Source organism: Schistocerca nitens, chromosome 9 (genome assembly GCF_023898315.1).
Source record: "Schistocerca nitens isolate TAMUIC-IGC-003100 chromosome 9, iqSchNite1.1, whole genome shotgun sequence".
In the NCBI taxonomy this organism is placed as follows: Eukaryota; Metazoa; Arthropoda; class Insecta; order Orthoptera; family Acrididae; genus Schistocerca; species Schistocerca nitens.
In genome coordinates, this window is record NC_064622.1 from 261,229,842 (window position 1) to 262,383,274 (window position 1,153,433).

The window sequence follows — 1,153,433 nt, forward strand, 5'->3', positions numbered from 1 at the left end:
GTGTAAGCCTAGGGACCGATGACCTCAGCAGTTTGGTCCCATAGAACTTACCATAAATTTCCAAAATTTCAGGAAATCAGTTTCTCCGTTACTTTTTTCTTAGTGAAGGCTCTTTCGTGTTCCTTCTTGCCTTACCCATCTTACTGCGCCAGTTCTAGATATAGACTCACTGTGTAGGTTTTTTTACTAAGAGCAACTATGGTCAGCATGAGACTATATATGTCTTATCCTGTCTAGAATGTTCTCTACAGCCAGTTACGCAATACTATCCATGTGGCCAGCCCCTCTTCACTTTCGTTCTGTTTTATTCTACGAAAGTTAGCTGTGCAATTGGTAATTGATATATGTGAAAATATGACCTCCCCCACTCCACACCACCTGTAGGTTGTGCTGAAGATACTGTTTCAAAATCGAGGGACATGAAATAATATCGATCGCTATTAAATGATTTCTGAGTGCTGGCAACGTGAACTTCAGTGCATATGCATCTACGGAAGCAGAAGTAATACGTTGACTTAACTATCTAGATCGGTAAAGTGCGCACAGAACAACGTGGCCTATAGGAATTAGATGCGCAGTTGGCAGGGCACATGCGAGCAGAGTGGTAGCAGTGGGGGTTGTGGGCATGCGCTGCAGGGGAAAACGCCGAGCACTGGAAGGTAAATGCCTTTCTAAACGGAAGCCTACACTCACATATTCGGTAAATATTAAGCGAAACCACTCCACATCCGCACTTGCATGGTGACCATTCAAAATGATCTACCGTCCCCTCTATTTTGGTTAGTATCTGAAAAGAACTCTGCTGAAGATGCAACAAAAGCAGCGCTTTGTTTTCCCTGGCTTGTTAACGATTTCTAACTTGCAGAGAAGCATCGTGTTAGGCGAATTTTGAGTAAAACCTACATTTCTCTTGTTGCCATGTTAAAAGTTGCTTCTTTTGCCGTAACACAACGGAGTTTGCACAATGGCAGCTCACTAACATGTTGTGCAGATACAGTTGCTAGAGAATTCTGAAACTGTGGTTTATTTGTTTCATTAAGTGAGGAACGGAGGAAAAGTAAGGTCAGTAGCTTATGAAAAAGCACATCCTCGGTACAAAAATAAAAGTTTAATATCTGCACTTACTTTATTCCAAAACCCCCAGCGTTTCTCGTTCCGCCAGCTATGGATAGCCCTCGTAAATTAACATTCGTTCATCGAAAAGGTCTGTAGTTAGCGGACTAACATTGTAGAAACGAAGTTTTGCGTAATAACTGTATGCAAAATACTCTTCTCTTTGCATGCTGTAATTTACCAAAATCTCATTTCGATATCTCAAACCGTTTATGAAATATGAGGACCGATGTGGTTACTTCATTCTGACTTCATCGCTGGTTCGCGCGATCGCAAATGAATGTGCTACATCAAATTAATTTTCTCGGGATTGGCGACAGAAAGAAACCTCCACCCAAATATAAAGAAAATTTCAATATGTTACACTACTGGCCATTAAAATTGCTGCACCACGAAGATGACGCGCTACAGACGCGAAATTTAACCGACAGGAAGAAGATGCTGTGATATGCAACTGATTAGCTATTCAAAGCATTCACCCAAGGTTGGCGCCAGTAGCGACACCTACAACGTGCTGACATGAGGAAAGTTTCCAACCGATTTCTCATACATAAACAGCAGTTGACCGGCGTTGCCTCGTGAAACGTTGTTGTGATACCTCGTGTAAGGAGGAGAAATGCGTACCATCACGTTTCCGACTTTGAAAAAAGGTCGGATTGAGGCCGATCGCGATTGTGGTTTATCATATCGCGACATTGCTGCTCGCGTTGGTCGAGATCCAATGACTGTTGGCAGAATATGGAATCGTATCACTAGCAGTCGAGATGATAGGCATCTTATCCGCATGGCTGTAACGGATCGTGCAGCCACGTCTGGATCCCTGAGTCAACAGATGGGGACGTTTGAAAGACAACAACCATCTGCACGAACAGTTCGACGACGTTTGCAGCAGCATGGACTATCAGCTCAGAGACCATGGCTGCGGTTACCCTTGACGCTACATCACAGACAATAGCGCCTGCGATGGTGTACTCAACGACGAACCTGGGTGCACGAATGGCAAAACGTCATTTTTTCGGATGAATCGCGGTTCTGTTTACAGCATCATGATGGTTGCATCCGTGTTTGGCGACATCGCGGTGAACGCACATTGGAAGCGTGTATTCTTCATCGCCATACTGGCGTGATGGTATGGGATGCCATTGGTTACACGTCTCGGTCACCTCTAGTTCCCATTGATGGCGTTTTGAACAGTGGACGTTACATTTCAGATGTGTTACGACCCGTGGCTCTACCCTTCATTCGATCCCTGCGAAACCCTACATTTCAGCAGGATGATGCACGACCGCATGTTGCAGGTCTTGTACGGGCCTTTCTGGACACAGAAAATGTTCGACTGCTGGCCTGGCCAGCACATTCTCCAGATCCCTCACCAATTGAAAACGTCTGGTCAATGGTGGCCGAGCAACTGGCTCGTCACAATACGCCAGTCACTACTCTTGATGAACTGTGGTATCGTGTTGAAGCTGCATGGGCAGCTGTACCTGTACACGCCATCCAAGCTCTGTTTGACTCGATGCCCAAGCGTATCAAGGCAGTTATTACGGCCAGAGGTGGTTGTTCTGAGTACTGATTTCTCAGGATCTATGCACCCAAATTGTGTGAAAATGTAATCACATGTCAGTTCTAGTATAATATATTTGTCCAATGAATACCCGTTTATCATCTGCATTTCTTCTTGGTGTAGCAATTTTAATTGCCAGTAGTGTAGCTAAATTTCACACGCAGCGAAATATTACGTACTATGCACCGAACGCTAAATCATAGCGGCCGCTATTTTTCATTGCATCCAAATATTATAATAAATATGAACACGAACGAAATGATGGTCACGTCATCACGAAGCCAACATATAAAGCTATAAGTACCCAAATATGAAATTTTTTACCGTATATTTTCTGTAAAATCATTTGAGGAAGAAGGTACTGTGTGCCTCGTATTCTGCCATCGCAACTTGCTGCTGACGGGCCAAAAGAGGGCAAACAATGTCGGCCTCTCCTTCCGGACAAATGAATGAATTCGCCCAACTCTTTGGACGAAAATTCGTCACTGCATCCTTTCATTTAACTGATTTATGAGTGCTGCGAAAGTGAACTGCAACAGATCTTAGTGCATATACATCCACGAAAGCAGAAGTAACACCCAGAGTTAACAATCTCGTAATTGTTCCGTGTATCGGTAATTGATTTAAGTATAATCTTATTAATTAACACGTTGGATTCAGAATGCATAGTTTTGTTTCTTCCATAAAGTTGTTGCAAGAGAAAAGGACTCAATACAGATTACACCAGCATTCAGTTTCAATCATTGCACCTACTTCTGCAAGAAACTACTCTGACAGTCTTCTTACAGGGCAGGCCCTGACTTACAGGGGCGCCTAGACTACATTGGGTAGCCCTATATTGTTAGTATCAAATGGCGTACTGTTTACATCTACATCCATGCTCTGTGGACCACAGTGATGTGCGCGGCATAGGGTACTTCTCATCATGTCAGTTATTATGGCTTTGTTCATTCCATTTGCAAATCGAGTGCAGGAAGAATGATTGCTTAAACGTGTCTGTGCGCGCTGCAGTCTAATATTGTATTCATGATCCCTACAGGAGCGATACATAGGTGTCGTAGTATATTCCTGGGTTAATCACTTCAAGCGTTTTCCAGTTCAGTTTTTTCAGTATCTCTGTATTGCTCTCCTGTGGGGAAAATAAACCTGTGACCATTTGTGCTGCCCTTCTTTGTATACTTTCAGTATCTGATATTACTCCTCTTTGGCACAGGTCCTATGCACTTGAGCAATATTCTAGAATGAGTCACATGAGTACTATGTAAGCAGTCTCCCCTGTAGGCTAATTGCATTTCCTTAATATTCTATCAATGAACCGAATTCTGCCCAGCTGCTTTACCAACAACAATATGTGATCGTTACTTTTATATCCCCACAAACTTTTACACACAGGTATTTGTAACAGCTGAGATTCCAACTATGACTCACTGATACTGTATTCATAGCATACTACATTTTTTCAAATTTTACATTTCAGGGGATATAAAGCAAGTTGCCCATTTTCACCCCTCTTTGAAATCTTATAAAGATCTGAATGAATGTTTTTGCTTTTTTTCTGGTAGTACTTCCTTATACATAACTAACTGCTATCACCTATGAAGAGTCTGAGTTTACTATTAATATTACATGCAAGGTCATTAATATACAACCTGAACAGCAAGGGTCCCAGCACACTTCCCTGGAGCACATGTAATGTTACTTCTACATCTGTCAAAGACTTTCCATCCAAAGCAACATCATGCACAAGAAATCCTCAGTCCAGTCACAAAGTTTGTTTGATACCCCATATGATCGTATAACTTCGATAATATGAATACATGTGGTACTGAGTCAAATGCTTTCTGAAAATCGAGAAGTATTGCATCTATCAGACTGCCTTGATCCATGGTATTTAGAATGTCATGGCAGAAAAGCAAGAGTTGGGTTTCAGGCGATCAGTGCTTTCGGAAGCCAAGCTGATTGACATTGAGGAGGTCATTCTGTTCGAATTATCCTATTACATTTGAGTTCAAAACATATTCTATGATTCTACAATGAATGGATGCTCTCAAACAGAGGTTTTATTGAAATTATTGTTTCTGTCCCAGTTACTGGGCTTAAAAAAGATTAACGAAGACATGGAATACTTTTTGTGCTTAAGTCAGAGGACATAATCAGATCTACCATGGGAACCATCCTCTTATTAGCATATATAAATAGTACATAAAGCATAAAAATCAAACGATTATACTCTTTTAAAAAGGGAAAACACCATAAATATTATACTAAAGCCAATTTTTTTTGAAAACTGAAAAATTAAAGTTTTCATACAAAATCGACAATGTCATACATACTGTGGATTATAAGCTACATGAAAATGTACTGTATACATATTAAAATCTCAGAAAATATGTCTTATCTTTTATACGACCGACGATTTTGCACAAAGACTTTGCTGTAACTGAGGTATGTACACCCACTGTACGTACGACTGCATTCTATAAGGTTCAGTCTAGCGATCTGCCAAGTGAAACTGAATTGTCTTTTCTTGTCGGGTCTGTACTCAATAACAGCATGTATGGGTAATAGACAGAGAAAAAAAAAACTGGGGGTCTGTTTCAGCATCATTCTGCAAAGTTGTGTCTGTCTTGACCTTAGGTCAGCACAAAAACACAGCTGGAAAATGGCGTAATTTCCCTTGAGCTGTGTAACAATAGCCAAACAAACAAAAGTTACCAGCACATAGAAACTACTAAGGTCGCACTATTTCTCACTGTGGTTGTCTACGTTATGCTACAACGGTGTAAACCTGTGGTTAATTGTAATCATAGATTATTATTTTTAGGAACATATGAAAATTCTGTAATGAATAAAGAGTCTGTACTCCAGATTCCAGTAGGATGGTGGGGACAAGTACACCCTTTGACGGTGTCAATATTCTACCTTAATGCATTTTGATTTCCAGGGTGTTCCAAAATTAGCTTCAAATTATGATTGCATATATTTTAGAAATTGGGAAAGGTAAAAAGTTGCGGTTTGCACCATGACGTTCGTACATGCTAAAATTTTAGTAGCTATTTAACAGAGTTCAAAATATGTGGCATCTGTAGCACACATGATAGCTAAGTGATACTCCAATTCCTCACATTTCCGGTCTATCATGTCCTCATTAACATGTGGAATTCTTGCTCTGATGCGAACTCCTGCGGGTCCTGTACTGGACCCTGGTAGACAGCATCTGTCACAAAGCCCCAAAGAAACAAATCTAACTGGGTTATGTCTGGAGACCTTCGAGGACAGGAAATTGGTCCTCCACTGCCAATCCAGCAACCTGGAAATCTGTCGTCCAAAAACTTCTCAGTGATCGAGACTCAGCGTGGAAGGGCATCATCCTGCTGCAGCATGATGTTAGGATGTAGTTCTTTGACCTGAGAAAACACAGACTGTTCCATCATGTCCAGATAAGCAGTTGTGGTTATTGACGCCACTGCAATGAAAACTGCTGCCACCACACAGTTATGAAGCAGATCACACGGCATAGTAGTATTGTACACTCAGCTTCCATTGCACTCAATTTCTATGCTAAAGTGCTGGTCATCAGAGCTGTAGTCCCTCACAGTGTGTCGGTTTACCTTACCAGACACATGAGAGTGAGCTCTGTCTGTGAGCATTGCAGTTTTCAGAAATCCTGGGTAATCATCAATGCGATTCAGAATCTTAATTGCAAATGCTTTTTGCTACAGACTGATATCATGTTGAACCACATGCAGCAGCTGCACCTTGTACACATGAAGTTTAGTCTCTTGTGCAACATGGTTGATAGCTACAACTGTCGAGATGCTTGATGGATTGATTTGGTTGGGCGCCAGATACATGCCTGCTGCATCCATTCCACATCTGCAGCACTCGTGTGTGGATGCTCAGAATTCGTCCTCTTCGTGACACTTCTGGATTCCTTAAACCTCGTGTACCACTGTCTGATTATATATTGTGATGGTGGTTTGCTTCTGCCATTTATCCAGAAGTTCTGCTGGATCTGGGTGTCAGGCTTGGTCTCTATCAGTCATAGCACACAATGTGCCATCTCCTGGGAGTGGCCATTTTCGTGCATAACTAAGCTGCAAAAACAAACTAAAAAAACTATAGGTGTATGTGAAAATTATGCCACAAACCACACCTTCCTACCTATCATCATTTCTGGAATATACATGATCTAAGTTGTAAAGATCATTTTTGGAGCATCCTGTTCAAACTGATGGCAAATATTTGGACAACAGTTTTCGCAATACTTGCCGATTAATTGTCAGGATTTTCTTTTTATAGTAAAGTTTAGTTTCTTTCCAAAACATCATGGAATCCATTAAGCAGATTTCACAAAAAATACCAATGGAATCTCTTCTCTAATGACAGCCTGCAATTTTTACTACATATCTGAGTAAAACAAGATGCAACTAACAAGAAGACGTTTTGCCAATATGCCTGTGAAACAAACAGTGCGCACAAGTTGTTCAGTATCATTTCAAACGCAGATAACGACCTTATCACTTCTGGTGTCAAGTTACACATTTGGCGTTGGGTTACACACTTGGCCAACTTATATTCAAATTCACCCCCTACACCCCTCCCCCTGCTGAGTCATCAGAAAATGACCAAGATCACCCAGGGGAACCCTGCCCCCTCCCCTGAACAATTCTGGAGCTGGCCTCCCAGGCTGTGATTATTTGTTGATAAAAATTATGTTAAGCCGTGTCATTTGAAATCTATTTGTTAATAACAATTTAATATTATACGAGTTTCATCAGTCAAGGCACCAGCAGAGACCACAAGCTCTCAGCCAACCACAGTGCAGCATGTTTTCAAATCATTTATCATCACTAAACCACAATGACATTACTAGTGTGGTGTGTGTGTGTGTGTGTGTGTGTGTGTGTGAGAGAGAGAGAGAGAGAGAGAGAGAGAGAGAGAGAGAGATACTATATTGTGTGAATTATAGACGATCACAGTGTGTGTGTGTGTGTGTGTGTGTGAGTGAGTGAGAGAGAGAGAGAGAGAGAGAGAGAGAGAGAGTGAGTGAGTGAGTGTGAGGGTGAGAGATACTATATTGTGTGAATTATAGACGATAACATTGGTGGTAATAATGACATCACAGCAAATTCTATTAGCACTACAGTATTTTGATTTCCAGTGGAAGCAACAGTATGTATAAGAAATACCAGACCGTGGTAGATAATCCCTGCTAAGCCACCACTACATTACTAGGTTGTGTGGCACCATAGTAAAATTCTGATGCTTCCAACAAAGATACTGTATGTATAGGAGTTAGCACAGCACTCCAGAATGTGCATCTAGAGAGCGTGACATTGTTCCTAAATTTTATTCTTGCAGATTGTTAGATGTTCTGCAAAATGCTAGTCTGTTCATGCATCTAGGTGAATTGTGTGTGTCCATCACCTCAGTGAGGTTAGCCTGATGGGAACACACAGCAGAAATACTGCAGCTCGATATATAAACTCCCTAAAGTACTAGGGCAGGTTAAAATAAGCTCGTTCTCATATTAATAACATCAGGAAAAGAACAGATTGCTTCTCACCATAAAGAAGATAAGAGAGTTGCAGACAGGCACAATGGAAAGACTTATACATTAAGCTTTTGGCCAAACCCTTCTCCAGTAAAGGAAACACACACATTCATTCACACAAGTAAGCACACCTCACACAAACCTGACTGCGACCTCCAGAAGCTCGCACTGGAATGCAATTGTCATGTGGAATGAATGCAACAATCTGGATGGGGCATGGAAAGGGAAGGGATAGAAGGGTATGGGTGGGAGGAGAGAAAAACGCTGTTTGGTGTAGCAAGTGGGAATGAGATGGAAGCATGACAAGACAGCCACCAGTCGCAGCATCAGGAGGCTGTGGGGCAGGTAGCAGGAAGGTGGGGGAGAGGGTCATAAACACAGAGTGGAGGAGGAGAGAAGTGGTGAAGAGGAACGACAGGGAGATGCACTGGCAGAGGGTGGCATGCAGTGAGGGTGGGGGATGTGATTAGGGAGTAGGAGGTAGGACAGAGGAGACACGAACTGTCGGGTGAAGGTTGTGGTGACAATAGGTTACCATATGTTGAGGCTAGGATGATTTTGGGAACAGAGAATTTGTTGCAATGATAAATCTCATCTATGTGGTTCAGAAAGGCTGGTGGTATAGAGGAGGACTGAGATGGCCCAAGTTGTGAAGCAGCCATTAAAATCAAGCAGGCTATGTTCAGCTGCATGTTGTGTCACTGGGTGGTCTACTGTAGTGTCGCGGAATAGTAAACAGTTGGAAACATGAAATATTGTCAAAGTTTTGTTGCCTATGCCAAGAGCCAGACACAGTAGGTTAGCCAAGAGGTAAGAGGATTGCAGATGTATTGGAATGTGTCGTCACGCAGGGGCAATGGCCTGGTTACACACAACAGGCGAGAGAGAATTGCTTAGTTTGAGGGGTTTGTGTTAGATGGAGACTTTTGTAGAGTGCAAGACAGAGGTGTAGCGTCAGCTGCACTGCATTTCACAACTTCACGTAAGTCTGTCGTAATAACATGTAACTCTGTCACAAGAACACCTAACGGGCGCGTACGACAGATAAGTCAGCAGTATAAGTGGAACAAATGCGTTCATTACAAACGAGCATGACGTCAGGACGTCGCTCGTGCTTCCTTTAAATGCGCCAGCTTTGATAGCAACAAGGCACTCGCAGTTAGACTTGCAGTTAGATGTGTACTGGGTCACTGCGTAGTGCTCAGCTCGGTGATTGACATGTTAATCTTTATTAAGGAGATGTTGCAGTAAGGACGGCCCATCCAGCAGCAGACATGAGGGGACAGTACCAGTTTTGGTCCTCTCTGCTGGCGCTTTCAATCATCAACCCAGGATTAGCAGACATCGCAGCAGACTCGCTCGCCGCCAATGCTGACCACATCAGTGAGCCATCGTCGAGATCTTGCAGGCCCTAGGCCCTGTGCATCCGCCGTCACAACCGGGTGAGCCGATGACGCTGGGGGATTGCAGCCTGTTCCGCCCGTCCACCGTGGACGAGCCACCAGGAGGAGCAGGGAAGAAGACAGGGTGGTATAGAATACACTCCGCACTACAAGAACGCCTCTTGTGCCGACAGCGCCGGGACTCCAACCTGGAGCCTCCTACGCCCAGCGGCCTGCTGTCCGCAGCCGAGCCAGCTGGCCAGCCGGGCCCCACCAGCCACGTGCGGCTGAAGTAGGAAGTAAGGACATTCCTACGCTATGTCACAGCACGCGGCGCTGCACTAGCAAGACTGGTGCAGCCCGGAGCTGGTGTCATCGCTACGAGTCAGTGAGGACTTGGGGAAGGTCGTTGATATCACCAAGCTCAGCCAGCCTGTGTTATGCGGGCCACATGGTACTCGGCAGGAATAGAGGTGTTGTGAATTAATAATGTTTCTTAGGCATTTCTGACGCGCCCACAGCCATTTCCTAGCATCCTGACAACTGGAGAGGTCACCGCTCGGCCTCCAGTCCACCGTAGGCGACCGGGACCACTGGGGCGCCTATACTACTTTTGTCTTGGCACTATTGAAATCTATCTTTCCTGACATCTTTCAGACTTCAAATACAGTACTTCATTCCTCACACATAGCCACAGGGACCATATCCCTACAGAAAACCTAGGTGCAAGACCTGTGCAATCCACCGACCCAACACTTCCTATTAGAATTCTGTCACAGCCCTATCTTACCCCATCAGAGGCTGGGCCACCTGTGAAGGCAGCCATGTCACTTATCAACTCTGCTGCAATCAATTCTCAGCTTTTTATATTGATATAACTACTAACCCGCTGTCCACCAGGATGAATGACCACCACCAAACTGCGGCCAAGAGCAAAATAGACCACTCTTTGGCAGAACATGCAGTTGAACATAGCGTGCTTCATTTCAACGGCTGCTTCACAACCCTGGCTATCTTGATCCTCCCCTCCTCTGCCAATGTTTATGAAATGCACAGATGGTAGGTATCCTTACAACACATTCTTCAATGCTGAAATTATCTTGACCACAACATATGGTTATCTATTGTGCACACACCATCCTCTCAATAGTTTTTGCCTGTTCCGTCCTATCACCTCCTCCCTATTCACATTCCCCACCCTCGTTGTGTCTCGCCCTCCTCTAGTGCTATTGCCCATCTTTCCCCTTCTCTGCTCCTCTCCTTTTCCACTCCCCCCCCCCTCCCCCCAACTTTCAACTTACTGCTCCTCAGCCTCCTGACACCACAACTGGTGGCAGTCTTGTCATGCCTTGCCTCCATCTAGTCCCTGCATGCCCCATCCATGTCCTGCTATCTATTTACCTTCCTCACCCCCTCCAGATTGCTGCTTTCCTTCTATGTGACAGTTGCATGTCAGTCTGAGCTGCCGAAGATGGCAGTCATGTGTGCATAAGGTGTGTTTGCTTGTGTGAATCAATGTGTTTGTGTTTTCATTCTGAAGAAGGGCCCCCTGTGGATGGCATATCTGCAATAACAAGAGGTCCCTTGCCCACTGTGCTGCAGGTCTCACCAAGGCCTTCACAGACAGTCATTATCCCATGGAATTGTCCACGATCAGGTCACCTGTGCCATTTCCCCACACACCCCAATCCTCCCACCATCACCAATTACCAGCTACAAAGGAGTGCCCACTTTAACTCCCAATACCACTGCAGACTGTAGTAACTGAACCACATTATTTGTCAGGGCTTTGATTACCTATCATTATGTCCTGAAATGAGGGACATCCTACCAAAAGTCTTTCCCAACCCTCCTAAAGAAGAGTTCCATCACCCACCCAACCTTCACAACATCGTAGTCCATTCTGATACCACTCCCAGTCCCAACCCCATTCTAAAGGATCATATCCCTGAGGAAGATCGAGGTGCAAGACCTGCACAATCCACCCACCCAGTCAGGCCCGGATCTACGTGTTGGGGGGGGAGGGGGGGGGGGCGATGGATAGGGGGGAAACCGGGGTATATGGCCCCGGTGGCAATTTCAGTGTGCGCCAAATTCAAACTTTTGAGGAAAAAAAAAACGCTATTTCACGAAGTGCCCAGCATTCAGTGCACGTTGGTCTACCGATTTTTCACATGATTTTGAAACGCATCGCTGTTGGTTTTTAACATTTTTGAACACATTCTAAGCTGATGTCTGAACGAATTGTAAGTCGATTTTTGAATGTGTGGATAGTGTACATGATGTCTCTGTCAGGGGTACCCCGTCGCATCTCGAAATAAAAAAAAAACTTTCCCGCATACAAAAGGGGACTGGGCTATAAAAACTGAAAGTAAACCCGAACGGGTGTTTAGGTGGTTGTGTGGGTGTGTGAATGAAAAGCGTTGTTATGATTGTTGCGGAAATCCATAGATTCCGACTGCCAGAGCGAAAACAAAGACTTACACGAGTAACAGGTAAGAAAGATTATGTAGTCTTCTCGGCGTATCCAAGAAAATGAAATTTTGACAAAAAAAGATTTTGCCAGATCGCAATACTACTAGGGCCAGTTGTTCAGTCCCCAGCTAGCAGCCGCTTAATTTTGTTCTCGGGATAGCACGGAAAACACGTTGTACAAACACGTGTTAACACTTAACCGGAGAATAAACGCTGGATAAATAAATCGGTGATTCTGGCAGGATGTTAAGTTACCGGGGAATAAGTTTTGACAATGGCAAGAATATTACAGAATTAGTGATGACAAGATTGTTTGTTGGAACGAGAAAGGAGAAGGAACGGGGACATCCCACAATTTATATGAATTTATATAAAAATATCATACTACTGCTACTTTTCGATCTCGTGCTTGAGAAACTGGAGCATATGAATGAAATGTGAAACTATTTCCTAACATAAACATTTTTGCTTGTAGTAGGCCTGGTAGGCATATGATATTGGTACTAAGCGAATTAGGCCTATATTCTGTCGTTTTATTTATTTAAATGAGGTAGATAAATATGATCATTTGTGCCATAACAGTCTCTCTTATTTGGCGTACATTACAACTGCTGTAATATTAAGAGGACAGTTTCATTTTATCTAGCAGACAGAGACACAGTAGATGTAATCATATCAAGAAACAACACCAGTCTTGGGTTCTATTCGTATTAACACCTTTTTCAGTAGGCCTATTAGAAAATGACATTTTGATTTTTCATAGAGCAAAACGTTTGACAAACTTCGATGATGCCACAGAAAGGAAAGCATGCCGTGTAAAGACTAGAGAGAGAAAAAAATGCTGGGACCTAAGGATTGAAGAAATGTGTACTGCCTTGATTGTTTCTTGTCTTTGCTGGTTTTATGCTTCCTATGTTTCATTTTATGTTACAGAAAAGAGGAAGTTATTAGCCAACACGCACTAAAGAGTGCATATTTTTGAAGAGTTCATATTCACCGGTCACAAATATCCCATTCAATATCAATTGTGAGTTTTTTTTTTAATTTTTACTTTTTTTTAAAGATGTTGGGATGTCAGACCCACCTACTGGGAGCAGGAGAGGCACCACAGGACATTCTAATTTCCACTGTCCTGAATATATGTTTGATGGCTTCCATTAAAAAACATACACATTTTATCTCCACAGATCGAAATACAGCGACGTGTGACAGAAGAGTGCTGTGTGAAGAGGATTGGCACTGCACTGTGGCACACTTAAGACCAACTAACATGTCTTACATTATCTCGGACATATATGTTTTATATCTCAAACTCTTAAGAAAGTGAACATATTTTTAAATATCGATTTTTTAAAAAATTTTTGACAATCTATCTCCAACGCTCGAGTGGGATGGGTGGGGTGGGGCGTGGGGGGGGGGGGGGGGGGGGAGGGAGGGGGGGGCGCCGCTATCAAGTTTTTGCCACGTTTCAGAATATTGTAGATCCGGGGCTGCACCCACCACTCCCTGTTACAGTTCTGTCACAGACGTATCCTACACCACCAGAAGCCAGGCCACCCCGCGAAAGCAGCTATGTCATTTACCAGCTTTGCTGCAATCATTGTTCAGCTTTTTTAGTTGATGTGACTACCAATCAGCTATTCACGAAGATGAACGACCACCACCAAACTGTGGCCAAGAGCAAAATAGACCACTCTTTGACACAACATGCAACTGAACATGGCATGCTTGATTTCAATGGCTGCTTCACAATCCAGACCATCCTGATCCTCCCCTACACCACCAACTTTTCTGAAATGTGCAGATGGTAGATATCCTTACAAACATTCCCCACTCCTAAAATTATCCTGGCTACAACCTACAGTAACCTAATGTGCATACACCCTCCATCCAACAATTTCTGCCCCTTCTGTTCTATAACCTCCACCCTACTCACATTCCCCACCCTTATTGTGTGCCGTCCTCTGCCAATGCACCCCTTCCGTGCTCCTCTCCTTTTTGCTCCCCCTTCCCCCCTTACCTCTTCCTCCCCCACCCCCCAGCCCCCCTTGACCTTCTGCCTCATAGCCTCCCGACACTGGTCCTGATCACACTTCCAACCAACTAGTCCATGCACACTGCTAGACAACCTCTTCCCCCCCCCCCTCCCAATCCCACCTGTACTCTGCTATCACTCTCCTTTCCCACCTCCTCCAGATTGCTTCTTTTACTCCATTCCAGTCTACCTTGCTGGACGTGGCAGTCATGTGTGCATGAGGTGTGCTTGCTTGTATGAATGAATGTGTGTGTGAGTGTGTGTGGGGGGGGGAGGGGGGGGTGTTTTCTTTCCTTTTCTGAAGAAAGCTCCAACCTGGAGCTGCTGTGGTTTGTTCTCATAGTGATAGAAATAATGTCATCACAGCAAAATTTTGATGATTGCAACTGAAGATACCATGTCTATAAGAATCAGCACAGCTCTCAAAATACACACCAAGAGAAAGAGGTCACCAGTATCTGCAACAACCCCAGAAAAAAGTGTGTTGCCTGCAGTATAGCCCACCATTCAAGCATTGATGTTTGAGGTATAGTCGTGAACACTGCACCAGCAATGACTGAGATAGTTGCATTATTTTTTATATGCTCTTCATGGACCCAGTTGCTGCCACTAAAGACACTACTGCTATATCAAGTGAGGGGCTTCCCACCCGCTGTAATAATGAGAAAGAGGTCCCAGAATGTCAGTGGAAATGTATGTGCTGGATTCCAGATAAGCTCTAGGCACTCCCCTTCCCTTCTTTCTATCTATCTGGACCAATAAGAATGAAATTTTGAAAACTCATGCTTTTGTGCATGCAGCATAGCCATGTAACAGAATCCAAACTATTGCATTATTATTGTTAGGGAGTGGGTGACATTGCTAGAAGGCACATAAAAATATTCAGGCATGAGAGCTACCAATTCTTATGTGTCCTTCACATTGGTAAGGTTAATCTGGAGTTCCCCTCAAATAGTGGCACAACTGCTATATTCCCCACTCCTGCACATGAACCATACTTGACATATCAGAAAAAAATTTAGTGACAAAATAGAGCTAACAATCCTTCTTTGTCTATCACATTGGTAAGTTTAGTCTGGCAGGACTAGTGCAACTGCCTCAAAGTACAGACACTGGTTGATGGTAACCATCAGAAAATGTCCTAAGTAAACTGGTAAATGAGGGGAAACACTGACCTGTGTGTCTGTTTAGTTAATAGTCCGAATTCATTTCAACAGATCACAGCATATGCAGCTGCTTTTGTCAGGTTACTCACCACACTTCTTAAGACAGTTGCCAGATAGAGGCACCCAAACACTTCTATAGAGGTGCTTGCGGGCTTCCTGAATGCTGTATGAAGACAACCTTAAAATGTTCTAAAATTATTTTTATTACACATCTCCTGTATGTTGTGAAACGTGTTTGTGAGCTGCTGGATTTACCCATACGGTATATGTCAGTATCCTGTGTTAAACAAAACTGATTATTTTGTAGCAGTAATGCTGTTACCTGTACCAGATACAGTAAAATCATCCAGTGAAAAATGTTGGACATTATGATTTTACCATGGACCCACATCTCTCCTTGTTCTCAGATTCCAAAGGAGCTCTGCCACTATCCTGGCTATGACATCATCATCGAAGACGAAGCACAAATCAGCTAAGTTCAGAACCTGATGCCATTGTGAGGAGAAGGTTGTAGATAGGATGTTAGTAATCTTTAATTTTTGGTTTTCTTGCAAGGCAGTAAATACAACAATTCATTTGCAAAATACCAGTAATCCTTGAATGTGATGTTTTCTTCTTATAGCACTGTGCCGGATAATTTGTTTTGGGACCATTGTTTAAGACAGGTTCTATGATAAATATATATCTATTAATCCAGTGTGGCATGGATCTCATACTGATGAGAAAATCCTGTGATGTGTTTTTATAAAAGTGCTGGGCACACTTCGTAGCAGTGAATCTTTTGTTGCTTGTAGATGTGCTGTAATATTCCTCTTACTAAGTAGAAGACTTTTTCCAAAAGCCAACTGGTAGAATCTGTCAACATGCTAATGTTATGTGAACTCAAACTGGACAACACTCATTTCGCGGAAAGACTACCGAGAGCTGACATTTTTAAACAATGTAACATGATTGCTACTGGTAGACACTTTCCAATCTCTATCTCCACTTTTGTGAGCGTCACAAGGTACCATGCATAATGTCTGTGTTTGTTTTTGTGTGTGTGCGTGTGTGTGTGTGTGAGTGCTTGCACTCTAAGAGGCCTCATTTAGGTTTCTATGGAAGAGTCACAGTATAGTTCTGGCAATAATTATAGCCCATATCATTTAATACAACCTGATAAGCGTCTCAGATTGATGAGCAAATCTGGTATATTTGTTGCACCACCCTATGAAAACCCGAAACATGTTATGTATATGATAAATAATTACAGATTCGATGAGTAATCATAGGTATTTGAGGGAATAGGATATAGTTGTAGGTAAACAACTAGAATTCTCTCAGATACAGATTTATTAGCACTTCGCTTCTACACAGATACAAGTCCGGAGGCTAACTGCCGTTAGCGGCCAACATCCTCCCAAAGCCCCTCTCCTCAAAGATAGCACACTTATACACTGAACAAATATCAATATTTATGGCGCTCTACGCCACATAGCCCCCCCCCCCCAGCCCACGCCCCCCCGCCCCCCCCCTCCCTGCGCAGTATGGAGTACGTCCCTGTGAATGGGGGGAGTAAGAAGTTAGGAAGGTAACGTACAGTTCTTCCGCGTCAGGCGGAAGCGGTCGACTGATAGGAGACCGGGGGGTGAAACCCAGTACATCGATGGCGAAGTCAGCAAGCAACACCGGCGGCTGAAGATGATGTCCCGTCCTGGAGTGGAGGTGTAGCACTTCGTCAGCAGGCAGGCGGAAAATCACCTTTCCAGAAGGCCTAACAAAGGTACGTAAATTGCCACATGGAGCACTTGTGCTCAATTTAAAGCAGCGCACCACACGAGTTTCTGCACTCCCTCCCTCAACATTGTCACACGTGAGTACCACACACACCGTATCACCGTCTACGACAACAGATAATTTATGTATGTCATCAGGGTGTACATGTGTTGTGAATTTGTGGGTGGCACCTGTACGAGCAATGGTAGGGAGGCAGGGAGGTGTGGGAAAGCCATGGCAGGGGGAAGCATCTGCAAAGAAGGGGGTGGCAGGTGCACTGGACTGCGCAGGCGACAACCTCGGGTGATCAGCTGACAGACGAGGGAGCGTGACCAAAGGCAACAAGGAGCCAGCGTGGATTGAAAGGCGTGACAAAGAGCTGTCACACGAAGATGGTAACACAATGGTGGAATCCGAGTGGTTGGCAGTTCGACTGCGAGGGCTGTGAGGAGTGAAACCTCGAAAAGATTGGCCACTCGAATTAGATGAATGTGGAGAAGAAGCAGTGCTCGGCAGAGAAGCACGCTGTGGGGAATCAATACTCGAATGTATGGTATGAGAAGATGGATGGCCACTTGAAGCAGGATTGTGAGAAATAGGGGCAGAATCAGGGAGGTTCACCTGAGGCTCAATGAAAGCTGGTTTCACTCGGTTGAGTGAGACCGTGGTTACAGAGTCTTTTATGAGGAGATCCATGTTATTCTCGGAGCGTTTGATGACCTTGTAAGGACCTGTGTAAGGCGACTGAAGCGGGGCTTTGATTTAGTCGTCTCTGAGAAACACGTACTCACAAGAGTCTAGTGTGTGCGGTACGTACACGTGCGGAGGTGTATGAGTAGCCGGAGGTGGCGGCTGAATTTTGCTGCAGTGCAAGCGCTCTCGCTCGAGAAGTGAAGGGAGTTCAGAGGGCCATGGAAGTGGGGTGGGAGTGACTAATTCTCCAGGCAAAACCAGAGGTTGGCCATACACAAACTCTGCTACGGAACCCTTGAGGTCTTCCTTGGAAGTCGCACGAAGGCCAAGAAGCACAAAGGGCAGTGCTTCTGTCCATAGTGAGTCATGGCAACGCAAGGCATACTTTAACGTGTGATGCCATCGCTCAACAAGCCCATTGCTTTGGGGGTGGTATGCGGAAGTATGAATTTTGACAATACCACACATTTTACAGAAGTCGGAGAAAACTGAAGATCGAATTGTCGTCCCTGGTCAGTGGTGAGGTAAACAGGTGAGCCAAATCTAGAGATTCATGAATCTAAGAATGGTTCAAATGGCTCTGAGCACTATGCGACTTAACTTCTGAGGTCATCAGTCGCCTAGAACTTAGAACTAATTAAACCTAACTAACCTAAGGACATCACACACATCCATGACCGAGGCAGGATTCGAACCTGCGACCGTAGCGGTCGCTCGGTTCCGGACTGTAGCGCCCAGAACCGCACGACCACTCCGGCCGGCTAATCTAAGAATGCTCAACTTACTGTCTCAGAGGTAATGTTCAGAATAGGCACAGCCTCAGCCACCGACTCATCCCATCAATAGCTGTAAACAAGTAACGGAAACCCTTGGAGGGGGGCAAAGGGCCTACGAGGTCCACATGAACATGGTGAAACTGGCCTGGTGGTTGGGTAAAACAGCCAACGGGTGGGGAAGTGTGCCTGGAAACTTTGTTCTGTTGACACAACACGCATGCCCTGGCCCAAGACTGACAGTCGCGGCGTATGTCTCTCCAGACAAACCGTTCAGCTACCAGACGGGTGGAAGCTTTGACACCAGGGTGTGCTAATGTGTGCAATTTGTCAAAGACCTGGTGTTGAAGGGGCTTAGGAATGAATGGCCGCAACATACCAGTCGATTCATTACATCACACTAAGTCAGATATGCCAGGGAAAGTAGATCGTACCAGTTGGAGAGAGGAGCTGTGGTCCAAAATTAACTGCATGGTATCGGTGTCTGCCGATTGCAACCGAGGTAGGTCCGTTAAGTCAATTAAGGTTGTGACAGCACCAACGCATGAGAGAAAATCAGCAACCACATTGTCTGCTCCTCGGATGTAGCGAATGTCATTTGTAAATTGCAAGATGTAATCAATGTGACAAAAGCGTCGTGGGGGCGGATCAGCCGCAGGATTTTTTATGGCAGGAACCAACGGCTTGTGATCAGTGAGCACATAGAAATCTCGTCCCTCAACATCAGTTCTGAAGTGTCTTATGGCCTCGTAAACTGCAAGCAACTCTCTGTCGAATGCTGAGTATTTCTTCTGCGCGTTGTTAGGTTTTTTGAGAGGAACTGCAGGGGGGTCGTAACATCATTGTATGTCTGACTCAGTACTGCGCCAACAGCATTGTCAGTAGTGATAAACATTGTGGCATCCGCACGTGGGTGAGCAATAGTGGCAGCGGAGGCCAACAGCTGTTTGAGTTCGTTAAATGCCTTGTCCATGTCTGGCGTCCATGGGACCTGGCGGGTGCCAGAAGTTTGTGGGCCAGCAAGAGCATCTGTGAGAGGAGCCTGCACTGCAGAAGCGGCTGGCAAATGTTCACGGTAATAATTAACTATTCCGATGAACCTGCATAATTCCCTATAGGTCTGGGGGGCGTGGCATCTTGAGAACAGGCTTGATCTTGTCCTGCAGTGGTGTCAGACCGTCCGATGACACAACATAACTTAGGAATGTGACGGATGACTGGTGCAATTGAGTCTTTATATTGTTCAGTTCAATACCAGCAGCTGCTAAAATATCTGTCACGACTTGAACACGCTCCTCACTCTGTTCCAAAGTAGAAGAAAAAATCAATATGTCGTCCATGTATATGAAACAAAAGTCTAGATGGGATTAAGTTTGATTGATGAAACGCTGCCACATTTGGGGGGCGTTTTTCAACCCAAATGGAATAAATTTGTATTGAAACAGCCCGGAGGGAGTGGTTATGGCAGTCTTTTCAATATCCTCCGGAGCCATAGGAATCTGATGAAATGCGTGCTTACAGTCCAAAACAGAGAAGTACTTTGCACCTGCGAGCGCATTATTGTAGTCCGCAATGTGTGGGACCGGGTATTTATCAATGATGGTGCGGGAATTTAAACGCCTATAGTCTCCGACCATATGCCAAGTACCGTCTTTCTTTTGGTCAAACAGGATAGGACTAGCCCAGCAACCAGAAGAAGGTTCAATTATTCCCTTTTGTAATAGATCATCTAATTGTTCTTTTGCAATTTTCATAAATTCCGGCTTGAGGCGGCGTGGGCATTGCGATATAGGTGGCCCATCGGTTAGACGTAACCAATGAACTGTGCCATTAGTGACTACTGCAATACGTGGCGCGGCACGACAGTCAGATGTCCATGAAGCGGAGCAGGCGGTGGCGGACGGGCAAAGCTGTGGCACTGAAGGCACAGAAGTACAGGTGTGCCAACCGCTCGTAGGCTGCGTAAAGGCCGCATGCGTATTAACATGGGCGAGGTTGGTACACTGGTTCTTGGTAATAGGCCGTGCTGCTGTGAGCGCTGTAGGCGCGAGTGGGTGTGGCCAAACAGCAGATGGCCGTAGTTCATTGCCACGAGCTTGGGAAGTTAATTGTCCATTCGGAATGCAAGGAACATGAGCACTCAGGCATACACTGTCATTACAAGAGGGGGTGCTGACACAGTTTACAGAGTTCGCAACACTGTTGTTAATGTGCGCGGGCATGGGAACACCAGATTGGCACAGACTGACCTTGTCTGTAGCCGCCGAGTTGTCTGCTTGTAGTGTCGCAAAGCGTTGTTGTGTGGAGGCCAACAGGTGGTGTATGTTGCGGAGATGCAGCAGCATTTCCATACGTTCCATCTGCAACTTCGAAGACTTGGTGCAATCCACTAGCCACTTGTTTGTCCAAGATTGCAGCTCCAAGGATAGGTTTAAACACTTCTTAGCACAGCACACATGTTTGGTGTTAGCCGAACTGTCACTTGGCAGAGCGAAAGGAATATGTTTGCTTAGTGGGGGGGTAAAACACAGTATTTTGCACAAAATCTAGTGACAACTGATAGCGCTTGAGGGAATCAATTCTGAGAATAGGTTCTTCAATTGTTGACACTAAAAACGTCCACTCCAGCTTGCACTCAGGCGAAAGTTTCACTGTATACAGAATAGAACCCGAACACTGTAGGGTAGACAAGTTCACTGCATGAAGCACTGTTTTGTGTGGTTGCACTTTATTGGTTGCTAGGCGAACCGGCAGCAAAGAGATGTCTGCACCAGTGTCTACCAGAAAATGTACACCTGATTGTAAATTGCGAACATAGACTCGACCACACTTACTGTTGTTGTCCGAAATGGAATGCAACGTTGGATGGTGCCCGTTGTTTACATCGCAGGAGGTGGCACCGCAGCCTACCTGCGGTTGGAATTTGGGTAAGAAGATGGTGACTGGCATTTGCGAGCTTGCTCCCCGAATCTTGCGTGGAAGAAACAGTAAGGTTGGGCGGGCCTGTACTCCTGTGGGTAGTTGCTAGGTGACGGAGTATGTGACCCAGAGTCTTCCACAGAGGCCGATGCACTGTCATTGCAGGGAGTTGAAGGTGCAGGCAGGGCGGCTAGTTTAACAAACGTGTTATTAGCAGCACCAGACAAGGGCGTGGTGTCAGAAAGCTTCTTAGTGCGGTCACGTCCAGAATGCAGTGCATGGAGCTCACGTTGCCTGGCAGAGTATGCTCTGTCAGCAGCGCGTAAACGTTCATTTACTGGCCTATCTTCATATGCAGAGATTGCAGTCTGGACAGGCAAAGGCAGCTTTTCTGTCCAGATTTCTGCAAGTGTGTCATCAGGCATAACTTGCTCATCGACGAGAAGACGGATGCACCACCACAGCTGGGACGGAGACCTGTCGCTAAGACGCTCTTCGTAGATGAGCTGTCGCACATTTTCTCTCCTGGTTTTCGAGAGGCGCCCCAGTATCATCTGTTTCGCCACAGCATACTTCCCTGCTAGGGGGGGGGGGGGGGGGTGCTTTGACCAGATCATAAATTAAATCGACGTGGTCGTGAAGATGGTTCATGAGGCAGCAAAGCGTGCGTCGTCGTCCAACCGGGTAAGTGGGTTTGAAGTCTGGTAGTTTCGGCAGATTCGGCACTGCAGTCACTGCGGAGGTGTGCCTATTTCTTCGGATGGAAGTAGAGCATGCAGAAGACAGCGAGTCCGAATTATTGGCGTCCCGTGATGCGGGTATCGTGAAATTCTTTTGATGGCGGGGGGGAGGGGGCGGCAGAGAAGCGACGGGCGCTCGAACAGTGTGAGGATTGTAGTCAAAATGTGCATTCTCATTGACGTGGTAGCTCAGAGAGAAGCCACAAGTACTTAAGTACGCCGGTGAATGTCCGTTATGCACACTGTATTCACTTGACCGTGAGTGGTGGGGCTGGTTGTAGATGTCCGGGTAATTACTGTCCAGCACAGAATTGTTGACTTGATTAGAAGCAACACAAAGATCCCACACACATCCACTAGGATGCACACTCGGTGTGATATTTGCTTGGCGAGCATTTTCACCTGTTGACTAGCCGGCGCGGAAGGATACACATGTGGCGGGAACTGATTCGAGTTTGAATTTACTACTGGATTTTCCAAAATAGCAAAACTTCGCTCGATGCCATGAACTGTATTGAATTATGCGTTCGACACAGGAGTAGGAATGTTCCAAACAACACTCTGTGGAGAACACGGGGAAAGGTCTAGGCTAACAAAGCCAGAGTCCACGACCGTTGGCGGTTGGAAGTAACTGGCGGCACTCAATGAATTCCACTGCATGTTCGGGCTGAAGGATTCCGAAGAGTCTTGCGGCATGTCCACTACGATGGCAGGAGTGCTGGAGAGATGTTGCTGAAATCCAGGCAGCGGTGAGTGCTAAAAGGCCATTGTGTGAAGCTGAACAATGGCCCATGCGATTGCGGAGAAACCCGATGCGGTAGGCACGTAAATAACCTTCGGGCGGTAACTCGGACGCGTATTACACAAAAAAACGGGGTCACCAGTGAGGGAATAGGATATAGTTGTAGGCAAACAACTAGAATTCTCTCAGATACAGATTTATTAGCACTTCGCTTCTACACAGATACAAGTCCGGAGGCTAACTGCCTTTAGCGGCCAACATCCTCCCAAAGCCCCTCTCCTCAAAGATAGCACACTTACACACTGAACAAATATGGATATTTATGGCGCACTATGCCTCATATTTATTCACAACACCACCCTCACATTAGTATAGAACTGTAAAACATCTGGGAAAGCTATGACTCTGCCAGCCATAGCTGTGAGACCACAATAAAGAATGTTTCCCAGTCTAGGTTCTATAGGAAGTAGCTGATTCTGGTAACATGGCAAATAAATTAATGTCAGTCTTCTGGAAGAGTAACTTGGAATTCCACCATTAGATCATCTACAAAACAGGTGCTGGGATTGCTGTTTTGTGTAATCGATTTGCACATTAAGACTATAAGCATACAGTGCATCGTTTTATAAACCCCTAGCTTAGTGCCCACTACTTTGCTCACTTAGACTGTATGGTTTCCACAGATTTTTTTCTTTAATTGAATTTTTATGTTGTTCACAAGTTGATACACCTTCTAAACTTTTCATGCTAATTAAACCCGTAGAAGCATGGTCTTTTTGGAATGTACTTCTGACTGAAAAGTGATTATGATAGCTGGAGTCCAAAGTATTTGTTAATCATACCTTTTGTGTTCTTGTGGTAATATTTCCATAAAAACTTTCATCCCCTAACACAATTTTTTTTTCATCTAACTGAGAACTGAAATGCTAATTTTCACAGATTCAGGTTATCATAACAAAATATTTACTTATTTATTTTCATCCCCCATATCACCCCCTTAGGGGCTGAATTTATGAAAACACTGAAACATTTTGTTTTTTTAAATTTTTTTTTTATTTCTAAACAAGAAGTCACATACCAATTTTTGTAGATGTTGCTTTAAAAATGCTTTACTAGTTCTTTAATAATGATTTATTTAAAAAAAGCTTTCATCCACTATTTAACCCCTTAGTGGTTGAATTTACACCTTTCATCCCCTACTTTACCCCCTTAGGGGTGGAATTTAGAACAATCCCTTACTAAACAATGTCTATGGCATAAAATCAACACTCCATCCAAATTTCAAATTTCTATTCTTAGCAGTTTCGGGTGGGCAATAATGAGTCAGTGAATCAGTCAGGCCCTATTTCACCTTCTTAGAGGTTGAATTTCTAAAAACATGTAATTTTCTATTTCTAACTGAGAAGTCAAATTCAAATTTTCATAGATTTAGCTTTCAAAATGCTTTCTTAATGAAATATTTTCATAGAAGATTTCATCCCCCAATTCACCCCCTTAGGGGTTGAATTTGCAAAAAACTCCGAAAGATGTATTTTTTTAATTATTTCTAACTGAGAAGTCAAATATCAATTTTCACAGCTGCTGTAGCTCCAAAAATGCTTTAGTGGTTCTTTAATAATGATCTATTTTCAAAAATACTTTCACCCTCTATTTCACCCCCATAGGGATTAAATTTCCAAAAGTGCTGAAACATATTTATTTATTCATTTCTGATCAAGAAGCAACTACATTTTTATAGTTTTTTTTTAGAAAAATTTGTTTTGACTCAAATACAGGATATTGTTAATACATTTGCTACCAATTTTGCTGTGTAACAGCCATCCTGTTCAACACATATGGTGAGCTGTGGCACAAACTTCGTTACGTCCTCCTCAAAGAACTCTCCTACCAGCTCCTTCCCTCACTTAAGAACCTCTTTCTGCACCTGCCTGTATGTTGAAAATTTAATTCCACTTATGTGCACCTTCGGGGGAGTTAAAAGATGATAATTTGAAGGTGCTGAGTCTGGGGGATATGGGGGCTGGTTCAAGACATCCCAGCCAAATTAGTCCAAGATTATGTCAGTGGCTAAGGCTGTGTGAGAAAGAGCATTGTCATGCAACAAGAACACTCCTTTTGTGAGCATTCCCCTCCTGTTGTCTGAATGCACCTTATGATTCTTTTTTTTATGGGGGGTGGCAGGTGGTCTCTGTCAGCTGCTCTGGATCCATCTTGCACACTGTTTCTGGTATCCCAGCTTTTCTGTGAGTGTCCCATATGGGAAAGCTCTGGAGAGTTGTGGAAACATTGCATAAATTTCATCCAATGGTCTTTACGGACAATTCCCTCAATGTTTTGCACCAACTCATCAGTAAAGATGGAAGCTCTTCCACTCCTCTTTTCATCATGAACGTTTCTTCTGTCTCCATTGAACTCCCTTCAACATTTAAACACACCACACTCATTCTGTTCATAACACCTTTGCTGTAAACTACTTCGAGTCGTGAAAAAATTTCAGTAGGTCTTATTTCTTCTGCGAGAAGGAAGCTGATTGTATCACACGGCTTACACTTGGCGGGGTTTCCTACCAGTATCTTTCACACAGTTGGACACTACTTCCCAAGTTTATGTGCTTCTGTATTCTCACAGACGTAGTGTTCCTGTGAACCTCACTCTGTTCAGAGTCATGCATGTCTGATGTTCCCACCTCAACATCTTTAAACTTACTTGCCCAGTGATGCACAGTACTCACATAAACACAATCACCATAAACTGATTTCATTCTCTGATGAATCTCCTTGGGGTGACACCTTCTGCTGTCAAGAATTCAATGACTGTATGTTGCTTAAATCACATTGACCAACTGTCTACATAGGGTTCCATACGTAACAACACAACCGATCAATGCACTGGAGCCATAGAGAAGAGGCTACGGAACAAGCCAGTACCTGCTGCATGCCAAGGCTGCCAATGTTGAAGAGTTACGAAGGTGGAGGCATTACTTTTCAGTCAACCCTTGTACATGCTGTAATGGTTGTGAGCATTAGTTACCATTGAGACTGGACATGGTGAATTGTTGTTAGTGAAAAATGACTTTAAGGTGTCAAAAGATGGCATTATAAACACCTTGAAGTAGGTCATGTAATAGAGCTTTGAGAAGCTGGATGTTCCTTCTGTAATATTCCAGAAAGACTTGGCAAGAATGTAGCCACTGTACGTGACTGCTGGCAGTGGTGATCATGGGGATGTACACTTAACAGTTATATTTATTTAAGTGTCAGCCCCAATACCTATAAAAATATGTGATGTGTCACTGCCAAAGCCTGACAACCATGTGGAAGGATGTGATAATGCTATCCTAACTTTGAGGGTCTTATATTGTATGGATGATTTTGATATGTTTTTAAGTAAAACTAAGATATGAATTTTGGTAAGATAATATGTGCAATCTAGACTTACAATCTCAATTCTGCACCTATGCATCCTCTGTGGTAGCTTTAAATCGGCCGCGGTCCATTAGTACATGTCGGACCCGCGTGTCGCCACTGTGTGATCGCAGACCGAGCGCCACCACATGGCAGGTCTAGAGAGACGTACTAGCACTCGCCCCAGTTGTACGACGACGTTGCTAGCGACTACACGGACGAAGCCTATCTCTCATTTGCCGAGAAACAGTTAGAATAGCCTTCAGCTAAGTTAATGGCTACGACCTAGCAAGGTGCCATTTGTACCATTGCATGTATCTCAAGATAGTCTCACTTGTATCATCAAGAATGCTGTATACCAAAGGACGATATAAAAGTTAAGTGTTCTAGTAGCTCCGTTCTTTTCTTTATTGCATTCATTACGAATCCTGTTCCAGACTTCGTGCCAGTCGGCGTGTGTGTACGAGTGCCCTCTCGGCTACCCGTCACTGTGGACTGGCTGCCTTGTCAGTCCACTACATCCTCTATAGTGGGTAGTAGTAGTAGTAGTAGTAGTAGTAGTAAATGTCTCAGAATACATTATTTTATACAAGCACAATTACGGCATTAGTTTTTCAGGTTAAATAATTAAAATTGAAGACACATAGAGCATAGCTTTGTAGTCAGTTATCAGTACTAACTATCTGGAATGTATGTACATCACACAAGTCAACAGTACGTACTTTAACTCTCCAAAAGACACTGGTTTGGACCTCACATCATTCTGCCTTAGTATTTGGAAATGTGCAGGACAAACACCACAATGTGTCTTAGCATAGTAGTATGAACAGACTGACTTCCAACAGCAAATGCTTTATACTAATGATGATTATTCATAGTGATAGCAAAAATCCTCAAGTAAAGGTCATGATGACAACACTACCAGTCACATGATCTTCTGGCCATAACTTCTCAATGTGATTGGACTTGCAATCCAATCACACTACTTTGACGTAACGTGGATACCCCAGGACCAAGGGGTGGGGTGTGGGTCCAGCAATGACAAGCAACATGGATGCAAGATGGCAGCACTTTTGGTCACACCCTCCCTCTAAGTGTGGATGTAATCACACACTATTATGTGTGTGTGTGTGTGTGTGCACACGCGCATGTGCGCGCTGCAATGTAGACCCCCCCCCCCCGGGCCAGGAATAGAGTGGATGTGATCCTTTCTTTTCTTTCTGTGTGAAATTATGCAAAGTAAATTCAGTTTAAAGCCATCCAGGCCACTTTCTAACAAGAATTTAGTTGCTTATTTAAATAATAATGTATGATGGTAAAATGTTAAATAGAAGTTGTGACATGAGGTCGTAGACTGGCAGATCGAGTTATCAGGCGATCCTGATGATTCAGCTGTAAGAGAGTAACGTAACCTATCGCAGCATGATGAAATGTGATATGGACAATATCAGAGCTGACAGCATTTGGACCATCTCTCTCCCTGACATGTGCTCACTTTCCTCCAAAATGGTCAATGTTATACAAGCTGAAATCAGTATATATCCCACAGATGATACTGGTACTGCCAGGGAGAACGGTAAAAGAATGGTTAAAAGCAAGATGAGTGTTTTAAAACAATTAGACAAATGCTGAGCTGTAGTATTAAGAGCTAATGTAAGTCATGTAGATAAAATGTATGTTTTCTCTGTTGTGCATGGAGACCTCTTTCCTCTATTGGCAAATTTTAGCAGTATCAATGTATTATCGCTGTCCGCTGTGGCTGAGCGGTTCTAGGCGCTTCAGTCCGGAACCGCGCTGCTGCTGCAGTCGCAGGTTCAAATCCTGCCTTGGGCATGGTTGTGCGTGATGTCCTTAGGTTAGTTTGGTTTAAGTAGTTCTAAGTCTAGGAGACTGATGACCTCAGATGTTAAGTCCCATAGTGTGATTCTAATTGTTCTCTTCCTCATAACTTTCAAGGAAAGTGTCCAAGAGATCTCCAGAACTTTAATCTGGTGCTTTTGTTACAAATGATTTTGACTACTTCATATGTATAAATACAGAGATCCTGTATGACCATTTTTTGTGTTTATTTTTTATATATTTTCCACATTACATATGTATGTATGCTTACACTAGCAGGTGTAGCTTTATATTTTTTTACTATTAAACTGTGATGCAGAGCCCCTACCCAGTTAAGGTATCTGCAAACTATACTTCTTCCTCCAAATGTCAACTCTAAGTGCTAAATCCTTTTCTAAAACACATCCAAACATACATGGTTTGCTGTGGGAGTGGAGTGTTCACATTATCCCAATGCCAATGTAAACACGCACACACACATGCATCCACACACGCGCGCATCCCACACACAGCACCATTACTGTAATTTGTGTGTGTGGCTTTCTACAGGGGCCACCATTCCTTCCTCTTTCCTCTTACCAACACTGGATGTGGTGTTGGGGATGGAAGGTGACAACAGGCATCAGCAATGTCGCAGCATCCTTGGGTGGGTTTGGAGCAGTGTTCAAAAGACGTACCCACCTGTGTTAGGTATGGTATATTGTTTGTGGTGGATCCACAACACACTACGCTCAGGAATATTATTACAGATGGATCCACCATTTGCTACAGCTGGGAACACCGTTTGGAGTGGATTCACCTGCGCAAAGCCCTAGATAAAATTTGGGGCAGATCCATCTGCACAAAATTACTAACATACAATCCCCCTCCAAATCCTAGCCCCCCTCCCCTTTATCAGTTTGTGTAGTATGTTTTCCTGTGATTACCGTCAACCAGTGTCCACACACTGAGACTGTACTGGTTCTTCCCTGGTGTAGACACTTCACTTGTGCAGTGAGCACTGTTGTGATGACAGCTGTATTTCGCTGACCTATCTTGAGCCATGTGGTGGTGGAGGCAACATTCGCTTGATGGGGTCACAGTGATTGAGAAGAAATGGTGGTGCTTCTACTGTTATCAGGTATGTGCAGTCCATTTTTCCAGCAATCATTGTGCGTGTGTTGTTCAGAAGTTAATTTCTGTTTGTGGTGCATCTTTAGAGACTCAATTCATTGACATTGTGTGATCTATGCAAATCTGTAAGGTCACATTTTATGATATGTTGAGAGCTGTGTTGTGACCACCATCAGTCAGTAACTTCACATGTAGGAATATTTTATTTTTTATGCACTGTGGCAAATGCACAGTCTCATATGGGTGACTGTGATCTGTATATATACTCAGTATTTATGTACAGATCATACAGTGACATCACACATAAATATTGCAAAAGTTACACATCTTTTTATTTTGCCTTGGAGCACTGGCAGATCTCATACACCATTAGTATGCTTGCAGGATTATATTTAGTCGCTAATTTTTTCTGGATGTGCCCAGCATGGTTCACGCGTAGGGATGGGGAATATAGGAGTTGCACCAGTCCTGCTAATGTTTGAAGGCAACTCCAGACTAAACTTTCCAATGTGATGTGTGATGGACACAGAATAATTGGTAGCTTTCCTACTACTCAGCTTTTTTCTTCTTTACCTGTATTCTAGCAATGTACATAGCAATGCCCATACCGAGTGAACTTTGGCTTTCTTTCTAGCCCTGAACGCTGTTTCCCTAAGGGGCCACATAACATGGCTAGTGCTGGAGCTCCTGATAACTAGCCAAGCACTGCTCCCTTGCGCCAGCTCAGATCCTGCTGAAGGAATGGCTACCTGCCCACTCACTCCGCGAATGGTGAGGCCAGGCAGCCAGTCTCCACATTGGTCCTCCACCTCAAGTAATGCGAACACATTATCATCTGCCACTAACTCTGCTGTGAGGGCAGATCCACCATGTTGGGTATACTAGGAGGTGCCTCAGCAGTAGAGCCCTTGAGCAAAGCATCTGACAAATGAGATGTCATGTGCAATGCACGAGATTCTCCGCTTAATAGATCAGGGGCTCACTACACACAGGAAGTGGCTGCATGGATAAGAGGGGGTATGTGGAGGGGACTGGGTAGATTTTTTGGTTAGAGGGTCTTGGGAAACTACAGAAAGGATGTCATTATAAAAGGATGCAGGGCAAATACAGACCTCAAAACAATTGGTACTGTAGTCATAAATTCTCGCAGCTGTGTTACAAAAGCACCAGAGCTCTAATTGCTAATAGAAAGCACTTACGTTCAAATCATTATATGTATAAAAAACAGTCAACATACGTGGTTTGCTGTGGGAGTGGAGTGTGCCTGAATTGGCCAGTGTATCTACTGTGATGAAAATTTAATTTGAAGGTTTGGACTGTCACACAAATCAAAACAGGATTGGAACTCTGCACCATCACATGTGACAATTTACATTTGGATTAATTAGTTTAAGTGTGGGAAGACAAACACTGAAGATGAAGTGAGCTCCAGCCATCCAATGTATTTCCCCACATGGGAAACCCCTGGCAAAATCCATAATATGCTAATGCAAAAGTGACAAATAAAAATTCATGAGATTGCTGAGACTGTAGGCATCTCAACTGTGCAAGTGCATAATATCCTGCACAGAGCATTGGCTGTGTCTACAGCTGGAAATAAGTTCATCCATAATGTTTACAAAGGACCAAACCATGTTCAGAAAGGATGGTTAAAATGCAATCGGTGAGGGAGTGTTTATTGCTGCCAGAGGTAGTTTACCTTGTAGTGAAATTAAAGTAGATTTAATACTTTTTTTGTTTTACAGACCACCATCTCACATGATACAGGTGCTGGACTGTTCAAAGAAAACTTGAGTCTCATTTCAAATCAGTACTGCACTCATACGATTATAGTTGGTGGCAACTTCAATCTGCCCTCGATATGTTGGTGAAAATACATATATAATGTCACTGGTAGGCATAAAACACTACCCGAAAATATTCTCAACCCTTTCACAGAAAATTATTTTGAACAATTAGTTCAGGAGCCCACTACAAGTGTAAACAATTGGAAAACATACATACTTGACCTCTTCGCAACAAATAATCATGAGCAAATAGGGAGCATCATAATGGATAATAACGTTAAGGTTTTGTAGTGGGACTAAAAATACTGTAACATCAAAACCCACCTAAAATAAACACAAAATACATCTATTTAAAAAAGCAGATAAAAATTTGCTTGATGTCTTCCTAAGAGACAGTCTCCATTCCTTCCAGCCTGACTAGTAAGTGTAGATCAGATGTGGTTTAGATGCAAAGAAATAGTATTGACAGCAGTTGACGGAAATATACCAGATAAGCTAATGAGAGATGGTGCTCATCCCCCAGGGTACACAAAATAAGTCAGAACACTGTTGCAGAAGCAATGGAAAAAGCATGCCAAATGCAAAATCCCAAAGATTGGCATGTTTTACAGAAGCTTGAAATGTAGCACGAACTTCAGTGTGAGATGCTTTTAATAGTTTCCACAATGAAGCCCTATCTCAAAATCTGGCAGAAAATTCAGACATTCTGGTCATATGTAAAGTATGTCAGTGGGAAGACACAATCAACATCATCACTGCGCAACAACAGTGGTGGTGTTACAGATGACAGTGCCATTAAAGAAGAGTTACTAAATACAGTTTTCTGAAATTTCTTCACCAAAATAAGATGAGATAAATATTTGTGAATTCAAATCAAGAATAACTGCCACCACGAGTAACTTAGAAGTAGATATCCTCAGTGTCTCAAACCAGCATAAATCACTTAATTAAGGTAAGGGTTGCAGTCCAGATTGTATAGCAGTCAGGTTCCTTTCAGAGTATGCTGTTACAGTAGCTCCATTCTTAGCAGTCATATACAACCGCTCACTCATCGAAAGATCTGTACATAAAGATTGGAAAGTTGTGCAAGTTACACCAATACCCAAGAAAGGAAATAAGAGTTATTCACTGAATTAAAGACCCACATCACTGACATTAATTTTCAGTAGGGTTTTGGAACATCTACTGTGTTTGAACATTATGGGTTACCTTGAAGGAAATGATTTATTGCCAAACAGCCAACATGGATTTAGAAAATATTGTTCTTGTGAAACTCAACTAGCTCTTGATTCTCATGAAGTAATGAGTGTTATTGACAGGGGATGTCAAATTGATTCCATATTTTTAGATTTCAAGAAGGTTTTTGACATCATTTGTCACAAGCAACTTCTAATCAAATTATATATTCTAAAGAGTATCGTCTAAGCTGTGTGACTGGTTTCATGACTTTCTGTCAGGAATGTCACAGTTCATAATAATTGATGGAAAGTCATCAAGTAAAACAGAAGTAGTATCTGGGATTCCACAGGGAAGTGTTATAGGCCATCAGCTGTTTCTGATCTACATAAATGATTTAGGAGACAATGTGACAGCCCTCTTAGATTGTTTCTGGATGATGCTGTCATTTACCATCTCATAAAGTCATCAGATGATCACAGCAAATTGCAAAGTGATTTAAAGAAGATATCAGTATGGTGCAAAGAGTGGCAATAGACTCTAAATAACGAAAAGTGTGAAGTCGTCCATGTGAGTAGTGAAAGGAATCTGCTTCAACAGTTGTCTAAAAGCATGCCCTAAAACGGGTCTGTTCTTTTGTCCACCACACCTAGAATAGCTTTTTGTTGCCCTTCCAATCTCCGCAATATCCTTGTCAGACCCTATACTCCTTGCCGGCCGGAGTGGCCAAGCGGTTCTAGGCACTACAGTCTGGAACCGCATGACTGCTACGGCCGCAGGTTCGAATCCTACCTCGGGCATGGATGTGTGTGATGTCCTTAGGTTAGTTAGGTTTAAGTAGTTCTAAGTTCTAGAGGACTCATGACCTCAGAAGTTAAGTCCCATAGTGCTCAGAGCCATTTTTTGAACCTATGCTCCTTCTGCATCCATCTTCCTATCCTATGGCTCCTACCCTTTGTGACCATCCGCACTGCAAGACTTGCCCTATGCACTCTCCCGCCATAACCTATACCAACCCTATAACTGGCAAAACATATACTATCAAAGGGAGAGCCACCTGGGAAACAACATGTCATATATGTGCTGTTACATAAACACCATTCAGCCTTTTACATTGGCATGACTACTACCAAGTTGAAACTTCCTGGCAGATTAAAACTGTGTGCCCGACCGAGACTCGAACTCGGGACCTTTGCCTTTTGCGGGCAAGTGCTCTACCATCTGAGCTACCCAAGCACGACTCACGCCCGGTCCTCACAGCTTTACTTCTGCCAGTATCTTGTCTCCTACCTTCCAAACTTTACAGAAGCTCTCCTGCGAACCTTTATCCTTTCTTTCAGGAGTGCTAGTTCTGCATGGTTCACAGGAGAGCTTCTGTAAAGTTTGGAAGGTAGGAGACGAGATACTGGCAGAAGTAAAGCTGTGAGGAACGGGCGTGAGTCGTGCTTGGGTAGCTCAGATGGTAGAGCACTTGCCCGCGAAAGGCAAAGGTCCCGAGTTCGAGTCTCGGTCGGGCACACAGTTTTAATCTGCCAGGAAGTTTCATATCAGCGCACACTCCGCTGCAGAGTGAAAATCTCATTCTACTACCAAGTTGTCAGTTACGATGAATGGGCATGGGCAGAGGGTGTATACTGGCAGCACACAATATCCCATTGCAGAGCATGCTCTACAACATGACAGTTGTGACCGAGGCACCTGTTTCACCACACATCCCACCTGGGTTCTTCCCCCAACACCAGTTTCTCATAATGTCTTAGGTGGGAACTAGTGCTACAAAATGTCAGTGGTTCTTGCCACCCACTTGGTCTTAATTTACATTAATTTCTTCTGTCTCAGCATTTATTCATGGTAATTACTACTTTCTTTACTCGTTTTTAGTTTTCTACATCTTTCATTTTCTGACCTGCCTTTTTTTGCCGTCCCCCTCCTACCTCTAGTTACATATGATGAATTTAATTTTTCATTCTTATTACCTCATGCACAATGTTTTAGTAGTAATCTCTGTCTTGCATATTACGCTGTCTTCCACTTTTAAGCTCTCTGCTTTTCAAATCTCATCTGGTGCAGTGCCCAACAGTTGGTCTTTCCTTCTCATCCCACCCGGTAAGTCTTCCCTGACCCTGGGTTGTGAGTGACTTTTCCTAACTCTACCCTTTTGCTAAATCTCTCCATTTCTTGTCCTTGACCCCTCTTCATTCCCCTTCAATCTTTCTGCCAGAAGAAGGAGCCATTGGCTCCAAACACTTGCATACATTAAACCTTTTTTATATGTGTGTTCATCTGCCTCTGGTTGCTGAGTAGATTTTATCTATCCAGTTACAGTATATTGACAGCTAAATACTTACGGATTACAATTATGAAAAACTTAAACTGGAAATCTCACATAGATGTTGTTGTAGGGAAAGCAAACCAATGTCTGCAATTTATTGGAAGAACGCTTAGAAAATGTAAGTTCAAAGAAGGGCAGCCAACAAAACCACTACAGATCATCTCAATAGACATTACAGAACTTTTACCCTCAGCTAGAGGTGGAGTTAAGTATGTGGTAGCACTATGTGATATTTTTGCAAAGTATGCTTAACTATGTGCTATAAAGTGTACTGCAGCAGGTCCAATCATTACAAGAGTAATAATCTGTTATATACTGACACTTGGCAAACCTGCTGCTTCACTGTTAGGTAGCATATCAGATTTCACTTGTCGAGTGTCGGAAATATTTTACATTGATATGACAGCATATAAATGGACATCAAGGGAAGGATAGCAGTGGGAATGAAATGCAAGTATTCTCACAGGGAAATGCTCAGCTCATAATCACTATCAGTGAATATTAAGATGAGAATCAACAACACAGTGATATGCCCTGCAGTCATATAGGGTTCAGAAACTTGGAGCATGACAAAATGCAAAAGGAACCACTATTAATATTTGAAAGAAGAATAATGAGGAAGATAAGGGGACCAATCGGAGATAAAGGAGAATGGAGAAGGAGGAAGAATGAGGAATTCTATGTCTTAATGCAAGAAACAACAATACTACAGAAGCTGAAGAGCCAAAGAATCCAGTAGGCGGGCCAGGTAGCCCGTATGTCAGAAGAAAGACAGGTGAAGAAAGTATTTGAGGGGAAACCAAACATCAGACGTCACACAGGATGACCTAGGCAATGCTGGAAGGACAACTTGGTGAATGGTCTGGCAGCCCTAGAGACTGAAGGCAGGTGGAGGAACTGAGCACAAAACAGGAAGAAATGGAGGTAGTTTGTAGAAGCAATGCATGGTCTGCAGGGACTGATAGCTGATATGTATGTATGAATATAATAGAAGGAAACATTCAACGTGGGAAAAAATATATCTAAAAACAAAGATGATGTGACTTACCCCCAAAAGCGCTGGCACGTCGATAGACACACAAACAAACACAAACATATACACAAAATTCTAGCTTTCGCAACCAACGGTTGCCTCGTCAGGAAAGAGGGAAGGAGAGGGAAAGACGAAAGGATTTGGGTTTTAAGGGAGACGGTAAGGAGTCATTCCAATCCCGGGAGCGGAAAGACTTACCTTAGGGGGAAAAAAGGATGGGTATACACTCGCACACACACACACACATATCCATCCACACATATACAGACACAAGCAGACATATTGTGTCTGTATATGTGTGGATGGATATGTGTGTGTGTGTGTGTGTGTGTGTGTGTGCGAGTGTATACCCATCCTTTTTTCCCCCTAAGGTAAGTCTTTCCGCTTCCGGGATTGGAATGACTCCTTACCGTCTCCCTTAAAACCCAAATCCTTTCGTCTTTCCCTCTCCTTCCCTCTTTCCTGATGAGGCAACCATTGGTTGTGAAAGCTAGAATTTTGTGTATATGTTTGTGTTTGTTTGTGTGTCTATCGACGTGCCAGCGCTATATGTATGTATGTATGGCATTAAAGAGATCCTGGGGGAGATCCCAGTGAATGTATCTTTCAAGAATTTAAGCATTTCATCACAACCTATGCACACAGTATTCTAACAAAATGAATAGAATATTTAGAGCTTTTTGAATAGGTAGTGAACAATTTACCACTGTACAACACACAGTTCACTCCAGCTGAATTCATAAGTAGGACAAAAGAGTAGAATGAATAGAAAAATCCACTTCCATATCTACAAAGAGAAGAGTATTTCTGGGAAGAGAAGGTACAAAAAGTCTTAGTCTCACTGATGGAGCAAGATGCTTGAGAAAGATCTTTTACGATAGAAGATTTCCATAAATGCAAAAATATCAGTTAGCAGAATATATTCTATTAAAACTTGCCCAAAATCTTCACTTCTTTGTAAAAGAAATTGTAAATGGCAACCTTTGTTCACAGATCCTTATAAAATAATGAGGAATCATACAAAGTAAGTTAACAAAATTTTTGGGGATGCACATTGATGCTCAACTAAAATGGACTGAACATGTTAATGCCCTTGGAAAGTGAATAGCATCAGCATGCTATGCTCTTAGAATAATAAAATCAGTGTGTAGTAACTCATCCACCAGAGCAACTTACTTTGCATATGTTCTCTCAATCATCTGTTATGGAATAATCTTTTGGGGAAAAAATACTCAGAATATGCAAAAAATCTTCAAACTACAAAAAAGAGCCATTCAAATTATGACAAATAGTAACAAGAGACTACACTGCACCAAGTTATTTAAATCTATGGGAATCTTGACTGTTCCCTGTGAATACATTTTTCAAACAGTGATTCACATAAAGAAAAACATCAATCAGTACCCAACAAACAGTTCCCTACACGAATATGAAACCAGATCAAGTCACCACTTACACCTGAGCAGAAAAAACAAAACAAAAACACAGAATAGTGTACTATACAATGGACTTAAACTATTCAACAAACTTACACAGAATATAAAAAATAGAAGCAAAACACGTGCCTTCAGACATAGCCTAAAAAGTTATTTTTTAGAAAAGTGTTTTTATTCTGTCAAAGATTACCTGGAAAGTAGGTAAAATTTTGTGAACAATGTGTCTGATTAAGTACTGTAACTGGGGGCTTTCTTTAGTATGTTCAATAATAGAGTTGTACATCATGTACAATTATGAAACACAGTAAGACAAATAATTGTAGTTTATATTTAGGAAATGCAGTTGTACTTTTATATGCCCTTGTGTCTATATCATATATATGTATTTGTTGACAATGTATTGTTGACATGTTGACAATATGACTGATTAAGTACTGTAACTAGGGGATTTCTTTGGTATGTTCAATAACAGAGTGGTACATCATGTACAATCATGAAACACAGTAAGACAAATACTTGTAGTTTATATTTAGGAAATGCAATTGTACATTTATATACCCTTGTGTCTGCGTTATATATATATATATATATGTATTTGTTGACAACATCCATACAATCTATATTGTCTATGAATGGATAGAAAAAATAAATAAAAATTAATAAATAAAAAAATCTCCTGACCTATCCTAAAGCTAACAGAATTAAGGAATTATACGCCCACCAGGACCTAAAGCAATACTTGCATAAATTATTGGTCTTATTTGTATTATATGTGATGTTTTATATTTAAGTATGATTCTTAATCATGATCTGGAATTGGCTTTAAACAGTGTTGTCAGTAGAAATCTTGATGCCATGTGCAAGAAAAATATCTATATGGACTGAAGGAATACTATGAGATCAATACTCTCAGTACTTGGACATTCATTAGAAGGGGGAAGTTTAAGATGCTATTATCTAGATGAAGTTAGGGCTTACTTATTAATTATATATTTTGGATGAACTACTTGCTAAGCAATGTACTGCCTAGCACACTCCAATAACTATTGACATATACTGGCATGTAAATAGTTGTTATAAGAAGAGCAAAGCAAAATACACTATAGCATTAGTTTGGGTACTCTGAAATAGAGAACCTAAGTGCTGTGGTGGTCAAAGAAGAAATACTTTGATGTACGAGCATAATGAGAAAATTTACTACTTCTGATTATTAGGTTAAAATGAGATCATACTATCCTATGGGGATTAGTTTATTTGTGTTAGGAGAAGGAAACAAAGATGCTAGCACATTTATATGAGTTAACTTTCATAATGTGAACAGTCTTTTTTGATATTTGCAGTACTAAGTAATTAGCTGCATATGTTACAACTATAATATTTTTTCAGTATTTCTGGAACACACAGGAGGAAAATTTAGCACAAGAAGAAAGTGCTTTGATTGCCAACCTTTTGTAAATGTTAATATGTCATGTTACTAATAAGGTAGCATCAAGAAATTGGCTTAGTTTCAATTTTATTCAAAGCCATGTAAATATTAGCTTAGAAATGTAAGCTGGCTTGAATAAGTACAGTCTTCGTAGCTCCTCACTAGTCATAAGTATGTGTTCTGCTCTGCCTTGAGCATAAGTTTTTTGTGCTTTCATTTTGCTTTTCCAAGTTCCACATAAGGATTTGATTTAGCATTCTATGCATAGGTTGAATTTTTTTCTATAAATAGACAGTGTTATCAGCCTACAAAATGTGACTCTTACACAAAGAAGAACAGAGCCATCCAGAGTGATCCTGCTATTCAGTCCCAAGCTAAAAATCTTCTTCATTGTGCTTGGGTCCTCTTCCCTGAAGATTTCATGAATTAGTTGGAAAAAGAGCTGATTTCTCTCCCTTAAACAACATGAAGCATTCATAACCAGAGTGCCGTCATTTCTACCATATAATGTCAAATTAACCATTTTCAACCATATATTGTCAAATTAACTATTAATACAATGTACTTTACAATGTGCACCAGGCTCCTCCTTCTGTCTGGTCTAGGTACAATAGAGTAAGTCCAATATATTACATTTTAAATAATGTTCATTTCTAATACAGGCTCTTTGGTTATTCGTTGGTGGTCCACCACAACACCTTCCAACAGCGGCTGCATGGAATAACACATCCACGACGGCCAGTGATGACTTCCTGTCACAACTAATGCCTGTGTGAGCTGCAGCTCCAGTGTATATTCTTGGCTCTGTGTAAAGAAGCCCAGTGACAGTGTTTTGCTCCACTCTAGTTCAGTTAACTTGAAATAATAGTTTTTCTCTCTACATTCATGTGAATATCTTCCTTCTCAAAGAGCCTTAGAGTGTACACTCCTGGTCTAGTGCAGGGTAATGAAGTTTCTGCGTGTGAGATGCAAAGCTTGTTCACATGCTTCGCAAATACTCATACTTAAGAATTCACAATTCTGGCATGCAAGAGTCAACATTACACTGACGTGTTCCAAATGTCCTGTGAGGCGGGACACCAGTCCTGAGTGTCATTGGAAACACTTGGTGCACCATCATTGTTTAGTTGAACCATGTGTTAAAAAACTGCCCAGTAGAGACATTCATATTGTGCATGTTGTGAACATTAATTACAAAAGTGGTGTCAACTTAATACGCTCACTCATCACAATCTTTACTATTTTAAGTCACCACAGAATGGACAATCAGTGATGCTTTATAAGTGCTAAACTCTGGTCCATTTAGTATATTAAAGCTATCAGTTGTAATTTATGTTTATGTAAAATTTTTGCTTGTATCTTTGAGTGTAATCTGTATGGGTCATACATTACAAAGTAGTAACTCAAATGTATCTGTTTCATGTAAACTGGTAATTCTGAACTAACGGAAGTAACCTTGAGATGCCAGGAGAGCTGATCAGACATTTCCCACCTGCTGTTCTGGTTGATGACCTTCTGTTTAGAAACCGATCACTAACATGGATCCTACCACAGCCGGTGATGTCACGTGCACCCTATCCTTGGTCATCACATAGTGCACATCCAACCAGTCCTACAACCCAATATTTAATGAACTGTAACTATTTATTTGACAAAAAAAGCAACAATAACCTTCCTTTTATTGTGACCACTTTGTATATGTATATGCTGTGCAGTGCGGGATCCACTTCAGATAGGACTGATGGAGAACATTAAAAATGTTAACAGAAGGGCAGCTCATTTTGCATTATTGCAAAATAAGGGAGAGTGCCATAGATATGATTCATGGACTGAGGTGGCAGACGTTACAACAATGGAATTGTTCACTGCAGAGAGACCTTTTCATGAAATTCAATCACCAACTTTTTCCTCAGAGTGTGAAAATATTTTTTTGGTACCCACCTACTTATAAGAAATCACATCTCACACAGAAATCTTTAAGTGTTCGTTTTTCCCACACACTGTTCAAGAGTGGAACAGTAGAGAGGTTGCTTGGAGGTGATTCAGTGAAACCTCTATCAGGCACTTAATTGTGAGTTGCAGAGTAATCATGTAGCTGTATTTGTAGAGTAGATTTGTATCACAACCCAATGACTATGTTGTTTACAGAAATGGTTGAACTGATAAATACTCACTATGGTAACAAAGCGCATAGAGCATTTGTAGTGAACAAAGATTCACTGCAAGAAATTAAATGTCTAAATTGCAGTGTTAATTTATGTCAATAATTATTAATCGCATATTACAGCAACTTGTCTTTGAAATATTCACCTACACAATCTCGAGCTCAACTAAAATTATATGAAGCCTTGACACCTAATTTTCTATTACCAATGTATTAAGCGATGATTACCATGTTTAACCAAATGTCATTGTAAAAGACTCACATTTTCTCCATTAATTATCTCAAACTATTTACATAAAAGAGAAAACTATAATATAACAACTTCCATATACTTCCTGAATGAGCTTTTCACTCTGCAGCGGAGTGTGCGCTGATATGAAACTTCCTGGCAGATTAAAACTGTGTGCCAGACCGAGACTCGAACTGGGGACCTTTGCCTTTCGCGGGCAAGTGCTCTACTAACTGAGCTACCCAAGCACGACTCACACCCCATCCTCACAGCTTTACTTCTGCCAGTACCTCGTCTCCTACCTTCCAAACTTTACAGAAGCTCTCCTGCGAACCTTGCAGGACTAGCACTCCTGATAGAAAGGATATTGTGGACACATGGCTTAGCCACAGCTTGGGGGACGTTTCCAGAATGAGATTTTCAATCTGCAGCAGAGTATGCGCTGATATGAAACTTCCTGGCAGATCAAAACTGTGTGCCGCACCGAGACTCGAACTCGGGACCTTTGCCTTTGATGGGCAAGTGCTCTACCAACTGAGCTACCCAAGCATGACTCATGCCCCATCCTTGGGTAGCTCAGTTGGTAGAGCACTTTCCTGCAAAAGGCAAAGGTCCCGAGTTCGAGTCCTGGTCCGGCGCACAGTTTTAATCTGCCAGGAAGTTTCATACCAGTGTACACTCCACTGCAGAGTGAAAATCTCATTCTGAAAACGCCCCCAGGCTGTGGCTAAGCCATGTCTCCGCAATATCCTTTCTTTCAGGAGCACTAATCCTGCGAGGTTTGCAGGAGAGCTTCTGTAAAGTTTTGAAGGTAGGAGACGAGGTACTGGCGGAAGTAAAGCAGTGAGGATGGGGCGTGAGTCGTGCTTGGGTAGCTCAGTTGGTAGAGCACTTGCCCACGAAAGGCAAAGGTCCCGAGTTCGAGTCTCGGTCCGGCACACAGTTTTAATCTGCCAGGAAGTTCCAAATACTTATTGATAAAGCAATTTTATACTTGATTAAATGTAAGTAAGTAATTACTACTTATGTAATAAAACTGTAATTAAAGAACAGCCTCTGGGCAGTGTAGTTGAATGGCTCCTGCAAGACCTGTATTGCCTTTTTATACACTTCTGCTGTGGGTGCTGTGATATTTCCCACTTCGAAACAATTAGCTTTTGGAGGATTAAAGTTCAATCATTTTATTATACATTCATTCTGTAAAAGATACATTACACAATGTCACTCCATCATTTTTTATTGTATTGAGAAAGTAATGTACCCTAGGGTTGTTACCCGCCTGTGCAGTAATGGGATACTTAACCAGTCACAGTGTTGATTTTGAAAATGCTGCTGCACTGAGTCACCTATTTCAAAAGGGTCTCTTTACAGAGTCAGCTATTTCAAAAGGTGTTTTCTAGTGAGTCAGCTATTTAAACATTTACTGAGGACATAGTAAAATGTTTAATTGATAAAATGTCACCAGTTTGGATCTTCTGTGATTTAGATGCAGTTCAGTGCATGCCCGGTTTAGTTTTTATTTGAGAAACAGAATGCAGAAAATTACCCTAGGCTTTTCAAGTAATACAAAAAGAGATGCCTCATCATCTGCAGGGAGAAATTACAATGGGAACCCCATAAGGTTGGATCAATGACCCACTTTCTTCTTGCTTTATGCTAATGATTTGCCATTTTAATTTGAATTGGGAGGCATAATTAGCCCTGTTTGCAGGTGTCACAAGCATTGTTGTGAAGTGGAGCAAAGAAGCATGACTGGAGAAATAGTAAAAGATGTTTTTGTGAAAGTTACTGATTGGCTTTGCACAAATGGCCTAGCTTTAAACTCTGAAAAATCACAGCTCATCTAGTTTTGTACGTTCAGAAATATCTCACCTTCTCTTAACCTAGTATACCAACATCAAATAATAAACAAGGTAGAAAATTTTAAGTTCTTAGTTGTCCATATTGATGAAAACTTGAAAGGAAAAAAACCAAATAGTATACCAGCTACAAAGTTTGGTTTGCTTTACCTTTGTCAAAAGTAAGGATATAAAAGACAGTAAGTTGACATATTTTGCATATTTTAATTACTGATGTTTTATCAGACAATATTCTGCACTAAAAAGAGGAATTTGAATTATGTATTGAGTTCACTCATGTACATGTTGCAGGTATCTTTAATCAGCTCAGAATATTAACCAGAGCCTCACAGTACAACTATTCATTTCTGTTTGTTTTCAGCAATCCATCTGAGTTTGAAAGTAACAGAGATATTCACAAGTACTGCACCAGAAGGGTAAAGGTCCCACATTACCCTTTAACATATCTACCTTTTCCACAGAAAGCAGTGAAATATGTCGCTATAAAACTCTTTGATAATTGACCAATGGCAGCAAAAGTCTGAAAGCCAGCATTAGTGTTTTCAGATGTAGATTAAAGATACTTCTCCTTGACAAGTTCCTCAGTGTGTGTGTTTTCTGTGTTTGTTCTTTGCTAACTAACATTATTCAGGGATGGAGGTAACTCTCAATAGTGAACACATAGCTCAAAGCTGTCTCGGTGCCCTTGATTACTACCACAGGTCCCGATGAACCAAGGTGAATGCCCCTATAGCATAGTGTTGTCCACACCAGCTTGTGTATGTGGTATGATGAGTGGTTCTCCACCACATGATGGACAGCTTATCCAGATATGACCATTGATCTGTTATAACACCATGATTCATCTGGCCAGTTGGCACTTTTCCATTGATCCACAGTCCATTCTTGATGATCCCATGCTCACTGCAATTGCTATTGATGATATGTTGGGTTATCATAGGAACATAAAGGGGTCACTTGCTGTGGAGCCCTAAGTTAACACTGTGTGTACCAAACCACTTGTGCCTGCACCATCATTGCACTACATCATCTGATCTGCCACAGATCACTGCCTATTCTGCTTTACAGAGTGAACAAGACTCAGACTTTACATTCTGTAAGGAGGTGTGGACGTCCAACACCTTGTTACGTAGTTCTGACTACATCGTTCTTCAACCACTTCACATAGATGCTCACGACAGTAGCATGAACAGCCAACTTTCACAGTTTCTTATGTCAGTGAATTTCTCCATATGCAGATTGATTCCCCATTCGTCTCTGTCACACATATATACTTTCCTGGCCCACATATATACTTTCCTTACTGTCACATGTCAGCAATGCCATTAGGTTGCATTCAATCTCACAGCAAACTGAGGTCATAATATTGTGGCACATCAGTGTAAATGTGTTTATGTGAATGCTGTTACCTCCATTTGTGTGGTTACGCTGATTTATCTTTCTGTTACTGATGTCCCAATGTTTATTAATTCACAATCATTGATACAGTTCCTAGCATGAACACATCTACAAATATTGGTCCGTATACCATATGTAGGTTATGATCCCAGAAAAATTGTCTCTTTTTGTGACTTTCCATATCTATGTTTCCTTTTCTAATCTTTTTTCGTACCATATAGACCACTTTTATGGCAAGGCTTTCTTGCACACTTATTACATCATGTTAACCATTATCTGTTCTCGCGATTTTTGTAGAAATTTTTATGATTTTTCCAAATTTTTTCTTGTTCTTCTTCCATTTTTCTGTCTTTTTTCCACCCTCTGCTTATCTTTTTTGGCCCTCCCACCATTTCTAACACTCCAAACTCTCCTCTCTTGCCAAAATAAATCCCATCACATATTACATCCATCCTTTTTGTAAACATGCTTTTGCACTATCAAAATCAACGTCCCAAATTCTGTTTCTTGAAACCTGCTTGTCTGTTGGAGTTACTGCCAAGACCTAACATTGAAATTCCCTACTTCTGGATTTAATCCTACTCTATATCAGGCTCTTTTACAGTTTCAAATACAGTAATATCTTGTACTTACCCACCTAATCTGTGGCCTAATGGCTCATCTGTCAATTTCCACTCCACCGGGCTTCCCTCCTTCTACAAAATCCTGCAATTATCTGCTTCTCGTTTTCTTCGATGGTATCATCTGTCAAGCCAACTTCAAACTTCTCTTACACATAACTTCAACTGAAAATATCACTTTGCAACCCAATCCCAGAACTTTTCCAACAGCAAACCTGACATTGAACCCTGCCTTGAACAATTCCAGTCATGATCCCATCTTGATCCACCACCGCTACCTGAGCATAATCCCTTACAAGCCTTCCAAAAATTCCTCACATCCTGCATTGCTTCACAATCCTTCCTCAGACCCCTACAACATGACGCTAACCTGTCCTCTGCAGGCTCTGTGCTCCCTAAAGGCTGATGACTCAATCATTACCCTCCCAGCAGACAAAGGATCTACTACTGTGGTACTTGACCGACAGGAGTATGTTATTGAAGGTTTACACCAGTTGTCTGACACCTCTACATACAGCATTCACCATCAAGATCCCATCCCTGTGATTCAAACTGACCTGCTGTCTTCTTTTTAGAACCTCAGGCCTCTCATAAGGACTAAAACCTCAATCCATAGAACTTCTTGTTCCACCCAAACCATGCCCCTCCCCCTTTTTACCTTCTTCTTAAGATCCACAAACCCAATCATCCTGGCCATCCTATAGCTGCTGGCTTCTAAGCACCCACCAAACATATATCTGCCTTAGTTGATCAGCACCTGCGATCCACAGTACAAAGACATCCCTCCTATGTTAAAGACACTAATCATTTCATAGATTGTCTGAAGTCTGTGCCCCTCCCAGTCCTACCAAACACCTTACTTGTTATAATTGATGCCACTTCCCTCTGTACCAACATCCCCCACGAAAATGGTATGTCTGCTGCTAAACACTTCCTCAGACAGTGCCCACCTGATTCCAAATCTATGACGTCCTTCCTGCTCACCTTAATCAACTTTACATGCTCACCTTAATCAACTTTACACTTACTAACAAATACTTCACCTTTGAGGGGCAGACATACAAACAGATCAGGAGTACAGTCATGGGAACTGGGATGGCTCCCTCCTATGTCAAAATTTTCATGGGTCACTTGGAGGGGCCTTTCCTGAGATCCATAAGCCTTCAGCACCTCGTTTGGTTTAGATACATTGATTATATCTTTGCCATATGGACTCAAGGTGAGGCTGACCTGTTAAAATTTCTGGAATCGCTAGATTCCTTCTCCCAATTAAATTTAACATGGTCTTATTTCAAATCCCATGCCACTTTCCTTAATGTTGAACTCATCCTCTCATAAGGCCAGCTACACATTTCTGTACACATAAAACCTACTAACAACGACAGTACTTAAATTTTGACTGGTGCTATCCTTTCCATGTTAAACATTCCCTCCCAACACAGCCTTGGCATTCTAGGCAAACGTATTTGTTCGGATGCAGACTCTTTACATCAATACACCTCCATTCTCATCTCAGCCTTCACTGGATGAAGTTGCCCCACTAGTCTAGTTCAAAAATAGATTTTATGGGCCATCACATACAATCCTGGTACTGTTGATCCCTAAAAACCAACTTTGGAGCACATCACTTGTTGTCACTCAGTATTATCTGGTCTTGAATTTATTAATCAGCTACTTTGACAAGGCCATGACTTCCTAAAATTATGCCCTGAAATGAGATCTATTCTGTCTGAGATTTTGTCCACCACACCTAGAACAGCTTTTTTAGCCCTCTCAATCTGCAGTGTCCTTATCAGACCCTACACTGCTTTTGCACCCACCTCCCTATCCTATGACTCCTACCCCCAGGATCGTCCGTACTGTAGGACTTGCCCTATGCACCCTCCTACCACCATCTATACCAGCCCTGTAACTGGCAAAACATATACCATCAGGGAGAGCCACCTGTGAAACAACATGTCATATATGTGTTGTTACGTAAACATCATTCAGCCTTTTACATTAGCATGACTACCAGCAAGTTGTCAGCTATGATGAATGGGCATAGGAAGAGTGTGTATACCAGTAACTCACAATATCCTGCTGCGGAACATGCTCTACAACATGACAGTCTGACCTCGGTGCCTGTTTCACCACATGCACCATCTGGATTCTTCCCCCAACACCAGTTTCTCAGAACTCCACAAGTGGGAATTAGCACTACAACATATCCTTGGTTCTCACCACACACCTGGTCTTAATTTACATTAATTTCTCCTGTTTCAGCATTTCTTCACAGTAACTATCTCTTTCTTCACTCCATTTTAGTTTTCTACATCTTTCATTTTGTGATCTGCCTGTTTTCACTGTCCCCCTTCCACCTCTGTTACATGCAATGCAATTAGCTTTTCATTCTTATTAACTCATGCTCAGTGTTTTAGCAGTAATCTCTGTCTTGCATACTGTCCTGTCTTCCACCTTTAAGCTCTCAGGTTTTCAGATCTCATCTGGTGCAGTGCCCAACAATCAGTCTTACCTTCTCATTCTGTCCGCTGAGTCTCGTCTGACCCGAGTGGGTGACTTTTCTCAACTCTATCCCTTTTCCTAAATCTCCCCAGTTCCTTGCCCTTCACCCCTGATCCTCCCACTTCAACCATTCATCTGGAAGGCTCTGAAAGCTTGCATAAGCAAAACCTTTTTTTTAAAGTGTGTGTGTTCTCCTGATGCCACTTGGTGAGGAGATTTTCTTATCTATTCAAGTACATTATAAGGGCTTATATACTGTTATCAGAGAGGGTTGTGGCTCAGTACATGAAAGGCTAGTCATGCGAGGGCATTGCATCATGGTACACTCAAGGGCACCTTCTCACTGCTAACAACTTACATCACCAGTAGCATCTCTGATTGTGTGGTTATTGATAGAATTGGCAAACACCAAATCTTTCTCTCTTATGGGAGGCACATAGGGCTGGATGGTTTCAGGTAATGGTGACTCAGGGATGGTAGAGGCACAGGTTCATGGGTGTCCAGCATTAGAGTTTCATCAGGACCATTAGTGTCCACATGCATTTTCCTGTGTGGAAATAAGAGGGTTGGAACTTTAATAGTGGCAACTATTTATTTACAGCTCGTACAAAATAGATATGTGTTTCAAAGTTTTACTGACCTTCAAAGCAGTCACCAGCTTTGCGCATAACCTGTTGACAGCGATGTGAAAGTTGTAGGATACTCGTAGCAGTGCCACTGTGCTGACAGTTCGAGTGGCGCGGTGTGTTGCCCGATGAATTTGTAGCAATTCTGAAGGGAATGCCGAGAAGTGTTTTCTTCAGCTTAGAAACTGAGTTGAACTTATGAGGGCTTAAGTCAGGTGAGTGCAGTAGGTGGTATAGCACTTAGCAGCCCCATCAGTCAAGCAAATCAGTAACAGCTTGCACTTTATGTGTTTGAGCATTGACTTGCAAAATGATGGTCAGGTCCTGCAGAAGGTGTCATCACTTCTGTCTCTGTGCTGTTCATTTTTGGAACACAACCTACAACCAGCTTAGAGCTGCCACTATTCTAGTTCCAACCCTCATACATTGATTGTATATAGGCTACACTACTTGGTGGCTGTGGTATGCATCACCCATCCACAGATTACCTCCATCATGGCTGATGTCCATTGCAGTGATGTCCCACACATCTGGCCCCATATTGAAGTGGCAAGCCTGAAATGAAGGGTGTTTGGAGTGCAAGCTGGAATGAGCTGGTGGGTGGAAGATGTGTTGTAACATTCTTGGTTGACGTCCATGAAATATCTCTGTGAAATATCTCTGCTGAGTTTTTTCAGTTATTGATGTTGCCTAGTGTATGCTAAGGAACAGGTTCAGTGTTTCTTATGCAGCTCCAATGGTATGCTCATTTGATACTTGAGTGTTCACACCACTCTCTCTGATTCTCCTTTAATCTGTGGGCAGAACAATGGTGAAGTTACGTGTTTGAGTGCAGAATTCTCCGGAACAATTTGATGAACTGTGGTCCATTGTCTTTCAATTGTGACTATATTTTGTGGGGCATGGACTGTGGCATCTATGGTGGTAGATCGCTTGTTAATGACATACAAAAAAGGAGACAGTGCATCTACCCTCCACTAACCATATAGATTTTAAAAGTGGCTATGTTAAGCCCAGACATGACTCAGTATGGGCTACCGTGTGCAATTTTTTTTTTTTTTTTTGTATTGGTTGATGATGTATGTGTTTAGAGAATATGTTCACAATCCTCTCTATGGCTGCTATAAACAGTGTGTCCATAATTAAAGTTCCCAATCTAAAAAGCTGTAGAAAGAGAAACTCTGCTCAGAAGGATGTCAATCTCGAACAGCTTATTATTGATGCAAGGGGAAAAATCACAGAACAAAAAAAGAAAATTTAATTTTTTATCAATAGATGGTAAGTGTCTTAATGTAAATGAGATAATCTACAAGTGACAAATGAATTCCAATATGATGGCTATGGTTTGAGTTGCAAATTACACCATTTGCACAGTCCAATGTGCATGACTGAACAAGTTTGTCAATCAACAGTTGTGGCACTGATAGTTAGGTAAGCCCATCCACCACAGCAAGGCCATACAACATCAGATGGGAAAAATGAGTTTTTAACTGTCCTGAGGCCACATAAAAAGTAAAATGACATGAGTTTCTAGTTGTTGTGAGACTGGTGCAGGACATGTTAAGTATGCTGTTCACCATTTTCTGCCACAAGTTGAAATCAAGAAACAGCATGTTCCACAGATCAGAGTGTTCAGGGATCATCTTCAGAATGTGTTGTGCATTGTGTGCCTACAATTCAGTTACATTCATAACTGGAGCAATGAAAACATCTTTTAGATAACCCCACAACCAGAAATCTCACAGGTTAAGATCAGCTGATCTAGATGGCCAGCCTGTAGGGAAATGATGGCTGATAATTCTAGCCATTTTTAAAATGGCTCTGCAGCTGCTGCTGCACTGGCTGTGTAATGTGTGGAAGAGCACCATCTTGCATAAAAATGATTCTATCCACACATCCATACTGTTGAAGGGTTGGAATGATGATGGTGTACAAAAGATTCTCATAGTGTTTACCAGTGATGGCATAGGTAACAGGACCTGCAGGACTCATCTCCTTGAAAAAATAAATGATGCCATCAACCCACACCCTACAGTCACCTTTGTCAAATTAAATGGTGCCAGTTGACGTGCCTGTGGATTTTCCATTGTCTATATTCTGCAATTCTTCATACTGACATGTCCTTGGAGATAGAAATGGACTTCATCTCTCCACAGAATTGTCCTTGGCCAGTCATTGTCCACCTCCATGCAAGCTAGAAATTCCAGGGTGAATGTTTGTCTTGCTGGCATATTGGCAGTAAGCAATTCTGGAATACTGGCGATTTTGTATGGATAGCAACACGGGATGTCTGGTAGGTTTTTATGCCCCATGCTCACAGGCATGTCCAATGTTTGGGTGATTACCTTTGCACTGGATGTTTGCATACATATAGGCTACTTGACCCCTCCTACAATGCTGTTGCCACATCTTCAACATACATTAGAGCAACTGTTTTCCTTTTCCTACCACAGTGCACTTCAAAAGGACCTGTCTTTTCAAATTTTTTAATCATTTTCTCCACACCCTTAGCAGGCATTGGACCAAAGTCATTTTTCATACGTTTGAGTGTCTGGCAGTTCTGCAGGGTTACTGGTGCACAGTCACTGTTCTTGTGAAATAGCTTTACCAGTACTCAGAAGCAAATTGAGGAACAGACAAATGCTGCTTGTCTGTTAGTATGCATATTCTGATGCTTACAGCACCATCTATTGGTCATTTCCCACCCCCTGTGACATTTCCCCTTCGTCAATGATATACTGTTCAAATTTGATGTTATTCTGAGCAGTTCTTCTCTTTCTTCAGTGTTTTGAAATTGAGACTTTAATTGTGGACATCCTTATATGGGCCAGTAAACACACTGCATAGTGAACACTATTTTATCTGGGTCGTCTTCCAATGGCTTCGATGTAGTACTGGAAATGATTTGCTGTTGCAGTTAATCTGGAGTGTCCACCTGGTGCTTTTCTTAATCTGGCGACAGCATCAACATTCCAGTAATTAATGACAATTGGACTCACAGCATGAAGAATGCCTGCAGCACTGCGTTTTTGAACCACCATTAATACTTCCATTAGGCCCCTGTTGCTAGGTTGGGGTTCTTGATGATAGCTAGAGCAATTTTCTGAGCAGTTACTGGGATGTTAGCTAATGTCTTTTGCTATTCTAGTTTTAGAAGTTGCTTGTAATGATAAAACCCAGAAGGCACATTAACATCCACCATATGCTGCAATTCCTTGTCTAAAGGCAACAATGAACATACTGAGTGAGTTCCAAGTAAGCCAACTTCCATTACCTCCAAAAGTTCTCCTTACTCCTACTTTTAACTCTATATTGTTGGCCTAGATTTTTTCTGCCATAAACACACAGTACTGTAACTACCTTGGCATATCCTTGGTCATCTGAGCAAAGATCTTGCTCAGTTTCAACTTGCTACACTTCAAAGTAGCATTATATACAGAGAGTTCGAAACGGGCCTTTCCTGAGTGTTCTAAATTGTAATTAATGCCTTTGGCACATTAATAAGTAGAACACAGTTAAAAACAATGTGTTTTATGATAAAACCATTACTGTTACTGAATCATTGCTATCAGTGGCAACACACAATTGCTATGCTGTAAAATATAGCAACAAATTCCATAGATTTCAGAGGTAATGCAGACAGGGAATACAATTTCCACAACCCTATGATGCACACAGCAACTTTTAGAACACCTGAACATAAACTGCTGACTACTTGTGCAGATATTAAATACTTTTTTATTGTCACATCTCTTCAACTACTCGTCCTTTCCCACAATCTACATCAGGGTATAGTCGGTGGAGGTTCGATGCAAAATTTTCCGTAATGTGATATAGTACTGTTCATTTGTCGCAGATCTTCCAAAAAAGAATACATCCATAATTTATCTTTTAGATACTTGACACAGCATTGTTAACTCTGAAACATAGTTTCATTGGCTCAAATTGTCAGATAAGTAAAATATTCATTATCTTGACTAACATTCAGAATTCCCTTGCAAAGCGAGATATTGAAAGCGGTATTTAGTGTGATGCATTGAGGGAATACTGTGTGCATAGACCAAACATGGCCTTTAGCTTCAAATATATTTCTATCTTATTGTCTTTTTTATTAATACTCTCAACACTCAAAGAATGTGAAAATTATTTTAAGACTCTCTCTATTCAGAACAATTATCTAAACTGTGGCTCTTAACTACAATTCTTACTGGAGAATGCTGTATCAAATAATCAGAGCTGGTGGATGTACCCAAAAAAGCTACAAAATGTACTGGTTTAGCAGTTCTATCTGTTGTGACTCGCCGATCTTTCAAAGTGCCGCCGCGCAGTTACGCGCGTCCTCTCTCGGACTCAGTTATGATTTGACTGTTAAGTGTACACATGTCTTACTCTGTTTACTTGATCTGTGACTTTCATGTATTGCATCTTCCTTGAAATATATTTGTTCAACTTGAAGTTATTACGATTGGCGACAAGGTAGTGATTTTTCTTTTCCATCATTGACCCACATGTTTCCATGGCTACTTTAGAGCAACTATTGCAAGATCTCATAGAACAGCAAACACTTCTCACAAATGCGATTTGTGATTTCGTTGTGGCATCAAATGCGAGGCGTCTCTCGTCGTTGTCTCTACCTACTTTTCCTCCTTACGATGAGACGGCGGAAGACTGGGCTGATTACGAAAAACGTCTTCGACAGCACTTCTTGGCATTTCATGTTGCGGACGAACAAACATGTAAGTCTCTGTTCCTTTCATGGATTTCACCTCAAATGTATTGGTTGTTGTCGCAAGTGGCTCCTTTGAAAGATCCTGTGTCTTTGCCCTTTGCTGAAATGTGCTCACTTTTGACCGTCTATTTTCAAAAGCAAATGCATGTGGTAGCCTCTCGTGTTGCCTTTTATCTTTGTCAAAAACAACCAAATCAATCCTATCGCGCTTGGGCTGCTGAACTTCACGGCCTCAGTAGAAAGTGTCAATTTGTTACTGAAGTTCACAAAGAATCCTACGCCGATTCCATGGTATGGGATGCTATTATCCGATCGGCACCCGACAAAGAAGTTAGGCAACGTGCCCTTCAGTTGGCAAATCTCTAGATGAAGTCCTCTCCATCACTCAGTCTTTTGAAATTTCTCACTCCACTGGAGCGCAAATAGAGGCATGGGGCGACGTCGGGGAAATACAACCTCTGTGCGATGTTGACGAAGCGTGTGTCATGTCTCCGCCGGCTGATGTGGCCGCAGTACGCTCCCTAGCGCAGCCTCGGCCTAACTGTAAACAAACCTCTAAGAAACTGCAGCAAAACCCATGGCAACTTCCTTCATGTCCGCGTTGTTTTATGAAAAATTCGCGAGAAGACTGTCCACAACGCTGGGCTGTGTGTCACCAATGCAAAAAAAAGGGTCATGTGTCATCCGTTTGCAAATCCAACCGCTTACATGATGTTCATGAACATGACACTGATTCTGATTCTGTGTTGTCTGTCAATTGTACTTCTTCCCTTTCAGGGAAGTTATTCCTCACTGTCCAAATACTTGGTTGAGATGTTCGCATGCAGGTGGATACTGGTTCTGCTGCCACTATCATCAATTCTCAGACGTATCTTCAGTTGGGTTCTCCAATCCTGTTACCTGTCACTAGGCAATTACGGACTTACAATAAACAGAAGATTTCTCTCTTGGGACAATTTGATGCTGAGGTGTCTTACAAATCTGTCGTTCGCACTGTTCCCATATTTGTGGTCGACCATAGTAACGCAGAGAATATTTTTGGTTTCGATGCCTTTTGCGTTTTTGGGTTCTCCATAGATGACTCTGTCTATACCGTCTCTGATGCTGTTCCTTATGCTCAATTGGATTCTTCATCAACGACATTTTAGTCCCTTTTTTCTCCTGGGTTAGGCCGTGCAAACGGCTTTGGAGCTCACATCACGCTCAAACCCATTGCTCGGCCTAAGTTTTTTCGGGCTCGGGCCATTCCTGTGGCCTTTGTGATCAGGTCAAAAGGGAGCTGGATCGTCTCACAGCTTCGGGGGTCTTGCTTCCTGTCACTTCCAGTGAGTGGACCACTGTCGTTGTAGTTGCTAAGCCAAATGGTGATATTCGTCTCTGTGGTGATTTCAAAGCCACTGTAAATGCTCAATGCCTTATCGACACTTACCCTATGCCTTGACCCGAAGAATTGTTCACGAAACTTGCTGGAGGCCAGTATTTTTCTAAATTTGACCTGTCAGAAGCTTATCATCAACTTCCTCTCAATGCTGCTTCCCAGCAGTTTCTGGTCCTTAACACGCCTTTTGGCCTGTATCAATACCAACAATTGCCATTCGGGGTTGCCAGCGCCCCTGCTCTCTTTCAGCGATTCTTGGAACAATTATTGCTCTGTCTCTAGGTGTATAAATTACCAGGACGACATTGTTGTCACTGGCTTCACCACTGATGAACATCTTCAAAATCTCTGCACACTTTTTCATGTCGTGCAGACTGCCGGTCTTAAGTGTAATCTTCAAAAATCAAAATTTTTTCAGGCATCTATCATGTACTTGGGGTTTCAACTCTCTCAGGATGGTATTTGTCCCGCTTCAGCAAACTGTCGCTGCGATCAATGCCCTTCCTTGCCCTACATCTATTAAGGGACTGCAGGCCTTCTTGGGGAAAATAGCATACTATCACAAGCTTTTAACGTCTGCTGCTTCAGTGACTCAGCCGTTGCATCACCTGCTGCATAAAAACGTGCCTTTTCGCTGGTCCGCGTCGTGTGGTGCAGATTTCCAGAAACTGAAGACTATGCTGAAACAGGCCCTGTGCCTGGCTGCTTATTGACCTGGCCAACATCTTGTTCTTGCTACAGATGCCTCTCAATACGGGGTTGGTGCAGTCTTTGCACACCGTTTTTCTGACGGTTCTGAACAACCCATTGCTTATGCCTCCAAAACGCTCACAGATGCCCAACAAAAGTATTCTAAAATTGAAAAAGAAGCTTTAGCCATTATTTATGCTCTTCATAAGTTTGGTGTTTTTTCTCTATGGACCCAAATTTCATCTTGTTACGGATCACAAACCACTTGTTTCCTTGTTTCATTCATCAATGTCACTTCCCGACAAGGCTGCACACCGCCTCCAGCGTTGGGCTCTTTACTTGTCTTGTTTCAATTACGAGATTCATTTCCAGCCGATGGCTCAACATGCGAATGCTGATGCACTGTCTCGCCTTCCCATGGGTCCTGATCTGGCATTCAATAGGGACGAACTTTTGTGTTTCCATCTGAATGTTGCCGAGCAGCAGGTTGTGGACGGGTTCCCCATCACCGGGGACCAGCTGGCGGCTGCTACGGGTTCTGACCCTACCCTCTCCCGGGTTTTATGCTGTATTCAGAAGGGTTGGCCAGATCGTCCATCCGCTAAGACTTCTGATCCGTTGAGGAACTACTATGCTTTGCGTTACTGCCTCACGGCTAGGGATGGTGTTATCCTCCTTTCCACCGAAAAGGCTTCGCTGCGTGTTGTGGTATCTGCGTCTTTGCGTGCTTCGGTCTTGCGCCTCCTTCACCAAGGGCACTGGGGTGTCTCTCGCACAAAATCTCTGGCGTGTTGTCATGTGTACTGGCCCATTATCGACTCTGAAATCGCACACATGGTCGCTGCCTGCGGCCCTTGTGCGTCACAGGCTGCCGCCCCGAAGTCATCTTTGTCATCGTGGCCTTCGCCTGAGAAGCCCTGGGAGCATATTCATGCTGACTTCGTGGGACCTTTTTTAGGTACTTATTGGCTTCTCTTTATTGATGCCTACTCTAACTTTCCTTTCATTGTCCATTGCACATCGCCTACCACCGCGACAACCACCAATGCTCTAGCTCACATTTTCTCTTTGGAAGGCCTTCCTTCTACTCTTGTTACTGATAATGGTCCGCGATTTGCCTCTTCCGATTTTGCGGATTTTTGTGCCCGTCACAGCGCCATGCATGTCATGGCCCCTCCATTCCATCCACAGTCAAACGGTGTGGCTGAACGACTGGTCCATACATTTAAGGCTCAGATGAGGAAACTCCTGACTTCTGCCGATGATGCGCTTCTCCAATTTCTGGCTTCTTACTGTTTCACCCCCATGGCTGAGCTCTTAAATGGCCGACAGCCACGCATGCTACTTCATCTTCTGTGGACTTCCACCTTACGGCCGCAGGTGCCTTCACTTGGCCGGTTCACCGCTGACGACTTTGTATGGGTACGGGGATATGGAAGACAGCCAAAATGGAGTCCTGGCCGCATCTTACGACACCATGGCCGACGCCTGTATGAAATCCAGATGGACACGGGTGTTGCAGTGCGTCATTCGCACCAGCTTCGGCCTCGTGTGCCAGCAACGCCTGTTCCAGATGCCGCTACACCACTTTCGGCTCTACCTGATGCTCGGGATACTGGAATCTCTCATTACTCACAACGCAGTCCTCTCACCACCATATCGGTGCCAGCACAAGAACTGACACCACCAGGAGACGTGCCCATGCAGGAGCCACATGACCATCATCTGTCGGAGCAACTCTACTCACCTCCTTCTCCTACGGACACGGACACATCGCCCGTGTCTCCTGTTATAACAACCAGACTTGCCGCAATGGGCAAATTGGTGCACGGGGCCCCAGCAGATTCGACCCCAACGTCTCCTGTCATCTCGACCCGTTATCATCGGGGACACTTCCGTCTGTACGGGAAGCCTCCTCCTCGAGACTTTATGGCCAGTCAAACAACACCTATGGACATTAGCAATCTACAGGCCACCTCCATCAAGACCTGTGCAAAAAATTCAAAGGGGGGAAAAGTGTTGTGACTCACCGATCTTTCAAAGTGCCGCCACGCAGTTACGCATGTCCTCTACATGCGGCACTGTCTGCCAGACATGCAGCAGCAGTGCCACCTAAGCGGCCAGCCAGCCAGCGGCTGCTAGACTTGGACTCAGTTATGATTCGAATGTTAAAGTGTACACACGTCTTACTCTGTTTTCTTGATCTGTGACTTTCATGTATTGCATCTTCCTTGAAATATATTTGTTCAACTTGAAGTTATTACACTATCCCTATCCTCAATTACTCAGACACTTCTCAGTAACAAATTATGAGTTCTTACGTGGTAGCTGCAAATTCTTTGGGATCCCCGAAGGCTCCTTATCATGGCCATCACTGGTAAACATATTGTAACTTTAAATTCTTTACAGCTAAGTAAATTGAATACCAGAGGTAAAGTACCCACACCAAATCATAGCATGTATCTTGTAGCATTCCTACCTGATCATTGCTCTAAGTTCACTGGCAACATGAATATTGTGCTGTTTTTGACATAATGTCAACTGACATACCACACAATCCACTTATAATAAACTCTACACACGGAAGTCACACTAGGGAGTCCTACCCTGTGAAACTCACATTTTAAGTAATAACACAACAGTATCAACCCACAAGTAGTAACAATGAAGCAAACGCTGCTACTACATTGTTCCTTACAAAGTTCTTAAGTCTATTGTAGGCAACTACTTCTGAATATTCAGTGTGGTTCAGGGAAACTAGGAGCACTCAGGCTACAACAAAAACCTATGGTAGATAGCCAACCAGGACAGCAGAGACAACAGTTAAGCTGAACCATTGTTATCATGCAGGTCACCATTACAGAACTGCAGTGCAGTGTGACATTCAAAACGACGACGTACCTACAGACCACAAAGGAAGTAAAACTGATGTACATGCTTCACACTGTGTGACTTCTGTGATCAGTATATACTTCTCTTTATATCTCTCTCTCTCTCTCTCTCTCTCTCTCTCTCTCTCTCTCTCTCTCTCTCACACACACACACACACACACACACACAATCTCTCTCTCTCTCTCTCTCCCTCTCCTTCTCAATGACATTGTGTTGTGGCTTGACTCGACTATTATATCTCCTCTAGAAAATTGTCTATTAAGTTTGAGTTTTCTTACTGCATTTTCAATGGTAATGTATTCATTTCTTGGTTGTAGAAGCATGTCAGAACAATTGAAATTCTTGATAAACTTCCAGCATGCTGGAGTAATTATAGGTCAGAAACTTCTGTTAATCAGTACAATGAGTTATATATATATATATATATATATATATATATATATATATATATATATATATATATATATATATATATATATAACAGAGGGAAACATTCCACGTGGAAAAAATATATCTAAAAAGAAAGATGATGAGACTTACCAAACAAAAGCGCTGGCAGGTCGATAGGTCTATCGACCTGCCAGCGCTTTTGTTTGGTAAGTCTCATCATCTTTCTTTTTAGATTATATAATAGACGGAAACATTCCACGTTGCCTCATCAGGAAAGAGGGAAGGAGAGGGAAAGACAAAAGGATGTGGGTTTTAAGGGAGAGGGTAAGGAGTCATTCCAATCCCGGGAGCGGAAAGACTTACCTTAGGGGGAAAAAAGGACAGGTATACACTCGCGCACACACACACATATCCATCCACACATATACAGACACAAGCAGACATATTTAAAGACAAAGAGTTTGGGCAGAGATGTCAGTCGAGGCGGAAGTGAAGAGGCAAAGATGATGTTGAATGACAGGTGAGGTATGAGTGGCGGCAACTTGAAATTAGCGGAGATTGAGGCCTGGTGGGTAACGGGAAGAGAGGATATATTGAAGAGCAAGTTCCCATCTCTGGAGTTCGGATAGGTTGGTGTTGGTGGGAAGTATCCAGATAACCCGGACGGTGTAACACTGTGCCAAGATGTGCTGGCCGTGCACCAAGGCATGTTTAGCCACAGGGTGATCCTCATTACCAACAAACACTGTCTGCCTGTGTCCATTCATGCGAATGGACAGTTTGTTGCTGGTCATTCCCACATAGAATGCATCACAGTGTAGGCAGGTCAGTTGGTAAATCACGTGGGTGCTTTCACATGTGGCTCTGCCTTTGATTGTGTACACCTTCCGGGTTACAGGACTGGAGTAGGTGGTGGTGGGAGGGTGCATGGGACAGGTTTTACACCGGGGGCGGTTACAAGGATAGGAGCCAGAGGGTAGGGAAGGTGGTTTGGGGATTTCATAGGGATGAACTAACAGGTTACGAAGGTTAGGTGGACGGCGGAAAGACACTCTTGGTGGAGTGGGGAGGATTTCATGAAGGATGGATCTCATTTCAGGGCAGGATTTGAGGAAGTCGTATCCCTGCTGGAGAGCCACATTCAGAGTCTGGTCCAGTCCCGGAAAGTATCCTGTCACAAGTGGGGCACTTTTGTGGTTCTTCTGTGGGGGATTCTGGGTTCGAAGGGATGAGGAAGTGGCTCTGGTTATTTGCTTCTGTACCAGGCCGGGAGGGTAGTTGCGAGATGCGAAAGCTGTTGTCAGGTTGTTGGTGTAATGGTTCAGGGATTCCGGACTGGAGCAGATTCGTTTGCCACGAAGACCTAGGCTGTAGGGAAGGGACCGTTTGATGTGGAATGGGTGGCAGCTGTCATAATGGAGGTACTGTTGCTTGTTGGTGGGTTTGATGTGGACAGACGTGTGAAGCTGGCCATTGGACAGGTAGAGGTCAACGTCAAGGAAAGTGGCATGGGATTTGGAGTAGGACCAGGTGAATCTGATGGAACCAAAGGAGTTGAGGTTGGAGAGGAAATTATGAAGTTCTTCTTCACTGTGAGTCCAGATCATGAAGATGTCATCAATAAATCTGTACCAAACTTTGGGTTGGCAGGCCTGGGTAACCAAGAAGGCTTCCTCTAAGCGACCCATGAATAGGTTGGCGTACGAGGGGGCCATCCTGGTACCCATGGCTGTTCCCTTTAATTGTTGGTATGTCTGGCCTTCAAAAGTGAAGAAGTTGTGGGTCAGGATGAAGCTGGCTAAGGTGATGAGGAAAGAGGTTTTAGGTAGGGTGGCAGGTGATCGGCGTGAAAGGAAGTGCTCCATCGCAGCGAGGCCCTGGACGTGCGGAATATTTGTGTATAAGGAAGTGGCATCAATGGTTACAAGGATGGTTTCCGGGGGTAACAGATTGGGTAAGGATTCCAGGCGTTCGAGAAAGTGGTTGGTGTCTTTGATGAAGGATGGGAGACTGCATGTAATGGGTTGAAGGTGTTGATCTACGTAGGCAGAGATACGTTCTGTAGGGGCTTGGTAACCATGGACGTGCGGGATATTTGTGTATAAGGAAGTGGCATCAATGGTTACAAGGATGGTTTCTGGGGGTATATATATATATATTTATTACATGGTATTTGTAATTTTGGAAATGCTATTTTGATTGACTATCTGTTATGATGGTTTGAAAATGCGTCCCAGCCATAAATTAGTCATCAAGTAAATAAAAAAGTGAAATTTGCAACTTTGGGTGGTTTTTCCTTCTACTGAAATTCTTGACCCTGTTCTTGCTGCAATGAAATTATCTCTCTCTGTCACTTACATGATATGATGCCAAATGTTGCACAGACAGTTCAAGAATTCAAGTGTCAGATACAACACATTCTTTTCTACGCACAATTTACCATTCCCTTATTCCATGACAACTGTTCCTTTTTATCCTTTCACACTATATGATCATTTATTGTCACACAGGGTAGATAGATTAAGTGTTCATTTCTTTTGATGGATTGAAAGTAATTCAGCATCTTTAGAATATCATATGTGGTATTCAGGTCAGTATGTTTATCACAGTCTACTGGATTCAACTAGGAGGCACATGTATTTTCTCTGAAAGTTGATGGTCACATATGTCCTCTGCAACAACAGAACATTAGAAAAAAAATTAACAGATTTCTATAAATTCTTTTATTGATAATACTTTTGTAAAAGGCACTACACCATTTTCTACAATAACATGTATTCTGAAATAACAAATATAACATAAGTCATAATTTAATTTGAAATGGCATGTATTGCACGCAGTGGGGAGGATTAAAAATTACATAAAATATACAAACAGCACATAGCACCATAATTCACACTGTTGATACAGATGTCATCCTTCCTTCATGGCAGATGCAATTGTACAGACATATAAGCTGAGAAGTGCAAAGTTAATTTTTCTTAACTAACAGATATCATATGATACAGCTCTTTGGAATGTACAATAAAAATCTGGTGAGTATATGTGCCCCCTTCTTCCCTTCAGCAGCAGTGTGAAGATATACTGTAATGCTTCACAGAAAAGAAAATCTTCTGAGAATCAGCGCAAATCACTCATAGATATTGAGGTTATCTGTCCCAGATACATTGCCTTCCCTTTTCTTCTCTTACCTCAGTATTTCATATCCTTTCAGGTACATGAAACAATGCAGCAGCAACATCCCACAGTCGCTCAATGAATAACAATTGTTCTGTGAGCTTTACAGATAAATGCAACTTGTTTTGAAATGCAGACTTGACAAGTAACATACTTACCAAGTAACTTAAAATTGGTAATGTTACAGTTAAAGGTAAAATGCATATTTTCATTTTAAGATACAGTGAATATCTTTCTTGCAAAAACACATGTGTTTGGAATGCTCTTTTTACATTTAACATTAAAAAATAATAATGTGCAGTCATTGTAAGACGTTTGTGACTTTAAGGGAATATTAGGGCTCTACTCCAGTTAACAATATTGACATACATGTGGTTTCCACAATGTTTCTGAATGCAAAAGATCCTTAGTCATATATTTTTGCAGCTGACTGAAACAGCCAGCATTGTACTATCACAGTAATACTGTAGCTCAAGTACTTAATTTAGAATTGAAGCACTAATTCTTTCTTCAAGCAACAGCTACAGTTCTGCACAACAGAACACCCATTACTTGCTCTGAAGTGACTGGTAATATCCCGACAAAACTTTCCATGCTTTTGGGGCCATAAACCCATCTGGTGGAAGCTGTCCAGAACGAGCCAAACCTGTAACGACAGAAAAAATGTATCTGTACCACACAGGATGAGAGAAAAGTGAAAAATGACATGCCAGCAAAAGAACAGATCTGCAAATATGAAAAGTTAAAAGCACCGAAGGAAGAGCTAAAAAATGTATGAAGATATGGAGAGACTGAAAACAGAAATGTAGTTGAGATAAATACAGATGGTGCTGGAAAGAATAAAGGTAGGCAAATCAAAGAACAAAGTAGATAAGATACAAAGAACATCATCATTCTCGTTAGCCAATTATTTTAAATGAATACATTATTAAGCGTTATGGCCAATCTCAAACAAGCACCCATTTTCACTTACAGCTAAAAACATAATTTCACATCATAACTACATGGAAAAGTCTCTAACACCAAATTGGATGTAGACCCTTTTATGTCTTTTTTACTGCCATTCACTGTAAATGTATTATAATGTTATATATTTGTAGGTCTTCTTGAAAATGAGCACACACTCAAATGCCTTCTCTGAAACCTAGCTAGAACAGAAAATTTGGAACTCCATTATGGAAACATATTGGATCTAATGGCAACAAACAGACCTGATCTTTTTGAGCATGTCCACTTTGAAACTGGTATCAGTGACCATGATGCAGTTGTGGCTACAATGATTACCAAAGTACGAAGGACAACTAAGCCAAGCATATAAATATGTTCAGTATGTTGTTGTTGTGGTCTTCAGTCCTGAGTCTGGTTTGATGCACCTCTCGATGCTACTCTATCCTGTGCAAGCTTCTTCATCTCCCAGTACTTACTGCAACCTATATCCTTCTGAATCTGCTTAGTGTATTCATCTCTTGATCTCCCTCTATGTTCAGTAAGCTAGATAAAAAAGCAATAGTATCATATATCAATGAGGAACTTGAAACTTTCAGCACAGGGAAAAAGCATGTAGAGGAACTGTGGCTCAAGTTTAAAAGAATAGTTGACCCCGCACTGGATAGATATGTCCCCAATAGAACAGTCCATAATGGGAGGGAACCTCCACGGTATACAGTCACTGTAAGTACATTTCTAAAGAAGTAGAGATTATTGCATAATAGGTGTAAAACAAAGCATAGGGCTATATATTGAGAGATGCTGAATGAAACATGTTTGGGCTGTCAAGAGAGCAATGTGTAATGCCTTCAGTGCCTACCATAGCAGAATAATGTCAAATGGTCTTTCACAGAACCCAATGAAATTCTGGTCGTATGTAAAGGCCGTTAGGGTCACCAAAGGTAGTGTGCAGTCCCTAGTGGATAAGACAGTAGCTGAAACTGAAGGTAACACAAAAAAAGCTGAAATGCTTAACTTGGTTTTCAAATGTTTCTTTACAGAGGGAAACCCAGGAGAATTGCCCAGATTTAATCCTCGTGCCACTGGAAAGATGAATGAAATAAGTATTAGTGTCAGCAGTGTTGAGAAACAGCTGAAATCATTCAGACTGAACAAAGCACCAGGACATGATGAAATCCCTATCAGATTCTATATTGCATTTGTGGCTGAGTTAGCCCATCTGATTATTACAATATATCATACATCCCTTAAAAGCCTGAGGCCAGTCTTTGGAAGAAATCATTGGTAACACCCATCTACAAGAAGGGTAGTAGAAATGATCCATAAAACTTCTGTCCAATATCCTTTACATCAATTTTTTTGTGGAATCTTAGAACATATTCTGAGCTCAAACATAATGAGGTATTTTGAACAAATGATCTTTTCAATGCCAGCCAGCATTGTTTCCAAAAACATTGATAAAGTGAAACCCAACTTGCATTTCTTTTCTCACATGACATACTGAAAGCTTTGGATCAAGGCAATCAGGCAGTTGCAGTATTTCTTGATTTACAATAAACATTGGACTCAGTATGACATCTACACTTATTGTCAAAAGTTCGATCATATAGGGTATCAAGTGAAATTTGTGACTGGATTGAGGACGTTTTGGTAGGGATGAAACAGCATGTTATCTTGGATGGAGAGTCATTGTCAGATGTAGAAGTAACTTAATGTGTACCCCAGGGAAGTGTGTTGGGTCCCTTGGTGTTCATGTTGTACAGACTGTGCCAGAACAATGTATACAATCTTTGTCAGGCTCTATCGAGATATCGATATTGTCGTTCGATTTCAATTAAGAGTATGTTGTAGAATGGTCTTTCGCTCAACAGATATTGGTACTTTCATCTCGGTATTGAGAAAACAAAATGGCTGGAGCATGCTTGACATTTGAGCAACAAAAATTATTGGGAAGTGGTTTTTCAAGTTTGATAATGCCACTGAAGTGCAATGTCAGTGGAGGTGAGAGTTTGAAACAGAACCACCAACCCGCCTAACAATTAAGCGCATCATTGACAAGTTTGAATTGCATGGAATGATTTGTGATATTCACAAAGGAAGATCAGGAAGACAGTGTACAGCTACAAGTCCTGCTTCGTTGGCTCTCGTTTTGGAAATTATTGTTAATTCTCCTCAAAAGTCTGCTATGCAATGAGCACGTGAAGTGGGGGTTAGTAGTACAAGTGTATGAAGAATTCTGAAAGCTGCAAAGTGGAAAGTTTACATTCCATGATTACTGCACATGATTAATGATGATGATCCTCATCATTGAATGCAATTTTGCGAATGGTGTGAGCAAATGGTAACCAATGATGAACAATTTGTGACAAAGGTGGTGTGGAGTGACGAGGCACAATTTAAACTTAATGGAACCGTGAATCAGCATAACAGTGTGTACTGGGCACCGCTAAATCCACATGTTTATGTGGATAAAGTGGTCAATCTATCATGGGTTCAAGTGTGGTGTGGACTATCATCTAGGAGCTTAGTAGGACCCTTTTTCTTTGATGCTACTGTCACTAGAGAAGTGTACCTGGAAATGCTACACACATCAGTTTTGCCAGATATATGTGTACTTTATGGAGCTGATGAAGAGGTCTTCTACCAACAGGATGGGGCACTACCAACACTATCACCTAGCTGTATGAGTTTTCCGGGGAATTGGATTCGACAAAGAGGGCCCATTGAGTTTCCTCCACAGTCACCAGATCTAACACTTATCGACTTTTACTTGCGGGGAACTGTGAAAGATAATGTCCATTGATGTAAGCCACACTTGCTGGAGGAACTTCACCAGGAGATTACGACCGCTTGTTGTTCTTTTATGTGTATAGCCACCACCGGTGAAATTTTAAACATTTAAATTAACCATGTGCTAAATTGAAGGTTGTAAAACATGTGATCAATTATTAAATGTAAAATAAACACATAAGTAATACTTTTCATTCCTTAAAGTGTGTATACGTTTTTCTGGCAGACACTGTGTATTAATGACCTTGCAGACAATATTAATGGTAACATCAAGCTTTTTGCAGATGATGCAGTTATATATGATGAAGTATTACACCAGAGAAGCTGCTTAAATATTCAGCCAGATCTTGGAAGGATTTCATAATGGTGCAGAGATTGGCAGTTCGATTTAAATGTTCAGAAATGTAAAATGATGCAATTCACAAAACGAAAAATCATAATGTCCTGTAACTATAATATCAATGAGTCTCTGTTGTATTTGGCCATCTCATACAAAAACCTGGGTGTAACACTCCATAGGGATACAAAATGGAATGAACACATAGGCTCAGTCATGGATAACGGAGGTGGCAGACTTCGGTTTATTGGGGAAGAGCAATCACTCTACAAAGGACATTGCTTACAAATCATTTGTGTGACCCACCCTAGAACATTGCTAAATCATTTGTGTGACCCACCATAGAACATTGCTCAAGTGTATTGGATATGTACCAAATAGGACTAACAGGGGATACTGAATGCATATAGAGAAGGGTAGCATGAATGGTCGCATGTTTGTTTAATCCATGGGAGAGTGTCACACAGAAACTAAGAAAATGAACTGGAAGACTCTTGAAGATAGATGTAAACTACCCCAAGAAAGTCTGTTAACAAAGTTTCAAGAATAAGCTGTAAATGGTGACTCTAGAAATATACTATAATCCCCTATGTATCACTTACATAGGGATTGTGAGAATAAGATTAGAACAATTACTGCACACACAGAGGCATTCGATCAATCATTCTTCCTGCACTCCATAAGTAAATGGAATAGGAAGAAACCCTAATAACTGATACAATGGGACATAGTCTCTGCTGAGCATCTCTTGGTGGTTTGCAGAGCATAGCTGTAGATGTAGATGTGGACTTAATAAAATACTCATTCAAACTAACAGCTTGGTGAGAATGATGTTGCTTCTTGAATTTACCAAGGCTCTGGTTCCCACCCAGATGATATCAAGTAGGAACATAAAAATGCAAATCATAAAAATGAATTTACCGTGATCAGGGGAATTCTGAATGGAATGTAAGTAATGAAAAAGTGGACAAACTACCACTCATTAACATGACAGAGCGTATAGAGTACGGGTACATGAAAAGTAATGATGTATTCCAGGCTTTCAGATCTTTGTTTTTCTTCATAGGGCTAGTAATGATTACATATACTATGGTGAGCACAGTAACATTTGTTGTCAACTTGATCTTGTAATGTAATAGACTGAGATGCACAAATAGTAGTACAGTGTAAATTAGTACGCAGCTCGTGGTCTATTGGTTAGCATTGCTACATCTGGATCACAAGGTCCCGGGTTCAATTCCTGACGTGGTTGGGGATTTTCTCTGCCTGGGAAATGGGTGTTTGTGTTGTCCTCATCGCTGCATCATCATTCATGGGAATGGTTAGATTGGACTGTGTACAGATTGGGAATTTGTATGGATGCTGATGACAGTGCAAGTTGAGTGCCCCACAAACCAAACATCATCATCATCATGTGTAAATTAAGAGAAAGACATTAATACAACAGTACTGTAAATTGCACATACTGTAAGAATTTTACATGAGGGTCAGTGTTAGGTCAAAGCAGTAGCAGTAATAGGAGAACTGTTGACTTGTGGTTTGTGGTGGAGATGACAAGTTGCAACTTTGTTTGGCAGAAATAAATGAAGAAAATTTACAGGATGTGTGTTGATTTGTTTTTATTTCAAACTGCAAAAACCAAAAATTTGCTTGGCTCAGAAAATCAAGAAAGATACAACCTATAGTGAATGTGAATGATTTAAAATTGCAATAACATCATTTATGGACACCTTCAATAAGTCAAGAATAGTGTCAATGCAATAGTGAATTGTTATATGCTAAAATAACTATTTTCTAAATTTATGTGTTATGTGTGTGAACAGAAATATATCAATCTGCAGAATACTTTTGTTTACATAGGGTGTTTCACAATTCCTATTACGGGCTTGTAGGGATTGTAAAGGGGACTTAATAGATAAAAGTTCTGACAAGAAACCCATGCCCATAAATCTACCGTTTGTATATAAAACAAGTTTGAAGATCAGATCACTTTCAAATCTCCTGATTCAGAGTAAGCCTAAAAACTGAAAAGAAGGTGTCATCATCAGCCCCTGTTGTAGTTATGATATCACGTACAAAATCATCTGCAAGAAACTGGTACATTCACAACTAGCAGGATTGGTTGTGGTGCTCCACAGGCATGCCACATTCTCAATTTTCAAGGTCACACCCTTCATCATTTAGAAGAGAAGCCGACGATAAGTATTCAAAACACTGCTGTAGTGTTTTGAGAATTTCTGTGTAAATTCTACAACTGCTCAGCCTTTTACCGTCTCGAACACACAGTATTTCAGAAGTGAGTGTGGGATGATAGAATCCTATCTACTGAGTGTCACATGTTTGTGTGTGCAGGTTTGAGATTCAGTCGGGAGAAGAATGTAGACGCGGCAGTCAAACGGCAATGACAAGTATTTGTCGGGCGATCCCTGGAAGTTTTAGTGAAAGTGTACGGAAGAACCATGGAGCTTCTATGTTATTCTGTGCTAATTATGTCAGTGACCATTGTTATAATTACGAGAACAGTTGAGAAGGTAATCTTGAGAAAAACTCTTGTCTTAGCCCTGTTGAAGGGAAGACATGTATCCTAATTCATGTTGAGACTGGACATGGTGTTTAAGCCAACTTTCTCTTGTATGTAAATTAGTTTGTTTCTTAAGTTTGGAGACATGAGAGACTTACTAAACAGTATATATTTATGTGAAGAGTGGGATTTGTAATATGTCTGAAGTTCAAATATACATTGTTAGTTGAAGCAAATGAAACTTTGTATGTCTACTTATTTTTATAAATAGAAAGAGTCTTAAGAGATTCCTGTACCTAGCAGCATACTTCAGAGAAGAAGTGAAAGAGAATTTGCAGCAGCAGGCTAGCCAGCAAGGAAGGTCAGCCGAGCATGTCGAGTAAGTCATCTCGTACAAGAAGTGGAAGTTAGTATATTTACGTTGCTCTTAAACTGTCATCCAAAGCCATTAGACTGCCCATGCCATGGGCTCCTGTGGAACACACAGGTCTGAGCTCATTGTGTGGTGATGGTACTCACAATTCCAGAGAGTACTGCATAACAATTGATAAGTATTGCTTAAAACACTTGTAGCATAGCAGCTGTATGGTTGGCAGTACGAATTATACAAAAGTATGCCAGAGGTCACAGTTGCCAACCCATGGGCATCACGTGTGGATAGCAATGGGTTGACACCCCATTAAATGCCGAAGCACTAAGCTACGGCAGACCGTTCTCTTCAGTGCACTGAGTCGTGTACAGTCTCAAGTTACCGCCGAGTCATCCATCATCTCTGAGACTTAGTGTCCATAGGCATCTTATGCCAGCTCTGGAGTCTATGTAGGCATCACCAAGAGGCACAGTGACAGGACTTAAATATTTTCGAGAACTTGTAATAATTTCAAATGTCTAATTGTGATGGACATTTCACAAGTAGAAGCACAATTTAAGTTGAGTATTTCTTCATATTTAATAAATATCATTTCATTACTCATTATTGGGAATCTTTCTGGTTGAAGATAATCTACGCAGTCATCCATTCCCAACACATTGTCCCCCTGCGTGCTTATCGTGAAGGCAGAAATTTGAAATTGATCCAATCTTCAAACTTATTTTACACCCAAACACGAGATTTCTGGATATGGTTACCTTATTAGAAGTTTATCTACTTAGCCCCTCTACAACTCTTGAAAGTCTGTAATCCAAAGTTAGTAAAATTTATAACTCGGTTCGTTCAAGTTCAACAGTTATGAAACATGATACTGTAATTAAATGTGAGCATACTTCCCTTGCAATAACAGATGCAGACATAAGTAAAAAGCACAATGTAGGACTATCTGATGAGAAATTCAAAGTAGATGTGCCAGGATGGTTATGTCTATAGTTAGTGCTATCTGAAATGCGAAATGAATTCATCTTATTGGTAACAATGCAAAAGGAACAAACAATAACTGACTAATGTTGCACACTTCTTTTCAATGCAATAGCTGGAAAAAAAAAATTGTAAGAAGAAGTCAGGATTGCAAAAAGAAAAGGAAGTATGTCACCATTCATTAGGACAACATAACTGTATTCAAAAGTGTTTTGACAAATGGGAAATAGAGGAATTTGAAGTAAAAACTGTCAGAACATCTACTTTATTCACCATACTTAGCAGACAAAATTTTTTGGAACATTGTTATAGAGAAAACAGCAATTTTATAATATTATAACTTACTTCAGTAAACACAGTTGTGATCACATTTAAGTTGTTTATTTCTTTTTTTAGATGTTTGATTTTGATCTTCTCAGATATCATCTTCAGATCTTAAACTCCTTGATGATCATAGGAACTATTGGCATGGTGCAGGTCTGTCTGTACAGGCATGAAGAACAGCAGTGAGAAGATCAAAACTGATCATCAAAAAATAAACAACTTTAATGTGAACACAACTGCATGTACTGAAATAAGTTATAATATTTAGTAGACCTTCTACAGTTATTAACACTTCGAAATAAAATATCTCCCTTGTTTTCAAAAAGATTATTTTCAAAATTTGACTTTGTCTCTCTATGATGCTTGTATGCAATGACATTGTTCAGTTTTACATTTACAACATATTAAAATTTATTCATCAGCTATGCACTGAGTACAACTGGAATCAGCATGACCCCAATCTAAAATTTTTGTTTTGTTTCTTGAATGTAACATTAAGTAAACAGTACAGCGAATGTTACGTTGAACAGATGTTAGACGAAACACCTGCAATAGCAAAACGAACATTTCCCACTTATTATTTATATCCATTGTTGCCATTTCTTGCATCCGCCGTTGTTGTGTATTGCCTCAGTTGTTGCTAGTGTTTTGCCTCAGTGTGTGCATGTACTACATTATGACTAGAAAACATTTGAGTAGTGCTGAAATACAAGCAATTTTCAATGAAGAAGAGGAATTAGGAGATATACCATCTGATGACGATGAAGAAATTTATGCTATGATTTCTTGAGGTTAAAATAAACTGAAGATTCTGATGAAGATGGAGATTTGGAAACTCTACTTCCTGAAGTTGCTGGCATCTCAGATCAGAATGTTTTCAAGTAAGTATGCATAATCTACCATAGGCCTGCAAAAACTTTAATGGTTGTACTACTAATAATTTGTAAGTATATATGTAAAATAATAATCCCATTTTTTTTCAGGTCAAGAAATGGAAATGAAACATGGGGAAAAATCCTGTTAGATTACATGGGAGACAGCCAGCACAAAATATACTGAAGATGGCTCCAAGTGCCATGAGGCGTACTGTAAGGAACATAAATACTGTGCAGTCAGCATTTGAATTATTTATGAAGTCCAGCATTTTCCAGATCATTCTGAAGTGGACCAACAAAGAAGGTAGCATTACTTTCAGTAACAAATGGACAGATATTGATAGAGAAGAATTTGAATGCTTTCTTGGCCTGCTTATTTTTGCAGGAGTGTACAAAGGTAACAATGAGGGCACAGTGAATTTATGAAACAAAGAGCATGGCTGACCTATTTTCAATAGTTATATGTCTAGGAACTGCTTTACAGAAATATCACGCTGTATTCGGTTTGATGATGCTCAGCACCAGCAACAGAATCGTAGCCCTGATAAATTGGCTCCTATAAGGGATTTATTTGAACAGTGGGTAAGCACATTAAATGATGCATATGAACCACATAAGAATATTACAGTTGGTGAACAACTGGCAACTTTTAGGAGTAGGTGTCCATTTCGCCAGTACATCCCCTCAAAACCTGGAAAGTATGGTATAAAGATATGGGCTGCACGTGACAGCACTAATTACTATGTCACACACGTGCAGGTGTACACAGGAAAAGGCGGAGGTCAACCTAGAGAAATAAATCAGGGAAAAAGAGTAGTGTTAGAATTGACAGGACATTTATCCAGAGTGGTAGAAATATCACAACAGATAATTTCTTTACAAGTTTGGAGTTGGTAAAGGAACTAGAATGAAAACAAATGACTCTGCTAGGAATGCTAAGAAAAAGTCATCATGAACTACCTGCAGAATTTATAGAAGCAAGGGGAAAAACTGTAGCTCCATGTCTTTTTGGAATCCAGGCATCAGCCACAATTGTCTCCTATTGTCCAAAAAAGGGGAAGATAGTGACATTGCTCAGTATTATGCATTTCAGAGAGGAAATAGGTGACAGTGATGTAGCAAAACCTATTATAATTCTAGACAATAATGCAACTAAATCAGGTGTAAACACAATTAACAAGTTAGTCAGGACCTACACCACAAAATTTATGACAAGAAGATGAACCATGGTTATTTTTTATAATATTTTGGATAGTAGGGCCCAAAATGCTTTCATAATTTGGCTGGACTTAAATCCTGGCTGGAATAAGAAAAACCAATTACAGAAGAAGAGAATTTCTTCTGGAACTGGGAAAAAGTCTAGTACAGAAAAACAGAAGTCGGCGCAGCAAAACTTCTCTTCCTCGTCCTCCTCCTTCAGCAGAAGTGCACAAAGGGGCAAAACATGGACGGTGCTCCCCATGCGAATGTTCAGTGGATAGGAAACATTCAGAAATATGCATAAGATGCTTTCTTTTGTCTGTAAACAACATTCAGAGATTCTTTGTTTTAAATGTAAAGAGTTGCTTTGTTTTAAATGCAAGCATCTATGAGATCAAGGATTAAGACAAGGTGTGTAAGTGCTTATGCACATAGCTCACCTGGTTTCAATCAGTAATGTATGCTTTTATGTCAGTTCATTAAAATAAATAAAATTCTGCCAATATATCCTGGGTTAATTACTTGAGGTGGTATTGACCCCACTCAGTGTAACAAAAAAATTCTGGTAGTAGGAGGGTTAAGTGGCATAATTTTTCCTTTTATTAGACTGCCTAACATAGCTACATATCAAAATATGAAATTACTTTAACAGAAAATGCATGTCCATATTTAATCACACAACTACTAGTGAGGCAGCATTCAGATAATGACTCAGTCAGAATCAAATTTCAGAGATGGAATCTACTCCATGATGAAATGACCTATATGAGACTATGCTGATAAATAAGTGCATCTTTTCATCTAAGATACAGTCTTTCAATGCTGAGTTGATAAATTTCCTCCCTGCCTGTGTAAGTGCCATAAACATATATCACTGACCAGGAATCAAACACTAGGTTTGTAATCAAATACAAAACATTTAGATTTGTGGTGACACTTGCTAAATGGAACAACAAACAATATAGAAAAAAGGGGTGAGGCAATAAAAAGCCGATACTCTTAATACTTAAACTGGATATCATTTACCTCTCATCTTTGTTCCTGAGATGAACTCAAAGTCCTCTTTACGCTGAGGTTCAAAGAACGCCATGCGTCCAGCTTTCTTGTCATATGCAGCTACTCTGAAAGGTATTATTTCAAGTGCAGACAGCCCAGGAGCCATACGCAGCACCCGAGCTCCATGTGTTGCATCGTACAGGTCTCCTTTTTCACGCTCTGGATGAGGCATGCCAGCTGGATCTCTGCCAACTATGTAAAAGTTTGCTCCAGCATTCTGAAAAAAGGAAAATACATACAATGGTTAGTGGAAATGTTGACTTTTAAGGAACTGTATCAAAAGGAAAAGTCACCTGAGCAAACTATAAAATTATGACACTGAATTTCTGGTCATTACTTACCTCCAAGACACAAAACTTTTGATACTGCTAATAAACACTGATAAAAGTATATGAAACTACCCTGATGTTCAGAACTATAGTTCCTTCCTTGGAGAGGAGAGAGGGCTGGGTTGGGGTCTGAGTGACTTGTCCTTGATTTTTAAACTTCCCCAAACTATACCTACTTCTTTCTGTAGAGGAAACTAATATTTTCATAAGCCAGAATAGTTTGTGGACTTTTATATGTGTCTACCGGCAGTACTAAAAATTTTGACTCATAGAGACAGGTATTAGCTGTAAATTCTCTCACATAGATGTTGAAAAAAATCTACATACGTATTCTGCAAACTGTTCTGAAGTGCATGACTTTTAAAAAACTAACATAGCGGAGATGCTAGGTCATAGATACACAACAGGAAGATAGTCTTTTTGTTGTGGCTGTCTGCTACTCAGCTCCACTATATGGTGAAGAGCAACTGTTGTTGTTGTTGTGGTCTTCAGTCCTGAGACTGGTTTGATGCAGCTCTCCATGCTACTCTATCCTGTGCAAGCTTCTTCATCTCCCAGTACCTACTGCAACCTACATCCTTCTGAATCTGCTTAGTGTATTCATCTCTTGGTCTCCCTCTACGATTTTTACCCTCCACGCTGCCCTCCAATACTAAATTGGTGATCCCTTGATGCCTCAGAACATGTCCTACCAACCGATCCCTTCTTCTGGTCAAGTTGTGCTACAAACTTCTCTTCTCCCCAATCCTATTCAATACTTCCTCATTAGTTATGTGATCTACCCATCTAATCTTCAGCATTCTTCTGTAGCACCACATTTCGAAAGCCTCTATTCTCTTCTTGTCCAAACTATTTATCGTCCATGTTTCACTTCCATACATGGCTACACTCCATACAAATACTTTCAGAAATGACTTCCTGACACTTAAATCTATACTCGATGTTAACAAATTTCTCTTCTTCAGAAATGCTTTCCTTGCCATTGCCAGTCTACCTTTTATATCCTCTCTACTTCAACCATCATCAGTTATTTTGCTCCCCAAATAGCAAAACTCCTTTACTACTTTCAGTGTCTCATTTCCTAATCTACTTCCCTCAGCATCACCCGACTTAATTCGACTACATTCCATTATCCTCATTTTGCTTTTGTTGATGTTCATCTTGTATCCTCCTTTCAAGACCCTATCCATTCCGTTCAATTGCTCTTCCAAGTCCTTTGCTGTCTCTGACAGAATTACAATGTCATCGGCAAACCTCAAAGTTTTTATTTCTTCTCCATGGATTTTAATACCTACTCCAAATTTTTCTTTTGTTTCCTTCACTGCTTGCTCAATATACAGATTGAATAACATCGGGGAGAGACTACAACCCTGTCTCACTCCCTTCCCAACCACTGCTTCCCTTTCATGTCCCTCGACTCTTATAACTGCCATCTGGTTTCTGTACAAATTGTAAATAGCCTTTCGCTCCCTGTATTTTACCCCTGCCACCTTCAGAATTTGAAAGAGAGTATTCCAGTCAACATTGTCAAAAGCTTTCTCTAAGTCTACAAATGCTAGAAACGTAGATTTGCCCTTCCTTAATCTAGCTTCTAAGATAAGTCATAGGGTCAGTATTGCCTCACGTGTTCCAACATTTCTACGGAATCCAAACTGATCTTTCCCGAGGTCGGCTTCTACTAGTTTTTCCATTCGTCTGTAAAGAATTCGCGTTAGTATTTTGCAGCTGTGACTTATTAAACTGATAGTTCGGTAATTTACACATCTGTCAGCACCTGCTTTCTTTGGGATTGGTATTATTATATTCTTCTTGCAGTCTGAGGGTATTCTGCCTGTTTCATACATCTTGCTCACCAGATGGTAGAGTTTTGTCAGGACTGGCTCTCCCAAGGCCGTCAGTAGTTCCAATGGAATGTTGTCTACTCTGGGGGCCTTGTTTCGACTCAGGTCTTTCAGTGGAAGAGCAACTACCCTTTCCATAATAAGTCAACTCTAATATAATATATAAAAGTGATGAATATAATTGGCAGAACAACTTTTTCTTTCAAAACAGTGTTGCTCTAATAGTTATAACACTCAAACACTGTTCACCTATTAGTGCGCCACAACAGCATTGAAGCCAATTACAATTAACAAGTGCATTTCGGGCTTTAGAGAACGGAGAAACTAAAGAGCTAAATATGAGAAATGCAGCTTTGACAAATATTAAACTGGAAACAGATATGTTGCAAAAGCAAAGAGAAACAAAGGAAACATAATTTCAGAAAACACAAGGTAAGTGACAAAGAAGACATCAGATGTGCCATACTGTTATAACAAAACGGGAGACCATACTGAAGGTACCGCTATCTATATAGTACACATAAGGAAATGAACACAAAGATTATAGTGTGAGACTGGGCGCACTGTTGAAGTTCTACCAGAAGAAGTAGCAGTTAGTTGTATAGAAAGAGATTAATGAGCATGGTGGAATAATAAAAGAAATGACAGAATCATGTGAAAGGTGAAGCAAAATTCACACAGTTGTTCTCGTTATATTTGCACAAGGATATGATACCTAACAGTTGGAACAATTCTTTAATTATTATACTTCACAAGAAAGGGAGCTGGGAAGATGTAAAGAACTACAAGTCCATTAGTACTTTGTACATAAAATAAGATTTTTACAAAAATAATTACTAATTGTCTGGGAAAAACCTTCAGACTTTAGTGATGGAAGAGAAACAAGCTGACTTTAGAGTGGGTATATCTACAGGTTGTCAGCAAAATTACAGAGAGAGTAGCAAATATCAGCTACCATTTTATAGACTGCGAGAAAGCATTTGACTCTGTTAATCCTAATCAATATGCTGGGATGAATAACGAATGAACAAAAATTGATCTTCTCTGAGTGACCTTCAGTGTGTAGATCTTTCTTTTACTTGCTTGAAATCCAGAACAACTTCAGCAAAGGAAGAGGAATTGAACAGAGCAAGTATGACAGAAGGGCTGAAGATGAATTACAGTACAACCAGAATAATGCACAATCAGTACACTGATAGCAAGACAGTAACAATTAATGAAGAAGTTATTGTAATGGTTAGTCAATTTATACTACTCAGATAAATGAAAATATCAAGTCAATGGGCACTTAAAGAAATAAATAGGAGGGTAAAATGGCTCGGAATTCATTTAAGCAACTGAATACTGTGTTCAGATGTGTATTCCCAAGGTGCCTTAAACAAAATGTCTGTAACCTGTGTTAGAGACTCCAAACTAGGGCTCCAAACTGAAAGGAGTACTTTAAGATTTCTTCATAGGACATACAATTAGCAGCAGACACTTAGCACACCAAGCTGTGGGGTGTGCCCAAGTGCAGGATTTACATACAGTGTGTGTCACAGTTAGTAGCGAAAACTGACAATGGAGAAAGTGTACGAGGGAAAAATAGAGGAGCAGGGGAGCACCAAATGATAATTCACTTTTGTGGAAATATGTTCTCGAAGTTTCCAGTACATACATATACTTATTCAGATGTATTTTGAGAATAACAACCTACTGAATGACAAACAGTTTGAATTTAGACTACACCAATGAACTATAAAAACTATTTAAAGCCTGTTAACTGCAATTTACAATGGTTATGAAAAGGGAACTGGCATCTGTGCCACATTCATAGACTTAGTGAAGCTTTTGATTCTGTATCGCATGAGATTATTGCAAAAACAAAAAAAGAGAATACTATGATACTGTAGATAAACCACTAAATTAAGTTAGGTTTTAGGTCAAAACTAACAAAGATAAAAAGAGGAATCCCACAGTGCTATGCTCTTGGACCATTTCTCTGCAATGTTGATGTTAATGACTTCGCAAACTATGTGGCTTGCAAAAATGTCTTGTATGCTTATGGTATGACTACGACTTCATCCAGTGAGAATATGCAGATAGTAATAGACAAAAGTACGGAACTATTCGAAGAAAGCAGCCACTGGTATAAAGCTTATCACATAAGTGTAAATAAAGCAAAAACAAAAGAAATTTATTTTATTCTAGAGGCATGAAAGGAAGGGAATTAAAGTGTCAAACTGTTGAACCTCATAATAGAGGTTATGGGATGAGCATTACAGGTAAACTTACATGTGTGATTTATCTACTTTATAAACTAAGAAATTCTAGCACTATAAATTTATTAGTTATTTGTTGCTATGTGTTTTTTCAGTCACAGCTGCAGTATGGGGTTCTATAATGGAGAAATTTATCAGGTACAAACTGTGTATTCTTATGGCAGACAAAGCAATCAGATATATTCAAGGGTTGGGTCCTAGAGAATCCTGTAAAAAACATTTCAATCAACTCAATATAATGACAGTCTCAAGTCTCTATATGTATAAGTGCTTAATATATGTCTAAGAAAATATACAGAAATTTACTCTGAGAATAAATTGACATTTGCATAGTTCCAGAAACAACTGCATGCTAGGCGTACCATTTTAAAGTCTACCAAAGGCACATAACTGCAAACACAGAAGACTTAAGACCATTTTACACGAGCGGTTCCCTTAAACATTTTGGCTATTGGAGCATGTGTCCCATCCAACCCAAATCTCCATATACCACACACTACAGAGAAGTGCCCCTGCCCATGCATGGAATTCCGAAGGAACAGACACCACACTTATTTACATGCACATGATAGCATAATGATCTTTCAATGCAGATGCACAATTATGTCTGACCACTCATAGGAATACAGTAGTGCTGTGAGCAAAAAGGAATAATAGACAAAGGACATTTCCCTTTAGTGTGTGGCCTAAAGCAGGAAATCTGCGTTTGAATCCCACTCTGACACAAATTTTTATCTGACATCACTGAGTTACTCCACTGCCCCATTCCAGCAAAAGTCAGATACTTGTATTCTCAAGTGTCACAATCAGTAAAAATACTTATTCTAAATAAGTTTAAGTTAGAATTAGAGGAATGGTTTAAAAATAAGGCAAGTTATTCAACTGAAGAATACCTTCAAAGTAACTTGAAGGACATGTATAATAAGGAAAATGTGGTGTCCACTACCATTAAATCTTCATGCCAAGCAGCGGTGCACTCCATTAAGCATGGCCAAGAAATACATCATTGATGCACTCATCTGTGCGTGGCCCCTTGCTAACATCGCATGGCGCCTTCAAGCGCATGCACCTCAAAACACAGTGATTGGCCACCCAGAATATACAACAACCCAGCTCCATTAACTATGGAGCCTTATTTAACATCATTCCTGATGTCTACAAGCCAGTTCTTATCATGTTGTATTTCTACTCCACAACTCAGAAGCACTATGCTGTGGTGGACCTGCTGTATGATGTTGATTTGACTGCGCTCTGGACTTGGAATCCGAATGCTATATTGTAACTTGGACTTCAATGTCTACTAGACTTAGTATGTCAATGGACTTGTGATTTCCACCCAAATTCTGCACTTCACTTGCACTTCCTGGACATTGGTACAACCACCATCAATTTATATAGTTTTCCATAAAGTGTTCATCTACAACTTGGCACTTGGTAACAGAATTACACACATCAAAAAAAGTTTTGCATCATCCCGTTTCCCGAACTCCTGAAGATAGACGCTGACTGTGGCTATTGTATCACAGACACAGTCCCTTTGACTGTTGAGAGATGTCACTAAACCCGCCCAAAGATGTAAACAACCACGCATAAGCAGCACCTATTAGACGGAGGGTGTCCAAAAGCCGATCAGTTCCAGTCATTCCACCAGGAAGGAGGTACACAGCTCGTGTTGTCTGTAGTTCAGCCCTGCCTAGACGGTCAATACCACGATTTGATTGTGTCCAAATTGTTACTTTGTGCCAGGAAGGGCTCTCAACAAGGGAAATGTTCAGGCGTCTCGGAGTGAACCAATGTGATGTTGTTCGGACATGGAGGAGATACAGAGAGACAGGGACTGTCAATAAGATGCCTTGCTCAGGTCGCCCAAGGGCTACTACTGCAGTGGATCACTGCTACCCATGGATTATGGTTTGGAGGAACCCTCACAGCAAAGCTACCATGTTGAATAATGGTTTTCGTGCAGCCATAGGAAGTCGTGTTATGACTCAAATTGTGTGCAATAGGCTGCATGATGCGCAACTTCACTCCTGACCTCCATGGCGAGGTCCATCTTTGCAATAACGACACCATGCAGCATGGTACAGATGGGCCCAACAACATGCTGAATGGACTGCTCAGAATTGGCATCATGTTCTCTTCACAGATGAGTATCGCCCCCATCATGCACATCTTGTGAATGACTTCCTTTAGGATAATTACATCACTTGAATAGAGTGGCCAGCATGTTCTCCAGACATGAACCCTATCGAATATGCCTCGGATTCATTTAAAAGGGCTGTTTATGGACAATGTGACCCACCAACCACTCTGAGGGATCTACGCCGAATCGTCTTTGAGGAGTGGGACAATCTGGACCAAAAGTGCCTTGATGAACTTGTGGATAGTATGCCACGATGAATAGAGGCATGCATCAGTGCAAGAGGATGTGCTACCGGGTATTAGAGATACTGGTGTGACAGCAATCTGAACCATTACCTCTGAACGTCTCACTGTATGGTGGTACAACATGCAATGTGTGTTTTTCATGAGCAATAAAAGGGGCAGAAATGATGTTTATGTTGATCTCTATTCCAATTTTCTGTACATGTTCTGGAACTCTCAGAATCAAGGTGATACAAAACATTTTTTGATGTGTGTATTTATATCAGTGTTATGTCAACCATAGAACAGTGATATATTTGTTGTGTTATTCCTAGTTATAACACGATAAAATGCTGATGAGCCAGCAGCCCTCTACAATGGAAGCTCTACTCCTGCAACTTATTTATCAGTAGGACGAGAACCAGAAGCTGCTACAGAACACCTTCCAACCACTTCTTCAAAGCTTACTGCAGGCGCAAACAACACAGCAAGTGCTGGCTTTTCCTTCCTTTGATGAGGCTTTAGAGGATTGGGAAGCATACAAATCATCACTGGGGCATTTCCATGCATTCAGGGTAACTGACACTAGGCTCATGAAATCTTTGTTTATGTCTTGGTCAAAACCTGAGGCTTACCAGTTACTGTGCAAATTGCCCCCCTTATCTAAGCCTTCAGAGCTAACCTTTTCAAATATTCATTTGTTGCTGACTAAATATTACCAGAGGCCTACCCATGTTATTTCCTCATGGGTAGCATTTCACCAATGCAAGAAACAGCCAGACCAGACTCATAGAGAATGGGCTGAAGAGTTGAAAGGTTTAGGGCAAATGTTGTTTTGTTCCCCTAAAAGTGAGGAGTCATATGCAGAAGAAATAATCAGGGACATGATCATCCGGGGTATGCCAGACAGGGATTTCCAGCACAAGGCACTTCAACTTGAAGACCCAGGCGGGATGCCATACTATTAATCAACATCGTCCTCCACCTTGAACGAGCGGATCAAATCGGTCTTGGATACTGAAACAATTGCCATCATGTCTGGACTATTAAAAAAAAAAAAATCAACGTGAAGACTGTCCTAAGAGATGGGCCTATTGGCAAAACTGTTCTGCCAATTGCCATTTTGCTTCTGTATGCCAGAAGTCCCATCAGGCAAGACAGCCTCCTGCCCAACAGATGGATGTTAATCTGGTAGCCACTATAGACCACCAAGAGACCTCCAGTAAGCTTTTCATAGAAATGCAAATTGCAGAGACACCAGTTCAATTACAGTTAGACACTGGCACAGCTGTGAGCATTTTGAATTACGGTACCTATTTGAAACTTGGAGCTCCTCCCTTGCAAGAAACGAAGAGATGTGTAATGGCGTATAATAAACAAACAATTCCAGTCAACTGCCAATGACATATAATGTTACCCACCACATTACTTTCTTAGTCGTTTACAGTGATTCTGCTGAGAACTTGTTTGGACTTAACTCTTTTCAGAAATTTTGATTTTCAATAGACGATTCTGTGAATTTGGTATCCAAAGATGTTCTGTACTCAGACCTAGAGACACTTTGCCAGGGTTATGAGGACCTGTTCACCCCAGAACTTGGCACCACAAAGGATTTTGAGGTGCACATTGCACTGAAACATGATGCACAGCCTCGTAGTTTTGAGCCCGCACCATTCCATCAGCTCTCAGACACCAAATAAAGGAAAATTTGGATTGCCTAACTGCAATTGGGGTTCTAGAACCTATTCCTTCTAGTCAGTGGGCTACCCCATTAGTCATAGTGCTAAAGCCATCAGGGAAGATCCGCCTGTGCGATGATTTTAAAGTAACTGTCAACGCCCAATCAGAGATTAAGACATATCCTATTCTGAAGCCAGATGATTTACTGTCAAAATTGAAAGGTGGAAGTTTCTTCTCTAAAACAGACTTAGCAGATGCATACCTCCAACTTACCCTTGATGCAAAATATCGACAGTTTCTTACACTTACCACGCCACATGGGCTTTGATTCCGCTGAGAACTTGTTTGGTAGGTACACCTTCACAAAGTGAAATCTTTATTCAGTGCCTCCAGCCTGAGATTGAATATCTCAGCCGCATCATTTCCAGCTCAGGCATTTGACCTCTGGATAAACATGTTGAAGCCATAATCCAACTTCCCAGACCTTCAGTGCTTAAGTAACTTCATTCCTTTCTGGGGAAGATATTGTATTACTGTAAGTTCTTACCCACAGCAGCAACAGAAACCACCCCCTTGTCCCAGTTATGCAAAAAAGGGGTGCATTTCCAGTGGACACCAGCTTGCGGGTGCACCTTCCACAGGTTGCAATCCCAGTTGTTGACGGTCTTTTGCGTCGCACGTTTTGATCCAACAAAACAGATAGCTACTGCAATGGATACATCTGATACTGGCGTCAGAGCAGTCCTGGCACACAGGGAGGCAGATGGCTCTGAGTATCCTGTGGCCTATGCATCAAAAACATTGACTGACACTCAGTGCAGTTACCCCCAAATAGGAAAAGAAGCACTGGCTATCATCTTCAAATTAAAGAAATTGCACAATTTTGTTTATGGCCCAAAGTTTCACCTCATCACAGACCATAAACCGCTGATCTCCTTATTCAGTCCAGCAGCGAAGATTCCAGACAGGACTGCTTACCATCTCCAGCACTGGGCTTTACTTTTGGCATGCTACCAGTATGAGGTTCACTTCAGCAACATGACTGAGCATGTCAACACTGATGCCCTCTCCCGGCTTTCATGGGGACCCAAGCCAGAGTTTGACAAAGAAGCAATTCTGTGTTTTCACATTGATGAAGAAGCAGAAGCTGCTGTAGATTCTTTTCCCATTACCAGTTCCCGGGTTGCAGACACAACCAGTAGCAATGAGGTACGTCAACAAGTCTGGAGTCACAAACTTCATGGATGGCCTGAATGACAAACTCCCAAGACTTCCACTGCCTTTCTCAGACTATGAGACATTGCCCAATCACCAACCACAAGTAATTCCGGATGAAGATGAAGACATTCCACTGGCTCCTCCTGCTCCACCAGCTCTGTTGCCGAGGTCCACACCATTCAACCTTCACCCTGCAGCTGGGGTCCTGAGTCGCCAACTCTGCTGAGGACTCAGACGAGGACCCCACGGATGTGGCGTTCATTCACAACATATGCTTCCCTGCTTCCCCAAGGGGAAAGGGGTGTGGTACCTGCCACTATTAAATTCCCACACCAAGCAGTGGCGCGCTCCATGATGTGCAGTCAAGAAATGCATCATTGGCCACACTTGTTCACGTGAGGCCTGCTGCTAATATCGCAGGCCACCTTTGCATATGCACACTTCAAAACACAGAGATTGGCTACCAATAACACTCAGCGATTGGCCCCCCAGAATATACACTGACTCCAGCCACCAGCTCCATTAACTATGGAGCCTTATTTAACATTGCTCCTGATGTCCACAATCCAGTTCTCATTGTGTTATGTTTCTACTCTACAACTCGGACGTGCTGTGCTGCAGTGGACCTGCCGTTTGACACGGATTCAGCTGCGCTCTTGACTTAGAATCTGAATGCTATACTGCAACTTGGCCTTCACTGTTTACTAGGCTTAGTGTCTCAACAGACTTGTGATTTCTGCCAGAATTCTGCATTTCACTTGCACTTCCTGGACATTGGTGTAATCACCATCAATTTAAATAATTTTCCATGAAGTGTTCATTTACAACTTGGTGCTTGGTAACAGAATTGTTTGTATCACTGTTGCATCAGTAAACCATAGAAAGGTGATATATTTATTGTGTTATTCCTAGTCGTAACAGAAAACATCCTAATTAAAGTGTATTTATTCAAAAAACATGTGTAATCATAATATACTTTTTCATTCATGTAAAATGTAGATACTCACATATAATGTGAAACAGGAAGGAACCGTGTGTTCTTCTGTAACTAATATAGTGGTACACAATGGAAGATATGGTGTAATTATTCACTTATAGTTATGTAGATGTCTAATGATATACACTATAATGTAAATATGAATGCTTGTGTCTGTATATGTGCGGATGGATATGTGTGTGTGCAAGTGTATACCTGTCCCTTTTTCCCCCTAAGGTAAGTCTTTCCGCTCCTGGGATTGGAATGACTCCTTACCCTCTCCCTTAAAACCCATATCCTTTCGTCTTTCCCTCTCCTTCCCTCTTTCCTGATGAAGCAACTGTGGGTTGTGAAAGCTTGATATTTGTTTGTGTGTGTGTTTTTTTTGTGTCTATCTACCCAGCACTTTCCCATTTGGTAAGTCACAGCCCTTTTTTAATATACTGTAATGTAAATTATGTAATTAAAATCATCAATTTGCAAATTCCTTAAAAACTGTAAGTGTTTAACTAAAAACTACAAAAAAATGGCTCTGAGCACTATGGGACTCAACTGCTGAGGTCATTAGTCCCCTAGAACTTAGAACTAGTTAAACCTAACTAACCTAAGGACATCACAAACATCCATGCCCGAGGCAGGATTCGAACCTGCGACCGTAGCGGTCTTGCGGTTCCAGACTGCAGCGCCTTTAACCGCACGGCCACTTCGGCCGGCTTAACTAAAAACTACAGGTAAATGTATAATTTAAATTGGTGAAGCTAACTGCATGATAAACATGTTGAAAGGCTGATAAACAAACATATCACTTCTAAGCAACTAAATAAATGGATATGAGAAGGACACAAGTTGAGGGTATTATAGCAGCTCTTACAAAACTGAAATAGAGGAAGAATGGACTTACAGTGAGAGAAAATAATGGTTGATGGACTAACAAGATTTTGTATTGGGTTCCTCATAATGAGAAAAGCCCCAGAGAATGATAACATGGAAAATAGATTTACAACATAAAGAAACAAGCAGTTCAAACTTGGATGCAAAAAGCTGGATATTATAATGCATGGAGAAGTTTGGATGAGGCTTCTATGCAGCAGTGCATGACCATTGGCTTAGGACGGTGATGATGAACAATTTTGAACAGTTCTGAAAGTGTCTCATTTACAATAACTATCAACTTTATTGTGGATGTTCTAAAGGTGCTCAGGCAGTGCAGTTTTACCTCCAACAGATGTCTTCAGATTCAAGCATACAACTCCAAATGCAGTTAAATAAATGGTAAAATTTAAGTGTGACAGTTTATCATGTTACTGTGGTGTACTGGGTAAGGCATTAAAAGAGCATGCAGACGTGGCCAACTAACTTGTGTATAAGTTTTGCAACAGATCCGCAAGAGCAGATGATCTCCAGGTGGACAGAAACATACTGGAGTGATGATGGTACACAAAGACAAGTATCAAACATGTAATTAGTAATTTAATTTCTGTCAGTATTTTTCCGCAACACGCATTGAAAAATTTATCATGTGCTCATATGTTTTGTCTTGATTGTGTCTGCCAAATTTTGCAGTTAGAAGTAACCAAACTTAACATATCAACCATCAAATGTAATTTGCTGTGGCCTTTTCCTTTTGGTGACTAGTGTATGTCAAATCATATTCCATTGGCGTGGGGAAGGAAGAGATACGTAAGTCTTGGTATGACAATGAACTGAGGTGCATGCAGATAACATGTCTGACAAAGACATAGCTACTGAGGAGTAAAATAAGCTGTTGGAAAGAAACTGAAATTCATGGGGATATAGTGTAGCAGGAAGCTGATAAAAAACCCAGATAATGGCAAGATTTCGCATTTTCCTTGCTGATTGCAGATTAAATGGAGTGATAATGTTGTCATGTCATAAACAGAATCAAGTCCGAATCTGAAAGTTGTGTCATCAGTGACACTGACAGCAGATTTATTGTGAACATGATTGTACAGCCAAAACAGAACAGACATCCTGGCTATAGCTTGCTGCTGTTTTATATAAAAATCAAATTGTTGTTGTTGTTGTGGTCTTCAGTCCTGAGACTGGTTTGATGCAGCTCTCCATGCTACTCTATCCTGTGCAAGTTTCTTCATCTCCCAGTACCTACTGCAACCTACATCCTTCTGAATCTGCTTAGTGTATTCATCTCTTGGTCTCCTTCTACCATTTTTACCCTCCACGCTGCCCTCCAATGCTAAATTTGTGATCCCTTGATGCCTCAAAACATGTCCTACCAACCGATCCCTTCTTCTAGTCAAGTTGTGCCACAAACTTCTCTTCTCCCCAATCCTATTCAACACCTCCTCATTAGTTATGTGATCTACCCATCTAATCTTCAGCATTCTTCTGTAGCACCACATTTCGAAAGCTTCTATTCTCTTCTTGTCCAAACTAGTTATCATCCATGTTTCACTTCCATACATGGCTACACTCCATACAAATACTTTCAGAAACGACTTCCTGACACTTAAATCTATACTCGATGTTAACAAATTTCTCTTCTTCAGAAACGATTTCCTTGCCATTGCCAGTCTACATTTTATATCCTCTCTACTTCAACCATCATTAGTTATTTTACTCCCTAAATAGCAAAACTCCTTTACTACTTTAAGTGTCTCATTTCCTAATCTAATTCCCTCAGCATCACCCGATTTAATTCGACTACGTTCCATTATCCTCGTTTTGCTTTTGTTGATGTTCATCTTATATCCTCCTTTCAAGACACTGTCCATTCCGTTCAACTGCTCTTCCAAGTCCTTTGCTGTCTCTGACAGCATTACAATGTCATCGGCAAACCTCAAAGTTTTTACTTCTTCTCCATGAATTTTAATACCTACTCCGAATTTTTCTTTTGTTTCTTTTACTGCTTGCTCAATATACAGATTGAATAACATCGGGGAGAGACTACAACCCTGTCTCACCCCTTTCCCAACCACTGCTTCCCTTTCATGCCCCTCGACTCGTAACTGCCATCTGGTTTCTGTACAAATTGTAAATAGCCTTTCGCTCCCTGTATTTTACCCCTGCCACCTTTAGAATGTGAAAGAGAGTATTCCAGTCAACATTGTCAAAAGCTTTCTCTAAGTCTACAAATGCTAGAAACGTAGGTTTGCCTTTTCTTAATCTTTCTTCTAAGATAAGTCGTTGTTGTTGTGGTCTTCAGTCCTGAGACTGGTTTGATGCAGCTCTCCATGCTACTCTATCCTGTGCAAGCTTCTTCATCTCCCAGTACCCACTGCAACCTACATCCTTCTGAATCTGCTTAGTGTATGCATCTCTTGGTCTCCCCCTATGATTTTTACCCTCCACGGGGCCCTCCAATACTAAATTGGTGATCCCTTGATGCCTCAGAACATGTCCTACCAACCGATCCCTTCTTCTGGTCAAGTTGTGCCACAAACTCCTCTTCTCCCCAATCCCATTCAGTACCTCCTCATTAGTTATGTGATCTACCCATCTAATCTTCAGCATTCTTCTGTGGCACCACATTTCGAAAGCTTCTATTCTCTTCTTGTCCAAACTATTTATCGTCCATGTTTCACTTCCATGGCTACACTCCATACAAATACTTTCAGAAAAGACTTCCTGACACTTAAATCTATACTCGATGTTATCAAATTTCTCTTCTTCAGAAACGCTTTCCTTGTCATTGCCAGTCTACATTTTATATCCTCTCTACTTCGACCATCATCAGTTATTTTGCTCCCCAAATAGCAAAACTCCTTTACTACTTTAAGTGTCTCATTTCCTAATCTAATACCCTCAACATCACCCGACTTAATTCGACTACATTCCATTATCCTCGTTTTGCTTTTGTTGATGTTCATCTTATATCCTCCCTTCAAGACACCATCCATTCCGTTCAACTGCTCTTCCAAGTCCTTTGCTGTCTCTGACAGAATTACAATGTCATCGGCGAACCTCAAAGTTTTTATTTCTTCTCCATGGATTTTAATACCTACTCCGAATTTTTCTTTTGTTTCCTTTACTGCTTGGTCAATATACAGATTGAATAACATCGGGGTGAGGCTACAACCCTGTCTTACTCCCTTCCCAACCACTGCTTGCCTTTCATGTCCCTCGACTCTTATAACTGCCATCTGGTTTCTGTACAAATTGTAAATAGCCTTTCGCTCCCTGTATTTTACCCCTGCCACCTTTAGAATTTGAAAGAGAGTATTCCAGTCAACATTGTCAAAAGCTTTCTCTAAGTCTACAAATGCTAGAAACGTAGGTTTGCCTTTCCTTAATCTTTCTTCTAAGATAAGTCGTAAGGTCAGTATTGCCTCACGTGTTCCAACATTTCTACGGAATCCAAACTGATCTTCCCAGAGGTCAGCTTCTACTAGTTTTTCCATTCGTCTGTAAAGAATTCGTGTTAGTATTTTGCAGCTGTGGCTTATTAAACTGATAGTTCGGTAATTCTCACATCTGTCAACACCTGCTTTCTTTGGGATTGGAATTATTATATTCTTCTTGAAGTCTGAGGGTATTTCGCCTGTTTCACACATCTTGCTCACCAGATGGTAGAGTTTTGTCAGGACTGGCTCTCCCAAGGCCGTCAGTAGTTCCAATGGAATGTTGTCTACTCCGGGGGCCTTGTTTCGACTCAGGTCTTTCAGTGCTCTGTCAAACTCTTCACGCAGTATTGTATCTCCCATTTCATCTTCATCTACATCCTCTTCCATTTCCATAATATTGTCCTCAAGTACATCGCCCTTGTATAGACCCTCTATATACTCCTTCCACCTTTCTGCTTTCCCTTCTTTGCTTAGAACTGGGTTTCCATGTGAGCTCATGATGTTCATACAAGTGGTTCTCTTATCTCCAAAGGTCTCTTTAATTTTCCTGTAGGCAGTATCTATCTTACCCCTAGTGAGATAAGCCTCTACATCCTTACATTTGTCCTCTAGCCATCCCTGCTTAGCCATTTTGCACTTCCTGTCGATCTCATTTTTGAGACGTTTGTATTCCTTTTTGCCTGCTTCATTTACTGCATTTTTATATTTTCTCCTTTCATCAATTAAATTCAATATTTCTTCTGTTACCCAAGGATTTCTATTAGCCCTCGTCGTTTTACCTACCTGATCGTCTGCTGCTTTCACTACTTCATCCCTCAGAGCTACCCATTCTTCTTCTACTGTATTTCTTTCCCCCATTCCTGTCAATTGTTCCCTTATGCTCTCCCTGAAACTCTCTACAACCTCTCATTCTTTCAGTTTATCCAGGTCCCATCTCCTTAAATTTCCACCTTTTTGCAGTTTCTTCAGTTTCAATCTGCAGTTCATAACCAAGAGATTGAGGTCAGAATCCATATCTGTCCCTGGAAATGTCTTACAATTTAAAACCTGGTTCCTAAATCTCTGTCTTACCATTATATAATCTATCTGATACCTTTTAGTATCTCCAGGATTCTTCCAGGTATACAACCTTCTTTTATGATTCTTGAACCAAATGTTAGCTATGATTACGTTATGCTCTGTGCAAAATTCTACAAGGCGGCTTCCTCTTTCATTTCTTCCCCCCAATCCATATTCACCTACTATGTTTCCTTCTCTCCCTTTTCCTACTGACAAATTCCAGTCACCCATGACTATTAAATTTTCGTCTCCCTTCACTACCTGAATAATTTCTTTTATCTCGTCATACATTTCATCAATTTCTTCATCATCTGCAGAGCTAGTTGGCATATAAACTTGTACTACTGTAGTGGGCATGGGCTTTGTGTCTATCTTGGCCACAACAGTGCGTTCACTATGCTGTTTGTAGTAGCTAACCCGCACTCCTATTTTTTTATTCATTATTAAACCTACTCCTGCATTACCTCTATTTGATTTTGTATTTATAACCCTGTAATCACCTGACCAAAAGTCTTGTTCCTCCTGCCACCGAACTTCACTAATTCCCACTATATCTAACTTTAACCTATCCATTTTCCTTTTTAAATTTTCTAACCTACCTGACACTCCACGCTCCGATCCGTAGAACGCCAGTTTTCTTTCTCCTGATAACGACGTCCTCTTGAGTAGTCCCCTCCCGGAGATCCGAATGGGGGACTATTTTACCTCTGGAATATTTTACCCAAGAGGACGCCATCATCATTTAATCATACAGTAAAGCTGCATGTCCTCGGGAAAAATTATGGCTGTAGTTTCCCCTTGCTTTCACCCGTTCGCAGTACCAGCACAGCAAGGCCGTTTTGGTTAATGTTACAAGGCCAGATCAGTCAATCATCCAGACTGTTGCCCCTGCAACTACTGAAAAGGCTGCTGCCCCTCTTCAGGAACCACATGTTTGTCTGTCCTCTCAACAGATACCCCTCCGCTGTGGTTGCACCTACGGTACGGCCATCTGTATCGCTGAGGCACGCAAGCCTCCCCACCAACGGCAAGGTCCATGGTTCATATTCCAGAATATACAAACAAAAGAAATTTGAAGAACTTTTCAGAAATGATAATTACTAAATAAAAAATAATTGCTGATGGCTGTGTTCGAATTGGTAACCTGCAGCATGCCAGCCAGTGATGCTAGCTGCTATGCCACACTGCATGCAGCACAGCCCCCAGCATTCCACTCTCTGCTGGAGAAACAGTGACCACTGTTTCAGAAGTTCTCTTTGGAGCCAGCAGTAGTAACCTGGATCCATATCTTGTCACTGGTCTTCTGTGTGGCAGTGCTGGTGGGTCTGTGCATCCTCGTCATGTTGTCACATCCTCCTCACTATTATGAGCATCGAAGCTTCATGGTCACTGAGCGGGTCTTCTGTTTGCTTGAACGAGAATTCCACATAGTCGATTTGCAGCTAGGGCTGTAATAAGGCTTCATATGGAGGACATGAATGATTTATCTGTAGTTTTGTCTTTGCGATGAAGGGTCATAATCCTTGACTTTGTATCTGATGTCTGACAAGTGACAAAGGATATGATATGGTCCAGAATAGCAATTTAGTAGCTTTTATGGTAGTCCCACTTTCTACACAGACATAAAAATCTATACAAAGTTTCCGGGCTGTATCTCACTGGCAGTGCTAGGCATTGTAACACTCAGTTTTTCTCCTGGGCATCCAGGATCCATATGTGAGCCAGGTGTTTTGCTTCTGCGGTTCTGCTGACGAGACATTTCATGTAATCATCCTGATTATCATCCAGTTGAAACAGGAACAGTGTATCCATTGTTGCATCAGCATCATGACCGTGGAGCAGAAAGAACAGGGTGGAGCCTGTACTGCCTTGCTTCATTGTTTTGTATGTGAATGTCACAATAGGCAGAATTCTATCCCAATCTCCCTGTTCAACTCTAACATTAGTGTCAGTTAGAAAACTTTTCCATAGTCAGAGATCATCACATGGAGTGCTCCATGCTTGAAATTGATGTTTTCTACAAGGAACCTTGCAAGTTTTTCAGCTCTGGCGGTCAGCACAGCTTTGGTGACAGCACAGTGGCCGAGGTAGTGAGTGCAAATTATTATCCATTGATTCTGATTTGTCTACTTCAGGAACCTCTCGAAGAGGTTGATTCCTATTTGGTGAAATGGTACTGCTGCAGGCAGAACTAGCACTGCAAGCCTTGGAGATAATTGCAGCACATGCATTCCATTGTTAGTATTCCTTAGAGTGGCTCACATAGTATCTAACAGATTGGTAGAGACCTGACCAGTGGTATGTGCGTCTGATCCACTCCAGAGTCTTCATATGCCCCAGGTAACCTGATGTTGCAGCATTGTGGAAATACTTCAGGATAGCTGGCTGCAGATGAGCTGGAATGATAAGCAACCACATCCACCCCATCGGATCATAGTCCCTCTTATAAAATGTTCCATTCTCCTTTGGTCAGTTCCTCATTCTTCAAGACTGCTGTGGTTTTCAGAAACACTGAACCTCCTCTTTGTTCAGCAGTAATGTCATGTAATGCAGTGATGATTGAGATTTCATCCACACTGCTGTCTTCCACCAAACGAACCACTGAAAGGCAGTCAGTGTCCTTGTGTTCGCATTCGTTTTTGTATATCAGTGTGACGCTGTATTCTTGGACCCTCAGTGCTCACCTTCCCAGCTCACTCAAAGGATCACTTAGGCCAGTCAGCCAGTGTAGATAATGGTTCTCTCTCACAAAGATGGTTTGCCAAACAAATATGGATATAATGCGTTGATGGCCCGAACAACAGCAAGGCACTCTTTCTCGGTTGTAGAGTAGGTCCTCTCAGACTTAAAGAGTACTCTGAAAGTTTAAGCTATCACCTTTTCCTGAATGTGTACAATAACTGCACCTATCCCGTATCTGTTAGCATTGGTGTGAAGTTCAGTCTCAGCATCCTCATCATAAAGTGCTAGGGCTGAAGAAGAGGTTTGTGCACCCTTAAGGACAAGAAAAGACCTATAAAAAAATCATTTCAGGAAAATCTGGCATCAAAGTCCTGTATGAATTGCTGGTTGTACAAGCACATTCCAAGAAAACTTAAGATCATGGATGTGGCAAGGAGTCAGAAAATTTATGCTTGCTCTTATTTTCTCTGGATTGTGACAGACTCTCCCATCTCCACTAACAAGGTTTCCTATGATTTTTTTATTTCTTGCGTAATGAAGAGACGCTTCTTTGGATACATGTGGACAACTTTCAACACAATTTTCAGGTGGCTTAGATGATAATCAAATATCTTTAACAAAATGACAGTGTCCTATAGACAGCAAAAACATTCATTTAAGGTGTCAAAGGTGTTCATCACACTTTTGAAGCTGGCAGGAGCCTGCAATGCTTATGGTTGTTTTTGTAGCTTTTTGAAATCAACAAAAACTTCACAGTTTAAATGGACACCTAGATTGATGACTGTAACTTGTCTCGTTGATGATGGGGAAGCAACATTTTCAATGGCAAACAACTGCCCAGAGCAGTGTTTGTTACATGTGCTTGTTAAAAATAACTTTATCAGTCTGGAGATCTAATATTCCAAAGTCTTTGATTGCTTGTGATGCCTGCAAGAAATACCATCCAAGAATAGCATTATGATTTCACTGGTAGTTACTCTTCCAGTACAAGTTCCTTTGAGCTGCAAATATTTCCCATTTGTGACTTTAAATACAATCACTTTCATATAATGGAACACAATCTTTTTTAGCTGTCAATGATAAACATTTGACGATACAGGAAAGAAAGCTCTTGACTCGACTAGTGCTCAGACAGGGTTGCCAGCAATGATGACGGTGATGAGATTCCTGACTTCTTGGTAAGTGTCACATATGAAGGATTTTCATCTGTGGTGGACTTATCTCAATAGATGGTTGCCTCACTAAGTTTTCCTGAATTCAATGACTAGGCGAGAGGCTGGTAACTTTGTACGATGATGGGGAACAGCTATGGCATGTAGGTGAACAGCCTTATCCAGGCTACAGTTGCGATGGTAGTGTAGCAGTTGTAGTCAAAAACTCATCTCCTTTCCCTGTAGTAGAATACAAAGTGTCCAGGACATCCAAAAGTGAAAATATACAAGTGTGTTTTCCTCTGTCCTCCAATATCTCTTCTTCTGTGAGGTCTTATACTTGGAGGAGCAGCTGATTTTACATGCACTGGTTGGGTACGAGAGTGTCATTTGATGGCTGTGGCTTAAGTCTGATCTGGCTGAGTCCATTCTGCCTGGTGCTTTTGACTGCTGGAAGAGATTGATTCTAAAGATCTTTACACCTCTTGTTCAACATTCTCTATTACTGCCTGAAGTATGCGGTTGACATTCATAGCTGCTACCCCTTGCTTACTCAGTCTGATATTTATAATTGCCAAAATATGCTGTACCTCTTCTCTTACAATATGGTGTATGAAAGAGGTAACAGTCATCTTCCACAGCTGCCATAGGGCCACATTCAGGAATCAGTCATACCTGTTTCATCCAACTATTTCTGTTGCAGTTCCTCAATGTGCTGGCATCTCTTGATGAATACCTCTGTTGTTGTGATATCCTTCATCAGAAGAGCTAGGTACATCTCTTCTGTGACTCCTTTCATCAAATGTGTAATTTTGTCAGCGGTCATATTCAGACTCTCAATGTAGCAGAGTATCAAAACATTCTGTATGTAGGACCGGGTCATTTCTTCATGATGTTGGATCATTTCTTTCAATTGTTCTTCTGCTAAGCTTACTTGCTGCTGACTTTCACCAAACTTTTCTTCAGTTCAGCCTTGAATTTATCCCAGATTTTGGGCTTCTCTTCATTTTTCTCACACCACTACTTGACTGTGAAGTCCTGGTAAAATTATAGATTTTCCAAACACACCAAGTCCCCAGCCTGTTATATTTGGTGACTCAGGCCAATCTTTTCAGAGATTTCATTGGGTTCTGACTGGCACCTCTGGAAAACACTCTAAGGTGCCTAATGTGCAGCTGACTTACTGCTGTTTTAGTATCTGTTAGCCTCCTGAATGTACAGACCTTGAGAACAATATACTGCTTTGTATTCTGGTTCCTCTCCTTGTAGGTGATGCCTTTTACATTGTCTAACTGGAACCATGGTGATGTAGACATTTTGAAGTACCTGATGTTTCACAGAATAGAATCATGTCGTAACTAAAATCAAGCCCAAACCTGAAAGCAGGGTCGTAAATGGAGTACAACACTTGGCACTGAAAGCACGTTTATCATGAATATGAACTTAAATCCAGAACAGAGTGGAAATGACCTCTTGGATGAATATTTCACAATATACAAACATAAGAAACTTTGAAAAACTTCCAGAAATGATAACTTCTTCTTCTTCTTCTTCTTTTCCTTCAGTGTTTGTCCCGTGTGCCTATGGGGTCCACTACATGGGTCCATTGTCTCCATTTCGCTCTATCATGGGTTGCATTTGGGTGGATGTCCACACATTTAAGGTCTTTATGAATCATGTCAGCCCAATGTTGCGTAGGTCTGCCTTTGGGTCTTCTGCCTACGACTTCAAGTGTGTAACCCGCCTTGGCAATAGAGTCATCACCAGCCTGTAAGACAGGCCCACACCATTGAAGATGACTCTCACACATCTTGTCTTGGATTAGTGCAACACCAAACTGTTTCCTGATGCTGTCATTGGAAACATGATCTAACTTAGTTAGGCCCACTGTCCACCTTAGTATCTTCGTTTCCAGTCTTGACCTCTAAGACTGCAATTTCTCTAGTGAGCCTTTCAACAGCATGAGTGACGGGTATTGGTGGATGGGGAAACTTCTGTTAAGATCTTCTTGAAGTAGCTGCGCCATCATCCTCTGGCCTTCTTCCAGTCAACTAGCAGATTACTGGTCTCATCACGGACTCTGTACAACTGAAAAACATCTTCTGAATTGTGATGTCTTGCTTTAGTGAGTCAATATAAGTCCCGCTCTCCTTCACATGTGTCAAGTTTCATATATAGATCAGCATAACATGAGGGGTTGGTTGCTGCTATAATCTGTTTTGCATCTCTTCAGGCTGTTCTATATGCATTCCATCGCCCCACAGTTTTATCAGCAAGAAACTCTGGATACAATCATTTCTTTGTGTGTACCGTGTCTTTGACAGTGTAATTCCAAAGCCACATATCTTTATCCATCCTCCATTGTCCTGGTTTTGTTGTCCCAAGAACTGCCTGTGTTGTCCCAAGAACTGCCTGTGCAGCTTCGTGAGCAGACTCTTTCAGTTTCTCCTAGATTTCTTCAACTGTAGTAACTGGTGGCAAAGTAATGCGGGCTATGATCCTCGAATTTACACCATTTGATTCTTGCAGGTCCTGTGTGATCTAGGTGCTTGTTTGTTGGTAACTTGATTCGTAGCTTGCAAATCAATGGATTGTGTTGTGTCGAAACTGTTTCATAGGGAATGACCTTTGCATCAAGCTCATCTTTGAGATCACAGTGTCTCATGAGAATTTGAACCAGGTTATGAGCTTCTGAGAAATCAAGGATACGCTCACCATTGTTATTCTTTTCTCGGAATCCATGCTCACTGTGAGCAGTATGTTCTTCCTTTATGCTTCTTATGTGCCCATTCAGATCCCCGGCAATGATGATGTAATCTTCTGGGGGTACTCCAATGATCTTTGCATCAAGCATCCTCCAAAAGGTGTCCTTGATGGAAGTTGCTTGGTCAGTTTGTGGAGTGTAGGCCCTGAAAAAGTGGATTTTTCTGCCATCTGTGATGTACACAATCTTCATCAGGCAATCATCATATCTTTGCACTTCAGAGACATTACCATTAGACTTGGATGACACTATAATGCCAACGCCACTAGCTGTTCCGCATATGCCCTTATACATCAGCTTGTAACCGCATCCAATGTCATATGATTTGCTTCCGATCCACCATATTTCTTGAAGCACATAGATGTCTATGCATCAGGTTTCAAGGACTTTAGATAGCTCATTGTACCATCCAGTCATGGTGCCAGCGTTGAGTCTTGCAAGACAGAATGTGAGGGCTAGCTTGTTTAGCCGTCGGCAACCGTGCGATGGTAACCCTTGCATATTTCTCATACTGACCAGGCCACGCCAACGCGCGTTGCCTACAGGGTATGCCCTAGCCTTTTTACCAGATCCAGAAGACATAATTTTCATAAACATGTGACAGAATTTTTATGGTCAGCTCGTCACATAGCCTGTTACCAAGCATTTTAGAGCTACTGCCAGCAGAAGGAAAGGCCACTCGTAACATGGAGAACAGATGCCTGTTGCAGCCACTCCTAACATGGAATACAGACACTGCTGAAGTTGGTTCTTCCACCTTCTTTGCCATTGGGTCTCCAGACCTCGTCCACCATTGAAGCTGTTGACTAACTTCAAGAGAAATGGAAAGAGCTCCAACAGTCGAAGAATGAGCTATCAGAAGCACTACTAAACCTTATCATCAGTAATCTGAGAACTATCCTGTGGATAATAAAATTTTGTGAAATACAGATGACAAAGAAATTAGTTTCTTCATGTCACTATCACATAAGCACTAAGAATGAAAAGCTATCAGCAAAGGGAAAAATATAATACTGACATCACGACTGGTATAAGAACAAGTAGGATAGCCCCACCTTGCCCTGCTACACACTGTCAATCCATTATTCAAAGCCACAGAGAGATTATTCAACAGGACAGAGGGTTATGGCAACTATTCTCAGAGTTCAAAAGTCCTACATAGAAGAAGTGCCACAGTGGGTGGAGTTACCAGCTTCTGCCATGACAATTCCCATAACATGTCAGGACTGAACTGGAGGGAAGGTTGTCACTTTTGATATAATGTTATAAAAGTTCCTTGTCCATATTTTAAATGCTTTCAGTCAAATATTATGATGGTTATGGGCCTGCTTTTACCTTTCATACTGGTAAGTGAGCATCTTAACAATCTTTTTCTGTTGAAGAAATATCTGTATTACGTAAAGAGACTCTCACACAGTACTTACCATTCGAGCCTTTGCATGCCACTGAACTTCAGTGGGTCCTGCATACTGCATTGGAGATGGGAAAATTGCCAACAGGGTAGACTCTGGATCGAGTACTCCTTCATCTAATACTGCTTTATGCTGCTCCATTCTCACTGGCAGGGGTACATCATCATCCTTTGTCCAACCACCCAAAGGATGCAGAAGCAGCACTGGTTTCCGGAAGCCATGCTCCTCCAAGAGCCTTCGTTTTGTGTCCTTTCACAATGGAAATGACATTATCACATTGTGAATGCATAATACTAAAAGTGTATACAGTTATTGTATATATGAGAATGGTGTGACTATAGATAAATGATTCTAAACTAAAACAATATTTAATGTAAGGAGCCTAGTGTACAATAAGTCAGACAGGAAAGAATCAAATGTAGCACATCTCTATAAAAGACCTAATATAGTAGAAAAACTCTACAGACAGTTCAATATATTGCATAAACTTATTCTTGGATGATACAATGCTATGGTAAAAGGAAGTACAGCGTTTAGTTCATGACAGAACAGTTAGAGAAAAAGTTACTTCTGTACACCACACTAAAGATGACTGCCGACAATCTGACAGGCACAATATAAGTTTTAAGTCTCACATGATAGAGGATTTTGTGACATGGCAAAGGAATATATGGAGGTCTGTTAGGTGAAGAATAGAAACTGACAATACAAAATAGGTTACATTTATTATACTCAAATCTTAACTGCTGAGAAGAAAATGGACCCAGAAACCTCTAATTATATGACAGCTGAAAAATCACAGTGTTATTGTTAATAACATGTTTTGTAACAATATATCCTCTCTTCCACATTCTATATCCTCCATTGCATAACCACTGCTTCCAATTCACCATGAATTAAGAATTCCTCACTAATTTTCCTCCTACACAAATTGATCTTATTTTCCAGACTGTTTGTAATCATCATGGCCTCACCCTGCCCCATAACCCACACTACATCGTTATTCGGTGGAAATTGTCACTGATTCTCCTTATTTACAGTTTTATATCAGCATATTAGGATGTATAACTAGAAAACTATATTTAGAAATACAGTAGCCTTGACAGTTATTTACAAGAGAAATTCAGGAAATTCTGCACAGATACCTCCCAGTGAGCATCTTTATAGAAAGAAAATTAAGTGACTTATAAGAAAAATAATGTAGAATATTGCTATTTCTAAGCTGCATATGATGTCCCACTAAAATTTGTTACATTTTTTGAATGAGCGAAAAAAAAAAAAAAAAAAAAAGGGATTTCTATGTATAAAAATAACAAAAATGAAAGGTTTGCAGTCATAAAGATGTCTACAGTTGCAATAAAGTAGAATATTTTTATTAAATTATGTTATGCAGCTGTAGCGGCGCATCGAAAGCTAAGTACTAATTAATTGTTTGTGTATAGTAGTTTATTTAGGAACTTTAGTAGTCTTCAACCGGTGTTCTTGGTGTTTTCCGGTGAAATAACTTCAGAAGAAATTTTTGCGAACTACTTTCAGTTTCGTTACTGTCATTAGACGTTTGATTTTCTTTCTGTGTTAGTATTTTGTTATATTCTCATTTGTTGTTGATTAATACTGTCAATAATAGTAGTTACTTCCCTTGTAGAGCAAGTTTGTGATTATTGTAGTCAGTTTTTAACATCTTCTTATTGTAGTAGCGGAACTTAGATAAAGTTGTTTTCTTGTTTCAATAATTGTAAAATTTTACCATGAGTGAGAAGTGTGGGCTTTGCCGTAGGTTCGTGAGCAGTGGATTGCGGTGTGAGACTTGTTCGAAGTATTTTCACTGGGGGGAATGCAGTGGGGAAGCCAGTGGGCATTCTGGTGAGATCCTCTCCTGGAACTGCAGGTTATGTAGCAAGAGTAAGTTGATAGAGGAGCAGGAGCGTAAGATCTGTGCCCTTCAGGTGCAGTTGAAAAACGCTCAGGAGGAGCTAGACAGGATGAGGAGGGAGAAGGGGGTTGGGGAATGGGAGCTGGCTGTTGGCAAGATATCTGCTAGGAGAAGGAGATTTTCAGATAGTTTTACTATTGGTGTTTGTAATAGATATGACCAACTGTCAGAGTCTAGTGGAGAGGAATCTCTAGTAGCTGTAGATGTAGGAAGTATGCAGCAGACCTCAGCAGTTACGGTGGCTAGGATAGTTGCAAAGTCTAAGAGAAAGAAGAAGGTTCTGCTGTTAGGTAGTTCTCATGGTAGAGGTGTAGGCCAGCAGTTGCAGGAAGTTTTGGGGAGTGAGTACCAGGTCACCAGCATTGTGAAGCCTAATGCAGGATTGGCTCAGGTGACTTTTAACATAGGGGGGTTATGTAGGGATTTTACTAAAGAGGATCAGGTAGTGATTGTGGGTGGGGCTGGTAATAGTATTGATAGGGATGGGGAGTATGACATAGATGGTGACCTGGAAAAGATAGCCACTCAGACTGGCAACACGAATGTGCATTTCGTGGAACTGTTTCAGCGTCACGATCGGCCTCATCTTAATACAACCGTCAGACGTTATAACATGAGACTTGGGGGTGCGCTGATGACAGAAGGCATGAGTCACATTTCAGTGGTGTCGGTGGAATCTATCGGCAGGACGGGTTTCACTAGACATGGCCTACACCTCAACAGGTATGGGAAGGGGAGGTTGGCAAAACTTATAGGTGACAGCATAGGTGGGGGTGGTGGGATCACTCATGGGAAAATTCCGGTAGTTGTGGGTGTTAGAGCTGTACCTTTTTTAGATTGAAGTCAGCTGATAGGTATTCCTGCTTAAGGGAAGTCTCTCTAACAAAGAAACCACTTTCTACAAAGCTTGGGTATCCGATTAATGAGGGAATTAGTATATTTCATCAAAATATACAAGGTATTAGAGATAAAGTTAGTGAACTGCTTATAGATGTTGACTCTGAAATTATTGGTATATCTGAACAATTCTTAAATAAGGAGATAATTCAGAGGCTTCCTTTACCAGGATACAGGTTGGCTGGCAGCTTTTCTAGGAGCTCTTTGCGGTGTGGGGGAGTAGCCATGTATGTGAAAAACGGTATCCCATTTGAGTCAATTGATGTTTCAAACTACTGCACTGAAAAGGTGTTTGAATGTTGTGCAGGTGTGGTTAAATTTAGTGGAGCTAAACTTCTTACTGTTGTTATTTATAGATCCCCAGACTCAGATTTCACAACATTTTTGCTAAAGCTAGAGGAGGTTCTTGGTTCACTTTATAGGAAATACAAAAAGTTAGTTATATGTGGTGACTTCAATATTAATTGTATAAGTGATTGTGCAAGGAAAAGGATGCTGGTAGACCTCCTTAATTCATATAATCTTATGCAAACCGTATTCTTTCCAACGAGAGTGCAAGGGAACAGTCGAACAACCATAGACAATATTTTTGTTCATTCGTCATTATTAGAAGGGCATTCTGTTAGCAAAAAGGTGAATGGCCTTTCAGATCATGATGCACAAATTTTAAGTCTAAAAGATTTTTGTGCTGCAACACATGTTAAATATAGTTACCAACTTTTTAGGAAAGCTGATCCAGTTGCTGTACAGACTTTTGTAAACCTTATCAAGGAACAAGAGTGGCAAGATGTTTATAGTGCTGATACAGTAGACGATAAATATAATGCTTTCCTCAAGACTTTTCTCATGCTCTTTGAAAGTTGCTTTCCGTTAGAACGTTCAAAACAGGGTACTAGCACAAACAGGCAGCCTGGGTGGCTGACTAAAGGGATAAGAATATCTTGTAGAACAAAGTGGCAATTATATCAAAACGTTAGAAACAGTCACAATCTAAATGCAGCAGCCCATTACAAACAGTATTGTAAGGTGCTTAAAAAAGTTATTAGGAAGGCAAAAAGTATGTGGTATGCAGATAGAATAGCTAAGTCTCAGGATAAAATTAAAACCATATGGTCAGTCGTAAAGGAAGTGGCTGGTCTGCAGAGACAGGTCGAGAATATAGAATCAGTGCGTAGTGGGGATGTCCGTGTTACTGATAAGTCGCATATATGTACAGTACTTAATAATCACTTTCTGAATATAGCAGGTGAACTAAATAGAAACCTAGTCCCAACAGGGAATCATATAGCGCCCTTAGAAAAAAGTGTTCCGAGATTGTTACCTGAAATGCTCCTCCATGATACTGACAAGAGGGAGATTGAATTAATAATTAAATCTCTAAAGACCAAGAACTCTCATGGATATAACGGGGTATCTAGCAGAATACTGAAGTATTGTTCCACGTATGTTAGCTCAGTACTTAGCCATATCTGTAACTTTTCCTTTAGGAGTGGTCGGTTTCCTGACCGATTAAAGTACTCGGTAGTGAAGCCACTTTATAAAAAGGGAGACAGGGATAATGTTGACAATTATAGACCTATTTCTATGCCATCGGTATTTGCTAAAGTTATCGAGAAGGTTGTATATACAAGGTTACTGGAGCATTTAAATTCACATAATTTGCTGTCAAATGTACAGTTTGGTTTTAGAAATGGCTTAACAACTGAAAATGCTATAGTCTCTTTTCTCTGTGAGGTTTTGGAGGGATTAAATAAAAGGTTGCAAACGTTAGGTGTTTTCTTTGATTTAACGAAGGCTTTTGACTGTGTTGACCACAAAATATTACTGCAGAAGTTGGAACATTATGGAGTAAGGGGAGTAGCTTACAATTGGTTCGCCTCCTACTTTAAGAACAGAAAGCAGAAGGTAATCCTCCGCAATATCGAGAGTGGTAATGATGTTCAGTCCCAATGGGGCACTGTTAAATGGGGCGTTCCCCAAGGGTCGGTGCTGGGGCCACTGCTGTTTCTTATTTATATAAATGATATGCCTTCTAGTATTACAGGTGATTCAAAAATATTTCTGTTTGCTGATGACACCACCTTGGTAGTGAAGGATCTTGTGTGTAATATTGAAACATTATCAAATAATGTAGTTCATGATATAAGTTCATGGCTTGTGGAAAATAATTTGATGCTAAATCACAGTAAGACTCAGTTTTTACAGTTTCTAACTCACAATTCAACAAGAACTGACATTTTAATCAGACAGAATGGGCATGTTATAAGCGAGACGGAACAGTTCAAGTTCCTAGGCGTATGGATAGATAGTAAGTTGTTGTGGAAAGCCCATGTTCAGGATCTTGTTCAGAAACTAAATGCCGCTTTATTTACCATTAGAACAGTATCTGAAATAAGTGACACTTCAACACGAAAAGTAGAATACTTCGCATATTTTCATACGCTTATGTCATATGGTATTATTTTTTGGGGTAATTCTTCTGATTCAAAAAGGGTATTTTTGGCTCAAAAACGGGCTGTTCGAGCTATGTATGGTGTAAGTTAGAAAACCTCTTGTCGACCCCTATTCAATAGTCTGGGAATTTTGCCATTGCCCTCACAGTATGTATTTTCTTTAATGTCGTTTGTTGTTAGCAATATTAGCTTATTCCCAAGAGTTAGCAGCTTTCACTCAGTTAATACTAGGCAGAAATCAAATCTGCATGTGGAATACACTTCCTTGACTCTTGTGCAGAAAGGAGTGCAGTATTCTGCTGCATCCATTTTCAATAAGCTACCGCAAGAACTCAAAAACCTTAGCAGTAGCCCAAACACTTTTAAGTCTAAACTGAAGTGTTTCCTCATGGCTCACTCCTTCTATTCTGTCGAGGAGCTCCTGGAAGAGCTAAAAAATTAAGCACATTCCAGTGTTACATTCTTGATTTTCTTTATTTAAACTAACGACTTGTCGCCTGAATATGTTTCTTATATTTCATTTCATTCTGTTTCTACAATCGTGTTATAATTTCATGTATTGACTCGTTCCATGACCATGGAGACTTCTCCTAAATGTGGTCCCACGGAACAATAAATAAATAAATAAATAAAAACATACAGCTTTTATGGAAAATCTAATTTACCCCTTAAAGCTGAATTTGCATATAAAAAATTAAAAGTTGGCATAATATTACAACTATTTACAATCTGATATATTAGAGAAAGAAAGAAAGACATACCTGCATAAGTAATGCATGTCCATTGTGGATTGGGTTTCGAAGCTGGAATGCAAAAACAGCATCTGCACCCATTTCCCTAAACCTTGCTCGAAGTTCAAGTGGCGTTAGACGATAGCTGTCTAGCCCGTCATTCCATCGGATCCTTTCAAGTACCTCCAGGTCACCACCGACTAACCAGTCACCACTTTCATAAATCATCTGCAATGAATTGCTTGCATGATTTCAACACAGTGAGAAAGCTGTTATGTATGCAAAAGACTAATTACACAAAAAAGGTAAAAGGTTGTGAAAATTCAAGTGATTCAATCTCTTATAAATATCTGTCATGAAAGACAGTTTTTGATGAGTTAGGGTTAGTATTAATTGGACAAAATCCTGATATATTACAAAGACATACTACATTTTTAAATCTGTTTCTTAACATATCTAAAACTATATGATATGTAATAACATTAGCATGATTAACATTATATGAGAAAACCCAGTTGGAATATAAAAACTAATGTGAGAAAAGGCAACCATTTGTTATATAACAAAAGCACTGAACAGCGGGTCGGCAAATATACAACAAGATGTTGCTGATGTTGCTCGGTTGTCAGTTTTTTCTCCAGAGGACAGTTCACACACACACACACACACACATTTTACAGACAGAGAGGAGTGGCCTGCTTCAATATTTGTTAGTGGATACTGACACTTATACAGATTATTGATACCAGCCAAACTTTGAAATATTAAGCAGTGAATTTATGACAATGTTAGACCAATGACAGCTCTGTGTAAGTAGAAATTACATTGGTAAAGCAATGGGTAATATTCTGGATGTTTGTTTGGGATGCTGATGACTTCCAATCCTTACATGGTCATATAGACTTATTTTTCTGATAGCTTCTCTTAATGTGCCTAAATGCACTCATACAACTGCTGAAATAGTTCATTTTACGATTTCATTCCCATCTGTCAAAATGTAAAAAGCCAGTATGAAAGAGAAGACAGGAGACTCAAATAAGTAATAGAAACATGATAGAGTTACAGAACACAACACAAATAATCACAAATGTCTTCAAGAGAATGTGGGAAAGTAGAATGAGAATCTGATAAGAGAAATTCCTGAAAACAAGAATATAAAGAAAACAAATCAGAATCTTGTGTTGAGCAGAAATTGAATTCTGTCATTAAGCTGGCTACTGACACAATAACGAAAAACATAGAAAGAACTGTACAAGGATTTAAAGATGTCTTTAAATGTTTTTATGCTTCAAGAAATAAATACAAATGTAGATACTGCAGTTAATAATGAATATACTAACACCCTGAAAGTAATGTCACATGAGTGTGTCAAGTCATTCAAGTTAAAAATAAATGAGATATACCTCTACATAGTGTCTCAATAAAAACAGCTTAACATAGGGGAATCCTTTTAAAAAAAGGAACTCGCAACATTATTTATGGAAGGTTTGCAGAACAAGACAATTCCCCAAAACTGGTACAAGGCTGATATTACTCAATAAAATGTTCTGTCTTCCAACTGCATCAGGTGGTTAAAATGCCACAGGCTTTTCACCAAGTACTCAACCATTGTCCAATGGAAATGACTGCTGTTGGGCTGCTGCTAATATTCTTATGTACTCATATGTGACATGACCATTATTCATGGTATTGGCATATGTGCGCATATTGCCTCTGAGCTCACTGCTTGAAATGATATCTGATAAAATTACAAATTGCATAGGAAAAGTATTGGATTTAAATCAAACAGAGGAACAAACTGGCTTTAGAAGTGGGATTTATGAGGATGAATTACCACATGCCTGAGATTCACCAATTTTGAGAAAAATTTTAGTTTTCAACCAAATCTATATTGACAGCCTTAGAGAACCCAAATAGTGGAAAATTTAGAATTGAAAGAGGAGTCATCCAAAGAGATTCTCTCCCACCAAAACTACAGTTTATACACGTCCTTAAACTGAGAATATGTATTAATGGAACATGCCAAATGACATTGTTCTGTTTGCCTCTAGTCCTGATAAACTTCAACAACGTATGGAATAACTTAATGGAGCAAGTTTGAAAGCAGGTCTGAAAAATAAATTAAAAGGAGATTGAAATAATTTACAAGCTACACAATGAATACAAAATAGAGCAAGTTTACAATAAGTCATAGAATGAGCTGAAGAGTTTTTGTCCCTAGAACAGCTGAAATCAGTTACTAGATAGGCAAAACAAAAGAGTAAAAATGATGTAGTTTGCATCTGCAAAAAATTTTGTAGTATGCAAATTTTACTATCAGCGTTCTTTCCAGTCCCGACTTGCAACAATGAGGACTTTTAATGTGAAAACCACTGAAAAGCAAAGGGTTACCGAGCAAGTAATGGAGTACGCATGTTTGGAATTACTGGAAGACCCCAGAAAGCAGACAGATAGATTGGTGAAAGGCTGGAATGGAATAAGTAATTATTTAGATCTACATTTGACTGTAATGAAAATGAAATCTACATATGTGGGACATGTGTGTGCAAATGAATGGTTGATATACCTAGAGAGGTATTCCTGAATTTCAGGAAATATCATAAAAACAACAAAAAGATGGGTAGGTGACATTAGAAAACTTGTTAGAGCAACAATCAAAATGATGCATAGCTAAAGACTGCAATGGACAGAAAGCTCGGGGGAGGGGGGGGGGCTTTCTTAGCAGTAGTTATTAAGGGGTTAAAGATGATGGTGATGGTGGTGGTGGTGGTGGTGGTGAAAATGATGATGATCTAATGATATTACCTTTGGAACATATAGTAATAGCTATAACAAAAGAAATTTGCTAACAATAAAGGAAAAGACAGATTGGTACTTACTGTAAAGAAGACATTTAAGCTGCAGACAGGCACCATTAAAAAGACACTTACATAGCTTTCAGCCACAGCCTTCATCAGCAAAAGAAAAACACGCACTGCTCATACACACGAGCAAGCACACCTCATGCACACATGACTGCCATCTCCAGTATCTCAGGCCAGAAGTGTCTTTTAATTGTGCCTGTTGCTATTTAATGTGTCTTCTTTATGGCAAGTAACAATGTGTTCTTTCCTACATTGCTGATATCCTGCTCGGAGTTCCATTGTTTGATAAGCAATTTGCTGTAGTTTTGGGAACAGTATCTTACTACTAGTCAACAGCTGCCCCAATTATCAACCACTTAACTGCCTCGTGCATGATAGACCTTGTCACAAGGAGTTATTTTGCATGCTTCAGTGATTCAGAGAGCCATACCATAGGTGGATCACATCAGAAGGGTATGTGTGGAGGGGCCAGACTACAATATTGCTGCTGAAGAGGAGAAGTAGCCTTTTCAGCAATCAGAGGGGGCAGTAGTCTAGGTGACTGCCTGATCTGGTCTTGTAAAATGAGCTAATATGGCCTGCAAATGGTTGAAAGCCAGGGCAAACCACAGCTGTTGATTTTACCCAGGACATGTTGCTGTACTGTATGGTATAATGATGCTATCATCCTGAGTAAAATATTCTAGGAGTAAAACAGTCTTCCATTCACATCTCTGAGCAGGAATACTCAGGAGGATTCCGTCATGAGAAAAATATCCTGATGCATCAAGGAAAAGTCAGTATGGTTATGGAGGAAAGTATGGGGGATACAAATTTTAGAGGGAGAGTGAGGCTTAATAATAGTAAACAGATTCAAGTGAATGTAGCTTGCAATAATTACACAAAGATGAAGAGGCTTGCACAGGATAGTCTAACGTGGAGAGCTGCTTTAATTATTAATGAAGAGCTGGTTTCACACAAGGGAGGCTGATGCATTAAGGTGTGCAACTGAAATCTGAATACTAGGTGCTGAACAAGAGTCAAATTTTCACTTTTGTGATTTTAAGAAATTAACCAAAAGTTGTGCCCAGTGTGGAAAAGATGATGTACAGAGTGAATTACTCTCTAAAGCATTCCAAGAAACAAATAGTTTATGGGAATAAAATGATATTACACATTTTTTTGTAAGGGACTGAGTTTCTTTGTATTCAGAAATAGTGGTTGCCTTGCCAAATAGCTGGTGAAAAATTGTGATTTTGGCAGAGACCAGTTCCGACAATTTCCTTACGTCAGAAGTGATAAATGAACTACCTTGAATCTAATTTAAATGTACTTGTCTCATCCTAAGCTGGTTCTGTAATGTATGAAATCAAATTCACTGGAAGCTCACAGCTACAATAACCTCATGATCAGAACATTATAAGAGATACTAGGATGATTGTAACTTGACATTATAGGAATACCTGACCTGGAGAGATGATGTTTCCTGTGCAGTGTCATAATGATGATAAGTTCAAAAAAGATTCAATTTTGTACAACAGAAGAATTCCAAGTGTTATTGCAATTTCAGGATAAGAAGAAATTGGATTTTATAATGGTATTAACATGTGGAGTAAATTAATAACTTCAGTTTTCAAACATAAGCTTTCTTTTTAATGCTAAGTGTCCAAACAGAGGAATACAACTTTTTTATAACTAAGAATTCTCTTGCTGTGATAAAATAAAATGTTTCCCAAGATGTATGGTCAACAACTAGAGAAACTCATATGAATTGAATTTTCACTTACATCAATGCATAGGGGAAAAAATAATGTAGCCTTACACAGATCTGACAAAAGTTTATGTTAAGTTAATAAGAAAGTTTTCTGCCTTCCTACATAGTTTCTTCTCGTTACAAAGAACAAAGCCTGAAGCTGAAAATTTTTGTTTTCTGTGTTTGCTAGCAGGACAACACTTCAATGGCAAGGATATACTGTACTTTTCCAGCCTGGATTTTTCTTGCTGTAGTGTAAAAGTATATGAAGCTGAACAGCTGGGAAACTGCTAGGACTCATTCAAGGGCACAAGAGAGGGAGTAAAAAGAAGTTCCAGCACATAAGCTATTGTTTCTGAACAGTATCAAGGGAGTTACCAAGCTTTATGTCATGATGTAATGGACCACCATTACCACAATCACATGCCCTCACACCATGATATGCTACAGTGAAGTTTCAGATTTAATGTTGGTCACTGGTACATGCCCTGGCACTTAAGAACTTTAGGTCTCAACATCTTTTCCCTTTCCAGCCAAATACTGTTGTTGAAAATTTCTTCCACTACAATAAGTTAAATCAGCTATCTGTAAGTACATTAATATGCCATGCCGGTGCAATAATACACTGTAAATCTGTCAGTTCTAGAGATGTACAAAACTAATGCACCGGCTTGCATAAAATGTCCTTTTCTTTAACATTATTATTGTAATGACTTATGTTTTTATTTTCTTACCTTAATGTAAGGGTGTCCTCTGTGGGATGTACCAAACTGACGGCAGACACGTTCCTCCTTACGGTGACCATAGAATTCTGGCTTACGGAGAATAGCTACCCTCCTTCCCTCATAGGATAACGCAAAGGCTGACATCCCATCAAGTCGTTCCTTGTCTTCTGTATGTACTGGTAGTACAATTACAACAGACTGGTTAATTCCAGCTTTCTCAGGCAGGCAGTTGAAGTGAATGGCCTAAGACATAACAAAAGTGGTAGGTTTTATATTTGGAACACAACTAAGTTATCATTCTGGCAGCATCAGCATACTTGATTTATACATTTCAACCTGTATTCAACAATTTTTAAATAATATAAACTGCAGTTAAGTGTGGTTTCTATATTGTCACTATTTATGAAACAAAAGACTATCAAAGATATCAAAGGCAATAAAAATAATGATTTTATTGCCAAGTTGTTTTGTTATCATTATCACTGTTTTCTGTTTTACCACTGACAACTGAATGTCACAGAAGCAGACAGAACAGCAGAAAATGGCTGGATACATTCGCTCTTTGTAGTTGCCTCATCTTTGTATCCTGTAATTTCTCTACATCAGATCATGTTAGGGCACGATACTAATCTCTAACTTTTCTCTTTTCCTTTTCCCACCATCACAGCAATTTTTTTTATCTATCACAACCCAGTTTTGTTGAGCAGACACTCTTGTCTTTCCACAAGATATACCATTTATTTTTTGATTTTGTAATTTTGGTTTACATTAATGCTAATGTATTCTCATTATTCTGTTTGGTAATTTGATTTCCAGTGATCATGGTATCATATGGTTGACTTTTTTCTTTAGATGTACCTGAAAACTACACAAGTCTGCAAAATTGAGAGTAATGGACAGATAATCGATGACACAATGAGCTCTTTACAGCTTTAATAACCACCGGTTAAATGGAATGAGCTTATTTGTAAAATGCTCTAAAAGTAAATTCAGCATGTTTTGCCTTAAAGCTGTTTCATACTTTGTTGACAGAAAACTGAAATACTAAGCATATTTCCATTCTCTGCTGTCCTTCAAAACAAAAACTGGTATAGTTCTTACACTATGGACCTAGTAAGCAATTTCTTCACTTGGTAAGCCTACTGTAATTTAAATGACTTAATTAGATCATCAGATAGGTCTTACAATTAATTACCTAGCACTTGAGGGATTAACCTAAAAATACTTTATGTGAAAATTAACACTTCATGTAGGAAGGACACGGTGTGGGTTTAATAAACTCTCTTTACTGCAACATTTGAAACTAATCTGTAACTCATTTGATAGTTTTTTAGACACAGAATTAAACAACAAAATAATTATGCAACAGAGAGCAAAAATAAGTCAAAGAGATAGTGTATCAAACATAATCACTGCATGGAGTAATCACTTGCGAGTGTAGCACTACATTTCACTTAATGCTGCACTTCAAAACTCCCCTCTTCAGTCTCAATGACGTTTCCTATTGAATCAGGCATGTTGTCCAGACTCGGTAACAGCATGTTTTGCACATGCTGTGTCATCAGCGTAGGCTCTAGTGTCCATTGTGGTTTATTTGTGACAGGTGGTGGAGTGGCTGGTGCATTTGTCAATACCACATTTAGAGTCTCCATGGATGAGTCTGTACCAGTGTAGGGGGCACTGAAAGCTAGTTTGAGTCTGTTGGTGGTGATGGTGGTTGGTGTATCCATCATGTCAACCTTGAACATCTTCTCCTCCCCACTGATAACACAATAAGTTTCCCCATAAGGTGGCTGGAGTGGCTTGTGCACTGCATCATGCCATACAAAATCATAATGACATCTTTGTAGCTTGTTCAAAACAAAGGGGCAACACGTCTGCTTGTCTCTCAGAGCAACATGACACAGCTGCCAGATTTCTGCTTGTAGCTTGCACATGAAGTCTGATGGTTCAATGTGGTTGTCTGCACTGGGCAGTTGTATTGGCTGACCACAAACAAGTTCCAAGGTTGTGGCTTTCAGATCATCTTTCAACAAAGTGCAGAGACCCAGGAGAATGATGAGCAATGTCTGCGTCTGCTGCTGTGATTCATGTCACTGAAGAGACTCTTTCAATTGTTGGTGCATTTGCTCAACTAAGCCATTTGCTGCCATGTGGTATGTTGTGGTTCTAATACACTTCATATCCAACAGGAGTGCTTTGAACAGTCATGACTGGAATTGCCTTCCTTGGTCTTTTGTAACTCATAGTGGTACACAAAAATGCTGTAAGACATTAGGGATACCTTTCCAATGGTGGGAGTGGTCTGATAATATCCTGATGCATATGCTCAAATCATTGTTTTGATGGAACAAATGTGCCAGGAAGTGTCCTGACATGCTTGCTAACTTTGTTCTGTTGGCAGGCCACACACTGGAGCACATATTTCTCACAATCTTTGTCCACGTTTGGGCACACAAAAGTTTGCTTCACCATGTTGTAGTGCCCCATATTTTGGGGTGTGACAGGTTATGTACAGAGCAGATGCCTGCTGCTGAAAGTCAACAGTCACAAACTTTTGTGGCTTGGTGGTTGCAACACCACAATACAGTAGCTTGTTTGATGATGATACTGTAACATGACAGAACTGTAGGCCTGACAGTTGCGTCAAAAAGTCTCACAGCTCACTGTCTGCTTGTTGCACTGATGTGAGAGCTTCGAAATCAACTGCACAGTGATCACATTGATCTGAGAGATAGCATCTGCTGACATTTTTCAGGTCTCCCTTGACATGGACTATGTGAGTGGTGGACTGCTCAATATAGTCTAGATGGTACAGTTGATGTGATGAAGCTCTTTCTGGCCGCTGGCATAAGGGCTGCTATCCCTCTGACATGTGGTGCAACTTCTTAATGGAGGCATATGCAGTTTACAGTTCATGATCATACATGGACCAGTTCAACTGCAATGGTGATAACTTTTGACTGAGAAAGGCCATGGACTGCCAGTGTTCACCTACTCGCTGCTGCAAAGCAGTACCAATTGAAGAGGCAGACACACTCACCATTAGGGTGAGAGGCACCTGTGGAACTGGGTGCGCTAACACAATAGTTTTTGCAGTTGCAGTCTTCACCTTGTTAAATGCTAAATCAGCCTCATTATCCCACGACAGTTCGTCCTTTGGCCTCAGGATGCTATGCAGGAATTCATTCAGTGGTGCAGCAAGGATGGCAGGGTTGTATACTAAACAATGACAGAAATTGGTGACATCAAGAAATCATCATAATTCTGTAACTACTGCAGGCTTTGACTTTCTCCCATGGCAGTCATACACCTCGAGCATTGATAGTGTGTAGCATCTGAACCTCAGCAGCACTTAAGGTGCACTTCAACATGTTAATATGCAGACTGTGTGCACAAAGATGAGAAAAAATCTGCTGTTCTGCCTCACAGCTTGACATGACCAAAACATCACTGATATACACATAACAAAAATATAGATCACATGTAACCTCATCCTTAAGTTGTTGAATCATTTGGGCAGCACTAAAAATTCCAAAAGGCAGTCTAGTGAATTCAAATGTCCAAATGGTGTGCAGATGGCAATCTTTGCAACACTGTCTGGTGCCACAGATATCTGGTAAAACTCACCTAGTAACAGTGTGCTTACCATGGATGTTTAATTGAAATCTTGGATAAGCGGTATTGGATACCAGTCAGTGATGGTTCTGGCACTGAGCTGTCTGTAATCTTCACATTTTTTTCCATTTTTTTTCTTTGGGACCATATGCAGTGGAGATAACCAATTACTACTCAATGGATGGCAGATCCCCTATGTGAGGATGAACAAGAATTCCTGCTTCGCTACTTCAGTTTCTCTGCTGTGGTTCACATATAGTCTACCCTCAAGTGCTGCATGAGCACTAGTGTAGGTGTCTGGTATGTGATCTCTGAGAACTGCTTAAGGAGCTCTATGGATGGAGAGTCACTGTTTATCATCCGCACTGCAGTATCATCCACATGACATACCTGTCCTTTGCTTACCAAGTTGGCAGTGGTATCAAGGAGATGTCGATAACAGAAGTAAGGCAGTAGTCCATAAAATGATAGGAAGTCTGCTCTGAGTACAGAGTACGTTATATCTGCTATGAAGAGTTGCCTCTCAAATTTGCATCGCAGGCATAAGTTTAATGTTACTGTGGCTTTACCATGTGTTAAGATCATAGAACCATTGGTGGCAAGAAGGCAGCAGTCATCACAGTTGCAGTACAGCAGATGGGCAGATGGATAAATTGACACATCAACACCTGTGGCTACTAGGAACTGTATCTTTGTATTATGTTCTGTCACAAACAGTTGATGGCTGCCATCTGGAGTGCCAGTGACCATTATCATTCACTTTCCGGTGAGTATCCCTTCTCACATGGGGGACTGCACTTCTGCATCTTGGACCTGACCTGTCAGTGTCACCAGCAGACTCTTGCTGATCAGAGTGAATTGTTATGCTTTCCCAGCGGGTGGTGGTGACAGAACTGGCGACTGGTACTCTGAGCTTGTAAGGCAGCAATTTGAGTGGTGAGCTTGGTGATCTGCACTTGTAATGCACTGAGGGTTTTATCTGCATAAGACTATAGGCAAACTATGATGATGCTCACGGACGGATACATCTCCACTATGCGATCCACGATTTGCGTGAGTGCATCGCATCAGCACACACTGTTAATATCTTCTGTGCATCATCTGGCAGGCATGGTAGCCAAATATTGTGCAGGATTTCTTCATTAACAGCATTGCTCACTAACATATTCAGGGTGGTGCAGTAGCTGTGATGGAGTGTGATCCCCAAACTCTTCAGTTCAGAATGGCTCTTCCAATCTCTTCACTTCAGATTGAAAGAGGAATGTTACCAGGGCATTCTTGCTAGCTGTGTAGTGCTCAGTGCTCAGTGATGACACCAGAGTGTTTTGTACCTCCACGGCCATATCTTTGCTGAGTGTTGCAACAATGCAACTATAATTCGTCTCATCTGCAGTTCTTTCTAACTGTATGAATCATAGGACAGGATTCTGTTGCCAAAATAGTGGTGGTTTTACCAACACACAATTGATTGCTTCACCTGTAGCCACATCTTCAGTTGATAGCATGTTTGACATCACAGAGTTATAGTAACAAGGCCACAAAAGATGCATAACATGGTTGATGCGAATGTTCCGTTCTTGGCAAAATGCACAGTTCGACATGTCAGTGACCATCAAACATCACATTGCGGTCACCAATTATTGCAGGTTGAATAAATTCACTTTATTGCAAATAAGAAACTGTTCTGTAACTCATAATTTTTTTTAAACAGAGAATCAAACAATAGAATAATTACAAAACAGAGAGCAAACATAAATCAAAGAGAGAGTGTGTCAAAGTTAACCACTGCAGGGAGGATTCACTTGTGTAGCACTACACTTTGCTTAAAGCTGCAATTCAGGCTTACAGAACACATTCAGATAACATCACAAGCAATTAGCTAAGCTGTGGGAAATATTGACAACAACCTACAACACCAAAGGTGTTGTTTGTATACAAATGATATATTTTGTAAAATCAGCATATTTTGTAGTTACGAAATTATATGATGCAGAATATAAACTAAATTTGCCATTACACTTGCAAAAATGTAACAACAGTAGGAGCTACCTAAATATGAATACTGAAACATTTTCCAGGCATTAGCTATGTGTAGTAGTAGTAGTAGTAGTAGTGACCAATACTGATCCACACCCGAGACTTGGGCATGCAGTCATGAGGCGCACCATAGAAGTCACCAGATGCAACTAGAAGTTAGACATCTGTCAGAAGCCGCCACTCTTATCTGTGCACTCTACCAGCAACAGTTCTTAGAGACTTCTGCATATGTGTTATTGGACTGTTCTTGTGAGCCACTCTATGGCAAATGTACCTATTATAATAAGTTGTTTTCTAGACTTAATAATGTTTATTGTGTCAGTCATTGGGTGGTGTTCTCTCTTCTGGGACTAGAAGACATTGGTGATGAGTAGGCTCATATGTTCATGTGTTTTTTGTTGTGCAGTTGCTTTTCACATTTTGTGGTGATTGGAGTCTCTGATTCAAACACTGGTGCAGCAATAGAAGGATCTCATCATGATGATGCAACAAGCTGTGTTGGAATTGCTCTCCAAAAATTCATCTCTGGCTCCATTTCCTCCACAGTTCCTGACAAGCAACAAGGCAGTAAAAGACTGGGAGGAGTATGAACACCACCTATGGCAGCATTTTCATGCATTCCATGTTACAGTTCTGGAGGTATCTCATGCTCTGTTTTTGTCATGGATTTCTCATATCAGGTGTTGTGGCAGTTGGTCCCATTGCAGGAAGCTTCCTTGTTGTTATTTGTCACCTTATGTTTGTTGCTGTCTTCCTATTACTGCCACTGCATACATATCATGGCCACTAGAGCTGAATTTCACCAACACAAGAAACAGCCCCATCAGTCGTATTACACCTGGGCCTCAACCCTCAACAGCCTTAGTCATAATTGTCATTTTGTCACAATCTAGTCCAGGGCTTCCCAACCTTTTCAGCTGGCGGACCCCATCTACAGTCGAAAATCCTTGGCGGACCCCTAGTCAATCAAGAGCAGAGTAACTTTAACTTTCAGAGAGAAACCTATGGGAACTGAAAGCTTCTTAATGTAAGTGCCATGTTCCCAATGACCCCCCCCCCCCCCCCCCCCCCCGAAGTATCCATAGTCTTTGGAGGTTCTTGTGATTGTTCTTCCTTTGGTCGTCCTCCCTCCTCATTCATTTCAACTGGAAACTTCCCTTGTTGTGAAGGCAATGGAGAAACCGCACCCTTCTTCAATGATCCTGACTTCAGCCACGGATCCATGTTAGAAGTAATAAACTGGTCAAAAATCAACTTATAAAATAGGTAGTGCACTGACAAAGCAAGTTTAACATTTAACGATGCCTGGGGCTGCATACATGCCAGCGAGCACTGCGATTGGTCGACAAAGCTCGCTCCGCGCTTGCGTAAAAAGGTTTCAGCGCATCTAGCGTCATGAGCTGGCGCCCGTATTGTTGCGAAACAGTCGATCAAAGAAGCCGCATTCTCCGGCACTAAACTGTGTATGTGTTCTCACTTACGAACCGCAAAGGCTGTTTGGGAATATGACCTGAAGAAAAAGTACACATGTTTTTCACACGAAAAAAAAAATTTTGATGAATTTGATTTTCAAATTTTTATTCAATAATTTTACTTATTATTTTACATGATTTGGTGAAAGGTGGCTGCGGACCCCCTAGAAAGAGCCAGCGGACCCCTAAGGGGTCCGCAGACCACATGTTGGGAAGCCCTGGTCTAGTCAAAAGAGTAATACATGGACATCATGGTTCATGAAGTTATCATCTGCTCCACCTCAGACAAGGATATTGAGCAATGGCCCTCCAGTAAGAGGCCTCCTCCATTGAAAAGGTTTTGTCCATTGCCCAGTTGTATGAGGTCTCACATGCCGCTGGTCAGCATCTGGAAGCCTGTTGTGATGTTACAGTGGCACATGGTGGCCCAGTTATGATCACTTCATCTGGGTAGGACAATGTCATAGTGATGCAAGCCAGCTGATTCAGCAGTTCCCACACAGTACTCATGAGTTCCAGCTGCTGCTCCCTGTTGACATCATGTTGTGAGCATACTAGTTGTGACGGGAGATTAGAGTGGCAGTTTCCCACCACAGAGCACATGGCTTGCAATTGCTATGGGGCTGTGGTGAGTGGCTAGCATTTACGCAGCCTTGGAAAAACCCGAGCACTTGGCAGGGTTTTATTTCTACAGAAAAATTGATAGAAACAGACCTAAGGGTGACACGAAGGTGCGTCTTGGCACTTATGGACAGAAAAATATGTAAAACTAAATTATCTAGATGTGCCACAAAAATATATAATAGTTTAAAAGTTATTGTTGTCTTCAAAATTGTAAATTTATGAAAGTTCCAAAGCTAATATTTCGGTAATGCTTTGGCAATTAATATAAACATCGTGTCTACAGATGCAGCTAGTAGAGCTGCATCGAGCAATCATAGCTGATTTAGCATAGTATTTACCAATTTTGAATGAGAGGTCAGAATATGGGATTCACTGAGAGAAACTGTGTTTCTGGTAATAAATAAATTTAAAGAGACAAAACTGGTGGCAGCATTCTAAAATTTAAAGAGGTAGATGACTAATTAAGTACGTATTTTTATTTGTTTATTTATGTTAAATATCAGAAATCTGGGAAAAGCAATATCACGCGCCACAAGAACATTATTTGTGAAAAAATGGTGGCAGATACATAAAATTGGACTTTAAATTGTTATTGCCTGTAAATTTTACATAATTTTCAATGTATCAGATGTGCTTTTGTGTCTAGTTTTAGAATATTCATAATTCTTTTTGTCAAACATTGTTTTGATTTTGGCAGTCATTTTGAGGGTGCATAGGGTGGCCATCTTTGATGACAGGGAGTTGGTTTTGAGCGACACTAAGAGCTGGACGTGCCGCGCATCAGGTGGTAGTAGTGGGTTGGTAGCCACTTTTGGGGACAAGTATGTATATAGTGATGTTAAAAAATGATCAAGTTGAGCACAAAAAGTGTTTAGGACAGCAAACCAGAGCATATTTTGTGAACTGTGAATAGACTGTCGAGTGCCGTGATCGTGACATATGAATTTTATAGTGAAGTGTTATTGCATCAGTTATTAACAGCCGCCCTTATGTAAGAGCATTTTAAGTGTATATTGAATATACTGAAGAAAAATAAACTACTTGTTCAAATTATGAATCAACGTGAGTGACTCAATATTTTAAATTTCACCACAAGACCTGCCTGCATTGTTTTGTTATATTTTATTTCAGCTTACGACAGGTGTGAGCTGGCACCCAATGATGAAAAACATAGCCAAACATTGAGACCAGCCACATCTATGGGCCACTCAATTAAGCTGAGTGTAAAACACACACACACACACACACACACACACACACACACTGTCTCTCTCTCTCTCTCTCTCTCTCTCTCTGTGCCATAGCACGTGGGGGCTTGAGTCAAATTATTCAAACTTCAGCATGTAGTGTCCAGTACTGTCGTAATGTGTGTTGCGTTGCTCCATATATGACAGATCAGAATGTCCCTATTGTTGGGCCATCTACTGCATATGTTGAAAAAAGGCCACTTTGCAGTAGTCTGCCACTCAACTGCACAGAATGCAGCATCAGAGATCATGGAAAGGATATGTAGGAAGATTTGTCATTAGGGCTGATTACCGATCATGATTCCAATAAGCTTTTTATATAGACTTTCATTCTCACATGTCAGCTGCACCTGCTTTTAGACACAGGTGTGGCAGTTTCCCTGCTTAAAGGCCAAACAAATTTAGACCTTGGCTCTCCACAGTTGTCACCAGTAAACAGGCGCCTCACAGGATATGGGAAACATCAAATCCCCTTGCGTGGCCAATTCACAGCTGAAGTCACCTATAACTCAGTGACTTGACCTATTACCTTTATTGCCATCCATGACAATAGTTTAGCAAACATTGTTGGGTTTGATGCCTTTTAGGCCTTAGGCATTTTGGACATGGGCTCCATACAAGATAGTATCTGCTGAGGCCCCCTATCACTCACTGGAATCTCTGCACTCAAAATTTCTGCAGAACAGCTAGGACGCACCACAGACTTTTGAGCCCACATAACCTTGTAGCAGTCAGCTCATCCTAGATTTTTTCGTGCTAGAGACATTCCCTTGGCCCTTCACTTCCAAGTCAAGGTGAAGTTGGACTGGCTCACTCTCCATTTCCTCTAGTGAATGTGCCACACCATGTGTCTTTATTAAGAAACACTCTGATGAATTAAGCATTTTTGGCAATTTTAAGGCCCCTGTGAATTCACAGTCCATGGTCAACACATTTCCTTTGCCACATCCTGATGAACTGTTCAGACACACACTAATGGATAAATTCTTCTCCAAAACTGGTCTCTCCAAACCATGTCACCAGTTACCCTGGATAATGCATCCAAGCATATCATGGTCATTAACACACCATTTGGTCTTAATCAATACCAACAGCTGATGTTTGGAGTCACAAGGCCCCCCCCCCCCCTCCCAATTTATCAACACTATTTGGAATAGGTCACATACAATATTCCACACTGCTTCAACTACCTAGATGACATCATCATTAAAGGACATACTATGAGAAATCACCTGCACAACCTCCAGCACTCTTTCAAAAACTGCAGTCTGCAAAAGTCCAAATTTTCCCAACCATCTCTTGAGTACCAGGGCCACATCAGCTCGAGGCAAGGCATCTGACCCATGGAGAGTCTTGTCACAGCCATTATCGACTTGCCATGTCTCTTTTGTCATTATGTGAACTGCAGGTTTTTTTTTAGGTAAAATTGCCTATTACTATCAGTTCATTCCTGAGGTGTCCTCATTCGCACACCCACTGCATCTTCTTCCATGCAAAGGTGCTCCCTTTGTCTGGTCTTCAGGATGTGACCGGGCCTTCACCATGCTGTCGGAATGCCTCTGGTCAGCACCACATTCCAACATGCCATTGGTTTTGGGTACAGATACCACAAAGCATGACATGGGGGTGGTCCTCTCCCATTGGAATGCGGCAGCTACTTATGTTTTCATCCAAAACTCTCAGTCCAGTAGAGGTACAGTACTCTTAGACTGAGAAAGAGGCTCTGGCTGTTGTGTATGCAGTCCCTAATTTCATGTTTTCTTATATGGCACCAAATTCCTACTAATTATGGATTTTGTTATTTAATCCATATGGGTCCCTGATAAGGTAGCCCACAAGTTGTTGCAGTGGGCTTTGTTACCCTCCAAATACAAATATGACATTCACATCTGCTCCATGGTGTGCCCCACCAATGCATAATCCTTATTACACCAGCCTGTTGGCCTGGACCCCATGTTTGTTTGGGAGGAGATCGTGTGTTTTCATGGATGTCTCTTCCTGCCAAGCAGTAGATGGTTTTCTGATTACTAGTGCCTGAGTTGCCAAGGCAAAATCGGCCAAGCCTGTTTTCAGGCAGGTAGTCCGCCTCATCCAACAGAGTTGGTTTTCTTGTCCTCCAGTCACTGTTCCAGTCCAATTTCTAACTACTTTGTCTTGCAGCATCACCTCTCCGTCTTCGATGGGGTCCCCCTCATCTCCACAGATGATGCATCTCTCTAGATGGTCAATCCCGGGAGTTTGCTGCTGGAGGTTTTACAGCTGTTACATCACGGGCACAGAATGATGACCTAGGAGCCATGACATCCAGCAATAAAGCCTTGGAAATGCACTCATGTTGATTTCTTGGGTCTATTTCTTAATGTGTTCTGGCTAATTTGTTTGATGTGTTTCTGAATTTTCCACACATGGTCCAGTGCTCCTTGGCTATTCAAGCTGTCGCATAATTTTTTTCTGTGGAAGATCTTGTAGTTACCCTTGTTTCTGGCAATGGACCCAAGTTCCTGTCTCAGGCATTTTGTGAGTTCTGTGAGCAGTCAGGCATTCACCATGTTCGCTTCCTCCAATTCAGTCATAATCTAACAGGAAAACAGAGTGCATGGTCCACTTATTTAAGACCCAGATGCAAAAATAACTGAAAGACTTCCACACTGAAGAGGTGCTAAATTTTTTATAGCGACCTACCTGATGACTCCTATTGGTTCCCTTAGCACAGAGGAGCTTCTCCATGACTGCCAGTCTCTTTGGTATTTCCACTTGTTCTTTATGGTCAACAAGTTCTTTAAAAATGTTTTCTGTTATTTGTTGTTAATCTAGTATAATACTGATAGTAATTATTGGGTTTCCTCTGATCTCATTATGCTGTGATTTTCCTGCCTTATCATTGACTGCTCCTGTTTATCCCAAAGTTTTCTTCAATTTTTCATAGATAAATAAAGCTCTGATTCAACTACTTAATTTTCTGTTAATGTTTGTTCACGGACATATTTTCTGTCAACTTCTTAATAGACACCCTTTTCAGTGATTTCCCTACCTCTAATAGAAGATAGTTACATTTACAAGATCATAACATTAATAACTAATCAGGGGCAATCTTCATGCACTCACTAAGATTTAAAAATATTAAGAAGAGACATATACAAAATAAAAGTTAACTTTTTTCAGACACTTTCAAATGTCTACTTTACCTGCAAAAATTGGTCTTCGCGCATGAAGCCTTCAAGGGGTGAAGCCCATCCTTCAGATAGAACCTGCAGCCACTGAAGGTCTAGTGTTGTGATTTCCAAAGCAGGCAAATGCTCTGCTTCCTCTTTTGCTGCTGCTAGCCTGTTCTCAGGTACAAACAGCTCATGGACCTCATCACTCGCTTTTAATGTTGGTGGAATTATACCCTTAAATGTTAACACATTATGTCATTATGCCATTATGTACATATTTAACAAAAAACTTAGTGTACTACTATGTTTAACTTACATGCTCCTGTAAAAATTCTACAACTTGCATTGTACTTTCTTCAACACTCGAGTTAACTGTCTTCACTACCAAGTCAGGATTTTCAGGTTTTTCATATGCCTGATCAACTCCAGTGAAACCTGCAACAGACAAACATGTTATGAAATACATAGTCTCAGTCCCACAATCTGTATCAAATAGTTAATCTTTAAATGTCAACACATTGCAGTTAACTGAAATGCAGATAAAATGTCTGTAACTGGTTAGGTTATCTGAAATATTTTCTGGGAATATTAATTGATGCAGTTCACTTTTGGCTGATTCTTCAAATTTGTATTGTTGAGAGTACTGTATATCTTAAACTTAATGTTTTATTCACTTTCCTTTTACTTATTTATTGCTATCAAGAATTTTGCCTACTCTGTCTCATACCCTTTTTTCTTTGTGTTAATGCATTTTTGTATATTTATTCATAATTTTTGCACTTGCCTTTACACTAGAGTTATATTTATTGTAATTTTCTCTGTCAGACATCCTAACAGGCTGAAATGAACATAAAAATTATGTGTTTTGGAACTGAATGAGCCATTTCCACACAAATTATGAGTCATGAAACAGAAAGCCATAGGTAATATCCAGATGAAACACATATCTAAACAAGAAACATAACAATCAGCTCTTCAAAAAAGAGAAACACATGAACAATCGCTGAGGATAGATGTCTGCCTGTCAGAATACACTCTTCCCATAGTTATATATGTGCTCCTATCTATCTCTAGTTTTTCTGCTCTTTTGTAGCATCCAGATGGGTAAAGACATTCTAATCCTTCCTAATTAAGGGAGACAGTGTGTTTCCCCTCCAAAAAATGGGACGGTGATCAATTCTGGTGTCAAATACTCTCAAAATTAGTGTTAGTGAATATACAAAACTCAGTCACAATTATCAACTATATCTTTCATATTCTTCTTCTCTTTAGTTTTATTTTTTTCTTGTTCACACATTTTTCTCTTATGGTCTTTTTTCATCAATATTCTGTGATTTTTTTCTGGTTTTTTGATCTCTTCTCTGACATATGGTATTCATTATTCACAATTCAATATTAGTAATCTGAAAACTGAATCTTAACTATGCAATATCATGTTATTCCCAAGTTGTGCCCTAGATGTTTTGCCTTCCCTTATCCAGAGTTTAACTTTTTATCTTCCAATTGTAAATCTTTCATCCATCTCTTATTATTTTCCAACAATTTAATAAGACAAAAACTTCAATTTCAAAATGTGTTTATTTTCATTCTCTTTAAGCTGTTTTAGTTTTGGTGAAAATAAAGAAGCATTCTTCTGCTGTCTTATAACTTTCTTCATTTTAGAATAATATAGCTTACATTTAAATACATCAAACAATGGAGAATAATAATGCAACACATGCAGACAGAAAAAAATTGAAGCTAGAAAATTAAAGTAAACACGTAATGTCATGTATTACCTTTAATGCTTCCCTGTCTAGCTTTCTTGTATAAGCCCTTAACATCACGCTGTTCACATACATTCAGCGGTGTGTCAACAAAGACTTCAAAAAATGGCAAATCACTTTCCTTGTGGATTTTACGTGCCATTTCTCTGTCCTGTAATGTACGGTAAAAAAGATGCTAATGTATTTTTTGAAATTTCCATGTGAAAAAGTCATGTTCTAAACACACTGGTAGAAACTGAATACACCAGACCCTTGCTATGAAAACAAAAATTAATAAAAAATAATGCATTTCAGAACATCACACATAAAAAGAAGTTTCTGATGTCTTCATTGTACCTTTGTCACCACAGAATTGTCTTACAACAATGGAAATAGCATTATATTTTAATAACATTTTTCATTTTTATAAAAATTTTTGTTTTAAAAAGAAATTAAGTTTTAATCTTACAGCAGAAAATGGAGAAACAAAACTGCATAATGCAACAACTCCACTGTCAGCGAACAACTTCGCCACTTCAGCCACCCTACGAATGTTCTCTTCACGATCTTCCTTGCTGAAGCCTAGATCTTTATTGAGGCCTGTTCTCACATTGTCTCCATCAAGACCATATGAAGGTATACCTCGTGAGATGAGGTATGCTTCCAGTTCAAATGCAATAGATGTTTTTCCTGCTCCAGACAGTCCTATGGAAAAGAAATTTATATTAGTGTGACAGCAGACTAAAACTAGGAAAAACTCAACATTAGTAACAGGATTATTGAAGACATGTACCTGTATTAAAGTCAGAATATCATTCATGTTCAAGATTAAATTACAACAATAACAGTATAAAGATAACACAGCCAGATTTTTAAATTGAGCTATTTGGAGTGGCTGTTTTTCAATTATGAAGTTCATTCTTGAGGTGAGCAATAGCCTGCTTCTATTACAGCTAAACAAATCTCCTACAGAAATCTTGGCTGTTACAAATATGTTATGATGGAGTTGAAAACACGTGAAAATGAAGAAATCATTAATTTGTATGGAATTATTTTGGCAAATGATTAAAATACTAACCAAGCACATTTTATGAGTAAAACTTCAAGCCAGCTCATTGGACTACCACTAAGCCAGTACACTCAGCATATCTGTTCTCATTTTGTAAATATTTATTGTATAGGCTTGTTTTCTGATACGTTCCACATCCCAGATGATCTCTTCCCTATGGATCAATTGGAATGAAAGTACATCTAATCTAATCTTTGAGAAGATATTGGATATGCCAACAAAACCAATTGGGTGTAGTTTTTGTTTTATAATATGGGAGATTTTAATTGGTGTGACTGGATCAAGAAACAATGTTCTGGAAATTTTTGGGGAACACATAAGACATGCTGAAACATTGCTAAATGCCTTCTCTGAAAACTACCAAGAACAAATAGTTTGGAACCCTGCTCATGATGGAAATATCTTGTATCTAATGGCAACAAACATACCTGAAGTCTTTGGGATGTCCACACAAAAAATGGTATCAGTGATCATGACAACAATGATTACCAAAGTGCAAAGGATGACTAAAACATTCAGAAGGATATATATGTTCAGTAAACCAGACAGAAAATCGATAATGTCATATCTCGATGAGGAACTTGAAACTTGAACAGAACAGGAGCATATAGAAGAACTATGGCTCAAGTTTAAAAGAATCGTTAATCATGCACAGGATAGATATGCACCCAGTAGAACAGTTTATAATGGGAACAACTACCCATGGTCTACAGTCACTGTAAAGAAACTTCTAAAGAAACAGGGAGTACTGTGTAATAGGTGTAAAACAAAGCATAGGGCTATAGATAGAGAGATGCTGAATGAAACGTGTTTGGCTGTCAAGGGAGCAATGCACGGTGCCTTCAATGACTACCTCAGCAGAATATTGCAAAATGATCTTTCACAAAGCCCAAAGAAAAATAGTCGATGGAAAGGCTGTTACAGAACAGGAGCATATAGAATAACTATGGTTCAAGTTTAAAAGAATCGTTAATCATGCGCAGGATAGATATGCACCCAGTAGAACAGTTTATAATGGGAACAACCACCCATGGTCTACAGTGACTGTAAAGAAACTTCTAAAGAAACAGGGAGTACTGCGTAATAGATGTAAAACAAAACATAGGGCTATAGATAGAGAGATGCTGAATGAAACGTGTTTGGCTGTCTAGGGAGAAATGTGTAATGGCTTCAATGACTATCTCAGCAGAATATTGCAAAATGATCTTTCACAAAGCCCAAAGAAAAGTGGTCAATGGGAAGGCTGTTAGTGGCACCAAAGTGAGTGTCCAGCCCTAGTGAATGAGACAGGAGCTAAAATTGAGGTGAAATGCTTAACTCCATTTTCAAATGTTCTTTTATGAAGGGAAACCAAGGAGAGGTGCCCCAATTTAGTCCTTGTGGCACTGAAAAGACGAGTGAAATCATTTTTAGTGTCAGTGATGTTCAGAAACAGCTGAAGTAATTAAAACTGAAGAAAAGTGTAGGGCCCAATGAAATCCCTATCCGATTCTATATAGAATTTGTGGCTGAGTTAGCCCCTCTCCTAATTACAATCTATCATAGATCACTCAAACAACAAAATATGCCCAGTGGTTGGAAGAAATCGCATGTAATAGCTGTCTACAAGAAGGGTAGTAGGAGTTATCCACAAAACTACCATCCAATATCTCTCACATCAATTTGTTGCAGAGTCTTAGAACATATTATGAGCTCAAACATAATGAGGTCTCTTGAACAGAATGACCTCTTCCATGCCAATCAGCATGGATTCTGTAAACATCAATCACATGAAACCCAACTCACACTTTTCTGACAAGACACACTGAAAGTTTTGGATCAAAGCAATCAGGTAGATGCAATATTTATTGATTTCCAAAACATATTTGAATCACCTATGCTTGTTGTCAAAACTTTGATCTTATGCAGGTGATGCAGTTATCTGTTATGAAGTACTGTCTGAAGGAAGCTGCATAAATATTCAAAGTGGTGCAAAGATTGGCAACTTCCCTCAAATGTTCAGATATGCAATATTGTGCATTTCACAAAATGAAAAAAAACATGTCAGTCAAGTTGGACTTGGCCAACTCGTACACATATCTGCGTGTAAGACTCTGTAGGGATATGAAATTGATTGATCAGTTAAGCTCATTTGTTGGTAACACATGTTGACTTCACTTTATTGTTAGAATACTGGAGAAGTGCAATCAGTCTACTAAGGAGACTGTTTACAAATCACTCATGTGACCTATTCTAAAATATTGCTCAAGGGCATGGGACCTGTACCAAATAGGTCTAACTGTGCATATTGAATGTATACAGGCAAGGGCAACACGAATTGCCAAAGGTTTGTTTGACCCATGGGAGAGTGTTACAGTGGTGCTGAAGAAACTGAACTAGCAGACTTTTGAAGATAGACTTAATCTACTGTACACTGAGAAAGTCTATTGACTAAAGTTTCGAGAACTGGTTTTAAATGGTGATTCTTGGAATTTACTATAACCCCCTACATATCGCTCACATACAGATTGTGAGGACAAGATAAGAACAATTAAAGTGTACACAGAGGCATTCAAAAATTATTCCTCCCCCAGCTCTATACATAAACGGAATGGGATGAAACCCTAATAATTGGTACAATGGGAGAAACCTTCTGCCATGCACTTCACAGTGGTTTGCAGAGTATGGAAGCAGAAATGGATGTAGATGTAGAGAGGGCACACGAACTAATAAGAGAAGAAAGCTTGTTGCAAATATTTATGAAGAGGTTATTGATTAATTCACGTATTTCTCTGTGGTCAGAGACAACCCTATCCTCATTCTTAATGTATATTATTGTCTGACCCTTGCTTTTCTTACCAACTGTTCTTTTATTGCTTCCCACATGGCTTTAGGTTTATTCCTAGTGTTGACTATAATTTGCAGGTTGTAGTCTCTTGGCTTTGTGAATAACTTGAGAATTTTTTATACAGTCTGAAATAGTCATGAAATAACTCAATATATAGAGTTCTGTTGTATACAAGAAACTATTTTTTCTATTTTTGTGAGATATTTGTATTTCTAAATTTAATTATTTCTGCATTGGTGCTGTATAGATGTAAATCTGAAAGGAGATGCTACATCATAACAATACTGCAGAGTACCCATCAGTTCACTTATTTTAATGTCAACATGACAGGCATTGTGAACATCCATCCAGTCAGCAGTGTGGAGCAAATGTGTGAGAGTTGCTACAATATTCTTATTTCCCACTGATACTTGTTTCTATAAATGCTGGTATGTCTCTGCTTATCTGTGTTTGGCACGGCTATATTCAATATCAAATAGTTACTATCAAATGTACCATTAAAAATAATGTTTAATGTACGTGACAATGAGTTGTCGGTATTAAGAAAACTGTCAATAGTAGAGGAACTAGCAGGTTTTATTCTTCCAGGTCTGTGGTTCATATTTTCCATGTTATAGCATTTTAACATATACACTAGTTTTTGCCAAGCTGCAGACTCTCTTCAATCAAGTATGTTAATGTCACCATATAGCAAAATATTAGGGTACTTTGAGCTGTACACTTGGATCGCACGTCTATTTTTGAAATGAATACTGGTAAATAACTAAAGGATAAATGAATTTAATCTCTACTACTACATGTTCAAATGTTTTTGTAGTTCAGTTGTGTGGTTTTGAGTGCTGGATTACAGTCTACACTGTCTCTGGCAAGAATTAGACAGTCCCCTCCCTTTATGTCACCTCTGCAGAAATGATTAGTACAGAGGTAGCCTGGAAGGGAAAAATAGCCAATTTCATCATACCTGAACCAATGCTTAGCTACACAAAGCAAATCTACAGCTTTTGGATGGTTTCTAAGTATATTTATAAGTCTCAACTTTTGTTTCTTATGCTTGGCAGAGTTTTGAAGGAAAAAGGCTGTAATATGATAATGGAATTTCAATAAATATGTTTTGACTGGCATACAAACTAGACACTACTGCTCAGTGGTCAGAGACATTGATTTATGTTGCAGTCTTTGTAAACACCTATAACTATTAATCAAGGGTAAGTGGGAATAGTGCATAAAAAGTGCAGCATATTCAAAATAATATCTTCTGTCTTTAGTACTCCTTTCATCTTCCATGTAGAAGTAAGGTGGAATGATATCTGGAAATATAGCAAGATTATATCGCAATTAATTTTTATGTGTAACAATACTGCACTGTTTCATTTAATGGGGATGATGTGGATCAATATCTGATTAATAAATTTTATAAGTGGTTTTACAGTTGTTTGCCTGTTCAGCAGGCTAACTATTGTATTATTCATGAAAAGTTCACTCGAGTCACCACCTGACAGCTTTCTGAGTATTTCTTGTGAGAACAGATGAAGTAAGAGATCTTGCAAAGCAAACAATTTGGATTATCTGGAAGTAACAATTTCTACTGTACTCATTAATCTTTTGTTCATCAAGTTTCATTAGGCAGTTGTGAACATACTAGTTTATTCAAAGAAATGTAAAAGAGTTACAGAAAATTTTAATGTTGCACATATCCTCATTTGAATTGTATTAATTAACAAAGAATCAGAATAATTAGAAATAGTGATTTACCTAGACCATGAACAGAAACAGAATAAAAGCAGTAATAAAATCAGTAGCTAAATATTTCAGAAGATTTAGGGACCTAACCTATATGACATTCACAAATCTAATAGCTTTGAATTCAAAAGTAATTTACAACGTATTTTTGTCAGCCCATAAATCAGTATTAATTATACAGTGCACACCAGATAAACAATTCTGAGAATACAATATACTTAGATAGATAAAAAAATCTACTCATCAAGCAGCAGCAAGAGAAAACACATAGAAGTTAAGGAAGAAGTTAAGGAAAGGTTGACTGTTGTGATCTGCACTGGATGAGATTTGAAAACCAGACAGCTTAAAGGTTGAAGGTAGGGTAATAGGCAAGGCAGAGATTAATGACAAAACATTGTGCAAGAGTTAATAAGAGTGGGAGGCTAAGTGAATAATATGTGTTAGAGGTGGGGGCAGGGAAAAATAGACAGGTCAGAAAATAAAAGATACAGAAAACTATAATTTTGACTTCACATATGTCTGCTTGTGTCTGTATATGTGCGGATGGATATATATATGTGTGTGTGTGTGTGCGTGTGCGTGTGTGTGTGTGTGTGTGTGTGTGTGTGTGTGGGATTGTGTGTGTGCGTCTGTGTGCACACAAGTGTATACCTGTCCATTTTTCCCCCTAAGGTAAGTCTTTCCGCTCCCAGGATTGGAATGACTCCTTACCCTCTCCCTTAAAACCCACATCCTTTCGTCCTTCCCTCTCCTTCCCTCTTTCCTGATGAAGCAACCTTGGATTGCGAAAGCTTGATATTTGTGTGTGTGTTTGTGTGTTTTTTATTGTGTCTATCTATCAGCACTTCAGCACTTTACCGTTTGGTAAGTCACAGCATCTCTTTCTTTTAATATATTTTTCCCATGTGGAATGTTTCTTCATACCACGTAGGAAAAATATATCTAAAAACAAAGATGATGTGACTTACCAAATGAAAGTGCTGGCAGGTCGACAGACACACAAACAAACACAAACATACACACAAAATTCAAGCTTTCGCACCAAACTGTTGCCTCATCAGGAAAGAGGGAAGGAGAGGGAAAGACAAAAGGATGTGGGTTTTAAGGGAGAGGGTAAGGAGTCATTCCAATCCCGGGAGCGGAAAGACTTACCTTAGGGGGAAAAACGGGCAGGTAAACACTCGCGCACACACACACATATCCATCCACACATATACAAACACAAGCAGACATATGTAAAGTCAAAGTTATAGTTTTCTACCTCACCTGTCATTCAACATCATCTTTGCCTCTTCACTTCCGCCTCGACTGACATCTCTGCCCAAACTCATTGTCTTTAAATATGTCTGCTTGTGTCTGTATATGTGTGGATGGATATGTGTGTGTGTGCAAGTGTATACCTGTCCTTTTTTCCCCCTAAGGTAAGTCTTTCCGCTCCCGGGATTGGAATGACTCCTTACCTTCTCCCTTAAAACCCACATCCTCTCGTCTTTCCCTCTCCTTCCCCTCTTTCCTGATGAGGCAACAGTTTGTTGTTACCGAAAGCTTGAATTTTGTGTGTGTGTTTGTGTTTGTTTGTGTGTCTATCGACCTGCCAGCGCTTTTGTTCAGTAAGTCACATCATCTTTATATATATATATATATATATATATATATATATATATATATATATAAAGATGATGAGACTTACCAAACAAAAGCGCTGGCAGGTCGATAGACACACAAACGAACACAAATATACACACAAAATTCAAGCTTTCGCAACAAACTGTTGCCTCATCAGGAAAGAGGCAACAGTTTGTTGCGAAAGCTTGAATTTTGTGTGTATATTTGTGTTTGTTTGTGTGTCTATCGACCTGCCAGCGCTTTTGTTTGGTAAGTCTCATCATCTTTCTTTTTAGATATATTTTTTCCACGTGGAATGTTTCCCTCTGTTTTATATATATATATATATATATATATATATATATATATATATGGTTATAATAGCGGGAAACATTCCACGTAGGAAAAATATATCTAAAAACAAAGATGATGTGACTTACCAAACGAAAGTGCTGGCAGGTCGATAGACACACAAACAAACACAAACATACACACAAAATTCAAGTTTTCGCAACAAACTGTTGCCTCATCAGGAAAGAGGGAAGGAGAGGGAAAGACGAAAGGATGTGGGTTTTAAGGGAGAGGGTAAGGAGTCATTCCAATCCCGGGAGCGGAAAGACTTACCCTAGGGGGAAGAAAGGACGGGTATACACTCGCACACACACACATATCCATCCACACATATACAGACCTGTATATGTGCGAATGGATATGTGTGTGTGTGTGTGTGTGTGAGTGTATACCTGTCCTTTTTTTCCCCCTAAGGTAAGTCTTTCCGCTCCCGGGATTGGAATGACTCCTTACCCTCTCCCTTATCAAAGGGAGACTCATCTGTCAAATGAAGCATATCATGTACCAACTGTTATGCAAACACTGTTCAGCCTTCTACATTGGTAGGACTACTACCAAGTTATCAGTTATCAGTTAGGATGAATGGGTATAGACAGAGAACACATACTGGCAACATAATATTCTGTTGCAGAGCATGCTCTACATAATGACAGTTGTGACCTCAGTGCCTGTTTCAACATATGTGCCACCTGGGTTCTTCCCGTTGACATCAGTTTCTCAGAACTGTGCAGGTGGGAACTGGCTTTACAACATTTCTTGGTTCTTTCACCAACTGGCCTTAATTGACATTAATTCCTTTGGACTCAGCATTTCTACTCAGCAACTATTTCTTTCTTCACTCCCTTTTAGTTTTCTATATCTTTTATTTGCTGACCTGTCGTTTTTCCCTACCCGCACCTCCACCATGTGTTACACCCTTAGCTTTCTGCTCTTATTAACTCTTGCATGATATTTGACAGTTATTACCTGTCTTGCTTATCACCCTATCTTCAACCTTTAAGCTCTTAGGTTTTCAAATCTCATCTGGTGCAACCTCCGACAATCAGTCTCCCCTAACCTGGGGTTCTGGGCAACTTTTCCATAATCCTCCCCATTTCCCAAACCTTGCCAGTCCTTTTCCTTCTCCTGTCTTCCCTTCAACCCTTCTGCTAGAAGAAGGGGCCACTGGCTCCAAAAGCTTGACATTTTATTAACTTCTATGTGTTGTCTCCTGCCTTCACTTCGTGAGTAGATTTTTTTGCCTATCCAGTTACATAACACAACAGATAATAATAAAATATATTTAAAAAGAAGGAATCAATGTTTATTAAATGGTTGATCACAGATGTATGGGCAAGCATTATATTTGTCTTCCACATGAGTGTGCACACACGGTGTTTAGGTGTCCCTACAGTCCATTAACCATGTATAAAAGAACAACAACTCTAACTGCCACACACAGTCTATTGTAGAAAATGAGAGGGAATAATTGATGCTGCAGAAGTATAATACCCAGTCACTAAGTCCAAGGAAGTATAATGACATACATACCAAAGATATGTTTAAAAGAACATGTTATGAACAGGAATTTTTTGAGAAGCTTTAAACCACACAAGGTGGTGCAGTAGTAAAACACTCTACTTGGATTCAAGAGGACTGCAGTTCAAATCCTCATTGTGCCATCTAAATTGAGATTTTCCATAATTTCCATAGATCACTTATGGTAGATGCCATGCTGGTTCATTTGAAAGGCCATAGCCAATTTCCTTTCCCAGTTCAAACTAGTGCTCTCTCTATATCTAATGGCTTCATGATAGGAAGTTTCTCCCTAATATTTTTTTTTTCTTTTTTGCTTCCCATTAACATTCAATTTAAGGATAAGTATTTTTTCTATTACAGATAATGCATGTTTCTTGAGGAACAATGGGAAAACTTTAACAAAGATTATGAAGAACTGTGCATCAACACATGATGGAAACATGCATACATCATATTTGAATCTTTGAATTCCAATCAGGAGAAGATGTTAAGTGGTTAACAAAAGCAAAACTTCAAATGAACAAAAAATTAGCACAAGGCATTGTCCAGAGAATGTGACTATTGCAAGAAGGATGACATGTTTTGAGTGCTTCATGTCTTAAAGATTTATGCAGAAAGAGAAGAAACTGTCTGAAGATCAGAAGAAATGAGATATTTCTGGAATCTTCAAAGAATTAAATATGAAAATCTTACAAAACTTGATTGCAACATAGATGCAGCTATGAAGACACCATAGGAAATGACAAATGAAATCAAGAAAAATCATTCACCAATTCATCCATTCAAAAACCTGCTTCATAGGGATACAACCATTGAAAATCTAAAAGTAAGCTGTAAAATAAGAAATAATAGGTAAGCACCATGAGTGAATGACATTTCAGTTTGTTTGTTTGAAACAACTGCAATCGAGGCCTTTTTTTGTCAACAGTCTACAGACTGGTTTGGTGTGGCCCACCACAAATTGCTCTCCTGTGCCAACATTTTCCATCTTGGAGTAGCAGTTGTAACCTACATCCTCAATTATTTGCTGATGTATTCCAATCTCTGCCCTCCTCTACAATTTTTATCTTCTACACCTCTCTCTAGTACCAAGGAGGCTATTCCACAATGTTTTGACAGCTGTCCTATCATCCTGTCCCCTATTCTTGTCAGTGTTTTCCATATCAAGACTGACATATTTTAGATTATTATTTTTGCTTACACTTAGACACACATGCAGCATTCTACACAAGCAAGTAAACTGCAGCAAAACTTTGTGCCAAAATACAAGGAACAAAAACTTATAAACGTGGTACTGTTTATTTGTTTCATATACAACTCAAATGAGTACCAACCTGTGAACCACACAGTGCATCCTCGGAAGCCTCTTAGGTTGCCAAGGATCTGACCACGCTTGTCCCTTGATACATGATGCTTTTGCTCTGTGACATTTGTAGCCACTTGCAAAGCCTGTGTACATGCAAATAAAGAGAATTATTATAAGCAGTTTCCTGCTGTTATATCTTACTGCTACATTCATAGACAAGATCAGATAAGTACAGAGAACACATGGAAAAGAGTAAAAATACTGTGCAGAGATTTAATTAATTTTCTATGATATCTTTTTATTTAGTACTATGCAAAACTTTGGCTAATCAGATTTTCAAAATGTGTTTCTACCACAAAAGTTAAGAAGTGAATAAAATAGCATGTAAACTATGTCTACAAATTTCATGCATCAGGAAGCAATATGTTTATTTTTTATACAGGGTATGCAGTTTTTTTGATCACAAAAACAGAGTATCTTTTTTGGATTAAAGTAGAATAACATAACACAAAGATATTTTGAACAAGAATAATTGTGGAACTATGGCTTTTAATCAGATCAACTGTTGCTAGAACTCTCTGCAAATTACTTATAGACTTTGTTGAAGTAAAGGTGTGAAAATTCCACAGGCATCAGTGTGTAAAAAACAAGAAACAAACATATAATAGCCTTGAGTCCTGTTACAATGGATTTGCATTTGGGAGGATGACAGCTCAAGATCATGTTCAGCTACTCAGTTTTAGATTTCCTATGATTTTATGAAAAATAGGACACAGCTGATTTCTTTTTCCACTCCAAGCTGTGGTCCGTCTGTAAGGATTGTAACATAAGACCGTAACCTTCTTTCTGTTTCTTCTATGAGCAATTGTCTGGTCTAAGTACTCACTGTGATAACTGTTCTTATGGCAGAGCTGCCTTGCAATTCCCCATACTGAAGGTTCAAGACATAAAAATAAACTGATACAAAGCATTAACTGGGTCTATAACTACAAACTTAAGTACTTCTACTTTTTCTTTTGTTGTTTGGAGACATACATAGCACATTTTTGTCTGTTGTTATCACATTACTGTAGTTTATTAAATTGATGAACCCTTCCACAAATAATTGTGACCAAAAATTTTATGTGTCAGTCCAGCTAGAAAATAATCATATCTAATATTCCTGACATGCACTAACAATAGATCTCAAAACCCATTTGATGACAGTTGTGTGGGTAGGTACTGCATAGATGATGTCATTTGTGTAGAACAGCAATGATATTTATGTAAGTGTCAATGATGTTACATGTGCCAAACTAAACAAATCAACAAACGTTATTTCACAGTGAGATCAAATGGCAACACTCTAGAAATCAAGTGCTGTAAGACACTTATGCATACTATCATCTCTTTTAACACCCTATACAAATAATAGACACCGAAATGCAGCACTGCTGACACACCAGGAGGTACACACATTCATGCTGTTGCTGTACACGGAAGATCAGAAGTTTGTTGTAATTTAGTAAACAAAATACAGTGAAGCCAGTACTGCGTCAGCTAACTCCTGTTTCCTCAAAAAGGGAGTCACTGGGTGTTGGTCTCTCCACAATCTAATCACTTGCAAAGATAAGTGACAAAAGGGCCACCTGTCAAACAGTGACTACACACCTTCTTGAACATCTTGCTGCTGCCTCAGAAGCTGCACTGGCTTGCCTGTGAGCAGCCACTAACTGAGTGTAGAAGCTGAAGACACAGCTGGTGTGGCATGGAGGAGAGGAAGGGAGGGGAGGGAAGAACAGTGGTGGGAGGAGGCTACTGCAGGAGTGACCCACATCAAGGACAGCCACACATATGTGGCTAACAGCAGTAGCCTAGGCACTAACATCCTGCCCCTCAGGCCTACAAGTGGCCCACAGCAAATAGTTTAAATCTAACCTATGCAGATTCAACTTATGTAATTTCAAACAAGCAAAAATTACCCGCTGTTAACACTAATAGACACTAATGGTCATGCATTAAAAAATACAGTATACGTAAAATTCCTTGGGCTCCAGCTGGATAATGGAGTGAACACAAAGATCAGTTAAAGAAGAAGATCAGCTCAACATATTTTGTACTTAAAAGTATTGCTAAGTGTGCTGGCTTTAAGAGCAGGGTGCTTGCTTATTTTGAATCCATTAAAACCATTTTAGGTGATGGAATTCTTATTTGCAGGAAATGCAGCTAAAGAAAATGTATTTATGCAGAAAAAGTCAAGTGTAAGAAATTTGTGAAAACAGGTAACTGTACATTTTGCAGAAGATGTATCTAATGCCTTAGAAACATTAAACTCACTTCTCAATATGTTCTTTCCTTAATGGTATTCATTTCTACAGCAATCTCAATGTGAAAGTGTAAAAAAATAACCCTATGAAATTTCATGTCAATGACTTGAAAATGTGGCAAGCAGATGGTAATAATGAGCTGATGTCTGTGGGAATCTGTACTGAGAAACCGATGGAAACACTGGAAGATATATAAAACTGCATGTTAAGCCAAAACTTATGTAAAAAAAAAGCTGCCAATAAACAACATAAGACTGTCATATAACAAAAAGGAGGAAGAAATGAGTTCTAAGAAATTTGCAAACTTAAATAATCTCTTTTTTATGTGGCTATGACAGGATAATTCTCCTGTTGAATGAAATGTATTGGTCAATGAAACACTTAACCTTCATTTGCCACTCAATCACTGTAATTTATTATCCTGGTTAATGGCTGTTATGAACTTTCATCTATTTTCCAGTGCCACATGCATGCAATTAATGAAGAACATTGACAACATCAAAATGAAAAAGAAAGCATCTAATAATCAACTACCAAAACAAGATACATAAAAACGAAAATGAACAAAGACATGGAATATCAGATTTCCACAAGTGGCATTTCTCACATCAGAAGAAATTGGTATTTATGAAAAAACAAAATAAACGGAGATTATACCAGTCACATAGGGAAAGAAACTGATTCATACTTGTATGTCACGTACAACTGTTTTCTTTTTTTTTTGAATCATCAGATGTCACTTATCACCTGTGCTTCCAGAGGCACTGTGTGATTGTGCCTATTTTGACAATCTACTGGTAGCTGCCTTTCTTCTGTTCTATGCAGTGAATATCCTGAATTCAACAAAAGCAGCACATTTACTTCAACTGTTAGTATGTAACAGTGTTCATGCAAATTATGTTTAGCAGTTATGATGATAGATTAAATTAACTCAGAAGCCAGTAATTGCCTTAAACCATTTTTAAATAAATTTTGACATGCACGAGGTAATAAAAAGAAATTTCTACTACGTCTGAGATATGCTGAGCTACATAAGTAAACCACGGCCTCTCACTCTATTACATTTTCTAAATGTTTTTGCACTGAATACTAACAAAAACGAAGTGCTAGTTCAGCAAAGATCTGTTCTGGAACATCTTTGTTGTTTTTAAAATAAGCAACAAGACTGCAATGCACAGGAAATTATATTAACTGGGTGATACTATATTTTCTGAGTTCTCCACAGTTTCATGCAAAAAAGGAACTATTTGATATTAATTTTATGTTTCTACTCTTTTATGCAAAAATTTCTTCACATTTTTCTTTTTGTATACACAATGATTGCAGGGATGCACAAATGGCAGATACAGGAATAGCTGAATGTAGAACTGGAAAACAGATAAATCACTCAATAGAATAAAGCCCATAGGACCTGATTGGATGCCCATTAGATTCTATTTTTAGCATGCAGAGGAACTAACCACTCATTTTTACCTTAGGTTAGTGGAACAACATAATGGTGCCATGGGACTAAGAGAGACCAGTAATGATGTACTATTCACAAAACCATGTGCTATAGCTCTAATTATACAATCTCATTTCAAATTTGCCATTGCTATACCTTATGACAATTCTCTCTACTGTTTTTCTACACGAAAGGATGAAAGAGAAAATTCTACTACACAGCCAAACACCAAACATGCAGCATGCATAGCATAGAATTATATACAGCCACACCTGCATGCTGTGTCATGTCTGGCTTACCCATGCTGAGGTTGATGATGCATAGAACCCCTAGAAGAAAAATAAGCATGTCAGTGAGTTTCTTTACCAGCATTGCACCAATGAACATATCACTCGCAGGTTAACATAATTCTGTATTAAAAAGAAATTATAACATGCTACCAATATACAACAATAACAAAATTTAAATGACATCAGCGGATGAAGCTTTCATATTAAAAACAAGAAATGATTCAGGTTGGTGTTTTAATTTAAGTAATGATCTACATGTATTATCTGCACAGGCAAACTTTCAAAATGCCAGTTTCCAGCAAACCAGAACTGAATATTTATATTTCCCGAATCATAATATGTTTTCTTGGTTCATAATGTCAAGGTATCACTTTCAGACATTATGGGGTTCACACTGGCTCTCTAAGTAAGACAGTGTGTAATAGATTTTCACTGCCAATTATCCTGTCAGAGAAAATTGCCTCACACCACTAGAATGTAAGCGAGATCAGATCAGGGGGAGAAAAGAGAATCTAGCCTCAATAGATTTATTAAGTATTTTAGGTGACATTTATGTGATTTAAACACAAATTGAAGGGGCAGGAATTAAGGTATGGCTATCAAGTTCACACTTGATACAGTCTTCATAGTGGACACACAATATTTCAGTGACTCAATTTATGTACTCATCAAATGAACATTTGTGACAGTTCAATGATGTGACCGTTGGGACTCAAAATGTAGATCCGTGTGTTCTGCGAACAGTGTTCTTACACTGAGAGCATTCTTCATAAAGTGATTGAAGACCTTGTCTATAGAGTAATATATAATATTCACTGACAATATACATGATATTTATTTTTGGAAAGTATGTTAAGCCACTGATTCCTTTTATGAAGTAGAGTACCCAAGTATCTTTGACGAAAGAGCACTCCTGGAGACAGAAGCTAAGAGGAAGACACTACCAGGTTGAAACTTTGAGTAGATACACAAGGTGTGTTTGGAGAGTTGAAACAGAAGAGTGGGCAAGAAACTGGACTTGAGAGTTCACTTGGTACCTACAATCAGTCAGTCACAAATGCTCAAGGTGATGTGTTCCTTCAGTGAGTGGATGCTTTATGTTCAAGAACAGATGCACTCTTGTTTCATGAATAATAATTATTAAAAGGAAAAAATGAGGATTAGGATATAACAGATCATCAGTAATAAGTTCATTCAAGATATAGCACAAGTTTGGTTTGGATGATACTCGTATACCAAATTGGCAATAACATTCTGAAATAAACCATCCCAACATGTTTTTTAAGTGACTGAGGGAAACTGAGGAAAACCTAATTGTGATTAGACTTGTGGAGATTTGAATCCCTTGCCTCCTGAATGCGCTTCCAGTGTCTAAATTACTGTGCCCCTAATAAATAATATCAATGTTACACAAATAAGATCTGTGTAATACAGCCCCAGGATTGTCCAATTCATTGGACAATATTCCAGAAAATTTGAAACATCTTAACTGCTATCTTAATTGTCACACACTACAAAACAGCAGCTGTTTTTAAGCACATATCTAGATATTTTAAGTAAGAAACAGCATTCCCCTTATTTACATGGCCAGCCAGACATGGTCTGAAGATCTGTATTCACAATCATAGTACTGAAACACTAATGACTGTGAGTGTACACTTTAATTTTACATATTGTAAATTGCAATGTTACAGTTGTTCGAGTTTGTTCCTATAACAGCTCATAATTCAGTTGCATGGCACATGTACTTCTCAAATGTTCAGACAACTGCTTTCCAAATGATGTGTTTCTCAAAACTGCAATTTCTTGGAAGTTGTGCTAGAGTGATGTGTTAAGCAATGATACAAATAAATTATTATTCCTCATCATCCCCTGCACACATTAGGCTTTGTCTGTTACACCTACTTATAAACGTTAGTCCCAGCATTTTCATCTGGTTTTGAGACGCCCTATGTTTCTATGAACTGTTGGTTTACCTTTGTATAGACATTTTGGTAGTCTTCATCCTCCATCCTACTGATGTGGTTCTGCCATTTCCTTATGTATTCCTCTATTTCTTCATTTACAGATATTATTTCTTTACTATAGTTTCGATTTTCTCATGTGTATTGCGGTATATGTCTGAGAAACAAAAAACGAAAACCTTGGCATGTTGATAGACACACAAACAAACACAAACACACACACAAAATTCAAGCTTTCACAACCAACGGTTGCTTCATCAGGAAAGAGGGAAGGAGAGGGAAAGACGAAAGGATGTGGGTTTTAAGGGAGAGGGTCCAATCCTGGGAGCAGAAAGACTTACCTTAGGGGGATAAAAGGACACACACACACACACACATATATATATGCGAGTGTATACCTTACCCTCTCCCTTTAAACCCACATCCTTTCGTCTTTCCCTCTCCTTCCCTCACTCCTGATGAAGCAACCATTGGTTGCGAAAGCTTGAATTTTGTGAGTGTTTTTGTGTTTGTTTGTGTGTCTATCAACATGCCAATGCTTTTGTTTGGTAAGTTACTTCATCTTTGTTTTTAGATATATTTTTCCCATGTGGAAGGTTTCCCTCTGTAGGTGCGGATGGATATGTGTGTGTGTGTGTGTGTGTGTGAGTGTATACCTGTCCTTTTTTCCCCCTAAGGTAAGTCTTTCCGCTCCCAGGATTGGAATGGCTCCTTACCCTCTACCTTAAAACCCACATCCTTTCGTCTTTCCCTCACCTTCCCTCTTTCCTGATGAGGCAACAGTTTGTTGCGAAAGCTTGAATTTCGTGTGTGTGTTTGTGTTTGTTTGTGTGTCTATCGACCTGCCAGCACTTTCATTCGGTAAGTCACATCATCTATGATGTGACTTACCAAATGAAAGTGCTGGCAGGTCGACAGACACACAAACGAACACAAACATACACACAAAATTCAAGCTTTCGCAACAAACTGTTGCCTCATCAGGAAAGAGGGAAGGAGAGGGAAAGACGAAAGGATATGGGTTTTAAGGGAGAAGGTAAGGAGTCATTCCAATCCCGGGAGCGGAAAGACTTACCTTAGGGGGAAAGAAGGACGGGTATACACTCGCACACACACACATATCCATCCACACATATACAGGCACAAGCAGACATCTCACAAGCAGACATATTTAAAGACAAAGAGTTTCAAACACCAAAATATGTCTGCTTGTGAGATGTCTGCTTGTGTCTGTATATGTGTGGATGGATATGTGTGTGTGTGCGATTGTATACCCGTCCTTTTTTCCCCCTAAGGTAAGTCTTTCCGCTCCCGGGATTGGAATGACTCCTCACCTTCTCCCTTAAAACCCATATCCTTTCGTCTTTCCCTCTCCTTCCCTCTTTCCTGATGAGGCAACAGTTTGTTGCGAAAGCTTGAATTTTGTGTGTATGTTTGTGTTCGTTTGTGTGTCTGTCGACCTGCCAGCACTTTCATTTGGTAAGTCACATCATCTTTGTTTTTAGATATATTTTTCCTACGTGGAATGTTTCCCTCTATTATAACCATATATATATATATATATATATATATATATATATATATATATATATATATATATATATATATATAATTCTGGATTTACAATGTGAGTACATTTTTCCAGCACCTATTCTAGATTACAGTAAGTCACTAATTATTGTTCTCCACTCTTCTCTATTTGTCCATAAATCTTCAGGAATGTTGTTCTTCCTCATTGCTGACTGAACTCCCTGTATCCATGTATCAGGTGGTCGTCCCCTTTTTCTTCTTCCAATTGGTACCCAGTCGATTATGCATTTTGGTAGCCTTTCCTGTTCCATTCGTCTGATGTGTCCATACCATTTAAGTTGTTTGTGCTCGATGAAATCAATAATTGAATTTTTACATTTCATCTTGTCTCTGATTACTTCATTTCTTATTCTTTCTCGTCTTGATATTCTTGCTGAACGTCTCCAGAAATCCATTTCTGTGGCTAATAATTTTGATTTCAGTTGCCATTTTGTTGTCCACACTTCTGAACCATATGTAATAATGCTCCTAACTATTGTTTTAAAAATCCTTATTTTGTTATCAGTTGTTATGTGTTTGTCCCAGAGAATTCCATTCAATAAAGAGATTGTCGTCTTTCCAGAATTTATTCTTGATCTAATTTCTTTGTCCTGTTTCCCATCATTTGTAATTTTCACACCTAAATATTTATATTCCTCAGTAGCTGTTATTGTTCCCATCCCTTCTTCTAATATTAAGTCTCCATTCACTCCACCAATTACCATGTACTTTGTTTTATTCATGTTTACATTTAGACCTGATTTTTTATATTCTTGAATCAATTTTCTGGTCATATACTCTATGTCCTCATAGTCTTGGGCTATAATCAGTTGGTCATCTGCAAATTGTAGCGAGTATATTATTCTATCATTTATTGGTATTCCCATAGCGTGACATTTTTTCTTCCAATTCTGTAAAGTTACTTCTGTATATATTTTATACAATGTAGGTGAGATGCTACATCCTTGACGTAATCCTTTTGTGACTTGGAATCCATGTGATAGATATTTACCAATTTTTATTTTTGAAATAGAATTTTTATATAAATTTTGAATTGCTTTAATTATTCTTGGATTTATTCCTATTGATCTTAAAGCTTTCCATAAACTGGATAAAGGCACACTATCATAGGCTTTTTCTATATCTATGAATACTAAATGTATAGGTTGTGCCCGAACCATTTTTTTTTTCAATAATTTGTTGTAGGCAAAAGATATGATCAATTGTTGATCTTCCAGCTCTAAAACCTGCTTGTTCTTCAGCCTCCTTTTCTTTGTATTCTTGTTCTAACAAATATTTAATAATTCTTCCATATAATCTACTGAAGGTATTGGTCACTGTTATTCCCCTATAATTTTTACACTCATCTTTCGCTCCTTTTTTATGTATCACTGAAATATATCCTACTTTCAAATCATTTGGGACATCTTATATATATATATATATATATATATATATATATATATATATATATATATATATATATATATATATATTGCTGTATTGTATACCAGTATTGTCAATTTGTTTGTGTAGTTGACAGATATATATACGGCAAAAAAAAATTTTTTTTTTTTTCTGTATTGTATACCAGTATTGTGAATTTGTTTGTATAGTTGACAGAGCTAAGTCATCTTAAATTGACTATCCTGCTGGTAGTTTGTGCGAGCATATAAAAACATTGCTACACATTATGGTGCAAGTTATAATAAATGATAATCTCAGTAATAGGTATCACCAACTAGATACTCGAGTATAGACCAACAGAAAAAAATAAGTCTACTTGCACACTGTTTTAATATGTAGAGAATATTAGGGCATCAGGAAAACCACATAATCCAGATTGTTTTATTCCGCCTGTGAAGGATGGGGGAGCTTCTGTGATGGTTTTTGTGGTCAGGGGAAAGACAGATGCCGCCTATAGGAAAATTGTGACAGACCTTTGGAAGAAACATGTGGTTGTATGAATATCAAGAACTCAGATGGCAAGCCAGTACTAAATAAAGTAGGCAAAGATGAAAGATGGAAGAAATATACAAGGGCTACACAAGGGAAATGAACTTGATGGCAGTATCATAGAAAGGAAAGGATAGACTTTGCGATTTGAGGAAAACATACACAATGAATATTTGACCGAATTTTCATAGTGAAAGTAAGGATGGGAAATGGAGTGTTAAATTGTCCAACATGAGATCCAGTTTTGCAAAAAAAAAAAAAAAAAAAAAAAAAAAAGTTTAATTGCTTGAAAATAATGGGGGTAATTAAGAAAAACTTAATTAGTGATCTGAGGGAAAAATGAAATATTTTAAGAGTAGCTGCTAACATATACGACTGATGACCTGAGATGTTAAGTCCCTTAGAGCTCAGAGCCATTTTGCTAACGTATACGATGTATCAAAATGTTCATCTCTTCAAGGTCTTGCTAATTTGCGTAAAAAAGTTACAGTGATGTGAGATTTGATTTTTAATTGGGTTCCTTCGAATCATATATTAAATTCATGGCCTTTCGAGAACAGAAGATGCTAGAAAAGCAAATGAGATGTCAGTAAGTTCATCTCTTCAAGTCACATCTATCAAGTGTAAAAAAAGTTGCATCTGTGTTATATCTGATTTTTAAATTGGCTTCCTTCACATCAAGTACTAACTTTACGAAATTTCGAGGAAAGAAGACACTATGAAGGCAAATGTGGTGTCAATAAGAACATGCTTTCTGAATAAGACTTATCTTTAAAAAAATATATTGAAAAAAGTCAGTCAAATGTTTTGGGTCGGGTTGTTTGGGGGAAGACCCCAAACAGTGAGGTCATCGGTCTCATCGGATTAGGGAAGGAAGTCGGCTGTGCCCTTTTAAAGGAACCATCCTGGCATTTGCCTCTGGCGATTTAGGGAAATTAAGCAAAACCTAAATCAGGATGGCTGGACACGGGATTGAACCGTCGTCCTCCCAAAAGTGAGTCCAGTGTGCTAACCACTGCACTACCTCGCTCGGTCAAATGTTTTCTGCAATGATTTGTCTAAACGTAGGAAATAAAATAGATTACAGAGACATTTGTTATTCTTTTGAATGATGCTCGAAATTATGTACTTCAAATGAGGTGTCAAATTTTCTCTATTTTATTTCTTACCTTTAGGCAAAACATTTGATTGATTTTTATTTTTCAGCTTTTTGTTTTAATGTCGTGTGTTGATCGCGGCGAATCTCGTTCCCGTGGGGGGCGCGGTGCAAACACTTGACAACGAGTGCTGCTGCCCTGCGCGAGGACTGAGGCGGCAGTGAAACGCGCTGGAAAGTGTGCCAGCAGTTAGCTGCGGGCGCCGCGCGGCCTCCATTTCTCGGGAAGGCCACGGCCAGAGCGGGAGACCAAAGACTGACAGCGGCGGGAGGCGAGCTGTCGATACGAGGCCCTCAGGGGGACGGTAGTTCAGCCGCCCAGCATCAAAAGATTTCACTCTCAACCTCTCCTTCGCGCACTGTCTGCTTTTATATTTACAGAGCGACCATAAATTATCTTTACACTTTCAGACTTTAAAACCTACCCTAGACTTAAAACTGTCCTATACATGGTGTTACAAAAAGGTACGGCCAAACTTTCAGGAAACATTCCTCACACACAAAGAAAGAAAATATGTTATGTGGACATGTGTCCGGAAACGCTTACTTTCCACGTTAGAGCTCATTTTATTACTTCTCTTCAAATCACATTAATCATGGAATGGAAACACACAGCAACAGAACGTACCAGCGTGACTTCAAACACTTTGTTACAGGAAATGTTCAAAATGTCCTCCGTTAGCGAGGATACATGCATCCACCCTCCGTCGCATGGAATCCCTGATGCGCTGATGCAGCCCTGGAGAATGGCGTATTGTATCACAGCCGTCCACTATACGAGCACGAAGAGTCTCTACATTTGGTACCGGGGTTGCGTAGACAAGAGCTTTCAAATGCCCCCATAAATGAAAGTCAAGAGGGTTGAGGTCAGGAAAGCGTGGAGGCCATGGAATTGGTCCGCCTCTACCAATCCATCGGTCACCGAATCTGTTGCTGAGAAGCGTACAAACACTTCGACTGAAATGTGCAGGAGGTCCATCGTGCATGAACCACATGTTGTGTCGTACTTGTAAAGGCACATGTTCTAGCAGCACAGGTAGAGTATCCCGTATGAAACCATGATAACGTGCTCCATTGAGCGTAGGTGGAAGAACATGGGCCCAATTAAGACATCACCAACAATGCCTGCCTAAACGTTCACAGAAAATCTGTGTTGATGATGTGATTGCACAATTGCGTGCGGATTCTCGTCAGTCCATACATGTTGATTGTGAAAATTTACAATTAGATCACGTTGGAATGAAGCCTCATCCGTAAAGAGAACGTTTGCACTGAAATGAGGATTGACACATTGTTGGATGAACCATTCCCAGAAGTGTACTCATGGAGGCCAATCAGCTGCTGATAGTGCCTGCACACGCTGTACATGATACGGAAACAACTGGTTCTCCCGTAGCACTCTGCATACAGTGACGTGGTCAACGTCACCTTGTACAGCAGCAACTTCTCTGACGCTGACATTAGGGTTATCGTCAACTGCATGAAGAATTGCCTCGTCCATTGCAGGTGTCCTCGTCGTTCTAAGTCTTCCCCAGTCGCGAGTCATAGGTTGGAATGTTCCGTGCTCCCTAAGACGCCGATCAATTGCTTGCTTCCTGTCGGGACACCTTCGTTCTGGAAATCTGTCTCGATACAAACGTAACGCGCCACGGCTATTGCCCCGTGCTAATCCATACATCAATTGGGCATCTGCCAACTCCGCATTTGTAAACATTGCACTGACTGCAAAACCACGTTCGTGATGAACACTAACCTGTTGCTGCTACGTACTGATGTGCTTGATGCTAGTACTGTAGAGCAATGAGTCGCATGTCAACACAAGCACCGAAGTCAACATTACCTTCCTTCAATTGGGCCAACTGGCGGTGAATCGAGGAAGTACAGTACATACTGACGAAACTAAAATGAGCTCTAACATGGAAATTAAGCGTTTGCGGACACATGTCCACATAACATCTTTTCTTTATTTGTGTGTGAGGAATGTTTCCTGAAAGTTTGGCCGTACCTTTTTGTAACACCCTGTATATACTATCTGACCAAATGTGTCAGGACACCCCTACGTAGTACGGAACTGACCACTGGATGTTGCGAGAGACGGACCCTCCAGCGTAAAAGGATGCGGGGAGTACTGTGTTGTCAATAGAGGGGCAGTAACAGCTGAATGGGCCGATGTGGAGAGCTCAGTAACTTCGAACGTGGACTATATACTGTATCCATCATAATGAGAATAAACCTGATGGAAACATTACACCATGTATTCTTCCGCTTTTCCTTGAATCTCATTGGATTTCATTTCACGCGGAGCGGAAGCCAAGCTGTGTCCAGTGCAATCAAGTACGAATATAAGGATGCTGTTTTTCACGCACAACTGAGTGAGGTGGCGCAGTGGTTATCACATTGGACTCGCTTTCGGGAGGACGACGGTTCAAACCTGCGTCCGGCCATCCTGATTTAGGTTTTCCGTGATTTCCATAAAGCGCTTCAGGCAAATGCCGGGATGGTTCCTTTGAAAGGGCACGGCCGACTTTCTTCCCCATCCTTCACTAATCCGATGCGACCGACGACCTCGCTGTTTGGTCCTCTCCTCCCACATCAACCACCACCTCAGAGTAGCACTTCCAACCTACGTCCACTTTCACTCACATAGACTAAGCGTTAATGCGGGACAACAGCTTTACCGGCGAATTTAACTTGGACAGCACTGGCCAGTCAGCTGGTCCAACTAAACTGCAATGATGTGAGCAGTTGGGGTTCGGACGTAAAAAGAGACGAGCAGAGAAACAGTATAGCTTTGAATGTCATTTAATTTTTAAAGAGAATGAAATAATATTCGGCAAAACTCCATCACTACCGCACGCTTTTTATATGACCAGACGGAATGTATAAAATGCTCTAACTCTAATTACAAGCAAGAATTTTCTGAGCGAGATATGTGTGACGCAAAAGCATACTCAGGGATTTCACCGTATTGTTGCATATTGAAGCCAATGAAGGTATTCGTTACAGTCAGTCGTCTGGTAATGGTAAACTCTTAGCTCCTTCCTTATCCGAATCCACGAAATACATTTCAGTTCTAGAAACCCATCTATTACGTTGATAACGAGTCGATCAACAACGGAATCTACTCAGGCGCCGCATTTTCGCCTCTTCTTTTATGACGTGCCGTTCTATATCCCGCCAGCGTTCGGCAGTGACATGTGAATAAGCTGCGTGCGTTTGTTCCAGTACGTCTGGCAGCTTAACAGTCGGTTATTTTTTTCCCTTAACTTGTCTCCAGGTCAGTTCTGTTGAGTTCATATTGTAACGGTACAGTGGCAAATGTAAAAATGCAGCATTTGTAAGGCATTCTCGATGCTGTGAAAATGATTGTTTTTGGTGTTTTTACGACATTTATCAGATCTGGTTCGTGAGACATTACATCTGTGGTATAAAACAATGGACATAGTCCAAATAAAGAGTATTTGGTTTTTCATTTTGTCCTTCAAAATTAAATTGTTATGTTTTCGTAATTTAAGCGACCTTTATTAACAATCTCTCATAAAATATCGATAATGAAGAATTAACATTTTAAATGAAAACAGGAATTTCGTGTGCAATTTGTAATTAGAAACAAGAAGACGTGCATTATTCATAAAAATGATGACGAATTTTACAATTACGAGATTTAGGTACTTCGAATTGAACGAAAAAAGGATGATCAAGGCAACACTTGAACCATCGATTCATGAACTGCACCAAACCATCAATCTAAGAAACTACCGTTTCCGCTACACATCCAGTGTGTATTTGTATCTCAGTTTGATCAACTACAGTCCTTCGGAAAACTTCAAAGCCGAATATTTCCTGTAAATTTACCAAAAACATTAAGATCGACCTATATCTCGGCACTTTTACTCGTGTCCCTTATGCGTGTTTCACTGCGAATCAGGAAGCAGCTTCAGCTATTTTCGTGCTTATTAACAGCGACAATCAGAACACTACAGTACAAAGACTGTGACTATACACGATTTTTGAAATAAAATCTATAGCGTGATTAAGAAAAACTTTGATGACTGTTAACACATTAGAAAATCTTAAAGTTTCACTTAATGTAACTTAGTAATAAAATATCTAATACCACAACTGGGACCTACTACCAAGAGCGTAACAACACCAGTGTACGTTTGCCACGGCTTCTGATCCATCACCGGGTTTGTGTTCGTTTACATCAGGTTTATTCTTATGATGAACAGAGTATAAGTCACTGAATGTAACAAATTCATAAGGAACATTTGAATCATTCTAAAGCTGCCCGTGTCGACTGTTTGTGAAATGATTGTGATGTGGAATTGCGAAGGAACAAACATTGCTAAATCAAGAGCAGGCAGACTGTACCGACGAACATGGACTGTCGAGTATTGTCGAGGTTGGCTGTAAAAAACCAGCATAAATCAGCGGAAGGAATCACTCGTGAGTCAAAAGTGCTACCAAGCAGCTCACCTAGCACAAGGACTGTGATCGAGCACATGTTCAAAAGCCACACATTTGTCTAGTCAGTGCTAAGCCATACCCGAGGTCGCGTAAACAGTGACGCCACTGGACAGTGGATGACCGGAAGGGATTGGTTTCGAGTGATGAATCTTTGTGTATCTTGTGGCAATCTGGCGGGAGGGTTTGGGTTCGGCGAACGTCTGGAGAACATTACCCGCCATACGTGTACTGCCAACAGCGAAATACGGAAGAGGTGATGTTTTTCGTGGTTACAGTGTGGTCCCCTTATAGCGCTTAAGAAAACGCTAAATACGGAATGTTATGAACACATTTTACAGCATCGTGCACTGCGTAAGTAGAGAAATAGTTCGTAGATGAAGGTTGTTTGTATCAGTGACAGTGCATCCTGGGATGAGTTAGAACGTTGCATTCGCTTCATACCCCAGCGTCCAACATCACTACCTTCTCTGCTTTTGACTCTTGAGGAAGAATTGGCTGCCATTCTTCCACATACACTTAGACACCACGTTGAAAGTGTCCCCAATAGTGTTCAAGCCGTTCTACAGCAGAAGAGTCGGCCCCTGGTAGCTGAGTGGTCAGAGCGACGGAATGTCATACCTACCGGCCCGGGTTCGATTCCTGGCTGGGTCGGAGATTTTCTCCGCTCGGGGCTGGGTGTTGTGTTGTCCTTATCATTGTCATTTCCTTCCCATCGACACGCAAGTCGCCAAAGTGGCGTCAGCTCGAAAGACTTGCACCTGGCGAACTGTCTACCCGACGGGAGGCCCTAGCCACACGGAATTTCCATTGCAGGAGAAGAGTGGACACACCTTACAGGGTTATTACAAATGATTGAAGCGATTTCACAGCTCTACAATAACTTTATTATTTGAGATATTTTCACAATGCTTTACACACACATACAAAAAGTCAAAAAGTTTTTTTTAGGCATTCACAAATGTTCGATATGTGCCCCTTTAGTGATTCGGCAGACATCAAGCCGATAATCAAGTTCCTCCCACACTCGGCGCAGCATGTCCCCATCAATGAGTTCGCAAGCATCGTTGATGCGAGCTCGCAGTTCTGGCATGTTTCTTGGTAGAATATGTTTAAACACTGAATCTTTCACAGAATCCCACAGAAAGAAATCGCATGGGGTTAAGTTGGGAGAATGTGGAGGCCATGACATGAATTTCTGATCATTATCTCCACCACGACCGATCCATCGGTTTTCCAGTCTCCTGTTTAAGAAATGCCGAACATCATGATGGAAGTGCGGTGGAGCACCATCCTGTTGAAAGATGAAGTCGGCGCTGTCGGTCTCCAGTTGTGGCATGAGCCAATTTTCCAGCATGTCCAGATACACGTGTCCTGTAACGTTTTTTTCGCAGAAGAAAAAGGGGCCATAAACTTTAAACCGTGAGATTACACAAAACACGTTAACTTTTGGTGAATTGCGAATTTGCTGCGCGAATGCGTGAGGATTCTCTACCGCCCAGATTCGCACATTGTGTCTGTTCACTTCACCATTAAGAAAAAATGTTGCATCATCACTGAAAACAAGTTTCGCACTGAACACATCCACTTCCATGAGCTGTTGCAACCGCGCCGAAAATTCAAAGCGTTTGACTTTGTCATCGGGTGTCAGGGCTTGTAGCAATAGTAAACGGTAAGGCTTCTGCTTTAGCCTTTTCCGTAAGATTTTCCAAACCGTCGGCTGTGGTACGTTTAGCTGCCTGCTTTCTTTATTCGTCGACTTCCGCGGGCAACGCGTGAAACTTGCCCGCACGCGTTCAACCGTTTCTTCGCTCACTGCAGGCCGACCCGTTGATTTTCCCTTACAGAGGCATCCAGAAGCTTTAAACTGCGCATACCATCGCCGAATGGAGTTAACAGTTGGTGGATCTTTGTTGAACTTCGTCCTGAAGTGTCGTTGCACTGTTATGACTGACTGATGTGAGTGCATTTCAAGCACGACATACACTTTCTCGGCTCCTCTCGCCATTTTGTCTCACTGCGCTCTCGAGCGCTCTGGCGGCAGAAACCTGAAGTGCGGCTTCAGCCGAACAAAACTTTATGAGTTTTTCTACGTATCTGTAGTGTGTCGTGACCATATGTCAATGAATGGAGCTACAGTGAATTTATGAAATCGCTTCAACATACGCAGAGGTGTGTTGGTGCATGTCAGAGTACGGTGCAGCGAGTAAGTGTGCAGACGTCTTCAGACGTGCTAATGGTGAGTGTGTTGAAAATGGCTCAAAGAACACATATTGATGACGTTATGAGGGGTAGCATACTAGGGCGACTGGAGGCTGGTCAAACACAGCAGGTTGTAGCACGGGCCCTCCGTGTGCCACAAAGTGTGATCTCAAGATTATAGCAACGATTCCAGCAGACAGGAAACGTGTTCAGGCGCTACAGTACAGGACGTCCACAGTGTACAACACCACAAGAAGACCGATATCTCACCATCAGTGCCCCCAGACGGCCACAGAGTACTGCAGGTAGCCTTGCTTGGGACATTACCGCAACCACTGGAACAGTAGTCTCCAGACACACAGTATACAGACGAACGAACAGACATGGTTTATTCGCCCAGAGACCTGCAAGGCGCATTCCACTGACCCCTGGTCACAGGAGAGCCCGTAAAGCCTGGTGTCAAGAACACAGTACATGGTCATTGGAACAGTGGTCCCAGGTTATGTTCACGGACGAGTCCAGGTATAGTCTGAACAGTGATTCGCGCCGGGTTTTCATCTGGCGTAAACCAGGAACCAGATACCAACCCCTTAATGTCCTTGAAAGGGACCTGAATGGAGGTCATGGTTTGATGGTGTGGGGTGGGGTTATAATTGGTGCACGTACACCCTTGCGTGTCTTTGACAGAGGAATTGCAACAGGTCAGGTGTATCGGGACATCATTTTGCACCAGTATGCCCACCTTTTCAGGGGTGCAGTGGGTTCCGCCTTCCTCCTGATGGATGATAACGCACGGCCCCACCGAGCTGCCATCGTGGAGGAGTGCCTTGAAACAGAAGATATCATGTGAATGGAGTGGCCTGCCTGTTCTCCAGACCTAAACCCTGATCTGCCTGTTCTCCAGACCTAACCCCCATCGAGCATGTCTGGGATGATCTCGGTCGACGTATCGCTGCACGTCTACAAACCCCTAGGACACTTCAGGAGCTTCGACAGGCACTGGTGAAAGAATGGGAGGCTATACCCCAGCAGCTGCTCGACAACCTGATCCAGAGTATGCCAACCCGTTGTGCGGCCTGTGTACGTGTGCATGGTGATCATATCCCATATTGATGTCGGGGTACATGCGCAGGAAACAGTGGTGTTTTGTAGCTCATGTGTTTCGGGACGGTTTTCTCAACTTATCACCAATACCGTGGACTTACAGATCTGTGTCATGTGTGTCCTCTATGTGCCTACGCTATTAGCGCCAATTTTGTGTAGTGCCACGTTGTGTGGCACCACATTCTGCAATTATCCTTAATTTATGAGCATGAGTGTAGTTGGTAAGTATGACAAGATAACTCAAAGTTTTATTTGTATCCTCCAGTTGCTGCAGATTTAAGGAAAAATGTGGACACCACAGGAGAAAGCTCACCATGCAGCAAGAGACGAAGATTGATACCCAAGTGCAGCGAAACTTTTGATCAAAATATGGAAGGGAACAACCGACCTGGCTAACTGTTCGGGCTTGACAGACGTCATTTGTGGAAACAGGTTGCGTTCTTCATAAACAGGCAGCGGGTCACCGATTGGTTTCAGATGCCAGCGTGCACGAAGTACGGCAGGTGTTTGCAAGGAGTCCGACATAATCAGCGCGTACGGCGTTCAGAGACTTATGCACAAAGTCTTGCTACGGGCTCGAAAGCCGACGAACAAACCTAAGCGCGAACAGTTGGTAGTGGATGCGTTAGTCAACACTGGTGCAAACAGTGGCTTTTTGGAAAAGATTTGTTTCTTCGATGAGTTAGCTTTTCCATGGATCTGGCATACTGAACCGTCAAAACGTTCGTCTATGTGTATCAAACTGTCCTTAGTGTGAAATGGAGAGACACAGTGCGAAGGTCACTCTGTGCGTGGACTTATGCACAACTGAATCATTAATCAGTTGTTCATCAGAGTATCTCCGTAATGTTTACCTGGACGCAATGTGGCGTCTTATTCCAGCAGGACAGGGCACCATCTTACTGGTCCCTAAATGTCCGTCATTTTCTGGATGGAAGTGTTCGGCTGAGTAGATCTGAAGAGATGGTCCGATTCGGCGGCCACCACGTTCACGTCATTTCACACCACTAAACTTCTTCCATGGGTCTCTGTAAGGAATCAGGTGTACTGAACCAAGGTTACAAAATGGTTCAATTGGCTCTGAGCACTATGGGACTTAACATCTGAGGTCATCAGTCCCCTAGAACTTAGAAGTACTTAAACCTAACTAACCTAAGGACATCACACACATCCATGCCCGAGGCAGGATTCGAACCTGCGATCGTAGCGGTCGCGCGGTTCCACACTGTAGCGCCTAGAACCGCTCGGCAACTCTGGCCGGCGAACCAAGGTTACAGCGCTTGAAGACACGCAGTCGCAATGCATTTAAAAATGGCGCCTCGAAGTTCCTCGAGCGTACATTAAGAGAAATTAAATACCAACTGGACATTGTCAGTGCCACGGGAGGTGCAAACACTGACGTGTATGAATCAATATTATAAAAATGTATGTATGTTCCACATCTCCTCCTAATTCACTGCACCGATTTCAACCAAACGTGGTACACATATCGTTTGTTTACTAGAAAGAATCGCTGTGGGGTAAGAACCACATTCCAACGAAAGAGGTCAGGGTGGGGATGAGAAAGGAGCGGAGTCCTAGAATCCCGAATACACAGATTTTATTCATCCATTATTTGAGAATGAGAGAATTCAGTGATTTGCAACAAACTTTACACATGATTTCAAACCTCTACGAAACTTTTTCTCACTGACAAACAACACAAAATAATGAAAGGTAAAAAGTTTGTCGCTTTCTACGTACATTTTCGTTGCTCATGCAGTAAAATTGCTGCATCGGGCAAGACGTTTTAATTTATTACTTCTTTAGTACTAACTGTGTTCGTGACACACTCTGCGGACAGTATTGACATATACACCACTGAATCTACCTACAACGTTATATCATTGTACAGTGCATAGTTCAGGAGATACGACGCCATAAACAATGAGATGCGTGAAATATGCCACATCGTGAAAGACGTTGAAATACACTATGTCATCGAAAGTATCCAGAGACACCCAAAAACACACGTTTTTCATATTAGATGCATTGTTCTGCCACCTACTGCCAGGTACTCCATATGAGCGACGGCAGTAGTCATTAGACATCGTGAGAGAGCTTAAACTAACTTACGCTAAGGACAACACACACACCAATGCCCAAGGGAGGACTCGAACCTCCGACAGGGGGAGCCGCGCGGACCGTGACAACGTGCCTCACACCGCGCGGCTACCCCGCGCGACCTTCATCGAATGTAACCGAGGTAATTCTCAACACAAAAGTATTTGTGAAGCAGCGTGCTCCAATTTGCCAAGGTAGATTTTCGTTTCACATGCCCTCACTACATGAGAGACTGCGGAGAGGTTTGGAATTCAGCTCAGAATTTTGGTGCAAAGTTTGGCAGTCAGGACTGTGCGCCGGCACCTCTCCTCCCCTTGGCGGTCAAATAAATTAGTGGCTGTAAATTTTGCTTTCACCTCCGGGATTCGAATCAACTGCGTCCCAGTCACGCGCTACCGCACAAGCGTGCGTTCACGACCTCTGCTACGGAGCGCGGTTGACGCGAGGTCTTCCTGTACGGAGGACACTGAACGGGACCAGCTACACCGCACACATGTTCCCCTTTCTCCATTCCTCTCTCCGCCACGAAGGCTCCACAACCCGTTATCATGCGCCAGGTCATCGCCGAGTTTTTAGCAAGGACGGGCAGCGCAACATGCGACCTTCTATACGGTAGAATAACAAATGATTAAAAAGGTAAATAAACTTTGCTCATGAAAAGAGTTATTTCTTGACATAATCTTCATTTAGCTCAACACAACTTGGCCAGTGGGAGTCCAATTCGTTTTTATTAAAAAATAAATTTGTTTGCAAACCTACATAATTCAGCAAATGTAAATCGTCCGCCCCCGGTAGCTGAATGGAGCCGGCACGGTAGCTCAGCGTGTTCGGTCAGAGGGCTGTGTGCTCTCTATAACAAAAAAATTGAGTCAAGGAATAAACGATCAACTTGAACGGATGTCTTGTGACGTCCGCCCAGACCAAACGCAACGAACTATATCAAACAAAATGAGAGGGAAAAAAAAATGGTCAGCGTGATGGATTGTCAATCCTCTGAGCCCGGGTTCGATTCCCGGCTGGGTCGGGGAATTTTCTCCGCCCAGGGACTCGGTGTTGTGCTGTCTTTATCACCATCCTTTCATCCTCATCGACTGAAGGTCGCCTAAGTGGCGTCAAATTGAAAGACCGGCACCCGGCGAACGGTCTGCCCGAAGGGGGGTCCTAGCCATACGATTAAATAAAATAAATAAAGTAAATGTAAATATCATAAAAAATAAAGAATGCATACAAATTGCCGTCACGTGATAAAAAATACTGTAACGGCATGAGGTGTGCATATTTTATCGGCATATTCAATATCATCATCTTTAGTTCATGGAGTGGGCTGCAACAGCCTGTTCCGGAAACCATCTTATCCTCGGACGTCCGACACTTCGTTCCCCAGTGGATTTTTAGTTCATGGAGATCTTGCTCCATTCTTTCTAAATATTAAAAATCTGTAGGTCTCGTCTTTTTTCTGTGTATCGAATTTTATCCACCAGTGTGCAGAATTTGACTTCCCTGATAAATTTCATCTTAGCTGACGTAATTTTCCCACTGTCTTTCTTCGAGAGTACCTACGTCTCACTTCCAGATAATATTTTCGGAACCTGCATTGTTTAGTTTTGTCTTCTGGTTTTAAATTTCAGAATTTTTCCACATACATGTTTAAATTTACAAACTTTTGTTTCTGTGCTGTGCACATTCAAGACAGTTACAGGTAGATACCTACTCTAATATTTTGCCATTCAAAACTGAGATACAGCGGTCAAATATTGGAACAGGTATCCACCTTTAACTATCTTGCATGTGAAGTATCTCCAACGATAGATCACGACACAGAAACAAAACTTTTCAAATTCAAACATGAGAGTGGAACAATTATGAAATACAAAACTAGGAGAGGAACTACACTGAAGTTTTATCGAACAATGTCGGTTCCCGTATTATTATATGGAGGTGAGACGTGAGAACTGTCGAACATATATGTCTGTTATGCATGTTATGTACTTCTCTTATAGCAAGGAGATCCAAAAAATTGCCTTGCAGCTAGCTGCGTTGCTTTCTTAGCACCACTCACGGGTCACTGTGAAACCACAAGGGGATCATCAGCAACAACTCTGCGAACCTCTGCACTGAGTTTGGTGTACTCCTCACTAGATGATGGTGCAGCAACATGGTTGAACAGCGCTCGTGTACACAAAATGAATGCCCAACTTAACAACACTATGTGTACCATTTGGGGAACAATTAGGTCCACTCCCACCGCCTGAGTGCCTGACACCTCCACAGCTCTGCGAAGGAAAGAAGCTTTGATCAGGGAATACAACAAGAACCTAGCAAACCACGCACTACCAGTGCATTCTGAATCAACAGACTTCGTTCAAGACATCCTGCTCTTGTACTTGCAAACAGCATTACCGGGGTTAACATCACCAGTTACTGATTGAGAAACTGGCTCCAGAATGCCACAGCAACATACTTTGTATTACTGGGACAGTCCCTGGGTTTGATCACAACCAAAAGAAATTATCAACTCTCAAGCGACTAAGAACAGGATATGGGAGACGGGCAGATTCACTTTTTAAGTGGAGACTGCTGTTCTCACTAGCATGCGACTGCGAGCGAGCGAGGTGGCACAGTGATTAGCACCCTGGACTCGCATTCGGGAGGACGATGGTTCAAACCCGCGTCCGGCCATCCTGATTTAGGTTTTCCGTGATTTTCCTAAATCGCTTCAGGCAAATGCCGGGATGGTTCCTTTGAGAGGGTACGGCCACTTCCCTCCCCATCCTTCCCTAATCCGATGGGACCGATGACGTCGCTGTTTGGTCCCCTCCCCCAAATCAATCAACAAACCTCGCGACTGCGGTGCACCGAGGCAGACAATCCAACACGTGAGGGAAGATTGCAGCGCCAGAGCATACAGATGGGGCTATGACGGCAACCCGAAATCCCATCAAATATATTCAAGAACGAGATGTTTGCTTGTGATTAAGTATTAACTGTTTAAAAGGAATATAATGTAATTCAACACTGAAATATACTTAGATTCCATACTCTAGACAAATAAATAATGCATGTAACTAGTGTTTACAGATGATGACGAAAATATTTGTGGATTATTGTCACATCTGAAGATATCAGTTAATATGTGGAACCGGTAATTAATGTATGAAAATAATTATATTTCGTAATTCTGTATGAGAGTGTAACCAGCCATGTATGTACGAACACGGTAACATGCCTGACAATGAGGATGCTCGAATAGAAATTATCTAAGATTGGGGTAATGAAAGACAAAAGGAACTAGCAAAATCGTTTGCAGAACGTTTGCGGAGGAAGAAAATTAACGGTACGATGCTATACTTGTTCTTCTTCACCAGAAAGGAAATAAATAGAAAACTATGGACCCATCAGCATCCTCGCCGACATTCACAAGAATTGTTAACAGGAAATAAACACTGAACTTTATTCAGCTAAAGGAATAAGTCACTTGGACTATTTGCAACTCGCGAATGAAGATACAGGATGTAGCAATGAATATGAATTACCATTTTGTTAGGGACTTACAAATTTCAAGAAAGCTTCCGACTTATTTTCAACAAAATCTGTATTAATATCACCTGGGAAATACAGCACTGATCCAATCTACGGTAATATCCCGAAGAAAATGCAATTTTGTTATACCGAGGAGATAATCAAAACTTTGTGATTACGCCGCCCGCAGCGTCACGATGTGGGAAATTTAGAACTGAAAGAGGAATCGGGCAAACAGATTTCACACACACTTAGAAACTCTAGGAGGAGCTCTCATGTTCCTGAACTGGGAAAACTAAAGAAAAAATCCATGTAAGCTGTACATCTACATCTACATCTACATCTACATCCATACTCCGCAAGCCACCTGACGGTGTGTGGCGGAGGGTACCCTGAGTACCTCTATCGGTTCTCCCTTCTATTCCAGTCTCGTATTGTTTGTGGAAAGAAGGATTGTCGGTATGCTTCTGTGTGGGCTCTAATCTCCCTGATTTTATCCTCATGGTCTCTTCGCGAGATATACGTAGGAGGGAGCAATATACTGCTTGACTCTTCGGTGAAGGTATATTCTCGAAACTTCAACAAAAGCCCGTACCGAGCTACTGAGCGTCTCTCGTGCAGAGTCTTCCACTGGAGTTTATCTATGATCTCCGTAACGCTTTCGCGATTACTAAATGATCCTGTAACGATGCACGCTGCTCTCCGTTGGATCTTCTCTATCTCTTCCATCAACCCTATCTGGTACGGATCCCACACTGCTGAGCAGTATTCAAGCAGTGGGTGAACAAGCGTACTGTATCCTACTTCCTTTGTTTTCGGATTGCATTTCCTTAGGATTCTTCCAATGAATCTCAGTCTGGCATCTGCTTTACCGACGATTAACTTTATATGATCATTCCATTTTAAATCACTCCTAATGCGTACTCCCAGATAATTTATGGAATTAACTGCTTCCAGTTGCTGACCTGCTATTTTGTAGCTAAATGATAATGGATCTATCTTTCTATGTATTCGCAGCACATTACACTTGTCTACATTGAGATTGAATTGCCATTCCCTGCACCATGCGTCAATTCGCTGCAGATCCTCCTGCATTTCAGTACAGTTTTCCATTGTTGCAACCTCTCGATACACCACAGCATCATCTGCAAAAAGCCTCAGTGAACTTCCGATGTCATTCACCAGGTCATTTATGTATATTGTGAATAACAACGGTCCTATGACACTCCCCTGCGGCACACCTGAAATCACTCTTACTTCGGAAGACTTCTCTCCATTGAGAATGACATGCTGCGTTCTGTTATCTAGGAACTCCTCAATCCAATCACACAATTGGTCTGATAGTCCATATGCTCTTACTTTGTTCATTAAACGACTGTGGGGAACTGTATCGAACGTTCGCGGAAGTCAAGAAACACGGCATCTACCTGTGAACCCGTGTCTACGGCCCTCTGAGTCTCGTGGACGAATAGCGCGAGCTGGGTTTCACACGGTCATCTTTTCCGAAACCCATGCTGATTCCTACAGAGTAGATTTCTAGTCTCCAGAAAAGTCATTATACTCGAACATAATACGTGTTCCAAAATTCTACAACTGATCGACGTTAGAGATATAGGTTTATAGTTCTGCACATATGTTCGACGTCCCTTCTTGAAAACGGGGATGACCTGTGCCCTTTTCCAATCCTCTGGAACGCCACACTCTTCTAGAGACCTACGGTACACCGCTGCAAGAAGGGGGGGGGGGGGGGGGCAAGTTCCTTCGCGTACTCTGTGTAAAATCGAACTGGTATCCCATCAGGTCCAGCGGCCTTTCCCCTTTTGAGCGATTTTAATTGTTTCTCTATCCCTCTGTCGTCTATTTCGATATTTACCATTTTGTCTTCTGTGCGACAATCTAGAGAAGGAACTACAGTGCAGTCTTTCCTCTGTGAAACAGCTTTGGAAAAGGACATTTAGTATTTCGGCCTTTAGTCTGTCATCCTCTGTTTCAGTACCATTTTGGTCACAGAGTGTCTGGACATTTTGTTGTGATCCACCTACCGCTTTGACATAAGACCAAAATTTCTTAGGATTTTCTGCCAAGTCAGTACATAGAACTTTACTTTCGATATCTGATCAGCCTAGATTTTACTTATGCCTTTGCACACGGTTCGGTCACATTCATGTGACCACGGCTAATGTTCGACGTCAACGTGCAATAACTACTCGCAGATGGCAGCACTGGCTGCGGAGGGTATAAAAACGGTATAGAGGAGGGGGGGGGGCGGATAAACAGTGCAGCCGTCGTCGTAATGGGGAAATGGAGCGATTTATCTGACATCCAAAAGGTCATGATCATTGGCTTTCGAGCCAAGAGTGGAAGCATTTCCGAAACGGCTAAGTTCGTAAACTGTTCGCGTGCCGCCATGGTTAAAGTATACAGCGCATGGCAAATGTTGTTGTCCAAACCGTCGCCGAGGCAATTATGGTGCACCACGGACCATATACAGGGTGTTACGAAAAGGTACGGCCAAACTTTCAGGAAACATTCCTCACACACAAAGAAAGAAAATATGTTATGTGGACATGTGTCCGGAAACGCTTACTTTCCACGTTAGAGCTCATTTTATTACTTCTCTTCAAATAACATTAATCATGGAATGGAAAGACACAGCAACAGAACGTACCAGCGTGACTTCAAACACTTTGTTACAGGAAATGTTCAAAATGTCCTCCGTTAGCGAGGATACATGCATCCACCCTCCGTCGCATGGAATCCCTGATGCGCTGATGAAGCCCTGGAGAATGGCGTATTGTATCACAGCCGTACACAATACGAGCACGAAGAGTCTCTACATTTGGTGCCGGGGTTGCGTAGACAAGAGCTTTCAAATGCCCCCATAAATGAAAGTCAAGAGGGATGAGGTCAGGAGAGCGTGGAGGCCATGGAATTGGTCCGCCTCTACCAATCCATCGGTCACCGAATCTGTTGTTGAGAAGCGTACGAACACTTCGACTGAAATGTACAGGAGCTCCATCGTGCATGAACCACATGTTGTGTCGTACTTGTAAAGGCATATGTTCTAGCAGCTCAGGTAGAGTATCCCGTATGAAATCATGATAACGTGCTCCATTGAGCGTAGGTGGAAGAACAAACTAAAATGAGCTCTAAAATGGAAATTAAGCGTTTCCGGACACATGTCCACATAACATCTTTTCTTTATTTGTGTGTGAGGAATGTTTCTTGAAAGTTTGGCCGTACCTTTTTGTAACACCCTGTATAACAGGGGTGACCGACGGTTGGGGAGATGTGTGCCGGCGAACAGACGTCCAACTACTGAGCAGCTGACCGGCCAGATTAACCAAGCGGTTACCGGCAGTGTTTTCTCAACGACTGTCCAGCGAACGTCTCTAGGTCTCTGCAGCAGGTACGTGGTTCATGTACCCATGCTGACTGTTGTTCATCGGCGACGAAGGCTGGAATTTGCACGGACATACCGCAACTGGGCAACTAGTCCTTCACTGAGTGGCGACACGTGGACTTTTCATATGAATCTACAGACGGCCGTTGGCGCGCACGGCGTGAAGCGTTTGAAAGGAAGCACACTGCAGCAATCGGCGGAAAGGTGGCGACCGGATGAGGGAGCGTTATGGTCTAGGAATGTTTTCGTGGCAGTCCCCTGGTGTTCTTGTCATTCTGGAAAGCACAATGAAGCAACACAAGTAAGCATCTATCTTTGGGGATGATGTCCACTCCTATATGCTGTTTTTTTTTCCCGTCGGCACGAAGGCATATAGCAGTAGGACAATACAATGTGCCACACAGCTCGCTTGGTTCGAAGAGTAGCAGGATGAGTTTACCATACTTTCGTCCATCAAACTTCTCGGATTTAAACCCAGTCGAGAATAAGTGGAACCACCTCGATCGAGCTTACGCGCCATGGATCCTCAACCGAGAAAACTAGCGCAGCTCTCTACAGCACTGGAGTCAGTATGACTCCACGTCCCTGTCGGTACCTTCCAGTACTTCACTGACTCTCTTCTTGCACGTCTCGCAGCGGTCCGCGCTCCAAAAGGTTTTTGACAGGTCGTCACATTAATATGGCTGGACATTGCACTTCATGTTTCTACTCCAGATAAGCTTCAACAAGGAATGGAACAACAAAATGGAAGCGGAGAGGGGTTACAATTAACCATGCCAGTAGATGGTAGTTGTACCAAGGTTGTTTTTTGCTGTTTTTCAAGATATGCGAAATGACGACCTAATGGGGGTTGGGGGAGTGGATGGGAGAGGGGGAAATGGGGACTGATGACTGTACAAAACATACAGCAACAAAAGACGGTAATGCCTGAAGTCTGGTAGACGTTATTATTAAATAGTTATGTCAAAGAGAGGTGTTGATGAATCTTTCACGGGGTAAATTTACCTTGAACAAAGACAGCAAATCGCTGGTTGTTGCTTATTATATTTAAAGACAAAGTGGAATTATTTCCACAAAGAATTTCAAGGTTATTTTTCAGCTTTCGCTTCGAATGCTGTGTCATGTCTCTTCAGTTCTCGTTTCCCTGCTCCAGGTAGTTACAACAACAGAAACGTTGTATGTTGTGACAATATCTTACTGTTAGGCTGGCCCCTATTACAATGGAAGAAAAGTGTGTACAACAGTAAGCAAGACCACCATCGAATAAGCCTTACATCATGAGATGCTTCAGCTCTAGAATTTGTGGGAGAACTTTTTTTTTCCACATCAAAAGTTCCGAGAAAGCTTGTTACACACACTGCGAACCTGTTGTTCACCGAATCGCGATACGGCGTTGTGTTCGAGGAGGAGACTTTTACGAGATAACAGACTCAGATAATAAATACAACTACGGAAACGTGTGACGCACGCGACCTCGTGTCTGTTGAGCTACAAGGCTGCTTTCTAGGAAAAAACGAGATGACGGCAAGGCAGTCATTCACGGTATCTACACATGTTATAAACCAATGTCACTCGGCGCGTTTATTTGTCGGTATCTGAAGGGTAAACTCGGGACCTATTGTAGGGGTATTTTCACGAATAGGTGAACTGATTCACGAGGAAGCTTCGTGTATAAAATTTATAATTATAGTAACGATGAGACAGTGCGTAATGTATGTATTGTTACATGTTCACATTTAAAAGGGGCGTTCAATAAGCAGGTTGGTTTCATTCAGGATTCCAATACACAATATTGTTCCCCACGCTTTTGGCTACAAAATTATTTTTCAACTTGAGTGTGCCCCACAACTTCAGGTGTGCCCCAGGGGAAGCGCATTGGGACCCTTGCTGTTCATGTTGTATATCAGTGACCTTGCAGAAAATATTTTAGTAACCGCAGACGTTTTGCAGATGACGCAATTATCTACGATGAAGTTCTGTCTGGAAGAAGCTGCATAAATATTCAGTCAGATCTTGACAGGATTTCAGAGTGGTGCAAAGATTAGCAACTTGCTTTAAAAATGTTCAGAAGTGTAAAACTGCGGCTATCATACCAATGAGTCGCTGATGGAATCCGCCAGTTCATACAAATACCTGGGTGTAAAACTTTGTAGGGATGTGAAATGGAATGATCACTTAGGCTCAGTTGCGAGTAAAGCATGTGGTAGACTTCGATTTATTGGCAGAGTACTGGGGAAGTGCAGTCCAATCTACTCAAGCGATCGGTTCTAGAATATTGTTCAAGTGTTTGGGACTCGTACCACATAGGACTAACAGGGAATATTGAATGTACAGAGAAGTGCAGCACCAACGGTCACAGGTTTGTTTGAGCCGTGGAAGAGTGTCACAGGGATACTGAAGGAACTGAACTGGCAGACTCTTGAACACAGACGTAAAAGAACCGTATCCCAAGAAAGTCTATTAAAAAGTTTCAAGAACCGGCTTTAAATAATGACTCTAGGAATATTCTACAGCCCCCTATGTATGGCTCACAAAGGGATCCTGAGGATAAGAATAGTATAATTACAGCACGCGCAGAGGTATTCAAACAATCGTTCTTTCCGCGCTCCATACGTGAACGGAACGGGAAGAAACGCTAATAACTGTGGTATAGTGACACTTACCCTCTGCCATACACCAAACGGTGGTTTGCAGAGTATAGATGTAGGTAGGAGACCAGGTACTGGCGGAAGTAAAGCTGTGAGGACGGGGCATGAGACGTGCTCGGATAGCTCAGTTGGTAGAGAACTTGCCCGCGAAAGGCAAAGGTCCCGAATCCGAGTCTCGGTCCGGCAAACAGTTTTAACCTGTCAGAACGTTTCATATCAGTGCACACTCTGCTGCAGAGTGAAAATTTCATTCAAGGTCCAGAGAAGATGGACATGTGACCGATTCTTGTTCATTTGTCAGACAATGAAGTAAGGGACAGTTGCTAGTCTTAGTACCAAACGTTGATCATTTGCAGGTCTTGTATTTCACAACAATATTCTAATGACACGAGCGCCTTATGCACCAGTGCGTCTCATGTTAACTGCCCAAGAGAACTGCAAACGGCATCTAGCAGTTTATTTACAGATATCGCGAGTAGTAACAGTCCTCTCATTCTTCCTTGAGGTACGCCAGAAACCACTCTACATTCTTGTTGTGCCTCCGTACTTGTAATTAAATAATAATTTCAGATTTATAAGACTTGTTGAGTCACATCGCAATCGCATAACCAGCGCCTTCGTCGGTCAAAAAGAGAAAAAAAAAAACAATTGTCTGACGCAACTAGTATGCATAATTGCATGGTGAAAGACACATTCCCGAAGAAGAAAGACTCTCGGTAACCTCTGTACAGACTTGAAGTACTCTTATTTTACTGATCCCAGGCACTCGACAAGTTCCTTATTCCGACACCGACACGGAAGACCTTAACGCACGAAGCACGGTTAGTCTTACCAGAAGATTGCTTCCGACATATCACAATTAAACTGTTAGGATATATGGATTCTGTGCGGCAGGTAAAAGGAGCAGCAGGTTAGCGATCTCAAGGAAGAATCAGTGGCATGAGCATCAGAGATCACCACCAACGCAACCAGGCGGGTTGCAGTCCAAAAATAAACAGCCTCGGCGCCAGAAATGACAGAATTCTGTTGTAAACACGACATTTCTAATACCCAAAGGACGTTCTGAGATTAGATATTATGAGTGTCTGAAGTGATTTATTGTTCGATGTAAGATAATACCTGTCCTCTATTGCCTTCTTATCTCTATACTGTATTTGTCTGCTACATTTTTTTCTACATTATTCTTTTTGCGTTGTTGTGCCAACAGATTGATCCGATTATTCTCAACGACAGGCCTAAACCATTCTTCTACGTTGTGATGCCCTCTTCTCTTCCGAGTTCTGCAACCTGCTCTGCCTGACCATGCAAAACCAAGCCCACTACGAAGGAATTACGTAATTCAGTCCATCTTAGTGATTCCCATTAGGCTGCTTGCATGGCTGTCGTCTTAAGGTTATCACAGGATATTATTGGAAGGTAGGGCAAGTAGTAAAAAAGTTGATGTTCTGAGCTACAAGGCGTGTTGGCATAGCGCACGTTGAGTAACACGAACCGCGAAAAGCACGGAGTGAAGTTCGAGTCTCAGCACGTACAGAGATTGTATATTTCAGCCATATGCAGGACCGCTTAGGACGTACTTATTCTAATACCCTGGTATTTAGTGGTTGATCTTATCATTATTCACATATATTAAAATAACAGATTTTTAAGACATCTACAAGGTGTTTTTGAATTATTCTCTTCTCCGCTGGAGATGTGGATAGTGAGGCGCTGCATATGAACGGAAGACAATCAAATACATTTAAAGAGGAGATGGAAAACGGGGAAGTTGTCTTTCTTAGATGTGTTGTTGGAACGGAAAGCTGATGGATGACTCAGCCATTCTGTGTATAGAAAACGGACCTATAGCTTGACGGGCGCAGGTTTCTTCAGACAGCTCAGAAGAGAGTTATACTGAACACGTTAGTAAGCAGAGTGAGGAATATTTCGGACAACGATTGTCTCGGCTCCGAAATTAATCCTCTGACGACTGTGTTCAGAAGGACTGGGTCACACTAGGTCATCGATGTAGAGGAAACTAAGATGCGATACGTTCATCCAAACCAGAATCGAGTAAGATAGAGTCCTAAACAGGCAAGAAATCTGACCTATCTTCAGGCGACGCAAAAAAATTAAAGAAGTTGCGACATGTTAAAGATAATTTCGGTCTGAAAATAACCAGGGATTTATAATATTCCTTTCGAGTGCGGCAGCAGTTACGTGCGATAGTTTATACGGGCTGTAGCTGATCGCTGTGTTGAACATCGAAGTGATGTTAAGTTCAAAAACCTTGAAAAATTAACGGCGGCCGAGCACACTATAGCGAATAAATACAAGGTTATGTTTGAACAGATGAGGATTCCGCCTTATCCTTAATATACAGGGCTATTACAAATGATTGAAGCGATTTCATAAATTCACTGTAGCTCCATTCATTGACATATGGTCGTGACAGACTACAGATACGTAGAAAAACTCATAAGGTTTTGTTCGGCTGAAGCCGCACTTCAGGTTTCTGCCGTCAGAGCGCTCGAGAGCGCAGTGGGACAAAATGGCGACAGGAGCCGAGAAAGCGTATGTCGTGCCTGAAATTCACTCACATCAGTCAGTCATAACAGTACAACGACACTTCAGGACGAAGTTCAACAAAGATCCACCAACTGCTAACTCCATTCGGCGATGGTATGCGCAGTTTAAAGCTTCTGGATGCCTCTGTAAGGGGAAATCAACTGGTCGGCCTGCAGTGAGCGAAGAAACGGATGAACGCGTGCGGGCAAGTTTCACGCGTAGCCCGCGGAAAATTGGCTCATGCCACAACTGGAGACCGACAGCGCCGACTTCATCTTTCAACAGGATGGTGCTCCACCGCACTTCCATCATGATGTTCGGCATTTCTTAAACAGGAGATTGGAAAACCGATGGATCGGTCGTAGTGGAGATCATGATCAGCAATTCATGTCATGGCCTCCACGCTCTCCCGACTTAACCTCATGCGATTTCTTTCTGTGGGGTTATGTGAAAGATTCAGTGTTTAAACCTCCTCTACCAAGAAACGTGCCAGAACTGCGAGCTCGCATCAACGATGCTTTCGAACTCATTGATGGGGACATGCTGCGCCGAGTGTGAGAGGAACTTGATTATCGGCTTGATGTCTGCCGAATCACTAAAGGGGCACATATCGAACATTTGTGAATGCCGATAAAAACTTTTTGAGTTTTTGTATGTGTGTGCAAAGCATTTTGAAAATATCTCAAATAATAAAGTTATTGTAGAGCTGTGAAATCGCTTCAATCATTTGTAATAACCCTGTATACTACTGGGTCTCTGCGATTCGGAAAGCTGTGGAAATTAAAACTATGTGATAGGAATGTCAATAGAAACACTCGTGAATGTACGGAAGCGTGTGCTTGATTAACAAAGATCACAGAGAAAGATTTCACATAGCTTTCATCATAGTACTGATGGCGCTGCAAGCGAGTGCAAACGTAATCTATGGACGCAGAGAGCGCCAACGCAACATTTCCCATCTCCATGACGTCATCATGTAGGAATCTAGCCAAACAGTTGCCGAACTCTGGAAATAAGAGCGGGAGCCCCACAACTTTCACGACAATCAGTCTTGGCTCCTGACAATCAGACAGCCCCAGACGACGATGATGAGTTTTTGATGCTGAAAATTAAAGCAGAACTTCTTATATGAACTCCTTCGCGAAAGACCTAGTACCCATTGCAAGTAGAAGAGTGCCTCTTGTCACTGTCAGCTCTCATGTACCAACATGAGGGAAGACGAAGTGGATGCAACTAATGTAGAGGAGGACATATGGAATAAAACTGGCAGCAGTGCCTAACCTGTGACGGAAATGATGATGGTAAAAATGTCTTCGGTTGTTGCTCAAACACTTCAATGAATACATGGAATGCCTTTTGAGGTAGAAAATTCGATGAGGGAAGTGGCTGTGTGACATTGGGCATTGTCATGATGGAGCATCCACTCGTCTGCAATGCCCAGTCTCACTCGATTTACCCCTTTCCTCAGCCTTTCAATGACATCTTTGTACAACACTTGGTTGAAAGTTTGTTCTGGAGGCCTGATCTCATAAGAGCACGCACACATTCGACATTTTCGTCTATGTTTGAAGTTGAGGGTCTCCCAGAGCGAGGTTATCTTGAACGTGTTCTCGGCGTTCCAAAATGATTTTTGCCAGCCGTGCACTTGATAAGGAACGTTCCCCAAAGGCCTGTTTAAATTTTTCACAGATCACACTCGTGGATTCCTCAAGTTTAACACAAAACTTGATTGCATATCATTGCTCTACATAAATTCCGTTGTTCCAGTTTCATACCACACAACAAAAACACAACTTCGATGATGGCGCTCTAAAAATCACGCGATGGCTGAACGCAGCTGAAACTCGGACTCAGAATCTGGACAGGGATGAACAAACCGGTCTACACACGGAGAACAACAAAGCGTTGCCAGATCGCTCGCAGTGCTGACAGTCGCATTGCCATTCTCACACATCTCGTACGCTTATAACTGAAACGTTGTCGTCACTTCCTTTGGGGTCGTCTGAAATGCTAGAGTAGAAACTTATGAACGCAGTCTTTCATCTCGTGATGACTGTAACGACTTTCGATGTTTCTCAGGTGGAATGAACGTAGAATCCGACGGCAAAATTGTTATTTCACAGCGTTTCCCTCTCTTGGGCATTAAGAAACAAGTCGTGTTCTCGGCAACGAAGGCGAACTGCACTCCGTCATTTCTAAAAGTGGTCGGGGACGGGTTGCCGTTTATCACTCGACATGCTATTGCAAGTGGTCGAGGACGATGCGCAACTGCAAGAAAAGTCTACGAGGGCCCGATATGGCGGCATTGCAGACGCCCTCCTAAGCTAGCGCAGTTGGTGCTTTTTAACCGTAAAACGACGCGTCTCTCCGGGCGGCAAAGTCTGCGGTTTCGATATTCGAATGACTACGATGTCGATTTATTTTTTCCTTCTAGTGTGACAGGCATTTATTGTTAGTACCCAAGAGACTTGCATGTTATACAACGCCAAAACGGAGTAGCCACAGCGGAAACTACTGACAGAAACAGACGAAGTGCAGGTGTCAATCAATGTTGTAAATAAAAACTGTGTTTAAGTAGTCACATCGTTCTGTATGTAATGATACATTGGCACACTTACTATTATTCCCGTTTCTTCTCCCTTTAAGACGAACTGCTGCACTGAATTTCCATCACCACATAATCCTTGACCGCATTTCGTCCTTGGAGAGTAAAAACCGGCCCATTAGAATACCTTGAAAGTACAGCCTGCGCCATTATACAACGACTAGCAGTTTAAAGGCAGTAACTCAACAGGCTGACGTATAGAAGTTTTCCGGCATCCACGTTATATGAAACCAGCGCTTTATGAGGGTCGACCTATCAGGTTAAGTTACTCCCTTCGTACCAGCGCTGGTTCAAGTTGAATCGTCTGGAAACTGCTACAGTTCGTTCCTTCTTGATGAAAGCATAGCTAGATGTTTGGCAATTGCCATCCGAGCCTGGGTATTCACTTTGTACAAGCCTCGTTGTGCAATGACTGCAAAAATATGCTTGTGAATCTGACATACTTTCGCTCATCAGCTCTACAGACGACTGTGACCGATAATGTTCGGCGATCCCAGTCAATGAAAGTTCTCATCTAACAGCATTCTCCGCTTATGATTTGTTTCACAATATTTTTACTTCATCAATTTGGCCAGTGCTGCTCACGTTACAACAAGAAGGCTACCCCTGAAGTTTGGTAAATGGTACCACGAAACAGGGAAAACCAGAGATGCAAACATAATACCTTCATATTTCTCCAAAGTAATATCCATTGGCCAGAATACGCTTTTGGAAACGTTTATAAACCTGCTGGAAACTTTCAGCGTTCTTCTTGTAATGCAGCCAAGCTCTGACATACCTTTGCAATGCGACCACGTCGGTTGTCTATCTTATAGCGAACGATCTGGTAGCACCTAACTTAATCTCTGTGACAATTGTTTGCAAAAAAGATAGATGTGAGTCTAACGTGCCAAACTTGTAGCAGACTAAGTCCGTGTAATTCTCTTCTCGTCACTCTGTTTATGCGGTACAAATCTTGAACGGCTCTTTCACTTTCCCGTATCTTCCTCAATGCCCCTGCCTCATAGGCGTTGTCGATGTTGCGCTAGCATCTGCATTGCCCTGTTAATTGTGACTCGGGCGTGATAAGTCAACAGTCTTTTTGCATCCCATTAGCGTTAGAGCAAATACGTTTCCTGTTCCAAATCTATTAAAAACTGTGATAATTGATATAATTAACTATAAAATTTGAGTTTCTTCTAAACATGAAGTTTAAATTGTAACAGCTCACTAATTTTTTTCATAAATTAAATAAATTCTATAGTTTCATACATTTGTAAGTATAGTTTGCATACTGAGAAAAATTCATCGAAGAATCATCTTATGAAGAAAAGTATACTTATAGCAACAAATGCAGCCACTACTAAGTGCAAAATTATGAAATTTCACACGTAAAAAATTTATTTTGTTATGTTTTTGAACCTCCATAGCTATGAGTCTCAATCCTGAATCCTTTCTGGTCATGCTGACAAAGTTTATGAATTTATTTGTAAAAGTATAGACAGTGGAAATTAAAACGTCCTATGGTGCCTCTCCCCCATAAGTTGAACAACGCCAGGTCGATACAAATATCTTGTCGTTTCAAAGTAAAACTGCAACAGCGATTTAAGACTGTTTTGTTTTTACTTCTTATTAGCATCTGATTTCCTTTTGGCGAGATCTAAATTTACTCAGCGCATCAGATGTAAGAAAAATACTATATTTGTTACGAATCGTCTAAAGTTAACATGAGTGACGGTGTAACTTTAACTTAAAATTGAAATTTTAGTCTAATAAGGAATAATTAATCTACATTTTCACACTCCTTACACTCAGTAGCTACGGTTTTAAAATGTTACAATTTTTGAAATGAAGCGTAAATTATCTTGTGTTCAGTATTATCAAAAACTGGAAAAAAGTGGTACAAAGTTACTCTGGTTGACTGAATAGGTCGTCATGAATAAAACAAAATACGTAGTAATAGGAGGAACAAATCAAGATTTGACATTGGACGAAGGGACAGACACCGAAGAGTGTAAATATCTAGGAGTAAAAATAGCACAAGATTGTATACAAGATAAGATAATTAATTTTAGAAGAAAAGTTGGAAAATTCATTATTGGAACAATAAATGCTGTTTTATGAGAGAAACAGATTAGAAACGAAACAAAAGAAAAAACCATCGGAACAATTATTAGAAGTATTTGGACATATGGTTCAGAAGTCATGATTAATGAAAAGATTGATGGAATTTTGGAGCCGATCTGCAGAAAAATCCAGACTGGAAAAAGTCAGAATTGAAGTCATCAGGAAGAAAATGGATGTCACAAGTTCAATTAATGATGTGGAAGAAAAACAGCTCATATGGTATGGACGGACGAAAAGGGTGTTCAAAATGGCTCTGACAAGGGAACATCCCCATCGCACCCGCCTCAGATTTAGTTATAAGTTGGCACAGTGGATAGGCCTTGAAAAACTGAACACAGACCAATCGAGAAAACAGGAAGAAGTTCTATGGAACTATGAAAAAATAAACAAAATATACAAACTGAGTAGTTCATGCTCAAGATAGGCAATATTAAGGACAATCTGAGGTGCGGGGCGCCGTGGTCCCGCGGTTAGCGTGAGCAGCTGCGGGACGAGATGTCTCTAGTTCAAATCTTCCCTCGACTGAAAATTTTACTTTCTTTATTTTCGCAAAGTTATGATCTGTCCGTTCGTTCATTGACGTCTCTGTTCACTGTAATAAGTTTAGTGTCTGTATTTTGCGACCGCACCGCAAAACCGTGCGATTAGTTGACGAAAGGACGTGCCTCTCCAATGGGAACCGAAAACATTTGATCGCAATGTCGTAGGTCAACCGATTCCTCCACAGGAAAACACGTCTGATATATTCTATACGACACTGGTGACAGCATGTGCGTCACATGACAGGAATATGTTGTCGACCCACCTAACTAGTACACTTGGCGAATGGGTAAAATGATTCTTCTACCTTGCCCGATTTAGGTTTTCTTGAGGATGTGATAATCTCTCCCAAAAAAGTGATGAAAACATAAGAGTTTGTCACATAAACTGAAAACAAAAAGTTAAAATTTTCACTCGAGGGAAGATTTGAACCAAGGGCCTCTCTTTTCGCAGCTCATCACGCTAACCACGGGACCACGGCGCTCCTCAGTTAGGACTGTCCTTCATAGTCCCTATCTTGCGCATGGACTTCTCAGTTTGTATATTTTGCTTATTTTTTCATAGTTCCACACAACTTCTTCCTGTTTTCTCGATCGATCACTGTTCAGTTTTTCAAGGCCTATCCACTGTGCCAACTTATAACTAAATCTGAGGGGGGTGCGATGGGGAGGTTCCCTTGTGAGCACTATGGGACTTAACATCTGAGGTCATTAGTCACCTAGAACTTAGAACTAATTAAACCTAACTAACCTAAGGACATCACACACATCCATGCCCGAGGCAGGATTCGAACCTGCGACCGTAGCAGTCGCGCGGTTCCGGACTGAAGCGCCTAGAACCGCTCGGCCACCGCGGCCGGCTCAAAAGGGTGTCAGAGGAGAGATAGCCACGACGTATCATGCGTTGGGAACCAAAAGGAACGAAGAAAAGACGTAGAAACCCAGCGACATTGGTACAAGAAATTCAGACGTTATTTAGAAGAACAAATACCGAAAAAAATTATGGACAGATAGGCACAAATGGAGAATGAAAAATTTGATCTATAATCTTGGATTACCGGAAAATAGTTAATACATCGAAAAATCAGGAGTAATAATGATAATTTGGAGAAAGTTTAACATATGCTTGAAACAATATATGATAATACATGCTGTAGTTACAGGCCAATATTTCATAAAACAGTGATTCCTGCTATGTAGCACGTTCTTCCCTTGAAGTGCAAATGTGGAGTTTCAATGAAGTGATTAAAACACAGCCGAATGGAACAATATATTCACTTGATATAGCATCCATGAGAGTATCTGTCAGCAGATACGTTCCGTGGCTACAATGACGTCATGTAGGAATGTGCCAGAAAGGAGATGCAGCTCTTAGATTTGCGATAGGCGCCGGAAAAGTTCAACGAAGGACAGCCATTTTGTATTATCGCGAAACAAGGGAGAGAGTGCCACGGATATGATACGTGAATTGGCTTGGAAGTCATTAAGGGAAAGGCGGATGGCGGCAAGGCTTCTACACCTTACAAAACCAGAACTACACTCTGGGCTATAGTCTTATACACTGAAGCGCTAAGAAACTAGTATAGGCATACAGATATATGTAAACAGGCAACGCCTCTATAAGACAATAGATGTTTGGCGCAGTTGTTAGATGGGTTACTGCTGCTACAATGGCGGGTTATCAAGATTAAAGTGAGTTTGAACGCGATGTTATAGTCGGCGCACGAGCGATGGAACACAGCATCTCCGAGGTAGCGATGAAGTGGGAATTTTCGTGTACGACCATCTCACGAGTGTACCGTAAAAAACAGGAATCCGGTAAAACATCAAATCTCCGACATCGCTGCGACAGGAAAAATATCCTGCAAGAACGGGACCAACGACGACGAAGAGAATCGTTCAACGTGACAGAAGTGCAACCATTCCGCAAAGTGCTGCACATTTCAATGCTGGGCCATCAACAAGTGACCATTCAATGAAACATCATCGATATGCGCATTCGGAGACGAAGGCCCACTCGTGTACCCGTGATGACTGCACGACGTAAAGCTTTACGGCTCGTCTGGGCCCATCAACACTGACACTGGACTGTTGATGACTGGAAACGTGTTGCCTGGTCGGAGGAGTCTCGTTTGAAAATGTATGTAGCGGATGAAGGTGCACGGGTATGGAAATAACCTCAATGAATCCAAGGACCCTGCATAGCAGGGGACTGTTTAAGCTGGTGGAGGCTCTGTAAAGGTGTAGGGCGTGTGCAGTTGGAGTGATATAGAACCCCTGATACGTCTAGATATGACTCTGATAGGTGAAACGTACGTAAGCAACCTGTCTGATCATCTGTATCCATTCATAGTTATTGTGCGTTCCGATGGACTTGGGCAATTCCAGCAGGGCAATGCGACACCCCACACGTCCAGAATGGCTACAGAGTGGCTCCAGGAACACTCTTCTGAGTTTAAACACTTCCGATGGCCACCAAACTCCCCAGATATGAACGTTATTGAGCATATCAAAAATGGTTCAAATGGCTCTGAGCACTATGGGACTCAACTGCTGTGGTCATAAGTCCCCTAGAACTTAGAACTACTTAAACCTAACTAACCTAAGGACATCACACACATCCATGCCCGAGGCAGGATTCGAACCTGCGACCGTAGCGGTCGTGCGGTTCCAGACTGTAGCGCCTTTAACCGCTCGGCCACTCTGGCCGGCTGAGCATATCTGGGATGCTTTGCAACGTACTGTTCAGCAGAGATCTCCACCGCCTCGTACTCTTACGGATTTATGGACAGTCATACAGGGTTCATGATGTCAGTTCCCTCCAGCATTACTTCACGACATTAGTCGAGTGCATGCCACGTCATGTTGCGGCACTTCTGCGTGCTCGCGGGAGCCCTACACGATATTATGCAGATGTACAAGTTTCTTTGGCTCTTCAGTGCAGTTATAATTTTTTTTTTAATCAGAAGATTATTTTTGATACACCCCGTAGTTCCCTCAACGGGAAACCAGTTTCTTGATACCGTCAGTGTAGAATGTTTGTCTTTGTTGACGGAGCCACAATCTCACCTCTGTTTGCACCGCTTCATCACTATCAAAGCGCAGTCGTCAAAGGTGTATTTTCAATTTCGGAAATATATGAAAATGGGGTGGGGCCAAGTCGGGAGTGTATAGAGGATGATCGATGACAGTGAACCCAAGACGTCACTCTTGCAGATGTGGCAGTGTTCATGTATTTTCTGGCATTGTTATGCTGAAGGACAGGGTACTCCATGCGTGGACGAACTATTCGAATTCGTGCTTTCAGTTTTCTGAGAGTTTCGCAGCACCTTGCAGAGCTTATGGTGATGCCGTTAGGCATGAATTCCATATGAGCCACACCTTGAACATTATGAGAATGTTTTTGTGTGCTGATGACACGGTCTTTAATGTTTTTGGCCTCGGTGATCCTTCGTGGCGGAATTCCACTGATACTCTCTTGGTTTCGGAGTCAAAATGGTGAGCCCAGCTTTCATCAGCCATCACGATGTTCTTAAGGAACACATCAACCCCATGCGCTCAAAACACAAAAAGAAGCTCTTGACAGATGTCCAGTTTCCTCTGTTTGACGTTGGGAGTGAGTATTGTAGTTCCACACCGTGCTCACAGTTCTGCAATGACGGCCTGTACGCGTTCTCGTGGTATGTCACACTTACCTGAGAGCCGTCTCTGCGTTATACGACGATTTTGTCTGATGATGTCATCAACCTGATTCCGATGTATCTCGTCGGTTGCCATTCGCGGTCTTCCACTTCGAGCTCTGTTGTCACACACGTTGAGGTTAGTAACACAGTTTCCTCCATTACAAACACGAACAACCCAACGTCACGCATTACTGATGTCGATACGATCACCGCCGTACATAACGTCCATTCTTTAATGGATTTCAATTGGAGACATGTTTTCTTCCGTTGTAAAATCGGTTACAGGAGGCTGCTTCTCACGCATCGACTTACACTTATGCTCATAAATTAAGGATAATGCTGATACATGGTGAAACAACGCTCTGGTGGGCGGTTTGCGGGTTTCAATCACCTCGGGGTATGACCATGTGGTGAATTTGACCTGCAGTCGTCGCACGGCGGCGCTGGCAGCAGTCCACATACGCAGAGGTGTGTTGGTGTATGTCAGAGTATGGTGCAGCGGGTAAGTGTGCAGACGTTTTCAGACGTGCTAATGGTGACTGTGTGTTGAAAATGACTCAAAGAACACATATTAATGACGTTATGAGGGGTAGCATACTAGGGCGACTGGGGCTGATCAAACACAGCAGGTCGTAGCACGGGCCCTCCGTGTGCCGCAAAGCATGATCGCAATATTATGGCAACGATTCCAACAGGCAGGAAACATGTCCAGACGCTACAGTACGGGACGTCCACAGTGTATAACACCACAAGAAGACCGATATCTCACCATCAGTGCCCCCAGACGGCCACAGAGTACTGCAGGTAGCCTTGCTTGGGACGTTACCGCAGCCACTGGAACAATTGTCTCCAGACACACAGTCTACAGACGACTGAACAGACATGGTTTATTCACCCAGAGACTGCAAGGTGCATTCCATTGACCCCTGGTCACAGGAAAGCGCGTAAAACTTGGTGTCAAGAACACAGTACATGGTCATTGGAACAGTGGTCCCAGGTTATGTTCACAGACGAGTCCAGGTATAGTCTGAACAGTGATTCTCGCCGGGTTCTCATCTAGCGTGAACCAGGAACCAGATACCAACCCCTTAATACCGTTGAAAGGGTCCTGTATGGAGGTCGTGGTTTGATGGTCTGGGGTGAGATTATTATTGGTGTACGTACACCCCTACATGTCTTTGACAGAGGAACTGTAACACGTTAGGTGTATCGGGACGTCATTTTGCACCAGTATGTCCGACTTTTCAGGGGTGCGGTGGGTCCACCTTCCTCCTGATGGATGATAACGCACGGCCACATCGAGCTGCCATCGTGGGGGAGTACCATGAAACAGGAGATATCAGGCGAATGGAGTGGCCTGCCTGTTCTCCAGACCTAAACCCCATCGAGCACGTCTGGGATGCTCTCAGTCGACGTCGTATCTCTGCACGCTTTCAAACCCCTAGGACACTTCAGGAGCTCCGACAGGTACTGGTGCAAGAACGGGAGGCTGTACCCCAGCAGTTGCTCGACCACCTGATCCAGAGTATGCCTACCCGTTGTGCGGCCTGTGTACGCGTGCATGGTGATCATATCCCATATTGATGTCGGGGTACATGCACAGGAAACGGCGTTTTGTAGCACATGTGTTTTGGGACGGTTTTCTCAACTTATCACCAGTACCGAAGACAGATCTGTGTCCTATGTGTTCCCTGTGTGCCTATGCTATTAGCGCCAGTTTTGTGTAGTGCCACATTGTGTGGCACCGCATTCAGCAATTAACCTTAATTTAAGAGCATGAGTTTAGTCACGATACACACCGCCATGTTAGTATGGTTTGCAGCGCTCTTGCGGCGCAAGGTGCAACTTGCGACAGCGGAGCGGGAAGTCAGCAGAGTGATATACGTGACATTTGTCGGCTGATATTGAGAACAGGATGAAAAATTTCGATGCATTTCTTTACAGTACTCCCTCGTATATCTCTGTGTCTTGAAATCATTTGGTTTTAGCTGTTTGAACTGGAATATTATACTTGCAACAATTTATGAACTACAACACTGTTTCCGTTATTTAGCGTGGAATCTATAGGTCCTGCTCTGTTCATGACACATGTTAGCCGCCTCACTAGTTGGGGATAGTATTTCCGTCTATAAGATGTGCAACAGCTGTGGCTTTTCTAGATACAGTCTCATCAGTGTAGGCGCATAGTGTCGTGCCTTGCATGATCCTGTGGCAGGGCGCCAGGGACATGCAAACGCTTATTAGCACTGTAGAACTGGTTATATAACACAGCACTAAGCGCTTTATCGTCAAACTACCTGCGAAGGGCAGGCAAAACCTCGGCCTTCTGTAGTACTAGAAGCTGCGTTCTCGGCTGTTCAAATGGCTCTGAGCACTATGGGACTCAACTGCTGAGGTCATTAGTCCCCTAGAACTTAGAACTAGTTAAACCTAACTAACCTAAGGACATCACAAACATCCATGCCCGAGGCAGGATTCGAACCTGCGACCGTAGCGGTCTTGCGGGTTCTCGGCTGTGACGGAGGCGCTGTGTACCGAGCCTCTGAGAGAAACGGATAAAGCCAAAGTTACTATAATAGAATACAGCACACGCGGGATCACGGCGAGGGGGGGAGGGGGCATAGAGCATAGAGGCAGCCTACGACGCTGAAGTCACAATCGACTCTGCCACCGCTCCAAATCCCGCCACTGTGATGACACTTGCACTGTCATTGTGTTACTGAACCGATACGAGATCGATCAAGTCCCCGGGCAGAGAAAATCCCCAACACGGCCGGGAATCGAACCCGGGACCCCGTGATCCTGACAATGAGGCGGGCGTGAGCACACTAGTGTGCGTATCTGTGCAGGCTACTACCACAAAAATGGTTCAAATGGCTCTGAGCACTATGGGACTTAACATCTGAGGTCATCAGTCCCCTAGAACTTAGAACTACTTAAACCTAACTAACCTAAGGACATCACACACACACCCATGCCCGAGGCAGGATTCGAACCTGCGACCGTAGCGGTCGCGCGGTTCCAGACTGTAGCGCCTAGAACCGCGAGACCACCGCGGCCGGCGCTACTACCTCCTCCGTACGTTTCGTATAAGGATTATAATGCCAACACAAGAGGGATTATGGAAGTTGCTATGACACGACGTCGGATAAAAACATACCGGATAAAGGTAGTGTCCTTCACATCTAACTGCCGTTGAAATACGAGTATACACTCGGACTGTCGATCATATCATAAGCGTAACGAACCTTCACCCAGAAACTCATGTTCCTTAAACAGTATAACTGTACACGCCGTTATGCGGCGCAGTTCGACAGGACAAGGTCACCTCTGGAACTGCCATGGTTCACCAGTCTTTCGTAGCAAACTTTCAAACACGGTGCTTTTTGTGCAGTGACTACCGAGGTCGAAAAGTTGAACGTGATGCCATTGGTAGGCGATTTAATAATTCCACGGTTGCACAAAAAGAGTGGCAGAATGTTTCTTGGTCGACACGCTCCGCTCGCACGGCTCGCGGTGAAACCGCCAAGGACGCAAAAATTTCCTCTATCACTTTAATGACACTGGCATTTCTAATATCGACTGTATAACCAAGTGAGAAATGCTTCATTAATGATTACTGGTACAGAACTTTCACTGTCAGAAGTAACGAGTTTCTTAAAGCGACGGAATGAGGAGATGCTCACATTTTTACAAGCATGGTGAAGACTTGGTTCGGAAACTGATACAGAAAAATAGACCTTCTGAGAAGAAGGCATTACACGAGGCTGTTTCCAAAAAAATCCAGTTTCATTATTTTCTCGGCTACATTCCAGATCTACGTAAGTACATTATCAAGTTATCGCGCGTAATTCTGCAACACATTTTCTAAACTTCTCCAACTGGAGAAAAAAAAGTGTCTTCTTGAAGTAGACAGTCTTTTAGAACCGTTTATTTATTCAGTACTGCCCAAGACACGCTAATTCTTTTACGGATGCCGTCTAACTACTGTTACTAGGATTTCTTCAAGAAGACCGAAGTTATTGTGCATTTAGCACCTCTCCAAGGTACTTTTCGATCTGTTATTATTATTATTATTATTATTATTTTCGATTATTCCCATTTAAAGAGTGTGTTTGAACTTGAATTCCTTTATGATGATTGTTTATGTTTTGTCTGAGCTCAAATTTTCTTCATGTGTTCACTGTGTTGTTTCTTTCGCTCCGCTGTCCATTTGCATCCTGGTCTCTTCTGTGTTGTAGTGTCAAATTTATGTTTTTTGATGATGTTCCTGAACTCAGTTCTATTTTCTGCATCGTTTACTGTTATGTGTGCTTGTCTGAGGTCCTCTTCAACTTCTCTTATCCATTTTGCTTTTCCCCTGCCTGAGTTGACGACTTTAAGAATTCGCTTTGAAATTCTGTTTTCATTCATCCTGTGGATGTCCGTAGAACTGCATTCTTCTTTTCCTTATTGTATCCGTAATCTTGTCTATGTATTTATATAATTCTGATGTTGGTCTCTTCTTCCAGATTCCTTGCTCTTGTATCGGGCCAAAAATTTTCCTGAGAATTTTCCTTTCTTGTTTCTCTATTTCTTTGATTTTAGTTTGCCCACCTATTTGTGTTGTTTCAGATGCATACAGTGCCTCCGGAAGTACGACGGTGTTGTAGTGCCTCAATTTTGCGTTAATGGATATGGACTTTTTGTTATAATAGTTCCACGTGAGTTTATATGCTTTCTGTAGTTTTTTTATTCTTTCCTCATTGACCTTTAGGTTGATCCCTGATGGCTGGGTGATTTCTCCCAGGTACTTAAAATGTGGTACTTGTACGATTTTCCCACGGGTTGTCACAATAGGCAATTTGTCTTGTGGCACTCTTTCTATGTACTGGGTTTTCTCATACGAAATTTGCAGGCCAGTTCTTTGTGCAATTTCGTGTAACTTCTCTATGGCGTTAGTGGCTTCTTTTATTTTATTTGCGAGGATTGCAAGGTCATCTGCGAAAGCTAAACACTTCACATTGAATCTACTATTTTTTCTAATGCCAATTTGGATTCCTTTGTCTTCTTTTTCCCATGTCCCGATAATTTTTTCAAGAATGATATTAAAGAGTAATGGTGAAAGTCCGTCATCCTGTCGCACTCCAGTTTGGATTTCAAATAGTTCAGAGATATCCCCCATAAATTTAACCTTGGAGACTGAGTCAGTTAATGTTTGCCGAATGATTGCTCTTGTCTTTCTTTTTTTTCTCGATCTGTTGTTATAGTCTTGTTTATTATCATTATTTTTTGATTCTTTCCATTTTGATCAGTTCACTATAAAGGTTTTCCACAAAGAACTTTAAATTGGAAAGGGCATAAAATGCTATGGAATGAAAGTGAACTAAACTAACTGGATAGTGCCTGAAAAATTCTTAGCTACAAGAAAGTGTGTGTAAATAATATAATCAAATAACCAATGAGATCGAGCATCTTAAATGCCAAGGACCCACAACAGGCAAAATTCTTTCTCCAAAGTTTCATATTCAACTCATTACACAGGGTGGTCGGAAACAAAGCTTGTAAGTGTGTTGTAGGTTAAGCTGTGGTGAGAAAAAAATTCGTAAAAAAGAAATTCGATACATCTCCCGTTTCCGAGTTACTTAGCACTGAAGCAACAGGCCGTTGCGCACCAAATCCAAGCGGCCCTCAAGATACAGTTGGTGTCAGTTGTTCTCATAGCGTAGATAACAGGGCACGAGACTGCTCAGCCTCTGGCTTGGGTTCGATGCTTGCTACCGTCCAACGTCCAATTTTATATCGCTCTCTTGTTCGGTTTTGGTTAACCAAACGAAAAACACGTTTGGCGACACAATCTCTGGAATTTGCGCGCGCTTCGAACTGTGTGGCTAACTTCAACGCTAATTAACTCGGAAACGACGCAACGCAATGATTCCTACGGTTCCATACGTGAGTCGGTAAAACGGAACCCTTATAGGATCGCTTTGTTGTCCGTCCTCCTGTCTGTCTGTCTGTATGTTTGTCTGTTTGACTGTTCGAAACCCATTTTTTCAGGAACGGCTAGACGTATGAAGTTGAAATGTATGTCACATTATAACATCCACGATCCCTCGACTATGTAAAGAAGTGCAATCAAAAGAACCGGACATTTATGTCACATGTCTTGATACTCGAAAACTCACTCATCAAAACCTACAGGGTACTTCCCGGTGACCTAGAATCACGAAATTCGCAAGAAGAAAATTCTCACACTACAACCAAAGAAAAATTATGAAAGCTGTTAATTTGTAATTCTACACTACTGTCCATTAAAATTGCTACACCACGAAGATGACGTGCTACAGACGCGAAATTTAACCGACAGGAAGACGATGCTGTGATACGCAAATGATTAGCTTTTCATAGCATTCACACAAGATTGGCGCCGGTGGCGACACCTACAACGTGCTGACATGAGGAAAGTTTCCAACCGATTTCTCATACACAAACAGCAGTTGACCGGCGTTGCCTGATGAAACGTTGTTGTGATGCCTCGTGTATAGAAGACAAATGCGTGCCATCACGTTTCCGACTTTGATAAAGGTCGGATTGTAGCCTATCGCGATTGCGGTTTATCGTATCGCGACATTGCTGCTCGCGTTGGTCGAAATCCAATGACTGTTAGCAGAATATGGAATCGGTGGGTTCAGGTGGGGTAATGCGGAACGCCGTGCTGGATGCCAACGGCCTCGTGTCACTAGCAGTCGAGATGACGCATCTTATCCGCATGGTTGTAACGAATTGTGCAGCCACGTCTCGAACCCTGAGTCAACAGATGGGGACGTTTGCAAGACAACCACCATCTGCACGAATAATTCGACGACGTTTGCAGCAGCATGGACTATCAGCTCGGAGACCATAGCTGCGGTTATCCTTGACGCTGCATCACAGGCAAGAGCACCTGCAATGGAGTACTCAACGACGAACCTGGGTGCACGAATGGCAAAACGTCATTGTTTCGAATGAATCCAGGTTCTGTTTACAGCATCATGATGGTCGCATCCGTGTTTGGCGACATCGCGGTGAACGCACATTGGAAGCGTGTATTCGTCATCGCCATACTGGCGTATCACCCGGCATGATGGTATGGGGTGCCATTGGTTACACGTCTCGGTCACCTCTTGTTCGCAATGACGGCACTTTGAACAGAGGACGTTACATTTGAGATGTGTTACGACCCGTGGCTCTACCCTTCATTCGATCCCTGCGAAACCCTACATTTCAGCAGGATAATGCACGACCGCATGTTGCAGGTCCTGTACGGGCCTTTCTGTATACAGAAAATGTTCGACTGCTGCCCTGGCCAGCACATTCTCTCACCAATTGAAAACGTCTGGTCAATGGTGGCCGAGCAAATGGCTCGTCACAATACGCCAGTCACTACTCTTGATGAACTGTGGTATCGTGTTGAAGCTGCATGGGCAGCTGTACCTGTACACGCCATCCAAACTCTGTTTGAGTCAATGAGCAGGCGTATCAAGGCCGTTATTACGGCCAGAGATGGTTGTTCTGGGTACTGATTTCTCAGGATCTATGCACCCAAATTGCTTGAAAATGTAATCACATGTCAGTTCTAGTATAATATATTTGTCCAATGAATACCCGTTTATTATCTGCATTTCTTCTTGGTGTAGCAATTTTAATGGCCAGTAGTGTATAAAAAGAATTTTTTAAAAAATAATTTCTTATCTGACCGTCTATTTCTTCGTCCGTCTGTTAGAGCCCTGTTTCTCAGGAATGGGTAGAGGTATCAATCTGAAATTTATGTTACACACTAAGATGTACCCTGTAGTCGCTGGGCGGTGTAATAAATAAAGGCTTCAAAGTCAATGAAGCCTAAAGATACGGCCATTTATGTCACAAATTTTGATACTCGCAAAATCACTCATCAAAGCCTACAGCCTACTTTTCGTTGACCTAGAATCATGAAATTTGCCAAGAAGCAAGGTTTCACAGTACAGCCAAAGAAACAAATTCTAAAATGGTTAATCTGCAATTATCACCCTTGGAAAAATGTTTCTTTTGTCATGTGTTATATATTTTCAAACTTTAATTCAATTTAAAGCATTGTCGAAAGTCTTGGAATCCATGGGACCGATATCTTGAGAGGCTTATTTCAATAGTGGTACAAGTCCATTACCTCCACTTTTCTGTCTATAACGCTTCTGAAATTAATGAGCCAAACAAACAGAAAGAAAGGTTCATCTCTAGCAAGAAGCCATATGTCTGAATATTTCTGGTATCTCAACTGCAGATTTTTCTGCGCTCATTTAACTTTAGGACTCTGTATCTCAATATGAACAAAAATCATATCATAACAGGCAAAACTTGTCGAAATCCTAGATTCCTGGAATGGACGAACTGTCCATATACGTAATTATGTTTGTACGGAATCCTCAGTGGGCGAGTCATACTCGCACTTGGTCAGTATTTTTTTTCCTTAACAATGGTTTTTCAGCACAACCTGCCCTGCAACTCCCTTGCAAGCTCTTCAGACCGTTTCTGACTACCTTGTATAGGCACCGTGTGCCGTCGTCTACACCATCAAAATGGCCTTCTCTAAAAGAAAAACGCTGACATGAAACGCGAAGGCTTGTGTGGACACTTCAATGCTCTACTAGGCATCGTCCTGACGGAGGTGGTATGCTGTTGCCTTCCTAAGCCCGTCCGTTACAGGGATTCGACAAAAATACGCAAACACCGCGAGAAATGCACGCTCAAACATAAATGAAGATGCTGGATAAACCTGCAGATTGCGCTGTTGTATTTGACCACCAGCTGTCCTCAATACGTTGCACGTGCAAGTCGCGGACAAATGGTTCAAATGGCTCTGAGCACTATGGGACTCAACTTCTGAGGTCATTAGTCCCCTAGAACTTAGAACTAGTTAAACCTAACTAACCTAAGGACATCACACACATCCATGCCCGAGGCAGGATTCGAACCTGCGACCGTCGCGGTCTCGCGGTTGCAGACTGCAGCGCCTAGAATCGCTCGGCCACACCGGCCGGCAAGTCGCGGACACAACAGTGTTCTGTGTAACTGTCAGTGAATTATGTCTGAGCTAAGTGAATTCAAATGCGAGTACATTGTTGGTACTCGTATGGTGGGAGCCGGAATGTATGGTGGTTCAAGAGGCACCACGTCGAAGATTTACATCACATACAGAGAGAGCGGTAAACTTTATCTGCTAAGACAACTGGAACGAGCCGGCCGCTGTGGCCGAGCGTTTCTAGGCGCTTCAGTCCGGAACCGCGCTGCTGCCACGGTCGCAGGTTCGAATCCTGCATCGGGCATGTATGTGTGTGATGTCCTTAGGTTAGTTAGGTTTAAGTAGTACTAAGTCTAGGGGACTGATGACCTCAGCAGTTAAGTCCCATAGTGCTTAGAGCCATTTGAACGAATGTGCGTGTTTTGAGTGATCGTGACGAACGATCACTGTGACGAAATATAAAGAGGACGACAGCTGCAGAAGCTACTGTAGAAATGGATGTCGCACTCGCGATCCATCTCAGCAGTAAAATACGTACCTCAAATGGAGCTCCATAAACTGGAAACTGCAGGCCGAGTTGGAATTCCAAAACCATTCAGCAGTGGTGCAAATGCCCGTAACGGGGGAACGTGGTGCCCCAGCCACAAAACCTGGACTATGGAGCTGTGGAAGAAACTCATTTGGTCGGCTAAGTCTTGTCTCACACTGTTTCCAACTTCTGGCCGAGTTTATGTCCCAACAGTGAAACATGGCGCGAGTATGGTGGTGATCTGGGAGCATTACTTGACCATTTTGGAAGATCACTTCCATCCCACGATACAATGTTTGCGCCCCAATGGTGATGTTCTGTTCCAAGACGACAGGTCCTCCTGATCAGCCAGAACATTATGACCATCTACCTACTAGCCGGTATGCCCACCTTTGGCACGTATAACAGCGGCGACATATCGTCGCATGGATCAATGTGCCCTTGGTAGGTCGCTGGAGGGAGCTGACACCGCATCTACACACACACAAGTCACTTAATTCCCGTAAATTTCGGGAAGGGGGGCAATGAATTGTGACACTATGTTCCCAGATGTGTTCGACCGGATTCAGATCTGACGAGTTGTGGGGGCAAGCACATCCATTGGCACTCGCCACTGTGTTCCTCGAACCAATCCATTGCCCTTCTGACCTTGTGGCATGGCGCATTACCTTATTGAAAAATGCCACTGCCATCGGATAACACGATCGTCATGAAGGGTGTATCTGGTCTGCAACCAGTGTACGATACTGCTTGGCAGTCATGGCAACTTGCACGAGATCCAGTGGACCCATGGATGGCCACGATAATGTTCCCCAGAGCATAATGGAGCCGCAGTCAGCTTTTCTCCGTCCATCAGTAAAACTGTCAAGGAGCTTTTCGCATGGAAGACGACGGATTCGCGCCTTCCCAGCGGTATGATAAAGAAGGTATCGTCATTCATCAGACCATGAAACCCTCTGCCGCTACGACGAAGTCCAATGCCGGTGGTCATGCGCATGTTCCAGTCGTAGTTACCGAAGTCGTGGCATTAATATTGAGACATGCATGGGTCGTCGGCTGCGGAGTCCATCGTTAGAAGTGTTCGGTGTACTTGTACTCTGCCTAGCATTAAAGTCTGCTATTAGTCACTCCACAATTCGCCACCTGTCCTGTTTCACCAGTCTGCCCAGCCTACACCGCCCGATATCTGTAATGAGGGTGGCCGCCCATCACTACAACGTCTGGACATGGTTTCACCTTGGTTTCGCTACGCGTTGAAGACACTCACCACAGCATTCCTCGAACGCCTGTCAGTCGTGCAGTTTCCGAAATGTTCGTGCCGAGCCTCCGGGCCATCACAATCTGTCAAACTCGGATAGGTAGCACGCTCACTGATACTACATGCACCGTGCCGTCATCCCTCGCGACGTAACGCTGTTATCGCCTCGACGGGTTTACATTGATAGTAGGCCTACGATTAGTGCAGCTCACATCATCGAGAACTCGTTTTGTGAGCACGATGAGGAAGTGTCGTGTCTCCCACTGTCATCAGATCTCAATATTACTGATCCTTTGTGGTCTACTTTGAAGAGAAGGACGCGTGATGGATATCCACCTCCGTCATCGTTACCTGAATTTTCCACTATTTTGCAGTAAGAATGGCATAAGATTCCCTTGAAAACCATACAGGACCTGTATTTATCCATTTCGTGACGAATGGAAGCTGTTCTGAATGCCAACGGATTTACACATTATTAATCGTAGTGGTGAAGATCAGATGGGTAGATCACAAAATTAATGAGGAGGTGTTTAATAGAATTGGGGAGGAGTTTGTGGCATAACTTGACTAGAAGAAGGGATCGGTTGGTAGGACATGTTCTGAGGCATCAAGGGATCACCAATTTAGTATTGGAGGGCAGCGTGGAGGGTAAAAATCGTAGAGGGAGACCAAGAGATGAATACACTAAGCAGATTCAGAAGGATGTAGGTTGCAGTAGGTACTGGGAGATGAAGAAGCTTGCACGGGATAGAGCAGAATGGAGAGCTGCATCAAACCAGTCTCAGGACTGAAGACCGCAACAACAATAAGCGTAGTGGTGTGTTCTCGGTCTAAGGCGCTGCAGCCATGGACTGTGCGGTTGGTCCCGGCGGAGGTTCGAGTCCTCCCTCGGGCATGGGTGTATGTGTATGTGTTTGTCCTTAGGATAATTTAGGTTAAGTAGTGTGTAAGCTTAGTGACTGATGATCTTAGCAGTTAAGTCCCATAAGATGTCACACACATTTGAACTTTTTTTTTTCTTCTTTTTTGTCCGACCTCTGTACAGTTAAACGTGGACTCCGAACAACTGAGCAACTCGGAATTCTTAACATCAGAGTTGAACATCTCTCTTCACTGGCAATGAATAGTGAACACTTGTTTAGTTTGGTTAGTTTCATTCCGTTACGCCCTATGGTATCAATATTTTGAGCTTGTGCTATCGCAAGGAATATTTTAAGACTAGAAAAGAGCCATCATAACGAATATTTTAGTCCCTTGTTCACGTGGTAAGGTTTTCAAATTCTACTATCCCAGTACACTTCAGAGCATGAACATATTCAAAACAAACTGCACTAGTAAAAAAAAAAGAAAAAGCTCTTGGAATATCCACATAAACACTGGACAAAAAGGTGCGGGTTGTGGCGCAGGTTCATTTATCGACAGGCTTTCATCAAGGTTTCAACAGACATGAAAATTGTGAGTGAAAAACCAAAGATTTTCAGTTTTAAGTAGACACTTTCTTGTAGCGTATTTCACTTGCTATGCGCAAGACTTCTTCGTAGTCATTTGGCAGCTTTCGCTTAATATAATACTCGTTTGCATACACTACAATAAGCCTATTGTTCCTGTTATCCTTTGGTCAGCATTCTGTGAACTCCATATGTAGCGAGTAGTTCCACGACCAATAGTTTTATGCAGATGATCCTAAGAAAAATGAAGAAATAAAAGGAAATTAAAAATAAAACTCGCCCGACGTCAAAGGAACAACACTTCCGTGGGCACGACTGTTCTTTCACGTGGAGCGAAGTGTAACAGAAATCACGAGGAAGTCAAGCGATTGTTTTGTAGGCCATTCGTTCTTTTATTCACGCGTAAGCTGCACTTCATCGTTGTTCTCTCTCTTAATTATAAGACGCTGTAATCAGTACTCCCAGTGTACCGAAGTTGACCATTTTCCATTGTCAACAGATCGTTCCTTAATTAACAATAACTATTGTTTCCTATTATCAGTTCCGTATGTATGATATCTGGTATTTTTTGACTATATATGGTTATATACTGCAGTAGCTCTTCCAATGTTAACATTTGAACTCCTATGCCATCATGTTGTGCGAGTACCATAACCATCAGACCTTTGTCACAACTGGCACATTCAAAAATTGCGAGCGGTGACATTTCTTTATTGATGCCAGCACCCAGCACATGCTATATAATTCTTAGAGTGTGAACGGACAGAAGGGAAAGATATGCCACCGTCTGAAGTATACGCAAAATAAGTTAGCAAGACGTGTATACTCTATATTGATGACTGTCAATTGTGGACATACGTCCTTCGATTTAATGCATTAAAGAGGAGAGTCAACCCATGGATTATTTCCTGATGTCTGAATTTCAGTTGGACAGGCGAACATGTGGATAAATTTAAGGAAGTATCTGTCCACAATAGGCTGTTAACGGGTGGATTTTTAATGTAGACACACAAATCGACATTTCATCTTATTACCAGATTCGCTAATACGATTGTCCCCGATGACAGTTGCATTCAGTGATGCGGAAGTAGTGAAAGTTCCGAAACACAATGGCAAAATTTGATGCACTAAAACATACGTCTAGGAATGGGCGTTAATTTTTGTAAAAGATTCACAATGCAGCCCTAACTGTCTCTGTTAACAATATTATCGTCGTTTCTGAAACTTAAGCATAATTTAGATTCATGGCTTCTGGGCGAATAGTAATTAGTGGAAATATTAGGTCACAAATTACGACAAACATACGAAATACTTCAAGACATTAACAAGTTACGCTTGTAACTGAGTGAAAGTAAAGTAAATTTTGTACCACAAACTCAATCTAGTCATTTCAGATCATTGTTGGCGAATTTTGTAAGGTTTATAAATATGTTTGCATTACATACAAACGTTTACAAACCTTTTTTTGTAGATATTTGACTGTTGCATTGTTATGCATCGTAGACGTATGTGGAATACACACAAATGCTTAGTTTGTGTTAGGCTAGAGTTGCCATCCGTCCCGATGTACCGGGACCGTCACCGTTATGCACATTCTTGTCCCAACATCTCGACAAGACCCAATTTTGTCCGGATTTTGCAACATTCTGTGACGAGCTTGGCCAAGTATTGAAGTTACGTCATCTGTTAGTGCAACATGTAAATGCAGCCTCAGTTACTTTTATTTATGTCAACAAGTTTACGTTGACAAGGTCGCCTCACAGATGGCGTTTCATGTCGCATGTCCCCTGCATCGGCGATGCAAGCACCTTCTAAATCTAGCGCCATCATTCGAGAAAATATCAAATTTCTCCAGTAGTACGATGCTGGAACTATTTAAGCAGCGCCATGTGGAAGAATCGGGCGGTTCCCATCTGAACAGCGATCTGATGATACGATTCTTTCTAAACGTAATGCTAACAAGGAGTGCGAATTAGTAATGTTTACCTGTGGGTATATACGGCAAGAAGTACGTGTACTTTAATGACTAAAGTGTTATTGTCGACTGTTTACCGTCTAATAAACTTACCATGGCTTACAAAAATGTGTAAGGGTGGAAAGCGAAAATGTCACTTTTCGGATGATTACACAAAACACTGGTCTTTCGTCAAGAAAGGAGGTATGGATCAGGAAGCGTTGTGTGAGATTTATAGCTGTTTCATCTCAGTAACTTACGGAGGAAAGGCAGATGTGAGGCATCACATTTCTACGAAGAATCAATGAAATATACTCGGGATAGCATCGACATCAAAGCCTATTTCTAATTTCATGATTAAAGAAGATACCCAGGAAGAATTATTTCCATTAAAACAATTTTTTGACGCCGAAGACAGGCCACCTAAAATAATTTCAGATTTTTTCTGTAGTCCGATCCGTGAAATTTACTTCGTGTTTCTGCAGTCAAATGTTGGCCAAGTGAACTGATGAAGGAAATCGACTGCTGCCACGGACTGTGGAATCACTCTTACAATGACAGTTTAACTACAAGCTGACTGGCATTGAGTTTTATACATACATAAAAGAGAAAAAAGACTTACTGAAAAAGATGAAATGTTCCGAAAGAAATGGTGTTACAATTAGTTCTGTCGCGACAAGTTCCACATAATTGTGTTCTAAATAAAAATTAATTATATTAAATAAATTTTTTACTTCAAATCTACATTTCCATCTCACAGTGTATCCAACCAGATATGGTAACCCTATGTTAGGCAGTGGTAATTCAACATTTACGTTACAGGTATGTTTCTCAAATTACGTGCCTCTTAATGATACGAGATACTTTTAACGGCGCATACAGCACAACCACTGGGTTGCTGAAGTCAGAAGCAACTGCTAACGAAGAAAAAGGTGCCTGATAATGATAGCATGTTCGAGAAACTCACGATCAAGAAATAAAATTATAGAATCTGTAACAGTAGCTTGTGTTCATCCTTCGTCAGTTATAAGAGAATTTACAGACCTCACAAAAGTTCCGTGTCTAAATACTAACGCTTCAGTTACTTTTAGGACAACCATGCATACTGAGTACATGTGAAACGCATAGTGTAATTTCAATTTACGTTTGTTTTGAGATTTGTGTGATTCTGTTGTATTGGTAAGGTTTTCTTGTCCGAAATTCGGAGCGCTCTGTTAAGTACTGACTCACTACGTAACAGTAGAATTTTTCCTCTGGTGTTACCAGAAAATAAGAATTGGGTAAAGAAGATAAAATAGTATAGTATGGCACTGTTGGTCGGAAAAGAACGAAATATCGCGCAACAACACACACCGTCTGTCCAAAAATTTTCGATGGTGATGATGTTTGGTTTGTGGGGCGCTCAACTGCGCGGCAATCATCGCCCGTACAAATCCCCAACCGCTGCTCGGTCCAATCTCGCCACTTTCATGAATGATAACGAAATGATGAGGACAACACAAAGACACAGCCATCTTGAGGCAGGTGAAAATCCCTGACCCCTGCGGGAATAGAACCCGGGACCCCGGGTTCGGGATGCGAGATCACAACCGCGAGACCACGAGCTGCGGACAAAAAAGTTTTGAGACTGGATAAATAAAAAATAGATAGACGTTATTACGGTGGTCTTAACACTTCAGATGTTCTACTTTGTCTCCACCCATTTGAATAAAACACACAGAACGTTCACACAACCATGGGAAGCTGTTAGAAAAGTCCTTCTTTGGGACGTTGTACAGCTCGTGCGCTACATTGCCGGTTGTGTCGTCAAAGCGCTGACTCTTAATGAGAATTTCTGCACTTTGTCGTTCTGCGGTAGGTTCGTATTGACAGCACCAAGTACCGTCACCCGTGATAATCCCTTCCACACAAGAATTGTATGCGTTTTGCATTTCCACGAGTCGCGGCAGGCATCCAGGCATCGTTGATTTTTGTTCGGAAGTCAGAGCAAATTTTACACACGTGTTTCTCTCTTTAAAAACATTCTAGAGAATGTTCAAATATGGTTCAAATGGCTCTAAGCACTATGGGACTTAACGTCTGAGGTCATCAGTCCCCTAGACTTAACAACTACTTAAACCTAACTAACCAAAGGATATCACACACATCCATGCCCGCGGCAGGATTCGAACCTGCGACCGTAGCAGCAGCGCGGTTCCGGACTGAAGAGCCTAGAACCGCTCGGCCACAACAGCCGGCTAGAGAATGTGCTGAACACTCGTTTTAGAGATGTTGTTCTATTACGATTTGTGACACAGAAGTCAGAACAAATTTTACACACGTGTTTCTCTCTTTAAAAACATTCTGGAGAATGTGTTGAACACTCGTTTTAGAGATGTTGTTCCATTACGATTTGTGACACAGAAATGCTGCCTTACTACGGCCGCACATCACAACTGACTGGCTGACTGCAGATATTCTGTTGCGAACAGTTGTTAAGCTAGAGAGCTTTTGCGAGTAACACACGTCGTGTGAACAGCGCCAACAGTTGCATCGCTGTCACGGTAGACGGTGCTGACAGGTGATAAAAGTTCCTCCGACCACGCGCCAGCTCTTTGGCAGCGTCCGAGAGTGGTGCAAGCAAGATCTCAGATGGTTCGGACCTCTCGTGTAGACAGCAATCTGCATCTCTCGAGAGTTGCGTGGGGGCTATACGGCGTTACATATTTGTGTCTTAATTCACAGTTCTTACACTACCACACGTTGGTAATGTATTTTGCGGTACGCATGCAGACATTAAATAAAAATGCCCACACAACTGCGCGTCTTGAGCTATAGAATGTACCCGTGGCATGTTTCAAAGCGAAGAAGTCGCCCATTTTTCCTCCTAGATGAAAAGCAGGAGCATTTAGCCGTTTCGAAAATTTTACACTTAAACAACGCTATACAGGAAATAACATAGAAACGTTAAAGACACGTTAGATTTTTTTTTCTTTTTTTTGAGTCGTCGGTCACCTGACTGGTTTGATGCGGCCCGCCACGAATTTCTCTCCTGTGCCAACCGTTACATCTCAGAGTAGCACTAGCAAACTATGTGTTCAATTATTTGCTGGGTGTATCCCAATCTCTGTCTTACTACAGTTTTTACGCTCGGCAGCTCCCTCTAGTACCATGGATGTTATTTCATGATGTCCTACCAGACGTTTCATCCGTCCCTTCTTCTTGTTGGTGTTTTTCATATATTCCTTTTCTCGACGATCCTGCGGAGAACCACCTCATTCCTTACCCTATCAGTCCACCTAGTTTGGTTTGCTGTCGATTCTGCTGAGAACGTCGCTATCACTCAACAGTTCACTCTGTGTCATACCTTTTCACTGATAAGGAATCCTATTCCCATTGTTACATTTTCTGCTGCTGTTGATATTACCCTATACTCGTCTGACTGAAAATCCTTGCCATCTTCTTATTTCACTGCATTGAGCTCACTATATTTCTACTGAATCTTATTTTTTCAGGTTTTCGAGCTTCTACACCACGTTCAAACTTCTGACATTCCACGCTGCGGTTCGTAGAACGTTATCCTTTCCTTGGCTGTGCCAATTAATACATAGAAGACCGACAAAATTTGAGCTCTAGACAACTTCACTGGTCAACAAAATTAGTACATTTTCTGAATTCTTCCCCGTACAGTGTGATGGACAGGAAACGGATCACTTTTAAAACCTCACCAAATTTTCAGTTTCGATTCTACAGTGCTGAAAATAATCACAATGTACAGAGTAACCCAGCAATTTTTACTAGCAGATGGAAAACAGATCAAGTGTAGAAAACAACGTTAGATAAATGACGACCTTGGCTGGCAAATGGATTCGTCAAGGCGATCCTGGCGGTTCGCCATCACTCGCTGCACGATATCGTCCGGTACTGTCGCATTTTCAGTTCTGATGGCACTCATCTGCGAGAGTTCGTGGTTTATAGACGAACACATTTGAAACAGGTTGTCCCAAACGAAAAAATGCGTAAAGGGTGTGATGTTTGGATAGAGTAGCACGGAGGTAAGGGAACTTCACCTGGCCGAGAAAGCACGCGTCCGGTCGCACCAATCCCAGTGAAATCCTTGAGTATGAGCAGCTGGACCGTCTTGTTGGAACATGGTCTCAGTGCCAGTTTCATTTTCCTCAAGATGAGGGACGGAAAAGTCTAGAAGCATAGCGAAGTAATGCGCGAAATTTGAAACTCCACATTTCACAGTCACCTTGTCACTATGTTACGGTGTAGATCTCGCGAGTTATTAGCGTCCAATAAGGGCAGTTTAATTTGTCGATGTAGCCGTAGAAGGGGAGTAAGCCTCATTTGTAAACATCATTACTGCGTGTTCATCCTCTAAGAGTTTTTAACATGCGCACACTGAATTGTGCACGTTGACGGTAGTCAGTCGGACGGAGCTTTTGAACAGTCACGATACTCGGATGGTGATATTTCCGGTGTTTGCTCTCAAGATTGTGATTAGACTTCGACGAGAAATTCCGAATGGCTGAGAGCAGCGTCTGGTTGACTGCTTGGGCTCTGAATGACAGACACCGGTCCGCGAAAAACGTTTCCTAGTGTGGCTACCGTTCGACGAGGGCCACTTCCTTTTGTTCATTTCCACATTACCATAAGTGTGAAAATTGTTCGACTACCTCAAAATAGAGAAAGAACTACATCACGTACGCAGACATGACGACGTAAGCCACGCCGAGTGCCCACGATAGAGGCGCCATATCGAATAAATTCCTACACCGCAATCACAAGATGCTCAACTCTGTTGTTATCCACTGCAACTAAACTTAATACGAGCGTGTGGGCTACGAGTGAAGGGGTCGGCGACCTTGAGAGGTCCATTGCAAAAAACGCCCATTTCCCATCCATCACAATGTAATGACTACGAGAAGTCGAGAAATTAGTGCCAATACGGAGGCTTCCTGACAGTCTTTCTATTCGCGAGTGGAATAGGGTTGGCGGGCCCAGTTAGTGGGATAAAACCACACTCCGCCACACACCATAGGTGACTTGCGGAGTATGACGAACAAGTATATGTTTTTTTTTTCTGTAATCGACATTTATACATCTATATCCACATCCATACTCTGCAAACCACTTTAAATTCCATGGCTGAGGGCGCCTCCTATAATACCACTTATTTCAGATTCCAGTAAAATTACTGTACTGCCACTTACGATTCTGAAACCTCAAATATAGAATAATTGTTTCCCGGACTTCTGCAATTCTGCAGTTACTCGTACTACCACGCTACGATTACCTATTCGAAAACAGTTACACTAAAGAGAGCGAACTTACTTATTATGAAGCAACGGTGCCAATACGTCCGAAGAAAGAAAACCTTTCCTAAAAAACTACTGAATCAACCTCTTGGAATTCTGTAACGTCAAATTCTGAAAACTTTTTAAAACATTTCATGCCTTCTAAAGGAAAATCTGTTGTTTGTTGTGAGTGTGTTTCAAGGCCCATAAATTATATTGGTATGCCTTTGAACTCGAACTAATTACTTTTATTACAGTATGGCACCAACACATACAAACAGAAGACTAATCAAATCAATGTGAGTGTCAGCTAGTGAAAAGTTACATCATCATAATATTAGTCATGGTCAGTGGATAACGCATTTTAAGGATTTATTTCAGGAAAATTGGCCTGAATGTTCACACAAATGTGAAGTGAGCATGCAACAGGAGGAATTATGGTGTTTAGATATAAAAGTTCTTCAACAGGCTGTGAGGAGCTGTAAGATGAAGGAGGCAACGGGATATGGATCAATATGTCCGGAGGTTTTGAAGTTTCGTCTACCGAAATTGATGGAGACGCTAATGAGGCTATTTGAAAGAGTATTAAATGGAGAAGATGTTACATGTGACCGGCGCATAAGAAAAAGTCACGTTATGATGCTAATAATTATACGGGATTGGTAGTGATCCCTTTCTTTTGAAGACTGTACTCGAAAGTACTGAAAGATTTGGTAGAGAAATAAGTCACATGCAGCAAGAAGAGCAAGCAGAATTTCGAGCTGAAAGATTGGTAACGGACACATCTTCACAATGAAACTAATATTTGAAAAACGCACGAAGGTTGGACGCTTGTTGCATTGATTGATCTAGAGAAAGCATACGATAATGTAGCCAACAACAAATCGTGGGAAAATTGAAAGAGGTAGAGCTAGGACAAAGATTGCTAAAGGCTTTTACGAAACTGTTGAAAATAAAACAGCGAGATTAAGGATTGGGAACAGGTGGACAAAAGTATTCGAGGTGAATAAGTGATGCTAGCTGTCATCTACTAGCTTCAGGCTGTATCTACGAGCAGTTCTGCAGTTCATGGGAGTGACAGTCGATGATAATAAGATATTTAGCATGTATTTTTCAGATGACCAGATTGTACTAGCGGAAGGTGTAGAAGATCTACGTGGTAAGAAAGCTTAAAGAGAAAAAATACATTAACGCAGGCCTGAATATGAAATGGAGAAGTGTGAGTACTTGGCTGTTGGAACGGAAAAAGTAAATAATTTGGAGGTAGATGGAGAACTAACTTTCGGTGTGGAAAAGGCAAAATACACGTGTTTAATAACTCTGCTTTAGTGGCACTGTCATCAGTGACTTCACCGTTGTTATCGCGCAGTGGAGGTATTGATTGGGTCTTGCCACTGGTGTGCTTTATGTATGACCAGAATCTCTTCGGGTTTTCTACCAGATGTCGAGACAGAATTTCGTTGTGGATATTATTAAAAGCGTCTCACACTAAAGTACGCGCCATATTTCGAACTTCTGTATAACTTTGCCAATCTTGGGAATTTGCGTTGCTTTAAATTTGGCATGCTTTTCTCGTTGCTTCTGCAACAACGATATGACCCGTTTAGTGTACCATGGGTGATCAGTCCCATCACTTATTAATTTATGTGGTATACACTCCTGGAAATGGAAAAAAGAACACATTGACACCGGTGTGTCAGACCCACCATACTTGCTCCGGACACTGCGAGAGGGCTGTACAAGCAATGATCACACGCACGGCACAGCGGACACACCAGGAACCGCGGTGTTGGCCGTCGAATGGCGCTAGCTGCGCAGCATTTGTGCACCGCCGCCGTCAGTGTCAGCCAGTTTGCCGTGGCATACGGAGCTCCATCGCAGTCTTTAACACTGGTAGCATGCCGCGACAGCGTGGACGTGAGCCGTATGTGCAGTTGACGGACTTTGAGCGAGGGCGTATAGTGGGCATGCGGGAGGCCGGGTGGACGTACCGCCGAATTGCTCAACACGTGGGGCGTGAGGTCTCCACAGTACATCGATGTTGTCGCCAGTGGTCGGCGGAAGGTGCACGTGCCCGTCGACCTGGGACCGGACCGCAGCGACGCACGGATGCACGCCAAGACCGTAGGATCCTACGCAGTGCCGTAGGGGACCGCACCGCCACTTCCCAGCAAATTAGGGACACTGTTGCTCCTGGGGTATCGGCGAGGACCATTCGCAACCGTCTCCATGAAGCTGGGCTACGGTCCCGCACACCGTTAGGCCGTCTTCCGCTCACGCCCCAACATCGTGCAGCCCGCCTCCAGGGGTGTCGCGACAGGCGTGAATGGAGGGACGAATGGAGACGTGTCGTCTTCAGCGATGAGAGTCGCTTCTGCCTTGGTGCCAATGATGGTAGTATGCGTGTTTGGCGCCGTGCAGGTGAGCGCCACAATCAGGACTGCATACGACCGAGGCACACAGGGCCACCACCCGGCATCATGGTTTGGGGAGCGATCTCCTACACTGGCCGTACACCACTGGTGATCGTCGAGGGGACACTGAATAGTGCACGGTACATCCAAACCGTCATCGAACCCATCGTTCTACCATTCCTAGACCGGCAAGGGAACTTGCTGTTCCAACAGGACAATGCACGTCCGCATGTATCCCGTGCCACCCAACGTGCTCTAGAAGGTGTAAGTCAACTACCCTGGCCAGCAAGATCTCCGGATCTGTCCCCCATTGAGCATGTTTGGGACTGGATGAAGCGTCGTCTCACGCGGTCTGCACGTCCAGCACGAACGCTGGTCCAACTGAGGCGCCAGGTGGAAATGGCATGGCAAGCCGTTCCACAGGACTACATCCAGCATCTCTACGATCGTCTCCATGGGAGAATAGCAGCCTGCATTGCTGCGAAAGGTGGATATACACTGTACTAGTGCCGACATTGTGCATGCTCTGTTGCCTGTGTCTATGTGCCTGTGGTTCTGTCAGTGTGATCATGTGATGTATCTGACCCCAGGAATGTGTCAATAAAGTTTCCCCTTCCTGGGACAATGAATTCACGGTGTTCTTATTTCAATTTCCAGGAGTGTATCTTGGGGTATTATTTAATAAACAAGGAACACGCAGTGATGAAATCTCTAGTAGAATTAATACAAGACGCGCTGTAAAAAGGGCAAGACCTCTGTAAAATGTTCTGTGGAACAAAAAGATAGGAAGACTGGCTCTGAGCACTATGCGACTTAACTTCTGAGGTCATCAGTCACCTAGAACTTAGAACTAATTAAACCTAACTAACCTAAGGACATCACACACATTCATGCCCGGGGCAGGATTCGAACCTGCGACCGCAGCGGTCGCTCGGCTCCAGACTGTAGCGCCTAGAACCGCACGGCCACTCCGGCCGGCTAATAGGAAGAACGAGAAGGAAGAGAGTATATATGAGACAATAGTCCGGAGTGTAGTTTTGGTTTTGTAAGGTGCAGAAGCCTGGGATATTAGCAAAAAACACCTTTGCCACTTGCATGGATTACTTGAGACGAAGCTCAGGCTGTTCTAGGATGGATAGGAGAAGGAACGACCTAATCCGACAGAGGACGAAAATGAATACGGATTTCTGTGACGATATCCAACAAAAACAGCTGACGTGGTTGGCCATGTGAATAGGATGAATGTAGACAGAATACCAGACAAGATACTACGATGGATATCATCCCAGTGGAAGAAATAGGGTCGCCAACGACGCAACTGGCAAAAAGATGTGGAGGAGGCAGTGCGAGTAGGAACTATGAATGTTGAGGATAGTTAAGACAGAAGAAGATGGCGACTGGGGGCGGAGACAAGGCGCCAGCCTTAGCAAGTCCGCAAGAAGAAGAAGAAGAAGAAGAAGAAAAAGAAAACAGCTGTTTGCCAAAGTTGAAATTCCAGATTACCAACAGAGAGTGGAATACTGCAACAACCGAGAAGAAGATGGACAGATAAACTGGACCAGTAAAATGAAAGTAGTCCACGGAGGGGATGATGATGATGTTGATCGATGTTGCTGTCCTGAGACTGTCTGACAGCCACGGACGTTGGCCTGGTGTCTGTGAAGCTGGTGCTGTTTGCTTTCCTCCGCGTGCGCCGCAGGAGATGGCTGCTGACCTTGAACTGGCGTTACTGTACTGACTGTCTCCGGGGACGTTTAGCGCCGCCGGTAAGCGCGGTTACTTAACGAGATAGCGGCCACAATCAGCGCTGCCGGAATGGGAACAGGTCGGCGTTGCACAACCAGCCGCGGCAGCAGGTGGAGGCTAGTGGGTTAGACTGGAGTGGATGGTCGCCACCTGACGGAAGCGGTCCTCACGCCTACAAAGTGACGGTCCTTCACCTGCTAACACGCTATCAAATTGAACACAGATAAAGTAAATACAAGGGCCACTCCAAAATAAATGTACAACGACTTTTCGAACATCCAGTTATTTTCCATACTCTTGATACTCTTACAGTATGCTGATACATTTTTGAAAGACAAAACGTCAGTTTTCCACATAATGTCCTCCCTTACAACAGCCTTAAGCCACAGTGGAACTGATGCCTGTATACGCGGACGGTAGAAGTCGTTTGAGCCACTTTGTACCAGCCTTCACAAGGGGATCATCATCTTCAAATCTGGTTCTGCAAAAGGGTTCCTTCAATTTACTAAACAACTGGTGTTACACGGTGCCAGATCACGAGTGTATGGTGGACGTTTCATTGCTGTTCACCCAAGCTTTGTGATCTCGATGCTGGTTTTCTCTGTGACATGTGGCCTAGCGTTATCATACAACAGCAAAATTTCACTGTTTCTTTTCCCACTTGGGTTGACACTTCGTTCACCGCTACGCGTTTGTCAGGAGCCTGTGCAGTATCCTGTGGTAGGTCCCGAGTCTCTTGTGAATGTTTGTCACTGTCTCGTTCCCACAACACGGAACGCTATGACAGCAAGTTGCTTCAGACGAACAAGTGCAGCAGCCATCTTGATAGGCGACTACAACAGAGTGACTTACGGGAACAGATTCAATTAAATTTGAATACAAGCGGGGGAAGAGACATTCGTGAATACCAAACATGTAGGAAAAAGGTGGATTTTCGAAAATATGTTGTGAATTATTTTGGAGTGAACGTCGAATACAAACAAACATTCCTGTAGCATGTAACTACATGTTTCCTGTCCGCCTCCGTAGCGTAGCGGTAGCATTACCGCCTACCACGCAACGGGCCCGGGTTCGATTCCCGGCAGGCGTCTGGGTGTTGTGTGTCCATCATCATTTCACCGTCATAGACTCGCAAGTCGCCAAAGTGGCGTCAACTAAAAAGGACTTGCAATACGGCAGTCGAACTCCCCCGAATGGTGCCTCCCGGCCAACAATGCTATACCATCATTTCATTTACATGTTTCTTGATTAAGTGTACCATTCGTGTAAATTAATCGTCAGGCTCTATGACACAGCGAGATATTTCGAGGATAATCCACGGTACACACAGATAAAAAAGTGGGATGGAATAACATATAAGGATGGGCCAACACCATATTGGATTCCAGAATTACCGATGGAGGGTGCCACGAACTTGTACGTCATTTTCAGCCAGATGTCCGGATACTTTTGATCACATAGTGTACTACATTTACAAGCGTAGGCCCTGTAACTTGGACGCTCTGTAGCGTCGTTGGACGATGTTTCCAGAAACGAATTCCTGTTCAAAGCAGTATGTAACCACTCTCCTATCCAAGTCCTAGAAGTTCGTGACGGCAACTTCCGAACTCGGGCGCCACACTGCCTTCAGCGCGTGGCCGTTAAGGTCGCCCACAGTACAGAGCTACACATGTCACGCAGCTTGACCAAGGCTGAAGGAAGACGACGGCCAGCCACTACCATACGGCGTCCCCACTAAGGTACCAGTCACACGTTTCCCCGTTGCCAGGCCGAGACTTACTGTAAGAACCTAAGGAATTGCGCTATCTGAAGTATCTGGACATCCCTATGTAATGCGGAATTGACCGAAATGGCTCTTAGCACTATGGGACTTAACATCTGTGGTCATCAGTCCCCTAGAACTTAGAACTACTTAAACCTAACTAACCTAAGGACATCACACACATCCATGCCCGAGGCAGGATTCGAACCTGCGACCGGAGCGGTCACGCGGTTCCAGACTGAAGCGCCTTTAACCGCACGGCCACACCGGCCGGCGGAATTGACCGCTAGTATCATGAGAGGCGGAGCCGTTAGTATAAAAGGAGGCGGGGAGTATTGTGTTGTGAACACAATGGTCGAGAATCTCCTCACATGACACACATTTCTGGTTTGGTGTCATGAACCACACTATATGATGTGGCAATGCAATGGAAATGTTTGAGTTTGGCGAATGCCTGGAGAACATTGTATAGTGACTCGGAGCACTATGGGACTTAACTTCAGAGGTCATCAGTCCCCTAGAACTTAGAACTACTTAAACCTAACAACCTAAGGACATCACACACATCACACTGGACTCGCATTCGGAAGGACGACGGTTCAATCCCGCGTCCGGCCATCCTGATTTAGGTTTTCCGTGATTTCCCTAAATCACTCCAGGCAAATGCCGGGATGGTTCCTTAGGAAGGGCACGGCCGACTTCCTTCCCCATCCTTCCCTAATCCGATGAGACCGATGACCAAGCTGTCTGGTCTTCCCCAAACCAACCAACCAACCAACATCACACACTTCCACGCCCGGGACAGGATTCGAACCTGCGACCGTAGCGGTGGTGCGGTTCCAGACTGTAGCGCCTAGAACCGCTCGGCCACACCGACCGGCCATTGTATAGTGCCAACAGTGAACTACAGAGGAGGTGGAGTTATTATATCCAGTTTTTTGAAGGCTGAGATGTGTTTCCCTTAATAAAATCCAAAATGAGGAAAGATATGAACACATTTTACAGTATCCTGTACTGCATACACCACGGGAACAGTTCGAAGATGTTGATTCTTTCAGGATGACAATGCACCCAGTGATAAAGCAGCATCTGTGCGTCAATGGTTTGTGTATAGTAACGCTTCTGAAATGCACCGGCCTGCCCAGAGTCCTGACCTGAACCCAATGGAGCACCTCTGAGATGAGCTAGAGCGTCGACTTCGCTCCAGACCCCACTGTTCAATACTACTTTCTCTGGTTTCGGTTCTTGAGGATAAATGGGGTGTTACTCTCCCACAGACATTGAAACACCTCCCTAAAAGTGTCCGCAGCAGAGTTCAAGCCTTCATGAAGATGAAGGGTGGATGCAAACAGTATTAATGTCCACTAATAGAAGTTCGGATACTTTTGATCAGATACTGTATAAGAAGGCCGCTTGCTGATCTCCCTTTCAACAAATTTTGAGTGTTGTTGGCCGGTCTGAGATATTTACGAAGTTGGAATTACGGAAGAGATAGAGAAGACTTAAAGAAGAGATGTGCACTTCCTCACTGGATAGTTTACTTATCACGAGAGCGTCACAGAAATGTTGAACAAATTCCAGTGCGAGACTGTAAAATAAAAGCCTTTTGCACCGAGGAGGAATTACTAACTGTATTCCTAGAAACAGTACGACAGTTTAGTCACTAAATATTAATCTCATTTCATGACCACCGTGATAAAATAAGAGAAGTTTGGGCTTATAAGACGGGCGTCGACATCTTTCTTCCCGCTTGTTAGCTCCGAACAGGGTAGGGGTATTCTGGTAATGTGTATGCTGGTAATGTGCCATCCGCCACACACCGTATACGATAGATTATCAACACGAGAGTTAACGATTTTCCTCAGCCTCTATGATTCCCATCTCCAAGAAAAGCACTTTATCGACGTACGCGCTGGTCAAAACAGTTTTACAAGTAGTTGAATAGATGTGTTGTATGTCATTATGAATAAGAGATTCATTTAAAATAAAAAGGAGAGATTGCAATGAGAATAACAAAGAGCTTTGAAATTACGACGGCAACGTATTATCTTCCTTCTTCGAGGCGGCCCCGACCTTTGGTATCACTAAAGGCAAACTATGTGTGAAAAATTCTATAGCGAAGAGCCAGGAAAACCGTCCAAGGAGCCGACTAAGAAGAACTCGACTTTTTCAAGGTCACCAATTTAAATTATGGTGTATGAGTTTAAGATAAAATATGAGTGTAAGATAAAACTGTATCATCTTTTGTGGTATATCAGATGATCAGCAGCACATTAACTCTGAATATTTTCTCAACAAACAAGATGCCCAAAGGTCTTTGCCTCTGTATGTGTCCTAATGTTTTCAGATTGATTTAGAAACAGAATACAGATGTTGGTTTCCCTAAATATCATACTCATTATTTATTAGACACTGTCCCATCGTTTTGTTAAGCGGGTAGAACAATGATTTTTCGACAATCCAGGTAACCTAAAGTCCAATGTCCTTCGGATAAATGAGTTTTCACTGTCTTTAAAAGTAAAAAAGTAAAAGGTATAGGTCTACTATCTAAAGTGACACCTGAAAATTTGTGCCAGACCGGGACTCGAACCCGGATTTACCGCTTATCGCGAGCGGTCGCCTTACTACTTAGGCTATCCGAGCATGCTCCCCAGACGGACACAAACTTCCTCCATATACCACATACCCATCTACTTCTGCTCATAGATTACTAATGAATTAATAATATGGAAATCTGGGTCGAGCCAGCGAGCGTTCTCCGATAGCCTAAGCGATAAGGCGACAGACAATCCGACACATAATTTTATATGTCGCTGTAGGTAGTGCATCTGCAAACATCAAAAGAAGTTTTGCATCATCCCGGTTCCCAGAACTCCTGAAGACAGGCGTTGACTGTGGATATTGTATCACAGACACAGTCTCTTTGACTGTGCAGAGATGCCACTAAACGCGCCCAAAGATGTAAACAACCATGCATTAGCAACGACTATTAGACGTAGGGGGTTACGACAGCTGATCAGTTCCAGTCAATCCACCAGGAAGGAGGTACACGGCTCGTGTTGTCTGTAGTTCAACCAAGCCTAGACAATCAATGCCGCGGTTCGATCGCGTCCGCATTGTTACTTTGTGCCTGGAAGGGCTCTCAAGAACGGAAGTGCCCTGGCGTCTCGGAGTGAACCAAAGCGATGTTGTTCGGACATAGAGGAGATACAGAGAGACAGGAACTGTTAATGACATGCCTCGCTCAGGCCGCCCTAGGGGTACTACTGCAGTGGATGACCGCTACCTACGGATCATGGCTCGGAGGAGCCCTGACAGCAACGTCACCATGTCGAATAATGCTTATCGTGTAGCCAGAGGACGTCGTTGCCGGCCGCGGTGGTCTAGCGGTTCTAGGCGCGCAGTCTGTAACCGCGGGACTGCTACGGTCGCAGGTTCGAATCCTGCCTCGGGCATGGATGTGTGTGATGCCCTTAGGTTAGTTAGGTTTAAGTAGTTCTAAGTTCTAGGGGACTGATGACCACAGATGTTAAGTCCCATAGTGCTCAGAACCATTTGAACCATTTTTTAGAGGACGTCGTGTTACGACTCGAACTCTGCGCAATAGGCTGCATGATGCGCAACTTCACTCCCGACGTCCATGGCGAGGTCCATCTTTGCAATCACGACACCATGCAGCGCGGTACACATGTGCCCAACAATATGCCGAATGGACCGGTCAGCATTGGCATCACGTTCTCTTCACCGATGAGTGTCGCATATGCCTTCAACCAGACAATCGTCGGAGACGTGTTTGGAGGCAACCCGGTTAGGCTGAACGCCTTAGACACTCCGTCCAGCGAGTGCAGTAAGGTGGAGGTTCCCTGATGTTTTGGGGTGGCATCATGTGGGGCCACCGTACGCCGCTGGTGGTCATGGAAGGCGCCGTAACGGCTGTACGATACGTGAATGCGTCTCCGACAGATAGTGCAACCATATCAGCAACATATTGGCGAGGCAATCGTCTTGATGGACGACAATTCGCGCACCCATCGTGCACATCTTGTGCACGATTTCCTTCAGGATAACGACATCGCTCGACTAAAGTGGCCAGTATGTTCTCCAGACATGAACCCTATCGAACATGCCTGGGATAGATTGAAAAGAGCTATTTATGCACGACGTGACCCACCAACCACTCTGAGGGATCTACGTCGAATCTCCATTGAGAAGTGGGACAATCTGCACCAACAGTGCCTTGATGAACTTGTGGATAGTATGCCACGATGAACACAGGCATGCATCAATGCAAGAGGACGTGCTGTTGGGTATTAGAGGTACCGGGATGTACAGCAATCTGGAGCACCACCTCTGAAGGTCTCGCTGTATGGCGGTACAACATGCAATGTGGTTTTCATGAGCAATAAAAAGGGCGGAAATGATGTTCATGTCTATCTCTATTCCAATTTTCTGTACAGGTTCCGGAACTCTCGGAACCAAGGTAATGCAAAACTTTTTTTGATGTGTGTATATCTTTTACAGTTAAGTCGAGTTTTGTGAATAAATTTCAGTATTTGAAACTGTAGTTCCTCTTCAAATATAAAAATTATATAAAAAAAATGTCTGTGGCACAAGTACGTGACCGGGCTATTGGCCCGACTGCATGCAGTGTGCAGACTTTCTTCGATGCGGCACTAGGAGGGGGAGGATGGCGAGTCTATCGCTCTGGCCGCCCTGAACTCCGCACCGCCACCTCCGTCCCCTGAGAAAGAACACCGGCAGTCATTTGACAGCAGGCTGAGTGGATCTCTGGCCATCTTGTAAGAACTAAAAACAGGAAACGTACCCCGCCCCTGTTCCCGGATTGAACCCCAGAATTCCAGGGGGGGGGGGGGGAGGGGGGGGGTCCAGTGCTCTACCCGGTAGACCACTACAGCCACTGCACTCTACTTGGCTGGCTCTGAGCACTATGCGACTTAACTTCTGAGGTCATTAGTCGCCTAGAACTTAGAACTAATTAAACCTAACTAACCTAAGGACATCACACACATCCATGCCCGAGGCAGGATTCGAACCTGCGACCGTAGCGGTCACGCGGTTCCAGACTGAAGCGTCTTTAACCGCACGGCGCACTCTACTTACTGCACCAATATTGCTGCTGAGAACTGTTTACAATTACCCTTTCTAGCGCGAGCCACTCTGAGTAGGCGTCAATTGTCTGATGGCATCTATGGGTGATCCTAGCTTTAGCAGACGCAGCGTGTAAATGACAGAAACTATTCGACTTTGCGGCTAAAATAAAGTCGATGTATTATTGATGACGAACACCTGTTGTCGAAGTTGTAATCATCGTAGTAGTTGCAACGAGATCAGCACGACTTCGATGATGCTAAAAGGTGATACACGACAGGAATGGATTAGGAAGCAGCTCCCTTTATTAACGAAATGAAGCAAAACAATAACGCTGATGAACACCTGTCTCCAGCTTCTCCATTTCTCTCTTGTGCTGTACGTGACCGAGTTCCACGTGGAGCGCTCTACGTCACAGATTAATGTCTCGAAAGAACGCTTCCTCGCGCTATCTCCCACTCTCAATACGACCCGCATCTTCAATTGCTTTCACCTTCATATTATTTACTGCCACTCTCCTCAAACTGATAACTGCTGGAACGTGGGTCAGAGTACCGATGTTCAGAATTTCACCTTCAGTATCTGCTTATCTTGCTGGTGGCGACATTGCCTACGCCAAATGCTCTTCCACCTCAGCTAAAATTGTAGCTTTTAAATGTATAACCTTGTTGGTCGTGCATCTTCCAACAGTTCCAGTTTTTAGACTATTTAAATTTGGCTCTTTTTAATTGCCACTCGAATTGAAGAACAGACAACTTTTTAAAAACCGTGTTCCAACACTAAAATCACTACAAACTGGTCATGATAAATGGAAATGACTGTAAAAGATATCTGTCAAAGAAACAGAAACAACCCGGATAATGAGCGAAGGTGTTAATGATTCGGTATTAGACGTTATACACTACCGTATATGGAAGTTTTATTGCCGGCCGTTGTGACCCAGCCGTTCTAGGCGCTTCTGTCCGGAACCGCGCTGCTGCTACGGTTGCAGGTTCGAGTCCTGCATCGGGCATGGATGTGTGTGATGTCCTTTGGTTAGTTAGGTTTAAGTAGTTCTACGTTTAGGGGACTGATGACCTCAGATGTTAAGTCCCATAGTGCTTAGAGCCATTTGAACCATTTGAAGTTTTATTGCAAACCGTGTATAGGGAAAGTTAGCAGTTAGTGTGATGAGCCATAGTACAATCAGCGACTTTTCAGCGAAATGCAAGGCAAGATGCTAATGAGAGCATTTGACAGCGGATTTTCAATTCCACAATTTGCTTACAACCAAGCCAACACCCCTCCCCCTTCCAAAATTGGACAGAACCAGAGGGAGTAAACTATTTTTAATTTACTGCGAGAGAACATGGCGTAATAAAAAAATGAAAGCCTAGTTTCTATAAAAGTGTATCTGTGTAATTGTTTATGAGTTTACAGAGTTAAAAAAATGGTTCAAAATGGCTCAAATGGCTCTAAGCACTATGGGACTTAACAGCTGAAGTCATCAGTCCCCTAGAACTTAGAACTACTTAAACCTAACTAACCTAAGGACATCACACACATCCATGACGAGGCAGGATTCGAACCTGCGACCGTAGCGGTCTCGCGGTTACAGACTGAAGCGCCTAGAACCGCACGGCCACATCGGCCGGCCCGAGTTAAGTCGATGAGTTTCTTGACGTTCATAATTTAAACATGTCGCTCAACGTGCAAGTGAGCAGAAACAAATAACATATGTGCCAAATCGGATAGTAGCAGTGAGACGTCAAAACAAAATAGACATTCAGATGTACCGCAAGTGAAAAAAAGGAAAGACAAAATTGTTGAGGCTTTCGTGGCCACTTGTTGACAAACTGCCTATTGGCTTCTGTCTCGGGTTCTTCGGCCGACGTTCATCTAATGATTTTTCTGACGTTTCGCCAGCACGAGTGGCTGGCATTGTCAAAGCTTCACCCTCCATTGCCGGTGGTGAACTGGAGCCGAGCTCGCGGGCGCAGACTATATGTACCTGGCGCGCCAGCGTCCGAGGGCTTCTCCGCGGTCATTTCCGGTGCGGTTATCCTCTTCCTACCTGCGACGGTCGTTCGCTGCAGTACGGGAAGCCAGGATCCGTTTACCTTAAGGCTTTCCTCTTTCTTGTTCAAACTGTTCGCGTGTTTTTGTATTTCTACAGCTTCTCTGAACAAGCGCGTGTGATAGTGCTTCTCTACAGCCAGAACTTCCGTGTCGGCGAATTTTATTACATGGTCGGTCTCATTCAGTGCGTGCTCTGCCACGGCCGATTTCTCCACCTGCCCCAACCTGCAATGTCGCTTATGCTCTTTGATCCTGGTGTTAATGGATCGTCCAGTCATTCCGACATAAACTTTTCCGCATGTGCATGGTATGCGGTATATTCCCGACATTGCAAGTGGGTCTCTTTTCTCCTTCGCCGATCTAAGACACTCTTTGATCTTCCTTGTCGGTTTGAAAATCGTCTTTACGCCATGTTTGCGCAATATACGGCCGATTCTGTTCGTCACTCTGGGAATGTAGGCAGAAAGGCCGTACCTGATAATTCTTTTTCTGGTTCCTTACTTCGCCGAGTGTTTGGCTCTGTTACACTTCTAATATAATTTGTGGAGTACCCATTGCTCCTCAGGACAGTTTCCAGGTGTTGCATTTCCCGTTTGAAGTGTTGCGGCTCACATATTCGTCCTGCTCTCGTTACGAGCGTACTAATCATGCCTCCTTTCTGGCTCGGGTGGTGGTTTCACAGTTTGTGCAGGTATCGGTCCGTGTGAGTCAGTTTTCGATACACGCTGTGTCCCTGATTTTCGCCGTCCCTTGTGACCAGAACATCTAGAAATGGCAGTTTCTTGTCCTTTTCTACTTCCATGGTAAATGTTATGTTGGCATGGAGGCTGTTCAAGTGTCTTAGGAAGTCACCGAGCTGTTCTTCACCATGGCTCCACACCACGAAAGTATCATCGACGTACCTGTACCACACCTTGGGTTTGCAAGTGGCCGAGTCCAGTGCCTGTGCTTCGAATTGTTCCATGAAGAAGTTGGCCACCACTGGACTGAGAGGACTACCCATGGCGACGCCTTCCAGCTGTTCGTAGAAGTCGCCATTCCACGTGAAATAGCTCGTGGTGAGACATGCATGGAAGAGCTTTCTGATGTCTAGCGGGAAAATGGAACCGATGTGCTCCAGAGCGTCACTGAGTGGCACTTTCGTAAATAACGAAACAACATCAAAGCTGACCATGATGTCGTTTGGTGCAAGTTTCAGTTTCTTCAGCTTCTCAATGAAATGTCCTGAGTCCTTAATGTATGTGTCGGTCTTCCCCACGTGTGGTTGGAGCAGAGAGGCCAAGTGTTTTGCCAGTTTATATGTCGGTGATCCAGGAGTGCCCAAGCACATCGTATCTACGACAGAATGGAACGAGCTTTCCTTCGTGAGCGAATACATACAACACGGAGAGAGTTGGCAAGAACGGATCTGGAACTTCTGGACATTTTCTATCAACTAAGTAGCAGAATGCATCGAGACGGACAAGATCGACAGCATCACTCACAGGAGCATGCAGAACGAACTCGAGCGCTGCACCGAGCGACAGAGGAAAAAGTTTGAAAGATGCCGGAAGCAGACCGACAAGGCGACTCCCGACAAAAATGGTTCAAATGGCTCTGAGCACTATGGAACTTAACATCTATGGTCATCAGTCCCCTAGAACTTTACTTAAACCTAACTAACCTAAGGACATCACACAACACCCAGTCATCACGAGACAGAGAAAATCCCCGACCCCGCCGGGAATCGAACCCGGGAACCCGGGCGCGGGAAGCGAGAACACTACCGGACTCCCGACATGTCACACACAGTGGTCAACCTCACTGAACGACAATTGACCGAAGAGGAAGTGTCTGTTCTTGAAAAAGGAGGGAATTTCGCTATCATCACGAGAACTATACCTATGGAGGACATCATTGCCATTGCCAACACCGAAGCAGCCATTCGTACCCTTCCTTGTGAAAGGGCAGAGCAAATACGCACGAAAACAGCAAGGATACTCCGCCGAGCAAAACCACCAGCTTGCAACCTGAAGAAAGAAGAGGTACAAGGCATTAAGAATCTCAACGCCGACAAGATTATATTGGTACTGCCTGCCGATAAGGGGAATGCGACCGTCGTAATGAAGACTGAAGATTATGAGCAAAAGATTCGAGACCTATTAGATCCGACGACCTACCGAAAACTAAGCGCAGATCCGACGCAAGGTATCACACGGAATACGAATCGATTAATCAAGGCGTCTTCTCTGCCGGCGGACATACAGAGAAACCTGCGCAACACAAAAGCCCTACCACCTCGGCTGTATGGATTACCCAAGATCCATAAGAACAACGTTCCACTGAGACCGATCGTTAGCGCTCCTGGATCACCGACATACAAACTGGCAAAACACTTGGCCTCTCTGCTCCAGCCACACGTGGGGAAGACCGACACATACATTAAGGACTCAGGACATTTCATTGAGAAGCTGAAGAAACTGAAACTTGCACCAAACGACATCCTGGTCAGATTTGATGTTGTTTCGTTATTTACGAAAGTGGCACTCAGTGACGCTCTGGAGCACATCGGTTCCACTTTCCCGCTAGACATCAGAAAGCTCTTCCATGCATGTCTCACCACGAGCTATTTCACGTGGAATGGCGATTTCTACGAACAGCTGGCAGGCGTCGCCATGGGTAGTCCTCTCAGTCCAGTGGTGGCCAACTTCTTCATGGAACAATTCGAAGCACAGGTACTGGACTCGGCGACTTGCAAACCTAAGGTGTGGTACAGGTATGTCGATGATACTTTCGTGGTGTGGAGCCATGGTGAAGAACAGCTCGGTGACTTCCTAAGACACTTGAACAGCCTCCATGCCAACATAACATTTACCATGGAAGTAGAAAAGGACAAGAAACTGCCATTTCTAGATGTTCTGGTCACAAGGGACGGCGAAAATCAGGGACACAGCGTGTATCGAAAACTGACTCACACGGACCGATACCTGCACAAACTGTGAAACCACCACCCGAGCCAGAAAGGAGGCATGATTAGTACGCTCGTAACGAGAGCAGGACGAATATGTGAGCCGCAACACTTCAAACGGGAAATGCAACACCTGGAAACTGTCCTGAGGAGCAATGGGTACTCCACAAATTATATTAGAAGTGTAACAGAGCCAAACACTCGGCGAAGTAAGGAACCAGAAAAAGAATTATCGGGTACGGCCTTTCTGCCTACATTCCCAGAGTGACGAACAGAATCGGCCATATATTGCGCAAACATGGCGTAAAGACAATTTTCAAACCGACAAGGTTAAAATGGTTCAAATGGCTCTGAGCACTATGGGACTTAACAGCTGCGGTCATCAGTCCCCTAGAACTTAGAACTACTTAAACCTAACTAACCTAAGGACATCACACACACCCATGCCCGAGGCAGGATTCGAACCTGCGACCGTAGCAGTCGCGAAACCGACAAGGAAGATCAAAGAGTGTCTTAGATCGGCGAAGGAGAAAAGAGACCTACTTGCAATGTCGGGAATATACCGCATACCATGCATATGCGGAAAAGTTTATGTCGGAATGACTGGACGATCCATTAACACCAGGATCAAAGAGCGTAAGCGACATTGCAGGTTGGGGCAGGTGGAGAAATCGGCCGTGGCAGAGCACGCACTGAATGAGACCGACCACGTAATAAAATTCGCCGACACGGAAGTTCTGGCTGTAGAGAAGCACTATCACACGCGCTTGTTCAGAGAAGCTGTAGAAATACAAAAACACGCGAACAGTTTGAACAAGAAAGAGGAAAGCCTTAAGGTAAACGGATCCTGGCTTCCCGTACTGCAGCGAACGACCGTCGCAGGTAGCAAGAGGAGAACCGCACCGGAAATGACCGAGGAGAAGCCCTCGGACGTTGGCGCGCCAGGTACATACGAGGTGTGGCTAGAAAAAAACCGGACTAGTACTGGTGAAACAATAAAACGAATGCAATAAGGCTGAAAGTCGCGTGGCCTGTCACGTGACTCTCGCTCCGCCTACTGCTCGAGTTTCATCTGCCTCCTGCACTCAGTCTGCCCGTGGCGTCTGTTTTACGTAGTTGACATTTTGTCTGTGCGTCGGAAAATGTTGAGTGTACAGAAAGAACAGCGTGTTAACATCAAATTTTGTTTAAAACTAGGAAAATCTGCAAGTGAAACGTTTGTAATGTTACAACAAGTGTACGGCGATGATTGTTTATCGCGAACACAAGTGTTTGAGTGGTTTAAACGATTTAAAGATGGCCGCGAAGACACCAGTGATGACACTCGCACTGGCAGACCATTGTCAGCAAAAACTGATGCAAACATTGAAAAAATCGGTAAACTTGTTCGACAAGATCGCCGTTTAACAATCAGAGCAGTGTCTGAGTTATCAGGAGTTGACAAGGAAAGTGTTAGGCAGATGCTTCATGAAAGTTTCAACATGAACAAAGTGTGTTCAAAATTGGTTCCAAAGTGTCTCACAATTGAACAGAAGGAACGCCGAAGAATGATTTGTTCTGACATCCTGGAAAACATTGAAAGTGATCCCACCTTCTTACAAAATGTTATTACTTGCGATGAATCGTGGATTTTTACTTACGATCCCGAAACTAAACGCCAATCGATGCATTGGAAAACTCCTGGTTCTCCACGACAAAAAAAAGCACGAATGTCAAAATCGAAATTCAAGGCAATGATGATTTTTTTTTGACATCAAAGGGATTGTGCACATTGATTGGGTACCAGAGGGACAAACAGTGAATCAGCATTACTACATTAGCGTCCTGGCTACCCTACGTGAGCGAGTACGGAGAAAACGGAACGATTTGTGGAGAAAAAAGTCATGGATCCTTCACCAAGACAATGCCCCAGCTCACAGTGCGTTGTCAGTGAAGACGTTTTTGGCAAAACACAACATTCCCATCATAGATCATCCACCCTACTCACCTGACAAAAAAAGTGGATGAGGGAAGGAAGAAACGAAATGAAACTTGACAGGTTTCGTGGGTTTGCGATATTATTGCAGTGATTACCAAATATAGTCAAATTTACAAAGAACTTGGCAGTACGATCCCACTTGTCAGTATGACGTTGCGTCTCCTCTGGCCTGGATGCATGCGTTGATTCGGTTGGAAGGGTGTCATAAAGCCGTGACTTTTTTCTTTTCCCTAAAGTCAAGTCAGCTTTGAAAGGAACTAGATTTGAGACTGTTGAAGCAGTAAAAGAAAAAGCGACGGAAGTAATGTATGGACTTACCGAAAATGATCTGCAGCATTGCTATGAACAGTGGAAAATTCGTATGGAGCGGTGTAGAGACCGAGGAGGAGAGTACATTGAAGGAGATAACATGAAATTGTAAATAATTGTAAATAAATGTTTTTTCCAGCATCAGTCCGGTTTTTTTCTAGCCGCACCTCGTATACCTGTAGTCTGCGCCCGCGTGCTCGGCTCCAGTTCACCACCGGCAATGGAGGGTGAAGCTTTGACAATGCCAGCCACTCGTGCTGGCGAAACGTCAGAAAAATCATTAGATGAACGTCGGCCGAAGAACCCGAGACAGAAGCCAATAGGCAGTTTGTCGAAAAGGAAAGAGACAAGATTTAGTGCAAGTGAAAAAGACCGGACTAAGTAGTTTAGGAAAGGAAGGATTTCGGGTCGCCAACGTGTCAGGTAACGTTTAAAAACGTTTCTTTTCTGACCACTGAATATTTTCCATTAATTACATTGATGGACAAAAAAAGTGGATGAGGGAAGGAAGAAACGAAATGAAACTTGACAGGTTTCGTGGGTTTGCGATATTATTGCAGTGATTACCAAATATAGTCAAATTTACAAAGAACTTGGCAGTACGATCCCACTTGTCAGTATGACGTTGCGTCTCCTCTGGCCTGGATGCATGCGTTGATTCGGTTGGAAGGGTGTCATAAAGCCGTTCTATCCCCTCCTGAGGCTAACTGACCCACAAGTGTTATAACTGGACATTAATATCCTGGAGACTTACACTGGGAAGGAAATGACGTCCGAGCTGGTTCCACAAGAGCGTCCATGGGAGTACCCCATCAAGGGGACAAGTGCCATATGTGCACGAGCATTGTTGTGTTGGGAAATGGCACCACGATACAGTTGCATGAGAGGTAACACATGAGGGCGCAGGAGTTCGTGACGTACCGTTGTGCCGTCAGAATTCTCTCAATCATTAACAGCCGTGGCCTGAAGACATATCCCATCATTCTCCACACCATGACGCCAGGAATACCACCGCTGTGCCTCTCCAAAACATTGGGAGAATGACAGCTCTTTCCAGGTCGCCGCCATGCTAGGGACGATGGTCGTCCGAGGTAGTGTACAACCGCAATTCATCGCTGAACACGATCCGACGCGATTCATCAGCAGTCTATGCTTACCAGTCGCAGCCCCACTCCAAATGCAGCTATTAGTGTTGTTTGAATGGTAGCCTTTGCATCAAACGATAATTTCCGCGGTCGGCCGCTGCTAATCTCCGGCCAATTGCTCGACACGACATGTTGTCGAGAGTCCATTATATGTTCTCGGATGGCAGGCGTAAATATGAAGCGGTTAGGACGCGGTTGCTGCGCAACACGGCGATCTTCCCTTGCGGTTATCAGACGTGATCGACCGGAACCTTGAATGAAGATGCCTGACCACACGTTCCCAAGCTGTGCGACATCGGGCTCCTGTCACGTCTGAATGCCTCATAGATCTGGATATTGCACGATTTGACCAGCCAGACTAATGGAGATCCACAATGAGGCCTCTTTCAAACTTTGTCATGTGCTGATAAAGCTGTCCCACAGGAGTATACGGCACCTCCATGATTACTCAACATCTGACGCTGTTCACGACCCTTATGTACCCTACTAGGGCTATGACAACACTAGTGCGCTCTGGTGACTGTTCTACCAGTCACAGAGAATTGCACCTCTAATCATGTGTGTGTACGTGTACGAAGTTATATTGACAGCCGACCAAATCTTCGCTTTTTTTTTTTTTTTTTTTTTGTCAGGAGTGTCAACTGAAGTATTGGTAGTAATACAAAAATACTTATTGGCAATTCTATAGACCATATTAGAGTGAGTTAAGTAGCTATAAATTACGCTCTACGGCCACGTAACATTAGTAGCAATAGCGTTTCCTGAACATCTTTTGTCACGTAAGGTAAGTGTTTCAAATCTCGTCGACGTCAGTCTCATGAAAGACAGAACTCACCTGAGTTTGGCAAGGAGAGCGGGGGAACCGACCGTAGTCAAGTTGGAGCAATCATTCTAGGAGTGAGTTTGCGAAGCAACGCAAAATATAAAAGTGGACGAATAGATAGGGATTTGAACCCTGGTCCTTCCTATTACGTTTCCTTCGGCGAAAAGTGATAATGAGAGTGATAAATTACAAGGACGAACTGCAAAAGGCAAATCTGAGATGGTGCGGGCACCTAATGCGACGTGAATAAGTCGAATAGGAAGAGGAAGCTGTAAACAAAAGGGAGGGCGATGAAATAAGGAGCAGTTTAAAGTGGAACGAACTCACAAAACGAAACACAGGAAAGGCTAATGGCAGACTGAGATTCATTGGAAGAATCCTCAGAGAGAGTAACCCGCTCAAGAAGAAGGTAGCTTACGAAACATACTGCGAACGAGTTGAATGTTGCTTGTCAGTTTAGGACCGGTACCAGATAGGTAAAGAAGAGCAGCGCGTTTCGTCAGAGTTATTTTAGGAGACGGAAAATCGTCACGGAGATGCTCCTCCAACTCCACTGGCAAACACTACAACAGAGGAATATCATGGTTCCGAGACCGTATGTTCCTAGTAGAGTCAAACAATGATATTGTTTCCTCCTGTGTGTATTTTGCGAAAATAACACACACTCGAAGACAAAAAAAAAAAAAAAAAAAAAACGGCACACCACGAAGGAATTATCCGAATGGAAAGGAAATCGTTATTTGTGCTGTACGTGTACCGCCAAACAAGTGATTACAATTTCAGAAAGTTGGGATGATTTATGCAAGAGAAAGAGCTTGAATAGTTGGGTAAGTCAGTAACGCGTTTGTCCACTTCTGGCCCTTTTACAAGCAGTTACTGGACTTGGCATTGACTGAAGAGGTTTTGGATGTTCTCTTGAGGGATATCGTGCGAAATTCTGTCCAATTGGCGCATTAGATCGTCAGAAACCCGAGATGGTTGGAATTCCCTTCCATAGTGCTCCAAACGTTCTCAACTGGGGAGAGAGTGGTGGCCGTGGTGACGAAGTTAGGGCTTGGCAAGCACGAAGACAAACAGCAGAAACTCGTGCCGTGCGCGGGCGGGCATTATCATACTGAAATGTAAGCCCACGATGGCTTGCCATGAAGGGCAACAAAATGGGGCGTAAAATACTGTCTACCTACCGTTGTGCTATTAGGGTGCCGCGGATGATTAATAAAGGGGTCCTGCTATGAAATAAAATGGCAACCCAGATCATCACTCCTGGTTGTCCGACCATATGGCGGGCGACATTTAGGTTGGTGTCCCACTGCTGTCTGGGGAGGCTCCAGACACGTCTCAGATTGGTCATTGGGTCTCATTTCGAAGCGGAATTCATCACTTAAGACAGTTTTAACCAGTTAATGAGATTTCACGCCGAATGTGCCCGACACCCCTGAAAACGGGCTTGGTGGTGTGCACAGGTCAAAGGTAATGGGCGCAGGGGAAGCCCTAAGGTCGGTCGGTCCCTTCTCTGTGAGCCGCCTATTAATGGTCCCTGTGGTCACTGAAGCACCATTTGCACGTTGAATCGATGATTATGATGAATCCGGAGATCTAGGTGTTTCACCAACTGCGGCATAGTCGCGTATACAAACAGTGATCCAATACTGTCAAATGTTTTTTATTCCAGTCTTTGATCACAATATGAATGCTTTAGACGATGACCGGTTTCAGTCCGTAATGACCATCCTCAGAACTTTTTTACACCATGTCCTAAAGTGATAAGGACATAATGGCCTTAATGGCCTTATCACTTTAGGACATAATGGCCTTAATGGCCTTATCACTTTAGGACGTGGTGTAAAAAAGATCTGAAGATGGTCATTACGGACTGAAACCGGTCATCGTCTAAAGAATTGATATTGTGATCAAAGACTGGAATAAAAAACATTTGATCTAGGTGTTTCTCTGAAGACTGCTAGGTCCTCTCATTCTGTCGTCTCTCTAGATCGACCGCTTCCTTCTTGACGCTGAGGTCGGCCAACGTTGAACCATTGCTGCCAACATCTTCGAATACTGCCATCGCTCCTGTTCAAATTTCGAGCCATGCGCCAATTACTCCAACCGGGTTCTTTGAGCCCAACTACACGTCCTCTCCCAAATGCTAACATCTGCGTATCATGTTCATGTGCATGTCTGCGAGGCGTAGTTAGTCTCCAACCGTATACACGGAATGAAATCCGCAAAGAGTTTATGCTCTGGTATCGACATGTCCACTGTTGACTAAGCTTGCCACTTGGGCAGTGAAATTGCGCAACAGCGTCATACATTCATCCACTGGCCGCCAAAGTTTACAGTTTTGCTTTTTCCGTCGATATCTGTGTAAATATCCGCCTCGATTGCAAATAGAAACCGGATGTTGACCTGGGTTTCGGCGCGGATAACCACGCCTTCTTCAGAACACACAAAAACTACAAGCTGCCTAAAGAGGCATGGTCCAACATTAATACAGAACGCCCAAAAGGGCAAAAGACTAGCATAAAATGTAAAATAAACGGTACGTGTGTAACACGTCAATAGCTGTACTTAGCTCAAACGTCAGAAGCGTGCTTCCTCACCCCAGCCAACGTTCGGTGCGCCGCGGGCTCTCAGGTAAACTGAGGTGGCGCCGGCAGCTAGGCTGTGAGATTGTCAGAAAGGAACGCGCATGCGCAAATTGAGAAATCGTCTTCTTCCGTGTGATTGGCATAAAATGTGTTACGAAAGTTATCCGATGGCCGGGTCAAAGGCGCAGGAAGTTAATGCGTGTGTGTGTGTGTGTATAATGTCCTAGCTCGAGGACAATTTTATAGAACTATAGAACGTGTTCAAAATGTTCAAATGTGTGTGAAATCTTAAGGGACTTAACTCCTAAGGTCATCAGTCCCTAAGCTTACACACTAGTTAACCCAAATTATCCTCTAAGGACAAACACACACACCTATGCCCGAGGGAGGACTCGAACCTCCGCCGGGACCAGCCGCAATATAGAACGTGGATAGGCTGAAACTATATAGGTGGGATAGCAAATTCTACGGATGGTCAAAACGCATGCACGCAGGACACACAAAATAGCATCAGCTAGAAGCAGGTTAAAAATATGGGGGATGAATAACCCATTTTTCATTTACTTGGGGTCGCTGATAGTATTTGACGACTACGCTTGGATAAGCGTGTAAAGTTATTATATTAAATTCTAAGCGCTATTGGCCAGAAAAGGGTCAAATTAGTATGACAGGCTTAATTTAATTGCGTGAAAGGACGTACAACGTCGCCTTCATCGCCCTAATATCTAATGACCGACAGAGGTCATTTTGAATAGTGCTATTGGATATGTACCAAAATAGTGTAAAAAGAACTTAAAGATAAACTCGTTTCTTAAAATCAGGTACTCGAGGTACTGAACCATGAAGCTTAATCAAGTGAGGTCTGTGAATGCATATAGCATGGAACAGACAAACTACCTTTATGTTCTAATAGCTGTTGACGTGAAACGTCAGATAATGTAACGGGCTTAACATACATGCGTGAAAGGACGTACAACGTCGCTTTCATCGCCATTATTATCTATTGGCCGACAGAGGACAAAGTGATTAGTGCCATCCGGTGTTACCACAATGGTATGCAAAGTTATGTGTAGGGCCTATATGCGTGAAGAGACGTACGACTTCATTTCAACGTTTTTTAAAAAAGGTTAAGAATTTATTTCCTAATTTTAGGTCAGAGCTTGGACTTGGAATGAATATGACTAAAAACATCCTTGGATCACCATATTCAGCTTGGATAATTATAACTAAGTGGGAATGGCTATTTGGACCATTTTAGAAATATTGGAGCTTGTAAGAAGTGAGACTACTGTGAACATGTACAAGAATCACTCGTTATAAGGCGTTAAATGAAAGAAAAAAGCATGTATATTGTATTAGTGTGTCCAAATGAATGCACGGAATGAAATTCGCAACGAGCTTATCCTCTGGTATACACATATCCCCTGTTTACTGTACTTGCCACCTGTGCGGTGAAATTGCGCAGCAGCGTCATACATTCACCCACTGGCCGCCAAAGTTTACAATTTTGCTCGATATCTGTGTGAATATCAATATGTGACCAGTTTGCATGACTCCTTCGTGGTGCATCGGTTTTTCTTCTTAGAGTGCATTAGCGTAAAATTAGAGAGATGTTGTCAAGTTCCAGCTTCACAGCTTGGCTGTTTACAAGAATGAACGCTCGCGACTGTGACTCAGGTTTGGTTGTGGAACTGCTATTTCCAGAAGAATAAAAAGTAGACTGATTCGAACTCACACGGAGACGTACGCACAAATGTTGTTTCCGCGCACAGTTGGAGAGTGAGGGAAGCATGTGAGAAAATGTCAGTGGTGCACGTAATACTCTCCGCCGTGCTTCATAAGGTGGCTTGCGGAATATTTGTATAAATGTATGTAGAGCATGGTACAGAAGCGTGCGAAGAGAAGCAGTTGGTCAATGTTTATTCAAAAGCTGTCCACAAATTGAAGTACGTGACAGAAGAGCGAAATACAAACATTTTCGAATTGGGTATTGCGGCCTTTGAAATAAACCTGAGCCTGTGAAAGCTTTGGAATGTCAGGAACAACAAGGATAATTAACGCACATGCTCCTTACTTTCGGCAAAGATACTGTACTGTTTACTCAGCAACGCTGTAAATTACAGACTTCAATATACTGACCACTACATTCAATACAGGCACAACTTCTTCGTAGAAAACTCTGGTGCACTTTACCAAGTACGCCAGGCATGCCACGAACCTCATCAGATGCTGCAAGTACTGTGGCCTCTCCAGTGTTCCTTCGTCTGTAACTGGTTTCACGCACACGGCGCTTATGACATGTCCCCACAGAAAAAGTAATCTGGAGGCATCAGATAAGTGGAGTGAGGTGTCCATAAAATTGGACCTCCCCTTCCGATCAAACGCCTGCGATTTGTGACACTGACTACGTGTACAGAAAAATGTGCAGGTGCTACATCTACATCTACATGGTTACTCTGCAATTCGCACTTAAGTGCCTGGCAGAGGGTTCATCGAACCATTTTCATACTACTTCTCCACCATTCCACTCTCGAATGGCGCGTAGGAAAGAGGAACACGTAAATCTTTCCGTTCGAGCTCTGATTTCTCTTATTTTATTACGATGATCATTTCTCCCTACGCAGGTGGGTGTCAAAAAAATATTTACGCATTCGGAAGAGAAAGTTGGTGATTGAAATTTCGTAAATAGATCTCGCCACAAAGAAAACCGCTTTCGTTTCAGTGACTGTCACCCCAACCGCTACGGTCGCAGGTTCGAATCCTGCCTCGGGCATGGATGTGTGTGATGTCCTTAGGTTAGTTAGGTTTAATTAGTTCTAAGTTCTAGGGGACTGATGACCCCAGAAGTTGTCACATAGTGCTCGGACCCATTTGAACCATTTTTGCACTTCTTCGACGTCCTCCGTCAATTCTACCTGGTAAGGATCCCACACCGCGCAGCAATATTCCAGTAGAGGACGGACAAGTGTAATGTAGGCTGTCTCTTTAGTGGGTTTGTCGCATCTTCTAAGTGTTCTGCCAACAAAGCGCAGTCTTTGTTTCGCCTTCCCCACAATATTATCTATGTGGTCTTTCCAATTTAAGCTGCTCGTAATTATAATTCCTAGGTATTTAGTCGAATTGACAGCCCTTAGATTTGTGCGATTTATCGTATACCCTAAATTTATCGGATTTCTTGGAGTACCCAAGTGGATGACCTCTCACTTTTCTTTGTTTAGTGCTAATTTCCACTTTTCGCACCACACAGAAATTCTCTCTGTATCATTTTGTAATTGGAACTGATCGTCTGAGGATTTTACTAGGCGGTAAATTACAGCGTCATCTGCAAACAATCTAAGGGGGCTGCTCAAAATGGTTCAAATGGCTCTGAGCACTATGGGACTTAACATCTGAGGTCATCAGTCCCCTAGAACGTAGAACTACTTAAACCTAACTAACCTAAGGACATCACACACATCAATGCCCGAGGCAGGATTCGAACCTGCGAGTGTAGCGGTCGCGCAGTTCCAGACTGAAGCGCCTAGAACCGCTCGGCCAAACCGGCCGGCGGGGGGCTGCTCAGATTATTACCTAGATCATTTACGTAAATCAGGAACAGCAGAGGGCCCATGACACTACCTTGTGGAACGCCAGATATCACTTCTGTTCTAGATGATTTGTCGTCTATCACATCTAGTTGCTTCCAACCGCTCGTACAAAGAAACAGTACATTGTCTCTCCTGAATTTAAGGTGTATGTACATTGGTTGTCCTTGTTGTTCATGACATTCCAAAGCTTTCACTGCTGAGGATTACTTCGAAGGCCATGGCTGCGCAGGGTAGCCGCGTGGTCTGGGCGCCTTGCCACAGTTTGCGCGGCCCCTCCTTCGGAGGTTCGAGTCCTCCCTCGGGCATGGTGCGTGTGTTGTCCTTAGCGTAAGTTTAAGTTAAAGTAAGTAGTGTGTAAGCCTGCGGACCGATGATCTCAGCAGTTTGGTCCCATAGGAACTTACCACAAATTTCCAAGACCATGTGTTCCTCTTCCAGAGTTGTTGAATTTAGACTTTTCTATGAGCTCCTTCAATGTGTGCGCAACCTTTTGAATTACCACGTAGAAGGCTGGACGAGGACGACGAGGAGCAGGTTGACTGAGATTCTCTCACTTTCAGTAACCGCATAGCCTTTCCTTGAAAATGGAACCAGGCTACCATATTAATTGTAAATAATGAACGATTTCCGCCACCAATACGGTACATGGTCGACCAGCGATCAGACCGGCCTTTGGCCTCCAACAGCAACGCTGTGCAGCATTGCCGTTAAAAGCTAGGACGGGGGCAGTTGACTACCTTCAATGCCGTAGTGAAGCTCGTCAATTTGAACTTATCAAGTTGCGCACGAAAATATAGAAATCGAGTAACTGCAAAGACAACAGGTAAATGACTCGCTTAGAAACTGTCATTCAAGAAAATGATTATTTTTTTATGGGCCGAGTTACTAATGGTTAAACTTGAACTTATGGTTAATGTAGCCCGTGTGCTTGGTCATTAGGAGAACCAATCCGAATCGCTCTGCATTTTGAACATGTCATAATTTTTAGCGCCTCTTGGTAAAATTAATAAACAATCATTTGATGATTCAACACAGTCACGGCACTAACATTCAGCCAACATGGCCAGTGATCAAGCCAGGATTCAGCTAAAAATTTCATAAAGTACCGTTGCGATATTTCAGAATCGCCTGCGACAGAAGTGCTCCTTCAACGGTCAGTGAAGAAAGACATCGTTGAATACAAGTTAAACATCATGATAATTGCCACATGTGGTCTTCCTTTCTTCGTATTACCCGGTTCTGTTCCTACGTCTGTCAAGAACTGCATTTTCGACGGTGACGCTAACAGAGTTGAATACAAGGCGTGTCTGAAAAGTTCGGTGAACATCTCAGAAAATAAAAGAAACAAGAGTTAGAAACAAAATACATTTACTGGCCTTCAAAGTAATCACCATTAGCTGTAAAACACTTCTGACATCGGTTGTGGCGGCCGGGGTGACCGAGCGGTTCTAGGCGCTACAGTCTGGAACCGCGCGACCGCTACGGTCGCAGGTTCGAATCCTGCCTCGGGCATGGATGTTTATGATGTCCTTAGGTTAGATAGGTTTAAGTAGTTCTAAGTTCTAGGGGACTGATGACCTCAAAAGTTAAGTCCCATAGTGCTCAGAGCCATTTGAACCATTTGAACGTCGGTTGTTAAGCTGTTGTAAACTGTCAGCAAACGCTTTTTGTGGAATCACTCGAAGCGTCACGATAACACGTTGTTGGACATCAAAACTGAAGGCAATGAAACCTGGTTCTGCTACTACGATCCGAAAACCAAGCGACAGTCAATCGCATGGTGCTCATCGTCTTTGCTGCTTCCCTCGGGTAGAAATTCATGATGCATGAAGCCCTTGCTACCGAAAAAGGTGATAAACGTCATCTTAAACCTGGATTTTGTCAGATGACTCTTTTTGGGATGCAAGGAAGACGATGAGGACATGCCACTAACTGTCGCTTTGTCTCCGAGTCGTACTGATAGCACCAGGTCTCGTTTTCTGAATTGATGCACACATCCAATAACGCGTGACCTTAGTGCTTTGAGCGATTCCAGAAGACGCGTTTACTGACAGTTTGCAATAGCTTTACAACCGACGACTCAAACTGGCTCTGAGCACTATGGGACTTAACATCTGAGGTCATCAGTGCCCTAGAACTTAGAACTACTTAAACCTAACTAACCTAAGGACATCACACACACCCTTGCCCGAGGCAGGATTCGAACCTGCGACCGTAGCAGTCGCGCGGTTCCAGACTGAACCGCCTACAACCGCTCGACAACCGCGGCCGGCTTACAACGACGTCAGAAGTTTGTTGTACCTGAAGTTGATAACTCTGAAGGCCAGTAAAGCTGGTTTGTAACTCGTGTTTCCTTTATTTTCTGAGACCATTCATCGAACTTTTCAGATGCTCCTTGCATGATTAAAAAATTGACACACTAAAAAATTAAAAAAAAAATGCTTTATACACTACTGGCCATTAAAATTGCTACGCCAAGAAGAAATGCAGATGATAAACGGGTATTTATTGGACTAATACATTATATTAGAACTGACATGTGATTACATTTTCACGCAATTTGGGTGCATAGATCCTGAGAAATCAGTACCCAGAACAACCACCTCTGGCCCTAATAACGGCCTCGATACGCCTGGGCATTGAGTCAAACAGTGCTTGGATGGCGTGTACGGGTACAGCTGCCCACGCAGCTTCAACAGGATACCGCAGTTCATCAAGAGTAGTGACTGGCGAATTGTGACGAGCCAGTTGCTCGGCCACCATTGACCAGACGTTATCAGTTGGTGAGAGATCTGGAGAATGTGCTGGCCAGAGCAGCAGTCGAACATTTTCTGTATCCAGAAAGGCCCGTACAGGGTTGTGCATTATCCTTCTGAAATGTAGGGTTTCGCAGGGATCGAATGAAGGGTAGAGCCACGGGTCGTAACACATCTTAAATGTAACTTCCACTGTTCATAGTGCCGTTAATACGAACAAGAGGCGACCGAGACGTGTAACCAATGGCACCCCATATCATCACGTCGGGTGATACGCCAGTATGGCGATGACGAATACACGCTTCCAATGTGCGTTCACCGCGATGTCGCCAAACACGGATGCGACCATCATGATGCTGTAAACAGAACCTGGATTCATCCGAAAAAATGACGTTTGTTCGTCGTTGAGTAGACCATCGCAGGCGCTCCTGTCTGTGATGCAGCGTCAAGGGTAACCGCAGCTATGGTCTCCGAGCTGATAGTCCATGCTGCTGCAAACGTCGTCGAACTGTTCGTGCAGATGGTTGTTGTCTTCCAAACGTCGCCATCTGTTGACTCAGGGATCGAGACGTGGCTGCACGATCCGTTACAGCCATGCGGATAAGATGCCTCTCATCTCGACTGCTAGTGATACGAGGCCGTCAGGATCTAGCACGGCATTCCGTATTACCCTCCTGAACCCACCGATTACATATTCTGCTTTCAGTCATTGGATCTCGAGCAATGCGAGCAGCAATGTCGCGATACAATAAACCGCAATCGCGATAGGCTACAATCCGACCTTTATCAAAGTCGGAAACGTGATGGTACGCATTTATCCTCCTTACACGAGGCATCACAACAACGTTTCACCAGGCAACGCCGGTCAACTGCTGTTTGTGTATGAGAAATCGGTTGGTAACTTTCCTCATGTCAGCACGTTGTGGGTGTCGCCACCGGCGCCAACCGTGTGTGAATGCTCTGAAAAGCTAATCATTTGCATATCGCAGCATCTTCTTCCTGTCGGTTAAATTTCGCGTCTGTAGTGCGTCATCTTCGTGGTGTAGCAATTTTAATGGCCAGTAGTGTACTATTGAGGAGAATATTTATGGAATGACTTGTCTAAAAGGACGAATAGGTTGATAGGACACACATCAGGCATCAAGCAGTATCTGTGTGTGTGTGTGTGTGTGTGTGTGTGTGTGTGTCTGTCTGTGTGTGTGAGTGAGTGAGTGAGTTTCTAAGGGACCAAACTGCTGAGGTCATCGGTCCCGAGTCTCACACACTACTTAAGCTAACTTATGCTAAGAACACCACACACAGCAACGCCCGAGGGAGGACTCGAATCTCCGGCGGGTGGGGCCGCGCAGTCTGTGAGCTGGCGCCTCAAACCGCGCGGCCACTCCGCGCGGCTCTGTTTTGGTAATGGAGAGAAATACTGGGGGTAAAAATTATAGTGAGAGATCAAGGCTTGAATGGTGCAAGAAAGGATGTGGGGATGAAGAGGATTGCTCAGAATAGACCAGCATGGACAATTGTATCAAACCAGTCTTAGGTCTGATAACTACAACGCATAGAAACGCTGCCACAAGACACACCTGCAGCAAGTTTCCAAATAGGTAAAATGCACCTCAACGTGTCCTTGTTCAAAGTGCGTGCAGGTTCCCGTCCTTGCCTGCACAGGTTGCCTGGTGACCTCGTATTCGTGTTTGCGTGTTCATCTATCGTTAACGCAACACCTGTGCAGTGCTCCCACCGACACGCATATTGGGAACTCCGAGGGAAGCAGTCAAGAGCCGAGACGAGCCAGATAACGGATCAGTTTAGCGACAAAATTTTCCTCGGTGCCTAAATTTTCCACAAGTCCGCTTAACAGATTGTTGTGTCCCGAATGTCCGATCTAGCGACGATATTTCAGATAGCAGTAACCCGATGGAAATGAACTTTTCCAAATTGGGACAGGTATCGCTCAATGCTATACACTTCTCCCATACAAGGCAGTCAGCATCCGAAGGTTAGTTTGACACCATCTTACAAGTCAGGGTCGTATCCGCGATGGTTTCCTGTCTTCAAGTCCAACGGTTTAAGCTTTGAAGTTTTGCAGTATGATGCCCACTGAGTCACCAGCGCACACTATAATTTACTAGACTACATGAAGTTGTTATCAGTAATAGTGACAGTTTGACGGAATTCACTGCACCAGGTACACTGATGAGCCGAAACGTTGTGACCACCTTCAGGACGCAGTGCAGCAGGTTTCTGTGTAGCACGGATTCGCTAAGTCATTGATAAGTTTCCGGAGGTACGTGGCATCAGGTTGCTACCTCCACGTTCTGTGATGAGGCGCGGACGTTCATGACCTTGTCGCCTATTCCTGGTTTCATCTTCAACCATTTTCCGTAAATGCTCGCGAAAGCCGACCAGTTTCGGCGTTTCCGAGGTGCTCCTTTCCAGCCGCTGGTCCATAACAATCTGACCTTGTCGAAGACTCTTATGTCAATGGATGTTCCCATCAGAGGGCCGTATACTCAGTAGAATGATTACCCATTCGTCTACGCTCCGTTTATATTATTTATTAAGTTATGGATGTATCACAAACAAATAATATTACAATTATCTCTAACTACAAACTAATATCCAGACCACGAATACAGACTACTGGTCCCTCCGTCATTACCAGGAACTCCCTTGGATACCTAGGGAAAGCTCCCAGAAGACATTCTTGAATTACATGGCAAACAGTCTACTTTTCAGCGCCACAGTCACAACTTGCTGAAGTTATTTTCTTCCACCTATCCAAAGCGTTGGCAGTGCTGCCAGTGTTTATTCGGTTAGGAACAGACCAAATCTTGCGTGGCAATACAAAGCCAGGTGGCTTGGTCGATACGCATGGCATCTTAAGTTCTTCGGTTGTAGTATTAATCTGCCATGTGTGTCTCCAGCAGTCATCAGTATTAAAGCCATTTCCAACTAACATTACTGCCGTTTCCAGGGATGGGTGACGAGATCGAAGCCTGATGCTTGGAATGTCTACGTGACAGGGAGGTCAGGATTTTTCTGTAGTTTTTAGTACTCTTGTGCACTTTCCCGCCACAGAGGTGGAGATGGTACGTGGCTACGTATGGGTAACCAGAAAGTAGGTGTGGGTCTGATAGTACCTGTACTAAGCCGCAAGGTATGGTTAATTTGTCTGTCAACAAGTTTTGTGTGAGAACTGTTCATCCAAGTTAGTGAGCAGCAGGGTAAACCGATCCCAGAACTGTGTTGATGCAGTTGATTCCCATGATGTGCCACAGTGTTTCCGGGTAATGTTATTTCGAGTTCTGATTTTGGAAACTGTTTTAAATAGGCGTTCTATCAAGCGTGACCCCTTGACATGTTGGGCTTCTGTTACATCCAGTTATCTTCCATGAAGGTGAACAGTGAGCTCTTTGTTGCCCATTTTGTTAGGTAGGTGTAATGTGGAGACTTCTGTCTGTGTGGCACTTGGATACAACCTCCATTTGCGGAAACATTCACCATTATTAGATAGATCACTGGTCAGTACGGACCTGGTAACTTCAGTGTATCAATGCCTCGTTGCGAGTGTCCAGTCGTCAGCATTTCCAAACTTTTTTTTGATGTGGATGCAGGCATATCTAATACGTACAAACCAAACAGGAGAGGGGCCAGCACTGATCCTTGTGGTAGCCCGCTGTTTAGCTACATCTGTGAACTCATCTTGTTGCCTATTAATATTTGGAAACATCGGCTACTGGGCATATCGTTGACGATATTTCCAATTTTTAGGCTTGGGATGACCTGCGGAAGTTTCAATATGACACCTGACATTAAGATAGTATCATACGCAGCTGTCAGATCAATGAAAGTGAAAGATGATGAGCAGTGGTCGTAATGTTTTAGGTCATCCGTGTAGGATTCTGTTGTATGTTCCAGTAACAACATCCTATATACAGACCTCCGCATCCAGTAAGACTGTGTGTACCTCCAGTTTTACCTGAATACGACGGAGATAGTACTTTAGCTATCTTTTCCTCGTGTATAGAGCATTGCCACTCGTGAAAATCGCGTTAGGAGCCCGTGAAATTAAGAACAACTAGCCAATAGTGTATTGTATTAACAATGCCAATCCATCTTCGTATACTGTTATAATGAGGAAAGTACAGGACGAGCCGACCGCTGTGACCGAGCGATTCTAGGAGCTTCAGTCCGGAACCGCGCTGCTGCTACGGCGCAGGTTCGAATCCTGCCTCGGGCATGGATGTGTGTGATGTACTTAGGTTAGTTAGGTTTAAGTAGTTCTAAGTCTGGGGGACTGATGACCTCAGATGTTAAGTCCCATAGTGCTTAGAGCCATTTGAACCATTTAGTACAGGACGGCTACAATTAAACTTCCGCTACTTGCGATGGTCCCCATGAAAAACGAGCGACCGCAGGAGAACGAAACTTTGTGAAAACATTTTTAAGAATATGGAGAAGAGAAATAACGAATAAACCATTGAGGGAAACGAATTTTAATTTTCGCATGAGAGGGCAACGTTTGTTAATTGCGTACCAAGTTTACGTTCCAGGTTACAAACGTTGCTCAGTGTGACAGCCATCTGAATCAACGACAGCCTTGACTCGCACTACAGATACCATTTCACAATTGTTCGCAGCATTTTTCGAACGTTGGACCATGGAATGTTCACCTGGAGTGAACAGCTCGTCCACTGATATGAAGCTCGCGCACTGCGTCCAGCATTCTTGGCCACGGCAACAGTAACTTCTTCACCAATTTGTGGCGCAATTGGCCATCGGCCTCTGCCAACAGCAATTTCCAAATTGACAGTAAATTAGAACTTGCGAATAACGTTCTTCAACCTCGGTGCGAAATGAGGACCTCCCCATATTCCTTTCATGCGTCGGCACTCTCGAAGAGCAGTGGCACTGTTGCTGTTGTTTTGATAAAACAGATTTACGAGTAAAGCTCTGCTCACCTTGTCAAGCCCCTTGTAGACTGTCTGCAGCTGCCGTGCACGCTGATAACTTGCGTTTCACCCAAACGTCGGCGTGCCAATAGCGGTACCTAACGGTAAACATAACACTAACTCTACGAACAACGCAAATCCTGCAGCGCTGTCTGAACGTCATTCCTACCGTAAATAGTTTTCCGTCCACACTGGCTCGAGTAGAGAAAGTTTAATTATAACTACCGAGTATTTTTCGCGTGTAGGCATCCTACGTACGAGCTCTGCTCAAAAAATTACGGAACTTTGTGCACAAAATTTTGCTACATTTTCCTTTTACTTTTTGTGCATGGTCTCTTTCGAGATAATCTCCTCCACAATTGATACATCCTCGAAACGCCGTTTCTACTTCCGGAAGCAGTCTTGGTACACCTCTTGCTGGATCGCGAGAAGCGCCGACTGCGTTTTTTTTTTTTTTTCATCTTATCTACCGTTGCAAATCTTCGTCCTTTGGAAATAAAAAAAATCCTCGCAATACAAGAGCCACGAATTGTTTAGGTACATTTCAGGCCGTCTCCTTCTCACGTTTTCTCGCAAAGCATCGCGACACTACCCGATAATATCATCGATTAACAGTTTGTCCCTGTAGCACGAATTCATGGTGAACTAGTCCTTCAGACCTGACGAGTTTTTTTTTTTTTTTTTTTTTTGGTCTGGGAGAATTTTTTCCGATTTATTGTGAAGACTGAACCTTGATCTCAAAGTCATAACTGTAGACCCACGTCCCATCACCACTTATGATTCTCTTAAGGAACATCTATTTCACATTTGCGCGATCAGAAAGCTCTTCAAAGATTGCGAAGCGAAGGTGTTCCTGGTCTTGACTCATGAGCCACGGGACAAGGCGGCAAGACGTTGCATTCCAAGACGCTGTGTCAGGATATCATGACATGGTCCAACTGAAATGTTACATTCTTCTGCAATCTCTCGGCCTGTCAGTCGTCGATTGGCACACACAGTTTCGTTAAAGGCCCTGACACGTGTGTCGTCGGTAGACGTCGAGTGACTTCCTGGACGAGGGTCATCTTTAACTTCCGTCCAGCAATTTTTAAACCGTGTGAATCATTCGTAACACCGAGTACGGCTTAAGCACTCATCATCGTAAACTTCTTGCATAACTTAGTTTGTTTCTGTAAAGGTGCTGCCGGCCGCGGTGGCCGTGCGGTTCTAGGCGCTCCAGTCCGGAGCCGCGCTGCTGCTACGGTCGCAGGTTCGAATCCTGCCTCGGGCATGGGTGTGTGTGATGTCCTTAGGTTAGTTAGGTTTAAGTAGTTCTAAGTTCTAGGGGACTGATGACCACAGCAGTTGAGTCCCATAGTGCTCAGAGCCATTTGAACCATTTTGTGCTGTCCACTGCGCCACCTCGCTCGGTACGCAATCTGTGAAACGCAACGTTCCACTCAATACAGCACTGAACAATAACTAACAGACATGTAATAACGAAAATTCCGGCAGTTACACATTAAAAACAGGCGTGTGCAGGGATGCTAATGGCAAGTCGCGCCGGCCGTGGTGGCCAAGCGGTTAAAGGCGCTACAGTCTGGAACCGCGCTACCGCTACGGTCGCAGGTTCGAATCCTGCCTCGGGCATGGATGTGTGTGACGTCCTTAGGTTAGTTAGGTTTAAGTAGTTCTAAGTTCTAGGGGACTGATGACCTTAGAAGTTAAGTCCCATAGTGCTCAGAGCCATTTTTGGCAAGTCGCTCCAACACACCACTGGCGCGAAATTACGAATGTTCCGCAATTTTTGAACAGACCTCGTACTGAAGACTGTACATCTGTTTCTGTTTACCAACATCAGCTGCTGAGTCGTCAGCGTGTAGAGTACATCCACACGAATAGATGGCACCCGATTATAAGAGCATGAAAAGATCGATTAACCGTGTTACCACATTTTATTACTGACTGTACATTGACGGCAGCAGCGCAGGATGGATTTTATGTTATTTTACGCCATAGTAAGAACGTTGCCATGTAGGCTGTAATAAACAGTTTTATGATCCCTGAATACGATCGAAATACTAAAACCGGTGGTGAGTAAGGAACATTTTTTCACCTGCTACTGGAGGTATGCACAGCTAGTGCAGTCGCTATTATAGCGCACGTTTGCATCTGGTCATGTAGAAATATGTTTAGCATGGTTTCTCTACATCATTTAAGGCGAATGGTGGGATGCTTCCTTCAAGAAGGCCATAGAGGTTTTCTTCCTACTTTCAGCCAATTGTATCATTTGTGACGGCACACTGAACACTAATATGCCAACGCTAATATTTCATGCATTTCGTCTGGTAGTGTGCGTATTGCTCATCATTTGTTGTTGAGCAAAATAGCAAGTATTTTCTGAGCCACAACGTCAGCATTAGCTAGCGTCGCTCTGAAGAAGAGCGGCGCCTAAGTGTCGACTAGTGTGTGATGTCTTATCTGGAACCACTGTTCGGCTGTACAACAGATACTCTTATTGACGCCACACTGTGTTTATACGGTCACGTAGCAGCTTTCCATTTACGTGTACGCCAAGTTTTGCTACGCTGAAACTACTAACAAGTAACAATTCCATTAGAGATCGGAAGTTATATGTGTACGCGCCTGGTGTCTCAGCAATGGAGTAAAAAAATAAACACACAAGAAACAAAGCTATAAATGGATTGGGATATGAACTGCACTGTCTCCAAATAAGAAAGTCGTGGCTGAAACATAGCTCCGCTTCGCTCGGTTGTAGGAGCTCGGCCTGTTGCTTTCCAAGCGAAACAGGTCAAGTAAACAGCTGGGAATTTCTGCTGTCTCCCCACGGCCGAAAGTTGTCGCTGTTCTTCGTTCTTTATCTCTATTTCACGGATCGCCGCTTGGATCAAGAGAACTCAGAAACAGTTAATTTCTTTGCTCCGTTTGGCGTTGAAAAACTTAAACGACGAGAGCAAAGTAGCGCGTCATTTTTGTTACAGTTTTAAGAAACTGATTTGATACACAGAGGCCATATAGTTAATACATTAATCACGCGATGGAAAATTTGAGCCTCGTTACGCAGTCAGAGGAACTATTTTGTAGACCAGATAGTAAATAGCTCCCACTCTTAGTTTACATTCCGTTATTCTCTAAGAATTTAACTCCTTTCCCGGTAACGGATCAAGAAAAAATGGCTACAGCAAACTAAATAGCTCATTCTAGTTGCACTCAAGGAAGTATCTTGCAAGACAATCAAAATGGCCAGTCCCCTGACCGAACAGGCTGAGCTACCAAGCCGGCTGTTGGTTTTATGTTTTCTGGATTTCTTTCGATGCTCTTCGATTTGCGGCTATCTCGGTATTCCCCGAGTACCAAGTGGGAAAATCTTCTTTCTATAATTAATGCTCCTGAATACATTCTTTGTATTCTCGTAGTACAAATGGCTCAAATGGTTCGCATGGCTCTGAGCACTATGGGACTCAACATCTGAGGTCATCAGTTCCCTAGAACTTAGAACCACTCAAACCTAACTAACCTAAGGACATCACACACATCCATGCCCGAGGCAGGATTCGAACCTGCGACCGTAGCAGTCACGCGGTCCTGGCTGAAGTGCCTAGAACCGCACGGCCACCGCGGCCGGCAGTACAAATGGCCTTCTGGTTAGTGCAGTGGTCCCAAACCTGTGGTAATTACCCCCGAGGGCTAAAATGCAATTTTCTGATGGGTAAAAACAATAGGGTTCAATTATTTTCGGTAGTGAAACTAAATTATTCTTGAAAGATCATTACTATTCTCACTTTGGGACCGATGACCATAGCAGTCTGGTCCCTTCAATCCCACAAACCAACCAACTATTCTCACTTTTTCGTAAGACTGTAATACTGATTACATAAGTTACCAATAATTACATTTATTTTTCAAAAACTAGTATTAACGCGTTACGCTATGTCGTGGAGGTTATACTTTGTGAAAGAAATATATGAAGAACATCTTCTGCACACAGTCCACGTACTTTGTGCCACGCATCTATGACAATAACACTGAGATGTAGCCATCACTTTATATCTAACGAAAATGCCTTCTCCGTGTTGTATATAGTTTCCACAGCGGACCAGAAATTGGTTCATTATTCACTTCGCAACAATAAACGAACTAATTGACAAAACTATGTTATGGCTACTACACTCCTGCAGGAGTGGTGCAGTATTATTATTATTATTATTATTATTATTATTAGTGATAATGGTCAGACACAAAGGATTGGCAGTCTGAAGCCTCACAATTTCCGCCAGTTCAGAAATAAGGAGTCCAGCAATCAAGTGATTTAGAAACAGAAGTTGATTTTACATGGGGGTGCAGGGCGTGGGTGAATAAAATATCGCTAGGGAGAGAAATGGTGCAGAGGAAGCATGTTTTGTAATAAGTGTCTGCCCTCAATGTGGATAGCTTTCTTTTCTGAGCAGTTATAGGTAACACTCGAAATGCACTGATAACTGATTCATCGTTCTATAAACAGAGGTTGTTTGAAATGTGTGTTTGAAATCTTATGGGACTTAACTGCTAAGGTCACCAGTCCCTAAGCTTACACACTACTTAACCTAAATTATCCTAAGGACAAACACACACACCCATGCCCGAGGGAGGACTCGAACCTCCGTCGGGACCAGCCGCACAGTCCATGACTGCAGCGCCTTAGACCGAGGTTGTTTGAAATAAGCAGTGCCAACTGATTGACTCATTAGTTCGTGGTTTAATAACTCGGTTATAAGACTTAAATATCTTTTATAGTTCATCATTTCGAAAATGAAAATATTCTAAGAAAACATTACTCATTCTAAAATTTAGTTAAGCTCTAATGTGCATGATGGTTGCGGAGTGTAGGTAGCAACTAACATCTGACTTCATACGCGGGTAACGATCTCAGAAAGGTTCGAAACCGCTGGGTTAATGTGTGGCCCGGTAAGTGTCGAGCTAGCACAACTTCGCACGTATTTAGTGTTCGCTGCTGCTTACTTAAGAGTGTTTGATACATCCAAAATCCAGAACTTCTGCGTTAATGACGACCGTACACAGCTACTCGAGCGATGTTGTACTCTTTTCAGGACATTAATAAGGGTGCGAAATACAAGAGCAACCATGCAATTTCGATATCAAGGTGCAGTTCTAGGGTTTAATTACCTATAAGTAACGGAAGTGATGCACATGTCGTTACACCATCATTCAACAGCATTAAAAGTGTTGTCCGCTGAAATATTTGGTAAAGCTTTTTTAGGATACTGTAGCAAACCCAATAAGAACACCACCAGTTATGCCTACAATGTCACACAAAACATGAACACTATAATCTTACATAAAATATTCTTTATATATGAGGTAAGCACAGCATTACTTTATAAGCTTTCCGACAACACACAGAATCATACATTTAAGTGACCTATATCGGGTGACTCTGGGGTCTAGAGTGCAAAAATCGTATAGAGCGTAAAACGTCCTAAATTTATTATTATTGCGACAAGAAATAAATGATTTCATGCGGTACGCGGCTTGAATGAGGAGTGCGTATGAGGCACTTGTTCACAAATTTTATATGTTTAATAACAAACAACTGACTGCCACATCATGATGACTATCTTCTTAGTGGAGAAATACCGTCTCTGCGACTACATAAAAGACAATCTGGTTGTCAGAAGCGTTTCGCCTCTTTGCTAGCAGTTGATGTATTGAGATATCTATATTTATTATTTGCTACCAGACTTCCTTCAACATTAGAGTGTGCCGTTCCTGTCCTTCCGAGGTCCATTTCCTGACATTTATTGACCTCTCTCTTTCCTGAAACCTTGACTCTTGTGTCGCTTCTCAAAAATGTGTTATCTGTTACGTCCGTTCTAATTCTATTGTTTCTCGTATCTTTATCAATTTCAGTGAACCATGGTTCCGGATATGTATGTGTTCAGTAACTTGAAGATCTTCCACTATCCGTTCCGCAAATATGACAATAATAGTGTTTCATCTGTTAGCTTTTCCTTTTTCAAACAGAGCTACCAGTTTGATCTTAATTTGTATTTAGCATTACTTTTACTGTTAGGTCTTTTCCAGTTTCTCAAGACCCCTAAATCTTATTAGTTTAAATGTTTGTATTTCACAAAGTGTTTCGGGTCTTACCATTGCTCGATAGTACCTTAGTTTTATGTTTCAGAACAAAGATGTCTTTGATATCTGCGTTTTTTGTCGCACTTTACATTTCACGTACTCTATTTTCTACAGCTCATCATCCACTCTCTTATCTACATTTCTCATGTTATATTCGTTATACACACACAAGTGATATTTCATCTACATCTACATCTACATGATTACTCTGCAATTCGCACTGAAGTGCCTGGCCGAGGGCTCATCGAAACATTTTCATACTACTTCTCTACCATTCCACTCTCGAATGGCGCGTGGGAAAAAGGAACACCTAAATCTTTCCGTTCGAGCTGTGATTTCTCTTATTTTATTATGATGATCATTTCTCCCTACATAGATGGGTGTCAACAAAATATTTTCGCATTCGGAAGAGAAAGTTGGTGATTGAAATTTCGTAAATAGATCTCGCCGCAATGAAAACCGCCTTTGTTTCAGTGACTGCCACCCCAACTCGCGTATCGTACCACTGACACTCTCACCCCTACTGCGCGATAACACGAAACGAGCTGCTCTTCTTTGCACTTTTTCGATGTCGTCCGTCAGTCCTACCTGGTAAGGGTCCCACACCGCGCAGCAATATCCCAGCAGAGGACGGACAAGTGTAACGTAGGCTGTCTCTTTAGTGGGTTTGACGCATCTTCTAAGTGTTCTGGCAACAAAGTGCAGTCTTTGTTTCGCCTTCCCCACAATATTATCTATGTGGCCTTTCCATTTTAAGTTCCTCGTAATTGTAATTCCTAGGTATTTAGTCGAATTGACAGCCCTTAGATTTGTGCGATTTATGACCTCGCGCTTTTCTTTGTTTAGTGCCGGTTTTCTGTCATTCTGAAAGGTTACGTTCAGAGTCAACACCAATTCCCGATGCGTCATTCGAACCCGCTTCCTGCGCCTATGCCTGTACCCTAGATGTCGACGTCACAGCTTCCTAAAATTTGTTTTTGCGAGCCTCTGCGTCAGCAAGGCTGTTGCTATACTTCTGAAGCTAGCTGCCTTAAACAAAACAAAAGTTACGCGCAATGTGGCAGTAAAAGAAAAGCCGTAAACAGCACTCGACGTGTTGCCAAATGCCGACCGTGCAGTTGCTGCACTTCGCTGACGGACTCTCGGTTGGTTGCTGCTGGTCGGAGTGAATGGCCGGAGGCTTCCGCGTCGCACGTGCTCTGTGTAAGCAACAGGCGGTGTCCGTATAACTCCACATGGAGAGCATACGGCGCTGGGGAGCCAACAGCCTCTGCACAAGCGGCGGCCGCCGTACGTTGTTTGACGTGCGACCTTTGTAGGATGTGACACATACTGTATACAGGGTGAACCTCAACTCCGATGACAAAATTTCAGGTTTTAAAAGATCTGACACGGTATGTAGAGTACACGATCTTAATATTCAATATAACGTTTATTTGTATTGACCGCACATTTATAAATGATGACCAGTTTCGATTACCCAGTCAATCAAATTCGCATATAAAACAGACAAAAGAAATATTGTTCGTAAAACTCTGTAGGTACTTACGCTAGACCTATATCTCTAACGTCGATCAGTTGTAGAATTTTATTATGTTCTAGTATAATGACTTTTCTGGACTAGAAATCTACTCTGTAGGAATCAGCATGGGTTTCGAAAAAGACGATCGAGTGAAACCCAGCTCGAGCTATTCGTCCACGAGACTCAGAGGGCCACAGACACGGGTTCACAGGTAGATGCCGTGTTTCCGCAAGACGTTTGATACAGTTCCCCACAGTCGTTTAATGAACAAAGTAAGAGCATATGGACTATCAGGCCAACTGTGTGATTGGATTGAAGAGTTCCTAAATAACAGAACGCAGCGTGTCATTCACAATGGAGAGAAGTCTTCCGAAGTAAGAGTGATTTCAGGTGCGCCGCAGGGGAGTGTCGTAGGACCGTTGCTACTCACAATATATATAAATGACCTTGTGGATAACATCGGAAGTTCACTGAGACTATTTGCGGATGATGCTGTAGTATATCGAGAGGTTGTAACAATGGAATATTGTACTGAAATGCAGGAGGATCTGCAACGAATTGACGCATGGTGCAGGGAATGGCAACTGAATTTCAATGTAGACAAGTATAATGTGCTGCGAATACATAGAAAGAAAGATCCTCTATAATTTAGCTACAATATAGCAGGTCAGCAACAGGAAGCAGTTAATTCCATAAATTATCTGTGAGTAGGCATTAGGAGTGATTTAAAATGTAATGAACATACAAAATTAATCGTCGGTAAAGTAGATGCCAGACTGAGATTCATTGGAAGAATCCTAAGGAAATGCAGTCCGAAAACAAAAGAAGTAGGTTGCAGTGCACTTGTTCGCCCACTGTTTGAATACTGCTCACCTGTGTGGGATCCGTACCAGATAGGGTTGGTAGAAGAGATAGAGAAGATTCAACGGAGCGCGCTTCGTAACAGCATAATTTAGTAATCACGAAAGCGTTACGGAGATGACAGATAAACTCCAGTGGAAGACTCTCCAAGAGAGACGCTCAGTAGCTCGGTACGGGCTTTTGTTGAAGTTTCGAGAACATACCTTCACCGAGGAGTCAAGCAGTATATTGCTCCCTCCCACGTATAGCTCGCGAAGAGACCATGAGGATAAAATCAGAGAGATTAGAGCCACCACAGAGGTATACCGACAATCTTTGTTTCCACGAACAATACGAGACTGGAATAGAAGGGAGAACCGATAGAGGTACTCACGGAGTATGGATGTATATGTAGATGTAGATATGTACGAGGGTGATTTTAAAAGTCCTGAACACTGAGCATGTGCGACCGTTCGGTGGCGTGATCAAGTTGAAATTCATGTCAGTTGTGAGGGAGATTTTTGGCGTGACGGTCGTTTATGTTTCCATGGTTCGGGTGGCTGAGTCGTGAATACTTCAGTTTTAAAATGGAAGCTGCAACCGAGTCAGGTCGGATTACACGTAGCGCCCAGCTTTCCTACAACAAAATCGAATCCCTACGTGGAAAGAACCAAACGGAAATAATTCAACGCTTTGAGAGAGGTGTGTGGGAATTGTGTAGTGGATAGCAATACAGTATCACGGCGGTCTGCTCGTTTTGTGAAGGTTGGGTAACCACTGAGGACAACCAAAGAACTGGAAGGCCGTCAACTGGAACAGACTGCACCTCCCAGGTCATTGTTAGAGACATTTTGGGAGACGATCGACGAAAAACATGTGAGGAAATTACATATGAGGCCAGAATGTCTATCACTTCGCTTTACAGAATCATAACTGAAAAGTTAAAGTGAGAAAAGTTGCTGCCAGTTGGGTTCCACATGATCTGAGTGAAGAGCAGGAAGCAAATCGTAAAATAATAGCAGGAGAATTGCTTCAGCGTTACCCAACAGAAGGAGAACAGTTTATGAAAAGGATTCTTGCACTTGCTGAAACCTGGATACCAGATTTTGAGACAGAACTGATGTCTCAGACGTCACAATAGAAAAGTCCCGACTCTCCACGCCCGAAAAAATGCCACCGCCAACAGCCAAAGGTAAAACTGATGATGACCTTTGCGTATGACACGGAGTCATTGCTACAGACAGTGTCTCAGGGGATGTCTGTAACATGCGCGTGGTACAATTCGTTTCTGCAAAATGTTTGCGCCCGAGAATTCGTCAAAGAACGCCTGACATGGTTGCATCTTGTGTCCTCATTTTGCACGATAATGCAAGACCGTATATTGCCCTACCAGCGACAGAAACGCTCGACAAATGTGGATGGGAAATATTTCCCCGCTCACCACACAGTCCTGATATGAGGCCGCCAGACTTTGATTTGTTTCCGTAATTGAAGGAACAATTCCGTGGAAAACGTTTTGATACAATTGATGAAGCTTCCAAAGACGTAGTAATCAACAGCTCAACAATGAAGGGCCCTATCCGGAATACTAGAAGCTGCCAAACCGTTGAGAAGCTGTCATAGGCAGTAATGGAGGTTATATTGAAGGCTTGTAAAGGTATTTTGTAAAATAAATTATTTTCTTCATTTCCATCTTACAGTGTTCAGAATGTCTGAAATCACCCTCGTAGTACAAGGACGCACAGTGTCATTCAAACTACCGTGTGTTCCTCGACGCTGCTATTTAAAATAGACACAAACGCATATCTGCTAGAAGTCACATCAGTGTGCACAGGTACTCGATTAAATTTATCGTATTTAAACAAAATCGAACGTATTACACTAGAAAAACAGCGCTGGCAGTTCAAGTGAGGGTAGTAAAAGATTTACACTACTGATAACACTAAAATGTGGGAAGAGATATGACACATATTATGAAGAGCAGTCGGCAGTTAAATAAGGGAAAGGTGCACGTCGTAAATTACGATGTACACGGTACGGAAACGTTGCACCAGCAATTTCAGATTTTGTTTAGTGATATTTTCTGCGTATTTTGGTGCAAGGGATCCGTGGTCGGTGGCTCGTTAACAGGGCGATTCTTATTAACGTTTAAAAATCTCCGAAGCGACCTAGGTGACACTGACACCTCGCCGCACGTACAGCTGTTGAGCTTACCGGTCTGTCGCACCTGATCATCCCAACCCAAGTATTCATGCCAGTGTGGCTCCGGGCCTATGGGCACGGCTGTAGCACGTGAAGCTCAGATTCGAATCTTCCATGTGACAGGAAGTACTTTTTTATTGGGTTAGAAATTGTGTGTTTACACTGAGGTAATTTTTATTATTTCGTTTACCTGTCTCGCCCCCTCCCCCTGGTTTATTTCAAAGAAGAGTACAACAGAAAACTAGCGTATTGCATCACGAGTAGACGAGTATAAGCTTCCGCACTGCGGCGCTACCAGTAAATGACATATCTTTTATAAAGTCTGCAAAAAAAAAAAGAAAAAAAAAAAGAAAGAAATACAAGCCGGCCGAAGTGGCCGTGCGGTTAAAGGCGCTGCAGTCTGGAACCGCAAGACCGCTACGGTCGCAGGTTCGAATCCTGCCTCGGGCATGGATGTTTGTGATGTCCTTAGGTTAGGTTTAACTAGTTCTAAGTTCTAGGGGACTAATGACCTCAGCAGTTGAGTCCCATAGTGCTCAGAGCCAAAGAAATACAAAATAAGAAAAGCTTCTGCTTTGTTGCGACGAGGGCAACCATTCTGTAACTTCTACGTTTACAATAGATCACATTTACAAAAGGTGTCCGAAAACAGAGTAGCCTAGCGGAGCGATGTGCAGCACTGCTCCCAATAGGCGAGGGTAAAATCGACATGCCCAACAGCTCCACGTGCGGCGACGTACGTCATCTGGTGACGTCACATATTCAACACTTGTCACCCACTTTTCGGGTATTTCCCACCGTTTGCGGTCCCATGCGTCTTATATTAAATTATCTGTCTGATTGTCATCCACACCGCTTTGGGATTTTTAAGCGTTAACAAGAATCAACCTGCAGATTAGAAACGCTGTTGTGGTCTTCGTCCCGAAGACTTGTTTGTAGCAGTTCTACTCACCAGTTTTTCCCGCATACGCCTCTCCACCTCTTAGTAGCTACAGCAAACTACTTCCCTTCTAACCTCCGTACTATAGCTCAAGCCTTAGTCTCCCCCTACACTTTTTACCTCATCCCCCTCCCCCCCCAGATACCTCAGGATGTGGCCTATCAACTGATCACTTCTTTTAGTCATGTCGTGCCATAAAATTATTTTCGCTCTAATTAGATTCAGTACCTCTTAGTTATCCTATCTACCTCTCTAATCTACAGCATTCTTCTGTAGAAACATATTTCCAAACATTCTGTTCTCTTTTATTCTGTACTATTTACAGTCAATGTTTCACTTCTGTATGGCGATACGCTTCCTAACACTTAAATTTATATTCGGTGTTGGCAAATTTCTATTTTTCAAAAACACTTTTCTTGTTCTTGTCAACCTCCATATTCTGTCCCCTCTACATCTGACATCGTCCACTTTCTGCTCTCCAAATAAAAAACAACTCTTCTACTCCTTTTAGTTTCTCATTCCCTAATTCCCTCAGCATCATCTGATATAAATCGAATATGAAACTAACAAATTTGTTATAAACGTCTGCAGAGACAATTGCTGTAAGACGCGGTAGCACCTCATCCTTCCGCCCAATAAATTCTAGGAAGCATCCGGTGGCCAGGAAACGGTAATTACAAGAGCTGTCCATCAACGTGGTGGCTAGCCACCAGTAACCTTGATGCTTCGAAGGTCGATCGATTTCTACACCTAGAAACTTTCCTTTATCACGAGATTCGTCACAAGATAACGCGAAGTTCACCTACTTTATAACGCAATATCACTAAGAGAGCCACTCGAATGCGAGAGGTTGGACATGATTGCGAAGACTGGTGTATTTCGCAACTATTGCAGCAATAATGTTGCTGGAGAAGACAAGCTGTAGTAGGAAGACGAAACTAGTGTGGCTCCAAAAGTAAATGCCCAAAAAATTCTGCTTAATAATCAGACTATCGAAACATCACCAGATATCGTTCTGGTCCAGTCTTCGAAACAACTTTACCTACCACGGTATCAATCGCAATACAAAGTGACAGTATGATGTGGGGTTATGATGAAGTATGGAACTGACCTATACTTGTTTGAGGGGAATGGTGGACAAAGATACCATTAGCTTCAGCGCGCGAATGAGTAGCTTTAACCATAATGATGAACTCTATTTTAGTTTCTACAATGTTGGCGAATTCACATCTCTACTGTGTGCTATACGTGCTCCACTATGATAGTTAAGTTAAGAGTTAGTTTATGACGTGATGCTTGTTAATGGTTAAGATTTGTCATGCCTCTCATGACGATGTCATATTATACCTGAGGATGGTCCGTTCCCGACCGGAACCGGTGGATTAATACAGTGGCAATATAGCTGTGTGCAAACCATGATTTTCGAAAAATTTCTAAATGCTGTATATCATCGGCTCCTCAAAATAGTGAGGATGAGAAATTGTCTGAATGTGCTTCTCTGCACCCTCTACTAAAGACTAACTGGAGAGTAATCATGTAGATGTAGAAAAGAATTTATGAATGATTCCTTCTTCATGGATTAACGTAGAGTCATTTTTCCCACTGTCGATAAAATTAGCTTCGTTCCTTGCTTAACACTAGGCAATGTTACCATCACTTCAGTGTAATGAATAGATTCTTCCTTCAACACGAATACGGTAGATTAGTTCCCCAGTCGACGGCACTTAACCCTATAGCGGCTATCAATGTTTTGTTTGGAGAACTCCCCAATTTATTCGGAATGGTGCTATTACAAGTACTCGTCGTAAGCACTTAGCGTCTTTATCCAATCATTTTTAGTGTTGGCCTACAACGAATTGTCTGATTAGAACAACGATGCCAATTTACATTTTCCTATATGTATATTCACTACAGGAATAGACACAAATGCAAACAACGATCGCATGGAGCCCAGATCGCTCTTTTCACCCGCGAGACACGGAAGGAAGCAGTTGTCGGCGATCAGGTTGACACCGAGTTCCTTGATTTCCGGAAAGCGTTCGATAAAATTCCGCACTGTCGTCTACTGAAAAATATACGAGCATACAAAATATCAGACCAGCTTTGTGAATGCATTAAAGAGTTCTTAGCTAGAGGAGAGAAAATATCTTCGGTCGTACACCAAGGAGTGTTGTCAGATCATTATTTTTGACCGTATATAGGGTGCAAAAAATTACGTACACAAAATTTTAGAGTATTTACAGAAGGTACAAAGAAATGTCGCTGATGCACCGTTTCCCCTCTAGAGGTCCTTGCAGGTTCCGATACTGAATACCACTTCATTGTCTTAACTGCGGTCAAACCTCATGTGGAATGAGCTCTCACTTCTACCTAAAGGAAGAAAGGAAGACAGCAATGTAATTATACCGTCCCGGTGGGAATCTTTATGAGCCGCGCGGGATTAGCTGAGCGGGCTTAGGCGCTGCAGTCATGGACTGTGCGGCTGGTCCCGGCGGAGGTTCGAGTCCTCCCTCGGTCATGGGTGCGTGTATGTTTGTCCTTAGGATAATTTAACTTAAGTAGTGTGTAAGCTTAGGGACTGATGACCTTAGCAGTTAAGTCCCATAAGATTCCACGCACATTTGAACATTTTTGAACTGTGTTCAGACTGCCGTGTGATGAATATTGTTTTAGAGATGTTGCTGAAAATGTTATCCGTTTCCATTAACACATAACTGGCATCTGCGTGCTAATGATTGTCAAACTAGCTTAAAACAAGCGTTGCACGAGTAATGGCTGCGGTGCCAGAAAACGGGCAACCAGCTACTCCGGAATGTCTATCGCTGTGTTAGATATCATTAGCGCGCACATTCCGATGGTGCATAACTGTAAATGGACCATGTTTTCAACAACATTTCTAAAACTATATTCATAACAGGACAGTTTGAACCCCGGCTGGATAACGGCAGGAGTTTCATGAAGCTGCGCGCTGTGATGCTAGAAGTCGAAACGCTAGGAAGGTGTGGCTAAATACTGAAAGAGTTGCAGAGGCGCTGCTGCTCCAGCCGCAGGTTCGAGTCCTGCCTCAGGCATGGATGTGTGTGATGTCCTTAGGTGAGTTAGGTTTAAGTAGTTCTAAGTCTAGGGGACTGATGACCTCAGATGTTAAGTCCCATAGTGCTCAGAGCCATTTGAACCATTTTGAGTTGCAGAGGATCGAAGTTTGGTGCAGTGACTGCCAGTTGGCCTCAACATAAACAGATATACTATTGCGCATGAATAGGCAGGAAGACCCACTACTATATGATTACACGACTGCAGAACAGTCACTGGAGTCATTCAAATCCGTTAAATATTTTGGAGTACGCTTACGGAGCGATTTAAAGTGGAACGACAACTCAACACTAATCACAGATAAGGCAGATACCTTGTTGAGATTCATTGGAAGAGTCCTCAAGAAGTGTAGTCTACTCACGAACTAACGAAACAGTCATTCGGCCAATACCTGAATACTGCTCTAGAGTCTAGGACCCGTACCGGACAGGATTGGTAGAGTTACTAGAAAAGATCCGAAGAAGAGCACTTCAGCTGGTAAACACGAAAGCGTCACGAAAATGTTCATCCAAAGCCAATGGCAGTCGCTAGAAGAGAGGCGTTGTACATCAGTGTGAGGTTCATTGGTAAGATTTCGAGAGTGTACTTTCCTAAAATAGTCAAGCCAATATGTTGCTTCCTCCTACATACTTGACGCGAAATTACCATGAAGGTAAAATTAGAGATATTCTAGCTCATATGGAGGCCTAGTACTCGCGACTGGAACAGGACTGTACCCTCCGCCACACACCTTACGGTGATTGTGGGGTACAGATAAAGGCATAGAAAAACAAAGAAAATGTTAGGACGCGCGAGATCTTCTCATGAAATTTCAGTCACCAGTTTTCTCCTCCGATTGCGAAAACATTCTGTTGGCACCAACATACATAGGGAGAAACGATAAAATAAGAGAAATCAGGGCACGCACGGAAAAATTTAAGTGCTCGTTTTTCCCGCGTGCCGTTCGAGAGTGGAACGGTAGAGAGACAGCATGAAGGTGGTTCACTGAACCCTCTGCCAGGCACTTCATTGTGAATAGCAGAGTAATCACGTTGATCCATCGAACTACAGACCTATATCATTGACGTCGGTTTGCAGTAGAGTTTTGGAGCGTATACTGTATTCAAACATTATGAATCACCTCGAAGGGAACGATCTATTGATAGGTAATCAGCATGGTTTCAGAAAACATCGTTCTTGTGCAACGCAGCTAGCTCTTTATTCGCATGAAGTAATGGCCGCTATCGACAGGGGATCTCAAGTTGATTCCGTATTTCTAGATTTCCGGAAAGCTTTTGACACCGGTCCTCACAAGCGATTTCTAATCAAGCTGCGGGCCTATGGGGTATCGTCTCAGTTGTGCGACTGGATTCGTGATTTCCTGTCAGGAAGGTCGCAGTTCGTAGTAATAGACGGAAAATCATCGTGTAAAACTGACGTGATATCAGGTGTTCCCCAGGGAAGCGTCCTGGGACTGCTGTTCCTGATCTGTATAAATGACCTGGGTGACAATCTGAGCAGTTCTCTTAGGTTGTTCGCAGATGATGCTGTAATTTCCCGTCTAGTAAGGTCATCCAAACACCAGTATCAGTTGCAAAGCGATTTGGAAAAGATTGCTGTATGGTGTGGCAGGTGGCAGTTGACGCTAAATAACGAAAAGTGTGAGGTGATCCACATGAGTTCCAAAAGAAATCCGTTGGAATTCGATTACTCGATAAATAGTACAATTCTCAAGGCTGTCAATTCAACTAAGTACCTGGGTGTTAAAATTACGAACAACTTCAGTTGGAAAGACCACATAGATAATATTGTGGGGAAGGCGAGCCAAAGGTTGCGTTTCATTGGCAGGACACTTAGAAGATGCAACAAGTCCACTAAAGAGACAGCTTACACTACACTCGTTTGTCCTCTGTTAGAATATTGCTGCGCGGTGTGGGATCCTTACCAGGTGGGATTGACGGAGGACATCGAAAGGGTGCAAAAAAGGGCAGCTCGTTTTGTATTATCACTTAGTAGGGGAGAGAGTGTGGCAGATATGATACGCGAATTGGGATGGAAGTCATTAAAGCAAAGACGTTTTTCGTCGCGGCGAGATCTATTTACGAAATTTCAGTCACCAACTTTCTCTTCCGAATGCGAAAATATTTTGTTGAGCCCAACCTACATAGATAGGAATGATCATCAAAATAAAATAAGAGAAATCAGAGCTCGAACAGAAAGGTTTAGGTGTTCGTTTTTCCCGCGCGCTGTTCAGGAGTGGAATGGTAGAGAGATAGTATGATTGTGGTTCGATGAACCCTCTGCCAAGCACTTAAATGTGAATTTCAATCATGTAGATGTAGATGTAGATTAACCAGATTCCGAACTTGGATCTTCTGGATGTTTCTCGACACCAACAGCCAACAGCATGAGGTCAGACAGGTGATGGCGCCTCTGTTTCTTTACCAAACGCAGCAAGACGATCGTATTTGCAGAACTGAATAACAAGTGTCCACTCGCGCTTCGTGGCCCGTCGGCTTCTTGTACGTTACCTGCTGCCAGTATCCGCCGATGGGGTGTATCCGCTTGTTGAAGTTGTTGAGGTTGCTCATGGCGGCCTCCCGGCGGCGTCTCCAGAGACTAGACGGCGGCGGCGGAGGAAGAAGTGACGGATGGCGCGTCGGACTGGGCGAGACCTGCGCGCGGAGCGACTTTAAGTAACAACTGGAGCGCGGGAGGCAGGGGAACGGCGCGGAGCGGCGCGGTACAAAGAGGCAACCCCCCTCCTCCCACCTCCTTCACCCACCCACCAGGGCGCCGGCTATCAAACGATAAGCTCACCAGGTGGCTGCACCCGCGGAAAGATACCGCCGCACAGTGGAAAACCCACAAATGGCCTAGTCACCTGTGTCTAGTATACGGATCCCGACGTTCCTCCGATGCTGTCATTGACAGACGTGGGCCTCCCTCGAGCGCAAAGTACCAAAGTCGAATTCCCACCTTGGAAGAAATTTTTACTACGCGGATGTGCCCTTGATCTACAGACTATAAGCGGAAGTCCTGGGTTCGTTTTGAGACTTATCTGCAGCTTTCTGGGAGTCTGAAAGACTATCGTAGCAACCGCGGTACCGCTAAATTTCACATTACTATATAGATCGAAGGGTTGTCCTCCGGTCAGAGTTTGCAGACCCAGCTCTGGTAGTCGGAGCACTTACTAAACGAAACAAAATGGTTCAAATGGCTCTGAGCACTATGGGACTGAGGTCATCAGTCTCCTAGAACTTAGAACTACTTAAACCTAACTAACCTACGGACATCACACACATCCATGCCCGAGGCAGGATTCGAACCTGCAACCGTAGCGGTCGCGCGGTTCCCGACTGTAGCGCCTAGAACCGCTCGGCCACTCCGGCCGGCAAACCAAACATGAGCCCATGGAGCTGGTATTGGCAGACAATCCAAATGACCACATACGGTTCGTAGAACAAAACCCGGAGGTTAGTTAGAACGTCCGAGTGCTTTAATTGGCATTGCCGGCCTTAGTGGCCGAGCGGTTCTAGGCGCTTCAGTCTGAAACCGGGCGACCGCTAGGGTCGCAGGTTCCAATACTGTTTCGGGCATGGATGTGTGTGGTGTCCTTAGGTTAGTTAGGTTTAACTAGTTCTAAGTTCTAGGAGACTGATGACCTCAGGTGTTAAGTCCCATAGTGCTCAGAGCCAACTTTAATTGGCATGGTCCTTTTCGGGGTAGTATACCATTGCCTTCCTCCGCTCTTTGAACTGACTTCCTCATCCAGTGATAGGATCACATATAGTTTAACGTGGACTCCGAAACGCAGTGCATCACAAATCATTTTTCACATTAACAAACATTGCCGGAGGTGGAAAAAGTGGTACGTGACAGGTCAAACTCGTAGGAGTGACTAGGGATCGAAACTCTAAGCTTTGGATTTGCAGAGAGGTGGTGGTTGGTGGTTAAGTTCCTATGAGACCAAACTACTGAGGTCATCGGTCCCTAGGATTACACACTCCTTAATCTCACTTACACTAACTTACGCTAAGGACGACACACACACACCCATGGCTGACGGAGGATTCGAACCCCCGAGGGGGTAGGCGCGCGAACCGTGGCTAGGCGCCGGAGACCACCCGGCTACCCCACGCCGCCTTGGAATTACAGTCACTGACACTTTTTTTATTTTTTTACAGTTTTTTTACAACTCAGCCACTGACAAGAAACAGAACTGAAGCGAAGTCAAGCACTCTACTATTAATGAAGGAAATAAATTTCTTGAATAATTCTGCGGTCATTGGGGATACTTTGTGAATAAATCTCTCTAGATGTTTGATATATTTCTTTATTTATAATGTCGGTTTGATTACTACCATCATCAGATCAAAAGTTAGAATTTGTAAACCAACGTTCATTGTCAGTACCAATGAAACCGATCACCTAGGTTTTATTAACACCGAGCTTTCGAAGTTTTCATCTGCTCATGGTAGTAACCGTAACGACGTAACAAAGAAATACATTAAGCAATCTAGACGGGTTTTTTCACAAAAGAAGTCAAGCACAACAATGTGCACTTAACTTGTATAGTGAACTATGAGGAAACTGAACATCGCAACTGATAAATAAAGATAAAAATTAATCAAAACAAAGAATCATGCAAAGAACTGCAAGTGAAGCCAACAGAAATTTGAGTTATAAACTTCTATTTATCATGTTTAAAATGTTTTGTACCAAGGTCTATTATGAACTTTGGTTGTGACGGAACGAAAGTAATGTTGCTGTGTGTGAATTCCTAATGGACCAAACTGCTGAGGCCATCGGTCCCTCGACTTACACACTACGTAAACTAACCTATACTAAGAACAATACACACACCCAAGCCCGAGGAAGGACTCGAACCTCTGGCCGGAGGGACCGCGCAATCCGTGACATAGCGCCTCAAATCGCGCGGGAGTAATGTTGGTTCTCATCACTTTATTTTATCACGCCGATAAATTGACTTTGGTCTGATAAATGTTCCGTGTGATAAATAAATATAATGTAGCGACATGTGTCTAAAGATGCTGTCATTTAAACAGAATAACAAACCTGTAGCTGAGCATATACCTCGATGAATGGTCTAGCTTCATATCACAATTCGCAAAACTCAGCAATCACAAGTTAATAGGTTTACATAAAATATTTGATTAGGATGACTGCTCTCGACTGTGGGAGCAGCATCTGTGCGTAGAGGCACATGCCTTGGAAAACCCACTGCGAAAAAATGGTTCAAATGGCTCTGAGCACTATGCGACTTAACTTCTGAGGTCATCAGTCGCCTATAACTTAGAACTAATTAAACTTAACTAACCTAAGGACATCACATACATCCATGCCCGAGGCAGGATTCGAACCTGCGACCGTAGCGGTCGCTCGGCTCCAGACTGTAGCGCCTAGAACCGCACGGCCACTCCGGCCGGCACCCACTGCGAAAGTTATTGCTATACAGCACAGGCGCCTTCAAAACGACGGCGAATTGTAGCTAACTAGTGGTAATGTAGACGCTGCTATAAGACAGCAAGCTCAAATTATTGGCCGAAGAAATGAGAATACGATGAAGTAAAATATGTACTGGGACAAAACACTTTTACCGAAGTATATGTTAGAAATGAGGATGGGATAAATCTGAAACTGACTGCATAAAAAGTACTTCGTAACACTCGAGAAAGAATGAAACTGAGGTACCTCTAACTAGGACAGGCATTAGTGCACTCTCTGACTGGTCTCTGAATGTAAACAGTTTATTATTTACTAGCGAAAAACGCGATATGGGAGTGTGAATTGGTGCCACAACGCTATCGTCACAGCACTTAACGTTCTATTGCGGCGACTGTTCGACACTAAAGAAAAGAGTTAACACACTTCCGTATATGGCGTTGTTATGAGTGGCGTAGAACTAGTAGTCAAAATTCTATTACACACACAGTGTCTTCAGTATCCCAAAGATACTTCGACAGACAAACAAAGCCTTTTTGGGGGAAAGATTGCTCCTGCTGACTGAACTAACTAATAATGATAAATCGTCTTTATTTCTTGCAAAAGATTACTCTGACTTTCTTACTTATTAACGAGGTATTTTGGTTGCTTCTATTCTATTACTGTATTTTATGCTATTCTTTTTGTTATTGTTTCAGTTATATCTTCTATGGTAATGCGTTATATTTAGTATATTTACACATACGGATAGACTGCAGTAGTTGTTAGCTGCTCACTGAACATAAGAAAACGTATGGCTGTGTACATGAGTCCCTGCTTGATTACTGTAAAGTAATCAATCCACGAGAGGAGACATTAATTTGGGAGCCTACTTCGTGCTACGTATTCGGCGCTAGACTGTTCTTTTTCCATGAATGGTTTCATTCATTCCTGCTCTTTCAATTCCATCCTATGTCAGAGCACAGCAAAAAACTTACTGCGCCAATAGTGATTTATTTTCTATTTGTTCCTTCATTTTCTTCTCTTTTGGATTCAGGCATCTATGAACCACTGTACTTTCATCATTGGTCACTGCCCCTTCGTTTTATCCTTTTCTCCATGGTGTACACACGCTACGTGAACTGTCTCTTCGAAACCTTTGATTAACTTGGAGTTTAGTAGTGAAAATTTCCCTTTGTCGGTATCTATTTTCTCTGTTTCTGTACCTGACAGATCTTTCGGAACCTCGTTTACCCAATACTAGCATAAAAGCACTTGCCCGCGAAAGGCAAAGGTCCCGAGTTCGAGTCTCGATCCGGCACACAGTTTTAATCTGCCAGGAAGTTCAATATCAGCTCACACTCCACTGCAGAGTGAATGTTTCATTCCGAATACTAGTATAATTTGGGTTTATTCCCCACAAGAAGCGATAGTGTTTGACATGTGGATCTTCTGCTATTAATTCTCTGCATGTCCGAACAAACTTTTTTCAGTAGTAGTGTCAAGAGTTCTTCCTATTTGGGTACAAAACTCGATTTTATTTTCTCATACATGAACCGTCTCACTTTGCTCGAGGTTTCAATTTCTTCTTATTTTTATTTCATACCAACAATAGACCATAAACCGCCCGTCCGAAAAGTTCCGAGGCTGATTTTATTCCTAGCGTATAAGCGACGTCAGTGCAGAAACTACAGTGGCAGCTTGAATTAACAATTGAAAGTAACAGACGTACATCCGACCAGACAGCTATGAGCAGGCAGTGTTAAGTAGTGGATGCGGCCGTAGTGTATCAGCCTTGTTGTGTCACAAACTTCAATACTACATCTCTAAATTAAGTGTTCAAGACATTCTCTGGAATGTTTTGAAGAAACGAAAAGTATGGGCAAAGTTTATCCCGCACTGCTTGACCTCCTGACAAAAACAACACACTGTGCATGCGTGTCGCGAGTTGACTGAACTGCAAAACACGGTCAATTCTATTCTCGAAAAAATCTTGATAGGTAACGAGTCTTGGTCTTGGAGTCTTGTCAGTTCAACCCTACCACAAAGCGATAAAGTGCCGAAACTCACATGAAGGATCAACGCTTTGACGACATAACCGTCGTTCAAGCCAATGCGATGCGTGAGCTTAACAGCACCCCAAAGAATAACTTTGTTGACAGTTTCACATGGTAGTATGGACGTCATTTGTGTTGTACTCGGCTAGATGGAAACTGCGTAGAACACCTGAAGCACTGAAACCACCACCCCAACTTTCCTGTTTTTATTAATCCAGTCTTGAAACTTTTTGGATTGATGTGATCTGTTGCACTTCCATTCCGTATCTCTTGGATTCATCTTCTGTCTACTCTGACTGTGTTTCTTGTTCCCCTTTCCTTGCACGTGGTTCCACTATTCGTTTCTGCAATAGACAATATTTCCTTCGAAGATTCAAATTTTCTACTGCTGTCGCTTGTTCATGTTTCTCGTTCAGTACTTCTCGTATTAAATCATCTACGAAAAACGTTACACCACCGTATACATGCGCTGTGAGTAAAAAAATACTTGTGGACGTGAAGCTGTTAACGTACGACACGTCCCTGGCAGTTGCTGTTTGTATGTCACTGCTAAGCTGTCACTTGTTACGTGTCCTTGTAGGAATGTCACTTTCTTTGTTTTATCTTGAATACGACTGGGTTACGCGAATATTTTTCCTCTTCACCAGCACGCTGACTACAACTGTATGGTGCCAAAACAAAATACAAGCCCCGCTCGATTGCCGTTAAACAATATAAATCCGAACGGCGTTGCCGAAAAAAAGGGAGACCGCATTCACTTCCTCATGATGCAAAAACGGATAGTCATGGCCTTGAATAGAAGTAGAAAAAAAGAAGTGAATGCGGAAGGGCGCTGGTCGGACAAAACCGCGGTCTGCCTCACATTCACAGGCACTTCTGATCTAATGCTGTGGTTCTTACTTCTGATCTTACACTGTGGTTCTTACAGTTACTTTGCGAGAAAGCGAACAGTAGGGAATTTATTGTTTTAACTTCACGCCAACGTTGTTTCGTCGGAGGCTAAGAATGCCAAATATTGTATTATTATTTTTTTTGTTGTTGTATGATGCAATCCCTACGCGTTTGCGACCTTGTCGTTTGTTGGAGCAAATGTAGGTTGTAATGAATCTGGTGTTGTTTTCTACTGACATTTCGTCAGTGAGAAACGAACATTACACCTGGTCATCAAGATAATGCAAATACGAGGACTAATACGTTCAACGTGTCGCTGAAACAAGTTTGCACTACAGTGCAGCAGCTATTCGTTGAAAAAAGTATGCACAGATCTCGTGAATTGCTTGTACATGAATTTTGCACCATTCGTCAGACGTATAATAATTACTTCTGCCAGCGATGGTGAAGCATAAAAGATACACCAGATTTTTTATTGTAAAACTGATCAAAGCTGCTGGACGACGTTCAAGGTAGGCTGAGAGCGTCGGGACAGAGGGTGTCCAAGTTCCTGAGCACGTTGGTCAAGTGACGCCATAACGGAGTTAACAGCGGAAATGGAGCCTTATTCCCTCGAAAACGCACTTGTTAAGGAATATTTTGTGTATTACATGATACATCTTTATTCAAAGACAATAATTAAACTGAAGTCATCACGATTTCTGATGGTCTGCTGGACATTACAACAGGCTGGACAAGGTTTTTAATGGGGTGTCTGACTACCACGGACGGCAGTGTACGCTCTGCAATGTACGAGTGTTGCCCAGAAAGTAATGCACCGCATTTTTTTCTTCAACAATTCTTTATTGAAAATAATGAGAATTACACAAACGAAAGGATGATGTTTTATCTACACACCCTATTTTTCCACTTAATCTCCATCTCGTTCTATGGCCTACCTCCAGCGCGAAACAAGGGCGTGTTCGCCCTGTCGGTACCAATCCTTGTCCTGGTGGCGGAGCCACACTTTCTTTCTTGATTGACAACTGCTGAGCTGTAATGCGTCTGTCCTCGCGAATGACAACGTCAGCTCGCTGCAACATGTCAGGTGTGACAGCCGTGGATCGTCTCCCCGACCGCTGCAAATCGTGGAGTTCTGTCAAACCGCCTGCTGATGACCTCATCCTCCGTGCTCAGCGACTAACTGTACTTCTGTCGACAGCAGATGCTCCATAGACTTTGCACAAGCGTTTGTGAATATTCCCCACAGTTTCTTCCTCTGTAGTGAGAAATTCACTGACGGCATGTTGCTTGTAACGTACATCACATACAGACGTCATTTTGAAACTGTCCTACAGCTACGCTATCTGTCGGAAGTGACGGAAACTTGGCGCGCTCACTCACGAGGGGACCTTCTGTGAGGTGCATTGAGTTACGAGCTCCCACTTCGTCTGCTTATAGTGTGGGTAGGCACCTATCAAACCCTAAAACTGTAGGTGCCAATGCGGCCTCGTTTTTGAAATATTGCCTGTTAAAGTTTCGGCAGCTCTTTATATACAGAAAAGTTTGACTGTTGTGGCAAGTGAGCGAGTACCCGAGTGGCAAGCGACCGAGACTCCCGTCCAGGCGACCCTGGTTCGAGACCCGTCTGTGCTACGTTTGTTTCCTTTTTTTTCAAATGTCCTTTTTAGTATATAATTAATCATGAACATTCCGCAAGGAATTGGTTAAAAAGAACTACAAACCTCTATAAATCAAAATTACACATTGAATGTCAAATTTTGTTTCAATCTTTCGCGTTTTTTTTTTTTTTTTTTTTTTTTTTTAATTTTAATTCTATAACGTCAATGCAGTGGCGTTTCCTGCGGCCTTGAGAAAATACAGATGCTATTGCGATGAAAATGAATGTGTATTTGTATAATTTTCGTGGTGTCGAAAGTACAAATGTTTTGATTGTTTTTATAACAAGTATCATCCTTCGAAATGCACTCGTCAAAATACAGGTAATATCGATTAACTTTCCATTGAAAAATGGAAATGTCGTGTGGCTAGGGCCTCCCGTCGGGTAGACCGTTCGCCTGGTGCAGGTCTTTCGATTTGACGCCACTTCGGCGACCTGCGTGTCGATGGGGATGAAATGATGATGATTAGGACAACACAACACCCAGTCCCTGAGCGGAGAAAATTTCCGACCCAGCAGGGAATCGAATCCGGGCCCTTAGGATCGACAGTCTGTCACGCTGACCACTCAGCTACAGGGGCGGACAACTTTCCATTAAATGACACATATTTTTAATCCCTCATTCGTTGCTTTTTTTTAATATTCCCTACCTCAAGCCGGCCGCGGTGGCCGAGCGGTTTAGACGCTTCAGTCCGGAACCGCACGACTGCTACGGTCGCAGGTTCGAATCCTGCCTCGGGCATGGTTGTGTGTGATGTCCTTAGGTTAGTTAGGTTTAAGTAGTTCTAAGTTCTAGGGGACTGATGACCTCAGATGTTAAGTCCCGTAGTGCTCAGAGCCATTTGAGAGTGTATTCGGCGAATGGACAGGCCTGCCCTTTCCTTTGACTTAAACCTCATCGAATACGTGTGGGACGCGGTGGGAAAATGTATTGCGTCACATTCACATGCACCAACGACCATCCAGCCATTGTCAACAGTGCTGGTGGAGGAATGGAACGGCCTACTACAAGAACTCATTACCAAACTTGTGACCAGCATGACAGCATGTTGCGGCGCATGCACTGGTCTCCGTGGTGATAACTCACCCTATTAAGAAACACGTCCCGCCTTTGTAATGTCCAGGGGTGTATCATAAGTCGCGGTGACTTCAGTCCAATTATTGTCTTTGCATAAAAATTTCATTTTTGTTCGTCTCATTGCGTATTTCTTCCAGATATCTTTCCTACCATTGTTGTTGTGGTCTTCAGGCCAGAGACTGGTTTGATGGCAGCTCTCCATGCTACTCTATCCTGTGCAAGCGTCTCCATCCCCCAGTACCTACTGCAACCTACATCCTTCTGAATCTGCTTAGTGCTTTAATCTCTTGGTGTCCCTCTACGATTTTTACCCTCCACGCTGCCCTCCAATATTAAATTGGTGATCCCTTGATGCCTCAGAACACGTCCTACCAACCGATCCCTTCTTGTAGTCGAGTTGTGCCACAAATATCTCTTCTCCTCATTTCTGTTCAGTACCTCCTCATTAGTTATGTGATCTACCCTTCTAATCTTCAGCATTCTTCTGTAGTACCACATTTCGAAAGTTTCTATCCTCTTCTTGTCTAGTTTATTTATCGTCCATTTTTCACTTCCATACATGGCAATACTTCCAGAAACGACTTCCTGACGCTTAAGTCTATACTCGATTTCTCTTCATTGGAAACGCTTTCCTTGCTATTGCCAGTCTACATTTTATATCCTCTCTACTTCGACCATCATCAGTTATCTTGCTCCCCAAATAGCAAAACTCATCTACTACTTTAAGTGTCCCATTTCCTAATCTAATTCCCTCAGCATCACCCGATTTAATTCGACTACATTCCATTATCCTCGTTTTGCTTTTGTTGATGTTCATCTTATATCTTCATCTCAAGACACTGCCCATTCAGTTCAACTGCTCTTCCAGGTCCTTTGCTGTCTCTCACAGAATTACAATGTCATGGGCAAACCTCAAAGTATTTATTTCTTCTCCATTGATTTTAATTCCTAGTCTGTATTTTTCTTTTGTTTCTTTTACTGCTTGCTCAATATTGATTAACATCAGGGATGGGCTACAATCCTGTCTCACTGCCTTCCCAACCACTGCTTCCCTTTCATACCCCTCGGCTATTATAACTGACAACTGGTTTCTGTACAAATTGTAAATAGCCTTTCGCTCCCTGTATTTGACCCCTGCCACCTTCAGAATTTGAAAGAGAGAATTCCAGTCAACATTGTCAAAAGCTTTCTCTAAGTCTATAAATGCTAGAAACGTAGGTTTGCCTTTCCTTAATCTAGCTTCTAAGATAAGTCGTAGGGTCAGTATTGCCTCACGTGTTCCAACATTTCTGCGGAATCCAAACTGATCTTCCCCCAAGTCAGCTTCTACCAGTTCTTCCATTCGTCTGTAAAGAATTCGTGTTAGTACTCCGCAGCCGTGACTTATTAAACTGATAGTTCGGTAATTTTCACATGTGTCAACATCTGCTTTCTTTGGGATTGGAATTATTATATTTTTCTTGAAGTCTGAGGGTATTTCGCCTGTCTCATACATCTTGCTCACCAGATGGTAGAGTTTTGTCAGAGCTGGCTCTCCCAAGGCTATCAGTAGTCTACTCCCGGGGCCTTTCCTACCATACTGTCGTGTATCTTATTATGTATGGTCCAAGTTTCACTCAGAACTTACGTTCGTTCTCAAGTACATATAAACGATTCATCAGATAGGATCGGAGGGCTATTATGCTGTTCGGTGACGATACAGATATGTATAGGGAAGTATCGTCGTTGGATTGTCGTAAGATATTGCAGGAAGACTTGGATAAAATTTCCACTTTGTGATGAATGTCAGCTATCTTTAAATGTTCATAAATGTAAGATCATGCCTACAACAAAGAGAAAGTAGTTTATAATATCTGACCACAATATATCTGGTATCTGGTGGACATCTTATGCCGGTGACATCGTATAAATATTTAGGGGTAATACTAAGTAGCGGTATGAAATGGGACGATCATATGAAATCTGTATTAGTGAAGCCGAATGGAAGGCTTAGATTTGTTGGAAAGGTATTGGGAAAATTTGCCGCTTCTGTAAAAGAAATAAAAAGAAGAAATAAAAACCGTCAGCTTTCCGTTACAATACTGGAGTTCTATCTGACGCGGCAAAGGCCTTGGAAGCTCAGTTGAAGGGAACGGGCAGTACCTTAAAAAGAGAATAATTGTTTCCTGGGTATCTCCGTGGCAGTTTTCGGTGAATACTGCAACACTCTAGCTGTAGGATAGGCTGTTAATGTCAAAAACTTTATGTCTCCTTATCTGCGTCATTACTTAATGTTTCTCTGTCCACCAAAGTGCCGTCAACCTATTATACCATGTATGCATCGTGTCACTGACTTCTTCTCCTTTTTTGACGTGCTTCTGAGTGCTGCAAATTCGACAACAGACTACTTTTCTGCACACTACTAAATATATTACAACAGCTTTTTACACACAGGACAAACAATTCTGTGTTTTCTTAACACGTATATTTCCACAACATTCGCAAGGAACCAAAGCACAGGTCATAGCATCCCTACTCTCGAACCTCTTTTGTTCTATGACTTTTCTTATGCATTCTCAAGGACATCTTCTTCCATGGAGGCCTACATAACTCTGAGGCGGGGATCCGCTGCACGGAGAAATGTACTAAAGAGCCAAAGAAACTGGTACATGATCTAATATCGTGTGTGGCCCCCGCGAGTACGCAGAACTGTCGCAAGACGACGTGGCTTGGAGTGGACTAATGTCTGAAGTAGTGCTGGAGGGAATTGACACCATGGATCCTGCAGGGATGTCCATAAATCTGTCAGAGTACGAGGAAGTCGAGATCTCTTCGGAACAGCTCGTTGCAAGTCATCCCAGATATGTTCAATAATGTTCATGTCTGGGAAGTTTGGTGGCCAGCGGAAGGGTTTAAACTCAGAAGAGTGTTCCTGGAGCCACTCTGTAGCAATTCTGGACGTGTGGGGTGTCGCATCGTCCTGCTAGAATTGCCCAAGTCCGTCGAAATGCACCATGGACATGAATGGATGCAGGTGATCAGACAGGATGCTTACGTACGTGTCACCCGAGCCATATCTAGACGTATCAGGGGTCTTATATCACTCCAACTGCACACGCCCCACACTTTTACAGAGCCTCCATCAGCTTGAACAGTCCCCTGCTGACATATAGGGTCATTGGATTCATGAGGTTGTCTCCATACCCGTACACGTTCATCCGCTACATACAATTTGATACGAGACTCGTCCGACCAGGCAACATGTCTCCAGTCATCAACAGTCCAATGTCGGTATTGATGGGCCCAGACGAGGAGCAAAGCTTTGTGCCGTGCAGTCATCATGGGTACGCGAATGGGCCTTAAGCTCCGAAAGCCCATGTCGATGATGTTTCGTTGAATGGTTTGCACGCTCACACTTGTTGATGGGTCATCATCGAAATCTGCAGCAATTTGCGGAAGGGTTGCACCTCTGACAGAACGATTCTCTTCAGTCGTCGTTGGTCCCGTTCCTGCAGGATCTTTTTCCGGCCGCGGCGATGTAGGAGATGTGATGTTTTACCGGATTCCTGATATTCAGGGTAAAGTCGTGAAATGCTCGTACGGGAAAATCCCCACTTCATCGCTACCTCGGAGATGCTGTGTTCCATTGCTCGTGCGCCGACTATAACGTCACGTTCAAACTCACTTAAGTCTTCATAATCTGCCATTGAAGCAATTGAACAATTGAACAATTGCGCCAGACACTTGTCTTACGTAGACGTTGCTGACCGCAGCGACGTATTTTGCGTGTTTACATGTATCTGTATTTGAATACGCATCCCTATACCAGTTTCTTTAGTGCTTCAATGTATTAAGAGCAGCAAATGGCCGCCACCGGTGTCGCCCCGTCCATTAGCAACATATTTGCGCTTATAGAAAAATCACTCGCTCAATATGTGTGTACCACTTTACAGACTACATTAAATGAACGTGCTTCAGTAGTCGACGATCATCGTTCGTCGGTCTTAAATACCGCGCGTAACCCACCACTTTGACAAAGTGATATGTTACCCTATAGAGGTTACTACATGAAAATCGACAAAAGTAAAACAAAGATAATGGAATGTATGAATTAAAACAGGTGATGTCGACGGACTTAAATCAGAAAATACGGGCCGCACAGTAACTGATGATAATCGGATAGAATATGAAATACAGTCTATCAACATCAAGTAAGGGTTTCTGAATAAATTTAAGTGTTAGGAAAGAATAAAGACGTAGAATATAAATTTCAGTGTTAAGAAGTTTCGTAGAATTTTTGTGGTGTCTGGCCTTGTACAGAAGTGAAACGTGGATGATAAACAATTCAGAAAAGAACAGAATAGAAGCTTTTGAAATGAGGTGCTATTCACTGAATGTAAAGATTAGGTGGGTGGGTCGTATAACTAATGACGAGGTGCTGAATCGACCTGGGATGAAAAGAGATCTCTAGCACAATCTGACTGAAAGAAGGGTCCGCTTGACGGGGCAGTTCATGAGGGACGTGGTCTACGTCATTCGGCACGGCTACCTCTTTTGTATTTGTTATAGTAGGTGGGTGCCAGGTACCCTTCTGAGTCGCTCTCCGCAGTCAGTGATACAGCAAGTGTTCCACTACGCCAGGAGAGTTCATCCCATCGATCGCGATCGACCCCTCGATCGCCATGGCTTCATGAGTTGATCTTTCAAAATCTTCGTCCGAAATCTGTTCTCACATATTCTTGTAAAGCACCAGTTTGTTGACATGAGTGTTTCGTTCGGCATTTGTAGGTGGTAAATCTGACAACAGTGTCTCCGCCTATTTCGTCTCCATCTGCTTTGCACTGCCTTTAACGCCAGCGCCAAGCAATAGTTTCCTTCTGAATGGTGAGGTTACTACTACCTCTGGGAAGCGCAGTTACGAAATTAAATGTGGAACACAACACTTTCCTTAAATACAGTCATAACTGTCGAATCAACAAACATCATTGGATGACGAAACTGCAAAGAAGTATACGACCAGCCTAATAGCACTGAAGGCAGAGTTTGAAAACTTATTTTCAGATTTCAAGGCATTGGAACCTCTTCTAGCTTTCATAGCTCAACTTTTCAGAACAGTGGATGTGAAAGATATTTCAAGTAAAACGAGTAGTCTTTTCTCTTGTGGTGAGACTGAAGTTGAAGAGGAAATAATGAAATTTAAAATTGACGTTTCCTTAGAGTCAGAAAACAATTAAGATAACTTTGGGAAATTAGTGAGTTTAAAAACCTACCCAAATATTATAAAAGTGGCACCGTAGGTTTCATCCTTTTTTGGATGAAGTTATGTATCTAACGCAGCGTTTTAAACAATGAACATAGTGAAATCTAAGTGCAGAAATAAACTGACTAATCCTCATCTTCCAGACTGCATAAGGTTGGCTCTGACAAATTATTCACCAGATTTCAATAAACTTGCGAATGACATGCAAAGCCAAGTATCTCACTAAATATTATTCAAGCCCGCCCGGTTGGCCGTGCGGTCTAACGCACGGCTTTCCGGGCGGGAAGGAGCGCCTGGTCCCCGGCACGAATCCGCCCGGCAGATTTGTGTCGAGGTCCGGTGAACCGGCCAGTCTGTGGATAGTTTTTAGGCGGTCTTCCATCTACCTCGGCGAATGCGGGCTGGTTCCCTTATTCCGCCTCAGTTACACTATGTCGGCGATTGCTGAGCAAACAAGTTCTCCATGTACGCATACACCACTATTACTCTTCCACGCAAACATAGGGGTTACACTCGTCTGGTGTGAGACGTACCCTGGGGGGGTCCACCGGGGGCCGAACCGCACAATAGCCCTGGGTTCGGTGTGGGGCGGCGGAGGGATGGACTGCGGTAGCTCTCCGTCGTTTCTAGGTCCCCGGTTAACATACAATACACACGTACAAACATTTTTGACGGTGCGCAATTTTTTCGCTTGTGTAATAACTTGAAAATTGGGTAATAGGCCTACAACTTTTATGTATTTTGTGTAATTGAATGACTAATTTTGAACATTGTGTTGTTTTATGCTTAAAACTTAAAAATTCATAAAGTCAGTAGACCTCTAAATGGAGTACATTGCATGCAGCAGGTGTTAAGCCTAAAACGACTGAGCACGTCGGCCCTAAACCATGCTGGACGGGCCGATCCACAGTAGAGGGACTCGACGTGCTCCGGTATTGCCATGCTGATGGCTCTACGCCACAAGCAGAAAGACGTCTGTCATGACAGGTGCCATTCATGGCAAATGGACGGTTTTCTGTATACCTTGCATCCGTATAATTGCGTCAACTGTCGCAGCGTTGCCAAGAACCTTTAAGGCACATTTCACACTGAAGGTCGTCCAACTGGTTGGCATGCGCTGCTTGCTTGAGACGCTATTCGGTGCTCAGAGCAAGTTTCCCACCCACTGCAGCTTAGCTGTTGCCTGGTAGCTGAACTATATGTGTGCTGATTGGGGAGCCAGTTACTTACATGATGTTCTCCAGAGAGGAAGGAACACAAAATACGGAAAGTAAAGTATTGGTGTTACCCAATAACTACCGGCATATACTAACTTGGTGCTCACTGAAACCTTTGCAGTCAGATCTGTGTGAGCACTGGCTACAGTTGTAAAACTACCACAGGCTACCGTGGACTATCATAAGTAAACACTGATTACGATAGTTTTCTAGTAGCTTTGGTCAGTGTAAGTCATACCCGCATTACCTGTACATTAAGTGTGTTGCATACCAATTGGGCGTTACCTAATAATGATTACTTTCTTTACATATGCGATCAGTGCCTTACTTTTTTTTGAGTTATCTGTCTACTGACTGTTTTGATGCGGCCCACCACGAATTCCTCTCCTGGGCCACCCTCTTCGTCTAAGAGTAGCACTTGCAACCTACTTCCCGGCGGGGTCAGGGATTTTCTCTGCCTCGTGATGACTGGGTGTTGTGTGATGTCCTTAGGTTAGTTAGGTTTAAGTAGTTCTAAGTTCTAGGGGACTGATGACCTCAGAAGTTGAGTCCCCTAGTGCTCAGAGCCATTTTTTGCAACCTACGTACTCAATTATTTGCTGGAATTATACCAATCTCTGTCTTCCTCTACAGTTTTTGCCCTCTACAGCTCCCTCTAATACTATGGTAGTCACTCCCTGATGTCTTAACAGATGTCGTATCATCCTGTCCCTTCTCCTTGTCAGTGTTTTCCACATATTCCTTTCCTCTCTGGTTTTGCACAGAACTTCCTCATTCCCTACCTTCTCAGTCCACCTAATTTTCAACGTTCGTCTGTAGCACCACGTCTCAAACGCTTCGATTCTCTTCTGTTCCGGTTTTCCCACAGTCCATGTTTCACTACCATACAACGCCGTGCTCCAAATGGTGCAAGATGTTCGAAATTCTGAGAAAAATAGGGCTGAGCTATAGGGAGATACCGGTAATACTCGTATACAATATGTACAAGAGCCAAGAGGGAATAATAAAGACTGAAAGACCAAAGAAAAAGCGCTTAGATTAATGAGGGTGTAAGACAGGGATGTAGTCTTTGGCCCCTACTGTTCAATCTGTAAATCGAAGAAGTAATGATGGAAATAAAAGAAATTTCTCAGATATTTAGTTCCAGTGACAAGCGATGACGTGCCTGGAGATGCTCCGCACAGCGGTGGGACACTGACCTCCGTGTCGACCTCCATACAACCCGACAACCAAGAGAGATAGTCTGGGGTTCAATTTCTTTTCATAGCAGGACACCTTTGGTTGCATCCGCGGCACTCTTACAGCACAGCGGTACGTCGACGATATTCAACGCCCCGTATTGTTCCCTTCATGGCATGCCATCGTGGGGTTACATTTCAGTAAGATCATGTCCACCCGCCACCCGCACATAGCGAGAGTTTCTACCGCTTGTCTTCTTGCCTGCCAAACCCTCCCATGGTCAGTAAGATCGCCGGATATATACCCAATTGAGAAGTTTGAAGCTTTATGGGCAGGGCCCTCTTAACAGCTCGAAATTTTGACGATCTAACGCGCCAGTTGGACAGAATTGGGCACTATCGCGTTAGTGACATGCTCAATTTGTGAAGCTTTTTCTTTTGAATAAATCATCTCATTTTTCTGAAATTGTAATCATTTGTTTGTCTGTTTATGTACATCACATCCCACCCCGATAACTCCTTTATGATGCATCGTTTTTTTCTTCAGATTATACTCGTACGTATGCGTATATGTACAGATTATGTGTGTGTATCAGACCTGAGTTTCTCCCCGCGTATACAGTCTTCAAATACAATACTGGCCATTAAAATTTCTACACCACGAATATGACGTGCTACAGACGCGAAATTTAACCGACAGGAATACGATGCTGTGATATGCAAATGATCAGCTTTTCAGAGCATTCACACAAGGTTGGCGCCGGTGGCGACACCTACAACGTGCTGACATTAAAGAAAGTTTCCAACCGATTTCTCATACACAAACAGCAGTTGACTGGCGTTGCCTGGTGAACGTTGTTGTGAAGCCTCGTGTAAGGAGAAGTAATGCGTACCATCACGTTTCCGACTTTGAAAAAGGTCGGATTGTAGCCTATCGCGATTGCGGTTTATCGTATCGCTACACTACTGCTCGCGTTGGTCGAGATCCAATGAATGCTAGCAGAATATGGAATCGGTGGGTACAAGAGGGCAATACGGAACGCCGTGCTGGATCCCAACGGCCTCGTATCACTAGCAGTCGAGATGACAGATGAGTCAAGAGACGGAGACGTTTGCAAGACAACAACCATCTGCACGAACAGTTCGACGACGTTTGCAGCAGCATGGACTATCAGCTAGGAGACCATGGCTGCGGTTACCCATGACGCTGCATCACAGACAGGAGCGCCTGCGGTGGTGTACTCAACGACGAACCTGGGTGCACGAATGGCAAAACGTCATTTCTTCGGATGAATCCAGGTTCTGTTTAAAGCATCATGATGTTCGCATCCGTGTTTGGCTACATCGCGGTGAACGCACATTGGAAGCGTGTATTCGTCATCGCCATACTGGCGTATCACCCGGCGTGATGGTATGGGGTGCCATTGGTTACACGTCTCGGTCACCTCTTGTTCGCATTGACGGCACTTAGAACAGTGGACGTTACATTACAGATGTGTTACGACCCGTCGCTCTACCTTTCATTCGATCCCTGTGAAACCCAACGCCGGCCGAAGTGACCGTGCGGTTCTAGTCGCTGCAGTCTGGAACCGCGAAATCGCTACGGTCGCAGGTTCGAATCCTGCCTCGAGCATGAATGTGGGTGATGTCCTTAGGTTAGTTAGGCTTAACTAGTTCTAAGTTCTAGGGGACTAATGACCTCAGAAGTTGAGTCCCATAGCGCTCAGAGCCATTTAAACCATTTGAAACCCTACATTTCAGCAAGATAATGCACGACCGCAGTCGCAGGTCCTGTACGGGCCTTTCTGGATACAGAAAATGTTCGACTGCTACTCTGGCCAGCACATTCTCCAGATGTCTCACCAACTGAAAACGTCTGGTCAATGGTGGCCGAGCAACTGGCTCGTCACAATACGCCAGTCACTACTCTTGATGAACTGTGGTATCGTGGTGAAGCTGCATGGGCAGCTGTACCTGTACACGCCATCCAAGCTCTGTTTGAGTCAATGCCCAGGCGTATCAAGGCCGTTATTACGGCCAGAGGTGGTTGTTCTGGGTTCTGATTTCTCAGGATCTATGCACCCAAATTGCGTGAAAATGTAATCACATGTCAGTTCTAGTATATCTGTTCAATGAATACCCTTTTATCATCTGCATTTCTTCTTTGTGCAGCAATTTTAATGGCCAGCAGTGTAACTTACGGATATGCACTCGAGTGACGTCGTTTGACAGCCGCCCATATTTCGAAAAGTGAACACCCTGTTACTTTCAGGACAAGAGAGTAGGAAGTAAGCTGTCGTTGAATTTTGTTGATTCGGTTGATGACGGAAAGGAAAATAAGGGGGTTGTCAGGGGCCTTGAAAATGACAGGACGTGCACCTGTCTAAATATGGCCAGTTGTTGACGACGGCACCTGGCTGCATTCCGGAGAGTTATTTGAAATTTTGTCACGACTGGCCCTCCCAAGGTTGTCAATAATTCTGAGGTAACGTCGTTAATTCCAGGGGCTTGTTCCACCTAGGGATTTCAATGCTCTGCCAAATTCTTCTCGCACCCATCTCCATTTAGTTTCTCTTCTCTCTCCATCATGTGGCCTTCATTTTACTGGTATAGTCCCTCTATACCTTCCTTTCACCTTTTGTCTTTCACTTCTTGCCCCTTACTGACTTACTACCTGAGCTCTTGACTGTCGTCCGCAGCTCGTGGTCTCGAGGTGGCGTTCTCGGTTCCCGAGCACGGGGTCCCGGGTTCGATTCCCCGCGGGTTCAGGGATTTTCACCTCCCTCGAGATGACTGGGTGTTTGTGTTGTCCTCATCATTTCATCATCATTCATGAAAGCGGCGAGCCGGCCTGAGTGGCCGTGCGGTTCTAGGCGCTACAGTCTGGAGCCGAGCGACCGCTCCGGTCGCAGGTTCGAATCCTGCCTCGGGCATGGATGTGTGTGATGTCCTTAGGTTAGTTAGGTTTAATTAGTTCTAAGTTCTAGGCGACTGATGACCGCAGAAGTTAAGTCGCATAGTGCTCAGAGCCATTTGAACCATTTGAAAGTGGCGAGTTTGGACTGAGCAAAGGTTGGGAATTTGTATGGGCGCTGATAACCGCGTAGTTGAGCGCCCCACAATCCAATCATCATCATCATCATCATCTGGACAGTCGCACAGCAAGAAACAGCAAAATAAAACAAGCAGCAATATCTCAGGTAAAAGCAGATTCGTCTAATTAGAAGACAAAACGAGAAGTGATGTCAGATGGAGATCACACCTATTTATACCGGCGCCATTCATTGTGAGCTGGTAGTTTTCCATGGTTCTAGCCACAAGGACCGCCGTAATGCTGATTTACTGCAGACTACGATAGTCAGATACAATTCTCGAGACACGTTACGTGAGGTTTCTGAGAACGCGCAGTGTAGGAGAAAGTGGTCTACATTCAGAACAGTAGCAGCTCAGAGGTCTTGCTCTTATATGAATGAAGAAGAGCACAAGGACGTATGTACGTAAGCAAGGTCGCGGTCCAAGAACCTGCAATGGGTGCACACGCACCTACCTGACAAATGATAAAAGTGAAACATAAATTATTACCTCGTAAGTTGCAATTAAAATTGTCTTTGAAAAAATTCTAATGAAGCAGCAAGTTCGTGAGGATAGTTAAATGAATAATCAAAGAATGCGCATGAATTGCCTTGGTTTGTTTTACCGTGAGGTAGTCATACAGCTACTACAATAGAATAGCACTTGGGAAGTCATATGACAAGTGTTAGATCATTAATATCAGTTGAATAGGGTAAATTAAATAATCAGAACGTTAATTAGACTTATATAGCTCGCCAAACAAGATGAATAATTTTTTGGTAAAATGCAGCTTGTAATAAGACAACAGTTCTATATAGCTTGTATCCTTCCTAAGAGACGTCAGGCGCATTTTCTCTGAATGACAGGTACTTGGAATTTCAGGTTTGCAATGTGTAGTTGAGTCAGCTAAAACAAAGACTGCTCCTCAAGTTATTCACTCGGCCCCCAGTGTCAAGGGAAAGCGCCCGTTTGTTTCCCGTTACATTCCTTGGGGCAGTCCCAGGGTAGTCTAGTGCTATATTTGTTTTACCAATATGTAGTCACAGGGACAGTAAGAGACTAAGAATATCCAGTAATCAAGCAGCGATCGAGCAGCGCTGCTGCATGGTAGTAACAATGAGTGTGGGCCAGGCTGGTGCCAGGCTGGCTATTCTCCGTATTTTACTTATAAATAAAACTAATAACGCGCTAGACACATCTGGGACTGACCTATCGAGTGGACACGTAAAATTACGCTTCAAAAGTCATTTTGCTTTTAACGTGAAACAAATTGGCGCTTTCCGTTGACGCTGGGTGTCGCACGAAAACACAAGACATTCCACTGAGACGGGTTGAAACGCAAAGTGGAACTGTAGGGATGTCGGAACGGACCCAGTTGTTGTTTGCTGAAACTGAAGCTGGCAATGGACAGTTAAAATGAAGTGACAGTGAACTACGAAATAAAATGGAATATAGTATTAATTAATTGCAAAATAAAATGGAATCCAGTAACAGGGATTTAAAGGATAATTGAAAGCATGAATCGGAATCCAGTAATAAAGAAATAAAGGAGAAAATGAAAACAGAATAGTTAAAATTATAAAACTGATTCCAATCATCATAATTTGAAAATCAAAGCAGAGAATTAGTTATTCAGATTAGAAAACATTTTCGAAACTGAAATCAGTAAATTCATAATCAAGACAAATAGATGAATGAATTGTTAGAAACGAGGTTAAAGAAAGAATAGGTAAGGATTCCAGACTTTGCTCTGATTAGGTTGCAGAAGTAAATTTTAAACTGAATATTTGTAAAACAGAAATCAAAAGGCAGCAAATGATTTTGTTAAGATGTGCGAACAATTCTAGAAAAAGGCTTCTTACAAAGTAGGAGCACTAGAACTCCAAGTAGTGGATTTAAAAATTGGCACTGCTAACATAGCAAATGGAGTAGCGTCTGCTAGTTTGTGTAACACTACTGCCCAATATGCTTTTCCTGCTGACGCCGCTTTCATTGCATGTCGGCAATTTTAGCATTTTGATCCCAACAAGCAAACATATCCATTACAGGTGTGGAATGATTTTGAAGACATGGTGCCCAATGGGTAGTCTGAGCGTGAGAAAATTTTTCCTTTAGAAGTCATTTGTCAGGGAACGATCTGCGTTTATCAGCTGGTATCACGTTACATTGTCAAAAACTGAGTGAGTGCTGCAGATTTTAGATCAGTGAACAGTACGCTGTCACATATAACAGAAATGATGAAACTGGAAATGATAATAATGAGGTTAGAAGGTTAACTGTCTAGGTACTGGCAGAAAAGAATAATTTCCACACCTAGAGATAATGTGGACAGATTCGTTGGATATCTGGAACGATTAAAGAGAAAGGGTTCTAATGAGGACGAATCTCTTTAACTCTCAAAGACAAAGTGGTCTTGTCTCTACAGATAATTTAACTTTTGTATTTTTCGTAATGGAGCAAGGGGAAAAAAGAACGGCTAACAGAGATTTAGCTAGCGAATACCGGTACAGTCTATGATCGAAATTTATCTTTTGTTCAACTATCGGTTAAATCGTTATGATCATCTTCAGATTGATCTGTCTCCTTGAGGCCAATAAAAGTGCAAATAAAATTTATAGGCATGATTGGCACCGTCACATAGTATAAAAACATGATAAAATTGTAATAAACACACATGGCTCTTGGGTAGCGATGGCTCTACATCTCTGGCCATGTGCGTTTATTACAATGTTATCATGTTTTAACAGCTTCTTTTACAAACCACAAGGAACCAGATAAATTTGATGATGATCAAAACGATCGAAACCGGTGACTGAGTAAAACAAATATTTGCGATCTTAGACTGTGGTTTTCGTATTTTGCCAAGCTTTAGATCGCTATTATCTTCAAGGTGTCCATGTCACCCCTCATCAACAACAGAGAATCAAAACCCGCGCGCGGAGCGTCAGAAGAGATTTAATTTGATATTATCCAGTTGAGACAAAAAATATATTTGGCATAAGAATATGTTGTGGTTTATTGTCCCGTCGACGACGAGGAAATTAGGAAGTCGATTGTCTTCTTTTTCAAAGCTACTATCCCGGCATTTATCTTCTGCGATTTAGAGAAATTACGGAAACCCTAAATATGCACTGCCAGATTTGAAACCCGCTCCTCTTGACAGTGCTTTAATCGCCGTGGAGCGGGCTGAGAACGTTTCGCCACGGTGATATGTCAGATAACAACATCCTAATGCGGGAAGAAACGCATCGCATCATGGAGTTCGCGCAGTAATATTACAAGCACCAGTCAACCACACATTGCCGATAGTGACGGAATATACAGTTTCGTGTCGCGTCAGATTCGAACTATAAACGGGAAGAGCGGCTGGTAGTTCAAGGAAAAATGCTTTTTACAGAAGTAGAAGACGTGGGCTATTAGTGCAGTCTTACTGCTCTTTCCCTCTGGCTTACGCAGACGCACATGTACGCTTCACATTTCTCGATTTCATGAAGTTAAGTTGCACTCCCACTTATTGACTAGGAATGCTGGAAAAGAAATTTTTACACTGGAGGTATAAATAATAAACGCCTCAGTCACAGCTTTTCGTGTGTTATTAAGTACACGATGCATTTCGTACCCTTTGCGTCCATCATCAGGTGTAATTTGTCTTAATACATGCTTCACTTTTTCCCTTGAATGAGGTGAAATGCATATTCCACGTAATACAAGAAAAGTGTTTTTAAACACTTCACAAATGTTTTTGGCAAAAAACACCGCCTTTCACTATGACTATGGTCCGAATTCGGCAAGAAGCCATATCTAGCTGACGATTATATCCCGTAGAGCTACCATCATATGATACTGATAAACTACCAAACATTTTCTCTGGGTATAATAATCCGGCGATTTACCGGACCAGTTGAGGTGTGATATAGTGCCTGACTGTTCGTCATACCAGAAACGTACGCTTGTAGCCCTTTGAAGGGTGTTGTCAGATTGGATGACGGGAATGTCCACAGCATACTCATCATGAAAATGCAGAAGAAAGAACAACACCTAGTTACCGAAAATGTAGAAGTAAACAATATGGTTCATAGAATGAAATTTTCACACTGCAGCATTTGCATGATTTCTCATGGGGCAGGGGGGGTGGGGGGGGGGAGGAGGGACGGGACGGATTAGTGTTTTGTCCGGTGTGACTTATCAGAGTTATTATCAGGCAAGGAATTGCAATCCAGAACGTGACACACAAAATGGGGCGTTATACAAAGCTACTGACAAAACAAAAGCTTTTCGAGAATACCTCACTGCCAGTTTCAAACGAAATAGATGACAGAGGGATAGAAAAACAATTAAAATCGCTCAAAAGAGGAAAGGCCACTGGACCTGATGGGATACCAGTTCGATTTTACACAGAGTACGCGAAGGAACTTGCCCCCCTTCTTGCAGCGGTGTACCGTAGCTCTCTAGAAGAGCGTAGCTTTCCAAAGGATTGGAAAAGGGCACAGGGCATCCCCGTTTTCAAGAAGGGACGTCGAACAGATGTGCAGAACTTTAGACCTATATCTCTAACGTCGATCAGTTGTAGAATTTTGGAACACGTATTATGTTCGAGAATAATGACTTTTCTGGAGACTAGAGATCTACTCTGTAGGAATCAACATAGGTTTCGGAAAAGATGACCGTGTGAAACCCAGCTCGCGCTATTCGTCCACGAGACTCAGAGGGCCATACACACGGGTTCCCAAGTAGATGCCGTGTTTCTTGACTTCCGCAAGGCGTTTGATACAGTTCCCCACAGTCGTTTAATGAACAAAGTAAGAGCATAAGGACTATCAGACCAATTGTGTGGTTGGCCTTAACAGTTCCTAGATAATAGAACGCAGCATGTCATTTTCAATGGAGAGGAGTCTTCCGAAGTAAGAGTGATTTCAGGTGTGCCGCAGGGGAGTGTCGTAGGACCGTTGCTATTCACAATATATACAAATGGCCTTGTGGATAACATCGGAAGTTCACTGAGGCTTTTTGCGGATGATGCTGTAGCACATCGAGAGGTTGTAACAATGGAAAATTGTACTGAAATGCAGGAGGATCTGCAGCGAATTGACGCATGGTGCAGGGAATGGCAATTGAATCTCAATGTAGACAAGTGTAAAGTGCTGCGAATACATAGGAAGAAAGATCCTTTATCATTTAGCTACAATATAGCAGGTCAGCAACTGGAAGCAGTTAATTCCATAAATTATCTGGGAGTAGGCATTAGGGGTGATTTAAAATAGAATCACCATATAAAATTAATCGTCGGTAAAGCAGATGCCAGACTGAGATTCATTGGAAGAATCCTAAGGAAACGCAGTCCGAAAACAAAGGAAGTAGGTTACAGTAAACTTGTTCGCCCACTGCTTGAATACTGCTCACCAGTGTGGGATCCGTACCAGATAGGGTTGATAGAGAAGATCCAACGGAGTGCAGCGCGCTTCGTTACAGGATCATTTAGTAATCGCGAAAGCGTTACGGAGATGATAAACTCCAGTGGAAGACTCTGCAAGAGAGACGCTCAGTAGCTCGGAACGGGCTTTTGTTGAAGTTTCGAGAACATGCCTTCACCGAGGAGTCAAGCAGTTTATTGCTCCCTCTTACGTATATCTCGCGAAGAGACCATGAGGATAAAATCAGGGAGATTAGAGCCCACACAGATGCACACCGACAATCTTTCTTTCCACGAACAATACGAGACTGGAATAGAGGGGAGAACCGATAGAGGTACTCAAGGTACCCTCCGCCACACACCGTCAGGTGGCTTGCGGAGTATGGATGTAGATGTAGATGTAGATGTAGATGTAGAAGAGCGACTACTGTTACCACTACCCACACTCTACCTACTGACGACGATCAGCGTCATATACAATGTATATATCAAGCCACCTCATGCCAATATCCATTTGCCTTTCGTTATTAGTCAACGGCCGTGCCGCAGTGGATAAACATTTTCCCATCGATCACCAAAGCACGCCTAAGTGGCACGTGGGTGGGTGACCATTCGGGCCTCCAATCACTGTGTACCTACCGGTGCGCTCTCAACTTCTTGATGCCAAACTGTGGTACTACTCGACCGAGAAGTAGCGGCTCCAGGCCAAGAAAGCTGACATCAGCCGCGAGAGTGGTGTGCCAACCCCACGCCCCTTCATATCCGCATCCGATGACGTGACGCCTTTGGGCTGAGGGTGATACGACGATCGATCGATACTGATGGGGCTACCGAGGCGTGTTCGGACGGAACAGGGTAGAACAGTTCACAACACAAAAGCAGTTGAATAGCTTTTCGAGGCCGGCCGCTGTGGCCGGGCGGTTCTAGGGGCTTCAGTCTGGAACCGTGCGACCGCTACGGTCGCAGGTTCGAATCCTGCCTCGGGCATGGATGTGTGTGATGTCCTTAGGTTAGTTAGGTTTAATTAGTTCTAAGTTCTAGGGGACTGATGACCTCAGATGTTAAGTCCCATAGTGCTCAGAGCCATTTGAAACATTTTTTAGCTTTTCGAGAATACCTCACGGCCAGCCTCAGACGATGATCCTCACTTTGTACTCTTGTAGCACGGTGAAGAGTTCTCACCTACTGTACAGAGGCTAAGAATGAGACTGGTACAACAGTTTGCTGAGACCATTCTGATGTCTGTGTGGTGGACAGCATCCAGTATCTTTAAATAAGACAGTCTAGCTGATCCATATACTATGCTGCCATAGTCAAGGAGCGTGCAGACAAAGATTCTACTTAATGAGATCAGACCTGACCTATCTGCAGTCCGCCCCCGGTAGCTGCGTGGTCAGCGCGACAGAATGTCAATCCTAAGGGCCCAGGTTCGATTCCCGGCTGAGTCGGAGATTTTCTCCGTTCAGGGACTGGGTGTTGAGTTGTCCTACTCATCATCATCTCATTCCCATCGACGCGCAAGTCGCCGAAGTGGCGTCAAATCGAAAGACTTGCACCCGGCGAACGGTCTACCCGACGGGAGGCCCTAGTCACACATTTACATTTACCTATCTGCATCCTAGTTCTTACCGCTTAGGTATTTTAAGATGTTTAGTGCTTTCAGACATCTACATCTCAAATCATGAAACTGTGGCAGCCGTGTTTATCTTTGATTAAACATGAGACCCAAGAACCGCACTCTTAAAATCCAAGTTCTGGTAAGGTAAATGATTCACGTGACCAAGTAAAATGCGCAGAAAGCATTTAAAACCAGTCGTATCAGCCCAATCCTCCATCCTACTAACGGTCAGCTGCAGTTGACGTGTAGTATTCGTCAGACTGGAGGAAGATCAGAATACCGCTAATTCATCCACAGACAAGGGATATTGGACTGTACTCAGTATTCTGAAAACATACAACTGATAGCTATAATGAAAAGGGTGACGCTCAGAATGCTACCCTGAGAAACACCTATTTGCCGAGGGAAGCGGTCGGCGTACGTGTCACTGAATCGATACTGGAAATAGCGTTCAGCGAGGAACGGCCGCGGGAATATGGGAAGACGCCCAAGAAATCCCAATTCACGCAGTTGTCGGACGATATTATGTCTCCAGGTGGTAGTACTAGTATAAGCTTTCTCCAAATCGAAGAACATACCACGTCGGAAACGGCTGGTTTCGAGAGTCCATATTAGGTGTCTATCATACACTCAACGGTCTTGCCTGTACAGCCAGTGAAGGCAACACTCCTGTAGCTACCTCGAGATAACCTGCCGTTCGCTGGCTCGAGGAGTGGTACCATAATCGCCTGCCGCCATGGAACCGAATAGCAGCATTCAGCCCGGGAGAGTTGTGTCGTAGGCGTATCTTTGGAGTGTGGGTGAGAGTAATGGAAGCGTTTAAAGCGTAGTGTTTCTGTTGTATGATGAGGAGAGGAGAGAGAGGGTGAAAGTCGGGGTCGACGCATAGCCTCGAACATCGCTAAGGTGGCCGTCGAGTTTAACAACCCCATCCGGCAGACGAATTACGATCAATAGCGTCACATGTCCTTACTTCATGAGACATTGCGGAGAGCTCTGGGGTTTAATTCAGGACATGGGCGTAAAGACAGGTGATCAGGAACCCTACGTCACCAACTCTACTCCCCTTGTCGGCCAAATACTGGCGGTAAAAGTTTCATCCACCACCAGGATTCGAACCGGCTTACCTCTGAGTCGAGTACCACCGCTCAGGCGACCGTTAGTGACCTCGATTATGGAGACGGGTTCGAATGAAAATTACCACGAATCCTATATTTTTGAAATAGATAAAAACCACTAAATAGCTATGATATCAGAGAGAATCATGAAACAGTTCATTAGAAGGATATATTGCTTCCTCAGCAATTATGCACGAAAATAGCAAACGCAGACAAGCAACACAGTAATACTACTCCATCACCTCGGCGTTGGGTGGTATTTACTGAGTAATTCTCCACGAAATACCAAGGCGGTTGCATTCCGTATTATACGTGTTGTGCAACGAAACCGCGTACATAGATGATATACGAAAAACGGGAGCAGCCGTAAAACTGTAGACTGCATCAGATGAGGCACGACATGTGTGCGTCTCCTGTTGCGCTGCCTGTCCCTAATTTTCCACTGGACGATGGCCTGATTCTCACAATGTCACTGTGACGTCACTCTCGGGACAGCTGAACCGTTCATCACGAACTGTCATCTGTGGTCGCTACTTCTTGTCCAATGTGCGTTCCCGCTAACGCCTCCGACGTAGTACGTCTTCAACCGACAGAACTTACTAGCATTATACAAAATGTAAGCTTCCGTATGGGTATAAACAAAAATGAAAATTTCTTAGCTGGAGACATTTAAAGTACGACCCTCGCGAAGCTACTTCTCAACATATTCACGCGTCAATGAGACGTCATACAGTGGAATCAATTTTTGCGTTCTTTTGTCATAGCCATCGTATGATAGCCATCTGAAACTTTTCGTCATTCTTAAGGTTTTAGCCACACAGAAAAATCTTCAAGAAAAAATGCTGGAAATTGGTGGTAGTACAGTCAGTAAGGTAGGAAGAATAAACAAACGTCTCCCAGAGTAGTTCCTGCAGAGGCTGTGGTTTGCACTGAGCCATTATGTAGATCGCCATTGTCATAAATCACCTCAACATTTACAATGAGCATCCTGCGCTTTTGTTTCAAATAGGGATATCTGCGTAGATGACTACTGAATTCCGAGATCGTAAAGTGACAGTTTTGCATTAAAAGCTGCCGGCCCAAAACCACAAAGACCTTTGATGAAGGTCAACTGCCAAACACGCTTTTCGCCGTGGACGTCCGCGCGCACCGGGAACCCCCTATCTTGAAGTTATGTTCTTGGATATCACGTGATACTCTACAGAACGCCTGGATCCGTTGTTACGACCCTTTCGCTGAGGAAAATAATAAAAGATGTACTAAGAACAACGAAAGATCCGCTACAGACTACTCGAGTATGCGACATTAGGTGCAAGTGTAATAAAGTATACATAGGGTAGGTAAGTCGTGCAGTTAAGGTGCGGCTAAAAGAGCATGAGCGACACGTGCGTCTAAGACAACCGAGCAAGTCAGTTGCAAATGAACATCATGTATGCTGTCAAGATACAGACTTTACTAACCATAACATCCAAATAATTTTAATCGTGACGAGACTTATAGCACGTCAACAGCTGAGAGGACGCCAAATGCCGGCCGATGTGGCCGAGCGATTGTAGGCGTTTCAGTTTGGAACCGCGCGACCGCTACGGTCGCAGGTTCGAATCCTGCCTCGGGCATGGATGTGTGTGGTGTCCTTAGGTTAGTTATGTTTAAGTAGTCCTAAGTTCTAGGGGACTGATGACCTCATAAGTTAAGACCCATAGCACTCAGAGCCATTTGAACCATTTGACGCCAAATGCGTATGCAAACAGGAACACAAAGTACCCATCAGGTGAACGTTTCCTACAATCACAGAAACGTCTTTGCGAACCAGTCATGAACACTGTACGGAGAAAAATGCAGGATTCAAAGACCTTGAATTTGCGAAGATCTGGAGCCAGTTCCCAGAAGGAGGCATCAGCTGGAGAATCACACAGTCCTATCCAAAGATTCTGGAAAGAATAACATGGTAAAAAAAAACCCAAGAGCTATTAATTTCGTCGTCACTGACCTCGAAAGTCTACCTTCTTAACTGCCCTACATTCTCGCTGAGGTGTCTGAGCCATTTATAGTCAGACGTAGATATGAATTTCGATCGGAGCTGGTATCGATATTCGAAGACTGTATTTCAGACTCAATCTCATAGTTAATGAGACTGGGATCAGAGTTGCCAATTTCACTCTCCACAAGTGTAAACATTCGGGGCCAACTGCTGTGTACCAAAATTGGTCTGCAATTTGTGACGAGCCACAAATGCGGGGAACGTGATTATAAACATCGCACGATTTTTACGTACATAAGGAGACCATGTGCTTTGTCCTTAAGTGATTCAGTATTTGTAACTGGAACTGTTTTAGCTCATTGGCGTGTGGGAGGAAGTATAGAGCTTCCCATAATCTGCTGATGACCTTCACACTTTGCAGAAGAGGGTTTACAGCAAATCGAGGGTTGACAGAGGAACGGTGTCAGCCAAAGAGTTCACAATATCCGCCTGATCGCTGGCTGACAGAGTTGTTATTATTTCGTAATACGAACAATGCAAAAAGACAATGAAAGCGATATTCATTTTGTATGAAAGTGAGTTATTCGACGGTCAGGACTCACGGTGACTGGTCGTGAGTTTATCTGGAGTATCGAGAATTTGTACCTGCTGGCTGAGGAAGTAAGTGTCTGTCGACTTTCATAATTACTTGTATTTTCTCAGTAGAAAACTGTAGGGATGTTTCGTAGTTATTTTGGTACAGACTGTAGTGGAATTATAGTGGTCATTAAGTAAAGAGCTATCAAGAATAATTAATGTTGAGGCGATAACATACATTGTAAAGAAGTCTGAAGTGATGGAGGAAAGGTTTTAGGCAAGTGCAGTTTCAAAACATGAATAGCACTTTCATCGTTTCGTGAACTGGGTTGTGATACCATCTAAGTATTGTATGTCGTAGGCTGGGAAGCTGCTTAAAACTAACGCCTAAAGTTGTGAAGTGTTATTATTGTAGTAATAAAAACTGGCGGTAGCGAGTAATGATTTTTGTTTTATTATTGATTACTTCATACCAGGTCAAATGGCTAAGTGGCTTGAGTTTTATAGTTAATGGTTTGGGAAACCAGGAACTGTAAGCGAAACATTAAAACAAGTGATTTTTTTCTGCAGATGTTCCTCTCGTTATTGTACTCTGCCTTTATTGACCCCATTTAATGGAAGAAAATGAAAAAAAAATCTATTAATAGTGTAAAAAAAGGATGTAAATCAGACGACAAAGTAAAAGGAAGGAAACAGTAGTAAATATTCCTGTGCTACGATCGTATAAGAAAAGTTTACAAAGATAAGGAAAGAATTTATCTCAAGAACAGAGATATAGTAAAATAAGGGAAAATTTAAAGATCGCAATCAGCTATGCAAATTTTTCAGAAATGTTATTTTGAAGAGGATTTTGTAAAATGTCTTAGTAGTAATTCTAAAATCAATTAAGACCTCTAGAAATTACGCAGTTGACAGAGATATAATTTAACGCCAGATTATCTGCGGCAATATCAGATAACATTTGACGGTGTATTCACTCCTGCCATGGCATTTTCACACCGCGACTTAATACTATTTTTCTTCGTTATTACGACTGAATTATCTGCAGGGAGAACAGAGGTTTAAAAATCAACTCACATAATCGTCGGTAAAAGAGTATGTGAGCTGTAAATCGAATACGTAAGTATTTACTATGTTGGACGTTCTTAATCTGTTACGTTTTCGATGGAACCGAACCTTCATTTACCAGATAAAACGTCGTACAGTAACTCTAATTAACGAATGCAATGAATATAAAAATTAATCTTTGGGAATACAAGCACCAATCCTCATTATGTTCTTGAATGAACTGTTTTGGTCTTAACAATAGATAAACTACTAGATTGTAAATTACAAAAGCTGTGGTGTTGTTAATGAATACAGTCTGTAAGTCGAATCATACCTCAGAAAAATACACAATGGGAGAAAGACGTTAATTACCTCTTCTAATGAATGATGGTATATGTACAGATATTTACGAGGACAGTTCTCACGCATGGGCACTCGGAATTCTCGGTGTCCTACCTTTTGACGATATGGGAAACTCACTTTCTTGACATCCCGTTTTTTATCGGTATTCAGTGGGCATTGCTCAAAACTTTCAGCCATTTTATTTCGTAAATGGTTCAAGACACCAGAACGAAGTTATCTGCAAAAACGAGCAGGCGAAGGGACGCGTAATTTTGTTTCGTCCTGGAGTTAACACTGCAATAGCAAATTCCGGCCAACTGATCTCTCAGCTTCACCTCCCTTTTCAGATACTTTTGCGACGAGTTTCAACGACAACATTAAAAAAAGTTACATCACTATACTCGTCCTTTCAAAAGCCTTCGAATTACGGTAAAAAGTATGGCATTTGATTTACAAAAGAAACTTGTTTCAATATCTCGACTGATACAGGAGTTAAGAGAACTAGCCACGCAATAAAATTACGTTCCCCTCTCCGTACTAATACTCGCCGAAAATTTGGATTCGGTATCTTGAACCGTTCATGAAATAATACGGGTGCAGTTTATAGGTGGTACTTCATACGATGTCCAAAGTAAACTTAGAATATCATTCACATCGCACTGAATGAGCAGAGCATAACAAAATAATGTCGCATTCTAAACACACGGTCAATCTCGAAGCTGCACTCGAACCCGTGATCTTGGCAACGCTTAGAGTCTTCGCAACCACTACGTTGAAACGAGGCGTTGATACGGTGATTGTAACTCAAGAAAAGGAGTGTTAACTGGAGGAGTAATTTCTCACATCGCCTTCTCACTTTTTTTCGTTTTTAATGTTCAAATAAACACCCGTAGGTCACGTATAATTACATGTAATTTCATCTGTTACGCTTGTATCAAACATAGGCCTTAATTCGAGGAAAAAATTTCTCAAAATGTACGTTTGGAGCAGAGCATTGCACAGTAGTGAATCATGGGCAGTGGGAAAACCGGAACAGATGAGAATCGAAGCGTCTGCAATGTGGTAATCCAGAAGAAAGTAGAAAATTAGGTGAACTGATAAGGAACGAGTAGATTCTCTGTACTGACAAGAAGAAGGGACAGGATGATAGCACATCTGTTAAGACATCAGACAGAGATTGGAATACAAAAAAAAAAATTGAGGACGGGATGCAAGTACTACTCTGAGACGAAGAGGTTGGCATCGGAGAGGATTTCGTGGCAGGCTGCATCAAACCATTGTGAAGACTGATGACTCAGGAAAAAAGGAAAAATATTGCTCATTAGACGTATTCTAATTAATTACAACAATCGTTCCAAGCAGGATACGCTTGCGTTTGTTCTTTCATTTTTTGCATAACTGTCAAAAACCGCAGTACCCATGTTTCGTTTGTGACTTCTGCAGGTGGCTCCACGTACGAAATAAGAAAAAAACAAAGTAAAGCGCAGTACTGCTAGACCTGTTACATCTCCACTGATAACAAATAACCTCTGATCTCTTTACTTCACCACCAAGGCCCGTGATTTTAATCGCACATGTGGAATCGTGTCGAGACAGATTGGCTAAGGCTAGTTCATATCTTTATGCAAGCAATCACATAGGCCGATCGTGACATTTGCCGGAAAAAACTACTGCCGGGCGAAGTCAAAGAAACCAAGATAAGTTCATTTAGCATTTGGGATCCACAATGGAGTAATCAGTTTAGTGATAATGTACATCTCTTATCGGATTGGCCAATTGTGTCTCTAAGCGGTGAGTGCCTTTCCTCGAGGCGGAGAGGTATTTGCTTCGCCTCGGTTCGACACCGGCTTTCAGTCAAGGACACCGGCTGCTCGCTATTCGCTGCTAATGGCATTTCGACAAGCTGATCGTAGCGATATCGCGTCTTCCAGAGGCTTGTCACTGCCTCACGTAATCTATTCACAGTGGCGGTCGCATTCGCGAAGGTCGAACGAGAGGCGAGTCACACATTCTGTGGTCGCTGCCAAGCCGGTGGCCGCATAGGTGTAGCACTCCTCAACACGGTCGTGTTTACGAGCAGGATGACAGCCTGTGGACCCTACCACAGAAATTTAAAACAAAAAAGAATCTTACAAGGGGAACCTGCCACAGGCCACTCTCAGATATAGTCGAAACTTAGCAGCGTGAAGGAAGGGTGAAAATAAAGGAACACGTATTTTGGCTTAGATGCCAACACTAAATAGTTTCCGGGTAAATGGCGTCAAAGTTTCGACGCCACTTCATCAGTCCGCCCGCGCAGCGTTTTTCTGAGTAAGCTGGTAGCCCAGTGGTTAGCAGCACAGCTTTAAATTTTTGCGCCCCGTGTTCAAATACGGTATAAGTTCTTTTTTTCTCTTTTGTTCTAGCGGAATTATGTGATATCATTATTTTTTGTTACATCGTCAATAACATACATAATCTTTTGTAATTAAAGGTAACTAAAAATTGAAAACACACAGCATAAATTCTAGTATTTCATTTTTTGATTTGATTTTTAGTTTCATGCTTCAAGAGAATCAGGGCGTTCCCACGGGGTATCTATCACAAAACATTCAAACTATAAAAATTCGGGGCATCACGAGCAACGTGCGAAAGCACCAGCGTCACAGTCAGATTTATTAGCCTGAATATAATTGGGAAAACATCCTCGTTAAAGTAGGTATTACCTCGCGATCTGGAGATAATTTCGCGGCAAACTATGCGCATCGAAAGCATCGAAAGGTGGAACCTGCAAAAGGTTTGGATCAAGCCGTATTTCTTATCTGCATCACTTCTGCTTGTGATTCCGCTTTGCTGTGCGATAAAAATAGGGCACTTCAGTAATTGGCGAATGTCCTTCTTCACCTATCTGTAAAACTATACGTCATAGGCGTGACATAGAGGCACACGTTGTAGCGGAATAACTCTCCATGAAAATGTCGGTAATCCGATTGCATCGACAAATAACCCATAAGATAAGGAATGATAGCTTTGGCCAACTCACGCTTCAAAAAATGTAGAGAAATGGCTCCATTTTTACGAAGGGTCGCAAAACTTGTCCAAAAACTGATGACGGGTTTCTTTTGTGAGCTCTCCCGATTGTGTGCCTGTTGCGTACACATCCGGTTGCCGTTATACAGGGTGTTACAAAAAGGTACGGCCAAACTTTCAGGAAACGTTCCTCATACACAAATAAAGAAAAGATGTTATGTGGACATGTGTCCGGAAACGCTTAATTTCCATGTTAGAGCTCATTTTAGTTTCGTCAGTATGTACTGTACTTACTCGATTCACCGCCGTGATTTCATACGGGATACTCTACCTGTGCTGCTACAACATGTGCCTTTACAAGTACGACACAACATGTGGTTCATGCACGATGGAGCTCCTGCACATTTCAGTCGAAGTGTTCGTACGCTTCTCAACAACAGATTCGGTGACCGATGGATTGGCAGAGGCGGACCAATTCCATGGCCTCCACGCTCTCCTGACCTCAACCCTCTTGACTTTCATTTATGGGGGCATTTGAAAGCTTTTGTCTACGCAACCCCGGTACCAAATGTAGAGACTCTTCGTGCTCGTATTGTGAACGGCTGTGATACAATACGCCATTCTCCAGGGCTGCATCAGAGCATCAGGGATTCCATGCGACGGAGGGTGGATGCATGTATCCTCGCTAACGGAGGACATTTTGAACATTTCCTGTAATAAACTGTTTGAAGTCACGCTGGTACGTTCTGTTGCTGTATGTTTCCATTCCATGATTAATGTGGTTTGAAGAGGAGTAATAAAATGAGCTCTAACATGGAAAGTAAGCGTTTCCGGACACATGTCCACATAACATATTTCCTTTCTTTGTGTGTGAGGAATGTTTCCTGAAAGTTTGGCCGTACCTTTTTGTAACACCCTGTATACGTAGTTTACGTCTTGTTGGAGTACAGGACCAAATTTGCCACTTTCTTATTAGAGACAAATTAAAACAGTTCATAAAAATTTTCAGGGAGATATTAGTCCGTGTCGATTGTGGTAATAGCAGCTATTTTCAATATTTGAAACGCTTATTTATTTTCTCAATAATTCCACTGTATTTCACGATGTCACAACAAACATTTTGATGCCACATACTTCCGCGTCAAGAAAAGAGAGAGAACAAAAGCAATATAAGGCTGGATTTGGACACGGGGTACAAATTTTTGTTGCTGTTCTCTTAGTCACTGCCCTACCAACTTACTTGCTTACATGTTGCGCTACTGGATAGAAGAAGGGGCGTCGAAACTCCGTCATTTTCTCAGAAGTGTTGGCACCTGTGTCAAAACAGGTGTCCCTTTATTTTCACTCTTCTTTTACCGAGCCAAGTTTCGACTGCATCATAGAGCGACCTATGGCAGGTTCCCCTTGTTCGTTTTAGTGTCATGAAGGTCCCCTTATAAGACGTAGTTATTTCGTATGGGCTGTCAAAATTAGCCTCACAGACTTAACGCTCCTTCGCGTACAAATTCCCAGTGGTGTGTATTCAACCGCACGGCATTTCAGTTGTAAAAGTTGGTAGGACATTTAAAAGAATGGTTTCCAGAATGTTGGCACTACGAAGTAAGTTAGATTTCGCCAAATACCGATTGCTCGCGTACCTCATTTCATCCACCCAGCACCCATCGAACGTCAAAGGTGTTTTCTAGTATTAAGACAGCTCTTACAATATATCTGCCACTTATGATCACAAACAGCCAAAACATATTCAAAATTTAGGTCTATCAAAAGACTGGCATCCAACCAAGGCAAGCTCAACATTTTGGCTTCGTTGAGTATTGAAAGTAATATTTTAGAACTACTTAAGTTACGAAGACATTATTACCACAGCAGGTGCCCAGTAAAGTTGTTGAATGCATCCATTTCAAGGCTGATTATTTGGGAAACAGTTGCATTTCAATTACACATAAGTAACACTTGCTTGGTTGATATACTGTATTTCATTTGTTATCTTGCATTTAACCGACAAACATGACTGGTTACAGTTACAAAATGTAATCTTTAAAACAGCAATTTTCCATGAACATGAATCTCAATTTCTTGTTCTTTTTTTTAATTGCGTTGAATAAATTTTTATAGGTATGTTAATAAATCGCGTTGGATACCTTAATCATTTCAATTCTATTTGTTTTTTTAATGTCGTCAGTTCATTAAATCATACTATAATTTTATACAATTAAGTAATAACACTTAAATGCTGCGTAATTGGCTTCCAATTTGAAAATTATCCTAAAACGCTATTTTTGCGGATTATTTATCACCAAATTTCTCCTTGTAATGCCCGCACCGATGGTTAAGCCGAGGGGTCTAAAGACATTAAATACAGCTCTGCGCCACAAATTAAAATGTGCTGTATAGACCTTTAAACAAGAGTGACAGTTTAGTGGGACGTTCTCGCTTCCTTTTGGAGCACTGATTGGCAACAGCAACAATAGGGCGCTTTCGACAACTTTACAATTGTCAAGCTGCTGTGTAACAGTTTCTTTTAAATTTTTTTGATAAAATTGTCACAAAGCCAAATCCGTGTCTCGGTCCACGTCGTCTAGCTCTTTGGGATGCATTTCATTCAGATATGAGACGTAATTGCACTATTCATGGCGAAGAAACTTTGAACAGCAGACTCTCCGAACTGCTACACTCTTATCTATGAAATCGTTTTTGCTACGGCTCGACAGAATCGCTTGAACCCGTTAGACAACGTGGAATATTCACATTTCTGATACTTATTAGCATTTCACTGTAATAGTACGGCTGCATTCACATAAATTTCTAGGTCCGACCACTGAACTAGAACCGTACTGCGCTAACAACTTCTGTTGGCTTAAAACTATCTCCCCCGCAACGATCCCTGCAGTCACGATAAATAGGTCTCCCGCTGCGAGATGAAAGATATGGTCAGAAATTCGCACAAAAATCAGTTTCCACGGTTCATTCTCGCTTTGATACCCGTCACCAAGTCCATTTCTCGACCAGAAACTCCTCCAGCTATTTTGTCTTTATACAAACTAGCAGCTGCTGCTAAATCACCATACATTCGATTCTGAAAGTCACGACTGCAAACTAGCTAACACTGCAGCAAACCTGCCGTCGTAAAATCAAGTGCGCCTGTAGTAAAAAGCTAAAAAGTTCACTCGCACAACATAGAACTGGAAACAAAACTGATCCCGCCAGAAATGCCAACTTCCCTACTTCAGGTTCCAGACCATAAACGACGTCAAAATTTCAATCTTTCGGGCGACTCTGAAATTCATTAAGGATTTAGGCTTCTTAGATAATCCGCGCCGTGGTTGCAGTACGATTGGTGCGGTCACCGCTCGCGGGCGTTTTCAGTGCTGCAGCCGATCTAAAGTTAATAAAAAAACTCTAATTAGTTATTGATCCCGCCCGGGAGTTCGCTAGAGATCGAAATCTGAGAAACAAAAAACCAGAATTGTTTTTGTCTCATACTGGATTCGCCACTGTCATGCGCCCCCCGGTGTTTGGCGTCACGTTAGGCGTTTGGGGGTGCCAATGAATACACGAGTTCACCTGTGGTTCACATTGCAGATAATTTGAACAGTAGGCGTTACAAGGGCACCAACTGTGTCCTATCTTCGATGTCTCTGTTACGTTACCTTCCAACAAGAGAACGCAAGCCCGCTCGTTGTCCACGCAGTCTTGACTACCTTCATGCAGTGGTTGTTCGACCGTTGCCTTAATCAGTAAGTTCTCCAGATCTCTCAGCTACTGAAAACATCTGGTCATAAGTTCAGCTCACAAGCAACTACGGTTAATGAATTCTGGGAGGGACATGAAGCAGTATGAAACGACATAATAAGCATCTGTCATCCAGACTCAGTTGGACTTGATGCCTAGGTAGCAGCACTCTGTAATAAAATTGGCAGCTGTATACTTCCATATCACTTACACACACAATCATGTATTCTTTTTACTCTACTGTATCAGCACAATAATTAAAATTTGTCCGCAGCTCGTGGTCGTGTGGTAGCGTTCTCGCTTCCCACGCCCGGGTTCCCGGGTTCGATTCCCGGCGGGGTCAGGGATTTTCTCTGCCTCGTGATGACTGGGTGTTGTGTGATGTCCTTAGGTTAGTTAGGTTTAAGTAGTTCTAAGTTCTAGGGGACTGATGACCGTAGATGTTGGCTCAGAGCCAATTAAAATTTGTTATTTATTATCGTTTCTAACGTTGCAATCTTTTGACCAGCAATGTATTTTCTTGTGATAGGTGTGAGGGAAGTGTCCTGAAAGTTGTCCATATCTTTTACTTACATCTTACTGCGATATAATTTCATAATAGATTATCGGAGAAACTCTTTGAAACTAACCAAAATTTATATCTTGCGAATTCAGTTTCTTAAATTTTTATACATATGACATATTTATGACTACATTATAACATTGATCATTGCCTGCTAAATCCATTGATACAAAAACAATTCTTCAAATTGTACTTAAGGGTTCTGGTGAGAAATCCATATCTCGAATGTTGAAACCAGCTTAGCTAATCAACTGATATTTTGCTAGCATGAAGTGAGGATCGATAGGTACTAAAAAATTATGCCAACCCATCTTCGTTGACATAGATTTCACATGTTAGTTCTAATTCATATCGTTTTGTGACGTCCTAAAGCTTAGGACGCTACCACCTTCCTTCTCCATTGATTCCAGTTACGGTGCTGAAGGAATGTTTTCTACAATACACATTTTAATACAACCGGCGACTAATATAGAAGTAAACTTCCACTACATACTACGTGATTGACGGTTAATGAGTGTAAATGGGTTGCATTTGAAATTTGTGGGAAATGTGTGTTATTTCTTATGCACAAGACACAGTGTGTGCAGTACGTCCGATATTACACGGAGTTGGTGTGCAACTCTTAGAAGTTTATCCTGAACTGTCGTGACCTTTCTTTGGAACTGTGAGAGAAAGATCACATCAAATATTTTGTGGGCCAGCAGTGCTTACGCAACGAGCCCTTTGCAGTTACTACGAGTTACTACGAGCACCTTGGTGATAATGACGTGCTGTAGTGGTTTCCGCTGCCCTGCAGCTGAATTTCCGTCAGGGCAAAATGCAATTACGCTTCTCGTTTCAAGAAACCGATCAGATGTTACACAATTTGAACTTACCCAACTTCTCGATTTCAAGTTCACATTTATTTCTTTCGTCACAGCGCCAGCATACAGTATACATTCAAATTATATTTTTTATAACTACACAAGATAAAGAAAACTGCAGTTATAAGCTAGACATCTACCACGAATTACACGAAAGAAGAATGATTAGCGACAATAGTAAAATCAACATTTACAACTTCATTATTAGTATGTGAGAATTATTAAATTATTTCAACTCATAAACCTTCTTGCGGAATACAATGGACCAAGAAAGACTGTCAGCACTCGCGGTGCTCTCTATTGAACGAAACCTTGTTTCAGAAATTGCAGACTTCAATCATAGAGTGACTGAAAGATTTGCAAATATGAAGGAAAGAAGAACAGAGTTCCTGTACAAGTGAGCACCACCACATCCAAATTCAGAGACAAAATCGAACGGCATTAACATCAGTCCTGCTGAAAAAGGTTAGTAAGGCATGCCTACCACTTTTTGATACATAGAGCTGCAGTTGATTTTAATTCCTTTTATTCTGCAAAAGTAATACTTTTTTCTGTGTACACCTTTTGGTTTTATTATGAGAAGATGCAGGAGTGACACGAGCGAGCGGTCTGTTTCTATCAGGCATTACAAAAACATGAGCAGTGTACTGATTTTCTCTCTTTTGTTGATGTTTTACTTCGTGAGCAAAGTGCACCACCATCTTCTTTGGTCACGAGCCGCCACTGGGCTAGGCACTAGCCGAAATCTGGATTTGAGTAATAAAACCTGCAAAAGAGGAGACTGATTGCTGAGCTCTATAATTTATAAATCACATATTAGTCACTGAGTGCACCCACTTTCCAAATGGAAGGTACCTGATTTTTGCAGTAGTTCCCCAATGTAGATAGACTAGAACCGAACGAAATTCTTCCAATGGGCCGTCTGGGATTAACTTTCCATGATATATTGGCCTTCATTATATCATATAGCTATCAAAAATTACACTACTTACCCTTCGACAATTACACTATTTATCCATCAACAATTACAAAAAAGAGTTTTTTTTAGATAGAATTGAACTACTCTCTGCAAACAATTCTATTATTAACCACTAAAAATGATCTCCGCACCTTCTCTATAGGTCTGTGGTTAAATTTCGTAAACTGCTAACTAAAATAAATCTAGTGTGACATCTAAGATCTGCCTTATCATCCTTGTTTAGAAGACCAGTAATACTTGTATGGAATCGTATCCCAAGCTTTCTCAGTTTTGAGATGAATTAATTGATCTCTATATTGCTCTAACTTGGAACAACCAAAGATTAAATTATCAGTATCTCCAACGTCTGAATCATTATATTCATAAATGTTTTAAGCTACACAAATGAGCTTGGAAGCTGCGGTTTCTGTGATCGTTATGTACCAGCTCCAGTAACATGGACTTTAATTCTAGGTTTTTGGTTGAGGGGCCTAACTGATTGTACGGGGCACAACAGAAATAACTCTCGTGTTTGAAGGGTTCGCTACTCGAACCGTATCTTGGGTACGGTGGTGGAAGGGCTTTGGTTGGTTACCTGTGGCAAAACCACTTTAAATGAAACTCCCCAGACTATCTGACTTCGTTATAGAACCGCTTTCAAGAACAATGAATGTGTAAAAACGAAAAAATGGGTACTTCACAGTTGCTTAAGTATTGGCCGGCGCAGTTCTCTGCCTGATCGACCTAGCTGTCGGTTTCGCGCGTGAAGGTTACGGGATTACCGTTGAAAAGAAAAACCGTTCTGCAGAACGCGGAGCATAAGGTAGTCTGAAAAAGTGCAGACGCGCAGAGCCATCAATCGAACAGTCTCCAAAGCATTCCGCGTGGAAACGCACCGCTGTCCATGAGATTTCCGATCGAAGTATGTGGAGAATTCTCCGTCAGGGAACGACGATACCCGCCTGCGAAATGAAGTTAGCTCAAGGATTAAGCGAGAGGAACTGCTGAGAATGCGAAGCCACTTGGCGACAAGTTCAGCATAGCACGAGCTGTTCAGCTTGGGAATGAGATCGTCTCTCGTGAGGAGCTAGTAGCGAGCGTCAACGCAGGCGATTATCACGCAGCAATGGCATGGCTCGTATACATTTAAATCAGCAGCCTTGATTGATTTTATCCTTTCCGCCATCTTTCCTATCTTGTACTAATCTTTTCATACTCGTATAAATGCTGTGTCCAGCAAACTGTAGAATCTGTTTTGCGTATTCTAAAATTTGTCTGCCCCCATGAATATCCCCTGTACGTTCCAGCACCAAGTTCTCTATAACTGGATGCTGCAGCAGATGTCCCACGAAAAGAAAAAGGCATGCCTTGTTGAGTAGGATGTCCCACGGGGTGTGTTTAGCCGCCTATCGGAAACGGTGTTCCACAACGCACGTACGCCCTTTTCCCCACGGCTATGTGAGAGGTGTACTGTACGTGTATCTGACCCGCCTGGATAGACGCGCGTGTTGACACGCCGCTTCCGCGATTGGGGTGAAGCTGACCCCGAATGGATTGACGCCAAGGCCTCGTGCGGTGGTCAGCCTGGATGTGGGTTTTAGGCGGTTTCCCGCATCCGGATACGTGAATACCGGACTGGTACTCACGTCGTACCTCAGTTACACGACTCGCAAACATTTCGAAAATGTTCTCGCACTCTCACATTGGATAACACTAAATTTACAGTCGGCGTACACATATTCTGTCCTGGGGGAGACGAGGGGATGGGGAGGAGGATGGGCGGCGACAAGAAGTGTATCTACCTCTACATCTACATGGTTACTCCGCAATTCACACGTAATTGCCTGACAGAGGGTTCATCGAACCATTTTCCTACTACTTCTCCCTACGTATGTGGGTGTCAACAAAATATTTACGCATTCGGAAGAGAAAGTTGGTGATTGCAGTTTCGTAAATAGATCTCGCCGCAAAGAAAACCACCTTTGTTTCAGTGACTGCCACCCCAACTCGCATATCATATCAGTGACACTCTCACCCCTATTGCGCGATAACAAGAAACGAGCTTCCCTTCTTTGCACTTTTTCGATGTCCTCCGTCAATCCTACCCGGTAAGGCTCCCAAACCGCGCAGCAATATTCCAGCAGAGGACGGACAAGTGTAATATAGGCTGTCTCTTTAGTCGGTTTGTCGCATCTTCTAAGTGTTCTGCCAACAAAGCGCAGTCTCTGTTTCGCCTTCCCCACAATATTATCTATGTGGTCTTTCCAATTTAAGTTGCTCGTAATTGTAATTCCTAGGTAATTAGTCGAATTGACGGCCCTTAGATTTGTGCGATTTATCGTATACCCAAAATTTATCGGATCTCTTTTAGTACCAATGTGGATGACGTCGCATTTTTCTTTGTTTAGTGCTAATTGTCACATTTCACACCATAAATTCTCTCTAGATCATTTTGTAATTGGAATTGATCGTCTGATGATTTTACTAGACAGTAAATTACAGCGTCATCTGCAAACAATTTAAGGGGGCTACTCAGATTTTCACCAAGAATATTTATACAGGGTGTTACAAAAAGGTACGGCCAAACTTTCAAGAAACATTCCTCACACACAAATAAAGAAAAGATGTTATGTGGACATGCGTCCGGAAACGCTTAATTTCCATGTTAGAGCTCATTTTGGTTTCGTCAGTATGTACTGTACTTCCTCGATCCACTGCCAGTTGGCCCAATTGAAGGAAGGTAATGTTGACTTCGGTGCTTGTGTTGATATGCGACTCATTGCTCTACAGTACTAGCATCAAGCACATCAGTACGTAGCATCAACAGATTAGTGTTCATCACGAACGTGGTTTTGCAGTCAGTGCAATTTTTACAAATGCGCAGTTGGCAGATGCCCATTTGATGTATGGATTATCACGGGCAATAGCCGTGGCGTGGTACGTTTGTATCGAGACAGATTTCCAGAACGAAGGTGTCCCGACAGGAATCAAGCAATTGATCGGCGTCTTAGGGAGCACGGAACATTCAAAAATGGCTCTGAGCACTATGGGACTCAACTGCTGAGGTTATTAGTCCCCTAGAACTTAGAACTAGTTAAACCTAACTAACCTAAGGACATCACAAACATCCATGCCCGAGGCAGGATTCGAACCTGCGACCGTAGCGGTCTTGCGGTTCCAGACTGCAGCGCCTTTAACCGCACGGCCACTTCAGAACATTCCAGCCTATGACTCGCGACTGGGGAAGACCTAGAACGACGAGGACACCTGCAATGGACGAGACAATTCTTCGTGCAGTTGACGATAACCCTAATTTCAGCGTCAGAGAAGTTGCTGCTGTACAAGGTAACGTTGACCACGTCACTGTATGGAGAGTGCTACGGGAGAACCAGTTGTTTCCGTACCATGTACAACGTGTGCAGGCACCTTCAGCAGCTGATTGGCCTCCACGGGTACACTTCTGCGAATGGTTCATCCAACAATGTGTCAATCCTCATTTCAGTGCAAATGTTTTCTTTACGGATGAGGCTTCATTCCAACATGATCAAGTTGTAAATTTTCACAATCAACATGTGTGGACTGACGAGAATCCGCACGCAATTGGGCAATAACGTCATCAACACAGATTTTCTGTGAACGTATGGGCAGGCATTGTTGGTGATGTGTTGATTGGGCCCCATGTTCTTCCACCTACGCTCAATGGAGCACGTTATCATGATTTCTTACGGGATACTCTACCTGTGCTGCTAGAACATGTGCCTTTACAAGTACGACACAACATGTGGTTCATGCACGGTGGACCTCCTGCACATTTCAGTCGAAGTGTTCCTACGCTTCTCAACAACAGATTCGGTGACCGATGGATTGGTAGAGGCGGACCAATTCCATGTCCTCCACGCACTCCTGACCTCAACCCTCTTGACTTTCATTTATGGGGGCATTTGAAAGCTCTTGTCTACGCAACCCCGGTATCAAATGCAGAAACTCTTCGTACTCTTATTGTGGACGGCTGTGATACAATACGCCATTCTCCAGGGCTGCATCAGAGCATCAGGGATTCCATGCGACGGAGGGTGGATGCATGTATCCTCGCTAACGGAGGACATTTTAAACATTTCCTGTAACAAAGTGTTTGAAGTCGCGCTGGTACGTTCTGTTGCTGTGTGTTTCCATTCCATGATTAATGTGATTTGAAGAGAAGTAATAAAATGAGCTCTAACATGGAAAGTAAGCGTTTCCGGACACATGTCCACATAACATATTTTCTTTCTTTGTGTGTGAGGAATGTTTCCTGAAATTTTGGCCGTACCTTTTTGTAACACCCTGTATAAATCAGGGACAGCAGAGGGCCTATGATACTACCTTGCGGAACGCCACATATCACTTCTGTTCTACTCGATGATTTACCGTCTATCACTACGAAATGTGACCTGTCTGAGAGGAAATCACGAATCCAGTCACACACCTGAGACGATACTCCATATGCACTAAATTTGATTAATAGTCGCTTGTGAGGAACGGTATCAAAAGCCTTCTGGAAATCTAGGAATATGGAATGCTCTGAGATCCCTTGTTTACAGCACTCATTACTTCATGGGAATAAAGAGCTAGCTGTGTTGCACAAGAACGATAGTTTCTGAATTCGTGTTGGTTATGTATCAATAAGTCATTTTCTTCAAGGTGATTCATAATGTTCGATCACAGTATATGCTCCAAAATCCTACTGCAAATTGAGGTCAGTGATATGGGTCTGCAATTCAATGGGTTACTCCTATTTCCTTTCTTGAATATTGGTGTGACCTGTGCTACGTTCCAGTCTTTAGTAACAGACCTTTTGTCAAGTGAGCGGTTGTATATGATTGCTACGAAAGGCGCTATTGTGTCTGCATACTCTGAAAGGAACCTGATTGGTATACGATCTGGACCGGAAGACTTGCCTTTATTAGGTGATTTAAGTTGTTTCGCAACACCTAAGATATCTACTTTTATGTCACCGGCAGTCGTACACTATTACCATCGCAAAATCCATAATGACATGCCGACAACATGATATACGGTGTAAGGCCAGGAAAAGGAAGGCACACCTTATCTGTATTTGAAGAAAGTAGGTGACTGTAACGGATGCATGCACGGTGCCATGTTTATATAGTATAATACTGATGCCGGATTCCGCGTCCGGCCATCCTGATTTAGGTTTTCCGTGATTTCCCTGAATCGCTCTAGGCAAATGCCGGGATGGTTCCTTTGAAAGGGCACGGCCGACTTCCTTCCCCGTCCTTCCCTAACCCGATGAGACCGATGTCCTCGCTGTCTGGTCTTCTCTCCGAAACAACCCAACCAACTGATGCCGGTACATAGCCTATTCGTCTCAAATATCACCAAAGGGATCGCCCAGCTTAACGTACCCATCCGACAGATAGTTCACCATCAACAGTAACACATGCCGCCATTTCCTGAGACTTGAGGACAGTTTCGGAATTTATCCAGGACACTGTTGCGAACACTGGTGATCAGGAACTTATGTCTTCCACCTCTCTTCTCCTTGCCGGCCAAGTAATAGTAGTGAAAATGTCATCCACTACCAGGATTCAAGCCGGCTTACCTCCAAACAGACCTCACCACACAGACATATGCTAACGACCTCGGTTACAGAGGCAATAATATCCCACTGACGTCTCCCTTCCAGTGGTACGGGTCTTTACGAACTTCTTCCCTCGTTCATTCTTTCTAGCAGTTCTTGAGTCCCTATTTTATTTGTCCACTTCATTTTTCACGTCTTTCGAGAGCACATTTTAAATGCTTGCAAATTCTTCCTTACAACATGTCTTGTAGGTCTTCATTACATCTAGCCGGAAGGGCTACATCATCTGTGAATTCTAATTTGTGGTAAGATCTTATGGGACCAAACTGCTGAGGTCAGCGGACCCTAAGCTTACACACTACTTAACCTAACTTAAACTAACTTACGCTAAGGACAACACACACACCCATGCCCGAGGGAGGACTCGAACTTCAGACAGGGGAGCCGCGCGAACCGTGACAAGACGTCCAAGACCACGCGGCTGCCCTGCGCGGCATGCGAACTCTAGCAGTGACATCTATTCCCTTTGCACTTATAATTCTCCTTCTCTTCCTTCATCTCTTTTTCGACGTACAAGTTGAATGACAGTGGTTATAAGCCACGACACTGATTGATACCCTTAAGAACTTGCGTTTCTTGAACTTTTACTTTTTTGACCAGGACAGGAAGTAGGATACCTCCGTTCGCTAGACGCATGGTTTTCTATTGATCCATTCGAGCAAGCCTCAGACTCAACAAATTCATCTTGTTATTTTTCTCCCTCTGCTGTTCGTGATACACAGATATTCGGGTTAGAGTTATGGCCAGACAAATATTTTTTTATTTGTTACAATTGATAGTCACCTTTTTTGTTTATATGGAGCAAGTGCAACAACAATGGGTGATGTGACGCCTTTCGACGATAAAATTAGGTCATTTCATACAAAAATAAATATTGGAAAAGACGTTGCTATAAAAATTGCCAGTTATCAACATGTTTTTTATCATGCTTCCTTCAATGATGTAAACCTGCACTTTTGGATATTCATCCGTTTGAAAACCTCACATAAAAGCACTTCTAAATCTTTTCATCATCCCCATGATGGAAACTGATATCATCCTGGATGTGTGGAACATAAAGCTCGCCACGTCCATGTGATTCGATAACCCACGTGTGCCTCCTGGATCGTCCCAAATGGAGAGCCCTCTGGGAGTTCAGTATGAGTTCAATGGGTACGTGTCTGGTGAATCCGGTTTTCCTGAGCTGGGAACCGGTGAGAGCCACCAGTCCTACGTAAACGTAAGTTCCGGGCATGCTTCAGCGACCACCGTGCGAAGCGACAGTGGAACACTGCGTGTCACGGGGAATGGGGATCTGGATTTAACTGTCCGGGTCGCAAACCTCCCTAAAAAGTATAAGAGCTGCACGAGTCCATTTCAATAAAAATTTTCTGGACATATGATCTCTTCGTGATATGTGATAACACTGCTAACGTTTCGGCTGGTATTGCAGGCAGCCTTCATAAAAGTGACTATAAGAAAAAAAATAAAAAAATAAAAAAATAAAAAAATGCTAAGTCTCAAGATACGCTGCTCCAAAAAGGTGCACATGATTACTGAGGTGAAAAAGTTGTTAGTGGGCAACCTTTGGTGCTGTCCCTCATCTGCTGTACAAGGCTTATTCAGGATAGAGGGGCTCTGCCTGGGTGGACTCCTTTTATCCTTGCTGCTTGTGAGGCGACGACTGAATCCATTAATTCTTTAAAAAACACTCCAACTGGACCGTGTGGGCCACTTGAGAGCACTCACGCCCAACCCAACAAGAGAATCCTGAACACTATCCTATGAAATGAGGAACAGTTACACTGTGTAGTGTACACAGCATGCCAAGTTGCCTGATACCGGTATTTTTCAGTATTTGTTTGGCCTCGGTTATAACAGGTATTTTTTGTTTTTTACTAACAACCGAGTCAAAATACCGAAATATCAATTAGCCATAGAAGCAGTGCAAAAGTTTTTTTAAATAAACCTTTTTTTAAAAAAAAAAAGATTAATTTTCATTAGTTACTTTTGCACTCCTTCGAAATATTGCGTTGTAAGAGAATCGGAAAAGTGATCTGTGCTATTTAATAACAAGGCCGACAGAAACGAGCAATTAACACATGGCATAAGAATTGATATAGCATTGCTGAGACAATAATTACCATTTTCCCGTGTGTCGTGCAGTGTGTAAGACCCTCCCTCATGGTCGCTGTCGTCACCAGATATCGGTTGGATTGTAGAATGACACCAACCCTAGTCTGGAATTTTTTTATGAAGTGACGTAGCAATGGAGTACAATGCTTCATTTCATTTAAAAGAGTAAAGATTTTTTTGTCATTTGTACGAAATAATAAAACAGGAAGGAAATTACGGTAGCAGCAATAAGCTAATTCACTCACAGTATACAATAAAAATAGAAAGTAGCTGATCTGCTTTCTCAAGCTACATAATGTGCCCTTATCTGCTTGTAGCACTTGAAAACGGACAGAGTAGCACGAAAACAGAGTTCTTCGACGCCAGTTTTGACGCTGTAGCACTGAATATTCGTAATGCCCAAATTGTGGTATGATCCCATATTAAAACACGAGTTTTTACCAGAGTTTCAAAAAATTAGAATCAATAGGAGAATACTGGCAATTTTTTGTAGCATTCAACCACATATCACACTCGAGGAAAGCAGCGACCGGTAGACGGGCTGTTTTCTTTTATTTGACTACTTAATTTAATATTTTGATTCTATATATCCTGAAACTCAGAGAGTAAAAATTTTTCAATCTTTGTTCGATTTTTACGTTTCTTACAGGAAATAATAGCAATAAAAAATCGAAAATCGGTTATTTCAAAAACCGGTTATTTTGTAAGGTTTTAACACTCAAGGTAAACTGGCATGGAAAAATACAACGCGACCGAAAACCGGTTGTTTCAGTGATAACCGCCATCCTTAACTCAGTGGTCGCCGTGCTTCTGCCACGCAGTAGACGGAGCGTTCACATGGTCGTCCAGTTCCGGACTTCGCCTTTAACGTTATGTAAGATCGTGGTACTAGCGCAACTCTGTGGTTTTTCCTTTTTTCCTTTTTTTTTTTTTTTTGCTGTTGGGAATGTAACCTGATGCTTTTTTTTTTTTAATGAAACCGGTCGTAACACAACAAATGTGGATCAATACAGCTGTGGTGGTTTCTTATTAACATTAGCCAGAACCAGTCGCGGAGCTCAAGATAAATAAGCTTTTCTGGTGGTTAATCATGACCCCTCCAAATATTGAAAATGCTGAAACGCAGCACATTAACAAAACTAAGCAAGTGGAACCGGATAGAACTGCTTAATAAACGACTGGGCGGGATCCAAGGTCTTCCACTTCTGATATCACAAGGCTGCACCTCTGTGCGAAGAAGATTCTCTGCTCTTTCCTTCCATAAAAAATTATGCTCATGCTGAAGATTCGCTCTGTAGCATGTGTTCAGTGAAACTTGGTGCTACTTAGTGCAGTAAAACAAACTATCAACAATGCTAACTTTCCAAACTCGCTGCTCCAAGTACACATCTCTTCTGTTATTAACATTCGATTCTTTACGTCTGATACAGCTCCGTTTGACCACTGTAGCAGTTCTCATTTCCACAAAATAACCTTCCAGTTGCTGCTCAGTACACTGCAGATAGTGATTGGCTATATTAATTTAAATTTCCTTCATACTCGAGTCAATCAGTGCAAGTCTTTGAAAGCCAGGAAACTCTACACGTGGTCACAAGTGGTCTGCTACCGCTAACTTGTGGCTATAGGCTTGTGTCTCGAAGTTATTTAACACTAGCCAGGGCACGCCTTTAGCTAAACGAATGCTATGGACGCGAACAGAAAACGCCCACTAGCTTTAGCGCAGCAGCTGTTCGAGGTATACTTTTAACATCAATGCGCTTTAGTGGATAGACTGGAGCGCCGAAAATTTGACGACTCACTGACCCACTTTCGACCTCAGGCAAAGAACTATTGGCTTCTAACTTTCCCACCTACAACGAAGATCTCTTTAATATAATTTTCGGGCATCACATGGAGTTTTCGAGGACCTTCCATACAAATGGGGCCAGATCTCAAGTCCTTTGTGTGACCGTGATGCTCTGCGCCACACAACTGGCCATATCAAATGTCGAATCGAAACACCTTCAGCCGTTTAAATTTCCAGTTGTTATTTTACTTTATTTGCACAACCCGTTTCAACGCTACATTACGCCTTCTTCAGGCCCCTTTATAAAGATGACAATGATAACAGCGTGAACACGCATAACAAAACGGGTAGTGTCAGTATTATATACAATGGTAATATCTAGTAAAATATAACAATGCCAAACTGTACAGGGAGTAACATCACAGCTAAAGTAAGGAACAAAATGAGAGAACAGTTGCACACTCTGTTAATATAAACTAGGGAACAAAATATGTATGACGTATTATAGTAAAAAAGAACTTACTAAATGGTCAATATTGCGTGTTATGCACAGATAACCACGGTGTAATGCTAATATTAATGCCTGTAAGCCGCGCGGGGTAGCCGCGCGGCCATGGGCGCCTTGTCACGGTCCGTGCTGTTCCCCCCGACGGAGATTCGAGTCCTCCCTCGAGCATGCAAGTGTGTGTTGTCCATAGCGTAAGTTAGTTTAAGTTAGATTAAGGAGTGTGTAGGCTTAGGGACCGATGACCTCAGCACTTTTGGTCCCACAACATCTTTTTCTTTTTTTTTTTTTTTTAAAAAAAAAAGAAGCCTGTGAAACGTCTGGAGCAAAACGGTCACAGTCATATACTGATAAGAGTGCAAACTAAAAAACTAAAGCTATAACATTTATTCGTATGTTGTTACATAAAAAACTAAACTCCTCCCGCGCACGCCATGAAGGCCCAGCGGTACCGACCGGCCGCCGTGTCATCCCGAGCCCACTGGTGTCACTGGATGCGGATATGGAGGGGCATGTGGTCAGCACACCGCTCTCCCGGCCGTATGTCAGTTTACGAGACCGGAGCCACCACTTCTCAGTCAAGTAGCTCCTCAGTTTGCTTCACAAGGGCTGAGTGCACAGCGCTTGCCAACAGTGCTCGGCAGACCGGATGGTCACCCATCCAAGTGCTAGCTCAGCCCGACAGCGCTTAACTTCGGTGATATGACGGGAACCGGTGTTACCACTGCGGCAAGGCCGTTGGCTGTTGTATACAAGTAAAACATAGAACACTGGGGTTCAACACCATGTTAACTGTCTGTATCACCATGTTCCATATACTAATAATATTTAATAAAACAAGAAAATAAAGTTATGTCAATGCAGTCTGTCGATCACAGATTCATAAGTCGCGCGGAGTGGCCGTGCGGTTAGAGGGGCCATGTTAAGGATTGCGAGGCCGCTCCAGCCGGAGGTTCGAGCCCTCCCTCGGGCATGGGTGTGTGTATTGTTCTTAGCATAAGTTAGTTTCAGTTAGCTTAAGTAGTGTGTAAGTTTAGGGACCGATGATCTCAGCAGTTTGGTCCCTTAGGACTTCACGCGCATTTGAACAGTTGAACAGATTCAAAAGGTGCCACCTATTTAATAAAGAAAAATTTTTAATCATCCAAACTGTGAATCTAATCTAATATGCCGTAAAGGATTCCCACCAAACAGGAAGTACTGAAATATATGGGATGCCTGCTTTTAGGCAGGCATGTGGCTAGGTGATGTTCCGAACTACGAATTAAGTCTAAAGAAGAGTACTGCAACAGATACGCAGTAAGAAAGACATTCATGTCAATCAGAACACCCAAAGAGCGTAGTCCTATACGACATGTAGCCCTTAAGCAGGGTAAGACAAAGAAAACACGACCAGGAAAACAATTAGAAAACAATGCATAATATGGCAGCTGGTACCTTCATGAGCAGATGATTAATTGAGAAAACAGATGTCAACGAATGCACCAGAACACTATGCCGGGCGTTATCAAGGCAATAGAGGTACAGTGCGCAATCTGGACAACTAATAAAAGTGTAGAGGCGTGTAACTTAACAGCCATCATGTACCATCAATCGACATTTTATACTGAACAGCCGAGACTCCGCAACCATTTGTATAAATATAAACTTACGGAGAATAGGCCGTATTGTGAATGGCTGTAACGTCAGATTGTATCCAGGATAAAAATATATACGAACTGAGGGATGTTGCAACTTCCTGAATGAATGGCTTAAACATTAATATTTAAGAATTACGCTTGCTGTCCATATTTCTTAATCCACTGTGAACCTTTTAGCGGAAATTTATTGTTCATTTTATTGCTATTTTTAATATTTTTATAGTCCATTTTAAAGTTATTTGTATTGTTGATTTTAATGTTCGCTTTCTTGTTTCTTTTTATTGGCTCTTTTTACAGCTTTTTTTACTGGTCATTTTACAGTTCGTTGCGTTGCACATTGCGCTGTTCATTTTATTGCATATTTCTACTGTACAGCTACTACGTATAAAACGTGATGTACTTGTTTTTCTCTGCCTCTAAGCTGGAGTACCTTGAATGTCCAGTGTACCGTAAATGTCCAAGTGTTAACGACAAACGATATATATACGCCGGCTCGAATCGTCGGTTCAATATGTATCTTCGGCAACGAGACTTATAGCGGTGTTCAGGTGATGGCTGAGGGTAACTCTCTAGAAGATAGCACGGCAGAACACCCGAGAAGAATTAAAATGACATATTCACTAGAAAAATCTCCGACTGCATAATAACAGATTGGTCACTCACTTGGCTGTTTCATCTGTGAGCGGAGCAGGTGAAGAATGACTGTCTGTATGGCTGCATATGTACTGCTAATTATGACCGTTGACAAAACATCAATATATCAGTATTCTTTTCAAAAAATATCGATGTATACGGCGGCACCTTTCCCAAGGTATATCGATATATCAATGCCGAAATGGCAATATCGAGTGCCGCTATTTTTGGAAACTGTCGGAAAATATTTGAAATTATTCTTTTGAAATTGTAGTAGAACATAATTTTACTTTCACTGTGTGAAGGAATCTAACTACTTTTTGAGCTTTCATAACGTCCAGTCTTTCTATCTCTGTATGTGAAGCAAGTATAGGTGGCACAAAGTACATGCAGTTACCATTGTTAGTAAAGTGATTATTACAAAGCGTGAACGTGCACCGTTTTCCTTTCAATTCTTCCTGTAAGGGGGATTAGGAGACTGCTAACTTGTTGATGTACGTAATATCTAATAATTAATTAATACTTAAATATCCAGTTCCACAAGCGGCAATTTTTTTACAATGTGCAATGTACAATTTTTATAGGTCAGTACGTCGTTATTTTTTCCGTCGATATATCAATATGCCGGTACTTTATTCGATATATAGCGTGCCAGGCATTGTTTTAAATATCGATATACCGGATCCCTATATTTTTTAAAAAAAAATATCAATAGCCCTACTGCTAATCTCTTATGGCGATTGCACAAAATTCACTATCGAGTCACATTATTACGACCACTGACTACATGTGATGTTTTGAGGCGACAGCTTACAGAGGCACATGTTGGGTGTGCAGGGAACAAGCTTTGTCCAGTACATAGACTGCAGTGGGTAAGGAGCAAGGCGTGGCAAACTAGTTTCACCTACCTCACGCGGTGCTGATCTTACATAATTACCTTCAGTGAATTTCACATTGAGTGTCAGTATGAAAGTGGAAGTGATGTACTGAGGTACAGAATCTTTAAATTCTATGTGAAGATGCCTTATTCATACACATGTTTTCCATAATGCTGTTCATTACTATCATTTCCATAACATCTCTAATTATTTTCCATACTTCTACGTGGTATCACAGGTAGCGCCTACATTGGGGCCAGGATTACTTCATCGCACATTTTAAAACGAACAAGCCAGACAGCGTAACATGATATTCACACCTACTTCGATACAACTCTACTAGACACAGTATTGCTATTGTTAGATCTGCGATGCTGGCATCGCGAGAGGCAATCACTTGACTCCATTCGGAGTTTGGCAACTGCCAGATACCAACTGCTGTGTGCAGAAGTCTGGCCCAACACTGAATGAAGAACATAGTTGCCTAGAAAAATTATAACACTGAGGCCTTGCAATAGTAGCGTAAGCAAAATAGAGCCAAATGACTGGTCGTGGCAGACGGACCAACACTGGCCAAGTATCATATAGAATCAAAGTCTTCCGGTTACTACCCATTCAGAAATGGTGAGCCCAGCGATCAGGTGCGTATGGTACTTGAAAAGCTGGTCGCACGTATTTACTTATTAGCTATCTCGCTCTCACCCGTACCGTCCACTAGCTGTCAAATACCCCGAATATCTTTGGAAATCTTACATCTCCCGTGAATCTGAACAGAAAATAGTCCTATTTCATCATTTCTTATCACAGATTGCTGTTTCTTGTTTTTACAGTATTTCCCATTCCAAGGTAGCTCTAACACATACCCTCTCTGTGACCCAGACTTTTAACGCGATATTTGACCATATCGTCGCTCACCCCACATTATTCTTTCTATGGATCAAGCTCCCATTATACCACCTCATCTATTTCCACAACTCGGCCATGAGACCACCTCATTCCCAACTCCCACTCACACAATGAAGGATCTCCAAAACCCCACAATCCCCTTTGAAAACACAGAAAGCCATCTATAGCGTTCTCCATCCATTCGTCTTCATTTGCCACTCTTCCTTCGCTATGGAGCCTTACAATAAATCGGTGAGGTTTCCAAACCTGGCACTTCCAACAAGAGTTCCTGGGGATCATACCTGAGGAATCCGGAAGCAACATCTCTCAAGGTGCATCAGTCACAGACCCTGGCGAAGAGATGAAGTGTGTCTGCTCTAGATTTATAAAGCTCTCGTGCGATCCCAGCTGGAATGAAAATCCCTGATGTGTGGATTATCGAGAGCTAAATATCTGATAAATACTGACTGTAACCACTAAGAGGGGTTGGGTTGCCCACAAGCAGCCAGAGGAATGGCCCAATATTTTGTGCAGAGGCTTGTGAACTGCTATTATCCAGGCAGCTCGCTTTACATCTGGCACACGAGTACTCGTTTTTCTTTTGCCATCAGTCTTCCATTAGACTGAAAACCCAACAGCACAACAAATGTTTGTAAAACACCGGGCTGTAGAAAACCATTTGGTGCCACGCGAGCCAAGACACTGACACCAGATACAGAGCAGAAATCAGGTCTTGTACAAGTACCGAACCGAATAGCGCCCTAGGGACTGACGATGCTGCAACAATTTTGGAGCAACTGATGTACAGAAGCCGATATCCTTTATTCTTCTGCAATAGAATCTTGTGCTCAGTCTCTAATTAGTTCATCGCTGACTGGACGTTAAACCTTCGCTCTTTTTTCTTTCTTTCTTTCTTTCTTTCTTTCATTTAATGTGCTTGGGTGCTAATGACCATGTTCTTGTGCACCTGTGATCAATACTCAGATAAACAGCGTGACTATTACAGCACCATACTGTTTTGCAGCATTGACGAATTATGTAAAACTAAACTACACTTACAGTGAAAATGTACTTAATTCATTAGACAAAAAATTGAAGGCAACTGGTATATCTTGTGATCTGTCAAAGGCATTTGACTGTGTAAATCACAACATGCTTTTAAGTAAATTAGAATATTATGGTGCAACATGAAATGCTGCAAAATGGTTCAAATCTTATTTCTCTGGCAGGAAACAAAGGGTGTTATTAGGAAAGAGACGTGTATTAAGCTATCAGGCATCATCTAGCTGGGAACTAATTACATGTGGGGTCCCACGAGGTTCCATCTTAGGGCCCTTACTTTTTCTTGTGTATATCAGTGACCTTTCATCAGTAACATTGCTAGATGCTAAGTTTGTTTTGTTTGCCGATAATACAAACATTGCAATAAATAGCAAGTCAAGTGTTGTCTTAGAAAGATCGGCTGATAAAATATTCGGTCTAAGGCGCTGCAGTCATGGACTGTGCGGCTGGTCCCGGCGGAGGTTTGAGTCCTCCTTCGGGCATGGGTGTGTGTGTTTGTCCTTAGGATAATTTAGGTTAAGTAGTGTGTAAGTTTAGGGACTGATGACCTTAGCAGTTAAGTCCCATAAGATCGCTCTCTCTCTCTCTCTCTCTCTCTCTCTCTCTCTCTCTCTCTCTCACACACACACACACACACACACACAAATGAAATATTTATCGACATTAATCACTGGTTCCTAGCCAATTCTTTGTCACTAAACTTTGAAAGAAAAAAAAAAACACACTACATGCAGTTCAGAACTTGTAAGGGGTGTCCCACGAGTATTTGCGTAACATACAATAACAAGCAGACAGAAGAAGTGGACAGCGTTAAAGTCTTGGGATTACAGCTCGATAATAAATTCAACTGGGAGGAGCGCACCACAGGACTGCCGAAGCGTCTTAACAAGTCTCTGTTTACAATGTGAATTGTTTCAGACATAGGGGATATAAAAATGAAAAATCTGTCATACTATACTTACTTTCATTCTATAATGTCATATGGGATTAATCATTTAGGGTAATACATCAAGCCAAGCTAAAAGTTTCCGGGTACAAAAACGTGCAATAAGAGTTATATGAGGTGTGAACTCAAGAACATCCTACAGAAGCCTGCTTCCCAATATATTTATTCCTTAATGAAAATTGTCATCAAAAATATATCACTTTTTCAAACCAACAGCTCAATTAATGGGATCAATACTAGAAATAAGAATAATCTTCCACAAGGATTTAAAGTCACTTGCTCTTGCACAAAAAGGTGTGCATTATTCAGGAACACACATTTTCAATAACTTGCCAGCAGCCGTAAAAAGCTCAACAACCAATGAAATTCACTTTAAGAGAAGCCTAAAGGATTTATTGGTGGCCAACTCCTTCTACTCCATTGATGAGTTTCTCAGTAGAACCAACTGATATACAATCTTACTTCTGCACCATTTCAGTGCAGTAATGTGTTCATTGTAAATAATTATTGTTATAATTGTATTATATGTTTATTACCTTATAATAAATAAAACATTTTTTTTAAATTTTAAATTCAGTGCATTAATGCGAGCTTAGTAAATGAGTGTTTGTAAAATGATTCTTTCACATAGTGTTCATGAAAAAAAATGACGATCATTCCACTTGGGACCTGTGGAAGGTACATTAGCTTATTTGTTTCAATTGTAAATGTTTGTCATGTATTATTGTTTTCCTGACATGTTCTACATCCTGGAGGACCTCCTCACTACGGATCAATTGGAATGAAAGTAAATCTAATCTAATCTCTAAAACCATACTCTCGGTTCTCACTTACTCCCCCCATGTATTGTAACGAATTATGACAGCAAGACACAGTATTGTAAATTTGTGCTGTGGCTGTTATGGTGCCCAGCTTAACATATCTTGCATTTTCTGCGCGGCAGTCTGCCAACACAAAACCTGCAAACGGAGTGGGCTTGTACGCTATCTCCATAGGAGACTACTCCGCGTTGAAGAGAGAGGCACGTCCTCACTCCAAGGTGCCGCGATACGAGGCTTCTGCCTGTACCTTGGAACCGCACCGCCGACTTGGAAAAGTACGAAAGACGCGTCCTGAAAACAATGCCTCTGAAACGAAACGATTTATCTGCCATCAGCGTGACTCGGTAACATTGTATGTTCTCTGTTTCTCAACTCGCGAGTGTTCCTGACAGTAGCAAACCAGAAAAACAATTTACGTAAGCCACTGACGGATAGATTAACAGACAGAGGTGCTAAGCTTTCCCAACAAAAACAGATATCCGCCTTATTCGCAGGCTATACCTTTAACTGTCAGGATGCAGTTCAATAATTTAATTTTCGCTGGTCATCTAAAGAAGCTCAAGACAAAGACTAATTTTTGCGATTAACAATAACCCATCACCGTACTTAACGTAATCGTGTGATGAGAATTAAAGACATATCGAAGAATAGTAAAACAGGAATGGCTAGAGGAAAAAGCAAGACTGTAGAAGCACGTATGACTCTGAGAAAGACAGGTGTTACGGATAAAAGAGAAACAGCGTTATGAATATCAAAAACTCTGATTTGAAGCCCGTATTAAGCAAATAAGTGAAGGATTAAAGTTGTAAGGAATATATAAAAGAGCAATACAAGGTACGGAAACGTGAAGACAGTATGATAGAAACCGAAGAAGAAATGGTCGAAGATAAGATGATGGCTGTGACATGCTGCGAATAATTTGACACAGCACTGACAGACTGAAGTCGAGACAAGACTCCTGGAGTATCCTTTGGGATAACGGAACACTACAGAAGTGCTCTTCCTGGAATGCGGAATGTTAAATACCTTCAGACATCAAAGAGAATGTAATAAGCACAGTACGACCGAAGGCCGGTACCGACAGGTGTATTGCCGAATCGTTAATGTGATAAGGCGTGGTAGCAAAACACTAATAGGAATTATTTATAGAAACAATGGAAAGATTGGTAGAAACCGAACTCGGGGAAAATCACTTTAGTAATAAATATATTGCAGCCAAGTAGCCATAAAAGCTCTAACACTAAGTACAATTGTAACAGGACAAGAAAATGGAAATTTTACACATTGTGGTTTTCATAGTCACTTATTGTCAGTGTCCTTTTAATGCAGCGGAGTTCCGTATGGAAACATTGGCAAATTCGGCTACACAGGTTACACTTACACGTTGCATTAGGTTCACAATAGTCTTATGTTTAGTGGCAAATCGAGTACTGACTACACTAAACTGGTTCAAGTTGATGTAAATTTTAATTGTTACACAGAAAAGAAGAAATCTGAACAAGGTCGACTGCTTTAGAGATCTGTATCAAACTAGTTTTCGAACTGAAGACCACAGCAACAACTTCGCAATATTTTTAACATTAACAAACGAATGTACTTACCTTCAGATAAGAATATGGATGAGTGAGTTAAGGCACCTTTGAATGCGTTGCTACTATTCAAATTTCTATCATCACGTGCACTCAAAATTTTAGATAAATTCTGGACTAATTATTAATTATTGATAGTTAATTACTTTCGTGATTGGCGTTGTACCCATTGATTATCAGTGATGAATTTGATTCAAAACAACAGACGCATATTATATTTCACCGTGGATATATTTAGCCTGCCCTTCTTTGGGCTATGCGACCGCAGATACTTCGACGCACTGTTTAGTATTCACAACAGAGACACTGCGTATTATCAGACGGTGTGTTACGATAAAGAAATGCAGGGTAATCGCGACAACGTGACAGAAATTTGAATGCTGCGTTTTATCGTCGTCTTTTAATCTGACTCCAAGGCGAAGTGGCGCAGTGGTCAGCACAAGCGCCATACAGATTTAAGTATTCCGTGGTTTTCTTAAATCACGTAAGGCAAGTGCTAGGCTGATTCCTTTGAAAAGTCGCACCATACTCCCTTCTACAGTCCATGATAGGGTTCCATCTCTGATGACCTCGTCGTCGACGAAACATTAAACCCAAACCTTTCTTCATTGTTTTATCTTTTTCGTATTGTGCTCCTACTGCTAATGGATATCACCACACAAATACAAAAAGTTCATTTGTTGAGCTCTAAACAGCTTCCTAGAAGCATCTAAATCTACATATACATACACATACTCACTCTCGAATTTACAATACGCGGCATGAAGGAGCGTACCTTATACCACTTCTAGTCACTCCCTTTCCTGTTAAGCCGGACGGAGTGACCATGCGGTTCTAGGCGCTACAGTCTGGAGCCGAGCGACCGCTACGGTCGCAGGTTCGAATCCTGCCTCGGGCATGGATGTGTGTGATGTCCTTAGGTTGGTTAGGTTTAATTAGTTCTAAATTCTAGGCGCCTGATGACCTCTGAAGTTAAGTCGAATAGTGCTCAGAGCCATTTTGAACCCTTTCCTGTTACATTCGCAAATGGAGGGCGGAAAAAAACTGTCTATATGCTTCCATACGACCCCTGATTCGTCTTAAAACTGTCTTAGCGGCGCTTACGTGAGATATATGAGGGGCGTTTGAAAAGTCCGTGCAAAATAAAAACTGCTTACGTGTTTGGGGTAAGCATTTTTTATTTTTCGACATTTGTTAACATCGAGTATAGATTTAAGTGTCAGGAAGTCGTTTCTGAAAGTATTTGTATGGAGTGTAGCCATGTATGGAAGTGAAACATGGACGATAAATAGTTTGGACAAGAAGAGAATAGAAGCTTTCGAAATGTGGCGCTACAGAAGAATGCTGAAGATTAGATGGGTAGATCACATAACTAATGAGGAGGTATTGAATAGGATTGGGGAGAAGAGAGTTTGTGGCACAGCTTGACAAGAAGAAGGGACCGGTTGGTAGGACATGTTCTGAGGCATCAAGGGAACACAAATTTAGCATTGGAGGGCAGCATGGGGGGTAAAAATCGTAGAGGGCGACCAAGAGATGAATACACTAAACAGATCCAGTAAGTACTGGGAGATGAAGAAGCTTGCACAGGATAGATTAGCATGGAGAGCTGCATCAAACCAGTCTCAGGACTGAAGGCCACAACAACAACAGTCTCCTTCTAGACTTAAACACTTCGTCCAACGCTGTTCTAATTTGTAGAACCCTTCCTAATAATAGGAATTGTCCAAGTATGCAAAAAAGCTATTCGTTGCTGCAATCACCTCCTCGTTTGAATAAAATCTTTGTCCCGCCAGCCATTTCTTCAAATTACGTAACAAGTAGTAGTCCGAGGGAGCCAAGTCTGGAGAACAGCGGGGATGTGAAACGAGTTGGAATCCTATTTCCATTAATTTGGTGACCACAACTGCTGAGGTGTTTGCTGATGCATTGTCGTGATGGAAAAGGACTTTTTTGCGGTCCAATCGCCGGCGTTTTTCTTGCAGTTCAGTTTTCAAACGGTCCAATAACGATGAATAATATGCACCTGTAATAGTTTTACCCTTTTGCAGATAGTCGATGAGGATTATCCCTTGCGAATCCCAAAAGACAGTCGCCATAAACTTTCAGGCCGAAGGAATGGTCTTCGCCTTTTGTGGTACAGATTCTCCCTTGGTAACCCATTGTTTAGATTGTTCTTTGGTCTCAGGAGTACAATAATGTGTCCATGTTTCATCCACAGTGACGAAACGACGCGTAAAGTCTTGCGGATTCTTCCTGAACAGCTAAAAACCATCCTTGCAACGTTTCACACGATTCCGTTTTTGGTCAAGCGTGAGCAATCGCGGAACCCATCTTGCGGATAGCTTTCTCATGTCCAAATGTTTATGCAAAATATTATGTACCCGTTCATTGCTTACAGCACTAGCAATCTCACACACCTTAACCCTTCTGTCATCCACCACCACATCATGGATTTTATCAATAATTTCTGGAGTCGTAACCTCCACAGGGCGTCCACAATGTTCAGCATCACTTGTGCCCCTATGGCCACTCCGAAAATTTTGAGACCACTTATAAACTGCTCTAATCGAAGGTGCACAGTCACCGTAATATTTATCAAGCTTCTCTTTAGTTTGCTGAGGCGTTTTGCCTTTCATAAAGTAATGTTTAATCACCACACGAAATTCTTTTTCGTCCATTTTTTGAGAATCACTTGACTTCCTTGATTCACACGAATGCCAAACATAAAGAAATACACCAACATGGCTTAAACTTGATGTGCGTTCTTTCCAAAGATGTACTAACTAAATATGACCTCGATACGCGCCGGTGGTGCCATCTCTCGGACTTTGCACGGACTTTTCAAACGCCCCTCGTACGTCTGTGGCAGCAGACTCGTTCTGCAGTTCGCATATGTCCATTCTGTTATCTTCCTCAATGTTTTGCGAAAGAAAGTCTTCTTCCCTCCAGGGATTTCCATTCAAGATTACGAAGAATTTTCGTAATTGATGTTGCTCGGACACCGGTAAGAAATCTAGCAACAGGACTATGAATTTTTTCGATTTCTCTCTGTAATCCGACCCGCTTGGGATTCCAGACGCTCTAGTAGTGCTAAAAAATCCGTTGCATTAGTGTTTTGTGAACGTTCTCCTTCATAACTGAGCTACAGTTTCATAAAATTCTTTCAATAAACCGAAGTCGCTTTACTTACAACCGACCTTACGTGTTCATTCCATTTCATGTCGCTTTGCAACATGACGCCTAGATATTTAATCGACGTGACTGCGTCAAACAGCACTCCATTAATACTGTATTCGAGCTTTAGAAGATTGTCTTTTCTACTCGTCTGCATTAATTCACATTTTTCCACACGCCATTCACCACACCAACCAGAATTTTTGTCTAAGTCATCTCGTGTGCTCCTTAGTCACTAAACGACGACACTTTTCGATAAACAATCGCGGACTGATACTCACCCTATCCGTCCGATGTTTATGTACATATATAACAACTGCGGTCCTACACACTCCAGTGTGGCACCCCTGACGATAACTTTATCTCTGTTGACTCGCCGTCCAGGACAACGTACTAACGTACTGGGGTCTAATATTTCAAAAGTAACGTGGTTTAGTGATTGGTTAGTGTCGCTGCCTCTGAATCGTGAGACCTCGGTTTCGATTCCTGGTCGGGACGGAGATTTTATTCGCCCGGCACTGGGCGCTGGGTGTTTGTGTTATCCTAATTATTCATCTCATTTTCATCGAATTCGCAAGCCGCCAAAGTAGCGTCCAATTGAAAGACTTGCACCTGGTGGCCGAACAACCCCTTAAAACCTTTCCGAGCCACACGTGTGAGAACCTATTCCATAAGTTCGGCCTTTCGTCGACCGTTTGATGTGGTGCTGAGGCAAAACTTTCTGGAAGTGTAGGACTTTGGAATCTGAACAAGCAGCGCACAAGTAAAGCACTCGTTCAAGCTTCAAGCTATGTTCACGTGACGGAAATCTAACGTGCGTTTCCGAATCGCGCGTTTAGACATCTAACTCTCAACTTACAACTATTCACACGAGGGCGCGTTAACGCAGCGTTTACGCAAAAAGTCTCTAGACGCAGACAAACGTGCGTTGACGCGTTGTTAGAAAGATAGATGGTGCCCTCATGCTGTTCAGTCAAATGCGCGTTTTCGTTGTCATCAGAAATAGTGTGTGTTTGTTTCTGTTACTTTTGTCTGCTGGACGTTGCGAAAAATGAGTGACACCGACGGCGAGAATATAGACGTCGAGCTATTATTTGAAAAGTAGAAAAAGGCAATGTGTAAGATAGCGTCACATAAAACTTAAATCTTGTGACGCCAAGCTCGTGAAGACTTGAGTTTGAACTTCTGTGAGGGAAATGACTCGAGAAAAAATATAAATAAGAAAAACTTGATCGTTAACAAGTACACTTCCGTTCGTAATGGTCTGCATATTCGAGTCAAGCTTCATTAACAGAAAAGTTGGTAAATTTAGCCAGAACGTTATCCATTGATGAAGTATGTCGTTCGTTGTGGGTAGTATTTATACTTGTGAGATTTCCTTGTAAGAAGTCTTCGTGTTTAAATCAATCTCTCATTTCAACGTGGTTGTTAAGTACTACAGTCGCTTTTACAATGTGTTCGACACAATCCACATTGATATCGTTCCAGTATTCTCCATTTATTACACGCTTTACACTCAACACACCTAAGAGCTTAAGTTAGCCGGTAGTTAAACAATAGTTCGTTCATAGATCAGCTGCTTTATGCCGTAGAGTCTCATTATATTTTCCATCAGCCCAAATACTACTACGGGCACATAAGGGAGTGCCACGTTGCGGATTTCTGTTAAATGTGTTTGTTTCGATATGTCCCAAGACTTACCAGTGAGTCTCTCGTACAAAGTGGTAGTCCCTGAAAATTATGAGTTGCTGTCTTTTTCACGAGCGCGATTGTTTACCCAGCTAAAGCGATATTCAGAGTCATATGATGCCAAGAGCACTAGGGAAACAATATTTATAAGTGAAGTATAAGAAGAAAGTTCTGGATTATTTATTCTGATATGTTTACAATCGAGTGCTCCGATGCAATGATGAGGAAACATTGCGTACCGTTCAAATCCTTGAGATATTTCAATCCATTTTTCTACATCTCGTATTAGCATCACCATATCTTTTAATTCAACCCAGATAACTTTGGATATAGTCGATTTCCGAATTATACATGAATAGTGTACCTCTGCTACCATATAACCGCTTGCAAAATATCTGAAACAAACTGCGAGAAACTGCAGCGAATAACGTCCTCCTCCGTTCGTCACCTAACTCTCTTGAATTCGTTCGCGCTTTGCCGTGCGTCAGCGCGCTTTACATCTGAACTTAGCCCAGAGCCATAATAATCTTATTGTCCAGAAACTTTTCTCACACTTTCCTGGCAAACATTGAAGCGCGTGATGCCGAAGTTCTTTCATAGCCTGACCCTAACACCAGAGTTGAAACAATAACGTTCGTGAAAATTGTAAAATTAAAAAGGTTATCCGAACAAATTCTGTACGACGGATATGGTACAGAAGGCGGCTCAGAAGAAACCATACGAGGAATGTGGCAGGTCGCTGAGAAACAGGAATCCTCGCTTCAATCCGCCCCGCGACTGCCCTTCTCCATATTATTGGCCGCTCGAAAAATATTTCCTTACCATACTGAGCAACAAAATTATACGATCACTTTTTCGAAACCTCTTAATTGTCACCCATTGTGGCACATGAGTTTGAAATTTGACTCAAAGGCACCTACAGCCTTCCTCTGTAATTGTGCGAAGTGTGGCACCCTGAGACGTCACCCTCAGGTTCGGCAGCGCTTGAAATAGCAAGGTGTCGACACATGCGAAAAAATGTCCACTGATCGGAAGTTCATGTGCGTTGTAGTCTGGGTTGATGATGACACATTGGCACTAAATGTAACCACAATTCTGCCTAACGCCACAGTGAACGTGTCACACGATGAGAAGGTCGTCACAGCCCCGCTTACCCACATTTCACCCCTTCATTTGATGTCTCTGCGTTGAAAACCAAAACCGCGACACCCACCGTTGAAATAACGCTGCTCAGAATTGACACGAAAAGGCTTCAGGGGTGACATAAAGTGTGTCAATGAAACGACCCCTTTCTCTTGGGCGTTGACTCCCAAAAACTTCCCGGTCGCAAACGGCAGTTCGCAGAGCCACGAGCAACTGAAAGATGTTCTTGGCAAACTTTGACATTCCTGACTCGGTCGACGTTTCAACTCTTCTCTGAGGACATTGTGGGCTGTATCCCCACTGAAACTCATGGCATTCCTTTCTAGTGTAGCGCGGCCACAATTTTTGCTTTCGTGTACACGTTGGCAGCACTACGGACCGTTCAAAACCATTCGACGAAATTTGATCGTGATCCGAAGCAACAAAAGGTACTTGCGTTTTTTCAACCTACCTGTTTTCCACCCAACTGCGAGTGATGACGCAGGAGTGCAACTTTAACGTGTGCCTGAATAAAACGGCAAAGACTCCCTTTAAGAACCTCCCCTCCAGTTCGGCAACACCCTCGGTGCCACCCACGCGTCTCTCTTGAGTACCCTTGAATTATACTTTCAGAAATTTCGACACCGTGTCAGCCTGGCAGCTGCTCTAACGCCTCAGCGTTAGGCAATCCAGTCGACACCACTTGGATGGGGTTTGGCTACCTTCAGGCGCGAGAGCAGCCGTCAGGTTGAATTGGTCTCCAAGTTTCTGACAGGTACGTTTGTGAAGTGCTCAACAAAGTTGCGTAGGTGGTACTAAGGGTGTTGCCGAACTGGAGGGTCATAGATGGACCCTTTGTCCATCTTAGGGCCATTGCTTTTTCTTGCGTACATTAATGATCTCTCATCAGTTACACTCCCAGAAGCAGAGTTCGTTTTGTTTGCAGATGACACAAGTATTGCAATAAATAGTATGTCGAGCGTAGTTCTAGAAAGATCTGCTAACGATATTTTCATGGATATTAATAAATGGTTTAAAGCCAACTCACTGACATTAAACTTCGAAAAGACTCACTATATGCAATTCAGAACCTGTAAGAGGTTTCCACCCAGCATATGCGTAAAGTATGAAGAAGAGCAGATAGAAGAGGTTGACAGTCTTAAATTCCTGGGATTACAACTTGATAATAAATTGAGTTGGGAAGAGCACACCACAGAACTGCAGAAACGCCTTAACAAATTTGTATTTGCAATTCGAGTGTTAGCAGACATAGGCGACATAAAAATGAAAAAGCTTTACTTTGCCTACTTTCATTCCATAAGATCATATGGTATAATATTTTGGGGTAACTCTTCAAGTCAAACAAAAGTTTTCAGAGTCCAAAAGCGTGTAATACGTATTATTTGTGGAGCAAATTCACGGACGTCCTGTAGAAACCTCTTCAAAGAACGGGGTATACTAACTACTGCCGCTCAGTATATTTACTCCTTAATGTAATTTGTCCTAAATAATATATCTCTTTTTCCAACAAACAGCACAGTTCATACATACAATACCAGGAACAAAAATGATCTGCACAAGGACTTAAAAGCACTTACTTTAGTTCAAAAAGGGGTCCACTACTCAGGAACACTCATCTTCAATAATTTGCCAGCAAACATAAAAAATTTAGTTACAAATAAAGATCAGTTTAAAAGGAGCCTGAAAGACTTACTAGTGGCCAACTCCTTCTACTCCATTGACGAATTTTTTAATAGAAACAAATGATGTATTGTATATAATCATACTATTAGCATTGTTATTTCAGCTTAAAAAAATATTGATATGTTCCACATCCACGAGGATCTCCTCAGCATGGATCTATGGAACGAAAAACTAATCTAATCTAATCTAATCTGTCGCTTTATTCATACACATGTTAATGTTTCACGCTAGCGTGATTACACAACATGAGGTCGGGAAACAGAAAAGTGTAAGTACCGTCTCCTGTTTCTGATTAGGCTCAAATTTCGTCGAATGTTTTTGAACGGTTCGTAGCGGTTCCAACTTATAGAAGCAAAATTTGTGGTCATGCTGCACTTCGAAGGGATACCTTAGAGAAGGGTTGGAACGTTTGAGTGCATCAGCAGTGTCAAAGACTATCAAGAACATCCTCCTGTTTCTCACTGCACTGAGAACTATCGTTTTCGACCGCAAAGTGTCTGGGAATCAATGCCCCAGAGAAACGGGTAGCTTCATTGACGCCCTTAATTCTATCTCCTGAGGCCTTCTCGTGTCGCCTCTGAGCGGCGGGTCTGAAGTGTGTCGGTCACCCATAAGAAAACCGCCTGGTTTCAACGCTGGGTGTCACGTTTCTGACCTCCATAGTAGAGACGTCAAACGAAAGGGTGAAATGTGGGGAAAAGGGCGGGTGACGACCTTCTCATAGTGTGACACGGCCACGGTGGCGTTGGGCAGAATTGTGGTGAAATTTGGTGACAATGTGACATCACTACCCACCTTACAGCTCACATGGACTACCGAGCTGTGGCCTGTTTTACACACCTTGCTGTTTCAAGCGTTGCCGAGCGCCGCGCGGTGTAGCCGCGTGGTCTATGGCGCCTTGCTACGGTTCGCGCGGTTCCCCTCATCGGAGATTCGAGTCCTTCCTCAGGCGTGTGTGTGTGTGTGTGTGTGTGTGTGTGTGTGTGTGTGTGTGTGTGTGTGTTGTCCTTAGCATAAGTTAGTTTAAGTTAGGGACCGATGACCTGAGCAGTTTGGTCACATACGAACTTACCACAAATTTCCAAAAATTTCCGTTGCAGAGCCCGAGGGTGACGGCGCAGGGTGCCACGCTTTTGCACCATTAGAATGTGTGTGAAATCTTATGGGGCTTAACAGCTAAGGTTATCAGTCCCTAAGTTTACACACTATTTAACCTAAATTATCTTAGGGACAAACACACACACCCATGCCCGAGGGAGGATTCGAACTTCCGCCGGGGCCAGCCGCACAGTCCATGAATGCAGTGCCTTAGACCGCTCGACTAATCCCGCGCGGCGCACCATTAGAGATGAAGGTTGCAGGCACCTTTCAGACACATTTCAAACTTATATGCAATGGGAGCCTATTACGGGGTCTCGAAAACGTGATCATTCAATTCTGTTAGCAGTGTAGTATACTTCACTGTCAGCTTCGTCGTGTTTCACTGTTCGCCGTTTGTAATCTGCCAGTTTCTTTTACTTGCTATCTACAGCATCATTGGAGAAACAGGAAAATTCTAGTGAAATGTGGAAGCTAACATCTTATCCTCATCTCTCACACACTAGAAACACCAACACAGGCCATGTTTTAACTCAATAAAATAAAAGCTGCATCATGACGAAACAACAGATTTCAGTCTTTGCATACACGGTACCAGTATTACGTAAATTACTGATACGGCGTCTACCGATACCATATGCATACAAATGCAGAATTTGACCGTTTTAGTGGCCGAGCGGTTCTAGGCGCTTCAGCCTGGAACCGCGAGACCGCTACCGTCGCAGGTTCGAATCCTGCCTCGGGCATGGATGTGTGTGATGTCATTAGGTTAGTTAGGTTTACGTAGTCCTAAGTTCTAGGGGACTGATGACCTCAGATGTTAAGTCCCATAGTGCTCAGAGCCATTTGAACATTTTTTTGATCGTTATAATTCCGGAAGCCACCCTATGAACCATGAACTTTGCCAAGATCGGGTAGTTTGTGTGATTCTATGATACAGTCAGCGTACCCAAGGTGCAAGCATATTGGAGGGGCATCTGGGGGGAGACCAGACAAATGGGTGTTTCCTGAAGAAAGTCAGCAGTATTTTCAGTAAATCAGAAGCAACAGTCTGGATGACTCAGTGATCTGGACTCGTAATATTAGCCAACGTGGCTTTACTACGTTCCTACTGCATACACCTGAAATCAGGAGGAAGTTACAGCCGTAACTTTTTTTGGAGGACATGCGGCACTGCACTATGACTTAATGACGAGTGCAATATCCATGGGGTAAAATAGTTCTACATTCGAATCTATGGGCGGGGGCTACGGAAGAGGATGTTGTCATCAGGGAAAACAAAAGTGCCATTTACGGGTCAGAGAGTGAAATCTTAATCGAGTGGCACAGAAGATGTGTCTTTATTTAATATAGTGTTACTATAAATGATTTATTCGTTTTCAAAGTTTTGTATTTTCCCGAGATATGAGGTACAAACGTGATCGATGCACGAGTAGAACCGCAAACTCACCGTGTTCCTATTTCGCAATTTACAAATGTACAACGCCAGATACCCAAGCGATACTCAAATTGCTTCCATACCTCGTGTAGCAATATCCCACCTATGATCATCACAGCATCGATGAGTACCATCGGCTGTTCCAGTGTCCTTGGCAGTGGAGGTACATAACCATGGTCCTTAATGTACCCCCAAAAGAAAAAATCAGAAGGTATTAGGTCAGCGGACTTGGGGGAGGCGAGGGGGGAGGCAAGATTACAGAGCCACATGGTCTTCACCACTACGCCCAATCCACTGATGCAAAAGAACGCCGATTATGTAGCGAAAAGTGAGGGGGGTGCCACGTGTTGTTGGAAGATGAAATTCTCGGAATCAGCAGTCAGTTGTGAATACAACCACAATAGCAACATATCAAGGTAAAATGTACCCGTCACAGTCTTCTCACAGAAGAAAAGGGGCACATACAGCTTCGTCTGTGACACTGCACAGAAAACATTAACCTTCAGTGAACCTCATTCATATGCCAAAATTTCATAAGGATTATCAGTGCCCCACTCTCTCAAATTGTGGCGATTAACCTTAACAGATAAATGGAAGGTTGATTCGTCGCCGAATATCAACTTGGAGACGAAATGTTTATGCGGAAGTGCTTTCTTCATAGTTAATGATCTTCCCTTCGTGGAGGACCATAGTAATGTAGAACATAATGAAAGAAATTTACGTCATTTGACTGTTAAATGGCAACGGCCTTGCCGCAGTGGCTACACCGGTTCCCTTCAGATCACCGAAGTTAAGCACCGTCGGGCGTGACCATCCGGGCCGCCATGCGCTCTTGCCATTTTACGGGTGCACTCAGCCTCGTGATGCCAACTGAGGAGTTACTCGACAGAATGGTAGCGGCTCCGGTCAAGTCAACATTTGACGATGCCACTATGGCTGCAGTACATTAGGACTTTGTTTGTATGAAACAGATCTGATGATGGTCATTAAAGACCGAAACTGGTAATCTGTTAACAAAAAGTTGGTGACCATAGACGTAAATTAAAGGAAACTTATTGCATGACGAAATGTTTAAATATGTGTGACCTGTCTGATGGCCCAGGTTATGACAAGCTAGAGCATAAGCATTTGCACGCCCTCGTCGACCCACGCGCCTTCGTACATGTGCAGTAGAGGCAGTTTCTCTGAAGGTCACGCACGCTACTGCGAGGCAGCGCTGAGCGGCACCAGAGTCTGCGGCGGCCACATGCATACATGCAGGCCAGAGGGACTGCGCTTAACACTGTTGGCGATGGCTAAGCGAAGGCCTCGCTGGATTCCATGTGTAGCCCGATGGCGTCGAATCTTGGACCTGGAGGAGCGTGGTCGTCGGTTGGCTAGAAGAGGCTGTTTGACCCAATACACAGGCCGCTGCACTCTTGGTTGACTCCTTCGCTGACTCTTCGCCGAACACCGCTGATATTCGCTCACGAGTGGTGGCCTGATGATGACGACAGCTTTCCAGCGGATTCTGAGGCATCCAGCAGTACGGTTGCGTTCTGGTTACAGACGCCGGCATGGAAACGGCTGGTGGCTGGATGTGCACGTCTAATTGACGCCCTGGTAAGTTTGGCTGTCTGGCGGCAACGGCATGCACCGCCGATTAATGCAATGCTGTGTCGATGAATCGTTACCAGAGTCTTTGCACACGTTGACGTAATGTATGGAGTGGTTAGGTCGCTGTGTCTCAGCAGGTCGGCTGCGTGCTTTCTGATTGGTAAGTGGATCATTGCGTGCCGAAATTCCACGGCGTCGAGGTATTCCGTCCACACCGCAACAGTTGAAACGGGCTCGTCCTAAAGTATAGTACAGCAGCAATTACCATTCATGTGTAAACTGAGTCCGATGCGATAGGATGCTCGCTATCAGTCAAGCCAGCAGTAATTGAAAGCAGGACTGTACATGTTGGCACTGGACAAAGCTGTGTGGTCCCTTACCTGAAACCAGTCAATAAGGCGGTCTTTTCATGATATGATCACACTAGGTTCTCCAGTGCCAACTGTAAGGTGTTCGAGGCACTTGTCTCCATGGGTTGAATTCACGCAACACTCTCATTGTTACCTGCATTCTATGGGCATAAATGTTACTGTGAATTGAGTTTCTTGCAGCGTATAATACGTTCACGCAACTTACTGTAATACAGTCACGTGATATCTTCCATAACCACTAATGTTTTAATATTCTCCGTGTCTGTCTTCTTGTTAATCTTCATTCCATATTCTTCTAACGTTGTGTTTATATCATCTAACATTTGTTCCATCTCTCTTGCACTCTCTGCCATCACAACCATGTCGTCTGCAAATCTTATACACTCCACTCTCCCACCCCCTATATTGGAGGAAAGGGGAGAAAATGCCATACGAAAATAGGGGGAGAGGAAACAGAGCAAGTGAATAAACTTCAGTTACTTGGGAAGTGTAATAATGAACTATATATATTGTTCAACAGAAATTAGGAAAAGAATTGCAATGGCAAAAGAAGGATTCAAGAGGAAACAGAAATTACTTTGTGGACCACTAAACAAAGATCTGAGGAAAAGACTTGCCAAATGTTACATCTGGAGCGTTGCACTATATGGTGTGAAGACCTGGCCATTGAGGAAGGAAGATTAAAGAAGATTGGAGGCACTAGAGATGTGGATATGAAGAAGAATGGAAAAAATGAAATGGGAAGACCGAGTAAGGAATGTAGAAGTATTAAGAAGAACTGGAGAAGAAAGAGAAAACGGGAACTGGATTGGACATTGTTTGAGGAGGGACTGTTTATTGAAAGAAGGAATAGAAGGAATGGTGGAGGGAAAAATGAAAGAGGAAAACGAAGATATCAAATGCTGGACAATATCAAAGGAAGCAAATATTCAGAAATGAAAAGACTGGCTATGGACAGACAAAAGTGGAAGAGGCTTAATCCATGACAAGACCTGCCGTAAGGCAGTATACCATACATACATACATGTCTGTCTCCGTTGTTGCGGGGTCATTGTCACTGGACGCCATCTGAAGAGGCCCGGGTTCGATTCCCGCCGGGTCGGGGACTGGGTGTTGTGTCGTCCCCATTATCGTTTCATCATCATCGACACTCAAGTCGTCTAAATGGCGTCACATAGAAAGACTTGCGCGCAGCGGCAAAGACGCCACATGACAGAGAGAGAATATTCACTATTGGTAATCTCACACGCTGGTCATCTTTGGTTTTGTGGAAACGTCATTTGCTTAAGGTGTGTGCTTTCTTTCTGCATATGCCGTATTGTGGCATTTGGTTGCCTTAGCGCCGCCTACCGAAGTTTCAAATGTCCTTGCGCAGCGCTCGTTCGGTGCATTTGTGCCTTGAAAATGATGGGGTGTTTACCTGTCGAAACATCGGCGGTTATCGGAGACGACACGCGGCTGTATGCCCGTAAGTTGTGACCATTCTGTCCTGTGCAAACTGCGTCACATGCAGATATTGGCTGCCTACGTCAGCTAGCAACTTACTTTCTAGTTTCCACTTCGCTTCAGGTTCTGGCGTACCGAGAATTGTTACCTGGTCCTCCGCATGGTATTCAGAATACCCGAAGTCCTTCCCCCTTTCTCACCTACATGACAGTCCTTCCTTACACTGTTAGTTAATCTATCCAATGGTCTAGACTTTAGATTGATGTATTTCCTCCAGGAAGACGTTCTGGAATCGAGACTTGCTGGAATCGAGAGAGGTGTGGGAAGCTCTAATTATATAATGAAACGACAGATTTCTTACCAGATCATACGCAGCGAACTTTTCCTGTGTACTGTTTGTACCTCCGTCCACACATCCAGTTGGACAACAAAGTAACAGCCGGCCGAAGTGGCCGTGCGGTTAAAGGCGCTGCAGTCTGGAACCGCAAGACCGCTACGGTCGCAGGTTCGAATCCTGCCTCGGGCATGGATGTTTGTGATGTCCTTAGGTTAGTTAGGTTTAACTAGTTCTAAGTTCTAGGGGACTAATGACCTCAGCAGTTAAGTCCCATAGTGCTCAGAGCCATTTTTGAACAAAGTAACAAATTTCTACACTAAATTTAACTGAACGTAAATCCTGTGTGGCCGAGCGGTTCTAGGCGCTACAGTCTGGAACCGCAAGACCGCTACGGTCGCAGGTTCGAATCCTGCCTCGGGCATGGATGTGTGTGATGTCCTTAGGTTAGTTAGGTTTAAGTAGTTCTATGTTCTAGGGGTCTGGTGCCCTCAGAAGTTGTCCCATAGTGCTCAGAGCCATTTTTTTGTAAATCCTGTATAGATTAAAATAAAAGAGGCATCTTTCGCTAAAGCCTAATTGAAATGAATTTCGCTTCAACGTGTTTTGATAATTTAAAAATCCGGTTGAGTAAAACTAAAATAACGAAACAAGAATGAGAATAAGCAATTTTTCGTTACAGAACCTGAGACGAGAAACCAAATATTTTAAAAAAAGTTTCTTTTGGACATGTTGAAAATACAGTTAAAAATGACGTAGCTAATAAAAGCACCAGATACTTTTTAAAATAATCACTGACATAAAATCCGACCTGGATGCAAGCTGTTTAAGCAGTCCTCTTAGATTATTTGCAGATTATGCTGTCATTTACCCTTTATTGCAGTCACCATAAGAGCAGAACCAATTGCAAAAGGATTTAGACAAGATATTTGTATGGTGCGAAAAATTGCAGTTGATTCTAAATAATTAAAAGTATGAGGTCAGCCACATGAGTTCTAAAAGGATTCCGTTACATTTCCGGTTACACGGTAAATCACAAAAATATAAAGGCTGTCAATTCAAATAATTACCTATGGATAACAGTTGAGAACAACTTAAACCGGAATGATCACACGGATAATGTTGTGAGGAATGCGAACCAAAGATTGTGTTTTATTGATAGAACACATAGCATTTGCAACAAATCCGCTAAAGAGACTATGTCCACTAAGCTTGTACGTCCTCTACTAGAGTATTACTTACCAGATAGGACTAACGGATAACATCGAAAACTTTCAAAGAACAGCAGCTAGTTTTGTACGATCGCGAAACATATGAGAGTGTGTCTTTGATACGCGAGTTGGGGTTGCAATCATTAAAACAAAGGCGTTATTCGCTGCGGCGAGATCCTTTCACGAACGTTCAACCAACTTTTTACTCCGAATGCTATAATATTTTGATGATGCCCACACGCACAGGAAGCAATGATCATCGTAATAAAATAATAGAAACCAGAGTTCACACAGAGAGACAAGTATGCGTTCTCCTCTCTCAGCCTATAAACGATTTTTATAATTTTTGTGGAGAAACTAATGAGGCAACCAACATTAATCTTTTTGCCCATTAATTACTGATAATTGGACAACTTTTTCTCATTCTTTAATGAATTTAGTCATCAGTAAGCCTTCCATTCGACGAGTTAAAGTTGCTCGTTCCAAAGTGAGGGGTGTCCAAAGAGAAGTTTGCAAACCTTGAATGAAATCAAAAAACAAATAACTTCCTTAATCTGTAGGATACTGTGCACGGACTATAACACAGTTTTTTTTTTTAAATTTGACAAAATAGTATGGTGAATGTATGAAATAAAGATGTAGTTTTATCGTGCGTTTCTGGTAACGTTTTTTGCAACAATACAGATTATTTCAAGCTGACGGAATTAATCCTCGGGAACGTCCACGACCAATAATGTACTAATTATTTTATTTTAATTTATTCATTAGTTATTGCAAAAAAACGTGGCCAAAATCACACGATAAAATTGTATCTTTGTTTCAAACGTAAACTATTTTCTTATTTTGTCAAATTTGAAGAAAAGAACTGCGCTATAACTCCGTATGCAGTATCCCGTAGTTTAAGAAAATTATTTGTTTTTTGGTGTCAGATGAGATCTGCAGACTGTAGGACTTCAGTCACGGAAACACCTCATTTTGGACGGAGCAACTTTAATTCATCGATTGGAGGCTTAATAATGACTCAGTCTCTTTAAAAAGATTAAAAAATGTTGTCTTAGAATCAATAAATACTGTGAAAAAAGATTTACGCGGATTGATTCAGTAGTTCCTCCAAAAACATATCGTAAAAACTGCAAATATAATAGGCTGACTGAGGAGAATGGACTCTTAGTGTTTGTTTTCCACGCGCCCTGTTCCAGAGTAGAAAGATCGAGCAATAGTGTGGAAGTGGTTCGATGAACTGCCTACGAGGCACTTACGCGTGAATTGCAGAGTAGTCATGTAGATATAGATGCAGAAGTAAATATTATCGAGCACTCTCTCTAAGACTTGAAATGGAGAGAGGTTCACTTTAAAATGTTCACGTATTGACCCGTTTACTCTGGCGTGGGTGGTATCTCTAAGTACCACTGGAAGTTCTTTGAGTACGATTTGTCCAACTTTCTTCGTACGTTTCAATGGCGTAGGTACATTTTGAAATGCTACGAATAAATATTACATATAGACAGAATGAGATTTTCACTCTGCAGCGGAGTGTGCGCTGATATGAAACTTCCTGGCAGATTAAAACTGTGTGCCCGACCGAGACTCGAACTCGGGACCTTTGCCTTTCGCGGGCAAGTGTTCTACCATCTGAGCTACAGAAGCACGACTCACGCCCGGTACTCACAGCTTTACTTCTGCCAGTATCTCGTCTCCTACCTTCCAAACTTTACAGAAGCTCTCCTGCCACCTGGTTCGCAGGAGAGCTTCTGTAAAGTTTGGAAGGTAGGAGACGAGATACTGGCAGAAGTAAAGCTGTGAGTACCGGGCGTGAGTCGTGCTTCTGTAGCTCAGATGGTAGAACACTTGCCCGCGAAAGGCAAAGGTCCCGAGTTCGAGTCTCGGTCGGGCACACAGTTTTAATCTGCCAGGAAGTTTCATTACATATAGACGTTAGAAAAATGCACTGTGGTCGCCGAAATATTAATTGTTCGAAAACGTTAGAGTCTTCTTAAGCAGACGCGCGACTTGGTAGACAGAGAGCTAGATAGGCGAGACGCAACGACAGGCCGTGTATACAGTGAGTTCACAGGATGGCTAGGGGCCAGAAGAGTGGACCGCGACACGTCTGCACGCCCTGCAGTCAGAAAAGCCCGGAAACGGCTGTTCCGCCCTCACCGGCCGCCTGGCCACGCCCGCATTGCAGATGTGCGCGCAGCCATATGCGGAAGCGGTGCGGCCAACTGTCTGAGCTCCGCTCCTTGTACCGCAGAGTTGGGAACACTCGTTCATTTTTTTGGGCCGTACACTGGTGATGACTGTTTTGGGAACCGCTGATTTTTATTCGTTAAATGTTCCTTTTCTTATCTAACTTTGTAATGCCGTATGAGATTTAAAGAGGTCAAAACGGAAAACGACACTGTCCAATCACATTAATATGATAAAACTTCTCAAAAGCCTGAATAACCACCTTCTGCAGTAGGGACCGCTGCGACACGTGAAGGAGAGGTTCGGGAGGTACCGAAAGGGACGTGGAGCCATGCAGCACCGGTGCAGTGGCCAGCTGCGCTAGGTTTCTCAGTTGAGGGTCCATTGATCGAACAGAGATTCTCGATTGGGTTTAAATCCGTGGAATTTGGTGGCCAGGGGAGTATGATAATTACATCCTGGTGCTCTTCGAACCACGCACATACACTGATAGTTGTGTGACACCTTGCGCTGTCAAATGGTAGATGCCATCGTGCCGAGGAAAAGCAAGCTACAGGTAGGGGTGGACATGGTCCCAAAGGATAGATGCGTATTGTGTTGATCCGTTCGCCTTCTAGAATCACGAGATCATCCATGAAATGCCACGATAACACTCCAAGTAATAATTCTCCCTCCTCCGGCCTAAATCGCTCCCACGATTGTTGCAGTGTGTTTTCTCTCAGGCGTTTCGCGCCGTGCATCCCAACGGCCATTTGTCCAATGGGGCATACAACGTGATTCATCTGAAAAGGTTACCTGTCGCCACTCAGTGGACGTCGTAACTGGCGTGCAAATTTCAGCCTTCGTCGCCGGTGAGCAGCATTCAATAAAGGTACTTGAAACAGGCGCCTGGTGCGGAAGCTCATACGCAGCAATGTACGCTGAACGGTCGTTGAGGAGACGCTGTAGTCCCTTCGTGCATCTGGGCGGTCAGATGCTCAACAGTTGCAGGTGTATTCGCCCGCACACACGTCTGCAACCGTCGTTCCCTATGGCCCGTTGATACAACACAGTTGCGTCGCCGCCAGTTTCGGATAGCACCATTTTGCCATGCACTGTATACTTTTACCACGACGGCAAACGAACAGTTTACGAAGTTACCCGTTTCGGAAATGCTTCCAATCTTACCCAATAACCCAATGATCATGCCCTTTTGGACGGCGGATAAACGGATTACAGCAAAGTCTGCACTGTTTTCCGCGTCCCCGCCAACACGCTTTACATAACCTCCATTACTAGTGCTGCCACCTACGGTCTGTTAGTGGCGAATGCAGTTTGACGTCGAATAAAGGCAGTGGCCACATAAATATGACTGGACCGTGTAGTAGTACTGTTTGTTTGGTTTGTGTAGAAGTAATGTACCCAATAACTAGAGCATACCCAGGATTCGAGATTGGGGATGGTGTGTCAGGGAGGGCGAAGGAGGTGTTTGGAGGACGGCAACTCATATTAGTTTCACGGTGAAAGGCGTAATAGTTCTGGGTACAGTTGTTATTTGTCAGTATCTGTTACATGTTATGGCGGCATACTTTGATAATGTATCGAAAAGTTTGCTGGCGGAGCATTAAGCTGGTTCGGCCTGTGAAAATCAGTTTTTTTTTTTCTAGGGGGAAGAGGGCACAGTCGCCACCCCTCATCCCACCGCTCCTCAAGCTGTGTTCCCCCATGTTCGATAAACAACGTTTTAGAATACCGGACAAAAATCCAGTAGACTTTTTAAAAGTGAAAACTCACATAATGGTTCAAATGAAATTATTTCTCCCATGAGACATATTCCATTCCAGTAAAAGAAAAGTATATCCAAGCTGAAGGTAGTAGACATTTTAAATATTAAGATAAATTTTGTATGCACTTCAGATTCAAGTGGGATCAGTAATTTTCGAAATTCGAACAAAAAAAGTTGAGGACTTGAGGTTGTCCGGCTGCCCTTTAATCGCATCAAATAATTTACCAGCTGCGCGCAAGAACCTGGAAAGTGAATTATTTAGGAAAATCTATTCGCTTTCATTTCAATTGTTGTAACAACTTATAACAGATCTTTACTATACGGCTAATTCGGACATGGAACATGGTCCCAGTCGCAGGCTGCCTATCTACCGCTTCTAGGGGTAACACAATTCTGATTTCCAGTATGTCATATAATTATTGACCGAATTTAAAAATCAAAGATGCTGTCATACACTGAAGAGCTAAAGAAACTTGTACACCCGCCTAATATCGTGTAGAGCCCTCGCCAGCACCCAGACGTGTCCCAACATGACGTGGCATGGACTCGACATATGTAGTGCTGGAGGGAATTGACAACATGAATCCTGCAGGGCTGTCGATAAATCAGTACGAGTAAGGTTACGAGGGGTGTAGATCTCTTCTGAACAGCACGCTGCAAGGCATCCCAGATATGCTCAAAAATGTTAATGTCTGGGGAAGTTTGGTGGCCAACGGAAGTGTTTAAACTCAGAAGAATCTTCCTGGAGCCACTTCGTAGCAATTCTACACCTGTGGGGTGTCGCACTGTCCTGCTGGAATTTCCCAAGTCCGTCGAAATGCACAGTGGATGTGAATGGATGCAGGTAATCAGACAGGATGCTGAAGTCATACGTGTCACCTGTCAGATTCATATGTCGACGTATCAGGGATCCCATATCACTCCAACTGCACACGCCCCACACCATTATAGAGCCTCCACCAGCTTGAATAGTCCCCTACTGACATGCACGGTCCATGGACTCGTGAAGTTGTCTCCATACCCGTACACGTCCATCCGCTCGATACAATTTGAAACGAAACTCGCCCAATCAGGTAACACGTTTCCATCCATCAACAGTCCATTGTCGGTGTGGACGGGCCCAAGCGAGGCGTAAAGCTTTGTGTCGTGCAGTCATCAAGGGTACACGAGTGGGCCTTCGGCTCCGAACGCCCAGATCGATGATGTTTCGTTGAATGTTTCGCACGCTGACACTTGCTGATGGTCCAACACTGAAATCTGCAGCAATATGCGGAAGGGTTTCACTTAGTCACGTTGAACGATTCCCTTCAGTCGTCGTTAGTTCAAATGGCTCTGAGCACTATGGGACTTAACATCTGTGGTCATCAGTCCCCTAGAACGTAGAACTACTTAAACCTAACTAAGCTAAGGACATCACACACATCCATGCCCGAGGCAGGATTCGAACCGGCGACCACAGCAATCGCGCGGTTCCGGACTGAGCGCCTAGAACCGCTCGGCCACAGCGGCCGGCTCGTCGTTAGTCCCGTTCTTTCAGGGTCTATTTCCAGAGGCAGCAATGTGGGAGATTTGACGTTTTATGGGATTCCTGATATTCACGGTACACTTGGGTAATGGTCGTACGGGAAAATCCTAACTTCAGCGCTACCTCGGAGATGCTATGTCCCATCGCTCGTGCGCCGGCAATAATAACATGTTCGGACTCACTTAAATCTTGATAACCTGCCATTACAGCAGCAGTAACCGATGTAACAACTGCGCCAGACACTTGTCGTCTTATATTGGCGTTTCCGACAGCAGCGCAGTAAAATAAATAAATGTGTGACTAGGGCCTCCCGTCGGGTATACCGTTCGCCGGGTGCAAGTCTTTCGATTTGACGCCACTTCGGCGACTTGCGCGTCGATGCGGATAAAATGATGATAATTAGGACAACACAACACCCAGTCTTGAGCGGAGAAAACCTCCGACCCAGCCGGGAATCGAACCCGGGCCCTTAGGACTGACATTCTGTCGCGCTAAACACTTTTTTTAAATCTCATTTGGTTCGTTTTCGCTCGTTGTATGTGCTCGGGGCGGACGTTCCAAGACACCCCTTTTAGTTCGTCGGTGATCAATTAACTCAATTTTTTTTTCTTAAAGAGGGTAGCTAACCCTCTGACCGAAGACGCTGAGTTACCGTGCCGGCACCACTCAGGTACCGGGGGCAGACACCACAGCACCGTATTCTGCCTATTTACATACCTCTGTATTTGAATGCGCATGCCTATACCAGTTAGTTTGGCGCTTCAGCGAAGTTCACTCATTACGTTAAAGGTACAACACATTAAGCAAGTATTAAAGTTAGAAACAGTATACATGTCTTGAGGCAGCGTGAACTCACGGCACGCAAATTATCCAGACGATTTTCGTCCAGTGTTTGAGAATGAGAGCACTAAGCGTCCCCAACGAACTTTACACAAAATGTCGAGGCTTTTCTAAACTTTATCTAACGGAACACCCACTCTTACTCCAGCCACAAAATAATTAAAAAGAAAAACTTGATCGCCTACAACATTTTCACTGCTAAGACATTAAAACGTCAGCACGGGGCATGATATTTCAGTTTACACTACTGGCCTTTAAAATTGCTACACCAAGAAGAAATGCAGATGATAAACGGGTATTCATTGGACAAATAAATTATACTAGAACTGACATGTGATTACATTTTCACGCAGTTTGGGTGCATAGATCCTGAGAAATCAGTACCCAGAACAACCACCTCTGGCCGTAATAACGGCCTTGATACGCCTGGGCATTGAGTCAAACAGAGCTTGGATGGCGTGTACAGGTACAGCTGCCCATGCAGCTTCAACACGATACCACAGTTCATCAAGAGTAGTGACTGGCGTATTGTGACCAGCCAGTTGTTGGGCCACCATTGACCAGACGTTTTCAATTGGTGAGAGATTTGGAGAATGTGCTGGCTCTTCGCAGGAGAGCTTCTGTAAAGTTTGGAAGGTAGGGGACGAGATACTGGCAGAAGTAAAGCTGTGAGGATGGGGCGTGAGTCGTGCTTGGGTAGCTCAGTTGGTAGAGCACTTGCCCGCGAAAGGCAAAGGTCCCGAGTTCGAGTCTCGGTCCGGCACACAGTTTTAATCTGCCAGGAAGTTTCAGTGTCCACATAATTTGCCATAGCTGCGCAAGTAATATGAATTAAGAAATCAACACAATATTGATCCCAAGTACTAGCCAGAATATTAGCCAGACTACTGACCTACAGGTGCGGGGTTCGATCCGCTGCTACGATTTTTAAAAGACACTTATCACGGTTTTTTACTATGATTTTTAACGTCAAAGATGTCAAATTGCACCGCTGTTGGGTGTCCATGTGCAACTGCAGGTTCTCTTATAAGTGGGTAAATCGATTTAGAGGTCGAGGGAAGGCAACGGTATACCACCTCAAATACGACCACGCCTAGTAGAGCAGAATCGTGTTCAAACCAGCCTTCGGGGTCGATGACAACATTTACCTTTTTACATAAAAGTATGGCAGTGTCAGCCGGTTAAAACAGTTTAAGGACGTCTAGAAATTAACGCCAAGTCGACAACCAGGCCATCCGAGGTGTCGCATAACTTAATTGGACAGTGAGGCAGGAAAGGTTACATATTACCTTGTTGGAGAAAGCATTCTATCAAATTTAAAAAAAGTGATTATGGGAACACAGACAGTCTAAATTAGGATGTACCTGAATTTCAGTTTTTCTGATTATCACTTCATTGTCTTAACTGTCGTTAAACCTCATGTGGAATGAGCTCCCACTTTTACTTAAAGGAAGAAAGAAAGACCGCAGTGTAATTATACCGTCCCGGTGGGAATTTGCTACGTCTCATAGAATAGGGTTGCACAGACTTATAGTGTGCCGTTAAGAGCAAGAGACATTCCGAGAGCGAAACCTTGGAATGTCAAAACAGCAAGTGCAACATTAGTCACGTAGAGAGTGAGTTTTACAAATGTTGCACTGAAGTAAGTGAAATAAAAATTTCTTTATGCGTACATCACAGGATGTTTTGAGCAAATCTACAAGCAAAGTGGCTCATTGAACAACAACAACAAAAACAGGTGAAACAGATCAAGTTCTCTTTCTGTCTCTTCCTCTCTCCCCAGTTCCACCCCTCTCCAACCCAACTGCCAACTCACCAACAGAATGCTCCACATACAAGGGGTTGGACAAAAATATCGAAACACCGAAAAATGCATCCTTGAACGTAAATGCAAATGCTTGCCACGCCTGCATGTTGTGCTGTCGTATTTCACCAGTAACGGCACCCTGTCCAATGTAATCAATATGTTGCATGTGTCAGTCGTCGTCACAAAAGTGTTCTATGTAGTTGTGAGTGCATTATATTGGAGCTAAGTGAATTCGAACGTGGGAAAAGTGTTGGCACTTCTGTATCTAATATAACAGATGCGTTTGGCATTTCATGAGGCAGTGTGTCGAAGATTTATACTGCATATAGGGAAAGCGGAAAAACGTCATCCGCTAAGTCACAACGCGGAATGTGTGTGGAGAGTGATCGTGATGGACGGTCAGCAGAGATGATTGTGACGAAAAATAAGGGGATGTCCGCTGCAAAAGCCACTGCAGAACTTCACTCATGCTCATAAATTAAGGATAATTGCAGAATGTTGTGCCACACAACGTGGCACACACAAAACTGGCGCTAATAGCATAGGCACATAGGGAACACACACGACACAGATCTGTAAGTCCACGGGATGGTGATAAATTGAGAAAACCGTCCCGAAACATATGCTATAAAACGCCACTGTTTACTGCGCATGTACCCCCACATCAATACGGGGTAAGATCACCATGCACCTGTACACAGGCCGCACAACGGGTTGGCATACCCGGAATCAGGTGGTCGAGCAGCTGCTGGGGTATAGCCTCCCATTCTTGCACCAGTGCCTGTCGGTGCTCCTGAAGTGTCATAGGGGGTTTGAAGACGTGCAATGATACGTCGACCGAGAGTATCCCAGACGTGCTCGATGAGGTTCACCATGCACCTGTACACAGGCCGCACAACGGGTTGGCATACCCGGAATCAGGTGGTCGAGCAGCTGCTGGGGTATAGCCTCCCCTTCTTGCACCAGTGCCTGTCGGTGCTCCTGAAGTGTCATAGGGGGTTTGAAGACGTGCAGTGATACGTCGACCGAGAGTATCCCAGACGTGCTCGATGAGGTTTAGGTCTGGAGAACAGGCAGGCCACTCCATTCACCTGATATCTTCTGTTTCAAGGTACTCCTCCACGATGGCAGCTCGATGGGGCCGTGCGTTATCATCCGTCATGAGGAAGGTGGGACCCACTGCACCCCTGAAAAGGCAGACATACTGGTGCAAAATGATGATCCGATACACCTGGCCTGTTACAGTTCCTCTGTCAAAGACATGCAGGGGTGTACGTGCATCAATCATAATCCCACCCCATACCATCAAACAACGACCTCCATACAGGTCCCTTTCAAGGGCATTAACGTGTTGGCATGTGGTTCTTGGTTCACGCCAGATGAAAACCCGGCGAGAATCACAGTTCAGACTATACCTGGACTTGTCCGTGAACATTGCCTGGGACCACTGTTCCAGTGACCACGTACTGTGTTCTTGACACCAGGCTTTACGAGCTCTGCTGTGACCAGGGGTCAGTGAAATGCACCTTGCAGGTCTCCGGGCGAATAAACCATGTCTGTTCAGTCGTCTGTAGACTGTGCGTCTGGAGACAACTGTTCCAGTGGTAAGATCCCGAGCAAGGCTACCTGCAGTACTCCGTGGCCGTCTGCGGGCATTGATGGTGAGATATCGGTCTTCTTGTGGTGTTTTACACTGTGGACGTCCTGTACTGTAGCGCCTGGCCACATTCCCTGTCTGCTGGAATCGTTGCCATAATATTTAGATCACACTTTGTGGCACACGGAGGGCCCATGCTACGACCTGCTGTGTTTGACCAACCTCCAGTCATCCTAGTATTCTACCCCTCATAACGTCATCAATATGTGTTCTTTGAGCCGTTTTAAACACACAGTCATCATTAGCACGTCTGAAAACGTCTGCACACTTACTCGCTGCACCGTACTCTGGCATGCACCAACACACCTCTGCGTATGTGGAATGCTGCCAGCGCCACCGTGCGACGACCGCAGGTCAAACGCACCACACGGTCATATCCCGAGGTGATTTTAACCCGCAAACCACCCACCAAAACCTTTTTTTTTTCACCATGTATCAGCATTATCCTTAATTTATGAGCATGAGTGTAGTATCATACTCGCGAAACCTGTCAGCACCAAAACAATGAGAAGGAAGATGGGAAATGCATGACGAGCTGGAATCCCAAACCATGATGCAAATACCCGTAACAGCAAAACGTGGTGCGGAAGCCATAAAACTTAGACTATATAGCGCTGGAAGAAATTCATTTGGTCGAATGAGTCTTGTTTCACGCTGTTTCTCAAAATGGTTCAAATGGCTCCGAGCACTATGGGATTAACGTCTGAGGTCATCAGTCCCCTAGAACTTAGAACTACTTAAACCTAACTAATCTAAGGACATCACACGCATCTATGCCCGAAGCAGGATTCGAACCTGCGACCGTAGCGGTATCGCAGTTCCAGACTGTAGCGCCTAGAACCGCTCGGCCACCCCAGCCGGCCACGCTGTTTTTATGTTCCGGTCGAGTTTACGTCCCGAGAATGAAGCATGGCTGGGTGTCGGTGGTGGTTTGGGTAGCCATACTGTGGTATTCCATGGGCAGAGGTTACTCTGCAATGTCGCATTACTGCCAAAGATTTTGGCAGATAATTTGAAGTCCATCCCGTGGTGCGACATTTGTTGCCCAATGGCTAGCTATGCCGTGTTCCACGATGACGGGGTCCCTGTTCACACATTTTCCATGACTGGTTTTGTGAGCACGAGGATGAATTGTCGCGTCTCTCCTGCGACCACAGTCACCAGATCTCAGTATTGTTGAGCGTTTATTGTCTACTCTGGAGAGAAGGTTGCGTGATCGGTTTCCACCTCCACCATCGTTACCTGAACTTGTCACAGTTTTGCAAGAAGAATGGTATAAGATCCCCTTGAAAACCACAGCCTCTATTGATCCACTCCGAGACAACTGGAAGCTTTCTAGAATGTCAAAGGTGTGGCATTAGACATGTCAATGTGATTTTGGTGTTCAATTTTTTGTCCATCCCTGTACATATTATGCCCTACTGTTTTATAGTTAATTTTGCATTATGTCAGTAGTTGTATAACTTTCGTTCCGCGTTCAGACATGTCTGCAGATGAACAAAACTTGCTCATCACACACTGGCTTGTACTGAATTAAAATATAATTTGAAGATAATGTGACTGAGTGCAATCTAATACGACTAAACAGAGATTGGCATCTCTTCGATGGCGTGATTGTTAGAGGGTCAGTGCTGTCTTTACAAACTAGGAGGGGGAAGGATACCAGTCGACGTCTATTCGGAGGCACAGTCTTTGCATTTACATAAACCAGGTTGGGTATTTGAACGCCGCTGTACCCGGTTACGAATGCAGTGTGTGCTATTGGAAGACTTTACTTGGAGAATAGTTTCCTCGGAAATCCCTCTGAAAGACTGTACTTAGAAAAACAACCTATATCGCACAAATCACATATATTTCAGTCCAAACGCGGACCTTCTGCAGACCGTACTCCAAAGTCTATATGCGGAGACGGATTCACAGAGGAGGAACTGCAGAAGCCTCCAGATGCTTTCAACTGCTCGTAGCATCTACGGGCAACTGGTTCCATGAAAAAATGGTTCAAATGGCTCTGAGCACTATGGGACTCAACATCTGAGGTCATTAGTCCCCTAGAACTTAGAACTACTTAAACCTAACTAACCTAAGGACATCACACACATCCATGCCCGAGGCAGGATTCGAACCTGCGACCGTAGCGGTCGCGCGGTTCCAGACTGAAGCGCCTAGAACCGCTCGGCCACACTGGCCGGCTGGTTCCATGGAAGATCGTTTACCTGTCAGCGGTTGACAGAATTTCGAGGTTTCTGCAGTTCCTCCTCCGTGGATCCACCTCCACACATCAACTCTGGAGTACCGTCCGTCTTTGGACTGAAACTGGTCACCAATAAATGTGATTTGAGCGGCGCAGACTGTTTTTCTGCCTACAGTTGTGAAAATGGGACGCTGTTTCTCCAAAAGCGTTTTCGAAAATACCCTTTAAAAGAATCTACATTAGAAACAGATGTACTTCTTCAAAGGATTTGTAGATGGATTCACACATTCTACGCACTCACGAATATGAACAAACTCGACTCCCCGGCACTCAGCAACACTCTCTGACCTCGTGCATCGGCGAGGCATGTGGGGCGAAAACTGGTTCCACAAGAGATCGTTTACCTGTCAGCGTACGGTTTCTGTGTGGTTAGTACAGATGTTTCGGCTAACGCTTGACTGTGGGCTGTTACCACAGGGAAAAGGGATAGGTCTATTACGAGAGTCGGTTCAACAAGAGCCTTCGATACGGCCCTTCGACTCCGAGTCATGGTTTAGCGGTGTTGTGGCGGGTGACGTCATACGTGTGCTGTGCATTAGTTTGTTTTGCTTGGCGGTGCTAATATTATCAGATAAAGCTGCGTTTGTATTTTGTACTGGGTTTGTAGAGGGCGCTGTGCGTTGTGAAGGTGTGGATGTATTATCAAGTCTACAAGTTTAACCGCATGTACAGAACATACCGAGCTTATGCTCCTATGGAGCCAGAGCTAAAATATTATTTTCTCCATTTGTTTAGCTTATTGCCCGTAGTTACTTTGCAATTATTTAAGTTATTGTAAGTCGCTCTTTGCTGTTACAAGAAAATTCATATTTCTGTCAGAAAACGCGTTTCGTTTCATTGAAATAAAACATCTTCAACGGTCCGTAATGAAAGATATTTACAATTTGGCTCGCTTTCTAGATCGAAAAACAGTTCGTTACAAAAGGCGTTTATTTTATTTACTATATTTTATGCTTGGTTTTCGCTCACATCAGGAAACGTATGTTTTTGAGGAATTCCTTCGTTTGGCACCGTCGATTCTGGCCTAATCTCACACTGCTTTGCAGAACTAGGCATTTATTTCAGTGAAACACAACACACTTTAGCACTACTACCGTTTGTATCTTTCTGGCACACGAGACATATTCAGCCAGAAAGATGGTTCAAATGGCTCCAAGCACTATGGGACTTAACATCTGAGGTCATCAAACCCCTAGACTTACAACTAATTAAACGTAACTAACCTAAGGACATCACACACATCCATGCCTGAGGCAGGATGCGACCGTAGCAGCAGCGCGGTTCCGGACTGAAGCGCCTAGAAACGCTCGGTCACAAGGGCCGGCCCAGAAAGATGCAAACGAACAGTAGTGATGCTCCATTGTCTTTCACATCTGCCTGCTGTTGGTCGAAGATGGAGCAATACATGTTATATGAACCTACAGTTATGCCTTTAGCAAGCTGTTTCAACTCTGGCTCATGGAACACAGACGCATACAAGCGCTCGATCGCCCGAGGGCAGGAGCAGATATAATGTAGGCTACCAGCTAGGTAAACCCATTGCACAATATTACCATATGTTACTCATTCTATGAGGACTGCTTCTACAAAATTTTACGAAAGTGAAGTGGAGTGTGAAAAAAACGCAAATGCAGCAAAAGAAGAAGCGGGTTCGTAAAAGCCAAAAAAAAAAAAAAAAAAAACGCGCGAAACATGAAAGGACAGCGAAGTTTTTTTTTCCGACTTCATTCTCAGCTGCTACGAGGGAAAAAGGTGTGGACGTCAGAACATATAAAAACAGAGGAATAAACACCAAGGACCACTGAAGACGCTTTGCAAATATAAGTGAAACACTTCTCGTGAAAACCACTCTTCAACTGCAGCAAGTTTAAGACGAAAGAAAAGCAGTAATAATTGATGTACGAGAGCTGCAGCAGGAGATGGCTATACAACCAAAAATTTTAATGATTCTTCTCTTTATACATCTGTCTTCTCCCCTTAATTGCCAGATTTAATAGCTCCGGATGTCTCGTTCACTAATAAAGTTTTTGTACGGACTGCTTTCGTCACTTAAATTTACTAACACCTCCTCTTGCAGATTGTACTGACAGAATCTTTTTCTTCTTGAAAATTACATGTAAAAAGCTTGTATACAGGGTGCTAGAGGTGCAAGGGCGGATATTTCTATAGATGACTGAGGTCAGTGTACTGAATATTACATCAGTACTTACTAATAATTATATCTATTACAAGTAGTATGTTTTTAGTTTGGTTAATGCCTCCAAGTATGTGTGGCACAAGCAAGCCATTAATGTTTATTTTCCTCTGGTATTGGGTCAGGCATTCAGGCATTGTAGTATGGAGATGTGGGAGCAGGTTGCTCTGCCACATTGTGTTTTGGTGTGTGTTAGTCAATGTTTTGACATCGATAAGGTTGGCTTCAGAGATATATGTTCTGTGACGTCACAAGAGACAAAAGAAGATTGTCTTGTTTTAGAGAGTTGTAAATGTATCGTTGCCTAAGTAACACGCCGATTCATGTCTTATAAAATTATGTAATAAAGAAGTTATAAGTTCTTATTTGTGTGTGTTTACCTTAGTTAGACACCACCAATAGACACATGGACGCAAAACGGATACTCTAAACTGTCAGACGTAGTCCACTTCGTGGCACAGTTACGATCGTCCAGAAAAGATTCTCTAACAAACTATGCGGTATGTTTGTGGGCAGATTGTTAGACGCAGAAAAAAAACAACTAACACACTGATGTGGGTATACGAGGTGTGATTTTTCGATTTTTTTCATCTTGTTGGTACCTATGTTCCTGATGTATGTTTGCATTTTCAGCTGTTTTAAATCTTTAGTTTGTTGTTGACAGTCGAAAATGTTATACGTATTTTCGAGTGCTCTGTGAATTATTACTTTCGAAAAAGGTGGATCAAAGAATCTGCATCAAAATTTCCTTGAAAAATGGAATAAAGTGCAGCATTGCATTCGAAAAGTTGATTGTGGATTTTGGCGCATTTACTCTGAATAAGACAAGAGTTTATGAGTGGTACAAACATTTCAAACAGAGTTGAGAAGATGTTCAAGATGATAATCACCTGAACGACCCGGTGACAATGTGGAAGAAGTAAAGAAAATGGGTACAGAATATCGTCGAATCACCATCAAAGAGAATTCTGATGATATTCGTGCAAGGAATTTTTTCCGATTTTTTGATCATGAAATGTGTAGCAGCAAAGTTTATTCTGAAGCTGTTGAACTTCGACCAAAACGGCATCGCGTAGCCATCGTTCAGAAATTGGTGAATGAAATCGAGAATGATCTACAACTTCTAAAGAATATTATAACATGACGCCGAAACCAGATCCAACTGTACCAACGGAAACTGCCTGAAGAGCCAAGGTTGAAAAGAATTCGACAAATTCGAACGCATGTGAAAGTTCTTATCTTTGCTTTCTTCGAGTACAATGGTATAGCGCATCGTGAGTTACTGACCTATAGTCATACGTTCAACAAGGAATATTACCTGAAAGTTATGCGCCGTTTTCGTGAAGCAATCCGAAGAAAATAACCAGAATTGTGGCAAAACCACTCGTGGAAATATCATCGCTCACACCTCAATGCTTGTTCTACATCTACATCTACGTGATTACTCTGTTATTCAAAATAAAGTGCCTGGCACAGGATTCAATGAACCATCTTCAAGCTGTTTCTGTACCGTTCCACTCTTGAACGGCACGCGGGAAAAACGAGCACTTAAATTTATTTTATCGTGATGAGCATTTCTCCCTATGTAGGTTGGTGCCAACAGAATGTTTTCGCAATCGGAGGAGAAAACTAGCGATTGAAATTTCATGATAAGATCCCGTCGCAACGAAAAACGCCTTTGTTTTAATTATTGCCACTATAATTCACGTATCATGTCTGTGGCACTATTTCCCATATTTCGCGATACTACAAAAACGAGCCGCCCTTCTTTGAGCTTTTTCAATGTCATCCGTCAGTCCTACCTGAAGCGGATCCCATGCCGCACAGCAATACTCCAGAATAGTGGGGACAAGAGTGGTGTAAGCAGTCTCTTTAGTAGGCCTGTTGCACCTTCTAAGTGTTCTTCCAATTAATCGCAATCTTTGGTTTGCTCTACTCACAACATTATCTATGTGATCGTTCCAATTTATGTTATTTGTAATTGTAATCCCTAAGTATTTAGTTGAATTTACAGCCTTCAGATTTGTGTGACTTATCGCGTAATCGAAGTTTAGCGGGTTTCTTTTAGTACTAATGTGTTTAACTTCACACTTTTCTTTATTCAGGTTCAATTGCCACTTTTCGCACCATACAGATATCTTAACTAAATCATTTTGCAATTCGTTTTGGTCATATGATGAATTTACAAGACAGTAAATGACAGTATCATCTGCAAACAATCTGATTTTTTGGAAAAAAACAAAAACGTTATGTTGCCTCAGCCACCTATTCGCCAAATATGGCTTCCTGCAACTTCTTTTTACTCCCGAGGTTGAAGAGAACCATGAAAGGGCCTCGTTTTGCCATCACTGATGAAATAAAAACAGAATTGCTGAAGGAGCTGAACACCAGAACGAAAACTGAGTTCTAGAAGTGTTTTCAAGGTTTGAAAAAGCGTTGGCACAAGTGTATCATACGTGTTGGAAATAACTTCGAAGGGGCAAAGTTGATGTTGGAGAATAAATAAATAATATTTAAGAAAAACAAAAATTCCCATTATTTTTTAATCACACTTCGTATATTAAGGTACTAACGATTACAATATGTTTACCTATAACCTCAAACATCCTTGAATTATTGGTTTCCAAGTGCTCTCGTTCCGCAAATTAACGAACACAATAATAAGAGAAAGCACGTAGAGACAGAGTAGGATAGGATGTGGAGTAAATGAACAACTGGACTGGCCTGTAGAGAGCGCGAAGAGGCGTGCAGAACCCATGCCAGGATGAACGTCCACGCGAGGCGAACCCTCCACCTAAGGCGGTCGATGTCCTCTTCCTTCAGGGAAACATGAAACGACAACCAAACCGTTAACCAGCCGCCACCAGAACGGCGAGGAGCCAACCACCTCCCCACCCCCCACCCACGCACACACACAAAGACACATGAACCATAACCGTCCAGTATATCTCAACATACTCACCTGATAAAAACATAGTTATTCTTAACCATACAGAATGTCACACCACAAATCATTCTTGGTAACAAGTTGCTGTGTCATGGACTTGGTAACATGGAAGACATCATTGTCTGGACATGGGAGATATCAACGCAGCGTCATACCTGCCCTGGTTGACACAGATAGCCGAGATTTGGAGGATACTGTTCCTCACATTTGGATGTTGTTTCACGAAATTTTTGGAAATGTCAGTGGCTTCAAAAACGGAAACCAGTCAATATGCTTTAATACAGGGTTTTTATAAATAAATATCGGGGTTTTAACGCTTTATAATATTTATTACATTAATCTTACAGTTATAAATGATATGTCAAATGAAAGAGCAACTCAAACAGTTTCACCAAGAACCTTATAAATGTTCAATGTGAGCACCATTTGTCACACGGCACACATCAAGTCTACAGCCGAGTTCTTCCCAAACGTTAATAAGTGTGTCTTCAGTGATTGTAGCAACAGCTGCTTCAATCCGGTTTCTTAATTCAGGGAGGTCTGCTGGTAGCGGGGCACGTACACATGATCCTTGATGAAGCCCCAAAGGAAAAAATCGCATGGCGTTAGGTCGGGTGAACGTGGAGGCCATGCAAAGCAAGCCCTGTCGCTGGGCCCCTTGCGGCCTATCCAGCGCTTGGCTATAAACTTGATGTGTGCCGTGTGATAAATGGTGCTCACATTGAACATTTATAAGGTTCTTGGTAAAACTGTTCGAGTTGCTCTTTCATTTGACGTATCATTTATAACTGTAAGTTTGATGTAATAAATATTATAACGCGTTTAAACCCCGATATTCATTTATAAACACTCTGTATTTCTCCTGAATGTTCCCCACGCAAAGTAGCATAGTCTCAGCTGAGGGAGAGCTGGTAACATACCCCTCTTCAAGACGACGGCTAAATGGCAAACGTCAATTTTCAGTTACCTACGTGTAGCCGATCTGATTCAAAATACCTGTTACCTCGCACAGTCAATCCATTTCCGCCATATTAAATTATCTCCAGAACATCCCAGAGCCTCCTCCCCTATCACACTGTATCCCAGCGGGGGAAAGATTGTAACAAACTATGACCACACCCAGAATCGAATCTTATATCTGTTCCTGAATCTGTCAAGTACACAACAAAGTGAATACCTCACAGACAAAAACGGCGTACGACAGCTCTCTCTAAATCCATGGTGGCGGGCAAGATTGTGGCCGCATGTAGGCAAGGGCCCTTACCATGTCACTCCACAGCAAATGTCCAAACGACGCAGTTTTCTTCGGAAAGGATAAACTAGCAGGAAAGGACCAACGCTGACGCCCTGCAGATCTTTCTCAAGGCGAAGAGATAATTTTTTTTCCGCGGTTCGGAAAATTCAATTCATTATCTGTTCGCTTCAAACTCTTTGTTTAACAGAGTCTAATGTCTGTTGATGGCTGATTATTATTCTTTGCTGCGCCGATCGCTGCGCGCTTCCATTTCAGAACATAAACATTGCAACAACAAAAAAATTGTCTGATGCAGATAAGATGTTTTCTCTGTAATTTACAAAACAACAAGCGAAAAGAGCATTTATTTAGATACGTAAACGTAAGAAACGCCTGCGTAGTTATGAACATAGTGTATTTAATTATTTCCCTGGGAGTTACAGCAACGAGTCAGATTTTTTAAAATACATCACCTTTTTCTATGACGTACCTGTTTTATTTAAACAAATATGTACAAGTCAGCTTAAATCAATTTTATTTGGGAGTTAAAAGTTCAAAGTTGTAGTAGTGGATGCAACACAATGTACAGAAACTACTGGTGTCATAGAGCGACAAGTTCCATCGAGGTGCTGTTTGAAGAAAACTGGGATTGTGGGTTCTATAACATAAACATCATTCTTTAAATATAATTACAAAAACAAATTTAGTGGCGTTAAATCGGGGACTGCGCGGCTTTTTTACAAGCTTCCTGGAGATCAGTTCTTGGACAAAATCGCGCGCAAAACGGGCTGGATGACCGCTGTTTGGCATCCACGTATGGCCTCTAAAGGCTAGGCATATTATCAAGGAGAGCACCTAAACAGACGACAGTAAATCTCGATAGATCTCAGCTATCAAGAGTACCAGTGAAGTAGTGTGGACCGATGATTTCACCTACTCAGAAGACTGGTTTGATGTATACATCTAGGATTTTCTGTGCCACTGTACTGCATTTTATGACTGTTCAGTGCATTGTAATTTGTGAAATTATTCACTGCCCGCTCCCCCACTGAATATTTCCCGTGGAGCTCCAGTGTCAGTGACAGGTAGCACGTGTGGCCGTGTACTATTCGCCTCACAGATGTGAGGCTGTTACTAGTGACTGCAGCAACTTCTTGTACACTGACAGGTGGATAGTGGTGTATTGCAGCTAAAACAAACACTTACACATACTCAGTTATCGCTGGTCTTCGTCAATTACCACCGTGCCTTCCCGTTGTTCAGCACGTAATATCGTAATGGGTGAATGAGCTCTTTGACCACTACAGCTCACGACATAAGCAATGGCTACTGCATTGGCATCCCGTTGCCATTCGCCGAACATCAGGTCAGGCCAACGCACTCGTTGGTTGCCATGTATATTCCGCGTCAATATCCATGCCAGACCAAACTTGGTTTGTTTGTGCATTCCGACCTGCCTTGTACAGGGCAGTGTAAGGGTATTTTCTGGATCATAACCGGACAGGACTTCAAGGGGCGCATCGAGGAAACTTGTCACTCCGAAACACCAACAATGATATGAATAGTGTATTGCATCCGCCAACATATCTTCGAACATTTCTACCTCCCTAAATAAAACTGATAGAAATTTGATTTAAACTCACTTGTACACAGTTGATTTACATACAAAGGGCGTTCAAAAAGTTTTGTACAGTGACTTTTTTTTTTTTTTTTCAGGAGGAGAATGAAATTTTTTGTGAACATACTTGGAACATTTAGCTATAAGTTGGTATATAAAAGTATTTTCTTTTACTTACAGGTGAGCCATAATAGACCGTGAAGTGGATGTCAGGTTGCGGCAACGGCCGGTGATGGAGTTCCCCTTCAAGACCGGCGATGACTCACATCGATTCACAGGAAGTTGCTCCCTGTTTATGGGGAGGACACAGTGGATCACAGCAGTATACAGCAGTGGTTGCAGAGGTCCAAAGAAGGTGATTGCTCTCTACTGGACAATCCGCGATGCGGTAGACCACCGACGGCAGTGAGTGACGTGAATAAGGAGACCATTGATCAAATCATCCAAAATGACGGATGTTTGACGACACAACAGCTTGCTGAAATGACTCGTTTGTCATTGGGTAGTGTGGTATCACTGGTACAGTCACTAGGGTGCCTAGATTACTGACAAGGGAAATGAAAACGATGAGGAAGAATGAGGGCGAGGGTGTCATGAAGACCTTTACTGAAGAATGGAAAAATTGTTTTGACAGCGTCATTACCCAGGATGAAACATGGTTGTTTTTATCCGAACCTGAGAGCAAAACCCAATCCATGGAGTGGCGTCATCTGGGTTCCCCTCGGAAGAAGAAACCGAGGCTTTCACGAACACACGAACAGCAGGCCGAAAGGTGATGGCCTCCTTCTTCTGGGATCAGTGTGGTGTCATTTTCATTGACTTTTTGGAACCTGGCTCCGATACTTTTATCATTGGACAAGCTGCGACGTGCCATCAAGACCCACACACCACAGCTTGAGGGTCAGCTCATCAGACCACACCATGACAATGCCAAACCCCATACAGCCCTTATGACGCAGGAGAAAATCGGGGAAATGGGTTGGAAAATTATTCCTCATTCTCCCTACAGTCCGGACTTGCCTCAGTATGATTTTTACTGCACGGTAAAACATTTGATAGTGAGAAACACCTTATTTCCTGTGTCAAGCGATGGTGTAAAAGTCAATCCCCAGAATTTTACCAAAGTGCATTTACATCATGGAAAGAATGTTGGGCTATATGCGTGACAGCTGATGGAGGTTATATTGAGTAGGCTCAATGTATAGCTAAATGTCCAAAGTATGTTCACAAAAATTTTCATTCTTCTCCTGCTAAAAATTAAAAAAAAAAATAGAGACGTCTGCGCAAAACTTTTTGAACGCCATTTGTATATCAACAAAATGATAGAAAATATAATGTTCTATTTTTACAAAAAACTATAAATTGTAACTGTGGCTCTCTGGAAATTATTAAATAAACCATGTTATAGCTCTGTAGAAAGAGTAATGTTTCTTACGCTTACTTATGAAAATAAATGTTCCTTTGAGTTATTATTTTGTTAGTTACATAGAAAACACATTACCTGAAACGTCCCGTATGTTCTTGTGCTTCGTCTATGACGCATATGATCAGTCTACATAGACCTGTCTGTGAAAAATCAATATTATATTGGCAAGTGGGTTGCATGGCTCAAATCAAATGGTTCAAATGGCTCTGAGCACTATGGGACTTAACATCTGTGGTCATCAGTCTCCTAGAACTTAGAACTACTTAAACCTAACTAACCTAAGGACATCAGACACATCCATGCCCGAGGCAGGATTCGAACCTGCGACAGTAGGAGTCGCGCGGTTCCGGACTGAGCGCCTAGAACCGCTAGACCACCGCGGGGTTGCATGGCCTCATATTTTAGATGCACTAGTGCGCTGCCATCGGCATGTGCAACTCATCAGTTCAAGCGACCCTTTAAGGTGCTTTGTAAGTCCAATGACGGAGTTCCTTCATCCACCCTAATCTCTGTGCCCACTGACGGGCAACGACCACACGTACTCGTGTACAGCAGATGTACTTGTACCAATATAGTGTTACGGATGCTCACTAGTCGTCGCCGTCCAGCGTTGAATTAGCGACTGATTTCCTGCACTGTCGTTTCTCTACCTGCTGTTACAATCTGCAGTAGTCGGGCGAGGTATTCATATGATGGCATGTGAAATGCCTGTTGCTTCCACGACTGTGTCTGTCAAATTTGATAAATGTCAGCGGTGTCACGGCTGTCAAATGTTATTAATATAAAATGTGGCATGGCTACGAAGAAAGGAAAAAAGCTTTAATATTCAAATGACGCACAAGGTGTGATGCCAGGTGGATAACCGGAAGGGAGCAGTGCTCCATATGAAGTAAGACTGCTGCGCGGTAAGGGCTAGCGAGAAAACCGTCAGGCGCCAAGGTGAATAGCAGACCAGGTGCTACAGCCAGAGCGTTCCAGAAACTTCTGGATGTTTCCGAAAAGATTTCAGTAATTCAAAAAAATGGTTCAAATGGCTCTGAGCACTGTGGGACTCAACCGCTGAGGTCATTAGTCCCCTAGAACTTAGAACTAGTTAAACCTAACTAACCTAAGGACATCACAAACATCCATGCCCGAGGCAGGATTCGAACCTGCGACGTAGCGGTCTTGCGGTTCCAGACTGCAGCGCCTTTAACCGCACGGCCACTTCGGCCGGCATTTCAGTAATTACGAAGAACTTCGATAGCGTCAGGGAAAACCAACGTTGCTAGAGAAACTCATCCAGAAGCCCTGGAGGATTGGTGTACAAACGTATAGCGCACAGGACAGAGGCAGTCATAGTCAGTACCATGAGCTGGAAGGAGTGAGCACCAGGAAGCAGAAGAAGCAGTACTACACCCGCGCTTCAGAATCACTATAGATTACAATTCGAAACTGCTACAGTAAGAACTGTGAGAAATCTGCACACATTCGAAGGATGACAACTTAGTTTCCGGTATATATCTGGCTGTTAGAGAAGAACAATTTCTGTAGACTTTGTCTCCAGTAGTAGCAACGAGTAGTAGTTAGTATTTTCTGTGTGTCAGAATATAGAGAGGAACAAGTGCTTTCATTGTGTACGAGGTGTGGCTAGAAAAAAACCGGACTAGTAATGGTGAAACAATAAAACGAATGCAATAAGGCTGAAAGTCGCGTGGCCTGTCACGTGACTCTCGCTCCGCCTACTGCTCGAGTTTCATCTGCCTCCTGCACTCAGTCTGCCCGTGGCGTCTGTTTTAAGTAGTTGACGTTTTGTCTGTGCGTCGGAAAATGTCGAGTGTACAGAAAGAACAGCGTGTTAACATCAAATTTTGTTTCAAACTAGGAAAATCTGCAAGTGAAACGTTTGTAATGTTACAACAAGTGTACGGCGATGATTGTTTATCGCGAACACAAGTGTTTGAGTGGTTTAAACGATTTAAAGATGGCCGCGAAGACACCAGTGATGACACTCGCACTGGCAGACCATTGTCAGCAAAAACTGATGCAAACCCCATTGAAAAAATCGGTAAACTTGTTCGACACTTTCCTTGCCAACTCCTGTTAACTCAGACACTGCTCTGATTGTTAAACGGCGATCTTGTCGAACAAGTTTACCGATTTTTTCAATGTTTGCATCAGTTTTTGCTGACAATGGTCTGCCAGTGCGAGTGTCATCACTGGTGTCTTCGCGGCCATCTTTAAATCGTTTAAACCACTCAAACACTTGTGTTCGCGATAAACAATCATCGCCGTACACTTGTTGTAACATTACAAACGTTTCACTTGCAGATTTTCCTAGTTTGAAACAAAATTTGATGTTAACACGCTGTTCTTTCTGTACACTCAACATTTTCCGACGCACAGACAAAACGTCAACTACTTAAAACAGACGCCACGGGCAGACTGAGTGCAGGAGGCAGATGAAACTCGAGCAGTAGGCGGAGCGAGAGTCACGTGACAGGCCACGCGACTTTCAGCCTTATTGCATTCGTTTTATTGTTTCACCAGTACTAGTCCGGTTTTTTTCTAGCCACACCTCGTATTGTCGGAAAGAGTTGCAAGCAGAACACTTGTCTCTAACATCGGAAGGTAGCAGTCAGGAACCGGGAGTTCTTGTAAAGGACTACCATATAGAGAGGTAGGGTGAGCTCATAGGTTTGCAACGATATAAAGCCACTGTAAGACACCTCTCCAAATAAGGTTGTACTATTGGGAAATAAATTATTCTTAAATTTAACCCTTAAGAGTCTACAACCTTATTCATTTCCTACGAAGCCAACAACTCCTCTCGGCTCCAAATTCACCTTGCTAGACATCCTAGAAGACTTTCCTTCTCTCATTCCGTTAAAGATAACTTAGTTGACCGCAGCTCATATTGTTATCAATGTTCTGATGGCAGCCCACAACTTCGTTCAATCTTGTAACAGGACCTTCGCCAGGATGTCGCACCCTGTCTTCGGCACTCACAATCTGGTCGTGATCACATCTGCTGATCCTCTGAATTCGGCTGCCAACGTCGACAGTCAGTACACCTTCTGAGATCCCAGTCGCCTGACACGACATTCTATTCCATTCACCAAGATGAAGCGAGTGCACTCTCTCTAACCGAGGAGCTAATTCAATAATCCGTCCATATTCCGCACAAAATCATCAGGTAAAATATTAGTCACCCCTTAAATTAGCTCAATGATCGTTTTGGAGCGCTGTTGATGGTTGAAAAACTTATACCAGGCAGTCGTGAGACCTCCAACTGCTGATGTAAGTCAAGGCAGTGAAGTATGTGCCTGTCGCTTGTATGGAATCAGCGCAATAAGATAAGCGGTGACAGAAAAAAATGGCAGAAAGGGGCTCTTGTGCTTGGATTTGTCATGACCACAACGTGGTTGAAGTTGCCCTATACTGGTGTACCAACGTGGACGGTCAGGCGTGTCTACAAGGAATGGTGTACTCGCGGCCATGTAACACAGCGTTTGATCAATGTTCGTATGAACATCGTAAGCAACAGTAACGGCAGAAGTGAATCACACTTTGTTTATGACAATCGGTTTCAAACTTAGCAGGAATTGTTGCTGTCAGTGAATGGACGGCCATCCCAATCGTTTCCTGAACGAACATTGCGAAAGGAACTGCAACAAGCAAAGAGCATTTGGAGTATAGTCCCTCGCAAAAGTACACTCTAAGGGGGAAAAAAAGCCGACGCACCGTGAAGGAATCATCCAAATGGAGCGGAAATCAGTAGGTGCTATGTACATGTACACACAAACAAACAGTTTGAGATAAAATGGATGATTTATTCAAGAGAAAGAGCTTCACAAATTGAGCAAGTCAACAATGCGTCGGTCCACCTCTGGTCCTTAAGCAAGTAGTTGTTTGGCTATGTGTTGATTGACAGAGGTGTAGGATGCCCTCCTGAGGGGTATCGTGCCAGATTGTCCAATTAGCGTGTTTGGTCGTCAAAATCCCGAGCTGGTTGGAGGGCCCTGCCCATAACGCCCCAAACGTTCTCAGTTGGGGCCAGTTGTTGGCCAAGGTAGCGTTTGGAAAGCACGAATACAGAAAGCAGGAATACAGACTCTTTGCTCATCATCGGGGCTGAGTTCGAATCGGGACTCATACCTGAAGACAGTTCTATTGCAGTCAATGAAATTCCAGACCGAAGACGTGTTTGGAATGCCTCAGGCAGCGGTAGGATACTAACCTTACCGGCGCCCTCCATACTGCCCGACAACCAGGAATGACGGTCTGGGACGCAATTTTTGCTTTTTATAGCAAGACTCCTTTGGTTGTAATCGCAATCCTTACAGCAAAGTGGTACGTCGATGATATTCTACGGCCTGTTCTGTTGCCCTTTATTGCAAGCTATCCGGGGCTTGCATTTCAGCAAGATAATACCAGCCCGCACACGAGGAGAGTTTCTACTGCTTGCCAAACCCTACCTTGCCAGCACGGTCGACGGATCTCTCCCCAACTGGGAACGTTACGAGCATTGCGGGCAGGGCCCTCCATCCAGCTCGGGATTTTGACGATCTAACCCGCCAATTAGACAAAATCTGGCGCGATATCCCTCAGAACGACATCCAACAATTGTACCAATAAACGTCAAGCCGAAAAACTGCTACCATAAGGGCCAGAGGTGGATCAACACGTCACTGACTCGTTCAATTTGTGAAACTCTTTTTCTTGTACAAATCACCGAATTTTTCAGAAATTCTAATCATTTGTCCATCGATTTCCTTCCCATTCAGGTAATTCCTTCGTGGTGCTTCGTTCTTCTTTTTCTCCTTAGAATATACACCGCTCACAACGGCACATAAACAAATGGCGCTAAGCACTATGGGACTTAACATCTGAGGTCATCAGTTCCCTAGCCTTAGAACTACTTATACCTAACTAACCTAAGGACATCATACACATCCATGCCCGAGGCACGATTCGAACCTGCGACCGTGGCAGCAGCACGGCGGTTCCGGGCTGAAGCGCCTAGAACCACTCGGCCACAGGAGCCGGCGGCACATAAACCTTCACGTCTTCAGTGGGGCAAAGAACACAGAATCTCGATAGTAGCTGACGGGAGCAGTATGGTCCGACGAGTCGCTATTTTGCCTCTTTCCAAATGATTCGATGTGTCGAGCGCGGAGGCAGCCCGGTGAGGCATTTAATCCGCAGTTTTATAGAGGGTATAGTTCATGTCAAAGATAGTTATGTAATTTTTGGGGGTGTTTCGTACAATGACTTTGGAGATAATCCAGGTTGTCAAGAAGCTGGACCTGGACATTTATTTCAACATTCTTGGCGACCAAATGTCGGATTTTATTCTACATCGTCATGATGAGTAAACTGCAGACATTTTCTAAAATGGCATCATTCGTGTTCACAGCGCTGCTGGAATACGTTTTGGTTTGACGGATCCTGTCGCACCTTGACTGGCCCGCAAAAATCACCCAGTCTCGAATCATTTGGAAACGCTCTACGAGACCTAATCATCAATGAGTGGCTTCAGTTCTCCTCTCCGCCAAATCGAGGCCTTTACCAAGGCGACAGGTCGTGCTACGAGGAATTAACTCGATGCCCCTGGGGTTAAGAAATTATTTATCCCGTACGCTTGGGACGGATTTGAGCTTGGTGTTGGCTCTCGTGCTGCACACACCTTTTCTAATAAAGATCTTTCTATCGAAACAAGCACAGCTGCAGTCTGACTGTAAGCTGTTCAAATGCTTTTCTACTTCTGTTCCTTGTTTACCTTAGGATACGTGATAATTCTCACGTGAAGAACAAAGCTCACGCAAACGCCACACTTGTCGCTCCTACTTTGATACAGGTGTCTGAGCATGGAACGTGTCTGCTTTAGTGTGTGGCTCCTACGGAACAGCTGCAGGAACATTCACAACCCGACAACTCACAGAGGAGCTGCTATGACTGGTGCTAATTTTATCTGGACTATTATTCCTCACAAAAGCACTCACAGACTACACAAGCACATCACATTCACTTAATACACCACTCCTGACTTTCCAAAGCAAATATACAATCATTTAGACTAGATTAACACATGACTGATATGAGACTGTACTCCAGGTACCTATTTTTTTATTTATGAATTTGGCCAGCTATGGACCGCAGGTACCTATTATTAATAACTACTCACCTATTATGAGCACGCGATTAATACAAAACATTGATACGTCATGTAAAGATGATCTAGAAAAATCTGCTGCAACACAGTCCGAATTTACCGTGATTAACGACCGACTTTATTATTAAGATTGTGGCGATTTTTCTTCTCCTCTTAGGCAAGATACAAAAAGTAGCAACGAACGAGTTGCTGATAACTTATAGTAATGTTATTTGTCATACGGATGTGATGTTAGCCGATATCTTTCATACGCAAGCTGAATTCTTCGTTTAATGGTAACGTGTTACTTGGGCGTGCTGAAAAAGCAACGCCTCAGAATTTTTATGTGAAAACTCTCAAAGCTTTTTAAATAAAACAAACGTTATTAACATTCTACATCTTTCTTCTTCATGTATACATACAGGGTGAAAAGTATTTAAACCGACAAGTTCTGGGAAGTTGTAGGGGACATCAAAATAAATATTTTTCCCTAATGTCATTTTTTCCCTATGAGGATTATTTAAACCGGTGGAGGCCGTATTAAGCTCTTCAGTTGATAGAGGCCGTATTACGATCTTCAGTTGTTAGAGGACGTCTTACGCTCTTTAGTTGTAGGCAACTGCTGTCCACCAGTTTAGTAGTGCATTGTCTCTGTTTACTAATGGAGCGATACACCTGGAGTGAGTACACTGATATGGTTGGTGCGTACTACATAGCGCACCACAACGGACGGGCTACACAGCGGGTATATCAACAACAATATCCTAATCGCCGTATCCCGCATCATACGACCTTTGCTGCTGTGTACCAACGTCTGCGTGAGATCGGGTCATTCAGCAGTTTACCTGGACAGGGACGCCATCGCACGGTAAGAACGCTGCAATTTGAGAAAGCTGTCTTGCAGCATGTGGAGCGGGATCCTTCAATCAGCACTCGTGCAATTGCACGTAACATGGGGACAAATCAGACGAATGTAAGAACAGTCCTTCGAGAGCAATTGTTGCGTTCATTTCACTTACAGCGTGTCCACAACCTGGAACCAGTTGATTATCCACCCAGAGCACAGTTTTCGCAGTGGTACCTGGAACAGTGTAAAATGCATCCTACATTTCCATCCTCTGTGTTGTTTACCGATGAAGCAACGTTCGGGCGTGATGGAGTCTTCAACATGCACAATCAGCATGTTTGGAGTGAGAATAACCCACGTGCCACAGTTACTAGCGCTCATTAAGTTCAGTTCTTCGTTAATGTGTGGGTCGGTGTTGTTGGGGACTGTTTAAATGGGCCGTATCTGCTACCTAGACCATTAAATGGGCAGGCAATATTACAATTTTCTCGCCAGAGAATTGCCAGAATTTGCTGGAAGACGTCCCGCTCACTACAAAACAACGCATCTGGTTCCAACATGACGGGGCGCCGGCACATTTCAGTCGTCGTGTGCGTCGATTCCTGGACCGACAGTTCCCAGAAACGTGGATTGGCAGAGGTGGCCCTGTGCCATGGCCTGCTCGATCCACAGATATGTCCCCTCTGGACTTTTCTGTGTGAGGAGAAATGCGCAACCTTGTTTACGCAACTCCTGTTGCATCAGAAGAGGATCTGGTTGCCCGGATAGTAGCAGCAGCAGGAACAATTCAGGATACTCCTGGGGTTTTTTCCCGTGTCAAACAGAACATGATCCGACGGTGTAACCTTTGTTTACGTGTCAATGGAGGAGTTTTTGAAAATCTACTGTAATTGAAATTGGTTTGTGTTAATGTGTTGCCTCTTGGTCATAAAAAATGGGAAAGTGTTTGTTGGTTTAATTAATTTGCCGCCAGAGAAATCTTCCTCTTCCGGTTTAAATACTCCTCATAGGAAAAAAAAACATTAGGGAAAAATATTTTTTTTTATGTCCCCTACAACCTCCCAGAGTTTGTCGGTTTAAATACTTTTCACCCTGTATTTGCCGCCGTCTGTCGCTAGACGGCTCCGAATTGTAGCGTATATCTTGGCGGTGTGTAACTTAACTATGCTCGGTGCGTGAGAAACATCGTGCTGTAATCGAGTCTTGAAATCGAAGACTTCGTTCATACATGGAGCACCCTCTCCTTCAACACGACAAGGCCAGACCACACACGAGCGCTGCGACATCTGCAGCTGTCCAACGCCTTGGGTTCACTGTAATCGATCATCCTTCATACGGACCACACTTCGTCCCATCCGATTTTCACCTGTTTCCAAAACTTAAAAGAACACCTTCGAGGACTTCACTTTCACAGTGATGAAGCGGTGTAAGTAGAGATGAGGTTGTGGCTCTGTCAACAAAGTCAAATATTCTACAGTGACGGAATCAACAAACTGGTCTCTCGTTGGGAGAAATTTGTTTGTCGCTGGTACGACTATATCGAGAAATAACTACAGGGACATGAAGAATAAAGATGTAGAAGTTTAATACCGTTTGCTTTATTTTACAAGGTTTCCACACAAAAAATTCTGAGTCATTACTTCTCATCATGCCCTTGTAGTTCAAGACTGGTGATAGTCCATCTATAGCTATACGTAATACTAAGTATTGTCTTCTCTCGTTACGCACAGTATGTTGTGTATGTGCTGTGCCCAACACCATTGCTCCAGGAAGAAAGCAGCAGACCTTCAAAAATAGTCTTTGACGCACTTTGCAATTCTCAAGACGACTAAGGTCTTTGAAACGTCAGGTTACATCACAAGCAGTGAAATAAGAATGAAGGGGGGAAGAATTGGGTTTAACGTCGCCTCGTCGACTAAGTTATCTGAGACGGAGCGAAAGCTTGGATTGTAGAGTGTAGATGGGGTGGAAATGGCTATGTTCTTTATGGTTTCAAAAGTCGTAACAAAAGGATGACACGTACATCTTTCTCAAGTAATTTAATGAAATGGGTCACAGTTGCATAATTAGGGTATTAATAAAATGATACTGGAATGCTGGGACATCACGTCTGTTGGATCAACACGTTAATGGTATTGTACTAAAATACAGCTTGAGATGCAGGTCATAGTCAACAGCCTGACTCACGAGTAGAAAGAATGTGTTGAAGTAATGGTGAAAATTAAAGTACCTCACTTGTAACATGTTCAATGGTAACGGTGACTGAATTCAGTAGTACGGAACAGATTGTAAATGTACTGGTATTTACATGTGGACTAAGTGAACACTTACATTTTGAAGATACAATTACTGAAAAAGATTATGAGGACACGCTTCAGACACTCATTTCATCTGGTCTTTGTAGACTATGGGAACAAGAGGATTTACCAACTAGCCCCTTCACACTACCAATGAAGTATCCGGCATACCTATATATGAATTTGCTAGAATAGAGGATGAAAACCTGCAGCAAACCAGCTATACTCCTCACACTTCGGGACCTAATTGAAAAATGGAAATTTGTGGTAAGTACTATGGGACAAAACTGCTGAGGTCATCGGTCCCTAGGCTTACATGCTACTTAATCTAGCTTTAAATTACTTACACTAAGAACAACACACACACCCATGCCCAAGGGAGGACTCGAACCTCCGACGGGGGCAGCCGCGCGAACCTTGGCAAGTCGCCCCAGACCGCACGCCTACCCCGTGCGGCACCGAATTGAAACGGCCTGTTTGATAATCCCAACAAAAATGATCAGCTTCTCTCAAGCAGACATGTATTCAGAAATGTCCTTAAGAAGGAGGGCATAATTTTAACTATTTATAGTGCATCCAAAATAGCTAAGGAATTCGGTTCCAGTTCAGAACTCTGATAACGAGTAATAAGCACTGAAATTACTCACAATTTATCCAGCTACATCCATTTCTGAAGCCAACTTACTGCGTGTAAGAAAGGCACGTGATGCACCAAGACCCCCATTTCCCTTCTACCACCACCACTTGATCCATTCGCGGGTCGCGCACGGGTAAGGACTTGCAGTTCACTAATTTTACCGTCATTGTTATTTCATAAGATACATGTATGACGAAACAACATTTTGGAATTTTCTGGCAGATTAACGTTGTGTGCCTGATCGGCACTGGAAAACAAAACCTGGTCCTCTGCGCGTCATGTGCAGATTCATTCCGATAATGTACACATGATATTTTTAATTTCGTGACGCTGCTATTTGTTGATAGGAGAATCTGAAGAAAAGATTCAAACTGAAGAACATAAGTTGAATCAAGTTGCCGCTAGACACGGAATGAGAATACCGACAGATAAAACAAAAATGATGGCATATCAAGGACTGGAATCCGTAAGGGCCAAAATTGTTATAGATGGTCAAAGGACTTAACGAGTAAAACAGTTTAAATAACTAGGGCGCAATTTTAAATTTATCAACTCAGAATATACAGGCCTAAAATCGGCCACATTCAGAAATTTCCGAGGATCCATACAGCGTTCACTAAAACATAATGTACGGGAAGAAACATTAATTGGAGTTAAAAAAGTAATAGCCTTGCCTTTACTGCTTTATGTTAACGAAAGCTGGATCCTAATATCGGACGAACTACGACGAATCGAATATCAGAGATGAAGTTCCTCCGCTTCGTAGCGGTATATTCATTACTTTGACCGCAGCAGAAACGCCGATATCAGACAAGAACTGACTGTTGAACTCATTACAACTATAACTGAAAAATACAGACTGGACTGGAAAGACTAGTCCGACATATCTTCGTTGATCCATTATGGATCGTGGGACGACGGCTGTCATGAACTTCTTGGTGCAATAATTAACCAACAGTCGTATGTATTGTAGAAATTTATTTTATTTTATGAACGTCTATGTGCCACCAGTTTCGGCATTATATTGATGCCATCTTCAGGCCCCTGTACAATGAGTAGAAGAAATGTACTATAAGACAAACTCTTTTATGCCTTTCATCGTTAACATTGCGGCAGCTGTTTGTCGTACCACACATAGTACGACCTAGACCACACATATGTAACTTATGTATTCTGACATGGTTGTCACATTTTCTTGTATTTTAATGTATTTCATTGTCATCTATGTTAGTTAATTATTATATTAAAAAATTCTTACACTGTTCCACTGGCTATACGACGATTGTATGCAGTACATTTGGTGTGTTGCATGGCCTATTACAACTGTGTGGTATGGTTTTATGAATAACAGCGTATACATATGTTCGTATATCATACTATATTCGAGTAAAACAGTGAAAACTATTAACAACAGTATAACAATGGCAGAAACATATGTGACCTAATGTTACATATTGTTTTAGTGATACACAATATGTCTTTTTGAGCCACTTAAATAGTTAACATAATACCTGTCAACTGTTAACGTATGTTCAATATTTTTTATAATAGTACATTTCTTCTACTCATTGTACAGGGGACTGAAGATGGCATCAATATAATGCCGAAACTGGTAGCACATAGAAGTTCATAAAATAAAATAAATTTCTACAAGACATACAACTGTTGGTAAATTATTGCATCAAGTAATCCGACATATGTCTAATAACAGGATAACTAAAGTTGCAATACAATATAACCCAATAGGAAAGAGATCAAGCTGAGTAGCGCAATGGTTAGCACACTGGACTCGCATTCGGGAGGACGGCGGCTCATACTCGCGTCCGGCCATATAGATTTAGGTTCTGCTTGTGAGAAAAACTATTTGAGTTGCTCGTTTATTTTTTGTACTATTTGTAATTGTAAGTAGTATGTAATAAATTCTAAAAAGCCTTAAAACCACGATCTTCATTCTGAAACACACGGTTTAGTTATTCCAATCATTCATACCGGCTACCGTTTTTTACAATACAGCACGTTGCTGTACTACCTTTCGGTGCATAGTGAGACAACAGGAAGCGTGGTCTGCCAAATAAGTTAGTCAAAAACGACTGTATTGTTGCCGAGATGCAGAAGCAACACACCGAATGCAGCTTCCGCTCGTTTCCCAGCGCTACGCCGTGCGACATTCGCAGACGGCCCGCGGTGCTCCACATTAGCGTGTCCTACTTTATCCTCTAGGGCTATCAACGCGGACAAAGGTCAAACTCTGCAGCAAAAACTCCCCGCCACGCCTTAACTGTCTGTAAAGAGATAGAGGAACATCCCATCAGCTGCCATCAGGCCACTGCAGATAGCTGTGGGAGGTACAGTTTCTGCTGCCGCAACGGCACTGCAGTAACGCAAGCGCGGGCGTCCGCAGAAATTAATCAAAGAGCGGATAAGACGTTAAAACTGCCATTTTTAATATATCTAAATCCGTGAGTCTGAAAAAATACAATGCCATAAGAACTAAATTTAAAAGACTTTGCACGAAAGATATTGTATGTCAGATGGGTATCCACACATTGTTTTTTACGTATCCTTCCATAATATCGAAATGATAAGCATGTTTAATAACTATGCATTTTTATATTATTAATATGAATGTGAATACTACCGTTTTAATTCACGTATCTGAAGTTAGAACCACACTTAGGCGCAGGTGTTATACACAGGCTGCAGCCTATGGGTCTGCAACACAAAAATCTATATGTATTACAAAAATACATGTCCGTATGTGTATTCCACACCTCCTCCTAAACCAGTGGAACGATTTAAACCAAACTCGGTACACATGCTACTTATTCTCTGGAGAGAAGTATTGTGGAGGTAAAATTCACCTCCCACTGGGATGGGATAAAAACGGGGTGACGTAGATGGACAGAGAAAGAGGTGAAGAAGTGAGAGAGAGGGAGAAGAGGGGAGGGATAAAGAGAAGGTGGGTGAGGAGCTGGACAGAAAGATGGGAAGAAGGTGACGGGCTGAGAGAGAGGGAGGAGTAAATGAACTGAGAGAAGAGGTAAAGGTATACAGAGGCGATGGTGGGGAAGATAGTGAAAGCAAGGGGGAAGAGAGGGAGGTGTTGGGGGAGATGAAGAGGGGGAGCGGGCAGGTGGAAAATTAAGAGTACGTGAGGAGACAAGTGGAATAGCTATAGGTGTAAGACACGCCTACTACACCTAGCGTTGGAGATGGATATGAGAACGAGGTGACAAGTAAAAACGTTCTGAAAGGACTTGTTGGTATTTCTTTCCTATATATATAGTTGGCTTGGAATATGTTACAGCTACGAAGTGCAATTTGCCTATTATTTCAGCTGCTCAGTGTGTGCACCACGTCGCTGAATAAGCCATTAATTAATTCTGTCAATATGTTTAAGGACCAAAAATCAGCCACACGGCTGAAAAACTACAGACAAATTAAACATCAGCTCTTCACTCATATGGTGTAAAACAGCATTTACACTACTGGTTTAAAGTTTTCCGATCACCTATCACAACTATGGATTTCTGGTTAAAACAGGGATTTACCTTTGAATATTCAATCATATCCCCATTCTGATAATGAAACAAGAACAACGCGTAAAGACTAAGCCCTTCCGTCGTGTATTTGACTACTAGTTCGCATTGAGGGGCGCAGATGAGCATCCGCAACACCACTCAAGTTCCCCTCACCTAAGACGGTTGCATTCGAATGGGCCTAATTCTTTCTGCTGTCTGTGTAGCAATAAGTTCGCAGTAGTTTACAATACATTGTGAGCATCTTGCAGTGTGTTTGTATACCTGACCAGGTTCATACCACGTTAGCTCCAAATGGGACGGAAGCAGGAGACTGGAAATGAAAAATGTGCTACAATTGTAGCTCGACATCAAGAGGCTATTCTAGTAAGACAATAGCAACAAAAGTTGACGAAGCCCAATCTACAGTGATGTGCACGTTGCAGCAGTTCAAGCAAACTGCAAGAGTTTCGCGATCTGGAAGAACCCGAGTAACATCTTACAGGGAAGATTAGTTCATACACTGAAGAGCCAAAGAAACTGCTACACCTGCCTATTATCTTGTAGGTCCCCCGCGAGCACGCAAAAGTACCGCAACATGACGTGGCATGGACTCAGCTAATGTCTGAAGGATTGCTGGAGGGAACTGACAACATGAATCCTGCTGGGCTGTCCAAAAATCGGTAAGAGTACAAGGAGATGGCGGTCTATTCTGAGCAGCACGTTGCAAGGCATCCCAGATATGCTCAATAATGTTCATGTCTGGGGAGTTTGATGGCCAGCGGCTGTGTTTAAACTCACAAGAGTGTTCCAGTAGGCCGGCCGCGATGGCCGAGCGGTTCTAGGCGCTTCAGTCCGGAACCGCGCTGCTGCTGCGGTCGCAGGTTCGAATCCTGCCTTGGGTATGGATGTGTGTGATGTCCTTAGGTTAGTTAGGTTTAAGTAGTTCTAAGTCTAGGGGACTGATGACCTCAGATAAGTCCCATAGTGCTTAGAGCCATTTGAAGCCATTTTTAGTGTTCCAGTAGCCACTCTGTAGCAATTCTGGACGTGTGGGGTGTCGCATTGTCATGCCGGAATTGGCCAAATCCGTGGGAATGCACAATAGACATGAATGAATACAGGTGATCAGACAGGATGCTTACTTGTCACCTGTCAGACTCGTATCTAGACGTATCAGGGATCCCATATCACTCCAACTGCACACGCTCCACACCATCACAGAGCCTCCACAAGCTTGAACGATCCCCTGCTGACATGCAGGGTCCATGAATTCATGAGGTTGTCTCCATACCCGTACACGTCCATCAGCTCGATATAATTTGAAACGAGACTCGTCCGACTAGGCAACATGTTTCCAGTCATTACGTATCCAATGTCGGTGTTGATGGGTCCAAGAGAAGCGTAAAGCTTTGTTTCGCGCAGTCATCAAGGGTACACGAGTAGGCCTTCGGTTCTCAAAGCCCGTATGGATGATGCTTCGTTGAGTGGTTCGCACGCTGACACTTATTGATGGCTCAGCACTGAAATCTGAAGCAATTTGCAGAAGGGTTGCACTTCTGTCACGGTGAACGATTCTTTTCAGTCGTCGTAGGTCCCGTTCTTGCAGGATCTTTTTCCTTCCACAGCAATGTCGGAGATTTGATGTTTCATCGGATTCCTGATATTCACGGTACGCTCGTGAAATTGTAGTCCAGGGTAATCCCCACTTCATGGCCACCTGGGAGATGCTGTGTCCCATCGCTCGCGCGCCGACTATTTAACACCACCTGCCATTGCAGCAGCAGTAACCCATCTAACAACTGCGCCAGACACTTGTCGTCTTACATAGGCTTTGCCGAACGCAGTGCCATATTCTCTGTATTTGAATACGTATGCCTATACCATTTTCTTTGGCGCTTCAGGGTATGTATGCAGAGTAAACTCAGAGTATTCGTACTAGACATGAAATTCGAGAGGAAGTGAAGAGCATGCGAGAAGCTCCAATCTCTGTTTCAGCTATGCTACGCCGTCTCCATGGACAAGGTTCGTAGCTACAAAAAAACTTTATTGCGCAAACGAAATACGGTGAATCGAGCGCAATGGGCATAGTAACATGAAAACCGGAGCTTGCGGCAATGGTCCAAGGTGTTATTCAGGGACGAATCTACGTCTGAAGTATTTGGAAGCCATCGTCGAATGTTTGTTCTTCGATTTCGTGGAGAACTTGCGAAGAGTGTGTGACGCCAACGGTGAAGCTTAATGGAGGGTCGGTCATGATGTGGGGATTTTTTGCGTATGATGAAGGATGTGATCTATCGAGTATTAATCGAACACTCAAAAAGGAAAGATATCATAGGATACTAACCAGCAATGCAGTTCACCTGGCAAGTGACTTACTAGTCGTGGGTTTGTTCCACAGCAGGACAATGATCCTAAACGTGCTTCTAAATTGTGCATAAGGTATGTCAATAGAAAAGAGAATTGTGGGAAACTGAAAAATATGATTTGACCAAGTCAGTCACCGGACGTAAATTCCACTGAACTTGACAGGGAGATCAGAAAACAGTCGTTACCTGTTGTTGAAGATTTATAGAATAATTTACAGACCTTTTAGACTGAAATATCTGCAAAAGCGGTACAAAATCTTATCTCCAGAATGCCAAGAGTTTATGCAGTTATCCTGAATGCAAAGGGTGGATACTTTGAAGAGGCTAAAATCTACGCCACACCGTATTGTGATGGAAGGAGAAAATGTGTATTTTGTTGGTCTGTTTAGCTTGTACGACGTGTTTGTACAATGAAAGAAAGTATGTAGTTTTTGTCATGGTTGAGAGAAAGCTTTTGACGGGTAGTGTATAAATGCAATATGCATGGCATATATAGTATGCGTGCGAAGCCGCGGATAAAAATCTAGTTTAAAATAAAACATGTTTAGTTTAGATACTGTGGCGCCGGCCCCATTATAATCGTAAAAGACGTAGAAGTGGTCATTTAGTACGGGATTATTCCGCTCAGTTCTTCGATGGAAAGTTGATATGAATTAAGTCAGCATTCACATCTCAAACCCCGTACTCCCTCGCGTCAAATTCCCAATGGCACCCGGGTACGCAGGCGGTATTTCAGTTGGGAAAAGCGATAAAACATTTCTAAGAATGTTTTATGGAATTTTGACAGTCTGGAGCGAGATTTCGCGAGAGCCTGACTTTTCACCCAAACCATGATCCACGAAACGTCAAACGCGTTTTGTTAATATCGAGTTTGCTCTACGAATGTACGTATCACTTATGGTCACAACAGCAGCGAAGAAAGGTCATTTTCACAACTGAAGATCAAAAACAGGATTCGAACTTTAGTGTCAGAAAATAGGCTGAACATTTTCGCTTTGCTCGGTTCTGAAAGTGATATTTTAGACCTCAATTATGGTGACACTACCAGTGCGTTTCATCTAAGAAACAGGAAAGCTAAAAGCAGAACATTCCCCCCCCCCCCCAAAAAAAAAAATAAATCTCAAATACACTACTGGCCATTAAAATTGCTACACCACGAAGATGACGTGCTACACACGCGAAATTTAACCGACAGGAAGAAGATGCTGTGATATGCAAATGATTAGCCTTTCAGAGCATTTACACAAGGTTGGCGCCGGTGGCGATTCCTACAACGTGCTGACATGAGGAAAGTTTCCTACCGATTTTTCATACACAAACAGCAGTTGACCGGCGTTGCATGATGAAACGTTGTTGTGATGCCTCGTGTAAGGAGGAGAAATGCGTAGGATTGTAGCCTATCGCGATTGCGGTTTATCGTATCGCGACATTTCTGCTCGCGTTAGTCGAGATCCAATGACTGTTAGCAGAATATGGAATCGGTGGGTTCAGGAGGGTAATACGGAACGCCGTGCTGGATCCCAACGGCCTCGTATCACTAGCAGTCGAGATGACAGGCATCTTATCCGCATGGCTGTAACGGATCGTGCAGCCACGTCTCGATCCCTGAGTCAACAGATGGGGACGTTTGCAAGACACCAACCATCTGCACGAACAGTTCCACGACGTTTGCAGCAGCATGGACTATCAGCTCGGAGACCGTGGCTGCGGTTACCCTTGACGCTGCATCACAGACAGGAGCGCCTGCGATGGTGTACTCAACGACGAACCAGGGTGCACGAATGGCAAAACGTCATTTTTTCCGATGAATCCAGGTTCTGTTTACAGCATCATGATGGTCGCATCCGTGTTTGGCGACATCGCGGAGAACGCACATTGGAAGCGTGTATTCGTCATCGCCATACTGGCGTATCACCCGGCGTGATGGTATGGGGTGCCATTGGTTACACGTCTCGGTCAACTCTTGTTCACATTGACGGAACTTTGAACAGTGGACGTTAGATTTCAGATGTGTTACGACCCGTGGCTCTACCCTTCATTCGATCCCTGCGAAACCCTACATTTCAGCAGGATAATGCACGACCGCATGTTGCGGATCCTGTACGGGCCTTTCTGGATACAGAAAATGTTCGACTGCTGCCCTGGCCAGCACATTCTCCAGATGTCTCACCAACTGAAAACGTCTGGTCAATGGTGGCCGAGCAACTGGCTCGTCACAATACGCCAGTCACTACTCTTGATGAACTGTGGTATCGTGTTGAAGCTGCATGGGCAGCTGTACCTGTACACGCCATCCAAGCTCTGTTTGACTCAATTCCCAGGCGTACCAAGGCCGTTATTACGGCCAGAGGTGGTTGTTCTGGGTACTGATTTCTCAGGTTCTATGCACCCAAATTGCGTGAAAATGTAATCACATAGTTCTAGTATAATATATTTGTCCAATGAATACCGGTTTATCATCTGCACTTCATCTTGGTGTAGCAATTTTAATGGCCAGTAGTGTACAATGGAGGAAGGATGGGCCGTACCCTTATTAACACTCAAAGCCCACCGTGAAAAATTAAGGGGCCCTTCAGACGTAGGCATTTAGCACCGCTTCTTAGCTGCGCTGTCGACGGCGAACACTGCAGGGATATGAGCGGTTTTACTCGCAGCTACAACCAATGAACGGTGTCGCTGCTCGGACGCGAGTAGCGACCACAAAAAGCGGCTCCACTCGTGACTATGCGAGGAACGTAATGGTAGCGTTCAGACTGCGCCACAGCCATACCACTGTTTCAGACGAGGGAGCGCAGCGCTGCCAGTGCACGATTCGTGTACCACTGTGTCCCTAGTGCAGTAGCTGCAGCAAAGAGGAAGTGGTTGGACTGCACTGTCGGAGAAAATGGCGTTGGATACGAGAATAGACGGAACAAACGTCAGTACAGAAATTTTGCTACGGAAATTGAAAACTGACCTACCATACGGTATCTGAAACACGAACGAGGTCACAAAGTCGGTAGTCGATCATAGGGAAATTCGAAACAAATTTCACTTGCATGTCCACAACAGAGAAATAAATCTGCAAGAGAAGTAATGTTCATTTCCACCACATACGGGGTGTTCAAAAAGTCTCTCCGCAGTGCCGTATGATCGTTCGCCTGCCTGGGTTACTTCCCTTCAAGTGGACTCTCCCAACATTCCACTGTTTCGATTATCTCAGGCAGCATCAGTAGTATCGTTGGTGGGTGTCGTTACATCTACATCTACATTTATACACCGCAAGCCACCCAACGGTGTGTGGCGGAGGGCACTTTACGTGCCACTGTCATTACCTCCATTTCCTGTTCCAGTCGCGTGTGGTTCGCGGGAAGAACGACTGCCGGAAAGCCTCCGTGCGCGCTCGAATCTCTCTAATTTTACATTCGTGATCTCCTCGCAAGGTATAAGTAGGGGGAAGCAATATATTCGATACCTCATCCAGAAACGCACCCTCTCGAAACCTGGACAACAAGCTACACCGCGATGCAGAGCGCCTCTCTTGCAGAGTCTGCCACTTGAGTTTGCTAAACATCTCCGTAACGCTATCACGCTTACCAAATAACCCTGTGACGAAACGCGCCGCTCTTCTCTATCTCCTCCGTCAACCCGACCTGGTACGGATCCCACACTGATGAACAATACTCAAGTATAGGTCGAACGAGTGTTTTGTAAGCCACCTCCTTTGTTGATGGACTACATTTTCGAAGGACTCTCCCAATGAATCTCAACCTGGCACCCGCCTTACCAACAATTAATTTTATATGATCATTCCACTTCAAATCGTTACGTGCGCATACTCCCAGATATTTTACGGAAGTAACTGCTACCAGTGTTTGTTCCGCTATCATATAATCATACAATATAGGATCCTTCTTTCTATCTATTCGCAATACATTACATTTGTCTATGTTAAGGGTCAGTTTCCACTCCCTGCACCAAGTGCCTATCCGCTGCAGATCTTCCTGCATTTCGCTGTAATTTTATAATGCTGCAACTTCTCTGTATACTACAGCACCATCCGCGAAAAGCCGCATAGAACTTCCGACACTATCTACTAGGTCATTTAGATATATTGTGAAAAGCAATGGTCCCATAACACTCCCCTGTGGTACGCCAGAGGTTACTTTAACGTCTGTAGACGTCTCTCCATTGAGAACAACATGCCGTGTTCTGTTTGCTAAAAACTCTTCAATCCAGCCACACAGCTGGTCTGATATTCCGTAGGCTCTTACTTTGTTTATCAGGCGACTGTGCGGAACTGTATCGAACGCCTTCCTGAAGTCAAGGAAAATGGCATCTACCTGGGAGCCTGTATCTAATATTTTCTGGGTCTCATGAACAAATAAAGCGAGTTGGGTCTCAAACGATCGCTGTTTCCGGAATCCATGTTGATTCCTACAGAGTAGATTCTAGGTTTCCAGAAATGACACGATACGCGAGCAAAAACATCTTCTAAAATTCTACAATAGATCGATGTCAGAGATATAGGCCTATAGTTTTGCGCATCTGCTCGACGACCCTTCTTGAAAACTGGGATTGCCTGTGCTCATCATTTGGAACCTTCCGTTCCTCTAGAGACTTGCGGTACACGGCTGTTAGAAGGGGGGCAAGTTCTTTCGCGTACTCTGTGTAGAATCGAATTGGTATCCCGTCAGGTCCAGTGGACTTTCCTCTGTTGAGTGATTCCAGTTGCTTTTCTATTCCTTGGACACTTATTTCGATGTCAGCCATTTTTTCGTTTGTGCGAGGATTTAGAGAAGGAACTGCAGTGCGGTCTTCCTCTGTGAAACAGCTTTGGTTCAAATGGCTCTGAGCACTATGGGACTCAACTGCTGTGGTCATTAGTCCCCTAGAACTTAGAACTACTTAAACCTAACTAACCTAAGGACATCACACACATCCACGCCCGAGGCAGGATTCGAACCTGCGACCGTAGCAGTCGCACGGTTCCGGACTGCGCGCCTAGAACCGCGAGACCACCGCGGCCGGCAAACAGCTTTGGAAAAAGGTGTTTAGTATTTCAGCTTTACACGTGTCATCCTCTGTTTCAATGCCATCATCATTCCAGAGTGTCTGGATATGCTGTTTCGATCCACGTACTGATTTAACGTAAGACCAGAACTTCCTAGGATTTTCTGTCAAGTCGGTACATAGAATTTTACTCTCGAATTCACTGAACGCTTCACGCGTAGCCCTCCTTACGCCAACTCTGACATCGTTTAGCTTCGGTTTGTCTGAGAGGTTTTGGCTGCGTTTAAACTTGCAGTGAAGCTCTCTTTGCTTTCGCAGTAGTTTCCGAATCTTAATTTGATTTCTATGCTCTCTCTCTCTCTCTCTCTCTCTCTCTCTCTATGCGCGTGTGCGCGCTGATTTTGTGTGTATGTGAAGAGACTGGAAGCTTTTGTAATGTGGTCCTCCAGAAGGTTGTAGAACATTAAATGGGTAGATCGAGTAACTAATGAAGCGACACTAAAAGGAAATGCGGAGGAAAGTCTTATTGGACGCCTTTGACTTAAAAGGGGGATATAATGATAGGACACATCTTGAAACATCAATGAATAGTTACAGATGTGGGGTCAAGTAGTAATGACGGTATCACAAGTTTTACAAAACATGGACTAGCATGCAGAGTTGTACCAAATAAGTCTTAGATCCGGTGACTACGACAACAAACACGTAAACACTGCGTCAATGCCCGTTCTTCACGCTTGAAGCAGTGTGTGTTGTAGAAAGTTACAAACTCCTCAAGTAACGTCCCTAACGGAACTACGCGGAACCTGAGGCACTTAACTCCCTGCTTTCACTTTAAGCGGGTACTACCATTACGAGGCCTTATTTACGTGCAATAAAGTTAAAAGATTTTCTGTTGTGAATACCTAGCACACAATAACACAGTTCTGCACCCGCAGCACATACGCTTCTTCTGTGTTAAAGCGAACTGTAAACATTAGTGCTTTAAAAATCTGTTTCGCATTTGCCTTTTATAGTTGTCACACTTTAGAAGCGTTTGTAAATGCAAAAAGTAACATTCCTATAATTTGGAAGACGGAATTTAGTTCAGACTAACACTGCTACACAGTTAGAATTTATGAACACACAAGTGAATCCAGCAATGCTCCGTATTTGCGAAGTATCTATGGGAACTGGATATAAATCCTAATTTCTTTCCTCTCTTTCTGTCTGACCACCTCCTCCTACCCATTCTCTTAGTCCATCTCCTCGTCCTCCTTTTTCCCTCCTGTCCTTCTCCTGTCCTCCCCCCCCACCCCCACCCCAATCGCTGTCCCTCTTACCCCTCTCTATGACCTTCAGCCTCATTTATTGTTATTGCAAAAGAAACTTTGATTAAGAATTGAAGTCACCCAAAATGAGCGAGTAAATCGATGGGATCATTGGCCTATGGGGTATGAGAGACCTCTCCAGCTGTTAGATCTCTGAGGACAGTAGCTTCAATGACAGTATTTGGCAGAGTTTTATTCTACGAATGAACAAAATTACAAAGTTACCGACGATTCAGATTCTGTAGTAGTATTCTGATAAAAAAAATGGTTCAAATGGCTCTAAGCACTATGGGACAACATCTGAGGTCATCAGTCCCATAGACTTAGAACTACTTAAACCTAACTAACCTAAGGACATCACACACATCCATGCCCGAAGCAGGATTTGAACCTGCAACCGTAGCAGCAGCGCGGTTCCGGACTAAAGCGCCTAGAACTACTCGGCCACAACGGCCGGCTATTCTACTCATAAGCCAATAAGCCATAAATACAACTTACCAATTTTTCGTAAAATTGATGGCGAGCAAGAAAATAAAACAGCACATTGTTGTGTATACAATTATAAACAAGGAGAGAGAATATATTTAAGAGGAACAATGATATCCCTGATTTAGATGCCCTCCTGTCGTAGTGTCATAGTTTTTTGTTGCACTGACTGAGAAGCTGCCAAGGCCTATATATCGCAGTATGTAACATAAATTGCAATGTGATACGCGTCTAGAAGGGGCCTTAACAGGCGTACGAACAGACAACGTCAGGTAAGAAATGACAAAAATTTTTGTTTCTTGTGGTATAATTACAAATTTATAGTTTTCGGATCTTTTCTTTTGCTTGCACTGTGAAATCTCCCTTTTTGTCAAATTTCATGGTGCTAGGCTGACGGTGAGTATCCTACGGGTTCTGCTGAGTGACTTTGCGAGTGTTAAAATATTTGACATAAATGGACGTATCTTTTGACTGTATTGACTTAAAAGCTATAATTTTTTACACCGCCAAGGGACCATAGATCTCAGTATGTCACATAGATTTCAACTTGATACGTTTAACCATTCCTGAGGAAAATCGTTTTTAACAGTCGAGCACACAGACAGACGGACAACAAAACAATTCTATAACGGTTTCGATTTTACTAATTGAGGCACAGAACTCTAAAAACAACACTTTTCTTAATCTATAGGATATTGTGCACTACGTAATAGCACAGTGTTTTGAAATTTGGAAAAATAATAAAATGGCGGACTTTTCAAACAAAAATGTAGTTTTATCGTGTGGTTTTGGTCATGTTTTTTTCCAGTAACTAATGAATAAATAAAAATAAAAATACCTATTAATACTTGTGGACATGCCCAAGAAGTAATTCCGCCAAATTTCAGAAAGATATCTTTATTAGTGCGCCCCCAATCCATACTGACAATTTGAGATACAGTGTAATTTTTAATTTTAATTTATTAAATAGTTATTGCAAAAAGTGGCGAGAAACACACAGCAAAGTACCTTTGTTTCAAACGTCCCCTATTTTATTATTTTTTTCAGTTTTCTAATGGCTGTGCTGTTACTCAATGCGCAGCATCCTATAGATTAAGAAATTGGTTTGTTTTTTTGATTTCAGATAAGGTTTGCAGAATGCAGGACGTACACCGTGGACACACCTCCTTTTGGAGACAGCAACTTTAACTCCTCAGATGGTGCGCTTAAAAAAATCAGAAAACGTTGCCCAGGAATCAATAAATAAAGTGAAAAAAGATTTACGTAGATTGTTTTATTAGTTTTTCCAAATAAATCGTAAAAATCGCTTCTTTATAGGCTGACTGAGGAGAAAGGACACCAGCTTATTAAGGAAACTGTGATATGGAGCACTTGTAAAAAATAAAAATCTTCTGAATTTTTCTGTGTGTGTAAAGAGGGCTGTGACAATATTTAAAATAACATAACAACAGTAAATCTGAGCAATCGCTTCAATCATTTATAATAACGTTCTGTTTAATAACAATTCTAACGTCCCAACACTCCAGAGACTTGAAGGCGACTTGGAGAGTGACGGCGATAGTATTTGTGTGGCAGATACTTGCTTTCGGCTGCTGCAACTTCAAGGCACGTAGTAAACACGTCACATCGGGATGGCTGGTGACCCGCTATAAGAAGTAATTAGACGTTACGTTAAACCCTAATCTTTCTTCCTCCCGACTAGAAATATAAACGTAGGTCGGTGGCTGGATCGGTAGTACGGATCTCGCCGCCGAAGCTTACGTTACGTTTTTATCGGAATAAAACGATGATCCCGCTTTTCTGGACCTGGACTATGACTCTGGAACTAATTATAGGTTTCCCTATTACGATCATTATAACTTTGTTCATCGTTAACTGATTTGAGCTCACGTACTTCAGGCGTGACGTTAACTCTCTCTGCCTCAGCGTCGATCTTAATTTGGTCCTCCTACGTGGTTCGTGGCAACGACCTGCCTAGTTTGTGTCAGGCTACGAAACCAAGACAGTTTTATGTCTTTGTTAAAAAATGCCTTGTCTGCAGTAATCTAACACAGCTCTTGATTCGGTCATGCTGTCCTTTCCGGAAAAGAAAATGCAATCAATACTTACACAACTATGCGTATGTCAATTTTGTTGGTTAACATACTGCCTTCGACCATTATTTTTTACCAGTGTCGTCTTTCTTTCATCATCATTAGTTCAAATTATCGCTAAGCAAGCGCATCCACTCAACGTAGGTTTAACATCGGCTTACTGCAGAATTATTGAGCATATTCTACGTTTGAATATACACTATTGGCCATTAAAATTGCTACACCAAGAAGAAATGCTGATGATAAACGGGTATTCATTGGACAAATATATTATACTAGAACTGACATGTCATTACAAAAAAATGGTTCAAATGGCTCTGAGCACTATGGGACTTAACTTCTGAAGTCATCACTCCCCTATAACTTAGAACTACTTAAACCTAACTAACCTAAGGACATCACACACATCACTGCCCGAGGCAGGATTCGAACCTGCGACCGTAGCGGTCGCGCGGTTCCAGACTGTAGCGCCTAGAACCGCTGGGCCACTCTGGCCGGCATGTCATTACATTTTAACGCAATTTGGGTGCATAGATGCTGAGAAATCAGTACCCAGAACAACCACCTCTGGCCGTAATAACGGCCTTGATACGCCTGGGCATTGAGTCAAACAGAGCTTGGATGGCGTGTACAGGTACAGCTGCCCAGGCAGCTTCAATATGATACCATAGTTCATCAAGAGTAGTGACTGGCGTATTGTGACGAGCCAGTTGCTCGGCCACCATTGACCAGACGTTTTCAGTTGGTGAGACATCTGGAGAATGTGCTGGCCAGGGCAGCAGTCGAACATTTTCTGTATCCAGAAAGGCCCGTACGGGACCTGCAACATGCGGTCGCGCATTATCCTACTGAAATGTAGGGTTTCGCAGGGACCGAATGAAGGGTAGAGCCACGGGTCGTAACACATCTGAAATCTAACGTCCACTTTCACTGTGCCGTCAATGCGAACAAGAGGTGACCGAGACGTGTAACCAATGGCACCCCATACCATCACGCCAGTATGCCGATGACGAATACACGCTTCCAATGTGCGTTCACCATCATAATGCTGTAAACAGAACCTGGATTCATCAGAAAAAATGACGTTTTGCCATTCGTGCACCCAGGTTCGTCGTTGAGTACACCATCGCAGGCGCTCCTGTCTGTGATGCAGCGTCAAGGGTAACCGCAGCCATGGCCTCCGAGCTGATAGTCCATGCTGCTGCAAACATTGTCGAACTTTTCGTGCAGATGGTTGTTGTCTTGCAAACGTCCCCATCTGTTGACTCAGGGATCGAGACATGGCTGCACGATTCGTTACAGCCTGTCATCTCGACTGCTAGTGATACAAGGTCGCTGGGATCCAGCACGGCATTCCGAATGACCCTCCTAAACCGACCGATTCCATATTCTGCTAACAGTCATTGGATCTCGACCAACGCATCAATGTCGCGATACGATAAATCGCAATCGCGATAAGCTACAATCCGACCTTTATCAAAGCCGGAAACGTGATGGTACGCATTTCTCCTCCTTCCACGAGGCATCACAACAACGTTTCACCAGGCAACGCCGGTCAACTGCTATTTGTGTATGAGAAATCGGTTGGAAACTTTGCTCATGTTAGCACATTGTAGGTGTCGTCACCGGCGCCAACCTTGTGTGAATGCTCTGAAAAGCTAATCATTTGCATATCACAGCATCTTCTTCCTGTCGGTTAAATTTCGCGTCTGTAGCACGTCATCTTCGTGGTGTAGCAATTTTAATGGCCAGTAGTGTAACAAATTTCCTTTAGACTAAGAGCTTCTGTGCAGAAATAAGTTGGTATTTAGAAAGTATTGCCCGTGCGAAACTCAGCTTACCTTTCTCTCACGCTATATCCGGCGAACCATGGCTGAAGGGCAACAGGAAGATATTCTTAGGCTTCCGGAAAGCGTTGGACACAGTACCCCACTCTAGACTGTTAACGAAGGTTCGAGCATAAGGAATACGTTTCAAATATATGAGTGACTCGAAGACTTATTAAGTAATGGAACCCAGCACGTGGTCCTGAACAGCGAGTGTTCATCAGAGACATGGGATTCGTCAGGAGTGGCCCAGAGGCCTATGTTAGGATCGCTCTTGTTCTCGATGTAGATACGCGATCTGACGGATAGGGTGAACAAAGTCTGCTAAGCTTTGCTGATGATGCTGTAGTGTATGGGGTAATGTCGTCGTTGAGTGACTGTGAAAGAATACAGGGTGACTTACACAGAATTTCTATTTGGTGTGACGAATGGCAGCTTGCTCTAAATGCAGAAAATTGTAAGTTGATGCAGATGAGTAAGAAAAACAATCCTCTAAGGTTCGAATACGGTATACAGTATCAGGGAGGTGCTGTTTGACACGCTCACGTCGATTAAATATTTAGGCGTTAAGTTGCAGAGCAATATGAAATGGAATGACCACTTAAGGTCGGTTGTAGGGAAGGCGAATGGCCGGCCGGAGTGGCCGAGCGGTTCTAGGCGCTACAGTCTGGAACCGCGTGATCGCTACGGTCGCAGGTTCGAATCCTGCCTCGGGCATGGATGTGTGTGATGTCGTTACGTTAGTTACATTTAAGTAGTTCTAAGTTCTAGGGGACTGATGACCACAGCAGTTAAATCCAATAGTGCTCAGAGCCATTTTTTGAAGGCGAATGGGTCGACTTTAGTGTACTGAGAGAATGCTAGGAAAGTGCAGCTTATCTGCAAAGCAGCGTACAAAACATTTGTGTGACCCATTCTGAGTACTGCTCGAGTGTTTGGGATCCCCACCAGGTCAGATTAAAGGAAGACATCGGAGTAATTCAGAGGCGTGCTGATAGACAGGTATGTTCGATCAACACGTGAATATTACGGAATAGCTCCGTAAACTCAAATGGGTATCCGTGGAGAGAAAACGAAGTTCTTTCCACGAAAAACTATTGACAAAATTTATAGAACTGCCATTTGCGGCTGATAGCGAAATGATTCTAATGCCGTCAACGTACAATTCGCGTAGACAAGATACAAGTAATTCGGGCTTGCGTGGTTCTGTATATACAGTCCTTTTTCCTCCGCTCTATTTGCTTATCGAACAAGAAATGGAGTGACTATAGTCCGATCCACAAACGATGGCGGTTTGCGCATGTCGAGGCACGGACAGGAATAGCAGTCATACAATGTAGGCTTTCACGGCCGGTGTTGTCTTCAGTTGAAACTTCCGGGCTGAGAGGCCGTGGTCGATGTATAAAATTTCCAATAAAATCTAAACACTGCCTGACGACAACTTATTTCCAGTACAACAACGAGTTTTACGAACAGATCGACGGGGTGGCGATGGGAAGCCCTCTCAGCCCAGTTGTTGCCAATTTATTTATGGAGATCTTCGAACAGCGAGCGCTGCAGACTGCCAGTAAAAAGCCAGCTAAATGGTACCGCTATGTTGATGACACATTTGCAGTGTGGACTCATGGTGAAGAAGAGTTGGATGTCTTCTTGGTGCACCTGAACAGCATTAACCCGAAGATACAGTTTACGATGGAGAAAGAGAGCAACGGTCAACTCAATTTCCTGGCTGTGTCGGTAATTAAACGGGTGGATGGGATGCTGGGCTACAAGGTATATAGAAAGAACACACACAGGGATCGATACCTCCACAAAGAATCTAACCATCATCCTAGGCAAAAAAAGAGGTGTCATGAAAACCTTGGTGGACAGAGCCAACAAAATCTGCGAGCCGGCTTACTTGCAAGACGAACTAAATCACTTACGGTCAGCCTTCATGAAAAACGGATATACCAGCAAGGAAATTGATCGAGTCCTCTATCAAAGAAGGAAAAAAGCCAGAAGTCCAGAGCAACAATGGTCACCTACTGGAAAAGTTTTCCTACCGTTCATTAGTAAAGTAGCGGACCGTATCGGGAAAGTTCTGGCCAAGTATGGGATCGAAACAATCTTCAGACCCACCAAGAAGATTAAGGAATATTTAAGAACTGCAAAAGACGCCCGACAGCCCCTAGCAACACCTGGGGTATACAAAATTCCATGCAGTTGTAAGTATAAATTGGAACAACGAAAAGAAGTGTGAACACCCGCTTAGCCGAACATAAAAGAAACTGTCGCTTAGGAGACATCGAAAAATCGGCCGTAGCTGAGCATGTTTTTCGAGATGGGAACCACGAAAATAAATTTAATGAGACAAGAGTTCTAGCACATCCCATTATCATGTGTGCATGTATAGAGAAGCAATAGAGATTCACAAACACCAAACAATTTTAATAGAAAAGAGGAAGTTTTAAAGTTAGACAAAATATGGATGTCGACGTTGCGCCAGCAAAATGACAATCGATTACTCTTAATCGAGAATGATGACACCTTTCAAAGATAGGCATACCGTCGGCATCACGTGAAAAATGGTGGTGCCCTCTATGCGCTCTATAAATACGAGAGTACCTGGAGCCTCAGTGGCAGTAGCCGGACGACCTCAGAAGATGTCTCCCGCAGATGGAGACGAAACGTTTGGTGGAAATTTTATACATCGACCACGGCCTCTCAGTCCGGAAGTTTCAACTGAAGAGGAATAGCATTGTTGACGATTCCAAGCGACAGTTGCCGTACGCGCATGCGCGTGCTCTCCGCTTGAAGGAAGCGTATATCCTGTAAATTATGTCTCTCGCTTGCTTATGCAGAATTTATCACTTACCACCATCAGCGATGACAACTAGCAGCAAATGAAATAGAAATTCAGTAAATAACTCGCTACGAACACGTTTAATGCTCGCATTAGCTACAGCATTCAGAGCACACCGCTCACTGATTGTCGGAGTATGCGTGACTCCAATTATAGCAGTGGTACAAGGTACCCTCCGCAGCGCACCCTGTGGTGGCTTGCGCGGAATGTATGTAGATGGAAATGTAGAACAATTCTACATCTACCTTGTGTTTATCAGATGGACTATGCCTCTTGCAAACCTCAGTACTGGTATCCATTTCATTCCGCACACATTTGTACAAATATCTCCTTTCGGTTTCTTCATTGCTTCTTCGACATTCATGTCAGTCAACACTGGCAATGAGCTGTAAACCAACCTAACGAAGTTTTTTCAAACAAGCTTTTGTTTTTTGCATTCACTGCATGTTTACAAGCCTGTCTCTGTACTTTTAACATAATTTTCTTCAGATTTTAAATATCATACATCACTTTACATAGCTGAAGGCTTGTTCTAGGCTATCTCGTTTTTCTGCCTTTAGCCTACTACCCTAAAACAAACGAAAGGACTGCCTTCATTTTCCTACTCTATAAAATAATAATCTGTTGTGTCCAGTACACTCACTTCACAGAACACTACACGGGAATTAGGAATGTAAATCAGGTTAGTATTCGAAAGTTTGGCGTAATGAACACGATCTGACAATCAGAAACCATACATCATCATCTCTGCTTTCCTTTAGTCAAAAATACGACAGCCTTAATTTCTACCATTAGTGGGGTTCGATCTGTCATTCTGGCGGGCGGAGCTGAAACTCGCTACAGTGTGATGTCTTCTGTATCGTCTGTTGCGTCGCATCTCTACAGGAAGAGAAACATTTGAAGAGAGCTCGAACTGCTCGTTAACTCGCTAAGCATTCCATTAGAGATAAGAAGCATCGTAAATATGTCCGAATACCGATACGGCGGCAGTAAAGAAGTAAAAGCAATATCCATTCAATGAGGCTGCGAGAACTGCCACGAGAGATTCATGTACTTTTTTGTATCACAGGTTCATAAACAAATATTCTTTCAGGCCCTTTGCGCCGCAAATCAGTCTGTACATCTTTTTTGTTTACGGACAGTTATTTGCACGTTGTTAGCAGCTTATTATGCTTTACCTCTTAAGTGAATTGCAATGCTTCTGCTGCCAATAAGACAAATGCAGTGTGTACTAGAAGATCTATCCGCCTCCACAGCGAAGATCACGAGTGCACTTTAAGCCGTCCTCATACGAGATGATTTAGTTAACTCCGATGTGGAGCTGTAAGATGTCTGCGATGTCACTTCCTGCTATTTCACACTGAGGAGCTATTTTGTCACGTGAAACACAAAATACGCTCTGCGATATTTCGGCAGTGTACCAACTAAGGTGCAACTAATAAGAAGCAGGAACACATTCTACATCAAAAGTAGAACTTGCGAGACTCCATACTGTATTTGTCGTTTCCAGTTATTTTTCTTATTACAGCTTGTAACCTATGGTGTAGCTATTTGTAATCATCCGCTCACTGAGGATCTTTCGAAAACGCGTTTTTATTTGTACGATTTATTGTAAAAATATGACAGGAGAAGTCATACTGCTCATTAAAGAATTTTCGCATTTAATTTATTTTTGTGTTATGTGAGCGCATTATGCGAGTACTACAATTATTTCTGGCCTGGGATGTGCACGCGTATGTTTCTGTCTATTTGCCTCACACCTTTCGTACCTGCACACGCAGCATCTGCTTTAAAAAAGCATTTAAACCTAGCAATACCAACGTATTTTCCATAAAGCGCATTACGAAGGGTAATGGTAAGATGGTACATTATGCCCACCCTAAAAAAATCTAAAAGAAGGAAAGTTCGTTAATTGCTGTTTACTTATATTAACAATAGTCTTTTTATAGAGGTTCTGGTGTGTAAGTAAGGTCCAGAACCTGAAAATATCATTTAGCACACTCTTAGCCATATCAAGAGACTTTATTAAAAGTCTACTACCAACTGTACTATGACCACCACAAAAATGTTTTAACTTTCAAATTTTGAGCAAGTGATTCCCCACCAAACGGTCCAACAGCTGACGCTGTCAACTGTCTGTCACACTGAAGAGCCAGTCCCAAATGAAACATGCTGTCAGTTTGTATTAGACGACGTTGACTGTTTCCACTATCACTGGCTGGAATACTTTTCACAGCATGAGGGGTATCAAATGCGCCGCCCCAGCCTCAGCTCTCCCAACATCTGAAGAGGCGCAGAGGCTTACATTGTCGCCCTCTACAACAGAAGTAGGTAACCTAAGTGTTATGGAACTTCAGATATTACAACATGGCTCAAACAATGCACTAAAACAGATTACCGTATTAGACTTGAATACGATCAGCCCCAATCCATATTCACACCCACCTTGGAACATTTACTGTGGATGTGTGGCCAGTCACTCCACTCAGTGCAGTCTTCTCTACAAGTGCCAGCAATTTCTGAATGAAAGAGATTTATCCAGTCTACCAGTAACACAATTAATGGTGAAAGAAGTGCAATAACTTTCTGGTCATTCATTAAATCACAACTAAATGACAACAACACAGTTACTTGGCTTTACAATATGCTGTCAACGACAGAGAGCAGCAAGATGCCACATTTGAAATGTAATCTCTTCCCCACCAACACTACAAAAGTAACTGACAACATCACACTCACAAATTATGCACTTCTCAGCCACTGTTTAAAGTAAAGTACTTTACATAAAAGATCGCTTGACACCTGCAAATGCTCGTTTAAGGAACGGATAGTAACTCCACTATATGAACACGAGATGAAAGAAGCTTCTTGTCTGCTCATATAAGAGAACAGGATAGGAAATGCTGGGAGGACAGTCTATCTGTAAATTGAAAACCGAGCAGCGCTCGTAGTGAGGGAAGTTTATTTTACCGGAAGAACGCTACAACTGCCGTTCAGGATGATTGAAAGTCGGTTTCCCGTAGTGTAGAACAGTGTTCGGATATTTAGGCACATTCTGTCCATATACGTTATTCCCGGTCTCTTTTTTTTTTTTTTTTTTTTTTTGGAACTTTTATGAGTATACAGTATTCCATATAGCAAAATGCAAATTTGTGGAAAATTAACACCAGCCTGTCAAGTCTACACACTGTGTCGCAGGTGTTTCATAAAGCTCGCGGCGGAGGATCGGTACAACTTTGTGAAACACTCAGTAATTACTTTTTGTGATATAGTGGTGTAGACAGAGTGGGGAATCGGCTGCCCACTGCTCAACTTGCCGTCTTTGAAGAAGGGAAGTGCACGACCACAACCCGGCGACATAAATTCCCTCGCACTTCCTGACCCTGTTACATGCAAGAACGTAATTTATCTCTTAATACGGCTCTATTGCACTTAAACATGGTACATATGTTTACTATTTCTTAACCCACTTCATTCAACAGTAAACAATAATTTTATACTAGTAAATCACTATTTTTAATAATCTGCGATTTTTCCATCCTCTGCAACGCTGAAAAATCAATAGGTCATTTTTTATACGAAAGTAAATGTAGTTTAATTTTGCACTAAGAAACATTTTCGCTACAAGTAGTGGTTCTCGTGTTGTTCAAGGAAAATATAAGAAAGTGATGACCTTTAGAGCCTCCCCTCTCCCATACCTAGGCTCCCACTCCATCGGTGGGTATTTTTAGAATGTTGTTCATGGCATTCCCTCCTACCACCGAACATAAATTGCCGGCTACGCAAACTTTATCCCTCTAATTTTCCTTCGTTGACTGGACTATAGAGACGGAGCGAAAGTTCGGATGAGCGAAGGAAGTTGGCCTTGGTCATTTCATGGGAATGATTCCGGCATTTGCTTTAACACTTTCAGGAAAGCACGGAAAACCTAAACCTGGATCCAGACGGGGCTTTGAATACCCATCCTCTAGAACGCGAGCTTAGTGTTTCAACCAGAGCGCCCCTTCTCTACGTACAAAAGTGAAATACAGATGAGGAAAGTATATGGCAGGCACTCTGATTTTGGACTCACTAGAAAAAAGGACTATCATGATTCCAAACTTGATAATATGTAGAATAATGTGTTGTTGGCAAGACCATCTTCCGTAGCAGCTGTCATAGATCAATTACCATTATTTTTTCCGTCTTAAACGTGCTGCAATTTGAGAGTGTTCCACCAAACGCGCTCCGCTTTTATTTACAAAGCATCTTCGTGATCATTCTGAAAATACGGTATAAATGGTGTTTCTACTTTTGATTTTTAAGGTTAAAACAGTTTTTTTATAAATTTGGCGTACAGTTTAGTTACGGTGTTTTTCCTTGTTTTTACATGTTGTAAAGACCACTATGGGTTTGGAAAAAATGAAAAATTGCGGAAGGTGAAAGGAAACCAAGTTGTTTCGAATTCAGCATCCGCTAATAACGATAGAACAAGCAGTGAACTTGAGAACACCTAGAACAGAGGAAAAACTATATAACTAGATCGTACGCCAAATGTATACAGAAATACTGTTTTTAGCCTACAAACAGCAAATCGTAGAAACTTACTATGCACACCACATTTTCAGAACGAGCAAAGAAAATACTTTGTTCATAAAAGCGAAATGAGTCTGGTGGAAAACGCTTTTAAACTGCGGTACGCTTCTGACATAAAAAACAATAATTGATGCATGTAGAATATTTATGAGTAAAACGTGATTTTGAATGCAGAGCGATTGTGTGCATAGTAATAGAAACATGTAGACTATTTACAAGTAATAGGTGAGTTTCATGCAAAGCGATTGCGTACACATGTGCTTTGCAGTGTCCCCGTTTTTGTGAAAGGAAATTTCAAACGAAATGAAGAAAGATAGTTCCAGCTTGCCTTGTTGACATAAAAGGGGTTAGTATAAGCACGTGAATCAATTCGAATGGGACAGAACGATATTTTCCTAAAAAAATATATTTTACAATGATGTTGCAGCTATTTGATACACCTAGTGATCTCAGCTGTTTTGTATCGAGGACAATCTGAACGGTAGCTGCCACATTAGAGTTTTCAGAGCCCGAGGGACTACAACTTCCCCACCTCCCCTCCCACCCACCCCCCCTCACCGCTCCCAAATGTACGGGATGATAGCCATGTTGACCGTTCCACTGTAGCGGAATTAGTCCATCAAGGTGACTCGAAGCTGGATCAGTGCAACATTTGAAACAGATCATTTTGCTATTATTCAGATATCTGGAATATCCGGTGTGTTGTGGACATAGAGTAGGGCAGTACTTTCTTTGACGATGCAATGACACTTCCTGGCTGTGATGTAGCAGTTATGCAAGAAACGCGAATTACGAAGATTTTTGGAGAGCATCGTAGAGTAGGAATGTCTACGGAATGTACACAACCTACTGCACATGTGGACGACATCAAGACGCAACCAGCAAGTAACTGTAGGTAACACGCCGTTGTTTACATTTTCAGAAGAGACCACAACACCACACGTATTTGTACTGTTTTTATATATTTACTTAGTATTAACAGCAACGGGGAATAACTATTGCTGCTGCGGAAGCAAATCGTAATACGTGAAAAGTGTACCATCAGTTTTTCAAAAGTAAGCGCCAGAAAGTTACGTGACTTTAGAAGCAATGTTTTTTGGCCACAACGGTTGAATTCTGAGCGTATGAATCCTTACTCCACAGTTACTCCAACTCTTGACCGACACATAGACAGCTGAACTGCCAAATTTGGGTAATACACAGAAAACTGTGCACAGGGCTTCACATCATATTTATTTCTGAAATATCACGTACGGGGGCTTCAAAAGTACTTTTACAAGCTTTGGGGCCATGTTCCTTACACCATAACAAGAACAAATGTCTCGAAAACATGCGCTCTAAAATGCTCAGGCTGACAGCAATGAGCACTTGTTCATCTTTTTTTCTTGATTTGGTCCATTCTACCTTCTCCTGAAATATGGAAGGCAAAGAGCTTCTAGTAGATTCACAGTATGGAAGATGAACAAGTATTCACAGATCTCACGGTATTCATTTTAGAGGCGGAGTTTACTAGACATGTTTTTCTTGTTTTGGTCCCCAAAGTTAATAAAAGGATTTTTAAACATCCCGTAATACGCTGTTATACGAATGACTTGTTTATTCTCATATAGCGAATCCGCTGTGTGAAGTTCATTTCAGTCCGTTGTATCCTTGTCGATGAAATTTTTATAAACGTTAATACAGATATTCTGAGTTGCAGATCTGATCTATTCTTCTTTTAAATTTTTTAACGGTGGTAATTTCTTCTTTTTGCTATCGCAGCAAATGAAAAGATAAAAAAGTAAAGCCAGACGCACTGGGGCGACAGTTCTAGCTCAGTCATGAAGTCACGCTCGGCTCCTTGGCGTGAGATGCAGCTTCCGCGTCTTCATGCCGTAGCCTTGGCATCCATCCCTTCGTCCAGTCGCGCGATTCGTTTCACCCTTGCCTCAGAGTTCTCCACGCTGCAGGGCCTTTGTTGTTACAGAAAACGATTGACAAAATAGCAGCGAACGCCGCTGCTTTTTCATCCCTGAAGCCTCTTGGCACTGACCTCCAGGACACTCAATCAAAACCGGTCCCGTCACTTCACCTTGGCACACAGCCCCAGACAATGCTGCTGGCCACGATCGCTGGCAGATATCGGGATTACGTGTCGCCGAGTGGAAAAAGCCTCTGTGGTCAGTCATGGGACGTGGTTAGCTCGCCTTTCCTTTTTTAGTCCGTGTTCGGCGGAATTAAAGAGAATGAGAGAGAGATATGCACAGACGACAACAATCGTCCCGTGTCGTTTGGTACTATCACCAAGTATCCACCGTGCAAAGAATGCCCTGGGAAAGAGGGTCCAGCGTGACACGTAACAGTTCGTCATAATTTTTAAACCACGGTGGTGTGGTCTTGTGGCAGTAATAACGCAAAATTATAAAGTTTAGCGCATTTAGAATAAAATTTGGGACTCCGTCAAATACACTCTAAGAGTAAAAAAAAAATTAAAAAAATAGATGCATAACGAAGGAATTATGTATGGAACGGAAATCGGTAGATGTGATGAACATGAAGAGACAAACAAACGGTTAAAGTTTCAGAAAGATTGGACGATTTACTCAATATGAAGAGCTTCACGAATTGAGGAAGTCAATAACGTGTTGTTCCATCTCTGACCCTTCTGAAAGCAGTTGTTCAGCTTGGCATTTATTGATAGAGTTGTTGGATGGCCTCCTGAGGGATGTCGTTAACCAACTGACACGTTAGATCAACAAAATCCGAGCTGCTTGAAAGGTCCTGCCCGTAATGCTCCAGACGATCTCATTTGGGGAGAGATCTGGCGACCTAGGTGTCTGAGGTAGGGTTCTGTAAACGACAGGCTGCGTAAGGGGGGCCTGCTAATAGTCCTTGTGGTCACTGAAGCAGCAGTTGCACATCCAGTCGATGATAATGATGAACCCGGAGCACCGAGTGCCTCTCTGACGATTGCTCGGTACTCACGTTCTGTCAGCTCTCTACAGTGATTGCTTCCTTCTTAGCGCTATGTTCGGCCACGGTTCAGCCAGTCCTGCCAACATAATCGAATAGTGGCATCGCTCCCACCCAAGTGTCGAGCAGTTCGCCGATTACGCCAACCGGATTCTTTGAGACGAACTACAAATCCTCTCTCAAATGCTGTCATCTGTGAATACTGTTCACGCACCTGCCTGCGAGGTATAGTTACTGTCCAACTGAGTACACGGAATGAAATTCGCAAAGACGTCCTTCGTTTGCTGTACTTGCCAGATGCGCGATGAAATTGCGCTGCAGCGTCACACATTCATCCATCGGCCGCCATAATTAACAATTTAGCATTTCCTGTCGGTGCATTTTTGAACACCAGTTTGTGGTCAGTTTGCACAACTCCTTCGTGGTGCGTCGTTTCCTTTTCTTTTTTTCCGTCTTAGAGCGTATTTCCAGAGCTTACAAACAGTCCTAAATCATTATGGATACACTTGATAAATGCGACAGCCAAGACGTATAGCAGTCGCAGTTCCGATTTTTGGTAGCTGCTGGAGAAATGGAGGAGTACATGGCTGTCACAGCCGAGATGATAAGAAGTGCTTATTTCTTCTACCACATTCACTCTTCTCACTGAAAAACTAATCTTCTTAAGCAGAGAATATTAAAATGTAGTCAAATCCTACGTTTTCTTATTCGTACGCAACTGAACAAGTTTCTATCACCGCAACCGTACATAAAAGAGGTGATGGATCCCGTTGGTAACCGTCAGGACAAAAGTGGGGAAAAAAAAACTCCGAACAAATCAACAACGAAAGTGAAACGACTAGTACCATCCGCGAAATATAAACACGACCCCCTGAAACAGCGAGCGTCTGTAATAACATGCATCGAGCTGTGATCGGAGTAATAGTGTAACTAACAACGGAAGTGGTCAATGCATGGGTAAGTGAACACTTAAGCAAATATAACCACAATATCTTTCACGACGATTTATTGAACAGTGGGCCTGGAAAGTCGCTGTGTACTTGACAACGGATTACGGATGTAGATTACGTTGACAGGACACAAGTTGGTAGAGTTGCTTTTTCACAGGTACGCAATTGTTTTTCAATTCGTTCTACCGTTGCGTAGCATTTACTTGCCGGCCGATGTGGCCGAGCGGTTCTAGGCGCTACAGTCTGGATCCGCGCGATTGCTAGGGTCGCAGGTTCGAATCCTGCCTCGTGCATGGATGTGTGTGATGTCCTTAGGTTAGTTAGGTTTAAGTAGTTCTAAGTTCTAGGGGACTGATGACCTCAGAAGTTAAGTCGCATAGTGTTCAGACCCATTTGAATCAGCATTTACTTCTATGTTTACATATGGCTTCCAATACCGGATTTCGTAAACCGGTTTCACAATACCGTTTCTGGTTGGTCATGTGAACACTCCAAAATCGATTCTGGGAATCCCTTTGCTAGCTGCCAGTTTTCCAATTCCGCAAGAGATTTTCGCTCGCATATAAACGTACAACAGTTTTTGAAAAGTGCTTGGATTGTCAGATTAGGTCGTGTTTTCAAAATACTCGACTAATATGGCCGGATTGACTTATTGTGCAACAAGGATAAGCAGAAATATTAGACTGAGCATGAAACTGTCTACTTTCCCTTTTTAACAAACTTACTTTTGTCGTGTTCTTTTTCATTGCTTTTTATTACTGTAATGCCTTTTATACGTTATAAGCTCATTACAGACTTCAACTATTGTATCCCCATTTATTTTCGCTATTCAATTAATTACTGAAAACTAGTGTATGCCGATATTAGCGACATCTGGTGATCTTACAACACAAACATCTTTTGGCTACCGTACGGCAACTTGTTTTGAACAGTAGTGTTACTGACAACATAACTCGTGCATATGATGTTATTTATATAAATTTGACGATGCTGGTGCTGATTCTGCATTTAACATTTGACGATGCCACTATGGCTGCAGCACATTAGGATTTTGTTTTCATAAAACAGGTATGCCTCTTCATACTTAAAGCGCACAAATGCATATATTTGTCAGCAGTAATTTTCATTATGGTCTAGGTATTGTTTTTAAGCTGTAGATAATCTGCGAGTGTATTTATGTTTACCCCAATTTTTGCTGCAGATCTGATGATGGTCGTTATAGACCGAAACCGGTAATCTGTTAACAAAATGTGTATGACCATAGACGTAAATTAAAGGAAACTTAGAGAAATGTAGATTGTGCTAACTAGAACTGAAACTGGAACAATTGTTTTCCAGGTGCCATATTTAACTGGGCTAGCAAATCCGCTTCAGGCCTTAACATGTAAACACGACTGTGGAAAACGGTTTCCGAAATTCGGTTTTCATTTTTCGGACGATGTGTCGCATGTTTGATACAGTTAATGAAAGCAATAGAATGCGATGAGTCGTGTTTAGACGTTCAGTTTATTTTTTTTTATTAGAATACAACTGAGGAACACATTTTTCTTGTTTCGACAAGGCTTAAGTGCAGGAGTCATTTGCTGAAAAATTGTCGGAAACAGCTGTTTCTCATTGTAATGCCAAGGAATGTACAGTATACAGAAAGGAAGGTACAAGGCGACTCCAATTTGTATGATGTCAAGTGTTGCCCTCGAGCCTATACTGAAACGGAGTAAACGCAAAACGATAGCTACTTACTACTACGGCTCGAAATGGATATTCTTACGAAACGGAAGTAATCTAACCAACTAAAGGAAAACTTTCACGAAAGGAAACACTAATGAAATTAGCTGTGATAAATGTTTAGCTAAAAATATTTCATATAAGCTTTTGACTTCATTGCTGTGCAAAATACAGGTTGAATCTTTCAAAGAAGAAGACAGCAACCATCAGTGTTGATAATGATATTTATTTAAGTAAATAGCGACGTAATCGGCTTCGAATCGACAGGTTCATCTTCAGCTGGCTATTCACATCAAAATGCAAATTTGTTGAAGTTTATATAAATGTTTAACCCTTTATTCTCCCATTGTGGTGAAAGATTCTTGCGGCGGTGGTCCCCTACGATAAAAAAAAAAAAAAGAACTATGTTAGGAACTCGTGGGAACCAATTTCTTGATGCCCTGGTAACGTGCTAATTCATCGCAAAAGACATCTCCACTTATGCTACTGCCATGCCCTGACACACGATTCTTATCTCGCCTTCACACATTTCTCATGCAGTCCCCCATTGGGAGCTTTTGAGTACACTGGGACAACATGTAAGCAGAAACTTCTCTCTAGTCCTGGAGCCATATTTAGTCATGGTAGAGGAGGATGGCGATTTTACAGTGTCAGTCGTTCACTTGGGTAATCGTTTATTAGCAGAAAAGCGAGTACCATTCAGAACGTGAGACGACGCGACGTGAAGATATCCGTGTAGTGGAGTGCTGTCGTTATTGCAGTTCCCTTGCAGACATCGTAGTTCCGGCATTCACTGTCCTACCACAGAGGCCACCTTATGCGGCAACTAACCAGCTGCTCTGTAACGCTCGCGTCCTCGCAATGTGGCTAGTTTTTATTTCGGGTAGCCTTGCGGTTTCCCTGTGTCGACCTCTACGAGCCATGACGTAACACACATCATTCCTCTTCCTAGGCACGAAAGGAACTGGTTTACCGCGTTAGTTAGTTTTACGTTCTACGGGTCTTTTGTACAATAAATCGTAATGATGTGGAACGAATCATTTTACATTCACATCGCAAATTGGGTTGTCCATGCTGAATTTTTATAAGGTTGGTTTTTCTTTCATTCTTATTTTTAAATGTAGGGAAGTGAGTCAGTAATTCCTACCCATCGCATTTACACATTACAATGATAAAAATCCTGCTACGGAACAGATGATATCGTCAAGCTAAAACTTTTTTTCAGTTTGTTTTCAAATTTTCCTTTGGTGTCTGTCAGGCACTAAATCACATCGGCCTTGGCGTCGGGTAATCAAAAATTGTGAAAGTCTGTGGGAGGAGAGGGGCGAGCGGGTGAAGGGGGGGGGGAGACATCCACTTCCTCTAGTCGACTTCAGCGATAGCGCTGCTGGTTATGACGTGCCCGCTGTATTCCGCGAGAGGGTATCGCAGCTGAAGATTCTAATAGCGACAAGTGCGTTTTCTGCTCACCTTGAGGCAGTACCTCCTGGAATCGTTGCCGGCACGTGATGCGGTAAGAGAATTACGCTGGTGTGCAAAACTGAAGAACGAACGTGACTTTCGCACTGCCGAGTAACATAGCTTTATTAAACGTAGACCATACATAGAAGGAACTGCTACAGTATAGTACAGAACGTAACTGAAAGAAATAAGAAGTGAATGAACAAAATGATACGTCTATTCACAGACAGTTATTACAATGAAGTTACGGTGACTCATGATGGTCCCTGGACATTAGAAAAGGCGGGACATGGTTCTTTATAGAGCGTATGATCGTCACGGGCGGCAATGCATGCCCTGCAACGTGCTTCCATGCTGGCCACAAGGTTGGTAAAGACGTTCCTGTGACAGGGCGTTCCATTCCTCCAATAGCAACGCTGATAAATGCTGGATGGTCGTTGGTGCTAATGAATGTGCTACAGTACGTCCCCCCAACACATCATACACGTGCTCGATGGGACTTAAATCGGAGGAATGGGCAGAGCAGTCCATTCGCCGAATATCCTCTCGTTTCAAGAGCTTCTCCACCTGCGCTGTTTGATGTGGTTGCGGATTCTCATTCATAGAAATGAAGTCAGTACCAACTGCACCCCTGGAAATACGCACACGGGGTAGGAGCCCAGACTCAATACCGTTGACCGGTAAGTGTGTCGTGTTCAAAGATTTTGATGTCAGTACGTCCACACAAATTTATGCCTAATCACACTATAACAACTTTACCACCAAAACGATCACGTTCAACAAATCTGGACGTATCCTCACATGGTGAAAGGTGCGAACACGTAATAAACCCAGAAATATTGTCGAACAATATGGTCCAGGTGTTATGGTGTAGTATGGCGTAATATTGCATGGGTGAACTCAGTGCCAGGTTAACCCTTGTGGAGGCCTGGAGCTAGAAAAAATGTACGGTCCCTGCTCACTTCATGTAGGCCTAATACATTTCTCTGAAATTTCAAAAGAACAGGCAAGGGAAAACACGTACTTCTATGACATCAGCCATGCCGTGCTTTAGGTGATATTATACTTAATTGAACTATCCAATTGCATTTTAAATAGACACACAAAGTTGCCGTGTTGTATAAATGCAAAAAATAAAAAATGAGTACCTCAAAAATTTCTTTTCCTTGCTTTCGTCCTATCAAACTCCTCTATCACACCCTGGAATTCAAGAGAACTGGTCACTTAATGTTCAATTGAATACAAGGCGAGAGCGGAAGTGCGTTCTTCTTGCACTGTAACAAGTAATTTGTTCTTGATATGGGCTAGATTGGAGAATTCTCTCAGCTTCACAATTCGCAATTGGTATTGAGAGAAAAATTCGGCAAGTAGCCATCACATTTTGAAAAATATCACCATGATCATTTTCAAACATCAATTCATATAATTCGATTGGCGAAATGTTTAGCAGCCTTTCTTTGAGGGAGCACTTCAACTATCCACTAAAATGAAGAATTTCACAAGGAAAACTTTCTTCATCGAGATCACCTCGATATTTTTCACACAGTTTTGACGTTTCTATTCTTTAAGTTCTTGCTTTACTACGTTTTTTGTTAAAGATGGGAGAAGATCGATTACTTCGCAATACTTTTGTTCTCGCTTTTTCAGTTCTGCTTGTAGTTTACCAACAACTGCAACAAGCGCAACAAAAATTTATTACATCCACTAACATCAGGGAATACTCTTATTTTGCGTTTCCTTTTCAAATGGTTCAAATGGCTCTAAGCACTATGGGACTAAACATCTGAGGTCATCAGTACCCTACACTTTAGAACCACTTAAACCTAACTAACCTAAGGACATTACACACATTCATGCCCGAGGCAGGATTCGAACCTGCGACCACAGCAGCAGCGCGGTTCCGGACTGAAGCGCCTAGAACCGCTCGGCCACATCGGCCGGCGCGTTTGCTTTTGTCGCTATATTCTTGATACACGTGCTCACTTAAGCTCCTAGCTTTATTTTCATCCCTCAAAATTTTCTCTAACACGGCTGAAAACGGAATCAATGATCGCAACGCTTGACACCCGCTAATTGAGTCCAGTCCAGGCTTTTGCAAATATTTGTTAGTTTTGTCCATTAGAGACGACACGTTAACCCAGGAAACAGCCAATATTTCTGTCTCAAATTCTTTTAGTTTTTTCCGAAGCGATTCTGCTTCATTTCTTGTCGCTGCCTTTCTTCTTTGTTCTCGACGATTTCTTCAAGTGACACGTAAACGCCATCGAAATTCAGTCAAACAGCTGATATTGCTTCCTCGCAGCATGACCATCTAGTATCAAACAATGTCGTAAGTCGCCCGTTATTCTTCACAAGAAAGTACTAACGATGAGTAAAAGCTACAAAAAAGTTATGTAGTCGTCGAAAAACATGAAAAAAATCTAACTGATTCTAACGATTCCTATGTAGTGTTTTGAACCACTGACACCTCTGGAAAACGTTCTCACGCGATGAGATTCCATTTCGAGTCCCTAAAACCAGGAGTAACACACATATCGATGAGAATAAGCAGTGTCACTAACAACAGCCAATCTGCAAATATACATTACAACGCTCTAAACAATACTGCACACGAATTAATAGTTCAGATCCACGACAATAGACAAGCGATAAAAGCAGTGAACAAAGAAGGAAGGGGCGAGAGGTGAGTTTATCAAACAGCGCACAAAAGTGTTTGAAGCAACTCGCCTGAGTTTATCAAACAGCGCACAAAAGTGTTTGAAGCAACTCGCCTATGGCTGTGGTCAAATAATTCTATCCGACTCCACGCGTACGGAGTTTACAAATACAAGAACTTGTTGGCATGAAAGGCATATACGAGGTTGTCCAGAAAGTAAGTTCCGATCGGTCGCGAAATGGGCACCACAGTAAAAACACGATGAAGTTTTGCACACATGTGTTGGGTAGTATCTCTAGTATTACCGCCGATCGCACTGTGAGCGAGTAAAGGTGCTTAGAACAACGATGTCTCCCGCCAAGTAAGGAGGGCCCGCTGAGAGGCTTCGCCTTAATGAATGCAGTCCACCTAACACAACTGCCACGCACTTCCTTCCTCATGGCAATTCTCAGCCGAACTCTGCAGGGGCAGTGAAAAAACAACGGATACGAAGACAACACTTGGGGGCAGGCTATGCGCTATAGGCCAGCATAGAGAATTATCGGAAAGCACAGGCGACTGCCTTCTATGACGACGGTGTTGGAAATTTGGTATAATGCTCCGACAAATGTCTAAGTCGAAGCGGCGACTATGTAGAGAAGCATCTGGAAAGTGTAGCTAACTCTTGCAAATAAAATGTTTCTGATTTTCACTGTGGTTTCCATTTAGCGACCGATCAGAACTTACTTTCTGGACAACCCACGTACATTGAAGCGCCAAAGAAACTGCTATAGGCATGCGTCGTCAAATACGGATGTGTAAACACGCAGAATACGGCGTTACGGTCGGCAACTCCTATATAAGACAACAAGTGTCTGGCGCAGTTGTTGGGTCGGTTACTGCTGCTACAATGGCAGTTTCAAGGTTTAAGTGAGTTTGAACGTGATGTAATAGTCTCGACACGAGCGATGGGACACAGCATCTCCGAGGTAGCGATGAAGTGGGGATTTTCCTGTACGACCATTTCACGAATGTAACGTATCACGAATCCGGTAAAACATCAAACTCCGACCTCGCTGCGGCTGGAAAAAGATCCTGCAAGAACGGAACCAACGACGACTGAAGGGAATCGTTCAACGTGACAGAAGTGCAACCCTTCCGTGAACTGCTGCAGATTTCAATGCTGGACCACTAATAAGTGTCAGCGTGCGAACCATTCAATGAAACATCATCGATATGGGCTTTCGGAGCCGAAGGCCAACTCGTGTACAGCACAAAGCTTTACGCCTCGCTCGGACCCTTCAACACCGACATTGGACTGTTGATGACTGGAAACATGTTGCCTGAGCGGACGGCTCTTCGTTACAAATTGCATCGAGCGGATAGACGTGTACGGGTTTGAAGACAACCTCGCGAGTCCATGGTCCCTGCATATCACCAGGGGACTGTTCAAGCTGATGGAGGCTCTGTAATAGTGTGAGGCGTGTGCAGTTGGAATGGTATGAGATCCCTGATACGTCTAGATACGACTCTGACAGGTGACACGTACGTAAGCATCCTCTCTGGTCCCCTGCATCCTTTCATGCCCATTGAGCATTTCTACGGACTTGGGCAATTCCTGCAGGACAATGCGACACCCCACACGTCCAGAATTACTAGAGAGTGGTTCCAGAAACACTCTTCTTAGTTTAAACACTTCCGATGGCCACGAAATTCCCCAAACATGAACATTATTGAGCATATCTGAGATACCTTGCAACGTGCTGTTCACAAGAGATCTTCACCCCCTCGTACTCTTACGGATTTATGAACAGCCCTGCAGGATTCATGGTGTCAGTTACCACCAGCACTACTTGGAAAGTCGAGTACATGCCACGTCGTGTTGCGGCACTTCTGCGTACTCGCGGGGGCCCTACACGATATTAGGCAGATGGAACAGTTTCTTTGGCTCTTAGTGTACAGGGTGTTACAAAAAGGTACGGCCAAACTTTCAGTAAACATTCCTCACACACAAATAAAGAAAAGATGTTATGTGGACATGTGTCCGGAAACGCTTAATTTCCATGTTAGAGCTCATTTTAGTTTCGTCAGTATGTACTGTACTTCCTAGATTCACCGCCAGTTGGCCCAATTGAAGGAAGGTAATGTTGACTTCGGTGCTTGTGTTGACATGCCACTCATTGCTCTACAGTACTAGCATCAAGAACATCAGTACGTAGCATTAACAGGTTAGTGTTCATCACGAAAGTGGTTTTGCAGTCAGTGCAATGTTTACAAATGCGGAGTTGGCAAATGCCCATTTGATGTATGGATTAGCACGGGGCAATAGCCGTGGCGCGGTACGTTTGTATCGAGACAGATTTCCAGAACGAAGGTGTCCCGACGGGAAGACGCTCGAAGCAATTGATCGGCGACTTAGGTAGCACGGAACATTCCAGCCTATAACTCGCGACTGGGGAAGACCTAGAACGACGAGGACACCTGCAATGGACGAGGCAATTCTTCGTGCAGTTGACGATAACCCTAATGTCATCGTCAGAGAAGTTGCTGCTGTACAAGGTAACGATGACCACGTCACTGTATGGAGAGTGCTACGGGAGAACCAGTTGTTTCCGTACCATGTACAGCGTGTGCAGGCACTATCAGCAGCTGATTGGCCTCCACGGGTACACTTCTGCGAATGGTTCATCCAACAATGTGTCAATCCTCATTTCAGTGCAAATGTTCTCTTTACGGATGAGGCTTAATTCCAACATGATCAAATTGTAAATTTTCACAGTCAACATGTGTCGGCTGACGAGAATCCGCACGCAGTTGTGCAATCACGTCATCAATACAGATTTTCTGCGAACGTTTGGGCAGGCATTGTTGGTGATGTCTTGATTGGGCCCCATGTTCTTCCACCTACGCTCAATGGAGCACATTATCATGATTTCATACGGGATATTCTCCCTGCGCTGCCAGAACATGTGCCTTTACAAGGACGACACAACATGTGGTTCATGCACGATGGAGCTCCTGCACATTTCAGTCGAAGTGTTCGTACGCTTCTCAACAACAGATTCGGTGACCGATGGATTGGTAGAGGCGGACCAATTCCATGGCCTCCACGCTCTCCTGACCTCAACCCTCTTGACTTTCATTTATGGGGGCATTTGAAAGCTCTTGTCTACGCATCCCCGGTACCAAATGTAGAGACTCTTCGTGCTCGTATTGTGGACGGCTGTGATACAATACGCCATTCTCCAGGGCTGCATCAGCGCATCAGGGGTTCCATGCGACGGAGGGTGGATGCATGTATCCTCGCTAACGGAGGACGTTTTGAACATTTCCTGTAACAAAGTGTTTGAAGTCACGCTGGTACGTTCTGTGGCTCTGAGCACTATGGGACTCAACTGCTGAGGTCATTAGTCCCCTAGAACTTAGAACTAGTTAAACCTAACTAACCTAAGGACATCACAAACATCCATGCCCGAGGCAGGATTCGAACCTGCGACCGTAGCGGTCTTGCGGTTCCAGACTGCAGCGCCTTTAACCGCACGGCCACTTCGGCCGGCGGTACGTTCTGTTGCTGCGTGTTTCCATTCCATGATAAATGTGATTTGAAGAGAAGTAATAAAATGAGCTCTGACATGGAAAGTAAGCATTTCCGGACACATGCCCACATAACATATTTTCTTTCTTTGTGTGTGAGGAATGTTTCCTGAAAGTTTGGCCGTACCTTTTTGTAACACCCTGTATATCCTAATGCGCAACTACGCAGTGGCTTCATTTTTCGCTGGATTCAGGCTGGGGATTCTACAACTACATGAGACGGCAGAACATTCGCATGGGAATGCAATGAGAAAATAGGAACCACGATTATAATGCATTATATTTGACCTTGTTTTTTTTTTAAACTTAGGCTACATTATTAGGACGGCGGATGTAACAATCGAGGAAACCTGTTTCAATTTTTTTATCCTTCAGTGATACTGTTATCTTGAACGATTCTTATTAGACAGCCAGTTGAGAACTGGATCAGAGTGGAGGCCCCCGTCCACCTGGAGGCCCGGGTCCAGAGCCCCACCCTCATATAAGACCCCACTCCCTTAATCTGTCCCTGGGTGTGCTGGCCTCCAAATCTTTTGGACCCAGTATGTAACCTTCCAAGTGTAACGTTCTTTTGTAAATGATTTGAAACAACGAACTGCACATTTACGTTGAATGAAGTCTGAACAGTGGAAGAAATACAAAACTCGAATTGTCGTGTTGCGTGTTGTAAGTGCAAGTGGTGTGCTTACTCTGTCTTACTGTTAGCAAAAATTACGAATCGTTTGGGCAATGCAACTCCCTTACCAATAAAGAAATACAGTCAGTGCAAAATACATTCAGCCCCTTAGGCAGTGAATCATCTGGTCCTGTTCAAAACTGATAACTTTGGTCCCTGTGCACATAACAAATAAATTAAATTGTCTTACCTCTAGAGCAGCGACGGAGTAATGCGATATAGTCTGGTCTCTCATAAAAAATATGAATATGCTAACTACAGGCTCAGCAGCGTGCAGTGCTGGCCATAATACTTGAAATGCACTTGAAATTCTTTTGGCTGATAAAAGAGAACATTTAAGAAAACTTCAACTTCTTTAAAAAAAATATGACCTGGACTGGGAGGCGGTACTGATTATGATAAATTACTAACACTCAGTTTTTTATAGCAGAATTATGATGCAAGTTAAATTTGGCTTTTCAAAAACATCTGACAATTGAAGTTACATCACTCTCATTTGATTCACAAACAATGAGATTTAAACAGCAAGTATTATCTAACTTCATTAATTCAACATAAATGTAAATCATCAAATTACATACAGCTCTGTCAACAAATCTTAAAAGCATCACAAAAATGAAATATCTAACTAGCGTTTTTACCAAAACCGTTTACGTACATTCTGGGGTTACTCAACAATTACAAATTATCAGTCACCTCATTTATACTAACGCGCTGGCAAGAACAGAATTCATAATTATTTAAATCTTTACCTTATTTGCTTCCATATTCAACAATATTGACATAACCAAATTAATCTAACTCTTGGTGGCTTCACACAGCACACCACAGAAACTGCCTACTCCTTCCTCTTTCCCTCAGAGACAGCTAGCTACCTACAACTGTGCACCCAGCACACTCTAACTCTAACAAAGCAGTATCTTTGGCTCTGCGGTCGCGCACGGTCATCCGCATTATCGACCCTATCAGAGACATTCATCATTTATAGTATACTAGTTTCATTTTAACTTATTAATATTCTTGTCTTATTCTGGTGCCACATACAAGTGTGCCCCAGTATACTCCTTTCAAATACACTCATTGGTCAACGTTGTTGTAGCCCCGTACTCCTCTCCCATGTGCATTTTTCAGGGGTGCATTCGGTCCTGACTTCATTTTTACGGATGACAGTGCGCCACCGCATCGAACTGGAAGGCGGAGGAGTTCGTGGAACGAAGGGATATTCGGCGAATGGACTGGCCTGTTCATTGCCCGACTTACATATCACATCGAACACGTGTAGGATGCGGGGGAAACTTACTGTAGAACGTCCACGTACGCCAACGACTATCCAGCAGTTCTCACACCGTGCTGGTGGAGGAAGAAGTACTCTTTATCGGCCTTATGAGCAACATGGGAGCACTTTGCAGAGCACGCACTGCCGTCCACGTTGACCACTCACCCTATTAAGAACCTCATCCCACGTTTTGTAATGTCCAGAGGACCATCATGAATCACGGTAATTGAATAAAAGCTGTAGCAGTTCTTTTTATGTATGGTCCAAGTCTCTTGGAGCTACGTTAGTTGGCCGTGACACAATATGCAGAAGTCAATTTCGTCCTTATATTTTGCACACCGGTGTGTACATGGGAACAGAGTTGAATGTGGAATCATTCTAGCGACGTAAACGGGTAAATAATCTCTGACCGAGGCAAACTGTTATGGCCCGGCGCCTGGGAACGAACATCTCGCAAACGGCGAAGCTGTTCGGCTGCTTGCGTGCTACTATCATCAGCACCTAGTAGTTTAAAGACGGTGAAACCACAAGGCAACCTGACGCAGATAAAATAAGATTAAGAAGTGAGGAACTAAAAGTAGCCTAGTAGAGGAGTTTCGCTATTTGGGTAGCAAAATAACTAAGACTGCCGACGTAGAGATGATGTAAAATAACTTGCGAGCGCGGCAATGTTTCGTAATTGCTAAATATGTATGGTAGTCGGATATACATCCTAATGCGCCCCCCCCCCCCCCCCGACCACGCCTTTGTCCATCTCCTCTTCCCCCCTCCCCTCTCTCTGATCTTGAGCCTTGTTTAACATTATTGCCATCGAAACCTTCTTTGCGAATTGAGGCTGCTTAAAACGACAGGGTAAACTAGTTGGGATCACTGGTATATGGGCTATGAGAGACCTCTCCTGCTGCTGCATCAGTGAGGATAGTAACCTCTGCGACAGTATTTCACATACTTTTAATCTGCAAACGGGCTGGATTACTAAGTCTCAGACGGTTCAGATTCCTTAGTAGTAGTCTAATCATTAGCCGTCAAGCCATACATACAGTTTTCCCGTTTTCTGTTGGAACAGACTGCGAAGAAAACGAAAGAGCGCATGGTTGTGTATACAACGGGAAAGAATATACTGAATATGAGAGAAACAATTTGTCTACTGTTTAAATTCGGCGCTATCGCAGTTAAAACTGATTGCGAGAAAGAAAACGAAACAGCAAGTTTTTTCAGCACAGTAGAGGACAGGATTTTGCATTCAGAGTTGGCAACGGAAAAACGGTACTTTGTTATTTAAAAAATACGTTGCTGTCTAAATGTTTATTAGAGTATCGTTAAACATTTGTAGTGTTTACTTTTCGCTGTTACATATTACACATATTAAAAACGTATAGCCTATGTCCGTCCAAATATTTATTAGGGTATCGTATAGAAATTTGAAGTAATCGGTCAAAAACTTTTCAATATTTTTGGTAAAAACGTTATTCTTTTATATATTATGTTTTTATATACCACAAATATTTAAAAAACAGTAACCTATGTCCATCCGAACGTTTATTTGCGGTTCCTGTAAAAAAAAATTTCAAGTAAATCTATCTAGAACTTTCCGAGATTTTTGCTAACAACGTTCCCAAATTTTATGACGATTATATTTATGTACTATTATATATCAAAAATATATAGCACATGTCCGATCAAATGTTTATTAGGCTTTCATGTAAGAATTTGAAGTAAATTGGTCAAGAGCTTTCGTTGATTTTTGCTAACAAAGTTTCCTTTTATATATTTGCACTCGAGTGACTCATGTGAAAAAGTTTCCGACGTATGGCCACACGACGTTAATTAACAGACTCTGAACGCGGACTGGTAGTTGGAGCTTAACATATAGTGCATTCTATTTCGGAAACCATTTGTTCGATATTGCGAGATCCACAGTGTCAAAAGTGTGTCGACAATAAAGGTATTACATCTCGCCACGGGCAACGCAGTGGCCGAAATACTTTACATTACGGCCGAAAACAACGGCGTCTGCGCAGAGATGTTGATGCTGACAGTCCAGAAACACTGCCTGAAATAACCGCAGAAATAAATGTGGGACGTACGACGAACGTATTCGTTAGAACAGTGCGATGAAATTTGACGTTAACGGGCTGTGGCAACAGACGACCAACGCTACTCGACTGCAGCGCCTCTGCTTGGCTCGCGATAACATTGGTTGGACCCTAGAAGACTGGAAACCAGTGCCCTGGTCACATGAGTCCTTATTTCAGTTGTTAAGAGCTGATGGTAGGAGTGTGTGTGTGGCGCAGATCCCGCGAAGCCACGGACCCCAGTTGTCGACAAGGCACTGTGCAGGTTGGTAGTGCCTTCATAACGATTTTGGTTGTGTTTACATGAAATTGACTGGGTCATCTGGTCCAACTGAACTGATCATTCGCTGGAATGTTCGGCTACTTGGAGACCATTTGCGGTCATTCATGGACTTAATGTTCCCTAAAAACGATGGAATTGTTATGGATGACAATGCACCATGTCACCGGACCAGAATTGTTCGCGATTGGGTTGAACATTCTGGACAAATCGAGCGAATGATTTTATCACCTAGGTCGCTCGACAGGAATCCCATCGAACTTACATGGGACATAATTGAGAGGTCAGTTCGTGCACAGAATCCTGCACTGGCAACTGTTTCGCAATTATGGACAGCTGTAGAGGCAGCATATTTCCATATCTCTGCAGGGAACTTCCAACGACTTCGTTGAGTTCGTGCCACGTCGAGTTGCCACACTACGCCGGGGAAAAGGAAGTGCGATTCCGACATGATATCAAGTGGTACCCCAGGACTTTTGTCGCCTCAGTATATATACCAAATATATTAAAAAATATATAGCCTATGTCCGTCCGAATGTTTGTTAGAGTATTGTGTAAAAATGCGAACTAAATTGGCAAGAACTTTCGGGACTTCTGCTAACAAAGGTAATCAACGACTTTTAGATTTTATATATCTGTTCATATGTCATATACATTTAAAACACGTAGCCTATGTCCCTCTGAATGTTTATTAGAGTTGTTGTTGTGGTCTTCAGTCCTGAGACTGGTTTGATGCAGCTCTCCATGCTACTCTATCCTGTGCAAGCTTCTTCATCTCCCAGTACCTACTGCAACCTACATCCTTCTGAATCTGCTTAGTGTATTCATCTCTTGGTCTCCCCCTACGATTTTTACCCTCCACGCTGCCCTCCAATACTAAATTGGTGATCCCTTGATGCCTCAAAACATGTCCTACCAACCGATCCCTTCTTCTGGTCAAGTTGTGCCACAAACTCCTCTTCTCCCCAATCCTATTCAGTACCTCCTCATTAGTTATGTGATCTACCCATCTAATCTTCAGCATTCTTCTGTAGCACCACATTTCGAAAGCTTCTATTCTCTTCTTGTCCAAACTATTTACCGTCCATGTTTCACTTCCATACATGGCTACACTCCACACAAATACTTTCAGAAATGACTTCCTGACACTTAAATCTATACTCGATGTTAACAAATTTCTCTTCTTCAGAAACGCTTTCCTTGCCATTGCCAGTCTACATTTTATATCCTCTCTACTTCGACCATCATCAGTTATTTTGCTCCCCAAATAGCAAAACTCCTTTACTACTTTAGGTGTCTCATTTCCTAATCTAATTCCCGCAGCATCACCCGACTTAATTCGACTACATTCCATTATCCTCGTTTTGCTTTTGTTGATGTTCATCTTACACCCTCCTTTCAAGACACTGTCCATTTCGTTCAACTGCTCTTCCAATTCCTTTGCTGTCTCTGACAGAATTACAATGTCATCGGCGAACATCAAAGTTTTTATTTCTTCTCCATGGATTTTAATACCTACTCCGAATTTTTCTTTTGTTTCCTTTACTGCTTGCTCAATATACAGATTGAATAACATCGGGGAGAGGCTACAACCCTGTCTTACTCCCTTCCCAACCACTGCTTCCCTTTCATGTCCCTCGACTCTTATAACTGCCATCTGGTTTCTGTACAAATTGTAAATATCCTTTCGCTCCCTGTATTTTACCCCTGCCACCTTTAGAATTTGAAAGAGAGTATTCCAGTCAACATTGTCAAAAGCTTTCTCTAAGTCTACAAATGCTAGAAACGTAGGTTTGCCTTTCCTTAATCTTTCTTCTAAGATAAGTCGTAAGGTCAGTATTGCCTCACGTGTTCCAGTATTTCTACGGAATCCAAACTGATCTTCCCCGAGGTCGGCTTCTACTAGTTTTTCCATTCGTCTGTAAAGAATTTGTGTTAGTATTTTGCAGCTGTGGCTTATTAAACTGATTGTTCGGTAATTCTCACATCTGTCAACACCTGCTTTCTTTGGGATTGGAATTATTATATTCTTCTTGAAGTCTGACGGTATTTCGCCTGTTTCATACATCTTGCTCACCAGATGGTAGAGTTTTGTCAGGACTGGCTCTCCCAAGGCCGTCAGTAGTTCCAATGGAATGTTGTCTACTCCCGGGGCCTTGTTTCGACTCAGGTCTTTCAGTGCTCTGTCAAACTCTTCACGCAGTATCGTATCTCCCATTTCATCTTCATCTACATCGTCTTCCATTTCCATAATATTGTCCTCAAGTACATCGCCCTTGTATAGACCCTCTATATACTCCTTCCACCTTTCTGCTTTCCCTTCTTTGCTTAGAACTGGGTTGCCATCTGAGCTCTTCATGTTCGTACAAGTGGTTCTCTTATCTCCAAAGGTCTCTTTAATTTTCCTGTAGGCAGTGTCTACCTTACCCCTAGTGAGATAAGCCTCTACATCCTTACATTTGTCCTCTAGCCATCCCTGCTTAGCCATTTTGCACTTCCTGTCGATCTCATTTTTGAGACGTTTGTATTCCTTTTTGCCTGCTTCATTTACTGCATTTTTATATTTTCTCCTTTCATCAATTAAATTCAATATTTCTTCTGTTACCCAAGGATTTCTACTAGCCCTCGTCTTTTTACCTACTTGATCCTCTGCTGCCTTCACTACTTCATCCCTCAAAGCTACCCATTCTTCATCTACTGTATTGCTTTCCCCCATTCCTGTCAATTGTTCCCTTATGCTCTCCCTGAAACTCTGTACAACCTCTGGTTCTTTCAGTTTATCCAGGTCCCATCTCCTTAAATTCCCACCTTTTTGCAGTTTCTTCAGTTTTAATCTACAGGTCATAACCAATAGATTGTGGTCAGAGTCCACATCTGCCCCTGGAAATGTCTTACAATTTAAAACCTGGTTCCTAAATCTCTGTCTTACCATTATATAATCTATCTGATACCTTTTAGTATCTCCAGGGTTCTTCCATGTATACAACCTTCTATCATGATTCTTAAACCAAGTGTTAGCTATGATTAAGTTGTGCTCTGTGCAAAATTCTACCAGGCGGCTTCCTCTTTCATTTCTTAGCCCCAATCCATATTCACCTACTATGTTTCCTTCTCTCCCTTTTCCTACTGACGAATTCCAGTCACCCATGACTATTAAATTTTCGTCTCCCTTCACTATCTGAATAATTTCTTTTATTTCATCATATATTTCTTCAATTTCTTCGTCATCTGCAGAGCTAGTTGGCATATAAACTTGTACTACTGTAGTAGGTGTGGGCTTCGTATCTATCTTGGCCACAATAATGCGTTCACTAAGCTGTTTGTAGTAGCTTACCCGCGTTCCTATTTTCCTATTCATTATTAAACCTACTCCTGCATTACCCCTATTTGACTTTGTGTTTATAACCCTGTAGTCACCTGACCAGAAGTCTTGTTCCTCCTGCCACCGAACTTCACTAATTCCCACTATATCTAACTTTAACCTATCCATTTCCCTTTTCAAATTTTCTAACCTACCTGCCCGATTAAGGGACCTGACATTCCACGCTCCGATCCGTAGAACGCCAGTTTTCTTTCTCCTGATAACGACATCCTCTTGAGTAGTCCCCGCCCGGAGATCCGAATGCGGGACTATTTTACCTCCGGAATATTTTACCCGAGAGGACGCCATCATCATTTAATCATACAGTAAAGCTGCATTCCCTCGGGAAAAATTACGGCCGTAGTTTCCCCTTGCTTTCAGCCGTTCGCAGTACCAGCACAGCAAGGCCGTTTTGGTTATTGTTACAAGGCCAGATCAGTCAATCATCCAGACTGTTGCCCTTGCAACTACTGAAAAGGCTGCTGCCCCTCTTCAGGAACCACACGTTTGTCTGGCCTCTCAACAGAAACCCCTCCGTTGTGGTTGCACCTACGGTACGGCTATCTGTATCGCTGAGGCACGCAAGCCTCCCCACCAACGGCAAGGTCCATGGTTCATGGGGGGGGGGGGGTTATTAGAGTATAGTGTCAAAAAAATGGTTCAAATGTCTCCGAGCACTATGGGACTTAACTTCTAAGGTCATCAGTCCCCTAGAACGTAGTACAACTTAAACCTAACTAACCTAAGGACATCACACACATCCATGCCCGAGGCAGGATTCGAACCTGCGACGGTAGCGGTCGCGCGGTTCCAGATTGTAGCGCCTAGAACCGCTCGGATACCCCGGCCGGCTACAGTGTTAAAATTTCAAGATTTTGCTAACGACGTTTCCCTTTATACGAGGGTTGTCCAGAAACTAATGCATCGCATTTTTTTTCTCGGCTGAAAACAATGCTACGAATGAGAAACGTTATGTATGTATTATTTGAAATCTCCGGAGTGAGCACGCCAAGTTTCCGTCACTTCCGGCAGACAGCGTGTCTGCATGACAGTTTCAATTTGACGTCTGTAGATGATGTACGTTACAAGGAACATGACGTCATTCAATTTCTCACTGCAGAGAAAGAAACTGTGGGTAATATTCACAAGCCCTTGTGCAAGGTCGATGGAGCATCTGCTGTCGGCAGAAGTACAGTTAGTCGCTGGGAACGGGGGGTGAAGTCATCGGAAGGTGGTTAGGCGGAGCTCCACGATTTGCACCGGGCGGGGGGCATCATCCGCGGCTGTCACACCTGACATGTTGGCAGCGAGCTGCTGTTGTCATTCGCCGTTAAAGGTTGCCATTCATGGAAGACATTTTGAGGACGATGTGGAGGTGATTCACACAGTGAAGCACTGGCTCCGCCACCAGGACAAGGATTGGTATCCACAGGGCATACACGCCCTTGTTTCGAGTTGGAGGAAGGCCATACATAGAACGGGATGGAGATCACGTGAAAAAGTACGGTGTGTAGATAAAACACCATTCTTTCGTGTGTGTACTTCTCATTATGTTCAATAAAGAATTGTAGAAGAAAAAAATGCAGCACATTACTTTCTGGGCAACAAATATGTGATTTACGTCCGTCCGAACGTTTATTAGAGTATTGTGTAAAAACATGAAGTAAACCGGTCAAGAACTCTTCGAGATTTTTGGTAACAAAGTTAAACAACATCTTGTCTTCATATAGTAGCATAGAAGAATGACAGTAGCAAGAAAAGCGTGTCTGAGAAAGAGAAAGTTGTAAACATCAAATACAAATTTAAATGTCAAGAGGTCTTTCTGGAAATATTACTATGAAGTGTTGTAGCACTGTACGGAAGTGAAACGTGGATGATAATAATAACTTAGTGCATCCAAAATGTCTAAGGAACTCTGTTCCAGTTCAGAATTCTAATAACAAGGAATGGTTCAAATGCCTCTGAGCACTATGGGACTTAACTTCTGAGGTCATCAGTCCCCTAGAACTTAGAACTACTTAAACCTAACTAACCTAAGGAGATCACACACATCCATGCACGAGGCAGGATTCGAACCTGCGACCGTAGCGGTTGCGCGGCTCCAGACTGTAGCGCCTAGAACCGCTCGGCCACTCCGGCCGGCTGATGATAATCAGTTCATTCAAGGAGGGCAAAGAGGCTTTTGAAATGTGGTGCTATAGAAGAATGCTGAAAATTAGATGAGTCCATTTCGTAACTAATGAGGAGGTACTGAAACGAATTTGGGAGGGGGGGGGGGGCACAGGTGACACAACCTGACTAAAAGAAAGGATCGGCTGATCGATTACATCCTGAAGCATAAAGGAATCCTCAGTTGGGTAATGGAAGGAAATGCGGAGGGTAAAAAGTGTAGAGGGAGGCCAATGCTCGAATGCAGAAACATGTTGAAATGGAGGTCACAGTAGTTATACAGAGAAGATTCGCACAGGATCGACTAGCGTGGACAGCTGCATCAAACAAGTCCCTGGACTGAAGACCACAACACTAACAACAATCGTCCTTTACCAACACGTGACACGCCCGTTTACCTTCCCTCTTCCCTTTACCATTTTACCCTCTCTTTTTCAGTAACATGCTTTGCGCCACGAGTGAACTACTTCGAGCATCGTTCACTGCCCTGCAACGCTCCGTCAGTTCGCCATTCAGTTACAGCAGAATTATCGGTACATACAGAGATGAGAGGCGGCGGTTTTTCTGCGCCGTGATCACGAGGTCAGTGATAACGCGCACCAGGAAGAGGCGCAAACACCGCCGCCAAACGATAACAAAAATGGGGTCGTTCAGGCGAGTGCCCTCTACTAGATTAATTAGCGGTGCTAAGTTCACGAAGGTTGATCTACTGAGAAAATGGGAGGATGCGTTGGAGGCCGTCCAGAACGGCTTTATAGAAATTCTGTTAAGTAAGATATTATTTTTAAAGATCTGCAATCCTGTGCTTGTTAAAGTGTTCTTGATTTCGTTCATTCGTCAAAAGGTATTAAATTTCTGACAACTATATTTAATTTATTACGAATCCAGTCATGGACCACAAATTTTTATTAATAAACATCTGTGGCCTGTGACTGGATTTACAATAAAATAAATAATTCCTGCATCGCTAAGGAACTTTACTGCGCCTACAACGCAACTCGTGAACTGTGTTTATTCTCCGAGCTCAGACATAATGAGGTATCCCGAAAACATCGATCATGCCAAACCCAAGTTCCGCTCTTCCAAGATGACATCAAGAAAGCCACTAATCAAGGCACTCGTGTGGATTATGAATTTCTTGATTTCTGAAAGGTTCTCACTTTGTACCATACCAATTATAATAAAAAAAAAAACGTACCAAGCAAAATATGTAACTGAAATGAGGATGTCTTGGTAATGAGGACGCAGCTTATTATCTTGGACGGAGTGTCGTCGACAGACGTAAGCCGGCCGAAGTGGCCGTGCGGTTAAAGGCGCTGCAGTCTGGAACCGCAAGACCGCTACGGTCGCAGGTTCGAATCCTGCCTCGGGCATGGATGTTTGTGATGTCCTTAGGTTAGTTAGGTTTAACTAGTTCTAAGTTCTAGGGGACTAATGACCTCAGCAGTTGAGTCCCATAGTGCTCAGAGCCATTTTTGACAGACGTAAAAGTAACTTCAGGCGTGGCCCAGATTAGTGTGGCAGGAACCTTTTTGTTCATTTTGTATATTAATGACCGGGCAGACAATATAAATGGTAACCTCAGACTTTCTGTAGATGATGAAATTATCCTAATGGTGTATTATCAGAAAAAAGCTGCATAAATTTTCACTCAGATCTTGATAAGATTTCAAAGCCGTACAAAATTGCTTTAAATTTTCGGAAATGTGAAACTGTGTTCACAAAACGGAACAAAGTAACATTCTAACGCTACAGTATCAATTAATCACAATTAGAAGCAGTCGACTCATACAAATATCTGTGTGTAACAGTTTGTAGGAATATGAAATGGAATCGAATAATCACATAGCCTCAGTCGTAAGTAAAACAGATGGTAGGCTTCTTTTCATTGGCAGGATACTGGGAAAATGCAGTCAGTCTACAAAGGAGACTGAGTACAAGTCATTTGTGCTCTCCACCTTAAAATACTGCTCAAGTGTGTGGGATCCACATTAAATTGCACTAACAGGGGACCTTGAACGTGTATACAGAAAGGTGGCACGAATGGTTATGGGTTTGTTTGACTCACGGTAGAGTGTCACGGGGATTGAAAAAAATGAATTGGCAGATGTCTTCGAGAGCCAGTATCATGTGAAGAATCTAATTATGTTTTTCGTCCTCCTACGTATCGCTACTGTATCGACCTTGAAGACGAGATTAATAAGAGCATACACAGCGATTCTTCGCGCACTCCGTACTGACAGGTACAGGAAGCAACCCTAACATTTTATACCATGCTCAGTACCTTCTGCCATGCACTTTACGTTGCTTTTGCAGAGAATGTATGCAGATGTAGAGTCTCGAATAGTTAAGTCTTTCTGCGGGGTGAGTTCAACAACGTGTACAATTTTTTCGTATATTTTCAAACACAAAATACCAAAGTGAGAAAATATTTAAAGATATAAATATTCAAGGACGAGTGACAATACAAAAGAGAAAAGTGTTCAGTAACCAGCACACAAAATGAAAAATCTCTTTACCCACACACAGCTTCTAGTGTCTAATCCTAATAAAGAATTCTCAGATGACACTAGGGACGCAGTATATGCTATGACAGAAAAATGGAAAGCATTTACCAGACGTGGAAATGAGGACATGTCTTAGGACTTCTAAGGTTGATTAATTTAACAATTAATTCAAGTGGACGATTGGTGTATCTGGAAAGATAGGAAGTACAGTAATTAACTAGGTTTACTAGTAGCAACGGAACAAACAAAAAACGTTTTAAACGATTCGAAAGATTAAACGCACTAGCGAATTGTGTAACAATATGAAAGGTTTCTATGCTCATCTACTTATCTAAGTTCCGAACTTTATTACCATCCACGTATATTCGTCCATCAACGGCAATCTTTGGAGATAAGCACTGACTTCGTTAGTCCAACATGGCAATGGTCGCTGACTGATGAGCGCTGTTTTATTCAACATGTGGAGTGTGATAATGCAGGTTCCGCAACTGTATTACTGATGCCAGCAAGATTGCACGTTTTCCTTTTATTTCCTGTGTTCTCTTGGGGCATCTGACATAAGCCAGTGAATAACACACTTGGGCCCAAAACCAGTCGCGGCTCTTAAAACAAAAAGTAAAAATGAGCAACTGGTGGTGGCATTTTATTCAAAGTGATGAGCAATACTCAAGAATGAGAATTGTCCGCCATCAGTAATGGAGGATGAACATTTGACGGTGAAACGTCAGAAAAATCATTAAAGATCCGCCGGTTGAAGTTTCCAAAACGAAAGCAAACAGGCGTTACGTCACTTAAGAATAGGTTTAATAAGTGCTTTGTCAGTCATTTCTTCCTTGGATGAAGTACAGTTGCTTAAGATCCTTCCACTGAATCTGAGCCTGGCATCTGGCTTTCCTGCAGTTAGTTTTATGTGGTCATTCCACTTCAGGCCGCTCCGAGCAGTTACTCTGAGATCTTTTACGGCAGTTACTCTTTACAGTGATTTGTTGCCAGTGAATGTCTTCGCCTATTTGTGCAAAATGCATTACATTTACACTCTAAAACAAAAAAAAAACCTACACACCTACACTGATGAACCGAAATATTATCACAACTGCCTACCGCGAGGTGGTAGGCCGCCTGGTGGAGTTGTGGGCATGTGACGCGATAAGGAATGAATTACAGCGTAGCAGAGACGAATGGGTACTCATTCTACTGACGATATGGACGGCAAATGGGGAAGTCCAGTGACATAAGCGACTTTCACAAAGGGCCGATTCCGATTGTTACGGCCGGCGGCAACGAACATCTCGGAAAATGTCGAAGCTGGTCGGCTTTTTGCGTGATATTGTCGTCAGTGTCTCTGGAAAATTGTTGAGGTACGGTGAAAACACGAAGGGCGACAAGCTGTTGGATGTCCACCCCTCATCAGAGAACGTGGGGGTCGGAAAAACAGGATAGGAAGCAACCTATTGCTGGTCGGACGACAGACCACAATGCTGGTTCAGGCCAAAATATTTCGTAGCACGCCGTTCAACGGACATAACTGAAGATAGGGCTTTGAAGCAGGTGACCCCTACGTGTTCCTACGTTGACATGATGAATCGTCAATTCCAGTTGCACTGAGCAAGGGGTCATCGGCACTTGGTCGTGGTTAGATGGACACATGTCACATGGTCGGATGAATCATGTTTATTGTTACATCAGGTCGATGGCACGGTCTGGATACGTCGTCATCCAGCCAAACGGTGCCCGAAACACTCACCGCTTGCAGGTCGATGGGGGCAGTATTACAATATGGGGACATTCACTCTGTGTTCCGTGAGACCTATGATAGTAAATGAAAGCAACATGATAGCATGGCGGACAACACGCATTCCTTTATGCTTGATGTCTTCCCCGATGCCGAAGACATCTTCACCAGACCAAAGTCGTGCGTTAGTGATCTGAGGTGCATGATAAGTGAACTCATATTGATGTCTTGGCCAGCAAATTTACCTGATCTGAATCTGATGTACAGGGTCACCCAAAAGTCTGTAAACATTTGAAAATGCACTAATTCACGGAATAGTGTAGATAGAGAGCTAAAAATCGATACTGAAATGACATGGGGTTTTATTGAAACAAAAATGGGTGCAAAAACTAGCCAATAAAGGGCGCTATACAGTAACACGTCAGTGACCTCGCATGAGAATAGTGTATAAAACTGGACTAACGAAAATCTTAGAGCTGTCGTGGAAACCCAATTGCATGACGAGAAAAATCATGGTGCGGTTTGGATTTACCACATCAATCATGATCAGACCCTTTTTCTTCGAGGGAATGGGGGGTGTAGCTCTTCAAATTGTCATTGTGACGGGTGCGAGGCGTGCCTGCCTGATAAACACCTGCTGGAAGGTACGACCTTTGTGCACCCCATATTGATACGCGTGTGTAAGATCACTTTCGCACATCGTTTGGTGAGATCGCTTGCTGAGTCGCCACTTCCGCCAAGCTTGGCCTCCCGCGTCGCCAGACGTCTATCTGTGTGATGATTGGTTGCTGGGTTACCTGAAGTCGTCAGTCTACCGCGATCGTTCGACCTCATTAGGGATGCAAAAGACTACATAAGACAGCCATTTCTCACAATACCTACTGATATGCAGTACAGTGCCGTTCACAACATTGTCCCTCGACTACAGGTATTGTCGATGAATGACGCATTTGCTCAAAATTAATTCTTATGCTCATCATTGATTTTGTATTATACGGGGAAGTCAATTGTTATCCGCAAAGTAATTATAAAATTTTATTGTAATCAAATAGTAAACTTACAAGAACATCATTTTTCGACATAGTCTTCTTGCGTTTAAACGAACTTGGTCCATCGTTGTACAAGCTTCCTGATGGCCTCATAAAAGAAGGTTCTCGGTTGAGCTGCGAGCCAGGAATGCTCCGCTTCTTTCACTGCTTCGTCCGAGGCAAATCGACGGCCCCTTAAAGCCTGTTTGAGTGGACAAAACAAATGGTAGAAGGGGCAAGATCGGGACTATATGGAGGATGATCCAGTATTTCAAATCTGAGTTTCTGGAGCGTTTCAGCAGTGTGGGCAGCAGTATGCGGGCGGGCATTGTCGTGCAACAACACAGCACCTTTTGACAGCAATCCTCGGCGTTTGCTTAGAATTGCAGGCTTTAGCTTGGCAGTAAGCATCTCACTGTAACGTACACTGTTTATTGTTATGCCCCTTTCCCCATAATGTTCCAGTACTGGACCTTGTGCGTCCCAAAAAACCGTGAGCATCAGTTTTCCTACGGACGGTTGGGTCTTGCACTTTTTCTTGCACGGCGAATTTGGATGTTTCCATTTCATATTCTGCCGTTTACTCTCCGGCTCGGAATGATGGATCCATGTTTCGTCACCAATAATGATCCTGTCTAAGAAGTTGTCCCCTTCTTTACCATAGCGATCCAAATGTTTTTTGCAGATGTCCAAGCGCGTTTGTTTGTACAACTGTGTGAGTTGTTTTGGGACCCATCTTGCACAATCTTTATGAAACCCAAGTCTGTTGTGGTTAATCGTCTGTCTAAGATAATCTTTTCACGTGAACGCTCAATGGTTTCTTCATTTGTCGCAGTAAACGGTCAACCATTTCGGAATGTTTCAATCCATTCGTAGACACTCCATTGTGGCGAAACACTGTTCCCATACTGTACCGAAAGTCTTCCATGAATTTCGGTCCCTGATAAGCCTTCCGACCACAAAAAAACGGGTCACTGAACGCTCTTCTTTGGTGCAAATACATAGCGGAGCGGCCACGATTAACAGCACGGCAGCAATAACGAAACTAACCTAGCAGCTAGAAAATTGCAGAGATATAACAACAAATAAACAAAGCATGCGTCATCAACGTAAAACGACAGTACTACCAAAATAAACAAAAATATAAATAAATTGCTGATAATAATTGACTTACCCTCGTGTGAAGCGGCATTTATTGGCAATTTCGTGCGCTTTGATGGTTTCAATAAAACTCCATGCCATTTGAACCATGTGTGTCAGTTTCTACTTCTCTAGCTACATTATTCCCTGAAGTACTGTATTTTCAAGCGTTAAACGACTTTTAGGTCACCCTGTAACACATCTAGAACCCCACTGGGCGCCAGTTCAGCGCCCACAAATCACAGGCCCGCAACTTACGGGAATTGTGTCACCTGTGCATAGACATCTGGTGCGACATACCCTCCGGAAACATACCAAGGCCTTTTCGAACCCATGTCACGCGGAATCTCTGCTGCGTTGCGTTCCAAAGCAGAACCAACACGCTATTGAGCAGGTGGTCGTAATGTTTTGGCTGAGTGTATGAGAGGTAGCAGCAAGAAGAGGGAGGAAGAGGAACATGATAAAACACAATCAACGAAGATGTGGGAAAAAGAGTGCCTTGAATGGCTGAGAAATAAAAAGTGAAAAAAGTATACCTGGGAAAAGATGGGACATCACACACATCCATGCCCGAGGTAGGATTCGAACCTGCGACCGTGGCGGTCGCTCGGTTCCAGATTGTAGCGCCCAGAATCGCACGGCCATTCCGGCCGGCAAGTGCAACAGGGAACTGTGCTGTGTGCAGAGGGCAGATTAGCTTGCTCGACAGGCGAACAGCAGCTACAGAAAAGGAGTCTGCAGGTGTTTTTGTTTTACGAGGTGCTATCCATAATTTCCGATAATTTGAATATTCCACCTAAACAATCAGCAGTACAAATTTCCGACTCTAGATGCCTCTAGATATCTTTCAATTGCCAGTCTGCCACGTGGCGTCACTGTGAACGTATTGCTGTGAACGTCGTTGCTCATGTCTTTACAACGTGTTCTACTACATTTGCGAATTTCTAAATGGCAGACGTCGAGGAACGAAGGATCATCATTAAGTACTGTTTTAAGTTCCCCAACACTGTAGCTGGGACTCACCGCATCCTAAGTAAAGCGTTTAGAGATCAAACTGTGAGCCAAGCAAAAAAAAAAAAAAATTGAGTGATTTAAGCGATTAAAAGATGGCCGGGAGTCTGTGGTGAGTAACACTCGCCCGCCCATTATCATGTATGTACAGCACCGGAAACTATTGCACAGTTGCGCGAAATGATCTGCAAGGACAGAAGGCAAATAGTTCATGACGTTTGATGAAATCATCGGAAATTCACGCAGGGCACGTCAGCGCCTTCTAGCTGGCGAAGTGAACATGAGATGAATTGTAGTGAAGTTCGTTTCTCGTCTTTGAAGGCCCACCAGCTAGACCGTGGGACTCAGGCGTGCAGTGCATTGCAAACAACAGTGCAAGGTCATCCAAATTTTGTCTTGGGCCATAATGGCCAATGAATCAGGGTTGTACGGTAATGGCTCTGAAACAAAACAGATATTTTTGGAGTGGAAGAAGCTATCATCTCCGCTTTTCAAGAAAGCAAGATCAAACCAACGCTGATTATTTCTTTCTTTTTTTTCTTACATTCGTGGAATTGTCCATAAGATATTTCTTCCAAGTGGTTAGATAGTTACAGGGAAGTCATACTGCAACTTTTTGGAGAGATTGACGGAAGACGCTAGACGCAAACGGCGTTAGAGATAGGAGAACAAAGACTGATTTCTGCATCATGACAATTCACCTGCACACGGCTCACTTGCTGTGAGGGAATTACTGTATGAAACAGCATGATAACTGTATCCTACGAAGCATACTCGCATGATCTAGCCACTGGCAATTTCTTACCTTTCCCGAAAATGAAACTGAAATCGTAAGGGTTGCGTTCTGATTCCATAGAAGACGTGCAAGTCAGTATACTTCTACACTGCTTCCATCAATGGCACAGTGGCCAAAGCATTGCGTAAAAAATGACGGTGGAACTTGATTTTTACGGCGATGCTCTCAGAAATTTTGGGTGGCTCACCTGCGATGGTAGATAAGTGATAGCTTGTGTTACGGCTATGAGGTATTTAAATCTCCGATGCCAAGTGCTGGGATACATCACTGAGGAGCCGATGAAGTAGCCATAGCGTGTGATACCAAGTAACTTGCCTAGTGGCAACCATCCTAAATTGGAGTTTGAAGTACTGATTTGGTTAAATTGACGGGTGTTGTATATGTAATGTACAGGGCAGTTCATGGTTAGTTCCAACCACCTAGAGGCTCAGCACTCGTGCAGTGTTAAATTTCACTGCAATAGTGGAGGTTCGACAGAACAAGTCATTAAGACACTGAACTCGAATTCTGGGGAGACGGATTCAAATTCCCATCTGGCCATCCAGTCTTAGATACTCCGTGGTTTCCTTATATCAACCGAGACAAATGCTAGGATGACTCATTTGGAAACGACACGCCTGATATCCGTCCCCATCCGTATACCATCCGAGAGTGTGGTTCGTCTCTACCGACCTTGTCGCAGATGGGGTGTTAAACGCTAATCTTTGATGACCTCGGCCTGATACTCTTTGTATACTGCCCATTGTTGAGTCTACGGCTGTAAAATTACACTTTAGGTTACTCCAATAGCTTTTGCTGTATCGCCCCGTGATTACACCACTATCATCAAGAACATGTCATGCTCTGTGGTAAATAACATCTCCGGGACATCATCTTCACCGGTAAAGAAAACACCAGCACCGAACATCGATGTTTCTTGGAACTCCCACCCTTGAAAAATTACCCCTTGAGTGTTTGATGTCTAGGTGAGGAAAACGACCCTTTCCTATGTCTGCAGTATGAATGGCTCTGTGGTTTTGTGTCGGACTACGGAGAGTAATTTCCTTCCTTCTTTTATTTTTATTTCTATACTGTTCTTTTAATTCAGTCCCTTACGAAATTTTTAATTTTTTATGACAATTTGTCCATTCTTTCTGTGGTTTGGGACAAGGAATATTATAAACAAATTTACATCGTCGAGGGCAGGAGTCTGGGAACAAACCCCTCACTGCGGGTTAATACGATACCAAAGGCACATGATTTCCTTTGGGTCATTTAATTTTATGAAGTATTTATTATTTTTTCAATCATTTTTTACTAATACTTATTAACAAGATGCGTTTTCGTGGCATGCTGCCGTGTTTAGATACAATATAGTTACATATACATTACATTAAATTATAATCTGAAGTAAGGCGATTATCCGCTGGGTGTACCAGTAAGGTTGTGCACCAAAATTTATCCGTTTATGCTGGAATTTTGTTTGTCTGGCAAACAGTGATAAACACATCGCCATTGCTTAATACATTCACATTCAGATGTTTACATCATACCAGAGACTCATAACTGGCTAATAAATATTAGTAAAAAGCGACTGAAGCAGTAGAAATTAATTTATAATACAGCCGTAGTTCCCAAACAATTCCATATAATATGCATAAATTTAAGTAAATTTTGTTTATTATTTACCTTTCCTTGAAGGTAAGTGACTACATATTAATAATTCCTGCTGAATGTTAATATTTACCTATGCCGCCGTAATCCGCAAGCTTGCAACTAATGGTGGATTATAATTTCCATTCATTAAATTAACTCTTAAAAAGCGAATGTTTGAACAGCCACCGTCTTCGGAAAGAGGGAGACAGAAGAAAAGAACTCACAGATGAATTATTATTATTATTATACATAGCCCAAGTAATTGTAGATTGTATGTACTCATTCCTAATAGCTTCCGAGCCTCGCTGGATGCAGAAAACAAAAAGATATAGCAAAAGCCAATGATTCATGGTTCATTCCTTCGTTAGAACTGAAATTCTATAGTTATTTAACGCATTTTCCCCTCTGGTAATGTGTCGCGTATGTGACAAATATGTACTTTCCCGGTGGTTTGGAGACTACGTAAACTGTTTGTTCCCCTGTAACACGTAGCTATGGCAATTCAAAGGGCGGGAGAATTGACTCCGGGATGTAACTGTTGACTAATCACAAAACTAGCAGACATGGAAATGTCAGGTCTTGATTAATTTTCGGTTCTTCATTACTCAATAAACAGTGACACCGACTGACCAAACATTTGACGCAACAGTGAAAGGATCCCCTGTGCACTCGACTACCTGCAAAACATGATAGCAATGAGGAGACGCGTTATCATACGGAAACGGTGTCAAAACTACAAGCCTGCAATGGATTCGAAACACTAATAAAGTTATGCCACAAGCCAATGCCCACAGTCTGACAAAAATTGCACACCAAAGTGCTTAGCGAGCCCTGTTACTAACGGAAAGATCTGTAATCACTCGAAACTGTTCCCCAGTGTGTCCAATGGCGGATACAGAAAAACCTAACGGAGGGGCGCTACCTTTACTTTTACCGTAATAAAAACTGATCAAGTCACATGCAAAGTTTAAGGAAGTTTTATTTAAACTGATTATTTTTAGGTATCTTCTCGAAAGTCACAATCACTTGAGATATACGCGTCAATATTTTCCCATACCCACCTCGTATTACGAGTTAAGTATGGGAAACTATTGTTACGTTATTAGTAAAAATATTGTTACGAGTCTCGTAACAATATTTTTACTGAGCAATTACTATGAGTTACTATTATTAATCCTTCACAATTAACTGATCACCTCTTGACTAATCTTCACCCCTGCACCTGCTACAACTAGGACTTTTTACTTATTCATTCTTCAGTCTTGAGATTTCTGCTTCTAAATGTAAACTAGCTTCCTATTCGGCGAATAATCCTTATTTATAACGCTACGTATTGAAGGGTCTCTGTACAAGAAAACAGTAGAATATTCGCAACTTTTCTCGAACAAATGCTAGACGGAATAACGTATCGAGATCACTAGTATGTCAGCGACTTTTCTCGTAGGTATGTGTTAGATATCTATGTGCCAGACAGAAACGTATAAAATACGATAACGCGGACATGTTTCCAGTCATCAACAGTCCAATGTCGGTGATGACGGGTCCAGGCGAGGCGTAAAGCTTTGTGTCGTGCAATCAAGAAAGGTACATGAGTGGGCCTTCGGGTCCGAAAGGCCATATCGATGATGCTTCGTTGAATAGTTCGCACGCTGACACTTGTTGATGGGCCATCTTTGAAATCTGTAGCAATTTTCGGAAGGGGTGCACTTCTGTCACGTTGAGCGATTCTCTTCGGTCGTCGTTGGTCCCGTTCTTGCAGGATCTTTTTCCGGCCGTAGCGATGTCGGAGATTTGATGTTTTACCGGATTCCTGATATTCACGGTACATTCGTGAAATGGTCGTAAGGGAAAACTCCCACCTGCATCAATTCATGTCCATTGAGCAATCCGACAGACTTGGGCGATCCCAGCAGGACAATGCGGCATCCTACATGTCCAGAATTGCTACAGGGTGGCTCCAGGATCACCTTTCTTAGTTTAAACACTTCGACTGGACACCAAACTCCCCAGACATGAACATTATTGAAAATATCTGGGATACCTTGCAACGTGCTGTTCAAAAGAGATCTCCACCCTCTCCTACTCTTACGGATTTATGGGCAGCGCTACAGGACTCATGACGTCAATTACCTCCAGCACTAACTCAGACTATAGTCGAGTCCATGCCACGTCGTGCTGCGGCAATTCTGCATGCTAGCAGCGACCTTACACGATAGTAGGCAGTTGTACCAGTTTCTTTGGCTCTTCAGTGTATAATGTAGACTGGCAATGGTAAGAAAAGTGTTTCTGAAGAAGAGAAATATGTCATCATCAGGTATAGATTACGCGTCATGAAGTCTTTTCTGAAAGTACGGCCATGTACGGTTGTGAAACACGAGACGATAAACAGCTTAGATAAGAAAGGAATAGAAGGTTTTGAAATGTGGTGTTACAGAAGAATGCTGAATATTAGATGGGTAAAGCTCGTAACTAATGAGGAAGTACTGAATAGAATTGGGGAGAAAAGAAATTTGTTTTACAATCTGATTAGAAGAATGGATCGGACGGTTGCACACATTGTGAGAAATCAAGGAACCACTAACTTTTTACTGGAGGGAAGTGTGGGAGGGTAAAAGTCGTAGGAATGAATGATTACGGCAAGTAGATTCGAAAGGTTGCAGTAGTTACTCGGAGATGAAGAGGCTTGCACAGGGTAGAGTAGCATGGAGAGCTACAACAAAACCAGTCTTCGGACTGAAGACCACAACAACAGCCGTACAAAAACAAGATGTTGGCAAGATTTCCGATATCAGTACAGTCATCAAGTTGCAGAGTGAATTTTTGACTCGTGAGGACGTGGAAGTAATTTTTGCCTCATGTTAGTTACTATTGCATCAGTACGACGAACCACGATAACATGTGAGAGTGGTATCGATTTCAGACTCTCGCCAAACCTTTCTCCTTGCACGATTTTGCACATTTTGACAGCTGCGGAAGGACGTAATTTCACACCAATAATGTGTGGTGATTAGAATTTTGCAATTAAGTACGATACCTCTAGGGATGCTGTTAGGGCTTTCTTAGGAACTGATACCTGTTTTTTAAGGAATCCGACAATTTCTTTTAGTTGTTACTCATGAAGCTTAAAAAATTTGATGGGTTCACCTACGTGGTCTGAACGGTTTGTTTGTAGGCGCATCTTTAGTTTTACAGGCTTCAAGATATCGCCACCTAAAAACTCGAAACAAAGAACACATTATGATCGTTCCTCATTATTCAAAAGAATGCTGGTACGGCCTAATGTTAGATAATGAACGTGATATTTACGCACTTTGGTTTTGCGTTTAGAACTAACGCTGCTGACAGGAACGGAGAAAGATGCAAAAGAAGAATGTAGTTTTATTACATTCGAATCTTTTTCCTTTCAGAACTGCATAGTTTCGACGGAGAAGGGACAGTCGGCAAATCACTTCCGCGGGGTGTCTCGTTACTACTGTGAATCAGCCACTTATCGGTGGGAAGAGATGAATTTGTATCTATTGTAAATCCGGTTAACTACTTCCACTGAACACACACAAGAATGTAACTTCTAGCTATCTCACTATATTTCAAATGGCTCCAGAAGTCAGTCAAAACGGCTGTGAATAACAATCTGTTGTAGTTCGTGTCGCAAGGAAGTGGTGGTCACACTGTCAAACGGCTTATTGTCATTAATGATTGGTAAATGTTACGTAAGTAGCTAACTTGGCGGGTGATCGGTGACAGGAGCTGTGTGATAAAATATTACTTGCGATTTTTCTCAGCATTCGTGCTGATAGGATCTACAACTCAGTTTTTGTGAAATGAGACGGCAAATTAACGATGGGGGAGTAGTTTTCTAATTTGTTTCATGGAAACAATAATCTGACGCTAGCAATATTTGTTTACCGGAAGTCTTTTTCTTACATAATATCAAACATACATATTTCACGGAAGACCGGCACCCCCTCTATTGCCTTCAGCGCACATCCCCTTCGAGGACGGCTCCTCTAGAATACACTTCCGCTGTCTTAACGCTGCGTCAACTCGCTCAGAGCTGGTGAATACCAGGAGCGTTCCTTGAACAGTCCACGAACACTTATTTCAATCAGTCTTCCCAGATTTTGCATGTGTTCCGACCTTATTACACTTGGAGGCGACTTGTAAAAAACTGCTTCCTTCCTTTATTCATGAACTCTTTACTTACGAGGACTTGTGTACCATTCATCACTCAATTCTGCCAGCTATTAGTGGAAATCTTCACCAGATTGTGTTCTACAACAGATAGCATGTGTCCAATAATGTTTGAACTGAATGATTGAGTGGTACAGAGGGAATTCCGCGCTTCATTTAAAAGCGAGTCAAATCATGGCTGATCAGAGACAGCATAGTGAATTACGGTACTTACAAGACTGTTATCCCGTTAGGCCTATAGGAAAATTTTCGCTGTAAGTTGCTAGAAACTAGCTGGAGGTGGAGCGTTGAGTGACTGCAATTGTACGTAAGAGTGAGTGGATGATGACCGCAGTCCCGAGTGGGACGGCACCACGGAAGCTCCGAGAACGAGAAGAAAGTAACGTTTCAAGTACTGTGCGCGACAAAAAAGTGAAACAGCCAGAAAACATTGTCGGGTGTCAATGTAAATTCGTCAGCATCTCAAGGTGTGTAGGTGGTCTCGATAAAGGGGCTGGGTTGTGGATTTTCTCCGCTCGGGACTGGATGTGTGTGTGTTACCCTCATGTTCATTGAATCATAATCGACACGCAAGTCGCCGAAGTGGCGTCAAGCACACTCCAAAAAAAAAAAAAAAAAAAAAAAAAAAAAAAAAAAAAAAAAAAAACACACACGACGCACTACACGAAGGAATTATCCAAATGGAAATGGGATGAAATCAGTAGCTATGATGTGCACGTACAGACAAATGATTGCAGTTTTAGAAAAAAATGGATGGTTTATTCAAGAGAAAGTGCTTAACAAACAGAGCAACTCAATAACGCGATGATCACCTCTGACCCTTATGCAATTATTCGGCTTGGACTGACTTATAGAGCTGTCGGATGGCCACCTGAGAAATATCGTGCCAAATTCTGTCCAATTGGCGCTTTAAATCGTCAAAATCCCGAGCTGCTTGGAGGGCCCTGTCGAAAATGATCCAAACGTTCTTAATTGGAGAGAGATCCAGCGTCCCTGCTGGCTGAGGTAGAGTTTGGCAAACACGAAGACAAGCAGTACAAACTCTCAGCATGTGCGTGCGGGCGTTATCTTGTTTAAATGCAAGATCATGAAGGCTTGTCCTGAAGGGCAACAAAATGGGGGGGGGGGGGGGGTACACAACCAAAGGGACCCTGCTATGAAAAGAAATGGCACCTAAGACGATCATTCCTGGTTGCCGGGCCGAATGGCGAGCGACATTCTGCCGTCTACAGACACGTCTTCGGCCTGGAATCTCATTGACTGGAGTGTAATAGTCTTCAGTGATGAGTCCCACTTCGAACCGAGCCTAGATGACCAGCGAAAATGTGTCTGGAGACGCCCCAGACAGCTGTGGGATGCTACCCTGATTGTCGCCCGCCATACTGTCCAACAACCAGGAGTTGTGGTCTGGGATGCCATTTATTTTCATAGCAGGACCTAGTTGGTTGTCATCCGCGGAACCCTTACAGCACAGCGGTACGTAACGATATTCTATGTCCCATTTTATTGCCCTTCATGACTAGTCTCTCTGAGCTTACATTTCAACTGTTTGTCTTCGTGCTTGCCAAACCCTACGTTAGACAGCAAGTTTGCTGGATCTCTGCCCATTTGACAACTTCGGAGCATTATCAGCAGGGCCATCCATGCAGCTCGGGATTTTGACGATCTAACTCACCAGCTGGACAAAATTTGGCACGATCTTGGAGTGTAAAAAGACTTGCATCAGAAGGCTCATCACCCCGGACGGAGTCTCCCAGCCAAAAATGCCATACGTGCGTTTCATATTTCAATGTAACTTCGTATATGTACACACCATCGTCGGGTATGTAATTGATCAGAATTACCATTTTCTCCGATAGGTGGATGTCCACCAGACTGCATTAGTGCCGTTTGTGTTTTGTATTGTTACCAGGCTTGGCAGGCCAATAAGGGTCATAAACAGCGTCAGATGTTGAGTGAGCACTACAAAGGAAGCGAAGATGCTGCGCACTCCTGTTAGACAGAGTGGTATCAGCACCTGACATATCCCGAAACGGGTTTCATAGTGGGTCTCCATTTGGCCAACTGGTCGAATTGTGCAATTGTGGCGCAGGGAAAGGAGAAATTTTGAACGTTAGTATTGTCGACACTGTAGTGCCAGCAGTTATTGAGTACCAATGTGCAGTTGTGAAGGCGTTGCCATTAGAGTAATGCTGCAGCATTGGAATGGCACGCAACATGCTGTAGCTGTGATGGCTATTTACAAGCAGGGTGATAGCGTGATGCAGCGCAAAGGGTAGTTCGACAGCATTATCAGTTAGGACATAATGGATATGCCCCATCTACTCATTCGATTACAACGCATGTAATTTTGAAGAAACTGATGCAGCCTTGAAAAAGTAGTCTCCAGGTGGCAATCGAATGGCTCTCACCCCAAGAGAACATTGCATCCGTCCATCACAGCTTCGTTCAACAACATGTATCTGCATTAGAGATTGGGAGACGAAGCGTACAAAGAATACTGCACGAATCAAAATTTCCACCCCTATAAGTTACACATTGTGCAGCATTTAAATTCAGGAGACCCTGTGTCGCGCAGGGACTTTAGCAGACGAATGTTGGCTTAAACCAACGAGGGCGCAAATTTCCTTAACAACATACGAATGTCACACGAAGCGCGCTTTCTCCTTAATTGATATGTTAACAATCAGAATTTCCGTTACTGGGCGCAGGAAAATCCATATGAGTTGCACTAGCGTACATTACATAGTGCCAATGTTTGTGGTGTGTTCTATTATGTCATGGCGTCACTAGACCTATCTTTTTTGAAAGTGAAAATGGCATTGCAACAACAGTAACACGCGCCCGGTATGTTGATATGCCTGAAACATTCTTTACACTGAGACTGCAAGATCTTAGCAACGAAGACCTATGGTTCCAGTAGGGCTCAGCCACGTCACATACTATTGGACAATCGACGGAAGTCGTTCGCCAGTTGTTTGGAAGGCGCGTAATTTCACGTAATGGTGGCATTTCACGGACTGCGAGATTCCCTGATCTTTAAGAGTATGCGACTTCTTCCTGTGGAGACCTCTTAGTCAATATGTACATTACACGTCCTGCAACTATCTATTAACTGAAACAGATGATTGAAGACATCACTGTCATTCCCCGAAAGAAGCCACAACGACCATTCCGGTATTTCCACAACAGCCTATTAGAACGTGAACGCCGAAAGGCAGCACATCTTTTATAAGTAAAGAGACAGTTTATAATATTTTGTAACGACAATATAAATAGCATACTGTGTACATCCATTTTCGCTAATAAAAATATTTTCCTATTTTCATTCGTACAAATTACGTTACATCAAAATTATCAGTTTCCTCGTGCCATCCTTTACAGATTTGTGTGCATTCAGATACGACTGTGGCTCGACGTTGGACTGCGTAGGAATGTGAGGGTAGGCATACTCGTCGTCAAAGTCCCGGTCGACTTCATGTGACCATCACAAAGAAGGGTCACTGTATTGTTCGAGGGTGGTCTGAAAAGTTCTCGGAATCACCACTAGAGGTTAGCGCTAGCGCAACGAGTTGTTCAAAAGTGATATTCATTGCAGTGTTGCCTGTAAACAGGTGTCACGTCAGTGCTCTGGGAAGAGATCTGTGGCGGTGACTAGGTTATGTTGTTGTTCCCGCGTAATGATTTGCGAAGATGGAAAAAATCGAGATTCGAGCAGTGATTAAGTACTTCGTAAAAAAAGATATGAAAGCAGAGGACATTCATGCCGATTTCCAGAATACACTGGGGGGGGGGGGGGGGGGGACTCCGCTCCTTCATACTCAGCTGTTGCCAAGTGAACAAATGAATTTAAATTTGGTAGGGAGAGCTTAGATGATGATCCGCGCAGTGGTCGGCCAAGATGTATCACTACTCCAGAAATCATTGAAAGTGCGTGAAATTGTTCACACTTGCCAGATGTCATCTGAAAGAGTATATCACATTTCAACTGAAGAATTAGAAATGAAAAAAAAAAAATATCTGCAAGATCGGTGCCGCGACTCTTGACGCTGGATCAAAAACGCATGAGAATGGGCATATTAGAAAAATGTTTGGCCCGTTTTAGGAGAAACGAACAAGATTTTTTGCGCCGGTTTATGACCACAGATGAAACTTGGGTGCACTACTATGCCCTAGAGACAAGACAACAGTCAAAGCAGTGGAAACATGCTGATTCTCCGCCACCAAAGAAAGCAAAGAAATTTCTTCGGCGGGAAAGGTCATGGCATCAGTGTTCTGGGATGCGAAAGGGGATTCTGTTTGTAGATTATCTCCCCACTGCGCAAACAATTACTGGAGAAAAAAAATGGTTCAAATGGCTCTGAGCACTATGGGACTTAACTTCTGAGGTCATCAGTCCCCTAGAACTTAGAACTACTTAAACCTAACTAACCTAAGGACATCACACACATCCATGCCCGAGGCAGGATTCGAACCTGCGACCGTAGCAGTCGCGCGGTTCCGGACTGAAGCGCCTAGAACCGCTCGGCCACCGCGGCCGGGTAATTACTGGAGAATACTATGCCAAACCCCTGGACAAACTGCAATAAAAGATACGCGAAAAAGGGCCAGGTTTAGCAAGGAAGAAAGTCATCTTCCATCAAAACAAGGGGCGCCCGCACACATGTGACGTCGTCATGGCAAAATGACATCGACTAAGGTATAAACTGTTGCCACACCGGCCTTATTCACCTGATAGGCTCCGTCAGACTTCCACCTCTTCCCAAAACTGAAAAATTTTCTTGGTGGACGACGATTCACTTCAAACGAAGAAGTGATAGCTGGAGTTGACAACTATTTTGCAGGCCTGGAGGAAACTCATTTCTGAGATGGGATAAGGCACTGGAACATCGTTGGACCAAGTGCATTAACGTACAAGGAGACTAAATTGAAAAATAAAAAAAAGTTTCGGTGATATAAGTGCTTTTTTTCTATTCCATCCCGAGAACTTTTCAAACCACACTCGTATACCAAGCACATAGTAATCCCATCACAACTGTGCCTGCCTGAATAACGAACTCCCTGCAACATTCTGGAGACTAGCAGCAGCCGGCCTGAGGAATTACCATCCCATGTGTAGGCTGCCGTTAACACCACAACGGAAATGGCTGCATATGGAATGGTGCCGTGGCCGGGAGCACGGAATGCTGATACATGGTGTCACATCGTGTTTCGCGATGAACTGCTGTTCTGCACTAATCCGGATGACCATCGTAGATGAGTATGGCAATGGCCTGGAGAGAAGTCCCGATATCCCAATGTTTTGAAGAGGCATAACGGTACGGGGAGCAATCGCGTATAACTTTCGGTCACAGCTGGTAGTGACTGAGGGAACTGTGACGACATGACAGTACGTAAAAAATGGTTCAATTGGCTCTGAGCACTATGGGACTTAACTTCTGAGGTCATCAGTCCCCTAGAACTTAGAACTACTTAAACCTAACTAACCTAAGGACATCACATACATCCATGCCCGAGGCAGGATTCGAATCTGCGACCGTAGCGGTCACGCGGTTCCAGACTGTAGCGCCTGGAACCGCTAGGTCACTCTGGCCGGTGACAGTACGTTACGGACATCCAACGTCATCCTCTTACCTCTCATGCGACAGTATCGTGGCGCCACTTTCAACAGGACAATGTTCGTCCACAAATGGTACGTGTCCCTGTGAAACGTCTGCGTGATTTTGAGGTACTCCTGTGGCCTGCAAGATCCCCAGATCCATCGCCAATAGAACACGAGCCGGTGCAGCCAGGATATTAAGGACCAGTTACAACAGTTGTGAGTCAGCTTGCCCCATGAGAGGGTACAACAGCTTTATGATACCTTCTGCAACCGAACCACTGCGTGCATCCAGCCAACGGGAGGTGGAACATCAAACTGATGTGGAGGCTCATGGTACAAGATCTTTGTAAATTTGACTCGATTTTGTAACACTGCAATAACATGACATAGCCTTTCAACCCACAGAGTTTCGTTTCGTTTCCTCCTCCCCATCTGGGCGTTTCACTTTTTTTTGTCTGGCGGTATATTTTACTGTAAATCAGACCAAAAAATAATGCCTGCACACAAGTATGAACTCTGACAGCAATTGTTCTTGAGATACTTGTGCATTGAATGTATCTTTATTAGTTGAATTACAGTAGATTATTTTTACTATTCTGTTTCCGCTGTGTTGTGTATATGAATGTACTGACACACATTGTTTACTTTTTTCGTATAAATGTAGTTGATGCATAACTGCTGGTAAACCTTTCGGGATGTGGTGGTGGTGCAAGAAACTCTTCTGTTCCTGACGTTTCGTCCAGGACTGCGCTGGACATCCTCAGAGACGCTCCTCTGCTGAGGATGTCTAGCGCAATCCTGGATGAAACGTCAGGAACAAGAGTTTCTTGGACCACGACCTCACATCCCGAAAGGTTTACCGGCAGCTGTGTCACTTGGTCGTGAAAACCTTCATTCTAACTAATACATAGTTTTTAAAGATTTGTAACCTTCGTTATCTGTGCTATATTTTGATTATTTGTATTAATGAACTAAAGTAGCAAAAGCAAAAGGTAAGAGAAGTCAGTAAGATAATTGTCCAAGAAAGACAAGCGTCCAGGTTCGAGTCTCGGTCTGGCATACAGCTTTATAATGTCATAAAGTATCAAGATTGCTTGCACTCTGCTGCAGGGTGAAACATCCCGTTTCAGATGGATTTATCTACATTTCATGCAAATGTAGAACCACAAGTGATCTTTATGCATTGTACAAACATTCCGGTAGCCCTATTTACGTATAGTTCGTTTTGAATTCCCGGAAACAATACTTAATGTGAACAAGCATTGATATCAACTTCACCTGTTTTATGTTAACAGTGAACAAACGATACGTTTCCTGAAAATAAATGAAAGTACGTGGAGCTTTGCAGTCAACCGCAGGTCATACGCTGTATGCTGGTGAAATGTCCCGTCTAGTTAAGTGTCATTTCCACCTCCACCCGCGCAGTGAAAGGTAGAGATGAAGCACTTATTAGGCTTTGGTCATAGTGGTATCGATATCGGTGAATTCGTCGATGGCCAACATCGGCCGAAGACGGCCGATCTTTTCAAATCAGTTCGCCACTACGATCGCGGCCACACTGTTACCGATCTCATCGCCCGAAAATAGAGACTTCGGACGACAATCGGTGAAATTCAAACCAGTTTGTCTTCTTCGGTCAAATCGACCGATGTTCTCACATATGAGCTGTGAGAAACTGTTGTTGAATCCAAGAAACAATGAGCCTGTGGCATCCTGAGTATAAAAATATCATAATCGGGATATCGTTCGGAATCCGTCTACTGAAATTGAAGGTTTACTGGCAACCACAAATATGCAAAATCTTTATCGGAAATTTTAGGTGTTAATTATAATCTCAAAAAATAATTTGTTCAAATGAAGAGCATGGCGTATCTTATATTTAAAGTTACTGTAGCGGATCTTTTTTTTTTTTTTTTTTTTTTGTGGTCGGTGAGCAACGTTTGGAACACAGCATTGTATGGTAGTGAAACATGGACTGTGGGAAAACCGGAACAGAAGAGAATCGAAGCATTTGAAATGTGGTGTTACTGCCGGATGTTGAAAATTAAGTGGACGGATAGGGTAAGGAATGAAGAGGTTCTGCGCAGAATCGGGAAGGAAAGGAATATGTGGAAAACACTGACGAGGTGAAGGGACAGAATGATAGGAATGGCTTTCTTGGTACTAGAGGGAACTGCAGAGGGCAAAAACTGTAGAGGAAGGCAGAGATTGGAATACATCCAGCAAAGAATTGAAGACTTAGGTTGCAGGTGCTACTTTCAGATGAAGAGTCTGGCACAGGAGAGGAATTTGTGTCGGGCCGCATCAAACCAGTCAGAAGAGTGATGACTGCGTCACAATTTTCACCGCTTTACGTGTTCGGAGTACATTATTCTAAGCTTTTTTTATCTTTCACACGTATGCCAAATGGCAATCATTGAAGGTCAATTACCGTATGCCTGCACAACTTCAAATAAATTCAGCAAAACATACGGTAGTGTTTGTAATCTTGCTTTTTAGGGTCGTTCGAGTATGTAAGGCCGAAGATTCAGAGTGCGTGAAACACTTTTGGATAACGAAAGCTAATTTCGAGAACTTGTAGAGGCGTGATTAAAGCGCAATTAAGAAAGCCGATAGCCACATTAAATATGTAATTATGGTTCAAGTAAAGACGTGCCACTCCGGTATTTGACGTCTGGTGACTGCATCTTTCCAATGTTGTTGTTGTTGTTGTGGTCTTCATTCCTGAGACTGGTTTGATGCAGCTCTCCATGCTACTCTATCCTGTGCAAGCTGCTTCATCTCCCAGTACCTACTGAAGCCTACATCCTTCTGAATCTGCTTAGTGTATTCATCTCTTGGTCTCCCTCTTCGATTTTTACCCTCCACGCGGCCCTCCAATACTAAACTGGGGATCCCTCGATGTCTCAGAACATGTCCTACTAACCGATCCCTTCTTCTAGTCAAGTTGTGCCACAAGCTCCTCTTCTCCTCAATTCTATTCAATACCTCCTCATTAGTTATGTGATCCACCCATCTAATCTTCAGCATTCTTCTGTAGCACCACATTTCGAAAGTTTCTATTCTCTTCTTGTCTAAACTATTTATCGTCCATGTTCCACTTCTATACATGGCTACACTCCACACAAATACTTTCAGAAACGACTTCCTGTCATTTAAATCTATACTCCATGTTAACAAATTTTTCTTCTTCAGAAACGCTTTCCTTGCCATTGCCAGTCTACATTTTATATCCTCTCTACTTCAACCGTCATCAGTTATTTTGCTCCCCAAATAGCAAATCTCCTTTACTACTTTAAGTGTCTCATTTCCTAATCTAATTCACTCAGCATCACACTACTTAATTCGACTACATTCCATTATCCTCGTTTTACTTTTGTTGATATTCATCTTATACGCTCCTTTTAAGACACTGTCCATTTCGTTCAACTGCTCTTCCAAGTCCTTTGCTGTCTCTGACAGAATTACAATGTCATCGGCGAACCTCAGAGTTTTTATTTCTTCTCCATGGATTTTAATACCTACTCCGAATTTTTCTTTTGTTTCCTTTACTGCTTGCTCAATATTCAAGCCTATACCACGCTCTGTTTGATACGTTGGATGCTATTTACCATACCCTAAAGACTAATTCAAAAGCTAATATCTTCACTCTTGCACCCCAAATACTACGAAATGTTAAATTTATTCTATACGGAATTTTGAAGCTATGCTATATGCAATGTACTAAAAAGACACGGTGATAATAAGTTATAGATGATTTCCTTTATTAAAAGCTACACCCAGTCTGAAATAATACTGCCACCAGAAACCTGTTACTTCCTTTCTCAAATCCAGAGCACGTGTTTAAAGAGCATTGAACTTTCCCATATTAGAATCTGATTATCTTAATATCCTGCCACCATTGCATTAATTTTCACCATTTTTAGAATAAGGTGAGTTGCTGTGAAACCACAAACCTATCTTTCGTTAATTAACTAATTCTTCCTTCTATGTATTTTATTGTATTGCATGTTAACCAGGGACATAGAAACGATGGAGAGGCTCCGTCCCCGCCGCAGCCGCAGTGGTCCACAATCCCACGACGACTACCGCAGTCCACCCCTCCGCCGCCCCACACCGAATCCAGGGTTATTGTGCGGTTCGGCCCCCCGGTGAACCCCCCCACCCCCACCTCCCAGGCAATGTCTCACACCAGACGAGTGTAACCCCTATGATTGCGTGGTAGAGTAATTGTGGTGTACGTGTATTGTACAGGGTTATTGTGCGGTTCGGCCCCCCGGTGAACCCCCCCCCCCCACCTCCCAGGCAATGTCTCACACCAGACGAGTGTAACCCCTATGATTGCGTGGTAGAGTAATTGTGGTGTACGTGTACATGGAGAACTTGTTTGCGCAGCAGTCACCGACATAGTGTAGCTGAGGCGGAATATGGGGAACAAGCCCGCATTCGCCGAAGCAGATGGAAAACCGCCTAAAAACTATACACAGACTGGCCGGCTCACCGGATCTCGACACACGCTGCCGGGCGGATTCGTGCTGGAACAACGCGTTTGGGAGAGAACCTTTATGCGGAGCATCGTCAAAACTATATATTTTTTTCATGTGCACGTATAAATATGAAACAATCAATAACAGCATTTTAGATTCAAAGTTTGCACTCCATCTCACGCCAAAATCAGTGGTGGAAGAAGAATAACGTTGTCACAAAGTTAAAGCATTTTTTACTTTAGTAGTATGGCATTTTCCACTTCATCTCATATTCATAAAACTTGTCGCGTAGTCCCAATAACTGGTGACAGAGGGTACAATCCTCACCACGTTCTTTTCGAGACAGATACAGCTTATTTAAACGCATGCGCTATCTTTTTAATAGAAAACGCTGCAGTGCAGCACTCGTCTCCATGGACAGACATTGTGGTACCCACTTCGTCCTTGGAGGTTAAAATCAAACCTATTTTATACATAGAATAAACCGACGAAGTGACCAAGCTGTCGGCCGATGTTATCGGGCAACCTTTGGCGACGGCGTCTAACGACAGTCGTCGGTGACACTGAACGTAGCCTTAAAGATCGAATCTTTGCTACGTGTCTCTCACTGCCAACGTACCCAACTACCACAGGGAATTGACTAACTCCTTTAAATACTCCGAGCTAGCTTTAACTTGCTTTTCTGCGTTCTTGGAGACCATCGTATTAATTATTCATTGCACCTAAACTCGTACGAATTTCTCTGTTAATGGTCACAGTCAAAAACTTAATTGAGCTCCGTAAAACTATACTGATACGAGTGTCGCCGTTAACTTACTCCAACCGCAATGTATATTACAATCCGATTACTGGGAACACAATGCCTGTTTCACGTCTAGACACTAGAAACCTAGACACTATAAACTCAGATCTGAGATCAAGCAGCCTAAATCCACAGGAAGCATTGGACATTTAGAAATGGCGTGCATTGACCCAAAAAGCGGACCCTACTAAAACAGGGCGGCGCTAAGAAGTAGTTTTCCATTACCAACAAAAAATCTGATTTAGGTTGAAAAACAGATTTCAGAAGTTGGTCAATATTGTGATTGTCTAGTTTTTTGGTTCCTTGAATGACGTGGTGTAAAATCCCACTGCTACACTACTGAAAAATTATTGACTTCTGATCTGTTTCTCAGTTACAGTGAACTGAATAAGTCTATATTAAAAGAGCTGTATATGTCTTGTAAAATGGCACCAAGCAGACAATGGCCTGAAACAGACATTTGTTATAACCAGATATTTGTGAATATTACAATGGTGTGGATGAAGTATAATCACATTTTGTCAGAAATGATTTTAAAGTTTTGTCTCTAGAATACAATTCTTTGAAATGGTAGGTCTACATCTGTAAGGTGCAAGAATTAGCAATTGTCCCTAAATAATGAAAAATGTGAGGTCATCCACATGAGTGTTAAAAGAAAACCTTTAAACTTCGGTTACAAAACAGATCAATCACATCTAAAGGCTGTAAATTGAAATAAATATTGAAATGACGATAATGACCAATCTAAATTGGAAAGGACATATAAAAAATGTTGTGGGGAAGGCGAACCACAGACTGTGGTCTATTGCAGAACACTTAGAAGATGCAACAGATCTACAAAAGACACTGCCTACACTTACACTTGTCTGCCCTCTTTTGGAGTACTGCTGTTCAGGGAGGGATCCTTGCCAGACAGAATTAATAGAGTACATCAGAAAAGTTCAAAGCAGAGTAGCATATTTTGTATTACTGAGAAATAGGGGAGAGAGTGTCATGGAACCAAGACAGGATTTGGGGTGGACATAATTAAAACAAAGGTGTTTCTCACTGCAGCAGGATCTTTTTATGACATTTCAATCACAAACTTTCTCCTTCGAATACAAAAATATTTTGTTGACACCAACTGCACAGGGAGAAACGATCATCATAATAAAATAAAGGAAATCAGAACAAACACAAATATATAGGTGTTCATATTTTCCACATGTTGTCTGAGAGTGAAATAATAGAGGATGTGAAGGTGGTTCGATGAACCCACTGCCAGGCACTTACGTGTGGTTTCCACAGAGTATTGATGTAGATGCATACTATTCACAACATATAATATGACATAAGAAAGAAACTGCACCTAGCTCCTCAATCATCCTCAAAAATCTGTAGGTACAAGGAAATCTGTGGGTCCATTGAGCAGTTTATGAACCAGGTACATTTCACAGTAATGGCATCTGGCAACCATCTATTAATAGTGAACTTCAGTCTTTAACTCTAGTATGTACTGTCCTATACCCCAGTTAAACCATAATGTGCCCCCCCCCCCCCCTCTCTCTCTCTCTCCAACCCCCCCCCCCCACACACACACACACAGAGAGAGAGAGAGAGAGAGAGAGAGAGAGAGAGATTAATTCTCTTTCTTTATCCTAATCAATGATGTGACATATATTTTCCATAACACAATTTTTTTTCTGCTGTCAAATGAATAAATATTAGATGAGCAACATCAAAATATTGTAGAGCCGTTTAACAAGTAGCAGGTACTAACTATTTTGCTAGTTTGAGACACAGTGTCTTATGTGCTGCTCAAATTTTCACTCTGGAATTACCTGGATAACAGTTATTTTCTTTCTACTAGGTTACAGTGTACCCTAAAAAACTTGGTTGCTAATTATTGAGCAATTTTGTCTACTATTTCATCATAACTAGTTATTTTCATTTATTTGATTGTTTATAAGTGAGACCTGCACACATCCGATATGCATGCATTGGATTAGCCACAACTGGTATTAGACTAATGCACTTAAGAATAAACAACCTAGGTGGAAGAGAAATTGGTTTTGTCCTTTTTAGTACAAGAATATCATTTTAGAATGTTTCGTCGAGACTCCAAGTATTGTTTGCCCACAAATAGATTTTATGCAATAGTAGGCTACCTTGCACTAGTACCCTACACTACTTGCAGTCTTCTAAATTATATTTTTTATTATTTTTTGAAAATTCTCTATTTACTTTGATGTCAAAATTACTTACTAGTATTTGAGACTGTGTAACTATGGTTACATGGAAAGCCTTACAATTGGATATATGCTATGTGCTGCTTCAGATAGTCGTTTGAAGTGTACAGTGCTCATTATTCACATTGAAGGGCTAATTAAAGGAATAGTATCTTCAAAATGTGACCACATACATATTGCTCTTATTATCTGTGTCACTACAATGTGTGTGCTGTCAGTGTCATGTCCCTGCAGCACAAAAATGCATATGGCTTGTTTTTGTTTTCTCACATTTAAGATGAGAATTATTTACAGCAAATGTGTACTTTGTGGCATCATTCACAGCACTTTTTCATCAGTGCTTTCTGATTGATATTTGTCATTTTCTGATAAGTTTCTTAAGTTATGTTAAGTATAACAATTCAGAATACAGAAGCAACAGGATCTGGCCAGACTTACTGATTATTTAATAAGATCTAGTTACAATCTGAAAATGTTCTGGACAGTGTCTGATGCATTTTCAGCACACCAGGTCATCAACATGGAGGATCCAAAAATATCATTTCTGCGCTACTTATTGCCTTAACAACTAGTGAGTAGTAGTGCAATAACGTCCAGCATGGATAAAATAACATTAATGGAATGGGCACTAGAACAATTTTGGAACTCTGATTCAGTCCTTACAAGGAACATGCTCTTTCTTTGTCAATGCTAGAGTGTATCTTTCGAATTCAAAGTATAGGCAAAACGCAATTTTTTGGTTTGTTTTAAGTGGGTTTAGACTCACACGGTGTGAACGGCAACTGTAAAACAACGCTTCTTGTATTGCCATAATGATGAGCAGATATGAAATCTTTTCTGGAATTGTGTGGTTCACATAACTGCGTTCGATGCGTTGACAGGAAGCACCAATTTAAATGTCAAATATTCCCTGGAGAGTAAAAAAAAATATGCAAAACTGAAAATGGGATTTGAGTGTAATATTACAGGAGGGGAATACTTTATGTTAAAGCCACGTCCGTTACCATATGGGAAAATGGAAACATAATGATATGCGACATATGTAGCATAGAAACTCGACACTAACTTTTTACATAACGTATGCGATGCTCCGAGCACCAGTATTAAATTTATAAGGTGCAGTTTCCATGTTTCATTTTTTTTTTTTCCAACTACTGAATCGTAGACCATTTGTACATGCGATAAAAATCTTGCTTTTTCATCGTAATCTTATTCTGAAATGGAATTAAAACGACAGTTTCGTTTCCGATAGTATTTAATTGCGGTGCTACGACAATACGATTGTAGTTGTCATAAAACACCGGTACTTATTTTCAGTTGACGTGTTGCCTGGTAATCAAGGTTTCCTATTTGTATTTTGTTTTACGACAACGTCCCTGATATGGTCAGAGAACCTGACATGCAAAGAATATATTTTTGGCATATATACTTACAGTCTTCTGTTTCTTGATAATTTCCTTCTCCTCGGGCATTCTGCTTTGCCTTGTCGCCTACAAGCTTTCACAACACAAGTAAAACCTGCCGTCGAATTAACTGCTTAGAATTTGTTTTCAGACAAAGGTTTACCGTGGTTAAAAAAAACGAATCGATGTTGTTTTACAGAAATTTTATTAAGAAAGAGACCAAAAAAATACTGGCAATACAACGTGACAATATCCACACCATAAACAATGTTACCGCACTTGTTTGCTTCGCGGAGACTGTCAATTGTTCTATAGTAATGCCATCTTGATAATGGTACCTGTTGAAAGATGACTTTCGACAGTTAGTTCTGCATCAAACACAGGATACCTGTATTTTAGAGGTTGTGGGTAGTAATTGTACAAATAGTGAACTAGCTGAAGTGTCAGTACATGTTCGCTTACGATGGCAAAGTGTTTTAAAGCGTTGCATCCGCGTTTATTAAGAGGAAGTTTCAGGATACAGCAAAGATGTATGTCTAAATACTATCCTATTGACGAAAATGTTTACGGCCTTAATGCGGAACAGAGAGAGGTGTGTTTATTTTGTTCTTCGTCTCTAAAACGTGGTGTATGGTGTATGAAACATTCGTTTGCGCGTAAAACCGTACTCAGTGCAATAAATTTAAGTCTACGTATCGTACAGGTCCTACAGCTGTGTAACATATTGTGAAAGGAAACGACTGTATCTGTTTACCAATGCTTGATATCGGTACTTGTATTGAATAAATCCATAACTAAATTGTTTTGTAAGTTCAGTATAATAACAACAAATTATGCCTAGTGGTAATTTAGCGGCACTGGTAATTTTAGGGGATTACTTGTATGTGTATTAGAAGCTAACTAAAAGACCAACTGCTCCTTCTTGTATCCTACACAACAGCCGTTTTTATGTCCACTGGCAACTTTTTATAGACTTTTAGATTGTAGTACAAAACTCCATTCCATTCCTAGACACAGCTCGTATTTCTGCTTCTAGTAGTCCTGTTGTAGTTCTGCATACATACAGAAGCAGAAGAGATGGTAAACAAAATTCTTTTAAGTACCATTGATTAGTTTTCTGTGAATGGCCTAGCCCTCAATTTGTATTCAGTTCTGCATGTCTAGGCGTACTACACCAATTATAACATGTGGCAAGGAAATAATAAATAGGGTGGAAACTTCAAAATTCTTAGATGTCCATATTGATGAGAATTTAAATTGGGAAAAGCACATTTTGAAAATCATAAAATAACTTAGTTTAGCCACATTTGCACTTAGAATCAGTGCAAATCTTGAGGAGAGAGAAATCAGTAAGTTGGCATATCTTGCATATTTTGATTCAGTAATGTCATATGGAATGTTGTTCTGGGGTAAATCATCTTTAAAAAAAAAGTAAGTATTCATTGCAGAAAAAGTTGTGTAAGAATAACATGTGGTGTTCACTTGTGATCATCGTGTGGACATTTGCACAAAAGGGGTGCACGATACTGCAGCAAAATTTTTTTAGTACTTACCTAGTGATGTAAAATGTCTGACAGACAGCGAAAGAGCATATGAAAAAGGTCTGAGAAAGTTTCTCCTAAACAGCTCCTTCTATTCTGTAGAAGAATTACTATTACCATTATGTAGAAAAGGTGGTGGGTAGGAATTAATAACTACCAGCTGTAAAATGACTCGTTCCACATCATTGTTGTGTATCACAACAAATTATCCATGGAACATGGAACTAACTATGTAGGCCTAACTGAATTGCTGAGTCCATCTTAACCACAAATACCATTCAGTATTATATCTAAGTCTGTAAAGAGGCCTCAGCAAAATGTTCAATTATCTTTACGAAATAATCTTTTTGCATTTTTCTGTAGAGTGAATACTTTTTGCTGCTTTGCCCCAGAATATTATGCTACAGGACAGTATTAGGTGTAAGTATGCTAGCAATCGTGTCTTCTCTTGTGTACTTTACGACAGCTTCTGGGATATGTAACACTTCAGTACAAACTTCCATGCTGAGAGGCCTTGGTTGAGATGTGAAAATATTGCCTGATATGTCATCTCCGACTGCAGAAGACATCTTCAGAAGTCAAATGGAAAGTGCGTCAGGGGCTCCTGAATTTTTGACACTGGATGCTTGATTATCTCTGACTGTCACCATCATTCTCGATTAAAAGTAATTGATTGTTATTCTGTTGATGCAAAGGTGCCATCCGAGTTTTATCCAACTTAACATCTTCTCTCCTATTAAAAGTATAATGGTGCTTTTAAATTACTGTGGCCTTTTTATATATGTGCTCATGACAATGTTTTGTCTTTACTAAAATGCTAGTCTCACTGGATTTTGTTGTTTCCATCTCGGAAAACATTTCATTGTGGTTGATTTGTCAGTTTGACCCAGGTAGTAGTTCCTGTTTGTGTTTTGCAGATGGTGTTGACATGTCTTTTTGTGCTTCCAATGTGTATTTGTCTGCAACTACACAGAATTTTATATATCCCAGGTAACATTAGTGAATGCTGTACATCTTTTGCTTTTCTTAAGCATTCTTATTTTCTTGGTGGGTAAAATCATTTCAACTCCATGCTTGGCCAACACTTTCTCAACACAATTTGTAATCTTGTTAATAGAAGAGAGAACTTTCCTTGTTGCTTGCTGTTGTTCCTCACTAGTCCTTGCTTTTTCTCTTGTGTGACGAAGTGTTTAATCCACCTCCCTACAGGAGTAACCATTTCTCTGGAAAACCAACTAGGTCTATAAGTGTTCAGCTCATTATGTAAATAAACTGGCTGCAAATTTTTGTTGGTCCTGTCCATGAAGATTTTAATTACACCTCTTTTTTCCTTGGGTGATGGATGGTTTCATTGTGGAGGTGTCAATCAGTGTGTGTCATTTTCGTATACACTTCCTGGCCAAATTTGCCCTATTGTGAATGCAATAGGCTCACCTAACCATGCCAGATATCTCACCTTATTGAAGCAACTCTTATGTTGGTAAATCTGTCAGTTGTATTAAAAACTCTTATGTATTTTGTTGAGGAGACATAAACATGGTCCTGAGTGATATTCTAGGCAGTGTTGATATTATGTCCTTCAGCTTTTTGTGATTTCCCCAAATTTTTAAGTGAATGTTAGTATGGTTCCTCTGAAAAGCTTCAACTTAGATGACAATCACCACCACCAACGCCACCGCCGCAGAGATAACAACATTAAAATTGACACACATCATTGACACAGAAGAAAGTATCTGAGAAAATCATACTAAAGAAATCTCTATAGCCTATATTAGTCTTAATATTTAAGCTTATTGCCATCAGCGCTCCTGCTAGGAATGGTATGATCATGCAGAATTCCTTTGTATGGCACATCATCTGACTATAATTACTACTCAAGTAAATAGCAACACTGAGCTAAATCCGAGATCTCTGTCTGAAATCATCTCTTTGGGGAAGCTAGTTACTGCTTTTAGTTACTTTGCAGCTGCTGTATAATCCAGTCAAAACTAGTCATTAGGAGAAATGATCCTATAATTATTACATTTTAGCAACTGTTTTATCATTGCTTTTTTGGCATAATTAAAACTTACGTATACATCAGTTTCAGTTCAGCTACTTCAGCCTCAAAAGTAAAACGAACATCATGAGGATCAATTTATTAACTTACTCCTGCCATTATAACCAAGACTGAGTATAAATGTGTTTTTTATATAAGTTAAAATTAAGTCTTAGCCCCGTAAAAACATTTATTACAATGGTGACCAGATTCAGTCTGTTTGTAGACCATTTTCAGATTCTTCTCCAGTGGCGGCAACCGTAGATGATGAAGGGAGCAGGTAAACAAGCAATTGGCGTTTTTTGCTTGACAGTTGGTACCTGCTCCGTTCCACGACCGGAGAAGGGTCTGAAGATGGTCTACAAATGGACTGAAACTGGTTACAATTGTAATAAATTTTTTAATGGGATCAGGACTATTTTAATTTGTATCTGTATAAAAAATTTTGCACTGAAATCACAGTTCTTCCGGTGGTGATTGCAACAATTATTAACATAGGGATCTGCCTTACAAATCAGTGCTCGATACTCTATCATTATTCGTGAAGTAATCAGTGGGAATGGAGCTAAGAGTTATTTTCCTAGAACAATCATTTACACAGTTAACAATAAAATACAGTTAAAAATACTAGTCACTAGCTTTAATAGTCACTAACAATTGGTTGAAATTGTATCTAAAAATTAATAAATAGAAATGTAACAGATCCCAAATAAATATTAATTGTTAATAAAACACATACAAGGTCCAAAATATATTAATACACACTGAGGTGACAAGTCGTGGGGTGGTTCCTAATATTGTACCTGACCTCGTTTTTTCCGGCATAGTGCAGCAACTAGACACGTGGCAAGAACACGCGAAGTTGTTGAAAGTGTCCTATAGAAATATTCAGCCATGCTTCCTCTATAGTCATCCATAACTGTGCAACTGTTGCTGGTGCAGGATGTTGCATACAAACTTACCTTTTGATCATGTCCCATAAAAGATTGCTGGGATTCATGTTGGGCAATGTGGGTGGCCAAGTCATTCACTATAATTGTCAAGAATATTCTTCAAACCAGTCATGAATGACAGTGGCTTGGTGAATACCCTAATGATTTCTGAAATGGAATGTCCCATGTGTCTTGCTCCTACCACCATTTCGTGTTCAAAGTCTGTTAATTCCTGTCATGTGACCATAATCACATTGGAAGCCTTTTCACATGAATCACCTGAGTAGAAATGACAGCTCCGCCCTTTTATGCCTAATGTACCTGATTCTACTGCAATATGTATAGGTACAGATCGCTATCCTTTGACTTTCATCATGACGGTAAAGGCATAGAAGTAAGTTTTCAAAGAGGGAACGAATGATATTCTTAACAAAAGTGTCATTCTGTAAATTTCAGATAAGCACAAAATTGTTATTAATGAATACTGTTGCTCAGCTAAATCCAGATAAAGACTTAGAAGTGCAGGTAAAGAGATTGTCTTCAGTGTGTTAGGATCAGAGTCATGTCATTAGTATTTAACAGCTCACAACTGTAGACATGCTGCTTATATTCATATGCAGTACTTAATTATGGAATCATTTTTATGTGATTAAATGTGTGGAGTGTGCAAATCATTTTATGGTAAGGAAAGTGTTCATAAAAATAAAACTGAAAGAAGTAACTTGCAGCATGTAATTACATAGTAATAACTTACTATATGTATCTTAATGACAGATTATAATACATCCACCAAATAATAATGTGTGTTAAAAAACATTGTTACTTCAACAGCAATTTAGTACTTGTACATTAAACAATAAATAAATGTAATTTACAGATAAAAAGGAAAAATAAACAAAAATATCTAAATACACTCCTGGAAATGGAAAAAAGAACACATTGACACCGGTGTGTCAGACCCACCATACTTGCTCCGGACACTGCGAGAGGGCTGTACAAGCAATGATCACACGCACGGCACAGCGGACACACCAGGAACCGCGGTGTTGGCCGTCGAATGGCGCTAGCTGCGCAGCATTTGTGCACCGCCGCCGTCAGTGTCAGCCAGTTTGCCGTGGCATGCGGAGCTCCATCGCAGTCTTTAACACTGGTAGCATGCCGCGACAGCGTGGACGTGAACCGTATGTGCAGTTGACGGACTTTGAGCGAGGGCGTATAGTGGGCATGCGGGAGGCCGGGTGGACGTACCGCCGAATTGCTCAACACGTGGGGCGTGAGGTCTCCACAGTACATTGATGTTGTCGCCAGTGGTCGGCGGAAGGTGCACGTGCCCGTCGACCTGGGACCGGACCGCAGCGACGCACGGATGCACGCCAAGACCGTAGGATCCTACGCAGTGCCGTAGGGGACCGCACCGCCACTTCCCAGCAAATTAGGGACACTGTTGCTCCTGGGGTATCGGCGAGGACCATTCGCAACCATCTCCATGAAGCTGGGCTACGGTCCCGCACACCGTTAGGCCGTCTTCCGCTCACGCCCCAACATCGTGCAGCCCGCCTCCAGTGGTGTCGCGACAGGCGTGAATGGAGGGACGAATGGAGACGTGTCGTCTTCAGCGATGAGAGTCGCTTCTGCCTTGGTGCCAATGATGGTCGTATGCGTGTTTGGCGCCGTGCAGGTGAGCGCCACAATCAGGACTGCATACGACCGAGGCACACAGGACCAACACCCGGCATCATGGTGTGGGGAGCGATCTCCTACACTGGCCGTACACCACTGGTGATCGTCGAGGGGACACTGAATAGTGCACGGTACATCCAAACCGTCATCGATCCCATCGTTCTACCATTCCTAGACCGGCAAGGGAACTTGCTGTTCCAACAGGACAATGCACGTCCGCATGTATCCCGTGCCACCCAACGTGCTCTAGAAGGTGTAAGTCAACTACCCTGGCCAGCAAGATCTCCGGATCTGTCCCCCATTGAGCATGTTTGGGACTGGATGAAGCGTCGTCTCACGCGGTCTGCACGTCCATCACGAACGCTGGTCCAACTGAGGCGCCAGGTGGAAATGGCATGGCAAGCCGTTCCACAGGACTACATCCAGCATCTCTACGATCGTCTCCATGGGAGAATAGCAGCCTGCATTGCTGCGAAAGGTGGATATACACTGTACTAGTGCCGACATTGTGCATGCTCTGTTGCCTGTGTCTATGTGCCTGTGGTTCTAGTGTGATCATGTGATGTATCTGACCCCAGGAATGTGTCAATAAAGTTTCCCCTTCCTGGGACAATGAATTCACGGTGTTCTTATTTCAATTTCCAGGAGTGTAGTATTTTCTATCAGGGAATATGGAATAAGTTTACCATAGAAAATACTGATGGCTAAGACAGGGTCCTGCAATGTAATGGTTAAAATTTACCTTTGTAATCAGGTTTTAATAAAAGCACCTGTAGAATTTATAATACATAAAATTTTTTGAAACCAATGATGTAAATAAACAATGAAATGTGTCCAGTTTTTGGTTTAGCAGCAGATGATAATGTATCTTTTATTTATCTATTTACTTATGTATTTATTTATTTATTTATTCCTTCATTCATCCAGGAATCTTCTCACAGTGATATAGTATTTGTCATTATAATTCAATGAACATAGATAATTCAAATATACATACACATTGGCCTTTGCTTGCACGGTACCAATACATTCCAAAAAGCTGTGTGTGTACATGTCGGAAGGATGGACATACTGTAGCTGTACTACAGTATAGGGTCAGAATTAAACATTACACACTTCCTCCAGCCCATGCAAATTGAGAAAATTGGTTTGTTCTTTTGCATTAGGTGGGGTCTATGGTGGGCCTTAGGTGACTTATGAAAATAACTCAAAAAAAGCATGCTTTTTGGGTATCAGAAGTACCAGCTGTGGGGTTAGACACTTCTATAATTGCTATTCGTGGCAAATTGTTGAAATTTTTGCCATACACTGATGAGCTAAAACATTACGACAATCTGCTTAATAGTTTGTTTGTTCATCCCTGGAATGAAATTTGTAAGAGATTCTGTGTATCAGGGATCTGACAGTTTGTTGGTAGGTTTGTGGAGGTACATGGCATTAGATGTCTGAACAGGTCATGTAATTTACATAAATAACAAGCCACTGATTTGCGTATGTGGCGATGGCACCTGATAGCGACCCGGATAGGTTCTATAGGATTTACATCGCTTGAATTTGGTTGCCGAGACATCAATGTGGGTTCACTATAACACTCCTCAAACCACTGTTGCACTGTTCTGGCTCCAAGACATGGATAATTATACTGCTTAATTTTGATGTCGCCGTCGGGGGCGATGTCGAGCATGAAGAGGTGCAGGTGGTTCACAGCTGTCAGCATGTCTTCAGTTACTACCACAGATCCCGCACAAGGGCAGGAGAATATCTTCCACAGCATAATACTGCTCCAACTAGCCTGCAGCCATGAAGCGCTGCACATTTCGAGCAACCGTTCACTTAAATGACAGTGTTTGTGGAGATAGCCATTGACCTACTGTAGCAGAAATGTGATTCGCTTGATGAGCCAACATCCTGATGATCCCGTACCCATTGCAGTCGTAATTGATGGTGTTGTTTGATCAACATGTGAACACAGCAGGGTGATGCATTGCTGAGCTTTGTGTTCTATGACACACGATGAACAGTGTGCTCTGAAACGCTTATGTGTGTACCAGCATTGTGCTCTTTTGGCAGAGATGTCACAGATCACCATCTATCCTACTTAACAGAGCAGAAAAGCCTACGGACCTCATGTTCTGTGAGAGTCGTGGATGTCCAACCACTTAGCATGTAGTGATAGCTTCATCACTCTTCTACCTCTTTCTGTAGACACTCAACACTAGCACGTGAACATTCAACCAGCTCTGCCATTTTCAAGATACTTGTTCACAGGCTGTGCATAATAATAGTCTGCCCATTCTCAAAGGCACTTATCTCAATGGATTTTCCAATTTGCAGCCCATATCATCACTAGGGTGATCATCTGTCCATGTCTGCTTCGCTTACATACTTTCATTACCATGTCCTGTGCCCGCAACACCACCAGGTGGTATTCAGTGTTGTGTTGGGCAGTGGTTATATTGTTTTGGCTTATCAGTGTATATTCGTAAGATGGTGTTACTGAGGAACTTTGAAACTTTTTTTGATATCATCCGTTGCTGAGACCCAGAGGTTCAAATTTACCGTATGTACATATGAGGCTTAAATGTAGTTTTAACTGAGGTAGAGAACAAATGGCAAGGTTCTGGGGTCATCACAAGGGTTCTGAGGTCACCGTACTGTTCTTAGTCGCCATTTTTCCACCAGTAAAGCTTTCGACACACTATCTCTTTTATAATGGGCACTTCACACCTATACAGGATGTCTTGACTTGGAAATTGTTATATGGTGCCATATGATGGCGTAAGGACCTTGCAGAAAATTATTTTGTCTTATGAAATTCTTTGTACTTACAAATTAAACACCCCATTTTGTGGTATACTGTAGGCAGAGGCGATTCTAGAAGTCAGTCAAGGGGGGTGGGGCTAATGGGGGGGAAGGGGTTTGGGGGATTGGAATATCGCTTAACGAAAGGAGAATCCTCCACTGACAAATTGGTAAAATTTGGAGTTACTTCAAGTAGTTTTTGGTAACTGTTTAAGAGTACAGGGTAAACAAAAAAAAACTTGGAAGATTTTATAAATTACATAAACCATAAAAAAGGTGAACTTACAATAAATAAATATTCATTAATTTTCTGGATACAGAAGATGACATGAATGGAAACCTTGAACTTATATATATATATATATATATATATATATATATATATATATATATATATATATATATATATATAACAGAGGGAAACATTCCACGTGGAAAAAATATATCTAAAAAGAAAGATGATGAGACTTACCAAACAAAAGCGCTGGCAGGTCGATAGACACACAAACAAACACAAATATACACACAAAATTCAGGCTTTCGCAACAAACTGTTGCCTCATCAGGAAAGAGGGAAGGAGAAGGAAAGACGAAAGGATGTGGGTTTTAAGGGGGAGGGTAAGGAGTCATTCCAATCCCGGGAGCGGAAAGACTTACCTTAGGGGGAAAAAAGGACAGGTATACACTCGCACACACACACACATATCCATCATATATATATATATATATATATATATATATATATATATATATATATATATATCTGCTTGTGTCTGTATGTGTGGATGGATATGTGTGTGTGTGCGAGTGTATACCTGTCCTTTTTTCCCCCTAAGGTAAGTCTTTCCGCTCCCGGGATTGGAATGACTCCTTACCCTCTCCCTTAAAACCCACATCCTTTTGTCTTTCCCTCTCCTTCCCTCTTTCCTGATGAGGCAACAGTTTGTTGCGAAAGCTTGAATTTTGTGTGTATATTTGTGTTTGTTTGTGTGTCTTCCCTCTGTTATATATATATATATATATATATATATATATATATATATATATATATATATATATATATATAGTGACTTCCTACGTGGAATGTTTCCCTCTAATATATATATATAAAAACAAAGATGTGTGACTTACCGAACGAAAGCGCTGGCAGGTCGATAGACACACAAACACACACACAAAATTCAAGCTTTCGCAACAAACTGTTGCCTCATCAGGAAAGAGGGAAGGAGAGGGAAAGACGAAAGGATGTGGGTTTTAAGGGAGAGGGATAGGAGTCATTCCAATCCCGGGAGCGGAAAGACTTACCTTAGGGGGAAAAAAGGACAGGTATACACTCGCGCGCGCGCGCACACACACACACACACACACACACACACACACACACACACACACTCTTATCCATCCACACATATACAGACACAAGCAGACATATTTAGAGACAAAGAGTTTGGGCCATATATATATATATAACAAAATTCACTGGTTATTTCCATCTTCTGCTCAATTTGTCATGCTCATTTGTGTCTGTTTCTTTTTACTGAATACGTAAATGATATTTTCAATGTCCATATCTCTTTCTTTATGGATATTTGCAAGAACCAATCCATTTAGTCTCAATTGCCCCATTGTGTTACGCAAATAAGTCTTTATTCATCTCAAAGCAGAGAAGCTTCGTTTAGAAGAGCTTGGAGTGACAGGAATAGTTCCAAATATTTGAAGTAAAGTGTATACATTGGGAAAAAATGCTTGTCACAGTTCTTTAAATATTCGGTTGCTGTTTCAGATCTTTTACTTTCATCAACCCACTTTTTCTTCTGTAGTTTCAGCTCTGCTTCTGATTCTGTTGAAGTAGTATATTCACTGATTTCTGAAGTGATTTTATCCAGTGTAATATGATACTCTATTGGGAGGGGGGAGAGAGCTATAGTCCCCCTCCCCCCCCCCCCCTTGCCACGGCCCCTGACTGTAGGTGTAGCCTAAAAGTGTTGTGCATTTTTAAGTGAAGGTGACTTGTGTTGGCTGTGAGATTATTTTGTGTTAACCATATATTATGCATACTTATTTGTTGTTTTTATGTGCTAGTGTGTGTAAATCTGTTGAAATACATAAATAAGTTTTTATACTTTATTGACTTACCGAATTTGTTTTATATGTGCTGCACACCAGTCTGTAACAGGAAAAAAAGGGAACAGGATGAAAAAAATATTATTGTTGATGCACAAAAAAGGTGAATATGTTCGTCTTTCAAAGGCTGTGACAGAAAAGTGGGGAATCACATTTTTGTGCTAAAAGAAAGTATCGGAGAGACAGTGCCAGTGGAAGAAAAGGAGAGAGGAGACAGTGATGGTGGGAGAGGGAAAGTGGCAGTGAAAGAGAAAGAGAGAGGTGGATGAAGACAGTAGCAGTTGGGTGGAGATAGTTGCAGTGGGATCAAAAGAGAGAGGGAACAATGGAAATGACAAATAAGATGAGTGGAGACCATATTTAGGCCTGGGGCAGTGTCTGGACTCCCACATCCCTTCCCCCCCCCCCCCCCCCCCCCCACCCCCACTCCCCCACCCCCCACCCGTGAGCTTTAACATGAAAAAAAAAAAAAATTGCTCTCTTTCCTTACACTCGCATGTTAGAGTTTCCAGGTCTATGTATCAGAACCTCGAGCAAACCTTCCTCAGGGACATGTGTGAAAAAAGACAGTGGCATTGAAGAGAAAGATGGTAGACTGTAAGTGAGAAAGAAAGGAATGTGGCAGCGGGAGAGAAAAATGATGGTACAAAGAGAATGACAGTGGGAAAGAGAGAGAGAGGGGGGGAGGGAGGGAGGGAGGGGGGGGCATATATAGGTGTGGCAGAGAGATGGAGATGCTGGGTATGAAGGCTTCACTATAGACAGAAACTTAGAAGAAAATTTAGAAGTTGTGTGCTAAAAGAATATGAATATGTTAGCATGCCAGAATTTTTGGTGAGGATGGGGGAATGAGGAGGCAGCTGGTTCCCCACTTTATCAGTCTTTTAAAGACAAGCATATTTGGCTTTTTTGTGCTTTGACAGGAGCATTTTTAGCTGGTTAGAACATACGAGTGAGGTTTTATGAGGATAAGAATCACACCACCATGTGCTTTGAATGATTCAGGAAAAACATAGATACTCTAAGCCAAGGTGACCAGACTCGATGCTTTTGAATATTAAGTCAGTGTGTTAACAGTTGAACTGACTCTTTCAATTAATGCATATTGTACAATGTCCTTCTGACCATACACAATTTGCACCAGATAATTTTTACATTTCAGACAGACCAGTGGTGTGGGACGACGCAGAATGTTGCAGAGTGTCCATTACTTGTTCTCGGGTGTCAGGTGCAGATGGGTCAAGGTGTTATAATGTGCTTTGTACACAATATACCAATTCTGCCTTGTGGTGGTCGGCTATGGTCGACTGGAACTTTTATGTTGCTTGTGTTTTCCCTCAAGTTCCCATCCAGTCAAAGTCTGATCACTGTCATATTCCAATGCCCCACAAAACTGGATATTGGGCGATTTGGTGAAATCGCCAAATCCAGACCCATAATGAGGCCCCTTTCGTGCTCTGTCAGGTGCTGACCGAAGAAAGGCAGAAATACTGAATTCAGTGTTCCGAAACTGTTTCACTGCGGAAAATCGTAACACGGTCCCTGACTTCAGCCGTCGCACGGACGCCAAAATGGAAAATATTGAAATAAACGATATCGGAATTGAAAAACAACTGCTATCACTTAGTAGCGGAAAAGCATCCGGACCAGACGAGATACCCGTAAGATTCTACAGTGATTATGCTAAAGAACTTGCCCCCTTTCTATCAGCAATTTATCGTAGATCTCTGGAAGAACGTAAAGTACCTAGCGACTGGAAGAAAGCGCAGGTCGTTCCCATTTTCAAGAAGGGTCATAAATCAGATGCGAATAATTATAGGCCTATTTCGCTTACGTCAATCTGTTGTAGAATAATGGAACATGTTTTATGTTCTCGTATTATGACGTTCTTAGATAATACAAATCTCCTTCATCATAACCAACATGGATTCCGCAAACAGAGATCATGTGAAACTCAGCTCGCCCTATTTGTCCAAGAAATTCACAGTGCCGTAGACACTGGCGAGCAGATTGATGCCGTATTCCTGGACTTCAGGAAGGCATTTGATACGGTTCCGCACTTACGTTTAGTGAAAAAAATACGAGCTTACGGAATATCGGACCAGGTTTGTGATTGGATTCAGGATTTCCTACCGCCCACATATATCTCGCGTAATGATCACAACGAAAAGATCCGAGAAATTAGAGCAAATACGGAGACTTACAAGCAGTCGTTCTTCCCACGCACAATTCGTGAATGGAACAGGGAAGGGGGGATCAGATAGTGGTACAATAAGTACCCTCCGCCACACACCGTAAGGTGGCTCGCGGAGTATAGATGTAGATGTAGATGTAGATAATGCTGTCTCACATGAGTATGTATCATCTCAATGACGTTCAGTGATAATTCAGTATCTGAAGCTATTCACATAAATTACGTACCCTATGGGGTCTGATAACAACACTAATGCACTCTGGTGTCCATGTTTACCTGGCACAGAGTTGTAACTAATCATTTACATATCTGCCAATGGTGTGCATCTGTACAAAGTTACATTAACATCCAGCCAAGTCTTTCTGTGCTTCACTTTTCTTGTAAGGCAGTGTATATATATGTTTAATGTTTCCAGAATTTAATGTTATTTCCTAAATAAGTGGATTACTTTGTTTTGTGTATTGATATTTTGTTCATTAATTTAGTCTTCTATAACCAAAAATTAATGAGCCCCTAACCCACACAGATAGTCATATGCGTTAAAGTGCTCACTTCTGGGACATGGGGTGGCATGCTGGCCCCAGATCAGATCTGCCTCATGGAATAACTATGGGAAGTAAGTGTGCTGGCCAGCCTGGATGTGGATTTTAGATGGTTTTCCACATCCATCAAAGTGAGTACTAGACTGGTTCCCACATCCCACCTCGGTTACATGATGTGCAAACACTTTGAAAAAGTTGTAACATTTGACCATGCAGAACACTAAATCCAGACAGAAGGTGTATACAAATTCTTCCATGGAGAAGACCTTGCAGTATCTTTAAAATATCTTTGGAAGTGACAATCCCAAAATAGGTTACATAAGATATGGTCAGTACCGTAGCAGCCCCGACGCGACTTTGTCTTGATATAGGGTTCTGGAAAGGAAGGAAAGATTAACGAATCTCATACCAGCTGTCAGATAAAAATGATGATGGAGTAAAATTATAGATGTGTAAAACTTACATATTTCTGTTATTTGTAGCCATTTATCAAGAATATTTTATCACTAAATGATGTGCAAAAAATTTCATCATCAGTTTAGTTTATTTTCTGCCTTATGTGATGATTAAAATATTTTTTGTGTTATTAAGAGTTTTTATTATTCTGTGAGTATCTAAAATTAGTCTTTGATTTTACCCTAGCTTCGCCAGACTGTCTTTAATTTTGCCCAGAAGGAACTTGCACCGAAGGCTGCAGAAATTGACAAGAAAAATGAATTTTCTGAAATGAGGGTAAGAAACATTCGTATTTTTTTCAATAGTATTACATCAATTTTTGTTGTCCTATTTGTTTATGTGAAAATGTTTGTAACCTTAGGGCAGACAGCTGCTTATTTTGCTAGGTTTGAATATGGACCAGTTTGCTTTTGTGTTTTCACTACAAGAAAATAAAAAAAAAAAATGATTGTACAGGAATTTTGGAAGAAGCTTGGTGACCTTGGAATGCTGGGTATGACAGTCCCTACAGAATTTGGAGGATCTGACCTGGGATATTTAAATCATGTTGTAGTTATGGAAGAAATATCACGTGCGAGTGCAGCGGTTGCTCTTAGTTATGGGGCACATTCGAATCTGTGTGTTAACCAAATCAACAAGAACGGTACACAAGAACAGAAAGCAAAATATCTTCCTAAGGTAATTATATTTTCCATCTAGGATGGTTTTGTGTTATAAAATGATCATATTTTGACACGCTTGTAATGACAATCCAAATTGTTAGAAATCTACATCTTTTGCTCATCAACATTAACTGCTACTATAAATTTTTTAACAGAAGTCTTATTTATGTTACTTGTATTTATGACAGAAAATTTAGAGATCTGTCGAGTGGCCCTTTTTTTCATGAGACATGCTCAAAATATTATTTTTTAGGTTTGAATGCATCAACAGTTAGCCATAGAAAGTAAAAAAAAAAAAAAAAAAAAAGTGAAGAAAGGGTATAATAAGAATGGGATTTTTATAGTATTCGGTAGCTAGGTCTTCCTAGATACCAAGCCAAGAGAAACACAGCAAGTTAAGATGAAATAGAAATTGAAAACATAATGATAAATTTTGCTTTTTATCAATGGATGTAGAATATACAGCAGTTTGGAGAAAGATGTCTGTTAGATGGAGACAGGTGACATGAAATCCAGAAGAAGTGAATTTGTTCTGAGAGATTATAGATCCAAGGCTCGTCTGTGTTTTGAAAGCAAATTATGAAGTCTTCCCTATTGGCTTGCTAGGCCTAACGCAAGAAAGGATTTTCTGTTGGGGTTGTCTCCCTTAGCCTTAGGAGTTTCTCCTCCACCACAAGCCAGTGGTTCCCTTCTCATTTAATCCCCAGAAAGGAGGGTTGCCTCATCTGCCAAATATGCTGTTCTGAAGTCTTTCTTCTCTGCTGTCGCTGTCATTAAGGTCTTCACCCGTAACCCTGGGCATGGGTTCTGTGTTATACCCCACGGGATTGGGTCCCTGCCTGAACTCGGCCATCCTATCACTCCAGCCTACTGAAGTTTAGGATGCCCACCCCTTTGATGTGAACATGCCACACAGGAACTACCTCAGTGGAGGAATAGGGAAGGAGATCCTACCTCCCTGGAGCCGGGTTAATGATAGTATATGGTGCCACAATCAAAGGCCAGGTACACGAGGAAACAACAAATAATGGAGTATTTGAGAGAAGTTGGAAAGCACAATTAGGACAAATTACACGGGAAGAAATGGAAATAGCTGTGAAGAAGATGAAAGGGGGAGGGAAGCCCCAGGACCTGATGAAGTGTCAGTGGACATGATAAGAGCAGCAGGTCCATTCGGGATGCAATGACTGCATAGAGTTCTATCAAGTATGTGGAGAAATAGTTCAATACCTGACAATTGGAGGAGAGGAGTCATTGTTCCCACCTTCAAAAAAAGGCTATAAAAGACTTTGTAAAAACTACAGAGGAATAACCCTTATGAGTCGTACAGCCAAGACTTTTGAAAGAATTTTATTAAATCGATTAAGTGAAAAGATAGAAAAGGAGCTAAGTGAAGAACAGCATGGGCTTAGGAAAGGAAGCAGCACGATCGACCTGATATTTTCTATCTGTCAACTAATGGAGAAAAGTTGGGAGTATAACAAAAGGGTGATAATGGTTTTTATAGACATAGAAAATGCATATGACTCAGTTAACAAGGAAAGACTCTGGGAAGAAATGAAGAAGATCGATATAGAAGATGGATACATTAATGTAATAAAGACAATATACAGAGGACACAATTGTAGAATTGGAACACCATTGGGAACTCTGAACACTTCGAAATAAGACAAGGACTTAAACAAGGAAGTATACTATCTCCTGTACTTTTTAATGTTGTGTTGGAGGTAATGAATAGGGCAGTTAAAGATATAGTAAAAGAAAAAGACAAAAAGATGATTTTTGCAGATGATATGGTAATATGGGGCGATAAAGAGGTAGATGCACTGTTAAAACTTGATGCATGGAACGAAATAATGAAAAGGTATGGATTAAAAATAAATAAAGATAAGAGTGAAGTAATGGTATTTGAAAGAGACAAAGGGATCGACAGAAATATTACTTTGAATGGAGAACCCCTCAAAGTGGTAGACAGTTTCGCTTATTTAGGGAGTGAAATATATAGTGATGGAAGAATAACCAACAAAATTAATAGGAAGTTACAGAAGGGAGGCAATTTCTACCAAACAATAAAACACCTGATTTGGAATAAGGAAGTTTGAGAAAAAGCAAAACTCCTTATGTATAAGAGCTATTATTTCCCTGTTGTAACCTATGGAGGAGAAATATCGACAATGACAGAAAGGGATTGGAGCAGACTGCAATGCAAGCATGGGAAATGAAATTTCTCAGAGCAGTTAAGGAAAAAACGAGAATGGACAGAGTAAGGAATGTAGGTATTAGAAAGCACCTTAAACAAGAAAGTATTGGGGGGGGGGGTCAGATTAAGATGGTACGGGCATGTTAAGAGGATGCATGGGCAAAGACTCCCCAAAATTGTGGAAGAACTAAAGATGGATAGAAAAAGACCTAGAGGGCCCCCAAGAACACGGTCGAAAACAGGAATGAGAATATCTATGGAAAGGAGAGGTTTGACCTAGCATTAAATGGAGGAAGAAAAGTGGTGGGAAGACCGAGCCGAATGGAGAGGACTCGTCAGCACTCAGACCTGGCACTAGCTGGAGTGGGATCTGGATATAGATAGGTAGATAGATTATAGATCCAGCATCTGTTGTGGTTTATTTCACCAAAGCCAGTATTTGTACCACCATATACTGGTGGTGCTATATTGACCAAGTTGTCTGCACTTGCCGCTCTGGACAGGAAAGTGAATGGCTTCCACTTTACAGGTTTATCATAGAGCTTACCTTTATCACTTTTCAGAGTGCACAACAATATTGCTTTGTGGCAGAGAATCTTCATAAAGGATGTTGCTGAAATAATCAAAAGTAACTACGTATATGCTATTTTATTGGTCTTGTTCAAATTCAGCACATCATCACAACTGTGTTAGCATCTAATTCTAAAAACTACTGTTAGGTTACAAAAATCAAGATACCTACCTTGATTATGGAGTGAGGAACATAGCCACTAAAGCATATGAAAGCTCAAAAAGAGACACTGCTTGTGACCATCTCGTGTAGGGTCTTTCTGTAGTCTCCCAAACTATCACTGCCCTTTCTTATCCACATTTGTAAACAAAGGCATTCTATTTCTGAGTAACTACTCTAAAGAAATTATTTCTTGATCATCTTAAATACAGATATAAGATATTTTTGGAGCATAGAATGTTTGATTGATCATCGTACAAATTCATTTGCAAGAGCAGAGATATGTGGCTGTATGTTTGGTGCTCCAACAATACTGATTTGACATTTTCAGCTTCTGACATAAGGAAGGAAGAGGAGTCCTCTCATAGGTTACTGTCCACTACTTTAGCCATGACAGTGGGGCTTTTTAGTGCCACCAACATAGTAGAAACATAACTGATTCTGGTCCACTTTGAGAAGCTGAGCTGCTTTCTGTGCGTTTTCTGCTTATTGGTTATTAAAAGAAATGTGACATTATATATGTCGCAAAATGACTTAACTCTGTGTATGAAAATTTAATTGTTCAGGTTGGCAACAGCTTCATATATGGAGGATGCCGTCAGTATATCATAGTAATGTGGAGGACTGATGTCTCCTGAGCTCCAAGAAATCAGTTTTAATGGAACTGATCAAAAGGTTGGTAAAGTAGGCACCTATCCTGCTTTCCTTGGTCATTATCCTTGTTTGGTTTGTTCGTTTGCAGTTCAGTGTTAATTTATGCTTCATCCTGTCGTGTTGTTGTTTGCATTTTGGGTGTCTGCTGCATAGTTCTTCCGGTTCCAATTATTGCTCTTTATCCCGTCTTTGTGGATGAAGGAGGTTTAGCAATCAGTTTTTTGCTTTGTGATTTATTCTGCTTATGCCAGAGTCTCACACACAAGCCTTTTCTTTCGTATCCTTACTTACTTAACATTATTATATAACACCATAACATCATATCTTCAGAAATTATTAGTTTTGGCACCTGTGCTAACACACTTTCCAGTAATTATATTGTGCCTCTACATTACCCAGAGCACATATTCTTTAGGGACAGTGAGTATTAAGTAGTATTATTTCTGTTGACTGGACCATAAATGTTAAGTGCATGTCTGGTAAATAAACAGTTTGTATTGTTATAATTCAGTAATTTTACACCATCATTGTCATTTTATTGTATAAAGTTACCCTCCATTAGGAATGGGGAATGCACTCAATGACTGTGATAGGACTTTCAAAATGATGGAACACAGCAATCAGTCATCCTTTCCTTTTAGGCTTTATTAAAGCAAATCTAGATTTCAGCTAGTAACTGGCCATGATCAGTACAGTATTTCTGAGTTTTGATACATGTCCTAGTAAATCAGTTTCCTATTATTCGGGCCTCTAGTACATCAGTCCCGTGTTATTCGGGCTTCTGTCGCAGTTCATTCAAGACTTTAATTAACTGTAACAGGAACCCAAATAAGAGGGTACAGATGCACTAGGACATGTTTTAGTACTCTGAAATACTACATTGATAATTGCTAGTTACTAGCCAGAATCTAGATTCGCTTTAATAAAGCCTGAAAGGAAAGAACAACTGTTTGCTGTGTTCCATAATTTTGAATGATTTTTTATTATATGTTATTTTTGTAACATTCTGTACAAATCTGGTACAGCATATAAATTCAAGTAACATTTATCAACAGCTGTGTTCAGGGGAGCACATAGGTGCCCTAGCAATGTCTGAACCTGGCTCAGGGTCTGATGTGGTATCTATGAAGCTTCAGGCTGTGAAGAAGGGAGACTATTATGTTTTAAATGGCAATAAATTCTGGATTACAAATGGACCAGAAGCAGATGTGCTAGTGGTAAGTATAATTGCTTGCAATAATGCTAGATTAGCAGACAGTTAGGCTCATGAGTACTACCATTTTGTAGGTGCAATTCCCGGTACAGACAGTAGACATGTGTGAAACTAAATTATGCCTGTGCTTAATCAAACAATACGAAGTCCTATATGAAATAACAATATCAAGAAAAGGATAAATTAACAAAAATAATATTTTTGAAAATGTAATTGAATAGATAAAAAATCCACCCATTAAGCAGTGGCAGGAGAAAACATGTATAAAGATTAAGGAAATGTGCAAGATTCTGGAGCCAGTGACTCCTCCTTCTGGCAGAAAGTTTGAAGGGGAAGGTAGTGAGATGAAAGAAAGGGACTGGCAAGGTTTAGGAAATGGGAGAGTTTGGAAAGGTCTCCCAGAACCACAAATCAAGGGAGATTCACCAGCCAGTGTGACGACGTTCCCTGCTTTATTTCTTTGTTGATCGTCCTCGATGTCAACTTACTCTGTTGCTACACTGGCTGAAAAATGGGGTGTGGAAGTACAACACTGACTACATTAAATGATGTAGCTGACAGGTGTACATTTGCCTTTCACAGTACTTTATTTCCACTGTTCACAACCCCTCAGTAATACACAGTTATATGGTCAGTGCACTATTGTTTAACTTTCGATAAGCCTTGCAGGCAAACATCCACATACTGCTACAATAGTTTCCTGTTGAATATCTACAAGCAGTAAAAGCCTAACCATATAGATCACATTTCTTGAAGAATAAAAAGGTACATATGGAGCACACACGGTCATTGTTTTAGTACATGGCCCAATTGAGTAACATTTATTTCACAGTTAAGTTCAAGCATTGTTGTTGTTGTTCTAACCAACACAGGTTTCTTGTCTGAAACTCAGCCATGGACTGATTGTCTCGGGACCAAAAATCGGGCCGTTATATATCCTCGCAATAATAGGTACTGAAAATACATGTTGTTCAAAGTTAAATTTACAGAAATTACAGTTAAATCTTAACTCATTAAATTAACTGAATACATCGAAAAATTGGTTCTTTTTAACAGTTTCTTCTACTACAAGAGTTAGGCTGAATTATTTGTTTAAATCATGAAATTAACAAATATTGTTGCGCAAACAAAACTTTTGACAAAAATGTTAATTACTTTGGAATTAATTAATGGTTGGCTTTGCTAACATGTTTTCAAATAGATCCAAATATATACTTTAAGATTACTAGTATTTAATCTTCCAAATGTTTACAGTTATTACAGAATTTATATTTGTTTATAATTCAACAATAGAATTTAAGTTATGAAACAATTACTGATTTCACCCTGCAACAAAAGTATTAACTAGGAATAGTCAAAATAAATTAGAAAATCAATTACATAAAACTAAGCAAAAAATTAGAACTAGTGTTAAATTCTTTAAAACTGAGGGCTAACTTTCTCTTATATGAAAATGCAGATTATACTCATTTATGTTAATGGTAATTAGTACAAAAATGAAAAAAAAATGAATTTTAAGGAGGCAGATGGCAAAAACAAGAGGGGAAGTAAAATTATCCCAGCTTGCTTCATCACAACAGGATGAGAAGGATGGGGATTGCACCACATGAGATTTGAAAACCTGAGAGCTTAAAGGTGGAAGACAGTGTTATAGATAAGACTGAGATTGCTGAAAAACATTGTGCAAGAGTTAATAACAGGAAAGCAAAGAGTATTACATGTGGTAGAGTGGGAGGTGAGGAAAAATAGACAGGTCAAAAGATAAGATACAGAATACAAAAAGGGAGTGAAGAAAGGAATAGTTACTGGGAAGAAATGCTAAGATCGAATAAATTAGCGTAAATTAAGGCCATATGAGTGGTGAGAACCAAGGACATGTTGTAACACTAGTTCCCACTTGTGGAATTCTGAGAAATTGGTGTCCGGGGTAAGAATCCAGATGGCTTGTGTGGTGAAGCAGGTACCAAACTTATGACTGTCATGTTGTATAGTAGACTTCACTCCTCCTACAAAATCTTGAAATTACCTGCCCCTCGTGTTTCCTAGGATGATACTGTGTGACAAACCAACTTCAGACTGCAACAACAGGTCGGACTTCACTTTGGAAAGCTATCATACCTTCTCCTTCATCTCAACAGTGGTGTTTCCTTACTGACCCTCTCCAGCTCCCAAATCACCAACCACCACTCCTCTCCTAGAAACTTCACTTGGCCAGCCTTATTAACATAGCCCAGCCTTCACTAATGCTTTCCAGAGCAATGATAATCCATGATCACAAAACCACCCACAACAGTACTGTGTTCTCAACCTCTCATCTGAGGCGCTTGAACCTCCTGAATTATTTGTATTGTCAGAGGGTCCCACTTCCACCCTTAAACTTGTGAAATCTGCAAGTAATCGTGCTGGTGTGTGCTGAAGGACCTGTTTTCCTTCATACATGATGTGTACTGGAAATATCACTTTGCAACCCAATTGCAGGACCTTAAAAACAGATAATCATACATTGAATCCTGCCTTGAACAGTTCTGACCATGATCCCAACTTGATGCACCACCGATACCTCAAAATCACCCATTGCAATCCTTTCGAGAATTCCTAACACCGAGCATTGCTTCACAATCCATTCTCAGGTCCCTACAACATGACTCTAACCTGTCCTCTGCAGAACTCCCAAGTTCTTCATTCCCTAAAAACTGAAGATTCGTAATCATCCTCCTGGTCGACAAGGTATCCTTCATATAGCATCTGCTGTCTATCAAGATCCTATCCTTGTGATACAAACTGGACTACAGTCCCTCCTTTAAACCCAGACACCTCACAAGGAGTAACAACTCAATCTGTACTCCCCTCTGTTATCTCATTCCCAAGATCACTGAAGATATACTGCCTTAGTTTATCATCACCTGCAACATGTAGTTCAAATTCTTCCCTCCTCTGTTAAAGACACCACCCTGCTCTGTTAAAGACACCAACCATTTCCTAGGTTATCAAAATATTTTGATTATCAAATACACTGGAAGAAACTCGAGAATCACATTTCCTAGATTGTCTGAAATTTGTGACTGTTCCATTCCCATCACACACCTTCCTTGTCACCATGGATACTTCTTCTGTCTGTACCAACATCTCCTATGTACGTGGTCTGTTTGCTGCTGTACATTACCTCAACTAATGCCCACCTGATACCAATCTGTGATGTCATTTCTACTCACCTTAATCAGCTTTATACTTTCCAACAAAGTACCCGTGGTCTGGGGGTAGTGTCTTTGATTAATAAGCAAAATGTCCTTGGTTCTGGGTTCAAAACCCGCTGCCACTTAAATTTTGATTAGTAATCAGCATCATCAGTCAAAGACTCCTGGCATAACAAGTCACCCTCATTCTGCCAATGGCCTTGTCAAAGAGGGCAGAGGAGCGGAGAGAGATTCAGGGAACACTCTTGTTCGTGGGATGGGGAACTTCCCATGAAGATGGAAGAATCAGCAATGATCAGCAGCATGAGGATGCAGAAGGCAATGGAAACCATTGCATTAAAGACAAATAATGTTTATCTACAGGACATGTGGCCTGTAACTGGAAAAGTTTCATGATGATCTCGCCATTGGCAAAAGATTTCAGAAAAGTCCCCCATTTGGATTTTCAGGAAGGGACTGCCAAGGTGGAGGTGACCATGAGAAAAAAGATGGAATAACCAATGAAAGGATAACATTCTACGAGTTGGGGTGTGGAATGTCAAAAGCTTGAACATGGTAGGGAAGCTAGAAAATCTGAAAAGGGAAATGGAAAGGCCCGATCTAGATATAGTGGGGTCAGTGAAGTGAAATGGAAAGAAGGCAACAATTTCTGGCTGGATGAGTATAGAGTAATATAAACAGCAGCAGAAAATCGAAGAATGGGAGTAGGATTCTTTATGAACAGTAAGGTAGGGCAGAGTGTGTGTTACTGTGAACACTTCAGTGGTAAGGTTGTTCTCATAAGAATCAACAGCAAACCAACACTGACAACGATAGTTCAGGTATACATGTCGACACCGCTAGCCGAAGATTGAAGAGAGAGGGAAAGTATATGAGGATATTGAAAAGGTAATTCAGTACATAAAGGTAGATGAAAATCTAATAGTCTTGGGGGGGGGGGGGGGGACTGGAATGCAGTTACAGAGGAAGGATTAGAAGAAAAGGTTACAGGAGAATATGGGCTTGGGACAAGGAATGATAGAGGAGAAAGGCTAAATGAGAGAGGAAAGAGACTAATAGAGTTCCATAATAAATTTCACTAAGTAATAGCGAATACTTTGTTCAAGAATCACAAGAAGAGGAGCTATACTTTGTAAAGGCTGGGTGATACGGGTAGATTTCATTTAGATTACATCATGGTCAGGCAGAGATTCCGAAATCAGATACTGGAGTGTAAGGTATACCCAGAAGCAGATAATGTAGTAGTGATGAAGAGAAGGCTGAAGCTTGAGATTAGTCAGGAAGACCCAATATGTAAAGAAGTGGGATACGAAAGTATTAAGGAATGATGAGATACACTTTAACTTTTCTAAGGCTGTAGATACAGCAATAAGGAGCAGCTCAATAGGCAGTACAGTTGAAGAGGAATGGGCATCTCAGTAAAGGGCAATCACAGAAGTTGGAAAGAGAAACATAGATACAAAGAAGGTAACTGAAGAAACCATGGATAACAGAAGAAATACTTCAGTTGATCAATGAAAGAAGGAAGTACAAAAACGTTCAGGGAAATTCGGGAATACAGAAATACAGGTCTCTGAGGAGTGAAATAAACAGGAAGTGCAGGGAAGCTAAGGTGAAATGGCTGCATGAAAAATGTGAAGAAATCGAAAAAGAAATGATTGTTATAAGGACTGACTCAGCATATCGGAAAGTCAAAACAACATTTGGTGAAATTAAACGCAAGGGCGGTAACATTAAAATTGCAATGGGAATTCCACTGTTAAATCCAGAGGAGAGAGGTGATAGGTGGAAAAAGTACATTCGAGGCCTCTGTGAGGGAGAGATTTGTCTGATGTGATAGAAGAAGACACAGGAGTCAGTTTAGAAGAGATAGGGGACCTAGTATTAGAATCATAATTTAAGATAGCTTTGGAGGACTTAAGATCAAATAAGACAGAAGGGATGGATAACATTCCATCAGAATTTCTGAAATCAAGAGGGGAAAATGGCAACAAAATGGATATTCATGTTGGTGCATAGATTGTATGAGTGTGGCAACATACCACCCAACTTTCAGAAAAATATTATCTCTACACTTCCGAAGACTGCAAATGCTGACAAGTGCAAGAATAATCGCTCAGTTAGCTTAATGGCTCACACATCAAAGTTACTTACAAGAATAATACACGGAAGAATGGAAAAGAAAATTGAGTATGGGTTAGATGACGATCAGATTGGCTTTGGGAAAGGTAGAGGCACCAGAGAGGCAATTCTGATGTTGCAGTTGATAATGGAAGCAAAACTAAATAAAAATCAAAACACATTGATATAATTAGTCAACCTGGAAAAAAGTGTTCGACAGTGTAAAATGGTGCAATGTGTTCAAAATTCTAAGAAAAATAGGGGTAAGCTATAGGGAGAGACAGGTAATACACAATATATGCAAGAGCCAAGAGGGAATTATGAGAGTGGACAACCAAAACAAGTGCTCAGATTAAAGTGGGTGTAAGACAGGGATGTAGTCTTTTTCCCTACTGTTCAATCTGTAAATCGAAGAAGCAGTGGTGGAAATAAAGGAAAGGTTCAGGAGTGGAATTAAAAGTAAAGTTTAAAGGATGTCAATGATAAGATTGTCTGATGAAATTGCTATCCTGAATGAAAGTGAAGAAGAATTGCATGATCTTAATGGGGTGAACAGATTGGGGAGTGCAGAATGTGGATTGAGAGTAAATAAAAAAAGACGAAAGTAATTAGAATTAGCAGAAATGAGAAGATTGAGAAACTTAACATTAGGATTGATGACCACAAAATAGATAAAGTTAAGAAATTCGACTACCTAGGCAGCAAAATGACCAATGACAGAGCATGGAGGACATAGAAAGCGCATTAGCACTGGAAAAAAGGGCATTCCTGGCCAAGAGAAATCTACTTGTATCAAACATAGGCCTTTATGAGGAAGAAATTTATGAGAATGTTAATTTGGAGCACAGCATTTTATGTTAGTGAAACATGGACTGCGGGAAAACCAGAACAGAAGAGAATTGAAGCATTTGAGATGTGGTGCTACAGACGAATGTTGAAAGTTACTTGAACTAATAAGGTAAGGAATAAGGAAGTTCTGTGTGGAATTGGAGAGAAAAGGAATATGTGGAAAACACTGACAAGGAGAAGGGACAGGATGATAGGACATCTGTTAAGACGTCAGGGAATGACTTCCATGGTACTAGAGGGAGCTGCAGGGGGCAAAAACTGTAGAGGAAGGCAGAGGTTGGAATACATCCAGCAAATAATTGAGGATGTAGGTTTGCAAATGCTACTCTGCGATAAAGATGTTGGCAAAGGAGAAGAATTCGTGACAGACCACGTCAAACCAGTCAGAAAACTGATGACTCAAAAAAACTTCCCAACAACTAATTTATCTTTGAGGGGCAGACGGACAAACAGATCAGAGGCAGAGTTTTGGGAACCAGGATGGATCCTTCCTGTGTCAAACTTTCCATGGATTGCTTGGACAAGGCTTTCCTGAAATCCATGTCTTCAGCCCATGTTTTGGTTTAGGTGCATTGATGACATCTTTGCCATATGGGCTCATGGTGAGGCAGACCTGATAAAATTTTTGGAATCTTTAAATATATTGTCCCAATTAAATTTCATGCAGTCCTATTCTAAATCCTATGCCACTTTTCTTGATGTTCACCTTGTCGTCACTGAGGGTCAGCTACACACTTGTGTTCACATTAAATCTTCTAACAGAAAACAATACTTACATATTGACAGGTGGCATCCTTTCCATGTCAGACATTGCTGCCCATACAGCCTTGGTATTAGAGTCAATCATATATTGTTCAGAAGCAGACTTCTTACAGCAATACATAGCCATTCTCACTTCACCCTTCACTATATGTTATTACCCCATCAGCATAGTTGTGAAGCAGAGTTCCCAAGCCGTCACTTCCATATAATTGAAGTCTTTATTCAAAAATAATCATCAGAGGCCTGAGCACAACTATCGCACTGTTTCACAAGCTGGAGGACTCCCTATTCCCAGAAATACTGTGGCTGTAACAGGAGCTATTCCTCCACTATGTCCTTCAGTTCATGGACAGAGTTGAAGCACTTTCCTTTGAGATGTTTTTAGCAGCCCAACCAAATGGAAGACACAGTGTGATATGTCTGGGTTGTAGGGCAGATGCTTAAGCTACTCCCACTTCTACTTGGCAATTACACTCTGTTTGGCCTTGGAGACATGTTGACTCATTTTATCATGGAGCAGAATATCTCCCTCTGTGAGCAGTTTAGGCCATTTACTCTTGACAGACATTTGTAGGCTATGTAGTGTCTCACAGTACACGTCACTGTGAATGGTTTTTCTGTGCTTGAGGAATGCAGTGAGTGTCAGACATCGGATGTAAGAAAAGACTGATCAGACCCCATATTCCTTCTGCACCCATTTCCCTGCCCTATGATCCCTACCTCTGAAATTATCCCTACTGCATCCTCCTGCCAGCACCTATGACAGCCCTTTAACTGGCAAACCACAAGCAATCAAAGGGAGAGCCAAGTGTGAAATAACACATGTTATGTACATACTATCCGGCCTTCTACAATACTATGAGTACCGAATTATCAGTTAGGATGACTGGGTGTAGACTGAGGGTGTGTATTGGTAACACTGCAGTTGTGTACTGACATTACAACATGTTCTTCATTCTCACCACCAACATGGCCTTAATTTATGTTAGTTTCTTCAGTCACAACATTGCTACTCTGTAGCTATTTCTTTCCTCATTCCTTTTAGCTTTCTATATCTTTTATTGTCTGACCTGTCTATTTTTTCCCACCTCTACCACACATAATGCACTTCATTTATCTTCCAGCTCTCAGATTTTCAAATCTCATCCAGTGCAATCCCCAGCAACCAGTTCCTTCTCATCCCTTCCAGTATGTCTCCCCTGACCTGGGATTCTAGATGGATTTTCCGAACTCTCACTACTTCCTAAATCTTGCCAGTCCTTCTGTCAGAATGAGCCACTGGCTCCAAAAGCTTGCACATTTGTAAAGGTTGTCAGTGACACCGAATTGAGTGTCCGTTGAGTGTAGCAAAGCAAAAGCTGAAATTCTTAGCTCTTTTTTCACCTGTTCCTTTACAGAGGAAAACCCAGGAGAATTGCCGCAATTAAATCCTCATACTACTGAAAAAAATGAATGAAATCAGTATTAGCATCATTGGTGTTGAGAAACAGCCGAAATTGTTAAAGTTGGACAAAACTCCAGGGCCTGATGGAATCACTATCAGATTCTATATAGAATTTGCATCTGAGTCAGCTCCTTTTATAAATATAACCTAACATAGACCCCTCGATCAAAAAACTGTGCCCAGTAGTTAGAAGAAAGCACAGGTAACATCCCTCTGTAAGAAAGTGATCCACAAAACTACTGTCCATTGTTGATCTTTGACATCAATTTGTTGTAAAATTTTAGAACATGTTCTGAGTTCAAAGATAATGAGGTACCTTGAACAGAATTACCTTCAACATACCAACTGGAATGGATTCTGAAAACATCGATCATGTGGAAACTAACTTGCACTCTTCTCACATGACATACTTAAAGCTTTCTCACTTATTATCAAAAGTATGCTCATATGGCATATCAAGTGAAATTTTGATCAGATCGAGGACTTTTTAGTAGGAAGGACACAGCATGTTACCTTGGATGGAGAGTTGCCAATCATTGCACCATTTTGAAAACTTTTCGTGTGCTTCAGAGACACATGTTGAGACCCTTGCTATTCATTTTGTATATCAGTGGCCTTGCAGACAATATTAATAGTAATCTCAGACTTTTTGCAGGTGATGCAGTTATCTATAATAAAGTACTGCCTGAAAGAATATATCTGGCACACATTTTAGTTCATTGCCTCCGATTCCGCTTAATATCTCACTGCAGCTGGTAGCAAGGATCCCCCTTCAATTTACATATAGTGTTTCACAGCTGCTAGATCTGCGTGGTGCCTGTTATTTCGAAGGAACAGACACTGATTCCGCTTAATGTCCTGTTGCAGCTGATAGTAGTGATCCTCCTTCAGTTTGCATACATAAATATTCAGTCAGCTCTTGATAAGATTTCAAAGTGATGCAAAGATTTAAATGTTGAATAATGTAAAATGATACACTTCACAAAACATATCAGTCGGTCACAGTTGGAATCGGCCAACTCTACAAATACTTAGGTGTAACGCTTTGTAGGGATATGAAATGGAGTGATAATATAGGCTCAGTTGTGAGTAAAACAGGTGGTAGACGTCAGTTTATTGGTAGAATACTGAGGAATTGCAATCAGTCTATAAAGGAAATTGCTGACATATCACTCACATGACTGATTTTAGAATATTGCTTGAGTGTGTGGGACCCGTAGCATATACGACTAACAGGATATATTGAATGTATACAGAGAAGGGGAGCACAGATGGTCACAGGTTTGTTTGACCCATGGGAGAGTGTTACAGTGATGCTGAAGAAACTGAACTGGCAGGCTCTTCAAGATAGATGTAAACTATTTGAAGAAATTCTACTAAAAAGTTTGAAGAACCAGCTTTAAATGACTCTAGGAATATATTACAACCCCCTACGTATTGCTCACATAGGTTTTGTTAGGACAAGATTAGAATAATAACAGAATTTACAGAGGCATTCAAACAATAACTCTTCCTGTGCTCCACAAGTGAGGGGAATGGGAAGAAACCCTAATAACTGGTACCTTGGGACATACCATCTGCCATGCACTGGTGGTGGTTTGCAGAATATGAATGTAGACAAATGCTGGTTTCCTTAACCTTTTTGTGTGTTATCTCCCACTGGCCACTGCAGCAAGAGACAGTGGCCATGTGTGTGTGAGTTGTGCTTGTGTTAATGTGTCTGTGTTTTCTACTTCGGAAGGAGGCCTTTTCAGGACAAGAAAAAGTAGGGAGATATAGGAGGAGGGAGCAGCAAGCCACCCTTAACCTCTCTGCCTCCTTTCAGTAATCGGTGCTAACATTCAAATCTTGAATAATTGACACATAAGTGCATATGAAACCCAAAGAAGAGCAGTGGTATCTCCATTCCTAGCAGCTAACTTTTTTCCATGTTAGGTTCTTATTTCCATTCATCTTTGGACTTAATGAGAAGTGATGCTGTCTTAATGCTGTTCTTCCCAAATAGTATACTGATAGCCTTGAAGTGCTTTTGTTTTCTGAAACTGCCCCACCAAATCTCATAGACAGCTGTGAATCAGGATAAACTGAATGATGTGTCTTCAATATGGAAAATAAAATTTCTTATACCATAAACCAACCATTTGGGGTTGTATTTACAGGCTCTACTTCTAAGCCAAGAGAATGACTTGGTTAAGCCACACACTGCGAAATGAGTTTAAGTAGACTGATCCATCAGAAGAGGGAGGGGGTGAATTTACGTGTGTGATCTACCAACTAGCCTGTGAGTTTTATCCAGCATATTAGGCTTGGTTGCACAGGTGAATTTTAAGCTATCTCCTTTGTAGATTGACTGCACTTCCTCAGTATTCTACCAATAAACCAAACCCTACCACATGCTTTATGCACAACTGAGCCTTTGTGATCATTCCATTTCATATTCCTACATGTGTTACACCCAGGTAAAGCAAACAGTGACTCATCGATATTATAGTCATAGAATACCACGTTTTTTCATCTTGTCAAGTGCACCTTTTTACATTTCTGAATACTTAAAGTAAGTTGCCAATCATTGCACCACTTTGAAAACTTATCAAGATCTGACTGGATATTTATGCAGCTTGTTCCAGACCTAACTTCATTATAGGTAACTTCATCATCTGCAAAATGTCTGATGTTACTATTAATATTGTGTGCAAGGTCATTAGTTTACAACATGAACAGCAAGAGTCCCAACACACTGCTCTGGGGCACATCTGAAGTTACTTCTACATCTGATGATGACTCTCCATCCAAGATAACATGCGGTGTCCTCCCTATCAAAAAGTCCTCAATCCAGTCACAAATTTCATTAGATACGCTGTATGATCATACTTTTGACAATAAGCGTAGGTGCGTTACTGCGTCAAATGCTTCTCGGAAATCAAGAAATACTGAAACTACCTGGTTGCGTTGATCCAAAGCTTTCAGTATGTTGTGTGAGAAAAGTGCAAGTTGGTTTTCACATTATATGTGTTTTTGAAATCCATGCTGGTTGGCACTGAGGATATCAATCTGTTCAACATACCTCATTATGCTTAAGCTCAGAATATGTTCTAAGATACATCAACAAATCGATGTCAAGGATGTCGGACGGTAGTTTTGTAGATCACTTCTACTATCCTTCTTGGAGACGTGGGTGACCTGTGCGTTTTTCTAAGAAGGGGGCATGGTGTTTTGTTCAATGTATCCACGATAGATTACAGTTAGAAGAGGAACTACCTCAGCCACAAATTCAGTATAGACTCTGACAGAGATTCCATCGGACCTGGAGCATTGTTCAGTTTTAACGATTCCAGCTGTTTCTCAACACCACTGACAATAATACTTCTTTCATTCATCTTTTCAGTGGTACAGGGATTAAATTGGGGCAATTCTCCTGGGTTTTCCTTTGTAAAGGAACGTTTGAAAATTGAGTTAAGCATTTCAGCTTTTGCTTTGTTACCCACAATTTCTGGACACCAACTTTGGTGCCACTAACAGCCTTTACATAGGACCAGAATTTCTTTGGGTTCTGTGAAAGGTTACTTGACAATATTCTGCTGTGGTAGTCATTGAAGGCTTCATGCATTGTGATCTCTTGACAGCCAAACTCGTTTCATTCAGTATCTCTCTAGTACAGCCTCACGCTTTGCTTTACACATATTATGCACTAATCTCTTACTTTTATAGTGACTGTGTACAATTCAGGTCCCTCCGATTATGAACTGTTCTACTGGGAACATATCTATCCAGCGCATGGTCAACTATTCTTTTAAACTTGAGCCATAGTTCCTCTTTATCACCTGCCCTGTGCTGGAAGTTCAAGTTCCTCATTGAGATTTGACAGTGCTGATTTTTTTATCTAGTTTATTGAACATATATATATATATATATATATATATATATATATATATATATATATATATATATATATATGCTTGGTTTAGTTGTCCTTTGTACTATGGTCATCATTGTTGCCACAACTGTCATGATCACTGATACCAGTTTCAATAGGGACATCCTCAGAGAGGTCAGGCCTATTTGTTGTCATTATATCCAATATGTTCCTGTCATGAATGGGGTTCCTAACTATCTGTTCTAGGTAGTTTTCAGAGAAGGCATTTAGTGCTATTTCACAGGATGTCTTACCACAGCCACCACTGATAAAATTGTGATTTTTCCAGTTGATTGTTGACTGATTAAACTCTCCATCAGTGATTACAGTATAATTGGGGAACTTATGTACAAGTGAACTGAGGTTTTCTCCAGAGCTTTCAGTTACATCAGGAGAAGAGTCTGCTGGGCGATAGAAGGATCCGTTATCATTTTATGCCCACCTCTGATGCCGAGTCTTGCCCAAACAATCACACATGCAGCTTCAGTGTATATAAAATTCTGGCAAAATGCAAATAATTGAGCTGTAAAGATAACAACTCACCCAGTAATATAGGTATTGAGTCACCATCTGTCTCTGTGTGTGTGTGTGGGGGGGGGGGGGGGGGGAGAGAGATTTTCATGTGCATGCATGTGCCTGCCCATTGTCTTGTCATCTTCTGTCAAGCATTGATAGAAAATTCACTTCACATTTATTATTGTCTTCCTAGTCTATATTAGAAACTTAAATTTTTTGTTTGCAGATCTTTCCTTGTAATAAACCAAATAAGTTTCAGATTCCTATCCAGGGACCTACACTCTGTTATCAAAAGTATCTGGACACCCCTAAAAGCATCCATTTTTCATAATAGGTGCATTGTGCTGCCACCTACTTCATTTTAGTGTCAACAGTAGTCATTAGACATTGTGAGAGAACAGAAAGGGGCACTCCGCAGAACTCATGGACTTTGAATGTGGTAAAGTGATTAGGTGTCACTTGTGTCATATGTCTGTAAGCGAGATTTACATGCTCCTGAACATCCCTAGGTCCACTGTTTCCGATGTGTCAGTGAAGTGCAAAAGTGAAGGGACACACATAGCACAATAGCGTACAGGCCGACCTAGTCTGTTGACTGACAGAGATCGCCGACAATTGAAGAGGGTCGTAATGTGTAATAGGCAAAACAATCACACAGGAATTCCAGACTGCACAAGGATCAACTGCAAGTACTATAACAGTTAGGTGGGAAGTGAAAAAACTTGGATTTCAGGTTGAGGGACTGCTCATAAGCCACACATCCTGCCAGTAGATTTCAAACGACACCTCGCTTGGAGTAGGGAGCGTAAACATTGGACGATCGTGCGGTGGCCCGGTGTAATGTTAACCTCCCTCTATACAGTTTAAACGTTTTTGTGGACTTACTTGTTGAAGAATGCTGGTTCTGCTTTCTTGCAGCACCGGTGTCTTCTGCTAGCACCGGGTGCTTCTCCGAATCTCTCTCTCTCTCTCTCTCTCTCTCTCTCTCTCTCTCTCTCTCTCTCTCTCTTATTTAAAAATAGGCTACTCGTGGAATATCATTCAATGCATCAGAACATATTTCCACTTTTTACCAAAAAAAAAAAACTAAACTTTATGACGTAAGCCCACACATTACCGGGCACCCAAGATCAGTTAATTACACATTTTTGAACACAATTAATACATAAGCTTTTATCGTGGCTGACTATCCACGTCCAGTCCACATACGCTCAACAGCAGTTAAACGTCTACTAAACAGTCACTATCTCGAGTTACTCCATTTGTTTTTCAACAATACAAAGCTACATCTCTCCTTGCAGCCGGCCACGGAGCTTCCGGGCCGTATGTGTTTATTCTTCGCAGGTCACACTGAACACTTGCCAGTGCCAACGAATTTCCTCCCTTCCAGTTTTGCCTGCACAAACAATAAATGGGTGCAGTATCCCATGCTCATCCTTACGCCCTGCTTTAAAATAACGCGTGTTCGAAACGGCTGGAACACAAGTGTCTCCAGACTTTCGTAAAATTCTGGGGGCACTACAATTGAACAGTGGAAAAAAATGTTGTGTGGAATGACAAATCACAGCACATAATGTGGCAATCCAATGGCAGGGTTTGGGTATGGCGAATGTCCAGTTGATGCCATTTGCCAGCGTGAGTAGTGCTGACAGTAAAATTCGGAGGTGGTGGTGTTATGCTGTGGTCATGCTTTTCATGGAGGGAGCTTGCACCCCTTGTTGAGGGAGCTTGCACCCCTTGTTGTTTTGTGTGGCACTATCACAGCATAGGCCTACATTAATGTTTTAAGTACCTTCTTGCTTCCCACTGTTGAAGAGCAATTCGGGGATGGCAGTTGCATCTTTCAGTATGATCAAGCACCTGTTCATAATACACGGCCTGTGGCGGAGTGGTTACATGACAATAACATCCCTGTTATGGACTTCCCTTCACATAGTCCTTACCTGAATCCTATAGAACACCATTGGGATGTTTTGGAATGCTGACTTCGTGCCAGGCCTCACCTGCTGATATTGATACCTCTCCTCAGTGCAGCACTCCATGAAGAATGGGTTGCCATTCCCCAAGAAACGTTCCAGCAACTAATTGAACGTATGCCTGCGAGTGTGGAAGCTGTCATCAAGTCTAATAGTGGGCCAACACCATATTGAATTACTGATGGAGGGCACCATGAACTTGTAATTCATGTTCAGCCAGATGTCCAGATATTTTTGATCACATGGTGTATATTTATGTTTTCTGTGGTTACTATGAATTAAGGTAATTTATGTGAAAAGACCATTATATTTTCTGTCGTTACCCAGCTTAGCTCACGCTCAGTTGACAGGTACTTGAATGAGACATTAAATTACAGCTTTCCTTCCTCGTAAGAACTATTGCAGTTTCAGTAAACTAATGTTGTACAATTACACTTCCTAACTACCTGATACTGTGTTAAAAATAATGAAGAATAGTTAATGAAGAAGATCCATGCTCAGATTTTTTAGCATGCTGTGGTTTATTAGCTGTACTTAATGTGATTCTTTAAATAGTTGCTATCTGTCTTATAATGCAAATAACGGGTGGTAAACGTAACCTCTCCCCATGTTGTTGAAATGTTGGATGGAGGGCAGATGCACAAACAGGACTGAAAAAGTTGCTTAGCTTTTGAACCATTTTTCCATGTCTTGGGTATTTTCCATGTTTTGTTTTCTGTTAGGCCTAATAAAAAAACAATGGCGTCTTCATCAACAATGTTTGCTGTGCCGATGATACTATATTGGTGATACAGCATTGACTGCAGATAATTTAATTATCTCCAACAGCTTGTTAATTTAGTAGGAGGTTACAGTGGTAATCTAGGCCTGAATGTCAACACCAGAGAGATGCATTTTATGATTGTTGCTTGACAGCCCTTCACAAATACAGATCTACAATTCTTTGGTTCCTTATTACAAAAGGTAGACAAGTCTGAGTATGTGGTGCTGTGAAGATTGGAGATCAGGCATGAAGATAAAACATCACATAGAGAATGGCTAAAATGTTTTCATGAAATTTAAGAAAATTGTCACAAATACAGGCATAGACCAAATCTTAGAATTAGATGTGCAAGATGCTGCATCTGGTCTCTGACCATCTCTGTAGCTGAATTCTCAGTATAGCTGAATGCAATGTGGAGGACCAGGACTCAGTTCTTGGTACTATCATGGATTCATGGATTTTTCCTTGGTGGGAAGACTTGTTTGGGGTACACTCAGCCACGTGAGTCCATCAGAGGAGAGCCACTGATCCGATCCCACTACAATGAATGTGCATGCAGGTACAGCAAGCATTCTTTTCAACTATTCTCCAGCTCACAATGCTTTATCTCTAGTAGCAGTTTTGGTGCATTTCCAGATCGGCTTTCCTTTGCAACAGAATTTTATTGTTGGTGTTGTATGCAGTTACAGAGTCATTGGAAAACCATTACCATGGAAGAATAAAATTGGTGAATTTCTCCAAAAGTCAAATGAAGGTGCCTAATTGTGAACTCACTTTAAATTTGTTCCAATGTATCCATTTTGTCCCTGTAGTTGACAATAGTTGAATGCTACACATATTGCAACAGTGGAGCCCATCTATCAATCCAGTAGTTGCAAATTGTTCAAACTTGCAAATGGATTATCTGTGCTGCTGCTTCTGCTTACCTTTAATGATAGTTCTTAAACTTTAAGTGTGTCCTTCATAATTGTTAGTGTTATGTATATCAATTTTTTTTCTGGCTTAATTATCACAGTTTAAATTCAATATCGATCTTCTTTAGGTATATGCCCGTACTGATCCAAATGCGGCAAAGCCACAACATGGCATATCAGCATTTATTGTGGAGCGAGGTATGGAGGGTTTCCGTACAGCACAGAAGCTGGACAAACTTGGCATGCGTGGTTCTCCAACAGGGGAATTGATTTTTGAGGACTGCAAGGTTCCTGCTAGCTCAATGCTAGGAAAACTGAATGGTGGCATCTATGTCTTGTTTAGTGGACTGGATCTTGAGCGACTTGTTCTTGCAGCTGGTCCTGTTGGGTATGTGGTTTTTCTTTCTTTCTTTCTTTCTTTTTTTTCCCCACCCACAGTCACTTCATAAGCATTTGTTGTGCATAATAATCGCTTGACACCTATTTGTTATGACAGTAATTGGTAAAAGAACTGTCACACACACTATGACTTTTTTTGTCATTTTCTGTTTTGCTCATTTTCTTACTAAGAATATCTCACTTTTCACCTCATAGAGTAGGGCTGTAGCTTCAGTCTTTGATTTGATATGTAATTTTCAATACCCCTACCACTTCTTATAGCCTCTGACAGTTTTGCGCTTTATTGTCACACCAGAAAGCCCAAGTTTGGTATTTAAGTGATACAAAAACACTCAGCATTATACCTCTCTCTTATTGTTCCTCTTGGTAATGCACAATACCTATGACCCATGCTTATGACAACATTTGTTACAGGGCATTGGAACATGTTAAAGTCTAAACAGTAAGACTGCAAGAAATACTAATAAACCACTAATCACAAGTAGAGCATCCCTACCCAACTTACATAAATTTTTCTGACTGCCTATGAAGGAGCATTCTACCTTTCTTTCCTTTCCACTTTCTCTGTTGTACTCCTTTCTGTTTGTTCCCATCCAGTTTAGTTTACTTATATGCATGCTGTATAAGTTATGTTTGTGATCTCACTGTAGTGTGTAATGACTCAGTTGATCTAAAGTGTATTGCTTCTATTCCATCGCAGTATTGTATTTCATCACAGTATTGCAACCAGTACAAGGTTGTAAGGTGAAATGCCAATAAGACAATTGAATCATTGTTGTTCACAATAAATAGAGGAAATAGGTTATGATTTGAATTGGATGCATTGTTGGAAGTATAAAAGAAAGCCTGACCATTGAATATAGATAGCTAAAGATTTTTTATTTCAAAAGTGGAAACTATCTAACACTCATTGAAAGGAGGCAAAATTAACTCTGCATCTTGTTATCTATGCTTATAGATTTAACGTTTTTGTGGTATCATTAAATATCAATATGATTTAAACGGGATATTTTTATATACAAGCATGGATTTATACTGCCTCATAGTCATTGTACTGAGTCATTGCTCCATCTGTAATGACCTGCATGTAAAACACAAACCACATGTGGTTTCTGTGCTTTTGAGATAGTGGTGTTAATTACGTTCATAAAATGTGCGTTGTTGGCCATCCATCTGCTGCTGTTTTTGACTTCAGCTTTTATGTCTTGGAGCAAACAGAAAGTGTGCCTCAGTGTTTGGACAGCAATCTATTATTTCTGCCACAGGAGGAGGATCTTATTTTGGATTTACTATTTGTTTGTGACACTTGTTTCTAGAAGAAGAAGAAAAAGAAGAAGAAGAAGAAGTGCAAAAGCAAAAGCATGAAACCTAATTTGACTTTTTCATCATTTAAATTTACCTATATATTACTGATCATCCATCCTCGTTGGTTGTTTCCATACAGGAAATACCACATTGTAACCGTATCACCATGTGATACACAGACATGGTAATTCTAAAACTTGCCCTATTTTCCACATAGTTCTACAATATGCTAAACCCTGCGCATTTTCACTCTGACTAAACTCTCTACAAACAGAAATGATATTCAAGGAGGTTTGATCAAGAGGATGTATCATGTAAAACTGTTTTTATTTCTGTGTTGATTGCACTTGGCAAGAAACTGGCACTGGCTAGTCATCGTTGCCGTACATAGTGACAAAGACCAAGTATTTGCTATTGCTCCATTGTTCTTTCTTAGCACTCAGTTAAGTAAGCATTTTTCTTAGCATTGAAAGTAATGCATACACATGATAATTTAGGCATTTTAGCCAAATAGCAACTGCAGTTTAATGTATTGCATTAGCTGTTAAGGGGTTTACTACCTTTTAGTTCAAAAAATCGATTGTTTTAAAATTGCATTTTTGATCCATGAAAGTGTTTAGAATCCGCCCCTGAAACGTTTTCCCGAATACAGAACGGAATGTTTGTTATTCGCTGTCGAACAAGAAAATGCACCTGCCTGAAATTGGCCTTTTTCAAGTACAATTTTTTTTTCGGGAATTTAGACGTTGTAGCCATGAAAAATTATTGTGTGTGCTTGCCCATGACTAAAACTGATTAAGTAATCAAGGAGCTTATGACGTACTATGGCTTGGCAATCCGATGACATCCCAATTCGGTGGAACAGATGAAGAAGGCAATTTGGACAACGTATTTCCACAAGTTTTCAACGGATGACCACCCACAACACCAAAATTGTCTGGCTGGGGAAACTAGTTGGTGCAAGTGGCGCATTGCAGAGGCTACTGGACATCTGGATGAATATAAACACGGCCAGCCACTCTCTAAAGAAGTTAAAAAAAGTGATTCATCTGATCTACGAGGCCCTTTCAGAGGACGAGTTATTGTATCAGTGCTTGGGAGGAAACACACAGAATTCAAATGAAAGTTTGAACCCGTTTGTTTGGAAGTTAGCCCCCAAGCGGCTGCATTCTGGTTCGAAGACTGTGGAGATTGCGACTTTCCTGGTAGTGAGCAGCTTCAGTGAAGGGTATTCAGCAATTCTGAAGACCATGACAATGATGGACGTCAACCTGGAACTCTATTCGACGCAGTTCGCCAAGTATTTGGATGACCACCGGATTCAAGTGGCCGAAAACTGCTTGCCACCGGCCGTACGAGAGGCTCTGGAGCAGCGCAGGATGGCCCAGATCGACCATAACATCCTCTATGAGGAAGAGGAAGGACTAGTTTATGGACCCGGAATAGCAGATTGAATGTAAGTTGCATAATATTGCGTTTATATGTAGTCAAAACTTCAAATGCGTTTTTCTCAAAATGACTTTTTTTTATCATGCGGTATGGTAACTTCAAATCTACTGAACCGATTGGCATGATTCTTTGTTTCTGATGAAGCTAACTAAATTGTCTAGAAGTTGTACCACTTTTATTCCGATCCATTAACTATAAATATTTTTTACTTGGCCGACGAAGTCGAAAAATCAATTAACCCCCCCACCCCCACCCCTTTTTTTTCCAAATGGCTGCCATTTTGTTTCCTATGGTCCAAATAACGTAAGTGAGGTACAACTCATAAAAAGAATCTTATATACATCAACTCAATTTTGATTTCAGACGAGCCAGCTGACATGTGACATACCGTGCATGGAGGTCTACATCGAAATTTTGTTTCATTTCGACGGCACTTCTGCCTTTGCTCTTCAACATTTCCAGTCGAAAAAATTCAAGTTTGTAGAAGAAATATCAATAAAAATTTTGACCAAATTTGACATTGATATCTATAACACATCCCGAGGAAAAAAAAAAAACTCAAAGAAAATGCTTTTTTTCGGGGCAAAGGTAGTAAACCTCCCCTTAAGCTTATGTGCTGTTGCTCTCCCATATGCACAGTGGTAGTGGTCTGCCTTTCTTGTAATGAGGTCTAAGATATATTTGTCAATTAGTGAAATTTAGGGCAAGAATGCTCACCTTATGGTAGTTTGTTCAGAAGTGCGTACCATCGAGCAGCTGGCCATAAAATCCTTTGGAAGTACTAGGACTAAGTGCTGCAGGTGCACATACTTCTTTCTGCATTTACTTGTTACAAATTTGCTGTCGGTTGACAGAAGGAAGTGGAGGAGACAGAAATTGGAAATCCTCTCTCCACTGATGAAGAATCCTCTTAAACAGAAAAAAAGGAGAAGAAGGTAAATAGGAGAGAGATGGGAAAAGAAGATAATATCATCTAGATCAAAAAAGTCTGCTAAAAGAAAATTGCTCATAGTGCCTCAGAAAACAGGTTCTGCAGAAAGCATACATTTGCTTAGGGTGTGGCTGTGATTTTGATGATGATTAGCCATAAATAAGCATCTGATCCCCGTTTGCAAAATAAACAATGTTTTGTAAACAGGTGTGTTTCAGATAACAATTACTGCTGCTCTCTTGCAGTTAAATAATTTCAATGGTTTCCTGCTCTTGTGCAGTTATTGGAACAAATTAAAATGAACTTACATTCCCTAAGTACCAATTACAGTAGAGTCCCGTTAATACGAACTAATTGGGACCAGACCTTGTTCAGATTACCGATTTGTCCAGACTAGCTGGAATTATGGTGATGAGTTGCTAGAATGAAGTATACCAAGCAGATAAGTAGGTACACACTGTTAACCAATGGGAACAGGTTTGGGAACAGTGGCTCACTCTCACTCCATGCCCTTATTGTTGTGCATTGTTGAGACCTTTGTAGTGTCTGAGGTCAGTGCACTACCAGTTGGCTCACAGAGCACTTGGTTATGTTAGTTATCTATCGCTGGCATGCATAACAGTTGTATTGCATTTATTCAGGTGTAGTGGTGTGCGTATTTTCGTCATGAGTAAACTGAAACTTACAATGTTAACTCTCAAAGAAAAACTGAATGCTTTGAAGCAGATAGACAATGGTGAGAATGTACCTAAACTGGAAACAGAACTGGGTGTTGGTAAAGCAACCATTTGTAATTGGAAGAAGAACTGAGTGAAACTACTACAAATGATACAGACAATCCCTGGATGTGAAGAAGCTAGTGAAGAAGATATAGATGAGTGGATGGCAGTGAGTGGGGCATGTGTGGAGAACCTTACTGACACTGCTGTGACTCAAGACTAGGAAGAAGGGAACTGCTGTGATGGAAGTGACAATGAGCCTGAAAGTGACAAAGGAGAGCTGGTGCCACACAGTGATGCAGCAGAAGCCCTTGACTTCATTATTTGGAGCAACAGCCCACTGCTACACCTGCTGATTTGATGTTTGAGACAATGGTGCAACTATGCGTCATATAACAGACTGTCTTCATTACGCCAAAAAACTATGACTGAGTTTTTGTCATCTAAAAAGTAGGGATAAAATGTCCGCTGTATTTTAGTAAGTTTGACAGCTTTTCTTTCATTATTATGCATTGTTTAAACCTAATGTTTTCTTGCCAATTTTTCCAATACATGTTTACTGTACTGTGTAAATTAAAATAATGTGTATGTACAGAAGTTTACTGCATAGTTTTCCATACTTAGACTAACATTTTTCATGTTCGGATTACTGGGGTTCGGATTAGTGGGACTCTGCTATATTCTTATCGTTGTTATGTGCCGTGTCTGGAACCACAAGAAAGGTTATTTAATGTCTTCTGAGTATAGACTAAATTTTGCTTTAATAATTTTCTTTAAAGCTATCTGATCACAGAATGAGATCAACTGAACTTCATTCTATTTTCAGCTGGACTAGGCTGTACCATTTTTTGCAGGTCAAGGAGGAAAAAAGGGCAAACTCTAACATTAAAAATCAGTAAACTAATTTATTCTTTTTTTATTGTACAAGAACACAATTGGCCATTGGTCTGTACAGTTTATGCTCTGTACAGCAAAACCCCTCCAATCTCTAGCTATAGTGGCATGCACATCAGAAGGGGGCAGTGCAATGTGTTCTGTGCAGATAGAGATGGAGAATATTTGATGGTGTCGCCAGTGTGCTCATTGCCTTTGTTCCATGTCTCACATTCCAGCAGTTGCCTACCCTGGTAACTGGCTATGCTGGGGTGATTGGTACACCGGGCCATTGTTTCTGCTTCTCACCCTCCTAGAAAACTACTGTTGTTGCTTCTTAGTATAATACTTGTGTGTGCTTTATGCCACTAACAATGAACATGATGAATAACATCACAATCCCTAAACTAACATGGAAAATTGGAAAAACTGTGCTAAATGTTCTGCTACAGGCATATGCAGCAAAATGATGGTATTGGCTGGAGCTTCACTGACACTTGCCATTGTGCATTGCCCCACCACCCACGTTTTTTATGTGCACACAGCTATGGCTGGGATGCAAGCAATACAAAAAGTTAAATAAATGCTCTGTTGGCTAACTGCCCAAAAAAAAAAAAAAAAAAAAAAAAGTGGTTCATGGTGTGGGTTCCTGTAGTCATGTCCTAGTTCATGAACCACGGGCAACGTATGAGTGGCCAAGTAAGTGGTCCCGACAGTCGGGATACCAGTTACTTTGGAATAAGGCAGGGCATCTCGGACATATTCTGAGTCATGGTCACCTTTGTGCTCATACGGCAAAGACTACCAAATCCACAGGTTAGTCCCTCAACCGTTAGGGGTAATACCCAATGGGACTCAGGGCAAGTAAGGCTAGCAACCTGCTTCTCTGGTACTTTAAATATGATGCTGGCAACAATCAGAGCAAAATGCCTTGGACTTTTGGAGGTGACGGAGTCCCACCTCTAACTGACAAACCAGGGACTCCTAAGATACGACTTGGCAAACAAATGGTAATGAGATGGGGAGCTATTAATATCAATGGGGGCTACTCTGGGAATAAGGTAGAGCTGGCAGAGGCTGCAAGTAAGATGGGGCTGGACGTTTTAGCTGTTACTGACATTCGGGTAAGGGGTGAGAAAGAAGAGGAAGTGGGAGAATACAAGGTCTACCTGTCAGGAGTCAAAGCAGGAATAGCACAATGGGGTGTAGGGCTTTACATCAGGAAAGAAATGGAACCCAGCGTAGTTGCAATAATGTATGTAAACGAACGACTGATGTGGATAGATTTGACAGTATCTTGCAAGAAAATTAGTATTGTGTCAGTATATTCGCATTGTGAAGGGACTGATCAAGATAAGATGGATAGTTTTTATGAGGCACTCAGTGATGTCCTTTACTGTAACAACTACAAGGACAGTGTTCTGCTCATGGGTGATTTTAACGCCAGGATTGGAAATCGAACAGAAGGGTATGAAAAGGTTATGGGTAAATTTGGAGAGGATATGGAGGCCAACAGGAACGGGAAACAACTCTTGGATTTCTGTGCCAGTATGGGCTTAGTAATCACAAACTCCTTTTTTAAACACAAGAACATTCACCGGTATACTTGGGAAGGCAGAGGAACCAGATCTGTCATTGACTATATAATAACAGATCAGGAAGGCTGTGAGGGACACACGTGTATTCAGGGGATTCTTTGATGACACTGATAATTATTTAATCTGCAGTGAAATTGGGATTGTGAGGCCGAAAGTGCAGGAGGTCAGGTCCATATGTAGGAGAATAAGAGTGGAGAAACTTCAGGATAAGCAAATCAGGCACAAGTACATAACAGCGATCTCAGAAAGGTACCAGTTAGTTGAATGTAGTCAATTACAGTCATTGGAAAAGGAATGGACAAGGTACAGGGACACAGTACTAGAAGTGGCTAAAGAATGTCTTGGAACAGTAGTGTGTAAAAGTAGGATGAAGCAAACAGCTTGGTGGAATGACACAGTCAAGGCAGCCTGTAAAAGGAAAAAGAAGGCGTATCAAAAATGGCTACATACTAGAACTCAGGTAGACAGAGAAAGTTATGTTGAAGAAAGAAACAAAGCCAAACAGATAATTGCAGCATCCAAGAAAAAATCTTGGGAAGACTTTGGAAACAGGTTGGAGACTATGGGTCAAGCTGCTGGAAAACCATTCTGAAGTGTAATTAGCAGTCTTTGAAAGGGAGGTAAGAAGGAAATGACAAGTATTTTGGACAGGTCAGGAAAACTGCTGGTGAATCCTGTGGATGCCTTGGGCAGATGGAGGGAATATTTTGAAGAGTTGCTCAATGTAGGTGAAAATACGATCAGTAATGTTTCAGATTTCGAGGTAGAATGGGATAGGAATGATGATGAAAATACGATCACATTTGAGGAAGTGGAGAAAATGGTCAATAGATTGCAGTGCAATAAAGCAGCTGGGGTGGATGAAATCAAGTCGGAACTCGTCAAATACAGTGGAATGTCAGGTCTTAAATGGATACACAGGATAATTGAAATGGCCTGGGAGTTGGGGACAGGTTCCATCAGACTGGACAAAAGCAGTAATCACACCAATCTATAAACATGGAAACAGAAAAGATTGTAACAACTACAGAGGTATCTCTTTAATCAGTGTTGTGGGTAAAATCTTCTCAGGTATTGTCGAAAGGAAAGTGTGAGTATTAGTTGAGGACCAATTGGATGAAAATCAGTGTGGGTTTAGGCCTCTTAGAGGTTGTCAGGACCAGATCTTTAGCTTAAGGCAAATAATGGAGAAGTGTTATGAGTGGAACAGGGAATTGTATCTATGCTTTATAGATCTAGAAAAGGCATATGACCGGGTTCCTAGGAGGAAGTTATTGTCTGTTCTACGAGATTATGGAATAGGAGGCAAACTTTTGCAAGCAATTAAAGGTCTTTACATGGATAGTCAGGCAGCAGTTAGAGTTGGCGGTAAACTGAGTTCATGGTTCAGAGTAGTTTCAGGAGTAAGACAAGGCTGCAACCTGTCTCCACTGTTGTTCATATTATTTATGGATCATATGTTGAAAACAATAGACTGGCTGGGTGAGATTAAGATATGTGAACACAAAATAAGCAGTCTTGAATATGCGGATGACTTAGTTGTGATGGCAGATTCGATTGAAAGTTTGCAAAGTAATATTTCAGAGCTAGATCAGAAATGTAAGCACTATGGTATGAAGATCAGCATCTCCAAAACGAAAGTAATGTCAGTGGGAAAGAAATATAAACAGATTGAGTGCCAAATAGGAGGAACAAAGTTAGAACAGGTGGACGGTTTCAAGTACTTAGGATGCATATTCTCACAGGATGGCAACATAGTGAAAGAACTGGAAGCGAGGTGTAGCAAAGCTAATGCAGTGAGCGCTCAGCTACGATCTACTCTCTTCTGCAAGAAGGAAGTTAGTACCAAGACTAAGTTATCTGTGCACCGTTCAATCTTTCGACCAACTTTGTTGTATGGGAGCGAAAGCTGGGTGGATTGAGGTTACCTTATCAACAAGGTTGAGGTTACGGATATGAAAGTAGCTAGGATGATTGCAGGTACTAGTAGATGGGAACAATGGCAGGAGGGTGTCCACAATGAGGAAATAAAAGAAAAACTGGGTATGAACTCTATAGATGTAGCAGTCAGGGCGAACAGGCTTAGATGGTGGGGTCATGTTACACGCATGGGAGAAGCAAGGTTACCCAAGAGACTCATGGGTTCAGCAGTAGAGGGTAGGAGGAGTCGGGGCAGACCAAGGAGAAGGTACCTGGATTCGGTTAAGAATGATTTTGAAGTAATAGGCTTAACATCAGAAGAGGCACCAATGTTAACACTGAATAGGGGATCGTGGAGGAATTTTATAAGGGGGCTATGCTCCAGACTGAACACTGAAAGGCATAATCAGTCTTAAATGATGATGATGATGATGATGATGAAAAAAAACATTTCACACTTCTTGTATTGGCCAACCTAAACTAAAACCCATACACTAGCAAATTTTCTTTCTGTTTTGTGTGAGCCTGTCAGTGACTCAAATTTCTGGTATTCAGTGAGCAGTCTCTTTTATTTCCAAATTATTTAGAATAATATTGTTTTCAGATGTAATTTCTGCTTCTCAGTCCAACTTTCAAACGGTGAATCACTGGAAACCTGTTGTCTGTATCAAAGCGACTGCTTCGTATCATTTCTCAACATGGACTCTCGACAAACAAAAATGATCTCACTCCTTTACAGTATAGAAAATGCTTTATTGTTGTCGATCTCCTTTCTTATTCATAAGTGATGCACGCATGCGTGCGCCCCCTCCCCCCTCCCTCCCTCCCTCCCTCCCTCCCTCCCTCCCTCCCTCCCTCACACACACACACACACACACACACACACACACACACACACACACACAGCCAGAACACTGAATTCTGTTCTGTCGCACTGATACAACTTATCCAGAGTTTTGTTTCTTGCACATTCTAATATATGATTGTAATTCCTCAGTAAGTAACTTTTGGTTACCTATTTACCAGGTGGCAATAGATTTACAAAATGTTCATTGTTAAAAATTTTTAATGTCCCCTTTCTTTTCATTTGATAAGGAATCTACATGTTCCAAAAGCTAAAGAATTTTAAACATTTGCATTTGACTGTAATGCTATTGTGGAAAATCGATTGTATTTTTTTCTATATTTGTTTGTAACTCATTTCCTGGAAGTTCATTTTCATGTAGATGATTGAACCAACTCAGATCTTTGTCTCCCTGCAAGCTGAGTCGCTAACAGGATTGTATCATTTTATCCTGATCAATTGTTGTCTGCTAGATATTGAAACAATCTTTTTGTTTACTGTTTAATACTTATAGTATTGTTATTTTAGGAAATGTGTACTGCTGTTCTTCAAGTTGTTAGTATTATGTACTGGATGATTATTTACTTCTGTAATTTTAACTTCCATAAATTTCAATGTTTCAGAATAATGCAAGCTTGTTGTGACATTGCATTTGAGTACTTGCATGAGAGAAAACAGTTTGGGCAGAGAATTGGAGAATTCCAGCTTATGCAGGTAATTTAATTCTCACTTCTGAATTTCACTGGTTCGTAAACATAACTGAATATTAGCTTAGATTTAATTTAGATTTATGGAGGGACATCAGAAAGTAAGTTAGAAATATCATCCCATGTTAAGACCACTGTGGAATGAGTGGTGCATTGTCAGAAAAGCGTACATGTTACGGGTTTCCTGCAGACACAATTGTTCTGTGGTGCAAATAACAGGTGCACCACATTGTGGGAGTGAAATGCTGTGGCAGCAGGAAACTTACTCCAAAGATGAAGTACACATGGCAGTAAAATTCTTTTGGGCAAGATGTCTAAATTGCACACAGATTCACTGTGAAATCCTGGCAGTAATGGAACGAATGCAATGTTGCATCTAGCCTAGTAAAGTTGTGCAAACAATTTGAACATGGCCACACAGATGTGGCTGATGCTGCTCCACCATGCATTCCAGTTCTTGTAGCAGGCAATTTCTATCCTGTTGGCAAGCTGAAAGAATGTCTGGGAGAGGGAACCAGAGGTTTTCCAATGATGAGGACACTCACACAATGGTTCCTGAGGGGCTCTGTGATTGGGGTGTGTATTACTATTTTCAAAAAATTAGACAACTCGTAGAATATTTCAGCTGTTGTTTATAGATATTTGGTGACTATATTGAAAAATAGTTATCTATCTGTGTCATTTCAAAGTGTAGTGCAGTATTCAGCAAAAGTTCCTTGTCAAAAGAGAAATTGCAACATCAGCTACAGTTGGGCATTCAAATAAATCTACAAGCGAAAATTTATTTCGGACTTGGACTTTAATCTGTGGATGCACTCTTCATTCAAGCTCTTATGTTGGATGGGAGCTTGTTGAATGTCTTCCCTTCAGAGTACGTACATCCACTCCAAACCATAGACAAAGAAACAAATTCTACATTGAAATTAATTTTGTGTTTTGTATTGTGTCTTTATAAATCACAGTTCATCTGAAACTGAATTTTTCATCAGAAACTGATTTTTATTATCCACAATGAAAGCCATTAACAGTGAATACATTAGGAAGTGAGTGTAAGAGTTTCCAAGATCTTTAAAAAGGCATCTTCTGTACACAGTAATCTTACTACTCACTTCTGCCGAATAAATACATTTTTCACTGTAGGTTCAGTGCCGTAGAAGATAGTTTCATGACAACAGGTAGTGAAAATATGTAAAATAAGCCAACGAACTTGTCTCAAGGTGAACACAATCAGAGCTGCTTCTAAGGGCATAACTGAAATTCTTGATTAGTTTATATATGTGTTGGCTTCATTTTAAATAATTAAGCTGGACCACGAGGAAGTTTACACAATATGTTTCTTTTAGTTTATGGTCATTACTGTCTTTTTCTAGTGCTAAAAAGTCATTATTGCTGGTCTGAAATTGCTTAATGTGGGTCTTTGTGGTGTAAACTGTTCACAGTAAATCCCTTGTAGTAAAGCTCAGCTGTCATCTGAGATGTGTCTGCTAAGGTTGAGTTTGAGTCCTTCTGTCATCAGCAAACATTTCAGCTTCACAGATCATTTATTCTGAGGTTACTCAAATGAATGTGAAACAGTCTGTTAAAGAGACAATCTGCTTTCTATTATGAAAGTAAAACTTCATCCATGAAAGAGGGATTGCATCATTACCACAGTATTTGAATTTTCAAAAATTTTGTGATCCACATAATTAAAGGCTTTGGCAAGGTCACAGAATACACAAACATGATAATTTTTCTTATTTTGCTCTACTAGTGCTTTGTTTGTGAGATCTTGTATTGCTTTCTCTATGGAGTATCCTTTATTAAAGCCAAACTGGGAGTTGGTTAACAAGTTCTACTCAGTCACATGATCCATTATTCTGTCACAGGCTACTTTTTCAGACACTTCTAAAAAAAACTAGAAACAGTTAGATAGGTCTGTAAGTAGAAGTGGTTCAGTCATTTTTAGTTTTGTAGATGGGTATTAACACAGCATACTTAAGTCTGTCAGGAAATATGCCTGAAGTCATACACATTAGTATTTAACGAGTAAATCCCATGCCGATTTCGTAAAGAATTAAACTCCAAAGTATAAAATTCAGTAGCTCCCAAGGTATGTGTTGTACAGTGATATAGTTTTGTAGAAACATTCAGTGGTATATTTGGATGGTGTCTGCAAAATGTGTTGCAAACAGAGTTAGTAGTAAAGAAGTAATGAATTAAAATGTTGTTCTTGATGAGACAGTTGTTTTGCTGCATGAACAGTAAAAATGTAGTGAGTGATAAATTTTTTTCCTTTCGTCGTACTGTGGGGCATGTCAGTAAGAAAAAGTGTCATGAAGGTCTGAAATAGTCTGTAATGTTTGTTGGAAGTTGTTAAGTGTTCTCATTCTCAAAACTGGATAAATATAGTCTGGGTAATTTCGCTCATGACATTGTATTAAACATTTAACAGAAGGTCATAGCTCTCAGTGAATAGGTTAAGACATCATTTTAAATTTTTAAATTTGGTCAGTCACTGTGTGAAATACGGAAAACAAAATTTCTGTTGCTGCTAGAAGCTGTTAGATAAGCAACCTGCAACTGGGTTTGTGCCGTGGGTTAGCCATTTAATGGTAGGTCACATATGCATTGCCCATAATGATTAAAGGCATTTGCAAGTATTGAAAATTTATTTTTATTTTACCATACACATACTGTTTTATTGATTCCAAACATTGTCAGTGACAGCATTTTTATGTGATTTTGGTTTACATCTAGTAATGTCATCTGCTTACACATTTTCCTAGATTTAGCGTTCATATTACTAACCTAATTTGACATTAGCTTGTGGCGCTAGACATTTTCATGACATAAAACATCACAAAATTATTGTAAATATTGCATCATTAATGATTGTTTACATTCTTGTGGAAAGCTGTCTCCATGAAAGATGAGCCTTTGCTTGAAAAGTTACTCCAGTTAAGCACAACTTCAAACAAATAGTAATTACTGTTCAGTTATTTTCCCATAACAATTCTTGTTAATGCTTTACACACTTTCTGGTATTCTGAAAATTCTACATTGTACTTACCCTGAATAATAAGCACCTGTGAGGTTGTTGCTGCTGTCACACTGCAGTCTGCATGTAAACTCTCTGTGTGTTGCAAAAACTTGGCACTATTGTTCATCTGATTTATCTGAATCTCAACAGATGTTATGGAGTCAGTCACACCCACAAGCATTCTGCAGCCAATGCTGTTTCTCAGTCACGTTTCCAATAGTTATTTTGAGTGAACCTCTGATTACTGTGATGTTGATGAATCAGTAGTACAGCTCATCAGATAACTGAGCTTGTAAGATTGATATCTTGTTAAATAACATTCCGTGGTAGAAGGAATTTTCTTGATCTGCTCTTAATAAGGATTGTTCAAGTAAGATCCATTGAGTTAGGATGCTGAGTTGCAGATAGGCACAACAAAAAGATTTTCACACTTAAAGCTTTCAACCAATGCCCTTTGTCAACAGTAGACACAGGCACGCCCATGAAGCGCATGTGCACTCTCTCTCTCACTCACTCACTCTCTCTCTCTCTCACTCACTCTCTCTCTCTCTCACTCACTCACTCACTCACTCACTCTCTCTCTCACTCACTCACTCACTCACTCACTCTCTCTCTCTCTCTCTCACTCACTCACTCTCTCTCTCTCTCTCTCTCTCTCTCACACACACACACACACACACACACACACTGGTTTCAATTGCCTGAGACTAGACTGCAGTCGTGTGTGTGTGTGTGTGTGTGTGTGTGTGTGTGTGTGTGTGTGGGCGCGCGTGCTCGCACCTGCGCTCACGTGTGTCTATTGTTGACAAAGGCCATTGGCCGAAAGCTTTAAGTGTGAAAATCCTTTTGACTAAGCATCTCTGCTATGTGGTGAGTAGCAACTTTCCTTCTCATAATATTGTTACATTCCGTCCTGGATTTTCCACTGTTTGATTAAGATTCATTAAGAATATTTGAAATTTTTACCAGGCTTCCCATGTTCCCTATTTCTTACAGATGACCATCCCAATTTGTAGTTTCTGTGGTGCTCTCCCTACTCACCTTGCAGCTTTAGAATCTATGCACAGTCACAGTATTGCTGTTCAGCTATGCAAGTAGGATATCACTGATACCCTTGAACCAGAGCATGTCCATAAGTAATATTTTAATTAATGTGAGTGGCTGTTCTTGCTGATGTATCATCGAGGACATTAAGCTTGCCACTGTCCGTCAGCCATTTATTTCAATGAGCCACACAGGCACATTTGGTGAAGTAATGGATGTGGAATGGTTCATTAATTAACCTAAGATTGAAACTGGTGGTGGGTACTACCACAGTGTCCTTCATGCCTGTACTGCTGTCGAAGAAAAGAGAATTTTCATAAGTTCTGAATGACTCGTTTGCTTAACACTTTGGAGACCAAGCCTGAACATGGCTGGAGCCACAACTTTGTGTCAAAAAGACTACACCCAAATATAGGTCAGGGTGTGTGATTTTCGTGACATACAATCCACTTGTCATCTGAAAACTGGATTCATTTTGTATGAGAAAAATGTACATACTTGTCATTACCTGTTCTTTGACTGGTGTTGCCTTCTAAGATCAATTTCTAGAATTATTCTGAAAGAAACATTAGCGAACTTAACAGCTGCTGTCGTGAATGGCTGAGCCAGTATTATCACATTGGCGTAATTTTGTGCATATACTCATTAGTTTTCACAGTTTGCTGTAATTCTGCTACAAATATGTCATGTTTGTTGCATGAGCAAGAAATTTTGCAAGCTTAAGAGGAAGAAGTTGCTCAATAACTCACCTTCCACCTCTTTCTTGCGAGGATAATTATACTTTTTGTCATCATTATTTTAAAATTTGTAACCTATCAAAGAACTAAAGTAAATGTGAGAAATAAATCTTGGAGCTTGGTCCTTTTGTAGCATGTATTACTTTTGAAGATACGTTAATTACATTTGTTCTGGTAACACTTTAAATAGCAGCATAAATGGCCAGTTTCCTAGGCCCTGTACTCTTCTAAGTGGCCGATCTCCAGAGTGTTAAATATAGTGCTCATGTTGACTCCACCCATTTTGCTCCAGTATTTATGATGAGCAGGCTTCTGTTTCTGATTAATTTTTAGCATTCATAACTTAACCATATGTTATGTATGTCTTTGTGCTATAGATATTAAAAATTTGTTTGGAGACTTTTGTGATCTGTACCATTGAGAGATGAATATATTGTTGTAGTGAATAGTTTATGAAACATAATATCCTGCACATGACAATTTTCTGTTGTATATTTAAAACTAATTTGGTTTAATGTGATTGTCATGACATTGTAATTATGGTAAATTTTAAAAAGATTACATTTTCAAAAAACATTTTTTTTTAAGGTTACATTGTGGAGAAAGTGTCACAAGCGTTTGTTTTCTTGATCGTACAGGCCAAGATTGCAGACATGTATACTTCCCTCAGTGCCTGTCGCAGTTACGTGTACAATGTGGCTCGCGCTTGCGATAGTGGCAGTGTCAACAGAAAAGATTGTGCTGGTGTAATTCTCTACTGCAGTGAAGCTGCTACACGTGTTGCACTTGATGCAATTCAATGTCTTGGTAAGTGTTAGACAGTGTGGTCCAATTCTGTACCTATGCAAAAATTTACTGGTATTATTAATTAATTTCCTACATTTAATCATAAAAAAAGAAAGGGAGCAAAGTCTGTAGTTACATATTTTTGATACTCTTTCTCTACAGTGGGAGGGCCACCCTAGTTCATCTGATAAACACGTTTCATGTGCTATCTGTGGCTGATGAAGTCTTTGATCCAGGTGAAGTTCTAGAGGAAGCCTCTCAGCTCGCAAGGACTGCACATTCACAGAGGGTGGGTTTACCGGTAGTTGGGAGCTCCAGTGTTGGGCACATAATGAGGTCTCTTAGGGATGTGGCTGCCCAGGACGGGAAAGAATCCAGTGTGTGCTCCTTGTGCAGCCCAAGAGAAGTCATTTCAGACATTGAAAGAGCGCTTCCAGATGTCATGAAGAGCACAGGGAGCAGCCAACTGCAGATGGTGGCTATTGTCAGAACTAATGATGTGTGTCACTTTGAATCAGGAGAGGTCGTCTCTGGTTTTGGGCAGCTAGCTGAAGCAGTAAAGACTGCCAGTCTTGTTTGCCAAGTAAAGGCAGAGCTTGCCATCTGTAGCACCATTGACAGAACCAACTGTGGTCCTTTGGTACAGAGCCAAGTGGAGGGTCTGAATTAGAGGCACAGACGGTTCTGTGACCATTTAGGCTGCAGATGCTCGACTTGCACCATAGGGTGGTGAGTTTCCAGGTTCTGCTTAATGGGTGGGGGAGTCCATTACACACAGGAAGTGGTTACATGGGTGTGTGGAGGAGACTGGAAGGTTTTTCAAGTTAGAGGGTCTTGGGGAAACTACAGAAAGGATGGCAGTCTAAAAGGGGTGCAGACAAACACAGCAAAGTAGACCCATAAATAATCACTATTAAATGTATTTTATTGACAATGGAGACTGTTGATTTCTATGACTGCTCCTTTATAGGGCGTTTAATAAGAATGGCTACCAGTCACAACAGAAGATGATTTTATGTAACACACAACTGGTTTTGGGCTTGTGTTTCCATATGCAGTGCCGAAGATCACTGTTTAACAAATAATGTGATGATGACTAAACAGACACAAATGAAACATTTGGAAGTGACTGTGTGATGTGTTGGAAAATATTATCATACATTAAGCTGATATATCCATATTGTTTTCGTATTACATTTATCACATTTTTGTACAAAAATATTTACTTTCTTTCTATATTAACTGTACATTAGTCACCATGTTAATTGTTTGTGCATCCATAGTATGTCTTTGGTAAAGTAGTGGTACTTTAGAAGTTGGCAACTTCAGACACATATGCATTCACAATGTGCTTCCACTTAAAAAAACCAGAGGTTATGGTCAAAGAGCTTAAGTTGAAGAAGTACAGAATGTTACACATAAAGCTACATAACATATTACAAATTATGAAAATGAAATTGTTACAACAATTGTTGAACCACACTGTCATAAGGTGAAGTAGACTCTCTCTCTCTCTCTCTCTCTCTCTCTCTCTCTCTGTGTGTGTGTGTGTGTGTGTGTGTGTGTGTGTGTGTTTTCAAAAAAACTGCTAGTTGTGAGGAGAAAACAAACATTTCCATAAACAATTTATCCTATCACCCAATACAATATAAAATGGTATTCTTCAGATCTACACTTAATCATGTACCCAAAGTCCCACTCTGTTCTCTTGATGAGCAAAAAGAAAGTAACATTATGAAACAAACTGCAGACAGAGATGGATACAATCCAGGTATAACTTATAAACTGCACAACAAAATGAAAGTGTGTACCCCCTCCTAAATCAGATTCACACACACACACACAAATTTACACTCGCATCCCATGTAAATGAAAAATTTCAAACCAAATAGCTATCCTTTAATGTAACAGTGGTATTCAAATATCCATCAGTAGTAACACTAAGCTACATTAACACATCATTCATCGCAACAGGACGGACAGACAGTCAGTGTCATGGCAAATCAGGCATTGCAAACATTTGTGGACAATTGCCCACAATGCTACATAAGCCAGATAGGAAGGAGTTCCACTACAAGAAATCAGGAACACATGGATGCCTCCTGGCTCAATAATTTTGATAAATCCACTTTTGTAATACATCTAAAAGAATATGACCGCTCGGCCACATCCATTAAAGCCAACCTACAGATGCTACACACTGTTTGCAAAGAAAAGAAAATGAATGTTCTTGAAGAGCTTGAAATTTATATCCATAGCTACAAATCACCACATCTAATTCTTGATGAACAAGTAGATCTTGCAAACAAATCATTTCTACACATCTCTAATGAAATACAGGGTGTACATAAAGTCCGGGAACACTTTCAATTATTTATTGCACAAGAACCTAACATTATACAGATATCATACATATATCATTTTGAAGAAAAACCCTGGAAGTTTTTTCCCCTTCATGTATACCGCCACAGCGTAGTTTGGTAATTTGCCAATAGTCAGCACTAGTTGCAAACATGGCGAGTTCAGGTGCAGAGCGATCTTTCAGTGTGTTGGAGTTTGATAAAAACAAGTGTGGTACAGCTGTTCAGTGGATGTTTAGAACCAAGTACAGTAAGAAGCCACCAACAAGGAAGGCCATTTATCATTGGCACAACAGATTCGTTACAACAGGTTGCTTGTGCCTGGCGAAGAGAAGCAGACGTCCCAGTGTGAGTGAAGTGAATGTGGAGCGCATACAAGAGACACTCATAAGGAATCCAATGAAATCGGTGCATCGTGCATCCCGTGAACTCAAAATGGCTCCAATGACAGTGTGGAAAGTCCTGTGATGGAAGCTGTCTATGAAACCATTCAAATTGGAGCTGGTGCACCGAACAAGGAGCTGCCGCATCGATGGATTGGCCATGCTACAGAAGGGGACAACTGTTTCATGAAAGGGCCTCCCTGATCACAAGATCTCACTCTGTGAGACTTTTTCTGTGGGTACGCATTAAAGATCTGGTGTATGTACCGCCTCTACCACGTAATGTAACAGAGTTCCAGGAGATAATACGGGAAGCGACTGCCACAGTCGACGATGTATTGCTGGGACGGGTGTGGTATTGACGTCTGCGAGGTCACTCATGGTTCGCTTATCAAATGTTTGTAAAAAAAAAACTTTGAGTTTCCTTTCAAAATGCAATATGTATGACATCTGTACAATGTTTAGTTCTTGTGCAATAAATAAGTGAAAGTGTTCCTGAACTTTATGTACACCCTGTATTTTAAAAATCAAAAAACTGTAATTCATGGCCCCCCACAACTAGCAGCTTTTTGAACACATACATCCCCCCCCCCCCACACACACACACACTTCATTTTCATAATTTGTAACATGTTATGTAGCTGTATGTGTAACATATCTGTACTTCTTTGACTTAAACTCTTTGACCATAAGCTCTGTTTGTCAAAAGTAAACACATTGTGAATGTGTGTGTGTGCATCTGAAGTGCCGCTACATTATCAAAGACATAATATGGAAGCACAAATAATTAACATGGTGGCTAATATACAATTAAAATGCAAAAAATGAAATATTTTTGTAAAAAAAGTTGTTAATGTACTTTGAAAACAATATGGATACACCAGCTTTATGCAAGTATGATGTTATTTTAATCAAACAATGGAAAATCCAGAATAAAATGTAAAATATTATGAGAAGGAAAGTTGCTACTCACCATATAGCGTAGATGCCGAGTCACAGATAGGCACAACAACAAAATGACTCCCAGAATTAAATCTTTTTGCCATTAAGGCATTTGTCAACCGCACACACACACACACACACACACACACACACACACACACACACACACACACACAAACAAATGCAAATCACACACGATTGCAGTCTCAGGCAACTGAAACCACACTGGGAGCAGCAGGGAAAGGGCTGAATGAGTGACAGTGACTAACCTTCGTTAGTCACTGTCCTCACCCATTGAGCCCCTTCTTTGTTCCCCTTCCAGCACTACACAGCTGTATTTCCACCATCACACCCAGTCTTCTCTTTTTCTCCCCTTTTCCACTCCCCCCCCCCTCCATCCTTCTCCACCTCCCCCCTGCCCTCCGTCTAACCTGCATCAATTCACTGTCTGCCACCCCCACCATACTATCCCTCCCCCTCCCCACTCCAACCTCATCCTTACCCCCACCCAGTTCCCACTCCCATCATCCACTAGTGCTGCTACTCCCAGTGTGGTTTCAGTTGCCTGAGACTGCAGTCGTGTGTGTGTGTGTGTGTGTGTGTGTGTGTGTGTGTGTGTGTGTGTGTGTGTGTTTATTGTTGATGAAGGCCTTAATGGCTGAAAGCTTTAATTGTGAGAGTCTTTTTGTTGTGTCTGTCTGCGACGCACATCTCTGCTATATGCTGAGTTATGATGATAATTTTACACCACCTGTCACTTAGCCACTTCCGAATGTTTCATTTGTGTCTGTTTAGTCTTCATCACGTTATTTGTTTTTTGTTTAAACAGTTGTTTCTTAATACTGAGTGTGGAAACATGTAACTGAATGTAAACCATCAGAAGGTGGGCACAAGTTGAAAAGCAGTCATGTGTTAAACAAAATCACTGTCTGTTAACTTGTATCGGTTATTGTTCTACACCATACAGTTGGTATCATAGTGGTAAATTGTCATAGCCTTGTTGGAAAAGAACCAGAACTACAACACTAATAGAAAGCACTGAAACTCAAGTAGTTATAGGTATGGGAAGCTAGCTAAGCCGGAATTAAGTTCAGCCAAAATTTTTACAAAGGAGTTAAGTGTGTTCAGAAATGATTAATAATACAGTTTGTGGTTGAGTGTTTATTGCTGTCAGGAGCAGTTTACCTTGTAGTGAAATAGAAGTTGATACATCTTGTGAGCTAGTGTGGGTAAAGGTTATACTTGACAACTGGGATAAATTAATAATTGGTTTCTTGTATCGACCCCCCCTCCCCCGCCACAACTCAAGATGATACAGTTGCTGAGCATTTCAAAGAGAACTTGGGTCTCATGTGAAATAGGTACCCTACTCATATAGTTGGTGGTGACATCAATCTGCCCTCAATATGCTGATGAAAATACCTGTTTAAAGTCAGGGGTAGGAATAAATTTTTGTCTGAAAATTTTCTGAATGTGTTCTAAGAAAATTATTTTGAACAATTACTTCAGGAACCCACTTAAAGCGTAAATGTTTGTCACAACATACATGATTTCTTAGCGACATATAATCCTGTGTGGATGTGGAGCATCATGATGGATACAGGGATTAGTGACCACAAAGCAGTTGTACCTAGACTTAATGCCATAACATTCAAACCCCCAAAAATAAACACATAATACATCTATTAAAAAAGCAGATAAAGATACACTTGAGGCCTTTCTGAGAGACAGTCTCCACACCTTCCAACCTTAATATGTAAGCGTAGATCAGATGTGGTTTAAATACAAAGAAATAGTATCAATGGCTGTTGAGAGATACACTATGTGATCAAAAGTATCCAGACACCCCCAAAAACATAAGTTTTTCATATTAGGTGCATTGTGCTGCCACCTACTGCCAGGTACTGCATATCAGCGACCTCAGTAGTCATTAGATATTGTGAGAGAGCAAAATGGGGCGCTCCTTGGAACTTACGGACTTCGAACGTGGTCAAGTGATTGGGTGTCATATGTCTGTACACAAGATTTCCACACTCCTAAATATCCCTAGGTCCACTGCTTCCCATGTGACAGTGAAGTGCAAACATGAAGGGACAAACACAGCACAAAAACATACAGGCCGACCCTGTCTGTTGACTGACAGACCTTTGACAGTTGAAGAGGGTCGTAATGTGTAATAGACAGACATCTATCCAGACCATCACACAGGAATTCCAAACTGCATCAGGATCAACTGCAAGTACTATGACAGTTAGGCGGGAAGTGAGAAAACTTGGATTTCATGATCGAGCAGCTGCTCATAAGCCACACATCATGCCGGTAAATGCCAAACGATGCCTCGCTTGGTGTAAGGTGCGTAAACATTGGACGATGTTGTATGGAGTGACAAATCACGCCACATAATGTGGCAATCCAATGGCAGTGTTTGGGTATGGCAAATGCCCAGTGGATGCCATTTGCCAGCATGAGTAGTGCCGACAACAAAATTCGGAGGCGGTGGCGTTATGCTGTGGTCATGTTTTTCATGGAGGGGGCTTGCACCCCTTGTTGTTTTGCATGGCACTACCACAGCACAGGCCTACATTGATGTTTTAAGCACCTTCTTGCATCCCACTGCTGAAGAGCAATTCGGGTTTGGAATTGCATCTTTCAACATGATTGAGCACCTGTTCATAATACACGGCCTGTGGTGGAGTGGTTCACGACAATAACATCCCTGTAATGGACTGGCCTGCACAGAGTCCTGACCTGAATCCTATAGAACAGCTTTGGGATGTTTTGGAATGCCGGCTTCATGCCAGGCCTCACCGACAGACACAGATACCTCTCCTCAGTGCAGAACTCCGTGAAGAATGGGCTACCATTCCCCAACAAACCTTCCAGCACCTGACTGAATGTATGACTGTAAGATTGGAAGCTGTCATCATGGCTAATGGTGGGCCAACACCATACTGAATTCCAGCATACCCGATCGAGGGCACCATGAACTTGTAAGTCATTTTCAGCTAGGTGTCTGGATACTTTTGATCACATAGTGTATATGTAAAATAAATTAATAAGAAATGGTATTGATCTCCTGTTATACTAAACAGGCCAGAGCACTGTTGCAGAAACAACAAAAATAGCATATCAAATTTAAAAGAACACAGAACTGTAAAGATTGGCGAAGTTTTACAGAAACTTGAATGCAAGATGTTTTTAATATTTCCCACAGTGAAACTCTGTCTTGAAATGTGGCAGAAAATCCAAAGAGATTCTGGTCGTATGTAAAGTGCACCAGTGGGAAGACAGTCACCTCCACTGCACGATAACAATGGTGATCTTACTGATGACAGTGCCACTAAAGCAGAGTTTTCTGAAATTTCTTCACCACAGAAGACAAAGCAAATATTCCAGAATTTGAACTGATAACAATTGCCAACATGAGTAACTTAGAAGTAGGTATCCTTGATGTAACAAAGCAGCTTAAATCACTTAATAAAGCCAAGCCCTCTGGTCCTCATTGTTTATAAAATAATTCCATGTTTAACAAAAATATACAGCCAATCCCTCACTGAAAGATACATACGTAAAGACTGGAAAGTCTCACAAATCACACCAATACCCAGGAAAGGAAATAGGAATAATCTGACAAATTACAGGGCCATATTGCTAACATCGACTCACAGTAGGATTTTATAGGATTTTATAACACATACTGTAGTAACCAAAACCAACTGCGGGAACGCCTTGGGCTGCGGATCGTAGCCGCCAGGTGGGGAAGCCGCCGGCGGTGGAGTACGCACCACCGGGTAAACACAAGGACGAGTCGGACGACAGATCAACGACAACCGACAACAACCGACCACGACCGACTAAGACCGACACAACAAGGAGAGATAAACAACGGAGGCTTGTAGAAACCACAACACCAAACACCAACAGTAAATCCACTCGGAACCAGAGCCAGGCAATGTCAACAACGAGCAACGACCAGAACGCAGTACCGCCGAGATAGAAACGCAATCCAGAGCGAGTACCAGACTGACTGGACTAGGGCAGAGCGGGTCCCTATATACGAAACCGAGGGAGCGGCTATTGGCCGCTGTCTGCACGTGGCGTAGCGGTGGCACCCTCGCTGCGCGAGAGCCGCTGCATGGAATAGCCGCCACGGACCCGGAGCCCTCTATGGGCTGACCATGTCCATTTGTTCTGGCACGTGTTCGACTTCCGCGGCGGGAGGTACTAGACATACTGTGTTGTAACATTATGAGTTATCTTAAAGAAAACGGTTTATTGACAAACAGCAAACGTGTATGTAGAAAATTTTGTTCTTGTGGAACACAACTGGCTCTTTATTCTCATGAAGTAGTGAGTGCTGTTGACGGGGGATGTCATATTGATTCCATATTTTTCGATTTCCAGAAGGCACTTGACACCTTATGTCACAAGCAACTTCTAATAAAATTGTGTGCCTGTGGACTGTCATGGTATGCTTATGGACTGTTCTCAGTTGTGTGACTTGTACTGTGACTTCCTGCCAGAAAGGTCACAGTTCATAGTAATTGATGGGAAGTTATAGAGTAAAACAGAAATAATATGTGGCATTCTCCAAGGAAGTGTTATAGGCCCTCTGCTGTTCCTGATCTACAGAAATGATTAAGGAGAGAATCTCAGTAGCACTCATATTATTTGCAGATTATGCTGTCATTTACTATCTATAAAATCACCAGATGATCAACACAAATTGCAAAATCATTTAGACAAGATATCTGTATGAAGTGAAAAGTGGCAATTGACTCTAAATAATGAAAAGCGTGAAGTCATCCACTTGAGTACTAAAAATAATGTGCTAGATTTCAGTTACACAATAAATCTCACACTTCTAAAAATTGTGAATTCAACTAAATACTTAGGAATTACAATTACGAATAACTTAACTTAGAATGATCACATAGATAATGTTGTGGGCAAAGCAAACCAAAGACTACAATTTGTTGGCAGAACAGTGAGAAAATGTAACAGTTCCACTAAAGAGACTGCCTACACTTTGCTTGTATGTATTCTTTTCGAGTGTTGCTGTGTTGTGTTGGATCCACATCAGATAGGATTGATGAGGACATCAAAAAAAGTTCAAAGGAGGACACTCATTTTGTGCTATTGTGAAATAGGGGAGAGAGTGCCACAGATATGATACGTGAATTGGGGTGGAAGTCATTAAAACAAAGGCATTTTTCGTTGCAACAGGATCTTCTCATGAAATTTCAATCATCAACTTTCTTCTCAGAATGTGAAAATACTTTGTTGGTGCCCACCTATCTAGAGAGGAATGATCATAATAATAAAATAGTTGCTGCTGCCGCAGTTGTGCACAATGCCTACACCACATTCTGCACCACTACTGTATGTTGTGTGATGTGATACAGCTATTAGTAGTTCTTCATAAAACTGTGTAATATTCTGCCTGCACCCCATTCTTTATTTTTATTTTGCTTAGTATGGTTACTACATTTTGCTGGCACTCTAGTATGTGCCTTACGATGTCTTAACACTTTATCTACTCAATGAGCTGTTCTCTTTACTATATATCACTTCTGCAAATTTTTCACTGCTCCTTTTTCAGTCTGTGGTGACAAGTGAAAGGATGCATTATGTTTAAATGTGTCATGTTTAGCCCGTCATGTGTGACATCATTGACTAGTTCTAAATGCTGTATGATTTGTCTTGTTGGTCACAAAGATTTGCTCAGAGATCTTCTCAGAGAGGGCCCCCGTAATGTTGGGGCCCACATTTAAACAACTTTCTCCTATACAGTCATGATTTCACCCTTAATTGCTTTGCTGATGAACAAAATCATAGTGTGTGACAACCATACTGAACAAAATGGATGTCCTGTTAGTTTATGCAATAGGTATATCATTACATGACAAAAGTAGAAACTGTCTGCATGAATAATGGACGATCCCTTTGTGCTTCTGTGACATAAGCAAAGATTTTTGTTATTAGAGGTTATCTGTCTTGAGCTGACTGCAATCTAATTAAAAAGAATTACACCAGATACATTTTGCTTTTATTTACAAAGCATCTTCTGTATTATTGGTGTTTTATTTACATAATCTGCTCCTTCTCGTCTTGCTAGCAGTGGTTGGTGTTGACAGGCTTCACGATTTTCGTATTCGTTCTGTATAAAATCCTGTCTTAATGAGATGATGCAGCTGTCTGATGGGGAGTTTAACTTACCTATTGTATGCCAATTGCTTTCTGTGAATTTTTACATAGCATAGGAGGTCACAGCAAGTAGTTACTCTTTCACATGGGACATGTGGCATGTTGATAAATAAATGTAATGGTTTTCACTAAAAATTTTATCTTTGTGTTCTGTCTCCACTGCAGATTTATGCTAATGTTTGCGCAAAGTTTTGTTTTGAAAGAGTCAAAGGATCAACAGAAGTATTTAAATGTTAAATCAAGCCTTTAACAATGATACTTACAGACAGACAGCAAACAAAAATATAGGGAGCCTGAACATACAGAAAGTTAATTGACTAAGATGTCACCAAAAAATGTAGGATTGCTGATTACATGTGGTAACATGGGGCTGTAGCATGGTAAATACTCCAAACTTTTGTTTGATGAGTGCGACAAGGGACGAACAAAGGTTCCTTGCTAAGAGCAGACAACATTGTGTTCAGTTATGAAGGTGTGCATTGTAAAGCAGGGAGGAATTCTTAGCAGCAACACAGGCAGCAGTAGTACTTATTCATATTTGCCATTTAGTTTATATCTGGATCAGAATAACAAAGTGATTGACAGTTAGTTGTTTACAGTGCAACTACCATAACAACAACCAATCAGAGAATGAATTTGGTCACACTTTCTGTTGTGTCCACCATTGTCATATCTTTCCGCTACCTCAGCTGCCAGTCGTAGGCAATGCTTGTGGCAGTAACTTGATAATTGTTTATAGTTTTCATTGTTTGCAATGTTCTCAGTGCTGCTTGGTTTTTACGTTACAAAATGTCCTGAACCAGAAACAAAAGTGAGCAAAAAAGTGACAGGCTTATTGCCAGCCTCCTCAACAATCAAGTACTGTTTGTTAATGGGCAGCATGTGAATGTATTTAGAATGGAAATGCCTTGCCATTGCTGCCACAGCCATACTGTGTCCACAGACAAATGTGTACCAACGACACTCCCTCCAATGCTCAACTGTATAGCAGTTATCTTAAGTACTGACAAGAAGTGAACAGTAACAGTTTGTAGTTGTTTTATTTATTTTGTTCTAAGAGTCTGTGTATTTTACAGCCATATTTTATGTGCATTGCAATTTCGGCAGTTTAAATTGACTCCACCTGCAGTTCCACAGTTGAATAAGTTTATTGTTGCAGTCTTCTTGTTCTTTCTTAATTAGTCCTTGACTTCTTTGGTTAGTAACTTATTTTGGGATTTATTTTAATGTTACGTAATAGAGTATGTGCTTGTTGACACAAGGTGAATTGATCGCTATCTATCCAGCAGTGAGTGGTGGACATTGGTGGTTTCATGTGTTTCTAGAAGGAAGGTGAATGATGTAGAAACTGGCTTTATCACAGCCCTCTTATGACTAACCACAAATTATGACATGCAGGTATGACAACACATCTGGACCAGCAAAAGACATTTTGCCTGTTAGGGCTGTGGCCAGTTTGCCAGCCAAGTCCAGACAAGCATGGATAGTGGGCATGTAGGTCATTGGAAGCCTAGTGTTGGGTGGTTAACACAGCTGCTAAGAGAAATAGCACACAGCTCAGGAAGGGAGGTCAGTATGCAGTTTAGATATTTGCCTGGAGACCTGACTGAGGTACGGAGGAGACTGTCAGTAGCTGCTGTGTATCCTAGGTGTAAGTATCTGCAAACCGTAGCTTATCCTGAGGCCATGTGTGGTTCCTTGAAACAGTTGGCTGGATTGGTGAAGATAGATAGCTTCACAGGCAGGGTGGAAGGATCCTTACTGCAGCACCATATTTGAAAGTTGACTGTGGTCCTCTGGTTTGGAAGGTCTAAACCAGAGGCTCAGATTATTTTGTGACGATTTTGAATGTAAACTTCTGGACCTCTATGAGGTGGAGAATTGTAAGAACTCACCCAGTAGGTCAGGTGTGCAATACACAAAGTAAACAGCTACTTCGATGACAGACTACGTGTGGTCTCCGTATGGGATGGGGTTTTTAAGCTAAAAGGAACACTAGAAGGCAACAATTGCCACATAGTACAGGATGCCCCACGTAAAACTGGTACGCCTCACACCCGTGATTCAACTAACAATAAACTAACCAAAGAAGAATAGGTAACATTACTGTCAAAAAAACGTGTTATTACCTGTTTGTGAGAGATGCTGGGAGTGGTGGGTTTGGGTGTCGAGGCATCGCTGACATCGTGTGATGACATCACCAGCAACACACTGTAATTCTGCAGGCATGTTGTTGTCCGTTAATCTACTAATGTTCCATTTGAGATTGTCTGTTGTGTGAGGATTGTCAGCATACACTTTGCCTTTTTGGTGTGCCCATAAATAAAAATAACACAATGTTAAGTCTAGAGATCTTGGTGACCAGAGATCTCTACTGGCAGGTCTTTCTTTTCAGAGAACATGTTGGTGATGTGGACCATACTTTTGTTGGCAAGGGGTTCAAGTAACATTAGTACTAGATATTAATAGCCAGTTACAATAATGAATTCCTGATCCTCAAATTTCAACTCTTTTAGCATACTCACTTAATAGGCTTTTAATTCCATACCTTTTAGTACACAATGACATGATGTATGAGAGGTACCAAGTTGCTACAATAAGCTGCTTGCCAATACCATCTTGTAGGGACTTATAATGTTGATGCAAGTTCTGTCTGTAGATTCAGGGGATGTGACTGTTGGTCATCTATTCCACTGCTTATTCTGAACAGGTCCTACAGCCTTCCATTTCTTGTACATATCTTGAATAGAACTGGTCGTGATGAGTGCCTTACCAGTATACCTTGCTTGAAACATTTCTCTACATTCTTTCATGGAGCATGTCTTTATACAACACACCACAATATCAATTCGCTTTTCGATAGCAGGCTGTCCTGTTTCTGTAACAACTTAGCAATACGAGCTTCTCACAATAACTGATGCCCAAACACACAGATGCACTCAACTTTCCAGTAAAATAGTTTTGAGACAGTGTTGCCACTTCATAAACAGTTGGACTAGAGATGATTAACCAGTACATGATGTTTACTGGTTTTATGTGGGACAACCTGTAGGAGGAAGAGAAAGTGGGCTGAAACTAGAAGTAAATAGCAGCAAATTCTAAATTAAAATTGGAATGTACGTCGCAAGCATAGACAAATTGCCACTAATTATGACAAATGTATTGCCATAAAGAACTCTATACTGTCTGTTCGGTTTATTACAGATTCAAAAAGTGAAATAATTCTGGCATATTTAATCATCAAAGGTGAGTCAAACATAGTAATAAGTTGCTTTTATAGACCATCTGTCTCAAAGTATGTAATGAGAGATCACTTCAGAGAGAACTTGGAGAATTTTGAGAGTGATGTTAGGAAGTTGCTACAAAAGGAAAGAGAGCCTTGTTTACAAATTTAAGTTACATCGAAGCCTAGTTGACAAACAGAAGCTGGAAAAAAACAAAAGGAATGTAAGAACAACAATGCGAGAAGCAGCCAATGAATTCAGAAATAAAATTTCTCTATGTAGTGTGGGCAAAATTCTAAGTAGTTCTGGTTGTACGGAAGGTTCATAAGCAGATAAAAGTCATCTGTTCAGTCATTCTGTGACCACACATACACGAAAGCAGATGATGATTAAGAGAAGGCTGAAATACTGACGTTGGCTGTCTGAAATTGTGGAAAGGAAAATCAACTAGAGTCACTCAAAAATGGAAAGTGTTCTTGACAGCATGAGACACCTGTGAGATTCTACAGAGATTATGTGCAGGAACTCTTCCCTCTTCTGCCATCAGTTTACTATAGGCAATTGGGGAAAAAAAAATCACAAATCATTTCTGTTTTCAAAATGCGTCATCAGACAGATACACGTAATTGTACATTGTATTACTGACATCAAAATGTTGAATTTTGTAGCTAGTTATATGGCCATGCATTAGGACATTTTTGACAGACAAAATTTTTCTTAAGCAAAGTCTGCGTAGGTACTGCAGACAGGCATTGCAAAACAGCTCGCTATGTTCATTGATGAGATATGGAATATCAGGTCAAAGACTATTAATAGAACAAGAAACTGACATGTAAAACAACTTTGAGTGCACTCCAAGGAAGTGTCCCATTTAGTGAACTGCAGGAGGACTTGTAGAAGATACACATCTGGTGTAGAGTCTGGCAGTTGACCCTGAATGTAAATAAATGTAACATGTTCTGCATAAATAGGTGGAGAGATCCAATACTTTTCAATTACACTATTGGTGACAAATCACTGAAAACAGTAACTACCTTGAGATACCTAAACATAACAATGTGGAGCGACGTGAATTGGAATGACCACTTGAAACAAATTGTAGGAGAAGTTGATGGCAGGCTGAGAAAATGTAATTCATCCACTAAAAAAGTGGCTTACTAAAAGCTTTTAAGAAGATGACCCTTACCGAACTGGATCAATACAACAGATGAAGAAGGTCAATCAGTTTTTGCCACATGATGATTTAGTCAGTGCAGGATTGTTATGGAGACGTTCAACAAACTCTTGTAGCAGTTTGTTTAGTTGTCATAAATTTCTTGGTCTGGTCCTTAGCATATTTCTTTCTAGTTATTGTGGCATCTAAAGCATCAAATGTAGAATGATTTCCCTGCACTCAATTGTCTTGTTTAAGGCAAATGTAATATTCTTTATCTTGTTCCAACGTTTTAGATGATTTTTCATTATTAACTTTTTTATCATTTACTATTAAACTTGTTGTTTGCCTCATATATGTGTCTTATTAATTTTGAAAGTTATTTCTTTAAATGTGCTTAAGCAGGTAAAACTGTATATAATAGTTGGATGATAGTAATCCAGAAAAATTATATAATTGTAATTACTTCACATCCAAGTGTCTCACTTATGAAATAAGGTGGACAAAGAAAAATAGGTAATGTGATCAAATGTCTGATAAATTAGTAAAAAGAATAAGATGATCAAATTCCTGATTCAGATGGAGCATTAAGTTCAACACAGGTTTTATTAGAACAGTGTACGATAAAGAGATTGCACAGATACACTTTACCCCATAGATATTAACAGAGGAGTAATGGACAGTATGGAAAATTCTCTGCAGAAAGTGCTAGATTCCCACTAGGATTAAAGTCTTTCCGTAATACGTGTCTAGGCAATATTCCTCAGTAACTCTTCAAATTTGTTTTCCACATTCTGTCCAGTTGTTCTGGGAATACTGCCTTTAAATTACTTGTGGTGGGGGAAATGATATTCCTAAAAAAAAAAAATCTTGCAATAGTTGCTGTTTCTGTATTCTGTATAGTGTTCGCGCTTTTAATGAAAAATAAACTCACTCTCTACGAATGTCTGCATGCTGCTTAGCCACTGATTTCAGAGTTGTGATGTGGAAGCAAGAGTATAAGCTTATGCCGCAGTCAGTAGATACTATATGTGATATATTTGGGTAGAGAGAGTGGGGATCTGCCTGTTCGCTCTTCAATTTACAGATTGACAAAATGTGAAGGAATTTGAAAGGTAGCACAGTCGTGCTTTCTGCTCTCTAAGGCACAATTCCTTGTTTCGTATTTTATTACACCTGACAACAAATACTGGTTTAATTTTTACCTTGTCCAATTTCAGCTGTAATCTGCACTTATCTTTTCATCAGTGTTGCACCATAATAAGCCTCATAACAGAGTTGAATGTATTGTTGTAATTGGATAAGATGAATATTATTAATCTGAAGATGGCTGTAGATCACAGCTGAAATGAGTCACTATAAAAATAAAACCAATGGTTTCACCAGGTGTAATAAAATAAGAAAAGAATATTTTTCAATCATGGTCTCTCCAAACTGGTAATTGTCATATGAAAGGAAGAGGTCTTTTCTATCTTTATTTTATTGTTACATCTAGAGAAAGTGTACAAGTAGCTTGTATAATGCTGTTGTTATAATTCCAGTGTGATGATTATATTTAATTTTCGTGCTGCTGCAGGTGGAAATGGATATATAAATGACTATCCAACTGGCCGTCTTCTGAGGGATGCAAAGCTGTATGAGATAGGAGCTGGCACTACTGAAATCAGAAAACTTGTGATTGGCAGAACTATCAATGCTGAATACAAATAACAGACAAGCCATATAACCATATCGGATTGTGCTTTTTATCTGTGGTGTTTCTTCAATTAAGAATTCGTACAAATTTATTTTATATGCCATGTATATTTTTATCATTTACTGTATCTTGACAATAATTTGTGATATATGAAACCATAAAAATCTTCTCTTTACTTATGGCTTTTGTTTTAAGCAAAATATATGTTGGAAAGTTTACATAATTATATAGAAAGAGAAAAATGTATGTAATTCAGATGATAAATCTTGGAGAAAGATTTCAAAGATCAGGCCATTGTTATGAAATAGCTAAGTGATATATTTGAATATCCAACTGTGGTTACGAGACTCCAGAAAACAATTATTAAAACAGAACAGAAATTTATTAACGGAAACTATTTTGTGGCAGGATATACAAAGCTGTCCAGTACAGATTTATAAGCAAAACATTCCACTGCATTAAAACTATTTTCACAGTTCATATTTTTATACAGACATTGATTATAGTTTCAGCTCACTCAATAAACAAAAATATATCATTCATCCAGAAAAAGATCAGATGTGTCTCATTGCTCCACTTCTTTACTGGTTCCATTCCTCATATCCAAGCCAGACTGACCTCTCTCCCAACAGGTATATGCCAAATATGATTACTCACATATTGAGAAATACTAGCATATGTGCATAGCATTTTCCCCCCTCATTTACTGACTAGAATGTACACTCATTGACATATGTGCAGGCGGGATAGTTTAGTGCTGAGGACCACAACACAGATTGGTTATGTAGGCAAGTCTAAATCTAGCCATATCAAATATTTGAACACAATGGCTTTATATAAAAAGAAGGATATTTTCATTGATGTGAAATCTCTGTGGTTGTCGCACAGTGTCATTTACGTTTTGAGTTAAACTGATGTGCACAGAGTGGATTTCACTTAATTTGTATCTTACAATATTGCAGTTAAAAGTCTGACTGTCCCAAGACCTGGTACATCAATCTCTTGAAGCTTCCACTTTGTTGTATTGTTTCTTCATAATTGCCAAGAGAGTTGACCTGCAAAAGTGATAAATCAGCTAATTAATTCATTAATAGTATGATCATTTGTGAGATGTTGAAGAGCATTATAAATAATGTACATGCGAAGCAAATTTGTTGCAAACAGGAATACCACACAGTCAGGAGAATTTCACTGACCAATTTTTAGCAGTGGAAAATATGAGTTACGCTTATATCTACAGTAATCTGGTTATCATAATCACATTATTATGGAATCTAAATGTTTTAAAGTTTTAAGGAATGTTTGGTGACTTGAAGCCTTGCAGTTGATGGCACCTCAGCATCTTGGGTGCCAGGAAACCAAATCAGTTTCCACCAAGAGCACATGTTCCAGATAAGTCACATGCATCTACCGATTCATAAATAGGAGAAATATATTAATAGATAGAAGTATTAAATGGATGTGATTACTAAAATGCAAGAAAAGACAGATTTCTGTGAAAATTGTGGTTCTGTCAGTACTGGTGTGTGAACCTTATTCTGTGTGACAGGCAGTCAAATGACACAAAAGTAAGCAGACAGATTTGGTGGTTATGTGTGTTAAATGAAGAGACCTCACACTGTGCCAAAGCAACCTTACAGACAGTTTGGTAGCTGTTATGCTGATGTAAGCAGCAGGAGGATGTCATTTTCAGCAGTATATGACATACATTGTTAAAATTGTTGGTCTCCTTTTAATGAAACATGTTTTACCAGTGATGGAACAAGTCCCTTCTCAAATCTCTCTTGGTCTCCCCCAGAACCTCAGGTTACTAAATTAAGGCTGGGTACTGTCTCCTTTCAGAGAGAATTTCTGCAGTTGTTGCACACTATATTCAGCCTATTACCCATAGCGTACCCTACTACATTAAGGACACTAACCATTTCCTTTAACAACTCTCCGTATTTCCTGTCCATTCACCACCCAATGCCCTGTTTGTCACGGTCAGTTCCTCCTCCCTCTATATTGGCACCTCCAATGCTGAAGACCTTGCCATTGCTGAACACTGCCTTTCCGATAATCCAATTGACTTCAAACACACAGCCTTCTTCCTGGTCACCATGACCAATATATCTTAACCCATAATTAGTTCTCTTTTGAAGACAAATCTGCCACTTGGATGTCTCCATCAGTACCTCCATCGCACCTAACCTACAAATGGCCAACAATACCACCATTTTGACAGCTTGCACCCAATCCACATCACGATGCTCCTAGCATGCAGCCTAGGCCCCTGTAGTCAACGTATCTGGAGTGATGAAAAATTCATCTCCAAATATATTGAGGATCTTGCTGACTAAGGCATTTGAAGACTGAAATTATCCTCTCCACCTTATCCAGAAACAAGATATCCAGCACATTGTCTACCCAGTCTCCAAGCATCGCCCTAATGCCCAATGATCAGCTGCAAAGGAGCAACCCTTTGTGACTCAGTCCCACCCAGGACTGGAACAACTGTATCATGTTCTCCACTGGGGCTTTGTCAACCTCAGATTGTGCCCTGAAATGAGAAATATCCTCCCTAGCCCTTTGAAAGTGATATTCCTTCACCCACCCAACCTGTGAAATATCCTTATCTGTCCTTATTCTACCCCTACTCCCAACCCCTTGTCCCATGGCTCACATCCCTGTGAAAGACATAGATGCAGAACTTGTCCCATACATCCTCCCACTACTGCCAACTTAAGTTCAACCTCTATGCAGCAATCTACCAGAGCATGACCACTAACAGGCTGTCTGTCTGCATGATAGGCCACTGTCAAATTGTGGCTAGAGTCAGCTGTCCATGTAGTTGCCAAGCATGCCAAATGCAACAAGACATATTTGACTTTCATGGCTTCTTCACAGCCCATGCCATCTGGATCCTTCGTATCAATGCCCGTTTGAAGTGTGCAGATGAGAACGTTCCCTCCATTTCCATAACACCACTTGTCTGTGCCCTCCACTTTCCTCTGTTCCCTTCTGTGCTTCCCTTCTGTGCTAGCCTCACACATGCCTTCAAATGCCCCCCTCCCCCCATCTCACCTGTATATTCCTTTCTGTTTTGCTGTGTCTCTCCTATTCTCTCCCCCCATTCCCTCTCCCCCTCCCCCCTCCCTCCACAACCCAAGTCTCACAATGTAGCATCTAGAAGTCCACCATCCTGCCACTGCCATGTCGCTGTCTGTACACTCCCACAAGCAGCACTACTGCATCTTCACACATCCCTGTCCTGCTATTTGTCCCCTTCTCCACCCCTCAACTCTTCCATACCCCCTACCACGCACTGCAACCAAGATCACTACTTGCTTCAGTGAGGCCATAATGTTATTAGAGACAGCAGTGGCCAAGTGTGAAGGGGCTTTGTCAGATAGCTAAAATAAATCTGTATTGCCACAAAAGAAATGAGGCTGTTAGTCAAGATGTCTTATTGCTTGAATATTCCTTGACCTCAAACCACTTCTTGATGCTATGAACAATCCTCATCAAAACTGATCAACTCTGAGGCAGTGAGCAGGTAGTTTACTAGTTCTAGTTCTGAACTGGAAGATTGTTGTATATAAAGACTGCCTCAGAAAATTGGATTTTTGCAGCAAATTTGTGTACCTGTCTAATATGCTGGTGTGCAAAAATTAAGGATGAGAGCAACTTTTGTATTGTGTGTCACTGTCAATGTAGCACTGCTCAAATAAAGCTATAGTATATATGACAGTAGTATCTGTTCCCGAAGGAACAGTTACCGTTGATGACCATGCAGCTTTGCTAGAAATGAAATGATAATTAAATGGACACCCTAGCTGCAAACAGGCGTTGAAGTACTTCATATACATCTATTAGGCGCACTACGAATGTTGTGGTGTGGACATGTTGGGAATGTGGGGCTCACAGGGAGCGTGCAAGGGATAAGTCCCTGCAGGCACACTATCCTCTGTGCCCTCGGTGGTTCAGATGGCTAGAGCGTCTGCCATGTAAACAGGAGATCCCGGGTTCGAGTCCCGGTCGGGGCAGACATTTTCAATATGTCCCTAATGAAGTACATCAACGCCTGTTTGCAGCTAAGGTGTCCATTTAATTATCATTTCATTCGAAAGCTACAGTATAGTACAGTAGGTAACTGAAAGAAATAAACAATGAGATGAACAGAAATGACACTTTTATTGAAAGACAATAATTACACTGAAGTTACTGTGATTTACGATGGTACCCTGAGCATTACAAAAGGGTGGATTTGTGTGATCACAGTGGACAGTAATGCATGACTTCCAGCTACTTCCATGTTGGTCACAATGTAGGTAAGCTGTGTTTGGGTGTTCCATTTCTCCACCAGCACTGTTGACAACTGCTAGATGATAGATGGTGCATGTGGACATGCTGCAGTATGTCTATGCAACACATCGAACACGTGCTTGAAGGGGCTCAAGTCAGGGAAACAGGTATGGCAGTACATTCACCAAATATCCTCTTATTCCAAGAGCTCATGCACCTACAGAGTTGATGCGGTTGTGCATTTTCATCCATAAAAATTAAGTCAGTCTGAATGAACCCCTGAAAAGATGCACATTGGGGAGGAGTACAGTGTTGCAATAACATTGACTGGTGAACATTCAAAGATTTGAGGGTCAGTGCACACATACAACTTATGTCTCCCCACACCATAACACCTGGACCACCAAAATGATAATGCTCAGCATAGTTCCTGGGTGCATTATGACCTTCATACGGTGACAGGCAGGAATGTGTAATGCATCTGGTGACATTGTTGGACATCATAATTTCCTGGTGTTTCGTTGCGGATGGGCATAACGTTGCATGAGCGTACTGACTCCCAAATCTTTGAACACAGTACACTCACTGGCCAATGTAATTATGACACTGACTTCATTTTTACGGATGACAGTGCTCACATCGAAGTGTGCAGGTGCACGAGGTCCTGGAATGAGAGAATATTCAGTGAATATACTGGTTTGCCTATTTGCTCCTGACTTAAATTCCATTGAGCATGTGCGGGATGTTTTGAGAAGACGCACTGCAGCACATCAACATCCACATGCACCAACAACCATCTAGCAGTTGTCAACTGTGCTGATGGAGCAATGAATCATCCCACCACAAGAACTCCTTACCAACCTTGTGGCTGGCATGGGAACATGTTGCAGAGCATGCATTGTCATCCCTTGTGATCACAGACCGTATTAAGAAACATGTCACATCTTTTGTAACATCCGCCCCCAGTAGCTGAGTGGTCAGCACGACAGAATGTCAATCCTAAGGGCCCTGGTTCGATTCCCGGCTGGGTCGGAGATTTTCTCCGCTCAGGGGCTGTGTGTTGTGTTGTCCTAATCATCATCATTTCATCCCCATCATTACGCAATTTGCCTAAGTAGCATCAAATCAAAAGACTTGCACCCGGTGAATGGTCTACCCAACAGGAGGCCCTAGTCACACGAAATTTACATTTATTTATCTTGTGTAATGTCCAGGGGATCATTGTAAATTATGAATGACTTCATTGTATTTATTGTCTTTAAATAAAAGTGTCTTTTCTATCCTTCTCATTGCAAATGTCTTTCAGTTACCTTCTGTACAATAATATAGCTACTCTTTCTATGTATGGTCCAAGTTGTTTCAAGTTATTTTACTTGGCAAGTGACACATCCTACTATAGTTACTTTTATACCAAGTTCTGCACAACAGTGTATGTTCAGTTATTGGATGTTGCTTTTAAAGTAGGACCCACTTGAGTCCACACATGCTGTCTGCAGTCTTTCCTTCCACTGCTCAGAAAATTCTGTTAGACTGTGCAGGGGCTCCAGCTGTATTTGCCTTGCTGTGGAGCATAAAGGGCATATCTGTAGTAAACTGCTTGTTCTCTGTCACTGAGTTGAATGAATGTGATGGAACCATCACCACTTTAAGGCAATTTAGGGTGGAAAAAGAGCTGCATTACAAGAAGCCACAACAGTCGACAATGTGAGCACTCTGGTCTGTTTTCTTTCAGAATAGAATATGCCATCAGTAACGTAGGAAATGTTGCACCTGTAGCCCACATAGCCAGTTGCCATACTTCAACACATCTTAAGCACCTATTGATAAATATAGCAGTTTCGGTTTGAAAATAGCCATGCTTTTCATTGTGAAATATACCTTTTCCCATTATCTTAGAATCTATGGTAAATGTAAATGAATGGTACAGGGATAGCACTTGTATATTATTCTACTTTATTATTTAACCAACCTGTTTTCTATTGCTAGGCAATCATCAGATGCATAAATTTTGTGAGATCAAAGATTTTTAAAGCAAGTGGATCCAAAGATTCTTTCAATTGGTTTTTAAAGTTGACAGTAATAATGTTTGATGTAAAACTAAAGTGAAAAGAATTATTTTGATAAAAATGTGAAAAATAACTATTTAGCCTAGATAAAATATATAACATATGATTTAATGAACGACATGACAAATTACAACAATTGTTCAGAGACTAAAATAAACTGAACAAAATACAGTAAACTTTGGTGACATGTTTCAAAGGCATGACTTGACAAATCAATACTGTCTTCAACAAGTGTAGTATTACAAATGGGACCAAAATGGTAAATGAGATAACAGTAATAATGCGATTTGAAATTACAGTGAAATCACCATAACTGAAATAAAGTAAAATATGGAGCATGCAAGTAGGAGCTGTAATATGTGATGTAATTGGATGGGTATCTAAAAAGAAAGAAAGTGATGAGACTTACCAAACAAAAGCGCTAGCAGGTTGATAGACACACAAACAAACACAAACATACACACAAAATTCTAGCTTTCGCAACAAACGGTTGCTTCGTCAGGAAAGAGGGAGGGAGAGGGAAAGATGAAAGGAGGTGGGTTTTAAGGGAGAGGGTAAGGAGTCATTCCAATCCCGGGAGCGGAAAGACTTACCTTAGGGGGAAAAAAGGACGGGTATACACTCGCACACACACACATATCCATCCGCATATACACAGACACAAGCAGTGCGTCGCCGTGCAACAAGCTGTTTCTAGCTCCCCAAGAGAAACAAAATCTGAACTAAATATCCTAACACTCAGGTTTCACTGACATAATCACACAAGAAATGGTCATTTGTTGAAACAAACTTATTATATACTACAATGACTAGCTACTCAAATGTCCTGTTATTTAAAAAAAAAAAAGAGCACTAACAACAAGCACACCACTAATGATCCGAGAACACTGCACTGAGGCTACTTTACTACCCACAGGGAAAATGTCTGCTTGTGTCTGTGTATATGCGGATGGATATGTGTGTGTGTGCGAGTGTATACCCGTCCTTTTTTCCCCCTAAGGTAAGTCTTTCCGCTCCCGGGATTGGAATGACTCCTTACCCTCTCCCTTAAAACCCACCTCCTTTCATCTTTCCCTCTCCCTCCCTCTTTCCTGACGAAGCAACCGTTTGTTGCGAAAGCTAGAATTTTGTGTGTATGTTTGTGTTTGTTTGTGTGTCTATCGACCTGCTAGCGCTTTTGTTTGGTAAGTCTCATCACTTTCTTTCTTTTTAGATATATTTTTTCCACGTGGAATGTTTCCCTCTGTTATATACAAAGATGATGTGACTTACCAAATGAAAGTGCTGGCAGGTCGACAGACACACAAACAAACACAAACATACACACAAAATAAGCTTTCGCAACAAACTGTTGCCTCATCAGGAAAGAGGGGAAGGAGAGGGAAGGACGAAAGGATGTGGGTTTTAAGGGAGAGGGTAAGGAGTCATTCCAATCCCGGGAGCGGAAAGACTTACCTTAGGGGGGAAAAAGGACAGGTATACACTCGCGCACACACACACATATCCATCCACACATATACAGACACAAGCAGACATATATCTAAATATCTAGACATATGTCTGCTTGTGTCTGTATATGTGTGGATGGATATGTGTGTGTGTGTGTGCGAGTGTATACCTGTCCTTTTTTCCCCCTAAGGTAAGTCTTTCCGCTCCCGGGATTGGAATGACTCCTTACCCTCTCCCTTAAAACCCACATCCTTTCGTCTTTCCCTCTCCTTCCCTCTTTCCTGATGAGGCAACAGTTTGTTGCGAAAGCTTGAATTTTGTGTGTTTGTTTGTGTTAGTTTTGTGTGTCTATCGACCTGCCAGCACTTCGTTTGGTAAGTCACATCATCTTTGTTTTTAGATATATTTTTCCCACGTGGAATGTTTCCCTCTCTCTCTCTCTCTCTCTCTCTCTCTCTCTCTCTATATATATATATATATATATATATATATATATATATATATATATATGGGAAACATTCCACGTAGGAAAAATATATCTAAATATCTTTAAATATGTCTGCTTGTGTCTGTATATGTGTGGATGGATATGTGTGTGTGTGCGAGTGTATACCTGTCCTTTTTTCCCCCTAAGGTAAGTCTTTCTGCTCCCGGGATTGGAATGACTCCTTACCCTCTCCCTTAAAACCCACATTCTTTTGTCTTTCCCTCTCCTTCCCTCTTTCCTGATGAGGCAACAGTTTGTTGCAAAAGCTTGAATTTTGTGTGTATGTTTGTGTTTGTTTGTGTGTCTGTCGACCTGCCAGCACTTTCATTTGGTAAGTCACATCATCTTTGCATTAGGTGTGTTCTAGGAAGGACCTTAGCTGCTGCTAACAGCACCATTTGTTTGTGGCCAGTTCCTGAGAAAACATCGAAACCAGTTGTGGGGATAGCCACTTCCTATAATTTCTATTCATGGCAATGTCAAAATTTTTAGCTTATACTGTTCTTAGGGAACCTTGAAACTTTTTTTTATCATTATCCGAGATACAGAGGTTCAAAGTTGCCATACTTATGCATGTAAAATGTGTATATAATATCTGGTCTGAGGCATTAATGTAGTTTTAGCTGAAATTTTGAACACTTGGAAAGGGAACTAAGGTCATCAAAACTATGTTTCTATTCAATTATATTATGAAAAGCACAGTTGCTACTCACCATATAATGGAGGTGCTGAGTATCAGAAAGTGAGCTTTCGGCCAACAAGACCGTTGAAAATAAATCCACACACACACACACACACATTCATGCAAATGCAACTAACGTACGCATGACCAAAGTCTTTGGCCACTGAAGCCAGACTTCAGCAGCCAGAGACTCTGTGTATGTGTGTGTGTGTGTGTGTGTGTGTGTGTGTGTGATGATTATTTTCAATGAAGGCATTGTTGGACGAAAGCTCACTTTCTGATAGTCTTTGTGTTGTGCTGTCTGCAACTCATCATCTCCACAGTATGGTGAGTAGCAACTATCCTTTTCATAATATTGTTACATTCCATCCTGGATTTTCCTATGTTTCTATTCAGCATTTTTCACCAATAAAACTTTGGCACATTGCCTCTGTCTAACGGGCTCTCCACACTTGTACATATATGCCCAAAGTGGTACACCAGTGACAAAAATGGGCTATAAAAGATCTTAACATGTGTGAAAAGAACTTGAGATGACTCCCAAAAATTATGTAAAACTGGGAAGACTGCAAATTCAGTAAAATATTTTACGATACAAGTCATAAGCTGGGCATCTGACTTCCAAAAATTGTGTAAAACTGGAAAGACTGCAAATTCAGTAAAATAATTTAAGATACAAATCATTAGCTGGGCATCTTCTATGAGTTGTGATAGACGAGCAAAGTATCCACAAAAAATGTTAAGCAAATGATTTTGTGTTAACCACACTTACTTGTTGGTTATGTGTGTCAAAGTATGTAAATGTGTTAAAGTATATAAGTGAAACGTAAAAATTTACTGAACCTTAGAATTTGTTTTATATCAGCAGCACACCCTGCTGTTGACAGGAAATGAATAGAATCAGCAGAAAAAGGCTCCTGTCAGGGCACAAAAAAAGGTGAATACATTCCTCTTCAAAAGACTCTGACAGAAAAGTGGGGAACTAGCTGCTTCGATTCTTATTCCACTTTTGTCACCTAAAATTTTGCCATGCTAACAATTTCATGTTCTTTTGTGCTGAAAGAGATTAGCAGAGGGGCAGTGATGGTGGAAGAGAGAGAGAGAGTTGGATGAAGGCAACAGCAGTGGTAGCCAAAGAAGCAGGAGATGTTAATGCTTGTGGAGAGTGTGCCAATGAAATGAAAGGTAGCTGGATGTAGATAGAAGCAGTGGGAGCAAAAGAGAAAGTACACAATGGAAATGGAAATACAGGTGAGTGGAGACCATACTTAGGCTGGGGGGGGGGGGGGGGGGATGGTGTTTGGACTCTTCCCCAGATAAGTAAACCCTTTTAACATGTAGGTAGAGAGGAGGGTGTATTTTTGATGGAAATTTTAAACAAATGGGTATAGGGGAAAAAATGAGTAGGACCCCACAGAATTTTTAAGCTGCTGAGGTATGGGGGAGACAGTGGCAGTGAGGAAGAAAGACAAAAGGGGATGGTGTAAGTGAGAGAGGAGACAGCAGCACTGGGATTTGTTGCAAATCAGTGGAGGAAAAAGGAGACAGTGGCAGTGAGAGGAAGATGTTGAGTATGGAGAGAGACTGGGTAAAAGGATTTAGATTGTTATATGTTAAGAGTCTGAATACAATGGGCTTTCAATAAGAAGTGCAAAACATTTTTTTCTGAAGGGATATGGTTTTATTCAGGATTATACAGTACACCATCTTGCTCCCTACTCTTTTAGCTACAAAACCCTATTTTTCAACACAATCTTCATTCAATGTGATGGCCTTATGCCACCTTACTGGGAGAGCCTACATGTCTGTATGGTACCACTCTACTTGTTGACCTCAGAGCTAACATTTTGCTGCATCAATAACCTCTGCATCATCCATGTACTGCTTTTCATTAACTGCATCTTTTATTGGGCTAAACATATGGAAATTGGGAGGTGTGAGATCCAGTCTATACGGTGGATGAGCAGGAACATTCCAATGAAATTTTGTGAACTCCTCGTGGGTGCGCAGACTTAAGTGTCAGCACTACCAAGAGGGACGTCCAGTTGAGCAGTGACTTGGTTGATAGTTATCCATTGATATCTCTGAATGAATGTGTCCACGTGTTCCAGCATTGTAGGAGTCACAGCTGTGTGTGGCCAACCAGCGCATGGGAGACTGGACAGGTGAACACAACCTTACTGCAATGATGAAAGATGCCTTGCTCAATGACTCACCGTGCTTTTGTTCATTGCCAGGTGTCTATGGAGTTTCTGAATAACTGCAGTGCTCTGATTTTCCACCAAAAGAAACTCGATGACAGCTCTCTGCTTGGAATGTACCATCACAGACGCCATTGAATGCTACATAAAGCTCCTATCAGAACTTAATGAAACTATAGGGACTGAAGTGGGAATATTCCACGATGACTTGCAACAAATTCTGCATTTTTTCAACTGAAATCAGCCGAGAAAAAAAAAGTGTTGCCTTACTTATTATTTGTCTCTTGGATGTTCGCATGACAAAATTGTTGGTGAGGGAAACTGAATGAGGACTGATTTAGCTGGTTTCCCACTTTTCTGTCAGAGTCTTTCAAAGAGGAATATATTCACATTTTCTTGTGCTCCGGTACGAGCTTGTTTCTGCTGGTAAAGTTATGTTTCAGAGATCCTAGAACTTTGTGACCACATTCTGGGACTTTACCTAAATCTGGAACTGTGCACCATTTAATGAGGTAGTGGTGGTGGTGGTGGAGAAGGAGGAGGAGGAGGAGGAGGAGGATTAAGCTCAGAATAAAGAAAAGTGGAGACCTGTTTTCGTTTTTTATGCAGTATGGAGTCCATCAAGACAAGACTGTAACCATTATAATTTTTATGGCATGTCACTGTTTGTTTAATTGTGTTTAATTCTGCTTGGAAGTCGTCATCACTCATGGGGATGGTCAATGATATTGAAATTCTTACTAAAGAAATGGTTAATTGTACCAGTGAAACACTGTATAAACCAGCTGACACTGAATTTACTGTTAATAAACTACTCAGTTTGCAGAACAAAAATACACAGATTGTGATGAGTAATTTCAACAGTCATATCAAGTTATGGGGTATGATAATGAAATGAGAATGGGGCAGGGGCTATGATAATAAGATGAGAATGGGGCAGCAGTGCAAGAATGGACACAAATGCATCATCTTACTCTAGTCAATGGTGCAAAACTAGCTGCATCATTCAACAGTGGCAGGTGGATGTACAGATACAACCCTGATCTCATAATCATTAGTAGCAGTATTAGTCCATAATATGTAAAATCTATTTGCGATTCAATACCCAACTGACAGTATAGACCAATAATATGAAAAGTATTTGCTATAGTTAGACCTCAGAAAGTACCTTTCTGCAGAAGGTACAATTTAACAAATCAGAATAGTTGAAATTTGCAGAATTATTGGATGTTAAAGTATGTCCAATGGCATCTAATCCAGACAACTTCACTGCAGTTTTAAAGAGATGCTCCTGAATGTTTATACCTTACCAGTGCTGGACATCTTGTCTACCCAGTCTCACATCAGACCAAGCTCCTCTACTTACAGAACACTGCAATTTAGTTAACGAAAATCCTTTTAGTGAAGCAACTGTGGAAGCTGTAAACAAGGTCATTTGCACTATAAAAGAGACCTAAAGGGATTGATGGATTAGAACTAAAACAACATTCAGCTTGGGTGATTTAGAGAAAGCTATCAAACAGAATAAAAATGGAAAATCAGCTTGTTTGGATGATATTCAGAGCAATTTAAGCATTTTGGCCTAATAACAAAGAAATGGACCATCCAGCTCTTTAACAACTATATGACCAGATACCAAATTCTACAAATATGGCAGAAGAGTTGAGAACAGATATGGCAGAGCCAAGTTGTTGCCTGTCAAAAGATGGCAAAGAAGGAGACAATCTGAATATCTTAGGCTAGTGGGTTACTGGTGTTACCTTTACAACTGCTAGAAAGATATATCTCATATTCTTATGCATGTAGTTGATCCCTTACATATACTTGTTAAAAACCTTCTAAAGGCAAGATCACATAAAAATTTCCTCTGTTTGTACACAGCTGGTTTTGACAGACATTGCTGTTATCTTCAGGTCTTCAAAAACTTTTGTTATAAATTGTGTTCATTATGAGTTGAACCTTACATCAAGTTGTTGTATAGATAAGATGTAGCACATTATATAAAGGTCTGTAATAAATAAAACATTTAAAATCATAAAAAAAAACAGTACTCAATGAAACGCACACTAGCACATCTGTTTACATTGTCCTGACATGGTCTAATCATTGGAGATCCACCTTAGATGCCTTATAATTTGTAACCTCCCACTCTTCCTTCTGTTACTGAGCTGAGAATTCATTGATGCCTAAGGATGTGTTGTACCAATTGCTACTCTTTGTCAAGTTGTGGCGCAAATATTCCCCATTTCGATTCAGTACCTCCTCATTAGTTATTTAATCTACCCATCTAATCTTCAGCATTTTTCTATATCACAGCATTTCAAAAGCTTCCTGTCTGAACTGCTTATTTTCCATGTTTCACTTCCATACAAGGCTACACTCCAGAGAAAGACCTTCAGAAAAAACTTCCTTATGAACTGATATTAAACGTTAAATATCTCTTTTTCAGAACTAGTTTTCTTGCAATTGGCACTCTTCATTTCATATCATATGTTCTCCAGCCATCATCATTTTCATCTACTACTTTTAGTATCTCATTTCCTAAACTAATTCCCTCAGCATTGCCTGACTGAATTTAGTTGTCTTCGATTACCCTTGTTTTACTTTTGTAGATGTTCATCTTACAATCTATTTCTGAGATACTATCCAGTCCATTCAAATATTCTATCAAATCCTTTGCAATCTCTGACAGAATTTCAATGTCATTGACCCTGTAAATTTTTAGTTTCTTGTCCCTGAACTTTTATTACCTTTCCAAATTTCACTTTGGTTTCCTTTCTGCTTGCTGTGTGAACATACTGAACAATATAGGGGTAAACAGCCTTTCATTCCCCCTATTTTATCCCTCCTACTTTCAAGTGTGTAATCCAGTGAATACTTTGAAAGTTTTCTCTAAAACTGCAGATGCTATAAATGTATTTTGCCTTTCTTTAACCTGTCTTATAGGATAGATTGTAGGGTCAGTATTGCCTTGGATGTCCTTGCATTTCTCCAGAACCCTAACTGATCTTCCCTGAAGTTGACTATTGTCAGTTTTTCCATTCTTCTGTAAATAATTTGTATTAATATTTTGCAAACACAATTTATGAAACTGAAGTCATACATTACTTTCAAACAAATCAGCTGTTATGTATTGTATATTTCATTAGTTGTCACACATGTTCATAGATAAAAATAGTTGTATGGGTAAAGACAACAACTCATTCTATAGAAGCATTATTGAGTAACCCACAGGTGCACAAAAAAAGGTGATGCAGCAGTGAGATGGGATGATAGGAACAAGAAAAGACATAGTATCTGTGTGCAGCTGATATTTGTGTACACCTCAATGTATACAAGTTTGTTAGCTGAATTTTATTTAAGAAAAACCATGTCTGCTTCAATCCATTGCTCAATGCTATTTTAGTGCTGTGAGTTGTTGTACTTGCTCCTATGATTCACCCAGAATTTTTTTTTCTCTGTTGGATTAAACTCATAGCCATTATGTGTTGCCATTCTGTTTCCATGTGGTTATAAAACTCAAACATACACTCCATTTTTGCAAACTATGTTAGCACAGAGGTTTACAAAGGAAAATTGAAATACATGTCCTGTTTTTTGTTTTTAGCTCCAACCATCAGTCTCTTTTAGTAAAAAACTTGGTCTTCAAATTATATGGAACAGACCTCATTAGAATTACAAGGAAATGCTGTCAAACACATTGTTAGATGTAAGAGAAGTTTGCTATTTCATGGACATTGTGCAACACGTAACAGAAACATTCCTACTTACAAAAGTACGTTGCTGTTCAGGCTGTGGTTTCTGTGGTGAAAGAAAAGATACATAAGTTCTTAACTGCAATAAATCCCAAATCTCTTTAAAAGCTAATTTTGCAAAAATTCAACTTTTATCCCACAGCCAGTCAATTTTACTGTTAATAATCACTAGTTCTGCATTCAGGTTGACTATGTCACAATGGTAAAAGTCAAACACCAGGCAAAGAATGACTTTATTGCTCATATGACACATTTCAGAATTTATTCATCATCAGATTTCTACAAAAAGCCACTTACAAAAATATTTTTTTTAAACATGTCAATGGGTAGCTACAGCACTCCACTTTGAAATCACTAGGCATAAACTGTACTACACGTTCCCAAGAGTTATTGCGGCACATAGGTATGGTGTTTCAAGTTGCACATGAATCAAATATTCACAGACTACAGTCATAATTGTGCTGAGTGTATACCAAGAACACATTTTTGCTACCAGATGGCATTGAAAAATGTATAGTGGCACCAAGGCACACCAATTAATGTACACTTATTATACTGTGTGACTGATGGTTGTGAATCAACTTATTATAAAAAAAATATTTTCTTTATACAATTGGTAATGATGACTTTACAATGTTAAGAGGCTACACAAAATATTTGTTTAAATTCAGGAGTGTTGCAGGGTGCCACTCATCCTCAAAAGCTACAATCACAACTGTGAGATATAACAAGCAACATAAGATTAAAGTCTAAAATAGCAGTACAAACGTCTGCCGCAAATTTAAATACACAAAATTAAGACAGAGAAGGGGAAAACAATATTTTTGTTAAAATTAGGTCAGCCCATCTGTCAGACTCAAATCTGGTACCAGAAAGTATCCAATATGCACTAATGTGCTACATCAAATAGAAGAACCATTTTCTGCCAGTGAACACAACCAGTTACTTTATCAAGCATAGGTTAGACTAAAATGTTGCTTATACTAAAATATTTCCAATGTTTAATAAAAAACTGGTTGTGCCCATTAGCAGAAAATGGTTCTTCTATTTGATGTAAGTGCATGTTGGGTACTTTCTGATACCAGATTTGAGTCTGACAGATGGACTGTCTTAATTTTTACAAAAATATTGCATTCCCCTTCCCCTGTCTTACTCCCTGTATTTAAAATTGTGGCATGTTTATATTGCTATTTTATATTTTAATTTTTGCCACTTGTCATATCACACAGTTATTGTGATTTTAGCTTTCGATGATGTGTGACACCATGCAATACTCCCAAATTTAAACAAATATTTTGTGTAACCTTTTGTCATTGCAAAATTATCATTACGGTTTGTATAAAGAACATATTTCTTTTATAATAAGTTATCATTGTAAAATTATCATTACCATTTGTATGAAGAGATTATTTCTTTTATAATAAGTTGGTTTACAACTATTAGCCACACAATGTAGTAAATGTACAATAGTTGATGTGCCTTGGCACCGCTACACATTTTGTAATTCCACCTGGTGACAAAAATGTCATCTTGATCTGAACTCAGCAGAACTGTGACTGTAGACAGTGAATGTTTGTATCACTTACAATTTTAAACATCATGTGCATCTGCAGCAATTGCTCCTGAGTAGGTATAGTACAGTTTATGCCAGGTGATTTCAATTGAAGTGGAGTGCTATAGCTATCCATTACCATGTTTTATAAAATATTTTTGTATCTGATTTTTTGTAGATGGTTGATAATGGATACATTCTGAAACACATTACTTGCCTGATGTTTGAAATTTACCATTGTGATCAGTCAGCCTGATTGCAGAACTACCGATTATTACAATAATAGTCACCTGCCTCCTGCATGACTTTGTAACATTTATATTAATTTTACTGTTATTCATTTGTGTGTTATGGTCTTAATTGAAAGCTCTTCTTCAAGAAGTGTTTCTTGTCCTTGAAGGCTACTTTCTACTAACGGAAACATTAAGAACTAAAATACAATATTTATTCATTTTCTTTAAGGTGTCCAGTGTTATATTTAACTGTATAGACACCATATACATTTTTATCATTAAAGAGTTATTTTGGACACATCTGAATATACAAGGACTGTTCAATAAAGAATGATCATTTTTTTTTATGGTCATAATTTCTCACACTAAAGTTTAATCTTATGATATTCTGTTAGCTTAATGTGCAATAAACACGCCATAGTAGTTTCATTGTGGGAATTCCTGGTTCCTGCCTGTGAGAGGCAGGCAAGGTCAGACATGCTCAGTATCGCCTACCACTGCAATGGAGGTAAGACGCGAGGAACAATATGAGGCTTTGAAATTCTGCTTTTGCCTCAACAAATCTTCAGCTAAGGCCTATACAATGTTACAAGAGGCCTACAGAGAGATTGTTCTTCCCTACAGCACAGCTCTAAGGTGGTTTAAAATGTTTAAAGAGGGGAGACAATCAATTTCAAACGAAGGTGGACCCAGTGCTCCAGTTACTGCTCTTGCGGAAGAAAACATCAACAGTGCTCTGTCATTGTGAGAGAGAATTGATGAATTACCTTAATATTACTTTCTGAAGTACTGAACATTTCATTGGGAGCCACCCACACGTCGGTGACAGAAAAATTACACGACACGTGTGTGCACGGTGGTTCCAAGATTGTTGATTCCCGAACAAAAGGACATTTGCTTGCTGGTCTGCATGCCATTTAAGTTGATGTCAGAGGAAAATCCGGAGTTTCTTTCAAATGTAATTTTGATCCTGAGAGCAAACAGCAAAGCTCAGTGTGGAAATCTCCTTCATCATGAACCCAAAAAAAGAAAAAAGAAAAAGTGGTTGCTTCTGCTGGGAAAGTTATGGTCATCTGATTCTTTGATATTCATGGAATGGTTTATCAGCATGTTGTACCTGCACACACATCAGTAACTGGACAATACTACAAGGATGTCCTGAAAATACTGCCAGTCCATATCGAGTGCAAAAGACCACATTTCCATGAAGCAGGCTGGATGCTGCACCACAATATTGGGCGGCTGCATATTGCCAATGTGGTTGCTGAATATCTTGCAAAAATCAATGTGAAGTGCATCCCTCACTCTCCCTATAGTCTGGATTTAGCCTCATGTGACTTTTTTCTACACTAACATGAAGAAACGCCTTCATGGGAGGCATTATCAATCATCATAAGCAGTAGTGAAGGCTGTGGAAGTGATTTTGAAGGACCTCTAAAAAAACTAAGACTGGTAAAAATACTGGGGTATGTGCATTGCATTCACAAGAGACTAGTAAGAACCATCAAAATTATGAGGATGAGTAAAAGAAGAAGAAGAAGAAGAAGAAGAAGAAGAAGAAGAAGAAAGAAAGAAAGAAAGAGAGAGAGAGAGAGAGAGAGAGATCATTCTTTATTGAAAAGCCCTTGTAAAAGCTGGTTTTACATTCTTAAAATAGGAAGCTGTCATTTCTTTGATTTGTTGGTTATTCTGGTGCATAAAATATGTTTCATAAACGTCAAATACAGCTACACATTAGTTACAAACATTGTGTTGCCATGCAACTTAATACTCTGATTGCATTAACAATGACAGACATAAACTATACCAAATAATGGTAGTACATAAAAACAAATTTCCTTTAAGTCTACACTCATTTCAAGAACAGAGGAAGGTATATCTTCAAAATTAATTCTGGACCAGAGCAGTTGATCAAACTATCCTCCAGCTACACAACTTAATTTTATTTGTCAAGCTGTAGGTAGGTGTAAAATAAGTTACACATAAATTTTTCCTATCTTGAAAGTTGTTGTTGGCAGTGATGTTGAACAGCCTGGCACTTAAAAAGTGTGTGTGAGATATGCAGTACAGGTTGGAAAGCTGTATGTCATTGTTTTGTTAATGATACAAAAATATTGCATTCAGTCACAGCAGTGTTATTTTATGTTGATTCAACACTATTCAGAAAATAATCTCCAAGCTGTATTGACCCATTGGTACTGTTTTATTTGTGACATTCATTGCCACAAAATTTTTCTATAAATTTTGAAGATTTTAACACAGTCTGTAAAAGATATTAAAATAATCTGTAAAAAACAAAGTTCCCATATTATAGTGAGGAAAAACCTTTTTTTAGTATTTGTCATTTTATTTCATCCTCTGTCTTCAATGCCTGAGAAACAGAATTCATTTAGCATGTAAATGAATAAAACCAAACTATTGTCATAACAACAAAATGGAAAAGATAGATCGCTTCTAATCAGCATGGAGGAGACATCAAGCTGCAGACATGCACAATATAAAAGAAAAAGAATACAAGAAATATTTAAGCTTTTAGGCAAAGTCATTCCTGAGACGTAGAACTCGCACAACCACTTGCTCTCTCTCTCTCTCTCTCTCTCTCTCTCTCTCTCTCTCTCTCCACCCCTCTCCCTCCCCTCCCCCCCTCAAACACACACACTCTCTCTCTCTCTCTCTCTCTCTCTCTCTCTCTCTCTCTCTCTCTCTCACACACACACACACACACACACAACACACACAGAGAGAGAGAGAGAGAGAGAGAGAGAGAGAGAGAGAGAGAGAGAGAGAGAGAGAGAGAGCTACTTCTCCAAGTGGTTGGGTCTTGGCACCCAGAGACAGTAGCCTTATGAGTCGCTGTTGCATAAATGTGTGAGAATTCTACTTCTGAGAAGCACTTTCTATGAAAGCTTAAATATTTCTGGTATTCTTTTACTTTTGTGTAGTGCCTGTCTGAACTCAACACCTTCTCTATGTGCTGAGCAGCAGCCTATCATTTCCTCATTGTTGTTATTCCATCCTGGACAAACTACTGTTATCTAATAGAAGAGTTTTCATGTTATTTATTTATATCCCATACACTTAGAATTGAGAACAAAAATATCTTTATGCACTGTGTCACCGCAGACGATGAGGTTGGAGTAAATATTAGGAATACTAAGTTAATCAACAGGGAGTTATGGCAATGACCATCAGTTATTACTTCTTATCATATGGTAGTCTGCCACTGACTTAAGGATTCTTTGGCAGGCACTGCAGACAATGTTACCTATAAAACAAAGTAGCAGGAGAGAGAGAGAGAGAGAGAGAGAGAGAGAGAGAGAGAGAGAGAGAGAGAGAAGAGACCCCCATGGTGAAATGAAACTCTCATAGTGGCACTCCATTGTTTCCATATGTGAATGCAGCAATATTATTAACTATCTGCACTACCTTTATTATGACATTTTCTGTTTGGGTTCACAACTAAACAACTGTCTAGGGGTGTTTGAATTACCATCACTAAAATGTTGATAGCCACAAATTCAACCACCCAGTTCTTGAATTCGGTGCATACCTGTGTGGCTACTCAAACTATTTCAGAGTTCTCTGAGAATTTCAGGTTGATGATGTCATAAAAAGATCCTAATATGTTAAAGAGGTTGGAAGTACGTCAGATTACAATAACTATTTTTGCCATTTACTTACCCCATGGCTAAGATATACTGGCCAATTAAGCAGTAGTTTAAATGGATTTTAAACATAAAAAATTTATATAGAATAATATTCATTTAATTAACACAACTTATAAAGCTCAATAAAATTAAGTTACAGTGCTGGGTTAAAAATGTAGAATTTCTGAGATTTTTTGAAATTCCCTGGAATTTCCTTGATTTTTCCATATAAAATGTAATTCCCTGAAAATTCCACATTTTCCAGAAAAACTGTCATCCTGATACAACACAGACAGTGACAACAGCTACTATAGTACCCGTTCCACTTGTATCCTCCCCATCACCAGCTCCAGTGATAGATGTAGATGAGAATCATCCCTCCCGCATTTTCTCTGGTCCTCCTGGCCTAAACCTCCAGTATTCTTCTTCCCACTTGCTTACTGTCACCCTTATTTTCCCTCTTCTCTCACTTTACACACCACGCTATCATTTTCTATGCCACTACTCCTCTGTTGAAGTTGTCACTTCCCCACCCCCCTCATACTCTCTCTCTCTCTCTCTCTCTCTCTCTCTCTCTCTCTCTCTCTCTCTCTCTCTCTCTCTCCCCCCCCCCCCCCCCCCCACACACACATACACACACACTAAAATGAAATATATGTGTTGGTGTCATCAATATCTCACATCGCGAGGCTCCAGGTAGTTATCACCACAGACACTGTTACCAGCGCAATCAACCACAATGTGGCTGAGAGCCACATCTATGAAGCAAGTTTGCAATGCTACCATAGCCGGCTGCTATTTCTGTCTGGCCTCAGAGCTCTATGCTCGGTCTGTGTTCAGATGCCAGTCTTTTACCATGGAGTTACTGGAGTGTGTCAAGTATCAATCGATACAGTGCTGTTCATGTAGTCTATGCAGAGTTTCTCTACCTAATTACTGTATTGTACTGCCAGTGAACTGGACACTGAGTTGTGTGTTAATAGTGGATGTACACTTATTGCTGTACTGACACAAGCACAGGTCAAATCTGCTATACAAGTGAAGTGTTTGTCTTCATTAATAGTATGTTTAGAATTGTGTCACCACTATTTATTGCTTTAGGACTGAATGTTCCTATCTTTTAGATCTGACACAACAATGGTGATGAGTTGTTTCAGACCCTACGGTTCCCCGTTCTTCTGCTAACATCTGATGACATTTGGGTTACTGCATCTGTATTCTCTTTTTGAATAAACATGTCTGTTCCATCCCTGGAACTTTTTCTGACACAAGCTGTTCAGTCACGGGGGCACCAGATTCAAATATTGCTGCAGAGCATCATGCAACTAACACAGATACTATCTTTGACAGTTGTGCCACAACAAGCTACTTCTGCACCCAAGTTTCAAGAATTTGTCGGCCAGAAAAAATACCATGCACTGCTTAAGATGCACTTCTCTGAATTCTACAACAAGATTTGCAATACAATGCTCATTTTATTGCTAATGAGGGTGCCAAAGTATTTCATTTGTGTGTTATATTATTTCTGCACACTAGTCTGGAGGACATAGATTAAGAGTCATTAAGGGAGTGACTAGATGCTCACATTGAATCTCAGATGCAAGTTGCAGCTGCCAGTGACAAGTTCTTTTCATTAAAAAAGCAATGTGATCAAACAAACGAATAAAAAGTGGGTAGCCAAATTATGGGGTGGTATCAGACATTTTAAATTCAAGTTTTCTCACAGACTGTCATATGGTGACGCTATGCTCCATGATGTTTTTACATAAAATATATCTGATGCATACACATGCACCACAATTCTGAAGTTTCCTAATCATCCTCTGGAATCTGACTCTCCGTTATAGATTCACAGGACATTTTAGATGTGATAGAAACTGACTCACAAGCTCTTGCCACTCCGGTAGTTAAAAAGTGCACAATGCAATCAGTCCACTCATCAATCATGTAAAAAACAATAGTAAGTCATGCTGTGTACACACTACTTTTCAGTCTAATGCTAAGAAGTCATCCCCACAGTGCTTCAGTGTGCATGACCATCAACAGTATCCATTTTCTTGTGCCAAGTGGGGCCACATTCACACTGTGCATTTACAACAGTGTTGTGCCAGGCAACAGTCAGATTCCTTACTTTTGAATACATCGTGCGAGCAGACAGTGACCAATGTTATTACTAATAGTTACTATTAAAATCAGTCTTGATCACAAATTTATTTATTCTGGTAACCGGTTTTGACCACACCGCTGGTAAATCACTGCAGTGATTTACCACCAGAAGGAGGCTCCTGCTCATACAGTATTTTGATCTGAAGATGACCACAGGCATGATCGAAACTGGTTACCAGAATAAATAAATTTGTGATCAAGACTGATTTTAATAGTAACTAACAGTCAGATTCCTGTTCACAGCTTTCTTCAATGGAAGTTAATGCTGTTTCCACTGAGACTGTACACATGACACCATCATGGCCTGACCTCCATCAAACAAAAGTGTTCAATACTGATTCATTGACAGTTGAACAAACTATGTGTACATTTATGAGTGCCTCAGCCTACAGTGAAAATGCAGTTAGATATAGGTGCTTCTGTTACATTACTGAATAAAAATATTTATGAATTGTTAGGAAGCCCATGGTTACAGCAGCCTCATGCCCTGCTGTCAGCATATAATTGAAATCATATTCGTGTATCAGGCATTTGCAGTGTGCTGGCTATGTTCTGCAATGTAACCAGAACTGTGTCTTTTCATGTACTGTGCTCCTGGGACAGCCCATGTCTTTTTGTCGTGATTCTGTTGATTTGTTTGATCTTGCTCTTTGAAGATAACGTCTTGCAAGTGAATGCTACAAGTGCCTCAAGACAGTGTCAATGAACTGTGCAATAGGTATAGTGTATTATTTCAAGAAGGGCTAGGGGAAGCTTAGAATTTTGAGGCTCATATAAAACTTAAGGAAAATTCTCAGTCAAGCTTTCATATTGCTGGTCCTGTTCAACATACATTTGTGATCATTCAACCTGTTTCTGCAAATCAGTGGGCATCCTCCCTGGTTGTTCTAAAAAAGCCTTCAGGCAGATTACAGCTTTGTGTCAATTTCAAATCTACAGTTAATTCTGTGACATTGGTAGACTCATTACCCCTGCCTCAGCCCTATGAACTCATGGAAAAATTGAGACAGGGCCATTTCTTTTCAAAAATAGACTTACAAGAAGCATATTTGCAGGTGCCGCTATATGAGCAGTCAAAACAATACACACTTGGGGATATTCCAATGTCAATGCCTAACATTCGGCAGTGCATCAGCTCCCACCATTTTGAAGTGGTTTTTGGAACACTTAACAGCAACAGTCCGTTTGTCTTCCAACTACCTGGGTGATATTGTGGTTTCTGGTCACAAACCAGTTGGACATTTATACAACTAAGAGTGTCTGTTCAAAGTGCTTTCAGAAGTGGCCTCAAGTATAACAAGACAAAGCGTTCATTTTTTTTTTATTTTTTTTTTATTTTTTTTTTTTTTTTTACACAGAAATTGAATATTTGGTCATGTCATTAGTGCCCAGTGTATTCAGACAGCACAGTTAAATTTTTTGCCAATCAAAGATTTGCCAGCATCTTGTAACGTTAAGGAGCTGCTGGTGACGATGGGCAAAACTCACATATTTTATCAACTCTATCCCTAATGCAGCACTGAATGCTGCTCTGTTGAGTCAGCCACATTGGAAAGGTGTTCCATTTGTGTGGTTCAAGGAATGTTGGCAATCTTCTCAGCATCTCAAGGATACGGTTTGCAGTGATCTCTGTCTTATTCATTTCAACCCACATAAGCCAGTTGTTCTGCAGTGGATACATTGTCCTCCAAGATTGGAGTGATGTTCTTTCACAGGATAGGTTATACTGATACACCCATTGCCTCTGATTTAAAATTTTTGAACAAAACCTAGTGCAACTGTAATCAGATGGAAAAAAGAGGCACTTGTCATTATTTATGGAATTAGCAAATTTCATCCGTACTTGTATGGGTGATACTTTTGTCTTATTATAGACCACAGGCTGCTCTGTTTCGCCCCTTCTGCCATGTACAGCACTTAAGTTGCAATGGAATGCTCTGCTGTTTTCCAATTACCAATGAGAGCTTCTGTACAAGCCCACAGCTCAGCATTTCAATGCTGAGTTTGTTGTCTTAGTTACCAGTGAGTATCAGTTCCACATTTGATTCATCCGGGGATTCTTGTTTTCACATAGGGTCTCAGGATTTCAATAAACTTCATGAGTTTCCTGTCAGCTACTGATGAACTGCATATAAAACTGCATCTGGCCCAGCTCTTTGTGTGATTCTGCAGCGTGTCTGCAATGGATGGCCTTGAGTCTAAAGGAAATACACCACCCCCCTGGTGTGTCATTATCTTGTGCACAGGCTTACTATTTCTGTGCATGTGGACATTCTCCTCCTCCACACAAAAATGATGATGCACGAGTAATAGTCCGTGAGTCCCTCTAGTTGCTGCAATTGCTCCACCAGGGTCACTGGGAAGCAGTGTGTGCCAAGCAATTAGCTCAGTGCCACTATACGTGATTGGGTATGGACACTTAAAACAGATGACCACCCTCTGTGTAGCATGTGTGGAGCATCAGTCCATTCAGCTACAATATTTTTTTTAATTGGTCACAACAATGGGACCATGGCAATGTCTTCATATTGATTTTGTCGAACTCTTTTGGAATATCATGCAATGACATCTAGCACATCATGACAGCACTATCTCGCCTCCAGTACAGCGGAGAATCTGAATGTTCTGGAGCACTTTTAAGACATAAGTGGACAAGCTGTGCTCCTCTCACACACAATATTAGCCCTTCAAGAAGTTTCTCCTGTCCTATCGCTCCTTGCTATGAGATAGCAATCACTGGTGAAGCAAGTTACCAGTGGAGCTCCTGAATGGTCGTTGACATTGCATACTTCTACATTTTCTTCATCTACCACAGAAGCCCTATGTTCCACCATACCTCAAAAAGTTTCAACCACAGAAAACTGTTTTTCTGGGTGTTCAGTAAGGGTCGGTAGTGGGGAAAAAAGTGTTACTACTGATGTGTTAGGCAGATCTTTGTATACTGTCCAGGGCCTGAAAGGGCTGCATCATTGTCGAGTACTGCAATTTCTTTGTCTGCAGTTCCAGTGCTCCACAGGGGTCAGCAGCTGTAGCAATCTTCTCGATCTCCTCACTCAACATGTTTGACGCTTTTGGTTGATGCACTCATGGAAATCAGTGTGGAGCAGCTTCCTCCACCACTGCCACCAATCCACAGCCCGAGGTGATGTCCAGCAAGGGTTCATGTCCAGCTGCCTCAGAGGGTCCAGCTGCCATCTTGGATGGCCCTTCAATAGTATCCACATCTTCGGATGTAGATGTGCACCCTGTGGCTGTATTTTTGGCTGGTGTTCCTGGCCACTTTCAAGGTGGATACTGGGCTGCAGAAAGGGACCAGCCATTGACCTTTGTCAAAGAATCTGTCCCCTCAAGCAATATCTGTATCCAGACCTTACCCCTGTTGTCATTCCTTGCCTCAGCAGTACATGATGACAGTGTGAAGGTTTGTGGGAGAGGAATGTTGTGTCATCGATATCTTGCATTGTGAGGCTCAAGGTTGGCACCACCACAGGCTCTATAAGAGGCATAGCAGGCAGCTGGTGTGGTCAACCACAATGTGGCCAAGGGCCGTACCTACAAGGAAACTTTGCTGCAGTGCTGCAACCTGTTGCTGTTTATGTTGAACATCAGATCTCTACTTTCAGTCTGCACTTGGCAGTTAGTCTTTTTTCACAGAGCCACTTGAATGTGTTGACACATCAGTGTTCAAAGTACTGTCCTTGTAGTCTACATAGAGTGTCTCTGCCTAATTACTGTACTGTACTGCCAGTGAACTGAATGCTGCATTTTGTGTTAATAGTACATTTATGCTCATTGGTGTACCATTTCGTGTGTGGGCCAAATCTGTTATACAAGTTAAGTGTTTGTCTTCATTAATAGTTTGTTTATAATTGTGCCATCATTCTTTGTTGTTTTATGGCTGAACAGCCCTACTCTCTAGATATGGCACAACACTAAATATGTTATGAAATGTGTAATAAGATTTAAATGATGCATAATAAACACACTGATTATAACATACAACAAATTAACAAAGCAGTCTTTATTTTTGACAAAATCAGCAGCTTTGTTTATTCATTTGTCAAAACATAGTTAAAATATTTACTGTTTGAATAGTTATCATTTCAAATTTAAAGACTATCCCTGCATCACAGTTTGAATTTCCTCATTGGAGAGATAATGAGTTTGACATTGAAAACACTGCACTCATAGTCTGGAGGAGGAGGGATCAAATCTGTGTCTAGTCATGCAGATACAGTTTTTTTTTGGTTTGATAATGGTTCTTTTAATAATGTCATGGGCAAGTCGCTTCTCCACTCTTTGTTTAACTGAGATTGTACTCTGTGTCCTAAGATCTTAATAACAATCAGGGTATAATTTTTTGTGCCTTTTGTATAATGATATTCTCACTTCAAAAGTTGTTATTTCAAAGGCATGTGACAATTGCATTGCACATTTAGGACATGTAGAGAGAATCCTCATACCTTCTGTGTTGATTGTCAAATGGGTTTCTTCAGTACGTGCACTGTGGAAGCTTGGCACCACCTCCAGAATTCCTAATTTCTTTGGCCAGTGAACGCTAAAGGCTTTACTCATTTTTAATATTTCAGAGTATAGATATGTTTTGCTATGTGGTTGGGTGGTAGTAGCAAATCTTATCTAAGTGTCTACATTTGTGCAAATAATTGAGATAGACTCATGAATGATGCCTATTCAAATTTATAGTGTGAGCAATGGTGGCTTGTTTTGAGTCAACCCTCACTGCTTGCATACCTTTAGTTTGCTGGTGCATCATGTGGCTAGGTGGCACTCCAGGATCAGGAGGTAAGCTAAGCAAGGGAGAGGTGGCGTGGCTGCACTGAAGCTGGTGCACTGAACTTGGCAAAACCTTTTACAAGGAAGTGTGTACTATTGGGTGTTTTGTGCACCAGTGGTAGCTCCACAGCCTGTGGGGGCTGGCAGCATTTTTGCAGTGGTCACTACCCTGGTGGTTGTGCTGTATTTTGCTTGTACATAGGCTGATGGGTGGAACTGATTTTTAGTGCTTTCCGTTTGTCAACTGTAGATGTATTTGTGGAGAACGAAGCTGGTCTTTTGGAGATAAAGGCATTGCTGTTATGAACTCTGGATCCAAGTATTGTAATTGCTTCCTTCTGGATTTGTATTGGCAGCATGGCTGAGAGCTGGTTTGAGATTTATTTTAAATGACAGCCTTCACCTGCTTTGGCTCCAGCTATGTGTAATGTGACATTGTTTTAGTTTGCAAGTGAATAATTTGTTTTAAATTCATGCATTTATTTGTACTGAAAATTGATGGAAGTCATGGTGTGTTGTAGTATTGCCCACATCGTGGACTGCTAAGTTTGAAGTGTGGTTACATCACTGGGTCTATATGACCTATTATTTACTCATGGGCTCACTGCTGGAACTGTGGTAAACTGTAAGCTATTGAAGCTTAATTAGCTTATTGTAAAATTATTGATAACCATTAATTATTCTTGTAATTTTGATCCAGCTAATTTTCTTAAAGGGTCGCTAGTTGTTCTTAGTGGGCTGGTTCTCCCTGGTAAATGAATTTGATTTTTTTTCTTTTCTTAAGAAGTTATATGCTGAGCCTCAGCTAACCTAGGGACCTCGATTTTAATATTATTAATTAGAGTGACACTACATAGTCTTGAGATTAGTAAAGCAAATTCTGGATTAACTGGTGCTTAAAATCAACCTTCTTTTAACTGATTAATTGTTTAATTAAATTCTTGTTTTCTGAAAGGTTATGATAAATATATATTTGTGTTTAAAATTAAATGGTAAATACTGTTGAACAACCTTGGGGTAAAGTCCTTCCATGTGAGTGTTTTCCTAGAAATTCTTTGGGGTGTAATTTGCCCATTTCATAGTGATTTAATAAATATTTAGAGAGAAATCTCAGTGGTGGGTCTAGCCTTAAAAATCTCTCTCTCCCTCTCTTGTTTTTCTATATGTAACTCCTGTCTTTAGCAGAAGAGAAACAAAAGATCACACAGCAACTAATAGCCTCTCATAATTATTAGCTCACACACACTAATGATATGATGTACTCTTCCACATGAAATTCATAATGTTGCCACAATGTTGCTTGTTTTTGGTAATAAGTCACGAAAACTTATTGTCTCTGGGAATGATAATCATCTTCAATGACCTGAGATGATATGAAATAGCTTTACTGAATTGCAATTTGTACAGTTGGTGTTAACTGTTATTGAAATTGTTTAGGATTTAATGATCACTTCCTTGTATGCTGCCTACTGGTGTTGTTCTCAGGATCTCCAGCTGACTGTTATTTAACTTTCTTCAGTGGCTAAGATGGACTCTTCATTAATAATAGTTGACTAGAATTGAGCCTGCAGTCAGAGATTATATTTAACCATAGTGACACTGCCTAAGGGGCTTTCTCTGAGTGATACTGTTATAGTTTCCAGATGGCTTCTTGCAACAGAAGCCGTTTAACATTCTGAATTGCACCATTGCAGTGAACTTCCATTGCAGGTAACCTGTTGGAAATGGTGCCAATATACAATTCCACTGTGGCTACATACACTCTCTGTAGTAACACTGTTCATGTTTACGTCGCACTTCACTTAGCGTAGACCGGGACTGTGTCCTAGGCATGCCCGATGTTGACTGACTGGGCACGGCCCGTGCTGCTGGAGTTGTTGTTGTTGTTCTTGTTGTTACGCCGGCAGAGGTCGCGTCCGAATTCTCGCGTGCCCTCTGATGGACAGGACTCTACTTGCGGCAACTACCGCCCGTGACGCGCCGTGCCAATGTGCGCCTCCCGCGATCTTTCTGGTGGCTATTACACTCCTCCTCCTTCGGGGGGTGAAGCCACTGTGATCCACTGTGTCGGAAGGTGGAGCGTCGGGCAGGAGCGATGACCTCCACATCCATGGGATGGCCGGAGTCGAGGGGATCTGCCAACCCTCGAGCTGGAACCTTCGAATACGGCTGGAAGTGACCCACACGAAGAGGCCCCCGTCGTCCCACAACCGGAGCTCGGGACAGAACGGGTGACAAGCTGTCGAACTCCGGATCCCGTTCCACCTCGGGAGGGGCAAGACCCAGTGATGGGGACGAAGGGGAAGGGACAACCACAGGTGAACTAGCCCCCTGAGAAACCGAACCTGCCAGGGGGGCCGGCTCTCGCTGGGGCATCTCGAATGATGGCGATGCCGGTGCTGGAGCTACTGGAGGCTGCCAAGGCTGAGAACCATCGCAGTGCGGCAGAGTCACAGTGGGGAGAGGAGGTAACGTCCCCTGTGAAACCAATACAGGTGCCGGCAATGGGGAAGCCGGTGTCCGAGAGGTCGGAGGGTGGGTGCCCGAACGTGGACGTAGCTGATTTTGGTGACGACGTACCACCCGATCCCCTGCCTGCAAGGTATAGAGCCAGCGGCCATTTCGGCGCAGGACCACCGCCGGTATCCAACGTGGATTGCGACCAAACCCACGGGCCCAGACCGACATACCCAGTGGAAAGCCATGTACTTCGTTTTGTGAAGACTGGCGAGGACCAGGCTGGAGGAGGTGCAGCAGAGTCCTAGGTTGACGCCCATGGAGGAGCTCTGCAGGGCTGCGGTCGCCCATTGGTGTGGTCCGGTAGGCCATCAAGAAAAACGTCAAGGCTTCCTCTGCAGGAAATTCGTGCACATACTTTTTCATCTGCGTCTTAAATGTGCGCACCATGCGCTCGGCTTCCCCATTCGATTGTGGATGGAAGGGGGGAGAGCAAACGTGCCGAATACCGAAGCGCCTACAAAAATCCTGGAAGGTCTGCGAAATAAACTGCGGTCCATTGTCGGAGACCAGGGTGATTGGCAGACCTTCCACAGAAAAGATTTTTGCTAGTGCCTGGATTGCAACTTCGGAAGTGGTTGAGGAGCAGCGAACCACATATGGGAATCGGGAATAAGCATCAATGACAATGAGCCAAAAGCCATTGAGAAACGGGCCCGCAAAATCGATGTGAACACGTTCCCATGCTTGGTTTGCCGGCGGCCATGAAGAGAACGCTGCCCTGGGAGATGCTTGCTGGCTTGCACACTGGGAACAGGCGGCCACCAAGTGCTCAATTTCTGTCAATACCGGGCCAGTACACATGTCTGCGAGCCAAGGTTTTAGTACGGGAAACACCCCAGTGCCCTGCATGTAATAACGTGAGGACCTCCCTTCGTAAACCTGCAGGAACCACCACGCGAGGAGCTGTATCATCGGTAGCCAGAAGGAGAACTCCTTCCAAGACCGAGAGGCGGTCTCGTAGAAGAAAATAATTACGAAGAGGGTCCGAGGCCCGGCCCGGAGGGCGGGAGGACCACCCCTGCTGAATGAGGCGAACTACTTGCCGGAGAACCGGGTCAGCCGCCGTTTCCCTGGCGACTCGAGAACTAGTGATCGGAAAGCCATCAACTGCTTGGCGGGATGCCACATCCAAATGAAAACACATAATCTCCTCTCGATCGAACGTAGGATCCGGGCTCACCGTAAGACGGGAAAGAGCGTCGGCGTTGGCATGCTGTCCTGTAGGGCGAAAATGAATGTCATAATGGTACTTAGAGAGGAACAAGGCCCAGCGCTGTAGTCTGTGGGCCGCCCTATCCGGAATCTGAGAGGCGGGGCCAAATAACGATATTAACGGCTTATGGTCAGTGATTAACTGAAACTTTGTGCCGTACAAGAAAGGGTGAAACTTGATAACAGCGTAGACAATGGCCAACGCCTCTTTTTCCACCTGGGAGTAATGGGCCTGCGCGGGACTAAGCGTTTTAGACGCAAACGCCAGTGGTTGCTCGGAACCGTCTGCATTGCGATGGGCCAGGACCGCCCCCACCCCATACTGCGAAGCATCTGTAGCCAGGACCAACGGCTTACGGGGATCAAAAGTAGCCAAACAAGTGGCTGAAGTGAGGAGGCCCTTCAACGAGGCGAACGCTCGCTCGCATGCAGGTGACCAATCAAAAGGAACACCCTTGTGCAGAAGGCAGTACAGGGGGTGGGCTATAGTGGAAGCCCTGGGAATGAACCGGTGGTAATAGGCTATCTTGCCTAAAAAAGCTTGTAACTCTTTCAGCGAAGTGGGCCGAGGAAGGTTGACGATACCTTGGACCAAACTTCCTAGTGGCTGGATGCCATGCCGAGATATGGTGTAGCCCACATACTCAATGGACGGTTGGAAGAAGGTTGACTTATGCAGGTTGCAACGCAAGCCCACAGACCTGAATTTGAGAAAGAGGGTGCGAAGGTTGTGCAAGTGTTCCTTCGTGCTGCGGCCTGTGACAATTATGTCATCCAGGTAATTAATACAATGAGGGATTGTCGACGTGACATGCTCAAGATAACGCTGGAATATCGCCGGGGCACTGGATATTCCAAAAGCCAACCGCTGGTATTGGTAAAGGCCAAACGGGGTGTTGACGACCGCCAGCCGTTTGGAGTCCTCATCAAGAGGTATCTGATGATAACCCTCCGACAGATCGATTTTCGAAAAATATTGGCCACCCGCCACGGCGGAGAACAATTCATCAGCACGAGGCAAAGGATAGGTGTCCACCACCAATTGGGAATTAATGGTGGCCTTGAAATCGCCACAAAGACGTAAGTTGCCTGAGGGCTTCTTGACAATAACGAGGGGCGAAGCCCACTCACTGGAAGAAACGGGAAGAACGACACCTAGGGCTGTCAGCCGGTCTAGCTCTTCCTTTACCTGAGGGCGGAGAGCCAAGGGGATCTGTCTCGCGCGTAGAAAACGCGGGCGAGCCGACGCCTTCAACGTTAAGTGAGCTTCAAAATCGGAAACACGCCCCAGGCCCTCCTCAAAAATATCTGGAAAGTCTGAGATCAAAGATTCCAATGAGTGATAGGGAACGTCTTCGGAGACCAACTGTATGGTGTCAGCAACAGAAAAACCGAAAGCTTGAAAGGCATCCAGGCCAAAAAGGTTAGCGGAGCTCGCATCACTGACAACAATAAAAGTAATAGGCCGAGTGACTGATTTGTAAGTCACGTCGGTAGTGAATTGACCCAGTAGGGGAATGAACTGTTTACCATAACCGCGTAGACGCCGGTAAACTGGCGCCAACGGGGGCGATCCAAGGTCGGAATAAGTTTGTGCATTCAACAACGAAACTGCCGCCCCCGTATCTACTTGCAGTTGTAACCGGTGCGACCGAACCGACACCTCGATAAAGAGTTTGTGGGCCGATGCGTCGGGAGCCTGGCCCGATGAAACTTCCTGAATGTCAACGTCCATGTCCTCTGTACTTGCTTCCTTCGATGCCTTTGAGGCTGAGCGGCAAACTTTAGCAATGTGACCTTTTTTATTACATTTGCGACAAACGGCCCAACGCTGGGGGCACTCTGACCGATCGTGATGTATATAGCACGACGCACAGGACGGCAACAGGGGCCGGCGGCCGGAATTCTGTTTACGCGCCGTGCGGGAGCGGCCGTAACGGCCGGATTGTACCGCTCGCACGTCGTCCACCCCGGACACAGTGGACGTGGCCGCGCCACCCTGAACCTCCGCGACGTCGCACCACGCTTCCAGCTGTTGACCTGCCGCGTGAGAGACTTCATACGATTGAGCAATGGACAGAACTTCCTCGAGGGAAGAGTCTTCTAACTGCAGGGCCCGTTGCCGGACCTCCCTATCAGGGGCCGAAGGAACAATGACGTCGCGTACCATAACGTGGGCATACGACTCTCGCGACTGCTCCGTGACAAATTGACACTTGCGACTAAGACCGTGCAGGGTAGCGGCCCACGCCCGGTAAGACTGATGGGGCTGTTTCTTGCATTGATAGAACTCGACCCTAGCCGCCACAACATGCGTGCGGCGGCGATAATATGAAGACAGCAACGAACACAATGCGTCAAAAGACAAGGACGAGGGTTCCTGCAACGGCGCTAGCTGCCGCAAAACTTGATACAGCGAGGGAGATATCCAAGACAAGAAGAGAGCACGACATACCTCCGCATCGGCAACATGAAACGCCTGGAAATGCTGCCGAAGGCGATGTTCATAGGCGTCCCAATCCTCCGCCGTCTCGTCATACGGGGGAAAGGGAGGAGGGAACTGCGCCGGAGCCGACGGCGTGGAGAGCAACGCCGGAAGCACTTGTTTCATGGTGGCCATGAGTTCCGTCTGCTGCGCAACCAAAACTCGCACCAACTCCTCCATGCCGTGGAGAAACTGCGAAACCGGAACAACGACGCAACACGCGAAAGAACGACCCTACTCGTCGCCAATTGTGTAGTAACACTGTTCACGTTTACGTCGCACTTCACTTAGCGTAGACCGGGACTGTGTCCTAGGCATGCCCGATGTTGACTGACTGGGCACGGCCCGTGCTGCTGGAGTTGTTGTTGTTGTTCTTGTTGTTACGCCGGCAGAGGTCGCGTCCGAATTCTCGCGTGCCCTCTGGTGGACGGGACTCTACTTGCGGCAACTACCGCCCGTGACGCGCCGTGCCAATGTGCGCCTCCCGCGATCTCTGTCCATAATCTCAATTTCATCCTGCTATCACTTGTGGAAGCTACATGTTTAAAAAATGCAACCCATTCACAATACCAAAACATCAGCAACATTTTAAATCATTATTGATGAAAAATTCAGGAGATAATGTGAGGTACACATCAACAGGCAGTATATCAATTTTCAGGGGCTACAACATTGTGCCTACAAAATGAATGACTGTTCACAGTTCCAACTCAGATTTTCTTTGTAGCTGATGACATATTTATTGTTTAAAGGACTTACATTTCAATTGTCAGAGCAAATATTTTCTTAGAGCTTTGTAATAAAAGTAAATCTTTCTTGTCAGAAATAGTACTCAGAATGTTCCATTAAGTTTCGGGTGTGCAGCCACAAGAAATCTCCTTCTTCTTCTGATTATTTCGGCTGTATAACGTTCAGCCATCTTGTGGCTTACTCTGAAGATGGCTGAATGTTATACAGCCGAAATATTGGAAGAAGGAGGAGATTTCTTGCGGCTGCACACCCGAAACTTAATGGAACAGTCTTTGCGCCACCAAAACCTGAAGATTCACTTCAAGTACTCAGAATGTTTCATTCATGGACGATTAGCTCTTAGTGTTTATGTGTTCTGGACTTGTTCTTGTATTAAAACATGCAGCCACATTTCTAATACTATTGAACTGTCTTAGCTAGTACTGTACTCTAGAAATTTGCTTGTGGTACCTACCTTCACCCATGTTGGCTTTTCAGGAACTGCATTGGGCCTGTTTGTGGGGTTGAAGACCTTGGGCGTCACAGGTACTGTCACTTCTTGCAAATGTCCTCCCAGTTCCTCTTCTTGCAGCGCCTTGAATGTCTCGGACTGTGATGGGTCATATTTGACTGTCTTCTTCATGCTGCATGTGTTGTGTTATATTTTATGGTGTTGTTCATTTATGAGGGACAACTCATTATTATGTGTGTTAATTATTGTACAAGAATTTTTTGTGTTGTTTGATATGAGTTGGGTAAGGTGTGATATGCCATTAATGGATAGTATGTGTAAATATTAAAAAAAGAAATGGGATAAGAAAATGGTTTAAGCATTATTTGCAAGATTTGTGTACAAATACATGTAGTTTATTGCAAAATTGGAGGTGACATAAGTTTAAAATATTATGCAATTTAAAGAGAATCAGTGCAAAAAATTTTGCATTTTAATCAAAGTGATTAAAGTTAAGTATTATTGGTGCATTACTCATATTATGTAAAAAAAAAGATGTATCCATAGGTGGCCACACAGTGTTAATTTATCATGTTTGAGGATGTTAGAGTTGTTGTTATGTTGAAAGTTTTATTGTTGCCAAGGAGGCCGGGCAAGTGTGTTTTGTTGTTGTTGTTGTTGTATTTGTATTTTTTGTTTTAGGAAAGAAAGGTCAATAAAAATACTATGATTAGAGATGCAGTAGCAGTTCTATACAGAAATGATTGTATTGACAATGTAATTAATGTGCCAGCACTTCTAAAATTACAGATCCAGTTTTACACTTTATGCATTCAATAAATAGACTTGAATCTCACCAAGAAATAACTTAGATACTTATGACTATTGTAGAGGAAAGTGGGGGAAAGTGAAGCAGACTCACTCATATAGAAGATGAAGCTGTAATACATTTTTGAGGTAACACAGCAAATTTTACGATTTTACCAGTTTTTATTCGATCAAAACACAGGCAGTGTAAAGCATTCAGTACTTTTTCTGACATGGTAGAGCATCAATATATAGGTCCTAATACTATCAAAATATTCTGATTTTTAAATCCTAATGGGAAACCATCTGCTCATCACACACAAAATATTCTTCAACATTATAGCAGAATAGTGTCTATCTACAACAGATGTGTTCTATAAAATTTCAAGAGAACTGTCAGATGTCTGTAACTGGCTGGTATGACATTTTGGCACATTCTGCCCATCTTCAGATAAATACTGATGAGCAGTACACTAATCTTCCATATTTAAGATCCTGCTGGCACATACATGGTGTCCTAGTTGGCATTGCGCATGCATTGCCAGAGTGAATGCACTTCTCCTGTAAGTCTGTGAGTGGCTCTGTGTGCCTTCCATGAAGGCTCGCCTCTTAGATGTCAAAATGAATGTCTTCTCTTGGTAATATTTCAGGATGATGATGGTTATGCAGAGCATGGAATTTTTCTATAATCGGGTCCCATGCAGAATTTAATTGGAAACCACCATCTTGATTCATAAGGGAATCAGACAATCATATTTCAACTGATCTGTTGATGATTGTGCTACAAAATTTTGATGTATGGGCCACAATTTTTGTTTCATTATATTTAATCAAATGACCAGTGGAATTACAGTGTTCAGTGTGATAGTGGACTTAATTGCTGGAAGAAGGCAAGTATGCTGCTAATGTTCTACAATGAGATATGCACTGTACACATCGTTTACCCTGTACAAGATTTGCCGAACTCATGTGAAATCCTGTAAACACCTGCTTGTGATGTTCTGTAATGTTATTCTGCGATGTGTGCATCCTTTGCCCTATATAAGATTTTCTGCATTCACATGAAATCCTGTAAACACCTACTTGTGAGTGTGGCAAATCTTATATAGAGAAAATGACATGCAAATTGCAGGATGGCATTATAGAAAATCACTGTCACACTTGCCTTCTCTAAGAAAATAAATCCACTACACTGAATACTGTATTTCCACTGGTCATCTGATGAAGTATAATGAAACTAAAATCATGGCCCATATGTCAAACTTTTAGGACTCAATCATCAATGAATCAGTGGAATTATGACTGTCTTATGAATTGAGATGGCGGTTTCCACTTAAATTCTGCATGGGAATCAATTACAGAAAAACTTCGTTTTTTGCATAATAAGCATCATCCTGTGACCTTACGAAGCAAAGACAATTATTTTGATATCAAAGAGGCAAGCTTTCACCATGGAGGGCACACAGAGCAGCGCATAGACATAAAGCAGAAACACCTGCATTCAAGCAACGCATGCACAGTGATATCCATCTGACCACAACCTCAGCCTTTTGACACCTTCAGCTTTGTATCTGATGAACCACTTCTCTTTCAGTTCAGAGTCATTTCAAATCTAAGATAACTACAATGTAAGGAAGACATTCAGAAAATGATGTTTCAGTCTGTAACTTGACAATGAGATGAAAAAACTCCACTACTTCTTTTTGGTCTCTTGGTGAGATACAGCAGTCCATAAACACTGCAAGATGGCACAAGCTGTCTTTACACAACAGTCTTCTTGTGATGTTTTGAAGCCTTCTATCTTTACTTTCTAAATGTCTTTCATGTAGGATGATTACAAGATTATACTACCATTTTTTTTACATATACACAAGAATAACTTAAAAAATACATTTGACCCAAGACACAAATAAAAAAGCAATTTTGAAAGTAAGTCTCAGATTAATATTATAATCAGGTGAAGCTTTGTACTTTGCTACTGCTAGTTTTTTTTATTAAAATAGACAGTACACAAATAAATCCTGGCTTATTTCAGTAGCTATTGATAAGCCAGTGTGCTACCTGCTATTATGGTTACCAGTGTTAAAACTATGCACCATGAAACATGCAGACTAAAAATGCGACAGTGAAAGATACTACTCTACTGTACAACTATTCTTTTTTTTTTTTGAGAGAGAGAAGTTTCATGCCTGACATCCCTGTATGTTATTACTGAGTACCGAACATGGACTGAGAAAGTAGATGTATATACAAGTTATTGGTGTTCAACATGTCAACCATGCTAGTGTTGTTTTTAGTTATGGTTTGAGACCTATATACTTCATTGAATAATCACAAAAGTAATCCAATGAGTAATTTTAAATGTCCAAATCCTCATTAAAAAATTATTTGTTGAAAGATCTTTTCCCATCACACATCAGCACCTACTTTATACGGTGCTCCTTCTGAACTCCCCCTGCAGTGGTGTTTAATATATTTGAGTGACTGGAAGCTGGTGTAGATTATGAGAAAATTACAATATGGCCACTATTTTCGTAATTCAGTATGCCTTGTCTGTGGAAGTTTATAAGGCAGTAGTTGATAAAATCATTTCTTTTCTTTCTCTTAGTTGCCACGTTTCTTTCGAAGGACATTGTAAATACTGAATATAGAAAGTGACTAAGGGCAAAGTGGACCTTTTTGATACAATAAAATAACCTTATTGTTATATTTTATATTCACATAATGCAAATTTTTCGAATCACTTCAACTAATTTACCTCCTCTGTTTACAAATAAAACAATGTGTTCTTGTGCCTATCTGCAACTCAGCATCTCTGCTATATGGTGAGTGGCAACTTACCTTTTCATAATATTGTTACATTCCATCCTGGATATTCCATTGTTTGACAGTCATTTAAACAGTCGATAAATTACTGTAACTTGCAGTGGCTTCAGATCATGAATAAATATTATGAAATTTTGTGTCAAATGGTTCAAATGGCTCTGAGCACTATGGGACTCAACTGCTGAGGTCATTAGTCCCCTAGAACTTAGAACTAGTTAAACCTAACTAACCTAAGGACATCACAAACATCCATGCCCGAGGCAGGATTCGAACCTGCGACCGTAGCGGTCCTGCGGTTCCAGACTGCAGCGCCTTTAACCGCACGGCCACTTCGGCCGGCAAATTTTGTGTCAGGGTAATATAATATTTGGTTAAGATGTGATAGTATTTCACATCTCAGATATGTATTTTGATATCAATTGTTACTTAAATTCACGACATAAACACTAGCTTCTCTCCCCATTCATATAGTCACAAGAGTGGAGCATACAATTGAATGAATATGAATGCTTTTTCTTCATTTTTGTGTCATTTCTTGCACATATTTAATCAGATCTATTTAAAAAATTAACTGTGCTATTACAAACAGTATTCCTTAGTAGTATGTCTGGAACTTAGTCCAATATTATTACTTGAATCAACTGAAAGAAAATTCTAAAGAGTTCTGAAAAAGTTTTCTTTTGGTCAAATATAACTTATACCCATAATTTGTATTATATTACATTTGATTTGATTTGATTATTAAATAAGAATACTAACATCAAACTAGAGAGAGCAGTTTCAATGAAGAAATGTATGTTTGTTCTTATCTAATAGGTGACTTTGGCATAAGCATATACAAAGAAAATTGCTACAGCTTATTTGTTTGGTGCATTATAATCCTAGATTAATCTGAAATGCAGCAAGATACAAAGACTGACAGATGATCCAATGAATTATTTTAAAAGTTCTCACCAATATCATTTTGAAACTAAAAGCATCAGCATAACTCCACAATTTTCATTCACACAAGACTGTATGCAGGGGAGTCACAATTAGTAACTAGGAACCTAGAAGTAGTGAAATGTGAAATTAAATGGCGAAAAACATAGTGGAAAATTTCTATACATTCACAGAGACAGTGACTGTTATGGGAATCTACTCGTCCCAGTGAAGTTTGTAGGAAACATGCAAGTAGCATTCACTTCTCCCTACAAATACATTGTCATATTACATGAGGTAAACACAATACAAAAGTGGCACAGTGCCTCTTGTCTCTCTGTCAGCTATAGCTACATACACTACAATTTCCATTAAGATAATGAGCAGTGTCACACAATCTAAGTTAATGGTTCACAACAAGTTTAACAATAGATATTAAAGCAACATCTACAATGAAAATTTACTTGGGGCTCAGATACTTGGCAAGAGAAAATATATCTCAGTCTTAAAGTACCAAATGATCTATGTTAAACTATGAACAAAATGGGAAAAGCCTGAACTATAGATACAGAGACAGAAACATTAAATCAAAATGAAGACAAGGTGCCAGACAAAAAGGAAATGACCAACATATGAAAACCAGGCAACAGAAGTATTTAAGGAGTAAAGTAATAACCCATCAAATAGTTGAGGCACTGAATTATTCTGAAGCAAGAAACCTGACTGAGCACCCTGCCACCTTTAAGATGAACCCTCTTTTGGAGCTTGACCAGTCAAGAAGCAATACCATCACCCCCCCCCCCCCCCTCTCTCTCTCTCTTTCTCTCTCTCTCTCTCGTGTGTGTGTTTTCAGAAACTATTGGTGAGTTGTTATCTTTACTCCTTCAATATTTATATACCATTGAGGAGCAAGAAAATAGATTTACAACATAATGCAAAGTTTTGTGGTACTCAAAGAAAGCTGAGTAGTTGGAGAGAAAGACGAGTGCAGATGACACACACAACAAAAAGTGAAAAGAGGGGGGGGGGAGAGGGAGAGAGTGTGAGAGTGTGAGAGAGAGAGGGGGGGGGGGGAGAAAAAAATGTGAAACAGAAATAAACAGTTATGTGACAGAACAGCATGCAGAACTTATTCTCTAGCATGGGCTGATTATGATGCATGATCAAAAGTATAAGATTATCTACTATGGAAAAGAAATGTAACATACAATAAAATTGCACAAGAGAGTAGACTGAATTACTCTACAATGGTCATGGTGTACTGACTGGGTAGAACATGTATACAAGTCAGTGTGAGATATTTCAAATCATTACAGTGTTATGCCATCAGTTGCTTCTGATGTTAGTGTTAAGTGGAAATTTTGAACCTGATGAGTCTGACATCACATCTGAATGAGATGCGGCAATTTAAATTTGGTCATCTACAGTGCCCATAAGACGAATTCCAGAATGATAGGTGGCACCTCATATGGTTAATGAAATGAGCTGCAATAATAAATTACTGTTTCTATGTAGTATTCTGGTGGAAGTGTGTGAGCCTATAGAATTTCATAGTGGCTTGTGAAATTAAAATTTTGTATAAATGTTACAATGTTAGCTTATTTCTTTGAAGAGGCCATGACAGTGTTACAAAGATGTTGTTATCATTCACTTGCTAACTAACATGAAAGGCCATGATATGGATCACATACACAACATTCAATATATTGCACTGCTTTAGGAGAAAAGGGTTTTGTGACACTATCATATTGGTAACAGATTAATAAGTATGCTGATTTCTATCTGAATGAAAATTTATAGAATTTTGAAGGAATGAAGATTTTCAAAATGCTAGTCTCATCATGCATTGATATCAGCATTCATTGCAGCACTGTAAAAATTGTTTGTCATTTCCAAGGCAGTGGTTTGCTATATTATTCACAATTATAATTGAAAGAGTGAAACCCACCCCTATGAAGTGAAGGCTGACACCTCCTCCAACAACTGGCTAATGTTCTGTCTTTGTCTGTATGCATTTTGTCTTAATTTCTTGCCATCTTGTTACTATGCACTCAGATTTCTGAAACCATCCGTCTTTCCACCCTTCTCTTGTTTCTTTTAATATCTGTGTTCATCTCTCTTTCTCTTTATTTTGTTTCGGTCTGGCAAATGTTTGTTGCAATTTGTTATTATTTCCTTTTAAATTCATTACAGCCTCAGTTACATTCAATTATCATTCATTATCAAAAGTAATAAATATTACTTTTGTTTTATACTAGCAACTTAGTTAGTTTACAGTTTCTTGTATGTTTTTTGTGTTTCATTGGGCTCTCATAGCAGATGGCATTGGGTTTCTGAGAATCTTTTTGTTATGAAGACATCTTCCCTGTAGATGTACATAGCCAATGAATAATGTACATAAGTGTTTACTAGTCAACTGTCTGCTTTACTTTCATACTTATGAAGTAAACTGTTCCTGTCACAATTTAATTCATTTGCGTAGTATAGTGACAATGACACATAATAGCAGAGAGTTTCCTCCATCTTACCAAATGTTAGTAAAAGGAGAGTGAGGAGGGGAATAGCTGATCATAGAATGAAAACCAATTACAGAAAAGACAACATGTCACTTACTGGTACTAGATTGAAAGGAAGACAGAAATAAATAAATACAGTATACAGAAAGCTGAGCGCTACACTGATTCAAACTACCAAGCTCTTCATTCCATCTCCAGAAAATTGTGATACTTTCTGCCATGTCTCAAAGGAATCCATGTCTAACTACCTCATTGTTGATGGAATTAAATCCTAACATAATTTCCTTTCTTAGTTACCAAGACTTCAAATGAGATTGTTATATCTTGAAAGCCAAAGATGATTATAAATGACCTTCTGAAGTGGTTCTTAGAATTGTCATTCATGCCTGACATTGTAACTGGCATGTTTCTTAACTTGCCAGTTAGCAAAGTTGGAAGAAAGTTTAAAACTGAACAGTCACAGAATTCTAAGTACTGTGCTAGGCAGCAACACATTTCGACAAGCGACCATGCCATTAGTGTAGACAACTGTGTGACATCTCCCACAGAGGATGCAGTTTAATTCATCAGCTATTAATATTAAGAGATGCAGTTTTGTTATTAACCTGAGCATGTATTCTAGGCAAAAAATGTGAAGAATATATAAAAATAGGCCTGCTAGCAAAAAATAAAGCAGTGACTGTGAAAAGAGACATTTATCTGCAGCCAGTAGAAAAGATGATTCCATTTCCTACTTGCCTCACAGGTACTTGATTTCGCCGATCCAGCGTGGGAGCTCTTACTATGGATTTCCTGAGATTTTGTAAATGAAAACGGGGAACACATTAACACTCATGACTTTGACTTGCAGCACACTATGTTTACAATGAATGGGATTTTATAATTTGTTATTTGAAATTATTTTTGCATGAGCATCTCAAAAGAGGGCAAACTTGGACTGATGTTTTACATATAATTCCACACACAATAATATCAGTAAGTACTACTGCAGTGAATGGCCAGAAAAAATTATCCTGGACACACATAAGCTCATATCAAAATTTAAACTATACATAAACATGATTAATACAACTAAATCTATCACTAGAATCTTACAGTAACTATATAACAATAATTTGGTTCATACAAACAATCAATAAAGAAAGTAATATTTTTTCAGACACAATTCATCTTTTATTAGACCAGATAGGACAACAGAAGCAATTGTAATGGCTATTGTGTGCAAACAAATCTGTAGCTCCTATGTCTCACACTTCCATAAATCTATCAGTGACTAGTTATGGTGGGTCTTTGTTCTGCAATAAAGATCCACCACAACTAGGCAATTTGTTTGCACAACAGTGTCTCATTAGGAAGGGATTTAGCTCACGGTACAGAGAGATTTAAATAAATTACTTGCTAAACATCAATTATTTTTTATAGTTACATTCTGAAAGCTAACTGTATTAAAATGAAGTGATATTTTAATTCTTTCTGTGAGTAAAATGCAGAAGTATTAGGAACAGCCAAATGAAAAAGACCTGTCTCTAAGGATGGTGAGTTGCTTTTTTGTTGAAGTCTGTAGGTCAAGGGCAGAATCACAGTCAAACCTGATTACTTATGTTCTAGTCCACTTCAAAACAACATCCATGTATGTCTGTCTTTCATGTTGGCTATTATGTGAAAATCCTGCAGTACAAAGTCTGACCAACAGAGCAGATGTTGGAATGTTTCCCATTTTATATCTATTAAGTATATTTCTCATGGGTGCTAAAATGTGAGTGCAAGCATTATCATGGTGAAGGTTTATGCCATTTAATAGAATTCCAGGATGTTGACTGCACAGCATGGCTCAGTTCACACTGCTTACATTTATGGCAATGGGCACTGGTTCTGGCCCCTTGCTCCAGAGAACTGATTTTGGTTCTTCATTAGAAGAAGTCTGAGCACAACATGTTATGTAATGCAGAGATGCAATGATGAATTTCTTCTTCTACAGCACCATCAGTGAATCATTCTTTTCTCTTTAGCTTTGCTGATCTGGATGTTTGATTCAGAAGAAATACATTGATTATGAACTTCACTTTGGATACAACTAACAATTTTCTGGCACTGAATTCTGACTGCTCTCATAGATTCCTGTGCATGCCAATATTGACAATAAATTCTATTTTTACCATCCTCTGAGAGACCTGAGATTGTTTCACTGCCACCAATTTAGAGATAAAGATTCATATGCAGAAGATCCATCTTCAATACTTGAGAACATCTAATGTATTCAGATTTTAAAAGGTTTACCTTAGAAATTACAGATAAATACCAACACACTGTGTTGAGAGTATTCACTCTAGTACTTGTTTCAGACAATGAATGCATTTTAGCTAGTGGTAAAATACCATATAATACCAATGGTATCATGAATTTTCTTTCTTACTTCCTGTGTGATACAGAAAATAATCTACTGAAGTACGACAGGAAGTTTTTTCTTTCTTCTTTCATGGGGATCATAGCTGTCAACCAGTGTCAGAAATAAGAAATGTCTCAGTTTTCTTTTGTTTAAGACCACATCTTTGCAGTGATATCAATTAAAATCAGTACATAGGGTGTGAGTGATTTATGCATAGCTCTTACATAATACTTACGGTGTTACTCCAGTTTGTTTCTGAATAGTCTCAGCTATGTTCTGGTCAGAATACAAGCCAATTGGAGAGTTGAACTGTTTGTGCACAACCTGAAAAATAGTCAGTGTTCAAGAAACAGCACTCTGTTGCTGATATCAGAGACCAAAAAACATCAATATTAAGAGTTGCTGAACTGTTGTTGTGTATATGCAGTGTTTCAGGAAAGTATTGATCTTCATAACATAAACTGTTGAATTTAAAATCAGTGTAGCTACCTTTCGTCTTAGTTAATCAAACCACTAACGTGTCAAATATGAATCAAGAATACTTTGATAGAGCAACAGATTTCAGAATATCTTGAAACAATCTGTTTTTTTTTATATATTCACACCACACCACAGCAGAGCACACCACAGCACACTGCACAACACACAAACATTTTAATCATTAGCCAGTGATTAACTTGAATATTGTTTATTTCTATAAACACACAAACAACTCTGAACTCTGGTCAGGAAATGCAGGATGTTATATTATAATTAAGTAGTATCTTAGATATGGTATCATGGATTAAAACAAGAACTAAATGTGAAATGGACATTGTCCATACAACATATGCTTTCTGAGACAATCATCTGTTCATTAGACAGTGTGTCATTAATATTCTAGGCAGCCAATCAGTATTATGCCATCTAAAATGCCCCAAATGAAAGAGAAAAGATCTAACACTGTGCTGATACATTCAAAACTCTTACCTTTCACATTACTGTAGAATCAGTGCCACAAGCATTCTTCTTTCATTTTACTGAACACTTACTCTGTTCACTATATTACAAATCAAATACTCAAACTGATTCTTAGTCATGTGTAAACTTGGTTTTTCTAGCTGCATCGTTTGATGCTGCACGCATGACAGAAAATTACTAATACAATACTTTTTCATAGATCAGTAAATAAACTTTATTTTTCAAGTGTGCAGCCTCTCCTACGACAATATTATTGTTCACATGCCAAGAATATTACAACATAAATTCTCTCTACATATGTAATCCTGTAGGATGGTAGTTCATTAGGTATACACCATCTAAGAAGAACTGCTCTTAAATCAGAAAGAGTTTGTTGTGGTATCCACTTGGGACCTATTTTTCTTGTTTTGACATGTAATCATACGTTAAAATATTACCCATTTTCAGCTTAGCTCTCCATGTGTTTCATTTATGTAATGGAAAGGTCATCCCTTGTGTGTTAACAAGGATATGAGCACAGAAAATAGAACAATAACTATGTTACAATATGATGGTTTCTTTCTGACTGGCTTTCTGTAAATAAATTATTGAATTGAGTGGAAAATAAATGGAGGAAAGGAAATGTATTTTAATGAAGTGTAGTAAAGGAATTTATTGCAGGATGAAAATATGCAGTCTCATCCACTCCCATTTTGGGAGGTCTTTTGAAGGAAGGGATTGAGACAAAGGAGGGTGGTTGGAGAAGGGAATGAGTGAGAAGAGCATTAAACTCAGACAAACATGAACTTTCACCTTATGTTCAAATATATAAACCTACAGCAATGCTTAGGTAAAACACAGGCATTCTGTATCATGTAGGTTTTACAATTGTCACTGGTTATTGCATGAAACATGTATTTGTTTGAGCTGTCTCCACTACATGTTGCAAATATAAAACTGCAAATATCTGATAAAACACCAAGGAAAATGTGCCATATGACACATAGAAGACAGACCATTGTGAACCAGCCACTCTTTCCTAAGTTATTATTCTGGTTGTTACTCTGTTACAGACAGTTACAGATTCCCAGTTACAAGTACCAGGGTAATTGGGTAAGTGAAAATGCAAGAGAGTGAGTGCACTTTTAACTTAGTTTGTATTTTAAGCATTTCTAGTTTTAAGAAATCTGATGTTGACACTTGAAGGTTGACAGCAAACTTGAAATTATTGAAAAGGCCCTTCATTTCATTCTTTAATCACTTAATTCCAGTCTCTAGTGACTGGAATAAAGAGCCTTTCATTTTTAGTTTTATCTGTTTTAATGATCTGTCTCATTTTTTTTAGTTTAGGAGGCTAATAACCTTGATGTTGAACTGTCTCCCCAATAGGCAAATGTGGACACAGAAACACACACACACAAACACACACACATGCACGCCAGAATGAGCTTAAAATCGAAATATATAAAACTAGAAAGTTTTTGTTTATTAGGAATGTAAATTTGTGGGAAAAAAGGGAAAGGAGAAATGTTTCCAATTTTTATGCCTGCATCTGTGGAAGTTACAGTATGTCCTACTTGTTGCAACAAAATCCTTTTCTCATTTGTAGAAACTACATGTCCATGCATAGAGCTGTCATCTCTGCTCATGTTAGAAGAATAGAATTTATAGTTGTTTTGTTAACAAACACAACCACCCAACACAGACCTGTTTTCCTGCTCCTGCTTCTTCTCCGACGACTTTCTGAATGACAGTATCTGCCACCTGGACAATAAAAACTTGCACTAAGCCCTCACATGAGCAGATTTGGTTGTTCTGTGCTATGGTATTTGTACTTCATTGTGTGCAGATTCTGACATAAATACAACAACATGATTTGCTGTAAGGTACTCTGTGATTACTATTTGTAACGAGCATAGCTGTTATTAAATTTAACTTTCTACTGTGAAATTAGTCATTCTACAGCATTTTGATTTAAGTAAACTAGTTACTGTTTGTTAAATTCACCATAAATATTTTAAAGGCATTTCACTAGTGGTTGAAATTTCGAGAGGGCCCTAATTGGCCCATTTTGATCATAGCATTTTTTTTATCAAATTATAAAAAGTGATTTCCATTAATTTGTATTTCACTAATAATTTGCTGTCAATTGATGTGTACTAATACCTACACAGTTGCATAGAGCTTGCACAAAAAGTATGTTAACAAACACAGTAAGTGGCAAACAATTACTTGAAACTTTATTATAGCAGGTTAAAACCACATTAGACGAAGAACTATTGCCTTTCACAGGCAAATGCTCTATGCACAGAACTATCCAGGTGCAACTCGCAACCTAATCTTACAGCTTTACTTGCACCAGGCTTTCTCACACTTTCCAAAACTCCACCCAAAAGTTCTCCTGCGTAACTGATGGGACTAGCACTCCTGGAAGAAAGGATTTTGTGGAGAAATGGCATAGCCATAGACTAAAGGCCTGTTTCCAGAACGAATTTTCACTTTGCAGTGGAATGTGCACAGTGGAATGTGCATTGCTTTGAAATTTGTTATTGTGCTATCTTACTTATGATTTACGTTTCACTTGTTGATAAATGCTGCAGTGCTTTCCTTTAATGCAATGCATTATGTTTGCTCATTTCTGTTCTGTAACTATATCCATGTTGGTTATCAACTCACATGCTCTTAAAGTCATATGTCACCACTAACATTAGAGTTGACTTAACATATAATTTCAGCTAGAGAGGAACAATCTTAGTGTATGCTGACCTTCTGCTTCATTAACACTTCCGTTGCAGATGGAGCAGGTGGAGCCCTGAAGTGTGGGTTGGGATGGTGACGCAAATATGACTGAGTCGCGACTGGAGTGTCCTTCTTCATTTTAGCACCAGGCAATACCAATGGCGTTGTGCGGTATGGCTGAAAAAGAATAACCCATTACATTTGTGCTATAAGAACATGGAAAGGAGCTAGCTATTACATGTTGGTGAAATTAAAATCTGTTAATTTAATCCCCAAGTAAGCAGGCAGGTGATATGCTACAACATCTGTAAAGGTTGTAGTGTGTCTAACAGATTGGGTACATGATGGTATGGGATATATTTGTAAATTCAACAAAGGATAGTCATTTGATATGTAACTTCTACGAAACAGTGAATCAGATGCTCATACAAAGTTAGTAAGGTTTATTATAATTATAATTCCTTCATTTTTTAATGTTGAAGAGATGGGCAGATGAATTCAAACTTGATAATGTTTCTTTTAAAGGTAAAACCTGCAACCATTGATGAAAATATTGAGAAAGTACAAACAACTATTCTCAAAGATGGAAGATTTGAGTAATTTCTCATTGACAACAAAGTAATATGAACACAATATGGAAGTGAATGAGGTGGGAGAAGAAAATTAGTCTTATATTTTTCAAGGAACCATGATGGCAATAATTTTAATTGAAATAGAGAAACCACACAAACCATAGTCGAGTGGGGATTTGAACCCAATGAAGGAAAGGATGGACCACCTTCAATAGGACCATACTTAGTAATGCACTGTGACTTTTAATAATGTGGTTGGTGTGGGTCTACAACAGCAAAGTGTTTAGTACTGCAATGTTCAAATCAACTTTTGTGCTGTAGACAGGTCTACTTCTACTTTCTGAAGTTCCTTCCACCATCTTAAATGTAGAGATACCTTGCTTGGTGACAAAGGTTTTGAAGCAACATAATTAAATGTTTACAAAATAGCTGTTGCCTTAGGCAATCACAAGAAAGAGTGTGACATGGTTTATAAGAAAAATTAGGTATGAAAAAGTTTTGTGCAGGATGCACTTGTCAAATCCTGATCAAAAGCTAATGCAAAATGAATTCCACAGAAACGTTTTAACTATGTTAAAAAGAATACAACTAATTTTGCTTGCTGCCACTTCACTTCATAAATGAAAAAAAAAAACAATGAATGGAATGTTTGCAAACCAGAGATCTTCCACTATAAGACATAATTTCATCTATTGGGGAAGTTATAGCCACTGTTTCCTATGGTACTAAGGGGATTCATCTTACTGGTTACCTTGGAAAGGGCAAAACAATAACAGATAAGCACTATATATATGTTTTCTGCACAAATAATATGAGAAGAAGTATGCATTAAAAAATAAATAAAAAATTATCTTACACCTTGACAATGCATCTCGCCATATATATGCATTGCCATTGGGAAAACTGAGTGTTGTGAAATATGCGTTGCTGAAATACTCATTCTGTTCATGAGTTATGGTACCATTTGACTTCCTCCTAGTCCCACTTTAAATAAATTGGCGGTTGTCCAACATCCTAAATACATTATCACAACTGAAGATGTGTATTTTGCAGATCTTTTGGGTAAAGAATCTGCTCACTGTATAAATGAACATCTTTCGCTGCAATAAGCTGAGAAATTTGCTCTTTTACCATACACTATAAAACAGGAAGATATTTGCCACAGTATGAACTCATGCTCTTAACAACCAAATCTTTGGCCTTGTCAATCCAATTTCTTATCCTTGTCATTATTGGAAATTATTGTCATTTATTGATTTTTCACTTGTCGAAACTCATTTTGTGTACCCTTGGGATCGTAATTTAAATAGTGGAGCTTCTGTACATGTGATATCGAAAAAGTCACACAGATTATGACACCACACTACCACAATTATGAATATTTTAGTATGTGTTTATGTTTTTACATACATATCAGTTGCCGAATTCCTCAGATAGCTTTTGGAGGATAATGTTGCATGAGTACTGAAAATGGCAATGAATTCTAAAAAAATTACAACCTTGTTTAACACTGGATACTCTTCAGTTGCTTGTGTGAGGGTCTGTCCAAGTGGATGGGCTTATGCCAGCTGAGAAAAGGCTCTCATTCACAGGCTGACCATACCTGCTCACAACAGCAAATTTAGCTTGATTCATCATCCACATGTATGATTGGAAAGCCACAAGAAGTTGAGTAAGACAAGACAAAAAGGGAAAGACTGTCTACTAAGAAAAAAATAGCACAGTGACTTACTTTCCAAATGCAAGCAAAATCAGCTAAAAGAAACAGCATATCTCCCCCATTGGCCCATCTCCCCATTTACACACTTGTAAAGACTAGTCTGCAGGCCTGCATTCACATTAGTAGTTCTAAGTGAAGCATCAGTAACTCTGAGTGCATGCTTTGATATGATATTGTGTGAATTGTGTAATGTATGAGACTGTGAAAGTTGTGATTTTGTTGCTGTTACACTTTATAATCAGTTGCCTGACTCATGGGTGTCTCAAATTTTTAGAGGAATGCTTTTCAAATGATGTATTTTTCTGAATTGTAAGTTCTTGGAATTTTTGCTGAAGTGGTGTACTGACCATCAGAATTGACAAATTATTAATATAATTATTATATTAAAACATTTCATCTGTGTTATTTTTATTAACTTATTATTATTATTGTTGTTGTTGTTGTTGGGATGGTCAATATTCAGGATATGTCAGGGACAATAATTTGAAGCAAAAAAGTCTAGTAATCAAGTGCTCTAAAATGCATACCTTACAAGCTTTGAGCATTTCTTCCTTTCGATACAGTGAAGTAAATCTCCTCTACTGCAAGCTCTTTATTTTCCATATTTTGGGAGATGGCAGTATGGGCCAAAACAAGAAAAAAAAGGTCTAGTGAATATGGACCGTAAGGTGCTTACCTCAAAAGCTATGAGCACATGTTCATCTTTGCTACTGTTTTTTCTTGTTTTGGTCCATACTACCTCCTCCCAAAATATGGAAAACAGTGAGCCTGCAGTAGAATAGATTCATTTCACACTATCGAAGATGAAGAAGTGCTCATAGTTCTTTCCACTGGGACACCTTGTATACCCTGTTCTTCTGCTGTTATTATTAAAATGCTAGGGATCCGTGGCACATTAAAAATGAGGATGGCGCCAAGTTTTATTCTGGGAGTGGGGGGATGTTGGGGGAGAGGGGTGAAAGACCTTGAGCCTGCATTGTACTATCAGACAGTGACCTTAAACTGAACCCAGACTTGTCACAGAATTTTTTCCAGCTAGCTGCATGCGTTTTGGGCCAGATCCAGCGAGTAATACACTAAGAGTTATCATCAGCTGCACCTGTATGTGTGTGTGCGTATTCTCTCAGACAAATAACATAGTTGGATGGCGAGAGAGAGCCAGCTGCGAGAGTTTTCCCGGTATGTGCGCCAATGTCACGAAGGACGTGTGCCCGTCGGAGACACGGGCAGCTGAGGCATGGAAGCCGTTCGCAAACGCGTGGGCGGTGGCGGTGGCGGTAGCGGCGGCGGCGCTAGGTTTTGACAGAGCCGGCTGGGGCCCAGTTGGCGCGCTATCTATAGCTATGGCCGACCCTTATAAGATGGCCGCCAGGCCCAGCAGCTCTAGGATTACAGCTGAGGACTCGGCTCCCACGCAGCTTTGCAATTTACCACGCTAATAAAATATAATCTTCGCCATCTGTAGTGCTTTTCATCGGTGGCTATCAGTGTTTTCTCTTCCTTTTTCAATAAGGAATAAACTCCTACTGCTTAGCGAATTACTAACCGAGAGAGAGTACAGTCTAAAATCTCAAACACTGATGTAAAGGCCATCGGATGCGAGATGAAATAAGACACTACGAACATAAGTCCGAAAACAAACGCAAGAAGAAAGTCATGTCATGAAACTCTAGAGACCTGAATCAGGAGCATATACGTTGTGAATTAGATTGGATACAGACTGGCGATAAAAATTAGACACGCAAAACACAGCTTACATAGTAAACAGACCCGAAACTCCGTCCACCATGAACTGTGAAGAACGTGTAAGAGTTAATACGCGACTTTAGTGAACTACCATAATCCCGCAGAATCATTTATCAGTTATGTTATTAACTACTGGAGATGTTCAGATCCTGAGATTCACAAATTCTGATTTACTGAAGAATGCGGTACGTTTACGTTTGCGCTACTATGATAATTATATATCTCAAATTTCCTTTTTAACCCGGTCCACTTTCGATGCAGCTTCGTCTCAGCGTGAGACAAATGTTTCCCGTCTACGAGAAGCAAAGAAGTGATTTTGAGCATCTACGAGTATGTAATACTATATGCTGAAATGCCCTCTTTTTGGTAGTGGAGCATTCTTGCTGTAAGCGAAGCCATAATTTAACAAACGGTAAAACGATACTTCATTGCTAGAGAAAATATAGAAGACTTCAGCGATTTGCTCTTTCTTGAAAGACTTTAGCTAGTTTGTGGCGGGATGATGTCAAATTTGTGTAACTGGATACGTTCGGATAGTTTCTTTTTCCTCTATCTGTCAAAAAAGATGGAGCTACACGTTTCCCTAACAAAGGATTTCTATTTACTTGTACGGTGCGCTATGCAGGTAAATAAATGTCTTGTGACTAGGGTCTCCCGTCGGGTAGACCGTTCGCCGGGTGCAAGTCTTTCGAATGACGCCACTTCGGCGACTTGCGCGTCGATGGGGATGAAATGATGATTAGGACAACACAACACCTAGTGCCTGAGCGGAGAAAATCTCCAACCGAGCCGGGAATCGAACCCGGGCCCTGAGAATTGACATTCTGTCGCGCAGACCCATCAGCTACCGGGGGCGGACGCTATGCAGGTGATATTCACGATAAACGTTATTATGTTGAACTTTTCACATCAAATGACTGTCAATACTTATTGATTTTGAAGTCATTGTCTCACTGACATCTGCTGAAGAAATTATGTTCACGTGGAATCTCAGCCAGAAACCGTAGGCGATTACATTTACGATTTCTTGAAATGAAGTACACAGTACTTTATCTTGGCTGAGGAATCATCGAAAGAGCAGTAACTTCCGGTCTGCATAATGTTAGAAGTATGATTTGGCAGATAATGATGTAATCTTATAATTAGACTTTTCATATATGAGGCAGGCACCGCAAATTAACGTTTTCGAAAGCAAATTTCAAAAACGCCTGTATAGGTTTTTTTAATTATTTTGGCTTCTCGCATAATTGGTAAATTTCCTAAATTATCCTCTACAGCGTTTCTCGACAATAATGTGGTCTTTGTTTCTACTATTCTGAGGCAAATTACTTTTACGTCTGTTGCACATTCCTGGCGATATACAACCTGCGACCGTTACAGTAGAGCCATACGGTAGCAATGTCTTCTTCCAGGACAACTACATAGCAAATTCAAACAATGAAAAGAGGTCACAGAAATCGGATAGCCCAGTCTGTAGAGCATTAACTTTTTCACCGAAAGGTCCAGGCTTCAAATCCCAGTTCAGACGGTAATTGTATTTCATCGATTTCGCCACAGATATTAATGTGATGTAGTGACACTATAAATAATTGACAACACGATTTATGGTACAGTTCTACGACATTTGCACATGAATTAGGCCTTTTTGTATGTCTAGGAAATGGCGTTACCAACAAGTTGGTCCTGAGTAATTAAAAAAGATTTAGCAACGCACAACATAAAACAAGAAGAAGCAACAGCAGAAAGAAATAATTCTAAAGGAAAGCGTTCATAATAGTAGGTTCGCAAGGCAAACTATGGTACAGTGGATCTATGGGGAGGTGCTAGAAAGGTTCAGAGTTTTATCTGTAGTTGATTGTACGATATTTTCTGTCGCATATTCGTTCTTTCACCTCTGAAAAGGTTAGTTAATGTGAAAAACGCCAAGCTGCAACATGGTTCGAAGTCCACGTTAAAGTATAAATACCCCTATAACTGGATAACTGGTTGGGCAAGTCATTTCAAAGGTCGGAGGAAGGGAAGAATACCACCTCCAATAGGATCATGACTAATAAAGCATTATGATGTTGAAACCGACTTTCGAGCCTGCGGATAGCTTTACTTTACCACAGTGCATGTGATATGAGAACAGGTGGGAAATAGTGTGCGTAGAGCGAAAACGAGACATGGTGAAAAGATGAAAGAATATTGGAGAAAGAGAAAAGAGCAAATGAGGTGGAACTGAAATTGGCGTATGGTCCGCAGCTAGTCATAATGCAAAGAAAAGAACGATTGGCATTCCCTTACAATCGTCTAGTGGTGTTACTTTCCTGTAGACAACACCGTCGTCAGCAAACAATATGACTGATCTGATAAATCGTTTACGTATATTGAGGCAGCAACCTGTCTCGGAGCACTCACAATGTTACTAGTGCTTTCGTTGCTGCTGAACATTCTCCGTGAAGTTCTGTGTTGTACTAATAAGAAGCTCTTCAAGTCTATCACAAAGCATTATCTTATCAAAAATGTCCGAACCCCCCAATCCCATGTAACGCGTAATTGACCACTAGATGTCACGAGAAACGGATCGACCAGTACAAAAAAGTTGGGGAATATAATGTTGTCAGTAGAGAAACAGTGACAGCAGAATGGTACGGTCAGGAGACCTCAATGATTTCGCATGTGGACCAGTCATTGCATGTCACCTGAGTACCAGTAAGTTCAACCTTCTGAAGGTGCCCAAGTCGACTGTTGATGATATGATTGTGAACTGGGAACCCGAAGGAATAACCACAGCTACATCAAACCAGGCAGCCCTTATGTACTAACAGACAGGGACCGCCGAGCATTAGTGAGTGTGGCTGTAAAAATCGCAGTCAGCGGAAGGAATCACTCGCGAGGTCCGAAATGCCGTCAGCAGTCCAGCTGGCACAACGACTATGTGCAGGGAGCTAAAAAGAAAGGGATATAATAGTATAGCAGCTCCTCATAAGCCACACAGTTCTGTAGTCAGACGCTTGAGGTGGTGGAACGAGTGTTTTGGAGTGATGGATCACACTATACCCCTAGGCAATGGGATGGGTTTGGCGAATGCCTGGAGAAACGTTACCTGCCATTGAGTGTCGTGTGTGTAGTGCCAGGAGTGAAGTAAGGGGGAGGTGGTACTAGGTACGCCGGGGTTTTCGTGTTAGGGTCTGATCCTCTAATTGTAGTTAAGAAAATGCTAAATGCGGAAGGATACGAACATATTTTACAGCAGAGTGCACTGTGTACAATAGAGGAAGAGTTCGGAGACTTTGGTTGATTGTATTAGCACGATAATGCACACTGCCTTGAAGCAACATCAGTGAGGCAGTGGTTTGTGGGCAGTAGAATTCCTTAAATTGACTAGTCTGTCCAGAGTAGCGAAATGAAACTAATGGAACACCTTTGGAATAAGTTAGAACGCTGACTTCACCTGCAGATCCGAGCGTCCAACATTGCTGCCTTCTCTGGTTTCGGTTCTTGAGGCAAAATGGGCTCCATTCCCCAACAGCCTTTCAGACACTTCACTGAAAGTGTCTTCAGTTCAGGTCGTCATAAAGGCGAGGGGTGGGTACATCCCGTATTAGTGTCCACTAATAGGTGTCCGGATGGTTTTGATCAGATAGTGTATTTGGGAAGATACCTTGTATGATCGTATGTTTATTATCAGCGAGGGCCTTTTAAAGATGTAGAAGGAAACTACCAGTTCAACTGTGTCGACTATTTGCAAGACATTGTGTTTGAAAATAGCTACTACGAGGGCTGATCAACAGAGACTGAGACTGATTTTTTCCTGTAGCTTCCCTGATAATTTCCCATCTGTATCACGAATGTTTGAAAGAGTGGGTTTTCACGCGTAATGTTCATAGGCGACATCACTCTCGTATCTGTAGGTTGGTAGTAATGCTCTGTTCTGTAGATGCTTTCTGCATTTCGCATACCAAACAAGGAGGTGACCCGCGAACAGCACTACGGCGCAATAAAATTCTATTTTCGTTTAAACCATACAGCCATTGAAACTTACGAAAAACTGCAGCAAGCGTACGTTGAAGATGCACTACCTAGTACGAAAGTGTTCAGTTATTTGAAGGACTTGAAAGAAGGCCGAATTGTACGCTTGGTGTTTCGGCTGCTGCTGTGACTGAAGTCAACATCAATATAGCTGCTGTGATTGACCGAGAGAACAACCTGAGTGAAGTGTTGAGAATTTCGTATTGCAGTGTCTTTAGGATTATGCAAGATCATCTCCGTATGACCCCTGTTTGTTCCAGTTGGGTGTCACGTCTGTTGACCCCCGAAAAAAAGGCTGTGCGAATGAAGACAAGCCATGAGGTGCTACCTCTCTTTGTTGATGAAGGCGATGCGTATCTGGAAACTATTGTCATCGGTGATGAATCATGGCTGCACCATTACGAAGGAAAACTAGCAAGCACAGTGTGGAAACTGTCAGGTTTGTCCAACACCAAAAAAAGGCGAAAGTTGTTCTATTTGCAGGGAAAGTGATGGTAATCACATTTTCTGACTGTCATGGAATGGTTTACTAGGATACCGTCCTCCCTCACGCAACTGTTACAGCAGCATATTACACGTCAGTACTGACTAAACTGAGGAAGCACATTCCAAGGAAGCGACCAGAACTTCCTCGGACTGGGTGGCGACTTCATCATGATAATGCTTGGCCCCACATCGCAGACCAAGTTATTGCAGTTTCTGGCTCAATTTATCATTACCTGTGGCATCATCCGCCTTGTAGCCCCGATCTCGCACCCTGTGTGTCTTTTTTTATTTCCGTCACTAAAGGCAACGCTTCGATTTGAGAAATCTGCAACAGAGCTCAAGAAAAGTGAGGTGCTTCTCAAGCACCTGACAAAGAATGACCTGCACAGTGTGTTCGAGGTCTGCAGAGGCGCCATAAAAACGCAGTCAAGTAGGAAGGGAATACCTTGAAAAAGATCATGCAAACACGGGAATGGAGTAATAAACATCTCAGTCGTTGTTGATCCGCCCTCGTAAGTACGACAGGGGTGGTGTTTCCTGAACCTGTCTTATTGTTTGAGAGAAGCTTCTTGCCCTCGATGATTGTCAGTTTGTCAGAATTTGAGTTATTGCGACAAAATTTGAGATCAGTGGGCTAGTGCAGTGTCTCGCTGAATGTACATATTTTCGGAGAGGTATTTTATTCGAATATAATGGTGCACGTGATCTGTCTCTGTACGGTCCGGTCGCAGAAATTGCCGTGTCTGTGTATCAATTCACGTAAACGTCCCCACACGAGATCATCACCCTCTTGCTAGCAACGACGAGCTACCGCCTTCTGTATCTTGCCGTCGGCCTGAGGCAGTAGCAAACTATACTCTCTAGGCCAACTGTTCTTTTTATAGTTTTTAAGCACTCGAGAGAGATGTTCCGCTAATCATACAAATCTCAGTGTTCTGCGAGGCGCAGTTAGCATAAGTACTCGGGCTCTGTTGTATGCGAATGCCGTACCCCTGACAAACTCGGCTGCATCGCAGTACAGTCAAACTGCCGGCGACGGTCTTGCCGCAACTCGATCGCCAGTAATAAACACTGGATCAGCGGAAGAGTCCGCGTCGCGTCCACTGCCAGTAAACATCAAAACATATTTACCGGCAGGCCTACAGGAAGTTCCGCACAACACCAAATCTTCGATGTCGCCCACGCGGCGCTTCCACCGCAGAACTATTTTCCTAGACCGGTCACGTGCCGCCTGTGTACCGATCGTGTAAGCTTCCCAGCGCGTTTATAACCAACCGTCCGACGCATAGCCAGAGCTCAAGGTCAATCCTTCAAAGACCCAGGCGATCGTTGTAGGCAAAACCAGCCCTTCCTTCCGTCTCCTCGATTTCTATCTCACCATCTACGGCCGTCCTATCAACCTCACCCCCACCTTCAAGTACCTTGGCGTCACCCTTGACCGTCGCCTCTCCTGGACCCCCCATCTCTGGACAACCCAAGCCAAGACACGCTCCCGACTCCACCTCCTCAAGCACCTTTCTGGCCACACATGGGGTCTGGACCCCTTCACCATCCTCCACACTTATAAATCCCTCATCCGCCCTATCCTCTGCTATGCCCATCCCGCCTGGATCTTCCTCTGCTATGCCCATCCCGCCTGGATCTTCCGCCCCTCCTACCTTCTACAAATCCCTTCAAATCCTGGTATGCCAGGCGCTCCACCTCGCCTATCGCATCTGCCTCCCCTCCCCCACGCGGATCCTGTATGACCTAATTCCGTTCCCACACCTCCTCCTTTTCCTCGAGCAGGTACGGATCCTCTACACCTCCCGCAAACTTGATCCCCTTCACCCGCTTGTCTCTCCCATACTTTCCCACCCCCATCCACTGCTGCGCCTGTACTCCCACATCCCACCTGCTCTCCATCTCTCCACACTCCATACCATTGCCCAAGGTGGCTTCTGTCAACTCCCCCTCGCTGATGATGCTCTCATCCCCTCCATTTACCCCTCCTACCAACTTTGATTCTCCCCTTCTCCCCTTTGTGTTTTTCCCCCCAGGGCACCCTCTCTCCCTTCTCTCTTCCTTCCTCTCCTCTCCCCCACCCCTGGGCTTCCCCTACCCCACCTTCCTTCTTCCCTCCCCCTCTCCCTCCTCCTACCCACACCTTTTCCCTTTGGCAGGTCCCCGGCTTTGTGCGTGAACAATGAATATTCGTGCGCCGGAGATCGTCCCCAGTGTTTGTGTGTGTCTTCGTGTTAGTGCTTAAGTGTCTCACCGTTTGTGCTCCACTGTTCACATGTTTAATTTCTGTCTTCTCTGTTTGTGTACAAGTGCTAAACGTTTTTTTTTTATTCGGACAAATGCGCCTGTGAACGGCTTCATGTATTTATATATGTCTGTCTCCATTTTTTACCCACCGTGTTTGTTTTGTTTTTCTATGCCTCTTTATATACTATTTGTGTTATCTGTGGCCGAAGAACGGCATCGATAGGCCGCTGCCGGCCTACCTTTCATGTAAAGGTGTTCAAATAACAACAAAGGAAGAAAAGCATATCCAGAGTGTTCCAGCCGAGCTCCACTGCTGGACACAAGCCGTCTCTAGCAGCGGTCAAGCTGTCCCAGGATGGAGGCACAGCTCTGGCGACCACAGCCCCGTGTAACGCTGCCTGCAGGACACCCCGAGCCGCCTCGCCGTCGCCCATGCGGTCGCCGCTTGTCACCGACCAGTCTCATTGGACTCAGCTTCTCCGTACGCTCCACGAGCCGCTACGGAGACTCCGTGTGCACTGTGCAGAAGCTGCCGCTCGCTGCAGACCAGGCCTCACCGGACGCTACCTGCCGTACGTTCTTCGAACCGCTCAACCGTCGCAGGTGCAGCCACCGTTCATCGCTGACCACTGCCTCATTGGGACTCGGCATTTCTAGATACCATTAGAAACTTCCTATTCCACTGATCGAACTTAGACGCTGGAGAACTTCCTATTGATCGGGTGCAGTGTTAGCTACAAAAGGCGGACCTTGTGAAGCAGTGACTCGTAATTTCTTGTGTCGAGCAGTGACCGTTAGTTCCTTGCGTGGACCAGCTCCATTGTTCAGTGACATAATAAAACATCGTTCATAACTAAAGGTGGAGTCTACTAAGACAGCTAATACAAAGTCTGATGACATAGTGCTTAGGTGCCACACAGAACCATTCAACTTTGCCGAAACAAAAGTAACTCTCTTTCTTCAAGGTGAGATCAACACTGTAACCACTGTCCACTGCCAGACTGTATGTTGGCTGATGGCGTTGTGCAAACGTGACCCGTTAAGAAAAGTATGCAAGCGGAGCAGAGACGATTGGGGAAACATTCTAACGAAGATACGGGTCGCAAATGGAAAAACTCCAGTGACGTACGCGACACTGACAAAGCGCAAATTGACATGGCTCGACGTCTAACACACTCTTGCTTGGTGGTGCTCAGCCGGCCGCTGTGGCCGAGCGGTTCTAGGCGCTTTAGTCCGGAACCGCGCTGCTGCTACGGTCGCAGGTTCGAAACCTGCCTCGGGCATGGATGTGTGTCATGTCCTTAGGTTAGTTAGGTTTAAGTAGTTCTAAGTCTAGGTGGCTAATGGCCTCAGATGTTAAGTACCATAGTGCTTAGAGCCATTTGAACTTTTTTTTTGCTTTTTGGTGACGCTCGACTTGTAGATAGTCGGTTCGAAATTTGGTATTTTAGGCTGCCAGTGGGTGGGACGAGGTGGCGAGAATTTCCTGACCATAGGCTAAACGCTAACTTACTGAGCTGATTACCAAACCAGTCTGCATTGTCTCAAGGAGTGAGGATGTACGACACTGTAGATGGTGATGGGTTGAGTCCGTTACGCTAAGTGGCTAAAGATGCTTTTCGAGAGGATTAGACTATGAGCCTGCACCGTATATCACCACTTGAGTTCTCTCTCCTCGCCAAGGTGTTTTCTCTCATCGCCAAACACAATAACGCCGCTACACTCCATACGCACTCAGCAGTCACTCTCTCTATACAATTAAGCAAATGAAAAGTCGTCACGCACGCCACCAAAATGGCGTCCAACTGACATGTTTGTATGCGAAGCAAGTCATTCAAAACGTCAAAGTAAGTACGAGAGCAGAGTGCCAATTGCAGACTTGCTCCATACCGTCCACTGATGGAACAAAGGACATCAATTTATTATAAAACATTGTATGCATGCATTCCACGAGGAAACGCAGCTATGAAACTAGTCAAAGGTTTTACAATATCCTATTAACGGCGTTCCATTTAGATATTTCCAGTACCACATTATCACAGCCATCATCATCATCAGCCTGGATAAAGGTCACCACCAGATCTCTCTATGCATACCGGTCTTCGGCTGAATGCATCTATGTTGATTCCGCATGTTTTCCACAACAATCTGTTTACCTTCGATTTGGCCATCTTGGCGGTCTTTCCTAATCTCCTGAAATCCGGCAGGGTACGTCATTGGTCCGTCCAACATCCGTCTGTATGGTTACATGTCCTATTCGCTACGGTTTCAATTTAATTATAGTAGTAATTATGACTTCAACTCGAATTAAGGTGACCATATTTCCTAGATCGAAATTTGGGACACATTAAAAATATTAATTAAATATAATAAATGCGAAATATCACTTTAATTTATTACAAACAGTAAATTAATTTATAATTTATAACTATACATACCTATATAGGTGAAATAAGTATCAATTGTGAGATAAATCGTTTCATAATTTTAAATTTGGAACAAATACGTATGCAGAATTCGAGACAGAGCTAAAAAAATGAGTCGTGACTGTCCCTAAAACAATGGGACGATTGGTCACCTAAACTCCAGTATGTCACCTGAACAATTTGTTTGCCTGTCTTTTATAGTAATTCCGAATACGCATCTCTCCATTGCTCATTGGCGAACTGAAATTTTTCAACGGCTTTCGCGTTGGAAATCCGTGCTTCACTGTCACACAAGTCAGAGTCAAAAACTGATTATACAAAGTGATTATTAACTTTCCTTCACATCGGGTGCTAAGTTTTTGCTGCTCATGTAGTCGTCGTTTTCAGCTCTTCTAAATGCAAATAGTCGTTGACTGCTTCTGCTACATGTCCAGTACCAGGATATCACTCACCTCCACGAGTGTAAACAACAAAGATCTACAACTGAACTCTAAGGAGAGTTGATGGAGACTTATTTCTTCTCCACTTCATACCACCACCGTCAAAAAAAGTGACGGTTTCGCATGAAGCCACTAAATGTTGAATTTCCGGAGTTTCTTGAAAATTGGATAATTTAGAACAAACTAAGAGACAAAGATGTAATATCTCTTTAGTTTCCGCTCCCCTCTTCCCCTCCCGGTGGTTATGAAACAAGTCAGTAATTTTGAAATAAATAAGGGTATTAGCAATGAGTAAATAGAGCCTGTGATGACACAGGCAACAATAATAATTCATCTATGGATTCCTTTCTTTCGTCTAACTTTTCCCAAAGACGGAGACATCGAACAAAGATAGTTCTAGTACGTTGTTCAGACATATAAGACGCGTTCGCCGGCTCGCCGGCCAGTAACGATAATTTAATGAATGGGCCAATACGTACAAGCCTACGAGACGGGGCGGCGGCGTGTGTAAAGATTAATATGTAGAAGAAACTATTAATATGCGGTCACGTACCTGTGGGGTTGGATATATAATAAAAGTAACCATTAAATTCTATTAATTGTGTTCTGTACATTATTAATCCCTACTGAGATTTTTGTTCAAAAATGGTTCAAATGGCTCTGAGCACTATGGGACTTAACATCTCAGGTCATCAGTCCCCTAGAACTTAGAACTACTTAAACCTAACTAACCTAAGGACATCACACACATCCATGCCCGAGGCAGGATTCGAAACTGCGACCGTAGCGGTCGCGCGGTTCCAGACTGAAGCGCCTAGAACCGCTCGGCCACACTGGCCGGTGAGATTTTTGTTCCCATACTCCCATCCACGACGACGTGTATAGAAACAGAAATGTTTTAAGGGACATAGATATCAGAGCCACATAATAATACCCAAAGGAGAAAGTACGTTTCAAATAGATACGGGTTGCAAAGCAGGCTCGTGGTTTGCGCCTTCTTCTCGGCAGCTCGTACACTTTCGACATGTAACCGTAACGTATAGGTGCCACATTTTCTGCTGACACTAAAGGAGAGGTTCAAATGGTTCAAATGGCTCTGAGCACTATGGGACTCAACTGCTGTGGTCATAAGTCCCCTAGAACTTAGAACTACTTAAACCTAACTAACCTAAGGACAGCACACAACACCCAGCCATCACGAGGCAGAGAAAATCCCTGACCCCGCCGGGAATCGAACCCGGGAACCCGGGCGTGAAAGGAGAGGTATTTTACGGTTGAGTAAGATGTTTCCGTCACAGCTTGCCGTGCCAGAAATAGTTTTATCGTTTATCTCTCGTCGAGTCGTGACGTTAGATGAGTCACGGAACAACAAATATAAGAGTTTAACGTTCTGCCGACATTAAGGCCGTCGTAGACGGAGTACTAACTAGTCAAGTTGGGCAGAGTGGCGGAACGAAACAGCCGCGTCCTCGTCCAGATAGTCACAAAATATTCCGCCTATTGACACAAAAGGGGCCCACGGAGAATATAAACAACAGTACCCCCAAACCCAGTCTTAATCCGCCACAGTCTCGTTCGTCGGAAAATATAATTGATTACAATTCAGTGTCGCACTTAGTTGTGTGTGATTCAGTGTCGCACTTAGTTGTGTGTGATTTAGAATAGAAAACAATTTCACTATCGATGGTCAGTTGTGCTCAAAGCACATACTTGGCCAAATTCCTATTTCCTGTATTGAAAAAAATGAAATGATCGTATGGCATTGTTGGCCGGGGGGCCCCATCCGGGGAAGTTCGGCCGCCGAGTGCAAGTCTTATTTGAGTCTACGCCACATTGGGCGACTTGCGTGCCGGGGATGAGGATGAAATGATGAGGACAACACAACACCCAGTCCACGGGCGCAGAAAATCCCCAACTCGGGCCGGGAATCGAACCCGGGCTCGCTGCGTAGGACACAAGCACGTAACCACCCAGCTAAGCAGGCGGACATTTCCTGTATTAAATGTGCGTATCTCGGCAAAAACTCATGGGCTGTGTCACTCAATAAATTTCCAGTGCGCTAGAGCGACTGCGGCGGACGAATGAATGAATAATTCTTCGAATAAAAAGCTTTTTAATACAACATGTTTTTAGAGCCGACTAACCTCATGCTGGTGGTCCTGAAAATGTGTGATTCTGAATCTTTAATAGCTATAAAAATACTTGTAAAATTTAGAACGAGAAACGGGGCGCGCATGCAATATATATAGTAATAGTAAGGAGGTGAACTATTCATGCATCAATTATGTATTCCATGGCCCCACGCTTTTCGTTTTAAATTTTACAGGTATTTTCAAAGCCGCTAAAAATTTACAAGCACACATTTTCAGGACTATCTGTTGGGGGTTAGGCTTTGTATGGGCCAGGAGAAATTATTTTACACTTTTTAGTCTTTTTTAAAAACGTGTTACATTAAAAAGCTTTTATTTAAACAATTATTTTCTGCTTTTTAGTCTTGGGTGTGTCAAATTTTTCAGTCGATTTCAAGCAGTTTGGCGAGATTACAACAAACACATATGGTAAATTTCAGGGTTATTTCAGTTTCTCTTCACCTGACTCAAACAACACATTGCTCTCTCCAACGACTACCTCACGAAAAGACCTCGAAGCCATAAATGAGAGAGAATAGGGCTCTTACCACGAAACATTCGCAAGTGAAACAGGAAAAGAGGAAAATAGCAGTGGTACGCAAAGTACCCTCCACCACACACCAGACTCTAAAGTGAGTTAATATTGCCCTGTCATCCAGTTCTGAGCTGTGTTAACAGTTACAAGCTTCTGGCTCATTGGGAAGTTAGTTTAACAGTAGCTGAAAAATTTTCTCGAACGACCAGAAAGGAATGCAGCCTAATAAAAATGTGTTAAAAATCATATCCAATAGGAATACAGCATTATCTTTACTCCTTAAAATGGGGTAATAGCTTCAGTCAGAAGATCTAAAGGCGTTTACGCAAACGACAAAAGAAGACCGTTATTATGTCGAAAAACTGCAATCGTCCGCAGCTCGTGGTCGTGCGGTAGCGTTCTCGCTTCCCGCGCCTGGGTTCCGGGGTTCGATTCCCGGCGGGGTCAGGGATTTTCTCTGCCTCGTGGTGACTGGGTGTTGTGTGATGTCCTTAGGTTAGTTAGGTTTAAGTAGTTCTAAGTTCTAGGGGACTGATGACCATAGCTGTTAAGTCCCATAGTGCTCAGAGCCATTTGAAACTGCAATCATGGGCCCTCTTCAAATGGTTCAAATGGCTCTGAGCACTATGGGACTTAACTTCTGTGGTCATCAGTCCCATAGAACTTAGAGCTACTTAAACCTAACTAACCTAAGGACATCACACACATCCATGCCCGAAGCAGGATTCTAGCCTGCGACCGTGGCGGTCGCGCGGTTCCAGACTGTAGCGCCTAGAGCCGCTCGGCCACTACGGCCGGGCCCTCTTCCCCTCCCCGTTCCCCCGCCCAGGGAAAAAGAGAACATTTTGTCGTGCACAAAATAGTGTTAAACTACCTTTAGATGTTAGGCTAATAGAAATAAGATGGGCTGGAAACTTCTGGCAAAGAGGTGATTGCTCGGTAGTTTCCTCTGTCAGAACGTGTGTTTGGTTTTATGGAGAATCTGATGTGATGTGGAGAAAAAGTTGTTTTTCTTGCTTAATAAATAAACAGAATGAATAATGTAACGTGACGATTACTTAACTGTGTGAGATAATATCAGAAGATGTCATCAGTTATTCACGAGATTACGGCACGCTGTGTGACACGTTGCATTGTCCTGTTGATAGACGCCATCGTATCGAGGAAAAGCAAACTGTACGTAGGGGCAGGCATGGTCCCCAAGGATAGATGCATGCATGTGTTGATCCATTGTGCCACCCAGAATTACTAGATCCCCCAGGGAATGCCACGAAAACATTTCCCAGACCGTAATGTTCCTTCCTCCCACCTGGACCCATTCCGACGATTGCTGCAGTGTGTTCGCTTTCAGACGTTTCATGCTGTACAGGCCAGCGTCCACCTGTCGGATGGAGCATAAAACATGTTTCATCTGAAAAGGCCATCCGTCGCCACTCGGTGGATGTCCACTTACGGTACTGGCGTGCAAATTCTAGCCTTCGTCGGCAATGAAGGCGGCCAGCATGCGTGCATGGACCAAGCGCCTGCTGCGGAGTTGGTCACTTGCTCAACAGTTGCACTTCTGTTCGCCCGTACACACGTCTACAGCTATCGCTCACCCATGTCATCCACGGACCGTGGCTCACCACAGTTGCCTCGGCGCAAGTTGTAGCTAGCGCCATTTTGTCATGCAAGGTATGCTTTAATCACGGCGGCATGCGAACGTTTTACAAACTTTTTGTAGTTCCATCTTGTATAAATGGAACAGGACTGCGGCTAGTCAAAGACTTGAAGAAAAGCGGTGTGGAGAGCCCACGTCTACAGAGAAGCTTCAGAAATCTATGGTAGCCGGTTGAAATTAGTGACCTGTACAGTAGCGTGGAAGTTTAAATGACCTATCTATCCATGTGTATAGGGGCCTGAAGATGCTGCCAGTGAGGCACCGAAACTGGTAGCCCAATAAAATAATTAATAAAATTACAGCTGTCCGTATTAAATTTACCAATTTTACGAACTTAGGCGTTTCGGAAATTCTTCCTCCCTTGGCCCGAAAGCCAACGAACATTCTTTTTTGGGCATCAGATAAATCGCTCCATATCCACATTACGACAACGACTGCAATGTTTTCCGCGTCTTCCCAGCACGCTAAATACAGGGTGAGTCACCTAACATGACCACTGGAAACACCTCCCAAACCAGAACAAACACTGAATAAGCAATTCCACAGACCGAAAGTGATGGGAGGGGTTAGTGGAACTGGTTAATACAAACCATTGAGAAATACACGGAGGTAGGATTTTCAACACATACTTACGTTTTTTTAAATGGAAACCTGTTATTATTTTTAGCACAACTGAAAATAGAAACAAATACTTAATCAATGACGTTTGTTTCATTGTAAAATGTTAAGTACATCCGGAGTAATTTGTAGCGTAAAGGTGACGCTTGAAATCTCAGACGTTCAGTCGCGTGTTGTAACAAACTAGATCTGTAGGGGTATGTTGACGAAGACTACGATGTTTACGAGTTTGGCTGTCTCAGAGTCTGCATGTAGCGCTTGCTTAATTAGTCCTTGTGCTCTGAATAACTGTTGTACACTGTGTTACCGGACGTCTGCGAGAGTGTACTGGACACAAGTAAGAACAGAATTACACGCAGTAGGAACGCGTGGAGGTCGCAAGTACAACAGTGTGTACAGTGTTGTAAGAACTGTGAAAATGGTTTATGCTAACTCTGAAAAGGCAGGATGATACTCTTTTAGACAAAATGCAGCTGCAGTCTGCAGGTTGTATGCAGAAAAGTACCCGAACAGAGATCATCCAACGCACCGCACTTTTGAAAACACCTACAAACAACTGTACGCAACAGGTACGGTCCTAACACGCAAAACGGGTCCGTAACAAACCCATCACAGGAGAAGCAGGTGCAGTTGTTCGTTAGCTGCTGTTGCCGCGAACCCACACATGAGTTAACTTGACATCGCTAGAGGCAGTGCAATAAGTTTAAGCAGTGTAATACGCGTACATCATCGTCACTAATTTCACCCATATCATGTGTCGCTGAATCAACAATTAAATGGAGATGACTTTTGTGGTGTCACCGCCAGACACCACACCTGCTAGGTGGTAGCTTAAATCGGCCGCGGTCCATTAGTACATGTCGGACCCGCGTGTCGCCACTGTCAGGATCGCAGATCGAGCGCCACCACACGGCAAGTCTCGAGAGACTGACTAGCACTCGCCCCAGTTGTACGACGACGTTGCTAGCGACTACACTGACGAAGCCTTTCTCTCATTTGCCGAGAGACAGTTAGAATAGCCTTCAGCTAAGTCCATGGCTACGACCTAGCAAGGCGCCATTTGCCTTAGATAGCTTGTATCTAAAGAGTCTCACTTGTATCGCCACAATCTCCAGATGTCTCATCAAGAACGATGTATACAAAGGATGGATTAAAGTTAAGTATTATAGCAGCTACGTACTTTTCTTTATAACATTCATTACGTATCCTGTTTCAGACCTCACGCCATCCTTCGTGAGTTAGCGCGTGCATCTTGGCCGCCTCTTTCAATTAGTGTGCGTAGTGTTGGCAAGTCTGCCGACACTACAACTTTAATAATCGAGTGAATTTCTGTCAATGGGCATTAACAGGGAATGCGTTGCAGTTTTACCTGTTTACTGATGGAGCAGGTTTCGCAAACCACGGTGCAGTGAATTTACGAAACATGCATTACTGGTCCGTGGATAATTCTCGCTGGCTTCGACAGGTAGAGCGACAGTGACCGTGGAATGTAAATGTGTGGTGCGGAGTAATTGGTCCTCACTTCATTGAAGGCACACAGACACCTGCAAAATACGTCTAGTTTCTACAAAATGATCTGCCAACATTGCTAGAAAATGTCCCGCTGGAAACGCGTAGATGTATGTGGCACCAACATGATGGTGCTCCTGCACATTGTGCAGTGAACACTAGGTTGAATCTTGACAGAATGTTCGACAGACGTTTCATAGGACGTGGCGGACACACAAACTGGCCACCCCTTTCCCCTGATCTTGCACTTTTAGACTTCTTTCTGTGGGGTACGTTAAAGGCGAACGTGTACCGTGATGTACCTACAACCCCGGAGGATATGTAACATCGTATTGAGGAGCCTGTGGCAACATTACACCAGATGTACTCTGGTAGATTGCAAATGTGTGCAGCAGATGATGACCACCACTTTGGTCATTTATTGGCTTGAAATGTCAGGACACACTCTTTTACATTCTGTAATCGAAAACAAAAAACAAATTTGCAAGTTTAACTACATTCTCGTGTCAATGTACATTTTCTTCTAACAAATCAGTGCCGCACAGTATTCTTCAGCGAAAAATACTAATAAAAATGTTAGCATGTGGACGTAACGTGCTCTTCATGCCTCTTCTGTACCTACGTTAAATCACTGTTCTTTTTGTAGCCCTAACTAATTCGTTTCTCTCCGATATACACGACTGAACTGCTGAGGAGTTACTCAAACGTCAACTTTACGTTACAAATTACTTCGTATTTTTTTCTATTTTCAGTTGCGCAAAAATAATAACAGGTTTCCATTAACAAAAAAGAAAAGTATGTGTTCAAAATCATACTTCCGTGCATTTCTCGATGGTCTGAGTTAACCAGTTCCACCATCCCCTCTCCTCACTTTCGGTCTGCGGAATTGGTAATTAGTGTTTGTTGTGGTTTGGGAGGTGTTCCCAGTGGTAATATTAGGTGACTCACCCTGTACACCCTTCATTGCTAGCGCTGCCACCTCAGGTCTGTGAGCGGTTATTGCCCGTTGACGTCGAACGTACGCAGTGGACACGTTTATGTGACTGAGCCGCATGTGTAATAAGTGATAACTTATTCTGAATCGCCTTATCAATAAAGCTTCTCGTAAGATAGTTATTTGGAAAGAAAGGAGTCAACTTCCAACCTGGCCGTCGTGATTTACGTTTTTCGTGGTTGTCGTAAGTCACGTGAGGTGAACCACCAGCAAGTTTCCTTCAGAAAGGCCACAGTCGACTCGTTTCGCCAAGTGTGTCCAAATTATCCAAGTGCCAAGTTCCTACTGGCCGCAACTGTCGCGCTCCACACTTTGCTTACTTACAGCATGTACGGAAAACGCCTACACTTATTTGACAGATTACTAGGTTATCACAGCGAATGGGTTCACCTAACGAAGCCTATAGTTGTGATGATCTCCGAAAACACTACGTTAGTCAATTTTTTTCCGGCGTACATCATTTACACAATTAAATTTGATAACACTTAATACAAAGCAACATAGACAATTATAAAGTTAATTAATCCATATATATGACCGTATTGTTACAAACAGGGTGAGCTGATGAAGGATTTATATGTCGTGTACAATGATTTTTTTGGTATGTACCGTACATATTTTTGAGAAAGGTTTATTTCTGAGAAAGGTTATCCAGTAATCTCAAAAAAGGCTGACACATTATTTATTCCACCGGTCACTGCTTACCCTGCACTACACCATAATACAAGCATGCACGCACACACAGACACACACACACACACACACACACACACACACACACACACACACACACACACACACACACACGCGCTTTTCGTTGAGATCAGGACTACAATTATACATCTACCTTTCTAACACGGTCTCCGTGTTTTCTCAACAGCCTTTCAGAAGAACTAGGTCAGAGTCCATGTGAACACGTTGTTGAACTCAAGAAAACTGTTGAAGGATACACGTATATTATCCGTCAAGGATCTTGGGCATACAGTAAGATATACTGCAGTTTGACTGTATACTACAGTACGGCAAATATGTTTATTATTAATTTATGTTAACTTTTTACCAGTCCCTATTCTGTGTTCTGTAAACAATAATTAACGGTGTAGTATGTTATTTAAGAGGTACGATTTAACAGGTTTCCGTTGTCCCGTTAATCTCCTTGGACAAAATAATATGCAATTTCATTCCCCGGAAAAAATGGTATTTTGTGCATTTTTTTCAGTAAATGTAAATTTGGCTGTTACACTATAGTCAGAATACTGAGATTTGTGAATAATCTATTATCTGGCGATAACAAAATGTGTGTGAAATCTTATGGGACTTAACTGCTAAGGTCATCAGTCCCTAAGCTTACACATAACTTAACCTAAATCATCCTAAGGACAAACACACACACCCATGCCCGAGGGAGGACTCGAACCTCCGCCGGGATCAGCCGCAGCGATAACAAACTGGTTGAAGTACTCACATGGCGTGCTTATAATTCGTCGCTGATGAAATAGACCTTTACAGTGAGACCAGTAAATTGTTTTCTCTTGGTAGCTCATCCTATTTCCTACAGGTATTCTTTCAATGAGTGTACTTAAAAGTGTTGCAACAAATTAGTGAAATAAATGATAAAATAGGAAAATTCTGTCGGTATAGGTCCACCTGAACGATTTGGAGTTATTGTAACTAACTGGAAAAAATTGAAACGCAAGTAAAGTAAATGGATAAATAAAATATCTCAACGTTGCCTTACACACAACTACAATAACGTCACTCTCGTATGCGAACCAATATAGCCAAATGTTACTTCCACAGTATGATTGTGGAACTGGTGCCAGATGAAGTGTAAAAAAAAAAAAGCCACAGGAGGTACGGAGAGAGATTGTACACAGATTGGGCATACTACATAGGCTGAGACAGTGAAATATTGTACCCAGATATAATAATAATATACAATAAGAGAAACTGTGCCTAGAGATTGTGATATTTCAATAGAAGTGGTTAAAGACGGAGGAAATGTTGTTCAGAAATAACTAGTAAAATTATTTCATGATATACAGGATACTAAAAGCAGGAGGAGTTTGAGAAACTAAATAAGTTTTAATAACCAACCTTCCGCTGTGCGTGAAATGGAAATCTTACGTGAGCTTTAAGTTATGGCAATGAAACGCGTACATTCAACACGAAAACATTCAAGAACTAGAGGTTGCACAACAGGAAAAGGAGAAACTGAAAAACTACTAGGGGAGAGGGATAAAAATTGATCAAGGGACAGACTGATATTTAGGATGTAAATTATGACTGCAATGACAATGACACTGAGGTGTTCGCGAATTGTGGTCAGGCGAAGGGATGTAGAGAGGCCAAGGAAGTTCCGTACTGAATTCCAAGAGGTAAAATGAGACTAAGAGGGTGACGTAATGGGAGCAGGCAGACGACAAATGTTCAAACGCGTGTGATTTCCTAAGAGACCAAACTGCTGAGGTCATCGATCCTTAGACTTACACACTACTTAAACTAACTTATGCTAAGAACAACACACACACCCATGCCCGACGGAGGACTCGAACCTCCGGCGGGAGGGGGCACGCAGTCCTTGACATAGCGCCTCTAACCGCGCGGCCACTCCGCGCGGCACCGACGACATGAAGAAACATGAAACATGGATGCGTACACTTTCCAGAGGAGACCGTTATCCAGCAGAAAATGTGAAATGGCAGACGTCGACGACGACGATGATGATGTTGTTGCTGCTGCTGCTGATGATAATCCACATCATTCATAGCGATATTTGGATAAGAAGAAACAAGGAAAACACCAGAATTTGGGAGACTGACACGAAATTTCTCAAAGAAGTTGATGGATGCACTGTATTTGAATCAACTTGCCCTTTGAAATTGTGAAGGTAACAGGGATAAAATACATAGAGCGAAAAGTTATCGACAACTTGTGCAGAAACCAGACTACAGTTATAAAAGTCGAAGGACATGAAAGAGAAGCAGTAATTGAGACGCCAGTAATAGACAGAGTACTAGCGTGTGCCCGATGTTGTTCAATTTGTACGTTGAGCAAGCAGTAGAGGAAACCAAGGAGAAATTTGGAAATAGTATTAAAGTTCAGGGAGAAGAAATAAATACTCTTACATTCGTCGAAGACAAGGTAATTTTGTCAAAGACGCCAAAGAACTTTGAAGATCAGTTGAACGGAAAGGATAGTGTCTTGAAGAGACAGCATAAGCTGAATAAAATGAACTTGAATAAAAAGAAAACAGTAGTAACTAATAGTAATCGAATTAATCCAGGCGATGCTAAGAGGATAAGATAAGGAAATAAGACACTAAAAAGTAAATGAGTTTTGCTACTTGGGCTGCAAAAAGCTGATGATCAAAGTAGAGAGAATATAAAACGCAAACTGGTGATAGCAAGGAAAGATTGTCCAAAGAAGAGAAATTTGTTAACAGAGGAAATAAATGCAGGTATTGGGAGGTCTTTTGTGAAGTTATTTGTTTGAAGTATAGCCTTGTGCGAAAGTGAAACGTTGACGACCAACAATTCAGACAAGAAGAGAACTGAAGCTTCTGGAATGCTGCGTTACAGAAGAGTGCCGAAGTTTGGATGAGTAGATTCCATAACCAATGAGGATGTACTGAATCAGATTGGGGGGGGGGGGGAAATGTGTGGTACAACTCGACTAAAAGAAAGAGTCAGTTGATAGAACATAACCTGAGGCATTAAGGAATCACTCGGTTTATCAATGGAAGGAAATATGGGGCTAACAATTGTAAATGGTCACCAAAGCTTCAATGCAGTACTGCTTACTTTATATGGATGTACCTTGCAGTAGCTACGTAGGAATGAGGAGGCCGGCACAGGTTACACTAGCATGATGAGCTGCATCAGACAAGTCTTAGGAATGAAAGGCACAACAATAATTCGAGAACATTTGTAAATATATGGGCTTAAATCATTTGATGAAAATAATAGCCGCTTTCCATCTGAGGGGTGACCAAGAAAAAGTAATACAATGGGCCACAAACGTTTTATATGTAATGAAGGTGAGGATATTATTGACGGATCAGCTTGTCACGACGACACGCACGCTTTTGATCTTCGCCCGCTGGTCGCAGCTGACCACTAGCTGCAGGATTTGTTAGTCGGACAAGCGGCCGCGTCTGTGCGTAATTTGAAGACGGCGAGATCTGTGCATGACGTGCGGACCGCCAGAATTAGTGGCGAACAAATCCGCCGAGTGCGGCGCCGCCCATATCGTCCCCGATTCAGAAATAGCAGGCGTCGTCGTGACGCTGCGTGCGGACTCCATGACGCGAAGCGACGCGCATGCGCATCAAAGCACGCCGTCACGCACGTACGCAGAAATTCGAGACGCTCCCGCAAACGCTGCGCCGCCGCCGCCGCCGCCGCCGCCGCCGCCGCCGCCGGACTCTCCTCTATGGCTACTAACAAACTTCTCTCCCCATCTGATGCAGCAACAGAAAGACTTAAACGCAATAAGAAAGTGTTTCATTAATGTACCGTAGATATTTTTCTGACGTGGTATTGTCGAGTTTTGTAGTCATTCAAGATTTTTGCTACAAATTCTCAGTGTATTGTCTCTTGCTGATTCTGTAGTCATCAAGACTCTTAATCAGTTTCATCCGACTCATGCATTTTTTCATCTTTACTGTTATTTAATTCCTCATCCTGCAGCCTACAGCACTTACGGCATTCACAATACATATTGTGTGTGTGGCCGAACATAGTCTGATTTCTTGTGTAGCCAAGCATGCCAAATGCTACCAGTTTCTCTGATTTCCAACATGACAACGCTTTGCATCTATGCGCTATTTTGCACTAAGTGTGACACCTCAGAAATATATTCCTCCATTCTAGGGCCTTGCATGACAGAATACGAGGGCCATTTGGAAAGTAAGAAACGATAGGTCGCGAAATGGAAACCACAGTGAAAATCAAAACTATTTTATTTGCAACGGTTAGCTACACCTTCCAGCTACTTCTCTACACAGTCGCCGCTCAGACTTAGACATCTGTCTTAACGTTGTACCAACTTTTCAATTCTCTCGTTATAGAAGACAGCCGCAAGTGCTTTTCGACAATTTTCTACTCTGGACTGCAGCTCGTTGTCTGTGTCAAAATCTTGTCTTCATAGCCAGCGGTTCACTTGAGCAGAGATGGACCTCAGAAGTAGCCAATTACGGGCCGTACTGTGCGTCTTCATTGCCACTGCAGAGTGGGGCCGAGAGTTGTCGTGTAGAACGAACCGCATGACAGTTATGTTACGTGAATTGAATATCTTCAGGCGAAATCTTTCGCCAGGCCCTCTTACTTGGCGGGAGACGCAAATTTCTAGCCATCTTTACGTTCTCACTGTGAGCTCAGAACTGAAAAGAGCAACATGATGCAATCGACGGGCTTACTAGACACAGTGCCAACCGCATCTGTGCAAAGCTTCATCAGATTTTCACTGTATTTTCCGAATGACCCTCATATAAGCATATCGAACAAAAAATTAATTATGCCAAAGAGACGTCGGATTAATACTGTATACTTAACAAATGTAAGGCATAACGTTGTGCTAAATGATCCGAACAATGTCGAAAAAAAAAAACAAAATTTTAGTGACTGGGGAGAAATCACAAAGGGATTCCCATAGGCTTCAATTTTGGGTCCACTTCTATTCCTTATGCTGTATACGTGAATAACCTTCCAGTTAACATTTAACAAGTAAAATTGTTACTTTTTTCACATTATAGCAGTGTTATAATAAACCCCATTAGAGAGAATACGATAGAAGAGATGACAAATGATATTTTCCAAGTAATATACAGTTCTCAGAAAATTGATTCTCCGTAAATTTTGAAAAAAACACGCTATATTCAGTTCTGTACAACGAATAGAGTTATACAGCAACTGATGTAGCACATGAGCAGGAGTCAGTAAATAGGGTAGAATGCTCCAAATTTTTGGGTGCACATATTGATGAAAACTTGAGCTGGAAGAAGCATATTACTGAGCTTCTCAAACAACTAAGCTCAGCTACTTTCGGTCTTCATATAATTGCTAATCGTGGAAAAAAACGTATCAACCACCTGACATACTTTGCGTATTTGCACATAGTAAATTTAAGGGGGAACTCATCACTTAGAAAGAAAGGAAAATATGCCTACAGCTCTTGAACACTGTTGTTGCCTAAAGAGACGGGAATTTCCGCGGTATCGTGAAGAGGGAGAAGAAAGGACAACACTTGATCACCGAGAATGACAAAAAAAGAAGAAACATCCTGGTTTATTTTCACATTACCCAGAATGAGTGGACAGTCACGGTACGAAAAACAGTCTCATAACAACATGGAACAAACTACGGTGCGAACAACACCCTCCACACACTTTGAGTTATCCCCTCATTGGGCCATTGGTGCATTCGACGCCTTGTATCATTTTAAACGAGGGGAAATTTCGACTCGTTGGTTCACACTTCAGTCAAATACAGCCCAGTTTCATTGTTGTTTGGCCCAATGAAGATGCGGAGCTTTCTGTGCCGCTTCCCTTCGCAATATTCGCTCGGAGACTGGTTGAGGTGGAGCTGCGTTCTGACAGAAGCAGTTACGAGGGTCGTTGAATAAGTAATGGCTCAAATGGCTCTAAGCACTATGGGACTTTAACATCTGAGGTCATCAGTCCCCTAGACCTAGAACTACTTAAACCGAACTAACCCAAGGACTTCCATGCCCGAGGCAGGATTCGAACCTGCGACCGCAGCGGCAGCACGGTTCTGGACTGAAGCGCCTAGAAGCGCTCGGCCACAGCGGCCGGCGATAAGTAATAGAATACTGTCTTTTCTGAAAGCATGTTGGTTTTATTCAGCATTCCAATACGCCGCATTATTTCCCACTTTTTTCGCTAAAAAAAAATATTGAAATGTGTGTCAATTCCTAAGGGACCAAACTGCTTATGTCATTGGTCCCTAGACTTACAAACTGCTTAAACTAACTTACGCTAATAACAACACGCACACATCCATGCCTGAGGGATTTTTTGACTACAAAACCCTATTTTTCAATACAATCTCCACTCATTGCGAAGGACTTACGCCACCTTACTGAGAGTGCCTGGCCGGCCGGTGTGGCCGAGCGGTTCTAGGCGCTTCAGTATGGAACCGCGCGACCGCTGCGGTCGCATGTTCGAATCCTGCCTCGGGCGTGGATGTCTGTGATTTCCTTAGGTTAGTTAGGTTTAAGTAGTTCTCAGTTCTAGGGGACTGATGACCTCAGATGTTAAGTCCCATAGTGCTCAGAGCCATTTGAACCATTTGAGAGGGCCTGTATGCCCTCATGGTACCACTTTATAGGCCGATGTCGGAGCCAAAGTCTTGCTGCGTCAATAACCTCCCCATCATCCATGTACTGTTTACAACAGAGCGCAACGTACATTGCGACAAACAGATGGAAGTCAAGGTGCTAGATTCGGGCTGTCGGGTGGATGAGGAAGAAATTGGAAATTTGTGGTTAGGAGTATGGGACCAAACTGCTTAGGTCATCGGGGGTTGCTAGGCTTACACACTACTTAATCTAACTTAAACTAACTTATTCTAAGGAGAACACACACATCCATGCCCGAGGGGGGAGCCGCGCGAACTGTGACCAGACGCCCTAGACCGCACGGCTACCCGGCGCGGTGCATGGGGAAGTCAGCCCAGTGAAGTTCTGTGAGCTTTTCTTGGGTGCGCCAACATTTGTGATATCTTGCACTGTAGTGGAAAAAGAGAAGTTCGTTTGCATTTTTGTGGCGATGAACACATTGCAGGAATAGCAGCTGTGTGCGGCCGGCCGGCACGCTGGAAATCGGACAGGTTTGCGCGACCTTGTTCCGATGATGACAGAAACCTCGCCCAACGATTCAACGGGCTTTTGTTCACTGCCAAGTCTCCGTAGACATTCTGCAAGCGCCTATGAATATCTGCGATGCTCTGATTTCCACCAAAAGGAGCTCAGTGACAGCTCTGCTTGGAACGCACCTCCACTACAGACACCACTTCGAAAGCTACGTATAGCGCCGTCACTTATCGAAGCTTCATGAAATCATAGCGCCTGAAGCGGGGATGCTTCACGAAGTCCCAAAACTAAATCCGCATTTTTCCACCGAAATTGGCCTAGAACAACATGTGTTGCATGACTTATTGAACGCCCTTCGTATAAGGGTTTGAGTGTGAATGCCCTCACCAGGTGTGGCATTCGGCATTCGTGTCTGATCTCTCTCGGTTAAGATATTTTTCTATCAGTGGTCTACGGTGGACCGTCCATGTCGATACATCAATAAATCAGAGAGCTTCATTCACGTTGTAATCATGAGCTTCTTTCTGTCATCCTGTCATACACTGGGGAACCAAAGAAACTGGTACACCAGTCTAATATAGTGTAGGGTCCCCGCAATACGACGTGGCGTGGACTTGTCTGTTGTCTGAAGTAGCGCTGGAGGGAATTAACACCATGAATCTTGCACAGTTGTCCATAATTCCGTAAGAGTATGAGGGGGTGGAGATCTCTTCTGAACAGCACGTTGCAAGGCTCAATAATGTTCATGTCTGGGGAGTTTGGCGGCCAGCGGAAGTGTTTACACTTAGAAGAATGTTCCTGGAGCCACTCTGTAGCAATTCTTGACATTTGAGGTGTCGCATTGTCCTGCTAGAATTGCCCAAGTCCGGCGAAATGTACAATGGACGTGAATGGATGCAGGTGATCAGACAGGATGGTTACGCACCTGTCACCTGACGGAGTCGTATATAGACGTATCAGGGGTACCATATCACTCTAACTGCACACGCCCCACACCATTGCAGAGCCTCCTCCAGCTTGAGCAGTCCCTTGGTGACATGCAGCATCCATGATTTCATGGGGTTGTCTCCGTACCCGTACACGTCCATCCGCTCGATACAATTTGAAATGAGACTCATCCGACCAGGCAACATGTTTCCAGTTAACAGTGCAATGTCGGTACTGACGGACCTAGGCGAGTCGTAAAGCTTTGTGTCATGCTGTCATCAAACGTACACGAGTGGGGCATACAGCTCCGAAAGCCCATATCGATGATGTTTCGTTGAATGGTTCGGACGCTGACACTTAAATCTGTAGGAATTTGCGGAAGGGTTGCACTTCTGTCACGTTGAACGATTCTCTTCAATCGTCGTTGGTCCCGTTTTTGCAGGATCTTTTTTCCGGCCGCAGCGATGTCGGAGATTTGATCTTTTACCGGATTCCTGTTATTCACGGTACATTCGTGACATGCTTCGTCGCTACCTCGGAGACGCTGCGTTCCACCGCTAGTGCGCCGACTGTAACACCACGTTAAAACGCACTTAAACCTTGATATCCTATCACTGTAGCAACAGTAACCGATGTAACAACTGCGCCACATACTTGTCTTATATTGGCGTTGTCGACCGCAGCGCCGTAATCTGCCTGTTTGTACATCTTTGTATTTGAATACGCATGCCTATACCAGTTTCTTTGGCGCTTCAGTTTATCTCCAAAATAAAACATCAAGCAAACAAATGTTCATTTCCTTGTACTGTGAAAATGAAATTTCGTATGGCAGAAAGCAGAAAAAGGACATGTGTACTCTAGCCTCTGCATTTGAATACGAATGCCTATACCAGTTTCTTCCGCGCTTCATTGTATCTCCAGAATGAAACATCAAGCAAACAAATGTTCATTTCCTTGTGCTGTGAAAAAGAAATATCGTATGGCAGAAAGCAGAAGAAGAACGGCTGTAAACCAGAAAAAAGAACACATGTACATTAGCATCTACGAACTTTGTCGCCGGCCGCAGTGGCCGAGCGGTTCTACGTGCTACAGTCTGGAACCGCGCGACCGCTACGGTCGCAGGTTCGAATCCTGCCTCGGGCATGGATGTGTGTGTAATGTCCTTAGGTTAGTTAGGTTTAAGTAGTTCTAAGTTCTGGGGGACTGATGACCTTAGAAGTTAAGTCCCATAGTGCTCAGAGCCATTTGAACCATTTGAACGAAATTTGTCACTGAAGATACCTTGCACAAAAGGCGAAACGCGAATGGCAAGAAAAATTTATTGTATGGAGCTGCGATTCGACGGATCTAAAGTAATAGTTACCAATATATCATCATGCGCAACTGAGGAAGACAGGACAACAAATAGTTAACGATGTAAGGGTATATGTCCTACGTTGCTTGTATAACTGCGAAAGCGGAAGAGAGGCCTAGAAAAAAAAATAGCAAGTGTTCATAATGTTGAATGTAGTCTGTTCAATATGCGACACGCTATATTCGCTCACTACGCAGTACACACGAAGTTCTCTGGGGCCCAAATTACTTTTCATACAGCGTAATAGACCATTTAGTTGCGAGAGGCATTCGACATACACTGGAAATCGTATGTTCGAGGTGTTATGGCGATATTCTCGGAATTGGTGCAAGGGTATGGAATGTATGCGATTCTGGCTCCCCCCTTGATGTAGATTCACTCTGTAGGTGTTGACTTACAATGCACGCTTGATATGTTGTTGTTATAAGCACCCATTCTACTACGCCGTGTTGAAAACAAAATTTCAGAGGGTAGCCGGGGTGACAGGCGAGCTTCCCACTTGACAGTCGGTGTCAGCCCATGAAATAACCAGAACTCAGCTGTTCAACTTGTCACTTGCTTCACGCAGTTTGCCTCTGACTTGGTGCTTGCCAAATACGTCAACTGATGTAATTTGCGGCACTTAACTGTCAAGCTCAGCGACGACTGTTTACGTAAAGCTAGCTGAACTGCGCTGGAGTACAGCTAAGTTAAGGCCGTGCGCCTCAGTGGGCGATAGACCATACAGACGGCGAAGCCATCCCTCACAGGAGTGTCAGGGATATTGCGCCTCACTGTCACTATTCTAAGGTAAATGCCTGTGATGAGTGTACTTTGTTCTTGTGCAACGATGAGTGAGTACACAATGGAATCATAGGATAGTGTCATACCTGATGCCGGACAAAACCCTTCAACGTAAGCTCTTTTCGTTACTTGCACTGAAGTTCGCTACTAGAGGGCGGAGATCAGCTGTGATTGTTTTTTGACATCTGTCAAGAATACAGGAAATCAATTTATACCGGTATGTTTATGACATTGTAAGATTAACTGTCGCAAATACGAGTACCTCACCATCCGGTATTATGCGTTGCATAAAAAAAGTAATGTTGGCAATGGCATACCACAGCGGATTTCGTTAGCCATCTTTCCCCTTATTAAAGAGAATTTACACACTCAAAAGTTAACTTTTTTTTTATTTGGGAGTGGGGGGGGGGGAGGGGGGGGGGGATGAGCGTGTGGACATGCTATAATAAATAGTGATTCTTTACGTGTGAACAGAGGGGAAAACATCCTTTTGTGTTAAGTATGGATAACATGATGTGTGGACGATGAAGATACCATTCATTATTCTGTGTTTGTTCTCTAAGAGTACCCGGAGGATATTTTCATTTTTTGTTGTGTTTTTTTTTTTCGCTTCGAACTATACATTTAAGCAGTCAATGCAGTGGAACAGACTACATAAACTGTAGCAATTCAACTCTGACTATTTCTAAAACGAAACTTTGTTCTAAATGTAGGTCATATCCTCAGACGTTCACGAATAATATGTGAACGGTTTTGATTATTCTGAAACGGCTCTGTTGTACAGTTCACTCCTCGTGCACGTCGAAGCTATTCATAAATAGGAAGTCAGGCTTATTGTGTGCCACGCCAATGCCGAACAACGACAGAAGAGGTGACTGGACAGTTTATTAATAATTTGAAATGCACTGTATTAATGTTCCACAATAATATTTATTAAACATTTTGTCGTGAGCCGGCTTTCGGCTCTCTTGAATGTAGGGAATCATCAGACAAGTTAGGACTGGACAGACAGTCCATACATCAGCGAGAGCTTCTTTCCCTTGTGCAGCTAGAAGCTCTTGCTTACGTTGTGTGGACTGTCTGTTTACTCTTGAGTTGTTAAGCCGGTTCACAATTAAATATAAAGCAACTATTATTGTGGAACTTTAACGTTGTGTCTTTCAGTTTTTAACTGAAATCCTAGTACTTACTGCTAAGTAAAGCTTACTTGATATCAACAACAACGACGACGACGACGATGACACAATCACCACAATTCAAAGTGTGTTCCATCATACGCATCGCTCGCAAGATGTCACGTGAAGTTGTTATCAGTTTAATCATATGTATCACTTTTTATCGTCCGCCTGTTCAGCTGGGTGGTAACGTGCTTGCCCCCCCATGCACTGGATCAGGGTTTGATTCCCGACCGGGTTGAAGATTTTCTCCGCTCGTGGGCTGGGTGTTGTCTTGTCCTCATCATTTCATCCTCATCATCGGCCGCAAGTCGCCCAGTGTGGCGCCGCCTGACATAAGACTTGCACTTGGCGGCCGAATCCGAATGGGACCTCCTGGCCAACACCGCCATATGATAATTTCATTTCACTTTCTATCGAGACAAAATTTCATCACTAAAGTATCCGATTTCCACAAATTTCTTGTTATGAAAACATCGCATTCTAAAGAAACGTAATGAATGCATATTTAGATCAATAATGGGTCATTTTCCTTGTCAGTGCAGGGTCTTCATTGCACGTTCAAACAACCCCTCGTACAAGACTTCGCCCATGGCAGGTGACCTGTGACACGCAGCTGCACCGCGGGAAGTATAAGCAACAGGCTAACGCAGCTACTCGTGCTGACATGCGGCTAGACTAATTTCCCATCGATTACATCATCAGCGAGGGGGAAAGCTAGTACCCTTGTAGGAGAAACCACTCCAGTGTTCGTCTGAAACGGTTAGCAAAGTGATAAATATCCTAAATCGGGATTGCTGAACAGTTAATTTGAAACTCACTTGTAAATACGATTCACTCATTCGATTACATCGCACAATTTCACTTGGATGACTCGGTATTTGAATTTTTTACAGTGCAGATATTATCAGACACCAGCGTGAAATCTTTCGAATATTTGATAAGCGTGGTTTCAGTGACGCCGTTGGGTAAAGACATACAGTTAATTGCTGTTGCACAAAATTTAGACGTTTCCCGAAGTGTTCAAGTCTCGCCGACAAAGCAGAATTAAGAATATTTCATCTGCCTATCATTCCCTGTGATTAACACGAGCTGTTGTCTCCTTCAAACTTCTTTACATGTACAGGAAAGTGTTTAGTTCTCGGTGTAATAAATGCGTTTGCAGTTCCAACTTAACTACTGCGCTGTCTATATTTCTTGAAATTTTTTGCCTCATAAATAACCTTCTACTTAGAATCGTGAAGGAATCTCAGAATTCTCAAATGAAAATCGGGGCAATTCGGAACAGTGAGAGAATTGTTCCATTTCAAATGACCTCATGTGATACAGTCCCAAAAGTATGCATGGCAGCTGAAACTAAATTTCTCCTTTCTGTAAGGTCACGGACACCAGAACGTTGTTTGAGATATGCAGTTTATTTTGCTAGAGTGGAACGAAAGCATGTTTTGCCGTTCAGCAGTTATCTCAAATCGACACGTTTGTAAAAGCAGTCACACAAGCGCCCCTCTTTGCTATTGGTAGATACATACGAAGATATAGTGTAATGGGTTTCTAGTTGTCACCGAAGCAATTGGCGACAGTTTTTGATAAATCCAGCAAGGAATATAATTCGCTAATAAGAATGTACAAAATATTCTTATTAGTTGCCATACACTTTCCGAAATTTGTGAAATTTATTTATCGTTTTCTCGATACTGTCCACCTCCGTAGTCGAGTGGTCAACGCGATTCCCGTTACTGTCACGGATTTTTTTCTTGGTGGGAGGAATGGACCCGGATGCACTCAGCCTTGCGGCGCTAACTGGGGAGCTACCTGATTGAGAGTCAGCGGCTCCAAGGTCGAAATGTGGACAACAGCCGGGATGCCATGTGCTGACTCCACATCCCTCTATACCGCATCCAATAATGAATGACTGACAACGACGCGCCGATCGCTCGACTGTCGCGTGGTCTTCAGGGCCTGCTCACGGGGTTTCTTTTCCCTTCCTTTCTCGCGATACTACTACTCAGCCAAAGAAATTGCGTTCTTACCCAGAAATAATAAGTGTAGTAACCGGCAATACGACGCATCATTTATCATAGGGCCATATTTTTTCGAAGAGACAGGTGCTTCCGGCCCTGTTACCTGTACCGTCGCTGGTAAGCGCTATGAGTGTCTTTTGCGCAGCCACGTCATTCCAGCTCTCCAACAGCGTGGATGGGATCATTTTTATGCAAGATGGCACACGTCCGCACATTGCAAATCCAGTTAAGCAGCTGCAGAAGCGCCATTTCGGAAATGCTACAATTATCAGCAGCCATTTCCCTACAGCCTGACTGTCCCGATCACCTGATCTTAATCCGTGTGACTTCTGGCTGTGGGGCTATCTGAAAGATGTTGTGTTCAGTGTCACGACTGCAAACTTAGCTGCACTGAAGGAACGCATTGCGCAACACATTCTGAACGTGACCCCGGAAACACTTCGATCAGTTGTGGAACATGCTGTTTCTCGATTTCAACTTGTTGCAGAAAACGGTGGACAGCATATTGAACATGTGTGCCAGCGCACGGAAATTAATAATTCGATTTGACTTTGACTGATGCTTTTTATGCGAATTTTGGCCTCAGGACAATTAAAAACCGATTTTTCCCATCCAGTGTGATATGACCTTGCCGTGGTGGATGGGCTTACGTAACTAACGGTATCACATCTGTACACCCATGTACACTGAGTAGTACAGTTTTGTTTAACGTCCAACGTACCCTTTAGGCATTGTTGTATGATTCATTTGTCATTTGTAGTCGACCACTATTAAAGTTTGATGCTTACAGCGCCATCAAATGCTACATTTTGTAACTATTTATTTTTTCTCAGCCGTACGTTTTCTCCCTTCTGCGATAGTATTCCGGTGCAATTTGACGTCATTCTGAGCAGTGGAGTTATTTCTACAGCGGTTTTAAAGTTTAATTATAACCACCCTGTATATAGAGTAAATTTGAAAGGAGGTCTGAAAACTATATATATAATGTTAGTAAATGTATTCTTTTCTTGGTGGCCGGCCGAAGTGGCCGCGCGGTTCTGGCGCTGCAGTCTGGAACCGCGAGACCGCTACGGTCGCACGTTCGAATCCTGCCTCGGGCATGGATGTATGTGATGTCCTTAGGTTAGTTAGGTTTAACTAGTTCTAAGTTCTAGGGGACTAATGACCTCAGCAGTTGAGTCCCATAGTGCTCAGAGCCACTTGAACCACTTTTCTTGGTGGTACGTACAATTCTTAACCCTTTTTCAGTTTCGCTTCGTGGACCATCGTCACTCGTACGAGTGCTTAGAAGCTCCAGGACTGATCACGGTCTACTAAGATTATATATATAGTGCTTAGAAACTCCAGAACTGGTCGCGACCTGCGAAGCGAAACTAGAAAAGTTTTAAGAATTGTAGGTACCACCTCGAAGAGGATTACCTCACGTTTGTGAAGAGGCATCATGAGAAGTTGCCTATGGCTCATACAGCGAACACACCAAGGTTAAAATAGTCCACGTACATACACGTGAAAGAAGAAAAATTGCACGGCTCAAAAATTTAAGAAGCTGGTTACAGGTCTGACGTTCTTCTGGATTCTTATGCGAACGTTTAGGGTAGTACGGATTCTGTTTATGATATGAATCCCGTTCGATGTTCTGGAGCACTTGGTACGGAGATATTAGATTCTAGTATCACCAACGCTATTCTTAAATGCCCCGACGTATTTATCATTACAGTGAATAATAGTATTCTTGAGCAAAGACATTCAGAATGAATATGAACATCTATTTGCAGATTCACCATTCTTTCTTTCTTTCGCTTGTGCCTTTTCCCGCAATGACGCAGGGTCGGCATGGTTAATCGGATCTGGCAAGGTTAATTTAAGGGGTGGCCGGATGCCCTTCCTGCCGCCACCCCGTACCCCCTGGAAGGCAATTAGTGTGTCCCAGCTGTCTGTGTTTAGTGTAATCCATGGAATAGTACGAATGTGTGCAGATGTCTGAGAGCCGTGTAACTGTGGCGGGACGTGGGGACCAGCCCGGTATTCACCCAGTGGTATGTGGGAAACCTCCTAAAAACCACATTCAGGCTGGCCAGCACACCGGCCTCCGTCGGTGAGCCGCCGGGCGGATTCGATCAGGGGCCGGCGCTCCTACCCGAGTCCAGGAGGCAGCGCATTAGCGCTCTCGGCTAACTTGGCGGGTTTTTCGCAGATTCACCGTTGACGAGAGTAAATTAGCGATCGCGCAACGCCCGCAAGGAAGGATGACTGCACGTCTGATTAAGAAACCACCCCAGAGAGACGATTAATGAGACTGGCTTTGGTTTCGAGAATCGAAGCGATGTGCTCCCAAAGAAGAATGCCCGGCGTCCTGGCCAAGGGCACCGGTCGGCCCGTTCGCTGTCTTGGCCAGCGTCACGGCCTTGGCAGCTATTTTCGCTGACACCCTGAGCGCAGCACCTGCAGGCCCACAACGCCAGGTGGATGGGCCAAGCAGAGGCACGTGTGGTCGTCACATACCTGACACAGCTGTCCTCTACAATTAGTGTAGTCTGTGGCTGCATTTACCGGGGTGCACTCAGTTTCGTGACTGAGGAGATACTTGATTGAGAGGTAGCGGCTCTAAGGTTGGTCGTCGACAACGGTCGGGAGTGCGTTTTGTGGACCTCGTGCCCTTCCATATCGTAACCGATGATAAATAACTGAGAATGACACCGCGGTCGGTCGTATACCGCGCGGTCTTCAGGTCGTGATCGCCGGTTTGCTTTTTTTCCCTACACTACTTGACGAAGAGTGTCCGGGCCTCCAACCAGTCGCGGATCCAAACATTTTAGTAAAAGCGTCGTACTTTTGCATATATCTCTTTCCATGTTTATCAGCTAACTTTCGAAGCTGAAGTAGCATGAAAACTAAGTCTCGGATATGGCAAGAAATTCTAGAAATTTCAAGTTGTGTGTAACACGAGATACTTTTCGGTTTTTTGCGCTAGGGTCTGCCCAAACGGATGTCTCCGTGAGGGATCAAATGGCTCTGAGCACTATGGGACTTAACTGCTGAGGTCACCAGTCCCCTAGAACTTAGAACTGCTTAAACCTAACTAACCTAAGGACATCACACACATCCACGCCCGAGGCAGGATTCGAACCTGCGACCATAGCGGTCGCGCAGTTCCAGACTGTAGCGCCTAGAACCGCTCGGCCACTCCGGCCGGCCGTGAGGGATCATTCTAGGCAGGAAAAGCCGCCCATTCTCGGGCAACCCATACTTGATGAGATGGTTCATTTAGGGGGACCTTAATCGGAATGTTTAACTGGACGGCGGCTGCGGGGGGGGGGGGGGGGGATACCTTCCTGGCTTATGGTCGCTGGTGTGGTGAAAGAGGTGTGTATTAGGGCTATTGATTAAAATATCGATATATCGACGCGAAATAGCGATATATATCAGTTACATCATTTCACCAATATATCGATCTCGTAATAGTGATATAAGGAGCAGGTACTTTTATTTTATATTATATTTTTTTCGCAATTTTCGACAAATATTTGAAGTCTTTTTTTTTTTTAAATTGTAGTAGAACATAATTTCACTTTCACTGTGTAAGGAGTTTTACTACGTTTTGAGCTTTCAAAACATCCAATCTTTCTCTTTGACTGTGCGAAACAAACATAGATGGCACAAATAAGAAGTCCGATTGCACCGCGTGGTGGCGGTGCGAATGGAATGGCAAGATATCTGAGGTGAAGAGATAGCACGCCAGATGAGTTAAAAAAACTAGTTTTTAACGCAACTAGTGTGCTATTTCTTCACATCGGCATTTTTCAAAAACAGTTGCTGAAACTGGTGAACAAAAACCTAAATGACAAAAGTGGTCTTCCCTGTGGGCGGAGACGTGTGAAGGGGAAATGCTGACGTAACCGGCAGTCGGTGCTATTACCAGAAACTGCAACGTTTAACTTCAGCACGCAATTTTGGCACTACAACTGCTAGGTCGCTGGCGTTTCTAGAAATGAAGAAACAGGGAAATAGATACGAAGTGTTCCGGACAAATCCGATATGTGATGAAACCGAACGACGGACCCATCGGATACCTTTTGTTGTGCTACTTACCTGCATTTCCCATTGTTAGCAAGGTGGTTATCGGCAAGCGTGAACGTGCATCGTCTTCCTTCCAGTTCTTACTCTGAGAGAGATAATCAGGCTGGGAACTTGCTGCTGTACGGAATATCTAATAATAAATCAAATACCTAAATTTACAGCTCTAAAACTGGCAGTACATTTAGAAAGTGCAGCCGATATTGTTTTTTGGATGGTACGTCGACATTTTTTTCGCTGATATATCGATATATTGATAATATTTTAGATATATAATGACATGCCGTTTAAATATCGATATATCGGATTCTTAACATTTTTTAAAAATATTGACAGTCCTAGGGTGTATTGCGCAGCAACACGGTAACGCCGGAAGGCAGGGTTTCCTACGCACTTAGTTACAAGAGCCTAGGGATTGCCGACCACAGCAAATTAAACACGGCAACGGCAATGTTTGCTATTGAGCCTATGCGATACCTGGGGTAATGAACTGCAGCGGCTCCGAGAACTGCGAGGTGTTTGTCAACGCCAGGGGAAGGTTGGTTCTAACTGCAAAGCGCTGCTTTCCTTTTCTTCTAAACTGATATTTGAGGTTCCTGCACGACGGCTATATCGGAAATATAAAACGTTGCTGTCGCAATAAATATGATATGCATTACATCGATTTTACATTCATTCATACCTTTTCTTTTTTTCTTCCCTTCCTGCCTCTGCTGTATCTTTACATACACTAAATATAATACGTATCTCTCCACCTTGATATTTCAGCTTTGGAGCTAGTTTAGGATTGGTTGGTTTGGGGAAGGAGACCAGACAGCGTGGTCATCGGTCTCATCGGATTAGGGAAGGATGGGGAAGGAAGTCGGCCGTGCCCTTTCAGAGGAACAATCCCGGCATTTGCCTGGAGTGATTTAGGGAAATCACCTAGTTTAGGAGGCAATCATTTTCTTAAAAAGAACGTGCACAGCAGAATGTTGATTTTTTAGTATGAAGTATGAAATATGCAAAACAAAAGGGAAACATTAAGCAGTCATCCATTTCAGAAGTGCAAGTAGTACGTGGACATTTCTTTATTTCCACTTTTAATAATTCCTGTGATCAAAGTCTCGCGCTAACATCGATTGAGTGCATCTCGAAACTTCTTATTGTTCCACCAAGTTTGCCTGGGATGAAAATCTGCAACAGTATCAACGTACATAGGAGGCTGGAAATTCGAAACTGACTTACTTAGCGTACACTGTGTCATACTACGCACCATTATAAACATATGTCTTGTTCGTTCTGCATAAGTACTCAGTGGAAACATTTATCAATTCCCGATTCAATTTTCACTCTGCAGCCGAGTGTGCACTGATCTGAAATCTCCCGGTACAATAAAACTGTGCGCTTGTACCTGCTACCTTTTTCCTGCTGTGGGTAAGTGATACCGACTGAGGTGTCCAACCATGTCTCACAATCGACCCTTACCAGTAGTTTGGATGCTAGGAGAAAGGTAAATAATTGATTAGGAAGTTTCATTTATTAACTGAGTCAATCAGCTTTGGTACCTCCATTGGCAATATCTTGTCCCAGATTTCAGGACGTCTCTTCAGTCTATCGCTTTTTTAAAAAAATAAGAAAATCTCCATTAGTGCAGGATTCTAATATTTTCACAAATGCCGGCCGGAGTGGCCGTGCGGTTCTAGGTGCTACAGTCTGGAGCCGAACGACCGCTACGGTCGCAGGTTCGAATCCTGCGTCGGGCATGGATGTGTGTGATGTCCTTAGGTTAGTTAGGCTTGGCTCAAAAATGGGTCTGAGCACTATGCGACTTAACTTCTGAGGTCATCAGTCGCCTAGAACTCAGAACTAATTAAATATAACTAACCTAAGGACATCACACACATCCATGCCCGAGGCAGGATTCGAACCTGCGACCGTAGCGGCCGCTCGGCTCCGGACTGTAGCGCCTAGAACCGCACGGCCTCTCGGGCCGGCTTAGTTAGGTTTTCGCATTCGGGAGGACGACGGTTCAATCCCGTCTCCAGCCATCCTGATTTAGGTTTTCCGTGATTTCCCTAAATCGTTTCAGGCAAATGCCGGGATGGTTCCTTTGAAAGGGCACGGCCGATTTCCTTCCCCATCCTTCCCTAACCCGAGCTTGCGCTCCGTCTCTAATGACCTCGTTGTCGACGGGACGTTAAACACTAACATCCTCCTCCTCCTCCTTAGTTAGGTTTAAGTAGTTCTAAGTTCTCGGGGACTAATGACCACAGCAGTTGAGTCCCATAGTGCTCAGAGCCAGAGCCATTTGAACCATGTCTGTTCAGTCGTTTGTGGACTGTGTGTTTGGAGACAACTGTTCCAGTGGCTGCGGTAAGTCCCCGAGCAAGGCTACCTGCAGTAGTCCGTGGCCGTCTGCGGGCACTGATGGTGAGATATCGGTCTTCTTGTGGTGTTGTACACTGTGGACGTCCGTACTGTAGCACCAGGACACGTTTCCTGTCTGCTGGAATCGTTGCCATAATCTTGAGGTCACACTTTGTGCCACATGGAGGGCCAGTGCTACGACCTGCTGTGTTAGACCAGCCTCCAGTCGCCCCAGTATTCTTCCCTTCATAACGTCATCAATATGTATTCTTTGAGCCATTTTCAACACACAGTCACCGTTAGCTCGTCTCAAAATGTCTGCACATTTACTCGCTGCACCGTACTCTGACAAGCACCAACACACCTCTGCGTATGTGGACTGCTGCCAGCGCCACCGTGCGACGACTGCAGGTCAAATGCACCGCATGGTCATACCCCGAGGTGATTTAAACCCAAAAACCGCCCACCAGAGCGTTGTTTCACCATGTATCAGCATTATCCTTATTTTATGAGCATGAGTGTATTACACCCTGGAACTGAACCATGGATTCGCGACTAAGCCCAACTGCAATTGCGGACAAAATTTGACATTAGGCCTACTCATGTGTAGTCCTAAGTTCCCCCAAGTTGGTAGAATGTGGAAGTTCGAAAGAGAATTGTATTGTCTGTGTTAATGAAACATATAGTTTCGAACACTTGACTCTGTTTATAAAACGAACACTCGTCACCCTACAAGTGTAGCAGATACAGTCATGAGCCGCTCTCACACTGCTTGCCCATCAACCGATCTGTTCACACTGACTGACTCACGGCGTCACAACGGATCCAGTAGGTTACAAAGCAGTCACCACGTAGGCTAAATGTCGCTTAAAGCGAGTGCGCCGCCTTGTTCTAAGCCAGTCCACAACCACAGTCTTTCAACGTCTGATGCTTCCAGTATGATATCATAACCTGACAAACATCACTCGGGCATTCTCGTTACTGCGATCAACAGGAAACCGCTTTCCTTGGCAACAGCCACCTACTCTTCCGCGATGTTATGTAATGAGAGTGAGTTTCGATGCAGACGGTCGTGGACTGGTGCAAATTCGGCGAACCGCAACATTGTATGAATGATAACGTGGTGATACTTCAGAGATCTTCCCCCATGAACCATGGACCTTGCCGTTGGTGGGGAGGCTTGCGTGCCTCAGCGATACAGATGGCCGTACCGTAGGTGCAACCACAACGGAGGGGTATCTGTTGAGAGGCCAGACAAACATGTGTTTCCTGAAGAGGGGCAGCAGCCTTTTCAGTAGTTGCAGGGGCAACAGTCTGGATGATTGGCTGATCTGGCCTTGTAACATTAACCAAAACAGCCTTGCTGTGCTGGTACTGCGAACGGCTGAAAGCAAGGGGAAACTACAGCCGTAATTTTTCCCGAGGACATGCAGCTTTACTGTATGATTAAATGATGATGGCGTCCTCTTGGGTAAAATATTCCGGAGGTAAAATAGTCCCCCATTCGGATCTCCGGGCGGGGACTACTCAAGAGGACGTCGTTATCAGGAGAAAGAAAACTGGCATTCTACGGATCGGAGCGTGGAATGTCAGATCCCTTAATCGGGCAGGTAGGTTAGAAAATTTAAAAAGGGAAATGGATAGGTTAAAGTTAGATATAGTGGGAATTAGTGAAGTTCGGTGGCAAGAGGAACAAGACTTTTGGTCAGGTGAATACAGGGTTATAAATACAAAATCAAATAGGGGTAATGCAGGAGTAGGTTTATTAATGAATAAAAAAATAGGAGTGCGAGTTAGCTACTACAAACAGCATAGTGAACGCATTATTGAGGCCAAGATAGACACAAAGCCCATGCCTACTACAGTAGTACAAGTTTATATGCCACCTAGCTCTGCAGATGATGATGAAATTGATGAAATGTATGACGAGATAAAAGAAATTATTCAGGTAGTGAAGGGAGACGAAAATTTAATAGTCATGGGTGACTGGAATTCGTCAGTAGAAAAAGGGAGAGAAGGAAACATAGTAGGTGAATATTGATTGGGGGGAAGAAATGAAAGAGGAAGCCGCCTTGTAGAATTTTGCACAGAGAATCATAAAAGAAGGTTGTATACCTGGAAGAATCCTGGAGATACTAAAAGGTATCAGATAGATTATATAATGGTAAGACAGAGATTTAGGAACCAGGTTTTAAATTGTAAGACATTTCCAGGGGCAGATGTGGATTCTGACCACAATCTATTGGTTATGAAGGAAGATTGAAACTGAAGAAACTGCAAGAAGGTGGGAATTTAAGGAGATGGGACCTGGATAAACTGAAAGAACCAGAGGTTGTAGAGAGTTTCAGGGAGAGCATAAGGGAACAATTGACAGGAATGGGGGAAAGAAATACAGTAGAAGAAGAATGGGTAGCTCTGAGGGATGAAGTAGTGAAGGCAGCAGAGGATCAAGTAGGTAAAAAGACGAGGGCTAATAGAAATCCTTGGGTAACAGAAGAAATATTGAATTTAATTGATGAAAGGAGAAAATATAAAAATGCAGTAAATGAAGCAGGCAAAAAGGAATACAAACGTCTCAAAAATGAGATCGGCAGGAGTGCAAAATGGCTAAGCAGGGATGGCTAGAGGACAAATGTAAGGATGTAGAGGCTTGTCTCACAAGGGGTAAGATAGATACTGCCTACAGGAAAATTAAAGAGACCTTTGGAGAGAAGAGAACCACTTGTATGAATATCAAGAGCTCAGATGGCAACCCAGTTCTAAGCAAAGAAGGGAAGGCAGAAAGGTGGAAGGAGTATATAGAGGGTTTATACAAGGGCGATGTACTTGAGGAAAATATTATGGAAATGGAAGAGGATGTAGATGAAGATGAAATGGGAGATAAGATACTGCGTGAAGAGTTTGACAGAGCACTGAAAGACCAGAGTCGAAACAAGGCCCCGGGAGTAGACAACATTCCATTAGAACTACTGATGGCCTTGGGAGAGCCAGTCATGACAAAACTCTACCATCTGGTGAGCAAGATGTATGAGACAGGCGAAATACCCACAGACTTCAAGAAGAATATAATAATTCCAATCCCAAAGAAAGCAGGTGTTGACAGATGGGAAAATTACCGAACTATCAGTTTAATAAGTCACAGCTGCAAAATACTAACGCGAATTCTTTACAGACGGATGGAAAAACTGGTAGAAGCAGACCTCGGGGAAGATCAGTTTGGATTCCGTAGAAATGTTGGAACACGTGAGGCAATACTAACCTTACGACTTATCTTAGAAGAAAAATTAAGAAAAGGCAAACCTACGTTTCTAGCATTTGTAGACTTAGAGAAAGCTTTTGACAACGTTAACTGGAATACTCTCTTTCAAATTCTGAAGGTGGCAAGGGTGAAATACAAGGAGCGAAAGGCTATTTACAATTTGTACAGAAACCAGATGGCAGTTATAAGAGTCGAGGGGCATGAAAGGGAAGTAGTGGTTGGGAAAGGAGTGAGACAGGGTTGTAGCCTCTCCCCGATGTTATTCAATCTGTATATTGAGCAAGCAGTATAGGAAACAAAAGAAAAATTCGGAGTAGGTATTAAAATTCATGGAGAAGAAGTAAAAACTTTGAGGTTCGCCGATGACATTGTAATTCTGTCAGAGACAGCAAAGGACTTGGAAGAGCAGTTGACCGGAATGGACAGTGTCTTGAAAGGAGGATATAAGATGAACATCAACAAAAGCAAAACGAGGATAATGGAATGTAGTCAAATTAAATCAGGTGATGCTGAGGGGATTAGATTAGGAAATGAGACACTTAAAGTAGTAAAGGAGTTTTGCTATTTAGGGAGTAAAATAACTGATGATGGTCGAAGTAGAGAGGATATAAAATGTAGACTGGCAATGGCAAGGAAATCGTTTCTGAAGGAGAGAAATTTGTTAACGTCGAGTATAGATTTAAGTGTCAGGAAGTCGTTTCTGAAAGTATTTGTATGGAGTGCAGCCATGTATGGAAGTGAAACATGGACGATAAATAGTTTGGACAAGAAGAGAATAGAAGCTTTCGAAATGTGGTGCTACAGAAGAATGCTGAAGATAAGGTGGGTAGATAACGTAACTAATGGGGAGGTATTGAATAGGATCGGGGAGAAGAGAAGTTTGTGGCACAACTTGACTAGAAGAAGGGATCGGTTGGTAGGACATGTTTTGAGGCATCAAGGGGTCACAAATTTAGCATTGGAGGGCAGCGTGGAGGGTAAAAATCGTAGAGGGAGATCAAGAGATGAATACACTAAGCAGATTCAGAAGGATGTAGGTTGCAGTAGGTACTGGGAGATGAAGATAGAGTAGCATGGAGAGCTGCATCAAACCAGTCTCAGGACTGAAGACCACAACAACAACAACAACAACAACTTCAGAGATCTAAGCAAACCACCGTAACGTCCCCCGCCACCAAGTTTTGGTGTAAGTCCTACATATGACGACAGACGCTGTTCATGAAGCACTCTGTAAACCTAAACCTACATCTTTCCACGGATCTGTCGCCTAACTCAACATCATTTACGAGATATGAATCAATTTGTTGTTTAGAAGGTACACAGGATCGAGTATGTTGAAAGAGGCTGGATGGCATTGGACGAAATGACACGTGGAGTCAACGATTTGTCTTTTCAAAACCGCAGCCCTGGGGAACGAGAACGTGTTAGTTGTGCACCAGAAAGATAAAGCGTTAGTTGTGCACCAGAAAGATATGGTGCTCTGTTGCTACCCACGGCGGTGTCCGAGAATTAGAAAAAAGTAAAACGGTTCTATGCTACTGTGATGTAAGCCGGTCTGAGGTCAGTTGTGGAGGCGTATTGCAGTCGGAGGTCACAGTCGGGATAGTTTCCGAAGATACCAGAGTTACGAGGCAACAAGCCATGATGCATTATCACAGAGAGCCAGTTATAAGCTGAGCAATACAGGGCCACAATTTCGCGAGTGGTTGGTCTGGTACTACTGAACTGCGAAAAGAAGGAAAGAAGCTTAAGGCTGAGAGGTTGAAAGTGATTAAAGAAGATCAATATCCATTTAACCTAAACTGAAAATTAATAACGAAAGGCAGTTTAGTTACGGAAGAAGAGTCAACGTGAATAGCCTAAGACAATCTCAGTGTCAAGGGAATTGGTACAAGAAAGGAAAATATCGTAAGAATAAGGAGTTCCGCATTTATTTGCTCTCTGCCGTCCTACAGAGTCTTTAAACGAAGATGAAGAACAATTATTAGAAATGTTTAAGCTTTATGGCGATGTTCAGTGTTATTCGCCAGTGAATGAACCTACGTTAGTCAACAACAAGTAATTATTGTGGTCATGACGTCAGATTTATTTATTGTGTTTCTCGAATGGAATTGAATGTTCTCGCCCCCGGTTCAATGCAACGCCTATCCCACAAAATACTAATAACAGTTTCATAATGAATTTACTTTCTTAAGAAATTCATTGTTAACACTCGCTGTAAATCTGAAACTAGAGCGGAATCATAAATATGCCGCTAACAATAAAATTTATCTCCACAGTTCACAAGGCAACCTCACTCTGGCTCAGCAATATCCACACTAAACAACCTTAAAAATAATGCTTGCAAACAATAAAAAAAATTAAATTTTCGTACAGAAATAAATAGATAAATACATTGGGTGGGATGCCTCCCAATATCGTGTCGGACCTCCTTTTGCCCTGTTAGTGCAGCAGCTCGACTTATCATGGAGTCAAAAGTCGTTGGAAGTCCCCTGTAGAAATATTGAGCCATGCTGCCTCTATAACCGTCCGTAATTGCGAAAGTGTTGCCGCAGCAGGGTTTTGTGCACGAACTGACCTCTCGACTATGCCCCATAAATGTTCGATGGAATTCATGCCGGGCGCTCTGGATGGCCAAATCATTCGCTCGAACTGTCCAGAATGTTCTTCAAAGCAATCGCTAACAATTGTGGCCTGGTAGCATGACATCGTTGTTTTGGAACATCGTCTCCAAGTAGCCGAACATAGCCATTTACAGTCAATGATCGGATCATCTGGACTAGAGGACACAATCCATTCCGTGTAAAAACAGCCCACACGATTAAGGCGCCACCATCATCTTGCATAGTGGCTTGTTGACAAATTGGGTCTACAAACCCTACCACCAGCTCTTACCAACTTATATCGGGACTCACCAGATAAGGCCACTGTTTTCCGACTGGAAAACCGTGGCCTAGGGTCCAACCGACATGGTCACGAGTCCACCAGAGGCGTTGCAGGCGATGTGCTGTTAGCGTCGGTCGTCTGCTGCCATAGCCTATTAACGCCATATTTCGCAGCACTGTTCGTCGTATGTCCCACTTTGATTTTAGTGGTTATTTCAAGCAATGTCGCTTGTGTGGTACGACTGGAAACTCTACGCAGATGCTGCTGCTCTCGGCTGTTAAATAGAGACCGTCGATCAGTGCATTGTCCATGGTGAGAGATAATGCGTGAAATTTGGTATCCTCGGCACACTCTTGACACTGTGGATCTCGGAATAGTGAATTCTCTAACGATTTCCGAAATGGAATGTCCAATGCGTCTAGCTCCAACTGTTATTCCGTGTTTTCTAAGTCTGTTACCTCCCGTCATGCGGCCATAATTACGTCGGAAACTTTTTCACTTGAATCACCTGAGTACAAATGACAGCTCCGTCCATGCACTGCCCTTATATGTCTTACGTAAGCGATACTATCGCCATCTGTATATGTGCATATCGCTATCCCATGATTTTTATCACCTCAAATTATTTTGTGTGTGTGTGTGTGTGTGTGTGTGTGGGTGGGTGGGTGTGTGTGAGTGCACGCGTGCGTGGGTGCCTAATTTACAATATGTAAACATAGATTAAGTCCAGTCTAAATAGACACACACACAGACGGAATGGTCAGTATTTAGCCATAAAATTTTTATTTGAGTTTTTAGCAATGAGACAAATTCATAGACTACGTCATACCGTATGCAGAACTTATTAAATGATAAAACTATAGCACTAAAGCGTCTATCTACGAAACTACAGAATTAAATATAAAGATACCAGTCGAATTTACTTAGTTTTACAAATCTTAAATACGTGTAAGAAATAGGGGGCAGCTCCTTGTTATTATGAGCCATCCCAACACTCTCCTAGACTGGTATCATAAAACCGCAGAAGATAAAAAATGTTCAAATGTGTGTGAAATCTTATGGGACTTAGCTGCTAAGGTCATCAGTGCCTAAGCTTACACACTACTTAACCTAAATTATCCTAAGGAAAACACACACACCCATGCCCGAGGGAGGACTCGAACCTCCACCGGGACCAGCTGCACAGTCCATGACTGCAGTGCCCCAGACCGCTCGGCAAATCCCGCGCGGCGCAGAAAATCCAAATCCGTATAGGTGCATTAGGTAAATAACACTGTGCCCTGTTTACAAGAATAGCTTACTTTTCTTATGTATTTAAAGGTTTTTTTTAGTGAGTTAAAATCACCATAACGGAATTGCTGTGGCCGGACGATCTGTGTGTCACCTTTAGGCGTTAAGAGCGGTCAGCTCCTTTCTGCTCTCGGTTAATGCTCGAAGTTGAGGTAATAATGTGTCCCACTGCCGTTGATTGCATATAAACAATCAGGCGGTGCGTAACGCCAGCACAAATTTCCATTCATACTGAGGTATAGTGCTGAAGAGAGGCGAGACGCGAGATGCACTGGTCGGGAGATGACCGTCAAAGATGTGTCGCAAATATCCTGTTGCCGAATGGGAACGTCAATTTTCTTTATACACTCCTGGAAATTGAAATAAGAACACCGTGAATTCATTGTCCCACGAAGGGGAAACTTTATTGACACATTCCTGGGGTCAGATACATCACATGATCACACTGACAGAACCACAGGCACATAGACACAGGCAACAGAGCATGCACAATGTCGGCACTAGTACAGTGTATATCCACCTTTCGCAGCAATGCAGGCTGCTATTCTCCCATGGAGACGATCGTAGAGATGCTGGATGTAGTCCTGTGGAACGGCTTGCCATGCCATTTCCACCTGGCGCCACAGTTGAACCAGCGTTCGTGCTGGACGTGCAGACCGCGTGAGACGACGCTTCATCCAGTCCCAAACATGCTCAATGGGGGACAGATCCGGAGATCTTGCTGGCCAGGGTAGTTGACTTACACCTTCTAGAGCACGTTGGGTGGCACGGGATACATGCGGACGTGCATTGTCCTGTTGGAACAGCAAGTTCCCTTGCCGGTCTAGGAATGATAGAACGATGGGTTCGATGACGGTTTGGATGTACCGTGCACTATTCAGTGTCCCCTCGACGATCACCAGTGGTGTACGGCCAGTGTAGGAGATCGCTCCCCACACCATGATGCCGGGTGTTGGCCCTGTGTGCCTCGGTCGTATGCAGTCCTGATTGTGGCGCTCACCTGCACGGCGCCAAACACGCATACGACCATCATTGGCACCAAGGCAGAAGCGACTCTCATCGCTGAAGACGACACGTCTCCATTCGTCCCTCCATTCACGCCTGTCGCGACACCACTGGAGGCGGGCTGCACGATGTTGGGGCGTGAGCGGAAGACGGCCTAACGGTGTGCGGGACCGTAGCCCAGCTTCATGGAGACGGTTGCGAATGGTCCTCGCCGATACCCCAGGAGCAACAGTGTCCCTAATTTGCTGGGAAGTGGCGGTGCGGTCCCCTACGGCACTGCGTAGGATCCTACGGTCTTGGCGTGCATCCGTGCGTCGCTGCGGTCCGGTCCCAGGTCGACGGGCACGTGCAGCTTCCGCCGACCACTGGCGACAACATCGATGTACTGTGGAGACCTCACGCCCCACGTGTTGAGCAATTCGGCGGTACGTCCACCCGGCCTCCCGCATGCCCACTATACGCCCTCGCTCAAAGTCCGTCAACTGCACATACGGTTCACGTCCACGCTGTCGCGGCATGCTACCAGTGTTAAAGACTGCGATGGAGCTCCGTATGCCACGGCAAACTGGCTGACACTGACGGCGGCGGTGCACAAATGCTGCGCAGCTAGCGCCATTCGACGGCCAACACCGCGGTTCCTGGTGTGTCCGCTGTGCCGTGCGTGTGATCATTGCTTGTACAGCCCTCTCGCAGTGTCCGGAGCAAGTATGGTGGGTCTGACACACCGGTGTCAATGTGTTCTTTTTTCCATTTCCAGGAGTGTACATTGAATGTCCGACATGTTATTACATCACGATCATTAAAACGTTGAAGTCCGCCGATTTCAATGATCGAAAGTTCTAGTGATAGTGACGTAGTTACATATCGTGCATTTAGTGTATTTGAAGTTATAATAGATGATGACGGTGTTTGGTTTGTAGGGCGCTCAACTGCGCGGTTATCAGCGCCCGTACAAATTCCCAACCTTTCCGCAGTCCAATCTCGCCACTTTCGTGAATGATGATGAAGACAACACAAACACCCAGTCATCTCGAGGCAGGTGAAAATCCCTGACCCCCGCCGGGAATCGAACCCGGGACCCCGTGTTGGGGAAGCGAGAACGCGACCGCGGGACCACCGCCTGCGGACAGTTATAATAAGAGATATTTGTACGACGTATTGTATGGCACTCCGCCTTTGGTTGTAAGAACCCTTGGTCGACGTAAGGTCTGCCCTAATGAAGCAACTTATGTAGGGAGTAAAGGACACGGAGTACGTGAAAATGTCATTCTTGTTGGTGATTTGACTGTATTTTTTCATAAACAAAGTTTGTGGCCTTGAAAAAAACCTACACATTGATCTTGTCAAAAGCCGAGAAGCGATTCTTTGCTGTCGTAGCTCTCAGGGGCACCTTGGGTGCTCTCTTTGTGAGGCACCCCTGTGTGCCTGTGAGTCACAGCTCGATTGCGTGATTGCGCAACACGGAACTGTATGACTTTAACGTGAGTACACACTTGTACACAAAATCGAACGTTTGTCTAAAGGCATTGTAGAGGAATTTTCTATAGATATGTTACTAGGCAATCTCGATATTTTTTCTCGTGTACACACTTCAATGCCTCTGCTGTTCTTATTCTGTATAAACGATTTAGATGACAATCTGATCAGCCATCTTAGACTGCACGCAGATAATATTGTCATTTAGCAGTGTTAAAATAATCAGAAGATCAAAACGAATTGCAAAATTATTTAGACAAGGTGTATATGTGGTGTGAAGAGTGCCATTTGCCGGTAAATACTGAAAATCACACAAATATAAAGCCTGTCAATTCAACTAAATACCTAAGTATTATAGTTAAGAACAACTTAAAATGGAACAATCACATAGGTAATGTTGTGGGGAAGGCGAACCAAAGACTGCGCTATATTGACAGAGCACGTAGAAGGTACAACAAATCCCCTACAGAGATTGTCTACACTACGCTTGATACGCTTGTCCGTCCTCTTCTGGAGTACTGCTGCGCGGTGCGGGATCCTTACCAGATAGAAGTGACGCAGGACGTCGAAAAAGTTCGAAGAACGGCAGATCCTGTTGTATTATCACGAAATAGGGAAGAGAGAGTCACGAATATGATGCGCGAGTTGGGGTGGCAATCATTTAAATAAGAGCGTTTTCCGTTGAGATGGAAATGCCGTGTGGCAAGGGCCCCCGTCGGTTACACCGATCGTCTGGTGCAAGTCTTTCGAGCTGACGCCATTTCGGCGACTTGCATGTCGATGGGGATAAAATGATGATGATAAGGACAGCGCAACACCCAGTCCCTGAGCGGAGAAAATCTCCGACCCAGTCGAGTATCGAAACCGGGCCGTTAGGTACGACATTCCGTCACTCTGACCACTCAGCTACCAGGGGAGACTTCCGTTGAGATGACATCTGAGATGACATCTTTTCACGAAATTTCGAACGTTTTCCTTCGAACGCGAAAATACTTTGTTGATTCCAGCCTAAATAGGGAGAAATGTCAATCGCCGTAAAATGAGAGGGATCAGGGATTGTACGGTAGTCTGAAAGTGGTTATAGGAACCCTCTGCCAAGCACTAAGTGTGAATTGCAGAGTAGTCATGTACCAGGTGATCAAAAAGTCAGTATAAATTTGAAAACTGAATAAATCACGGAATAATGTAGGTAGAGAGGTACAAATTGACACACATAGTTGGAATGACATGGGGTTTTATTAGAACCAAAAAAATACAAATGTTCAAAAAATGTCCAACAGATGGCGCTTCATCTGATCAGAATAACAATAATTGGCATAAAAAGTAAGACAAAGCAAAGATGATGTTCTTTATAGGAAATGCTCAATATGTCCACCATCATTCCTCAATAATGTTGTGAACAGCACCGTAAAGCATGTCCTGAGTTATGGTGAGGCATTGGCATCGGATGTTGTCTTTCAGCATCCCTAGAGATGTCGGTCGATCACGATACTCTTGCGACTTCAGGTAACCCCAAAGCCAATAATCGCACGGACTGAGGTATGGGGACCTGGGAGGCCAAGCATGACGAAAGTGGCGGCTGAGCACACGATCATCACCAAACGACGCGCGCAGGAGATCTTTCACGCGTCTAGCAATATGGGGTGGAGCGCCATCCTGCATAAATATCGTAAGTTCCAGCAGGTGTTTATGAGCCAGGGTGGGGATGATGCGATTATGTAACATATCGGCGTACCTCTCACCCGTCACGGTAGCAGTTACAAAACCAGAATCACGCATTTCCCCGAAGAAACGGTAGATGTGGTAAATCCAACCCATACCGTGACTTTCTCGTCGTGCATTGGAGTTTCCACGACAGTTCTAGTATTTTCGGTAGCCCAAATTCTGCAGTTATGGGCGTTGAAAGACCCTCGGAGCGTGAAATGAGCTTCGTCGGTCCATAACACATTACTCAACCAATCGTCATCTTCCGCCATCTTTTGAAACGCTCACGCCGCAAATGCCCTCCGCTTCACTAAATCGCCAGGTAACAGTTCATGATGCCGATGGATTTTGTACGGATAGCATCGGAGGGTACGCCTAAGTGCCAACCAAACAGCAAATGCCGGTGTGACGTGCGACTGCATAGACGAACCCGCTACAGTCTCCATTTCTTCCTGAACTGTCTCAGCAGCATTACTCCTTGTGCTCGGTCGGCCACTATGGGGTCTATCGTCTGAACAACCCGTGGCTTCGAACTTCGAAATCATTCTCGCCACAGCTGCATTTGTCAATGGACCTTTACCCGTTCGAATCCCCTTCCTATGGCAATAGGACCGTAACGCTGAACTAGCACATTCCCCATTCTGATAATACAGCTTCACTAAAAGCGCCTTTTCAGGTATCGTCAACATGCTGCGACTGCTGGCGCATCTGATTCTCTCTCTCATTACAGCTCCTTTTATACACGATTGTCATGCGCAGTCTCTGACGTTTTGCTCAGCAGTGTGGGAACTGTACCAGATAGGGTTGATAGAAGAGATAGGGAAGATCCAACGGAGAGCAGCACGCTTCGTTACAGGATCATTTAGTAATCGCGAAAGCGTTACGGAGATGATAGATAAACTCCAGTGGAAAACTGCAGGAGAGACGCTCAGTAGCTCGGTACGGGCTTTTGTTAAAGTTTCTAGAACATACCTTCACCGAAGAGTCAAGCAGTATATTGCTCCCTCCAACGTATATCTCGCTAAGAGACCATGAGGATAAAATCAGAGAGATTAGAGCCCACACAGAAGCATACCGGCAATCCTTCTTTCCACGAACAATACGAGACTGGAATAGAAGGGAGTACCGATAGAGGTACTCAGGGTACCCTCCGCCACACACCGTCAGGTGGCTTGCGGAGTATGGATGTAGATGTAGATGTAGATGCTATCCAGCGCCATCTGTCGGACATTTTGTGAACTTTTTTTTGTTCCAATAAAACCCCGTGTCATTCCAAGCATATGTGTCAATTTTTACCTCTCTATCTACAGTATTCCGTGGTTTATTAAGTTTCCAAATTTATACTGACTTTTTTGATCACCCGGTAGATGAAGATATAGATGCGACTGACTATCATTATGCGTTGTTGACAACGTGAATTCCGTATTTTGGAGTGAATGTCCGGAGTAGTTCTCGTGGGGAGTATGCGAGGGTTTCCGCGAAGGGCCGTACGAGACTGTCTGGCTAAAGACAGGTTTGCTGCAGCTTGCAGCCAGCTGGCTCCATCCTTCCGGTCAAGGCTGACACCATCTAAGCAGGCGGCGCAGCCCGCAGCCACGGGAGTTATTTGGGTTCCGATAGCGGGCACTCAGGCCTGAGTCAGGGGCTGCCGCTGTTCCTGCAGCCGAGCCTGCGCCTGTGGCGGCGTTTGCGCTAAACAGTCCGTCACTGGAAATATACCGAGTGACGGACCGCTATTCTGGGCCGCGGTAACCGTGCGGCTCTCCGCCCTCCGGCCTTGCAACTATGCGGGGCGAAAGAATGCCAGCGTAACAACAGGGAGGCTGCAGAATACTACACCGTGTCAGCACTGCAGGCTGCGGCCATTTTCAGATGGCTGCCCTTGCGTTTCACTGTTTCATCTACATAAAAACTCCCCGTGCCACCGCGCAGGGCGGGGAAAGGAGGCAGTGGAGGGGGCGAGGGAGGAGGGGAATGAGGAAGAGGAAGCTTACGACATAACGTTCCGTCGACGATGATGTAATGAGGAATGCAGCCCAAGTTCGGGTTGGGGAAATATTGGGAAAGAGATCCGCTGTGTTCTTAAAAAAAAAAAAATCCCGAATTTGCGTCAAAGCGACAAGTCGTGAAGCTGCGTGATCGATCGAGGATTTGAACCGCCGTCCACTCGAAACCACTGCGCCACCTCGCTCTGTGTGTCACTGTTCCACGTACGAACAGAACGTGCCTCCACGACCACCCGAATAATTATCATTTCTTCTTGTGGTTCTTAGATGCGAAATACGACGGAGGTTAAAAATAACCTTACAGTCCGCCTCGAATGTTCGTTACGCCGGCCGGAGTGGCCCAGCCGTTCTAGGCGCTTCAGTCTGGAACCGCGCGACCGCTACGGTCGCAGGTTCGAATCCTGCCTCGGGCTTGGATATGTGTGATGTCCTTACGTTGGTTAGGTTTAAGTAGTTCTAAGTTCTAGGGGATGGTGTCAGCTCAATAACGGAAATTGTTGTTTAATATCAGTTAAAGGTAACAAATCTTTAGCAGACTTTGTCGCAGAATTTGAGAGTGAAACTGTCTTATCGATAACCCATCGTCATCTCTGTCTTACTGTAGAAATGAACACTTCTGACTTCCCCTGACTTCTCCTTTAATCTACCCTGACTTCTCCTTTAATCTAACCTGATTACTTTTACAAACACACTAGCAGTACTCAAAAAATGTTCAAATGTATGTGAAATCTTATGAGACTTAACTGCTAAGGTCATCAGTCCCTAAGCTTACACACTACTTAACCTAAATTATCATAAGGACAAACACACACACCCATGCCCGAGGGAGGGCTCGAACCTCCGCCGGGATCAGCCGCTTACTCCATGACTGCAGCGCCCCTGACCGCTCGGCTAATCCCGCGCGGCAGTACTCAAAAATAGGCCAAACAAATATAATATTCTACATAACTGCTGTAACTCTAACACTAATTAATAACTGTTTGTTCCTTACAACAGGTTTCATGCGTTCTCTCTCTTCTGTATCGCTTATACCTAGGTATTTCGTCTGTGTGTTCTATCCGATATTTTGCAATCAACAACATTTCATACAAGTTACCGTTCATTGCACTATGTAGATACTCGATATAAATCGTATTTAATATGCCAAAGGTTACTCAACGAGAATTCTTTTCTGTGCACAACTATCACAAACAATCTCAGCACACTTGTTACACCAACCTCGATATCGTCTATATACTTTCATTCCATTTTTGCTATTAGTATTCTGACCACACCGAAAATCTGTCTCATTTAATTATCATAGATTATGAATATATGAGGCGTTTTACAAAATGTTACACATTTTAGTTGATTTGCTACAATTTCTGACCAGTACTATTAACTGCATGTAAAACTGGTTATCAGAACACTTCAGGCACACAAAACAGCGTGGCTAACACGACAATGGACTACTGCTTATCTGTACTAAGCTGTGATACGTTATAGCAATTACCTAAAGCACTACGTCACACGGAATAAGATGGTTCATGCAGAGAAGGCAACAGAACTTTACTTTGCAGAAAAAGAGATATCCAAATCAAAGGAGGTTAATGATATAAATAAACAGGTATACGAATGGTGGTATATCCAATGACTCTTGACTGACCAAAAGATATAATCTGCAACAAAACAAAAATTTTATTGCAACATTACGTGTGCTTCAACTTGACAGTACCAGAAAGATTTTTAGACGTTACTATCAAATCGGTGCAATGTACCAGAAGTCCTTCTCGACAAAAAAATCTCAATTTTGATGCCATGAAGTTGAAGTAGGTTTATCCATTTTCTAAGATAATCCTGGTAACGTCAGATTCGCAGTTGAAATCGTCCTTAAAAGTTTGCTGCGCGGTGTGGGATCCTTACCAGGTGGGATTGACGGAGGACATCGAAAGGGTGCAAAAAAGGGCAGCTCGTTTTGTATTATCACGTAATAGGGGAGAGAGTGTGGCAGGTATGATACGCGAGTTGGGATGAAAGTCATTAAAGCAAAGACGTTTTTCGTCGCGGCGAGATCTATTTACGAAATTTCAGTCACCAACTTTCTCTTCCGAATGCGAAAACATTTTGTTGAGCCCAACCTACATAGGTAGGAATGATCATCAAAATAAAATAAGAGAAATCAGAGCTCGAACAGAAAGGTTCAGGTGTTCGTTTTTCCCACGCGCTGTTCGGGAGTGGAATGGTAGAGAGATAGTATGATTGTGGTTCGATGAACCCTCTGCCAAGCACTTAAATGTGAATTGCAGAGTAATCATGTAGATGTAGATGTAGATGTAGATTTCACCAGAATTAATCAGCTCTCATCGTTTTCGAGAAGAAGGACTGGTAACAATAGATTTGGAGTTCCTTGCGTATTAATCATCTTTACAATTAGCATCCTCCATAATTTTTGTCACATATTCTACTCTCTGTCTGTTCCTACACTTTTACCCTTGTCTACCAGTCCTTCCAGAACCGGTTAAAGGATTGCTCTAAGCCGTTCAGAGACTTCTTTCTAAGCCTAACATGGTGTAATAGATTTCAACCGTGCTAGTTTACAGTTCCTTTTAGCTACTGAGATGCCAGAGAGATATCTGAAGATTTACAGATTAAGTGTGGAACGATATCCCAAACGTAGTAATTAGTTAAACAGGACAAAAAAATGTGCTATCATCTGTAATTTCACGAAAAGATTATGGATCTCGAAAGATGATCAACAGCCCATTTTTGATGAGTATTCGTATCAGACTCATGTAATTAGTGTTACTATAATACATTATCAAGTGTGAATCTCTGCTGGTTCATAGTGGATTATACTGCTTTTTCTAGTGGCACGGCCATCTGTAATATTCTAATGTAATTTAGCACCAGCATCTTACATTCATGACTGACATCACATTTTCCGGTGCACAGCGTCAAACATGTACAGTCAACGAAACAGATTACGTTACTCATTGCTTATGTTAACACGAGACCAACTTGTCACAATTAGAACGGGCATTTGTGTTTCTTTCTTTACTTGTACAGCATAGCAAGAGGAGGAAATAGCTACGTCACGTACACAAATATAGATATGTTGTTACATTTTGAGAAAGCGAATTTTTGTCTATGACTATTTAATCGCTTGATAATCCGCAAACAGCCTCCTCTCGTTCCTAAAACTATGACAGACCACACCTCAACCCTTGACAGAAGCGGAATATTTGTCGCTGTTTGATAAGAAAGAACGGAAACTCTTTAGTACTGTCAACAATTTCCGTCGTCGAGTCCGGGTGCCCACCTCTGAGCTGCTCAAAGAAGCAACTCCTAGATGTCAGCGTCATTAGAGGCAGAGTACTGGTTACTTTGCGGAAGAATGGGAGAAAAATGTGACTGTAGTTTGCCAAAGGACCCACCTCAACACGTGCTCTAAATGATTAATGGAAACCACGGAAAATTTTATTCAAAATGGTCGTACGAGAATATTATCTCTGTTCCTCACGAATGCGAATCAGTGTGTTACCCGGTGCCGGCCGGGGTGGCCGAGCGGTTCTAGGCGCTACAGTCTGGAACCGCGCGACCGCTACGGTCGCAGGTTCGAATCCTGCCTCGGGCATGGATGTGTGTGATGTGCTTAGGTTAGTTAGGTTTAAGTAGTTCTAAGTTCTACGGGACTGATGACCTCAGAAGTTAAGTCCCATAGTACTCAGAGCCATTTGCACCATTTTTTGTGTTATCGATATCGCTACAATATTTGGCGCTGCTCTCAGGTCATCACTAGCTTGTTAATTAGTTTCGCATAACTAGGAGCAGACTAAGTTAGCTTTGCAAATGAAGAAGGTGAACTTGGCGTTCTAAGAACGAATGTGAGAGGAAAAGGCTTACTTTTGGAAAGATACTGTGAAGATTTCGAAAAGATAGCACAAAGGCCTTTGGATGGGTATCACTGTGGCTTCCACAGTTTTCTTGTAGTAGATATAACGGGGAGAGGTTTCTTGGCTAGTATGATAAGAGGACAATGGATGTTGTTTAGGGAAGAATAAAAAGGCTCTTGAACACGAGAGAGTATATTTTATTTTTAAAAGTTATGCACGCTCCCTACATCTCAGCACCTGCGTTAAGGAAGAGTTATGTGAATACCGTTAGGTTGATGTTCAGCCCCCGTTATATCAGGATTTAGTATGAAGCTATTGTGACTTCGTCGTAGATCACCTTAACGTATAGATTCTCTTATAAATTGCAATGAGGCTGATTCACAGACATGACAATGGCAAGGACATATCACCTGCTATTTATCTGCCTCAAATCTTGCGCTGTAATATACATTCATTACCAGAATTTGCCGGCAAATAGAGGAGAAGTAGTGGAAAATGAATTCCAACAACCACGCTTTACGGTAATGTTCTGGATTAAATTGCAAATTACTCCTTAGGGTCTCATGGCGTGAGCGTACGTGACAATGTTGGTGGTGATCAGTCCAAAAATGGGAATGTTAAGTTCCGCGATCCTACTGATTTTGAGTTTGACCCTTTACCTTCTCGCTCTCACTGTCGTCAACAATAAGAAGAGCGACGTTATACTGTAGACTCTAGAGTAACGCACTGCAAACACACTTAAATCATCCTGACAGGCATTTACGTAGTCATGCGCAGTCGAAATGCTCACTTCACTGCATCAGCCACAAGACACCTGGTAAAGTAGCTTGTTAATTGAGTTACAATTACCTAAAGAAGTATAATTTCGAGATTTACAGGACGCACTTCAGGAACAGCCAGTTTCAGGTACTGATCTCTATAAGGTAAATTATAGGTGCCAGTATCTCGAAAGTGTGTTTCACTACAGTGCTCGACTAGGTATTGTTCTATCGGTGGTGGAATGCCACATTTTCCCAAAATACTTCATTCAGCCAATTTTTTTAAATTTTAATTTGTACGTTGAGAGTCTTATTAGTGTGAATTGTTTGTTTTCTGAGACACAAAGGCCTGAGAGTGACGAGCCTGAAAAAGGTTAAACGAGGTATCTTACGACTAGCTCAAAGATAATTACGTATCTCTAACAGAATGACCTCCTTCATGCGAAACAGCGAGCACCCTGAGAACATCGTTTACAGTTTTCGATATGGTACAAGTACTGGCAGCTTTCTTCCAGTGAAGAGGATTATATGATTATGCACGCCCTAAAAAGTGTAGTATCCTATGGCTGCAATATCAGTTATTCACAATTAGAATCAGACGATTCATACAAATACATGCGTGTAACAATATGCACAAGTGTCAATTCGAATGATCACATTGGCTCAGTCATAGGTAACACAAGTGGCAGAATACTGGGAAAATGCACCCAGTCTATAAAGGATGCTGCTTACAAGTCGATTGTGTATCCCATTTTAGAATACTGACAAAATGTGTGGGACTCGTATCAATAGGATTAACAAGAAATGTTGAACTTAGACAAAGAAGAGCTGCAAAAACGGTCACCCGTTTGTTCGACTTACAGCAGAACGCCACAGAAGTTTTTAGAAATTTAAGTTGTTAGATGCTTGAAGATAGATGGAAACTAGCCCGCGAAAGCTGCTTATGAAGTTTCAGAGACCAGTATTAGGTGAAGAATGAGGAGATAGTTGTCAGCCCCTGCGTATCTCTCCCGAGGGGGTCGAGACGGCAAAATTACGCTAATTACAGCACGCACACTGACATTTAATCAGTCGTTCTTCCAGCACTCCATACGCGACTGGAACGAGGAGAGACCGTAACTTGTGGCTAAATAATGAAGTTTTCAGGCGGTCTCCCATGCTCGTTTACGCAAATGCTGTGCTGGTTCCCAAATACGGCATGGGAGATTGTGATACAGAAATAATTAAAATATGGTAAAACACAAAGCAAAGTTTACACGATTCACAGACAGGTGGCGCACACGACTTCTCTCCCTTGGGTTACTTTGATGACTGTGGCGTCAAAAGGACACCAGGTTAAAAATTTAAATAATGAAATAAAGTTTGCCAAATCCTGAAAAAGTGATTCCGTGCTAGGAAAAGAATAACTGTGAATTCAATCACAGAGCTACCAGTCTAGGCTGCCTTTGGTGAACAACGAGGCTTTGAAGGGGCGACGACTTGGCACTGGCCACGAATGGGGCAGGAATTGAGCGGTGGCGTATTCAAACCAGAGCGCCACCCGCCTGAAGTGCAGGCCAGACAGCCCGTGGTAGAGTACGTGCGCCTGCGGCCTCACCCAGAACTCTGCGCCCTCGCGGGAGGCGGCGGCGGCGCCGGCGGCGTCCTCCATGTCGGCCGGGAGCGGACTGCCGCCGCAGCCACCACACACCGGCCACCGGCGCCCCTCCCACCGGCCGCTCAGCTGGTGACGGACAAGGGCCGCCCGCCCACAATGGCACGCCTTACGTCACTCTGCGGCCGCATCTTTCGTCCGCAGATCGCAGAAATGCCGCTCTAATGAAACCGGCGATCTTTGCTTACGCTCTCTGACAAACGAGGCAAATCAAACAACTGCCGCCTCCATTACTCACTCTTTGCGTATTGAAACGTTCCTTACACCCGCCCTCGCAACATCCGCGGCGTCGTGTGAAATCCCACTGGCGACCGCGGCCACAATCCACGAAGTCTTAAAGCGGCCACAGGCTAACCGCAAGATCGACAAGCATGCACGATCAAACACTCGGTCCAAGCATGTTTGACTACAGCGTAATACTGTGCAAGCATTAAGACTGTTCAAACTACTTGACCCTTGATCGATTTCTGTTATGCAGGATTGTGGAAGCACACCAAAGTGCATACGCTTCCGTTTATACAGGGTGAAAAGTATTTAAACCGACAAACTCTGGGAGATTGCAGGGGACATCAAAACAAACATTTTTCCCTAATGTCATTTTTTCCTTTGAGGATTATTAAAACCGGTAGAGGAAGATTTCTCTGGTGGCAAATTAACTAAACCAACAAACACTTTTCCACTTTTTTATGACCAAGGGGCAACACATTAACACAACCAAATTTCTATTATAGTAGATTTTCAAAAATGCCTCCATTGACACGTAAACAAAGGTTAAACCGTCGGATCATGTTCTGTCTGACACGGGCAAAAACCCCAGGAATATCCTGAATTGTTCCTGCTTCTGCTACTATCCGGGCAACCAGATCCTCTTCTGATGCAACAGGAGTTGCATAAACAAGGTTGTGCATCTCTCCCCACACAAAAAAGTCCAGAGAGAAAATATCTGGGGATCGAGCAGGCCATGGTACAAGACCATCTCCACCAATCCACGTTTCTGGGAACCGTCGGTCCAGGAATCGACGCACACGACGACTGAAATGTGCCAGCGCTCTGCCATGTTGGAACCACATGCGTTCTCTTGTGGAGAGCGGGACGTCTTCCAGAAATTCTGGCAATGGTCTGGCGAGAAAATTGTAATAGTGCCTGCCAATTAATGACCGAGTTAGCAGATACGGCCCAACTAAACAGTCCTCAACAACACCGACCCGCACATTAACGAAGATCTGCACTTGACGAGCGCTAGTAAGTGTGGCATGTGCGTTATTCTCACTCCAAACACGCGAATTGTGAATGTTGAATACTCCGTCACACCCAAACGTTGCTTCATCGGTAAATAACACAGAGGATGGAAATGTAGGATACATTTCACACTGTCGGCCAGGGTGGCCGAGTGGTTCTAGGCGCTACAGTCTGGAACCGTGCGACCGCTCCGGTCACCGGTTCGAATCCGGCCTCGGGCATGGATGTGTGTGATCCTTAGGTTAGTTAGGTTTAAGTAGTTGTAAGTTCTAGGGGACTGATGACCTCAGAAGTTAAGTCCCATAGTGCTCAGAGCCATTTGAACCATTTTGAACATTTCACACTGTTCCAGGTACCACCGCGAAAACTGTGCTCTGGGTGGATAATCAACTGGTTCCAGGTTGTAGACACACTGTAAGTGAAATGGACGTAAAACTTGCTCTCGAAGGACTGTTCTTACATTCGTCTGATTCGTCCCCATGTTACGTGCAATTGCACGAGTGCTGATTGAAGGATCCCGCCCCACATGCTGCAAGACAGCTTCCTCAAATTGCAGCGCTCTCACCGTTTGACGGCGTCCCCGTCCAGGTAATCTGCTAAATGACCCGCTATCACGCAGATGTTGGTACACAGCAGCAAAGGTCGTATGATGCGGGATAAGGCGATTAGGATATTTTTATTGATAAACCCGCTGTGGAGCTCGTCCGTTGTGGTGCGTTACGCAGTATGCACCAACTATATCAGTGTACTCACTCCTGGTGTATCGCTCCATTAGTAAACACAGACAATGCACCGCTACACTGGTGGACAGCAGCTGCCTACAACTGAAGAGCATAATACGCCCTCTAACAACTGAATATCGTAATACGGCCTCTAACAACTGAAGATCGTAATATGGCCTCCATCGGTTTAAATAATCCTCATAGGAAAAAATGACATTAGGGAAAAATATTTGTTTTGATGTCCCCTACAACCTCCCAGAATTTGTCGGTTTAAATACTTTTCACCCTGTATACGGACACTGTGCATGCCTGTACCGGCAAATTTCAATTGTGTGACAGTCTTCGTAGCGATCTTATGTCGAGTGATATGAAGCAAATCGATAGCAAATTGCTGGACAACCTTATTCGCATATGCGAAAGGTCTTATTTCAACAGCATTATAGAGAAAAACCTATCGCGGCACAGCAAAAAGCGACATTGTAAATCTTTTACCAAAACACGAAGCAATAGATCCTGTCATAAACAAACATGTCATTATTGAAACTATGAACTGAGGTGACAAAAGACATAGCGATATGCTTATTTACTGATGGCGCTAGTATCGTGTACACAACATATAAAAGGGCAGTGCATTGGTGCAGCTGTCATTTGTACTCAGGTGATTCATGTGAAAAGGTTTCTGACGTGGTTATGGCCGTACGACGAGAATTAACAGACTTTTAAAGCGCAATGGTAGTTGGAGCTAGACACATGGGATTCAGTACCGGAAATCGCCAGGGAATATTGAATTCCCTGGCGATTTCCGGTACTGAATCCCATGTGTCTAGCTCCAACTACCATTGCGCTTTAAAAGTCTGTTAATTCTCGTCGTACGGCCATAACCACGTCAGAAACCTTCCGAGATCCACAATGTCAAGGGCGTGCCGGGAAATCAAATTTCAAGCATTACCTCTCGCCACGGACAATTCAGTGGCCGACGGTCACTACTTAACGACCGAGAACAGCGGCGTCTGCGTAGAGCTGTCAGTGCTAACAGACAAGCAACACTGCGTGAAATATCCGCAGAAATCAACGTGGGACGTACGACGAACGCATCCATTGGACAGTGCGGCGCAATTTGGCGTTAATGGGCTACGGTAGCAGACGACTGATGAGAGTGCTTTGCTAACAGCACAACATCGCCTGAAGCGCGTTTCCTGGGCTTGTGACCACATCTGTTGGACCCTAGACGAGTGCAGATATCAATTGGTAAGAGCTGATGGTAGGAGTTCGAGTATGGTGCAGACACCACGAAGCCATGTACCCAAGTTATCAACAGGGCACTGTGCAAGCTGGTGGTGGCTCCATAATAGTGTGGCCTGTGAAATGATGATTAAATGGACACCCTAGCTGCAAACAGGCGTTGATGTACTTCATTGGGGACATTTTTAAAATCGGTACCCCGACCGGGACTCGAATCTGGGATCCCCTGCTCACATGGCAGACGCTCTATCCAACTGAGCCACTGAGGGCACAGAGGTTAGTGCGCCTGCAGGGACTTATCCCTTGCACGCTCCCCGTGAGACCCACATTCCCAACATGTCCACACCACTACATTCGTAGTGCGCCTAATAGATGTTTGCCCATCATACTCATTACTCGTGGCAGATTAATCTACCAAGTCCCGTACGAATTCGGGCATAGCGTGAGCGTTCGCACAAGAAGGTCAGTGGCCGGGAAGCCGTATTTTAACTATATATGACGGTAGTATCTGACCCGAGAGAACAGTTACCGTTGATGACCATGCAGCTGTGCTAGAAATGAAATGATAATTAAATGGACACCCTAGCTGCAAACAGGCGTTGATGTACACTACGAATGTAGTGGTGTGGACATGTTGGGAATGTGGATCTCACGGGGAGCATGCAGGAATAAGTCCCTGCAGGCGCACTAACCTCCGCGCCCTCGGTGGCTCAGGTGGATAGAGCGTCTGCCATGTAAGAAGGAGATCCCGGGTGCGAGTCCCGGTCGGGGCACACATTTTTTTTCAACATGTCCCCAATGAAGTACATCAACGCCTGTTAGCAGCTGGGATGTCCATTTAATTATCATTTCATTTCTAGCAAAGCTGCATGGTCATCAACGGTAACTGTTCTTTCGGTAACAGATACTACTATCATATATAGTGTGGCCTGCGTTTACATAGAATGGATCTGGTCCCTTGGTCCAACTGAACCGATCATCAACTGGAAATTGCTATGTTCGGCTACTTGGAGGACGTTTGAAGGTATTTATGGACTTCATGTTTCCAGACAACGACGGAATTTTTATGGATGACAATATGCCTTGTCATCGGGCCACGATTGTTCGCGATTAGTTTCGAGAACATCCTGGGCAATCAGAGTGAATGATTTGGCCACCCCGACAAGAATCCCATCTAACATTTATGGGGCATAATCCTGAGATCAGTTGATGCCCAAAATCGTACACAGGTAACACTTTTGTCATTATGGACGGCTACGACTCAATATTTCTGCAGCGGACTTCCAACGACATTGGAAATTTCTCCGTGGCGCTGCCAGTCTCACGTTTCTGTCTCTGTAACGTTCTCTGGTAGTACCATACAACAGGGGTTCTCCTGCATAAAATTACAGCAATCGCAATGCTCTCGTAATTTTATCACCCGATTCGTTGTTGACATAGTGGGGGCAAACTCACGACTTAAAATCGAACAGCGTGAGCCGTCATGTTTTTCTACGTAGTACAAATTACCACGACGCTTTGTCCAAGAAAATCGTGGCTTCCGATAATATGTCACACCCCATGTGAAGGCACCTTTAGATAGACAGCACGCGAAACAAATTACATGATAAGTTGCTCTGCAGATTTAATCGGTACCTTTTAATGGCAGACGCGCATTAATTTTCTGCACTGCTACACCTACGAAATCAGTTTAAACAAGGGTCACCAGCTTCGATTTGACCGGTGAAATTGATAATGAAAGTCGCCTAGCTATCCAACTACTCTAAGGAAGATTCACGAATCCGACATCTGCATTGTGACGTGTACAGCACTAAACAGTATGTGCACCGCCTCCATTTGGGTCCTAGCAACTTCCTCCGATGATCTCCACAACAACAAACAGAAATGTATTTCAAAGTCAGTAGGGGAAAGCCACACGGACATATAACACCCAAATTTTCACGGAAATAGACATTATTTATTTACTTCAATGAAACATCGGCAAGTTCACTTCGCTCAGTGAACACTTAAGTCCATCTAGCTAATGGCTCCACACTCTGCTATGAACCCTCTTCCTACCGAGCAAATAAACGTTCGTGAAAACGGAAAATTATACAACAGCGCCAGAATTCGGATGTTCTTGTCGTCTGAGCTACCTCTGATAGTAGATGTTCCAGGCATCGTTCTTGAACGTTCGTTTCTGTTATCTGTAGCACTGGTACTGAACGATATGGCGTTTCGAGGTGTATGAAACAGTTCGGGCCACAGGCGTACAAGAGAAATAGCTATGGTACACTTTACCTAAAGAATTAACGGTGAGAAAAAGTTATTCAGTTGGGGTGCTACATTTATTGAATGCTTATGGAAAACAAATGCGAAAATTAATTTCTTATCGATGTTTGAAACAACAACAACAACAAGAATCTGTGTGGCGCTTAATCGCTCTGGGTGAGGCGAAGGTCCAAAAGCAAAGAAAGAATTGGGTGAAAGCCGAGTTTCTAGCACAAAAGATGGACGCAGCCAATGTTGTTAGAGATTCTAAAGAAATTCTGCTTACTGAATACCTCTTACTGATTACCTACAGAAATCGTAGAGTGCAAAAGCGTTACTGCACGTGCCCATTGCTTCGGTAATGGGAAAAAAACCCGGACGGATTTGAAGCAGATTACTGCAGATTACTGCAATATTCATACTCTCTACGAGGTTTGAGACCCCCTGAATTCCAGCTATCGTCACATCCGAGCAAATTTGCGACTGGAGAATATCTGGAGAATGAACAGGAGGGCGTGACAAATATAGATGAGTATTTTTCGACGTACGAGGATCTCGTCAGGGATTGTATTTGCGATGGGGAGATGTTGGACAATATGCAATACTCAAAAATGGGAATACATAAAAAAACGGTGAATGTTTAAAGTAAAATGTAAAGTCTTTGAATGCTAGAAATTTTCAGCTTGCTGGAATACTGAGTCCTCTACGCTTAATTAACCATGTTCGATCCTACTCTGGCCAACCTGATGTAGCTTAGCGCGCTTAATCATTCCAGCCCAGGGTGACGTAGGTATGCCACGACATGTTTCGTAGATTTCACGACTTTGTCACAATTAAGACCGTGCTTCCAGATTAGGCAGCCTAAGAGCTGTTAAATGTAGGTGGTGGTAAGTTTCTATGGGACCAAACTGCTAAAGTCATCGGTCCCTAGGCTTACACACTACTTAATCTTATACTAACTTAAGCTAAGGACAGCACACACACCCACGCCCGAGGGAGGACTCGAACCACCGACGGGGGGAGCTGCGCGGACCGTGGTAAGGCGCCTTAGACCGCGCGGCTACCCCACGTGGAAGCTGATAAATCATAGACAAAGCGTATTAAGGAAAATACAAGACGTATTTTGGTGTCGCTGAAGAAAGCGTTCCCGCAATAGTCCTAGTAACCAATAAACTTGTACAGTGTAACCGATGCTGAAGGTCTGCTTTTATATTTTGAGATCAACAGGTCTCGGCTTTCAAAAATGGCTCTGAGCACTATGGGACTCAACTGCTGTGGTCATAGTCCCCTAGAACTTAGAACTACTTAAACCTAACTAACCTAAGGACAGCACACACATCCATGCCCGAGGCAGGATTCGAACCTGCGACCGTAGCAGTCGCACGGTTCCTGACTGCGCGCCTAGAACCGCGAGACCACCGCGGCCGGCTCTCGGCTTTCCACGGTTGGGATTGTTCCCTCATAATTAAATTGCCGAATTCCTTTCTCGTCCTTTCCGAGCCAGTGTTGCAAAATCTTTGAAGATCGGACGTTAAATCCCAACATTGCTGTTCTGAAAGATAATTAAAACTAAAACGGTTGTAGAGCCCAATTTTTAATTCCTGTAACCGAGCGAAAAGTGAAAAGTCAGAAGGTAATCCACTTCTTCAGTTGCCTTCTAGAGCAGGGCACATTATAACACCAACAATGTGCGACAGCCACATCAACAAGGCAGCTGTTGAAATTTATAATTACAGGAGATGGACAAAAAGATAGAAAGACTGCGAGAAATGTATGCTTCAACATAAACGCAGATTCTAGCCAAACCTTCAGGTTGCTTATTGTATTTAACCACAAACAGCATCTGCGCTATGCAATCAATGCGTTACAAGTGTCAGTGGTGGGCCGGTCGCGGTGGTCTAGCGGTTCTAGGCGCTCAGTTCGGAACCGCGCGACTGCTACGGTCGCAGGTTCGATCCTGCCTCGGGCATGGATGTGTGTGATGTCCTTCGGTTAGTTAGGTTTAAGTAGTTCTAAGTTCTAGGGGACTGATGACCACAGATGTTAAGTCCCATAGTGCTCAGAGCCATTTTGTCAGTGGTGGTCCGAACGATGTTCTGTAGTCCTCTTACTTTTCGTCACAGTCCACTTCAGTGACCGTCTGTGGCGACCACTCAACACACACTTTCGTCCGCGTTGTGACTTAGCGGACGATGTTTCCCGATTTATTAATTATGAGTGCATTATGTCGGAGCTAAGTGAATTCGAACGTGGGCAAGTGGTTGTTTCGCGTACGGTGGGTGCATCCATAACCAAGGTAGACGAAGTGCGTATCGAGCGAGGTGGCGCAGTGGTTAGACACTGGACTCGCATTCGGGAGGATGACGGTTCAATCCCGCGTCCGGCCATCCTGATTTAGGTTTTCCGTGATTTCCCTAATTCGCTCCAAGCAAATGCCGGGATGGTTTCTTTGAAAGTGCACCGCCGATTTCCTTCCCCGTCCTTCCCTAATCTGATGAGACCGATGACCTCGATGTCTGGTCTCCTTCCCCAAAACAACCAACCAACCAACGAAGTGCGTCGTGTTTCAAGAGGGCCCACATCGAAGATATATACCGCATACAGGGAAATCGGGAAAACATCGTCCGCTAAGTCACAACGCGGACGAAAGTGTGTGTTGAGTGGTCGCCACAGACGGTCACTGAAGTGGACTGTGACGAAAAGTAAGAGGACTACAGCTGAAAGAGTCAATTCAGAACTAAATGTCATACTCGCGAACTCTGTCAGCATCAAAACAAAGCGAAGGGAAATCCAGAAGCAGGGAATTGCAGGGAGAGCTGAAATTCAAAAACCACTCATCGATGATGCAAATGTCCATAATAGAAAATCACATCGTGCCGAAACCATATGACCTGGACTATGGACCAATGTAAGAAGGTCATTGGGTGGGATGAGTCCTGTTGCAGACTGTTTCCAACTTCTGGCAGAATTTACGTCCCAGTAGTGGGACATAGTGGGGTTTGGTGATGATTTGGACAACCGTACCGTATTATTCCATGGACCCCATGATTCCTCTGCAAGATCGATTCACTGCCAAGGATTATGTGACCATTCCAGCTGATTAGGTCCATCGTATTGGTGCAGTGTTTGTTCCCCAATGGTGATGCTGTGTGCCATGAGACAGGGACCCTGTTAACACACTTCACATTTAGTTTGTGAGCACGCGGATGAGTTGTCGGATCTCTCCTGGCTACCACAGCCACCAGATCAACAATATTATTGACGTCTGTGGTGAACTTTGGAGACAAGAGTGTATGATCGCTATCCACTTCCATAATCAATATCTGAACTTGCCTCTGTTTTGTAGGAAGGGTGGTAAAACTACACAGGACCTACTTTTATCCATTCCGATATAACTGGAAACTGTTTTGAATGCAAACAGTTTTCCTACACCATATCAGGCATGGTAATGTGTTTTGTGTTTGGTGTTTCGATATTTTTGTCCATCTGCTATATTTTCCTCTGACCGTGGCCAGCGACTTCACACTGTTTGTATCTGCGGACAACCACAATGAAACGTGATATTCTTGTCTGTAAACAACATCTACAACCGTAGATGTTCGGTAGTTGAAATGTTGAGTTAGGATTCGTCTTCTTTCTGCAGTGCAGTATGTCAAATGTGTAGGCGAGATGTTTGTATTACTGTAATAAGTGTTTTCGCAGGGTTCTGTTACTGTTCCTGTCATATATGCTCAAGAGATCCACTGAATGTAGCGAGGGACGGATTTCCATCAGCTCTGTCCCATGGCCTCGTTTTATAAAACACAGTGGAGAAGTTAGAAATTTAAGACACAGACTGATCATCAAGAAATGAAGCAGCTCTGCTCCCTCTGTCGGACAAAACGAGGCGATAAAAATGTATTTCGCCAATGTTGGATTAAGAAATCCGCGCCTATAATGAAATATAACTAAGAGAAAAAACTGAAACCAATCACGATTCAATTATCTATAGCCTAATCTCATCGAGAGCAGCATACATTCCCTGAGAAACTTTATAGTTTTCTCACGAATGGAAAGTCTTCTTAATTGTATGTGCCTTTCAGCAAATGTTTCTCGCTGGCAGCCGTGTTTATTTGCGAGACAGGACAGTATGATGCGAGAGTGAAACTGGCGCAAAGAAATTAATTCGTACATTTTTTATATTTATGGTTGTTTCTATTGGGCTCTGGTCACTTAAGATGAAAATAGACGTATTTGAGGAATATGTATTTCGTAAAGATTAAGGAGCATACTTAGCAGAGAGGTAGTTCCTGGCAATGATATATATCGGTCTCTTGTGAACTAGCGCCACCTTGGATCCATTTCTAAATATCTAGTTTACTGCAACTGAAAAAGAAATACTTCTTCTTAAACTATCCTATACAGTGTTGTGTACTGTGATGGAGAAATTTCGGTGAAATATTGATGTAATTTGAGTGCATCGAACTCGAAGGGCGCGGAGGAAGCCTTACACGAGCCCTTCAAGAATACAGACTATCTGTCGAACAAAGCCTTTCAAAGAGCGGTGGGCAAGAAACGGGAACTTTACTTAAGAGACAGAGACAATTGTCTTAGATTAGACTGGTATCTCTTGGGCGGCTGTGTCAGTAGCAAACGTGATAAGAGTAACAACGGCCTGTGCTATGAACGTGCTCAACATCACGATTCTTCAATTTCTTGTAAATTTGCAGGTACTGTGTAAGGGACTGGCACGGTATGTTTCGGGGGGTAAGCCGTGAGAAAATTATTAATGCCATTTCGTACTTATTCCTACCCTAGTACTTGATGCATTCTTTAGGAAAAGCACAGCTGCCCCCTACCTTTTCTTCCTATCTAACCGTACATCTTTTGTCACTATTAACAATACCAATTACCACTATCCTACTGCAGGCGTGCCCTCAATCTCTGTCCTCTCTCCACTCCTACATATTCCTCACACTGACGATATGTCTAAATCACCATCTCTTGTTCGTTTCCTCAAGTATGTCGATGACATTCCCTCCCTACACCTCTACCTTGTCCTCCAGAAATCTCAACACTCCCTCCAGATCCATCTCAACCAGCTAAAATCTTGGTGGAACCAATGGCTATCAAGAGTAGTCTCTCCAAACAGAGGCAATAATTATAGAAAAAAAACCCATAGCTTCCGCCTTCTATAGCTTTACGTTACCATGTATGACCATCCTACCCAATTAACAATCTTACTAAATACCTCGAATTAACCTTTGATCGTTAACTAAGATGGAAACCCCACCTACTAACCTTTCAACAGAACGGTCACAATCGACGAAGCTATTTACCGGTCTAACATGGGGATAGCATCCCTTCATCGTTCTCCACACCTAAAAAGCCTTGAGCTGACCTATCCTCTCCCACACAAATGACAACTGGATATCAGCCGCATCAACAGTCTATCAATCACTCCAAATTCTTGAATGCCGCTCACTTCGGCATGCTTTCTGAATCGGATTACCCTCCTCCACGAGAATGCTTTAATAGCTAATCTCTTCTCCTCACCCCCTCGCGCACATTATACACCTCCATATATCCTACACCTCCTGCAAATTCTACTTCAGCAGTCCCATTGTTTGCCGCTAATAACAAATCCCGGTGTGTTTCCATTCATATATGAAGACAACACACCGACTCTTTACTTACAGAGCTCCATTCCTCTCCAAGTGTAATTTTAACAGACCACCACTCCCTGAACCCAGTAGCTGCATAAACATTTTAATTATCCTCAAAGAACAATGCACATTCCTTTCTCCGCTTTACTGCTCCTAAATGAGGGCTCTTCCCATCAAGTGGCAGTGAAGTAAAATACAGGGCAGTGTTTGTCTTAACTTTCTCACAGTTCACAGTTTTTAAATGTCATGAATGAGAAGCGGCCTTTCATATACTTCTAAACACCTGACAGGCAGTTTGGACACCACAGTGCTTTACTCGGCAGCTGATTAATGAGAACCTTTAGACATCAAACTAGCTGCTGAGGTCGTACTATCTCCAAACTAATATTCTTAGGTGGTATGACATTTTATCCCATAACAGGTAAAACTGTTAACAGCTCAATCGCAAAAGTTCTTAGTCTTCGAACAGGAACATATCTCACCATCTGCACAGTCGTTGCACAAATCCTTGTCCTTGTATACGGTGTCCGAGTATGTCTTCCCTCGGAAAACATAAGTCACACGGTGGAAAAGTTTGGATTATAGGCCAAAACGATGAAACCAAAACACTCAAAGATTTCCACGATAACTGCAACAAAATCATGAGGGTCAGCTTCAAACTAAAAAAAAAAAAAAAAAAAAAAAAAAAAAAAAGATCCTTAAATTTTCTTGGCGACTGGCACGTTATAATTTAATTTCATCTAGCGCCGAGAGCCGGCGCACAAACGACCCCCGTATTGTTGCGAAACAGTCGATCAGAGAAGCCGCATTCTCCGACACTAAACTGTGTATGGGCTCTCACGTAGGAACCGCAAAGGCTGCTTGGGAATTTTCACACGAAAAAAAAATAGCGATGAATTTGATTTTCATATTTTTATTCAATAATTTTACTCATTATTTTACACGAGTTGGTGAAAGGTGGCCGCGGACCACCTAGAAAGAGCCGGCGGATCCCTAAGGGGTCCGCGGACCACACGTTGGGATGCCCTGCCTTGGAGAACCAAACTTTTATAAAAACGGCTGTTCATGAAATAGCTGAAGTCACAGGTAATCTAATCAATAAATAGCTGGTCAACAAGGAAAAACGAGAATCAGGGAACGTCAAATAATAAGAAACAAAGTTCGCTATGCTGCAACACTTGCTAAAGAAAAGAAGAGATACAGAAAAAGAGGAAGCACGTTTAGTATTCAACATCCCGTCGTCTACCAGGTTATTCGAGATGGAGCTGGGAACTTACGAGGGTGGAGAGGCTTCATCAGTAGTAAAATGTTGCGAGGAAGAAAATATATGACATTGTTTGAGTACAATACCGGAAGATAAATTATTAGCGTCGATCACGACGGACAAACATTTATAGGTAACCGTCAGAAGCGGCACGAAATGGAATGTGCACGTAAATCTAGCAGCGCTAAAAGCGAACACCAGACTACGAGATTAATTGGAGTAATTCTCACAAAGCATGACTCATCCATGTAGGTGGCCTCTTACACAACTTGAGTCCAACCTATTTTTGTGTAGTATAATGTGACTGAAATCTTTATCAAATTTTGTTAGTGCGTGCATCTTCAGCCTCACGGTAGCTCCTGGGGTGATTTAACTGTAGGTGTGAGGGCTGTGACGATGAATCAGAATGCTCGCTCTTTATAAGCGATGTGAGATGTGCAAGGATTGCACTGAGACGCAGAGAAAATGAAACAGTTTCAAGCCGTTACACGAATGAAAGAAAGAAAACAGCACGTGTAAAACAATAATAACAATACGATCAAATATTTCCAAAAATGTTTTGTTCGTCGTTGACGTTCAGCAGTAAGTAGAATTGAGGTTGGAGTTTGGCAATTATATTTCTACTCAACACGTCAAGGGGCAGGAAAGAACAACCATCAAACCGGATTCCGCGAAGAAGAAGCATTACCGACGAAGTTTCTGCATGTAGTACCTACCTAGTTCGACAAGAGAGATACCAAATTAAAATTGTTTCTAAATGTCAGTAATTGTGCACTGTTATTGAAATTATAACGAAATTCAATAGGGTATAGAAATTTGTCTGGAAAGTAAGTTAGCTGCAATAAACCGAATCTGTGTTTACCATTAGACAGTGATTCCACACCATGTTAACATAAGAATAGAAATAAGGCTGTAGTTCACTCTGAAGTTTTCTTTAGTTACTAGCACTGTATCAACAGTTGTAATTGCCTGTAACTATTTTAACACCATTTTTTGGGAATTATGTTAACACTCTTTCAGACTGTAGTATTTGCTCACATATCGATTGTATTATATGCAAAAAAAATTGTCTGTGAGTGAAGATCTTTGTACCAGTTGTACATCAGATGCTGGAAGATTTATCGCGACAATCAGAATATACGCGTATTTATATTAATATTGAAAAGTGAGAAAAAAATTAAATGTGCTAGCCTGGAGGCCCCATCTGGGGAAGATCGGCTGCCAAGTGCTAGTCTTATTTCAGTCGACGCCACATTGGGCGACTTGCGCACCGGTGATCAGGATGAAATGATGATGAGGACAAAAAACACCCAGTCCCCGAGCAGAGAAAATCTCCAACACGGCCGGGAATCGAAGCCGGGCCCGCTTGCATGGGAGGCGAGCACGTTACAACCCAGCTAAGCAGGCGGACAGTGAAAAGTGAGTATCTGTGGCCAATAGGCAATCACAATGGACACCAAGTATTAAGCCAACAATAAAGTCGCTGCTGGTAATATAATTCATTTTTCCTTACAACTCGTCGCGTAAGCATTCTCAAGACGATAAAGTATTGTTATTTGTTTTACTGTCACGGAGCCAGTACAAAACAACTCACTATACGGGTATAAACATGTAACTTCCATGTGCCCTATCTGAAGGTCAGCCTGAAAAGGTTCAGTTCGAAAGCTAGTTAGTGGAATAAACGTTTATTTTTAAAAAGTGACTGGCTGCAGTTTTCTGGATTTATATTCAATACACAATCACTGGTTCTAGAATATCCGTAGTGGAGAAGATAATAATAATAACAGTCGACATCCACGCAAATGCGGTATAACTGGTCGGATATGAGGAAAGACAAGAAATGCTGGACTGTCCTTCGTGTACTCCAGGCTCCGTTGTAAACGAACAAGGTGAGTTATGATTACGGCCCAACAGTATTTGCTTGGTAGTAGGTAACATATCCTTCCCTCTTTTGTAGGAAAACAGATAACGCTTGATTGAGAGGTAATTCTTTAGTACTATACATTTCGATCTTTTTTGAAGCAGAGTTATGCGAAGTAGCCGATAGTGGAGAACATTAAAATTTTTCTAATACTGTATTTATGAGTGTTTTCAGATTTAACAATATATTCGGTAAGAACAACAGATGTACTGGACGGCTGCTCTCTCAATGCCAAGTTCCCCCCCCCCCCCCCCCCAAAAAAAAAAAGGTTGAGAAGAGATTCAACGATATACACAAAATATTACTTTAGGGGATGTACACACGGGTAGATTTTTCTCCGAATAAACTGAATTACAGATACCTATTAGCGCGTAGCAACCACTTTCCCCTTCATGACCGCGACGACGCGTCGTGGCGTGGAAACACTGAAAGCAATGGTGCGCCCTCCGAACCGTCAATCAAGGTTAGTAGAGATTGGTCGAGATCGGGACCATGTGGTGATCATCTCGGTCGATGACATCCCAGATGCACGCAACAGTGCTCCTCAAACCATTCTGAGAGAACGCGGGAGCGATGCGTAGTACGAGATTGTACGTATACTGATGCACCAGTTAGTTGATTGTTGTATCGATAGGCAGTTTAAGACGATGGCAGACGTACCAGGAGATGTATTTCTCCCAAAGAATCTTACCCCGCCCACCCAAGCGAGGATTCTTCCACCAACTGCCTGAACGATGCACAGATGGAATGCGGGATTCATGACCTGAAGTAGTTTTGGATGTACTCGTACCCTGCCATTGACGTGCATCAAAGTGTCAGTGCAAAACACGTTTTCAAATGCCTCGAGCACACAGTGGCAGTATTCCTGCTCTCATACTAATCTCTAAGTTCTGTGGAGTCCAATGGGTGGGACTGTCCCCGGTAGCGAGGAGATGGTTCTGGATGGTATTGCTGCTCCCCAGTTCTTGTTATCCAGCAGTGGATTGGTAGCTGATTTGCTGCACACATTGTTGTCCAAGAGAGTTAGCTCTAACATTTTACTAATGGTTCACTTAACAACTGAAAACAAGTGCTCACTTAATAAAATGTAGCCGCGCTGTATTAGCCGAGCGGTCTAAAGTGGTGCAGTCATGGACTGTGCGGCTGATCCCGGCGGAGGTTCCAGTCCTCCCTCAGGCATGGGTGTTTGTGTTTGTCCTTAGGATAATTTAGGTAAAGTAGTGTATAAGCTTAGGGACTGATGACCTTAGCAGTTAAGTCCCATAAGATTTCACACATATTTGAACAATAAAATGTAAGTCACTACATAAACACATGCTCAGTGAAGACATTTTGTCTGCTCACAGAAGAGAACTGGACAGGAAGTGCCGGGAAGATATAGGCTGTCAGCAAAATCAAAAGCGAGCAGTGTTCGTGACGGGGAAAGTTCCCTTTCCCAGAAAAACAATACAGCTGCCGTACAGGATGACAAACAAATTAATTTCCCCACTATCGGTGTAGAACAGTATACAGAGATTTACGTGGTTTCTGACCATATGCGTTTCTTGCGTTAGAATTTGTAGTAACTCACATCTGTAATTCCACGTATTGTCAGTGCACTATGTGGGAAATAAACATCACCCAGGCATGTTTACGCACTGCGATGCCAGTAATTCGGCGCGCTGTGGAAGGATCAGTATAATTTTGTGAAACACCTTGTAGCTGCTTCTTGTGACGTAGTGAGGCAGACAGAGCGCAGAATCACCTGCTCGCACTTCGGTCTGCAGACCTATAAAGGAGGAAAGCGTCTGAGAACAATCCGGCGACCTGTCTTCTCTCCACCTTGTTACACCCCCAGAACATAAATAATCCCTTACTAACTGCAGTAGAAAGCTAATAAAGTTTTTGTTCCGGATATTGTTTTACAGCCCTCTTACGGTTTTGTGTCACTATTTCCGTAATTTCAAGAAATTATGACATCACTGAAGCGTGGAATGTTGGATTGTGAACTGTGACTGATTGATGTGGTGTAGAGTGAATCATAAGAGGCCCATTGCAGTAAATGTCGCCTTATGTTGATGATACGGAAATAATGCCGTCACTGTAGTCATTATACTCAAGTCCATCAGTTGAGTAACAGAGCAAGTGATATTAAGTAAAATTGAAGAAAGAAGAACAAGAAATGCGAGTAAACTGTCGGTTAACTTAGTTTAAGGATAGTATGAGAATTTATGTAAGGTGCTGGAAACTGTGTTTTAGTCTATCGTTAGTTTCTAACTTGCTACCTAGCAAGTCACTTTACAAACAGGTAGGTGCTGTAGTGAAGCTACAACGCTTCTGTCGCTGTGGCGAATGAAATAATGCGATATGCCAAGTGCCTGATGTGCCGTAAGAGCCGGCCGGTGTGGCCGTGCGGTTCTAGGCGCTTCAGTCTGGAACCGCGTGACCGCTACGGTCGCAGGTTCGAATCCTGCCTCGGAAATGGATGTGTGTGATGTCCTTAGGTTAGTTAAGTTTAAGTAGTTCTAAGTTCTAGGGGATTGATGACCTCAGATGTTAAGTCCCATAGTGCTCAGAGCCATTTGAACCATTTTGCCGTAGGACGTTGTACTGGTAGTCAAAGTGTCACGAAAAGTGTTACGAACAACATGTAATTTCCACCTGTGGGGTGTGAGCGTGGGGATGGGGCAGTTAAAGTTCACTCACATTAAATTTCCTACACAACATGTCCTACTCATTCTTTGTCTAGAACTAGTAATTTCCGCACTGCAGAGGATGGAAAATCGCAGATTATTACAAATAATATTTTAGTGTCATAAAATTACTGTTTACTGATAAATGAAGTCTGTTAAGAACATATAATATTGATGCTAAAAGAAACTCAGAGCACGCAACTATGAAATTATTTTTCACACTGACTTTTCTGAAGACTTTACCGTCTTATTGCTTACAGAATGAGATAACATGCATTTTAAGCTCATTAAAGCATTTGTTGTATGTTTTCAACTCAACGGAGTGTGCTGTAGTTAGAAGTAACAGTTGCTATGTAATGTGTTTTCTGTTGATCTCATTTTCAAACCATTTCACGTAAACACATTTTATGCTTATTTACGTTTCTCCCATGCACGGGCGCGCTGAGATAACAAACAACTCCCTCATTTCAGCAGAGGAGTTTTTTCTTAAGAAGTTGTATTTTGAAAGGCAGCCGAATTTACAGTGGCACACCTGATACACTCCTGGAAATTGAAATAAGAACACCGTGAATTCATTGTCCCAGGAAGGGGAAACTTTATTGACACATTCCTGGGGTCAGATACATCACATGATCACACTGACAGAACCACAGGCACATAGACACAGGCAACAGAGCATGCACAATGTCGGCACTAGTACAGTGTATATCCACCTTTCGCAGCAATGCAGGCTGCTATTCTCCCATGGAGACGATCGTAGAGATGCTGGATGTAGTCCTGTGGAACGGCTTGCCATGCCATTTCCACCTGGCGCCTCAGTTGGACCAGCGTTCGTGCTGGACGTGCAGACCGCGTGAGACGACGCTTCATCCAGTCCCAAACATGCTCAATGGGGGACAGATCCGGAGATCTTGCTGGCCAGGGTAGTTGACTTACACCTTCTAGAGCACGTTGGGTGGCACGGGATACATGCGGACGTGCATTGTCCTGTTGGAACAGCAAGTTCCCTTGCCGGTCTAGGAATGGTAGAACGATGGGTTCGATGACGGTTTGGATGTACCGTGCACTATTCAGTGTCCCCTCGACGATCACCAGTGGTGTACGGCCAGTGTAGGAGATCGCTCCCCACACCATGATGCCGGGTGTTGGCCCTGTGTGCCTCGGTCGTATGCAGTCCTGATTGTGGCGCTCACCTGCACGGCGCCAAACACGCATACGACCATCATTGGCACCAAGGCAGAAGCGACTCTCATCGCTGAAGACGACACGTCTCCATTCGTCCCTCCATTCACGCCTGTCGCGACACCACTGGAGGCGGGCTGCACGATGTTGGGGCGTGAGCGGAAGACGGCCTAACGGTGTGCGGGACCGTAGCCCAGCTTCATGGAGACGGTTGCGAATGGTCCTCGCCGATACCCCAGGAGCAACAGTGTCCCTAATTTGCTGGGAAGTGGCGGTGCGGTCCCCTACGGCACTGCGTAGGATCCTACGGTCTTGGCGTGCATCCGTGCGTCGCTGCGGTCCGGTCCCAGGTCGACGGGCACGTGCACCTTCCGCCGACCACTGGCGACAACATCGATGTACTGTGGAGACCTCACGCCCCACGTGTTGAGCAATTCGGCGGTACGTCCACCCGGCCTCCCGCATGCCCACTATACGCCCTCGCTCAAAGTCCGTCAACTGCACATACGGTTCACGTCCACGCTGTCGCGGCATGCTACCAGTGTTAAAGACTGCGATGGAGCTCCGTATGCCACGGCAAACTGGCTGACACTGACGGCGGCGGTGCACAAATGCTGCGCAGCTAGCGCCATTCGACGGCCAACACCGCGGTTCCTGGTGTGTCCGCTGTGCCGTGCGTGTGATCATTGCTTGTACAGCCCTCTCGCAGTGTCCGGAGCAAGTATGGTGGGTCTGACACACCGGTGTCAATGTGTTCTTTTTTCCATTTCCAGGAGTGTATTTCTACTAGGGGCTGAAGGCTCAATTTAAGCTAGGAACTTCACTAACGGAAAGTTAGTTTTCGCTTATTTAAAAAACTCTCCACTGCGTGAAATAGTGTCATAGGAAGTCATCACTACGTGAAGTGCTTTGTCAAAAAGTAATATTTTTTTATAGAATTAATAACATATCTCCGAAGTCGGACAAGTCGTTAAAACACTGAGGGGTATCTGAGTAAAGTGAAATGAAGTTCAAGTAGAAATCACATGTGTAGAGAGAGTGACAGGTCTCTGTGCACTGTGACAAGGCGAACTGCGAATGTGTCTACATGTCAAACTGAATGCTTTAAAAGTACACTGCATCTGACGTGGGGGACAGCAGTAGAAATTAGATTTGGAAATCAAGTTCTGTGGGGCTTATATGGTCGCACCGTAAGGGAGCACACAAGGCCTAAAAAATAAGCAGACTAAAATATAGAGGAAGTAATATATACTTGTTGCGTCAAACTAAAGTTTAGCAAAAGGGTTTTCTAGGTAGATATATTTGACTTGCAGTTGCATAGGAAGACAGAGAGAGACAACGACACTGCGTGTGCATCACGTAATGGCAAACAAATGCGCATAATCCTAATACTAATCATGGTAGAATTCTGCAGTCCTTTGGTGTGTAAAACGGGAAGTACATATCGTGTGTGAGGTCACTAAATTTTGAACTGGAATCTGCGTCTGCGCGTTGGAGTCACCAAGCTGTCAAAAGATGACAGAGTGACAAGCAGATATTGAAGTCATAACAGAGAACAGTAATAGGCACAAACAAGAGTCTTGTACTCAGATTTAAGGCATTTATGCTCCGATAAACCTGTTCACTAAATTCCTAGACGGTTATTTCAAAAGCATGACGTCCTTTACCATCTGCATAATTGTCAAACTGACCTCTCTCTCTTTGGGAAATTAAAAACAAAATCAACAATGCGCAAAAATCTTCTACTAAAGTCTCAAGTTCTAAAGAAAGAAGAAATGAAGGAAGACGGGAGGGAAGGGAGGGAGATTGCGGTTTAACGTACTGTCAGCCATAACTTCATCAGAGACGGTAAACAAGCTCGAATGCTTGAGAAAAGAAATCGACCGTATCCTCTTCAAACGAATCACCCGGCATTTGCCTTAACCGAGTCAAAAAAACCGCGGAAAACCTAAATCTGGGCCAGTGCTGGATCTGTATCCTGCCTCCTCTGAATGCCAGTCCAGTACTCAACACTGCACCACCAAACTTTGTTTGTCTTCTCGAAAGTACCCACAGTCTGTTACGAATGCCCAGATACGAAGATGCGTCTCGCAACGTATTCTGACCTTCTGCGATGCCGCCCTCTAGTGTGTTCTAACGTGTGATTTCGTAATACTGACGGAAGGTCAGTCTTCCAGCGAAATTGTTCATCTGTAAACTGTCAATAAAAAAAACCTACTTCATGTAGTTAGGTGCAAGGCAGAATGGAACTTAGACAATAATAATAAAACAGGAAGAAAGAGAACACGAAAAACAAACGTTTCTGAGAGTACATTGATGCAAACTAGAACTTTTAAACGACAAAGAGCTTCTTACTCTCCTAAATTTATTTACTCTGCGTGCGACTGCAGATTTCAGCGATCAAAATGTCAATATACAGGTTAATTCTTACAATAAAGTAAAACCAGCAACCAGTCACTGTTAACGTGAACTGTTTAAACGTGAACAGTCGTCTGGTGATGACGTTATCGGTTGGAAACCAGTGATGGTGCTATTTGTTCTTGATAAATAGTATTATTAAAAGTGGTTGGTTGTTGTGTTTACTTGATTGTAAGAACTTATTTGTATTTCCACATAGCATGTCATTTTTTGACAAAACACATTCCGGTGCAATTCTGTACTTGAACAAACCGCATTCACTGTACGTTAAGGTGCAATAGGGATTACATGTGGCGAAACTTCTCGAGTCTGCAGTTGACAATAACTGAAGCAACCCTAAAGCACTAACAACAGCTTCGCAACATATTTACTCTTTTATGCAACTTGTCATTAACAACCGTTGATATTTGTGAAAGAAACTGAAGTGTTCATGGGTATGACACTAGGAATACAAACGGTCTCCACTATTCAGGATACAGCTGTGGCAGAACAAATAATGCAGAATAACTTATTAGTGAATGAAAAGCGCCTATAGATAATAATCACACTTCCTGCTACACAGAAGAATGTCCAAATAGAAAATACCTGTCCATGCACCAGTACCTGTCATTAAGTGTGTTTATTGGCTTAAAGCAGCTTAGGTAAATATAAATCTTTAAACAACTCACGCAAACTGTCGATTTTAAGCTACTTTTCTCACTGAAAAAATGTAACATTTCTGTGACACAGATGACGCTCTACTCATTATAGTGAGGTATCGTGAAACTGATCCATCGAACATGAAAGAAGCTAAATAGTACTATGCTGTAGCACAGAACATGTATTATCTGATGTCGTTATTGCTAGGGGCCAACAGGATTTTAGTAGTACATCTGTCAGTTGCCAACATATCGGAACAATTTGGCAGTAATTTGAGATGATGCTTGGGCGGCTATACTATGTGGAAACTGTAGACGACAGGGACTTGTTTCAGTCAACAAGGACAGGAACTGGAACTTATGATAAAGTCTACGACTGTTATTACTTTTCTTCAAGGTGTCACAATGTGAACAATTTCTAGACGAGGGCAGTTTTCGGCATAAGACGTGCCAGCCCATCTCCTGAAATTTATACAGCGGCTCTTTCTGATGCCGTTTTCCATATGTACAAAATATCGAGCGAAGTGGCGCGTGGTTAGCACACTGGACTCACATTCGGAAGGACGACGGTTCAAACTCGCATCGGTCATCCTGATATACGATTTCCGTGATTTCCCTAAATCGCTTCAGGCAAATGCCGGGATGGTTCCCTTCAACGGGCACGGCCGACTTCCTTCCCCATCCTTCCCTAATCCGACGGGACCGATGACTTCGCTGTTTGATCCCCTCCCTCAAATTAGCTAACCAACCCAATTTATGTAATGATTATCCTTTCAATTCGGTGTTTGGTAGACGTGATCATCTTTAAAGGATTGAAGAGCTGCAGTACGCGTAACAACTGCGTTGAAATATCCATGTGATGGCTGGCTATAAGAGAATTTCAAGCCGGTCGCTTCTTCGTAAGATTATCTCCGAAAAAGTGCTCACAGTTCTCGAACATGAGAGACGCCGCTGCAGTAATTACACCGAGTGAAGCAGCCTGTAACGGAGGCTCACTGCAGTGGAATTTATACGTGAAATGTACCGAATGAGGTGGCGCAACTCGCATTCAGCTAGGCGACAGTTCAAATCCCCGTCCGGCCACCCAGATACAGGTTTTTCGTGATTTCCATAAATCGCTTGAGGCGAATGCTGGGCTGGTTCCTATGAGGACGCGGCCGGTTTCCTTCCTCATCCTTCCCTAATACGAGTTTGTTCTCCGTCTCAAATAGCCTCAATATTGACGGTACGTTTAGTAGAAAAATCTATTCTTCCTTCCTTCTTTCTTTATATATGAAATGTGCACAGCAGTGACAGCTGAACACAAATAGCCTTGAAACAGTAATCATCTCCGATGATCTCCGCAAATACAGTGTAAATACATAAGTGTTCAACAACGGTGTTTTAACCCAGATTACGAACTAGTCAGCGTCCCAGTTCAGCACCCACTGTAAACTATAACAGGCGGCGCCAGAAAGTAATTATGTGTCACTCGGCCGAATCCGTGCGACACCGGGACTCTAAAGACAATGGATGAGACCGCAGCGACCTTGTCACTGTCTCATCTAGAATCGAAGCCAATCGCCGCGCCTCTTGGCAAATGACAGTGGACCACTGTCCTAGAAAAATACACTTCATTTCAAGACGAAACAGTCATTCGTAAGGAGATAAGGTCATTAACTCTCATTGAAGGAAGGTATCAAATAAAGACAGGCTCCATTCTCAAACGTTTCCGAGGTAGGGCTACAGTCATCTGAAACTCGCAGAAAGTAGGCCCGTTCATTGCGCTCATCACTAGCATATTGGACATATCATGACGGAGGAGCTAAGTTAAGGTCCTCGCAGGCTTATCCGGATTTAAGGTTACCGTGGGTTCCTTGCATCAGCTTAAAACAAATGCCAACTTTGAGTAAGATGCTTGTTATTTCCTTCCGTACACTGATGAAACACGAGATTGAGTTTCTGACACCATCGTTGTCGTCGGGAGATAAAGCATTTAGCTTCCTTCCTTTTGCACTTGTGCAGAGATACGTATACTGATTACGGGAAGCAATGCAGCGATGGTTCTTATCGTTCTGTCTTGACTGAGTTATTACCTGTACCAGTTTACTAGTATAGTTCACAAGACTAGCTGCAGAGGCACATGTGCAGAGTACTGCGACATGTCTCACGTCTTTAGTGAAAGCCTTTGGAATGGGAGCGCTTCAGCTGGAGACAATGAATTACAGTTTTATGTGCAGAAAATATCCAATAAGTTTTTCGGAGCCTTCGATACGCTGCGCGAATGTGGTTCTTTTCCCACTGAGGGAAACCATATCTGAGCGACAGTGCCAACAAGATGTGAAAGAATTAGTGAACAAAGGCCAAATAAACACACTCTAAGAAATAGAATAAAACCCTACAAAACTGTTTATTCCGTAAACATGAGTGAGCTGAGTAGTAGCCAGCACGGTAGTTCAGCATGTTCAGTCAGAGGGCTGCGTGCTCTGTAATAAAAAAAAACTGAGTCAAAGAATCACCTTGAACGGATGTCTTGTGACGTCCGTCCAGACCGAAGCCAACGAACTATATCGAACACAAAAAAAGTGGTCAGCGCGACAGAATGTCAGTCCTAGGGGCCCGGGTTCGATTCCCGGCTGGGTCGGAGATTTTCTCCGCTCAGGAACTGTGTGTAGCGTTGTCCTAATCATCATCATTTCATCCCCATCGACGCGCAAGTCGCTGAAGTGGCGTCAAATCGAAAGACTTGCACCCGGCGAACGGTCTGTCCGACGGGAGGTACTACTCACACGACATTTACATTTTATTTAGTGTGGTGGACGATACACGAGTAGAACCTGTAGGCTATGTCTGCCACTAGCGCTGTCTTGCCACAGACTGAAGAAGGAGATTGTAACCTGCCATGGGAATATGGTTAACTGCTAAAGCGAACTGATTCTTCAGATTATGTTCAGTGGCAAACCAAAGTTTACCAGCAACGGAGCCAGTATCTATAAATCTTACAAGGGAGCTGGTAAAATACCAACAGTACTGTAAGGAGTAACATACAGCATGTTTTCTTAGTTGATAAGTTGACATGTTGTGGAGTGTCATTCACTGACAACCCTTCTTACGCGCTTGGACCACTTGTTGAAGATAGATGCCTGACAGGAGCACGGTATGTGCTCTTACTACAGAATTTGACGCATTTTTAGTCACCAAAACAACAGGAAGGGAGCCTGAATTTTTCTCACGACCAACAAAACTTATCTAGGACTTCGAAGCGTTAGAAGTAGGCCTGTAGTAGACCCACTGACATCACTAGAGCCTTCTCAGTGATAGTGGCGTAGACCTTGCTTTAAGACCAATGTACACAGGTGAAAAGTGAAAACGAGGACAGAACTAATTTGCAAGTTTATGGGTTACCAGCTAAACTGCGATTCTATGTTTCCGCAAAATATTCGGACGCCCTACCTAGATGTTTTGTTCAAGTGTTGCGACTGGTGATCTGGAGACTGGAGTCTAGAAAAGAGCGCAGGTCTGATCACGGCTGAAATGGACTACCAAGTCGTTTTGTAGAAATATTGTACGCAAGAACACAACTGCTGTCAATCGTCGAAAATGGAAGACAGTCGAAAATGTAGCAGCATTTAATCACGCCTCTAAAGCTTCAGAAATCACAGGGGGGGAAGCGCTTGTTTGCTGTATAGGTACTAGTTCACACGTTAAAAATGGATGCATTTCCGATTAGCAATACAATATCTGTCTTCACGAGCTCCAAAATAATTTGGCTTTCGCATTATTACATACGAGTGGTAACCGGTAACGATCAGCTGATTTATTGTCAACTGCACCAATGCCATTACTCAAAAAGTACTGGCCGCAGGATATATGTTGACATGACGTTCCGAAGTTTTCCGTTTAGCTTGACTCGTGCCTGGAACGCCCTGCGCCACAGTAAGGTGCCTCACCCAGAGCCCGGCGGCCTCGCCGACGTCGGCAGCCATGTCGCCTGCAGAGGAGTCGCCGCTCGCGAGTCGCGTCCCGGTGCCGACTGCGGCCGGCCGCCTACCGCAGCCGCCGGCGGACGCCCCGCTCTCCGCCCACGACCACCGACCACCGCGAGGGGACGGCTGGCGCGCCTGCCGGCCGCTTGCGCAAGTCCCGCCACGGGCACGCGGCCGCTCCTTCCGGGAAACACGCCTCCCCACTGGGTTCATCGTAAACTACATGTGTCACCTCACTACTACCCTTATCCCGCCAGAAGGAGTAAAATGCAGGCGGGATGATGTCCAATCAGTCTTAGACCCTGGAGGCCATGGACAACGAAGACTTCAACAATTATCGTCCAATTTCCTTACTAGATTTCATCTGTTTTCATCTGAACAACAGAATGGCGGAATATGAGCTGAAGGTTCATGTGAATAACAGTCAACTGCGATATCAGCCATATACAAAGTACCTCGGGGTCACTCTAGATAGGACATTATCCTTCAAAAGACACTTGGAAAATGTATCCAATAAAATAAGCTCACGGAACAGCCTCATTCAGAGGCTCTGCAGCACAAACTGGGGAGCAGCAGCAGACACACTACGAACCTCTGCACTCGCCTTAGTGTGTTCTGCAGCCGAGTACTGTGCACCAGCGTGGTTAACCAGCAAGCATGTAAACAAGGTGGACAACCAGCTCAACGCTGCTATGAGAACCGTAACTGGATGCATAAAGACTACCCCACTATATTGGCTTCCAACACTTAGCCATATAGCTCCAACCTGCGAAGACAGGAAGCTCTGATGAAGCAATACACAAAAATAATGAATAACCCCCTACTTCCTATTCATGAAGATGTCCCAACTTTGGAAAGAACACGACTCCGCTCCAGAAATCCCCCTTTAAGACTGGCCCAACAACTGTCAGCTGCCAATTTCAGCATGGATACTAAATGGCATGAGAGCTGGAGTGATAGTGCCTCCCCTGACAACCATGAACTTATCTCTCCATCAGAGAAACCTAAGGGCTTTGAACTTCCACGACAGCTATGGAAAAGCCTAAATAGAATCCGAACAGGACATGGACTATGTGCACACAATCTACACAAGTGGGGAAAGCTTCCCAGCCCTAGCTGTGACTGTGGGGCACCTAATCAAACAATACAGCACATCGCCCAAGACTGTGAATTAAGAGCCTACCAGGGTAGTCGGGCTGACTTCTTCAACGCCACACCGCCCTGCCTCGAATGGATCGCCAATTTGGGCATCAGAATTTGAAGACTTGTGTAACGCAAAATATCTGCTGTGATGTTACTTTTTGTGTTTATGTATTATATTTTATCTAAATATGTATCCTTCACTTATGTATTTTATAGTGTATTTTAGAATATAATTTCAAAAACGTAATAAGTGTAAACCATGTGTGTAGCGCCATACGTTAAATAAATAAATAAATACTAAGAAACTTCCTGGCAGATTAAAACTGTGTGCCCGACCGAGACTCGAACTCGGGACCTTTGCCTTTCGCGGGCAAGTGCTCTACCATCTGAGCTACCGAAGCACGACTCACGCCCGGTCCTCACAGCTTTACTTCTGCCAGTATCTCGTCTCCTACCTTCCAAACTTTACAGAAGCTCTCCTGCGAACCATGCAGAACTAGCACTCCTGAAAGAAAGGATATTGCGGAGACATGGCTTAGCCACAGCCTGGGGGATGTTTCCAGAATGAGATTTTCACTCTGCAGCGGAGTGTGCGCTGATATGAAACTTCCTGGCAGATTAAAACTGTGTGCCCGACCGAGACTCGAACTCGGGACCTTTGCCTTTCGCGGGCAAGTGCTCTACCATCTGAGCTACCGAAGCACGACTCAAGCCCCGTCCTCACAGCTTTACTTCTGCCAGTATCTCGTCTCCTACCTTCCAGACTTTACAGAAGCTCTCCTGCGAACCATGCAGAACTAGCACTCCTGAAAGAAAGGATATTGCGGAGACATGGCTTAGCCACAGCCTGGGGGATGTTTCCAGAATGAGATTTTCACTCTGCAGCGGAGTGTGCGCTGATATGAAACTTCCTGGCAGATTAAAACTGTGTGCCCGACCGAGACTCGAACTCGGGACCTTTGCCTTTCGCGGGCAAGTGCTCTACCATCTGAGCTACCGAAGCACGACTCACGCCCGGTCCTCACATTCTGGTAAATAAATACTAGATTTCCTTTACTAGAAATTTAGGAAGAAAAATATTACTTAGCACGTCACAGTTTAGATTCCAGAAGCTCGACTCAAAATGCTGTTTACACATTCACTCATCATAAAATATCGCCAATTGGCATTTCCAAAACTCTTAGAAAAACTCAAGTTTTATGGAATCAATGACTTTACACTCAACTGGTTTAACTCATATTTAACAAACAGAATGCAAAAAGTTGTGATAAATAATGCAAACGATGTTAGGAGGGTGAAAATTGTATTGACTGAGGAGAAATCACAAAGGGAGTCCCACAGGGTTTAACTTTGGGTCCACTTCTATTCCTTGCATTTGTAAATGAACTTCCACAGAACATTCAGCAAGAAGAATTGGAAATTTTACAAAAAATACTAATGTAGAGAAGATATTGTTAATGATTTTTCCAAAGAATTATTAAGTAATTCTCTGAAAATGGAATATGCCTTTCTTTTGGGCTGAGACACTATATTCAGTTCTGTACAACAATTGGAATCATAACAGCAGTTAATGTGGCAGATGGACAAGAGTCAGTGAACAGGGTAGAATGTTCCAAATTTCTGGGTGCACATATTGACGAAAACTTGAACTGGAAGGTGCATATCACTGAGATTCTCAAAGTATTAAGTGCAACATATTTTGCTCCTCGTATAATTGCTGGTCTTGGAAACAAACTAACCGACTACCCGACACATTCTGCATGTTTTCACTCAATAATATCTTACGGGGTAGCTCAACACTTAGAAAGCAAGCAGTAACAGGCACTTTAAGTGCATCATCACAATACATATATTCACAAATGCAATTCATCATAAATCAACCATCACAATTTGAGAAGAATAGTGGCGTCCATATCTACATCGAAAGGAAAAATGACGTTTATTGCCTATTATTAAAGCTTTCAGTGGCTCAGAAACAGTTTCAATGTGCAGCTACAAAATTGTTTAATAATTTACCTAATAAAATAAAATGTCCGACATGAAGGAAAAAAAATATTAAATCTAACTTGGAATTATTTCTCCTGGTCAGCTCTTTCTATTCATGGACGAATTTCCATTTTAAAACTAATAGCGTAAAAAAGTCTTATTTCTAAGTGTGGTTGCAAGGGTAGGAGTAAAAAAATAATGTCTTCATTAATGTTAACGCTACTATTATCGTATGATGATAATTTTTACTTTTGGGCCGTCTAATTACAACTGAATGAAACACAGTTTTTTGCCATGCGCGTTTCGCATTTATTCTTTGCAAGACATCTTCAGCGGCATATTTAGTAGATATTGTTCTACATGTTGTGGTTTGGTTCCTTTTTCGCGCTCTGCTTTTTATAATCTGCATTTGCTTTTTTTTTCAGGGTTCACAGCACTAGGAACTAAACACTTGTTTCGATGTTATGTTTTGGCTCAAATGGTTCAAATGGCTCTGAGCACTATGGGACTCAACTGCTGAGGTTATTAGTCCCCTAGAACTTAGAACTAGTTAAACCTAACTAACCTAAGGACATCACAAACATCCATGCCCGAGGCAGGATTCGAACCTGCGACCGTAGCGGTCTTGCGGTTCCAGACTGCAGCGCCTTTAACCGCACGGCCACTTCGGCCGGCGTTTTGGCTCAACCAGCACCATGTAACAGCAACATGTGCGGAGAGCAGCATGATGTTTATTTAAATTTTCTCGATGATTATGTACACTTCTCTCTTCTACATGTTCACAATGAGTATGCTGTGGACATTCCCGTCTTGCAAGATGAAAACAGTCGTGTTCACAGGGCCGCACGCATACTTTCCTGGTTGGAAGGACAATTAAGCATCCTGTTACACTTCGACCGGTGAGATAAATCATCGGACCCTAAAACCCTTTGGAACAGCCGGTAAAACATAGCAGTCGTTATCCATGATCTTTGGTAACTACTGAATATAATCACCAGAGAGTGGCTGCCGATGATGTGGCACGCCTGGTGGTAGCGCAATGAAATTCGTGTACCGTTAAACAGCTCTGAAAGCCAACCTATCTAGACTGTGTGGAACCAAGATACACACTGCCAGAAAAAAATGCAGCACTCTCCATGACTTGTGTTTAGTGGCACCAGGGTTATAATACGTGCATACTAATGGGCGGTAGTGTTCGTGACTCATTTGTCACAGTCATCGGCAATCAGATGACGCTGAGTGGGCCTGTCCATGCACCTTCTGTTTTGACTCTGTAGGCAGTAACTATACTGAGTTTAGAGGTGAACTGTGTTTGCAGCATTCATTCTACGTTACAACCAGGCCCCACTGACGAGTACGCTCTCCTATTGAACAGCTTCATCCATTTGAAAGGGATCGCGCGTTGTGGGCCTGTGGGAAGCTGGATCGACGTCGCCACTGTTGCTGCACATGTTAGGCACCATGTATCGGTGGTGTGTGGCTGCCTTCAACAGTGGTCTGTGGAAATTCCCACACCTATAGGTCAGGTTGTGCACGTACGCGTAGTACAAAGGCATGTCAAGATCGACGCATTGTGCGAGCAGCGGCGCCGACAGAACATCATCTAAAGGACGAAATCCAGCCACACGTTGCACCTGCTGTGTCATGCAAAACTACAGTCTGCTTGCAGCTAGGGTTAAGATCACGTGTGCCTTTGACGGGCTACCACTGACACCATGACACTGCCAAGCACGGCTACTCAGGTGTCGCGAAAGAGTTTACTGGAAAGTACAACGGCGCTCTGTTGCCTTCGGTGATGAAACTAGGTTCTATCTGTATGCGAGTGATGGACGTACAAGCGTACGCTGTAGACTTTGTGTGCTGCCTATTGCAGAGTGCATTCGCCCACGACATACTGATCCTAACCCAGGCTGTATGCCACCAGTTCCAATTCGCAGTCATATTTGGTGTTTTCTCCAGGGTAAAGTGATCACTACCCCCTCCACCACACAGTCTGTTATCACCATGCTACTGCCATTTCTTCGGCAGGAAGGTGATGTGGTTTTTCAGAAGGACAGTGCACATGTACATACGGCTGCTGCGAAGCAACGTGCTCTTCGTGGTGTTCAACAACTAGCCTGAGCAGATGATGAAGCGAGATCTTACTCATCCTCCAGTGCTTGCGAGAACCACTGCCGACTTGCAACAAAAGGCGCAAGATACTTGGGGCAATCTACTGCAGGTCGCCACTCGACACTTTTACGATCGTTTTCTTGCGAGAGTACAAGCCTGCGTTGCCGCCAGGAGTGGACTGGAGGTTGGGGGTCTGGGGGGGGGGGGGGAGGGGTGTATCATATATTCCTACAATGAAAAGCTACTTGTAAACTCTCCTGTCCATTAAATGACCTTGTTCACGAAGATGCTGCATCTTTTCCCAGTAGTATGGAAAAAAGTGACATCTGTAATCGATACACATAATTTTAAAAATACTGTGCGACATTCTTCAAGCATTTAATTCTTATATTTAGGTAGTCCTAATCTACATTTACCTACATTATATGAGGACAACGACAAAATACTATTGCGAAGTGTTGGAAGACCTACAGGAATTGACAGTTGAAAATGAACGTAAATAAATGTAAGTACACTATGTGATCACAAGTATCCGGACACCCCCCCGAAACATACGTTTTTCATGTCAGGTACATTGTGCTGCCACTTACTGTCAAGTACTCCATATCAGCGAGCTCAGTAGTCATTACACATCGTGAGAGAGCAGAATAGGACGCACCGCGGAACTCACGGACTTCGAACGTTGTCAGGTGATCGGGTAGGACTTGTGTCATACGTCTGTACGTGGGATTTCCACCCTCTTAAACATCCCTAGGTCCACTGTTTCCGATGTGATAGTGAACTGGAAACGTGAAGCGATACGTACAGCACAAACGCGTACAGGCCGACCTCGTGTATTGATTGACAGAGACCGCCGACAGCTGAAGAGGGTCGCAGTGTGTAATAGGCAGACATCTGTCCAGACCATCACACAGGAATTCCAAACGGCATCAGGATCCACTGCAAATACTATGACAGTTAGGCGGGAGGTGAGAAACTTGGATTTCATTGTCGAGCGGCTGCTCATAAGCCACGCCTCACGCCGGTAAATGCCAAATGACGCCTCGCTTGGTGTAATGAGCGTAAACATTGGACGACTGAACAGTGGAAAAACGTTGTGTGGATTGACGAATCATGGTACACAATGTGGCGATCCGATGGCAGGGTGTGGGTATTTCGAATGTCAGGTGAACGTCATCTGCCAGCGTGTGTAGTGCCAACAGTAAAATTCGGAGGCGGTGGTGTTAGGGTGCGGTCGTGTTTTTCATGGAGGCAGCATGCATCCCTTGTTGTTTTGTGTTTCACTATCACAGCACAGGCCTGCATTGCTGTTTTAAGCACCTTCTTTCTTCCCACTGTTGAAGAGCAAGTCGGGGATGGCGATTGCATCTTTCAACACGATCGAGCACCAGTTCATAATGCACGGCCTGTGGCGGAGTGGTTACAAGACAATAACATCCCTGTAATGGACTGGCCTGCATAGAGTCCTGACTTGAATCCTATAGAACACTTTTGGTATGTTTTGAAACGCCGACATCGTGCCTGGCCTCATCGACCGACGTCGATACCTCTCCTCAGTGTAGCACTCCGTGAAGAATGGGCTGCCATTCCCCAAGAAACCTTCCAGCACCTGATTGAATATATGCCTGTGAGAGTGGAAGCTGTCATCAAGGCTGAGGGTGGGCCAACACCATATTGAATTCCAGAATTACCGATGGAGGGCGCCACGAACTTGTAAGTCATTTTCAGCCAGGTGTCCGAATACTTTTGTTCATATAGTGTAGATGCAAACTACCCCTTCAAGAATGAACCTTCAGTAACGGATCTAGGAGTATGCTACATATCGCTCCCAAAGGGCTGGCGAAGACAAGATTACAGCAATTACAGCGCGCACATAGCTGTTTAAGCAATCATTCTTCCCGCGCTGCATACGTGAATGAGACGGGAAAAATCCCAAATAATTGATGTAATGTGACGTACCATCTGCCAGGCACCTCACAGTGGTTTACAGTATATAGATGTAGATGTAGTGTACACCCTGCGAATACAGACAACTCCATGTTTAAGCTCTCAATTTTTTAATCCTGATGCGCTTTCGTCCTAATACCAACATACTCTCGTACTCTGCACCTAATACACTGAAGCGCCGAAGAATCTGGCATAGGCATGCGTATTCAAATACAGAAATACGTAAACAGGCAGAATTCGGCACTGCGGTCGACAACGCCTATGTAATACAAGTGTCTGGTGCAGCTGTTAGGTCGGCTACTGCAGCTGTAATGGTAGGGTATAAAGATTTTGTGAGTTTGAACCTAGTGTCGGCGCACGAGCGATGGGACACAGCAGTAAACATGGGCTCTAGAATGAATGACTTACGAGCTATGAGTACCTGTCAGTAGAAGAGATGTGTTTCACAGCAGCAAAGATGAACAAGTGCTCATAGCTAGTAAGATTTGCATTTTAGAGCCCTCATTTACTAGACGTTTCTGCTTTGAATGACCGTTTATGTCGTGTCCCTGAATATTGGCCAGTTTTCCTTGGTTACACTGTATACTGCAGGGGACTAGCTTGGTCACGTGACTAGGTATGGCCTTCTATTCATATAAGTCGTGCGAACTTCAAACTATTACAAGTCCTTCAAAATACGAGGGTTGTCCAAAAAGTAAGTTCCGAGCTGTCGCGAAATGGACACCACAATGAAAACCCGACGAAGCTTTGCACAGATGTATTGGGCAGTGTCTCTAGTATGCCCGTAGATCGCATCAAGACGCTCTTTTCATTTGGGAGCGCATTGTGATCGAGTAAAGGTGCCTAGAACAATGATGTCTCCCGCCAAGCAGGAGGGCCTGCTGAGAGGCTTCGCCTTATTGAATGCAGCCCATCTAACACATCCGCCACGCACGTCCTTGTTCGTGGTAATTCTCAGCCGCACTCTACAGGGGCAGTGAAGACGCTTCTGCAGCCTTTTCGATGGGAAGTGTTCGATCAACCACAACACAGCCATAATTGGCTCGTCCTATCATCTCTGTTCACATGAAACGCTGGATACGACGACAACACTTGGGCGCAGGCTACGCGCTATAGACCAGCGTAGAGAATTATCGGATAGCACAGGCGGCTGCCTTCTATGAAATTGGTTGTTGGAAATTTGATATAGCGCTCCGACAAATGTCTAAGTAGGAGCGGCGACAATGTAGGGAAGTAACTGGAAAGTGTAGCTAACTCTTTCAAATAAAATTTTTCTGATTTTCACTGTGGTTTCCATTTAGCGACCGATCGGAACTTACTTTCTGGACTACCCTCGTAGATGCTTCAGGATCATTTACAGGTACCCCGACGGAGCAGGATTCGAAGCCTCCACCAAGGACTGGAAATGCTATATATTCACGCTATCTCGTCCACATTGTCACTACCCCCGCAGACTCTTAACCAACGCTGACACTCTCCGCCCTACCACGAGACACCTGGAGTACACCGGCACCGTTGTCCGTTAACGGCGGCACAAAGTGCCGCGAGCCATAATCGAGGCATCACAATAAATTCATCTGAAACGTCACCTCCACATCAGATGAGCTAACGGACCACGAGTTCACAGTCCATATTAAGAGTAAATAAAGAGAAAGGTACGCTTTCACCTACGTAGCTAGGAAGTTCAACCAGAAGGTGGCAGCAGTTGTGAAGAACTACCCACAATATAACGGATTGCCGTTAATGCTATTAAATTTATTGACGATGAGAAGTAGAAATTATTGATCGTGCTGACAGATAAGGTGACAAAGTGCAAGGAAAGTATTAAAGCTGAGTTAATTGATGGTCTTCAAATTACGAAGGGATGGACGTGGTGCTCAGCGGAATATGATTCAAGTATCTGCCACCAAAGAAGAGGCAAAATGATCACAAGAAGATCACATTTTAGGTATGGATAAGTGTGTTATTAATCATTAATTCAGCGAAATTATGAATAATTCAAGGAAATAGCAACTTTGTGAAAACTTCAAAGATTTCATCTCACATACCAAGACGAGCAGGAAAACAGAAGAGGTGTTCTGTCTACGCGAATTGGTTCGAAGGATGCCAGATTAAACGAGTCAACATATGCGAACAACACAACGAAGTTGCAAAAAAGGTATACCCTGCAAGATTTGTACGACAAACATCAAACACCAGAATGAAAGACACTTATGGTTAATTCGGGCGAAACATGGATTAATATACATTACGCTGAGAATAAATGTTGCAGTGGTAGTGAATGAGAAATATTGTCAAACAAAACCTCTGATCAACGTTTAACTTCTGCCTTACGCAGGGGATTTAAGTACAGAATTGCAGCTTGTTGATACTCTACGTTTAAGAATACGGAGTATACGCTGTTACTACCTCTCCTACCTGTTTCTCGGGACAAACACGACGGTGCTGCCAACCGGTCCGGTTTTCAGTTCGCTTTGCCTGGTAATAATAGCAGACACGTCACGTCAGTTGTGCGTCTCAAACGAATACAGTTATCCCAAAGGATACGCAACAAATGGGTCTGCACAACTTGAAAACAAACCTTCGTGCCTAATCGAATTTTTGAACTGGAAACTTGGCCTACAATTGGCAAATGCTCTACCGACTAAGCTGTCGGGGCACGATTCACGTGCCGCCCTCATTTTTTCCCCCGGAACGTAAAGGATCCGAGTTCGAGTCCGCTTTTGAGATACAGTTGTCAATATGCCAGGAAGCTTCAAATCGGCGCACAGTTTGCTGCTGAGTGAAAATTACGGAAACAATCTCCTAGACGGAGACTGAGGCATTTCTCTGTAATATCCTGTCTTCCAGGATTGCTAGGCCCGCAAGCTAAGGAGGAGAACTTCCGTGAAGTTTGGAAGCTAGGAGCTGAGGTACTGGCGGAAGTCAGAGCTGTGAGGGCGGATCACCCCACAATAGTATTTCTGGCAGACGTTAAAAAACTGCCAAAGATTTTCCCTGGTAACGCCAGAAGCAGCGCACGAGTGAATGACCGTCGGAATGCTGGCAAGGTAAAAACGCTGATCGAGCAGAAGTGTGAACGGAATCTATTGCGACACTTCGAACTGGCGAAGCGCTCAAACAAGCGAACATAGCACTACGAAACCGTGGGAAGTGAAGGATGCTCCTAATGGTGACTGCGTAGAGTGCCGCAAGAAAGCCCAAATACCACACACCATTTAAACGATGTATAAGGTGTGCGGTGTAATAAGGTGATGTCCATGAACTGCAGCCCAAACGTTCACCGAGAATCTTACCTGGCAGTTTTTTGTACATGAAGTTCGTTGATTTTCAATAGCTTAGTGGTGGCTGTAGATAGTTTATTTCACATTTCAGGCTATAGGTCCTGTTATCAAACGTTGAGAATTTCGTCCTCTACAATCTCCAAAATTTTTAAAACGTCATTCTGTTACACTCTGTACGTACATAATTCCTCACAAAAAGGTGCAGCAGCCGGAAGTGCAGTGAGGAACGAAAGGGAATTTCACGTGTTGAGAGGGTGTGTAATTTTACTGCAGTGATTACAAAATCGAGTCGAACTTATTATTACAGTTTGAACATTTTGATATAACAAACCAATAGCTGGAAATGTGAAATAAAGGTGCTACAGCCGCCAATGGGCTTCTAAAAATACACGCGCTACTTATACGAGAAGTTTCTAGGTGAGGTCCACAATGAACATTTGGGCTGAGTTCTTTGATATCGCTTTATCGGCCCACCGTCTGACTTGATCGTTTGAATGGTGTGTTCTATTTGTTCTGAACAGTATTTTGCCTGAACTTTTGGAGGACGTTCCCTTGCAATTGTGCGCTTGTAGTTTCAGAGCGATGGTGTTCCAACGCACATCGGTCGTCGGGCCAGGGTTTATCCAACAGACAACTTCAGGCAGACAGTAATTGGGAGGGTATGCCCAGTCCCTTGGCCTGTGGGCTCTCCTGATCTCACCCCTCTTGACTTCTTTCTCTGGGGTTATGTAAAGTACTTAATGTACCCTACGCCAATGGGAACAGTATCTCAGCTTACTGAGCATGTCATTACAGTTTTTGGCACCATGAGAGGGGCGCTCGGGATCACAAACCGACAAATAATGGTTCCATGAAATGTATTCGCAGTTGCGAATATTGACAACTATCAGCTGTATAATGGAATTACGACAGTGAAAATTTGTGCCGGTCCGGGACTGGAACCAGGATTTCTCGCTTATTGCGAGCGGTCGCCTTACCATTTAGCTATCCGTGAACGACTCACGGCCAGACCCAAACTTCCATATGTCGGCAGCGTCTACGACCCGTACTCGTACATCCGTTATGTGTATTCCCGTATGTACGGGGAGACATTTTACTTGAAAGTCGCTTGCCCGGTGTCGTTGGATCAATACGATATTGTAGCGCCTGGCCTGCGGTATTCCGAAGCACGATGCAACATTGTATTTATCCGCCTCCCGCCAGGGTAGACGTAACGACGACGGCCGGTATGCCGGCCAGCCTGGATGTGGTTTTTAGGCGGTTTTCCACATCCTACTAGGCGAATACCGGGCTGGTCCGTACGTCCCGCCTCAGTTACACGACTCGCAGACATTTGAAACGCATCCACACTATTTCACGATTTACACTTGACGCAGACAGCTGGGGTATAATTCCGTCCCAGGGGGTATGGGGTGGCGGCAGGAAGGGCATCCGGCCACCCCTTACAATTACCCATGCCAACTCCGTACTTAACCCTGCCGACCCTGCGCACAATGCGGGATAAAGGCGGTAGCCAAGGAAAGAAAGAAAGAATTGTATTTATCCGCCGATACCGGGCAAGCGACTTTCAAGTGAAATGTGCCGCCCTTACGGGAATATTCATAATGGATGTACAAGTACAGGCTGTAGGGATATGGTTGACGACATGTGGAGGTTTGGGTCTGGCCTGAGTCGTATTCGGATAGCCAAATGGTAGGACGACCGTTCACGATAAGCGGGAAGCCCGGGTTCGTGTCCCAGGCTGGCACAAGTTTCCACTGTCGGCATTCCATTATACACCTGATGGTTGTCCACATTCGCAACTGTGAGTACACATCATGTATTTCATAACGGCTGCACTCGCCTCAGTGCCTGTTCCTTTGGAGATGCATGCATGTCGGAAGGAACACTGCACCACAATTCGGAATAACACACGCACTGCAATATCTTAAAAAACGGTTCGTCGTTGCACATTATGTAACGAAGCTGATGGTCGTCATATTGCACATTTACTCTACGGTAGTGAAGCCACAGAATAGGTTCACAGTATTGGGTCGTACCCTACGGTCAATTAACGTTCTCCAAATTAAATTATTCCGGTGTTTCATTTTGAAACACCCCCTTAGAAAAATTATGAAAGACTGTGCTGATAAACCTCTTACGTTATTTGATTTTCAAAGAGTTGAGCAAAACTGAACGTACTCAGACATTTCTCTCTTTACTTATTCTGATCAACTCTAAACTGACACACAATATTTTTAGCGCAACGCAATCTCACTTTCAATAATCCCTACAAAAGAATGGCCCTGACTAACAATAACCTATAAATTTCATGAGTCACTTAGCTCACAAAAATCTTCGTTACTCAAACTACTGCAGTATAGCGTGCGCCAATACTGACAGTTAAATAAAAGATTCTAACAACTGAAGGCACTAACTACTGATAGGCATAGTTAGCAAATGAAAGATTTTGATGGAGAACAAACAATAGTGTTCAAAAGTCAATATACACTCCTGGAAATGGAAAAAAGAACACATTGACACCGGTGTGTCAGACCCACCATACTTGCTCCGGACACTGCGAGAGGGCTGTACAAGCAATGATCACACGCACGGCACAGCGGACACACCAGGAACCGCGGTGTTGGCCGTCGAATGGCGCTAGCTGCGCAGCATTTGTGCACCGCCGCCGTCAGTGTCAGCCAGTTTGCCGTGGCATACGGAGCTCCATCGCAGTCTTTAACACTGGTAGCATGCCGCGACAGTGTGGACGTGAACCGTATGTGCAGTTGACGGACTTTGAGCGAGGGCGTATAGTGGGCATGCGGGAGGCCGGGTGGACGTACCGCCGAATTGCTCACCACGTGGGGCGTGAGGTCTCCACAGTACATCGATGTTGTCGCCAGTGGTCGGCGGAAGGTGCACGTGCCCGTCGACCTGGGACCGGACCGCAGCGACGCACGGATGCACGCCAAGACCGTAGGATCCTACGCAGTGCCGTAGGGGACCGCACCGCCACTTCCCAGCAAATTAGGGACACTGTTGCTCCTGGGGTATCGGCGAGGACCATTCGCAACCGTCTCCATGAAGCTGGGCTACGGTCCCGCACACCGTTAGGCCGTCTTCCGCTCACGCCCCAACATCGTGCAGCCCGCCTCCAGTGGTGTCGCGACAGGCGTGAATGGAGGGACGAATGGAGACGTGTCGTCTTCAGCGATGAGAGTCGCTTCTGCCTTGGTGCCAATGATGGTCGTATGCGTGTTTGGCGCCGTGCAGGTGAGCGCCACAATCAGGACTGCATACGACCGAGGCACACAGGGCCAACACCCGGCATCATGGTGTGGGGAGCGATCTCCTACACTGGCCGTACACCACTGGTGATCGTCGAGGGGACACTGAATAGTGCACGGTACATCCACACCGTCATCGAACCCATCGTTCTACCATTCCTAGACCGGCAAGGGAACTTGCTGTTCCAACAGGACAATGCACGTCCGCATGTATCCCGTGCCACCCAACGTGCTCTAGAAGGTGTAAGTCAACTACCCTGGCCAGCAAGATCTCCGGATCTGTCCCCCATTGAGCATGTTTGGGACTGGATGAAGCGTCGTCTCACGCGGTCTGCACGTCCAGCACGAACGCTGGTCCAACTGAGGCGCCAGGTGGAAATGGCATGGCAAGCCGTTCCACAGGACTACATCCAGCATCTCTATGATCGTCTCCATGGGAGAATAGCAGCCTGCATTGCTGCGAAAGGTGGATATACACTGTACTAGTGCCGACATTGTGCATGCTCTGTTGCCTGTGTCTATGTGCCTACGGTTCTGTCAGTGTGATCATGTGATGTATCTGACCCCAGGAATGTGTCAATAAAGTTTCCCCTTCCTGGGACAATGAATTCACGGTGTTGTTATTTCAATTTCCAGGAGTGTATATCAGTTCATGACATCCAGTCTCACGAATTTCCTTTTTCTGACGGACACACGTCCGGATCGTCTGCTCAATAAACTCTGCCATCTCCCTCCTCACATCCACCACTGCTAACGGCTCACCTCCCAACTGCGCAACGATACGCGCTGTTCACATCCAACTGCCCAACAGTACACTAGCGAATATTACAACAATGCAAACCAGCCATAGACTGCACACAGCACAGTCAGTGATTTTCATACCAACATAATAACCTAAACAGCCTACTTACAATTTAAGCTACCGAGTGCGTGGAAAGTACATAGTCCTGTGAAAACTTTATTTCACGTTTGTGGCTATAGGTTTCTTAGATAAAAGCGTTCCAAATTTCTTCGTCTACAATCTCCCAAATTTTACAAACGTCATTCTGTCAGAATGTATCGTATCGCTAACAATGGGTATCACAAAAGAAAAAAGGCGTAGAGAACATACGGTATTTATCGTCAACAAACAGTTCTAGAGGCACTGCAGAAGCTGACGCTTATTTGCCCTTTCCTAGTCTAACGAAAATTATAATATTTGGATCTCAGTGTGAAAAATGGAAGATGCGTACTAGCAATTGTGAGAAAAAAGGTAGCAATGAAACCAATACGGGTGCAACAGGTGTACAGTCGCTGTTCTGAGTGTGTATGTGTGTAGTTACCCCAACTCAGGAGCAAGGTGGAGAGGTGACGCCAGCGGTGTGCTCTAAACTGAGTCCGCGGCTTTCGCAAGTGCACAGCTTCCCGCCGAGAACAAAGCAGTCCAGTGAACTACTCTGTGGCGCGTCAACACGCTGGACGCGGACTCGTTTCTGTTTGACTTTCTTCTCTGACAGCCCGTAAACGCAGGAAATACGTACGCGTTTAAGACAACACAACGCGAAGGAGGAGAGGACAAGGTGCGTAGGCAAGGCAACTGCACGAGATGCTTTTGTATGGGAACAGCTACATTGTGTTTCATTTCCAACTTATTACCCGTCGGTGGTGTCGGTCCTAGGTTGTGAATTTAGGCATGCAAGTTTACACAGATGCTTCCAGATTTTATAGCACGCGGCGTCATTACACTGGAATAGATCACGAATGAAAGACTAAACTCGGGTACTAACGTTTATCTTACGTTAGTGTTTGGGATTAAGCAACAAGTTTTGTAAATTGCTACATCATCATCAATGTTTATCAATCAATTATTCTTGTAGACGATCGGTTGAAAAGAACGCATGAATCACGAGAAACTCTCAACGGTTCACTGTTTATAGATCTACACCTATACAACTACTTGCATTTTTGTGGTGCTGTGTTGTTAGTAATGAGAAAGAAAAGACGCTGATATTGTGGAGAATGAGAAGGTTGACACGTTGACCAAGGACGCAACGACAAATGGCATAGAAGAGCCATACATCCTGCGGATCACCTCGTTGCTATAGTTAGAGACACGGAAATGAATGGAACAAAGCGTGGGGGACCGAATATATATACGAGCTGACGGACAAGATGAGCAGCAATCTGCGACAGTTCTTTGATGACGCTGTAGAGTTACGGGAAAGCATCGTCTTTCAGTGACTGCAGAACGATACATGACTTGAATAGAATTTCTATTTGGTATCATGGATGGACAATATTATGGAAATGGAAGAGGATGTAGATGAAGATGAAATGGGAGATACGATACTGCGTGAAGAGTTTGACAGAGCACTGAAAAACCTGAGTCGAAACAAGGCCCCGGGAGTAGACAACATTCCATTAGAACTACTGACGGCCTTGGGAGAGCCAGTCCTGACAAAACTCTACCATCTGGTGAGCAAGATGTATGAGACAGGTGAAATACCCTCAGACTTCAAGAAGAATATAATAATTCCAATCCCAAAGAAAGCAGGTGTTGACAGATGTGAAAATTACCGAACTATCAGTTTAATAAGTCACAGCTGCAAAATACTAACGCGAATTCTTTACAGACGAATGGAAAAACTGGTAGAGGCGGACCTCGGGGAAGATCAGTTTGGATTCCGTAAAAATGTTGGAACACTTGAGGCAATACTAACCTTACGACTTATCTTAGAAGAAAGATTAAGAAAAGGCAAACCTACGTTTCTAGCATTTGTAGACTTAGAGAAAGCTTTTGACAATGTTGACTGGAATACTCTCTTTCACATTATAAAGGTGGCAGGGGTAAAATACAGGGAGCGAAAAGCTATTTACAATTTGTACAGAAACCAGATGGTAGTTATAAGAGTCGAGGGGCATGAAAAGGAAGCAGTGGTTGGGAAGGGAGTGAGACAGGGTTGTAGCCTCTCCCCGATGTTATTCAATCTGTATATTGAGCAAGCAGTAAAGGAAACAAAAGAAAAATTCGGAGTAGGTATTAAAATTCATGGAGAAGAAGTAAAAACTTTGAGGTTCGCCGATGACATTGTAATTCTGTCAGAGACAGCAAAGGACTTGGAAGAGCAGTTGAACGGAATGGACAGTGTCTTGAAAGGAGGATATGAGATGAACATCAACAAAAGCAAAACGAGGATAATGGAATGTAGTCAAATTAAATCGGGTGATGCTGAGGGAATTAGATTAGGAAATGAGACACTTAAAGTAGTAAAGGAGTTTTGCTATTTAGGGAGTAAAATAACTGATGATGGTCGAAGTAGAGAGGATATAAAATGTAGACTGGCAATGGCAAGGAAATCGTTTCTGAAGAAGAGAAATTTGTTAACATCGAGTATAGATTTAAGTGTCAGGAAGTCGTTTCTGAAAGTATTTGTATGGAGTGTAGCCATGTATGGAAGTGAAACATGGACGATAACTAGTATGGACAAGAAGAGAATAGAAGGTTTCGAAATGTGGTGCTACAGAAGAATGCTGAAGATAAGGTGGGTAGATCACGTAACTAATGAGGAGGTATTGAATAGGATTGGGGAGAAGAGAAGTTTGTGGCACAACTTGACTAGAAGAAGGGATCGGTTAGTAGGACATGTTTTGAGGCATCAAGGGATCACAAATTTAGCATTGGAGGGCAGCGTGGAGGGTAAAAATCGTAGAGGGAGACCAAGAGATCAATACACTAAGCAGATTCAGAAGGATGTAGGTTGCAGTAGGTACTGGGAGATGAAGAAGCTTGCACAGGATAGAGTAGCATGGAGAGCTGCATCAAACCAGTCTCAGGACTGAAGACCACAACAACAACAACAATGATGGATGGCTTCAAATGTGGAACGACGTAAGGTAATGCACATGAACAGAAAATGATCCTGTAACGTTCGAATGAAGTATTAGTGATGTGACGCTTGATAGAGTCACTTCGGTTAAATATCTTAACGCAAGGCTGCCAATCGACATGAAATTAAACGAGCACGTAAGGCCGCTTTTAGGGAAGGTGAATGGTCGACATCGCATTATGGGGAGAATTCTGGGTAAGTGTAACTCATATATCAAGAAGACCACTTGTACGACTAATTCTTGAGTACTGCTCTAGCGTTTGGAATCCCCAGCTTGTCGGATTAAGGGAAGATACTTAGGCAATTCAGAGGCGTGCTGTTAAAATTTGTTGCCCGTAGGTTCGATCTACATCTACATCCATACTTCGCAAGCCACCTGACGGTGTGTGTCGGAGGGTACCTCTATCGGTTCTCCCTTCTATTCCAGTCTCGTATATATAAACAGGATCAACGTGCGAGTGTGGCCGCGGGGAGTGGCTGCGTGGCTTGAGGCGTCATGTCGCGGACTGCGCGGCCCCTCCCGCCGGAGGTTCGAGTCCTCCGTCGGGCATGGGTGTGTGTGTTGTTCTTAGCATAAGTTAGTTTAAGTAGTGTGTAATTCTAGGAACCGATGACCTCAGCAGTTTGGTCCCTTAGAAATTCACACAGATTTGAACATTTCGTGCGAGTGTTACGGAAATGCACAATGAATTCAAATGGGAATATCTAGAAGGAAGAGGGCGTTCTTTTCGGGAAACAGTGTTGGATAAGTCTAGCTATACAGGATTCGCGACAAACTGTAGAGCGATCCCACTGCCATCAACATATATCTCGCGAAAATTTCGTGAAGACGAGATAAGAGAATCCAGGGCTCGTAAGAAACCACATAGTATCTTTTCCCTTCGCTCCGTTTGGGAGTGAAAGGGAAAATAAAACCACTAGCAGCTGTACAAGATATCCTCCACCATCATGGCTTTCAGAATATGTATGTGGCTGTAGCTGCAGACGTAGACTAACAGTGCGGTTTGTAGAAGAACACAGGGGCTGGTGTCAATATATTCCACCCTTTTTTCGTAACACATATGAACATGACGTTATTTATTTATCAACTATGTGGGTTTTCTGAAAAATATCAAGAGTTTTGACGATAACGAATACAGGCGAAATAATGCCGGTATGTAGAGCGCTTTTGGCAAATGTGCGCAGTGAATTGAATAAGTGGACAGGCACGGTAGCCGAGAGCGATGAGGTTTGAGTTTCAAACTGGGCCACCTCGAAGCGGCCAAGTGTCGGCAAGTTACGACATCCGGACGGTGGGCCCCGGGCGCCAAATCGCAAGTCCGCGATATGAGTAGCGGCGGCCGCGTTTGTAGCTAATTTTGCGCTCGCCGGCCGACTTGCACGCCGGGCGCCGATCTCCTCCGAGCGTCGCTTACTCTATCTCCCACTGTCACTGCTAAGACACTCTCACTTGGAGTGAATCTGCAAATATTCGACCTTACAATAAAGTTAATACAACAACCAGCCACTTCACATCCGAATAGCAACAACAAGGTGCCCCCGGTTTCGAGGTTCCTTAGGGTGGTGCTGCCGTGGTACCCTACAGCAAAAAAAAAAAAAAAAAAAAAAAAAAAAAACTTAGTTAAAAAGGGTTGCTTTGTAGTAAGTGGTCCTAACAATGGATTACAATAACGAAAATAACTTACAAAAAAAACTGAATTAAACTTCCTGGCTCATTCTGAAAACTGAATTAGTTTTCTATCTTCGAAATAAGTAATACATAAATTATCCAGTTCTTGTCATAGGATGTTGTTTACATAATACAAAGCTAATTTCAGAAGTTGTTTACTTCACTGTAATCCGCTGTTAGGTGCATTTACAACAAAATAGTAATTTTTTACGCCTGTTTTTCGCTGTAGTTGTGAACAGCCTCATGAAGATGAAACTGTCGGCTCGAAACTGGTAACGGAGCTTCCGTTCTTCACAAGTTTTAATAGTCACTGGTTGCTGTTTTTACTTTATCAGAAGAGTTAATGCGTATTATCACACAACCATGGTCTGTCAGTTTTCGATAAAACAGCATTAGGATTACAGCAGTCTGTCAGTCTCACATAAAGGACAAGGTGGCAGTAAAGGAGCGTGGTTTGTGGTTAGAAATACACATGATAGCCGACACGATACTGTTTTATGATAATGCTCTTCATCAAACCTTTTAGTAATTCCGTACCAGAAGTGCCACTGTGGGCGTTCTCCAAATTAACCAGCTTCTAGGCGCTTCAGTCGGGAACCGCGCTGCTGCTGGGGTCGCAGGTTCGAATCCTGCCTCGATCATAAAGGTGTGTGATGCCCTTAGGTTAGTTATTTTTAAGTAGTTCTAAGTTTATGGAACTGATGACCTCAGATGTTAAGTCCCATAGTGCTTAGAGCCATTTGAACCAAATTAACCACCTACTTCAGATGTAGGTCATTTATTGGAGAGAAAATCCGTTTCAGTCAAGTATTTCCTTATCTGTGAGAACACATGGAACTCACAAGCCAAATCTGGTGAATAGTATGGATGCTAGAACAATTCTTACTCTGAATTCCTCGGTTTTCCCATTACTTTAATAGTCCTGAAAACTTTTTTTCGGTTGTGGATATCGCGTCGTAGTACGTATTTTTTCACTCAGTTGATCCAGAAGGCTTCTGCACTATTCACGATTATGGCTACTGTTACATCTTTCAGACAGTAATCAATTAAACAATTCCCTAATGCCTCCGAGTACACACCTCCCGTTACCTTAGAAGCAGCTGATATTGACATTGCCTATATCGGTGCATGTCCATCAAGTACGCTTCTGCTTTGACTTCTGTCTTGTTCTTCTCATGAATTGATTTGATTGCTGTCTTGTTTCTGTCGTGAATCGGTGGATCTACGTCTTATCCATAGAAACAAACTGTCGCCCAAGATTCGTTGTAATCGTTTCACAACGACCAAAGATGCAATCCTCATTTGCGATTGATCAGCATTCAACAGATGCCACACGCATCTCGCACAACGTTGTTTGGCAGTTAACTCTTCATGTTTGAGGGCGTGCTATGAAGTAACACTTACGAATTTTTTATATGAAAACTCTTACATTTTTTCAATAAAACAAACCTTACTAACATTCTACATTTTTTCTTCGTATCTGTATTTTCAGCCGTCTGCCGCTAAAGGGCTCCGAACTGTAGCGTGTAGCATGCCGGTACGTGATAAACAGCATGCTGTGATCGATTTTAGAAATCGAAGGTTTCGTCCACACACTGAGCACCCTACTCTTCAGTATGACAATGCCAGACGACACACGAGCGCTGCGACATCTGCAACAATCCGACGCCTTGGTTTCACTGTCGTCAATTCCCTCCACACAGTCCCATCTTGGCCCCATCCGATTTTCATCTATTTCCAAAACTTAAAAAACGCCTTCTAGGACTTCAATTTGATAGTGATGAAGTGGTGCAAGCAGAGGCGAGGTAGTTGCTCCGTTAACAAAGTAAAACATTCCACAGATACGGTACCAACAAACTGGTCTCTCGCTGGGAGAAATGTGTTCGTTGCCAGGGTGGCTATGTGGAAAAATAAATATGTAGCCACGAAGAGTTAATATATAGAGTGTTAATAATGATTGTTTTATTAAAAACTGGTTACAAGTTTTCACATAAAAAATTCTGTCATTACTTTTCAGCAGGCCCTCGTCGTAAAACGCACGGAACATTGTCTTTCGATGTGCGTATAGCCGTAACCATTGTGTCCACCTTTAACTGTCCGTCATCCAGTACCATAATATATGATATATATTCATCATATTTACACTTTCTTTATGTTACTTAAAGAAGAATGGACAGAAAAACTTGCGTCACATTCGCTTTCGGTCCGTAGGTCAATCAGTGACGCCATTGTTTCTATGAGGGACTGCGCTCCCACCGATCACACGGAGAGTGAGACTAATTGTCCTTCAACACAATATAAGTATAGTAAGATGTAAAGTCAGGAATCAGACAAACACCATAACAAAGCGTATTGAGTTCAGTTACGTGAGCCCTACTTCTGCTTACGCGTAGTGCTCAGAGAAAATCAAGTGGTACAGTTTAATGTCAAACGCGACATCGCTAGAACAACTGGTACCATGGTGTGAGTACAACTGACTACAATGTAGATTAATCCCAGGTATTCATTACACGCACCTTGACAGCCACGTGCTTTTTTTGACGAGATACGTTCTTGGCCTCTCTCCATGCGGCAAGGTTCCAGGACGCAGAACGCTGATACATTGAAGTAATTTGTTTCCATCTATACGAATAGTCGGAAGGAGCTCGCAGAAACATGACCGATGTCTTTTAGATCCGGATTAGTAGCTCTCGACAAGACAAAACTTACTGATTTAACTTCTTCGAGGATCTTACAGAAACTAATTGTATCCATTAAAAATTAGTGATTTTTTTCATAAAAAAAACTGAGTTTTTCGTCCTTAAGCTTTAGAGTCATAAAATCATTATAGAAATCTAGACATACTTGATTCACTCATCACTCGCACATTATAATTTTTGATTTCATAAGTTTCCATTTGATGCTATGTATCTATGTAGGACAGTAATGGGATATTTAAAACTACAAATATGCCACAGGTGAGACTCGAATTCATGTCATCCCATTTACGAGCCTTTGATATAACATTTGAAAGGATCATATTTTCTTCTTGTCTGAACTGTTTATCGTTCATTTTCGCTTCCGTACAAGGCTGCCTTACAGACAAATAGCTTCAGAAAATACTTCCTAATACTGAAATTTATTTCAGATGTTAACAAATTTCTGTTTAGACGTTTTTATTGGAAATGACTGATTGTATTTAATCTCCTCTTCGTCTTTTCCATGCTACCAAATAGCAAAATTTATTTACTACGTCTAGTGTTTCATTTCCTAATACAGATCCCTCAGCATCACCCGATTTTATTCGATTACATTCTTTTTTTTACTTTTGTTGACGTTCATCTTATAATCTCTTTTCCAGACACTATCCATTCCTCTCGACTAATCTTCCAAATCCTTTGCTGTCTCTGAAAGAATTTAAATGCCATTGGAAACCTCAAAGTTTTTCTTTCTTCTCCCTGAACATTAATACACTTTCATATTTTTTTCATGTTTACTTTCAGAGTTTGCTCAATGCACAAACTCCTTAATTACTACTTCTCTTACGTGCTCTTCGGCTTTGACAACTGCAGTCTAATTTCGCTCCTTGTAATTTTTCCCTATTGCAACCGGAATCTTGAAGAGTGTATTCTGATCAACACTGTCAAAAGTCTTCTCTAAATCTATAAATGTTATAAACGTAGGTTTGCCATTTTTCAACCTATCTTTTACGATAAATCGTTCAGCCAATCTTGCGTCGTGTATTCCTACATTTCTCTGGAACCCAAACAGATTATTAAAATGATTTAAACCACCATTTTATTTCCTGTGGTAATCCATCTCACATAAGCAGACACCGCGCTTTAAAAGCGGCTGGACGTTTAAACTACAACATTCCGATCATCGGCAGAACAAGGATAGGCGATTGCTGCACGGGATTTCTAAACTCTGGAAACGGTGTTCGACATTGATTTACCTCGTTTCCTTGCAAATAATCTATATATATATAAAAGGAAATGTCCTGACTGATGCAGTGACTCATCATCACCCAGCACAAACCGCTAAGGATAGAAACTTGGAATCTAGATAGGGTGTTGACAGAAACTTGAACTCTGGTTATGGTATTGATCTTATATTGTAGGGGTCATTTAAGAAGGGATTTTTGAAAACTGTACCCCTATGAATGTGAAATAGGGGATGAAACACTTTTTGAAAATACGTCTCTATTGAAGCTAGAACTATAACAATTGATATTTGGTTTTTCCATCAGAAATACAATAATAAGTGTTTCAGCATTTTTGGAAATTCAACCCCTAAGGTGGTAAAATAGGGGATGAAAGTTTTATGAAAATACTTCACTATGAAAGCATTTTCGAAGCTAAATATACGAAAATATGTTTTTGGTTCGTCGGAAATATACGTGTTTAAATGTTTTTGGAAATTCAACCCCTAAGGGAGTGAAACAGAAGAGGAAAATTTTTATGAAAATATTTCGATATATTAAAACATTTTTCAAGCCCAATCTATGAAGACTGGTATTTCACATCTCGGTCAGAGGTAAAGAAATATGTGTTGCGGGATGAAAGTTTCAATGAAAATATCACCAAAAGAACTGAGAAGGCAGGATTAACAAAACCTTCCAATTCCAGATACCAAAATCGGTTTTTGGTCAGAAGTACAAGGGATTGGCAAAATAATGTGACTTGAGAATGGTTTATTAATAAGGGGTTGGACACCCATTTGAACGTAATACAGCTGCGATTCTTCTTGGAATACTGGCATATAATTATTATATAATCTCCAGATGAATGTTATGTCTCTCTTCGATCCGAACCTGTCTAACTCCTGTAGTGACGAGGGAGGCGGAAATGTGCTCCGGAGTCTGCTCTCCAATACCGCCCACAAGGGTTCGATAATCTTCAAGTCCGGGGACTGCTCGCCAGGAAGATGCTGTGATTCAGTTGCATGCTCCTCGTACCACGATTATACTGTCCTGGTCGTGTGAATGAGTGCATTATCGTCCTGAAATATGGCATAATTGTTGGGGAACAACTTTTGAATCATGGCGTGCACCTGATCACCTGAAATGTTCACATAAGCGTTGGCTGTATCACGGCCTTTGAGAGTAATGATGGGACCAGTAGAATACCATGATATGGCCGCCCACACCATCATAATTCCACTTCCATGCTTAACCGTTGGAATCAAGCAGTCAGGATTCTAGGCTCCTTTTGGCGATCTCCAGACGTAAACCCAGCCCGATGTTGGAAATAACGAAAAAGTTGACTCTTCGGATCATATGACTGTTTCCACTGATCAGCCGTCAAGGATTTATGTTCCTGACACCATGTTTTACGCTTCTTTGCGTTGGTTGGTCGTCACAAATGGTTTCGGCATAGCATACCGTCTATGAATATTCGCTTTACGGAGTTGCCGGCGGACAGAGTCGATAGATACGGGGTCTCGAAGATGGCTATTGAGTTCTGCAGTCAACTTTACCCGCAGTAGTTTTGTGTTGTTTTGACACAATTGGTGTTAGCGTACGACGATCTCTGGCATTTAGTTTTGACTTGAACCCGCTATTTCGTTTACAGGAGGATGTCTTTCCATGTTTTGCGTAGGCTGTCATGACTTTTGAAACAGTTGCTCTTGAAACATTCAATAAGTTGGCTCTCTTGGATACTGATGCTCCAGCTAATCGGACTCCCGCAATCTGCCCTCTTTGGACCTCTGTTACGTCTTTCATTGCACATCGACCTCGGCCTCTGAACGCAAATACGAAGTGTGCTCTACTCGTAAACAACCTCTATTGATGCCTAGCCCGTACTGAACACGCGGAGTCTAGTGCGACACGTGCCTTACCTGCGTTGTTGACCACAAAGAAAAAAAAAGAAAAAAAAAGGTTAAAATGGTTCAAACGGCTCTGAGCACTATGGGACTTAACATCTGAGGTCATCAGTCCCCCTAGAACCTAGAACTACTTAAACCTAACTAACCTAAGGACATCACACACATCCATGGCCGGCCGGGGTGGCCAAGCGGTTAAAGGCGCTACAGTCTGGAACCGTGTGACCGCTACGGTCGCAGGTTCGAATCCTGCCTCGGGAATGGATGTGTGTGATGTCCTTAGGTTAGTTAGGTTTAAGTAGTTCTAAGTTCTAGAGGACAGATGACCTCAGAAGTTAAGTCCCATAGTGCTCAGAGCCATTTGAACCATTTTTTGACCGTTTAATAATCCCCTTTTTAGCTAATCAGTGTTTTCTTTGTATTATCTGTAAATTTTGTGGTAAATACTACGCGGTATCTCGTTTGCTTGTGATGTCTGGTAAGTGGTTTGCCAAAAGTAGCTGAAAGAATTCCTTAAACCTATCTACTTTGATATTATTTTCGCTCAGAAAGTAGGCTGACCTTCCCTTATTTTCTCTCCACATTTAAAAGTACCATCAGGTTTAATGCTTGACTGATTAAAAACATTACTGAAGAAACTGGCTTTAGTATTAGGTAAGAACACGATTTCTACTATGCCCAAAATGACTGAAGATAACTATGCGAGCCGGGTTTAAGTAGTTTTAAGTTCTCTGGGACTGATGACCTTAGAAGTTAAGTCCCATAGTGCTCAGGGCCATTTGAACCATTTGAACACATCCATGCCCAAGCCAGGATTCGAACCTGCGACCGTAGCGGTCGCGCAGTTCCAGACTGAAGAGCGTAGAACCGCTCTGCCACACTGGCCGGCTGACCAGCAAACACAACCATCCCAAGACTACCACTGTTCACATGATTTTGCCTATCCCCTGCACATTCTGAAGACCATGCTTCTAAGGCCTTAATTTGCATAAAATGTTTAGATAGTGTTACAATTTGTGAACTAAATAAAGAAAGCCGTTTAAATGTTTGCACATTCTGAAGACTTACACATGAACAATGGGCCTAAGAACATACAAATTCGATTAAAAATTAGAAATAAACCTATGCAGACCATACATTCTACGCGAGCGAAGGAGCGGGCGCTAAGCTAGTACTGAATATAATTTGTTACGCCAGTTATTCTCAAACGTTGCAACCCAAAAATACCGACCAGTCGCACCAATGGAGGTCCGCAGGCCTGGTCTGAGATGTGTATGCCCAGAAGGTGGCGCAACTGTGAGGACGTGGTCTCTATCTGGGCAGCACAAACAAAGTGTTGGCATACGGGATGAATGTCACTGTTTGCTGATTCACTCAACTACCGTTCCACGGCACGTGCAGGAACACTGCGACGACGTATAAATTGTTACAGGAATATTTTGGCGCCTCCCAAGCACCACAAATATCATACCATTTCACTGACAGACATTAGATGTACAGTTCACCCACGCCACAGCCTGGACAAAAACTGTAGTGATTGTCATCTGCGCTAGTAACGCAAAGGTAAACGCTGCGACGTAACTTCTGTTAGTCGTTTGCCACCTGCTGAAAAGCATATCTTCTTACGAAAATATGTCACCGAAACACAACATTCATTTGTGAAGGAATGCACATCTTCCTAAAACTAACGTCAATGAATAGTATACTTAGAGAAAGTACTTTCAGTGGTACTACTACTGGTAGAATTTGATCACTATTTCTTATATCAAGCAAGGCTGAAGTCACATTTTCTGTTGGTTGTGCTCCACTGCTTTCATAATCTTTAGGAATGGCACCATGTAACACAATAAAATGCTGTTGAAAGTATTCTTCAGAAAACGAACGGTTTCAGTAAAAGGCAAGTTTCTAGTACTTTTTTTAAAAACCAACGTTCGATGTTACATGATACGCTAATGGTCGTTAAAGTTGGTACACCACGAAGATGACGTGATACAGATGCGAAATTTAACCGACAGGAAGAAAATGCTGTGATATGCAAATGATTAGCTTTTCAGAGCATTCACACAAGGTTGGCGCCGGTGGTGACACCTACAACGTTCTGACATGAGGAAAGTTTCCAACCGATGTCTCATACACAAACAACAGTTGACCGGCGTCGCCTTGTGAAACGTTGTTGTGATGCCTCGTGTAAGGAGGAGAAATGCGTACCATCACGTTTCCGACTTTGATAAAGGTCGGATTGTAGACCTATCCCGATTGCGGTTTATCGTATCGCCACACTGCTGCTCGCGTTGGTCGAGATCCAATGACTGTAAACAGAATTTGGAAATGGGTGGGTTCACGAGGGTAATACGGAACGCCATGCTGGATCCCGACGGCGTCGTATCAGTAGCAGTCGAGATGACAAGCATCTTATCCGCATGGCTGTAACGGATCGTGCAGCCACGTCTCGATCCCTGAGTCAACAGATGGGGACGTTTGCAAGACAACAACCATCTGCACCAATAGTTCGACGACGTTTGCAGTAGCTTGGACTATCAGCTCGAAGACAATGGCTGCGGTTACCCTCGACGCAGCATCACAGACAGGAGTGGCTGCGTTGGTGTACTCAACGACGAACCTGGGTGCACGAATGGCAAAACGTCATTTTTTCGGATGAATCAAGATTCTGTTTACACGATGGTTGCATCCGTGTTTCGCGACATCGCGGTGAACGCACATTGGAAGCGTATATTCGTCATCGCCATACTGGCGTATCACCTGGCGTGATGGTATGGGGTGCCATTGGTTACACGTCTCGTTCACCTCTTGTTCGCATTGACGGCACTTTGAACAGTGGACGTTACATTTCAGATGTGTTACGACCCGTGGCTGTACCCTTCATTCGATCTCTGCGAAACCCTACATTTCAGCAGGATAATGCACGACCACATGTTGCAGGTCCTGTACGGGCCTTTCTGGATACAGAAAATGTTCGACTGCTGCCGTGGTCAGCACATTCTCCAGATCTCTCACCAATTGAAAACGTCTGGTCAATGGTGGCCGAGCAACTGGCTCGTCACAATACGCCAGTCACTACTCTTGATGAACTGTGGTATCGTGTTGAAGCTGCATGGACAGCTGTACCTGTACACGCCATCCAAGCTCTGTTTGACTCAATGCCTAGGCGTATCAAGGCCGTTATTGCGGCCAGAGGTGGTTGTTCTGAGTACTGATTTCTCAGGATCTATGCACCCAAATTGCGTGAAAATGTAATCACATGTCAGTTCTAGTACAATATATTTATCCAAAGAATACCCGTTTATCATCTGCTTTTCTTCTTGGTGTAGCAATTTTAATGGCCAATAGTGTATAAAGTCTGACTTAACAGACATATTGATGCAAGCAGCTCCAACAGTTATCCTCTAAAGCTTCATTCATCGTTTCTCAAGCAGCTTGAAGTCGCTATCGGACTTAATATGGCATGAATGAGTTCCATATGAGACCCAACTACTGATTAGCAACATGCTGCAGTACGAATGAAGGAACAGTAAGGTTTAACGTCCCATGGACATCGAGGTCGTTAGGGACGGCGGTATTATGAGGGGACTTGAACCAGTAAGTTGCACATTATTATGTCACGGCAAGTAACTTTTATCAAATGCTGCGCTACACCTCAAAGTGACAAAGATATAAGCCCTTATTTTTCAACACAGTTCCCACGTCTCTGTAAACAACGGTCGGAAAGTTTTACCAATCCTTCAGTGCCCGCCAGAAAATAATAATGGTCCCGTCCAATTGCCCTCGGTGAAACTCACGTAATACTACATATGATATCGATCAGAATCTTCTAAAACGACCTTTAGATAACGTCAGTTTCAAAAGTATATTTCGGCAACATACATTAAACTCATAATAACAATCGCTGCCACGAAATGGCACTGTTGTTTCGTGTAACAGATTTTTTGCACGTTGATGTAACAAAGCCAAAGTGTAAAGCATCTCTTTAGCTGGAATAGCTGGAGCTCATTCATGTGGATGGAATACCTCTGGTGAATTACAGAGACATACCGTTGAAATAGTTCTCCACAGTTTTTCTAGTCAGCGCTGTTGTACTATTCTGGACTCGAATAAATATCTGTACTTCGTACCACAGATGGTCAGATGAGTGCATATTGGACAACTGACGCATATGGCGTCGTTTGAATTTTACCGTACGCTCACTATACCATAAAAACATAATTTACTATTTTATTTGTTGATGCTTCTTTGATCGGCTTAATAAAAAAAATCTTTGGTCTGTTTCATCAAAAAACTTTGCAACATCTACTAGTGGTAGTACACTTTGTTGGAATATTACACTGTCTAAATATACTTAAAGAGTTCATGCAAGCGTACTAGAGTTCCCTCATCAGTTTTGATGGATGGTTGGTTGGTTGTTTTCGGGGAAGGAGACCAGACAGCGAGGTCATCGGTCTCATCGGATTAGGGAAGGACGGGGAAGGAAGTCGGCCGTGCCCTTTCAAAGGAACCATCCCGGCATTTGCCTGGAGCGATTTAGGGAAATCACGGAAAACCTAAATCAGGATGGCCGAACGCGGGATTGAACCGTCGTCCTCCCGAATGCGAGTCCAGTGTCTAACCACTGCGCCACCTCGCACGGTTTTGATGGATGGTTACCATCCACTGATCGTGGCAGCAAACAAAAAGCTGAGGTCATCAGTCCCCTAGAAATTAGATCTACTTAAACCTAACTAACCTAAGGACAACACACACATCCATGCACGAGGCAGGATTCCACCGGGGGCCGGACCGCACAATAACCCTGGGTTCGGTGTGGGGCGGCGGAGAGGTGAAGTGGACTGCGATAGTCGTCGTGGGGTTGCTGACCACTGCGGCTGCGGCGGGAACGGAGCTTCTCCGTCGTTTCTAGGTCCCCAGTTAACATAACATAACATCCCACAGACCACCATTATGTTACTTTTACCCACAGATTTATTGTCGTACAGTATCATTTAAAGTAGTTTATTTTAGTGCAGCAGATAAACTTCATTATCTCGTTTAATATGCAACATAACGAACTGTACAGAACGAAATTTCTTATGTACATATTCCTGTTAAGTTAATTTAATAGTTTCAATTCCAGGAAGGCAGAAATTGGGTATGTGATGTGATTTTTTAATAAAATATGCTAAATTATTAAAATAGAAGTTTGTTGAAATCATTTTAAAGGGCTGTAATCAGTTATTCATAATCTATATTATGGATTAATAGCATTGCAGTATTAGAATGTTCGTAAATAAAAGTAACAAAAATTTTTAATTAGGTCATAATTTGTACGTTCCTCAAATCACTTTTCTAAGATAAAACTTCAACATTTTGCACAGGTTGTTTTTTGTTTGAAAAATGTATTGTTTCAGATATTTTATTCGTTCATGCAGAATATATTGCCGTACTTAAAACTTCGTGAACATTCAAGCTTTCATTGTAACATGGTACACACAAAAAAATTGAAATAATGAATAAGTAGACTGTAATTGTTACTCATTTGTGTAAGGACAATGTCAAGTCAGTAGCGGAAGTTGTTTAATACCAGTTAAAGGTAACAGTACTGTAACAGACTTTTTCGCAGAATTTGAGGCAAAAAATGCACTGTTTGTCAATCAGTTTGTTTTGTGAAATTTTAAGGGTGCATTTAATTATGTGACTTAGTTGGTTAGTTACTCGTTCCATATATAAAATTCAGGATGAACGTTATGATGTGGAATGCGTCAACGGAACAAACGTAGCACACATATACAACTAAAACAAAGTGATAATATGTGTATGGTTACATGCTGGGGGTTTACGGGTTTTCTAATGATTAATTATACCTACTTAAATATAACTATATGGTATGGAAGGAGTTGTCAAGGAGAAACATCTTTAATCTACATTGGAAACTACTTATATCTGTCAGATATTTTATTACCATGGGTAGATGGTCAAAAAGTTTTATAGCTGCATATTTCATCCCTTTCTGTGTCAAACATTCATTACAGGATAATGCTGATCAATTCTCCATCTAGTGTTATACTTGTGAATATATCTGTTACGCTCAAACGTAGACGGATTGTTGATAACAAATTTCATAAGAAAATAAATGTGGAGTGAGGTTGTGGTTAATATTCCCAGCTGCTTAAAGAAATTCCTGCTCAATGAGTACTTTTTTTTAAAGGAAGGAGCTACCTCAGAATATTGTCCCGTTCGACATCAGTGAATGCAAATATGCAAAATGCGTTACCTTTCTGCCTGTTGTACCCTCAAGGTTGGTAATTACTCCTATTGCAAAAGTAGCCAAACCTAATCGTTTCAGCAGGTGTACTATGTGGTTTTTCGAATTTAACACGCGCGGCTGCAGACTTACAACGTTCGACCCTGTTTATTATTTCTTGTTGATACATTACGATAGTAAGAGGCGGGATATTTTTTAAGTACTAAACTCGATGAACTGCGTTTTTTTCGAAGTTTAAAGCTAGCCCATTTGTGCAAAAGCATTCAGTACAGTAACTTTCGCAAAACATCATTTACAATTTTTTTTTCTTGATGCTTGTTTGCTGGGCTTCATAACAAACCCTTTATCATCTGCACACAAGACTAATTCTGCCTCAGGACTGAAATAAAATGGCAAGTCATTAAATATAAAACAAGAATAGTAGCGTACCCATGTACGAATCCTGTGGTACTCCCAAAGTAATTTCTCCCCATCCAGATGATGTGGCTTTCCTCTTTGTATTACTCGAAAAGCGTAGGGTAACTTTCTGCACGCTGTTTCTTAAATAAGAAATAAACCGCTCATATAATATAACGTGTAATGAGTAATGGTGTTTCATACCGTAGTCTGAATTACAACATGGACTCTCACCATCTAAGACAACGAGCCAACTTAAACTGCTAAGTATTTAATAACTCCTCCGGCCCTAACATTATGTGTTAAGATAATTGCCTCAAATGAATGCCTCTGTTGCAGCTGGCTGCATATTTATCTGTAGATAGGTGGGTATATCACAACTAGCAAGGGGTATGAAACAAGTACATGACAGATTTGTTCAGTTCATGCGAGAAACTTACAGAAAAATTCAGAGACGTGATAAGTGGGTTAGGGTAGGAGAAACAACGGTAAACGTAAATCAGAATATCTCTGATCGGGACAACGGCTGGTCAAATATTTACCAATGAAACTCGCCAAACAGCCGTATGTTTTGGGAAATATACAGACAATCAGATATATCGATACTTACGTACAACAAGTCGTCGAAGTAAATAATCGAAAAACGAATTCACGGTATCCAGATTCTGGTGGCTCCAGCATGCAAGTATTGATGTATCTGATTGTCTGTACTTGGAGTGCATAGGGGTCTGAAGATGGCATTATTGATATGCCGAAACTGGACGTATAAATAAAGTAAGTTCCCAAAACAATGGCTGTTTGGCGATTTTCCTTGGTAAGAAAATCAGAATGGCTGGACGATGTTTTGCGGCGCGACCTTCTCGTATACGAGTCCACTTGAACCATTTCAGTCGGTTGAAACAGCGAACTGCAAACTATGTAGGCAGCAAAAGAAGAGATGTAAGTCCATCACAAAAAAACGCCCATGTCCCGATGGAATGAACAGCAATTATCTAACTTCGTGGTCGACTCTATCTTCGCCTAGACCCCAGCAACGGATAAAAGAATAAAACATTCTCCCACAACAAATAAAGGCTAGAATGCACTTTTCGTGCACGTTTCTTCATACAGCGCTCTGACTGTCACCGACGTAAGGAGAGCGCAGGTCAGCACCGGCTGTCTGCCCTGGCATCGCCTCTCGCCGTTGGGCAATGCTGTTCTCCCGCCTCGCGGCGCCGCTATTTACAACGACGGCAGCGAGCGGTGCGTTGGCAGCACCAACCCCAGCCGCCAGTTGCTGGAAACTGCCACTGCCACCAACGGGCGTTCTTGATGGGAGAAGGGATCTGCCACTTCGGGGTCCTCCTATCTACGACGCAATGCGTAACGAACAGGAATTTGGCATCTTGAATGCAATGGCTTCAGTCTTCTCGCATACAGTCACAAGGCATTCAGACCAACTACTGCATGCCCAGGGCAGAAGGATATGAAGTGCGGTAGGGGAGGAGAATAGGGATAGGAACAGAGAGATAATGGTTTAGTAGACCATCGACTCTTCTTCGTTTCCGAAGTCGAGTGTGAAAGAGAGACGGAATCTTTAGTAGCCCACCTTCCATACAGGTGGTGAAATGAGAGTAACTGTACTACCTTCATCACTTTATAGTGATGCTGGCGACCATATTATTTATAGCTATTAGTTTTCTAGGGTTTGCTTTAAAGAAAACTCAAAGCGATTAGATAAGTGTAGGGTGGAGCGTCGCAAGGTATTCTAAGAAATGAAAACAAATATGAGTTTCTCTTTTTGTACAACTTTTTAAAAAATGTTATTGTTGTGGCGTAACAAGCTAGCTACGCCACACTGAAGTAGCCGAAAGGCACGCGTACACACACGCCGACTGGCGTTAAGTCTGAAACAGGATACGTGATGAAAGCTATAAAGAAAAGAACGGAGCTTCTCGTATACTTAACTTTAATTTCTTGTTGTACATTGCTCTTGATAATACAAGTGAGACTCTCTCCAGATATGGTTAACTGCGCCTTGCTGGGTCGTAGCCATGGACTTAGCTGAAGGCTATTCTAACTGTCTCTCGGCAATTGAGAGAAAGGCTTCGTACGTGTAGTCGCTAGCAATGTCGTCCGTACAACTGGGGCGAGTGCTAGTCAGTCTCTCGAGACCTGCCTTGTGGTGGCGCTCGGTCTGCGATCCTGACAGTGGCGACACGCGGGTCCGACATGTACTAATGGACCGCGGCCGATTTAAGCTACCACCTAGCAAGTGTGGTGTCTGGCGGTGACACCACAGTTATTGCATAAGAAAACGGTCCATTTAGTTAACTAGATGATGAGACATCAAAGAGAAGTAAACTTACAAAATAAACGTGTCTCCTGCGAATGTTTGTTACCGATTGCAGATGGCGACAGTGTTTCAGGAAACTTTTCCTGCCGTATCATTCTTGCCTGCTTACTGATCTGCTTGTGAAAAGCTTCTGACCGATCACTTATCCATTTCATGACCTTGCTTTTTAATACATGTAACTGAGATTCTCAAGAAACATAGGAACATGTTGTCGTTGTTGTCTTCAGTCCAGAGACTGGTTTGATCCAGCTCTCCACGCTACTTCATCCTCTACAAGCCTCTTAATCTCCAAGTAACTGCTGCAACCTACATCATTCTGGATCTGCTTACTGTATTCATCTCTTGGCCTCCCTCATCGATTTTTACCCTCCACGCTGCCCTCCAGTACCAAATTGGTGATCCCTTGATGCCTCAGAACATGTCCTACCAACCGATCCCTTCAGGTTGTGCCACAAATTTCTCTTCTCCCCAATTCTATTCAGTAACTCCTCATTAGTTACGTGATCTACCCATGAGCGTTCTTCTGAAGTATCATATTTCAATAGCTTCTATTCTCTTCTTATTTAAACTGTTCGTCGTCAATGTTTCACTTCCACACATGGCTACACTCCCTAAAAATACTTTTAGAGAGGACTTCCTGACACTTACATCTATACTCGGTGTTAACAAATTTCTCTTCTTCAAAAACGTTTTTCTTTCCATTGCCAATGCCTTTGCCAGTCTACCTTTTATATCGTCCCTTCTTCGATCATCAACAGTTATTTTGCTCCCCAAACAGCAAAACTCATCATACAAACATATGGCAGTGGTAACAGTAACAGATGAATTTTCTTTGAAATATAAAACATCACTATCTCCTACATTTGCTTTTCTTTATTTCACGAACGGTTATCTTCCTTTTCCATGGTTTTCTTCGTTTGCGGAAGTAACACATTCTCGGACACAGTTTTCACAGTGTTTCCTTCGTCTACTAACTGCACAATAAAACAAATCAGATCCGCGGTGAACAGATCGACCTAACTTATTAAATGAAATTCTGTTTCCTGATTGAACGTTTGGAAGCATCTGTAGTGTTGTAGAGGGCTCCGAGAAGACTAATTTCGTACTGCACGACGCAAAGGCCGGCTCACACCTTAAAATTTGTCCATTTGTTTACAGACAAATAAACATTAGATAACAGAAATGGAAGTTTCATGCTAGCAGTACAGCATTTTATGCGTTGGTCAGTATCTGGCACACAACAGAAGAGCACTTATTTGTGTGCACTGAAAGAGATCTTGAGAATAGTAATCGCCCGCTGGAGAACAGCTAGCCGTTTCGCACTTAACGATATAGATCCTGTAGAAACGACAGGATTTTATTTTTTGAAGTGCAGATACAAAAGAAAAACCTCAGTGATAAACACGATCCATTCGCAATCCAAACAAAAACTTCCATTACTCATAGATATATTTTTAGGCGTTTCCCGAAATTTACGATCTCTAAAATAATTTTACTTGTTGTAGACAGCTCTACAAAATTGCAATGGCCGGCCGTTGTGGCCGAGCGGTTCTAGGCGCTTCAGTGTGGAACCGCGCGACCGCTTTGGTCGCAGGTTCGATTCCTGCCCCGGGCGTGGATGCGTGGGGTGTCCTTAGGTTAGTTAGGTTTAAGTAGTTCTAAATTCTAGGGGACTGATGACCTCAGATGTTGTCCCATAGTGCTCAGAGCCATTTGAACCATTTGAAAACTGCAAAGATACTGACCTACAACATGTCACGTTATTCATTAGGTTAACTGGTTCGACCATTACACAGCACAGTTGACTTGGATTATAGTGGACGGAAGAAATAAGACCTAAGGTGTCTGAATGAACATATTTCTTCCATTAACAAAGAAACCACAGAGAAGAAATATACGAGGGGCGTTCAGAAAGTAAGCTCCGATCGGTCGCGAAATGGAAACGACTATGAAAATCCGATAAAGCTTTGCACAGATGTGTTGGGTAGTGTCTCTAGTATAACCCCAGTTAGCATCACGTTGCTCTTCTCATTTCTGAGCTCGCAGTGAGTGCGTAAAGATGTCTAGAAAATAGTGTCTGCCGCCAAGTACGAGGGCCTGGTGAGAAATGTCGCCTGAAGCTATGCAGCTAACATTACATAACTGTCGTGCTGTTTCTTCTTCAAGACAATTCTCAGCCGCATTCTGCAGGGGCAATGAAGATGCTCCTGCACCGTTTTCAAATGGAAATGTGAGATTACCCACAATACAGTCCGCAATTGTCTCCCCCTGAGTTTCATCTCTGGTCACATGAACCGCTGTCTTTGAAGACAACATTTTGACACAGACAACGAGGTGTAGGCCAGCGTGGAGAATTGGCGGAAAGCACTGGCGGCTGCCTTCTATGATGAGGCTATTGAAAAGTTGGTACAACGCTATGACAAAAGTCTAAGTCAGAACGGCGACTACGTAGAGAAGTAGCTGAAAGGTGTAGCTAATTGTTACAAGTAAAACATTTCTGATGTTCACTGTGTTTTCAATTTGGCAATCAATCGGAGCTTACTTTCTGAACAGGCCTCGTTCTTGCGCGCGTGAAAAAACTAATGTGATGAATTTTAACCAGGAAATAATGAGAAAGGTATGGAAGACTAGGTTTTCACGTTCCACAGAGGATGGGGTCAGACGGAGCATAAACTCTACTTGGGGGAAGTGTGAGAAAGGGTACAACAGTGTGCTCTTCAAAGATTATTCACCGCTCTCTACAAGCGGTTTACAGAAGCCACGGAAATCGGAAATCAGGGAGGCGGGAAAATGTTTCATTCCGAAAATGAACCTAATATCCAAATGATTACGTCAGTGCAGAGACAGAATCCTCATCAAGATCTGTGAGCTCAGTTTTATATGCGGAGTCAAGTCATCTGTGTCGAAGCCATCTGCCCACTCAGCCAGCAACCAGCAACACAGATGGGTTATGTGGGCACAGACCTTACAGGGGACAGGCGATAGACAAGGGATGGCCATGCTCCGCTCGGCCGTCAGGTGGCAACCTCAGCACCGACAGTGGTCACTGACCCCATGGACATTTTCTCCTCCGTGAGTCACATGACTGGAAGTAGAACCGGCAGTACACTGGTGCTCTGGCAGTATTTAGGCCGGTGCCCGGGCTACGCTCGATCAGTTTGGTCTGAGAGAGTTTTCCTGGGCCAGGCGCCGGTTGCAAAAGCATTCCTGCAATGAGAATGTCACTCTGGAGCCGCCGCTACGACGGCGACGCCGTCCACATCGATCTTCGTCTCCAAGTGCTGCCAGCCATGGACCTACACCATTCGTGGCCTGTACATCAAACAGATCTATGTTTGTGTGCAATATTGGTGAGAGGTTCGACAGACCATACAAGCGTATATGCAAATAAATGACGTTTTGAGTGACAGTTCAGGATTTATGACTTGAGAAATGCCGCAAAACATTATTTCATTAATGAATGTAAGGCAAAATATTTTCGGATGTATGTTTCCAGATATTTTTTGTCGTGTTTTAGGGCGAAAATCACGCCTTCAAACATTGGAAAAGTACGACGATAGTCGCTGCTAAACATATGATTTTTTGATATTTGTGTATACGGAATTTTTTCTTGTTTAGGTGTAAATAATTCAGCTCCCAAGTTTGTAAAACTATCTATGATACATTACGTACGTTACGCATAATGAAGTATTTCATTAATTTCCATTTATCATATTTCAGTACCCATCAATAGCGTTGCAAGGGATATTACAAGTGTCTAAAACATCTCTAACACTTGTTTTGGAATAAATGGCTCTGAGCACTATGGGACTACTGAGGTCATCGGTCCCCTAGAACGTAGAACTACTTAAACCTAACTAGCCTAAGGACATCACACACATCCATGACCGAGGCAGGATTCGAACCTGCGACCGTAGCGGTCGCGCGGTTCCAGACTGTAGCGCCTAGAACCGTTGGAATAAATCATCACAGGTCATGACAAGGGTACAAGTAACTGCAATATTTTCATCAATATATGGCACACTCGACAAAACCAGTACACTATGTCACATCTAAATGTCACCGTACTGCTGTCAACGGTTTGCAACCGGTAACTGACACGCCTAAGTTCAACAGCGAGTCAGAGCCATCTTCTCCTTCGTAAAAACTTTAGCATAGCTCCTACACTTGCGCCCCAAAATAGTATAATGTTTCTTAAAGTCATTAAACTATCGATTTCGAGAGGTTGCTCACTTAAATGTATCAATGCAGAAATAGCTGAAGTTACAGTGAAAGCGAAAAACTAAGTTATGCAATGGGCAATAGGAGAGCGCCCCCACAAGAAGGCTGAGGGCTAGAAGACAAGCAAGGTTACGACAGACCGAACAGTTTACACTCACAAATAGATTTCAGGAGACAGCAGAGGCGCGCGCCAAGTGCACTGCAACGTAACATCCTCACAGCAGTTGCGCAAAAGATTTATACACTACAGCCGAATTGCGTGGCGACAAAGCGATTTCACACCCGCTGCCGAAAATCGCGCGACCTTTTAATAACAGAGATCGAAAAATCAGAATATCGATTTCGAGAGGTGGCTGATATAAAGGTATCCGTGCCGAAACAGTTGACATTATAATTAAAGCGAAAAGACTATAAGTTAAACAATGAGCAATATGGGCGGTTAACTACGCCGCCACAATCCGTATACTCGCTAATGAAATTCGTCATTAATAATGCACCACAATTAGAGAAGAACAATGAAGTACATATTTACAACACTAGAGAGAAAAACGACATTTATTAACCATTGTAAAAGCTGTCAGTGCATCAGAGAGGAGTTCGGTATACGAAACGAATTATTTTCGTTCATTTGCCCAATAACAAAATGTCTGAGAGGTAGCGAAGCAACTTTTAAATCTAATTTAAAATCATTTCTCCCGCACAGCTCCTTCTATTCCAAAGATGAACTTGTACATAAAACCGGTAGCCACTTAAAAAAATTAAGTGTATTTGCCTGAGTAGAACTAAATAATACGATATTGCAGTGCCTGTATTGTTAAGAAATACTATGCAATGTTTCATCGGACATGCATGCATGTTCGAAGGAACAGGCAGTGCGGCGCCTACCATCAACTGTATAATGGAAGGATGACAATGAAAATTTGTGACGGGTTCGAGTCCCAGTCCGGTACAAATTTTCATTGTCGTCATTCCATTATATAGTTGATGGTGTCAATATTCACAACTGCGAATACATTTTACGTATACATATCCTGTAAACTAACACATTCCACATGATTTCGATGAAAGGATCGTTCAAATGATCTATGGAACATGTAACTAACTAACAAACATCACGACACAAACTTGTTTATCAGAGAACAAAGGAATGTTATCTACATATAGACACATGAAAAAAGTTTTGTAGCACATCGGTTCCAAAAGTTCCGAAACCTGTACAGAAAATTGGAATAGAGATCAACATAAACATAATTTCTGTCATTTTTATTTCTCATGAAAACCACACATTGCATGTTGGACCACTATACAGCGAGACCTACAGAGGTGGTGATCGAGACTGCTGTACACACCGGTACCTCTTAATAGCAAGTAGCACGTTCTTTTGCATGGATGCATACCTGTATTCGTCATGGCATAGTATCCACAAATTCATCAAGGCACTGTTGGTCAAGATTGTCCCACTCCTTAAGGGCGATTCTGCGTAGATCCCTCAGAGTGGTTGGTGGGTCACGTCGTCCACGAACAGTCCTTTTCAATCCATCCCAGGCATGTTCGATAGAGTTCATGTCTAAAGAACATTCTGGGCACTCTAATAGAGCGATGTCGTTATCCTGAAGGAAGTCATTCAAGAGATGTGTACGATGGGGCGCGAGTTGTCGTCCATGAAGACGAATACCTCGCCAATATGCTGGCGATACGGTTGCACTATCGGTCGGAGGATGGCATTCACATATCGTACAGCCATTACGGCGCCTCTCATGACCACCTGCGGCGTACGTCGGCCCCACATAATGCCACCCCTCAACAGAAGGAACCTCCACCTTGCTGCACTCGCTGGACAGTGTGTCTAAGGTGTTCATCCTGACTGGGTTGCCTCCAAACACGTCTCCGACGATTGTCTGGTTGAAGGCATACGCGACACTTATCGGTGAAGAGAACACGATGCCAATCCTCAGCGGTCCATTTGGCATGTTGTTGCGTCCATCTGTACCGCGCTGCATGGTGTTGTGGTTGCAAAGATGGACCTCGCCATGGACGTCGGGAGTGAAGTTGCGCATCGTGCAGCCTATTGTGCACAATTTGAGTCGTAACACGACGTCCTGTGGCTGCACGAAAAGCATTATTCAACATAGTGGCGTAGCTGACAGGGTTTCTCCGAGCCATAATCCGTAGATAGCGGTGATCCACTGCAGTAGTAGCCCTTGGGCGGCCTGAGCGCGGCATGTCATCGACAGTTCCGGTCTCTCTGTATCTCCTCCATGTCCGAACAACATCGCTTTAGTTCACTGTCGGCCGGTGTGACCGAGCGGTTCTGGCCGCTTCAGTCTGGAACCGCGCGACCGCTACGGTCACAGGTTCGAAACCTGCCCCGGGCATGGATGTGTGTCATATCGTTAGGTTAGTTAGGTTTAAGTAGCTCTAAGCTCTAGGGGACTGATGACCTCAGATGTTAAGTCCCATAGGGTTCAGGGCCATTTGAACCAGCCATTTAGTTCACTCCGACGCCTGGGCACTTCCGTTGTTGAGAGCCCTTCTTGGCACAAAGTAACAATGCGGACGCGATCGAACCGCGGTATTGACCGTCTAGGCACGGTTAAACTACAGACAACACGAGCGGTGTACCTCCTTCCTGGTGGAATGACTGGAAATGATCGGCTGTCTGACCCCTCCGTCTAATAGGCGCTGCTCATGCATAGTTGTTTACATCTTTGGGCGGGTTTACTAACATCTCTAAACATTCAAAGGGACTGTGTCTGTGATGCAATATCCGTAACCAACGTCTATCTTCAGGAGTACTAGAAACCAGGGCGATGCAACACTTTTTTGATGTGTGTAATTCAAGGATTCAAGTACAAGAACTAAAAGTAAGATTATAGTGTGTGTCGATGTTAGTATGTCAGAGACGCCCACTGTTTTCGCTGTCAAAAATAAGGTTCAAAATGGCTCTGAGCACTATGGGACTTAACTGCTGAGGTCATCAGTAACCTAAGGACATCACACACATCCATGCCCGAGGTAGGATTCGAACCTGCGACCGTAGCGACTGTAGCGCCTAGAACCGCTCGGCCACAGCGGCCGGCTCATACCTTCTCAAACTTTTGACCTAGTTAATTGTTCGATATTCTACACAAGTAAAATTCAAACATAACCTTGGTTACTGTAAAGCAATATAATTTTAATGTATCAGACAATACAGTGCTACAAGTAACGCCTATTCTATCTTATTTCTCACTATTCTTAGCGCGTTTTTGAAAAATCTTCTTAAAGTGCCACTTAGTTTTAGATTCGAGGACAGATATGTATAGTTTGGTTAAGGGATCAATAAGATCTGCCTCTACAACCTGTTTACAATTTTTATACCTACTTATGTACCCAGCAAACCAATTTATGGTGTATAACAGAGAGTACTTTGGGCATGATTGTTATTCCCGCTTTTCATGTCCCATTGAAAAATGAAGTACGGGAAAATCATGGTCGTAATTGTCATTATGAACACGAATTTCTTCGATTCTCATGTCAGTCTTCTCGCGAAATGTGTATGGTAAGTAGTAATATTGGCCCTGGCTCTTCTTAGAAATTCCTCAAATTTTTATAATAAACATGTTAGAGATGCAAAACGCCTTTCCTAGCCCCTGTCATGTAGGTGCGGTTGAGCAGCTAGGAAACGTTTTCGCGCCTTTAAAACAACCCCGTGACCAAACATGCTGCTCTTCTCTCGATCTTATCCATTTTCTACATTAATTTTAGATGGTAAGGCTCCCACACTAACGATCAAACCTATAATCATTGTCGAGGGAGGGTGTTTTATGCCTTGTGTGCTTTTCGAAGAACTAGTTTTGCGTGGTTGTTTCTCTTTTACTAATTTGTCGATGTCAAATAGTTTCGAACCCCTATTCTAAAGTATAAACACAAAGCGAAAAATGATACCACCTGCCAACTGTTATTTAGCGAGGCAAAGAAGCATATTGTGTCGGTATACCGAGGCGGTTCTGCAATCTACCACATTTAGTTAATTTTTAGAGGGATCATACAATGGGAGATTTTTCATTAACCTAATTCTCTTCCATTCATTCATTCTTTCATTCAGTAACAAGTAGTATTATTTGATTTTGCTGACTTCATTATTTATTTATTTACGCTTGTGGCGCAGATGCGGTCGGAGTGAAGATATATTTGACAAATTAGAGAATTACGTGAGGAATTTAAGAACTAAACATATTTTATTGCTTACTACTTTTATACTAATAAGGCTCAACATTATAATAAATTGCAAACATCGCAATACTTCTTGACACAATCTCTACGAATCCGATTTATTATAAATAATCACCCACTCCTTGCGTAAACGTCCTCTTGCAGTTTTGAACATATTTTAATTGCCAGCCATGAGACCCAAGTAACCGCATTATTCCTGTCCACAAACAGCCCCTCAAACTGTGCGATTATGACACGATTGCGTTCTCTAGAGTTTCCCTAACGAAGTGCGCAAAAATCTAGTATACAACCTTTATCCTTGGTCCTGCAAGTGTGCGGTGTTGAGCAAACTGAGTGTAAAAGATATCAGTAAATGAGTCCTTAGCTGGAATTTGGATGATGAAATACAGTAACGCGGGAGTTGGCGACTAATAATGAGTATTCAGGATGGTCAGAAACAGTCCGACAAGCTTGTAACGGTGTTGCAGGGCAGGTTGTGGTCTGAGGAATAATTGTTAAGAAAGAATTCGATGCTTTCTCCCCCTTTCTGAGTTAGTTGGCATTGAAGATAGCGCTAACCAGGCCGTTGCGCACCCAGACTGAAGCGGCACGACAGATACAATTACGTCTGTTGTTCTCATAGCGTAGGTGACAGCGCACGTGATGGGTCAGCCTTTCGCTCGGATTCGATCCTTGCTACTGTCCCATGTCCAATTTTCGTATCGTTTTCTTGTTCAGTTTCAGGAAACCAACTGAAGAACACGTTTGGTGACAGCGACTCTAGCGAGCCATTTGACTTTGCGGGTGTAGCAGTCTTCAATGCTAATTAACTGAGAAACGGTGCAACGTATCGAATTTTTTTCACGAGAATTATTTCTCACCACAACCTACCCTGCAACACCCTTTCAGGCTTTTCAGACGGTTTCTGAGCACCATGTACGAGTTACGCTGCAAATTAATATGAATCACAAGAAAAAAAGACGACGTTCTACAAAAGAGAAGCCCGCAGTAAACAAAAATGTATGTAGAATTCTAAAATGGGAATTATTCATCCGCTATCTGGATATATGTATTCGACAAAAAACGGAATATTCTTTCTAAAGGAATATGGAAGCAAAATAGAAATTTATAACGTGTTTTCCAATTCTCTGTCTCCCAAAATAGAGAGCTATTGCCCGATGTTCCTCAGACGGCAATAGGAAAACTGGCAAACTGCGTAAACACAAGTTTAATCAGGGAGTAACTGTTTCCGTGCACTTTCCCCGTTAATTCTCTACGAAGATCCAAGCTTTACGATATCGTCCATTGCCTCTGCAAGGAAAGCAACTGACTTTTGAAGAACCGGAATCACACAAATGTAAGGCAGGTGCACGGAGAATAATTAATAGAACAAAACCGTCGCAAAAGAATTCGTGATTATACAGGGTGATTCAAAAAGAATACCTCAACTTTAGGAATTTAAAACTCTGCAACGACAAAAGGCAGAGCTAAGCACTATCTGTCGGCGAATTAAGGGAGCTATAAAGTTTCATTTAGTTGTACATTTGTTCGCTTGAGGCGCTGTTGATTAGGCGTCAGCGTCAGTTGATGCTAAGATGGCGACCGCTCAACAGAAAGCTTTTTGTGTTATTGAGTACGGCAGAAGTGAAAAATGGTTCAAATGGTTCTGAGCACTATGGGACTCAACTGCTGTGGTCATAAGTCCCCTAGAACTTAGAACTACTTAAACCTAACTAACCTAAGGACAGCGCCCAACACCCAGCCATCACGAGGCAGAGAAAATCCCTGACCCCGCCGGGAATCGAACCCGGGAACCCGGGCGTGGGAAGCGAGAACGCTACCGCACGACCACGAGATGCGGGCGGGCAGAAGTGAATCGACGACAGTTGTTCAGCGTGCATTTCGAACGAAGTATGGTGTTAAACCTCCTGATAGGTGGTGTATTAAACGTTGGTATAAACCTGAACGTCAACTACCCGAGGCGATGGATCGGCCGCCAGGCAGCCCGTGACAGAGCACTTCATCACTGGCCTCCAAGAAGCCCTGATCTTACCCCCTGCGATTTTTTCTTATGGGGGTATGTTAAGGATATGGTGTTTCGGCCACCTCTCCCAGCCACCATTGATGATTTGAAACGAGAAATAACAGCAGCTATCCAAACTGTTACGCCTGATATGCTACAGAGAGTGTGGAACGAGTTGGAGTATCGGGTTGATATTGCTCGAGTGTCTGGAGGGGACCATATTGAACATCTCTGAACTTGTTTTTGAGTGAAAAAAAAAACCTTTTTAAATACTCTTTGTAATGATGTATAACAGAAGGTTATACTATGTTTCTTTCATTAAATACACATTTTTAAAGTTGTGGTATTCTTTTTGAATCACCCTGTATTACTGTACTGAGACTTCGCGATTTCGTAGACAAATAGTGTGGCGTCATACTGTATTGTAATGCATTTGTTAATACCTTAGCGTCGGCAAGAATAATAAAATATAACTTACTTTGTAATGCCTCTCATCGACGTGTTGTTGTTCACTGGTACTATTGCTTTTTGGGGGAAGCTTATTAAAATCACAGACTTAAAATAAACAAAAAAATTACTGATTTCAAAGCGTCTGACAGATACTGAAGCCGCTTTTTTCGTGTGGTACACATGTGGGCCATTTTCGTTATTAATAGACCGCTGCGAAGCAAGGGGCCGCGTAACGCGTTCTGAAAATACTTTAAGACTGTTTACCCAGAGGCGCCTACAGCAGCTCACTCGTATTATGGCCAGCGCCACCAGCGGAAAGAATGCGACTTCTGGTGTCTGGAGATAACTGGAGCAAGATGAACCCATTTTACTTCCAATTATCACGGATGATTTCGTGATGGTGCTAAAAACTTTCAAGGATGACGGGGAAGGGTAGATGTATCAGTCTGAGGTAACGACAGAGGCGAAATTTACTACCGAAAATCGTTCTGAAAAAAAATGTGTGTGAAATCTTATGGGACTTAACTGCTAAGGTCATCAGTCCCTAAGCTTGCACACTACTTCACCTAAATTATCCTAAGGACAAACACACACACCCATGCGCGCGGGAGGACTCGAACCTCCGCCGGGACCAGCCGCACAGTCCATGACTGCAGCGCCTGAGACCGCTCGGCTAATCCCGCGCGGCATCCGTTCTGATGCCTTTCACAGAGGAATAATGTGCCGGTACTGTTTTGGTGAGATTGCACTGCAGACAACGCCGTCGAACACTTAATTGTGTAGTTTGGGATAATAACGAATCCCCTGCTGATGGAGTACCGTGTACTGACATGAGCAACCCTAATATACAGTGTCTGTACTGTAGTAGACTCCGGTCTGTGTTCAGAAGTTGAAGTACTAACATAGTTCAGCCCTAACCAAATGGAATTCTACCCAGTAACGGAACTTGCAAATATAATTTTTGTGTATGAGCAAACAAAGCGGAAAAGCGGAAAGGTTGTGCAGGACCAAATATTCGCACAGAAGACATCCGGCTCACACCAAGTTTCCACGACTGTTCCGACAATTAAGTGAAACAGGGTAGTTACACTACTGGGCATTAAAATTTCTACGAATATGACGTGCTGCGGACGCGAAATTTAACCGACAGGAAGAAGATGCTGTGATATGCAAATGACTAGCTTTTCAGAGCATTCACACAAGGTTGGCGCCGGTGGCGACACCTACAACGTGCTGTCATGAGGAAAGTTTCTAACCGATTTCTCACACACAAACAGCAGTTGACCGGCGTTGCCTGGTGAAACGTTGTTGTGATGCCTCGTGCAAGGAGGAGAAATGCGTACCATCGAATTTCCGACTGTGATAAAGGTCGGATTGTAGCCTATCGCGAATGCGGTTTATCGTATCGCGACATTGCTGCTCGCGTTGGTCGAGATCCAATGACTGTTAGTAGAATATGGAATCGGTGGGTTCAGGAGGGTAATAAGGAACACCGTGCTGGATCCCAACGGTCTCGTATCACTAGCAGTCGAGATGACAGGCATCTTGTCCGCATGGCTGTAACGGATCGTGCAGCCACGTCCCGATCCCTGAGTCAACAGATGGGGACGTTTGCAAGACAACAACCATCTGCACGAACAGTTCGACGACGTTTCCAGCAGCTTGGACTATCAGCTCGGAGTCCATGGCTGCGGTTACCCTTGACGCCGCATCACACACAGGAGCGCCTGCGATGGTGTACTCAACGACGAACCTGGGTGCACGAATGACAAAACGTCATTTTTTCGGATTAATCCAGATTCTGTTTACACCATCATGATGGTCGCATCCGTGTTTGGCGACATCGCGGTGAACGCACATTGGAAGCGCGTATTCGTCATCGCCATACTGGCGTATCACCCGGCGTGCTGGTATGGGGTGCCATTGGTTACACGTCTCGGTCACCTCTTGTTCGCATTGACGGCACTTTGAACAGTGGTCGTTACATTTCAGATGTGTTACGACCCGTGGCTCTACTCTTCATTCGATCCCTGCGAAACCTTACATTTCAGCAGAATAATGCACGGCCGCATGTTGCAGGTCCTGTACGGGCCTTTCTGGATACAGAAAATGTTCGACTGCTGCCCTGGCCAGCACATTCTCCAGATCTCTCACCAATTGAAAACGTCTGGTCAATGGTGGCCGAGCAACTGGCTCATTACACTACACCAGTCACTACTCTTGATGAACTGTGGTATCGTGTTGAAGCAGCAAGGGCAGCTATACCTGTACACGCCATCCAAGCTCTGTTTGACTCAATGCCCAGGCGTATCAAGGCCGTTATTACTGCCAGAGGTGGTTCTTCTGGGTACTGATTTCTCAGGATCTATGCACCCAAATTGCGTGAAAATGTAATCACATGTCAGTTCTAGTATAATATATTTCTCCAATGAATACCCGTTTATCATCTGCATTTCTTCTTGGTGTAGCAATTTTAATGGCCAGTAGTGTATAAAGACCGAGGAGGACGACGAACTACGAGGAAGACGCAGTGCTTGTTCGAGTGGATGAGGCGCCTGTAATAAGCACTCGACCAGTTCCTAGTGAAACTAATGTTTCGCAGAGTATTGTGTGACGAGTATTACAGGAGATGGAGCTGCAACCCCTCCATCCACAGAAAGAGCGTGCTTTGACTCCTGCTGACTTAGGATGTCGTATCGTGTTCAGACAACGGTTCTTGCAGCGCCTTACACTCGATCTTCACTTTCCTGTGCATGTACTTTTCACGGATGTAGCCCGTTTCACCAGAGACCGATTGCTAAATAGTCGCAATAGTCATGTTAGGCCTGATGAGAATGTCCGCGCTAGAGTTGTGAAGAGTCGTCAACAGAGATCGTCAGTCAACTTGCAGGCACGCCTAGTCAATGGTACCGTACTAGGCCCGTTTCCTCTTCCTCCCTGCTGAAGTGCATCAGCTTACACGGTTTGTCAGAGACGTACTATGCAAGTTTCCAGAACATATCCCACTAGTTATTCATCAGTGGGTGTGGTTCCAACATGATTTATCAGACATTCCCGGAAAAGTGGATAGGCAGAGAAGATCCTGTTTCATGGCCAGCACGTTCACCTGATCTTGATTTATTCTTACAGGGCCATGTAAAAAGGCTTGTGTACCAGATATGCCTGTCGAGACCGAAGAGGATCTCCTTGGAAGAATTATCGCTGCCTGCTATACTGTTCAAACGACACCGTGGGTGATAGAACGGGCACGACAAAGCTTCAGCCTGCGTTGAAGCTGGGGGACACCATCTTGAACAACTGTTGTAAATATAGCACCTCGTAAAACTTGTGTACATCAAAAGAATTTATTATTCCTCTATCGCAGACTTGGGATTTTCGGTATCTCTGACATCAAGTTACGCGCACCGTTACTAGTCCATTAACACGGGAAATTATCCGAGGGTATTGGGGAGTCTTCAGTGGGAAATTTTGTATGTCATGACCACAGTTCGGAAGTTGGAGCCCTTAGTTTGACCGCCGCGCGAAGCTACAGCGGAATTCGAGTATATTCTCCCAGAAAATTTGTATCATCATCACGGATCACCCTGTAAGTTTATAAATTTTCTGCGGTTGAGCAGTCAAAAATCTAAGGTACTACTGGTAGAGCTAAATAATGATGTTGAACGAGATGATGAAATACTTGACCGATGGGATTCGTACTCGCCAAGGGCGGGATCCAGATTCCGCTCCGGTAATCCCTATTAGCACTTTCCGCGATTTACTTAAATCACTCCAGGTCAAACTAATGGCGATTTCTTGCCCCAGCCTCATCTCATCCCAGCTTCTGCTTTGTCACTATATACTCGGCGTCGGTGATGTGTGCTTTTTGTGTGTACTCTCAAGTTAGTTTCAGTGTTATGGCTACAATGTATGAAGGGTAATCAAAGTCTCAATTATTGCTTTGAAAAATAAAGAGGTGCCCTTCCTATGCCTGAGATACTCTCGTTTCCTAGTAAGACTTACACATCTGTCACTATCGCTTTATGTTCACTATCATAAAATTAAAACAGATAATTATGATACATCGGGTTATCATCGTCTAGCAACTGAGTCCTACACAAACAAATTATACCACACATGTCGCCAATTAGCGTAGCATATTGGATGAAAGTTCCACAAGGAATGAAGGTTTCACAGCGATGTAGTATTCCCAAACTGGAGACAAACAGCGCTGTTGCATTTTGTTGTGTTGGTGCCGATGGGATGGTTTACGATCAGTAGGCTGGATAGATCTCAGGGATTATACCATGACATGGAAGCTGGTTAAATGTGCCGTAGGAAAGAATGTGGAACGTTTGGAGATGAATGGAAGGTGGAACGTGCAGATAGAGGTTCAATGGTTCAAATGGCTCTGAGCACTATGGGACTTAACTTCTGAGGTCATCAGTCCCCTAGAACGTAGAACTACTTAAACCTAACTAACCTATGGACATCACAAACACCCATGCCCGAGGCAGGATTCGAACCTGCGACCGTATCGGTCGCGCGGTTCCAGACTGTAGCGCCTAGAACCGCTCGGCCACCCTGGCCGGCGCAGATAGAGGCCTTGCTGCAGGACATGATGATGCAAAATTATTTGGGGATGCTACAACCAGTTCTTCGAAATGTTTAGCGTTGCAGTACAAGGATCTTAAGTAAACGGGGTGGGGACACAGCTGGGTGTTGAGACTGAAGTTTATGGAGGACAGGTGAAGGTGTTCAAAATGTTTGATAGGTGTGGGAACTTTGAGGTGGTATGGGAGAAGATTGTCGGATGTGGAAAGGAAAGATGATACTATTGGTTACACTGGCAGAGGAAATTATTGAAACGGAAGTGGAGGCATAGTTGGGATGAATAAAGGATGTGATGCACCGTAAGGCAAGCAATGTTTTCTACATACTGGTGTGGATCCATGGGAGGGAATGCTCTTGGGACATCAGCTGCGTGCAGGAGATAAAGGACAGGACGGAATCTGCGTAGAAAATGCGGAAGTAGTAGTTGTTTACGGTTACATAAGTTAGACAGAAAAGATGAAATTAGATGGATATAATTGACTGGAAGCGCGAGTGCAGACTGAATAGCGAAGGTAATAAAATTTAAGTTTAAAGATTTTTTTCTATGTTTAGCGATAGAAAATGGATGGGTCGCAATTTTTGTGATGTTGGAATTGTCAAGTGTCGTGAATGTGTCTTAGAGGTAGGAGGCCTGGCAGGGAATATAAAGGACTTGAACATCAGATGTCAGGTTGTCAGAAAGGGGTTCATTGTATTGGAGCAGTGAAAGGTGTGGAACGTACTTTTGATTGCTACATAGGTGAAGAAGCTTGGAATATTAACACTAGTTCACGGGAAGTACTCTACTGAATTTGCTGCAACGTTAGGTGGGTGATGGAGACTCTTAAGGAAATTGTGAGATGATCGATGTGTCTTGTACGATATGTGGAGAAAGCTCTACCGGCACTTGGCTACAAATTTCGCTCATGTCGGAACGAATGATGTCTGTCGCCTGGATTCAGAGGCCACCATCGGTTCCTTCAGGAGGCCCGCTACTTTGGTAAAGACAGCTATCCGGCGAATATACAGATGATTAGAATTACAGTTCTCTGTGATATGTAGAATGGTCACCAGAATGTATTAGTGCTGTTCATTTTTAGTGTATTACAAGGCCTGGCAGGATATACAGGGTGTTACAAAAACGTACGGCCAAACTTTCAGGAAACATTCCTCACACACAAATAAAGAAAAGATGTTATGTGGACATGTGTCCGGAAACGCTTAATTTCCATGTTAGAGCTCATTTTAGTTTTGTCAGTATGTACTGTACTTCGGCCGCCCGCGGTGGTCTCGCGGTTCTAGGCGCGCAGTCCGGAACCGTGCGACTGCTACGGTCGCAGGTTCGAATCCTGCCTCGGGCATGGATGTGTGTGATGTCCTTAGGTTAGTTAGGTTTAAGTAGTTCTAAGTTCTAGGGGACTAATGACCACAGCAGTTGAGTCCCATAGTGCTCAGAGCCATTTTTTTGTACTGTACTTCCTCGATTCACCGCCAGTTGGCCCAATTGAAGGAAGGTAATGTTGACTTCGGTGCTTGTGTTGACATGCGACTCATTCCTCTACAGTACTAGCATCAAGCACATCAGTACGTAGCATCAAAAGGTTAGTGCTCATCACGAACGTGGTTTTGCAGTCAGTGCAATGTTTACAAATGCGGAGTTGGCAATGTCCATTTGATGTATGGATTAGGACGAGGCAATAGCCGTGGCGCGGTACGTTTGTATCGAGACAGATTTTCAGAACGAAGGTGTCCCGACAGGAAGTCGTTCGAAGCAATTGATTGGCGTCTTAAGGAGCACGGAACATTCCAGCCTATGACTCGCGACTGGGGAAGACCTAGAAAGACGAGGACACCTGCAATGGACGAGGCAATTCTTCGTGCAGTTGACGATAACCCTAATGTCAGCGTCAGAGAAGTTGCTGCTTACAAGGTAACGCTGACCACGTCACTGTGTGGAGAGTGCTATGGGAGAACCAGTTGTTTCCGTACCATGTACAGCGTGTGCAGGCACTATCAGCAGCTGATTGGCCTCCACGGGTACATTTCTGAGAATGGTTCATCCAACAATGTGTTAATCCTCATTTCAGTGCAAATGTTCTCTTTACGGATGAGGCTTCATTCCAACGTGATCAAATTGTAAATTTTCACAATCGACATGTGTGGGCTGACGAGAATCCGCATGCAATTGTGCAATCACGTCATCAACACAGATTTTCTGTGAATGTTTGGGCAGGCATTGTTGGTGATGTCTTGATTGGGCCCCATGTTCTTCCACCTCCTCTCAATGGAGCACGTTATCATGATTTCATGCGGGATACTCTACCTGTGCTGCTAGAACATGTGCCTTTACAAGTACGACACAACATGTGGTTCATGCACGATGGAGATCCTGCACATTTCAGTCGAAGTGTTCGTACGATTCTCAACAACAGATTCGGTGACCGATGGATTGGTAGAGGCGGACCAATTCCATGGCCTCCACGCTCTCCTGACCTCAACCCTTTTGACTTTCATTTATGGGGGCATTTGAAAGCTCTTGTCTACGCAACCCCGGTACCAAATGTAGAGGCTCTTCGTGCTCGTATTGTGGACGGCTGTGATACAATACGCCATTCTCCAGGGCTGCATCAGCGCATCAGGGATTGCATGCGACGGAGGGTGGATGTATGTATCCTCGCTAACGGAGGACATTTTGAACATTTCCTGTAACAAAGTGTTTGAAGTCACGCTGGTACGTTCTGTTGCTGTGTGTTTCTATTCCATGATTAATGTGATTTGAAGAGAAGTAATAAAATGAGCTCTAACATGGAAAGTAAGCGTTTCCGGACACATGTCCACATAACATATTTTCTTTCTTTGTGTGTGAGGAATGTTTCCTGAAAGTTTGGCCGTACCTTTTTGTAACACCCTGTATAAAGGACGTGAACATCAGATGTCATTACTGTGAAGGATACAGAGATGCCGCTTAATGATTTGAGACAGCGTTATTTGTACCTGACAGAGTTTCGAATGGGACCTCACAAAGGAGGCAGGATCGTCGTGTTGTGCACCAAGCACATCGTAAACCCTTCGCATCTGCACCTAACATCCAAGCACATGTAATGGACTCCCTGCAACGTTCTATGTCAGCCCGCACCATTGGGCGGAGAACAACAGCAGCTGGCCTAGGGAATTACCGTCCCTTGGATAGGATGCCGTTAACGTCACAATAGAAACGGCTGGATTTGGAGTGATTGGGTGACCAGGAAGCGTGGACTGGTGATGAATGGTGTCACACAGAGTTCAGCGAACGATTTGCGGTTCTGCACTACCCACGATGACTGTCATAGGCGCATATGGCGTTGAGCTGGGGAGAGGTCCCATTCTTCTTCCAGTGATTTGGAGACACACAGCAGTGTTTCTCCTGGTGTTATTGTGTGGGAAGCCATCGGCAACATATCCAAGACATGGTTGATAATGGAGCAATGTGACGCCACAACGGTAACTCTTGGACGTCCTTCATCCTCATCTGTTACCCCTCATTCGACTGTATCGTTTCAACAGGACATTGCTCGTCCACAGACGGCATAGAGATGTATGAATTGCCTGCGTGTCGTTGAGGTACTCCAGTAACCAGCAAGGTCCCCAGATCTGACCGCAGTAGAACCTGTCTGGAACCATATCGGACGTCAATTCTGCCCCAGTTTCAGTATCGAGGATATCAAGGCCTAGTTATGTTGTGGACCACTTACCCTCACGAGAGGATACAACAGATTTATTTACATGTTTCCCAACAAAACAGTCATTGCACCCTGGCCAGAGGATCATATTGATAAGTGGTCTCATGGTGCAAAGTTCTCTGTAAATTTGACTCAATTTTGTAATCACCATAACAACATCACTTAACCTCTCAGGCCATGAAGTTCATTTCCTCCTCCCATTCTGTGTGCCTCATTTTTTTTATCAGGTAGTGTAGATTCGATCAGAGTATTCTGAAGCGTAGTGGATAGTCGACATGAAATCTAGACATCTGAATGGTGGTAGAATTGGAAAACAGTGGACCTACTTTGGGCGGGAGGGAGGGGTGGGGAAGGAGAGGAGATGGGCGAGGGTGAGGGATTATTAGATTTTCATTGTGATTATCACAGTAAGTGATGTTTATAGTAACATGCCATTTACATTGTATACACGCTCCCGCTTATATAGGAGACGAGTGACCTTGATTACGTAAGCCGCTGATAACGGATCAGTCTCTGCAAATTTCAAATCTGAATGCACTAGGCTAAAACCCAGACAGGCAGCAGGTTAGCTCTCAAGTTACAGGTGAGTTAATTTTAATATCTCTCTCTAGACTGCATTGAAAACGATATAGGTGCATAGTACAATGTGTCTCGTTAATTGCAGGACAAAAGAATTACGTTGCGCAGCATGAGTGGAATTTTTGCGTTGCTAGACTTTCTCGATCGAGAAAAAAGCTGAACATTCGTATAGTTATGGAGTTTACGTTGACAGGGCTTTGCAAAACGTCGGGGCCCAAGCAGTTAGCATTGATTCATTCGTGTTACAACACGAGAGAGGTACAGCAACACATTACGCCTCCCCCCCCCCCCCCCTTTTTTTTTTTTGAGTCACCAAACTTCTGACTGGTTTGATGCGGTCCGCCACGAATTCCTCTCCTATGCCAATCTTTACATCTGAGAGTAATACTTGCAACCTACATCGTCCAATCTCCGTCAAACTCTATAGTTCCCTCTAGTACCATGGAAGTTATTCCCTGCTGTCTTAAGAGATGTCCTATCATCCTGCCCTTCTTCTTGTCAGTGTTTTCCGCATATTACTTTCCTCTCCGATTCTGCGGATATCTTCTCATGCTTTACCTTATCAGGCCACCTAATTTTCAACATTCGTCTGTAGCACCACCTCTCGATTCTCTTCTGTTTCGGTTTTCGCAGAGTCCATGTTTCACTACTATAAGGTGTTGTGCTCCAAACGAATATTCTCAGAAATTTCTTCCTCAACGTAAGGCGTATGGTTGATATTAGTAGACTTCTCTTGGCCAGGAATGCCCCTTTTTCCAGTGATAGACTGCTTCTTAGGTCCTCCTTGCTCCGTCCATCATTGGTTATTTAGCTGCCTAGGCAGTGGAATTCCTTAACTTCATCTACTTCGTGACTATCAATCCTGATGATAAGTTCCTCACTGTTCTCATTTCTGATACTACTCATTACTTTCCTCTTTCTTCGATTTACCCCCAGTCCATATTCTGTATTCCGCAGACTGTTCATTCCATTCAGCACATCGTGTAATTCTCTGAGGATAGCAACGGCATCACCGAATCATATCATTCATATCCTTTCACCCTGAATTTTAGTTCCACTCCCAAACCTTTCTCTTATTTCCATCTTTTATTCTTCGATGTATAGATTGACGAGTAGGGACGAAAGAATGCGTCCCCGTCTTACACTCTTTTTAATCCGAGCACTATGTTCTTGCCGGCCGGAGTGGCCGAGCGGTTCTAGGCGCTACAGTCTAGAACCGCGCGACCTCTACGGTCGCAGGTTTGTATCCTGTCTCGGGCATGGATGTGTGTGATATACTTAGGTTAGTTAGGTTTAAGTAGTTATAAGTTTTAGGGGACTGATGACCTGAGAAGTTAAGTCCCATAGTGCTCAGAGCCATTTGTACTTCGTTTTTTGTCTTCAAAAAAATGGTTCAAATGGCTCTGAGCACTATAGGACTTAACATCTGAGGTCATGAGTCCCCTAGAACTTGGAACTACTTAAACCTAACTAACCTAAGGACATCACACACATCCATGCCCGAGGCAGTATTCGAACCTGCGACCGTAGCGGTCGCGCGGTTCCAGACTGAAGCGCCTAGAACCGCTCGGCCACACAGGCCAGCTCTCTGTCTTCCACTCTTATTATTCCCTCTTGGCTCTTGGACATGTTGTACAGGGTGATTCAAAAAGAATACCACAACTTTAAAAATGTGTATTTAATGAAAGAAACATAATATAACCTTCTGTTATACATCATTACAAAGAGTATTTAAAAAGGTTTTTTTTTTCACTCGAAAACAAGTTCAGAGATGTTCAATATGGCCCCCTCCAGACACTCGAGCAATATCAACCCGATACTCCAACTCGTTCCACACTCTCTGTAGCATATCAGGTGTAACAGTTTGGATAGCTGCTGTTATTTCTCGTTTCAAATCATCAATGGTGGCTGGGAGAGGTGGCCGAAACACCATATCCTTAACATACCCCCATAAGAAAAAATCGCAGGGGGTAAGATCAGGGCTTCTTGGAGGCCAGTGATGAAGTGCTCTGTCACGGGCTGCCTGGCGGCCGATCCATCGCCTCGGGTAGTTGACGTTCAGGTAGTTACGGATAAGGTTTCATAACTAACCTTTTTCGTAGGACTCTCTATACAGTTGATTGTGGAATTTGCAGCTCTCTGCTAGCTCTGCGAGTCGATTTTCGTGGGCTGCGAACAAATGCTTGCTGGATGCGTGCTACATTTTCATCACTCGTTCTCGGCCGTCCAGAACTTTTCCCTTTGCACAAACACCCATTCTCTGTAAACTGTTTATACCAACTTTTAATACACCACCTATCAGGAGGTTTAACACCATACTTCATTCGAAATGCACGCTGAACAACTGTCGTCGATTCACTTCTGCCGTACTCAATAACACAAAAAGCTTTCTGTTGAGCGGTCGCCATCTTAGCATCAACTGACGCTGACGCCTAGTCAACAGCGCCTCAAGCGAACAAATGTACAACTAAATGAAACTTTATAGCTCCCTTAATTCGCCGACAGATAGTGCTTAGCTCTGCCTTTTGTCGTTGCACAGTTTTAAATTCCTAAAGTTGTGGTATTCTTTTTGAATCACCCTGTATATTACTCGTCTCTTCCTATAGCTTACCATTATTTTCCTCAGAATTTAGAACAACTTGCACAACTTGACATTATCGAATGCTTTTTCCAGGTCGAAAAATCCTATGAACGTGTCTTGATTTTTCTTTAGCCTTGATTCCATTATCAACCGCAACATCAGAGTAGCCTCTCTGGTGCCTGTATCTTTCATGACGCCAAACTGACCGTCATCTAATACATCCGTAATTTTCCATTTCTATGTACATTATTCTTATCATCAACTTGGATGCATGAGCTATTAAGCTGATTGTGCGATAATTGTGTGGATGATATTTTTCCGGAAGTCAGATGGTTTATCGCCAGACTCATACAATGAAGCGCCAAAAAACTGGTATAGGCATGCGTGTTGGGTCAAAAATGGCTCTGAGCACTATGGGACTTAACATCTATGGTCATCAGTCCCCTAGAACTTAGAACTACTTAAACCTAACTAACCTAAGGACATCACACAACACCCAGCCATCACGAGGCAGAGAAAATCCCCGACCCCGCCGGGAATCGAACCCGGGAACCCGGGCGTGGGAAGCGAGAACGGTACCGCACGACCACGAGATGCGGGTCATGCGTATTGAAATACAGAGATATGTAAACAGGCAGAATACGATGCTGTGGTCGGCAACGCCCGAATAAAACAACAAGCGTCTGGCGCAGTTGTTACATCGCTTACTGCTACGACAATGGCAGGTTAACAAGATTTAAGTGAATTTGAACGTGGTGTTATAGTCGGAGTACGAGCGATGGGACACGGCGCCTCCGAGGAAGCGATGAAGTGGGGATTTTTCCGTATGATGATGTCAGGAGTGTACCATGAATATCAGGGATCCGGTAAAACATCGAATCTCCGACGTCGCTGCGGTCGGAAAAAGTTCCTCCAAGAACGGGACCAACGACGACTGAAGAGAAACGTTCAAAATGACAGAAAGGCAACCCTTCAGCAAATTCTGCAAATTCCAATGCTGCGCCATCAATAAGTGTAAGCGTGCCAACCAATCAACGTAATATCATCGATATGGGTTTTCAAAGTCGAAGGCTCAGCTCGTGTACCCTTGATGACTGCACGACACAAAGCTTTATGCCTCGTCTAGCCCCTTCAACACCGACATTGGGCTGCTGATGACTGGATACATGTTGCCTGGTCGGACGAGTCTCGTTTCAAATTGTATCGAGCGGATGGACGTGTACAGATATGTAGCCTGCATATCAGGAGGGGACTGTTCAAGCTTGTGGAGGCTCTGTAATGGTGTGGGGCGTGTGCAGTTGGAGTGATATGGGACCCCTGATGCATCTAGATACGACTCATTCTGACAGGTGACATGTACGTAAGCATCCTGTCTGATCACTTGCATCCATTCATGTCCATTGTGCAATTCGAAGGACTTGCAAACTGCAGGAGGACACTGCGACGCCCCACACGTCCAGAATTGCTACAGAATGGCTCCAGGAACACTCTTCTGAATTTAAACACTTCCGCTGGCCACCACACTCCCAAGAGATGAACTTTGTTTGGCATACCTGGTATGCCTTACAACGTGATGTTCAGAAGAGATTTCCATCCCTCGCACTGTTACGGATTTATCTACAGCCCTGCAAGATTCCCTCCAGCACGACTTCTGACATTAGTCAAGACTATGCCACGTCGTGTTACAGCGCATCTGCGTGCTCGCGGTGGCTCTACACGGTATTAGGCAGGTGTAGCAATTTCTTTGGCTCTTCAGTGCACCTTCTACACGCGAATGTGAATATTCGTTTTGTTGAAACTTCCCTCAACGATTTCAGAAATTCTAATCTAATGTTATCTATCACTTCTGCCTTATCTGATCTTAAGTCTTCCAAAGCTCTTTTAACTTCTGATTCTAATACTGGATCCGCTATCTCTTCTAAATCGATTCCTGTTTCTTCTTCTATCACATCAGACAAATCTTCCCTCTCACAGAGGCTTTCAATACACCTTTTCCACCTACCTGCTCTCTCCTCTGCATATAACACTGGAATTCCCCTTGCACTTTTAATCTTAACACTCTTGCTTTTAATTTCACCGAATATTGTATTGACTTTTGTATATGCTTAGTCAGTCCTTCCAACGATCATTTCTTTTTCGATTTCTTCATATTTTTCATGCAGCCGTTTCTTCTTAGTTTTCCAGAACATCCTATTTATTTTATTCCTCAGCGAGTTTTATTCTGTATTCTTGAATTTCCTTGGAAGTTTTTGTACTTGGTTCTTTCATCGATAAACTGACGTATTTTTTCTAGTACCCATCGTTTCTTCAGTTACCTTCTTTTTCCTATGTTTTTCTTTCCAACTTCCGTGATTTCCCTTGTTAGAGAAGTCCATTCCTCTTCAGCTGTATTGTCTACTGAGCTATTCCCTATTGTCGGATCTACAGCTTCAAGCGTATCTCTTCATTCCTTAGTACTTTCGTATCCCACTTCTTTGCGTATTCATTCTTCCTTACTAATCTCTTAAACTTTGGTCTATTCTTCATCACTACTTCATTTTGATCTGAGTATATATCTGCTGCTGGATACGCCTTACAATCCAATGTCTGATTTCAGGATCTCTGCTTGACTCTTTCCGTACCTACCATCCTTATCGAAGTATACCTGCTCATCTTGTGATACTTGAACAGAGTATTCGCTATTACGAGCTGAAATTGATTACGTTACTTGTCCCAAGCCCATTTTTCCTGCGACCATTTCTTCTACTCCTTCCCCTACAGCCGCATTCCAGTCCCCCGTGACTACTAGATTTTCATTTCCCTTTACGTACTGCGTTACCCGTTCAATATTCTCATTTATTTTCTCTGTCTCTTCATCCTCAGCTTGCGACGGTGGAATGTATATCTGAACTTTCGTCGCTGCTGGTTTGCCGTCGATTCTGATATAACAACCCTGTCACTGAACTGTTCACAGTAACACACTCTCTTCCCTACATTTCTATTCATAACGAATTCTACTCCTGCTATACCATTTTCTGCTGCTGTTGATGTTATCCTATATAATCTGACCAGAAATCCTTTTTTTCTTTCCGTTTCATTTCACTGACCCCTCCCCAATATCTTGACTGAGCTTTAGCATTTCCTTTTTCAATTTAGTATTCCTACCACATTAAAGCTTCTCACATTTCACACCCAGATTCGTAGAAAGTTATCCTGTCGTTGATTATTCAATCTTTTTCTCACTGTCACCTTTCCCTTGGCAGTCTCCTTCCTGAGATACGAATGCGGGACTGTTGCGGATTCTTTGGCCAATGGAGAGATCATCATGACACTTTTTTAATTACAGGCCACATGTCCTATGGATTCACATTATTTACTTTACTCCTCGGCTCTACAGCCCTTGAAGGGCCTTGGCCTGCATCACAATATCCTGTCATTATATCCGATACATGGCTTTCCGTCTCCATCCTCTGACACCCAGCTTTTTCATGTCTTCTTAAACTCCATCCACCCATCTCTTTCTGGGGCGTCCTTTCCGCCGTCTGCCTCCAGCCTTGACATCAAAAATCCTCTTACATGCTCTGTCTTCTTCCATTCTGACCACGTGCCCTGCCCACCGCAGTCTTCTTATTTTAATGGTAGTGGCAATGTCAGGTTCTTCAAAAAGGTGTTGTAGTTCTGCATTCGTACGAATTCGCCAACCTTCTTGCTCATATACTGGGCCATATATTTTACGTAGCACCTTTCTCTCCCATATGCTAAAGATCGTCTCCTCATTTACAGTCATGGGCCACGTTTCGGCACCATACATAACAACTGGTCTTATAATTGTTTTGTAAATGAGGATTTTGAATTTTCGTGATAGAAGCGAACTCCTTAGCAAGGGTAATGCGGCAAAGTAGCATCTGTTATCTTCTGCTATTCTGGCTTTCACCTCACTGCCAATGTCATTTGTCTCAGTGATAGTGGACCCAAGGTACTTGAGGTCTCTCACCCTTTCAAATTCCCTGTCGGCTGTCCTGAGATTTGGTAGGTTTTGTTGGTTGGTCATTGCCAAATACTTGGTCTTTTCGATGTTGACTGTCAGGCCAAGTTCCCTTGCACCTTTCTCCAGTTGTTGATAGGCTTCGCCTAGCATGGTAGTTTTCGTGGGAGTAATGCCACATCGTCAGCGTACGCTAGGTACTGTACTGAACGATTTAAAAAGGTTCCTCCTTTATTTATTTATGTGGATTCACATTATGTGTCTTTAATGCAATGGTTTCTATTGACTTTTGCATCCTCATGCCGTTCATCAACGCTGCTTCTTCCGCCTTTAGGGGACCCAGGGCAAGAGAGTGTTCCGAACCTCTGTTCGCTCTCTTTGACAAGGCCGTTGGCAGAATGAGGGGTTACTTCTTATGAGGAAAGTCTTCGGCCACCAATGCTGATTATTATTCAAAATTGAAGGGTCGGCTGGGCTCGAACCCGGGACCGACTCAAAGACGTTACTCCTACGTGCAGGACCATCCGTAACTGTATTAAGTACACCAACGAAAGGTGGTCGTTACATTTCGAATTAATAAGTAAGAAGGAAGTATATTTCGTGCAGGAAACTTTCTTTGCCTTAGCAGATTTAATTTCGTGCATCAACCATACTGTGTCATTATGATTCCTAGATACCACAACTGCTTCTGTTCAATATTACAAGTTCAAACATTTTTGAAGTCACTATTCTCTTTTCCATGCCTCTGTATCAGTGTTGAATCTGCCGAAATCTGTGAGAGTCCGTCTAATCGACACCATTTTATCTACGCGTACCTTAGTTTCAGCGGAAGATGAACGTGTTTCAGCGAGTAAAAAAAAAAAAAAAAATAGATTACAACTTGCTCCGGGTACAGGACGTCGTCCATTGAGCGGCTTAAGAAAAGAGACAAGCTGAACACCACCAGACGGTGGAGCGTGTCACCCGATCCGTGTAGCAAGTAACGTGCGGTGGCGAGTGGTGGGAGGTGTACGCCTCTTATTTATAGCTCCGCACGATGACCGCTGCAAGGAGACGCTGCTATGTTTAGGGGCCGGCGTTAATGAAAGTCGCGCAGTGGAGACAGCGTGGCCAGAATAATGCGATTATAGCGGGCCGCGGGATGGCCACTTCAGTCTCTCGTCCGGGATTAACGGCCGACTGTTGCGTTGCGCGACCCGTTATTAATTTGATTCATTCAGAGAGTGGACGGTGCTGCGCGTCCTGGCGGATGTCCAGAATAACAGCTGAAACGAGACCGCACAGCATTTACTTGCAGCTCTTGCTTCCGTTATCCCTGAAATTCTCTCCGTTTACGACTGGCGGAGCGCCTGTCAAAATAGATTACAGGTCTTTTATATAACAAATGTGACTATGTTAATTTTTAACAGTTGGAAAAAAAAATTCGGTCTATACTGCAGACGCCTAGGAATGGTGACATCAACCCCAAATGACGTTATCTTAATACATAGTTCATCTACATCTACATCTACATACATACTCCGCAATCCACCATACGGTGCGTGGCGGAGGGTACCTCGTACCACAACTAGCATCTTCTCTCCCTGTTCCACTCCCAAACAGAACGAGGGAAAAATTACTGCCTATATGCCTCTGTACGAGCCCTAATCTCTGTTATGTTATCTTTGTGGTCTTTCCGCGAAATATAAGTTGGTGTCAGTAAAACAGTATTGCAGTCATCCTCAAATGCAGGTTCTCTAAAATTACTCAGTAGTGATTCACGAAAAGAACGCCTACTTTCCTCTAGAGACTCTCACCCGAATTCCTGAAGCATTTCCGTAACCCTCGCGTGATGATCAAACCTACCAGTAACAAATCTAGCAGCCCGCCTCTGAATTGCTTCTATGTCCTCCCTCAATCCGACCTGATAGGGATCCCAAACGCTCGAGCAGTACTCAAGAATAGGTCGTATTAGTGTTTTATAAGCGGTCTCCTTTACAGATGAACCACATCTTCCCAAAATTCTACCAACGAACCGAAGACAACTATCTGCCTTCCCCACGCCATTACATGCTTGTCCCACTTCATATCGCTCTGCAATGTTACGCCCAAATATTTAATCGATGTGACTGTGTCAAGCGCAACACTACTAATGGAGTATTCGAACATTAGGGATTCTTTTTCCTATTCATCTGCATTAATTTACATTTATCTATATTTGAGTTAGCTGCCATTCTTTACACCAATCACAAGACGTGTATATTTCTATTGTCTATTGTCAAACCACAATTTATGAAAGATGTTTATATTTTATTAATAGGATTAAGTAGGAATAATTAATATTTGTCATGTTGGAAATAACTGTGGTAGCAGGGAATATCTGCATCAAAGTATTGTTGGGGAGACCGCACAATGATATAATTTTAAAAATGGCGGGAGAGACCGCGTATGGATACATTTTAAGAAATGAGCGGGAAAGACCGCGCATTGATACATTTTGTAATGGTAGCAGGGATTGTCTGCACCAGAAAGCATTGTTGGCGGGAGAGACCGCACTTTAGTGTCCGTAGGAAGTCAGTAGTAAGCGAGATGTGAAGCGAGTCGGTAGCAGGTCTGAAGCGAGAGGTTGAGAGGAGCTGTGTGCCTGCCAGCCACCACCTATGATTTACAAGAGATTATAAACGGATGTACAGAGACATCAGCTAACTATTATCATAAGAGGAACTAATATTAATGAATTTTTTTTTTTGAGAAACCCAAGACTACTGAAGGTATGTTTGTGCAATGCTAGTGATAAGATTATTGTAAAAAGTGAGTCCCATTTGAACGTTTGTAAAATCATTTCATTCAGAATATAATTAATTTTTGCCAGCAGTTTGAATTACTGATTATAATCCATCCCAAAAACCATCAACGTAAAACTTTGCAAAATTTTATTGTTGTCAAGAAAAAGTTTAACTATGAATTACGTAACTTCAGTCAAATTAATTAAAGAATAACGTCAGCTTTGGTAATAAATACTACCACTTATTATGAGAGCCCACCAGCAGCTAATAGAGTATAGTAAACCAGAGTAAGTATATACATGTCGCAGTTCGATGTAGCAGTCAGATGGCGATCCAGTAACAGTAAAAAAGGTGAGGAACAGTTTTGGGTTATTGCAGGTAACGACTGAGGGCCGCGACGACGACACATTCTATTAAGCAAGAGAAAGAAATCCTAAGGAAAGGTTTCATAGGTTATTGTAGAAGGGAAGGTTGCGTAACAAAAGAGATATAGAGGAGACGGGAAGGTTTCGTGGTGAGTTGCTCTGTCTCGCAGGGAAACACTTTATTCTTAGGTCCACGATGAATATATTTTGACGTAGTCCGTGTCTGTCGATTTACTTCGTCCACTGGTTTTTATCACGGAGGGTAAATTCAATCCTGGTAGTTTTGCAAAATACAATTAAAGGCAGAGAAACAATTTCTAACAACATTATGGAACAGGTCATTTGATGAGGCTTACATAATTGGAACTTATAGAGCGAAAGCTTCAGGCATAGTGACTTTTTGATGAGTGTTTCAAGGCAGGTCGTATTGAACATGACGAATTTCCAAAACCATTTGGGTAGTAACATCTAATGATAAAGGTGATTTCTTACAGCTTCGCTAAAAGAAGGCACATTACTTATAAAAATTATCATACACTAGCCAAGATCCTAACTGGATAGATACATGTGATTTTAGAGAGTTCCTAGATTCAGTATACTCGCTGTTGCAGTGGTTAAGGTCCCATAAAACTGGCAAGGAGGCACCGACTGGCGGATAGTATTTTGTCTTCCTACTGCAGAAATAAAGAATGAGTCTTTGACAGAGGTTATTTCAGCGCTGCCACACAGGCTCCTATACTGCTATTCAGCGTGGCACCACGTGAGAAATGAGACGGCTGCAGGTCCGCCTCAGATGAATTATTGTGCTGAGCTCAAAGTAAGAAAAACTTAGTTATGAGCTTGTTTCGAATTTTGAATTTTCACGGGTTCATCGACTGTGGGGCTTACATATTAACATGAAAAAATTGTTTCGAAAATTTCTAATTTTAATCCAATGTTGTATCTCAAGCACTGAAAATTTATATTTGTCATCATATGCCATCTGAGTAAATCCAGAAGGCGAATGGAACTAACGAAAACTGACTTGGTCGATGTTTCATGAGAACGTTTCGTCGCAGTTAGACGATTCGTCTGCAAGCAGCAGTGTGAAAGGTCAAAGCGACTCAATTTTATGAACATGGAAGGACTTTTGCATACTGCAGCAGAGTTGTAAGCGATGGAGCAGAAAGCAAAGGTAATTAATTTGTAGATTTTTCAAATTGTCATTGAAATTTAATGAGTTTCTCCGATGAGTGGGCTAAGTAACGCCACAGTTATTCCAGTACCGTAAAATATTATGTTTAACTTGCTTCGCACTTCTTCCATGTTTTCATATATGACTACACTTTTTTGACGCACTTCTTGTGGATCACGATCAATATAAGCACGACAACGTTTGACTTGTATCGCCCAATTGTTAGACTAACTGCTGGAACTGGAAGAGCAGAATTCTTATAAGCCTTCATTAAATCTGAGTGAAATTCCGTTGACGATAATAGATAGAAAAATGATGACGACACGATATTCCAATAAATGCATTTTGTGGTATACACCACTTCTAACAAACACCGAACAACGCGCTCCAGTACGCGGCCGCCAAATACATCGCTGGCCGCACTTCTCTGGGCGGACCGCTGCTTCCATCGCTGGCCGTCTTCACACGCACGCTCCCTTACGTGGCCGAGAAATACATCGCTGGCCGCACTTCTCCGGGCGGCTCGCGGCTACCGTCGCTGGCCGCCTTCGCGCGCGCGCGTTTGTCAGCACCCAGCAATTGGCTACGCCAGGAAACATTGCGATTAGTTTTCCCTGGAAAACAGCGACCCCAGCCGACGGCTCCCTTAACTAGCAAGCCTTATATAAACCCGGCCGCCGCCGCAAACGACAGTTCTCATCGGGAAGTGCAGTACGCCGTGTTCCAGCTGCTTGTGGATGACTCGCTGCACCACTCGAGGTTACCTGGCTGCTCGGCGGAAAATCTTGCGACTTCACTTGGAGAGACTGAACTTCACTGGACTTGGGAATAATTACGGGACGTGCACCCCACCATGCACATTCGGACATTGGTATAACCAAACTTTAATTCTGCATTATTTCTGAGTGTGAGCCTGGGTAGACGCTTGGCTAACATAATTGTTAAAAAGTGATTTGTGATTTAATAAACCAGACTGAAAAGGTTATTGTGTTATTCCTGGTTATAACACATTTGCACATGATACTCTACTACTGGCCACACAAATAAGACTATTCCACAAGTCATGGTGACACTTAAGTTAGTGTTGTGTCGTGTACTTACGTAACAAAAACAAAATTCATTGATGTCGACGTTATTTCTGTGACAAGTAACTGAGCTTTCATGTCTTCCTCGCAAAAGTAACAATTTGTGCTTCTTTTGTGTTACCTAAGACATTTGTTTTACAAGACAGCATTTGGAGCACACGTACAAGACACTTTCAATTCAAGAATAATATAGATGAAAAAATTCCGAGACTTTTCTACAACTGAGCTATCAGCCTATGTTCAGACGAGAACTGAAATGCGAATTAAGATACCTGTCCTTGTAGAGTAATAGCCAACTGGGAACTTGGTACGTATCACGACTCATCATTTCGTTGCAGTGTTTGTTACTTAACAGGAGATAAAATGTGCTGTTCGGCGAAAAGTAACGCAGAAATTAGATTTAGTTTCGTAGCGCGGCCTACATCCATATCTAGTAATTCTGAATTCCTTGCTACTTACGTCGCTGCGACACCGCTGGTGTTGATCACCGTGACACTGAAAAGCCCTAAATTGGCTGGACGCAGATTCTGCTTACCTGTAAGAAATACATAAAGTGGATTACTGAGGATAAGGAAAATCAAATATTAAAAACTGTCTTATTTTATCACTTCAACAATAGTCAGTATCACAAAATGTGAGACTACAGAAGGAAGCGAAAGAGTTTTCTGTAAGTTCAAAATGGTTCAAATGGCTCTGAGCACTATGGGACTTAACATCTGAGGTCATCAGTCCCCTAGAACTTAGAACTACTTAGCCTAAACCTAACTAACCTAAGGACATGACACACATCCATGCACGAGGCAGGATTCGAACCTGCGACTGTAGCGGTCGCGCGGTTCCAGACTGAAGCGCCTAGAATCGCTCGGCCACAACGGCCGGCTTTCTCTAAGTAACAGTGTAAATACTATTACAGTTGTTAAAGTTATTTTTACCGATTTTTGCAGTTTATAATTTTAAAAGGAAAGTATGAAACTATTACTGTATTATTATGTTATTTTTAACCACTTACTTATAATGCACTTAAAATATTTAATGGGTACCGCATATTCTTAAACAGCAATTTCTAGGCACTATTGTATGAAATTTCGTATTGAGTGCCGAAAATAAACAAAATTTTGTACCGAATATGGAACAGAGGAACATTATGGCTTTTCACATTACATTTAAATATCACTATAACCAGTTATTTTTCCAGCATTTCAAATTTTTGGCTGAATTAATAAACCCTCAAAACCAAATCGGAAATGCAGATGTGAAAGTGAGAAATATCGAGAAATCGTAAACTGTTATTGTGTACGAACCGATGTCCCAAATTTGCTGATATTTATATTTTAAGAGAAAATCGTAAGAACAGTGAAGCTTGTGAAAACATAATGAAACATAATACTTCTTCCACCATACTTATCGCGTAATGATAACGGCAGAAAAATTATAGATAGAGGTATCAACAGTATTTTCTTCCCTTGTATCATCCGTGAATCAAATGGAAAGGACAGAATACAAATCTTCTACAATATTACCCACCGCCATACGCCTTACCTTGGCTTGCGATGCTGATGTAAACGGAAATACATAGGTACGCACCTGACACTCAAACTGAGTGTGTTGTACCCTCAACAGCGGCGTAGAAAACTACAACATGCAATTCAGCGGCACTGTACTCGCTTCGCGTCATCTGTACCTAGCAAACAAGAGCATGTTTGATAGTAGTGATGCTACGAAAGTGAGTAAAAACGGATGGGCTGACTTAACTGACCGAATGGCGTACAGACAGTATAAATTCCATGAACTCTGAAGGCTGCCCATTGACATAATATCGACAGGTCAAACTCCGAGGCGGTAATATCCAATGGTAGGTTCATTGAGTAAGGGCTAACGGCAGAGACACGCGTCAATGATCAGTATAAGATGTAATGAACTGGGAGGCTGAGGATGCTACTGCATCCCATTACGACCTCTCTTTATTGCATCAATTGCAAGAGTGATAACAACAGAGACTGTTCGGAGTAAATATCATGTAACTGACATATATGATATGCAACTTGGGGCGTTTTTCTCTGTAACTTACAAAATAGTAAGTGAAAAGAATATTTATTTCGATTGATAAATGTAAGAACCGTTATTCTTCCAGGAGAGTTATGAACATAGTTTATTTATGCTGCCTGACGAATAAAGTGAAGCTCCCAGAAAGGGCAGAGGAAACGAAACGAAACTTCACGGGTTGAAAGGGAATGTGATGTTACGTAAGTGATTACAAATTCGAGTCATATCTACAAAGAACTTGTAAGCCTAGATACACTATGTGATCAAAAGTATCCGGACACCTCCCCAAAACATACGTTTTTCATGTTAGGTACATTGTGCTGCCACCTACTGCCGGGTACTCCATATCAGCAACCTCAGTAGTCATTAGACATCGTGAGAGAGCAGAATGGGGCGCTCTGCAGAAGTCACGGACTTCGAACGTGGTCAGGTGATTGGGTGTCACTTGTGTCATACGTCCGTACGCTCCACACTCCTAAACATCCCTAGGTCCACTGTTCCCGATGTGATAGTGAAGTGGAAACGAGAAGGGACACGTGCAGCACAAAAGCGTACAGGCCGACCTCGTCTGTTGACTGACAAAGACCGCCAACAGTTGAAGATGGTCGTAATGTGTAATAGGCAGATATCAATCCAGACCATCACACAGGAATTCCAAACTGCATCAGGATCGACTGCAAGACCTATGGCAGTTAGGCGAGAGGTGAGAAAACTTGGATTTCATGGTCGAGCGGCTGCTCATAAGCCACAAATCACGCCAGTAAATACCAAACGACCGCTCTCTTGGTGTAAGGAGCGGAAACATTAGACTATTGAGGCCGAGCGGTTCTAGGCGCTACAGTCTGGAACCGCGCGACCGCTACGGTCGCACGTTAGAATCCTGCCTCGGGCATGGATGTGTATGATGTCCTTAGGTTAGTTAGGTTTAAGTAGTTCTAAGTTCTAGGGGACTGATGACCTCAGAAGATAAGTCCCATAGTGCTCAGAGCCATTTGAACCATTAGACGATTGAATAGTGGAAAAACGTTGTGTGGAGTGACGAATCACGGTACATGATGTGGCGATCCGATGGCAGGGTTTGGGTAAGGCGAATGCCCGGTGAACGACATTTGCCATCGTGTGTAGTGTCAATAGAGAAATTCGGAGGCGGTGGTGTTATGGTGTGGTCGTGTTTTTCATGGAGGGGCTTGCACCCCTTGTTTTTTTAGCTTTGAACTTCACAGCACAGGACTACATTGATGTTTTAAGCACCTTCTTTCTTCCCACTGTTGAAGAGCAATTCGGGGATGGCGATGGCATCTTTCAACACGACCGGCCTGTGGCGGAGTGCTTCAGTCCGAAACCGCGCGACTGCTACGGTCGCAGGTTCGGATTCCGTCTCGGGCATAGATGTGTGTGATATCCTTAGGTTACATAGGTTTAAGTAGTTCTAAGTTCTAGGGGTCTGATGACCTCAGATGTTAAGTCCCATAGAGCTCAGAGCCAATTGAACCATTTGTGGCGGAGTGGTTACACGACAATAACATCCCTGTAATGGACTGGCCTGCACAGAGTCCTGACCTGAATCCTATAGAACACCTTTGGGATGTTTTGGAACGCGGACTTCGTGCCAGGCCTCACCGACCGACATAGATTCCTCTCCTCAGTGCAGCACTCCGTGAAGAATGGTCTGCCACTCCCAAAGAAACCTTCCAGCACCTGATTGAAAGTATGCCTGTGAGAGTGGAAGCTGTCATCAAGGCTAAGGGTGGGCCAACACCATATTGAATTCCAGCATTACCGATGGACGGCGCCACGAACGTGTAAGTCAGTTTCAGCCAGGTGTCCGGATACTTTTGATCACATAGTGTATCAGTACGATGTTGGATTGCTTCTGGCCTGGATGTATGCGCTAATTCGGATGAGAAGAATGTCATATAACCGTTGTATCTTCATGAGGCAATATGACCAACAACAATTCTAATTGGTTCTTGATACCCTTGACACTGACACTAGGACGGAGCTCACGTCAGATGTGGTCCCACACTGGTTCTATAAGGGACAGAGAGTATCTGAGCGTGCGGCAAAGAGTTTATACAGACATGTGCTATTTGTGGAAGAGCGTTATCCTGTTGGAAAATGGCACCGCGGTACTGTCGCATGTAAGGTAAAGTATGAGGACGCAGGGTGTAGGAGACGTACAGCTGTGCCGTCTGAGTTCCCTTCATCGGTACCAGCCGTGACCTGAAGTCATACCCGATGGCCCGATGGTTCCCCACTCCATGCCTCCTGGAGGAGCACCACTATGCCCTCCAAGACTTAAGGCGGAATGGCTCTCTCCGCAGGCCGCTGCCGTACTCGCCAACTTTGGTTATCTGGGGTAGTGCAGGGCCGCGATTTATCGTTCAACACAATACGGCGCCGTTGATCAGCAGTCCGTGATTCCCGCTCACGGCACCTCTTTAAATGCATCCGTTTGTCTTGTGGCGTTAATGGCAGCCTACGCGTACGACACTAATTCATGTGGTTCAGATGGCTCTAAGCAGTATGGGACTTAACATCTGAGGTCATCAGTCCCCTAGACTTAGAACTACTTAAACCTAACTAACCTAAGGACATCACACATATCCATGCCCGAGGCAGGATTCGAACCTGCGACCGTAGCAGCAGCGAGGCTCCGGACTGAAGAGCCTAGAACCGCTCGGTCATAGCGGCCGGCAACTACATGACAGAGAAACTAATGTTCTACTTAATAAATTACAATTATTTACTGTAACTCTCTGGAAAAGAACTAAATAAACTACGTTCAAAACTTCGCAGAAAAAGTAACGTTTCTTACGTTTACTAATCTACATAAATTTTCCTTTCATTTTTTATTTTTTCAAGTATAGAAACACCTTATCTGGAACATCCTGTATATGTAAGGCGGTAAGCTGCTGGGAAGGAAGCGCGGAAGATTAGAGAGTTCAACGTCCCGTGGCATCAAGGCCACTAGAAACGGAGCACAAGGTCGGATCAAGGATGGAGAAGGAAATCGATCGGGCCCTTTCGAAGGAACCATCCCGATATAAGCCTTAAGCGATTTAGCGAAATCACAGGAAACCTAAAACCGAATGCGGATCGAAACCGCCGTCTTTCCAAATGCGAGTCCAGTGTGCTAACCACTGCGCTACCTTGCTCGGTCACCCACTGGAGCACCACTCACGATTCATCACAGGAAGATACATTCACAGTGGGCATAACGTGGACTGCAGATTAGTGAAGAACTGTTTTGTTCTGGATGAGTCCGTTTTTATCTCAAAGTGAGCCAAGACCTGATTTATGTTAGTGAGAGGCCAGACGACATTATGATTCATTAAACATCCGTATAAGCAATTCTTTCGGACAGATGAACCTCTACGTCTTTGCACGAGAAATTGTGGCTATACACATGTAGACACATAACATCCTTGTGCTGACGTAATAGCTTAGGACTTTACAACATCGCAACGTTCGATAGCATAGATGTCGTACCGTGTACGAGTATCTTCAACTGCAAGCAACTCAACATCTGGAATGGCGAACGGGATGTTCAGACCTGAATACCACAGAGAAAGTTATTGATACTCTAGAGTAGTATTTCTAACTAAATCCTCCTCCGAAGACCCTTTCTGTATAAAATAGACATGCATCCACTTCTTATGACCGATTGAGTGGGGTGGAGAAGTGGTAAGTCACTGGAACCGCATTGGGGGGGGGGAGGGGGAGGAGGGGGGATGACAGTTAATACCCACATTTTGAGTTTGCATAATTTTTCTCAATCGTTTAAGGCAAAGTCTGAAATAGCTCCTTTTAAAAGTACACACCTAATTTCCTCCCCTTTTCTGCCCCAGTCTGAACTTGTGCAGTATCACTAACTAGCCGAGTACATGGCGTTGCCTATCCATCTATGTATTTACAGGGTGGCGCACGAAATGTGTTACCAAATGTTTCTTTCACAATTTACGATGCCCATTAGATATCCCGATGGGATCTCTACAGCAGTACCAGCAGAGCTTGGAAAAACAAATGAGTTACGAAATGACGTGTAATTCACGATACTGCCGCTAGGAGACTAGTAAGCAGCAGTGGCTGACAATGGAAGACTGACGACACAGCAACGATCGGCAATTGTGTTACTTTTTCATGAAACGAAAAGCCATGTTGTGACTCAGAGCCGTTTTCGACAACAGTTTAACACACGATAGGTCCCTTGCAAGAAGACCATTCACAGGTTGTACGATAAATTTGTACAGGAAGGAACAGTTAAAAAAAATGGCTCTGAGCACTATGGGACTCAACTGCTGAGGTCATTAGTCCCCTAGAACTTAGAACTAGTTAAACCTAACTAACCTAAGGACATCACAAACATCCATGCCCTAGGCAGGATTCGAACCTGCGACCATAGCGGTCTTGCGGTTCCAGACTGCAGCGCCTTTAACCGCACGGCCACTTCGGCCGGCGAAGGAACAGTATTGGAAGCGAAGCGACCTCGGCCTAAGCCTGTTTGTTCGCCGGAGAATATTGAAGCGGTACGAGTTGCTGTACAGAGAAGTCCCGGGGAATCGTGTAGAAAGGCAGCAGTGCAACTGGGAATATCGAGACGATCCGTTCAACGCATTCTTAAAAGTGACCTCCATATGTACCCATACAAGATAACCTGTGCACAGAAGCTCACTGAAGAACACAAGCAGCGGAGACTACTGTTTGTTCAGTGGGCGGAGGATAGGGAAGAAACTCTCAACAACGTTTGGTTTTCAGACGAGCTGCATTTTCATTTAGACGGTGTGGTTAACAAACAGAATGTACGCTTTTGGGCCACTGAAAACCCACAAGTGCTTCATGAACGACAACATTATGCTCCGAGGATTACAGCGTGGGCAGCAATTTCCAGTCACGGACTTATTCGACCCTTTTTATTTGAAGAAACTGTGAACAGCGAGTGTTATTTGAGCATGCTTCGCAATAGCTTCATTCCACAGCTTCTTGCTACTGCCTTGCCCTTCAACACGCAGTGGTTCAAGCAAGATGGAGCAAGGCCACATACGGCAAACACTGTGTTGGAGTTTTTACACGAGCATTTCGACATGTGGATCATTTCACTCAGGTTTCCAAGCAGTTTCAATGATGGACAAAATTGCCCCCCCCCCCCCTCCCTCCCCAGTAGTCCAGACCTCAATCCATGTGACTTTTTTGTTTGGGGGTACCTAAAGGAAAAAATTTTCCCGAAACGTCCACGTGATTTAATGGAGCTCAGAAGACTTATTCTTCAAGCTTGCAGTGAAATTACGGAAGACATGTGCCGTAGGGTAATCACTAACTTCAGTGAAACTTCCTGGCAGATTAAAACTGTGTGCCCGACCGAGACTCGAACTCGGGACCTTTGCCTTTCGCGGGAAAGTGCTCTACCATCTGAGCTACCGAAGCACGACTCACGCCCGGTCCCCACAGCTTTACTTCTGCCAGTATCTCATCTCCTACCTTCCAAACTTTACAGAAGTTCTCCTGATTCGCAGGAGAGCTTCTGTAAAGTTTGGAAGGTAGGAGACGAGATACTGGCAGAAGTAAAGCTGTGGGGACCGGGCGTGAGTCGTGCTTCGGTAGCTCAGATGATAGAGCACTTGCCCGCGAAAGGCAAAGGTCCCGAGTTCGAGTCTCGGTCGGGCACACAGTTTTAATCTGCCAGGAAGTTTCATATCAGCGCACAGTCCGCTGCAGAGTGAAAATCTCATTCTACTAACTTCAGTGTTCGTTTGAAGGAAGTTAGGAAACGAAATGGTGGACATATTGAGCATGTGCTGAGTTAGAACAAATCTCCATGGACGGCTCTTCATTGTAGTAAAATGGTTCAAATGGCTCTGAGCACTATGGGACTTAACATCTGAGGTCATCAGTCCCCTAGAACTTAGAACTACTTAAACCTAACTAACCTAAGGACATCACACACATCCATGCCCGAGGCAGGATTCGAACCTGCGACCGTAGCAGTCGCGCGGTTCCGGACCGAAGCGCCTAGAACCGCTCGGCCACCGCGGCCGGCTATTGTAGTATATGTTCCTTTTAGATTGTATTGCCAATAAAGATTACATTCAAAAACAAAATGGTAACACATTTCGTGTGCCACCCTGTATTTCAATCTTCTATTAGTCCATCTCTACCTTCCCCCTCTCTCTGTCACTCTGTTTCCTCCTCTGTCCCCCACACTCTGCACATCTCCTCTTCCCGCCTCCCTCTGTCTATATCCTCCTCCCTCCCTACCTGTACATCTTCTTCTCTTTCCTTTCTCTGTCTATCTCTTTCACACCCCTCTCTCCGTCCATGAACTTCTCTTTCCTTTCTCCATTTACTCCTCCCTTTCCTCTATGCTCACCATCTCCTCCACCCCTTTTGTTCCTCTCTCTTCCTTCCCTCGTCTCAGCCCATCTCTTATCTTTCTCCTTTCTCTGTCCATCACCTCCTCTCCCCTCTCTCTGCCCATTTCCCCCTCCTCTCTCTCCGTCCATCTCCTCGTCCCTTTTATCTTTGTCCATCTTCCCGTTCCCCCTCGTCGTCTCCTCCCCCTTCCCTCTCCACCTTATCACCCTCAACTCATTAGGACAGGTGGTTCTTATCCCCCCAGTGTTTCTTTCTAGATCGTAAGTAATATGTGCACCAAATTTGGTTGAAATCGTACCGGTGTTGAGAATGAGTTTTTTATCAGTAGCTTTGCTCGTTTACGTACATATATGTTTCACATATATTTAACGTATTTCACACGTATATCTACACATATTTCACCTGTACGTCTAGCAAATTTCGCCCAGCAGTTTCATTATTTTCACGAATCTCTATGTTTATGACGTCGTATCTGCCGCACTATGTACTGCACAGTGATGTAATTTTGCAGGTATATGTGGCTAGTGCCTGCCAAATGTGTTGTGAATAGAGTTAGCACTAAAGAAGTTGTAAATCAAAACATCATGCATGATTCGGTCGTTTTTCGCGCATGTCAGTGTTTATGATTCCATGTCTTATGAACTACGTGTCGTAAAATGGTATATTTTTCTACGTAAATTCAGAGGTATGTTTGGATACTGTCTGCCAATAGCGTTGCGAATAGACTTAGTAGCAACGAAGCAATAAATTTAAAAGTTTTGCAAGAAGCGTCAGTTTCTCACGCTTCTCAGCGTTTATATCATCATATCTCCTGAACTGTGTGTCGTTCAACGATAAAACTTTGGTGGTACATTCAGTGGTGCACGTGAATACTGTCTGAAGAATGGTTTGCGAATACAGTTAGTAGTAAAGAATTTATTTATTTATTTAGCGTATGCTACATAAAAATCACAATAACATATAAAATACAGTACCACAGACACACTAAAATACATTTTAGATCTTTATATCTAAGCCATTGATCCAATCCACCACTTCGGAAGTAACCAGGTTCGAATCTACTAGATTTCCAGGGAAGGCACGGAGGGGGCACTCCACTGCTATATGCTTCATTGTTTGTGGAAAGCCAGCACAGTCACAGTATGAGGTGTCCACCCAACCCCATTTACGAAGAATCGAAGCACTTCTTCCCACACCACATTTGAAACGGTTACGCCTGCTCCGAGTGTATCTTGGCAAGCTGAAACCATTGAGCCTTACTGTTGGATCTTCAATTTTCAAGATGCCCTGTGGAGTAGAAGATGTCCTTTCTTTCGGCCAGCTGTCTTTGGGGTCGAAATGGTTGCTTAACAATTCCATGGCCGTTTTACATGCCGGTTTACGGGACTTGAACCTGGATAATTCTGGCTGTCTCACGTCTTCGTGAATTGGGAGTGACGAGTTATTCAGTATTCTCGACCACAGATGACCAAGGTGTTTTTGTCTTCTGATGTGAGGAGGTGGTATGTTACACAACACCGGCAGCCATTGGACTAGAGTAGCAAGCAATTTTCCAAATATGATACGCATAGTGTGACGAAGTTGAATGTCCACAAGGTGAGTATGGCAGCTAAGTAGTAAAGAATAATCTACATCTACATCTATACTCCGCGAGCCACCTTACGGTGTGTGGCGGAGGGTACTTATTGTACCACTATCTGATCCCCCCTTCCCTGTTCCATTCACGAATTGCGCGTGGGAAGAACGACTGCTTGTAAGTCTCCGTATTTGCTCTAATTTCTCGGATCTTTTCGTTGTGATCATTACGCGAGATATATGTGGGCGGTAGTAATATGTTGCCCATCTCTTCCCGGAATGTGCTCTCTCGTAATTTCGATAATAAACCTCTCCGTATTGCGTAACGCCTTTCTTGAAGTGTCCGCCACTGGAGCTTGTTCAGCATCTCCGTAACGCTCTCGCGCTGACTAAATGTCCCCATGACGAATCGCGCTGCTTTTCGCTGGATCATGTCTATCTCTTCTATTAATCCAACCTGGTAAGGGTCCCATACTGATGAGCAATACTCAAGAATCGGACGAACAAGCGTTTTGTAAGCTACTTCTTTCGTCGATGAGTCACATTTTCTTAGAATTCTTCCTATGAATCTCAACCTGGCGCCTGCTTTTCCCACTATTTGTTTTATGTGATCATTCCACTTCAGATCGCTCCGGATAGTAACTCCTAAGTATTTTACGGTCGTTACCGCTTCCAATGATTTACCACCTATGGCATAATCGTACTGGAATGGATTTCTGCCCCTATGTATGCGCATTATATTACATTTATCTACGTTTAGGGAAAGCTGCCAGCTGTCGCACCATTCATTAATCCTCTGCAGGTCTTCCTGGAGTACGTACGAGTCTTCTGATGTTGCTACTTTCTTGTAGACAACCGTGTCATCTGCAAATAGCCTCACGGAACTACCGATGTTGTCAACTAAGTCATTTATGTATATTGTAAACAATAAAGGTCCTATCACGCTTCCTTGCGGTACTCCCGAAATTACCTCTACATCTGCAGATTTTGAACCGTTAAGAATGACATGTTGTGTTCTTTCTTCTAGGAAATCCTGCATCCAATCACAAACCTGGTCCGATATTCCGTAAGCTCGTATTTTTTTCACTAAACGTAAGTGCGGAACCGTATCAAATGCCTTCCTGAAGTCCAGGAATACGGCATCAATCTGCTCGCCAGGCGAGCTGAGTTTCACATGATCTCTGTTTGCGGAATCCATGTTGGTTATGATGAAGGAGATTTGTATTATCTAAGAACGTCATAATACGAGAACATAAAACATGTTCCATTATTCTACAACAGATTGACGTAAGCGAAATAGGCCTATAATTATTCGCATCTGATTTATGACCCTTCTTGAAAATGGGAACGACCTGCGCTTTCTTCCAGTCGCTAGGTACTTTACGTTCTTCCAGAGATCTACGATAAATTGCTGATAGAAAGGGGGCAAGTTCTTTAGCATAATCACTGTAGAATCTTACGGGTATCTCGTCTGGTCCGGATGCTTTTCCGCTACTAAGTGATAGCAGTTGTTTTTCAATTCCGATATCGTTTATTTCAATATTTTCCATTTTGGCGTCCGTGCGACGGCTGAAGTCAGGGACCGTGTTACGATTTTCCGCAGTGAAACAGTTTCGGAACACTGAATTCAGTATTTCTGCCTTTCTTCGGTCGTCCTCTGTTTCGGTGCCATCGTGGTCAACGAGTGACTGAATAGGGGATTTAGATCCGCTTACCGATTTTACATATGACCAAAACTTTTTAGGGTTCTTGTTTAGATTGTTTGCCAATGTTTTATGTTCGAATTCGTTGAATGCTTCTCTCATTGCTCTCTTTACGCTCTTTTTCGCTTCGTTCAGCTTTTCCTTATCAGCTATGATTCGACTACTCTTAAACCTATGATGAAGCTTTCTTTGTTTCCGTAGTACCTTTCGTACATGATTGTTATACCACGGTGGATCTTTCCCCTCGCTTTGGACCTTAGTCGGTACGAACTTATCTAAGGCGTACTGGACGATGTTTCTGAATTTTTTCCATTTTTGTTCCACATCCTCTTCCTCAGAAATGAACGTTTGATGGTGGTCACTCAGATATTCTGCGATTTGTGCCCTATCACTCTTGTTAAGCAAATATATTTTCCTTCCTTTCTTGGCATTTCTTATTACACTTGTAGTCATTGATGCAACCACTGACTTATGATCACTGATACCCTCTTCTACATTCACGGAGTCGAAAAGTTCCGGTCTATTTGTTGCTATGAGGTCTAAAACGTTAGCTTCACGAGTTGGTTCTCTAACTATCTGCTCGAAGTAATTCTCGGACAAGGCAGTCAGGATAATGTCACAAGAGTCTCTGTCCCTGGCTCCAGTTCTGATTGTGTGACTATCCCATTCTATACCTGGTAGATTGAAGTCTCCCCCTATTACAATAGTATGATCACGAAACTTCTTCACGACGTTCTGCAGGTTCTCTCTGAGGCGCTCAACTACTACGGTTGCTGATGCAGGTGGTCTATAGAAGCATCCGACTATCATATCTGACCCACCTTTGATACTTAACCCAGATTATTTCACATTCGCATTCGCTAATAACTTCACTGGATATTATTGAATTCTTTACTGCTATAAATACTCCTCCACCATTGGCGTTTATCCTATCCTTGCGGTATATATTCCATTCTGTGTCTAGGATTTCGTTACTGTTCACTTCCAGTTTTAACCAACTTTCCGTTCCTAATACTATATGCGCACTATTTCCTTCAATAAGCGATACTAATTCAGGAACCTTGCCCTGGATACTCCTGCAGTTTACCAATATTACGTTAACTTTTCCTGTTTTTGGTCTCTGAGGACGGACGTTCTTTATCAACGATGCTGATGTTCTCTTTGGTAAGCCGTCAGGTATTTTATCGTTTCGCCCAAGGGGGGGGGTCCCTCTAACCTAAAAAACCCCCGTGTGCACGCCACACGTACTCTGCTACCCTAGTAGCTGCTTCCGGTGTGTAGTGCACGCCTGACCTGTCTAGGGGGGCCCTACAGTTCTCCACCCAATAACGGAGGTCGATGAATTTGCAACCATTATAGTCGCAGAGTCGTCTGAGCCTCTGGTTTAGACCCTCCACACGGCTCCAAACCAGAGGACCGCGATCGACTCTGGGGACTATGCTGCAGATATTAAGCTCAGCTTGCACTCCGCGTGCGATGCTGGTTGTCTTCACCAAATCAGCCAGCCGCCGGAAGGAACCAAGGATGGCCTCAGAACCCAAGCGGCAGGCGTCATTCGTTCCGACATGTGCTACTATCTGCAGCCGGTCACACCCAGTGCGTTCAATAGCTGCCGGAAGGGCCTCCTCCACATTACGGACGAGACCCCCCGGCAAGCACACCGAGTGCACACTGGCATTCTTCCCCGACCTACCCGCTATTTTCCTGAGGGGCTCCATAACCCGCCTAACGTTGGAGCTCCCTGTAACTAATAGGCCCGCCCTCTGTGACTGTCGGGACCTTGCCGGAGAATCGGCCACTGGCCCAACAGGCGAGGCATCCTGTGGTGGCTCGGAAACGATGTCATCACCACTAGGAAGCACCCCGTACCTGTTGGAAAGGGGTAAGGCAGCTGCCACGCGGCCAGATCCCACCTTCGCCTTTCGGCCAGGCACGCGCGAGCCCACCACTGTCCGCCATTCACCCTGGAGTAATGGCTGACCGGTAAGATGCTCACTGCCGGAAGACGCAGCGACATCAGGGGTTCCATGTGATTCCAAGGCCACCGAAGTAGGCATAGGTCTCACCACAGTTGCCCCAAAACCACTACGAGCCGACGCCTGCGCCTCGAGCTCGATGAGCCTAACAGACAAAGCCTCCACCTGCCCCCGAAGAGTGGCCAATTCTCCTTGCGTCCGCTCACAACAACCACAGTCCCTACACATGACTATGTTTACCCTACTCTATACGGTGACAAATTCCCAAGATAATCTTCTGATGAGCTACTCTGATAATCAAGAAACACTCACTGAAATACGAGACGCGAAAACTACGCTAGGTTTTCCCAGAAAAACTATTTAAAAGCTAAGCGCAGCAAATAAGTACAAAATAAATTTCTCTCCTAACGATCAACAACTGTTAGTTTCTATGCAGAGCAGATAAACACAAATAGAATCCCTTTCTTAGTGGAAGGTCGTAAACAAAATGCAAAATAAACGCTTTATACAAACAGTCATGAAACGTCATGCTTCATGCGGCAGTTTTACAGCACGAACAGTGAAAATGTAGAAAGCGATAAACAATTTATCTTTCATCATTTGGTGGGCGTTGTCAGCGAGAGAAAGTTTCATAAAGGTCCGACATTATGTGTAAAGTTTGTTGCAAGTCACTAAGTGCCCGCATTCTCAGTTACTGGATGACTGAAGTGTGGGTGTTCGTGCATCGTGAGCTACACTGCTTTCTCACCCCCATCCCCAAACCTTTGAAAGGTAGAGAGTTTTCCCGGACAGTAAGTGACATATGTGTCCGCCCCTCGTGGTCTCGCGGTAGCGTTCTCGCTTCCCGTGCATGGGGTCCCGGGTTCGATTCCCGGCGGGGTCAGGGATTTTTCCTGCCTCGAGATGACTGGGTGGTGTTGTATCATCATCATCATTCATCCCCATTACCGTCGGAGGAAGGCAACGGCAAACCACCTCCATTAGGACCTTGCCTAGTAAGGCGGTACGGGTCTCCCGCAGCGTTCCCCTACGCTCTGTAAAGAAGCATGGCACTTCATTTCCATTTTTTTTTCAAGTGACATATGTACCAAGTTTGGTTGGAATCGGCGATGTGATTTAAGAGATGTCTAGAGTGATTCAGGTGCCCGTACCAAAGACGTTTTGTGTAACCTGCAATGTTATATCTGGCCTTCATAACCACGTGCGAGATATTCATATTATCCCGCTGGCTACAAGCGAAGTATTAGCCCTACAGAAAAAAATGAACAGGAGCTTTTCATAGAAAACTTTATGTAGTTAAATTTTTTTTACCGGGATTCGTTTACGCTAGAGTACGTAGTTTTAGAGTTCGTCAATAAAAACGTAGAAAATTGGGCTTCAAACGCACACCAATTCCCACACTTAACTTCCATCGGTTAGAATTTCTATTATGTTGTTCATGGCACCCCTTTGCTACAACTGCTCGAAAACTGCGACTGCACCAATTATTTCTTACATTCGACCTTTTCTTGGTCTTCATTGACTTGCCTTATTATACCACCGACTTAGTGGAGCGCACACAAATTATAAAATCGAAATTCGTGTAAATTTTGCCTGATAATTTTGTTAGTTTGAGCAGCATAAATTAAACAATTACAGGCTTTCTGAGTGCAAAACTGCTATGCTTGTAAAGGTTAAGCTGGTTTGGAGCCGTGTGGGGGGTCTAAACCAGAGGCTCAGACGACTCTGCGACTATAATGGTTATGCTTGTAAAGGTTAAGTTTCGATCGAAATCGCAGTGTAATTACTTTTAGCGTAACGTCTACAACAGCTATTTTTCTTTCATTACCCTCATAGGCGCATTTAAATTGATAATGTTAACGAAATAACCGACTAAGCTGGTGGTACAATAGCCCAATAAAAAGAGACCAAAAAATGACGAATATCCAAAATAGTTCGTGTAGTCAGAAATTTTTGTACATTGTTACGAGTGAGTGCCACGAACAACATATTAGAAATCATGACTGGCGAGGGATTAATGTTGAGGTGGAGATGCGTTTGAAAGTCACTTCTGTAAATTTTTCTTAAATAAATCGAAAATTGTGGACTCTAGCGAAACCGTATAACAGTACGCAATTGTTATACATTAAATTTCGTACATAAAAGGTCCCGTTCATTTTTTCTGTAGGACTACCTATCCGCGCGTAGCGAGCGACAGAATATGAAAATCTCGCGCGTGGGTTATGAAGGGCATATAACATTGTGGGTTGCATAAAACGACTTCGGTAGGAGCAGCTAAATCATCCTGTATGTACACGTACATCTATTTTTATAATATGTTTTGATATAGTTTTTATTATATGTGTGGATAAAATCATTGTCAATAGGATGTTAACCCCCAATCTTGTATTCTTAAAAGACTTTACTTGTGCTATGTGAAACTGATACATGGATATTGTGCAGTGTAAATATATTTTTTACGTTCTGACGTAAATTCCTTCTTTAGAACTGTCCTTTCATTCTCCATTCATACCGCTTCCAGAGTTTTTTCCGGCAAGAACTGCATCTACGTCTACATCGACATGACTACTCTGCAATTCACACTTAAGTGTCTGGCAGCGGTTTCGTCGACTTACTTTCCAACTATTTCTCTACTGATCTACTCTCGAACAATTTTTTCCTGCAAGAACTGCATCTACAGCTACATCGACATGACTACTCTGCGATTCACACTTAAGTACCTGGCAGAGGGTTCATCGACTCACTTTCCCTCTATTTCTCTACTGTTCTATTCTCGAACAGTGCGGGGAAAGAAACGAACACTTAAATTTTTTCGTGCGAGTAATCATTTCTCTTATTTTATTATGACGATCATTTCTCTCTATGTACATTAGGAAGAGAACGTTGGAGATTGAAGTTTCATGAAAAGATCTCGCCGCAATGAAAAACGCCTTTGTTTTAGTGATTGGCACCCCAACTCGCATATCATATCCGCGACACTCTCCCCTATTTCGCGGTAATACAGAACGAGCTGCCTTCTTTGAACTTTTTCGACGACTTCTGTCAGTCCAGTCTGGTACTGATACCTTACCGCACGGCACTACTGTGGCATGGTAGTGTCCTCAGTAGTCTCTTTAGAAATCCTGTTGCATCCCCTAAGAGTTCTGCGAATAAAACGCAATCTTTGGTTTGCCTTCTATACAACATTTCCAATGTGATCGTTTCAGTTTATGTTGTTCTCAGTTGTAATTCCTAGGTATTTAGTTGAACTGACAGCCTCTACATTTGTGTGATTTATCATGTAACCGACGATTAACGGATTCGTTTTAGTTCTCATGTGGATGACCTCAGACTTTTATTTAGGGTCATCTCCACCTTTCGTACCATACATATATCGTGTGTACATAATTTTGCAATTGGTTTCTATCTTATGACTTTACTAGAAGGTAAATGACAGCAACATCTGCAGACAATCTAAGATGGTTGCTCACATGTCTCTGAAGTCGTTCATTTAGATCAGGAACAACAGAGGGCCTATAACACTTCCTAGGGGAATGCACTGGCAGGCTCTTTCTACGTAAAATCAGAGGTTGTCGAAACTTCGACCCAGAAGCGTTCAGCTGGCCGAGGGGGAGTACGTGGCTTTGGTGCCACTTGGCACGCCGCGCGGAGTCCTTTCGCAACCTGTTTACCGCCGGCGATTACCGGGCTATTGTGTTTGGAAGCGCAGCGCGGCTCCCACACACTGCCACGTCACACTGCGCAGTCCAATACTGCCTCTTATCTACAGGCGAATCTCACCTGCAGTTCTATTTTACGACTCGCAGCATGAATGTAGCATTACTATGAGGGAAGCACAATAAGCAACGCAATTCATTTTTTTCTCGGCCAGTTTCAGTTCAAAAACAGGGAAATTTGTTTGGGACATAGTAGAATTGTTCAGCTTCTGTCTCTTTGGTTTCATAAAGTTCTGATAGATGGCGGCGCTATATGCAGCCTTCGACATGGTGTCTGAAGCAGAGGTGCGTTCCAAGAAGAGAGCTCTCGTTGAGTTTCTTATGGCGGAAAACCAGGGCGTCGCAGATGTTCACAGGCGCATTCTGAATGCCTACAGCGATCTGGCAGTAAGCAAAAGCACGGTGAGTCGTTGGGCGAGGCACCTGTCATCACTGAAACAGGGTCGCGTAAACCAGTCCGATCTCTAGCGTGCCGGCCGGTCGCACACAGCTGTGCTACCCCCAGGAAATTGAAGAAACATCTTAAGCGTGTTCGTCGCAATAAAAGTGCAAATGGACTTCTCTTTACACAAGTCTGTGCATTCTGGAGCTGCTCACAAAACTTCTTTGGACTATTCTACCTCATCCACACTACAACAAGGTTATCACACGTTTAGACATGTGCCTGTTTCGCTCAGTGAGGGACGCACTCAGCAATCAGCAGTACGTGGATGATGTGGAGGTTATTTATGCAGCAACACTTTGACTCCGGCGTCGAGCAGTAGAGTGGTACCATGCGGGCATAGAATCCCTCCCAGTAAGATGGCGTAAGGCCTTCGCATTGAACGGAGATTAGGTTATAAAATAAGGTTTTGTAATGTTGAATGCCAACCTTGTGTAGGGCAGTAAAACAGGTAAAATTTTCCAAGTCTCAGACTGAAGCTATGTCGACACGAGGCGGCCACAATGAAAACATTTCGCCACCGAGGCTGGGTCAAGGCAAAACACAACATCGGCGTTTCTGACCAGCCAGATAGCAGAATGCAGTGGATCAGAGTAGCCAGACAGGGCCACGTCGCCTTCGTTATGAGACCAAAATAAGGCTAAGAAGAATGCAACAAACGGTATCAAGAGCTTTTAAGAACCAGTTCGAGACTATGACAAACTCGATAAGCAAGCATGGCAGAAGGAGGTAATAGAACCCAATACGTTGTCCTCGGTGGTGAGTGTTCGTCGGAGGTGAGGGTATCATCTGGAGTGCCCCAGGGAAGTGTGGTAGGTCCGCTGTTGTTTTCTAACTACATAAATGATCTTTTGGATAGCATGGATAGCAATGTGCAACTGTTTGCTGATGATGCTGTGGTGTACGGGAAGGTGTCGTCGTCGTGTGACTGTAGGAGGATACAAGATGACTTGGACAGGATTTGTGATTGGTGTAAAGAATGGCAGCTAACTCTAAATATAGATAAATGTAAATTAATGCAGATGAATAGGAAAAAGAATCCCGTAATGTTTGAATACTCCATTAGTAGTGTAGCGCTTGACACAGTCACGTCGATTAAATATTTGGGCGTAACACTGCAGAGCGATATGAAGTGGGACAAGCATGTAATGGCAGTTGTGGGGAAGGCGGATAGTCGTCTTCGGTTCATTGGTAGAATTTTGGGAAGATGTGGTTCATATGTAAAGGAGACCGCTTATAAAACACTAATACGACCTATTCTTGAGTACTGCTCGAGCGTTTGGGATCCCTATCAGGTCGGATTGAGGGAGGACATAGAAGCAATTCAGAGGCGGGCTGCTAGATTTGTTACTGGTAGGTTTGATCATCACGCGAGTGTTATGGAAATACTTCAGGAACTCGGGTGGGACTCTCTAGAGGAAAAGAGGCGTTCTTTTCGTGAATCGCTACAGAGGTAATTTAGAGTACCAGCATTTGAGGCTGACTGCAGTACAGTTTTACTGCCGCCAACTTACATTTCGCGGAAAGACGACAAAGATAAGATAAGAGAGATTAGGGCTCGTACGGAGGCATATGGGCAGTCATTTTTCCCTCGTTCTGTTTGGGAGTGGAACAGGGGGGGGAAGATTCTAGTTGTGGTACGAGGTACCCTCTTCCACGCACCGTATGGTGCGCGGTTCCAGACTGTAGCGCCTAGAGCCGCTCGGTCACCCCGGCCGGCCCGTGAGCAAGCAGAAGTGCGCAACACGACATGGAATGGACGCGACTAACGTCTGAAGTACATGACACCATGAATCCTACAACGCCAGCCATAACTCCGAAAGAGTACGAGAGGTGGAGATCTCTCCTGAACAGCACGTTGCAAGGCATCCAAATTATGCTCAATAATATGGCTACGAAGTCTTTCGCGACGTATTTCTTGAATAAAAATCTCTCGGTGTACATGCCGCGTCAATTCAGAATAAAATTCCAAGCTTTCGACCACTGCCTCCATGGTCGTCGTCAGGGCTAAAACTGACTGTCGTGAACTAGCGAGGTTCCCACTTTTATATGCAAAGGACGGCTTCTGATTGGCTGGATACGCGATATGGCGCGTAGTGAAGTGGTGCCCTCTACTTCCACAGAAGTAGTTTCTATCCCACGCTGCTTGCAGCGCCATCCCTTGAATCAGGATGTAAAGTGCGGTAAGTTTCTCTCTGCGATTTTTCTTTATCCAGTGCACCCTTCCAAGTGTTGCTAAGTGCATAGCCGTTGTCTCTGTTAAAGTTATTATCGCTAAGTCTAATTTCGACTGCTTCCCGGATCACAGAGTCCCAGTAATTCGATGCGTGGGCTATTACTCTGGTTTCTTCAAATAAAATCTTATGCTTGTTGAGCAGGCTATGTTCAGCCACCGCTGATTTTTCCAAATACCTGCATTTCAGGTGGCGCTGGTGCTCGATGCAGCGGTCGGCAACGGTTCTTAAAGACTGGCCCACCTAATTCTTGCCGCATTCGCAAGGAATAGTATAAATTCCCGGCACTCTTAAGCCGAGACTATCTTTGACTGGTCTCAACATTTAGTGGAGGGCACCACTTCACTACGCGCCATATCGCTGTTGCTATGACGTATTCCAGCCAATCAGAAGCCGTCCTTTGCATATAAAAGTGGGAACCTCGCTAGTTCACGACAGTCAGTTTTAGCCCTGACGACGACCATGGAGGTAGTGGTCGAAAGCTTGGAGTTTTATTCTGAATTGACGCGGCATGCTCACCGAGAGATTTTTATGCTCAATAATGTTCATGTGTGGGGAGTTTGGTGGCCAGCGGAAGTGTTTAAACTCAGAAGAGTGTTCCTGGGGCCACTCTGTAGCAATTTTAACCGTATGAAGTGTCGTAATGTCCTGCTTGAATCGCCCAAGTTCGTCGTAATATACAATGTACATGAATGGATGCAGGTCATCAGACAAGATGCTTACGTACATGTCACTTGTCACGTATCTACACGTATAACGGGTCCCATATCACTCTAACCGCACACGCCCCAAACCATTACAGAGTCACCAGCAGCTTGAACAGTCCCCTGCTGACATGCAGGGTCCATGGATTCATGAGGTTGTCTGCACACCCATACACGTCCATCCGCTCGACACAATTTGAAACGAGACTCGTCCGCCCAGGCGACACATTTCCAGTCATCAACAATCCAATGTCGGTGTTGGCGGGCCCGAGCGAGACGTAAAGATTTGTGTCGTGCAGTCATCAAGGGTACACGAGTGGACCTTCGGCTCCGAAAGCCCTTATCGATGATGTTTCGTTGAATGGCTCGCACGCTGGCACTTGTTGACGGCCCAGAATTGAACTCTATAGTAATTTGCGGAAGGGTTGTACTTCTGTCACGTTGAACGTCTCTCTTCAGTCGCCGACGGTCCCGTTCTTGCAGGATCTCTTTCCGGCCGCAGCGACGTCGGAGATTTGATGTTTTACGGGGTTCCTGATATTCACGGTACACTCGTGAAATGGTTGTACGTCACTACCTCGGAGATGCTGTGTCCTATTGCTCGTGCGCGGACTATAAGACCACGTTCAAACTCGCTTGAATGTTGATAACCTGCCATTGTAGCATCAGTAACCGATCTAACAACTGCGTCCGACACTTGCTGTCTCATATAGGTATTGCCGACCGCAGCACCGTATTTTACCTGTTCACATAGCTCTGTATATGAATACGCATGCCTATACAAGTTTCTTTGGCCCTTCAGTGTATATTACTAAATCGCTAAACAGGTTCATGGTGTAGTGTCCCAACTGTTGGTTGCCTATCTAACAGTTTCCAAAGGCAACAAATAATTAATTTTCATTATTTAATACAATTATTAGCCGAATTCAAAAATTCAAAATTGTCATAATCTACTCGTTAAGAGCTATAGTCTTATGTTCAAGGTTTAATACAGTAAGACAAATATTACAATTAGGAACGGTGTACATGTCTTCAAGCTTTTTTACACATGGGAGTTCGATTCTTTAAAGAAATGAGTGTGGGTGATTTATTGGGATTCCCTAAATGAAGAAATCTGTGGTGAGAAGCAACGACATCTAGAACATGGAGCTATTTGAGTGACAAAAAAGCATTATTTCACAATAAATGGCAACTGGCATGCAAGCCACACTGGAAGCTCCACAATATTTATTTTGCGTTAAACAGCTGCTTAGGGAGCAGAGATCAGCATTACTTAGTTTAAAACAGAGTTTCATACATACAGGGTGATCCAGTTGCCCCTACCTATGTCGTTTTATGCTACCCGCACTACGTCTGTATGAAGAACGATATTCGCACAGGCGGCAGCTAAGTAATTGATGTAAGTTCTCTCTCACAACTTTGGGCAACTGTTAGAAATCGGGGTCATACTAAAAGTACATTTGAGGACTCCTGGATCCAGATATACCTTACTGTAGCCACACTTATCCAAGAAATTCCAATCTTTCTTTGTGTAATTAGTAGTGTAGTCATACAAATTGCGGCTGTCTCTGTAAGATTACTCTGTTTGTAGTACTTAGTCTTCCTTACTCCTGCCATAATTATCGAAGTTACTCCATCCTTTCTTCCTGTAATTAAAAATGTAGTCATACAAGCTTTAGATGTCTCTGTAACTTTATTTCATTTATAATACTAAATCTTATATAAATGGTTCAGAAACGTTACCTTATAAAGTGTTTTTAACCATTGGAAACAACGAAATTAAGAGAAGAAATCAAATTGGAAAGCGTGGAAGTAACATCTTTTCCGTATGTAACCCAATGAAAAGATTAATACATAACTCACCATTCCACGTTAACGGATAAAGTAGTTTCATAAACAAAATTTGTATAATAAGTCTAAATTGCTGTTTTAACGAAAACTGACATTCTGAGCGCGTAGCTGTGTAAAAATCACAAGTTGACTCTTATAGAGAAGACAACAGCAACCAGCTGCTTTTTACGACGCTGTTTATTTGTTTAAATAGCGCCGTTACCGATTTCGAACCGAAAAGTTCATCTTCAGATGGGTACGTCACGTTACCATAATTTTACATTAGCTTTTTCCCAAATGATGAATTTTCCTTGGGGTAGTGGTGTCGTTGAAATTACCGCGCCATTCCGTTCCAGTGCTGACTGCCTGTGATGCAGCATTTAAGACTATATCATGCTCTTTTTTAAGTATATTTACAGACATAATCTGAAGTACCACTCACATACTAAGAAATTTCACCACATGGAAATATGTACACACAGATGTGTGAACCATACACGGCCAACCGTGCAGATTGAACGTCCTAATGCAAACCATTCAGAAGTTACGATGATTTTATTTCATATAGTTCAATAATTGTCACTCAGTATGTTCAGTGGGTTACAGGTTCACAAAGAGCAGTGACGTTGACAGAGATCTTGGATAACACGTTTGTCAAAGGAAAAACTACATACACACATCAAAAAAAGTTTTGCATCAACCCAGTTCCCAGAACTCCTGAAGATAGACATTGACTGTGGATATTGTATCACAGACACAGTCCTTTTGACTGCTCAAAGATGTCACTAAACCCTCCCAAAGATGTAAACAAACATCCATTAGCAGCGCCTATTAGACGGAGGGGGTCCGACAGCCGATCAGTTCCAGTCGTTGCACCAGGAAGGAGGAACACAGATCGTATTGTCTGTATTTCAACCATGCCTAGACGATCCATACTGTGGTTCGAACGCGTCCTCATTACTTTGTGCCAGGAAGGGCTCTCAACAACGGAAGTGTCCAGGCGTCTCGGAGTGAATCAAAGCTATGTTGTTCGGACGTGGAGGAGATACAAAGAGACTGGAACTGTCGATGACATGCCTCGCTCAGGCCGCCCAAGGGCTACTACTGCGGTGGATGACAGCTACCTACGGATTATGGCTCGGAGGAACCCTGACAGCAACGCCACCAAGTCGAATAACGCTTTTCGTGCAGCCACAGAACGTCGTGTTACGACTCAAACTGCGCGCAATAGGCTGCATGATGCACAACTTCACTCTCGACGTCCACAGCGAGGTCCATCTCTGCTACCACGACACCATGCAGCGCAGTACAGATTGGCTCAACAACATGCCGAATGGACCACTCAGGATTGGCACCAGGTTCTCTTCACCGATGAGAGTCGGATATGCCTTCAACCAGACAATCGTCGGGGACGTGTCTGGAAGCAACCCGGTCCGGCTGAATGCCTTAGACACACTGTCCAGTGAGTGCAGCAAGGTGGAGGTTCCCTGCAGTTTTGGGTGTCTTTATGTGGGGCCGACGTACCCCGCTGGTGGTCAATGAAAGCGCTGTAACGGCTGTACGATATGTGAATGCCATCCTCCGACCGACAGTGCAACCATATCGTCTTCATGGACGACAATTCGCGCTCCCATCGTGCACACCTTGTGAATGACTTCCTTCAGGATAATGAGATCGCTCGACTGGGATGGGAAGCATGTTCTCCAGACGTGAACCGTATCGAACATGCCTGGGATAGACTGAAAAGGGCTGTTTATGGACGACGTGACCACCAACCACTCTGAGGGATTTACGCCGAATCACCGTTGAGGAGTGGGAAAATTTGGACCAAGAGTGCCTTGATGAACATCAATGCAAGAGGACGTACTACTGGGTATTAGAGGTACTGGTGTGTACAGTAATATGGACCACCATCTCTGAAGGTCTCGCTATATGGTGGTATAACATGCAATGTGTGGTTTTCATGAGAAATAAAAAGGGCGAAAATGATGTTCATGTTGATCTCTATTCCAATTTTCTGTCAAGTCCCGGAACTCTCGGAACCGAGGTGATGCAAAACTTGTTTAAGGGTACGGTCCTATTGGAAGAGCATATCTTTCAGATGAATTTCTACTAATGACAAGAGAACAGATTAGATGGTGCTGAAGTGCCCTGTTCAGTGATTCCTCAACAAATGGCATACAAAACTAGTTGCAGGATAAGAAGGTAAGTGGCTGAGAGTGATGGAGGGAGGGAAACTTAAGGAAACGAAATTCATTCAAGACAGAACTGGCTTGGGATAGAGTCGGTCAAATAAAGAGAACACGTTTCACCACTGACTTGTTTGGTACGCGCAAGGGTGTTATGGAGATGTCCATAAAACTCTAATAACAGATATTAGAACAGAGGTGTGTGGAAGACGGGGAAGTTTGCCGTTAAAATTCCGTGAGCGCAGAAAACCGAGAAGAGTATGGCAATATATTAGTTCCTCTTTCATGAACGTCGTGAAATGAGCACGATGAGAAAATCGTCTGAGTGGACAGTCACTCCGAATATAGGGGCGATTTGGATACCCCCCCCCCCCCCGTCTCTCTCTCTCGCTCTCTCTCTCGCTCTCTCTCTCTTTCACACACACACACACACAAAATGAACTCACACGACAGCTGGTTTTATATTGTTAATATCTGCGGTGATTTGTACTAACTTTCAATGTTCAATGAGCTTTTCTGGTGGATAGGGACAATTATCACTATTTTACGGAACTGAATTTAATTTGGTTCTTTGAAAGATATGTTTTGCATAAAACCTTAATCTCTCTTCTGTATACAAGAGACTTGATTATAATAATTATTTCCATACCATTAACTGTTTACATACAATAAATTTTTGCATTTGTTTGTTTAGTTTCGATAATTGTTAGGTTGAGAGTTTTATGTTCCGTCTAGGACAGGTAGAAGTTCGGTGTGGACAAGCACGGGAAGGGTTTCTTAAATGACGTTCCTTTCTGCGTGGCTGTTCTTTTATTTTGAAATAAACATTTATGTCAGCCTTTAACAGTTAGCTAACTGTGAAGCTACATTACATTAAAAAATCTTCTGCTTATAGCATGTTATATTCCTCACAGCACTGTGGTGAAAAAATGTGTTGGTGACGTGAAAAGTGTTTCGGACAAACATAGCCCCAATAGTTATGCTAAAGCATTTTTAGTGCGTTGTATATGCTACCACAGCGACATGACAGGGAATGTGCTTTCCCCATTCTATATGCTGTCTTCTCATCTGTGATGGTTGTGTCTGCACCTACTATGGCTGTGTGAACTCGTATTAGAGACGCCATTAGATGTTGCTTTTTTACCACAATGATGTGTGGAGTATATGTTTTATATTGTGATGTAGCTCTCCAGTGCCCAAGTCCGCCCCCGGTAGTTGAGTGGACAGTCCGCCTTTAGCCGCGGAGCAGCTCGGACTTGTTTACGTCCCGGCTGCGAACGTTCGCGGAAGAAGCGGTGTTTACACCGTCGTCACTCGCGTGTGTTACTGTTTGAATCGAACGCAATGGCACACAATTTTCGAAAAACCACGATACAGTTCACGTTCTGTAACGAGTATGCACGACCGAAGGCTTTCGAAATCGAACGTTTCTTGAGGGACGAAGTGCAACTTAATTACACGGAGATTATTGGAATTCATTTATCAATCGCGAGCAGCACTCTTTACGTGAAGATGATTGACGACGCAGCATGCGATAGAATCATTGAAGCCTCCAAACGAGGATTCCAGTTCCGACACTCCGATGGTCATGTTGGCGAAGTTTTAGTCGCTCATTCGGGCCTGGGCGTGCGTACGATTCGAGTCTTCGAGCTGCCTTTCGAGGTACCAGAATCATTGGTCACTGAATCGCTCCAGCCATATGGCAGAGTTATCATACGGCCGAACGTTGGGAAAGTTTTAGCACGTATCCAGTGCTCAATGGTGTTCGACAGGTGCGCATTGCCCTTACGAAACATGTGCCATCGTACATCAACATCGGCGGCTGTCGAGCTATTGTCATCTATGATGGACAGCCCCGGACATGCTCCGGGTGTGGTGGTGAAGGACATCTTCGATCTGCGTGTATGCAGAGGAGACTCGTGCAACTCCCCAGCGGAGACCTCCAGAATCCGACTACACCAACGTCACTGCCGATGACTTACGTGGCGGCGCTTCGCGGGGAGGTGACGCCGAGGTCGGAGCGCACTATCGAACCGACGCCGCAATTGACTGAGGCGCCTTCGGACCCCACTGAAGAAGGAATGGCTCCGACCAACCTCCAATCCCAGACATTACAGGTGGTGCAGCAAGAGGATGACAGCATCACGACAGGCATGGAAGCTGAAGTGGAACGGCCCAAGGGCGTTGTGGCGGCGGCGAGAACGCAGGTGATGCAAGATTCGCCAACACCAGAGGCCGAGGTTAGGGCCCGCAAACAACGCTCGCCAAAGCGCCGCAAGAAGCGCCGACTAAACTCTGCGGAGACGCTCCCTTCCCTTCTTGGGAGCCCAGATGAGTCTAACACTATGGACCTGTCTGACTTGGAACCACAAGCTTCGGATGTCGCAGACCACATGAATTCGGACAGTGAAAAGATGTCATGTCGTTCAGACGACGCATCCGCTCAGGGGCCTGCTACCCCTTCTGCGGTGGAGTCTAAAGCTGTGAAAGAACAGATGTCACATATCAATGCCGCACAGAAAAATTTGGAGCACCGCAATAATATCAGCTGATATGAGCAGGTCGACGAAATCACCGATGCGGACCATTCTACTGGTGGGGACTCGCATCCGTCCGCATCTCAAGAAACCTAATGCCGCAGGGACACGTCCATCGGGCGACCCTCTGCGGATGTGCAAAGGGACTATCGATAAGATGAAACTTTGTCATTTTAACATCATGTGGAGATGACAGCTACTCGACCCCAGGCATACGGAATAGGGACTGTGAATGTAAATACCTTTAGATCGCCCGTGAAACAGCAGTTGTTTAGGAACATGATATACGCGTCGGATGTGGATATACTGATGGTGCAGGAAATTTACATTCCTGCGTTCCAGGAAGTCAATGGATACATCTCCTACACCTCGCCGCACTCTAACAACGACAGTGGAACGGCGATATTGGTCCGGGACGGGATTCCGGTTCGCGACCTGGCTTATCTACCTTCGGCACGAGGACTGGCGATAACTGTTAATGGAATTCGCATTCTCAATGTTTACGCCCCTTCCGTCACAGACAACAGACGGGCGCGTGCGAGATATTATTCGGAAGAGATTGTGCCCTTATTTACCGGCAGATTCGATCATTTCATTATAGGTGGTGACTTCAATTGTGTTTTAGCCCAAAAAGACCAGACTCCACATTACAATACATGTCGTGAATTGCATGTGCTATGCCGGGATCTGGAGTTAAGCGACACCTGGGACATGATTCATAGGAACCGTGAGGGATATAATTTTTATACCAGTCACTCGGCGAGCAGACTCGATCGAATATATGTTTCGGTTGGCCTACAGGATAAGGTGGTCGACGCGGAACGATGGCCTGCGGCATTTACTGATCATCTGGCTTACATTTGTACCATATCACTCCCTAGGCAAATTGTGTGGAGAAGCCGCGGGACATGGAAGCTCAATTCGTCACTTTTGGCGGACCCCGAATGTCGTCAGAGAGTCGAGGAGGTATGGGCCACATGTCAACGCCGTCTACCAACATATACCTCCGTGCTTCAATGGTGGCTCGAGTGTACTAAGCCGGCAATAAGAAGATCTTTCATACAGTATGGTCGGGATAAGACGAGATGGCAAAGAGACACTCTTGACTATTACTACACCATGCTTCGTGAGCTGTCCTTCCAGGTGCCGTCTGCAGAACATCATGCGGAAGTTCAGCGTGTCAAGGCACAAATCCTATCGATCACGCGGCGACGACTGGGTGGCATCCCAATACGGGCAAGATGTCTCGACACCATCACTGGGGAACGTACCTCGATGCACCATGTGTCGCGGGAACATAAACGTTACCGCCGGGCATTGGTAACAGTGCTCCACGGTTTAGATGGCCGTCAACTGACAACACAACAGGACATTGCAAATGAATTTTTACAGCATTTCCGCCACCTCTATGCCGGTACACCGACGGACCGTCTGGTGGGGGAAGAGATACTGCAACATCTGCAAACGACACTGACAGAGACGGATAAGGCAGCGCTTATGGAGCCACTCACAGAAGACGATGTAAAGGTGGCACTCACAAAAGGAGCGGCCCATAAATCACCAGGGCCAGATGGGATTACGCTAGAGTTTTATCGAGAATTCGTGGACATGATGATGCCACAGTTGGTGTCGATGTACAATGAGGCGATGCGTCCGGACATGCGCCTATCGTCGGATTTTGTGACGGGCTTTCTTCTTCCCATCCCGAAGATGGTGGGGAGTCGCAGTGTTAATCAATATCGGCCTCTCACTATGCTAAACACCGAGTATAAAATCTTTGCATGACTACTAGCGTCTCGTCTCAAGCTGGCGATATCCAAGACAATATCCCCTGATCAGGCTTGCCTAGGGGTGCGAAGCAACATCTCCTCGACGTTAAGTGAATACCGTGACGTTATCGCCCTTGCGGAAACGTGTAAAATGCGAGCAGCGATGATATCTGTGGACTTCGATCGTGCGTTCGACGGGATAAACAATGACTTCTTGGCGTCAGTCATGAGCCTTTCATCTCCATCGTTATGAGGCTAATACGAGGGGCTACATCGAAGGTGATTGTAAACGGTCGGGAAGCGGGCTCGATTCCTATTAACAGCTCAGTCCGACAAGGACGACCTGATCCTTCTCGTCAGATCAGGACATGAAGTGCGTCAGGCTGTTGAACATCTAGACTCTTACGGGACGGCGGCAGGCAGGGTCGTTAACATGACGAAATCCAAAATTATGCACACTGCACGGGGTCTGGAAGACGTACCGGGACCATTTCAGATAGTGGAATCTCTGAGATGTCTGGGGACTACATTTACCCGTTCACTACGGCGGTCAGCGGCGGAGAGTTCCCGGCGGCTTCTGCAGAATGTTCGTTTGACGATAGGCAACAACTCACTGAGAGCCTTTGACATGATCCAACGTGTGGCATACACCAAAGTTCACATTTCGTCACGACTGCCCCATTTAGCGCAGATCCTACCAATACCGAAGGGTATTGCAGAACACCTCATGGCTGCCTTTGGTTACTATGTTAGTACTGGGATGTTATTTAAGACCAAATATGATACGTTAACGCTACAGTTCCGGAACGGTGGCCTCAACCTCACAAACGTGCGAAACAAAGCTCTGGCGCTTTACATGCGAGCGATGATACGAAATTGGCAACAAAGGAAGCATACCATAACGTCAGCTCTGATAGAAGTACTTGTTCCTCCTTCGTACGAGCCCCCTATTGCGGTGGGCAATATTTCGCCTTCTCTTGCACACATTGCCTCATTTCTTGTTGATTACAGTTATGTTGGTCTGAAAGCACCTTCGACGAGAATACCCACGACTCGGGAGATCTATAGATGCTTGATGGATCACCATGGCCGCAACATAATGGAATTCAAATACCCGTCGAGAACGTGGAACCACATTTGGTGTGCAGTGCATACTCCATTACTGTCAACGGCAGCGAGATCGATGTGGTATATTCTTATAAACCGTAAACTTGTGACCAGGAGTCGATTACATACAATTCATATGGTCGACTCTCCTCTTTGCACAAACTGTGGACTGTTAGCAACGGAAGAACATGGTTTAGTGTGTGGCGCAGCGAGGGACGTCTGGATGCTGACGCGTCGAATACTGGCCTTCCTTCGGCGCACTAACTACACAGAAATCACATCGGATGTACTTTTTCTACCGGACAAGACCTTTTTTCCCACACAAAAGACGTATGCGGTCAATTGGATCGCTGGACATGCGACAAAATATTTGTATTCGTACGATATTAAGTCCGTGATGGATTATTGGATGTATTTACAAGAACAACACGAGCTCATAAGGACTCATACGAAATACAGGACTTACTTCCAGAATGAGATTTTCGCTCTGCAGCGGAGTGTGCGCTGATATGAAACTTCCTGGCAGATTAAAACTGTGTGCCCGACCGAGACTCGAACTCGGGACCTTTGCCTTTCGCGGGCAAGTGCTCTACCACTGAGCTACCGAAGCACGACTCACGCCCGGTACTCACAGCTTTACTTCTGCCAGTATCTCGTCTCCTACCTTCCAAACTTTACAGAAGCTCCCCTGCGAACCTTGCAGAACTAGCACTCCTGAAAGAAAGGATATTGGAGAGACATGGCTTAGCCACAGCCTGGGGGATGTTTCCAGAATGAGATTTTCACTCTGCAGCGGAGTGTGCGCTGATATGAAACTTCCTGGCAGATTAAAACTGTGTGCCCGACCGAGACTCGAACTCGGGACCTTTGCCTTTCGCGGGCAAGTGCTCTACCACTGAGCTACCGAAGCACGACTCACGCCCGGTACTCACAGCTTTACTTCTGCCTGTATCTCGTCTCCTACCTTCCAAACTTTACAGAAGCTCTCCTGCGAACCTTGCAGAACTAGCACTCCTGAAAGAAAGGATATTGGGGAGACATGGCTTAGCCACAGCCTGGGGGATGTTTCCAGAATGAGATTTTCACTCTGCAGCGGAGTGTGCGCTGATATGAAACTTCCTGGCAGATTAAAACTGTGTGCCCGACCGAGACTCGAACTCGGGACGTTTGCCTTTCGCGGGCAAGTGCTCTACCACTGAGCTACCGTAGCACGACTCACGCCCGCTACTCACAGCTTTACTTCTGCCAGTATCTCGTCTCCTACCTTCCAAACTTTACAGAAGCTCTCATGCGAACCTTGCAGAACTAGCACGCCTGAAAGAAAGGATATTGCGGAGACATGGCTTAGCCACAGCCTGGGGGATGTTTCCAGAATGAGATTTTCACTCTGCAGCGGAGTGTGCGCTGATATGAAACTTCGTGGCAGATTAAAACTGTGTGCCCGACCGAGACTCGAACTCGGGACCTTTGCCTTTCGCGGGCAAGTGCTCTACCACTGAGCTACCGAAGCACGACTTACGCCCGGTACTCACAGCTTTACTTCTGCCAGTATCTCGTCTCCTACCTTCCAAACTTTACAGAAGCTCTCCTGCGAACCTTGCAGAACTAGCACTCCTGAAAGAAAGGATATTGGGGAGACATGGCTTAGCCACAGCCTGGGGGATGTTTCCAGTATGAGATTTTCACTCTGCAGCGGAGTGTGCGCTGATATGAAACTTCCTGGCAGATTAAAACTGTGTGCCCGACCGAGACTCGAACTCGGGACCTTTGCCTTTCGCGGGCAAGTGCTCTACCACTGAGCTACCGAAGCACGTCTCACGCCCGGTATTCACAGCTTTACTTCTGCCAGTATCTCGTCTCCTACCTTCCAAACTTTACAGAAGCTCTCCTGCGAACCTTGCAGAACTAGCACTCCTGAAAGAAAGGATATTGCGGAGACATGGCTTAGCCACAGCTTGGGGGATGTTTCCAAAATGGAAGGCTGTGGCTAAGCCATGTCTCCGCAATATCCTTTCTTTCAGGAGTGCTAGTTCTGCAAGGTTCGCAGGAGAGCTTCTGCAAAGTTTGGAAGGTAGGAGACGAGATACTGGCAGAAGTAAAGCTGTGAATACCGGGCGTGAGTCGTGCTTCGGTAGCTCAGATGGTAGAGCACTTGCCCGCGAAAGGCAAAGGTCCCGAGTTCGAGTCTCGGTCGGGCACACAGTTTTAATCTGCCAGGAAGTTTCACAGGACTTACTTTTCCAATTTTTTAAGGAAGTGTTTTTCACAATCCGTCCGATAGCTGGGTGTCCCAGAACTGAGAAGACTCTTGCAGCAGAACGACTAGAGACAGTATTGCGCGGTTCAATTACACTCCTGGAAATGGAAAAAAGAACACATTGACACCGGTGTGTCAGACCCACCATACTTGCTCCGGACACTGCGAGAGGGCTGTACAAGCAATGATCACACGCACGGCACAGCGGACACACCAGGAACCGCGGTGTTGGCCGTCGAATGGCGCTAGCTGCGCAGCATTTGTGCACCGCCGCCGTCAGTGTCAGCCAGTTTGCCGTGGCATACGGAGCTCCATCGCAGTCTTTAACACTGGTAGCATGCCGCGACAGCGTGGACGTGAACCGTATGTGCAGTTGACGGACTTTGAGCGAGGGCGTATAGTGGGCATGCGGGAGGCCGGGTGGACGTACCGCCGAATTGCTCAACACGTGGGGCGTGAGGTCTCCACAGTACATCGATGTTGTCGCCAGTGGTCGGCGGAAGGTGCACGTGCCCGTCGACCTGGGACCGGACCGCAGCGACGCACGGATGCACGCCAAGACCGTAGGATCCTACGCAGTGCCGTAGGGGACCGCACCGCCACTTCCCAGCAAATTAGGGACACTGTTGCTCCTGGGGTATCGGCGAGGACCATTCGCAACCGTCTCCATGAAGCTGGGCTACGGTCCCGCACACCGTTAGGCCGTCTTCCGCTCACGCCCCAACATCGTGCAGCCCGCCTCCAGTGGTGTCGCGACAGGCGTGAATGGAGGGACGAATGGAGACGTGTCGTCTTCAGCGATGAGAGTCGCTTCTGCCTTGGTGCCAATGATGGTCGTATGCGTGTTTGGCGCCGTGCAGGTTAGCGCCACAATCAGGACTGCATACGACCGAGGCACACAGGGCCAACACCCGGCATCATGGTGTGGGGAGCGATCTCCTACACTGGCCGTACACCACTGGTGATCGTCGAGGGGACACTGAATAGTGCACGGTACATCCAAACCGTCATCGAACCCATCGTTCTACCATTCCTAGACCGGCAAGGGAACTTGCTGTTCCAACAGGACAATGCACGTCCGCATGTATCCCGTGCCACCCAACGTGCTCTAGAAGGTGTAAGTCAACTACCCTGGCCAGCAAGATCTCCGGATCTGTCCCCCATTGAGCATGTTTGGGACTGGATGAAGCGTCGTCTCACGCGGTCTGCACGTCCAGCACGAACGCTGGTCCAACTGAGGCGCCAGGTGGAAATGGCATGGCAAGCCGTTCCACAGGACTACATCCAGCATCTCTACGATCGTCTCCATGGGAGAATAGCAGCCTGCATTGCTGCGAAAGGTGGATATACACTGTACTAGTGCCGACATTGTGCATGCTCTGTTGCCTGTGTCTATGTGCCTGTGGTTCTGTCAGTGTGATCATGTGATGTATCTGACCCCAGGAATGTGTCAATAAAGTTTCCCCTTCCTGGGACAATGAATTCACGGTGTTCTTATTTCAATTTCCAGGAGTGTATATTGGCATATAGCACACTAATAAGAAAACTGGCCCCTACCTGTTGGCGCCAGTTATGACTGGATTATGCTAACGTGGGAAAAAAAAGAAACACACAACGATGGTAAACACCGAAACCGCCTCAGATAATGGTCCTTCGAATGGTCGACGCAGGAGAAATACATACCGCCCACACTGGCAGAAGAAATGGTCAAGATTATATGGCTTTCTGCCAGGTTTATGATGCGACACCACGTGCTGCAGGGATTGTAATGCAGATGATAACTTCATTTTCACTCCCGCCCGTGACTAGGATTGTCCTTTACTTTATTCCTGTTACAAAAACAAAATGAAAGAAAAAAAGAGGGCGGCCTTTGCGTTGATTTTATGGTTTCCAAATTGTTTTTGCTGTCTCGATACTTTTCTTATCCCTAGGACAGCACAATTGTACGAATAAAGATTGTTTGTTTACCCTGCCTTCCTGTTCCCAAAAAAAAGAAGTGGTCACGTTGTTGGACCATAAAGCGGAGGAACCGCGTTTTTATTTTTATTTTATTTTTTTCTTACAACATAAACAAAAAAGAAAAAAATAATAAAAAAAGATGATAGAGCACAAAAAAAAGTGGTCAGCGCGACAGACTGTCAATGCTAAGGGCCCGGGTTCGATTCCCGGCTGGGTCGGAGATTTTCTCCGCTCAGGGACTGGGTGTTGTGTTGTCCTAATCATCATCATTTCATCGCCATCGACGCGCAAGTCACCGAAGTGGCGTCAAATCGAAAGACTTGCACCAGGCGAACGATCTACCCGACGGGAGGCCCTAGCCACACGTAATTTCATTTTACAGTGCCCAAGGGGACGAACTGCAAAATGATGGGATACTATAATGACGAAATAAATGGTTTGTTTCAGAATAAAAGAAAAAAAAAGTAAACGACTTCTTTCAAAAAGCTGACTGCGGGTCTGGATCCATAAATAGAAAAAGACTTGTGATGGGGAAGGAAATAGCCCTGGTCTACTCATCGCAATCATCCCCGCATTCCCTTGAATCGAATCACTGCAACCGCGGAACACCGAAACCTGTATGTCCGGCAGTGGCCTTGAAAAGCCTCCTCTAGTGCGTGATCCAGGTGTTGCCTGCTGTGAACAGTCTAGCGTGTTCCGCTGTGACCATGCGTAGCGAGTTTGGGGAACGGCGGTGTAGCTGGCGGCAGTGTTCGGCGGGGCACGGGGGACGGCAACGGCGCTGATAGAGCCGGCAGCTGCTAGTCAGGAATAGCGGTCGTTATCCGCCGTGGCCGTTCCGTCCCTCCACAGCCCGTAACCACCGCCGGCTACGCACGAGTGCAACTAGCCAACAGCCGAGCTGAACATTCCGTCACAACTGCAGTTACAGCGCCAATCCCTAGTTTATATTTCCATGCTTTATTGACACACAGAAACTCCGTGTCACTTCATTACATATACACACACTACTGGCCATTAAAATTGCTACACCACGAAGGTGACGTGCTACAGACGCGAAATTTAACCGACAGGAAGAAGATGCTGTGATATGCAAATGATTAGCTTTGCAGAGCATTCACACAAAGTTGGCGCCGGTGGCGACACCTACAACGTACTGACATGAGGAAAGTTTCCAACCGATTTCTCATACACAAACAGCAGTTGACCGGCGATGCCTGGTGAAACGTTGTTGTGATGCCTCGTGTAAGGAGGAGAAATGCCTACCATCACGTTTCCGACTTTGATAAAAGTCGGATTGTAGCCTATCGCGATTGCGGTTTATCGTATCTCGACATTGCTGCTCGCGTTGATCGAGATCCAATGACTGTTAGCAGAATATGGAATCGGTGGGTTTAGGAGGGTAATACGGAACGCCGTGCTGGATCCCAACGACCTCGTATCACTAGGAGTCGAGATGGCAGGCATCTCATCCCGATCCCTGAGTCAACAGATGGGGACGTTTGCAAGACAACAACCATCTGCACGAACAGTTAGACGACGTTTGCAGCAGCATGGACTATCAGCTCGGAGACCATGGCTGCGGTTACCCTTGTCGCTGCATCACAGACAGGAGCGCCTGCGATGGTGTACTCAACGACGAACCTGGGTGCACGATTAGCAAAACGTCATTTTTTCCGGTGAATCCAGGTTCTGTTTACAGCATCATGATGGTCGCATCCGTCTTTGGCGACATCGCGGTGAACGCACATTGGAATCGTGTATTCGTCATCGCCATACTGGGGTATCACCTGGCGTGATGGTATGGGGTGCCATTGGTTACAAGTCTCGGTCACCTCTTGTTCGCATTGACGGCACTTTGAACAGTGGACGTTACATTTGATACATGTTACGACCCGTGGCTCTACACTTCACTCGATCCCTGCGAAACCCTACATTTCAGCAGGATAATGGACGACCGCATGTTGCAGGTCCTGTACGGGCGTTTCTGGATACAGAAAATGTTCGACTGCTGCCCTGGCCAGCACATTCTGCAGATCTCTCACCAATTGAAAACGTGTGGTCAATGGTGGCCGAGCAACTGGCTCAATACGCCAGTCACTACTCTTGACGAATTGTGGTATCGTGTTGAAGGTGCATGGGCAGCTGTGCCTGTACAAGCCATCCAAGCTTTGTTTGACACAATGCCAGAGGTTGTTTTCAAATTTAACTTTGCTGTCTGTCAGATATTTGTATCAATGGGTGAGTAATCAAGAATTTAGGTTGCAGAATTGTGCACTCCTTTTTGTGCTAGAGACAACCTTAATGTGGAACAATGAACGTATATCTTCTTCTCGTATTGTTTATGTGCATCATTGGTCTTTTGAGCGGGAGTGGATTATTTAGAACAGATGTCATCTGGGAGTAAAGATACTGTGACGCATTAGTCAAAATGTCTACCTCCTTAAATAGATGTTGACAAGATGATAGGGAGTGTACACCACGTACAACACGTTTTTGACCAAAGAACATTTTATTTCTTTGAGTTATCCCAGAACATTCTATATAACATTAATGAATGAAGATACGCTAATATGTCAACTTACTGATTTCTCCCTCCGCAAGGTTTGCAATGCTTCAAAGTGCAAATGTGGCTGATCTAAGATGTTGCTGGTTGTTGACCTAAACAGTGAGGCAGTGCCTCCGCCAAAAAAGACGCGCTCGGCTCTCAATTTCCCAGAGGAACAGCAGTGCGCGACGGGTACGATTGACCACTCCATACAACTGTCGATAGTAGTACCTCTTACAAATGCCAATATGGTTTCCAAAACGAAGCCACAGTCGATTCTTCTTAAGTATTGTAAGGTAGTCCTCAGTTTCCAGTAACCTGGATGACAAGACGCTAGACTCATCTCTGTAATGTAATTAGTGGATTAAGGACGAAAAAGATCAACCATGGTTTAAAAAGGAAATTCTGTGAAAGTAGATATAGACTTCTGCACTCTCGGTTCAAAAGAGAACGCACAAATGACGACAAGCAAAAGTTACTAGAGATTCGTGCGTATGTAAAAAGTTCGATGCACGAAGCATACAACGACAACTACCGTCATACCTTAGCAAAAGATGTGGCCGAGTACCCGAGAAAATTCTGGTCCTATGTAAAATCCTTAAGAGGGTCTAAGGCTTCCATCCTGTCATTCGTTTACCAGCCTGATGTGGCAGTTGAAGATAGAAAAACGAAAAAACCAAAGTCATAAATTTCGCGTTTAAGAAATTGTTCGCGCAGAAGAATTGTAAAAACATACCGACGTTTGACAATCAGACTCCCGTATGGATGACGTTGTAATAAGTACCCCTGGCTTAGAGAAACAACTGAAAGAGTTGAAAACAAATAAGTCGCCAGATGCAGATTGAACCCCAATTCGGTTTTACAAGGACTACCCTACGGCACTGTCGTCTTACTTAGTTTGCATATATCATGAATTTCTCACACAGTGCAAAGTCCCAAGCCACTGGAAAACAGCGCAGGTGACCCTTCTGTGTAAGAAGGGCAAAAGAACGGACTCGCGAAAGTATAGACCAACACCCGTAACATTTGCTGGAGACACATATTCTGAGTTCGAATATAATAATTTTTCCTGAGACTGAGAAGCTTATATCCAGGAATCGGCCTGGTTTCAGAAAGCATCGTTCGTGCGAGACTCAGCTTGCCCTTTTCTCACATGATATACTGCGAACTATGCATGAAGGACGACAGATCGTTTCCATATTTCTAGATGTCCGGAAAGCATTTGACGCTGTGCCTCACTGCTGACATTTTACAAAGGAACGAGCGTATGGAATAGGTTCGCAGACATATGAGCGACGTGAAGACTTCTGAAGTAGCAGAAACCATTTCGTTATCCTCGACGACGACTTTTCATCAGAAGCAAAGGCATTGGCAGAATTGCCACGCGGAAGTGTGATAATGTTGCAAGTGCATGCAGTGTTGCATGTGGTCACTGTCTGGAAAATGGGTTGGGAATAAAGATGGCACTAAAGAAGTAATAAGCCAAAACCACCTCTCTTACGCTGAAATTTTTCTGTATAAACAGTGAAAATATAGTACGCAATATACATATTTTTTTTTTGCTTTCATTAGTGTGTGTGTGTGTGTGTGTGTGTGTGTGTGTGTGTGTGTGTGTGTGTGTGTTTGTATGTGCGTGTGTGCGTGCGTGTATGGAGAGGTGGAGGCGGGAGGATGAGTGAGAAAAACATTTGAAATTATGTGTAAATCTTGTTGGAAGTCACTAAGTGTTCTCATTCTCAAATACTCGATGAATATCGTCTGGGTAATTTTCGCGCCATGAGTTACGCTGCCTCAAGGGATGTACACAGTTTCTAACTTTAATATTTGAGTTATTGTGTTACACCTTGAACGTAAGATCATACTCCGTAATGACTGGATTATGACATATTTAAACTTTTAAATTCGGTCAACAGTTATAAGAAAAATTGAAAATGTAAGGCTATTACTTTGTTTCGGTCTCATTTAAGGTCAGAATCAAAGATATAAGTTGGTTTTTATTTACGAAAAGGGATATCGTTTTATATATGGGTGTGATATATTGAGTTTGAATTTTATTCAAATTGGAATTTTCATTCTTTGCAATATGTGACAGAAAAGAAGTAGGTTAGTGCAATCGTTCACTGACGTCTCCTGGAATCGCAGCCGATGGCACCATGAGATGTCCAGCAACTGCGATGAAGTACGAAAATAGCTGGCGCACGATTTACACGCTTGGGAACATCTTTATGACGCGTAGTGGACTGTCTTTGACCGCGCGCCCAGTTGGCAAGGCTATACGTGTAGCAAACATAAAGAACACATAGCTTTTATAAGCAAGTAAATGAAACTTGGGTCGCCGTCTCTGTCGTACAGTTCATCCGCATTTCTTTTTGCACTTATTTTTATGGTAGAACTTGTGTTTTCTTCTGGGAGACACTGAATGACAAGATTCACGAGCCGTGTTGAAGAGATGCCACTAACTGTCTACATTGTTTATAATTTGAGAATGGAATCATTTGTTTAAGCAGTTTTATGGTAAGTAAAGGCAGGCCGCGATAAAGAAAGTTCAGTAAATTTGAGTGAAACATGACTGTGGCTAAAGAACTGATGGATCACGTCATTTCTGAAACTCTGTAAACATCTGACGTCCCTCGGTCTGCAGTGTCATGTGCGAAGCGTAAATATTATGGTGTATTACTACGAGGGCGTGCAGAAAAGGAATGCCTCCGGATTTTTTATATGAAAATTCCTAAAACTTTTTAAATAATCCAAACGTTATTGACACTCTACATCTTTTTTCTCCGTGTCTACATATATGCAGCCCTGTGCCGCTAGAGGGCTCCGAATTGCAGCGTCTAACATGGCGGTGTGTAACGTAACTATGTTGATGCATGGTAAACAGTATGACAACGCCAGACCAAACACTAGCGACATCTGCGGCAGTCCAACGTATTGAGTCCACTGTCATCGATCACCTTCCATACAGCCCCGAATTGGCCCCATCTGATTTTCATCTGTTTCCAACACTTATGGAAAGTCTTTGAGGACTTCACTTTGATAATAATGAAGCTGTGCAAGCAGAGGTGATATCGTGGTTCCGTCAACGAAATCACACATTCTACAGTGACTGATAAAGAAACTGGTCTTTCGTTGAGAGACACGTGTTCGTCGCCAGGGTGACTACGCTGAGAAATAATTGATAGTGACCGGGCCAAATATCTCACGAAATAAGCGTCAAACGAAAAAACTCCAAAGAACGAAACTTGTCTAGCTTGAAGCGGGAAACCAGATGGCACTATGGTTGGAACGCTAGATGGCGCTGCCATAGGTCAAACGGATATCAACTGCGTTTTTTTTAAAATAGGAACCCCCGTTTTTTATTACATGTTCGTGTAGTATGTTTACTTGGGCCACTTTTTTCGCTTTGTGATAGATTGCGCTGTAATAGTCACAAACGTATAAGTACGTGGTATCACGCAACATTTCGCCAGTGCGGACGGTATTTGCTTCGTGATACATTAACCGTGTTAAAATAGACCGTTTACCAATTGCGGAAAAGGTCGATATCGTGTTGATGTATGACTATTGTGATCAAAATGCCCAACGGGCGTGTGCTGTGTATGCTTCTCGGTATCCTGGACATCATCCAAGTGTCCAGACCGTTCGCCGGATAGTTACGTTATTCAAGGAGTCAGGAAGTGTTCAGCCACATGTGAAATGTCATTCACGACCTGCAACAAATGATGATGCCCAAGTAGCTGTTCTAGATCCTGTCACGGCTAATCTGCACATCGGTAGCAGACAAATTGCGCGAGAATCGGGAATCTCAAAAACGTCGGTGTTGAGAATGCTACATCAAAATCGATTGCACCCGTACCATGTTTCTATGCACCAGTAATTGCATGTCGACGACTTTGAACGTCGTGTACAATTCTGCCACTGGGCACAAGAGAAATTACGGGACGATGACAGATTTTTTGCACGCGTTCTATTTAGCGAAGAAGCGTCATTCACCAACAGCGGTAACGTAAACCGGCATAATATGCACTATTGGGCAACGGAAAATCCACGACAGGTGCGACGAGTGGAACATCAGCGACCTTAATGGGTTAATGTATGGTGCGGCATTATGGGAGGAAGGATAATTGGTCCCCATTTTATCGATGTCAATCTCAATGGTGCAATGTATGCTGATTTCCTACGTAATGTTCTACCGATGTTACTACAAGATGTTTCACTGCATGACAGAATGGCGATGTACTTCCAACATGATGGATGTCCGGCACATAGCTCGCGTGCTGTTGAAGTGGTATTGAATAACATATTGCATGACAAGTGGATTGGTCGTCGAAGCACCATACCGTGGCCCGCACGTTTACCGGATCTGACGTCCCCGGATTACTTTCTGTGGGGAAAGTTGAAGCATATTTGCTATCGTGATCCACCGACAACGCCTGACAACATGCTCCAGCGCATTGTCAATGCATGTGCGAACATTACGAAAGGCGAACTACTCGCTGTTGAGAGGAACGTCGTTACACGTATTGCCAAATGCATTGAGATTGACGTACATCATTTTGAGCATTTAGTGCATTAATGTGGTATTTACAGGTAATCACGTTGTAACAGCATGCGTTCTGAGAAATGATAAGTTCACAAAGGTACATGATCACATTGGAACAACCGAAATAAAATGTTCAAACGTAGCTACGTTCTGTATTTAATTTAAAAAACCGTTGGCCATTTTGATCACAATAGCCGTACATCAACACGATATCGACCTTTTCCGCAATCGGTAAACGGTCCATTCTAACATGGGTAATGTATCACGGATCAAATACCGTCCAGCCGGCCGAAGTGGCCGTGCGGTTAAAGGCGCTGCAGTCTGGAACCGCAACACCGCTACGGTCGCAGGTTCGAATCCTGCCTTGGGCATGGATGTTTGTGATGTCCTTAGGTTAGTTAGGTTTAACTAGTTCTAAGTTCTAGGGGACTAATGACCTCAGCAGTTGAGTCCCATAGTGCTCAGAGCCATTTGAACCAATACCGTCCACACTGGCGGAATGTTACGTGATACCACGTACTTATAGGTTTGTGGCTATTACAGCGCCATCTATCACAAAGCCAAAAAAGTGGTCCAACTAAAACATTCATATTTCTTTACGTACTACACGAATATGTAATAAAAAAAGTGGGTTCCTATTTTAAAAAACGCAGATGATATCCGTTTGACCTATGGCAGAGCCATCTAGCGGGCCAACCATAGCGCCATCTGGTTTCCCCCTTCAAGCTAGACAAATTTCATTCTTTGTCGTTTTTTCATTTTAACCCTTATTTCGTGAGATATTTTGCCCGGTCACGATCAATGTACCACCTTGTATAGGCATGAAGAATAAAGATGGAGAATGTTAATAACCTTTATTTTGTGCGACAAGCTTTAAGAGTTCTGTCACAAAAATTTCGGGAGCATTACTTTTTAGCATGCCTTTTCAGCAACCATGAGTAAAGCTTGTGTCAGGAATGTAACCAGCCACAATTGGCAACCATCGTTCTAAACATTAAGGATGCCAAAGTGACTGATGGACACCTGAAGTAGATGAGAGTTGAAGCCAATGCATGACTATTGCATTGCTGCCTTGAACAACGTACTAATGACGGTGGCTTGAACTTCCCTTCTTCTGATCATTTACGAGTGTTAATTGGGTATTTATTTCTTGCGGAAGGTTATATTTGCGCTCTTGCGATGTGGTAAATATGTAATGAAAGGACGGGAGACGAAGAAACTCAGTCGATGCGGTTGAGTTTAACGTACCGATCGGAATAACACATGGTGAACGGTGTGATATACTTTCACGAGATTTTGCGGAGTGATTTGCGATTTAACACAGTTTGGGAACTAGTAACTGTACGTTCCCATCTCCGCTTCCATTGCCGATCACTGTGAATGATATTTATAGCACCAGTTGAACTCGAATGTCTATGTTACCTTGGCTATGGACGTGAATCAGGCAGTTCACATGACATCAGGAAATAATTTCAAACATGAACCCCACAGAGCAGCGAGATCTTCAAAAGCACTTCTGGAGCTTCTGACAGAAGATCCAGAAAAAGTCGTTGCTTGAAGTCAAACTGCTACATTTCAGCAGTAAAGTTTATCATTGGATAATAGGAAAAAAATCATGTTGATCTCACAGAAAGTCTAAGCACACGTTGTTTCATGTTGATGTTCGAACTCAGTGCTACACAGACGACATGATGAAATACATCCTATTTGACAGTTATGCGCCGTGCAGGATGTCTGTTCTTCCCTGAACGTGTAATATCTATCGTTAGAGACTGTATTAAATGCTTCGAGCCTCTTACACAAGCCAATTAGCTGTGCCCACTACGAAACCTATCGTGAAACCGTTAGTCGCTCTCAAGTAACTGGCGTTTCTGAAGACGTTAGTGTATTTTAGTTGGATAATGCGCCGTCTGATAGAGCAAGAAACGTTCAAACTCGGTTTTGGGGAGCAGTCTGGAGGCTTTAAAAATCCTACTGTCACCACATACACTCAATGTGGCCACAGTTGAGTTTATACGGTATAAACGAGATATACACTGATCAGCAAGAACATTATGACCACCGACCACCGACCTAATATCGATATAAACACGTCCAGGCGATAGCGGCGTCACCTGGCGATGAACGACTGCTACTCACAAGGGAACCTCCCCATCCCACCCCCCTCAGATTTAGATATAAGTTGGCACACTGGATAGGCCTTGAAAAACTGAACACAGATCAGTCGAGAAAACAGGAAGAAGTTGTGCGGAACTATGAAAAAATAAGCAAAATATACAAACTGAGTAGTCCATGTGTAAGAGAGGCAACATTAAGGCTTCCGTGAGCTGAGGTGCGCCGTGGTCCCGTGGTTAGCGTGAGCAGCTGCGGAGCGAGAGGTTCTTGGTTCAAATATTCCCTCCATTGGAAATTTTAATTTCTTTATTTTCGCAAAGTTATAATCTGTCCGTTCGTTCATTAACGTCTCTGTTCACTGTAATAAGTTTGGTGTCTGTGTTTTGCGACCGTACCGGTAAACCGTGCGATTAGTAGACGAAAGGACGTGCCTCTCCAATGGGAACCGAAAACATTTGATCGCAAGGTCATAGGTTAACCGATTCCTCCACAGGAAAACGCGTCTGATATATTCTATACGACACTGGTGACGGCATGTGCGTCACATGACAGGAATATGTTGTCGACCCACCTAACTTGTACATTTGGCGAATGGGTAAAAAGATTCTTCTACCTTACACGATTTCGGTTTTCTTGTGTATGTGATAATCACTCCCAAAAAAGTGATGAAAACATAAGAGTTTGTCACATAAACTGAAAAAAAAATTAAACTTTTCACTGGAGGGAAGACTTGAACCAAGAACCTCTGCTCCGCAGCTGCTCACGCTAACCACGGGACCACGGCGCTCGTGAGCTTACATTAGCCTTGATGTTGCCTATCTTCCACATGGACTACTCAGTTTGTATATTTCGCTTATTTTTTTGTAGTTCCACACAACTTCTTCCTGTTTTCTCAATTGATCTGTGTTCAGTTTTTCAAGGCCTATCCACTGTGCCAGCTTATAACTAAATCTGAGGGGAGTGCGATGGGGAGGTTCCCTTGTCAGACACATGCACGGTGCATGTAGTATCAGTGAGTGGCCTGTCCGTGAGTAGAATGGGGAAGGCGCGCCAGCTATCTGAGTTTGACCGACAGCAGATTGTGATGGTCCGGAGGCTCAGCGCGAGCGTTTCAGATACTATACGACTTGTCGGGTGTTCGAGGAGTGCTGTGCTGAGTGTGTTCAACATGTGGCGAAACCAAGCTGAAGGCACGTCCATACGTTGTAGGGCTGGGCCGCTACCCCTCATTACAGATGTCAGACGTCGTAGGCTGCTCAGACTGGTAAAACACGACAGGCGACGAAGCGTGGCGGAACTATCATCATACTTCAATGCCAGCCAGAGTACAAGCGTGTCTGAACACGCAGTGCACCGAACACTCCTAACGACAGGCCTCCGCAGCTAACGACCCATGCATGTGCCAACGTTAACATCACGACATCGGCAACCACGACTGAAATAGGAACGTGACCATCGGCACTGGACGTTGGCGCAGTGCCCGAGCGTTGCATGGTCTAATGAATTCCGATACCTTATTCACCTAGCCGATGGGAGGACGTGAATCTGTCGTCTTCCAGGTGAACAGCTCCTTGACATCTGTGAGACGGAGACAAGCTGGCGGCGACTCCATTATGCACTGGGGGACATTCACATGGGCATCCATGGGTGAACTGGAGCTCGTACAAGACACCACGGCGGCCAAGAAGTATCGTACACTGGTTGCCGATCACCTACACCCTTTCATGACGATCATGTTTCCCCGGGACAGTGACATTTTTCAACAAGATAATGTTCCACGTGACGAGGCCAGGAGAGTGAACACAATGACGAGAACCAATTGACGTGCTGGCCCCCCAACGCGCCACATATGGCGCGATCGAACACATCTAGAATGATCGTCCCCTCCACAGAATTTACGGGAATTGGGTGACTTGTGTGTGCAAATGTGGTGCCAATCCCTTCAGGGGCCTACCAAGGACTCATTGATTTCATGCCACGACTTGTCGCCGCTATTATCCGTGGCAAAGGTGGACACACTGGCTGTTAGGTACGCGGGCATAATGTTCTGGCTGATCAGTGTACGTTCCCATGAAGCTTACAGCATTAGATGTGATTGAGTTATGTTATACTATAGAAAAAGCATGACATAACCTTTTTCCAGACGTCATGTACAGAGTAACATGGGCGGTATTTCACCGAATTGATGCACTTTTTCTTGTTATGAATGGATGTACGTGACACTAGGAACTTGTTACGTGGTTCTGCGCTACTGACGTCAGAGGTTCTGATATCAAACTGATGCGTTAGTAGCTATTTATTATTATGCTATGTGCTGTTGCTTGCTTCGAGTTCTATGGTCGACGAGTATTTAATTTATTGGAGTTTTTGGGCAATTTTATAACGTTTGATCAACATAAATGTCCAGAGTTTTCAAGAAATTTGTACTTGTAACACTGGCGGCCACCAACTCACTCATGGGAATGCGTTATACTCGTTCACGAGTGATCGCCTTAAATCAATATTAATATTATAAACGCGAAAGTTACTCAGTCCGTTACACTTGACAAAACACTGAACCGATTGCGATGGTATTTGGTATAGAGACAGCTTGAAACCTGAACTTTATAAAGTTGTTCGTTCCGAGTATTATTAACATTCTCAAATATGGTTTACGTGAGTGGTATTCAGACGACGCCAGCGCGATGGTCGGCGACTCATAGTGTCTACAGATTATTACGTGACCGTGCAAATCCACTGTTGCTGTGCGCGTGGTTCGGGATATTCAGTTCCTACGCTTCCTGGAATAGCTGCAGAGATCTGGTGGTAATACAACAATAAAATCCGACGGTAAACCAGAGAACCAGATTTAAAAGTTTTACCACAAGCCTCCCAAACGTAAGTCTGGTTTGGAACGTAGATCTAAGAGAGCTCCAGCAGCGGAAATTACTCGAATCCAACAATCGTCAGAGGAACCTCATGTACGCCGGAACTTTGACGCAGAACGTCAGACGGCCTTCAAAGCTACAGAGGCGTTCGAACAGTCACATGCCCGTAGCGTTTTAGACGGTTAGTGTCTGGAGTCTCTTAGCAGTTGCCGATATGCTTGAAGACTCACAACGAAGACGCCATTTAAAGGCTGTACGACAAACAGGGAGTCTCACCTTGACACGTGGAACGTGGAAGGCTTTTGGTGAGGCTATATTTGATTATGATCTGCTAATTGACTATGTTAATCTTAAATAAGTCATCAGAGGAGGATGGATCAAAACTGTAGGCGCCATAATGCACTGAAATGGAAGGGAGAAGCGGTTGGTATGTGTTGCTCTGGTGGCAAAATCTCACATCCAGTACTAGGCGAACCAGAGAAACCCCTAAAAATTCTTCTTCTGCACGAATGTAATGAGTGGAGGCATTTTTAAAAATACAATTAGAAAATATAATGCATGCTCTCAGATTCGACATACAGTAAAATGCCGGACGCTGTGGCCGAGCGGTTCTAGGCGCTTCAGTCCGGAATCCCGCTGCTGCTACGGTCGCAGGTTCGAATCCTGTCTCGGGCATGGACGTGTGTGATGTCCGTAGGTTAGTTACGTTTAGGTAGTTCTAAGTCTAGGGGACTGATGACCTCAGATGTTAAGTGCCATAGTGCTTAGAGCCATGCAGCAAAATAATAGAAGCACATTCATTATGTACATACATACTGGCACTGCATACATTTTTTATACACATGTCTCCACACTGTTATATACGCAGACATCTCGTTAAATTACTAGTTTACTTCCTAACCATCACTCATCGTAACAAAACTGCTGATATGCGAGCGAAGCAGCCGGTAACAGTTAGTGTATAACATTGATGGGGAATGTGGTGAGCACTTGGTTAACTAGACCGTTAATGGCTGTTTCTCCTTTATGTCGTCATTGGAGTATGCCTCTACACCACTATAAACACAGGCATCTCGTAAAATTACTATTTTACTTCATAACCATCACTCATCGTAACAAAACTACTGATATACGAGCGATGCAGCGGGTAACAGGCAGTGTATAATATTGATGGGGAATGTGGTGAGCACTTGGCTGACCAGACCGTTAGTGAATGTTTCTTGGAAATTGGTCGTAAAATTCAGTGGGACCAAACTGCTCAGGTCATCGATCCCTAAGCTTACAAACAACTTACTCTAACTTAAACTAACTTACGCTGAGGACAACACACACATCTATGCCCGGGGGAGGACTCGAACCTCCGACGGAGGGAACCGCGCGAACCGTCACAAGGCGCCGTAGATCACGCGGCTACCCCGCGTGGCGACTGTTTCTCCTTTATGTAGTACGACACGGATCTGGTGTTACTTGGGAACGAGCCTGGGCATAAAACGTGGTGTGCTGAATTGCGTAAGTGGACTAGCAGGAAATTTGCAAGCAACCTTAGTTATATTCTATACTAGCTGTTCCCAGCCATGCTTTCCTGTGGCTCAGTCTGCTTAAACGGAAAAGAAAGAAAAGAGAAAGCACACGTTTCTAACATGTATGGGAAATTCATGTCCCAATCTCCTTCTCTCCGCTATCTTGGTCCATCTCCACCTCCCTCTCTCTGTCCATCTTCTCTTTCCCTTCTTTCTGTCCATCTCCTCCTGCTCCCTCTCTCCGCCTCTTTCTCAGTCCATCACCTCCTGCCCCCTTTGCCTGCCCATCTTCTCCTTTCACCCCTCTCTCTCCATCTTCTCCTACACACTCTCTCTGTCCATCTCCTAATTCCCGTTTTCTATGCCAATTTCCTCCCAACCCTCTGTACATATCTTTCCCCCTCTCTCTAACCTTGAGCCTTGTTTATTACTATTCCAAATTCAGTCTGTATTAGTATTTTAATCATAAACCAATAAGCCATAGATACAACATTCCCATTGGCTAACAACATTTCACTATATAGTGAAACATTGTTAGCAAACAGGAGTGTATATATATACAGGGTGCACACAAAGTCCGGGAACATTTTCAATTATTTATTACCCTTGAACTAAACATTGTACAGATGCCATACATATTGCATTATGAAGAGAAGCTCTGAATTTTTTTTTTACAAATATTCGATATGCGAACCATAAGTGACCCGGCATACGTCAATATGGTAATCGAATTTTTGCTATACCCGTCCCACCAGGGCATCGTCGACTGTGGCAGTCGCTTCCCGTATTCACTCCCGGAGCTCTGCTACATCATGTGGTAGAGGTGGTACACACTCCAGATCTTTAATGTGTCTCCACAGAAAAAAGTCACACGGAGTGAGATCTGGTTATCGGAGAGGCGATTTCATGAAACAGCTGTCCCCTTCTGTAGCACGGCCGATCCATGGATGCGGCGGCTCTGTGTTCAGGTACCCACGAATGTCACGATGAAAATGGGGTGGAGCCAAATGGGATGGAGCCCCATCCTGCTGAAAGATGAACGGATAGTTCGAATGCATTTGAGGCATCAGCCATTTCTGCAACATGTCCAAGTAGAAATATTCAGCACACTGCTCTCAGTGAAGGAGAATAGCCCGTACTGTTTTTGACGTGACAAGGCACAAAAAAACATTTACCTTTGGGGAATCACGCTCAAATTCAATGCATTCGTGTGGATGCTTTGTACCCTAGATTCGACAATTATGCCTGGTCACTTTCCCATTAGTGTGAAAAGTGGCTTCGTCGCAAAAAATTCATCAATCAACAATTCCATCACCATCATCATTCAATTGTTGCAACTGCGAACAAAATTCCAAACGCTTGTCTTTTGTCGTCGTCATTGAGCTTCTGCACTAGCTCCAATTTGAATGGTTTCTTGGACAGCTTCTGTCGTAGGACTTTCCACACTGTCATTGGAGCCTTTGCGAGTTCATGGGATGCACGATGCACCGATTTCTTTGGACTCCTTATGAATGTCTCTCGTACGCGCTCCACATTCACTTCACTCACACTCGGACGTCCGCTTTTCTTTGCCGGGCACAAGCAACCCGTCGTAACGAATTTGTCGTGCCAGTGGTAAATGGCCTTCCTTGTCGGTGGCTTCTTACCGTACTTGGTTCTAAACATCCATTGAACAGCTATAGCACACTTGTTTGTGTCGAACTCCAACACACAGAAAGCTCGCTCCGCACCTGAACTCGCCACGTTTGCGACTAGCGCCGACTATCGGGAAATTATATATACAGGGTGGTCCATTGATCGTGACCGGGCCAAATATCTCACGAAATAATTAATCAATCAACAATTCCATCCCCATCCTCATTCAATTGTTGCAACTGCCATCTATCACTAAGCGAAAAAAGTGGTCCAACTAAAACATTCATATATCTTTACGTACTTCACGAATGTGTAATAAAATGGGCGTTCCTATTTTTAAAAAAATGCAGTTGATATCCGTTTGACCAATGGCAGCGCCATCTAGCGGGCCAACCATAGCGCCATCTGGTTTCCCCTTCAAGCTAGACAAGTTTCGTTCTTTGTAGTTTTTTCGTTTGATGCTTATTTCGTGAGCTATTTAGCCCGGCCACTATCAATGGACCACCCTGTATACAGTCTGTACGTCTACAAACATTTGCTGCTTTAATGTGTAAAAATCTGAATTAAATTGGAAATATACATTTGAGATGTTTTATAACAACGTTTTCCCTTTATATACGACATATATATCTATATATTATATGTATTTTCTTTGGACCTTTGTCCCACTCCGACGACGGGTCGACCTTTTGCTATGGATTTGGTGATGTTAGTGACAGAGGGTGGCCGGATGTTCTTTCTGTCGCCACCCCGTACCCCCCAGGACGGAAATTTAAATTGGAAATATACATTTGAGATTTTTTTGTAACAACGTTTTCCCTTTATATACGACATATATATCTATATATTATATGTATTTTCTTTGGACCTTTGTCCCACTCCGACGACGGGTCGACCTTGTTGCTATGGATTTGGCGATGTTAGTGACAGAGGGTGGCCGGATGTTCTTTCTGTCGCCACCCCGTACCCCCCTGGACGGAAATTTAAATTGGAAATATACATTTGAGATTTTTTGTAACAACGTTTTCCCTTTATATACGACATATATATCTATATATTATATGTATTTTCTTTGGACCTTTGTCCCACTCCGACGACGGGTCGACCTTGTTGCTATGGATTTGGCGATGTTAGTGACAGAGGGTGGCCCGATGTTCTTTCTGTCGCCACCCCGTACCCCCCTGGACGGAAATTTAAATTGGAAATATACATTTGAGATTTTTTGTAACAACGTTTTCCCTTTATATACGACATATATATCTATATATTATATGTATTTTCTTTGGACCTTTGTCCCACTCCGACGACGGGTCGACCTTGTTGCTATGGATTTGGCGATGTTAGTGACAGAGGGTGGCCGGATGTTCTTCCTGTCGCCACCCCGTACCCCCCAGGACGGAATTAGTGTACCCCAGCTGTCTGTGTCTAGTGTAAGCCATTAAATAGTGCAAACGTGTTCAAATGTCTGCGAGCCGTGGAATTGAGGCGGGAATTGGGGACCAGCCCAGTATTCACCTAAGTGGATGTGGAAAACTGCCTAAAAACCACATCCAGGCTGGTTGGCACCTCGGCCCTTGTCGTTAATCCGCCAGGCGGCTTCGAACCGGGGCTGGTGCGCCTACCAGATGCCAGGAAGCAGTGCATTAGCGCTCTTCGCTAACCCGGCGGGTCGTATTATATGTATTAAAATATATGTACCTAAAAACACGCCCGTAGTAGAACTGAACGTTGTGTCAAAATTTCAAAGCAATCGGTCAAGAACTATCGGAGAGACACGATTTCCAACAAAGGAATATTTAGAACATTTACATTTTTACTTATATAGATTATAACTCCCAAGTGACTGAAATACACTCATTGACATTCTGAAGATAGCAGAGATGAAATCGAAAAGTTATCTGGAACTCGTACGGAAACCGGATACAGAAACCAGACTGCAGTTACCAAGGAGGGAAGACATGAAAGTAGTTGAGTGCGAGTGAGACAGGGTTGTGGACTACCCCGCACGTTATCCAGTCTGTCCTCTCAACAAGCAGTAAAGGACGCCAGTGATGTGCACTGACTGAAAAATCTCGCAACAGTAAGGAGCAGTTGCGTGACATAAACGAAAATTGGTAGCCGTGTTCTACATTTGAAAGATGATGTCCATTCAAATTAGTCGCCTGTCGCATAAGAGTGGCGCTATGATGATGCAAATCAGGTTTGCTTTAAATACGCGCTGCAAAGATCGTAGGCATTAGTTACGTTTGAGATTGGACGTGGTGAGTTGATGTTAGTCAAGAATGCTTCTAAGACGACAAAGACGTCGCTGTCATCACCTCGGACAGTTTCAGCGAGGTCGCGTAATGGGGCCTTCGAGAAGCTGGATGTTCCTTCTGCAGTACTGCAGAAAGACTTGGTAGGAATGTAGCAACTGTACATGATTGTTGGCAGCGATTGTCACGAGAATGTACAGTCTCAAGAAGACCGGGCACCGGGCGGCCTTTGGCACTAACGGGAAGGATGACCATCGTGATCGGCGTATGGCTCTGGCGCAAAGTACTGCACCTGCAGCAGCAATTTGAGCAGCAGTTGGCACCACAATGACGCAACGAAGAGTTACAGATCGGTTACATGAAGGGCAACTACGAGCAAGGCGCCTAGCAGGTGAGAGCCTGCCACCCACCTGTCTAAGTGCTAGACAGACTGGTTCCACACTTGCAGTTATAATCTGGAGGGCGATTTCGTATGACACTACGAACACTCCCGTTGTTATCTCACGCATCCTAATAGCAAATTTGTACGTCAATCTGCCGATACGACCTGTTGTGCTGCCATTCATGAACAGCATTCCAAGGGGTGTTTAACAACAGAGTAACGTTCGTTCACATACCACTGTTGTAACCCGACATGCTCTACTGAGTGTCGACATGTTGGCTTGGCCTGATCGATCACCAGATATGAATCGAAAACTTATGGAACGTCATCGGACGACAACACCAGCGTCATCCACAAACAGCATGAACCGTCCCCGTATTAATCGACAAAGTGCTATAGGCATGGAATTCCATTGCACTATCTGACATCCGGTACATGTACAATACAGTGCACATTTGCACGATTTCATTCAACATTCAGGTATTTATACCGGTTATTAGCATACCAGCATTTCAAATTTCCAATGGCTTGCCTCGCGCTTACATTAACCAGTGATCTTGCTATGTTAATCACTTAAAATATATTCCCGAAATTTCGTTACTGTATATTAATTGGTTGGTGTCGTGATTTTTTCCTGTCAGTGTAATCGAAACAGAGAGCAGAACTAAAAATTCTGTGGTTGTAGACTTAATTTTAGTATTGATATTAATGATACATTCGATCATGGTAATGGTTGGCTCACTGTAGCCATTGTAATTCTTTTAGAGGGGATGGAAATGGAAATACCGTGTGGCTGGGGCCTCCCGTAGGGTAGACCGTTCACCTGGTGCAAGTCTTTCGAGTTGAGGCCACTTCGGCGACTTTCGCGTCGATGGGGATGAAAAGATGATGATAAGGACAACACAACACTCAGTACCTGAGTGGAGAAAATCTCCGACCCAGCCGGGAAGCGTACCTGGGCCGTTGGGAATAACATTCCGTCACGCCGACCACTCAGCTACCAGGAGCGGACTTCGAGGTTATAAAAGACGCTAGCTTGAATAGGACGAGTGGTGTCCTGGAACCAGGTCATGAGATAAACATCAACTAAAGTAAATCAAGAGTGATCGCGAGTAGTCGAATTCTATCACTTGCTGCTGAAATAATTACATTATTGAATGGAGCACTGACAGTGTAATGGATTTCTGCTCTACAGAGAGAAAAATACTCACTACGGTAGAAGAGGTTATAAAATACACTTTGTGAGTAGCAAGCTTTTCTGCAAAAGATATATATGTTAAACTTTACGACGGCGTGCTGATGTCATAACTCTTAAAGCTTTTAAAATAAAACAAAGGTTACTTATATTCTACATCTTTATTTTTCATGACTACATATTTACACTGAAGCGCCAAAGTAACTGGTATAGGCATGCATAGTCAAATACGGAGATACGTATACAGGCAATGGCAACGCTCATATACGACAAGTGTCTGGTGCAGTTGTTAGATCGCTTACTGCTGCTACAATGGCAGGTCGCCAAGATTAAGTGAGTTTGAAAGTAGTGTTATAGCCGGCCAGTGTGGCCGAGCGGCTCTAGGCGCTTCAGTCTGGAGCCGCGCCTCGGGCATGGATGTGTGTGATGTCCTTAGGTTAGTTAGGTTTAAGTAGTTCTAAGTTCTAGGAGACTGATGACCTCAGATGTTAATTCCCATAGTGCTCAGAGCCATTTGAACCATTTTCGTAGTGTTATAGTCGGCGCACGAGCGATGGGAGCCAGATTCTCCGACTCAGCGCTTAAGTGGGGATTTTACCGTACGACCATTTCACGAGTGAACCATGAATATCAGGAATAAGGTAAAATACCAAATCTCCGACATCGCTGCAGCCGGAAAGAGATCTTGCAAGTCGGGACCAACGACGACTGAAAAGAATCATTCAACGTGACAGAAGTACAGCCCTCCCGCAAATTTCTGCAGATTTCAATGCTGGGCCATCAACAAGTGTCACGTGCGAACCATTCAACAAAACATCATCAATATGGGCTTTCGGAACACGACTCAAAAGCCTTACGCCTCGCCTGGGCCCGTTGACGACAGGAAACATGTTGGACGAGTCTCGTTTCAAATTGTATAGAGCGGATGGACGTGTTCAGGTGTGGAAACAACCTCATGAATCCATGGACCCTGCATGTCAGAAGGGGACTGTTCAAGCTGATGGAGGCTCTGTAATGGTGTGGGACATGTGCAGTGGGAGTGATATGGGACCCCGATGCGTTTAGATACAACTCTGATACGTGACAAGTACGTAAATATCCTGTTTGATCACCTGCATCCATTCATGTCCTTTGTGCATTCCGACGGACTTGGACAATTTCAGCAGGACAATGCGACACCTCACACGTCTAGAATTGCTACAGAGTGGCTCCAGGAACACTTTCTGAGTTTAAACATTTTCGCTGGCCATCAAACTCCCCAGACATGAGTATTACTGAGCGAATCTGGGATGCCTTGCAACGTGCTATTCAGAAGAGATCTTCACCCCCTCGTACGCTTGCGGATTTATGGACAGCCCTGCAGGATTCATGATGTCAGTTCCCTCCAGCACTACTTCAGACAGTAGTCGAGTTCATGTCACGTCGTGTTGCGAAACTTCTGTGTGCTCACGGGGTGGCCCTACACGATATTACACAGGTGTACCTGTTTCCTTGGGTCTTCAGTGTATTTCTCAGCGTAGTCACCCTGGTGAAGAACACATTTCTTCCAACGAGGCACCAGTTTGTTCATATCATCACTGTAAAATGGCTGACTTCGTTGACGGAGTCACAACCTTACTTCTGTTTGCACCCCTATCAAAGTGAAATCCTCGAAGGATGAAAATCAGAGGGGGCCAAGTCTGGACTGTGTGGAGGATGACTGATGACAGTAAACCGGAGCACCGGATTGTTGCAGATGAAACAGCGCTCGAGTGTAATATGGCACTGTCATGTCAAATGTGTGGATGAACTCTTCGAACTGGAATGTCGATTACAGTAATCTGTTTCCCACGCACTGATATTGTTACGTTATACACCGCCATGTCGCAAGCTACAATTCGGAGACCTTTATGAATACTTGAAGGACAAAGACATAGGATGTTAATAATGTTTCTTTTCTTTAGAAAGCTTAAAAAGATTTCACATAAGAAATTCGCAGGGGTTACTTTCCAGCGTGCCCTCGTTACATAAAAGTTGGAGAGTCTTTTCTGGAAGTGTTCTCGGACAGCAGGACTGTGGACGCTAGTGAACACAAAACAAAATGAAAATTTTTCAAATGTGTAGCGATATATAGCGTATAAAAGTTAAAGGTGGGCGATAACCAGTACAGAGAAGAAATAAGGTGCTACAGAATAATGTTGAAGACTGGATGACTAATGAGGAAGTACAAATTCTAAATGGGAGAGGGGAGGAAGAAATTTATTTGAAATTTTAACTAAGTGATAGACATCCCTGGGGTTGTGAAGCAGCTGAATGGGTTGAAAATAAATAAATCACCAGGTCCTGATGGGATTCCAATTCGGTTTTACAGAGAGTACTCTACTGTACTGGCTCCTTACTTAGCCTGCATTTATCGCGTATCTCTTGCCCAACGTAAAGTCCCGAGCGACTGGAAAAAAGCGCAGGTGACGCCTGTATATAAGAAGGGTAGAAGGACGGATCCTCAAAATTACAGACCAATATCCTTAACATCGGTTTGTTGCAGGATTCTCGAACATATTCTCAATTCGAATATAATTAATTTCCTTAAGACAGAGAAGTTGCTGTCCATGCATCAGCACGGCTTTAGAAAGCATCGCTCCTGCGAAACGCAACTCGCCCTTTTTCACATGATATCTTGCGAACTGTGGATGAAGGGTATCAGACGGATGCCATATTGCTTGACTTCCGGAAAGCGTTTGACTCGGTGCCCCACTGCAGACTCCTAACTAAGGTATGAGCATATGGGATTGGTTCCCAAATATGTGAGTGGCTCGAAGACTTCTTAAGTAATAGAACCCAGTACGTTGTCCTCGATGGTGAGTGTTCATCGGAGGTGAGGGTATCATCTGGAGTGCCCCAGGGAAGAGTGCTAGGTCCGCTGTTGTTTTCTATCTACATAAATGATCTTTTGGATAGCGTGGATAGCAATGTGCAACTGTTTGCTGATGATGCTGTGGTGTACGGGAAGGCGTCGTCGTTGTGTGACTGTAGGAGGATACAAGATGACTTGGACAGGATTTGTGATTGGTGTAAAGAATGGCAGCTAACTCTAAATATAGATAAAAGTAAATTAATGCAGATGAATAGCAAAAAGAATCCCGTGATGTTTGAATACTCCATTAGTAGTGTAGCGCTTGACACAGTCACGTCGATTAAATATTTGGGCGTAACACTGCAGAGCGATATGAAGTGGGACAAGCATGAAATGGCAGTTGTGGGGAAGGCGGATAGTCGTCTTCGGTTCATTGGTAGAATTTTGGGAAGATGTGGTTCATATGTAAAGGAGACCGCTTATAAAACACTAATACGACCTATTCTTGAGTACTGCTCGAGCGTTTGGGATCCCTATCAGGTCGGATTGAGGGAGGACTTAGAAGCAATTCAGAGGCGGGATGCTGGATTTGTTACTGGTAGGTTTGATCATCAAGCGAGTGTTACGGAAATGCTTCAGGAACTCGGGTGGGAGTCTCTGGAGGAAAGGAGGCGTTCTTTTCGTGAATCGCTACTGAGGAAATTTAGATAACCAGCATTTGAGGCTGACTGCAGTACAATTTTACTGCCACCAACTTATATTTCGCTGAAAGACCGCAAAGATAAGAGAGATAAAGGCTCGTGCAGAGGCATATAGGCAGTCGTTTTTCGCTCATTCTGTTTGGGAGTGGAACAGGGAGAGAAGATTCTAGGTGTGGTACGAGGTACCCTCCGCCACGCACCGTATGGTGGATTGCGGAGTATGTATGTAGATGTAGATGTAGATGTAGAGAGCGGACAGGTTGATACATCCGGAGGCGTAAAGAATAAGTATATTTGATAATGCAGAACAGTGTGAGGGGTGACATTTGTAGTCGGTGACCTAGTATTGACAACAGGAAGCAGGTTCAAATGGATGTAGGTTACAATAGTTATGTAGAGACTAACCCGGAAATCTACATTAAACCAGTCTTTGAACTGAAGATCACAACGACAATAATATCGTTCCGATGATAATCTACGATTGAATATAGTCTTAAATAAATGTATTTTCGTAGAAGCCTTTAGTGGATTGAAGATGTCTTTGCTGAATCATTTGGGAACTGTGGGGCTCTACTGCAATCAGTACTTTCGACAGGATTCGGATTGGTACGTTTCTCGCGCAGGTACAGTAAGGAGTGCAAGGCAGACGTGGCGCCCCGGGTGGACGGAGACGGAAAGTGATGCCTGGCGGAGGACCAGCGGCGGCGGTATTCCGGGCTGTGCGCCGCGCCGCCCACTCGGCGGTTACGCAACAGGGCGGCGCCCACTGCCGCTGCGGCGGGGGAGGCGGCCACAACAGCACGCCGGCACACAGCTGGGGCAGGCGCGCGTCACGCGGGGCCAGCCGGCAGCCGGGTTACGTCAAGGGCTAGCGCTGTAGCAGGGCGAGACATCCACACCACAGAGCCAACTGTCAGACGGTACAACTCGGCCAGCAACCAACTCAGGTCAACGAATCGTGGACCTAAACAGACCAGATGGATATCTGACGGGGGAAGAGCTATACGACAAGAGAGAGGGAAAGGTAATTACCACACAGAAAATGAGCAGGGTACGGTTGGAGGCCCGACCAAAAGACGATATGCTGTATATGCTTATACACTGAAGAGCCAAAGAAATTGGGACACCTGCCTAATTTGTATAGGGGCCCCACGAGCATGCAAAGCGCCGCAACGCGGCATGGATTCGACTAATGTCTGAAGTATTGCTGGAGGGAATTGACACCATGAATCTTGCAGGGCTCTCCATACATCCGTAAGAGTACGAGGGGGTGGAGATTTCCTCTGAACAGCACTATGTAAGGCATCCCAGATATGCTCAATAATGTTCATGTGTGGGGAATTTGCTCGCCAGCGGAAGTGTTTAAACTCAGAAGAGTGTTCCTGGAGCCACTCTGTAGCGATTCTGGACTTGTGGGTTGTCGCATGGTCCTGCTGGAACTGCCCAAGTCCGTCGGAATGCACAATATGAATGGATGCAGGCGATCAGACGGGTTCCTTACGTACGTTTCACCTGTCAGAGTCTCGTCTAAATGTATCTGGGCTCCCATATCACTCCAGCTGCACACGTTCCATACCATTACAGAGCCTCCACCAGCTTGAACATTCCACTGCTGACGTGCAGGGTCCGTGGATTCATGAGTTATCTCCATACCCGTACACGTCCATCCACTCTATACAATTTGAAACGACACCCGTCCGATCAGGCAAATGTCATCAACAGTCCAATGTCGGCGTTGACGTACCCAAGCGAGGCGTAAAGCTTTGTGTCGTGCAGTCATCATGGGTACAGGAGTGGACTTTCGGCTCCGAAAGCCCACATCGATTATGTTTCGTTGATAATTCGCAGGCTGGCAATTTTTGATGACCCAGCACTGAAATCGGCAGCAATTTGCGGGAGGGTTATACTTCTGTCACGTTGAAATAATTCTCTTCAGTCGTAGTTGGTCTCGACTTGCAGGATCTTTTCCCGGCCGCAGCGATGTCGGAAATTTGATGTTTTACCTGATTCCCGAATTCACGGTACACTCGTGAAATGGTCGTACTGGAGGATCCACACTTCATCGCTACCTCGGAGTGGCTGTGTCCCATCGCTCGTGCGCCGACTATAACGCTACGTTCAAACTCACTTAAATCTTGATAAACTGCCATTGTAGCAGCAGTAACGGATCTAACAACTGTGACAGACACTTGTTGCCTTATATAGGCGTTGCTTACGGCATCACCGTATTCTGCCTGTTTCCATATCTCTGTATTTGAATACGCATGCCTATACCAGTTTCTTTGGCGCTTCAGTGTATATACTTTACGGCAGTGGTTTCCAACCTGAAGGTTATTACCCTCTGAGGGGGAAAATGTAATTTTATGAGGAGTAAAGACAAAATGATTCAACTGTGTTTCGGTCACGAAACTAAATTTTTTGTAATATATGACACATTGTTGTGGCAGATATATTAACATCATCTTTCTCACATAAAACTCCCACTAAACACATATGTTGCAGTTTTTACCTGCATCTGTGGTAGTAAAAGTGAGACATATAAGTCACATACGATTAAATATCTCATGAAATGCCTTCTCTGAGTTTAGGTAGTTTCTGCAATAGATCAGAAATTTTCTCGTTATTCTCTTCGCAACAGTAAGCGAACTAACTGACAGCACAACAGCAACTACGTAATGGCTACTGTACTGCTGTTGGTCAACACTATTATTATTGTTATTATTGGTGGCAGTGGCCAGACACAAAGCGTTAGCAGCCAGTTCAGAAGTTAAGTGTCCAGCAGTCGAGCGATCTAAAAACATTAGGCCTAAGTAAAGTGAGCATATTTTAATTAGGTAGATTTTAAATAGAAGTGCAGGAGGTGGGTGAAGCAAGCGTCGCTAGCTGGAGAAAGTATGCTTTGTAACAAGTGTTCACCTCAATGTCCATATTCAGCTTTCTTCTGTGAGAAGTAGTTTTTGGTAACACTCGCAATGCATTGAGAATTTCTCTATCATTCTGTAACTAAGGGTGTTCGAGATAAGTCGTACCTTTAGGCTGGCTGACTCAGTTAGTGGTTTAAGAAACACCTACTTAAAATCAAATATTATTTATCAACCGTAATTTTAAACCTGAAAGTGTTGAATGAAACTACTGTATTTTTCATGCCAAAGTGTGTTTAAGCAGTAATCTTGATGATGGTGAGGGGGGGGGAGGGGGAGGGGGTACTATCTAATATCTGATTGCGGTCAGGGTTGGGAATCACTGCGTTACTGTTTATTTCAGAAGGAACTCGGTAAACCACTAACATTCCTCCGCTTTCCCGTTCCACTACTGCGCAGCCAACTTAACAGCTCATGCATTCAATCTACTGTTGATGATAACACACAGAAGAATGGAAGAGAAAATTGAAGATCCGTTAAACGATGAACAGTTTATCTTAACGAAAGTTAAAGGCACCGCAGAGGAGGTGTGACGTTGCTCTGGATGACAGAATCAATATTTTAAAAGAAGCAAGACACCTTCATACGATTTGTCGACCTAGAGCTATAGGGAAAGGCCTTCTCCCCAACTTGTACCTCGAGGAATTAAAAGAAGGGTTCATAAGCGAGATTAAAATTCATGGCGCAAGTATATCAGTTAGATGCGTTGACGACATTGTTCTCCCCATTAAATAAAAGAAATGATTACAGGATCTGTTGAATGAAATTAACATCCTAACAAACACAGAATGTGAATTGAGACTAAATTGAAGAAAGACGAAAGTAATGAGGACAGAAGAAAGGTGATTAGCGACGAACTCAACACTATGACTGCGGTCGACGTAGTTGACGAAGTTAAGGAGTTCTGCTACCTGCGAAGCAAAATAACACAGGACGGATAAAACACGGATGATATAAGAAGCAGACTAGCACAAACAGCACAAGTAAGCAGGGCTATTCTTGGCCCAAATAAGTCGACTAGTATCAAACGTCGTCATTAATTTGAGGAAAAAAAATCAAGCCAACCAAAAAATAGGAGAATTGAAGCATCTGAGATGTGGTATCGAATAAAGAATAAAGATGTTGACTGTCAATAACGTTTGTTTTATTTTCAAACGTTGAAGAGTTTTCACATAAATAATTCGGAAGCATCACTTTTCAGCTCTCTCTCGTATGTCAGGGACTGCGAAATTAAAGTTATCTGACTTATATCAGCGCTAAGGGACCTATCATTCTTCCCACTTAGAGTCTCCGAATGGAGGCAGAAGAACGCTAAATGTGGTGTATAAAGAATTATCGTTCTCTCTACAAGTGATAGTTGTGTCGGGAAAATGTAGGTCTGGCCGGCCGGAGTGGCCGAGCAGTTCTAGACGCTACAGTCTGGAACCGCGCGACCACTACGGTCGCAGATTCGAATCCTTCCTCGGGCATGTATGTGTGTGATGTCCTTAGGTTAGTTAGGTTTAAGTAGTTCTAAGTTCTAGGGGACTGATGACCTCAGCAGTTAAGTCCCATAGTGCTCAGAGCCATTTGAAAATGTAGGTCTACAGCCAGATGTAGATGAATTTCTTGCAGTTACTTGGCAACCTCTCACTTTCGTGACCGCATCTGTGGCAACGCACTCCAGGCGAACATAATGTAGGCTTCAAATAAACTGAATGAACATTATAGGCTGTCAATCGGAAATTAAAATTCGGCTAAACGGACACTAAATATTTCGACAGCGCTAACTACTATACTCTATTCGTCATAAGAATAAATCTTATGTAAACAAACACAAAAGCGATGATTGGTCAGAAGCCGTAGCAAACGTACACTGGTGCTGTTATGGTCTGAAAGTAGATCCTACTTATGTTCTAGATATATTATTACTCAGTTACGTTAAATGGAACTTTATGATATCCTAATGTATTAACAGCCATCAACGTTTTTCTGAATCACGCGTTAGCTTTGTACTTTCTGTTTCAAAAATCGTGTACAGTCACAGTCTCTGTGCTGTTGTGCTCTTATTGTCGCGCTGTTAATGCGCAGTGTGAAAATGGCTTAGGCTGCTTCCTGTGCCGTAGTGAAACACGCGTGTGGAACACAGTTAAAAATGTACCGATAAATGGGTTGTTCTTAATGCTTTACATAAATCTACAGAAGAAAATCGGCTTCGAAGTTTTCCGAGTGATTGTATCTGATACAGTTCAGATTTAAACACACAGAGGGATGTATAGCGGAATCGGTAGTGTAATAGTATTATACAGTTTGTGGATCGCTGGTTTAAATCTCGCCTTAGTCATCTATTTGTCGTTCAATTTGAAATTCGTACGTTTCGTAATTGTAAAATTCATCGTCATTTTTTATGAATAATGCACGTCTTCTTGTTTTTAATTACATAATGCACGCGAAATTCCTGTTTTCACTTCAACTATAAATTCTTAATTATCGATTTTTATGAAAGTTTGTTAATAAAAGTTGCTTAAATTAAGAAAACAATTTAATTTTGAGGACAAAAATGAATAACCAAATACTCTTTATATGGACTAAGTCCATTGCTTTATATCACAGATGTAGTTTCACACAAACCAGAAAGATAAGTGTCGTAGTACCATGAAAAACGGTCCTATTAATAGCATCGAGCAAACCATACAAATGCTGCATTTTTGCTTTTGCCACTGTACCATTACGATACGAACCCAAGAGAACTGATTTGGAGTCAAGTTAAGGGATTTTTCCTGAGAAATAACAAGACTTTAAGCTGCATGACGTACTGGAACTAGCGCATGTAGCTTTCTCAAATGTCACTACCGAACGCTGGCGGGTTATAGAACGGCACGTCATAAAAGAAGAGGAGAAAATGTTGCGCTTGGGTGGCTTCGTGCATTCTGTTGTTGATCGACGTTATGAACGTAGCAGAGGACAGTTCCAGAAATGAAATGTATTTCTCGGATTCGGATAAGGAAGGAACTAAGAGATTACCAGAAGACTGACCGTAAATAGTACCTCCAGTGGTTTCAGTATTCAACAACACGGTGAAATCCATGTCGTATGCTTTTGCATCACACATAGCTCGCTCATAAAAATTACTCTGTTCTTAAGTTAGGAATTTTCGTCACCCTTGTTATAATTAGAATGGTATATTAGGTGAGAATGAGAGCATTTTATGCTTTCCGTCTGTTCACCTACGAAGGGTGCGGTAGCGGAGTCGTTTTGCCGATTATTATTTCATTCTCTTTAAAAATTAAATTACATTCGAAGCTTTATTGTTACTTTGCTCGTCTCTTTCTATGTCTGAACTGCAACTTCTCACATCATTACAGGTTAGTTGGACCAGCTGGCTGGCTAGTGCTGTCAAAGTTTAATGCGCCAGTAGAGCTGTTGTCCCGCACTATCGCTCAGTCTATGTGCGCGTAACACAGCATGAAACGTGCCCTTACGATCATACTTGACTGTACTGGACACAGCGTGGCTTCCGCTCCACGTGAAAGGAAATCCGATGAGATTCAAGCAAACGCGGAAGAGCCCATGGTGTAACGTTTACATCAGGTTTATTCTTATGATGAACAGAGCGTAGGGGCAACACTTCTGCTAATTCTAGTAGTATTTGTTGAAATCCTTGATCCCATTATAAAATATCCAGAAGGCAATCGTAGTACATTTTGTATATAACAAAGAAATCAAAGGCACTGTTCCTGCTATCGGGCTGACTAATAGTCCTAGACGTGAAAGTAATTCCTCGTTTAGGTTGTAGTATTTTGTTCGTAACGTCCCTTGATGCACATTGGAAAACTGTCACTTAATTTGGGATCTGAGATTACTGGAGTCAATAGTGGATCGTCAAAGAATGCTGCTCGTGGGCGAAACCTACAAAGGCAACTGATAATGACACTTAAAGGCCCCTGTAAACGATCGAATGTGTTTTTCAAATTAGTTGCTTTCTTTCCACGGCCCTATCAAACAAGTGTGCTATCATGCAGTGTGTATCGATTTGCGAATTATTTTTCATATTAGTTGGAATAGCTACCACTGCAGACAAAGTTTTTCCTGCACTGAGTGAAGCACTATGTGCAAAGAACAAAAAGAAAACAAGAGCTGGTCCAGGGAGTGGCTGCAATTGAGAGATAAGCATGCCAGTGACATTCTGCTAAAGGAAATAATAACTCAAAACTTGTAGATTACATCAACTTTCTTCAAATGGACAGTGATAATTTTAATAACTTGGTAGGATTAATTCGCCTTTACGTTGAAAAAGACGACACACTTTTGTGAAAATGTATTCTACTTTGTCAACGGTTATCTGTAACTTTGAGGTATCTGGCAACTGGAGCAGATACCAAATATTTAAAATTGTATCCCTCATTACACCACGTACATTGAGTGACACTTTTGTGTAAACATGTGAAGCAATAAAGGAAATATTAAATACACATAATTTTGTTGCACTGCCTCTTGTACGTGGTGCTGAAACGTTTCTTTTTTAGTATAAATAAATTTAAGCTCCAAAACTAAAATAATTTATGTAAGTCTACAACAGATCCACTGTATTTCTTTATTAATTCCGTGTATTGTCTTTAAATCGTCTTCTAATGCAAAATTGTAATTAATTATTAAACGTGAGAGAGGTACAGATGTTAAAATTAGCGAAAGAGAGCAACTGAATTTTTTAATTGACAAATAATGCATCAGGCCCAGCGCAAGCGGCGTCAACAATCAAATTTTATGCGATCAGCCGCGCCGTGTAGGAGCGCAACGAAGCCTCTCGAACGTTTTTCCAAGCAAGAGGCTTACAGAACAGGGTAAAAGCATTGTTAATATATGAATAACTGTTATTCTTTACCAATGTTTCATTTCAACATTAACTACGAGAACTGCAAGACTACTGACATATCGTTTGCTGGCCGATGCCAAACAGCACTGGTATTCTAATTTGTAGCAGCCGATAGTGCGTTACTGAGATCTTTTAAGCCGATCGGTAAATGCAGTTCCGGGCAGCAGTTCCGTGCTTATCGCGTAATATTAATGATCGGCATGCGGCGAACAAACGATGTGCGGGGTTCAGTCCACTACACGATTGATCTTGCCGTGTAATAATTTCAACTTTTTTTTTATTTGGCTGCTTCTTTTAATTAACGTCACTTCAGTTACTTTCCCCTTATCAAAATTTGTTTTCAACTACCAGTAAAGAGCGCCGTACAAAATAGAGAAAACTTTCGTTTTTAAAATAATAATGCAGTGCATACAATACTGATTTTTATCTTTGCGGCTTTCTTTGTAAATTGGGTATTTCGATTCCAAAGATGCAACTCCTCCTCCGGTTCGGTAACGGCTTTTGATCTGGTTTTTTTTTCTTTTTAGGTAATCCTTAGGTCTTAGTTCCCACAGTTATGGAAACGCAGGATAGAAAAAAAGATGAACTGCAGAAAAAAGTCTTTTCAGCAACAACTGCGCGACGAAACATCAACAGCCGTACGGACCGTCATTTCGAAGTCCGGCAAGCAACTAGCTTTTGTTTGACAAACGCAAGTGTAAACTGTCAAACAAGTTTCTCAAATTAGCCGTCGATCAACTTTTCTCTCTAGCACATCATATACAGTACTTGTTTGTCAAACACGTCGAACAAAGAAACACGCTGCCAAATAAATTGACAAGTACGTGAATCAGACAAAGTATTTTATAGGATACCGGAGCCTTAAAAATTAAGCACTCGCTTCTTATCTTCAGAGACAGGGTTGATGAGTTAGAGATTACAATCATTGTATATAAATAGGTGATTTATCGCAGAGAAACTATGACTTCTAGTGCAAAGACCACTCAAAAACAGAGAGTTTATCAGGGAACAACGGAGAAACATAATGAAGGACAGGAAAACAAAACAAAAAATACGGAAAGGTGAACCAGGTAACAGGGAACAGCTATGACCGTAATGAAAATGAAAAGGAGGTGGTCGGGACATTAAGCAAGGCGAACGGATCGTACATGAGATGGATCAAGGAAGTTATTGCTGGTTTAGAAGAGGAAAGAAAAGATCGAGACGACAGCCAAATGGAAACTGGGTAGATGACATCAGAAAGTATACAGGGGCAGCGTTTAGTTGTATACGGATATGCCTGAAAAAGTCTACCAGGAGATTTTATCTAGCAGTAAATGTCAAGATTTTCATGTCAAGACTGAAAATGCTAGAAGTGAAAGTAAAAAAAAAAAAAAAACGGAAATAGAATTGGACAGTGACGAGCAAATCGTTACGACCACTATCCGCCACGAGATTGAATGTTGTGCTCTGGCGTTGTGGGCATGTGCTACGGTGAGGAAAGTACACTGCACAACACAATTAAACGATCGCTTCTTTGAATCCCAGTAATTATTTCCCATTGCAACGTATAGGTTTGAAATTTGGCTCAAAGGTGCCTACAACCTTCAATTGTAATGGTGCAAAAGCTTGGTGCCCTGCGACTACAACATCGGACACGGCCAGGACTAGGACAGCTGGAGCGGAGAGGTATCAAGAGGCTGCCCACTGTAGGCACCTAGGACCCTCGTGAAGGGTTTCCTCCGTACACGACATTTTTAGTGCTCAGCATAGGTGGGAGGGTAGTTCTGAGGGTGTCACTGAACTGAAGAAGGACCTTTCGCCGTTTAATTCACCCGTATGTCAATGTCGCACTCCCCCGTGATCACTCCACAGGAGGGCGCAAAACAAGAGGGCTGAAGAAGCGTACGCACCCTTTACTGCTTAGGATCGCGCTATAATTTCGATAAAGAGTTTTGATCGGTTCGTTGTGGGTCCAAGAAGTACACCAGAGAAAGATCGAGGCGTCCATGCGGTATCAGCAGTGTCAAAGACTGTCGTCTTGCTGCTCACCGCACTATGAACTGTCGTTTTGGACAGCGAAACGTGTGGCGATCAACACCTCGATAAAAGGCGTGATTTCACTGATGACAACGTCTGAAGCCTTTTCTTGTCGATTCTGAGCGGCATTATGTCTGAAATGCTTTCCTGGGCACACATAAGAAAACCGCGTAATTTCAACGCTAGGCGCCGCGATTCTAGCCCCCATCGCGGAAACAACAAGAGAAGTGGTGAAATGAGGGTAAGAGGGGGCGCGGCGACTTCCCATCGTGTGACACGTCCACCTTGGCGATGGGTAGAATTGTGACGAAATTTGGTGGGAATGTTAAAATACCTTACACCTCACATGAACTTCTGAGCTCTGGCCTTTTTTTCTTTATGTGTCGACATCTTGCTGTCTGAAACGTCGCCGAGCACGAAGTTGACTTCACAGGGCGCTAAGCTTTCGCGTCATTACAGAGGAAGGTTGAAGGTACCTTTGAGCTAAATTTGAAACTTATACCTCGCAATGGAAAATAATTATCAGATTTCGAGACAGTGACCCTTTCATTGTAGACGCTTCAGTCCAGAAGCGCGCTGCTGCTACGGCCGCAGTTTCGAATCCTGCCTCGGGGATGGATGTATGTGAAGCCCTTAGGTTAGTTAGGTTTAAGTAGTTCTAAGTCTAGGGGACTGATGACCTCAGATGTTAAATCCCATAGTGCTCAGAGCCATTTGAACCATTTGTACTGCGCAGTGTTTATGCGGAGAGGAATGATTCTAGTTATGATACGGGCCTCAAATGGGAAATCCAATGAGATAAACGACTTTGACCAAGGACAGACTGTTATTGCCCGGCGCCAGGAAACGAGCACCTCGGAAACGGTGAAGATGGTCTGCTGTCCGTGTGCTACTATCGTGAGCTTCTATGGAAAGTCGTAGAAAGATGGTGAAGCCACGAGTAGACGACACAATGCTGAGCGTCCAGGTATTATCACAGAACGTGAGCGTCGGAAATTTGTACGCTTTGTAACGCAGGATAGGAAACGATCTGTGGCAGATCTGTCACCAGAATATAACGCTAGTGCAGCCACAAGGGTTTCAGAGCACACCGTTTAGTGGAATCGTTTAACATGGAGCTGGAGAAGACGATCCCTACTTGTTGCCATGTTCATGTTGACCCTGTAACATTGTCAGTTACGACCGTTCTGGGCATGGGGTCATAGGGATTGGACCAGGAATCAACAGAAATCTGTTACCTGGTCGGATAAATCACGTTTCTTACAAGCCCACGTCGACGGTTGTGTCCGATATGCAGACATCCCGACGAACGGTTGCTCGAAATATGCACCGCGCCACAGACGTAGGTCGGTGCAGACAGTATTATCCTATGGTGGAGTCTCAACTGTGCTTCCATTGGACTTGTGGTAGTTATCGAAGTCATCATGATACCTGCGGTCTATGAGAACATTATTGCTGAATACCTGCATCCCTTCATGCTTGATGTCTTTCACGACGTGCTACAGTGGTTGATTGGCTGGTTAATTTGCGGTAGGGGACCAAACAGCAAGGTCATCGGTCCCATCGGATTAGGGAAGGATGGAGAAGGAAGTCGGCCGTGCCCTTTCAAAGGAACCATCCCGGAATTTGCCTGAAGCGATTTGGGGAAATCACGGAAAATCTAAATCAGGATAGCCAGACGCAGGTTTCAACGGTCGTTCTCCCGAATACACAGTGGTCTGAGAAGCAATGTAGTGAACTCAAGGCGATGTCAGGTCACCATATTCGCCTGATCTGAACCCAACGGAATACATCTGGAACGCCATCGGCGCCAGTTCCGTGCTGACGCAAGAATGGCTCTAATTTGGGAGAATTGGGTGAGTTGTGCATAGACTTCTGGTGCATATACCTCCGGAAAATTACCAAGAGCTTGTCGACTCTGTCATGCAGAATCGCAGCGGTACTGCGTTATAAAAGTAGAGCAACACGCTGTTAAGCAGGTTGTCATAATGTTTTGTTCCGGAAGTTTATACTAGTGAAAAGATTTATGACAAAAGCTAAGTATAGGTTTAAAAGCGATAAGATATTGTCGTTCGAGAACTCACAGTTGAAAATCTACTGATTATTATTCATATTAGTTCTCTTTCTTAGATATTGGGTTGCAGTTCCGATTTGATGCGAGGATACTAGTGATCACCATGTCTGGAAAGTTGCCTTAGAAGGGAGTATTTTCCACATTCACTCTAAAAATCTTTTGGGAAAAAGTTTTCTCGATATAAAGCTGAAATAAACTACATAATAGTCCCACGTCTGCAGGAGATAAAAGACCCAGTGTGATGACGTACGCAGCCCCTGTCTCAGCACGCAAACCAGCCACACACACACCCTTCACTGTGAGCCGATCTATGACCGATCGCCCACTAATGTATGACGACCTTGAACTGTTACAGGGACGCAGCAACTGCAGCAAGCCCCACAATGAGCTTCCGAAACGACAAAGGTAACGATACACGATACCTCGCACTAACATAACCACACCTTGCATGCACTGTCGCAGCTAGCAAGCCGCTACTGCCCATCCTACCCGTTCTACTGTCGCAGAGGTTTTTTTTCCCTTGGCGCTTGCCTTGGCACTTTTTTTTCTCTGCCCTTACAACCGCTACCCTTCGGTCGCTCTCGTCCACTTCCTATCTCCTGATGGACCATGTTAATGAGTAATCTTACCGAGACGCATGGATAACATCACAGCCCGCGTCCTGTGACTCCTGATTCAAAAACTAACATGTTATACGGAGGTGAAGTAGAACTTTTGGTTTGGTCACCACGTTGGTGTGAGCGTGGAGGGGCCCCATCCTTTTTTTTTTTTAAAAAAAAAAAGTTGGATGCATTCTGCTGAACAAAGCTGGCAAAGCGACAAACATACAGAGCCTGGGGCATATGCACAACCAAGAGTGTACCTGCAGGCAGTTTGTTCTGTAACATCGTTAACGTGCCGCAGCGCAGCGCTGTCATTCCGTGTGCGTGACGCGCGTGTTTGTGCGTGGCGGTCGGCCAACGTGTCGCGCGCACATGGCCCGCCAGATACCGCCTCCGCGGGTCACCTCAGGTCGTCGATCCCGTCTGCATTTACAGGAAGAGGCAAAAATAACGGTACCAGCCCAGACCACCAGCACATTTAATTCCCTGCAACTGACGTGCTGCCAAGATACTGTACAGTCGGCCCGTGACGTCTCGTCTCGCATGAGCCTTATTCAAAAAGTAAGATATTTCTGATAATAACGGATTAGTAAATTTTACTTAAGATACATTCATCCTTTCTCAAAGTCCTCCTTCGCGTGACGAGCTCTTTTTTTCTTCTGTCTCCTTAGTTTTCTCTTCCTTTACCTCTCCTTGGTTTTCACTCCCTTTATCTTGTTTGCAGGTTTCTTTCTGACTTTCTCACCCTTCTCCAGACCAATTAATCTCTCGCTGTTAGATTATGTTTAATTTTACCTCGATTTTCTGTTGCGTATCATTCTCTTTACAAAAACAGATTACGAGAAATGTAATGATAGTAATGTTAATATGACAACATTTCTAATAATTCTGATCAGCATTGCAACTATTTGTTTATTGTTACAGCACTAGCTTTTTGCATAAGGCTTCGCCCACATATGCATATCTCACACATATTTATCTCTGTCTCTCTCCCTCTCGCTCTCGCTTTCTCTCTCTCTCTCTCTCTCTCTCTCTCACTCACTCACTCACTCACTCACACATACACACACACACACACACACACACACATACACACACACACACACATACATACACACATTATATATAAAACACGGTTTTGTACACATATTTCATCTCAATGTCTAGCGAATTTCGCCCTGAAGTAACATCTGAAATCTGATGAAACTTGTAACTCTGTATGAGTACGAAATACACTAAAAGTAGTGGATAACGGCTCAACATTTCTGATGTGAAAATGGAATAAACACCTTTTAGTAAGTATTTTACCTAATTTCTTTACATTCATTCATATTCCATTATTTTATTTTTTTGGTTATCGCATTGAACAGTACATGAGAGACAAATTGCGTTTCACACTTGTAAAGTATTGTAAGTCAAATGAATACGGGAAAGAAATACTAGCAGGTCCCCTCTCTAAGCCCTACAGACAGTAGGGCTATTTCACTCCCATAATATTTTATACACATAGTGAGTCAGGTATATACCGAATTTGGTTGAAAATACTCCAAGCTCTCACCATCAGCCATTGCGGTTGTAGGGTGTTTTAATATAACAATAATTTTTCCCAAATAACAAATGATGTGCATGTGAATATTTGGTAGAAATTGCTTATCACCAAAAAAATATGGATTCGATACAAATATCCGTCGTCATCGAATACCAATTTACCCAATTTCAGATTACATTAGATTAGATTAGATTAGATTAATACTTGTTCCATAGATCATGAATACGGCACTTCGTAATGATGTGGAACGTGTCAGGTTAATAAAAGATGTCTGTACAAGATATTACATTACACAAAATATTGCATGACACTAATGTTTAGTTTTTTTTCCTTAATTTATATCTAAAAATTCTGCCAATGAGTAGAAGGAGTTGTCATCTAGAAATTCTTTTAATTTATTTTTAAATATTAGTTGGCTATCTGTCAGGCTTTTGATGCTGTTTGGTAGGTGACCAAAGACTTTTGTGGCAGCATAATTTACCCCTTTCTGTGCCAAAGTCAGATTTAACCCTGCATAATGAAGATCATCCTTTCTCCTGATGTTATAGCTATGCACACTGCTATTACTTTTGAACTGGGTTGGATTATTAACAACAAATTTCATAAGTGAATATATATACTGTGAGGTTACTGTGAGGATCCCTAGATCCTTAAATAGACGTCTGCAGGATGACCGTGGGTGGGCTCCAGCAATTATTCTGATTACACGTTTTTGAGCAATGAATACTTTTCTACTCAACGATGAATTACCCCAGAATATGATGCCTTACGAAAGCAGTGAATGAAAGAAGGCATAGTAAGCAAATTTACTGAGATTCTTATCACCAAAATTTGCAGTAACCCTAATAGCATACGTAGCTGAACTCAGACGTTTCAGCAGACCATCAATGTGTTGCTTCCAGTTTAACCTCTCATCAATGGACACACCTAAAAATGTTGAAAATTCTACCTTAGCTACAGACTTCTGTTAAAAGTCTATATTTATTACTGGAGTTGTGCCATTTACTGTACGGAACTGTATATACTGTGTTTTATCAAAATTTAAAGAGAGTCCGTTTGCTGAGAACCACTTAACAATATTGTGAAAAACATCATTTACAATTACATCACTTAGTTCTTGGTTTTTGAATGTTATTTCTATACTTGTATCATCAGCAAAAAGAACTAACTTTGCATCTTCATCAATGTGGAATGGTAAGTCATTAATGTATATCAAGAACAGTAAAGGACCTAAGACCCAACCCTTTGGGACCCTGTACTTGATAGCTCCCCAGTTTGAGGAATCAGCTGTTGTTTAACATTACATGAACCACTTATTTCAACTTTCTGCATTCTTCCAGTTAAGTATGAATTAAACCATTTGTGCACTGCCCCACTCAAACCATAATGATTTAGCTTATCTAAAAGAATTCCATGCTTTACACAATCAAAGGCCTTTGAGAGATTACAAAAAATACCAATGGGTGATGTCCGGTTATTCAGAGCATTTAATATTTGATCAGTGAAAGCGTATATAGCATTTTCTGTTGAAAAGTGGCTGTGGATTATATTATTTTAAGAAAGAAAGCAATCAGCCATTTCTCTATCTATTTTTATTTATGCCAATACGCGTTTCGGGCTGTCACCCATCTTCAGATGGCATAATACATATTTAATCTCCAATTATTACATCGTTAAAAACATCAACTGCAATTTGGATGCTGCAGCTGCCCTGTACAAATTAATAATTTGTTTAACTGCTACACTTCGCGAGTTGTATACTTACGGTATATTACTTGTTAGATGTACTTATTTGGTATTCTGCTTTTGGCTGGTCCGATTTTTCCCATTTATAAGCGTAGCGCAACCATTTTTTCTTTGCATATTGCATGGAGTCAACTGAATATCCGCAATGTTCCTGACTAACATGCTAGGTGGAAAACCTCATATTTCAACCAGTGGTAAGCCAGTGAGACGCAATGATCTATATGCTGCGCTGTAGTGAGGAGAAAAAGAAGCCATGTATATTCGTAGGTAACCAAGTTAAGTGAGAAAACAACGCTTAATTTGTGAAGTGTTTTGGACGTGTTTTTATGATTTTCAGTAGTTTTCAGCGGCCAAAGCATATATTTATCACCCCTCAGTAAGTACACTAATATTTATTTATCTTCAAGTTGTGATATTAATCAATAACAGCGATATTTTTTTTCTAAAATGGTACGTTAAATGTACAAACCAAGTTTAAAGGTTTGGAAAAAAAACTGGTGATTTAAATACACATGGTTTACAGATTAATCGAATTTGACTTGTTGTGTGTGGTGTACACACAATGAGCCTTGAATAACGTGTTTTCATTACAAACGATTAGGATAAGCTAAATAGGGCCATTTTCAAATGAGCTTATGGAACGCAAAAGCACATAAATAACAACAAAATACATATAATAGTATAATACTGATATAAAATCTATTAATTTCTATAACATATGTAGAAAAAACATGTTTCACTTTCTACAATTTTTTGTATTTTGTTTCTTTTTCATTACTAGCCTACGATATAAAGAATGCCTTAAGGAGCAAATCAATGAATGCCGCTATTTTTGACTTTTTACCTGATAACTACAGTTTGACATGTCTAATCACAGTATTGCTCGGGGAAAAGATAGAACATTAGCAGTTTATTTTGCACACTGACAGTATGAAAGTATTGCATCTACCTTCTTCAGGGCACGAGGAAAGGGCAGTCGCTGATGCGATGTACCACGTCCTTGTTTCGACATCGTGAGATATCCGCTGACACGGGTTGCTGAACTTTCCACTTCCCGCAATTTGTGGGATAGTATGGTATAACGATGTGTGACGTCACTTTCCGTCTGGAGACAGTGACAGTCCAGTATTGCGACAATTTTTACCATGTCATGGTGTACTGGTTTATACCATCGCTGCTTTTAGTCCATTAACTGGACCACGTCCAAATGCGGTAAAATGTTCCTGGCTTTATCTTCTGCCATTTGATTCAATTTAAACTTATCCATGCAACATTGGTACTAGAAATATCCTCTTCCTCACACCATAAGGTAGGGTGCAGGAAACGAATGTAGTTGAAGAACTCGTGAGGAACATGTAGGTTTATTTGACTCATGTACACGTTGAATCTGCATAAAGACATACTATGTGAGCGCTCAACCGATGATTTGCTGGCACTTATGGATCAACCTGCACTAGCTGTGTATTTTTCTTAATGTGTGATTTCGTTTCCCTTCTCCCTCTCACAGACTGGAGAGCGTGGCTCTTATATATATATATATATATATATATATATATATATATATATATATATATATATAAGAGCCATGTACACGTTGAATCTGCATAAAGACATACTATGTGAGCGCTCAACCGATGATTTGCTGGCACTTATGGATCAACCTGCACTAGCTGTGTATTTTTCTTAATGTGTGATTTCGTTTCCCTTCTCCCTCTCACAGACTGGAGAGCGTGGCTCTTATATATATATATATATATATATATATATATATATATATATATATATATATATAACTGTTGCCGCTGTTGTGTTGCAGTAGATGGTGGTCGGCTGCTGTTATTGCATGGTGTTGCCTACCTATTTGAATGAGTTTAGCAGCCTGTTTCGTGATTTTTGAGGCTAACCCGGTACGATTATTGAACAATATGTTCATGGTATCCAGAATCACTAGCATGATCTCACTAAAACGATTATGCCAGTCATCTAGATGCAACACAGCAACTTATACCGTCCGGTTATATTTTGCTTGAGTACGTGGGCTATAGGTTAGGACAAAGGATTTGCGTGTGAAATTGTCGGTAGGTAAGTGCTGGTATTTGTGGGGGGCTTGCTGATGGGATGTCTGGAGCGGATGTAAGAGTGAGACTTACGAGTGACATAACGAAGCAGCGGCAAGATGAAGTGGGCCTATAGTGACATTTCATGTGGGCAAGATCCGTTTAAATGCGAGAAATACGTTATGAACAGGGATAGGAATGAATTTTTAAGAGTCTGCACTGCCAGAAATATGGAGGCACCACCTTTCAGATTCTGCATCTGGTCAGTGAGGCTGCTCTTCCGCTACACGAGAGCCAGCGCTGGGGTCCATGCAGAGGAAGAGAAATAGCGAGAAGTTGCAACAGCTGCGTGTCTCCAGCTGAAATAATTCCGTCACAGAGGCGCAGAGACGATTTACAGAGCTAGTATTGCGTCGGTCGCAGCCGGGGTTCTGTAGATTACTCTCCTGTCCCAGTTTAAAGCACTCAGATAGATCGTCCGTTACCCCATCAGCGTCCATCTTAGCATTAAGGATGTACAGCATGAAAAAAATAAACGCTAAATAAAACAACGCTGTTGTTGATCTCGGGCATCCTGTAACAGCCATTCCTTCTTTTTGTCAATGTTCCCTATCATTTTTTTAAACTTGTAAACATCTTTTGTGAGTCACCACTATCGTCGTGTTTCTTTACTAGGCTAGTATGTATTCCAAGGTTTGGAAGCTGTTAGACCATATTTTATAACTGTGTCTGAGGTGCGTTATCAGAGCTCTTCGAAATGCGAAATACTAACCGTACTGTCTAGTTTGGCACCCAGGAAACATGCAGTACGCTTTCTTGTATGCTGTCTTAGTTTTTTAATCTGTAAAATAATTTTTTTCATCCAATGACCACCAATATGCAGAGAATTTGAAATGCTCCATTTTGGAACAAACCGGTAACATTGGACATTAAAGTCTCTTTTTGGTGGACATCGTATTGAATAGGCTCACATTAAAAGGAAGTATATTCTTTCAAATAAAGTACAAGTCATTGTTTTACTATCACTAAATTGTTAAATATCGATCGCGGAAATACCTCTAGGCATTATGTGTAAAACGATCATGTCGATACTTCGTTGCACAGATTGGCGTTTTCAACATTTTGTCGAGATCGTTGGAGATAACCGATAACTAATTCAAAGGAGATGGTTCAAATGGCTCTAAGCACTATGGGACTTAACATCTGAGGTTATCAGTCCGCCGGCCGGGGTGGCCGAGCGGTTCTAGGCGCTACAGTCTGGAACCGCGCGACCGCTACGGTCGCAGGTTCGAATCGTGCCTCGGGCATGGATGTGTGTGATGTCCTTAGTTTAGTTAAGTTTAAGTAGTTCTAAGTCTAGGAGACTGATTACCTTAGACGTTAAGTCCCATAGTGCTCAGAGCCATTTGAACCATTTTGTTATCAGTCCCGTAGACTTCAGAACTACTTAAACCTAACTACCCTAAGGACATCACACACATCCATGCCCGAGGCAGGATTCGAACCTGCGACCGTAGCAGCAGCGCGGTTCCGGACTGAAGCACCTAGAACCGTTCGGCCACAGCGGCCGGCAATTCAAAGGGGAAGGAGACAGGAATGGTTCAGGATCTGTTCAATGAACTATCCCAGAATTCACTTGCACTGGCTGAGAGGACTTATGGGAAACGTAAATATAAACCTAGGCCGGGTTCCTTGCGACTACGAGTCAAGCGACTTAAACGCTTCGATGTGTTCACTATACCGCTGGATGTTCGAAAATCTGATAGTTCAGCATAAAATAGTTTACGACATTTTTCAGCTAAAGGTTCTTACGGATAGCATTGCCCAACTATATGATATCGTACACATGGTAATTTCAGAATTTCAAGCAGGTAATGAATAAAGTAGATATGATTTATTTATCGGTAAGAGTCTCCATGCAAGTTGTGATTGTTATATGCTTATTCTTGCACACAGATGCGAGGGAAATATATGACTAGATTTCAAAAGGCTCACTTTTGACGGTGTTCTGTGTACATTAAACTGCGGGGTCTAGACATGATGTAGATTCTAAGTTAGGTTCTGCTCATAACTGCCTCGGTGACCAATTCAGTACTCAGAGAAAAACAAAAGAATTAAAAATACTGTCGAATATCATGCCTAAAGGCAGGTCCATAAGATATAGTTTACATACTTTCCAATTCTTCAGTAACTGGGTCTTATTGCACGATCTAGTATCTTTTGGTTCAAATGGCTCTGAGCACTATGGGTCTTAATATCTGAGGTCATCAGTCCCCTAGAACTTAGAACTACTTAAACCTAACTAACCTAAGGACATCACACACATCCATGCCCGAGGCAGGATTCGAACCTGCGACCGTAGCAGACCCGCGGTTCCGCACTGAAGCGCCAAGAACCGCTCGGTCACCGCGGCCGACTAGTATCTTTTAACTTCCACCAATGACTTTGTGCATTAACTGGTTTCTTCGCACGAACTGTGGAGCCTAATTCGCTTTACTCATGCAAATTACTGCCAGCATCGATCTCTTCGGCCCAACTCTCATGGTCACATCTACATTTGACGTCATATCCGTCCACTTCACTTTTCCAATTTTTTTCCTGTGATTTTTAAATGTTTACTTTTTTGTCAGCGCCCAAGTTTGTCAGGAAAACAGGGTAATACCCTGAATGTAGCAATCTACGAACTGATAGCACACAAGAAATGCATAAACTGTATTTAGACATTTGTCCTCAATAGTTCTTGTTTTACATTGGTAAGATTAGGGCCTTCGACTTCTCTCCAACATCGGGACGCATTCCTAACTTTTACGACATGTTGGCTCACATTTGAGATGAAAATCCATTTCAGATAATAACAGCAGTACAGAATCATAAATTATATTAAGAAAGAAAGGAAAATGAAAGGAGAAGGGAAGAAGGACAAGATCAAATGATGTTAAAACGTGTCTAAGACGGTACGTAATATCTTTGGCAGTGTATACATTGTGACATTTGGTGATATTGTGACAAGCAAGTGATGATCTACAATTATTTAGCAATAAAACATTACTTGCAAAACAGAAGGACGTACGGTAAACATTTGCGCTGCAATGAGGTCTAGTGAACAGACAAAAAATATAAATTGTCTGTTGTAAATAATAGATTTCAGCTATCAGTCGTCCTTTTGAAATTTATTCGCAGAGCTAGATTTCAGCTAGAAACTAGCCATTGTCTATGCACTATCATTTTTGATCAATGCATATAATGCGTGTTGGTCGGGCTTCATTCACAGTTCATTGAATTCAATGAACTGTGAATGAAGCCCGACCAACAGGCATTACATGCATTGATCAAAAATGATAGTGCATTGACAATGGCTAATTTCTAGCTGAAATCTAGATCTGTCAATAAATTTCAAAAGGACGACTGATAGCTGAAATCTATTATTTACAAGTCAATAACAGTCGCTGCGTGCAACAGCCTCTGAATGGAGGGCGACCTGATAAATTGTGTGTGTTGTCTATGTAGAAATGCTATAGAGTGTGTTCCGGAGGAATTGTCAGTATTCAGGGACATGACGGCAAAACTAGGCAAAAAAGTCTAGTAAACATGGACTCTAAAATACTACTTCCTTCCAAAATGTAGAGAAAAAATGCCCGAAGGAACGGACATGAATTTAAATATAGAAGAGATGCGAAATTACTGGTGGTGCTGGACGTAACATGGAATTTTTATCGCATACATTTGCGTTCGGAAGTGTGGAGAATGCCTTTATTATAGTTTTCACCCTCTAAAATATAATATACAAAACGGGAAAGAGCCGCTTGTTGGAAAATAGAAGGTTTCTGTGGTGCAGCCTGGTTACTGGCGTGTCGCTATTCGAGTCTATTAGCTCACCGTAAAAGTGATCCGAAAGCGGTGGTAAGTGGGGGTTGACTAGGCTGGCACGGGAACGGCAGTTACAGATCGGCGCACTACTCACTGTCGCGGAGAGAGCCCTCAAGAATGCACGGGTTGCGTACCGTGCCGCCGTTGGCCGGTAGCGGCGGCTTGCGAAAACAACGGCCCGGAATAAACGCCACGGCTGCGACGATTGCGAAGTAACCGCCTGCTTAATAGTCTTCGCAGTCTTACACCAGTCTATACTCAGCCACTACTTGCATCTGCCATTCTCAAACAGGCACTCATTTTTCTGAACGGTTACTTCACCATGAAAGACTGCTCTGCATAATCATAATGGTCCACGTTCTTGCCACTTGTTATTGTAATTAGTCGAGGGAAGTTGCTAGTAGGGCAGACATCAGAGGCGCTGTCCCATCGTGTGTGTGTGTGTGTGTGTGAAGTGTTATGAAACAATGTGTGAATAGTATGTGCAGTGACTGATAGTGAGATACGAGCGAACAGTGTGGTATTACATTATTTAATAAGTTATTTGTAAAAAAAAGTATTGTATACCAGGAGTAAATTTAATGATTGTCTCTAACTAGAAGTCTGTAAATATATGTGTATACGAATTAGCTTATTTTAAATTGATCTAAACTTGTAAATACTTTGACATGTCCTATATCCTTGTAAAAAGACATTTACGGATGAATAAAGCTGCTCCTCCTGCTACTACTACTACTACTATTACTACTAATACTAAGTTCTTTTCATATGAGTGACATGCCCTGCTGTAGCAGGGAGGAGAAGGGAACCAGAGCAAAAATGCCCTCTGAGCTGAAAACTGGGGTACCAGCTACCCCATTCTACATTCCTCAGGACCTTTAGAAGTTGTCCCAAAAACTTTGGCATGCGAAGATATTCGCACTTTTTTACGCTGAGAGAGAAGGCAACAGTGGCAGTGTAGGGGAGACGGAAAAGTAATAAATACTGGAATAGTAGACAAGGGTTGTGGTACAGAAAGAGCGCAGGACATAATGGCAGTGTGAGAAAAAGAGAGGGACACAGCGGCTGTGGAACATAGTTGACAGTGACAGAACAGTGCTAGGAAAACAGACAACAAGATAGTGCCAGGGGGTGAGGAATTAAGAGAGTGAGAAAGTTGAAGTGGGTAAGAGCCAGTGATAAAGAGAGGCAGAGCCTAGGACAATGACAACGAGGAAGAAAGAGATAGTGACAGCTAGGAGACACAGCATCAGTGGGGAGGATTGAATGAGATACTAGCAGTAAGAAGGAGCAAGAGGGAGACAGCGACAATGAGAGGAGATAGTAGTAACAGGACAGTACGAAGGAGACTGTGGCTGTGAGAGGTGACAGTGACAGTTAGAGAGACACAAAGAGATAATGACAATGAGTTGTGCTGAATGACTGAGGGAGAGTGGGTAAGTGGGAGTGGATGGGTATGAGACACTTACGGCAATATACTAGTGGTTGTGAGCGAGATATAGCTACGGGAGCTTGTGTGAGTGCGAAATGAGTTGCATGTCAAAAATGCCGCGAATATGTTCGCATGCCAAAATTTTGGTGAAAATTTTTAAAGGCGCTGAGGAAGGTAGGACGAGGCAGCTGATACCCCACTTTCCAGTCACAGTCCTTTAAACAGGAACTTATTCAGCTTTGTTGTGCTCCGATATGAGCATTTCTCCACTGGTATTTTAAGTGAACAAAAAGATTTAAAGAATTAAAGCTTTTTAGAAAATCTTCACTGGGGTGCTACAACTCAACTGATTGGTTTTCTAACCACCCTGATGTCCGAGGTTTAGGTCTTTAATAACCTGATGCTCTAATCCTTAGAGTTGTGGTGTGAGGTCTAGGTTCGTACTATAATAAAGTTCTTAATTGTTCTCCTTTTTGTGTAGTTCATAGTCTTTCATATCGATTGAACTGATGTATGTAATAATGTTTTAGGTGTGGATATAAGCCGGCCGCGGTGGTCTCGCGGTTCTAGGCGCGCAGTCCGGAACCGTGCGACTGCTACGGTCGCAGGTTCGAATCCTGCCTCGGGCATGGATGTGTGTGATGTCCTTAGGTTAGTTAGGTTTAAGTAGTTCTAAGTTCTAGGGGACTGATAACCACAGCAGTTGAGTCCCATAGTGCTCAGAGCCATTTGAACCATTTTTGTGGATATAAATTGTATTGTTGACGTTATTTGTTACCTGATGTGTAAACAATTATTATACCTGGGTTTGCGTTTTTGACTTTCATAATGTGACTAACTTGTCCATAGATCTATATTATAAAATAGCTGTTTAATGCCTGTCTCCTACGTCGTATCATAAAAAATCTCAATATTGTTGTTGTTTGTTAACATTATGCTTCTTTAGTGATGTAACTGCTCATGTATTGTGTAATAACATCCTGGCGATATAGTACGAGGGCGTGCAGAAAATTAATACCACCAAATTTTTTATGTGATAACTTTTAAAACTTTTAAATCAAAAGTTTTAAATCTAGCTTAAAATCATTTCTTTTGGACAACTCCTTCTAATCCATGGACGAGTTCCTGTTTCAGAAATGGTAAAAAAAATTGTACCTCTAAATGTAGTTGCACGAAGAGTCTCTACATTTGGTACCGGTGTAAGTAGGCTGTTTAGGTTTTTTTATTGGTAACGCCATCTCAGTATGAAAATCACTGGCTGTGCTGTGTGCAGTCTGTGGCTGCTTTGCATTGTTGTAATACTCGCCATTGTAGTGTTAGGCAGCTGGCTGTGAACAGCGCGTAGCGTTGCGCAGTTGGAGGTGAGCCGCCAGCAGTGGTGGATGTGGGGAGAGAGATGGCGGAGTTTTGAAATTGGTCATGAACTGCTATATTTATATATGATGATATCAAGGTAAATACATTGTTTGTTCTCTATTAATATCTTTCATTTGCTAACTATCCCTATCAGTAGTTAGTGCCTTCCATAGTTTCAATCTTTTATTTAGCTGGCAGTAGTGGCGCTCGCTGTATTGCAGTAGCTTGAGCAGCGAAGATTTTTGTGAGGTAAGTGATTTGTGAAAAGTATAGTTTAATGTTAGTCAGGGCCATTCTCTTGCAGAGATTATTGAAAGTCAGATTGCGTTGCGCTAAAAAAAATATTGTGCGTCAGTTTAAGCACAGTTATGTAAAATTTTTCAAAAGGGGACGTTTCACCGGGGTTGCGTAGACAAGAGCTTTCAAATGCTCCCATAAATGAAAGTCAAGAGGGTTGAGGTCAGGAGAGCGTGGCGACCATGGAATTGGTCCGCCTCTACCAATCCATCGGTCACCGAATCTGTTGTTGAGAAGCGTACGAACACTTCGACTGAAATGTGCAGGAGCTCCATCGTGCATGAACCACATGTTGTGTCGTACTTGTAAAGGCACATGTTCCAGCAGCACAGTTAGAGTATCCCGTATGAAATCATGATATCTTGCTCCATTGAGCGTAGGTGGAAGAACATGGGGCCCAATGAAGACATCACCAACAATGCCTGCCCAAACGTTCACAGAAATTCTGTGTTGATGACGTGATTGCAAAATTGCATGCGGATTCTCGCCAGACCACACATGTTAATTGTGAAAATTTACAATTTGATCACATTGGAATGAAGCCTCATCCATAAAGAGAACATTTGCACTGAAATGAGGATTGACACATTGTTGGATGAACCATTCGCAGAAGTGTACCCGTGGAGGCCAATCAGCTGCTGATAGTGCCTGCACATGTTATACATGGTACGGAAACAACTGGTTCTCCCGTAGCACTCTCCATACAGTGACGTGGTCAACGTTACCTTGTACAGCAGCAACTTCTCTGACGCTGACATTAGGGTTATCGTCAACTACACGAAGAACTGCCTCGTCCATTGCAGGTGTCCTCGTCGTCCTAGGTCTTCCCCAGTCGCGAGTCATAGGCTGGAATGTTGCTTGCTCCCTAAGACGCCGATCAATTGCTTCGAACGTCTTCCTGTCGGGACACCTTCGTTCTGGAAATCTGTCTCGATACAAACGTACTGCGCCACGGCTATTGCCCCGTGCTAATCCATACATCAAATGGGCATCTTCCAACTTCGCATTTGTAACCATTGCACTGACTGCAAAACCACGTTCGTGATGAACACTAACCTGTTGATGCTACGTACTGATGTGCTTGATGCAAGTACTGTAGAGCAATGATTCGCATGTCAACACAAGCACCGAAGTCAACATTACCTTCCTTCAATTGGGCCAACTGGCGGTGAACCGAGGAAGTACAGTACATACTGACGAAACTAAAATGAGCTCTAACATGGAAATCAAGCGTTTCCGGACACATGTCCACATAAAATCTTTTCTTTGTTTGTGTGTGAGGAATGTTTCCTGAAAGTTTGGCCGTACCTTTTTGTAACACCATATATATATATATATATATATATATATATATATATATATATATATATAGTAATCTGACTTGTTCCGCATCATATCGATAAAATAATCGGGAAAATGATCTGCGGAACACGACATAACTAAAACTAAACATTCTACATCTTTATTCGTCAAGTCTACAAATTTGCAGTCCTCTGTTTCTAGAGGGCTCCGTATTGTTGCGTGTAACGTTGTGTTTAAAGCAACTATGTCTGTGCGTGAGACAATCGTACAGTACTCGAATTCCGAATTCTGAGAGGTTGTACAGACATAGAACACCCTCTCCTTCAGCATGTCAACGCCAAACCACACATGAGCGCTGCGACATCTGGAACAATCCGACGCCTTGGTTCATTGTCATCGATCATCCTACATACAATCCCGATGTGACCCCATACGATTTTCATCTGTTTCCAAAAGTTAAAGAACTCCTTCGATGACTTTACTTTGATAGTAATGAAGCGTTGCAGGCAGAGGTGAGGTTGTACCTCCATCGCCAAAGACAAACGTCCTACAGTGACGTTATCAACAACCTACTCTCTCGTTGGGAGAAATCTGTTTGTCGTCAGGATGACTGTTGAGAAATAAATACGTAGACATGAAAAATCAAGATACAAAATGTTAATAACGTTTATTTTATTTAAAAAGCTCTAAGAGTTTTCCCATAAAAAATTTACAGGCATTACTTTTCAGCGCAACCTCGTACTTGTCACGTGATTAAAATACGTTAGCTTGAACCGCAAACCGCAAACATGAAAAATTAATTAATGTTTTATGCGAATAACTGTAATAAACGTAAACCCTGTCCACAGGCCATAGCGGGCCCATCGGTACCGAACGGTATGGAACTGTGTGAAGTCTGCACATCGTTCCCCCCTCCATTGTCAGTTTTAGTGACCTGGGGCCGCTGTCGTTCGCTCAAGTAGCTCCTCAGTTGGCATCACGAGCCAAGCAAAAAAAGCCTTGGCAGTACTGGGAATCGAACCTGATCTGCTTGGCAGTCAGCAGATGGTCGATTATATGTCATTTGTGTTCCTAAAAACACCACTTTGTGTGCCAATGAAGACACATGTTTACCAGTAATCTCCATCATTATCTAAAGTAGGAGCACTCAGAATTAGTCTGAAACTGTACGCGTGCTAAATCTGACTATCATAGTGTTTACGTTTAATAGATAGCATCGAAACGATCAGACAAGATTCCTTGTCCGCTGACAAAAAATGTGGTTTTCGACTTTATATGGTTGTCGGTAGTCACCTTAATGCTCACTCGTTCAACTTTTCTACAAAAGTAATCATCTCGGCCATGAGTAATGCGTGTACGTTTCAACCAAAGAGCAAATATTCAAGTATGATTGGTGCATTTATAATCAGAGTAAGTTTTCCGTCTGAATATGTAAAATCTGAAATGATTCTTTCGAGTTCTCCTTTATTATACTTCTGCTTCATCTCTGCACCTCAGTAGATCTGCTGTTAGGGTGACACATGGAGAATACTTCGGATACCAACACTTAACTTTTGCCTGTCTGTGTAAGTCAATTCCTACAAAATGTAAAAGCGCAAACAATCAACATTTGATAATGCTATTTGTTAAAAACATTGTGCGCCGATACTGGTTTCGAACTATTAGGTACGTCATCGGATGGTTATTCACTTTTATAATTTATTTAGCTGGAAATAAACACCGTGCTTTGCGATTTTTTTGGTTGCGACGAAAGTTTGAGTGGGGGTGGTATAGAAAATCCTGCACTGTTTTGCGTCATTATTTATTTTCAGAAGGTTCATGTTTAGTGGAGTTGGTGTCCTAACATGGGACAGAGGCAAGGAAAGGGCTTAGTCTACAATTCCCGAGCGGTTAGGAGCAATTGCAGAAGGACAAACTGCCACTGATGGCAGGTTAATTACTTGAATCAGCGCTAAATACTGTCATAGGGCACCTACGAGAGGCGCGAATTTTGGGACTCGATAGAATGGTAGCAGCAGGAGACTTGAGGAAGTCAGCGATCTGATTAACACTACTTACTCGCAATCATAGTAACTACTACACTGGAAGATAATTTTAGACATTATAAAAAGCAGACGATGCAACTGGTTGCACAACAGAAGTCAGTATCAAAGTCCGTGAGGTGAGGGCTAACAGAATTAGCAGTTAGTAGCAGCACTGTGAAGTACAAACATTGAGAGCAGCAGTCCAAGTGAGAGAAACAGACTTGTCAGAGTTTACTCGAGGCTGGTGACCAGGGACACGGGTCTGCCGTCCCAACGGTCTGAATGAGAACTCTCATGACTACGAAAACAAAGGTTTTTAAAAGATTGTAGCGGCGCACTATATTTCCCTTCCTATACTCGGCCAACCAATCCACCCGCATATTACAGGCTTTGGTTAATCAGATGTAGGACTCTGCACCTTCCTGATACCACTAACCAACAACTTTTAGGCCCTTTCCTTCCTCCTATTCTGCAGGTGGGGATATTTCTGGCCTTTACGTTAACTTACTCCTAATCTGGCAGAAACAGCGTTCAGCTGAAAGCTAAACGTCATTGTCCCTCCTTTTACGGCTAGCAACAAAGTGTCTTACCTCACTTGGCCTGTCCCTGAAGCTTCTCGTGAGTGGGGACAGGCAATGCAGCATTATTACCCATTTATCATCTCATGGTAATTTATCTAAACCTACTAAAGTTGCGGTTCTCAGGGGCAAGTATCAAGCTCGCTGGCTATTATAAGACTTGCCTGTATGTGAACAGCTACTACTACGATGCCTTACAGCAGCGGCTAGGCGGAAGATGTAGTTGCCAGTTAATTCCCTGAAGTGAAACTTCTCCCCTGGGACAGCCAGCCTCCTTCTTTTGTCTCTCTTTCTTCAGAAGCATGTACAGACGTCCATGCTAAATAAAAACATCCTTACCAAAATTTTTATTGTCATCTAACTTGTTGTTCCCGTTTCAGGAAATGCTCATCACTGTTTCATTCCTGTTGTTTACTTCGACTCTGAATTATGTGCTAAGTTTCCGTTCACTTTAACAGTTCTTGCGCCTTTATGGTTTCAGTCAAGAGATCAACGCCATGAACGAATCTTCTGTCCACCTGAGTTTCACTTCTGTCCTAAAGTTGTCTTTAACTTGTTTCTTGGTTTTAACAACTTATAAGCAAAAGAAACGATATCAAACAGCTTTTCTATCATTCTTATTTTTTTTTACTATTTGTCACTTGCTTTTGTTTCTCAATTTCAGTGTGGGTATAACATTGACTCTATATTTCCCCACACATCCACAATATTTCAGAGAATTTACAATACTTCACGTAGCCGAAAACCTCGTCTGGGTTAAAAATTGTCAATCCACGTCCTAGACTTTGCTAAGTCTCTCTTCCAAACCCGGAGCTACATTGTCTTATTAAAATAGGGTAACAACTACTCTTACAACCTTCATGGTGATAGATGGTGATGTAGACATCAACTGTTAAAAATTTCACAGAGGAAAAATACATGCGATGATTCACAATTCCTGTTACAGTCTTCTAGGATTTGCAGAGGGATGAAGTTTTTATGAGAAAGCAACCTCCGCAAATGCACCGTTTTGATATCACATACGTTTGAAAATCACGTTCAAATACCTCCTTTCAGTGTACAGTGCGTAATGGTATAGCTGTCGCAACAGACGCATCGAGAACATTTTCCAGATCGCTTCAGTCCATCACATAACAAATTTCGTCACTACAGCAATGGCTGCGAGAAACGGATGCATACCAGGGTATGTGGATCGTGTGTATGGAGGCATGCATCGAAGATACACGTCGTGCAACGAACAGCAAAGTCGCCACATGAAACAGCTCCTGTAGGGAGCACAGGATAGAGCTCACTGTCTCTGCCGTGTGCGTAACGTGAAGCGGGAGATTTGAAACCCATCTGATTTTAGAACTTATTTTACACCCAAACAGTATATTTTCGGAAATATGTTCCTTGTCAAAACTTTATGTACTAAGTCTCCTCCACACAGTCTAGAAGTCCGTAATAGCAACTGTGAAACAACCTGTATATTTTCATTTGCCGCTTTATCTTTTTTTTTTTTTTTTTTTAGTTTTCCCACTCAGCTGTGTTCACTGATGTCAAATTTACATTATATTAATTTTAGAGTCAAATGGCTTCATCTTCAGGCACCGTAGAAAGTTACAGAATCAGTCTATATACGAAGTTTAAGTTTTCTCAAACTCGATAAGAATGGGGAAAGATATTGGCTGTCACTTATGACACTCGCCTAAAGTGATTTAGGGAAACCGCGTAAAACCTAAATACAGGCGAACGTCCGAGGATTTAATACCTGCTCCTCCATAATACAAGCTGAATATATTGGCGACTATGCTACAGTGGTGGGAATCTTATCAAGGAAAGAGAGAATCAAGCCATGTCATTAAAATTAATTGTGGAGAAATCCGTTTTAGCCGGAGGCAGGCGCTGTGCTGTATTGTTATTTGTGCCTCTTTACAACTGGGGGCAACAGCTCCTGCCAGATAGTGTCCCAAGCTAATGAGAGACCGGTGCGACATAAGCGCCAGAACAAATATTTTAACGAACCCTACCGAGTCTCCGCATGCTGCACCTAAGAAACTAGAATTGCCTTCCGCCTGTTTCGCATACCTGAAAGCAGGAAACATTGCACACGGACGCTCTAGCTGAAAATTTATGTCCCACACGGCTTATTTACGTGACAGCAATGTCTGATATTTTCTGCATGGGCCTTTCATGAAGGACATCAAGTGCGTTCAAGTCGAGAAACGACAATTACCATTTCAATACTACACGTACAACTGAGAAAATTGAAACGGTCAGGTAATTTCGTAACAGGCGTACCACCTCTTCATCTTCGTTTACTTTGACCTTTTGCATGTTTGGCAAAGATCTTTAGACTCGTTGAATAACACGCCTTTGTGTTATATCAACGAATTGTCAAAATGATATAGGAGAAGGTACATGTATCCGCTGAATAAGTCGTTCGTTTTAATAGTCACTTTTCATGATTCAGAGACGTTGAACTAGGCAAACAGCGCGACATGTTTGCGCAATAGAGACGTAAAGAGAGGACTTAATATGATATGGAATGAATATAGCCTCTCAAATTGTGCCAAACCGAAATATGTGGGATCAGGCTTGATTACATCCTTACCCGTAAAGAACATTGTGTGAGTACAGAAATGAAAGTATGATCCCGGAACAATACACGAAAGCTGAAAAACAACATATGGGGAGCACAATCCACAGCCTTCGAACGTCCACTCTATCCTGGTGTTTTTCCGGTGTGAGTATGCGTGAAATTCCACTCTTGCAAAACAAATAGATGTAGTCCTGAATGGGACACGACATATCATTATAGGATATCTTCACGCTACAACTGTATATCAGGCCTATCAGATTATGGATATAATTCCCGTAGAAGTAAGGAGAAAACAGCTGCAGAAGTTGAAAACCAAAAGCAAGAGAGAGATCCAAACACCCTTTGTTTGGACATATTTCTCGGCCGCTGGGACTGAACTAAAGAAAGAGCTTTGTACAATCAACCGCAGCAACCCATTATCACCTAATAAATGTCGAGAGAACTCTGGCGGAGCTCGTCCCCATGGAAGAACCCGAAGGGACGGCCGCTATGGCCGAGCGGTTCTAGGCGCTTCAGCCCGGAACCACGCTGCTGCTATGGTCGCACGTTCGAATTCTGCCTCGGGCATGGATGTGTGTGATGTCGTTAGGTTAGTTAGGTTTACGTAGTTCTAAATCTAGGGGACTGATGACCTCAGATGTTAAGTCCCCTTAGTGCTTAGAGCCATTTGAACCAAGAACCGGAAGGAGGAATCTTATGGGGGAGTTTCGAACTCCCATACACGATTTGGAAAATGCTGAATCTTCCAAGGACTGGCAATCGCGGTGTAAAGAAATGGGACTACATTAATACTGATGAACCCTGTGATTGTGGCGAACTACAATTTCCACCACATAAGTGATTAACATCGGATGTCTTGGCTAAATCATATACAAAAACTGCTATTTTATGGAATAGTGTAGCGATCTGAACTCTTGGAAATCTTGTTAGACACCATTTTTCTTACCACATGAGATATTATAGTATTATTTAATAAGCGATTAATGTGTTTGTATTACTCATGGGTGACCAGCGGGTGCGGTCATTTACGTAACACATAACTTGCCGTCACCTTCAGGTGATACTTGTGAAAGGAGCGTCTTTGCTACATCGTGCCTCCTTTATACTCTTATCGCTCCCCAACCTATCTCTCATTAACCGGCCGCACGGCAGAGCGATCGCTGAATCCCCGGGTGAGAATCACGGTCCTCCAGTGCTTTTGTGGTCCCCATCGGGTGCGGAAGTCGCTCTCGGTCGACGTTGTGATATTTGGCTAAGAGCTGGCTCCCATGCTTTACTGAGAAGCCAGCGTCTCGATTGCTCAGGACATTCGTCGGCCTCTCGTATTTCGACAGCCTCCTTTAGACCACAGTACCAAAACGACGAGGTCTATCTTAGCACTTCCGTTTGATCATATTTCATTGAGTTGCCTATACCTGTGCAATGTTCCACAACAGCAGCTTTTGTAGCTGCTTGAGTTTGGTATGTTCAAATGTGTGTGAAATCTTATGGGACTTAACTGCTAAGGTCATCAATCCCTAAGCTTACACACTACTTAATCTAAATTATCCTAAGGACAAACACACACACCCATGCCCGAGGGAGGACTAGAACCTCCGCCGGGACCAGCCGCACAGTCCATGACTGCAGCGACTTAGACCGCTCGGCTAATCCCGCGCGGCGTTTGGTATGTATCCTGTCCTCCTGGCATCCTTCTTCGACTGTCTGCACAGTCTGCCAATGTATGCATTACCACATTCGCATGGAATAGGTAGAAAACTGGTTTACGGAGCCTCAAGTCCTCTTCGCCAAGTCTAATACTGCATGCCGTTCTCGGAGGTGGAAGGAAAACGCATTTAATGCTACGCTGAGCCAGGATTCTGCCATTTTCTTCCATACTTTAGGCGATGAACAGCTGAAAAACTTCTCAACCAGCTGAATATACACCCGAATAGTATTGGATCTACTGTGGCGGAACTGTAATATGATCGATGGAAGATTTTTATACAAATATGTCATTATGTAGAAAAAATAGTGATCTTGGATTATTGTTGCTAAAGCAAGATTCTGTTAGAAAACTATCGTTACACTGGATTAAGCCCCGTATGTATCAAGGTCTTTCGTAGCTCATTGTTGGATGTTAATAATAAATTAATAATAAAAAATCAGAAACAGTTAGTTAAAAATAACTAAATTATATTCTAGGGATAAACTTAATTTCAAAAATGAAACCATCGATTTCAAAGGTTCATTCAGTCCTATGGAAAATTGAATCTTACATATTTCGACGTTGTCTTCTAGTTCTTTTAAGGCCGCAGCTTTGTTTACAACATAATAAAGCATTCTTGTTTGTGTTTACCTACGTTCTCTAGATATCGTTATTCGTCAACATCGAGGGAAAAAGCATTGTGAAAATTTCAGGAAGTCGGTACTAAATCAAACTGAAACCTCAGTCACACGTACTTTGCACGGAATTTTAGATTTAGGTAGGATAACATTTCAAGTCTAGTCTGTACAGCGAGTTTGATACAATACAACGCCGGGCCCAGCGTCCTTGCCATTTGATGTGAGGCTTTCGATATCAACAGGCCTAATCGGATGATTGTTAATCTAACAGATGGCTCTGGTTCAAATGGCTCTGAGCACTATGGGACTTAACATCTGTGGTCATCAGTCCCCTAGAACTTAGAACTACTTAAACCTAACTAACCTAAGGACATCACACACATCCATGCCCGAGGCAGGATTCGAACCTGCGACCGTAGCGGTCAAGCGGTTCCAGACTGAAACGCCTAGAACCGCACGGCCACAACGGCCGGCAATCTAACAGACATCAAACCTAAACAGAGAAGTTTAATACATGTCTTATCGGGATAACGCAGTTTCACGTCAGAAAGTGTGAATAGGTTTTGTTGGCGATGTCGCGTCTGATGATTGCACAACAATAATAATAATAATAATAAAGGATTCATTTAGAATTAACTAGAATCAAAACTCCAAACGTCTAGTTCGGTTCACAAGTGTACCACAGAAATGTATATAAAACGTAGAGTACTCGTCGAAGGATTAACATATATCGAGTAAAGAATGTCATGCACTTACGCTTTGCCTTTTCCGTTTGCACCTTTAAAAGAAATGTATTTGTAAATCGTAAACTTCCACGGCCGGAAATGTCACAACTAAAAAAATGTTCCGTGCTCTTATGCCGTGGTGGATATGCATTTAAAAATTAAACTCAACATTTCGTCTCCATCTGCGGAGGACATTTGGATACCGTTGCTGAAGAAGATATGTACCAGTCTTCCTCCATGGGGAATTGCGCTCGGGTATTCAAAATTTATGACGTCAGGCCACTGTGCGGAAGCAGACGTAAAGAGAATTTTGCTGCAGTCAGTAGCGAGCTAGTATGTGAATCGGACACCCTAAGAAGCTACGATAGACCTTGAAAACGTCCTTCGCAGATGAGGACTAAATGTTGGATTTAAATGTGAAATCCATTCGACCACGGTATAATAACCCAGAACGTTTTATTAGTTGAGAAATTGATTGCCAGTAATAACACAACTGTCAAATCTATTAAAAAAACTAGTAAATCTCCTCCATTCCAGCACCCTACGAGCGTTATTTTCTGATAGAGCAGCAAACAGTGATACTTTCACAAAATCCGATAGCAAATATAACAAATAGCTCGTCGTACTCCCGTGCGATGTGTCGCCTTCAACGTCACGGTATTTACGGGTGAGTTTGATTTCCCGTGGCCGAAAGAAGCGTTCCGTATACTTCTAATCCTTTGCCCCTTTGCAGATGTGAAGGATCAGATTACTGGCGAGACAGTAATAAACTGAGTGGCGATACACAGGCTTTGCTTAAACTGAAACAACGCCACTACTTATTGCTCAACACCCTTATTTCGGAAGACTCCACGTGCCCTCAGTCCTAGCCTCTGATGTTCGTCATTTCTCCGAGGGTGATGACTAATGAGAAGTTTTGACAGGAACAGTGTGAATGGATCTCGTGTTGTGCAGCAAAAATGTGTACCTAGTAGCAATGTGTACCTAGTAGCTAGAGACCCAAAAACACACTTTATCAAAGATATCGGATAAGCACCAGAACTAGCAAAATGAAAGTTGCGTTATCCTAAATAATGAGCTTCTTGGCGTTAAAGTGTTCAACATGACAATGTAGTTTTTGTAATACTGTGCATAAAACTGTGTTATTATTTGTGCTATTAATGCGAAAAGATGGCGACTAATTAGTAACCAATCATCCACATACACATTTTATGTCGAATGTTACCGCAGAGACGGTCAGTAATTCATTCTATGATTCCTGTATATTCTTAAAGACGCAAAAAACCTTCTAAGGTGTCGCAAGAGTGTGGAGCTGAGGCCATTTCAAAATGAATCTTCAGTGCGTAATAACAGCTTAAGCTGCCCTTCAGCACAACCCTGAATAAATTGAGATGCTGAGTGGTAATGCACCGCATTTAGATCGAAATGTTTTCTCAGCTGCTAGAAACACGTTTCAAGTAAGAGGGATATAGAATGATAACAGCATTATGATTGTTCAAAACGGTTCATTTCGCGGTGGCAGCGCCGCATCGCCAACATGTAAAACAAAACACACCATAGCGGATGGACTCTACTTTAATTCCCGCAACTGACGCCTCATTTCAAAATACTTGGAAGTTCAGAACTCGGCTCTGATTGTCATTTCCCGTACGTCCTCCTGTTCTGGTAAATGTGTTTGACTATGGGTGTGATGCCTGAAAGATATCACACTTGACGGGTGTTAAAGGAACATTCAACATCAGAGGTGGAGTCACTTTTTACACGTTACATTTGTACCTCTCACTTATTACTGCCTGCCTTGAAACAGTTCTTCAGAAATGAAAATATCTCAGCACTAGGTTGTTCTGAGTTTTTATTCAGTAGGTACGAATAATGAAAAAAAATGGTTATGTGAAATATCTGGCACTTCTATAAAGCGTAATGTATTCATTGCCTGGTGATATTGGAGAGCTGTTGATTATTAGTCGATATATTTAGTTTGAGACGTCTACTTCGTTCCTTTTTTCCAGCAACGACAACAAGCATCGCGTTTTCTTATCTCTCGCATTTTTTATATAAACTCATGAGTCGTTCATTGAATAAAAGTAATATCTTTCAGAAATAATACATTCGATTTTGCATCTACCAACGGTCAACCTACTCTGCCATATTAGTATAATTTCTGTCTCTGAAGCTGAGATGGAAGTTACAGATTTTTCGTGTTAATGTGCCGATATAACATTAACATCTGTGACTAATATATTTCACGAATAACATCAGAATATGAACTGTCTTACTCCTTTTCTCCGCAGCATAGTGAACGCCTTCGGATGTGTGCATATGCAACCCGCCTTTCAGTAGTTGGGCAGGCAGCTTGCTTCGTTGGGAGATGGGCGACGTTGTCAACTGAAAACTTGTCTCTGTGATTACAATGAGAGAGATAACAGTAAGAGAGAAATCTGATCAATGGATCAGGGAAGTCTTCGGTATGTATGGGTCCACAGCCACTGCAAATTTCTTCAGGGAAGTCATTGTCCTATATAGGGACCCTTTAATTTTGAGATAAACACTGCCGCTATTAGCTAATTTCATCTTCTTGTAAATTTTCAAGACAGATTTGAATCCTGTCTGTAAAATGATAAAATGCAACCCTTATGCGAGTTTTCGTCACTTTGCCAGCGTCTGCCACATTAAATCATTGGTTTGCATAAGGATTTTTAGATGTTGAACATGTCATATGCAGGGTTTTATTTTAATTGCGAAGAAACGAATTTAATGTTGCTGACGCTGGTAGGTCGGCGAAGAGCTGCGAAAGAGTTACTTTTATCATTTTACAAACAGGTTCACATCTGTCTTGAAAATTCCCAAGGGGGCGAAATAGGTAATAGCGAAAAATCATAAAGCATTTCGAAAAGAAAAACAGCTTATGCAGGGCAATGACAAGAAATTAGGGAGGTGCCGGGTTTGAGATTAACGCCATGAATTAACTAACCCGAACTCTCAAATTTCGAAACGAAAGGCACGAAACATCATGTGCAAAATTTGTATTAATGTGTTCCTTTCATAATTAAATTCTCTTTATGTTATAGTGTAAATTAGACTAACACCAACTGAAACACTGCTGACCAATTTTAATTAACTTCTGAATAATTTAAATATTTCAATGATTTTTTACTACGAGACACCGACTAACAGAAAGTGATGTTCAACTCAGACAGTATCACACGGAAAATCGCGTCAGTACAAGACTGGCGAATCTGCAATATTTCGGTGTTCCGTCCTCCTAGTGCGTGTTGCGATGTTCACGAGATTCTGAGTTCTGCCGCCAGAGAGCTCCACATGTCTGCGAATCTGTAGTTCTGGCGCTAGCCACAAGATTTCTCTGCTTGCCAAACTGCTACTAGAGCTTCAACCTACCTCTGCTAGATGTCGCATGCTGTTTCTCTTGACCCAATATCAGGGGCGTTAAAGCACCAATACAGCATCGAAAGACGTTCACGGAAAGCGGTGTTTACAGGCTCATGACTGCTTCCTCATTGCGCTCAGAGAAAACTTGCTTTGCAGTTGTAGTAAAAGCTGAATATTTTTATGCTGTAAACTTCATATCTCAATACAAGTGTGAAAATGAAGTACTCATAGACAGAAGTGGAGAGATATAAATTATTTTAGCTTTATGACTCTTCTACGCTGGGCCTAATTTGACCATGTCTTACAAATAGATACCGTTCAGAATTTTCCAGGTACATCCACTGACAAAACGATGGCTTAGTCCGCCACATGCTTTTATTGTGTCAGCACAAAAAGGTTGCTCTCTTCTAATTGATACCATTCCCAGTGTGACTGATATAGCTCGAACATCTTCTACGAAAATCCTATAAACATTTACGCACAAAATGATATTTTCAATACATCTCGTAGAACGAAGGGCGTATAAACACTTTATGGCCAAATCTAATCTCCTTAGACCAAACTACGTAGATTGTTCTTAAAAAGACTCCCCGCTGTTTGGTGAAACGTAATTCCTCATCAACACTCATATAGGGAAACAGATTAGGTTAGGTTTGACTCCAGGTTATCAAGAGAGTAAGAATCTATTTTAATCTCCTTGGGAAGGAAGGATGCCACGACCCCACTGTGCTTGGAGACGAGTACTGCATTGCATCTTTTGCTATTGAAAACGCGGCGTTGCTCTTTCCTCACTTACAGGAATAACCAGACAAGTTTTACGTATATACGAGATAAAGATAGAATAGTTATAACGCTTACTGGAGACAATTCGTGATGAAATTGAAGAGCAAGATTACAAACATTGCCCAGCATTCAAATAAATTCAGCAAAAGGGATACATGTCAGTTAATCTTCACTGACTGTCATTCAGCTTACGTGTCAACTATAAACACAAATTTTAGCCTAAGATACTCTGAATGCCTAAAGCACTGGAAAGTGGAAATACATACACCACATTCGCAAACCGCTTCACACAAGACGGTCCAGGGGTAGTGCCCAATATTCAGGGATATGATAGAACGACCATTCGAAGCAAAATAGTCTAGTAAACATGGGCTCTAAAATAAAAGAGCACATGTTCTATTTCTTTAATGTAAGACACATCTCTCCTATTGAACAAGTGCTCATAGTTCTTAAGATATGCATTTTAGAGCCCATGTTTAACTTACAATTTTTTCTTCCTATGGTCCATACTGCCACCTCCCGAAAATTTAGAAACCGATGACCCTGAAGTAAGGGAGATTTGTTTCACATTATCGGTGATGGAAAAGCACCCATAGCTCTTAAGGCAGACATTTTAGAGCCCATGTTTACTACACTTTATTGCTTCGAATGATCATTCCTGTCACATCCCTGAATAATAACCGTTCCTCTCTGGAGAACCTCTATAACGGAATCATCACCCTACTGGCACTGACACCAGTAAGCAGTAATAATAATAACAGACAATTAATGACCACCTACCATAACACAAAAAGGACAGTTAATGTCCACATACCAAAACCCAAAAGATCCGCTGCAGTAACACTAAGCAATAGGTACGCTACCCTTCTTACCTGGATAAATTAGTTTTTGGGGTTATAATTTACGTCTAGACTGCAATAATTCGTAGATAGAAAAACTGGCCAGCTATCACATTACAAGAAGGATTCACTACAGTAACTCATAGTATTAGATCAGATACCCTTCTCACATAAACAAATCATTTGTTGAGGTTATAATTTACGCCGAAACTTTCTGACAAAGATTGTGCCTGCTCGTGGTTTCCAATAAAGTTGCTATTTCACTCGACAGATTCCGACCTATGTCCAGATTATGACATTTTTCACCCTCAGGATGCCAGACACTCCTTTCTTGAACTAAACTTATCAATTTCTGACAGGCCATATTTCGTGTGTGAGAACGTCGGATAAGAAAACTAACTGATTTGAATTTCACCAATTGTTGTCCAAAGTCTTTACGTTCGGGCACAGACATCCGCTGCATTGCGACCGCGCAAATAATAGCGTCATGATTTGAATATCAGTCGTCATATGTATGGGAACTGGATATACGTCCTAATGACCTTCTCCGTCCTCCCTGTCCCGGTCGATATTCTCCTTCTCCACGCTTTGTCCATTTCCTCCTCTTCCCCCCCCCCCTCTATAAATCACTCCTCCCACCCACTCTCTGTCCACCTTCTACTCCACCCCCCTTTCTCTATCTCCTGCCGACTCTCTGACCATCTCTTCCTTTCCGCTCTCGGTGTCCGTTTCTTTCTCCCTCTCTGCTCATCTCTTTTTCCGCCCTCTTTCTCCCTCACATTGAACCTTGGTTACTGTCACTGAAAATTCAGATTTTCTAGTAGTATTCCTATAATATGGCCATAAGCCGTAAAAACAACTTTCATGTTTTCTATGAAAACCGTCTAAGAGGAATTAAACGAAACAGCACATTGTTGTATACACAATTCGAATTTAGAAATGCATATAATGAGAGAGAATATCTATGCGAGAAACAATATGTCTAATGAAACTTCCAGGAAGATTAAAACTGTGTGCCGGACCGAGACTCGAACTCGGGACCGTTGCCTTTCGTGGGCAAGTGCAAGTGAAGCTTTGAGGAGGGGTTGTGAGTCGTGCTTGGGTAGCTCAGTCGTAGAGCTCTTGGCCGCGAAAGGCAAAGGTCCCGCGTTCGAGTCTCGATCCGGCACACAGTTTTAACCCCTCAGGAAGTTTCATATCAGCGCTCACTCCGCTGTAGAGTAAAAAGTTCATTCTGGAATCGTCCCCCAGGCTGTGGCTAAGCCATTTCTCCGCAGTGTCCTTTCTTCCAGCAGTTCTAGTTCTGCATGGTTTGAACAAGAGCTTCTGTGATATACAGAGTGAGTCACCCAACGTTACCGCTGGATATATTTCGTAAACCACATCAAATACTGACGAACCGATTCCACAGGCCGAACGTGAGGAGAGGGGCTAGTGTAATTGGTTAATACAAACCATACAAAAATGCACGGAAGTATGTTTTTTAACACAAACCTACGTTTTTTTTAAATGGAACCACGTTAGTTTTGTTAGCACATCTGAACATATAAACAAATACGTAATCAGTGCCGTTTGTTGCATTGTAAAATGTTAATTACTTCCGCAGATATTGTAACCTAAAGTTGACGCTTGAGTACCACTCCTCCGCTGTTCGATCGTGTGTATCGGAGAGCACTGCAACATACATCCCGTTTCTACAGAATGATCTGCCAACGTTGCTCGAAAATGTTCCACTGGAAACGCGTCGACGTATGTGGTATCAGCATGATGGTGCACCAGCAGCGGCGACATTACACCAGATGTACTGCGGCGTGTACGACATTCATTACGCCAGAGATTGCAATTATGTGCAGCAAATGATGGCCACCACATTGAACATCTATTGGCCTGACATGTCGGAACACACTCTATTCCACTCCGTAATTGAAAACGGAAACCTCGTGTGTACGTGTACCTCACCCCTCATGGTAATGTACATGTGCGTCAGTGAAAAAGACCAATAAAAAGGTGTTATCATGTGGACGTAATGTGCTGTTCGAGTCTCTTCTGTACCTAAGATCCATCACCGTTCCCTTTGGATCCCTACGTAATTCGGTGCTCTCCGATACACACGATCGAACAGCGGAGGAGTGGTACTCAAGCGTCAACTTTAGGTTACAATATCTCCGGATGTATTTAACATTTTACAATGCAACAAACGGCACTTATTACGTATTTGTTTATATGTTCAGATGTGCTAACAAAACTAACGTGGTTCCATTTAAAAAAACGTAGGTTTGTGTTAAAAAACATACTTCCGTGCATATTTGTATGGTTTGTATTAACCAATTACACTAGCCCCTCTCCTCACGTTCGGTCTGTGGAATCGGTTCGTCAGTATTTGATGTGGTTTACGAAATATATCCAGCGGTAATGTTAGGTGACTCATCCTGTATATATCCCACTGTCCCACTGTCCGTCTGAATGTCCGTTCGAGTATCGTCGTGTAAAATTTTAAGAAAATCTGTCAATAACGTTTCGAAATTTTTGGTAACGATGTTTCTCCTTATTTTATATATATATATATATATATATATATATATATATATATATATATATATATATATATATATATATATATTGAAAGTATATAGTCTATGTGTGTCCGAATGTTCATGAGGGTATTGTGTCAAAGTGTCAAAAGTTGACGTAGATCGGTCATGGTGTTTTTCGAGATTTTTGATAACAATATTTCCCCGTTATATATTACATATTTATTTATATGTTATATATATTGATGTAGGCAATGTAAACTTCGTAATTCCATCTGTCTTTGAAAACCTCGTAATTCCAATAAGCAGAGATTTGAAAGTGCATGAAGTTCTCTAATCTGTCAATAACTAGGCTTCTTTGCAAAAACAGACATAATGTCTGCAGGAATACCGCAATCACTTTTTATACAATGTTACTTATAATCCGTCTTGATTGCAAAATGTTTATTCACATGACCGTTTCCTCTAGAACCATCTTCAGATCTGTAGGAGTAACTCCTGTAACCGAAACTACAGATCTGAAGATGGTTCTAGAGGAACAGAAACCGGTCATGTGAATAAACATTTTGTAATCAAGACGGATTATAAGTAACTAGGCTTCTAATATATAGTTACACATGTAGCAATTTTAAGAAACCGTTTTTGTTTACGAGTTTTTCATTAAAAAATAGATAAATAACAACACGAGCTTATTCACATGCAGCGTTGTGTAAAAATTTCAAAGGAATCGACGGACTACTTTTCGAACTTTGGGAGCACAAACATACAAAAGCTAAATTATGATATGTAAAGATTTTTCTGGTGGGTAGAAAGCTTTATTCTGCATGCGGGACAGCGAGAGTCAATATAATTGTTATATAATGTAAGAAACACATAAACTACCTTTGACGATAGTTATACACTGTAGTGTACGTAAGTTAGTGACAGAAAACAAGTCCAGTATTCAACGTAAGGTAAGATGAAAACTAATTAAAAACGCAACCTCAGTTTAGTGCGTGACACCCGATCGATTGTGCATGCAGTGCACTCATTAGGTCTCGAACTCTGCCGGAGCACTAACGTGACCTAAGTCAGACTTCAAATCCTGAGTGCTCTAAGGTACTCTTCCGTTTAGTGCTAACGATTTCCTGTTACGACAAAGGCCGCTCCTTCTGATCTTGGAAAACCTTTTTACCGGTCCATTGTGTCTCCCTAGCGGAAGGGAACGGATGTCTGCCACTTATTAACGACATTCTACTGCTCTTCTTCGATCGCCCACGTGATTGTCATTACTGCTCAGATCGCTTGTAGGTTTGCAGATGACTTAAGGTTGCGCTCTGAGGGAAACCCATATCAGCGATATACAGCCTTGCTCATTCTGTGAACTATTCTAAATCTGGGGTCTATGCTATCCCTTGTAACAGGACTAACTAGCTACGAATATTATCCAGCGGTACGAACGCAATTTCCGTATTTTACTGCACACAGTTATCGTCCATTACTCATTGTCATTGTGAGCCTAGTGTTATTCTGACCCTAGAAAAAAACATTTATTGTGTCACAAGACTCCGCGAGTTTTCATCTTCAGCTGAGATAATACACACCTATAGAAACACTGCGAGTTTGCGAAAAGAATGCCTGCCAGCATGAGTTCTCAACCATAGTTGTCTCTGCAGACCAACTTTGCCGTTAATCTCATGTCTGTCTCGTGCGAGAACTCATCTAACACTAAGTAAGTTTGTTACATGTTCCATAGATCATTTGACAATTCTTTTATCGAAATGATGTGGAACTAGTCACTTTACAGGATAAGTTTACATGATTGGTGTTAACATTAATGAACATATTATTTATCTTGTGGTGTTGCAGTTCTTCGCAGCTCTTCAACAAATTCCAGAACACAATCATCAAACTTCAAAAAACCATACTCACTATAAAATTCAAGAAACTATAGTGATATCAGAGATTGACTCCACCTTGATGCAAAACGCCTTGTTATTCGTTTACTTCTTTATTCTCCCAAACTAGTTTCGGCGACAAATATCACCATCATCAGTGGGTTTTTTAAATCTTAATTATTGTATGTTACAGCATGTTTTAAGCAATTATTGTAGCTGTTTGCGACATATTTTCTCTTCGCTTTTTTCTGTTGCTGTTTTTTACTTAGCGACCATCATGTCATATCCGTTGTATGGTATGTAGCTGCTTTTATACAAAGAAAAACAAACCTTTCGTACTTTGTTTCTGATCCAGAATATTTGGCGTAATATTCTGGATCAGAAACAAAGTGTTTTTGGGCCAATGATAAAAAATTTTGTTTGCTGCATACTGAACTTCTTCCTGAGCCTTGACAGTGCTAATAACGGGTAACAAAGGTCATTTTCTCTCTAGTGTTCTGGGTATGGACATCTTCTCAATGTATTATTTATGACGAATTTCATTAGAGAATGTACGTGTTAAAATGGCTAGCTCCTTGAAGAGGTACCTACATGACATTCACGGATTAGCACCTCATTATTATTCTTACCGCTCGGTTTTGTGCAATCAATACTTTCTTTCCGAGTGATGAATTACGCTACAAAATTATTCCATAAGAAATTTTTGAGTGGAAATACGCCGAATACGTCAGGAGGTTGATTCGTTTGTTTACAAGATTGGTGATTATACTAAGAGAAAAAGTAGTTGAACTTAACTGTTTGAGAAGCGCAGTAACAAGCTTCTTCAATTTCAAATTTTCGTCAGTATGTAACGGTGGTCCTCCACTATTCTTAGGCTGTTAAGTTACCTTTAACTTACCTTCCGGCCTGTGTAAGTTCAGCGCTGAGCTATAGTATGGGTGAAAATATTATCCCAAAAATAGCGGAGATATCGGACGCTTTGTGCTCGAAACATTCTTTTTTGGTGCATGGCATATTATGATTTGATTCGTTAAAATCATTTTTCTCTCTAATGGAGCCTAACTTGCTGAAGCTACCGTTTGCAATATATCTTAGAATACAAAAAAGGTGATGCTGGTTCCGATGGTTATTTCTCGGTTCCAGTGGGAGTAGACGTATGCATTAGCATCTAATTTTTGTTTGGTCGCCTGAGATACGGGAACAATGAGTCTGAAAATAGTGGGCGATACACATTAAGGAGTGACCAGCTGAGATTAAGGCTTCATTAGAGAAGAAAGATAATCTGGCGCGGCGTGCGGCCGACTATTCTGAGTCCCGTTCCTCGTTTTCTGAGGCACTCGCCAGCCCTAATTTCGCAAACTGTACCGGTGGCCGTGGCCGGCGTAGCCAGGAGTCGTGCGCACACAATGGGCTCGGTCACCTCGAATGTTGGGTAAAGAGGCTGCTGCAACCCATCCCAATTAGTCGGGCGGTCTCCTGGTAATGAGGTGGCAAGCAGAATACATCAGGCAAAACATGCTCTGGGCTAGTCTCCAGGAGTGATATGAAAATACAAATGTGACAAGCGAAAGAAGCAACCACCGGATCACCGATTTTGTCCACCATCCGTAAGACTGTAGTACATGCGTAGGTGGAACAAACGCTGTTCTAGTACGACGCGTTTCTCAAGCATTCTCACTGTAGAACCATACTTGTTATTCTCTGTAGTCTCGATGCATGTGCTATCATTATGTCCACTCTACCAGTCGGTGTTTTTTATATAAGGGGCGATCGAAAACTATCTGTTTGAGGGCGTTGCTGCACCGTATACGTAACGTAGTGAGACTCCAATGCGGGTATATAAGCAACAACATACAGGCAAGGTCTTAGTGTGGCATTCGTGTCTTTCCGACGTGCTTGAGGTACACTACTGGCCATTAAAATTGCTACACCACGAAGATGACGTGCTAGCGACGCGAAATTTAACCGACAGGAAGAAGATGCTGTGATATGCAAATGATTACCTTTTCAGAGCATTTACACATGAGGAAAGTTTCCAACCGATTTCTCATACGCAACCAGTAGTTGACCGGCGTCGCCTGGTGAAACGTTGTTGCGATGCCTCGTGTAAGGAGGAGAAATGCGTACTATCACGTTTCCGACTTTGATAAAGGTCGGATTGTAGCCTATCGCGATAGCAGTTTATCGTATCGCGACATTGCTGCTCGCGTTGGTCGAGATCCAATGACTGTTAGCAGAATATGGAATCGGTGGGTTCAGGAGGGTAATATGGACGCCGTGCTGGATCACAACGGCCTCGTATCACTAGCAGTCGAGATGACAGGCATCTTATCCGCATGGCTGTAACGGGTCGTGCAGCCACGTCTCGATCTCTGAGTCAACAGATGGGGACGTTTGCAAGACAACAACAGTTCGACGACGTTTGCAGCAGCATGGACTATCAGCTCGGAGACCACGGCTGCGGTTACCCTTGATGCTGCATCACAGACAAGAGCGCCTGCGATGGTGTACACAACGACGAACCTGGGTGCACGAATGGTATGGGGTGCCATTGATTACACGTCTCGGTTACCTCTTGTTCGCATTGACGGCACTTTGAACAGTGGACGTTACATTTCAGATGTTTTACGACCCGTGCCTCTACCCTTCATTCGATCCCTGCGAACAACTGGCTCGTCACAATACACCAGTCACTACTCTTGATGAACTGTGGTATCGTGTTGAAGCTGCACGTGCAGCTGTACCTGTACACGCCATCCAAGCTCTGTTTGACTCAATACCAATATCGAGGGCGTTATTACGGCCAGAGGTGGTTGTTCTGGGTACTGATTTCTCAGGATCTATGCACCCAAATTGCGTGAAAATGTAATCACATGTCAGTTCTAGTACAATATATTTGTCCAATGAATACCCGTTTATCACCTCCATTTCTTCTTGGTGTAGCAATTTTAATAGCTGGTAGTGAAAATGTGGAAACGTGAACTATGGCGACGTTATTACCAGATGCATCCAAACAAGACCAAATGTCCTGTTACTCTCGTCATGGCTGCCGAAGGACGAATGCCGGTTGACATCCATCGGAGAATGAAGAATGTTTAGGGGGCAGCTTGTCTACCGAAAACCTCCTTGTGGAGTTTGTGCGACAAGGGCGCTGCTGCTTCCCGATAACGCACGTCCCTATATCGCAAATTTTGTAAAGCAGAAGTTACACTCTGTCAAGTGAGAGACACTGGAGCACCCGGCCTATAGCCCTGATCTCTCCCCATGCGGTTATCACACGCCTTCGGCCCCTTAAAAAAAAGCCTTATAGGGTGGACGATTCCTGTCAGGCGAGGGTGTGCAGCAGGCAGTGACGGACTTATTCAAGAAGTAGGACAGTGTTTTACCGAACGGGTATCTTCAACCTCGTGTGTCTGTGTGATGACTGCTTTCCCATACTGCTAGGCCAAAACAATAGACAACGCATTACATTATTTACACAGGAAAATTATGTATCTAGTGGATCTAAATGGGTAACACAATGCCTTAGGATGTTGTCTAAGCATCTGCATGCCATACACAACATCTTTCGAAGGATCTCAGTAGCTATTCTTCGAAAGGTTTATTCCTTATTTTTGAGCAATTCTGCACCAGAATTCTACTGACGTTGATCCGCTTGGGACGTGATTAGTCGCTATAATGAAATATGTGGCGTATCAAGATCCGTTGTAATGGGAATGGAGATTTTACTGAACACCCCACCAATCAAGCAGGCTCGAAGTTCTTCATCAAGGAACTCATGCTCTGAAAGAACAAAGTGTGCTGGAACTCCTCCTGCTGCAGCCACTCATGATCGTTAATTCCTCTGTCTTTGCTGTTTATTGAGGTGTTACTCACGATTTAAACATGTCCAGATAAGAATTTCTACTCACGTACCCTTCAGAAAAGTATGGTCAGAACAATTATCGTAATGACATCTAGGCCCATGTAATAACATCAGGCGGGTTCCTTTACTACTTTGAACATAATGGGAGATTTTCCTTAGATTATAAAACACATTCATCTTGTGTGCACTGCGAGGTATCGCACTTCCATCAGCGAGAGGGACGCGGTATTTGGAAACTCTGCCAACAACGCACTGGTTCTTGAAATTTTTAAAATCGCTTTTTTATGTTTTACCGGATTCCTGGTCTTCATGGTAGACTCATGAAATGTTCGCATGGTAAAATCCCCACTTCATCGCTACCTTGAAGATGCTGTGTCCCATTGCTCTTGCACCGAGTATAATGCCACGTTCAAACTCACTCACTTAAATTTTGATAACCTGCCATTGTAGCAGCAGTCGCTGGCCTAACACTTGTCGTCATGTATAGGAGTTGCCGACCGCGCGCCGTATATTCTACCTGTTTACATATCGGTGTATTTGAATACGGATTCCTATACCAGCTTCTTTACCGCTTCACTGTACAATTAGATATTAGCACACTTTCTTTAAGGTATGTCTAGAGGGAGACCAAGAGATGAATATAGACAAGTCAAAAACAGTTTTCCATCACCCCGGTTCCCAGAATTCCTGAAGATAGACTATGATTGTAGATATTTTATGGGAGACACAGTGCCTTCGACTGTTCAGAGATGTCACTAAACCCGCCCAAACACGTAATCAACCATGCAGGAGCAGAGCCTATTAGACGGAGGGGGTCCGACAGTCGATCAGTTCCAGTCATTTCACATGGAAGGAGGTACACGGCTCGTGTTGTCTGTAGTTCAACCATGCCTAGACGGTCAATACCGCGGTTCGAGCGCGTCCGCATTGTTACTTTGTGCCAGAAAAGGCTCTCAACAAGGAAAGTGTCCAGACGTCTCGGAGTGAACCAAAGCGATGTTGTTCAGACATGGAGGAGATACAGAGAGACAGGAACTGTCGATGACATGCCTCGCTCTGGCCGCCCAAGGGCTACTACTGCAGTGGATGACCGCTACCTGAGGATTAAGGCTCGGAGGACCCTGACAGCAACGCCACCATGTTGAATAATGCGTTTCGTGCAGCCACAGAACGTCGTGTTACGACTCAAACTATGCGCAATAGGCTGCATGATGTGGAACTTCACTCCCGACGTCCATGGCGAGGTCCATATTTGCAACCACGACACCATGCAGCGCGGTACAGATGGGCCCAGCAATATGCAGAATGGACGGCTCAGGATTGGCATCACGTTCTCTTCACCGTTGAGTGTCGCTTATGCCTTCATCCAGACAATCGTCGGAGACGTGTTTGGAGGCAACCAGGTCAGGCTGAACGCCTTAAATACACTATCAAGTGCGTGCAACAAGTTGGAGGTTCCCTGCTCTTTTTGGGTGGCGTCATGGGGGGCCGACGTACGCCGTTAGTGGTCATGGAAGGCGCCGTAACGGCTGTACGATGCGTGAATGCCATCCTACGGCCGATATTGCAACCATATCGGCAGCATATTGGTGGGGCATTTGTCTTTATGGACGACAATTCGCGCGCCCACTGCACATCTCGTGAATGACTTCCTTCATGATAACGATATCGCTTGACTAGAGTGACCAGCATGTTATCCAGACATGAACTCCATCGAACATGCCTGGGATAGATTGAAAAGGGCTGTTTATCGACGGCGGGACCCACCACCCACCCTGAAGGATCTAGTCGAATCGCCGTTGAGGAGTGGGACAATCTGGACCAACAGTGCCTTGATGAACTTGTGGATAGTATACCACGACGAATACAGGTATGCAGCAGTGCAAGAGGACGTGCTGTTGGGTAACGGAGGTACCGGTGTGTACAGTAATCTGGACCACCACCTCTGAATGGTGGTACACCAGGCAATGTGTGGTTTTCATGAGCAATAAAAAAGGCAGAAATGTACCCGTTGGACACTGTAGACCGGCAGTACACCCGTGGATATTTTGATTATCAAATACGCCGGGAGAAACTCAAGAATCACGGCAGAAATGATGTTTATGTTGATCTCCATCCAATTTTTTGTACAGGTTCCGGAACTCTCGGAACCGAGGTGATGCAGAACTGTTTTTGATGTATGTGGAAAGAAAATTCAGAATATTGTAGGTTGCATTAGTTATGTAGAGATGAATGGTCTTGCACAGGATAGATAGCGTTGAGAGCTGCGTCGAAACAGTCTTCGGACTCAAGACCACAATAACAACAACCCCGTACTTTTTGTGATACGAGGATGTGTCGGATACACTGTACACCTATTCGCACGAGTTCGCGTACACCCCTCGTCTTACACTGAGGAGTGTAGCTACGCGCGCTTTTGTGGAAATTTTGCTAGAGCGAGATTTCCGAAGCGACGCGGTAGGTGTTTTCGGCGGAGTCAGCCCGCCCCTCTAGCCACCTGCGCGGCATTAGTCAGACGGTGATAACCCAGGGACCCGGGAATGTGGCCGGTCGTCGTCAACTCGATACGCGGCACGCCGCCAAAAACACACGGCCGCGCCAAAACAGGGTCGCAGCTGCCCACCTTCTCATCTCCGCTGCAACCGACGGGCATCGCCCTCACGCGGTGGCGCGGTGGTCCTCAGTGACCTGACAATAGTTGTGGCGCCTCATTGGTCAGCATCCTCATTTATAACTTCGTACCAGCGTCAGCAGCAATGGAACCTCGTAATATACCGGGTGATTGTAATTAAAGTGCACCTACTCACAGACGTCCAGTGTAGGCTGTAATTATCGTATGGCAGGAAAGCTTGGTAGAGATTCTAATGCATTAATTCGGACCCGATTCACGTTGCTAAAAAAGAAGTTCCAATTTTGGCCACTAGGTGAAAATATGGCGCTGTGAACGCAAGAAAGACGTATAAAAATATTTCTTTATGTAATATACACTCCTGGAAATTGAAATAAGAACACCGTGAATTCATTGTCCCAGGAAGGGGAAACTTTATTGACACATTCCTGGGGTCAGATACATCACATGATCACACTGACAGAACCACAGGCACATAGACACAGGCAACAGAGCATGCACAATGTCGGCACTAGTACAGTGTATATCCACCTTTCGCAGCAATGCAGGCTGCTATTCTCCCATGGAGACGATCGTAGAGATGCTGGATGTAGTCCTGTGGAACGGCTTGCCATGCCATTTCCACCTGGCGCCTCAGTTGGACCAGCGTTCGTGCTGGACGTGCAGACCGCGTGAGACGACGCTTCATCCAGTCCCAAACATGCTCAATGGGGGACAGATCCGGAGATCTTGCTGGCCAGGGTAGTTGACTTACACCTTCTAGAGCACATTGGGTGGCACGGGATACATGCGGACGTGCATTGTCCTGTTGGAACAGCAAGTTCCCTTGCCGGTCTAGGAATGGTAGAACGATGGGTTCGATGACGGTTTGGATGTACCGTGCACTATTCAGTGTCCCCTCGACGATCACCAGTGGTGTACAGCCAGTGTAGGAGATCGCTCCCCACACCATGATGCCGGGTGTTGGCCCTGTGTGCCTCGGTCGTATGCAGTCCTGATTGTGGCGCTCACCTGCACGGCGCCAAACACGCATACGACCATCATTGGCACCAAGGCAGAAGCGACTCTCATCGCTGAAGACGACACGTCTCCATTCGTCCCTCCATTCACGCCTGTCGCGACACCACTGGAGGCGGGCTGCACGATGTTGGGGCGTGAGCGGAAGACGGCCTAACGGTGTGCGGGACCGTAGCCCAGCTTCATGGAGACGGTTGCGAATGGTCCTCGCCGATACCCCAGGAGCAACAGTGTCCCTAATTTGCTGGGAAGTGGCGGTGCGGTCCCCTACGGCACTGCGTAGGATCCTACGGTCTTGGCGTGCATCCGTGCGTCGCTGCGGTCCGGTCCCAGGTCGACGGGCACGTGCACCTTCCGCCGACCACTGGCGACAACATCGATGTACTGTGGAGACCTCACGCCCCACGTGTTGAGCAATTCGGCGGTACGTCCACCCGGCCTCCCGCATGCCCACTATACGCCCTCGCTCAAAGTCCGTCAACTGCACATACGGTTCACGTCCACGCTGTCGCGGCATGCTACCAGTGTTAAAGACTGCGATGGAGCTCCGTATGCCACGGCAAACTGGCTGACACTGACGGCGGCGGTGCACAAATGCTGCGCAGCTAGCGCCATTCGACGGCCAACACCGCGGTTCCTGGTGTGTCCGCTGTGCCGTGCGTGTGATCATTGCTTGTACAGCCCTCTCGCAGTGTCCGGAGCAAGTATGGTGGGTCTGACACACCGGTGTCAATGTGTTCTTTTTTCCATTTCCAGGAGTGTATTAGCCGGCCGTTGTGACCGAGTGGTTCTAGGCGATTCAGTCCGGGACCGCGCCGCTGCTACGGTCGCAGGTTCGAATCCTGCCTCGGGCATGGATGTGTAGGACGCCCTTAGGTTGGTTAGGTTTAAGTGGTTCTAAGTTCTAGGGGATGATGATATCAGATGTTAAGTCCCATAGTGTTCAGAGCCATTTGAACCATTCGTAGTGCATTAGGAACACGATGTCCGGAGAAATGGTAAAACGAGCAGAAAAAGGATTATGTTGAATTTACTTTTACACAGTTTATTCAATATAAGCACCGGAGACGTCGACGACATGCTGAATCCGTCGTGATCGACAGCTGCTCGCAACAGTTCCTGTGGAAAATGAGCAAAGTGTTGCTGTATATTGACCTCCGGATCACGTAGAGACCGAAAGTGTCCCTTGTAAGTAAGTTCTTTTAGATATCTCCGGTTCCAAAAGTCGCATCGATTCGAATTACATGATCTTTGAAGCCGTACATCTGGAAAACCTCCGGAGCTAATACGTTGGTGCAAGCAATATGAAAAATTTGGAAATTTGTGATAAAGTCTTATGGCACCAAACTGCTGAGGTCATCGGTCCCTAACCTTACACACTATTTAATATAACTTAAATTGACTTACGTTAAGGACGACACACACTCCCATGCCAGAGGGCGGCGGACTCTAACCTTCGACGGGGGGGGGGGGGGGGGGGAGCCACGTCGACCATACCATGGCAAGGTACCTCAGACCACGCGGCTTAACGCATGCGACTGTATTTTCTGTCCTCATTCTTAGACCGCGAGGCGCAGCAATATGAGTTATTGCCACCACCTAGCACGAAAACAGTGATTTCCACACAGTTGCGCTCTTCCACAGCAGATTCCCGGCGGGGTCAGGGATTTTCTCTGCTTCGTGATGGCTGGGTGTTGCGTGATGTCCTTAGGTTAGTTAGGTTTAAGTAGTTCTAAGTTCTAGGGGACTGATGACCATAGATGTTAAGTCCCATAGTGCTCAGAGCCATTTGAACCATTTCTTCCACAGCAGGAATCGCCTGCTCTGCAAGGAGGCCTCGACAATGTCCAGACGTCGAAGGATACCTGATAGGTCCTCTGGGTGTATTCTTTTGAAAGAAAAACGGACCGAGAATAATGGTGCTTGAGAATCCACAACACACACTCACATATGGCGAGTGCAGTGGCTCTTCATACACAACACACGTTTCAACAGTATCCCAAATTAGACAGTTTTATGTATTCACTGCATTCTATAGTGTGAAATATGCGTCGTCACTGCCTAGAATATTGTCTGACCACGTGTCATCAACTTCGATGAGTGCCAGAAACTGAAGACCAAATTCAGAACGCTGCTGCGGTTTACGAGGTTTCAGTTACTGCACCGCCTGGATCTTGTACGGGTACCAGCGTAAAATACAGCACATAATTTTCTTTATTGTTGACCATGGTATGGACAATTCTCGTGACACTACACGAGCACTGGCACTTTCTGCCTGGATCAGTTGCAGCAACAGCAATCTCGTCAGTATCTTCCACAGGGATAGGATGCCTTCCTCTTCCAGGTGCCACACCACGCTCACCTGTGTTTTCGAATTTGATTATCATCTTCTTTAAACCATTTAATTAGATCAGCGCTCGACCTTTCAATAGGCAGTACTCTCTCAGTGCAGCACTATTAATTGCTGCCGTTCACATAAAACAGTTTCACTAACAGCGCATGGTCTCTCTTCTCGATAACCACACTGTTCACTCATTTTATGGCTTGTCAAATGACAGCGTAGATGTCATATTATAATAGAAACAGTGTACAACAACAGATTTTCACCTGGTGGCCACAATCTGAAGTAATTTTTTTCCAGGCTAAATTGGATCTACTTAATGCATTAGCATATCTACCAAGTTTCGCCACCATACGATAATTGAACATCACGTCCTCCGTGATTTGCTACAATTGTAGCTGGTACAATTAAATGCTTCGTACATATTTTCGCAGACGCTATAAACCCCATCGAGAAATATTACATTAAAAATGATTGCCGATAAGTCGGATACAAATACCATATTGCCAGAAAATTGCAATTATTCTGGGTATCAAACTACTGCAAGTAAAGTGTTAGAATCGTGTACTGATTCGACAAGACTACCCTTGGAATATCTTAGCAATCATTTACTTGTGCTCGGCATACTTCATGACTGCTTAAATTTTCCACGTTAACGCCCATGTACAGAGATACGTTACTGGACTTTAATATTGTAATTCCACGAAGGCATAATGCGGCAAGCGTCAAATTGGCACGAAATGCTTTGATATGCAAATCGTTAGTGCTGTATCGGGGTTCTTGGTCCATCAACGTAACAAGCATGTCCAGCGGGTTGCCGAACCACCGACATGCAGGCGAAGCGTCTTGTGCAGCCACTCATCAACATCGCGTAAGGACAACAACAACGGCAGATTGTTTTCATGGGTAACTCCGACAGCAGCCGCGACGACAAGGGTCGCTCCTCTCCCCTACAGACGGAGCCTCGTTCATCACTAGGAGGCGCGGCGAACAGCACTACCTGAAAGTTCCTGGCAAATCAAAACTTTGTACCAAACTGGACTCGAACCTCGGAACATTTCCTTTTGTAGGCAAGTGCTCTGTCAACTAACATAAACGAGCAAGATACAAGAGCCTCCTCACAGGCTTACATCCGCCAGTGCCTCATCTCCTAGCTTCAACCCTTCACAAAAGTACAAAAAAATGTTCAAATGTATGCGAAATATTATGGGACTTGAAACTTCCTGGCAGATTAAAACTGTGTGTCCGACCGAGACTCGAACTCGGGACCTTTGCCTTTCGCGGGCAAGTGCTCTACCAACTGAGTTATGGGACTTAACTGCTAAGGTCATCAGTCCCTAAGCTTACACACTACTTAACCTAAATTGTCCTAAGGACAAACACACACACCCATGCCCGAGGGAGGACTCGAACCTCCGCCGGGATCAGCCGCACAGTCCATGACTGCAGCGCCTGAGACTGCTCGGCTAATACCGCGCGGCTTTCACACAAGTTCTCCTGCCGCTGTGGCTAACCATGTATCCGCAACATCCTTTCTTTCAGGCGTGGTAGTCCAGGAAGTTTCGCAGCAGAACTCCTGTGAAGGCTCTAATGTAGTAGCTGCATTGGCTGAGATACAGCTGGGAGGACGGGTCATGAGTCGTGATCGGGTATCTCAGCTGATAGAGCACTTGCCCCCGAAAGAAAGGTACTAGGTTCTTGTCCCATTCCGGGACACTCTCTACCAGGAAGTTTCATATCAGCGCACACTCCGCTGCAGAGTGGAAATTCGTTCTGGAAACAGCACTACCTGCTTCCGCAGTATTATGTACCAGCGCATTCGCCAAGAGAAAAAGCAGCCATCAGCAAGCCTCTGCCATTATTGCTTGTCTCTGTCGACTCAGGCGCAATGACATGGTGTCAGACGGTTTACTGAACTTATTGCGTATGATTAACGGAAAGTCGTTCATTTGTTGTCCGTTTGTACTCTGAATTTGTTATATTTTCTCTCAACAGTGATACTGGTCCGCAACGGGTGGGAAACTTCTACATTCGTCAGTTTGCCATAAACTAAAATAACGTTGATATTGTCTTATGTCTACCTAGCAACTTTGTTTTGCTTGTGAGTCCTCCGTAAGGTCACTATAATCAGCATGTCAGCGTGGCTGCACAAAACGCTGAGCAGTGACGCCATTTGAATTCTGTGTGTAAAGAAAGATTACGCTTCGGGTTTCTCATACAGAAATCTGAGTGATGTTTGTTTGTGAGAAGATAGCGCTATACCACGCTAAGAAGGATAAATGTCTACCTGCACCAGGGAAACTGGCAAATTCCATATTTCTAGATGGAAAGCACGATGCCCGATTGCAGACTTTTTACGAAGATACGAGCATATGAAATACTTCCAAGATAAGTGAGTGGCTTGAAGACTTCGTAAGTAACAGAAACCAGTACGTTGTCCACGATGTCGAGTGTTCATTAGTGGCAAAGGTATCGTCAGGAGTGCCCCAGAGAAGTATGATAGAACCACTATTATTCTCTATATACATAAATTTTCTAGCGGACATATTGGCAGCAATCTGCAGCTGTTTGCTGATGCTGCTACGGCGTATGGGAAAGTGTCGTTGTTGACTGACTGTAGGAGGATACAATATGGTTCAAATGGCTCTGAGCACTATGGAACTTAACTTCTGAGGTCATCAGTCCCCTAGAACTTAGAACTACTTAAACCCAATCACACACACCCATGTCCGAGGCAGGATTCGAACCTGCGACCGTAGCAGTCGAGCGGTTCCAGACTGTAGCGCCTAGAACCGCTCAGCCACCCCGGCCGGCGATACAGTATGACTCAGACAAAATTTCTAGTTGATATTCTGAATAACAGCTAGCTCTAAATATAGAAAAACGTAAGTTAATGCGGACGAGTAGGGAAAACAAACCTGTAATGATCGGATACAGTATTAGTATTGACACAATTGCGTCATTTTAATATACAGGCATGACGCTGCAAAGCGATATGAAGCAGAACGAGCATATGAGGATTGTGATAGGGAAGGCGATTGGTCGACTTCGGTTTATTGGGTGAATCTTAGGGCAGTATAGTTCATCTGTAAAGGAGACCACAAGTAGTACGCTAGTGCGACTTATTCTTGAGTTCTGCTCTAGCGTTTGAGATCGGTACCAGGTCGCATTAAGGGAGGCGCACTCCCAGATTTGTTACTGGTAGGTTAGAACAACACGCTGGTGCTACGGAGATGTTTCCGTAACGCTTTTGCGAATCCATGAAGGGAACACGACCCTCTCTTCGAGAAACACTACTGAGAAAATTTAGTGAATCGATATTTGAAGTTGACTGCAGAACGTTTCTACTGCCGCCAACATATATTTCGCCTAAGGACCACGAAGATAAGATATGAGAAATTAGGTCTCATGCGTAGGCGCATAGACAGTCGTTTTTCCCTCGCTCTGTTTGCGAGGGGAACAGGAAACGAAATGACTAGTAGTGGCACAGGGTACCCTCCGCCAATCGCCGTACGGTGGCTTGCGAAATATATTGTCGTAGATACTAATGTAGATGATTTTTTAGAATGATGTCTCTTAGAGGATGTGTTAACGTACATCTCGGTCAGCATCAGTTACTGCGTGCTAGATCTTACTTTGTCAAATGTGTGGCCGGCCGGGGTGGCCGAGCGGTTCTAGGCGCTACAGTCTGGAACCGCGCGACCGCTACAGTCGCAGTTTCGAATCCTGCCTCGGGCATGGATGTGTGTGATGCCCTTAGGTTAGTTAGGTTTAAGTAGTTCTAAGTTCTAGGGGACTGATGACCTTAGAACTTGAGGCCCATAGTGCTCAGAGCCATTTGAACCATTTTTTTTTCAAATGTGTGCGTGCTACTCTAATATGTAAAAAAAAAAAAAATCTCCTTCAATTCAGGCCCTGAATAAAAACTGGAATCTCTGATTCCCATCTACAGGCTCCAAAGGAAAGTTAATAGCAGGAGAGTTCGAAAAGAATACGACAGATCATTTTACACGAGTTAATTTTGATGTTGGATATCTTGCCATAACTAATGGTAGTGTCAAGATTTTACTTGAGTATTTTATAAAAAAATTAAACTTGCAACTCCCTTCAAACACAGCTGAGTCATCGGCGTCCAGGACGATCTTCCTGATCGGCAACTTCGGCAGCAGTACAAGATGTGGTGCGTCCGCTAATTCCGAGTTCCTTTTTCGAAATATGTTTGATTTTGCCAGTGAAGCACAAACGGTATGCAGTTCTATAACGTAAGTGTGAATAGGATGAATCATTGCCATGAAGTCGTGACCGTTCCCACAGCATGAGAATTGCAGTTGGATTAGTGGCAACTGACCTCATTTGTTGGTTCTAACCATTAGTATGGTAGCTCGGCCCCGTCTGAAAACATACTCTTAAGGCAAGGTACAACTAGGAAAGACACCTGACATTCCGCACTAAATGAAAACGATCGCCAACAAAAACATAAGAGAGAACGCATATTATTTCAGGTCCACAATTGGTTAAATTAATCTCAACTATTGTATTAAAATTATTGAACACAAGGATGACCAAGGCATTGGACGCCTGCTGAGTGCAACCGAAGACAAACAAATGCATCGTTACTATGATTTGCACAATGAAGCAAGAAACAACGCTCGGACGCAGGGAAATAACTTCTCCTACGGTATATTGATAATTTTCACTTATGGACCGTCTGACAGCAACTGAATAAAACACAATTTTAGTGCCATACGCGTTTCGCCTTTATTTTCTGCAAGGCATCATCAGTGGCCTGGAATATGTACATATGTTAGCTATTTTATTTACATTTTTGTCACTGTGCCTATAGGTTATAAACAGTTCTGGTGGTTGGTATTTCCTATTAAGTAGTAATGTTTTGAACTGTACTTACAGGTTGCGTAGACAGTTTCTTACATATTACGCTCCTGTTGCATTTTTGGTGTTGTTCTTCTTCCTATGAGCGCCAATTTGCTGTTTTTTCCGCATTGTGCTTTATTCAGTTGTGTTTTATTCAGTTGCTGTCAGACGGTCCATAAGTGAAAATTATCAATATACCGCAGTATTACGCGCAACTGAGGACAGGACCACAAAAGTTGAAGATGTCAAATAACTTCTCATTTGCAGTACACCATACGCAGTTCTAGAAACTGTTATTTCATAGGAAGTATTTCAAGGTGGTAATCGTTCTGAAATGAACCAGTAATTGCGACTGAACTGTATAATTTAGAAATATTCAAGATGAGCACCAATGATTGTCTATGTTTTCATAGGTACTTGATCGGAGTAACATACTAAACCCATCCCTATTTTATGTGAAAAAGTGTCATAACCTATCTCCTATTTAAAGCCACATCTATGAAAAGAGTTTTCAACGTATCCTATTGGCTACAGCGACTATTATATTCCTGGACAATAATGATGAAACCGATGACAGTGCTAGCCAGAGAGACTACAGTAGGATGTATGTTTCCCATTGCATTCGTCCCAGTTAACATACAGCGGCATAAGAATTGTTGGAATATAGGAACTAATGTACACCGAAGAGCCAAAGAAACTGGTATACCTGCCTAATATAACGGAGGGGCCCGGCAAGCACGCAGAAGTGCCGCAACGCGACGTGGCATGCACTCGACTAATGTCTGAAGTAGTGCTGGAGGGAACGGACACCATGAATCCTGCAGGGCTGTCCATAAATCCGTAAGAGTACGAAGGGGTGGAGATCTCTTCGGAACAGCACGTTGCAAGGCTTGACAGACATGCTAAATAATGTTCTTGTCTGGAGTGTTTGGTGGACAGCGAAAGTGTTTAAACTAAGAAGAGTGTTCCTGTAGCAATTCTGGACGTGTGTAATGTGGCATTGTCCTGCTGTAATTGCCCGAGTCCGTCGGAATTCACAATGGACATGAATGGATGCAGGTGACACGACAAGATGCTTACGTACGAGTCACCAGTCAGAGTCGTATCTAGACGTATCAGGAGTCGCATATCACTCCAACTGTACACGCTAGACACTATTACAAAGCCTTCACCTTCTTGAACAGTCCCTTCTGACATGCAGGGCCTATGGATTCGTGGGGTTGTCTCCATACCCTACACGTCCATCCGATACAAGTACGACCAGGCAACATGTTTCCAGTCATCAACAGTCCAATGTCGGTACTAACGGCGTAAAGTTTTGTGTCGAGCAATCATCAAGGGTACACGAGTGGGCCTTCGGCTCCGAAAGTTCATATCGATGATGTTTCGTAGAATGGTTCGCACGCTGATAGTTGTTGATGACCCAGCACTGAAATCCGCAGAAGGGTTGCACTTCTGCCACGTTGAACGATTCGCTTCAGTCGTCGTCGGTCCCGTTATTGGCTCTGAGCACTATCGGACTTAACTTCTGAGGTCATCAGTCCCATAGAACTTAGAACTGCTTAAACCAAACTAACCTAAGGACATCACACACATCCATGCCCGAGGCAGGATTCGAACCTGCGACCGTAGCGGTCGCGCGGTTCCAGACTGGAGCGCCTAGAACCGCTCGGCCACACCGGCCGGCGATCCCGTTATTGCATGATCTCTCTCCGGCCCTAGCGACGTCGGAGATTTGATATTTTACCGAGTTCCTGGTATTCAAGGTACACTCGTGAAATCGTCGTTAGGGAAAATCCTCACTTCATCTCTACCTCTGATATGCTGTGTCCCATCGCTCGTGCGCCGAGTATAACATCACGTTCAAACTTACTTAAATGTTGATAACCTTTCATTGTAGCAGCGGTAACCGATCCAACAAGTCGGCAGGCACTTGTCCTATATAGGCGGTCTCTGTTTGATTACGCATGCCTATACCAGTTTCTCTGGCGCTTCAGTGTAACTGTTTCATCAACTTTCGGGAATACGGCCACAGAAACTCTATTTCTTCAACTGATATTTCTGCCTCATACTCTTCGTCCATCTTCAAAGTGTGTAGACGGATTGATACTACAGCGCTCGCACTCTTTGTTTAAGAGAGGAGCGTCACTGTGCTTGCGGCCAAGCTATACAACGCCGCTTTGGCTAAAACATAAGGTGGGCTTAAGGAATGAGAAAGATGCAGCAGAGAGCTTTAAATTGGTGTGTTTCCAGCATTTGTGGGAAGTCTGTTGTCAAAAACAGGTCAGATCCTCTCGTAGTACGAGGAGCGTTCAATAAGTAATACTACATTTTTTCTCGACCGATTTCGCTTGAAAAAATGCGGAACTTTTTGTGGGGCATGGTAGAATATTCCCACTTCAACCCGTATAGTTTCATGCATACTGATAAGGTGGCGGCGCCATAGGTAGCTTTCAAAATGGCGTCTATGACGGAGGTGTGTTCCAAGCAGAGCTACATCACTGAGTATCTTTTGGTGGAAAATCAGAGCTTCGCAGATATTTATAGGCGCTAGCAGAATGTCTATGGAGACCTGGCATTGAAAAAAAGCACGGTGAGTCGTTGGGCGAGGCGTTTGTCATCATCGCAATAAGTTCGCGCAAACCCGTCGTACCCCCCACGCTGTGACTCCTGCAGTGATGACCTCAAAAATGCAAACTAACTTCTCCTTTTCCATGAAAACGCGAGGCCTCTCGCAAGTCTGCGCGTCCAGGAGAAGCTCACAAAACTTCACAGGAATGTTCTTCCTCACTCACTCTAGAGCCCCGATCTCGCGCCTTCCGACTTCCTTCTGAGGGAAGCAGTTCGTGGATGATGCAACAGAACGTTGGCTCCGGCGTCGACTAGTAGAGTGGTAACATGCGGGCATACAATCCCCCTCACTAAGGTGATGAGATTATGATGAAAAATTGGGTTTTTTGAGCCAAAAGAGTGGGAAATGATAGGGTGACTGGAGTCCTGAAATAACCAACATGCTTTCAGAAAAAAATGTGTTGCATTATTTATTGAACGGCCCTCATACAATCTTTCACTCTCCTCCGGAGCACCTTTTGGTTTTGTGAAAGATGGCTCGAGCTGTGCAAGGTTCAGGCTTGAAAGATCACCTGCGACCCCGGCTTTCATAAATCGGGCCAGTGTCCCTTACTTTCCGCGAGAGACGTACGGAACGCTGAAGATACGCACTTCTCTAGCAGGCTCAATAGACCAGCTGCAGCAGGACTTGCATAGACGCTGGTCACTCTATGCTGTACGGCAATGTCCAAATTCAGCGTCGACTTTATAAATATGGGATTCGATAGTGAAAGAAGCAGTGGAAATTCATTAGGCGAAGGATATACACTATTGGCCATTAAAATTGCTACACCACGAAGATGACGTTCTACAGACGCGAAATTTAACCGACAGGAAGACGATGCTGTGATATGCGAATGATTAGCTATTCAGAGCATTTACACAAGGTTGGCGCCGGTGGCGACACCTACAACGTGCTGACACGAGGAAAGTTTCCAGCCGATTTCTCATACACAAACAGCAGTTGACCGGCGTTGCTTGGTGAAACGTTGTTGTGATGCCTCGTGTAAGGAGGAGAAATGCGTACCATCACGTTTCCGACATTGCTAAAGGTCGCATTGTAGCCTATGGCGATTGCGGTTTATCGTATCGTGACATTGCTTATGGCGTTGGTCGAGATTCAATGACTGTTGGCAGAATATGGAATCGGTGGGTTTAGAAGGATAATACAGAACGCTATGCTGGATCCCAACGGCCTCGTATCACTAGCAGTCGAGATGACAGGAATCTAATCCGCATGGCTGTAACGGTTCGTGCAGCCACGTCTCGATCTCTGAGTGAACAGATAGGGACGTATACCAGAAAACAACCATCTGCACGAACAGTTCGACGACGTTTGCAGCAGCATGGACTATCAGCTCGGAGACCAAGGCTGCGGTTACCCTTGTCGCTGCATCACAGACAGGAGCGCCTGCGATGGTGTACTCAACGACGAACCTGGGTGCACGAATGGGAAAACGTCGTTTTTTCGGAAGAATCCAGGTTCTGTTTACAGCATCATGATGGTTGCATCCGTGTTTGGCGACATCGCGGTGAACGCACATTGGAAGCGTGTATTCGTCATCGCCATATTAGCGTATCACCCGGCGTGATGGTATGGGGTGCCATTCGTTACTCGTTTCGGTCACCTCTTGTTCGCATTGACGGCACTTTGAACAGTGGACGTTACATTTCAGATGCGTTACGACCCGTGGCTCTACCCTTCATTCGATCCCTGCGAAACACTACATTTCAGCAGGATAATGCACGACCGCATGTTGCAGGTCCTGTACGGGCGTTTCTGGACACAGAAAATGTTCGATTGCTGCCCTGGCCAGCTCATTCTCCAGATCTCTCACCAACTGAAAACGTCTGGTCAATGGTGGCCGAGCAACTGGCTCGTCATAATACGCCAGTCACTACTCTTGATGAACTGTGGTATCGTGTTGAAGCTGCACGGGCAGCTGTACTTGTATACGCCATCCAAGCTCTGTTTGACTCAATGACCAGGCGTATCAAGGCCGTTATTACGGCCAGAGGTGGTTATTCTGGGTACTGATTTCTCAGGATCTATGCAGCCAAATTGCGTGAAAATGTAATCACATGTGATTTGTCCAATGAATACCCGTTTATCATCTGCTTGTCTTCTTGGTGTAGCAATTTTAATGGCCAGTAGTGTAACAGAGATAGCAGTTTCAGACTGAGCAAAGCATGGGCTCTTTCACTTTCTTCGCTCAACTCGCAAAAGCGTCACAACAGTGCGGCTCATATTCATGCATCGATATCTCAGCATGGATCGCGCGTCTAACCACAGGTTGAGCTGATACATAGATCTTCGCTGCTACACTGTATCTCTGGCCGTTGCGTTCTGTGATTCGGAAGATGGGCGAAAGCTACGGCTGAAATTCATCTTCCGGATGCAGTGCGCCTGAGATCTGACAGACCAATACCAGTTCCCTTATGGGCTTAGGGGGGTTTGATCCAGTGCACATCTGATTGCAGTGACATGTTTGTAGCATTTTACAGAATACAGCCTTCTCCACACGAATGGGAAGTCTAAGTGAAACATTATATCATGCGACACATTATCAAAAGCCCTCTCGATGTCAAAAGGGACTTCTTCCGTTCTTGCGCTTCGTTCCCCTCGTCCCACATACACTACCGCCCATTAAAATTGCTACACCAAGAAGAAAAGCAGGTGGTAAACGGGTATTCATTGGACAAATATATTACACTAGAACTGACATGTGATTACATTTTCACGCAATTCGGGTGCATCCTGAGAAATCAGTACCCAGAACATCCCCCTCTGGCCGTAATAACGGCCTTGATACGCCTGGGCATTAAGTCAAACAGAGCTTGGATGGTGTGTACAGGTACAGCTGTCGATGCAGCTTGAAAGCTTGAACACGATACCACAGTTCATCAAGAGTGGTGACTGGCGTATTGCGACGAGCCAGTTGCTCGACCACCATTCAACAGACGTATTCACTTGGTGAGAGATCTGGAGAATGAGCTGGCCAGGGCAGCAGTCGAACATTTTCTGTATCCACAAAGGCCCGTACAGGACCTGCAACATGCGGTCATGCATTATCCTGCTGAAATGTAGTGTTTCGCAGGGATCGAATGAAGGGTAGAGCCACGGGTCGTAACACATCTGAAATGTAACGTCCACTGTTCAAAGTGCCGTCAATGCGAACAAGAGCCAGACGTGTAACCAATGGTACCCCATAACATGACGCCAGTATGGCGATGACGAATACACGCTTCCAATGTGCGTTCACCGCGATGTCACCAAACACGGATGCGACCATCATGATGCTGTAAACAGAACCTGGATTCATCCGAAAAAATGACGTTTTGCCATTCGTGCACCCAGGTTCGTCGTTGAGTACTCCATCGCAGGCGCACCTGTCTGTGATGCAGCGTCAAGGGTAACCGCAGCCATGGTCTCCGAGCTGATAGTCCATGCTGCTGCAAACGTCTTCGAACTGTTCGTGCAGATGGTTGTTGTCTTGCAAACGTCCCCACATGTTGACTCAGGGATCGAGACGTGGCTGCACGATCCGTTACAGCCATGCGGATAAGATGCTTGTCATCTCGACTGCTAGTGATATGAGGCCGTTGGGATCCAGCAGGGCGTTCCGTATTACCCTCCTGAACCCACCGGTTCCATATTCAGCTAACAGTCATTGGATCTCGACTAACGCGAGCAGCAAAGTCGCGATACGATAAACCGCAATCGCGATAGGCTACAACCCGACCTTTATGAAAGTCGGAAACGTAACGGTACGCATTTCTCCTCCTTACAACCAGTCAACGCCGGTCAACTGCTGTTTGTGTATGAGAAATCGGTTGTAAACTTTCCTCATGTTAGTACGTTGTAGGTGTCGCAAGCGGCGCCAACCTTGAATTAATGCTCTGAAAAGCTAATCATTTGCATATCACAGCATCTTCTTCCTGTCGGTTAAACTTCGCGTCTGTTGCACGTCATCTTCGTGGTGTAGTAATTTTAATGGACAGTAGTGTATGTGCTCAGGCAGACACGGTTGGATGGTGCTGCATTCTGGACAGAAGCCACACTGGCAAGACAGGTTGATTGTAGACGTACCTGGTGCGTGATGGCGTTGATGTCGTCGTCCTGGGGCTCGACGTCCGAGAGCAGCGGCGGCGGGAAGACGACCTGCCCCCTGGGCAGCGTGGACGACTGCGCAAATGGCGTTGCGACGCCGCCAGCCACCGGGGGCCTCGGCGCTGCGGACGGCGTCGGCGTCGGCGGAGACACGGGCAGCGGCTGCGTCATGGAGCGAGTCAGGGCACTGCCGCCCACGCCGGGAAGCGTCGGCCCCTCCCTGCAGAAAGCAGCGTCAGATCAGTCAGTAGTAGCCACAGGTAGTGACTGAGGAAAGCATCCGGGAAACAGTCAGCGCTGAGCATTCAGCTGGTTAATACTCAGTTCATGAACCTACACTGCCAGTCGTTAAAATTACAACACCAACAAGGATAGCAAATAAAATTTTACTTATTGTGCATATCGCAGTAAGAGTACGTGACTGAACTTGTAACTGATTTTTGGGGTGCGTGGGGTGAGAAAGCTCATATACTTCTAGAAGCAACAATGGATATAACCCTGCTCGGCACCAAGTTGAACTGAGTTTGGTTAGCAGATATTGGCACGTCATTACTTGCTGGTTCCACCCAATGCACAATCTGTAAGTCATAGTGGCTGTCGAGTAGTGGCATGCCAGAAACTTGGCAATCCACGACCAGATATTTTCAATGGTTAAGAGATCCAGATAACCTGTTGGCCAGGCCAATGCCCCCTTGACAACCCATGATCAGATGTTCTCAATGTGTTAGAGATCTGTATAACCTGCTGGTCAGGCCAAGGCCCTCTCGGCAACCCATGACCAGATGTTTTCAATGGTTGAGAGATCCAGATAACCTGCTGGCCAGGCAAATGCCCTCTTGACAACCCATGATCAGATGTTCTCAATGTGTTAGAGATCTGTATAACCTGCTGGTCAGGCCAAGGCCCTCTCGGCAACCCATGACCAGATGTTTTCAATGGTTGAGAGATCCAGATAACCTGCTGGCCAGGCAAATGCCCTCTTGACAACCCATGATCAGATGTTCTCAATGTGTTAGAGATCTGTATAACCTGCTGGTCAGGCCAAGGCTCTCTCGGCAACCCATGACCAGATGTTTTCAATGGTTGAGAAATCCAGATAACCTGCTGGCCAGGTAAGTGCCCTCTTGGCAACCCATGACCAAATGTTTTCAATGTGTTAGAGGTCAGATAACCTGCTGGTCAGGCCAAGGCCCTCTCAGGAACCCATGACCAAATGTTTTCAATGGTTGAGAGATCTGGATGACCTGCTGGATAGCCGGCCGCGGTGGTCTAGCGGTTCTGGCGCTGCAGTCCGGAACCGCGGGACTGCTACGGTCGCAGGTTCGAATCCTGCCTCGGGCATGGGTGTGTGTGATGTCCTTAGGTTAGTTAGGTTTAAGTAGTTCTAAGTTCTAGGGGACTTATGACCTAAGATGTTGAGTCCCATAGTGCTCAGAGCCATTTGAGCCACCTGCTGGATAGGCTAGTGCCCTCTTGACAACCCACGGTCAGATGTTTTCAATGGGTAGAGATCTGGATAACGTGATGGCCAGGCCAACACCTTATGTATCGTGTTGGATTGGCTAGTACATTCTCCAGATCCCTCACCCATTGAAAACTGCTGGTTATTGGTTGCTGAGACTCTAGCATGGCACTATTCGCCTTCCACTACGACTGAGGTAGATCAGCGCAGCATGGGCAAATGCTATCTTGTTGAAAGATAACGTAACGGAAACATTAGTGATATGGCAAAACCACCGTACTTAATATGGCTCAAATGCAACGCATACTGTCCAAATTATCGGCTATAAGAAGCAGAAGTGATGGTGATGTGTTCCCAGTGGCATATACTATCATGGAGGTACTAGGCCAGTATGACGACTCGAATGCAATCTGCCAAAGTTCTTTCTCCTCAGAAACTCCAAACATGGATACTTCCATCGTGATGCTGTACTCAAACACGGGACGAGCCTAAAAGACGACGTGGTGCCCGTTATTTAAGGTAATTGCTGACCTGTACGTAAACATTTAGTGCCACATAGCTCCGGAAGCCTATCAAGAACTGTCGAATAGCTGCTAAAATAATGGACAAAATAGCCAACGCCGTCATTGGCAGCTACAACTTATCCCTGGAGCTGGTAAATTGGACCACAGTGTAAACCTGATTACCACTGTGGGCTTTGCAGCAAGTGATTGAAGTGCTTGGATGCACAGGCTCCGTCTTCTGCGACACACAGCCACGCTATGACGAGGGGTTCTCCCGAGGATGAAAAGAGCATACAGTACAGGCAGAAGCTTTGCTCATCATTCTGAAAATTACGTCCCGCTGACATTACAGTACATCTTGCCGCAACATATTCGTCTTATCGGGATAAGATACATTAAATAAAAGAAACTGCACGGTTCCGAATAATTATTAAGCTATATCTTCGCTACTGGACACTTGACGAATGGCCCTAGGATTGGGACAACGGAAATAGAGGACGCTAGGTATACAGTTTCCCTCCAAACATCAGATAGATGTTACCAATAAATTCCAACGTCTTCAGCAGAGGTAGATGTTAACACGATTCACGGTTTAGACCCTAGGCCTGTTTCTACTGACCGACTGAAGCCTGCAACGCAATACAAATAGTGATCTACGATCGTGGGACATGTGAGCAGCATCTGCCAATCCTTTCAGTAGTTATTGCCAGTTACAGAATCCTGATGATGGCGTTCCTCATTTGGTCTCACGAGGCTGAGAGAACCCCATACCGGTAACTGAACCCCAGTCATTCTACACCAAATGCACTGCTGTTACACATTTGAATCCGGAGGCAGAAGTAAAGTTTATTTTATGACTGCACACGACCCTTCGGCCTAGAATCTCAGTGACTGGAGTAGAATTGACTTTAGTAATGAGTCCTGCTTCGAATCTAGCCCCAACGACCAGCTGAAACGTGTCTGGAGATGCCCTGGAGAGCGGTGTACACCGAACAGACCATCGTCCGCCATAACGACCGGACAACCTGGAGTGATGGCCTGGGGTGCTATTTCAATTCATAGCAGGACGCCTTTGGTTGTAATCCGCGTGCCCTTAGACCACAGCGGTACGTCAACGACACTCTACGTCCTATTTTATTGCCCTTCATGGCAAACCATCCTGGGCTTACATTTCAACAAGATAATGCCTGCCCACGCACGGCGACAGTTTGTACTGCTTCTTTTCGTGCTTACTAAACCCTACCTTGGCCACCAATGTCGCCGGATCTCTCCCCAACTGAGAGCGTCTGGAGCATTACGGGCAGGGTCCCTGGCCAGCTCGGGATTTTCAATATCTAAGACGCCAATTGGACAGAATTTGGCACAATGTCCCTCACGAGGACATCTAACAACTCTATCAAGCGTATCAAGCCGAATAACTGATTGCATAAGGGCCAGAGGGAAAAGTTCTTTCTCTTGAATAAATCATCCAATTTTTATGAAACTCTAAGCATTTGTCTGCCAGTACATATACATCACACCTGCCGATTTCCATACCTCTTGGATAATTACTTTGTGGTATATTTTTTAAATTTTTTTATCTTAGAGTGTTTTTCTTAAAAGCTCCCCAACTACGTATTATTCTAATACCCTGGGTGAAGAAGCTCAAATGTCAGTTTATAAGTACTTTGAGACAAGTAATTCTATTTAAATTTTCCTGATAATCGTTCCAGGACGTTAATTCTTCAGCATAAGTAATTCCCCAATTTGCAGTGTCATCCTCTAAATAAAGTGAAATCAATCCTCTTCTAATATCCCATCTCTTGGGTAATGATTTAATAAATACTCTTGAAAATACATAGGATGAACCATCCCCATCTGGCTTAAATCTAGAGAAATGCTTGGGTGGACTAATACACTTTCCAGCTCGGCTGACAATCCACTAATTACAATAAGCTTTCGTTTGTTTAATTAGTCTTTGGTCTTAGTTAACTCGTCCCAAATTTTCTGTAGTTGACTTTCTGTTCTATCTGTTTCCGCATCAGAGTGAGATGTATCTACAGACGATTCAGTCCTTTTCCGCACTGTATTCTCGACTAGGTCAACTACATGCTCCTCCACACTAGCAAGTGCAGAGCCTGAAATAGCGGCTACATTTGAATCTTTGCTTTGTTCCAACGCTATCAACCTTACTTGTGTGTCTGAGATTTGATCGTCTATCGTGTTAAATTCCTGCACTGTCAATCCTTTTAATTGTCTGATGTCCTCGTTTATACCTCGAAATTTCTCATTCACATCATTCCGAACTAATATAGAGTTTTGTTCGTGGTGCAGATTACTTTGCGGAATAGCACATTTGTTTTCATTTGGAATGTATGATACATGCGTTGTGTCCTTCGTTAAAGAATTGTTGATGTGCAACTAGGAATCCCCTTGGTCTGAAATAGTTCTGGTGGACGGAAGGTTTTTTTTCGCAGTTCCAATAATTGCATTATTTCTCTTCATCAGCGTTTGTCCTAGATCGTGGGAGGTGAAAAAGTTGTCACAGGCAATGTTATGCCCTTTCAAGGCGTAAGATAAGTCAATTACAACTTTTATGCCTTGGTTCCTTCCAGGGGCGCTACCTCGTCGTTTCTCGGTGTATGGCCGAATATTCCACAAATAGCTTGTTTCATTGTTACAAAATACCCAAAACTTTAGGCCATAATTTGCTGGTTTACTACGCGTGTACTGGCGGAAAGAGCAATTTCCTCTGGGTGGAACAATTTGCTCATCTACTGTAATAAACATATTGGGATTGTGTAACTTAAATAACATTTCTACCCATTTCTCCCACAAATCCTTTGTAAATGCAGGCTATAGTGTAAAGTATTCATTGTTTTGTCTTATGGTCATCAAATAGGAAAACTCTTGATATATTTTTGACCGTTCTACCAGCGATGTATCTGTGACAATTGGGATACCTTTGTATTCATTCTAAAAAAAAATTCAGTAGACTCATTATCTGACGTATAAAGCACTACTAATAGCAAGGGAACTACGTGAGTATTTAGGACAAGAACACATTTATTTTCCACGCATCTCAATATAAACGCGTTCCTTCAGCACTAAAATGGGTGAATACAGTGTTTTCAATTCAAGAAGGAAGGAACAATCTGAATGGTGCGTATTCAATTGCACTGCGCGAATTGGCATATCTTATTAGCCCTGGAGTCAGGTGAGCTATCTTAGTTGGGTTCAGGGAATCTGTCTTCCATTAATCCATTCAATTGATTTATCCTTTGAAATTAGAATTGCTCTACTTAGCACTTGCTTTTCTGGCGTATCGTTTATGTCTTCTACAGAAGAGCTACGTTCCGAGACATGATCTTCATCCTCTGAAACTGCTTCATCACTATTAAATATATTCAGAAGTGTGTCTGCTGTTTCTACTGTTTCATGTTGCAAAGAAGCCATTATTTTGAGAAATAACCCTTACGAAACATATGAATTCTAAAGGCAAAAAACAAGGACCTGAGCAGAAGTGAATCACTTTATAAGCTGATTTGGGTACAGCAAAAAACAACGACTTGTACTTCCTCTTCCCTTATTTCCACAGATGTAGACACTCCATTGGTCAAAACAACAATGACTTTACTTCTTTTTACGCCGTCTTACTGCACAATACAGGTTCCATTGTTGACAAATTGAATACTATCAGGATTTGCTGTAATAATGAAGGTTAAACTGCGCAAGTTCTAAAAAACCCAACAGCTTGATAAGTACTATTTCTGTGGATGCCAAACTAAAACACCAAATTCTTTTTATCTGCAAGAATATACTTCAAATAAAGTCAATGGAATCTTTTCAAAATGATGCACCGTCAAGTATCGTAGTGGATCAAAACAGACCCAAACACCTATTGTAGATTAAGGGTGGCGCCAACGACCAGCAAGAGTACGTATATAATTGTCAGTTACAAAACAGGATGCTGTGAGGATTTATGAAGCAACTGTCAATAAAAATAACATAAAGCAAAATAAAAGATTTTTCAATTCTTGTGATACTTTGCTGAAAATGGATGCAACATAATAATGCACACCTTTCTGCATAAGTGTCAGGGAAGTGCGATCCAATTTCTGACTGGTATGAACTGAATGAAAGCTGCTAATTCGTAGGAATAAGCTCATAACGTAAACAATAAACAGCATTACAGAAAATATACATGGAGAGGCCAGTGCCAGAATTGCCAGATTCTTGAACAGGGGTCGACAAGAAGTTCGCGGACCTACACCACAAATTTCTCGTACTGCCTGTTTCTGAGCCAATAATGCCCTTAGTAAATGGGAAGGATTAATCCGGAATATCATTCCTTATGCCATAAGCAGGATAATTTTTGTGTTGAACTATGAGGGTTATTCGGAAAGTAAGGAAAGATCGGTCGCGAAATGGTAACCGCAGTGAAAATCCAATGAAGTTTTGCACAGGTGTGTTGGGCAGTGTCTCTAGTATGCCCGTCGATCGCGTTACGTCGTTCTTTTTAGTTGTGAGCACACAGGGAGCACATAAAGATACCTAGAACAATAGTGTCTCCCGCCAAGTACGAGGGCCTGGTGAGAAATTTCGCCTGAAGCTATGCAGCCAACATTACATAACTGTTGTGCGTTTTCTTCTTCAAGACAATTCTCAGCCGCATTCTGCAGGGGCAATGAAGATGCTCCTGCATCGTTTACAAATGGAACCGTTTGATTACCCGTAATACACCCCGTAATTGTCTCCCTCTGAGTTTCATCTCTGCTCCCATGAACCGCTGGCTATGAAGACAACATTTTGGCACAGACAACGAGCTGTAGGCCAGCGTAGAGAACTGGCGGAAAGCGCTGGCGATTGCCTTCTATAACGAGGGTATTGGAAAGTTGGTACAACGCTATGACAAACGTCTAAGTCGGATCGGTGACTATGATGGAGATAAGTAGCTGGAAGATGTGGCTAACTCTTGCAACTAAAACACTTTTGATTTTCACTATGGTTTCCATTTCGCGACCTGTCGTTCCTTACTTTCCAAATAGCTCTCGTATAAAAAATTGCAGAAAATGTTCTAATGGCAAATGTAGCAGCACTCAGTCTGTGAACAAGATCCCGACAGGGGCTTTTCATGACAGCTCACAATCTATTTGAACACCTAGTAATTTTAATTATTCAGACTCATTAATCATATGCCCATTCTGTGTAGTCAAAATCTCAGTTTTTGTTGAATTGTGTGTTAGAAATCACGATAGAAGAAACAGATATTCCACAACGAGCGAACTGACTTCGGGGCAGGCTGGTACCGAAATGGAGGATTAGAAAGAAGGAAGAAATACTAAATTCTGTCTTCATGAAATTTTTTCGAAATACGGTTCCTCCTTTCAATCATTGTACAAATGTCGAAATGGCAGATACTGAGATAACCGATCGCGAGACAGAAAATCAACTACAATCGCTTAGTAGTGTAAAGGTATCAGGACCAGATGACATACTTATAAGAGTCTATAAAGATTAGGCAAAAGAACTTGCTGCCCTTCTCCCGCAGCGATTTATCGTAGATCGCTAGAGCACTGAGGATATCTAGCGACTGGAAAAAAAACCGCTTGATTAATGTTTTCAAGAAGGGTCATAGGACAGATTCATACAATTACAAGCTTTTATAGTTGACGTCAATCTGTTGTAGAATTATGGAGCATGTTTTATGCTCACGAATTATTTTCTAGTGAACGGAAATCTCCTGTGGACAACGGCACTCAGGCTGTTGCCATGTTCATTGAGTTCAGGAAGCATTTGACATTGCCCCCGCTTTTAGTGAAAAAACACGAGCTTGCCGAGTATCTGACCAGACTTGCGATTGGGTTCAAGACTTGCTTACAAATAGAACTCAACACGCCGCTCTTAACGGAGAAAAATCGACTGATGTAAAGGTAATTTCCGGAGAATCTCAAGGAGGACCATTCTTGTTTACAGTGTATATAAACGCTCTAGTTTCTAGTAGAAAGTGCCGGAAGCTCTTTAAGATTGTTTGAAGATGATGTGGTTGTCGATAAAAAAAGTGACAACGTCAGAAGACAGTATCGATTCACAAAATAACCTACAGAGGATTAGAGAATGGTGTAGATACTGGCAGTGGACCTCCAACCTAAATAAATGGAACATATTGCACATACAGAGGAACAGTCCACTAATGTGCAATTATATTATCGATGACAAGTTGCTATATATTTCGTATGGCTAATAGAATACAGCAGTAAGTAAGTAGTAACACAAACAACGTATAAAAACAATGAATGGTCAATGTTACAGGCAACAAACAATTATTAGATCTAAAAAAGGAAGTAAAACACAAAATACACAAAAATACATAGAAATTATAGTAATAGTATCTAGTAATAGGTTTTTCAGAAGGAGAAGAGTAGACCAGACTCATGGTTGTATGTCCAAGTCCCTCAGCCAGCCAGAAGCATCTCCCTCCAGGAGGTGCAGCTCCTGCATTGTGCCAGGAGATCTCCTCGTAGGGCAATCCATTGCGATATGATGTAGAGTTTGTGGATTCCCACAGTCGCAGTTGGGTGAGTCAGTCTGTCCCCATTTGTGCTTCCAGTAATTACATCTACCATAGCCTGTTCGGATACGATTTAAAGTTGTCCAAGATTTTCTGGGAAGACCGAAGCCCTCGGGCCGTACGGTTGGGTCCGAGACTAAGTTAAGGTGATCAGGGTTAGACATATCCCATTCCCGACGCCAGGCTTCGTCGATATCATAATTGTCCTCGATCAGCTGTTGCCCTAATCTCCATGATGGCTTACGGGACTTGAGCCTGTGGCTGGGTTTCTTGCAGTCTTCGTGTAAGGGTAGGTCACGGTTATTAGCGCACTTTTGCCATTCCCTTTTCAGTGCAGATCTTCGCCTTAGATGAGGTGGGGCTATGTTAGCCAGTACCGGGAGCCATTGGTGGGGCGTCGGTTTAATAGTGCCTGAGATGAGGCTCATGGTGTCGTTTAGCTGGGTGTCCACCGTTGCTGTACGAGTGCTGTTTAGCCAGACCGGAGCGCAGTATTCAGCCACCGAATATACTAGTGCAAGAGCAGATGTTCTGAGAACTGTGGCGCTTGCTCCCCAGCTACTTCCAGTGAGTTTGTGTAGGACATTATTTCTGGTTTTGATTTTTGCTGCGCATTTGTATAAGTGCTCCTTGTACGTCAGAGATCGGTTCAATGTAATTCCCAGATACTTTGGGAGGGGATTGTAGTTAAGCAGCTGGCCTCTGAACTCTACGTGGGGTGCATAGTTTGCCTGTCTGTTGTTGAGGTGGAAACAGGAGACTTGCGTTTTAGAAGTATTAGGTCTGAGCCTCCATGTTTCGAAATATTCATCCATTTTGATAAGGTCTTCCTCAATGATTCTTTCGGAATTGTGGAAGTCTTGATGTTGATATGTGAGAGCAATATCGTCTGCATAGATAAACTTCTTAGAAGATGTCTCTGGTAGGTCTGATGTATATATATTAAAAAGTAATGGAGCTAGCACGGATCCTTGAGGCAGGCCATCATTTAACCTATACTTCTTGCTTATGTCTCCATCTAGGTGTACTTCCAAAAATCTATTTGCTGAAAACAGTATACACCGTAAAATACCTAGGAGTAACTATCCAGAGCAACCTCAAGTGAAATGACCACATAAAACAAATAATAGGAAGGGTAGATGCAGGACTGAAATTTGTAGCAAGAATCTTAAGAAGATGCAACTTATCCACGAAGGAAAGGCGCTTGGTCGACCGATTATTGAGTAATGTTCATCAATCTGTGATCCTTACCATGTAGGACGGATAGATGAGATAGAGAAAATCCAGCAAAGAACAGAGCATTTCATCACGGATCGTTTAATCGGCGCGAGACCATTACACAGATGCTCAACAAGCTCCGGTGGCAGGCGTTACAAGAGAGGCGTTGTGCCTCACGGAGATGTTCACTATTGAAATTTCGAGAGAGCTCTTTCCGGGAAGAGTCGGAAAATATATTACTCCTTCCCAAGTGCATCTCGCGAAATGACCACGACTAGAAAATGCGAGAAATTAGAGCTAATACAGAGGCTTACCGACATTCATTCTTCCCGTGCGCCATTCGCGACTGGAACAGTTAAGAGGGGATCACTTAGTGGTGCCAGAGCTACCCTCCGCCACACACCATCTGTACTGGAGTATTGATGTAGATGTAGAAGAACAGCGGAGACGCCGCCAGCACGTTTCCCTGGGCACGAATCTTGGACGGAGAGACTTGGTGGATGGCGGTGTGGGCGGGCGTTGGGTGGGGAGAGAAGGGAAGTAGATGTCAGACACATGCCCGCTCCTGGACGCGGACCGCATTCAGAATGCCAGATCAGAAGGAGGAGGGGAGGAGATACAAACTCTGTGCCAGCTCTCAGGCGACCAGTTCGTCCGCGCAACTGATGATGGCAACGTGGTGGCTTGCGAAAATATTGTGCCCGTTGGACACCGTGCTATTCACCAGTGAACTATTTCGTCATGAATTACACCGGAAGAAGTTGGAGAATTAAAATCTATGAGTTCATTTATTTGTTAACGGTAGAGTTATTACACATCTGGTGTTCTTTTAGTAATGGGAAGCTGCTTTGTCAGCCTACTTCCTGATATTTTCATTAATAACTTAGAATACAAATTATTCAGAGAGAGAACTGTAAGGCAGTTGACAATCTAATATACTACGAAAAATATGTTGATGAAATACTAATTTTATTTGATGGTAAAAAAGGAGATATTGAAGCTCCTGCAAAATAAATGAATAAACTGTTTTACAATATTATCTTTATTGTTGAACACCAGACAATCAAAGTTTGAAATTTCCTGGATCTCAGCGTAAATAACTCTAACAATAGACAAATTTCAAGTGTACAGGGGAAAGAATACACAGAGATAAAAGTCAATAAAAGCTCATGTCAAACAAATAGGCACAAAACGATTAAAATCCCATTATAATCAGCTTACCAAATCGAAGAATAAAACGCGATTAAAACAATTGCTTAAAATATTGTCTGCAGCCCAAAAATTAATAGATGAGTTATAACTAATAACAAAGACAAACAAATACAAAATAATGACGCATCAGAGCTAACTATAGAAAACCGGCCCTATTTAGAAAATTAAGTAGTAAACCTTATTTGTGGAACAATTATAAACCAGGTTTAAACAAACAACAGTTGTCCATAGTATTATAAACAACAGAAAGCTGTTCAATCGATTAGGAATATGGAAGTTTAGCTGCAATTTATGTCCAAACATATAAAAAGGCCGGACACAACATACATAAGTTTCACATGTTGCCGGCAGTGATCTGAAATTTGGTAAATTAGAATATCTGGCAGCCAAGATGGCGTGTCGTAATATTTTCATTTTTATTTCATTTCGCCAGTGAGCGGTTTTAAGAGACTCTAGCTATTATCTTCGCGTCTACCATGTACCAATCATTCCTGATGGGCTGTAGCTATTACGACTCCCTTGACGACAACATGCCCATGTACACTTTGCATGAAGGGACGTATAATTTTTTTATATATTCAAATACTATTCCTGTGGATGGGTACTTCACACTAGCAGCTGGCATTTGGAGTACATACAATGTTCTTTATTTCTATTGTTAATTTTATTTTTTCAGGAATAATTGAATATAAAAAAACTGTATACATCCCTTCACGCAAAATTTACATTGGCATGTTGCAGGTGTATTCCTAATATCTTCTGGCCTGCAAGTATCTTCTTAGCTAACTGTTGCTGACATACACTCAGAATGTCAGTATGACAAAGCATCGGTATATTCATGTATTTTATCCTGTAAGTGCAGGAACGATATCTATGTCATCTTTAACAAATTAACTTACCTGCACGTACAAGCAAGCTATAAACTTTCCGAATAACCTTCGTAGTTCAACACAAAAATTATTCTGCTTAAGGCATAAGGAATGATATTCCGGATTAATCCTTCCCATTTACTAAGGGCATTATTGGCTCAGAAACATGCAGTTCGAGAAATTTGTGGTGTAGGTCCGCGAACTTCTTGTCGACCCCTGTTCAAGAATCTGGCAATTCTGGCACTGGCCTCTCCATGTATATTTTCTGTAATGCTGTTTATTGTTTACGTTATGAGCTTATTCCTACGAATTAGCAGCTTTCATTCAGTTCATACCAGTCAGAAATTGGATCGCACTTCCCTAACACTTATGCAGAAAGGTGTGCATTATTCTGTTTCAGTAAAGTATCACAAGAATTGAAAAATCTTTTATTTTGCTTTATGTTATTTTTATTGACAGTTGCTTCATAAATCCTCACAGCATCCTGTTTTGTAACTGACAATTATATACGTACTCTTGCTGGTCGTTGGCGCCACCCTTAATCTACAATTGGTGTTTGGGTCTGTTTTGATCCACTACGATACTTGACGGTGCATCATTTTGAAAAGATTTGGTGTTAATAAATTCCATTGACTTTATTTGAAGTTTATTCTTGCAGATAAAAAGAATTTGGTGCTTAAGTTTGGCATCCACGGAAATAGTACTTATCAAGCTGTTGGGTTTTTTAGAACTTGCGCAGTTTAACCTTCATTATTACAGCAAATCCTGATAGTATTCAATTTGTCAGCAATGGAACCTGTATTGTGCAGTAAGACGGGGTGGAAAGAAGTAAACTCATTGTTTCTGTGATTCAGGTTTTGGGATATTATTTAAATGCTTGTGGTTGTTTTCACTTAGACCGATAGATATAACCACTCTTATGTCGCTGTATCTGGCAAGTACAATGTTGTATTTCAAAGAATATTTAATAATCGATGTAATGGCTACTTACGCCACCTCTTGATCATACGCATAAGTGTCTATCGGCGTTTCCGCTCAATGCTCATTCAGTCATTCCTGATGGGCTGTAGCTATTACGACATCCTTGACGGATTCGTCTCCACTCCGTGGCACACTGATGGTGCTACAGACTTTTTGTGTATTTTACAAGTCATCTTGGCTCCTTTGTTTTATAAGTCGAGTGTGCTCTCGTTACGTTTGTGTGATTCATGCCCGGTAATATTATTTCCAGAAGGTATGTAAAAAATATGATGACTTGTGGTTATCATAACGTTTCCCACGGTACACTGGTTATGCAGTTGTGCGAGTCGTCATAGTAATGTTTTCTCCGGGCACACTGTAGATCCGAAGACGACAGCTAGACTCTGTCGAAACCGGCCACTGGGAAAGTAAACTGAAATAAAAATATTAAAACACGCGATGTTGGCTGCCTGATATTCTTATTTACCAAACAGGAAGAGCTTTCATTTTACGGGTCCGCAGACACAGGGATGATCTTTTTCTAGAAAAACCTAATCCGCATTTATATTACAGCTTGCTGATGATGAACGTCAAGCGAAAGACATACTGCACAACCTACAAATACTACATCCAGCAAAAGTGGCAATAAAAGGACTTGATCGAGAAACAGCAATTTATTCCCACAAATGCACATCCCCGATGACATGCTAAAGACCAGACTTAGCGAGAAAATTTTTTCTAAGAACTTCCTTAAATTACCTACAAACCTACACATTGAGTGCAGACAAGATACAAACATTTATTAATAATTAATAAAAGACCATAACGTTTTTTTCTGCTTCCCAATATGACAATTTAATTACTTATATACTATAAGTCTTTTACTTGATTTATTCTAAAATGCTAACTTATCGTGTCAATCTGTTAACTGTGTATGAAACATGTGAAATAAATCTTTTAAAAGTACATGGCATCCATCTTTCCAAATACACGAAAATGCGTATCTACATAAATGAAGAAGCATAAGTTACTTCAGGAATAGTTTTAGAATGTTCAAGAAGATTGTAACTTTGACTTTAGCTGTAGCTCCCGATATAAACGGACGCGTCAGTTGGCCACATGGTGAATGTTTCTCTGCATCACTGTATTTGTGAACATGAAAGTATTTGTGTTATGTAAATAAACGCAGAAAAAGGGATTACAAATAACAGACAAAACCTAGTTGTAACATTCAGAATGCAGTCAAGAGTGATGTTACACTGATGACGTTTTAAGTGTATTATATTAAGTTGAAGATGGGTGAAAGCTAGAAACGGGTTCTTGGATAAAATAAAACTGAAAAAAGTAGCTAGTTGCTATATTTCTTCAAGTAATAATATAAAGAATTATTTCCCGCCATCTGCATTACTCTATTTCTTTGTATATTTCATGATAAGGAGTGTTACTAGCGCCTCAAGATATAGTTCGTATCTTTATTACTTACTATACTGTCAAAACATGACTACACATTAGTCGTAAGTATGTATTATTGTCACATAAACGTGATTCTTGATTTCAAGATAAAACGGGTTGCTTTGGAAGCAAGTAAGTATTGACTGAAGAGTGGTTTGATAAATCGAGTCTTCCCATTGGCAGCCGATGGGATCTGACTTCTGCGACTACTCCTTCTTGAAAGAACATTCTACATTATCTAGTTCGTGCACTAACGAGTCAAAACATTATGACCACTTGCTTAATAGTGTGATACCCCACATTTGGAACGCAATAAGCAACGATTCTGAATGTCATCGATTCGACAAGTCTTTGGTAGGTTTCCAAACTTACGGTGCACCAAATGTCTACGCAAAGATCACGTAAGCTCCGAAAATTAAGGGTCGATGGTTTGTGGGCGCAGAGCTGCCGCCCAATAGCGGCCTAGATATGTTTAACCGTGTTGAGAACAGGCGAATTTGGTGACCAAGACATCAAAGTGAATTCACTATCGTGTTACTTAAACCTCAGTAGCACTATTGTCACCTTATGACAGGGACAGCAATCGTGCAGAAATATGCCGAGCCCCCCCCCCCCCTTTTCGAGGGAGACATCATCAAGGTTAAAGGGATGCAGGTGGTCCTCGATAATGTTCATGTAATCGTCAACTGTCATGGGGAATTTGATTACTATCACAGGTCCCACAGAAGACCAGATGAATACGCCACACAGCACACTACCACCCCTGCGGCCTATGTCCATGATGTATGTTTCGTTCTGCCTTTCACCTGCAGGATGGCGTCCCTGAAAACGAACGTCGGTCTGGTGTAACAAGATATGTGGTTCATCCTACTAGGCGACACTTTTCCATTGACCCATTGTCCAGTATCGATGATCCCCCGTCCACTGTAATCATAATTGACGATGTTAGGTCAACAAGGGAGTGTGGAGCAACCTGTCCATCAACATGCACTGAATTGAGTGCCTCGAAACAGTTATGTCCGCACCAAAATAGTAAACTATCGTCAGATATGTCACAGATCGCCATCTATGCTATTTGTTGGAGCGTGACCTACTCATGGTTTCACTGTCCTTCAATCATTTTCCACAGATGATCATGACAGTAACACACGAATAGCGATGCGATGCTCTGTTGCCCCTCTAAAATCTCCAATGTTTTGCGGTATACAGGAGAAAAATAAACTGCAACGCGAAACTCATGTCCAAATCAGTCATCCACAAGGCAACAAAGCATCGCATTCATAGGAGGCAAGGTCTGTCTATGCAGCAGCTAACTCCATTTTCTCCACTGGCTATAGTAGCAATAATTCACGATCACTGAGTAACAAAAAACACTGTAAGACGCTGCGTCTGCGATCCGTCAGTGTACAAAGTTATGTTGCTGTCGAAGGGGTGGCCTTGTGTCAGGAACCTGCGCCTGTAACGTCGTCGCTCCACAGCGTCGTTGGATGACTTTTCTGGACATGGCTTCCTAGCTTCGTTTTGTTCCTCAAGACACCCTATACAATCCCTCGAAGTTTGTTGCAACATTTCTAGGACACCCTGTATACTTAAGTAGCTACACCACGTACCCACTGTGCCACCAGGCAACAATCAGTTCCGCAGTGAACAACAGTCGTAGTGTTATGGCATGCGGATTATATAGAAGCAGTGTAGGAGCCTGTAACGCCGGAAATGCGTATCCTCCTATTTCCATCTACTGTACTATAAATTTTTTCCTTATTTTGTTACCTGAAGATATGACATTTCTGTGTCTTTATATATTGTAATTGTTTTACTATTGGTATATATATTTATGTCGATGTATAATTGGTTTGTTTTGTAAATATTATTTGTATTTTTACGCTTGGTCTGCCAGGGAAAACTATGCTATCGAACGATTACATCGATAGGACGTTTGGAGAACGAAAGTGTTTAGGATCTTTGGTAGTGTTAACTCTGCCGCATGGAGCGCGGGCAGAGGGAGTCTGGCTGGAGTAGGGCGGTGGAGCAGGTGTGTTGTGTGACGCTCCCGCGAGTTGCCGCGCTTTCGGGGTTTGGCAGCATGTAATTGCGCTCGACTTGCTATGATAGTTTCTGACACGGTGTCGCGGACGGGAAGCATTAGCTGGCGCACATCAAGTGCCCGTTTCGCCTGGTGACTGTGTCGAGAAGAAGGCGCGCCACCATCCAGCTTCTGCAACAGCGACGGCCGACAATGAGTGACTGTCGCCACCTCCTCGATCGACGACTTCAAACCTTCAATCAACCAAGAAGGAAGATTGGAAGGACGTAAAGTTTTAGAACTGTATGGCAGACGTCAGCTTTTAAAATTGTTCCATTTGCCTCACATAATTACAGCAACTCAGCATGAACTTTTGTTGCTCATTGTCCCAATTGCATTCCCAAGCAGGGCCCCTTCCTTTTCCGGAACGAACCCGAGTGTCGTTGAAATTCAAACGCCAGCATTAAAGTAATATTATTCCATTTCACTGCTCTAATTTCAAAGTTCAGCTAAAGTATTCATAGCTGGCTACAATATTTAGATTACACAAGCACAAATCAAGAGTGCGAGTTTTGTTACCATATTTAAGCTTACCTGTGACTGCAGCTCAGCTTGGTACGTACTAAATTTTACTATTGTTAATTGTTCAGAATCATTTAATTCATTGTTCAGAATCATTTAATTCAAGTTCAAAGTTAAATCTCTTATTTCTAAATTGCGTAGATTCAAGTAGCTTTTGAAATGATTGTGGAAGTAGCCCAAGACTAACCTTATTTTATTGAATTTCGTAGTGCTTCAGAAACGAAGTTCACTATCAATTGCCGGCCGCGGTGGTCTCGCGGTTCTAGGCGCGCACAGTCCGGAACCGTGCGACTGCTACGGTCGCAGGTTCGAATCCTGCCTCGGGCATGGATGTGTGTGATGTCCTTAGGTTAGTTAGGTTTAAGTAGTTCTAAGTTCTAGGGGACTGATGACCACAGCAGTTGAGTCCTATACTGCTCAGAGCCATTTGAACCATTTTCACTATCAATTTCAGTCACTAAATTAACTTTCAATTTTCCGGTTTAATTAATTCTTTTGCTAAATTAACTCAGAGTGTAGCGAAATTTATTACTTCAAACAAACATTCAGTTTTCACACAACACGTGTCAACCTTCAGTTGCCATGCTTTTAGTGCTAATTATATGTGCAATAACCTTTCTTTTTCAGTTATTATAGTAGTTGTCCAAAGGACTGGCGACCGTAATTTTCTCCAAATCTCAAATATCTAATTAACGCCAATTAATTGTTAACGTAACGACTGCACATTTACTTTCTTTATTAATTTTACCCTTTTCTCAAAATTAATTTTCACCATTTTCTTTTGCATTTTTCCTTTCATTTAGATGTAATCCCTTTCCTCACTCTTTACCGACAAATTAACTTCGGTGACGACTGTTTTTCCTAAATTTCCATTAGGTGTACGCGGTTTAATTTTTCACTGTCATTAAAGTCGATAAGTGAGGGGGAGGTTACAAGCCTCCAACCAACGTTCTTGATACCGCCAATACGGCAACATACAATGCATCCACACCAAAGCAACGCCATCAATGATGGAACAAAAGCTCTAATGCGGTGCTGCAGAGAAGGTCCTGCGATGTTGTTGCAGGGATTTAGAACAGCACCAGTATCTAAACGCGTGACCAGGAACCTAGTGAAGGCCAGAGTGATGTCAATACCACGTACTGGATAACATCAGTACTTTTCTTAGGTTTTTCACGTAGAGGCAGTTACATGCAAGAAGTAGTCATACGTTTTCTGCTGTATTAGCAGGTCCTTTTGGTCCCCATTTCTTGAGATTCTTAGCGCTGTGCTGCCGCCCATCATATCATCCGAGCTCTGAAATCACTTCCTACCTAGCCTCCTCTTCCCTTCCATGTATCCCTGTAAGACGGTTTTTATAATCCACTCCCTCTGTCTTATATAAGGGGCGTTCAAAAAGAAACGAGCCGGAGGCATAATTACAGAAACCAGTATGTCAGAAGTATTGACGCTGGCTGTTGAGACACTTGTCCCACTGTGACACAAGGCGGTGAATGGCTGTCTCATAAAATTCCCGGAGCTGCGATGTCAACCAGTTCAGCACGTACAGCTGGACGTCGTCGTCCACACGAGTGCTGACGTTCTTCTTTGACCAACGTGGCCCCCTTCTGATTCACTTCCTGCAGCACGCGACAACAGTGAATGCCCAGAGTTACTCGCAAACCTTGACCACCCTTCTCCAAGCGACGAAATCAAAACGACCAGGCAGTCTCACCCGTGGGGTCATTGTTCTCCACGACAGTGCAAAGCCTCATACGGCCAACACAGTCGCGGCACTCCTGCATAAATTGAAATGGGAGGTTCTCGGCCACCCTCCATACAGTGCGGATCTCTCTTCCTGTGATTACGCCATTTTTGGTCCCCTTAAAAAGGCAAACGATTCACCTCGGACGGCGACATCTAGTTGTAGGTGCGGAACTGGTTCACATCGCAGCCACGGGAATTTTATGAGACAGCCATTTACCATCTTGTATCACAGTGGGATAAGGGTCTCAACAGCCTGGGTCAATACTTCTAACATACAGGTACTGGTTTCTGCAATTATGCCTCCGACTCGTTTCTTTTTGAATGCCCCTTATATATACAAGGAATCGTAACACCATAAAACAGCAGTACAATAGCTACTTTCTCAATTTTTCTGACAAGGAGCCATAGCATCAGAAAAAATTGAGAAGTAGATCTTCTACTGCGCCTACATGCCATGGATGCTGACTGCCAGTAACTCTTCTGACAGAAAACCCACTCAATAAAGCGGCACATATTAAGGCAAAAGGATTATAAGGCGACAGTAACGCTCTCGAGTGTGTATTGAAGCAACCCTCACGTGGCACAGCGTACACTCACTGTGCTCACGAAATAACGGTAAGGCCGGTAAGGTTTGCCGTAAACTTGCTAGATGGAGCGCTTGACTGCCGGCTAGTGGGGAGTGATGACGGTACCTCGGAAGCTGAACCTCTTGCACGGTGTAAGATTCGGGGCGGAAGCTACTCTTAAGAGCCTCGCATGACTGCATGAACGGGAGGGCGTTGAAGCTGCCCCATCTGCATTGTTCCTCAGACAATCCTAAAGACACTATTCAGTAAAAAAAAAAAAAAAAAAAAAAAAAAAAAAAAAAAAAAAATTATTCTCGCACATCTCATAGCTTAATTAGTAGGCTTTATGACAAACCACCTATATTTTCGTTAAGGATCATAGTTATTGCGATATTTCGAGATTAAGTAAACTGCAGCATGAATTTCGGAAAATTTGCTTCGAAAAATAGGGGTCGCTTTGAATTTGCGGTTGGTTCATGTTAGGTCGTATACTGCTGCGCATGAAAGATAGCTAACATATCAAATTATTCTTTAAACTTGGAAAGACAATGGTATCAGTCATCAGTTTGATAGTATGCAAAACGCTTCATCCTGAAGTCACGCTACAGCGAAAATGCCAAAATGAAATATTCATAACGTTAGTCGTATCTCATAAATGGGTTGAGATATCGAAACATAATTTCGGCAAATGACAGTATGCCATATGATTAATACGAGAAACGTCCATACGTGGCGCGATATTCGAGCGACTAGAGATTTATTCAGTGAAATAATGTAATTTTTAAGGCCCATCGACAGCTGGTGAAATGAGGATTGCCGTGGGTTTAAAACAATATATGTGAAGAAATTACAGTTTATTTTTATTCCATTTTCATAAACTATTGACTCATCTTTCCTTCGTTGGTAGTTTAATAATACACTGTTTCAGGAGTCTGTCACAATTTCAACTGCATTAGAATGTTAGTGAGAAGAATATTTGTAAATTCTGCTGTGTTTTGACAAAATCAGCACATTTAACGTAGCAATAAGGGAATTGAGGTATTACTCCAAACTCGTCACTGATAACTTGTCTCTGAAGAAAAATAAAGAGCACAAGATATCTTGTGCGGCCGAGCGGTTCTAGGCGCTTCAGTCCGGAACCGCGCTGCTGCTACGGTCGCATGCCCCGGGCATGGATGTGTGTGATGTCCTTAGGTTAGTTAAGTTTAAGTAGCTCTAAGTCTAGGGGACTGATGACCTGAGATGTTTAGTCCCATAGTTCTCAGAGCCATTTGAACCATTTCAGTGTGGAGATGGTTCACTTACTCCCATACATACTTTTATGGTACTATAAAAAGAATGAACAAAGGGAGATCGTCAGCGCATCACTTAACAGATATTCAGTAGCGACATAACTGAAGTAGTGCCTTCTGGTGTGTCTCTCGGCTTCCCCTTTGGCGCTGCCAACCCGCAACGCATCTATACTTAGCAGGTTATCGTCAGCTCAACCCCTGCGTTCAGCCTGGTTTCCCCGGTATCCGGTCTAGCCTCCAGAGGACCCCCTGGTCACCAGCTAGACGGCGGAGAAGATAGCATTAGTGGTTGCTCCAGACATGTACCGCTTGCTTCATCCCCCGCAACTTCGATACCCAATACGAAAACTATTACCTTCTGCCGTGCGAGTATTTCTACCCGCCCGCTAGAGTCAGTTCTACTTTCGACAGCCAGCGACTGATGTTCCATCACCACTTGGACACTGCCTAGGGTCGGACGTTGCCTTCGCCGCCATGACGGCAGCGCTCCTGCGACTTATGCTCCGAGCCTTGATGTTCTGTGCCATGGCCAAGTCGTGGTGCTCGTGCAAATAGATCACTGAATACGTACTCTGTTTTGAGGATTTGTCAAGAAAAGGTAATCTACGGTCTCAAGAATCTATTTTCGTTTCGGTGAGCAACAACTGTTTGTGACGAACTTTTGCTTCACATTACTAAGAAGATTTTCTGGAGGAAGTTTATTTTCTTTTGTTGTACTGCATCAGAAACAGCAGGCTGTTTGTGTTCGAAGTTTATTTGTTCCAATAGACAAAGTTTAATTACATCTACTTGTGATCTTTTGGAAGTATTACAAGTAAGGAACACTTCACCTTCAAACATAATTACTCAAGAAAGAAGGAAGATTAAGGAATAACGTGGCATCGACGTCGAATTATGATAAAGGAAGCTAATCAAGAATTAAGGAAAGAGTTATCCTTGGCCGATTGACTTACACCGGAATTCGCATAATGATTGAGAAAAACGATGGAAAACTTAAGTCAGAATTGTGAACGAAGATTTGAGGCCTGTTTCTGTTTAATACATGTCGACTGCTAGGGCTGCAGTCGGATGATCATGTCGGCTTAACACAAGTCCATTGGGCAATAGTTCACGCAAGACAAGAATTGTAAGTGGAGAGTAGGATCAGTTTCGATTTGTGTCACTAGAAAACTGGATAGTCAACAAAACAGAGATTCCAACAGTAACATAGTTTCCAGAATTAATAAAAAATGAATTACTAAACTATATGAATCTACATCCTAGTTTACGGAGAATATTCGCTGACTTTTCTCACTGCACTGAGACGCTATTTTCGAGCGTCAAAATAACAAACATACTTTTAAATAGCTAAATACGTAACAAATACAAAATAAACTCTCAGTGTTTGATACTCCACCAACACGATTATACAAAATTTCCATTAGTTTCTGAGTAGCTACCGTATAAGCGCCTACCATTAAATGGAATAATAAAACACTGCATAACAAACGGCGAACTTAAGATGGTAAAGTCACAAGAGTAACCAACAGTATATGAACTTGCTAGATACTGTGTATCGGAATTTTGTCAGTAATGCTTGCGGACGTAGAAGCGAATTTCACCCAGTGCGTTAGGTTCACTGTCGTAAGGTGCCTACGTACTGCGATAATTCCACTTGCTCATACTGGTCGCTATTGGTGTGAGTCGTTGAGATTTTGCACTCAGTCTTACGCACATATTATACCTTCACACTTGTCAAAGAGATGTAGGAAGGTTGTCCCAGCCATTACTATAATAAACTAAACTCTGTGTAAGAACTTGGGCTCTTCATTAGTATTACTATTCTCATTTGTTCGTTGTTGCTGGAATAGTATATATATATATATATATATATATATATATATATATATATATATATATATATATATATATATATATGTGTGTGTGTGTGTGTGTGTGTGTGTGTGTGTGTGAGTGTGTGTGTGCCCTGTGTCTTCCACATGTTGTACTATACCACTTGATCGATTTCAACCTTATTTGGTACACATATCCCTTACTGTCAGACAACAATCGCTGGGGGAGAGGCATAAGAACCACCTGCCTATCATAGTTCAGCAGATACGTCATAAATAATGAGATGCATGAAAAACTCCTGCATCATGCGTGACGTGTAATTGTATTACTACTGTGCTACTAACTGCATTCCCAATAAATTTCGCAGGCAGTATCCACCTATGCTGCTAAATGCAAGTAGAAAAGTGTATCGTTGTACCACACGTAGTTCACGATGCATGACGTCATAAACACTGAGATGCGTGGAAACTGCCTCACTGTGCATGACACAACACCTTTTGCAACCAGTATCCGCATATTCCGCTGAAAGTACCTACAGAATTATATGTTTTTATGACACATTATATACATATATTATGGAAAACAGCGGAACACCTGCGCAATCTTGCGGAAAATTACTGTTTCCAGTTGTAGAAAAACGCTAATGAATTCAATTTTGAAGGCAACTATCGCTAATTTCGCGTAGATAGGAAGCACACAATTGTGCTCATCACCATTGCTTCTTTTGTGTCAGACCTCCTACGCCGCATTTCTTGGCGCGTCACAATCTCCTCGTCCGCAACCAATGTGTCGATTGATTGTGATACACTATAATACACCGTGAGGGTAATGTTCAACAGCGAAAAAAGTTGTGGTATAATAGTTTCTTAGTAATGCGAGGGTTCTTTTTTAATATGGAAGTAAAATCTCGTTTGCTTGTGATGTTCGGTAAGTGGTTTGCCAAAAGTAGCTGAAAGAATTCCTTAAGCCTATCTACTTTGATATTATTTTCGCTCAGAAAGTAGGCTAACCTTCCCTTATTTTCTCTCCACATTTAAAAGTACCATCAAGTTTAATGCTTGACTGATTAAAAACATTCGGTTCTAGGCGCTCAGTCCGGAACCGCGCGACTGCTACGGTCGCAGGTTCGAATCCTGCCTCGGGCATCGGTGTGTGTGATGTCCTTAGGTTAGGTAGGTTTAAGTGGTTCTAAGTTCTAGGGGACTGATGACCACAGATGTTAAGTCCCATAGTGCTCAGAGCCATTTGAACCATTTTTCTGATTAAAAACATTACTGAAGAAACTGGCTTTAGTATTACGTAAGAACACGATTTCTACTATGCCCAAAATGACTGAAGATAACTATGTGAGCCGGCTGCGGTGGCCGAGCGGTTCTAGGCGCTTCAGTCTGGAATCGTGCGACTGCTACGGTCGCAGGTTCGAATCCTGCCTCGTGCATGGATGTGTGTGATGTACTTAGGTTAGTTAGGTTTAAGTAGTTCTAAGTTCTAGGGGACTGATGACCTTAGATGTTAAGTCCCATAATGCTCAGAGCCATTTGAACCATGTTTTAACTATGCGATAGCAAGATCTATCACGCGGTAATTCCAACTCACAAATACAACATTAGCCACGGAACACAACTCGGCAGTCTGAGTGCATTTGTGGTCTAGCGTCAGCGATGACACCACCTGCATCTGGATGGCGTACAGCCATCACGTGCTGGAGCACCGGCATGGTCATGGGATCGCAAGGACGCTCACTGGTCAACCCAAGAGCGGAAAAATGTCTGGTTCACACAAGTAACGACACCAATAGTGAAGAACAAATGGTGTCATTAAGATATGACGTCGATCCCACAGAGCAATGATCGAGATTGTCAACAACGCACTGTGTAAGCTGAGGCTATGTGCTGTCTTCTGATATTCATCTATTTCTGTATTCCGCAAGCAACCTTGCGGTGTGTCATGTAGACTGCCTGTGGTACCACTGTTTCTTCAACCTTTTTTCTTAAGCGCAAAACCACAACCTCACCACGAAAAACAGCCACCTCCTCCGTGCTTCTGTTGACACTACAGATAATAGCAGGTATTTACCTAACTCAAACAATTCCGTCGGACTGCAACAAGGTGTAGCGTAATATATCACTTCAGATCTCTCGTTTCCAGTCATCCACTATCAACGGGCATCGCTCTTTACACTACCTCATGCGTCGCTTAGCGATGGTAACAGTAATGTTTGCCTCATGAGGTACAACATTCTTTTTAACTCCCTACGCACAGTTATTGTACTACCTAGACTGCTGGTAGCACTTGGGAACTTACGTGTGATTCCTTCTGCCGATTTCATGCGATTTTTTACAGCCACTGTCAGCAACGCTGGACGGTCCCTGTCCGTAAATACGTGACGTCTGTTTCGTCTCGATTTAGCTACGGTTGTTCCTTCGCGTTTGCACTTCGCAAGCACATCACTAACAGTTCACTTGGAGAGCCTTAGAAGAACTTGTAACACCGAAAATACAGGTAAAATACCTTCTGCACCATTAAAAATTTTTCATTTAATATCCGTTGATAACTTGTACTTCTGATTCTGAATATGTAAGTTATATCACAGGAAATATATTTAATACGTAACCGATGTAATAGTGCATTTATTTCTGACTGTATGTAATTGATTGTAATTATAATGAAAATATTGTAAATTGCTGGGTAATAGCCAAGGGAACTTTATTTCAATGTATCGATAGTAACGACAAAATGGTAGTAGCTGTGCCGTTGTTTATCTTTGCATATGGAGAGTTTCTGTCGCGTTGCGAGCAGAGACGCAGAGCAGCTTGAGTTATGAAGGAGTGCAGAAGTGTTTGTCGGGCGCTCCCATACATGCGGTGCGCAGCTATGCTCACACCAATGTGGACGCGCCTGATTCGTTAACCCGCGAGTATTGGGCGCACGGAAGGAGTGAACAGGCGGAGGAAGCTGCAACTAATGCCTGTCCCATAATTATCTGTGGCTCTGGAGACGGCCCCGGGTTCTCATCGAACAGCAGCAGCAGCAACAACAACGGCAGCTCTGCATTGTCGTTGGCTACATTCTTCATTGTCCGCAGAGCTACAACATCGTAAGACCGTTACGTGAAAAATCATAAACTTCCGTAGGCATTGCCCAGAAACATTTTTTTCACGCAGTATGGCTAACCTAAATAATAACCTGCAATAGTTAAAACTTGTAGGGCATCGGTGTTATCATTGTCCTCAGACATTATTATTATTTTAGTCTAACTTTTCTGCCTCAGTAACTTCATTCTTGTACTGCATAACAGAGGCTACTGAAAGTAAATTTCACTGTCAATACTAACAATTAAAGATACAGCACAATTTTACGAGTGCGCAATTTCATTTATTCTGTATTTAGCTTAGCGAGTGACTTCTGCTGGCTTGGTATGTACAGTATTTCATTATTGTTGTTTTAAAAGTAAAATCAGTTGCTCTTTTGCTTAAAGTAAGTCCACTTCAATGTTTCAACAATCAAAAGTAAATTGCTCGCCCTTTTCTAAATTTTGCATTACGTTACACTGATGTTACTAAAAGTCATTTTTACATAACAAAGTTTACGTTAAGCCAGTCATTAATTTAAGCAGTAACTTCATTTAATTTTTCTTTAAAAATTCAGTATTTCAGAATAATTAACTGCAAATTCAGAGCTGTCTGACTGATTTATTTTCTCGTGAACTGTTGTGCTGTGGAAAAGTGTGACAACCTTCTGTTGCCACGCCAGTGATTATTTGCTTCAACTTCTTTGCCATTACCTTTCTTAATATTCTGCAGACTCACAGATTCATTGTCCTAGTGGGCTGGTGACCGTTTAAAGCCGGCCGGAGTGGCCGAGCGGTTCTTGGCGCTACAGTCTGGAACCGCGCGACCGCTACGGTGGCAGGTTCGAATCCTGCCTCGGGCATGGATGTGTGTGATGTCCTTAGGTTAGTTAGGTTTAAGTAGTTCTAATTTGTAGGGGACAGATGACCTCAGAAGTTAAGTCCCATAGTGCTCAGAGCCATTTGAACCATTTTTGACCGTTTAATAATCCCCTTTTTAGCTAATCAATGTTTTCTTTGTATTATCTGTAAATTTTGTGGTAAATACTACGCGGTACCCTCTTTCTCCCCTGTGGAGTTCATGAGCGGTTGCTCTATATTCCACCAATTTCAAAATTATCATTAGTATGTAGCATAAGTTTAGAATAGATTCTTTCTTCAGAAGAGTCTGTCGCACACTTTCCTCCAACTAACCGGCGTTATTTTCCTTCGGTAACGATGGCCTTACTCACTATAAGATTTCATTAGGCATATGCGATCACGGTCAGTTATATCGCAATCCTGTAGGCCGATTAGGAAATGGTCCTAATTGACATGTTAGTCAAGTGATATCCACGCACGTTCGGTCACTGAGCTCCCCCTACCGATCCATTCAGCTATTACTACTTCTGTATCCCTCCGCTCCCCTTCATACTGGGAGGCTCGCCTCTCGTTACATCTGTCTGTCAGTTCCGGAATTACAGAGAAGTGTCCGGACATTTTTGATCAGATAGTATAAACATCTTTGTTTATTTCGCTCTCCAAAAACACCTTTCTTGGAGAACAAAAGAATAAGTTAGTATAAAACGTGTTCCCTAATTCCACAACAGAATGCCATCAGCGGTATAAGCCTATTATTATTATTTACCAAGGAAAGCCGCCAAAACTGCCGTAATTTTGAGAAATTATTTTATTTAGGCAACCAGTTTCGGCATCTCAATAATGTCATCTTCAGCCCCCTGTGCACTCCATGTATAGACATTCTTGATATGTCAATACTTGCTTAACTAGAGCTTTGAAAACGTCAAAAACTAATTCACAGAATTCAGTTACTGAGGGCTCAAGGTATGCAAGTATCGATATATTTGATTGTTTGTACACGGTGTGCACTGGGGCCTGAAGTTGGCATTATTGAGACGCCGAAATCGGTTGTCTAAATCAAATAACTTCTCCAAATATACGACTGTTTTGGCGGTTTTTCTTGGTAAATATTTGACGGGACGCTGTCCCTTGTCCAGAATGGATCAACAGAGATTATTATTATTGTGTCCTTCTGCCCGTCGACCATATTTAATACGCAAATTTCTGTGGTGATCAGGGGTAACAGCAGCAACTCTCACGACAATTACGATGCGTGGGTCACAATAGGTGATGCTCGCGCGCTCCGTAGCAGCCCCGCGGGATCATCAGACAGAAACCCACACCGCCAGGAGGCGCACCTAGACCTACGGACCAGCGGGTGCGACGCCAGGCATCAGCAAAAGGCCGCGATCGCACCACAGAATCACACCTCCATCCAGTCATGGCCAATTAGGCAGCAGCACGTCTCTGCCTGAAGAGAGACTATTTAACCCGACCTAGAGACAACTGCAGAACCATCTTCACAAATAATGCCCGAATCTAAACTCGCCACCTACCTATAACATCTGTGACCAACCTCATCCCATCTACTCCGACAAATGCAAATCCAAACCCTCTCCCCAAATGCCTAAGCTCACCATCCCGTTACGCACAGTTGATAGACCACACAAACAACTCCCTTCGTCCTTCGCCCACTATTGACGCTATAATTCATTTCGTAACATTAATCCTTTAAAACATACATCCTTTTCAAAGAACCCACATCCTCCAACAAATAACCCTCGCTACAGGCGCCATCTTCCATTTCAATACCTACGCCACATATTCCCAAAATCAAGCCCATTTCATTTTCTGTCGTCTCGACACACTAGTGTAACCGGCCCATCAAAGTACTCTTTGTTTTCTGAAAATTGCGCAGGAGACATACAACATCCTTTACTAAAATATACGTTCACCCCGCCGCAATAAATATCTTACTATCCATAGTCTCCAACAACATGAAATCCATGCCCTCCTCCTCAATGAAATCTTTCTCCAATCCCACCATTCCATACGCCATGTCTCCTTACACCCTAGGTCGCACTGATAATCTCAATCCTACTACCCATCACACAGTAGCCGTCGCCCATCTCCGAAATATCCCCTTCTACTCCCCAACCGCTCCTAAATGACTCAACTGAGCATCCCATCCTCGCCATCTTTCTCCCAAAACTCACATTAACCCTGGGTGCTATCTACACCGCCCTAACCATACCATTCCCTAAGATTTCCCTGCCCATGTAGTCCATATCCTTAAAACATACATAATCACAGACAACCTTAACCTTCACTCCCGCACTGTCGAAGAAAAATGGCGTTGCTGTCAGTTTATCAACATACTCAATGGCCACGATATAAAAATCCCTGTCCACACCTGTCCTGTCGTGGACATTACCTCCGATACCATTATTGTTTCCCCTAACCTCTTGAGACGCACCAAAGTAGAAGTCCTCGATCCAAAAAAGAGTGACCACCTACCTATCCTTTCCAGACCTCATACTGTGTACCATACCCAACTTGCACCACTTCTAATCATTCACCCCTACACATCCAGGATTATTACAGTGGTGACTGATACGCATTCCGAGCCCAAATTCATACCATAATCGTAAGTCCTCATTCTAAATTCAAAATCCTGACGGCGTCCAAAGTGGGGCTGATTTCCCCCAACACACTGTCTCGGACGCAATTTCCCACCACAGTCCACTCCAAACGCTCTACTACGACCGTCGTGCTCTCTCTCTATGTGCTCTTGACCTCGTCCAAGAATCCTGTCGCATATACAGAGTATTCCTTCACACGCCACCGACAGCTGCAGCAATACGTTTGCAGTTAGCTATAAGCCAAACGGCGCCGGATGTGACACGTGACAAGCATCACTAAACGAAACACATATAGACTCTACAAAGTATTGGAAACCATTCCATAGACTCCCTGGAAACTACCCTACACCCATCTATCTCATCCTGCATAACAACAGACTAGTTCCCGACAACCTCACCAAAACCAACGACTATACATTCTACCTGGAATACACATTCAACATCCCACATGCTCTCAGCTTTGAGTATACGTAAGCTCCTATGTGTATGAAGATACCAACACAACTACCTCACCCCTCGCATGAAAATTCAAGTACTTCCACAGCGCTCCACGAACAGGACTAAACACACCTTAACAGCAGTCGACATTACACAAGCACTCGCTAAAAATCGAAACACTGTGCCTGGTCACGATACAATTACCGACCACCATCTGAAAGATTGTCCCAGAGCCTTTCACGAAACCACTGCCGTCCTTGACAATACCACTGTTTACACAGGCTATTATCCAGAGCCGTGGGAAACGTCCAAAGTCCTACTTTTCCTGAAACCTGATAAACCACCCTCACATCGTCATATCGATGAATCAGCCTCACGTCAGTTTCCACCAATATCTTTGAAGCCATTACTACCCAACTAATCCATCAGTAGCTTCCAACTCAGCTATTCATTCCCAGTATCCAACGTGGCTTTCGTCCCAATTATTCCATCGACGACCAACTTCTTTATCTTACCCACCTAATCTTCCATTATCTGAATAAATGGAAGTCTGGCCTATTTGTCTCCCCTGATATCCAAAAAGTCTTCGACCAGGTAAGGCATTCTGATCTTCAGACTACAAATCGTTGCACTCTCAGTTAAATATGTCGGCCTTATAGCATCCTTTCTTCAACACCGATCCCGCATCTTTCACCCCACTGCAGGTGTGACTGAAGGCTCTATCCAATCACTCCTCTTTTACATCCTGTGTACTGCAGACATTCCCACACCGCAGCCCCCACATAATCCTGCAATATCCTGAGGACACCGTCTACCTAGCCACACAACACATGCCTCCCTCCAACGCCACTTGAATCTCCTATTCGAGGGGTGTAATACGAGGGATCTTCAAGTAGATCCACAGAAAAGCCAAGCCACAAGATTCGGTCCCACAACTCGGCGGCTCCGTCGTCCAGATTCCCATCTCTCCACCTAAAAACAAATCATCCCTCTGACTAACAAAGTAAAGTATTTAGACTAACCCTCGGCCGAAAATTAACAAGGAGCACACATCTCCTTGCCGTTGAACACAAAGCCGGAAACCGACTAAAGCTACTACAGGCTGCACCTGTGGTCTACATCCTTCCTAAGCCGACGTTTCCTGCGTCTCTGCTTCGGCTAAATCCTACAGGTCCCATGCACTCTTCCTCGCCTTCAACATTCTCCCACCTTCCCCAAGTCGCATCTTGTAACAGCTCATGCATTTCCCATAGCTTCTTGTCCTCCTAAAGCACCTACAGTTTCGATACAGTAATCGCAAAACTCTGTCCCAGCATTTGATTTTCGACGCAGTGTTAACCAACACAGGTACCTTGCTGCGCCACTACATCGATACTGTACCTTTCATGCACTTGCATGCCTTATCCATCCTCTCCCGCAGGAATTTTAACCACCTCCCAGTCCACAACAATGAAACCCGTCACGGAATATACCCACCTTTCCAACCCTAATCACAACGCTCCACCTCACACCTTCCTTCAATTTTCTCCTCCCCCTTTCATAAGCCCTGCTGTCTTCTAGTCGCTCCTTGCGTTTCTACAGGGCCCCAAGGTCATATTCATCATCACATCTTCATCATGACAGGTTTTTCAGGTATCATTTAGCATCACCATTATTCCATGCCATCATTCACATTCATCAGCGACTATATTTTAACAGTAAAATAAAATCGTAAGATGAGTTTTAGAAACCACCATCTATGTGTAGTTTACAAAAATCTAGTTTATTCTCACTTGTTTTTATGCGATACTCGTAAATATCGTCCACCAATATGTTTTTTTTTTCAAACTCGTCTCTTATTGTCAGCTATTAACCATCTTTTAAATACAGTTTATATAATCTTTGGCTGAAGAGCGGTTTTTATCCACTGCCATCCCGCCGCCTTTGTGGGGTATTGAAATAAGAATGAAAATAAAAAAAACATCTGGGACAGTTCCCGTCAGTAAGAGGTAGCCGAGTCATGCGCCGACCGCTTGCAGTCCGCCACTTAAACGCTCGCCGACGTGCCATCGGAGAAGACTGCGTCCCACCGAGAAGATAGGCTTTGCAGTAGGCAAGAGTTCCCGGTTTAGTACTGGCTCCCGGGACTTAGTTGGAGCCTATACCTTATAACAATACTTAGTTGGAATATCTGAAGAGGCATAGTTAATTTCTTGTCATCCCTACGGGAACCACCAGTTTTTGCATGTTAATAAAGAAGCTGTTTCTAACATCTGTCGGGCCTCTCCTCAGTTAGTAACAAAAAGTAGGTTTTGTCAGTATACTGCTACCATTTGTCGCTCCAGCTGACTATAATAATCTGTTTCTGTAATGGAATGAAGTTATTTCACAATAGAATGTAGAGAATCATACAGACATATCATCAGTTCCACATACCTTTCCTATGTTTTTCCTGAGATGTTAGTAGAAATTCTACTTCTCTAACGATTATCTGAAATAACAGAATTAGAGCGACGACTGAAAGGAGGAACCGCGATGAAAAGACTTCACAGTTGCTGTCCGAAGATTCGTTTGATGTAGCTCTCCAAAATAGCCTATTCTGCAGAAGCGTCTTCAGCTGTGCGAAAGTACTGCAACCAACATACATTTAAACCCGCTTAGTGCACTCACGTCACGGTATCCCTCCACAATTTTTACCCTCCACACTTTCATCCATTACCAAATTGACAACATATTCATGTCTCAGGATGTGTCCTATTAACTGATCCCTTTTTGTAGTCAGAGTGTGCGATCCCATTTCTATTCTGTACCTTCTCATTAGTTGTGATTTTTCAATTTCTCCAGGAGTATTTTATGACGAAATAAATCTCGGGTGTCCTATGCACACTCATACCAGGCTGTTCACCCGAGATTTATTTCTCATTAGTTATTCGAGAAGCTCATTACACTCCAGACAAATATCTTCAGATCACAATACCTAATTTATATTCGACCTTAACGAATTTCACTTTCCAAGAAAGAATTTCCTTGCTACCACTATTCTGCGTTCCCCCTCAGGAGACACCGCCTTAACGAAACACTGTCCGTGTGGGCGAGGGGGTTTGTGTGATCCAATGAAGTGGAGGGCTATGCCGGCGGTGGTGTAACTACCGGCAAGGCCTCCCAAGCCGGACAGGTCTCCATAGAGGATCCAGACAAAGTGTGTCTCACAACGTCCCGTCTAGTGTCCTGTCCTATCCTATTCTGTTCTGTCCCATCCTATACATTCCCTTCATTTCCTTTTCCTCCTTGTGATTGTGTGGCAGCAGACACAGTCCCCTAATGTGGACAGCGGAAGATCCTTGGAAACCAGAACAACGTTGATGCACATAGGCCTTACTGCGAAGGGATGGATAGCGTTCTGTAGTCGTGGTGAAGACAAGCTATCTAAGGGGTAAGGCCCTGAAATAAAACCTTGGCAGGTGTCCAGGCCATGAGGTGACAGCCCCACCAGGACACTCGGGGGCTGTGGGCTGTTAACCCGCACCACCAAAAAACACATATCACAGAAACTAAAAGGAGAAACAGCCGGATGGATCTTAAGGATATGACCTTTGGCCTGAAAAGGAAAACCCGTATCGGTTTTTGGAATGTAAGGACGTTGAGAGAGGCAGGGAGGCTAAGACAAGTTGAAAAGAGATGGAGAACTATCGACTAGATATATTGGGACTAAGTGAAGTAAGGTGGCCAGAATCTGGGGAATTCCAAACACAAAATGGTGGAGTGTTGCTGTATGCGGGTCAGACCGGTGAGGACGCGATGCACAAGAACGGTGTAGGGCTCTTACTATCTAAAAGCAGCAAGAAGAACTTACTGGAGTGGAAACCAGTCTCAGAACGGATAATAACCGCACGCTTTAAAACAAATGTGCGATATGTCACTGTAATTCAATGCTATGCACCTACTGAAATAGCTAAAGGAGAATTAAAAGATTCATTTTATACAGAGCTTAACGGAGTTCTTAGACAGATAAATTCTAGGGACATAAAAATTTTAATGGGTGACTTGAACGCAAAAGTTGGTTCAGAAAATGAAGGGCTTGAACATATCATGGGTGTGCATGGCATGGGGATCAGGAATGTAAATGGTGAACTGTTGATAGATACATGCGCTCAACATGACCTAGTCATTGGAGGCACATTGTTTCCACATCGTAACTGCCATAAGATAACATGGGTTTCTCCAGACCACGTTACCGAAAATCAAATAGACCACATAGTCATAAGCCGCAAGTTCCGACACTCTCTGTTAGATGTCAGAAATAGAAGAGGGGCAGACGTTGGAAGTGACCACCACCTAGTTTTGGCGGAATTCAGACCGAAGATAGTGGCAAATAGAACCAAGCTCAATCATAGGTGCAAGAAAATAGAGGTGGCAAGATTAAAAGACCAACAGATCAAAGAAACATTTGCCCTTGAACTACAAAACAGATTCCAGGTCCTCTCTGAAGAAAACTTTATGGAAGAGGGAACTGAAACATGCTGGCAAAAAATCAAGAACAGTTATTTAGATGTGGGAGAAAAAATCCTAGGATTTAAGGCACATCAAAGGAAGGAATGGATCTCCGATGCTACGTGGAATGAAATCAGCCACAGGAAAGAACTAAAACTTAAGTTAAATTTTTGTAAGACAAGAGCGCAAAAGAGCGAAGCGCATAAAGAATACATGGAGGCAAACAAAAAAGTGAAAACATTGCTACGTCGAGATAAAAGGAAATGGATAGATGAGCAAGCAAAATTAGCAGAAGACACAGCAAGACAAGGAAATATGAAAGACCTCTACAACATTACCAAATGGTTGTCAATGAAGAACTTCAGACATGAAGGACCAGTTAAGAACAAGAATGGTGTGTTGCTTACAACTCAACAGGCACAGCTACAGAGATGGGAGGAGCACTTCAGGGAACTGTTAAATTGTGAAGACAATCAAGGGAAACAAGTAAGAGATGTTCCAGAGGAAGTCGAAGAAGACCAAAATATAAATTTGCAGTGCCCCACAATGGACGAAATTAGGATTGCCTTGAAAACACTAAAAAATACAAAGGCTCCAGGCCTAGACAACATAGCACCGGAGCTCTTAAAAGCCGATACTGAAAGTACTGTTAAAATGCTCCATCCTTTGCTGAAGCATATTTGGCTTGAAGAGAAATCTCCAAAGGAGTGGAAAAATGGCTTGGTGGTAAAGCTCCCAAAAAAGGGAAATTTGTCAGACTGTAACAACTGGCGTGGTATTACATTGTTGTCAGTGCCCAGTAAGGTCCTCACCAGAATTATTTTAAACCGAATTAAAGAATCCCTTGAAAAGCGACTGCGTAAAGAACAGGCCGGTTTTAGGGCACAACGCAGCTGTGTTGATCTTATTAACACTCTTAGGATCATCTTAGAGCAAAGCAAAGAATTCCAAGCAACCATGTACCTGGCATTCATTGATTTTCAAAAGGCCTTCGATTCCGTGAAACATAAAGTGCTCTGGCAGGTGTTGCGGAAGTATGGCATACCACAGAAGATCTTAAACAGCATAAAAGATCTATATGATGGCTACGAATGCTGCATACTCCACAAGGGAAATATGACAGAGCCCATAAAAGTAACAACTGGAGTCCGGCAGGGTTGCATTTTGTCACCAACGCTTTTTCTACTCATTCTAGACTCTGTTATGAGAAGAGTCACAGCAGGCAGGAGACGAGGAATCCAGTGGCGGATCCACGAACGTCTGGAGGATTTGGATTTTGCAGACGACATAGTTTTATTAGCTCCAAGGCTGACTGATATGCAAGCTAAATTAAGCTTGCTGAAAGAAGAAGCAGAGACTGCTGGCCTCAAGATACATACAGGCAAAACAAAGGAAATGAGAGTAAATTCAGGTAACAAGGAGGTGCCCCTGTTAATAGGTGAGCAGCGAGTGGAGACTGTCAACTCATTCCTGTATCTGGGTAGTATAGTGGCGGAAGACGGTGGAGCTGGAGATGACGTGAAAAACCGCATTAAAAAGGCAAATGCTGCCTTCATACAATTGTATCCAATATGGAAAAATAGAAATATCACATACAAAACAAAAATCCGTATTTTTAATACAAATGTGAAGGCTGTCCTTCTGTACGCCAGTGAAAGCTGGAAAATGGATAAAAAGATAACAACCCAATTACAAAGCTTCATAAATAGATGTCTTCGACGCATCATGAATATCTGGTGGCCAGAAAAAATATGTAATGAGGAGCTCTGGCGAATAACAAACCAGATACCTATAGAAGAACAGATACGAGAGAGAAAGTGGGGCTGGTTGGGGCACACCTTGAGAAAACCTGATGGAGCCATCGAGAAAAAAGCATTGGAATGGAATCCCCAGGGAACAAGGAAGAGAGGAAGACCAAGGGGCACATGGAAGAGGACAGTGGAAGGGGAAGCAAAAAGAGTTGGCAAGACCTGGGCAGAATTGAGGCAAATGGCCAAAGACAGAGACGGATGGCGAGTTCTCCTGGATGCCCTATGCCCCCATAGGGGCCAAAGGAATTAAGTCAAGTCAAGTCAAGTCAAGTCACTATTCTGCGTTATCCATCATACCTACTTCGTCTGTCATAAGTTAATTTCCTCCCGCTTCCCCCCCTCCCAAAAAAACTCATCGACTAATTTGTTAATCTAATTCCCTCAGCACAGCCTGATTTAATTCAACTACATTCTATATCTTTGCTTCATTTCTCTTGATGTTCTTTTTATTACCTCTTTTCATGGGGGTAGCAGTTTCGTTCGACTGATGATGTAAGTTCTTTGCAATTTCTAGCAGAATTATAATGCAAATAGCAAAGCTCCACTCCCTGGTGAGTCCAACTCGATTTCTAAACTGAAGGAAACAGTTCACGGCATTCGCTTCAGAACTGCTACAAAATTCATCGGACAATAGACGGCGCCGCTCGAATTGTCAACACAACTGGCACTGCTAAGAGTATCCTACGACTTCCACATCGCTGGCAACGGGCTATACACAATGCTGATGACTACTTTGAAGGTCAGTAAAACTTTGAAACACGTATCTATTTTGTACGAGCTGTAAATAAATAGTTGCCAACATTAAATGTCCAACCCTTGTACAAATTGAAGAAAATCGATGATGGGCTACAACCAAGTGTTTTCCATTATCGATCACAGCGGTCGATTCATGCCCTTCGGCTCTTATAACCGCAGTGTGGTTTCAGTACAAGTTCTAAATAAGATTTAGCTCCCTGTATTTTATCCCTGCCATCTTCATAATTTCAATGGTGTAGCCCGTCAGTCCAAAATGTTTCGAAACTGGGTTGGTAAAAAAAAGGAGAAACGTTAAATTTGTGGTTTTAATGCTTCAGGTGTTTACATAATCTCTGACACATTAGTATAAAGCGCAGAACGTTCGAACAACCAAGTGAAACTGTCACACAAGTCCTTCTTTGGGATGTTGTTCAACTCGCGCGTCACATTGGTTTGAATGTCTGTTATGCCGTAAAGGCACTGAGGCTCCAAGCGAAAATCTAGTTTGTGGTTTTGTGGAAGGTCCGTACTGATAATATCAAGCCTCGTCACCCGTGATGGCTCCCTTCAGAAAAGAATTTTCCACGTTTTGTGTTTCAACCAGTTCACGGCAGACGAACATGCGGCATTGTTTTTGTTCGGGAGTCAAGTTGTGAGGGACAAACTTCGTACATAATTTTGGTTCTGCAAAACAATCCGGAAAAATGTCATGAACACTTGATCCAAAGATGTTGCTCCATTTCGATTTGTGACATAATGTTGACATATTTCGATCGGAAGCCCACAACTTAACACTGCTCACAACTGACTGATCGACTGCATATCTGTTGTTTACAGTTGTTAGTTGTAGCAGCCACCGTAGTTACTGCACCGATGTTGGTGCGCCAGTAATAAAATCAGTCTCGAAACATTTTGGACGGACGGTGTATATTGCCTTGTGTTTTCCTATGGTTCTTAAGAACCCCAACTGATTTTCGTCGAGGTCAGCTTCTATCACATTTTCCATTCTCCTGTAAAATATTCGTTTCCGTGTTTTGCAACCACTCCTTACTAAACTGATTTTCCGGTAATACAGCGGGCAGCACCTGCTTCCTTTCGCATTGACCTTGTTATATTCTTCTGGGGCTACTTCGTGACGTTCTTTGTGTGTTGTATTGGGTAAATCATAGGAGCGGCTACTCACCGCTGGACGACGACGGAGATGGAGTTGCCGGCGTTCTGGAAGAGCGACTGCGCGTCTTGGTGGCGGAGGTCCCGCGCATCGTACTCTGCTATCTTGGTGATAATGTCCCCGCGCTTCAGACGCCCGTCCGCAGGCGACCCTGGCTGCGCCTGCAACACGCAACACACGCACACCTGTGTCAGCAGTCCTACACACCATTGAATATGGAGTGACCTTTCAGCTGTGCAAAACAGAATTTTGGCGTCAACAAAATTATATTGACTTCGAAAGTGACGTCGCTACGGTTTCGGTTAAGGTTTTTCCAGAAGAGCTCTGCAGATTTTGAATGTCATTCCAAACTTACACGGTAGGTATGAGGCGCAGCTTCGCTTTGAGCGGTAACGTGACTGCTGCCCCTCCCGCCTCACAGCACAGTGCGTAGAACACTGGTTCCCAACTCGGACGTAATTACCCCGAGGGGGTAAAAACGAAACGGTTTGATTGTGTTTCGGTCAGGACAGTATATTATTTTTGTAAGATAATTACTATTATCAGACTTTATACGATTGTAGTACTGATTGCATAAATTACCAATAGTTACATTTTTTAAATGCTATCATTAACACGTGACACTCCGTGGTGGTTACAGCTTGTGAAACGTATGTCTGAACCGCTTCTTTCTCACGTGGTCAACTCACTTTATACACACGTTGCATTTTGTATCATGCATCTTTAACAGTAAATTTGAGACATACACATCACATGCTTAAATATATCCGAGTTGTAGGTAGTTCCCACAATGGCCCAGAAATTTCATCACTGTTCAATTTGGAACAGATGAAGGAACCAATAAAAAGTACAACACAACAGTAACTATATAATGACAACTACATTGCTGTAGGATCTACATTGTATTATTATTATTATTGGCAAATCATTGGCAGAAAGAGGTCTACCAACTTCTACCAGTTATGTACGAAAAGTATAGTTCACACATTTTAACTTGATTGACTTTAAATAGGCGTGCAGAGAGTCGATGAAACAAGTGTCGCATGAGAGAGTAGTGATGCAAGCAAGGCATGTTTTGTAGCTATTGGCTACAATGAGGACAGTTAGGTCTCTTTTTCTGAGAAATTTTTGATAAAACTCAAGATACATTGAGAATTTCTTCGTCATTCTGTAAAAAAGTTTGAAATATTTAATACAAATTGTCCCAAATTATCCCAGTGGCTTAGTTTTCGGTTTTACGAAACACCTACATAAACAAAATATCAATATTGTTGGATGTGAGGCTCTCCACTTATGCTAAACACCGTTTTTTCTCAGTACCCAAACATGTTTCGGCACCATTGTGCCATCATCAGTGGGTTTTAGTTTTTATTTATTCTGCAATGTGAACGTTTTTGTTAAATGATTATAAAATTATATGCATATTTAGTTCAAACAACAGATTGTTTCTTTTTGTAAATACTTTTACATTTAGTGTGCATGAGTTTTCTGGATCACTTGTGTGTTAATTACTACATGTAGCTTGATATCTGCAACAAGAATTTCCTCAAGTCTAAACATGTCAGTAAGTGAAATTGAAGAGTTCATCCAGTTGCTCAAGCTGGTTCTCTCTTACAATTACTTTCAGTTCAATAATGAAATCTTTCAACAACAAGACGGGTTAGCCATGGGATATTACTTAGCAGGGACACTATCTAACATCTTTTTGAACCATACTGAAATTTTAGCCTTTACAAAACACTCAGAGCTAAATGACTTAATACTTCACTAGTTTCGATACGTAGACGACACCATCATATTATACAAAGAAAGGAATATTGGGTTAGATAAACTTTTAAGTATTTTCAATAACCTCCACCATAAAATTGCGTTCACATATGAGCAACAAACTGAGGACAGAATAGATTTTCTCTATATAACTGTGAAAATATGAATGGCAGGCATTGTTTCAACATTTTTAGAAAATCTACAACTTCTGATGCTACTATACCCATCGGTTCTACGCATTTCAATACATACAAAACTTCTTTCTTTTACAGCATGGTTAGCAGAATGAGTAAAACCCCGTTAGCAAACGCTGAAATCGAAAAAGAAAAGAGCATACTAAAAGATAGAACGGTAAGAAATGGATACAAACCTGAGATTATTGATAAGATTCATAGTAAACTTCTCAAAAAGAAATCCAATTTACTGCACGAAATTGCTCTATCCCGGAATGAAAGCAGTAAAAAGATACATTCTAGCGTGGAATTATTAGGTCCTATCTCCTACAGAGTCGCGCAAACGTTCTGTAAAAACAATATAGAATTAGGCTTTACCAGTAAAAACACATTAGCAAACACACTCACTCATTCTATAGAAAAACACGACCCCCTTGTGAGATCTGGAGTCTACAAAATTAAACGTAGTGACTGCGACGGAATATATGTTAGTCAGATTAGTGGGACATTTAAAGAAATGTTCCGTGAACATACAGCTTTGCATACTATTGAGCACTCCACCTTTAAAGAACATTTGCGAAAAACGAAACATACGATCATAAATATTCATGATAATTTAGAAATACCACATATTGTCGATAAAGGAGGGACGATGGATATACCTGAAGAGTTGGAAATTTACATCCATGCAGAGCAAGAGGATAAAAATCTATTGAATGAGCAAACAGAATCCAAAAATAATTTCTTTTTCGAAATTTTTCACGACCTATTACTCAAATATCAAGAACATTAATAGTCCCTGGATACGTTAGCCTCCCCATAGCTTGATTTGTAATGCGTCGTCCTTACTAGAGATCCGCTAGAAACGACTATACTATTATCGATTCTTACCAGCAACGCTTCCTATAACCTTTGACTCTAAAGTTTCATCTTTGACCACACATCGATGTTTGCAAACAGCCTCAGTCTCCGTCGCCTGTCCACCAAGAGCTGCTGCATAACGCTATGTCGATCATAAAACGTAGTGTGTTGATGTCTTCTCGAAACTCCGTCATTTACCCCATTGTTTTGTATTTTAGATTTGATTCACGGATCCAGTTATATGGCTCCTTTCGTGTATAGCATTCTTACAACTATGACGTGTGGTGACATATATTTTACTCTATAACACCCTAATTACGATCTTCTTTAATTATGCATCATAATATTGTAGTAATGTATTAGAGAAGGTGTTTGAATGGTTATAAGTAGACTGAGAGTTAGATTCTGGTGTAAAAATATCTCACCTGATACAAAAAAATGGTTCAAATGGGTCTGAGCACTATGGGACTTAACTTCTGAGGTCATCAGTTCCCTAGAACTTAGAACTACTTAAACCTAACTAACCTAAGGACATCACACACATCCATGCCCGTGGCAGGATTCGAACCTGCGACCGTAGCGGTCGTGCAGTTCCTCACTGTAGCGGCTAGAACCGCCCGACACCTCTCTGGCATATTGGGCAGTAGGAGTACGCAATAATTGCATTTCGTCTGTCAACCTCTTCCTATATGAATCCTAGTAAATGTGTGTATTTATTTTTAATATCACGGCAACGCCTGATGTAGATATAAGTGACAGGATGGACAATATTTAGTAGTTTTGACTAAGGTGTAGGTAGCCATTGACACCTAAGCTAGGGGTCCGTTATCTGAAGTTAACATATTTTATATTTTTAGCTTTGACTCGTATATGTTGAGTGTTTGTGCTTGGTTCGCAACAGATTTGTATTATATGAACTTAATCGAACCACTGCGTCCCCATCGAATTACTTGGTCTCTGATACATTTGAGGCCAGTGAATCTTTACACCTATATGGTAACGTTAGAGATAATGTTTTTGACTTACTTCTGATAACATTTCCCTGTTAGTTGTTCGTATAACCTTACTACAATTTAGTTATAAGGGAGCGTTTACCACAGTGAGTATGTGGTAAGCTGGTACCTAGGATGGATGAACAGTTTACAGACACAGCTTTATAGGTGTTACCCTGTCAAGATTTAATGATATCGGTATGCATAAATAGGCAGTGACTTATATTTTAACTTGTTGGTCCAGATCATCAGTGATGTACCAGCAAAATTACTTATGCTCTGATAGATATTGTTAGGTCAATGTTGCCATACATCTTCAAATGAAATACTTATAATACTTGAATACTGATGATCATGGGGACTTTAGTATAATACTTTGGAGTTTTGCGTACATACTTAGATGCTATTTTGATGCTTGCCAGTATAAGGCACATATGGGTCAATACAACATTTTTTCCCCTCCTGTGGAAGTTGTCCACTGCCATAACTTGCATGTGTCCATCATCATTTTCTAACCCCTTTGGATTACTGTACTGTTCACCTGCCGTTGCACTCTTGAGTTGCCAATTAACTAATTTTATACTTGATGTAACATTGCATATCCTTGATACTTAGCTCATGGGTATAAATTCGTTATTGTTGATTTTAGCTAGTCAAATATTTTGACCGGTTTTTAGGTACCGCGACATTTTGACCCATGCAGACAGTTTCCGACTCAAGGTCAAGAGACAGAATATGATGACACTGGATGATGTACTTAAGATCCTGATAGTCATCTCATACGTTACTACACCCGGCTTTAATGCAACCTTGAGAGTGATTTGACGTGGTTGTGGGTGGTACCCTTAGTCTTAGGGATGGTATACATTTCATTTTGGGGTTTATGTTCGGACTTATAGGCGGCCTCCTATACATTTCTTTTTCTACCTTTCCTTTTTATTCGTTCGATTCCACTTGGTATAATCCTACATAATTGTATAGGACTTATATGTAGGGAGATAGACATTTTTTGATACACAGAGATTGAGAATCTTCTTTGTATCTATGACTATATGAGGCAGCTACTATCGTTGCATTAATCCACTCAGAACAGTGCTGGGTGGTCTTACATAAAGTGCCAACGGTGACCAGGTGTTTGATGATTTTTACAGTACGATTGAATTGGTTTAAATCGTGAACTCTTTTATGCTTTATATCGTTAATACTGCGGCAGCTATTTGTCATACCACACATAATACGACCTAGGCTACACATATGTAACTTATGTAGTCTGACATGGTTATGTCACATTTTCTTGTATTTTAATTTATTTTATTATTTATTTATATTAATTAATTATTAAATAAAATTATTCCACCGGACATATTATTGTATGCAGTAAATTTGATTGTTGTTAGGTTAGGTTAGGTTAGTGTTGTTTAACGTCCCGTCGACAACGAGGTCATTAGAGACGGAGCGCAAGCTCGGGTTAGGGAAGGATGGGGAAGGAAATCGGCCGTGCCCTTTCAAAGGAACCATCCCGGCATTCGCCTGAAACGATTTAGGGAAATCACGGAAAACCTAAATCAGGATGGCTGGAGACGGGATTGAACCGTCGTCCTCCCGAATGCGAGTCCAGTGTGCTAACCACTGCGCCACCTCGCTCGGTTTGATTGTTGTGTTTCATGGCCTATTACAACTGTGTGGTACGGATTTATAAATAGCGTATACATATGTTAATGTGTCATGCTGTATTCGAGTAAAACAGTGAATACTATTTGGTCGTGCGGTAGCGTTCTCGCTTCCCACGCCCGGGTTCCCGGGTTCGATTCCCGGCGGGGTCAGGGATTTTCTCTGCCTCGTGATGGCTGGGTGTTGTGTGATGTCCTTAGGTTAGTTAGGTTTAAGTAGTTCTAAGTTCTAGGGGACTGATGACCATAGATGTTAAGTCCCATAGTGCTCAGAGCCATTTGAGCCAGTGAATACTATTGACAACAGCATGACATAGGCAGAAGCATATTTGCCCTAACGTTACATATAGTTTTAATGATATACAATATGTCTTTTTGAGCCACTTAGATAGTTAACATGATACCTGTCAATTTTTAACGTATGTTCTATATTTTTTATAATAGTACATTTGTTCTACCTATTGTACCGGGGCCTGAAGATGGCATCAGTGTAATGCCGAAACTGGTAGCACATAAGAAGTTCATAAAATAAATTTCTACAATACATACGGCTGTTGGTAAATTATTGCATCAAGAGATTTCGTTTATGTCGCACAGTTCCTTGGCGTTACGAGTTTTTCCGTCAGAGTGCAATTCATATTTCTTTTATTAGTCTTGAATTGGTTTATGATTCATTGGCCTTCAAGTAGTTATATTACACATTTTGTTTTGGAAACGCGATGTTTCTATAGAAATGCTGTCAACAGCAGCACCCATGATTATCTTGTTTTTATGTATGTAGACAAGCGGGGAGTGGAAAGTTGCACCAAGGCCGAGAATCGAACCCTGCTTATTCGGCAGGTGCGCTGGGCACTAAGCCATCCTGGTACAGTCGTTCACAGAACTGTTAGTGTGTAAGAGGGAATATAAAGTAGACTAGGGTGGCAGTGAGAATTTGGATCGAGGAGAGAGGCGTGCCAGGTTAATCCGTGCAATTGTGTGAACCGCTGTAGCAGGGTGACTTAGTGACAGTCGGCTCTCAGCCGTATTGTGAAGCGGGCGTGCGTGGGGCTCTGTGTGGCGTTCCGCGAGCGGCCCGTCGCTTACTCGTGCGGGTGCTGGTTTTGCAGTGTAGACAGGTCACCTCGAAAGACGATGGCGCTTTCGTACAGAAAGACCACGATAAAGTGAACGTTCCATGCTCAGTACGAAGCATACGAAGTAGAGCGTTTCTTGCTTGAAGTAATGCACGTCGATCCACAGGAACTTCTCGGTAAACATCTTTCGGTCGTCTCCAGCACAGTTTACCTGAAATTTGTAGATGAAGCAGCGTGCGAAACGCTTATTCGCCGTTCCACCGACGGATATCGTTTCCACCACTCAGACGGCAAAGTGAGTGTAGTGACTATCGACCATGCAAGCCGCGGTGTTCGCAACATAAGAGTCTTGGAGCTGCCGTTTGAAGTTCCGGCCACGTTTGTCGTGGACGCACTACGGCCTTACGGGGAAGTACTAAGTCACGCTTTCTGGAGTGCGTCAGGTGCGAATCGAACTGCGCAAATACATCCCGTCGTATGTGACCGTTGGTGGCTGTCAAGCGATCGCCGTTTATGACGGTCGACCGCGGACTTTTTTGGGGTTAGGGAAGGAAGAGCATGTTCGCTCTAAAGAGCTGCAGAGACGCCTAGTACAGATACCACGAGCAGACACGACGCCTACGTCGCGACCGACAACGCTGCCTATTACATGCGTTGAGACATGAACGCACATGACGCGGACAAGGTTCCGATACGACGAGGCGGCGGACGTTGTTCCGTTCCAGTTGCAAACATCAGCGGGCCCGGTTTCCGCGCTACGACGCCGCGGCCTGCACCGGAACCGTCGACGTGCTCGACAGCAGCGACCACTTCTGCACTCCATCGGTGTGAGGGAGGAGAACACCAGAAGATCGATTCGAGCTCGAACGCGGAGATGCGGGAGGTAACTACTGTTCGTCGTGATCCACAGGACGCGGACAAGCGTTAACGAAAGCAGAAGTCGCCCAAACGACGAAAGAAGAAGAGGCTGTCCGCAGGAAACGCTTCACGAGATGGTGACAGGTTACAAGAGGACGAGAACAATCCCCCTGCGGCCCAGGCTGTGAGCCCCAGTCAAACGGCTCCTGGTTCGCTGCTGGCAACGTCCGCCTAAGGATAAAGACAGTTGGAAGGTGCTCAATGCACTGACGAGCCCCCTGACGATTTTGTGGCTGAGATACCAGGTGAACGTCATCCTCGTCTAACGTACCAAACTTCCATTGGTGGCTGGGCATACTAGATGGAAATGGAAAGAATGAAGTCGGACTCGAGCGACCACCTGATGCCCGCGGCCGGCGGATCGTCGGACGGACATCTTGTCTTTGCCGATCAGTAATAATATGTTGCGGGTGACCATGACGGTTGTCCGCAGCTCGTGGTCGTGCGGTAGCGTTCTCGCTTCCAACGCCCGGGTTCCCGGGTTCGATTCCCGGCGGGGTCAGGGATTTTCTCTGCCTCGTGATGACTGGGTGTTGTGTGATGTCGTTAGGTAGGTTTAAGTAGTTCTAAGTTCTAGGGGACTGATGACCATAGATGTTAAGTCCCATAGTGCTCAGAGCCATTTGAACCATTTTTTTGAACCATGACGGTTATTCGGTAATGAGGCGCTTACTGGCATAAACGACTGGAGAATACGTCGTGCTATCCAATGATCCAGGTGTATGGAATAGGTACAGTCAATGTTCCACGATCAAAACCCAGCTGTTAAAGGCCGTGATTCAAGCGGCGGACATTGATATCGTGTTTCTTCAAAAGGTACGGTTTGATTTGCTCCTTGATGTTTATGGATACACGTCTTACACGACCCAACTACCGACAGTGGTGGTCTTACTGTCATACTGCTACGCGATGTCATAGAACCAATGACATTCCGTATTTGCCATCAGAGTTGCGCTCACCATCGGCCCAGTCCGCTTTGTGAATCTGTATGCCCCGTCTGGCACTGCGAAGCGTTAAGAGCGGACGCTCTGTTACGCTACTGATGTACCTCCATCATTTCAAGTCGTTACAGAGTACTTTGTGGTGGGCGGGGACTTGAACAGCATCTTACGCCCTGAAGATTAGATCCCTCCCTCACCATGTTCCGTGTCCAGCCCTTCATGCAACGGTCGGCGACCTCCACTTGCATGATACATGGACACTAATTTAAGGTGACCGACGCGGATTAACCAGCGACTCGGCCATCAGGTTGGACAGGATTTACGTTTCCCGAGGTCTTCGGGCAGCGACTTTCAGTGCCGAGCTGTGGCCCACTGCATTCTCTGACCATCAAGCCTTCATCTGCGTCGTAACTCTGCCACGACAACAGACTAACCATAGTAGAGGACCTTGGACTCTTACGTCAGCATTATTCGAAAAGGGAATTGCCGTGTAGCCGTCACTTATACCTGGCACAAGTGCGAGCGACAACGTCATTCCTACGATTCCGCGACACAATGGTGGACATACTGCGCCAAACCAGCTATTCGACACACACTCTTGGCGTATGGACGAAACAGGGCACTATGGAAATGATCGACCTCTGAGTTTTACTACACGGTCTTGAGAGAACTATCGTCGCAACAACCTTCGCCAGAGCACCAAACGGCCGTACACTGGACACAGGCAAGGCTTCAGCAGATCACGGTTGCCAGATTGGACGGCACGCATGTTCGAGAGAACCTGCAACATTTCATCTCAGAGGAACGTGCTTCTCTTTATCAGATCGTCAGAGAACGGAGACATCATAAGAGGCGGCTCATCACGGCAGTTACTGCGGCGGATGTGCAACTTGCAGAGAAACACACACAGCCATCTCCCGTGTCCTCACAGATTATTACAGCACTCTCTATCCAGCAGGTCAACGACCTGACAATGACGTTTAGGACGTTCTGCACCTTTAGGTTGGGTGCAAGGCGACGCCATATTCTTGGAGGCCGTCACTCTGAAAGATATGCGCATGGCCTTGTCCCGGGGCACGAGCAACAAACTCTCTGGACCTCATGGTCTTCCTCATGAATTTTATAGCATGTTTTCTGATTTGATGGAGGAAGTTTGGCGGTAGATATACTGCGATCTCCTGGATCCAGACTTTCGCCCCCCCCCCCCCTCCTCCATACGAATTTTGGAGGGCATGATCATCTCTGTGCGAAAACCAAACGGTGTGTGCAGAACGCAAGACTTCCGTCGTTGACATTAGTGGATTCAGATTACAAGCTATTCGCATGCGTACTTGGTACTCGCCACCATCGCTACCGTCAATGATGCCATTAACGTTGACCAAACAAGTCAGGGAGGTGGCAGTAATAGACACATGGCATTAAGCTCTTATAGAGATGTCGGCATGTCGCTTGGAAGGCACCTTCGTGGCAGTTGACCTAGACTACGCTTCTGACCGATTTGAGCACCATTTTTGCAGAGTGTGTTAGAGAATCTGGGCCTGTCCCAATTATCGGCAAGTGTAGTTCTCTGTCTCATCCGCAGGGACACCCCCCCCCCCCCCCACAGTCCTGGTCAATGGCTATCGAGCGCTGAGTGCGACTCTGTCAGTAGAATCGTTCTGCAGCCAGCCTCAATTGCCGGTTTTCTACATTTTCTCAATAGTGTTCTTCAATAATAGCGCCGTCATCCCTCCAGGGATCCCCTTTTCAGTCGAAGCATCTCCGTTAACAACTCTAGCATCCCGCCTCTGAATTGCTTCGCTATTATCCCATAATCTGACCTGGTAGGGATCCCAAACACTCAAACAGTACTCAAGAATAGGTCGGACTGGCGTTCTAAAGCCGTGTCCTTTATGAATAAGTTATACTTTCCCAAAATTCACCGAATAAAACAAAGTTCAGCATTCACCTTCCATACGACCAACCGCACATGCTCATTCTATTTCATATGGCTTTGCAACGTTAAGTTCAGATATTTAATCGAAGTGACTGTGTCAAGGAGCGCCGTACTAATGCTGTATTCGGACATTACAGGAATCTCTTTTCCTATTCATCCACATTAACTTACATTTTTCTGCATTTAGAGCAAACTGCTGTTCACCACACCAACTACAAATTTTGTCTAAGTCATCTTATATATTCCTACAGCCACATAACGACGACACCTTCCCATACACTACAGCGTCGTCACCAAACATCCTCAGACAAAATCGTTGTAAGCTGGTTTGTTAGACATAGCAACTTGCCTACTCTTCATACATTAAGGAATCGATGGAAATTAAAATATGAACCGGGAAACAACGTCGTCTTCACGTAAATAGTCTCCACCCTCGCGTCTGTTTCGTCGAGTACCAACGACAACGCTCTGCTCACTAATGGCCGCAACGCTGGCATTTCTTTGGCCTACGTCCAATCATTCCACAGTTCGCCACGGCAGTTCAAAAGGACAAATACCCCCTGCCAGTCATTTAAGCTGTGTCACTCACGAACGCAACAAGTCACCGTTCAAACACAGTCGTTCTGCAACTAAGTCTAAAAGTGTGACATCTACAATGGGGCCAACACTACCGCAAATGCTTCCTCATAGCTATTCGAAATGTATCCACTGGTTTACACTCGTTCGTTTTTCTTAAACTATTTAGACTGTACTACATATGCAAACTTGTTAGTTAATCAGTTTAAAATGAGGAAAAAGTCTGGCCGACACCTATCTTTATTAGTCTTCAGTCCCCGAGGAAGAGTCTTTCACCAGTTCTGGTGCATAGAATATGCATTTAAATTACTTAACAGCAGCCTCTGCAATGTTCAGAACTAAAAAAACAAGAAGGCTGAACTAACAACCGAGCAGGAGCTATTGAAAATAGTGACGGGAGAAATGATTTAATAAATTGGAAGAGTGGCAGAGTTACTTCAGATAAATACGTCAGAATGGTGTCTACATCTACATCTACATCTACACCCATACTCCGCAAGCCACCTGACGGTGTGTGGCGGAGGGTACCTTGAGTACCTCTATCGGTACTCCCTTCTATTCCAGTCTCGTATTGTTCGTGGAAAGAAGGATTGTCGGTATGCTTCTGTGTGGGCTCTAATATCTCTGATTTTATCCTCTCATGGTCTCTTCGCGAGATATACGTAGGAGGGAGCAATATCCTGCTTGACTCCTCGGTGAAGGTATGTTCTCGAAACTTCAACAAAAGCCCGTACCGAGCTACTGAGCGTCTCTCCTGCAGAGTCTTCCACTGGAGTTTATCTATCATCTCCGTAACGCTTTCGCTATTACTAAATGATCCTGTAACGAAGCGCGCTGCTCTCCGTTGGATCTTCTCTATCTCCTCCACAAACCCCATCTGGTACGGATCCCACACTGCTGAGCAGTATTCAAGCAGTGGGCGAACAAGCGTACTGTAACCTACTTCCTTTGTTTTCGAACTGCATTTCCTTAGGATTCTTCCAATGAATCTCAGTCTGGCATCTGCCTTACCGATGATCAACTTTATACACTCCTGGAAATGGAAAAAAGAACACATTGACACCGGTGTGTCAGACCCACCATACTTGCTCCGGACACTGCGACAGGGCTGTACAAGCAATGATCACACGCACGGCACAGCGGACACACCAGGAACCGCGGTGTTGGCCGTCGAATGGCGCTAGCTGCGCAGCATTTGTGCACCGCCGCCGTCAGTGTCAGCCAGTTTGCCGTGGCATACGGAGCTCCATCGCAATCTTTAACACTGGTAGCATGCCGCGACAGCGTGGACGTGAACCGTATGTGCAGTTGACGGACTTTGAGCGAGGGCGTATAGTGGGCATGCGGGAGGCCGGGTGGACGTACCGCCGAATTGCTCAACACGTGGGGCGTGAGGTCTCCACAGTACATCGATGTTGTCGCCAGTGGTCGGCGGAAGGCGCACGTGCCCGTCGACCTGGAACCGGACCGCAGCGACGCACGGATGCACGCCAAGACCGTAGGATCCTACGCAGTGCCGTAGGGGACCGCACCGCCACTTCCCAGCAAATTAGGGACACTGTTGCTCCTGGGGTATCGGCGAGGACCATTCGCAACCGTCTCCATGAAGTTGGGCTACGGTCCCGCACACCGTTAGGCCGTCTTCCGCTCACGCCCCAACATCGTTTAGCCCGCCTCCAGTGGTGTCGCGACAGGCGTGAATGGAGGGACGAATGGAGACGTGTCGTCTTCAGCGATGAGAGTCGCTTCTGCCTTGGTGCCAATGATGGTCGTATGCGTGTTTGGCGCCGTGCAGGTGAGCGCCACAATCAGGACTGCATACGACCGAGGCACACAGGGCCAACACCCGGCATCATGGTGTGGGGAGCGATCTCCTACACTGGCCGTACACCACTGGTGATCGTCGAGGGGACACTGAATAGTGCACGGTACATCCAAACCGTCATCGAACCCATCGTTCTACCATTCCTAGACCGGCAAGGGAACTTGCTGTTCCAACAGGACAATGCACGTCCGCATGTATCCCGTGCCACCCAACGTGCTCTAGAAGGTGTAAGTCAACTACCCTGGCCAGCAAGATCTCCGGATCTGTCCCCCATTGAGCATGTTTGGGACTGGATGAAGCGTCGTCTCACGCGGTCTGCACGTCCAGCACGAACGCTGGTCCAACTGAGGCGCCAGGTGGAAAGGGCATGGCAAGCCGTTCCACAGGACTACATCCAGCATCTCTACGATCGTCTCCATGGGAGAATAGCAGCCTGCATTGCTGCGAAAGGTGGATATACACTGTACTAGTGCCGACATTGTGCATGCTCTGTTGCCTGTGTCTATGTGCCTGTGGTTCTGTCAGTGTGATCATGTGATGTATCTGACCCCAGGAATGTGTCAATAAAGTTTCCCCTTCCTGGGACAATGAATTCACGGTGTTCTTATTTCAATTTCCAGGAGTGTATGATCATTCCATTTTAAATCACTCCTAATGCGTACTCCCAGATAATTTATGGAATTAACTGCTTCCAGTTGCTGACCTGCTATATTGTAGCTAAATGATAAAGGATCTTTCTTTCTATGTATTCGCAGCACATTACACTTGTCTACATTGAGATTCACTTGCCATTCCCTGCACCATGCGTCAATTCGCTGCAGAGCCTCCTGCATTTCAGTACAATTTTCCATTGTTACAACCTCTCGATATACCACAGCATCATCCGCAAAAAGCCTCAGTGAACTTCCGATGTCATCCACAAGGTCATTTATGTATATTGTGAATAGTAACGGTCCTACGACACTCCCCTGCGGCACACCTGAAATCACTCTTACTTCGAAAGACTTCTCTCCATTGAGAATGACATGCTGCGTTCTGTTATCTAGGAACTCTTCAATCCAATCACACAATTGGTCTGATAGTCCATATGCTCTTACTTTGTTAATTAAACGACTGTGGGGAACTGTCTTCATAAGACAAGACCACATACTTCGCAGCATCTTTAACTGTAAGAGCAATGACTGTGTACTGAACAACCTTGATGTCGTCGGCAAAGTGTTAATACAACTTCATTTCATTTCTTCCTCCAACAACGCATATAATTCGCATCAACCTGCGGGACTTCTATAAACTTTAGGACGCAGCATGAATGGAGAGCTAATGGACTGATTCACTGCATCTGTAGTAACACCACTCCCGAAAATCGTTTCACATTGCAAAGAATGACGCGGCAGTGGTTAAGACATCGTCTTCGCTTCTTCTGGATTGTTTTCTGCAATGTCTCTAAATCACTTCTGGCAAACTGTGCACTGGTTTCTCCAACAAAGCCAAGACCGATTGTCTTCCCCCGTAATTAACCAATTGCGATTCTGTCCTATAACCACCAGAGCTTCAACATGAAGTTAAACTCGAAAATTTGTCTTTTCAGTACTTTGCTAGGAACAAAGAAATGAAGGAAAGTTTAACACGTCCTCGACGGCGAGTTCATTAGAGACTGAGAAGTAACTCGATTGGATACTCGTGTGGAAAGAGATCGGTCGTGCCCTCACTTGAAAGGACCAGTACGTCACTGACAGGAGTGATTATAAAAAGCTACGGAAAGTCGAAATTGGAAAGCTCGTGAACTCTCACCCTCCCAGTGTCTTAACCACTGCGCAGTTAGTTTGAAACAGATGTATAGCTTCCAGTGAGGTCACCAGAATGGGTTTACCTATGAACTCTGAATGTGGGGCTAGCAGAATGTAAAGCCTTGGAATTGACAACCACGCAGTTTCCCTCCGACCGTAGTCGTCTACTCGTCTGGGCGTATTATTTCTGTCCAGGGTTTAGCACGCGGTCTTTTCTGAGTGTTGCGGTGAATCACGACGACGAAGCCCACGTAGTGTGTGACACGGATGGGCCGAGTACCCACTCACTGCAAGTGTGTGGCTGCGTGGGATGTCGGCTGACTCACGCGAACTGCCTCCAAAATGTGCGGACGCTGCCCTGTAAACTGAGCCCGTGAGATTTGCTCCCAGAAAAAGTCGTGGAGACATCCACTAATTGCCCAGTCTGAACTCCGCAACTTTTCCTACAGACAGAAGAGCAGAGGGCTCTTAGGTGGTGGTTTACCTTATAAAGAAATGCCATAATGTTTATAATCGTAAGTGACCATAATTTAGTTTACTTTTGTCTGACACAGTCAAAAAACTTTTACTTTTCAGCGCTTCTTCAGTAACTATAATGCAAGAAATTAAAGTCTATTTGCAAACAACGAATTTGAAAATTGTCTATCTTCTACTTTACAACATACTTTGAAATAACCATATGGTGAATAACCTTGGATTAGCATATGACACATGTAGACTAACAAATCTAAGATGCATTGTCATCTTTATTACTAAATGATAACCTGCGGAAGGTAACCCAGTCCCAGTCACAGGTTATCTTTGTACCGGCTTCCGAGGGTATTTTTATTTTTTTATTTTTTTCAAAGTTTCATATAATTATTGAACGAATTTAAAAATTTAAAATGCTCTTATCATCAATACACTAAGAGGAACAATCTTACCTTAAACTTTTAACACAGTAAGCAAATATTACAGCTTGACACTGTATATAAGTACGTCTTGGGACAGCGAAACTCATGGCGCGCAGGTACCCTAACTATAGTCATCCAGTATTTGAGAATGAGAGCTCATAACGACATTAAAAAAAGCTCTACACAAAATCTGAAACGTTTACGAAACTTTTCTAGTTGTCTCACGAAAGGAAAAAAGTTAAAGATTACATTTTTTGCTGTCGATGCAGTAAAACTTTAACATCACGCATGACGTTTTATTTTATAACTTCTTTTGTACTAATTCTATTCCCATTGAATTTTGCATAAATTATCCACATATATCACTGAATGTAAGTGCAAAATTGTGTCATTGTACGGCACATAGTTAAGGCGATACGACGTACAAATATTGAGATTCGCGAACAACTAGCTTCTGTTCAAAACGGGGCGCAATTTACGACAATATGCTCATGGAGCGTTTAGTAATTAGCGATTTCAAACAAACTTCAAACGTAATTACAAACCATATGTAAACTTTCCTCGCTTAGATGCCTACAGTCAAATATTTAACACGTTAACTCAGTTTTAAGCTATCAGAAGTTGGAAGCTGTTTTCACAATGGGAGTTACGTTATTTAAAGATTCAGGGGTTTACTGGTACTAACTAAAACGCCAGGCGTAGACATGCATATAAACGACATAAGAAAGCGAGAAATCAAAAGCAGTGAATGAGTTTTACTATGTGGGCAGCAAATTAACTGACAATCACCAAAGTAGAGAGGATGTAAAAGGGAGACTGCCATTAGTAAGAAAAACGTTTCTTAAAAGGAGAAATTCGTTAAAATTTACACGTATTACTAAATTAGTTCCCCTTAACCCTCCCCCCCCCCCCCCCCCCGGGTAAGACGACCCAGTGGATAGCACGTCAAGATTGAACACAGATCAAGCATGAATGCAGGAAGAACGTGTACTGGACTGTGGAAAAAGAAGCAAAATAGAAACAGGGAACGGACCAAGGGCAAGATGTGCAACCTCGAGCGAACTGGCGGAACCACGCGTCTCGGTTGTGTGATTGCGGTGTTGGACTGCAAAACGGGAGATCCATGTTCGAATCTCCGTCAAACTCCGTTTATTTTTCTTTTTTTTCACAAAATTATGAACTGTCCGTCCGGTCATTGACGTGTCTATTTTCCTTCTGTAGTCTTCGCAATTTTCATACTATACATTGGTTGTAGAATGAGTCATGTGGTAAGAATATGGTTCAAATGGCTCTGAGCACTATGCGACTTAACTTCTGAAGTCATGAGTCGCCTAGAACTTAGAACTAATTAAACCTAACTAACCTAAGGACATCACACACATCCATGCCCGAGGCAGGATTCGAACCTGCGACCGTAGCGGTCACGCGGTTCCAGACTGAAGCGCCTTTAACCGCACGGCCACACCGGCCGGCTGGTAAGAATATATTACCGTCCCAAGTAAATATGATGAATAGTGACAGCAAGCAAGGTGCCGCATAGACCTTTCACAGAAATGTAAACAACATATAGCCGGCTGTGAACTATGTCACAACAAAGGAATTCAAGAGCCAAAAATTCCAAAACGGAAAGCAAGAGTCATAACATGTGGTAATTGTGCAGCGCAAATAGGAGGTGGCACCTCTGGAGGTCACTTCATTACAAATCGCTGTTGCAAACGGACGTTACGCCACGACACAGACACAAATTTGAATACAACAGACACGTCATGACTGAATGAACAGTTCATAATTTGTGAAGAAAAAAAAATGGCGCACAAGGGAAATTCGCACACGGGCCTGGCCATTCAGAGTCCAATCAGATGAAAATCAGATCTTCAGGAAATATTGTCCATCAACAAAGGAGGTACTTTCCGAAACACTCCTTGGACCAATACTTGAGTATTGTTCGTCAGAATGGGACGTAACGTATAACATTGGAGTCATGTTTATCAAGACTCACATAATGACGCCTGAAGGTCTTAGCATTATGATTTAACTTCTCCAGACGCGTTTAAAGGCTCTTCCACTTGGGACTCTGCCCTGGTGACAGCAAGCGAGGTGCAAAAGGGACTGTCAGCTGTCTTCGCATGATGGGCTTCTCCGTTCAGGATATTATGTACTCAGTTATACGAGTTTCTTATCGTCTCAGTAATCTACGAAATCTTAATGCGGTAGTAGTGACGTGTTGATTTCAGTCGCGAACCCAGAACGTACCAAAACTATAGTTTTGAGCGACCACGTTTGAATTGATTTACCTATTAATGAGTAGCTGCGTTATTTCCATGAAATTTGATCAGCCAATTTTGTTACCGTGCTGCCGTCTTCCGTTTTATATAAAGGCATTAAATAACTTCACAAAACACATCTTCACACATTTCTTCGAATTACGTGCATTATTACAATTTTTTATTTGTAAAACCGAATCGTCGCATTTATGTCTCATTAATGGTGCAAGTTACACTTTGAGTCTCTTCACATATCATACTCAAGATATTACTCAGATTTTTCCCATGCATTTTACCTGTAAAAGGGACAACGGTTTCTTTCCACGTAAAAGACGAAGCATAATGCCACTAGCCGTTTCTAAATGATAAACTTCCCTTATTTTTTCAAAATATTTCTACTTTCACACAAGCGGTTGTTGTTGTTGTGGTATTCAGTCCAGAAACTGGTTTGTTGCAGCCCTCCATGCTACTTTATCCGGCGTAAACTTCTTCATATCCAAGTAACTACTGCAACCTACATCCTTTTGAATCTGTTTAGGGTATTCATCTCTTGGTCTCCCTCTACGAGTTTTACCCTCCACACTACCCTCCAGTGCTAAATTCGTGATCCCTTGATGCCTCAGAACCTGTCCTACCAACCGATCCCTTCTTCTAGTCAAGTTGCACCACAAATTCCTCTTCTCCTCAGTTCTAGTCAGTACCTCCACATTAGTTACGTGATCTACCCATCTAATCTTCAGCATTCTTCTGTAACACCACATTTGAAAAGCCTCTATTCTCTTCTTGTCTAAACTAGTTATCACCCATGTTTCACTTCCATACATCTCTACACTCTACAGAAATTCCTTCAGAAAAGACTTCCTGACACGTAATCTATACTCGATGTTAACAAATGTCTCTTCTTCAGAAACGCTTTCCTTTGCCATTGCCAGTCTACATTTTATATCCTCTCTACTTCGACCGTTATCAGTTATTTTGCTCCCCAAATAGCGAAAGTTATCTACTACTTTGAGTGTCCCATTTCCTAATCTAATTCCCTCAGCATCACCTGATTTAATTAGACTACATTCCATTATCCTCGTTTTGCTTTTGTTGATGTTCACCTTATATCCTCCTTTCAAGACAGTCCATTCCGTTCAGCTGCTCTTCCAGGTCCTTTGCTGTCTCTGACAGAATTGCAATGTCATCGGCTGACCTCAAAGTTTTGTTTCCTTCACTGCTTGCTCAATATACAGATTGAATAACATCGGGGATGGACTACAACCCTGTCTCACTCCCTTCCCAACCACTGCTTCCCTTTCATGCCCGTCAACTCTTATAACTGCCACGTGGTTTCTGTACAAATTGTAAATAGTCTTTCGTTCCCTGTATTTGACCCCCACCACCTTCAGAATTTGAATGAGATTATTCCAGTCAACATTGTCAAAAGCTTTCTCTAAGTCTACAAATGCTAGAAACGTAGGTTTGCCTTTCCTTAATCTATCTTCTAAGATAAGTCGTAGGGTCGGTATTGCCTCACGTGTTCCTACATTTCTACGGAATCCAAACTGATCCTACCTGACGTTGGTTTCTACCAGTTTTTCCATTCGTCTGTAAGGAATTCGTATTAGTATTTTGCAGTCGTGACTTATTAAACTGATAGTTCGGTAATTCTCACACCTGTCAACACCTGCTTTCTTTGGGATTGGAATTATTACATTCATCTTAAAGTCTGAGGGCATTTCGCCTGTCTCATACATCTTGCTCACCAGATGGTAGAGTTTTGTCAGGGTAGAGAATTCTAAACTGACATCAGAAACTAATGGTCAGAAATTAATATATAGCTTTTTTGGTTTTTTAAAGATTTAAACGACTTAAAACACATAGCAACGACGTTAGCTTACAGCAACTGTTTACGTTTCGACTGACAGTCTCAGTTACAACGGCCCACTTGGCATACTAACACACAGTTTCTCTCCAGTTTCTACGGTGGGATGTTCCAATAACTATTTCACTGAGCCCTACGGGAGAAAATATGTATAGGTTTCGGATCTGGCAATTGCGTTGCTCATAGGACAACATCGCTTATTTGAATACGACGATATAGTATCCGTTGTTCAGGAGTTCACATATAGTAATTCCGAAGTGGGATGGTGCACTGTTGTCCTGAAACAACATTTTGCGATCAGTAAGAACTGCAGTCGCCAGTACCCGTGACGACGCATCTCGAATAAACACCACTGCAGCATAAATTTAGCGTGTAATCTTAAGTTCCTGTACAGAGTAATGCCCGTCTTCGAGGGCGTCATGAAATATAGACAATGGTAAATTTCACGCTGGCCACACCACATACGATCGTCTATTGTTTTTCGGATAACGCAATCAATATCGATGCGTTCGAAGTAGCTTTTTATGGAACAAAAGCAGTTTTCAAATATGTACGTCAGACGCACTGCTACCTTAACACATCGAAACGCCTGAAATATCTATTTCCGACCATTGATTCCTAATCTTATTCAATTTAGAACCCCGTAGCGTTTGCATAATTTTTACTCTTAACGTTCGGGTCACTCTGTGTAGGGTAAACCTATACAGGGTGTTACAAAAAGGTACGGCCAAACTTTCAGGAAACATTCCTCACACACAAATAAAGAAAAGATGTTATGTGGACATGTGTCCGGAAACGCTTAATTTCCATGTTAGAGCTCATTTTAGTTTCGTTCTTCCACCTACGCTCAATGGAGCACGTGATCATGATTTCATACGGGATACTCTACCTGTGCTGCTAGAACATGTGCTTTTACAAATACGACACAACATGTGGTTCATGCACGATGGAGCTCCTGTACATTTCAGTCGAAGTGTTCGTACGCTTCTTAACAACAGATTCGGTGACCGATGGATTGGTAGAGGCGGACCAATTCCATGGCCTCCACGCTCTCCTGACCTCAACCCTCTTGACTTTCATTTATGGGGGCATTTGAAAGCTCTTGTCTACGCAACCCCGGTACCAAATGTAGAGATTCTTCGTGCTCGTATTGTGGACGGCTGTGATACAATACGCCATTCTCCAGGGTTGCATCAGCGCATCAGGGATTCCATGCGACGGAGGGTGGATGCATGTATCCTCGCTAACGGTGGACACTTTGAACATTTCCTGAAACAAAGTGTTTGAAGTCACGCTGGTACGTTCTGTTGCTGTGTGTTTCCATTCCATGATTAATGTGATTTGAAGAGAAGTAATAAAATGAGCTCTAACATGGAAAGTAAGCGTTTCCGGACACATGTCCACATAACATATTTTCTTTCTTTGTGTTTGAGGAATGTTTCCTGAAAGTTTGGCCGTACCTTTTTGTAACACCCTGTATAAATTCGTGATATTAATGATTGTAAATCAGAAATAAAAACAAAGACTCGTATCCAGAAACTGTATAATTTACGTGTAAGAAACCAATATATTTTTCTACTGACTCATGAAGTAGAACAACCAACAAATTTAAAACTGTTGAGTTTATAAAATACAGCTAACGAAGTGTGCAGGGTGCCTAATTTCGTTATAGCAACCCAGTTTCGCGACTCCGTATACTTCGTGATAATGTGCCTTAATTCCACGAAAATTTTTCTGGGCATTATTGCAGTTGATTAAACACACTTTTCACTCATTTTAAGCGTCGATTTCATTCTCAGGAATATATGTCCAAATACTACCTTCAAATTCAGTAGCATCAGTTGAGACGATAGCCAGACAATTTTCATGGAACCACTGCAGACGGTAACTTATGTTCTTTGCACAACTGTAGCTGTCGTTGCAGGTGGCGCAGATGTCATCGTTTTTCTTGTTCTTTTACTTCTGTTTTCCTTTCTCTTTTTTGTTCCTCACCATGTTATGGTGTTCTCTTCTCAGGTGAGTTTAAGACTGACAAGTTTAAGACTGACACCTATCAAAAGCTATCAAAAGATGTTGTGAGACTCGTTCCTGAAATGGACGGCTACTGCGCATCATCCATAGATCGACATGCTTTATCACAGAGGAGTCGTGAATGAGAGATTCGTCGGCAACTGCTTCAGTATTCAGGGAAAATACCCATTTTATTGAATGCAGATATTAAGATGTTCTCCACGAAACTGCCTTCATAAAAAACAGTATTAAGTAGTGCATGAAAATCATAAGGACCAGGTCTGAGCAAAGGGTTACATTCTGGAAAGTACTTAACGGTTCTTTGCTAAGACTGCTTCAGGGACAAAGATATTCAGTGGTAGCAGAAAATGGGTGGTATGTGTTGGTAGCGTGACAATGATAATTTCATTTTTGGATGCAGTTTCCAATGTCTGGTGCCACGTGGCTGTTATTGAAATCCACTATCCGAATCAGTGGTCTCTCTGCATCTCGTCTTCAAACAAATACGTTGAACAAATTTTTTAAAGGGTCCACTGCTACTCTATTTGCTATACGAAAGGCTAACACACTTTTTTCTGCTGCTTTCTTCTTGACACAGAGCTGGAGCCGTTGTTCCCGAAATGAACACGAAACTTAAGAGTAGTTGTCGTTTTCCTTTACTTCTATTTCAGTAATAATGCATTTAAATCATTATCTGATTACTGTAAGTATGTTCCTTAGTTAATACATGTGCATAAAAGTATCTGAATAATTACTTGAACAACTTAACTTAATAAACTTACATTGCAACACCGACCCCGCAAACAGCGTGTTTCCCTCCACACAGCACACAGTAAGCTACATGCCCTGCATCCGGTGGCCGTTCCGCTCAGAATGTCTTTCCTGTGTGAACACACTCCTGCCATTTATTGAAGACGGTTGGGCACTGGAGAACGCTTACCTTGCTTTAGAGTAAAGGATATATCCGCTATCACGAAATAAATTATGTGATGGACGTAGATAGGTTTACCCTATACAGGATGTTTCTAAATTCCCATTAGAAAGAGTGGAACAGAAATGAGAGTGCCATTGTACAAAGATGCAGACAGTACTCTACTAGCGGTAGGCATTATTAACACATTACTTAGTTGATTACACGTGTAATAATTTCACTATAAAACACGGGGAACGTAAGGTATAGTTTCAAATGTTTGTCCTGTAGCAAGGACACAGTCGTCTCTTGAGGGGGAACCTAGCAGAAATTAAGCCATCCGACACAGTTTCTGGAGCACGGAGGTTCAAACTAAAGTCTGATCATCCAAACAAAGTTTTCAGCAGTATCTATGAAACTTTTAAAGCGAATGAAAAGGATACTGTTAAATTTCCTTCCACAACTGTTTCCTATCGGAACCTGTGCTCCATGCCTAATGGCTTCTTTGGCAAATGAACGTTAAGCTCTGAGATTCCCTCCATCTAGACACGGGACTGTCCTCACTGTGTTCCAATCCTCGCTACGCGTCGTTACCGTTTAAGACAAATTTAGAAATACCGTTTGTAAGTCATGTGCGCCTATCAAATTATTAGTTTCTTTTTTATTTTGGCGATTTGAGCCACATTAGCTTAAGCACTTCACTTCTTCAAGGACATTTCAGAACGAGCTTTCAAGGTTAACCGTACTCATTAGATAGCACAGAGGCTAGACTCCTCGTACCAAACACTGCGTCATGGCGACGTACCAACTGTCGTAGTGCTATTTCCGTGTTTCTACATACGTGCCGACGCGACATATTAGCTATGTCAGTTAAAATACTGTTACTACACAAACAGCTGGTATCATCGTTTTACCCAGCTACTGAGAGTTACTGCATTTCGTTCGTTGCCGCGTGTTAGATCTTATTGTTAGTTAAAAACAATTCCGACAGGTTTTGGGTTAGTACTTATGAAGGGCCGTCACAAGTTCATTCGCTACTGCCATAATTACTATGGCTTACAACGAGATAGGCTATAAACGTTTAGGTTCCGTTTGTAAGAGTCAGAAACTTGGTGTTCTCCCAGGCCACTGACAGCCGCCCGTCTGAAACACGGTCACTACCTGTCCTTCAGATTTCTTAGCCGACTGGTCAGACAGCCGCTGCGTCATTCTCAATCTCCACAGCGCCAAATAGTCGCGTGTCATTCCGGCTGAGTGCGCTTGGCACCGGTTACCTGGTTCTCTGGCAGCGTTCGTCGAGTACCTTTCCTGACATTGCTTCCTAGGAAGCTAGCCAGCCTTACTGCAGCATCGTCTAAACCATCGGACGTCGTTCTCCAGTATACTATTATTCAATAAGTAACAACAGAAATCACATTGACTTCAAAGCGAGAAGCTAGAATTAACGACCCTTACGAATATTATAAGCGCAAGCAGAACAGTATTCTGCTAAATTGAAGGCCATTAATTACCATACGACAGATCATCATAGCTACTTTGGATCGATATTATCTGAATGGGATAAATGAATGAAATCTAGTAGCTAAATGAACTAAACTACATGTTTAAGGTTTAATAATCTTACGACGTAGGACGTAAGTTGCAAGTGCTACTCTGAGATGTAGAGGTTGACACAGGAGATGAATTTGTGGCGGGCCGCATCAAATCAGTTAGAAGGCTGATGACTCAAAAAAAAAAAAAAAAAAATATGGGTGACGCGTTTAGAGCCACTAGGGCATCAAGGTAAACAGAACTCTTAAATATTATTTTGTTACTAATAATTTTAACTGGTTAACAGAGATTTCATTAGGTCCATGACATAGTACAGGGAAGAAAAATTAGATTACGGTGTTATTTTCACCAAAAGACATTCTGACGTGTAAATGTTCTTCTTCTTTATCCTTGCTTCGTCGCGTGCTACTTTTTGGGACGGTACTGTTATATGGATTGAGGAAATGTTAGTGGCAGTTGTATCATGGATGCAGTTCCTGACTCATAAAAACAAGCGTTTGACCCTGTTGACGAGGCGCCAATGCAACGTCTTTTCTCATTCCTCAAGCAAATTACTTTAGACCCTCCTATGAACAGGTGTTCAGGTTCTTAGAAAGTACGTATTTCCAGATCAATGTGTATTGGGCCTGTTTTTCTTGTTCCGATGATTATTAACATCTTTCAAAATAATCGACACCTATTTTTAACAACTTATATGATTCTTTCACTTATGAACACTGAACAGGCACACCAGTGACAGAATTAGAAGATACTGCATCTAAACGGTTCAGCGAAAGGACGTATATGTAAATGGCGATGTGTTTTAAAAGAGGAAAGAAGATTGTGGTTTGTCTCTCGTCGAGGACGATGTTGTTAGAGATACATCAGAAGCTCGGATTGGGGACGGAAAGGGAGGGAAATCGGTTGTACTCTTTGAAGAGGAGGGAAATCGGTTGTACGCTTTGAAGAGAAGCATCTCGAAATTTGCCTTAGCCAACATGCAAAACTCATGGAAAACTGAAGTAATGTTGGCTCAAGGGTGATTTGAACCACCATCTTCCGGAACACGTATCCAGTTTCTTGCCACAGTGTTTTCTAGTTATGGTATGTCACAAAAATGAATGAACGTATGTGGTGATGCACGCTGAGACGTGTCAGGTACTGACGAACACAGTATGACATAGCCGATTCTTCTCCTGCGACTAGTCGAACGTAATGACCTTGGGGACACGTGCCGTATCATGAAATAACAACAAACTCTTGTTACAACGGCGAGAAAGGCGAACGTGTTGTTGGTTTTAGGGTATGGATCAAAAATCGAGAGCAGTGACTAGCTCGAACACTTTCGGGATAGAATAAAAACTTAATGTTGCGCCGCAGAGTGGTCGACCATAAACAAACATAACGAAAGATGACATCGGGCAAGTAATAATAATAATAATAATAATAATAATAATAAATTCGTGAGGCTCAGTGGTGAGGTTCCAACCCTTCAATCTTTTACCGTTTTACGAAAAATCATTGAAAATTAGAAATGAGACAGACTGTGAGTCTGTGAGTCGTTGCTGATAGCGGCGGGATAGCCTTGGGTCTGTCACTTTTTTGCCAGCAGAATCCATTGCACCAGTTACTGTCGTAGCCGGCCGCGGTGGTCTCGCGGTTCTAGGCGCGCAGTCAGGAACCGTGCGACTGCTACGGTCGCAGGTTCGAATCCTGCCTCGGGCATGGATGTGTGTGATGTCCTTAGGTTGGTTAGGTTTAAGTAGTTCTAAGTTCTAGGGGACTGATGACCACAGCAGTTGAGTCCGATAGTGCTCAGAGCCATTTGAGCCATTTGAACTGTCGTAAACGAAAATGGCTCTGAGCACTATGGGACTTAAAAGGTATGGTCATGTCCCCTAGAACTTAGAACTAATTAAACCTAACTAACCTAAGGACATCACACAACACCCAGTCATCACATACTGTCGTAAACGTTTCGTTAGAATCACGCTGTGGAGAACCCCGTATTCATACGCCGGAAAATATTATTCTGCCACTCTCGAGCAATACTGCTCGCCAAGACATATTGAGGCACAGCTGCGTAATGTTTTCTCAACACTGTGACATTTGAGAAAAGGAGCAGCAAACGCGCTGCGCAGCTAATGGGCCACGCTCCAGAAGACGTGACTGACGATCACTAATTACGTTCGCCTGAGAGAAAATTACCCATAATTTCTATTTTTTAGACATCCGAGAAGAAATTATTATCTTTGCATTCTGCCAGATGGGCGGCCCCCTGTCGCGTAATGCGGACGATGGTATCCTCCGCTCCAAATGTAAAATATTTTAGACATTTTATCGCCATTTCGATTAGCAATGACTGTAAAAATAAATATCAAAAAGGTTGAAAGGTTTGTCATTGATTTAGTGTTTAAATGATGGTGGGGACCCGGAGAGCTACTTTTTTCGACGATAATTTTGCGATACTGGTTTACCTGCTGAGGGATTTAGTATTAGTAGTGAAGTACTAAATAGTGATTGATGTATGAATAAAGCTGAATGATTTTCGTATTTACCCTCCGTTAATATGACTTCGATGTTTCTTTTTTTCTGGCGGTAAACGAATGGAAGTCTAGAGGGCACAAATACATATTACAGCCAGCGAAGAGGTAAGTTAAAAGTTCTGTAATGTTAACGGCATAACAGAACTAAAAGTACGTGGAGTGAAACTGCAAGAGCACAGCGGTGCTCTCGAATATGCGTTACTTAATTCCTGAACCGTCTGAGAGTGGAAAAAAGACTTCGGCAAATGATTCTCGGGATAAAATGCGAGTGGTTCAGTCTTTGCAGCTGCAGACATTTTAAAACATAAAAACTTTTTAAAACAAACATTGCATTTTTAAAGGCTTTCGGACCTGTTGAAACTGGGAAAAAAGGGGAACAACACTCGTTAGGGTTTGCAGTTATATAATTCGATTAATTGCTGGAAAATGTGCTAAATGTCAAGCGTACGGGAAGCCACATAGAGCAGTGCCACCTTCAATGTCATATACATGCACACTAGTATAGCGGGGCTGAAACTGCGCTATGCAAGCATACTTTGATCTGACTTTTATACGTAATATTATTCCCCGAAAAAACGCGTATCTTTAACAGCTTATGAAATTGTAGTAATGTCCTCGTTAAGTACTAGTGTATTAATATCGCAGTCATAGCATGAACTTCATTTGTGGTGTAACACAATATGACGCAATCATTCCTGAAAGCATAAATGCCATAAATGATCTGGTGGTCAGTGTGAACAGCAATTTACGGCCATTTACTGACGATGCTGTGATGTATTACGGGAAGGTGCTGTCGTTGAGTGACTGTAGGAAGATGCAAGGTAACGTACGCAGCTCAAGATAAATGTAGAAAAATGTGAGTTGACGCGGATGAGTAGGAAAAACAAACCTGTAACGTTCGGATATAGCATCAGTAGGGTGCTGTCTTACACAAACAAACAAACACACACACACACACACACACACACACACACACACACACACACAAAAGGGTTCACATATCTAGCTGCAACGCTGTAAAAGGATATGAAGTGGAATAAGCAAATTAGGTCTAGTAGTCGGGAAGGCGAATGCTCGACTTCGTTTTATTGGAAGAAATTTGGGAAGCGTAGCGCATCTATAAAGGAGACGTATACAACGCTAGTGCGACTCTGTTTGGGATCACCACCAGGTCGGATTAAAGGAAGACAACATCGAAGCACTTCTGAGTCGTGCTGCTAGATTTATTGACGATAGGTTCGATCAGCACGCAAGTATTATGGAAATGTTTCGTGAACTAAAATGCGACTCCCTGGACGGAAGACGACGCTCTTTTCGCGAAACACTATTGCGGTAATTTAGAGAATCGCCATTTAAGTCCCACTCAGATAGTGTCTACTGCCGCCAACGTACATTTCGCTTAAGGACTACGAACATAAAATGTGAGAAATTAGAGCACGTACGGAGGCATATAGACAGTCGTCTTTCCATCGCTCTGTTTGCGAGTGGAACATTAAAGGAAATGACTATTAGCGGTACGTGGTATCCTCCGCAATGCACCATCGGCGGCTTCCGGAGTATGTATGTAGGTGTAACATTACCCGTTAATTAATCATTACATTTTCTCCCGTAACCCCACCCTTATAGCACATGTTTTCTTTTTCTAGGGTTTGGATGACACGGCAATTCTCGTAATAGCTCTTCACACGTCATTTTTATTTCTTTTATTTTGTTTTTATTTTTTCATGCAATCAGTCTTCTGAATGTTCCATAAAATTTCGGGCAAGTAGCCGCATGAATTCAGTTTCTTCTCAATGGTTTAACGAGGTTTTTGCGGCCTTCTCTCCAGTGTGAACCTCTTCATCTCACAGTAGCACTGTTACCCAACGTACATTCTACATTCCTTAACATGTAAAAAACCCAAGAAAATCACGTGGCAATCGTTTGTGTATGCGTAAGAAAGAAGACTATTCACCTCATTCAGTTTTTGAGCTCTATTTCTAGTATCTCTGCATGCACAAACTACTAAACACGTAAGTGGCTTGACAAATTGAACATGTAGTTTGACGAAATTTTTTAATGCAAGATTTCAAAAATAAGCAATGTTAACTGAAAATGTACACTAATAATTAAAACAATGGAATTTATTAAGTAAAAGATTATTAGATTGTTATGTGCTGCTCGACTTTTGCCTACCGATACGGTTGGCTCTGTTATGTTGTTAACGTCAAGATGCCGTGGCGGGCAATGTGATATACATGGTACAATGTTCGCCCACCCTGATTACGCAGGCGCTGAGAACGAACATTTGATTTGTGACTTATGAAAGTAGATGAATTTTAGAAGAATCGCGCATAGTACGTACACAAATAATTACTTCAAAACTTTTCTTTAAGTTAATAAACGTAACAGATTCGTTCTCGCATCAAGTAATTTTTTTTTTACTTTTCTGATAAGTATTTCTTTTCAGAGTTTAAATTAAGAACAATCTCAGAATTATATTTTGCGCATATAAAATACATTTTCCCAAACTTACATGATTATCTGCATTTTTACAAGGCTATTTCATATTTCCCGACTATCCCGTATTAGCTCGCTAGTACAAACTGTTTTTAATGCTTTTCCGGTGATAAGCTTTTTTTTTTTAAATTTTGTTGAAGAGAAACACAAATACTTATTGCCCAATAGTTGCAGTTTAAGATAAACGTGTGTTTAAGAGTTATGAATGAGTTCAATTTGCAGTTACAACTACAAAAGTAAATTGTACCCCGTAATACCCGAACTACATCCATCAAAAACACAAATAAATATAATTAATAGAACAAAGGGTTGGTCATGAGATTCAATTTCGTCAAATGCCCAAAATTTTATCTTAGGTTCGTAGTCAAAAGGTGTACCCAGATCCTACTGTCACCCATTTCGATGATTACTTAGTCTATCAAATCACACTTGTATGTGAGAGGACTTTATCATCTCCCCGTAGTGCATACATATAATTTTATGGCAATATTATTTATTATACGCTTATTTAGTAGACGATTTACTTCAAGTTATTTACGCACAGATAACTGCGGGGGGCATAAACTGTTTTCTTTTACGAACGATATTAATCGTGATGTTACAAGTATTTATGGAAAATTTGGGCACTGTTAGACTGGTTTTCTGCTGAAAATGGAACATAACTTTTTCTTTAAAATTGTGTTTTTGACTGTTCTGGCGTAGAGCGAGTATATCACACTGATATGAATGTTATCATTTTACATACAGCTATTATAATATGCGTTTAGTTATTGCAAGTACTGCCCTCACTAAACATTTGTTATCCATACCTCACTTCACGTTCCGTGTAATTTTTTCCACGTATTTCGCCTCATTTTCGTCTAAAACATAATATTTGCATACGAAATGAGACCAGACACTTCCAAATTTCTGGCTAGATGCAAGCGTTCATTATGCGATGGGGCCACAAGAACAGCTTGAATTGAGAAGTCTATCAGTTTGAAACGGGTAACACTTGTCGGCCAATAGCGAATTTAAAGCGGATACTGTTTCTAAAGAGTGGATCCATAGTTCTCTGATGCAACGTGAAAGGCCGAATTGAGCGCCTTTTATCTTCCTGCCGTGCGGCCTCAAAACCCTGTCAATCATTGAGGCACTACTTTATGAGGCTGGCGAAGTACAGCGTCGTTCATAAGTACCTCTCGGCTTTCAGTAGACGACTGCGAGAAAATAACAAGACATGTAGAAAATACACACGTATCAATGGATAGAATAACTCTACAACTTTTAACTCATTTACATGTGCTCAATACGGACATCATTTGTGACGCAACAAACTTCAATACAATAGTCAGACTCTTGCAATACGCGTCCCAAAATGTCAAGGGTGATGTCAGCGACCATATTAATTATTCTTCCTTGCAACAAATTAAATGGCAGTGAAGGAAGGAACACACGATCTTTGACATAATCCGGTGAGACGAAATGACACAGAGTAAGTCAGGTGACCTTAGAGCCCAATGAAGAACAGGGAAAGACGTCCATTTTAACATTGAGGCAGTTAGGCATTTGAAGTGATCACGAACGTATCAAACGAAGTATGATGGAGCACCATCTTGTTGCACAATGAAGTCTCCACTGCCTTGCTGTAAATGTGGTATGTTCATGTACACGAAACAGTCACAGTTTTCTCCGCAAAGAAAATCTGTCCATAAACTTTTGAAGAGGGCAAAGCACAAGAAACGTTAATTTTAAGTGAATCGAGAATGAGCTACACAATGTTATGTGGTTGTTCTGCGCCCCAAACAAGTACGTTATGTGGAGTCATCTTTCCAGACACATGAAACGTGGCTTCTGAAACCCTGGAGGTATGAATAACCCTGTAATAAATCTGAGGGGCGGCTGTTTTAAGCCCAAAGTCCTACACTCAGATGTATGCGATTAGTTATCAGCAGAGCCCGACGGCCGGCTCTCATCAGGAGACAGACACGATAGTAACAGACTAAAAGGAGTGAACACGTCGGCGGCGTTGTTGGCGCGCCCTCTAGCTGGCAGCAGTAAGACGCTGGAAGCTGGCCAAGGGGATCACCGGGTGCTCTGCCGCTTTGCAAAACGCATCTCCCGCCATAGGTGTCCATCCCACTCCACACCAGTCAGTATCACAAATGTCTTTTCTTAGTGTCCTTTTTCCTTTTGGCATTATTAGATATCGTTTGTGGGATTGTTAGTGGCGTTTGGTGCCTGGATGCCCTTCCTCATTCCACTACTCCCCCCCCCCCCCTCCCCCTCCACCTCCCCACCACAACTATCAGAAGGATTCTGCGTATTCCATCTGCCCTAGCGCAGTTCAAGTTTGATAGCGTTTTTATTTTTTTTATAAATGTTGGGATAGCGTGTATCTGATGTTGTACGTGGCTACCAGCGCGGAATTCACCTAGATGGATGAGGGAAACCGACTAAAAATCACATTTAGGCTGGTCAGCTCCCCCACCCTTCGTCGTTAATGCGCGAGAGGGATTCGAATTGGTTCCAGCTCGCCTCTGTGTGTCCCACAAGCGTGCGCTTTATTTACCTCTCTCGTTTTCTAACTGTGCCAAGGCCAGGGCTTTTTTAATTAGTTTTAGGAAGTCGAGCATCAGCTTCAGGCAGAAGGAGGCAGAGTGGGCAGAGGTCGAAACCCGAGGCCTGGCCACGATGCCTCCCTCTTTAACGTGTCCATGGCTCATCCTACCCCACTATTTGGGCCAGATACGTCTTCAGAAAGAAAGAGTTCATATGGTTTTGTCGCCTGCTCTGGTCTGTTTCGTTAAATTGACATATACAAAAGGTTAACTTGTCATACTCGACACACCACATCTGTAGCAAAGTAGCGGGGATGGTGTCGTAGACGAGTGAATAATTCAAATAAGAAGCGCCAAAAATCGAGAAATTTTTTGACACCATCCCGGTAAAAATGCAACATAATCTAACCCTTGACCCATATCACTGCATTTATCTTAGTACGTGGATAAAACGTCATACCTGGTATAATAAGGGATGTCAGAGTCACTGCTCTAGGAGTCATTCACAGAATGAGGGCCAACATCAGTCTTATCAACCTCTATACCACCATGGAAGATCCACAGTGTTCAACTGTATCAGGTAGGTAGTACTGGGGACGCAACAGAGCTTCAGCCATACGTACGGATTCATATATTAGTGGTTAATCACCGAATACCAGGCTACTCTGGCTTTGGATTCGAAAGAACGCCTTGCACTGAACGCAAGACCACTGGAAAATTAACCGAGGGTAGACAACTTTCAATCGGATTTTAGGAATGACCTTACATCATGTGGCAATAAACATCATGGGCCCTCTGCAGCCGCTCACTCGCAGGTCAGTGCTGACGTAGCTGAAGTGCACAAAAAACTCTTTTAAGGTGAGATATTGTCGGCGAAATGCGCCACACCGCAATGGGTGGTTTGTGAGAGATGTGGCCAATACTTCCATCAGAGTTCCTGTGAAGCCCTGCTGTCGATGGTTCCACCTCCTCATCATCGTGGTGACATATAGAGCAGCTGCTCTAACCCTCACATTGACCATACCGAGACCATCCTTTGTAGCTGGGAGCGTGAGCGTGTCGTATCATACTTTGATGATCATTCCTGCACTGGCAAAGTAACCAAAGATTGCTTGTAAACTGCACGTTACCATCCTTGGCATTGGGAGGATCATAGCTAGACCATTGACGGTGTTCAACGATCGCAGAAAGTTACTACATACATCCATATGTATGCCTTGTAAGAGATGGGTATAGTTAAAGTGTGCCGTCCCTCGACTGTCACACATAAAGATAACTCCCAAACATTTTATTATATTCTGGAGTGGCTATGGGGCCAAGTTTGTTTCTGAGAGGCCACTGCCAATGACCAAGGGCCCTACAAATTGAAGCCTTTCAGTTGCTACCAAGGCTGAGAACAATGAGTCCGCCGGTGTACAGTTGCCCAACGAACTACTTTGAAAGAAACAATATCGTTGTCTAAAAAAAGTTATGTAGATAAAAAATCTGTCTAATTATTTCTCGCAGAAACATCGTATGATTTGGAGCTATAGTTTCCATCGCCCCATGTTCTAAAGGTGGAAAGTCGGGAAATGACACTCTGTGTCCACAGGGTAATACGAGGATGAGTCAAATGAAAACCTTAAATATTTTTTAAATATTATTTATTGTGCAGAAGTGGTACAAAACTGTATCACTTTTCAACATAATCTCCCCCACGCTCAATGCAAGACCTCCAGCGCTTACAAAGTGCATAAATTCCTTTAGAGAAAAATTCTTTTGGTAGTCTGCGCAACCACTCATGCACCGCGTGGCGTACCTCTTCATCAGAACGGAACTTCTTTCCTCCCATTGCGTCTTTGAGTGGTCCAAACATAGGGAAATCACTTGGGGCAAGGACTGGTGAGTATGGTGGATGAGGAGGACACTCAAAATGCAGGTCTGTGATTGATGCAACTGTTGTACGGGCAGTGTGGGGCCTTGGATTGTCATGTCGCAAAAGGACACCTGCTGACAGCAATCCACGTCGCTTTGATTTGATTGCAGGCCGCATATGATTTTTTAGGAGATCTGTGTATGATGCACTGGTGACAGTGGTCCCTCTAGGCGTGTAATGCTCCAAAATGACACCTTTTTCGTCCCAAAAGAGAGTCAGCATAACCTTCCCTGCTGATGGTTCTATTCGAAACTTCTTTGGTTTTGGTGATGAGGAATGGCGCCATTCCTTGCTCGCTCTCTTCGATTCCGGTTGGTGGAAGTGAACCCAGGTTTCGTCCCCAGTAACGATTCTTGCAAGGAAGCCATCACCTTCTCGTTCAAAGCGCCGAAGTTCTTCACAAGCATGGACACGTCGTTCTCTCATTTCAGGAATCAGCTGCCTTGGCACCCATCTTGCAGACACTTTGTGAAACTGGAGCACATGTGGTGTGCTGACCCATGACTAATCTGTAAACATGCTGCAATGCCATTCAGTGTCACTCGGCGGTTTCCCTTCACTATGGCTATGTACAGACATCCAGCTACAGATAAATTTCGCGTCTAACTGCGTAAAAATGTAAATATTTTACATAAATTAGTCAAAGTAATCATTTCCTTCCAGTTGTGCAGAAGCGCAACATAACGTCGATGTTTTAGTAAGGAGTACGAAGTGACTAACTTCCAGTCAGGAATATTTTATGTGCCAACGAGTTATTTACGCATAGCGCCACATAAAGGCATGCAATTCTTCGAGACGAACTGGGCGGATGACTTACATATTTATACACATGGTTTGAAAACCGTAACTGGTCGAGAACGGGTCTTACTTAAAAGTTTCATAGCTCATAGAAACCGTTATTTAAAGAATAGAAATTTTAGCCGTAAAGGAAGCTGTTTGTTATAGCACGACTTTAGGTGAAAAAATTATAATTTTGACAGATTCTAGAATTTGTTTGCACAATCTAAACCACCGAAAGAGGAGTCTCAAACTGCAAAACAGCTAACCTAATATAGATTAAGACTCACATAGGCATACAGAACTAATAAATAGTTGATCTATTGGCAAAGCAGAGCACTGAGGATGTAAAACAAAGATTTATGAAAATCCCTTACGCCGATTTAGCTCACAGTATATCACATTTCTATCAACGAAGACCGAAACTCTGGATTAGATCATATTGAGAAAAGGGCAGGCACTACGACACTATCGAAAGGTCCATACCTAGACATAACTGGCACAAACAAAAATTTTATTTCTGGCAAAATGATCAATTCCTTGATCAGATTTCCATTCGGGAATTGTTCGTTTGTAGCACAATTGTTCAAAACTGGAATCATAAGCTCTAGGTACTAGTAAGAAATTGCTGATATGGGATATTTACTCCTCGGGTGCTGAAATTCTCAGAGCAATGCAAGGAAATGTATGCCCCAGCGATGCAAAAGAAAATTCAATTACTAGCCAGGGTTGTGGATATTTTACGCAAGTTTGACGCTTCCATGCATTTAGCAACAGTTAAATATGTACTCATCTCTTATTACTGGAAAACAATAATATTTACTCATCTAAACTACTTTATTAATGAAATATATCTTTCTTCGAAAAATAATTTATATCTGTGATTAAAAATGGTTCATGGAATTTTCATTGATATATGACTCAAAAATTTATCTTGTTGCATGTTTCTCTAAAAGTTAATGCACAAAAGGTACAAAACTGATGGCATAAAAAAATCTGTCCAGTTATGAATATTCACTTTAGAAGAGTAGTATACTTACTCTGTTTGACTAATTCCATATTTTTTCCGATCAAGTAGGTTATCACGTGCGTGGATCATATTTAACCAAAAACGATATTCATTTAAAATTTATTTCTTCAGTAATTTCGTTGCAAAAATCTAAAAATACAGATATTATCTGTTTTATATTACGTACTAATATCACTACTTTGTAGAGGCTAAATAGTACAATATAAAAGCAAACAAAACAAGATGTCAGGTCTTTACACGCCGCCCTGATTGTCGTATCACCCACTGGGACTCAGCACAACCTAAGTCAATGCATTGACCAACATTACCGTTTTTAGCAGTCTAAGACATGTCGCGCATTCGTGCTTTGTGTCATCTGCTTCAACGAAAGTGTAATCTCACTGTAGATTCGTACAGTACACTGTCATGTTTCTCAGGCATGCTAAACGAGAGCTTGAGCTACTCATTCTCTCCTGCCACAGCAACTTCGCTAACAGAGTATAAGGGAATGTGAAATCTTTTCTGAAATCTCGTTGACAAATTCCTAAATTTATGAGCCACTGACATCATGACACGTTCTCACTTAGTTTTCTCTGTTGATTCATTCAGACAGAAATGTTGCCTACAATGTCGCTGCATCTTTCCTGCACTCACATACGCTTGAATACGTACGTAATTTGGCATCATACTGTGGGCCTACAGTTGTTGTCCGGATCATTTTAGGTACATAGTGTAATAATAACAAAAAAAAGACTAAGATGCAGAAAGCTAAAACTGGTTTGCCAGTGTCAATTTCTGTTTCGCGAACGATCGAAACCTGACTTCGCATATTCTGAATCTCCCGCTGTGACGTCATCGCCTGTGACGCCAGGGCCTTCAGTTATGCAGCCGGATCAGCGGCCAAAATTCTCTCAGCCTCTGTGACAAACACAAACGTCACTGTTGCTGCGTCTTAGGCTCGTAATCTGTAGTGGAGGGCTGCCAACATGGCGACGCAATGCGTGCGCACAGCCGGAAACGGAGAGAATCGAAGCGTTTGAGATGTGGTGCTACAGACGAATGTTGAAAATTAGGTGGAGTGATAAGATAAGGAATGATGCGGTTCTCCGCAGAATTAACGAAGAAAGTATTGTATGAAAAATAGTGCCAAGAAGAAGGGATAGGATGACAGAACGTGTCATAAGACATCAGGTAATAAGTTCGATGTTACTAGAGGGGCTGTAGAAGGTAAAAGTTATATAAGAAGACAGAAATCGGAATACATCCCAGTAATAACTGAGGTCATACGGTGCAAGTGCTTCTCTGAGATTAAGAGAATGGCACAAGAGAAGAATCATTTGCGGACAGCATCGAACCAGTCAGAAGACTGATGTAGGTGAAAAACGTTGGAGGAGGAGGTATGACAAAACAAAATCATGAGAAACAATTTTATATGCTGAGCATCCACTGCTGTTGAAGGTGGGACTTAACTGCTAAGGTCATCAGTCCCTAAGCTTACACACTTAAATGAAAACACCGCTGACAGCTGATAAAGCTTGGTTTTAATCAACCACACTACCGGTTTCACGGCTTACAGCCGCATCCTCAGGTGCAACAAAAATTATTACATTCATCCATCGTAACTGAACCCAATGTTCTTAGTCAAGGTATCACGATTCAGAGAGTATTGGCAGTTGCCTAGAGATTCGTTTATGGTTATCACAATGACCTCGCGTCAGCTACGCGTGTGTGTTGTTCAACGCGTAGTTTTCAGAATGCTTTTGTGTTATAAATCCTCCCTTTAACAAAAAACTGTTATTATTCCTTGTGAGATGCTGGGAAAAGTGTGATGGGTGGTAGAGGCCAAGGATGATGTGCTAATATATACAACCTTCCTTTTCCTTTAACACTTCCCCCCTCTTCTCCCCCCGTCCCGCTATGCTATCCGGGTGTAACCACATCCTGCGGCAAAAAAAAAAAAATTGTGTGAAATCTTATGGGACTTACCTGCTAAGGTCAGTAGTCCCTAAGCTTACACACTACTTAACCTAAATTATCCCAAGGACAAACACACACACCCATGCCCGCGGGGGCACTCGAACCTCCGCCGGGACCAGCCGCACAGTCCATGAGTGCAGCGCCTCAGCCCACTCGGCTAATCCCGCGCGGTATCCTGCGGTAAGGAACGCTGTGAAAGTGCGCTCAGCGGCGAACGTCACATTTTATTTAGACCCTGCAATAATTTCACTGCAAATCCCACTTCTTTATATCCCTCTGACCTACTGTGGGATAACCACCAGTTTCCAAACAAAAATTACCGAGCGAGGTGGCGCAGTGGTTACCACACTAGACTCGCATTCGAGAGGACGACGTCAGGCCATCCTGAGTTAGGTTTTTCGTGATTTCCCTAAACCGCTTGAGGCACATGCCGGCATGGTTCCTTTGACAGGGCACGGCCGACTTCCTTCCCCATGCTTCCCTAATCCAATGAGACCGATGACCTCGCTGTTTGGTCTCTTCCCCCAAATCAACCCCAACCCTCTAAAAACATTAAGTGGTCTTATATCTGAACGAAGATGTTTATTGATAATGAAATCTCACGACCGAATGTATGGGGTGTACTGGAAGAAGATTCTACTTAAAAATGTTGTTGGCTAAAAACCGAACTGCGCTCCTGGCACTACCTGGGAACTAGCACACATGGAAAATGGTAGCATAAAATACCATCGCGGACAAGAAGACATTAACTTCATTAAATACTGTATGTAGTCGACTGAAAGGAGAAAAGGCATCGGTAGTGACGAAGAGGACTTTCAAGATAAAGTAGAACGATTTAAGGGTGCGTAATTTATTCCAGAGGGAATAACACGTGAGTTTGTACTTTAGGAAAGAACGCATAATAAGCTCACAGTAGGTATTTCGTTGCCGATGGGCGTAAACGTAAAACTAGACAGCGGTTTCTGCGACAGTAATAAGAATTATAAAATGTAAACTTTCACGGCCGGAAATGTGACAATCCGGGCTATTATGCCAAGGTCGGATGAATTTCATGTCGAACCCCAGTGTTTCGTCCCCTTCTGCGGAAGACGTCTTCGAGACGGGTTATAGCTTTTTCGAAGGTACAATGCACACCATGGCTCACTACTAACTCACGACAAAACACCCGGAAGTGCCATAACCCGATTTCTCAGAAACTCCGCTTAGTGACAGATGGGTCAAAATAATCGAAAACGTGTCTCGACTGGTCCGTTAATACTGGATCGTTTGTGAGAAAACGACCGCCGAAGTTTTACAGGTGCTTTATGTGCCTTTTAGCGAGCAATTGGTTCAACCGAAGCAGTGGCACGGTGGCTAGCGTCGCGGCTTCGTCCCTTTGCGTCCCGTGTTCCAAACCACATTATATTCATTTTTTGTCTGTTTTATCTATCCATGTCCATAGAAGATTCGTACGCGAAAGTTTTCCGGTGTATGCAAATAATGTCATCCTTATTCGTCTAATGATTGTATGGTGAATGATTTAAAAAGAAAAAAAGACAATAAACGAATGGAAACATTATTTGAAATTGTTTTCGTGAAATTTATGTTGGATTTATAATCAATTACAAACGACAGGTTTCGGAAAACTGATACGTTATGCGATGCTCGTCGCGAAATTATTGACATCGGTTAATCTTCAGCAATGTTAATGACGTTTCTCTGCCGAGTGAGATTCATAGGAAGGAATGTCCCTGGGGAAAACATGGCTTCGCACGATGCTCGTACTGTTCGGAATTTCTATGTTTGGAACGTGTCTACGATCAGTATCATTCAAGACAATGAATCAAATCTTTCTGAAGAATAAAAATAAAAATAAAAGATAAGGATTAAGAACTAACATAAAAACGAAATACACGATTATGAGAATTTAAAAAGATTGTAACCCATGAAAATACCATAATATTATTATACATGGTGTAAATTTTAAGTTGACAAACCAGAATAACTCGAAAAATAAGCTTCACACGAAAAAAGTGTAGAATCCAAAGTTGATTGTTTTCGAAGGGGACATCTGCTGGTGCTAAAATTAGCCAGCCACCGCAGCCCCTTGGCTGTTCTCATTAAAGTCCATGTTCTCATTAAAATAGTATTTGGGTCAACATTTGTGAAACTGTAATTCCTCTCTCTCAAACCCCACCCTAGGGGGAGAAAGGGAGAGTTTTAGTTTCAGAGAATCAAAATTTACGAGGTAAATAGGTATTTTTTATTCATCCGTAACCATTTTCCACGCAAAAATGAGAGCATGGATTTTCTTGAATTACAGCACCAACTACCAAGAATGAAAACAAATGTTTAAGACAAAATGTACGTAGTTTTTTATGTAGAATCTGATTCTGTAATACAAAATGGGGGTTCCCATTTGAAATTTTAAACTTGCCTCCCACCCTACCCCCAGGAGTGGCGGGCTAATTTTAGCACCAGCAGATGTCACCCTCGAAAATAATAAACTTTAGATTCTACACAATTTTTTCGTGTGAAGCTTATTTTTCGAGTTATTCTGGTTTGTTAACTTCAGATTTACACCCAGTATAATAAATGAGTGACACTTGTTGTGAAACCCAGTTCTAGGCGCTTCAGTCAGGAACCGCAGTGGTACTTCGGTCACAGGTTCGAATCCTGCCGCGGGCGTGGGTGTGTGTGATGTCCTTAGGTTAGTTTGGTTTAAGTAGTTCTAAGTCTAGGGGACTGATGACCTCAGATGTTAAGTCCCATAGCGCTCAGAGCCATTTGAACCATTTGCAACTCAAGTGTTATTTTACAATTAGTATAACGCCGTTGTATCCCCTAACTGCCGGCCCTAAGGCCGAGCGGTTCTAGATGCTTCAGTCGGGAACCGCGCTGCTGCTACGGTCGCAGGTTCGAATCCTGCCTCGGGCATGGATGCGTGTGATGTCGTTGGGTTAGTTATGTTTAAGTAGTTCTAAGTCTAGGGGACTGATGATCTCAGATGTTAACTCCCATAGTGCTTAGAGCCATTTGAACCATTTTATCCCCTAACTTCTTACAAAAATTTCGTGTAGTGTCCTTCTACAGACATGGGAAGATAACTGAAAAATAAAATAAAATAAAACCAATAAAAACAATAATCAGGTTTTAAAGACGGGACGCAAAAATGAGAGGCTGCGACGCTAGCTTCTGTGCCAGTATTTGGACTAAGATTATCGTACGTTGGAAGGCATTTAAAGTACGTCGAAAGCTTTGAGTGTCTCTTTCTCAGAAACTGTCGAGTATTTAAAAATGAGCCGAGTCACGTGTTCGCTTACTTTGGTTTCACTTCCAGTGAGTGAAGTTTCTGGGAAATAGGGTAATGGTACTCGCCGTGTTCTCCTCGTCAGCCACGCAGTGTATCCTAACTAATGGACTAAATGGAAAGAAATTCTTCCAATCCATATGTGGCATACAACAAACCAGTGCTTAACAGTAATGATTAAAAACAGTCTTGGTTGCACGTTTAGTTTTTTATTTTTCAACGACGCGTTTCGCCTTATTTAGGCATCTTCAAGTTATCTTAATTTGGTATTTGTTAACAGAGTCCTTTAGTCAGTGTAACCAAAGGGCATCGTCGAAAATATCAGGCCAACATCGCCATCTACATCTACATACATACTTCGGAATCCACCATACGGTGCGTGGCGGAGGGTACCTCGTACCACAACTAGCATCTTCTCTCCCTGTTCCACTCCCAAATAGAACGAGGGAAAAATGACTGCCTATATGCCTCTGTACGAGCCCTAATCTCTCTTATCTTATATTTGTGGTCTTTCAGCGAAATGTATGTTGGCGGCAGTAAAATTGTACTGCAGACAGCCTCAAATGCTGGTTCTCTAAATTTCCTCAGTAGCGATTGACGAAAAGAGCGCCTCCTTTCCTCTAGAGACTCCCACCACAGTTCCTGAAGCATTTCCGTAACACTCGCGTGATGATCAAACTTACCAGTGACAAATCTAGCAGCCCGCCTCCGAATTGCTTCGTTAAACTCAGTGAAATGGTGGTGCATTATGCTTACTACCTGAGCCCCCAGCTTATCCTGTTACTCACTCCTGAGAACGGGAACGCGTTATGCAGACCTTGGTGTCACTCGCGTCCATCTAGAAAATTTTTACTGAGTTTTACGAAGGCGATGTTGGTCTGATACTTTCGACGATGCCCTTCGGCTACACTGACTAAAGGATTGTTTTAAGAAATACCAAATTAAGATAACTTGGCTGGCCGGCTGGCATGGATGTGTGTGATGTCCTTAGGTTTAAGTGGTCTTAAGTCTAGGGGACTGATGACCTAAGATGTTAAGTCCCTTAGTGCTCAGAGCTATTTGAACCAAGATAACTTGAAGATGCCTAAATAAGGCGAAATGCGTCGTTGAAACATAAAAATCTAAAATTGCAACCAAGACTGTTTTTAATCAATAAATGGAAAGAGGTTGATTACAGGTCTCGTTTTCGGAGGCCTGGGGGTTTAAAAAAAATGTTCAAAATGTGTGTGAAATCTTATGGGACTTAACTGCTAAGGTCATCAGTCCCTAAGCTTACACACTACTTAACCTAAATTATCCTAAGGACAAACACACACACCCATGCCCGAGGGAGGACCCGAACCTCCGCCGGGACCAGCCGCTGGGGGTTTCGCTCAGTACCGTAGTATCGCAGTTGTGGTTGCTGCTGTGGATCCGGTAAACACTCAACAGCGCAGAGGGCCGGACACTCACCCTGGTGATGAGCAGCGGCGCGCTGAGGTCGGCGCCTCCGACGAGCCGGATGCCCCAGGGCGTGCGGGGCCCGTCGCGGCGCAGCGTCACGCTCACCGTGTGCCGCCCCATCACAGCCGGCTGCTCCTCTCTGCTGCCTGCCGCGTCACACACCCACTCACGTACACTGCAGCGTGGGGCGCACGCACGCACACACAAAGCACACTCACTCTCGCGGTGCACTCCGGGCATGGGCAACAACTTCTACCCAAATTAAACGATATGAAAGTCTCAGTAATGAGACTCCAAAATAGTAGCACTTGTTGAGTAGAGAAAGTTTCGAAAGCACAGTTCTAATGAAAATGCCAGCTAAAACCTGGCTCCGCAGATATGCACAGAACGGTAGAAAATCGCTTACTTGATGTCTGTCAAGGCTCTCTCTGCCCTATTAGCACTTCTACTCGATCTCGTGATGGATATACGACGGTTGGAACTTTAATAGTGGCAACTATTTATTTACAGCTCGTCCAAAATAGATACGTGTTTCAAAGTTTTACTGACCTTCAGAGTAGTCACCAGCATTGTGTATAACCCGGTGTCAGCGAAGCAGAAGTCGTAGGATACTCTTAGCAGTGCCAATTGTGTTGACAGTTCGAGCGGCGCGGTCTATTGCACGACGAATTTGTAGTAGTTCTGAAGCGAATGCCGTGAAGCGTTTCCCTCAGTGTAGAAATAGAGTTGAACTTACGAGGGCTTAAGTCAGGGTAGTGCAGTAGCTGCTATAGCACTTAGGGGCCCCATCAGTCAAACAAATCAGTAACCGCTTGCACTGTACGTGCTTGAGCATTGCCCTGCAAAATGATGGTCAGGTCCTGCAGAAAGTGTCATCACTTCTGCCTCCATGCTGTTCATTATTGGAACACAACCTACGACCAGCTTAGAGACAGAAGTGAAGACACTTAGACAGGACCTGACCATCATTGTGCTGGACAATGCTCAAGCACGTACAGTGCAAGCTGTTACTGATTTGTTTGACTGATGGGGCCCCTAAGTGCTATACCACCTACTGCACTCCCCTGACTTAAGCCCTCGCAAGTTCAACTCTGTTTCTACACTGAGGGAAACGCTTCACGGCATTCGCTTCAGAACTGCTAGACATTCGTCGGGCAATAGACCGCGCCGCTCAAACTGTCAACACAACTGGCGCTGCTAAGAGTATCCTACGACTTCTGCTTCGCTGACACCGGGTTATACACAATGCTGGTGACTACTTTGCAACACGTATCTATTTTGTGCGATATGTAAATAAATAGTTGCCACTATCAACGTTCCAACTCTCATGCAGGGTGGCGCACGAAATGTGTTACCGATTGTTTCTTTCACAATTTACGACGCAAATTAGATATCCCGCTGGGATCTCTACAGCAGTACCATCAGAGCTTGGAAAAACAAATAAGTTACGAAATGACGTGTAATTCACGATACTGCCGCTAGGAGACTAGTAAGCAGCAGTGGCTGACAATGGAAGACTGACGAGACAGCAACGATCGGCAATTGTGTTACTTTTTCATGAAACGAAAAGCCTTGTTGTGTCTCAGAGGCGTTTTCGACAACAGTTTAATACACGATGGGTCCCTTGCAAGAAGACCATCCACTGGTTGTACGATAAATTTGTACAGCAAGGCACAGTATTGGAAGTGAAGCGACCTCGGCCTAAGCCTGTTTGTTCGCCGGAGAATATTGATGCGGTACGAGTTTCTGTACAGAGAAGTCCCGGGAAATCGTGTGAAAGGCAGCAGTGGAACTGGGAATATCCAGACGCTCCGTCAACGCATTCTTAAAAGTGACCTCCACATGTACCCATAGAAGATGACATGTGCCCACAGAAGCTCACTGAAGAACACAAGCAGCAGAGACTACTGTTTGCTCAGTGGGCGGACAGGGAAGAAACTCCCAACAACGTTTGGTTTTCAGAAGAGGCGCATTTTCATTTAGACGGTGTGGTTGACAAATAAAATGTACGATTTTGGGCCACTGAAAACCCACAAGTGCTTCACGAAAGACAACATTATGCTCCGAGGATTACAGTGTGGGCAGCAACTTCCATCACGGACTTATTGGACCCTTTTTCTTTGAAGAAACTGTGAACAGCGAGCGTTATTTGAGCATGCTTCGCAATAGCTTCATTCCCCAGCTTCTTGCTACTGCCTTGCCCTTCAACACGCAGTGGTTCATGCAAGAAGGAGCAAGGCCATATACTGCAAACACTGTGATGGAGTTATTAAACGAGCATTTCGACATGCGGATCATTTCACTCAGGTTTCCAGGTCGCTTCAATGACGGACAAAATTGGCCCCCTAATAGTCCAGACCTCAATCCATGTGACTTTTTTCTTTGGGGGTACCTAAAGGAAAAAATTTTCCCGAAACGTCCACGTGATATAATGGAGCTCAGAAGACTTATTCGTCAAGTTTGCAGTGAAATTACGGAATACATGTGCCGTAGGCTAATCACTAACTTCAGTATTCGTTTGAAGGAAGTTAGGAAACGAAATGGCGGACATATTGAGCATGTGCTGAGTTACAACAAATCTCCGTGGACGGCTCTTCATTGTAGTATATGCTCCTTTCAGATTGTATTGACAATAAAATTTATATTCAAAAATAAAATGGTAACACATTTCGTGCGCCACCCTATAGTTTGAGATATCACTGACGTGACAGGGAACGATGAAAAGTTCTGTACCCACTTTATAAACTGGACAACAACCGTGCATCCATAAAACATTTTTTCTCATTTATTACGTAAAATAAGAAAGTAATATTAAGTCAACGAATCATAGCTACCAGACAACGACTGCACATAACATTGCTTCAGGAGTTTGAAACATATTTTATACATAGAGATAAGTGACCTTCACAACATTACCGATATATGGAGGATATTTAGCAGTATTGAAACTGTGTTTTTTGGTGTCAAAGTCATACTTTATGTGCACGTAGGTACAGACGCTTAACGTCGCGAGATTGCTTTTCTTGCATAGGAAGACTAAATGATTTTCAGTTGTACTGGAATACTTTTAAAGACTTAAACTCCAGTTACTTTAAATATATAAAATACTGAGTACAGAAGTGGACAGATGTTATTTCTGTGGCCCACGTGTAAAGCAAACGCGTACTAACAAGAATACACCGAATTACTTTCACCTTTATAGACGAAATATTAAAGTTTCTGATCTTAAAGAGTGTACAACCTTTAAACGTTTATAACGTTCACCATTTGCAAAAACATTGTGTTCATAACATAAATAATTTCTCTCCCAGAAGACATTAACTAACTAACAAAAAAAATTGTAATATTTTCCACTAAAGCACTACACGTCCAATGCCAGGGAAAACATGAATTTACAAAATGCAGTAGCTGAGTAACACAAAATTTTCGTATTACGAGTAATTAGGTATCTGATACCATTGGGATATCAATTATTCATAGTTTTATTGTTGGTTGAGACCCCGTATTATATTTTGAAGGCAATTATTTTAGCGCCAGTTTTTACATAGACTACCTTTGCAACATGATCTATCTCTGCCATGATCTATCTCAACCATCCACCATACAGTCCCGACTTGGCCCCACCCGACTTTCATCCGTTTCCAAAACTTAAAGAACACATTCGAGGACTTCACTTTGATAGTGATGAAGCAGTGCAAGCTGAGGTGAGGTTGAGACTCTGTCAAAGTCAAACATTCAACAGTAACGCTATCAACAAATGATTTCTCGTTGGAAGAAATGTGTTCGTCTCCAAGGTGACTATGTCACGAAACATATAAAATGGTTCAAATGGCTCTGAGCACTATGGGACTCAACTGCTTTGGTCATCAGTCCCCTAGAACTTAGAACTACTTAAACCTAACTAACCTAAGGACATCACACACATCCATGCCCGAGGCAGGATTCGAACCTGCGACCGTAGCAGTCGCACGGTTCCGGACTGCGCGCCTAGAACCGCGAGACCACCGCGGCCGGCACGAAACATATATGTAGACATGAAGAACAAAGAGTAGGACGTTAATAACATTTGTTTTATTTAAAATGCTTGAGAATTTTTACATAAAAAATTCAGATCGATTACTTCTCAACACGCCCTGGTATTAACAATGATCACGTGAGGTATTCGTTGTAATTTAACCCGTCTACCAGTTCGAAATAAGCGGGGTACAGACATTATCCAGCGCGAGCCACAAGTTTGATATACATTACTGTTCAGTACCGAAACCACAAACTTGCTACCCTCTCTTGTCCATGATCATATCCGAAATCAGACGGCGCCTTGCCTCTTACGCTGCTGAAATGAATTCTAATAATCGTTCAGTCCGCAGCTCGTGGTCGTGCGGTAGCGTTCTCGCTTCCCACGCCCGGGTTCCCGGGTTCGATTCCCGGCGGGGTCAGGGATTTTCTCTGCCTCGTGATGACTGGGTGTTGTGTGACGTCCTTAGGTTAGTTAGGTTTAAGTAGTTCTAAGTTCTAGGGGACTGATGACCATAGATGTTAAGTCCCATAGTGCTCAGAGCCGTTTGAACCATTTAATAATCGTTCAGTCCGAGAACTGGTGCAATAAACAGTAAGTCTGGATAAAATATATTGTAGTGAGAACAGTAAATTACTGCAGTGGCGTGAGAGACGACCTGTGTTTATTGTAGTTCTTGCAATGAGTAATAAGTATGAGCTGCTCATACAACTTCGGACTACATGTGTGAACAGCAAGCACTGAGATCGTAGTAAGAAAAACCTCTTTCACCATTAGAAGACCCTGGGCACAAAGTAAATTTTTCTCAAACATGGTTGGAAAAGGAAACTGCATGTAGTGCTGCATAAAACAGTTCAGTTTAAAGAAAATTTTATATTTTGATCAGCCAATTCAATATTTTTAGTTTCTCTGTGACGCTCTCCCCTGGGTCAAACGTGTGACGGTTCGTCCTGCCCTTCTTTGTATACTTTCACTATACCCTGTTACGTCAATCTGGTGCGGGTTCCACACACTTTTGTATGAAATTTTCCCAATATCCTACAAATTAGCCGGCCGGAGTGGCCGAGCGGTTCTAGGCGCTACAGTCTGGAACCGCGCGACCGCTGCGGTTGCAGGTTCGAATCCTGCCTCGGTGATGGATGTGTGTGATGTCCTTAGGTTAGTTAGGTTTAAGTAGTTCTAAGTACTAGGGGACTGATGACCTCAGAGGTTAAGTCCCATAGTGCTCAGAGCCATTTGAACCAACAAATTAATCGAATTCTACTACTTGCTTTACCCACAATTAAGCCTATGTGATCGTTCAATTTCGTTCTCTACAAATTATAACACCAGGTAGTTGTGTGAGTCCAATATTGTACCTGATTGACACTGTACTACTCGAATATTATGGTTCTGCGTTTTGAGAAGTACACAATTTCACATTACTGATCAATTAAAGGAAGTTTCCAGTCTTTCCACCACTTTGAAATTTTGTCAAGATACGACAGGGTATTAATGCAGCTTTTTTCAGATAGTTGTTCATTATAATTAACGTAACAGTTTGAGGTTACTATTCACATTTTCCGTAAGGTGTTTAACATACTTCATGAATAACAATGATCGTAACGTTCTTCCCTGGGCCATGCCTGAAGTGACTTCTACATCTGTCGATGACTCTGCGTGCTTTGTTCCCCCTGCCGAGAAACCCTCAAACTAGTCACAAATTGCGCTTGATACCCCTTCTGCTCGTACTTTACATAATAAGCGTAGGTGCTATACGGAATCAAACGCCTTTCAGAAGTCAAGCGTATTGTATCTACTTTACTGCCATAACTCATTGCTTTCAAAATATTGGCCGGCCAGAGTGGCCGAGAGGATCTAGACCCTACAGTCTGGAACCGCGCGATCGCTACTGTCGCAGGTTCGAATCCTGCCTCGGGCGTGGATGTGTGTGAGGTCCTAAGGTTAGTTAGGTTTAAGTAGTTCTAAGTTCTAGGGGACTGATGACCTCAGGAGTTAAGTCCCATAGTGCTCAGAGCCATCAAAATATTGATTTTGTTGTTTCGTGTAACCTTCGTTTGCGGAATCCATGCTGGTTGTAATTGAGACCATTCTGCTACAGATACCTCGTTACCTTCGAGCTCAGGATATGACGTCACCTCGTGTCTTTCATTTCATGTACATAAACAAACAACCTGTTGGATCGCGTGTACATCGGCCGGCACTATTACGCAGTATGCATCGTAGGACGTATTGCACTGTCGGTGTAACGTTAATAGTACAGAGTTGTGCGTACTCGCAAAGGAGACATTGCAGCAGTGGGAAAACCCCGAGTGTTGCGCAAGCGCTGTAGTAAACAGAGGGCCCGACCAGCCGCTGGCAGAGGTCCTAGCGTGGCGTCTTGCGACATCCGTAGCTACTGCCGGCGGCTCAGCAGGCCTGCGTGCTTCGTATCCGTGAGTCCCGCTTCGCTGTTCGGAGTGGGACACACACGAGCTGTCCAGGAAGAAAACCCTGTGTGCACTATGGTTTGTAGCGTTTAAAACATTATTGTTTACTTTCTACATGAAGAAAATTGGACGAAAAATGTGGCTGCCGCAGTTTCATAGAGACAAACTCAGACTCCTAGGAGCAACGAAACTTTCCGACAGAGTACGAAAGGGAAACACCGTCTCGAGCAACTATTCGGGTTTGGTACACACCATTTATGAAAACAGGCAGTGTTCTACATAAATGTGGGGTGGGTCGCTCAACTGTTTCAGACACCAATGTGTACAAGACACGGCAGTTTTTTTAACAAGGAGTCCGACAAAAGCATTGTAACTAAGCCCACAAGGTGCAGCTGCTTCAGGAATTAAAGCCAACGTAAAAACCTTGGCTTCAGCAGCTTGCAGTTTGATAGTCAAGACTGACCGAAAGAATGACTTTTTGGAAAAGATTTGTTTCTCAGAAGAGTCAACTTATCAAGTATCCGCCGGATTGAATTATCGTAACGTTCACACGTGGGAATGTGTGTCACCTCATGTCAGACGCGAAGTGGGAAGAGATAGTCCCAAGGTAACTGCTTGGTGCGGAGGTATGCACTTACGCGCAGCTGCACCACTGGTCCATTCTTTTTTCGGCGAATCTACAGTCAACAGTGATGTTTGCCTTAACTTGTGACCAGAGTTGCTGTGCCACAACTGGAACAACTGCAACCTGACGTCATATTCCAGCAGGAGGGAACGCCACTTCACTCCTTACTAAACTCCCGTCAATTTCTGGATGAAAAGTTTCCGGATATATGGATTGGACGAGACGATCCCCTACGGTGGCTGCCACCGACTCCGGACCGCGCACCAGAAAACTTCCTCCTAAGGAAGGAAGATTGGGTTTAACGTCCCGTTGACATCGAGGTCATTAGAGACGGAACACAAGCTCGGATTGTGTCAAAGGATAGGGAAGGAAATTGGACATTCTCTTTCAGAGGCATTAGCCTGGAGCGATTTAGGGAAATCGTGGAGAATCAGTTGTACCGAACCAAGTTTACGTACCTATAGGACTTGAAGACATGTAATCTAAATGCATTTGAACACGTCGCCGTGGAATTCCTGGACTGTAAACGGAGACAAACTGAATATCGACTGGAAATCGTTCGTCCCACTACGAGTTCACACGGTGATATGTATCAATGAGGAACCAAAACTTTGAGCATCTTCTCACAAGTTTAAAACCAGTTGTTATTATCTAGTAGAGTTCAAAAATTATTCAAGTGTAAGTTCATAAAGATAATTTATATGGACACTCTCTGTTCAAATCTAGAGGTAATTCTGTTTCATCTTTACGCTCTTCAAACTCGTCTTCAAAGTCGTGTAAGTAACGGGGTTCCTTTGAGGAACGCGAGTCCCTGCTGCATCATTTAGCAAACGTAGTCATATACATTTGTTTCACAGTCTTCAACAGTTACCTTTTCCGCTATCCGACCTCGAATGATGCACCATATGAGGCGCCACATACGACCATTCTGCCTTTTGTGGGATGAGCAGTCCTATACAAATTCCTGTGGACAGTTCCCCCCCGCCCCCCTCTTACATAGTGTCCCGTGAGAAAGTGTGATGATGATGACCCTGGCTCTAGACGATATAAAGGGAAATGTCACAGGCTACAGAAGCAGCCTACCATAACCTACACAGCCTTTATATCCTGTCCCCAAGTAACTTGAAGCAGCAGCCTCTTTCAGACCCAAAAATCCACCATGACATCTACCCATCCTACTAACTACAGCTCCAGTCCACATATCCTCTCGTCAGATCAAGTCTCCAATAGCTCTCCGAACTTCCTCACCGAATTGCACACCTTCCGTCTCTGGTCTCAATTTATACATCACACTTCCTTGTCCATTTTCATCCCTACGTCAGTCCTTCCTTTCTGCCAATAGCTCCTGGAAGCTGACCTTGAGGAGATTACCGATTGTGCCACCACCACGGTCTTAGCATCAATAACACCACTGCCATTTGTATTTGTAGAAAATCGTTATACTGAATCATTTTATTTTATTTTAAACCAGTTGTTTTAGGCTTGTAACTGAAAAAAAAATCAATGTATGTAGTATAAGGGGCAATCAACAAACTTCCGTTTGAGGGCACTGCTGCAGCGATATATGCAACACTGTGCGACTCAGATGATGGCATATAAACACCGATTTGAAGGCAAGTGGTTAGCGTCGCCTTCGAATGAAATTTTTTTGATATTCTCTTATATTTTATCATTTTTATGATGAGAAGCGACCTGGCTGCTTCCAGCTCCTCTCGTCTCCCATGTGCGGGAATGAAACAATAATAATAAAAAACACCGTCCGAACAAGCCTTGAAGGAGGCCGAACGGTATCGGTCGGCTGCCTTGTTATCCTCAGCATATGGGCGTCACTGGATGCGGATATGGAGGGGCGTGTGGCCAGCACAACGCTCTCTCGGGCTTTATGTTTTCGTGACCGGAGCTGCTACTTCTCAGTCAAGTAACTCCTCAATTGGCCTCACAAGAGTTGAATGCACCCCACTTACCAACAGTGCTCGGCAGACACGGGCGGTGATCCATCCAAGTCCTAACCCAGCCCGATAGCGCATAACTTTGGTGATATGACTAGAACCGGTGTTACCATTGCGGTAAGGGCGTTAATAATGAAATAATCATTTTAAAAAAAGATCGGAAAGTCTCTATTGCTTTCTCTGAACCCCTAACATACTATAAACATCGCTGTACGTTCGCTTCGGAATTGGTTTTGGACTGCCACTGGGACCGCTGCTGCTGCATAAGACGATCTTGGCTTTGTACCCAAACTTTTCAATTCTGTGCTTCGGCAATGGACTCTAACACAGGCTCTTGGCAGGTAGCATCGGTGTAAGGACCGGTAGACAAATGGCTCTGAGTACTATGCGACTTAACGTCTGAGGTCATCAGTCGCCTAGAACTTAGAACTAATTAAACCTAACTAACCTAAGGATATCACACACATCCATGCCCGAGGCAAGATTCGAACCTGCGACCGTAGCGGTCGCTCGGCTCCAGACTGTAGCGCCTAGAACCGCACGGTCACTGCGGCCGGCACCGGTAGGCCTTCGGTGGGTTAGTGCAAGAGTGCCTGCAAGCTAAGGATAGTGCTAGAGTGGCCTTACGTTTTCAGTTGTTGATCCGTATGTGTAATATGGGATATGTTCAGTCTCTGTGACTATAATACACCAGAAGCGTTTCGATTTACTTCCTAACGTTCCTCCACACAGGCGTTCGATGTATATCACACTTCACTTGTCTGCACTGTATATATTGCCGTTTTCATATTTGGTAAATCCACATTCACCTCGTGTAATTTGTTTGTTCTCGCAGAATGCGATCGCATTTCCACATATCGTCACTTGATCGCCATATTACAACTGCGTGTCTGCGGATTGTTATCAAAAACAAACGATTACGTCAGAACTGTTTTGGACAATTTTGTTTTATACATGTAATCCAGTTCACCATTCAGTAATTATAATTTCACTGATATGTTGATATATTGTTCATCAAATAATGCATATCTCCGCACAACACAAGTATGTAGTTTTGAATAAATAGCTCATATCTAGTTGCTGTTATAAATCAGCGCACCGAAAGAGGCGTCACTTTCCTCATAGACTATTAAAGAGGTGATTTTCAGTTTTACGTTTCCCTTGATTTACTCACAACATTTGAAATTCCTGGGTGATTCCTTTTTAAACCCCGTGGACGATTTTTTGCCTTCTACTTGTCCAAGACATGCTAAATCTTCATTTGTAATGACATCGAATTTGACTAGACATTAAATTGCAAGTTTGAATCTTCCTTTGTAACATTCATCATATAAAATTTAGCACTGAAAAACTCTGCATTTTATGAAATTATTTATGTAAAATATGTGTATGTTTTCTGCTGAGCATTGCAAAAGATTCCATTTATTGTAAGTTACATAAAACAATGATTGTGATAATATCGAGAATACGATGCATTGTCAAGATTCCATATAACGGCCGGTGTCAGACCACTCAATTAGTAGCAATGGGAGAATTATTGAGTTGTTGTGGCGATTGTGGGATGTAAGTATTCGCAGTTTGTTTGACATGAATAAATGAAGATAATTAACTGGATATATGTGTTGGATACTTTTTTAAATCAAAGAATAAGAACCCAAAATTTGTGTAAGAATTCAATGAAAAACATGAAGATGCAAGCCTTGGACTTCTGCAGGGAACGATAATTATAAAGTAAATCTTTCAGGGTCACTTCAGTACCTTAAGTATCAACACGGAACACTTCTGTTTCCTGCTGGAAGAACTATATACAGAGTACAATGCAAGGTCTAAAATAAAATTTAAATTTACTGCTTATACGTGATCAGGGACGTTACATGTAGACCCAATCGAATGAGTGTTTTCTAAGGCACTCCTTTCGCGGGTGAATTACCGGTCCTTAAGATCGGTCCTAATAGTTTCAGTCTGACATCTGCTTTTCCCAAAACTAGTTTTATGTGGTTATTTCACTTTATGACGCACTGTATGTTTCCTGCTAGGTATTTTTCGGTGGTTAACGTTCCCACTAATTTATCGCCAATAGTTAAATCGTACAGTGATGGATGCTTTCGCTTACGCTGCAAACTTATTTACGTTCAGTGTTAACTGTCACTCCCTGTTCCATTCACCGGTCCTCCGCAAGTCTTCCTGTATTTTGGTACACTATTCTGGTGTTCGCCAAAAATGACTTATGGAAAACAGCAAACCTATGTAAGAATCCAGAATTATTATTTCAGTTCGAGGAGGAGGAATGCGTTCTATTAAAAAAAAAAGTCCTGACGTATTAAAACTGCACAGATGACCGAGATTTGAACCTGTAATCTCGCTTTTCGCGAGCAATGCCCTTACCGACCGAGCAATCCCCGCACGGCAGTCGACCCCTCCCCTCAGTACTTCACTTCCGCCAGTACTTCTCCTACCGCCCAAACTTCACGGAAGTTCTCTTGCAATCTTTCTAGACTAGCACTCCTGGAAGAAAGGTTCCGGGTCTGGTCCCAGGTCCAGAACACAGTTTTATACAGCCAGGAAATCTCTGCATCAGACTGGCTGAACAAGGATTTCCGTTTTGATCCTCCAGAACACGAGTTCGTCTCTGATGACTGCGTTTACTCATGCGATAAATTTATCTGAGACTCATCCAAAGGTACATGTTTATCTGCTGACTACTTTGTCAAGAACAGAATTCTGCATTCGGTTTCACTGGGCGACGCAATAGAATCGCCCCTGCAGCACAAATCTCACTCGTTGGCAGCGATGAGGATTTAGAGGCAGGGCGAAGATCAAACGCAGTTTTCCGAGCTCTGCAATTTGAAACGCGGCAACTATGTAAAGGTCTGTACCCCAAGCGCTAAATTTGCATCACGAGCGTGAAAGTGTGCCTGTAATTCATTGTCACACTACATTTTATGGAAGGTATTTATAAAACAGCTAGCATAGCTCTACAATGTGACGCTACTCACAACAATATCAGGTCTTCAAAGGTGGGTTCACTCGCCTTGAAATAGGCCGTATCGAATATACGAGAGAGCCTGCTGAAAAGTTATGCTTCCGAATTTTTTGTATGCAATCTCTTACAGCTTTTCAAATAAAACAAACGTTATTAACATTATACAACTTCATTCTCCGCGTCTACATATTTACATCCCTCTGCCACTAGAAATCTCCGAACTGTAGCACGTAACATGACAGTGTGTAAAGTAGCTACAGGGTGTTTCAAAAATGACCGGTATATTTGAAATGGCAATACAAACTAAACGAGCAGCGATAGAAATACACCGTTTGTTGCAATATGCTTGGGACACCAGTACATTTTCAGGCAGACAAACTTTCGAAATTACAGTAGTTACAATTTTCAACAACAGATGGCGCTGCGGTCTGGGAAACTTTATAGTACGATATTTTCCACATATCCACCATGCGTAGCAATAATATGGCGTAGTCTCTGAATGAAATTAACCGAAACCTTTGACAACGTGTCTGGCGGAATGGCTTCACATGCAGATGAGATGTACTGCTTCAGCTGTTCAATTGTTTCTGGATTCTGGCGGTACACCTGGTCTTTCAAGTGTCCCCACAGAAAGAAGTCACAGGGGTTCATGTCTGGCGAATAGGGAGGCCAATCCACGCCGCCTCCTGTATGTTTCGGATAGCCCAAAGCAATCACACGATCATCGAAATATTCATTCAGGAAATTAAAGACGTCGGCCGTGCGATGTGGCCGGGCACCATCTTGCATAAACCACGAGGTGTTCGCAGTGTCGTCTAAGGCAGTTTGTACCGCCACAAATTCACGAAGAATGTCCAGATAGCGTGATGCAGTAATCGTTTCGGATCTGAAAAATGGGCCAATGATTCCTTTGGAAGAAATGGCGGCCCAGACCAGTACTTTTTGAGGATGCAGGGACGATGGGACTGCAACATGGGGCTTTTCGGTTCCCCATATGCGCCAGTTCTGTTTATTGACGAAGCCGTCCAGGTAAACATAAGCTTCGTCAGCAAACCAAATGCTGCCCACATGCATATCGCCGTCATCAATCCTGTGCACTATATCGTTAGCGAATGTCTCTCGTGCAGCAATGGTAGCGGCGCTGAGGGGTTGCCGCGTTTGAATTTTGTATGGATAGAGGTGTAAACTCTGGCGCATGAGACGATACGTGGACGTTGGCGTCATTTGGACCGCAGCTGCAACACGGCGAACGGAAACCCGAGGCCGCTGTTGGATCACCTGCTGCACTAGCTGCGCGTTGCCCTCTGTGGTTGCCGTACGCGGTCGCCCTACCTTTCCAGCACGTTCATCCGTCACGTTCCCAGTCCGTTGAAATTTTGCAAACAGATCCTTTATTGTATCGCTTTTCGGTCCTTTGGTTACATTAAACCTCCGTTGAAAACTTCGTCTTGTTGCAACAACACTGTGTTCTAGGCGGTGGAATTCCAACACCAGAAAAATCCTCTGTTCTAAGGAATAAACCATGTTGTCCACAGCATACCTGCACGTTGTGAACAGCACACGCTTACAGCGGAAAGACGACGTACAGAATGGCGCACCCACAGACTGCGTTGTCTTCTATATCTTTCACATCACTTGCAGCGCCATCTGTTGTTGAAAGTTGTAACTACTGTAATTTCGAAAGTTTTTCCGCCTGAAAATGTACTGTTGTTCCAAGCATATTGCAACAAACGGTGTATTTCTATCGCTGCTCGTTTAGTTTTTATTGCCGTTTCAAATATACCGGTCATTTTTGAAACACCCTGTATATCAGTGCGCGAGAAACATCGTGCTGTTATTGAGTTTAGAATTCAACGAGTTCGACGACACATGAAGAACGAACGCTCTCTTACAGCATGACAATACCGGATCACATATGAGCGCTGCAACATTGGCAATATTCCGACGTCTTACGTTCACTGTCATCGATCACCCACCATACAGTCCCGACTTGTCCCCATCCGATTTTCATCTGTCTACAAAACTTTAAAAAAAATATTTTCCAGGCCCTCAGTTCGATAGTGATGAGGTGCAAGCTGACATGAGGTTGTGGCTCCGTCGCCGGCCGAAGTGGCCGTGCGGTTAAAGGCGCTGCAGTCTGGAACCGCAAGACCGCTACGGTCGCAGGTTCGAATCCTGCCTCGGGCATGGATGTTTGTGATGTCCTTAGGTTAGTTAGGTTTAACTAGTTCTAAGTTCTAGGGGACTAATGACCTCAGCAGTTGAGTCCCATAGTGCTCAGAGCCATTTGAACCCATTTTTTTGTGGCTCCGTCAACAAAGTGAAACATCTACAATGGCGGTATCAACAAACTGGTCTCTCGTTGCAAGAAATGTCTTCTTCGCCAGCGCGACTATGCTGAGAAATAAATATGTAGACATGAACAATAAAGATATAGAATGTTAGTAACGTTTGTTTTACTTAAAAATCTTTAAGAGTTTCCATATAAAAAATTCGGAGGTATTACTTTTCAATACGCTCTCTTAGCAGACCGTGTCTGTGAGTCAGTTCCTTTTGAACCGCAGCTAAAAATGTTTACAATATCATTCAAATCAGAAATCGTACGGAGAAAATATGCGCTATATCTTTACAGGCGGTTTAATGCACGACTACTCAAGAAGATTCTCTCATTTTACGATATTACTGAGAAGTGTTTAGAAGCTCATTTTCGTACAATAATTCCATTGTGTGAGACGACGTATGGCATGAAAAAGCATTCTCCCTTGGGAAGCTGTCAACACAATATTTTACGTGGAGCTAGCAGATACTTTGAAACTTCCAAAACGGATTATTTTACCTATGACAAACAAACAACGAAAGACAGATTCACCGTTTGTAATTCCCCAATAAAGCTCTGAAAAATCCAGGATTTGACTGACGAAAGATTCTCGTATCTCACCACTATCGTAGTGTGCGAAGAGAAGAATGGTGATAATATTCTTACCGTTAGAGACGTTGTTTATCGCGTGATGGTGGACACGTAGAACACACTCATACTAAAGTGACGCGTGGAAGAGTGCCATAGGGGACATGTTTAGACCCTCGAAATCATCAGCTAGTGTAAAGGATAGAGAAGTTATAGTACAAAACGCCTTTTCACGTCTTGCACATGAAATTATATTTATATATCCAGATGCGTGTAGTCTTTGGAACAAGGAGTCGTCAGCAGGTGTCCTGGATTATTACACGATTTCTCGTTTTCATATATTGACTCATAAATTTAAAATTGTTCGCGTAAATATTTTATAAGAAATGAAAAATTTCTAACAGAAAAGTATCTAATTTGTCACTTTAAGATCAAGCAGTTTTCTCCCATGTGTAAAACCTGTTGCAAGTTGCATTCTTCCGTATAGTGTCACAGTAATTTCGTAACATAGCATTAATTCAATAGCTATTTTCTGTCTCTAGTGTCATTTGTGATGCCAAATTTCCCTTTTTTACTTTTTTTCTATATGTGTTTTTGTGTACACATTTTATTGCTGACTACTACTATCTATACAGAGCCATTACAAAAATTGGCCTGCAAGAAAGTTGATAAAAAAGTTACTTCTATTCGCAACAACACTCTTCGACAATGCTCTAAAACCTACACCGAATATTAGAAAGAACGAGGCAAAATGTACAGCAATCTCCCCCTAACAATCGAGACCTGTGCTCCATGTGACTTGGACTTTCTAATACCCCATGTGAAGAAGTTTGAAAAAGCAGTGTTCCGACAGAAAGGAAATTCAGAGAAAGTATAAAACGGGAGCATTAGCGTGAAGTATCTACCTCGACTGCCGTTTTAGAAAGCTGTGGAAGTACAGGTAGGCCGATGGACAATCTTTTAAGCTATTAAACGCCCTATAGCAATACCATAACTAAAACGAAGATGCTTGCCTCCGATAACCAGCGAGTACCACATGGAAATACGGTACATAGTGTTAACATTTTCTGGAAAAAGTGTATACAGTAAAACACAAATCAAGAAAGAATCCTTCACTCTACAACGAAGTGTGCGCTTTTTTTACTCTTCTCATACAATCGAACCATGTAACGGACTGGGAGTCTAACCCTCACTTTTGCGTTTTGTGGGTACTGTTTTTTGCCGACCAAGATATTCCGATAGCTCTCCTCTAGAGCGAGCCCAGAGAGGAATATAGTTAGACATGTGCAGTAATAGTAGCAGAAGGACTCACTGTAAGTGAAAACAGAACAAAACATAATGTCCAACTGTAAGGCCAGCAGAACACCACACATGCTTAAATTATCCATGTGTCCTGTTAAGCAGTGATTAATATATCCTAGCCGGCCGCGGTGGTCAAGCGGTTCTAGGCGCTCAGTCAGGAACCGCGCGACTGCTACGGTCGCAGGTTCGAATCCTGCCTCGGGCATGGATGTGTGTGATGTCCTTAGGTTAGTTAGGTTTAAGTAGTTCTAAGTTCTAGGGGACTTATGACCACAGATGTTGAGTCCCATAGTGCTCAGAGCCATTTTTAGCCAATATATCCTAGTTGTAGCGAATTATTTCCAGTAGGATGGATAATCTAGAAGAAGTCGACCAGGGGAAGATCAGTTTGAGATCCAGAGAAAAATAGGACCACACGATGCAATACTGACCCTATGACATATCTTAGAAGGTCGGTTGAAGAAAGGCATACGTACGTTTATAGCATTCGTAGATATAGAGGAAGCTTTTGATAATGTTGCTTGCAAAACTCACTCTCAAATTTCGTAGGTAGCAGGGATAAAATACGGGGAGCAAAATGTTATTTACAACTTGCACAGAATCCAGACTGCAGTTGTAAGAGTCAACCTGTCAGCGTTAATTGTGGTCCCAGCGATTCAGCTCCGATGGCGAGGTGAAAGAAGAGGTTCATAACTTTCTGAACAGCATGGCGGCGAGCAGGTATGATTTGGGCATACAAAAACGGCTACAGCGTCTACAAAAATGCATCGACATAAATGGTGATTATGTCGAAAAATAGCCAAATGTTCAAGCTGTAAACTGATGTTGACTATTGTAGAAATAAACAGGTCTATGTACACTGCTGGCCACCGTAAATGCAACACCAAGAAAGACAAGAGGTAGCACAACAAAATTTATTTTGTAGATAACATGTTGACCAAGTATCAAATGATTACGTTTACAGACGTCTGTGACATGTGGTTCCTGCCAAAATCAGTAGCCATAGTAGCCGCCATTGTTGGAGATCACCGCTGCCACACGTCTCGGCATTGAGTCAAAGAGACGTTGGATGTGTTCCTGGGGTACAGCAGCCCAAGCAGCTTCCACACGTTGCCAAAGATCATCTGGTGTGGCAGCTGGGGATGTAATCTGGGTCACTCGTTGAGCAACCATGGACCACATGTTTTCTATCGGCGAAAGATCCGGAGAGCGAGCCGGCCAGGGAAGCACTTCAATCTGGTTATTGACGAAGAACCTTTGGACAATGCGTGCCACCGGTGTCTCCACACTCGAATCCGACCATCGTGGTGCTGCAGACAGAAGCGTGCCTCGTCAGTAAAGACATCGTCATTCCATTCTGCCGTCCACATCCGTCTGTCATCACACCATTGGCGACGGAGACGTCTGTGGTTCTGCGTCAATGGTAGACGAAGCAATGGACGTCTTGCGGACAGACCACTCTGCTGTAAACGGCGTCGAATGATACGCGCAGACACTGGATGATGCGTTACAGACGCAATGTGCTGTGCTATGGTTCGGGATGTCACTGAGCGATCCGTCACTGCCATGCGCACAATTTGCCTATCAGCACGTGCAGTGGTGCACCGAGGTGAATGCGATCGACCACGTCGGTCCGTCGTACCTCCTGCATCTAACGGTCACATATCCGCATTACAGTTGTTTGGTTTCGTCCGACTAGCGATTTCTTTGTATGATAATCCACAATCTCGGTAAGCCACTATCCTTCCTCTGTCGAACTCGAATACTTGATCAAACGATGTTCGCTGTTGTCTACGAGGCATAACTGATCGTCTTGTGAAACAACCACAAGGTAAACACACGTGCCGAACGTACACTCGTCGAAATCGCCAAGCCTTAAATGGCGATATGAGGTGGCGCCACAGGCGCGCGTGATGTGCGTCTGCGCTGAAATTCTAATCAGTTGCATATCTCATCGCTGCAAACCCATGGTGTAAATTTCACTTGATTCGGATGCTTCCTTCAGGGTGTTGCATTTACGGTGGCCAGCAGTGTACTTATAAAAAAATAGGAGACCTTACTTTAGGGATTACTCTCGTTCATGTTCTGTGGGTCACTACATAACTGCCTGGGGACAGCAGATCACAATCAGGAAGAAGGCAAGATCCTCTAAAAGAACTTTGATGGTCAGACCATTTTCCAGGTTGATTACTATCTTTCCTCCTTCCTTTTTTGGCAGTATAGACCTTGACAGGCCTCTCTGCTTCTCTCACAGGCGCATAGTTATTTCGCAGAGTTGATCGTGAACAATTCTCTTAGGTTGTTTACATCCGCTTTTGTCATCGTCCACTCTTCTATCATGTATGTAACCATTGTTCGTACAAAGGTAAGTACATTCTTAACTTTGTTATTCTTGAACCATAGAGCAAGCAAACTGGGCTCTATTTCCTGCGTGTATACTTTCTCCAATACATTGTCACATGACACTATTGTCTTCGTTTTCAATCCACAAACTGGTTTCAAATGGCTCTGAGCACTATGGGACTTAACATCTGAGGTCATCAGTCCGCTAGACTTAGAACTACTTAAACCTAACTAACTTAAGGTCATCACACACATCCATGCCCGGGGCAGGATTCGAACCTGCGACCGTAGCAGTCGCACGGTTCCGGACTGAATCGCCTAGAACCGCTCGGCCACAGTGGCCGGCACAAACTGGTTTGATGCAGCTCCCAGCATCAGCTCCACCCTGCAGAAGCCTCTTCATCTCTGAATAACTACTGCAATCTACATCCACTTCAACTTACTTACTGTACTCAGGACTCTATTTTTACTCCACGTGACAACAACAACAACAAAAATTCCCGCCATTACCAAATTCATGATTCCTTGATGGCTCAGGATGTGTGCTATCAACCGAGCCTTTCTTTTAGTCAAATTATGCAAATTTAGTTTTTCTTCAGTTACACTCAGTATCTTCTCACTAGTTAACCGATCTACCCGTCTATACTGCAGCAGAGTCCTGCACCAAATTTCAAAAGCTCCTATACTCTTCTTGTCTGAATTGTTTTTCGACCACTTTTCTCTACTGTATAAGGCTACATTCCAGTCAAAACCTTCAGAAAGGACTTCCTAAAATTTAAATTTATTCCGTATCCTGTTTTTCAGAACTGCTTTTATGGTGCTGCCAGTCTGAGTTGTATACTCTCTCTGATCCGATCATCTTCAGTTAATGAAAAAATCTTACCTACTACTTTCAGTGTTTCATTTCTAAACTAATCGCCTGATTTAATTGAACTACATTCCATTACCATTGTTTCAATTTTATTGAAGTTCCTCTTATAACCCCTTTTCGAGACACTAACCACTCCGTTTAAATATTCTTCCAGGTCCTTTGCTGTCTCTGACGGAATTACAATGTTATTGGCCAACCTCAACGTTTTAATTTTTACAAAAGGGAATTAAAGAAATTAGCTGCCAGTGAGCATATTGAAGGGAAAGTTGAAAATTTTTAGCCACGCTGAGATTCGAACTTGGGTCTCCTGCTTAATAGGCAGATGCGCTCACCACTTTTTTTTTCTTTTTTTTTCTTTTTTTTTTGTTGTATCCATTCTTTCGGACAGATACCATCGGTGACCATGCAGCTCTCTTAGAATGAGATGATAATTAAATAAAGATCCTAAGCTGTCGACAGGCGTTGATATACACTCCTGGAAATTGAAATAAGAACACCGTGAATTCATTGTCCCAGGAAGGGGAAACTTTATTGACACATTCCTGGGGTCAGATACATCACATGATCACACTGACAGAACCACAGGCACATAGACACAGGCAACAGAGCATGCACAATGTCGGCACTAGTACAGTGTATATCCACCTTTCGCAGCAATGCAGGCTGCTATTCTCCCATGGAGACGATCGTAGAGATGCTGGATGTAGTCCTGTCCGGTCTAGGAATGGTAGAATATGGACATGCCTTTAAACCATGTGAGAGCGTGAGTCTTCTCATGTGGGAAATAAGTATCCTCTGGACAAAGGAGGAGCCGTGGCTCAATTGTGCGAGGCGCGATACGTAGGTGGCAGGCGAGGATCTTCTGCACTAGCAGCCATACCTCTAACGCCGATCCACATGTTAAACGGTGTTCGCCAGTATCCACGAGGTGGCAACGTGGGCAAAGGGGGGAATCCGTCATCCCAATAGCGTGCAGCCTTTGTCGTGTTACAACCTTCCCGTTCACCTCCTGGTACCACGCGGCTCGTACCCGCGTGGGGAGGAACGGCTTCTGGACCGCTCTCCACACTGCAGGCCATAGGGTCGTAGAGCTCTTCCTCTCAATCACATTGCGAGGGGTGGACCTTAGAAGCAGCCTGTAAACGTCTCTCGCCTTGGAAGTGCGAGTGTTGGGAAGGTATGGGTGCGCGTAACTATACTCAAGAATAAATGCCGAGAGGTGCGAGAGTGAGGGTGTAATGTGCGCAATCGTGACAGGTGGCAGAAGAGACACCGGCAGCAATTCCTCTAACAGACGTCCCGTAAGGGAAGCATCTTTGTGGGTCCACAATTTCATCATTGTGCACAAGTATAACGCTGTAGCTCTCGCTCGTACATTTATAAGTCCCAGTCCGCAATCACGCGGAGGGAGGGTGAGTGTTTCGTAGCGGACTTTGAATAGGTGTCCGGCGGTAAGGTAATATCCAAACGCTGCTTGCAGTCTGTGTGCCATCGCTGTCGATATCGGTAGGACCTCGGACATATGGATCGTCTTCGTCGCCACGTGAAGGATGACGTATTCCACACGCTGTAGGAGGTCCATCCGTCGAAGTAGGTTCCGGCGAACTTCTGTGCGTATTGCCTGCAGTAATCGTGCATAGTTCATGGCAGCCGTGCGGCGCACATCCTGTGTAAATGTTATGCCCAAGAACCGGATCTTGTTGACTAGTGGGAGTAGGGCTAAAGCGTCCTCCTCTAGACCTCCCAATGGGCATCGCTGCGACTTGGCCACATTCATGAGGCTGCCCGCTGCCAATCCATAGCGATTGATCCATTGTATCACCGAGCGTACCTCGTCACCAGATCGGACAAGTAATAGAAGGTCATCAGCATATATCCTGCAGTGAAAGGTGTGATCCCTCAATGACATGCCCGAGAGCCTGTTTTTAAATCCTCCGACAATTGGTTCGAGTGCGATCGCGTAAAGGAGCATGGAGGGTGGGCATCCCTGGCGAACTGACCGTCGGATCGGAAAGGGACCCGCAATCCGTCCGTTCACCAGTACACGGGAAGCAGCTCCACGGAAAAGGCGCTGAAAGATGTCGAGAAAGCCAGGCGGGAAGCCCATGCGGGCCATAACGGACAGAAAGAACTTGTGGTGAACTCTGTCGAAGGCGTGGTCGAAATCAATGGAGATCAGAGCGGCTCGAAGGCGACAGGATGTGGCGATGGCTATTAAATCCCTGCATTCGCTGGTTGCCGTTTGCATGTTGGTCACTCCGCCCTGTGTCGTTTGCTCCATGGAGAGGAGTAGGGGCAGAACCTTCTTTATGCGGCTGGCGAGTAGTCGGGCGAAGATTTTATAGTCCGAGTTGAGCATTGTAATTGGCCTGTAGTCCTCGACCGTCCGACCTCTGGAAGGCTTGTGTATCGGTATGAGGAGACCTTCCACGAATCCAGGTGGCACGTGGGAACTGGGGGTCATCAGTTCTTGGTACATGATGATCCATCGGGGCATCATTAGATCGCGGAAAGTCCGATAAAACTCGAGCGGCAGTCCGTCTGGCCCGGGCGACTTGTTGAGTGCTCCCGTGTAAAGCGCGTCCTCGATGTCGTCCCGTGTAAGTCCAGCTAACAGCGTCGCCGCTGCTTCATTGTCGAGGGTGTGCGACACGTGCTGCAGTATGTCGTGCTCGTCCGCTTCCTCTGTATTCACCTCGTCGTAAAACCGGCGATAGTGATCTGCAAAGGCTTCTGTTACCACCGCCTGAGTCATTACGACTCTACCACCTGGCAATATGAGGTCCGTGATCAGCTGCTGTCGGCGTCGGCGGCTGTCGAGCACGATGTGATGCATAGACGGGTTTTCTCCTTCCGCTCGGTCTTGACGTCGCGATCGCACGACGACCCCCTCCAAATGTTTCCTCGTAAGAGAGAATATTTTACCTTTAAGTCGGCGGCTTTCCATTTGTTGGTTTGGAGATGGTGATTGGCTGGCGAGTTCGCGGAGCATCGTGTAATAAAAGTCCAATGTGTGACGATGCCACGCTGCGATATCTTTTCCAAATTGTGTTAGTACACGCCGAAACGCTGGTTTTGCACATTCCACCCACCATGCTAGAGTCGACGGGTAGTGGGGAAGACGACGTTCGCAATCCATCCACGTGTTGGTGATAATCTGTCCACGTGTTGGTGATAATCTGATGGCATTCCGGGGCTTGAAGATGTGCCACATTCAGCTTCCAGGGTCCTCGGCTGCGCCATATCTGCTGCTGCTGTAGAGTGAGTGTGCATATGAAAGCGCTATGATCGGAGAAGGCAAGTGGCCAACGTTCGGCGTCCAATACTCCCGGCGCTAGAGCTCGTGAGACATAAATGCGGTCTAGGCGACTGGCTGAATGACTAGTAAGATATGTCGGCCCGGGACGGTCACCGTGCACTGTCTCCCACGTGTTGGTGAGAAGTAGATCTCGAACCAGGAGCCGACGTTCTTGACAAGTCGAGAAATGTGGGACTTGGTCTTTGGGGTGGAGCACACAGTTAAAGTCGCCGCCGAAGATATATTGATCGAAGCGACTGATAAAGAGGGGGGCGATATCCTCCAAGTAGAACAGCGATCGTTCGCGGCGTTGGTCAGTTCCTGATGGAGCGTAAATGTTAATGATGCGCGTGCCCAGTGCTGTGATCGCCGTCCCCCTTCCTGACGGAAGGTAAGTCACTTCTTCGATGGCAATTCCGTCGCGCACTAGTATTGTCGTACAGCTGTCATTTCGGTCCGCCGGTGACATATATGTCACATAACCGTAGAAAACGGGGAGGGCCGCTATATACACTGCTTGCAACAGAGCAATGTCAACATCCGAAAAACGAAGCATCTCGCGTAGCAACTGGATCTTCACTGCCGTTCGTATCGTGTTGAGGTTAAGCGTGGCGATACGATAAGCTTGTTGCCGAACCGCAGGTGCTAATTTATCCATTAAGACTGGAATTACCTATGACGCTTCTGACTGTATTAACACCTTCGCATCCCCCCAAACCTCACCTGCAGTCCTTTCTAGAGATACGGCGCCAATGGCGTGGGCCCTGTTGGCGTAACTTGCATGGTGCCGTCGTCGTCGTGGTCATCCGCCCACGTCGGGGAACTCAAAGCAAGATCGGCTTCCCTAGCTTCCTCAGGACACGGCATGGGTGCTTGAACTCCAGAAGGTGGTGGGCAGCATCTGTCCTACATATTGGTATCCGATTTTGCCACTGTAGATAATTGTGGTTGTCCTCAGTTCCGTTCGGTGGTGCCACACTGCAGCAAATGGCGGCTGCCTCTGTGGTAGCGTCGTCATTGAAGGTGGAGTAGTCGTCCACTGGAGGCTGTGTCGCATCCCGTTCGGAAGTTGCTCTAGGCCACCGCTTCCGTCGCTTCGGAGAGCGTTGCTTCCTGGCGTGTCCTTCTGTGTCAGAAGATGGCAAAGATTCACGACGTTCCGGCACAGAGGCAGCCATAGGCACAATAAGCGAGTCTACGGCCATGCTATCGTCATGTATCTTCTTATCCGTCGACGGGGGCGGCGGCATCGGAGTTTAATCCGTAGCTTGTGGAACGGGTGTGTCGTCATCGCCCTGTATTGGACGATGGAGCCGCGACCCAACCGTGGATGTCGGTTGTCGTGGTGAAGTGGTAGCTGTCGTGAGGGCTGCTGCGTAAGTCACGGGAACCTGCGTCGGCTGCGATGGCGGGTCCGCGTCAGCCGGCGGCAGTTGAGTGATTCGACGTTGGATACATTCGGATCTGAGGTGTCCCTCCTTCCCACAACCAGAGCAGGTCTTCGGTTGCCCATCGTAGATGACGATGGCACGGCAGCCACCGATATTCAGATATGAAGGTACATGTCTTTTAAGTTCTATTCGGACCTGGGGGACTCCGTTCAGCACAGGATATATCTGGAATTGCGTCCATTTTTCCGCAATATGATCATGCACCGTGCCGCAGGGGCGCAGCGCTGTCACGACATCCTCCGCCGGTAGTTCGAAAGGAAGTTCGAAAAGTCTGATCGTGCGAAATCCCATTGCAGAATAATCGACGTGCACAGTCCCCACATTGCCATCAGCATGGCAGAAACGGAGGCCCTGTTTCGTTTCCCGAAGGATCCGTTCACATATTGCGTCGTTGATGATCTTGACATATACGATACTACTCACAATGGACAAGTGAATGCCGAGAATGTCGGTCGCCGGGATTTTAACCTATTCTCGTAGAAATCGTTCGACTTCGAGTGCTTTGGGCCGTGCAAATTCGTTGCGGAACGTAAATTTTAGCGTCGATTTTCTGTATTGGTGCGCCATAGTGATCTATATGCTGAGTACGGCACGCGCGAAACGGCCGAGTCCGATGTAAACAACACGAGCGCTCGCTCCGCGGCAGGAACACAAACAGCGCGTCCTCACCGCAGCACAGCCAAAGGCCAACTGGCCACTGCGCCATCCGGACACAGGGGTCGACACATCTCCAACTGCCCTACCAAGCCTCCCGTCAGTCACAATTTCTCAGCTTATCCCCACTCTGCAGATGTAGTGCCCCTTGACCATTATCCTTGCGGGATTTTGCCCTTTCCCGTAAGAGTTCGAGCTTTGTGTCCATCTTCACTGAACGGATCATAGGCCGTTCTCACCTTAACTATGTACATAGTGTTTCACAATTCATGCTCCACATTTCTAGAGCTTGTAGAGGGGACTTAGTAGATCAAGTTTTACATAGGAATCCATGTCGGAAAGCGGTTTGTTTTTATGTTACAAAGAAAACGAAAGCTACTCAATCGCGCGCTAGATTGTTACGCAATTCGCTTGTTATGGTAGGTCTACCCAAATTCATGAATAGTATGACGACGCAATGTTAACTGACGTCCTCTGTTTCCATCTGCCTAGTTTTCATGCCTCCTGGGGATGCGTCACTTGATATTAACCTGAATACACACGTTCGCAGAGTGCGCCGATACGTCGTTAATTTACGGTGAAGCTCGCCGAATTGGAAGAGAAGTTCTACAAACTTTCCAAATCGTGTGACTATCTCGTCCAGTATTTGGGAGAGCAGGGCAACTCCTGCGGTAAAGTGGGAAATTCACAAGCGATAGAGCAAACTGTGTTGCCCCAAGAAGACAGTGCAGTGTCGTATTGGAAGACGAAGTGCGTCATCAAGTTGAAGAGAACCCATCGACGAGTACCCGAGCAATTGAACGTGACTTACATGTATTTCACTCGTCTTTCTGGCGAGTCCTGCATGAACAGCAGCTCCATCCATATCACGCTCAGAATGTACACGCCGTGCACCTGGCGCATTTTGTGCCATGTGTCAAATTCTGTACTTGGTTCTCACACTGTTGTGTGGATTTTCCTCAGTTTCCAAGGCGCATTTTGATCACCGATGAAGCACGATGGTCGTGCGATTGGGCCGTGCATCCTTCCTCCCCACCTAACGGGTGACAGATACTTGATATTCCCGCTATAAGTTCTAGCGGAGTTTTTGGAAGAAGTAGTACCATTAGACATTCGGCACGAATTGTATTTCCAGCATGATGGCGCCGTGGTACATTCCGCAGTTCGCGTTCGAAACCATCTGAACTTAATGTTCGGGGACAGGTAGATCGGTCGAGGTGGACCACATGCTTGGCCACCAAGATCCCCAGGTTTAATCCCTTTGAACTTTTTCTTCTAGTGGGAGGAAGATATGGTTGCACGGATGACAGCTGCGGCAGAAGGGATTAGCAAAGCATCACGCATATTGGACAGAGTTTACGTACTGCACAGATACACTGTGTGACCGAACTTGATGGTCATCATATCGAATAGCTGTTGTATCACAGTAAATAGGAGTGAAATCTGTACATTTTGTTTTCTTTTTAACATGGAAAGGAACTGTTTCCCGACATGGGTTCCTATGTTGTACTTAATCTACTAAGTCCCCTCTACAACCTCGCCGCCATGCTGTTCAGAAAGCTATGAACCTCTTTCACCTCGCCGTCGGAGCTGAATCGCTGGGACCACAATTAACGCTGACGGGTACTGTGAGACTCTGAAAAAACTCAAACGGGCAATTCAGAACCGGAGAAGAGGAATGTTGAGCAAGGGCGTACACATTCTCCATGACAACGCTCGCCCACAAATCGCAACAGTTTCAGTGGAACATAATCACCCACCCACCCTATAGTCCTGACTTGGCGCCCAGTGACTATCACCTGTTCCCTAGGTTAAAAGAACATTTGGCCGGAAAGCGATTCAGCTCCGACGACTAGCTGAAAGAAGAGGTTCATAACTTTCTGAACAGCATGGCGGCGAGCTGGTATCACATGGGCGTACAAAAACTGTCACAACGTCTACAAAAATGCATCGACAGAAATGGTGATTATGTCGAAAAATAGCTAAATGCTCGAGCTGTAAACTGATGTAAACCACTGTAGAAATAAACAGGTCTATGTACTTATAAAAAAATAGGAGACATTACTTTTGGGATTACCCTCGTACTTCGATCTACTTTGCGTCCGTCACACAATCAGAGCACTGTCAGGTTCTGGTTGCCAAAAAAGGCTTACATTTACTCTAAAATGACATTAAGGCACTGGTAATTCGTGAGCTGTGGCAGACTTGTACGAAATTGCATTTCCGCCGAGTTACAATTGTCCAAACGTCTACTAGCGAATGCGATATTAAGTGCAAAAACTATGTATGTGAAATCATTATCAAAATTCGTTCCAAGAGACTTCCTTGTGACGGTTAGCGCAAAGTGCGCGGCGGTGCTTTAACCTTGCGCGGTTTAAATTTACACGCGCACCGCGGCCAAGGCGCTGTGCGAGCGGAGCCGCAGTTTTAGCACAAGACCCAGCCGCTGTAGCTGCAGCGGGCAGCGGCAGCACCAGCCTCGGCCGAGGGCGCCACTGGGCCACTGGGCTACGCAACACGCCCGCCTCATCTCCCGACGCCGAATCTCCCTTAGGCCGTAGATAACACGCGACCTCGCTGTACTGAAACCAACTTCTTGGTCAGCTGACGGGTGGTGCTGGTCTAACTGTGGGCTATCGAATAAACATTTTCTCTATTGTGGTAAGAGTTCTGTAGTCTAATGACGAAGTCTTGCGCAATATTTAACTTCATCGATAAACTGTAAGAGGAAGTAATATTGCGTTTTACTGGTAAGGTTGAACAAAATTCGAAAAATTTTCGAGGACCTTTTTGATATCAAGTCCTCGACTTTGAGCCCGATGCGTAGGAATGATTTCATTACTGAGCAAAAGCGAGTGGTTTCATGTCTGAGGTAGTTATTGGTGTATAAATACACTACTGGCTATTAAAATTGCTACACCACGAATATTACGTGCTACAGACTCGAAATTTAACCGACAGGTAGAAGATGCTGTGATATGTAAGTGATTAGCTTTTCAGAGCATTCACACAAGGTTGGCGCCGGTGGCGACACCTACAACGTACAGACATGAGGAAAGTTTCCAACCGATTTCTCATACACAAACAGCAATTGACCGGCATTGCCTGGAGAAACGTTGTTGTGATGCCTCGTGTAAGGAGGAGAAATGCGTACCATCACGTTTCCGACTTTGATAAAGGTCGGATTGTAGCCTATCGCGATTGCGGTTTATCGTATCGCGACATTGCTGCTCGAGTTGGTCGAGATCCAATGACTGTTAGCAGAATATGGAATCGGTTGGTTTAGGAGGGTAATACGGAACGCCGTGCTGGATCCCAACGGCCTCGTATCACTAGCAGTCGAGATGACAGGCATCTTATCCGCGTGGCTGTAACGGATCGTGCAGCCTCGTCTCGATCCCTGAGTCAACAGATGGAGACGTTTGCAAGACAACTACCATCTGCACGAACAGTTCGACGACGTTTGCAGCAGCATGGACTATCACCTCGGAGACCATGGCTGCGGTTACCCTTGACGCCGCATCACAGACAGGAGCGCCTGCGATGGTGTACTCAACGACGAACCTGGGTGCACGAATGGCAAAACGTCATTTTTTCGGATGAATCCAGGTTCTGTTTACAACATCATGATGGTCGCATCCGTGTTTGGCGACATCACGGTGAACGCACATTGGAAGCGTGTATTCGTCATCGCCATATTGGCGTATCACCCGGCGTGATGTCGTCTTGGTCACCTCTTATCGCATGACGGCACTTTGAACAATGGACGTTACATTTCAGATGTGTTACGACCCGTGGCTCTACCCTTCATTCGATCCCTACGAAACCCTATATTTCAGCAGGATAATGCACGACCGCATGTTGCAGGTCCTCTACGGGCCTTTCTGGACACAGAAAATGTTCGACTGCTGCTCTGGCCAGCACGTTCTCCAGATCACTCACCAACTGAAAACGTCTGGTCAACGGTGGCCGAGCAACTGGCTCGTCACAATACGCCAGTCACTACTCTTGATGAACCGTGGTATCGTGTTGAAGCTGCATGGGCAGCTGCACCTGTACACGCCATCCAAGCTCTGTTTGACTCAATGCCCAGGCGTATCGAGGCCGTTATTACGGCCAGAGGTGGTTGTTATGGGTACTGATTTCTCAGGATCTATGTACCCAAATTGCGTGAAAATGTAATCACATGTCAGTTCTAGTATAATATATTTGTCCAACGAATACCCGTTTATCATCTTTCTTGGTGTAGCAGTTTTAATGGCCAGTAGTGTATTATTAACGTAATGAAAATGCCCACAACACAGAGTTAATCTTAAGTACCGGTGGTGTTCCTGAAGACGACTGTGCAAAAACTACAAGACATACAGAAGACAGACATACACACTGAGGTGACAAAAGTCATGGGATAGCGATATGCACATATACAGATGGCGGTGTAGCGCGCACAAAAGGTGCATTGGCGAAGCTATCTTTTGTACTCTGTTAATTCTTGTGAAAAGGTTTCCGATGTGATTATGGCACCACAACGGGAATTAACAGACTTTGAACCTGGAATGATAGTTGGAACTATATTTCGAGATCCTCAGTGCCAAGAGTGTGCCGAGAACACCAAATTTCAGGCATTGCGTCTCACCAGGAACAACGCAGTGACCGACGGACTTCACTTAACAACCGAGAGCAACAGCGTTTGAGCGAAATAACCGCAAAATTCAATGGGGGACGTACTCGAACGTATCCGTTAGGGCAGTGCGGCGAAATCTGGCGTTAATGGGCTGTGGCAGCAGGCTACCGACGCGAGTGCCTTTGCTAACAGCACATCACCTGCAGAGCGTCTCCTGGGCTAGTGACCATGTCATTTGGAACCTAGAGAACTACAAAACCGTGCCCTGGTCAGATGAGTCCCGATTTCAGTTGGCAAGGGCTGGCGGTAGGGTTTGAGTGTGCCACAGACCCCACGAAGCCGTGGACGCGGGTTGTCAACAAGTGTGTGATGGCTCCAAAGTTGAGTGGGCTGTGTTTACATAGAGCAGACTGGGTCCTATAGTCCAAATGAATCGATGATTGGCTGTAAATGGTTATATATTGATACCTGGAGACCATTTTCAGCCGTTGATGGACCCAAACAACGATGTCACGTCACCGGGACACAGTTGTTCGCGATTGCCTTGACGAACATTCTGAAGAATTCGAGCGAATGTTTTTGTCACTCAGATCGCCCGACATGAATCGCATCGAACATTCGCGGGGAATAATCGAGAGGTCGGTTCGTGCAGAAAATCCTGTACCAGTAACATTTGCGTAATTATGGACGCCTATAGAGGCAGCATTGCTTAATATTTACGAGTGGGACCTTCCAACGACCTGCCGAGTCCGTACCACATCGAGTGGCTGCACTAGGCCGGTCAAAAGGAGAGTCGACACGATATTAGGAGGTATGGCTCTAAGCACTATTGGACTTAACATCTAAGGTCATCAGTCCCCCAGACTTAGAACTACTTAAACCTAACTAACCTAAGGACATCACACACATCCATGCCCGAGGCAGGATTCGAACCTGCGACCGTAGCATCAGTGCGATTTCGGATTCAAGCGCCTAGAACCGCTCGGACACAGCGGCCGGCTATTAGGAGGTATCCTGTGACTTTTATCACCTCAGTGTATCAGTGATTAGGTCATCTCTCCAATTTCCGATTTGTAATACGAGACGTGGTGATGTTGCAGAGCGCACAACTACGAAGCTGGAATGTCAGAACAAGTAGACATAACATCGGCTCGTACTGTCAGGTTTGCAGGTAGGTAACTCAGTGAACAGATTTTGAAAGCGGGCTGCTGTTTTTGCGCAGCAGCGACTTCATTAATTGCACGCTTTTAATCTTTGGCCCGCTTTTGCCGTGTCTTGTGACTTAAAACATCGAGAGATGCTCTTCCACTAATGTGTGTCTGTTTTCTGTATGTATCGTGGTTCCGCAACAATCATCTTCTGAAAACTCTGTATCGTAAAGACATTTGCGCAAATTTATGAAATACTAACTGCACGGTTTTGGTTTTTCTGATCGTAGGGCCTCAGCAGCCGAGGAGGGAGCAGCGCTACCATCAGCAGTTGTTACAGAGCTTAGAGTTTAGTGTTTTCTCACGAGCTTCCGTCAGGAAGTGAATAATATCTATGAGTTTGACTGTCCTGATTAATGTCATCACATCATACGAAACATTTCTGGTACGTGTCAGCGAAGAGACACTTCCACACTGCGCACCATTTTCTTTTTTACAAAGTTATTCGGAAATGACACAACGAAGCATCCGATCTGAACAACAATGTGTCTTAGTCATCAGGCATATGCCGATCGTGGACTGATGTCAGCAGCTAACATATACGAAGATCGGAGCTTAAATAGTGGCAACTATTTATTCACAACCGATGCAAAAGAGTTACATGTTTGCACCTGTTACTGTCCTTCAAAGTAATCACCAGCGTTGTGTACAACTCGTTGCCAGCGTTGTGGAAAGCGTAGAATACTGTTAGCAGAGTGTATTCTGTTGATGGTGCGAATGGAGAGGTCTGCAAACGTGGGGGGGGGGGGGAGGCTAATCTATTCGATGAACATATTTTCATGCCAAGATTTCCCCCACCTGCGCTGTTCGATGCGGACGCGCTCTGTCATCCACAAAATCGAGGTCGGGGCGGAATGCGGTGCAGAAAAGACGCACTTGGGAGGGGAGTGCAGCATCGCAATAACGTTGACCGGCGAGTGAATAGTGTCCAAAGACTTGGAGGTCAGTACGCCCATGCAACGTTGTGTCTCCCTACACCATATCACCTGGACCACCAAAACTATTGTGTTCGACAAAGCTGGAGGTGTGGGAGCACTAATGCACCCAGTCACATTGTCGAACATGGTCGTTTTGGTGTTATGGTGTGGGGAGGCACACTGACCTCCGAAGTTTTGGACACGATGCACCCACCGATCAACGTTATTGGGGCACTATACTCCTTCCCCATGTGCGTCTTTTCAGGGGTGCCTTCGGCCCAGACTCCACTTTTATGGATGAACTGCGTGACCGGATCGAACAGCGCAGGTGGAGGAGCTCGTGGGACGATAGGATATTCGGCAAATGGAGTGGGCTGCCTGCACCCCCGACTTAAAATTCCTTCGAGGACGAGTGGGACGCGCTGGGGAGACGCAACTACACATGCACCAGCGACCATCCAGCAGATGTCAACCGCGCTGATGGAGAAATTGAACGCCCTACCACAAGGACCCCAACCAACCTTGTGGTCAGCATGGGAGCACGTTACACAGCACGCATTCCGATCGTGGCGATCACGCACCCTATTAAGGACCACGTCCCGACATATGTAATGTCGAGTGGACCATCTTGAATAGCTTATATGGATATGGTGTCAGTTCGTTTGGACATGTCCGAAAGAACGGAAACCATATAAATATAACTACACAGTTCTGGCAACACCGGCCATGACCTCCTTCTTCTGTGCGGATGCACACATATTCCGCGAACTCTTACGGGACTTGGTAAGAATAACTTCCACGAGTAATGAGTGTGTTGGGGTGTGACATTAGGAATGTAGTGTGTGGACATACAAGATGAGAATGTGGGTCTCGTGGGAGGCGTGCGCGAGATAGTCCCTGCAGTCGCGCTGTCCTCTGTGCTCTCGGTGGCTAAGATCGATAGAGCGTCTGCCATGTAAGCAGGAGATCCCGGGTTCGAGTCCCGGTCGGGGCACACATTTTCACTTGTCCCCGTTGATATCTATCAACGCCCGTTAGCAGCTGAAGGTATTAATGTAATTCTAATTTCTTTCTAATCTTCAATAGCAGTGGCTTAAGTGTATTTGAATAAAAGTGTCATCTCTGCTCGTCTCATTACGTATTTCTTCCAGTTACCTCCTGTACTGTACTGTACTGTACTGCAGTAGTTGTTTCTATGTATGGTCCAAGTTTCATCGAGCTATGTTGACTAGGCAGTGACACATCATGCGATACTTACTTTCGTCTTTACGTTTTGCTGACCAGGGTATTAACATAACATACTCGACAACCTGATAAATGCGGTAGTCAGGTGCGACACAAATATCTCATCAATCATACACGGCTAGCGATTTCTTCAGTCCTGGTCTCCAACGGTCACAGTGCATCACTCAAGGTACGCTAGTGTTCACGGCAGGAACAGTGGTCATCATGCCATCTCCACAGATCGTAAGTCCGCTGGGACTGAAAAAGATCTTGATTGTATCTGATTCATTAAGTATGCTGTTGACTCTTCGCTATCTAGCAGTTCAGAGAGACAAATACATTCCTCTCATGATCTACTGCGTCATGGACTTTCGGTGAATTTTCTCTGGGTATCAATGCATCAAGGTGTCAAAAAATTCTACATAGCAAACTAAAGTCTTGTCGCATTAATGGCATCCCGCCTGCATGTGCCTCCATAACAAAAAGCAGACGGTATCGTTAACAGACTGTATCTCAGGCACGAAAATAATTTCGGGATGGGGAATGGAGTGATACAAGGCTCAATACTAGGGCCGCTCTTGTTTCTAACCTAAATAAGTGATGTTTCAATTATTTTAAATGATACTTCTTTAACTATAATCTGTGCTAATGACAAAAGCAAATTAACTACGGGGTAAAAGTCACCCCTAGCAGTCAAATATGAGATGATAGGTAAACAGGCCTACAAGTGATTTACAGCTGCCAATTTAACTCTTAACCTCACAAAGACTCATATTATGCACTTCTAAACAAGCAATAATAATTTTTTAGTATCAGAGGTAGACATTAATGGCCACACACTGAATGAAGCACAATGGAGTGCAGCTGGACAATAAGTTAAAATTGAGTCCATACATGGATAAACTAATCAAAAGGATCCGTTCAGTGTGTTAGCCCTTACACGCATTTCCCACTAGGTTGACCTAAAGACGAGAGGTTTCATTTATTTTGCATGTGTTCACTCCCTGTTGTCGTGTACAGTATCTTCTGCGGCAGAGCACCTAAAACAAATACAGTTTTTATGCAGCAGAAGCGGGCAGTACGACTATTGTGTAACGTAGACAACAATGCATCTTGCAGAAGCCTTTTTAAGAGTCGTAGAATTCTTACACTCACTTCTGAATACATTTACTCCCCGAGGGGTTTGTTGCTGATAGTAAAAATCAGTTTCAACTGATCTGTGATATACACGGACACAATATATCCAGATATATCTAGAGTTCAGAATGGAGTTATGTACTCTGGTGGTAAGATATTCAGTAAGTTCCCATTTAACATACAGCACGAAAATGACAATCCCTAGCAACCTAAAAGAAAATTAAAAACATACCTCATTAGCTACACTTTCAACGAATTAATCGAATATCTAGATTCAGGGATTGAGTATTTCTGGTAATTACATGGTAAGTAGTAGTGTCTGTTATAAACCAATATGCCAAGTAATAAAAGCGCTATAAATAGGACACAATACAAATAGACGTAAAATATTTTCCTTGAAAAATTATAATCAAATAAATGTTAAGGAATGGTCAATATTCAGGGATATGACAGGACGGATCATTCGAAGCAAAATGGTCTACAAAACATGGATTCTAAAAATGCATACCTTCGATACTTTGAAACGAATTTCTTCTACCGTAACCTCTTTGCTGTCCATGTTCTGGGAGGGGGTAATTTGGACCAAAACAAGAATAAAATCTTCTAGTGAGCATGGGCACGAAAATTCATATCTTAAGAGCTACGAGAGCTCCTTCTGTAGAAGAGATCATAGCGCTATAGATCCCATGTTTGTTAGACTGCCATATCTCTGAGTATTGATCATTCCTCCTGGGACATGCCGTGTAATAAAACTGAGAAGACACCAGATTTTCTTAGTGGAGACTTCCTTGTTAATGTAATCGATTACATTTAGATGGAATGAGCGTGAATAGCATTAAGTATTATAGTGATAGTTTATTGGTAACACAGCTTAACTGGATATGTTATCTTTGTCTTATTTTAATACCGAGCGAGGTGGCGCAGTGGCTAGCACACTGGACTCTCATTCGGGAAGACGACGGCTCAATCCCGCGTCCGGCCATCCCGATTTAGACTTTTCCGTGATTTCCATAAATCACTCCAGACAAATGCTTGGATGGTTCCTTTGAAAGGACGCGGCCGACTTCCTTCCCCGTCCTTCCCTAATCCGATGAGACCGATGACCTCGCTGTCTGGTCTTCTTCCCCAAATAACCCAACCCCCTTCTTATTTTAATGTAGATCTTGACTCGGTCTATGCAACGGGATATAAGAGTGAATGAATGAATTAATCCTTAAAAATCAGTTCCTGGACCTCACCACAAGTACAACGACGCACAATGTGCTCTTGCTTATTCCCAATTGCAGTGCATCCAACCTCACCCCTTAACTTAAAGCGAGGGGCATATAACGTATGGAATGAAGAATGGGAATAATATGACAGTAAGACCGCCAGTAGTATAATCTATTAGTTTATGCCCTCTTCCGTAAGATCATGGTTGACATTATGAATAAGTGGTAGACGGCACCGAACGTCCATGTCAAGGATGCACTTTCATCACGGAAGTTCCTCCAGTTCTTCTCACTTGTTCGCGTGACTGAAAATCAGCAAGTGAGAACACCAATTAAACTTTACAGAGAACCATCACAGACTGATTAAAAAAATTCTTGCTAGTGCACGAGCAATTCATAAAATTCATAAGACAGCGTGAGTAGTGAGAAACGTCGTTAATTTTCCGTGACTCCATCAAACGATCTCTTGTTATACATGACTGCCTCAGCTACTTTCTGATCAAGATTAAACTCGTAAGAAACAAGAAAAAATAAGGATCAAAGGCATGTTATCATACAACTGATCCTTTTACATTTGCTTCTGTTCTATCATTCCCAATCTCTGACTATTTGACAATGAGAAAACCACAGAAATAGAAGCAACAACGGTGGAAAATCTTTAACAGCAATGTATATTACAACAAGGCGGAGAATACCACGTGCATCTCTTTATAATTCTGTTCTCGGTGCTCTCATTCCTTGTACCATTAAAAAAAGTCTTGGAGTTTTTGTTCTTGACATCTCACTCATTTAGAGATCTCTCAGAATTCAACTATTTGCATCGCCACCATAGCTGCCTCAAAGTCGTATGTTTGCAACAGGTGGTGGAATCAGTCTGGTATTCTGCAGCGTGCGCCTTCTCCCATAAATGACAGCTTCTGAAAGCTGCTGTTAGCGGGTGCGCGCAGAGTGTTGGCATAAAAACCGCGCTGTTATCCTTTTTCTGGGGCGAGGGTTCCCTTTCTTTGGCCGCTCTGGCATGCCTTTCTCCTCCCACGTGGATGAATCACGGGCACTTCGATTAAGCCGACCTGTTTCCCCGTAGCTGCACCGTGCCAACTCCGAAATAAAGGGCCCCCTCAAGCGGGGGATAACATAGGCCTTGTTCCTGGGTGTGCGTTATGACTTGAGGTTGCGAACGTTGCTATCAGACACCATTTGTACGTATGTGTACATTTGCGCGATCAATCATCCTCTCATTCACACACACACACACACACACACACACACACACACACACAGAGAGAGAGAGAGAGAGAGAGAGAGAGAGAGAAAGACACGCACACACATTTCAAAAAATCCAGTTAGAAGCTACCAAACGAATAAGACAGTCCACCACCGATACTATGTGGACCTTCGGTAGTTTCCCGTTCTTGGTCGCACTTAGTATATTAAAGCTTTGAATGAAAATTGTCGGCCACACTAGTTAATGCTCGTGACCAAATTAATAAGAATTAATCTACAACTGACTCTGTTGTTGTTGTGTTTTCAGTCCAGAGACTAGTTTGATGCAGTTATCCATGCTACCATACCCTGTGCAAGCTTCTTCATCTTCGGGTAACTACTGCAACCTACATCCTTCTGGATCTGCTTAGTGTATTTATTTCTTGGTCTTCCTCTACGATTTTTACCCTCCACGCTTCCCTCCAGATGCTCAATGGGTGATCCCCTGATGTCTCAGAACATGTCCTACCAACCGATCCCTTCTTCTTGTCAAGTTGTGCCACAAACTCCTCTTCTCCCCAATTCTATTCAATACCTCCTCATTAGTTATGTGATCTACCCATCTAATCTTCAGCATTCTTCTGTAGCACCACATTTCGAAAGCTTCTATTCTCTTCTTGTCTAAACTATTTATCGTCCATGTTTCACTTCCGTACATGGCTACATTCCATACAAATATTTTCAGAAAAGACATCCCGACGCTTAAATCTATAATTGATGTTAACAAATTTCACTTCTTCAGAAACGCTTTCCTTACCATAACCAGTCTACATTTTATGTCCTCTCTACTTCGACCATTATCAGTTATCTTGCTCCCCAAATAGTAAAATTCGTCTAATAGTTTAAGTGTCTCATTTCCTAATCTAATTCCCTCGGCATCACCTGATTTAATTCGGCTACATTCCATTATCCTCGTTTTGCTTTTGTTGGTGTTCATCTTATACCCTTCTTTCAAGACACTGTCCATTCCGTTCAACTGCTCTTCCAGGTCCTTTGCTGTCTCTTACAGAGTTACAATGTCAGCGGCAAACCTCAAAGTTTTTATATCTTCTCCATGGATTTTAATTCCCACTCCAGGTTTTTATTTGACTAATATGACGATATGATTTGACGCAGGTTGAACAAGACATGCCCGAAAAGACTATGAAGTTACTGTTACTTTCCGCCGTAATTATGTGCTCTAGCGAGACCCAGAACACCGTTTCTGTTAATGTCTAGCACAGAAGAAAGTCTGAGGTAAATCAGAGAGCTATAAAGTGCGTTTAAATCCGTGAAGTTCATTGTCGAATTTGAAAATAAATGTGATTAGGGTTTAACGACCCTTGGAAGGAACACTTGTCGGTGTTGAACAAACATGGGGAACGTAAATGGTCGTGTCTTCTGCAAATTAACCATTCCGGAATCGACTTTAAGCGATGTGGGGAAGCTACAGAAAACACCTAGCTGGACGTGTGGACATGGATTTGAACCTTGACCACAACGATCGCGAGTCCATGGCCTAGACTGCACCGTCGCGTCGTTCGTTCGTCAGAATCGACTACAGAATAGAGTACGTTATCCCGCTACCTCTGGTTCTCTACTAGGGACCGTTCCTGTTCACGGCGGTTTCACATGCCGTGGGATATTGTCTCGAGGCGTAGACAGTCAGTTGACCTTACTACACAGTCCAGTCGCTGTGTGGTTAGAAACAGTACATTTAATGTATATTCACGACCGGTCTACATTTCAGTAAAACAATAGCAATGTTTCTGAGTGAGTAATATATAATTCTGTGTCCGCAGCTCGTGGTCGTGTGGTAGCGTTCTCGCTTCCCGCGCCCGGATTCGATTCCCGGCGGGGTCAGGGATTTTCTCTGCCTCGTGATGACTGGATATTGTGTGCTGTCCTTAGGTTAGTTAGGTTTAACTAGTTCTAAGTTCTAGGGGACTGATGACCATAGATGTTAAGTCCCATAGTGCTCAGAGCCATTTGAACCAATTTTTTTTTTGTTGTAATTCTGTTTTTACTATAAATCTAGAGAAATTTCAAATAATGGTCGTCTAATATGAACTGTGTAAAAGATTTGTGGCCAATTCTAGGCGGTTTTTTTCTCCCCAAGTAGATACGCCTACAGGCGCCAGTTTCTTAGCAGGCATGAGTCAGTACCTTACCAAAAATAAGCATAATTAGCTATTGCATTCTGTTGGCGTCGAGTTCTTTAGACACGGAGCAGGAACTCAGGCGTTCACCTTGTTCCATTTCCTTAGATCTGGGAGCGGCTCATAAGCGGACTTAGATCGCAGACCTGCACAGTCGCATGCTAAACTGCAAACAAAAGGCAAATCAGAGAGTACTCCTCGAAACAGCGCTGGAGATTTGTGTAATTTTTACGTGAATTTGGAGGAATGATAAGTTCATATTTTTAATATAGACTTATTTTTGTTAGCCCAGGAGGAAGTAAATAATTTAATTTCTTATACTAGCTTGGTTTACATATCATCAAATTCATGCCACAACAAGAAGCATCCCGATTGCTAGACTTAAGTGTCTTTAGTTAAACGAAATATTAAAGCAATGCTTATTCCTTGTTCACATGGTTATGACGCATTTGCCAGGCAACTTCAACAACGTATTACATTTTTTAACATAAAAAAGGAGGTATCAGAACTGAATGAATATCAGTCTCATGTCAAAAACAGTAGCAATATTACATCATCAATATTTCAAGAACTCTCCAAATACTACGATATACTTCGATAAGTGGCGATAAGTTATTCTATATTCACAGCACTGAATCAAATAAATTTTGAAAGTGTTTCGGAGTGATGACACTTTAGATAACTTCTGTGTCAGTCTCAGTGCCACCTCTGGGCTCCTACTGAATCAGTATTACTATTGAGTGGCTGATGACGAAACTAGCGATATCTTCATTGGCTGATATGTAGGGAACTGGTATTTGTCTTGCAATAAAAATCTGGACTTTTCTGCAATATGAGACGAATATTATCCTCCTGGGGTAGAAATCTATAGCTGTGTTGCTGTGTTGAAGTAAAGGATCCTCTTAGATTACGTATCGCTCACTGTACACGTCGAGGGATTCGACAAGCTGTCATCATCCATGATATTTATTGGCGTCTTGGACCATCACACACGTTTGAAGCCAGGCAGAGCACTCTGGGAGACAACATTCACCTTCATCTCCTTTTTAACTGTAGTTAAAATTGCAATTGACGCATTAAAAAGCAGTGTGATGCCAAGAGGTACTCCAGGACCTATACTGACGAACCCTTTCCATCTAGAGTTGGCACCCGAGACCACCTGCGCCAGGGCCAATGTAAGTACGAAAGTGTATTTGGCAGACTTGGTACGTTCGACGGTACATTGATCTTTGGTTTTCTCATGGAAAGGAAGGTTAGACCTTTATTATTTCTCTGTTACTAGTGTTGTAGCACGCAACGGCTAGAGCTTAAGGACCGGTCGACGTTGATTTCATTAAGAGACGACTCACAAGGCCAAGAAAAGATCGGCAGTGGCCTTATTTACGGTAGCATACTGGCTCCATTCTTGCGCTACGAGTCTTTCACATAATTTCCGTCAGCGACAACGTAATTTTATGGCATGTGAGACGCCGACAACAGGTTACATCGTCGAAAATTGGACGGAGCAAAACTGTAATAATGTATATGTACTTCCTGTAACTACACCACTGTTCCAGGACTCAGTAAGATATCACAGATATCAACATGTGTACAAATACACTGACGAAAAGGATCGCTGCACCAAAAAATATTTAACGAAGAGAAATGAAACTTCGGGAATACAGCCTTCTAGATAACATAATTTAACTGATTAACATTGCAAGGTCACAGATTAAAGTAATCGCGAGATCAGTCATTGCAAGCGTGAAATGCTGGTACATTAACAACCAGAATGTTGAATGCAAGAAAGCAAACGTGGATCATTGTGTTGTACAGGTGCCGGATGTCAGTTTGTGGGCTGGAGTTCCATACCTGTTGTACTTGGTCGGTCAACGCTGTTTATCGATCACGCTGGAATTGTTGTCTGTCGATGTCTCTTATGTGCTCGACTAGAGAAAGATCTGACCATCAAGCAGGCCAAGGGGACATGTTGACACTCTGTAGAGCAGACTGGGTTACAACAGCGGTGTGTGGGCGAGCATTATCCTGTTGGAAAATACCCCGCGGAATGCTATTCATAAATGGCAGCACAACAGGTCGAATCACCAGACTGACGTACAGTTTTGCAGTCACGGTGCGTGGGATAACCGTGAGAGTGCTCCTGCTGTGATAGAAGTCTCACCCCAGACCATAACTCCAGGTATAGGTCCAGTGTGTCTAGCAGACAGGTTAGTTGCAGGCCCTAAACTGTCCCCCCGCCCCCCCCCCCCCCACCTTTTAACCAACACACGGCCATCACTGGCACCGAGCCAGAACCAGCTTTCATCAGAAAACACAACATTGAGCTCTCGCTTGACACCAGTGAAGTCGCAAATGGCGGTAATTTTGGGGTCAATGGAAGGCAAGCTACAGGGCTTCTGGCTCCGAACTATGGTTGAAGTAACCGATTTCTAACAGTTCTTTGTGTCCTGCTGCTCAGACTGCTGCTGCAGATGCAGTACGATGCGACAGAGCCACACGCCGAACGCGATTATCTTCACTCTCGGTAGTGCCACGTGGCCGTTCGGAGACCGGTCTTTTTGCGACAGTACATTCTCGTGATCACCGCCGCCAGCAGTCCCGTACAGTGGCTGCATTCCTGCCAAGTCTTTCTGCAATATCGCACAAGGAACATCCAACCTCTCGTAGCCCTATTACGCGACCTCGTTCAAATTCAGTGAGGAGATGGTAATGGCGTCTTTGTCGCCTTAAAGGCTTTTTGACTAACATCAGCTCACCACGTTCAACGTCAAACTAACGCTCACGACAGTTACAGCGTGTATTTAAAGCAAAATTGATTTGTATCCTCATAGTGGTGCTACTAGGGTCACTCTTGTGCGATTGGTGGGAAATTTGAATAAAAACCATCTTTCAGATGTAGAAACAGGTCTACCAACTTCCTTTTATATCGCACAATTCCTTCTTGGGACAGCGATCTTTTTCAGTTAGTGTATTATGTCTATACGCTTTCAACAGCTTTCGTTTCTTCCTTGCTCACGGACCCATAAAGGAACTTAATGACTAATCAATCAAAAAAATTTTCGTCACAATTGCTAACGAAATTCCTTACTACGGAGAAAACCTGCCTCCATTGCATTACCTGATAATTCTATTAGATTAGTAGTGGCATTAAAGCTGTACCTTAGACCGGAACTAAATAAGTGCAGTTGCATTTTTCCTCAGAAAATTCGCTGCATGACTGATGGAATTACCATACAGTGAGACTTCCTTGCTAACGATGTGAACAGAGCTAGTTAGTGGCATAAGTAATATACGAACCATTGTTTTTCTTAGTGGCCCTTGCATTATTTGCGAACTGTGATATGGCAATCTTTTCTCTTAGCGGTTTGCGTCTAACAGGAAATATAAGGCTATGAAACAACATACTTGTAGTGAGTTAGATGTATTTCTCAGAGAAAGGTAACGGTAGGGACTGACAGCGCTATTGAAGAGCGTTTTCTGGTCCCATGGTTTCCTTCGTACCTCATTTTCTCATATGTCAGCCAACGTAAGCATAGCACTCCGTTCTATACATTAGAGAACTTTGCCGAGAAGATTGTTTTCTACAGTAGACAGTGAAAGAAATAAATGTAGACATATCTGCCCGACCCAAAGCAATTTCACAGCGCTTGAACCTAGCCCGTGTTTAATAAAGGCTGACAACTCAGATTGAGCTCATTTTCCACGATTTCTATTAGTAACAGATCTCTGTCCCAGGTGCAAGACTCATTTTGATCGATGGACAGAAAATCAGTGCAAAGTGTATGGAACAAAATATTTAGCCGTCTATTATGTTATTAGTAGTGAAGCTTATTCTTTCTCGTCTGATCAGTGTTTGCATCAAGAAGAAAAGGACCTGTATACCTCTCCATGCACATTAGGCAATCTAAACCTGAAATTTAGTAAGTACATATTTGTAAGACAACAGATTCGTCTATTTTGAATTTCGAATTGTTAACCAGCTTTCTATCATTATCTCGTAAGTTGCGTAAAGATGGTCGTTCTTGGAGCACGTAGGACAGTTTCGGTTAGCCATTCATCTTTGCAATGGACCGACGTACACAAATAATCTTCTATGATAAACTGCGCAAACTTTCTGCAACTAAAGTCCTTTCTGCGTATTTCATCATTGAACCGAAGAATGTTGAACACTGTTTCCAACATCTAAGCGTATACAACCATTGCATGCCACACTTAACTCTTAATTTAATAGGTTAGTATTTTAGTGAACTGCAACTTCTTCATATTTCTCTGTAGTTTGTGGCAGTTAGTAGCCCTTTCCTATGACCAATGGTGCTTTCTCACCGCTTTGTAACCTGGCACACATAAGTTTGAAGCCCAAACTGTCGTTATGGAAATAAATTGTCAAAAGTGCTAGGGTAAGTGGCAGCTTCACGAACAACAGAGCAGTATGGCAACATCGCAAAATTTTAATGGGCAAATAATTAACGGACGTGTGTTAAGTTATCATCCTTTAAGTAAATATGCTTACTACACTGCCTTTACCGCTACTTATGGAAAAGAAATCCGCAAGCAATAAATGAGAGAAAGAAACGTTATGGTTTAACGTCCTGCGGGCGACAAGGTCATTACGGACAGAGAACAAGGTCGAATAGCGGTAGCATGGGGAAGGAAATCGGCCGTGGCTTTCATGGGAAACATCCCAGCGTTTCCCTTAAGGGGAGATTGTATGTCAAATTAGAAGATATTTTACTTTTTCTGTTTCCTATTCCTGAATGTACTTCAGACTCTACTGAACATTTTGGTATATCATACATTAAAACAGACGATTTTAAGACCTTCAAATAATATTTTTAAATTTGACATGAGACAGATAATTTTCGGCACCTTGTGTACACTGCCATATTTGAACAGTCATATCTTCGGAACCGTCTACAAGGCTGTGAACTGTCTTGTTTTCATGCCACTGCCACGCCTCAGAATTAGGCATTACAAATAAACAAAGCATCCTTTGTTTCTGGCACTAGTTTGTATGAAAATAGTGTGCTAGCAAGAGATTTCTGTAATGTATTTGAATATCTTGCTCTTTTATGCGTGTATAAAACGACTAAGCGTAAAAGTGTGTTTAAGAAACGCAAATTTGTGGGTAACAAACATGTTAAATTGGAATTTGCGTCTAAATTTGTAGAAAACATATGTGCAATCAGTTAAGGAAGTGGAAATAAGCAGAGTAGAGTGCCTGAAGTGACCACACCGCCTAGTGCTTGGTGCAAGTAAAGGGGAGCTGAATTTTCTGGTAACATTTGGCAGTAATGGTGGTAATCAAACCTGTGTTCAACGATATGGTAAATCCCGAGCTACTAAAGAAATGTTTGTATGGGAAGATCCAGAACGCGAATGAATCCTTCAATAATGCTGTGTGGCGCCATGGGCCTAAAACTGTTTTTATTGGCCTCATGACTCTAAAGTTAGCAGTGTCTGATGCTGTAATAACTTTTGATAGTGGGAAATATAAAAGACTAAAGGATCTGGAGAAGGTAGGGCTGAGATTAGGACAGAATACAACTAGAGGTCAGCGAGTGCATTCTGTAGACTAAGCAGAGACTGCATCTGATTAATTAACAAAAGAAGCAAGAAAGAAGAAAACAGGAATTAATCGATTGTGACACTGAAGAGGACACTGATAATGGGCCATGGCAAGTGTAGTGCATGAAAGAGTCAGAACTATAAGTCTGTATAAACGTTCGTAATTGAAAAAATCCTAAAATCAGTATCTCAGGACCACATTTTTTGCTATAAATGACGCGTTTTCTCAAGAAACTACTTATTACTGATTCATGAAACTTTCACAGCATGACAAGAATACGATTCAACACACATGGAACCAGAAAAATAAAAGTATCCTACGTTCTTCAGTTTTCTGTTCATTTAATTACAAAATTCTGCCAGAAATACTTAGAGTTTACGAAAAATATCGTAACACGCCTCATAATACAATTTTCACAATAATTATAATTCAGTATATCTACAAAAGCACACTCATTAATTAGGAAAAATTGGCAGTTAGTGTCTTGAAAACTTGCCAAGATAATGAGTCACAAAAATTTAACATTGGCAGCATAAGGCATACAGTACCCCCTAAAGCGTTTCAATCATGTACAACATAAATGTGGATGGCCGCACGGGGAATTGAACCGACGTCCTCCCTAGTGCAATTCAAGATTTTTATCGCTGCACCATGTCGCTATGTAAATCCGTAAACAAATTTCACTCTCGATATTCTTTTAGCTGACAAATTATCTCGGTTTCCGAATCACCTGGATGATCGTCAGTAAATGCTGACCGACCATCCGTAAGTCTCCAAAGACGCTGATCAACTATCCACCCATTTCTAAATATATTCAGAATTTTTTAGATTCTTTTGATTCGCATCAGTGCGCTTCCAAACGATCAGTTGTTGTTAAAAGTCGGAAAGAGAGAACTACGCAAGGAAATTTCACCTTCAGACCTCTGATGCCTGCCAGATCTTCACGCAATGCTACAAGGTTATCGCTGCATGGGCGTTTGGCACTCTGTCATGGCCTACGAACTAACCACAAAAACCACTAGTTTTCTTTAGTTGACGTCTCTCAGATCCGTAAATAAATGGTATATTTAATGTACTAGAAACATACTATGAGCAATGCAGAACTACAAAGAATGTTAACGTCTTTGTAAACGGCTATAAGCAGAATATACAGGTCTGAGGACAACCAGCTGATTTCAAGAATTCTGATATAAAAAATAATTGAACTTACAAAAGTAATTCATCAGTTTTCTTTGTTTCTGGGAACGGTTTAACATCGATGTAATTTTTTTCTAGTAGATAAACCAGCATATGAATGGGTGGCTTAAGCAGCTGCGAAAGGTTTCCTTTACTAGGTTACAGCGGAATCTAACTGCGGAAATTACGTTTCTTTCCTTAAAAAATCTTGAAGGACCATTAGTGAAGCAGGTTGTAGTTGGTCTCTACAATTTGAACCTGACTGCACTTCCATAACAATGCGTAGAACAAAAGTAATTATTCGATACCTGAAGCGATTCGTGTCTTTATATCTCGCGACGATGGCAAACATGACTAAATATTTAATTTGCTGTACTTACTAACATGCTTCTCCGGTCATGTTTATCAACTACTTATATTGTTAAAGCCCGTCATAATGCTTTTACTGGTATGTTTGTACGTTTCTTTCTTTTGACTTCCGAAAGACATAAACCAAACGAAACACTCACGATTTACGGCGACTAGCTACAGAAATTTATGACGTACCTTTAAACATTGGAACCTGAATGTGACGACGACGACAGTGTTGCTATACACGTATTTCCATAATCGGTCTCGCAAATAATTACGTTATATGATTTTATTTATCAAATTTATTCTGCACTCCGCGTTTTGGGATTTCACGCATCGTCTAGAACTTTACAACACAAATATTCGCCTCTGTAGATTGACAACTAATCCTAGTTAACCTCACTCTCACAATTTAGGTGTTTATAATAGCAGGGCAGCCAACAACACCTCAGTACATAAAACAGTGTAAAATAAGTTGGGGTTCATTTAAAAAAAAAAAAAAAAAAGGAAATCGGGGTTTAACCTCCCGTCGACGACAAGGTCACTAGAGGCCTTGGTTGGCTTCAAGTATAAATAATAATCTTTTGAACTGCGAGCAGAGATGCGGAAACGCACCAGACGGTTTGCGTAAGCCTGCATAGCGTAGTTTAGATTGAATTTAGTGCAGTGTTCGTAGCAAACAAAAATTTATGAGGTCAGTCGTGGTCACATACAAGGCAAATCACGTAAAATAAAACACCCCTAATTACTTCAAAAAAGCGAAACGAAATTTTTGATAAATACCAGCGATGGTTAACTTTCATCCAATGAGGTGGAGGAAGCAATTGCAGTCCTTTTTACTAGAGCAACGCTTTTTATTTTACGTCGCTCAGTGTTCGTTAAAAAAGCAAGTGCAGTGATGTGCATGACATGCCATTGTCCACAGAGAAATTTCACGCAAGAAAATTCTGGAACTCTGCAAAATATATTGTTTGCTAACACTATGCCATTGCTGTTCAATTCTCTTGTTTACATCGTCTGATAGCGAGGTTGTGATGGCTTAGACTTCTATACGACTCTATTGTTTACATGTGCTATCTAACAGTGTTAAGAAGAGCGCAGCGTCCTTTATGGTCGAATTTAGGTGTCAAAACCTAAAAAAAGTTACGAGTGCTAATAAAATACTTGTCTCCTCCTATGCTATCATTTGCCAAAAATCTGTTTCAGACACCTTGAATTAATTGTGCAATATTAGGTGTATCATAAGTTTTGATAAAGTTCTGTCCATGAAGCGTTCAGAGCATTACGTTAGTTTTATATTCCTTAGGAGCGACCTGAATTTACTAAAGATTTTAAACACGTACATTAATGTACTACAGAATATTGTCCTCACTGTCCCACTTTCGCAGTATTTCTTCCACACCACCAACATCAGGGTGCTAATCACACGCTGCAGTGAAATTTTCTGGAGAAACGACCATTGTGGTTGTGGTGTTTTGGTTGTTCGCCTGTTAGTAAACTGTTTACATATTAAACCTAATGCTTTACACGATTACGGAAAAGTTTCTCGCATTTCCACGTGGGCACTGCAACTATATCGCGTTTGTTGCGGGACAGGTGCACTGGAAACAACGAGAGCGTCTGAGGAGCGGCCGCAGGTTGTCGCGGCGTCGCGCGGCTTTCGAGTGCCCCGGGCTTTCCAGAGGACCCGGCGCTGCCACCTTTGCGGTGCCGAAGTTCTCCCGGCCCGGAGTGCACACGCTCGCTCGCTCGCACGCACGCAGGCAGACACACGCACAGGGGCTTACTGGGTGTTGCGGGCTGCGTAGAGCGGTGTGCGGTCGGTGGTCGGCGGTCGCTGTGGCTGGTCCCGGACACACGGTCAGAAGTCGCCCATGCCACTAGCGGCCGCCGGCGCCGCGCCGCCCCGCGCTTCGCACTTTGCTTTATTTCGAGCCCTCAGCTAAATTTACCGCTACCGGGCGCGGGCGCGGGCGCAGGCCCGGCTGGACCCGGCGAGAGGGCGCGCAGCGCGCCGCCGCTGGCCTCCAGGCCTGCCAACCACGCGCACAGCGTTGGCGGCCCTGTGGCGGTAACACGAACTTCTTCACTGACTTTCAAACGAAAACATATACCCAAATTTGAAGTGGCTCTATAAAATGTTGAGATTTCATACTCGTTTCGCAAACTTCAGGTGTACCCCAGTGTCCTGACGAAATATCAATTATTATGAAGAGACAGATGGAGTCGCCATGGGATGCCCGCTTTCATCGGTTGTAGCCAAGTTTTTTAAGGAGAATTTCGAGGAGAAGGCACTAGAACAAGCCAAACAAAAACCAACTTGTTTCTTCCACTACGTGGATGGGGCGTTCGTTGTTTGGCCACATGGACGGGACAGCTTAAATGAATTTCTCGAACACCTCAACTCGCTACACCCCAACATACAGTTCACGATGGAGGTGGAGCAGGATGGTGCTCTACCGTTTCTTGACGTTGTAATGGTACTTGAATTACGCAATCATTAAGGCACCTCACCTGAACCTCTCGATACCAGTAATATTCTACTGTGTTTCTGTTAACTACTTAACATATTTCTGAGACAACATTCAGATCTGATTTCATTTGTGATACATCGATATGTTTATATTGGTTCAGATGGCTCTGAGCACTATGGGACTTAACTTCTGTGGTCATCAGTCCCCTAGAACTTAGAATTACTTAAACCTAACTAACCTAAGGACATCACACACATCCATGCCCAGGCAGGATTCGAACCTGCGACCGTAGCGGTCGCGCGGTTCCAGACTGTAGCGCCTAGAACCGCTCGACCACCCCGGCCGGCTATGTTTATATTGCAATGATATTATTGTTATGTGTATTCTTTCTTTTGTCACTATGATCTTTGACATACTTGTAACTCTGATTTTTGGGTGCGTAAGCGATAGTTAGTTAGTTGTTGTGTTGTTAGGGAGTCGGACCTTGAAAAAGTCAAGCGTTGGACGTCATGTTGGAAAGACGCATAACGTAGTCCGCTTATAAAATGTGAACTTTAACAGTGACTGTGAGAGAGATGTTTTCAAGTATGTTTTGTATTGTGAAGTGATGTTTTGTGTTTACGTGATATTGCAATAAAAGCAATTAAAAGGAAGTGTAACTTAAATTCGGAGTGTTGATTACTTTTTTTACATCACCATTGTACTGCAAAAGTGTAATCTCCAAGAATGGTTTGTGAAGCGCATCTACAAAACTTTTGAATATAGCAGAATAAAACCTAGGCCTCTTTGCATCCGAGCTTGGAATCATAACCACCTAGATTTTCAACAATTGAGCCGTGATAATACGAGACCAGCGTGAGAAACACAAAAAGATGAGTGCCTAGTTTTTTCATTATTACATGAAATGCCTATTAACAGTGCTCTAATGGTACCTGCCACATAATATGACTGATGTTGCCCGAAAATGCAGTATTTAGCAGCGTAACCAACACCACAATCGTTATTAAAATTTTGACCTTTGTTGCGGTAGGGTTGTTAGAACGTGTTGGTGAAACGGAAACCTGACACCAAAAAGAAAATGTTCAAATGTGTGTGAAATCTTATGGGACTTAACTGCTAAGGTCATCAGTCCCTAAGTTTACACACTACTTAACCTAAATTATCCTAAGGACAAATACACACATCCATGCCCGATGGAGGACTCGAACCTCCACCGGGACCAGCCGCACAGTCCATGACTGCAGCGCCCTAAACCGCTCGGCTAATCCCGCGTGGCACCTGACAGCAAGCTGGGACACAGTGTAGCTATACAGGAAACCTACACACTCCGATTTGTACCTAAATGCCTTCAGTTGCCACCACATCTCCCAGCGTGAACGCGTTTTGCGCACACTTGTTCGCAGGGCACGATAGATCTGTGATCAGGAGAGCCTTCCAGCAGAACTGCACCTCGAGACAACATTTCGGAAAAATGGGTACAACCAGAAGCAAATAAGACACGCACTCAGACAGACTGCGCCAAGAGAACAAGAAGAAGAAACAGAAAAACACAAGTCATTGGCGTGTATTCCGTTTGTCGGAAACACCTCAAGAAAAATCGGTAGAATCCTGGGGAAACACAATGTGAAATGTGTATTCCGACCCCCTGCAAAAACCTCGACTCCATGGGTTCAGTGAAAGATGACCTAGGCCTTCGAAAACCAGGCGTTTATCAAATTCCCTGTCAGTGCGGAAAACCATACATTGGGGAGACAGACCGCACTGTAGAAGAGAGGTGCTGCGAACACAAACGCCATACCGAAATACGCCAGGTCACTAAATCAGCCGTACCGGTACTGACCATTGTATAAAGACTGGCCATACTATGGGCTATGAAAAAACAAAAATAATGCCGGCCGGGGTGGCCGAGCGGTTCTAGGCGCTACAGTCTGGAACCGCGCGAGCGCTACGGTCGCAGGTTCGAATCCTGCCTCGCGCATGTATGTGTGTGATGTCCTTAGGTTGGTTAGGTTTAATTAGTTCTAAGTTCTAGGGGACTGATGACCACAGATGTTAAGTCCCATAGTGCTCAGAGCCATTTTTTGCTTTGTTTCGGAGATAGGCATTAGAGTGCAGATCAAAACTGTACGACAACACAAAATTAATCCTTATCAGAAAGCAACGACACAAAGAGACCCGAAATTCAAAACAAATTACGTTCTCCACATTTGCATCATGTTCAAAATTATGTCCATGTAGACGAAGATAGTGAGATGCCGGACGTCTTACGCTCTCGGAATGTTGCAGACTCCGTTCATCTCATTTTGCACAATTGTGCAGCCTTTTTCAGTTTTCTGCTGTAGTTGTGGTAGATTCACATCTGCAACACCGTACCTCCTTGAGACGACCCCAAGGTAGAGGTCCAGAGCTCTAAGATCCGGAGATCTGGTGGGCCAAGAGAATGGTTCTGCACGATCTATCCACTTATTGGGATAAGCAGCATTGAGATACTCTCTTGTGGACTCGCATTCGGAAGGACGACGGTTGAAACCCGCGTCCGGCCATCCTGATTCAGGTTTTCCGTGATTTCCCTAAATCGCGCGAATCAAATGCCGGAATGGTTCCTTTGAAAGAGCACGGCCGACTTCCTTCCCCGCCCTTCCCTAATCCGATGGCACCGATGACCTAGGTGTTTGGTCCTTTCCCCCAAATCAACCAATTAACCAACATACATACTCTCTCGACTCCCGACTGAAATATGCAGCGGCTCCGTCACGTACAAACCGTAACTTGGTTCACGCAGCGGGCAGTACATCATGAAGCAGATCACCCAATTCATGTCGCAAAATCTATCGTTACACACTGCCACTCAGCCACTGTGAAATAACATGCGGTCCCGAGTAACTGACTGTCCGTTATACCATACCAGATGTTCACTGATAAATGACGCTGATATCCTCTTACTGCAGTTGTATGTGTGTTAACGGGGGCCTATAAACGACGGAGGGGCTCCGTCCCGCCGCAGCCGCAGTGGTCCACAACCCCACGACGACTACCGCAGTCCACTTCACCCCCGCCGCCCCACACCGAACCCAGGGTTATTGTGCGGTTCGGCCCCCGGTGGACCCCCCAGGGAACGTCTCACGCCAGACGAGTGTAACCCCTATGTTTGCGTGGTAATGGTGGCGTACGCGTTCATGGAGAACTTGTTTGCGCAGCAATCGAAGACATAGTGTAGCTGAGACGGAATAAGGGGAACCAGCCCGCATTCGCCGAGGCAGATGGAAAACCGCCTAAGAACCATCCACAGACTGGCCGGCTCACCGGACCTCGACACAAGTCCCCCGGGGACCAGGCGCTCCTTCCCACTCCAGAAAGCCGTGCGTTAGACCGATCGGCTAACCGGGCAGGCCTTACTGCAGTTACTCGAGAGTTCTTATACGCTACACGTGCATGCTATGATCGTCCATGACATCCGCGCGGATAAAGATGATCTCATCCGTAAACAATACCCGACGACCGAACAGTGGACAAGCACCATGGCGCTCGAGTAACCACTGACAGAAATTGTTCAAATGGTTCAAATGGCTCTGAGCACTATGCGACTTAACTTCTGAGGTCATCAGTCGCCTAGAACTTAGAACTAATTAAACCTAACTAACCTAAGGACATCACACACATCCATGCCCGAGGCAGGATTCGAACCTGCGACCGCAGCGGCCACGCGGTTCCAGACTGAAGCGCCTTTAACCGCACGGCCACACCGGCCGGCGACAGAAATTGTGACGTCTAGGGTAGTCTACAGGCGTCAGATCCTGTGCCTTATGCAGGTGGAAACTGTGGAATTGCTGCCTCAATGGCAGGCAGCATACAGTTGTTTGAGGAATCCCTACAGTGGAACTTGAGCGGCGGGTATTTATGGTCGGGTCTCCATGTACCATTTGCAGGGTTTTCTCAGCACCCACGATGTAATGCCTCCCACAAGCGTCATTATGCATCATAACTCGGAAATAAAGCACTTTCAGACATATCTTTATTTAAAATTTTAGTCTTATTTTGATGCATACATTACACCCACAAAGTATGTACAGTTACTTTTGAATCACTTGTATATAAAGGGCTTAGTAGATAACGTCGGAAGTTCCTTGAGGTTTCCCGCGGATGGTGCTGTTGTGTACAGGGCAGTCGCGACGCTACAAAATTCTAGCGAAATGCAGGAAGACCTGCAGAGGATCAATGCTTGGTGAAAGTTGTGGTAATGGACCCTCATCAAAAACAAACGTATTGCGGATACGTAGACAGAAAGACACTTCATTGTACGATTACTAAACTGTAGAACAATCACTGGAAGCAGGTACTTCCATAAAATATCTAGCAGTACACGTACGCAGCGATCTGAAATGGAGCGACCTGATGGTGAGTACAGTAGATGGCAGACTGAGATTTATTGGAAGAATCCTTAGGAAATGTTGTCCATCAAGGAAGGAAGTAGCTTACACAATACTCGTTCCACCAATATTTGAATATTGCTCGTCAGAATTGGATCAGACCCGTCACGTTAGCCGAGAGCGCTAAAGCGCTGCTTCCTGCTTTCGGGTAGCCGCACCGGCCCCGGATCGAATCCGCCCGGGGGATTAACGACGAGAACCGGTGGGCGGGCCAGCTTGGATGTGGTTTTTAGGCGGTTTTCCACATCCCTCAAGGTGAATACCGGGCTGGTCCCCACGTTCCGCCCCAGTTACACGATTCACAGACATTTGAAATACGTTCGCACTATTTCATGATTTCCACTAGACGCAGACAGCTGCGGTACACTGATTCCATCAACAGGGGGTATGGGGTGGCGGCAGGAAGGGCATCCGGCCCCCACTTCAAATTAATCATGCCAAATCCGATTGTAACCACGCCGACCCTGCCACAACTGCTGGACAAAGGCGCAAGCAAAAGAAGAAGAAGAAGAAGACTAATGGGATCAATGCCCAGCAGGACTGCCAGAAGAAACAGATATTCAAAAAATAACAGCACCTTTCATTGTAGGTTCATTCATTAAGCGCGAAACCGTCACGGAAATGCTCAGCCAATTCCAGTGGCAGCTGTCTGCGTTCTGCATCACGTTTTGGCCTACTGTTAAAGTTCAGATTGCGTACATTTGTAGAAGAGTCAACCAGTTCATTGCTTCCTTCTGCGTATATTTCGTGAAAAGGCCATGAAGATAAAATCAGAGAGATTCGAGTCTACATGGAGGCGTATTAGGAATCTTTCCTCCCGCGAACTATTCATGACTGGAATAGGAAAAGGGTGAAGTGATTGGCGATCTTTTACAGAAGCTCGAAATTTACCGCGGACTACAATGCGAGATGCCTATAACAATTTTCACAACGAAACTTTGTCTCGAAACCTGGCAGAAAATCCACAGAGATTCTGGTCGTATGTGAAGTATGTTAGCTGCAAGAAATAATCAATGCCTTATCTGCGCGATAGCAATGGAAATACTATCGAAGACAGTGCTGCCAAAGCAGAGTTACTAAACACAGCCTTCCGAAATGCCTTCACAAAAGAAGACGAAGTAAATATTCCAGAATTCGAATCGAGAACACCTGCTAACATGAGTAACGTAGAAGTAAATATCATCGGAGTAGTGAAGCAATTTAAATCACTTAATAAAAACAAGTCTTCTGGCCCAGACTGTATACCAATTAGGTTCCTTTCGGAGTATGCTGAAGCATTTGCTCCATACTTAACAATCAAATACAACCGTTTGCTCGACGAAAGATCCATACCCAAAAACTGGAAAGTTGCACAGGTCACACCAATATTCAAGAAAGGTAGTAGAAGTAACCCACTAAATTACAGGCCCCTATCGTTAACGTCGATATGGAGCAGGATTTTGGAACATATATTGTGTTCGAACATTGTGAATTACCTCGAAGAAAACGGTCTATTGACACACAGTCAACATGGGTTTCGAAAACATCTTTCCTGTCAAACACAACTAGCTCTTTATTCACATGAACTGTTGAGTGCTATTGTCAAGGGATTTCAGATCGATCCCGTATTTCTGGATTTCCGGAAGGCTTTTCACACAGTAGCACACAAGCAGCTCCTAGTGAAATTGCGTGCTTGTGGAATATATTCTCAGTTATGTGACTGGATTTGTGATTTCCTGTCAGAGAGGTCATAGTTCGTAGTAATTGACGGAAAGTCATCGAGTAAAACAGAAGTGATTTCAGGCGTTCCCCAAGGTAGTGTTATAGGCCCTTTGCTGTTCGTTGTCTATACAGGTTGTTAAAAAAGGTACAGCCAAACTTTCAGGAAATATTCCTCACACACAAAGAAAGAAAATACGTTATGTAGACATGTGTCCGGAAACGCTTACTTTCCATGTTAGAGCTCATTTTATTACTTCTCTTCAAATCACATTAATCATGGAATGGAAACACACAGCAACAGAACGTATCAGCCTGACTTCAAACACTTTGTTACAGGAAATGTTCAAAATGTCCTCCGTCAGCGAGGATACATGCATCCGCCCTCCGTCGCATGGAATCCCTGATGCGCTGATGCAGCGCTGGAGAATGGCGTATTGTATCACAGCCGTCCATAATACGAGCACGAAGAGTCTCTACATTTGGTACCGGGGATACGTAGACAAGAGATTTCTAATGCCCCCATAAATGAAAGTCAAGAGGGTTGAGGTCAGGAGAGCGTGGAGGCCATGGAATTGGTCCGCCTCTACCAATCCATCGGTCACCGAATCTGTTGTTGAGAAGCGTACGAACACTTCGACTGAAATGTGCAGGAGCTCCATCATGCATGAACCACATGTTGTGTCGTACTTGTAAAGGCACATGTTCTAGCAGCACAGGTAGAGTATCCCGTATGAAATCATGATAACGTGCTCCATTGAGCGTAGGTGGAAGAACATGGGGCCCAATCAAGACATCACCAACAATGGCTGCCCAAACGTTCACAGAAAATCTGTGTTGATGACGTGATTGCACAATTGCGTGCGGATTCTCGTCAGCCCACACATGTTGATTGTGAAAATTTACAATTTGATCACGTTGGAATGAAGCCTCATCCGTAAAGAGAACATTTGCACTGAAATGAGTATTGACACATTGTTGGATGAACCATTCGCAGAAGTGTACCCGTGGAGGCCAATCAGCTGCTGATAGTGCCTGCACACGCTGTACATGGTACGGAAACAACTGGTTCTCCCGTAGCACTCTCCATACAGTGACGTGGTCAACGTTACCTTCTACAGCAGCAACTTCTCTGACGCTGACATTAGGTTTATCGTCAAGTGCACGAAGAATTGCCTCGTCCATTGCACGTGTCCTCGTCGTTCTAGGTCTTCTCCAGTCGCGAGTCATAGGCTGGAATGTTCCGTGCTCCCTAAGACGCCAATCAATTGCTTCGAACGTCTTCCTGTCGGGACACCTTCGTTCTGGAAATCTGTCTCGATACAAACATATCGCGCCACGGCTATTGCCCCGTGCTAATCCATACATCAAATGGGCATCTGCCAACTCCGCATTTGTAAACATAGCACTGACTGCAAAACCACGTTCGTGATGAACACTAACCTGTTGATGCTACGTACTGATGTGCTTGATGCTAGAACTGTAGAGCAATGGGTCGCATGTCAACACAAGCACCGAAGTCAACATTACCTTCCTTCAATTGGGCCAACTGGCGGTGAATCGAGGAAGTACAGTACATACTGACGAAACTAAAATGAGCTCTAACATGGAAATTAAGCGTTTCCGGACACATATCCACATAACATCTTTTCTTTATTTGTGTGTGAGGAATGTTTCCTGAAAGTTTGGCCGTACCTTTTTGTAACAGCCTGTATAAATGATTTGGAAGACAATCTGAGCAGCCGTCTTCGGTTGTTTGCAGATGACGCTGTCGTTTATCGACTAATAAAGTCATCAGAAGATAAAAAAACTGCAAAACGATTAGGAAAAGATATCTGAATAGTGCGAAAAGTGGCAGTTGACCCTAAATAACGAAAAGTGTGAGGTCATCCACATGAGTTCTAAAAGGAATTCGTCAAACTTCGGTTACACGATAAATCAGTCTAATCTAAAAGCCGTAAATTCAACTAATAACCTAGGTACTACAATTACGAACAACTTAAATTGGAAGGAACCCATAGAAAATGTCGTGGAGAAGGCTAACCAAAAACTGCGTTTTATTGGCGGGACAATTAGAAAATGTAACAGACCTACTGAGGAGACTGCCTACACTACGCTTGTCCGTCCTCTTGCAGAATATTGCTGCACGGTGTGAGATCCTTACCAGATAGGACTGACGGAGTACATCGAAAAAGTTCAAAGAAAGGCAGCACGTTTTGTATTATCTCGAAATATGGGAGAGAATGTCACAGAAATGATACAGGGTTTGGGCTGGAAATCATTAACAGAAAGGCGTCTTTCGGTTCGACGGAATCCTTTCACGAAATTCCAATCACCAACTTTCTCCTCCGAATGCGAAAATATTATGTTGACACTGACCTACATAGGGAGGAACGATCACCAAGATAATATAAGGGAAATCAGTGCGCGTGCGGAAAGATATAGGTGTTAATCCTTTCTGCGCGCTATACGAGATTGGAATAATAGAGAATTGTGAAGGTGGTTCGATGAACCCTCTGCCAGGCACTTGAATGTGATTTGCAGAGTATCCGTGTGGATGTAGATGTATTACTTAGGAGCACCTCTCGTAGTACGCAGGACAACTGGTTAATAGACCCGACTAGTTCGGGGAAATCTCGTCGTCCCAGCGCCGGCGAATAGTAAAGGACGCCTAGTGCGGTGGCAGTCTTCAGTTCATTCGTATAACACTAGAAAAATGCAATCAGTCTACACAAGAGCTTATTTACTTACCACCCGTGCGACCCTACCTAACTACTGTTCAAGTTCGTGGATCACGTACCAGTGAACAATGTCAGTGAACATATAACAAACGTTGTTCCCCACGACGTGATATTTCACTCCTAGATGACTGATGCAAAGATTTTTACACACCCTGTATATTAATGATCTTGCGGACAATATTCACAGTAGCTCCAGAGTTTTCATAAAATGGTTCAAATTGCTCTGAGCACTATGGGACTCAACTGCTGTGGTCATAAGTCCCCTAGAACTTAGAACTACTTAAACCTAACTAACCTAAGGACATCACACACATCCATGCCCGAGGCAGGATTCGAACCTGCGACCGTAGCGGTCGTGCGGTTCCAGACTGTAGCGCCTTTAACCGCTCGGCCACTCCGGCCGGCCCAGAGTTTTCACATACGATGGGACTGTATATAATGAAGCAATGAAAGAAAATAGCTTCAGAAACATTCAGTCGGACCTTGGTAACATTCCAAAGTGGTGCACAGATTGGCAATTCGAATATAATGTTCAGAAATATAAATTTTTGCACATCAGAAGCGGAAAAGAAATCTATTGTCCAAAGGCTACAATATTAACGAGTCAACTGGAAATGGCAACACATGCAGATATGTATGTGTAAGGATTTGTACGGATAATAAGTAGAACGTCCGCTCAGGTTCAGTCATAGGTAAAGCGGTGGCAGTCTTCAGTTCATTCGTATAACACTATAAAAATGCAATCAGTCTACACAAGAGCTTATTTACTTACCACCCGTGCGACCCTACCTAACTACTGTTCTAGTTTGTGGATCACGTACCAAATAGGAATAATTGGAGCTATTGAATTTTTACAGAGAAGAGCAGCACGAATGGTCACTCGGGAGGATCACGGTTCAAACCGGGGTCCGGCCATCCTGATTTAGGTTTTCCGTGATTTCCCTAAATCGCTTCAGGCAAATGCCGCATGGTTCCTTTGAAAGTGCACGGCCAACTTCCGTCCCGAATCCGATGGGACCGATGATCTCGCTGTTTGGTCCCCTCCTCCAAACAAACAACAACGAATGTTCACAGGTTTGTTTGACCAGTGGGAGAGTGTCACGGAGATGATGAAATACCTGAACTTGCAGACGCAAACAGTCCCAAGAAAACTTACTTGAAAAACTTTAAAGAACTGTCTAGAAATAATAAATCTAGAAATATACTACAACCCTAGATGTATCGCTCCCGTACGGGCGCCGCCGGAGTGTCCGAGCGGTTCTAGGCGCTACAGTCTGGAACCGCGAGACCGCTACGGTCGCAGGTTCGAATCCTGCCACGGGCATGGATGTGTGTGATGTCCTTGGGTTGGTTAGGTTTAAGTAGTTCTAAGTTATAGGGCACTGATGACCTCAGAAGTTAAGTCCCATAGTGCTCAGAGCCATTTGAACCATTTGAACCCGTAGGGGCCGCGTGGCCAAAATTTTAAAATTACAGTGCGCACACAGGTGTTTAAACAACCTTGCGTGAATGGAACGGCAGCACTAATAAATGGTACTATGGGAAGTACCCTCTATTACGCACATCAAAGTGGTTTTTAGAGTAAGGATGCAGATTTAGACACAAAGACTCCCAAATTATGCATCACGCACTTTCCTCGAGAGACCTGGAGATACCTACAGAAGTGATCAAGATTTATAACCTCAGTAAAATCCTTGTGGATGTACTGTCACGTCGTCTTATGAAATACTTAATATGGTAAAAATACTGAAATAACCAGTGTTTCGGCTGTGTTGCGTCCAGCTTCCACAGGGCATAATCTGTCCTCTGTACCCACATATTCATATCAAGATTTACCATGTTACAATCTATGGACCAAAGGCCGCGATCTGAAAAGTACAGTATAACATAAAACTTTGACGTGTAGTAAGACGTCTGCTGTTACGATTAAGTCGTTGTTCTTCGACGTTAATTACTGGTAAAGCTCGTTGGGTCCTTAGCAGCTATCAGTGTCAGTATCATAAAGGGGAACATCCTTGTTGTGATAGAAAGAAAACAGCAACTATCATCACAACAAAGTAGGACTTGAATGCATATTTAAATTGCAAGACCATAAAGAGCAGCGCCGGCCGGAGTGGCCGAGCGGTTCTAGGCACTACAGTCTGGAACCGCGCGACCGCTACTGTCGTAGGTTCGAATCCTGCCTCGGGCATGGATGTGTGTGATGTCCTTAGGTTATTTAGGTTTAAGTAGTTCTAAGTTCTAGGGGACTGATGACCTCAGAAGTTAAGTCCCACAGTGCTCAGAGCCATTTTTTTGTAATCATTTCAAAGGTTAAACACAATACAAAGGAGATGGCTGCAAAATTTTGCCAACTCCAACACACCATCACGTTGCTGCTTGCAGGGACAGCCCAGGATGGAACAACAAGCAATCAACGAAGAGATGTCACAACAGGTGAGCTTTCATGACAGGTTCACTGATTACTCAACTCCAGTATGTAGGTACGGTGGGCGATGAACTTGGGAGTCCTCGCAGCTAGTGCAACAGAACTCAGACCAGCGGCCCCGGCCTGATGACACGCCGCAGAGACTTTCTTGCTGCTCTGCCGCAGCCGACCAACTGCGACACACATCATGACATGGAATTATAACTGCCACACCGAAGAACTTACAACAGTGCCGGCCAGTGTGGCCGAGCGGTTCTAGGCGCTTCAGTCTGGAACCGCGCGACCGCTACGGTCGCAGGTTCAAATCCTGCCTCGGGCATGGATGTGTGTGATGTCCTTAGGTTAGTTAGGTTTAAGTAGTTCTAAGTTCTGGGGGACTGACGACCTCAGATGTTAAGTCCCATAGTGCTCAGAGCCATTTGAACCATTTGAACTTCCTACAGTACTAGTATCGATAAACGCTGCTGCTGCCACTCACGGAGGCAAGTGAGCAACTCGTTCAGATAGTAACTGATGGAGGAATAAGACGCCACGCGATGGTGACAAAATGTCCAAAAGGAAAAACGGTATTAACGCGAGCCGACCAGGGCTCAGCTACCTTGAATTACGTCTGTGGTCGACAGTTCTACACTATTCATGGAACTCATTTAAGGGGCTCCGGAAAGGCTCAAAATCATGAAAAGTTCAATTTTTACTTTTTTGCGTTTTCTGAATCTGCAGACTATTACCTTTTAATAGATGTATAATTTATTCAGTTCCGAAGACTACAACTATTTTTAAATTTTTTTTGAAATGTGTTCTACATGGGCGTGACCCACTGTGGCGCTGTTAAACTGCTGTCAAATGGTGTTATTATTAACGTCCGTGTTCATCAGGTACATTGTAGTGATGTGAGATAAAGTATGTGTTGTGGCTAACCTGTGATGGTTCAATATATATCGATGGTGTGATTGTCGATTGTTTCATGTTTATTTACTCTGTCGTTATCTCGAAAATATTCGTAATTAATTCTGTTTCTTGAGTCTCTGTTTTGTTGAAGTATAATAATGAGTAAAAGTAAAGTTATTAGAAATCCTCTGGTCCTTTCAATGATGGCAACATTGTAAGGTGCAAGGTATTTAGAAATATGGGAATGAAGATAGGTTCTAACTTGGTACGAGCGATGCTTGCTTTAGACAAGGAACGCCTTCGGGCTGCAGACAGGGCTGTAAAGAGTCTAGAAATACAAGCAAGAGTAAACAGGAGGAGGAACAAGAGGAAGCTGGAGGAGGAGTTTGCAGAGGATGAAGATAATCCATCCTATGGACCTGGAATGCACTAAAAAGTTAATCCAATCTTTGTCGCTCGATTCCCAAAACTTTTATTTTCTCATACTAATTACATGTTTTCTAAGGATCTTCCAAACATATTTGTTTCAAACTTTCAGTAAATGTTACACAGTACCTTCTGCATAATTTAACACAGCCTTTTTCCCAAAAACTGTATATTTTTGAATATATAAATAAAAAATTGCAAAAAAATATTGTGAATTTTCATTACAATTGAAAAAAAATCATCTTTAATAACTGAACTAAAATTTTGTAAAATCCCTGTGTTAAGTTGTAGCCCATATTCCAATAAATAATCTGTAAAAAGTTCAACTTCCTACCTCAAATACTTTGTGAGGAAAGATGTAATTTATAAGCGTTATTTTAACATTGCAAGTATAGGGCGTTCCGGAGCCCCTTAAGAAGGCGATTAATAACTTTTCCCTTGAGCTTTTCAAACGCCCGCACAATTTTGGGAATGCTATGTGTCTCACACCTCTAACAACAGCAATCACGTTCCGTTCAAAACATACGGGTTTATGACTCGTTATAATGAGCAGCTAGGCTCGTCCTCCGAGGACGTAACTAACCGTGGCAGGAGTACGCACGCGAAGAGCACTCTGTGACGTATACGTTGGGCGGCTCGTCGCCACTTGACGCTGAGTAGTATCTCGCCGCCTTCCCGAGTGGAGCCGACAGACCTCGCCAGGGCGCCTCGCTTCCCGGCCGCTTGCCGTCCTGTCGACGCACTCGTCTCTCACGCCAGAGAGACGACAGGTTCATTGCGGTGCACTCTGAAGATTCGCCGCGCTCACTCTGCTAAATGGCGCGAACCGTCAAGCAACGCGGCACGAACGTAGGCAAACAGACGCGTCTTTCACGACGCGTAGCCACTCCTAATGCTCCATTAGAAGAGAAGTGGTCGTTTGGTGTCACAGAGTTGACAACGAAGAGTGTGTCGTCGTGTCACGCAGAAAAAGAGGAGTGCGACAAAGTAATACACTACTGGCCATTAAAATTGCTACACCACGAAGATGACGTGATATAGACGCGAAATTCAACCGACAGGCAGAAGATGCTGTGATATGCAAATGATTAGCTTTTCAGAGCATTCACATAAGGTTGGCGCCGGTGGTGACACCTACAACGTGCTGACATGAGGAAAGTTTCTAACCGATTTCTCATACACAAACAGCAGTTGACCGGTTGGGTCAAATGGCTCTGAGCACTATGGGACTTAACATCTATGGTCATCAGTCCCCTAGAACCTAGAACTACTTAAACATAACTAACCTAAGGACATCACACACATCCATGCCCGAGGCAGGATTCGAACCTGCGACTGTAGCGGCCACGCGGTTCCAGACTAAAGCGCCTAGAACCGCACGGCCACACCGGCCGGCGCAGTTGACCGGCGTTGCCTGGTGAAATGTTGTTGTGATGCCTCGTGTAAGGAGGAGAAATGCGTACTATCACGTTTCCGACTTTCATAAAGGTCGGATTGTAGCCTATCGCGATTGCGGTTTATCGTATCGCGACATTTCTGCTCGCGTTGGTCGAGATCCAATGACTGTTAGCAGAATATGGAATCGATGGGTTCAGGAGGGTAATGCGGAGCGACGTGCTGGATCCCAAAGGCCTCGTATTACTAGCAGTCGAGATGACAGGCATCTTATCCGCATGGCTGTAACGGATCGTACAGTCACGTCTCGATCCCTGAGTCAAGAGATGGGGACGTTTGCATGACAACAACCATCTGCACGAACAGTTTGACGACGTTTGGAGCAGCATGGACTATCAGCTCGGAGACCATGGCTGCGGTTACCCTTGACGCTGCATCGTAGACAGGAGCGCCTGCGATGGTGTACTCAACGACGAACCTGTCCTGGCTCCTCTCACATCATCAAACAAGGTGCTCTCCTCTACGAACTTGGGTGCTAAAAGTCGTGCGTAGCAAACAAATCACGCCAAAGTATCCTTTCAACAAAGAAGTAATTCACACGTCAGAAAATAGTGGCCACTAAGGCCAAGTTTTAACAGCACTTCCTATCGCCTGCGTAGTATATAGTAACATTCATGCCATTGTCGTGTACTAGGCTTCACTGATTGCAACTTGTTATCCTGCACTTAATGACCTTTCTTCGCACTGGACAGCCAGTCAGTCTTCCACTGACTCAGTAGCGATGTCACTACATATTGGGGGTAGTACATTCTGCCACGATGGGTAGTATGGACGCTTCCATATCTGTCACGTCGCTGTTAGGGATTCCTTGACGCTTTCGTATCCAGACGGAACAGCATTTCCTTTCCTCGTTTTTTAAGGAGTGGGAAGGAGTTGTGACGATTTGGAATGATTTTCTTACGGTATATATATAATGGACAGTTTGATGTGAAGTCAGGACTTCGGCACAGAGGAGGATGACAAACATGTTTTCTAGTTTTAAGAGTCATTACTGAAATTTCTTTGATGTAAGCTACTATAAAGCGCAGAGGACCTTCTGAAACAACCTTCATAATTAAGAAGAGGTGCTTTAAATTTTTGTCCTTTAATATCAACAAGTACAAACCTCGGATAAGGCCTACACAACCATCTGCAATATCTATAACAAAAAAAAACCTTACACCGAAGGAAAACTTCGCCACTATCAGAGCTTTGCTCTCACCGATGCACTGGACCCAGCTGAGATGTCATCATTAACCATCAATGTCAATGCCATCAAGAAACTGTAACGACAGATACTGAGGATGAAATTCGGATCCAAAATCTGAGACAGTATCTGTATTCCCCGACTGAACGATTTAGTACCGTTGCGCAGAAGAGTCGTTTGAAACGTTATGGATGATTTAACAACGAAAAATTTTCGCATTATAAATGAGAACCGAGAAATCAAATTACGATGTCTAGCAGAAACCCAAAGGACTATAATGGAAGTCGATTTTGACTCACTGGAAGCTATACATATTACATGCAGACAGAAGATAGACTAAGCTCACATCCAAACAACTGGCAGAACTCATTCTGAATCTCAAAAACGTATCGACAATAGAAAGACGACAGAGCCACGGCGAGAGGATGAAGAATTTTCGGGAAGGTTAACTAATGGTTCCAACTATCCTTTAACGTGCCAAGCGATATGCATTTCTGGCCGCTAAAATCGCAATACCGTAAAGAATACAAATAACGAACTTTTACTTATTGTGCATATACAGTATGCTAGCAGGAATACATGATTACATTCGTACGTGATTTGGCGATACACACAGTATGAAATTGAGTGGACAAAGCTGCCACCAGTAGTAGTAATAAAAGCTCAAATCCGGATGGGCAACCGAGCGAGGTGGCGCAGTGGTTAGACACTGGACTCACATTCGGGAGGACGACGGTTCAATCCCGCGTCCGGCCATCCTGATTTAGGTTTTCCGTGATTTCCCTAAATCGCTCCAGGCAAATGCCGGGATGGTTCCTTTCAAAGGGCACGGCCGACTTCCTTCCCCGTCCTTCCCCAATCCGATGAGACCGATGACCTCACTGTCTGGTCTCCTTCCCCAAACCAACCAACCAACCAACCAACCGGATGGGCATCGAATCGAACTGAACCTGGATGTCAGTTATCGATACGTCATTCCATGCCGCTTCAAGGCCTTGCCAGCGTTCAGCAATTGTTGAGACTAGTGAGTGATGGTATGACAGTCTCTCGACAACCCATAACCAATGGGCGAGAGATTTGGAGAACGTGCTGGCCAGTGAAACAGCTGAACACCCTCTGTTTGGAAGTAGGGCAAGGTAGCATGCGAAACATGTTGTCTGGCGTTATCTCGTTGAAATATGAGGTCCCAGAGACCTAGAAGCTAGGGCAAAACACCGGGAGTAGCACGTAAGAAATTAGTGTACAAGTTAGACGCTATGAAAGGTCGTATTAAAGGGGCCACGTACCAATACCTTTTGAACCGAATCAGTACATGTGTCCAGGACTCCTGAGCTGGAACCTCATGTTAATAAGTAGACTCATACTCCCAAGTTCTTTGTAAATTTGACTGACTTGTAATCACTGAAATATCATCACGTACTCTCTCAGCCCACCAATTTTCAAGTCGTTTTCTTCTTCACTTCTCGGTACTTCACAGTTTTTGTCAGAGTGCTTTGTGTTGGTCCGTTGAAATGTTGAATCAGTCGCATATCCATTGCACGTAGAACATTTAATTACAGTTTGAGGTTCTATACATACCTCCTCCGTGGACATGTCTTTTTAATGGTCATCATTGTAATAATAATAATAATAATAAAGATACTCATAATAACGATGACGATGATGGTAACATGTAACACCTAACCTTCCGATATGAAGGAAAGGAAACGCACTGCACTGGCAGGATGCCGTCGCAGTCGATTCGTTTCACGATCGACGAAGCCAACCCCGGCACTGTCCGCGCACCAGGCGCCCTAACTGCGGAGGTGACGCCATGCTTCCGGAGCGCGTCCGCCGCCGGACGTCGCCAGAGACTGCCGCGATTTCTCCATTGGCAGCTGCTGGAAATAGCGGCACACCGTCGCCAACACTCCCATACAGCGTCTCCGCAGAGCGCTGTATCGCCTTTCACTACACGCTTGCCGGCCTGTTCAGAAGAGACCTGTTTGTCCCTCTCTCTGTCTTTCTCCCTCTCAAGAGGTTGATGAAAGTGTTAAATACTTCGGATTACAACTTCACAAATGTCATTGGTAGAAGCATACCAGAGAACTGTTGACAGGCCTAAACAAATCTTTATTTGCAGTGCGGATGTTGCCAGACAAAGGTGAAATAAAAACGCAAATGCTAGCATACTTTTCATATTTTGAGTCCACAATGACATATGAGATTTTGGTTCAAAATGGTTCAAATGGCTCTGAGCACTATGGGACTTAACTTCTGAGGTCATCAGTCCTCTAGAACTTAGAACTACTTAAACTTAACTAACCAAATGACATCACACACATCCATGCCCGAGGCAGGATTCGAACCTGCGGCCGTAGCGGTCGCGCGGTTCCAGACTGTAGCGCCTAGAACCGCTCGGCCACTCCAGCCGCCCGAGATTTTGGGATAAACCATCAACATACGCCAACGTTTCCCGAGAAATAAAGTATGTAATATGAATTAAACGTGCTGTGAACTCAAGAACCTCCCTTAGAGGCCTGTTCAAAATTCTAGAGACACTAACTACTGCTTCCCAGTATTTTATTCCTCAATGAAATGAGTCGAAAACAATACATATCTTTTTAAGTCAACATCTCAATTCATGGAACCAACATTAGAAACCGGAATAACCTTCATAAAGATATAAAGTCACTTACTTTGATCCATAAATGTGCCCATTATTCAGAAACGCACAATTTCAGTAAGATGTCAGTGCCATGAAAAGTTTAGCTACTAGGTGCGATTATGAGGAGCCTAAAAAACGATTTACTGGTGGTCAATTCCTAATCCACTGACTAATTTCTCAGTAGAACCAACAGACTAATAATACTAAATTACGCGAGTGTTATGTCAAATCTTACTTCTATACGTCTGCAGTACAGTATTGAGATAAATATGCAGATGTAATGAACGATTTCCTGTTTCATGGTGCGTGGCCACAATAGCTAAAAAAATTGTCGTATGCAATACAGTACATTATACATTGAAGAGTCAAAGAAACTCGTACTCCTGCCTAATACCGTGTAGGACCCCGCGAACACGCAGAAGTGCCGCAGTAAGACGTGTCATGGACTCGACTAATATCTGAAGTAGTGCTGGAGAGAACTGACACCATGAAACCTGCGGGGCTATCCACAAATCCGTAAGAGTATGAGGAGGTGGAGGTCTCTTTTGAAGAGCACGTTGCAAAGCATCCCAGATATGCTTAATAATGTCCATCTCTGGGGTGTCTGATGACCAGAGGAAGAATTTCAACTCAGAAGAATGTTCCTGGACCCACTCTATAGCAGTTGTGAACTTGTGCGGTGTCACATTGTCCTGCGTGCATTCCTCAAGATCGTCGGAAAACACAATGGACACGAATGGATGCAGGTGACCATACGCGATGCTTACGTACGTGTCACCTGTCAGACTCGTATCTAAACGTATCAGGGGTCACATGTCACTCCAACTGCATACGCCCTACACCATTACAGAGCCTGCACCATCTTGAACAGTCCCCTGCTGACATGCAGGGTCCATTGGTTCATGAGGTTGTCTCCATACCCGTACACGTCCATCCGCTCGATGTAATTTGAAACGAGAGTCGTCCGACCAGGCAACAACTTTCCAGTCATCAACAGTCGAATGTCGGTGCTGACGGCTCCAGGCGAAGGGTGAAGCTTTGTGTCGTGCAGTCATCAGGGGTACACGAGTGGGCTTTCGGCTCCGAAAGCCCATATCGATGATGTTTTGTTGAATGGTTGGCACGCTGACACTTGTTGATGGTCCAGCGTTGAAATCTGCAGCAATTTGCGGAAACGATGCACTTCTGTCACGTTGAACGATTCTCTCCAGTCGTCGTCGGTCCCGTTCTTGCTGAATCTTTTCCGGCCGCAGCAATTTCGGGGATTTCATGTTTTACCGGATTCCTGATGTTCATGGTACACTCGTGAAATGGTCGTACGGGAAAATCCCTAATTCATCGCTACCGCGGAGATGCTGTGCCCCATCGCTCGTGCCCCGACTATGACACCACGTTCAAACTCACTTAAATCTTGATGGCGTGCCGCTGTAGCAGCAGTAACCGATCTGACAACTGCGCCAGACACTTATTGTCTCATAGAGAAGTTGCCGATTGCAGCGCCGTATTCTGCCTCTTTACATATATCTGTATTTGAATACTCATGCCTATACCAGTTTCTCCGGCGCTTCAGTGTACGTTTACAGGATTTGTGAGATGTTTGCTATTAACTCGTAAATGGAAATCCATTTCACACATTTTTTTACTTGTTAGGTATCTATAAGGACCATTTAAAGTTATGATCTGTAAAAGGATCATAAGTATCGTTCCAAATATACAGGGTGATTCAAAAAGAATACCACAACTTTAGGAATTTAAAACTCTGCAACGACAAAAGGCAGAGATAAGCACTATCTGTCGGCGAATTAAGGGAGCTATAAAGTTTCATTTAGTTGTACATTTGTTCGCTTGAGGCGCTGTTGACTAGGCGTCAGCGTCAGTTGATGCTAAGATGGCGACCGCTCAACAGAAAGCTTTTTGTGTTATTGAGTACGGCAGAAGTGAATCGACGACAGTTGTTCAGCGTGCATTTCGAACGAAGTATGGTGTTAAACCTCCTGATAGGTGGTGTATTAAACGTTGGTATAAACAGTAACTACCTGAACGTCAACTACCCGAGGCGATGGACCGGCCGCCAGGCAGCCCGTGACAGAGCACTTCATCACTGGCCTCCAAGAAGCCCTGATCTTACCCCCTGCGATTTTTTCTTATGGGGGTATGTTAAGGATATGGTGTTTCGGCGACCTCTCCCAGCCACCATTGATGATTTGAAACGAGAAATAACAGCAGCTATCCAAACTGTTACGCCTGATATGCTACAGAGAGTGTGGAACGAGTTGGAGTATCGGGTTGATATTGCTCAAGTGTCTGGAGGGGGCCATATTGAACAACTTGTTTCTGAGTGAAAAAAACATTTTTAAATACTCTTTGTAATGATGTATAACAGAAGGTTATATTATGTTTCTTTCATTAAATACACATTTTTAAAGTTGTGGTATTCTTTTTGAATCACCCTGTATATTATGTACCCTTGTCTTCTAAGATAGTCTACACACGTGGTTAGCTTCTAACTACTGATCTATTAAACAAAAGGTATATCTCGTCAGACGTTGTTGTCTGTAGGAAGATGGCAACATCTTAGACTAGCAGAACGCAAGAACATCTATAGACGATCGGCTGTTGAAGCAAGGGGTATCAGTTAATACTTACCGTAAATAAATATAGGATAATCAATGCAAACAAGTGGAGAGATTTTTTTATTCGATTACACTACTGACAATAAATCACTGGAAATAGAAATAACTATAAAATAACTAGGAATAACGATCCAGATCGATCTATAGTGAAATGACCGCTTAAAATTATTTGTGTGGAAAGCAGACGCCAGGTTGAGTTTCGACCTAAGAATCTGAAGGAAATGCAAACCATGGTCAAAAGAAATTGCTTCCAAAACAACTGTTGAATGAATTCTTGTATACTCATAATTAATTGAAACCCTCAGCTGCCGACAGGTGTTGTTGATATACCTCGATGGGGACAGCGTGCCCCGACCGGGATCTCCTGCTTACATGGCAGACGCTCTATCCACCTGAGCCACCGAGCACGCAGATGAACAGCGCGACTGCAGGGACTTATCCCTTGCACGCTTCCCGTGAGACCCACATTCCCAACTGTCCACAATCTACATACGTAATGTACCTCATAGAAGATATTTGCACATCCACTCATTACTCGCGCGCACGAAGGTGACGATTCCCGTAAGAGTTCGGGCAACCTGTGCGCTTTCGCACAGACGAAGGCCAATGGCTGGGCAGCCTTTAACTATATACATATATGAAGATAGTAACTGTCCTCGAAAGAAGAGATACTATTGATGACCGTGCAGCTTCTCTAGAATAACTGATAATTAATTGAAACCCTCAGCTGCCGACAGGTGTTTCTGATATACCTCGATGGGGACAGCTGAAAGTGTGTGCCCCGACCGGGACTCGAACCCGGGATCTCCTGCTTACATGGCAGACGCTCTAGCCATCTGAGCCACCGAGCACGCAGATGAACAGCGCGACTGCAGGGACTTATCCCTTGCACGCTTCCCGTGAGACCCACATTCCCAACTGTCCACAATTTACGTAAGAAATGTACCTAATAGATATTTGCCCATCCACTCATTAGGTACATTACGTATGTAGATTGTGGACAGCTGGGAATGTGGGTCTCACAGGAAGCGTGCAAGGGATAAGTCCCTGCAGTCGCGCTATTCATCTGTGTCCTCGGTGGCTCAGATGGATAGAGCGTCTGCCATGTAAGCAGGAGATCCCGGGTTCGAGTCCCGGTCGGGGCACACACTTTCAGCTGTCCCCATCGAGGTATATCAACAACACCTGTCGGCAGCTGAGGGTTTCAATTAATTATCAGTTGTTCTAGAGAAGCTGCACGGTCATCAATAGTATCTGTTCTTTCGAGAACAGTTACTATCTTCATATATCTGGTGTACTCTGCTGCGTCAGACTGGGGCTCTTGCAAATTTGTGTTAAAGGGAGAGATAGAGAAGGTCCAGCTAAAAGCGATACGTTTCGTTACGGATTCGTTTATTAAACGCAAGAGCGTTGCAGGGATGTTCAACAAACTCCAGTGGTAAATGCTACATGAGAGACGTTGAGTCATTAATCTACGAGACATCAGCTAGCCTTAATAATTCCAGGCTTCGAACTGGATTCGCTGATGCGAGGCTGCCCAGCAGGTGCCATCGACTGATACTCTAGCCAGTCTCCAAGGATCCAGGGTTCATCAGGAGGCGGCTGCATTTCCCTGCCATCCACCTTGGGCCACATGTGATGTACGCTAGCCTAACCAGCAAGCCTTGTCTCACCACAGAGCTGAAACCTGGCTCGTGTCAGCGAGCACACTGCCCGCCAAGCGTCACCGCTACAGCTGCCACCCAGAACGCAGCCATCGAAGTATCGTGTCGAAGCATCAAATAATAAACGATGCTGTTGTTGAGTAAGCATTTCTGACTGTGTGCTTGACGTGGTACTTAAGTTCCCATCCCACTTCAAGCTTTATATCGTGGGCAACCGCAGCTAAGGAATGCATTCTTGAAAAATAAAGCGCAAAGAGCTGTTATGCGATCCTTTAACAGTACTACCGGTTTCGCAAAGTTAAGAGCTGCATCTTCAAGTACATCTAAATAAAGAACAATAGCTCTAAAGGAAATAAGGAATTATAAAAAATTATAATATTGCAAAAATTATTAGAGTGTCAAGGATCTAGTGAGAAGAGTATAATCTCATGTTCAAAGGGCGCAAGTGACAGAAGGAAATTTAAATATAGAAGTCACTTATTTTAAAATTATTTACACGAAAAAATTGAGCGTACTAGACGTCCCATTATTCCCACTCACGTTGTTAAAGTGGAAAATAGTGACGAGAGAGAAAAGTTAAAACGGACAGAATGGATAAGATGGCCACAGCAGTAAGTAGTTCTAAACAGAACAATAAAACTGTAAAACCAGAAAAAAGAGGCTACCGACGAAAGCAAAATTAAATAGTAATCGTGATAAAAGACAGGATGTAGTGAAAAGCACCAAAAACGGACCGTAGAATAGAATTAGAGCAACTAAAGGAAATGATGCAAAATAAGACTTGTTATTTTAAAGCCTTATTGGAACGGATGTGAAACCTGGTAATTGAGGAAGGCAGGATTCGGTAACGATTGTGGATGGGGCCCGAATCAATTACTATTGGTTTGCTTTGAAATTTCACTTATTCGTTTTAGTAAATAATTTTTGAAAACAAACCAATGAGGTCGCAATCAGACTTTTAAGGCATGTAACCACGATCACCGCTGAACGACCTTAACGCGAAAATTGGCAATTATTTAAATTTTAACAAATACATAAAATACAGACAGCCAATAATTTTGGAGACAAGCCAGTCTGGTCGCAACCAGAATTTTAAAACAAGTAACCACAATCACGGCTGAAAGCCTTTAACGGCAAAATGGCAATTATAAAAAATTTAACAGTTATGCTATCAAACGGCGAATGGCATAGCTAAAGTTAATTTAATGAAACAAAGAACAGATCACCAAACAGGTGAGACAAATGATGGTAACTTAATAATACAATAATAAAACAAAACACAAGGGCCAGTGACAGACGGTGCTCCAGGAATTGACCTCTGAGTAGGTCATACCAAAAACACTTTCGCGAGCCGCGCGGGATTAGCCGAGCGGGCTGAGGTGCTGCAGTCATGGAACTGTGCGGCTGGTCCCGGCGGAGGTTCGAGTCCTCCCTCGGGCTTGGGTGTGTGTGTTTGTACTTAGGATAATTTAGGTTAAGTAGTGTGTAAGCTTAGGGACTGATGACCTTAGCAGTTAAGTCCCAGAAGATTTCACACACATTCGAACATTTTTAGATAAGTCCCATAAGATTTCACACGCACTTTTGCGAGCGAAGAGAAAGGCAGCCAAGAGTTGCATTCAGATCACAAGATGGTAACTCGGACTAGTGGCAGTCTAACGAGTCACTGATGATAATCTTGGTGAGGCTACCTGACGTCCAACAAAACATATGCAAGATGTAAAATTACGCCAAAGCCGGAACCGGTGGTCTGGACTCCGGCTGCAGAATACTGTACTTAGAGCGCCTGGAACAAGAAGCAATGACTCCCACTGAGGTAGAAGGACGGCACCCAACCTGCAAACAAGAAGCTGTCAAACTTACACGCCTCACCGGACAGCGGCGGCAAGGCGAGGAAATGTATACTGCCTTTACATACACTAACCCCCACGGCAGGTAACTGGGGCGTTAGCGGCCACAAGGCAGAAAAATACCGCTGGTTGAAGTTAACAATGTAAGAAGCTGAAAATAGGAAATAGTAATTAGAAGGTCAGGGAGGCTAATCAGATCTGCCTTCGCCAGGTACTCCACTCGCTGCTTTTCCGCCTCGGCGACACTATAAGCAGTAACACGAACCCAAGTCACTGGAGAATCGCGAGATATCACAATGGTGGAGGTTTCTCTACTTGGATTGAAATGCACTCATCTTAAAGCTTGCTCGATCCGGTTTACGGCGAGGTCGTGCACCTTCGTGACCACTGCCCTTCCATCCGGCAGTCCATACACGCCGCCAGCGGTCCCCACGTGTTGCCCTGCGCGGATCTCGCTGCTCCTGAGTCCCCAACCGAACTCACACCACACCACACCACACGGAAGAAGAACGAGGTCGCCCCAAAGATAGGACAGCAGAACTACATATCGATAAGCGCCGCTGCTGCCACTAACGGACAGGCAACGCTTACGAAACCGAGTGGCGCCAGTGAACACGAGAAGAAGACAAACAACGCAACCATGCCAACTAAACGATACGCTCTGGCAGAAACCTACATACGGCACCAACGCGAGCCGCAGCACGGCTGAGGATGTGATACACGTCGGTGAGAACCATCATGGGCAGATACCGGCAGAGTTTTGAGTGTATACCTGAGTAACAAGTAAACAAGCAAGCCCACATTACGCGGAACAGATCCACTATGCGTGAGATTGTAAATAATCTGAATAGGAATGTTCGGAGGCGCTCAACTTTTGCCTGTAAATGATCCGAACATAAATAAGTTGACATCTATATTAAAATTTACTTCTGTCAGTTACTGCCACTTTAAAGACAAATATAATTTTTAATATTTTATAATTTTTTATAATTCATTATCCATCATATGCTATTCTTCTTTATGTAGATATACCTAAAAATGCAGCTCTAACATTACAAAACTAAATAGTATCATTATAGGGCCATACAACAGCTATTTGAAGTTTATTTTTCAAGAACCCATCCCAGAGCTTACTGCACACGCTGCTCTGGAGTCAGAAGTTGCCGTTCTCCAACAACGGTGACTGGGAGTCGTAACATTGGTAGCCAGCTGTATAGATAGTGCACAATGGTGAGGAAGTACCACATGACAACAACAACTTTGTACATATTTTAATTTAATATGGAGGTGAAATCTTATATCTGACTGATGCCTTTCGGCTATGTTTCGACGTATCTCTGCCACAATATGTAATCCAGTTGTCCATGTTTCCTTCTGACGAAGACGTTTTTATAAACGTTGAAAGCATGGTAAAGGAGTTTTAATAAACCTTCCAGTTCTGCAAGTGACTGGTTATTTACCATCTCTACAAGAAGATTTCATTACATGGTTGCCGCTCCAGCCATATTAAAATATCACATGGGAATGTTGATGGCCTAGTCAGACAGTTTGTATTATACAATGGCTAGGTTCCACCTCTTCAGAGTGGCAGCAGGTGCAAGCAGGTGACCTAGATTGGAAGCTATTTACAGTGCAATCACAATTCATTGTGCATTATGGTGTTATGTAAACATACAAAACGCAGATCTCGTGTTGTGGTACCAGCTATGTTACGAAGTGAAGTGTTAGAAAAGGTCATTGATAATGTATTAGCAGGTCGTAGAGATCATAGAACAAAATAACGATAAGTAGCTGAAGAATGTTTGTGGAAAACAGTAAGTGGGATGTGGAACAGTATGTAAAGAACTGTGTATCATGCACCTAATGAGCCAAATTAAGTCATCATTATATTGCACTGCAAAGATTACCAGAGGCCAGCAATCTGTTTGACAAGATCAGTGTGGACATCATATTTCCTTTGGGCAGATGCCGGTAGGGAATCATTATGTGTTAATGACAACAGACCACTTTTTGCATTTCATATAAATGATAGCTATTCCAAGCAATCAAGCAGACAAGTGACACAATCCACAGTCCATAGTTGGTTTTTAAAGTTTGGTACTCCACAGATGTTGATTACTGACCAATGTGGTCTGATACAGAAACTTTTTCATTTTGTTACGAATTTGTAAATTAAGATCAACTGCATTACTCCTGTAAGCATATGGCAGAACAGAAAGGATTAACAAGGATATAGGGTAGACTCTGACTCACTAAGTCATCATTCAATGTAATGACTGAGATATGTTATTATCTTATATAGTGGCTGTGTACAGTTAAGGAGTTGAGATAATGAAACACAGAGTGGGGAAAAGCAGTGTAACTGTGGGGAGTTTTGAGGAAAACTTAGAGACTGTATGGTTCCATGTGCAAAAATCGAATATGAAGGCCCTAGAGTGGCAGGAGTGGATGCGACAACGAAATGTTATGTTGCTTACGTACCGCCGGGCGTTGTGGCCGAGCGGTTCTAGGAGCTTCAGTCCGGAACCGCGCGACCGCTACGGTCGCAGATTCGAATCCTGCGTCGGGCATGTGTGTGATGTCCTTAGGTTAGTTAGGTTTAAGTAGTTCTAAGTTCTAAGGGACTGATCACCTCAGATGTTAAGTCCCATAGTGCTCGGAGCCATTTCAACTTTTTTTTTTCTTTTTTTTTTTTTGCTTACATACCGCATGGGGCAATGGCTGATGTTGATAAGTCCTTTAACTACAAAGGGAAAAACTGCAGAATTTTACGTTTGTTACCAAGGTCTGTACCAAAGTGGTCGAGATAACCTCGACAGCAAAGTGAAGTTACTGTTCCCTTCTCGAACAACAGCAGTCCACAATGGGCATATTCGACCGTTTCGAGGAGTGCCATGGTCTTTAGCACCATTACTGGCATCAGCCTCAAGAAGGGGGGAGGGGGAGGGAGGGATGGGGTGTGAAAGGAAAAGTGGCATGACAAACTGAGCGAGCCATTGCTACACTGTCTGTGTATACCTTATCATATGCACTAAGATCAAGAGATAGACTAACGGATATAAGAGAGGAGGGTGGTTGAAGTAGCAGATATGAACAGCAAATATGAATGCTATATAGTATTCCTGTATTCAGTGAAATAAAGCTTTAGGGAAAATTGTATATCTACTAACAATGGTCATTCTGTTAGTTATGCTAAACAGGAATAGTCGTGGTTTGATGACAGTAGAAGGGCTGTGTCAATGCCAGAAATGTTCCAGAGTGTCACAGGGACACGTGAAATGGAACTATTCCTCAGAGGAACAAATTACTCACATTTTCAGAAAGTAGGACCTCACTGTGTTTACTCAGTGCACAGCTCATATGTAAGTGACACCACCTATAAGCATGGACACTCAAATGGAAAAGAACAATTTGAGTTATGGAACTTTGGGATACTGCTAAAAAGAAATCAATATGACGTTTGGGGACCAACCTTCCGTCTTCCAGCAACAATAACAGGGACTACGGCACTAAACATGTCACATCCTCTCCTGCAACTAGCCTATAATCCTTCCTAAATCCTGTCAGTGTGGAACCTAACATACCATTCATTCCACCTTACTTAGCACCCTCAAGAAGCTATTAGCAACACAATACGTGTGTACGAGTGCAGAACAGTTGTCACATGGTATTCAGCAAAACCACAGTGGGTACCAGCATTGAGTCCAAAGCAATAGGAATTTCGTCTTCAGGAACTTCCTTACTCTTCATTGCCATGGCCTTTGTCCATCACTGGTGGAGAACCACCCACTCAACCAATCTCCCAGTCCATTACCTACCAATTCAATGAATCAACCACAAGTTCTGTCTGAAGTGATAGAAATTCTGAACAGACAATGTGTAAAGAGTAAATAGTGGTATGAAAAACAGAGGATTGCAGGGGCAAAAGAGGTGGGAGAAAACAGGCACAGCACTACCATATTGTTCTAATAGTTCAGTTCAGAAGTTCAGTAGCTACCTGGAATTCCGAGGGCCAAGCTTTCCCAAGGTTGTGGGGGGAAGGGGAGGGGCGAGGTGGGTGGCAGATGTTGTGGCATTAGCTTCAGGCACGCCTTTTCAACCAGCTAAAGGGGTATGCAGACCATCCAATGATGTAATTCTCCAAATGAGCGCTGCAGTAGTACTGTTTCAGCACTATGAAACACAGTTTTCTACAGTCGATGGTGGACTGGACTGGTACAGCATGGCGTTTCCACTGCTCGCTATGTAATGGGAGCCTAATCCCTATCATAACACGGCCAACCAGAGGGAGTATAGTTGCTCCCAACTCAAATGGTTGTAGCGTTCCTTCAGTGCTGTGCATTCAATTGGCTCAAACTCCACTCCAGTCACTGGTCGAATCTGCAGCTAAGCTCTGCTAATCGAGCAGTGTCACCAAGTAGGTGAAGTCACTGATGTATGAGCCATCAGCTAGCCCTGGTGATTCTGGGCTTTGAAGTTGATCCATAAAGGTACGGATGCACCATGTGTGCCATTGTCTGGTAGTTCAGCCAATCTCTGAGGGTCCTGGGTTTATTTTGTGGCACCTGAACTTTCTTGCCAGTAGCTCTCCTGAGTCACATATGGTCCATGCTAGCCAAGCTGCAAGTCTCGCTCCGCCACACACCAGAAACGTGACTTCAAACAACATGGACACTTCCCGCTGACTGCCAATGCTGTCTCAGAAAATGCTACTTGCTGCCCACTAGCTGTGGTTATCACCTTGCTCTCAACCGGCAATGTAATCTATGGAAGCACTGAATAATACTGGATTTTGTTGTGCCGGCGTAGGTTGGCGCCAGCACTCCAGGCACCAAAGAGGTTGCGAGAAGACCGATAGGGGCCAATGACACACTCCCAGGAAATACGCCGCCAACGCCCTCTCAGCCACCAGTATTCAGATAACCACCACCGTCTGGAGGGCCAGTCTGCCGCACTGAGTGAATTCCAGTCGATCATTAGTCGCAGCCCAGTTGGAGTCGCAGCTCAGAGTCAGGCAGCCCATTGTGGACTTGTACTTCACCAGCAGTGAGGCTAATGTGGACTATTACAGACAGCTTGTACCACAACGACTATCTTGAATTAAGTAATTTTCTATTCTTATGAATAAAGAACCCAGTTAACAAATGCATGCAGTTTGTATTATAGAAAGATGATACTGGCCACCAGACGTTCTCTCCTCGCTTCCCATGGTACAGCTCTACAGAGACAATGAGATGACATAAAAGATACGATGAGAATGGGATCTTTTCCCTTGCACTACAGAAAAATCGCACAGGCCACGGAAGCAGATCCATACCTCAAGATTGTGTTGCAATACATTTGAACGTCTTGGCCTCGTTCATTGAGCAGTGTCCAGAACTCAGTTGCGTACAAATACTTTGCACTTTGCTTGTCAGCATAGCCTTTCAGTTCAACAAGGTGTGATTCTAGTTCAAAATAGCAGTGGACAGTTGTGTGTGCTTATTTCCAAAGTGTTGCAAAAGGATGTGTTGCGATGGTTCCACTAAGGACATTAGGGAATTGTTCGCACTAAACAGTTAGCGTGACAGCATTACTTGGCAGGTCATAGATGCCCACCTCAGACGTTCTCAGCTTGGCCTAAGGCTAAATAGCCACACTAACGAGTGCACATTGACTTTTCAGGACCATTTTGCAACAATCTTTAGCTCATTGTGGTAGACTCTATTAGCAAGTTTCCATTTGTGGTGCCTATGAACTCTACCACATCACATAGCACCATTCAAGCGTTGTCCTCCATATTTTGCTGAGAAGGTTTGCCAGGAGTACTGTGTCAGACAATGGACCGCAGTTCACTTCTTGTGACTTTGAACAATTTTGTGAATGAAATGGCATTCGTCATCAACAAGTCATCACCTACAGTCTAACGGAGAAGTAGAAAGCTTCGTGCGCACTTTCAAACAACAAACCGAGCTTCGCACCACCCACACATGGAAACAGGAGCTGCAACTCTTTCTCGCCTCCTATTACTCGCACCCACGAGAGAGACCATCACTGGCGGAACTTCTGCATGGCCGCCGCCGCTGGACGCTGCTACACTTGCTAGACCCACTGCAGTATCCGGCGCCGACAGTGGTCTGCAAGTATCACTGCACATAGCACAATCTTGTTCTTCTCAGGGTTTGTGACATCCGTAGGTGCTGGGAACAAGACGTGATCAAGGAACGCATTGGCTCCTACGGGTATTTAATTGCAGGTCCCGATGGTGTGCAGCGCCGCCACCAGAACCAAATTCGCGCATGTCATTTGCCCCGTGATTCTGCGGCTGTTCTTCCCGCCGATTCACGGCTTCACGGGACCGCGCAGCTATCGCAGCCGCTCGCTGGTGCCACCAGGGCACCACAGGAGGAGTGGATGGACGATGCGCCCTCGCCACCGCTGTCCCCGCTCGTCGACGTGATGGACCTGGACCCGCCATCGCCGTCCATGGTGCCATAGCCGTCGCCGTCATTGCCCCAGCACCCCTCAGGCCTGGACATGTGCCCTGGCAGCAGTTTTCCAGAGGATGTTCCTGTTACCTCACAAGCCAGATGGTGGGGGTACGCCATCCTCCACAGTCACAGATCCTGGCCCATCTCTACGTCCTGCCTCCCTCCCCGTTGTCATTCACAGCCTCACTACACGACAACGGTGCGGCATTTCGGGGGGGGGGGGGGGGGTGAGAAGTGTGCTGGCGTAAGCTGGTGCAAGCACACCAGGCGGCAAAGAGGTTGTGAGAAGATAGATAGAGGCCAATAACAGACTCACAGGAAATGCGCCGCCAATGCCTTCTCAGCCGCCAGTATTTATATCGCCACTGCAGACTGGAGGGCCAGTCTGTCGCACCGAGTGAGTTCCAGTCTGTCATCAGTCGCGTCCCACTTGTAGTCACAGTCACAGCCTCTAGCTCAGAGTCAGGCAGCCCATAGCGACCAGATTAGTTTACAGTGAGGACTTGTACTTCGCCAACAGAGAGCTTGTACCACAACAACTATCTTGAGTTGACTAATTTTCTATTCTTATGAATAACGAACCCAGTTAATATATGCAGGTAGTTCGTGTTATAGAAAGAGGGTACTGGCCACCGAACAACTTCTCCTCGCTTCCTATGGTACAGCTCTACAGAGACAACGAGGCGGCATACAAGTTGTTGATTAAACATTCTTGACACCACTCTCGCTAAGGTGCTAGATACCATCCCAAAGCTTCCCACACACGCCATTCTGGACTCATAAGTATCTATCCTGCGACACTGATGTCATCCAGTTGTAACATGATGTATTAATCTTCTTTCCTATCATATTGTGTCTTCTACACTATGTTTCTTTACAAGTTATGCATAATATTGATTTATCATTATTATTTTGATTCCTTTTAATTTATGACCACAACTACTATAGCATAGTCTGCCTCTGTCACTGAGTGGTCAGCACAGATGGCTGTAATGTGGAGGGCCGAGGTTCGATTCCCAGTACTGCCAAGGATGGTTCAGATGGCTCTGAGCAGTATGGGACTTAAATTCTGAGGTCATCAGTCCCATAGAACTTGGAACTACTTAAACCTAACTAATCTAAGGACATCACAGACACCCATGCCCGAGGCAGGATTCGAACCTGCGACCGTAACGTTCGCGCGGTTCCGGACTGTAGCGCTTAGAACCGCTAGGTCACTCCGGCCGGCCTGCCAAGGATTTTTCCTTGGTGTGAGGACTAGTACAGGGTGCACTCAGCCTCGTAATGCCAATATTGAGGAGTTAATTGACCGAGTAGTAGCGGCCCCACGGTCTGAAAAGTCTGCAAAATTGCTGGGAGAGTGGTGTGCTAACCATATACTCCTCCATACCACATCCGCATGACGCCGCAAGTTGGAGGATGACACGGCGGCCGACAAGCATCCCTTGAGCATTCACAGGCCGGACGAGGAGCCAGTTTACTACTATAGCAAAGATCTTCAATATGAAAGAAAACAATGTGCTACAACATGTTCAAAAATCTTCATTGTTGAGTTCTCTTTCACAAAGATGGCACGTAAAAGTAAGGTAATGCATTAAACACTTTGGACAGATTGCTTTAAACGTCACTATACTTCATTACGCGTAATGCGACAGTGTATAGCACTGGAATATAGAGCTGACGTTATATTAAGAGGCAGAAGAATTCTCTTGTTTGAGAAGCTGCTCGCTAAATTAGCTACAAGCGAATATACAGTTCAACGTTACATTAAGAAGCACAAAAATTCAGAGAAATCTGAGAAAAACAACGGAGGGGTTTAACAGCTATTAAGGAAGACTTAACTATCAAATCAGGTCTCTACAGGGAGTAACTTGGTCTCGGTAAATTTAACGAGAGTTGATTCTATCGCCAATAAAATCAGACACCCGAGTAAAGAAGTCGGATCCGAATAATGTAAGACCGGAAGAGCCACCACTGATGATGAGCCACAATCCGATAGAATAAACCAAATACTGTATTTGCATTGTGTTAGTAATTAGCACTCTCTTGGGACAAACAGCTGCACTAAGCCACACTGCTCAAAAGAGAAACAATGCAACAATGTAATATAAAGAAGCAGTAGTTTGTAAAAAATCCAAGATGAAAGTGAGTACCACACTTGGTATTGTGCAAGAAATTAGAACACTCTTGGGACAAATAGCGTGATGCTAAAATGTGCACGCATCAGATTTATTTAGGAACAGCTTGGTTCAAACGGCAGCCCCGCTTTTCGAGGTGTGTGACAGCGCTCCATCCATCTTGCTGCCGTTCCACTTAGCGCTCGTGGGTATTCCTGCCAGCGGCGCTGAAACCTAAACTACGTCCGAGTAAACAGACGCTTTCAGAGCTTTCTATTGGAAACAAGACGACTGTGAGGGTGTTTCTTTCACACTGCGAAGAAGCACCTTCAGTGTCCCACGAACAAGTGTAGTTACAAACTGCCTAAATATCTGCCAGGTTTATGGACGTGATAATTTCTCAGTAAAACAGCGTACTCTTAGTTCTACGTTAGACGTCTGTGACAAGTGCTGCTTAATGAGAGCAAACGCTCAAAAGTGGTAATGTACAGAGAACTGAAGACGTAATTTGGGCCACGTGGGGTAGCAACGCGGTCTGCTTAGGGACCGATGCACTCAGCAGCCTGGTCCCATACGACCTTACCAACAAAAAAAGAATAACGTAATTTGGTGCATTTTGAAGAATACGTCACCAATTTGGAATGGAATAAAATTAAAACGAAGCACACGGCACAAACAGTTACTTCATTTATGAAAAGTACGCATGACGCAATTTTATCCAAAAGTTTTAAAGTTGACATCGCCCAGATAATCTTGACTATTGACATTACAGTGTGCAAGTCGTTCAAGGATAACTGTCCAGCCTTTTACGGGTCACTATGATCGGAATGATGGCAGATTATTCACATACTGCTTCTCGTATTTTAAATATTACCTTGACGACGGAAGGAAACCAGCAGTTACACATGGTCAAATCAAGTGAATGAATGGCACAATCGATGTCACACGACACAATCATATGTTTAGTGCACACCTCTATGAAAATCGATAGCGAACAAAGAGAACCGTGCACTAGGGTCACTTACTGTTCAAACCACACATCCTTTAAGAAGTCATTCAGTTAGGGCTGCGTAATGTTCGCGCGACCTCTCCTGTCGGAGGTTCAAGTCCTCCCTCGGGCAAGGGTGTGTGTGTGTGTGTGTGTGTGTGTGTGTGTGTGTGTGTGTTCTTAGCGTAAGTTATTATAAGTTAGATTAAGTAGTGTGTAAGCATAGGAACCGATTACCTCACCAGTTTGGTCCCATAGGGAAAAAAAGTTCTCTTCCCGTTATTAGTTGCTATCTCACCCCATTATTTTGTAAAATTGACCCATCACGTGAAATTCTGCAGTAGTGTCTAATGCCCTAGACAGTTTCACGAAGGACACATGACGTACAACCACGTATAATGAGGGGCCTGGGCGGAGACCCTTGCGATTTTATGTGGGACAGCAAAGCGTGTCGAATGTTGGTGAAGGCCAGTTGACGCTCCGCGCACTAATGAAATAGAATTATTTTACGAAATGCATTACACACTGTTGTCTGTGATACCAATATTTATTCGCCTACCAGTTTCGGACTTAAACCATCTTCAGCGGCAGCTGTACAACATACAAAATCGGCAATGTGACAAACCAAAGCGAAATAATATATATACAGTACCAGTTTCTTTGGCGCTTCAGAGTGTGTGTGTGGGCGCGCTCGTGTGTATAGACACGCACACACACACACACACACACACACACACACACTGAAGTGCCAGAGAAACTGGTATAGGCATGCGTATTCAAATACAGAGATATGTAAACATGCAGAATACGGCGCTGCGGTCGGCAACGCCTATATAAGACAACAGGTGTCTGGCACAGTTGTTGGATCGGTTACTGCTGCTACAACGGCAGGTTATCAAGATTTAAGTGAGTTTGAACGTGGTGTTATAGTCGGCGCACGAGCAATGTGACAGCATCTCCGAGGTAGTGATGCAGTGCGGATTTTCCTGTATGATCATTTCACGAGTGTACCGTGAATATCAGGAATCCAGGAAAACATCAAATCCCCGACATCTCTGTGGCCGGAAGAAGATCCTGCAAGAACGGGACCAACGCCGACTGAAGAGAATCGTTCAGTGTGACAGAAGTGCAACTCTTTCGCAAAGAGCTGCAGATTTCAATGCTGGGCCATCAACAAGTGTCAGCGTACGAAACATTCAACGAAACAGCATCTATATGGGCTTTCGGAGCGGAAGGCCCACTCGTTTACCGTTGATGACTGCACGACACAAAGCTTTACGCCTCGCCTCGGCCCGTGAACACCGACATTGAACTGTTGATGACTGGAAACATTTTGCCTGGACCGACGTGTATCGAGCAGATGGACGTGTACGGGTACGGAGACAACCTCGTGAATCCATGGACACTGCATGTCAGCAGGGGACTCTTCAAGCTGGTGGCGGCTCAGCAATTGTGTGGAGCATGTGGGAGCCTTGATACATCTAGATGCGATTTTGACAGGTGACACGTACTTAAGCATCCTGTCTGATCACCTGCATCCGTTCGTGTCCATTATGGATTCCACGGACTTGGGCAATTCCAGCAGAACAATGCGATGCCCTACACGTCCAGAATTACTACAGAATGGCTCCAGGAACACTCTTCTGACCTTAAACACTTCCGATGGCCACCAAACTGTCCAGTCATGAACATTATTGAGCAACTTTGGATGGCCTGCAACGTGCTGTTCAGAAGAGATCTGCACCCCCTGGTACTCTTACGGATTTATGGATAGCCCTGCAGGATTCATGGTGTCAGTTCCCTCCAGCACTACTTCAGACATTAGTCGAGTCCATGCCACGTCGTGTTGCGGGACTTATGCGTGCTATATACAGGGTGATTCAAAAAGAATACCACAACTTTAAAAATGTGTATTTAATGAAAGAAACATAATATAACCTTCTGTTATACATCATTACAAAGAGTATTTAAAAAGGTTTTTTTTTCACTCAAAAACAAGTTCAGAGATGTTCAATATGGCCCCCTCCAGACACTCGAGCAATATCAACCCGATACTCCAACTCGTTCCACACTCTGTAGCATATCAGGCGTAACAGTTTGGATAGCTGCTGTTATTTCTCGTTTCAAATCATCAATGGTGGCTGGGAGAGGTGGCCGAAACACCATATCCTTAACATACCCCCATAAGAAAAAATCGCAGGGGGTAAGATCAGGGCTTCTTGGAGGCCAGTGATGAAGTGCTCTGTCACGGGCTGCCTGGCGGCCGATCCATCGCCTCGGGTAGTTGACGTTCAGGTAGTTACGGACAGATAAGTGCCAATGTGGTGGCGCTCCATCCTGCTGAAATATGAATTGTTGTGCTTCTTGTTCGAGCTGAGGGAACAGCCAATTCTCTAACATCTCCAGATGCTGTAGTCCAGTTACAGTAGCACCTTCGAAGAAAAAGGGATCAAAACTTTATTGGCTGAAATGGCACAGAAAACGTTCACCTTAGGCGAGTCACGTTCATACTGAGTTGTTTCCCACGGATTCTCAGTGCCCCATATACAGACATTGTGACGGTTGACTTTCCCGTTAGTGTGGAAAGTTGCTTCATCACTAAACACAATCTTTGAAACGAAAGATTCATCTGTTTCCATTTGAGCAAGGATAAAATCACAGAAATCGATTCTTTTAATCTTATCAGCTGCAGACAGTGCTTGAACCAATTTCAGACGATAAGGTTTCATAACTAACCTTTTTCGTAGGACTCTCCATACAGTTGATTGTGGAATTTGCAGCTCTCTGCTAGCTCTGCGAGTCGATTTTCCTGGGCTGCGAACAAATGCTTGCTGGATGCGTGCTACATTTTCATCACTCGTTCTCGGCCGTCCAGAACTTTTCCCTTTGCACAAACACCCATTCTCTGTAAACTGTTTATACCAACGTTTAATACACCACCTATCAGGAGGTTTAACACCATACTTCGTTCGAAATGCACGCTGAACAACTGTCGTCGATTCACTTCTGCCGTACTCAATAACACAAAAAGCTTTCTGTTGAGCGGTCGCCATCTTAGCATCAACTGACGCTGACGCCTAGTCAACAGCGCCTCAAGCGAACAAATGTACAACTAAATGAAACTTTATAGCTCCCTTAATTCGCCGACAGATAGCACTTAGCTCTGCCTTTTGTCGTTGCAGAGTTTTAAATTCCTAAAGTTGTGGTATTCTTTTTGAATCACCCTGTATAATAGTTACTTACACCACACTAAAAATAGTTATATATGCATCATTACCGAGCGAGGTGGCGCAGTGGTTCGACACTGGACTCGCATTCGAGAGGACGACGGTTCAATCCCGCGTCCGGCCATCCTGATTTAGGTTTTCCGTGATTTCCCTAAATCACTCCAGCCAAATGCCGGGATGGTTCCTCTGAAAGGGCACGGCCGACTTCCTTCCCCATCCTTCCCTAATCCGATGAGACCGATGACCATGCTGTCTGGTCTCCTTCCCCAAAACCAACCAACCAACCTATGCATCATTATCTATTTCCATCAGTGTGACAAAAACACGGATGTGTAGGGTACATACCATGCTACATATGTAAAAATGTTTATATGACGTAAATAACTGAGGGATGTGTATTTTCATGTTATTTCTTGTTTTTCTTGAAGTTGCTATAATTTTTGGTATTGTTTTTAGCACCTGTAAGCCTGATAATTTCCATGGGGAGCGAAACAAGCTGTTTACTAAATCGTGTAATGAAGTGTTTACTTCAAAATAAAACAACCACCTGCATTGGAAAGTAATTTCCATCAAGAAATTAACAGCTGGTGTGGACCCGTACATACCATTTCCCGTACAAGACTATTTCTCATAAATTTTGACGTCATAAATTATACAATATAAAATCGAAGTGTGCACTCACAGTTATCAGTATTTGACCAAGCTGCGTGTTTGTGAGGGTTGGCTTGAAATCTACGGCTGTAGGAAGGTTACTTCTTTTTTTCTTAGTGGGGGTCTTTCGATTTCTGTCTTACGTTACTTAAGTTTCTATCGTTTTCCGGTTCTAACCGCGAACTCACGAACCGTGTCGGATTTGTTGTTGACAGCAGGTAGTTCAGCCTGTCCATACGAGACTTGACCCTTGTGGAATATTACCGGTCACGCCGCAGTTTGATTCACCTGAGCAGCTCCTCGTACAAGCAACTGGAAAGTGTAATATGTTAAACGCAGATTATAAGTTCTAGAATTCTGATTAAACCAAGGTTACTGCCAGATACAGTTAACCGAAGGGTCGAAGAGAGTTACCGCTTTTTGCACTAACGACAACCGGTTTTAGTTAAATTGTGTGCCCTTCCTCGTGGAACACAGGTTGTGGTTCTGTCCAGATAGTTGGATTCGATGCTGAGTAACCTCAAGTTTAGTTGTGTGTATAACTATGTAGTTGATGCATTTATAGACAGCCAAACGTTTGAAGGGCATTTGGGTCATTTTCTCAAGCTTTTGCGAGTCTTAAGGAGGCCAGGTTGACCTTCAAGCCCTCGAGGGCTAATTTCGTACATAGCCAGATTTCCTTCTTGGGACTCACTGGCTCAATGGTAGTGTTCTGGTCGATCATGTCTAAAGCGATGCCATTTATGATTTAAAAACCGTTTTATAGGAATGTTAAACGATTTCCGGAAATGCAATCCCAATTCCGCCCTGAACATCACCTGCCTCAACCTACTTCGCAAGAAAAATGAGAAGTTTTGTTGGACGTTTACCCACCAGGCAGTCTTTGATTACTAGAAGCAGAAGCTTTCTAGGGCACCAGTGCTTGTCATCCCAGGTTTTAAAAAGTGTTTCGTAGTCCAGACTCCTGCATCTAATACAGGCATTATTGCCGTCTTGCTCCAAGTAACAAGAGGCGTCTGCCCCTATTCTTCGCATCACACTGTGAAAATATATATATATATATATATATATATATATATATATATATATATATATATATATATATACGAGGGCGGTTCAGAAAGTAACCTCCGATTGGTCACAGTGCGGGTTGTGGGGGGAGTAGCGACGCCATCTGTGCGTTCACGCACTCAACAGGTCAGTCGGCATCAAGCCGTGGTCGAGTGAACGTCGTACCCGCGCTAGTTTAGTTTTTGTGGCAGTTTGAAATGTGTGCTGCAATAGAAAACCCCGCCAAATGTGAAGTGCGTGCTGTCATAAGGTTTTTTACAGCCAAAGGATATTCTGCAGCAGCTATTCATCGTGAGCTTTGTGCCGTGTACGGACCAAGAGTTATGAGTGAAGGAGTTGTCCGTGAATGGGTACGTTTATTTAAAAGTGGACGAGAAAACGTACATGATGAAGAGAGGAGTGGTAGACCATCATTGGTGACTGACGAACTCGTTCAGACAGTTGATGCAAAAGTTCGTGAAAATCGACGTTTCTCAATGTCGGAGTTGTCTACTGGTTTTCCACAGATTTCTAAGACTCTCTTGTACGAGATAGTGACAGCAAGATTGGGTTATCGTAAGTTCTGTGCACGATGGGTGCCCAAAATTCTTACCGACCACCACAAAGCTCAAAGAATGGCCTCTGCATTAGACTTTCTGTCACGTTATGAGGACGAAGGAGAACCATTGTTAAACAGAATCGTGACCGGTGACGAAACCTGGATTAAGTACGTGAACCCTGAGACAAAAGAACAATCAAAGATGTGGGCACATTCAAATTCGCCTACCAAACCAAGAAAAGCCTCGCAAGATTTGTCTGCCAGAAAACTGATGGCAACGGTGTTTTGGGATGCCAAAGGGGTGTTGTTGGTTGAATTCATGGAACGTGGTACGACCATTAATCAAGACGTGTACTGTGAAACAATAAAAAAGTTACGACGGGCTATACAGAACAAACGCCGTGGTATGCTGACTTCCGGTATCGTTTTTTTGCACGATAACGCCCGTCCTCACTCTGCTCGCAGAACAACGGCCCTTCTTGAGTCCTTCAAGTGGGACGTTATCAACCATCCACCTTACAGCCCAGACCTGGCGCCAAGTGATTATCACCTCTTCATGCATTTGAAGAAATGGCTCGGGTCACAGCGGTTTGATGACGACGAAGAGCTCAAAGATGCGGTCACAGGCTGGCTCCAGGCACAAGCGGGTGATTTTTATGCAGAAGGAATTTCAAAGCTTGTGAAGAGATACGATAAGTGCCTCAATCGCTATGGAGACTATGTAGAAAAATAGTGCAAAGATGTAGTTGTAAGATGTATATATTAAAATATTTTTATTTAACTTGGTGTATTTTTTTAAATCAACCGGAGGTTACTTTCTGAACGGCCCTCGTATATATATGTTCAATGTGTGTGAGATCTTATGGGACTTAACTAATAAGGTCATCAGTTCCTAAGCTTACACACTACTTAACCTAAATTATCCTAAGGACAAACACACACACACCCTTGCTCGAGGGAGGACTCGAACCTCCGCCGGGACCAGCCACACAGTCCATGACTGAACCGCCTGACCGCTCGACTAATCCCGCGCGGCCACACTGTGCATCTGAGGCTGAGTGTAAGTACTCTGTGTGTGAATTAGAAGCACTGGCCGTACTCTTTGCCTTAGTTCAGCTTCTATCTCGAACAAAAGTTTATGTCGGGGCATTGCCACGTACTAATAAAGGGCACCGATATATTTTTTGGCTGTTGATAACTCCAGTCGTTTTGTTTGGTTAATTCTGTGTAGATCGATTACCACGGCGATCACTATCCAACATATGGACAGTATTTTTTTCTAGTTTTGGGCCTACTAAGGTGCTGGTTTCTGATAATGCAGCGGCTTTCCTCTCTGAACGCTTTAAGAAGTCCACCATGCCACTAAGCATGTCACCATTGCTCCGCACTTCCCGGAGCTGTTATTTGCGGAAGGAATCAACCACAATTTGAAGTCAGCGCTGATTATCTATCATGCAAAAAGCAGTCGTGTTGGGACAAGTCCGTAAGGTGGTTGGATTTCGTGATCTGTACTGCGGTCCATGAATTGCATAAAACTACGCCCTCCGAACTCATGTTGGGCAGCCACATCAATTATCCTTTGTCAAATTTGTGGACTATTGGCAACCTCCTGCCTCATAAGATTAATTCCTATAATATGAGAAATAATGGAATGTGGTTCGCCAGAATATACACTAATGGCCATTAAAATTGCTACGCCACGAAGATGACGTGCTACAGACGTGAAATTTAACCGACAGGACGAAGATGCTGTGATGTGCAAATGATGAGCTTTTCAGAGCATTCACACAAGGTTGGCGCCGGTGACGACACCTACAACGTGCTGACATGAGGAACGTTTCCAACCGATTTCTCGTATACACACAACAGTTGACCGGCGTTGCCTGGTGATACGTTGTTGTCATGCCTCGTGTAAGGAGAAGAAATGCGTACCATCACGTTTCCGACTTGAGATTGTAGCCTATCGCGAATGCAGTTTATCATATCGCGACATTGCTGCTCGCGTTGGTCGAGATCCAATGACTGTTAGCAGAATATGGAATCGGTGGGTTCAGGAGGGTAATACGGAACGCCGTGCTGGATCCCAACGGCCTCGTATCACTAGCAGTCGAGATGACAGGCATCTTATCCGCATGGCTGTAACGGATCGTGCAGCCACGTCTCGATCCCTGAGTCAACAGATGGGGACGTTCGCAAGACAAAAACCATATGCACGAACAGTTCGACGACGTTTGCAGCATCATAGACTATCAGCTTGGAGACCATGGCTGTGGTTACCCTTGACGCTGCATCACAGACAGGAGCGCTTGCGATGGTGTACTCAACGACGAACCTAGGTGCACGAATGGTAATACGTCATTTTTTCGGATGAATTCAGGTTTTGTTTACAGCATCATGATGGTCGCATCCGTGTTTGGCGACATCGCAGTGAACGCACATTGGAAGTGTGTATTTGTCATCGCCATACTGGCGTATCACCCGGCGTGATGGTATGGGGTGCCATTGTTTACACGTCTCGGTCACCTCTTGTTCGCATTGACGGTGCTTTGAACAGTGGGCGTTACATTTCAGATGTGTTACGACCCGTGGCTCTACCCTGCATTCGATCCCTGCGAAACCCTACATTTCACCAGGATAATGCACGACCGCATGTTGCAGGTCCTGTACGGGCCTTTCTGGATACAGAAAATGTTTGACTGCTGCCCTGGCCAGCACATTCTCCAGATATCTCACCTATTGAAAACGTCTGGTCAATGGTGTCCGAGCAACTGGCTCGTCACAATACGCCAGTCACTACTCTTGATGAACTGTGGTATCGTGTTGAAGCTGCATGGGCAGCTGTATCTGTACACGCCATCCAAGCTCTGTTTGACTCAATGCCCAGGCGTATCAAGGCCGTTATTGCGGCCAGAGGTGGTTGTTCTGGGTACTGATTTCTCAGGATCTATGCACCCAAATTGCGTGAAAATGTAATCACATGTCAGTTCTAGTATAATATGTTTGTCCAATGAATTCCCGTTTATCATCTGCATTTCTTTTTGGTGTAGAAATTGTAATGGCCAGTAGTGTACCTCCTGTGCATCAGAAGCATGCAAAGCGGTACTACCAGGGGCGCAGGGAATATTCCCTTCGCGTCGGTGACCTGGTATATGTTAGAAATATTCAGGTGCACGTACACTAGCCCAGAATTGGATTTACAACGATTTCCCTAAATCTCTTACGGCTAAATCCCAGATGGTTCCTCTGAAAGGGCACGGCCCAATCCGAGCTTTTGCTCCCTCTCTTAGGACCTCGCCGTCGACAGCATGTTAATCCCTAATCTTCCTTATTTATACTCTGAAAGGATTCAGGAGAAACTCAGAAAATTAAAGTTAACACAGCGTGGTGAGTGTGATAGGCCTACCACTAACCGAGAAACAGGAAGCGGTTGCAGAAGGACGAAAGACGGGGAAAGACAGTACGACATAAGCGCTGGTGGAGTTCGATGACAGGTATGAACGTAAGCCTCTGAAAATAATGTATGGAGGAGAGAAGAAAGTCGACATACGTGAAATGGAGACAAGCGGGCCTGAGTGGACACACGGCCGGGCCGGCCGAGTGGTCAGCTCTAACATTAGCACTCGTGGCTATTGTCGTCCCCAGCGTACTCCCACGACCGCAACCGTGTCCTCGCTAGCCGCCGTTAAAACACTACACATGGCCTTCCAGCCAGCCAGTTTACCTTCGATCCTTCTCAGAAGGTCGCCATTCTCGTTAAACATCATTATTTCGTTAACGCTGCTCCCTAGACCGTTGTCATGGCAGCTAATGCACAGTTGTGCTGTGGCGTTCGAAAGTCTTTCGGGGGCACGTAAAGTGAAAGTAGAAATCGTGTACTCATTTGCTCAGTGACCATAATGGCACTGAAATAGAAGATGACAGGAAGAGGGCCGAAGTACTGAATTTGGTCTCCGTAAATTGTTTCACCGAATATCGTAACACGGTTTCCCCTTCCAGTAATGGGACGAATGTCGAAAGGCCAAATATTGAGATAAGCGATTGCGGAATAGAAATTCAACTAAAATCGCTCAATAGTGGAAGGCATCTGACCTTCCACAGAGATCATGCGAAACAACTTGCTCCCCTTTTAGCAACAGTTTAGGTTGTTCGAACAACCACAGATACCAAGCTAACGGAAAAAAAAGTCCAGGACATTCTCATTTTCAACAAGGCTCATACGACAGATGCACATAATAAGCCTACACCGCTGACAATAATCAGTAGTAGAATTATCGAAAACGTTTTATGCTCACGCATTATGATGTTATTGAATAACAAAGATCTGCACTATCAAAATCAACACGTATTGCGTAAGCAGAGATTCTGCGAAAAACTAATCGCTCCGTTCGTACATGAAATCCAGAGTGTCATTGACAAAGGCGTCCAGGTTGATGCCGTATTCCTTTACTTATGAAATTTATTCGCTAGAGTTCAGTTCGTGAATAAAATACGATCTTACCGAGTAGCGTACACGATTTGTGATGGGATTGAAGATTTCCTTGCTGAGAGAATTCAACAAGTTGTTCTTAATAGGACAAAACTGGCAAATTAAATTTCGGAAATACTCCCATGGAGTAGTACGGCTACTACTGTCTACAAGAAATACAAATGGTCTTGTGGATAACGTCAGAAGCTTCATGAGGCTGTGCGCATACGGTCGTTACAATGCCAGAAAACTGTAGCGACTTGCAGGAGGATATGTGGGTAATCGACGATTGGCGTAGGAATCGGCAGTTAATCCTGAAAGTAAATAAATTGAACTTATTGCGCATAAATAGACGAAGAAAGCCATTATTGTTCAGTTACGCCATTGGAAACATGCCCCTGAAAAGTCTTCAACGTAATGGAGGCGTTGTAAGCGCAGGACTGCGCAGGCTGTGATACAGGGTGTTATAAAAAGGTACGGCCAAACTTTCAGGAAACATTCCTCACACACAAATAAAGAAAAGATGTTATGTGGACATGTATTCGTAAACGCTTAATTTCCATGTTAGAGCTCATTTTAGTATCGTCCACCTACGCTCAATGGAGCACGTTATCATGATTTCATACGGGATACTCTACCTGTGCTGCTAGAACATGTGCCTTTACAAGTACGACACAACATGTGGTTCATGCACAATGGAGCTCCTGCACATTTCAGTCGAAGTGTTCGTACGCTTCTCAACAACAGATTCGGTGACCGATGGATTGGTAGAGGCGGACCAATTCCATGGCCTCCACGCTCTCCTGACCTCAACCCTCTTGACTTTCATTTATGGGGGCATTTGAAAGCTCTTGTCTACGCAACCCCGGTATCAAATGTAGAGACTCTTCGCGCTCGTATTGTAGACGGCTGTGATACAATACGCCATTCTCCAGGGCTGCATGAGTGCATCAGGGATTCCATGCGACAGAGGGTGGATGCATGTATCCTCGCTAACGGAGGACATTTTGAACATTTCCTGTAACAAAGTGTTTGAAGTCACGCTGGTACGTTCTGTTGCTGTGTGTTTCCATTCCATGATTAATGTGATTTGAAGAGAAGTAATAAAATGAGCTCTAACATGGAAAGTAAGCGTTTCCGGACACATGTCCACATAACATATTTTCTTTCTTTGTGTGTGAGGAATGTTTCCTGAAAGTTTGGTCGTACCTTTTTGTAACACCCTGTGTTTGCCCGTATGCGTAGACGGCGCACAGAGTTTGTTCATACATTTAACCTAGAATTCAATTATGGTAAAATAGCGGTTCATTTGATACATATACCAAAAAACATTCCTACGTTTTTGCATTACAATATTAGTGATGAATTTAAATTTTATAGTAATAAATATGGAAATCTAATTAAAAGTAAGGTTGTAACATATGTGTGTAGAATATATGTACGCATAGAGGGGATACCAAATGATTCACAAGCAAATATAATTAAAAGTAAGGTTGTAACATATGTGTGTAGTGTACATGTACGCATAGAGGGGATACCGAATGATTCACAAGCTCAGAAAGAACATTTTGCGGAACAAAGTCCTACGGAGAGTATCCTTATTGCATGTAGTAATAAACTAGGAGTTTTTAGCATTCCAGGATTTGTTTCAACTGGTGTTCTATGGGCAACACAGATGAGGGGAAGAATCTTTAACCGTTTGCTAAGTAGTCTAAGCCTGTCACGTCTGTAGGAGTTAATAAAATTACGGACTGAACTTACTTGGAGACTGTGTGTAGAGCAGGAAATAAACAATTGCAAGGCGCTAATCCATTTTACGCTGAAGCGTCAAAGAAACTGGCATAGGCATGTGTATTCAAATAGAGAGATATCTAAACAGGCAGAATACGGCGCAGCTGTCGGCAAAGCCTATATAGGACAACAAGTGTCAGTGTGCGAACCATTCAACGAAACATCATCGATATGGGCTTCAGGAGCGGAAGGCTCACTTGTGTACCCCTGATGACTGCACGACACGGAGCTTTACACCTCGCCTGGGCTCGTCAACACCGACATTGGACTGTTGAGGACTGGAAACATGTTGCTCGGTCGGACGAGTCTCTTGTTTCGGGCGGATGGATGTGTACGGGTATGGAAATAATTCATGAACCATGCATGTCAGCAGGGGACTGTTAAGGCTTATGGAGGCTCTGTAATGGTGTGGGGCGTGTGCAGTTGGAGTGATATGGTACCCCTGATACGTCTAGAAACGACTCTCACAGGTGACACGTACGTAAGCATCCTGTCTGATCACCTGCATCCATTAATGTCCAATGCGCATTCCGGCGGATTTGGGAAATTTCAGCAGGACAATGCGACATCCCAAACGTCCGGAATTGCTACAGAGGGCTCCAGGAACACTCTTCTGAGTTAAAAACTTGCGCTTCCCACCGAACTCCCCAGACATGAACATTACTGAGAAATCTGGGATGTCTTGCAACATGCTATTCAGCTCGTACTCTTACGGATTTATGGACAGCCCTGCAGTATTCATGGTGTCAGTTCCCTCCAGCACTACTTCAGACATTAGTGGAGTCCATGCCACGTCGTGTTGCGGCACTTCTGCGTGCTCGCAGGGGCCCTACACGATATTAGGCAGATGTACCAACTTCTTTGCCTCTTCAATGTATATTGATAATCTCATGTCTGGTTTGGAGCGGAAGAAAGACGACACTATACAGAGTGAAGATAAATAAGTATCACTCATCGTTAAGAATACAGTATCTGTGACATTTTGTAAATGAAAAGGGAGTATAACATTCTAAATTAAGGTAATTGTATTACGTCACACGTCTGCCGTCGCCTTCTTTTATTCCATCAAACGTATACATAGGAATGACTCCTGCAGTGAAATAAAGTGGCCGGCCGAAGTGGCCGTGCGGTTAAAGGCGCTGCAGTCTGGAACCGCAAGACCGCTACGGTCGCAGGTTCGAATCCTGCCTCGGGCATGGATGTTTGTGATGTCCTTAGGTTAGTTAGTTCTAAGTTCTAGGGGACTAATGACCTCAGCAGTTGAGTCCCATAGTGCTCAGAGCCATTTTGAAATAAAGTGGCGTAACCACATAAAATTAATTGTAACAAAATCAAACACTCACGAAAAATGTAATTTACAAAAACTTTGTAAGACCCACCGATTCTTGAGTATTGCTCTTCTGTGTGCGGCCTTACAAGTTTGGGTTACTACAAGGGAATTTCAAAAGTTACACATTATTATGGCGGGCTAATTAACTTTTACTGAATGTTACACAACACTTCAAAGTGACACATATACATGACACTATTTTTCAGCAGAGATCGCCACGTCTCTGTAAAGAACGGTCGGAGCGTTCTGACAATCATCACTACCTTCACCATAGAAATCCGCTTCCTGGTCGCGGAGACATTCGAGAACCGCTGTGTGGACGTCCTCATTGATGGAAAACCTCTTTCCCCCGGATATTTCTGGTTGTCGAAAAAATGGAAACTGCATAGTGTAATATCTGGGCTTCCCGATCGTCATCACCCCGTCTGTGCAGTCTTGGTCAAGTTGTTGAGACCACTGCACTAGAGCTGACACGACTGCATTTGGTCCATATACCAGTAAACATGTGTACAATTTAGACGGTTTGACACAAGAATCGTACTGCTCCGTGCGCTTCCACTTTCGAGTACATATTCAAAATGCCTCCCCGTTCTACTTGTGGGCTGTGACGCACCTGTCGTCAGCAGAATTGTCTCTGAACGTGAACTCTCTTCTGAGAATGCCTCACCCTCGTTGCAGAATGGGACGACATGTGTAACTTGCTTTCTGAAGTCCCTACGAATAACAGACAGGGAAGATTTAACGAAGTGCGGCATGTTTCGTCATTATATCGCTGAGGAGGCATGCGAGGGTTACAGAGATATTCAAAAACTTCCCTTAACAGATGCTAAAAGACAGGCATCGTTTGTCAAAAACAGGTTTACTGTTGAAGCTTCGAGAGCGTACGTTCGAACAAGGTGGCTTTCGGAGTAGAGATACGGTGTAGAACGGTGGTAAACATTTTTTCGTCGCCTGTATTTGACCAGTAAGAATAAAAAAGTTGTTCCAGCAAGGATAGAAGGTGTTGAGTTTGTTATCACCAGATACTGAATTGCACTACTGTGAATTAAAACTCGGTGTTCTGCGAGTGAAGTAGACAAATGCCAGTATACTGTCTTTATCTTTTCCCTTCCTTTCATCCGTAACAACACAACAACAACAATAACATTACACTGTACAAGGACTCAACACGATCATCCTCAAAATACATATACAAAACAGATTTCACACTGTCGGAATATGTCAATGGCAAACAATCTCCACTCGCCCTCTATCCAAAAAGGCTACATGGGATCCCCCAATCATGATGAAGCACTTCCATTTAACATTTTTTAACAGTTTGTGATTTGCATAACGCAGCAGTTCCCATTTTTAGTATTGACTTTCCAACTGCTGGTAATTACAGTGCAGTTTAAGTTTAATCTAAACCTGAATATACATGTCAGTATGAAAAGAATATGTAAATATGAACTTTTCTGTCTTTTATAGTCCCTTCTGGGATGTACATTAATGAGCAAATGATTCAGACATTTCCTTAATAAAGTGTAGTTCCGCATATCGCCCTGAAGAACATCGGTGACGTATCATCTTAGTGTTGTACATTACGCTCATATCGTTGTGGCAAACTAATCGATGACCGCCTAATAGCTCCTCACAGATTACAGAAATCGACTTTCCTTTTGACAGAGATGTGCAGATCCATCTCGACAGCATATCAAATGTTTCCAACCGAGTTGAGACCGTGTGACCTCTGCTGGCAGTGAAACACCCGTGAACACTGTGAGGACAGTGGCCTTTTCGTCCTGGAGCACAGCATGACCAGTGGAACACAGACGTTGTACGATAGGATGGACCTGATCAGCCAAAATGGTTACGTAAGCCCTAACAGTAATGCCACCTTGCAGTGTACCCATGCAATACCACACATGGCTAACCATATCATTACCGAAGCCCCGACATGTTTTACTCTCGAGACGTAAACTCGGCATGAGGTTAGAAACAGTGTAAGACAAGACACGTCCGACCGAATGATTTTCTTCCGTTGCTTCATAGTCCATGTTTTATAACTTCGGAACCACACTTTCCTGTTACGGGCATTTGCATCACTGATTCGCTGCTTATGGTGCTCCATTCGTGACTTTTTTCGCCACATCATCTTCAATTATTGTCTGTCTACACAGAACACTGTTCTGACCACGGCTGACACTTGCAACGTATTGAGGACATCGCACAGATGCCTTTGGTGGTCGACTGCTACAGCGCAACCTGCATGCTTTGCCGGCATCTCCATTTATGTTCAAACATGCATTTCTCGCTGTGTTTCCATGTATTTGGTCAAATACTGTATGCAGTAATGAACTGTTTTAGTTTCTTAAACATGTGCTGTAGTATTACCTTAGGCTCCGAAACTATTTGTCGTTATTACCTACGTTCCTGATCACAAGATTATATACCAATGTCCAGGATTAAATTATGAAATCCATCACAATGTGTTATGGAGCGGGGAATTTGATTCTGTCGATGATGATCTGCCCGTCGCATGTGGATGTTATTTTCGGCAGTCCTGTTGGTACAGTTGGGAGAAGTAGGCTAAGTGCTGGTTTTCATCCTATCCTTACTGTTTTTTCGTCTTCATCAGCACTATACTTATTGTAGTGTACTCCGCACATCCACTTCACTATCTAGTGAGGTGGCGATTCCGATTTTCTACTTCTATGGTTTCTGTAAATCATTTACAGCAAGAGCTGCGATGACTCTTTTCAAAAGGATAGGCATATTTTCTTCGCTATACTTCCCAGACAGAGCTTGTGCTTCATTTAGAAAAATGTTGCTGTCTATTGGAATGTTAAACCCTTGCGACGGTATCTAACGGTTACTGCTTATGTAGCTGCTCTTCCTAACAGCATCCCATACAGGCAAACCTGTTGTACTTTAGGCACTTGGGCTGTGCAGGGTTCTTTTTGATAAAGAACAGCTCGATGTAGTCATGGGGTTGAGCCGTAAACGTCTCCTTCCACGACCCGAAGTTAATCCGCTGCAAATAATAACCTGTAGCTGTGATCCTGCAGTCAAATAGTCTAAGCATTAGGTAGAACTGTGAATTAATAAAATACACCGATATACTAATTAAAAGTTAAATCAGTAATTTAATAACAGTTGCTGTATTCTGAAATCTGTAACTGATGTAGACGACAGACAATCACGTTGAATAGTGTTTACACAAGGGTGGACATCTCAAATCAATGGAAGGTCATCCTAAAATAATCAAATATAATACAGACAGATATAATTTCCAAAAATGCAGTAGAGTTACGTGGAAAGCTTTACGAGAATCGTAGCAAAATCCTCAGGCTAAATGGTGTTCGAAGATACGCGAAAACTAAGTCCATTTTGTAAGTACAATACACATATTATTCACCAGTTCACAACAGCTTAGAGCTCAACATGATGATTTACAAATCAACTCATGTGAAGCAAAGAGTAACAGCTGGACGCTGTGGCCGAGGCGCTTCAGTCCGGAACTGCGCTGCTGCTACGGTCGCAGGTTCGAATCCTGTCTCGGGCAAGGATGTGTGTGATGTCCTTAATTAGGTTTACGTAGTTCTAAGTTCTAGGGGACTAATGACCTCAGATGTTAAGTCCCATAGTGATTAGAGCAATTTGAACCATTTGAAAGAATAACAACTCATATTCTGTCTATTCTCAGTTCCATAAATCAAGCGGCAAAAGTCATATTCCGAAGCACACTCAGACCTCTCGAAGTATAAAGTATGGTAGTGGCCATTCACCACCCAGAATCAAACGTCTCCATGACTGAACACCACTTGTTACCACAGTAAGTCTGCCTTCTTCCAGAACGCGCTTAAAAGTGTCCAGAATCGCTCTTCACTCGAAAAGTCCCAGTCTCCACTTGACTCCCATAATTTTCCAGTAGTCTCTATTTTTCCATTAGCTGAAGGCCGTCCCCACAAAAAATACATCGTTCTTACTTTCTTCAAACATGATTTGACTCATCATGAGCACTTTACTGCACTAACCCAATACAACTACAATATATTACAACTACATTTAAATAAATGAAATATTATAAACATTCAGTCACATTCGGTGCTGTGTAAATGTGGAGAATGCTATGTTCTAACAAACATTTGCATTATAAAAAGGATATAAAAGACGTAATAAATCAATGGACAATACTGATGCAGATGTGTGGCTTTCACGGATGACAGCTATCGTGCAATGCTATCACGTGACATGAAATCGCACGAAGTGTTTAAAAGTTGTTAACTCCGAGTTCCATTGTGTAAATGTCTATTCGCTATGAAATATTAACTTCTGTAGTTTTAAAGATACTGAAATATTGTTGTGTCATCAAATGTACTTCATTTTTCTGCTGTCGCCAATGTATTCAGATTCGCTTTAATACGTAACTGTGATATATTGACAAAGTTCAAAGAGCTGTATCTTAGCCATCTTGTGTTTGACTCTCGGCCATTTCTGGAGGCATCGTCTGTCCCGTTAAGCGTCAAAATTCTCCATACCGGAATTTTCCCGTTTTCGGCCACGTGTTCCTCGTCTCTGCAGCCGGACGTGCCGCAGCATGCCCTGAGTCCTTGCGTCCGCCAGCATTCATCTGACAAATCCGCCTTACCTTACACCAAATCTGGATGGCTAATCGATCGCCTACATATGCGTAATGCAACACCCTAAACTTCCATTTTCATCTAAACTGAACAAATACACGTATGGCACAACTCTCATACTTCAGGTAGAATAGACATGTGAACAAGGCGTTTCCAATCGAGCCGCTGAGCCCTTTATTCAGGTGTCGTGTTCTGCGACTACAGCCGGCAGTGTTAGCGTAAACATGAAAGTTCTTGCTCTGGGCCCCCATCGACTACAGTTCCATCCCCGGAACTACCTCACTGGCGCGCCGGGTTGGAGCTGCAGAAGACAGCTGTTACCTTAAACCACTGAACGATGGGACTCTGTTCGTCACGTCGAAATTTATAGTCATACAGTTGTATCAAGCCTAGTGTAAGCAAGTGACTGCTAGCTCCCAGTTGTGCAAAGTCCTAGCCCAGTAATTTTCTACACTTAGGAACAATGAACAGAGGCATTCAAGCAGGTGGATTCAACCCCAGCAATGGAGAAGTAACAGTCAGCCGCACTGCGACACACGAAGAGTGACGAGCACATTTAGGATAGTTCCACAATGCTCTCGGAAATCCGTCGAACGGGATTGGCCACCTGTCCCCACTTCAGGGGAATGTGGAGAAGAGAGATCCTAGCCTAGTAAACCTCATTGTGAGTGTTTCTTTTTCTTTTAAAAAAAAAAAAAAACAGATAGTCCATTGACATTAGTGATGAGTATGCCAAACTGTGATGGTCGATTTCCGACTATTTTCGTTTTTTGCCTGTCCACACGCAGCGCTCTCAGTACTATACCTCTCCTAGCACATGAAATTTTTGCGCAATCCCTCTGCAACACCACTGTACCTCGCGTACAGTAGCTTATGCTAAAAAAAAGAAAATACGTCACTAATGAACGTCAATTTTGGTTCGTTGGAATGTTCTCTTCTCCAAAGATTTTCTCAATTAGCCGAAACCAGTAAAGTTGTTCCTACCACAGGACACATAACTACCTTAGCTTGCAGCGGTAACCTTAATCACATGGGATGAGTCTCACAACGACTAAACATGGCATTTTTTCGCCTCAGTGGTGCTCCCATTTCTATTAACAGGTCCATTTGCAGCTGTAGTTGCTATTTCATCTGTCTTTGTAAAAGGAAACTTAAATTTTTGAGGACTTTTTCAAGTGTTTCATTGCTCGCTGGGACACACTGTGTTGTGACCATCTAATCTGTGTCAGCGGTTTTTTTTTTTATTTTTTATTTTTCATTTTATTTGGTTTCAGGCAGAGCACATTTCTCCAGATAGAAATATGTTACATAATGATTAAAATATGACACTGGTCTGACTTAATTCGTTTATATATACGAGGGTTGGAACTTAAATAGTCGCAACTATTTATTCACAACCGATACAAAAGAGTTACACGTATGCACCTGTTACTATCCTTCAAAGTAGTCACCAGCGTTGTGTAGAACCCGTCGCCAGCGATGTGGAATGCGTAGTATACCGTTAGCAGAGCCTGTTCTGTTGATGGGGCGAATGGAGAGGTCTACTGCCTGTCGAATCTCTGGAACAGTTCTGAAGCGAATGCCAGGCAGTGGTTCCTCCATCTTCGGAATCAAATCAAACTCACAACGACTTATGTCTGGGGAGTATGGTGGATGGTACAGTACTTATCAGTCCTATCGACCTAACACAGCAGCCACAGCTTACGCTGTATACGCCCGCGATTTGTCGCGCAAAATGATGGGTGGGCTGCTCAGAAAGTGTCGCCGCTTCCTTCGCAAAGCTGGTCGCAGGTGATGCTCCACTATCGAACAGTAATACTGTGCATTGGTGGTCTGCCGTGGAGGTACGTAATGCGTTAGGATAACACCATCACAGTCGTACATGGGAATCACCATAACATTCACCATACTGGGACTCTGACGCACTTTCGACTTTCGCGGCGACCCATAATGACGCCATTCGTTGGGTTGGCGTTTCAATTTGGCTCGTACGATGTGGCCCATGTCTCACCCAGTGTTACGATACGACGTAAGAAAGCCTCTCCTTCGCGCTCATAGCGCTCCAAGTGCGTCTGAGCAGCGTCGTAACGCATCCATTTCTACATTTCCGTCAATTCACGCGAAGCCCATCGTGATGCAAATTTTCGCATGCCCAGGCGTTCCTTCAGGATGCGCAGCACCTTTGTATGCGCTAATCTGGTTTCGTGGGCGAGCTCACGAATCTTATGGCGTCGTTCACTGTCCACTAACACGGCAACAGCACGCACTTCTTCTTCAGAGAGGCTAGGATGACCTGCCCGATGCATGTCTGCCACAGTTTGCCGACCTTCGTTGAAGGCTTTTACCGAACGTGCCACTGTTCTGTACGGCAAAGCCGATTCCCCGCACGCCACTTGAAGACCTTGATGACACTGTCGTGCTGTATGACCTCTGGCACATTCACTCTCGATCCAAAGCCGTTGTTCCTGTTTCGAAAACATAGTGACTTCCCTACGTTACCCGCTAGCTCACAAGTGACTGTGTTTCCCTCGATTGTGCGCACGCCGGTGATGTGGGACGGACGAGTCAATTTGCTCGCAGGTAAGGTAGATATATCAACAACGAGAATAGTAATTGCATAGTATCACCATAGCAGTGTTGCCACTATTTAAGTTCCAACCTACGTATATATACACTCATGCTCATAAATTAAGGATAATGCTGATACATGGTGAAACAACGCTCTGGTGGGCCGTTTGCGGGTTTAAAACACCTTGGGGTATGACCATGCGGTGCATTTGACCTGCGGTCGTCGCACGGTGGCGCTGACAGCAGTCCACATATGCAGAGGTGTGTTGGTGCATGTCAGAGTACGGTGCAGCGAGTAAGTGTGCAGACGTTTTCAGACGTGTTAGTACTGACTGTGTGTTGAAAATGGCTCAAGAATAATAAAAGAAGGTTGTATACCTGGAAGAATCCTGGAGATACTAAAGGGTATCAGATAGATTATATAATGGTAAGACAGAGATTTAGGAACCAGGTTTTAAATTGTAAGACATTTCCAGGGGCAGATGTGGATTCTAACCACAATCTATTGGTTATGAACTGCAGATTGAAACTGAAGAAACTGCAAAAAGGTGGGAATTTAAGGAGATGGGACCTGGATAAACTGAAAGAACCAGAGGTTGTACAGAGTTTCAGGGAGAGCATAAGGGAACAATTGACGGGAATGGGGGAAAGAAATACAGTAGAAGAAGAATGGGTAGCTCTGAGGGATGAAGTAGTGAAGGCAGCAGAGGATCAAGTAGGTAAAAAGACGAGGGCTAATAGAAATCCTTGGGTAACAGAAGAAATATTAAATTTAACTGATGAAAGGAGATAATATAAAAATGCAGTAAATGAAGCAGGCAAAAAGGAATACAAACGTCTCAAAAATGAGATCGACAGGAAGTACAAATGTAAGGATGTAGAGGCTTGTCTCACTAGGGGTAAGGTAGATGCCGCCTACAGGAAATTTAAAGAGACCTTTGGAGAGAAGAGAACCACTTGTATGAATATCAAGAGCTCAGATGGCAACCCAGTTCTAAGCAAAGAAGGGAAGGCAGAAAGGTAGAAGGAGTATATAGAGGGTTTATACAAGGGCGATGTACTTGAGGACAATATTATGGAAATGGAAGAGGATGTAGATGAAGGCGAAATGGGAGATAAGATACTGCGTGAAGAGTTTGACAGAGCACTGAAAGACCTGAGTCGAAACAAGGCCCCGGGAGTAGACAACATTCCATTAGAACTACTGATGGCCTTGGGAGACCCAGTCATGAAAAAACTCTACCATCTGGTGAGCAAGATGTATGAGACAGGCCAAATACCCTCAGACTTCAAGAAGAATATAATAATTCTAATCCCAAAGTAAGCAGGTGTTGACAGGTTTGAAAATTACCGAACTATCAGTTTAATAGTCACAGCTGCAAAATACTAACGCGAATTCTTTACAGACGAATGGAAAAACTGGTAGAAGCCGACCTCGGGGAAGACCAGTTTGGATTCCGTAGAAATGTAGGAACACGTGAGGCAATACTAACCTTACGACTTATCTTAGAAGAAAGATTAAGAAAAGGCAAACCTACGTTTCTAGCATTTCTAGACTTAGAGAAAGCTTTTGACAACGTTAACTGGAATACTCTCTTTCAAATTGTGAAGGTGGCAGGGGTAAAATACAGGGAGCGAAAGGCTATTTACAATTTGTACAGAAACCAGATGGCAGTTATAAGAGTCGAGGGGCATAAAAGGGAAGCAGTGGTGGGGAAGGGAGTGAGACAGGGTTGTAGCATCTCCCCAATGTTATTCAATCTGTATATTGAGCAAGCAGTAAAGGAAACAAAAGAAAAATTCGGAGTAGGTATTAAAATTCATGGAGAAGAAGTAAAAACTTTGAGGCTCGCCGATGACATTGTAATTCTGTCAGAGACAGCAAAGGACTTGGACGAGCAGTTGAACGGAATGGACAGTGTCTTGAAAGGAGGATATAAGATGAACATCAACAAAAGCAAAACGAGGATAATGGAATGTAGTCAAATTAAATCGGGTGATGCTGAGGGGATTAGATTAGGAAATGAGACACTTAAAGTAGTAAAGGAGTTTTGCTATTTGGGGAGTAAAATAACTGATGATGGTCGAAGTAGAGAGGATATAAAATGTAGACTGGCAATGGCAAGGAAATCGTTTCTGAAGAAGAGAAATTTGTTAACATCGAGTATAGATTTAAGTGTCAGGAAGTCGTTTCTGAAAGTATTTGTATGGAGTGTAGCCATGTATGGAAGTGAAACATGGACGATAAATAGTTTGGACAAGAAGAGAATAGAAGCTTTCGAAATGTGGTGCTACAGAAGAATGTTGAAGATTAGGTGGGTAGATCACGTAACTAATGAGGAGGTATTGAATAGGATTGGGGAGAAGAGGAGTTTGTGGCACAACTTGACTAGAAGAAGGGATCGGTTGGTAAGACATGTTTTGAGGCATCAAGGGATCACAAATTTAGCATTGGAGGGCAGCGTGGAGGGTAAAAATCGTAGAGGGAGACCAAGAGATGAATACACTAAGCAGATTCAGAAGGTTGTAGGTTGCAGTAGGTACTGGGAGATGAAGAAGCTTGCACAGGATAGAGTAGCATGGAGAGCTGCATCAAACCAGTCTCAGGACTGAAGATCACAACAACAACAACATGAGGGATAGTATACTAGGACGACTGGAGGCTGGTCAAACACAGCAGGTCGTCGCACGGGCCCTCCGTGTGCCACAAAGTGTGATCTCAAGATTATGGCAACGATTCCAGTAGACAGGAAACTTGTCCAGGCGCTACAGTACGGGACGTCCACAGTGTACAACACCACAAGAAGGCCGATATCGCACCATCAGTGCCCGCAGACGGCCACGGAGTACTGCAGGTAGCCTTGCTCGGGACCTTACCGCAGCCCCTGGAACACGCAGTCTATAGACGACTGAACAGACATGGTTTATTCGCCCGGAGACCTGCAAGGTGCATTCCACTGACCCCTGGTCACAGGAGAGCCCGTAAAGCCTGGTGTCAAGAACACAGTACATGGTCTTTTGTGTAGTGCAACGTTGTGTGGCACCACATTGTACAATTATCCTTAACTTATGAGCATGAGTGTATTTTAGAATTAAGTCAGACCAGTGTCATATTTTAATCACTGTACGATATAATTCTGTCTGGAGAAATGTGCTCTGCCTTAAACCAAATAAAATAAAAATCAAAAGAAAGGTGACACACAGACCTCATTGTCACAACACAGGATGTCCTAGACAGCGACGCCATTTTTAGTGCTAGCGGAAACACCGTGTTGCGTACATAGAGGGAACATCAGTCACAAAACATTGGAAGGAAGCTCAATAAACGGTCGAAGCGTAACAGGAGGCGTGTGTCGTTTTTCGCAGGCGGCCCTCGTATGTGTTTGCTTGTGCAGAGCGGGGTCGGGCGACCGGCCCTGGTTTATGCGCGGTTGATAGCAGCCGGTTGGAATGCAGCCAATCTGGGGGGGGGGGGGGGGCGCCAGTCTGCCGTCTGTTTGCCGCTGCTAATTGCCCGCGACATACTGCTGAGTTTAACACAGATTTACTCTTTTTTTTTCAAATATAATCGGTACTGCACTGTCAGGGCGTTGTACAAATAATGATTGATTTAGTGATTGTGGTGTCAGCGAATTGGAAAACAACGGATAGGTATCCAAGCGTGGAAGTTAAAGAAACAACGTGGTCACACAGTATGCAGGACCGTTGCTGGTTTAAGTCTCATCTTAACAAGGTGGTTTTATGTGGAGCATCTAGAATGTTGAAAGAACTCAGCTAAATCCGTCTAAATTGATGTTGATAATCCATGGAAAAGCTAGCTATGGATGGGTGCTTGGAGCTTTTTTTTCCCTACATTCCGAAAATACATCTTCATACAATCTCCGAAAGCCACTATGCGTGGCTTTGTACCACTTCTAATTATTCTCTCGTAAACTGAGCGAGTGGAAAATGATATCGTGTCTTCCAGTGTACCAGCCTTAATCTCTCTAGTCTTTTATACGAAATGCACGTTGGAAGCAGTAGATTCTTTCCCAGCCGGTCGCAAATTCCTATTCTCTACATCTCTCAACATCATTTCTCAAAATGAACATCTTATACCCTTCAGTTTTTCCTGTTTAAGTTCACGCAACACTTCTGTAACAGCCGTGTATTGTTAATGTGGAACAGAGCAGTAACAAACCTAGCAGCATGTTTCTGAACTGCGTCGACAACACAAAACCAATAGTAGGCAAGGCTGATGCCGGAATGAAATGCACTCGAAGAATCCGCAAACAATATAGTATAACCATGAAGGAGATACCGTAACTTACAAAACCCTCATTCAACCACTACTTGAATATTGATCCCCAGGCTGGCATCAGGACTGAGAGAGAAAATAGAGAGTATCCGAAGAAGAGGAGCATCTTTCGTCACCGGTCTATTTGGTAAGCGCGAAAGCGTCATCCAACACCAGTGCAGATGCATCACGGCATAGTTTACCGTTAAAGGTCTGAGAGGAAGCGTCCCTAGAAGAATCAACAAATTTATTGCTTCCTCCTTCTTACACCTGGTGAAAAGGACAAGGCTTACCAACAATCATTCTTCCCGCATACCATTCGCGATTGGAACAGGCAAGGGGATGCATAAAGTGCCCTCCGTTACTCGCCATCAGGTGTTTTGTAGAATGTAGATAGAGATGTAGCTCTTCCTTTAATACCGAAAACTTGTCTTCTTTATAGGTAAGCGACAGTTCCCGCAATGCTCCCTATATAGTTTACAATTCTCTTTCCCAGGACTGTCCGCAGCTCGTGGTCTAATGGATAGCGTTGCTGCCCCTGGATGACGGGGTCCCGGGTTCGATTCCCGGCCGGGTTGGGGATTTTCTCTGCCTGGGGACTGGGTGTTTGTGTTGTCCTCATCATTTCATCATCATCATTCGTGACAGTGGCATTAGACTGTGTAAAACAAAATATTTGACTGTGTAAAAATTGGGACCGATGATTGCGTAGTTGAGCGCTTCAAAAACCAAACATCATCATCATTCCATGAACTCTAGACGTTTTCGTGAAGAAGAGACCTTCTGAACTGGGATAGCAGCTACAGACTGAGCTACACAGTGGTATCACTGTAGTAAGACTTTTTGTATTCCAGAGCACTCAATACTTTCCAGCAAAGTCCACCACGAGACATTCACCGCAGCAGCATCGATTAAAGGCGTCTTTCAGCACTATATATATATATATATATATATATATATATATATATATATATATATATATGTGTGTGTGTGTGTGTGTGTGTGTGTGTGCGTGTGTGTGTGTAATGTAGTGCATTCTGAAGGAAGCGAGATATAAGGAAGTTTCAAAGGGTGAATGTAACATTACTCTCTTTCTTTGGAATATATTATTCCTAGCCTAGAGAACACTTTAAATGCATCTTCTTAACTGCATTCGCGTCGCGGTATGGATTGAAGTGTCACCTTACTAAAAAATGGACTTGCACTCTGGAGGACAACGGTCCAAGTCCCCGTTTGGCAATCTAGATTTAAGTTTTCAGTGGTCTTCTTAAATCGGTTAAGGCAGGAGCCTGGATGATTCCTTTGTAAAAGAAACAGCCAGTTTCCTTCTCCAAATCTGAAATTAATTCAGCGCCTACCGATCTCGTCACTGACAGGTGATTAAACCCTAATCTTTGTTCCTCTTCCATTATGGTGTCATCGTGGCTCGTCAAGAGAACTTATTTTCTGTATGATATAGTATAAAAATTTACTCTTAAATAGGCAACGTGTAACGCCTCTACCTGAAACAAAGACAAATAATAGACTCGGGATAACTTCCATAGATACTGGGAAAAAAATAGTAGCCATATGGGTTGTGCCTCACATACAGAAGGTAAGTCGACAATCTTAATCTGAAGTTCTGTTTTTTATTTATATGTTGTCTGGAGCAGTGTTAATTTGTGTGGATGCAAAGTATATCTGAAATATAACAAGAATTTAAATTTTAATGCAAAGCACTTCTTTCATAACAAAGCAAATGCTGCGTAATATCAAAAGTGTACAAAAAAGAATATCAAGTTGGAGTCACGTACAACGACAAATGTATCTAATAAAAGCAACAGACAGTTTATTCAAAAAGTAGCTACAGTCTTTTGAAATTGAAAGAAAGACCGGTTGTATCAACGAGCCAAGATTTGAATGATAGAACGGCTAAAAATAATCTCATAAAGACTTCCCGTACGTGCGCTGGGACGCACGAATGCAGAAACCAGTCTATGACAACATCCACATCTGCTTTACATTGCGATAATTTGATTCCCTACCTCACCTCAGACATCAGGAACTTATGCAGTTGTTCCCGATTCGTGGTTGGAACACAAATAAGAGACGAGTGTGCATTCACGATGTCATGCTTATAAACTGTCTCGCTCCTCTTCCTCCTCACACTGTGAAGATTAACTTGAAGGAATAAAGGCTAGAGTTAAATGTCCCGTCGAAATCTAGACCTTGAGAGAAGGGGCTGTCATTCGATCTGAAGAACTATAAGGGAAACAATCGGCTGTAACCATGTTAAAGCATATTTCTCACCGTTTAGATCAAGCAAGGAAGGAAATCTAATCAGGATGGAGCGAATAGGATTCGTGTCACATCGCAATATTGAATTCTGTGTCATCACGCCTTTATGTTTCTTATTCGTTTTGAGCATACAGTGCGAACCATATGACCACACATAAGGATAATAAAGACTTTTATATTCCCTTTACAATTCGAAATACACTCTAAGATAAATAAAGACGCACCGCGAAGGAAATGACCTAATGGGATGGAAATCGATAGATGTGATGCAGACATACAGACAAAAGGTTTATCACAATTTCAAAAAAATTTAATGATTTATTCAAACGAAAGAGTTTCACAAATTGAGGAAGTCAATAACGCATTGCTCCATCTCTGGTCCTCGTGCAAGCAGTTATTCGGCTTGTCATTGATTTATAGATTTGTTAGATGTCCACCTGAGGGATAACGTGCTAAATTCTGTTCTATTGGAGCATTAGATTTTTTATTTTTTTATTTATTGTTCACAACTACAGGCTAAAATTGGCCGTACAAATACTTTTCCTTGGATAGGTATAAGTTATGTATTAATTAAGAAAGAGAGATTAAAAAAGGAAAAAAAATACTATAACTACATCCACTATTAGAAAAGTACATTAAAACCATAAACCAATTACCCAGTTACTAATCTATTACAAACACTAGAATTTGTCCTCTATTTGTTCACCTATTTGGTGCATTTAACGTGTGCATGGTTGTTTCCGCTACTGGATCCGCCCTCATGGTACCCCGGTCAACAGGCATAGTCTGCAGGTTTTCTTGGGCGTCGGGCAGCACGTCAGCAGTGTTTCCACTGTAGCGAGTAATTCCAACCATTTCTGTTAGTTCTTGAAGTCCACACTTCCACGATCACTTCCAGCAACGCCGACCGGTGTGGCCATGCGGTTCTAGGCGCTTCAGTCTGGAACAGAACGACCGCTACGGTCGCAGGTTCGAATCCTGCCTCGGGCATGGATGTGTGCGCTGTCCTTAGGTTAGTCAGGTTTAAGTAGTTCTAAGTTCTAGGGGACTGCTGACCTCAGATGTTAAGTCCCATAGTGCTCAGAGCCGTTTGAACCATTTTGAACTTCCAGCAACGCAATATTGATTCTTGGGACAATATTTCACTAGATGGTCGTCAGCCTCAGTCATCTTATCTCCATCTGCAGAGTACGTTGTCTAGCCTGGAAGGAAGCGTGATGACTTACGGTTGAATGGGTCGTGATGTCTTTCTTGGCCTTCCTGTATACTACGGCTGCAGTATCGTCCAAGATGCGCCAGATTGACTCGCTCCTTAGTGCTGCTTTGGGATCCCATATGCTTAATACCTGACGTCCATTACCCGCTGCATCTTCACAGAGCACGCAGTCCCACAATGTGTGTTATGGTGTGTCCACTGGCCGCAGGCGCAGCTATCATTCATTTGTCTTCTGATTTTGTAGAGAGACGTGGTATAACGGCCATGGCCAGTCAGGTAATGTATCAATCCCCGCGATGGGTTAAGAAATTTCAATATTAATTTCTCCCTGATGTTAGGGAGAAATTCGTATGTTCCCCTGCCAGTGCCTGAAGCGTCCCATTCATTTTTCCACAGTTGTAATATGAGATCTTTTATTGCCTCTTTCGAACTGTCCTCAGTTCCAAGCAACCTTCGTACTTCCATCTGATTGCCTGTCTTTAACCTGTAAAAGGCTCCCCTTTTCCAAATTTCTATATCCGGTGAGCATATTGCTAGAATTACTAATAAAGCATAATTCGTGGTAGTGCCGTAGGCCCCCATTAATCTTAGTAGCATGCCTCGTTGAACACTTCTCATTATTGAGGCTGGCTTCACTAGCTGCAGTCTATCAGCCTAGACGCTCGTAACATATCCTACGACTGATGCTAATATAGATTGGTGGTGTATTCCAGTTATCTTCAAGGTAAGCCGAAATTGCCTATCTGTAAAGGTTATAATTTTATTCATTACGTTGGTAACTTTCCTGCGTGCTTCCTCTACATGATGTGCAAAGTTACGGTGTTCGTCCAGAGATAGTTATATCATTTAATTTTATTTTTGGTTTCCTGATTAGGTTCCCTTTCAGCAGGAAGTACGATGTTTTTTGAGGTGACAGTTTAACACTTCGACACCAAACCTCAAGTTCGTGGATGGCCGCATTACATTTGTCATCTATAACTCTTCTGGAGTCACCGCTTACAACGAACAGCACGTCATCAATGCCACCAAACCGCTTATGCTACCACTGTCATGTAACTTCTGTAGTATGGGCTCCAATGCTACAGCCAAAAACTCTGGACCACACGCTGGTCGCTGCGGACAGCCTTTTGTTATTGTCTTCGTAATTTTCTTTCCTGGACATGTTAAAGAAGCAAGTCGCCGGTGACAGTAATCTCTCAGGCAATTATACAGAACTTCTGGACACTCCAAATCTCTAAGGCGACCAAAGAAAGACAGCCACCATAGGTTATCGAAAGCGCCAGTAATATCAATCATCGTCACTAGAGCATACGTAGAAATAGTATGTGTCTCTAGTGAAATAGCCTTGTTAACTGCGTCTTCAGTTGGCTTGCCTCTTCTAAATCCATGATGGTGGGCGCTCATCCCGTATAGCATTCTGTAATCTTGTAATCTTTTGCATAATAGTTTTTCCAAACATCTTGCCGAGAACCTTCAAAAGACAAATTGCTCTGTAGGATTTGGGTGTCAATGAAACTTTATCTTACCCTTCGCTAATTATTGGCTTCAAATCGCTCTGATCACTATGCAACTTAACTTCTGAGATCATCAGTCGCCTAGAACTTAGAATTAATTAAACATAACTAACCTAAGGACATCACACACATCCATGCCCGAGGCAGGATTCGAACCTGCGACCGTAGCGGTCGCTCGGCTCGAGACTGCAGCTCCTAGAACCGCACGGCCACTCCGGCCGGCCACTAATTATTACTTCAGCATTCTTCCACGGTGTAGGGACCCTTCCTTGCAAGATACACTCATTGTACAGATTGCACAAGTAATTTTCTAATTGGTCACATAAGGCTTGTATTACTTCGAGATGGATCCCGTCCGGTCCTGGAGATTTGTTCTTTTTGTCTCAGAATTATATGCCTAATTTCTTCTTGCGCGAAGGGGTGCACAAGTTTATTGTTCCCATATTCTTCCCATAACACTTTCCGTAACCTACGCTGATCATATGTCTCGCCTTCTTCTCCATTGTCAGGAAGTAGTGTTTCCATTAGCAGGGCAACTGACTCTTCCCAACTTCCTGTTACCGTCCTGTTATTCATTCTGAGCGTGGATAAGGCTGTAGGTGATCGTATTTTCTGGCAGACTATTTTATATCGTACACCCCAGGGATCGGTTTCAGCCTCCACGAATTGCTTCCATCGTTTCATTTTTGGTTTCCACAATTCTCCTTAAAACGTTGTCTAAAATACACGTATCTATGCAACCTTCGGACTCTTTCTTCTTGAGTCTTGCTGCTCTGGTATAGCTCCCTGATTCATCTTGTTTTGCATCTTAATATCTCCAGCGTCACGGTCCAGATGCAAGGTACGAGTACTCCTTTAGACTGACCTCTGCTGATAGGCATCGATGCCTCCATTGCTCTATGTATCGCCTCTGTCAGTTCTTGCGGTTTAACGTCTACATTATCACCCGGCGATGGACTTCCTGGGCACTCAGGCACTCTTCTTAGTTCTCCCCAGTTAGCGTCCTTGATCTTATACGTATTTGGGCCATATGTGCAGGTTTCCTGTGTCTTATTGGATTTCCCTTCCAGTATAGTGTATGATATTGTGGTCACTCGATGTCATTCCACTCATAACCTTCCAGTCTTTCACACGGCACGCCGCTGCCATATTTTCTAAAGTGACGTCAATATTTGACGTTGCCCCGACCTTCCCTTCGTACGTCGACGGATTGTGAGGTGCATTCAATACCTATAGGTTAAATTCCACAATGGCTTCTTCTATTTGTCTTCCACGATCATCAGTCAGGCAGCTATGCCACAATACTAACTTCGCATTATATTGTCAAAATACCGAGCTAGCTGAAGGGCCCTGCCTATAATACTCCCAACGTTCTCTACTGGGAAAATATCCGGTGACCTTGCTGGCCAAGGTTGGGTTTGGCAAGTACGAAGGCAAGCAGTAGAAACTCTAACCGTGTGCGGACGAGCATTATCTTGCTGAAATGTAAGTCCAGCAGGTCTTAGAATGAAGGGTAACGTAACGGGGCGTAGAATATCGTCGGCATACCGTTGTACTGTGAGGGTACCGCGGACGGCAATCAAAGGAATCCTGCAGTGGGAAGAAATGGACCGTATGACGGGCGACAGCCAGTGTGGTATCTCGCCGGTGTCCGGGACGTCTCCAGACACTTCTTCGGCCTGGAATCTTATAGACTGGACTATAATTATCTTCAGTGATGAATCCTGTCTCGAACTGAGCCCCGAAGAACGGCGAAGACGTTTATGGAGACGCCTCAGACAGCGGTTGGATACTAACATGACTGTCGCCCACCATGCAGCCCTACAACCATGAGTGATAGCAGGACCCCTTGTCCCTTTGGTTGCCATCAGCCGCACCTTTACAGCACAGCTGTACGTCGGCGATATTCTACGCTCCGTTATTTTTTTTTTTTTTTCATCTCGACCTTCCATCTCAGTAAGATACTGACCGCTGACAAACTGCGACAGTTCCTTCTGCTTGTCTTCGTGCTTGCCAAAATCTTAAAATCTACATTTGCCAGCAAGCCTTTCTGGATAGAGAGCTAGTGGACATTGTTTGCCGTTGACATCTTCCGAGCCAGCCGGTGTGGCCGAGCGGTTCTAGGTGCTACAGTCTGGAACGGCGCGACCGCTACGGTCCAAGGTTCGAATCCTGCCTCGGGCATGGATGTGTGTGATGTCCTTAGGTTAGTTCGGTTTTAGTAGTTCTAAGTTCTAGGCGACTGATGACCTCAGAAGTTAAGTCCCATAGTGCTCAGAGTCATTTGAACCATTTTGAACCGGATCTCTCCTCGGTTGGGGACGTTTGGAGCATTATGGGCGAACCCTCTAACCAGCTCGGGATTTTAGCGATCTGACGCGCCAGTTGGCACGATATTCCTCAGGAGGACATCAAACAACTCTGTAAATCAATACCATGCCGAACAACTGCTTGCCTAACGGCCAGAGACGGACCAACCCATTATTGGCTTACCCAGTTTGTGAAGCTCTTTCTCTTCAATAAATCATTCAAAAATGTCCAAATGTGTGTGAATTCCTAAGGGACCAAACTGCTGAGGTCATCGGTCCCTAGCCTTACACACTACTTAAACTAACTTATGCTACGAACGACACATACACCCATGCCCGAGGAAGGACTCGAACCTCCGGCGGGAGATAAATCATTCAGTCTTTCGGAATTTGTAATAACTTTTTTGTCTGTACATATACATCACATCTACCGATTTCCGTCCCATTTGGATAATTCATATGTGGGACGTCGTTTTTCTCTTTTTTAAAAAAATAATTACATACCGGCTGCTAGAAAACTCTCAGCAACTATATTCCATTTGCAGCGATCAACAAGTAGGAAGTGTTAGCACTTGTGGAATCTGAAAATTGTCGAATATTGAAAGACAAAGCGGTGACGTTCAGCGAACAGTGTCCCATTGCTTTCTGGGAGAACAAATAAAACTCTGAGAGCTGGATACAAATTTTCGCCGAGCACCGGTAAACAACGTGTCACGCAGGTCTACTCCACAGGGACACAAACAGTCCATTTTGGCGCATCGACACTTGGGGGGGGGATCGAACAGTAGATAAGTTCCGAAAGCCATCAGTCTTTCTACCATGACTCATGACTAGTAGAGTACGGTTGGTTTTATTGAATGAGCTTTCTCACAGTAGACAACGGACGAAGGAACAAATTCTGAAAAATGCAGCACGCTTCCGAATGAAACGAATTTGCGATTCACTGATTTCTGTACAAGTTTTCTGTTTCCTTCCTTCTTATTTATTTATGTTATGAGTCTCTCGATTCCCGCGCGAGATTAGCCGAGCGGTCTAAGGCGTTGCAGTCATGGACTGTGCAGCTGGTCCCGGCGGAGGTTCGAGTCCTCCTTCGGGCATGGGTGTGTGTGTTTGTTCTTAGGATAATTTAGGTTAAGTAGTGTGGAAGCTTAGGGCTCTGATGACCTTAGCAGTTAAGTCCCATAAGATTTCACACACATTTGAACATTTTTTTGTCTCTCGATTGGTTTGGAGCTTTTTGTACTCTTCCTATCGTAATTTAATCTTTTCATCTCTGTACATCTACCACACGTACGACTTAGTAGTTGAGCGGAGGACCCGAGTTCGGTTCCCGGATATTTCTTTGGCGGGAAGACTGGAAAGAGGACCGCTCAGCTTTGCGACGCCAATTGAGGAACCACTTGAATAGGAAGACTGGAAAGCTAATAGCGCCTAGGTAAGCCATGTGTTTATGCACTGACCTTCAATACCGCGTCCAAATGACGCCACTGAGCAGATGATGACACAGCAGTCGGTTAGTATTGCGTGTTCCACTAGGTCTGACAGCGAAGGTAACCTTTATACCTTCTATGAATTACAGCCGTGATAATCTATTGTGCACGTCCTAATCTCTTTCCTGCCTATGTATTTGCGCTCTGCCACTACTTACAGAAATATGCTTCTTTATAACGAAGAAAATGTCCCACTAACCGATCCCATTTGTTTGCAAAGCATTTCCGACAGACATTTTTCCTTGTCTATCTTTTCCAATACTTCTTCGTTTCGTGCTTTATCTGTCCTTTGAATTCGTAATATTCTTCAGAAGCATCTCATTTAATACCAGAACACATATTTTAGCGAAGAATGTTTTCTAAACATGTAGCAATCTAGTTTTGACATCTTCCTTGTTTTGGACGTTCTGTCTAATCTTGAAAAAGCTCTGTAGCTTCTTCTACTATCAAATTAGCATATTAGTAATCCCCTTATCACTGCTTTTCATCAACTTCAAACAGATTCGTTTATTTTCACACTCTATTCAGTGTAAAACGTATCTGACAAAAATACGTTTTTCGCTATTTTCTTATGAAGAAACTTTCAAATTGTAAAAACTCTTGTATCAGGAGTAACATATATAATGTCAATGATAAACTAACAAATTTAATTATAATCCACAGACTACACGCAAGAAAAGTAACATGCGAACTTTTCTAAGAAAGCTAAATTCACCCTTCTAAAGAGAAACAAATGGTTTGTGAAGAAAGTGGATACTTCCTCTTGTAATACGCCATTTTTCTGTTAGCATTCGGTACACTAATAGCGATATTATCGAGATCTCTATGTCGTACATTTTTACGGAATAATAATAATGTTCATTCACAAATACCATTGTCTGTACTAACTACAGTAAACTCTTTAATATCACCACGTTTAATTTTTTAATGATTTTATATGTGCCAGGTACACGTATCAGGAAATTGTGCTCACATGCTTTGAGGGCAAAACGAGATTGCTCATCGCGTCGTGTCGCTTAAATATTCCACTCTCCACAAGTTTTTTACGAAGTCCAATCGAATATGTATTACCACCTTTTACATGGAAGTCACAATAGTATTTTTAAGGTCAATAAGCTTTCACACAGTGATGACGCTCAGTAAGCACCAGCGCCTAACATATCGAAAGAATATGACAGCAGTTGGTTAAAGGTTTAAAAGTAATAATGATTCAATATTCTAAAGGAATTAATTATGTATCGATGGGTGTAAAATTTCTAACCACGTAGTGCCAACGCATTAGTAATTTGTCTTTACCGAGGCAAACTCATACTCATGCACAGCATATTTTTGCTAACTTAAGTAACGGCTCTGAGCACTATGGGACTTAACTGCTGAGGTCATCAGTCCCCTATAACTTAGAACTACTTAAACCTAACTAACCTAAGGACATCACACACATCCATGCCCGAGGCAGGATTCGAACCTGCGACCGTAGCGGTCGCGTGGTACCAGAATGTAGCGCGTAGAGCCGCTCGGCCACTCCGGCCGGCTAACTTAAGTAATTCTATCACTTTTACCTGCCATTAAGGAAAGATATATATCATGAGAAAAATACAATGTCGACTTTATTCAACAGATGTCTGGAGCTGCTAACTTCAGCATTGGTATCCGTTCTCCTCTGAGAACTATCTTGACTCTCTCCATCGCTTTTTCGAAAAACAAGTTTAAAAAAAACTGTGGTGATAAGATGCAAGGGACTGATCCACAACATAAACCACGATTATTCTTTTAATTGTAGTTAATATACAAATTCTGGAAGACCGTCTAATACCCTGAAAACACTCCAACTATTAGTTCGCCGGCGGAAGGTTGTGCAGCCGGCGATTTTCATCGAAGCCTTTGTCTGAGTTTCGGGGAACGATACAACAGGCGCAAACACTTTTCCTGCCTCCGAAGTAACGACGGTTTATATTATTCGCTCCAATCGTAAAAGTAGCCCTTGAAGCCGGTCCAGCTGGCACTACAGGCTCTGTTAACAACTCATTTTACTCCGCCCTCCACACCTAAGCAGGACGCAGTGCGAGGCCTGCAAGTTTTATTGTGGAATTTCACAATCCATCTCAGATTAAATCTCCTTAATAAAGACCAAGGTGACTCTAACTAGCCAACTGTCCCTATTGGGGCACCTTGAAATAGATTAAAAAGAGTCACCGTCCATTACAAGCCATTCTGCTTGACTGTTAAATGGGAACTGAACTGTTGAATTACAGACACAAAAGTCCGCGGCTCGTGGTCTTGCGGTAGCGTTTTCGCTTCCTGCGCACGGGATCCCGGATTCGATTCCCGACGGGGTCAGGGATTTTTTCTGCCTCGAGATGACTGGGTGGTGTGTGTCTTTCATCATCATTTCATCCTCATTCACTCGCAAGTCGCCGAAGTGGTGTTAAAGAACTTGTGGAGCGGCGGCAGAACCGCCCCGAGAGGGGTCTCCCGGCCACCAATGCCATACGCTCACTACAGAAAGAAAAATTAGAGTTTAATGCCCGCCGCTGTCGAAGACATTAGAGACGGAGCAGAAACTCGGAAATAGTAAGAATGGGGAAGCAATTTGGCCGTATCTCTTTCTAAGGAACCTTAACCTATTTTGAGAAACCATGCAAAACCTAAATTTGAATACCTGTAGGGAGATCTGAATCCCGATAGTCAGTGCCTTAAGCAATGTGTCTCGGTGTTCGGTATGTGTGCGTTCATATGAATTAGTTTACGCCGTAATGCTAAAGATCCGCAGAAGCCGCTTTCATTAGTAATGCAGACTTTCAGCAACGGAATTCGAACATGATGTTAGTCGAAGGATCGGCAACTATGAGGATTACTCCAAAAGAAATGTAGACTATTTTTGTAAAAATACATTTTTCATTTTGCATGTGTGAAAGTTTTACAGTGTGCAGATTCGTCCTTCCCGCTTGTTTTCAAACTTAGTTCAACCTGTTCCCGTGAGTGGTGCCGTCACAGCATGTCTTCAAGATGGCTGCTACACTTGACGTTCGTCAGAAGCAACATGCTGTCATAGAATTCCTGTGCTGTGAAAACGAGACAGTGGGAAACATCCACAAGAGGTTGAAAAAGGTGTATGCGGATGTTATGATCCAGAACATTACGTCATCTTGCTGTTCGCGTGTGTCGCGAGAGATGTATCACATGTTACGAAAATGCCATGAAAACTGTAGCGGGAGTGACGACTTCTGTTCCTTATTTACGCCTCTGTGAGTGATGGGGAAGTGGTTCTTTTGCGTGTGTGTGTTTTCTGTTGTGTGTTCTTGGTCAGTTCTCTCAGAGCAGTAAAGAATGTGTTGTTCAAAATGCTTCAAATGGCACTGAGCACTATGGGACTTAACTTCTGAGGTCATCAGTCCCCTAGAACTTAGAACTACTTAAACCTAACTAACCTAAGGACATCACACACATCCATGCCCGAGGCAGGATTCGAACATACGACCGTAGCAGTCGCGCGGTTCCAGACTGTAGCGCCTAGAACCGCTCGGTCACCCCGGCAGGCGTGTGTTGTTGCAAAGTGTTGTGTTTTCGTTTATTACAATTTTTCCTTCCACTACAGTCTTTTGTATATAGCAATTTTCTAATATTGTTAGTTGTCGGTGTAGACTGTTGCTGTGTTTGCAACAACACACTCTTTACTGCTCTGAGAGAACTGAGGAAGGACAGAACAGAAAGCACACACACGCAAAAGAACCACCACTTCCCCATCGTATACAGAGGCATAAATATGGAACAGAAGTCGTCGTAACTCCCGCTATAGTTTCAATGTTCTGGATCATAATCAAAGTGCGAAAGTTTTGTTTTTCTGTGTATTGAATCAGCTACGTGCCTTCCAACGAACTAGAGTACACGAATAACTAAGTAACAGCCCAGTACACTACAAAACTGTATTCTACAACACTGCCGCAACCCCAAGTGTATAAGTCTGACATACGTAAGTTCACCTTTTAGTATTTTTTTACTGACATCCACTCACAGAGCTGCAGATGACATGATGTATGCCTAGAAAAACGGCAACAGATAAAGCACAGGAAATATGCTGCAAACAGCGACAACAATTCTTGAGAGCATGCCATAGCATACAATAAATAAGGTAGTATGAAAATATCCATAGAAAACTACATTTCAAACAACGAACAATAAACATGTATTAATGTGTTACTGTGTTTGTATAACTATGCTATTTTCTGCATGTTTTAGATTTAAAGAACCCAGTGATGATGGTGATATTTGTCGCCGAAACTAGTTTGGGGAATAAATAAGTAAACAAATAACAAGGTGTTTTGCATCAAAGCGGAGCCACAATTCCGATGTAGTTTTCCAATGCAAACACGGACCAAATGCAAGAGCTTCTAGATAAAGTTGTTGATTCACAAGATCATTAAATAACTATATCAACTTTCGCCTGAAGCAAATTAGAGCAATAAAAGTTAATCTAAATCGGAGCCGTAGGATGGGGCTTCGAACCCTGCTCCTCCGGTAGGCAAATGTCGTGTCTCAACCACGTCGTCTCGCACAGTTGACATTGTTACTGGCGGAGCAGTGTTGGATTCCACGAGGATGTGGGAACGAACTGGCCCTAGTATTGTTGAAGGAAGTATCCCGCTAACCGTCTGAAACTCTTTCGCAACACAGTTAGTTCAGCGCCTGTATTTTACAGAGTCTGCATAGTTCGGTATAAATGTCCTACAGACATGTATGCAAATCTGAAGGAAATTTTGAAGCGTATTCGCAGATTGCGAATACGATATTGCATCACCTGTGTGGTTTACTACACAAGCATTAAAATTTGTGCCAGTTAGGGACTCCAAGCCGGATTAAGCGCTTATTGCGAGCTGTCACCTTAACAACTTCGGTTATCCGTACATGGCTCTCGAACCGATTCAAACATATGCAAAACATCGCAAACGGACGAGCAAATCTTTCTCTTACCCTGTGCTTTAATTAAAATAACATTGTGCGAGCACTATGGGACGTAGACATTATGACATATGGAAGTCTGGATCAACCCAGGAGGTGTCTACGGATAGCCAAAGTGTTTAATGAGACCGCTCGCGGTTAGCGTGAAATCTTGGTTCAAGTCCCGATATGGCACGAATTTTCATGTGTCCATACTAAACCATACGGCTGATGTAATATATAATTCATAATACACTCCTGGAAACTGAAATAAGAACACCGTGAATTCATTGTCCCAGGAAGGGGAAACTTTATTGACACATTCCTGGGGTCAGATACATCACATGATCACACTGACAGAACCACAGGCACAGAGACACAGGCAACAGAGCATGCACAATGTGGGCACTAGTACAGTGTATATCCACCTTTCGCAGCAATGCAGGCTGCTATTCTCCCATGGAGACGATCGTAGAGATGCTGGATGTAGTCCTGTGGAACGGCTTGCCATGCCATTTCCACCTGGCGCCTCAGTTGGACCAGCGTTCGTGCTGGACGTGCAGACCGCGTGAGACGACGCTTCATCCAGTCCAAAACATGCTCAATGGGGGACAGATCCGGAGATCTTGCTGGCCAGGGTAGTTGACTTACACCTTCTAGAGCACGTTGGGTGGCACGGGATACATGCGGACGTGCATTGTCCTGTTGGAACAGCAAGTTCCCTTGCCGGTCTAGGAATGGTAGAACGATGGATTCGATGACGGTTTGGATGTACCGTGCACTATTCAGTGTCCCCTCGACGATCACCAGTGGTGTACGGCCAGTGTAGGAGATCGCTCCCCACACCATGATGCCGGGTGTTGGCCCTGTGTGCCTCGGTCGTATGCAGTCCTGATTGTGGCGCTCACCTGCACGGCGCCAAACACGCATACGACCATCATTGGCACCAAGGCAGAAGCGACTCTCATCGCTGAAGACGACACGTCTCCATTCGTCCCTCCATTCACGCCTGTCGCGACACCACTGGAGGCGGGCTGCACGATGTTGGGGCGTGAGCGGAAGACGGCCTAACGGTGTGCGGGACCGTAGCCCAGCTTCATGGAGACGGTTGCGAATGGTACTCGCCGATACCCCAGGAGCAACAGTGTCCCTAATTTGCTGGGAAGTGGCGGTGCGGTCCCCTACGGCACTGCGTAGGATCCTACGGTCTTGGCGTGCATCCGTGCGTCGCTGCGGTCCGGTCCCAGGTCGACGGGCACGTGCACCTTCCGCCGACCACTGGCGACAACATCGATGTACTGTGGAGACCTCACGCCCCACGTGTTGAGCAATTCGGTGGTACGTCCACCCGGCCTCCCGCATGCCCACTATACGCCCTCGCTCAAAGTCCGTTAACTGCACATACGGTTCACGTCCACGCTGTCGTGGCATGCTACCAGTGTTAAAGACTGCGATGGAGCTCCGTATGCCACGGCAAACTGGCTGACACTGACGGCGGCGGTGCACAAATGCTGCGCAGCTAGCGCCATTCGACGGCCAACACCGCGGTTCCTGGTGTGTCCGCTGTGCCGTGCGTGTGATCATTGCTTGTACAGCCCTCTCGCAGTGTCCGGAGCAAGTATGGTGGGTCTGACACACCGGTGTCAATGTGTTCTTTTTTCCATTTCCAGGAGTGTATATAGTAACACTTAACAGTCGGACGAACGTTTCCTACCTGTTCCTACTAAACACAGCCCCATGCCTTAATATCAGAACCGGCTCTGTGCCCAACTAAATGTTTACCAAAATGAAAAATATTCCTATTATAGCACAAAAAGGCGACTATGTCCTGGACAGAGTTAGTGAAGTGAAAGAAGGGAACTAGCTTTTCTACTCATCTGGCAACTCCAAATACACATCTTGACATATTCGCGCTTTTAATCTATCCCCAGAAATCTTATCCATACAGAAAATTTTCTTAGCTATTACATGTACGCTCTTCAGTCATATGATATTATTTATTGTTCACTACGGCTGGCAATTCTTCTGGATTTTGGGCACAGGATCGTGGACTTCAGCCTATGAAATGCAAGGTACAGATGTACCAAAACCTTGCAGCTACTGGGCAGATGCGAGTAGAACTCGTGTGTGAGGGTTCCGTACAAACTTAATTATGCATACAGACAGTTCACCCACTCCGAGAATCGAGGATCTCGACTATTTTTGCCTGTTGTTGATATTACCAAGATACCGGTGACAGGTACTCCAAGACTTTCAAGAATATTTTAATTTAAAGTTTGAAATCGGATAACAAACGACAAAGACGTACTTTTTCGTGAAATATAATTACAAATCAATAATTTCCTGTTTTTTCCTTCACTTGTGCTGTGAAACCTTGCTTTTGATAAATTTCATGTCTCTAGGTCAACGGAAAGAAACCTGCAGGTTTTAATGAGGGAGTTTGCGAGTATCAAAATATGTGACATAAATGGCCGTACCTTTGATTGCACTGACTTAGAAACCTCATTTTCTTACTCCACTAAGGGATCGTAGCTCTTAATATGTGACATAAACTTCAACTTGATACGTCGAACCGTTCCCGATAAAAAGAGTTTTGAACAGTCGGAGAGACAGACGAACAGGAAGACAGACGTACAACGAAGTGATCCCATAGGATTTCGTTTTTACCGTTTGAGGTACGGAACCCTAATAAGCGCGAGTATGTCAACATGTTTTGATTTATATGTCTCTGAAGCTGACAGATAAGTCGAAAAGCTAATTCCCTCCTTTTGCGTCCCTTACTCTGAACAGGACCGACTCTTTTTTCCTACGACTCGAGTTTTTTTCATTCTGGTTCCCAACTTCAACCTGCCATAATTTTGTCATTAGACCGCCACAGCTTGGCAACAGATGTAGATATTTGTTGATTCGGGCGACGACTGATCCAGTACAGGTTTCTCTATTGTCTTTCGAACCATGTTGCTTATATCGTGGCAACGGATAAAGCTTTCTCAAAATAAAAGGATGTTAATTAATTATGTGTATTTTTCTATCTTCGCACAAAATTTGAACCGATTCGCACAAGTTTAAAACAGAAGTGACGCGCGTAAGGAAAAACTCACAAAAAAACTTTTTTTTGCACGTAAAATCCGAATGAAGCTAAACTTTTGAAAGTAGGATTCCAAATTTGTCTTAAGAATGCACTTCTTATTTATTTGATTCACTTTAAACGGTTGCCGGGAATTCAGTTCACGTAAAAACGAATTTTACGTGCTACATTTAGCTGGAGTTTAAACTGTCGTATCTCGACAACTGATAAAGATTACTCGGAAAAAAACTTCATTTTGACTTTATCCATTTATCTACATTCGTGCAAGGTCTGAACCGATTCGTACAAGTTTAAAGTATAGAAGTGGCAGGCTTCAAAAGCCTCCCAAAAAAAGTTTTTTTTTGCACGTAAAATCCAAATGAAGTAAGATTTTTTCAAACCGTAAAAATGCATCTTAGACGAACGTCCGATATACCGGTGGCCCAAATTTGAACTATCAGTCTCGCACCAGCCCTGAGTTATTTAAAGGAGACTGTTTTGCACGTAAAGTTCGAACGGTGCACATACAAATGATGCCATTAGCTAAGCGTTAATGTCAACTCAACTAAAATCTTTTGGAAAAGCAATTAATCGGTTTGCCTGGGTGTCAGGACCGGTCCGTTGTTCAAATGTTGCTTAATACACAGTAACGTATCTACAGTAAGACAGATGTTAGTGTGGCTATACAAATTGCCGCTGGTCTGGGCTCAACCAAAAACTTTTTACGCCATATTCCTAGCTCAAAGAGGAACGGAGTACCAAGACCTCCCCTTCCTACAGAAAAACAGCGATTCTGCGCTCGGTATTTACGTACGTATTTGTTACAGCATTGATTAATGTTATTAAGAATTTTATTGCATAAAATTTTTTGTGTTTTGAGTATCTCTGGTTCATCTCCCGGTATTAGATCTGTGTGGATGGTCAGGAATGATAGTGGCGTACACTTTCTGTCGAGTTTTGTTTTTTATAATTTGTGTATATTCATATGCTGATTTAAATGTAATTAGATTTTATTTTGGTATTGATTATTTTTCTTTTAGTTTAATTCTGTTGACTTTTTGAATGTGCTCTTTAATAATTGCTGTGCGTCATTGATATGTGTTAAAATTTTCGGAGTGACCTTTATTCGCCATTTTATTGCGAGAGGAACATGCACACAATATCAGTTGAGGTCAAATTACAAACAATAGTGTTGAAAATTGTCATTTGTTACTGCACAAATGGGTTTTCATCTGCGGAGAACTTGAACAGTCGCGCGATCTTGCAATAAACCTTCGGAAGCAGCACTTCGGCGCGGGAGTTCACTTTGGCAAGAGGTAGACCAGGCGATTGGCGTGTGCTGCCACCTTTCGGATGAGACGTACACTACGACCATTTCACCCACGTTCGCTGGCAGCCTCAAAATTTGCCACGTACGTCGGCGACTGTAACAGTGTATACAATTGTTTACTTCGAGCTAAAAAAATTTTGAGACACAATAGCTTTTTGATTTACACTATAGGTAACGCGGAATTATACCCAACACTAGCTTCGCATGGGTAGCACTGAGTATCTACGCCGGACGGGTTCTCTGGCTTAGTGGTAACTGTAGCGTTTGGCATTTCCTGGGTGTTGGGTGTTTAATATCTGTCACGGAAAGTGACTGGCCCTGTACCTTGGATACTGATAACGAATGCAAGTCGCATGGAAAACTGCGAATACGCCTTCACCTGCGGCATTCATAAAAATTAGCTTCAAGGCTTCCTGTCCTGACTTTTACAATTATACACCAGTTTCAAACCAAAAGGTTAATAATAATAATTAAATCATAGATTATGCTTCGATGTCTGTCCAAATGTTCATTAGGGGATCGTGTAGAAATTGAAGTAAATCGGTCAAGAACTTCTAGAGATTTTTGCTGACAACCTTTCCCCTTTATATATTACATACAAATCTTTCAAGTCAGATCACAAAATTTTATGTAGACAGTGATTTTCCTCTTGTCTTGAAGGTGACGTGTGCAAAATTTCATCAAGATCGGAATAAAACTCTAGATTTGTATGACTTTAGGCAAACAAATGGCCACTCACATACAGACAGAAAAACGCTGCGGAATGCCTTCTTAACTTTCAGATTTTCTTTCCCGAACTTTAGTAAGTAAAATATCTCCCTTTTTCCACTTACTCCCTTTCTTCCTCATGTTAGGTCAGAGGAGAGGCAGCATAGACCAACGTTTGACGCATATCTGTTGACATAATGATATCAACGGTAAATAAATGCCTCTTGCGGCTAATTCTAATTAGTGAACCGCAATAAGTTGTAGGTCTAAAGACTTTTTTAGCTTTCAAACAACATTTATGCGGTAGATGGGTCTTTAAGGACACAAAGTAAGTAGATACATTCCTGAACAATTTTCACTTTGAGATCGTTCGTTCCACGGACTGTGACTTTAGGGCTGACTGCATAGCGGTACGGAACTCGCTGCCGGCTTAATCAGGGTCGCATTTAGGCGCCGTCTGTCCAAGCTCCGGTGTAGGGTCCTGCACCACAAAACTTTAGAATTAAAGCTTTATTTAATACTTTGGTGGGGTCTTCCTGTAAAAAGAATACATGTAATTCTTTTGTACGGACTTATTTAGCTGAATTTTTCAGTGGTCTGTTGATGTGAATCAAGTCAGCGTTCACCTCCCAAACCCTGCGTTGCTTCGCATCAAATTCCCAGTGGCTCCCAGTCGAACGCATGGTGCTTAATTTGGGAAAACCACTAAGAATTTCGAAAGACTTGTTAACAGAATTTTGTCAGTTTGAAACTGGGTTCGATTTCGCAGGAAGAAGACGTCTTTCATAGTTCATTTCATGCAAACTAAGACCTATACATCTTTTCTTCTTGTCGGCAGGTGCGGATGCGTGAGCTTTTGAAGCTAAGGTGGAACACCTTCAGATAACTTTATACTTTTCCCGTGAAATGCGCATGGTGTCGTAAGAACCATAGCGTGTGACACTTACCGATCCCGTGACGTCTTTACAAGGTCACATGAACAAACGTCCCTTATTACCAGGAAATTCAGAAATCAAATAGACGAAGGCGTTAAAATATACTTTGTAAAAAGTGTAATTTTCCTGGCAGTAATCGTACGACTACCAAGTGGAAACAACTTCAGTAATTCCTATTACAAAATTATGATTGCTATACCCGCCGTTGTAAGCGAGTAAAATAACGTAACAGCAATGTAAAGGCTACGGTAGCAGGTTCGAATCCTGCCTCGGGCATGGGTGTGTGTGATGTCCTTAGGTTAGTTAGGTTTAAGTAGTTCTAAGTTCTAGGGGACTGATGACTTCAGATGTTAAGTCCCATAATGCTCTGAGCCATTTTTGAGCAATGTAAAGCTACAATGTAATCATAAATTGTGTAGTAAAATTTTATGTAAATAAGTAATAAACCTTAAACGCTACTTTATACACATTCAGTTCGAAAACTGCTGTAATTACTTACTTTCACAGAATTTACTCTGGTAGAGCGGGCATCAAGGGTTCACCCTAAAGGTCTACAAGTCCTGCTCATAATTCAGCCACTCAATGAAACAATGTCCTAAGTTTCACAATGAGTGACTTTTTGCTATGATAAACAACAAATTCAAATCCTCGCATAAACCGACGATATCTCGCGTACCGAGCGATATGGCGCAGTGGTTAGCACACTGAACTCGCAACCGGGAGGACGACGGTTCAATCCCGCGTCCGGCCATCCTGATTTGGGTTTTCCGTGATTTCCCTAAATCGCTTCAGGCAAATGCCGGGATGGTTTCTTTGAAAGAGCGCGGCCGACTTCCTTCCCCATCCTTCTCTAATTCGATGAGTCTGATGACCTCGCAGTTTGGTATCCGACACCCCCCCCCCCAAAAAAAAAAAAAAAATCACCCCGACGCCCAAGACAGTGCAGTACAACTCGCGTACCAGAGAATGGTTATGCCGTCCTCGACTGCTGTATGAACAAAGGAAGAAGCTTCTCCAAAAAATAAATATTTTCCTCGGACCCAGCAGCTCGAAATTAACATTAGATAGCTTTCTGATAGCAACGTTCGCCACAAGGAACATCAAGATGTGCAGACTATTATCGCGTGATAGGTACAGGTGTCTGCTGAACGACATCAAAAATGTTACTGTTCCTTCACATTGTGTTACAGCCGTCATTCACGAAAAAACGTGCACATGGACAGTTGTCGCAATCGTCCGCATACAGACAATTGCAACAAACAGTAGTCACAACAAATTCAATGGTGCGATTTCCTGATAGTATGGGTGCAGAGAGCCTACATAACGCAAGAAAAAATATTGTATAATACATATGTTCTAGATCGAAACCTATTCGCAGCAGAGTACATATCTCAGCATCACTGTCATAAGCAAACACACATCCACTAGTGTAAAAAGGCCTCCTGCAGATTTTTCCATGCATTACGGTCTTTATTACTAAGTATCCATATTGTATTTTCCGTCGCCTACCCAACTTTCATGACATCGTTATCACAGTCTTTTTTTTTCTGACTTCTGATACAGCCTGTCATGATTTTCATTTTGCTCTCTCGTGACAATCTCTTCATCTCTGTGTAGCACTTAAACCCAACGTTCTCAATTAACTGTTGCATACATTCTTTCGCCGCAGTTTTTGTCCTCTTCAGATCCCTCCATTAACCATGCATGTTCCTTTCTCACGTCTTAATTCATCTTCTAGTTAGTGTATATTACATTCTTCTGCGGGAAATACTCATTTATCACCTTATGAATTTACGAGGGTTGAAACTTAAATAGTAGCAACTATTTATTTAAAACCGATACAAAAGAGTTTGCACCTGTTACTGTCCTTCAGAGTAGTCACCAGCGTTGTGTGGAACCCATTGCCAGCGATGTGGAAGGCGTAGTATACCGTTAGCAGAGCCTGTTCTGATGATGTTGCGAATGGAGCGGTCTACTGGCTGTCGAATCTCTGGAACAGTTCTGAAGCGAATGCCACGAAGTGGTTCCTCCGTCTTCGGAATCAAATCAAAGTCACAAGGACTTTTGTATCGGTTGTGAATAAATAGTTGCCAATATTTAAGTTCCAACCCACGTATTTAATTTTCAATATTGTTCTGTAGCGTCACATCTCTAACTCTTCGATTCTCTTCATTTCTAGTTTTCCAACTCTTGTGACCGTCAGTAGCAAACGACACAGGATGGCTGAGTATATAGGCGAAGCGAATCCACCAGTAAATTCTAGCAGCCTGCTCCAGAGTAGAACAGAGTGGAACTATGTTTCGAGAGTGTGCTGCAGAGAGAACGAGTCAGACTTCCAGTTCCAGTCGCCGTCGCCGTTACGGCAGCCCGCATCTCGTGGCCGTGCGGTAGCGTTCTCGCTTCCCACGCCCGGGTTCCCGGGTTCGATTCCCGGCGGGGTCAGGGATTTTCTCTGCCTCGTGATGGCTGGGTGTTGTGTGCTGTCCTTAGGTTAGTTAGGTTTAAGTAGTTCTAAGTTCTAGGGGACTGATGACCGTAGCTGTTAAGTCCCATAGTGCTCAGAGCCATTTGAGCCCGTTACGACTCCAGCACTCATCTCTCTGCAAAAGGATCCGCAGCATGCCGCATTTCGAGAACGCACGACACCACGACGGACATGTCTACTCCGATTAGGAGGCTTCATCGTGCATCAATTGGACTTAGCCTCAGAGTAGGACTGATTAAAGTGCTTTAATGTTTTCGGACCGATGATGGAGAAGAAAAAAAATGTCGCCGGGCAATGACAATGTAAAAGCAGATTTGATTAAATCTGCATCTGATCAACTAAAACATAGACTTTTAAATTTTATGAACGCTTTATAGTTGAGTGGACTCTTACCAGATGAATTGGATGAAGTTTAGATACAAAAAAAACTAGATAAATCACAACGCCCAAATTACCAAGGAGTAACTCTACTAAATTTCTGTTACAAGCTGTATGCTAAAATTATAAATAACAGATTAATGCAAATGTGTAAGCCCTTATTTTAGAGATACAACACTGTTTTTAAAACCGTAAGTCTTTTTCGATTTTCTTTACAATTTGATATAAGTAAGAGAGAACAGAAGATAATTTACGTTAACAACCTAATCTGTTTTTACTGATTATGAAAAGACATATGACAAGGTAAACGGAAAATGTTAAGGAAACGGAGCTTCCAGCACATATGATTAAGACATATGTCTTTACACAAAAACAACGAAATAAGGATCCGCCTGTAAACTATGGGACACAGAATTAGATTTTCATTCTGCAGGGGAGTGTGGGCTGATATGAAATTTCCTGGCAGATTAAAACTGTATGTCGGACCGAGACTCAAACTCGGGACCTTTGCCTTTCGCGGGAAAGTGCTCTACCATCTGAGAGACACAATCTGCCGATATTAACTGAGAAGTTAGACAAAGCTGTCCGCTGTCCCGCGCCCTTTAAATGTTTGTATTCTTGATATAATCATAAATGGTTAATTATATTACATGACACATTAAGAAGTGATCATTTCGATTTCATGACGCTGCTATTTGCTGATGATCAACTTATATCAGGAGAGTCTGAAGAAAAGGTTCAAATTGCGGTACATAAGTTGAATCAAATTGCAGCTAAATATGGAATGGCAATATCGACAGATAAAACAAAAGTGATGGCATTTCAAGGACTGGATCTCTTAAGAGCTAAAACTGTAGCAGGTGGACAAAAAATTAAAGAAGTAAGAGAGTGTAAATATCTGAGGCATAATTTTGAACTTCCCAAGTCAGATCATGAAGACCAAAAATTGGCCAGATTCAGGAGTTTCTGTAGAACCATACAAAGTATATTAAAATATAGCGTACGAAAAAAACATTAATTAAACTTTACAAAGTAATATCTTTGCTTTGCTGCTGTGTGGTAGCAAACGTTGCACCCTAACATTTGATCAGTTACGACGAATCGAACAATCAGAGATGACGTTCTTACGCTTTGTAGCAGGATAACGCTTTGTAGCAGGATAATCATTAATGTACCATAAAACAAACACCGATATTAGACAAGAACTAAATGTTCAATCCACTACAACTTTAGCTAAAAAATACAGACTTAAAGTGAAAGACCGTGTCCAGCTTACGCCTAATAATTTGTGTACAGAAAAGACAACGTCCCACCTCACTGACTCGCTGACTCATCATCGCGCAGCCCACACCACTGACGACAAAAATTTGAAATTTGCAAAGGGTGTTGATCATATACTGTAGACGCCGTTTAAGAAGTGATTTTTTTTAAATTCGAGTCCTAAGGGGGTGAAATACAGGATGAAAGGTTTTTTTAATGATGTCACTATTAAGGCGATTTTGAGGCTGGACATACGAAAATTGGCATTTAGTTTCTCGGTCAGAAATAGAGAAACACGTGTTTCAGCTGTTTTGGAAATTTAACCCCCTATGGAAGTGAAATAGCAAGTGACAGCTGTTTTTGAAAATAAATCATTATTGAAGAACTACTAAACTCTTTTTAAAATTACATCAATGAAAACCAGTATTCGACTTCTCGGTTTCAAATTAAAAAACATCCTTGAATCAGTGTTATTGGAAATTCAACCCCTAAGAGAGTGAAATAAGGGATGAAATGTTTTGTGAAAACATTTCATTATGGAAGCATTTTTAAAGCTAAATCTATTAAAATTTTTAATTGGCTTTTCGTTAGAAATAAAAAAACTGTTTCATTGCTTTTGGAAACTCAACCACTAAGGCGGTGAAATAGAGGATGAAAGTTTTCATGAAAATATTTTATTATACACGCATTTTTGAATCTATGAATATTTATATTTGGCTTCTCTGTTAGAAGTGAAAAAAATATGTGTTTCACTGTTTTTACAAGTTCATCCACTAATAGAGCCTAAACTGGTAAGGATAGGGACTTGAAATTTGGAAACGATGTTGATCTTGTACTGTAAGCATTGTTTCACAAGGAATTGTTCGAAATTCCTCCCCTAACGGGGAGAGAAAGAGGAAAAAAATTTTTAAGAAAATATTTCATTATATTAAAAAAACTAAATCTATGAAAACTGGTATTTCACTTGTTAGTTACATATAAAGAAATATGTGTTAGAAGATGACAGTTTCTATGAAAATATCACCACAAGAATGCAAAAGGCATGATAAACAGAAACCTTGGACTTCACCTACTAGAATCGCTTTTTAGTCAGAAGTACATTTGGAAATGGCATTAATAGCGTGAAAAGCTTAGAAGGTGTTGCAATTTGGAAACTACTTAAAAATTCGATTAAAGAAGAAACATCTGTGCAGACCATACATTCTACGAGAGTGAAGCAGTGGACACTAAGCTAGTGGGATATTTAAATCTCCTATACTATACAGGGTGAGTCACCTAACGTTACCGCTGGATATATTTCGTAAACCACATCGAATACTGACTAACCGATTCCACAGACCGAACGTGAGGAGAGGGGCTAGTGTATTTGTTTAATACAAACCATACAAAAATGCACGGAAGTATGTTTTTTAACACAAACCTACGTTCTTTTAAATGGAACCACGTTAGTTTTGTTAGCACATCTGAACATATAAACAAATACGTAATCAGTGCCGTTTGTTGCATTGTAAAATGTTAATTACATCCTGAGATATTGTAACCTAAAGTTGACGCTTGAAACCTCCGACGTTCAGTTGCGTGTTGTAACAAACACGGGCCACGGTCGGCGAGCAGCATCTGCAGGGACATGTTTACGATGACGACCGTGTTTACGAGTGTGGTTTGGTCTAGCTGTCGCAGTGTCCGCATGCAGCGCTTGCTGCTATTGTTATTCTGCATTCGTCTCCGCACGCAGGCCAACTGTAGTACACCGTGTTACCAGACGTCTGTGATAGTGTAGTGTTGTAGGAACTGTGACCATGGTGTATTCGAACTCTGAAAAGGCGGAGATGATACTCATCTATGGCGAGTGTCGACGAAATGCAGCTGAAGCCTGCAGGGTGTATGCAGAACGGTACCCGGACAGATAGCATCCAACGTGCCGCACATTGCAAAACATCTACCGCCAACTGTGTGCAACAGGTATGGTCGTAGCACGCAAACGGGTCCGTAACTGGCCCGTCACAGGAGAAGCGGGTGCAGTTGGTGTGTTAGCTGCTGTTGCCATGAACCCACACATGAGTACACGGGACATTGCGAGAGCCAGTGGACTGAGTCAAAGTAGTGTCATGTGCATACTGCATCGTCACCGCTTTCACCCGTTTCATGTGTCGCTACATCAGCAATTACATGGTGATGACTTTAATCATCGAGTGCAATTCTGTCAATGGGCATTAACAGAGAATGCGTTGCAGTTCTACCTGTTTACCGATGAAGCGGGTTTCACAAACCACAGGGCAGTGAATCTACGGAACATGCATTACTGGTCCGTGGACAATCCTCGCTGGCTCAGACAGGTAGAGCGACAGCGACTTGGACTGTAAATGTATGGTGCGGAATCATGGGCGACCACCTCATTGGTCCTCACTTCATTGCAGGGGCCCAAACATCTGCAACATACATCGCGTTTCTACAGAATGATCTGCCAACGTTGCTCGAAAATGTCCCACTGGAAACGCGTCGACGTATGTGGTATCAGCATGATGGTGCACCTGCACATTCCGCAATTAACACTAGGCTGACCCTTGAAAGGATGTTCGACGGGCGTTTCATAGGACGTGGAGGACGCATAAATTGGCCAGCCCGTTCTCCTGATCTTACAACTCTGGACTTCTTTCTGTGGGGTACGTTAAAGGAGAATGTGTACCGTGATGTGCCTACAACCCCAGAGGGTATGAAACAACGTATTGTGGCAGCCTGCGGCGACATTACACCAGATGTACTGCGGCATGTACGACATTCATTACGCCAGAGATTGCAATTGTGTGCAGCAAATGATGGCCACCACATTGAACATCTATTGGCCTAACATGTCGGGACACACACTATTCCACTCCGTAATTGAAAACGGAAACCACGTGTGCACGTGTACCTCACCCCTCATGGTAATGTACAAGAGCGTCAGTGAAAAAGACCAATAAAAAGGTGTTAGCATGTGGACGTAATGTGCTGTTCCAGTCTCTTCTGTACCTAAGATCCATCACCTTTCCCTTTGGATCCCTACGTAATTCGGTGCTCTCCGATACACACGATCGAACAGCGGAGGAGTGGTACTCAAGCGTCAACATATCTCCGGATGTAATTAACATTTTACAATGCAACAAACGGCACTGATTACGTATTTGTTTATATGTTCAGATGTGCTAGCAAAACTAACGGGGTTCCATTAAAAAAAACGTAGGTTTGTGTTAAAAAACATACTTCCGTGCATTTTTGTATGGTTTGTATTAACCAATTACACTAGCCCCTCTCCTCACGTTCGGTCTGTGGAATCGATTCGTCAGTATTTGATGTAGTTAACGAAATATATCCAGCGGTAATGTTAGGTGACTCACCCTGTATATCCCACTAGGAAAAAGAAACGTTCGATGTCCCTTAGAGAATTGTCATGAACAATTTTGGGGTGTAACAGGCCAGAAGGCCTAATCCTTGAAGACGACGACGACGACGACGATGATGATGAGGATAATGGTAATGATGATGATAGCAGTAACAGCAATAAATACATAATGTAATAATAAAGGAAGTGCTACTTTATCATTGCTGGATCCTGTGAACTTGGTGGCTGTTAATAATTATCGGTGAATAATGTAACCAGTGACAAATACTTTTAACACATTCTTCTTCAGATGGCTAAAGTTCCCAGTTACATAAATGCTCACTGAACTCACAGTGCTCCATATTACTCCAGTCTCTTCTCTATGTACAGGATAATTCTGCTGCCCCTATCGCTTGGTTTCATGCAACCCGCAGTGCGTTCTAAACCCGTGCACAAGATGTTCATATTCTCTCACTCGCTATGCGCACACTATTTGTCCTACAGAAATTTAACAGGATCTTTTTGTAGGAAAGTTAATGTAATTAAATTTTATACTGGAATACGATTTCGCTGGAAACCACAGTTTTTAAATTATTCGAGAAAAATGCATTTGACAGTCACTTTAGTACACTTTTCCCTGGATAATTCGAAAACTACAGCCTTTAGTGAAAACATAACCCAGAACATAATTTAATTACGTTAATTTTCTACAAAAAAGGACCTCTTAATTTCTTCTGTAGGACTAATAGTTTGTGCATAGCAAGTGAGAATGAAAATCTTGTGCATGGTACCTGAAGGTATTGCAGGTTGCATACAACCCAGCAGTAGGGGCAGCCGAATCACCCTGTATAAAAACTCAATCGCCTCCTCGCATCCGTGCAGTCTAATCTCAGGAACTGCTGTAGAGATTTTGATCCAGTTTTCACTAATAGATACACTGATTCATGCGGAAGGTTTTCGTATATAACTTACAAATATTTTATAAAATAACTATTCTTGGTTTACATACAATAATTTCTTTCCGCAGCACAGCAGATGACTCAAATTTCACTTTCTGCTTTCTGTGAATCAAATCTATATTTGAACATTATTCTTTGCTTGGTACGGCGAAGAAGTCTGTCATAAAGAGTGCATGAGAAAGACTTGCGCCAACGAGTCTCAATGATGCACTATAGTACATACCAAGCTTCACAACAAGGAGTGCTGTAAGAAAAGTTAACCACCTAGATCATGCGTGATTTTTCTTATTTTTTCTTTTATTTGTGCCACCTCAGCCAGCCTCCGATACATATTGAATCAATCACACATTTATACCCATGATTTGCGTACAGTATTCACATTGGTTGGAAACATATTACTTACCTCACAATGTGTTCCCATCATTGGCATGAGATATCACTCCAAACGCCAATTCAATATGGAACTCATAACATTCGTGCCCCGAGGTAACTTTCTTTCCGTGCACTGCTTGCATCGCTTAAGTTACATTCTCTCTTTTCTTTCTTTTGCTTGTGCCGTTTTTCCCGCGGATACGTAGGGTCGGCAGGGTTAAGTACGGAGTTGGCATAGGTAATTGTAAGGGGTGGCCGGATGCCCTTCCTGCCGCCACCTCGTACCCCCCGGGAAGGAATTAGTGTACCCCAACTGTCTGCGCCTAGTGTAATCCGTGGAATAGTGTGAAAGTGTTCAGATGTCTGCAAGCCGTGTAACTGAGGCGGGACGTGGGGACCAGCCCGGTATTCACATAGGGGATGTGGAAACCGCCAAAAAAAACACATCCAGACTGGCCAGCACACCGGCGCTCGTCGTTAATCCGCTGGGCGGATTCGACCCGGGAACGGCGCGCCTACTCGAGTTCGGGAAGCAGCGTGTTAGCGCGCTCGGCTAACCTGGCGGGTTTCATCGCATAAGTTACATGAAAGTGATGATGTTCATTCACTTAACGCTGACCTCTGAATTTTATTCGTGGCATCCAAACGAAATACGCTTCGTCAGCTAAATCGTCTGACCATAGATACTTATTGCTACTCGTCCGAAACCAGGTCGGATCGCTAATAAGCTGTAAATGAGCAACTGGAGCCACGGAATAAATAAGTTCTACATAATTCCCTTGAGGTATTCACACGAATTAAACATAATGCGGACCTCCAACAGTCAGAAATCTGAACAAGAACATCCTCACTGCAAGAGAATAACACCTACACCACGTAGCATTATAACAATTATTGTAGAGGAAAAGGAGCAGATACCACAATCAATAAATTAATACACGATCAGACTACCATAATAACAAGTATTTTTAATTTGAAGATTTCGTAAAACATGACTTGCAATACTTACATTTGAAATGACATGTTTACGATGCCAATATGAAGTTAATCAAATTTAAAATCTAATATTGAGCAGCTGTATTGACTTCTTCCCACAGTGCACGTTTTTAATTTTATATTACCCACAACTAACTTACAAATTATAATGGTCGTCAAATGTTCTTTACATAATAATGTCTGTGAGCATACAGAATAATTCTATAATTATGTTACTAACTTTCAGGGATGGTGGAGAAAGTGAAACGTCCCCTTAGAAAAAGTATACATGACTGTGCTTAAACTGACACACAATATTTTTAGCGCAACGGAATCTGACTTTCAATAATCCCTACAAAAGAATTGCCCTGACTAACATTAACCTATACCTTTCACAAATCACTTACCTCACAATTTCTTCGTTACTCAAGGTACTGCAATACAGCGAGCGCCACTACTGCCAGCTAAATAAAAGATTCTAACTACTGAAGGCACTAACTACTGATAGGCATAGTTAGCAAATGAAAGATTTTGATAGAGAACAAACAATGTATTTACCTTAATAGTGTTCAAAAGTCATAATATATATATATATATATATATATATATATATATATATATATATATATATATATATATATATCAGTTCACGATATCCAGTCTTACAAATTTACTGTCTCTGTCCAAATCATCCGCTCTCTGCGCCATTCCAGAGCAGTACACACGCCATCTCACTCCCCACATCCACCACTGCTGGCGGCTCACCTCCAACTGCGCAACGCTACGCGCTGTTAACAGCCAACTGCCCAACACTACAATAGCCAACAACAATGCAAACCAGCCACAGACTGCACACAGCACAGCCAGTGATTTTCATACAGAGCACTACGTGGCGTTACCAATATAAAAACCTAAACAGCCTATTTACAAAAGGACCCTGACCCGGAAGAGACCGAGTCGATAGTTATAGGCGAAAGTCGGTCTGATACATGACAGTGGACCCCTTTCTACTGCAGTCTCTCTGATTCCCATATATTGGGAGGAGATAGTATAGACCAAAACAAAAAAAATGTCGAGTAAACAGGGGCTTTAAAATCCATACGTTATGAGCTATGAAAACTTGATCAGTAGAAGAGATGTGTTTCAAAGTAGCAAAGATGAATAAGTGCTCTTAGGCCTTAAGGTATGATTTTACATGCTGCACCCTCCACGTATATTGCTTTACTTAGCTTAGATCTTTCCACGATAATAAACCAATTATATCTTTGCTTAATGGATGCTCGTTGCTGCTTAAACAAAAACATCGAGTATGAAGCTCAGACTCAGGTGAAGAATATCTGGAAGTGCAAAAAAGATATTTTATTTTTTTTTTTAGAATATCTGTTTTGTAATGCAACACCTTGTGTACTGCTCTGGAATGGCGCAGAGAGCATTGAAAGACGAAGCGTCGTCCGCTGGAATACATACAAGTGTGTACAACTGTTTCTCCTTATATCTAAATAATTCCCGGAATATTAGCATGATTTTTCCATTGAAACAACATAAAAATGACACTAAATATACAGATATTCTTGTGTATTTCTGGAGCTGATGACATGATGCCGACGAAAATATTCATGCAACTGGATATGTTAGCCATATGAAGACTGGCAGGAAGACCCGAAACCGGCTAGGCTCTGCAATAAAAGTATTTTGAAAAGATTTCTAGCTGGTTGCGTTACTCACCAGCCGTAATTTCAACATTCTTCACACTTTGTTAAGTAATATTCGAATAATATGATGTCCCTTTTAATGGGAATAATAAAATACTAGTTGAAATGAACTCAGGAGGTATGAGAGGAACCAAGTGTCAAGAAGAGGCCTACAGATTCCGGCAGAAGTGAGAAAATGTAGGATAAAGTCAGCAGATCTGTTGAAAACTACATAAGAGAAACAGACAGTGAGCGCGAAGGGTGGGGTAGTGTTAACAACTGACAGAAAGAAGGCATCTGGGATGTAATAAGAGGGAACCTACACCAGGGATAAGATGTCAAGCGTTATCGCATCTTAAATACAGCACGCTAACGTAATGACTTTTTGCTGAAGCCCCGTCATGGAGCCCTTACAGCTTCCACAGTTACCGTAGCGGTCACAGAGAAAACGAGGATCCCTGATGTGCTTTTGTTCCTGTCAATCTAGTACTTCATGCTGTAGGCTGTCTGAGACTATTTAGCCAGCTGTTTGACCATGACGGCAAATGGGTTGCAGAGAATGGGAATGAACATCAGTAGATCAAACGCCATTAACTCAGCGATAAATGTAATTCCTGAAACAACGCATTTGATAAAGTTGTAGATGTAGAAATTTATACCGTGGAGAACGCAGAGTACTTTTTCTTTTCGTAGAACAGTTTTCTTGGGAAATCAGCAATGGAATACAAATATGTTCCAAGCACTACGACTCTGTTATCGACAAGCTATGGGACAACATTTTTCACTATCTTCATAGATACACAACGATACATTACGCAAAAATACACTGGTTAAACATTGACATAGTGGTGAGACTCTGTTATAATGAATGGATCAGCTAGCAGGCGTCTCCAGACAAATGAAAAGGAGTTCATAGCTCTTGCCTCCAGAAAACAGTAAAGCCAAAATGTAAACAAAAAGGCTCTTGGGCTAACACAAAGCCATATGAATGCAATTTCGATCATAAAACTGTAATGATACGGTAGATTGAAGACAATAGTTTCGAGTAGGAGCCCAAGGAAATACCTTGACATAAATATAACGGAATAAGCATCTAGACAAGACGTCTGGCTGAAAGAAATTCTAAATGACATTGGAAAAATGTAATGTAATGATAGAATTTCTTACGTACTCTTCACGATGGAGTGTGTGAAGAACCCTTGTTTATATGCCTCTGTACGAGCTATTATTAATCTGATTTTGTCTTGATGGTTTCTATGGGTGCTGTACGTAGGATACTGAAGAAAATTAAAAAAAAATGGCTCGATTGGCTTTGAACACTATGGGACTTAACATCTTAGGTCATCAGTCCCCTAGACTACGTAAACCTAACTAACCTAAGGACTTCACACACATCCATGCCCGAGGCAGGATTCGAACCTGCGACCGTAGCAGTCCCGCGGTTCCGGACTGCAGCGCCTAGAACCGCACGGCCACCGCGGCCGGCGAAGAAAATCCGTAGATCCCGCACTGATAATCACTTCTTGGAATTTTCTAATGATGGTTTTGTGCTATATTAGGGATTTTTCAGTTTTTATAAATGTGTTAGAACGGCTTTCCCCGAAAGTATTTATTTCGGGTTTGCAAACAATTCCTGTCACACACTACCACCAATCAAATAAGCCTGCTAATAATTACACTGTGGTTATTTGTATATACAGCATATTTAGATCCTACAAACATTAATAGGTTGCAGTATTGGCCGCACAAATTTTGTGACAGCAATCACTTTCACGGATAAACTAGAGTTTCTAATATTCTAGCAGTGACTCTAACGCTGTCATTTTCTTTACCTACTACTGGGCCTATTTTATTTGCTCACTATCATATTTCCACTTACTGTTGTTCCCAAATACTTATAGGAGATGACTGACTACAGCTGTGAGTCTACTAGTCAAAAACAGTTCTATTTTATATCTGGGCGCATGCATCAGCAAGCGCTACCTAATATGTTCCAAAACGCCGCGCATAAAAACGGGATTCTTCCTGGGCTCAAACCTCCGGTTCTGCTGGTGATACAAAGGTAGGGTCAAGTGTTTTGGATAATCCTTGGGCCACTAACCATTTGTATACGCAGCAGAAGGACACTCTTAGTGTCACTCTCCTACAGTACATGGTGGAAGAATGAATATTACACACTTTCTCCTGCTTACGCAAATGGAGCAAACAGCTTGGTTCTTTTCCCATTGGATGTGGTCAACGGTGGGCTTTAAGGGGCTTATGGAGGCACCATTAGTTCATGATCAGTTTCTTAGGAAGTTCCAAAACAGGATTTTTTTACCATTGTTTCGTACGAAAAACGAGCCATGAATTGCAAGATGGCTATGCATAGCAAATGGCAGAAATTTTTACGATATATTCTTAAGATCTCGATCATAGTACAGCAAATGGCTGAAATTTTAACTGTATTTTCCTAAGATCTCGATCTCGAACAACTGAAATTTTTATTTCTATCTTATACGTTTCCGAGATACGGAGGTTCAAACTTACCATATTTCTATACGTAAAATACGCATGTCAATCCGGTATGAGGCGAAATCTAAATAATAAATAACCGCAGCAAATTTCTCAAATTTTAACAGTATATTCTCTAGTCATTTGTCTAGAAGTGCCATCTTCTCGTTTTTAGGAATCTTTAAACGGGACCTCACCTCTCTGTCAGCCTTTAAACGCGAACATATTCGCTTTTTTATGCTCCGTCAGAAACATTTTTCCGCTGATAATTCTATATTCCTCGACGTTGATAACTAGTTATGTGTCTGTACCAGGCTGATATTTTGTCAAGATCTCGTTAGATATTAATGTAATTTAATTGAATACCACATGCTCTGCAAAAAGTCTGAAATTACAGATACTTAATATAATAGTAATTATGTGAGTTGAATGTTCTTGTATCATGAACAGTAGTGACCCCATTATATTCCCTTGGTGCACATCCTAAATTACTTTTATGTCTGTGGATTATTCTGCAACCAGTATAACGAGCTAGTCTATAAGCTTTCAGCCTAGTCTCAAACTTGTCAGGTATCCCGTATGAAAAGTGTAAATCCGGTACAGTTGTCGCTCAGGTAAAGATGTTGCGCACGCCGTAGATAAGGGTTCCTACGGTGACCACTAGATGGCAGTGTTTATACTGTATTAGTTTCATTGTAATAACCACTGTGTGAGGGTGTGTTGCAAGTTGCTCGGACATTACGCATATTGTAGTCAATATATGGGGGTGGGTAAGTGTTATCTGCTGAAAACGTTATTTCTTGTGCTCACATAATGTACATTAAGTCGGTTTCAGACGCTTAAATCAGCCATTCGTAGTATAGAAGAAGTCATCAGCGCGACTGTAGTAGAGTAAGAATATTTTCGGCCATATTAGCCTTGGGGTACGGCAACAGCAGCGTACGGCGTCTCTATGTGACACTCGGGAAATTTGCCGCTCAGCCGTCCGATAGAATGCCTCACTGCTATCAGACATAACATACTATTCAAAGGATACCGGTCTTACCTCTCGATTTTGTAGATATATAAGTTATCTGTATTTCTTACACTGTTAACGCCGTTGTGACTGTATACAATTCTAGTATTAAAAGAAATACACTAATATTTATGACATGCCTACTCAGTACAAAAGGAAGGGTGCTACCAAGAGCCAGCCGAGGTGGCCGAGCGGTTCTAGGCGCTACAGTCTGGAACCGCGCGACCGCTACGGTCGCAGGTTCGAATCCTGCCTCAGGCATGGATGTGTGTGATGTCCTTAGGTTAGTTAGGTTTAAGTAGTTCTAAGTTCTAGGGGACTGATGACCTTAGAAGTTAAGTCCCATAGTGCTCAGAGCCATTTGAACCACTACCAAAAGAACTCAGTGGACAGAGGAAAATTTAAGAGATGTTGTAAACAGGCTGAAAGCAAAGAAAGTACTATTCAGGGAGGCAGAAGGGCACTGTGGTATTCCGGCACGGACCTTAAAAAGAAGAACGGAGCCCGGCAATTTGGAAAAAGTCAACTTAATAAACAGTAACATTTTTAAATTATTTTTAATCAAAATATATATTAATAACATTTACATAAATGTTAATGAGTATAAATAATTTAGATTGAGAAATTTATTTCTTTATCCTTTCACAATCTTAGATTTACTTGGACCACGAAATGAGAAGAAATTGTTTGCCGATATTAAAGCTCTTGCAGCAGTTGGGTTTGCGCGTGACAGGCTGACAGAGAAGAGTTAGATACAGAATGGCAAAGGAAGTGGGACTACCAAACAAATTCAACAACAAATCTGAAACTGCTGGCTGTGACTGGTTAAATTCTTTCCTACGTAGAAATCCAGAACTGAGTTTACGCCAATCTGAGGTTCTTTCCTTAGCAAGAGCGGCGGGTACAAGTACGGAAATTGTTGGTAATTATGATGAAGTACTGGCAGAAGTATTGAAGGAAAATTATTTGTTTGGCAAACCAGAAAGAATTTTTAAAGCAGCTGAGTCCGGAAGCAGGCAAACAACCAGCCTGGTTCTATGATAACTGAAGAAGGTACCAAATTTGTTCGTGTGCTAACGTCAGAAGAGGAAGGCGAAAATGTAACTTTTCTGGCTTATTATAATGCTGCAGACCAACGTATGCCTCCTGTTCTCATATTTAATGTGGTAAACAACAAAGCGTAGTTTGCTAATGGCCTACCTCCAAGTTCCGACGTTTACATGAACCTAAAGTCATCGTATATTAGTACAAACCTGTTCTACAGGTGGTTCACGGATAGTTTCCGGAAACACAAACCATCGGGAAAGGCCCTCCACATTTTAGGCGAACACGCCTCTCACAGCAGTTCTCCGCAGTTGCTTCAGACAGCTGTTGACACGATATGGTAATTGTCTGTCTACCTTGTCACTGCACCCATGCCTTGCGGCCTCTGGACGTGTCATTTTTCAGGCCCTGAAAGCGTCTTTCCGGAAAGAAGCTTCAGCATCGGTTGCACAAAATAATCAAAGGAAAATCTCTCGATATCAAATGGTTCGACTAATCGGTACAGCTTGGAGAAAGGCTGCGTCTATAGGAATAGCTCTTAGTGGCTTTGAAGCCATGGACATTTGTTCCTGTAACCCAAACGCAGTACTTGAACACATCTACTCAATCTTAACCCCTCACATACTCCTGCTGAATCTGTAAGAGTATTGTCATATCGGTGGCTTGGTTGCGTAGTATCTTTGCAAGCGGCTGCATTGCAGTCAAGCACGGGTCACGGAGCAGCTATTTTGTGTTGTGGGAAGCTCTGCACCGGAAAGCCATTACTGTGGAAGTTCAGGTGTGGCTGCAAGTACTATTATTGTGAAGTAATGAGATGTGGAAGTGGATTCAGTGAAAAGTGCGTAAAGAAGTAATTAAGTATGAGCAGTGCGCCGACAACGTATTTGAGTATCCGCCCGTTTGCGTGTCGTACCGTCCAACATAAATCATCCACATCGTGTTCGGCCTCCCAAAATAGCTTACCAAAAAGGAGAGCAAACAAGTGTCAGTGTTTTGTAGCGAGCGTATAACATGCGTTCGGTCATCGCGTTTCCGCATCATCAACAATCAGCCGCGTCGCGACGGTTATGCACACGCTCGTACAAGTGAGAGCTGTGAACTGTAAATTAACTTTTATGAACAGTGTTATATTATTACAAGTATCAAGAAGGACTGGCACCAGATATCTTTGTGTGCGTGACGAGGGTAAGAACTTCCGTTCGACCATTCGGCTTCAGCATCATCAACAATCACCTGTGTCGTGTCGGTTATGCGTACGCTCGTCCAAGTGATAATTCTGGACAGATAATTATCATAATTTAAGAACTTTCAGCATTCCAGCGCGTCATAAATCGTAAGTATCGAAATAATTATGAAAAATCCGCCTCGATTGCACAAATTACCTGGTGGTTACCTAGGTTTCAGCGTGGGTAACCATGCCTTCTTCAGAATAAAAATAAAATTTATATTTGTTCTGAAGAAGGTGTGGTTACTCAAGCCGAAACTTAGGTAAACACCAGGTAATTTGTGCAATCGAGCTGGATTTTTCATAATTATTATCATCATTGCCTGTCTATCTATCACCGAAGGTTCGGGCAGAGTAAGACTGTGAAATACGTGTGACGGCGTGAAGTACAATAGTGGCAGACATTAACATCGTCAAGAATACTGTACAATATTAAGAGAATGACAATTATTACCTCTCATCAAATTAGCAAAAATGTTAATTGGCATCAACACTTACGACTCAGAATGTAAACAAAGCAACCAGCGATTTTCGTATCGTCTCAGAATATAATTGTTCATACCAGACGCAGGGCTATGTTGTGTTTAGTGTTGAGTGGCTTACCTAAACCCGCTTGCATATTTATATAATTTCAGACAAGCCAGCATCAGTGTGGAGCAGAAATAATGCGACAACCGCGGAGTACCAGGTACAGGTGGACAGGGCGCACGGTCAAAGCGACAACCAGTTTAAGGGTCCCCCGCCAGTTGTACCCCTGATGCGTTACAAATCTTCCCAGAATTCTCCACAACATTCCACATCTAGAATGAGATTTTCACTCTGCAGCAGAGTGTGCGCTTGTATGAAACTTCCTGGCAGATTAAAACTGTGTGCCGGACAGAGATTGGAACTCGGGACCTTTGCCTTTTGAGGACAAGTGTTCTACCATCTGAATTACCCAAGCACGACACACGGTCCGTCCTCACAGCTTCATTTCTGCCAGTACATCGTCTCCTACCTTCAAAACTTCACAGCTCTTCTGCGAACCCAGCAGAACTAGCACTCCTGGAAGAAAGGACATTGCGGGGACATCGCTTAGCCACAGCCTGGGATGATTCCAAAATGAGATTTTCACTCTGCAGCGGAATGTGCCCTGATATGAAACTTCCTGGCAGATTAAAACTGTGTGCCGGACTGAGACTCGAACTCGGAGCCTTTACGTTTCGCTGGCAAAGGTCCCGAGTTCGAATCTCGGTCCAGCACACAGTTTTAATCTTCCAGGAAGTTTCATTCGACATCCAGTACATAACCTGATAAAATGTCACCAATGCAACTTCTCCAGAAAGTTAGGCCGATAACAAAATTGCCCTAATCAACGTCAGTGAGAAGAAACCTCAACCCAAGGCACTTACTGACGAATGCTACAATCACTGAAGATGAGGCTGAAAAACAAAGGCAAACCGAAATTAAGGAAAGAAAGCAGAAGGAAAAAATGAAAACAGTATCAGGCACTGCACGAGGCAGAACACGCCCAGCTAAGAGGACCATCGCAGAAACTAGAAAGAGCCCAATAAATTCAGAAATCTACCTCTGCTGTGGATGTTGGGAAAATTATTTCCTAACCACAAAAAAAGATGATTTAGTGTGTGAGCTGCAAGCAGTGGCTCCAAGAAACATGCTCTACATATGTGGACATGTGTTTAGACTGTGGCAGGAAAGATGCTAGAGAACAAACCACTAAGAAACAATTACTCTAAATTTGCTTATTGTACCTTCTATGCTGTAAATTAAAATATTACTTAAATTAGTGTTGTAAATTATGATTCTGTTCATGTTATACTCAACTCATACATAATTGTTGTTGTGTTCTGCCCACTCGTCTAATATAGGGTGCCTAGGAAATCTGCTTTCTCTGATCGCTAGACAACAATTGGTTCAAATGGCTCTGAGCACTATGGGACTCAACTTCTGAGGTCATCAGTCCCCTAGAACTTAGAACTAGTTACCTAACTAACCTAAGGACATCACACACATCCATGCCCGAGGCAGGATTCGAACCTGCGACCGTAGCGGACACGCGGTTCCAAACTGAAGCGCTTAGAACCGCACGGCCACACCGGCCGGCTGACAACAATTCAAGCAAATAGTATTAATGAAGTTTTTTTTACAATAAGATAAATGACAGTACTTAATTTTGACAAATGTACACTGAGATGTCGCAAGCAAAGTGCGACATAAGACAAGAGAAGAAATACATTCCTTAAGTCGCTGCTGTCCAACACACAGACTGTCTGGACTTCACTCCCGACCGCCGGTCGGAGTGGCCGAGCAGTTCTAGGCGCTACGGCCTGGAACCGCTCGACCGCTACGGTCGCAGGTTCGAATCCTGCCTCGGGTATGTCCTTAGGTTAGTTAGGTTTAAGTATTTCTAATTTCTAGGGGACTGATGACCTCAGAAGTTAAGTCCCATAGTGCTCAGAGCCATTTGAACCATTTTTTTCACTCGCGCTCAGGACTGCGGCCAGGCGGAGCAGCGCCTATGTTCTCTTCGTACAGAGGGCGCCACTATCTCGTTGTCGTCCTGGAGACGAGTCGGTCAGTGTACAATTGACTGAACGACCCTTTCTGCTGTAACGTTCCTGGCCAACGTGCCGGCACTTGGAAGTTATGCAGGAACAATTGTCATGTTGTATCTTATAATGCTCAGTTATATTAAAGTTGAAGAAATCAGCTTAAATTTGATTTTGATATTAATTATTTTACATGCGACATCTCTCCCGCGAAAAGTCGGCGTCTATACCGGGTTTCAGGGAGAGATACCGCTCGTGCAATAATTCCTTTGTCCTTTCTTTTCTCCATTGTCTTTACACTTACCGACGTTTTGCTTATATGTGAGCTAATGCAAACATTTTAAACTTACGCTCCATTATTTTCAACAATATTTAAAGTAATTATACTGCGATGTAACAAAAGATACAAAACTTGCGGCATCTGTACCGGTTTTACCCTATATTTACTATAGTCGTTGTTGCCGTAGAGGCTATTAGGCTGTTGTTTGTCTTCTCATTCAGCTTGTTCGCCTGCTCTGACAGAACAAAGTCTATTCGACCAAAAACTAGTGCACTGATGGAACGACACAATGAACACACGGGCAGGGCTTTTCGCCACAGATGGAGTCCGCGCGTCAAATGGTACTGAAGGCTTGTGAACAACACTATTTTGACTGACTGGTGAGATGCCGCACCTAGGTGGTTGGTTGCAGTGCCGCAGCTTATTGTCCTACACTTTCAGTCCCTCTTCCCGCTAAGCCGCTACAGCAAGAGGATGGCGTGGATGAGGGTCGCCCATTGTTCCACAGTGTATCTTTTACAAGGCACACTTAGATGCTTTTGTAAGCAGTGACGTGATTTTTGTACTGTCTGGGTTTGTTTATGAGTTCAATAAGAATGCTGATCAGCCTGAAAGAAACTCAAGGATTCGAACTGGACAAAATAGTTTTGCCTGGGCGATGTTCATTGTCTCCAGTGCTCTAAAATCGTACGCAGCTCAGAATAATGGAGGGTAAATTAATTTGCCGTCTAATCTCAAGAACCCGTTCGACGAGTACAGCTATAATGACTCTAAAAAATTAAATAAATCAAAGGCCTAAAATATTTGTTTTAGAGTGCATGTCTCTTTGCACTCATGTTAATGTGAAAGAAGGTTTGGAAACCAGGACTATGAGCCAATCCATTCTCAGTTAAGAGCTGTCATTTTATCACACTTTCTTCTACTCCTTGCAACGGGTATCGATAGACTGAACTCTCTCCAATTCCCTCTGGTCCTTGCTTCTTTCTTAATATGCTGCTAACTTTGCTGTTTTTAATGACATCCAACATTTCTTGACGTCTTCTTTCTTTCCCTTTTCCGCTGCAGTCTTTTATTCGAGTACTCTTCGATACTGGTAATCTTCACAATAAGAGTCCCAGCCAAGACATTTACTCATTGTTATTTCCACTAGTTTTCATTCCTCTTTATTTCTACAAGTACGTCTTCATTTCTCATTGTATTAGCCCATTTCACTTTAAGCATTTTTCTCTACAGCCATATTTCAGAACCATCCAAGTTTCGTATTCTTCCTCTGTTTTTCGACACATTTCCGTATTCGGAAAAACACTCGCCGAATTTTTTCCTTAATCCTATCTGAATTCTATTTGCTGTCAACACACTTTTCACTCTTTCGAAAGCTCTTTTACCCATAGATCTTCTGTTCCTTATTCGAGGTGGCCGTCCGGTTCCAGTCGCTACAGTCTGGAACCGCGAGACCGCAACGGTCGCAGGTTCGAATCCTGCCTCGGGCATGGATGTGTGTGATGTCCTTAGGTTGGTTAGGTTTAAGTAGTTATAAGTTCTCGGGGACTGATGACGTTAGAAGTTAAGTCCCATAGTGCTCAGAGCCATTTTTTGTTCCTTATTTTCTCCACACAGCTTCTTTTAACGTCACTCACCCAAAAAAGTTTATCAAGTTAACCGATTGTTCCGTCGCTTCTTGGCAGAACAACAGCATAATAATATATGAAAAACATAAAGTTGTGGCTGTTTTACGTTATTTATTTATTTTGTTAGCCGGTTATCGGCTTATATGTGTTGATAAGTTGTTTTACTGCATGTAGATTTTCTCTTCTGTTGAGTGTGACTGTTAATGTTATCCTCCATTCCACCCCACCTTCGGGCGCGCACGCACACAGCAGTTTCAGTTACGTTATCACAGCAATGTCAAAGACGATATTTAGTGTTTGCACATCACTCTTAATGCGTAACATCTTATTCAGTGTTGCGCATCAGTATCGTACCCTATTTGACTACGATAGTAAATTAAAATCGATGATGGTCTTGTAAGCCAACAACAGTAAACGAAATGAATTAATATTGTAGAACATTCATAATTTTATCCTTTTCGTTTGTAATTACGTAAAAGACTTTAGTTGCTCCAAAGTCTTTCCTTCGAATGATATTTTAATGTAACCATTTCAGCTTATTTTCATTGCTTTCGTATTTCCTACAGTTACGTTCATTCTGTAACCTTTTCAAACATTACGAACATCTTCATCATACATGTTAGTTACTTCTTCATCCTGCCTATATTTCTTGATCATCTGCATGTCACTTCTATACTTTCTCGTCCTACTATTAGGTTCGTAGTGTTTTTGTTTTGCATGTTGGTATTTCGGTTGCTATGAGTTTATATAAGAAATGTCATTTTTTGTTTGTAGTTCACTGTTGCTATTTGAGTTCACATATAGTGATTTTGTCATTTGGAGATAGTGAGTGGAGCTGTGGACGCTCGAAAATGGAGTGTAAAGTGGAGAAATCGGAACATTTACAACATATTCTTATGTTTGAGTTCAATAGACAGGTGACACCAGCGGAGGCAGCTAGAAACATTTGCGCCGACTATGGGGATAATGCCATTGGACAGAGAACAGCAATAAAATGGTTTTCTTATTTTAAGGAGTATCGTTTTGTCGTCAGTGACTCTCCACGCTCAGGAAGACCTTAGGGGATTTGATGAAGATCGTTCAAACGCATAAAACCACAATGATCTACCTCATTGTACTCGCCGGCCGCTGGTGGCCGAGCGGTTCTAGGCTCTTCACTCTGGAACCGCGCGACCGCTACGGTCGCAGGTTCGAATCCTGCCTCGGGCAAGGATGTGTGTGATGTCCTTAGGTTAGTTAGGTTTAAGTAGTTCTAAGTTCTAGGGGACTGATGACCTGAGATGTTAAGTCCCATAGTGCTCAGAGCCATTTGAGCCATTTCACTGTACTCGAGAATTGGCTTGCGATGAACTGTGATCATTCCACCATAGTGAAACATTTTAATGCAATGGGGAAGGTTTAGAAATCGGGTCTATGGGTACCAGATGTTCTAATCTAAAGTCACGGGTAGCCGTATGTGCCTCTCCGCTTGCTCGTCATGAACTGGCTCGTGAATAACCCGACCGTTCCTATCCAGTACCGTTGCAGGTGACGAGAAATGGTGTCTTTATGCTAACACAAGGAAAAGAAACGAATGGTTGAGCCCAGGCAAAGTAGTAACTCCCCGTACAAAGACCTGTGCGCATCCACAAAAGATAATGTTATGCATCACTTCCTCTAGGTGTAACGTCACTGCTGACATTTATTGTCAATAACTGAGACGTCTTACAGACGCAGTCTAAGAACAACGACCAGGATGACTGCGAGAAGTGATGCTACTCCACGATAGCGCCCGCCAGCATTCTGTTAGACTAACAAAAAACATTATACAAAAGTTGGTTTTGAGAAGTCATTCTGCAGCCACCTTATTCAACTGATGTTGCGCTCTTAGATTTTCACCTTTTCCGCTCTCTATCTAATACCCTTCAATGAACACGGGCTCCGAATATGGCCCGACGAGTTATTTGCTTCAAAACCACTTCATTTCTACAGTTGCGGAATCGAAAAGTTATCCCAGTGTCGGCAGACTACTGTATATAGTGAAAGAGAATACATTGTTGATGAATAAAGTATCTGCAATATGAATCTGTTGAGTTTATTAAACTTACGGAAAAACGCTACGAACTTAGGCACCAACCCGATACAATGCCTCTTACCACACGTACTGATCGCATCATTGAAGGCTAGTCTCTTAATGATGGTCAAAGTTAGAATGTTATCATATATTCAGCCCAGCTCTTGCCGTAAACAGACGGAGAACCGCTGTTGAAAACGTTAATGACATGTTATCGGGATGTCACACCACTGACAACCGAAATCGCTGCCAGCGTGCGGATAACACGGTTTCTAAGGGCCGGCCCATGCCTTCCAGATGGCGGCGTAAGGGCAGCGTGTTTCCGACCTCCCGAGATAAGCGCAGAAATAGCTGGCGCTTGGCACGGTAGCGTCGAGCTACAAATGGCCGGTGGCAATTTTCCGGGGACGCCGACCGTCGCCTGACCCCCATTCTCTGGGAGGTCCGCCCGCTGTCGTGTCTCCGCAGGCAGCTCTAGCCTTCACATTTCTTCCTTAGCGATCATTCCATCTCTCCACTCTGCGTGTCGTAGGCTATAAGCTGCCATGCCCACTGACGTTGGATCTACAAACATTTTAAAATTCAAAAGAATGTTTGAAACAGTAAGGCAGACTTTCTTTTGATCATCATTGTTCTGACTTGTTTAGTGCGACCTGCCACAACTTCCTCTCTTGTGTCAACCTCTCCAGTTACAACCTATATACTCAATTACTTCCTGGATATATTCCAATCTCTGCCTTGCCCCACAGTTCTTATCCTCCACAGCTCCTTGTAGCACGATTATAATGACAGTTATTCCCTTTTGCGGTACATGTAGATCTAGAGATTGGATACGTTACATGTAGATGAAGAGGATCTATACAATAAAGAACTGCATACTATTGAAGATAATGAAATTTTAGAACCATAATCAGACATTTTAGAAAGAGAAGTTAAATCATTCCTAGAAAATATTGCTGAAAACGAGGCTAGTGGACAAGATGGAATTCCAGTAGTATTGTTCAAAGCGAACGGAGAGAACGCGACTGAAGTGTTGCATTCAATGTGCCAGCAAATATGGAGAACCCAAAAGTGGCCGGAAGTTTGGAAAAGTTCGTTATCCGTCCCGATTCCAAAGAAGGGTGCTTATAAAACATATTTGAATCACCGTACAAGTGCACTTACCTCCCATGTTAATAACAACGTCATGCTTAAAATCTTACACAACAGATTTCGCTAGTATACAGATTGAGAGCTACCTGAAAAACTGGATATCGTAAAGGAAGAGTGATAAGAGATCAGTCAACATCCAGTGGACTATACAGAAGGAAAGATAATTCCGCAGAGATGTGTATCTTCGAATCACTGATTATACTAAAGGTTTTGACTGTGACTACCACAATAAATTATGGGAAATACACAAAAACATGGCAGCACCATATCACCTCATTTACCTCATACGGAGCTTATACACTGATCAAGAAGCCATAGTGAGAACCCGATATGGAGCAACTAAACGTGTAAGGATTCTCAAAGTGGTACGGGAAGCCCGATATTGGCACCTTACTTATTCACTCTGTATAGCACATTATGAAGAAAGCCGTATTAGATGAAGAAGCAGCCACAATTACAATAGCTGGGATACGAGGGCAATCAATAAGCAACGAAAAAACTTTTTCTCGGATAATTTCCGTTGAAAAAACGCAAAATTTATTGTGGAACTTCGTGCAACATTCTCGCTCCATCCCCCATAGTTTCATGAAGTTCCGATAGGTGGCGGCGCTATAACCTTCAGACTTGCGTCTGCAACGGAGGTGCGTTCCAAGCACTGAATTGTCATTGGGTTTCTTTTGGCGGAAGACCAGAGCATTGCAGATGCTCATAGACGCTTGGAGAATACATATGGAGACCTGGCAGTGAACAGAAGCATGGTGAGTTGTTTGGCGACGTGTCTGTCATCACTGCAACAAGGTCGCACGAACCTGTCCGATCTCCAGCGTGCCGACCGGTCGAAAACAGCTGTGACGCCTGCAATGTTGGAACGTGCGGACACTCTCATTCAAGGTGATCAGCAAATCACAATCAAATATCTAGCTGCAGAACTGGAAGTCTCTGTTGGTAATGCTGACACATTCGTCCACCAACTGGGAACCCAGTGGTGTGTGTAAAGGCTGGTATAATGCTGATTGTCAAGTAAACGAAAACTATGCCAATTACTCTTATGTCATGTAGGAGGAGAAACAGTGGAGGTACACTGTCCAATCACATTAATGTGACCACCTGTCAAAAGACGGAATAACCATCTTTTACAGCTTGGATTGCTGCGTGATTTGCAGGAAAAGAGTGCTGTGGATGTGGCCAGCTGCGCTAGATTTCTCGGTAGTGGGTCCATGGCATGAACAGCCCGATCTAGGTGGTCCTGCGGATTCTCAATTAGGTTTAAATCGGGAAGTTTGGTGGCTATGGGAGTATGGTAAACTAATCGTGGTGATCTTCGAACCACGCAGGTACACTGTGACATGGTTGACACTTTGCGTCACTCTGCTGGTAGATGTCATCGTAGTGAGGAAAAACAAACTACATGTACGGCTGGACATGGTCCACAAAGATAGATGCATACTTGGATTGATCCATTGTGCTTTCCAAAATGACGAGATCACCGTAGGAATGCCATGAAAACATCCCCCAGACTATAACACTCCCTCCTTGTTTGCTTTAAGTCGTTTCAAGCCATACACGCCAACTCCCATCCGTCCAGTGGAGCATACAATGTGAATCATCTGAAATGACCACCTGTCGCAACTCGGTGGACGTCCAATTGCAGTATTCGCTTGAAAATTTCAGCCATCGTCGACGATGAACAGCTGTCATCATGGATGAATGAACCAGGCACATGCTTCGGAGATCCACACGCTGCAACATTCATTGAACAGTCGTTGAGGAGACACTGTTGGTGGCCCCTTTGTTCATTTGGGCGGCCAGTTGCTCAACAGTTACACGTCTGTTCGCCCGTACACATCTGCACAGCCTTCTTCACCGTCATCTATGGCTGTGGTTGCCTCGGCGCCCGTTTAGGACAGCGCTATTTTGCCGTGCGCGTCATTCTTTAACCAAGGCGTCAAACGAGCAGTTTACAGTCTCAGCCATTCCGGAAATGATTCCGTCCTTGGCCCGAAAGCCAAGGATTATGCCTTTTTGAGCGACAAATAAGTCATCCCATTTCCGCATTACGACAACGACTGCATTGTTGTCCGCGATCCTTCAAACCGCTTTATATACCCACCACTGCTACTGTTGCCACTTGCCGTCCGTGAATGGTTATTGGACGTTGATTTTAAACATAGGTGGTGGCCAAACTAATGGACTGGACCGTGTAGTTCCTATGTTCAGTTATCCCGGCTTCCAGATTTCTACTGATGGTGACTGCGCCTATGAAATCAAGATACGCTTGTTACTTGGCACTCTTTTAAAGAGGACAGATATAACGTTAACAATGAACATTCCTACAGTGAGGGCCTTGGTCTTTCCAGTTGTGATGTACAGATATGAGACGGGCCACAAGAAATGCTGAACGGCGTAGAATAGATTTCTCTCAATTGTGGTGTTCGAGGAAAACTCTTTAGAATACCATGAACCGCAAAGAGAATGAATAGATGAGCACTGCAGCAAGTAAAACCAGATTGCTTCTTGGAAGGCCTGATACTGAAATAAAAGCTGACCTACTTTTGCCACATCATGAGACGTGGAAGATCAAAGGCATAAGAAGAAGAGGGCGGTAAAAGGTGAGATGGATCGATGGCATCACAGAAGTAATAGACTGCAACCTCAAAAAGAAATAATGCAGGACAGAAGAAACTGACGTGCTTCATTGCGTGTGTCCCTCACTGTTGATTATGTTTTTGAGCAGTAAAAAAGTTTGGAATACTATGGTAAAATGTAAAATGTTCAAATGTGTGTGACATCTTATGGGACTTAACTGCTAAGGTCATCAGTCCCTAAGCTTACACACTACTTAACCAAAATTATCCTAAGGACAAACACGCACACCCATGCCCGAGGGAGGACTCGAACCTCCGCCGGGACCAGCCGCACAGCCCATGACAACAGCGCCCTAGACCGCGCGGCTAATCCTGCGCGGCGGTAAAATGTAGTCTATGATTCTAGTATTCTACTGATCCAGGCACTTCATGGATTATTCAGTTAGAGCTCATATACTGGACAACTACTGGCATGCTTTGTGGCCGTTTCCCACTCATGTAAGCATACAGCTACCGCAACGGCACACCGCGAGCACTCCAGTACCAACAACAGCTTCATTCAGTCTGTGTTCAGAACTGCAGTAACATGCACCGTAGAGTCATACAACACTCTGTAGAGTCAAGAGAGAACTTTACTTTCAGCAGGTCATATACAGAAAGATGTTACCAACCAGTTACATGTCATTCAAAGTGGTGTGTCTAAGGTTGAAGGGAGTAGAGTGAGAGGCGGGAAATGCGAACGATAGGTCTCGCAGTGATCGGCCTCGTATGATAACACCAAATCAGAAATATTGGAAATGACTTCTCCTGGCAACAGGTATTCTTATCTCACATCAAACAGTGCGTAGAAGATTGCATCGGGTTGGTCTTCATTCCAGAAGACCAATGAGAAATTCCACACTGAACCAACGGAACCGACGCAGGACCTGTATTCCTGCACATCAGCATTGGACCATTGTAGAATGGAGAAATGTCATGTTTGATGACGAGACCAGGATTGCCTTGCGACCGGAAGCTAGACGTATTAGGATTTGGAGAGGATAGACGACACCAGGAACGCCTTTACATTCAGGAAGTTCATCCCTTTGCAGGTAGAAGTGTAACGTTCTGGGCGGCAATAATGATGGGACAGCGGACCCCTCTAATTGCCACCCACCGGAGTTTGGCAGGTCCGCCTTACCTCGAAGAAGTCCTGCAAACTACACTCCTGGAAATTGAAATAAGAACACCGTGAATTCATTGTCCCAGGAAGGGGAAACTTTATTGACACATTCCTGGGGTCAGATACATCACATGATCACACTGACAGAACCACAGGCACATAGACACAGGCAACAGAGCATGCACAATGTCGGCACTAGTACAGTGTATATCCACCTTTCGCAGCAATGCAGGCTGCTATTCTCCCATGGAGACGATCGTAGAGATGCTGGATGTAGTCCTGTGGAACGGCTTGCCATGCCATTTCCACCTGGCGCCTCAGTTGGACCAGCGTTCGTGCTGGACGTGCAGACCGCGTGAGACGACGCTTCATCCAGTCCCAAACATGCTCAATGGGGGACAGATCCGGAGATCTTGCTGGCCAGGGTAGTTGACTTACACCTTCTAGAGCACGTTGGGTGGCACGGGATACATGCGGATGTGCATTGTCCTGTTGGAACAGCAAGTTCCCTTGCCGGTCTAGGAATGGTAGAACGATGGGTTCGATGACGGTTTGGATGTACCGTGCACTATTCAGTGTCCCCTCGACGATCACCAGTGGTGTACGGCCAGTGTAGGAGATCGCTCCCCACACCATGATGCCGGGTGTTGGCCCTGTGTGCCTCGGTCGTATGCAGTCCTGATTGTGGCGCTCACCTGCACGGCGCCAAACACGCATACGACCATCATTGGCACCAAGGCAGAAGCGACTCTCATCGCTGAAGACGACACGTCTCCATTCGTCCCTCCATTCACGCCTGTCGCGACACCACTGGAGGCGGGCTGCACGATGTTGGGGCGTGAGCGGAAGACGGCCTAACGGTGAGCGGGACCGTAGCCCAGCTTCATGGAGACGGTTGCGAATGGTCCTCGCCGATACCCCAGGAGCAACAGTGTCCCTAATTTGCTGGGAAGTGGCGGTGCGGTCACCTACGGCACTGCGTAGGATCCTACGGTCTTGGCGTGCATCCGTGCGTCGCTGCGGTCCGGTCCCAGGTCGACGGGCACGTGCACCTTCCGCCGACCACTGGCGACAACATCGATGTACTGTGGAGACCTCACGCCCCACGTGTTGAGCAATTCGGCGGTACGTCCACCCGGCCTCCCGCATGCCCACTATACGCCCTCGCTCAAAGTCCGTCAGCTGCACATACGGTTCACGTCCACGCTGTCGCGGCATGCTACCAGTGTTAAAGACTGCGATGGAGCTCCGTATGCCACGGCAAACTGGCTGACACTGACGGCGGCGGTGCACAAATGCTGCGCAGCTAGCGCCATTCGACGGCCAACACCGCGGTTCCTGGTGTGTCCGCTGTGCCGTGCGTGTGATCATTGCTTGTACAGCCCTCTCGCAGTGTCCGGAGCAAGTATGGTGGGTCTGACACACCGGTGTCAATGTGTTCTTTTTTCCATTTCCAGGAGTGTATAAGGGACATTCAAATGAAACCTGGTCACTAGTGTAAAGTTAGGGTAACAGTTTTACTAACTCAAAAATATAGTTATACACAATAAACAAACTCAATAGTATTCACCAAAATCGTTGGCACATTTATCCCAATGCGACACTAGCCGGTCGATTCCATCCTTGAAGCAGCTAGTAGGCTGCATTTGGATCCAGGCCTGGACCCACTCACACACTCCGTTGTGCGTTGCGAATCGATGTCCGCGAATAGCTTGTTTTAGCTAAAGCAAGCTTTAGAAAGACTAAAGCATTCACTTCCGCAACCATTTCCGGAGTGATGACACGATGAGCCTGTCCAGAACGAGCATCGTCTTCCAGTGACTCGCGCCCCTCAGGGAATCGTTTGCGCCATTCCACAAAACTTGAACGACTCAGACTGTACTCTCCGTACACAGCCTTCATCCGTCAGTACATTTGACGGCCTCCAACTCCCTCCGCCGCCGAAAATCGAATCACTCCTCGTTGCTCCTGCCCACTCGCCTGCATGTTCGGTAGTGGACGATAACTTGTGTGACCACCTTCTCTTCGGCTTGAATCCACACTGGCGCTATGCAACATCAAACGGTGCGCACGCGTCAGTCTCTCTAGCAGTAGATGGCGCCACCATACCTGCACTTACGTGGTGCCACCTTACGTGTAAGGCAAAGGTAGACGCACTGACCAGGTTTCATTTGAATGAACCTCATATTTTAAGGCCCTATAGATGTGAAGTCGATGGCGACTTCATCCTAGCCCATGAAAATGCAAGGCCGTACCGTACTCTAGCAGTATCTCAGTATCTTCAAAGATGCAACATCAACCGAATGCATTGGCCAGTACAGTCCGCAGACATGAATGCAACTGAGCATCCATTGGATCTGTTGAAGGTGGTCATTGCATGCATTGGACCTGTTGAAGGTGGTCATTCCAATCTTCAGGACCACAGTGAAGCTGCCATTGAGGAGTGGGTCTTCATACACCAAGGTAAACTTGATGTCTCATTCAGAGCATGCCTCGCAGAGTTGAAGAGCTTATCCGTTTGCAGCTAGGACAAACTCTCTACTATAGACTGATAACCATCATCATGAGATAAAGATTTTCACAGTTTTCGTTTTCAAGACGTACACATAGGAGAGAGCCTGGTTTGTTTTGTAATGATTTTTTGTAACTAACCAAAATCATTCTCGTGTTCACAAGGAATTATGTTTATTTTGTTAATATGGTATTGCACAAACCTCAAGAGGTATATTATAACGTTTTTATATAATATGTTATTAATAGTGTGTGTCTACACAGATCGTTAGGGGTATAAGTGTAGATATTGTGATCATTGGTACCTTAACAAGTCCCCACTTCAGCGTGTCAGTTGTATTTCACCATGACTAACAGTATTCTCACAAACACGTCACATAAGTGACTACCTAATGTTTCATGCACAGTTGTAAGTGCACCACTCAGTCGACCACAACTGTTAGTATAGACTAACCGTTTTGCGTGCACGCATCGACACTTCAACACTTGACTTGCTGGCCAGAGGAAGGTGAGCGTTAATGGCTTGCTCTTGCCACATGTACTTGGAAGTAACAAACAACCTAAAAACGTACTACTCCTAATAGCTACAATTACTAGTCTGCAAGTAAATACCGATGTAATGTTGTTCAGCACACTGTTCTCACTCTCTAATAAACTATCTAAACTTACGACCCCTTGTACCCTGTATGTACATATATCAGAAATCCTGAAAATGCATCGCAATCACTAAATATGTATGGGCATTGGATAAACACTCATGCTCATAAATTAAGGATAATGCTTATACATGGTGAAACAACGCTCTGGTGGGCGGTTTGCGGGTTTAAATCAACTCGGTGTATGACCATGCGGTGCATCTGACCTGCGGTCGTCGCATGGTGGCGCTGGCAGCAGTCCACATACGCAGAGGTGTGTTGGTGCATGTCAGAGTACGGTGCAGCGAGTAATGTGCAGACGTTTTCAGACGTGCTAATGTTGACTGTGTGTTGAAAATGGCTCAAAGAACATTTATTGATGACGTTATGAGGGGTAGCATACTAGGGCGACAGGAGGCTGGTCAAACACAGCAGGTCGTAGCACAGGCCCTCCGTGTGCCACAAAGTGTGATCTCAAGATCATGGCAACGATTCCAGCAGACAGAAAGCGTGTCCAGGCGCTACAGTGTGTGACGTCCACAGTGTACAACTCCACAAGAAGACCGATATCTCACCATCAGTGCCTGCAGACGGCCACGAAGTACTGAAGGTAGCCTTGCTCCGGACCTTACCGCATCCACTGGAACAGTCATCTCCAGACAGACAGTGTACAGACGACTGAACAGACATAGTTTATTCGCCCAGAGACCTGCAAGGTGCATTCCACTGACCCCTGGTCACAGGAGAGCCCGTAAAACCTGGTGTCAAGAACGCATTACATGGTCATTGGAACAGTGGTCCCAGGTTATGTTCACGGACGAGTCCAGGTATAGTCTTAACAGTGATTCTCTCCGGGATTTCATCTGGCGTGAACCACGAACCAGATACCAACCCCTTAATGTCCTTGAAAGGGACCTATATGGAGGTCGTAGTTTGATGGTGTGGAGTGGGATTATGATTGGTGCACGTACACCCCTGCATGTCTTTGACAGAGGAACTGTAGCAGGTCAAGTGAATCTGGACGTCATTTTACACCAGTATGTTCGCCTTTTCAGGGGTGCAGTGGGTCCCACCTTCCCCCTGATGGATGATAACGCACGGCCCCACAGAGCTGCCATCTAGAGGAGTACCTTGAAACAGAAGATATCAGGCGAATGGAGTGGCCTGCTTGTTCTCCAGACCTAAACCCCATATAGCACGTCTAGCCGATTGTCGCTGATTACACTGAGCGGCCAACGGAACTGCTATGCAAAAGCTGACAGCAATGCCTGACGTTCTTTTCTTGCATGCGTTGTAGAAATCGACGTTTCCTGGACGTTTCTCAGATGTATTACATTGATGATTGAGTTCAACGCTTCCTTGTTGTTTTCATGGTTCAATAACATCGCTAGCGCTACACCTATAATCACATAATCCACCTAATTAACTTCTGGCGTCATTCCCGACTTTGGTGGCGATAAATTCTAACTCAGGGAATTCTCCCCGTTCACACATTACGGCATTAAACACATCTAAAACGTCGATCGTCAAGATGAGTATACGTAGTTCATTGTGCATAAATAATCAGAAAAAACCACTCTTATTTGAATGTACTATTTGCGATAAATGACTGGGTACAGTAACAGTAGTAAAGTATCAGACAGTGTCCATCCTGGACCATCGAGAGTGGAATGACCACATGTAATGAGTTGTAGGGAAAGCAGACGTTACATTGAGTTTCACTGAAGCATTACGAAGAAAATAGCTTACAAAACACTCATTCGACTGTATTGCTCGCCAGTGTTGGATTATTACGAAACAAGAGCGCTGCCTTGCATCACGGATCCGTTTAGTAGCGGTGTCAGCACAAGCGGCACGGAGATACTACAGTACAATGGCAGATGCTACAAGAGAGGCGTTTGCATTACGGAGAGGTTTCCTGCTAAAATTCCGAGAGCCTAAGTTCAAAGAGGAATTAGGCAATATACTGATTTCTGTCACGTACATCTCGTGAAATGATCACCATGAGGTAGACACAATTTCTAGCGCATATGGAGTCTTTCCGACAGTGGTTCTACTCAAGGGCACCCACATCCGGAGGAAGGGGAGGGGCGTGGGTTTAGAGACCCCCCCCCCCAACTCTCTCGGAAAGGAAAATATACAGTGTAGACGGGTCTTTCAAGAAAATGATTTAACCCTCACAATACCAAGGGGAAGGGGGCGGTACTTTATGCCTACCTACTGAATATATTATATGTAAAACATTCTCGGTTTTCTTGCCGCGTCAGTTCCAGAATTGACGAGGCAAGAAAACCGAGAATGTTTTACATATAAGTGCCGTCGCGAAAAACTTCGTTCCCATATTACTTTCCTTCCAGAACTGACGCGGCAAGCAAACCGAGAATGTGCTACATATAAGTGACGTTGCGAAAAACGTCGTTCCCATACTGCATACATTGTTATCTGGTCACGTACCTTATATTTTAAAATCTTGAAAGAAACTGTCATTGTTCGTAATGATTTCATCTACCATATTCCGTTGTTGTATTAATTTTTTTAGTGAAACTTAATCTCAAAGATTTAAGCCTTTGTAGTGTGTGCGACTTTTCACGACAAACCTCATATCCTTTTTTTTATTTAGAGTCTTACACATTAGTAAATCTTTACAAAGTATTTTGTCGATAAAAAATTTCTTTTAATTTTTTGTGGTAGACATAAAGTATTGTCCCTTGGTTACGGAAAATGAGTTGTTATTATTAAGCTTGTTCTAGAAGATATTGTCTGCTTCTGAACTCTACTTCTACATCAATACCAAATCAGAAAGTGTGTTGATAATAAAAGTAAACAACAACTAACAAAATTCGTGTTTTTTAAACCCTTTTGTGGTGGACACAAAATAGCCCCCCCCCCCCCATCTCTCTTCGTAGCACATGTTATACATTGATACTGCTTGGGTTAAAAGTCGGTACGCTGCAGATTTTTAACGGCGTCGGAACTGAAACTTTTTTATGGCTACATACAATTCGCCTTTCGTCTTCATAAATATTAAAAATACTCCAAAACTTCAGGTCTAAAGGCCGAAATACTAAATGTCTTTTTCCAAAGCTGTTCACAGAGGAAGACTGGACTGTAGTTCCTCCTCTAGATTGTCGCACAGATGACAAAATGGTAGATATCGAAATAGATGACAGGAGGATAGAAAAACAATTAAAATCGCTCAAAAGAGGAAAGGCCGCTGGACCTGTTGGGATACCAGTTCGATTTTACACAGAGTACGAGAAAGGACTTGACCCCCTTCTTGTAGCAGTTTACCGTAGGTCTCTAGAAGAGCGTAGCGTTCCGAAAGATTGGAAAAGGGCACAGGTCATCCCCGTTTTCAAGAAGGGACGTCGAACAGATGTGCAGAACTATAGACCTATATCTCTAACGTCGATCAGTTGTAGAACTTTGGAACTCGTATTATGTTCGAGTACAGTGACTTTTCTGGAGACTAGAAATGTACTCTGTAGGAATCAGCATGGGTTTCGAAAAAGACGATCGGCTGAAACCCAGCTCGCGCTATTCGTCCACGAGACTCAGAGGGCCATAGACACGGGTTCACAGGTAGATGCAGTGTTTCTTGACTTGCGTAAGGCGTTTGATACAGTTCCCCACAGTCGTTTAATGAACAAAGTAAGAGCATATGGACCAATCGTGTGATTGGATTGAAGAGTTCCTAGATGACAGAACGCAGCATGTCATTCTCAATGGAGAGAAGTCTTCCGAAGTAAGAGTGATTTCGGGTGTGCCGCAGGGGAGTGTCGTAGGACCGTTGCTATTCACAGTATACGTAAATGACCTTGTGGATAACATAGGAAGTTCACTGAGGCTTCTTGCAGATGATGCTGTAGTATATCGAGAGGTTGTAACAACTGAAAATTGTACTGAAATGCAGGATGATTTGCAACGAATTGACGCATGGTGCAGGGAATGGCAATTGAATCTCAATGTAGACAAGTGTAATGTGCTGCGAATACATAGAAAGAAAGATCCTTTATCATTTAGCTACAATATAGCAGGTCAGCAACTGGAAGCAGTTAATTCCATAAATTATCTGGGAGTACGCATTAGGAGTGATTTAAAATGGAATGATCATATAAAGTTGATCGTCGGTGAAGTAGATGCCAGACTGAGATTCATTGGAAAAATCCTAAGGAAATGCAATCCGAAAACAAAGGAAGTAGATTACAGTACTCTTGTTCGCCCACTGCTTGAATATTGCTCACCAGTGTGGGATCCGTACCAGATAGGGTTGAGATAGAGAAGATCCAACGGAGAGCAGCGCGCATCGTTACAGGATCATTTAGTAATCGCGAAAGCGTTACGGAGATGATAGATAAACACCAGTGGAAGACTATACAGTAGAGACGCTCAGTAGCTCGGTACGTGCTTTTGTTGAAGTTTCGAGAGCATACCTTCACCGAGGAGTCAAGCAGTATATTGCTCCCTCCTACGTATATCTCGCGAAGAGACTATGAGGATAAAATCAGAGAGATTAGAGCCCACACAGAGGCATACCGACAATCTTTCCTTCCACGAACAATACGAGACTGGAATAGAAGAAAGAACCGATAGAGGTACTCAAAGTACCCTCCGCCACACTCCTTCAGGTGCCTTGCGGAGTATGGATGTAGATGTAGATGTAGAACTCTTCGTACGAAACATAGCACATAAAACTATTTCGATTCGTTCTTCCCTCGCTGTATTTGTGAGTGGAAAAGGAAAGGAAATGATTAGTAGTAGTACGTGGTACCCTCCGCCATGCGCCACACGGTAGCTTGGGGAATGTGTGTGTGTGTGTGTGTGTGTGTGTGTGTGTGTGTGTGTGTGTGTGTAGATGAGCGTGTTCAGAACTCAGCACGTCGTCAAGTGCGAAACAAGACCTGAGCGTGGACCGAGGGAGTGTTAGAGGGGTGTGACTATTCTCGAAACATACAAATGACCTGATGAATATCGTCGAAGGCAAAGTGGTACTATACCGGTATAATCAGGACTATATTCTATTAAGTTAAGTTGCAGTACCAAAAAAAAGTGTGACGGAGAATTTCAACGCTAGTTACAGGAACCGGCAATTAACCCTCAGCACAAGCAAACGTAAAGTATTGCTCATAAACAGCCTGAAAGAGTCATTAATCTTTGATTGTTATCAATCACTGGACACCGTCACAACCATAAAAAATATAAAATGTTCAAGACTATACCCCCGGAGACAAAGGTACCACATAAAATTAATTTTATAAAAGGTAGGTACTAGGCGGGGATTCATTGGAAGAGTCCTAATGAGATGTAGCTCACTACGTGGGAAGTATATAAAACCCTCGTTCTAAACTTATCAGGTATTAATTTACCCACGATACAAGTGGTTGAGTTCGTGATTGTGGATTAAATTACTTTAGGAAATAATAACGGCGGCTCACATGGCAAACATTAAAATACAAGTTGTGCATCATGGAGAAGTTTATTCGAGAGTGTACTTATGTTCCACATCTACATCCATTCTCCAAACGTCATGTGGGAAGAGAAAATGTCAGTAAGCCTCCGTATGAGTTTCAGGAAGAGTCCTTAGCATTTATGTAGAAAAATGAACATGATGGTAAATCAGAGAAATTCCAACTCATTCCGACAATAATCGAGCGTCTTTCTCCCAGCGAACAATTCGCGAAAATGACAGAGCAGAGGAAGACATGGTAGTGGTACTAGAAGTAATCGTATCATCGCTCCCCAGAGAGGAACTATCCGGCATGACGAAATTTGCTGTCCTCGATGACAAATATGAGCGATAGGTAGAGCAATACTCTGTTGGCTTCATATTTGTTTGTATGAAATTGCGTTTGAATATGCTGGCTCGAGCATTCTGCAATTGTTCCCAAATACGCTCGCATGGTTACGGGTAATGGTCCTTTAAAATGTGGCAGCACTTTCGCTAATCACTTTCTCATTCACTTCCTGCTTCCCACCACAAGTTCACTGCGGTTGCTACGTGTCGGGTCAATTTTTAATCCACTCACCACCGTCGTAGCTTTCAAATTCTGTAATGCAGCTTGCACACGAAAATGGCGTGAAAACAATAGTTTCTAATCGAAGATGGGGAAATGCCTAAGACAGTCTAGAGGCGAAAACAATTCTCCATCTGTTTCAATTCATGCCATCCAACAGGTGCGCCTATCCTTGTACAAGATCACGGCCGACTCCCTCCCCACCGCTTTGCTGACAGATACTGCTCCTCCAGTAATAACAAAAATCAGCAGAACTTAAAACGAAACTCAACAACTCCTCGTACTGTCAGAAATCTTTATCCAGTGGAAAACAGTACAATTTATTTCAGGAAATGAACATCGTTACTAAGATAACCCCAACAAGCGAGCTACGGTACGTTCGCTGTGCGACATTCAATTGCTCTGATTTGCTTTGGGGGCGCTGATATATTTTTTCTTGCTGCTTTGTGTCTGATATGCAGACAATGCCGGCGCCTTGGCAGCGGACATGTTTTCTGACAATCGGTTTGTTTCTGGACGAGTGTGCGCGTCCCTGTGTGACGCGCCATTTACACAAAGGGCGCGCTGCCAATACATCAATACGTTCAGAGCAACCGTCCGCCGGGTATTTCTGTGCCAACGGCAACCTTCCCAGTCTGCACACACTTGCTGCCTCCTGCCACGAGCATTATGCTTACGTCCAACTCCACCGTCTAGTTAGAAACTCCCTGATATTTCAATCGGCAGAGTGCCTTTTGTTGACAGTACGATTTGGAGAGATAAAGACAGAGTACGAGAGGGAGAGAGTTACTTTAACACAAGAGTTCGCAGGATATTACATTTGGACCTAACTTTAATTTGTTATAAAGTGCAAGTCATATATCCGTTACGGATCCAGGATGTGAATCGCTGGGCACGGTTTTGTGCTAGGTAACTGGACTAGCGTCACGGTTGAGAAGTTTTAGTGCAGAAGTTAATAATATGTTATAAAGCACATTTTCAAAACACTGGAGGCCGTAATACGGACAACTGTAGACGATGGCCAACTGAAAGTCCACAAATAATGCTTGAAATGCTTTTCAGTACCACAAAATAACAGAATGGTATGGTGGTAAGTTTCTTTTGTATTCAGATCCCGTATTTTTTCCGATGTGGTACTTCAGAGACCTGAGCTTTGACTTTGCTACTGTACGGGGCCGTACCGTGAACCTTGCTGCCTCGCGAGTCACATTCTTGACGTCACCAAAGGTGATAATTAGCAAGATACACTACAGGCCATTAAAATTGCTACACCAAGAAGAAATGCAGATGATAAACGGGTATTCATTGGACAAATATATAATACTAGATCTGACATGTGATTACATTTTCACGCAATTTGGGTGCATAAAAAATGGTTCAAATGGCTCCGAACACTATGGGACTAAACTTCTGAGGTCATCAGTCCCCTAGGACTTAGAACTACTGAAACCCAATTAACCTAAGGACATCACACACATCCATGCCCAACGCAGGATTTGAACCTGCGATCGTAACGGTCGCGCGGTTCCAGACTGTAGCGCCTAGAACCGCTCTGCCACTCCGGCCGGCTTGGGTGTATAGACCCTGAGAAAACAGTACCCAGAACAATCACCTCTGGCCGCAATAACGGCCTTGATACGCCTGGGCATTGAGTCAGACAGAACTTGGATGGCGTGTACAGGTACAGCTGCCCATGCAGCTTCAACACGATACCACAGTTCATCAAGAGTAGTGACGCGTATTGTGACGAGCCAGTTGCTCGGCCACCATTGACCAGACGTTTTCAGTTGGTGAGAAACCTGGAGAATGTGCTGGCCAGGGCAGTAGTCGAACATTTTCTGTGTCCAGAAAGGCCCGTACAGGACCTGCAACATGCGGTCGTGCATTATCCTGCTGAAATGTAGGGTTTCGCAGGGATCGAATGAAGAGTGGAGCCACGGGTCGTAACACATCTGAAATGTAACGTCCACTGTTCAAAGTGCAGTCAATGCGAATAAGAGGTGACCGAGACGTGTGACCAATGGCACCCCATACCATCACGCAGGGTGATACGCTTGTATGGCGATGACAAATACACATTTCCAATGTGCATTCACCGCGATGTCGCCAAACACGGATGTGACCATCCGAAAAAATGACGTTTTGCCATTCGTGCACCCAGGTTCGTCGTAGAGTACACCATCGCAGGCGCTCCAATTGTGATGCAGCGTCAAGGGTAACCCCAGCCATGGTCTCCGAACTGATAGTCCATGCTGCTGCAAACGTCATCGAACTGTTCGTGCAGATGGTTATTGTCTTGCAAACGTCCCCATCTGTTGACTCAGGGATCGGTACGTGGCTCCACGATCCGTTACAGCCATGCGGATAAGATGCATGTCATCTCTACTGCTAGTGATACGAGGCCGTTGGGACCCTGCACGGCGTTCCGTATTACCCTCCTGAACCCACCGATTCCATATTCTGCTAACAGTCAACGGATCTCGACCAACGCGAGCAGCAATGTCGCGATACGATAAACCGCAATCGCGATAGGCTACAATCCGACCTTTATCAAAGTCAGAAACGTGATGGTACGCATTTCTCCTCCTTACACGAGGCATCACAACAACGTTTCACCAGGGAAGGCCGGTCAACTGCTGTTTGTGTATGAGAAATCGGTTAGAAATTTTCCTCATGTCAGGACGTTGTAGGTGTCGTCACCGGCGCCAAACTTGTGTGAATGCTCTGAAAAGCTAATCATTTGCATATCACAGCATCTTCTTCCTGTCGGTTAAATTTCGCGTCATCTTCATGGTGTAGCAATTTTAATGGCCTGTAGTGTATTTCCATGCAGCATACAGCGAGAAAATCGATGACGCGTTCTGTGTTTTTGCAGGGACGATGATGCCTTAAGATGAGAATGTTGCCTTGCCTTCACGTTTATATTTCTTTTTGTAGCTCACTTAAAGCAGAAAGTCTGTGCTACGAGGGGCGTTCAGTAGATAGTGCAAGACTTTTTTTCGGCCAGTTTCTGCTGAAAAAATGCAGAATTTGCTGTGAGAAACCGTGGAATATTCCCCTTCAGCCCATATGTTTCATGAGGTTCTGATACGTGGTGGCGCTGTACGCAGCCTTCAAAATCGCGTCTGTAACGAAGGTGTGTTCCAGAGAGAGAGCCGTCATTGAGTTTCTTTTGGCGGAAAACCAGAGCATCGCAGATATTCATAGGCGCTTGTAGAATGTCTACGGAGACCAATGAACAGAAGCACTGTGCGTCATTGGTCGAGGCGCCTGTCATCATCGCTACACGGTTGCGCAAACCTTCCCAATCTCCCGTGTGTCGGCTGGCCCCACACAGCTGTGACTCCTGCAGTGTTTAACTCCAGCGTGTTCGTCGCCACAAAAATAAATACGAACTTCTTCTCGTCCATGACAACGCAAGACCTCACACAAGTCGGCGCACCCGAGAGGATCTCACGAAACCTCATTGGTCTGTTCTTGCTCGTACACCCTACACCCCAGATCTCGCACTTTCCTATTTTCACGTTGTTGGTCCAATGAAGGATGCACTCCATGGGAAGCAGTAAGTTGTTGATGGGGAAGTTGCAGCAGGCCAGTGGCTCTGACGTCCACCAGTAGAGTGGTACCTGCTGGCATTCAGGCCCTGCCAGTAAGGTGGCATAAGGTCATTGCACTGAATAGAGATTATGATGACAAACACGGTTTTGTAGCCCAAAGAGTGGGGAATAATATGGTGTGTTGGAATCCTGAATAAAACCAACCTGCTTTCAGGAAAAGAAATGTGTTGCATTAGCCGGCCGGTGTGGCCATGCGGTTCTAGGCGCTTCAGTCTGGAACCGCGTGACCGCTATGGTCGCAGGTTCGAATCCTGCCTCGGGCATGGATGTGTGTGATGTCCTTAGGGTAGTTAGGTTTAAGTAGTTCTAAGTTCTAGGGGACTGATGACTAGAGATGTTAAGTCCCATAGTGCTCAGAGCCATTTGAACCATTTTTTGTGTTGCATTACTTATTGAACACTCCTCGTACATGGCTTCACGGCTTGGAGAGGAATCCCAGGAACAGATCCAATGTGCAGAAAAGCGCATTTCTTTGTTGAAGCTATTAATACTGTAGATGTAATACTACAACTTGCAGAGATCTGTTTGCAAGATAACTGTTGTGTACATAGTTCCGCGTAGTCATCGCGTACACAACTTTCCCACTAGAGCGCGTCCCGCTAAGCACAACAGCGCAGGCACAGCGCTCGTCCGTCTCCGCACTAGGAGATGGCGCTGTCTTAGAGACGGACCAAATTCTGCTTCCGCCGATCCGTGAATTAATATGTAACGCAGCCAATGACCTTGCTGCTAACGTAGAACCTTTTCTCCTCACAGATCACACTCGCGCAGTGATACCTGAACGCGCGAGGTATTATAACGAGTGTACAGATCTCCGATTAGTCAGTCTGCATTTGTCTGCACCAGTCTGTACCAGTCTGCATTAGTCTGTAGTCAAGTTTCAGTCTGCGCCTAATAAGATTACCATATTCCTGTACATAGCCATGAAGATAAATGAATAGACACTTTGTCAAGTATCAGAGATATGTGAGAATAAGATTAACGTACCAAGACCAAAGGAACTTCAGATTGTCAATTGTAAACAGCATCCAGAGTCAAGTTACGTAATGTCTATGCTTTTTATTATTTTAATAAATGTGTGTGAAAATTAATCAAGTTCTGTTTAAAGTTGGTCACCATCAATCTGCTACTCTAAGCGTGCAAGTGGCATTTCTATCGTCTGACCTAACGGCAGAAGATAAACACGCCACGATAAGACCACGAGACATATTGCTGACACTCGCCTACTTCGTTAGAGCGACAAGTCAAATAATCTGATGGTGTGTGTACCGAAGGTCTTATAGTACACACACCACAATAACGGTGCTCATCTTGATGAGGACTAAGTTTACATAGAAATGCACTTCTCATCATGTCACCATTATCACGCATTCGATATTCACTGCTGGATAATCACTTCCTTAGACTTTTCTGTGAATTACAGCTTTCCATGACTTACGGTCTTATCTATGATGCTCCTGAATGTTTCATAATGACGTCCACAGATCTTCCATTAGGTCGTCATTTAGCTCATTTCTTATCTACAATGATGAGGCAAAAAATTATGAGCACCTCTACTTTGGATTCTGCGTGGCATAGATTAGGCATCCTTGGCAGGATTCGGAGGTATGCAGTACCAGATGTCTATGCGCAAACCACGCAGTTTTAGTAAATTACAGAGCAGAAATTTGTGAGCGCGGTGCTGATGCCAGATAGCGTCCCAGGTGTTATCATCGGGTTCACACCAGGCGATTTGGTGGCAAAGACAGCAACGTGCGTTCACTATCATGTCCCTCAACGAGTTTGGCCATGTGACCCGAGCAGTTAACCTGCTGAAAGATATCGCTGTCGGGAAAGACATCAAGCATGAGGGGATGTAGGTGGCCCGCAATAACGTTCACGTACTCCACAGCTGTCTTGATGCCTTGGATTGCTACAACAGGTCCCATGGTAGCCCTTGTGAATGTCCCACATACCACAGTTCTGCCCAATCGCCTGCGTCCGTTTCTCGGTGAGTTTCGAGCGCCGTTGGTCTGGATGCCTTTGTATCCTGACACAGATACCTCGTATAATAATAACCCCGATTCATCAAACCAGGTAACATGTTTCCATCGATGCACGGTCCAATCTCAATTATCCTGTGTCCACAGCAATCGTAACTGACAATGTCATTGAGTTAACACGGGAACACGTAGAGGTCACCAGCTAAAGAGCTCAATGTTGAACAATGTGCGTTGATAGTGTGCTTCGAAACATCTCTGTCTGCAGAAGCATTTCATTCCGCTACAGGTAGCCTATTTTTCTGCTTTACACAGTGGGTAAGCTTCCAGCCTCCATGTTCTGTGAGAGGTGTGGACCTACAACAGCCTCTCTCCTACTCGTAGTTTCGCCGTCCTTCAGTCACTTTCCGTAGATGCCTACGAAGGCAGTACGCGAACAGCCGGTCACCCTCGACGTCGCGAGATGTTCGTTCTCAAGTGTCAGACCATAACAACGTACCATCTGTCACAGTCGCTTAAGTAAGTGGATTTGCAAATTTGCGGCTCCAACGTGATTCCCATTCGTCTATGGAGCAGAAACGAATGGAGAATATATTCCTCGCCGATGCCTCCGGGCGGCATTGTCGCCGTGGGTAAGGTTGGTTGGTTGGTTGGTTTGGGGAAGGAGACCAGACAGCGTGGTCATCGGTCTCATCGGATTAGGGAAGGATTGGGAAGGAAGTCGGCCGTGCCCTTTCAGAGGAACCATCCCGACATTTGCCTGGAGTGATTTAGGGAAATCACGGAAAACCTAAATCAGGATGGCCGGACGCGGGATTGAACCGTCGTCCTCCCAAATGCGAGTCCAGTGTCTAACCACTGCGCCACCCCGCTCGGTGCCGTGGGTAAGGGTCATAACGCTTTTGCTCACCAGTGTATTTGAATCCATAAAACAATTTTTTTTGCCCTTCTAGTCATTCAACTGACGACAAGTTCTACCCGCCTACATTTTCATTATTGTCATAATTATGTCTTCAGTCCTGTCTGTTTGTTGATCCATTTACTTGTTTTTCTGTCTATTCTACCAATTTAAAAACACGCATCTTTCTAATTGCTCGCTGAACAACGTTCAGTTTTTGAATGGTTTTCGTGTTTAAAGTCCACTCATCATGAATGTAGTTTATTAACAAGCATGGTTCATGTTCCTATATATCATGGAATTATTGCGTTGTGTTGTCGCTACCTAGCCTCTATGCGCAAGAAAGCTAGTATGTACAACAGCTGTGATGTGGTACGTCAGAGTAATTCAAATTACCAAAGAATAGAATGGGTCGCTGCTAACCATGTACGCTTAGAATTACAGCTTAGACAACGTTCTCGGTATTGGCACTACGATTGAAATCATAGATGATGGCCAATTAAAATAGTGCAGAATAGAGAGCATGCAAAATCATTCAAACAAGTGATAACTTTGATTGTTACTGTTCAACGGGTCAGTGCAGCTATAAGGGGGAGAAAAAAGTTTCATTTAGGAGGCCGTCAGTCCAGAATCGGTATTCCAGTGAGGCAAAATCGCCGTGAGCACTGATGAAATCATTCCACCAACCCGTTTGGTAAAACACCGATTCTTGCTGCGGGAGGAAGTCCATAACTGTCTCCTGCACGTCCTCGCCCGACAGAAATCTTCGAGCCTTCAACGACTTTTTGAAGGGACCGGAGGTGTGATCATCGCATGGGGAGAGATGAGGAGTATAGGGCGGGAACTCGCGCGTCTCCCGCTTGAGGCGGCGTAGTTCTGCGTTATGTCATTTGCGATGTGGGGACGTGGGTTATCATGAACTTGGCACACCATTTCACAACAGTGGTTTTCAATAGACAAGCTGCCCGATACACATTCTTCGTTCTTCGATTGATGTCTACTGGTGTTTGTCCTTGGGCAGCCAATAAAAGAATAACAGCACGTTGGTTCAGTTTGGACGCATTTGGCAATAACGTCACCAGAGTTCACGTTTCCGCATTTACCGCACGCACGTCGGAAAGATATGAATGCCACAGTAACCCCTTGCTCATACGTCGGTGCTTATATACCTGCATCGGAATAGCGCTGCCTTGCATATAAGCCCTAAAACGGAAACTTTTTGGTTCAAAAAATGGTTCAAATGGCTCTGAGCACTATGGGACTTAACATCTGTGGTCATCAGTCCCCTAGAACTTAGAACTACTTAAACCGAACTAACCTAAGGGCATCCTACACATCCATGCCCGAGGCAGGATTCGAACCTGCGACCGCAGCAGTCGCGCGGTTCCAGACTGAAGAGCCTAGAACCGCTAGACCACCGCGGCCGGCGAAACTTTTTGATCGCACTTTATGTTAACTTAATATGAAATAGTAATAGAATTATTAGATATTAAAAATGATTTGTACCCTTCAGTATAACATTGCGAATAGACACTAGAGACTATTCAAATTGCAATACTTGTATGAAGAAAAAGTAAGTAAATGAACATGGGATAACATTCAAGTTCAATACATGTCATCTCGAACACCATGAATAAAACGTTTAATAACTACAGTAGAGATTCGGAGAATTACACACACGTCGACAACTATTCAATAAACGTCTCTGCTCTCAAAAAGTAATTCAGTAATGTGCAAATAAATGACTCGATGCAATCCATTAACAAATTCTACCAATACATAATGAGCTTACTCCATCTGCAGCATTCTCCCAATATTTTAACTAAGCTCCCTGAGCTGCAAGTCCATACTACATGGCTTGGTCCAAGTGATCAAAAACGTTGGCAGAGTTATCGTCTCTCTTGGTCTAGCCAACCCTATTGAAATGACCAATTATCTCCCGCCTGCTCTCCTATTACTTTTTGACACCTTGGTTTTAATTACATATATTCAAATATTATAATTTTTTTCTATATGGTCGACTGGAGACAATTTAAAAAATGTCCAAAACATGTCACAAATTTTAGGGCCCAACTTCCTCGTTCCAAAGACCACTGTCCGGTTTCAAATTTCAAAGTTCGTGCGTGGAACTGGAGACTTTTGTATGCGGCATCGGAAGAACGTTTCTGTCGCCCGTGCCTTGCACTGAGTAATGCGCTTGAAACGCGCTGTTCCCTGATATGCTGCTCTTTCCGGAATCAAGGAAGATTTGTGTTCAGCGACCCGTCGACGATCAGGTCATTAGAGACAGAAGACAAGTGATAAATTGGAGAAGAAAATTGGCAACGCTCTTTAAGAGGAAACACCCCGATATTCGCCCTAGACGATTTAGAGAAATCGCGGAAAATTGAAATCTTGATGGTCAGGCGCTGAGTTGAAGCGCCATCCTCCCGAGTACGATCCTAGTGTCTTGTCACTGAAGACAATCGCTCGTTAGCTCCCAACGAGTTTCACAGCCAACTGCAAACAAGCACCAGTTCTCTAGTTTAGTGGCAGCTGCTAATACAGTCTGCTACCTATAATCAGTGGCCCATTTGCCGTATGGTAGCCTGAGTGCGTGCTCTGGGTGTCGTCTTAGTGGAGGCGTAGTTTTGTGAGAGGGGAAAAATGAGAAAGAGCAAAAATAAAAAGGAAGAGAGACGAGGTAGAAGAAGGAGCAGGGATTGTTGGACACTAAAAATTGAAGGAGGCTGGGATAATATATTAAAGGAAACCGTGAGGTGTTTCTGAACAGACTGTGTTGAGCACAGTGCCTTAAGACCTACCTCTCCCTGGTTCGGAGGCGCTTGATTCTTGTTCTCGGTTACTGGATGGAACCTCTCTCGTTATGGCAATTGAGCCATCCATCGAAAGTGTAAAGAGTTTATTTTGGATTTGTTGCTTTTGTTTGTTATGGTTCTGCATTGATCGCCAATGAGCAAATGAAAAAGGAATCATGTTTTTGTTGCAAGCAATACGACTTTCTGCCTCAGGCATGGGTGTGTGGGATGTCCTTAGGTTAGTTAGGTTTAAGTAGTTCTAAGTCTAGGGGTATGATGACCTCAGACGCTAAGTCCCATAGTGCTTAGAGCCATTTGAACCATTTTTTGATACGACTTGGATTTTATGTTTACTGAATAGTGTACTCTTTAATTAACTGTAAAGTCGTGTTGATCGCTGTAAAGGAACAGACAACCTAAATAGCAAAGAGGATTAACAAAAAATGGGAAGCTATAGCGAAGGAGGGAGGGGGTGGGGGGGGGGGTGCACAAAGTCGATATATATCCCGTGTGACAGTTACCTACTAACAGTTACACCACTGCTCATAAGTTATAAGTTTTTAGATTTCAGATAGGCCAATAGTTACTGGCGCACTCAGTGATATTTCTAAAATCACGCTGGTGATCTTTGGCAACCATGGCGGCAGGCTCCACTCCTGAGTACGAAGTGATATGGTCCAAAGTACTAGAGCCACAGGTACAGCAGAGCTGGTGAAAAATAACGTGACCACTGCACAGAAACGCAGTCTCGTCGTGAGCGCTTGGCTTCTCCATCCTTTAATTTCAAAGGTGTGGCTGCCTCAGTTGGCTGTCGCCAGACAAATTGCACACTTCAAGCCTTCTCGATGCTATCTCTCTGCTTCAAAGTGCGGCACTGCAGCCTTTGCTTACTGTAGGTGATGGAAAACTGTCCCTAATGAGACATGTGTGATTTTATGTAATGCTATTAAATCTATGTCAGAAGAGGCAAACGAGGAAGCAAAAATCTGATTCGACAGTTGCTTGAGAGGGTTGAACCAATCGTTCTATGAAGCGAATAAAGAAGTAGGAGACAGTTATAGACACAAATACTTCTCAGGCCTTTACTACTTCCGGTAAGACGCAAAATAAGAAGAAAATGTTATATTTATGTTAATAATGGTTCAAATGGCTCTAAGCACTATGGGACTGAACATCTGAGGTCATCAGTCCCCTAGACTTAGAACTACGTAAACCTAACTAACCTAAGGACATCACACACATCCTTGCCAGAGGCAGGACTCGAGCCTGCGAACGTAGCAGCAGCGCGGTTCCAGATTGAAGCGCGTAGAACCGCTCCACCACAGCGGCCGGCAGTTAATAATGACTAGCAGTTTCGTCAGAGGACTGACACACAGTTTGCACATGACACATGTTGTTTATCAATTGAAGACATAAAGTCTGTATATGAGTCTACGATAATTTTATTTTTAGCAATTTTATTTTCACAAGTCTGTCTTGAAAGAAATCTATGTGATCAAGACGGATTTGTGAAAATAAAAGTGCTAAGATGTTCTTTATTTTACATTGTGAGTGTGGTACTAAAAGACATTGTCCACTAGGTTTTTACTTTTTTTTGTTTTATCAGATTTTTCTCTTGCCAGTGTGAGATTGGTCTTGCTTTTCTTTGACTGAATCTTTATTTATGCGTTTAGTGAGAAACTGTTGACTTCTAAGTTTGTCGACTTGTTGGTCGCACTGGTATAACATTTGAAGACGACCATATGCAGACTCGCTAGCTGCAGCTTACAAGTCATATATGCATCCACGCACAGTGTCCAGCTGTCGAACTGCAACTTCCCTACAGCGCGGTGGGCGTTCGCAACGGAGCAGCCACTACTAGTGTTGTTCACTCTCCTACGGCACATCCTGCGCACGTACGGGACAACATTTTGTGCGCGCTCTACAGGAGGCACCAGCTGAACTCGCTGATCATCGATTTATTCAGTAAACGCTATTTGTGAAGCTGGTGGCAAGGAGCGCGACCGGCTATTGCTCCCATGGACGGGACGGCCAGCTGACGTGATGGACAGCTTGGAGCGGCGTCTGGCAATGCCAGGCGGGCGCGCTGCGTGCTTCAGGCGCCGTGCATAGCGGCCGGGCCTCTCGAGTCTCCGATTGCGATCCGTTGAATCGCTCCTGGGTCGCATCGACCGCTTCCAGCCAGCTGCTACAACTGCGCTGTCTCTCTTGAAGGCAGAGTAACAGTACTTGCAATGGAACCATGTCATTTCTTAGCGAAACATTAGGAAATTACGAAATTTTCCCTGACTCGTATGAACGACAGAAACGGAAAAATGAAAAAAAAAAAAAGAAAGACTGCGGTAACTTGCATTGTGACATAGAATCTTGTCGTTTATCAGGAATACATATAGACTAAATTTGGGATACCTAGCGGAGTTTGACCAGATTCCAAGTACCTACTGTGTATTCATTTAAAACGAAAATAAGAGGACCGAAACATTTCTTCACATTGCGAGTACATTATCTGATCAAAAGTGCCATACGTAAAGCGTAACTGACCACTAGATGTCACGAGCGGCCGACCTGCCAGTATAAAAGGAGATGGGAAGTATTGCGTTGTCAGAAGAACTTTTTACTACGCACCAATGATGAATGGCGAATAGTTAAAAGTCTCAGACAGCAACAGCCCCCCAAAAGGGCTATTCGCGGACCCCATGGCCTATTGTACGACTTAATGGCACAGGCGGAGCTGTATGCGGATGCATACCAACAACAGATGACTACGCCCGCCACGGAGGATTGAGATGATGCGCTCCATCGTGCAGAGGAGGACACAGCGGCGGAATGGGAAGCTATTCGGGACGCCCCGACTAACACTATGCCCCGGCTGACAACGCCGGAGGAAATTCGGAGGATTATCAAGTATAGCAAACACACCTCACCTGGAGCGGATAGAATCGGCAATACGGAATTGTAACACCTACCGAGTAAGCCTTCTCACCCGGATAGTGAAGAGCTGCCTCAGGACTGGATACTTCCCCGAGGCGTGGAAGATTGCCAGAGTAGTGCTAATACCAAAACCGGGCAAGGATCTCTCACACCCTGACAGCTACAGACCCATAAGTTTACTGCCGACGCTGGGAAAGGTACTGGAACGTGTCCTACTGAAACGAATGCTGGACATCCTTGTGGCACACAACATCATCCGACCGGAGCAGTTTGGCTTCCAGGCGAAGCTATCGGCTGAGTTACAACTACTGCGCATCACGGAATCCATCCAAGACAATTTCAACAAGAAAAAACATACCACTGGAGTATTTCTCGATATAGAAAAGGCTTACTATAAAGTATGGCGACGCAACTTGATCGTCAAGCTGTGACTACCACTCCCCTGTCGGACTGCTATTTGAAACTTCTCGACAATTTTCTCCAGGATCCCAGATTATACACTCCTGGAAATTGAAATAAGAACACCGTGAATTCATTGTCCCAGAAAGGGGAAACTTTATTGACACATTCCTGGGGTCAGATACATCACATGATCACACTGACAGAACCACAGGCACATAGACACAGGCAACAGAGCATGCACAATGTCGGCACTAGTACAGTGTATATCCACCTTTCGCAGCAATGCAGGCTGCTATTCTCCCATGGAGACGATCGTAGAGATGCTGGATGTAGTCCTGTGGAACGGCTTGCCATGCCATTTCCACCTGGCGCCTCAGTTGGACCAGCGTTCGTGCTGGACGTGCAGACCGCGTGAGACGACGCTTCATCCAGTCCCAAACATGCTCAATGGGGGACAGATCCGGAGATCTTGCTGGCCAGGGTAGTTGACTTACACCTTCTAGAGCACGTTGGGTGGCACGGGATACATGCGGACGTGCATTGTCCTGTTGGAACAGCAAGTTCCCTTGCCGGTCTAGGAATGGTAGAACGATGGGTTCGATGACGGTTTGGATGTACCGTGCACTATTCAGTGTGCCCTCGACGATCACCAGTGGTGTACGGCCAGTGTAGGAGATCGCTCCCCACACCATGATGCCGGGTGTTGGCCCTGTGTGCCTCGGTCGTATGCAGTCCTGATTGTGGCGCTCACCTGCACGGCGCCAAACACGCATACGACCATCATTGGCACCAAGGCAGAAGCGACTCTCATCGCTGAAGACGACACGTCTCCATTCGTCCCTCCATTCACGCCTGTCGCGACACCACTGGAGGCGAGCTGCACGATGTTGGGGCGTGAGCGGAAGACGGCCTAACGGTGTGCGGGACCGTAGCCCAGCTTCATGGAGACGGTTGCGAATGGTCCTCGCCGATACCCCAGGAGCAACAGTGTCCCTAATTTGCTGGGAAGTGGCGGTGCGGTCCCCTACGGCACTGCGTAGGATCCTACGGTCTTAGCGTGCATCCGTGCGTCGCTGCGGTCCGGTCCCAGGTCGACGGGCACGTGCACCTTCCGCCGACCACTGGCGACAACATCGATGTACTGTGGAGACCTCACGCCCCACGTGTTGAGCAATTCGGCGTTACGTCCACCCGGCCTCCCGCATGCCCACTATACGCCCTCGCTCAAAGTCCGTCAACTGCACATACGGTTCACGTCCACGCTGTCGCGGCATGCTACCAGTGTTAAAGACTGCGATGGAGCTCCGTATGCCACGGCAAACTGGCTGACACTGACGGCGGCGGTGCACAAATGCTGCGCAGCTAGCGCCATTCGACGGCCAACACCGCGGTTCCTGGTGTGTCCGCTGTGCCGTGCGTGTGATCATTGCTTGTACAGCCCTCTTGCAGTGTCCGGAGCAAGTATGGTGGGTCTGACACACCGGTGTCAATGTGTTCTTTTTTCCATTTCCAGGAGTGTATGTCCGCATTGATGACAAGAATTCAACAACACGGCCTGTCCCTGAAGGACTTCCTCAAGGATCGGTCATTTTTCGACTGCTGTTTAATTTATACATTAACGAGCTTCCGACGCTGCCACATGTTACTGCCAGTTTCTATGCCGACGACACAGCGCTCCTGACTGCAGGAACCAGAATGGGCCACGTCATCACACGGATGCAGCGCCAACTAGATTTAGTGGACCACTGGACCCACAGGAACAAAATAACGGCCAATGCAGAGAAAACCAAAGTTATTGCCTTTACACGTCGGAGACACATTGTCAATGAACCCTTACGGATATCACACCAGCCACTCCCCTGGGCAACAACTGTAAAATATCTTGGAGTGCATCTGGACGCCAAACTGCTGTATAGTAATCACATTATGGAGAACAAGACGTCTGGCCTCAAAATGCTGGGATCTCTCCTCCCATTTCTGAATAGCTCAGCCAACCTCAGCCAACGCACGAAACTCCAGCTGTACCACGCCACAGTCGAACCATCTACTTGGTATGGACCGACCTCCTGGGGTACTACGTGTGCCACTAATTACAATAAGTTACAGGTTATACAAAGCAGATACCTACGATTGATCACTGGAGCCCAATGGTGGATCCGGAATCATGATATTTATCGAGCCTTACGCGAATCTTACCTCTCAGACAAGGTCAAGGAGAAGACACGAACCTTATTTCGGAAGTTGGACATGATACGCGACAGTACACCACAACTCACCACAGTAGGTACGGTAGAACCCTCACGCAACCAAAAATATGAAGTACCGAAGGCGATAGTATTTGAACCCCCGTAAACGTTATCCCTGCGTAATTCTACATAATTTACGGACATAAAGTCCTTCAGCACTCTTCACACTGTTTTTAAACACACACCAAAAGCAGCAAGTTAAAGGACCTCTCTGTGTGCCCAAACTAAAGTTGATAGAAGAATAAACAAAAAAACGCAAATTTTTACCCTTTTCATTCGCTATAGAAGTAAAAATCAACGAAGTTGATCAGACTTCAGTACCACCGCACATACACACACAAAAAAATGAGTTGTCAGGAGAGAAGCAGTAATAGCAGAATGGGTGAGTCAGGAGACCTCACAGGCTTCGAACGTGTACTGATAATTGGACGGCAACAATGCAACAACCATTTAAGCCTTCTTAACCTGTCCCGATCGACTGTTGGTGATGTGATTATGAAGTGGACACGTGGATGAACAATCACAGCTAACACAATACCGGGCAGACCTCATGTACTGGCGTATAGGTCAGCGGAGGGTGGTTGTAAAAATGGCATGAATTCAGCGAAAGAAATCACTCGTGAGATCCAAAGTGCGACCAGCAGTCCAGCTAGTACAATGAACGTGCGCAGGGAGTTAAAGAATGGGTACAATATTGTAGCAGCTCCTCATGAGACACACATTTCTGCAGTCAGTGCCAAGCGACGCTTGAGGCGGTGTAAAGAGCGTCACCGTTGGAAACTGGACGACAGGAAACTGGTGATTTGGAATGATGTCTCGCGCTGTACACTTTGGCAATCTGATGGAAAGGTTTGGGGTTGGGGAACGCCTGGAGAACGTTACCTACCAATATGTGTAGTGCCAACATCGAAATACGGAAGAGGTGACTTTACGGTATAGGTGTGCTTTTCGTGCTTAGAGTGACGACCACTTCACTGCGCTCAACAAAACGCTAAATGGGGAAGGATATGAACACTTTTAACAGCATTTTGTATTGCTTACAATAGAGAGAGAGTTTGGATAATTGGAAATTTGTGGTAAGGTCTTATGGGACCAAACTGCTGAGGTCATCGGTCCCTAAGCTCACACACTACTTAATCTTACTTTAACTTACGCTAAGGACAACACACACACTCCAACCTCCGACGGGGGGAGCCGCGCGGACCGTGAAAAGGCGCCCTAAGACCGCTCGGCTACCCCGCGCGGCGAGAGAGTTTGAAGACAATGACTGTGTCACTACTACAATGCACATTGTCATAAAGCAACATCTGTGAGGCGATGGTTTGTGGTCTGCCCCGAGAACCCTACTTGAACCCAACGAAACACTTTTGGAATGAGCTACTTGTAGAACGTCGACTTTGCTCCAGATCCCGGGGTTCAACATCACTACCTTCTCTGGTTTCTACTCTTGAGAAAAAAATGGTTGACCAGTCCTTCACACACATTCCGACACATCACTGTAAGTACTCCCAGTGGAATTCAAGCCATCGTAAAGGAGAAGTGTGGACGTTCTCCACAGTAATGTCCGCTAATAGATGTCCGGATACTTTTCATCACTTCGTGTAATTCATGTTCAACAATGCACGTAGAAAAATAAACTGTATTTTCGAATTCGTCAAATTCTGTTAAAGAAATCTCAAAAAAAAATGGTTCAAATGGCTCTAAGCACTATGGGACTTGACATTTGAGGTCATCAGTCCCCTAGACTTAGGACTATCTGAGGTCATCAGTCACCTAGACTTAGAACTACTTAAACCTAACTAACCTAAGAACATCACACTCATCCATGCCCGAGGCAGGATTCGAATCTGCGACCGTAGTAGCAGCGCGGTTCCGGACTGAAGCGTCTAGGACCGCTCCCCCATAGCGGCCGGCTAAAGCAATCTCCTAAAATTTACTCTTGTAGGTATAAACTGTACACGGAAAGTCTAAATATATTATTTTACTATTTCCTGGGAAAAATCTCTCATTCTTTTTTGCCATGTCTTATTTAGGACCAAATTTTTGATAAACTGTTTGGTATTTCACCGTTGTTTTATTCATTTTGCCGTTCGGATGCACACCTAAATAGCCGTGTATACTTCTCGGGACTTTTCACTTTTCTTATGTGATGAGGACAGGAACTGTAATGTTGATTTCATTGTCAGCCTCATCGTCGTCTTCGTTTGACCTAAGAGCAATCTCCGTAATACTTTGTTTATCAGAACTGTTAAAGTACATACACCATTATCGGCGTACATACACCATCATCGACTACAGCAAATTCATTCAGTGATACTGTAGGTCAGTGTAATAATGTAGAAATTTCCCAAACACTTCACTACAGGCCGGTTGAGTTACAATATTTGCCGATTCTTGAGGCTCCAAAGAATCAGGTTGTTTAGAGAGACCCGCACTGGATTTTCAGCCGCCTTTGGGGTCACTAAATTTCATACAGAATGCAAGATACGTAATGTGTCTAATGAGCCGAATGAGAAATCTTTCTTTGCTTTGATTGTGTGTGCATACTTACTGTAAAACTACTTTCGACAGTGAGATTTCCAATTTTTTATAATGCCTTGATCAGCCGGTTGTAAAACGTTTGCGTTCTTCAGAGGCAGAAATGTAAGCTTTAAAACTTTCAATTTAATGTAGACATATGCTGGACAACTTGGTTAGCTTCACCGTAAACATTTTTTAGCATACGCTGTCCATTTTTTCGAAAAGTTCCAGCCAGCCCGGTTTTTCATAAAATTTTGTTTGCAAATTCAGCCTCTCTCTCCAGTTATAAAGGCCGTGACATCTGAGCATTCTGAGAATAGTTAGTTTGAGTTAAACAAGCAACATGGTCTCTACAACTTCGCGTTCAAGCGTTCTTATATATTTCACTGTATATCTAATTAAAAACCAAAACCACAAATTGATTCTGAGACAAAAGTTATTGATTTCCACGCATAATTCACCGATATCGACAGTCGCATCACCGAATTCGAAAACTGACTGTAGTGTTTTGAGAATGGCAAAATATGGCAACAACAGAAACCATTCTTTGTTTTGTTCGGTCGAACGAAAAAAATAGCTAATAAATGTGACTTACGTCCCGACTGCAGAAAGCAAGTAACAAACTTACTTCGTCCAACAAGGACGATCTTTTCGTGTTGAATGATTTTTATTCGTATTAGACAGCACTTTGTCGGGACCGCTGTATTTTGTACTTAACTCTTTAGTAACCGAATTACTTAAAATTTCTCATATTACTGTAAAATTGGTTTGCAGCTTTTGGTGTGAATACAAGTCAGGCCAAGTTTCTAAATTTAGATTTTTATTTATAATTCTATAATTATTTTATGTGGGACGTGTACGTCCCGTTGGATTCGAGGAGGAATAAATAGTTCCCTTATTTATATTTCATCTCGAGTCCAGCGGAATGTATATGTTCCAAGTAAAATAATTTTTTTATTAGGGACTAGAATTTGCAAAAAGAAAAACCTAGCTATCATTATTATGTCAAATTTATTTATTCCTAGTTTAACATTCCTGTGACCTTTTTTTTTTTCAAAGCATGGCTGAATACATAGTGGAACGTTGCAGTAACTACAAATGAAATTAGTCCTCATCTCTTGCTTCCGTGTGTTGCACTTATGCATCCCCTCCTTGTGCTCCTTGTTGGAAAATGTTTACCAACTGCATATAAGCACTCATCACTCTCCGTAAAAAGAAGTGCATATCTGCAGTAAAATGGCAAGATAATAAGACAGTTACAGTTTCGTCAATTGCTCACCATCCGAAAGGTATAAGATTCGTCACAAGAAAAAATAGAAATGGTACAACCTCAGCTATATCCTGCCCTATATCCATAGCAGAGCACACGGTTGTAATGGGAGTTATAGACCGCTTCGACCTGTGGATAGAATGATATGCTAATAGTAGTAGGTCACTCAAATCGTGGCATGGTCTCTTTTATTTTCTTTTGTTCATTGCATCAGCAAACAACGTCATCATGTGGAACTGTAATAATGGGGGAAAATGTGACCAACTTTCTTTTCGCCATGCTTTTGTGAGGCAGCTTTCAACTGGGAGAAATACGAAGCGAAAGCAAGTATTCATCACAAAAAAACCAGGTGTTTGTGGAGAAATAAAATAAGATTACAGCACCCAGTAAAATATATAAATATAAAAATTTAGACACAAATATGAACAAAAGGCACAAACAGGAATTCTCTACACACACACTGACCATAAAGTAAGAGCATTAAACAAATTTGAAAGTGTTTTATCAATAAATACTTTCAAAAATCTGTATATTCCCTGAAAACAATGTAAAAAATATCTTTACTGGATATATCTAACGTAGACAGGAAAAAGCATTACATAATACCCCCAAAACACAAGGCACATAACGCACAACTGAAATAATTACTGTATGAACCTGATTGTAAGACGACGTTTTTTCCCAAATTTGTCATTCGGAAATTATGGGGTCATTCGCAGATTAAACTGTCACTGCTGAGGTTAATATTTTTACGTTGTTTAATAGAGTATATAAATTTACAGATGAAGCTTTGGCTATTGAGGACATGTGCAGATTTATTTTGAAGAATTCGGAAGGGCAGATCAGGGCAAACGATAGTCTGGTACAGACAGGCTCAAGATTCCCGGATACGTCGAAGCGCTTGATACAGTATCGACGTTGTTTGAGCAATGAGGTGACATTTGACTCGTGCGGCAGTTGTGCAAGGGATAAGCGAGAAACTGTGAACTAGTCACTACAACAGTCTATTTCACTGCTTAAAATTTCACAATTTTTGAAACACAGAAAGAAATAGCATTAAATTATATCATCTTACAAACTGTTGCTGTGTTTTAATAGGTTTACAATGAAAGTTCTCATACATGTATGGATCCCGTGTAGAAACATTCTAAAGTGGAAACTTTGTTCTTCAAAATATATCACTCGATTCTGCACGCAGATCAATATTGTATTTCATTACGAGACGGTATAATAACTTAATAAGACACTTGCAAATAAGAAATTCAGCCGCTGTTCACGTATTACGATACTGGGTGAAAATTTTACCAGCTTTTAATCAGATTTAGAACATTTTGGTGACATTGTAATGAAACGAGAAGGAAAATTAATCCATAACGAAATGTCTAATTTTTTTCCTTTATTGTAATTTCATTCCCCTGCCCCATATAGGCAGGGGAGGGCTGGCAGCAGCACAGTCCACCGCTCTTCAGCCAAATGGCTTTAACAAAAATACAAGGGGAGCTCTTATATAAAAAATGGGGGTAAAAATGGGGACATAAAAACACAGTAAATGAAGATGATGGGATGAAAAATATACACTAATATGGGGACACTGGGGGACAATTAAGAAGTTAAAAGGACACGGCTGGCAATTCGTTGCACACTTAAAATCACTGGAGTCAAACACAAGATAAAAGTCAGCCACAGTATAAAATTCACACAGAGTGGGATGCTTAGAAAACAAAACCGCTGGAAACGACAGAATACTCACAAAGAATAAAAACCACTGGTATGAACCTGCCGAAGGACTGGAGGTCGGAGAGGAGGAAAAAAGAGGGGTGGGTTGATTGGGGGGGGGGCGGGAGGAAGAGGAAAAATGGCGGGCAGGGGGCTCACCAATAGGCAGGAGGTGGGCAGGGGGGGGGCGGGAGATGAAGATGGAAGACAAGGCAGGAGGCAGTGCAGAGACACTGAAGGGGAGCACAGGAGAGGAAGGGGGCGTAGGAGGGGGAAAGCCACTCAGTAGAAGGAAGGGGGAGGAGAGGGAGCCCTGAGGACGAGGCAGGAGGAAGGTGATGTTAGAGTTGGTAGGAAGGGTAGATGTCAGGGTGAAGCTCATCATCTGGGAGGGGTAGATACTGGAAGTTGCATTGGGAAAGGAGGTGGAGGGTGTGGAGATGGAGCGAGGGTGGGACATAATGGTAAAGACGCGGTAATGGGCTGGGTGTGGAGCGGAAGGGAGACACCAGAGGGTGAGGGGGATCGAGCGGGCGGACAATATACAGGGTGCGGATGTGTTCAAGGAAAAGGAGAAGGTGGGGACGAAATGTCTAACAAATGAAATCATTCATACTAAACCGACTGTAACTGTTGTCGTGAGAATAAATTACAGTGGCAAGACCCGCTGTGGAGATAGTACCATCAGAGATCAGTAGATCATGGGGTGGGCGGAAGTTAGAGAATTGCGATCTTCTGTTTATATATTAGTTGCAGTTGTTACAAATCACTTGCAGTCTAGAAGATATTTCAGTCCGTTTTCCACAGTTGCTGAAGCTCAGAACTACGGAAAGATTGGAGGGGGAACAGTGAAAACATCTTGGTTGAGAAGTAGCGCTGCAGGGAGGGGAGTAGAGAGCAGCAAATTGCATGTTGCCAGCCGTTGGAATCTACAACGCGTACTTAGACTTCTTAGGAACACCTGCCACGTTCAGTCTTTGCCTCAATCCATTTACGCTGAAGAGGCAAAGAAACTGGTACACCTGCCGAATACCGTGTAGGGCCCCTGCGAGCACGCAGAAGTGCCGCAACACGACGTGGCTTGGACCCAACTAGTGCTGGGGGGGAACTGACACCATGAATCCTGGAGGGCTGTCCATAAATCCGTAGGAGTCCGATGGGTGGAGATCTCTCCCGAACAGCACGTTTCAAGACATCCCAAATATGCTCAATACTTTTCATGTCTGGAGAGTTTGGTGGCCAACGGAAGTGTTTAAACTCAGAAGAGTGTTCCTGGTGCAACTCTATCGCATCTAGACGTGTCAGGATGATGATGTTTGGTTTGTGGGGCGCTCAACTGCGCGGTCATCAGCGCCCATACAGTCCCAATCTTTACACTGTCCAATCTAGCTACTTTCACGAATGATGATGAAATGATGAGGACAACACAAATACCCAGACGTGTCAGGGGCCCCGTATCACTCCAACTGCACACGCCCCACACCATTACAGAGCCGCCGCAGCTTGAATAGTACTCTGCTGACATGCAGGGTCCACGAATTCATGAGGTTGTCTCCACGCACGTACACAGCCATCCACTCGATACAATTTGAGACCAGACTCACGCGACCAGGGAACACGTTTCCAGTCAACAACAGTCCAATGTCGGTGTTGGTGGGCCCAGGCGTGGCATAAAGCTTTGTGTCGTGCAGTCATCAAGGGTACACAAGTGGGCCTTCGGCTCCGAAAGCCCATATCGATAATGTTTCGTTGAATGGTTCGCAAGCTGACACTTGTTGATGGCCCAGCATTGAAATCTGCAGCAATTTGAGATTCTGTGTCCCATCGTTCTTGCGCCGACTACTTCTGTGTTCCGCGCTGCAATGTTGTCGGCACTCGCCGTGACGTATGGCGGGAACGAAAGTGGGCGTGTCAGCTGCTTGTTCTACGCAGCCAGTGAAAGAGCGGCAGGCAAACAGAGACACTGCAACATTCTCACGTCAGTATAGGAGCGAAATCCGATACGTATTTGGATAAAAACAGATGTGTTCTCAGGCCTCACGATAACCATAACCCCAGAAATCGCAACATATTTGAAAGAAACTGCCAAGTATTTGTGACAGCGAAAATAGAAATTTCACAGCTGTGCTGTTAGAATGACGATGATGATGATGATGATGATGATGATGATGATAATGATGATGATGATTAAATATAATGACACCACAAACGACAGGGATAGTTTGTACAAAAGAAGACAGTCTGCCAATTAATGTAAACCATTTATTTTATTTTATTTCTCCTTGTTTTATGAAAATGCAGACAACTACTAAATGACATAAATGTAAGTATGTATATTGATAACTTTTTAGGCACATTCTTTATGTCATTAAAACAGTTTGTACTTTTGATTAGTCAGAATACATTAAAAATAAATTTTCCTCGAGAAGTCTCTTGATAAACAGGGGGTCGTCTTAAAATCAAGGTTGTCCTATACTCGGGTAAATACGGTAAGCTATATCTCGCACATTATGTGCCAAAGAATGAACCTGTTGGCTCCAAACAGTAGATATATTCAAAGCTAGATGGAGCAAAATGGTTCAAATGGCTCTGAGCATCTGTGGTCATCAGTCCCCTAGAACTTAGAACTACTTTAACCTAACTAACCTAAGGGCATCACATACATCCATGCCCGAGGCAGGATTCGAACCTGCGAACGTAGCGGTCACGCGGTTCCAGACTGAAGCGCCAAGAACCGCACGGCCACACCGGCCGGCTAGATGGAGCACCTCACAGATGTGGGACTTCCATATCTCCGTGAACTCAGGGAAATAAATTTGTAAGTGGGACACGTATGTCCCGCTCGCCACGACAGTGTTAAGCGCTATCGACTTAATCGTTTTTCCCTGTAGTTCTTCTTTTTTCCTCAATCAAAAACTTTGCCTTTCAAATACACTTGTGATAACTAGGGCAACCGTCCATACCGGTATCAGTTGCACCTCGTAACGACACATTTACAATTATGTAGCTCGTTTGCTGACCCACATTTACTCGAACTTTTTCGCTTCTACATGGATCGTTCAATAAATGATGTCCCAATTTTTACAGCCTTTAATATACATAAGAAAAGCCCTTTCAGGTGCTTCAAATTTGATATTTTACCTGCACATTTGCAAGGTTTCGAAAGTTCTGACAGCTGTCAGAGATACAGTGAATCATCAAAATGGTGTCTACGCAAGACACTCGCTACAAGAAACGTACCGTGTTGAATTCTTTTTTGCGGAGAAAGAAACCGGTACGAACATCCATAAGCGTTTGTGCGCAGTTTATAGTTATGATGCAGTTGAAAGGAAGACTGATGGGCAATGCGTAAAGAGATTTAAAGCATCAGGAAGTGCAGAAGCTGGACTCCAAGGCCGGGCACGTTCCCACGTTCTGTCATAGCCACTGCTCTCGACAAGGTGAATCGCTCGGATGTCATTATTTGGGCAGAACGACGCATCACATCTCGACAATTGGCTCTACAGCTATCGGTGAACTTTGGAAGTGCATGGGCGATGACTGAGACTTGAATATTCAAGATGGGTTAAATGAATGCTCACAACAGACACAAGATTAAAAAAAAAAAAAAAGCCATTTCATCTGGACTGTTGGAGAGGTTTGAGGCCAGTGGAGAGGCGTTTCTGTTGCATTAGGCAACGAAACCTGGGTGCATCACTTTGACGCGGGAACAAAAGGTAGTGATTGGAGAGGGACCACCAGCAGTCACCAAAAAAGGAAGGAATTCGAAGCTTCGAAAGGTCATGTTGGCAGTCTTTTCGGATAACGACGATGTCGTGCTCATAGATGTGTTGCCAAAAGGGTCAACCATTAATTAACTCAGAGGCGAAGACTTCAACAGTTAGAACCGTCTTCGGTCTAACAAGGTTCCAAAAGGAGTTTTGCTGCAACACTGCAGTGCACGCCCACATTAAAGTCTCAGGACCCCGAAACACGTCGTCAAATTGGACATCATCGCCTCGTCCATCCAACTGCCTTGACTTGGCGCCATAGGACTTCCCTCCGTTTGAGCCACTTAAGGATTCTCTACGTCGGGCACACTTTCAAGATGGTTACGAGCACAGGACAACAGCTTTTACCAACAGGGAACATGCTCTTAAACAATGCTGCCATAAGGCCATAAAACGTGATGGAGGCTATGTAGCAAACTAGTACATGTAAAAGAAAAGGTGATGGATACTATCACCAAGCTGTAGCTCTTAAGAATAAATGTGTTCTGAGAAAAAAAACTGTAGGGAGTTATTTCTTGAGCGGCCCTGGTGTTTTCCTTTACCTTTCATTCGCGTCAGTTTTCAAATTGTTCAAATGGCTCTAAGCACTACGGAACTTAACATCTGAGGTCATCAGTCCCCTAGACTTATAACTACGTAAACCTAACCAAGTTAAGGACATAACACACATCCAAGCCCGAGGCAGGATTCGAACCCGCGACCGTAGCAGCAGCGTGGTTCCGGACTGAAGCGCCTAGAACCGCTCGGCCACAACGGCCGGCCGTCAGTTTTCGATATTAATTAAGACACAGTAGGAATATCGTGACTGCACGCTAACAAACTCGTCCTCAGTATTTCGTTACCTGTTGGATATGTTCATTAGAAAATTTCATTCTTATTCGACTTTATTAATAGTATTTCCTGTACAGAAAAAAACATTCCTGTGAGGGGCGATCAATAAGTAATGCAACACACTTTTTTCTCAAAGCAGGTTGGTTTTATTCAGGATTTCAATACATCATACTAGTTTTCACTCTTTTGGCTATAGAACCGTATTTTTCAACATAATCTCCGTTCAATGCGACGGCCTTACGCCACATTCCTGGGAGGGCCCGTATGCCGGCAGATTACCACTCTACTGTCGACGCCGCAGCTACCGTCTTGCTGCATCAATAACATACCCATCATCCACTTGCTGCTTCCCGCGGAGTGCTTCCTACATTGGGCCAAACACACGGAACCCGGATGGTGCGAGGTTTTGGTGAGCTTGTTTCGGTGCGCAGACTTGTGAGAGGCGTTGCGTTCTCATGTCGAAGGGGACAACCCTTTGCGTTTTTGTGGCCACGAACATGCTGAAGTCGTTTCTTCAATTTCCTGACGGTAGCACAATGCACTTCGGAGTTGATAGTTGCACCATGAGGGAGGACGACACAGGTGGTATGGCGCCACTCTATGGATTGCCGTTTTGTGTCCTATTCGATTGATGAACCCATGTTTCATCATTTGTGACGATGTTCGACAGAAGATTGTCACGATCAACCTCGTAACGCTCAATTAGTTCCGCGCAGACGGCCCTTCATTGCTCTTCTATGGTCTTCTGTTAGGCGACGAGGAGCCCAGCGGCCACACACCTTTGAATACCCCAACTGGTGGACGAATGTATCAGCAGTACCAACACCTCCGTCGATCACTTCGAATGAGAGTGTCCACAAGTTCCAACAACTGGGCACGGCCTGCCGGCATGCGAAAGTCCGACATATTTGCGCGACCTTGTTGCGATAGTGACAGACGCCTCACCCAACGATTCTCCATGCTTTTGTTCACTGCCAGGTCCCCGTATACATTCTGCAAGCGCCTGAGAATATTTGCGATGCACTGGTTTCCAGCCAAAGAAACAGAAAGACAGCTCTCTTCTTGCAACGTATTTCCGTTAGAGACGTCATTTTAAAGGCTACACATAGTGCCGTCACCTCTCAGAACTTCATGAAACTATAGGGGCTGAAACGGGAATATTCCGCGATGCCCGAGAAATATGTTGCATTACTTATATTATCAAGTACGGCGAGTAGTTGATGGCTGTTGGGTGTGTGTCTAACTTACTTGAACGTTTTACGTGGAGACTGCAACGCAGCTTGCCCAGAGTGTGTGCACGTGCAGATTATTACCATCTTGCAGACTTAGAGGAACGCTGACTCATTGGAATGAGAGACATGGGAGCATCGTACTAACATTTCACACAAACATTCGGTTGTAGCGCAGAACGAATAGTGGCGAGATGGGTCGAGGAGGTCACTGCCTGGAAACAAAAGATACAGGCGAATGGAGTGGCCTGCCTGTTTTCCAGACCTAAACCCCATCGAGCACGTCTGGGATGCTCTCGGTCAACGTATCGCTGCACGTTTTCAAACCCCTAGGACACTTCTGGAGCTCGGACAGGCACTGGTGCAAGAATGGGAGGCTATACCTCAGCAGCTGCTCGACTACCTGATCCAGAGTATGCCAACCCGTTGTGGGGCCTGTGTACATGTGCATGGTGATCATATCCCATATTGATGTCGGGCTACATGCGCAGGAAACAGTGGCGTTTTGTAGCACATGTGTCTCGGGACGGTTTTCTCAACTTATCACCAATACCGTGGACTTACAGATCTGTGTCGTGTGTGTTCCCTATATGCCTATATGCGCCAGTTTTGTGTAGTGCCACGTTGAGTGGCACCACTTTCTGCAATTATCCTTAATTTATGAGCATGAGTGTATATACACTTTTTATGTGTCACCAGAGCATTATTATACGTTTCCTCTATTTAAGAAGGAACAATCCTTAAATATCATCGCCCCGCAGGGAAGGGAGCTAGAATTATTTATTTTCGCCTGAGGTATGCTACCTTCAAGTATGAGGGTGTGTTGAAAAGTAATGCCTCCGAATTTTTTGCGTGAAAACTCTTGCAGATTTTTAAATAAAACTAACATTATTAACGTTCTTCGTCTTTATTCTTCCTGTCTAAATATTTATTTCTCAACATAGTCACCAAGCCGATGAACACATTTCTCCCAACGAGAGAGCAGTCACTGTAGAATGTTGTTGACGGAAACACAACCTGATGTCTGCTTGCTCCGCTTCATCACTATCACACTGAAGATCTCGAAGGTATCTTTAAGTTTTGCAAACGGATGAAAATTGGATGGGGCCAAGTCGGGACTGTTTGGAGGACGATCGATGACAATGAATTCAAGGCGTCGGATTGTTGCAGGCGTTACAGCGCTCGTGTTTCGTCTGGCATTGTTATACCAAAGGAGAGATTGCTCCATGTGTGGATGAACTTTTCAAATGCGGAACTCGATTACAGCACACTGATTCCCACGCATCGATATAGTTACATTACACACTGCCATGTTACAAAAATGGTTCAAATGGCTCTGAGCACTAAGGGACTTAACATCTGAGGTCATCAGTCCCCTAGAACTTAGAACTACTTAAACCTAACTAACCTAAGGACATCACACACATCCATGCCCGAGGCAGGTTTCGAACCTGCGACCGAGGCGGTCGAGTGGTTCCAGACTGAAGCGAGCGCCTAGAACCGCTCGGCCACACCGGCCGGCTGCCATGTTACACCAACAATTCGGAACCTGCTAGCGGCAGAGGCCTTCAAATGTGTAAGACATTAATAATAAAGGTGTAGAATGTTAATAACGTTTGTTTGATTGAGAAGAAAACTTTAAAAGTTTTCACACAAAAATTTCGGAGATGTTACCTTTCAGTAATATGACATGACGCTATCCCCAGGACAATCATTCTGTTTCATATTATCCTTGACATCACGGGTAAGTTTCACTGCTTAGAACATTCACTGGGTGGCACTGAAAGGAGTAGGAAACCTTCAGTGCATGTCCACGTATGATCTACTAAGGACCGCGAACAGCTGGAGACCGTAAACGTTATTCTAACGACCTTCTAATGGCAACCAACTAGGTTCATTCAGTTGGAATCAACAGTGTTTACCAATGCCTGTCATCCGGCTTGTAGTAGTAGAGTTTTAGCTAATTCCAAGCTTTAGCCCATCGACAACACGGTCGTTAAGCTCTGCGTCAAACATTCCTAATCTTTTTCGAACAACCACGCCATTTAGAAAAAAAATTATTCACAGCCCCCTTTTCAAAAAAAAAAAAAAACTGACTCCCGTTCTTCAAATAAGTAAAAAGTAACTTATAGTATTCCAGGTTTTTCGGGTCATATTAGACATGATCCTCTTGTACAAAGAATATAATATATATTTGGAAAAGGTCACATTTTTAAAGTAACTTCTTTAAAAATGTTAAAAATACTGATGTGTTGCTCAAAAATGATTAACAAGTATGTCATTAAAAATGCATATAATGCCATTAGTGACCGCGCTGAGCTTGATGCAGTGACACTCCTTTCTTGATATATAGCGTCATATTTCGGTTCACCATTCCCATCCCTCTTTCTCGTACCCCGGTTTGCTATGGACCAGGAATGCCTCCACAAATCTCTTTATAGCCCCCCAGCGGGGGGCCACTGCTTTATATCCAGCCCCAAAGACTTGACAGGCAATTCAAGGTAGTCGTGATACGTCGAGCCCTTGTACAACTGAAAATACGGAAGTCATGGTTTACTCAAGTTGAAGGCCCAACGCCAATAGTACAACCATTCACAAGTTCGTAGCCTTTTCATTTATACCAGTAAATGCAGAACTGTCTGCTTATCACAAGACTGTGTGGACTAACGAAGTCACAACGGTGGATAAGGATAACTACCGGAACATTCTGCCAAACGCTTCAACGGCGTGAGATAAAACAGTGGTTGGGAATCTGGATCCATAATGTATTCGTAAGATCCAAAATTAATCTTCAGAATTGAGTGGACGTTTGATATTCCTTGATCCGTGGTATTACACGTCCACTCGGAGTATTGCACCGTAGCCGATTATTAAAAATTGTTTGAAACAATCGACAAGCCGCGCTGGTCAACATGGGATCATAACTGAATGTGGGTGTTACTGGCAGGGAAAGTAAGTTTCATAAGGTCCGATTAGAAAACTGCAGTTAGTGTCAAAGAATCTTCATTCATTACACCTACGACGTAGACATGTAATGTGGATATTAACGACCTGCTAAAGAAACTTATTGATATATTAAAACTATTTGCAGGACAGAGGCCTCAACCGGGTCCTTTCGCAAACAACGACGTCAACACTGAGACATTCGAAAAACAAGGATTACGTCTGCCTGGAGCTTCCTCCTACACTTACAAGCTACACTAAGTTCTCCTGGTTGATAGACGTGTGGCCCACTTAAGTTACGGAACCCAAAACAGTTTCATCTGTCAGGAGTTCATTCTGCCGCAGAGTACTGTGTCAGTCCTTGTTAAAATTGTTTTTCATCACCGATTGCCAACTGTAAGTTATCTGTACATCATTCAGTTTTTATTTCGCCTCTGGTAACCCTCTCATTGTTTTCTTCAGTACTTTGTTACATTGAGATAGGCGTGTGTCCACTAATTCTCATAAGTTGCACAGACCTCTGACGTAATGCAGTATTTACATTACTACATCATCATAAACAATAACTTGAGTAATCTGAGCAGATAACGCATAATACGCCATAGCTACATTTTCGAACGAGAATGCTATATGCACACACCAAAAAAAAGTTTCGCGTCACCCCGGTTCCCAGAACTCCTGAAGATAGACGTTGACTGTGGGTATTGTATCACAGACACAGTCCTTTTGATTGTTCAGAGATGTCACTAAATCCGCCCAAAGATGTAAACGACCATGCATGAGCAGCGCCTATTAGGAGGAGGGAGTTCGACAGCCGACCAGTTACAGTCATTCCGCCAGAAAGGAGGTGCACGGGTCGTGTTGTCTGTAGTTCAACGACGCCTAGACGGTCAATGCCGCGGTTCGATCGCGTCCGCATTGTTACTTTGTGCCAGGAAGGGCTCTCAAGAAGGGAAATGTCCAGGCGTCTCGGAGTGAACCAAAGCGATGTTGTTCGGACATGGAGGAGATACAGAGAGACAGGAACTGTCGATTACATACATCGCTCAGGCCGCCCAAGGGCTACTACTGCTGTGGATGACCGCTACCTACAGATTATGGCTCGAAGGAACTCTGACAGCATCGCCACCATATTGAATAACGCTTTTCGTGCGGCCACAGGACGTCGTGTTACAATTCAAACTGTGCGCAATTGGCTGCATGATGCGCAACTTCACTCCCGACGTCCATGATGAGCTCCAACTTTGCAACCACGACACCACGCAGCGCGGTGCAAATGGACGGCTCCTCAAGATTGGCATCACGTTCTCTTCACCGATTAGTGTCGTATATGCCTTTAACCAGAGAGTCGTCGGAGACGTGTTTGGAGGCAACCCGGTCAGGCTGAACGTCTTAGACACACTGTCCAGCGAGTGCAGCAAGGTGGAGGTTCCCTGCTGTTTTGGGGTGGCATTATGTGGGGGCCGACGTACGCCGCTAGTGGCATGGAAGGCGCCGTAATGGCTGTACGATACGTGAATTCCATCCTCCAACCGATAGTGAAACCATACCCGCAGCATGTTGGCGAACTACTCGTCTTCTTGGACGACAATTCGCGCCCACAACGTGCAAATCTTGTGAATGACTTCCTTCAGGATAACGACATTGCTCGACTAAAGTGGCCAGCATATTCTACTGATATTTACCCTATCGAACATGCCTGATATAGACTGAAAAGTGCTGTTTATGGACGACGGGACCCACCAACCACTCTGAGAGATCTACCCCGAATCGCCGTTGAGGAGTGCGACAATCTGGACCAACAGTGCCTTGTTGAACTTGTGGATAGTATGCCACGACGAATACAGGCATATATCAATGCAAGAGGACGTGTTACTGGGTAATAGAGATATCGGTGTGTACAGCAATCGGGACCACCATCTCTGAAGGTCTCGCTGTATGGTGGTACAATATGCAATATGTGGTTTTAATGACCAATAAAAAGGGCGGAAATGCCTTTTATGTTGATCTCTATTCCAGTTTTCTGTACTGGTTCTGGAACTATCGAAACCGAGTTGAGGCAAAACTTTTTTTGATATGTGTACATTACTTAGGCGCACTGACAAGTACAAACCAGTTAGCTGTGACTTACTTACTCGCCTACACAGTTCCCAGTCTCGTCGCAGTATTAATCGCGATTAGCTTTCAGCGAATTATGACCAGCTCGCCAACCTGTATGTTCGGTCATGAGACGTTTGCGCCTCTTTAATGGATATCACCACAAAATATCGTCGCAGAACTAGGCACTCAAGACACAGTGAAGGTTCAAAACAATTTATCAATAATTAATAAGGGATAGGTTGTATTTTATTGTATGGAACTAGGAAACTAGAAACGACTAAGAGGCTTCCTCACCAGCGTAGCCCTCAGTGGTTCACAACCCCACAACAGGCTACAGCAACAGCAGTATGATTATTGTGCGACATGGGATTATGGAGCTGGTCATAAATCAGTGATCACTCAACATAAATTTGAGACCAGTCTTATGCATAAAAGTGACATCACTCGCAATAAAAGATGCCGACGGAAGTTTGTCATACTGGAAAACAATTGTGGAGTAAAGTAATATTGTCTTGGACCATAGATGACAGAGACCGCACTTGACCTCATTATATTGAAACCAACATCTCGATCAGCTGACTGGTGTGACATTCATTTGCAGGCGATTTCTGGAATACTGTTCAGTTTATCCTAATTGTGGTATATTTGGTAAAGTTTTCTTTATTACAATGGTGGCATCTCGTGCACTGTTTATTTGCAGCGAAAGGTACGCGAAAGTAAGTACTATTTTGTTCCACAAGTAAAGTTGTTTCAAAAACACAAAACAATGTGCGACCACATTTTGAAAGAATAAGTCATGCTGAAGATAAGGAGTGATGTGTCTAAATAATACGGGTTCAGTGATAAGGCTTATTCTACAGGGTGATTCTTGTTAACGTTTAGAAGCCTCTGAACCGACGTAGCTGACTGCTGAGACAAGTAATTAATATAAGACGCGCCCCAAACGTCAAGAAATGCCCCAAAAATGGATGACAAACGTTGAACATCGACGTCACCAGATGACGTACCTCGCCGCAAGTACAGTGGTTGAGGCTACAGATCTGTCACACCTGATCATCCCAACCTCTCATGTACTGACGGCAGTGTGGCTCCCTGCCTATGTGCAAGACTTTAACGGGTGGGGCCCAGGGTTCGAGTTTTTCGTCTAGTATTTTTTAATTACGTAAGACAGTTATGTGTTTAGCTTAAGGCACTGATTTAATAATTTATTTACCTGTCTTGCAGTCTCCGCTGGTTTACTGCAAAGTATGACACAGCAAAAACCTACCGTATTGCGTCATCAGTAAATAAGCTTTCGAATTGCATCGTTACCGGTAAATGATGTATGTCCTCTTTACTAAATAACGTGTATAATTGAGAAAAGGAGGGACAAGAGGAAAGAAATACAAAATAAGAACAGCTTTTACTTCGTTATCCCATCATCCACACGCTCGAAAATGTCTTCCGTATTTCGGATGTGACATCACATGTTCAGCAATTGTCATCCACTTCTGGGGTATTTCCCGACATTTGCGGCCCCATGTGTCTCATATTAAATTACTTGTCTCAGCCTCATCTACGTAGCTTCGGGGTTTTTTTAAACGTTGATAAGAACAACTCAATATATCTACCTCGTAAAAACACATTGGTTCTCAGATCTGAAACCCGATGAATGACGAAGAATCTGAAACAACAGAATATTAATATCCAATTCATCCCAAGAATTTTCTCTATAATCAACGTTTTCTAATAGACAATGTTACATAAAACTGCAGTTTTGCTTTCAATCTAGCAGGATTTGCTCCTGTCGAAATATTGGCGGTCGTCGACGACGTCACCCAGCGGCATTTCCGTAAGTTATTTGAACGGGTCGTTCAGATGTTAAAATCGGTGCTCGAGTTTAGCTATAAATGAGAAAAAAATATAAATGTCCGCCCTACTTCACACAGTGCGTAATTACAGAAACTCGAGTCTTTGCCCGTCACGAGACTTAAATGTTGGTTTCAACCTTTAAAGGCAGAAATAGGGGCGTGAGCGGCCTATATGCGCCTATGGTCCAAGGATATTGTAAACATCGATACAATACGGTTGTTTGCATCACGGCCAACAGATATACAGGGTGATCCAAAAGTTCGCTAACATTTGAAAATTCATTCACGCAGTGATGTAGGTCGAGAGGTAAAAGTTGACGTACATTCTTGAAATGACATGGGGTTTTATTGAAACAAAAAAGCGCACAAAATGGCCATCAGATGGCATTCATATGATACAAAAGCAGTAATTAGCATAACAGTTGATTTGTGGCAAAGACGACGTTCTTTATAACGAATGCTTTATGTGTCGGACGTCATTTCGTCAACAGCATCTGTAGTCGAGGGACAATATTGTCAGTGATACGGTGGGAAACTGCCGTCGAATGTTGTCCCTCAGAGGCCGGACGACCGCAGTAGACTTGCAACTTCAGGTAACCCCATAACCAACAATCACACGGATCGAGGTCTGAGGACCTGAGAGGCCAAGAATGATGGATGTGACGGCTCAACACGCGATCCTCACCAGACGAGGTGCAGAAGAGATTTTCCACAAGTAAAGCAATACAGGGTCGAGCGGCATCCCATATAAAAGTCGTACCTTCCAGCAGGTGTTTGTCAGCAAGGCTAGGGATGATGTGATTCTGTACTTCCTCTCTCACTACAGCTCATTTTACACACGATACTCACGCGGCGCCACTGACGTGTTGCTGTCTAGCGCCATCTGTTGGCCAGTTTTTGCACTCGTTGTTGGTTTCAATCAAATCCCATGTCCATTCAGGCATGTGTGTCAAGTTTGACCTCTCTACTCACATTATTCCGTGAATTAGTGCAGTTTCAAATGTTAATAGACTTTTGGGTCACCCTGTACACGCCAGCGCGACGGGATGCGTCGGCATTTCCCCGTGCACCAGATTTGAGCGGTGTCATGCCACTGGGCAGTGCGCGAAGGCGCGCGGCGCTGCCCACGTGGTCGGCACGTGCGGAGGCGGAGGTAGCGCTCGCGTGCTACTCACGAAGGCGGGCTCGTCCGGCTCCGACTTGTTGACGGGTACTCTCCAAAAGGCTGGCCTCTGCATCTTGTCTCGGTAGGGTCGGCGGTGCACGGCACTTTTTGCGATAGTCGACACGCGGCAACTCGGCGGCTGTGCACGAGTCAGCCCCGCTGCCGCCCGCTGGGGGGCGGTGGTGGGGGGCGGGCAGATCTCGATTGGGGAGCGGCGCGCATTTTGTCTGGGGGTCAACCTATGTTTAGAGGCAGCGGGCGGCGCTCTCTTGTTCTCGTGACGTTCGCCGCTTACGCAACACGTCGCCCGGTGTTAACTTTCCCCGCAAATTGCGGCCAAATCGTCGTCGCGGCCTTGAACACGCTATCTGACCGTGACACGTGCCAATTGCCATTTCACCTGGTTTAATTTAGTTAAGTTTCATTGCTCCTATGGCGACCTAAATGTGCAATCCATCTTTGGTGATGACTGCTCAGTCAAGTCCACGTGGCTGTTACTAATTGTTTACGGATTTGTTTTTAACCCTTTATTTGGCAGTGTTTCTCTCAAGCAACATCAAATTTACGTTGGCCTTATGGGACAACAAACACTTCCCAGTGCCTTTTACTGGCATTGTTGCCTCCAGGCAACGTTCCTTTACACACTGCGAATGCCAGTTGTTGTAATAGTTCAAGGTTTTCCACACGAGATGGCAGTTTTGTGCAGTGATGTTACAGAGATCTCCTCGTGTGAGCAACAGGGGTGTCTTATTTTGGTTCTGAAAGAGTGGATTTCAATAAATTGGCAGTAATCTTAGCATATTTTCTTCAAGAAATACCCAGAGGTGAGTTTACAGCAGAAATATTTCAATCTAATATTGTTTTGAATTACGTAAATAGTATAAAACTTTTGTGTTGCCTGTGAGCAACATCGCCCATAGTTGCGACATGTGTCATTAGTATATTACATATGCTTACTGCGGATATTCAAAACAATAAAATCTGATGGTTCAAATGGCTCTGAGCACTATGGGACTTAACATCTGTGGTCATCAGTCCCCTAGAACTTAGAACTACTTAAACCTAACTAACCTAAGGACATCACACACATCCATGCCCGAGGCAGGATTCGAACCTGCGACCGTAGCGGTCACGCGGTTCCAGACTGAAGCGCCTTTAACCGCACGGCCACACCGGCCGGCTTAAATCTGACACTTGCAAGCTCATTTTGTGGTGTCCAACCACTCTCAACAGTAACATGATGGGACAGCAATGAAAAAAGAAGAATTGATATGCCCTGACCCAGTATTGTACGTCAGTACAACCAGCATATGGGAGGAGTTGATCTTGCTGGTATGCTGATAGAGCTCTACAAAGTATCAATGAAAACTAGGTGATGGTACATGAGATTGTTTAGATTTATGCTAGATCTGAGTGTTGTAAATGCCTGACTGGTATTTCGAAGAGAATCTCTGGACAGGAAGACCTCACTGAAGTAATTCAAGGCAGATATTGCCAATGGTTTGATGTTTTCAGGGAGAAGGAAAGTAGGAAGGCCCTCAATAGATATAACACCACCACAAAAGAAGAGGAGGAAGCCAACAGCTCCGACTGTTACACAAGATGTCCGATACGATAAAATGGAGCACTGGCCTGTATGCGGTCCCAAAGGTCGTTGTCGTTATTGTCCATCTCGATTTTCTACAGTCATGTGTACAAATGCAATCTAGTATTGTGCTTCATTCCAAAGAGGAACTGTTTCCAAAAATTCCATTGCAAGAAGAACTAGAAGGGAAAATGAAACAGTTCTATTACACAGCAGGAATGCATAAATGTGTTTATAAATTAAATTATTCACGTACAGGAAACCTTTTGCTTGAGGTTATTGGCAAACACTTTTTTTCTATAATATGTATAAATGTGGTCTACTGCTGGCAATGTTACTTGTAAGCAACATTTCATAATTTTTGTCAAAAATTTCTAAAACTGACTGAATTGTGTTTCTTTAAGCATAATAAATAAATATAAGCACTGAAAAAATTGTTTGGTTTTATTTTCACCATTTGCCAAATAAAGGGTTAAAAGATATCTTCCCATTAAGAGTTTAGTTTCAGACAAGGCACAATTTAAACATAATTTAAAAGAATTTTTGGTGGCCAGCTCCTTCTATTCCATCCATGATTTTCTCAACAAGTGCAGTAGAACATTTTAATGAAAATTTATTATACTTTAATTTTTGACAATACTTGGTTGTAACAGCCAAGTAACTACCTACTGTGTGAATGATGGATGTATGGAAAGCAGATGTAAGTCTTAAGTCAAATAGTGGAAGTTTAATTTCAAATCTTGTACATAATCTAACTGTTCTTAACTGAGGATCACTGAAATGAATAATTTACTTTAATTTTTGACAATACTTGGCTGTAATAGCCAAGAAATTAGCAAATGTCTGAGTCATAGGCCGCGCGAGATTAGCCGAGCGGTCAAAGGCGCTGCAGTCATGGACTGTGCGGCTGGTCCCGGGGGAGGTTCGAGTCCTCCCTCGGGCATGGGTGTGTGTGTTTGTCCTTAGGGTAATTTGGGTTAAGTAGTGTGTAAGTTTAGGGACTGATGACCTTAGCAGTTAAGTCCCATAAGATTTCACACACATTTGAACATTTTTTTTCTGAGTGATAGATTTAGTGAAAGCAGATGTAAGTAGGCTGTTTAGGCTTTTATATTGGCAACGCCTCGTAGCGCTCTGTATGAAAATCACTGGCTGTGCTGTGTGCAGTCTGTGGCTGGTTGGCATTGTTGTAATACTCGCCATTGTAGCGTTGGGCAAGGGGACGTTACAAGTATTAAACCTGTAAATATTAGAAGTTTAAATTTAGTTCATGTACATAATTTTACTGTTTATAGACTGAGGATCATTAAAATTAATGATACTCAAGTTTTTCTAATTACATTTTTGTAATGTGTTTATCTGACATGTTCCACACCCAGGAGGATTCCCTCTTTTATGAGTCTATGGAATAAATAATCTAATCTCTAATCTAAAACGATACACGATCGCCAAAGGCTTCTTATAATTAACGTGAGTCGCAAAGCGCGAGTTCCCTGAATTAACGGTTAAATGTAACCAATTATCTTTGATTCACCCTCCGGCACAACGTGAAAAATAGGGACAACATGGCGGGCGCTGCTGCAAAGGGAAACCAACGTTTTAAAAACACAAAAAGTAAATAACAATAAACATGTTGTTTTTGAAAGACGCCGTCAAACCAGTGGAACATCAACGAAAGATTTTCTTTAGCAATTTTCCTATCTCATGTCCAAATGAAATGAATCGTAAATTGCAGAATTCGCATTTTTCTTTTTTTTTATCGGTCAGTTGTGGTAAAATCACTTCCACGTCGCCGGCCGAAGTGGCCGTGCGGTTACAGGCGCTGCAGTCTGGAACCGCAAGACCGCTACGGTCGCAGGTTCGAATCCTGCCTCGGGCATGGATGTTTGTGATGTCCTTAGGTTAGTTAGGTTTAACTAGTTCTAAGTTCTAGGGGACTAATGACCTCAGCAGTTGAGTCCCATAGTGCTCAGAGCCATTTGAACCATTTTGAACTTCCACGTCACGAAAACAGTATCTAGTCGTGAAACGTGCCAATTGAAATGTTCCTCAATTCGATTCAATAAACCCGTTCTTGATGCAATAATTTACCCACAACCGTATGTATTGTAGAAATTTATTTTATTTTATGAACTTCTCTGTGCTACCAGTTTCGGCATTACATTGATGCCATCTTCAGACCCCACTGGTCATAGTCGTAAAATCGCTATACACGGAAGGAGCCATATAACTGGATCCGTGAATCAAATCGTCCTGCAACAGCTCTTGGTGGCCTGAAGATGGCATCAATGTAATACCGAAACTGGTAGCACATAGAAGTTCATAAAATAAAATAAATTTCTACAATACATACGGCTGTGGGTAAATTATTGCATCAGGAAGTTCATGCCAGCCGTCGTCCCACGATCCATAATGGATCAACGAAGATTCAATAAACCTGTGTCATTCATGTGGGGTCTAGAAAGTAGTGAATTTTTTTTCTTTTTTTTTAAGGCCTCTGGTTGTACTTAAAATCACTAAGCGAGTCGAAGGCTTCAGTTCAGTCACTCGTCGACCAGTCTAGTGTGGCAATAGAAGACAGCAAAAGGAAAGCTGAAGTTTTAAATTTCACGTTTAAAAATCATTCACGCAGGAGGGTCGTACAAACATACCGTCGTCTGATAGTCGCACAGACTCCCGAAAGAAGGACATAGCACTGGGCACCCCTCGCACGGAGAAGCATCTGAAAGAGTTGAAAACAAATAAATCTTCAGGTCCAGATGGAATCCCAATTCGGTACTCTGAGGATTGGCTCCTTGCGTAGCTTGCATTTACCGCGAATTTCTCGCACAGCGCAAAGTCCAAAGCAGCTGGGCGAACGTGCAGGTGACTCCTTTGTATAATAAAAGTAACATAACTGAGACGCATAATATCCTTAACATCCGCTGCAGAATTCTTGAACACATTCTGAGTTCGAATATAATAAACTGACTTGAGACAGAAATGCTTCTGTCCATAAATCAGCATGGATTTACAAAGCATCGCTCGTGCGAAACGCAGCTTTCCTTTTTCTCACATGATAACGTAAAACCCATGGATGAAGGGCAACAGGCAGATTCCATATACCTAGGTTTCCAGAAAGTGTTTGACACGGTGCTCCAATGCAGACTATTGACGAAGGTCCGAGTATATGGATTAGGTTCCCAGATATGTGAGTGGCTCGAAGATTTTTGAGTAATGGAACCCAGTACGTTGTCCTCGAAGGCGAGTGCTCATCAGAAACAAGGGCATCGTCAAGAGGGCCCCTGGGCAGTGTGATAGGACCGCTCTTATTCTTTATATGCACTGAAGCGCCAAATAAACTGGTATAGGCAAGCGTATTCAAATACAGAGATATTTAAACAGGTAGAATACGGCATTGCGGTCGGCAAGGCCTATATAAGACAACAAGTGTCTAGAACTGTTGTTAGATCGGTTACTGCCGCTACAATGGTAGGTTACCAAGATGAGTTTGAACGTGGTGTCATAGTCGGCGCACGAGCGATGGGACACAGCATCACCGAGGTAGCGATGAAATGGGGATTTTCCCGTACCACCATTTCACGAATGTACTTTGAATATCAGGAATCCGGTAAAACATCAAATCTCCGGGATCGCTGCGGCCGGAAAAAGATCCCACAAAAATGGGACCAATGACGACTGAAGAGAACCGCCGGATGGAGTGGCCGATCGGTTCTAGGCGCTTCAGTCTGGAACCGCGCGACCGCTACGGTCGCAGGTTCGAATCCTGCCTCGGGCATGGGTGTGTGTGATGTCCATAGGTTAGTTAGGTTTAAGTAGTTCTAAGTTCTAGGGGACTGATGACCTCAGAAGTTAAGGGGCTCCGGAACGCCCTATACTTGCAATGTTAAAATAACGCTTATAAATTACATCTTTCCTCACAAAGTATTTGAGGTAGGAAGTTGAACTTTTTACAGATTATTTATTGGAATATGGGCTACAACTTAACACAAGGATTTTACAAAATTTTAGTTCAGTTATTAAAGATGATTTTTTTTTCAATTGTAATGAAAATTCACAACATTTTTTTGCAATTTTTTATTTATATATTCAAAAATATACAGTTTTTTGGAAAAAGGCTGTGTTAAATTATGCAGAAGGTACTGTGTAACATTTACTGAAAGTTTGAAACAAATATGTTTGGAAGATCCTTAGAAAACATGTAATTAGTATCAGAAAATAAAAGTTTTGGGAATCGAGCGACAAAGATTGGATTAACTTTTTAGTGCATTCCAGGTCCATAGGATGGATTATCTTCATCCTCTGCAAACTCCTCCTCCAGCTTCCTCTTGTTCCTCCTCCTGTTTACTCTTGCTTGTATTTCTAGACTCTTTACAGCCCTTTCTGCAGCCCGAAGGCGTTCCTTGTCTAAAGCAAGCATCGCTCGTACTATGTTAGAACCTATCTTCATTCCCATATTTCTAAATACCTTGCACCTTACAATGTTGCCATCATTGAAAGTCGCAACAGCATCATACACACCAAAGTGAAGTGTTTCTATTCCAACAAATACAGTCTTGGGGATTCTCGACCATATAACACTATTTACACTTTCATTGGGGTTTTGAGTTTTTCCGTGAATACACTTTTTCAACAGTTCAGGTGCTGCTAAGTCTCTGACAATAGGTTTTATCACCTCCATTATTGCATAAGGCAGACTATGCTTATGAGTGTACACTTCACCAGTTAGCAATCCTTTGTTATAATTACACCAACTGTCTTCTTCTTTGGGACACAAGCTATGTTGGGGATTTTCATCGTCTTTATTGTTTACAGTAATAACACATACCTTTGGCTTTCCAACATTTCTCCTTTTCTTAAAAGCCTTCAGAGGATTTCTAATAACTTTACTTTTACTCATTATTATACTTCAACAAAACAGAGACTCAAGAAACAGAATTAATTACGAATATTTTCGAGATAACGACAAAGTAAATAAACATGAAACAATCGACAATCATACCAGCGATATATATTGAACCATTTCAGGTTAGCCACAACACATACTTTATCTCACATTACTAAAATGTACCTGATGAACACGGACGTTAATAATAACACCATTTGACAGCAGTTTAACAGCGCCACAGTGGGTCACGCCCATGTAGAACACATTTCAAAAAAAAATTTAAAAATAGTTGTAGTCTTCGGAATTGAATAAATTATATATCTATTAAAAGGTAATAGTCTGCAGATTCAGAAAACGCAAAAAAGTAAAAAGTGAACTTTTCATGATTTTGAGCCTTTCCGGAGCCCCTTAAGTCCCATAGTGCTCAAAGCCATTTGAACCATTTTGAAGAGAACCGTTCAACATGACAGAAGTGCAACCCTTCCGCAAACTGCTGTAGATTTCAGAGCAGGGCCAGCAACAAGTGTCAGCGTGCGAACCATTCAACGAAACATCATCGATATGGGCTTTCGGAGTCGAAGACCAACACATGTACCCTTGATGACTGCACGACACATAGCTTTATGTCTCACCTGGGGCCGTCAACACCGACCATCGACTGTTGATGATTGGAAACATGTTGCCTGGACGCATGAGTCTCGTTTTAGAGTATATCGAGAGGATGGGCATGTACAGGTATGAAGGCAATCTAGTGAATCCACGGACCCTGCATGTCAGCAGGGGATTGTTCAAGTTGGTGCAGGCTTTGTAATGGCGTGGGGTGTGTGCAGTTGGAGTGATATGGGACCACTGATACGTCTAGGTACGACTCTGACAGAGGACACGTACCTAAGCATCCTGTCTGATCACCTGCATCCATTCATGCCCTTTGTGCATTCCGACGGACTTGGACAATTCCAGCAAGATAAAGACACCCTAGACGTCCATAATTGCTAGAGAGTGGCTCCAGGAACACTCTCCTGTGTTCAAACATTCCCGCTGGCCACCAAACTCCCAAGACATGAAAATTATTGAGCATATCTGGGATGCCTTGCAACGTGTTGTTTAGAAGAGATCTCCACCCTCTCGTACTCTTACGGATTTTTGGATAGCCCTGCAGGATTCATGGTGTCAATTTCCTCTAGCACTACTCCAGACATTAGTCGAGCCCATCCGCGTCGTGTTGTGGCACTTCTGCGTGCTCGCAGGGACCCTACACGATTACGCAAGTGTACCAGTTTTCTTGGCTCTTAAGTGTATATAAGTGATCTGGCGGACAGGGTGAACAGTAATTTACGTCTGTTTGCTGATGACGGTATGGTGCACGGGGAGGTGTCGTCCTTGAGTGACTATTGGTGTACAAGATGACTTATCTTAGGTAGAAGTTATAGTGTGATGAATGTCTACTTTCTCTAAATGTACAAAAATGTGAGTTAATGCGGATAAGTGTGAAAAGTAGCCCTGTAACCTTCGAATACAGCAATAGTAGTTTGCTGCTTAGCACAGTCACATCGATTAAATATCTAGACGTAAAATTGGAAAGCGACATGAAATAGAATGAATACGTCTTGTTGATTGTCGGGAAGGCGAATCCTCGACTTCATTTTACTGGGAGAATCTGAGAAAGCTTAGCTCAACTATAAAGGAAACGGAGAATACAACAGTCACATCGATTAAATATCTAGACGTAAAATTGCAAAGCGACATGAAATAGAATGAATACGTCTTGTTGATTGTCGGGAAGGCGAATCCTCGACTTCATTTTACTGGGAGAATCTGGGAGGATCTCAACTATAAAGGAAACGGAGAATACAACGCTAGTACCACCCATTCTTGAGTACTGCTCCAGAGTTTGGAACCTCACCAGGTCGGATTAAACGAAGACATTAAAGCAATTCCCAGGCGTGCTGCTTAGATTTGTTACCGGTAGGTCCGATCACCACACTAGTATTACGGAAATGCTGCTTGAACTCAAATGTGAATCCCTGGAGGGAATACGATGCTCTTTTCGGAAGTCACTATTGGGTAAATTTAGAGAACCGGCTGTTGACGTCAACCGCACTTCGATTTATTGCCGCTAACGTTCATTTAGATTAAGATCCACGAGGATAAGACAAGTGAAATTAGGGCCCGTTCGGAGGCTTGTAGACAATCGTTTTCCCCTAGCTGTATTCGCGAGTGGCACAAGAGAGAACATAAGTAGTAGTGGCACGTTGTACCCTCACCCACGCACTTTACGCCGGCTTTCGGAGTGTGTATGTAGATGGAGATCTTTACATTAATTTTTATTTATGTTTTTGTTCTTGTAAACTTGAGGCATGTCGAGTATAGGAACGCCGTCGCCAGAAGCTCGTCTAGTGATCTGACTACCTCACCTTAACGTGATGTATATAATGAAGTGATGGATTGCTATTGTTCTGTAAATAGTAAAGTTAAACGCAGTTGTTTCGAGTGTTGGGAGTAACGAGGGAGTCCTGCACTGCCAGTCTGGTAAAAGTTCTAGCGAAGATGACTTGTCACTGTAAAAATGGTTCAAATGGCTCTGAGCACTATGAGACTTAACTTCTTAGGTCATCAGTCCCATAGAACTTAGAGCTACTTAAACCTAACTAACCTAAGGACATCACACATATCCATGCCCGTGGCAGGATTCGAACATGCGACCGTAGCGGTCGCGCGGTTCCAGACTGAAGCGCCTAGAACCGCTCTGCTACCCCGGCCGGCTACTTGTCACTGTCTTTTCTAACTGTTATGAAGTTTATGTGCTTTTCTTTATAACGTGAATGACTTATGGACGCCTTTGAAGTGTAATAGTTTGATTGTTTTGGTCATATAGTATAGACTACCGCGGTCGCAATTCATCATCTTGGTGATAACTGCTTTCTCGTGTTTTGGACCTGCTCCAAGGCAGAAACGGAAAAAAATGCTTTGAACCATGGCCAAAAAGATAAATACACAGTCATTACCACGTCCTTGGCTATGTCATGAATGCGCTTGGAATGAAAGGCAGAGAGAGGGTGCAGGCAACCGAATAACACCAGGGGGCCGCCGATCTTAACATTTTCATCATACTGTACCTGCCAACAGCGTCACATGTCCTCATGTCACGAGATATTACGGAGAAATTAGTAATTTGATGGAGTACACGGAAGTAAGTTCTTTTGATCTGGTGATTTACGCCACCACCTAGGCTACTGGTCAAGAAAAATTCGGCCGGCACCAGATAATTGATACGAGTATCCCTGAGTCAAGCGTCAACGAAGATTTGTCGTTGAAGTACAGTTTCTATTCAAGAGTTTACTACTAAAGTTAATTCAGATGATATGGCATCTACGGGAACTGATAGATTAATTTAATGGTTCAAATTTCTCTGAGCACTATGGGACTTAACATCTGAAGTCATCAGTCCACTAGAACTTGGAATTACTTTAGCCTAACTAACTTAAGGACATCACACACATCCATGCCCGAGGCAGGATTCGAACCTGCGACCGTATGGTCGCGCGGTTCAAGACTGAAGCGCCTAGAACCGCTCGGCCATAGCGGCCGGCTTTAATTTAATCTCGAACAGATCATAACTGGGGGGGGGGGACGTATCACTACATTCTAAATACTGGTATCTTGTCGAATATATTCCTTTTTTTTTCAGAGTCGCAACAACGTGCGTAAATTCAGTTATCGATCAATATAAATGTTTTGTAAGTCTTCAGGCGTTCGTAGCCGTTTTCATTTCTTCTCAGCCGTTAGGCAGCGTCATATTCATAGGACGCGGCCTAACGTCACGGAGAATTTTGTGATCAATATAATTTTTCACGTCCCTTTATTTTTAAGGCTGATTTTCTAATTTTTCTCAGTTCAATTAAACGCTGAGAGCTATCCCATTTAATTCCCAAAGTACGGAAATGTTTTCTCACACTTTTATTCTGTGGTAAAGTTCTCGACCTGGGATAAAATTCTCGACTTGGGAACCGATAAATTTTATTAATATGGCAGAAGACCGTTATAATTCAGCATCTATGCGTTTAACTTCCGTTAAGCATAGTGATACGGCATGCTAGAGACGTTTTGGTTTTTCGACATGACTTCACATGGCATCCTGATTTTTATTTTTATTTCTTTCACACGTCTAGTTCCGTAGGACAAATTGAGGAGCAAATCTCCAATGTCATAGAACGTCTCAGTAAATGAGATTACAACATAAAAGTAATAACATAAAGTAAAAAGCTTATGAACCTAAAAATCAAGACATAATTTTAAGTAAACGCAATCCATAATATAAAATAGAAATCAGCCTAATTTTTCAAGTAACTCTTCGACAGAATAGGAGTGACCCACGAGGAAACTTTCCAGTTTCGATTTAAAAACGCGTGGATCACTGCTAAGATTTTTTAATTCTTATGGTAGGTTATTGAAAATGGTTGGAGCAGTATACTGCACACCTTTCTGTACGAGAGTTAAGGAAGTGCAATCCAAAAACAGATTGGATTTCTGGCTAGTATTAGCTATGTGAAAGCTGCTAATTCTTGGGAATGAGCTGATATTGTTAATAAGAAACAACAGTAAAGAATATATGTATTGAGAGGCCAATGTCAGAATATCCAGACTAGTGAACACGGGTCGCCCAGTGTTTCGCGAACTTGCACCACTTCCCGTTTCTGATCCAAAAATATCCTTTGAGAGTGATGAGAGTTACCCCAAAATATAGCACCATACGACACAGCTGAATGAAAATAAGCAAAGTAGACTATTTTTGTGTCGAACGGTCGCTTACTTCAGATACAGTTCGAATAGTAAAACTGTAGCTTTAAGTCTTTGAACAAGACTTGCTGTTACGCTGGACAAGTCGTTCTTTGCTATCATTCCTGCAAATAATATCGCACTCACTAAAACGAAAGATGAAGCAGTCTCTCATTGCCGGATTTGCGAACATTCTCCAGCAAAATGCCATGACCTCGTGTCTCACCTTTGGCAGGTCAGTTCTCGCATGAAACCATCCCCCCTTGTTCAGTTCCCTATCGTCAAGAGGCAATACTTACAAAGTGCTATCGCTCCTTATTTTATACTGTGAACGTAAAGGTATTTTGCGTGCTGATAATGTAAGTGCTTAACGAGACTAAGTGAGGCTTAACTTTAATTCTTGTCTGTAAAACTGGCCAGTCCCTGTTGCCTTTTGCTGTGCTCCTTTATTGATGTGTCAAATTTTGACGTGATGGGGAAGGATAAGGCTTGCTATTACATAAAGAAGTCCGATTGATCATCATACACTATAAGACAAAAAAAAAAGGCACCATGAAGGAGTTCTCCGAATGGTGCGGAAATCCATGGATGTGATGTACATGAACAGGCAAACAATGACTACTACAATGTCGTTCAGAAAAGTTGGGTGATTTAGTCAAGAGTAACAGCTTCACAAATTGAGCACCTCAATAACGCTAGGATCAAAAATGCCTCTGAGCACTATGGGACTTAGCTGCCGTGGTCATCAGTCCCCTAGAACTTACAACCACTTAAACCTAACTAACCTAAGGACACCACACACATCCATGTCCGAGGCAGGATTCGAACCTGCGACCGTAGCGGTAGCGCGGTTCCAGACTGTAGCGCCTAGAACCGCACGGCCACACCGGCCGGCGCTATGGTCCACCTCTGGCCATTATGCAAGCTGCTATTCGGCTTGGCAGTGATTGATACTTGTTGAATGTTCTTCTGAGGGATATCGTGCCAAATATTTTCCAACTGGCGCGTTGTTGTTGTGGTCTGTAGTCCGAAGACTGGTTTAATGCAGCTCTCCATGCTACTTTACCTATGCGAGCATCTTCATCACCGAATAACTACTGCAACCTACATCCTTCTGGACCTGTTTGTTGTATTCATTTCTTGATCTCCCTCAACGATTTTTACCCACATACTTCCCTGCAATACTAATTTGGTGATCCCTTAATATCTCAGAGTATGGCCGGCCGAAATGGCCGTGCGGTTCTAGGCGCTGCAGTCTGGAACCGCGAGAACGCTACGGTCGCAGGTTCGAATCCTGCCTCGGGTATGGATGTGTGTGATATCCTTAGGTTAGTTAGGTTTAACTAGTTCTAAGTTCTAGGGGACTAATGACCTCAGAAGTTGAGTCCCATAGTGCTCAGAGCCATTTGAACCACTTTTTTTTTTATCTCAGAGTATGTCCTATCAACAGATCCCTTCTTTTGGTCAAGTTGTGACACAAACTTCTTGCCTCGCAATTCTATTACCTACCTCCTCATTAGTTACATGATTGACCGTCAGATCTCCAACTTTCTTCTGTAGCATCACGTTTCGAAATCTTCTGTTCTCTTTTTGTCTAAACTTTTTACCGTCCATTCTCCATATCCATACATGACTACACACCAGACAACCACCTTCAGAAAAAAAAACTTTCTAACACTTAAATCTATAATCTATGCTAAACAAATTCTCTTCTTCAGAAATGATTTTCTTTCCATTGCCACTCTACATTTCATATCCTCTCTATCTCGACATTCATAATGTATTTTGCTGTGCAAAGAGCGAACTCACTATTTTAAGTCTCTTGTTTCGTAAGCTAATTCCCTTAGCATCACCAGATTGAATTCGACTATATTCCATTATCCTTGATTTACTTTTGTTGATGTTCATCTTATATCCTTATTTGAAGACATTGTCAATTCCGTTCAACTGCTCTTCCAAGTCCTTTGCTGTCTGTGACATAATTATAATGTCATTGTCACACCTCAAAGTTTTTATTTCTTCTCCCTGAACTTTAATTCCACTGCTTGCAATGTGCAGACTGAATAACATCGATGACAGCGTACAACGCTGTCTCATTCCCTTATTAAGTACTGTTTACCTTTCATCTGCGCTTTAGATCGTCTCTAAGCTGGTCGTAGGTTGTGTTCCAAAAATGAACAGCATAGAGACAGAAGTGATGACATTTTCTGCAGGACCTGACCATCATTTTGCAGGACAATGCTCAACCACGTACAGTGCAAGCTGTTAATGATTTGTTTGACTAATGGGGCTGCTAAGTGCTATACTACGAACTGCACTCCCCTGACTTAATCCCACGTGGGTTCAACTCTATTTCTAAACTGAAGGAAACACTTCACGGCATTCGCTTCAGAACTGCTACAAATTCGTCGGGCTATAGACCACGCCACTCGAACTGTCAACTTAACTGGCTCTGCTAAGAGTATCCTACGACTTCCACATCGCTGGCAACGGGTTTTACACAATGCTGGTGACTACTTTGAAGGTCAGTAAAACTTTGAAACACGTATCTATTTTGTAAGAGCTGTAAATAAATAGTTGCCACTATTAAAGTTCCAACCCTCGTACTTTCAGTTTATTGCTGGAGAATAAATTTAATGTTTGTGGTAATTCAATGGTAGTCTTAGAACAATACGATAACAAGGACCTTACTTCCAGCAGTAGAATCTATGAAGCTTACTTATTCACTGTATTAGTTTAGAGATGTATTTGACAGTAAAAAGGACATACGAGTTTTAAAGAGAAACAATTCTCACGTTATCATTGAAGATATTCAAATTTAAAAGACGGTCCCTTGTCAACTAAGGGGACTAAACGATCCTGCTACATATAAGGAGAAACTGGAATCCATTTTCCATTAAGGAAGATATAAATTAACTGGCTTAGCGCCCCCTTGGGCCTGTGCGTTATTGAACACAATTGTCTATGTTATATCAAGCGAGAGATTACACAACTAGTGGAGGACGCCGTCGCATCTAGTATCGGGACAGGACACCTCCCTTTGCTCCGTGACAATGGGAGGCAAACACAAAAAGATAGGATGCTATTAACTGTCGGCAGTTCAAACGCACGGTGAATAATGGTGCCCCTTAGTGACATGATAGCAAGGCACGGGAATAAACGCAGGGTGAACTGAGGGCCTCATTAAACATGTTGAAGAGGCGATTCCGACAGCCATTGAAGGAACAGAATGTAATTAACTACAGATTGAGGCACGCGTTGGAACAAACGATGTCTGTCGTCTGGGATCCTGGGCCACACTTGAATCATTCCAGCGACTGGCACAGAAGGTTGAGAATACCAGCTTTTCTCGCGAATTTTCAACGAAGCTCATAATCTGAAGCATCGTCCCCAGAAAAGATCGTGGCTCTATGGTTCTGAGTCGAGTGGAAGGCCTGAACCAGAGATTACGATCGTTCTGTAACAAGCTACGCTATGACTTCCTAGATCTTCACCTTAGTGTTAAGAATTGGAGGGTCCTTCTAAATCCGTTAGGTGTACACTCCACACGAGAGACTCTTCCCAGGCAGCAGACTGTGTATGGCGTGAATACAAGGATTTTTTACACTGGACGACTCTCCATTCCAACCAGATAACAACACATGTAGGAAGTCCAGAAACATCAGCGTAAGATATAAAAGCACGTCCCACAGGTGATAGTACGCAAATCCTAGAGGACATACCGAATCAGACGCAATAAAATGCCAGTTTGAAGCGCTGCTAAAAGGCAGTGAACCTTGCATAATACAAGGTACAGAAAGCAGATTAAAATCGGAAGTTGATAGAAGACAGATTTTTTAGGAAAATTCGAATGTGTAAATTAAGGCTAGATTAATGTGGAATGGAGGTGGTGTATTTGTCGCAATAGACAACAAACTTAAGTCGACCGAGATAGAAACTGTCATAGTGTAATCATCGGAGGAGACTTCAACTATACAATAATCATTTGGGATAATTGGTTTTGTTAATGACGGCTGTGACAAGACTTCATGTGAAACATTATTAAATGCCTTCTCTAACAGCAACTTAGAAAAGGTAGGTCAAACGCCCGCTCATGATGGCAATATGTGAAATCTAAAGGCAACAAATAAAACTGACCTCTTTGAGAAGGATCATGTCGAAAACTAGTATCAGTGAACATGAGGCAGTTATAGCAACACTGAATACTGAAGTACAAAGGGCAAATAAAACAAGGAGAAAAATCCATATATCCAGTAAACTAGACGAAGAAGCAGTAGTGTTATATCTTAATGAGGAACTTGAAACTTTAGATCAGGACAGAAGCATTTAGAAGTATTACTGCTGATGTATAAAGGATTATTTGATCATGCGCTGGAGGGATATGTACCTGTAGAACTGTTCATGATGGAAGGAAATCCCCATTGGTATACAGTCACTGTACAGAAGCTTCTAAGGAAACAGATGCTACTACATAATAGGTAAAAAACAAAGAGTAGGACTATAGATAGAGAGATACAGAAAGAAACGCGTTTCGCTGCAACGAGAACAATGCGTAAAGCCTTCAATGACTGCCGCAGCAAAAAACTGTCGAATGATCTCCCGCAAAACTCGAAGAAGTTCTGGTGGTGTGTAAAGGCTGTTACGGCACCGATGTTAATGTCCAGACACTTATGGACGAGAGGAAAACTGAAATCTGGACAGCAAAACAAAAGCAGAATGCTTAACTCTGTTTTTAAATATTCCTTTCTTATGGGAAACCACAAAGTACTGGCCCAATTAAATTCTCGTACTATTGAAAAGATGAATGAAATAGACATTAATGTCAATGGCGCCGAGAAAGAACTGAAATCGTTAAAACTGAACAAAGCCACAGGGCGCGATGGAATCCCTATTAGGTTCTACGCCCACCTAAGTTAGCCCTTCTGTTAACTTTAATCTACCATAGATGCGTGCCTAGGATCAGAAAGCAGGCACAGGTCACGTCTGTATACAAAAAGGGTAGCAGAAGTGCTCCGCAGAACTATCGTTCAGTATCCCTGACATCTATTTGCTGTAGAGTCTTAGATAATATTCTGAGCTCAAACACAATGTGGTATATCGAAAAGAATTATCCCCTCCATGCCACTCAGCACGGATTTCGAAACCACTGATCATGTGAAACACAACTCGTGCTTTTTCTCCACAAGACATACTAAAAGCCATCGATCAATGCAATCAGGCAGATGCAGTATTTCTCGATTTCTGGAGAGCATATGACTTTGTACCACACCTATACTTTTTATCAAAATTACTATCTTCTGTCTTAAAGAAACTGCACCAACATATAGTCAAATATTGATAAGATTTCAAAGTGGTGTAAAGAGCGGAAACTTGCTTTAAATGTTCACAAATGTAAAATTGTGCCATTCACAAAGGGAAAATACTTAGTATCACTGAGGTATAACTGGAATCGATAAACTTGTATAAATACCTGGGTGTAACACTTTGTCGGCTCACGTTCATATAGGCCCACTTGTGGGTAAAGCAGGTAGCAGGTTTCGTTTTTTGGTAATCTAGCATTTTCCACATGGTTTCACCCATGTACTTATTCAACACTTATTTTGAACACACGTCCTCCTCCCCCTCTTTGAGTCCATCTCTTCCTCTCTGTCTTATACACCACATTCTCCCAACTCTATCTGTCTATCTCTTTCTCCCCAATCTCTCTATCCCGTCATCTCCCCCTCTCCATCTCTTTGTCCATTTCCACCAACCCCTGTCTCTGACCGTACCTTCCTCTCACTTCCCTCTGAATATATCCTCCCATTATGCACCCGTCATACCCAGCAGACTGCACAAGAGGGGTTGAAAAACCATTTATTTCCCCATGATGTACAGACCACCATGCAATGCAGTTTGATATAGGAGGCTGATACTATGCTGACACTACATGCCTCTCATGTTGGGCTGCTAACATCTTGAGGCCCAGAAAAATGTTTCTTACCTTTACATGCAGGCTAACCTGCAAAGATGGTTGATTTGGCAACCCAGTACTGTTCCCATGCAAAATGGCTACTATGCAGGGCAGCCTACACTCCAGGGCCAGAAAGAACACGTTTTTGCTGGTATCTCTGCTACTATAGGAACCAGGAAGTTTAAATCCCCACAGTGCTGATACTCATGAGGCCTGCAGTTTCTGTTCTTAAAGAACGTTAAGAAAAAATGCAATACTCTCATGCAGAAAGGAAGAAGCTGCACACGAAACACTAAATCTTATTCGCATCAATGATGGTATTGTCATTTCCAGTTAAATAAATAGTTAAAAATTGCCTCACCAATATGTGTTGTTCTGCATGTCTTCTGTAGCACCTCCTCGATTGTTGCCTAGATGCTTGTTGGTAGATTACCCTCATGGGTTGCCATCATTCTTCAAATGACTCTCACTTACCATTGCTTTTGGAGGACTGGAGTCGAGAGATAGGATATCTTATTTTTGTGGTAACAGAACTATTTGCCCAACTTAAGACATTGATTAATTCGGTATTTCTTCTCATTATTCGTGGGGTACTGTAGGTTTACTAATATTTCTGAAATTAGACTTCAATTAGGGCTTCAACTGTTATTCTAGACAAAGGTAATGAGATAAATGTATTGATTCCTTGACGAGTTGGAATTTTTCTCAAGATTTCTTTCAGATTAATTTATTTTACGTGCTTGTACTAACAAGCTGTTTCTAAAACGTTACGACTGATATAATGTGATATAATGCTAATTATTATAATTAGATGTTCTTGGAGGCAAGATGCATTCAGCAAGAGGTGTTTTATTTTTTTCAGGTTGCCCCAGCCTTGCACTTCCACCATAACTGAAGACAAGTACTTCTTCGGTTGGGAGGAAACACTAAATATAAATCTTGTTCTTGTGGCAACACTCTCCCACCATGATTCTGTTCAGCTTCCGCCACACTGGGCAGAAGAATCAGTGATGTAGGTTCTTCTTTTGGAAGGATTTCGGAATGTTTTAGTCATACATTCCCCTCCCCCCATACCGCAAATCTCACCAGGCTGTAGTTCTACTGAGCGTCATCTAGCGCATGCGTTCTTTGTAGGAAGCCTTTACTGGACTGGAAACGTTTCCGAGATCACAGCGATCAATGTGTTGGTGTTGAGTGGAGGTCTTCCATCTCCACCAGTGTCTGTGCACATGAGTGCAATGCCAGCGAGTGGGTACAGCTTCTGCACTGGAACTGGCTTCAGGTACCCCATTACAGTCTTCAATGACTCATTTACTGTTGCGTCCACGTTCTTTATAGAGGTGCTTCGTATATTGGAGCAGTGTATGCAGTAGCATTAGTTGATGTGCAGACAGTGTCCTACTTGTCAAAGACCTAGTGATATTATACGTGGCACAGACTTAGCTTGGTGTTGATATAGTCAGGGTTCGATCCAGAGTCATGGCTAGGTACTTAGACTGCACAGTTCTGTAATCGTTCATCTCCCTATGTCACTTGAAGTTTTCACCTCACCTCTCTAATATGAGATGAAAAATACAGACCTGGGTATTATTGGGTTTAAGCTCCATGCACTACTAATAATACAGGCTGAGCTCACACAGAGTCTGTTTCAGTTCCTTTTCTGTTTCTGCGAAGTGCAATCCTTGGCTTTCAATTGCTGTATATGAATGCTTAAGTCATTTGCTCTGGTTTGTCATTTGCATACACATGGTATAGGACAATTCCTTTTGGTAAATTATTCTTCTGCTTCTTCCAACTGTTGTTATTTCGCCAGAGGCTAACGCAGAATCCTCTGTTATGAAGAAAGGTTTCAGCCAAGGATGGTAGACGGTAGTCCTTCAACAGATAGTATAACTTAATCAGTAGCGTGGGTATAATCGACCGTATCATGAGCAGGTGTTAGATTAGTGAGCTCCACTCTTTGCTCTGTATAATGTCAGGTTTAGGATACGGCCAGTAGAGCCTCTCCCAAGACGGAAACCTACTTGTTGTTGAGTGAATTTCTTCGCCAATATGATTGTAATTCGGCGGTGATTCAGTTATTTCGTGTTATCAGCCTCTCTGAAACGTTCATGTTGATGCCAATGAAATAATATTTATTAGATGTTGACAGTATTTTTGCTATCTCTGTCTCTAGATATTCACTGAAGCGTTTCCGATTGGGTTATGAGGAGTTTAACCTCCTCAAAGAGAACTGGCTTCACTACAGAGCTACTTAAATATCTAATTGATTTATGTTGCAGAGCACTGAAAGACCTAAGTCGAAACAAGGCCCTGGGAGTAGACAACATTCCATTGGAACTACTGACAGCCTTGGGAGAGCCAGTCCTGACAAAACTCTACCATCTGGTGAGCAAAATGTATGAGACAGGAGAAATAACCTCAGACTTCAAGAAGAATATAATAATTCCAATCCAAAGAAAGCAGGGGTTGACAGACGTGAAAATTACCGAACTATCAGTTTAATAAGCCACTGCTGCAAAATACTAACACGGATTCTTTACAGACGAATGGAAAAACAAGTAGAAGCTGACCTCGGGGAAGATCAGATTGGATTCCGTAGAAATGTTGGAACACGAGAGGCAATACTGACCCTACAACTTATCTTAGAAAATAGATTAAGGAAAGGCAAACCTACGTTCCTGACATTTGTAGACTCAGAGAAAGCTTTTGAGAATGTTGACTGGAATACTCTTTCAAATTCTGAAGGTGGCAGGGGTAAAATACAGGGAGCGAAAGGCTATTTACAATTTGTACATAAACAAGATGGCAGTTATAAGTGTCGAGGGACATGAAAGGGAAGCAGTGGTTGGGAAGGGAGTGAGACAGGGTTGTAGCCTCTCCCCGATGTTATTCAATCTGTATATTGAGCAAGCAGTAAAGGAAACAACAGAAAATTCGGAGTAGGAATTAAAATCCATGGAGAAGAAATAAAAACTTTGAGGTTCGCCGATGACATTGTAATTCTGTCAAGAGACAGCAAAGGACCTGGAAGAGCAGCTGAACGGAATGGACACGGTCTTGAAAGAAGGATATAAGATGAGCATCAACAAAAGCAAAACGAGAATAATGGAATGTAGTCGAATTAAATCGGGTGATGCTGCGGGAATTAGATTAGGAAACGAGACACTTAAAGTTGTAAATGAGTATTGCTATTTGGGGAGCAAAATAACTGATGATGGTCGAAGTAGTGAGGATGTAAAATGTAGATTGGCAATGGCAAGGAAAGCATTTCTGAAGAAGAGAAATTTGTAAACATCGAGTTTTGATTCAAGTGTCAGGAAGTGGTTTCTGAAAGTATTTGTATGGAGTGTAGCCGTGTCTGGAAGTGAAACATGGACGATAAATAGCTTAGACAAGAAGAGAATAGAAGCTTTCGAAATGTGGTGCTACAGAAGAATGCTGAAGATCAGATGGGTAGATCACATAACTAATGAGAAGGTATTGAATAGAATTGGAGAGAAGAGAAACATATTCTGAGTCATCAAGGGATCACCAATTTAGTATTGAAGGGCAGAGTGGAGGGTAAAAATGGCAGAGGGAGACCAAGAGATGAATACACTAAACAGATTCAGAAGGATGTAGGTTGCAATAGGTACTGGGAGATGAAGAACCTTGCACAGGAGAGAGTAGCATGGAGAGCTGCATCAAACCAGTCTCTCGACTGAAGACCACAACAACAACAACAACACGCCGCACTTGAGGCAATGTCCAAAACACATCTTTTGGTGTTAATTGGAATTACATTTATCATTATCATCAAATTGTCATCCTCCTACAATGATGTCTGTCGAGCTGTAATATTCATTATCTCCTGAGGAGACGTGGAATTGTACTGTTGTTGCCCTGTACAATAAATTAAAAGGTCATTGCTTTCGTTAGTTGACAAGTGAAGTAAGTGGCAGTTGGAAATTTTAGCATGAATACATTTCTGCAAACATGACAACGTTAATGGTTTAGTCTTCGTACACGTAAAGTACTTCATACAGTTTAAACAAGATTGTATGTAAGTATGAAAGGGACATGCAAACCGACTCACTGTTTCTGCAGTAATTAAAATAGGTTTTCTAATAAAAACCGTAATGGAAGCTGGGCCTGTGAATGAATTATTGTGCAGACTGAATAATCTCTATTTAAATAACTAAATATGTTCCAGTATCCACATGCACAGCCATCTTCTGAAATCCTCTGTGAAGTGCAAGGCGGAGGGCATACCATTGTACCAGTTAATCAAAATATCCACGGGTGTACTGACGGTCTACAGTTTCCAACGGGCACAATATTTCGGCGATCATACATGTCGCCATCATCAGGTGAACTGACGGACTGAGCTCCTGTGAACGTGCCGGTACGGAGATCCGTACGCTAAGGCTGCTCAGAGGGAACTGGGTTCGGTCGCGGCGGCGGCCGATTTAAATACCCTCCGCCCGCGGCACGCTTCCTCCGCCGTCCGCGCCCCGCGCCACGGTCGCACGGTGGAACAGATTGCGACGGCGTGTTAGATGACGTCGGTGTGATGGCTCTGTCCGCCGTGGTCGTCACAACTATACGTTTGCTCGATTTACTCTTGATTAACCCAATCGCTGGTTCCCAAGCCTTGCTAAGATTATAGCCACACTCACGGTTTGTAAGGTCGTCATTGGTGCGAATTTCGATGGCCTCTCTAAAAACGCTGTCCCAGTATCTCGACGTCTGTACCAGAATCCTCGTGCGTTTATACTCCATAGCGTGATTTTCCGACAAACAATGTTCAACGACCGCCGACTTGCTCGGATACATCAGTCGAGTGTGCCTCTGGTGTTCACGGCATCGATCCTCGACGGTACGCATCGTCTGACCAATATACGACTTGCCACATTGACACGGAATCTGGTACACGCCGGCCTTCCTCAAACCGAGGTCATCTTTGGCGCTCCCCACCAGTGCACGAGTTTTATTCGGAGGACAAAACACAGTTCGGACCCGGTGTTTCTTCAAAACGCGGGCGATTTTCCCCGAGAGTGCGCCTGTGTATGGAATAAGCGCAGTGCCTACCTCCTCCTTCGTGATTTCATCCACATCCACAGGTTGTGCTGTAGTGGTTGGGCGGAGAGCACGTCGAATCTGCCACTCTGAGTACCCACCGCGCGACCGTGGCGCGGGGCGCGGACGGCGGGGGGAGTGCGCCGCGGGCGGAGGGTATTTAAATCGGTCACCGCCGCGACCGAACCCAGTTCCCCCTGAGCAGCCATAGCGTACGGATCTCCGTACCGGCACGTTCACAGGAGCTCAGTCCGTCAGTTCACCTGATGATGGCGACATGTATGATCGCCGAAATATTGTGCCCGTTGGACACTGTAGACCGGCAGTACACCCGTGGTTATTTTGATTATCAAATACGCCGGGAGAAACTCAAGAATCACATTGTACCAGTTGTTAGGGCTTCTTCGCATTCCACTCACATATGGAGGACAAGAAGAATAACCGCCACACGGAGTGGTCATTCGGTTTGAGGGCCCATGTCATGTATTAAGCAGCTCCTCCCACTGGGGGTTCGAGTCCTCCCTTGGGCATGTGTGTATGTGTTGTTTTTACCATAAGTTAGTTTAAGTAGTAGTTAAGTCGAGGGACCGATGACTTAGCACTTTGGTCCCTTAGTAATTCACACACATTTGAACGTAAGAACAATCTATGTTCGCAGGAAAATCCACAAGCTACAGTGGAAACCTACTTACAAGTTAGTTTTCGATCCATGTTTGATGCTGCGTGATCGGTAACATGTTGATATGCCCAGTTATTTTAGAAGAGCGAATAATGGGACAGAATTACTTGAATTTTTTGGAAAATTCGTTTGTTGAACACCTTGACGACGTTCCTCTGGCCCCACGGACTGCAATACACTTCCATCGTGACGGAGCCCCACCACATTTTACCAGCCGTGTGAGGGCACATCTAAACCGTGCTTAGTCTAAACGCTGGACTGCTTGTGGTGGTACCATTAACTGGATACCAAGATAGAACTTATGCCATCAGATTTTTATTTATGGGTTTGGCTGAAGTGTGAGGTGCACAAACGGAACGTGAATACGCGAGATGAACTGCTTGGTCGCATTATGGATGCAACTGCCCTCATTAGGGAACGTGCAGCGGCACTCAGGCAAGCAACACGTTCTCCCAAGAGCGCACAGATAAACCGAAGCTGGCTGTGGGATATTCGAACATTTATTGTTAACTGTACAACAGCCGTAATGCGACTTGTAAGATAATGCTAGCCGGCCGCTGGTGGCCGAGCGGTTCTGGCGCTACAGTCTGGAACCGCGCGACCGCTACGGTCGCAGGTTCGAATCCTGCCTCGGGCATGGATGTGTGTGTTGTCCTTAGGTTAGTTAGGTTTAAGTAGTTCTAAGTTCTAGGGGACTTATGACCTCAGCAGTTGAGTCCCATAGTGCTCAGAGCCATTTGAACCATTTTTGAAGATAATGTTTAGAAGTAAATAAGTTAAAAATACGTATATTTCGATTGATTACAACGCGTGTTTTAATGTTTACTAACTGTTGTATATGTGTGCACCTGCAGGTATATTGAATAATACAGAAAATAAATAACAATGTACATTAAACGTGTTTTATCTTGGAAACCATTCAGAACAGGGCGTATGTCCACATGAAGTTTTTACTTCAAATAATCATTCCTGTCATATCCGTGAATATTGATCATTCCCACTGGGACACATTGTATTTTATAATCTTAGTTGTGCTAATGGTCTTCCCTGGAGAAAAATGACGTATTTTTAATTATAGTTTGATTCTGAAGCTCTAACAAGCAGCCTCGTTTGCAAACTAAATTGTAGAAATTTAGGTCAGACTGTTATGCAAACAACTATTCTTTTTACTGCCAAAACAGATTTCAGCACCTTGTATCATCATCAGTGGGTACTTTTATTCTGTTCAGTAAAATGCAAACGTGTTTAGAGTAATAATCTGTGTTTATTATTCTGTATTTATTTTTTGAGAAATACTATCTCTGCTGACATTTCATTACGTACATTTTTGTTAATAAATATAGTCTTGGTATTATGATATTTCAGTACCCCTTTTATTACGAAATTAAAATATTGAAACGGTACAGTAGTTTCCGCTCTATAAGCAGCAGGTTTCGCTGCTCGCTCGCACCGGGAAATAGAAACAGAGGCGCTCCGCAGCCAATTTCATTACACGACGCGACCGGCCGCGGGTGCAACAGAACCCATGTGGACGGGTGGAAAGAAATGTGTCAGGATTCATAATACGTATTTATATTTGTCGTGTATTATGCATTTCTTGTACGTGGACGTGAATCTGCACATGAACTTTCCTAATCCTCCTCACACCTTTCCGTAAAGCGTGGCCAAATCTTAGTTGGGATTTATGTGTGTCGTGTATTATGCATTTCTTGTACGTGAATGTGAATCTGCACATGAACTTTCCTAATCCTCCTCACACCTTTCCGCAAAGCGTGGCCAAATCTTTGTTGGGAAGTAGTTCTGTAGTATAGTAGTGCCAACCTTACTCCTGGCTAGGGGATCAGAGAGACAGCACAGGCAGGTAAAAGTCAAAGACTTTCCAGTGTCACAAGATTTGGGGTGGAGAGGTTGGTCACGGGCAAGTGGTTCGACCACCCCCTCCACCGGGGCCCAGGAAGACCTCCGGGTGCCCGCCATATTCTGGAGGTGTTACAGAAGACGGGTAAGTGAGCAGACGTGCCATCAGTGCGTCTGTCTCAATGTTCACGCATGGAAGAGAGGTATTTGAATATTTGTACTAATTCTTTTATTTCCAGCTTCGGATTGTGTAAGGAAATGAATGATCTCGTTAATTTAGGAAATTTGACCCCCTGTGTTAATGTATCTGGTCCCCAGTTTGCCTGTTATCCTCCTCACATAGTGGATGTCCTATGTAAAATATTGGGAGGCTTTGGTGGTATATATTTGGCCAACGCAATTCCGTCTTGCCCGTAGAAAAGTGCGTGCAGATTCCTATATAATATACCCGAGCTATAAGTTGTAAAATTGTAATATCTGTAAACTGGAACAATTGTTGCAATCGCTGTAAAATCTAGTGACAATATTTAAAATAAATACGTAATCAATTGTCATCAATCTTTAACATACCTTAAAAATCACAAAGAAGTCAAGTTAAAGGAATTCATTTTAAATAAAATGATATAGAATGCAGGGAGCCACACATCAGCGTGTTAGCCCTCCAGCCCCTTGCCTAGTACCGTACAGAAAGGACACGCTCTCTAGGTAGCGCTCTCAAGCTCCCCTCCCCAGTTATCCGTTGCGCAGTTTTGATTCAGGGCTTGACATCAACTTTCATCAGGCGTCCTTAGGCAAGGAGCTATGACGGTAAACTTTCAATATATCTGTGACATTCTCTGAAGCCGCTGTTTCTGGGACAATGTTGCTTCTTGTCTTTAGTAGTTTTTGACTCACTTGGAAAGCGACTTACCTATGACAGCTGGTTTGTATGCTTCCAGGTGTCTGTATGGTTATCCTTCATCTTCGCAAATTTGTTACGCTTTCTTGTTGCGAGATCTGCCGCCATCGCTCAAATACATTGTTTATGACATCGAGAGTTCTGTCTCCCATCTGAAATCACAAAGAAACACAATTACACCCGACGATACAATACCAGGACAGGGCATCATGCAGTTGATGGGAGGCAGTTCGTTATCAGCGAGGTCTCTGACGTACGTACTTTCATGTCTGAGCAGAACGTATCGTAGGGAAAAGGGAAAATGGAAGGACATGGGTAATCAACCACAGTAAATTATCCTTAAAATGTTCCTACAAAACGGAATTGTGCAGTCTGCATACAAAAAATGTACTAGCATATTCGAATAGACGTGTCACTCAAACACAACGAAAAGCAATGTCTTTTCACATGTCTGCTACATCTTTTGTGAGTTAAGTGTAGACTCTAGGTGACGTATACGATGTAAGGTCACAAAGATGTCCTTAGACCCTATTTTGCAAATTAGAATACTCGAAGTCTCTGAACCAGCTCATATTCACCGCAGTATCAGCGGCGTTCAGCGTTCTACAAACGTAATTTTAACTTTTTAGCGACGGTTCTGAGACACAAGCAAGGTTCATCTTAGCAGAGTACAAGGTTCTTCATCGAGAAGTAAGCACTCCTCAATGGGCTTGATGTGTAGTCTCAATCGCACTACGAAATCCATCAATTGTTTGTAAGGCAATTATCTACGGAGTTTACTGCGTCTTCAGGATTTGCATTTTCCCGACGAACTGTGTACCAGAACTAAGAGCAACTCATCGGTGTGCTAGTAGTGGTATCAGTGGTAGTAGATGTTGTTTTTGTTGTGGTAGTAGTAGTTGTTACTGTTGTTGTTCTTGTAGTAGTTATTTTATTCATCCGTGGATCGTTTTACAAGGATATTGAACTCGTCATGGCATTACAATTTAAGAACAAGAAAAAAATATAATTGGTATATACAGACATTTACATGCTTACAGGTTAGTATAACAAGAAAGGACAGGTAGTCAGCCGTGGGCTTACAGTAGGAACCATCCCAGAATTTGCCTTAAGTAATTTAGGGAAACCATGGATAAGTTATTTCAGGATGGCCGGATGGAGACTGGAACCTCCATACTTCCGAATACAAGGTAATCTGTCATAAACACGGCAATCTCATTCGGTTTACACCCAGAGGACAATAATGTTTTGGAATAATTAAAAAAAAACTAGTGCTGGGTTTTTCATTCATTCCCCACTAACAATGATTGCGCACTCCATACACTACGCATATTTCATAACGTAACACTGTAAACACTCACAGCTGCCATTAGGACCATACCGCAGTTTCCCATTCTCTTGCATGAAAAATTGAGCCAGTATTCCTCTACAATGAGTGAGATGTGAGCTGAGAAAGAGGGTAATGTGTTAGTATTGTAAACTGCAGAACATTGGGAGTAAGGTTTCCGAAAACACATAAAAAATTATAAGAAAGAACATTGTAGACGTCCTGTAATATGTATTCCTCTCAAGGCAACGCAGGTACAGGGCCCTTTCTTGTGTAGTTGTAATATTGAAATTAGAGCATGATTGAATGGAGGGATAAGTTGTTCGTACACTACTCGCCATTAAAATTGATACACCACGAAGATGACGTGCTACGGACGCGAAATTTAACCGACAGGAAAAAGATGCTATGTATGCAAACGATTAGCTTTTCTGAGCATTCACACAAGGTTGGCGCCAGTGACGACTCCTACAACGTGCTGGCATGAGGAAAGTTTCCAACCGATTTCTCATACACATACAGAAGTTGACCGGCGTTGCCTGGTGAAACGTTGTTGTGATGCCTCGTGTAAGGAGAAATGCGTACCATCACGTTTCCGACTTTGATAAAGGTCGGATTGTAGCCTATCGCCATTGCGGTTTATCGTATCGCGACACTGCTACTCGCGTTGGTCGAGATCCAATGACTGATAGCAGAATATGGAATCGGTGGGTTCAGGAGGGTAATAGGGAACGCCGTGTTGGATCCCAACGGCCTCGTATCACTAGCAGTCGAGATGACAAGCATCTTATCCGCATGGCTGTAACAGATCGTGAAGCCACGTCTCGATCCATGAGTCAACAGATGGGGACGTTTGCAAGACAACAACCATCTGCACGAACAGTTCGACGACGTTTGCAGCAGCATGGACTGTCAGCTCGGAGACCATGGCTGCGGTTACCCTTAACGCTGCATCACATACAGGAGCGCCTGCGATGGTGTACTCAACGACGAACCTGGGTGCTCGAATGGCAAAACGTCATTTTTTCGGATGAATCCAGGTTCTGTTTACAGCATCGTGATGGTCGCATCCGTGTTTGGCGACATCGCGGTGAACGCACATTGGAAGCGTGTATTCATCATCGCCGTAATGGCGTGCCATTGGTTACACGTCTCGGTCACCTCTTGTTCGCATTGACGGCACTCTGAACAGTGGATGTTACCCGTGGCTCTACCCTTCATTTGATCCCTGTGAAACCCTACATTTCAGCAGGATAATGCACGACCTTATATTGCAGGTCCCGTAGGGGCCTTTCTGGATACAGAAAATGTTCGGCTGCTGCCCTGGCCAGCAGATTCTCCAGATCTCTCACCAACTGAAAACGTCTGGTCAATGGTGGCCGAGCAACTGGCTCGTCACAATACGCCAGTCACTACTCTTGATGAACTGTGGCATCGTGTTAAAGCTGCATGGGCAGCTGTAGCTCTACACGCCATCCAAGCTCTGTTTGACTCAATGCCCAGGCGTATCAAGGCCGTTATTACGGCCAGAAGTGGTTGTTCTGGGTAGTGATTTCTCAGTATCTATGCACCAAAATTGCGTGAAAATGAAATCACATGTCAGTTCTAGTATAATATATTTGTCCAATGAATACCCGTTTATCATCTGCATTTCTTCTTGGTGTAGCAATTTTAATGGCCAGTAGTGTATAAACTCTCGTTTTGGTTTATAAAACTATCATCGTCGAACATGACCAAACGAGATAGCGCAGAGGCGAATGCACTGGGATCTCGGGAAGGTTGGAGGCCGAACCACTATCCAGCCTTCGAGTTTTAGATTTTCAGTTGTTTCCTCAAAGCGATTTGCGAACATTCCGGTATTATTTCTTCGCAACACACACACGATTGACGTTTATTCTATCCTTAGTCATTAGCTTAAGCTCTAGCTTCATCATCGTCAACAGTAAGTTGCTTCCTTCGTCGCAGATTCGTCTGGAAGAAAAATGGAAGCCTGTAGAATCACAGGAATGCCATGGAAAGAGACCTGTTTGGTTGCAATTGCATACTGGTGAGAGGAAGAGTCATATAGAAGTACGGAGCTTCGTTACCCACCAATGACGACTGCTCTAGACATGTGCACATCTCTGAAATGGAATCGTCGTCGTGTTTGAACAATCTCATAGAGCTTGCGTTCCTCTACGATACATGTAACCATGGTGTAAGAGCAATCACATCGGAATGTTACCTGTGGAGAGGCCAGACTGACATATGGTTCCCGAAGAGAGACAGCAGCCTTTGCAGAAGTTGCACGGCACCAGTCTGGATGACTGACATGGCTCTGTAACATTAGTCAACCTGGCCTTTCTATATTATTACTGCGGGGGTCTGAAACCAAGGGAAAACTACAGTTACCCGACAGTATGCTGCTCTACAGTATAGTTTAATGCTGGTGGCATCACGTTCGATAAAATAGTTCCCTTTTCCGATCTCCGGAAGGGAACTACCGAAGAGGAGGAGAAATGGATAGTTGAAAAGAGAAATGAATAGTCTGAAGTTCGATACAGTGGGAATTAGTGAAGTGTGGTGGCAGCAACAACAGGACTTCCGGTAACGTCAGTAAATGGTTATCAACGCGAAATCAAATAGGACTAATAATGAAAAAGATAATAGTAATGCAGATAATAACCATCCATTACAGCAGTAAAAATTTATATGTGTACTAGCTCCGCACATGACACAGACTTGATAAAAGAAACTATCCGGAGAGATGTAGATAGTTAAGGGAGATAAAATTTTGACTGTGATGGGTGTCTCGAATTCGATAGTAGGAAAAGATAGAGAAGGAAAAATACTATGAGAACATGGACTGGTGAAAATAATGAAAATAAGAGCCTGCTGGTCTAATTTTGCACAGAACATGTTATTAGTTCTAATGCTTGGTTTAAGAATCATGAAGATGGTTGTATATGTAGGACAGACCTGCAAACACAGGAAGGTTTCACGCAGATTACACAATTGTAAGACAAAAACTTCGAAATCAGATTTTAAACTGCACATCATTTGTGTGCTGTTCATTTTTGGAACACAACCTACGACCAGCTTAGGGACAGAAGTGATGACACATTCTGCAGGACCCGGCCATCATTTTGCAGGACAATTCTCAAGCGCGTACAGTGCAAGCTGTTATTGATTTGTTTGACTAATGGGGCTGCTAAGTGCTATACCACCTACTGCACTCCCCTGGCTTAAGCCCTCGTGAGTTCAACTCGATTTCTAAACTGAAGGAAACACTTCATGGCATTCGCTTCAGAACTGCTACAAATTCGTCGTGCAATAGAACGCGCCGCTCGAACTGTCAACTCAACTGGCACTGCTAAGAGTATTCTACGACTTCCACATCGCTGGCAACGGGTTATACACAATGCTGGTGACTACTTTGAAAGTCAGCAAAACTTTGAAACACGTATCTATTTTGTACGAGCTGTAAATAAATAGTTGCCGCTATTTAAGTTCCAACCCACGTATTTAGAAACTGTATATGATGAACGAACTTGAAGATAATAGTATGGGAGGGGAAGAAGAAGTACATGAAAATAAGTTGGGAAATAAGTTACTGCGAGAAGAATTATACGGAGTACTCAAAGACGTAAGGCAAAACAAGGCACCTGAAATATACGCTATTCCCTCAGAATTCCATCTGGTATGTAAGATATATGATTCAGACACCTGTCAGACTTTTAGAAGAATGCAGTAATGTCAATTCCGAAGAAGTCAAGTGCTTTTACTCGTGAATATTGCTAAACCATCACTTTAATAAGTCACAGTTGTAGAGTGCCGACCCGAATTATTTCCAGATGAATGGCAAAACTTGCAGAAGCCGAATTCGGGGAAGACCAGTTTCCGTTTCAAAGAATAGTAGGAATTTGCGTGGAAATACTGTCCCTACGACTTGCCTTACAAGACAGACTGAAGTAAGACATACGTACGTTTACAGTACTTGTTGATTTCGACAAAGCTTTTGAAAATGTTGAGTGTAACGCACTCTTTGAAATATGAAACTAGGAGAGATAAAATACAGGGGGCATAAGCATATCTACAGCTTGCACAGAAATCAGACGACAGTTATAAAGAGTCAAAAGCCACGAAAAGAAAGCAGTACTTGAAAGGGAAGATAGACAGGGTTGTATTCTGTCCCAAATGTTATTCAATCTGTACAGTGAGCAAGCAGCACAGGGAACCATAGAAAAATTTGCAAGACGAATTACATGTTAATAAGAAGAGAAAATAAAAAATATATGCCGATGACACTGAAAAGCTGTCATAGTCAGAAAAGGACTTGGGAGAGCAGTTGAACAGAGGGGACAGTGTCCTCAAAAGAAATTAGAAGATGTACAGTGACAAAAGTAAAACTGGAATGTCGTAGGGGAAGACAAAAGCTTGACTATAGTGATCAGGTTCAATGGATGTATGACGAAAAAGTTATCCAGAAATGTAGTGACTTGCACAGGATAGACTTATGAAAACTTCAACGTGTCAGTCCTAATGCGGTCTCTTGCGCATTATTATACATATATATTTTCGTCTCTCGTTTAAATGTTACCTCCTATACTCAGCCATTCTGACGGAGTACATGTACCGCGGCATGAATGCTGAACAGGTGGAAGAAAAGTCCCAGGACCATACAGACACCATACTAAGACACTACGTAGGCCAGCTTTCTTTCAAAAACCAATCAGAAGGTGTAGTTATTAGGCCACGTTACTGTCTCCCGCACCTGTCTGCTGAGCTTGCTGGGAGGTCGACAGGAGGAATCACCACATGGAAGATGCTGCTGAAGAGGAACTGCCGATCGAGAAGAGCAGTTTACCAAGAAAAGACTTTATCTGTGTTTCATTTGTGTTTCCTTTTCAGCGCCGTCGGTCCAACATTCAAAAGACATTGCAGTATTTTGTAGATGAGTATTTTATAATGACTATCTCGTATCATAAGAAATGCTAGTACTATTTGTCTACAGATTCTCTGACGTATCGAACTCCACTGTAAAAACGGCTTCAAAATTCTGATCACTTTATAAATGAACTAATGTGTTGAATATTTGACGTTATGAATGGGGGCGAGAAAAAGTTTAGAAGAGGTAAGTTTGTGGGAAGCAGTTGAGCTCTCTCTCATTACCAAAAACAGGATAAGTATAGTCTGGCAATGTGCACTCCGTTTTAAGTGAACGCTAATATTTTATGCATCTCACTGTTTACGGTATAATTATGTTGTACAATAGTACAAATTTGCAGGTACATTTAGTGGTATACAGGGAGCATCTGGGGGAATGATCAATCCTCAGGGATATAACAGAAACTTTCGCAAGAAAAAAATCTAGTAAACATGGTGTCTGAAATGCGTACCAAGGGCTATAAGCACTTCTTGATCCTCGCTACTGTGAAAGACATCTCTCCTACTGAGCGAGCACTTATAGATCTTAAGATGTCATTTAGAGGTCATGTTTACTAGACAAATTTTTTGTTGTTTTGATCCATTCCAGTTCCTCGAAAATATGGAAAGCAAAGACCTTGCAATAGAAGAGATTTGTTTCCCTGTATCGAAGATGAAGAAGGTATGCATTTTAGAGCTGATGTTTACTAGACATTATTAGCTTCGAATGATCATTCCTGTCATAGCCCTGAATATTGACCATTCCTCTTGGGACCCACTGTATGTGCATACCGTCTGCAAAATGTGTTGTGGATATAGTTGGTAGCAAAGAAGTAATGAATTCAAACGTCATGCCTGATGCTAAATTTTTACTGTATGAACAACGACAATGTAGTAAGCGATAAACTTTTTCCGTCCACATTTTATGGAGATGAGCGAGAAAAAGTTTCATTAAGGTTTGAAATTATGTGAAGTTTGTTGTAAATCGCTAAGTGCCCTCACTATCAAATACTTGATGCATATATTCTGAGTATTTGCGCGCTGTGAGTTACGCTGCCTCAATACGTACACAATTTCCAACTGTAATACTAGTCATACTTCTTAAATATCGTAAATATTTAACGTAAGATTATTGCTCTTAAAGGGTATACTATGACAATGTTTTAAATTTTTAAATTCGGTCAATAATTGTGTGAAATACTGAACATCTACTCTGCCGGAGGAAAAATTAGTACAAGCTTTTAGAAGATTCCAGTTCACTCGGGATTCATTGTTGCAACAGTGCACTTGGGATACATGAAATGATAACACTTACATATCAATAACACAAGCGGTTCTGAGATACCAGGTATCGACTTATGCTGAAACACATACGTAGGTACGTGATGTGTCCTCTACGGGCGGGAATGCAAGTGCTGACTCTGCCATCCAGTCGATCGTACAGATGGCGAATACTGTACTGGGACAGATTATTCCACGCCTGCTCGACCTGTTCCGTATTTCTGTTAGAGCCACTAGGTAACGAGTCGCACGAGTCGCTTCTCGTCCCATCATATCCCACAAGTGGTCCATTGGAGACAAATCTGGAGATCGTGTTAACCAGGGAAGTTGTTGCTCGTCTTGCAGGAATTTCACGGACAGTGTGTGGCCGAGCACTATCTTGTTGGAACGATAAATCACCTTCCTGTTGCAAGAACGGCAAAAGAACGGGCCTAATAACATTCTGCACATACCGAGCACTGGTTAGCGTCCCCTCCACAAACACCAAACATGAACGAGAGTTGTAACTTATCACACCCGGACCATAACGCCTAAGGTGGTATCTGTGTATCTGGGACGAATACACTCTTTGAGAGAGCGTTCACCAGGTCTTCATCGTATGCGCAAACGACCATCACTTAGCGTGCAGGCAGAATCTGCCTTCGTCGCTGAAGACCACGGCGCGCCATTCCGTCTTCAAAGCGATCCTCTGACGGCACCTGTCGAACCGTGCGCGTCGATGCTGTGGCGTGAGTAGAAGACGGCTAAAGGTGTGCGTGCCGATAGTCCCACTGCAAAAACCGGTTCGCAACGGTCTGTGTTGTGGTAGCTGTACGATCTGCCACTGCTGCCCTTACAAAATAACGACCCTAGCGGGCGTCTGTGCTGCGTGGGCGCCCAGAACTTACACCCATACTCATAAACTAAGGATAATTGCAGAATGTGGTGTCACACAACGTGGCACTACACAAAACTGGCGCTAATTGCATAGGCACATAGGGAACACACGAGACACAGATCTGAAAGTCCACGGTATTGGTGATAAATCGAGAAAACCGTCCCGAAACACATGTGCTACAAAACGCCACTGTTTCCTGCGCATGTACCCCACATCAATATGGGATATGGACACCATGCACACGTACACAGGAGGCACAACAGGTTAGCATACTCTGGATATCGTGGTCGAGCAGCTGCTGGGGTATAGCCTCCCATTCTTGCACCAGTGCCTGTCCGAGCTCCAGAAGTGTCCTAGGGGTTTGAAGACGTGCAGCGATACGTCGACCGATAGCATCCCAGACGTGCTCGATGGGGTTTAGGTCTGGAGAACAGGCAGGCCACTCCATTCGCCTGATACCTTTTGTTTCAAGGTACTCCTCCACGATGGCAGCTCGGTGGGGTCGTGGGTTATCATCCATCAGGAGGAAGGTGGGACCCACTGCACCTCTGAAAAGGTGGACATACTGGTGCAAAATGAGGTCCCGATACACATGACCTGTTACAGTTCCTCTATAAAAGACATGGAGGGGTGTAAATGCACCAATCATAATCCCACCCCACCCCACCAATCCACGACCTCCAAACAGGTCCATTTCAATGACATTAAGGGGTTGGTATCTGGTTCCTGGTTCACGCCAGATGAAAACCCGGCGAGAATCACTGTTAAGACTATATCTGGACTCGTCCGTGAGCATTGCCTGGGACCACTGTTCTAATGACCATGTACTGTGTTCTTGACACCAGGGTTTACGGGCTCTCCTGTGACCAGGGGTCAGTAGAATGCACCTTGCAGGTCTCTGGGCGAATAAACTATGTCTGTTCAGTCGTATGTAGACTGTGTGTCTGGAGACAACTGTTCCAGTGGCTGTGGTAAGGTCCCGAGCACGGCTACCTGCAGTACTCTGAGGCCGTCTGCGGGCACTGATTGTGAGATATCGGTCTTCTTGTGGTGTTCTACACTGTGGACGTCCCGTACTGTAGCGCCTGGACACGTTTCCTGTCTGCTGGAATCGTTGCTATATTCGTGAGATCACACTTTATGGCACACGGAGGCCCCGTGCTACGACCTGCTGCGTTTGACCAGCCCCCAGTCGCCCTAGTATTCTACCCTTCATACGTTATCAATATGTGTTCTCCGAGCCATTTTCAACACACAGTCACCATTATCATGCCTGAAAACGACTGCACACTTACTCGCTACACCGTACTCTGACATGCAGCAAAACCCCTCTGCGTATGTGGAATGCTGCCAGCGCCACCGTGCGACGACAGCAGGTCAAATGCACCGCATCGCCATACCCCGACGTGATTTAGGCCAGCAAACCGCCCACCAGAGCGTTGATTCACCATGTATCAGCATTATCCTTAATTTATGAGCATGAGTGTAGATATGCAAGGGTAATTAAAATAAGGTAGTGCGATTGCGACTGATTTTTGTGTGACTCTACTTCGTTATCGTCTACGATCGCTGTGCACGACAGTACCTCATGGAATCAAAGTTGGTTATCAGTCTGCCGGCCGAAGTGGCCGTGCGGTTAAAGGCGCTGCAGTCTGGAACCGCAAGACCGCTACGGTGGCAGGTTCGAATCCTGCCTCGGGCATGGATGTTTGTGATGTCCTTCGGTTAGTTAGGTTTAACTAGTTCTAAGTTCTAGGGGACTAATGACCTCAGCAGTTGAGTCCCATAGTGCTCAGAGCCATTTTTTTGGTTATCAGTCTACAAGGTTTTTGTATATCGCCAGTGCGAGACGTGGTGTCAGATCTGTTTTGTCTAGCAAGGGACCTGTATGGAGGTCGCGGTTTGATGGTGTGGGGTGGGATTATGATTGGTGCACGTACACCCCTACATGTCTTTGACAGAGGAACTGTAACAGGTCATGTGTATCGGGACATAATGTTGCACCAGTACGTCCGCCTTACGGACGTGGGTCTTATGCAGTGAGTCCCACCTTCCTCCTAATGGATGATAACGCATGGCCCCAGCGAGTTGCCATCGTGCAGGAGTACCTTGAAACAGAAGATATCAGGCGAATGGAGCGGCCTGCCTGTTCTCCAGACCTAAATCCCATCGAGCACGCCAGGAAAGCTCTCGGTCGACGTATCGCTGCACGTCTTCAAACCCCTAGGACACTTCAGGAGCTCCGACAGGCACTGGTGCAAGAATGGGAGGCTATACCTCAGCAGCTGCTCGACTACCTGATCCAGAGTATGCCAACCCGTTGTGGGGTCTGTGTACATGTGCATGGTGATCATATCCCATACTGAAATGGGTAAATGCGCAGGAAACAGTGGCGTTTTGTAGCACATGTGTTTCGGGACGGTTTTCTTAACTGATCACTAATACCATGGGCTTACAGATCTGTGTCGTCTGTGTTCCCTATGTGCCTATGCTATTAGCGTCAGTTTAGTGCAGTGCCACGTTGTGTGGCACCACATTCCGCAATTATTTCCTGCCATAGAGAGCGGTCATCACGGTTTGTATTATCTTATTTGCAATACATGCTTTGTTGAACACAAACACTGTAGACTAGGAAGCTGCCTAATCCCTTGTGCATTCTACAGGAAAAAAACGAGGTTTCCCGTAGTTCGCTGCTATTTCTTCGTGTACAGCTAATAGGAGTAGACTTACACCCAAAAGACTTGTTGCATTACAGCTGGTAGAGTTTTAAGTATTTTGGCACCATCCTTTACACTCACCAAACCGCGACTCGCATACGGAACCGTAAACACCAGAGTGCCACGACATGGCCCTAATTATGTTAAACCTTGCCAGAAGTGAGATTTCATTTCTGGGTCAGAACTGTTGCAACGAAATTATCTAGGCACAGAAAGGTAAGCCGCAAATTTTTAAAAAATCACACCACTAGATCCCATATTCTTGGTAGAGTCTTTCAGATTACCAGTTGGGAGTAAGCAATTGCGTAAGCTAAAATGCTCACAGCAGTAAAACTGCGTCTTGCACTTGCGGTTGCAAAAATTGTGGGGACGCTGTAACACCTGTCGGATAAAAGACTGAATAGTTCGCATATGTTGTGTGTAGAATAGAAACTCAAATCCTCTCGTACCAATGAAATAAAGGAGGATACAGCAATAATGTAAATCACGCGTATTAATAGAGTATTGAGCCTCAGAGGCGAAACTGTAATATGTTGTACGATAAGCTGAAAAACACAGTATTGGAAACATGAAATCTCAGTCGACAGGCCAAATGAACGAGATGCCTTCAATTCTCTTTCCAGTTATGGTAAGAGATGCCATTAAGAGTTTTACGACGTTGTATACGACAGTGTTTATGAAGTTTTTACCTTGATGAGGTAAACCGAACCTTCCATTGGAACTTTCTGCAGGCCAGAGAAGACAAAGCTTAGAGTTATTAGCGATGTTTTCATTTCTGTGAGCGAGTTTCTGTAATGTAATAGTGACAACTAAAATTCCGACAATTCAGCTATCACTAAAAAAAAAAAAAAAAAGGTTCAAATGGCTCTGAGCACTATGGGACTTAACTTCTGAGGTCATCAGTCCCCTAGAACTTAGAACTACTTAAACCTAACTAACCTAAGGACATCACACACATCCATGCCCGAGGCAGGATTCGAACCTGCGACCGTAGCGGTCGCGTGGTTTCAGACAGCAAATTTACTTGTTTCAGTTTGCTTTTAAAAAGTACTTGTTGGTTTAGTAAGTATTTTGTTCGGTTAAGTGTGTGTTTATTGCACTTGCCAAGAAAATGAATATATAAGCTCATTCTGTTTCAAGTTCTTCTTAACAAGTCAGACTTTTTTCTAATTCCAAATTCCCAAATCGCAAACTGAATGCAATTATTGTCCTGCATTGTGCTGTGTCTGTTAGTAAAAATTTTTAATTTCAAGTAAGTTCAAGTATTTTACACCATAGGTGGTCCACTCCTTGTATTTTCTACACACATCAAAAACGTTTTGCCTCACCTCGGTTCCGAGAGTTCCGGAACCTATACAGAAAATTGGAATAGAGATCAACAAAACAGCATTTCCGCCCTTTTTCTTGCTCACGAAAACCACACATTGTATGTTGTACCACCATACAGCGAGACCTTCAGAGGTGGTGGTCCAAATTGCTGTACACACCAGTACCTCTAATACCCAGTGGCACCTCCTCTTGCATTGAGTATGACTGTATTTGTCGTGGCATACTATCCACGAGTATATCAAGGCACGTTGGGCCAGATTGTCCCACTCCTCAACAGCGTAGAACCCTCAGAGTGGTCGTCCATAAGCAGCCCCTTTTCAATCTATACCAGGCATGTTCGTTAGGCTTCGTGTCTGGAGAAATGTCGTTATCCTGAAGGAAGTCAATCACAGGATGTGCACGAAGGGGGGCGCGAATTGCCGTCCATGAAGACGAATACCTCGCCAATATGCTGCCGATATGGTTGCACTATCGGTCGGAGGATGGCATTCACGTATCGTACAGCCTTTACGGCGCCTTCCGTGACCACCAGCGGGGTATGTTGCCCCCACATAATGCCACCCCAAAACATCAGGGAACCTCCACCTTGCTCTACTCGCTGGACAGTGTCTAAGGCGTTCAGCCTGACTGAATTGCCTCCAAACACGTCTCCGACGACTGTCTGGTTAAAGGCATATGCGACACTCATCGGTGAAGAGAACGTCATGCCAATCCTGAGCGGTCCATTTGGCATGTTTTTGGGCCCATCTGTACCTCGCTGCTTGGTGTCGTGGTTACAAAGATGGACCTCGCCATGGACGATGGGAGTGAAGTTGCGCATCACGCACCCTATTGCACACAGTTTGAGTTGTAGCACGACTTCCTGTGGCTGCACGAAGAGCATTATTCAACATGGTGGCGTTGCTGTCAGGGCTCCTCCGAGCCATAATCCGCAGATAGCGGTCATCCACTGCAGTAGTAGCCCTTGGCCGGCCTGAGCGAGGCATGTCATCGGCAGTTCGTGTCTCTCTGTGCCTGCTGCATGTCCGAACAACATCGCTTTGGTTCACTGCGAGACGCCTGGACACTTCCCTTGTTGAGAGCCCTTCCTGACACGAAGTAACAATGCGAACGTGATCGAACCGTGGTATTGACCGTCTAGGCATGGTTGAACTACAGGCAACACGAGACGTGTACCTCCTTCGTGGTGGAATGACTGATGACCGTAACTGATCACTGTTGGACCCCCCCCCCCCCAATAGGCGCTGCTTATGCATGGTTGTGTCGATCTTTGGGCGGGTTTAGAGACATCTCTGAAAAGTCAGAGGGACTATGTCTGTAATTTTTTTGATGTGTGCATTTGTGGTAAGCTTCTGTGGGACCAAACAGCTGAAGTCGTCGGTCCCTAGACTTACACACTACTTCATCTAACTTAAACGCCCGAGAGAGGACTCTAATCTCCGACGGGGGGAGCCACAAGAACCATGACAAGGGCCTTAGACCACGCAGCTAACGCACGCGGCTGTATTTTCTATCCTCATTCTTCTGATGAGATTTTTTTGGGATGTGTTTTATGCTCTTAAATGGTAGTAACCCAATGTTTTTATGCCAGTCTTTGTAATGTTGGTCAGCTATATTGTCAAGTCTCTACTGTGTCAAACTTAAGTTCATATTTTTTTTGGTTATCAAGAACACTCTCCAGATTTATTATGTTTCGTGTATTACGCATTCCTTGAAAGTGAAAAAGACGTATCAAGTTTGTCTTGCAATCTATGCTTGCTTAACATTTGCTGCTCACCTGCGAGTAGTCTCCATCAATGATAATTTGTTTGGATATTTATGCATGTCAGATGATTTCCGATTTTTTTTCTGGAGCTACCTCTCACAATCGTTAAGTGTCTCGCTTTATTGCTGCGAATCCAACGTCTAACCACATTTCCACAGAATCTACGTTGCTTAAACATATTTACAATACTTCATGTGCATAACTGTTCATGAAATACTTCCGAATCTGCTTAGTGTATTCATCTCTTGGTCTCCCTCTACGATTTTTACCCTACACGCTGCCCTCACAATACTAAACTGGTGATCCCTTGATGCCTCAGAACATGTCCTACCAACCACTCCCTTCTTCTAGTCAAGTTGAGCCACAAACTCCTCTTCTCCCCAATTCTATTCAGTACCTCCTCATTAGTTATGTGATCTACCCATCTAATCTTCAGCATTCTTCTGCAGCACCACATTTCGAAAGCTTATATTCTCTCCTTGTCCAAACTATTTATCGTCCATGTTTCACTTCCATACATGGCTACACTCCATACAAATACTTTCAGAAACGACTTCCTGACACTTAAATCTATACTCGATGTTATCAAATTTTTCTTCTTCAGAAACGCTTTCCTTACCATTGTATTGCTATGAAGTTAAATTCAGTCTGTCTCCTATCTCTTGCATATTTTCAACTTACTAGTAAAAATTCAAAATACTGTGCACTTTTTTGGATGCTATTTCTGAACGGTAGACATGAAACATTTGTTCGTATTGGGCATCTCTATTTTGTTTTCAATGCAGTTAACAAGTTCAGAAGATGGTGGAAAAGATCTTTTTAATCTCATTTTCACTGTGACTTCACACCGAAATTTACTGTGTGCAAAAATAAATTTAATAGAAATAACCGAAACTTACATGTTCGCAGCTACACCTAAGATCTTTCGATTTACGTATAAAACTGGAACAAAAAGGTCATGAACAACGTCCTGTATGACATCCACCTTGACAAACAAGTAACAGGTAACACCTGTACAATTTTTCAAAACAATTTTCGTAGAGAACACGCACCTCCAGCAAGAAAATCTGAAGTTGGCCTCTCCCCCCCCCCCCCTTCTTGCCGCCGTATGCACGTATGCAACAAACTAGTATCTAGTATCCTGCTTACCCTCTTCCCATCTGCAAAGAACAGAGATCTTCTGTCTTTCTGCGGAAACCATCACAAATTAGTAACCTACTACTATCTTCATTCTCACTCTCCGCCCCTTGGTCCACGGTGACCTTTTGTTGACATGTGTAACTTATTTTTAAATGATGTTCGTCGGTTCCGGACATGTGCAAATTTTCACCTCATGCTATGTCATATCTTGGAATTAACTTTTTAATATTTCAAGTATTGCTTGGAAATTGAGAACTTTTTCCCTTTTCTTTAAATAACGGTTAAAGTGCTGTTTCTGAATATTTTGTTACTTTTCCAAGGATATTAAGTACTGAATATTTTTGTATCATTTCTCTTTCAGTGATGTTTGACGTTGTCACTTTAATTTAGCCCGCTATTTGTTACTTTTCTTGACTGATGTCTACTTCACATTTTTTACTTTGATCTGACACTTGAAGGGCAATGAAACACTAAAGTTTTACTGAAGTTGAGAATTTATATTCACCTAGTCAACACTTTTCGACCTGTACTCTTTAAGCAGTAAGGACTCTAACGTGAGTTAAGAATGATTAATGCGTTTTCGTGCCATTGCTGAAAATTATTCTCTACAGGAGGTAATATGACAGCTGCATTTTTTGTTGTTTACCGAATGGATAATGAATGTTTACGATTTCTGGTGTGATTACCGCTATGGTCGATGCTGTTTACTCTAAACTTTTATTATGTTGGATTATTTGTTGTTAAGTATGGGTGGTATGATACTCTCAAACTTTGAAGTGAACATTTCCAAGCAATTCTTGTTCGTTCAAACTTAGAGTAAAGTCTATTATTTTAACCACAAAGTGTCTTCTTTCTTGTTCTTGTAATTTAATTGTCCAAAATGCGTTTTACTGTAATGGGTTTTTAAGACCTGACAACAATGGCTCTTACTTTTCTCCTTTCTGCTAATCCTAGTGATGAAATAGAGTAATTCTTCTTCTTTCACATTTATTACAGGATTTTTTCTTTTAATAATTATATAATGAATGCTACAGTACTAAAGAATTTAAATGATGTAGATCTAAAATTTGATGTAGATCTAGGATTTTTCTTTTAATAATTATATAGTGAATGCTATAATACTAAAGAATTTTAATGACTGTTGTTTTTTAATTATAGTCCTTTTTTTACTGAGAACTTCGTCTTGTATGCAATAGCTTTACGGGTAAAATTGATCCCACTTCCAACACTAACGTAATTAAGGATCTACTCATGCTGACAGCAGTAACACTCCTACCGCGATTCCGTTTTGTGTGTCCATTATTACCTAAAATTATGATAAACGTAAATTGACACAGTATCTCCTGCAATAGCTGATATTTGGGCAGGAGTGATCCATTCTTCCCCTGTTTTCTACCGTATTCTCAAATCAGTCAGTTACTACAAAATCCTTGTGGAGAGGATGTTTCGTCCATCTGCTCATGGTGGTTACTGTATGTAAACATTAGCATGCACAGGTTTTTATAGGACAAACATACACACATCTTGCCCACTTTTTATTTCATAAATTCTTGCATATAATTGGATATATGTACATGCTCAAATGCGAACATAGCTCTATACCTATGAAAGGATGCCTGGTGACGAGGTGCAACTAGTCCCCTGTTTTGAGGAAACCCTGTATCTCAATGTGGTGAAGATACGCACCATCCCAAGAACTACCACTCTCCCTATTTTACAGAAATATATTTGAATGCAAAAGAACCTATTTAGTCCTGTTTTTCTTTCTTAATGGCAATTCACTGGTGGACGCCTTGATATAATTTACAATATACTGGATACTCTCCCCTGCAAAATGTGATTAAATGCAAAATATTCTAATAAGGATCTATGGTCACTGAAATCATAGTGGGCTTTAGTATCACAATGAGATTTGATTTAAAGCACAATTAATCCTTTCTTCAAATATTATGGCAATACGTGTCTATTCAAATACATGAGAAGTACAACAAGTTTCCATGAATAATTAGATAGCAAACTTCAAGTTGGGGGCCTTTAAAATGATTGTTGTTTCTTTTTTCTCTACTGGGAATGGCTGATTATCCTCACAGATCGCTAATTCGCTAACTTGTGGAACAGTGATCGAGTAACAGATCTCATCTATAGAATCCCACACGTAAATTAGATCTACTGTGGGCACTGTGCACGCAGACGGGGAGCTGGGGGCGTCAGAATAACTGACTAAGTTCTTAGTTCGCCGGAGCTGCCAAACAGTTTTTCAAGCGTCTTTCTCGATTAGTATGGAGTCGGCTATCAGCGAAGGCTGCAGTGCAAGCTGCAATTAAGGCTGTTGACCACCATGAAGGTGTTCCAATAACTCACGAAATCGAACACGAGTTATGCTGACTAGCACTGTGGACCAGAACTTACAAGAACTCTGTCTGTGGTAACGAGATAGTGAATATTCTTAAAATCAAGATACTCCGACCCACTAAGCTACATGGCTGCCAACAATGGCCGGTCGCAGATCCTAGCTCCAATCACAAATGTGCAAATCGCCACACACAACCCTTCCAAAACACCACAAGAAATCCTACTCCAATTGAGAGGCTTGCTGCCAAAAACTAACGGCACCTGAATATTTTTGTACTTTCTTCTTTCATCTGTCAACTGAAGTATTTCTTCTATTACCCATGACTTCTTCACAGTTACCAGCGTTATACATACGTTTTTCTTTCCAACTTCTGTGACTGTCCTTTTTAGAGATATCTATCCCTCCTGAACTGAACTGCCTACTGACTTATTCCTTATCAAAGTATCTATAACCTCAGAGAACTTCCAGCATACCTCTTCTTTCCTTAATAATTCCGTAGCCCACTTCTTTGCACGTTTATTCTTCCTGACTAGTCTCTCAACCTTCAGCCTGTTTCACTATCAAATTGTGATCTGAGGCTATATCTGCTCATGTGTATGTCTTACAACCCAATATCTGGTTTCGGCATCTCTGCCTAGCAATGATTAATCTAACTGAAATCTTCCCTATCACACGGTCTTTTCCAAGTATACCTCCTCCTGTTATGATTCAATAAACAGAGTATTTGCTGTTACTGGCTGAAATTTATTGCAGAACTGAATTCATCTTTCTCCTCTCTCATTCCTAGTACGAAGCCCATATTCTCCCGTAATCCTTTCTTCTGTTCCTTCCCCTACCATCGCATCCCAATCCCACATGACTATTAGATTTACTTCTCCGTTTACATACTGAATTTTCCATTCATTATCTTCATATGCTTTCTCTATCTATTCATCTTCGGCTTGCAATGTCGGCTCTAGCTGTCGATACTGCTTTGCTGTCGATTCTGATGAGAATCACCCTATCACTAAACTGTTCACAGTAACTCACTCTCTGCCCTACTTTCCTATTCATAACAAACCCTACTCCCGTTATACCATTTTTGCCGGTGTTGATATTACCTTGTATTCATCTAACCAGAAATTCTTGTCTTCTTTCCATTTCACTTCATTGACTCCCACTATATCTAAAGTGAGCCTTGGCATTTCCCTTTTCAGATTTTCTAACTTCCCTACCACGTTCAAGCTTCTGATATTCCACTCCCCGACTCATAGAACGTTATCCTTTCGTTGGTTATTCAGTCTTTTTCTCATAGTCCCCCCCCCCCCTTTGGCAGTCCCCTCTTGGAGATCCGAATGAGAGATTAGCCTGGAATGTGTTTCTGATGGAGAGATCTTCATGACAATTTTTCAGTTACAGGCTACATGTCCTGTCGAGCTGCTGTCGATATACGTTATGTGTCTTTATTGCAGTGGTTTCCACTGCCGTTCATCACTGCTGATTCTTTCGTTCTTTCACCATGTGAGGCAGTTTTCACCCCAAGGGCAAGAGAGCACCCAAAATCTCTGTCAACTTCTGACCCTCTTTGACAAGGCCGTTGGCTGAATAAGGGGTGACTTCTAATGGAAGTATTCGGCCGCCACTACTGGCGATTTGATTTTTGTTCAAAATATGAGGTGGTGAGATTCGAACCCGAAACCGACGACGTTTTGATCAATAATCAAATATGCTGCCCCCAGACCAGGGGTGCAGCCTTTGTATATTGTGCATACATATCTTTTAGTTATAAAAAGAAAACATTACAGAAATCTCGAATAGTTCTTGACCTACTCACCCCTAATTTTTACACTCTACTCTAATAAACATTTTGATAGACATAGTCTATATATTTTAATATACATAGATATATTTATATTAATACTACACAAGGCATTGTTTAATGGTGCTACCAAAAATCTCAAAAAGGCGATGACCGATTTGTTTCAAATTTTTAAACGATGCTTTGCTTCGGTTCAGATAGACAACGGTTATATATACAAGAAGGAAACAATGTTAGCAAAACTCCTGAAAGTTTCTTTACCTATTTATTTCAAATTTTCACATAAAAATCTAATAAAATTTGGATGATCATAAACGATATAGGATTTAGACGTATATATATATATATATATATATATATATATATATATATATATATATGACTGTCCAAATATTTATATTCTACATATAATTTAAAAATATATAGTCTGTGGCTGAATATAAAAATATAAAAGATTCAATAGGCAAACGTTGTTGGCAAAACTGTCGAAAAGTTCTTGATCGATTTACTTCAAATTTTTGCGCAGTTGTCTCATAAACATTCAGATGGACATAGGCTGATTATTTTTTTAAACAACACTGCTCAGGTTTTCTGTCAAAAACAACTACGAGAAGAAAAATGCTGTGCTGTGCTGTGAAAATGTGTAGTTTAGCTTTCTTTCTCACAGTCAGTGTTAATCATGATAGCATGGGCATTTAACTCATTAGACAAATTGTTTCTCCTACACATATTCTTTCTCCTTGTATATCATTGTGCATACAGCAATGTGCAGTTCCGTTTTATTTCTCACAGTCAGCTCTAACAGAAAACAGGAAATTTGCTATCACTTCTTCGAATGAAGTATTAGTGTAACGACTGAATCACGATATCTACAGATTTATGGCGCTATACGACAAGTTCGTTTATTTGAATAGATGTATATTGGACTTGAAGATGGCATAAAAAATGCTGAAACTGGTAGCCTTCACAAGAACATAAAATAGTATCTTAAAGTACATGGCTGTTGGTGAATTTTATTGGCATTGACAATTACTTAACCATGTCCCTGGCCATGATGGACCCACAGAGAGTTGTATTTATGGCATATCAGCTTCTGATAAGAATCGCCCAAAATTTTGTAATCCTACCCTTTTGCAAATTAAAACCGTGCTATATACTGTCAGTGAAGCCACTATCCTCATAGACCCAGCAGCTGGAGAGGTGTCTCTCATATCTCATATACCAATGATCCCAATCAATTTACCCATCTAATTCAAGTAATTTCAGTTCCCAATCCAGGTTTCCTTTCTACCGTCAGTAAACAAGGCTCAGCATCAGAGACAGGGGGCACGAGTAGGTGGACAAAGGAGGGGGGGGGGGAGGAAATGAGCATAGAGGGGGGGGGGGGGGGAAGAAGGAAATGGACAGAGAGAAGGGGAGGCTGGAAATGACAGAGAGAGGCGGGAGGTGATGGGCAGAGGAAGGGGGAGGGAGAGGAGAGGGATAAAGAGAGGGCAAGGTGGAGAATGACAGAGAAGAGTGGGAGACAGAGATTAGGATGTACATCCAATTCCCACACATATTTAGCAATTGTGAAGCATTGCCTGGTTTTCTAGTGTTTAAATCACAACATGACAACTTTAAACTGGGCTATTTTAAATTTCTCTCAGCTTTAAACTTGTATTTCCAACTATTTTAAACTTAAAGGCCAATCATCTTGGATCTTATACTCTGAATAACTGCACTAGCTCAACCATCTTCGATTTTTAGAATTTCCTGTCATTTTAAATTTAGAACAAGTGGCCTATGTCCACCATCTTGAATTCCATACTCGTGTGGTGCCACCGCCAGACACCACACTTGCTAGGTGGTAGCCTTTAAATCGGCCGCGGTCCATTAGTATACGTCGGACCCGCGTGTCGCCACTGTCAGTGATTGCAGACTGAGCGCCGCCACACGGCAGGTCTAGAGACACTTCCTAGCACTCGCCCCAGTTGTACAGCCGACTTTGCTAGCGATGGTTCACTGACAAATTACGCTCTCAATTGCCGAGACGATAGTTAGCATAGCCTTCAGCTACATCATTTGGTACGACCTAGCAAGGCGCCATTATCATTTCCTATTTATCTTGTGATGCATGTACCGTCAGACCGATGTTCACCAATTATGGATTAAAGTTAAGTATTCCAGAAGCTACGTACTTTTTTTACTAGACTCAACTCCTTTAACTGTTCCAGACCTCACGCCAGCCTGCGTGAGCTTACACGCGTGCCTTTCGGCTATCTCATAGTGGCTTGGCTGTCTTGCAAGTCACAACACTTAGCACAAGTGATCTACTTCCACTATGACTTAAGAAGGGTAGGGAAGGAGTGGGGGCAGAATCTGGCAACAGTGTATGACATCACTGGAAATCTGGCAACAATGGAGTCTGTCTTTAGAATAGCAATTCCCCTCTACTCGTTGTCAGTCGTTTATCTGTGCAAATAAAATACATCTACTGTTTCCAGCATCTCAGATCCTAATCTAACTCACACTGAATCCAATGGATTGATTCCACTGGATTCCATTGCAAATTTTTCTGTTTTGTTGATATTTAACTTATAACCTTTTTCAAGACATTATCGAGTCCATTCAACTGCTTTTCCACGTCTTTTTCCATCTCTGAATAATACGAAAGTCAATAGGAAACGTTACAGTTATTATTTCTTCTCCCTGAAGTTTAGTTCCCTATCCAAAATTCTACTTCGTTTCCTTTATTGCTAGCTCAATGAACAGATGGCATTTCATCAGGAATAGGCTACAAACCTGTCTCACTACCTTCTCATCAATGAAATTCTAATGAGTAAGGTTGAATAGAGACATTTGATGAGAACAAGTTAAGCTTTGAGCCACAACTGTGATTTGAAAGCTAATTTGATCATCTTCAGAAAGCCTGTAAAAAAGAGAGAGTTTTGTGTGTGTTTGGGTTGGAGGCATTTCCGCTAAGTAACTGAAAGGCTCGCTACTGCACAGAATGCAAGTTGGTATGGAATTTAGAGTGGCACAAGGTACTTAGCAGCTGGAGCTGGGACCACCAGCGGCAGAGTTGGGCCTGGGTGGGGGAACGAAGCAGTGATGCATCTTCACTGCTGTGCAGACGCAGCTCTCGTTATGAGTGACTGAGGTGGAAAGTCAAACAAATTTACGAACACTTTGATACTCATCCACATCATGCATAGTAGGTTACCAATTTTCATTTTTCATTTTTTTTTTTTTTTTTTTTTTACACAACACTACTTTCATGTCAAGAATGTGTAAATTACCTGCCGTATTTTTATCACAGAATACCTGGTAAAATGGTAAACTGTATATTTTGGAGGATCCAGAGTTTCTCTTGGAATGTCAACGTGAGTAAGGACTGTCAATTACCTGTTTCTGTGAGTCTTTGTTCTGACTTCATCAAACACATGGGCCTCATTAATAATTACTTGCAGAGAACTGGAATTTTCGTCCGGTTGATACAGAATTTATAACTTTCCTAAGGATTCTAGTGAGGCATTGCGTGAGGTTAATGGGGATAGAGAAACAAATTAACAAGAGCCTGATACTTTTAGCCATCTAGATCACAAGCAGGTCGCAAAGCTGTGGCATGTATGTCAATCGTATCCAGATATGTTTACTGATCCAGAATGAAATTTTCGCTCTGCAGGTAGGAGGCGAGGTATTGCTAGAATTGAAGATGTGACGAGGGGTCGTGAGTCGTGCTTGGTAGAGCACTTGCACATCAGAAGCAAAGGTCCCGAGTTCGAATCTCAGTCCAGCACACAGTTTCAATCTGCCAGGAAGTTTCACGCTTACTCATGTTTTGCGACAGTCAGGCAACCACCATACTGGGTTTCTCCTCTGAGGACGAAATAACGTAGGTTGTTCACTAATGAAATGCTCAATTGCAGAATCATTAAAACCTTGCGTTTTCCATATTTTTCACCCATATTTTTGGTTCCAGCAGCACACTGAGGAATTCAAACTCTTAGATACTTGCACACTGAACAAAAATATAATTTACAGTCCACTCCATAACCAAATCTACATTCCCTATTCTCCTAGTTCTGTAAGGCAGAATTTGTCACTATTCTTGACCTCAGCCAGGTCTGTTCTCAGATGCTGCTGTCTGAAACTTTCATATTTTACAAACAATTGGCCGTATACCTGTTATAACCAAGACCTTGGGAAACTTCATGTTCTAGATCCCGAATGACATTCCGATTTGCTCTAGCTCAGTGCTAGATTCTGATAATATGGTATAACCGTGGATTTACATACCTTACACATCCAAGAAGACTCATAAACACAAATAACAGACGAACAGCAAATCCGTACTATGATTCTGTTAATATACATCGAGCGACATTCCACCTGCCTGCAACTTCTATTATGTCCCTTTTCTGAGACATGTATAACACAGAGAATGTAGGCATATAGAAACATATTGTTTTCAATTGGTTCCAGATAAACTAATCACATTGGTTCATATCTTACACATAGTATAATCTAGACCTAGGGCAATACCACTTGATATGACAACTATGGTTCATACTTTAATAATTACTCACCCTGTACAATGGTTCGATCATATTGTTTCGCCTATTATGCCCTGTTATAGCTTAGACCTTAGGCAACTTTTCTACTTTGGCCTCAAATATTAACTGAATGGGACTTAACATCTGTGGTCATCAGTCCCCTAGAACTTAGAACTACTTAAACCTAACTAACCTAAGGACATCACACACATCCATGCCCGAGGCAGGATTCGAACCTGCGACCGTAGCAGTCGCGCGGTTCCGGACTGAGCGCCTAGAACCGCGAGACCAAAATGTTAACTGATTCAATCTTTGTGAGCACTACATGCTGGTAGTATATATTACAGATATATAATATTATATGTCGTTCTGGAGAATAGTTCAGTCACATTGTCTTTCCTATTACTGCTTTGGCACTGGCTAATGACTGATGCAATCTTCATGACAACTGGTCACTGGTAGTATATACTACATATTCATAAGCTGCATATAACTATGGAAGTTCAGAGAGTAGCTACATCCTGGGATAATCTAGATCACAGGTAGCTTTACTACTGTGTCCATAAATGAGAATTGATTTGATCTTTACGAGTACTAGTTGCTAGTAGTATATTGTACGTACTTACAACCATTACATGGCTATGAAAGTTTAGACGTGCAAATGAGCGCCCTAGCAATGTAATTACAGAATAGATTATGATTCAGTAACTGCTGATACCCAAGTTGTCAGTATACTCACACTTAGCCCTTGAATATTAAGAGTATTCAATCCAACATATGTACTGCATGTACATACAATACAGATATACATAAATATTATTATTATACCTTGTCTTGGAAAGACAGTTACAATGGCTTCCACCTTCTACCGATTTGAACTTAGAGTTTGGACAATGCTACCATCTACATGTGGATGACTACTATGACTAAATCTCACCGATGCAACAGATAAATTATATAAAGCCGAGTTATGTAAGTGGATGTTGAGCAATGGTGCATCGAATGTATAAGATTATGATCAATTACAAGAACCTAACTAAGTACTGTACTTTCATACACGCACTTGGTAATCATCTACCCAAAGAGTTAAATGTAGTTTTTTATTAATTTTTTTCTGTTACAGTATCTTTTATATTGCTCATATCGTCATACATTTTGTACTTTTTCATTCTAATACATTGAATCCATTGTCGTTACCAAGTACCATCGTTAAGACATAAAAATTGTCCGACATTGTCTTGACCTCCATTATGACCATTATGATACATAATGTTGCACATGAATGAAGCGCCTTAAAATACAGTTTGTTATTAAGCATGTAGAATAATATGTTTTCAAAATGGTGTTCTTTCATCATGTGCATTGTCAGACATTTTACATCCTTTTCAGTTTAATAATTGTATAATCTGGTGTTACTACCATTACCATCACAATGATAGAAAAGTTGTCTGTCACTAGTCCCACCTCAGTTGAGGCCCATAGTCTTGCGCATTGGTGATGTTCCTTGTAATTTCGTTCGTTGTGTAGATATGTATTAAAAATGAAAATAAAATATTTTGAGACAGTGCCTAAGGCTGGCAACCAATTGTAAAGTAACAATATGATTAAGTATTACATAAAATTATATCGCTTGGTTTATATAACGTCAGCAGATTCCTATCATGGTAGTTATGGTCTTTAAAACCCTGTTGATCTGACTATAATACGAGTTGTATTGATACAACTATTTAATTTTATTTACTTTTACAACCTGTTCCTTAAATTGTTATTGGAACACGTAGACTTTATGTAAGTTATTTGGTCAGCTGCTAACACCACCTAGCGGTCTTCGCCTCAAGCAGCATGTCAAAACCTAGCGGCCATCGGTCCCCATTTCGCCACAGTACTGCCCCCCCCCCCCCCCCCCCACACACACACACAATATATACCGAATGTTGCGTTTCTAGAACGTTTTAATGGGCATCAGCTGCCAAACTAATCACATGTACCACGTCATAGGAACATATACACTGAAGCGCCAAAGAAACTGGTATATGCATGCGTATTCAAATACAGATACATGGAAACAAGCAGAACACGGCGCTGCGGACAGCAGCGCGTATATGAGACAAGTGTCTGGCGCAGTTGTTAGGTCGGTTACTGCTGATACACTGGCAGGTTATTAAGATTTGAATTTGAACGTGGTATCATACTAGGCGCATGAGCGATGAGACACAGATTCTCCGAGGTAGCGATGACGTGGGGATTTTTCCGTACGACCATTTCACGAGTGTACCGTCAATATCAAGAATCCGGTAATACATCAAATCTCCGACATCGCTGAGGCCGGAAAAAGACCCTGCAAGAAGAGGGCCAACAACGACTGAAAAGAATTGTTCAACGTGACAGACATGCAACCCTTCCGCAAATTGCTGCAGATTTCAGTGCTGGGTCATCAACAAGTGTCAGCGTGCGAATCATTCAACGAAACATCAACGATGTGGGCTTTCGGAGCCAAAAGCCCACTCCTGTACCCTTGATGACTGCACGACACAAACCTTTACGCCTCGTCTGGCCGGTCAACACCGACATTGGACTGTTGGTGACTGGAAACATGTTGCCTGGTTGGAAGAGTCTCGTTTCAAATTGTATCTAGTGGATGGACGTGTACGTGTATGGAGACAGCCTCATGAATCCATGAACCCTGCATGTCAGCAGAGAACTGTTCAAGTTGGTGGAAGCTCTGTAATGGTGTGGGGCGTGTGCAGTTGGAGTGACACGGGACCCCTAATATGTCTAGATACGACTCTCATAGGTGACACGTACTTAGGCATCCTGTCTGAGCACCTGCATCCATTCAGCATTTCGATGGACTTGGGCAATTCCAGAAGGACAATGCGACACCCCACACGTCCAGAATTGCTACAGAGTGTGTCCATGAACACTCATCTGAGTTTAAACACTTCCGCTAGTCACCAGACTTCCCAGACATGAGGGACATTATTGAGCATATCTGGGATGTCTTGCAACGTGCTGTTCAGAAGAGGTCTCCACTCTCTCGTACTCTTGCGGATTTATGGACAGCCCTGCAGGATTCATGGTGTCAGTTCCCTCCAGCACTAATTCACACATTAGTCGAGTCCATGCCACTTCATGTTGCGGCACGTCTGCGTGCTCGCGTGGACCTACGTGATATTAGGCAAGTGTACCAGTTTCTTTGGCTCTTCAGTGTATACGACGATCTCTTTTACGGAATGATCAAAATAATAATTGTCTCAGTTACTAAGTTGTTACAGCACAACGCCTTTTGTAAGACGATATCTTCCACTTTAAGTCAGTTTAGTGGATAGTTCCTTATGCAACTATTGTTTTATTTTCACTGTCTCTTATTTATATCAATGAATACGTTGAGTTTTATGACCATCGTTCAATTACACTGGTCACGAACGACGGAAAGCTGTTTCTAATTATATTAAGTGTGGATGTTGTCATTTTAAGAAAGATTTTAACGATGTGTAAAGCTATAATGGCACCAATCCTAATTGAGAACATTTTATGGTATGTATGGTTGATATAGTCTTATGGTATGTATCGTTTATATACTTTTGAATCGTGCTACGATATTATGTGCAGCTCTATAAGCTGCTGTATGTTGCTAAAATGGGAAAAAATGTTTTATATCTTAGATTTGAATACGGTTAAATTGTTAGCCAAAAGTAGTAATCAATCTAAACAAAGACTATTTCGTGTGCAATTTTGACTTCATGGGTTTCCAATTCCTAATAAAAAAGATAGAATAATGTATGAAATTATCCGTGTTTCATTCGGTCTCTCAAATGCAGCTACAGTACCGTCCCATAATGACAAAAAAATAAAAAATTGATGTCTACAAAAATACTATCATTACTTGGATGACTTATACTATCTTTAGCGAGGTTATCTCTGAACATGTCAACAGTTGAGCCTTCTAAGCTAAAATCTGCTCAGTCACAGATGCCATTCTTGGGACACATAGTTTTTCCCGGGCGTATAACGATTATCAGAGACGCCCTGAAACTATTCACAACCGTCCCTGCGCACAACCTAATAGTCACAAGGCCGTCTCAAGGTTCACAAGCATTGATAATTTTGTTTCGAAAGTTCATACCTAATTTCGCCCTGATTGTAGGACTGCTGAATGGATTGAGAAAGAAAGGAAGGAAATTTGAATGGGGTGCTTCCCCATAAGCTGTTTTTGAGGGTCTTAGGACGGTGTCAGCAATAGCTGCCACATTGACAAATCCTGACTTTTCGAAGGAATTTATAGTTTAAACAGATGCACCTGTGTTTGATGTGGCAACTGTTCTTTTGCAAGAACAGGTATCAGGGGGAGCTCCACTCGGTTGTGCCTCTTGCAGTTTGTCAAGATTACAAGCTAGATATTCAGTTTAAGAATTGGACGCTTTGGCCAAGGTGTTTGCTCTTGAGAAATTAAGTCTATATCTGGACGATTATCCATTCATTTTTGAAACGAATAACCAGGCATTTAGCTGGGTGTGAGAAAGACTTAGGCAGAATGGGGCATATTGCCAGATGGGCGTTCGGATCTCCGCCTTTCTCTTTCGAGTGCGTCACATTTGTGAAGGGGGTAATGTTATCGCCAACGGTCTAAGTCGTATATTTGGGGAAAAGAACAACGAACAGTCTAGTGGGCAGATATTTTAAGGAAATGGTTAGTGGGAAACAGAGTTAACTAGTGCTACACTCACCCACCTCATGGTGTTGTTTAAGGACATAACGAAATATCAGGATTCTAAGGCTAGCTTAAGGGAAGGTAAAGAAAGGATAAAGGCGAGAAAATGAGTGAAGCTTTGTTATTTAAACGGTAATGTTCTGTGTTGTCCGGCCAGAGGAAATAAATCGGTCAAACGAGTTTTGTCGTCTGAGCTTGTGACCCTCATATGTAAGTATTACCACAAGTCACAAGTTGGTGGTCATTTGGGGAGATTTAATACCCGTAGTAAGATTCAGCAGAATTTTATCAGTCGCAATATGGACAAAGAAATCAAGAACTACATCCAGTTCTGTAAAGGCTATGTAATTATTAACTAACGAAAAGTACCCGGCAGGGATTCTTAAATTTTGAAATTGTGATATCGTCTTTGGAGAGGCCGTACATGGATTCTGTAGGCCTCCTTCCACAGTTGTCGAGTCGGAAACAGATTTATACTGGTTTTTGTAGATGCCTTTATCTGCTTTTGTTTGTTGTTTCCGATGCCTAATGTTACCGCACAAGAGAGCATTGATTTTTTGCAGTCCTTCTTTGGCAACTTCGGGCAATGCCAATATTTAGTCTCTGACAACACATCACTCTTATCGAGGCTACATCACAGTTTCTGTTTTGAAATGGGAATTCCACTTACTACCACAATGCCCTATTATTCTAACCCTACATTTGCACAGCGTATTAATTGCAATGGCCTTCTGCTCTCATAGCCTACTACCATCAAGGTCATTTCAAGTGGGACCAGTCGCTTCATTGGTTGGCTTTTGCCTTCAATACTGTGGTACATGATTCTCACAAGCAAACCTCCACTAGCATTTTATCTGCATACTCGCGCAACTCGCTGCTAGCAAATTAGTGGTCGATCAACCAGCAGTTGCCCAAAAACATTGACGCAGCGTAATTTGGCGAGAACTGGAGGCGAGCAAGGTCTAATCTGAAGTATAGTCATGAGAGAGGAACCCAGAGGCATAACGAGGGGAGATAGCCGACTGACCTTAAGGCAGGGACAGTATCTGGGTGCAGGACTTCCAGGCAGCGAGTAAAGGGAAATATAGCGCCTCCACATGTGCATTGTTTTGTATTTTCTGTAAACTGTCTGCCTTGATCCTGAATTGGAGTCAAGAGCATGAAAGAGATCTTCCAGGACAGTTATTTGAACTACAGGTATTAACTTAATTCCACTACTGAGAGGCGAAATTAATATTCCTACACTGGAGATGTTGTGGGGGTGGGAGAATGCGCCGCCGGTGCCCAATGGGCAAATCTGAATTTTATGATTGCCACATTAAGCCTAAGTTGAGGGTTACAGGTCGTGCAACGAGTGCAGGCTGGGAAGAGGCAAGCCACTCGCAGCCAGTACAACTAATGGGAGATGATAAAAACTGGACCGGCAGCTATGCCAGTGGAGGATATTTGATTGAGCAATGGCAGTACGTCAGAGATACTTGGAAGTCTTGCCCAGTTTCGTAGAGGTCCCTCTAGACGGTCACATCAGCAGGTGCCTGCAAGCAAGTGCCAGATGCTTTGGAGGGTAGAGGTCCCTCCAGACGGTCACATCAGCAGGTGTCCGCAAGCAAGTGCCAGATCCTTTGGAGGGAAAAGTTTTCTTTAATCAGTGCTGAAGGCAATCTAAGTTTGTACCGTGCAAATCAACTAGCAATGGCAGTACGTCAGAGATACTTGGAAGTCTTGCCCAGTTTCGTAGAGGTCCCTCTACGCTGCTGCTGTTATAGTTTTAGAGGAATTGTGGTTTTACAAACCCAATTTACAACAGTTAATTGAACAGTTTCGGCTTGCCTATAGAGAATTTTGTTTTATGCCTAATGGTGTAAGGTGTGCACATCGATATTTTGATTTTCGACAGGGTGTCCGCAAGCAAGTGCCAGATGCTTTGGAGGGCAGAGGTCCCTCTAGACGGTCACATCAGCAGTTGTCCGCAAGCAAGTGCCAGATGCTTTGGAGGGAAGAGTTTTCTTTAATCAGTGCTGAAGGCAATCTAAGTTTGTACCATGCAAATCAACTACTTGTGTTTGCCTTAGTTTGGTAATGGTGCCAAGGGCAGCTTTAGTGTGGCTTTTAAATTTTTGGCTGTCGCACCTAACCTGTGGTACTTAGTGTGGCTTTTAAATTTTTGGCTGTCGCGCCTAACCTGTGGTACTATCTGTCCAGTTGTCATAACTGGAGACTACACCACTTGTACTTGTTTACTTTTTTTTAATTCTGGCCAGTGGACCTAACAATCTCTGTTGCGGTTCTTTTTTCAATTGGGTCGGTTGAAGGCAATGCCTCTTCTGATAGTTTAAATATCATCATTAAGTACATTGTTAAGTTGTTCTAATAAAAGTTTTTAAGATGACTCACTTAACCAAGCAGCCACTTGACTCTCCTGTCACTCCATTACAAAGTTTCTATATCCACAAATTAAATCAGGAAAAACAATAGCAAAATTATAACAATCATCAGGTAAATGGTACAGTTTATCACTCCGAAATATCATCAGTTACAGGTAAATCAAAGTTCATTAATCATCAATAGCATTGCAACAGAAACCTACCAAATTTGTCACAAAACAAGAAATAATAAATGCAGCAAAATAGTAAACCTCATAACTGCCGCAAACTATTCAAACAGCGATAAATTCCACATGCTCGCAGCAAAATAGTCACTGAAAGCCACATGACAATCTTTAAGACCAACAGAATTTGAGTTCAGAACCCATTCCCACGCAAATTTTCTAAGTTTTCATCTCGTGACCACCATAAATTTACTAAGTCGAAAGAACGCTATCGTAGGAAAAACAGCACTCAGGAAACCGAAATCTAACTCACCAACCTCACCGTGCCAAACGCTTCTCAACGAATGATATATTCCCAGCACTATTCTGCACACAACTTTCAGCATTTAGACACATGACCACTATAGATTCAACACACAAATTTTTAAATGACAACCACTAAATTATAAACATATATATATCTCCCTTCTAAGAGTTGTCTCGCGTATTTCCTCAGGTGTTTAAGCAGATATCTGCAATTTCGTTGCCGGCCGAAGTGGCCGTGCGGTTCTGGGCGCTGCAGTTTGGAACCGCGAGACCGCTACGGTCGCAGGTTCGAATCCTGCCTCGGGCATGGATGTGTGTGTTGTCCTTAGGTTAGTCAGGTTTAACTAGTTCTAAGTTCTAGGGGACTAATGACCCCAGAAGTTGAGTCCCATAGTGCTCAGAGCCATTTGAACCATTTTTTTGCAATTTCGTTTTTGGAATGTGTAGCTGAAATCAGTCCAAACAAATAGTGCTCATCACATTTCTCCTGCAACACCATGTTTTGGCAAAACGCAAAATCTTGCACAGAGGCGCGACAGAATGCTCCAAAATTAGTTTAGTGCTACATTCGTTTCATTGATATGTACAGTAGAGCGCCGATTATCCGAACGTCGGTCAACCGAACGACCGCTTAACCGAACTGTGTACTCGCTCGTACCTGTTACTCTCCCACCCTACCGTCCATTATCCCCCTCACTCCCAAACCAAGTTTCCCACAGTAGTCGCCGCACTGGGCCACCGCTGGCGGAACATTGCTTCTAATGGGGCCTTCACAAGACTGGCAGTAGAAGTAGCGGCAGCATCAAAGCTGTTCACAGCAACAACTGCGCCAGCTTAGAGTTGAGGCGTGCAGCTCCGCGCAGTTTGAAGGATTGCGCGCCCTCAAGAAGAGCTTCTCACGGTGCAAACAGTCACCTTCTGTTCTCTGTTACGACCACTTGTGTGCTGCTGCGTGCACTTGTGTGCTGCTGCGTGAAGAAGTGAACTAGACGATACAAAATGCTTAGACGTAAACTTGTTGGCCTTTCTATGAGGGACAAGTACGAGATTATTACTATACAGGGTGTTGCAAAAAGGTACGGCTAAACTTTCAGGAAACATTCCTCACACACAAATAAAGAAAAGATGTTATGTGGACATGTGTCCGGAAACGCTTAATTTCCATGTTAGAGCTCATTTTAGTTTCGTCAGTATGTACTGTACTTCGTCGATTCACCGCCAGTTGGCCCAATTGAAGGAAGGTAATGTTGACTTCGGTGCTTGTGTTGACATGCGACTCATTGCTCTACATAACTAGCATCAAGCACATCAGTACGTAGCATCAACAGGTTAGTGTTCATCACGAACGTGGTTTTGCGGTCAGTGCAATGTTTACAAATGCGGAGTTGGCAGATGCCCATTTGATGTATGGATTAGCACGGGGCAATAGCCGTGGCGCGGTACGTTTGTATCGAGACAGATTTCCAGAACGAAGGTGTCCCAACAGGAAGACGTTTGAAGCAATTGATCGGCGTCTTAGGGAGCACGGAACATTGCAGCCTATG

At 42.9% G+C, this 1,153,433-nt stretch overlaps 3 protein-coding genes and 1 long non-coding RNA gene across 10 annotated transcripts; 2 read left to right on the plus strand and 2 right to left on the minus strand.

Moving 5' to 3' along the window:
• The first annotated feature begins 610 nt into the window (after window positions 1-610).
• Window positions 611-40,663, plus strand: LOC126203435 (uncharacterized). Its single transcript, XR_007540264.1, has 3 exons — window positions 611-659; window positions 28,707-29,277; window positions 39,123-40,663. It is a non-coding gene; the product is annotated as an uncharacterized LOC126203435 (long non-coding RNA).
• A 19,981-nt stretch (window positions 40,664-60,644) lies between these two features.
• Window positions 60,645-426,303, minus strand: LOC126203429 (bifunctional 3'-phosphoadenosine 5'-phosphosulfate synthase). 7 transcript variants are annotated; one of them, XM_049937743.1, is made up of 12 exons: window positions 426,073-426,303; window positions 136,277-136,306; window positions 132,256-132,370; window positions 122,281-122,516; window positions 121,845-121,983; window positions 120,383-120,501; window positions 120,097-120,300; window positions 107,923-108,156; window positions 102,623-102,820; window positions 96,591-96,827; window positions 72,490-72,736; window positions 60,645-61,763 (listed from the first exon to the last, which is right to left on the minus strand). In XM_049937743.1, exons 1-12 carry the CDS (start codon window positions 426,109-426,111, stop codon window positions 61,666-61,668), a joined length of 1,896 nt encoding a protein of 631 aa, XP_049793700.1. In that variant the 5' UTR covers window positions 426,112-426,303; the 3' UTR covers window positions 60,645-61,665. The 7 variants fall into 7 exon arrangements, with proteins under 7 accessions (XP_049793700.1, XP_049793699.1, XP_049793702.1 ...); XM_049937742.1 differs by lacking the exon at window positions 426,073-426,303 and adding an exon at window positions 244,736-244,900; XM_049937745.1 differs by lacking the exon at window positions 426,073-426,303 and adding an exon at window positions 142,926-142,955.
• A 50-nt stretch (window positions 426,304-426,353) lies between these two features.
• On the plus strand, window positions 426,354-494,735 carry LOC126203432 (isovaleryl-CoA dehydrogenase, mitochondrial). Its single transcript, XM_049937751.1, has 8 exons — window positions 426,354-426,634; window positions 440,537-440,626; window positions 440,807-441,028; window positions 445,652-445,813; window positions 462,390-462,649; window positions 472,923-473,013; window positions 478,448-478,616; window positions 494,441-494,735. Exons 1-8 carry the CDS (start codon window positions 426,506-426,508, stop codon window positions 494,572-494,574), a joined length of 1,257 nt encoding a protein of 418 aa, XP_049793708.1. The 5' UTR covers window positions 426,354-426,505; the 3' UTR covers window positions 494,575-494,735.
• Window positions 494,736-494,920: 185 nt separating this feature from the next.
• Window positions 494,921-944,013, minus strand: LOC126203433 (PDZ and LIM domain protein 3). The gene is made up of 10 exons (XM_049937752.1): window positions 943,884-944,013; window positions 896,469-896,605; window positions 854,481-854,629; window positions 817,003-817,243; window positions 542,435-542,584; window positions 541,376-541,432; window positions 538,965-539,053; window positions 529,298-529,466; window positions 509,501-509,530; window positions 494,921-495,615 (listed from the first exon to the last, which is right to left on the minus strand). The coding sequence occupies exons 2-10, from the start codon at window positions 896,577-896,579 to the stop codon at window positions 495,523-495,525; spliced, it is 1,089 nt and encodes a 362-aa protein (XP_049793709.1). The 5' UTR covers window positions 896,580-896,605; window positions 943,884-944,013; the 3' UTR covers window positions 494,921-495,522.
• Window positions 944,014-1,153,433: the final 209,420 nt, after the last annotated feature.

Excerpts from the sequence above, each read along its gene's own strand:
- LOC126203429 (XM_049937742.1), bottom strand. The coding sequence starts at position 244,795 with ATGAGCAACCTCAACAACTTCAACAAGCGGATACACCCCATCGGCGGA. Across the intron at positions 121,984-122,280 it reads TTGTTTCTCCATTTTCTGCT|GACAGAGAAATGGCACGTAA; the intron begins GTAAGATTAAAA and ends CGTACATTACAG. Across the intron at positions 96,828-102,622 it reads GACATGCATTACTTATGCAG|GACACAAAACGAAGGCTCTT; the intron begins GTATGTCTTTCT and ends CCATTGTGAAAG.
- LOC126203432 (XM_049937751.1), top strand. The coding sequence starts at position 426,506 with ATGGCAAAGTGTTTTAAAGCGTTGCATCCGCGTTTATTAAGAGGAAGT. Across the intron at positions 462,650-472,922 it reads CTTGCAGCTGGTCCTGTTGG|AATAATGCAAGCTTGTTGTG; the intron begins GTATGTGGTTTT and ends TCAATGTTTCAG. Across the intron at positions 473,014-478,447 it reads GAGAATTCCAGCTTATGCAG|GCCAAGATTGCAGACATGTA; the intron begins GTAATTTAATTC and ends TTGATCGTACAG.
- LOC126203433 (XM_049937752.1), bottom strand. The coding sequence starts at position 896,579 with ATGGGGCGGCACACGGTGAGCGTGACGCTGCGCCGCGACGGGCCCCGC. Across the intron at positions 854,630-896,468 it reads CGCCGCTGCTCATCACCAGG|GCGCAGCCAGGGTCGCCTGC; the intron begins GTGAGTGTCCGG and ends TGCGTGTTGCAG. Across the intron at positions 509,531-529,297 it reads AAAAGCCAACATGGGTGAAG|AAACCACAGCCTGAACAGCA; the intron begins GTAGGTACCACA and ends CTTTCACCACAG.